The 1,129,523-nt window shown below is 41.9% G+C and overlaps 8 protein-coding genes, 1 long non-coding RNA gene and 4 pseudogenes across 27 annotated transcripts; 7 read left to right on the top strand and 6 right to left on the bottom strand.

The window, feature by feature from the left end:
* Window positions 1-486: 486 nt before the first annotated feature.
* Window positions 487-67,037, top strand: TM9SF2 (transmembrane 9 superfamily member 2). The gene is made up of 17 exons (XM_059685030.1): window positions 487-856; window positions 11,216-11,283; window positions 13,496-13,589; window positions 21,963-22,090; window positions 33,005-33,134; window positions 34,284-34,408; window positions 35,331-35,442; window positions 36,508-36,587; window positions 37,341-37,449; window positions 41,975-42,107; window positions 47,631-47,750; window positions 50,502-50,559; window positions 53,695-53,854; window positions 55,544-55,695; window positions 57,539-57,650; window positions 63,244-63,415; window positions 66,351-67,037. Exons 1-17 carry the CDS (start codon window positions 686-688, stop codon window positions 66,416-66,418), a joined length of 1,992 nt encoding a protein of 663 aa, XP_059541013.1. The 5' UTR covers window positions 487-685; the 3' UTR covers window positions 66,419-67,037.
* Window positions 67,038-71,457: 4,420 nt separating this feature from the next.
* On the top strand, window positions 71,458-75,486 carry LOC132226772 (large ribosomal subunit protein uL24-like). Its single transcript, XM_059681214.1, is given in 3 exon segments — window positions 71,458-71,517; window positions 74,477-74,740; window positions 74,742-75,486. Coding segments are annotated over 3 exon segments (552 nt in total). The 3' UTR covers window positions 74,970-75,486.
* A 17,615-nt stretch (window positions 75,487-93,101) lies between these two features.
* CLYBL (citramalyl-CoA lyase) lies at window positions 93,102-318,013 on the top strand. Of its 5 annotated transcripts, none has more exons than XM_059685033.1 (9): window positions 93,102-93,192; window positions 221,527-221,713; window positions 284,805-284,993; window positions 289,106-289,207; window positions 290,902-290,995; window positions 292,371-292,538; window positions 296,983-297,107; window positions 313,545-313,664; window positions 317,713-318,013. In XM_059685033.1, exons 1-8 carry the CDS (start codon window positions 93,134-93,136, stop codon window positions 313,638-313,640), a joined length of 1,020 nt encoding a protein of 339 aa, XP_059541016.1. In that variant the 5' UTR covers window positions 93,102-93,133; the 3' UTR covers window positions 313,641-313,664; window positions 317,713-318,013. The 5 variants fall into 5 exon arrangements, with proteins under 5 accessions (XP_059541016.1, XP_059541017.1, XP_059541015.1 ...); XM_059685034.1 differs by lacking the exon at window positions 317,713-318,013 and adding an exon at window positions 315,804-316,234; XM_059685032.1 differs by lacking the exon at window positions 317,713-318,013 and adding an exon at window positions 314,633-314,778.
* Window positions 177,609-177,723, bottom strand: LOC132228929 (U6 spliceosomal RNA; annotated as a pseudogene).
* Window positions 258,069-365,434, bottom strand: LOC132228510 (uncharacterized). 4 transcript variants are annotated; one of them, XR_009451360.1, is made up of 9 exons: window positions 365,327-365,434; window positions 291,544-291,662; window positions 289,883-289,934; window positions 289,745-289,803; window positions 286,171-286,277; window positions 272,777-272,895; window positions 272,568-272,693; window positions 271,175-271,274; window positions 270,101-270,349 (listed from the first exon to the last, which is right to left on the bottom strand). It is a non-coding gene; the product is annotated as an uncharacterized LOC132228510 (long non-coding RNA). The 4 variants fall into 4 exon arrangements; XR_009451361.1 differs by lacking the exons at window positions 286,171-286,277; window positions 289,745-289,803; window positions 289,883-289,934; window positions 291,544-291,662 and adding an exon at window positions 258,069-259,025 and having other exon boundaries at window positions 270,193-270,349; XR_009451362.1 differs by lacking the exons at window positions 286,171-286,277; window positions 289,745-289,803; window positions 289,883-289,934; window positions 291,544-291,662 and having other exon boundaries at window positions 272,777-272,890.
* Window positions 365,435-372,510: 7,076 nt separating this feature from the next.
* On the bottom strand, window positions 372,511-382,672 carry ZIC5 (Zic family member 5). Its single transcript, XM_059685036.1, has 2 exons — window positions 379,444-382,672; window positions 372,511-375,254 (listed from the first exon to the last, which is right to left on the bottom strand). The coding sequence occupies exons 1-2, from the start codon at window positions 380,900-380,902 to the stop codon at window positions 374,812-374,814; spliced, it is 1,902 nt and encodes a 633-aa protein (XP_059541019.1). The 5' UTR covers window positions 380,903-382,672; the 3' UTR covers window positions 372,511-374,811.
* Window positions 382,673-390,725: 8,053 nt separating this feature from the next.
* Window positions 390,726-395,952, top strand: ZIC2 (Zic family member 2). The gene is made up of 3 exons (XM_059685038.1): window positions 390,726-392,328; window positions 394,106-394,269; window positions 394,487-395,952. Exons 1-3 carry the CDS (start codon window positions 391,257-391,259, stop codon window positions 394,835-394,837), a joined length of 1,587 nt encoding a protein of 528 aa, XP_059541021.1. The 5' UTR covers window positions 390,726-391,256; the 3' UTR covers window positions 394,838-395,952.
* Window positions 395,953-450,094: 54,142 nt separating this feature from the next.
* PCCA (propionyl-CoA carboxylase subunit alpha) lies at window positions 450,095-832,554 on the top strand. Of its 3 annotated transcripts, none has more exons than XM_059685039.1 (24): window positions 450,095-450,247; window positions 470,660-470,737; window positions 483,875-483,922; window positions 484,035-484,103; window positions 512,354-512,467; window positions 514,280-514,333; window positions 569,270-569,401; window positions 593,483-593,519; window positions 614,004-614,082; window positions 620,165-620,267; window positions 623,476-623,570; window positions 629,478-629,628; window positions 653,513-653,656; window positions 655,011-655,085; window positions 659,198-659,266; window positions 660,776-660,851; window positions 677,789-677,899; window positions 682,737-682,845; window positions 709,561-709,663; window positions 755,465-755,563; window positions 773,198-773,251; window positions 818,185-818,325; window positions 829,316-829,393; window positions 832,227-832,554. In XM_059685039.1, the coding sequence occupies exons 1-24, from the start codon at window positions 450,143-450,145 to the stop codon at window positions 832,293-832,295; spliced, it is 2,193 nt and encodes a 730-aa protein (XP_059541022.1). In that variant the 5' UTR covers window positions 450,095-450,142; the 3' UTR covers window positions 832,296-832,554. The 3 variants fall into 3 exon arrangements, with proteins under 3 accessions (XP_059541022.1, XP_059541023.1, XP_059541024.1); XM_059685041.1 differs by lacking the exon at window positions 450,095-450,247 and adding an exon at window positions 482,216-482,340; XM_059685040.1 differs by lacking the exon at window positions 773,198-773,251.
* Window positions 772,362-773,172, bottom strand: LOC132225919 (large ribosomal subunit protein uL29m-like; annotated as a pseudogene).
* Window positions 832,555-833,692: 1,138 nt separating the features above from the next.
* Window positions 833,693-881,956, bottom strand: GGACT (gamma-glutamylamine cyclotransferase). Of its 4 annotated transcripts, XM_059685043.1 has the most exons (3): window positions 881,844-881,956; window positions 857,460-857,548; window positions 833,693-834,704 (listed from the first exon to the last, which is right to left on the bottom strand). In XM_059685043.1, exon 3 carries the CDS (start codon window positions 834,693-834,695, stop codon window positions 834,213-834,215), a length of 483 nt encoding a protein of 160 aa, XP_059541026.1. In that variant the 5' UTR covers window positions 834,696-834,704; window positions 857,460-857,548; window positions 881,844-881,956; the 3' UTR covers window positions 833,693-834,212. The 4 variants fall into 4 exon arrangements, with proteins under 4 accessions (XP_059541026.1, XP_059541028.1, XP_059541027.1 ...); XM_059685045.1 differs by lacking the exon at window positions 857,460-857,548 and having other exon boundaries at window positions 881,844-881,942; XM_059685044.1 differs by lacking the exons at window positions 857,460-857,548; window positions 881,844-881,956 and adding an exon at window positions 876,764-876,926.
* Window positions 842,313-842,472, top strand: LOC132229090 (U2 spliceosomal RNA; annotated as a pseudogene).
* Window positions 881,957-896,822: 14,866 nt separating the features above from the next.
* Window positions 896,823-956,323, bottom strand: TMTC4 (transmembrane O-mannosyltransferase targeting cadherins 4). 7 transcript variants are annotated; one of them, XM_059685049.1, is made up of 19 exons: window positions 954,999-955,169; window positions 951,750-951,962; window positions 947,886-948,001; window positions 946,540-946,756; window positions 940,365-940,452; window positions 928,779-928,876; window positions 924,663-924,755; window positions 924,273-924,437; window positions 923,275-923,477; window positions 921,783-921,954; window positions 921,559-921,690; window positions 915,479-915,558; window positions 914,518-914,625; window positions 914,270-914,411; window positions 906,115-906,229; window positions 904,746-904,858; window positions 899,186-899,255; window positions 897,894-898,060; window positions 896,823-897,785 (listed from the first exon to the last, which is right to left on the bottom strand). In XM_059685049.1, the coding sequence occupies exons 2-18, from the start codon at window positions 951,906-951,908 to the stop codon at window positions 897,912-897,914; spliced, it is 2,220 nt and encodes a 739-aa protein (XP_059541032.1). In that variant the 5' UTR covers window positions 951,909-951,962; window positions 954,999-955,169; the 3' UTR covers window positions 896,823-897,785; window positions 897,894-897,911. The 7 variants fall into 7 exon arrangements, with proteins under 7 accessions (XP_059541032.1, XP_059541031.1, XP_059541030.1 ...); XM_059685048.1 differs by lacking the exon at window positions 954,999-955,169 and adding an exon at window positions 956,300-956,323 and having other exon boundaries at window positions 896,823-898,060; XM_059685047.1 differs by lacking the exon at window positions 954,999-955,169 and adding an exon at window positions 955,176-955,462 and having other exon boundaries at window positions 896,823-898,060.
* Window positions 956,324-1,083,742: 127,419 nt separating this feature from the next.
* Window positions 1,083,743-1,084,446, top strand: LOC132226773 (large ribosomal subunit protein uL6-like; annotated as a pseudogene).
* The last annotated feature ends 45,077 nt before the right edge of the window (window positions 1,084,447-1,129,523 follow it).

Consider the following 1,129,523-nt stretch of genomic DNA (forward strand, 5'->3'; position numbering starts at 1 on the left):
AGCACTCCCTCCAAAGACAACGGGGTCTCGTCTGTTCCGTGCAGCCGCTGTCCCACACGGGAACGCGCCCAAAGGTCCATGGCTCGGCGCCCGTCCGTGCCGACTCCTGAGCCGCTAGCTATGGGAGCGAGGGTTTATGGCTACTTCTTCCTTATTTGTTTCCTGCTCCTAACCAGGTGTTCCCCGACCTTCTCCCCGCCTCCGTGAGCAAGGACTCTCATTAGCACCGACTCTGTGCTGCGGGCAGCGCGGTGAGAACATTTCAAGATGTTCTAAGGAGACAGAGCAGCAAGCCAGGGACGCCCCAAGCCCGGCTGCTCCACGGGGCCCCGGGGAGCTCCAGATCGGAATTTGGAACGGGAACGTGAGCGCCGGAACTTCTCGCCCGGCAACGACCCGGCGGGCCCCGCCGAAAACCCGGAAAGTGGATTTTGTCCCGGAAACTCTCCCGCGGGCTGGCGGCGGCTCTCACTGAGCATGTGCGGGCGGCGCTGCGCATGCTCCGTCGAGGTCCGGTTCGGTTTCTGTTGCGGGATCCGCGGTGTCTCCTAGCGTAACCGGAACTGTCCGTCGCGGGGCCGGCCTCCCTGTGCTCGGGCGGCTTTGGCACAGTCTCCGAGCCCCCCCGTCCCTCATTCCCTCTTCACCCCTTCGGCGCGCCTGCCCTTTTCCCGAAACAGCCGTCATGAGCTCGAGGCGGTCGGCGGCGTCTCCACCGCGGTGGCCGCGGCTGTGGCTGTTGTGGCTGCTCCTGCTGGGGGCGGCCCCCGGCCCGCGTCCGGGCGCCGCTTTCTACTTGCCTGGCCTGGCACCGGTCAACTTCTGCGAAGAAGATAAAAAGAGCGACGAGTGCAAGGTGGGTGAGGCCCGGTGGACCTCGAGATGCCGAGTCGGCCGTGGAAGCCGCCCTCTGCCGGGGAGGCTGGGGTCCGAGGGGAAGGGGGCGTAGCCGTGGGTGGGGTCCGGCGTCTCCTGCAGCCCCGGGCGCGGTCCGCTGGGGCTTGGAGGCGCCGGCATGGTCCTGCACGGGGTTAGATGCTGGAGGACTCGGCCTCAGGCTCGCTTCCCGGCCGGCGGGCCAGGTCGCTCCGGCCACTGGCTTCAGTTTTCCTGGAATCGGACGCGTGCGTGTCAGCAGCGAGCGTCCCCGAGTGAAGGTGGCCGCTCACCGCACGGTGCCACGCACTCCGAGCGAGTGCTTCATCCCACCGGCGCTTCCCGTCACTTTTTATTTCGTTGCTTCCTGTTTCCTTCTCCTTCACTGGAACCCTTGCTTGGTCATGAGAGCTTGGTCTTCCTAGGACTTTGATAATTTAACTTCCCGATGAACAGTTGGTTCCTTAGTTATGGAATATAATACCGTGAACCGCGTAAACTGCATGCAATGAAGAGTTGCTTGTAATGGTTGGAACAGTTCATTTCTACCTTTTCAGTGTAAAAAAAAAAAGATTAATATACACAATTCCACTATTTAGTGTCGCTGAGATTGTTTTAAACACTTAAAAAGAGCAGACGGCAGGAGAAACGGGTGTTTCTTCCTAGAGCAAGTCTTGAAAACGTTGATCTTACAGCGGTTCTCAACCTGTGGGTCACGACCCCTTTGGGGGTCGAACAACCCTTTCACAGAGGTCGCCTGAGACCATCGGAAAACATATATATAATTACATATTGTTTTTGTGATTAATCACTATGCTTTAATGATGTTCAATTTGTAACAATGAGATTGGGGGTCACCACAACATGAGGAACTGTATTAAAGGGTCGCGCGGCATTAGGAAGGTTGAGAACCACTGTAAGACCTTCACACTCAAGGTTTTCAGTTTAACTGCTAGCAAAAGAGACATAAGAAAAAGTAAACTTTTAGATTATTTGGCATAGGGCATAATGGTATACATACACATTTATTTTAAGTTGGTAAAACAACGTTTTGGGTTTCAGGATCTCTTTGAAACCATTAATTTTAACAATTCAAATAATCGTTTGGCAAACTTTTACAATCAATAAATAGGTTTATTTACTACGTTTGATTTTTTTAATCTGGTGTTTATTTTATTACTGCAGGCTTTACAGTAGCTGTTAATATTGAGCTTATTGTAGGGCATTAAAGAAGCTATTAAATTTTTCATAGCATTTTACAGTTTCTGTTTAAAAATTTGGATCTCTGAAAATGTCTAAGGATCTTTAAGGGTTTACTCAAGTCAATATTAGCACCTGAAACTAACTCTCATACTTTGTAATGCAAGAAGCTTTCACTCTGAGTGTCTGACTGAAAGAATATAGTGCTTCCAAGTGGAAGGAAAAGCTAGTCTCACAAGCACACTGTTTTTTTTCCACTAAATATTTTAGTAACCAGCCTTTAAAAGTTAGTATGTGATATTTAAATTTAACAGCAATTGTGTACTGTATTCCTAGTGCCTCAGAGACAAAAAGTATATCTCTGTCTTCTAGGAACCTCAAAGTAAAGGGCATAAGATTATGAACAGATTATTGAAATCTGATATGTTACTGAAGATGTATGTCCAAAGTGCCTTAAACAGAAAGGAGGAAACATCTGTGGATTGGAGTCTTCAGGGAAAGCTACAGAGAGGAATTGACATTTGAAATGGACTTCAGAAAGTGATTATGAGTGAAATTTACAGGTGGTCTGCCAGTTAGATGATTTTTGTTTTTTCAAGAGGTCCTACTTTAAGTAGCTACTTTTTAGTTGACTTTTGGCTAATTTCAGAGACCTTTGGGATTTTTAATTTTCAAAGGTATAGGAATAAAACAGGCAAGGCATATTTTTCTGAAATGTTTGGATATCATCTTTGTTGCCAGCTGCTTTCACATATTGGTCAATGGAAACAACTCTGACAAAAAGAAAGATGTACTTTTAGCAGTTTTTGTTTTTTCCTACAAATTGACTAACTGGCTTAGGGAGTTTGAAGTAAACTTTAATATTTCTTCTCTGCCACTCAAAGAAGAAAAGCAGTAAACAGTTTAACATTTCATTGCTTCATTAAGTGTATTAATTTTTTTTTCTCATCTATTCTATATTTGTTAAGGACAGTCTTGTGTATACTATTCAAAAAAGCTGAGGGGACTTATTTTAAATAGTAGAAATGGGAGTTGTGAAATGAGAATAATTATTTCCAGAAGATGCTATTAGAGTAGAGAATCAAGAGTTCGATAAATAGGGCAGATCATTGATAGTTTCCATCAGTTTTTCCATATGTAACGGGATAATCATAGTTGCTTAATATATACTTCCCTTGAAAGATGTGCATTTCTTAGAGGCCAAGTACAATATTTGTCATCATTGTGATATTATAAAATATTCATAAGTGCAGAGATGGAACAAGTATGGATATCTTCAGCATAAATATAACTTATGTAGTATAGTCTTTTTTAAAATTAAATTTAGAGAGAGAGAAATATCGATTTGTTGTTCCACTTATTTATGTATTCATTGGTTGATTTCTGTATGTGCCCTGACTGGGGATCAAACCACCGACCTTGGCCTATCGGGATTAAAATCTAACTAACTCAGTTTCTGGGCCAGGGCCTATGTAGCATCCTCCTAATATATAAAAAGCCAGGGGCCGTCACGACCGAAACAACTGGATGGACAACCGAGCAGCAGGCTGCGTGGGGCGACCAGACCGGCAGTGGAGTTAGTGAGGGACGACCAAACGACTGAACAGGAGGCTGCGTGGGGCGACCAGGCCAGCGGGGGGGGGGGGGGGGGGACAGTTGGGGGCAACCAGTCTGGCAGGGGGGGCAGTAAGGGGTGACCAGGCCAGTGGGGAGGACAGTTGGGGGTATCAGGCCAACAGAGGGGGACAGTTGGGGGCGACCAGGCCAGCAGGGGGGGAAGTAAGGGGTGAGCAGGCTGGTGGTGGGCCAGTTAGGGGGAACCAGGCTGGCAGAGGTGGGGGGCAGTTGGAAGCAACCAGGCCGGCAGAGGGGGGCAGTTGGGGGTGACCAGGCCTGCTGTGGGGGCAGTAATGGGCGATCAGGCCAGCAGGGGGGGCATCTCGGGGTGATCAGGCTGCAGGCAGAGGTGGTTAGGGTTGATCAGGCTGGCAGGGGCGGGCAGTTAGGGATGATCAGGCAGACAGATGAGCAGTTAGGAGCCAGCGGTCCCAGATTGTGAGAGGGATGTCCCACTGCCAGTTTAGGCTCGATCTCTGGGATTGGGCCTAAACCGGCAGTCAGACATCCCCTGAGGGGGTCCCAAATTGGAGAGGGTGCAGGCTGGGCTGAGGGGACCCCCCACCCCTGCATGAATTTCATGCACCGGGCCTCTAGTAGTCTTTATATGTACTGTAAAGTTCATACCCTGAATTTAGTTCACTGTATATAGAGAGACCATCAAAAGAACCCTGAGGATTTGGTCATTTTCTCCTTGCAAAATATTTTATGTTCAGTTTAGTGGCAGAGGAACAAAAGTTCAGTGAACATGAAATTCTACTTATATTGCTCTGACTTTTGATTTATAATCTTTATTAGCATTCATAAATGCTGTGACTATTCTGTGGCTTACTTTGTTTAGCTTACTGTTGTTACATGTACATATATTTGAATAGTGCACATTCTTATTGGTTTTTATTAACTACTAGAGGCCCAGTGCACAAAAATTTGTGTGTGTGTGGGGGGGGGGTGGGCGGTCCCTCAGCCCGGCCTGCGCCCTTTCACAGTCCAGGACCCCTTGGGGGATGTCCACCTGTCGACTTAGGCCCGCTCCCCAGGGGAGCAGGCCTAAGCTTGCAGTCAGACATCCTTCTGGCAGCCAGGGAGCCCTTGGGGGATGTCCGACTAAAGGCTTAGGTCCCCAAGGGATCGGGTCTAAACTGTTAGTTGGACATTCTTAGTGCTGCCACGGAGGTGGGAGAGGCTCCTGCCACCACCACTGCGCAGGCCAGCCATGAGCCAGCTTCTGGCTGAGTGGCACTCCCCATATGGAAGTGCACTGACCACCAGGGGGCAGCTCCTGCATTGAGCGTCTGCCCCCGATGGCCAGTGCACATCATAGCAACTGGTCATTCTGCCATTCAGTCAATGTGCATATTAGCCTTTTATTATTATTATTATATAGGATGTCCCTATTTCCCCCTTTTGCCTCCTCTACCCAGCTCTTGCCCCCCACTTCTCTCTGGCCATCACCATACTGTTGTCTGTGTCCATGGGTTGTGCATATATTTTCTTTGGCTAATCCCTTCTTTAAATTCACTTCTTTAAATTTGTATTTTCAGATAAGTGCTTATAACTGCACTATTATATATTTTCTATTATATCATTTAGAATTAAGATATTTTTTAATTGAACCCTTGTAAATTTTAGCACAATTTAATAAATTATGCTAGAAGCAATTAGATTTTTCATGTAATGCATACACATTTCAATTAGTATTTTATTAATTTTTAATTTTTTAATATTTTAATTTGAAATAATCTCATACATGTAAAAAAACCTATAAAATACTACAGCATATTATATGTACCATTCGCCCAATTTATTAGGTGTTAATAATTTAAACATAACCATTATATAACTAACAAAATTTGGAATATATTTTTCTTATAATCTCTTTAATGTTACTTAACCCATTTACTTTGTTTTTGTTAAACTTCACCCAAGGATATTTTTCCATTGAATTTTAGAGAGAGTGAAGGGAAAGGGAGAGACACATTGATTGGTTGCCTCCTGCACATGCTTTGATAGGGACTGGGGATCAAGCCAGCAACTGAGGTACATGCCCTTGACTGGAATCGAACCTGGGACCCTTCAGTCCATGGGCTAATGCTCTGTCCACTGAGCAAAACAGGCTGCAGCTTAATTCATTTACTTTTAATCTATATGTGTCTTTATATTTAAAGTGGGTTTTGTTTTTGATTCATCCTCATTATCTGTCTTTTAATTGGTGCATTTATGCCACTGACTTTCAGAGTGCTTACTGATAGAGTTACTGCCATATCAGGCGGCTTCTGGGGCTTCTGGTGCAGGCCTGCCTTGCCACCCGGGACGGGAGACCGGCCTGCCCTGGATGGCGGCACTCTGGCGGTTCATGCTGTCCCGCCCTGCCTGCAGTATGCAAGTTAGCCGCCATCTTTGTTGGCGGTTAATTTGCATATTGTGCTGATTAGCCAATGGGAGGCATAGCGAAGGTGCAGTCAGTTACCATGTTTATCTATTATTAGATAGGACTAGAGGCCTGATGCATGAAAATTCATCCAAAAGTAGGCCTTCCTTCCCCTGGCTGCTGGAACCGGCTTCCCTCCGGCACCTGGGACCCGGGCTTCCCTCCTCCAGCCACCAGCAGACACCTGGGACCTGAGCTGGCTTCCCCCAGTGGCCTGCAGGCATCCAGGACCCAGGCTGGCTTTCCCCTAGCCCCAGCTTTGTCAGGAATGACGTCTGGGATGACGTCCGGAAGACATCCAGTATAATTAGCATATTACCCTTATTATAGATACTAGAGGACTGATGCATGAAATTCGTGCAAGGTTAGGCCTTCCTTCCCCCGGCTGCCAGCACTGGCTTCCCTCTAGCACCTGGGACCTGGGCTTCCCTTGCAGCCCTGGCTTTGTCTGGAAGGTTGAAGGTCGTCTGGTCTAATTAGCATATTTCACTTTTATTATTATAGATAGTATTTCATTCTATTACTATACTATGGTTTGCTTAACAATTTCTTGCTTGCAGGGCATTTAGATTTAAATAGCTTTGCTAGAGCCCTAACTGGTTTGGCTCAGTGGATAGAGCGTCAGCCTGTGGACTAAAAGGTCCCAGGTTCGATTCCAGTCAAGGGCATGTACCTTGGTTGCAGGCATATCCTCAGTAGGGGGTATGCAGGAGGCAGCTGATCAATGTTTCTCTCTCATCGATGTTTCTAACTCTATCCCTCTCCCTTCCTTTCTGTAAAAAAAAAAAATCAATAAAATATAATAAAAAAATAATAATAAATAACTAAATAGCTTTGCTAGAATGTATTTAGCAGGAATTACTTGCATATTCCCAAATATAAAATTACTAGTTCAAAGCTAGAAGCAATTTTATAGCTCTGTTTAATATTACCAAGGTTCTTTCAAGAGAGATGAGTTTGCTTTACCAATGCCATTAGCTAAATGATTTCATGTCTCCACAATATTTTAAAATTTTTATTTATCAACTTAGTATCTATGTGATGGTGTTTAAAACATTTAAAAAATAAATCAACTGTCCTAACCAGTTTGGCTCAGCAGATAGAGCGTCGGCCTGCGGACTCAAGGGTCCCAGGTTTGATTCCGGTCAAGGTCATGTACCTTGGTTGTGGGCACATCCCCAGTGGGGAGTGTGCAGGAGGCAGCTGATCGATGTTTCTCTCTCATCGATGTTTCTAACTCTCTATCCCTCTCCCTTCCTCGCTGTAAAAAATCAATAAAATATATTTTAAAAAAATAAAAAAATACATCAACTATTTATTGTATTGTGTGTTTACCACCCCAAGCCAAGTCTCCTTTCATCACTATTTATACTCCCTTATACCCTCTTCTCCTTCCTCCCACCCCCTTTACCCTCTGGTAATCACCATGTTGATATCTGTGTCTATGAGTGTGTGTGTGTGTGTGTGTGTGTGTGTGTGTGTGTGTGTGTATGTGTATGTGGTAAGTTTGATTTAAAAGAGAGCCCATAGAACTCTAAATTAAACTATTGCCATTAAAAAGGTTTTATGGTTGATTATGTAATCAGTCTTTCTAAGTATTTCTTTAGAATTTACAGTCTTGATTTAGGGTTTATCTGTAACTTCCTTAAAATGTGTAATGTAACAACTTTTTATGCTTGTAATAACTCCTTTGGGGACATTTTGAAAGCAGGAGTGAAGTACTTAAGTACCCTGTAAGGCTCTTTTAAGTTATGTCAGTAATATTTTGGAGTTGGCCCTCTCTAAGGCAAATTTCCAGAAGGAGAGGCACTTAATTAACTTTTGGATGAGGAATAAAGAAGTTTAGAGAGGAAAGTGACCTTAAAATTAATCAAATATTGCCCTCTCATAGTACATTGCTATTTTAATGATAAGAAAATTAAATCCTGTAGAGATTCCATGAGTGCCCCTAAGAACATATAAATAACGTTGTCACTTTTACTTTCTTGAGTGTATGCCTTGTTTCCCCATCTGGATTATAAATTCTTCGGAGGCCACGTCCCTGGGGCCAGGGGACCTGAGGCTGCGCCTCCCGGCCGGGACTGGATCTTGCGTAATTTCAAGGCACGCGTGGGTGGGCAGGGACTTGACTCTGGGTCCCGTGGCGCATCCCAGACTCTGACAGGAGGGAGATTTTCATATACATTTTACTAATTTTCTTTCATCTCTGACACTTCTATTACAGGGAAAGGGCAAATAGCAATATTAAAATATTTTCTCTAATTAATTCCCTTTTAATGTGCACGAATTTCATGCACCGGGCCACTAGTTGCTTGATAATAAGACTAAAAGTCTGCTTTCAACTTTAAAGCCTTTTCTTTTTTCAACTCTTAATTGTGACAATTTTCAAAATTCAAAAATGTTGAAAGGATAGTATAATGACCTGTATATCCACCAAGGCCCCTAGAGTTAACAGCTGTTTATATTTTTCCCTATTTGTTTTATCTGTGTGTGTATTTATATTTTAACCCTCATTTGAGGATGTGTTTTCTTTTTTATTGATTTCTAGAGAGAGAGGAAAGTAGGGAGGGAGGAGAGAGAGACAGACATTGATGTGAGAGAGAAACATCGATTGGTTGCCTCTCGTAAATGCCCTGTCCAGGAATTGAACCTGCAGCCATGTGGTGTTTGGGAAGATGCTCCAACCAGCTGACCCACCTGGCCAAGGCTGTATTTATATTTTTAGGGATGAATGTCATGATGTCTGTAGCATACTTTTGCCTTTCATCGAAACCACATAAACTCATTAGTGTCTCATTTTCTTTCTCCTTCCTGTCAGTTTTTAACATTTCCTCTTTTGCCATATTACAAGGATCACATTCTTACTACTTTTCAAATTTTCTTGTTTCACTATAAGGATCAGTATTTATTTATTTATTATTATTATTATTTTAATACATTTTATTGATTTTTTACAGAGAGGAAGGGAGAGGGATAGAGAGTTAGAAACATCGATGAGAGAGAAACATCGATCAGCTGCCTCCTGCACACTCCCTACTGGGGATGTGCCCGCAACCCAGGTACATGCCCTTGACCGGAATCGAACCTGGGACCTTTCAGTCCGCAAGCCGACGCTCTATCCACTGAGCCAAACCGGTTTCGGCAGGATCAGTATTTAAAACAGTATTGTAGATGTAGTATATTTACAAATGTTGCAAATTGCTCTATTTTATGTTAAAGATATTATTACTTTTAATTTACATTTCTTCGCATGTTTTAAAGGAGATGATAATCCTTAAATTTTCAGATTTTTACAATTTAAAAAAGAAGAATGAATGAAAATGCTATAAAAATAGTCATGATAAACTGAATATCCAAGGTGTGTTTTGATTAGTTCACTGAACAACAGAAAAAGGGTCCATAATATGTGTGTGTGTGTGTGTGTGTGTGTGTGTGTGTGTATACGAGCATTTGGATTCTGATGTATCTTCATAGCAGTGAAAATTATAATTAGTGAACATTATTTTTTCAGAGTAAGCCATCAACTGGAATTTGGCCTTCACAACAGTTAATATATTTGTGTATTCATGCATGTTGTAATGCTTATCTTTTTAGCTAAAATGACCAATGATAAGGTCTTGACTGTTTTATGCAGAGACACATTTTCTTTGTGTGTTTGAGATGGTGTTGTCATTGAATTGTAATTTCATTTGAGTAGAAATTTAGGAGTTGCTTATGACACTATTTTCAGTACTATATGAAGACTAATGTCTTCCATCTTACAACATGAATATTGAATGAACATTTTAGTGGATAAGCAGTGTAGTTTAGATATTCCCGATTCTGAATATCATAATTATTTTATTTATTTGTTTTGTACTTTATGAATGTTAACTCATCAATACCCCATATGAGGTAAATACTGTTATCCCCATTTTGCAAATAAGGAAACTGAAGCACCCATGAGGAAACACATTGTTAAATAACTTGACCGAAGTTGCACAAGTAGAATTTGAATCCAGGCAAAACTGGCCCCAGAGTCTGTACTCTTACCTCTTATGTTTTGTTGCTTTTCCCATGGCAATGTATTATTTGTTTGTTGTACATCAAACATCTTGTCTTGCTTTAGGATGTTAACAAGTATAGAGGATAGGCTGACAACACTAGTGAATGAGATTAAAATGACAAATGTGGCTTTATGCCATTGCAGGGAGCTTCATGATCACGGACTCCAGAGGCAGCCATAGCGGGCTAACTATAAAAATAGCTTGTCCCAAGTAAATAACTCCTTATTTAGTTGTTTTTGGTTAGCACACTAATTGCTTACTTGCTTTTTCAACTAAAGAATTCTGTCATGCATAGCAATGAATTCATGCTAAGAGAGTGGGTATGTGTTTTGGGTTCTGTGGGAAAAAGAACCTGAAATATACCTTGGAGAAATTTTGGGAGCTTTGGTAAGAAGATGTAGCTTTAAATTAGCCTATATTTCCTAGGAAACTGATACAGCTTTTCTTTCCCTCCCCCATTGTTGAACTTGATCTCATCTTGTAATTTTCTTTGCTGTTATTACCACATAGTTCAGCATTCTCAAAGCGATCAAAGCAGCCCTCCAAAGTTAGCCCATGTTGTCATTGTCCATCTTCTGTTTGTTTACGATTACACAAGTGCATGGGATTCTATTTCTGGTATAGCTGATCTAGAAATTTCTTACCAACTTGATAGCATGTCTTGATTGCAATGAGAATGTTTTAAAACAATTAAAAAATATTTTTTGTGCTGCAGAATGAAATACTGAGTTTGCAAATCAGGTTTTTAAAAAACTATATTGATGTGGTGAATGATTTAGTTAAAATATTTATTTTTTTAAAAATTTTAGAACTTAAAAGGCATTTGGAAAATATTGGCTACATTTGCACCTCTAAGAATTATTTTGGTGTAATTTAAATGTATATAAGTCCCACTTAGTGAATGGTTTTATAAGAGAATTGTTACAGTGGGTTGGATATAATGAAATTTCACATTTTATATATGTCAAATTCATTTTAAATTCTAAGCATGACTTAAGTTTTGATTTCCAGTTGTTTATATTCTAATTCTGTGTTTCCTTATATTCAGGCTGACATAGAGCTATTCGTGAACAGGCTTGACTCGGTGGAATCTGTTCTTCCTTATGAATATACGGCGTAAGTTTTCAGCTTGGTTTTTATATAAAATTTTATGTGACCCATCAGAATTTTGTGCATTTAGAATTTTATTTTCTCCACAGATATAGGAAACACATTGTTAAATAAACAGATATATATAAATTTACATGATTTTAAAAATGTATAGGGCCTGAAAACATTTTTAAATGGGTAGTCTTTATTATTAAAATGTAAAATGTGTTTTTTATGTCACTGCAATACAATAGAAGCAGAAACCTAAACAAGGGATTTCCTTTTTCATCTGACTGGGCAAAGAGCCATTTTGTTCTCTTTTAAGTTTTTTAATAATGCCCCCCCTCCCATTTTTAAACAAAATCATATATGCCACATAATCAGTCCCCAGAAATACTTACTTTAATGTCTGCTCCTCCACATTTTTTCCTCTGCATATTCTAACTTATATAACCACATTTATACATTTTAAACAAAATAGGTTCATACTATTATACCTGTTTGCACCTTGGTTTTCTCACTGAATCTTTTTGGGCATCTTTTCATGTTAATACGCAACTACCTCGGTATTTTTTTTTTAAATATATTTTATTGATTTTTTTACACAGAGGAAGGGAAAGGGATAGAGAGTTAGAAACATTGATGACAGAGAAACATCGATCAGCTGCCTCCTGCACACCCCCTACTGGGGATGTGTCCGCAACCAAGGTACATACCCTTGATCGGAATCGAACCTGGGACCCTTCAGTCCGCAGACCGACGCTCTATCCACTGAACCAAACCGGTTAGGCTTACCTCAGTATTTTTAGTAGGTGTTCGTTATTCCTTTGTGGAGATTTGTGTCCATGTATGATTTGTTTCACTAATTTTCTGTTTCTGAACATTTGGTTATTTCCATTTTTTAATATTATTAAAATGCTGCATAATACCCTTTATGCATTTGACCACTTTATATCCCATTTGGTGTAGAACATAGTTCTTAAATTTTAGTTGGCTTCTAAATTTCTCTGGTATCTAAGAGTTTTTTGGGGGAAAAAAATGCGTTTAGGAAAAAATACACACACAAAAAAGTAAGAGTATCCTATAAGAATTCATGTTCTTAAATATGTATGGGAAGAGAGTACAAAATTCATGAATAGATGAACCATAATTTATAGTAAACTATTCGACACTTGAATGCTTTTTCTATTGTTTATTATATAAACAAACATCTCTCGTTAAATCTTTGTGAATATTCTTGGGAAAACTCAATGGATCTCTTAATCTAGTAGAGGGAGAGTCTTCATTTTGGGCTTTCCCAGTCCCAGTTTTTTTATCACCTGAGATTCATTTTCCTCTTAGGAATCTAACTGATTTGTAGCCATCACTGTGCTAGTCTTAAGTACTTCCATATCATTCCAGTGTGAACACAGAATTGTCTCTTAGTTGGTTTCTTTGTTGTTGTTTTCTGTTTGTTTGGTTTTGTGTTAATCCTCACCTGAGGATATTTTTCCATTGATTTTTTAGAGAGAGTGGAAGGAAAGTGGAGAGACAGAGAGTAACATCAATGTAAGAGAGACACATCAATTGGTTGCCTCCTACACACAGCCCGACGGGGGCCTGGGATGGAGCCTGCAATCGAGGTACATACCCTTGACTGGAATCGAACTGGTCAGGGCTGTCTCTTAGTTTTTTAATAGCAAAGTTGAAAGTAGGCTGTAATGTTTAAATAAAACTTTATTAAAATCTGGTTAGTAATACAAAGGAATTACAACACAGAGAGAAGCTTACAGCTGACTCCATTCCCAGAGGGTCTCTCCAGCCATGCTTCTCAGATTTGGAATATGTTGGCCAGTATATCAGGATGAGGCAGAAACCCAAGGAAAATTGACTCATCTTCCTGAAATGTCATTATTAAGTAAAGATTTGGATTAGAAAGTTAAAACAAAAGGAGATAAATTATGTAAAATTCACTTGAAGAATAAGGATATAAATCACTTTATCATTGGAATGAAAAAAATACAATGTGTTATAAAAATTTTATAATTTACATCTCAGTGTAAATATTTAAAAATCAAAGCATTCTAAGGCATAATTTTTAGGTGTTGGGCTTTTTTTGTTTTGGGGTGATGTGGTACATGGAACTTGGAGTATGAATATATTTCTTACTCATCTATTAGAAGTGCTATAATGATCAGCACCTAATCTTTATTTCACTGTTTCCTTTTGTATTTAAAAACTTAAATATTCTTTCCCCCAGGTTTGATTTTTGTCAAGCATCTGAAGGAAAACGCCCATCTGAAAATCTTGGTCAGGTGTTATTTGGGGAAAGAATTGAACCTTCACCATATAAGGTTTGTATTTAGTGTTATATGTTATTTAATTGAGATTTTTCCCTTACAGAAAATGTTGAGATAACTTGGCTCTCATAGCTAAAGAGGAATTAATTTCTCTTTTGCATACAGAAATAGTTTCTTGTGTTTTTTAAAAAAATATTTTTTTATTGATTTCAGAGAGGAAGGGAGAGGGAGAGAGAGAGAGATAGAAACATCAATGATGAGAGATAGTAATTGATCGGCTGTCTCCTGCATGCCCCCCACTAGAGGTTGAGCCTGCAACCCGGGCATGTGCCCTGACAGGAAATTGAACCATGACCTCCTGGTTCATAGGTTGACGCTCAACAACAACCTCTGCCAGCCGGACAGAAGTACGTAGTTTCTTAAAGTTATAGTTTAGAAGGATCCCTCCCCTTCTCACGATATGTCATGGATAAGTTCGTCTTAACAAACACTCATACAACCAGTATTATAATGATAAAGTGGCAGCCTGAAGCACAGTGCTCAGACCCCTGCCTCACCTTACAGAGGGACCTGGAACCCAGCCATCAGTCATGAAAAGTAGCCCTCAGCTGTTCCATATCTCCTTCCCCTCTTTGGGCTCAGTGTCCATAGACTTTCTCTGTTAGCAAATATAGCAGGGCTTTGACTCCTTAATTGGGTTTTTGGGAAGCTAGCCTTTCTGTTTTGACCATTGAAAGTATATTTGGAACATCTTTGATATATTTTTAGGACATCAGTTAAAACAATCCATGCACAATAAGATATTCTCTTCAAGATATGTACTCATCGTCACCCAGAATTATTCTATCCTTTAAATCTAGTATCTTTTAAGTCTATTATCCTTCTATATTGCTCAGTCCTGTGTACATTTTACATCTGCTCTCTTGCTGCACAAAAAATAATGGTCTCTCTTTTTTAGAAAAATTAAGCTAGTCTAATCTAATAAAAGGGTAATATGCAAATTAACTGTCACTCCAACACAATGATGGCGGCACCCATAGCAGCCTGGGCAGGACGCCAGCGTCCTGTGTCCCGGCTGCAGAGGGAGGGAGAGCTACAGACACAATGCGGGGCTGCTGGGCTGGGGGCGAGCTCCCTGCGGCTGCCATGCAGCTCAGGGCACGCCCCCAGCCCAGCGGACACAATGCAGGGGGGCCTCTGCTCATGAGCTGCAGAGGAAACACCTTTTCTGACCGCTCATTGGCTAAGCTCCCTGTACACCACCACTCGCAGTGTTCTTGGTAACTTGGGTAATAAGAATCCAAGAAGGTGATCTAGGGTTTTTCCACCACACTCCTGGAGGAAAAACGAAGGTCCGCTGCTGGAGGGGCTAAGAAATGTCATATCCTGCCCTAGTCGGTTTGGCTCAGTGGATAGAGCCTCGGCCTGCAGACCGCAGGGTCTGGGTTTGATTCTGATCAAGGGCATGTACCTAGGTTGCAGGCTCCTCCCTGGCCAGGGCCCAGGTCAGGGCTCATGCAGGAGGCAACCGATCAAAGTGTACCTCACGTTGATGTTTCTGTCTTTCCCTCTCTCTCCCAAGCTCTCTAAGAATCAATGGAAACATATCCTCAGGTGAGGATAAAAAAAGAAAGAAATGTCATATCCTATAAAGACACATCTTGAAAATGCCTAAAGAAAGTTGTCATTTTTTTGTGGTGAAGGGACTGGAGTCCGTGTCGATGAAAACACCTTGGCGGCTGCAGCAGTTGTAGCAGCAGCGGGGTGATGGGGCTGGTGCCTTCCCCTGATCAGCCCAGTCACCTCCCACAGAGGGAGACCAGGCTGTGGCTAAGGCCTGCTCCCCATGGGGAGCGGGCGTAAGCCATCAGTAGGACATCCCCTGAGGGCTCCCAGTCTGTGAGAGGGGGAAGCTGGGCTGAGAGGCCCATCTCCCCCTCCCCACCCCCCCCACCCCCGCTTCCCAGTGCACAAATTTCGTGCACCAGGCCTCTAGTTTGTAATAATAATGTATCACTATATAAGAACAATAGTACAGAAGAATATAAAAACAGACTAAGTCTCTTCCTTCTAGTTTCACATCAGTTTCTTGGTTAATCTTTCCTGACATTTTCCACACACTTACAAGCATATATAAATAAAGTTAGATATGTTTTAACATATTCTGCCCAGTGCATTTTTCCTTTAACTCTCTATCTTGATCTTCTGTTCACATAGAGCACTCCTTTTATTTATTTTTTTTATTTAACTAGTGACCCAGTTCATGTATTCATGTACATTGAAAAATTAATTAGAAGAAATTTTTTTTTAAAATATATTTTATTGATTTTTTTACAGAGAGGAAGGGAGAGAGATAGTTAGAAACATCAATGAGAGAGAAACATTGATCAGCTGCCTCCTGCACACTCCCCAGTGGAGATGTGCCCGCAACCAAGGTACATGCCCTTGACCGGAATCGAACCTGGGACCTTTCAGTCCGCAGGCCGATGCTCTATCCACTGAGCCAAACCGGTTACAGCTAGAAGAAATATTTTAATATCGCTATTCGCCCTTTCTCTATAATAGAAGTGTCAACCAAATTCACGATCGACAATGACAGATTGAAATACGTGTGTGCAATTGGCACCATGTATTGCGCATGAGTGAGTCAACTTAGCCTTTTGTAGATATAGAACAAACTTGCTTATTAATTAGACCTGCTTTCTGATTTAGCTAAGCTTTTTTCAGCCCAATGAAGCACCCCAACTTCTCTTTAAGGTAATCGTCAGCAACACAGCAGTAAATATCAACATGAAGCAGATTATTACTGTCGATCACACAGGGATAAAATATTTAACTGTGGCAGTGTTTGACGATATTCTGCGCAGTGAGAAAACCTAAAGTCATTTTTAAGTTCCACCATTTCTTCTTTTCAGTCGGGTCAAGTTTCTAAACTTTCTAAATCTTCGTTTTCTGGTTAATGAAAAGAAAATAGGATTCTACCAAGTCTCCTATCTACCTACTCCAGGATTTCTGTGAAGATCAAATGAGATGAGGCACGGGAAAACACTTCACAGACATTTGGTTACAGTGTGAAATGTTTGCACCTGGCTATAAAGCAAGGCGTGTTCCTGGGCTGAAGAAACTGCAAGGAGGCCAGTCGCTAGGGAGAGGAAGTTGGGCATTGCTACGTGACATCATTACCCGACGCCCACAGCCACCGTTTCTGGGCTGGGCTGGGCTGTGGGACGCATTTTGCACCATGGGGGTCTTGGCAGTGTTGGCTGCGATTTGGTGGGCTGTTGCTCCGGGATGGTGGCGGGGCCTGTGTCCCACTTGGGGGAAGCCGAGTGCTTCTTTGTGGACTCCAGGTCCGCGGTGCTGTTTCACTGTAAATGGCCAGTGCGTGTCATGGCAGCTCCTGCATTGAGTGTCTGCCCCCTGGTGGTCAGTGCGTGTCACAGTGAAACAGGAATTTGGGGGGGTGAAAAAGACAAGTTTAGGAAATTTTAGAAATTAAGGGGACCATGGAAAAAGCACAGGGCTGCAGAGCGGCAGAAGGTATATTTCCATAGAATAGGGAAGCTAAAAAGCTGCAACAGGTGCATTTCCATAGAATGAGGGTGCTGGGAATAGCAGGTCTATATTTACAAAATAAAGGGAAGGAAGCCCCTCATCCAAAAGGAGAAGAAAGCCCGAAAGGAATAAGAAAACAATAAGGAAGGAGGGGAGGAAAACCTCATATGTCCCATGTGAAGTATACCTTTGAGCTCAGGAGTTCTATAGTAACCAGTCTAAGGGAATAGTGACCAATCAGAGGGGATATCAAGGCACAAAGATCGACAGCCTTTATAAGCTGTAGGAAAAAGGAACTCTGGAACTCTTTCCCTCTCCCCACGTGGGAGGCGAAGGGAGAGGGAGATAGAAACATCAATGAGAGAGAAACTGACCAGCTGCCTCCTACATGTCCCCTGCCTGGGACCAAGCCTGCAACCCAGACAGGTGACCTGATCAGGAATCAAACTAGTGACTGACTGGTTCATGGGTCAACACTCAACCACTGAGTCACACCCAATCAGGCTGAGCACTCATTTTAATGGCTCGACCCCAAGTTTTATTCCCCTGACAGCTCCAGCTCTTGGCTTCATATTCTTCTCTTCTATGGCTTATACCCAGTGGTTAGCTGCCTTCCCTACTTTCTCACTAAGCACCCTCATCTATCTCCCTTGGCACTTCATTACCTGAGCACCTCTCTGTCCAGCTAGTCCCACTAGCCCTCTCACTCCCTTTAAGCTCTCTACCTATACCTGAAGCTCTGGGAGAAAAGACACATAATTGTGCACGCTTAATTCACAAGTTTTTTATAGTTTCAACCATTAGTCTATCCTCTTAAAATAATCTAATTGGAGATTTTTTTACCCTAAAGATGCCAGTAATTTAAAAAATTTTTAAAACACAATAGATTTGAAGGTCTAATGGGATGAAGTCATTGGGAAAGGAGGAGCTCAAAGTGCGTGGACATGAGTTGTGTTGAGTAAGGCAAGCATCTTAATTGTGTAATGTCTCCCCAAGGTGATATTTTAAAAGATTACTTTAGGAGTTATTACATTCCTTTTTGTAGCATAGGTAATTTTCAGGCATATTTATTAAATTGTGCAATGAGCCCTGGCAGGTTTGGCTCAGTAGATAGAGTGTCAGCCCGAGGACTGAAGTGTCTCAGGTTCAATTCTGGTCAAGGGCATGTGCCTCTGTTGCAGGCTTTATCCCTGGCTCTGGTCGAGGTATATTCAAGAGGCAGCCGCACATCAGTGCTTCTCTCTGTGTCTCTCCCCCTCCCGCTCTCTCTAAAAATCAATGAAAAAATATCCTTAGGTGTGGATTAACAAAACAAAACAAAATTGTGCAGTGAACTTAAAATACTCCTATGTACTCCTATGGTCTCTCAGACCTAGCTTTCTGTTTATCTCTTGGCCTTCAGAAATGATGGGAAGGGGAAAGAACATTAGTAACACCTTCAGTGAACTTAGGTGACAGCAAGAGTCTCTAGTAGTAAAGAGCCCTTAACAGCAGTAAACAGGGAAGAGCAGCAAAATATTCAAACCCATGGAGAAGTTTTATCCCTTTGGGGAAGACTCTCCCTTCTCATCCCCCCCCCCACCCCCCATTACTTCCTTAGTAGGATTCCCCTCAGGGCATATTTATTTATGTGAAAAGACCATGCCTTGCTCATGCAAAAGACCCTTCTTTTAGGCCTAGTGCTAAGAGATCAGATTTTTTTTTAAGTGTAGTTTTTTTAAAAAATATATTTTTATTGATTTCAGAGAGGAAGGGAGAAAGAGATAGAAACATCAGTGATGAGATTGAATCATCGATCGGCTATCTCCTGCATGACCCTTACTGGGGATTGAGACCTCAACCCAGGCATGTGCCCTGACCAGGAATCAAATCGGGAACCTCTTGGTTCATGGGTTAATGCTCAACCACTGAGCCGCACCGGCCAGGCAAGAGATCAGTTTTTTTCAAGCCAGCCATAAATATATTGAACTATATTTTTCAGTATTGATTTTAATATTGATTCTTTGTCCTTTATTTTCCAAGAATTTAGCTTTACATTAAATCTACAGTAAAAGAAATGTTAACAAACAGCAACAAAATAAAACCCCAAATCTGTTTGCCATTTTTTACCTGTGATTTTAGTGGAGGTCAGAAAAACAGCAGTATATGACATTGTGTATGTTATGTGAAGCTGGAGCCACACTTCATAGGGTCATAAACTCACAAGTCTCACCATTCATATTCACTTATTCACTAGTTAACACACCTGTTGAATGCCTTTCATGTGCCAGGCACTGTGGTAGGTGTGGGGTATTGCAATGAACAAGATGAAAATCTCTGTCCTGGTGGATCTTATATTTTGATGGTGAAAAGGAGCAAACAAAATGATTACTAAAATATATAATAACATATAGTGTATAAATTGTTCATGTATAAGCTATTGAAAACAAATCAGAGAAGATAGTTCGAGAATTTGTAATTTTAAACAGGAAGGGAAAGTCTCACTAAGAAGGTGACATTTGAGCAAAAGACCTGAGGCAAGTGGGGGAGTGAGCCATGTGAATATCTGACGGGAAGATGTTTTAGGTAAAGAGAGGAGCAAATGAAATGGTCCCAAGATGTGTGCTTGCCTGGTGTATTCAAGGTACAGAAAAAAATTGGTGCAACTCGAGCAGGTGAGCAAGATAGAGAATAGGATATGACAGCAAAGAAGTAACAGGACCACATTATATAGTGACTGATAGGCCACTGTAAAGACTTTGGCTCTACATCTGAGTGAGCTGGTTAGCATTGGAGAGTTTTGAGTCAGCTTAGATTCAACGAGATCGCTAGGGTTGCTGTGCTGAGAATGGACCGTGGGAGGGGAGAGAAGAAGCCAAGAGGCCCCTTAGAACTCTTGCAGTCATTAAGATATATATGACCTGATAATGGCTCAGACTATGGAAGTACAGGGAAAAGGGTTACATGGTGATCAGAATCTCAGAAACTGGCTATATTTTGAAGGTTAGGCCCTCAGAATTTGCTGAGGGATGTAATGTGGGGTATGGATGGGAATGTCTGTGGAAAGAGCAAGTTTGGGGGGAATGAGGAAGAGTTATTTTTGGACAAGGTAAGTAGGGATGTTGACAGTTGAATATATGTGTCTGGATTTTGGAGGAGGGGGTTCAGGCTAGTACATATATTTGAAAATCATCAGTGTATAGATGGTATTTAAAACCAGGACTTGATAAAATTTCCAAGAGAGTAGGTAGATAGTGAAGAGAAGAATCCCAATGACTGAGCTTTAGGGCACATCCTGATGGATCAGGATGATGAGGATTCAGTAAGGAGACTTCATTTTAGAATTGTTGGATTACATGAGGTAATAAGTGTTTATTATTATGATTAAATGTCATTTTCAGGTGTGCTGTTTTCTTTCACAATTAAACACACAATTGACTTGCCTAAATCCAGTGAGCATTGGATTGAGGTGTAAGATTTGCCACTTTTCATGTAACATGTCTATTTCTGCTTAATTTAAGTATGATACCTATATCTCTAATCCTTTAGTTGTTTTTAAACCTCCACCCTTTAAAAAGAAACTAAAGGTTTATATAATGTTAAAAATATTAAATAATTGCATAAATATTGCTGTACTTACAGAAATGGCAATGCCTCCAGAGCGAATCTCTTGGCTGACAGGTGGCAGCAGTGGGCCACATTTGGAACATTTATTTGTCAGCGGATGCACAGAAACTGGTTTAGGCATTTTAATAAATGATGTACAAAAGGATGGACTACTTAGAAGTGAAACATGTGCAGGTGTTTTTGAAGTCAAATTTATTAAAAGGTACACAATTAGGGGCTATATATATGTAATTTAGTAAATTACAGCCTTAGAATACCAGGAAGTATTTTTTTTAAATTAAGACATAAATAATGTCTTGATAAAATAAACCTACATTTTATAATGTGTTGTGAGTGTCATTATTTTTACACACATGAAATAAATTCTAGACCCCAAATTGGAGGAATCTTTGGTTTTTAAACTTTGGTTTAAAAAATTATCGATTTTTTCAACCTTACTATTTGTTTCAGTTTTATTATTATCCTGAAAGTTGACCATTTCAAATGTGAGTAAAAAAATCATGTTTACCCTGATTTTAGACATCCAAATGTAACTTGTAACATCGCAGTCCATGTTATTCACTGCTGAATCTCCATTACCTAGCTACAAGGGGGGTAACAAACATCCATTAAATGAATATAGGGACATAAACACTTGTCTGCTTGTTACTAGAAAGCCTTCAAATCTGTAATTTCCAAAACATTGTCAGGAGACATTACTCTGGAGAGACTGATGTTCATTTTCTTCTACATGTAGTTTTTTTGTTTGTTTGTTTCATTTTGTTTGTTTTTTGCCTTCTAGGACTTGTTTATATTTAAAAGGTGGATTGATTGAAATGATCAAAAATAAAAATAAAAACTGTTACTTTTCAAAATAAAGAGGAAAAGAGTGGGAGAGAGAGAGAAACATCAATGATGAGAGAATCATTGATTGGTTGCCTCCTGCACGTCCCACACTGGAGATTGAGCCTACAACTAGGCATGGGAATCGAACCATGACCTCCTGGTTCATAGGTCGACATTCAACCATTGAGCCACGCTGGCTGGGCTTATTTTTTCTAATTTTTAAAAAATGTTAATTGAATTTATTGGAGTGAAATTGGTTAGATGATAAGTTTTGGAAAAACAGTAAGAGTGACTTTAAATCTGATTGAGCTATGACAAATTTTAAAATGTTTGTTATCAATATATTAATGCACTTAACTAATGAGACTAGTACTTTATGATATAGGTGTGAAGGATCTGGCTATTTTTACTTAATTTGCTTTCCATTTTATTTTAATACAGTTTACATTTAATAAGAAGGAGACCTGTAAGCTTGTTTGTACAAAAACATACCATACAGAGAAAGCTGAAGACAAACAAAAATTAGAATTCTTGAAAAAAAGCATGCTGCTGAATTATCAACATCACTGGTAAGACATGGAGATTTTGGACTTTTGACTTTTTCCTTTTCAAGATGAATTTGTTTCACTGAATGTGTAAATTACTTTATTGACTCTATAAAATACAGCAAAATTAATTTATTTCCTTTTTTTATTATTAGTATTAACATGAAGTAGTGACTTTTTCTTGCAAGAGGATTGCTGAAGTTGACAGCTTAGTGTATTACCTTTTGTGCTTAGATCACTTTTATATCTAGTACTTGTTTTGGTACATAGAGCACTTCTTTTATTCATGTACTAGAGGCCTGATGCACGAAATTCATGCAAGAGTAGGCCTTCCCCCGGCTGCAGGCACCAGCTTCCCTCTGGCACCCGGGACCTGGGCTTCCCTCCGGCACCCGGGACCCAGGCATCCCTTGCAGCCCCGGCTTCATCTGAAAGGTCATCCAGAAGGTTGTCTGGAAGGACATCTGGTCTAATTAGTACATTATGCTTTTATTATTATAGACTAGAGGCCTGGTGCATAAAAATCGTGCACGGGGTAGAGGGGACCCTCAGCCCGGCCTACACCCTCTCACAATCTGGGACCCTTGGGGGATGTCTGACTACTGGTTTAGGCTCGATCCTGCATCGGGTCTAAACCTGCAGTCGGACATCCCTCTCACAATCCGGGAGCACTGGCTCCTAAGTGCCTGCCTGCCTGCCTGATCGTCCCTAACCACTCACCTACCTGCCTGATCGCCCCTAACTGCTCACCTGCCTGCCTGATCTCCCCTAACCCCTCTGCCTGTCTGCCTGTCTGACCGCCCCTAACCACTCGCCTGATTGCCCCTAACCACTTGCCTGCCTGCCTGATCGCCCCTAACCCCTCTGCCTGCCTGCCTCATCGCCCCTAACCACTCGCCTGCCTGCCTGATCACCCCTAACCACTCGCCTGCCTGCCCTATCGCCCCTGACCACTTGCCTGCCTGCCTGATCGCCCCTAACCCCTCTGCCTGCCTGCCTGATTGCCCCTAACCACTCGCCTGCCTGCCTGATCACCCCTAACCACTCTGCCTGCCTGCCTGATCGCCCCTAACCGCCTCTGCCTTGGCCCTGCTGCAGCTTCGTCCAGAATGACGTTGGAAAGTCGTTCGGTTGTCCAGTCCAATTAGCATATTATGCTTTTATTATGATAGATAGTTAATAGGAACATCTTTATGCTTTGGGGAAAGTACTCTGGTCAGTATTCTAGGAAAATACTGTTATTTTATGCTTGTACAGCATGAAAAAGACCATTGAAAAACAAAATTTAACTTTTGTTTGATGTTTGATAAATAACATCTACTTCAAATAAAATACTTCTATTTTATGTAACCTGTTTTTTATTTTATAAACATTAACAAGGTTTTTACCAGTTTGTTTTGTAATAAAGAAGCATTTAAAAAGCTTTTCTGCTTCTAAAGTAGTATTTACTTATCAAAGTATCAAAATCCAATTTTAAGTGTAACTATTGTTATTCTTCTAGATCAGGATTGGGGAACCATTTTTCTGCCAAGGGCCGTTTGAATATTTATAACATCATTCTCGGCCCATACAAAATTAACAACTTAAAAATTAGCCTGCTTATATTTGGTCAAGCATTTAATTAACTCACCCCTAATGCCTTGGCAGGGCCAGACCAAATGATTTTGCAGGCCTTATATGGCCAGAGAGTCGGACATTCCCCACCCATGTTCTAATTTGCCAACAGATGTCTATATTATTATATGTGCGTTCATGGTTTACATGTTTTGCCTCTTCAAAAAAGTATAGCCCAGCCAGCGTGGCTCAGTGGTTGAGCGTCGACCTATGAACCAGTAGGTTGCAGTTCGATTCCTGGTCAGGGCACATGCCTAGGTTGTGGGCTCAATCCCCATTGTGGGGCCTGCTGGAGGCAGCTGATCAATGATTCTCTCTCATCACTGATGTTTCTATCTCTCTCTCCCTCTCCCTTCCTCTCTGAAATCAATAAAAACATGTATTTTTTTAAAGTATAATGTGGTGGAGGTGGTGAACACGATGACTATCTTCATGCACTTCCTCTTGAATGTTTGTCCTATCAGTATCTCAGATTGACCCATTTGTCTACACCAGTGATGGCGAACCTTTTGAGCTCGGCGTGTCAGCATTTTGAAAAACCCTAACTTAACTCTGGTGCCGTGTCACATAAAGAAATTTTTTTGATATTTGCAACCATAGTAAAACAAAGACTTATATTTTTTTGATATTTATTTTATATATTTAAATGCCATTTAACAAAAATCAACCCAAAAAATGAGTTTGCGTGTCACCTCTGATACACGTGTCATATGTTCGCCATCATGGTCTACACCCAGGGAGGTTAGGAACCATTGACCTCAGTTTGGACATGACCAGATCCTCTGGCCCAAATAATATCGTTGGAGCCACTCATTCCCTCTTGCCCTCCCAGTTCTTTTCCATCTTCCCTTTCATATACATAGAACAAAAAAGTCATAGGGAGGCCGAAACCGGTTTGGCTCAGTGGATAGAGCGTCAGCCTGCGGACTGAAAGGTCCCAGGTTCGATTCCGGTCAAGGGCATGTACCTGGGTTGCGGGCACATCCCCAGTAGGAGATGTGCAGGAGGCAGCTGATCGATGTTTCTCTCTCATCGATGTTTCTAACTCTCTATCTCTCTCCCTTCCTCTCTGTAAAAAATCAATAAAAATATATTAAAAAAAAAAAGTCATAGGGAGGGGCAACCTTGGGTCACATGTCTATTCATGTACTAGTCTGTGATTAGGGAGATTCCGTTAGAAGGAAGGAAATTTGTACATTGTACTTGTGTCAGATTCATTCTCATCTGAACCTTAGTGTAAACAGGAACTTGAAAGTCTCCTCTGTCTCCTCATTTCTTTGGTCTCTGGTAAGCCAAGAGCTTTTTTCCTCTAAGGTAAGGTGAGACTATTACTTAATTGCTGAATTAATGCAACTTGGAGTACATTTGTTTATTCGTTCATAAGTAATTGAAATTTCCCTAGTGTTTTCTCTTTGCTTCAAATTGTTCTTTACAACATTCAAAATCCTATTTAAGGCTCAGTTCTTAACGTTTATGTGTTAGCCCCATTCACCTCTATTTTCTCCAAAGCTGCTCATTTATTGATCAAATGAAAGAATGACTCTTAAGGTGATTTTTAGCTATTTCTTCTATCCTCTGTTCTTAGAATACTGTCTAGATAGAGTCTTGCTCCTAAAGGTAATAGAAGCAGCTCTTCAGTAACTTCCTCAGTAATGTACTTAGAAATATTTTTAACTAATTTAGGATGCAGTTAATAAAGGTACTATTTTGATGCCAGGATGCTTAATAACAAGAAGAATAAATAACTTAAAATAGTTTACAAAGTTAGAAAACATTTGTAGTACAGTTTATTAAACAATTTGTGATAGATGTATCAGTTGCAAAGTTAAACTATTCTGCCTGGAAAAAATAACCACCGGAAAAGTGCTGATGAATAATGATTTTGTAGCTGTATCTGAAAAGTTTATGATTTCAAGTCTGAATCCATTAACAAAAAAATCTAATCCATATCACAATAATAATTTAGGCAGTGGGCTTTAGTCCTTAAATCAGTTCATTACATACTTGGAAATGTTAATTCACTTTGATGAATTTATTTGAACTATAGGTTGAGTATATTTCTGTCCTTGACTTACCTCAGAAAGTTTGTAATTTGATTTTGAACATAGATTACAGAATTGAAAGAGATAAAAAAGCACGAGCCTTTAAAATCTGAAAGACTTAAAAAAGTGCAGTGTTCTATTATGGAATTTTATTGTGAATGCAGCGCATCTTGTTGACCTTTGCACTGAGACACTTTGGGAAGAGCATAATCATTTTCTAAATTATAAAGCTATAAATACATGTTTATAAACAGTACAGAAAAATCCTATGTAATAAAAGGCTAATATGTAAATCAACTGAAGTGGAACGACTGGTCGCTATGATGCACACTGACCACCAGGGGACAGACGCTCAATGCAGGAGCTGCCCCCTGATGGTCAGTGCACTCCCACAGCGGGAGTGCTGCTCAGCCAGAATCCAGGCTCATGCTGGCGAGCATAACGGCGGTGGAGGGAGCCTCTCTCACCTCCGTGGCAGCACTAAGGAACCCTTGGGGTCCCAGACTGTGAGAGGGCACAGGCTGGGCTGAGGGGACCCCCTCCCCATTACCCAAATGTCATGCACCAGGCCTCTAGTCCTATCTAATAATAGACAAAGATGGTAATTGACCGTACCTTCGCTACGCCTCCCATGGGCTAATTAGTGTGATATGCAAATTAGCCACCAACAAAGATGACAGCTAATTTGCATACTGCAGGCAGGACGGGGCAGCGCGAGCCGCCATCCGGGCCCTGTGTGCAGCCCGCCCCCAGCCAGACCCCGTGTGCCGCCTAAGCCCCGTGCCGCCTAAGCCCCGCCCCCAGCTGGGACACCATGACGATTAGAGAACAGGAAAGTGGCGTCCATAGAGAGCACCCAGCAGGGCCTGACCCCGGGTGCCCTGGCGATCCAGCGATCAGTGAGCAGGAAAGTGTGGCCTGTAGGCAGCACCCAGCAAGGCCTGTTCCTGGGTCGCCATGGCGATCCCAGAGCAGGAAAGCACGGCCTGCAGGAAGCACCCCATCCTGGCCATAGCTCAAGGGAGAGTACAACACACAGTGGAGGCCAGGAGCCTGAGAGATCAACAGAGAGAGGCGCCTGCTCCAAGCCTCCACGGTGTGGCTGGGGGCAGGCCCCCAGCAGACACACACACACACACACACACACACACACAGAGCCTACTCTGAGCCTCCAATGTGGCTGGGGGCAGACCCCCAGCGGGGACGGCGACACACACACACACACACACACACACACACACACACACGGCAACTGCTCTGAGCCTATGTGGCGCGGCTGGGGTCAGGCCCCAGCAGACACACACACACACACACACACACACACACACACACACACACACGGGACGCTGCTCTGAGCCTCTGCTGCCAGACTGTGGCCGTCAATAGGACATCCACTGAGGGCTCCCGGACTGAGGGGCAGGCTGGGCTGAGGGAACCCCATTCCCCAGTGCACGAATTTCCTGCACCGGGCCTCTAGTATTAAATAAAAAGTAAGAGTCTTTTATCACTCTCAGCTTCTTTAATTATGTTCTCCAGCGGTAGCACTATTATTTCTTATGTATGCTTCCAGGTTTTCTATACATATGCAGATATATGAAAGGGTGTGTACATCTTAAAAATAACACAACCAAAATATTGTACACATTATTTTGCAATTTGCTCATTTCATTTAAGAAAATATGGGCATTTTTCCATGTAAAACACATCTGTGGATCTGTATCTACCTCATTCTTGTCATAGTTGTATAGCATTCCATGACATGAATGAACCATTCTTTTCTCCCACAACATTTTAACCATATTGTCTTGTTTGTTTGTTTGTTTTTGTTAATCCTCACCTGAGGATATTTTTTTCCATTGATTTTTAGACAGAGTGGAAGGGAGGAGGAGAGACAGAAATAGTGTTTTGATACTAGCACAAGACACTTGAACTCCTTTCAGCTATATTCTACTTGGTTTGTAATTATACTTCTTGCCTAAGTTTCCAACACTTTGTGACATCTACACTAATAAAAGAGAAACATGGTAATTGGTGTACGACCGCTACCCTTCCCATTGGCTAATCAGCGAGATATGCAAATTAACTGTCAGCCAAGATGGCGGCCGGCAGCCAGGCAGCTTGAAACTAACATGAGGCTTGCTTGCTTCAGTGACGGAGGACTCCAACGTTCCCTGCCTGACTTGTTCTCTGCCTGACTTGCCGGCCTCTCAGCTGCAACTCTAAGCAACTATGTTGCAAATGTAGAAGCTAAAAAAAACCCAGAAACCTGCTTTACTCAGCGGGGCTTCAGCCAGCCGGACCGCAACATTGTATCAAATACAGACAGTAAACAAAGACCGGAAACCTGTTTTCAGCAGCCGAGGCCTCAGAGCTAAAGCTGGCCCAGAATTGAAAAAAAGAAAAAAGAAAAAAAAAAGGAGCGGTTGGGAGCTTCAGTCACCCGTCAGCCTGAAAATGGCCCTCAGCCCCTCAGCCAGACTGGCCAAGCACCCCAGTGGGGACCCCCACCCTGATCCAGGACACCCTTCAGGGCAAACCAGCCAGCCCCCAACCGTGCACCAGGCCTCTATTCTATATAGTAAAAGGGTAATATGCCTCCCGGCACCGGGATCAGCGTGACAGGGGGCAGCACCCAAACCCTCTGATCGCCCTGTGGCTCTGTGTGTGACAGGGGGCAGCGCTCCAACCCCCTGATCGGCCCTGCTCTGTGGGTGATAGAGGGCGGCGCCCCAACCCCCCCCCCCCCATGGGCCCTGCTCTGTGTGTGACGGGATAGAGCCATAACCTCCCCATCGGCCCTGCCCTGAGTGTGATAGTGGCGGTGCCCCAACCCCCTTGATCGGCCCTGCTCTGTGGCTGATAGAGGGCGGCGCCCCAACCCCCTGATCCGGCCTGCTCTGTGTGTGACGGGGGGCGGTGCCCCAACCCCCCTGATGGGCCCTGCTCTGTGAGTGACAGTGGGGAGCTCCTCAACCCCCTGATCAGCCCTGCTCTGTGTGTGACAGGGTACGGAGCCCCAACCCCCCTGATGGGCCCTGCTCTGTGCATGACAGGGGGCAGCACCCCAACCCTCTGATCCGCCCTGCTCTGTGTGTGACAGGGGGCGGTGCCCCAACTCCCCTATTGGCCCTACTCTGTGGGTGACAGGGGGGAGCTCCTCAACCCCCTGATCGACCCTGCTCTGTGTATGACAGGGTACGGAGCCCCAACCCCTCTGATGGGCCCTGCTCTGTGCATGACAGGGGGCAGCGCCCCAACCCCCTGATCCGCCCTGCTCTGTGTGTGACAGGGGGTGGCGCCACAACTTCCCTATAGATCCTGCCTTGAATGTGACAGGGGGCGGTGCCCCAACCCCCCAATCGGCCATACCCTGAGCGTGACTGAGGGTGGCATTGCAACCTCCCAATCTGCCCTGCTCTGTGCATGACAGGGGGCGGCGCCCCAACTCCCCAATCGGCCCTGCTCTGAGCCCGACCAGGGGCTGCACCTAGGGATTGGGCCTTCCCTCTGCCACCCGGGAGCAGGCCTAAGCCAGCAGGTCGTTATCTCCCGAGGGGTCCCAGACTGCAAGAGAGCACAGGCCAGGCTGAGGGACCCCCTCTCCCCCCGAGTGCACAAATTTTTGTGCACCAGGCCTCTAGTTTATTTATAAAAGTATAATTCTTTAACTAGCTTTCAGAGTCCTTAAGTTTTCTTAGTATCATAGAACCACTGCATTGTAGCTTCTTTGACAGAAAAGAGTCTTTGAAGATTTTTAGTCTAGTGAATTTCAATCCTGGAATCCACCCAGCTAGCAAAGGAGAATGATGTGCTATTTTTACACTTTAAAAACCTAATGAGTAATGTAAATTTATTCATGTTAGAACCACATAGAATAAATTAGATGCTAACTTTCTTTGCTTTTGGTTGCAGTTTTCTGAATGTATTTTAGCAACATGGGTTATTTCATTCTCAGAAATTCTGAGAATTTAATTATTTAGAAAAATGAGTTATTGATAAATGAAGTTTGATTTATAGAAGTATTTCAAATGGAATCCATGGAGGATAGAGGGAAATAATGGTAAGGAGTCCTTAATGGTAAAATAATTGGACCAATTATTCAACCTTTATCCTTTTGAGTCCTCTCCTTATTCTCTTTTTCACTATGAGATTGAAAATATGATATTAATATTTTTTTGTTTCATAAATTCAAATAACTACTACTCCCTAACTTAGCAAGGAAGGCAGTAATTGAAAATGATACTCTTTAAGTTTTTTACATTTATTTCCAAGGGTTAGTTGTGTTTTTTGCATTTTTTTAATGCTTCCTATTACCAGGGAAAGGTTTATTGTGTCAGGTCATTAGATAAATGATTAATATAGGGTGTTTGCTTTTTTAAAAACCTAAAAAGCCACTTAATTTCTTTTTATGTAACTAGCACTATAATTTTTATGTAGTACTTTCTCTGATATGATAGCTTAAAGATAATATATATCCTATCTAATTAAAGAGAAACATGGTAATTAGCGTATGTCCGCTACCCTTCCCATTGGCTAATCAGCGAGATATGCAAATTAACTGCCTGCCAAGATGGCGGCCGGCAGCCAGGCAGCTTGAAACTAACATGAGGCTTGTTTGCTTCAGTGACAGAGGAAACCAACGTTCCCCGCCTGCCTTGCCGGCCTCTGAGCTTGCAGTTTGAAACATAGTTACAAATATAGAAGCTAAACAAAACCCCAGAAACCTGCTTTCTGCGAGCCGGGATCTCAGAGCTGGAGTTGATACAGTGTTTCGATTATAGGACACAAACAAACCAGATACCTGCTTTCAGCAGCAGAGGCCTCAGAGCTGCAGTCAGAGCTAAAGCTGGCCCAGAATAAAAAAAAAGAAAAGAAAAAAAGGAGCAGTTAGGAGCTTCAGTCACCTGCCAGCTTGAAAACAGCCCTCAGCCCCTCACCCAGACTGGCCAGGCACCCCAGTGGGGACCCCCACCCTGAAGGGTGTGTGACCAGCTGCAAACAGCCATCATCCCCTCACCCAGGCTGGCCAGGCACCCCAGTGGGGACCCCCACCCTGATCCAGAACACCCTTCAGGGCAAACCCGCCGGCCCCCACCCATGCACCAGGCCTCTATCCTATATTGTAAAAGGGTAATATGCCTCCCAGCACCGGGATCAGCAGAGCCACGAGGCCTCCTGGCACAGGGGGCAGCGCCCAAACCCCCTGATCGCCCTGCGGTTCTGTGTGTGACAGAGGGCGGGGCCACAACCTCCCTATCGGCCCTGCTTTGTTCGTGACAGGGGAAGGCACCCCCAACCCCCTGATCGCCCTGCGGCTCTGTGTGTTACAGGGGGCGGGGCGACAACCTCCCTATCCTCCCTGCTCTGTTCGTGACAGGGGAAGGTGCCCCAACCCCCTGGTCAGCCCTGCTCTGTACCTGATAGGGGGGAGCTCCCAACCCCCTGATTGGCTCTGCTGTGTGTGTGACAGGGTGCGGCGCCCCAACCCGCCCCCTCCCCCCCACGGGCCCTGCTCTGTGTGTAACGGGGTAGAGCCATAACCTCCCCATCGGCCGTGCCCTGAGTGTGACAGTGGCGGAGCCCCAACCCCCCTGATGGGCCCTGCTCTGTGCGTGACAGGGGGCAGCGCCCCAACCCCCCAATCAACCCTACCCTGAGCGTGACTGAGGGTGGCATCACAACCTCCCAACCCACCCTGCTCTGTGCATGACAGGGGAAGGCGCCCCAACTCCCCAATCGGCCCTGCTCTGAGCCCGACCAGGTGCTGCACCTAGGGATTGGGCCTGCCCTCTGCCACCCGGGAGCAGGCCTAAGCCAGCAGGTCGTTATTTCCCGAGAGGGCACAGGCCGGGCTGAGGGACCCCCCCCTCCCCCTCAAGTGCACAAATTTTTGTGCACCGGGCCTCGAGTATATAAATAAAAGCCTAAGCGACCGGATGACCTGTCTCCCGGTCACTACGATGTGCACTGATCACCAGGGAGCAGATGCTTAACACAGGAGCTGCCCCCGGTGGTCAGTGTGCTCCCCCAGTCAACCTCCCGCAGCCCCTCCCCCTGGCCAGCCAACCTCCCACAGCCCCTCCCCCTGGCCATCCTTCTGCCTCCCCGATTGGCCCCAATCACCGGCCAGGCCAAGGGACCCCACCCGTGCACGAATTCATGCGCTGCGCTTCTAGTATTTAATATGTTGGTGGTATATGTTCATTCATTGAACTTCATCCTCTAAAAAATTAAGGCAATTAACTGGTTATTTAGGCCTTCAGAAAAATCTGAATTATTTATGTTATAAGCATTGCTTTTATGCTTCTAATATTTTATAGTGTGTTTTTTTTTTTGTTTCGTTTTTTTCATAGAAACCACTAGCCTGCTGGTTATAATAATAAGTAACTTAATAGTATAGGTGATTCTAAAACTTGGTACATTGGGTACTATTAAATAGCATTTAAATGTGGCCAGACATGTTTTATTAGATCATTAATGTTCACCTTGGGGGAAATATAAAATCATAATTTTACTTCCTAAGGCAAACATTAATTAACAAATAAAACATGCCCTGGTGTGTTGTTTTATGACTGTAATGCAGCTAGTATATTTTCAGTAATTTTTTTATTTGTATCCTGCAGTGTGCTTTGGGCATAGGGGACCACATACTCGGACATTAATGTAGTTAGTTACACAGTGCTACAGAACTTTATTCTTTATTTTTATCCTTTTTTGTTTAAAAAGTTCTGTTTCACTATAGAACTTGAAAGATCTATTTCTGTAGCTTTATCGCAGCATTTCTTCTAGACATAAGTTGGATTTACACAGTTTTAGAAATACTATATTTATTCCTTTTCCACCTGGCCCTTAAGTTAAATATTTTCCCATATCTTGCAATTATATTCTTTTCCTTTTTATTGAATTGCCTGAGTAATAAAAGATATTTGCTTCTATTCTGTTCCATAAATTTTTCCTGAGGAACTAGATATATTGCTTTGCTTCTATTTAGTAAGCTTTTAAGTGTTCTGCTAAAAGACCATTATACTTAGGTGTCTAAATAAGGATATTGTTAAATTAGCAATTGCAATAAATTAATCAATTAAACTTCCTTTCCTACGTACATTTATAGTTTCAGCTATAAAGTTTTTTTTTCTTCACTATAGTATATCAAATACTGGCATAATGCTGTTACTTATGAAATGCCACATTTCATTAACTTTTATGAAGTGATGACATATTTGGGCAGTAATTCTTAGTTATTTTTAGTTATTACTAACTTGACTTTTATTTCTGTGTGTAGGATTGTGGATAATATGCCTGTAACATGGTGTTATGATGTTGAAGATGGTCAGAAGTTCTGTAATCCTGGATTTCCTATTGGCTGTTACATAACAGATAAAGGCCGTGCTAAAGATGCCTGTGTTATTAGTGTAAGTTTGTGATAAACACTATGCTTCTTTTTAAAATATGTTTTTATTAATTTCAGAGAAAGTAAGGGAGAGAGAGAGACACACACACACACACACACACACATCAGTGAGAGAGAAACATTGATGCACTGCCTCCTGCACACCCCTTACTGGGGATCGAGTCCAAAACCCAGGCATATGCCCTGACCACAAATCAAACCAGCGACCTCCTGGTGCATGGGACAAAGCTCAACCAACTGAGCCACACCAGCTGGGCTCTATAGTTCTTATTAAAATATGGCTTTTGGTAGAAAGATTCATTCTTTACCCAGACATAATTGTTATACTCATCGAATGAATGCAGCTCAGATCTTCTGAATTACAACTACTTAGATATTAAACCTAAGTCAGATTAACAGTGTACAGATTTAGCCCTAGAACAAAAATAATTCGGATTTAGTTCAACATTTACTGAGTGTTACATGCTAAGGGCTAGGACTTTGTCCATTCTGATTCTGTTAAAAGTTAGTTTCATAAATCTTATGTATAAAAATCTATAGAGAATGTAGTGCCAAAAAGACCTCAGTGTAAATCCATGAAATTTGTATTGCAAATTAAGTCCATGTGTTGTAAAAGTTTGGTTTTACACCTTTTTTTAAAAGGCATGTCTTTGAGTTCATACTTTGAGGTCATAATAGAGTGAAGACATTAATTTACAAAGTAATTAAAATTATTGGGGATGTATATTAAATTTTGTGTAATCAGGTCACCCTGATTTAGGTTATTAGTTTAGACTGAAGTTATACACTTCCATGGAGGAAAAGTATTAAAATGTTTAAGTTTTAGCACACTTAAAATGTAATATTTTAAAATTTATTTTGTAAGTTATATTGTGGTGAAAACCTAGAAAATATAGATGTATTCTTTATAACAAGCACTTAATAAGTTTTATGTAAGAATTAAAACATTAAAGAAATGTAATTTGTACCTCTGCCAATTAGTTTGGCTTATAAAGAGTTTAAGTTTAAAACTGAAATATTTTTATGGGGAAGGATTAAAATCCTGTCTAAGCTTAAATTTTCCTAGTTGTTGTGACTAATTTTGAAGTTTTTTATGTTTTAACTCTTGTATAGCCAGTTTCTACCTTTAACTTTAAGTTCTGTTCCACAGTCAGACTATCATGAAAGAGATACATTTTACATCTTCAACCACGTTGACATAAAAATACACTACCACGTTGTTGAAACTGGGTCCATGGGAGCAAGATTAGTGGCTGCTAAACTTGAACCAAAAAGGTAACTATACAAATATAAAAAGTAAAAATATAAATGAAATTTAGACCCAAAGAATAAATATTTCAGGCCTAATTAACTTTTTCCTTAGTCAGTATTCTAGCACATAATCTGGCATTTCAGGATTGATTTTACTAAAACTCCCGTTGGCATGATTTGTTGCTGAGTTCCGGGTTTTTTTTTTCTGTCAGTGGTCAAGTGGTCAAGCCAAGGTGCCTTTTTGTTTTGTTTTTCAGTCAGGAAGTTTTGACAGCTTTTTCATGTCAGGTTGGAATGGAGAATGTGAGGTGTTTGGGACAGAGTTCCCTTTACAATGGAAAAGCATTGCTTCAGATATTTGCAGCTTGACCTCTCATCAGAGGCCTAGATGAGCTGATTAGTGCTGTCATTTTGAAAGTCTCTATGCAGTGTTAGATGCCAGTATATGACAGGTCATTAAAAGGGCATCTCTTTAGCTTGTCAAGCTTTTAGTGTTAAAGTACCTATTAGTTACTTGTGAAGTCTTTTTGATTTGAGCATTCCATTTTTTCCATGAACATCCACACCACCACCAATTGAATTAGCCATTTTCACTGCTGGTAAAGAAATGCACCCCATAATAAGATGGCAGTTAATTTAAACTCCCTCAGTGTGTGTGTGTGTGTGTGTGTGTGTGTGTGTGTGTGTGTGTGTTTAAGATTATTTAATGCTTTTCAAGTCTAGTGTTTTCAGAAGTTTGTTTCTAATTTTGAGTAATAATTTGTATCCATTCTTATAACTAAGCCCATTATTTGAGTGAAGTAAATGTTTTATACTATTAAATGTGACATGAATAATTTCATGTTTGATTTTCAGCATTGTGAAATATTTACAAAATCTCTAACCTTTACCTCATTTTTTGAAACTGTACTTCATTAGCATCTTTCCAAAATGTTTCTTCCCACAGTTACAAACATACCCATATAGATAAACCAGACTGCTCTGGAACCCCCATGGATATAAGTAACAAGGCCTCTGGGGAGATCAAAATTGCCTATACTTACTCTGTTAGCTTCGAGGTGAGTTTGTTGTTATTTTTAATGTAACTCAGAAATTGATTTTAAATTCATACTACTTAAACTAATTAAAATATTAATGATTAAGCTTGTCAGATAGATAAGCTTTCAATGAACTGATTTTTGGAATAGTTTATCAGTGCACCAGGCAGTATAATCACACTCAAAACTAAGTCTTCATTTAAATGAGAAGCATAGCAACTTGGAGAATTGAGTCCGATTAATTAAGCCATAAGAGATACATATGACAAATGGTAGAAAATAGGCATAGAAGTTGTGAAATTGTCAAAGATATATGCCACAAGTATTTGGGAAAAATACCATTTTTAAATCTGGGTTTGAGTATGAACTTAAATAAAACATTTCCTGATGGTAGATGATTTATATAGGTTCTTAGGGAATTCAAGGGGGAGTGTTTTAATTAATGGAGAAGTTTTTTAGGAGGAAAGTAAAAGTTTATTTTATGAGGATCTTAGGCAATATTCCACCTCTATTTTTAATAAACTATTTTGGCAATCCAGTGTAGTTGTGACATTTACTATCCCCATACAGTGTGTAATTTTGTAAGCCTAGTACAATAAACAATATATATTTCTTTCTAGGTATTAAGAGCTCTGTGTGGGTGACACCTGCCAGATGTTCAGTGTGCCTAGGTTATGACTTTGGTCTAGTTAAGTGTCTTATAGGCATAGATAGATGGTGTCAAAGCAAATAAGTTATTCCACTCAATTTTCTGAAAAAAATAAATATAGCCCTAAATTTTAACATCTAAAATACACCCTTACTATTTAAAATTTAAAGCAAGATTTTGAAAAAGTACAAGTAAGTAGGTACCTGTAGGAACTCCTATTATTTTTTATTTACTATTTAATCTCATTCTGATTTTTCAGAGACTTGAGTAAATTGAAACTCCCTGAATCTCATGACTAACCCAAATTATGATAACAAGAAATTGCATTTGTTGTTTGAATGGAAGGTCAAGCTGAGAATGGAAATTTTTGGATTCTTAATATATTTTGTCAGCAAATGATTATTTAAAGAGTTTTGTTTTGTTTTTAATCCCTGTAGGAAGATCCAAAGATCAGGTGGGCATCTAGATGGGACTATATTCTGGAATCTATGCCTCATACCCACATTCAGTGGTTTAGGTAAGACTATAATTAATCTGCTTTCTGCTCTGTAATTATTCTACTCTTTGTCCCTTTAAACATCTGATTCACTCTAATTCTCCTCAGTTATTCAAAAGTGCTGACCTTTTAAATCAGAGATGGATTCAATTCTGGATTTAAGTTACTGGTTATGAGTCAGACCAGGCTATTCCATTTTTCAGAGTCCATTTCTTTATCTAGAAATATCTGCCTCATGGGACTGTTCTAAGGAGTAAAGGAAATAACAAAACAGCATTTGAGCACCTTACCTAGAAAGGAAGAGTGCTCAATAAACAAGCTACTGCTATTGTTATGACTATTTATTCTCTCTTAAAAGAGTGACTCAAAACTTTTATCTAGAAAACTATTCATGGTGCCAACTATCCTTTGACACTCATTAATTTACTGAGTAAATTTGTTCTTCACTAAATTCCTTGAGGAACAGATCAGTCCTTTGTTGATTCTTACAGCTTGTGTTGCACTGATTTGGGCACTCTAGTTATTTAATAATGCTGACCATGAAAAAAAAATTCTAGTTCTTAGCAGACCACAAAACTATATTATAAGTGTACAAAGTTATGTATATACTGGAAAGTCACATAGCAGAACACAGTTCATTAAATTTGTTGAATTTTAGGTAAAATTTTTATTTTAAAAAATACTGTCTTAATATTATTTAGTAAACAACTTAAAAAGGAGTTTTACTGTTGCAGAGATTAAGATACAGATTAATCCTGACGTGTATTTCTACAGCATTATGAATTCCCTGGTCATTGTCCTCTTCTTGTCTGGAATGGTCGCTATGATTATGCTACGGACACTGCATAAAGATATTGCCAGATATAATCAGATGGATTCTACGGTGAGTGAAACATTTGAACCGTTCTTCTGTTCCAAAAAATGTCTTTATATTTTCTTTGGAAAGGTTTGATTTTTTTAAATTTTTCAGTTACAGTTTATATTCAGTATTATTTTGTACTAGTTTCAGGTGTACAGAATAGTGGTTCAACAATTACATATTTTGCAAAATGGTTCCCCCAATATGGAAAGGTTCTAAATAATAACTTTAGACAGAATGTGCTTTTAAAACATTCTTCTCAAAAGTTATCCTGCATTCAGATTTTCAAATAAGAAAATGATCGTTAAGAATTTGGCATTCTCTAGAAAGTCAGTCACTACAGCATAGAGAATTGAACTGTTCAGAGCCTCATCTGTGTCAGTATTTTGGTGCAGAATGGATGTAGGTGCATAGCTGGTTCTGTCCTCTTTTTCACTTATGTGCTGTCAGCTCTGTCAGATTCTCCATTCCCAGCATACACTCAGTGTATGAAACAGCAAAGTTGAATGGAATAACTCCCAAGAAATTTTTATTTGTGTGTATATTTAACTTTCAAAATTTTATTTTAATTGAATCTTTATCATTTCTACGTTTAGGTATATTCAAAGTAACTTACTGTCCCGACCTCATTTATTCTCAAACATTTTAAGTTGCATAACGTTATACATTTTATAGCTTTTCATTTATAACAGCTGTTTAACAAAATTTCCATAAGAACCACAGTGACTTGTCATAAATACAAAAAACTCAGATTTTTATTGTTTTCTCATCCCCCCGCCTCTTAGCCTTCCCCCTTAACCTTTCTGTCCTCTTCTGATTAGAAAAGAACACGTTAATGTTTGTAAGCTTTTTAGCACCTCTATTCTATAATCCTTTTTCATGATTTTTTATTGTTTTATTACAGATTTTATTAAAATAATTTCAAGATACTCTGTTCATAATTGGCATTTCCAAATAATCACTGAGTTAGTGGCATTTTCTTAATTTAATTAGAGGTGTGCCATGGGATACAGTGTCAGGGCAACCCTCCTTCCATTCTTCCATTATTTTCCTACCTCCAGTTTCCTGCTGTAGCAGTCAGAGCAAATCTGTTCAAACATAAATCTGATCATTTCACTCCTGATCACAACCTTCTACTGGCTTTCCATTTTACTTAGAGTGAAAGCCAAAGTCTTTACAATGATCCAGAAGGATCATTACTTTTCTCTACCTCGATTGTTTATCCCTCAAATATTTACATGTCTGGCTCCCCTACTTCCTTCAAGTCTTTACTGAAACATCTTCCCATGTTCTCCACCCCACATAAATATCCATACTTCCTAATTTTTTTTCTATAGCACTTACACCATCTAATGTACTATATATTTTATTTACTTATTTTATTGTCTGCCTTCCCAATGAGAACACACACTCATGAAAACAGGGATTTTTCTGTTACACTCACTGTAGTATCACTGGTGTTTTGAACAGTTCTGAGCATATTGGTGCTGAATAAGTATTTGTTGAATAAATGAATCAAGTAGTTAATCCTTTATGTACCAGATTTGTTGGCACATTGCTGAGCTCGAGGTAGGTAAGAAACGTATCCAAGGACTACCCCCAGTGCGCTACCCCCCCTCCAGAAAAGTGAACTGAGGCCAGAGCAGGAAGCATGGGAGGTCAAAGCTCTCCTTTAAAGCAATGCTTATATAAAGTCTTTAATCAATTGGGAAACTAAATCTTAGGTCATTAGTGAGGGAGCTGAACCTCAGTCTTCTCCTACGTCAAGCCTGGCTTCTTGAAGGGGAATAGGGAGGGCAAAATGATGCTAGCTTTGTAAGTGCTTTTTGATTCTTGGCAGATTCAAGTAGAAATTCTTTGAAGGAAAGTTTTCCAAATTTAGCTATAGGATTCTCACAATTTAAGATCAACAAAATATAATCTATTAGTAGAAATTCACAAAAACTTACAATAAACAACAGATTTAGACACCCCCCCAAGATTTCAGATACCAGAACTATTAGATACAGAGTACAAAATATATTGGAAAATAATAGGTAGGAGTTTTACAGAACAGGTGAAAGATTAGTATCCATAGATAAAGGAAACAATATGTCCCAAACAGACTAAATACAAATAAATCCATACCTACATCAACTGTGACAAAAATCAGGCAGAGGAAAAGAATAAACAAACTAGCAGTAGGAGCTCAGAGACAGAATATCTTTAAATTGGTGAGAGAAATTATTTACATAGCATCAAGTATCCAGAGAAGCTGTCTTTCAGAAATAAAGATGAAATACAGTTGACCATAAGGACCTTTACTGCAGGAATTTCTATAAAATTACTTTAGCAGAAAACACATCATCTATAATAATAAAAGGGTAATATGCTAATTAGACCAGACGTCCTTCCAGAGGACCTTCCTGACAAAGTCAGGGCTGCGAGGGAAGCCTGGGTCCAGGGTGCCAGAGGGAAGCCGGTGCCGGCAGCTGGGGCAAGAAAGGCCTACTCTTGCACGAATTTCATGCATCGGGCCTCTAGTAAATTAATAAAAACCAATGCTAAAGAGATATAGAAGGATTGGTAAACCAAAAAATTCCAAGAAAACATTTTCTGTATCTAGTAATAATGAGTCTAAAATTGGAGATTAACAAAAGTATATTTTAAAAAAAAGATTGGATACATAATACTGAGTAAAGTGAGTGGCTGTCTAGGGAGATAAATAAGGTAAAGACCAACTTTATTCCTTACATTTAAAGAATTAATGATTTAAATGAAAATGTGAAACAATAAAATAGTAGTACACATGTGAAGTTATTTTTATAAGTATGACAGAGAGCCAGAAGCCATAAAATAATTGCTACAATTAAAAATCTGAATAGCAAAAAATATGTAAGTAGAAAGATAAATATTAAATGGGAAAATATTTTAACACCTGTTAAAAACACAAATTGTTTAATTCCTCAGTAAAGAAATCCTAAAATCACCAAGAAAACAATCAACCATCCAGTAAGAAACTGGGCAAGGCACATTAAAAGTCTATAGAAAAGAAATACAAATGGTTCTGAAACATACAAAAAGATACAACATCACTTATAAGAGAACTACAAATTAAAACTGCAGTGCAAGATTTTTCACCTGATACATTAGCAGAAGTTAAAATGTTTGATATGATAATGTGTTGAGGATTGAGGACATGAGCACTTTGATGCATAGTTTATGAGAGTGCACATTGGTATAAGTTATAGAAGGCAGTTTGGCAATGTTAGATTATAATGTAATTTGACTCAACAGTTCCATTTCTAGAAACTAATCAGGATGCAAAGGATTTTACTATTGTTATTTTTTATCTTAAAACAATGAATATATGTTGTTTATAATAGTAGATTTCAATTATGAAATATTCATTCAGTGGCATATACTTTGTAAGCATTAAAAAGAACTAGGCAACACTGTATATACAAATGTGGAACAGCACCGCCATGATATTATTAGACTAAAAAGATAAGGCATGAAATATGGTATATAATATGCTACCATTTGTGGGGGCAGGTGGAAAAGAAAGTATTCATGCATTTGTTTATACATAGGTAGAATATCTCTACAACGATAATAAAAACTAGTCACATTTGTTTACTCTAAGAAAGGGGACCTGGCTCTCTATTGAAAACTTAGCTTTCACTTACATTGTTTGAATGTTTCAGTATACTTGTTCAATAAAAAAGTAATCAGAAATGGTTCCTTGTCTAGCTAATGTATTGCATCACCTAAAAGAAGGGATGAATATAATTTCCCCCCATACTTTTAACACAGACATTCATACTGGCAAGGAGATTAGTAGACCCATCACCCTGGGCCAACAGTTACCAACTCATGTTCAGTTTTGTTTTATCTGTAGAATCCCACCTACTCGCCCCTTCCTCCCTCCCAATTATTTTGAAGCCAATATCAAATATAATTTTATTTAATCCACTTAGAGCCCTTGTACTTTTTTCTTTTTTAGTTAAGGCATTACAAATGTGTCCTATTCCCCCCCCCAATAACCCCCAACCTCCCCCCCTGCACACTCATGCTCCCATCCCCCTGTTAATAACCTTGTACTTTTAATAAAACTTCAATTTGTACGTTCCTCATAAATGACAAGGTAAAGTCTAATTCCCAGTGTGTGTGTAAGTGTTGTGTACCAGCAAAGTAGGTATGAGATCTAGTTTATTTTGGAGATTAATGAATGTAGGTTGAAAAGGATAGAGTATGATTAAAAATTAAGATGTTAAGTTGGATCATAAAGCTTAGACTAGAACTAGGTAGGCATCACATTATCTTTGTATTTCTTTTTAAAATTTCTCTGTAACTATAGTATTAGTAGACCGTAATACACAGCATTCCTTTAAAACAATTCAGGAAAACTATAAAGCTCCATAATTCAAGCTTTATACTTCAAAATTAAAATAAATATTAACCTTTGTACATTTTTAAAAATTTTTCTGTAGCAGTCTATTCAACAGTGAATAAACTGTCTAGTTGTCTTGGTGATATCACATGACAAACAATTTCATTTTCTTTTTAGGAGGATGCCCAGGAAGAATTTGGCTGGAAACTAGTTCATGGTGATATATTCCGTCCTCCAAGAAAAGGGATGCTGCTATCAGTCTTTCTAGGATCGGGAACACAGATTTTAATTATGACATTTGTGACTCTATGTAAGTGTTAATTGCAAATTAAATAGAAAATACTTTTTCTAAATAACTAGAGGCCTGATCCATGAAATTCATGCAAGGGCCTTGGCCCCTGCCTGCTGCAGCTTCGCCCGGAAGGAAGGACGCCTGGTCTAATTAGCATATTATGCCTTTATTATTATAGATTGTTTGAAAACCAGTTTTTCTAAGTGAGGTAGCTAGGCTAGCTGTCTCTAAGAGTCCTCTTGGCATTTAAATCTGTGTTTTGGCTGTACGTGACTTGGGGTGGGATTAGCTGCTCCCAAAAGCTGACCATTCATATCTCTATTCAGCTGCATAGAGACCGGCCTCTGTCATAGCAGCACTGCAGCTGGAGATGACTAGGTCCTGAAACACCATCTGGGTCTGAGTCTGGGTAGCCTGGAAGCAGGGTCATGCAGGCTGACTCTCCCACCCCACTGGGAGCAGTATGATTAGATCCCAAGATATTCAGTGAGAAAGACCAAAAAAAGAAGAGTGAGTAGGGCAGGAAGGTTTTTGTATACCTTTCTCATCTTGGAAGAATTTTAGAAAAAAAGACCTCTATCTTTCCCTAGCAGTGTTCAGGAAAGATCTTCCTGCGGGGTCGGGGAGGGGTGGATCTACTCCTGTGCCACCTGAAAATCTTCAGGAATTTTACTTAATTTTTGTTGATTAGATCAATCAATTTTTAAAAATAGACTTAATTTAGAGGTATTGATTGGCCACAGGAGTAGTTCTGATACTCTTATTTCCAAGATCTTCCAGTTTTTCTAATTTTAAGAGAAAAAAGTTCGAATAAAATTTCCTAAATTTTGAATTTTTTTTTTTTTTATGTTTCCTTCATTGTTGCCTGTTAATGATGAACAGTAACAAATGAATGTTACTGGAAGAATTCAGGAACCACTGACCTTTTAATAATTTTTTCAGTGAACATTTATTCTTATGTTCAGTGCATATAAATATGTAATACTAAAGTCATTTTCTGTTAGTAAAATTCTAAATTTTTATGATTTATTTATTCCCTATTTTATTCTTTGATTAAATTCTGTTTTGTCTCTCATGTTTGAATGTTACAAGGCTTTTTCACCCCAGAGGGCCTTTTAAAAGGAACAAAAAATAAATTTTAACTGCATAAGTGCTTTACAGAGAGGATTTTCACTTTGAAATGTGTGGCACATGAACATGTTTGGGAACTACTGACTTACATCTCCAGGTTCAGTTTGAAGACTAATTTGAAGATTAACTAGAATATATGTATTTATTTAGTAAAGAGATGCAGCTGCTATGGGTAGGGCTACAGTTAGTAAGGATATTACCCTGAAGAGGGGAGGATGGGAGAAGTCATGAAATACCTGGAACCAGCCACGGTAGTATGAAAGCACTAGGCTACCAGAGAGCCAGGGTGGAGTTAGAGCAGAATAGATGCTTGAGGGTAAAATTCTTCTTTAACATTTTATTTGGAGCTGCCTTTTGCCACTGTCTGGTCTTTGTTGGGGTTAGCTAGGAAGTGAACTTGGGAGGAAGGAAAGTTTCAGAGAACCTAGGATAGAAAACAATAGGGATCATTTCCCTTAAAAGCTTGAATATGAACTTTTCGGCTTCAGAACAGTCCATTTCTTAGTCCTGAGGAGGGGCAGGGCAGTGCATATAGCTGAAATTCTGATAGATCTGTCCTTATCCTATTTTCCTGCTGATCATGAATTTCTCCTCTTGCCCCCTCGGTGCTGATCAGAAGGTGTGAGTGGACATGTACTTGGTTATGTGCACCTCAGAGGAAATACCAGGAACTTTCCTTGTTCCTGGGATCAGAAAGCTACTTGACTTTCTGTACAAGACATAACTTCTGAGTTCCAGCTTAAAGTTAGAAGTCTTTTATTCGTAGAGAGGGTTATATAGAGAAGAACAAATAAAACTAACCAACTGAATAAGGGTAGGAGCCAGAATTTTCCCAAGTGATTGATCAAGTCTTTTAAAAGGATAGAGTGTGATTAAAAATTAAGATGTTAAGTTGGATCATAAAGCTTAGACTAGAACTAGGTAGGCATCACATTATCTTTGTATTTCTTTTTAAAATTTCTCTGTAACTATAGTATTAGTAGACCATAATACACAGCACTACGAAATCTTTTTTCCCTATTTTATTCTCTGATTAGATTCTGTCTTGTGTCTTATGTTTGAATGTTACAAGGTTTTTTTTTACCCCAGAGGACCTTTAAAAACCAACAAAAAGTGAGATTATTTCATAGTGGGAATATTTTTATTGATGTTATTATTTTTGTTTTTTTATTGTTTAAAGTATTACATATATCCCCTTTTTTCCCCATCAACCCCTCCCTGACCACTCCCACCCCCCCGTACAAGCCCCCACCACCCCAGTGTCTGTGTCTATTGGTTATGCAATATGCATGCATGCATACAAGTCCTTTGGTTGATTTCTTAGACCTCCCTCCCAACCCTCCCCTGCCTCTGAGATTTGATGGTCTGTTCAATGCTTCTCTGTCTCTGGATCTATTTTTGTTCATCAATTTATGTTGTTCATTATATTCTACAAATGAGTGAGATCATGTGATATTTATCTTTCTCCAACTGGCTTATTTCACTTAGCATAATGCTCTCCAGGTCCATCCATGATTTTGCAAATGGTAAAAGTTCCTTCTTTTTTATAGCAGCATAGTATTCCATTGTGTAGATGTACCACTGTTTTTTAATCCACACATCTGCTGATGGGCACTTAGGCTGTTTCCAAATCTTAGCTATGGTGAATTGTGCTGCTATGGAAATAGGGGTGCATATATCCTTTCTTATTGGTGTTTCTGATTTCTTGGGATATATTCCTAGAAGTGGGATTGCTGGGTCAAGTGGGAGTTCCATTTTTAACTTTTTGAGGAAACTTTATACTGTTTTCCACAGTGACTACACCAGTCTGCATTCCCACCAGCAGTGCAGTGCATGAGGGTTCCTTTTTCTCCGCATCCTTGCCAGCACTTGTTGTTTGTTGATTTGTTGATGATAGCCATTCTGACAGGTGTGAGAATGGCAGGTACTTCATTGTTGTTTTGATTTGCATCTCAGATGATTAGTGACTTTGAGCATGTTTTCATATGTATCTTGATCTTCTTTATGTCCTCTTTCAAAAAGTGTCTATTTAGGTCCTTTGCCCATTTTTTGATTGGATTATTTATCTTCCTTTTGTTAAGTTGTATGAGTTCCCTATAAATTTTGGAAATTAAATCCTTATCGGAGATAACATTGGCAAATATGTTCTCCCATGCAATGGGCTTTCTTGTTGTTTTGTTGATTGTTTCTTCAAAAGCTTGCAGAAGCTTTTTATGTTCATGTAGTCCCATTTGTTTTTTTTTTTCTCCTTAGTTTCCATTGTCCTAGGAGCTGTATCAGTAAAGATATTGCTACAACATATGTCTGATATTTTGCTGCCTATGGATTCTTCTAAGATTTTTGTTTTCCCATCTTATGTTTAAGTCCTTTTCCATTTTGAGTTTATTTCTGTGTAAGCTGGTGGTGTAGTTTCATTTTTTTGCATGTATCTGGCCAATTTTCCCAGCACCATTTATTGAAGAGACTGTCTTGACTCCATTGTATGCTCTTGCCTCCTTTGTCAAATATTAAGCATTAATGGCTTGGGTCAATTTCTGGGTTCTCTGTTCTGTTCCATTGGTCTATATGTCTGTTCTTGTGCCAGTACCAGGCAGTTTTGAGAACAGTGGCTTTGTAATATAGCTTGATATCTGGTATTGTGATCCCTCCAACTTTGTTCTTTCTCAGGATAGCTGTGGCTCTTCTGTGTCTTTTTTTATTCCATATGAATTTTTGGAGAGTTTGTTCTAGGTCTGTGAAATGTGCCGTTGGTATTTTAGTAGGGGTTGCATTGAATCTATATATTGCTTTGGGTAGTATGGACGATTTAATGATGTTGATTCTACCAATCTATGAACACAGTATATTCTTCCATTTGTTTATATCTTCTTCTATCTCTTTTTTCCATGTCCTGTAGTTTTCTGAGTACAGGTCTTTTACCTCCTTGGTTAAGTTTATGCCTAGTTATCTTAATTTTTTTGGTGCAATGGTAAATGGGATTGTTTGTTTAGTTTCTCTTTCTGTGAATTCATTATTGGTGTATAAAAAAGCCATAGATTTCTGGGTGTTAATTTTGTATCCTACTACATTGCTGTATTCATTTATTAAGTCTAGTAGTTTTTTAATGGAGTTTTTAGGGTTTTCTATGTACAATATCATGTCATCTGAGAATAATGACAGTTTTACTTCTTCTTTTCCAATTTGGATGCTTTTATTTCTTCTTCTTGTCTGATCGCTATGGGTAGCACTTCCAGTACTATGTCAAACGGGAGTGGTGAAAGTGGGCATCTCTGTCTTGTTCCTGTTCTTAGGGGAAATGGTTTTAGTTTTTGCTGTAGGTTTGTCATATAAGGCTTTTATTATGTTGAGGTATGATCCCTCTGTTCCCACTTTGCTGAGAGTTTTTATGAAGAAAGGTTGTTGGGAGGGCACGAGTGGGGGGTGGGGGGGACACATATGTAATACCTTAATCAATAAAGAAAAATAAAATAAAAAAGAAAGGGTGTTGGATTTTATCAAAGGCTTTTTCTGCATCAATTGATATGATTGTGATTTTTGTCTCTCAATTTGTTTATGTGATGTATCACATTTATTGATTTACATATATTGTACCAGCCTTGCATCCCCAGAATAAATCCCACTTGGTCATGGTGTATGATCTTTCTTTTTTTTTAAATTTTTTTTTTTAATATATTTTATTGATTTTTTTACAGAGAGGAAGGGAGAGAGACAGAGAGTCAGAAACATCGATGAGAGAGAAACATCGATCAGCTGCCTCCTGCACATCCCCCACCGGGGATGTGCCCGCAACCCAGGCACATGCCCTTGACCGGAATCGAACCCGGGACCCCTCAGTCCGCAGGCCGACGCTCTATCCACTGAGCCAAACCGGTTTCGGCAGATCTTTCTAATATAATATATTTATGTTATTTTAAAAAGCTGTATTTGAATTTTAGAAGAGCTGAAAGTACTAATGAGCATTTGGTCAGCCTCCTCTGAGAACAGGAGAGATGAGGTCTTACATATAGACCCTTCCAAAGTGGAGCTTGCCTTATGTAAGATGTATTGATGCAGTCCCTTAAATATTACTAAGATTTAGTGTTGGCTGCATGGTAAGATAGTGTACTTTCATGAAGTTGTGTCTAGTTTATTGTTTTTAAAGTGTGTTTTTCTTTTTTTAATTTGTTGATTGGTTTGAAAGAGAGAGAGAAAGAGAGACAAACATTGATTTGTTGTTCCACTTATTTATGCATTCATTGGTTGATTCTTGTATGTGCCTTGATTGGGGATCAAACCTCCAACCTTGGTTTATTGGGACTATGCTCTAACCAACAGAGCTACCCAGACAGGGTCAAAAAGTGGGGCCTTATATCACTTCACAACAAAGAAAACATTACTAAATTGTGTAACTTTAAATTACTTGTTTTTTAGTTTTTGCTTGCCTGGGATTTTTGTCACCTGCCAACAGAGGAGCACTGATGACTTGTGCTGTGGTCCTATGGGTGCTGCTAGGCACTCCTGCAGGCTATGTCACTGCCAGATTCTATAAGTGTAAGTAAAAGCCATCCTGACTAGGTGTCAAATGGCAAATCTAATATGCTATATCATTGTGTGTGAGACTTGATGCCTGCTTGTTGATGCTTTAAACCAGTGGTCACCAACCTTTCAGACCTCATTGACCACCAGTGATCCGTGGACTACCGGTTGGTGACCACTGCTTTAAACAATATGTATTATAGGTGTGCATCTTTATTTAAAAGAAGCTTGTGAAGTGGATGACTCTCCCTAGATTTATTTGTTAAAAGATGCTTATACAGTGAAATAGGCAAATTTAGGTGCTGCTTATCCACCATCCCATCTTTTTTTTTCCTTTTAATTTTGACTTAACAAGTTCAGCTGAACAATTTAATTTGCTACATTTATGGAAACATATGTGGACTAATGAAGAAAGTCTACAAATAGTTATCACCAATTTAATCACTAAAACAAGTAATCGATACAGGGATACCTTTTCTTAAATGAGAGAAATCATACTTATAATTAATGTAATATTTATAAAAATAAACTGTATTTAAAGTAAACTAAGATCTCACTTTTTTAAAGAGCCTTGAAGTAAGTTACTTTTGTAATATAGTTGGTTGCAATTTCTTATATTCTTGCTTTCCAAAAATAAAGTTCAGTGGATAAAAGGATTAGGGCCACAGAGTAAAGATGGGTTGGAATTAGATGGCTTAGAAAGCTCCTTCGCCAGGGGTAGTGATTGCCAGAGTTTGCCTGATTTAGGAATCCTGAAATCCACTAAGATGGTTTCATAGGTAATCTGTGAATTAAAGTGCCAGGGAGATGGGACCAAGCTAGGGTTGATAACGATTTTAAGGCTTGAGCTAAAACATTAGGATTACATAGCTGGCCTTAATGTGTGGTGGGCTAATATTTCAACCCCAAGTAGAAATACTAGTTAGACTTTGCCAGATAGAATTTTCTCTGGAGTATGAAGTCTGTATGTATGTATGCATAAGTGTGTTTAATTTCTGTGAATTTTGTCAAGTTTTTTTCTTACATCCTTTACTAAAGGACACAGAATTAAGGTGGTCATGTGTATTTTAATACATGTCAAATATAGTTGGACCACTGCTTACACATAAGCTCCCCACCCCCTTTTTTCTAATACATTTTTATTAATTTCAGAGAGGAAGGGAGCAGAAGAGAGATAAAAACATCAATGATGAGAGAGAATCGCTGATCAGCTGTCTCCTGTACACCCCTCACTGGGGATTGAGCCAGCATCCCGAGCATGTGCCCTGACAGGAATTGAATCAGAAACTCTGGTTCATAGGTTGATGCTCAACCACTGAGCCATGTCAGCTGGGTCCCCATTCTTACTGTTTTAGCTATGCTGACTTTCTTTCAGTTCTTCAATCATGTAGTAGACCCTTACACCTGCCTAAGGACCTTTCCACATGCTGTTTTCTCTGCTTGAAGTTCCAGTCCATATTCCCTCATCCGATACAAATCCCCCTTAACTCCTCTTCATTCTTAAGATCTCTCAGTTACAGATTAAGTAGCATATTAATCAGGCAGAACGTTCTGAGAGGTGTTGTTCCTTGGCCTCAGTCACAAAGTACTTCATTATGTAGAGTCATTTCTGATGTTTAAAAAATATCATTTGAATTTTGATTGGAATTGTATTAAACCCAAAATTAATAATTTCACAATAGTCTCTTGAGAATAGTTCTCTGACTTCAAATCATATATATAATTGTCATTTTCTTTGGGGCAAGTGGTACTTGCTTATAAATTGTGTTATCACTTTTAAACAATCAAAGTTGTTCTCAGATCTCAGCCAGTTTCATCCCCAACTTTTAAACTGGGAGCAGAGGAGTACTTTCACTTTTTTTCTATGTACTTGAGTTTTTTATTTTTATTTTTTAAGTGGGGAAAAAAATTGAAGAGGGAAGGAGCAAAGGAGAGTAAAATGTTCGTAAGCAAATCTGTTCTGTCAAGTGGTCATAACCCTTCTATTCATAATCACCTGATTTGACACTGATCTCCCACCTCCACCCTCCTTCTAACAGTAACTACAGTGCTAAAGGAATCTTTACAATTCAGACTTAGTATGGAAGTTTAAATGTGTTGCATGTCAGGCTTTAGAGTTCTTGGTTTTATAACAAACTAGAGGTCCAGTGCACGGATTCGTGTACCGGTGGGGTCCCTCGGCCTGGCCTGCACCCTCTTGCAATCTGGGACCCCTCGGGGGATGTCAGGTAGCCAGTTCCGGCCTGATCCCCACAGGCCCAATCCAGACAGGAGGGAGCCTGATCCTGTGCATTGAGCATCTGTCCTCTGGTGGTCAGTGCACATCATAGCGACTGGTCGACTGGTCATTCGGTCGTTTAGGCTTTTATATATATAGATTCTGAGACTGACCTCAAGATAAACAAGAACCTCTAGCGTGCCCTTTTTCTACTCAATCCCATTATTGAAACTGGTGTAGAAGATAGGTTTGTTTTATTTTGAAGTAGAAAAAAGAATGGGAAAGAAAAATTGATATGGATGACTTTCCTTTGATACTAGATTTATTTTATGCTGAAACAAAAATCATTAGAGTAGGACTTAACCTAGGGCAGTCTTGTGATGTGCATCTCTGATTTGAATCACTTGGGTAAGGAATAGCAAATCATTTCTTAATGCCATTTTCTATGGAAAGGCACCCAGGACTCTGACAGTTTGTCCAATACCAGACTTGGAGTATAGCTTTGAAGAAAAGTCTTTATGTTATGCCATTTTTGTTTTCTTCGACAGCCTTTGGAGGTGAGAAGTGGAAAACAAATGTTTTATTGACAGCATTTCTTTGTCCTGGGTAAGTGAATTTTTCCATAATAATTTTCTTAACATAGTCATATTGTGGTTCTCAAATTTTTAATCTATGTAGTCTTTTCTGTCTCTAAACTATGTACTTAAGATAATGAATTGAATTTTTCAAAAGGGGTAAAATGAATATTTAATAAACATTTGCAGAATGATTAAATCTTTCTCTTAGTCTGTGGAAGTTAGTATGGCATGTCGTTGTGTATGCTGTGTTTTAAAGCTTTATGGCATAATCATAGAAAGGAATCCTCACCTGGTAAAATTCAGGCAGGGATACATTTTCAGGTTTTTATCGAAAAAGCCTTGCTGCTTTTTAGAGTTAATTCCATTATATAGAGTAACATATACCAAAATTTTTTTGAAAAACTTTAGAAACCACCTCATATAAAAACAAAACAAAAATGTCCCTTTGGGGACAGCTTCCGATAGCAAGTATCTGATGTACATGTAACCCTAGAAATAGAACCTATTTCTTCCCAACTCCCCAAACTCTCCCCTTCTGGTGGGCAAAAACTAGCCTCTGAATAGTCAGCAGCAATAAAGCAAGCCAAAGGTTAACTCTAGAAGCCAGGACTGTTTCACTTGCAGGCCAGAAGTGAAAGAGTAACAATAGCCAGAATTTTAATAAACATTTGGGATAAATATTCTCAGGTTTTCATCTCTATTGAAGATTCCCATGCCTTTCAGCCATTCATGTTCTGTTCAAATTTGTATGCTTTTCTCAAGCTGTATCTTTTGTCTGCTGTTCAACTTAGGAAGTGTCCCTCCTTACCAGACTCAGCCATAATTTCCTTCAAAATCTTGCCTTTCAAATGTCCCCCGATCTCTAACAGCTTCTATTTCTCCTTTTCTCTATGTTCTGTTCATGTATTTCACATCTTATTCCTACAAATATGCTTAGGTGTCCCAAATCCTAAAAAGAGCTTCCATACGCACCTTCTGTCTACTATCTTACTTAATATCCATTCCCAACAAACACTTCCTTTATCTCATTTTCTCAACATACATTTACAGAATAAAGCCATGCCATCTGTTTTTTTTTTCCTCCTGTCATTTTAGTGAACTTCTCTCTAAAGTTACCAGTGATATCATTTTCAAATCTAAAAATGTTTTTCTCTGTCTTTACCTCTCAACATTGTCTAACATTGGGATACCTTCTCTTTGAAACTCCTTCCTTTTTTGGCTTCATAGAAATTATCCCTTCCCTGTTCCTTTATGTCTCTGAAAAACCCTTCTCTGATCTTCTTCATTCCACTTTTAAAAGTAGATGTTCACCAGTAGGATGGTGAGGTAAACAGAGAGAGATAGAGACAGAGACACAGCCAAGAACCCAAGTTCCCGCCCGGAGCAAGAGAAATTGGTGTTCACCTAGGAAAGGAAGCATCATTTAATAGTATTAAATTCATATAATTTTATATAAATAAACACCTGCATATAATTATTACAGTAGATACAACAAAATGTAATTTGATAATATTAAGCATTATTTCCAGATTTAAAAAGAATTTAATAGAGAAATGCTTTCTTATATTAACAAAAATCTCATCTCTAATTCAAAACCAACATTTAATGATGAAACACTAGACACATTTTTATTAAATCACTTTTGTATTTAAGTTCTATTCACAGCATGAGACAAATAATACATTTCCAAAAGTGGAGATCATATTATTATTTATTGGTGACAGTTTGTACATAAAGAACATTAACAAATTTCAGATATATAAAACTTGTAGAATTAAGAGTTTAGCAGAATGGCTAGATATCAGCTAATACTCAAAGATCATGAATACCACCAATAGCAAATTAAATATTTTAATCATAGTGGTATTTTTGTGGGAAGAGAAATCTATTTACAGGAATATTAGCAACAGAAAACATTTACAATACCTGAAGTAACTTCTGAAAATAGGCACGATCCATATGACAAGTCTACAATGCTTATTAACTAGTAAAAGATACAAATTCACCATGTTACTTGATGAGAAGACTTACGTATTCTGAAGAAGTTTGGAGATGCCCCATGGCTAGCAAGACAGAGAACACAAAAATAGACCATGTGTACATGGAATTATGCTAGATGTGGCATCAAAAACCAGAGGAACTGTAAAATGATGCTGGAACAATTGATTATATGAAGGGAGAAAAATTCTGTTTTTACCGCACACATGAAATCAGTTCTAGGTGGATTAAAATCTAAATGTAACAGGCATAACAATTAGATGAAAATATAGAAGGTTAGGAAAAGCTTTCTTTTCTTAAACAAGTTACCCAAAGGATAAAGGGAAAAAAGTGATGACTTTGATGAATAAAAAACTCTGTGGGTTATATAGAAGTGATTGTAGTATGATTATAGTCGTGTTTTCTAAAATATATTCATAGAAAAAAGACTGAAAGGAAATTAAGTACACATATTCAAATGTTTGAGTTCATCAAAAGCCATAAACTGGAGAACAAGATATTTAACAAGGAGTTCGTTGCTAGAGTGTATAAAAGCTGACATGTGACTTTGCAAAAGCCATGCAACCCAAATGAAAAATGAGTAGAAGATGTAATCAGCAAGTCACAAAGGGTAAGGCCTCAGAAGCCAACAAACACAGGATGATCAGCTACAATTGTCAACAGGAAATGCAAATTAGACAACAAATCTGACAATCCCAAATATAATGAAAATATGTAAAGAGGGAACTTTCGGCCCTAACCGGTTTGGCTCAGTGGATAGAGCGTCAACCTGCGGACTGAAAGGTTCCAGGTTCGATTCTGGTCATGGGCATGTACCTTGGTTGCGGGCACATCCCCAGTGGGGGGCGTGCAAGAGGCAGCTGATCGATGTTTCTCTCACATCGATGTTTCTAACTCTCTATCCCTCTCCCTTCCTCTCTGTAAAATATATTTTTTTTAAAAAGAGGTAACTTTCAGAAGCTGCTGATAGGAATTTAAATTATGCACAACCAATCTAAAGAGCAATTTGACATTTTCTACGAAGTTTTAAATTCACATAGCCTATGACTTAGCAATTTTTCTTTGTATATAACAGAAATTGTGATATTATTACATATGATAGCTACCATTTATTTCATTTTGTTTCTAACTCAAGTTTTACCTAAAAGCCTCTTTTATCTTTCAGGATTGTATTTGCTGACTTCTTTATAATGAATCTGATTCTCTGGGGAGAAGGATCTTCAGCAGCTATTCCTTTTGGAACACTGGTTGCCATATTGGCCCTTTGGTTCTGCATATCTGTGCCTCTAACGTTTATTGGTGCATACTTTGGTTTTAAGAAAAATGTAAGTTTATAGGTGTTAACTTATTCAAATGAATTTCAACTGTGGGAACTAATTTATGCCACCTTAAAAGATAGTTGTCTAAAAGATATAGACTTGTCCTGTGGGATCTGGATTTCACAGAAAATTGATGACTTCAAAGTTTGATTGCAGTCATTTAAAAAAGTCGTATATACTCAGGAGTGTGGTAGAGAGATTACAGATATAAACTTAGATTTCAGAGTTTTTTAAGTAAATGGAAACTAATACAAATTGATAGGCAATGAAAAGCTAATTTAAACTAATTAAAACTCTGAATTTTTGACATTAAAATAAATTATTTTACTTTTTTTTTTAACCTAAAAAGTATGTGCATTTTGTCCTTAACAATAAGTGTTTCTAGTTTGCATTATTTAAGTAAACCAAGAGTATGGGTTAGGAAGTGAAGTAAAAAAGTGACCATAAAATAAGACTAGCAGTTTTTAAAATATGTAGCTTTGAAATAAATTTCATATGCTTACCTGCTAATACTTGATTTTAAGGAAGATTATAATTAGTTCAGCCCTTCCCTTCCTTCTTTCTATCTTTCTCTACCTCTTTTTATCCTCAGGCTAAGAAGAAAATTAGAATTTTTTTCTTCAGTGTCATTCTCTAACTTAGTATCCTTGCTCTTCTCTGAAAATATTCAGTCCACAAGTTAAAAGAAATAATGTATCACAGTATACTTTGTGAGGCAACCTGGAACCTTTGGAAGAAACTCTAAGTGCTTCATAGTCTCCACTGCATTTACCATGCCCGTCTACTAAAAGATTTTTCAATTTTTTGACATTTTGTTTAAGTTATGGTTTAAAATCTAAATAGCATAAATAGTAAACTGACTGAAATTTTTTAAAATTATAGATTAAGTACTGAAAATTATAAAATATAAAAATTGAAGAAAGATATATAATGATTCTATGCACATATATACATATATCTACATGTATAATAATCTAGTCCATGGAAGTATAATCTCAATGAGACTGACAAGTTTTAAATTTTTATGTATCATCACAAAAATTTTAGAAGTATGCTTTGAACTTTCTTGTAAGAAAATGAACTTGTACATACCTGTCCTTTTCCCCTCTCATGTAACTATGTTTAGGCACTTTCGTTTCTAGTGTTTTTATACTATCATGTAATGTGTTATCAAAGAGACAATAATTGAGAACATCTCCCATACCGTATAGTCATAAAGCTTCATATATTCATTGTCTTCTTCATGTTCTTAAGTCTTAGTAAAATTGAGCTATTTTAATAAAGATGACACCGCCCATCTCTAAATAAAAATACATTGACAGAATTTAAGAATCAGATGATTTCTTACAGGGGGTATATATATAAAAGGAGGAAAAAAACCCTTTTTTATAAACTTATTTTCCAAGTATTATATTATCTCCTGTGTATTTCATACTTTATGTGAAGGCGTTAGCCAGTGGATAACTGCTGGAAACAGTGGTGGCTTGTTCCAGTAGACAGACTGTTGCACCGGATAGTATCTGGCTTGTGGCTTCTAAATAAAGATTTCTGTGGGATGACTTAGGTAGATTTGTATTGCCATTAGTGTCACCATGGAAGCTGAGAAAAAAACAGGCAAATAATCTAGTACAGAGAAGAATTTTAGAAGTATATATGTAATTATGAACCCTTTCTTTCATTCTTTCTTTACTGAAGGCCATTGAACACCCAGTTCGAACCAATCAGATTCCACGTCAGATTCCTGATCAGTCCTTCTACACAAAGCCATTGCCTGGTATTATCATGGGAGGAATTTTGCCCTTTGGGTGCATCTTTATACAGCTTTTCTTCATTCTGAATAGTATTTGGTAAGCTAAAGACTAAGTCCTCTTATTGCCATTACCATTATATGTATTACTAGCTTTCTCTTTTTGTTTATGTGGATTACTGTTTATATCTTACAAATTTAAGCTGTTCTCTCCAATAATCAGATATCTTAAGAGCAAAAAAGTAATTTTTTTTTCATGTGGGAAAAAGATAATAGTGATAGCTATGATTAATTGAGGCTTATTAATTCTTACTCTAACTTAATTCTCAGATCTCTATGAGGTATTTATTATCCACATTTTACAGAGATAAAAATGATGCTTTAGAAGTTAAGTAATTTAATTTGCCTGTGTCGCATAGTTACCATGTGACAAAAAAATTAATCCAAATCTCCAAACCTATGTTCTTAAATAAGTCATCTGTACTGCTTCAGAGAAGATTCTGAGCCTCCTGATCGAGAGGTTTCGAGTAGGCTTTGGAGGAAGGGTTGAGCTAGCTAACCTTTCAAAGTCCTTTATTATCCCAAGAGTCCTTTATTCTCTGACTTCTTATTTTCATTGAAAAACTCATAGAGTTAATTTTGAGCCACTCCATTAGGGTGTATACAGACAGTCTTTGGGATACGTAGGACTCAACGTCATTTCGTGGTTACGTTGCCATCTCCCATTTATTTATTAAAAAAAAGTTCTGTCATTTTGACGTATATACATATGTGCTTTATGTTTTTTATTATTTATTTACTACAAGTAAAGGTCAGGAATTGTTATCTTTTAAATTTTTTTTTTTACTGTTATACTTCATTACTGCTGTGTATGTGCTCCATGTGAGTGACGTAGATGCTTAAGTAGATGGGTTCCGACTTATAGTGAAAATCGCGTCATGTTGTGCCATAGGAACAGATCTCTGACGTAACCCGAGTACCTACTGGATTAGGATAGTTATTTGATCACATTGACATATGTTACAGAAAGTATCGAGGTTTGAGGTAGCATAAAGTGAGAACTAAATTTGAGCTTTTTAGTGATTAGAACCTCTTTCTTTCAGGTTTATTATAATATTTTCCAAATCCAACTGCTTTTATAATATATATACTAAATGTGGCCATTTCTTAGTTTGGCTATGACTTTCCATTAATTTTTTATCAAATTTGTGAGACTCACCAGTAGACAGTTAGACTAAGCATATTTGAATAAATAAGAGTTTTAGGTTCTACCCGAGCAGGAAGGCAAAGTCCATGACATTGCCATATCCTTCCTCCTCTGCCCCACTCCTACCCTATCATTGTCTAAATCTGTAAGAATTTGTCTTCTCTGATTAGTTGGAAGAAGACCCTGGCAGGGTAGCTCAGTTGGTTAGAGCAGCAGCCCAAAAAGGCCAAGGTTGCAGGTTTGATCCCTGGTTAGGGCACGTAACAAGAATCAACCAATGAATGCGTAAATAAGTGGAACAACAAATTGATGTTTCTCTCTCCCTCTCTTTCTCCCTTCTGCTCTCTCTCAAATCAAAATTTGAAGAGAAAAAAAGTGGTCCTGGTTGGTGTGTTTCAGTTGGTTGAGCGTTGTCCAGTGCACCAAAAGGTCCCTGGTTCAGTTCCCAGTCAGGGCACATACCCAGATTGCAGGTTGGATCCCAGCTCAAGGTGCATGCGGTAGGCAGCCAATCAATGTTACACTCTCACATCAATGTTTCTCTCTCCTCCCTCCCTCCCTCTAAAATCAGTAAAAACATATGTTAAAAAATATATTTTACCAAAAAAAAAAAAAAGTGTATCTTAATTAGTTGGGAGAAACAGCAAACATTTTCAGTTCAAGAAAAATGAAAAGATTGTGTTATTTACTATGTCAAAGAGAAAATATAATTTCATTTTGACATGTTTGATTATAGGTCACATCAGATGTACTACATGTTTGGCTTCCTGTTTCTGGTGTTTATCATTTTGGTTATTACATGTTCTGAAGCAACTATACTTCTTTGCTATTTCCACCTATGTGCTGAGGTATGTATTAGCAGTATTCACTTACATTAATTTTGTACACGGTATAATTTTGGCATAAGACTGAAACTATTAATTGAAATAGTTTTTGCAGATATGTGTCATCAAGGTAGAAATTGACCTGTATTCCTAAGTTAAATGTAGTCCTTTTTAGGATTGAATTAAGATTGTATCCCAGCTCAGTAATAGTATTTACTTTGAGCCTAACTTTAAAATGTTAATTTCCTAAGAATAGCACATCATGCTAAATTTTTATTTTTTTAAATGTCTGACTTGATTAATATTCTTTTTGTAACAGATATTTCTAGACTGAAAATTTAGGAAACATAAACATATTTTAGTGAAAAAAATTATTAAAACATTACATTGTAATGTGATATTCATGGCAACCTGGCAAAATGATGGTACCCTATATAATAGGTTAGAGTTGATGTCTAAAGATTTAGGTTGTGTTAAATCATTTTGTACTTTCTTTACAGGAGATAAAATCTAACTTTGTTAAAATTGAGATGCTTTTTTAAAAAAATTAAGGTTAACAGAACAGTCATGGAGATGTAAAGTACAGCATAAGGAATATAGTCAATAATCTATACTAACAAAAGAGTAATATGCTAATTAGACCGGACTGACCAGACATCCTCTGGATGTCCAACTTCCTTCCAGACAAAGCCACAGTGGCGGGGGCCGAGGCAGAGATGGTTAGGGGTGATCAGGCTGGCAGGGGAGCAAGTAGTTAAAGGCGATCAGGTCAGCAGGGGAGCAAACAGTTAGGGGCGAGATCAGGCTTGCACGGTGGAGCAAGCAGTTATGGGCGAGATCAGGCCGGCGGGGGAGGGCAGTTAGGAGCAATCAGGCCAGCAGGGGAGGGCAGTTGGGGGTGATCAGGATGGCGGGGGAGGGCAGTTGGGGGCGATCAGGCCAGTGGGGGAGGGCAGTTGGGGGTGATCAGGCTGGCGGGGGAGGGCAGTTGGGGGCGATCAGGCTGGCAGGGGAGTGGTTAGGTAGTGATCAAGCTGGCAAGGGAGCGGTTAGGGGGTGATCAGGCAGGCAGGCAGGCAGGTAAGCGGTTAGAAGCCAGCAGTCCCAGATTGTGAGAGGGATGTCCGAGAGGTCCCAGATTGGAGAGGATGCAGGCTGGGCTGAGGGACACCCTACCCCCATGCACAAATTTCATGCGCCGGGCCTCTAGTTTTCTAATAACTACGTATGGTGTAGGATGAGTATGAGATTTATTGGGATGATCACTTAGTAAGTTACATAATGTCTAATCACTGGTGTACACCCAAAATTAATATAATATTGTATGTCAACTGTAATTGAAAAATTAAAAAAATAATAATTTCCCAGAAGAAAAAAAAATCAAGGTTAAATTCATATAACATAAAATCAGTAATTTTAAAGTGAACATTTCATTGGCACTTACTACATTTACAGTATTGTATAACCACCACTTCAATCTTGTTTCAAAATATTTTCATCATCTCCCCCCCCTAAATAAAATCCCATACCCATTAACAGTAACTTCCCATCCCTCCTCCCCAACACCAGTCTGCTTTGTCTCTACAGATATTTCATATAATATGTGTAGCCTTTTGGGTCTGGCTTCTTTCACTTAGCAGACTGTTTTCAAGGTTCAGCATATTGTAACGTATTAGTACTTCATTTCATTTTATAGCTGAACTAGAGGCCCGGTGCACAAAATTTGTGCACAGGTAGGACCCCTAGGCCTGGCCAGCGATCAGGGTCGATCTGTGGGGCAACTGGCAGGGCGATCAGGGCCCCTGCTGGCTCCCTCCTTGGCTGGCCTGGTGCTGGGCACTCACTGGCCCTGCATCCCGTGGAGCGACTGGTAGGGCAATCAGGGGGCCCCCGCTGGTACCTGCCTTGGCTGGCCCGGGGCCTGCAGGCTTGGGGCAGCTCCAGCATTGAGAGTCTGCCCTCTGATGGTCAGTGAATGTCATACTGACCGGTTGTTCTGCCAGTTGTTTCGCCATTCAGTTGATTTGCATATTAGGCTTTTATTATATAGGATAATATTCCATTGTATAGATACACCCCAATTTGTTCACCTATTGGTGGACATTAGGTTTGTTTCCACCTTTTGGCTATTATAAATAGTATTGCTATGAACTTTGATGTGTAGATATTTGAGTATCTGTTTTCTATTTTGAGAGGTCTGTGTGTGGAAGTGGAATTGCTGAGTCATGTGGTAATTGTTTCCCTTTTTGAGGAACCACCAAATTGTTTTCTACAGTGATTGCACCATTTTACATTCCTACCAACAGTTGCACGAGGGTTCCAATTTTTCCACATTCTTGCCAACACTGTTATTTTTTTTATTTTGTTTTTTTTTTAATAATAGCCATCGTAGTATGTGTGAAGTAGGTCTCATTGTGGTTTTTCATTTCTCCAATAACTAATGATGTTCACTGTCTTTTCTTGTGTTTGTTGACCATCTCTATATCTTATTTGCAGAAATGTCTATTCTGTTTGTTTGCTCATTTTTAAATTGGGTTGTTTATCTTTTTGTTAAGTTGTAAGAGTTCTTTATATATTCTGAATACTAGATCTTTATTAGATCTATGATTTTCAAATATTTTTCCCATTCTGTAAGTTGTCTTTTCACTTTCTGGATAATATCCTTTATATGAAAGTTTTTAATTTTGATGAGTTTGATTTGTATCTATTTTTTCTCTTGTTGCCATATCTAAGAATTTATTCCTAAATCTAAGGTTACCTTTATGTTTTCTTCTAATGTATCATTTTAGCTCATATATTCAGGTCATTGATTCATTTTTAGTTAATTTTTGTGTATGGTATTAGTTAGGGGTCTGACTTCATTCTTTTGCATTTGAATATCCAGTTTTCCCAGCACCATTTGTTGAAGAGACTCTTCTTTCCTCATTGAATAATCTTGGCATCCTTGTTGGCCATTGGCCATAAATGTATAGGTTTATTTCTGGATTCTCAATTTTATTCCAGTGGTATATATGCTATCCTTGTGCCAGTACCACACTGTTTTGGTTAGCATAGCTTTGTAGTAAGTTTGAAATCGGGAAGGCTAAGTCCTTCAACTTTGTCCATGTTTTTGAAGATTATTTTGGCTATTTAGGGCCCCTTGCAATTTCATATGAATTTGAGGATCAGCTTTTCCATTTCTGGAATAAAAGGGGGGGGACATTAGAATTTTGATAAGGATTGCATTGAATCTGTCGATCACATTGGAGAGAATGGCCATCTTAACAATATTAAGTCTTCTAATCCATAAACATGGGATGTCTCTCCATTTAAGTCTTCTTTAATTTCTTTTAGTTTTGTAGTTTTCAGTGTACAAATCTTTGTGCTCCTTAGTTAAATTTATTCCTAAGTATTTTATTCTTTTGGATGCTGCTGTAAATGGTTTTTGAAAATGTTTGTTTTTTGGATTGTTCATTGCTGGTGTAAAAAACACAAATGATTTTCATGTTGATTTTGTATCCTGTAATATTGCTAATTTGTTTATTAGCTTTGTTAGTTTTTGTGTGGATTTTTTTGGATTTTTTAAATGTTGGTATGCTTTTCAAATATATTTATTTTTCACATATTCAAAAGGGTAGAAGAGATAGTGAAGTATTTCTTTCACAGATCTCCTGCTAAGATATAAGCCACTTTATTTAAAAATAAGAACTGTTTTAGCCCTGGCTCAGTTGGCTCAGTTGGTTGGAGCATTGTCCTGTACACCAAAAGGTTGCAGGTTTGATTCCCATTCAGGGCACATGTACGTATGTTGTGGGGCAACTGATCAGTGTTTCTCTCTGTGTCCCTTCCTATCTCTAAAAATAATCAATAAACATATCCTCGCATGAGGAGCTAAAAAACAAAGTTAAATAAGTAAATGAAAGAAAGAACTGTTTTAAAAACTTACCTTGTTTAAATTATCTATATACATAAAAGCCTAAGTAACCGGCTGACCAGTAGCTTTGACGCACACTGACCACGAGGGCCAGATGCTTAACACAGGAGCTGCCAAGCTGCAGTGATTTGGCAGCTGCAATTCTCGGGTGACGCACCCAGAACCAGAGAAGAAGGAGCCCAATTCTGGGGTGCATCACCCGAGAAGTATACTCTTGCAATCCAGGACCCCTCAGGGGATGTCAGAGAGCCGGTTTCTGCCTGATCTCCACAGGCCTGGCCGAGGGACCCCACCAGTGCACGAATCTGTGTACCGGGCCGCTAGCCCATTGGCTCCCCACTTTGGGTCTGGCCCTTACAGAAACTTGTTGACTCGATGAGCTAAATGATGAGACGTGCAGTACCTACTGGCTGCAGCCCCGACGTCTGGTGCCCACGCCAGCTCATCCGCTTAACACATTGCAGACGGATCATGAGAATTCTCATTTTTTTTGTTCTAAGGCTTGTCGCCAATCACAAGAATTCTTTAAAAATATATTAGCTTGTAAGAACATGTAATAAATAACTTCAAAATGCAATGGGTATTTAATTTTAAAGCGTGCTTTTAACATTTATGTAAAATGTTTTTTGTACTCATTCAATAGAAATTTATCTGGCCACTGGGTAAAGCTAGCAATAAAAATACTGGTCTGCAATGTGTTAATATTGATTTCCAGTGGAGGCAGCGAATTTTCCTGCTACCACTCTCGACTGGGAAACCAGCCGGGGCTTCCCTCCTTCTGGCCAGACTAGCGCCAGCGGGCAGCCTCCAGGGAGCGAAGGAGGTGGAGGAGCAGCTCAGGTGGGAGGAAGTTTGGTCCCGCCACAGGACTCCGCCTGGGCAGAACAAGAGCCTGACATTGAGCAGGGTCCTGCCCTAGGCCGACTAGATTCCAGGCTAAGTAAATCCTGTTTGCTAAATAATTGCATTTTGCAGCTAAATGCCCACAAATTGTCAGTTACTGCCAAACTTTTAGGGTACAGTGAGATGAAAGAAGCGAGACAGATACAGAGAGAAAGTGACATAACATTGGGAGAAGAGAGGAGGAAGCCCAGTTCCGGGGTGCGTCACCTGAAAACCGCCCTCTCGCAATACAGGACCCCTCAGGGGATGTTGAGAGCCGGTTTTGGCCCGATCCTCGCAGGCCAGGCTGAGGGACCCCACCAGTGCACGAATCCATGCACTTGGGCCTCTAGTGTTAGTAATACCTGAAAATGGATTTCAACCAGGACTTAATAGACTAATCTTCTTCCTAATATAGTTGACTAGACTATAAGATAAGTGATGTTAATTTTGAACTATGTAAATGTAAATAAGCCTTGTAAGTAAATTTTCTAAGTAAAAAGTATATTGCTTTTCTTTGGGAAGCATACATTTTAAAATATAGTTTAATGCTTCATTGTTCATAAACTGTTTAAGATTTTCCACATGTTTTTAGCCGGTGCTGAGTAGCTCCACCAAAGATAGGAAGTGCTTTTTAGTCTCTTTAGTGAGGAGAGAAATTGACAAAGTTCAGTAGGAGAAAAAGACTGGAACCAATATAAAACATTTGGTTTATGGGCTATTTCACTTAGCTATCTTTGATTTGTAACTTTATTCTGCTACATGTTATCTATTAATTTGAAATTAATTCTTGTTCTTAGATTTTTTTTCTTTTCTACCTAGGATTATCATTGGCAGTGGCGTTCGTTCCTTACTAGTGGCTTTACTGCAGTTTATTTCTTAATATATGCCATACACTACTTCTTTTCAAAACTTCAGATCACGGGAACAGCAAGTACAATTCTGTACTTTGGTTATACCATGATAATGGTTTTGATCTTTTTTCTTTTTACAGGTAAGAATTTAAATGATTATTTTTAATTAATAAATTTTTAGGCTAGTTATTCAAATTATTTATGAATATTTTCCCTATAAAACCCAGAAGGCTTCTACTACTCAGCACTCCAATATTTAGTCCTCAGTGCAACTAAGCATAGTCTGGTCTGCCCCTCTGTGCAGTGAATATCAGTAAACCAAGGTGAGGAAGCAGAAGCTAAGGGAAGAAGTCTAAACAGGGTCATTGTTGTGCTAAAAGTACTAGAGTACCTTGACCAGTACATCTCAATGTTTTCTCCTGTTAAGCTCTTTTTTTTTTTATGTCCTCTTCCTTTCCCCATTGACCCCTTGTAGCCTGCTCCTGCACCCTGCCCCTGTCCCCACCACACTACCATCCATGTCCATGGATTATGCACACAAGTTCCCTGGTTGATCTCTTCCCATCTACATACCCATCCCTGCCTTCCCTCTGATATTCATCAGTCTGTTCCATGCTTCTATGTCTCTGGATCTATTTTGTTCATCAGTTTATTTTGCCTATTTCAAAAAATACAGTGGGGCCTTGACTTACGAGTTTAATTCGTTCCGAGACCGAGCTCGTTAAGGACTCCTTAACTCAAATTACTCTATCAACTCAATGCAAAAAATCTGCGAGAGACAGTTGGTATCTCAAAAAACTCGTTAGTCGGGACACTCGTAAGTCAAGGCCCCGCTGTAGAGTAAAAATCTCTAGTTACTTAATTTTAGGAGTAAAGTAGAAATTGGAGAGGTGAAGTCAAGATGAGATTGAGAATAAATGATATCAAGAAAAGATAATCATAGGACTTCCCTTATTCTATAAGTTTTAAACTACAAGTTTAAAATTCAATAAAATAAAATATATTAATAAATAAATAAATAATAAATAAAATTCAAGTACCTCATGGTGTACAGTGTATATAATAGTGGCATTTATGTATGTATTTTTTTCTCTGCCCATTTGAGTAAATTTCCTATATCTTAGAGCCCTATGGGTGCTTGTAAGCATGTGTGGAATTAATGAACTAAAAAAAGAAAATTGAGGGACCTTTCTTTGTCACAAAAAATGTATATCTAAAATTTTATCTAAGGTTGTGTTGCATGCTATGTGAGGACATATAGGAGCCCAAAGGAAAAATATATTTAAATTAGAAATGTTCTACTTTTTACTCATCTGTTAACATTTAGGAGAACTAAGTAGGTTTATTAAGTGCCTCTGTTGCTATATCGGTATATGACAAGCTTCAGGCACTTACATCAATTCTGTATTCCAGGTCATTGGTCAGACATAATGAGGTTGGTGTTTTCTAAAGTGGGGTATACCCATAGTTACTTCAGGACTCCAGACCCTTATCTTAGTCTGTTTTACAAAACAAAATAATATACATTCATTTAAAGAAAGATGCTTTAAGTATGTATATTATATCTATTCCATATTAAGAAAAAGATAAAATACTAAAAGTATTTTGTTAAGAACAAAGTAAACATTCTTAGGGTTATCAGTATGGTGATAAAATGTTTTTTTCTCGTCTCAACATACCTTCTCTTAAACAAGGTTGTTTAAATAGATATATGTTTTCATCATTACTTTTCTGAAATTAACTCTAACTTCATCCCTAGCTAAGCTTACTAATGATCCTTTGAATAATCAAAAGGTATATTCAGATACCTTCAGTATATCCTCCCAAACAGTGACTTGTGCATAGTAGGTACTCAGTACATGTATGTTGTGAGAATGAGTATAACAACATTTATAGCTTTACATAGTAATGCTCCACTTGATTTAGAAAATCTCCTTTAATACCTCTTCTTTATATTACATTTAAAACAATGTTGAAAACTAGACTTACACAAGGAGTATGTATGTCCCCTTTCTGTATTCTTCTGCACCCCCACCTGTTGGCTCTTTCTCAGGGGTAATCCTGGAAAAAATGGTATGCCTCTCAGTTTTTAAAAATATGTAAGGCAGTTTCATCATTTAGTATATATCCTTTTGCAAAACAGAGTCTCTAAATTTATGTTTAATAAATCTAAGCATGGTATAGTTTTTAAAAGTACTACACTTGAAGTCAGAAAAAGGGGATTTGAGTTCTGGTCCTACTTACCAGCCATGGGGCCAATAGACAATCCCTCAGAGCCTCATTTTTGTCACCTGTCTAGCATTCAGTTTTTTGGAATCTAGATTGATGAAGATACCTATAAATCAAGGCATATATTTTTTCATGAATCATCTCATGTACTCTGCCTGACAGTCTATGGAGGCAGCCAGGGCATATAAAATTATCTCTGTTTAAAACAAGATAAAGAAATGGGCTTGTAAATTCAGTGGCCTACTCCAAAGATGTTATACACAGCTCATGACAAAGCTGCTCTGTCCTCTGGTACCACACCACCTCTCATTCTCAGTGTGGGTGCATCTTTATTATTATCCTAATTATATTGCTTTTAAACAATTTGTAAAGCCTTCCTGCATTATTTTATTATAGTTCTCTGAAAACCGATAATTCCCAATAGCTATACTTAGAAATTATCCCCATTTAATTCTATGAATCTGAAGCTCTGTCATATCAGACCTTGAATTAATTGTAATAGTATCTTTCCATTTTATGGTAAATCATTCTTTAAAAGGAAAGGAAAATTGTCATCCTTTTCATCTTAATTTTAGTCTTTTGCATGTAATAAGAAAAATGTATTCTAGAAAGCTCAGGTAATCTTATAGTATAAAAAGTCCTTTCTGTCAATTTCTGTAGGAAATTTGATTTCAGGTGGTTGTATATTTTTCAAAAAAGCTCATGGATCTATGTTATATTCCTGGAAGGTAACAGTTTTTAGTTTTGTGGCTTTTTTTAAGGAAACAGTCATTTTAAATCAGTATTGATGTGTGAATTATTAGGCTTTCTTTGAAAAAGCATTTATTTTTCTTTTTTCTCTTATAGGAACAATTGGCTTCTTTGCATGCTTTTGGTTTGTTACCAAAATTTACAGTGTGGTGAAAGTTGACTGAAGAAGCCCAGTGTGTCCAGTTAAAACAGAAATAAATTAAATTCTTCATCAACAAACATCTGTTTTGTGACTACCTTGAGTTTTATCAGACTTATTGGCCTAGTAATCCTTCAGAAACAATATAATTCTAAATACACCTCTTCCCATACATTTTTCCCCACAAAATGTGTTTTCAACACTAAAGCATTTGTATTGTGATTTGATCAAGTATATATTCAGTTGTTCTCAATGAAGAGCAAATTTAAATATGTGCATTTGTAAATACAATAGCTATAACATTTTCAGTACTTCTAATGATAGTAATAGAGGAGGCCGTATTAAACAATACCGATGAAATACCGGACAGTTCATTGTAAATAGAATTTTCTAGGCTCGGTAGGTGGAAAGAATTATTTTTCTTTGAAGGAAATAACTTTTTATCATGGTAATTTTGAAGGATGATTCGTATGATGTGTTTATTGAGGGAATGTGGCTTTTTTAAAAAAATCCTGTATTGGTTGTAATTGTTCATACTTTCTTTTCTGTGTTGACTTCATTATTCCCATGGTATTGGCCTTTTAAACTATGTGCCTCTGAGTCTTTCACTTTATAAATTTGTTATCTTAATAAATATTGTAAAACGTCTTCATTGCATCATTACCTGTTGTATATTCAAAGAGAATCTGTAAATAATGGTGTTTTAAAATGAGTTACATGGTTTTATCAGATTTTACTGTTTTTGTTAATGTAACACTTTCTGAGTTTTGATTTAAATGAAATTCCAGTGTCCTGGGCTTTGTGACAAATCTAAATTTTTTACCACTAGGCAGTAATGGAAATTTTAATCATGCATATCTAGCCAGGTAATTGATGTAAGTCTAGTAGTTGATATGGGCCTTACTACATTGTCATTAAGGACTTTGTTTCTGACCAATTTTTTCAAAATACAGCATTTTTTATGGGTTTTTTTTTTAATCTTCACCTGAGGATATGCCCATTGATTTTTAGAGAGAGAGAGAGAGAGAGATCAATGTGAGAGAGAACATTGATTGATTGCCTTCCATCTGCGCCCCAACCGGGGATTGAACCCACAACCTAGGTATGTGCCCTAAATGGAAATCGAACCCAAAACCTTACTGTATATGGGATGATGCTCCAACAAACTGAGCCACACCAGCCAAGACTGCATTTTTTATGTTTTAAAAGTCGATTTTTATGATTAGCAATGACTGGGAAATCTTCCTCTTTATTATTACATTGTCTTAATTTGGATTCCACAGTTTTCTTAGAGTTAAATAACTATTTCTCTTTCACATACTTCTGATTAATTGCAGTTCATGTGGAATATAGAAGTTTGGGATTTCAGAAACATTAATCTGCTTTTATCTATGAGAATATTCATCTTGCATTTTAGGGGCTCAGGGCTTGCTGCTTATGAAAGCAAGTCAGATACTGTCATTAAACTTATAACTAAAATTACTTGCTTTTGTTCACATGATGTTGGTGGGTTCCTGCTCAATAATTTTATGTTGATATCCTTTTTAAAAACTGGCCTATTAGTTTTAAAGAGCGAAGGAGCTTTAGTTATTTTTAAATCTCTGACATAGTTGATTTAAGATTGAAAAGTTCCTTTCAAATTTATATATCTCTTGCAGAATACTTAGGTTTTTATACATAATACTCTTAAGGTACCATTGCAATAGTCTGGTTGACTAAATAGAGGTTTTATAAAATCTTCAGATTCAGACCCTAGGCTTAGTTTTGTTGGTCAAAGTTAAGTTTCTTCAATTTTATTTTTCCTTCAGGAACAATTAGCTTAGTGATTAAAATAGTCACCTTACCGTTTTGATGTAACTTTTTTTCTCTTTTTCTTTACACTTTGAAGTAGCCATATTCACACTTATGCAATGAAGAGGCAATTGGAAAATAAAAGTATTAAAGGAAAAGACTTAGAGGGAGGATGAGGAAGGAGACTGAAAAGGCAAGACCAGTGGCAAGGAAGGTAGTGGAAGAAAAGGCCACTTCTCCATGGCTTTTATCATGACTTCTTAGGTCAGCTGCTGTGTTTTGTTTAGGAAGTTCTCTGGGATAAAAGCACACTGGTTAGGCATGTGAGGTGGTTGGTAGAATCTCCAGAGCCTTGTCCTTAGCTTGCGTGTACCCCAGGAAGAGAACAGTTGGGTTGCATTATGCTCTGAGCACAGCGACTGGGCTTCTTGGGATTGTGGAGAATGACCGCCCAAAGGATAAAGAGCTTCTGGCCGGGACCTTTATCCTGCTTCTGATAGGACCAGAATTGCTCGGATAACCAGTGAACCTCAGCTGCTTGGAAAGGTTTTTTTAAAACCCTCATTAATAAAGACCTCTTCCTTCATAGTTTATAATGTAATTATTTATCAGATGTCTGTCTACCCTCCACTAAGATTACAAGTAAGCTCATTGGAACACGGTCTCCAGCTTATCTTGGTTGTCATGGTGCCATGAACACGAAAGGCAGTCACGTGCTTCTGGTTTATTTTTCCTCTTGTCACTTCAGAATTTGTGTCTTTTTTTTTTTTTTTAAGTGTCCCAACTCTTGGCTAATTTGATCATCTTAATGTCAACACATAATTTAAAAAAAATTTTTTTAATGTATTGATTTCAGAGAGAGATGGAAGGAGAGAATGAGAAATATTGACTCATTGTTCCACTTATTAAGCATTTATTGGTTGATTCCTGCATGTGCCCTGACTGGGGGTTGAACCTGCAACCTTGGCACATCAGGTCAACACTCCAACCAACTGAGCCACCCAGCCAGGGCCAAAGTAATCTTAATGATGCTATTTAACATTTGCACTTTAAGTTTTGTGGCATATGATCAGTACTTTAATTGGAGTGACTGGAAAGTGCTATTTAGGTAATGAGACAGTTTGGGGGAAGTAGGTGAGTGTAGACCTTTCTGTGCCTATCATACCATATAGGGACACATAGCTTGTACATAGTACAGCCCAGAAGTTGTTCTGTGGTCATAAATGGACATCTTGTTCCTTTATTCTAACTTGAAAATACCTGAAATCTGTGCTATCAATTCCTTATACTTTCATATATACTAGCTAAGATTATGTAATGCCACAAGTCACAAAACACTTTAAAAATTATAAGGCGTTACAGGTCTTAAAAGATTTTTAAATCGTTAACTTTAGGCTTTATCAAGGCCTGTTTTTTAATGAACAAAATAAATAACTTCTGTTAATAGAATGCATTCCTCAGCTTCTGCTAATGGATGGACATTCTGGTGTGTCATCAACATGTAAATTTGTATCATGAAGAAATATAATTCCATATCTGTATTTTTCTCCTACAGCCAGAATAGATGGTGGCTATATCGTGCCTACAATGAGATCTGTATGTAGAAAATAATACTTTGCTTTCTTGGGTATATTTACTTCGAGAGAACCAAACCTGTTTCCTTCTACTGATTTGTTTTCTCCTTCAATGTGACTTGAAGTTGTAACACTAAAAATCACTGTTTCTGCACATTTTCTCTAGCTTTAGAAATTCTATTGGATTTCTTCAGCCTGCTCATTTGAACTTCATCTCTTTGTTTTCCCATTTAATTATCTTCTTTCCTTTTCATTCGTTGACCTGTAGATATATTTGACGTTATCATTAATAAAGAATTACGTATTTTGTAAAGAAGGAAACACAAGCTCCAAAAGGTCCTATTATTTCCTTTGGATATTTTTAGCAAGAAAGCAGTCTGGGCCACATGAATGGTATTGACCATGATAAATAAACAGGTCATTTCTCTGAAAAGAATTACAAATATGATAGATATAAGTCAAGAATGACACTGCATTCACTTTTAAAAGCTAGTTTTGATACCTTGCAATCAATGACATTGTTTACATAGAATTCAAGTTTGATTTTCTTCCTAAATATACCCTAAAGATTTTTGGTTATCATTATTAGCAAAGAAAACCATAGGTGGGTGGGTCAGAGTGAACAAGGCTGCTCTGGCTAAAGCTACAGTCAGACATTCATGTTGTAGCATGTTGACTGGGACTATCTTGTGTACAGCAGTAAACTAGGGTGGTAGGGCTAGAGTTACCTTTTCAAGATACCTTTTCAATATTTTCTTTAGCTCTCAGGTTCCAGAACATGCTATTTTGAGTCCATAAAATTACGCATCTTAATGTGCATCCAGCCACATTGTCTTGTACACTTGTTCTATGTTCGCTGGCAATTGCTAAACAAATCAGCACTGGCAGAACTTGGCCAGCTCTTCTCTACACTTAGTTTGAACTGTTACCCATAGAAGCAGCTCAAACATAAAGCTACAAAGAGGCTAATTGAAATCAGAATGCTGGGTCATTTCTCATTCAAACAAAACAGATGGCCCTCCTCGCCACACTTCTGTCGGACCTGGGGGGAGGGATGATTAAATGCATGTTTAACTCCCACACATGCTTACTGCTCCTTAAAGGAATGACACACAGCTATTGAAATGCCGGGGTGGAGGAGGTGGGCTTTTTTTAAACAGCAGAGCTTGTTTCCCTTTATTATAAAGGTTTAAGAAAAAGGCACCTTAATGGGGATATTCAGTATTTACAGTTTCAACTCAGATTCGGAATATCTATTTTAATTTTCACTTATTTTAATTCATGTTTTCCTTTGGAATAGGTAATCCATGCACATGGTAAACAATTCAAAATGTACAAAAGGATATAGAGAAAAGCAAGTCTCCCTTCATCCTTCAGTCACTTGAGTTCTCGCCCCTGCTGACACCCCTGTTAATGGTTTCCACCTTAATATTTAACTTACTTATTGAAACCTGTGTTTGGATACCTATTTAACTGGCAATGTTAATAGTATTTGATTTCAAAATGGGTGTGAGGGTTTTATGAAAGCAACTTTGGAGGTTGTGTTTTTAGTGTACAGTGTGTTCAGCTTATTAGCACAAAGCAATACTTAAAAGTGACACCTCATTGATATTTAATATGTAAAGTGGTATAAACCACCTCTTAGGACCTATATGGGGAAAGAAATTTAAAGGAGAAACTCTTGCTCCAAAGCTCAACTATGCGCAGTCAGTACATGATGACAAAAACTACGCAAAGCATTGTCAGACCCCAGCTAATGGTGCGTCACATGTACAGAAATGTGGCCCCGATTACTGATCTTTGAAAAATAAAACAACTTGATGCCTGACTAAAATGTGCACTTGGCAGTTTGGATCCTAGAACCTCCCAGTTTGCCTCAGGAGCCCAAGACATAGTCTCCCAGCTTCCTCGCCACTCCCCACCACCACCCACCAGTCTTACCAAACCTTAACTTCCCAAGAAGTCATGCTATCCTTTATGTCTACATCAAGTGTGAATTTTTTTTTTCCATCTGTAAGGGTGGTTACATTTTTTAGCTATATGAGTAACCATGGAGTGAGCTTTGTATGGGGGAGAGGGGATTAAAAATGTGTGTTAACAGATTGAGGGGGGACACGACCTCAGCACCCTTGACCTTCCTGCACTGGGGTCACTTAACTTCATGTCTCTGGAGGACCAATTTCCTGGGCAGAGACATAACTCTACCCCTACCCCTAACTCTAACCCTAACCCTAACACTAACACTATCCTGGGCAGAGCCATAACCCTAAAACTAACCCTAACATTAACCTGGGCAGAGCCATAACCATAACCTTAACCCTAACCCTAACCCTAACCATGACCCTACCACTATACTGGGCAGAGCCACAACCCTAACCCTAACCCTACCCCTAACCCTAACCCTACCACTATACTGGGCAGAGCCATAATCCTAACCCTAACCCCTAACTCTAACCCTACACCTAAGCCTAACCCTAACACTAACCCTAACCCTAACACTATCCTGGGCAGAGCCATAACCCTAACCCTAACCCTAACACTATCCTGGACAGAGCCATAACCCTAACCCTAACACTATCCTGGGCAGAGCCATAACCCTAACCCTAACACTATCCTGGGCAGAGCCATAACCCTAACCCTAATCCTAACACTATCCTGGGCAGAGCCATAACCCTAACCCTAACCCTAACACTATCCTGGGCAGAGCCATAACCCTAACCCTAACACTATCCTGGGCAGAGCCATAACCCTAACACTAACCCTAACCCTAACCCTAACCCTAACACTATCCTGGGCAGAGCCATTACCCTAACCCTAACACTATCCTGGGCAGAGCCATTACCCTAACCCTAACACTATCCTGGGCAGAGCCATAACCCTAACACTATCCTGGGCAGAGCCATAACCCTAACACTAACCCTAACCCTAACCCTAACACTATCCTGGGCAGAGCCATTACCCTAACCCTAAGCCTAACCCTATCCCTAACCATAACACTATACTGGGCAGAGCCATACCCCTAACCCTAACCCAAACCCTAACCCTAACCCTAACTCTAACTCTAAAACTATCCTGGGCCGAGCCATAACCCTAAATCTAATCCTAACCCTAACCATAACCCTAACCTTTACACTATCCTAGGCAGAGCCATAGCTATAACCCTCACCCTTACCCTAACCCTAACCCTAACGCTAACCCATCCCTTACCCTAACCCTAATCCTAACCCTAACACTATCGGGGCAGAGCCATAACCCTAACCCTAACCCTAACCCTAACCCTAACCCTAACCCTAACCCTAACAGTATCCTAGGTAGAGCCATAACCCTAAGACTAACACATCCCTAACCCTAACAGTAACACTATCCTGGGCAGAGCCATAAAGTTCTTACATGTGAACGATTTTATTTAACTCATAAATTAATGAAAGAACCCGTAAGATGTTCAAACCAGGTCAAATGAGATTTAGACTTAGCGTTATATTCTCTACCAGACTAAAATTCTTTTGCATTGCTATGAACAGGACTCATTGATGTTGCTAGAGACAGAAAATGTTTGTATGACTGTCCATTTTCTACAATTCACTTCTTTCTTTACTTCTATGTAAACTAGTCCAATCAAACACAATCAAAGGTGCACGCACCCTTACAGGATCTTATACTCCAGACATACAACTTTGCAGGCCAGGGATGAATGGGAAGGACCCTGTCACTAACCCATAACTGTACCTGAACTCACACCCCTGTGGGTCTGGTCCGGTCTGTCTTTCCTGGGCTGAGCTGAAGGCATCTTATTAGCTGGCCTCCTCCCAAGGCCATGTGGGCCGCACTTGATCCGCATCTACATCCCTCGGACCCTTTATTATTTGGTGCCTTTACCAATAGCTCAGCACTTTGCCACTTGGTCTTATTTAATCTACTGTGGCCAAAACTCTGAACATAGTCCCAGCTTCACCACCCACAGCTGTCCCTTAAGGTCTGCATCTACTTTCTCGATTCCAAGTTGGGAAGCCAAAAATCTCCTCCTTTAGTACAGTCCTTCCTCAACCCTCCTTATTTTAGCAATCATTCTATGGAATAGGCAGATTACAGCTCACAATGAGGCAGAAAAAGGAGTTAGCAAAATAAACATTTTTAACAATATTTCAAACATTTATTCAATTTGAGTCCTGATTATATGTTATGCTTTATGGTAAGAGCTAAGGTAGATTTTTTTTTAAAGGCCAGCCTTCACAATCTAATGGGAATAATAGCCAGGAAAGCAGATAATTACCAAACTAATGATCTGTGGAGTGTCATTACTATACATGGCTTTCTGATGTCCCCATCTTTTTCTTTTTTAATCCTCACTCAAGGATATGTTTTGCTATTGATTTGAGAGAGAGAGAGAGAGAGAGAGAGAGACATCAATTGGTTGTCTCCTTTACGTGTCCCAACCAAGGATTGAACCCACAACCTAGGTATGTGTCCTGACCAGAAATTGAATGCACAGCCTTTTGGTGTACCGGACGACACTCCAATCTACCCGGCCAGGGTTGATGTCCCCATCTGTTAAAGGCTTCATACTTTGCCTGGATTCCCCATAGCTCTTGAAGAGCATATCCTTTAAGTTACCCCAAGTATCTCTTGTGCACAGAAGATGACTTACTGGGACAAGCCATTGCCACATAGGCAGGTTTTCCAAATCTCAGGTTGGGTATTTTTTCCCATAGATGTATTAGTTAATATGCTTTTGGCTCTTCCCTTCTTCAGCCAGTGTAGAAGTGCCAGTGGTCAAAGTAAAGTTCAATCTCTTTGTGACTTCTGACCGGAGCAAGAACCATAAAAAGCATTTCAATGCACCTTCCCGCATTCACAGGAAGAGTATGTCTTCTCCTTTTTCCAAAGAGTTGAGACAGAGTAGTGTTCGACCCATGCCCATTCGAAAGGGTGATGATGTTCAGGTTGTGCAAGGACATTACAGAGGGCATCAAACTGGCAATGTTAATCCAGGTTTACAGGAAGACATAGGTCATCTCCATTGAACAAGTACAACAGGCGAAAGCTAATGGTGCAACTGTTTATGTGGGCATTCGCCCTAGCAAGGTGGTTATCACTAGACTAGAGGGAGACAAAGACCGCAAAAAGTTCCTTGGATATAAAGCCAAATCTCACCAAGTAGGAAAGGAAATAGGTAAATACAAGGAAGTAACAATTGAGAAGAAGCAAGAATAAAGTAATCTTATATACAACTTTCATTAAAAACTTGAAAAAATAAATATGCTTTTGGAAAAATCTGGGTTTGGTTAGGAAAGAGAAAGGGATAAAGAGTCCTGAGTAGATGTCATGGATTAATTGTGTGCTCCCCACAAAAGGTACATTGAAGTCCTAACCCCCAGCACCTCTAGGATGTGACCTTATTTGAAAACTAGAGGCCTGGTGCATGAAACTTGTGCACGGGGGTTGGGGGTGTCCCGCAGCCCAGCCTGCACCCTCTCCAATCTGGGACCCCTCGAGGGATGTCTGACTGCCCGTTTAGTCAGACATCCCTCTCATAATCTGGGAATGCTGCCTCCCAAATGCTCGCTTGCCTGCCTGCCTGACTGCCCCTAACTGCTTCTGCCTGACAGCCTGATCACCCCCTAACCACTCCCCTGCAGCCTGATCGACGCCTAACTGCTCCCCTGCTGGCCCGATTGCCCCTAACTGCCCTCCCCTGCCAGCCTGGTCACCCCAACTGCCCTGCCCTGATGACCCAATCACCCCTAACTTCCCTCCCTTGCCAGTCTGATTGCTCACAACTGCCCTCCCCTGCCAGCCATCTTGTGTCCACATGGGGCGGCCATCTTGTGTGTTGGAGTGATGGTCAGTCTGCATACTACCTCTTTATTATATAGGATAGCATTGTTACAGATGTAATGAGTTAAGATGAGTGTAGAGTGGCCCCTAATTCAATGGCTGGTGTCTTATAAGAAGAGATGAACAGCATATGAAGATGGAGACCGGCATGTGATGAATAAAGCAGAGATTTGAGTGGTGCAGCTGTAAGCCAAGAATGCCAAGGATGGGCAGAAAACCATGAGAAGCTAGGGAGAGGCAAGGAAGGACCTCCCCTACAGGTTTCATAGGGAGCAGGGCCCCTGGACCCTTGATTTTAGACATCTAGCCTCCAAAACTATGAGAGAACAAATTTCTATTGTTTTAAGCCACCTGACTTGTGGTAGTTTGTTATGGCAGCCCCAGGAACCGCACAGCAGGCAACCAATAATGGCCCATATTCAGTAAATAGTGGATACAGAATTGAAATAAAAATATCCACCTGAGGGAGCTCTGGAGCCTTCACTTCCTCAGCCCTAATAGCCTCTAAACTAGATGATGGACAAATAATAGCTGTTTTAAGGAGGTGACTCTCTTAACCACCTTTCAAAGTGACTTCGATTATGTTTGGTTTCCGTTCTACTAAAATGTGGATTCAGACCACGAATGCCCTTATTGTACTGAATGCCTTTGACCTGAGGTGGGTTTTGGCTGAAAGTGCAGGATTCTGAGGGAGACAGGTGCTGACTGTCCTAGTCAGGGCTGGGCGCTGGGCAGTGCGATGGCAGCTGTAATGAGGGGAACTCACCCACGCTACATGCAACTTTGACAATGGGGTATTCCCAGGGGACAGGAATAATTTTCTTTTTCCTTTATTATTATTATTATTATTTTTTGGTAATTGTTCAAGGGATAAGAAGCAGCAAAATCTGCTATTCTCTGGAAATTGCTCTCTGGGTTGACAACATAGACAATTTCTCAATCTGTTCACTACTTTGTGCCAAGCCTCTGAGGTATTTGATTTTCTTAGCCACCAACTCCTTTTTGAAAATCTGGTGGTGCTCAGTGTGGTTCCCAGACCAGCAGTGCCAGCATCACCTGAGAACATATTTAAAATGCAGATCCTTAATCCCCACCCCCGCTCTGCCCCCACAGACCTACTGGGTCAGAAACTCCTCGGTGGGCCCAGCTACCTGCCTTCTAACAAGCCAGCTAAGGTGATTCTGATGCCCACTGATGTTTGAGAAGCAACGTTTGAATGTATTGCCATCTGTGGCCATGCACTGTCTTACAGCACTTACTTGCCTTTCCAGCCGCTGCTTCTCTGTGTCCCATCCTGGCTCATTCCTCCTCTTTCCCTGCTCTACGTGTGTGTGTATGTATGCATTCAGCAGACATCCAGAAAGGGTAGCCTATAGTCAGTTTGGTAGATGGATCTAGATGGGTCTGCAGCTCTGATGAGATGTTGGATAAGCTCCTTCAGTTGTAGGAGCAGAGACCATTTCAGATTTCTTCAGGTAACAGCAGTTGTTGTAAAGAAACAATGAGGGCAAGCATCTCTTACTGCAATTGGGAAGAAACAGTATAAACGAGTATGTGGCAGAGAAGGTGGTCTGTGTGTGGGGCGGGGGGCGGAGAAAGGAGAGGAGAGGAGAGCGGGGAGGGGAGGGGAGGGGAAGGGAGAGAACAAGAGCAAGGAGGAGGAGGAGGAGGAGGAAGAGGAGGAGGAGAGCAGAGGAGAGTGAAAGAAATAATGAGAATGAGAGAAGAGAGGTAATGAGAAGTAAGAAGGAAAGGAAGTCATCTCAACATCCAGGCTCCATGGAGTCTTGGAACATCCTTCACAACAAGCAGTAACCCCAGCCACTCCAGCAGCCCAACCTTGGTGTCCTTCGCTACGGGCTCTAGGAGCTCCTCTCACCTGTGACAGAGCTTTGCTGCATCTCTGCTTCTATCACTATTTCTGCTTCTCCTCAATGCCACTGCTTGCCCCTGGGTCTGATGGCCTTGAGGGATCTGCATGTTGGCTTCCCTTGGCGTTTTATTTCAGTAATGGCTGCCAATATCAAGTTCCTCTTTGTCTCACATTGAAAAGAGCCCACAGAGGTCCGATTGTGTCTCCACTGGACTGTGTCAGTACGGAGCTCCCCCTATGGGTGGAGCCTTGCCATGGCCAGTCACTGGTTGGTCAGCTCTGTGGTAAACACCTGCAGAATTAGGACTCTTGGATTCCTGAGCCAAAAACCCAACTCAAGCTACAATGGATGGCCCTGTTTGCTCTAGAGCAGTGGTTCTCAACCTTCTTAATGCCGTGACCCTTTAATACAGTTCCTCATGTTGTGACCCCCAAAGGGATCGCGACCCACAGGTTGAGAACCGCTGCTCTGAGGGGCCAAAACATCATTAGGATTCTCTCTCCCTTTCTCTTTCTACATCTCTCATCTCTGCTTTTCTCTGTTACCTGTATCCTCAGGCTATCTCTGTCCCCAAAGCTGCCTATCAGGTTTATAGTGTGCTTAATGCTTGTGACATAAGATGAGACCCTTTGTCACCAGTCATATTGATCCCCCCAAAATGGACTCTTATTGTCGGATTGGCTCACAGGCCTTGCCTAGATCAATCATGTGGCAGAGAAGGTGGTCGTATGACTGACAGCTCCACCAACTCCCAGAAGGGCATTTCCCCTGGGAAAATTGCTGGGCAGACCAAATACCCACATGTCCACCACACCTGCCATATGTTACCACAATCCTCACAACCCTGAGAGCTGGTACAGGAGAGGACACTAAGGCTCAGAGAGTTTAAATCACTTGGAAACGCCCCACAGTCTGCAATAGCCACGTCAGGATTAGCAACCGGATCTGTCTGTGTGAGAGCCGGAGCGCTCTCCACGCTGCCACACGCGCGGCGCCACCACACTGCCATTTGATTATACTGCTGCATCTTCAAACCCGCCATCGTGCAAAGGAAGCTCATCATTTTTCCTAAAATCCTGTCTAAGGTCCGAAGTCTCTGAAAGTTATTGCCATTTCTTGGGTTTCCCTGGTGGGAAAGCTTGCATCCTCTTCCGTTGATTCGGCATTTTCTTTCATCCTCATGGTCAAGCCTTTGTCAATCTCTTCCCTCTTCTTCCTGTTCCTTTTGTACCTACCATCTGCTCACCTGTTGAACACCTGACACCTGGACTACTATACTATCTGTTCCGCCTTAGTCCACCCTGTACTCATCCACACATTAAACTCCCTAAAGTACAGGATTCCTTTTTTAAAATGTTAAATTTATAGGGTAACATTGGTTAATAACATTATATAAATTTCAGGTGTACAACTTAAAATACAACATCTGTATATTCCATTGTGTGCTCACCACCCAAAGTCCAGTCTCCTTTTGTCACCATATATTTGACCCCCTTTACTCTCTTCATCCTCCCCTCACCTTTTCCCTCTGATAGCCATTCTGTTGTCTCTATCTATGAGTTTGTTGGTTACATTTTTTTTTAATACAGGATTTCTTTTTCTTTTTTTAGTCATGATCCTTTCTGCTTAAATGTGTGTATCAATTTGTATTACCACAATAATGCAGCATAGCAAAGCACTCCAAAATTCAGGGGCTTAAAACATGGCAATTTATTATTGGCCAATGTGTGTGGACCTGCTTGGGTTCAGCTGATCTGGGCTGGCTAGGGCAGTTTTGTTTCTCACTGCAGGTCTGCAGGGCAGCTCTGCCCCACAGGTCTCTCCCCCTCCTCACTGATGTGGGCTTTGCTTGTCTCATGGTGATGACCGAAACACACGAGGCCTCTTAAGGCCTAGAGCTGGAACTGACACATAGTCATTGGCCAAGCTCCAAATCTAGGGACAAGGAAATGTATTCTATCACACTTAGCCTATGGAAGGGTGAGACGAAAGAGAAAGGGAAAGAACTGGAGTCATCAACATAATCTACCACAAATCATCAAGTCTAGTCTTCACTGCCTGGATTTCAAAGTCTTCCATGATCTGGTCTCACTCCATTCATCCAACCCAAGCCCCTACTTTGGGCTATTCATCTGGGATGTAGTTCATGAACCTTGGGAACCTTATAGAAACTGGACAAGACTGGGTCATTTTAGACAGTTCTCTACAGTCTAACTGCAGACCACACTCAGACTGTCTCCTGCTTTCCCACCACACAAAAGAAGAGAAAACATGTTTATGGCCCTGCTTGTTATTGGTAGTTTTTACAAAATAAACAAATGTTAAACAAAATTTCCTCTAGGAAATACACTAACCCAGAGACCTCCTTATGATTTTTTTAAAACAGTTTCTTGGGGGCGGGGGGCGGGTGGGGAGGGGGGAATCTGAAGGAATTATTTTCTCAGTAAACAATGGCAACAGTTTATTTTTGTTGGATGGACTTGAATCCTCTCCCACTCTCTTTTTGTGGATTGAGAGGTTGACTACAGAAATAAGAAGAGATCGTTCTTTTATTCTTTCTGTGTGTGTGGCTGGAAAATAAAAGCTCTGCATTTTTTTCTGTATTCAGTGCACTTCAAAGTTATAAAAATTTAGATAAAGTACATCAGGTTGTTCTAGATTTCAGTCTATTTATAACTTCCTCATATTTCACATTTGTTTGACCTCAGGTTAAAGGAATGCTTTTGAAAAATATAATGATTTGATCCTAGCAGTGGATGTAGCAAAAATACTTGGGTCAATAAGTTAAATTAAAAGGCTTCAAAAAAGAAGAAGAAAAAGAAGCAGCAAAAACTAGATTTTGCAAACTTTCAGCTTAGGACTGCATGACAATGGCAGAATTTTCCAGCTGTATTTTTATAAAAAGTTTGTGTGAAAAAGACATTTCAAAGTTTACCAGAGTGAAAATGTCTGAATTAGAAGTAACTAATTTCCTAATACTCTGAACTTATTTTCACAGCTTACATCGGAAACCTCCTTGGATTTGTCTTTACTATTTTTACATATGTATTTTGTTTCTTTTCCTGTCCACCCAAGTCTGAATATATCCATGTGTATTGTAGTTTTATAATACAGTATTATGTAAAATAAATGTTTCAATGATTTACTTGAAAAGAAAAAGCAAGTGGCAAAACTGTATGTATATGTGATACTATTTTTATTGATATATATATATATATATATATATATATATATATATATACACACACACACACACACACACACACACACACACACCACACACACTAGAGGCCCGGTGCATGAAATTTGTGCACTGGGGGGTGGCTCCCTCAGCCCAGCCTGCCCCCTCTCATAGACTGGGAGCCCTCAGGGGATGTCCTACTGACAGCTTAGGCCTGCTCCCTGTGGGGAGCAGGCCTAAGTCGCAGCCTGGCCTCCCTCTGCGGGAGGTGACTGGCTGATGAGGGGAAGGCGCCAGCCCCATCACCCCGCTGCTGCTACCACTGTTGCAGCTGCCAAGGTGTTTTCATCAACATGGACTCCAGTCCCTTCACCACAAAAAAATGACAACTTTCTTTAGGCATTTTCAAGATGTGTCTTTCATAGGATATGGCATTTCTTTCTTTCTTTTTTTTTTTAATCCTCACCTGAGGATATGTTTCCATTGATTTTTAGAGAGCTTGGAAGAGAGAGGGAAATACAGAGAGAAACATCAATGTGAGAGGGACACTGTGATTGGTTGCCTCCTGCATGAGCCCTGACCTGGGCCCCAGCCAAGGAGGAGCCTGCAACCTAGGTACATGCCTTTGATCAGAATCAAACCCAGACCCTGCAGTCCACAGGCTGAGGCTCTATCCATTGAGCCAAACCAGCTAGGGCAGGATATGACATTTCTTAGTTCCTCCAACAGCGGACCTTAGTTTTTTCCTCCAGGAGTGTGGTGGAAAAACCCTAAATCACCTTCTTGGATTCTTATTACCCAAGTTACCAAGAACACTGTGAATGGCAGCGTACAGGGAGCTTAGCCAATGAGCCGTCAGAAAAGATGTTTCCTCTGCAGCAGAGGCCTCCCTGCGTTGTGTCCGCTGGGGTGGGGGTGTGCTCCAAACCCTGTGGCAGCCTCCGAGAGCACGCCCCCAGCCCTGCATTGTGTCCACTGGGCTGGGGGCATGCTGCCTGCCTAGACGCCCTCCCTCCCTCCTCAGCTGGGGCGCGGGACACTATGGGCACCGCCATCTTTGTGGTGGAGTGATGATTAATTTGCATATTACCCTTTTATTGGATTAGATGACTGTGTGATAAATACATATATATATATATATGTATATATATATATATATATATATATATATATAGAGAGAGAGAGAGAGAGAGAGAGAGAGAGAGAGAGAGAGAGAAATACATACATATGCCAGAAAAATAGATACCTATACCCCAGAAAAAAAGCATAAGAAGATACCTATAAGGAAGATATCAGAATATTAACAATTACCTTTGAGTGTTAACTCTCCCCCATGCTTCTATTGATTTTTCATATACTTCAATTTGTCTGTAATGAACACATATTGTTACCTATATAATACTAAATGGGATTTTAAAAAAGAGGTAGAGAGATTTAACAGTTTGGCCTTTGTATATGAGGAATTCTAAAACTCCTCTAATTTTCAGGAAACTAACAACAAAACCTTCAGTAGGGGCCTTTTTAAACACTCAAAATTAAATGGCTAGTTGCATTGTTTCACTAGGCAGAAAATTTGAAAGAAGAGAATTAGAGTTGGGAAGGGATGAGTTTGGACTCCAGAGATTGCCTTCTTCCCCTGGCTGGTCCCAAGTGATCCCTCCAGTAGCACCCAGTGCAGAGGTGCTCAGAGTTCCCTCTGAGTCTGGGCTTGTGTATCAGAATTCCATCTGCAACTTACAGAGGGAAGTGGTCATAAGACCCAGGGTGAGGCAGATCTTGCTAAGGAAGATACTAGCTTACACTTAGAAATTTTTTCTTGTGCAGTGATACTGAAAAAAATAATCATATTCATTACAATATTATGGGTAAGATTCAATACTAACAATATGCATAGTTTTGGAATTTGGCAGATTGCATTTTGATTCTTATAAATAAAAAGGAATGATAGGTCTAATGTAAATTAATCTTTGTGCTTCCAAATGTAGTCTACTAAAATTTAGATATCTGAGAACATTTTACCAGAGAAATTATGATAGTTTATGAACAAGGCAATCCCACAACTGGTTTAAGAACTTACTGTGTATTAGCTACTAAACCTGTGGCTGGGAATACAAAGATGAATGAAAAAATGGAGTTAGCATTCAGGGAGTTAGGCTTAGCACAGCAACAAGTTCAAGATGTGCTCTGCCCTTTTATTTCAACAATTCTTAGAGCAACAAATAAAAAGGAGGAAAAGTAACTAGAGCATCTCAGCCACATAAACCATTATGAGGTCCTTTTGTAGATGGACCATTTTGGCACCCTGGATCAAGGCTGTGACGCCATTATGGGCAGGGGTGCAAAGGTTTAACAAACAAGGATTAAGTAACCGCTCAGAGCAATCAGATCACATAGTCCCAAAGGCCTAGTTTATCAGGATGGATCCACGTTTGGCTCCTGTTGCTAAAGAAAAAATGAAAAGCGATGCACATGTTACGTACAAGCAAACCTGAGGGCATGCCATCTATTATCAGTCATAAACAGATTTGATTCTTTTGTAAATGAGATTGTCAGGGCCAGGGGATTTGTCAGTGCCTGGCTAATCCTCAAATCATGTCTGTCCTACCGTGGTAATAGGAAATTGTCAGCAACAAGGCTGGTTAACAATTTTCTTCTCTGGTGCATTAGAGATCATTCCACAAAACCCAGAGGGTCTTAACCAACCAGCCTCATTATATGGTTCAACATCACATATCTTATCAAGTCTCATGTCCATAGCGGCTGTGAAGACTGTCAACTGTGCAAGTCACTGGGACTTTAGGAGATTTTAATCCAATATGGGATATGGCACAGGTACAGAACTCAGCAGCCACAAAGATGCCAACATGCATATGGCATCCCACTCCCCACACATAAAGATGGTGCAGGGGTGTCATGGGTCAGACTGAGTTCAGGACCCACAGCTTTATGAAGGTGAAATGTGGTTTCTCTTTTCTTCGCCTTACTGTTCATATGATCTTTCTTTCTTTCTTTCTTTCTTTTTTGTTCTTTCTGTTTTTTTTCTTGTTCCTATAATTTAAATTTAGTTTTGAATAAGTAATACATATACGTAGTTCAAAAAATTTTAAATTGCAAAAGGGATACAGTAAACATTTTTCCCATCCCTTTCTCCACTTGCTGGGTTCCTACCTCCCCAGCAGGTAACCCCTGTCATCAGCAGTATTATTTTATCCTTTCAGAGTTTTTAAATAATTGAGTACTGGGATATATAAAACACATTTTTATTTTACTCTTTTTTACACAAATATAGAATATAATACAACTTTTTGTGCCTTGCTTTTTCCCTGCCAAAGTGTCTTCTATTATATATAACAGATAGCTTCTACAGAGTGTCCCCCCAAAACGTATACACTTTGACAGCTGACAGCTCAATTTTGAAAATGAAATATATTTTAATAAACTGCCTTTATAATTATTCAAAGTGTATGTATATATTCTGGGGAGGCACCTATATATTTGTCCATGGAAATTGTCTTTATTCTTCTGACAGTTGTATACTTTTCTGTTGTTTCATGTTTTATACGTTAAAAATTGCTCCTCGTTGATGGACATTTAGATTTTTTTCCAATGTTTTGCAATAACAAACACTGATGCAGTGCATAACCTTGCACATTAATTCTTTCACGTGTCATTACTATTGGCTTTTCATGGGCTACCTGGTAGTGGCCAGGACAGGGCCTCCCACCTGCCTCTGTAAGTTAATAACCAAAATTCCTAATAGGTTATTACAGTGGGCAAACGTCCTCTTTCATTTTCCCAATACGTGAGTCGCCAAGGGATCATCTCTGAAGCCCGGCTATGCCTCCTGTGCCTCCTCCACACTCACCCTTATCCTTCTATGTCACCTTACTTTCCTGCTATCACAACCAACATCCTGGGGCTGCTTGCCTTTTTTTTTTTAATATCATCATTTGAAACTGCAGTTGGATTGCTATAATGTATTCCTTCTGAGATACCTCAAATATTTATTAGCATTTGCTCTGTCTCCAGCATCATTTTAGGCATTGATAATATAGTAGCAAACAAAGTACGTTTAGTTCTCACCCTCATGGGGCTTACATTCAAATGGAAAGTAACATATTGTCAATGAATAAAATGACCGTAATGGCAAGCAATAAACAAATCAATGCTTAATATAATGTCAGGTCTGGTCAGTGCTCTGTGTCTCTATTTAATTGGTTCAGAGGTGAAGAGTCCTTTTCGAATGAAATAAAGAGAAAGGGATCCCATTCTCTCTTGAAAAATTACGGAAGCTGCTCTCTTTAGAGCAGCTTCATACTGAAGGAGGCTCTGACCACAGCAAAAGCTTGTCAGTTCTCGCTGACACTGACAGAGACGTCTATGGTCATTTGAACCAGGCAGTGTCTCTTTGGACTGACCAATGGCTTTAAAGGAACTCTTAAGAAGTGGTTTGTACGTGGAGGTGCCCTTGGGAAAGTTTCTTCTCGCCACTACAATAAATTACTACAACCTTCGTGGCTTAAAACCACACAGCTTTATTATCTTAGAGTTCTGGAGGCCAGAAATTTGAAATCGCTTTCCTGAGGATAAAATCAAGGTGTCTGCAGGGCTGCGTTCATTCTGGAGGTTGGAGAGGAAAAGCTGTTTCTTCTCCTTTTCCAGCTTCTAGAGGCTGCCCGTATTCCTTGGCTCTTGGCCCCTCCTCACTCTAGCCTCCATTCCATCACTCTTGCCTCCATTCGAATTCTTCTGACTCTCACCCTCCTGTTTCCCTCACCTAAGAACCCCGTGTCTGCATTGGGCCCACCCCAACAATCCAGGATAATCTCCTATCTCAGGATTTAATCAGACCTGCAAGTACCATAGTCACAAATTCCAGGATTAGCATGTGGACATCTTGGGGACTGCTACATAAGTGGTTCAGAAGCAGCAGCCAGGGAGCAAGGTAATTATTAACACACAAGTGGATTAAAATAACAGGGGACATTATGTAAAGAATAATCTTGGCAAAGAACCCTTCAAGTTTCAACACTTTTGAATTTAACAAATATGTTTTGAGCATCTTTGCTGTGCTAGGTGCTCTTACAGGTGTTTGGGATACATCAGTGAGCAAAACAGGCAAAAATCCCTGCTCTCATGGGGCTTCTATTCAACAAAGACGTCACAAATAACAGCATTATCTAGTAATTTAGAAGGGGGTACCTGATATGGGCCTGGCTGTGGTGGCTCAGTGGTTGAGCATCTACCTATGAAACAGGAGGTCACTGATCGATTCCCAGTCAGGGCACATTCCCCAGGTTACAGACTTGGTCCCCAGTCGGGGGCGTGCAGGAGGCAACCAATCAATGATTCTCTCTCATCATTGATGTTTCTATCTCTCCCTCTCCCTTTCTCTCTCTGAAATCAACAAAAGTATATTTTTTTTAAAAAGAGAAGCATGTGCATTCTGTATTCTGATCATTAAAAACAACATCCACTTTTATAAAAAAAAAAATAGGAAGAGTGGATCAGGGGAAGGGTCTGAAGAGCAGCAAGGGGGTGTGAGGGAACCCTCCACCTGCTGACACTAGGGGGAGCTGAAGCGCAGTTTTTGCGGTAAAGGTTAAAGAAAAATTTCTATCTAATAAAAGAGTGATATGCAAATTAACCGTCACTCTGTCACAAAGATGTCAATGCCCATAGCCACAAGATGGCAGCACCCAGTCCCCTCAGCCCCACCAGAGTCCCCCAGTCCTGGGGGCATGGCCTCTGAGAACAGGCAGCATGAGCAGCCTGGCTGAATGCTTGCTTCGTCGCCGTGGCAATGAGGCAAGCGTCCCAACACAGCTGTGGAGGGCCTCTGGGCAGCGCACATAGCAGGAACAGCCAGGGCAGGATGCTTGCGTTGTTGCCACGGCGATGAGGCAAGCATCCTGCCCCAGCTGCGGAAGCCTCTGGGCCATGGAGAGCCTCTGGGCAGTGGGTGCAGAGCAGCCAGGCCCTGCAGAGAGCAGAGAACCATGGGGAGTGGGCCTAAGCCGTCAGGGCTCCCAGATTGGAGAGGGTGCAGGTCAGGCTGAGGGATCCCCCCCCCCCCGCATAAATTTCGTGCACCAGGCCTCTAGTCCTATATAATAAAAGCCTAATATGCAAATTGTTTGACCGGGAGTTTGACCACTCGCTATGACGTTTGCTGACTACCAGGGGGTGGCACGGAACATGGGGGGCGTCGGCAATGCAGCGCTGGCAGCGGGCAGCAGTGGAGGCACTGCCAGCCCCAGTGGGCCCCAATGAGAGTGGGACTGCAGAGGGATGGTGGAGCAGGTGAGTGGGCGGCGCCAGGCCACGGCAGAGTGCCAGGCAGGGCTGCAGGGCTGCGAGGCTGGGGGGGGGGGGTGAGCTGGGACCCGATCCCCGCAGGCCACCCCGAAGGACCCCATCTGTGCACAAATTCATGCACCGGGCCTCTAGTCTTAGTTATAAAATCAGTATTTGGAAGCCTGAAGGAATTTTCACGTCAGCTGGTCTAACTTCTTCAGAGAAATGCTAAGGCTAAGGTCCATAACGTGGCTGCTAGTTGTTCTGCATTTGGCCTAAATTTGAGAGACAGTCTCCTCCTCTCCCCCCAAGAAGGCCAGACATAGTCCTCACGCTATCAAAGCCAGCTCCTGCCAGGAGGTGAGGCTGGGAGGGTTTTGTATGGGAGCAGCAGGAGGGATGGATGATTTCAGAGTGTAGTTCTATCTGTGCCACTGTTGAAAAATCATTCCATAGAACTTCTAATATGCCTCTTTCTCAGTGGAACATTCTGAAGTCTTAAATCTGTGACTCTGGCCCGTCAGCCTTTGAGACTCAACTTTTGGTGAAAATAACCTACATCAGCCAGACACCAAAAGGAAGGAAAAAATAGATTATGATAAAGAGCCTTTGGTGTTCATAACAAAAGAATAATGCAGCTTTATTTTCCTCATCGTTGCTGCTTTAAATGGTTATTTAAGTTATTTAAGCTGTAAATTATCTAAGTTATTTAAGCTTTAAAAGGTTATAGTAAACCATGCGTGATTAGATATTTTTATCCAATATTTCCTTGGGTGTGGCTCTTTCCCAAAAGTGTAGCTGCGTCAATACAGAAATGCCATACTGTATTTCTAAGATGAACAGTGAGAGTGATAACAACATAACACGTTTCTGTTCAGACTGTATTTTTTAGGGTAACCATGGTTGAGACCTTGAGCACTCCGGTGGTTTTCAGTCTGGGCCCAGGTAGTCCCTTCAGCTGCTGTGTTCTATCTGCTTGCCCCTAACCCGTTCAGACTTGCTCTCCACCTCCTGGTGTCTGTCCCCTTCTCTGCCCCTGGTTCCTCTGCCCCTCTCCCACAGGCGGGATGGGAGGCAGCATCCTTTCTGCTTCCATATCCCTTTGCCCCATGTCCCCAGTAGATCTCAGAACCCACCCATTTTTCCTATTAACCTATCTCCCTCTTTCACTAGACTGATGGCTTCTGTTTAAAATCCTTTTTCTTATGTGATAAAACATACATGACATCAAATTTACTATTTTAACCAAGTGAAGTGTATAGTTCAATTGCATGAAGTATACTCACATTGTTGTGCAACCATCACAGCATCCATCTCCAGAACTTCTTCTTGGAACTGAAACTCTGCACCCATTAAACAATAACTCCCTATTTCAGGCCCTGCCTACCCCCATTCTCCTCCTCAGGCCCTGGCTACCCCCATTTTCCTCCTGTCTCTATGAATTTGACTACTCCAGGAAACTCAAATAAGTGGAATCATATAATATTTGTGTATGTGTGTGTGTGTGTCTGTGTGTGTGTGTGTGTGTGCGCACGCGCGCCTGGCTTATTTAACTTAGCATAATGTCTTCAAGGTTGTTCATCCATGTTGTAGCATGTGTCAGACTTTGATTTAGATTGCTTCTTGAGGTCAGGAATCATGTCAATAAGTGTGTAAGTCTGTTTGAATTTTTTTAAAAAACGAGTAGATATGGATGTAAAGTAACAAGATCTGCAAAACAATCTCAAAAGAAAGCTAACGCTGACTGCCCCTTGCCAGTAGGGTGAGCCCATAGATCAAGAGGCATACATGTGCAACGGGCTGCAGTGCCTGGCTCCCCATGACCTGCTGCTTCCCCTCCACCTTTCTGATTGTATGCAAATGTCTCTTGTGAACAACTCCAATCTGGGCCCGAAGAGGCAAGGAAATTCTGGAAGAAGTGGTTCTCCAATGTGAAAGCCACCACAATGCTATTAGAGCAGTGGTTCTCAACCTTGGCTGCACATTAGAATCACCTGGGAATCTTTTTAAAATCCTGATTTCTGGGCCTCATCCTCCGGAAATTCTGTTTCTTTGTTACTAATGTTGTAGCCTCACCCCATAACAAAGAAACAGAATTTCCAGAGGATGAGGCCCAGAAATCAGGATTTTAAAAAGATTCCCAGGTGATTCTAATGTGCAGCCAAGGTTGAGAACCACTGTGTTAGAGTGTATTCCAGATAGGGGAGAGCGTCTACGTTGATCAGACCTAGACAAGAATGAAACTATGTTTGCAACTTTACATATCAGGTGACTAGAAGACTTTTCCACAGATGGTCTCAGGCTCCATGCATTTCAAACTTTGCTTCTCTTCTACTACCCACATACTTCTGGTACGAGGGGCTCTAAGGGCACATTGTTACTGGACTATGACCTCTGACCTTGAATACCTTTCTGCAGGTGAGTCAGCACAGTGGGTAGCAGTATTCCTGGAAGCCATTTCTCAACCAGGACTGCTAATAATAACTGCAAATCACATGAGCATGTTCTACTAAACCGAAACCAACTCTATCCCAGTTTAATGTCTTCTTACTGGACTCCCAAAATACTGCAGCCACCCCAGTGCCATCCAACACAAAAGAAATCTGAGAGGGTAGTCGGAGTAGGCAGAGGAAGTATCTTAACCATTGGTGGTTAAAATATCTTACTTTGTACAGTTTACGAAAACAAATAACCCTGTGAACACATTAGTGGGCACTTGGAAGGGGCCAGTGCAAGTCAGGGGCCCGAGGCTCAACCACCATTGGCTCTGGGAAAATTGGCCTCTGGCTCTTTCTATACAGAGCATTAGTTGAATCGATTTTTGTTTTCAACTTTTTTTTATTAAGAATATTTTCCAGCATTCACAAAATTGAGGAACTGCCCCTCATAATAAACCCCACTCCCCCTCATGCACTCATCACCCAGCTTCAACAACGATCAGTGTTGGTTGATTTTTCTAGTGCCCACCATCATCATCCCAAACCCATTATGCAATAGAGGTGTGATATTTCTGGCTCCTGTTCTTTTTTCTCAGCTCTCTGCCAGGTCCTTACCCCACCAGATTGCTGAACTCAACAGGGTAATGGGACTCATCGAATTATTCACCCTGATACATTTCATATGTTTTCTTTTAATGCCCTCGGGGCAAACATACTTTATTTTCCTTTCAGTTTTGGGGACTGTGAGTAAAGACAGATTTGACTAGCCTCAAAGGAGAAACTCCGAATCCTTTTCTCTATTAGATCTGGAAAGACATCCTCCAGAATTCCACACTCATGTAGATAAAGTGTTATGAAGCATTATTTAAAATATACCAACATGAGAAAACAGTTCTTAAAACCTACCACTTGGTAATTTCATGAAGAACCTCAATAAAACCACAACATCCCTGGTGAGACTGGGCTTAGCTATACTTTTTTCAAGCAGAATCTGAAAGAAATTGAATCAGCAAATTAGCCTTAAGGTTCAGGACATTCTTTTTATTTTTTATTGATTTTAGAGCGAGAGGAAGGGGCGGGGGGAGAGAAACATCGATTTGTTGCTCCACTTATTTGTGCACTGACTGGTTGATTCTTGTATGTGTTCTGACAGGGGATCAAACCCAAAACCTAGGCATATCAGGACGATGCTCTAACCAACTGAGCTATCCAGCCATGGCTGGGCCAGGGCATTCTTAATAAGGATAACTCATATGGCAGTTGTCAGAATTATAATGAGGCTAGTGGAACATTTTCATTTTATATTTATTAAATACCTATCACTGAGCCAGGAGCATATAGCAATAACAAGATATGCCAGGTCCCTGTTCTCAAAGAGTTAACCATCTATTCCTATGGATGGAGCAGTAGCAGCCTTTTTAAGTGGGACTGCCCACACAGCCCTAGCCCTGCCTCCTAAATGATAAGAACGCACCCCAAAAGCCCACCTGATTACAGTTCCCTTCCTAGTTGAAAACTACCATTTCTCCCACTGTAGGGAAAGCAACAATAAGAAAGTAAATTCACGCCTGGTTGGCATGGCTCAGTGGTTGAGCGTCAACCCAGGAACCAAGAGGTCGTGGGTTCGATTCCGGATCAGGGCACATGCCAAGTTATGGGCTCAATCCCCAGTGTGGGGTGTGCAGGAAACAGCCTATGAATGATGTTTCTCTTTCATAGATGTTTCTATTTCTCTATCCCTCTCCCTTCCTCTCGCTCTAAAAATCAATTTTAAAAAAAGAAAAACAAAGTAATAAAAATCAATAAAAACATATTTAAAAAAAAGAAAGCGAATTCACAAATACTCAAATAAACATTGTGATGGGGTCTGTGATGGAAATGATCAGGTTACTGTGAAATGAAATCAATTTATTTCTCTAGTTTGGGTCATCTGCACAGGTCCCTTTGCACAGGTGGCAGGTCGGGCAAGTGTCCTGGAAGATGATAATTTGTAGCCATGAGCGTTCTGGAGATAGGGATCCACAAGTTCCAAGACCCTGAAGTGGGAGGGGGTTTAGTGAACTTAATGAAGATGGGGAGAGCGAGACAAGACTGGAAAGACAGGCAGGTGTCAGATCAGGGTTGCAGTGAAGAATTTAGGTTTTACTCTAAATGCTTCCCATTGGAAGCCACTAAAAGTTTTAAGAAGGGAATTGATGTGATGACAATAATGAGAGGTAATTGACACTATTGATCACTTGTTCTGGGCCAAGCAAGGTTTTAAGCTTATTAATTAACTCAATATACGTATACTTATAACAACCCTAAGAGGTGAGTACTATTAATAGTCCCATCTTTTAGAAGAGGAAACTAAAGCACTGAAAGCTTAAGTAACTTTCCCAGTCACACAACTAGTAAACTCTGATTTAGTGCCTTAGCAGTTTCCCGACTATGAAGCCGGAGGAGCTGTATTTGCCGAAACACTGGCCAGAGTTGCAGGGGAAGGTTATGTTCCTGGCTCAGACAGCTGCCTATTATAGGCATACTAGAGGCCCGGTGCACGAAATTCATGCGGGGGTGGGGGTTTCTCTCAGCCTGGCCTGCACCCTCTTCAATCTGGGACCCCTCAGGGGATGTTTGACTGCTGACAGTTGGACATCCCTCTCACAATCCAGGACCATTGGCTCCTAACTGCTCACCTGCCTGCAGGGCCTGATTGCCCCTAACTGCCCTCTCCTGCCTTCCTGGTCACCCCTAACCACCACTGCCTCTGCCCCCGCCACCGTGGCTTTGTGCATAAGGACATCTGGATGGATGTCCAGAAGATGTCTGGTCTAAATTAGCATATTACCCTTTTATTAGTATTCAGTGGTTCTCAACCTTCTGGCCCTTAAATACAGTTCCTTATGTTGTGACCCAACCATAAAATTATTTTCGTTGCTACTTCATAACTGTAATGTTGCTACTGTTATGAATCATCATGTAAATATCTGATATGCAGGATGGTCTTAGGTGACTCCTGTGAAAGGGTCGTTCCACCGCCAAAGGGGTCGCGACCCACAGGTTGAGAACCGCTGGAGTTACTTCCCATAATGGATTGTTAGCCAAGGCATGCATATGGTGACGCTCACAAACTTTTTAAGGCAGTATTTTTTAACAACAAAAACAACACCTTCCGCCCTAACAGGTTTGGCTCAGTGGATAAAGAGTTAGCCTGCGGACTGAAAGGTCCCAGGTTCGATTCCGGCCAAGGGCATGTACCTGGGTTGCGGGCACATCCCCAGTAGGAGGTGTGCAGGAGGCAGCTGATCGATGTTTCTAACTCTCTATCCCTCTCTCTTCCTCTCTGTAAAAAATCAATAAAATATATTTAAAACAAACAAACAAAAAACACCACCTTCCTAGAAAACGTGTCCTGTTCTGGCTAGAAAATGCAAGGTGTGTCAATGGCCGCCTTGAAAACCCCACAAGCACGGGGAGAGTTGGATTCAGTCAGCAGAAAACCTGCTCCAGAAGGAGCCACCCGCAGCTCTGCCGGGGAAGGTCTGATCAGGGCAGGTGCGGAGAGCAGGTGCGCAGCCGGGAGAGCGCGGCTGGCAGGGCTGGGCGGGGCGCGCGGAGAAGCCGGAGAGGCAGGGAGGTCGGGGGCAGCCTGAGCCCGGCCAGGGAAGAGGTGCTGAGGGGCGTGGCCACGCCGGGGAGGGCAAGGGGCGTGGCCTCGGGCGGGGCGCCGGGGGACGGCAGGCGGGGCGCGGCGCGTGCGCGGGGAAGATGGCGCTACGTCTGCTGCGGAGGGCGGCGCGCGGAGCGGCGGCGGCGCTGCCGAGGCTGTGAGTGCAGGTTCCCTTTTCCCGCCGCTCTGCCGGGCTCAGCCCGCGGCCCGACGGGTTTTCCCGAGCCCTGGTGGGCGCCCCGGCGGGGCTGGAGCGCTGGGCGCCGCCGTGCGCCGACCGACCTCTGTCTGCCAAGGTCGTCCCTGCTCGCCCTCCCTGTGGGACGTGGGTGCAGACCTGGAACGTGGGTGCAGACGTTCGGTCTGTCAGCCCCGGAAAACTAACCAGCCTCCCCGCTAATGCGGGCGGTGAACGCGCGGAGGTTCCGTAAAGGGGCCCGGCGTCACCCCAGCTGCTCACCTAGGGAACTGGAGCACCTTCCCCCACCCCCCACCCCCCACCCCCCGGTGTGCGCCGCAGGCGGTTCCCAAACTGCTCGGTCTAAGGACCCCTCTACACGTGAAAAATTATTGAGGACCCTTAAGAGCTTTTGCTCGTATCTTGATTTTTAGTATATGAGGAATTGAAACACTTTAAAAGTATTTATTTAAAAATAACAAACCCATTAGTATTACTGTATAAATAACTATAACTATAACTACACACACACACATATTTAAAGTAAGAAGAGTGGCATGGTTTTATATTTTTGAAAACCTCTTTGGTTTAATAAAGGACAATTCTCATATCAGCTGTTCTGGGGGAAATTTGCAAGGAAATTCCAATCTCACATAAATGCAGATACTTGTTGGAAAAGGGAAGCCCTCCTAGACCCTTTCAGAGGGTAGGGTCTCGGGGACCCCTCAGGTGTCCTCGGACCACACTTTGGGAACCGTTGGTCTACCACGTGCCTGGATACACCTTATCTCATTTGCTTCCTTGGCCACCATGTGAAGCCCAGTGACTTGTTTATAAAGATGGGGAAACTGAGGCTCAGAGTTTGGTGCTTGCATTTGCTTGCTCCCTGCTTCCTGACTCAGCAGGGTCCCATGCCAAGACCGGCCAGGTGAATGCATCCCCCCTTCCCATTTCCTACACCCAGGCCTGGGACATGGCCCCGGGCTCAGGGTCCGGCCCAGGAACCAGAGGAGTCATTGAGGTGTATGTGCAGACCCTTCCAGGAAGTCTCTTCTCTGGCCTATGAAGGGGCCTGTTCAACAGAGGGTCCAGTGACCACACGCAGCCACCTACTTCTAAGGTGCTGGGTGCTCAGCAAACAGTGCTCTTCACCTCCGTTAGCACCGGCTCCTTCTCAACAGACCTGCACACCCCACCACGGCCCAAGCTGCAGGCCTCCACGCAGGCTGCTTTCCAGAGGCTACCCCCTGAGCTAAACCCTCCCGTCCTGGTGGCTTCAGAACACATGGGGATGGGAGAAGTGAAGGCGCGAAACGTCAACTTAGGAAAGCCTGCTTAGAGAAGTCTTCATTTCTACCCAAGTTCGGTCGCATGAGCCAGTGCTCATGGAGGTGAAGAGCACTGTATGCTTCTGCTGGCTTTTCCTCCGGTTCTTAGAGCATCAGCACCATCGCTGACGGGCCGGAACCATTCCTGACTCCTCTTCCCATCCCTCCAACATTGTCCCTGTGGCAGTGCTGTCTGATGCTTCCCTGCCCAGCCTGTCTCCAGCCCCGCTGCTCTCTGTGGCCACTGCTCAATTTATGTACTCTGCCCTCAAGTTGGGGAAGCATAGCTTTTCACTCCTAGGTGTGCTATTATTAGGGTACCTTTTCCATCAACCCCCCTTACCTGATAGAGGGGGTTAATGACATGTGTGTGAGTAGCAGCCCATGCAGATTCACGCATCTACAAATATTTCTATATGTAACCATCTGTATCTACATTAGGCTAAGCATGAATTCATATATAGGGTGCCCCCCCCAAATATATATATACACACACACACTTTGAATAATTATAAAGGCAGTGTTTATTAAAATGCATTTCATTTTCAAAATTGAGCTATCAGGTGTTAAAGTGTGTAGACATTTTATTTGGACACCCTGTAGCCTCCAGTTCTAATCCGTTACTACTTGGCTCATTCTAGCCTCTCCCTTGCTTATTTGTAAAATTTCACTCCAAACAGTGAGAAACCTGGATCCCACCATAGCCATCTAGTTACTTAATTGTTTAATTTCAGCATACAGTGGGGCCTTGACTTACGAGTTTAATTCGTTCTGAGACCGAGCTTGTTAAGGAGCTCGTTAACTCAAATTACTCTATCAACTCAATGCAAAAAATCAGCGGAGAGACAGCTGGAATCTCAAAAAACTCGTTAGTCGGGACACTCGTAAGTCAAGGCCCCACTGTACTCTCATAGCCGTATCTGAATTGTTAGACTATACTTCATCGGGGCGGGGGGACTTTACCAACTAGACTACAGTGCTTACGTGCGGTTCCTTTCCCTTTAGTCTTACAGGCTCTACTCATTTCCAAAGTCAGTTAGGGTAGCGCCTTTTTGTCCCATCCCCTTCAATGAAGTCGTTCCATATGTTTGTACTACAGTTAGATTCTCTTGTCACCGTCTGCATTCTTTCCTGGGATCCCCCTACCTCCCAAATGATTTTTTTAATTGCATGCATTAAGGCTCACTCTTTTTGCTATGAAGTTCTTTGGGTTATGGCAAATGCATAATTTCATGTATCTACCATAACAGTATCATACAGAATAGTTTTACTTCCCTAAAAATTCACCTGTGCTTCACTTATTCATCCACCCCCCCCCCTCAAACTCCTGGCAAGCACTGATCATTTTACTGTTTCTATACAGGGGTTGGCAAAAGTAGGTACAGTTTGTGAGTATACAAAACACAGTTTATTCTTGTATTATTTATTGTTTATTGTATTACTTACTTGTATTACGACTGTACACCTACTTTTGCCCACCCTGTAGTTTTGCCTTTTTAGATTGCATTCCTTCACTTAGCTATATGTATTAAGGAGTCTCCATGTCTTTTTTTGTGGCATGATAACTCATTTTCTTTTATTGCTGAACTAGAGGACCGGTGCATGAATTCGTGCATGGGTGGGGACCCTCAGCCTGGCCGGCTGGGGGGAGGGACCGTGGGAGGTTGGCTGGTCAAGGGAGGTTGGCTGGGGGAGCACACTGACAACCAGGGGGCAGTTCCTGCATTGAGCGTCTGCCCCCTGGTGATCAGTGTGTCATCATAGTGAACAGTTGACCGGTTGTTTGGTCAGCCGGTCGCTTAGGCTTTTAAATATATATATAGATAATATTCCATTGTATAGATGTACCTATTAAAGGACATTTTGGTTACCTCTAGTTTTTATTGATTATGAATAAAGCTGCTATAAACATTCGTGTGCAGGTTTTGGATATAAGTTTCAAATCAATTGCCTAAATACCTAGAAGTATGATTGTATGATAAGACTATATGTAGCTTTGTAGGAAAGTAGCAAGCTGTCTTCCAAAGTGGCTATTCCATTTTGCATTCCAACTATGATGGCCATGTTTCTGTTACTCCGTATCCTTGTCAGCAATTAGTGTTGTCAGTTAAAAATTTTTTTTTTAGCCATTCTAATAGATATGTTACTGTTTTAATATGTTAATTTGTTTTAACTTGAAATTGGCTGATGTTGAGCATCATCTGTGTATCTTTGGTGAGGTATCTATTCAGCTCTTCCTATTTCTTAATTGGGTTCTTTTCTTATGGTTGAGTTTTAAGCATTGTTTTCCTGTTGTAGATATGAGTCCTTTATCAAATATATATTTTGCAAATATTTTCTTCCAGTCTGTAGTTTGTCTTTTCATTCTCTTAATGGTGCTTTTCATAGAGCAGAAGTTTTTCTTTTTTTAACCGCCAGGCATATCAGTTTTTTCTTTCATGGATCATGCTTTTGGTGTTATATTTAAAAACTCATTTCCAATCCAAGGTTACATAGATTTTTTCCTACATCCCCTTTTAGAAGTCTTACAGTATCGTGTTTTATACTTAGGTCTGTGGTCCATTTAGAGTTAATTTTTATAATAGGTGTAAGGTTCATCTAATTCACTTTTTTGCATATTGATCCAATTGTTCCAGCCCATTTGTTGAAAAAACTATCCTTTTCCACTAAATTGCCTTTGCCCCTTTGTCAAAGATCAGTTGACTATATTTGTGTGGGTCTATTTCTGGCCTCTGTATTCGGTTATATTAACCTATATGCCTATTGCCAATATCATGCTGTTTTTATGACTGTAGCTATATATTAAGTCTTGACGTTTGGCGGTGTCAGACTGCCAACTTAAGTCCTCTTTTGTATTGCGTTGGCTATTCTGAATCTTTTTACTTTCTACATAAACTTTATAATCAGTTTGTTGACATCCACAAAATAGCCTGCTGAGATGTGTTTGGGATTGCATTGAATCCATAGATTAAGTTGGGAATAATTGCCAACCTAACAGACTGAGTCTTCCAATCCTTGAACATGGACTGTCTCTCCATTTATTGAAATGTTAATTTCTTTCATCAGAGTTGGATAGCTCTCTGCACATATATTTTGTATATGTTTTGTTAGGTTTATGCCTAAGTATTTCATATTTGAGGGTGCTATAGTAAATTATATTGTGTGTTAAATTTCAGATTTCAATTGTTCATTGCTGGTATATAGGAAAGCAATAGACTTTTTAAATATCAATTTTGTGTCCTGCAAGTTTGCCATAATCACTTATTAATTTCATGAATTATTTTTTGTTAATTCTACATAGATAGTCATGTCATTTGCAAACAAAGACAGGTGTTTTTTTTCTTCCCAATGTGTATACCTTGTATTTCCTTTCTTATTGCATTAGACTAGTAGCCCGGTGCACGGATTCATGCACATTGAAAGGAAAATAATTAGAAGGTGGCTGGCGGGGTGGGACTGGGCGAGACAGGCTGGACACGCCCTGGAGCCAACCTTCCGTGGTCCTTCCCCGGCTGGTTGCACCTGGGATGACAGCACCTCGGCTCGAAGGGCAACTGCAGAGTGAGGGAGGGGGGTGTCCCTCTGATAGCTGGGGTCCCTTGGCCTGGCCTGTGGGGATTGGGTCGAAACTGGCTCTCTGACATCCCCCAAGGGGTCCCAGAGTGCAAGAGGGCACTCTGCAAAGTTGCTGTCATACAGGGTGTGGAATGCAAACACAAGTGTGCAGTTAACCAGACTCGGGGCCCGACAGTGTCCCAGCAACAACATAAACCACGGCCGAAGGTGGAATCACACGGCCCTGCAGGCTGACTCTCTATCCACCGAGCCAAGCCAGCTGGGGCTATAACTGTTTTTATACATTGTTGGATTTTATTTGCTAATATTTTTGTTGAGAGTTTTATATCTATGTTCATGACAGATATTGGTCTGTAGTTTTCCTTTGTTGTAATGTGTTTATTTGGTATTGGTTTCTCATACATGTATAGAGGGTGGGGCAAAAGTAGGTTTACAGTTGTGAGTATGCAAAACACAGTTTATTCTTGTATTGTTATTAATTATTGTATCATTGTCCATACAAACAATGTAAACCTACTTTTGCCCCACCCTGTACATATGTCTCATGTCCTTTTTGTTTCTTTATTCCCTCTTTGCTGCTTTTTTTTGTTTTAAGTTAATATTTTCTAATGTAATATTTTCAATTTTTTAAATGATATTTTAACTGTCTTTAAAGTTTGGTGGGTTTTTTTTTTTTAGTGGTTACCATATACATTTTTGGGGGGCTTACCATATACATTTTTTAAAATTGTGGTGAAATAGACATAGCCTTGCCATTTTAACCATTTTCAGTGTACCACTTAGTGGCATTATTAAATTCATACTCTTGTGTAACCATCACCACTCTCTATTTCCAATTTCTTTTTTGTCACTCTAAACAGAAATTCTATACCCATGAAGCAATAACTCCTCCTTCTTCAGTACCTGGTAATCTCTAATCTATTCCCATCTCTCTGACTTTGTCTTTTCTAGATATTTCATTTAAGTGGAATTATATAATATTTGTCCTTTCATTTCTGGCTTAGTTTACTTAGCATAATGTTTTCAAGATTCAACCATGTTGTAGCATGTATCAGAACTTAAGCATTTTTTATGACTGGATAATATTTCATTGCTTGTACATTACCATATATATCTTAGTTTATTGGAACCTACTTTTGATTTATACTTACTTCTAGAAGATAGAGAAATGTTACTTCTATATAGTTTTGTCCCCCTTTCTTTTTTTGTGGCATTATTGTTAGACACATTATATTTATATATGTTTGTAAACTTGGTAATATATTGTTGTAGTTATTACTTATATAATTTTATCTCTTTTAAAGAAACATAGGAAAGAAGATGGAAGTACACATACACACATACTATATATAAACATATATATATATATATATATATATATATATATATATATATATATACACACACACACACACTAGAGGCCCGGTGCACAAAAATTTGTGCACTTGGGGGGGAAGGGGGGGGTCCCCTCAGCCCGGCCTGTGCCCTCTTGCAGTCTGGGACCCCTCGGGAGATAACGACCTGCTGGCTTAGGCCTGCTCCCGGGTGGCAGAGGGCAGGCCCAATCCCTAGGTGCAGTCCCTGGTCGGGCTCAGAGCAGGGCCGATTGGGGAGTTGGGGTGCCGCCCCCGTCATGCACAGAGCAGGGCAGATTGGGAGGTTGAGATGCCACCCTCAGTCACGCTCAGGGTAGGGCCAATTGGGGGGTTGGGGCACCGCCCCCTGTCACACTCAAGGCAGGGTCGATGGGGAGGTTGCGGCGCCACCCCCTGTCACGCACAGAGCAGGGCCGATAGGGGAGTTGGGGTGCTGCCCCCTGTCACGCACAGAGCAGGGCCCATCAGGGGGGGTTGGGGCTCCGTACCCTGTCACGCACAGAGCAGGGCCAATCAGGGGGTTGGGGCGCCGCCACTCTCACACTCAGGGCAGGGCCGATGGGGAGGTTATGGTTCTACCCCGTCACACACAGAGCAGGGCCCGTCGGGGGGAGGGGGGGTTGGGGCACCGCACCCTGTCACACACAGAGCAGGGCTGATCAGGGGGTTGGGGCGCTGCGCTCTGTCACACACAGAGCCGCAGGGCGATCAGGGGGTTGGGGAGCTCCCCCCTATCAGGCACAGAGCAGGGCTGATCAGGGGGTTGGAGCGCCTTCCCCTGTCACAAACAGAGCAGGGTGGATAGGGAGGTTGTGGCCCCGCCCTCTGTCACACACAGAGCCACAGGGCGATCAGGGGGTTTGGGCGCTGCCCCCTGTCATGCTGATCCCGGTTCTGGGAGGCATATTACCCTTTTACTATATAGGATGGAGGCCTGGTGCACGGGTGGGGGCTGGCTGGTTTGCCCTGAAGGGTGTCCTGGATCAGGGTGGGGGTCCCCGCTGGGGTGCCTGGCCAGCCTGGGTGAGGGGATGATGGCTGCTTGCAGCTGGTCACACACTCTTCAGGGTGGGGGTCCCCACTGGGGTGCCTGGCCAGTCTGGGTGAAGGGCTGAGGGCTGTTTTCAGGCTGGCGGATCACTGAAGCTCCCAACTGCTCCTTTTTTTCTTTTTTTATTCTGGGCCAGCTTTAGCTCTGGCTCCAGCTCTGAGGCCTGTGCTGCTGAAAGCAGGTATCTGGTTTGTTTGTGTTCTATAATCGAAACACTGTATCAACTCCAGCTCTGAGATCCCCGTGGGCTGAAAGCAGGTTTCTGGGGTTTTGTTTAGCTTCTATATTTGTAACAATGTTTCAAACTGCAGACTCAGAGGCCCGCAAGGCAGGCGTGGAATGTTGGTTTCCTCCATCACTGAAGCAAGCAAGCCTCATGTTTGCTTCAAGCTGCCTGGCTGCCGGCCGCCATCTTGGCTGGCAGTTAATTTGCATATCGCCCTGATTAGCCAATGGGAAGGGTAGCGGATGTACGCTAATTACCATGTTTCTCTTTTATTAGATAGGATACTTTATAGTATATTTGTTATAATAATCTATTTCTGATTCTCTTCATTTGTTCTTGTGGATTTGAGTTGCCATCTGGTGCCATTTCTGTAGCCCAGTACATCTTTGCTCCCACCCACCTCTTTTGTGTTATTATTGGGAAATATATTACATTTCTGTATGTTAAAGGCCTAACAATACAGTTTATACAGTATTCTTTTATACCTTTGTTTTTTAAATTAGGTAAGAGAAGAAAGCAAAAATATGCATTTATACTGTGTCTTATAATTACATATTGCTGTGTGTGTGTGTGTGTGTGAGAATTTGAATTTGAATTATGGGATCACTTATTTTCAGCCTGAAGAACTTTCCTTAGTATTTCTTTTAAAGTGAATCTGCTAGCAGCAGCCCTATAATTGTGCATGTCATTTTAGATTTACTATGGATATCTCATTCTCCAGATTTTCCTACTAAGCTTTTTGGTTAGTCTGTTTTTGCACCAATTTTTAACCACCATCTCAGGTAGCTGTGATGTTAGATAATTGCTTCTGATTGTTTTCAACAAACGCCCTCAGAGAAAATGCTGTTTTCACTTTTTGAGCTCCAAGTAAGGTCAATTTTGCAAGTGGGGTCTTCCAGGGAACCACCAGACAGCTCAAATAGTGACAGTTCTCTGGGAATGGGGCTTCGAAAGAGTTCTAATCCTGCCCTGCCTCCTCCAGTGGCTGCCAGGCTGCAGGTTTTCAGGTGATTGTGGCTGTTGATTTTCAAGGCTATCATCAAATTGGGGAGAGGAGGCATAGGGTAAGTTAAAAAAACTCACATAGTTTGCTGTTCATCCATGTTCAGTAAATGCTTCCAGATTGCTGTAAGACTGGTTAATTTCTAGAGTTCTGAAAAAAGTTGATTCTGACACTGCTGGTAAATATTTTATTATTTTTCTGGAGGGTAGGATTTTTGAAGGTCCTTTCTCTGCAATTTTGCTGAAGTCATCTCAGCTTAGAGTTTTGATCAAGAATGGGTTTGAAGGTGAAGGGATTAAGCAACACACACACACACATACTCACACAAACATGGACAACAGTGTGGTGATAGCCAGAGGGAAAGGGGGTGGGGAGTAGGTGGAGGTGGGCAAAGGTGGGAGGGGGCAGGGAACGGGGCAGAAAAGAGACTTTGCTTTGGGCGCATGTTGTAGTGTGCAGATGATGTTTTATTGAGTTGTACACTTGAACACTGTATGGTTTTGCAAACCAATGTCACCCCAGTAAATTCAATTTAAAAACAAAGAATGGGTTTGAGTTTATAAAATGATTTTTTGGTATTGTGATTTTTTAATATATATATATTTTTTACTGATTTCAGAGAGGAGGGGATGGAGAGAGAGATAGAAACATCAACGATGAGTGAGAATCATTGATCGGCTGCCTCCTGCATGCCCCACACTGGGGATCGAGCCCGAAACCCGGGCAGAGAATTGAACTGTGACCTCCTGGTTCGTAGGTTGACTGACACTCTACCACTGAGCCATGCTGGCTGGGCAGTTGCTTGGCTTTTATGTTTTGGTTAAAGTTTAGAATGTTAACTTGGATCACTGATGTTCACTATTATTCCACAACTCTCATACATACTTGTATTTGTATGTGTATAACCACAGTTGTTCATTTGGTCTATTTCCTATTTTTTCTTAGAAGTACAGAGATAAGTGTCGCTATACCCAAATTTGGCTACCCTTACTTGTGTCCTTGGAGGTAAATTTCTGCATGTGAACTTGCTGGATCAGTGGGTATGGACATTTGAAGCCTTTAGATGCTTGTTGTCAAATCACCCTCCAGAAATTCAGGAGATAGATACCTGGATTCCGGTATGTTTTGTGGAGGCTTATTTGCCCATTTTCCTTGGCATCAGCAGACCTACCCACAGTACAGGAAGCAGACTGTCTTGTTGGTTACACAGCCGGCCGCTCCAGGCCTGGAAAGAACCCCTCCCCCGGCTGTCAGCCCCTGGTGGCTTTTCCCTCTGAGGCCTCGGCTGTCACACTGACGTAGCTACAAGGTGTTTCTGTAAACAGCCATGAAGTTTTACCTTTCCTGCAAGTTCTCTTCAGAGCTACACCACATGTAGCATCTTCCTCTTAGCTAGGCTTTTGTATTAACAAAGGCGCCAGATTTCATAACAAAGGAACAAAGCCAATTTCCGTGAGCAGCAAGGATTCTATTTCACCAGGACGCTTGGTACGGGCAAGACTGTCTTAACAGTTTCTCTGCACTATATTCTGACTGAGAAGGTAGTCACTCTAGTGCTGTGTAAGTGCAAGTGCAGGATATTTAAAATTTTAAAAGACAGCACCTTTTTTTTTTTTTACTTTATTATTCTACTTGCCACCCCCAGTAAAATTAGGGTCACAGTTTAGTGGTAGATGGTGTTTGCTGTTTAACTGAAAGTTCTACAATGCTGAAAAATTGTATATTATTAAAATAAGGGCCTCTCTTTGAACCTTTTTAAAGTTGATATGGTCATTTAAAAACATCATTGCGCATATATACATTGTATCACTTTACAAGTAGTGCAGGCTTATTTTAAAGCACTCACACTTAAATCGTCTCCTTAATTAGTCTCAGTATTTTTTGTGAGAGGGAGGATATGCCCTCTTTATTTTTGGGCCAAATACAAAAAAAAATTAAGGGGGGAAAAAAATTCAAGCCAAGTGCTATTTTCATACAGAGACACTAGAGGGCGCTCTAGCAATGGAAGATGTAAATTAGTAGCAATGGGAGATGTAAATTGTCTCCTTACAAACATGCCTATTAGCATAAGGTATAGGAGTTGGTTTTCCTGATCATTTTTACCACAAATGAAAGACACATAGATGGTAGAGGAAATACTTCTGTACTAACCGACTGTCCTTTGAAAAGTTTATAAGAAACAAGAAGTGGCTCTGTGTTCCGGGCCTCCTATCACCTGCTCCATCCCATTACCCCTTCCTTTACAGAGCTGGGTCCCCTGCCTGCAGCACTCTGCCCCTTCAGGTCTTTGCTCAGATGTTACTCATGGGAGGATTCTTTCCCAGCCACCCTGTAATCATAGCACCCCTCCCCCCATCAGCCTCTGCACTCTCTTCTCCCTCACTCTGCCAAATGATTTTTCCATTGCACTCACTTCCACCTGACATTGTACATTTGTCTGTTAGTCTGTCTGCATCCTACCCCCACCCCCCAAAATGTTCACGAGAGCAGGGACTTGGCCAGTTTATCCCAACCTTTATTCCTTTATACCATACTATCTGGCACATAGTAAGTGTCAAGTGTAGATTTGCTGAATGAAAAAAAAAACACCCAACAAATTTAGGAAATGAAGTATTTAAGATAGTTTTTTTGAGGATTAGTACCCTTTTTATTGTAGTAAAATATATATAACATACTTCCATCAGTTTAACCATTTTTAAGTCTACAGTCCAGTGCCATTAAGTTGTTTTAATTGTTGTACAACCATCACCACCGTCCACCTCCAGAACTCTTTCATCATCGTAAACAAACTCTGTACCCATTGAACAATAGCTCCCCATTGTCTCCTCCCCTCAACCCCAGCAACTACTGTTCTCCTTTCTGTCTCTATGAATTTGACTATTCTGTATTCTCATATAACTGGAATCATGCAATATATGTCTTTTATTTCACTTAGCATAATGTCCTCAAGGTTTATTCATGTTGTTATATGTATCCGAATTTCCTTACTCTTAAAAGGCTGAATAATATTTTATTCTGTGTATGTACCTCATTCCCCCTCCTTCCCCCCCTTTCATCCATCAGTGGACATTTGGATTGTTTCCACCCTATGGCTCAGAAACGTGATGCTAAGGTTTAGAATCGAAAATGGATGTTTTTGAAATGGTGATAACATCTTTATACCAATGAGTATGATTTCTGTCTTCAGGAAAATGCTTTTAGTACAGATTTAAGTAGAAACTTATTCAAGGTCCTAAAAATCAGAATTGGTTTAATATCCCTATTGGCGCTATTCAGGTTTTTCTTACAAATTTCAAAAGGAGTAACCATTCACAAAATCAAGTTACTAATTCTCTGGCATAAGCAGGAAGATCCTGGGTAAATACTGTGGGGTGCTAGTCCAGTGCTGACCCTACATTTGGTCCTTGACCTTGTTCAAGGGCCTTGTCTAAATTGAGCTCTATTTTTCTCACAGTTAAAACAAGGAGGCTGGACTAGATGCCTCCTTCCAGTTTGCATTCCATAATCTGAAAGGAATTTGGAGAATTCAGAAACACCAAACATGGCTTTTTGAGCTTTGAATTATTTTGGTCCCTTTCAGCTCTGTTTGACCAGAGAGTGAAGATCATAGCTCTGCCTCCCCCAAACTTAAGGGTGCAGTTTGCACTCAGGTAATTTGAACTCTTCCTGCCGCCGTGGGAGGTGTTTTTGTCTGGGCGTTATTCTTCCTCATCCTTTAGGTCCTCCAGGTCAGAGGTGCCTCCGTCACTGCTCTCCCTGCATCAGGGGCTGCTGCCAGGTGCTCTGTTCAAGCTCCCAGTTCAGGTGGCAGCCTGTGTTTCTCCTGCCCTCCTAGTGGCCTCATGCTGACCCACAGATGCCCCAGTGCTTGGAGCACAGTGCTCTGAGGGCCCGTGGTCAGCAGTCCACCTAGTGAGCCAGTGAATGTGAGGAACCCAGCATGTGCTAATGTCATGTGTATACCCACTCAAATATAGTACGTTTTAACGAATGCTTTCTGTACATGCCTTACCTGCAGAGGAGGTGGGCCAGTAAAGAGAATTTCTCCTCTACCAGGGAAGCAACTGTGGGCATAGAGAGGCTCGTGGTGTTCCTCCACCCCCTACCTCTGGACAAAGGCCCAGGCTGTGAATTTGGAGCATCAGTGTCTTCCTGGTGCTGTAGAGCAGCCAGGGTTTACCAGGTGACCTGCTGACATGCCTGAGACTGGAGAGAAGTATTACCTTAGAACAGCCGTGGGCAAACTACGGCCCGCGGGCCGGTTCGGCTGTTCCATCCGGCCCGCGGAGCCGAAAGAGCGGAGGGTTCTCTTGCTCTCCCCTCCGCTCCTTCACCAGCAGCAGTGTTAACATGGCAACGCCGGGAAACACAGCCGCACCTCCTTCTTCTGAGTCCAGTTTAAGAACCCATTGTGGCCCTCGAGTCAAAAAGTTTGCCCACCCCTGCCTTAGAACCTACCCCCACCCCACTGCCACCCACACACTCCTCACTTCTTACTGACTCTAAGCTTGCTAAAGTGGATTCCAATCGTGTTATCAGACCCTTACCCAGTGCAAATTCCCTGCTGTCCTCCAGCTGTCTGCTGCATGAAGTCTTGATCCCTCAGGGTATTATGCACAGGCCTTCTCACCCATCGCCCACCTTTTCAACATCTCTCCCAGTGCTGTTCACCTCTCGCCGTTTAACCAGAACGCTCACTGTTCCTTGTACCCTCTCAGCCCTCTCCCCCTCTAATTTGCTCACACGCTTTCTCCCACCTTATCCTTCAGGTTCTGCCCATTTCATCCGGGCTCCTTGCAAATGCCACTTCCTCCTGGAAGCCATCCTTCCCCGGCCCTCTCAAACAGCAGCCCTGTCTCCCTTTTCCTCTGAAGCCCCAAGCCTCCTAATGGCTCTTGCCACCTTTTCTTCATTAAGGTGATCTAGGATCAGAAGTCCGCGTTGACTTTGATGCCTTCATCTCCTTCCCACCCACACCCCATCTGTTGCCAGGTCTGTTGAGTTTCCCCTTCAGTTGTCAACGCTTCCCTATGGTATTAGTTTTCTCTTGCTGCTGTAACAGATTGCCACAGACGAGAGGCTTAAAACAACACCAATTTATTATCTGACACTTCTGGAAGTCAGGAGTCTGAAGCAGGTCTCCACAGGCTGTGTTCCTTTTTGGAGGCTCCACAGGAGAATCCATTTCCTTGCCTTTTCCGGCTCTGGAGGCTGTCCACATTCTTGGCTCGTGGCCTTTTCTCTGCCTCCAAAGCCAGCAAAGCCAGTTGAATTCTTTTCTTGCTGCCATCTTTGTGGTTCTCTGTCTTCTGCCTCCCTCTCTCACTTCTAAGAACATTTGTGGTTATATTGAGCCTACCCAAATCATCCAGGCTGATCTCCCATCCCAAGGGCAGCTGATTAGCAATCCTAATTTGATCTGCAAGTCTAATTCCACTTTGCCATGTAACCGAACGTATTCACAGGCTCTGGGAGTTAGGGCATGGACCTCTTTGGGGAGCCATTTTTCTGCTCACCACACCCACTCTCCTAGATTCAGGTTTGAGCTTTTGGAGTACCTGTCCAATTGGCTGCCTCCTGCCTGCCTCACCTCCCTCATCGCCTCCCATGTTACATGCCGCCTGCATAAATATCCTATTTAATAAAACCCTAATATGCAAATCGACCGAATGGCGGAACCGCCGGTTGCTATGACACGCACTGACCTGCCTCTGGTGGTCAGTGCGCTCCTATAGGGGGAGCATCGCTCAGCCAGAAGCCAGGCCCACGGCAGCGCTAAGGACCCCTTGGAGGATGTCCACCTGCTGTCTTAGGCCCGCTCCTCAGCAGGCGGACATCCCCGAGGGGTCCTGCACTACGAGACAGTGCAGGCTGGGCTGAGGGACCCCCCAATGTATGAATTGTCATGCACCGGGCCTCTAATTACCATATATATTCTGTTTTCAGGATTTGTTGAGTCTGCCTCCAAATATACCTCCTGGATCTGCCCCTTTCACTTGGTCTCCACTGCCACCACCCTAATGGTCACCTCTCATCTGGACCATTGTGGAAAAGGTTCTTTTATATCTACTGTACCCCTCCTAAGTCATTTTTTAAAAATTGAGGTAAAATGCACATAACTTAACCATTTTAAAGTGTACAATTTAGTACATTTACAGTGTTGTACAACTATAATCCTTATCTAGTTCCAAGACATTTTCCTCACTCCAAAGGAAAATCCTGTACCTGTTAGCAGTCACTCCCCATTCCCTCCTCCCCCCCACCCCTGACAACCACTAGTCAGTCTGCTTTGTGTCTCTATGCATGTACCTACTCTGGATATTTCATCTAATGGAATCATACAGTATGTGGCCTTTTGTGACTGGCTTCTTTTACTTAGCATAATGTTTTTAAGGCTCATCCATGTTGTAGAATCTATTAGTATTTCATTCCCTTTTATGGCTGAGTAGTATTCCATTGTAGATATAGAATATATTCTCTTTATCTGTTCGTCATTTGATGAACATTTGGGTTGTTTCCACCTTGTGACAATTGTGAATGGTCCCATTATGAACATTCAAGTGTTTGAGTACCTGTTTCCAGTTTTTTTGGGTGTAGGAATGGAATTGTTGGGTCATATGGCAATTTTATGTTTAACTTTCTGAGCAACCAACAAACTGTTTTCCACAGTGGCTTCACCAATTTACATTCCATTGACAATGCACAAGCATTCCAATTTCTCGGCTCCTTGCCAAAATTAGTTATTTTCCATTAGTTTTGACTATAGACATCCTAGAGGGCGTGAAGTGGTATCTCATTGTGTTTTCTCCAAACTATTTTTAAATATACAAATCGGTTCATTTCCCTTCTCAGCTTAGCATCTTTAAAGTACCTTCCCAGGAATGTCTGGTCTTGCCCCTTCTACTCAGCATCTTGTTTCCTCAAGCAAAGAAAGCAATGTTGAGGCACTTCCCCAGGGTCACACAGACCTGAGCCAGAGCCCTGGCCATGCCATTGACTAGCCAGCTCCTTTTACTTTGCTATCTGTAAAAGGGGCTCATGATACTTACCACAGAGAGTGGTTAGAATTAAGATGATGTACTGAATGCTGGACATGGTGCTTGGCTCATAAGAACATCAATAAATAGTGCATGTCAAAAGGGAAATATAGTAGTTCACCATTATCCATGGGGAATATGTTCCAAGACACCCCCATAGATGCCTGAAACCACAGATAGTACCAAACCCTATATATACTATGTTTTTTTTTCCTACACATACATACTTGTGATAAAGTTTAATTTATAAATTAGGCATAGTAAGAGATTAACAACAGTAGATAATCAGAACAATTTTAGCAATATACTATAGTGAAAATTATGTGAATGTGGTCTCTCTCAAAATATCTTTAGTACCGCACTCGCCCTTCTTGTGATGATGTGGGAGGATGCAGTACCCATGTAATGGGATGATGGAGGTGAATGGTGTAGACATTGGGACGTAGCATTAGGCCACTATAAGGGTGACTTGAACACAAGCACCAGGGTACCACAGCAGTCGATCCTATAACCAAGGTGGCTATTAAGTGGCTAATGGGTGGGCAGCCAGCCTACACAGCCTGGATACCCTGGGCGAAGGGGTGATTCCTGTCCTGGGTGGGATGGAGTGGGATGATGGCAAATTTCATCATGCTGCTCAGAACAGTTTAAAACTTATGAATTGCTTATTTCTGGAATTTTCTTTCCATTTTATATTTTTGGACCACAGTTGACCATGGGTAACTGAAACCATGGAAACAAAATAAGGATAAGGGGGGACTACTGTAAAACACATAAAAGCCACCTCCTCAGGGAGGGAGCATGTCCTCCCTCCCAGGCTCGTTGTCCTCCCTCAGCGCAGCCTGTTCTTCATCACACTTAGTTTCACGATGCAACATGAATGGGTGCATTGCCCCCTTTTGTTTGACCCCACCCAGTAGCCTGGGAACTCCGTGCTCACCATGCTTACTTGGCATGGTGTCTGACGCATAGTAGGCACTTATTAAAAATTCTTGAATGAAAATATCATCGTATAGGCACAAGACACAGAATTCATTTCCAGTTATTCACTTGACATGAGAGGATGGAAAGGCAAACTTTTCATGTGTGAGTGTGGGCGTATGTATGTTTTCTTAGATTATAGATTTGTCTAAACATTCCTGCTCATTTACGATGTCAGATATGAAGGTCCTTTTTTGGCTTGAGTTTTTGAACACAGTCCAGGGCTGTTTTCATATTCTTTATTATTCTCCTTTTTGTGAGAATTTTCAAAAGCACAAAGCAATGCCTTCTGTACATCTTTGTATTCATTTCTGTAAACGAGTCGTGGGCAGAGGGGATATCTGAATGGCCGAACATGGTGTCACCAGAGAGCCTAACTGGTCTGAGTCCATGGGGCCAATAGCCCCCCCCTCTCCCCCCCCCCCCCCCCCCAGCTAGTGTTTCTGTCCCAGGGACATTCTGTTTCTTTTGGAATTTCTCACCTGTGGAACACACTTTCTTCCCTCAACTCAGGATTGACTTAGCATCTGGAAGGTGTGTTCAAAAAAGGGTAACTGTCTTTCAGTTCAGTGGAGGAATCTTAGCAGGATCTGAGACAATATCCACTTTCATTCTGAAATTTTCTGTTTTTGTTTTCTCCCCACCCTTCTTTACCCAAGGCTCCCTGGTCATTACTAGAATGAGGCGTCATGGAAGGCGTGGACTCTGCCTTTGACTGTGAGCTCCTATGGCCAAATGGGATACTGAGCTGCCGTTGGAGAAGATCAGGTGCCCTCTACTGCCTGCCTTCTCCCTCGGGCATTCGTCATGAACCCTCACACCAGTTTGGGGCAGAGTTCCGCTGTTGGTCTCATGCCCGCTGGGCGCTCCTTCCTGGACGACAAGGCCCATTGTTTCCGCATTCCTGTCTGTGCAGGGCCCGGGTGGAGCTGCTAGCCAGCGGGCTCCTGAAACCAGCTGGAAGGCTCCACACATTCTGTTACATGTGGGGACCTCAAAGCATTAGCAACTAGCCAGTGACCAGCAGCCACGAGCAGTTTTTAGGCTCCACAAACATTTAATGTGCTAAATGGGGACCCCAGGCATCAGCTGAAGAAACAGCTTTTAAAGATAGAAACAGGACTGTTGACACAGGTGCATTTTACTAATTAGTATAAGGTTTGCGGAATTAGTAAAAATGGCAACATTTCCAGGATTATTGTTAATGAGGAATAAGAAACTTATCTACATAACCATATGGTTTACTGCTTGTTATAGTTTCTTTCTCTCTTTTTAAATGCTTTTAAATTTGTGTGGTTTTTTTAAAATTTTAGTAAGAAGAAAACCTTTTTCTTGCAGGACTCATTATTGAATTTATTATGAAGTAAATGGGAAAAGTATTTCATATAATATTTTTTTACAACAAAAAATTCTAGAACATATCAATGGCATTCTTTTTAAGAGTACCTACAACACATTCCTTTTTATTATTCAGTCATTCATTTATACATTCTCCTGGAAAGAATGAGAATTATGCCCCTGCTAAGTCCTTGGCAGCTCCTAGGAAGTGGGAAGTTTCCTGAGGGCCTTTTCTGTGTGTCTCATGTGAGATTAGTGTGCAGTTTAGGGTAGCTGGAGAAGAGAGCCTGAAAGGAGTAATCCTACTACTATTGTAACTTATTCTTGAGTGGTCACCATAGTGCAGCGGTTCTCAACCTGTGGGTCGCGACCCCTTTGGCGGTCGAACCACCCTTTCACAGGGGTTGCCTAAGACCATCCTGCATAGCAGATATTTACATGACGATTCATAACAGTAGCAACATTACAGTTATGAAGTAGCAACGAAAATAATTTTATGGTTGGGTCACAACATAAGGAACTCTATTTAAAGGGCCAGAAGGTTGAGAACCACTGCCATAGTGCCTTGGCCCATGGTAGGTTCTTAGGAAATGCTGATTAAATGGAATTATCATGGAAAGGGGTAAAGCAGTGGCCAGAGTGCCTTTCCGAAAACATGGACTACTCATAGGGAAGTGTATCTCTGAGCAGATTTGAAAAGATGATCCAAGAGGGAAGGGCATTCCTGGCCAAGGGAACTGCAGGTGCAAAGGATGGCAAGGGAGTTATGAGTGGGCCATTGCAGAGTGTGGGGTGCCTAGAGGCAGTGGGGATGGACATGAAGCTGAACTGGTGGGTTGGCACCAGGCTGTGAAGGGCCTCCAAGGCCAGGCCACATTCTGAATTTATAGTCTACTAGAGACCCGGTGCATGAATTCGTGCACCAGTGGGATCCCTTGGCCTTGCTTGTGGGATCGGGACAAAAACCGGCTCTCCGGCATCCCCCAAGGGGTCCCAGATTGCGAGAGGGCACAGGCCAGGCCAAGGGACCCCACCGGTGCACGATCGGGGCTGGGGAGGGATGTGGGAGGTTGGCCATTTGGGGAGGGACCAAGGGAGGGCTCCAGGGCGTGTCTGGCCCGTCTTGTTCAGTCCCAATCAACCAGACCCCAGCAGCAAGCTAACCTACAAGTTGAGCGTCTGCCCCCTGGTGGTCAGTGCACGTCATAGCGACTGGTCAACCATTTGACTCTCTGCCTCCTGGTGGTCAGTGCACGTCATAGCGAGTGGTTGAGTGGCCTAAGCCTATCATTAGCATATTACGCTTTGATTGGTTGAACGGCTGACCCGACGACCAGACACTTAGAATATTAGGCTTTTATTATATAGGATTGGCAACAGGGAAGCAGTGGATATGTTTAATCTCTCTCAGCCTCCATCAGGTTGGTTCTCCACTCTATACTCTGGTCTAAGTGGTAGGCCCATGTCATTTCAACCTCTTGCCTTTCTCTTTTCTTTTAATTACATTCAAAATGTGCTGGGAAACCTAATTGGAATAGAGAAAAAGTGATGAAATTGAAGCCTCTGGGGCAGGCTAGTTCATCCTTTCCTTCTAATGCACTCACTACATTTAAATACTTCTAGTTATTTGGAGCCTTCAGGTGACTTCATTTCTCTGAGTACTATACACTTAGTTTCCTACATCTGCAGTTAATTTCTTAAGAGACCTTAATGAGAAACTTCAAACAGTTTAAATGTCAATTACCAAAAAAGTGAGGTTTTCAAGTTCCAGTAATCTGCCCATATTGGTCATTGGAACATAATCCCAGGTGGATGTAATTTAAGACAGATGACATTCCAGAGCTTCAGTTACAAAGAATTTATACTGTATTTTTTTCAGGACTAACAAACCAGGCCCTGTTGTTGCTATACTTGCAGGATTGTCTACATTTTTGGCTTATCTAACAGGGCTCAAAGCTTCAGTTTACTACATTCACGTGGGCTCTGTGTTTTGGCTGGCACTTTTGAATCGGAAAAGATCCAAAAGATACTATGTACATAAAAATATGTTGAACATATAGTAAATATAATAATTCCAATTTTAATCCTACACTTTTGAGAGGAAAAAAGTATTTGTGATGTATTTTGTCATAGATTTATTCTTAATGAATGGGTTACTTTTTAATTTCTAACCAAGAAATCCTGACTTGTTTGTTTCTTGTCACTCCCACTGGTTTTTACCCCTGCGTTCCTTCCTTTGCCTCTACTTTTTATTAAGATAAAATGCATGAAGTAAGAGTCGAATATGGTGATGAGTATTATTTTAACAGAGAGCAAAACCGAAAACATGCAGAATAAATTAACCTTGCATTTTCTCTGCAGGGCACTTAGTGGGTGTTACATCCTTAGTCGTTTGTGCTACAAAGTAAATAATTTTTGGCAGCTGGTTTAGTTTTCACCACTTCTAAGCCTATGACAAATGATCTTAGGATATCCTTGGTCTTAAAAGGAAAACTTTTATGTGTGAGTTTTAAGTTCAGTTTTGTTGTTTTTGAAGGCTTTTTTTTATGTAAGCCATTTATGTGGACTTTTGTTTTATTTGAATTTGAAATTTAAAAAAAATCTTTTTAAAGTAGAGTCTGCCATATTGAACTGTTTTTCATGTTTGACATTTAGAAGTTAATTTGCCTGTTTTAAAAGACACTGAGAAACATCCCCTCACTAAGTATTCATTATTTAGTAGTCAACTGCTTTTGAAAATTGAGAAATTATTTTTAGTTAGTATGGTTCTAGGTTATCCCTCCCAACCCCCAGGAGAGTGTTACTAAATACACTTAGACCCACTGTCTGTCCATTTATCTCTTTGGTCTGCCGGAAGTCACTTTCAAGATAAGAAAATAGTCATACCAAGTTAGATATACCTATAGAATGTGTGGATTTTATGTACTTTCTGGTAATCGGCCCTCCTTTAAAGGTTTCTAGGAGTTCTTGCAAGAGCAGTTCATTGGTGCTGTATTTGGTGTGTTGTGTGTTACTAAAACTTCATATAAATGTTACTAAAACTTCATATAAGCCCTAGTTAGTTTGGCTCAGTGGATAGAGTGTCAGTCTGCGGACTGGAGAGTTCCCCATTCGATTCCAGTCAAGGGCACATGCTTGGGGTTGTGGGCCCAATCCCCAGTGGGGGGCTTGCAGGTGGCAGTCAATCGATGATTCTCTCTCATCATTGATGTTTCTATCTCTCTCTGTCCCTCTCACTTCCTCTCTGAAATCAATAAAAATATATATATTTTAAAAACTTCATATAAATTCATTCAGAGGTACTGAATGAATTGGGCAGTTTTCAGAACCTATCAGGACACTTTCAGTTGCATGTGACCATGATCGCTTTTCCAAGTTTGGTAATCTTTGTGTTGTGAGATACATGTGTCATATCTCATGCATACAAAAATCATGTCTGGCATATCTGATTGGAATGTGAAATTTAACATTTTCCTGTAGTTACTTCTCAGCATGCAAATCGACTGATACCCACTAAATGTATATGTCACTCAAACTGTAAAGGATCAGTTGCTTAATCAGCTTCACAGGTGTAAAGTTAGGATGCGATTTCATGTCCCTTCTCTCTCCAGAGGGATAAACTTGATGACTTACTCCTGCTTTCCCTGAGTACCATGGTAGAGCCCATCTGGCTTAATCAGCAGCCTTGGGATTTGGAGCAATCATTTGAAATATTGAATGGAAAAGTCCCTTGTACTTGGAAAAGTCAAGAGGCCAGGAGTGAGAGACATATCCTCATCCTTTCCCTGGTGGCCCCTCACCTGCAAATTCGCACCAGGGTGGTAATAAAATTGTAGGAGCTCATTTTATGTGAACCATTAGCAGCCCGAGAATTTGGGGCTAGCTACCTCTCCTACTTTAAGACACTGGAAGGCGTCATTTATAAGCATGGAGGGCCTGCAGGGAGGCAGAACAGGCTTGTAAACCATAGCTTTAGGCTCTGGACGGTAATCAGTTTGTAATATAGTTTAAAGTCTTCAGTTATCAGCATCACAAATGTGCTGTTATGTGTTGCGGGCAAATCCCATGAAACATCTGACTGTAAAAGGCGGAAACAATGGCCGCTCACTTCCTCCTCTTTATTGTGATATTATTTTTTATTCTGCCTTCGTAAATGAGGGTGAGGGGAAGGGGACCATGCTGCAAGCGGAATAAGTACAGCGGAATATTTTTGTTAGTTAAAAAAAACAATGTGGGCATGACGATGGCTGAAAGTATCACAGCCACCCCTCTTCTTTGGGCTTATATGTGCCACTGAGTCTGTCCCACGTCCGGGCAGCCCTGTGCATGCGTGATGTCCACAGTGTCCTGTCCTCAGCAGCCGTGCTCAGCTCCTGGAGAACTAACACCTGTGGCTTCTTTTATGGAGTCAATCCTTGTCATATTTGGTCTTCCTCTTTTCCTGCTGCCTTTGATTTCCCCCCAGCAGTATTGTCTTTTCTAAAGAACGCTGCCTTCTGCCCGGCCGGCATGGCTCAGTGGCTGAGCATCAACCTATGAACCAGGAGATCCGTGTGATTCCCGGGCAGGGCACATGCCGGGGTTGTGGGCTCAGTCTCCATCTGGCCAGAGCTGTCCTTGTCGCTCAGTGGTCCTCCTGCTGCAGGGCTCTGTAGTGGCGTGGGACACGCGTTTACACCCCCCTCACTTGTCTCTCTGACCACTAGGAAACATCCTTTTTGATTTCACAGGCAAACTCAGAGGGGCTCCAGGCTATTGTAGACATTCAGTGATATTTCCATCCTTCATATCAAGCCATTTCTTTCCAGAGGATACAGGTGGGCTGGAGAGAGGAGGCTTCACACCAAGAAATCAGTATTATCTGGGAGAAACCATTGCTCCTTCTGGGCCCCAGGTTCCTGTCTTAAGCCCAGTTCCTTTTAAAGATTTCTTCCTTTTCCAAGGAGAAGCCATGCTGATCCTCTCTTTAAAAAATATATATTTTTATTGATTTCAGAGAGGGAGAAAGAGCTAGAAACATCAATGATAATAGAGAATCATTGATTGGCTGCCTCCTGCGTGCCCCACACTGGGATTGAGCTCACAATCTGGGCATGTGCCCCGTCCGGGATTGAACCATAACCTCCTGGTTCATAGGTCTATGCTCAACCACTGAGCCATGCAAAGCCATCCTGTTATTTTATGCCTCTTCCCTTCTTTACTCCGGCGTCCCCTGTGGTACAAGCATTAATGTGTTGGTGAGGATGGTCTTCCTGGGATTGAGGGAAGCTTTAGGAGGACTGCTGGTTAGTACATTCCTGAAAAAGTTCCTGGTTATAACTCGGGCCCCAGGCTGGTAGGAGCTCAGAAGGCTCAGGGAAGTGCTCAAACTCAAGGGCTATGCGCAGGGGCTTTGCCTATTTCTTGTGTTGACCAAAGTAGTTCTGAACAAGAAGAGCGTTTGATGGAATCTTGCCTCATACAAAGACAGTATTTTTGGCCTCTCTTTTTTCTTCTCTCCTCTTTTCTTTCACCTTTTCCTGTGACCTTCCATTTCAGCCCAGCTCTCTTGTCCCCAGTTGCCCTACACTATTCATCTTAACCCAGCTCTGCCTTCTGCTGGGTCCTGTTCTTATTCTTGGGGAGGAGTACACTCTGTTGAGCTCTTTCTGTGTATCAGGAACTGTGCTTTATATACATTATATATATATATTATCACGAGGAAAGTGTTCTTTTGCCTATTTTACAGATGAAATAAGTGAGATTCAGGGAAGTTAGGTGAGTTACCCAAATTTTCATACCCACAAAGGACTGGAGCAGGAGCTAAACACCATTTCTGGAGCCTATTTGCTGAACACATCATTTTAGCCAACCAGACTGGACACCTTTGGAAATGATTCTTTTACTATTACCAGATGAGATACTAATATAAAGTGTTCATTAATTTAGGATTTTAAAAATAAGTTATGGCCCTTTGGCTCAGTGGATAGAGTGTCGGCCTGCATACTGAAGGGTCCCGGTTTGATTCCTGTCAAGGGCACATGCCCGGGTTGCAAGCTCGATCCCCAGTGGGGGGCGTGCAGGAGGCTGCCAATCAATGATTCTCATCATTGACATTTCTATTTCTCTCTCCCTCTCCCTTCCTCTCTGAAATCAATAAAAATATATTTTTAAAATACTATAGTCATACCATAGTAATGATGTAGCTATTGAAAAGTATAAGGTAGTCTCCTTGTGAATGGTGAAGTAGTGTGATTGCACCAATCCCCCTGTAGGTAATATTTATAAAATCCTTTTTAGCCCTGGCTGGTGTGGCTCAATTGGTTGGAGTGTCATCCCATACACAAAAAGGTCACGGATTCGATTACTGGTCAGGGCACATACCCAGGTTGCTGGTTTGATCCCTGGATGGGGAGCATACATGAGGCAACTTGATCGATTTTTCTTTCTTTCTCTCTCTCTTCTCTTTTCTCTCTAAAGTCCATGAAATAAAATAACCAAAAGCCCATATTCTCAGGTGAGGATTTTTAAACATCTTTTTTAAAACCAACTATTTTAAGGCACTGGAGAGCAAGCAGAATCAGGCAGAATCTGGAGCAGACTGTACCTTTGAAAGACAAACTAAAATGGGTAAATTTGCAAGTTTGTGCCGTTTTACCTACAGACACTCTCAAATCCACCTAACCTAAGTGGCAAGCTATAGCCTTACTGCATTGAGGTGTTAGAAGGCATAGGTGGTGACTGGCAGAGCAGCAAGGAAGTTAGGAGGGAAATCCCAGAGGAGAGGGAGCTACAGGGGGATAAACCCTGCAGTTTATATACAAAGTGGCAAAAATCCTTGGCTAGCCACTAAACTACTAGTATATGCATGTAGGGAAGATCCTAAGAGGACTGGTGAAAAGCATCTGCTGGAAGCTGAAAGAACTGAGCAGAGATCTAAGCTGCTGCCCACCACAGGGGAAACAGAGGTTAGTGTTCTGCTCAGCTGAATTAACTGTCTACTAGAACAAAGATCACTATACACAATTCAGAGTCTCTGTAACATGTTAATCATAATGCTCAATGTCCTAACAAAAATCACTGCGTAACATATGCCAAATCATCGTGTGCATACCTTTTTAACTAATACAATGTTATACATCCAATATATCAATAAAACAGAAAAAGTCACTATACAGATAAAGAAACGGGGGCAAAAAAGCAGTTAATTGAAACCAAACTCAAGATGATCCAGATGTTGCAATTAACAAAGATTTGAAAGTATCATATGTTCCAGAACTTAATGGAAAATATATGCACAATGAATGAAAGAGAGATTGAGAGCTTAGAGTATGGAAAGGGAGATAGAGTTTTGTTTTGAATATATTTTCATGCATGCATATAACATATGTATTTTTTAAATAAAAATTTAAATGTCATGAAATAGCTGTGAAAAATAGAGGTACTTGGTATGAAGTGGGAAAATATTCTGTCTCTACCTTATAAGGAATTTGACAGAAAGGAAGAAAATGTGAACTGGGAGTCGGGGTTCTGGGTTTCTTTTCTGTTTCATCAATAAGACACTGTATCATTTTAAAAGAAAAGTTTTAATATGTCTTTATTGATTTTTGTGAGAGAAGAAGGGAGAGGGAGAGAGAGACAGCGAAATATCATGTGAGAGAGAAACATCAACTTGTTGACTCCCATATGCACCATAACAGGGGACCAAACCCACAACCTAGGCATGTGCCCTGACTGGGAATCAAATCAGCAACCTTTTGGTGCATTGGACAATGCTCCACCGACTGAGCCACACTGGCCAGGGCAAGACGGTGTATCATTAGCCTGGCCGGCGTGGTTCAGTGGTTGAGCATCAATCTATGAACCAGGAGGTCATGGTTGGATTCCCAGATGCTGGGACTTTAGGAATCAGCCAGGACCGTCCAGGCAAGCGAGAGCTTGTGGTTACTCTATACACACAGCATTTTACTTACTGCCTACACATTTGTATAGTTATATAAATTTTACTAAATACACAAAAATAATTCTATGCTTTAATCTTAACATGGTTTCGTTAATATTGTTACCCATAGCAATCCTTGGCCAAATCCAGTTCTAGAACATAAGCATTTGTAGTCATTTTTTTGGTAGTCATTCTTAAAGGAGTGCTTCAGTGGTTTAGTAGTCATTATATATAACAAAATGAAAGCCAAATTTTTTTAAAAAATATGTAAAACCCACCCTATTTGCCTATACAAGGTGATGCCACAAATTGGTGTACACAGTCTGAGCACATGATTTGAGTTCACTTATGGAAGTGGATAATGAGAAAAATATTTGAAAATGAAATTATCTTGGAAAATTCCAGGCATATGATTACTACATATGGAGTTGAAAATTTATATTCTCCATGTAATGTTGAGTTTAATTAAACAGAATGATCTGATTTTAGTCTGACTTTTGATATTATAAAAGTAAGTTTTGAATTTATTTTTTCTTTATTTTGGGTGTTTTATTAAAAACATATGCTCAAAGCACCTATTAACTTAAAGCAATTATTTTATTTATCTTTCACACATGGCAATTTAATAGACTGGACAATTGCATATTTACCTTTTTGATATTTTTGCTCATCTTGTTATGGGTTTTAAAAGTCATTTAGTTTGGATCCAAATATATTTCCCTTTGATTTTTATATGTTAATAGACATGAAATGTCATCTTTAATATTTCACTAGCTTCACCATGTTAGACTTAAGGTATTTTTTGTTGTATCAAATACCCTTTTATATTTTATTTAAATCCATATCTACTTGCTTTAAGTAGTTTGAATTATTGCTAATGCTAGTGAAAATGTGTTTTTTTATACAGTGTTTTTTTTTTGCGTAGTTGTTAGATGAACGTTTAGCAGGGTTCCTCCCTTTCTACCCTCTATTAAGCTGTGCTTCTGAAGACATCTTCGTAGCAGAACATGCTGCAGTATGTCAGAAACACTGCTGTATTACACACGCAGGATTGTCTAAAAGGAAAAAGTGAGTGTGGGTTTGAAGTTGACAGGTGCTGAAAGTGGCCCTGAAGTCGTCAATTAGAAAGCGAGGGCCTGGGACTGATAACTTAGTGGGCAGTGCCCCCCTACTATTTTGTCTGAAGGACTTAACAACAACAAGGAAAAAAACAGTGCCTGGTTTTACTTTGTTTCACATTTATTGTTTCTCTAACGTGGAATTTTCATCAGTTGGTTTTATGACCTGTATTGCCAGGTAGCAAATGTGAAAAATATGTAATTGTTGTCTGTGGGGTTTTCTCTGAAAGTTCTTGCTTTCAGTCCTGCTGGGAGTCTTTTCTCAGATCACCGATGCAGGCCTGAGGCCACCGGTGTGCCGTGTTTGCAGCTGATGCAATCCCAATGGACATAGCATACATTTTGCTGATTTTAAAGGATCAGTAATTAATCATTTGTAACCTATAGGTTAAAGTGAAATTGTAAGAGGATAAAGGTAGGAACCCTTTATGCATCTTTCCATTCTTTAGTATACAAAATAATATTTCTTTAAAATGGTCTTATAACAGAAGAAGGAAAGAGGAAGTACAGAAATAAATAGTTCAACATGAACTCAATTGGAGTGAGATATTTCTGAGATTGGTGCATTAATTTTTTTGAAATGTCAAGTCAGATTAAACCTTCTAAAGTTGAAATTGAAAATAATGCTCCCCAGTCCTTTGAATGGAATTTTAAAATAAAATGTGACAGAATGCAAAAAATGTATACCTATGATAATGAAAACCCAAAGGACACATCTCAAGGTGGACCCCCCGCCCCTGGGAGGAAAGCCTATAAGGGTTCCAAGTTCTCAGACACATGCAAGAGGGTTCTGAGCGATTGTAAGGAAGATTCTCTTTTTTACGATTTCCAACTGTGGGTAGGTTTGGCTGGGAGGAGCAAACTGCTGCGGGCCACTGGGAGTATTCAGTCACTGCCAGACAAAGCCAGGTATGGGAGGGCAGGAGGCAGTCCTGACAGGTTGCTTGAATCCACCACCAGGTGAAATCTACACTATTGTTCCTTTCTAATTTGAACTCAGGTGCTCGCGTGGCATGGCCTTCATGAAGGCTTTGCCCTGGGCTCATGGGTTCTTCCTCTCTGGAACTTATTTGTATATGGAGTCACCAGAGTCATCACTTTACCCTGAATCTTTGACTTTACTCTGGAGAGAAAACTCAGTGAGTCTGGATGAGGGGCTAGAACTAGGCTTGGGATACTGTGCTTCTGTCTGCTTCCCGAGACCACCCCTAGTGGAGAGGAATGACTGGTTCCGACTTCCAGCCGCAGTTTGCTTGCTGCTCTGGTGGTAAAAGCCCAAACACTGATTGCATTATACCCATGTATTCTGAGTAACCAAAAAGACTTAAGTTTACGGATCTTCAGGCTTTTCATCAGCATGATTTGTAGTTTCTGTCTTTGTTATCTAGAAGCTATAATTATCTGAATCCTCAGGTTTTCTGCCAACACTTGCATCTTTAAAAAGAGAAAAGGAGGAGAAAGGAATTGCTTAAACAGGTGGGAGCCTGAACCAAGGGATAGGTGGATTTCTGACACATTTGCAGAAAATTATCTCGTTTATCTTTTTTTCTCCATAATGACATTAAAATTTAGGAAGTTGAGGGAATGCACATCAGCAGCCACCTTTCTCTGTCCTTTGCTCCTCAATTTGGGTCATTCAGGGCAGCGGTGTTTTACACCGGGGCTCCAAACCCATTAGTGAGCTGAAAATTTATTTATTGAGTCAGTTTGAGTGCTTACAAATGAACTATAATAGCCCTGGCTGGTGTGACTTAGCAGATAGAGCGTCGGCTCACAGACCAAAGAGTTGGGAGTTGGATTCCTGATCAAGGGCAAGCACCTGGGTTGCAGGTCCGATCCCTGGCCCCATTCAGGGTGCAGGAGGTAACCAATTGATCTCTCTCTGATGCTGATGTTTCTCTCTCTCTTTCTCTCTCTCCGTCTCTCCTTTCCATTCTCTCTGAAAATGAATGGAAAATATCCTTGGGTGAGGATTAATAAAACAAACAAAAAAGAACTATGACAGAATAGAAACTATTCAGAGAACTATTCTATTCAGAGCACATCACATATTATTCATTTTATGAAACGTTATTTCTTTTAATTTATGGGGTATCTGTATATGTGTGTGTTTATGGGCTCTGAATATAAATTATGTTTCTTCCTGTGGATTGCAGTAAAAAAAAAAATTAGAAAAATGATGCCTTGGAGGAATTTCTGATCTCAATAGCTGGCTTTCTTTAGGAAGGTTTGGGGCATTTATAAGCTCCTGGGCTATGAGCTCCCTAGTTTAAACGCAGGATTCTCTTCCCGAGAATATGCTGTTATAGGGCGGTTGGGTGTAGTCCAACTAGCAATCTGGGACATTATGGGGTTAAATGGCCTTTCGTGAGCTCTCCTGAGGCCCTAATCGTCATTTGTAACATCCTTTCCACTGGGGAAAATTCATTTGCAAAGAAGCAACTTCTTGGTGAATTTTTTTGAGCAGAACCCTTTTATACCTTAAGCGCTGCTTTTATGCATTTTTGGCATTATCTAATAGGAACATCTATTTGTGCCTTTAGTTGTCTGTCACGCTCCGTTACCCTTTTCCCATTTCTGATGAAGAGTGATGTGTCCTAGGAGCTCAGGGTGGCCTGGGTTAAGGGGTGGTGCTGACAGACCGTGCTTCTAACGAGGGAGCCTGGCAAGTGCAAAGGTCAGACGTGTGTGTCTGCGCCCCTAACAAATCTCAGGAGAGTGTCTTCTTGCACTTGCAGTGATTTATAATTACCTAATCAGGTTCCTTTTACCATTGAAGCCAAGGGGTCTTACAGTGTGGCGCGCTCTGTATAACGGCCGTGCACACAGAGCCTGCTCACTGTTCTTCAGGAGGCGTGTCCCAGCACCCTTTCTGTGCAAGGCCCTGGGTGTGGGGACCAAGCCGGGCAGGGGCCTCCCCAGGAGCTTCTGTGCCAGTGAGCCTGCTCTTGGGCCATCTCAGACTCTGGCCGTTTGGTCCATTGGTCTTGTCGGGACTGCTCTGTGCAATAGATTTACCTTCTAAAGGGACGGCTGGGCTCAAGCAAGGACCACCCTCTCCCCATCTAGATGGAGTGAGGTGTCGAGCATGTGAAAGGCCTGTAAGAGAAAAGTTATTTTCTTCTTGGGTAATGCTACAGATTCTTTTAAAAAAAAATATGTTTTTATTGATATTAGAGAGGAAGGGAGAGGGAGAGAGAGAAACATCAATGAGAGAGAAACATCATCGATTGGCTGCCTCCTGCACGCCCCCACTGGGGATGGAGCCCACGACCCAGCATGTGCCCTGACCAGGAATCAAACTGGCAACCTCTTGGTCCCTGCGTCAATGTGCAACTACTGAGCAACACTGGCCAGGCTGCAGATTCTTTTAATAATTAAAACCTTAGTAAGACTTTGAGAGCCCCAGCTCAACAAAACCATAGCTGAGGCACAGACTTGTTCATAGACAGCAGTCAGAGAGGACAACGTGCATCAGATCAAGATTTATTGCTCCAGTCTCTGAAAAACAATCTTGGGGAAGCACCCCATTCTCACCTATCACTCCCCAATTCTATAGTCTCTAAACCCTTGTGGATCTGTCCAAGCTCAACACCATATTAGGAAGAACTTATTTTACTGCCTATTTTTTCCCCGAGGTTAAAACGAAATGTGTGCGGGGAATATATGCTGATTCTCTCGGGACTAATTAAACAAACTGATTCAGGGAAAGAAAGAGAAGATTTAGGATAGTTAAGATGTAAAAAACGTAATCTGGGGATAACAGCCGTCAGTTTTTCCACTCCAGTGTTTTTCCGAAGGGCAGAGGGCAAGAAGCATCTTACATCCTCTCAAAGCGGAGACACATTCCAACATGGAGATATTAGAAGCAAATTTGGTGCCCAAGACAGGTGCCAGATTTTAATTGCAGTTGGCATTTCTGAGTATGCTTTTGGCAGAAGTGGCCATCTTGTTGGAAAAGCCATAGATTTTGACACTAGCAGTATGGGCGCCCCGTCGAAAATGATTGAAGATAATTTCCCTCCTATTTTCATCATGTTGGTTATGAGAGAAAACTTCAGTGGTTAATATTTAAACAAGATAATCCCTGTTCAGAGAAACCAGTTGCTCATTGGTGGTTTGGTGTGTTAGCTCTGGGGGTAATAATATCTATCGTAGAGCCTTTGAAAACCCCCAGTTAAGACAATAAAATAGGATGTTTCATTACCAGAAATGAAGTTGGCATCCACCAGGTTTTCCATTAAGTTCCAGGTCACTGACAAATAAAGAAAGTATGTTAGGGGGAAAAAAATCCTTTTTAAAAATAATTAGGGAGCTGTCTGTTTTGTTCACCAGATGGAAAATCCGTCGTTGTGGGTGGTCTGTGTTGGAGAGGGCATCTCACAATTGGCAGGACCGCGTCTTTAACTTTTCAAGTCCTAGGACAAAAATCTGAAGGCCGTCGACTGTTCAGAAGTCCCCGAATATATGCGGCCCTTCTCGCTCTGCTTCCTGAATTTTGAGTTTTCTAAAAGAGTGTGTAGGTAAAATGATCGTGCCACGCCAAAATAAGAAGTCCGTTGTTTTCTGAATTCTGAAACAGTGTTCCCTGTCAGTCCTTGTTTGCTGTGACTTCTCTCGCAGCCCATGCATTATGATGATAATCTGATTAGAGCGACTGCCTGGGCTACTATTTGGAAGCCCCTTTTTATTACGCTAATGTATTCCAGCGCCAACAGGGTGCCCAGGGTGACTGGCTTCAGAGACCATCCCAGGGTGGTTATTTGTGGGAGAAGGATACTGCACTGTCCTCGGGGGTTAGGGTTGTTTATAGACTTGCTTTGATATTCTGATAAAATTAATTCGGTTAAAAGGTAAGCTTTTCTTACCAGTACTGCTTTCTTCGATGGATAATAAAAAGTTAGTTCTCTAGCTTCACTAGTAGTGTTTTAAAACCAGTAGTTGTTTTTTTTACATGCATCAAAGTATCATTTATCTCCAGCCCAGTCTTATGGTTTTACACTTTGAGATGTGTGTGTTTTATATTTGAACATAAGGATGTATATATGTTTATATTAATATTTTGTTCATATCTTTAACCCCCAAATGAAAAAAAAACTGTTAATGATTACAGGAGAGTTAAATTAATAAAATCATTTCAGATGCCTAAATGCATAAAATTTCAAATGGAGTGAAAAAAAAAAAAAAGCCCTGGAACGTAAATCATTTTTCTCGGACAGCAAATGTTTGGCTTTGGCTGTACGACGATATTCTGCCTGTGTGTAGTAAAAATGGCAATGATTTACTAGTTCTGTATCCCCCCAGCACAGATGCTGCACAGTCTGTCCCTTTTTGGGCACTAAACAGTGGGTTTTAAAAAAACATTATTTCACTCAAGTTTCCCGCTTGCATTCTGTGTTGTACTATTAATAGCAACCCTTTGTTATTCATGCCAGCTTACTCCTAGCATAGACAATGGTATGCGGGAACCGGTTTTAACTAACGTACTTCTAATAGGCACCCATTTTTCAGAGGCTAGTCCAGAAGAATATGAACACCCTTAAACATTGTGTCATGAAGGTGCAGAAGCTAAACCAGTGTAGCAGTTAATAGCCATTAGTGAGAGGCTAATGCAACATCCTGATGCCCTTGGCAAACCTTACTTATCTGCTATTCAAGGTTGAGGAGGGGTGGGGGGAATTTGAAATAGTGATGAAGGACTTAATGTGTTAAGTATTCTGTGATTCTTCGTGAAAAAAATTCTTTTCCAAGAGGGGAAAGGAGAAACCTCAGGTGTGTGTCCAATTTTGCCCTCACTGCCCCGGAGACAGAAGCTATATCTCTGAATTGTCACTCACAGTGGGGTTGACTCTTGACGTGGCTGAAGGTAAGTGTGCTCTCATAAGGAGCAAGATAAGCCAAGCGGCCTCTGAGTTAGGTGTGTTGTTCCAGTCAGCACACCACGCCAGGCCATGGCTCTGAAGCTTCACGTCTTGTGGCTGAAATCTTGGCCCCCTCCAGTCCCTCTGCCTCTGCACATCTGCATCATGGCTCCCGCCTCCCTGCCTCACTGCTGCCCTGGCCCATCGCTGTCTCCTCTTGCTGGCCTCTCATTGCTGAGCCCTCTAAAAGTTTCCATAGCTCCCAACCCTGAAGAATGAAGACATTGCACAGCATTGCTTGTCCTTACTACCGGGCCTCAGGTCGCCTTCCCAGGTCATCTTCCCACTCCTTGCACCTGACCTCCAGTCTCATGGAAATTCTTAATGTGATGAGACACACCCCCACCCACTCCCTGGCCCCCACTCTTCCCATCTCTTCACTGTTGCTCATGCTGTTCCTTCTGCCTGGAGTGCCCTCCCCATTTTCCACCAGGTGAAACCCTGCTAACCAGATAGCACCTTCCCCTTATAACCTTTAACCAATCACCCCCACTCACCCTGGCTAGCAGACCTTCCTGTGCACCCCTATAGCTCTGCTTGTGTGTGACTGCTGTGCTTTGCATCCTGTTCTTTCTCGTATGTCAGACTAAACCTCCTGGAGGGTAGCACTAGTCCTGTGCCTGTTTGCGGGCCAAGCACCTGTCTTGGTGCCAAGTGCATGACAAGAATTTAATACATTGTCTTTGTTTTTTTGTGTGTTTTTTTTTCTATTATAATCACCAGTTTATTCTGTTCATCAGATTATTTATTCACTTGATTTTTAGATTCACTTGTTGATAGATGTGTATTTGTTGTTCATAATTTGTATCTTTACCTTCTTCTTCCTCTTCCTCTTCTTAAAGGATACCTTTCAGCATTTCATATAATACTGGTTTGGTGGTGATGAACTCCTTTAGCTTTTCCTTATCTGTGAAGCTCTTTATCTGACCTTCAATTCTGAATGATAGCTTTGCTGGATAACGTAATCTTGGTTGTAGGTTCTTGGCATTCATCACTTTGAATATTTCTTGCCACTCCCTTCTGGCCTGCAAGGTTTGTTGAGAAATCAGCTGACAGTCGTATGGGTACTCCCTTGTAGGTAACTGACTTTTTTTCTCTTGCTGCTTTTAAGATTCTCTCTTTCTCTTTTGCTCTTGGCATTTTAATTATGATGTGTCTTGGTGTGGTCCTCTTTGGATTCCTTTTGTTTGGGGTTCTCTGCGCTTCCTGGACCTGTAAGTTTATTTCTTTCACCAGGTAGGGGAAGTTTTCTGTCATTATTTCTTCAAATAGGTTTTCAGTATCTTGCCCTCTCTCTTCTTCTGGCACCCCTATAATTTGGATGTTGGTGCGCTTGAAGCTGTCCCAGAGGCTCCTTACACTATCTTCATATTTTGGATTTTGCTTTTCCGGTTGGGTGTTTTTTGTTTCTTCGTATTTCAAATCTTTGACTTGATTCTTGTGATCCTCTAGTCTGCTGCTGGAACTCTGCATAATATTTTTTATTTCAGTCAGTGTATGCTTAATTTCTAGTTGGTCCTTTTTCATAACTTCGAGGGTCTCACTAGATTTCTTGAGGGTCTCACTACATTTATTGGCAGTCTCACTACACTTTTTGAGGGTCTTACTAAATTTATTGGCGGTTTCTAGAAAGTTCTTAAAAAACCTTAAAAGTGTGGTTTTGAACTCTATATCCAGTCGTTTGCTTTCCTCCATTTCTGTGATTTGTGACCTGTTTTTTTGTCTCCGCATTTTTTATGTTTCCCTGTGTTGGTAGAGTGGCTTTGTGTGCTAGGTGTCCTATAGGGCCCGGTGGCTCAGCCTCCCTAATTACCTGGGGTGGACACTCTTGGTGCACCCCTTTGTGGGTTTTGTGCACAGTCTTGTTGTAGTTAAGCCTTGATTGTTGTAGGTATCACTGGGAGGAATTGACCTCCAGGCCAATTGGCTGTGAGAGTCAGCTGTGTCTACGGTGGGAGAACTTCTGTGCTGAAGACACCCTTCTGGGGCAAGACTTGCTTCAGTGGGGCTTTGGTGCTCACTGAGTCTGCCCCTTGAGTGTGTCCCTTATGGATCTGAAGAGTTGTAATTGGATGGTCCCACTCTGACCACCGGCTCTTGGATCTAAGGAGGTGCTAATTTAGCCTCTGCCTGAGGCTACCCAGCAGGAGCTCGAAGAGATCTGCAGATTCCCCTTCCTTTTTTGGGGTTTGGAGGTGCCCAAATGAGGCCCAGCTGTGAAGCAATGCAAGCTGCTATGGGGCCTTGGGCCTTCTCTTGGAAGTTCTGGGTCTGTTTGGCCCAGCTGCAGTTTGTTAGGTAATTTTCAGATTGCAAAGTGCCAGGGCATTCATATGCAAAAGCCTCTGCTGCAGCTTGGGTGGGGCAGGGTCTCAGGGAATCAACAGGGTGGAGCAAGCAGCTATGGCTGATCCTCAGCCCTGCCCTAAGGGGCCGCACGTCTCAGTGTCCCTGTAATCGCTGCAAGCACCTCTAAGAGAAAGCCACCCTTGAGTTCCAAGTTCTGCCTGCTGCCAGACAGTCCAGTTTCTCCCCGTATGAGTCTAGGTCCCCAGAGACTCGCCCGGAACTGGAGTTCAGAGCATTCGGGGGCTTGTGACTCCCTCCTGATTCAAAAAGACAGCCGCGTCCTCAGTTGCCAGCCCTTGCCGTGTGCGCCTCCGTACCGCTGCACTTCTGCACCTCCTCTGAGTCTCAGTGTGCTTTTCTCTTTCCTTCTAGTTGTAGAATTTCCACTCAGCCAGCCTTCCTGTGGTTCTGGATGATCTCCGTTTTGTCTTTTAGTTGTATTTTTGAATTTGTTGTGGGAGGCAGCAATTTCCGGTGTTTACCTATGCTGCCCTCTTGGTTTCTCCTCAATACATTGTCTTTTAATGAAATGGAATTCTGGGCTGTGGCCTTCTATCAGTTAAGATTCTTGGTTGTCAGCAACTGAGACTGAATCTGGCTTTTTTTTAGGCAAAAGGGGGATTTATTGGAAAGATACAGGCACACTCACAAAATCCCCGAGAAGGCAGCTCTAGGCATCTTGGCATCAGCCCTGCTCCTCCATCTAGTCCCAGCTCAGCTGCCAGCATGTTCAGCTTCTAACTCTAACTCAGCCTCTAACTGAGCATGTTCAGATGCCAACTCCAGGAATGGTTGAAATGGGCCCGCCCTTTGGCTCTGGGAGAGCTGGGCACCTTGGTGATAGTTCCAGCAGCAGACTGAGCAATGGGTCAGGTGAGGCCATTCCTCAAGAGGTGCAGTGGCCCTTGTGGCGTGAATAACCAAGAAGAGTGCGCAGGGACCGAGCCTTCCGTTTTTAGTAGGCGGGCATCCGACTGGCCTGTCTAGGGGTTCTGAGTGAGTCTTTCTACTCCAAAGGGAAGGAAGTTCTCCTTGAAAACGCAGTTATCCCTGGAAGGGGTGATAGCAGCCCCTGCTAGTCAGCATCAATTTGCCCAAAGTAGAACCTGTGGGTGCAGGGTGCAGAGTAGGCATGAGAGCAGCAGTGAATGTGCCCGCAGTACCACGCACACCACTCAGTGGTGCCACAGCCTCTTTCACCTCCGTACTCGTGGGCAGAGCCGCTCGGAGCCAGCCACCGTTGGAGACCAGTCAGGTTCTGGGCTGGGCCCTGGAGGCGAGGATGCCCCCTGAAGCTTGTTTCTCCTTAGACATCCATCACATCACAACAGTGGATCCCGCTGTAGCAAGTGGAAAGGGCTTTGCCAGCTACCTGGAGTGGCTGATACAGAGGTGGGAGGAGTTGCAGTCACGAGCTGGAGGAGACACAGTCTAAAAGATGACGATGAATAACAGGTGGCAATGAATAACATGCCCGTGATGAGTAAGCTTTGATCACGGCGGTAGAAGGGGGATGGCTCTGGGAGGTGGAATTACGCGAGCAGAATCGCTGGGGGCAGGAAGGGCCGCAGTGTGCTGGGATAAGACAAATAAGCCAGTGAAGGCAAAGGTTTGTGTGGGGACTGGTGGGAAATGAGGCTGGAAGGTCACGCTTGGGTCAGGTGGGGAGAGCCTGGACCCCTGGGCTAAGGATTTTAGACGTCATTTTGTAGGCAACTGGGATCCTGTGGGTTCCAGAAAGGGAGTGTCGTGATGCATGTGCTGTTTTTGAAAGGGCAGGATTAAGTAGCGGGCCACTGAGGAGTCTCTGCCAGGAGGCCGATGACCTGGGAACAAAGATGGCTAAGACAGTGAAATCCTCTATGGGAGGGAGCAGCTGGACTTAAAGCTGCCACCAACTCCTGGGCAGTGTCTGTGCCCGAGTTCACGCACCGGAAAGGTCATGGTGCTTATTCACTGGTATTGTTATGATCAAATGAAATAATGGCGTTTCACTTAAAAATGTCTACTTAGTCACCTACATCTATTGGGAAAATGTTAAATACCACTCGAGAAGCTGCTGTGATTCTTTTCTCCTTTCCTTGGCTTTCCATGTGTCCTCCAGTTTTTTTCTTTTCTATTTCCCCTCTCCTTGCTAGTTTTTAGTAAACTTCCTTTATACCTCGGAATCCCCCAAAGGTCCAGATGTCCTAGCAGACCAACAGTACAGCTTTGGTTTATTTGTTTCTCCTGCTCTAAATTAGATGGATTCGGGTGATCATACGGTAGGCAAAGGGCAAGGGCCCACTTCATTCAAACACAGCCAGTAACTAGTATGTAAGTCAGGATACAGATGTAGGGGTTGCAATCAGTAAGACCCCCAAATACAGTGCCTTTATTGGAGACTAGCGGCCTGGTGCATGGGATTCATGCACTGGTGGGGGGCGTGGCCTGTGGGGATTAGCTGCTGCAGGAGCAGCCACTCATCCTGGTCAGCTGAGCGGTCCTCCCACTGTGGGAGCACACTGACCACCAGGGGGCAACTCTTGCATCGAGTGTCTGCCTCCTAGTGGTCAGTGTGCATCATAGCAACTGGTTGACTAGTTGTTCTGCTGTTTGGCCGCTGGGCTTTTATTATATAGGACAGTGATGGTGAGCCTTTTGAGCTCAGCGTGTCAGCATTTTGAAAAACCCTGACTTAACTCTGGTACCATGTCACATATAGAAATTTTTTGATATTTGCAACCATAGTAAAACAAAGATTTATATTTTTGATATTTATTTTATATATTTAAATGCCATTTAACAAAGAAAAATCAACCAGAAAAATGAGTTCGCGTGTCACCTCTGACACGCGTGTCATAGGTTCGCCATCACTGCTATAGGATTATTTGTCTCTCACTTTAACTAAAGGTAGATGATGGGGGCTGATATCATGGCTCAGTGAGGACCCAGGCTCCTTTTACCTGTGGCTCTTTCATCTGCAGCATCTTACCTAAGAAGGCTACTCAGACCTGGGCCAGAACACAGGGAATGGAGCGACATGCCCCTTCCTTTCATGGGACTTCCTTATCTGTGCTCACCCTGACCACATCCCACCAACCAGAACTTTGTCCCATGAATGCACCCAAATGCAGGAAAGGCTAAGAAATGTCCTCGTTAGCTGGGCATCCACGAGCCTCTCCCTGTGTCCATCCGAGTGGGCAGACAGTGCCAGTGGCAGCATTTGCACCCCAGAACAGGGGTAGCTGAGAGTGGGTGAGCTGGGGAGTGAGGTCCAGAGCTTGGATGAGCAGGCTGGCTTGTCCATACATGTGCGGGACTGAGCCAGGGGACGGGCTGGCTGGGACTCCGAGGATCCTCTGTACCTCGGAGTGGCTGGTACTCCCTGTGGCAAGGTGGGTCTGTCCCACCCAAATCTTCTAGTCTTCTCTTTCCCGTGATATTATGCTCCTTTCATGTCACTATGGTCTTGCTCACCATCAAGGTGTCCAAAGCAGTCCCGTCAGAGCAATGAGTGAAAGTAGAAGTGGGCAGAGCACGGAGCCTCCAGCCTCAAAGCCACCTGGAGACAAGTTACAATTTTAGAACTCAGTGGTATTTTTAAAATATATTTTTATTGATTTCAGAGAGGGAGAGAGAGATAGAGACATCAATGATGGGAGAGAATCATTGATCGGCTGCCTCCTCCATGCCCCCTACTGGGGACTGAGCCCGCAACCTGGGCATGTGTCCTTGAGGGGAATCGAACTCGGGACCCTTCAGTCCACAGGCAGACGCTCTATCCACTGAAAATTTAGTAGTATTTTAACAAAATGAAAAGGTCCAAGAATCCTTACTGCCAGCACACAAAGGCAAAAGTGGAATGCAGGAGCTTGTCTTATTAATGATAAGGAGAAACAACAGTGCTGATATTAATCTTACAGGGTCCAACCCAGTGGTTCATATCTCAAATCTCATGCTTCCACACGTGTTCTAGACTGTATTCAGCATGTCCTACTTCTGTGCCTCAGACAGTCCTGTAGGCTTTGTCCTTTTATCCTCCCCCTTTTATTCATTAGCTAACACATTCACTGCAGTTAAAAGACTTGCAAGGCTACTGAGGGGATAGGTAGAGAAGCTGGACCTGCGTACCTGGGTCTGCCTGACTTTAGAACCGATGTTCTCAAGCATTAAGCCAGCGGTTCTCAACCTGTGGGTCGCGACCCCTTTGGGGGTCAAACAACCCTTTCACAGGCGTTGCCTAAGACCATCGGAAAACACATATATAATTATATATTGTTTTTGTGATTAATCACTATCTTTAATTATGTTTAATTTGTAACAATGAAATTACATCCTGCATATCAGGTATTTACATTACGATTCATAACCGTAGCAAAATTACAGTTATGAAGTAGCAATGAAAATAATTTTATGGTTGAGGGTCACCGCAACATGAGGAACTGCATTAAAGGGCCGCGGCATTAGGAAGGTTGAGAACCACTGCATTAAGCTATGCTCCCCTGGCCCGTTTAGCATGGGCAACGAGATGCGGGGAATGCTATTATGCTATAGTCCTCATGGTGTCATTCCCATGGCCATGCAAACCACCATCATCCGTTGGTGATCCCCTCCCTCCTGTCAGTCAATGAATATGCATTTAGCCCATTCCTCTGTTGGTTCTGAGCTTCCTGAGTACATCATCTCATTTACCTCTGGTGCCAGCCCTATAGGACAGGGGTTGTGATCTTGTTTCATATTGGATGAGCATGAGACCTAGAGAATTAAGGGTCTTGCCAGGATCCCATGCTGATGTGGCAGAACCAGGATTCTGGCCAAACCCATTCCAAAGCCCATTCTTTCTGTACAATCACCAATCTGTCTCAAGAACCACCCCCTCTCCCAAGACAAGTCGATAGATCATAAATGTTCTCACTACACACACACAAATGGTAATTATGTGAGGTGATGGATGTGTTACTAACACTATTGTGGTAATCATTTTTCAATATATGTGTACAGGTACACTCCCGAGATATTGAGGGTTTGGTTCCAGACCACCACAGCAAAGCAAATATCACAATAAAGTGAGTCACACTGATTCTTTTGTTTTCTAGTGCATATAGAAGTTAGATATGCACTTTATTGTAGTCTATTAAGTATGCAATAGCACCATATCTAAAATATGCAAATGTAAATTCCTTAATTAAGAATATTTTATTGCTGAACATATTTTATTGATGAAAACCATCATCTGAACCTTCAGCAGGTCAATATTTTTTGCTGATGGAAAATCTTACTTTCAATTTGTAAAAAAAAAAAAAAAAAATCTGCAATGTCTGTGAAGCGCACTAAAACGAGGTATGCCTGTGTATCGTATCATTACGTTGTACACTTTAAACTTACACAACATTATATGTAAGTTATATCTCAAAAAAACAGTGGGGTAAAGAACCCATAGGAGTGTGGTGAGTGCTACAATATTGCATTTTGTTACTGTCAGTGTGTCTGCCCAGAGTATGACTCACAGAATGAAGCCAGGACAGCGGCCTCTAGTGGCCAGGACAGGTGTTGGAGCCAGTCAGCCCTGAACCCCTCCTCTCCCTCCCCGGGCCTCAGTGCACAGGGGAAGGTTCGCAAGGTACCCACTGAACGCTGCCACCTCAGGTGGCCCAAGGGGTGCTGTGCTTGAGATGTTAACTACTGTGTTTTTCCCAGTAGGATTAATATCACCACTATTATTTCTCATTATTATTCATTAAACCAGCTTCCTAATTCCAGTTTTGCCTGTTGGGCCCTAGCATGACTGGGGTGGCATCCCCTCTCATTCCAGAAAACAGCACATTGCAGGTTGATCCTCCATGTAACTTACAATGTAAGTAAGTATCTGAAGTATGGAGACTGCTGGCCCTGCTTGCTCTGCTGGATGTCACAGCTGATGGCCTCACACAATAGTAAAAATGAATACCACTTCCCATATTCAGCAACCCTCTCTGAGCTGTTCGGGCAGAGATCACATCCCCATTCTATAGATGGACAAGCTAATGCTCTGACATTGCATGGCTTGGCCAAAGCCACATGGCCAGGGACCGCTCACTACATGGCAGCCCGCGCCCTGGAGGCCTGAGGTCCGGCCTGTTAGTCCCTAAGCACCTCTTAACTCTCAGATGCTGTAGGTGTCCACGTTTGTGCACAGAGGGAAGGATGCACCTGCGTAGGCAGCACCGGCTGGAGCCAGACCCAGCGCTCACTCCCAGCACTGCCGCAGGCCGGTTCCAGCTGGCACCACGGCACCTCTAGTCCAGCCTCCTCATCTGTAACCCGGGAAGGATAGAAATAGTGCCTACTCCAGAGAGTTTTTGTGAGGAATCGGTGAGATAAGATTGGAAGAGCTTAGAAGGCGGTAAAGTAATTGTTTACTATTATTATTAAAGTGGAAAAGGAGGGGAGAAGGGGTGAGTTGGTAACTAAGGAAAGTCAGTTTAAGTTTACCTCCTCCAAAGGCCCCAGTGTGCCCGAGCTGGTTGAGACTAAGCCCTGGGAGTTCCATGTACCTTGGCGGGGGGCTCATGCCAGCACTCTGCACAGGTGCCCACTCTTTCTTACCTAAGCCACTGTCCACCCTTCCCTCAGCCACCCCTTCTCGGAGCAGGAGGGGATGCTGAGAAGAGGCCTTGCTCCCCTGAGTCACCTGGGAGGCCTCACCTTTCTGAGTCCCTGGGGCTGGAAAGCAAGAGTTGGGATAGGTACTCTCCAGCTGTAGCAGACTGCCTCGCTTTCTCCACCCTCAGGACCTATGGAGCAGTGCTTGATGCCCAGTCACAGAGCTAATGATTTCCCCCCAGAAAGACTGACAACAGAGAGTGGGCAGGTACAGACAGCGGGGTTCCCCACTTATGTAGTCTGGTCCTTCAGGTCTGGTCACGATGATTCTTTACGTAGAAACATCCCCTTTCAGCTTCCCCACTGGCTCGAGCAGTCTTCAGGGGGGACACCTGTGACACCACACGGCCTCTGGCAGGCCCACCCCAACCTTTGGGAGCATCCTTCTTATTGTTTTGTTTTCTCGGTTTATTTTGTAATTAGGACAGGAAAACGACCATTATTGGGCAGGAGGGTTGGGAGGACTGGAATGAGCTAAAATGAAGTGGGGGAAATGGGGGCAGAGAGCTGCAGATCCCAGGGTTTCTGGTTTCAGGTAGAGTGCAGTTCTAGGAAGACCACTAGATGGCAATCACACACTAGTGTTAGGGCTGGCCCATGGTTCCTTTCCACTTTGGGCTTTGGTAAAATCTCTCTAGGGACTAGCCAAAGCATTGTATCTGCCACCCGCATCCATCCATCCGTCCGCCTGTCCGCCCATCCGTCCCTCATCCTTCTAACCTCTCTTGATCTTCTACAGATAGGTAGATGTGCCTCTCCCTCCCCTCCACACCCCTCTCTCTCTTCTTCTCCGTAGTGACCTTAAAAACCTGCCAAAAATACCCTCAACGCCTCCCACCTTTTAACTGCAGGGCTGTATTTTTACTATTCTCCTAAGCAAATGTTTGTGGGAGTGCATCCATTTTTAGAGTAGGTAACAGGGAAACTTGTTTCTCTCTCCAGTTATTCTGAGAGAATGTTCAATAAAAGGGATGGGAAAGGAGTTATTTATAAAGGTAATAGATAACAGCAATGTTTAAAAATAGTTTCATTCAAAATGATGGACTAGTAACTTGTAATGAAGTAAAAAAAATCACTTAAGATGAGTGAGTCATTTTATCAAACAATTGTCCATTGTCAGAGAATTTTCCATAAGCCGAGATTCAAATGCAGAACGTCTTGTTGCAAACTGCTGGGGGTGGGAGGGAGAAGGGGTAGCAGGCAATCACAGTTGACATCATCATCTTTATTAGAGTGCAGGTTGTGGAAAAGCAAAACTCCTCTGATATTTTAATGATCTGTTCTGATATTTCCAAGAAAGTAAAAAAAAAACCCCAAAAATTTCTATGTACCATCTAAAATGGTCTCGGCTCTCGCCTCGTTCATTTCTCTCGGCCGCGTGGACATCTTGGGGAGTTGTTTGGAGCGTCCACGCAGACCTGCTTCATCTGTGCGCCTTCTTAGCTGCGTTCCGGTGCCCTGAGCCCCACTGCTAAGGTTAACCTGTGCGCTCAGAAGGACAACAGATGGAAATTCGGGTTTGCAGCCACTGCAGAAAAATAAAAACATGTTCCAAAGGGAAAAGGATCTTGTATTTCTGCGTTTGAACCTTTGATCTGCGTTCACATCTGAAGGGAAGGCTAGACCTTTTGGTGGAGACACATGGCTTTGCATCTGTGAAAACACAGCTGTATAGAGCAAAACAAAACCAGTGGAAAATACAATGGTTTTGCTGTGTCAGGCTAGCTGCTAATGCTCAACTTCTACACAAATATTGTCTTTCGATAGCCCTCACAAAATCCTTCTTGACTTTCCGCGTAATTGTTTAGGGATGTTTTCTTCTTTCAAATTCGGATTTTGAGCTTTTCAGTGGTGAAGGCACATGGATCTCTTTCGTGTCTTTTCTTTTTAAAAGGCAGTCAAATAAATGGCTTGTAGTTACATCATAATGACATTAAATTCCAACCTAATTGGGAGTGATGGGGGGGGGATCAAACCTTTTTTTTTTTTTTTAAAGTACAGTGCTATCTTGATCCTGAAAATCTTCTATTTTTAAAGATGATATTTCCCGGGCTTTGTGCTGGGAGGTACGCTCTGAAAGGCCTCTCCATCATGCTGGAGACTTAGCCGCTCTGTTTTGAGCAATTAGGGTGCATTATGGAGTGAATTAGCGGCTCGGCTTTCCTTCATCTTTAAAGAGTCGTCCCCAGCTCGTTTCTTTATCAGCGTTTCCCTGGAACGTAAGCCAAGCCTGTTTCATTAGGAGGCCTTTGCCTTGAACCTCCATGTTTCCTCCCGGTCCCAGACACAGAGCCCAGGCCTGTGCGCCTGCCCCATCCTGCCCGGTGCGGTGGGTTTCCTACTATTGAATCGGCCACCTTTCCCGTCCCTCCCCTTTCCGTCGGAGCGCTGGCCCCTCGCGGCCCTCCCCACTCCCCGCCGCAGGAGTGGGGTGCCCGAGGTGATGGACAAAAGATGAGGCTGAGTTTGCTGTGCGAGCAGGAGGCCCCTGGTGCCCCCTCTGCAGAGGTGTCCCTGGCGTTTCTCTGGAAGGGGCCAAGCGCAGGGAAGCGATTGTGCCGCGCTCCTCCCCACCCTCTCTGGCACCCACAGCTTCCTCAGCGATTCGGAAGATGGACCGTGGGTTTCTTTACGAGGGATCATTTTAGTTGTATCGATGACAATAACAACCTTTACTATTAACCACGCGGCCGGGGAGAGCCCGAGCTTGATAACAAGTCCTTCCCGGCACCGAGAAAGTTTCCCCTTTGAAGTGCCGGGTCCCTCCTCACCCTTCCAGGAGGGAAGCGGGGAAAGAAAACAAGTGTGAAGATCTGAAGCGGCTGAGGAATGCTGAATTGATGTCTTTCCTCGGCATCCCTGCCCCTCTCACGGTCCTCCCCTCCTTTCAACTCCCTGCCCTTTGAAACGGCAGGGCTGGGGTGGCCAGCCTTCCAGCCGGGCCCGCGGTAGCCACAGGCCGCCTCCAGCAGGCCAGGCCGAGGGGCGCTGAAGACAAGGGAGGAGAGGGAGAAGGAGCAGGGGGAAGGTGGCCGCGCATCGTGCAGGTCCTCCGCAGGCTTATGGCCGAAGGCTCTATCCATCGTGACGACAGGAAAACCAACAAACAACCCCCCCCAAAACAAACAAAAAGCCCTCCCCCAACCCAAACCCTCCTTCCCAGCTGCATTTTGTCCCCGGGACTGATGGTGTCACTAGAGCCTCTGGTTTTGCTCTTCTAGAAGCTACTTGTCGAGCCTATTAATTTTTCAGGCCGAGCAGCTCCTGCCTGCCTTTCACAAGGCTGCTTCCCTATTTAGTATTCAAAGGTAGAGAATCCCACCTCTTCCTCACGCTTTGCATAATTAAAGAAGGTTGTCTCTTCTCCCCCAGTGGCAAAGAACTAGTCACGTATTTTTTGAAGTAAAAGGTCTAAGTTTTTTATATAAGATCTGTTCTCATGCTCTTTCCTAAATATACTAATATTTACTTTTTGCTGGTACTTAGTTGTATGCCATTCGCCCTGCATTTTAATTTCCAACAGATGGACTTAAAAACAGTGGTTCACCGCCCCCCCCCCCGCCCCGCCACACCACACACCCATACACACCCCCTGCAGCTCATTCCCTTAAGTTTCAATATGTATATGTAAGAAACCTCTCCAATCGTTGATCAGTTTTATTTTGCACTAGAGCATTCTCAAGTTCACGCATGTGGACTTTCACTCTTTCCCTCTGCTGAGTTTCATAACAAATTGTGACCCTCCAACCACTTCAGGGCCTTTTGTGTTCTTATCTGTGCATTTCAATACCTTCTGGGGAAGTGCCTTTGGTTTCACTACATATGCAAAGAGCCCGGCTGGAATTCTAACACCCCCTCTCCATTTGTTGGTGGAGTCCTGTTTTCTATTGTCTGTCTGGTTGTTGATGTTGGCAAAAGTCATTTGTTTAAGGATGCCTGCCTGGGATACTGTGCCTCATTCTTTATTGGAACGAAATCCGAAAATATCCTGAAGAGTTTTAAAAATTAATGCATGCTGTAGAAACTGTTACATATGTGCATAGTTTTATTTTCCCATCATAAGGTGGATAATGTTTTGAAGGTATTAGGTAATAATAGTTACCAGAAGCCAATTAAAACCGCCAGGAAAATATATATATACATACACACACACACACACACACACACACAGTTTGACGGTGTAAATAATTGATATCTGGAAATGAAGCCGCCGCTCTGTGCAGGGCCCTGTGGTACGTGGCGGCCGGCAGCATCGGCCATCCCTGTACTTCCACAAACCAGGGACGATTCCCGGGCATCATGTCGCCTAGTTTTCAAACTTGATAACAAGGCCACATGCAAACAGAGTAAAACACACACACACACACACACACGCACACACCTCCTCTGTCTGTAGATAAGAGGAATAGTTGACGTTATTTTCAGGTGTTTGAATTCTTAGCGAAAAGGAACAAATATCCAGCCTCCTCGTGAGGTAGGTGTGAGCAGAATAAATTGAGGCACTGTCCTGACCCATCCAGCTTTTTAAAAATGATGTGATTAAAAGAGGACATCTGAGAGCAAATTTATGAAGTTGTTATGGCAACTGAAACACTTGGGTTGAAACGTGTGTATCTGAAACATGAAAGGTTGTGGAAAGCCTAGAAATAAGCGCGGCATTGTATTTGGGAGAGGCGATTGAGCAGTGGCTGCCAAATATTATTCCTCTGCCGGTCATCATTCAGGGTTACTGCCTTGATTTCCACTTTTTAAAACGCGTGGTGATGGATGCTCCCCCAGGCTGTGGCGCCCGAAGCCGCAGGGCCTGGTACCAGCATTTGCCCATTGGTCGTTTGACCTGTTGAGAATACACTCTCCGTCGTATTGTGTTCAACGTGGAGATTGCATTTAGAGTTGCCTCAGCATTTGCCCATAAGTTTACACTTCTGTGTTCTTATCATTATGTCCTTGTTTGTGAATAATCTCTGTGGTTTTTCATTCACTGTCACCCCCAACCCAAGCCCACCAGCACACAGCTGCACTCAAACGAGTCAAAATATTTAAACATTCCCTAGACTTCACTCTCTTAAAAGCTGTTTAGCCCGTCTATGTAACTTGTTCTTCTCTTAACTTCTCATGCTTTTTTATTTTCCTCTCCAGTACCGGCAAGGATTTAAAAAATTAACACCTACAAATTTGTATTACAGTGTTTTGGGAAATCAGAACTTTAAGCCACATCTAGAATGCTTCAGATTTTTCAGGCATTGGATTTCAGATCTATACAGTGTCCAGAAAATTGTTTTTAAACAGCTTCCTTGCAATATATTTGGAATTTTTTCTTTAAATAAAAAGATAGCTAAATGTCAGTTATAATAATTTTAGTAGACTTTCCCCACAAGAAATATGTTATTTTAATTGAAAGAAAGCTTGGCACTGAAAAATACATTTACATTGAAAAACTCAAATGAAATTTCTTCTTTACAAACATTGATGGTTAAGCATTGATTACTAGTTATTTGGTCTCCTTGATTTTTGACATAATACATTTTACTTTGATTAATCTTAATTCCTAAAATTAAGCTAATTGAAGCAAAAGAGAAAAAAGTAAAATAATTTTAGAAAAGTTATTTTCCTTAAGTCATGAAGTGGAACTTTTTACTCTTACTGAAATTACTCAACAATTTTCAGTTGGATAAAAACTGCCCTTATGTAATTGGAGTGTTTTCCTAATCTTTAAAGGCTGAGATCAAAACATTTTTCTATTCGATTGCAAAATTAACTGCTGTTAATCTGTCAGACTAATTGTTCATTTTAAATACTTGATTAAACCTGTGCATTTGTGTATTAAAATCCTTTTTTGCATATGCACATGAAAGTGATTCTGTTTTGACATACTTCCTTGTTTGAAAATCCATAGATCAAAAATGGTATCAAAATTTAAAAAAATATTTCAAGAGGATTAAACAAGAATTTGGAGTCTGCACATATTTTACAGTAATAAATTTTCTTTCTTTTTTTTCTTTAGTCTCCATTTTAAGTTTGTTTTTTAATATGATTTTGGTGCTTCCAAGGTGGATACTATTTTATTTCAGGTGGGTCATTTAATAGTTTGTTGATGTTTTCGAGGTCTCTAAACAAAGTCTGATGTGTTAACAGTCTTATTAACGATGTTAAAATAGAATTAACAGCTTGTGGATGCCTCCAGAGCACAATAGCCTGTCAACCTCTCCTGCCCCCTTATAAATTGTACCCCTGCTGTCTTCCCTTTGTTTCATGCCCAATCAGCAAACTAAACTTTTGTGGAGGGAGAAGGCAGTTCAAGTGTTTCTGCGGCAACTGAAGGGAGGAGCTAATGTGGAATTTACTGGGAGACCAATCAGTGCTGGAGGGAAGAATGGCCCCAAATTGGGAAGAAGGACTGTGTTGACCTGCGTGGCTTGCTGACCTTTCCTTGCTATTCTGTCGCTATAAAGAGGTTCACTCTGGTTGCCCCGCATTTTATGATGCTTTTATTAAAGCCAAAGAAGTTTTAGAAGTTTGGGATTATTTAAGATCCATCTCAGCACAGATTTAATTGTGCTTTGTGATCTTCAGTCATTTGACTAGATGTTAGCACTCACACTCATTTTTTAAAAATTTGACACAGCAAGTAATAGTGGTGTGTTTTTTTAAAAGTGGAATACAATTTCACCAATTATCTTGAGCCAAAATTGATTCTAAATCTTTTGTAGTGTCTCTTCCCTGTAGCTACTGTCATGGAGAGAGAATAAGATAACCTACTGATGTTAAACAACTGGTCTTATTTTGTTGAATTTATGCTTTGAAAAAATAGATTTATATCTTCTAAGTCTTTAAAATATTGCCTTTGTCAGGCAATGGTTATAATGAGTTGAAAATAAAGATTATTAGGAGGTCTATTTTTCATTGGTTTTGCTAATTTGACAAATTGTCTTACTTAAAACTACAGATTTATGGGCTAACCTGACAAATCAGTTAAACTGTCTTCTTTTTTGCCACCATCTGATTTAATAGCTTAAAAAGTATATCACATTTATAAAGTATTTCCCAATTCTTATTGAGTGTTACTCCAGTTTTGGTAAGAGATGAGACATTATTGAGACTTAAGTAGTTTTAGATTGCACAACCACTTTCCTTGTCATTTATTGGCATTGTTTTCTCTTGTAATGTGTTTTTTTGATTTATATTTACTTTTCAACAGGCCACTGTTCAGTGGCTCAACATAGAGCACTGAGATGCGAGATGGTCACAGTCAGTATAAAGAAAAATATCTTACCTTGGATGCAGGATACTGAACATTTTCTTTAAACCGAGTACAAGTGAAATGACTCCAATGCATCCAGACACAGGGAATGAGATACAGTTAAATGAACTATGGTTACAAAATACTATTATTTTGTCAAGGAATATGCTAGAATGAAGACGGGGCAGTGCCAGCTGATCACTTGTCGTAGCTCGTGTTGTGCTACTAGGTGAGCCCCAAAGGGGAGAGTTTCTTATACTTGATCAGCTCTACAGATGTGCATCTATTGATTGAGCAGTGTATGAAACTGGAGCACACAGGGTCTGGTCTGATGTTAGCCACATGCACCAGTGTAAGCAATAACATGTTCGGGCTGGATTTTTGAATGTGTGCTGCTTAATTTGGGTCATTTTACCTGGCCGAGGAAGAATAGCTCTGCTGTTTTCCCACGACTATAACTGCTGGTCATTTTTACCCAAAGCCGTCCTTGCTGCCCACCCCTGTCCCATGGGCAGCAAAATCATCTTGCTACCCGGGGTAGCTGACATCATTTTTGCATGCTTGCTCAATGAGCACTCCAGGCCGTTGGTGTTGGGGATATGCCTGGGGGTGTGGGCACTACTCTATCGTGGAGACCAAACATCTGTACCGTGGCCGCCTGATGGAAGTGTCCAGTGTACGGCTACGTAACTAGGGGATGCCAAGAAAGCCAAAGGGATTAACGACAAACAAAGAAAGCTTGTCACCTTTGTGCAGAAGCCAGCTGGCATCTCCCAGGGACAACCTGAGCTGCTCCATTGTCACCTAAGCTGGGTTCCTATGGATCCTGTTTGCTTCTGTTATTCCAGGAGCATCTGCAGGCTTGGCCATGGTGAGGGAGGGAGCCCAAAGCTGTGACCCACTTCTTTGTTGATGATGCAGGGAGGGATAAGACTGCAAAATTAATGAAATTTTAATAATCTGTACCATTTTCTCCTTAAAGACTTTGTGAATACCATTTATTCTTCAAAAGTTCTCTCTTTCTCACTCTGTGATTGATTTTATGGACTTGAAGGATAAAGAGGAAGAGTCAGTGGTCCCAGCATTTGCCTTGGTCGGTGACCTAAGTGGATTATGACACTTGACCACTGACATTTACCAAGATAATCAGGGTCAGAGACACAGAGCTGATCCGGCTCTGTGGCCAGTCCCCCCCGACAAGTTTTCCTGTGCTCTCAGAATCCCGAATTGGTCACAGCAACATTTAGGAAAGTAAAGGATGAAAATAAAGTTTCTGACAATTTAACTGTTTGCTTCTGCATTTTAAGTGTAGAAATAATCTTTTTCTGAAACTTTTTGATATCCTGAAGTGGATACTTTAAAGCCAATTGTGAAATGCTGCCTTAGAAATGTGCTTCTTTATTTAATCATAGGGGAGATTTGGAGAAAGGATGTTTTATTTTCAGTAGTGTTTTTTCCCATAAGCATAAGAAATTATTGTTATAATAATTACTGATGAGACCTTATATTTGCACAGCACTTCCTAATTGTAATGTACTTTTACAAACATTATTAAATATAATCCTTAAAAGAGTTCTATAGGGCAATATTATTATCCTGGTTTTATGGATGAAGAAACAATAAATGCCACATAGTGCCAGCTTGTATTTCCAGAGAACCCTTTATTTTAGGAAATATATTTGGAGTGAAAATGGCTGGAAAAACACAAATCTAAGACTGAAGTTATTTTGATTCTTCATATAGCTATAAAAGATGACCAAAAACAGAAATGAAACTGCGGCAATATTCAATCCCCCTTGTAATGCACAACTGCATGAATTTTGGCTTTTTTATTGCTACGTTTTCCTGTGTTTCATGTGTAAAATACCATGATATGCTACATAATTACAGCATAGTAAAATAAAAAATTTCCCTCATATATGTAAAGATATAAATTATAATCATAAGATCATAGCACAAGAATGTTTTCCAGTGAAAGGATAGTCTGGTTTATAGTTTAAAATATGATTATTTTTCTTATGAAATCACAGAATGGATAAAATATATTACTCTTAAATATGATATTTTTTCTTCTGCTTGTTAAAGGCTAGGTAGCCAGCGTATTTGTTTTGGAGCAACTTAACTGCTATGGTTCAGAAACAGAACTATATTACTGAGTGCAGAGAAATGTGATTAGTGTTTCTAAGAATTATTATAGCACAGCAAGACAGGGAAGCAATCCAAGTGCTAAAGGTTAGAATCAATTTCTAAAAACTAGGAAAAAGCTTTACTTGTTAAGAAAAAAAAAGATACATGTTTCTTAAGGGTAATTAAAATTGTCTAAGAAATATTTTGGACTACACTTAATTATAATACTTCCATATTATTTTCATTTAAAAAATCTTGATTTTGGTTGAGGGGAGTAGAGGAGGGAGAACTGAAATGAGAAAAATGACAAAAAAATGTTTACTATTTTACAAGTTCAAATTCTTACCAATATAGTTTTCAGTAAAAAAATTATTAAAGTAAACTTTCATATGATAACCCTAAGAAAAGTCTCCACATATGGTCCCAAAGATTTTTTTAAAATAAGTAAAACTCTGGGGCAGTAATCACTTATGGAAAAAAAGTCTATTTAGAATTTCACCAGGGCTGCTCTTAGAATCAAATCAAGCTTCATTTTCATCTTTAATTGTGATGATCAAGCATACATTATACATTCTAGAAGTTTAGAGAAGGAACAAGCTATTGTTATTATATGTCCGGGATTTCTTTAAACAACTCTAACATCAAAATGGCCAAACCGTTGGACTGCTTCGTGTTAGATAAAACAGATGGGATTCCCAGATCGTGCACCGTTCAGCCGTTTGATGGAATTCGCGCCACCCTGACCAGCGAGCCCAGATGGCGCTTAAATCTGTCACTCTTTAACGACCCTACTGTTTTTTTAAAAATATTTTTATATTTGAGCCCATTCAGTTGATCTGAGAGATTAATCATTTCCAAGCTATGTCTGGGGAGGGATTTTCTGTGGGTTTCCTTTGGAGGAGCTGAGGGTGAGAAGAATGAAGAGCCCTCCTAAATACAGGTCTACCTGCAGGGAACCTGGGGCAGCAGACCTGGTGGGTCTCGGCTTTGGAACATTTTCTAGGCAACAAGGCCAAGAGGCCGCATGGAGAGTAGTAGCAATGGGGGGTAAGGGAAGAGAAGATGGACATTTGGGATGGGTCGGGGGTGGGTGGAGGTGAATAGATTTCTCCCAGAGAAACTATTGCATTGCCAGCCTTAGCCCCCAGCACTGGGCTGAGTGCTGATCGACCACACCAGGGGGCTTGGAGCATCGGGAGGACTCTGGTGGGTGTGCCACCAGGAGCAGACCCCAGAGGTCGGGTCCAACATGATAAGACCCTGAGATGGTTCTAGAAAGAATCTGTCCTCCATCAGGGCTTTCACACGTCTCGCAGGGTTTTCCCTGAAGGTGTTTTTTCTTCTTCTTTCTTAAATTATTATTTTGGTCAGTCTACTGAAACGCTTCAGTGATTTGGGGCATGAGATACTGGCCAGCTCCTCCTTCCAAAAATCTCTAACCTTGGGTACATTTTCAGAATGTCTGTTTTGGAATTGCTTTCTATTCCTGCTGGGACAGGAAAGGGAACAATGAATGGTTTTTCATTATGCAGATTTTTTGATTTTTTTGTGTGCCTTTGAATCAGATGTAGCAGGTGTCAAAATATGGTGCAAAATTTATACCATTAATTCGAAAATTTCCACTGACCCAAGAAGCCACCAGGGACAGGCAAACATTAACAAAAGTTTAAATGCCTTGCTGACTTTAAGGATGTTCTTTGGTATTGGGGCTGCTCAGGGGTAGTTTTCCTATTTGTCAGTGATGCTGCCTGTACTTGAGGGCCCTCGGAAGGCTCGCTGATGTGTCTCACCCTTACGTGTGGCTGAGCGCACGGGGATGTCGTCCCAAGGCCCCACCTGAGTGCCTGCACACTAAAGACATGTGAGAATTCTGCTTCAGAGGGTTTCCAACCTAAATTAAAAGACCTTCATGTAGACTCGAAAGTGAGGAGAGAAGCAAGTTGTTTTGGGAGGTTCTTTTGGAAGCTTGAGAGTTCTGGGACCCGGATCTATCAGAAGTCACTGCTCTACCAGAATGCGGTGGGAGCTGACACTTGTAGATAACGCCCCATGTGTAACCATCCCATAAGGGATAAAGCTAGGTAAAGTCTGAACAGAGTGGAATAACGGTGAAAACATAATATGTTTTCATTGTAACTCTACTATAAACATGTAACTCTCACTATTTCTCTCCCCCCCCCCTTCTCTCTTCTACACATAGAGCCAGATTATGGAAAGGATTGCAGTGTAATCCTGATTAAAGGAAATGGCTTTTTATGGACATTAGATGGCCACTGGAAGTGTGGAGAGGACACCTTGCATCTAATTCTGTAGCAGGTTCAGGGGTTGATAGTAATCAGCAAGACACAATTTTCTGTGTATGCATGTTGTGTCTTGGCCTCAATTTCCTAAGTGGTCTTGGGTGTTTACATAGTAAAACTGAACATTTTAGTGGAAGCAACTAACGTTCACTTTAAAAATTACTTTCTGAAGTCATATAATATAATTGGTATGATCTAAGAAACTAATTTCTTACCTTTCTGATGAGAGTAGTTATTTCTAATAGTAAAATTAAACATTCTCTCTTAAATTTTACCAATTAACTCACTCCATGCTCACCTGATTGTCTCTAAAGACTAAAGTCTCCCCGAGATTCCAGTTGGCAAAAAAACAGTCTGTTTTTGAATAAAAGGTACATGTATGGCTGCCAAAGAAACAAGGCCTGCCCACCATTTTCCATTAATGCTTGGCAAATAAGGATGAGAAGATGAAGGGCAAAAAAATAAAACTTCACCGTTCATGAACTATTTGCTGTTCAGACTAGATAAATGTGTTTTGGTAGAGAGGTGAAAGAGGAACACTCACACTGTCTATTGCCTGTGTCTCAACTGCCCCGCTGGGCATCTTGCTGTCCCCACGACCCTGGCAGGGCCTTGGGTTTCTGGCTTCCGGAGCTGAGGATTTTCCTGGCCAGGTTCAAGGTGCTGGGCCCAATCCAGGAGATAGGATTAAGGGATAAAGCCAGAGCCAAACCCAAAGGCCATGGTACAGTCGGTGGAATCAAGATACTAATCTAGATGAAGAATTGGAGAGACCAGAGCCAAGTTCAAAGCAACCGAGGAGCTGGACAAGCTGTTTCATGGCAGAAGGCAGGGGATAGAGCCCCAAGACCAGTCCTCAGCTGTGAGGCAGAACCCCCAAAGCTTTTATAGGGTCTGAGCTTTGAACAGGGAGTGAGGCAATAAGGACCCTAAGATACTTGATGAACATGTGGGTTGTCCTCTTTTCTTTTGAGAGCCTGCTCTAGCCATTTGCAAAAAATCCCACAGTATCCTTTAAGAGTCAGGGTGAAAGTCAGAAGCCTTAAAAATGTTGGGTATCCCCAGGAACCCCAGTTTTCCAAATAAGAAATGTAAAGTTGGGTGGGGATTTCAAATTAATTGTTTCATTTTCTTCACCTCCAAAGGATTTCCCACTTCACTGAGAACCTGCCTTCAACTGCATGGATATTATAAAGTTTCTTTTCATTCCCCATAAAGATCCCTATTTTTAGCTTTTAAGAGCTGTTACAATTGCGATAGGAATGAAATTCTACACAGCACACAGTGCACATCTCAGGATTAGAGATAGAGTTCCTGGAACTGCAAGACAAATTTGGTGTTAGTCAATCTGTTAGGTTTCCTTGTAGGCATATTTTCTCATTCTGTTATTTAATTTTCGTGAAAGGTCTGTTAGAAATTTCCATGTGTATAAATGATGCTTAAAAAGATCTCACTATCCAAATTATTTTATGTGGTTTTTACCAAGGTAGTCCATCATTTCCTGAAGCATAACTTGTTTGCAATTTCTAAACACATGATCTATAAACAGGCAGCCATGAACCCCATCCTTAATAGGACGCAACCTGCACCTTCTTTCAACTATTCAAATTAAACATAAGGGGGTTTGAACATTTAACGTATGTGAAAATATCCTCTATTACTGACTTTCTGGAATTGTATGGTTTGTTTATGTTTTGTTTTGTTTTGGGCCGAAACAACAGCAACAAAAAACAAATTTTGTTCATTGCAAAATTAACACATTCTCATCTGGACTGTGGTCCCTTTCTAGCAGCCCTACAGTCCACCCCTTCCCTCCCTGGGGAAGTCTCAATACTTTCAGTGTTTTTCACCTTGTTCTTGTTTCAGCATTCGTGGAAGGATGGACTGAGGGGTCTGTTCTTTAAACAGCAAGCCAGAGAATCAGATCATGCCAGTTCTCTGCTTATGCTCTTCCCTGTTGAACTTAGAATGAAATGCACAATCTTCACCATGGTGCAAGGCCCTGCATTTCCGGCCCCTGCCGGCCTCTCCAACTTCATCTTATACCACCTCTCCCTCGCTCACTGTTTTTAAGCCACACTGCTCTCCTTTTGCCACCTCTAATATTTGGCAAGCTATTTCCTACCTCAGCACTAGCTGGTTCCTCCCCCTGCATCTGTCTCCTTTTCATTCTGAGGTCCTGAAAGCCCTCCCTACCATCCTTTTTTAACGTTCTTCCTCCCTCCACCCTATGGATGAGTCTCTATCACAGCATCCTGCTTTTTTCCTTCATAGCATTATTACGAACTGTAAAAGTGGTGTGTGTGTGTGTGTGTGTGTGTGTGTGTGTGTGTGTGTGTGTGTGTGTGTGTTTTAAGTCCTCACCAGAGGATATGTTTTTCATTGATTCTAGAGAGAGGGAGAGAGAGAAACATCAATTGGTTGCCTTCCGTACGTGCCTTAACTAGGGATCGAACCCACAACCTGGATATGTGCCCTGACTGGAAATCGAATCCAAGACCCTTTGGTGCACTGGATGGTGCTCCAGCCAACTGAGCCACATGGACCAGGGCAAAATGTTTTTATTGATTCATTTGTTTTCTCGTATAATGTTTGTCTTCCCCACTGCAACATAAACTCCTGGAGGCCAGGGATTATGTCTGTTTTGTTCTTTTTGAGTATCCCTGGAGTTAGTAGAGTACCCAGCACATAGTAGGTGCTCAGTAAATAGTTAGAACTGAATGAATAAATGAAATGGCTCACAGTGTTCCTTGCTGCCTCATGTATTAATCCCTGTGCTGTATAGTGCGCACCTCGACCTGGGCAACTGGGAACCATATGGGGGAGTGATTCTCAGAGCTCATCTTGTTCTACTGTTGCTGGAACTCAAGATGGCACTAGGTGGTCCAAGAACAAAGATCTTTTTACATATGTGTTTAATGTTCATTAGAGAAAAGTGTAATTAGTGCTTCAAGTCCAGAATTTCTTGCAGAATATTGCTAAAGCAAGGCTAAAGAATACATGTCTATTTTAAAAAGTGAATTAATTGAGCCTGACCAGGTAGCTCAGTTGGTTATAGCATCATCCTGATATGCCAAGGTTGCGGGTTCGATCCTGGGCCAGGACACATACAAGAATCAACCATTAAGTGACTAAGGAAGTGGAACAATAAATCGACGTTTCTCTCTCTTCTCTCAAATCAATAAATGGAAAAAAAATTTAAAGTGAGTTGCTTGAAAAAAATGAAATAATAGCACGAGTGGTACAGTGGGGCCTTGACTTACGAGTGTCCCGACTAATGAGTTTTTCGAGATACAAGCCGTCTCTCGGCCGATTTTTTGCTTTGAGTTGCGAGCTAAAATTCGGGTTACGAACCAGCTTCAGATACCCCACCGCTAGTTGGCACAGCGAACGTCACAGTGAACGCCACAACATCAGCCCAGCATCACGTGTCTCATTCGTTCACTTTTTGATTTGACATACGAGTAATTTGAGTTACGAGCTCCGTCACGGAATGAATTAAACTCGTAAGTCAAGGCCCCACTGTATATGGATATGGTAGATGTTGCCAAGTGTGCCAAACCCTGATGGGTAGAGGAAGTGTGGAAGACAGGTAGGAGCCAGGGTCTGGAAGACTTTGGCCTTCCAGGCTGCGGAGTTGGATCTGAGTCTCCGGGAGCCTCTGAAAGTTTTCAGTTGGGAAGGGACATGATTGCATTTAAGGAAGATAAACACATAGCAATGGCAAGATGAATTTAAGGTCTTGGTGGAGGCCAGGGGAAGACTGGAAGTAGAAAAGCTAAAATTAGGAAATTATGGTGGAAGTCCTATTAGGAGGTGATAGGGACCCAAACTTTTAGGAGGAAGCAATGTGTGAGAGACTCCCTTCTTGCCTGGATTCATTGTCTCTCTTTGCACTCTTCCCTCCCTCCCCCCACTGTGGACCCCACCACCAAGCACACGCTCCTAACCTCCCCTTCTCTCCACCTTTAGCTCATGTGCTTCCTTTGGGAGGCTCCCCCACAGAGCTGCAGCATCAACGCCAAGGACTGTGACTTATTATATTATTATTTTCAGTAGTAGACTAGATGGCACATAGTAGGTGCTCGACAAATACTTCTGAATAAGTAAATCAAACCTGAAAACAACTTACTATGCAAACTTTTAGTAATTTATATTATGACTTTGGAGCAGTTAGTGCACATTCCTTCACTTTCTGGTTTTAATTTGGTGGCAGGAGAGCATAATGGTTAAGAGTACAGGCCCCCAAGTTTAGAATCCTGTCTCCATGTTTGTTGACCTGTGACCCAAGCCAGTTAATTCGGTCTCTCTAAGTCTCAGTTCTATCATTTAAGAAATGAGGATATCATTACAATGATCAAATGACATGAGACCAAGTATCTAAACTTATAAGATCATTGCCTAGCACAATGCTAGAGCTTTGGATATAACGTTTACTGATAGTAAGAGATACATTGGGACTTGAGATGATAAGCATTACTGTTTTATTCAATCCTTCATAATCTATGGGGCTACTCATCTTTTAAAATATTTGAGTATAAAGTGAAACCTCTGGATAACCATTAAAGTTTGCCCAAGAGTGTATTACGAAGATCGTTTCGAATATATTTAGAGCTTTATAATGAGGGAGTACACAACTCAGGAATGTCCGTGTGTGGGCCAGTTTTACCCAGCACAAATTACAGTGGTTCCTGCATAGTGTGGGCCAGCTCCAGCTCTCCTGACCTAGTACTGGGACATGACATGGACTTTCTATAATTAAAAAAAGATGCTCAGATGCAAGCCAGGCTGAAGGTCCAGGGGTATAGATCATAATCAGTCTCTAACATTTTTATTTTCAATTTTAACTCCAAGCACCACCTGTGTGAGCTACCGTTGTGAACACGGGGATGCTTCTTATTGGAACTGTCACCTCTGAAGCAGATGTCCATGGCTTCCTGGGTGCTGCTTGAGCGTTGCCTCTGTCTCATGTCTTTTAGGAGACAATATAGCCCTTTCTCTAGTAAAACCAAATGCACTGTTACTACTTTAGATCTTTTTCATTGGGAACTTCTTTAGTCTTAATCAGAAAGCACCATACAGTAAAGTTTTTTAATAATAAAATTTTGACTGAGTATATGGCAGTCCTTCCACCGACTCATAGGAAAATTTCATATACCATCTCTAAAGTGGCATTGTGAATAGGATCCACGTCTTCTCATTTCTAAACTCAGCAATGCACTGTGCTCACAAGAAGACCCATCTTATTCTCAACCCACTAACTTTTCTCCTTTTGTAGCACGGACTGTTTCCTCTCCTGTTTAAAGACCATTTGCACATGTCATTGCAGAGAGGAGCAGCACTACAGAGCCCTGAACATCTCGAACATCCCTTGAGTCTGACAGACCCCTCTCTACTCTTCTATTTCCTTTCTGCTCCAAATGTTGGGACTTAACCTCTTGGGAAATCTAGAGCACATTCTCTTCCTTTCCCTGCAAATGTTCACTTGCTAGAAGAGTGTAAATATCTCAATACCCACAATTTTATTGTGAGACTCATGGAGTGGAGAGAATCTCCTCTGTGTCACCTAGCATGTTTCAGGACTATCATAATATTAAACAGCAGCCATAACTCTTTACCTCAAGTTTCCCCGCTGTTCATTTTGTTTAAAAATCTGTGTAGCAAAATTTTATGCCCTTACCTCATAAAGTCGCCGTTAAACAAATGTTGGCAGGTAATGGGTCCGGTGGGATTTCAGCAGTCACTCATTCATCCAACAACTCTGTATTCAGGAACTACCATGTTTCTAGACAATTGAGATTCTTCTGTGAAGAGAACAAAGATCCACCGGCTGAGACCTTACATTTTAGCAGCCTGACAGTAAACCTGACAGCAGAGAGAATAAATAAGTAGGGCATGCATAATTTTAGAACATGGTGAAAGAAAAGGTACAGCAAGGCAAAGGAAATGGGCGGGGGCCGGGACTCAGGCTACAATTTGAAATAGGGTGCTAAAGATTAAGTCCTATTGAGAAGGTAACATTTGAGCAAAGGCTTAAAGGAGGGGAGGGACTTATGTATGATATATATATGCACATATCTTACACATGCCTATGTCTCAGAGAAGAGCACTGTAGACAGAGGGCCCAGCCCTGTTGTGGGCTGGTGTGGAGGGAGAGAGGGTACAAAACAGTAGGAGATGAGGTGAGATAAGAGGTAACGGGAGAAGGGGGCCAAATCGCTGTAAGAATTTTGATCTTTACTACAAGTGAAGTAGAGAAACATTGCAGGGTTTTGAGTAAAGGAGAAAGACTGATCCCTCTGGAACCTGTGTTAAGAATAGATTGCAGGGGGGCAAGGATAGAAGCAGGGAGGCCCGTCAGGAGGGGGTTGCCTTGAGCCAGGTGAGAGCAGACAGCGGCTCAAATCAGAGTGGGAATTGGTGAGATGTATTTTAGATATATTCTGAAGCAGACAGAGCCCACACACTTTCCTGGTGGATTGAATGTTTTGCAGTTGGAAATGGGAGAGAAGTGAAGGATGACTGTCAAGGAATTTGGTTTGAATCGCTGGGAGGAGAGAGATGGCCTCAAATGATATATGAGAGGCTATAGCTGGAACATGGTTTTCTTGGATAGTGGGGGAGGGGAGGGCAGGGAGAGGAGGAGGGGAAAGGATCCAGAGTTAAATTTGGACTTGCTGAAGTTGAGATTGTCAACTAGAAACCCAAGTGGAGATGCCAAGTCAGCAGTTGGACAATGAAGGCTGGACTTTGAGAGGTCTGGACTGGAGAGCCACCTGTGGAAGTTGCTGGCATCGAGATGGTGTTCAAAGCAGTGAGTCTGGTGTTTAAAGCGGTGAGAAAGTGTGTGTAAGGTTACGGACATGATCTGGCTGTGGTCTACCCCCACATTAAGGGGCAGGGTGATGGTGGGTTGGGAAGAGCTAGCCAAAGAGATGGAGAATATGGGACAGAAAGATAGGACAATAACCAAGGAGTATGTGTCCTGGAAATCAAGTGATAATAAGATGGGGTGGTGATGGGGTGGTGATGGTGTCAGATGCTGCTGATGGATCAAGTAATTTGGGAACTGAGAATTGGCTACTGGATTTGGCAACGGGGAAGGAATGGGTCACTGGTTGGCTCAACAAGAGGCGGTATGGGTTTTTCCTAATTTTCTTCCTCTTCAGGGGAGGACAAAATTTAAATAAAACTATATTTGGAGCACTCATTAATCTTTATGATTGTTCCAGCAGCTTACACTGGAATACACATTAAAGGAACCAAACATGTAAGTGAAATATATATATATATCTCAACACTAATAAAAGAGGAAAATGGTAATTGGCATACGACGATACCCTTTTCATTGGCTAATCAGGGCTATATGCAAATTAACTGCCAACTATGATTGGCAGTTAACTGCCAACTAAGATTGGCAGTTAACTGCCAACAAGATGGCGGTTAATTTGCATATGTAGGCACAATGCAGGGAGGCGAAAGGGAAAGCAGGAAGAAGCCCCCTGCCACTGACAGTGATCGGAAACCCAGGGGGGAGCTAAGAGCTGGGGGGCAGGGGAAAGGCGGCCCTGGGGCCGCCTTTGCCCTGCCCCCCAGCCATGATCGGAGAATCAGGTGCCTTTTCCGCCCTGGCCAGTGATAGCAGGAAGTAGGGGTGGAGCCAGCGATGGAAGCTGGGCACGGTCGAAGCTGGCAGTCCCGGGAGCTAGGGATCCCTTGCCTGGGCCTAAAGCGGAGCCCACGATCGCGGGGCCGCTGCAGCTGCGGGTCCCCGCTGCCCGAGCCGGACGCCTAGGCCAGAGGCGTTAGGCCTGGGCAGGGGCGGAGCCTGCAACCGCGGGGAGCTGGGGGTCCCCTGCCCAGGCCTGACACCTCTGCCGGAGGCCTCAGGCCTGGTCAAGGGGCCGATCCGGTGATTGGTGATCGGAGGGTGATGAGGGTCAACTCCTCTGGCCGAGGCATCAGGCCTGGGCGGGGGGCTGAGCCGGGGGTTGGGGGGATATGATGGTCCCCTTGCCCAGGCCTGAAGCCTGGGTCAGAGGCGTCAGGCTTGGGCGGGGGGTGGAGCAAGCGATCAGAGGGAGATGGGGGTCCCCTGCCCAGGCATGATTCCTGGGCCAGAGGCCTCAGGCCTGGGCGGGGGCCAGAGCCAGTGATCAGGGGGAGATGGGGGTCCCCTGTCCAAGCCTGACACCTCTGTCAGAGGCGTCAGGCCTGGGCAAGGGGCCAATCCTGCGATTGGAGGGTGATGGGGGTCAATGCCTGAGGGCTCCCAGTATGTGAGAGGGGGCAGGCTGGGCTGAGGGACACTCCCCCCCCCACACACACCCAGTGCATGAATTTCATGCACTGGGCCCCTAGTATATATATATATATGTATATAACAGTTTTATTAAAATATAATTTACATATCATATAATCTACCCACTTAAAGTGTATGCAATTCAGTGATTTTTAGTCTATTCGTAAGTTATATAACAAACAATCAATTTTAAAACATGTCATCACCCAAAAGAAACCTCGTGCCCATTAGCAGTCATTGCCCGCCAAACTCTATAGCCCTAGGCATCTGTTAACCTACTTTTTGTTTCTATAGATTTGCCTATTCTGGGTATTTCATATAAATGGAATCATATAGTATGGTCTTTTGTGACTGGCTTCTTAGTGCAGTGTTTCATCCATGTTCTAGAATATATCAGTACTTTATTTTTTATTTTATTTTTTACAGCTGAATAATGTTCCACTGTATGGGGATACCACATTTTATTTATCTGTTGGTCAGGTGTTGGGTTGATGGATATTTGGGTTGTTTCTGTTTTTTAGCTATTATGAGTAATACTGCTATGAACATTTGTACATAGTTGTGTGGACATATCTTCTGGGGTACATGCTTACTTAGGAGTGGAATTGGATATCTCCTTTTTTGCTTATATTATCAAATAGCCTATATCAGTATTGCCAAAATTTCAGAGCAAGAAATAAAAAATGAGACAAAGTTGAAGGGTAGAACCTGGAGCACACAGTATCTTCTGTTTTACCCCAGCTCTCTCGGTTCTTAGAGCTATTTCAACCATAGTTACTGTTGCGTTCCTGCAGTGCTAAATGAATGGGTATTTTCTTTGTTCAGTTTTGAAGCACAGTACCAGAGCAAGCTGCATCAGAGAGGCCAGAGAGTGCGGGAGAGAACCCACCTGTATTGGCGTATGGAAAAATAAGGTTATTTAAAAATGCAAGTCATTGTTTACCTTTAGCTGCATAAAAATTAAGTAGATTTTCTTACAGCATCTCCACAATAGCCAGGAAAGGCAGTTAAATACATTGCGTTCAAAAGAAAAAAGACTGGTAATTGCTTATCAGTCCTTGGATTCACTTCTGGGGAGCGCCAATTTAAAATCTCAAATGTGGCTCCCCCCCCCCAGTGGAATTATATTAATACAAAAGAGATTTATCAAATATGATCACATGTGTGCATGTACATGTGTGCGTGTGTGTCTGTGTGTGTGGTTTTAAACATTTCCATAATGAGTTCCCAAGTGCTTTTTTGGCCGCGGTTATTAAAGCTTGTGTGTTTGCGATTTATTTGGCAGAATGCCTTTGGTGAAGAAAGAATGCAGTGCTCTCTTGGTCTTTTGCCCAAAGTAATTTTGGAGAAGTCTGTGACTGTGTTTAGTTCATGTCATTCATTGGAGACAAGTCATTGTAATTACATTTGATCGCAATCAGTTTACAGTTGTTTTATCATGTTTTCATGCTGAATATCTACTCAGACATCATAGCAAAACTTAATGGCTACTGTTTTATTTGTATATAAAATGTTTTATAGCCTTTTTTGCAGTACACATCAGGTTTCAATCATCACTACTACATAGTGAGAGGAAAGTGATGGATAAAAAACTATCAAAAATCCTTAACTACATAAAATTTTATTTCAGGTCACCTTGCCATAAAAGATATTGAATATATTTTGTGGCTTCCCCCCCGACACGTTAACCATGTGGAAGGCTTACAATATATGAAAGAAACCAAATGAAATGTGGAACTTACTCACCTAAGATGGTTTTCATTTGTGTTCATTTTCCATTGGAAGTGGGTCTACCAGTATTTTGAATGGCTCCTAGGTAATAGAGTCAAAGGCAACCTATTGTTATGTTAGGGATTTAAAAGCGGGTTATCTTCTTAACTGTAAAGCTAAACAGTTTGTCCTTGTTTCCAAAAGTCTGTGGCTAACATCTGCACTGTGAGGCAGAGCTACATTTCGGGGTGTTATTCACAGCTACCAAATGCTGGGGCTCTCAAGGGTCAGCCAGCCTTGCTTCACCAGTGAATTTGGGTAAATTCACTCGTTATCTTCCAAGTGTCAGTTCTCACCATTCCTTATTTCCCCCAAAAGGTCCAGCCCTTCTGAAACTGCTGTTGGTCTATATGTCTGAGTCTGTGTGGTTGGAGAAGCTCCTGTAAGAAAAGTGTAATTAATGGGAAACTTTGACATCCAGCTGAGAAAATCAGTTTGCATCAAAAAAGGCAAGATAGAGGATTAAAGAAATTTTAGTCCTAATCTAATTAACACCAATTAAAAGATGCAGATGAATTTGCACCAACAAATTGTTAATTATGCACCAGTTTGCCTTTTCTATAACCAAACTAAAATTAGGGAAGTATTATTATCTTTTTTGTTTTAGCGGGCTTTGGAGTGGATTTGTTACAATCATCTTTTGTATAATTAAAGAAAAGGTAGGAGGTAAGAGTTAGTGTGAAGTATTTCACTCTCCTAATGCTTTCATGTAGGGCTAGCTCTTTAAAAACAGATAGTACAGGATAATTCTTCTAGCATTCATTCACTTACCTGACATTTAATGAGGACCTACTGTGTGCTGCATTGTTGTTCCACGCAGTGAAAAACTGAGCATGGATGCAGTGGTTGGTTTTTCTCTGATTCAGAATATTTTAACTTTAAAGAAAAAATTAAACAATTTTTTAGAAATTGCATTTGACTTTCAATATTATATTAGTTTCAGGTGTACAGCATAGTGGTTAGATATTTATATAACTTACGAAGTGATCCCCCAACAAATCTTGTACCTACCTGAAACCATTATAGTTATTACAGTATTATTGACTAGCTGCATTTCCTATGCTGTACTTTACATACCTGCGACTATTTTATAACTATCAATTTGTAAAAAAAATGTTTTCTAATAGTTTGTATTATTGATATACTGTTCCTTGTGAACTTGTGAACTAAATTGTACAGCTAATTAAACTCAGCCCTGGATACATATTATAAAGGGAGAATTGAACTTCTAGGCCTCAAGAAATGCTCTTTAATGTCCCAGAACTCCTATTAAACCACACGGCCTTTTGGGGTATTATGCTTGTCTTCCTCACTTGGCAGATCTGTGTTTCTGTTTACCAGAGTGTTACTCAGATGTCCACTGTGCTGGGACTGTCTTTTTACCTTTTGAATCACTCTTATAGCTCCTCAGATGGTGATCTGAGTAATTGTGTAGGGGGTGGTAAAGCACAGACCTGTTATATCTGCAAATGACACATCTGTCCAAGTGTCATGTAATGAGTAACCACAACCCACTTTATAGAAACCATATTTCTTCTGTTTCTAAAACGGAGAGGGAGGGGAGGATATCTGTTGGAAATGGGAGGAAAAGCATATCTATGGATTCCTCTAGCCATTAATTATATACAGAATTCAACAGTTGCCCTCAGATTTCCAGGTACCTATTGTTAAATTTCATTTAAAGAAAATGTTGGCCAACTATGTCCTGGTGTCAGAAACAGCATTTTAAATGTCTGTGTACTATATTACTGTCTAGTGCATATACTTAGAATTTAGATAACAATACCTAAATGCCCATGTTTTATTTTGGGGGCAATAGTTAATATAAACATTTAGGAGGCTTGGTTTGCATTTTTTTTTTATCCTCACCTGAGGATATGTTTATTGATTTTGAGCAAGAGAGAGAGAAACATCAATGTGAGAGAGAAACATTGATCGGCTTCCTCCTTTACCTGCCCTGACTGGGGATCGGACCAGCAACCGACGTATGTGCCCTGAACGTATGTTGGAGCAACGTATGTGCTCCAACCAACTGGGCCACCCGGCGAGGGCTTGGCTTGCTTTTTAAAATATTTGTATTGGAAACTTTTGCATTCATGACTTTGACTGAAAGCAAACTGCCATAAAGCAGCTTTTACTGGCTGGTGTTTTCATGGGTAATGGTATGAGAAAGTTGGCCACTAACGGGAGAATTTCAAAATGGCAATGCCTGGGACTACAAGTGCAAGGCATTCTTTAAAAACAATGATTTCCTCCACACATTTCACAACAAAATATCTGGTACCGTCTTTGACTTCTGGAGCACTTACTATCCTTCTCTGCACTCATGCCTACAGGTCTCTAGGAGCAGAGTGCACCCTTCCATAGAAAACATATTCCCATGTCATAGATTCCACATGAAACATTTTGTGGATCAAGTTAGGAGGTGAGTAACATGGCCTGATGAAATGGCATTAGTAGGGTTAGGATAACAGTTGCCTGACTTCATGTTCCTGTTGTGTTAAAATGAAAGGATGATACCTAAATTGACCAAGTCTTATAAAAGACACATTATGTATGAGGCCTCCAAAAATAATTGGCAAGGGCTGGTCAGCTGTAGACCAAAACTCTCACCCCCCAACCCAAAGCCTAGAGTTTGTCACTATTAGTAGGAAAGCTTGTTTGTTTTTACCTAAGAAGATCTTGAGTTTCCCCATGTGCTTGCATCATCGAGTGGTGGTTGTTTTTGGAATTCTCCATTGCTGCTACTGCGTGCACATGCAATACCTGTGCTCCACATGCAGCACCACTTAAGCCAGCAGCACAGATGTGGGAGCCACTGGGATTAAGGGTCCAGTCTCTGACCACTGTGTTGGTCTCACTAGTCATCGCATCAGGCTTGAACCAAATAGACAGCCTAGTTATGAAACTGCATCACATTTCTCATGATGTTTTACTGTGGCCTATTCTACATACTCTTTCTTATCCCATTAAAGGAAGAAAAAATAATTACATTTTTTCCTATACACTTTAATGTTCCCCATGTGATTATTTTAAACCAGAGCCATAACATCAGAAGATTATGAGGGATCATTTGTGAACAGTCTTTTAGAAGGATGTTTGCAATTTAGAGTCTAAATGCAAACTAAATGCAATGAGTGATTCCGGATTGGATCATGGACCAGGAAAAAAACACACACAACATAAATCACATTATTTAGGACAGTTGATGAAATTTGAATAAGGTCTATAGAATAGATAATGGCATTGTATCCGTGTTATAGTTCCCGAATTTGATCTATAGTATGGTTATGGAGGACAGTGTCCTTCGTCTAGGGAAGCATTTTTAGTGGTTAAGGGGTGCAACTCTCGAATGGTTCAGGAGAAAAAAAATAAACATGTACATAATAGAGGAACATCAATCAGTCAATCAATAGAGAGAGGACAGCAATGATAGAGGAAATGTGATAAAATGTTAACAGTTGGTGAATTTGCAAAAGTGTATTTAGGAGGGTTGTGTGTGTGTGTGTGTGTGTGTGTGTGTGTGTGTGTGTGCGCGCGCGCGCGCGCGCTTTCCTTGCAGATTATTCTGTTAGTTTCAAATTATTTTTTTAATTTAAAAATTCAAGTAGAAATACTGTGTTCTTCCCCCACATCAATAAACTGTCCTGTGCATGATTCTAGAAAGTCAGAGGCTTTACTACAACAGGGGTTCTCAGACAACCGCTGCCACTGCGTCCCACACAGAGGATCAGTCGTACCAACTCAGCCAGTTAAAACGGATTCTTAGGATGAACGTTTACCAGGGCGATTGATTATTTTCAACGGTTTAATGTATTTCTTCAAAATATACCAGCCTGATGGAACAGCGAACTAAACGATCCCCTTCGAGTGTACAAATAAGAGGAAATGTTCCCAAGTCCATTTATTCCTCACTCTCACCTCCCCTGTAAGATGGAGCCATGGATTAAGTGAACATAAGGACTGAAGTTCCTTATGTATTGTATATTCCCTTTCAGACAGGACTTCACAAAGACCTTTAATAAAGAGAACAACCAGCCAATAAAATGGTATTAGAGCCCTAGCCGGTTTGGCTCAGTGTATAGAGCGTTAGCCTGCAGACTCAAGGGTCCCAGGTTCAATTCTGGGTTGCGGGCTTGGTCCCACTGGGCATGCAGGAGGCAGCCAATCAATGATTCCCTTTCATCATTGATGTTTCTATCTCTCTTCCTCTCCCTCTCTGAAATCAATAAAAAAAATTTTTTTTAAAAATGGTATTAGAGTACATTATATATGTGACCAATCATTTTTATAAAATCTGATGTAAGCCTTCAGGCATAATTGAAGTTCTTAGCAAAAATACTTTGGTTTTTAATATTTCTATGACCCTCTAAGGGGGACTTAGCAATTACTCTTAAATTTTCAAAATGGTACATGGAGTTTTAGCTGTGTGACTTCCATTAAAGCCTGTAGGAGTCTTGTTGCTAAAACATCACACAACTCATGAAAATGTGCTCCTTCTTATGAAATTGTTAGAAGTAATGGGTATGGAGGTGTAGCCCGGTATTCCTGGTACATTTACAAGCTTTCTGCATTTGTTTCATTTTATCCTTTTGTAAAAACTCACCAGTTCTATAGGAATTGGAGAAAAAAAGCCTATTATGTGTATTCCATAAGTGAAGGGTAGAAAAATATAGTAGAAATGATAAAAAAACAAGTTCTAAAATAATTCAAGAAAATCTAAATGTTTAAAAATATTTATCTTTTTATTTCAAAATTAATATATCAAATTCCAGATTTTTAAAGTATGCCTCAAAGTAACAACAATTTAAAAATGACACTTAATGACAAACTTTCAGTAAAATCATGTACTAGGTTTTGGGTTTTCAACCGCCTCTTCTATGAAAGCCTTCACAGTTTAAGCGTCAGCTGAGCAAAACTTCACTCCTTCAGATGGGAGGTCTTCCCAGGGGATAAGCCTTAAGGTTTGGTGAGCCTCTGCCAGGAACCTCACAACCTCACACACATCTCAGCTCAGCAGCCTGGCCCAGCATCAGCCTGGCTGGTGGCTCAGCTGAGGACTCCAAGCAGCGGGGGGCGGGGGGAGGGCGGGCACCCCCTTCCCTCTGGAGTTCCTTTCCTCGGCCCTTTGGGGGACACGGGAGACCAGGACCTGGCCTCAGACATAGATGTATTTGTTTCAGTACATTCAGAGAGAAAGAGAAGAGGGGTGTGAGAGAGGAAGAGAGGGAAGTCAATGACTACTTCTTGAGTTAATTGCTGTTGGCTCAGTTTCAGTGATTCTGTTTTGCTGTAGATTTTTTTTTACTAAGCAGTATTGAATTATCATTTTTATTCCTTATTGAATCTCAGGAAGACCCTATAGGCATTGTTTTCTCCTGAAATCTCTAGTAATGTCTGGATAGTCCATTTTAGGATGGGTTTAAAAAATAGAGGACCAATTTTTTTTTTTAACATAGCATTGAATGAAAAGCACCAGGCGTGAGCTACAACCGCGGATTTGAAGTGTCCCAGCTGGGGTCAGAATTAGAGACCATCTCAATAAGGGAATTTCAGAAAGGCAGGGGAGAGTATCAAGGTACAGATGGGAGGAAATAAGCCATTGTTCCTTTAAAAAGCATGGTAACCTCGATAATGAGAGGCTATGAAATCATTCTTTTTACAACAGTGACTTCTTAACTTCACAGCCCTAGGAGCTCCTAGGGTCACTAGTGGAGAGCCCCGGGGCTCCACCTGCCTTGCCTAGATTAGGGCCTGCGGCAGCTGTCTTCATTTGCAAGACTAAGGTGCAGCCCGATGGGGTGGTGGGTCTCAGCAGGGTGCGCTCCTTTCGATCTCCATGGGGCTGGCATTTCAGATTAAGATGGCCATGGCAAGCCAGGCCCAGAAATGGCAAGATGAGGCAGGTAGCCGTTTCCTGAGTTTTATGTATTAGAGCTTTTGAGGTAGGAAGCAGGCACCCTTATAGTCCGCTGCCCGAATTCACCATGCCTTTCCCAACCAGCTCTGCCTATAGTATCTGGCATAGCCATGGGCCGAGCTTGCCTTTGGCGCACAAACATGTTTGTAAAGAGTGTGTGAATGTATAGAATGATCTATTGATGAGGACCGGAAGGAATGCTCCTCGGAACCTCTACCGGTTTGTACCGGTCTGTGGATTGGATTCGCTTTCTCTGTAATGTGTGTTCGTTTCACAGAAAATACAATTAGGATAATTCTTGTGTGTTCTCTACAGGAAGGAAGTAGTATACTGCTTGTGAATGGTAGGCTAAATGAGGGAATCATTAAAGGGTTTTTAATAGACTTTTGAACCAAAAGACATAAGGGACTAGAGTTATGTTGCCTTAGTTGAGAAATATTTTGCAGTATGAGAAGACTTAATCAGATTTCCATTACATACCTGGTCAGGGACTAAGCTGAATGTTTCTTTAAGCGACTTGATAAAATGCACAGGGAAGACTTATTAGTTATGTGAGAATCTGTATGAAGTGCTTATCATCATCTCTCCTGTGGGTGCCTGAGTTGCACATACTTGGTTTACTGTGCTGGGTTGAATGCTTCTGTTCTAATTTCTAATGAACTTTACCACCGGACTACTTGATCATGACTAAACCCAGGAACAATGCAAATGGAATTGCCCCCTGATGGGGAGGAATGGGCCCAGATGGCCCTTAAAAGGTGATAATTAGGAAATATAGCATATCTGAGTAGCTAGAAAGAGAAAAACTTGTTAAAGACAGTCAATCTGTTTGAAGCAATGGTCTTTCCCTTAATTATATGCATTTTTACTTAGAGTTGCTTTAATGTAAAAATTTCCCAGGGAAAAAAATTTATTAGTACCTAAAACCTAGAAACTACAGCCTTTTTTTCCCACTACTTTGTTTGAGGTTATTTTGAAAATTCCTTTTTTCGTACATTTTTGTGTTTGTTTTGTAGATCCGTGTGACAGACTTGCTGTGTGTGTTTTAGGGGGGTGGTTCAGGTTATTTTAGCTCTTATGCTAAAACAGTGGGGGAGTGATTAAAAGTGAGAAAAATATTGGTATATATTTGTAAACTGAGCTTTTAAAATTAAAATAGTTGCAGGATCTTACAGTCTGTGATTTCATATACTTTGTAAGATTGCCTTAAATGTATTTGCCTTCTTGGCAGCATAATCTCCAGATTCTTCTTGAATATGTCATTAAAGTAATTTTACATATGACAAGTTGGATTTTTAAGCATTGCATTTTATCTTAATTAGCATATTTGCATTTGCTAATGATATCATTCCTTTGGCTTTCTTTAGTCAGAGTTTTTTTTTTTTTTTTTTTAGTGTACAAACTTGGCATTACAAGAAGAATAACAAGTGAACTGAGAATGAGAAAGTGGTGACATAGAGAGAATGTGCTCAGTTTATCTCTTCCAGCTTCTACATGGAATGGAGGGTGGAGAAATGAGCTGCTCCTGGGAATTGAAGCACAGAGCAAAAGCTGTACTGGCCAGAAGGCAACTTTTTCTTTATTTGTAAAGTCAGAAAGTAAAATTACATTGAAATGCTAAATTACATTATTCCAAATATCTTGGCAGTCATGTTCTGGCAGATGAGTTGCTTTCCTGAAATTACTCAATACCATCCTTCATTCTGACAAAAGCCAGTGGTACAGATGCCCCTTTGGGACTGTGGCCCAAGTAAGACCAGCATCAGGTCTGCCCACTCAGGTTTCAAAGAACTCTCTGTAAAATGAGCCTCACCCTCCAAGGGTTGCCCTTCCCATCCTGAGCTAGTACACTCTGGATGAAGTAGAGGGGTGTCAAGAGCTAGCCCTTGGGGCTTCATACAAATTCAGAAGGTATCTTCTTCCAGTCAAAAACCTCTTGTAGAGTCTTTGACATTTTAAGCCAAGTTATTGAAAAAGGGATACAGTTCATTCTCAAGTTCAAGATTGCAGAAACACTTGTACCAAGACGGGATGAAGGAGCATCATGCTTTCCTTCACAAGCTTCAGGGTTAGGGATGAGCCATAAATATGTTTTGAAATGTATCCTTACAGTCATTGACAGGTTGTCCCAAAAGAAATAATCTGTCTCAAACTTCTTGTTATCAATGACAACCAAAAATTATTTCGTGCAGGGATGCTTAAGGGAAGAAAAAGTCAAGAGGAAAATTGGAGATGAAAAGCAACGCTATCTCTCCCCCTGGCTGGGTAGCTCAGTAGGTGTACATCCCATGTCCTCAACTATATCTGTAAATGAGAGATATAGTTACTTTCTAGCTACTATCTAAATTGAAACCTGTATAGTTGTTGAAATGTTTACCACCACAGAACAGGCTCTGAGGAGAAAAGCAGCTTCAATTTTTCAAACGTTTTTTTGAAAGAGACTTAAATTTGATGAAAACCCAATTTGCCTTTTCTTAACTAAAACATGATTGCTATAACAATATTTGGAATTTTGCTTAACAGCAAGTATAAAGAACCAAGTTGAAATAGCTCAGGAGATGGGTTGCAATGAACTCTGCATTCTTTTTCAGACTGTTTTATTAATTAGCTCTTTAGACTGAAATCGGTTTTATCCTCTAAGTAGTAAATTGCATTCCCTTTGTAAGCTCTGTGGATGAGATTTGCATGTAGCCTAAATGCCATCTACATTGTTGTGTTAAGTAGCATTTTCTCTCTCTGGACCCTCTCCCCACCCCAGGGGAAAGTTTTATCCATTTTTCCTGCAGAAAGAGAAGGTCCCAGGTAGCTTGGCGCCATCTTCTTTTTTTATTGTTAAATCCACTAAAGCCGGTCATGCCTGGCGGTACCAACCACGCAAGCTCTTTCCGGTGTTCTGGTCTGCTAAGCCTTCCGAGCTCTTTGCTGTTTATTTACATGGAATGTTTTCAGCTTCTGTCTTTGCTTTAAGAGCTGATTAAAAGGAACCTTTAAAAAATTAAAAGAAAGTAGTTGTTGGTGTAGGCCTTTTCTTTCTGGAATCTTCCCTTGTCTTCCTGGCCACCCCTCCATCACTTCCTTCGCCCTACCCCCCAAAGCATGTAATTTTTTAAATGTTAAAAGTAGTTTTAGGAAGCTCATTACTACTGCACAGCGTGGAGGGTAGGAGACCTGGATTACTCCCCCTGCCCAAGTTGTTGCAGTCCTACTTGCGATGATGTGAGAATGTTCCTGAACAGCCCCTTCAGAGGATGTTGGTACTAAGACAAACCCTCCTGTCATTGATCTGACTCCCAAGCACGACTCTTTTAAGAGAATAAATATCAGACTTATGTAGGAGAATCTACCATTTAATGTGCGGATTGCTTTTCAATACCTACTTTTCAGTTCATTGGGGGGGGGGACCCCTATTCTAACTTAAAAAAAATAATTAATCACATACTTCTGACATTTTCCCTTTGTATTTCCTCAGGGGCAAAGCTATTTGAATAACAAACAAATAAACAAAAACCCCTCATCACAAATAGCTGTCAACCTCCTACTTTCAACAAAAGCTTTGTGTCTTCCTGAGACCTCCAGTGTCCTGTTTGGTTGGAGGCGGAAGGGTGGTGTGGACACGGTGCAGAAAGGCATGGGCTGATAGCACTTTCTGGATTTGGTGTCTCTGCGAATTAACTCTTGAATTGCTGCTTTGACTTCCTAGCCCACCATCACTGCCCCATGCAGAATGTCCAACATGGTAACCTCTTATGTAGATGCCTCTCCCTAGCTGCCCTGAGGGTAAGCAGCATGAAAATTTGTAAGCACTCTGGTTTCCAAATGAACTGAAAGCAGAAGGCTTAAGCAGTACTTCTTGTTTCCTTGACTTAAGGACCATTTTCTTAATGAATGTATAAGTGGAGTTACAGCTGTAAATAAGCTGTACCAATGAATTTTAAGACACACATCTTTAGGTCTTTAGTTTGAGCCAGTTCTTATGTAAAAACTCTGATTCCTGTTTTGCAGGAGGTAGTCATGGATCAGAGGCCCCCCCTTGCCTCTCAATTGATATTCCCTTAAGGAGCTTTCAAAGCCCCAAGTTTAAGGCACATTTTGTGTAATGAAATAGGACTGTTTCTATCAAAGTAATAATAGTTTCAGAAAGTGGAAACTTAGTGTCTATTCCTCATGCCAGGAGGTATCAAAGTGAGCAATGAATCCAGTGACTTATCTGTTTTTTCATTCATTCATTCATTCATTCATTCATTCATTATTTGAGGAAAGTACTTAGGATCCTTACTATGTTCTTTTTAAAAAATATATATTTTTATTGATTTTAGAGAGGAAGGGAGAGGGGGAGAGAGAGAGAGAAACATCAATGATGAGAATTAATCATCGATCAGCTGCCTCCTATACTCCCCCGACTAGGGATCAAGCACATAACCCAGGCATGTACCCTTGACCAGAATTGAACCTGGGACCCTTCAGTTCGCAGGCTGATGCTCTATCCACTGAGCCAAACCAGCTAGGGCCTTACTATGTTCTTAATACAAACAGCCCTATTCATTAGTCACAATTACTCCCAACTCTAAGCTTCCATAACATTTAAAAATAATAGTTTTGTTGAGATATCATTAAATACTATGAAATTCACCCTCTTAAAGTATACAATTCAATGTTTTTTGTCTCTTCACCCAGTTCTGCCATAATCTCTACTATCTAATTTCAGAACATTTTCTTCACCCCCAAGTGCAACCCTTCCGCCTCTGACAGTCACTCTCATGTTCCACTCTTCCCTTCCCCTAACGCCTTTTAATCTATAGATTTACCCATTTGGGCATTTCATATACATGTAATTGTATAATTGTGCCCTTTTGTGTCTGGTTTCTTTCACTTAGTATAATGTTTTCAAGGTTCATTCCTGTTTCAGCAGGGATCAGTATTTCATTCCTTTTTGTGACCAAAATGATGTTCCATTGTAAAATATACCACATTTTATTTATCTATCCATACATTACAGACATTTGGGTTGTTTCCAGTTTGGGGCAATTATGAATCACTAGAGGCCCGGTGCACGAATTTGTGCATGGGTGGGGTCCCTAGGCTTGTCCAATCAGGGCCGGGCCTATAAGGGTCTGCCAGCCAGGGGGAGAGATAGGGGGAGGGACCATGGGCCCAATTGGGGCCTGCCAGCTGGAGGGAGGGACAGGGGCAGGAGGTTGGCTGCCAGCCCCAAGGAGGGAGCCAGCCTTTGGCCCCCCCTGGAAAAGGGATCCGCCACCATCCACCCCCAGTTCCCCGTCCCAGCCCAAGGCCGAAGGTGATGGTCACTGGCCAGGCGCGGAAAGAACAGACACTGGCCGCCAATGCCGCCAGCCAGCCATGGGAGGTTGGCTGTGGAAGTTCACTGACCACCAGGGGCAGTTCCTGTGTTGAGCATCTGTCCCCCTGATGGTCAGTGTGCATCATAGTGAACTGATCGACCGGTCGTTCTAGTCATTCGGTCCTAACGGTTGCTTAGGTATATATATATGTATATATATATTGCTGCTGTGGACATTACATTAGTGTACATTGTGGACATATGTTTCCAGTTCTCTTGGGTATACCTCGGAGTAGAATTGCTGGGTCATATGATAACTGTGTTTCAATTTTTGTTGTTGTTTGTTAATCCTCACCCAAGGATATTTTTCCATTGATTTTTTAGAGAGAGTGGAAGGGAGGAGGAGACATAGAGAGAGAAACATCAATGTAAGAGAGACACATTGATTGGTTGTCTCCTGCACGCACCTGACCTGGACTGGGTTGGAGCCTGCAGCCCAGGTACATGCCCTTGACTGGAATCAAACCTGGGACCCTTCAGTCCGCCGGCCGGCGCTCTATCCACTAAGCCAGACCGGCTAGGGCTCTGTGTTTCACATTTTGAGGAACTGAGATGCATCATGTTTTGTGCCTATGTTATGAAACTAATTATGAAGCAACTGCAGTCAGTTATCATTAGGCTTGTCTCTTCTACTAGGTGTTAAGTTTCTTGTGACAGGGATCATTCTTGTTCATCTCTGAACCCCCCTCCCCAGTCCAGTACCCACCAAGTGACTAGCAGGTTCTCAGAAAGCTGTTGAGGATGGAGCTGAGCAGTGCAGTGCCCATTGCCTATGACATCACAACACTCCTGGTTCTCAGATCTGAGCCCCCCTGCCCTGCAACAAGTGACAGCTTGTCAGGAATACAAGCTCTGTGTTGCCCAAGGAGCATTCCAACTGGTCGCTGACCCTCCTTATCTGCTGTGGGGCCTTCATTTGGGTCTCGGGATTTCTCCAGGCTGCTCACGCTCACAGCAGCATCAGAACCCACTCCAGTTTGTGCAGATGCTTTAAGAGAGATCATTTTAAGCACCACGGAAACCCCGCAGAGGCAGGACTGGTGGAAACCCGGCATTTGGGTGCACGGCTCCTGTTTGACATGGTTCACACATCTGCTTTGGGGGGATTTGGACAAGGAGGCCCTAAATGCCTCTCCAGGCTTTGACTTGGAGCGTCATGTCAGAGGTTTAAGAAAGCTTCTTTTAAGACTTTCTCAGAAGACTAGAGCAGCATCTTTATGATTTATTCTCTACCTTTTACTTAGAGCCTGTGATTTGTAATAACATCTATTTCAGGTTGGATTTAAGAGACAGAGCCAGCCTCTACTGAATCAGCCACCTTTGATGTTACAGTTCCAAGGAGGGGAGGGACAGATGGAACAAAAGTCGTAATTGCCCAAATTTACAATAGCTTTCCAGCAGCAGCCGGCACAAAAGAAATGTTAATGCAATAAACTGTAAATGGAAGGAAGCGAAGCGGGATTTATGGCTGGTGCAAACCTGCACCCAGTCACTGGACCTTCCTCCATCGGGCAGGCATTTCAATAGTCATCAGAGAACTGAGCTCATTTGAAAGTCAGTGACCACTCTGCATCCCTCCTTCTGTATATGTCTGTGTCTCTCGCCCCTTCAACAAACAGATTCCTGCCGAAACTTGGGAAATCTGATAGAACAGTTTGGGGGGAAAGATCAGTCACCGGGGGCTGAAACCTGAAATCCTGGCTGTGCCACGGAGCACACATCAGCTGTGAGCATATGCATTGCAGCTGCAACCAAAGGCGGTCTCCTCTTCCCCTCCCCCACCCCTCCCTTCCTCCTCCCCTCCTCTTCCCCCCTCTCTCCCCTCCCCCTCCCCCCTCTCTCCCCCTCCTCCTCCCCTCTCCCTCCCCCCTCCCTCCCCCTCCTCCTCCCCTCTCCCTCCCCCCTCCCTCCTCCTCCTCCTAGGTGGGGGTTTCTACAGATACAACAGATGGCTGGAGTGTTTCCGTGTACCAGCCACGAAGTGAGAGGGCAGCCTGTCATTCGCCAGTCAGGCACTTACCCATCCGTCAGGGCCACTGCTGTAAGTGGCTGTTTGTCACCTTTGGGTTCCTGCAGTTTCTGTTCCCGTTTAGGCTCACACATACCTTTACCTGGGTTGTAACGTGTGGCTTTTCCTTGTCTCCTTGTCCAGACTGCTGTCCTGTTTTTTTGTTTTTTTAATTAGCCAAGATGCACAGTCTAGATGGGAAATTGCTTTCTGAGATCACTGTTCTCTGATTCCATGCTGGGAGGGGCTCCCTGTAATTAAACACGTTTTAAGAGTCGCTCTCTTGCGAATGTGCTGTGGATGTCAGTGCTTTCCCACTAGCTACAGAGTTCTGTTTCGGGCCTGAGACTTAAATATTAATATTGACACTAAGTGTAATTAGAAAGAAAACCAGTATATCAATCAATTAAATATGGGGGATTTCTCCCTCTTTTGGTATTTGGTGGAAAGCAATGTTTATCCCGCTTAGGGCTAGGAAAATGACTAAGCATCGTGAGGCACTGAGAGGAAGCTGGATAGGAGGTCAGCAGATCAGGAGCACAGATGTCAGCAAATTTGAAAAGTCTTTAGTCTTGGGTTGCTGGTCCCCTCAGTGAGGAGAACAAGTCCCCTTGCAGATCTAGAATTCTGACTTTCAAAATACAGCATCCATATTTCAGATTCCTGCTAGTTTCAAATGCTGCACAAGCAGCTCCACAAGCTTGCACACAGAGTGACACATCATCAGGGCCCCTTCCTAGTGGGCAATCAGAAGGATGAAGGAAGCCTTTATGAAGTTTCGGTTTAGAGGTTCAAAATATAAATTTAGAGCCATAGTCTGTAAGGCAGCCGTTAGAAAAAGCCTGACATTCTATGTTGAATGGCAAGCTCTCCTCTGCAAATCTCTTCTGAAAAAGACTTTGCAGGCATTTCTAATAAATACATGGACAAAGTTATGGGGCATATGGAAGTCTATCACCAAAACCAGGGTGCCACACTCACAGCTCAGGGGTTCCTCAAATCCTGATCAGAATCCCATGTGTTTTCTACTGTCACGTTCCTTGAACATCAACTAAGACTCAAAAATTAAGAAAGCAGCTTTTAATTCCAAGTTATTCAGGTCCCAATATATGACACAGGCACATGGTAAAAACCAATTTGATCGCTTCCTAGAAGGCCCAGATTTGGGCAAGAAAGAAAAAGAAAAAGCATGAAAAGAAAGAAGAGAGTATACACATACTCAACCTCTATTTTTTCCACAAAGGTGCACATCTACATTTCATGAGCCATGCCGTCTTCTGATCCTATCTTCTCTGTGCGTTATAGCAGAGCTCACGTTTTTCTATGGGTTTCTGCTGCTGGTGTCTTCCCAAACCCGTGCCCAGTGAACTCTAATGCCCGGCCTAACCCACTGGGTCAAGCTCTTTGAGCTGCTTTCTTATTTTTGAGTCTTCATTGATGTTTAAGGCACGTGACAGTAGAGAACCTGGGATTCTGATAAGGATTTGGGGAACCCGAGTTGTGCGTGTGGCACTCTGGTTTCCTTATCTGTAAAAGGAGTCCAGTCAGAGCCCGGGAAGGCTGGTCGCACAGCAGTGTGCCGACCGACAGTGGTGTTATCTTCCTATCTCATTTCATTTACAGATGTCACAAGCCTGTGATTTTTAGTCTCACTTGGGTCCTCTTTTGTGCCAATGGTGCCTCTGCTTTACCGCTTTACCCCACAGCTTTTTTTTTCTTCTAAAACAAAAAAAGAGGAACTCGCCCAAATCTCTTTTTAATATGTTTTTATTGATTTGAGATAGAGAGAGAGAGGAAGGGAGAGGGAACAAGAGAAAGAAACATCCATGAGAGAGGACCATCAATTGGCTGCCTCCTGCACAGCCACTACTGGGGATCAAGCCTGCAACCAGGCATGTGCCCTGACTGGGAATCAAACTGTTAGGATGCTCAACCAACTGAGCCACACAGGCCAGGGCTACCCCACAGCTTTTTAAATCTCAGGGTTAGTGGGCCACTGGGTCTGCAGGTGTATTTGGCAACATGCATTTGGTTTAATATTAATAGGAAAGAGATTAATTAAGGATATTAACGTGGTTTAACATGAAATTTTATGAAGCCTCACCGGACACGTGAAACACCAATCCATATAACATTTACATATTCATATGCTTCTAAACATTTTGAAGACTATTTGCCTGGCTATATTTTTTTCAGTTGTAGGTATCAGATGGGCTCGGGATGGTCGCGCTTTGATGGGGTTTCCAGTAGAGGGATTAGTGTCATTTCTGGACCCCCACCAGAATTCTGTTCAGGCTATCCGTAGTCATGCGAAGTCACAGGTTAAATGATTTGGGAATAAAATGTCATTTGACGTGACAGAAAGGAGCCCTCAGAGGCCCACAGCTCCTCTGGGATTTGCTCTCACAGTTCTCGTGTTAAGTAATTTTATTAACCGAGGCAGGGGGGGCAGGCGGTGACAAGAGAAATATTTTTTTGCTAACATTTTAATCCTTATCACAAAATTTATTGTGTGTGGCTTTCTATGCATTTGTAGCTATAAAGGCCTGGAAGACGATGAAAGTAGAAATTAGAATGCGTTGTTTTTCTTCCCAGCTGTTATTTCCAGCATTGTATGAATTGTCAAAAAGATTAATTGTTGTTGCTTGCAGCTAAACAGATGATAAATTTTAAAATTATATTATTACTGTGTGTCAGCATAAAAGCTCTGTGTCCCCAGTGCGTCACCTTCCTCTGTTGCTGTTGACAAGGTTCACATTTTATAGCACAGCGCCAGAAGGTGTTGACATTTATTCAGATCACTGATTAAATGTTTTAAAAACGTGCCACTCACAAACTAACCCCGATGTTCTATGAAAGAGCCATTTTTTAGGAGTAATGTTTTTTTCCTTCGTCATTGACACACAAGAGGTTTTAAACATTGCCATTTTTTTTTCGGGAAAAACCTAAAGTGATTACATTTTCTTATTTCAAATTGTGGCAAGGAAGAGAAAATGTTTTTCAGCCTTCTTGTTTCTTCCCCTTCCCAGGAAAGGCAACAACACAGTGTAAAAATACCTCAAGGAAGGTGCTAAATGGCTACTTGTAAACCCCCCTTGTTGGGCACAGGACCCAGGATGTGGGAGCGCGAGGATGGTCTGAGGTTGTGTTGGTGCGGGACAGTCTGGTATTGCGACTCTTCACAGTTCAGTGCTCTGACAGCCCTTGTGCTACAAAGTCTAGCAACAGACAACTTCCACACACAGCTGGGCTGTGTGGAGCCTTCGTATTCCTTTCCACACTGCGACTCTTGAATATGTTGCCGGTCATGGGTTTTTGTATTTTGTGGATGAAATAATCCACTTACACCTCCTCCTTTGGTTGTAATTTATAAAACAAGGTGAAAAAAACTGCCGTTATCCAGAGCATTTTTTCAATACGTTGAGGTTCTGCTTCCTGGAAATTGTTGACATTTTGACTCAAATAAACTCACAAAAATTCTTTAAAAAAAAGGAAGGAAGGGAGGAAGGAAGGAAGGAAGGAAGGAAGGAAGGAAGGAAGGAAGGAAGGAGCCTGGCCTTTACCCCAAGGCCTCGCTAAAGCCAGGTGTGTATTTGCTGCAGTGATAAACATAAAGCCTCAAAAATCAACATTTGAATGCTTTTCTTTTCTATGTATTTGTGGGGCACAGTCAATATATTCTCTTGTTCCTCTGAGCACAGCATGAAAGAACTTTAAAGCAAATAATTTCTTATTCATGATGGAAAAGTTGGATTTTCCCCACCCTGATTGTCAGGATTGCTTTGTGGGTGTCAGTCTGGGCTGTGGATTCCCCCTCTCTGTACAGAGGAAGTTGACATGACCTCAGTGATGTTGCCGAGGATGATGTCAAACAGCCGTGAGCCTGTGTCGATTGTCACTTCACCCCAGCATGGGGCAAACGTAGAGATGTTTCCGTGACAGCCTGTGCCCTCGGGGACCAAGTCTCCAAATGATCTCTGTGACCAAAAGTCTGTGGAGGTTACGGATCGCTCATGGCAGCAGTAATGACAGCTGTCAGTTACACCGCATGTGACGTGTGTCAGGACCTCTGCTCACGTCACACACGCTGTCTCACGGAGTTCCAGCAACGTAGCAGCAGCAATGTGCTACCCCATGAGTGAAGCAGGACTCAGGCGCCCCCATAAGTGGCAGCCAACATTTGAACCCAGGTATGTCAGATTTTAGAGCCACATCCCATTTGTTCAACAACTACTTACTATGTGTTAGGCACTGCTTTTCATCACGTGTCTTTTAAAAATTTAGTTTACTTATTATTTATTATTATTTTTAGATATATTTTTATTAATCTCAGAGAGGAATGGAGATGGGGAGAGAGACAGAAACATCAATGATGAAAGAGGGTCATTGATCAGCTGCCTTTTTCATGCCCCACACACTGGGGATGAAGCCTGCAACCCTGGCATGTGCCCCCACCCAGAATCTAACCATGACTTCCTGGTTCATAGGCTGACGCTCAACCACTGAGCCACACTGGCTGGGCTATTTGGGGCTTTTTAAAAAAATATATTTTATTGATTTTTTGCAGAGAAGGAGAGGGATAGAGAGTTGGAAACATTGATGAGAGAGAAACATCGATCAGCTGCCTCCTGCACATCTCCTACTAGGGATATGCCCGCAACCAAGGTACATGCCCTTGACCGGAATCAAACCTGGGACCTTTCAGTCCGTAGGCCGATGCTCTATCCACTGAGCCAAACCGGTTAGGGCTAGTTGGGGCTTTTAAAGAATTGGCTCAGGCGGGCGGGGGCGGGCTAGAAGGGGTCAATGAGGCAGGGAAGGGGACATATGTGATATTTTCAGCAATAAAGATTTAATTATAAAAAAAAAAAAAAGAATTGGCTCAGCATTGAAAAAGGAAGCCGCATGTAGAATTCCCTGCAAGTTCAGGATTAAACACTGGAAGCCTTGAGGTTTCCTGCCTTAGAGCAGGTGTGCAGGAAATAGTTAAGATGCTCCCTGGAAAGTGCCCCCTCATGGCTCCAGGTCATATACTTGGACGTCGGGAGGTGCCTTTAGAGCGTCTGGACTTCTGTCTGAGTACTTAGCTCAGTTACACAAGGAGCTGGTACCATCAGTGGGCTTCACGGAGGTGAACTGGGGACAGGGCGGTGAGGTGAGTGAGAGGAGTACTGTTCACTAGGAACTCTGGTAGCTTTCTGGAACCATGTGCATATACCTTTTCAACAGAAAATGATACTTTCTCATAAAAGTGTAATCTAGTGGAAATGGGAATTTCCCTGGATCCAGGCTATCATAACAACGTCAGTAGTTCTAAGCTTATCTTTATTTTGTAGGTTGCTCTGCCACCCTGTTTGTGTTTCCGTTCACCCCTTCACCCTTTATTTCCTGGGCCACCAACTCCACAGTGCTTCCTCTATTTGATTGACCATAGCCTCTTATGTGAAGTCAGGTGATTTTTTTTTTTTTTATTTCTTCCTGCCTTGCAACTCTTGTTTTTTTAATGTGTAGATCTCTTTGAATGGCATTTGTTTCATAAATATATTCTTTTCTCTATAGGAAATTTATTCAGAAAAATCTTCATATAAATTTTTGTTGTTGTTAATCCTCACCTGAGGATACTTTTTCCATTGATTTTTAGAGAGTGGAAGGGAGGGCGGGGGAGAGAGAGAAAGAAAGAAACATCAATTTGAGAGAGACACATTGATTGGTTACCTCCCATACGTGCCCCAACAAGGGCCAGGTGTAGAACTGCAACCCAGGTACGTGCCCTTGACCTGGATTCGAACCCAAGACCCTTTGGTGCAGGGGCTGACACTCTACCACTGAGCAACACTAGCCAGGGCTAAAAATTTGCTTTCATATAAAGAATTTGTTTTTTTCCTCAAAAACTCATCTTCTGTGTTTAGAGTAGAATAGAGAATTTGACCTTAGTCTTCTCCTATTGACTGATTGGGAAATTTTCTTTAATATGTCAGTAGGCATGAAAAAACTTGTACATCTATAAAAATAAAAGCATAATATGCTAATTAGACCAGACAGCCAAACGACAACTTTCCAGACGTCATTCTGGATGTCCTTCCAGATGAAGCCGCAGTGGCGGGGGCCAAGGCAGAGGCAGTTAGGGGCGACCAGGAAGGCAGGCAAGCAGTTAGGGGTGATTAGGCATGCAGGCAGAGTGGTTAAGGGCAATCAAGCAGGCAGGCAAGCGGGTGAGTGGTTAGGGGCAATTAGGCAGGCAGGCCAGTGGTTAGGAGCCAGCGGTCCCAGACTGTGAGAGGGATGTCCGCCTGCCAGTTTAGGTCCCCCTGCGGGATCGGGCCTAAACCGGCAGTCGGACATCCCCCGATGGGTCCTGGATTGCAAGAGGGTGCAGGCTGGGCTGAGGGATCCTCTGACCCCCATGCACAAATTTCATGCACTAGGCCTCTAGTGTACCAGTATAATAATGTGTGGCATTCATAAACACATGTAGAACGCCTATATGTTCCATGAATTTTATATTTATAAAACAAAACCAAAGCTATGTGAAGAGAAATACTTCTGTGTCTGCAGTGGTCACTGACTTCTGGAGAAGCCAGTGCTGTGCAGGCGGGAAGCCCTGATGGCCGTACCCAGCCCTGAGGAAGCGCTAAGCCATCTTCACGCATTAATGATGTGCAGATCTTCCCTCTCCTCCTCTGTGAGCGCGCCATTCATTTCCTCTAGTCCTTTAGATGTCTTTTTTCTTTTTCTGACACATTATAGCGAAGAGTAAAGGAGAGATTTATTCAGATTACTTTGATGGTGTCATTCTCTTTTGGGGAGTTCAGTGGTTTAGTTATAGAGATGTCTTGAACCATTTAAAGCCCAGGTCTGAATTTTAAAATAGCCCAGTGGGAATAGGTTGATTTCCTCTAAATCTAAATTACGATTATAAACTAATTTGGATGCTAATTAGGACTTAAATACTGATCATGTCATTAAATTGTTTGTCTAAAGCACGAGCAGGAAACATCCGGCCCGCGGGTCATATAAGGCCCGAGAAATCATTTGGTCTGGCCCTGCCAAGGGATTAGGGGGAATTAATTAAATGTTTGACCAAATACAGCAGGCTAATTTTTAAGCTGATAATTTTGTATGGCCCATCAATGATGTCATAAATACCCAAATGGCCCCTGGCAGAAAAAAGGCTCCCTGGTCTAATGCAATGCATTTCTTTCTTTGATAGGCTCTGTGTTCACATTATGACCTGTGAACAGGGAAACCAACCAATGTGTTGAGTACTTTCTGTGCACCAGGGACCCAGCAATGTACAGACAATCCCAAAAAAGATAGATCCACAGCCCAAGATTGGAGGCTGTTGGACAGTCAGCACTCAATAAATATGAAATTAATCCAGCAGACCATTTGATTGTCCCAGATTTTTTTTGTTTTTGAAGGAGGAGTTAGGGCTGGGGCTTGAGGATGGGAGGGCCCTTGATTGAGTAAGGCACTTCCTTATCCAGCCTCAGTTTTACCACCCACAGGTATTAGAAAAGCAAAATGTGGAATGCTTCACGAATTTGCATGTCAGCCTTGGTTTTCAGCCTAGGGGCCATGCTAATCTTCTCTGTATCATTCCAATTTTAGTACATGTGCTGCCAAAGTGAGCACTGTTCCAGATCATTAAGAACTTGGTTAACAGACTGACTTCCTTCATCTGCACAGGTCATCCCTAGCTCTTAGCTTTTTATCTCACTTAGCATTGTGCACACAACCAAATTTTGAAAACGTTGAGGTGACTCTCAGTTATCTAAAGCAGTGGTCGCCAACCGTTTGGACCTCACAGACCACCAGTGGTCCATGGACCACCTGATGGTGACCGCTGATCTAAAGCATTTAGAAACCTCAGCTGCCTTCACCCAACCAAACAGATTGCAAGGATGCATCTGTTTACAACATTTACAATGTTGACAACATTACATGTAAGCAAAATACAATGAAGGCATTAAATATGGAATTACCACATGATCAGCTATTCCACTTCTGGGTATAAACACCAAAAAGAATGGAAAGAAGGAGTCTTAACAGACACCTACACACCCATATTCATAGCAGCATTAGTCACAGTAGCCAAAAGGTAGAAGCAACTCAGGTGTCAATCGATGGATGAATGGATAAACAAACTGGTATATCCATACAATGGACTATTATTCAGCCTTAAAAAGGAAGGAAATTCTGGCAAAAGCTACAACACTGGTGAATATTGACAGTATTATGCTAAATCAGCGGTTCTCAACCTGTGGGTTGAGACCCCTTTGGGGGTCGAACGACCCTTTCACAGGGGTCGCCTAAGACCATCGGAAAACACATATATAATTACATATTGTTTTTGTGATTAGTCACTATGCTTTAATTATGTTCAATTTGTAACAATGAAATTGGGGGTCACCACAACATGAGGAACTGTATTAAAGGGTCGCGGCATTAGGAAGGTTGAGAACCACTGTGCTAAATGAGATAAATCAGATGGAAAAGGACAAATACAGTATGATTTTACTTGCTTGAGGTACCAAGAGTAGTCAAACCCAAAGAAATAGAACATACAATAATGGTTAGCAGGGGCTGGAGGATGGGAAGTTAGTTTTGAACAAGTATAGAGTTTCAGTTTGGGATGGTGATGAAAGTTCTGGAGATGGATAATAGTGATGGCTGCACAGTAATGTGAATGTATGCAGTGCCACAGAACAGTATCCTTAGAAACGGTTAAAATGGTAAATTTTGTATTATATATATTTTACCGCAATTGAACAAACACACAAGATGGCAAAGCTACTGGAAAAGGGATAATGTAAACCTGAACGAAATATACCCAGAAGAGCAAAAATATAAAAAATGTTTCAAAACTTGGTGTAAATTGTCTACCACCTTCTAGATCTCTTGCCTGGTCTGCAGCCCGAGGGGCCCCGCGTTGAATGGTTGTGGTTATGGTTTTCTTGTCAGGGAAGCACAGGGGCTGGCTTTTGGATTCTTGGTAATTTTGGATTATCTGTGCCATATATTTCTGAGACAAAAACTTAGCAATAAAGGATCATGTGTGGAAGGTGATATGGAGTAACTGCATCTTTCTTGGGCGTTTGGCATAAAGACAGTTGGTAAAGGGAAAGTCGCGTCTAGTCAAGCTCAAATCTGTCCTGATGTTCTGTTAGACCAGCATGTCACTAAATGGGTCACAGAGTTGTTTTCCTGAAGCAGATCTCCATTCTTCTGCTAAGTGTCAGAAGGAGAAGTCTGAAATTAAGGCAGGGCTGGTTAATATGCACAGTAGTATGCATTTAGAGTCAGAGATGCATATTTTAATATTTTATTTTAAACTCAGGCATCACATTTAGTCCCCAAGACAGGATGGGAGACTCAGAGGATCTGGGAGACTTTCACAGACTGACTTACATCTTTTCTTTCTTCTTAGTGAGTTAAGTGGCAGAGCCAGGCATACTGTTCAAAGTATTTTCTCTTTCTCTTTCCACGCCCCCCTCCTGCCCCCCCCCCAAAGCACATTTAGTTTAATTTGAGTACTTTAAGTGCTATATGACATGATTTTTTTTTAGGGTGAGGGTTGGCCTTGATTTTCAGATTAATGATTTTGAATGATCATTTACAATGGTATGTTTTATAACAAAAACACATTTTAGAGTTTAAAACACTAGTTACTGAAAAAAGTTCTCTTTGCAATGGCAGTTAATCGTATTGCTGCTGAAATGACAGCTGTCCTTGTATTAGGCAGTTGATAAAGCCTGGTGGTTTGTATAGTTGCCCAAAATATGTGTTTTTCCAGGCTAGCTTCCCAAATATCATCATTTCAGAATTGTTTCATTAGCGTTGGGGCACACACAAATCATTAATGCTGTGTCTCCTGCCACCAAACATTCTGTTGGACTTTTAGAGGCTCTGCTAGATGCCCTTAGCATTCACCCTGGACTTGAGGATGCTACTGGTAACCTGCTGGGTGCTTTGGACAATGTCCCTACCTCACTGTACAGAAATTCTGAACCACCCATCAAGTTTGCTCCTTCTGCATTCAGGTACTTCACTCATTCATTCACTTGGGCATTCACTTATTGATTCTATTACAAAGATATCTGAATGGGTGGAATACTGTCTTATTATATACAGAGCAGAGGGTAGTGGTTAGCACTTTAGACCCATAGGGACCAGGTTCTGAAATCTTAGCTCCATTAATTACCAGCTGTTTGATCTTGGGCAAATGACTTAACCTCTCTGTGCCTCATCTTTCTCATTTACAGAGTAGGGATAATAGGTTAAGAGGATTATATGGAATGTGCATTGCACAGTGTCTGGCACCCAGTAAGAGCCAACGAATATTAGCTGTTGTTACGGGATGAATTGTGTCTCTCCCCGAAACTCATATGTTGAAATCCTAACTCCCAGTATGCAGAATGTGCTTATTTGGAAATAGAGTTGTTGCAGATGTAAATAATAAGACGATGTTACTAGGGTGGGACCTCATCCAATATGGCTGGTGTCCTTCAACAAAAGGTAAATTTGGCCACAGAGATAGACCTGCTTAGAGGGAAGACTGTGTGAAGAGACAGGGGGAAGAGGGCATCTACAAGCCAAGGGGAGAGGCCCAGAACATATCCTGCCCTCCGCCCTCAGAAGGAACCAGCCCTGCCTTGATTTCGGACTTCTAGCCCCAGAAATGCAAGATAACCCATTTCTGTTGCTTAAACCACTGGGTTTGTAGTACTTGTTACAGCTGACATTGTCATCCTCCGTATTCTGTGTTTCTCGTTGACCTGAGAACCTCGCTCTGCCTATTTCCTGGCCAATGGGAAGTATATCTGCTCCTTTTCAGCTTGTACCCCTTCCTTCCTCCCTCCCTCCCTCCCTCCCTCCCTCCCTCCCTCCCTTCCTCCCTCCCTCCCTCCCTCCCTCCCTCCCTCCCTCCCTCCCTTCTTTCCTTCCTCCCTCCCTTCCTTCCTTCCTTCCTTCCTTCCTTCCTTCCTTCCTTCCTTCCTTCCTTCCTTCCTTCCTTCCTTCCTTCCTTCCTTCCTTCCTTCCTCATGAAATAGCATGCAAAAAAAAAATGTTCCTAGCAAGAACAGGTGTTCAAAATAATCCCCATGCTCTTTCTTTCCTGTGTCTTCCTATAAAGCTGTAGTTGAACGTTTGTTTTCTCTCTTACCAAATTTTTCTCGCCTTCTCAGCTTGATTTCTCTTTCTTTGAAAGATTATAACCTTTTATAAATATTTAACTCCCAGAGATTGCCAACCCTCTCCAAATTCTTGAGGAGAGGTGGGAATTTATTTTATAGACTTTGATGTGTGAATTCTCTCAGTAAAAAGAAATGCCGGTGAGCAGCTGTATGAAATGAAGTGATAGGAAAGATGTGGTCGAGAGGAGAGGAGAGCCCTCCTCCTGCATTTCAGTGGGTGGTGCCGCTCCTACCTATCTTTAAATTGGTGGTTTGGGTTTTTCTTTGTTTGCGTTGAAAGAAACTTGAGATTGGACAGCGTTTCTCCTTCCCCTCCAGAGGCCCAGAGCAATGTGCCGGTTGCATTCTGGACTGAACAGCACTAACATTTGTTCTTTCCGAGGACCGTCTGCTACTTTTCTCCGCCCCAGTGAAGCTGGGGGAATAATAAAGCTGTTATTATTTATACTGCACAGCATTTTTGTCAGTGGTCTTTGTCATTGAGACTTCTGAGGTCAATGTAGGACCCTAGGAAATGTGTGAGTTTTTATCTAGCAGGGAGAGGCAAAGGGGGGCTATTTTTCCAGGGATGTTGCTTTTCCAAACCCCATCAGTTTTCTCAGTCCTTTTCTTTGCCCTTTCCCTTTGCTATTCTTTCACCAGCTTCATAGTGACCACTGACCTCACCACCCTTGTCCAGCCTTTGTCTCCTTGCTGCTACCATCACCCTACTGGTCTGCCTCTTCTCATCTGTACTATTCCCATAGCTCCCAACCAGTTTCCTGCCACTGGGGAATGTATAAGATCAGCCTCCTTAATCATCAAGTTTCTCTATGGTTGTCTCTAAGTTACCTCTCATTTAAATATCCTTTTCTTCAAGGCAAAAGGAGTAATCCTTGGTCTCTGAAAGGGCAGGCCTAGGCTCAGTCTCCTACCCCTCCACTCTGAAAGCAACCTGCTTCCTGCCTCCTACTTTCCTCAGGGAGAAGAGCCATTCTTCCTCTCCAGTGTTACCCCCTCCTCACTTCCTCCTTCTCCTTGGGGAATCTGGTGGCCAATTTAGCCCCTCTTTCTTTTTTTTAAAAAAAATTTTTTTTTATTGATTTCAGAGAGAGAGACTGAGAGAGAGAAACATCAATGATGAGAGAGAATCATTGATCAGCTGCATGCCCCCTACTGGGGATCGAGCCCACAACACATGCATATGCGCTGACCTGGAATCGAACCCTGACCTACTGGTTCATAGGTTGACACTCAACCACTGTGCCACGCTGGCTGGGCTCTCTTCTTGTTTTTTACTCCTTGCCCCTCTGTGGAAATCTTCTCCACAGCCTACAAGATATTCTACACACATGCCTGTCAAAAATGAGATAAAACATAAACTTTCCTAAGCTGTTCCAACTTCTCTTGATGCCTAACTTCTTGTACAGTAGTCTGCATCCACCTTCCCTATCTTCCATCAAAGTCCCATTGAATTCTTAGCCCCTTAGGGCCGTGTTCATCCCTCTTACTCTGAAACTGACCCCTAAGGTCTCAGATGCCTTCAGTATTGCCAAATCCAAGCCCCTGGTTTTTTTGTTTATTTGTTTTTAAAATATGTTTTTATTGATTTTTAGAGAGAGAGGAAGGGAGAAGAATACAGAGATAGAAACATCCAATGAGAGACCAGCATCATTGATCGGCTGCCTCCTGCACACACCCCCACTGGGGATTGAGTCTGCAATCCAGGCATGTGCCTTGACTAGGAATCAAACCAGTAACCTCTTGGTTCCTGGGTCAAGGCTCAACCACTGAGCCATACCAGCTGGGCTCCAAGCCCCTGTTTTTCATCCTCATGCTAGTTGACTCTTTCCAGCTCTGTGGTGCTGTATATCATGTTCTATTTCTCAAAACTCTCTTCCCTCTCCCCCAGTATCAATGACCCTAATCTCCCTGGATTTCATCCTTCTGTAGGAGCATCCTTTTCTGTTTCCCTAAAAGGGGTCTTCATCCTTCAGTGGACCCTAAAATCCCGATGCTGCCCAGAGTGCCTTTTCCTCCAAGTCTTTTCCCTTGAAGATAATATCTTTTTTATTTATGATGGTCTCAGAATCTTATTTTATCGTGGATATTTGTATGGCTGCTCAAACTTTGTGTATACCAAACTGAGTTTATTAGATTTCTCAAAAAACATTTTCCTAAATAATGACTCAGTATTAGCACTTACAATGTTGTGTTGCAATTTATCTCTTTGCCTATTTTCAGTGCAACTAAGATCTTAAAGCCACAAAGGCAAGACTTGTGTCCTTCTTACAAAATCTGTGCTTGATTGTTGCTGGTATATGGAAATGCTGCTTGATTAAAAAAAAAAAAGGATATTTAAATTTTTATGAACTGATACAAGATATAGAGTTTTAAAAGTCAAATAATTCTGGCCCTAGCCAGTGTGGCTCAGTGGATGGAGCGTCAGCCTGCGGGCTGAAGGGTCCCGGGTTCGATTCCGGTCAAGGGCGTATGCCTGGGTTGCGGGCTCAATCCCCAGTAGGGGGTATGCAGGAGGCAGTTGATCAATGATTCTCTCTCATGATTGATGTTTCTCTCTTCTCCTTCCTTCCTCTCTGAAATTAATATAAAGAAAGAAAGAAAGAAAGAAAGAAAGAAAGAAAGAAAGAAAGCCCTCCTCCCCTCCATTCCCCTTTCCCCCCGCCCTAGACCCCATGTCTGACTCCTAGCTTCCCAAGCAACTACTTTGAATTCTTTTGGTGTTTCACCTCCATGCTTTTAAATAATATACTGTTACTCTTGATTTTTACTTCAATTTTAGACATTATCCCGTGACTTCTTCCTATAAAAATAAGATAGTACATCTGAAAAACAAGATGTACTATCATCTCCTTTGTCATACCATACCCCTGTATAAACACACTACACACTTTTGTGTTTATCCTATGCCAATGAAAATACTGTTCACAGCTGAGCCACATACTACACTATCCTTGTTTCTATTTTTTTTTAATATGTTTTTATTGACTTTTTACAGAGAGGAAGGGAGAGGGATAGAGAGTGAGAAACATTGATCAGATGCCTTTTGCTCGCCCCCTACTGGGGATCGAGCCTGCAGCCAAAGTACATGCCCTCTACCGGAATCGAACCCGGGACCTTTCAGTCCACGGCCCAACGCTCTATCCACTGAGCCAAACCGGTCAGGGCTGTTTCTATTCTTGTACAACTTCTTCCTTTCTCATACAACTTTTGTTCCCCTAGAGTTCATCACTGATTCTATATTTTATTGACCTTATTTTCTACTTAGTTAAAACTAATTTTTTCTCCAAACTCTCTGATAAAGTCCATATTTAAAGCAATGTATCTTTTCCTTTTTTAAAAACTGTTTAAGAATCCTTTCTGTAGCCTTCTATCCTGAACTTGTTACTTTCTAGGCCAGTTGCATTTTTATGTTTCTAGGACTTTTCTTATCTATAATCCTGATTTTTGTGACTGACTCTCCAAACCAAGTGTTCTTTCTTGGCTTATTTCTTCATTTGGGGTTGCATATCCTCTAGTAGTTATGTGAAAAAGGATATTTGACAGGAAAAACTTTTTGTGTCACTTTATACATCTGAAAATATCTTCAATGTTCTGTAGACTTCATTGAGAATGTTTTCTTTGGAAAAATTTTTCTCAGAGAATGTTTAAAGGCATTCATCCCGTGTCTTCTCCATCCCTTTTTATATGAAATTTTTCTCCCCTCTTGAATATTCTAAGATCTTTATCCCTGGTCTTCTCAAACTTTGCAATGATATACTTTAGTGGGAGTCATTTTTAATAATTATGTAGGTTTCAATAGGCCTGTCAGCCTGGAAACTTGACTTTCAGTTCTGGGAGCTTTCCTTGTATTTCTCTTATAAATTTATTTTCCCCACTTTTTTCTAGCTCCTCTTTCTCAAACTCTCATTGCTTGAATGTTGGACCTGTTTTATTTTTTTATTTTATTTTTTTAATATTTTTATTGATTTTTTACAGAGAGGAAGGGAGAGAGATAGAGAGAGTTAGATACATCGATGAGAGAGAAACATCGATCAGCTGCCTCCTGCACATCCGCCACTGGGGATGTGCCCGCAACCCAGGTACATGCCCTTGACCGGAATCGAACCCGGGACCTTTCAGTCCGCAGGCCGACGCTCTATCCACTGAGCCAAACCGGTTTCGGCTTGGACCTGTTTTATTCTCTCATTTTGTATCTTTTCTATTTTCCATTTTTAGTTCAACTTTTTGGAAGCTTTCAACTTTATCTTCCACTACTTTCAAAGAAAAAGTATTTTGCTTTCATACTTTTATTTCTGATAGCTTTTCCACATTCTCTAATTTTTTTTTTTAAGTAATATTGTTGTTCTTCAGCTGTACTGTCTTATTTCTTTTAAAATATCAATAGTAAGTGTTTTGTTCGTTCTCTTCTGCTCTCTGCACGGTCTGTTTCTCTTGCATGCCCTGTCTGGTCGCTGTGGCCTATCTTTCCCATTAGTGCCTCCCATCCGTGTCTGGCTTGTAGCGATCAGTCTGTGTTTGAGAATGAGGAGCTTAAACACCAACAGAGAGTTCTGTGTGTGCTCATCGATGGGCCTCACTGTAGGCCGCGGTCGGCAAACCGCGGCTCGCGAGCCACACGCGGCTTTTTGGCCCCTTGAGTGTGGCTCTTCCACAAAATACCGACTTCTGCGCATGGGCCACGAAGTTTCGATCGCACTGCACGCATGCCCGCACGTGGCCTTTTGTGGAAGAGCCACACTCAAGGGCCCAAAAGCCGCATGTGGCTCGCGAGCCGCGGTTTGCCGACCGCGGCCTTAGGCCCTTCGTTGTTACTCAGAGAGGCATCTTCCACCCTTCGGGCTTCTGGGGATAAAACCAGGCTGGCCGCGTTCTGGAAGCCAAGGGGAAGGGGCCTGGGGAATGCCAGCTTCCCAAATGCAGACTTTCACTTCCTCCTAATTTTCGCCTCCTGGACCAACTCCTCCCCATTGCTCGGCATCCACAATTGGAAGCTGTTTTGGTTCCGTTTCTTCTGTTACTTCTTTTGCTCCACTGGAATGGAGAAGTTAATGGGGGAGGGTCCACGTGCTCTTTATACAGATTTTCAAACAATCCTTTTGTTTAAACCCACAACCTTGCCTTCAGAGGTACCTGGACCCTCCGTTCTTAAGCTTCCCCAGAATTCTCTTATGGAAACACCTCTTTGTCCCCAATACTGCTGGCGGTTAGTACTTAGTGTTTCCTCTGTTGATTCACTTTCCTTTTTCCAAATTTGTGGACATCTTTTATAAGGGGTTTCTTCCTCCATTATATCTGCTCCTATGGGTTTATACTCCTCTCCCCATTAATGTGGGTTTTTGAAAGGAAGTGGAGAGAAACACTTAGTGATCAGCCATGTTTCTGCTTTTGATTTTAGTATTTTGATCTAATATTCAGCCAACCTTATGAACTTTTATAAGTATTTTATATTATGACTAGAGGCCCAGCACATGATTAAATTGTGAGTGTGTAGGGTCCTCTAGGCCTAGCCTGCCATCAGGGGCATGTCCGCTGCCCCTCACCCCCCATGCCTCGCATGCTCCTGGACGCTGCTGGTGCCCCGTGACGCTCTGCCTATGCTGCTGGTACCCTGGTAGGGCCTGAGAGGTGCTCCATGCAGCTCTTGGTGACCGGTTGTTTGGTCGTTACAGCATTACAGCCACTGGCCTTTTATAATATAGATTATTGACTTTATTTTTTAAATTTTGTTTTATTGAGGTAAAATACACCTAACAAAATGTATCACTTTAACAACTTTTAAGTGTACAATTTGTTGTCATCTAAGTACATTTACATTGTTACAACCATAATTATCATCCATCTCCAGAACTTTATTTTATCAAACGCCATACCCATTACATAACAATTCCCCACTCCGTCCTCCTCTCAGCCCGGAGGACAACCACGCTACTGTCTGTCTCCACGACTGACTACTCTAAGTACCTCACGCAGGTAAGTGGAACCATACAGTATTTGTTTTGTTGTGACTGGCTTATTCACTTAGCCTAATGTCCTGAAGGTCATCCACGTTGTGTGTGTGTCAGAGTTTCCTTCCTCTTTAAATCCGAATAACCTTCCATTGCATGTACACTACATTTTGCTTATCCGTTCCTCTGGGATGAACACTTGGGTTGCTTTCACATTTTAGCTGTTGTGGAATGCTGCTTACAGACACATGTACTGATCTCTCTTGAAGACCCCACTTTCAGTGCTTTCCATTATATCCAGAAGTGGTTTGGCTGACTCATACAATGGGCTTTATTTATTTTCTCAGAGCCCAAGCCAGACCTCAAGCTGCCTTGCTGTTCCGTTGGTGGACATCATTCTTCTCGTTCCGTATTCGTGGACTAGATTACTCTTTAAGGGGTCCGTGGTCCAGTTCCCTCACCTTGCACAGGCCCACCGGTGTGGAACTCCACCTCCCGTCTTGGTCCAGGGCTGATACCCCTCTGCACACAGCATCGCAGCCCTGAGTCCCTGCTTTGTTTCAGCACTTGAAGAGTTCATTTCCTTTTTGTTTCAAGCTCAGCCATATATTAAACCCCTTTTAAAAGAATTGTTTTGCCTCAGATTATCCAATATTGCTATGTATTTTAAGCAGGAGTGGGGTCTATATTAACTCGGTCTGCTGTGAACCTTATTCGTCTTTGTACTGCTCAGCCCAGAAACTGATGACTGACTGACTGACTGACTGCAGGAACGGAAATGGATGAATGTTTCACTTGCACAAGCAGATGGAAGCCGTGTTCCAGTGAGGGACGCCTCTTATCTGTTCAGGGGCACTGGGGCAAGCAGGAGGACGTAAGTGAAGAAAGTTCCCAGTAAACAAAATGAAGAGAGACTAGCACTCTTACGTGCTTTTTCTTTAAGCCTCGGCACAACGGGAACGTTACTGGCTCGTACTGCGTGCTGTCCAAAGGTGGACTGACAGTGGACCGAGGAGTGCGTTCCTAGAGGAGCTGGTAGCTCCTCGCAGCATCCTGACCAAAGGAAAGATTAAAGCATCGCAGAGAACAGGGCGCTAGGCCTGTTTATTTCCCTCCTCTCCCCTGTTTTAAGAAAAGCGTGCCTTTGATGAGATATAGCCGCAAGCTCTTGTTTTACATTTTCCGTCAACCACCTTTGTTAGAAGCTGGTTATTGATGCCGTGCCCTGTTTTAATTCACACTTCTCGGCTAATCAATTACAGCGTTTATCCATTAATCAGGCGTTCTGACAGGGTCAGTCACTGCTTTTGGGGGTTTTTGTGAGGGGCTGCACGTTATCAAGCAAGGAAGAATGCCCAGGAGCTCACTTTAAAACAGTGTGACTTTCCCAGGCTGGTGGACTTCCGGAGCAATAAACATCTAGTGGGGATTTCATATGGTGACTTTTTTTTAATATATTCGGTTGATGGGATTTTCTCACTGAACACTTCATTAGCAGGGCACAACATTAGTAAAGTGTGGACAGGTGTGCCTCTGTTTAAGAAAAACAGAAACATCAAAAGGTAATTATTCCCATCACATACAAATGACGGCATTTACCTAACAAAGTAGCATTGAATCATGAGCTTCCTTCCTTCATATTAAGTGTTTACAAACAATCTCTTCTTGGCAGTGGAGTTCGAGAGCAAGGAAACTTAAAGCCAAAATGTTTCGAGCTGCTACTCAATGAAAACCAATCCAAAATGTCGGGCCACTATCTCCGTAATTATAATGTGAGTCAAGCAGAAAATATTTTATAAACAAAAGCCGAGTTTATACACAAATGTCTAAAGCCCATCTTTTACACAGAGTGTTTTAAACCTTTGTATCCACATCCCCACACATGTGTACACACACATTTTTCAGGACTCCTCACGCCTTTACAATTTTTTACAACATAAGCAGATGTAAAGTGTCAGAAATAAAAACGAGTCATTTCAGCAAGGGTAAGAAACAGAGGTGGCAGCATTCAATTGCAGAGTTACAGTTTGGGCGTATAAGTTTACCATACATAATGATGCTAACAGGTTTCAGCCCCCTTTTTTTTTATGACAGATGTACCAACATTTAATTGTTTTTTTATCAAGGGTGGAAAGAAAAGACACTTCTGTAGATTTTTCAATTCTCCTACATGTCACTTAGCTGTCCTCACCATTGTCTGAGCTCCTTTCTCTCATCCTTTCTGCTGCAATGAGTTGTGTCATTCCCTCATGATCAGCACTTTTGTTGTCTTTGTTTTTTGCTGTACCTCAGAAGTCCATCTTTTCTTTCATCTCCTTCCCATTCATGCATGAGGGAACAGTTGTGCCCTGTTGTGGGGATGTTCCGCTGGGTTTCAAACAGTAGGGTTTCTTTTTATTCTCTTCTAAATAGTACAATGGGGCTGAATGTCTGTTGCAGAATGCACACACTAATATGCTAGGTTATTTGGTTCCTAAGAAGTCAATAAAAATACTGCGTTTAGGCCTAGTCCTTGGCTTGCTTTTTCCCCTGTTTGCCTTTCAAGTCTTCTGTTATAAATCTGTCTGTTTGTTTCTCAGCGTAAAATACAATCTTCCATATTAAATCGAAGCGTGGCATCAACAAACACTTAGAGAAAAGCGTTCCTGGCGGCGGAGTACTTTCACACTAGCAGATTTGGCAGTCTGCAGCCTCCCTCGACAAGAGCTAGAAACGCCCGCCAGAGCTAATTAATGGCAGCTACAGCTCGGAGAGGACGCGAGAAAGAATGGATCCCAAGTTGGTCTTGGCAAAACTTTGCCGTGTAGGGAACTAGCCCGTCTCCGCATTGAGAGGTGTGCAGCTCTGACCTTGCCTGGTTCTCGTTTTGGGGGCAGGTGAGTGTGAGCACGAATGCACCCAGTCACAAGCACAGACCCTAAAGGCCATCGCAGCAGTAAAAGGCTAAAGACATAAGAAGCTAGAGATGTCTTAAGATACTTTGTTCTCATATTCAGGGACAATATTCAAAATCCTCCTTAATGAGGTCATAAGAGAAAAAAATGGAACAAGTGTGCCTTGTGTATCTCACCAGGGCACGCCATCAGGGTCACTCACCACCAGGATCCTATTTAAAAAGGGATTGGGGTGGTTCAATCAAGCCTTGCATTAAGAGAGAGACTTTGATTAATTCCTTCTCTTCTCTTTTGTGCCACAGATAATTCCAGTAAATTTGTGATATTTTCTGCTTAGCCAGGGCTGAGGCTTAGAGTTCTTGATGCATCATGCTGAGTATTAGCATTTACTGGGCCTACTTGGCTATGAGGAAGGAGAGCGTAGGCTGCAGACAGCTCTCTAATCTTTGACGAGCAGGGCCAGTCTCAAACCTGACCGTTATCTGAGAGCTTGGCTCCGGGAAGACCCACTTTCAGGTTGGTGGCAGAAGGGAATCTGGTGTAAAAGAAGGAAAGACCTAACAGTAAGTAAGATGGTGATTTATGATTTTATTAGCCAGTGACACCCTAATAAATTCAATTTTTTAAAAAAGGTAGTGAATTGCCATGATTAACTTTTTTTAAAGGTACTGGATCTGTCTCTTATTCAGAAACTCGAAGCTTGGGGAAGTTTCAGGAATGGCTCTCAAAGGAAACAAAATCGAGAAAGGGACAAGTGAGGGCTACCAATTTGTGCTATCACTGAGACTGTGGGGGAGAGTTGAGGATTCATTGGCCCCAGGATGGTCAGGGACAGGTTAGAAACTGGATTCTGTTGTCTTTTTTTTTTTTTCTAACCAACTTCATTGAGAAACCATCAGAGACATGGAGAAATATTTTAGTACTGTGCTATAGAAACCCCGTGGCAAATGTTAATTCTTTTGGTTGTTTTGATCTCTAAACAGGTTAGGACGTGTTTTAAACTGTTTAAAAAAACACACCACAAATTCAGTCACATATCTATTGTATTTTATGAGCTGATTTTGGAAAGGTACATAATGTTTACTTTATTGCAAATGCAAGGTCTATTAGGTATTCATACATTTAGGTGTTATTGAAAAGTTGGATTTGGGTTCTGATGGACCAGGACAGTTTGAAAAGGCCGTTGTGGTGGTGTGTGTTTACTGCCCTCTTGCTTGTGGTTTACTCACTATGTCCATGGGGTAGATGTTTAGGGCTGCTGTTTCCTGCCCTGTTAACTCAGCCCCTGCACATGGGTAAGAAGGCAACGGGCTAGTCGTCCTGACGTGAGGAAGATCGTTTTCGGTATGGATAGATAGAATCCCATCTTTTCAGTGGAAGGTCTTGTTTTTCTGTTGAAAGAGGGGTAGTTGGGCTTATATTAATGAAATTATGCATCAGATATATTTATGTAAACAAGTTGAGGCAGAATGTCAGAATTAATTTTAGAGTATATTTCATGATTATTACTACTATCCTGCTAAAGGCTTAATAGCCAATCATAAGGGTTTATAAAATTATCATTTAAAAATGAATAAGATGTGAGACTTCTTATTAATTTTTTTTTGTGCTGTTCCCAAGTTAAGGAAACACCAACTTTCTGCCAGGCTCCGGGTATTATAACACCATTGTTATAATTCTCAATGTAACTGGTTTTTAATTCATATTTGCAGTGATTATTGTAAGTTGTGGAAACCCCTAAGTATCCTCGTTTTTTTTAAAACATAGTTTTATGGATTTCAGAGAGGAAAGGAGAAGGAGAGAGAGACAGAAACATCAATGATGAGAAGAAATCATTGATCGACTGCCTCCTGCACGCCTCCTACCAGGGATGGAGCCCGCAACCTGAGCGTGTGCCCTAACTGGGAATCGAACTGTGACCTCCTGGTTCATAGGTCAACGCTCAACCATTGAGCCACGCCAGTCGGGCAGTATCCTAGTTTTGATCATCAGCTGTGACTGTGGGGTGATGATATTGTCTCTGAAGCACATCTGTGAATAGATTACTCAGGCCTGGCCCTAGTTCTGGAAATGCTAACTGAAGTGGTGTGAGTGATAGGCTTTTCAGACTTGAAACTGGAGAGAGTCATCGTGGCAGAGTGGTGCCATGGGAAGGACACAGCTACTTGTCCTCACCTGAAAGGGAAGAGCTACTGCTCAGGTCGTGGTGTGAGAATCAAACCAGCATGGGGCTTGGTCCACGTGCTGCCTCCTCCCCCACCCCCTCATTCCTAAGACATAGGTATCTACAGGACATCATCGAGCATTTACATTCTGACTCCCATCATGCACGCGGAGCGCGCTAGGGAAGTTCCCTGGTCATTACTTCGTGCCGCCAAAAAGGGTGCAAGAAAGTATATTCAGAACCTCTTTTCCTCATTTGAGGAAAATACCTCAAAGACTTTTTATGTCTGGGGAATACCTGCCTCACTTGCTTATTTGAAGCATAATTACAGATATTTAAAGTATTTCCTACAGTGGAAATCTTCCAAATTTTGCTTTTTCACAATCAGCATGGTGATTGCTGAGAAGAAAGAGGCCACAACCTGAACTTCCTCAATAAAATCAAGACTGTCTGCATTTCTTCCATGGTTGCAGGTCCTTTTTCAGATCCGGGTTTCAGAGGGAGGCAGGGCAGAAGGTCTTCTCATAAAACAGGAGTGTGGTCCTCATCTTCTGAAATCAAGTGGAAAAAGTGGATGAACAGAAGCACATCACCCTCCCCCAAACCTCCTCAGGTCAGATCTAGGATCCAGAAAGTAGCAAAAGTAGGCCACCTAGCAAATGAGCCAGTTCCTTTGAAGCAGGCAGGTAAGAGATCTGGACTTAAAAATACATCTAGCACTCTCTCCCACAGCCAACATGTAATAAATGCAAGCTAAAGAAATTGTCCTTTTAAATCTTACAATAGACCTCACAGGACCTTTTGGCCTTCCTTTACAGAGAGGATTAGTATTAATATTGACAGATCTCAATGCTGCTTTTAATGTGTTTTGTGATGACTATTTCTCAAAACCCATTCAGTATAAACTGGGTCTATCTCAATACTTAAAACACAGCAGTTTTTTTAAACACCCAAGATAGCTGTTCGCTTTAGAATGCTGAAAACTTCTTTCTGCACAGTTATGTTCTAGAAGTTCTGCAGGGCCTTGCTCTTTGCACCAGAGAAAGCAGAACGCAAGGACCATCCAGTTGTCTTCGTCCTGTAGACCAGGATGAAGAACCGCATTAAAAGTTCTTTCTCATCGTCTGACCGGCGTGGCTCAGTGGTTAAGTACCAACCTATGAGCTAGGAGGTCACGGTTTGATTCCCAGTCGGGGCACATGCCTAGATTACAGGCTCCATCCCCGGCAGGGCATGCAGAAGGCAGCCGATCAATGATTTTCTCTCATCATTAATGTTTCTATTTCTCTCTCCCTATCCTTTCGTCTCTGAAATTGATAAAAAAATTATTTAAAAGGGGTCATTTCTCATTTTAAGCTCGAAACAACCAGCACTGAAAAGAACATTCTGGACTGACTTCTCTCATCTTTAAGAAATGTGAGACCTAAAGCTGGGAGAGAGTGTCTTCTCAGGCTGTGATGTGCCTTACACATTATTGGTGACCAACAAAGGTGCTCAGCCATTTATATAGAGACAATGCACATGTGATCTTAGCCCAGAGACCCTCCACCTAGAGGTCATTTACTCACCCTTTCTTCCTGGCCTGTTAGGTGGGACTCCTTTGTCAGCCATCTGCTTGAGTATCAGTTGTGTTTAAGGAAAGGACACAGGCAGTGGTGGTCAAGTGGCACGTGCCCTAAATGTTTCTCTGAGGCATAGTATCCTCTGTGTGCTTTAGATACATGGGTCTGCTTGGGGCTGAATATCTTCCAAGTTTGATGGGCTTTGGAAATGTACATAAATGGGAGGAGGGGAAAGATAAGCCATAAGATACATCCTCACTCTTCTCCTCCCCTCCAGTGGGGGCCAAAGAAAGTGCAGATGGGCATTGGCCCATTGGTGAGTCATTGGCCCATTGGTGAATCTTTTTCTTTTTCTGTCAGTTAGCACAGCATGATGTTCATCTATTGATAAATGTTAGGGAGAAGGGAGAAAGGGGGGCACTGCATCCTGGCCCACTTTCAGCCTGTACTTGAGTGTCTTGTAGGTATGACTGCCCTGAGTCCAAGTGACACCGTCACTCCAACCCACCCCCATCAGTGCTGTGTTAATATTGTTAGTGTTGTTGTCAGACCAGCCGCTGGCTAGAGGATGGCAGGCTTTCCAAGGCCTTGTCACCATAGCTGTGGATCTCAAGATGTACCTGTGGGCACTCAGGAAACTGGTCACTAGGTTGGTAGTTAAGGCCTCAGGTTGCTGGGTTGACATCCATTCAATAAATGGACTAGCAGGTGTGTAGAACCAGCACCACTACAGTCTGCAGGTGTGTGGACAGTGTGGCGGCCTGGTGGCAGGTGGGAGTGAATGGCCTTCCTGGGCAGCCGTGGCACTGGCCATGCTGGGCAGAAAACATTCGGCTGCACTGCTGACCTCTTTGTGAGTGAGAACCTGGGACTTGAAGCACTTTCCCTTCATCTTTCTCAGGACGGGCCATACTAGGCCCAAGAAGAGGTGCAAGATGGCTTCTTCTGCATGTGGGTAGGACTGGGGGACAGGGCGCCTCTGAGCAGGAGACCCAGAGGCCTGGGGGCAGCAATGCAGCCCATGCAGCCCGAGATGCTTCTTCAGGGAAGCCAGGGGCAGGTGCCACCGCCTGGAGCCTCAGTGGGAGGACCAGGAAACCACAACCGGGAGGATGGGAGTGCAGCACCCACCTGCAAGAGACCCGGAGCCCCAGAGTGAGCGTCCCCCAGAGGGGTTTGGGGTGGAGGGTGTGATGGCAGCCCGACATTGGCAGGTTGTATTACATAAAGAAAAGTGAACATGGACTGTAAAGTTATATGGATTGGTATAGTCAAAATAGGCTAGCAAATCCTTGCTCAAAAGCTGAAGATGACTTTAGTTTCTTCACTTAAATAAAAAGCCTAGCCACAGAATAAATGACTTTCTAGCTTGCTTTGAAGAAGAAAAGAAGAATACCTCAGAACATTGAGATAAATCTTACTACGGTTCCATGGAAAGACCAGAAACATTTGCAATTGGTTAGGCTGCAATAGGAGATGAGGCCCATTCACTTGCTCTTCTAATTTTGAAAATGCTTTACAATAATTATTGTCAATATCATGTAAGTAAGGAAGGGAAATTTATTTAAAGCTGATTTAATGTATTTGGCTTTTGCATTCATTTATTTATTCATGTCTATATTTAATTAGCATCTGTTATATGCCAGGTATAATGCCAGGGTCAGCAAAAAGAACATGAAAATCGCCCAGCTGGTGTGGCTCAGTGGTTGAGCATCAACCCATGAACCAAGAGGTTGCTGGTTCAATTCCTGGTCAGGGCACATGCGCTGGTTGTAGGCTCGATCCCCAGTAGGGGACTTGCAGGAGGCAGCCAATCGATGATATTTCTCTCACTGATGTTTCTATCTCTTCTAGCATTCTTCCTTCCTCTCTCTAAAATCAATAAAAACATATTTAATTTTTTAAAAGTACACAAAAATTATGACTCTCTGAAATCATGCCTCTTAAAACCCTTTGTCTCTATCCGCCCCAACTATATTACCTCATGTTCTGCCTTATCGTGATTAGAGAGTTAGATTAATTTTTAAAATCTTGTAATCCCAATAATGTAATACGCAATAGGGATGGTTAGAGGAGAGAAAATCTTTAAGAAATTTTAATTACTGGGCAGTTGGCTCTATCAGGGAAATTAACAGACTTGTCCGTGTAGACATGGAGGGCTGCTCAGGCTGAACTGAAACCCCTGTTGTAATTTGAATGCTTGAAAATGCTTTCCATTTTATTGTCAAAATTACTGCCTTGACTTCCTCCCTCTCTTCATTTGCCCGTTTCCCTGGCTTTTTATCCTGTGCACCGCCAGTGTACAGCGTAGTGGTGTTTAACTACTTCCTGGAGGCATTGTTAGGCCTCCGGAGCACTAGTTCGTTACGGATGCAGATACATGGGGGTTCAGCCCATCAGCTGCAAGCGGGGCTAATTTGGAAAACCTGGTTCCTCTCCTGGTAGGAAACGGCTCACGCGCCTCCTATAAAACAGCTGTGTGTGTGTGTGTGTGCATTTCGTACTCATTCAGAACAACTGGGATTGAGGGTCCTGCCCCGTGCTAGAACCGGAATCTGCTTGGCAATGGCAAGGCCGCTTTGCCTAGCAGGTCTGCCCCGGGGAAGGCGGGGACACGCTGGACAAGTCCCGTCTCCCTTGCCGCCTGTGGTGTGCGCGCCTTTGACTTTCCTTCTCCATGATTATCACTGAGTGGAATGCAACCCGAACCTTTCACCAGATGTTGTCTCGCCATCTCCAAGGGAAGGAGAAAATTAAAATGGAGGTTTTGAATGTGCCCCACTTTTATTTTGTTCAGGCCCCAAACTGAATGAGGCAAAGAGGTTAAAATCTTTTCTTGTTCCACCTGAGTAAGCATGAAAACCTACAATCCTTAATCTTTTAAAAGAAAAACAACCGTCCTCTGTTTGTGGGGTTTCTGATTCATTTCTTCCACCCTGCTCCCCTGCTCGGCGTTTTTTTAGTCAAATACTGTCTGGACTTTTGTGAGCCAATAACCTCCCTGCTCACCGCTCCCCCTTCAACTCCCCCACCCCTTCCCTGTGGTCACACAAAGCAAGGAGCCCACAAAAGACAGAGTTTTTGGGTTTGTGTTTAAAAGGAGGATGAATTGCTGGATATATTTAGGAATACAGAATGGATCTGTTAAAACTTTATCAAAAAATTAATTATTGGTGTCAAGATAGGGGGACTAAGGAACGTGAAATTGAGATTAGAAAGAAAGAAAGAAAGAAAGAAAGAAAGAAAGAAAGAAAGAAAGAAAGAAAGAAAGAAAGAAAGAAAGAACAGAGAATATAGCATTGCTTTTTGTGATTCACACCAAACCGACTTTTCCTTCGTGCAGCACAACCCGGTAGGTGTGGCAGCGACTTCAAACCTCCTAAGTTAACAAGTGATATTTTAAAAAGTGAGACTCCCACAGGAGGTAGGGGAGTGGGAGTGGGAGCCGGAAGCTTTCTACTTATTGATGTCCCTGAATAATAAGCAGGGCTGGGACGCCACCTGCGATTAAAAGCCGAGGGCCCGAGTCCTGGCCACTTCCCGTTGCCACGATCGTGGTGAGGGCACTTCTGTGTCTGCGAAGCGCTGCGTCTCCAGGGCATATGAGTGTGACTGCAGCTAAACCCTCAGAGAAGAGTTCTCAACCGGGGTCCCCGGGCCAGAGCCTGCCCTCCACCTGTTTTTGTTCAGCCCTGACGCTAAGAATGTTTTCTTCAGATGAATGATTTGATGATAGGGAACATTATCTTTGAACTCCAACGAAGCAAAATGTTATCCTTTCCCAAAAGAATGCCTTTCCCCCCCCCCTCAGGAATAATACTGTATTATCAAAAAATTGTACTCAATTTAATTTTTAATTTTGTCGATAAAAAAACTGTGTGGGAATTTGCGTCCTGCCTTATATAATATGTCTGCATTTGTCGCTCAGCGTACAGGGTCTGAAATATTTCCTATCTGGCCCTTTCAGACAAAGCTTGCTGAGCCATGTTCTGAAGTTCTAAACTGTAGCACAAAGCGACAGATTCTGTGCCTGAATCTCTGGATTTCCTTTTTCTAAGAGTATAGATTTTCTGGCCAATGTGGATGTGAGTTAATATGCTTCTGCTTGGGCCACACCCTGAGAACACAGGTATCAGATGTGAAATGTGGCAAAATGTGGTCAGTAGCTATGTGTTTGAACATTTAAAGTTACAGACTAAAATAAACTGTGTTTCCCTGTATAAAATAGCAGGCAATAATAGTAGGTATTCCATAGGATTGTTGAAAGGGTTTGGTGAGATAGTGCAAATAAAGGACTCGATGGATGTTAGAAGAAAAGAACAAAGTCTACCACTGAGACTTAAGTTTATTCACCCTCGTGTGGCTCCTGGTACCTTTTATTTTAACATTTTGTGTCCGTGTATAGACACACTGTTCCTTGTACACGGGGTAGAGGGTTCAGGTAATGGAAAATATACTCTGGTTGTGTCTCTATTCAATATGATTCTGATGTTAAAGGAAGACCCTATCTGTTTAAAATAGAGTTACTACTTAAGCCCTATCCATTTCTAAGGTGATTTTTAGAGCATAAATAAATCTTAACAAAGAGCAAAAAGGGGAGGTTTTGGTTCAGAAAATTTTAGGATGTTGGGTGTCACTGTTTTAGTCACCGATTAGACTTCAGGATCAGAAAAAGGACACTGTCTTGGTATTTCAAATAGCTAGCTAACTGCGAGTTTCCCCCATCCACTTAGAGGGGGCCATGGCATTTGCAAGGAAAGCAAACTTGCTAATGATAACGGAGGAGAGGAAACTGGTGAGCTGCCTGTGCTCTTCCTCATTCTGCTCGCTCACAATGAACTTTCTGCCTCTGGAGTGTGTCCTCCCCCTCCAAGGCCCTATCGGTGTCACCACTTCTCGAATCCCCCCTCTCACCCCTGAGTTCTGGGCCACTGTTTTCCAACCAGTGTTAGCATCTGCCCTCTTGCCCTAAGATTAGAGCTCAACCCCCACAAGGCTAATTCTCTCCTCCTTATTTGCAAATCCTCCCCCACCCTCATACTCCCACCTCTGCCTGCTTTAGGTGTCTAATATCTGTTTGTTGAATCAATTAAATACTGAATAAAAATTTGTCTAAAATTAAAATAAAATGAGTGGCAAAATCCTTTTGATTTTTGTCTTTTCAGATGTAGATTAATATACATAGTAATCATGAAACATTGTACAGCTGATTACAATTTCACTGATAAGTCAGAATTTTTATATATATAGCTTACCAAGCTATTAAGTTCTAAAGACCTGGGACCATCAGAGAGGAGGTAGAAATCTGACTTCTTTATTTTCTGCAGTGCTGACCCATAGCATGGAGGCAGGCTCCCCGGTCCCCTTGGTAGGTGTGCTCCCTAGGTGTGGCAGAGTGCCTGCCACCGTGTGTGTGTGTGTGTGTGTGTGTGTGTGTGTGTGTGTGTGTGTTGAGAGAGAGAGAGAGAGAGAGAGAGAGAGAGAGAGAGAGAGAGAGAACAGCATGCCTGAGTAGAGTCCTGGGTGACGCACTGCTCCAGACCCGTGTGTCTAGCTCACGGAGGTCAGGAAAGTGGAGGGAAAGTGTCTCCTTCATAGCAGCTGTTATTGATTGGACTTCCTGTGTGTGAGGCACTTTATTGGGTGTATGTGCACCACCACTTCATTCACTCTCACGACAATCCAACTCATCACCTGAGATCTAGAGAGGTTGACCTCATGGGGTCATCAGGTCTGCTGAATTCCAGAGCTCATGCCCGTAACTGCTGCTCTTTCCTCACCGGTCACCTCCTTTCCAGGGAAGTGGAAGGGTCTCCTGAGCTAGCTAGTTTGGGACTCGCTCATTGTTTTCTCCTCAAAACATGGACTAGAGCAAGTATATTATTAATCGCTGTCTTTCCTCTTCTCTGAGTTCAAGGACAACTGATCTCAGAGTCAGGAATTGTGTCCTGGTCACCAGGTCCCCTGCTCCCCTCCTGACTCAGGGGAGTCATCACACATCTGCGGACACGCTAGGCTGCAAGTCAAAGGTGACAGGGGTGGCAAACGGCAACACACGTAAGAGCTCCAGCCCTTAGGGAGGGCCAGCTCCTGTATACTCCAGTTTCTTCTAACCTTTTTTGGTGGATTATATGGAATCACATGCAAGTTAAATCCTTGAGCACCACGTGTTGGAAATTCCAGGCGATGAGAAATGAGCTTCCCGGTAATTGAGAATGAAGCTAAGGAAGAAAATTTTATTGTTAATCAAAGGCTTAATTGCCTCTGGGACATTTTAAATAAATGCCACGCCGTAGTTAAGGAGCAATGTTCTGTAAGTGAAATGCAAAAATTCTTTAATTAAACCATCTTGGGTATTCCCTGATTGAAATATCGGCTTTTATTTTCATAGTTAAACCTTCATGATTCATGTAACAACTCAATCAGGGATTGAGTAAATTAAAGGCTCCTTGAAAGAACAAATCAATTGTATAAAATTGATTGAAATTATTTCGGGGACAGTCTTCATTATACTTATTTGAATTGATCAGAGCATATTTTTGGTGCATTTTCTCTTTAGTGGTCTTGTAGACTAAGCTATTTTTCAGCCTGCAGGGCCAGATTGTGACTCTGGTATAGTATAGAGCTGACAGTTCTTAGAATTTGTCTTAGAAACGGAACAAAAGTATGGGTTTCTTGCCATTGAGAAACGCAGTGATGACGACTTGGATGGTTCCTACATTTAAGCGGGAAAGAAAAGTGGGTAAGCAAATTGGTCAACAAGCATAAGGGTGACCACATACCAGGCGTGTGCTAGATGCTGATAAACTCGTATCAGTGTCCATGAGCCCAAAGGCCCAGTTCTTATTGCCAACTAAACAGACCCAGAGGCTCAGATTCAGAAATAGACTAGGAGACTTGCTGGCTCTCTCATCATACTTGGACAAAAAACAAAACCAAAAAATGAAAACTTAGATACTCAAAAGTTTTGACTTAATAGATTGTTCGCTTTGAGTGGCAAAGGAGCCTGACGTGGGAATCAGTGAATTTTTTAAAAGCAGGAATGGCTTATTTTGCCCAGCTAATGCTGTGATTTCATTTAATTCTTCAAAAAAGAAAAAATGCTATCTGAAGTTACCAAACCTTAAAACATACAATCACAAATTTTTAAAAATTTATTTAGAGTGAGTAATCAGCAAATAAAGAAGTCATCAAATAATGGTGTTTTATAGAATGAGTTTATACTGAAACTTTTACCTTCTATCTTCAGGGTTCTTGACTTAAAACAACTGAGCCCTGTACCAGTAAAAGTGGTTACATATTCAAATAAACACACTTACAGACACACCTTGTGAATTGAGTACTTGGAAAAAGGAAATGGAGGAAAGAAAAATATTTGAAGTCATATTATTATAAAGACTCTGTGGTCTTCAACACATGTTGACCGATTCAGGCCAGGCTCAGAATGACAGGTCAGGTTTTGCCTACTGTCTCAGAACCACACTGACCCGTGTGCCCTCTAAAAAGTCTCCCGTCCTCCAAAGCCCGTGTATGGGCACAGAGAAGGCCCGGGTGGTGCCCACCAGCTGCAGAAGGATCCCTGTGATGGGAGAGATGTGAAATCACACTCCTCAATTCTAGGGCAGTGTCTGGAAGCCTGGCATTGTGATGTCACAGTGAGAATAGAAATTCCTTTAGAATTCTGCATGATGATTCGGAGCAATTACTTCTGTTCTAATTCCCTGGCCCCAGGACTTGGACAGGGACAAGCACATCTTCACAGTCCATGAAAAAAGGAAAATGCACCGTGCACTCCAGAGCAAAACTAGCCGCCTTGCTCCTTAACCGGTTTCCAAATGATTCAGACTTGTTGAAAGAGATGTTTATGAGCCCATGAAAATGAAACATCTTAGCGTTCCCTCACATCAATATTTTTTTTAATTCTTTGTTGTCACGTGAGATATGTTGTGGCGTCACTTTTGCTGACACCAGTGCAGTGGTTCTCAACCTTCTGGCCCTTTAAATACAGTTCCTCATGTTGTGACCCAAACATAAAATGATTTTCGTTGCTACTTCATAGCTGTAATGTTGCTACTGTTATGAATCATCATGTAAATATCTGATATGCAGGATGGTCTGAGGCGACCCCTGTGAAAGGGTCGTTCAACCGCCAAAGGGGTCGCGACCCACTGGTTGAGAACCGCTGCTCTAGTGCATCTGCCTTTCCAGAGCTCAATGGTCAGTACACAACTCACATGGATACTAGGAGGTTCGAGGTTCTCAGAACAAATTCGTCCCTGCTCTTTGCAGAGCAGTAATGCCTATGAGTATGTCTCAAGTGCCCCCTTGCTCCCTGGTTTGGGTCCCGAGGTCACCTCAGGTCGCCTCAAGAAAATCGCCCTCTGGGCGTCACGTTGCGAGGCTCTGGTGTTTGCAATTGTTGTGGCTACTTGGGTTCTGTTTGAACCTCTTTTCTCTCTGTCTGACTGGTACATCCTGTGTGCTGGGCTTATGCTAGTTCCATGTTTCGGGAGAAGGTATCCAGTTGACGCCCATATTATGACTTAACGAGTTGGAAAGTCCGCGCGTATAGATTCTGCATCTCTCAAACTGCGATTTTTGATTCAGAGACAGGTTGCCTGGAGACACTTTCCGGAGGCCTTGGCTGCTTGAGACACAGATTGTAATCACAGTAATTAGGCTGCATTTTCAAGTCCTGCTCTCAGCTTATCTGGCAGTGTTTAGCCAGTGTGCACACCGCTGGATCAAGGGCAGGGATCGAAGGGCCGGTTGTGGGGCTGCTCCTGGCAGCCGGCAGTGGGCTCCATCCCTGGGGAGTTCCGGGGGAGCTGCAGGGACCAGGGAGCAGTGTGAGGCCTGGGGCGAGAGAGGAAAGAAATCTGATATTGATAAAACACCTGTTCGTGGGAATTGTTACAGAAGACAGATTGTAGTCCAGACTTTTGCCAGAAATTCATTATCGATTAATTCATTTTCTCTTGTTTAGTCCATTTTTGAGTATTCCTAAAATGTCCCCTGTTAAGAGAAAGTACCTGCCTATCTTGATCCAAGCTAGTGAAAAATATTGTAAGAGATGAAACAGATATTTTGATGGATCAAAAATATGGGTTTGGGTGTGTGTTTTTTTAGTGCCGTACTTTCAACTAGCTTAACTTGAGCAGCACAGTTGTGGCAAAGAAGCACTGATGCCCGATCATGAAATCAATTGGGAATTTGGTGGTGATGGTGCAGAGACAGGGAATCAAACTCAGGGGTGCTTTTGTCATCCACTTGTTCTTCTCAGTCCCACAGAGTAAGTCACTTCACCAGGGCAGCTGGAAGGCCAGGGTGACAAGAATATGGTGATGGGGTTATCAGCCTCACAACCCCTACTAATTGAGGGCTATTGATTTTGAATGACTACTTGAAAACAAACTGAACACTGAATAATAATAAACAGGATTTTTTTTGTTGTTAATCCTCACTGGAGGATTTTTCCCCATTGATTTTAGAGAGAGTGGGAAGGAGGGAGGAAGGGGAGAGAGGAGAGAGAGAGAACATCAATGTGAGAGAGCCACATCAATTGGTTGTCTCCCCCTTGTTCCCCAACCAGGGTGGGGAACCTGCAACCCAGCTACATGTCCTTGACTGGAATCGAACCTGTGACCCTTCGGTTCGAGGGCCGATGCTCTAACCACTGAGTCATGCCGGCCAGGGCAATAGGTTTGAACTTATATAAAACACTTAATTTCACAACATAAAACCATTTGAGCATCTATAGTATTTCTAACACTAGCATCAATATAGTTGAAAAGCATGAACAGCAGATTTTTTAAAAAATAAGTTTTTTTTTAAAGTTTGATTTTACTAGAGACAGAAACACAATTTGTGCTATTTTGCATCGGTAGTTCATATAAGACAGCGGTTCTCAACCTGTGGGTTGCAACCCCTTTGGCGGTCAAATGACCCTTTCACAGGGGTCACCTAAGACCGTCCTGCATATCAGATATTTACATTACGATTCATAACAGTAGCAACATTACAGTTATGAAGTAGCAAAGAAAATCATTTTATGGTTGGGTCACAACATTGAGGAACTGTATTTAAAGGGCCAGAAGGTTGAGAACCACTGATATGTTACTCCTTTTTTTAAAAAAAATTGATTTGAGAGAGAGAAGAAGGAGAGGTGGGGAGAGAGGTGAGAGAGAGAAATACTACTTTGTTGCTTTGTTGTTCCACTTATTTATGCATTCATTGTTGCTTTACCCACAACCTTGGTGTATCCGGATGACACTCTAACCAACTGAGCTACCCATCCAGGACTAAGGTTAAACTTTTGCATTTTCAGGTGTAGATTTTTGCACTCAAATTGCTAGAATATTTGTGTGGGAAATGAACTGTTCTGTGTTTAAATGAACTGTTGTTGGCTATCTCACTTGACAATTATTTTATGGTTTGAATGACATGTCATATGACCCTCACATACTCACATATAGTAGTTTTCAGGCCACAATTACATTTGCCACTAATTTGCATCTTAGAAAGTATTTATAGGTGCAGCTGTGTTCTAGTGACAAGGAGTCAGCTGCTTCCAGAATGCACCGTATCCTGGGAGTAACCTGGCGTCTTTCCTGAAAAGCTCCTTAACATCCAGTAGGCCATTCAGGCACGCGCTTGGCATTTCTTCCTGAAATTCTTTCGTAAATTAACAGGAAGCCTTCCTTCCCGTTTTTATTATAAAGGGGGAAATGATGGTAAAACTTAAACACACATTGTTATTTTAACATTTAGTTTTACATCTGTTGGGGAGTTGTGTTTTTACTTAAAAATACTTTAGCCAAGAATCAAAACCAGAGAATTACCCCTGTTCCCAACCTTCTGTCATTGACGGCTCTTTGTTAAATGCAAACAGCAGAAAACACCGTGTTAAACCCATGTTGGCTCAGAAAGCCAAGTATGAATGAAACCTAACCGTCTCAGCGCCCAGTTTCTTTTTAGTGATTTAAGTAAATTGCTTTAGAAATCTTGGCCAAACTTTTTAAAAGTACTTCTCACACCTTGCCTTTATAAGTAACTGTGGAATTCGACACACCACAAATTCACTTTGTATTTTTCTTAATGAGTTTAAATGTTCAAATAGCCTCTACTTTTATGTTATAGATCGTACAAGGCTGTTTATTTCATGTTGAAGAGAACCAACCAACCCCCTCCCCCGCTTAAGTGCAAAGGTTGGACTAGGACAGGAACTGGTGAATTGGGAAAGCATCCGTTTTCTTTTTCCTCCTTCCTTTCCTTCTATGTTTATTTCACTTTGTAGCAGAGAACTGTGGGTTGTTGGTTTTTTTTTTTTTTTTTCACTTCAGACTTTCCTTCTTCTTTCTTTTGCTTGACAGTTCACACTAGGAGAGGGTGGTGAGCTTTTTGTTGTTGTTTGGTGGTGGTTTTTTCATATGTCTCCTTTTCCTCCAGATAGTGTTGCTGACCAAATTTAAAACAGTCCAGTGTTTAGGATCCCTGCAGGGCCGCTTTAAGGATGTGGACCCGTAAAGCGCCCCAAGCAGTAACTACCCGAATTGCGTTTAATTACACTACGTAGCTGCGTCATTTTACTTCAGGTTCTTTCTGATAGATGCTGCAAGGCAATTGGAACCGCGGATGATGGGATTAAGTGCCTCTTGAAGTGACTTCAGCTTCTTGTGGGAACAAAGGGGAAGAGGAGAACCCTTGGTCCCTTTTTGCCTGAGCTGCCTTTTTCTTCACTTGGTATAAGGAAATACAATTAACAAACATTATCCCCAGAGGTAAATTGAAATGTACATGCGGGCAAGCACCGCTCTTGACTGCAATTAGACATATATGATCCGAGGTATTCTGACCATTCATTAGTGCTAATTGTTTGAGAAACAAGCCCAGAACAAATGATTAAAATGTAGGCGACATAACTGGGATTATTAGCATGTGTGATAAAATGTGCGCTCTGCAGCTGCACCAATAAAACGCTTTGGAAAGTGGCTCTGATTAGACAAATGCTTGGTTTGGCTCTGTGGTGTTTGCTTAAGACCTGGTGGTGTTTATAACAAACAACTTATATCTTTCTTTCTTAATTAGTGAGAATTACTATGCAAATGTTGCTGTTTTGTAATTTAATATCCTATCAGTTTCCCTGCCTTTGGATTGTTATTGCAGTCTACTGGTCTTGCTGGGATGGGATAAACTGAGTTCTTGGGTTTTGTTTCTTTGCTCTGCTTTCCTTAAAATGCTATGGAGGCCCTAACTGGTTTGGCTCAGTGGATAGGACGTTGGCCTATGGACTAAAGGGTCCTGGGTTGATTCTGGTCAAGGGCACATGCCCATGTTGTGGGTTCAATCCCCAGTTGTGGGCGTGCAGGAGGCAGCCGATCAATGATTATCTCTTATCATTGATGTTTCTATCTCTCTCTCTCCCTTCCTCCTGAAATCAATAAGAATATATTTTAAAATAAATAAATAAAATGCCATGGAGAATTATGTGAAGTTTTGTGGGGTTTTTTTGTTGTTTTTTGTGTGAATAGTCATCACATCTAGATGTGATGAGTTCTGCTAGATCTTCTTGTATTTGGGAATGTTAAGGTCACAGAGATCCGGCAAGAGTAACCTAGTGAAACATTTACTGGGAGCTAGTTGCCCATATAGGTAGTCAACATTCTGCTAAGTCCTCCAGCCCAACCCAAGCAAGTGAGTGGACCCAGGGGGAAGGCAGAAGGGACCAGAGGAATAAGGACCAATTCAGAGAGTTGGAGAGCAATTGGATTCCCCTTGGAAATGTATCTAAGAGTTTGGGGTTTAGCAAAGAAATGTGAGCTCAGCTAAATGTGGAATCAGCAAGAGATTTTGGAGGCACAATTGGGAATGGAAGTAGATATGAGACAGAAGAATGGAACCAGGGTGCCAAAGAGGACTTGGGAAATGTGCCAGGCAGGCAGAAGCTGAAATCCGAGGTCAGTCTGTCTAAGAACAAATGTTTGGGGCCTCCTACCTTATAGCTCAGTGCTCCTCTGTCCCCTGCTTGCATTTCCGAAACCAGAGGCAGAGGAAGAACCATTTGGAGATTGTCTGTTGGATGCCATGAAAACCTGCAACAACTTTTCAATCTCAAGTGGTCTGTCCTTTGTCACCCAACAGATTTCTGAGCCACCTACCTCTTAGCATATCATTAGCACTTTCCAAAGGAAGACAAATATCAGTGTTAGTCTACATAAAACATAAGTTTAAATTAGTTTTAAAATTAGTTAATGCATTCCACAAATACAAAAAAAAATGTCTGATTATCTTGGTCTCTGGATAACTTGTTTCCTCTCTCTTACCATCATCATAGAAATTATGACTCAAGTCATAAATAAACCATAACATAGGTTATTATGGACATTTTGCTTGGGGAAGGTTTTATCTCTCAATTTTTAATTTTATTCTCTTTGAATTTATAATAAAAGTATTACTCTCTGAGTTTTATCAGTTCATTCCACACTACATATTCAGTAGGAGGGGATTTTGAGGGGAACTAAAAGTAAAGGGAAAAGGTGCTATTTTGCATTTTGAACTAGTGCATTGCTAAGTGTAGCGCTGAATTAAGAAAAAACATTAAGCTCCCCTAAAATTAGGGCAAGTTCTAGGAAGTCCTGCCTTAAATAGATATTTAAAGGAATTAGTGCCTGTAGCACATTAACCATACTTTAAAAAAAAAAACTATTAGAAAAACCCTTTCTAATCATATCCATATGTTTAGTTTTAATTTTCATCACACTTAGCGCTGAATAATTAAGGAAGAAAAAAACAATCTTAATCTTATTGTGGACCCCACACAATCAAAGGCACAGGCACGTGATTTGTGATCGCAGCTTGTATTCACAGCTTTCATGTATGTAGAATGGGTCTGGCAATTAGGCTCAGACTGGGTGTTTTTTCTAAAAATTATTCAGCGTTAGAGAGCAGTCAATATTAAATCCTCCCCAAATCTGCAGATCAGGATAATCAAGGGACGGTGGTTATAAAACATCAGAACTCTAAGCTATGTAACATTTTGGCCTCATTTGATTGAGATTGACACTTGAAAGGTATTTTTGAGAGAATCTAGGAAGAAGAAGAAAATGGAGATTCCATTAATCTGATTATTTTCATGACAGTTACAAAGAATAGTGAAGATGCAGAGAGACCTATTTTCTCAAGATTGCAGAACCACTTTGTGGAAGGAAAAAAAATGTCCCTTCCATGATTAGTTTCATATCAAAGAACCTGGTCATGGGCAGATGCATTAATGTGACACTTTAGCAGCCTTTGAGCTGCTGGAGAACTCTGTGAAAGAATCCATGGTTACCCCTGTCAGGTGGACAGTCTTCCGTCATGACCTTTAAAAAAAGTTAAGGAAGAATTTGATCTTTCTAGTTCACATTTGCTCAGTTACCTCCTGTGCCTGAGCCAGGAAATAATCATCTCGGCTTTATATTTATTATTTTTTTGAGATAGAATAACCCAGCACTCACGGAATCTGTAAATGAAGAAACTGTGAACGGCCTTCTTTGTGAAACTCTCTGGCAGTGCTATGGTAATCATGTTTCCTATACCCTCCACTGGCTATTTCAATACATCAACTACTAAATACTATCTTTCCTGCGACTGGTTTTAGAATCAACCTTCTCAGGCGGGAATGCCAACAATGAGCAATCTAAACAGAAGACTGTGCTCTGAATGTTAACCCTTGGCCAGGACTGGAACAAGTATGCTCTATTCCTGACACTCAGCATTTCACGATCAAAAATGCCAAATCAGGATGTGAGGGAGATCTGGCTGCGACATCTGTCACCCCATTGATCGCCAGGGTTGATTCGGCTGATCTGGCTGGCTAGGCGGGTGTCCCCCTCCTCCCTCACTGATCCATGTGCATCCCTCCAGAAGCTGCGCGCTCGGTCGAAGAGGACGATCTGCTCCCCCCGCTCCCCCCCCCCCCAAGAGAGGACCGGTCTTCGGTCAAGGGTATACGAGTAGCTGCGCTCCCCTGCTAGAACCTCCAAACAAAAATGCCAAATCAGGCCTAGACGATTTGGCTCAATCGATAGAGCATCTGTCTGTGGACCAGAGGGTCACGGGTTTGATTCCGGTCAAGGGCACATAACTTGGGTGCAGGCTCCTCCCGGCTCAGGCCCTGGTCGGGGCTTGTGCAGGAGACAACCAATCTAGGTGTTTCTCTCACATCAATGTTTCTCTCGGTCCTTCCTTCTCTTCCATTCTCCCTAAAAAAATCAATGGAAAAATATCATTGGGTGAGGATTAACAAAAAAACAAACAAAACAAAACAACAACAAAAACACCCAAATCCTCTCTACAGAGGCAAAGGGAAGTCGGAGGGCATGTTCTTTAGGTTTTAGTTACAATGTATGAAAGCGCCACGCTCTGTGCTTGACAGGTGCTCTCTCTCGAAGTCCCCGACACTGGGACTGCAGTTGGAAATCCATCTATCAAATCTCTCTGGGTAGAGGGTCTTGCGCGTCATTCCTGGACCAATTTCTCAGCGGCTTCAACAGTTAACTATTAATGAACAACATCCCTGGACTCCTTTGTGTTTCCAGAGGGCCAGGGTTGCAGCAGCCGGAAACAGAAGAGATGCTAATCGCATTGTGTGCCTCCCCGTGTTCAGTGACGGAGGGCCGCTTTCCCTCTTGACCTCAGTGTCACGCCAAGGGGAAACCCCTCCAGTGTTCCGTTTAGATAAACCCTCTGCTCCTCCTTCTCTCACCAAAAGTGGAGTGAGAAAGTGGGATTACGGCTTATACCCACCAACAGGCACATGCTCCATTGTTATCCTCTCTTCAACACTAAACAGGGGGCTTTCTTTTTAGCTCTTCGGAAAAACAAAGCTCCTCTCCCCCTCCCTTCCTTTTCTCCCTTCTTTGCCCTCGCCTCCATCTTCCTCTCTTCCCTCCCACTTTCTTATCCACCCCAACTTTACCTCCAGGACCCATCCCTTTCCCCTCCCTCCTTTCCTTTTCCTCATTCTCTCTCTCTCCCTCACCGCCTCTCAGATGCCCCCTTCCCCCCCTCCCCTCCTTATTATCTGCTGGGCTGCTGTAGTCTTAGCTCGTGGAGAACTCTTCCCTTCCCTTCATCTTCCTTTCAGAGAAGGAAGTGTTTGCTGTCAGAGAAGCTACCAGACACCCAGGTGCCAAAGGGTGGAGTGACCCTGATTGGTGACACCGCCACATTTATTAATAAAGTCTAGCTCTGGCTGGTGTGGCTCAGTGACATCCTGTGCACCACAAAGTTGCCAGTTTGATTCATGGTTGGAGCACTTGCCCAGGGTGTGGGCTCTGTCCCCCATTGGGGGGGGGAGCATGCAGGAGGTGGCCAATCACATTGATGTTTGTTCTCTCTCTCTCTCTCTCTCTCTCTCTCTCTCTCTCTTCCTTTCTCTTTAAAAATCAATAAACTGTTCTTTAAAAAATGTCTAAATGTGGACTTCTATTTTCATGGAAAACTTGCCTTCTTTTCTGGGATCCATTAATGGTCACACAGTTGTATGAGGGTTTCCCTGTTCCTGGGATATACCCCACTCACACGCTGTGTGCCTACCTGGAGAACTAGACTTCTGTGGCCATACCAAGTGGACTGAATCCTGGGTGGCAGTGAGGGTCTGGTGGTCGCATAGCTTTCTGTCCATGTTTACACACCCATGGCCCTTACCGAGCAAGGGTCAGCTTGTGGTAAATTCAGTATTAATTGGCTGCTGATTGATACTGAATTTGATCAATACCCAGCATGGATATGACAAGGGAAAGTGATTTCATAATTTTAATTTTTTTCATTGTAGTAAAATATACATGATACACAATTTATCATTGTAACTGTGTTGTTTTATTGTTGTTGTTAATCCTCACCATTGATTTTTAGAGAGAGTGGAAGGGAGGAGGAGAGACAGAAAGAGGGGAACATTGGTGTGGGAGACACATGGACTGGGTGCCTCCCGCCTACAACTGAGGTATGTGCCCTTGACCAGAATCGAACCCAAGACCGCAGGCCAATGCTCCATCCACTGAGCCAAACAGGCGGGGGCCCATTTTAACTGTTTTAAAGTGTACCGTTCAGTGGCATTAAGTACATTTTCATTGTTGTGCAACTTTCACCACCATCTCAAGAACTTTCATCTTCCCAAACGGAAACTGTCCCCATTAAATAATACCTCCCTATTCCCCCACCCTGTTCTCTTGAAATTCTTGTCTTTTGAAACTGACTGCTCTAGGTACCTCCTGTAGGTGGACTCATACAGTATTTGTCCTTTGCGCCTGGCTTATCTCACTGAGCATAATGAGTGACTTTAAATTTTGACAAGGTGTGTGTTTGCTTGCTTTCACACTCTGTGTGAAGGAAGACCTCTCTTCACTGGGGTCACTGGCTTTGTCCCGGGTGTTCTGAATGTCTGAGGAGGCAGAGATCTGCGCTGAAACAGTGAGAAACAAACTTTACCAATCTGCTTTTTTCTCTACTCCTGCCAAATCTGTCCCTTAGATGACACCCACCCCTTTTCCTGGAATTCCCTCGCCAATGCACCTCCATGTACCTGGCACCCCACAGTGGCCGAAAGGCTGGCCACGGTTGTGGGTTACCCCATCCTGTGCCTGGGTCCTTCCATTGCAGCAAACCCACAGTGGACCACAACTGCAGTTCTGTGTGTGTCCACTCTAGACACTAAAGACGATTTCTTCATTTCAGTACAAAAGAGAGCACTTGGTTAAGGTGTGATGTAATTGCTTCCTGAGAGAGTTTGCCCTGAGAAGATCTTTTTGGCTTTCCTGAAGTGGGATGCACGCTTATTTGCATTTGTGCCACATGTTAATCCCCGGAGGGCCCTGTTCTGCCAATGAGAGGACAAGTCGCCTTGTTTTGCCCTCATGCTGAAGGAAAGCTCCCCATTTCTCTGTGCACTGTTGCCATAGTAACAGAAACAGTTTTTTTGAAATAGGGAAGGAATCTCTCTGGGCACTTGGGAACTTAGTAAAGTGAGAACATAAGTAAGCCTCAATTATTCTAGATGCTGGCATGAATACTGAGTTATTAATAGTCATAGCATGGTTGAAATTTGTAGGTGAAGTTTACTGTGTCGGGGCGGAGTGGGGGGAGGGGGGAAGGGAGAGGGCAGGACCAGTGAATGGGCTCTATTCTTCACTCCAGTTGCACAGGGTCTTCCATAAACATCAGATTGTCCTGCAAGCTCAGAACTCAGTTTCCCCCACTATATAACCTTAGAAGAGGCTACGTTCCTCCAACCCCCTCAAAGGATTGAAAAGACAGACCCAGTAGAGGAGCCTGCCAGGAATCTGTCACACAGCTGTGGATCTGTACAAAAATTTTTGTAAAAAAGTTTTACATTCAACCTTTATCCGATCTTAGAGGCAATCTTAAAATAATTTAAAGGGCCATATCATTTCTGTATGGTATCTTAAATGGAAATGTATTGATGTATATTTTAAAATGATGCTGTATATGTTTTCTTATGTTTGTAGACAAATGAGAATTTATCAAAATTTATTAGAATTTGTGGAGGCAATTTCTAAAGGTCAAGGTCACATAAGAAATTATTCTTTTTTCTGGTCCCAAAACATCAATTTCGTCATAACTGAACTTGAATGCAGCATAATGTGTTTTATAATAATACACTTTGGGTAGAAATGTAAAATGATCTGGCCACTGTGGAAAGCAGTATGATGGTTCTTCAGAAATTTAATATAGAGTTACCATATAATCAATCAAATAGAATTACCAATTCCACTTCTGGGGATATATCTAAGGCATTGAAAGAAGAGACTCAAACAGATATTTGTACATCAGTGTTCATGACAGCATTATTCCTACAAGTTTGACTATTCAAATGACTGTTTCTTCTGGTTTAGAGTTTCTTTCTTTAAAATAAAATTTTTTTATTGGTTTCAGAGAGGAAGGGAAAGGGAGAGAGAGATAGAAACATCAGTGATGAGAGAGAATCATTGATTGGCTGTCTCCTGCACTTCCCACACTGGGAGCTGAACTCTTAACCCGGGCATGTGCCCTGACTGGGAATCGAACCCTGAACTCTTGGTTCATAGGTCAACGCTCAACCACTGAACCCCGACAGCCGGGCTAGAGTTTCTTTCTCATAAACACGGTCAATATTCAGCTTCAGGACTTCTTTCTGGGTGGCAGGGGTCCAGGGGAGCCTATGTAATGCCTTCTGGCAGCCTTCTCTTCCTACTCTGATGAAGAGTAAGTCACCTCTCATGGCCCTTGGCCTCTGTTCTCTGGCGCAATTCTAATGGTTGTTGGACTCATGTGGTCTGTCCCTGAGTGTCCCCTGAGTGTAGTTGATGCACAAGGTTTGCCTGCAGGCTTTGCTGGAGGCCCTACTCTCACAGGTGTTGCTTAGGATGGAGACTCTCAGTGCCCCCGTCCTGGCTGTCCACCTGCATCCTCTGATATGGCGTCTCACTCCTGCAGCACAGGCAAAGGGTCAGCAGAAACTTCCAGATTTCTCACACATCCTGGGGGAGTAGGAACCGCCTGCTCTAGCCCGTTGTGTTGCTGTGTCTACTCTCCTCCACTGCCCCATGACGTTTCCTTCCCACGTTTGAAATGGGAAGTTGGCACAGTTGGTTTTTTTGCTTTCAGCTTACCTTGGGTTTTTGTCACCTCTCTAGCCACCTTTGCTACCTGCAGGTTCCTGGGATGGGAATGGGCCTGACAGAATCCTCCCCCAGTCTCATCACACCCACTGTCCCCCTCAGAGCTTCTCTCAACTTCCGAAGGGCCTGGGCCCTGACCATGGCAGAGACTTCCTTTACTTCTAGTCCCCCACCTTGCTCACTTTGCTCCTGGGAGCTCTCCGTTAAGGCCATCAAACTGTTGGAAATGAGACTTCCTTCTCTGTTAAAAAGGCACGTTTATGATCTCACTGTGGAATTGATATAAAAATCTAGTTTGAGATTCTAAGCTCAGCATGGACTTCTTGGTGTTTACTACCCAAAATCTTTGCAGTGATGGCTACTGATTCAATGGGTGAGGGAAACAGAACACCATGATTTCCAAGTGAGGAAACTACCGCTCCTCTTAAATATCTTTCCCCAGTCGCTGATTAGCACCCAACTCCCCTGCTTAAATCTGGTAGGATTACATTCAGCAACTGTTAATGACCCCCCCCCCCAAGTCCTGTCTAGGATTAATAAAACACTTACTGTACTTGCAGACCCTGGTCGGAGCTTCTCATCCCTGGAGCTTTAGAGAAACACCAACGCCTGGGATCACCGCAAGGCTCAGGTTTAATTGGTTTGGGTGTGGCCTGGGTTGTTTTCCTTTTCTCAGTTCCCCCAGTGATTGTAATGTGCAGCCAAAGTAGAGACCCCTGTACTACCTCTCAGCTAAGTAAATAAACCGCTAACTTGAGTGTAGAAGTCACATCTAAGTTGTAGATGCTCAAATGGACACTAGCATAGTTGCTTATTACTGCTATTTCTAATATTGTTAGTAGTTTGAGTGTTAATTTTTTTCATCAGAAAGACTTTTCTTTATACATGGATATTTTTCAGGTTTGCTGCATTTTTCAGTTATGATCTTACTACTGTCACAGCCTTCTGTGTGTATAATATGGGTAGCACATGACTCACTTCAGAGTCTTTTTGTGGGAGCAGACTTTCCTGCATTAGGGCAGTGGCTCCACACTGGAATCATCTAAGGTGGTCCTCCAACTTGGCTACGCATCAGAATCAGCAGGGGGATTTTAGAATCGGCAGGGGGATTTTAGAAGTCCTGGAGCCTCGGCCTCGCCCCTGACTAATGCCATCACACTTCCTCAGGTGGGGGCTTTCGGGCCAGCATATTAGAAAACTCCCCAAGTGATTGCAGTTTGCCCCCAAATTAGAGTTTCTCAAACTTTCATGTGTTAAGCATCCCCTGGGGAGTTGTTAATGTGCAGATTCTGATTCAGTGGGGCTGGGGCGGGGCCTCAGATTCTGCATTTCTGACAGGCACTCACGGGAGAGGAACTGCTCCTGTGAGAGATGGGGGATGCTCACAGGAGAACAGATAAGAGACCAGTGATGCTACTGGTCTGCAGCGGCACCTCTCTTGAGTGGCAAGGACCTAGAGAGCTTCAAAACAAACAAAACATAAGCACAGAGCCTGGGCCCTCTTACGAGTGGATGGAATTTGATTGCATTGGGCGGGGTCCAGAATTGAACCCCAGTGTTTAAAAGCTCCCCAGGTGATGGTTATGTAGATTCCCAGGTAGGGAGCCCCTGCAGCACTGAGGACGAGCTCTGCCTCTAGTTACATAAATGGTTAATAAGTGGCATCAGAGAGAGGAAGAAGGGGCCCGCCCCTCCAGCCAGAAGAACCTCCTGGGCCTGCTGAGGGATGTCTTGTCTAAAAAAGGCCCCCTCTGTGGAGAGAACTCACCATAAGGTGACCAGATTTTTTTCAACTCATCTTAAGCTCCTGTTTTGCATATTGTTTGAATACATTTACATGTTGACTCAAAATATGTAAGATAACAAAAAATAAGTTAGATCTTGTCGCCTACTGCCCTTGTGTTCATACACAGTAGTCAGAGCTGAACACACTCAAGTAGGGAACAGATTTTAATGCAGCCGGGCGTGGGGGAAGGAGAAGGCTCACCAGCAGCACGTGGAGGAGGGGTTGCCCTGTGACAGCCCCTCCTGGACCTCAGAGTCTGCAACAGAACCTGAAGCCTGACCCTCTCTACACCTTTCTTGTTATTATTCCAGTTTCGCCGCCTTTGGTCTCTTTTCCCCTCACGCTTCATCGTGTATGGTCTTTAGCCTTCCTGACCTGGCTTGCAGGCCATCTTTTGCATGTTCCTCCCTGGACCTTCTGGGCATGTCCTGTTTCTTTTGTGCTGCTTCCCCACGGTGCTCAGCACAGTGTGGGTCAGGGCCACTGTGTACAGTTGTGTGGGGTGTGCCCTGATTGGGGCACCTACAAAGGGACATGAGTAGGGGCTGAGTTTCAGCTCACCTCCACTCACCAAAGCATGCTGCCTCAGGAGCAGCATGCTACCTGCTGGAAGGCACAAGGGGGCACCTTTTCCTAATTTGTACAAAGGAACCTGCCACATGTGCTAGTGCAGGTCGCTCAGTGGATGCTTATTGAGTAAGTGCTCACTGAATGAATGGATGACTAACTGAATGAATGAATGAATGAACATATGTAATAACAAAGTGGAGGCAGTGAGGATAAAAAAGAGGCTTCCGTAGTCATCTAGGTAAAGGTTAGTGAGATCCTAAATGGGATATAAACTGTAGGCAAGGAGGGGATAAATATAGGAGAAGAAGCAACAGGCCACGGGGTTGGGTTAAAGGTTCCATGATGGCAAAGGAGAGAGGGAATAAAGATTGCCTTCTACCTGTAATCACCATTAAAATTTGACTGTTGGACAAGAAGAATAAGGACAGTGTGGTTGCAGATCAGTCATATGCACCCACTTCTGGGGAGAGCTGGTTTTGGTTAGGTAGCAAGGTGACAGGAATTGTATGCCTCTCATATGCGGAACCCTGTGCTGAGCAGTGTGGGGAAGATGTAAGACCACCCTTCCCTCAGAGAGCTTATGATCTTGTTAAGGTGCTGGAGACAGGATTCCTGATGCAGGGCTATACTGACTAGCATTGGGCATGGGTGACAGGTGTCAGATAATCATAGCAACTACGTGTGCATGCTGCTTTACTGCTGTGCTGAGCTCTCCCCTGTATGAGGTAGCTGTTTTGTTGCTTCTCACTGAAGAGGACATTGACACTGAGAGTGGCTTGCTTCTCCTCCCATCTTCTGACTGCCAATCACACTATTGGGTTGAACTGTATAAAGTTACCATTTTTTGCAGGTCAGAAAGTGTTAGCCATCAGCAATGTCATATAATTCATCCAAACACTTTCCACTACATTATGCTGCCATTTGAGACCTTTTTGCTATGTCTTCCCATGGTGTAAGGGGCAAGGAAACAATCTGTGGTCTCCTCTAGAAGGGCCCTAATCCCACTTATGAGGGCTTCACCCTCATGACTTAATCACCTCCCAAAGGCCCCATATCCTAATACCATTCCCATTGGGGATTAGGTTTCAACATATGAATTGGGGGTGGGGGGGGGAACAAACATTCAGTCTATAGCAATTCACAAAAGAAATTATGTCACATTATTTGAAATTACTGTGCCAAGGAGCGGAACCTTTTAAAATCTCTCTTTTTTAAAGTCTGTTCATTGGTGTCATCAGTTGGCTCTCCGGAAAGCTTGTGCTACCTTGATTAACTTCAGTCTTTATAGCAGAACCAATCCTTTGCTGGTTCTGCTTTGGTTATGACAAGTGAGTTTAAAGATAAGAGAGTTTAAAGATGAATGGTCAGGAAAGGCTTAGCGATCATGGGGACCTTGAACTGAGCTTGAAGGATCCATAAGGTTCAAATAAACTGAGAGGGAAAACTTTTCCATCAGAAGCAAAGGTACATTGGAAACAATGAACATGTCATATTGTGGAGACATCACACCTTATTTTCCTTGGGTGGATAGTTACTTCATGGGAATAGTGGGATATAAACTGAGGAAAGGAATATCAACTGAGACTGAACTTAATCGGGTAGGTAATGGGGAGTTGTTGACAGGTTTTAGCAGGGGAAGAGATGAGCAAAACATGTTTATGATTTCAGAAGACTTTGGGAAACCAGAAACATTTTGTTGTTGTTGTTGTATTTTTGTTGTTGTTTTTAATCTTTTAAAATATATTTTTATTGATTTCAGAGAGGAAGGGGGAAGGAGACAGATACAGAAACATCAATGATGAGAGAATCACTGATCGGCTGCCTCCTGCACGCCCCTCCCCCCCCACCAGGGACTGAGCCCACAACCCAGGCATATGCCCTTGACGGGAATCAAACCCAGGACCCTTCAGCCAATGCTCCATCCACTGAGCTAAACTAACTAGGGCTGTTCTTAAACCAGAAACATTTTTAACAGTGGCAGAATATTTGTTTTAATGGTCATCTGTTTTAAAATTTTTACATTATATAAATGTCCTGGGAATTATTTGCTCTAGTGCTTAGCATGTGACAGTGGTCTGACTTGTCATACCAGAGATGATCTGTCAGCCATGTCTGGGTGCCCAGGATCTGAGATTCAGTGAGTTTGGAGATCATAGTGACTGGATCCAAAATGGTGCTGAGCAGCTATTTCACATGGAGGAAATCTCAGTGTTCTCGACGTGAAGGTCAGATACAGCTGGGACAGAGATATCTGGGCATTCAAGCTATCAGACATGTGGAAAGGAAAGATGAAGAAGGACCCTCTTTAGACTACAGCTGCTCTGATCCTCACTTTGGTTGTTTGCTGGAGCTGACCAGCAGCCCCTGAACAACTGATGAACAGATTACTCCGACGCAGTTTCACTGTGAAAGAGAGGGCTAAGGGGTTGCCTGGCTCAAGGGACCAAGCAGCCTCGATTGCCTGCCTCATTAGCCATTTATTGTAATAGCAGTTTGAGATACTAGTAAGGTTTATCTTTTAGATACAATCAGTAGGGTAAGTAATATTGGGAGGACACATGTGTTTGTAATGTCCTTTAAGCCAGGACACCCAAAAGATTAAGCATAAGGATTCCAGTAAACACCCGGGGGTCTACACATGCACAGACTTGGAAAGGTCAGGGAATAATTAGGGGTGCCGCCTTTGACACACCCCTGTCTCCCCTAAGTCGGAATTCTGATGAACAGGGCAGGTGGCCTTCCACATACTTCCCTTTTCTCAGAATGTTCTCCTTACAAACTTTCCAGCCAAGTCTCGTGTGCTCCCCAGCACTTGTTACACATGTGGTTACCACAGATCCTGATGAGAAGTGACTTTGCACCAAGCATTTCCTGGAAATAAAACTTTCATTTCTTTTAATAGCATTTTTGCTATTTTTAAGGAAATGTATATTGAAAATTCTGCTTTCCAGTGTGAATGATAAGTGAAATGTGATTGTTGCTGCTAAATCATTCTATTTCCTCCCTTTTTAGAAAGATAAACCAGATATTTTCAATCAGTGCAAAATGATGACAGGTATTTCAGGCATTCTTCAATTAGCAGACCAATATTTTATATTAATTAAAATGTCTTCTAAAACATGTACACTTTAAAAATCCATCTATATCTCACTGAACCTCTTATAACACAATGCTTATTTGTTGAAAAAGAAGACACAGACTCGAATTTCAGAGTTTATGAGGCTTGGCAGCAAGGAGAAATGTGGGGCCTACACAGAATCGGTAGGCCTTAGAGAGATAGGGTTTTTCTTGAGACACATCATCAGAAGGCACACTAATCATGGCAAAATGTTACAACCAATTCAAGTAGTTGATGGCATTAACTTAGGGTAACTACCAAATAGAGCTTTGGTGAATAGTCAAGCTGACCTGGTTTTGGATAGGATGGGGTTGGTTACCCAAGAGCGTAAACAGGGCATTACCAGTTCGCTGGGGCTTTACCCTCTCCCTACCTGGAGTCTTCATGGCATCAGCTCTGTCTGTGTGGGCAAGGCCGGCTTCCTGTGTGTGACTGGGCTTAGAAGAGTCCGGTGCTTAGTTTGATGTTCTTCTATCACCATCTTGAAATTCCTAATAGATTTTGAGCAAGGGGCTCCACATTTTGATTTTACACTGGGCACTTCAAATTATGTAACTGGTCCTATCCTGATTCTGAAAGCTGATTTCACCTTCCTTTATCATATACTAGAGGCCTGGTGTACAAAATTTGTGTACTGCGAGGGGTGGGGGGGTGTCCCTCAGCTCGGCCTGCACCCTCTCACAGTCCGGGACCCTTGCTCCTTACCGCCCACCTGCTCGCTATTCCTTACCGCTCTGCTTGCTGCTCCTTAGTGCTGCCGCTGCCATGGAGGCAAGAGAGGCTCCCGTCACCACTGCTATGCTTGCCAGCTGTGAACTTGGTTTCTGGCTGAGCAGTGCTCCCCCTGTGGGATGCACTGACCACCAGGGGGCAGCTCCTGTATTGAGCGTCTGCCCCCTGGTGGTCAGCGCACATTATAGCAACCGGTCATTCCACCGGTTGTTCCACCAGTTGTTCCTCCGGTCAGTCGATTTGCATATTAGACTTTTATTATATAGTACTAGGGGCCCGGTGCACGAAATTCGTGCACTGGGTGTATGTGGGGGGGAGTGTCCCTCAGCCCAGCCTGCCCCCTCTCACATACTGGGAGCCCTCAGGCGTTGACCCCCATCACCCTCATATCGCAGGATCGGCCCCTTGCCCAGGCCTGACGCCTCTGGCCTAGGCGTCCGGCCCGGGCAGCGGGGACCCGCAGCTGCAGCGGCCCCACGATCGTGGGCTTCGCTTTAGGCCCAGGCAAGGGGCCCCTAGCTCCTGGGACTGCCAGCTTCGACCGTGCCCAGCTCCCATCGCTGGCTCCACCCCTACTTCCTGCTCTCACTGGCCAGGGCGGAAAAGGCGCCTGATTCTCTGATCATGGCTGGGGGGCAGGGCAAAGGCGGCCCCAGGGCCGCCTTTGCCCTGCCCCCCAGCTCTTAGCTCCCCCCTGGGTTTCCGATCACTGTCAGTGGCAGGGGGCTTCTTCCTGCTTTCCCTTTCGCCTCCCTGCATTGTGCCTACATATGCAAATTAACCGCCATCTTGTTGTCAGTTAACTGCCAATCTTAGTTGTCAGTTAATTTGCATATAGCCCTGATTAGCCAATGAAAAGGGTAGCTCGTACGCCAATTACCATTTTTCTCTTTTATTAGTGTTGATTATGGCCTAAAAACTTGGTTTTCCCAGGATCAAGCCATGGACCAGGGGAGTGTGAGGGGTAAGGGCTACGGTGAGCCATCGGAGCTTCTGGCCAACTCCTCTTATTTCCTCAGGAGGCCAGACTGAGCACAGTAGGAAAAGGAAGGAGAGCGCAGTGTCTAGGAGCAGGCGGGGGCTACTGACAGCTAGAGTTTCTCCATTAAGAACACAGCAGCTGCTACTACTCTTACTACGCCCACCACACATCAAGGAGCTAATATCTGCCAGGCTCTCGCTAAGTGCTTCATGTGCATTAGTTCCTCTTTCTTAATCCTCTTCACATCCTGCAAAATGAGTATTTTTATAAAGGAAGACTCTGAAGTTTCCAGTAATTAAATTGCCCGCAATTACAAAGCTAGTAATGGTCTTTTCTCATTAACTGTCCTTTCTACTCAAGAAGTGGCCAACTATCCTTTGTTGTTAAAATTGAACTTGAATCATTTATTTGTCTATTGGAAAAGACTCAGGCTTACATAGTTTATATTCTATTTTTTTATTTTCATATAATTGTAGATAGTGTTGTTATTTAGGAACTTTTGGATATAAATATGTCTTTTTCTCCACGGATATCTGGACAGCATACTAATACTGGAAGTGTTTTTCCAAGAAGAAATAAGTGCACTCTCCTTTTCTCAGAAAATTGTGCCACTAAACGATGTTATATAAACCTCAGCCCAAATGACATTTTGTTTCTTGGTTATTTCTGTTATTATTGTTTTCCTACTTGTTATGTGTGATTGTGTCCTGCCATAATTAAAACAGGGTATCCATGTTTTCTATTTTAATTTTGAGTTAAAGTGAGGTTTTACAAAAATTTGTAAATAAACTCTATTCTGGACTAATCCCAATCATGTCTCCGGCAGGAAAGCTCCTCTGGCGGCCGATGTGCCCAGGCTTGGCTATAGTTCCTCATCCAATCACAAGTACATTCCCCGGAGGGCAGTGCTCTATGTACCTGGAAATGATGAAAAGAAAATAAAGAAGATTCCGTCCCTGAATGTAGATTGTGCAGTGCTCGACTGTGAGGATGGTGTGGCCATGAACAAAAAGGTAATGGCGTAGTTTTTTTTTTTGCTAAGGATGGGAAAAACAAATGGATTGAAATGTGGTACTTTCCTGGGATCATTGGCTTGCTTATTTGGAAAGATTCGACTGCTCTCCCCTTTTGCTGATGACTAATCTATCCTTGACTCAGCCCTTGTATGGGTTCTGAATGTGTGTGTGTCTCTTTTCTCCAGGAGAAAGGAAGAATTATGTCCTTCAGGACATGTAGCTATGTGTGTGTAAAAAGAAATAGTCACAATCCTTTTTGCCCCTGATATTTGCTAGTTTGGATAAGTGACTTGTTCTTAGAAATGTAGCATAAATTTTTCAGGCCAGTAAGAAGCAATTGGGAATTTATTTCATTTATTTATTTTTTTACTGCCAGGTATATTAAGTAGTGGTCTTATCTCTTATGGGAAAAGTGCCAAGAAAATAAAAGAGAGTTTCTACAGATAAGTCACCATTTTCTCTACTTAATTAAAGGGAAACTGTGCATAGAACTTAGGGTTGCAGCTTTTGGCTGATTTCCACATGGCCTGACCAGAGAAATGAGCCTTAGAAAACATCCAATTGTAAACAGGTACAAAAGATTCTTGCTGGATGGTGGCATTGTGGGGGCTTTTAACTCGTTTTGGTTTGCTTAACTTCATTTTCCAGGTTTTTATACTGAACATGGATTTTTTTCAATAATTAGATGAGATATGTAAATCATTAGAACAATAACTACTGTTTGCATTGGACTTTCTTTGGTAAAAGCATGCTTTCACTTGACTTTTATCTAATCCCTAGACCAGTGATGGCAAACCTTTTGAGCTCGGCGTGTCAGCATTTTGAAAAACCCTAACTTAACTCTGGTGCCGTGTCACATATAGAAATTTTTTGATATTTGCAACCATAGTAAAACAAAGATTTACATTTTTGATATTTATTTTATATATTTAAATACCATTTAACAAAGAAAAATCAACCAAAAAAATGAGTTCACGTGTCAGAGGTTCGCCATCACTGGCCTAGACAGTGAGGTTGAGCTGGGAATGGGTTGTGGGCCCGGGGGCAGAGGAGCTGACCATCTCAATATGTGCCTATTGGGATAGTTTCTTGCCTTAGGTGAATAGCATGGCTGTACTATACAACTTTCTTGATTGATTGCTTTTCTTAGAGATTCTAGCAAACAAATATTTGCTTTAATTTTTTAAGAAACTTAATTTCTAGCATCTTCCTAATGGTCAATCCAAGGCTTTCCAAGTATTTGGGAAAGGCTTCGAATAAGCATGTGGAATTTACTAGTGAAGTGTCTACTCAAGGTCTCTGACATGCACTGAGGAAAATACAATTAATCTTCTTTCTGCCAGAGATTAAGGTAAATCGGCCTTTTCTCGAAGGACATAATGTGACTCCAGCATGCTCCCTTCCAAAACTCATGTGTGCACACTAAGATGAGATACTAAACTGTAATTCCAGTTCTTTGTGGCCCAGGGCAATTCACTTTACTTCTTTGCCTCAATTTCTTATCTATACTGTGGGATAACAAAATCTTCTTTGTCAGGGACAGGGATTATTAGGAGAAAAAAAATGTGATAAAATGCCTCTGAGTAGCTTGATTTCCTATAGGAAATAGATTAGATAAATCCTGCAGTAATCATGATTAGAGGGGAATTTATTTGGCATACAGCACAGTGAGGCATTCAGTGCCCTCATAAACTTCTAATGACATCTCTTCACATGTCTTGAGGCCATCTTCCCATACCCACCTGAGGATGTGTCCTGCCATCCAGATGAGTTGGAAATAGGATTTGTTATGGCCTCTCATTTCTTTTCTGTCCATCTGTGTTCCTAAGCTCATTCTTGTACCCAGAACTCATTCTTTTTTTTATACATTTTTTTTATTGATTTTAGAGAGGAAGGGAGAGAGAGAGAAACATCGATGATGAGAGAGAATCATTGACTGGCTGCCTCCTGCATGCCCCACACTGGGGATTGAGCCTTCAACCCGGGTATGTGCCCTTGACCGGAATCGAACCTGGGACCCTTCAGTCCGCAGGCCGACACTCTATCCACTGAGCCAAACCAGCTAGGGCCAGAGCTCATTCTTGTACCTGGAACCTAGGAGAGGAAGGGGAGAAAAGAGTTTATGATAGACACGCTGTGCCTGCCATCCTGCCATCTGTGTCTTCATCAGGACACTCCGGTTCTCCTAATACACTTAAACTTCACATTAACTAATAGACACACTGTTTTATGCACGCTGAGCTTTTTTTAAAAGAAGTTCTTTTTAAAAAAAAATATATTTTTATTGATTTCAGAGAGGAAGGGAGAGGGAGAGATAGGAAAATCAATGATGAAAGAGAATCATTGATCGGCTGCCTCCTGCACGCCCCACACTGGGGATCGAGCCTGCAACCCGGGTATGTGCCCTTGACCAGAATCGAACCTGGGACCCTTCAGTCCACAAGCTGACGCTCTATCCACTGAGCTAAACCGTCTAGGGCTGCACGCTGAGCTTTTAATCAACTAAATTTCCCTTTCTTATCCACAGAAAATTCTGCCAAACCAGACTAATACTTGTAAAAAAAAATTTTTTTTTTCTTAAAATCTCTATCCAGGATTTAATTTTATCTCATGTATTTCATTTCATAGCCCTAGCCTGAAATATTGTTAAGTTCTTTGTGGATTTTTATTTCATCATCCAACATTTATATTATCTGAGTATTTGACCAGTATACTGTATGAAATTTTAGCAACTTTCTGATGAAAACGTTGAAGAGGTTGGAGCCAGGTCCTGCACAAACATGCCACTAGGAAATTCTGTCCCAGTTTATTTACCAAGCATCTACATAGTGCTGACTAAATGCCGGGCACTGTTCTAAGGGCTTTTTGCATAACAACCCAGTGAGGTCGTAGTATATTCCTTCAACAGATAAGGAAACTGAGGCATGGAGAGGTCAACACAACTCTCCTAAAATTCAGTCTTTTCACAAGGATATTGTAAGAGATTTTTATCTAGTGTCATTTCAAAATGAAGACCTTCCCTACACACCTTTTATGAATACTTTCTCCCCATACACCTTTGTGTCGCCAGAAAAATGAGGTTAGCTAAATGAGACTCGACCTTGAAAAACCCACGTCAGTACCTAGTTGTTGCCACCTTCTTTTTGAAATGTAGAGACACAAAACTGGTAATAGGTACCATTTACTGAGTGTTTTCTGTGTATATTAAATGCTTTATATTTTATTTCATTGAATCTTTACAGAAAAGTTTTGAAATATGCCCAAGGTCATAGTGCCAGTAAGTGGCAGAATTGTATCTCCTAGAATTTTTACCAATAATCAGCCTCGAGTTTATCTGTCGGCATATTCCATAAATAACCTTTTTCCCCTTTCTTGGAAAGCTCTTTCTTTTTTGTCATCTTTGGGTGTTCCTTGGTTTTTAAAGATTATGACAGGAATTCCGTGTTCATATTTGCAAAGTCTTTCAGCGTCCTGGGACTATAATTCATTTAGACCTGGGATTTCAATTCATTTGAAATGTCTAGATAAGTCTGACACTTCTCACATATCTCACATTATTTTTTCTGTCTTGAAGTCACCTCTTAATCATCTTTCTTGTTTAAATATTATTTTTTAAAATATTTTTTATTGATTTTAGAGAAAGAGGAAGGTGGGGGAGGGAGAGGGAAACATTGATCGGTTGCCTCCAGCACACACTCCAACTAGGGACCAAACCCGAAATGCCGGGCGTGTGCCCTGACCAATAATGGAACTGGCGACTTTTCAGTGTACCAGGCAACACTCAACCAACTGAGCCGCACTGGCCAGATGGAGGAGATAGAATATAGACCACTTTCAGTGTTCTTATTTCTTATGAAACACATGTTAAACCTGTCATTTCAGATGATCTAGTTATACATATAGTTTTGCTAAACTGAACTATTATTGCCTAGTTCAACTTTCTTGGTATTATTAAAACATAGTCACTTCATTTGATATCTCATTTTATTTTTTTAATTTTATTTATTGATTTTTAGAGAGAGAGAGCAAGAGAGAGAAAAACATCAGTATGTTGCTCCACTTATTTTTGCACTCATTGGTTGCTTCTTGTATGTGTCCTGACTGGGGGTCAAACCCACAACCTTGCTTTATCAGGGATGGAACACACAACCTTGGCACATTGAGACAATGCTCTAACCGAGCTACTAGGCCAGGGCTGTATCTCATTTTATTAATAGACTAACCCAGTATTTCATTTGACTGACTCTGTGGCTTGTAATGAAAACAATAGGAGTTTTCAGAGCAGTTTCTAAGTATATAATACCTTCCAGCGGGCTCTAATCCTGGTCTGCTAATCCAATTTGTGTTTAAGCAGCCCCTTCATGTCCAGGAAGACACTACCACTCACCTTCCCAAGCATGGGTGATGAGAAGGCTGTCCCCACTTCCCGCTTATCTCCTCCTCCTCGTTGTTAAATGCACGAGGAGATGAGGCCTGTCTAAGCCCTTGCTTGCTGGGACACAGTGAAAATAAGCCAAGTAATCACGGATTCCTGGTGAATCTCCATGACACTTGGGGGAGGCCAACACGGCAGAAATGGAGTAACTAGAAGCAGGATTCCAGGGCTGCTATTTTTATTTATTTACTTAAGTATTCAATATTTAAGTTTAAATATGTAAATGTAAACACTCAATATTTAAATAAGTATCGAGTACTTACTCAGCCAGGCATCATGGCAAGCAGGAGGGTAACAAAGATGGCTGCATGGCCCCTAGCCTGGAGGGGTCAAAGGCAGGTGGTGAGACAGGAAAAATAGTAAACAATTGTAAACTCACAAGATAGGTCTATAAAGATGCATACTTTTTATTATCATTTGATTCTAAGTATTTTTAAATTTCCATTTTGATCTCTTGGTTGAGCCATGAGATGCATAAGCATGCTTCACAAACTCTCTGTGGTGAAGAACTAGTTTGGTTATTTTTATTTGTTGTTGTTACTTTGCTTTATTTTTAAAGCATTTCCAGTCTATTGTCGAATTACACTTTTGCAATCCCCCCCCCCCCCAAAAAAAAGAACTGCTAGAGAATTAAATGCAGCTTGAGTGTCATAGCAATGCCACTTGCTATGGCAGTTTCTAAATTCCCACTCCCATTTCATTCTGACCCTGCAGTGGTGTGGTCATGTCAGAGTTTGTGGGCCAAGAGTGGTCCCAGACCAGTGGTTGGCAAACTCATTAGTCAACAGAGCCAAATATCAACAGTACAACAATTGAAATTTCTTTTGAGAGCCAAATTTTTTAAACTTAAACTATATAGGTAGGTACATGGTTATTAACTTAATTAGGGTACTCCTAAGCCGGCCTTTGCTAAAAACGTCCTTAATCTGATTGAGGTACGTTCGCTGAGGTCAACCCCTTCCAACTCTTGCCGGGAGCCGGTCCATGCTTGCTGTTTCAAGGGACCTGGCATATATGGCATACTGTTCTTAATATGTTTGCTCACCTTCTTGGCACTATGTGTTTTAACCAAGGTCTCTGAGAAAGGTTGTTTCCCCAGGTAGGGATTTTCCCCTGAAGTTAGGGAGGGAATAAAACCCCTCAACTAAGTGCCAGGCGGGTAATTAATCACTTTAACTACGAACAATCATGCTTAAGCTACATAATCTTTACTCCCTGGACTGGAGATAAGAAACGCCCTAACCTTTGTAATAGAGATTGATAGGATTGAATCAACTGGTATAAATACAGATGTAACAAGACAGAAAGAGACAGAACTTAGAAGACAGGACTTAGAAGACAGAACCAAGAGAGACAGAGCCTAGGCACAGAACCTACACAGAACGTTCTCTAGAGACAGAAGAACTTCGCTGGAGAGAACATGGCAAAAGATCCTGGACAGAAACTGGCCTCAGAACCTAGAGACAGAACCTAGCGAGAGAACATGGCAAAAGATCCTGGACTGAACCTGACTACAGAAATTGGCAAGAGAACCTGACTAGAACCTGGTGACTGAACCTGGCTGGAGAACCTGGACAGAACCTGGCTGGAGAACCTAGCGAGGGAACATGGCTACAGAACCTAGCTGGAGAACCTGGAGAACCTAGCAAGAGAACATGGACACAGAACCTGGCTGGAGATCCTAACCAGAACTTCGCTGGAGATCCAGACCAGAACTTCACTGGAGATCCTGACCAGAACTTGGCTGGAGATCCTGGCTAGAGATCCTGGCTAGGCTGCTGATCAACTGAACACTATCTCTGTGTCATCCCTTCTTTGCCAACTCCGTCCACACCTTTGGGGACCCCTGGACCTGCTGGGGTCGGACCCCAGCAAACTCTCCCATCCACATTCGTCTTGTATACTTGTTTCGTCTATCTCCTTTCCGAAAACCGACTTCTGCGCATGGACCATGAAGTTTCAATCGCACTGTACGTGCGCGCCCGCACGTGGTATTTTGTGGAAGAGCCACACTCACGGGGCCAAAGAGCTGCATGTGGCTCGCAAGCCGTGGTTTGCCGACCACTGTCCCAGACTATAGTTTGAGCAGGAGGGACTTAGAATTTCAAAATTTCCAAGTGTATGGCTGATATTTTAATTAATTATTTTGTTTCTGACCGCTAGTTAGTGCATGATGGTTACCAAATGTGATCTGAATGATGCAGTTTTTGGAAATGTCCTACTGTATGGCCTATCACATGAGCCATTTTTGTAAATGTTTCATGAGTGCTTAAGGAGAATGTGTATTTTCTGTTTACTAAAAGCAGAGTTCTCTATGTTTTCCAGTAGACCAAGCTTGATAATTATGTTGTTAAAATATCCAAATCTTTACTGATTTTCATCTGCTTGATATATATCAATTATTGGGGCTAGTTGAAATTTACTCTCCAATGGAAAATGCCAATTTGGCTCTGTTGTTCTATCAGTTTTTGCTGCTTATAGTTTGGGCCTATATTATTAGGTGTATACAAATTTGGAATTATTATATCTTCCTGGTATATTGAATCATTTATTATTATGCACTGACACTCTTTATCCCCCAACATGGTTTTTGTTTTAAAGTTTGTCTATGTGGTCTGATATGAATACACCAGCTTTCTTTCGGTTAGTGTTTGCCTAGTACATTGTTTTCAGCCTTTTGCTTTTAACTTTTCTATATATTTGTTTTAAATATGCCTCCTATTGTTTTTAAATTTTTTATATCCATGTGGACAATCTCTGTTTTCTAACTGAAACAGTAATCCACTTAGTTTAATGTAATTACTGATAAATTTAAATATACCATTATATTTTTGTCCTGTTTTCCTCACCTGTTCTGCTTCTTTTTCTCATATTTTTTGCCTTTTAAGATTATTTGACTTTTTTGGTTTATTTTCATTGGTCCATTTTTCCTCTCTTTAGAGTTAGAAGTTATGACTATATTTCTAACTTTTATTGATCACCCTTGAAATTTTACCAAATATACTTAACAAAGCCTAAAATTAACCTGTATCTTCTTCCTGGATAACACAAGAATTTCAGAAAATTTTAAATCCAATCATCTGCCTTGTAGTTTGTGTTATTTTTGCCCAGTATTGTAGTTATCTCTTTTAAACCTATGAATTTTGCATTATTAATATCAATATTTTTTATATATGTAGTAATTATTTATATTAACCTACATATTTTACCACTTTCTCTGCTCATTATTCCTTCTTGCATCTTCAGGTAATCTTTCTCTCTCATAATGTGCATCTTTCAGAATTTCCTTGTAGCCAAGGTTTGTTGATAGAAAGCTCTCACAGTTTTTGTTTATTTGAAAATATTTTTACTGTCTGCATACACAACTCTAGTTTGACAATTATTTTCTCTCAGAACTTGGAAGATATTATTTCATTGTCTTCTGGTTAGTATTACTGCTATTGAGAACTTTGTGTCATCTGAAAACTAGGTTACTTGTCTTTTCTTCCTTGGCTGGTTTTTAAGATCTTTGTCTTTGGTGTACTGAAGGTTTACTAAAACATTGACTACAGTTAATTTACTCCTTCTTCTCTCCCTTCTCCTTTTCCTTCTTTCACATAATATAAGTTACTTTTTCTATATTTGTGGGTTTGTGTCTTTTATCAGTCCTTTAAATTTCCACCCTTAGTACTTTAAATGCTGCTTTCTAGTCCACCCTTTTTATATTTTCCTTCAGAGATGCCAAATAGACATGTTTAGGAGCTTTTTAGTCTATCTTCTTTGTCTTTTAATATATTTTCATATTTTCTGTCTCCTTTTATCTCTGTGCTATATTCTGTATTAATTCTTCATATCTAAGCAACACTTTTCTAATTCTTTTTTCAGTTGTGTCTAATCTGTTTAACCCATCCTCTGGTTATATTTTTCATATATGGAAGTTCTGTTTTATTATTTTTCATATCTGTTGAATGTGGAAATTTCAAGATTTTTGCATCTAAATTGCTTTGTTGTTCACTGATTCATACTCATTGTATGAACCCATATTGATTGGAATTAATTCTTGGGAATTATAAGGGTCTAGAATGGGCAGGTTTTCCTCCAAAGAGAATATGTGTCTGCCTGGAGTCAGAATAGTACTAATCTAAAGTTGCAGTTTATTTTCCCTACCTTCCAGTTGTTGCAGGCTCAGAACTTTATACCAGGTCTGATAGAGGCTTTGGTTCCTAACTTTTTAATTTTTTGACCTCTCGTAAATCAGAATTCAACTTATTTGTTGTCATCATTTTACATTGGCCTCTGGAAAATGACCTAACCTTCTTATGATTCCAGCAATACATTAAAAAGTGCTTTTGTTGAAATTTATCCGTTTCACAGTAGGATGGCCCTTCAGAGAATATGGTCTGTCTGCCACATTGCCAAAAGTAAAGTACCCATTCTTTTAAAAATTTTATTGTAAACTTGAACAAAATTAGTCTAAAGTTTATTCTTATACATAAAGAGTCAAATAGTTATGAAATAAAGCAGGCCCCTATCTATTATTTCATTTTCCCTCTCCAGAGAGAATCCCTTTTACCTCTTCTAGCTTATTCTTACGGAATTCACTCCATATCTCTAAATAATATACTTCTTGATTTTTCCCCAGTTTTAGGCATGATATTGACTCCCTGCTATGGGATTTGTCTCTGTCCCCATTATCACCTTATCCCCACTATGCGTGAGCCATCCCTCAGTTGTCTCATTACAACTATATGTAACTTTGATGAGATTAGTATTCAGTGTATAAACTGTTTAGAGTTGAACTATGTTGTAATAAACTAATTACCTTTCCTTTTCTACCAACCTATTTTTTTTTCTGGCTTAGTTTTCTATTCAGTTGCCACTCATTTAACACCCACCTCTTCACTAGTTGTCTAAATCTCTTCATAATATGTTCCGCAGAAGCGCCCAGTATTTTATCATTTTCATCTCCTTGAAGAAATCTCTCTCTGAATCTTCTGATCCCCTCAAGTCTGGACTTCGACTCCTTCCCCTCTCTCTTGTATTAAGATACCCTGTTTTCTGTGTCCCATGGCTTTGTGTATCTGGTATGCTTTCTTGTTTGGGTGAGCACAGCCTCTAATAATTCCTGAGAAAACATTTCCCTCTGAAGACAGAAGCAACTTATATAAACATAAACTCATATTTTTTCTAATTTGATTTGTAAAGAGCGGGGATAGGTCAGGAGTTTATGGTCAGATGGGGTCTTATACTGACCATTTAAGAAGTCAAAGGAGGAACTCTAAATTGTGATTCAAGAAAGGCTTTTCTATAGGAACCTAAGCTAATGAAATCTGGGATGTCACTTGTGGGCAACTTACTTTGATACAAACAGCCTGGTTCAGTGAAAAGGGTAGGATGCTTGGCAAGTGAGGACCCTTTTGAATTTCCCTATTTTAACCCTTTCTGGCTAGGGAACTCGAGGCCTGTCATCTCCTGAGCCTCTCTTTCCTTATCAGTCCCCATGAGATGGGTGACAATGAAACCTGCCCTGCCTGCCACAGGACCAGCTGCGAGACTCAGATAGAAAATCACTTTGTAAACTCCTAAGTGCTAAATAATATTGCTTTTTAAAAAGCTACAGTGTCATTTCTAAAGGACTAAAGCTTAGAAATTTTAGGAAAATGGATGGTGAGCACATTCTCTTTCACATAGAGGAACATATTTGATGGCCAAGAACACAGACTTTGGAGCTGAACTGTGTCTGGATTCTGTTAACTTCTCATCCTAAACAGTGTGGCATTGGGCAGATTACTCCACCTCTCTGCCTCAGTTTCCTTTTCTGTAAAAGAAGGGTAATCATAGTAAAAATAGTATTTACTCCGCAAAATTATATTAAATTGGCTGTTTAAAAAATATATATTTTTATTGATTTCAGAGAGGAAGAGAGAAAAAGAGAGAGAGAAACATTAATGATGAGAGGGAATCATTGATTGGCTGCCTTCTGCACATTGGACCCAGCCCGCAACCCAGGCATGTGCCCTTGACTGGAATCGAACCTGGGACCCTTCAGTTAGCAGGCCAACACTCTATCCACTGAGCCAAAACAGTAATGGCTAAATGGGCTATTTTCTAAGTATTTAGAACAGTGCCTGGCACATAATAAGTGCTATATGTGTGTTTGATAAATACCTAAATAGCAGTTGTACTCCTGGGCACAGATCTGATGTATAATTCAAGTCTCTGATGATTGCTTAGAATGCCCAGGTATGCTGGTATTGATTCATACCTTAGATTCCTGCCTGTCATAGGGTAATATATTGGCACAGATAGGAGTCTGCCAAGTTTGCTGTTGTTTTAACCTTCGCCCTAAACTATTGTAGACAAACAAGAAACTCTAGAGACAGCAAATCTGCCTGCGAGGGCCTGGGCCCCGTGAGAACAGTTCAGAGCAAGAGAGAGCTGGGCTGAGGCCTGGGTCCTGAGCAAGACCCATTCACAGTGACTTTATCTGTATGGGCGACAGGCAGCAGGACTGCCATGGGGTGGGGGATGGCCTCTCTGAGGAGAGCTGCCTTAGCAGTGTCCAGGGAAGCCCCTGGCCCATAGGGGTAAGAGCAGGGACTCCCTTCCCCGCTACCTGCTCTGCCTGGCACAGGGCGATAGCTGCCAGGAGGCCGTCTTGTCCAAGCTGCCCTCCACTATGAAAAGCAAGAGGAAGCCATTTGCCCTCTGGCACCAGTCAGTTTTTCAGAAGTTCCATAGCATCACACACAGCCCTCCCTGGGCAGTATTCTTTGAATGCTCCTGCCCCTCCATCCGTCTTGGCTATCAGGGCACAGGTGAGACCTTAAGGAAGGTCAGTGGTTGTATAGGCCAAGGGAGTGTGATGGTGTTCCCCACAGTAAGCCACTCTCAAGGTGCCTCTTCCTGAACAAATAATTAATACAAGGACTCCTGTCAGACTCTGCGGAACCTACAGTCATTGCATTTGCGAATGAGTTGCTTATTAAGAAACACCAACTATCAATGAAGGTTATTGGCTCATTATTAATCTTTGAGTAATATGAATGATTTCCTGACATTCCTTGTTTTAAACCAGTTAACTCTTGAATTACTCTCTACTACCTTTATGTGCCATCCGCATGGAAGATCCTTTTCTACCCTGTGAACATATGTATTCTCTTTAATTTGTGCTCTCTTGTTTGATTTCATTTTGAGCCATGTGCGCACACACACACACACACACACACACACACATACATGGACACTAACGTGCCATTTGTACTTACCATATGCACACACAAATCCATTTGGCTAAATGTTAAATACCTCAGTGCTGTCGCTTTGAAATAAATTAGTAGACTAGCGAGGTGTACTCTCCCCACAGGGAGAAAGCTAACTGACGGGCAATGAATGATTAAATGTATACAGGGGCGTGAGGAGCTAACTCTTCTTCAATAGGGGTGTGAAATTAGGATGGGAGGGCTCCTCTCCCAGGGGCCTTGCCTTTATTAAAAGACTTGAGAGCTTGGGAGATTTCTTCAATAGGAATTGGGGTATCTGTGAGTCTTTTTGGAACAGTATGGAAAGCTGAACTGTGCTTAGCAACTCTGCAAGGTCTTTTTGATCCTTAAAGGTTTGGATATAAAAACCTATCCAGGTTCTCATAAAAGTAGTAAAGTATTTTCAGTCTTTTGTCAATCTCTTCATATCCTTAAATAACCTGTCCTCTTTTGTGGAGTAATTGTTTTTAAAACCCAGAAAACAAAATAAAGCAAAATACCCTCAACCTACCCTAATTGTTTTATTCCTTAAAACAAGAATCTTCTTAATGCAAGAATTAAAATATCTCTATTAGGGTCACAATAGTCAGCAATTTCCCTTTAATGAGCTCAACAAAATCTCTTTATAAAGAGATGCAGGCTTCAACTTGTCAGTTATTTCTTTTCCTGCAATTCCTAGGAATCCAATTAAGTAAGACTGAGTATGATCTCAAATATGAAATACCTGACTATGGGACGCCCAGGCATAGGCAATGACAATGAAACAGATCTTTGAGCTCCATCCAGCTCAAAATTAGGATTGAAAGAAAGGAACCCAGCTTAAATGAACTGCAACTTTATAAAAGTGGAAACTGCAGCCATTTCCTCTGAAATGAAGTAAGAAATAGCTTGGAGACTATAGTGAAAATCATTCAACTTACTTATTCCAAGTTTAGCTACCAATTAAAACCTCTTTTTTTTTTTTTTAACCAGGAGACTACAGATGATTTTCACAAAATGAGCCCAAGAGGTTGCAGTTTGCTAAATCTCTGTGACCAAAGAACTTATTCTTATTCCACCAAAATAAAGGGATGACAGCAGGAAATCTTGCAGAGTAACATACTTGATAGCAAAAAACAGTGTTTTATTTCAAGTTTTCTTATTTTAGAGGCCACACTTCAAAATGAAGAATTAAATACCACCATGTTTTCAATAATAAATAGATGGAAATATTTTAAGGCACAATTCAACATTTTTATTTAGAGAGATAACCAAAAAATAATAATATTACACTTTTACCATGTATTTTAACTATACCAGAGCTTCTCAGGTTGGTGATGGAGGTGGTGGTATTGGTTTAATTTCTCCTATAGATATGCTGTCTATTTCAAATATACTTTTACAATTTTTCCCATGTGGTGCAATTGTGCTAACCATTAGTTAGAAATTAACCTCCAAAATTTAGCGGTTGGGCCCTGCTGACGTAGTCTAAGAAGCAGTGTGTTCTTTGGCAAAGTATTGATTAGCTCCAGATAACTCAACCAAAAATACCTTCCCAGACATCTGTCTGAGAGCAAAAGCTTAGTGAGAAAGATGACCCAGTGAGCTGGCCTGAGTTGAAAGTGGGTTTCCCACAGACTTCCCAAGTTTTTTCAAGTGAGAGTTGGGCCCCAAAGGGCTGTTTCCCTAAGCCTATCATCCATATTGTCTAATCTCCCTTCCCTAGTAGCAGGAGAAGGTTGATGGTCTGGCTCAACTGGTGCAGGTTTGCAGGGCACAGGGAGTGTCAAGAGCTTCTCTTTCCTGAAGCTGTGATAGATAGATGCATGTGGGAAGGCAAAGTAGACAGAGCCAATAAATGGGAAAAGCTGTTCCAAATAGGCTTTCAGAGCAGAGGGAGCCTGAAGTAGGTATGTAAAACCCAACTTTGGAGTCAAGACATGAGAGAGAGGAAACCAGATCAAGCACTCCCACTGATTGGGGCAGTCATGGCTCTCTGGGCTGGGAGACACAACTGGGCTTTCTCTGTGTTTCCCCCAGAGACAGATTACACATATAAGCCTTCAACTTTGAGGGTCAGAGTGGGGGCATGCATTATCACACCTCCCTCCTGGGTTGTCTGGAGGATGACAGCCTCCTTGAATTTTGGCTCATTTCTGGGCTGAAGGCAGTTTCCCACAATCATTTTTTTCCACCGGCTGCACTTCCTACCAGGACAGGGACTTAGAGCTGACCATGGTGCTGAAAGGTGCAAGACTTAGAGACCATTTAGTGAGTACTTCGGGTGTGGCAGCACTATCTGCAGTTTAGCTTTCTGCAATTTCAGTTACCTGGGATCAACCACAGTCCAAAACTATTAAGTGGAAAATTCCAGAAATTAACAATTCACAAGATAATTGTTAAATGACTGGTCCACTTACTCCATCATGACAGGATCACACCTTAATGTAATGACTTGTTCCACATCTGCTTCCCTGTTAGACTGTTAGCTTTGTGAAAAGGGTACACTGTATCTTCCACACCTTACCATAGTGCACGCTACGTACCATAGTGCACGCTATGTAGTAGCTACTTAGCAAACATTTGATGAGTAAATGAGTTACACGTGATCAATATAACTTATGTTACATGTATTATTTTAATATTAATAGAAGCACCATAAATCAGTTAAAATCGGGGGGAAATAGAAGCATGTGTTGTGGAAATTATAGTTCTTTAGTATTTCATATTTGTAATGCCCCATATCAGGATTTATATGAAGTTCAGAGTGCACCTTAATCTTTCACAGATGCATCTGTACAGACAAAATGGAACAACGAACTAAGGTCATATTTTGGACAATCTGAATGCCTAAACATGTGTATGAGTGAATTATTGTTAACATATGAGGTTTTAAATCTTGTCCTGTATTTTAGATTCAGGTCTTATGTCAGGAAGGTAGTTCCATTGACATGAAAACAACTCTGAGCATCTCTTTTAGAGGGTGTACAGCATTCTGTGGTCATGGAGCTTGTCATGGCAATTATTACACATTCCAATCAAACTTCCCATTTTGGAGATGAGATTTCTCCCTATTTGTTGTTTGATTTTAGTCAAGCCCTGTTTTTGTCATGTTGTGTTGACATGTAGAAGATTTCCATAGCTGCCATGTTAACTCTTCCAGCGTGTATGTGTTTTGAAACAACACTCCCCAGCTGAGATCTTGGAGGACCGGCCTATTTTGACAGGTCCCCTTAGTCCATGTATCACCAAGCTCGTTCCCTGCCAATATGTTTCACATGATTCTGTGGACATGTGTAGCGCGCCTGTGCAACTTGCAAACACCCATACATTATTACAATAATAATTGGGTTTTGATGCAACTGGAACTCAGTACTACCAAGCTGCCAGCATTTCCTTTTGGCTACCAGTCCTAGGCAGGAAAATTATAGGCTAACTGTCTTCCTGTTTATTGATAAACAAAATGGCCAGCCCAGCAATGGAGCCTGATTAGCAGTTTGCACCCTTGGTGAAAGGATAAACAGAACCCTACTGTTTTCTGTGTTTGACTGCAATTTGCATCTTTAAAGAAGTTGGACTGCCCCGAGATTCATGTTCAACTTCCTAGTGCTTGGAGATTCTTTGATATGTTACATGTCAGCCTCCTTGTTTTCCCCTCCTTCATCTTGAAACAGTACTTGCCAGCATATCTCTGCTCCCATCTGGACTACCATAAGCTTCCCGATAGTCACCTGTCTGAAGGAGGAAGGGTGGGAGGGGCGGGAGAAGAAATATGTCTGTTTCACGGAGCTCGAATTTTACATTCCCAGAAGGCCCTTTAATGCCGATTCAACTCCATTTCTGAAAAAAGCGTGCTGCAGGAATGAGGAGCCAGAGGCAAAAGGGAATCAGCTTACCACTCTCCTGGCTCATGGGATCTTTTGGGGCTCCTTCCCTTATCTTTACCCACCTTCCAAAAAATGCCCCCCCCTTGCAAAGTGAAATATGATATCAGCCTCCTACCTTGAGTTTGGCATAGTGTTTGTTCTATTCTGAAATGTATTCTAACCTAATTAGGTTCTTAAACTAAATGGTAACAGACCAAGTAGTTGACTCCCCCTATAATTATTTTCAAATGACAGAAATGAAGATCATTTTTAACTTGAATTTGCATGATGGAGAAGGGAACATCAATACATGTAAACATGAATTAATCTGTTTAAATAAACTTTTCCCATAATCCTTCCCGTATGTAAACAACATTTGTTCTGCCTTAGAGATATTGTATGATTGGACCCATGAGACTCTGGTTATCCCACTGAACAGTTTCCTTTTATAACTTCAAAAGAAATGTTATGTATTTATTGGAGGTTGTAGGGTGTTAAGTGTAGTTAGACGTAAATTGTACCTCAGCTATTTTGTTAATGCCAATAGGGATTAAATTAGATTTTATAGCTGTTGTGGAAGTCTATTTGCTAGCTAACAAGTGGGGTTTTGAAATCCTGGAAAACATAATCCTATTATAAAACAGGCAGCTGAATTAACATTACCCAGGCAGGTTTTCTTCATGGATTAGCATTTTTTGACAATAACAAAGAAAATAATCAAATTCTATGGGGGGATATTACATGCTTTTCTCAAAAGTCAGAACAGTGAATTGGGGAAAAGGAGCAAGATAAGTGACTAAACATTCTTTTACTTAGACTGTTTCTTTTTCAGAAGAGCACTGAGGCCAGGAAGTGAAGCAGAGTGTGGCCTTGTCTGTAACACGGCACGTGTTCTGGAGTTGGAGATGTGGCCCTGCTGGTGCACGTGTCAGCACCCCACCTTCGGTTGTACATAGTTATTTGCATCAGTAATTCCCTTATCCTGGTTTTTTTATATGGTCCCCAGTGGGCCAAAAATAGTCACTAGAAACCAAAGTCTGTGAACTGAAACAAAAACTGATGCTAATTTTTGTAACATCATAAAAACATTTTCCTAGTTATTGTTAGACCCTAGAATCTGAGAATTTTAGAGCTGGAAGGAGCCTTGACATTTCACCCCCACTCTTATATTCCAATTCCAAATTGTACTTTAAATGCTACAAAAAGATGGATTTCTCTCTCACACACACACTTACACTTATACACACATGTATAGATATAGATTTACACTTAACAATTTATGAGTGGCCTTTGTATTTTTAAAGAAGACACTTCCTTACGGCTTAACCATTGGTTTTGGCTTGCTGGTGAGGGTTATTATTAGAGCTTGCAGGACTTGCCAGTTTTCATTTGCATGGGTATCATCTTAGCAGATAATCACATGGTTATCAATCACTGGCATATCATTGTGCTAGATAATTGCACGGGCATCTATCACGTGTGTATCTGGAGCAAGTCACCACATGAGTGTCAATTCTGTCTACATGGAGGAAGGTAAACGCATTAGAATCAGGGAAGGGCATGTCTTCATGGCAGATAATCACATGGGTATCAATCAGGTTAGGTATCGACGTAGATAATCCTGTGCATATCCATCCCATGTACTAATAGGGATAATTATGTGGATATCAGTCACATCAACACCCTGGTTTTCTGGTAGAGGCTTACATGTGAAGCGATCATGCCATGTCATGTCATGTCATATCATGTGTTTGCTTATGTTGGAGAAGAGCTGCGTGTCTCCAAGCACACACTAGGTCTGGTGGCGGCTGGATGCCTTAAGGGCTGAGGGAGCAGTGCCTTCCTGAGCAGAGCACTGGGATCTCCATGATCCAAGAGCCATTTGAGACTTTTGTTTTAAATCTTTGTCTCCTGAAAGAGTGAAAAATACTCCTGGGAGCAATGTGAATGGGTCTAGAAGACATTTGTGGTTTGCCACCAAGCATGCATTTTTCCTTCCTCAGTGGTCAGTTGGTGATTTCCATTCCTGTCCATGTGGTCTGAGTGTGGCTTCAGCCCCCAGGGAGTCTGGGGTTCAGGGCTAACCCGTAAGTGAATTGCACTCAATTGGCCATAGTAACTGGCTCAGTCCAATCAGAGTGAACCTCAGTCCTGTTGTGGGACGAAAGGATATGTGTGTTTTTTCTCAAAGGATCTCACCTGAGAGGAGGTGAGCCTGGGGCTGCTGCAGCCATGGTGCCTGTGGAGCCAGGTATGTCCAGGGTTCACCACATGGAGCCGAAAACGAAGCCTCCCCAGAGAAGATGGGAATGAGGGATAGAGAGGAACCGTGCCCTGAGAATGTTGGCTGGGGCTGATTCTAGCAGAACCTGAAGTGAAAACACCCCTGACCTGAAAACACTCACCTGAGCCCCTGAAGCCACTTTGGGTGTAAGCCAATTGGAGGTGCTTTTCTGTCCCTGCTTTAGAAAGAACCTTAACAGATATAATCACTTTTTCAGATCCTTTCCTGAGAACAAGCTTTCGTGGGAGCAGGCTCTGTGGGAGCAGACCCTGCTTCAGGGAGGAAGTGAGGGCAGAGGGGAGGCTGGGCTTCGTTAAAGAATAATCACCTTGGACCTCAGCCTGGCCCTGAGCTGCACTTGGCCCTGTGGGAGTGCCCCGGCCTCCTGGCCTCTCCACATCTGAGCTCAAGCTGTGAGTGAGGAACATTTATTAAAGACCTTTAAATGCAGCCCGAATGTTTTCCCCTTTCCCCTGCCTGTTCTTATTACTTGATATTTATCAATATTTATCAAGTACTTACAATGTGTGAGTTATACATCCAAGTGCAATTTCAACCACCAAAACAAATGAAAAAATAGAGACATCCTCATGGCAAGAATGGTACTGTTGTAAGGCATTCTTTTATTGACATTTCAGAGGACAGATTTCTTTTTTAAAAACAGACTGAATGCAACATCTGATGATTTTTTGATTGGTTTGGAAAAAGCCTAACGCTTTATTTTTTATTTTTTAAAAAATACATTTTTTTTATTTTTTTAAAAATATATTTTATTGATTTTTTCACAGAGAGGAAGGGAGAGAGATAGAGAGCTAGAAACATCGATGAGAGAGAAACATCGATCTGCTGCCTCCTGCACACCCCCCACTGGGGATGTGCCCGCAACCCAGGTACATGCCTTTGACCGGAATCGAACCTGGGACCTTTCAGTCCGCAGGCCAACACTCTATCCACTGAGCCAAACTGGTTTCAGCTTAAAAATACATTTTATTGATTTTTTACAGAGAGGAAGGGAGAGGGATAGAGAGTTAGAAACATCGATGAGAGAGAAACATCGATCAGCCACCTCCTGCACACCTCCTACTGGGGATGTGCCCGCAACCAAGGTACATGCCCTTGACCAGAATCGAACCTGGGACCTTTCAGTCCGCAGGCTGACGCTCTCTCCACTAAGCCAAACCAGTCAGGGAAGCCTAACGTTTTAGAAAATAAGAAATAGAAAGAAATAATTCTCTATGAAGTAGAATATGCTGCTACCTTAAATAGAATGTTTCTCAGAAAAGCTAAGGAAAATTTATATGCTTTGTTTACCGAATTCTGTGTGAGTCAAGCAGCTTGTTCCTTTCCCCCTTCAGTTTGTATTTGTATTGAAACTGTCACTTTCTGCATATGCTAAAGTTTGAAATCCAAAGCTAATGGGCCTATCCATAGAAACTCCCAATAAAGGAACACAAGTTATTGAAATCTACACTAATAAAAGAGAAACATGCAAATTGGTGTCACTCTGCTACACACACCAGCCAATCAGGATGAGTATGCAAATAAACCCAACAAAGATGGCGGTTAATTTGCGTATGCAGGCGTGGAGCGAAGACTGAAGATGACTGAAGACTGAAGAGGCTTGGCTTCTCCTCTGCAGCAGGAGCGGAGAAGCCAAGCCTCGCTGCTGCAGCTGGACCAAAGGCCTGGGTCCCGGGTGCTGGAGGAAAACTGGTGCCGGCAGCCAGGGGAAGGAAGGCCTATTGCGCGAATCTTTGTGCAACAGTCCTCTAGTTTACTTACAATTTTACAACCTCATTTTAACTTAGTAATTCCAAATTCTCTTCCTTGCAAACTGAACTCAAACTTTAGAGATAGCAAAATTTACCACTTGTGGTTTGAAACTCAGCACTTTGGTGTGGGAGGAGGGCAGAATCCTGTGGAAGTTCAAATAAACAATAGAATAAAAGTGAGAAAGAGGGGAAAAGGATAAGGCTTGGCTCATTCACAGACTAATCATCTGTTATCATCTGTTAAGTAAGTTCCTCTTGCCAGGGATGTACATGAGTTCTCACCTGCTGCAAGGAGATATTTGTGAAATGAATGCAAGCATGTATGAGTGACTGAGCAAGTGATTTGTCTTTGGCTGGGAGGTGTCCCAAGGGACTTAAGGTCAAGGGTGAGAGTTGTGCTCTTCCCTCTGCCATCCTCCTTCCAGTCTCACCAGGAGCACCATCCCTAGGCGGCCTCCCAGAACCACTGAGATTCAGTGATCTCCCCAGTTCTGTGTTCTGCGTGTGCTACATGTACTTTCCCTTCTGCAACATGCATCGTACCTGTCAGACTTAGGCAGTGTTTGACTTTCATATGACCTGGAAGCCCCATGAGGACGGGGGTTGGGTCTGTATCCCTGTACTCAGCATTCTGCCTGCCTGTGCTGCTTTGCTGCTCTCAGTAGAGGTTGGGTGGCACAGCTGTGGTAGACTCCCCTTTCCCCAACATTGAGCAATGGATATTAAGTTCAGGGAACCTATCCTGATTCAAAGGCTAAGTCTGACTCAGCCAGAGGAGGGTGTTTTAATCCTCCTTACCAGCAATCACTTTTTATAGCCACTGGGTTATCTGGAGTAGCTTGCAGAAGGTTTCTACTAATGTGGTTTTTCCTCTTAAAAGAGAACCATGGCGACTCAGTCTTTCTTTCCTGCTAGCAGTGACAAAGAGGCATATCACCACGGTTACTGCTAACGACAACCTGCCTTAGAACAAAGACAACATTATGGGTGGCAAAGTGGGTACAGAAGCAATGGACATGACGTTGTTGAACTGCTGGCTTTGCCAACCCAGAAGCTCCCTGCCCCCCCCCCCCCCAACTGGATACTGTCACATAACTATCCCTAGTGTTCAATTGAGTCTGAATTGGATTTTACATTCTCTGCATCCTAACGTATCCAAACTGAAATATAGAAAGCAAATGGGCTTTGATGTCAGATATGTTCATTTTGATTCTTTTTTTTTTAATTAAATCTTTATTGTTCAGATTATTACATTTGTTCCTCTTTTTTTCCCCCCCCCATAACTCCCCTCCTCCCAGTTCCTGCCCAACCCTCCGCCCTCACTCCCCACCCACTGTCCTCATCCATAGGTGCACGATTTTTGTCCAGTCTCTTCCCACATCTCCCACACCCCTTTCCCCCCCAAGAATAGTCAGTCCATTCCCTTTCTATGTCCCTGATTCTATTATAATCAACAGTTCATTCTGTTCATCAGATTATTTATTCACCTGATTCTTAGATTCACTTGTTGATAGATGCATATTTGTTGTTCATAATTTGTATCTTTACCTTTTTCTTCCTCTTCCTCTTCTTAAAGGATACCTTTCAGCATTTCATATAATCCTGGTTTGGTGGTGATGAACTCTTTTAGCTTTTCCTTATCTGTGAAGCTCTTTATCTGACCTTCAATTCTGAATGATAGCTTTGCTGGATAACGTAATCTTGGTTGTAGGTTCTTGGTATTCATCACTTTGAATATTTCTTGCCACTCCCTTCTGGCTTGCAAAGTTTCTGTTGAGAAATCAGCTGACAGTCGTATGGGTATTCCCTTGTAGGTAACTGAGTTTCTTTCTCTTGCTGTTTTTAAGATTCTCTCTTTATCTTTTGCTCTTGGCATTTTAATTATGATGTGTCTTGGTGTGGTCCTCTTTGGATTCCTTTTGTTTGGGGTTCTCCGCGCTTCTTGGACCTGTAAGTCCATTTCTTTCACCAGGTGGGGGAAGTTTTCTGTCATTATTTCTTCAAATAGGTTTTCAATATCTTGCTCTCTCTCATCTTCTGGCACCCCTATAATTCTGATGTTGGTACGCTTGAAGCTGTCCCAGAGGCTCCTTACACTATCTTCGCATTTTTGGATTCTTTTTTCATTTTGCTTTCCCGGTTGGATGTTTTTTGCTTCCTCGCATTTCAAATCATTGACTTGATTCTTGCGCTCCTCTGGTCTGCTGTCGGGCGTCTGTATAATATTCGTTATTTCAGTCCATGTATGCTTAATTTCTAGTTGGTTCCCCAATATAACATCGAGGGTCTTATTAGTTTTCGTGTAGATCTCATTAAGTTTATCGGCAGCTTCTAAACAGTTCTTGAGAGACCTTAAAAGTGTGGTTCTGAACTCTATATCTTCCATTGACAATTTTGTCCTGTTTCTTTGTCTCCGCATTTTGTTATGCTTCCTTGGTGCTCCCCCTAGTGGTCTTTGTTCGCAGTCTTATAGTTAAATCTTGATTGTTGTAGCTAATACCAGGGAGGGTTTGACCTCCAGGCCAAGTGGCTATGAGAATCAGCTGTGTCAGCAGTGAGAGAACTTCTGTCCTCTAGGGAGGTGCTAATCTAGCCTTTGCCTGAGGCTATCCGGCAAAGGCCTCTGTGCAGGGCTTGGGCGGGGCGGGTCGCACAGGATCAACAGGGTGGGCCGGAGAGAGCAGTTATGGCAGCTCTCAGTCCTGTCCCCAGGGGCTCTGCCTCTCTGAGTCCCAGCACCCGCTGCAAAGCTCGGAGAGAAAGCTGCACTCGCTCTGACCGAAGCCAGACAGTCCCGCTTCTCCTGTTTGAGTCTGGGTCCCTAAAGACTCGCCTGTATCTGGAGCTCAGAGTCTGCGACTCCCTCCCGATTGAAAACGCCAACCGCACCCTCCGCCACCAGCCCGCTCCGCGCACTCCGCACCTCAGAATTTGACTTCAGCACTGCGCCTCCTCTGAGTGTCCGTATGTGTTTCTCTTTCCTCCTAGTTGTAGGACTTCCACTCAGCCAGCGTTCCTGTGGTTCTGGGTGATGTCCCTTCCGTTTTTTGGTTTCACTTTTGAAGTAGTTGTTCAAAGCAGCAAACTCCGGCGTTAACCTATGCCGCCATCTTGGTTCTCCCAGAATTCATCACCTCATTTTGATTCTTATTGGTGTGGACTTGGGCCTGACTTTCTTTTATTTATACATTCACTTAAAAAAATACTCGAGGATATATTTTTATTGATTTTTAGAGAGATATGAATGGGGGGGGGGAGAGAGAAATATTGATGTGTGTGAGAGAGAGAAACATTGATCAGTTGCCTCCCATATGTGCCCTGACCAGGATCAAACCTGAAACCTAGGTATGTGCCCTGACCAGAATCAAACCAGCAACCTTTGGGTGCATGGGATGATGCTCAACCAACTGAGCCAGTCTGGCCAGGGCCTGACTTTCTTAATATATAGAGTGAAGGAAGTAGTACTTCTACATAGGTTGATATATGGGTTAAATTATATATTAAGACATCTACCAGCCCTGACTAGTTTGGCTCAGTGGATAGAGGATCGGCCTGCGGACTGAAGTGTCCCAAGTTCGATTCCTGTCAAGGGCATGTGCCTTGGTTGCGAGCACATCCCCAGTGGGGGGTGTGCAGGAGGCAGCTGATCAATGTTTCTCATTGATGTTTCTGACTCTCTGTCTCTCTCTCTTTCTCTCTGTAAGAAATCAATAAAATATATTTTTAAAAATAAAAAATAAAACATCTACCCGAATGCCTAAAACAGATTAGGTACTGGACCATTGTTATTTCTTTTTCATTTAGGAGATGTTTTCTGTATTGATCTTGGGGATCTAATCGGTTGAATTAATGAACAAGGAAATGGTTAAATCCCTACATCTTTTGCAAATGAACTGTCAGTTGGTTTACAGACCAGCTTGGGAGTCAGACAGTCGTAGTAACGATTACAGTGGGTTTCACAGCAGCCCCAATTGGAGAACAAATCTGCTAAAGGAAGGTAGGAGGATGGTCAGGTCACATCTAAAGGCCAGAGTTCAGGTCGACCTTTGAAGCCATAGATAATAGGACAAGGAGTAATTGGAAGTGCTGCTGATGTTAATTCTGAAGAAAAGAAGAGTTGAAACCAGAAAAGATTTCAAATAGAAGAGGGAGTGGAATTATTCTATGCTGCTTCAGAGGGCCGAATGGGGACAGAATCCATCAGCGAATGCTGCCCAAGTCTGACGGGTACGGTGCATGTTACAGAAGGGAAAGTAGGATATAGATTTGCACTCAACAGGAGAAAGAACTGTTGAAGAATGAGCAGTGCATGAATGGGAGAGAGCCCATCACCCAAGCAGAGCAGCCTGAGTGCCCTGTCATCTGGCTCCCAAGGGCTCTTGCAAAGATCTGGATTTGATGTTGAACTGTGCAACTAGACGCTTGTTTGGACTGTGACAGGTGGATTCAGAGGGCCTCTCTGTTGGTTTTGCTATCGCTGTTGTTTTTCTGAGTTCCTCCTCTGTTGTCACCATGACCACCACCACCACCCCACCCCCAAAACTGACCTCTCACCTCTGTATGTTTTTCCACACTCCTTTGATGACCAGAGTGATCTTAAACAGGCAGATAGAGTAACAGCATTTGTGCAGCTGCAGTGCCCTATAGTTTTCTGTCTCACCTGCCACAAAAACTAGAATTTTCCCATTTTCTCCTCTTTCACCTAGGCATGGCCTCTAGAAAGTACTTGGTGAGATGCCAATATAATGCTTAGTAAGCTGTTAATGCCCAGGTAAGTTGTTACTGTGATGGATGCTAATACCATATACTTTTTTTGAATTGTGATAACATTTACCATTTTAACCATTTTTAAGTGTACCTTCAGGGACATTATGTACGTTCATGTTGTTACATAACATCACCATCATCCATCTCCAGAATGCTGTCATCATCCCAAACTGAGACTCTATACCAGTGGTTCTCAACCTTCCTAATGCCGCGACCCTTTAATACAGTTCCTCATGTTGTGGTGACCCCCAATTTCATTGTTACAAATTGAACATAATTAAAGCATAGTGATTAATCACAAAAACAGTATGTAATTATATATGTGTTTTCTGATGGTCTTAGGTGAACCCTGTGAAAGGGTCGTTCAACCCCCAGAGGGGTTGCGACCTACAGGTTGAGAACTGCTGCTCTATACCCAGCCTATATAATAAAGAGTTAATATGCAAATTAAACCCCACACCCTCACAGGATGGCTGCCTACGACCAGGCCAGCAGGGGGTTGGTGAGGGACGACCAAATGACTGAACAAGCAGGCTGTGTGGGGCGACCAGACCGGTGGCGGGGGGGACCATAAGGGGCGACCAGGCCAGTGGAGGGAGACAGTTGGGGGTGACCAGGCCAGCAGGGGGGGCAGTTAGGGGCAACCAGGCAGGCAGGCGGATGAGCGATTAGGAGCCAGTGGTCCAGGATTGTGAGAGGCCTGATCCCCTAAACCGGCAGTCAGACATCCCCCAAGGGGTCCTGGATCGGAGAGGGTGCAGGCTGGGCTGAGGGGACACCCCCCCATCTGTGCACGAATTTCGTGCACCGGGCATCTAGTTAAATAATAACTCCCTATTCTCCTCTCCCCCAGCCCTTCAGCCCTTGTTATCTACTAGCCTCCTTTCTGTGTTTGTGAATTTGGCTGCTTTAGGAACTTCATGTAAGTGGAATCATGTAGTATCTGTCCTTTTGTGACTGGCTATCTCACTTAGCATAATGTCCTCAAGTTCATACATGTTGTAACATGTATCATAATTTCCTTTCTTTTTAAGAGTGAATTAATATTCCAGTATATGTACATAACACATTTTGTTTATTGATTCATCTGTTGGTGGACATCTGTGCTGTTTCCACCTTTTGGCTATTGTGAATAATGCTGCTATGAACGTTGGTGCACAAGTATCGGTTCAAATCCCTGCTTTCACCTTTTTGGGATATATTCCCAGAAGTATAATTGCTAGATCATAGTAACCCTATGTTTAGTTTGGGGGAACTGCCATGCTGTTAATACTTTATGCTTTTTTAAAAAACTATATATTAAACCAAGGAGAAACGAACAAATTCATTTTGATGAGAGCCAGAAAGTATGTGTCTAGATCCTATTTAACTCTAGAAGTCATAGATTAAAAAAAAAAAGTGAAAGCAACACTCGCTGAGAAAGAGAGAGGTGCAGAAGTACAGTGTGATCAGCGTTGTTCCTGCAGCCTCAGGCCAGTGGAGCTGGAAGGAAGGAAAGGTGAGGGGCACAGGGTGACCCTGATGGGTGCTTGTAGGAACTATTTCTAGGTGTTTTTGCATCCATTAACTTATTTAACCACCAAAATAGCCCAGCAGGTGCCCTTATTTTTATGGACAAGTCTTGTCAGCCACTTTCAAATTTTTATTTTTATTGCTTTAAACTGTAGCAATAAGGAATATTTTTACAATAGAAGAAATCATTCTTAATCTACAGCCCCACAATATGTCATTTCAATACTTCCCTGTTCTTTTCCAGTCTTTGTCCCTTTGCAACCATAATCTTAATCTGATTACAGTTTGATAAATTTATATTCTGCTTTTTTATTGCTACAAAATATTTTATTTTAATAGATATAAATATATATCAAGTGGCTTCATTTCAATGCAGTTAACCATTCTACTGCTGAATATTTAGATGGTCTCCAGTTTTTTACTATAATTTAATAGTTTAGCTATTATATAACTTTATTATAAAATTATTATATAACTTAAAATTGTTTAATTTTAACAATAAAGAGTTTCATGTATATAGCTTTTTCCTTTTTGGACTTATTTTGTTTATTGAGGTATAATTGATATACAACATTATATTAATTTCATTATGTAATGATTTGATATTTGTATATATTACAAAATGATTACTATACTAAGTCTAGTTAATACCCATCATCTTACATAGTTCCAGAATTTTTTTCTTTTAATAAGAACTTTTAAGATCTACTCTCTTAGCAGCTTTCAAATATGCAGTACAATATAATTAACTGTGGCTTCTAAGGGCATCTGTGGAGTGAGCGGGGTCCCTCCCGCAGGTGGGGTCCCTTGGACTGGCCTGCAGGGATTGGGCCAAAACTGGCTCTCTGATATCCCCCGAGGAGTCCCAGATTGAAAAAGGGTGGTTCTTGGGTGATGAACCCCAGCATCGGGCTCCCTCCTCTCTGGTTCCGGGGTGCGTCACCCGAGAACTGCCTCTACCAAGTCACCACAGCTCTGCAGCTCCTGTGTTGAGCATCTGCCTCCTGGTGGTCAGTGCGCATCATACCTACCGGACGGTCAGACGGTCGCTTAGGCTTTTATACATAATAGATAATAAGATTGTAGGCTAAACGCAAAGGCCTAAAGAAGATAGATTTTTTTTTTTTTTAGTTGGTAATTTTAAAACCAAAGTAGCCTATTTGATCTTTTCTGTGTGCAAAAGCTGTCCTCAGATGTTTAAAAAAACCCTCATGTTGGCAGTTCTAATCCTAGTACTTTCTGCCCCATGGCATAGTTGTTGATTTATTTATGGATTTCTTCCACTAGAACAGTGATGCCGAACCTTTTGAGCTCGGCGTGTCAGCATTTTGAAAAACCCTAACTTAACTCTGGTGCCGTGTCACATATAGAAATTTTTTGATATTTGCAACCATAGTAAAACAAAGACTTATATTTTTGATATTTATTTTATATATTTAAATGCCATTTAACAAAAAATATCAACCAAAAAGTGAGTTTGCGTGTCACCTCTGACACGCATGTCATAGGTTCGCCATCACTGAACTAGAACATAAGCTCCTTGAGGCCACAACCACATTTGTATCTTAAGCACTTACTTACAGCTCCAGACACTCAAAAGGCGTCAGCAGATGGTTCAGAGAAATGGCTTAAGGAGAAAAGGTATGCTGAATTTATCCAGGTGCTATGCTTGTTAATTTTGTACATACACATACCTCCCAGAGACCTGCTACAACTCCTGTTTTGATATCTATGTGAACATTTGCTAGATGAAACCATCTACTTATTTTGATGGATTATCATAATAAATAAATATAATTGAACAAAAGAATTAGGAACCTTATGCGGTAGTGTGTACAGGATGGGTGCCCAATCCTTATGTGTCCGGATACTCTCCCCAAAGCAAAATGTTAATGTCCTTCTGTGAATGGGGACGTCACACAGAAGACCATCCTCTGCCCCACTGGGCCCACAGTCACACCTCTGACATCCAGAGGCACTGCATTAGCAGAAAGGCATCAAGATTTCGAGCTTGATAGCAAACAAAGAGGGCGTCCAGAGCATCTCTGGTACAGGAGCGAGTCTTCATGCCTGGCTTCCTCTCCTGGCACCTTTTCCCCTGGTGGGGGGGTGGGGGCAGGTCTGCAGTGTAGAGAGGGACGGCTTAGGTCCTTGGCTGTCATGCTGCTGGTGATTAGCTGTTTTCAGCAATTATGCCCTTTCATCCAGGGTGTGACGGCTGGCGCCTCTGGTAATGAGATGCTTTCTGGGGCTCACGTGTTTAAGGCTCTGCTGGCTTCCTCTTGGCCTTCGCTCACTGTTCTCCTTGGCAACTTCCAAGTTTACTGACATTATTACCAATGTGACATGTTCCTCTTGGCCAACACAAAGACTCAGGGAAGATATGCCAGTATGCCATCAGAGAGGGCCCTGGGAACTTCCAGAGAGAAACATGAAGCGGGATATAGGCCGCAGAGAGTGTAGGCACTGGCGCATTCATCCGGATTCTCAAGAATAACCCACGCCCGAGTTTTGCCAGCCAATGGAAATCTCCATTCTACACTGAAGTAACATAGGAGTTGTTTTCTTACATAGGAGTAGCCTTGTTGGTGAGGTTGTCATACTAGCAAGATAAATGATTCACTCAGTAACTCATCAAAAGATGATTGAGGGCCCTAGCTGGTTTGGCTTAGTGAATAAAGCATCAGCCTGAGGACTGAAGGATCCTGGGTTCGATTCCAGTCAAGGGCACATGCTTGGGTTGCGGGCTCAATCCCCAGTGGGGGGCATGCAGGAGACAGCCAATCAATGATTCTCTCTTACCATTGCGTTCTCTCTCTCTCTCTCTCTCTCTCTCTCTCTCTCTCTCTCTCTCTCCCTTCCTCACTAAAATCAATAAAAATATTTTAAAAATAAATAAAAAAGATGTTTGAGGAACTATTGTCTGGCAGCACAAGGCTAACATGGAGGTGATAATGGTGAGCAAAGAAAATGCAATCCCTCCTCTCACAGAGCTTATGGGCTGATGAGACAGTCAGACATCAGTCCAATGGTCACTAAAATAAATGTGTGGTTGTGAATTGTGGTAGGTGATGGGAAGGCAAAGTACAGGGTGCCATGAGAGTATAAAACAGGACTCTGGGCTGGAGAGAAGGAGTCTCTGTGGAAATGACATTTGAACCAGGATGTGAAAAGATAGCCAGGAGATAACTGGACTAAGGGTGGGGTGCAGGGGGCAGATGAACAGAAGAAGAGCCTTTGGGCAGGAGGAGAAGCTTGGGCAAAGGCCAGGAGCAGCAGGAAGCCTGTGAGAAGGCCATTGAGACCAGAGTGCCCAGAACGTGGGGGTCATGCAGGATGAAGCTAGAGAGGGGGGCAGGGGCCAGGTGCTGCAGGACTAGGGACCATGGTAAGGACTGTACATATATTCTTAGGATAATGGAAGGCCACTAAGGGTTTTAAACAGCAGATGTGTGTATCTTACAAAATATCATTCTGGATGCAGCAGAACGAAGTGAATCCGGGCAAGGGTGGATGAGGCCATTCACATGCTGTCACAGTGGCCAGCGAGAGGGAATGAGGGTGATGGGGACACAGAATGATGTGGGAGACGGGACTTCCCTTCTTCTCCACACCTAGCCCACCTTGTCTGCTCCAAAAGACAGAAGTGGGTTCTTTTTCTTCGAAGACCTTTCTCTTTATAGTTTTCTAAGTAAAATCACATTCTCCTGTCTCTGTGGGGAAATACCTCAAAGGAACAGGATGAAAACTTTTAGGAAAGCCATGTTCCAGTTCTGAAGAAACGAAGGGGCTCCTCACAAATGTAGACCCTCCTGTGCCACCCCACACCCTTCATCCAAACCCATGAGAACCCCCAAAGTGATCCAATTTCCATCAATCCCAGAGCCAGCCAAGCAAGGCATGTTTATGGGACTCCCTCCCGGCAGCAGTCCAGAAAACAATAAAAACAGATGCAAGCGCCACTGTGGTACCGAAGCCCGCTTTGGCAACCGGGGGGTCAAGTGCCCATTATCCAGGTAAGCAGGCTCTCCCTGGGAGACCAGAAGTGCACGATGACATGCCAAGCGGAGAGGGGCTGGAAATCACAGGGACCGCCTGGGAAAGGAGGCCTCAGCCAGGCAGTACTAATAAAACCAGACAGTGCCATGGAGCTGGCCTGGCTAAGCCAGGAGCAGGGGAGGATGGGCTGGGGGAGGGCGGGCCTCCCTTCCTCCAAAATCAATGTCCCTGTTAACTTGGGCAGAAGAAAATCTGACAGCTCTGGAAACCTGCCCATCTGCTGAGAAGGAGGAAGCTGAGAAGCGGTGGGAGCCCGAGAAAGCCCAGAGATGCAGGCGTGATCAGTTGCCCATTGGGGACCTGGTGGCAAGCCCACTCTGCTCTGCTTTTACCAAAACCCAGGAGGACAGGTGCTGCTGCCAGTCCCCAACCCACCTCCCCAGCTGCCTTATAACGTGCCTGCCCACTGGTGATCCCAGCTGGATCTGTTTTAGAAAAAATCCAAGTAACAAACAGGGCAGTCAGCGTCTGAACTCAAGCTCCCTGAGGTCTGTGCGGTTTGGAACCATTCCGTTTTGTTATCTGGGATAGAACTGAGAGGCAAGTGCAATCACTGAAATTTACAGAGAAACAGAAGTCTTGCCAAGAACACTCTAATGAAAAGCCACCCATTTCTTGATAAAGTGATGCAGTCTGACTGGCCTAGGATACTTATTTAAGGCCACTTGTGTGAAGACAGGAGTATGAATCCACAGTCTACGTTTTCAAAACCCAAAGAGCTCTGAAAACCAACAGTTTTATCATAAGCTTTCAGCAGACTCATTCGGCAGCAAAGTTGGACCTAAACCAACGTGAGACAGTTTATAGACTCCTATTTCCTTAGCACAATTAGTCCTATACTTTGTCCCAAGTTTCTAGGGGGAGGTCATATAAAATAGACTATATAGGTACCGTTTTACTTTTCTAGAGTCCAAAACACTATTCATGTCTAATAAAGGATTGTAAACTTGTATTGTTATGGATTTGAGGACTTGTAGTCCAGTAGACAAATAGGAAGTTCCAGGGCAGACTAAATAGAGCCCTTGACACTATAAATATTTCATTGACACATAGATATTTGGGGTTGATGGAATTGCAGAAGTCTGAGTCAAATTTCAATGGAGACAGCATGTGATGAAAAAAGCATGAGTTTGGGAGTCAAAAGGTGCCTGGACAAGATTTTTTCTCCTCCCTGGATCTCATCCATAAAATGAAAGATTTGGACGAGATGATCCCTAAGGACACCTCCTGTTTTCAGAATCAATAATCCTATGAACTGCTTACAGGAGGAATAAGGGACCGGGTACCCAGAAGCTTAGAAAAGTCCTCAATGTGGAAAAAGCAAGAACATAGCTGCATGTTTTGTCCATTAGTAGCCATGAAAATAACGCAAGCTGGTCAACTAGGATTTGGCAAATTATGCCACCATTTATGGAGCTATTCCTGGATCCTCCGCGGCTGGATGATCAATCTGCCCAGGACCCTGATGGAAACAGCCCTGGCAGTGAGCGAGGCTGAGGAGGATCCCTGTCGTGCCGAGGCTGTGACATTGCATTCTGCTGAAATCAATTTGGCTCCGTTTCATGCGTACCTAGCAGATTTACCAGATTGTGAAAATGAATGTTTTCTGTGCGCGTGGCTGATTTTTGCATGCATCTGTTCACTCATCTAAACCTTAGTTACATGCTGCTAGGAGAATGAAAGGGTATAATTTTTTCTTTTTGAAGCAGGAGTGGTAGAGGCACCATGATTTCTGCTTTACAATTTTGCACCAAAATGGTGAACCACTTTTCTTCTTATTGTCTCAGAAAAAAAAAGAAGAAGAAGAAGGAGGAGGAGCAATACGGCCGTATTTTCTTTTGGATTTGCAAATGGCCCTGCCCTTAATGGGAGTCCAGTGCCCTAGAATATGGTTGTCAGAATATAAATATCCAGTGGAATGTGAACATGAGTATTTAACTATATCATTTTCATGTGACATTAATAAGCCCTTGCTAGCTTGTCACATTTTCATTTTAGATGACAGTGCTCTCTTCCGATGTCAGTGGTCAAGTGCAAGAACAGTAATACTAGTATTTACTTAGTACTTTGCATGTCTGGGATGCTTTTATTACCGTTAATTAGTAACCCTCAAATAATTTCTGCTCCATAGCTGCAACAGTCCTCAGTGTCCATGACACACTATGCTCTAGTGACTATTAGATGGGATGGACTTTGGAATCAGTCAAGCGCAATTTGTGCTCTGACGTACTGTGTATCTAGTCCATTCAAGCCTCTGTGTCCTCATCTGCAAAAGGCGGGGGGAGAGAGAGAGCGGGTGTGAGGATTCAATCAGAATGTGCACTTACCAACATAACCTAGTGCCTGCCATAGGGCAGGTGCTCACTCTATCTTACCTGTAAACTGACGGCCACTTTGCGTTCTCCAAGTCCTCCGGCCTCTGGGCATGACAGCACAGACAATAACTACTTAAAATAGAAAAATTGTCCACCACCTCTCCAAATTCCCGCTCCCCTTCTTTCTCAAACTGCTGGAACCTCTGCATTCCTGACTTTATTTTGCAGAGAAATCTGGCGTTCTTTGTCCATTCCCACCTCACCCTGAGGGCTATCTTCCCACTAGGTAAATGGCCCAACCAGTTTCTTTTTCTAATAAAACAGAAATCATTCTTTCTACCCTTAGCCTAACTACGTTAAAGGTGATTAAATTTATATTTTTCAAAAGGGTTTTCTGAACAAAACAAAACAAGCAAAAAACTCACTAGTACAGTGTTTGCCAGAGAGAAAGGGGGGTGTAGGTGCAATTCTCCATACTTCCATAGTTTCTGAATTACAGTCAAGCAACATGACATAATTATGTCCATAATGATTACCTCGGTATTTACTACGTACCTAAATGTTCAAGTCATTGCACTGGTTAGTCTTGGCAAGGGAGAGAGAGAAATATAAAATAGCAATTTTACTTTTCTCATTGTCCAATTTAAGCTCTGGCTGCATCTTAGATATTTGACATAAACAACACTCACCTCACTCCACCAAGGACCCATGAGATTTGGTGACTGATTCTAACTTGGACGGATTTGTTCACTAAATGAGAACATTTGACATAAAAAATGCCAAACTTGGGACAGATATCTGTTTTCCAGAATGCTGGAGCCTTCCCCAAAGTAATATCTTATATGTGTTTAAGATGTTTTTGCTTGAAAATGCCTCTCAATTACTGCGTCCTCACTTTTGTTGGTCACCACCACAGTGGAATGGACCTGAAAAGTTGGGCAAGGGCCTAGTAAAACATGCCTCAAAGAAAAAAAATATACCAACCCTTTTTAGTGCCTCTGGCTGGGATTCATGGGCAGTGGTAGGGGGTCTTAATGTGTGCTACACGTAGGGTTTGATTTTCTTCTTACCCATCAATAATGGGATAATGCCTAAACAAAGATGTGCATGACACCAGAAATATAAGGGTCATGTAATGATGTCAGTATTTGCTCATTCTTTCTCAGCCAAGTCAGCTTTTAGCCAGATTCTCTTGTTTTAGAACCTTGGATTTATCCCTGGTAACTATTTTCCTCACAGAGATGATTTTCATTGAGAACATAACGTGTTTCCTAAAAGGAATCAGATTATGTATTGGGAGTCCTTAGATGCAGAACAGCTGTTTTCTGTTTAGATTTCATAACATAGAGATAAAAATAAGTCCTTATCTTTAATGTATGTGTATGTGTACATGCGTATGTGTGTGAGAGAGAATGAGAGTTGAAAATGCAAGTAAGCACTGATCTAAGGAAGGCCTGGGATTCAGTTCTTGCCCTACCTCTGATTAGATGTGAGAATTTGTGTGGAAGGCATCAGCCAGCTCTTCACCAAAACCCACTTCCACTTCTTCCTGGCACACAGCTGATATTTCCCAGCCTCTTTTGCAGTTATGTATTGCCTTGAGATTACGTTTTGACCCACAGAATGTGGGTGGAAGTGACTCATGCTACTTCCAGACCTCACCCATAAAAACTCTTCACTCACCTCCATGTTCTCCCTCCTTGTTGATTGTTCATAGCCAGAGAGAGACCTTGGAAGTTGTGAGTTAAAGATGATAGAGCCACTGGCTGCCTGGGTCCATGAAGACTGCATGGAGTAAAAGGCACAGCCCCTGCCATTCCACCTACCACAGAGTAGATCCAACACGAACAAGAAAGGAGCTGCTATTGTGAGAAGCCTCTATGATTGTGGTGTCTGTTACAGCAGCCCACATCGCTGTAGCTAAGAAGTGAAGTCCTTCCTCGGTTTCTTAACTGTGCAGTAGGATTTGCTTTTTGCAGAGCTCCACTTAAACCCCTTGAGATTGAAATGCGATGTGTGTAAAAATGCTTTCCTTACCCCCATGGTTCAGTCTAGCCTTTTCCCATGCATTTTTACTTGTAGTTTAAATATAATTTTATATTTAGCTCTCTCCACTTGACACCACAAGCATTTTTTCACATTGCCACAGTCTTCATAATTATAAATGTTAATGACTGCTTAATATTCCATCAAGCTGATATACCCTAATTGTCTAAAACAAGTGTGAAGAGGCTGCTGTTACACCGTGCTTTGAGAAAAGTCAACTTATCAAGCCTGTTAAATCCAGCGTAGGGGGAGTTACTATTCCTGGAGTTAAAGGAATTTTTCTCATCCAAAGAATTCTCCACAAGGGACTTTTAAATACTAAGCTCCCCTTGTGTTTCTTTGGTATAATTTAAATTATAAAAATGTAATACTCCCTCAGCTACCTACTATATAAAGCAAAGTATTTGTAATATATATGTATACTTTGATGTTTGCCTTCGGTGGCCACTGGCTGCAGAGAATCCCAGCTTCTCTAAAGCAGGTCTGACCCAGGTGGTCTTTTCTGAGTGCCCACCTTCTCCCCTTGCAGAGGTCTAACCGGCAGAGGATCATGCGGAGGCAGGGTTGAAGGTATTGCGTTTACGTGTGCTCACACTTATATTTGCACACATTGTTTTTGCACATGCCCATATTTTTAAAATCTTGTCTTAACTGCAAAATCCACACTCTAACATGACAGTAGAATAATAGAAACGGAAAACATCACCCCGAAACATGTCACAGTAAGAGATGTGCTGCTTCAGCATTCTTTGTTCACCTTGCTGTATGCATACAGCAGGAACACGTACTTCTATTGGTCTGGATACAGTTTTATTTCCCGCTCTGACCGTGTAAGCCTCTGCAGGGTCATTGTCACCTTACTTTATACTCTCAGTATTAGAACAAAAGTCCCCACTATCTAAACTCTCATCATGGAGTAATCACTATAACAACTTATAGGAACTTTTAACCCAGATTTCACCATCTGGATCAAAATTCCAACATGGGTTTGCAAGTGTGTGCTGGCAAAAACATTGAGGTTTCACATAGATTGGGATTAGTGGATTGGAGCGTGTTCAGCTGATCTTCTGGGGGGATTACAATGCGTGCTACTTAAATGTGTGCATTATTACTAATGTCCACCTCATGCTATTAAGTCTTGTAAGAAAGGTTCCTTAGCATACTGTTTCATTATTTATGGACATTACCACACATGTTTAATATGGCATAGAATGAAAACGTAAGTTGTACCCACTATTATACAGTATCTTATACTACAAAAAACGCACTGTAAAAAAACACATGTACTATATAAAACACTACTATACAGTATCATGTACTGTAAAAAAAATATTCATGTCTTTTTGTAGCTTGATAGCTCTTCTTTTTATCTCTGAATAACATTCCATTTTATGAATGTACCAGTTAGTTTATCCACTCACCTATTGAATGTGCTTTATTTTCTATATATTGCTATTGCTCTATAATTGAGTCCCAAACTCTCCAACAGAGCTGTAAAGCGTCTTTAAATACATCAAGTAACCATAAGTTTCTTCTTCTTTTTTTCTAAAGTCACCATCCACACTGTTCTAGTCTGTGCTGGCTGCCCACTAAACTGTTATCTGGTAGCTTTCCTCCCTGTTATATTGGGAAGTCCTTTGGCCTGATTTCTGAGTTGGATCTTCATTTTTCTGAACCTCGTGTATTTTTATTTATTGCTATATTCCCTCGTTTTAATGGAGTACATCCTCTAGTAACTTCCTCAGAAAGGTTACCAGGGAGATAATTTTTAAAAGATTTAGAATGCCTGCAAGTCTTTATTGTATCCTCATAGTTCAGACTTTTCTAGACTTGAATTCCAAGAGGAAAACTAGTTGGCTTGCTGGTGGCTTAGTAAGAGAATGCTATTAAGAGATTCCTGAATGGTTAGCATTCTATTAATTCTTATATCTTTGTCTAATTTTTCTTTTCTACTAGCTTGAAAGCCTTCTGACTAACAGCCCTCCCCACCTAATCTTTTTGTAAAATAGCTTGAATTGGCCACACTTCATTAACTAAGCATTAGTAACAATCTCGGTGCAGAAATCTATATGACAGCATAAGAATGGTTGTGTTCATTTATTAATATTTCCTTCTCCACTTTTAAGTTGAAGCAAGTACAGAATAATTAGACAGGGACCATTGCTGCCAAATAAAACAGTTAATAGTTGGAAAGGTATGTTTTAATGAAGATTGTTTATAAACACACCTCTTGCTGCCAAGATCTGAAAGTCTAATTAATTAGCATCACCCCAGCTTCCCCCTTCCTCTTCTATAACCTGCTTTCATCTTCCTTCATTTATACACATCCACATGAGCATGCGCCTTACTCTCTTTTCCTCTTTAACTCAGTCTGTACAAGTTTGCACATAAAATCGGCTCCCCTTCTAGCTGTTTTGTCTCTGTACTCCATCAAAAAATATTTTCTGCATCTCTAATTTCATCAAGATATGCCTCAATGAGAATGTCAAAACCACTGAGCAGAGGTGTTTAATCCAAAGTTGGCTCTGCCAGTGAGGATCAGCTGAGAACATGACCTCAACTTTTTTCTTAATTATTTGTTAAGACGTGAGGCTTCACTTTGCGGACGTGATTCACATCCTGCTTCTCATCCCGGGCTCTTTATTGTGCACAGACGCCCACTGACTTCCAGTAGTGCTCCCTGCACCAGGAAGGACAGATGGAGAGGGAAAGATACCTGGCCATATGTGGGAACACTGCCTTCAGTGAAGGTTTTCCAAAAGCAGAGAGTAATTTCATGATTTATTGAAACAGTCAGATTCTGGCCACGCTTACATATCTCTGTAAACTAGGGGTTGAGGGTTGAACTGGTCACCAACAACAAGGCCTGGAGAAGTCTAGGCAGCTCCAGGTAGAGCTAGGGAGAGCAGATCACTGTTCCAGTCTCTGCTCAGCAATCGATGGCTGTGTGATATCAGGAAAGTCTGTTAACCTCTCTGAGCCTTTGCACCATCATTTGTAAAATGGGGAGAAACCATTGACCTCCCAAGTTTTCTGCAAGGAGAAAAATAAAATAAGCGTATGTGAAAACACTTTATAAATGAAAAAGTACCATGTAAATGTTACTTATTATTATCTGACCTTAGAGATGAGAACCAAAAATGGTACATTTTTATTCCAAAGGTGTGGGGGTTTTTCCCCTGTTGGTGTAGAGTCTTAAAATGTAGGCTGTTTCGTCATTTAAAGTATTCTAGAACTACAAAAATTATGAAAGGAAAGACTCAGAGTATAATTAGCAGGGAAGGAAGCTTGTTTGTCTCTGGGATGATAACACCCGTGACTTGCTGGCCCAAGACAATATATTCATTATCTCATTTCATATCTCAATATGCCCACATGTTGAGAGCATATGCTGCTCTAAGAGCACAGTGAGTGACTGAGAAGGATGGTGATGGAGAGCAAGTGTCAGGATCTGGTCAGGTGGGCAGCACAGGCAGCTATTCACGTACTGACTGTAGTTGGAGCACCTGCGTCAGAGGCACTGGTGGGACCAGAACGAATACCAAACAGCAGGTGGGTTTCCTCCCCTTCACTTCAGCCTGTTTGCCAGTCCCCTTTGCTGCTGCACCTCTGCACCGGCTCAGGGTCTGCAACCCGCTTCCAAGAAATATCTCGGAAAAGGCTATAGAGCTACCGATCACGAGTGTATCATGTCTCATTTGATGGGGTGTGGCTTCTCCCTTCCAAAAGGGAGAAGGCTGAATCTTCATGGATGGAAGACATTTCTTACTTTTTCAGCTTGGAAAAAAGCTACTGTGATGAACTACTTTATGGGTCAACTTGGCTAAGCTATAGTACCCAGTTATATAGTACCCAGTTAATCAAACACTAACCTAGATGTTGCTGGGAAAATATTTTGTAGATGTGGTTAATATCTACATAAAGTTGACTTTATGTAAATTAGATTACCCTGGATAATGTAGGTGGGCCTCACCCAATCAGTTGCAGGCCTTAAGAGCAAAAACTGACATTTCCTGGAAAAGAAATTCTGCCTCAGGACTACATCGACTCCAGCTCACCAGCTTGGCTTGTAGATTTTGAATTCCTTAAAATAAACCTATCTATCCTTCCTTTCTCTCTTTCTTTCTTCCTTACTTTCTCTTTCTTTCTTTCTTTCTTTTCTTTCTTTCATCTATCTATCTATCTATCTATCTATCTATCTATCCATCTATCCATCTATCTATCTATCTTTTGGTCCTGTTTCTCTGGAGAGCCCTGACCAATACAGCTTTTCTCTATTCATGGTTTACCTTTTTCTTTGGCTGTATTATAACCCAATTTTCAGCAGTCCAGGCTACAATTTTTTTTTTACAAGAAAAATCAACTAATCATGTAAATTAGTTCCAAATTATAATCCAATTCTGATCTTCTTAAAATCTACTAAACATTGCCCTTGCTGATGTGGCTCAGTTGATTGAACATCATCCCATACACTGAAAGGTCGCTGGTTCAACTCCTAAAAGGGCACATGCCCGAGTTGCAGGCTTCATCCCTGGTCCCAGGGTGTGCGGAAAGCAGTAGATTGATGTTTCTCTCTCATATCTCTCTCTCTCTCTCTCTCTCTCTCTCTCTCTCTCTCTCTCTCTCAAAACAAAAACAAAAACACCAATAAAAACATAAAAAATCTACTAAACTTTGATATAAGTGACATACATTTTTTAAAGTCCTTGTCAATTTTACCTCATCGAAAGTTTAAAACATCTGCATTCTAATCCACCTGTCTTGGTTGTTAGAACTCTGCAGTCTCTAATTATCCCTCTAGATGGTCTCCTTATGTGAACACATGTCAAATAATAGGGAACCTCAGTATACCAACAAGGAAGCAGCTGTCCCAGGGTGCTGAGGCAGAGGAACTCAAGTTATAAGTTTTATATTTAAATGAATTAATCATTCCTTTGACACTAAGCTTGAAAGGTGGTGATCTCATAATTCAAGGTTTCAGGATCACCTAGGAGTGAGAAACTCATCCCTGTTTAAGTAGTTACTTTTATTTGCAAGAGGAGTCCTGGAATCCTTTCCATACATTCTAGTCACTTGAACTCCCAGAATCACAAATGTTAGGAGCCTCCCCTCTGGCCATTTCTGGGGAGACTGGTCAGGGTGTGGGTTCCATGAGTCATTTATTACAGACTTCATTTTTAACCAGTTCCCAGGGGGTTATGGGTGAGCCTTTGCCGTTTGTCTGTGATTGCGTCATATATACACATAGCGATCGCCCTCTCTAATTCCCAGACCTGGTGCCCTGCCCTTCTATCTGACTGGGGTGAAGCAGCATGGAGGCCCCATGCTGGCCCCTGAGGGGCGGGGAAAGAACCTGGTGCCATTGAGCAGATCTCCCCTAATGGTAACCCTCCAGTGAGTCAATGGCCTCCAAGAGACCATGAGTGTGGCCTTGTTGATGAGGAATGTAGTCATAGTCACACAAAAAAGTCCCCAGTCTCTGTCTTAGGACCCCATTCATGGCCCATTATCCCTGCTACAGAAAAAAAAAAACTGGACAGGACCTCCCGTTAGGCGCCTGTCAGCCCTCATCACTAATCAGCCCAGGGGCAACTCGGAATGACTGGAGGCACTCACTTCCACCCCCCACCAGCCACACTGCCCGCTCTCAGCCCCTGCCACCTGCGGAGCCCCACACCAGGCCAGGGCAATCAAACTTGGCTTCTGCATGGTTGTGCAGAGCTTGCCATCAGCCAAGCTCCTAAAATATTTATACAGGCAGGGCTCAGCCTCTTTTTCTACCAACAGAAGCCACAGCAGGTAAGGACCAGATGTTTTGAGGGGTTTGTTCATCCCAGATAGCAAACCTACCAGCGGTGGCTCACCCGGCAGGGATCTCACTTACCAAAAGAGCCAAAAAGCTGGCCATGGTCACAATCTGTGCATTGGAGTAAGTATACATCAGAAAATCACATAGTTTCTCTCCCTTTTATTCAGAGATTGGATTCATGTGTGCACAGGGAAAGGCCAAAATGCCGGACCTGGTGGGCGCCTGTCTCGGGACTCGGTGCCAGCACGTTGCAGGGTGGGGGAGCACAGTATATATACCTATTTCCAAAGATAGTATGACATGTCACCATAGAGCTTTTGTGGATACCTATTCTGTTTGGAACTGTTAGAAAACTAGATGACAAGAAAATCGATAAAAGGGAGGGAGGTGGGAAGATCCAGTTTCAGCAAAGATGGATGGGGTACTTGAGCCTCAATTAGCAGTTGTTTCCTAATATGTTAGCAAACACACCTTAGACACAAGTCTTCTGAGAGAAGACAGTGATAAAAGCCTGAGGGTTAGGTGAATTTTTCCATGATAGTGACAGCTATCTCCACAGAAGCACCTCAATTTATCTCAAAACTGAAGGTTTCACTAGCTTGCCCCTCTCATCAAGTTGGTTTTACAAGGATGGGAATTATTTTAAGTACTCTAAAATGGTATCATTTCCTATGGCAAATTATTTGGGTGTATTTTGAAGCTAATTAAAAAGGAAATGTCCTATTTTGTAAAGAGCAGCATTTCTACATTTTAAAAATCAGATGTTCTCAGTGGGGAGCAGGGTTTTATCTTTGTCAGTGTTGGCTGTTGCTAAGTGCATCCCAGATTGAAAATCTAAATGAAATAACTACAACGAAAGGCATGGGGGAAGTTTATGTTGGAAAAGCAGGAGGGAAACACATATACATATATAATACAGAGACAATTTGTGAATTTAGAAAGCCTTTTCATGTCATGTTTTTCTTTCTATCTTGCTAGTTCCTCATTATTTCACTGTGAGCATTGCAAACATGGAGGGCTGCAGAGGTGCCAAGCTCCATGATGGTGTCCAAAAATTGGCTTTGTACATATGCTAAATTAGAGATTGGCTGGCAGAATCAGTTCACAGATCCTGGATTGGCAAGGATTTCTCATGAAAGAAGACAGGGCTGCAAGCCCGCGGGACTCACACTCCAGCCAGCAGCAGTGCAACATGCTCCATCCAACAAGCCAAAACCCATCTTAAAATAAATTCTGAATCTGCATCAGGCATTGGGTCCAGCCCAGGTGAAATACTACCCAGAAGTCTAGTCCCCTTTCCTGTTTCATGAGGAAGGATTGTGTTGAATCTTGTGTGGGCCAGAGCTTTGAGACTGTTTTACCAAAAGATCCAGGCCATTTCATCAAAAGACCCAGGTCACTGGCATCCTGCATGGACTAGGCTGCTCCAGTGTTGAAGGAGGAAGGGAAGGGAAGACAAAACCTTTCTGTTTTAACTTCCTGGGAAGTAAGCAAATTGTGCGATGGTTCTGATATAAGAAGAATTAATGCAGTGAAGAAACATATTAGACAGCCGGGGCAGAGAAGTCTATGCCAAAAGGACCCGCCATATGGGTCTTTTTCACTCACTGTATCAACTAGAAAATGCCTCTCATTTACAAGTAGCTAGTTGCTGGCTTTACTGTCCCTGAGAGGTATACTTTATTCTGTGGAGTTTAAGGATGAATTTAATAATTTTAAAAAACAGCTTTTTGTGTTGTTATGGTTGGCCTTGGGTTCCTGATTCTCTAGTTAAGCACTAGAGAGAGGTAAGGGGGCTTATTTTCTAGGCCAAGAAGTGCTTTTGACTCAAATGATGACATCTGACAAGATAAGGAATACTTCTAAGTGGAGATGGTAATGCCAGTTGCTTTAGCTTTCCTCTAAGGCAGTGATTTTCACCTTTTTCATCTCATGGCACACATAAACTAGTTACTAAACATTTGTGGCACACCAAAAAAATATTTTTTTGCCAGTCTGACAAAAAAAAGAGTATAATTTTGATTCATTTACATCAGACGGCTATTGTTGTGTTGACTGTTGTCATTTTTCACTTGAGAATCTAAGGGAAAAGAGGTCAGTGCTCCTGACGACATAGAGTCTTGCATCTTTCAGGTACTGTCATCATTCACCTACCTGAATGTGCAAACTCTGAGAGCAGCGGCCGTACTTGCCCACAGTACACTAAATAGCATGGAATATTCCATTGGGTTGTGTTTTTTTAGTTATGGCTGCTATAACGAATACCATAGACTGGGTGGCTTAAACAGCAAACATTTATTTCTCACAGTTCTGGGGGCTGAGAAATCCACGATAGAGGTGCAGGATGGTGTGGTTCCTGGTAAGAACTCATTTCTTAGATCATTGATGGCTACCTTCATGCTATGCCCTCATATGGCAGAGCGAAAGATCATATCTCTTGTATCTGTTCTTATAAGGGCCCTAATCCCACTCAAGGGCTCCAACCTTATGACCTGATTACTTTCTAAAGGCTTCACCCCTATATACCATCACCTTGAGGGTTAGAGCTTCAACATATGAGTTTTGGGGAGACACAAACATTCAGTCCATAGAAGGTTGGTTATCTCACTGGATGACACCAATGAGGCCAATATCTTAAGAGTAATTCATGTAGGAGCAAGCTCTGCAGCACATTCTGCATTATGTGTGATGGTGTGAAAAGTGCTTAAATAGGTGTCAGGAAACTTGAGTTCTAGTCTATTCACTATTATGTTCAGTGACCTTCAGTAATTTGTTGATCTCTCTGGGAATTTTATCTCCTTGTTTCTATAATGACTAAGTAATTGCTGAGCTTTCTTCAGCCCTAAAATTGCATGATTTTATGATTCCAAACCTTAGCCAACCATCTAAAAATGCATTCTCTGGATGATGAAAAGTATTCAGTAGGCCTACATGGAAAAGCCAGATTTCTTGGTAGAAAGAATTACTCCAGGCACACGGCCTAAAGACAATGACTCAGAAGCACCACCTTCCTCTTTTCCTTAACAGTTGCTCTTGTGGTGGAGGTGAGAGGCAAAAACGGGAGAATAGACGCTGATTCATGGAATGAATGTGGAGACAGAATATGGCTCTAAACCACACTGCGGTCTATCATGTAGTATTTAGAGAGGGAAGAATGGAAAAGGGAGAACTCACCTTTATTAAAACTATATTCTGTTAGTTCTTTTAAGGAACCATTCAATTCTCTAGTCATGGAATATTCCTCCTGTATTGGATTGAATGGTGGCTTTTCAAAAGATATGACCACGTCCCAATCCCTGGAACCTGTACTAGTAAATGCAGCCTTATTTAGAAAAGGGGTCTTACAGGTGTAGCGAGGATGTCAAGATGAGATCCTCCTGGATCCTCCAGGTGGGCCCTAAGTCCAATGACAAGTGTCCTTATAAGAGATGCTCAGAGGTGAAGCCACATGGAGACAGAGTCAGAGGGTAGAGTAATGGAGCCACAGGGAATGCTGGCAGCCAGCAGAAGCTGGGGGAGGCAAGGAAAGATTCTCTAGGGAGGGAGTACAGCCCTGCAGACAACTTGATATTAAATTTCTGGTCTTCAGAGCTGTGAGAGAATAAATCACTATTGCTTTAAGCAGCCAAGTTTGTGGTAATTGGTTATGGCAGCCCTAGAAAACGAAACTTCAGATGAGTAAATTTAAAAAGATGGACATCATTCATCAAGAACTCCAGTATCTTTTTTCCTATTAACATCACGGAACACTTGACATTGGACATTAATAATATTATTAAATAGCAATCTTAGATCTCTTCTGAAATAAACATGTTTTTGCCTGCACAATAGCTGTCTGTAAATACCACCTCCTGAATGAACCACTGTTTTCTTAAGGCTGGTTTGTAGAAGGAAACACCCCACTGCCAGAGAAAGGGGCTTCATTTTTATATTTCTCCTTCCCTGACTCTGTTTTGGTAACTTTGTTTCTGTACCAGATCCACACTGTTCATTAACTTCTCCATTTTAGGGTATTTCAGCTTCATAGAGCAATAGTAGCAATAATATTCTGCTGTTTTATTACACGTTTATCCGTCGACTATCTGTTCTTTTGGCCAGACTTTGTTGGCCTTATCTCAGAGCTCTGTCTCAGTACATCTTTCAGTGACTGTTTTCCCACATATCAAATTAAGAATTTGTTAATCAATTTACTAGTTCACATTTGAAGGTGAACAGCTTATAATGTTTGTGACAATATTGGATTTCTTTATTTCCAAATGAGTGATTTTTATTATTTTTAATTTTTTAATTAATATACTTTTCTTGAAGCCCTGGCTGGTTTTGCTCAGTGGATAGAGCGTCAGCCTGGAGACTGAAGAGTCCCGGGTTGGACTCCAGTGAAGGGCATGTGCGCAGGTTGTGGGCTCGATCCCCAGTAGGGGGTGTGCAGAAGGCAGCCAATCAATGATTCTCTCATCATTGATGTTTCAATCTCTCCCTCTCCCTTCTCTAACATCAATAAAATACATATTTTTAAAATATGTATTTTAAGCAGAAAACAAAATAGTTTATCATAAGCTACTGGGTAACTCACAGACCCAGATGGAATGAGGGTTTCACAGACAGAGCACCACATGATGGGCGCCAACATGTGAGTTCTGCCTCACCTCAACTGCTGACTAGCTGTTCTATCTCTGGATACGTTACATATTATAACCTGCATGTTCTTCAGGCAAACATGGTGAATAAAACCTGCCTTGTCTAGCCCTAACCAGTTTGGCTCAGTAGCTAGAGCTTCGGCCTGTGGACTGAAGGGTCCTAGGTTCGATTTCGGTCAAGGGCATGTACTGTGGTTGCGGGCACATCCCCAGTAGGGAGTGTGCAGGAGGCAGCTGATCGATGTTTCTCTCTCATCGACGTTTCTAACTCTCTATCCCTCTCCCTTCCTCTCTATAAAAAAATCAATAAAATATGTTAAAAAAAAAAAACTGCCTTGTCTACATCTCAGAACTACTGTGAGGGCAAATGAGAGCAAGCCCTTTAAAAAGTTTAAAAAAGAACTGTATACACGTGTATCATCATTATCAAGTGATTTAGGATATTTGAGCACATATACTTCACTCCAAAGCCATGTTACTCAGCATTGGGATGCCATTGGGACCCCATTGGTCCTCTCCATTACCTAACTGTGCATCACGAAGCATTAAATTGCCCATGGCGATGGTCTGAACGGAAAGCCTGGTAATTCCAGCAGTTGTGTTTGCTAAGCTTGTCCTAAAACCATCTTCCATGTGACTTCAGCCTCTCTCCTGTGGGTGACCTGTCCTCTCCTCGGGGCTCACTCAGCTTGTCGACATGGTAGCTTGTTCTCATCTCTGGGGCCTACACTGCGCTGGCCTCAGAGCTTGGCTTCTTCCCCGAGAGTCTTCCCTAAGCAGCATCCCAAGGGCTGACCCCTGGAGCCTTGTGTTCAGAGTCACCGTCCACCAAGGCTTCGTGCGTGGTTTAGGCATTGATTAGCTCATAATCAACGAGCTTTAAAATGCAGTGAGCTTTACATTTTCCTTATACAGTTGACCCTCCAACAACACAGATGTGAACTGTGCAGGTACACTTATTTTTTTTTCAGTGAATACTGTAAATGTATTTTCTTTTATGATTTTCTTAGTATTTCCTTTTCTATAACTTACTTTATTGTAAGAATACATATACAAAATATGTGTTAATCAACTGTTTATGTTACCAATAAGGTTCTTAGTCAACAGTAGGCTATTAGGAAATTTTTAAGGAGTCAACAGTTATACTTGGATTTTCAACTGCATGAGGTTGGCCCCCCTAACCCCCACATTGTTTAAGGTCAACTGTAATTCCATTTTTTGCACATATATATAATCTTTTCTTCTCACTGCCTACCATTAGAAGAACACAGCATTGTGATATGAGGAGGCCTTTAACGGGGTCCTGATATCGTTAAGAAGAATTTTAATGTCCCTGAAACCAGGTGTGTGATGCCAGGTGGAGTGATTTTTCCCATTTCCAGTTTGTCCAGAGGCCTTTCCTGGCAGAGCCTCTAGCCCATGAGACTTCCTCTTCGTCTTGCACAAAGGGTACAGTTTGGTTCTGACGCATGGATTCTCGAAGCCGCTGTGCGTCCCCACAATCTGTTATGCTAAATCACACCTGGTGTCTGCACAGAGAAGGCGCTGGCAAGCATCCTGGCCGCTGGGACCCAGGCCTCTGACTCTGACGCCAGAACACGGCAGTGTTGCAGAGAGCCTTCCGAGAGCCTGGCTCACCGGCACGGGAAATTAACCTGCTTGTTCTCACGTTAAATGGTTTATGAAAATTTACTGGGCGCAAAAAGAGGGAAGAAAACCCAAGTGGTTCCGCAGTGAGCCTGCCTGGCACCAGTGAAGGCACGAAGCCGCCGAGAAAGTCAACCTGAAGAGCTGGCAAGAGGAAGAGGTGTAAAACGCAATGAAAATCAAGTGTGGTGCAGCCATTGCATTGTTTTATTAGCATTTTGTTGAGGGAGACATTTAATTATAGAAGATCTGTGTTCTTGAGCTAGGTCAGATGACACTGTGCTCTGCCACCTTCTCCACGGTACCCAAATCCAGAGGAATTGTGGCTTGCTCCAATAGACCACAAAGAGAAACCTCCTTCTGTGTGGCTTGGACTCTTCCTGTAACCAAACCATAAAAGGGCAGAATCTGCCATATGTACATAATACTCTGATGGCCATCATCACCCTCCATTCTTTTCCACATTATATTTTTCTTCTTTTTCCTTGTTGATTTTAGAATAAAATAAAATAGGTAAAGAATACAGTGCAGAAGTTCTACTTTTTAAAATACCTCTAAATTTGCCATCTAAAAGAACTTTTTTTAAGTACCACTTTCCTTAGGAAATAATTAGGAAGCAAGACAAACAACAAACCATGAAAAACAAATGATTAGCTCCTATAAAATGAGGTTGTGAATATATATATATGTATATGTATGTGTATATATATATATACATATATATAAACATATATATACTAGGGGCCCGGTGCACGAAATTCATGCACTGGGTGTGTGTGGGGGGGGAGTGTCCCTCAGCCCAGCCTGCCCCCTCTCACATACTGGGAGCCCTCAGGCGTTGACCCCCATAGCCCTCCAATCGCAGGATCGGCCCCTTGCCCAGGCCTGACGCCTCTAACAGAGGCGTCAGGCCTGGGCAGGGGACCCTCATTTCCCCGCATCACTGGTTCGGCCCCCAGCCCAGGCCTGATGCCTCTGGCCCAGGCATCAGGCCCGGGCAGGGGACTCCCAGACCCCTCCGATTGCTGGCTCTGCCCTTTGCCCAGGCCTGATGCCTCGGCCAGAGGCGTAGACCCCCATCACCCTCCGATCGCCTGATCGGCCCCTTGCCCAGGCCTAACGCCTCCGCCAGAGGTATCAGGCTTGGACAGGGGACTCCCATCTCCCCCCGATCACTGGCTCTGGCCCCCGCGCAGGCCTGAGGCCTCTGGCCCAGGAATCATGCCTGGGCAGAGGACCCCCATCTCCCTCTGATCGCTTGCTCCACCCCCCGCCCAAGCCTGACGCCTCTGACCCAGGCTTCAGGCCTGGGCAAGGGGACCATCATATTCCCCCAATCCCCAGCTCCGCCCCCCACCCAGGCCTGATGCCTCGGCCAGAGGAGTTAATCCTCATCACCCTCCGATCACCAATCACCGGATCGGCCCCTTGACCAGGCCTGAGGCCTCCGGCAGAGGTGTCAGGCCTGGGCAGGGGACCCCCAGCTCCCTGCGGTTGCAGTCTCCGCCCCTGCCCAGGCCTAACGCCTCTGGCCTAGGCATCCGGTCCGGGCAGTGGGGACCCGCAGCTGCAGTGGCCCAGCGATTGTGGGCTTCGCTTTAGGCCCAGGCAAGGGACCCCTAGCTCCCGGGACTGCCAGCTTCGACCGTGCCCAGCTCCCATTGCTGGCTCCACCCCTACTTTCTGCTATCACTGGCCAGGGCGGAAAAGGCACCTGATTCTCCGATCATGGCTGGGGGGCAGGGCAAAGGCGGCCCTAGTGCTGCCTTTGCCCTGCCCCCCAGCTCTTAGCTCCCCCCTGAGTTTCCGATCACTATCAATGGCAGGGGGCTTCTTCCTGCTTTCCCTTTCGCCTCCCTGCATTGTGCCTACATATGCAAATTAACCGCCATCTTGTTGGCAGTTAACTGCCAATCTTAGTTGGCAGTTAATTTGCATATAGCCCTGATTAGCCAATGAAAAGGGGAGCTCGTACGCCAATTACCATTTTTCTCTTTTATTAGTGTAGATATTTGAGCAACAGAAATAAAAAGATGCAAAGAGAGAACCAACTGGTAATATTTTGCAGAGAATTTTTAAACTCCTTTTCATTTTAAAGCTCACCTACCTTCAGAGTAGTTTGGGAGGCTAACAATCCAATTCAGTGTATGCAAGAAATCTTTCTTTATGGTCTCTTTCTGCCATCACAGAGCTTACTCGGTTACCTGCTTTCTTTCTTCAGGGCTGACAGGAAGGTTGATCAGCACTGAGGAATGTAAAGAATTCTGTGTGGCGGGGGAAATAAAAATAAAAATAAATAAAAAAGAAAAAGAATTCTGTGTGGTACCTGGCCGGTTTGGCTCAATGGATAGAGCGTCGGCCTGTGGACTGAAAGGTCCCAGGTTCGATTCCGGTCAAGGGCACATGCCCGGGTTGCAGGCTTGATCCCCAGTAGGGGGGCGTGCAGGAGGCAGACAATCAGTGATTCTCTATCATCATCCAATCAGTGATTCTCTATCATTGATGTTTCTCTCTCTCTCCCTCTCCCTTCCTCTCTGAAATCAATATATATATATATATACACACACACACACACACATACATACATACAGGGGGGCCTTGACTTACGAGTGTCCCGACTAAGGAGTTTTTTGAGATACCAGCTGTCTCTGGGCTGATTTTTTGCATTGAGTTGACAGAGTAATTTGAGTTAACAAGCTCCTTAACGAGCTCCTTAACAAGCTCAGTCTCGGAACGAATTAAACTCGTAAGTCAAGGCCCCACTGTGTGTGTGTGTGTGTGTGTGTGTGTGTGTGTGTGTGTGTGTGTGTGTATGTAAAAGAAATCTGTGGGCGACGCTGCCCTGCCCCCAGTACAGCTTCCTCTCCAGAATGAGAGGACAAGGCTTGGCCCTGCAGCCAGCACAAACTCCGGTTTAACTGCAAGGCTATCTGTGCCTCAGCACTAGACATTTCTACTTCTCTCTGTAAGCTTTTACAGCCTCCTACTTACGGAGACAAGATTCTTTGTGTCAGCACCTTGGAGAAGTGTTGCTGAAGCAATTGGCACGCAGACAGGAGCCCCGCGCACGCCAGCCCTTCTGAACCTACCTGAGTGTGGCCTCGGACGGAAGGGGCCCAACTCGCCTCCAAAATTTGGTGATGGCCAGGGAGACAAATATTTTCCTCCATGGAAGTGAAGAGGCTTTGGCTTAAAAACAAAACAGACAAAAAACAAAACAAAACACCTGATTCTTGATATTTACATTAAGGGGACAAATTTGGATCATTGCTAGCAATGTTCCTCAAGCCAGCTTGAGAACTAAAGAAAGTCACAAACTGCTCCGGCCAGGACAGGTGATGCGGATCTGGAACCATGGCAAGGCTGCCTCATTAAATTATCAGCCGATCATTCTTGATTTATTGTTTAAAAAAAGCATGAAAGGCCAGTGGACGCAGCCCTGCGTGGGTAATCCGTGGCACCTGTGGCCAACAGCAGTGCTTTCACCCTCAGAAGGAAGAAAGGTAGGTTCCGAGTCCTTTGATGACACTGTTCCCTTTCGCGCTTGTTTATTTTTATTCTCCCACGCAGACTGCAACCCAGCAGGGGGCTTTTAAACCAAAACAGTTAATTACCTCCTCTAACCCAGAGAAGCTGCACAACACACTATAGCTAGTTGCAAGGGAGAGGGCAGCTTTTCTTGGGGCTGTGCTTTGCACCAGGTGAGAAGGGAGGGCAGAGGGAGACCAATTAGAAGGCCCCCGGGAGGGAGGGGGACCAGCATGTACTTGCACGTCTTTTTCATAGCACTGCACTTCGAACCCCCAGGCTCAGAGACCCCTGTGCAAACACCTGTTCCAAAGACAGAGTTGAGTAGCGTTGGGACTAGAGCCCTCTCCTGCTAACAGCGCGTGCTTCGCACTCCAGGCATGCCCATGGGCAGGGCAGTTTCAAGCAGCGAGGAGCTTCTCCACTTAGTGCTCAAGGGACTGCAAGGGACAGACCTGCCAATAAAAAAGGCACTTTCTCCACTGAACTGCAGTGCGTGGCCCACCTCTCCCGTCACCCCTGCCTTCCCCAGTTGAACAGGGCCTGAGCCCTTTGTTCCTAAATCGTGGGCTCACCCCTGCCTGCTTTGGAATCTCCCATCTTTCTGTCCATTTCCTGGCACCAGCACCTTCCCCAGCTAACCTCCTATGTCCTGACCATCTGCCATTGCATTCACTCTCTCTTCCTGCCTCAGCTCGGTGCCCATTTCTGGCCCCCCGCTGGGTCCTACCCCTTCTCCTCACCTACTGAAATCTCCAACTCCCCTGCCCCCCATCTCAGCCTGAAGTGCTCCCTCCCACTTCTAACCCCAGGGCCTTATTGTCTGTTATTTTATTTCGCTTTCGATTCTGTGGGCCTTTCATCACCACAACTAGATGACACATTCCTCTACTGATGTATATAGCAATATAAAGTGATCTCGATCTCTTTCCCCACCAGTCCCAGCCCCAGCACCTGTGTGGTGATGATTCTGCACTTGATTCCTCTCCTACTGGTTAACATTTTTTAAATGCACCAGACAGGGACATCAGGCAAAATCTGGGGATGGTGGTCAGGAAATTTTCTTTTCAGAATCACAATCTTAAAGAAAAGAACAAATCCTGTCCGTTATCGAAATGTTTCCAAGTATCTGACGTTTGGCCTTAACTACATAAAACACCTACTGAGTGACGGCGTTGTTCGTTGACCCTCTGAATCCTGCCCAGCACCTGGACGTGCTAGTAGGCCCTCCGGGAGAGCACGTCCCAGGAACAACTCTCCTGCTCCTTGTGCCTCTGCTGCCCTGCCAGAAAACAAAAATTATAGCATTGCCCCACTGAGGCTGTGAGAACAAGCAATGAGTGAGAACAAAGAAAATAGTACGAGTAGGAAGAACCATGAACTTGCAGACTCCAGAGCTCCACAGACAAATCTGAGCATGGCGGTTATTACTGGCATTGAAAAAAATCCCACACAGCTGGCCAGTGTGTCTCAGTGGTTAAGCATTGGCCTCTGAACCAGGAGGTCATGGTTTGATTCCCTGTCTGGGCACATGCCTGGATTGTAGGGCACAGGGGATCATGCAAGAGGCAGCTGATCAATGATTCTCTCTCATCATTGGTGTTTCTATCTCTCCCTCTCCCTTCTTCTCTGAAATGAATAAAAACATATTTTAAAAAGAAAGAAGAAAAAGTCACCACAAGCGTTTACTTTTTTAAAAATTGCACGCAAAGTGTACCTCAAAGCCGCACTGCTACTTCATAAAGTTAACAAGAAATGTAAAAGGTATAGGCAGCTGTGCTCCGAGGGACATCTTCTCAGCCCTAGCTCAACGCTTCCCTGTGAACTTGGATTTGAGGCCCCTCAGAGGCCATGAGGATGCCTGGCAAGGTTCTCACAAAAACACAAGGCCTGTCCCACGCAGCTGAGGACAATCCATCAGGACCAGGTAGGGAAAGGGCAAAAGAAACGAGATGGAGAGTGGGGAAGGGTAATAGATAGGGCCATGGCAGCAAGAAATCCAAACGCCAGCCCCTTGCCAATCAAGGACTGGCAAACCCCAGTGAAGAGGCTGAAAGTAAGCTCCTTCTTCCCACTTGAGTTTTCTCTTCCCAGAGAATTTTCATTGTATTTTGTTGAATGGTAAAGTCTGAAAACACAACATAAAAATATCATAAGCCTCCCTATCTCACAACATATTCAAAAATATATACTCAGAATATACATGGGCCTAAATGCTAGAACTAGAAATAGAGCACTTAAACAAAAACGTAGCTATCCATCTTCATGACCTTGGATTAGGCAGTGGTCTCAAAAAGCGGTTACAGAAGTGTTAGAGGCACCTCTCACTGATGTCAGAGAGGTGTTACAGACAGCTCCCTGAGTCAGTGGGAGAGGGCTGTTCCCAACTTTGAGCCTCGTCTTCTCATATAAATGAATTTATACAGGAGACCTTGACTGAGTTGTGAAAAGCCAACTTATTAAAGCAATTAAAGTGTGCACCTTTATTGAAAAAGCAAACCTATATATCTGGCTAATCTGAAGAGTGAGTTGGGTGGGGGTCCGAGGCATTACATACCCTCCTGTCTGTAGGCTTCAAAATTTGTTTGCTGAATATTTTGGTGCAGATTAATTCTCCAGGTCGCTTCTTTTTACTTTCTTGTGGCCTTCCCCGAATTCATGAGAAGCACCTGGCAACTTGTCTTGCCAAGCCTTGAGACTATTGGCTTTTCTCTTTAGGGAGTAAAACTGCCTTTTTTTTTTTCCTTTCTCCTTTCCCCCTCCCTTTCTGTATTCTCTCCTTAGAGAGGTGGATATTTTTTTTTTAACCATTGGCTGGGGAAGATAATGGCTTGTTAGTTACAAGCTGGCTGCACATTGCCCACACTGTTTTAAACTTTCCTATCTCAGTTTCCCTATTCCTCCTGCCCTGGAATCCTGTAACAAAAGCACAAGCAACAAAAGAAAAAAATAGGTAAATTGGATTTAAGCAAAATCATAACTTTAGTGCTTCATAGGCCACCATCAGGAAAGTGAAATAACAACCTACAGAATGGGAGGAAATATTTGGGAACCATATATCTGATATCCAGAATATATAAAAGGCACTCCTAACTCAACAACAATAAAACAAACAACCCAATTTTTTTAAATGGGCAAAGGACTAGAATAGACATTTCTCCAAGAAGGTGTACTGCTGGCCAATAAGCAAACAAAAAGGTGCTCAGCATCATCAGTCGTTAGAGAAGGGCAAATCAAAACCACAATAACATACATGTCACACCCACGAGGATGGCTGTTATCTTTGATAACAAGCAAAGAAATAAAATAGAAAATAACAAGGGTTATTAAGGATGTGAAGAAATTAGAAATGTGGTACATTGTTGATGGAAATGTAAAATGATGCAACCGAATTGTGGAAAACAATATAGAAATTCCTCAAAAAGTTGAATTACTATATGGCCCAACAACTCTACTCCTAGATATATTTCCAAAAGAATTGAAAACAGAGATTCCAAAAGCCACTTGTACGCTGACATGCATAGCATCATTATTCACAATAACTAAAAGGTAGAAACAGCCCAAATGTCCATTAACGGATGAATGGGTTTTGAAAATGTAATATAATATATATATGAATATTATTAACCATAAAAAGGAATGAAATTTGGATACATGCTACAACTTGAATGGACCTTAAAATACTATGATACTAAGTGAAACAAACAAATATTGTATGATTTTACTTATATGAAATACCTGGAATAGATAAATGCATAGATACAGAAAGTAGGTTAGAGGCTACCAGGGCTAGGGGGTAAGAAGGAATGAGGAATTTTTCCAAAAATGGTTATAGAATTTTGGTTTGGGGTGATGAAAAACTTTTGAAATTAGATAGTGGTGATGGTTGCACCATGCTGTGAATGTAATTAAGACCACTAAAAGGTACACTCAAAAATGGTTACAGTAGAATATGTTATATGTATTTCATCACAATGTTTTTTACATAGAAATTTTTCCAAAGAAGATATATAAAAATGACACATGAAAAGAGACTCAACATCATTAGTCATCAGGGAAATAAAACCCATAGTGAGCACAGTGAGAGACACTTCACACCCACTAGGATGGCTATAGTCAAAAAGATCGTAACACATGTCGGTGAGGCTGTAGAGCAATTGGAACCCGCATGCACTGCTGGTAGAAATGAAAATTGGCACAGCCACGTTGTTAACAGTTCCTCAAAAAATTAAAGAGTTACCATATAACCCAGCAATTCCAGTTTCTCCTAGGTATGTGTCCAAGAGAAATGAAAACAGATGTCCACACAAGAACTTGTACATGCTCGTTCATAGCAGCATTCTTCCTGATAGCCAAAAATGGAAACAAACCATATGTCCATTAACTGATAATAGACAAGCAAAAGTGGTATATCCATACAGTGGAATATTATTTCACAATAAAAAAGGGAAGAAATACTGATACATGCTACGACATGACGAACCTTGAAACATTGTACTCAGTAAAAGAAACCAGTCACAAAAGATAACATATTGCATGATTTCGTGCCTATGAAATGTCCAAAATAAGCAAATCTGTAGAGACACAAAGTAGATTAGTGGCTACCCAGAGCAGAGGGAAATGGGAGTGACTGCTAAAGAGTATAGGGTTTCTATTTGGGATGACACAAATATTTTAAAATTGTCTATTCAACTCTGTGAATACACGAACAGCCATTGAATTTTACACTTTCAATAGGTGCATTATGCCATTTGAATTTTATTTCAATGAAGCTATTAGAAAAAAATCACAAGCCTAAAAATAATCTCCCAAAAATTATTTCCCACAAATAACAAGTAAAATGAAGTTCAAATCATTAACCAATTTTTAACATTTTGTATTGGAAATATTCAAATATATGTGAATGTAAAGAGAATAGTGTAAAGAGCCCCCATCTGCTACTCATCAACCAGCTCTAGAAATTATGTATCAATATTTTAGACAGATTTTTTTAAATTTCCCATGTTTTATTGCAAAAATTTCAAACATCAGAAATTGAAAGATTGAACAGGGAATACCCATATACTCACCTCCTATACTCTCCATTAATTTTTGACTCTGCCTGCTTTAATATACACTGAGTGGCCAGATTATTATGACCACCTGACATTTGTAGGCAAATTAGCTATAATTTCAAGCTGAAGTTGCTAGAGGGCCAGACTATTATAAATAGGGAAGCAAGTTGTTTAGCACGACAGTAGAAGTTATTTTTTTCTGAAGATATGGGTAAACAACGCAATTTAACAGCCTTTGAACGTGGGGGATATATATAGATCTCCATGTATCTGTACCTCTACTCATCCATCAATTCACTTACTTTTTTAAAAATTACAGTTGATATTCAATAGCATTTTATATTTGTTTCAAGTGTATTCATTTCCTTTTTAAGTTCATTTCAAAGTAAGTTATGAAAGAAGCAGTACATTTCCCCTTAAATACACTGTGTGCTTATCATTGACAATAGTCCAACATTTGTTCACCATTCTCTGTCCTTTGAGGTTAAATTTATATACAATGAAATGCACAAATTGTAAGTGTGCATTCTATTAAATTTTTCAAAAGTATAGGCCTAACAAGTTAAAGCCATTGTTTTAATGTCTTTTAAAAACATTTTAATTGCTCATAGACCTTCAAAATGATTTTTTATAGATTTATTATATTTTAGTGGGGGTTTTTTGGTAGAAATTTTTCTTTTCCATTAAATATCTGAGGGGCAGAAAAGGCAATTACATATTTGAGCCACCCATCCATATATATCCTGTGCCTTCTTAGTTTTTTAATGAAAACTGATTGGGCATTTTACTATAAACTTACGTATTAATGTATCTTTCATAATTAACACAATAGAAACTTTGCTCTACCAAAATCTATGTTTTTAAAGTAATCATGTAATACTACATGGAATGTAATAATTTGTGAGATGAATCAATAAGTGCATTTTTCACCTGTTTTAATTGTTGTAAAATACATATAACAAAAGTTACCATCTTAACCATTTTTAAGTACGTTGTTCAGTGGTTATTAAATACGCCCATATTGCTGTGCAACCATCACCACTATCTATCTCCATAACTCTTTTCATCTTGTAAAACTGAAACACTATAGCCATCTCCATATATAAAAGCCTAAGCGACTGGCCGACCAGTCGGTAGCTATGACGCTAACTGACCACCAGGGGGCAGATGCTCAACGCAGGAGCGGAAACCACAAGCATGGAAATATGGAATAGACTGATGAATCTCAGAGGGAAGGGGGGAGGGCAGGAAGAGATTAACCAAAGATCTTATATGCATGCTAGAGCCCCAGTATTCATGCACTGGCGGGGTCCATCAGCCTGGTCTGTGGGAATTGGGCCGAAACCGACTCTCCAACATCCCCTGAGGGGTCCCAGATTGCGAGAAGGCACAGGCCAGGCCAAGGGACCTCATCAGTGCACAAATCTGTGCACCGGACCTCTAGTCTATCCTATATAATAAAAGGCTAATATGCAAATTGTCCCCTCGACCAGGAGTTCAACAGGGAGTTCAACCAGGGGGCAGGGGCAGCCAGCCAACTGCCCACAGCCTCTCCCTCTGGCAAGCCCCGCCCCCAACCAGCCCCCCCACCCTGATCGAGGTGGGCTGGCTGGATCCCACCCATGCACAAATTCGTGCACCGGGCCTAAGTGACCACTGACCAGCCAATAGCTATGATGCGCACTGACCACCAGGGGGCAGACGCTCAATGCAGGAGCTGCCAAGCTGTGGTCACTTGGCAGTGGCGGTTCTTGGGTCATGCACCCTGAGACAGAGAGGAGGAGCCCGATTCCAGGGTGTGTCACCCAAGAACCACCCTTTCGCAATCCGGGACCCCTCAGGGGATGTCAGGGAGCCAGTTTCAGCCCGATCCCTGCAGGCCAGGCCAAGGGACCCCACCAGTGCACGAATTCGTGCACTGGGCCTCCAGTTAAACAATAACTCCCTATTCTTTCCCCACCCCCCAGCCCCTGGCAATCACCATTCTACTTTCTGTCTTTATGATTTCGACTAAGTACCTCATATAAGTGGAATCATATAGTATTTGTCTTTCTGTGACTGGCTTATTTCACTTAGCATAATGCCTGGAATGTTTATCCATGTTGTAGCATGTGTCAGAATTTCCTTCCTTTATAAAGCTGAATAATATTCCAATTATAAAATAAAACACATGTTGCTTATCCATTTTTCTATGAATGGATACTTTGGTTTCTTCCACATTTTAGTCGTTGTGAATAATGCTGCTATAAACATGGGTGTACAAATCCTTTTGAGACCCTGTCTTTAATTCTTTGGGTTATATATCCAAAAGTGAAACTGCTGGCTGATATGGTAATTCTACTTTTAAGTTTTTGAGGAACCACCATCTTATTTTCTATAGTGGCTTGTACCATTTTACATTTCCACCAATAGAGCACAAGAGTTCCAATTTCTCTACATCCTCACCAACCCTTGTTATTTTCTGTTTCTGTGGTTGTTTTTTTTAATAGTAGCCATCTTGATGGGTGTGGTGGTATCTCATTGTAGTTTTGATTTTTGTCTCCCTAATGATCAGTGATATTGAGCATCTTTTCATGTGGGCACTGGCCATTTGTATATCTATCTTATTTGAAGAAATATCTACGTATTCAAGTCCTTTGCCCAATTCTTAATTATATTGGTTTTTTTATTGTTGACTTTTAGGAGTTATGTATATGTACTAGATATTAATTATTTATGAGATATATGATTTGCAAATATTTTCTCCCATTCTGTGGGTTGCCTTTTATAAATTTTTTAAATTTTTAATGTTTCATAAAGTCCAATTTATTTATTTTTTTCTTTTGTTGACTGTGCCTGCAGTGTACTAATGAATGAAATTTCAAACCAGTTAACTCATGGTATGTTCAATAGTGTTGTAGATTTTCTGTTTTCAAAAACAGGCAACCTAAGATTTGTTTTTCATGTGAAAAATTCAGTGGGATAAAAAACACAGCACTGCCCTAACCGGTTTGGCTCAGTGGATAGAACGTCAGCCTGCGGACTCAAGGATCCTGGGTTCGGTTCTGGCCAAGGGCATGTACCTTGGTTGCGGGCACATACCCAGTAGGGAGTGTGCAGGAGGCAGCTGATCGATGTTTCTCTCTCATCGATGTTTCTAACTCTCTATCCCTCTCCCTTCCTCTCTATAAAAAAATCAATAAAATATATATTTTTAAAAAAACAAACAGTCGAGACTGGTTTGGCTCAGTGGATAGAGCGTCGGCCTTCGGACTGAAAGGTCCCAGGTTCGATTCCGGTCAAGGGCATGTACCTGGGTTGCGGGCACATCCCCAGTAGGAGATGTGCAGGAGGCAGCTGATCGATGTTTCTCTCTCATCGATGTTTCAAAACTCTCTCTATCTCTCTCCCTTCCTCTCTGTAAAAAATCAATAAAATATATTTTTAAAAAAAAAACACACAAAAACACAGCACTATTATCTTGCCTAAAGAAACACTAGCAGGTTATAATAATTAATGAGAATTTGTTTGCCTTTAGTTTTCAAGCAGTCACTACAAGTCTCTGTGATTATAATAAATTTTATACATTTATAAGAAAAATACAAAAATATAAATTACTTAGTTATGACATGTTTTATGTTATAAGCACTTCTGTTTTTTAATATAAATGTATAAAAAGAAGTTATATAAAGGAGACCTTAAATGGAACGACTCACTCAGAATTTATTTCAAACATTCTCACATTTTTCAAAAAAAAAATTCATATTGATTCTGATATCCAGCCCTTCTGCCAAAAATTTGTTCCACTCCATGCCTGTGACATCATTTTAGGAATTAGATAAAATGGAAATGACATGAGCTGGACCGATGCAGAAAAGATAGAATTCACTATCATTTTGGATTCACATATCATTTTGGATATGCAGCGTGGCAGCGTGCCTTTTGCAGGATGAAAATATTAATTACACATTTTTAAAAATCACAAATGTTATGCATCTCCCTGGAGTCTAGAAAGTCTTTGGTATTTCTTAATTACCAAATCTCAGTCCGGCTGCACAGCTTTCTTCCTCACTGCTCCTGTTGCATCCGGGTAGTCTTTGCGATTTCTTCTGAAAATGACTATACATTAACATGCAAGGTTTCAGTGTGTGCGTTTGTGTGTGTGGTGGGGGGGGGGGAGGGATGAAGGGAAAGGTGTTAATTCAGATGTTATGAAACTGTGATAATGCTATTATTTAAGGCACTTATTTGGGTCTGTTTATACTTTGTAGTTTTATAAATAAGCCCAAGGGGCTCCTCCTGGTTGTCACAGTCCTCCTTGAATCTGAATCCGGTCTGTCTCTTCCTATCCGACAGTAGAATTGATGTGGCTCTAATCCCTGGAAGTTTGGAACTAATGAACTGACTGCTGAGCTGCCGCCACGGAGCTTGGTCCCAAACTATACTGTACTTCACACTCGATTTATTCTCCAGATGGCGAGACTGTGCCACCCCGCCGCGAGGGACCACCTCTTCCACTGGAGTGTAAAAGTGGACGGATGTTGTTTTCTTTGCAGATTTGATCATTCTGAGCTAGAAACTTGCGAGGATGATTAGTTATTAGCTTTAATGGGTGCCAATTGAACCAACTGCACGCATATTTTCTCCTTTAATTTCGGAGTCTGCAGGTCTCGGTGATGGTTGATTTATCCGCTTTCTTACGTCACCAGAGCGTGTCCCTTCCCCAGGTGACAAGGACCCAGGCTCTGAAATCATAGCACGCCTTGGTTCCTGGCCCAGACACAGTCGCATAATACGGTGGCTTATGTAGAAGGACAAGTTTATTAGCCACCGGTCCACTGCACTGAGCAGCCCTTGGCACGGAATATCGATTGAATGCGGGACCTCCGCTAGCACCCCCTTTTAGACCAGGGCCCTGGGAAGACTCCGACCCGGGCCAGCTTTCTCCGCGACCTCCGCGGGGCCCACCTGGAATCAGACCTGCTCCCAAGCACACGGTGCTGACTAGTCTGCAAAGACCTGATGTGACTGTTGCTAAAGGCCTTCGCTCCATTACTCCGACCTTTCCAGGTTGTCAGTTCTTAGGGGAACAAGTTCATCCTACACGAGAAGCGCTCACCAAAGCCGCCCTGTCGTGTTAGCGCGTTTAGAATGCGGTTCCATTTAAACCTCATTTTGAACAACCCGTTTTGCTACCAGAATATGACACTCCCCTACCCCCACCCCCAAAAAAGATCTTTTTTGAGTGGCCTCTTTTTGCTTTCGTTTTCATTTCCTTCTTTCTCCAGGGAGCACTCGGCTCCCAATAATCTCAGCAGATCACCTAGCCAGCCCTTCTGAGGAGATGTGGCTGCCGGGCTGTATTTGCTAATCCCCTAACAAGATAGAAATGAAAGGATGGTCAGGGCCAAACAGGAGTGGAGAAAAGGAGAGAAATGTGAAAGGGAGTGAGGAGATGGAGATGAGAGAGAGAGGGTAGCAAGAAGTTAGAGGGGAGGAGGAGAGAGAGGGAAAGGCAGAGAATGGAGTGAACCCCATTTCTTTCTTTTCACAACTGGGTGGACTGTGGCTCTCTCTAGCTGAACACCCCGAACTAAACTTAATTGTTCTTAGAAACTGCCTTCCTCTCACCCGACAGATGGCATGGGTATGTTTGCTAGCACAGTAACATATTTCACCATTAAAATACCAAAAAGAAAAAAAAATCACCATGCTTGTTGGTTGGTGTGAATTCCGTGGTTGGATATTTTGGGATACATGGCAGAGGGATGCACACTTAGTTTATGTAAATTGCAGCAAGCAACAGCCTGTTAATAAGGGTGTTGTGTGGCAATATATCTCCAAAGCCATCTTTTTATTTTTTTGGAAAGGTACAGAATGATGAAGTGGAAAGAGCTCGGTTTTAATTCTGAGCCAGAAGTTGGGGGGGGGGGAGGGGGAGAAAAAGTCTAATAAAATGCTGATTATTTGCTGCTCATTATTGGAACAGGAAAAGTACTAATCAGATTATGCCTAAAGTTGGAATTCGGTACTTCGTTTGCAGCCAATTTCTCAAGGGCTGAATTTTACTAAGTAAACCGGAATGTGCTGAAACCATGGCAATCTGACTTGAGATAAAAATCACCAGTGGGTTTAGAACATGAGCTTTGAACAAACAGTCCCCTTTCAAATCCAAGTGAAACAGCAAAACAACGTAAAGGTTACATCTTGTTTGACACCAACATTAACAATGCAGGAAGTCGATGTTGCCAGTGATCCTGTGTCCTTGCGCACACAGGCAGATGAAAGCAGAGAAGAGTCCAATAGCTCTAGTTTTAAAATGCATTTCAGCCTAAATGATCTAGCGAGTTCCCTTCCATTCTCCATTCACTGTCCCAACAGACCCTTCACAAGCTCGGCCTGCTACTGAAAGAAATCCTGCCAGTTGCAATGTTTACGAGCTGCAGCAATCCTGAGTTTGTGGTGGTGCAGGCTACACGGAGCACAGCACATTTCAGGCTCTCCGAGGCCGGGGACCTAAGTGCACGCACTGCCCAGGAGCTGGACGCATTTCTCTCGCCAGCTCTAGACAGCCTGGGAACCAGGACATTGAGTTAACGCCTGCTTTTCACCTTCGGGATTTTCGTTTTTAGTGGATGTAACAAGAGGGCACGGTAAAGGAGCAGATGCGTCTTAGAGCCGTGGGATGGCCAACAGCATGGCGTGGAACCAGGCCGCTGTGGCTGTGTCACCCTCCCGTTAGCTCGTGTGAGCGCTTCTTGCTTGTGCCTAAGCTTGGTCTAATTATTGGCAATCGGAGCTCTGTAAATCAGGCCTCCACGGAGCTGTCTTAAACTGTCCTACGTCCTCTGTTTCCATCTGACCTGACAACTCTAAGCTACCGTTTCCTCACACTGTTTAACTCGGACCACATTTGGACGCCTTCCCTGTTTCCATGGGGTCGTAGGCCCACTTCCGTCTGGTTTGCATCTACTGTCCTGGCTTGTCTTGTTGTTTAGACTGAGATTCAACATCAGCTCAAATCATTCTTTTTTGTCACCGTTTCGGTTTGCTATTTTCCTAGATAAGTATTGCTGTGCAAATGGCTGCATATTGTTAAAACTTTTCTTTTTAAACCACATTCATCCGCCGTGAGAAGCTTTAAAGTTTTATTAGTATCATAAAATCTCTTCCCACATGAAACTACTTTTGATACGTGTTCATTCTGACAATGAGAATTAGTTGAGGGCTGTTGGCAAGTTGAAGGAATTTGTTTTTGAAACTGAAATAGCCAGGAAGTAATGACCTCAAAGTACTTTTCTTTCAACTCCAACCCCCACCCCCTCAATCACTCCTTTCCCAGCTCCCCTCACCTTCATCACCCCCAACTCAAAGCCAATCAATAACATGTTTGGATTCATACAGTTTTGCTGAGGACAATTCAGATACTGAGGCAGGCTTTCAACCTTTCAGTTTTCCTTAACTGGAGCAAAGACTGTCAAATCAAAGGAAAAACATGTATATTTCCTTCCACTTCATGAAGGGGTTTCTTGGTGATATTACTGCCTTCCTTCTGAATAAGTTGGAGCTTTTTTGTAGCGTGGAGTGTCAGTTTCCTATGCGTGCCTTCCTAATTAAGTGTCAAGATTCAACTCCATTGTAAAAAATATTTTTTTTAAAAAAAAGTGAGTAAAAAGCATGAAGCATATGGAAAAAGAAAAACAAATTTTTATTTTTTTCCCCTAATGTGACTACGCTGACAGATGAGATTGCCATTACCCATATTATCTAGCTTCTCATATTTATTAAATGAGAAATAGCAGATAGAAGACGTAGAACCATGCCTTGTACCAAGTAAATGCTACCTATCAATTAATTTACTTTTGCAATTGAGAAGTAATGTTAATGAGCAAAATGATACTACTATTTAGAAGTATGCTAATATACATTACAGTGACCATCACCTCTGTTCCACGTCACCTTGAATGAAGTCTGGAAATCAGTCTATCAGATCGGATGACTTATTTCAAATACCATTTACTAGTATTTGGTAGACAGGAAAGTTGTAGATATAGTAATGGTGCTCAGGCTTGAATCCACGTAACAGTTTCACAGACAGTTGTATTGTTTCCTCTCAATGATAATATACTCAGGAGATTCATTTTCTCAACACTTACAGACTGAAGCTCGATTAAGAATAGTAAAAACTCTTGAAGACTTTGATCTGGGCCCAACCGAAAAGTGTGTGAGAATCAACTCGGTGTCCAGTGGCCTGGCCGAAGAAGACCTGGAGACCCTCCTGCAGTCCCGGGTCCTTCCTTCCAGCCTGATGCTACCCAAGGTGGAAGGGCCTGAGGAAATCCAGTGGGTGAGTAGCTAATGCTCTGCTTTAATTCAAGACTCAAGACTGGCGAAGAAGGAGTAGCAGAAAGGAAGCATTTGGGTGCTGCCGGTTTTGAAAATACATACACAGAGCAGAAAGGGGATTCAGAAAAAGGAGTGAGCCCAAGAGACCATATTCTTCACCCCCAGAGAACCTGGCTTTGCCCAACGTGTTCTAACGGGACAGCTCTACTCTTGAAATGATGCCTCTGCTCCCTCATCAGATTCGTGGACTGGACAGCACAGGGTCCTCAGTAGCCCTCACAGAGCAGTCCTTGAAAACTAGCGTGCCTGAGATTGGATAGCTTCTTACACCCTGCCAGGCCCCAGCCCTCCACCTGGGAGAGCAGTGCTGTAAGTGGGCCTTACCCAGCCAGCTTCTTTGGAAGACAGCATAGACCAGGGTTGGGCAAAGTTTTTGACTCGAGGGCCACAATGGGTTCTTAAACTGGACCGGAGGGCCGGAACAAAAGCATGGATGGAGTGTTTGTGTGAACTAATATAAATTCAAAGTAAACATCATTACATAAAAGGGTACGGTCTTTTTTTTTTTTTTAGTTTTCTTCATTTCAAACGGGCTGGATCCGGCCCGCGGGCCGTAGTTTGCCCACGGCTGGCATAGACCCAGAAAGCACATTAGCCACAAATGAAAAAGTGAACCTGGAGGAGGAGAGGTAAAGGTCACTCCTTAGGGCAAACAGAGGAATAAACAGGAAGCTTTTAACCAGTGGCTTTAATTAGCACAGATATTATTTCCTGAACAGTTCTCTAGTTCCTCCTTTTTAAATTGCTGACAGGTGTGTTTGTGTTTCATGACAGACTTTTCGGCCAATAAAAACCTGGCATGTCAAATTACTTAAGAAAACTTTGAAATGGGCCTAATTATACTATGATTGTTTTCATTGTTAAAATGGGGCAGGAGGGGGAGGGGGAAGGCGAGATTTTACTTAAGGGGTGCTATGATTCTGCAGATCTCTGCTGAATAAAATAACATTCCATTGTGCCACTCCAGGGCAGAGGGCCTGTGACACGTATATGCTGGAAGCGTGGTAAGGGCGTGTGGACGGTGGTGATTTTGACGCCACATCTGGGCTTACTTGAAGGCTGTGGCTGCAACTGTAGCAACACACTGAGTAGTTGTAACACCTGAGGAAACGGCTCACCTTTTTAACGCACATAGATACGTTGGGCCTGTGCTTTCCAGTGCCGTGGCTGCCTGCCACATGTGGTACCCAGCGCTTGAAATGTGGCAAGTACAAATTGAGATGTCCTGGAAGTGTAAAATACACATGGGATTTTGAAGATTTTGTAGTCCCCTGACCTCTCACACGTTGAAATGATAATATTTAGGCTGCATTGGTTTTTAATAATGTTAATTGCTTCATTTTACTCTTTTAATGCAGCTACTAGAGAACTTAGAATTGCACAGGTAGCTGCCATTATTCTTAAGCTGGACAGCTCCGCGTTGGTACCTTCTGAGCCCGGTGTTCAAGGACTCATATTTACTCTCTACACTGGAGCGCTCCTCTCCGAGGTCAACTCTCAGAGGCCGGGAGATACTGGTTATACTAGGTTAATATCTTCAAGGGCTTCTAGCCTTGAATGTGTCTTAAATTGATTGAAATGGAATCCGAAGCCACTGTTCCCTTTTGGTTTCCCAGTTAATGTCTATTTATCACCGTTATTACCCTCATCGGAGAGGAGAAGACCCACCCCAGCCTTCAGCTCCAGCTTCTGTCCCCTGTTTTAAATCCCTGGATGTGAGGAACGTACCGAAATCTAAATGGGATTTCTAGTTAACAGAAGTCTTTTGGGCTGTTTATTTTTTCCTCTCCGTTTGTATTTATGTGAAGCATAAAATCCAGAGCCTGATGCACAACTGAAAGATGGGCTTCCTTGTTTTCTTTTGTGTGAGAATCTCTTGCTGGCCTTTTGTCGCTAGTGTGGGTTCTTGTTTGACTGGCACGGCTTATTGGACTATAACAAGCGTGACTCTGCCTCCTTTGTCGTGGGACAATTCTCCCACAAATCCCGAACAGTGTGCATTCTTCCAACACACTATTGGGTGTGCACTGGAATTGAAAGAATTGCTGAGCCCTGCTACTTCATCTCCTCCCCAATCTCTTTGTGATTTTCCCCCCTTCTTTTCCTCCCCCCACCTCCCCCCAGTCCCTCCACCTCGCTGAAATGAACACTTTACCAGGCCGGAAACATTTAATCGTCTCCTTTTGAAAAAATTAATTGAAACTTCTCCACTAGTTACCTTTTGTGTGTGTACTTAATGCAATTTTTTAAGAAAGAAGGGGAGGAGGGGAAGGAGGATGGGCTGGAATATTTAATTTTTAAATGCCCCTATTGGCTTAAAAAACAAAAGGGGTTGGAGATTTTTCTCACTGAGAACAGGGAATATATTGTAGAGTGTTTACCTAGTTTTAAACTTGATGATTTTTGTAATTATAACTATTATCACAAACCATGGAGCAAGTAACATTGCACGATTTTTTTTTAATGAGAAAAAAGAATCCCTCCATTGGATATGTAACACCAAAACCACCAATATGTCACTACCTACTTTCTAGCTTAAATGTGACATAAATTATGTTTTATTTTCATTTACATGGAATACTATACATTTTGTCCCATTAAATTGTAGCCCTCTCTTCTTTCTTGCTATTTCGGTTGAGTTATTCCTTCCCTTGCAAAGTTACTAAGGAGGTGATGATGATGGTGACGGAGGAAGGGAGGGGGCAGTGGGAGCAACTGGGAATAATTCTTCATTACTGAAAGCTGTGATTTATTTTAGCCTAATTGTAAAGTTACTGCAAATTGCTCAAAAGCTTTTTAAAGATCCCAGTGATTAGATTTTTTAGGGGGGGGGGGGTGCACAGGCAAGGAGGGGGCAGCTAAAAGGGGAAATAACACCTCTAATCCTGCTTCTGGTAAATAGGCTGCCAGCTTTTAAAATGAGTTTCCTTTCTATTAGTCAGAATATTATGCTAAGCCTTAAGCATTAGTTTTTTTATGTTGCCATAGCAGCCCTATTCCTGCAGGGTGGTGACCTGCGATGATTACAGTACAAAGCTTATAGGGTCTTGAAACCCCCTTTGAAGATGAAAAGTCTTTGATGGTTTATATTTATGCAAATCTCTTAGATATGATTTACCCAACTGAGACTGAATGGAGAGATGATTAAAATTCCCTTTTCCTTTGATATCCATTAGTGGATGAATATTCCTTAAATTTAAAATGGATATATATGTTTTCATCTTTATTTACAAAAATATCTTTGTCATACCTGTGTGTTTTTTTTAATCTTCCCACATCTGATTAGATCTAGATAGACATAATAGATTTACAATTTAGAGTGTGGTGAGGTTTTTTTTTTTTTCCTTTTGAAAGGGGGGGGGGGTGTCTGTGCAAGAGCTTTTGTATGTTTCCAGATGATAGATTTTGGAATTTGGGCTACCCCACTGGCAGCACAGAGCTAGCTGTGAACTGGTCTCATGGAAAAAATTGGCGAGCTTTGGTCTTCAAAGAATTAAACTTCCTTTTTAAGGTCTTCCTAGGTAAGCTAAAAAATTATGAAGAAAACCCTCTTGAACAAAGGGTAATGGTACGATAATGAATAATACAGATTCCACGTAGAAGGTTGAGCAGTTACACTGATGTCAGTGCTGGGTATGAAACAAAAACAGAAGGGCAGGTAGGGCAAGGCGGCATTGTTTTAGGGGCCCACCACTTGCATTTAAAAAGTGAGGGTGAGAGGTCTTAAATAAATATGTTTTTAAGGGAAGCATTTAAACTCGAGTATCTCTCCTTCCAGTTTTAAGTCCTAGGCCTCAAATTGCTCCTTTAGGAAAAAAAAAAAAAAAAGTATAATGCTTGGGGTTTTCCTATTTAGTTTGGTGGGAACTTTGTTACCTTTTTTTCCTTTGGTCTTTCCTCTTTTTTCTTTTCTTTTTTTAAATTCTTTTGTGTGGACCAAAGAGGCTGGGATATTACTTCCTCAGGTCAAAGACTTAAATACTACTTCTGTGTCTACATTCCAGTGGTTGTACGTTTTCCCTCACTAATCACCTATGACAATTTCGATTTTAGTTTTCAGACAAATTTTCATTCTACTTAAAAGGCCGAAAACTTGAACAACCTATGAATTTAATCCCTTTTGTGGAAACTGCAATGGGTTTGCTCAATTTTAAGGTAAGAAAACCCTAATGTGGCTTAGAAGTTAGTATTTTATTACCTAAAGACAACTCTTCTTTTCAATATTAACTTAAAATATTTTTCTGAAAAAATTTATAAGCAAAGTAAATCTTGATCACAATTTATTATTTGTAATTATCCAAAACCAGATTGTGAGCATCTTAGAAAAGAAATTGGCTAAGTAGCAAGGAAAAACTACCCAGTCCTAAATATTTAAATTGTAGATTCCTAGCAATAATTTTAATTTAATAATCTCTATGTAAGATATGTGCTTTGAATTATTACACTTATAGATTAAGTGTGCATGAAAATTTATTTTGTCACCCTTATGAATTAACTTTCAATTATTCTTTTGTAGCAATTGTCTTTTATTGGGAAACTTTCTGGTCTCTGTAGCAACATCATCCATAAAGTCCAGTTGATAACATTACTATTTGCTAGTTAGTATATGCCAATAATTTGTGGTATATTATTTCAGTTTACCACATTAGAACATAAACTATTTCTTAATATATATCAGGAAGATTATCTTACCCAAGTGTTTTCCAGCATTTCTTGTTTGCAGCAAACTGTTTGCCTTGACAAATTAATAGCTAGCTAGTAAAAAAAAAAATCCCTTTATCAGTTGTCATTTAAATTGTTTTCCAAAATATGCCTCACATTACACCTGACCTGTGAACATCAGTGTAGCACCCTATCCCGGAGGGCAGGAGAGAAGAAATTCCTAAAAACAAAACAAAATAAAGCGATAGTTGAGCTGTACTGGAGAGGTAATACGTGAGCAAACGCTCTGAGAGGAAACTCTGAGACCCACTGGGCCATGCCGGAGGGGCAGAGTGCAAATGTTTGGGGAGCTGCTTCAAGCGTGTTTACACCACTAACCACAGATTCTTCCAAGCCCACCCTAGAATTCTAGAAATATAATCAAAGCATATCTCGTAGAGGCAGCTAGATTCATATAACGATTCAATTTTTAGCACTGTTTTGCCATTTTATTCCATAACGTACTGAGAAGCACTTATAACCCCTGAAATTAATCAGGAGGGTCCTCACGGGTTTCTCATGTCATCCCCACCCACATATATTAGCATGACCTTTGTAGGTTCACAGTTATGTCTGCGACGAATGTCATTTATCTTTATTTCACATAGAAATATCAAAGTTGCTTATTAATACGTCTTGGGTGACTTGTTGCATTTTTATTTTCCCCTCTGGCATTGTAGATTTTTGTCTTGTGTGTCTTTAATCCCAAAACCACTTACTAAGAAATCTTGATCCTAATGCAAATAATTCAATTAGTTTGATTTAAAAATTCTTTCCTTCTTTCCTGTGGCTTTATGTGTATGGTTTGAGTCTCTTAAAGCAAAAACAAATTTTGGAAAAATATAAATTACTTATAGTACAATCAAACTGAGTTAACTCAAAGTTTCTCTAGCAATTGGATGAACTACAATTCAAACATTCTAACTATATTAATATAATCCATTAAAGCAAGCCAATCTATACAGCATACTTATCTTGAACAATGTTAAATGCCTTTGGAAAGGGGTGATTGGGGCTGCATTTTTAGGACTGCTTTCAGACAAACTGCCTTGTATTCAGAGCTGGATCTTTCCGGTGCTGAATCTCTACCGTGCGGCTTCTCTCTCTCCGTGTGTTTCTGTGAGATGTTCCGCTCTGCTCTTTTACAGGCAGTGTGCAAAGAAGCAGTAGAGGCCGGGCCTCCAGTGGGCCTTTTCCTAGACGCTGTCGTTTTCGGAGGAGAAGACTTTCGAGCCAGCATAGGTGTCAAAGACTCGTTTTTCTCTCTCTTCTCTCTCTCTCTCTCTTCTCTCTCTCTCTCTCTCTCTCTCTCTCTCTCTCTCTCTCTCTCTCTCTCTCTCTCTCTTTCTCTCTCTCTCTCTCATTCTCTCTGTGTATACGGGTATACTTTTCTTCTTGGCCCCTTCACAAACGAACATTTACATGACAATATATTTGCCAACCATGACAATGGTTTTCAGCTGAATGGACAACACTTCCTGATAATTTAGGACATCTCACCGGTGTCCTGCTTTCAGAACACAACACCATTACCTCTGTTCATTTATAAAATAACTAATAAAAAGGCCGTTGCAGCCTCAGACGTGTTCAGGGAGAGACAGCATCTACTTTGTTCATAATAAGTATTATGTGAACATCCTCTCTGTTGCTCAAATATTTTGTTTTCACGTCAGTATAAAGGGGATTGAGGCCCCTAACACAAATTTAAAGCAGCTTCACATATATTCTACTAAATAATTTTCTATATTAAATGTAGTATGTAAATATTATTTAAAATAGATTTTAAATACCTCCTCAAATCTGTCTCAGAACCCTTATTATTAAATATTCATTGAGATCGTATGCATGCCTGTTCTCACTGCTCTTCCCCATCGCTTGGGCACGGTGCCCCTGGTCTGAGACGGTGCATCTGGAAAAGAAGCCACGGTCACAGGTGTTTCAGAGCCACCGTCCCAGCGACCTGAGACGGGAGCTTTCCCTGAGCAAATGTAAACACACTCCCTCCCACCCCCAGGGTGAAAAGAAAAGGAACTTATTTTAATACCAATCTTTCCAGAGGACTTAGTATCACCAATAGTTTAGTGGAGACTTTCTGCCTCTCTCAAAATGAGTGCCCTTCCATTTCTCTAAGTTCTCCATCCAAACCCCGAAGTATCTGGCTTAGAACCTCAGTGATCACAGGGCAATGCAACCCCAGCACGTGAAATTCTGGGCTCAGTGAGCGAACTTAACCATTTCCTTACACAGCCACTTGGCCACCTTCTGCGGTGCTACCTTTGGACCGACAATTTCCAAGTGATGGCAAAAGGGAAAAATACATATCAGAAGTCATTCGTCACCCACCTACCAAGTCATTCATGAGTCTGGCTCCTGAGAGGGGGAGGGGCCTTGTCTTGGCGCACACAGTCATCATCCTGGAAGACGCCCAGCACGAGGGACATGAGGTCTAACTCTGCCTCCACAGATCCCTCTTCGTCTATATTGCGTCACCGCCTCGCTGGGCAGCAATTCCAGGGAGGACTTAGCCATCCTTACATACTGAGTTTCTGCAAGAGATGTATGGTTTCAGTTTCCAAAGTTAACCCCTCTCCTTTTTCTGCCAACGTCCCACTTTCAGGTGCAACAAGTAGTAAAGAAACCCAAGATATTCTCTACGCCCGACAAAAGATTATTGTTGTGGCGAAGGCCTTCGGTCTACAGGCCATAGACCTGGTGTACATCGACTTTCGAGACGAAGAGGGGCTTCTCAGGCAAGCGAGAGAAGGAGCTGCGATGGGATTTACGGGTATGGTCCTCGACGGTATCGTGAACAGCAGTGTCTAGATTTGCGAACATTCCAGAAGTCAGTGTTCCTTAAGGTAGCCAGGTAGTTCACATACCTACCTGTTCTACTATCTGAAACACGAAAAAGCCATCCAGGGCAAGAACCCGCCTAACAAATGGTCAGGGTTTTCTGGGGGCTCTGCCAGTCAACAAGCAAATCACTTATTTCATTTTCTCTTTAGATTAGTGACCTTTTTTTTTTCTTTCCTCTTAAGTATTTTGTTGCACTTGTTGCTGACACGAGGGGAGGGATGAGACTGTCGTAGAAGTATTTTGGGGTGAACTGCCTAACGAGTTTGTGTTGATGGGTTAAAGAAAAATTTCCTCCGGTAGTCCAAATATTAATGAATTTCTGGAGAAAAAAATTTGGTGATATCTTTTTTATTTTTTTCACTCATAACTCGGTTTTTATTCATCTGCCACTCCAAGCTCCTTCTTTCTCTTCCACCTCCCGATATGTGTCTATGCACCTGGCAGCACCTACGGGCATTGGCTGGCACTGTGATCAGCGGGTCCCTCACAATCCGGTCCTGGAGCGCAGGCGGATATCTGTTGATTGGTGTGCCTGGTCACTCAGGCCCCGGGAGCCCAGGGAGCAACCGAAAATTGTGTTTTTGCAACAGAAATCTATTTTTTGAGAAACCACAATAGAATTCTATACCCAAACACATGTCTGCAATTGCATACACACATGTGCAACCATGGATTAAAAAAACACTCTAAAATCTTTTATTCTTATTTGTCCTTCTGCTGCACGTTCTAGAAATATCATGCTCAGAATTGTATCCAAATAATAAGGAAAAAAGACAAGCATCCATGCTATCCCTTTGGTAAATATTTTTGAAATGTGTCCAGTTAGGGGTTACTAAAGAAACATGTCTTAAGGTGACTTTAAATGCACAAGATATCTAAATGGATGATGACTTAACCCAAAGTAAAATTGGAGGCTTAAGAAACCATCTTAAGTGGTTTATTAGAATTAAATCAAGCTTTGATATTTGATTTTGTGTTTTTAACATAAAGAGTTAAAATGGGACCCCCGCAAATTTGTAAATAAATAAATAAATGCATGCAGTCTCTTACGGGGAAATATTTTCAATCATCTGAGCTATTAACAGATCCCCCCTACATTTAATAGTGACTGAGAAAGAAAGAGGGCCCCTGCCCTGGTCCTGGGGCTGTCCTTGTCCCTCTGGCCTGTACACCAGCCTTTTCCTAACGACTGGTTAGGACGTGGCCCAAATGGAAAAGTTGGAGAAAAACTCCATGAAATCTATCTAATAGACCCCGATGTCGTTGGTCTAAAATGTGCGGCATTGGCTGCCAAGCAACCAGATGTTGCTCTGAAATGGGCACTAATGCAATAAGAAACAGAAAACGCTGAATTTGACGCGGGCCTCTGTCACCATCACTCAGTATAACCTGGGTGTCCTCAGTCTCCTCTGGGGTAAATGTTTGCTCCGGAACTTACAAAGGAGTTTGAGGGTGTCTCCAAGATACAGGACCACATTAAATTGGTCCCTAATTCAATCGCAGAAGACAAGTTATTTCAAATCAGATTTAAATTTCTAGACTGTGCCCAACTCAGCATGAGGAGCTTATGGGCTTGGCACTATTGTTTCTCAACAACAGGGAGTATTAAATCACACAAAAAATGGGAGGGGGGGGTGGGGAGGCACAGAGGGTACAGTGCCCATTATATATTCAAGCAAACAAGTCAGTAAAGTAGGGAGCTACACTTTATGGCCATTTTGCAATTTTTAGAAAGAAGGTCTTTGTTGTCCCAATTATATTTCTACATGCCAATAAAAGGTAATTAGTCTGATAAGATAGGAGATTATTTGTAGTATTTTAAAACAATAAATGATTTAATAAGTATTTTAGGCCACTCATGATCTATTTGTCCTAATTATTTATCATTTAATTCCATACCTTGGGCTTTGCACAAGAAGGGAGGAGAGGAAGGAAGGAAGGAAGGACAGACACACGTCCTGTCTGAAGCAGGTGGTTGAAAATTTAAAATTCAGTGAAAGTATTGTGTTATCCATAACACTGAAAGAAACACGCAGTCTGTGTTATTCGGATTTTCTGTACTTTAAAAAATTACATATATTTTTAATGAGTTGTAGTTTTTTAAAGTGAACCATGCATGAAACAGTGGGTTGTAGTTTCTTTTCTGTGGTCATTGTTTCACAGAGCCACAGCCCATGTAGGCAGATTTTAAATCAATGCATTGGCTGTATAAAATAGCTGTTAACTTTAGGTATTATTTCTATGAAAATAACCCAAAAATAAACCTTAGAATAAAGCTCTAAGAGCTGACTCCAGTACTACATGCTGAGAAGAAAGATTATAAATATGAAACTCTATAGGTTTTCCTCTTTTTTGCAGTCTTTTATAGAAGACAAAAATGACAGCATCATACAGTTACCTAAAAGACTTGACAGGTATTGATTTAAAGCATGATATATCAAGTGGTACTGTAAAAAGGATTTCATGGTCATAAATTTTAATGTCTTCCAATTTTGCACCCTCTCAGTAACTTGTCAATAACAACTCTTCTGTATAAAATATTTGCTTTGCTCCCACATGGCATTAAAGTCCGATATTCAGTTGTTGGGGTATACAAAATTCAACAAAAGATAACTTCACAAATGAATGCTCATAAATTTCTAAAACCTAACACACATCTTAAAGTTAGCCTCATTACCAACATATGGGTACTTGCAAGCCATAAGTAGTTTTACTGTATTTTAAATAGTTTGTGTTTTGCTCCTCAAATTATCATGTCTATACTATGAAGTTCCCATGAAATTTGGCTTTTTACACATCAGTGTAAATTATGTACATAAATTATGAAATTCAGGACCAACAATTAGTACAAAATGACTACCAGAACTGACATCCTTTATTAATAATATTGTAACAACTATTAGATTATTTAAATATAATTTCAGTACCTACTATTGAAAAAAGCTCTCATTTGTCATCATTGATGTTATTTGTTCCCAGAAATTATTCCTCAAATAATTTAAAGCAGCTTTATTTATATAATGTTTTATTAATATGCTGACAGATTAAAAATGAAATAGCAATGTGAGGATGTTTTAATTATGCCACTGTAAGGAAAGATATTACTATATTTATTCATGGAGACTCTTTTTCATAAATACAAAAAATATTTTTTTACAAAAAATTGTTCTTTTTTTCTATTCGATAGAATAATGGCAGTAACTGGAATTGACCCTTTTTAAAACATCAATGATATAATTTCTAACGATTAAATGTTAAAACACTATTTCAAAAGCAAAGCAAATCGAGATACCAACAAATATACTTAGAAGAGTAAGTTATCATTAAGTGTACATTCATTTTAAAGAACCAAATATTTCTATTATTTTATTATGTAATAAAATATAACCTCAACATTATTATAACATTAAATTATGTTTTATTTTATTAATGACCTGATTAGATTTCATTCTTCCCTGATTGTTAAACTGTTTCTTTTTAATGACTGCATAATTTCCTAGAATCCTGTGAGTCTTATCTTTGTATAATGTTTTTATTTAAGATCCTTAAACTTCAAAAAGAAGATATTACTACAAAGATAAGATTTCATCTGGGTGTCTAAGTATCTATATAAAAGGGAAATATAAAATCTTCATTCTATAAGAAAAAAGGAAAAATCTGGTTATGTTTTTAGGTCGAGAAACTTCCTGTAATTTTTATTTAAACATTTTTAAATGGAGTAATTTAGGGACCGCACTGTTTAAATCTGCCTTCTAGTTTACTGTACTGAATAAAATTTTCTCATTGAAATCTGAATTGCTACTAGTGGTTAGAAATGACATATTATATCTAAGAGGAAAAAAATAAATTATTATTATGAGACACTATTTGATATTAATATAATTGTAATACCTGCTTCTGTAAGCTTTATGAAAACCAACAGACAACTTCTAAAAGAAATCGTGGAAGGCAGGGTAATGGTGCCAAATAAGCCAAAGACAACTTATAAAAATTAGAAAGAGTTAACATAAAATTTTTCTTCTTTACTTCAAAATAGTCACTCTCATTTGCAGACATTATCCTTTAAAGTTCCAGCCAAAGCAGTTATTCAACGAGCTGCTTAGTCAGTCCACCTGTAGCTAAAACTGAGATTATCTGCACCAAGGTGGCATTTCTATAGGATCGGAAACACAATTACTCCCATTGTTGTGTTTGTTCTTATGTGGTATTCTGGAGAAGCCTGCCCAATTGCTGTTATTTTCTTTTTAAATGTGCTAAGATAATGAGTTATTTTACATGCAGTCTGTGAGGCACTCAGGAGCCTCTCGTGGTTCAGACGTTCTGTTTGAACATCTACTTGTTTTGTGTTCCCGGTGTTGTTAATCCCCTTGTAGGTAAGCAGGTGATACACCCTAACCAAATTGCAGCCGTCCAGGAGCAGTTTTCTCCTTCCCCTGAAAAAATTAAGTGGGCTGAAGAACTGATCGCCGCCTTTGAAGAGCATCAACAATTAGGAAAGGTAAATGTTTTATTAACGACTTGGATGAAACCAGTGTTTAAAGTACTGTGGGGAGGGATGAAAAAAAATCATTGTTTGGATGATTTTGGTGGAGAGGGTTTGAATCGGGGGGGGGGGCAAGGGGGGGACAATATTCATCAGTGAGAAATTTGCCGAAGGTAAATTTGCCCTGCCATGTTCCTAAATATTTCACCAACTGGCTCTCACATCTCTCTCTCTCTTTTTTTTTCTTTTCATAAACTATGTTGGCAGCCTTTGAGAAAAGAGAGGAAGTCTGTTTAGTTTTTCTCTATAGACTCTGATACAGCTGTCATATGAAAATAATTTTAGATCAAAGTGAGAGCAAGTTGTAATGAAATAAACAGTTTGATCAAATGGTTCTTGTGGAGAGAAATAAATGTCAAGTTACTTTAATAATGGGGCAGAAAAGTACAAAAATCTCCTCCGGTTTAGTCATACAAGCGTGGGAGGTTGTGTATGTGCTTGTACCAGTTCCTGGACCTGAGATTTGGATAGAATGGGAAGCAAATTAACACTGGAGCACGGTTGTTCCTAATTTAGTGCATCATTGAGCCTCGCGGTTCCTGCGCTGTGGGTTTCTGCTATGTAAATATTGCAGTGGTGATGCGCAATCTGTCTCCACTTTGTGCCAGTAACACTTAAATTAGGTGTCGCCTGAAGGAAGATTTTATGCTAGTTGCAGCATTGTCAGTTAATTATCTTAAAGGTTATTTGCAATAATACCGTGTGCCTCCCTTTAAGAGGGTGGGGGGGAAAGTTGCATTTGCAAAACTGTCCTAGAGGTAATATCTAAATTCGCCCTTGTTACTTACATGAAGAGTGAGGTTTTGATACCTCCAAGGCAGAAGTACTTAGGGGAGGATGTGGAAACATTATTAAGATTCTAAAGGTTAAATAGTCCCTGTTACCAAAAAAAAAAAACACAAAAAAACAGAAAGCAAAAACTAACTGGTGACATCAGAGTGAGAAGTGTCACTTGCATTTTCCACTAGCAATAAAAACACCTGAAAAATCCCAGGACTTGGGAAAGTAAGTAACAATATTAAATGGGTCACTCCCTCCCTCTCCCTACGGACACCTGCCTTCAATTCCAACCAGGCACGCATGCTCACCCTCACCCACAGGATCATCTTTGTACAAATTTGCACAAAAGACAGAATCTGTGATATCGGAAATATCCCATCTGGACATATACCACTTTCAGGATAAATAGCATCCTCTCATTTCAAATCAGTAGTGACCATTGGAAAAACATGGCAATTCATAGAAAAATATTATTGGCATTGTGTTTTATGTTCACTTCTCTGTCTTGGCCCAAAAATCCATATCCTGAAACATAGATACTTATCTAGAGAGAAGAGCCATGTACTTTTTCATTCATACATGCAAATAACTCCATCCGCTCTCCTCCTCTTTCCCATGCTTGCCTGCACACACACTCCCTAAATATTCTACACCTCTGTGTGCAGCTTATGTCAGCTGAGGACATGCATGTGATGAATACCTCCAACTGAAATAATCAACTGAGGCAGGATATGGGCCCTCAAAACAGCAGACCAGGCAGAGTTCCAGTCTGGGTTTCATGTTGGATAACATCAAAGGATGCCACTTGGCATTGTAAGCAGCTAGGGGATGGGAGAAGTTACCCTAAATTTCAGGTAGCCAGCAAACAACATTCCAACTAGAAACACACTCTGTTACTGGCATTTAAGTTCTTGGATGAAGAAAAACACAACACTTTTCCATTGTTATCTTGAAAGTGTTGTTCCCAGGGAAAATCGTCCCTGGGTGTCCTTGCCTTTTGATGATGGCAACTTAAATGTTACATTCTGAACTTTTTTTAAAAAAAATAAAATAAGCAATGCCCTCTTGTTGGGGCAAAAGCTTTCACAATCGTGTGGCAGCTTTTGCTAACACAGAACTGTAGAGAGTGGAGCAGAAGGGAGACTATTAGGTCATTTCTTCCGTGCCCCATTCGTGTAGGTTTGTTTCCGACAGCAAATTCTCGTGGTGCTTTGTCCAGCAAGGTTGAAGTGATTCAAGTAATGGGGCTTCCAGTGGGGACACACGGTTGTTTTATCCAGTTCCTATGTTTCTTTCACTTTGCCTACAAATTGGCTGGTCACAAAAATAGGGTCTGCAGGTAGGTGACTCCGGGTCTTGAGAGGTCTTGGGGTTTAAATCATGTGGGTTCTGTTTGTAGAGATTTAGTATAAATAGGTTGCTCGGTTGTAGGAAGGATTGCTTCCAACAAACATCTAATCTGTTGTATTTCAAATGTGAATCACTGATGAAAACATACACCCTCGGTTACTTTGTCCAAAGCACAGGTGACTCTGTCAATGAGGGGAAGCTGATGGTTGGGTCCCAGTGAGACACTTACAAATTTCTGAAAGACGTTTTTTACACCCCCCCCTCCCCGCCCCCTCGGATGAAAACCTTTATTCAAGAAATGTTTGTAAGTAGAAATGACCCAAGAAGGCAAAATTACATGTCTTTGCTTTTCTCTACTTCCTGCTCCCATCTTAAATTATATTCTTCCCTAAGAACAAAGGTATAGCTGAAGTTTACAGTTAATGCTGGGTAATTGTGTCTTCTATAGTAATAATAATAATAATTATTATTACATAGCTATCATTATTATTCAGAAATAAAAGTTCTTCCTTTTTTTCCTTTCCTCTCCCAATAACAAAATTCATGGGAATACTTAGATCATGAGTAGATAAATTATTGGGGTTCAATCTCTGGTATCACATGAATTTTCTTGTTTTATTTTAATTAGAAGTTCAAGGGAAAGCAACTTTGAGGCCCTTAGTCTAATGTCAGGTGAAAATACTTTACATTAAAAAATAATAATCTGTCACTGTTTGGCAGGTAATGATACTTGTGACTACTTTAAGAATTTGCCTGGTACACTAGTCCCCACTAACAAGAATTAGGCTACCAATTGACTTTACGGACCAAGGTCATCTTCTTCTATTAAATCTGTTGGAAAATGTCTAAACATTCCACATACTCTATGCCCCTATTTTAATTCTCATAAGCTAAATTATTTCTAATTTAGCTGATATCAGTTGTGAGGTATATAGCCATAATGTTAATCAAACTTGATTCTTTCTTTCATCCTTCCAGAAAAATATATTCTGAGATGCAAGCTGCATGTCATTAATTATTTTAGCTTTGAATTACTCAATAAAATATTTTAGCCAGGATAAGTCACTTCCATGTGATTTGTTTTAAATTTATAAAGGGTTTTTGAAAGTTAATTTCATTTTTATGTCATTTTTCATAATAATGTTGTTCCATAACGTTTAAAAATTATCTATCAACTAAATTTAGTATTGCCTATTTAAAAATATGATTTTAACAGGGGTTTTTTATTGACTAAGAATTGTATGTACTATGAAAAGTAGATCATTGAAATGAAAATATCTGAAGTAAATAATTAGTTAATATTAGTTGATATCAGTGGAAACTATAGTTTGTTTACAAATAAATATATGTAACATGTATTTATACTACATATACATGCATATATGTATGATACTATGTATTATTTAATGTCTATATGATAAATTCAGTGATAATTTTTTTCTGTTTCTATATTCATCACTTCTTGGACAAAAATGACAGCTAAAGGAAGTAGTTGCTTTTTAAAAATGATTGATAATTCCAAGAAATCTTAATATAAGAATTTACCGTTTATTTCCAAATGGAGGCTCTAACAGAAAAATGTGAAAGAATAGCAAAATGTAGACCAATTTTCAAAGGTACTTTGCTAGAGTATTCATATTTCCGCAGTATCTCCCTATAAATATGGCTCTGCTTCGTTTCCAGTTTTCCAAGCTCCCTGGTTTATTGCTATCATTGCCATAAATGCTTTATTTTATTTTGGAAGGTTTTCATTTAACTTTTGCAAGATTTTTCGTTTGTTACAGCTTTGCAAACTGGCTAAAAACAAGGAAGCTTCATCTTTAAAATCTAGGTTCAAAGAACAACTTAAAGGTCAAAAACAAGGTCACTACCTGACATAATGACTATAAATAACACACATAACTGAAACATTCTAATTTCACTAGAGCAAGCAGTAATGCAAATTAATAAGTTTGTGTTCAGAAGCAAATCCTCTACTGGAATATAAAGGAGGAACTTATATCTTAATTTAAAAAAAGGTTTTTTTCCTCATGTAAGTTCTTCACCTAGAAAATTACAAGGAATACCCTCCCACACACACACCAACACTGACAGCAAATTATTTTCTTGGGTATCTGATTGCAGCCCGCACACCTTTCATTTGTGTTTCCAAATGCAGAGCTTTACAAAAGAAATACTGTTTGGTCCAGATGGCCTTCTAGAAGGCTCCCTGAGAGAACTCAAAAGTCTCTCTAGCCAAAAATATTGTTTCCGCTTATTCAAGTGCCAGAAATCCCACTGTCACTCTTTCACGCAGATCAAATAAACCATCTACAGATTTGGTTGTTGTCTTTGTCAACTGAAAGGGTTGATTCCACTAATAGACAACAGTGTACCCTCCCACACCCCTGCTTCCCACCACCCACAGCCTTCTCCTCTTTATTTGGAAGCAGGAATACTAAAATCCAAATGGAGTGATTTCCTGTGAAAATGAAAGGTGAAGGGACATAACTCCATCTTTGAGATTCTTACTCATGCGAGTCTCCCTTTATCTCTTATTCATTTAATATTTTTAGAGCTGTATGCCATAATTTGGACTTGAAAAATTCAAATTCTTAGACAAGCTGAGAGCCTGCCCATGGTGACTTTAAGGTTAATTTGATTAACAACAAATTTTGAAGGTTTGTAAACATTTAAAGCAATGTGACACAATTCCAGTGCTGAGCATATCCTATTTCACATACTTTTAGTGACAAACGGCTGTTTCTGTATTCAAGGATAAGATATTTTGGGTGTAGGTTAAATCTGATAACTTTTAAAGTTGTTTGCTTCATCCTTAATTCTGAACACATTCTTAAGTATATTTTAATCAAAATAATTTTATTCTTGTTTATACTTTTCAGGACTTTTTTCCCACTCAGCTTCAATTAGAAAGAGTAATTTTTTTAGTTGGATAAAATCTCAGAAATTTTCTAGTCAAATCCCTTCTGTTTGCAGCTTAATACTTCAAGACCCAACAAGGGTTTGGAAGTTGCCCCAGGTCACTCACAGCCAAGGTGATGGTAAGCGCCCCAACCAGAATTGTGGGCTCACTTTGTAGATAAAGATATGAACATAGTTAGCATAAATGCCGTTTCACTTGGGTCACAGTGAGTCCCCGTGTTAATGACCAAAACTAGATAGAACCTTAAAAATATTTGGTCACAAAAACAAAATGTGAATTCAGTTAGTTCAGATTAGCATGATTTTCTTAGTCATGTACTTTTTGGGTGTGTGTGTTGGGGGGGGGGGGGCGGGGGCGTGAGCAGGAATTCTGATGAGGCGAGAAAGAACACAGAGTGTCTGTGCCTTCCCAGCCATGATTTCCCATATCGCTCCCTCCCTCCCAATTCTGTCCTGTACTTGCCCACCCGCCGGACCCCAGAAAGACTTCTCAGCTCTGATCACTGCAAACCCCGTTCTGTTTCATTAGTCATCAGTTGTTCAGTCTCCCAAGGTAGACTGCGAGCCTCAGGCAATGAGGCCATAGCTAGTCCGGCCTTTGTTTCATCTCCCTCAAAGGGCAGGTTCCCCAAGTCAGTTCTCAGTTACACCTGTGGTTGCACAGACACACCATGGCTTTCAGTGTCTTTAATAGCAAGACCTAAATGAGGACCACAGAAGGATGGCTTTATTCCTTGGACATCTTTCTGTCTCTTTTCCTTTTACAGTATTGCTCCCTCTTAGTATGTATGACTTTACTAGTATATGTGTATTTCTGTGTGTGGCTTCTGTTCCTCCCTTGTCTTCCTCTCCAAGAATTCTTTTTTGTTTCCTCCTTTATATTGTTCTTTCTCATGACATCACCACTATACCCCCCAACACCATCCCTTGCCTCCTCTCCTTTAATTAATTTTAATAGAGGAGTTTAGAGCATTCTTCTAATTTTTGTTGAAGTTATTTAAAATTTTTAAATTCTTTTTAATATTAAAAGCAGGTAAATGAAATGTTCTTAAAATATATAAATCAAAATTTTCTAGAATTCTTTTTTTCCCTGTTTAGGTTAGTGGACCCCAATGAAGAAAAGGCAGAGGGGATTCTCACCACTTCCCTAAAGAGTAAAGAATTCTCTCTTCTGTATCAATTACCTCCCTGCAGCATCTTGGACAGAAATAGGTACACAGTATATATTTAGTAAATACTAGTTTGATAACTGGTTTCAAAATTTCTGACAGTGCTAAAAAGAATTATTCATTGTACTTATAGAATATATGATTTTTGTTTCCTTCTAGAAAAACCCAAAGAAAAAAATTGTCACCATGTATTCCATCCATTATTGTTACCAGTTAGTTGTATATTAGTAAATCCTTTAAAGTGCCGTAAAGTTAATATTTGTTCATTTAGATGTGTTTTCCCAAGAAAGAATAGTCTAAGGTGTATAAAATAGAAGTTTAACATTAATGGTCTTAGCAGCAAGCTGCTATAAAATGGCCTTCATTCTCTGCTTTTCTCATAGGCAATACCAGCTTAAATTTGACATGAAATATTCTTTACATACTATTTGCTAAATAAAAATCTTTCCAGACAAAATTTCTAATTTAAAAAAAAAAATCTGGGAGGGAAGTGATAGTTGTAGAACTCTAGATAATTACTAAAAATTCAATGAATTATACACACTTAACAATGGTGAATCTTATGATATGCAAATTATACCTCAATAAACCAATTAAAAAACTGAGAAAATTAAGCACGATGTATACTTTGCTAGAAAATGTGGAAGCTCCTTTAGGTTTTGCAATATGTTTATAAATCCAATTGTTTCACTTCAGTAGGTAGCTTTCCACAGGATAAACTTGGCTTGATTTTTCCAGATTTAAAGATATTTAAAACAAAGACTTGTGTATTTCTGTCTGATCATTCTGCCTAAAAAATTTTAAAGATAAACCTTGCTGCCTACATTTTGTGAGCTCTGAAAAGAATTTTAAAAACGGAAGCACCTTTGGTCTTCCCTATCTATTTGTGAAGTAAGGATGGCTCTGGTCCACTGAGACCCTCCATCTGGGCAGTAGAGGACTCTGGACTGGTCAAATCCTATATCATAAAAGGGCAATATGCAAATTGACCCTAACAACAAAATGACCAGAACGCAGCTCAACCAGTTACTATGAGGTGCACTGACCACCTCTCGGTCCCTTTCCCCAGCCAGCAGGTTCCAATTGCCCAATGGTGAATGGGGACCTAGGAGTGGGTGGCGGGGGACTCAGGTGGTACCAGGCCAAGGCCCCCGCCCCACCAGTTGCCCCACACACAGAAGGCAACCTGTGGCAGGGCAGGGCTGGCGAGTGGGCGGACGGCCGACCTCTTGGTTCCTCCCCCCAGACAGCAGGCTCCAATCACCCAATGGCAAGTGGGGAACTGGGGGTGGGTGGTGGCAGGGGCCAGGCCTAGGGACTGTACCTGCGCATGAATTTCATGCATCAGGCCGCTAGAATTAAGATAATTTACCCAGACATTCACCTCATCTCTCCTCCCTATGGTTCAGCCATCTCCACCTGCCCTGGCAAATTCATTTTCCAAATCTTCTACTGCTTTTTTCCTCCTCCAACTTCCTAAAGCTGTTGGTAAGGTCCCAAATCAATCTCACTAATGCACATACTGTTTCCATTTTCTATGTAGAGTTAAAGCTAAATCATTCCTTTATGAAAAGCAAAATGTTAATGATGTCTATTCATTTTACATCTACCCACTAGCCACATTCCAGGAATTTCCTCTTTTTACAAACCCATTGGGCAGGCACTTGTCTTTGCTAGGACTTCCTTGTCCTGTTCACCCTCCACTGAAAACTCTGTCCTTCCTTCCCCGTTGTTCCACTCCCTCCTGCAGCTGATAGTCTGAGTTTTTAAATTCGACTAAGTATATTTGCTTTCAAATACTGATGCTGTGTCAAATGAAGAAACGGAGGCTCAGAGATGTAGCATTATTTGCTGTGGATCACACACAGCAAAAGAAAGAGCCTGGATTCCATTTCAGGTGTAGCTGACCCAGAAGCCCATATTCCTAACCTCTGCATCAAGGTGCCTCAAACGGGAGAACCCAGAGAAGCAAGTCCCTTTCTCTCCAGGTTTCGGGGTGCCCTCCTTGTCTCAGCAGCAGTCGCTGAATACCACCTCAGAATGTGCTCATCCTGCAGTTCCTATTTCTGTTTGGTGGGAAGTCACAGAGGGGCTGCTTGGCCAGGTGGCCCCTGGTGCCCCGAGGCCAGCACTGACCCGGCAGGAGGGCTGCCGGGAGCTGACTCGGCCATCCATTCAGGTCTCCATTGATGGTTTGTGCGCTTTTTTACAGCCGGAGAGGCACGGGGGAAAGGATGGGAGGGATGAAAGGGAGATTCTCCAGGCTTTTCCACCTTTCAGAACTTGGAAAATAAATTCCATAGGCTGCCCAGGATGCAGGATCCCCCACCGCACCTCACACCCCCTGAGGCTGCGCTCCTAGGCAGGGGCAGAAAGCACCATCCCAAGCAGTTCAACAGGCCTGAATTGCCACTGCATCTCCCAATCAGGTACGAAACTAGCCCCTTCAGATATACCAACTGTTTTATTCTCATGAATCATTTGAAAGGCTTCCCCTTCAAAAGCCACGGAAAGTCATCTGCAGGATTGCCCTGCCAGTAGTAAGGAGAGATCAGCCCAGTGTGGGTTATTGTCCATGTTGAATGGCTTCAGTAGAACTTTTAGAAATTCCATGCAGAGCTACATTAGCATCTATAAATTCTCTGACCATAGATGTAAATAGTATTGAATTTTCATTCTGGACAGTATTAAAATACCTATCAAATTATCACTAAAATTTAAAGTGTTAAAAAATGTTCTCTATTTCCCAAGTCTTCAATAATATCCTTTTACTCTCGTCCTGGCAATTTTAAAAGATGTTTATTCCGATATTCAGAAGCATATAGAAGGATGAAATGTCACTGTCTTTAATCCTCCTCATAAATGTTTTGGGTTTCTTTTCAGGAAGATGTCATTCACATATTTATAATTAAGTTTTTTCCCACTGAAAATATCCTTTGGTATTTCTCATATCAAAATAATTATAGTAAGAGCTTTCAAATGGAAACTCAGGGTGGAAGCATGTTATATTTTAGTAGTTCCCAATTCAGTTATTAAAACTGTATTTTCACATATTTACTTATCTGTACCTTACCTATATATCATTATTTTTTTCAGTTTCAGCCTAAGTAATAGCTCTGAAATAGTCATTTACATATGCTGGTTATTTTTAATAAATCGCATCAAAATAAAATTTTAAAGTATATAGTATACTTTATATGATTATATATAAAAAATTTGTTTATAACCACAGGTACCACCATTTAAAGCTATACTTTGAGATATATATATTAGTGGGAAGAGTTTTGAGATTTTGGATGAAAAGCCTTAGATTCTAGTCCTCTCCTTCTCACACGTTCTTTTTAAAAAATTATTACTGCACCTCAGTTTTTGCATCTATTAATCAGAAACAAGCATGCCTTCCCTACTACAAGTGAGAGAATGTCTTTGAAAATATTTTGTAAAAGTGTAAAGTACAATCAGATGAACCCTCTTTTTTTGGTAATGGGTCTTCTAATAAGATTGCAACCGTCCCGTTTTTAGCTTGGAAAGGAATATTCTAGGGCTTACTGGAGGTATAGCTTGTAGTGTATAAACCACAGTTGCTGAATCTTGATATATCCTCCTCGAGGTAAAATAAACATCCTCCACCCACTCCCAACTCCTCTCCTGGAACCAGAGAGCCATCTGTGTTTGTGGGGTGGGCTGGCGGGGGGGCGGTCAGTCCATCCATGATGGTCTCACTCAGCAGCAAGGCTGAGCCGGGCAGCGCCAGCTCTTAGCTTTCCCATTGTTGGGTGCCCAGACCATCCCTGGACAGAGGGCAAGTGCCCAGAATAAAGGAAAGGAAACAGGTGGTTCAACTTCCTCTCCTTAGGGTCCAGGAAGGAGCCAGTCTGGGCCCACTGGGGGTGCAGCAGGAGCAAAGGGAACCAGGCGGTCCCCAGTCCTGCTTCATCCAGCAGAGACCGCCTTACGTGCTGTGCTTTGTCATATAGTCAAGCAGCTGATGAGAAGCAAAACCAATATTTTAAAATGTTGTCTGTGTTCAGATTGCTTTAATTTAAGCTAGTTTGGGCTCCCTTTCCTCAGGCCGTAAAGAAAACCCTTCACCCTCAGACAGAGCCATAGAACGGTCCTGCATCTCACACTGTGGTCCTTCATTTTGCTTGCTCTGTTGAGTCACTGGCAACCAGAAGCGCATGGGACTCTTGAGGGACACAGACAAAGCCAACCCCACTCTCAGTCTCCTCCGCCCCTCTCTTGACCTTCATTTGGCATCCCTGACCCTCTACACCTGACTTTAAAAGTACCTGTTCCTCGAAGCCCTTCTCTGGCCGAACCATCCCTGTTTCGATGGCTCCTTCTCTCTGTGGCTCCTCTGTCTTTGCACCACGAATATAACATACTCACTTGCCTTTTAACTTTTAAGTCATTTGCATGAGCTAACCTACCCCAACCCAGCATCACATTTGAGGAGGTTAGACACTGTGTCCCCTGGAGGCTCAGCAAATATGAGCCAACTGACGAGTGAGTATTATGAGACCAGGGAAAGATTGAGTGGTACCGAACGGTGCCAGCAGATAAGGAAAAGAGAAACCTAAGGTAAATTCCATCTTCCCAGGCCATGGCCCACCCAGTCACCCCACTCCGGCCCCACTAAAGAGCCAGGCTCCACTCTGAACCATGTTTTGAGCACGAGGTTCTGTAAATTCAAAGAAATATGAGACTGGACTCCTGCCCTCAAGAGAAAGTGAGAAAGATAACAACGTAAACAGGTAATTACAAAGGAGTGTGACAGGGGCTATGCAGGGAGGCTGCCTAAGGAAAGGGAGGCAAGGGATTAGCCCTACAGGGAAGTCTAGAAATGCTTGTGATATTTCTGTGCCTTGAAGCACAAGAAATTTGCCATATAGACATGGAAAGGGCCTTCAGAGCAGAGGACAGTGTGTGCGAGAGATACCAAGGGGTGTGTGTGTGTGTGTGTGTGTGTGTGTGTATGTGTGTGTGTGGCTGGTTGCTGGACTGGCAGGAGACGAGGCCGAGAGCAGAGGCAGGGCCTGCCCTGGTCAGGGGAGCATTGCATTTGATTCTGTAAGTCCAAAGGGAGCCAAAACAAGGTTTAAGCAAATGGAGATCCGACCTGATGTTTTATAAAAATTACAGCATGATCCCAATTAGGAAGGGGCGGCTCCCCTGTTAAGCGTCCAGCACTCTCCCAGCGAGTTCTCTCACCAGCCTGGGAGCCGGGCAGCTTAGCCACTGAGCTTGGAGTAACAGGCAACCAAGCTCACATCCTTAAAAGGAGCGTCATAACCAAATTGTGAGGGGACCAGGCCATACTAGGACCTGTCCACGGACTCTGCAGGTTAATAAGTTGCAAAAATTGGGAAGAAAGAAGAGTGAGAATGAAACAGCGGCTGCCAGCGCATCATCCCCACCCGCTGTGAGGAGCGTCACGGAGCAGGTGGCTCTGTGCGTATGGAAGCCGTATTGCAGGAGGTCGTGGCTGGGCTGAGAGGATTTAGCAGGTAGAGACACAACCAAGATCTTGTAGAGAAATTTGATAATGGCCGACGCTGACGGATAGTTTTAGGAATTCCCTGGGACCTGTTGTGAGGTAAATGATTAATTTGCCGGGTGTAAGACAGCGTCACAGAGGAAGAGTGTCACCCCAAAAAAGAGGGACTATAACAGCTGTGCTCAAATGCTCTCAGTAAAGCCGGCAGAGAAATCCCCCTTACACTGAAGTGCAGCAACTCTGTCATTGGAAAGTGCCAGAGAGAACTCCCGGAATGCCCCAAAAGTTATTTGAAAGCATTAGATCAAATTATGGTTTCTAAAAAATTATTCTTTGAGTGCTCTCAGGAAAAATATCTCAGGTACTAAGTGCCAGAAATGCAAAATATGAATATTTCCCGTAGATATGTTTACTATAGTCGTCAACACCACCATCATCAATACTTTTGCCATCAAATTATAAGTCGGATTCTCCCTGCCATGAAAAACTTCAGGGTCTGATCGTGTTGACGTGATTTTGATGCCTAAAGTGCCACCAGGCTCATTCTAAGGCAGTGGTTCTCAACCTTCTGGCCCCTTAATAACAGTTCCTCATGTTGTGACCCAACCATAAAATGATTTTCGTTGCTACTTCATAACTGTAATGTTGCTACTGTTATGAATTGTCATGTAAATATCTGCTATGCAGGATGGTCTTAGGCGACCCCTGTGAAAGGGTCGTTCAACCGCCAAAGGGGTCGCGACCCTCAGGTTGAGAACCGCCCTTCACATCCGGGAGACTGAAAGCACAGGCTTGCGTGTAGTAAAATGTGCCAAAGCAGTGGGTCAGTCATTTTTCACAAGTAACTCCATAGGTAACTGTGGAATAAAAGCCCATTGCGCAAGGAGCTCCGTGGCAACTCTGACGGGGAATGCCTGCCTGCTGTGGGTACGCGGCATCCTATCTAAGGGGACTGTGCAACCGGCGGCACGATCCTGATTGGGAAGGGCAGCCGTTTCAGTCGCTCTGGGCTCATCACGTTGGCTCTTCCTCTCATTCTATTGCATTATATTGTACCTGCTTCTTTCTTCCCTGTCTCCTCCAGCAAACTGTAAGCAACTTGAGGGCAGGGATGGAGCTGTATCCATTTCAAAGCCGGCCTCACCATTTCTACCCGGGGACCTAACACACAGAACTTCTCCAATGTGCATTAGAATCAGCAGAGAATTCCTGCCAACCCACAGGCCTTCTGCATCAAACCAGATGGGGTCCAGCCTGAGGATCTGCATTTTAACCAGCGGCCCTCCCCCTTTGGTGGTTCCGACTCAGGTGGTCAGGGAACACTTCTCAGTCGACAAGCCCAGGGTGCCAGCCAGGGACGCCTGCTTCGCATCAGAGAGGGCCAGGATTACCCCACTTCTGCGTCCACTAGCTAGAGGGCAGACAGGTACAAGTTCCTTCAATTCTTAGTGCCTCAGTTTCCTCAGCAATACAATGGGGATGAATAGAAATTCAAAGAAACAGAAAGCAAAATGGTGATTGCTAGAGGCTAGGGAAGAAGAACCGGGGAGTAGTTGTTTAATAGGAACTGACCAAGTGTTACTTTTTTTTTTTAATATATTTTATTGATTTTTTACAGAGAGGAAGGGAGAAGGATAGGGAGTTAGAAACATCGATGAGTGAGGAACATCGATCAGCTGCCTCCTGCACACTCCCCACTGGGGATGTGCCTGCAACTAAGGTACATGCCCTTGACCGGAATCGAACCTGGGACCCTTGAGTCCGCAGGCTGACGCTCTATCCTCTGAGCCAAACCGGTCAGGGCCCAAGTGTTACTTTTGCAAGATGAAAAAGTTCTGGAAATCGGTTACACAGCAATGTGAATATGCTTAATACTACTGAACTGTACACTTAAAAACGGTTGAAATGGTAAATTTTAGGTTATGTTTTTACCACAAAAAGAAATAGAAGAAAATATTGTTAATGGGGATGGGTAATAGTATCTGCCTCACACTGTTGTTACGAGCATTACATGAAATAAAATATGTCCAGTGCTAGGCTAGCATCTGCTCGGAAAATTTTAATTATTGTTCTAGTCATGGTTCTTAAGGTCTTTAACCATGAGTGAGTTACTATTTAAACCAAATGATCGTCTGAATCTTCATGCTGATGGAAGTTCCTTTACTTTGCAAATGGTATGTGTGCCACTTTCTCAGGAATGCACGGGGCTATGAAACTGAAATTACCTGTAACCATTTATTAAGGAATGTTTCCAACCCTCCCTACAAATCCAAGCAGCTTTTGACAAACTGTTTTTCTAAATCCTGACCAACAGCCCAGTCACATTTCTCAGGTAGATCCATATGTTAAAAAAAACAACGACCCATATTTTGGTTGATATGGGAAAGCAGGGGAATATTCATGGTGGGCGTCTAATTCTTAACCCTAAAACCCTCAGTTTGCTGAGGTGAAGGAAACAAAGAACAAATAGGTTGAATTTTGTTTTCCAGCTTGAGCTTCATGAAGGAAGTTAAGCAAAATCTACCACCGTAGAAGCAAGAAATGGTGTCTTCTGTCTTAAAACACTCCATGGAATATTCTGCCTCTTTGATATGCACGCGGAACCCGGAGCAGATTCAGGGAGCGTGGCATAGCCCCAACGCCGTCATTTTGATTCTCTGGGCATTGTTTTGATTCCATGTGCATCTATGCTCATGTCATCTCGCCAGCCCGTTATTTCAGCCTTGGCAGGACAGAGGTGCTGTTTTACAGGGCCGCAATCCGCTCGGTGGGCGGGTAACCAGGAGGCCTTTGGTCTTCAACATTTATTCCAATAAGGAAACTAGACTATTGCCTTGTAAAACAGCATGAGACTCACACCCTGATTTCACGTCTCCTGCTAACGCATGGAACATCCTTGGAACTTCTACCAAATTCATAAAATTCATCATAGTCCCAGAGCTGACCAAAATTAGTTCTAGGCTGAATGAAATTAGTCACAGGCCAACCTGGGGGTATAAATGGTAAAAATAAGAGGGTAAGAGATGACGGATTTTAGTCCATGCAGGTGTTCATATGAATCAGATTTATCATTTCGGGGCTGGGAAGGTTAAGCAGTACAACCATGCTGTCACTTAACTGTTAGGATACCTTCTGAGAAATATGTCATTCGGCTCTTTCATTGTGCGAATACCATAGAGAGCACTTAGAGGGTATAGCCCACTACACCCCTAGGCTCTGAGGTATAGCCTACAAACCTGTCCAGCATATTACTCTGCTGGATACTGTAGGCAACTGTAATGTGTTGCACTATGGTATTACAATGGCTATGACATCACTAGGCGATAGGAATGTTTCAGCTTCATTATAATCTTAGGGCACCACTGTCATATATGTGGTCTTGGTCATTGACTAAAACATTGTTTGTGGCTCATGACAGTCCTGGTGAACATTCTAATCCTAGTGGCTTTTAAGCATCTCTGTTGATTGAAAGATGAATTCTGAAGTCACTGCTAAGGATTCCCTGCCAATTTTATTTTACCTCCATCCTATGTAGAACTTGGTGTAATTGTGGGACATGAGGGTTTCTAGAGAGCCCAGGAGACCCATCCAGGAAGCCCTGAATAAGGACAGCGTTGACCGTTGACAGGTAGTACTTGTGAAATCCAGAAGCAGATGGCAATATATGCAATCAATCAGCTAGGATTGATTTTCTAGTCCACTTCCAAGTCTCAAAAGATCTCTGCTTTCCACTCACACCAGCATCCTTGCCGTGAATTAGGATGAAGAGTTGTGATTGCATACAGCAAAAAGAAGTGATTAAAAGAACATGAATAGCCAGATATTAACTTATATTCTGGGAATACTACCTTCTGCCCGTTAAGTTTTTCTTTTTCTGATGCACAAAGAACTACCTTGTTAATGGGGGGGCCTGTGATGAAGGCTTGAAGTTCTGAGATCCAAGTATTAGCCCCTGCTCTAACATTTCCTAATCACCTTGACCTGTTTCGTCCTCTAGAACAGGAACTAGATCACATGATGCATTCAATAAGTATTTTCAGAAGGTTTTCAAAAATGAATCTGTAAAATGGGGATAAATCAGATCTCAGAGATTCCTTCCAGTCTTGCCATTCAACCGACCTGTGATTCTTTGGTTACAGGCTCATGTCCCTTGTCATTGTAATCCTGTCCTGCAAATGTATTCCAACAGAGGAATCGCTTTTCACTCAGTACAATCCTACCTTACATTTTCTCATCCCCTGATAGTGTTACCCCTCAATTATGTTATAGCAAGAAGCAAGTTAACCTGATCATACATTTATTTTTCAAATAATGATCAGTTGTCAGAGCGCTTTACTGTTTTTAAAGTTCTATACAATATTTCAAAACCTATAAGGAAGTATTTACCTTTTCCTTCCACAGTTGTTTCCTGCTTGATTTCAAGAGTTAAATGAACAGTTTCCAATACCCTGTGTCTGATGTTTTTCCACTCCATTAAAATGCTAAAAGATTTTTTTTTTCCTCTTTAGAAGGAAAAAAAAAAATCTTTCCCCTGTAATTTACTTTGGCTTTCTCAAAAGTTGGGTTGGAAAGTCAGTATAATTCAGGTGGAATCTGAAATGTTCTTGTGCCTAAAGGAAGCCTGTAATTTCCGAGCTTTCTTTCAGGAAGTTTGTATGCTCTGTTTTCCAGGGAGCCTTTACTTTCCGAGGGAGTATGATCGACATGCCATTACTGAAGCAGGCCCAGAACATTGTTACGCTTGCCACATCCATCAAGGAGAAATGATCTGCTAAATCAAGCTCTCATCAGGTGGGCGGAACACATACAGTAGGTTTCTTAAAGACAGACCATAATACTCAAGGCAACTTGTTAGTATGCCAGATTGGAACCTTTCTCCACTTACAGTTCATGTTAATCACAATTTCTCGTGGTTGTCGTTATCTCACTGGCCAGTTATTCCTCTAAAAATGAACCTTCTTCTTTTTGGTTCCAAGCTTATGATTTTATTGTTCATTAATGTGATATAGCTATGGACTCATTATTTCACAAGGAGATAAAATAGTAGGGAAAGGTGGGCTGGGAGGGGAAGTTAGATCTTTAATGAAACAGGTCTTGCCCAAATAGGTGTACTCCCTTCACCACTCTCACCTTAGATGTTCTCCACAGTGTTCATTTGTTCACTTGACCCCATAAGTAATTTTAAGAAGGGCCAGGCTTTTAAATAATAATAACTACAGGAAGGGGTTGTGTTCATTTCACTAGAAATCTGACAAAAACAACAGAGATAGCATAGAAAAGCTGATTATCATCTTGGTTTATATCAATATCTCTAAAAATACATCTTCAAAACCGATGACTGTTAAGCTCCACCCCCCAAAATGAAACATCCATAATCCTTGAACCACTAAGTGATGACTAAAAAAAGCCCGCATCCCAGGTCAACAGTTACCAGCAATTAAAAAATAAATGCGCAGAAACACAAGCCCATCCATCGATCCCCTTTATCTCCCATTTAACTGTTTGCCATTGAGGCCATTTCCCCTGTAAATGTATGGCTGGGACAGGCCCCTCAGCAATAAACTTGTAGCCTCTGCGAAGGCACAATGCTCGGAGCTGGTGCACATGGTGCCCGGCGAGATTTGCATCACATTAGAGATGCGGCTGCGGGTCAGATGGGTGGTGTGGTTAACGGGCTTAGTAAAGCTGTTTTGAAGAGGTTAACCCAGCTTGTAGGAAGGGTAAATAAACATAACAACCGGCCATTCTTCCCTATTCAGCATGTGCTCTTATATTGAAGGCTGAAGGGTATTGAAGCTGCGAGGATCAACTTGTGTTTGCCAGAGGACGCCAATGAAATTTGAAACACCAACAATCAGAGATTTTGTTTCTGCTCCTCATTAAATCATGAGCTTTTGTGCCGAGACTCTGGCGACTGTTCTTTAAGAAATTAACAGAATGGGAAGTTTTAAACTCTACACCAACCTTTTCATGACCTACACAGCAGCAAGGCTGCTACTCTTAGACAAACACCGCGGGGAAGGCTGTTCTGTTTATTTAAATTTGTAAATAGAAAACAGTTTGTTTTTTATTTTCATTTTTCACCTCCTCCTCTGTCCTTTCTGTTTATTTCCTATGTGGCCCCTACTGCGTACCCCAACCAGGGGTCTACTTTTCCTCTACCTCTTCCATTCCAACAGGAAGCCCAGGGGGGAGTAGAATGGAAGGTTATACACAAGGAAAGGCACTATGGAACCAAAGCAGAGTGGGGAGGCCCACGTGTTATCCTGCAACACCCACCCACCAGGGCTCAGCAGGGAGGGGCAAACAGCTTTGCCGGGGACACCAGAGGAACCTGAGCCAGCAGGACGGTTCTGTGGAAACACGTTCTTGAGAAACCAGCTAATATCCCCAAGCCTAGGATCCTTGGAGGCAGCTCTTAAACTGAGGAGGTGTGTGCCCGGCAGCCCTGGCCCGCCTTGGGCAGGGCATCTCCCCTCCTTGATGCTCCCCCTCCACCCACTCATGAGAGCACTGTCACCTTCGCCTTGGTCCTCTGTGATGCTTCAGAGTTAGCAGGAAAGGAAGGTGGGAGATAGCCCTCTCCTCATGCAAGGGGGCTACAAGGAGAAAGATGGCCTCCAGCCACACTGGGCTTCAGACTGCGGACAGGAGCCGTGGGCGGCAGTTACAGGAGGAGCAGCCCCCAGCCCACCTTGTTGTTGCAATTGTGCCCACCTAGGCTGGTAGCCACGTGTGCACAAGGGTAATCCAGTCAGACCCCTCTCTCAGAACACAGACACAGACAGGACTGCTCAGAAGGCAAAGGCCTCCTCTCATTCTGACCTGTCGTATGTACACACACCCCTCTCTCAGGTGCTAAAACCGTAGGCAGGACTGGTCTTAAGCAAAAGAGGAAAATAAAAACTTTCCTTCGTACTTCCCCCATAGGCAACCCTCTGCTTCAACCCAACTGCCCTTCCCATCCTCTGTGCTGGTCCGGATGACCCCTCCAGGCTCTGACAGGATGAAAGCGCAAGATGTTCTAGTCTCCACTCCAGTTACAGACAACCCCCAAACCCTACCGGGGGCCTCCTCAAGCCAGGAGCTCACTGAGAGACAAGCCCTCCCTGTGAGGAGCCTCAGATGCGGGGGTGAAGGCATTTGGATCTTGGGGAAAGCAGTCCCCTCAGCAAGGCCTCCACACCCAGCACCAACAGGCCCATGGGTTCCTAGGTCCCCAACCATGTTGGAACAGTCACCACGCCCTTAATCTCAAGCTGCACTTTGTTCAAACAAAGCCACCTTGCTGTGTAAATCTCCCCAAGTGTCAAATTTATCATCTTCCTTATAACCCCCTGGTCCTGATTATGGTAGGGTCATGAGACAGGAACCCACTAGAGCAGCCGTGGGCAAACTAAAATGAATAAAACTAAAAAAAAAAAAAAAAAAAAGACCGTACCCTTTTATGTAATGATGTTTACTTTGAATTTATATTAGTTCACACAAACACTCCATCCATGCTTTTGTTCCGGTCCAGTTTAAGAACCCTTTGTGGCCCTCGAGTCAAAAAGTTTGCCCACCCCTGCACTAGAGCCAAAAAATCTAGACCAAGTGCCCACTCTGAGCAGAGACTAATGAGGGCTCTGGAAAGGTTTGGTGGACGTCACACCTGTTGTGCCTCATTCCTTGGAAAATAAAACTTCAGGACAAGGAGATGCTGGGAGATAAGGTATCTCCTCTGTTTTTTCACCTGCATCTCTTTGGGGGCTGGGGCACAGGTATCACAGGGAGTGAGGAACTGGGTGAACTGATCCCACTTAACGTGATGGCAATGGCCAACCTGGCGAATTCCTCTGTGCTGGGAATGGACCACAAAAAAAGGACTTTGCAGTAAATCTGATTAATTAAAAAACATACCTGTTTATATTTTGTGTAGCTCATCACAAACCGCTTTGCCATATCACCCCCCTGTTATTAATTCGTGGGGCCTAAATTATGGGCAACACTATTAAAACATTATCAGAACTAATGAGAAACAATTACTTAGAAAATGAGCCAGGACAAGATTGAGTTGAGAACATCAGTGGTGATCACTGTAGATTAGTTTAATAAATCATCAGGTGCAAAGCAAGACTGACTGTATGTGTGCAAAGCCCTGTCACGGGAAAATGAAATTGAGACCTTTTTTTGCATAATTTTTTCATTAATCTCAATAGGACCCGTGTGGTGTAGATTGTTTTATTCCCCTAATACCTTGCCTGAGGGGGGTGCCCAATAATGTCTTCATTGTTTTACTGAGGTCTTAATGACACTCTGTGACAACCTCATTTTAATGTATAGAGGATTATATCAATACAATCATGTTTTATTGAAACGGTGAGGGACACTCCGGTGGAGTCAGGCACTGTCCGGAAGCACAAGTTGGGAAGTTTCTGGGCATCTGGGAGCTGGTCCCTTCAGATTTGCAAGTGTTCAACCGCTGGCTGCCCTTCTGGCTTGTCCCCCGGACCGGCTGGGAAAAGTGTCCTCCAGAAGGAAAGACTTCCCACCTCCGATTTGAATTTCAAAGGGACTCGTTCTCTGGCGTATTTTGCTAGGCAAATGGAAAAGACCGTGTAGGGTTGTTTTCCCCTTTTCTAAAATACACGTGCAATTACTATCATGAACACCTTTGCCCCCAATAGTTTTGCCTGCCGGAAAAACTGATTTTCTTTGGGGGCATTGAATTGCTAACGATATCTTAAAAAGTGAAACAAAAGAATACACACCTTTTTTTTAACTTGAAGAACATTCTACTTGTATGGTTTCCATTTATCTTGGAAAGCTAAATGTCTTGCGTTTTTATTTTTGCCTCTAGTTCTTGGAAGACAATCGATCTACGGTACAAAAGAGGCTCTGAGATTGTCAGCAGCATCTCATGCACATTAAATTAATCCTGGCGAGGGTCCCCGAGCCCGTCGGTCACCGCAGAGCTTGGGCCCCAGGCTCGGGGGCCCTGTCCTCCCAGCCAGAGCCCCTCCCCCCGCGAGGCTTGCACAGGCAGTTTAGGGGGGACGTAATTAGTTGACCGCAACATTTAAATGTTAAAACCTTAGTTATTCTTTCTGGGCTTTATTTTACATCGGGGTGGGCGCGGGGGAGTGTAAGAGGACGAACAAAATGGAAAGTAAATTACTTTCAAATACCTAACTTGGTGCCTGAAATACTGCGCGGCGGGATCGGGCAGCTTTTTGCTGTTCTGTGACGGGTGATTTTTGTTGTTGGAAGTTTGTTTACATTCCAGCAATTATTTGGCAGCATATTTCCTCCCAAATCAGTGAGAACTGCCAACGACATGAAGAAAGGGCGGTGATGGAAGGAACCGAAATCATCGTGAGCGCCTTTTGTGGTCGAGGTTTGCAGCCGATCAAACCCAGTTTCAGCTCAAAGGGGCTGACGTCCACAGATTTTTGTTTTTAATTTTACCAAAAAAAATTTTAATTTGTTGCTCGCGCCCTTACTCTCCTTTGTTTTAGTTTCTCTCTCTCTCTTTTTTTTTTTTTCTTTTCTTATTGAAAGTTCTGTTGCTGCTTCCGACGGGAAGGGCCCGGCGAGCCCGGGCTAAGGTCCTGCGCCCGCGGGGCCGGGACCCACCGAGTCCACGGCGACCGCCGCCTGCGCTCCGAGCCCCGAGGCCGGGGCGCACGGACACGGAGAGCAGGGGGCCCGCAGGCACCGTCCTCGGTGGTCGCTCCGGGCGTAGCGGCCGTCGAGGCGGAGAGCGGGGCGGGCCGGGGAGCCCGGTGGCCGGGACCATGCCCAGCGCGGGCCGCCCGGAGCCTGCGAGCCTGGCGCGCAGCCCCGCGGTAATGGTGGCAGATCAAAGGCTGCCCCGTGTCCCCGCGGAGCCCGGGACAATCCCGCGCCTTTGTGCGCTGTTGCTAGGCGCCCAAGAAACTAAGAGAAAGTGTCAGGAGCATGTTAATCAGACTCGTTACAGTGTAACAATACGTCCCTCTCGGGTCTTCCAGGCCCCAGCACCCCGGGCACACAGGCCGGACACCTGCGCGGGGCCCTCGCGCCTGCCCGGGGGACCGGCCGATCCTTGAGTCCCTCCGTCCCGAGGTCGGCGCCTGGGCCAGACGCAAGGACCAGGACCTACGGTCCTGCAAGGGGCAGGCGCATGTCCCGGGCCCGGCCTCTGGGACTGCAGCCCTGCGCCCTGGACCTGTCCAGCTCAGAGCCGGATCCATGGGATCCGTGGCCCGGGGGACTCTCGGAAGATCCGGGTGCCCTTGCTTTTCAGTCACTAAGCTGAAATGCACGTTAGTCAAACACGGTATTGGGATAAACTGAAAAATGGACATTCCATTTCAGAGAGCTTTTGGTTCAGAATTTCTTCAAAAAACTCTAAAATCAACTTTGCAGAGTTTCCTTTCAAATGCACAGAGTATTTAGTAATAATCGGGGCGGGGGTGATGTTTTCTTTCTTAAACCACCTTGCTGAAAGTCAAGATTTCGCTGACCTTTTTCGAGAGAATCACTTCATTCGTTTATTCACTCAACAAACATCTGTTGAGCCCGTCTGGGTGCCAGGCAGCTAGCCTGGAAGTCTAGGACTGGTTCCAGATGTGCTTTTGTTTATTGTATTTATTTTATTTTCTGTCAACAATTACTTTATTTTTTCAAGTCTGTGTTTATTGTTGGCACTATTCGGATGCACTTTTAAAATTGAGATGGTCCTGTGCGGAGTCACGGGAGGAGGAAAGGCGTAAAATACCGTCAGGTGCCAACACCAAAAGAAGCGCCCCTGGCTACAGTCGTGATAATAACAAAGAGGTGCGAATTAACGATTTAAAACGTTGGGAAACTACACACCGTGGGCTTTAAACACCAGCCACTCTTTTCACCTATTTCATCTCCTTCTCTGCTCTTCTTCTGGCCCCTGGGAGCTCCGCCAGGCTGCAGTCCTGAAGCCAGCGTCCTGCCTGGGGTCTGAGGAGTGGAGTCAGCCCTGGGTGTTTGTCAACAGCCTGTCAGCCTTGCTGAGGGAACACACTTTCTGGGTCCTGGCCCCTTCTCCCCTTGGCCTCACAAAGGGAGCTGCAAAGCCGTGCTCCGGCTCAGGGCAGAATGTGGTCAATTGGAGATGCTTTTCTCCGATGTGAGCTCTTGTTCAGGCATCAACCCATTCAGAAAGGTCAGAGGGAGCCACACTTTCCCGAGTATAACTGCTGAACCTTAAATCAAAGACAGAGCTTTCTATTACCATATAGAGTAGAAAATCCACTCCCCAGTCACCTGTGCCTGCCTAATGGGGGGGGGGGGAGGGTAGGGGAGATGGGAATCCTGTAGCTATATTAGACTTCTCCACTGATCAAATCAATTTCTCTCTCATACTGTGTGTGCAACATGTAAACATATAGAAAGCTGGACCTGGTCCCAGCGATTAGTCCAAACCCTGGGAGGAACTTTAGAGATCGCCTTCATTACGTAAATGAGAGAGTTGATATATTGAAAACTCCAGCTTATGAAAAACAAGGGAGCCTAAACACCGACCATCCTGCGATGTTAACATGTCTAGCTGAAGGAGAGAGACTCAATGAAAAGGAACCAGATGTTTTTGTCCACATAACGCCAAAGAGCTGGTTTGTCTGGGTTTGGTTTTGTTGTGAAATAATGAATCAAATTGCCTTAGTTATTCAGACACAGCAAAAGAGCCAAGAGGAAAATGAACATTCCATCTCCGATAGCTCTGTGGTGTGGGGTTCCTTCAGAAGACTATGCACTCAAGGATCTGGCTTAACTTTTTTTTTTTTTAACGGGCTCTTTTGAGTTCCATGGAAGGAAGAACATAAAAAACCAACATGAACTTCTGGCTTAGATTCCCTGGGAAAACTGTGTTAATACCTAAACTCCCAGATGAGGAAAGGAGCACGTCTGTTTCCTCCACTGGGTTTCCAGGAACGGCATTTCTGCAGCAGTTTCCAGGGGAGTTCTGTGCAAACTCCTCGTCTCCTGTGAAGGCGCTCTGGCCACCAGGAGCCCACCGGCGTCTCCACACCAGCAACATGTTGCCTCTCTCAAGGGGACCGGGCCACCAAGCAGCCAGACTGTGCCTGGCTGCAGGGCCTGTCGCTCCTTCGTACAAACCATAAGCAGCCCCTCCGTCTCCAACCTGCCCAGCAAACTCGTAACCATCCTTTAAGACACAACTTGAAGGCCACTTCTGGGAGGCCTCCCCAACTCCCCAGAGACAACTTAGTGGTCCTCCCCGAGTCCTCCTGTTGCATTGGATCAGATTTCTGTGGTAGCACTTTTTCTGTGTGCCCCTCCCCCACCCCCACCCCCCCCCACCCCCGCCAAAAAGAGTGTGAGTGCCCTGAATATGGGGCACTGCCATGCATCTCTGACCCCTCCTCTCCTGCTCATCTCCACCCCCAGCAAGAGCTCGATCCAAGTGTTCATTAAAATCAGGGTCCAAGGCTCTCCTCTGTCAGACACGTCGGTTTGGATCCTGGCTGTACAATTAACGGGTTGTGTTACATTCAGACAAGTGATTTATTCTCTCTGAGCATCCGTTTCTTCAACTATAAGAAGAAAATTGCCTCTCAAAGAGTTGCAATGTTAAGGAGGTGGGCACAGAAATTTACCCAGTCCCCCTCCTACCCCTGGAGAGCCCCACTTTCTGGCTGGAGCCACGCATCTGCCTGGGCCACAGACAACTGCCTTGTCCAAGGTCTCGCCCTTCCCAGGGCAGCCTGCGTCTGGTGAATTTTATGTCATGTATGTTTTATCCGTTTTAAAAAAGAATCTTTAAAAAAAGAATTGATGTCAAAGAAAGATAGATTAAAAACTATAAATAAATAAGTATATTGCTTTGTAAAAAGCGCCTAACAAAAAATAAAATAAAAGGCGCCTAGCATTAATGCTTGGTGCATAGCAGGCACTCGGTGAAGGTCAAGTGACTTCCATCCAGGAGCTAAACGGTGCTGCAGTCCAGGGTGGGAATCCCACTGCCACAAAGCTGGCTGGGAAGTGCGTTTCTATTACGTGAACCCCATTTTCTCATTCACTGTTATTGGCAGGTACAGGATATGTTCCCACAGGAAAACGCATTGGTGGGGCCGGTCCCTGGACATGCTGGCTATGGCAGCACACTCCGACAGCTGTACGTGTGCCAGGGGAGCTTTGTGGCTCTTTTGTTGTTGCTCAGAATCTCCTAGTCCCACTCCTGGACTTTCACTATGTCTTTCACTATGAAGCCGTTATCATTTTGTCCAACAGCCTGCTTTTGTAAGAGGACACTGCAGCCCTGGCGGATTAGGCAGTGCCCATTGCTGACTGAAGGGGGCTCCATTCACATAGAAAAATACAATGTAAGTGTGCCTCCTGGAGTTGTGGGACTATTGACCCTTTCAGTGGACTGGCTCAAGGTCACACAGCTGTCAAAACCAAGTCTACAGCTACAGTCTCAACACTCAAGCACTAAACCACACAGCTCCACCCCCGAGAACGCCTTACTCTTACGGTTTCACATTAAGTTCCCCACTAAGGTAGTTCTGAAAGAGGTCTTTAAAACAATAAGAAAGTAGCTGAAGTCTATTTTTCAACAACTGGCTCCCTCAGAGACAGTGCCTGACCAGGGCAAAGCTATCTGAGCTCATCACAAGTCAAACAACTAGGCCTCAAACGCATTGCACGGCGCCTGGGTCCCTATTGACTCCCAGACTGAACAGTCCCTCACACGGGCTGCTCACAGGCGCTGCAGGTTGTCCACTGGAGACTGGTCTCCATGGCTGGAGGATGCCGTGGGTGGTCCAAGGAAAGGAGTCCCAGTGGAAGGACGAAGGACCTAGATCTCAAGGGCCGAGGGTGCGCTCACCAAGCTGGGCCTCCTCTCAGCTCTGGCCTCACTCCTGTGGCCCCGTCCTCCATGGCCTTCATCCTTCTAGGTGTTGTCATTCATTCGCTCTCCTCCCTCCGTCTCCTGTGGTCTGCTCCACTTCCCTTCTCCTGTTTCTTGTTATTTTACCTTCCTCTCTCTCCTCACAATTCCAAAAGCAAAATTAACAAATACAGGAAAGACAGCAAACTTTTCCTTAAATTCTGTAGTTTTTTTCTGAATATATATATATATATATATATATATATATATATATATATATATATATATATTTCCCCCCCTAATTCCGTGTCCATGTTTTGGAAATAAATCTAGTGTCTCCAGCTGTTTTCAGGATGTTCTGTAGTCCATTTACTGTGAACTTGGCACGGGAAGTTTATCAGCCCATTTCACTGCCCAGAGCCCGAGTGCAGAGGGCGGCTCATGTTGTACTTTGGGGATCAAAGTAGAAATGTCAATGAGGCTGCTAATTATTCAGAAAATTAAATACTGCTGCCAAAGCTGCTATTCTTAATGTCCTGCATTTGATCATGCGGTTTTAATGTGGAGCCAGAATTCAGATTCTGTGTTATAAAGAAGTTGAGGATCTTTAAATTGGTATTGGTTCTTTATGTTTTAGTACAAATTATTTGAGTCTGCAGCCTGAAACTCACATGGGAACCTAGAATGATGCTTATAAGTACAAAGTTTAAGGATATAAAATTTTATTTCTATCCTGTTTTAATCTTATTCTTGGGGGCGGGGGGGAGGGGGGAGGATAATACCAGAAAGGTAATAATAAATGATTATTTACAAAACCAGATCTTTTCAAATTGTGACAAAGATTCCATTTCAGATTACGGAGGGCGTGATACCCCCACCCCCAACCCCAACCCCTGCCAAAAAAAATCATTTTTTACAAACTCGCTTCATAAATAATGATAATGATAATAACAATAAACTTTTAAAAAGACGGATAGTCTCTGTGTCATCTAAGGAATTTTAAATTGTGAAATATATTTATGAGAATATTTAAGGTAAGTAATTTCAAAATAAGTAGCAAATGAGTGGGTCACGAGTTTGCGTGCACTACCTCTGAAAATGAGAACATTTAAAAAGGTTTGTTCAAATGGCGCCCTGGGTCTTTTTCCTTCCTTCTCTGAGAGCATGTGTGTTAGATTAGGGCTCAGAAAAGAAAGCATGTTTTCATAGCCTCCGGTGCTGCATTTATAGAAATCACGATGATTTTAGGACTGCACCTTCATTTTTTTTAATTTTCAAAACTTGTCCCCTTTTACTCTTTTATTTTCTTTCAACAAAACAAAGGCCGAGGAACCCCTTTAAGAAATTTTATACATTCCCACCGAGTCCCAGTTTGCTGACCTCCAGGCCACGGAGTAAAACCTTTCTTTTAAGTCAAGCATTCCCCATTGGGAAGCGCTCCAGCTTGTTCTTTTTATGAGGAATTTTAACTGCTGGGCTTAATTTAATTATTGTATTTTGTACATAACTCCCAGAAGCCCCAGGGCAGGAGCTTGACTTTTTCAAAACTTTCAAATGAATATCTTTAGGATTGCACATTTCTGATGATAATGTGACTTCTTTCTCTTGTATTTCTATCTAAACACCAAACATGGGTCTTCCTGTTTCCCAGTGTATTCATAGAGAAGTTAAAACCTCAGCATCTCTTTGCCACAGAGAATCTTACTGGGTAGACACAGGATATAGTCGTTTGAGTCCTTAGTGCAGACGCCTAGGTTTCATAACAACAAAATAAAAACCATCTCCAGTTTAATTACATTTTTAAAAGTGGATGGTGACACAGTCTTCAAGAAAAAGTGTTCCTAGGTAGACATGGCCTTGAAATCCGCAGCGTGCTGCCCCATGGCTGCATCTGCCACCATCTCTCCCTATAGTTTCTATGAGGTATACCCCCCACATCAGCTGCTCCTCCAGGACCCGGTAGAGGCGCATGCACACACACACACACACACACACACACAGTTGTCATCCCAAGTTAACAGCAGAGATTCAATATCTTCAGTTCTCATCTATCTTTATCCATAAACGTTTTTATTTGATTCTTTTTTATTTCCACATGGAAATCAAAAACTTTGACCACATCTTGACTCTCAAAGGTGAAAAATATTTGTTTCGGTAATTGACTTAAAACGCCTTTTAGAAATAATGAAATGTGGGGGCAAACATAAACTTGCCAAATTCATAAGATCTGCCCAAAATACTTCATGGGGGTTAGGGTCACTTATGAAGTAAGTTTCACTTTAGGACTTCTGCGATCTCTGAATTTAGGAAGATGTTTTAGAGCAAAATTATCTGAGGTGGATCTGATTTTCTTAGGTACTTTCATTTAAATTTTAAAAGAATAGAATTCACCATTTTGGTGCCCAAGAAGGACTTGAGAGGTCACCTAGGCCAAAGGCTCTGGACCTTGGCTGCATGCTAGAATTACCTGTGCGTCAAATAAATACCAATGCCTGGGCCCCACCGAGACTGGATACATAAGGCTTTAGTCTGAACCATCGTCTTGCAGTTAAAAAGTGAAACAACCAAACAAAACTCTGAAAGATAACGTGTGGCTTTTACATTAGCAGTCTGAGGTACGAAACTATAACATGATTTGGGAACTCCTGGCCATGCTAAACTTTAAAAAGCAAACTTAAACAAGTAAGTTTCCATGATTATGTTTTGTGCCACATGAATTGTAAGACAGTTGATTGATTCCTCCCAGGTGACATGCTTTCTAATTTTGTACACATTCACATCCCCGACTGACCACAGAAGAGTGGAATGGCCCTAATCTTGAAATGTTTCACAATTAATTTTTAAAATAAGGTACATGTGTATGGATGGCAGCCTTCCTATAAATTTCACTTAAAAATTTGACCAGCATGTGTCATGACCAATATTCTGCGAATTTATTTTTCCTACATATCTTTAAACTATATAGGCAGAAGGTAATATTTGCCCCAGTGTCATCTAAAGAACTCAAAAACACTTGGACCACAAAGCTTCACACTGTACAGTTTTTATTTAAAAAGGAGGCAAGGGCCCTAGCTGGTTTTGCTCAGTGGTTAGAGTGTTGGCCTGGGGACTGAAGGGTCCCAGGTTTGATTCCGGTCAAGGGCACATGCCCAGGTTTCGGGTTCAATCCCCAGTAAAGGGCGTGCAGGAGGCAGCCGATCAATGATTCCCTCTCATCATATCTCTCTCCCCGCTCTTCCTTCCTCTCTGAAATCAATAAAAAATATATTTTTTAAAAAAAAGATCAAATATATGGTGATGGAAGATTTGACTTTCTATGATACCTCATCTGTATATTGGGTGACAATGATGAGGTATGGTAGAATTGTACAGTTGAAACCTACAGAATCTTATTAACAATTCACCCCAATAAACTTAATTTTTAAGTAATGGAAGCAAAGGGATGCCAGTCAGATAACAATTCATCCCTGTGAGTCCCCCAGTCCCAGGAGGCAGAGTGAGCTTAGCCTCATCTCCAATGGCTTCAGGAGAGGCCACGCTGAGCAAGGGCTCCTTCGGTGAGAAACCTCCGCTGGGGGCGCAGCGGGCCTTTGAGCCATTTTTGTAAACACACCCTCACTCTGGCTCAGCAAGGACAGCGCCTCCCCCCCTCTTCCCTGCTCCCCCTAATCTGCCTACTTCTCCCCTCTCCCCGTTAGGGATGGCTGCTTGCAGGTCACCCCGGGAAAGAGAGCTCCGGTCCTCGTGACGTGAGGACCTGGCCCTCTCCGGCCAGAACCTCCTGAGAGATCCGGGAAGCTTTGATCTCAGTGATCTGCCTTGGGCTAAAAGACCTCGGGTTGGCCACTCCTAGGGGACCCTAAGAAGGCCAGGACCTGAGATCACAGATGCATTTTTTTTTTCTTTTTAACCAAGGGACTAAGATGCAATGATTAAAGCTATAGTTACTATCAGATGGTAGGTTACCCTATATGTTGGACCTACATAGAATACATTCACTCATTTGCTCCTCCAGCAGATACTTACTGAGTTTCTATTAAGTGCCTGTAGTAAGTGATGTCGCTGTGAATTTTTATCTCGCTATCCTCCCCTTCCTCTCTCTCTAAGAGGGTAACCCTGGAGGTGCCCCAAGACCCCAATTCCAGTAGCTCCAGCAAAAGTGAAAGCAGGATGGACAGTTAAGGACTTTCTTATTCTGGCTCTCCCTCTCCCCCAATTCTTTTCTAATTATTCGTCATTAACTTTTACAATAAACATGCAAATTAACCAAGAATCTAGCTCCATGTCTGAGACCAAAAAAAGGAACAAAAAGGAAGAAATCTAAAAGTAGTTTAGAGCTTGATTCTCATGCAGCCATAAACGTTTACAAAAAGTTTTTAAAAAATTTTAATGGCGCCCTAGCTATTTTGGCTCAGAGGATAGAGCATCAGCCTGCAGAATCAAGGGTCCCAGGTTCGATTCCAGTCAAGGGCACATGCCCGGGCTGTGGGCTCGATCCCCAGTGTGGGGCGTGCAGGGGGCAGCGGATTAATGATTCTCTCTCATCTCCCTGCCTCTCTGAAATCAATAAAAATATATATTAAAAAATTTTTAATGGCAAGGAGAACTGCTAAAACGAGTAATGCAAGATTTTTGGCCATCAAGTTTATTAATCATTTTCTGACAGCCAGTGGCAGTGTGACCAGTGCAATCTCAAAAAATATTTGGCAAAGTGTATCAACAGATTTAGTGTCATTTTCTTGTACCTTTTAAAAAATATAGAGGTTTTTATTGAGTTTTAGAGAGAGGGGGAGGGAGAGACATGGAGAGAGAGAAATGTTGATGATCTCTGCTGGTGATCGAGCCGACAGTCCCCGCTGGTGACCTCTTGGTTTCTGGGTTGACACTCAACCACTGGGCCACACCAGCCGGGCTGCTTTCCTTGTACCTTTTAAATCTAGATCTAGGCATTTATTCTAAGGAAATTCTGTGATCCTAAATATAGAAAAAGCCTCATTCACAAACGCTACTTAATTGGCAGTTGCATCAATTAAATTAGAGAGGTAGATTTAGTAAACCATGGGAAATTTACTTGATGGAACATTAGGCAGTCATTAAAGTTGGTGTTTCTTAAGAAATTACATTCAATATAAAATTAAGTTCAAAAACAGTCAGCAAACTGCATTTGCAGAGTCTGGAGCGAGGCTGCCTTATCTGCTGAGTAACCTTGGGAATTACTAACCTCCCTGTGCCTCAGTTCTATTATCTGTGAAATGAGGTAATAAGAATACCTATCTCATAAAACTGTTGAGAATTGAATGAGTTAATATGTATAAAGAACAGTCCCTGACACAGAGTAGGCCCCTGACAAAATGTTAGTTGCTATTATTATTATAATGTGATTACAAAGATGTTTAAAAGAATAACAGCCCGGCCAGGGTGGATCAGTAGTTGAACACCAACCCAGGAACCAAGAGGTTGCTGGTTCAGTTCCCAGTCAGGGCACAGTTCCCATTCCAGGCTCAATCTCCAGTAGGGGGGGAGCAGGAAGCAGTTGATCGATGATGTTCCTCTCTCATTGATATTTCTATCTCTCCTTCTCCCTTTCTCTCTCTAAAAATCAATAAAAAAATTTTTTTCTTTTTTTAAATATATTTTATTGATTTTTTACAGAGCGGAAGGGAGAGGGATAGACAATCAGAAACATCGATGAGAGAGAAACATGATCAGCTGCCTCTTGCACACCTCCCACTGGGGATGTGCCCGCAACCAAGGCACATGCCCTTGACCGGAATTGAAACCAGGACCCTTGAGTCCGCAGGCTGACGCTCTATCCACTGAGCCAAACCGGTCAGGGCCTTTTATTTTTTTAAGAAATAACATCGGCCTGGCTGATGGCTCAGTTACTTAGAGCATCATCTGGTGCACTGAAGGGTCAAAGGTTCAATTCTCGGTTGGGGCACTTCCCCAGATTGCAGGTTTGATCCTGGTCAGTGCATGTACTAGAAGTAACTTATCCATGTTTCTCTCACATTGAGGTTTCTCTCTCTCTCTCTCTCTCTCTCTCTCTCTCTCTCTCTCTCTCTCCCCCCTCCCTTCATTAGGACAAAAACAGAAGAGGGGAGGGAGAGAGGGAGAGAGGGAGGGAGGGAGAGAGGAAGGAAGGAAGGAAGGAAGGAAGGAAGGAAGGAAGGAAGGAAGGAAGGAAGGAAGGAAGGAAGGAAGGAAGGAAGGAAGGACTCTAGCTGGCTTGGCTCAGTGGATAGAGCGTAAGCCTGCAAACTGAAGGGTCCCAGGTTCGATTCCAGCCAAGGGCACATGCCTGGGTTGCAGGCTTTATCCCCAGGGGGGGATATGCTGGCGGCAGCCAATCAACGATTCTCTCTCATCATTGATGTTTCTATCTCTCTTTTCCTCTCTGAAATCGATATATTTTTTTAAAAAAGAAAGAAAGAAAGAAAGAAAGAAAGAAAGAAAGAAAGAAAGAAAGAAAGAAAGAAAGAAAGCATCAGACGAAAATATGTCAAAAAGATAGCAATCACTGTGTTTGGATGACAAGACTACAAGTGATTTTTTTTCCTTTTACATGTTTGTATTTCCAAAATTTTCATTAAATATATGTCAAATTTTAAAAAAATCAGGATGGAGCTAATTACAAATAGAAATCTGTTAAAACTCTGCTTCTGATCATTCTATGATTAATTATACCTAGAAGACCTGACTAGAGGGGCCCCAGCAGGTAGTTTCCATATGAGCTCACACTTCCTGCTGCCAGGACTGGGCACAGGCTGCCCGGGGCTCCTTCTGACATGGGCCAGGTCACTTCTCCTCACGGGGGGGGGGCGGGGGCGGGCGCCGGCTCAGCTGTGCTGGGCAGTGGAAAACACCCGGGATGCACCAGAAAGTGACCTGAGTTCCGGTCCCACTCTGCCACCCGCTCCCTGTGGGTTGTAGGTTCTTGAAAAGAGCCGTTTCCCTCTCTGTAAGGAGGGCTCTCGGATGTTAGCAGCCTCAGGGAATCAGAAAAGCAGTCGAGGGGAATTTTGAGATACTGCCTCAGTGGTCAGGGAAAAATTCTTGAAAAATACTCCACTCCAGCTGTCCAATCTCAGAATTCCTTCTTCCAGGGCGGAGGGCCCGGCCCCTCTGTTTACACACCTGGGCCTGGTGCGAAGGGCGGCTGGGGGGAGGGTGGCTCCCTGGCCATTTGTGGAATCATTCCTGCTCTACAGGCAAGGCTTCAAAGAAATACCAGAAGCCAAGTGTACGCTCTGTCACCACTTAATAACGCTTGACGCTTTTCATATCACAAAAGAGGATGGAACCGCCCTCCCTCGCCTGGGGAGCCCGATGCTCTCCCATCAGCTCTGTAGCGAAAGCGCTTTCTCTTAACTTTAGATAAGCGATTTGACTAATATGGGCAACCAATGCCTTTGGTAAGTAAAATAGGAATAAAATAGGTGTTTGCATCTTTATTTCATCATACAGTATGATAAGGAGGGAATGAATAGTCTGGTATTATTTTTTTGTACAACAGACATGTGAAATTTAAAGAATGTCAGCATCGTTTTTCTGTATCTATTTTTGTGAGGTTGGAATTCAACCACAGAGGCTGAGAGTTTATTTACTCTGTTCATTCCTGACATCTAGCATGGTGCTTGCCCTTAAAAAATGTTCGTTGAATGAGTCAGTTAATGAATTAATGAACACAGGAGAGATGTTCTTCTCTGTGTTGTGTTAAATGCTGGGGATTCAGGAACATGTGATTCAGCGTCCACTCCGAGAAGCCCACTCAAGTGGTGGAGCCAGACACACACCTAGAAAAATGACTCAAATACAAACGCGATTGATTCCTAAAATCGTGCCATTAACAGTCGGTATGGTATTCATGTTTCAGCTCTTCCTATGTGTCAGAGCAAAAAGCATCATCCTTTCCTTCAGAGCTCACCGTCTGGCCTGGGAAACAAACATGAAGCACGGACAGCACCAAACCCATGAAAAGCAGCACAGAACGATGGACACGACGGAGAGGAAGCTCATGTGACTTAATCCTGTGGGTTCCAGCATCCGGCTGCTCAAGTTCACAAAGCCGTCTGGCCTTGGACAAGTTGCCTACCCTCTCTGGGTTTCACTGTTCCACTCGTAAACTAGGGTTTCTATGAAGAGCAAATGAGTCCATATCCCATAAAGCACTCAGGATGGTGCCAAACCCATACTCAGTCCCAAACACAAATCTCCGTGAAGTAAAGAAATCTTCCCTCTGCTCTCTGGATTTTAAGATCTCGTTAAGCACTCCCTGGCTTTCCCTTTGTGCACGCCTGATTCTTCTTCCCAGATAGGACTTGTGACTAAATGCAACTCCAAAGCTGTGGACTCGGGTTAATAAGGGCGAAAGAGGTTAGATTCCTATCTGTTTGTGGAACATAATGAGCAACTGGCCAGAAGAAAAAAATTCTCAAAGCCTAGAGACACCTAAACGAGGATGGCAATTCCATTCTAACAGCCACTGCTTCCCCACCTGGTTCAGGGCAGGCATTGCTAATCATCTCCAGTATCTTTTCTAACTGCGTCTAAATTAAGACTCAGAACTACGTTCCAAACAGGGCCAGGCAGTGACTGCTAACCAGCGCCTGTGGGTGTCTCTGGCCTAAACCTTACCTTCCGGCCCTCAGGTTTGATGTTCCCAGGCCCCTGCTGCCAGAGCTGCCTGTGACTGCCCTCCTCCCAGGACTGGAGCCCAGCTCCCCAAATGCCCGCCAGCCCCCACTCCTGGGAGAACATGGTGGAGCGGCTTTTACTAGTACTTTGCCCTCCTGTGTGGGTCCATGGCCACTGGCTAACTCTGTGACCTCAGCTATGCAAGTCACTGAACACTCTCTGAGCCTCCAATTCCTCCTAGGTAGACGGGACCCCCCTCTGGGATTGTTGTGGGTTAAATGGGACATGTGACTGGACCCGGTGGAGTAGGCCCTCCATAAATGGGAGATGGCATTGTTACTAAGCCCAGCTCTGCCTTCCCCCCAGCCAGGCACAGTGCCCCCATGACTTCTCCCCCGGGGGCCTGCCATAACATACAACAGGGCTGGGTTGCTCCTGTTTACGTCACTGCTGCCCCCCTCAATATTAACTGTCCATATTAATTCAAGGTCACCTGAGCTCAGACACATGGGAAGAGGTGAAGGCCAGCAGGGGTGGGGAGTGCAGGGGTGGGGAGTGCAGGGGTGGGAAGGGTGAGGGGTGGGGAGTGCAGGGGTCCCCAGGTGCATGTGGGGACTCCACCACAGACCCTATTGGGGAACAACGGGAAGGGGCATTGGAGGGGGCGTTTTACTCCCGTAGCAGAGAGGTGCCTTGGGCATGGCCCAGGGGTGAGACCAGGCGGGCAGGACCCTCCTGCCTGCCTCCCTCAGCTCCTCTTAGCTCAGGGCAGACTTACCTCCCTTTCAGGAGCCACGCGCATTACCTCCCCCCAACTGGCCTCCGCATGCACATCTCAAATATGACTTCCTGTCCACGCTTCAACTGGAAGGGTGTTCCCTGAGGTTAGCCTTGGCCTTCTCCCTCTGCCTCGGCATGCCCCCCCCTCACTGTCCACGCTCCCTGACTCTACCTCTCCTCTCTGTCTCTGGCCCTGTGACTCAGTCTCCTCCCTCTGACTCGGCCTTGGCCTGCTCTTACCAAGTGCAGTATGTGTATGATATCCCCTTACCATCACACAGAGGAGTAAGTCCTACTTCCCCCAACCAGAGAAAGCAGCCTTGCCCCCTCTGGACCCAGCCCATTAGTCAGGGGCTGGCACCTCTCAGTTATCCATGGGACGGCCTGTGACCCTCCTCTCCTCCCGGTACCCCCCACTCTTTCTGGGCCCAGTCTGCGAGTCAGTTCCTCCAAACCCAGGGTTCTTCAATGTCAACGGCGCCACTGTAGGCTTCTGTCCCAGGGTTTACAAGTCAACGGGGAAACGAATGAGCCCAGGCGGAGAGCTGCCTCACCAGGGAGCAGATCTGGGCGGAGAGCACGGTGCAGCCCCGCTCTCAGCATTCAAATCTCGGCCAATTTAACGTCTACATTAAAAACGGATCTGTGTGCAATGCAGCCGCTTCCTTTAATTGCTCCAAATAAATATCCTGCGTAATTTTAAGCCATATTTCACCAGGAAGTGCTTAGGGGCATTGTTTGCTGAGCAAGGCGTTACAGAAATTGAAACTCCTTTTGCTTAGAGCCGAGTCCAGAAAGTTCATGCAGTGAGAAATATTTCTCACTGCGCACAACTGTGAATTGTATATAAAATTAAATTTTCTGCTTGAAATCTGCATTGTTGGACCTCCCGCTGGTTGCCACCATTTTGCTGAAATAAGATACTATTTGTGGTAATGGCAGCGAGGGAAACCTGTTATCATTGATTGTAAACTGGCTTCGCTCCTACGGCTTAAAAATCTGGAGAGCTTTATTGTGCAAACATTGCATTTTCCGTACAAATATTACCGAGCAACGCTTCACTACTGATTCATCAGCCAGGGTGCAAGCGGGTTTATAAAGCGACCCCAACAGCCCTAAGTCTCCTGCACACCCACCACTGGGCAGCAGTTAGGGGCACCAAGAGGTGGATGGTGGCAGCAGGAGAATGAGACAAGGGCGGACACAATCGGCTGCTGTTTTTTAATTTTAAAAATCTTTTTCTTCGCCAGGGCGTTACTATTTGAAAGAGAAAGGAAAAGATGAGGCCTAGGAAGGGTTCAAATTTCAGGGCCCTCCTGCCCCAGGAAGCCGGCAGCTCTGCCTTTTAAGGATTTACACCATCCCCACCCCCAGTCCCTCTCCCACACCACCGCCCTCCAAGCCCCAGCCCTGACAATCAGCCTTGTGAAAATCAGCTACAGCTCGAGACAGCATTACTGATAGAGGGTTCCGAGTTAATAACTTCGGTTGACAAACGCAGAATCTGAAACCCAAAAAATACGAAGATTTATTTTTTCCTAAGAAGATGCGTACTCAGAATTAGAACCCCAGGGCTGGCTTTTCATCTTTCATTTCCCCCAGCTTTCAGTTTACAGGTGAACACTCTCCGAAAGTCAACATCAGCCAGGCGCACATAAATATTGTTTATTGCCTTCTAACCATTAGAATAGATTGTCCCTGTCTTTTATTTTGTAAATCATTTTGTTGCTTGGGTAATACAAAATAGCTTTGACTTACAAAGAAAGGTGGGGAGGGGAAAAGGAAGATTCAGCAAAATGATTGACCCATAGCAGTATAGCTCATATTTTGACGAATAAAAATGAAGCCAAAATGAACCAATTTCTTAAGGAACAAGCTGGTCTGATTACAGTGAATCTCACCAAATCTTTTCTAGAAAAGAGCACTAAGGTTACAGCAAAGCCAGTGCTGGAGTAAACTCAGCCACTTCCTCTGAGGCAGCAAATGCAGAGGAAGTGGGTTGAAGTGGATGGGCACTCAAAGACCTGAAGTTCAAAGGCAGGGGCCACCTGGAAGGCACCGAGGGAAATGGGTGCGATCTCACACACCACTAGCGTTCAGAGTGTCCGTTAGCAGCTTCTTTGTTCAAAAAGCCATTCCTAGGTATTCATATGCATTCACCTAAGCTGGGCTCACCTGTGGAGAAAATACCGAGGGATACAAACAGGAAGTGCCCGGTGGGGTTCCTCACACAATCCCCAATGTATTACCTTGCCTATAGAATAGAGTTTGGAGAAGCTACTGTTTCAATTGCATAACTATTAAATGAATTAAAATCTATGAATTAGCTGTCTTGAAAAATTACTCTACTGGCTTTCCTTTCTCTCTCTTAACTTCTCTTATATTTTCTAGTCTTCCACAGTCTTCACAAATCTAACTAGCCCTAACCTGAGCTTCTACATGGTCATAGGGTGGGTGGACAAAAATAACCTGTTTTCCTGCTGGTTTTTTTTTTTTTTTTTTTTTTTTTTTTTTTTTTTTTTTACTTACCATCCATCTATATGCCCTCTGTTTGAAAACCAATGATAAAATCAGCTGCAATGTTTCACTCATTCATTCAATAATACCTCCTGACTTTACTAGGTGCTAAGAGCTAGGCTATTAATCCTCTTTCATTCAAGAGTTCTGCCAGCCTTTGGAATACTTCAGAAGTCTCAGCTTTGAACTAACATTTGAAGACCCCGGAAGAGCCTACAAAAGGAACTTGCAACTGATGGTGCCTCCTTCTCTCAACTTCACTTTCCTCCTTTGTCTCACTTCCCGCCTCCTTCCAGGTAACCAAGCAACCCGTTCCCCATGGGGCTCTGCCGCACAAGGGTTTCCTTCCCGCGGCTCCATGAGCTCCTCTAGCCTTGACCAAAGATGGAATGCTTGACCTTCCCATGCCTCTGCCCAAACCTTGCCCACATTCCTTTTATTTATTTACTTATTTTATTGACTTTTTAGAGAGAGAGGAAGGAAGAAGGGAGAGAGAGAGAGAAACATCGACATCTATCAGCTGCCTCAATGCCCAATCAAGTGAGCCATACAGGTCACAGCCTTTGTCCACGTTTTTGCTCTAGGCTTCCATTGATTTCTTTAAATAGGCACCAATTATTTGTTTCTATATGAAAAAATCCTCAGCAATATTTCACTGACTTACCCACAGCTTGCATCAAGAAGACATGATGCCTGTCCCTGCATAGGGCACAAAAAGGCAATGACAGGAAGACCCACCTAAAAATGACTCAAGATTGAGTAAGCTGTCTGAACCAACCATACCCTGCTTATGAATCCTGGCAAGCACAGCCAGGGAGTGGGCAAAGTCTGACAATAGGGCAAGAGGGGAAGAGCTGGGGTAAGGAGGAGCTCCAGGGGGCAGAGGTATTGTCACCACCTACCAACACCACCAATGCCCTCATGCCCAGGCATGTACTGAAGAACTAGACAGTAAGGCCCTGCCCCTATTTGGGGGTACTGGTGGATGCCACTAAAAGGGATACGGATCTCAGTCTCCATCTCAAGAAAGAGTTAGGAATCTGCAATGCTGATGGTTGGCCATCGCTTAGTTCTCTTCCCAATTGGTTCCCCAAAGAGAAAGGCCTACCCACATCTCTCCATGAGCTTACTCTTCCCCATCACCAATCATAGAGGCTCCAGGTTCGTCGGGCAGATAGTCCTGGGGGTATCACTCTCCTCCTCAGCCAGATGGGGAGGTGAAATCCCACCATTTACCAATGAGAAGAGGATCCAATGGGTCTAGCATGGCAGGCCCATCTCCCTTCTTCCCTCTCCATTCCCTTCCCTCTCCATCTCCACCTTCAGGTATGGAGTGTCATCTTTCTACTTCCTTCTACTTCTTATCCCCTTCCTAAGTTCTAGCTATTTCTTTTTCTTTTTTAAAATATATATTTTATTAATTTTTTTTTTTTTTTTACAGAGAGGAAGGGAAAGAGATAGAGAGTTAGAAACATCAATGAGAGAGAAACATCGATGTGCAGCTACCGCCTGCATACCCTCTACTGGAGATGTGCCTGCAACCAAGGTACATGCCCTTGACCGAATTGAACCTGGGACCCTTCAGTCTGCAGGCTGACGTTCTATCCACTGAGCCAAACCGGTTACGGCGAGTTCTAAGTCTTTCTTTTGGGTTGGCTGACACCAGAGGGCAACATAATCTCACCTACCTGTCAGTTCTTTCCTTTCATCAACCAGTAGAGGGAAGAGCTTGAGAGAACCTATAAGAACTAGGAGGTATGTGGAAATTATTTTGAAATATGGAATAAGCTAGTGCAATAGAACAGCTCTCCCTAAAGCATCCCTTGCCAAGGCATTCTGTTCCCGTTGGTAAATAATCTGTTACAAAACTGTTTAAATGCGTATTAACGCACCAGAGCACGACACTGGCAAAATTTCCCTCCAGGCTGTGTTTTGCAAAGACACAACTTTCATGTGATGTGAGACCTGAGATTAAACTAACAGAAGTCAAACATTATTCAAGGTAACACTGATGCTCCATCCCTTTACTCGCCTTTTAGTCTTTTTCAGATCTGGTTTTTATTTTATTTCAGAAGTTGTTGGTAAGGCATTCACTAGGAGCCATGAATGTGTTGTCTTTGAGTACCTGTCATCGTAGCACTCAGGTGCTTGAAGAGTACACATGGGCTTATTTGGGCAAGTGAAGCTGAGTCAATCAGAATAAAAGACTGGGAACCAAGGAGCAGTGCCCTGGGGGGCAAAATGCCCAAGCAGCCCCGGGTCAAACTTGGAAGTCCACGTGAGGGCATCCCTCACACTCCCTTCCCATTCCACCATGCCTACTGAGAAAATTAAAGAAGGTTCCATTTGAAAAGACTTTGAAAGAAATGGATTCAGAAATTAAAATTGTGCCACTGATCTAACTGACTATTTACCAGTTAACCACCCCGGCCACGTTAACATTACTACCTTTTAAAAGTAAACAACATGGAGCTGAGCAATCTGTTCAACCACTGCAAAGTTCTCAACTGTTCGAATCTAATTACCTGGCCTGGGTATTTTCTGCTTAGTGTCCCCAGCTTTCAAGCCACTTCCAAAGCCAGAACTTTATGGAAAGGTCTTTAAAACCCCAAAGAGTCCATAATTCTATCCTTTAGATGAATCTTTTAAATCTGCTTTGCTGAATTCATCCATATGACTTAGCCTTTATTTATTCATCAACGCCTTTTCCTTGATGAATTATCTAAACTTCTAAAGCAAGACTTGAGCATTCCCATGAGTCCCTTGAAATTGTGAGCAAAATCCTATGTGTATTACATAACGGCCTTTCTGGGGAGAGGGGCCCATAACTTTCATCAGATGCTAAAAGAGCTCCGTGACCTCCATCTTGTGGCTGTGCAGTCATGCTGTTCACTAGACAGAGTTCCCCCGATCCCTACGAAAGAACGGGTTATCCGTGTGCCTGAGCCACCGGTCTGCTCAGCTCTTGGGTGGCTGAGCAGGGCCAAGAATGGCTGCAGCTTCCAAGCTGGTCATCTCCTGCCAAGAGCTGCCCAGTTGCCATGAAAATATTATTATTTTCTCTGTGCCACGGTGGAGAAAAGGTTGGAGGCACTGCAGTAAGCTTTTCACTTTTATCCCACCCCCATCTTTGCTCTCTCCATCTCTTCCCTCACCTCCACGGCCTTCATTCTCCAGAGAGAAGCAGGGCATTGATTTGGCCACCTATGCACTGCATGTACTTGGCCAGGAAAGAAAGGGGTGTGGTTGTCGCCCCTTCCTAAGAATGTTCCCTGGACCCACAGCCTTGGAGTTTGCCTTGGTGGCGGCAAGACTGGTAATGAGAGAGCTCATTTCCCCGTTTCCTGGGCTACTCCTTTGGCTAATCCCACACACCTGCCCCCTTCCCTCTAGTAGCTCTCCCCTCTCTGTGTGTCTAGAAGACTCTCTATGCCAGTTCCCTAAATGGCTCCCAGCGTCATTGCAAATGTTCTTCAAAAGCACTTTTATGCAAAGATTCTTCCCAACAAAGAAAGGCATTAAAATCTGCCACAGAACCCACGTATAACCAAATTCAAACTCAGACATAACCAACGGGCAGGCAAATTCCATGACTCCTGGCTAACAGGAGCACCCCAGAAATAGTGTGAGCTTCCAAGCCCTTCCCTGCCTGACCCCCCAAACACAAGAAAAGTCACAAGTCCCCAAAGAAGCCTTTTAAAAACAACCTGCCGCCACCTCTAGCTCCAAAGTAAATAAGCAGCTCTTGGGCTGTTTCTGACGGCAGCTTCCCTCTCTTCCCTCTCGGGGTGCTCCTCGCCAGCACGCGCCGCAGGCGGCCGCACGGAGCCTCGCCTCGCGGAAGGACGTTTATGCCAAGAAGAGCTACTGCCTTCTTAATGAGACTGACAGCCAGACTCAGCTCAGGATTACTGTACTTGAAGGGGATAATCCCTGGAAAATCCCTTAAGAAAGCAGACATATCACTTTTCTGTGTTTTAGAAATAGGGGGAAATATTTGGATAAATGCCTGAAAATCACTAGCTGTCATTTTAAAACCTTTTTTTTTTCCAGCCAATATCTAGAGTTCCAAAAAATTATGTGGTGGAGTCCCTAAAATAAAAAATAGAGAATATTACGTTTTCTTTTTCAGTAAAATAACCTGTAGATTCATAACATGCAAACAAATTTAAATCTTGTTTTTAAAATATTTGCTGAATTAGCAGACATTGAAATGCTACACTCCCATCTGAGGCCATTCTAACAGCGGACTTCTTAGTTATTTGAATGGGGAGGTGAGTGTATGTGGGGGCTGAATACATACAGTAGAGATTTGCAGAATTATTATAAATCAATGAAACATTAAGCACCACCCTAAACCAATCTCCTATTCAAAACACATACAGTGGCGGTCATGCTGTTTGAACTTGGTTTGGATATCCAGATCTCAGCTCTCAAGGGCCTGCAAAAAATTCTGTAATTCTAATGATTAACAATATTTCTTATTTTGTCTTATTTTGAATTTATTTATTTAATTTTTATTTATTGATTTTTTTTTTAGAGACAGGGAGACATGTTGTTTATGTTTTCTATTCATTTTAATGACCAAAGTTTGAACCATAGTGCAAGTTTCCCTCTCCTTTTGCATTTCTTGTGTACTCAGGTTTAAAGTATAATGTTTTAAAATCTTTTCACTTGCCTTCTGATCAATTGAATAGCTAAAGCTGCTTTGATACATACACTGAGTGGCCAGATTATTATGACCACCTGACGTTTGTAGGCAAATTAGCTACAATTTTGCTCTGAAGTTGCTAGAGGGCCAGACCATTATAAATAGGGAAGCAGGTTGTTTACCACGACAGAAGAAGTGATTTTTTTCTGAAGATATGGGTAAACAACGTGATTTAACAGCCTTTGAACGTGGGATATATATATATATATAGTGAGTGGCCAGATTATGACCATCTGACATTTGTAGGCAAATTAGCCGCACACTGCATCATATGGGATATGGAAGCCAAAGGCCTGTTCGAACACCTTTGCTGTTTGCAGTTACCAAGATAAAACATCTTCAATTCGCACAGGAACACAAGGATTGGACAATCGAGCATTGGAAAAAAGTCATGTGGTCCGAGGAATCAAGTTTCCAGTTGCATCATACAGATGGCAGAGTGAGAATTTGGCGGAAACAGCATGAAAGCATGCACCCCACATGCATGAGTGCAACCCTTCAAGCTGGTGGGGGCAGTGTTATGGTTTGGGGCATGTTTTCCTGGCATGATTTGGGCCCTTTAATTCGTGTGGAACAACGTCTGAATAGCACAACATACCTAAGTATTGTTGCTGATCAAGTTCATCCTATCATGTTGATGGCGTATCCCAATGGAGATGGCTTCTTCCAACAAGACAATGCACCATGCCACGGTGCTTGTATTGTGCAGGAGTGGTTTCAAGAACATGAGGGAGACTTTACCTTGCTTAGGTGGCCCCCACAATCAGCAGATCTCAATCTAATTGAGCATTTGTGGGATGAAGTGAAAAGAGCCATCAGGCAGCTGGTTCCACAACCATCAAATCTCACAGAACTGGACAGTGCTATTCATCAGGCCTGGTCTCAGATTCCTCGCATCACCTTTCAACATCTCGTGGAGTCAATGCCAAGAAGAATCGCCGCAGTATTAAAGACAAAAGGTGGCCCAACGAAGTAATGATGGGGTGGTCATAATAATCTGGCCACTCAGTCTATATATATATATATATATATATATATATATATATATATATATATATATATATATATATATATATATATATATACATATCTCCATCCCACGTTCAAAAGCTGTTAAATCTCGTTGTTTACCCATATCTTCAGAAAAAAATCACTTCTACTGTCGTGGTAAACAACCTGCTTCCTTATTTATAGTGGTCTGGCCCTCTAGCAGCTTCAGCGCGAAATTATAGCTAATTTGCCTACAAATGTGAGGTGGTCATAATAATCTGGCCACTCAGTTTACTTCTGTTGTTTGACCATCTCTAAGTAAACAAGAAGTGATTTTTACTTGATGCTAACCTAATATGGTTTTCACAGGGTTTTCAAAGCCTCGTGAGCATCAATTTGCAAATCCCCGAACAGTCCCGTGAGGAAGAAGCCATAAACTGTGAGTAACAAACTGGGGCAGCAGTGAGGGAGCAGCAGTGAGGCAAGCCATAAAAAGTGAGTAAAGCAACTGCTATAGCACGAGATCCAGCATAATGTTCCGCCTGAACCCCAGCTGATGGCCTTTCATTTTCCAATACTGTCTCTCTCACAACATAAATGCACAATAGGAAAATGGAATAATTCCATACGCAATGGAAATTGTGTAATTACATCTATAGAATAGCACGGTGTGTTCCTGGATTCTGGCAGGTTCCAAACACAATTATGTCATGCTGTACCTGAGTGGAGTGAGTTTTCCTGACCCACCAAGACCCAACTGCTCCTTGGTGCCCCCGTTGGTCCCTGCATGACCTGCATTTCAGTACCCATCACACTGAAACTGTCCACGTCATTGGCTTCCACATTTTTGTCCCGGGCCACACAAGACTGGAGTGCTGCCTCTGCCACCTGTATTGCCATCAACTGCCATAGCCCTCTGCTCATAAGTGTGGAAAGAACAATCACTTGGATTCTCCAGAACCCTTGTTTTATTCTTTCAGTCCCACCCAGCACATTTAGCCTGCAGCTAGCTACCTTCTAGAACAGTGGTTCTCAACCTTCTGGCCCTTTAATACAGTTCCTCATGTTGTGACCCAACCATAAAACTACTTTCATTGCTACTTCATAACTGTAATGTTGCTACTGTTATGAATCGTAATGTAAATATCTGATATGCAGGATGGTCTTAGGCGACCCCTGTGAAAGGGTCGATCGGCCGCCAAAGGGGTCGCGACCCACAGGTTGAGAACCGCTGATCTAGAACTAGCATGTCAAAGTTGCGGCCCACGGGCTGCATGCCTCGTTTATTTGGCCCGTGTTAGCCTTTGAGTTTGACATGCTTGATAACAAGGATGAATCAAGCCTCTCGGATTTTCTAGTGGAGACCTTGGATGTCCTACTAAAACCCAAGGAAGTGAGAGGAAGCTAGGAAGTAGATACCTGTGGGTGGGGTGCACGCAGGATAGGCTAGAAAGAAGGTGAATGGGAGACAGAGACTCCAAAGATGTTATGGAGCAAGTGGGAATTGGGCAAAGGAATGAAGAAGCCACAGAGGAATTCTGCATGAGTGGGGACATTTCCCCTGTTGCAGCCCTGACCCAGGAACAGAAGTGCTGCCCTAAACGATCCACCTCCCTTGGGCTGTCTGAGGCCTTCCCGTCCACCCCAGGCTGCTGACCAAGGTCTCCAGCTTCACATCTTCTCCCTGCCTTCCCCAAACATGCACGCCCAGGTGGCCTTCCCAGGACTCTGTTCCAGGTGACCAGCCCACTGCACTCACTCTGACGCGCTAGACTCCTCCTCCCAGGAACTCGGTTCCATGTTACAGGTAACCTTCCTGCTGGGATGTCAGGCACCATGCCAACCTGGCAGAGAGCACCTTTAGGAGCAGATGGACATGTTGATGCCCACAACATATTACTGCCAATGTTGCCACCTGTCTCCAAAAACCCCTACCTCAGAGAGAGCTAAGCACCCAGTGAGTTAAACTGCTTGGTCCTACACACTCAAACTGCTAGTTCCTTAAAGGAGGGACAGTTATTAAAATATTCAGCATGTGCAGATTGTGTATCAACAGGTGAATGGGTAAAAAAAACATGGTACAGCCATACCGTGGAGTATTATTCAGCCTTAAAAAGGAAGAAAACTGACACCTGCTACAACATGGACAACCTTGAAGACATGCACAGTGAAGTAAGCCAGTGACAAAAAGACAAATATTGTATGATTCTATTTACACGAGCTTCCTGGAGTAGGCAAATTCATAGAGACAGAAAATAGAATAGTGGTTGTCAGGGGCTGAGGCAGGAGAATAAGGAGAGTGACTTTTTATCGGGTACAGCATTTCGGTTTGAGAAGATGAAAAAGTTCTGGAAATGGATGGTTGTGGTGGTTACACAACAATGTCAATGTTCTTCGTGACACCAAGCTGAACTTTTTTTTTTTTTTTTACATATTTTATTGATTTTTTACAGAGAGGAAAGGAGAGGGATAGAGTTAGAAACATCGATGAGAGAGAAACATCGACCAGCTGCCTCCTGCACGACCCCTACTGGGGATGTGCCCGCAACCAAGGTACATGCCCTTGACCAGAATCGAACCTGGGACCCTTCAGTCCACAGGCCAATGCTCTATCCACTGAGCCAAACTGGTCAGGGCCAAGCTGCACTCTTACAAATGGTCAAAACTGTACATTTTATGTTCTGTGCCAGGTACTGTGCTAAGCATTTTGTTAATCAACTCATTTGAATTCACACAACAATCTAATAAGTTAGCTCTCATCACCATTATGCCCATCCTATATAATAAAAGGCTAATATGCAAATTGACCGGGTGGCAAAACAACCAGTCCCTATGACGCACACTGATCACCAGGGGGCAGATGCTCAATGCAGGAGCTTCCCCCTGGTGGTCAGTGCACTCCTTCCATGAGAGTGCTAAGGATGCCATAAGCCAGTGGTCGGCAAACTCATTAGTCAACAGAGCCAAATATCAACAGTACAACAATTGAAATTTCTTTTGAGAGCCAAATTTTTAAAACTTAAACTATATAGATAGGTACATTGTTATTAACTTAATTAGGGTACTCCTAAGGCTTAGGAAGAGCCACACTCAAGGGGCCAAAGAGCCGCATGTGGCTCACGAGCCGCAGTTTGCTGACCATGGCCCTAAGCCATCAGTCGGACATTCCCTGAGGGCTCCCAGACTTCGAGAGGGCACAGGCCGGGCTGAGAGACACCCCCCCCCCAGTGCATGAATTTCATGTACCGAGCCTCTAGTTGTATAGATAAAAAAGCCGAGGCTTAAGGATGCTAAGTCATTTGCCCAAGGCTCCAAAGCCAGGGAGGCGCAGGGCCGGGATATGAAGCCAGCACGCTGACCCACAGACCGCGTTCATGAGAACCCATTTATAAACCTCCATCCTGAATGACACATCTTCATTCTTTCCCTCACTGATTTAAAATTAATATTTAGGGGAAAGGAGAAAATGTTAGCTACAATCTGACCAGTGCTTACTTCTGAAAAAGGAGTCATAAAAGGAGCCAGATGGAAGCTAAAGGGCCCACTGTGTATCAAAATGGTAAAAAACAAAAAGAAAACAACAAAAACTCCACATGATTGCATCATAATAACCCACTTAGGCCAGAGGTTCAAAGCTGACTATTTTCTGAGCTCCATCGGCCCGTTAGCTTTAAACCCCAGCATTTAATTCATGATGTTGGGGAAGCCTGTTAGGAGGGTTTCCATAAAAAGCAGCAAGTACAGTCAAATTCTGGTCTTTTCCAAGCACAGACCCACGTGACCGGCTGCCTCTCCAGCACACTGCAGCACCGAGGTGTTTAATTTAGAATCTGATAGCTCCTACATTTTGAGATCTCCGGTAGATGCTACACACAGAGAATGCTCGGTGGCCACTGGCAGAAATTCTCAGAAAAACAGTCCTCAGGCTTGTTGAAATCACAACTACCACTTTCACTCCCCGCCTCCCTGTCACTGAGGAGGCTGTTTTGACTCGAATTACAGGGGCCCCGTGAGGGCTACCTGCGGTCCAAATGCGCATGTGACAATGGACACTCCTTCACCGGCCGTCCAGTGTTATTTCAGACCCTGTTGGACATATGGGCTCTGTTCCGAGTCGCGGAGATCCACGCTTGAGAGAGAAAATTTTTGTAGAGAGTCCCCTCACCACGCACAAAATGTCCTCATCGCTTTGTCAGGGTGGGGCCTGAGTGGGGGCAGATGGCCGCTGAATATCAGAATGACGCTTTCTCCTCTGGCGTGTTCTCTCCAGTCTGGGGGCCTGGATGTATTTGCGGGGATCCTGGTTGTTTGCTGCTCCCACCCCGCGCCCAGCTCCTATTTCTGCCATGTGTGGGGCCAGTGCTTGGAGCTCCGCAGCTGTTGGAAGCACAGTAAATCCATTCACATACTGACAGAGCCCAGTGACTAATACGGGCTGAGTAAGGAAACAGAAACATTGGGCAAGCAGGAACAGCTGAATTACTCTTGGAGGGGTGAGGAAATGACACCCCCAAGGGGCTTGATCTCACCATTTGGTTTGGGCTGGGGAGCTCACCCTGGAGGCCACCTGGATGCCATCCCGGTCACCCACTATCATTCATTCTCAGCAGAAGGGGCACCCAGCCAGGCTTGGGGAGCAGGAGGAAGAGCTATAAGGAGCTGGTTGTGTTGAGACCATGAAGAAAATAAATCACTTGAACCCAAGTACTTGAAGTTGAGGTGGTCTGATTTGCAGCTGGGAGTGTGGGCTTTGGAACCAGACAGAGCTGACTTCAAATCCTGTCCCTGCCCCGTAGTCTCTGACCAACCCATATCACCTCTAAGCCTCTGTTTCTTCATTTGTAGAATGAACATCATGATCGGGTTCCTACCTCATGGGGCTGTTTCAGGAATGAATGAGACTATTGTATAAAGCACTTAGCATGTGTGTATAAAGCCTGATATGCTCCCAGAGGGTGTGGCTCAGTAGCTGAGTGTCAATTTATGAACTAGGAGGTCATGATTCCATTCCCATTCAGGGCACATGCCTGGGTTGTGGGCTCGATCTCCAGTGGGGAGTGTGCAGGGGACAACCCATCAATGGTGCTCTCTCATCATTAATGTTTCTTTCTCTTACTTTCCCTTACTCTCTGATATATATATATATATATATATATATATATATATATATATATATATATATAATATATATATATATATATATATATATATATATATATATAGAGAGAGAGAGAGAGAGAGAGAGAGAGAGAGACTGATATTCAATAAGCACTTAACAATAGGTCGTAATCATAATAGTACATTTTATTTTTTAATATATAAAATATATTTTTAAAGCCTGATATCCAATAAGCACTTAGCAATAGGTATTAATCATAATAATACATTTTATTTTTAAAAAATATGTTTTTATTGATTTCAGAAAGGAAGGGAGAGGGAGAGAGAGATAGAAACATCAATGATGAGAGGGAATCATTGATGAGCTGCCCCCTGCACACCACCCACTGTGGATGGAGTCAGCAACCCGGGCATGTGCCCTGACTGGTAATCGAACTGTGACCTCCTGGTTCATAGGTCAATACTAAACCACTGAGCCACTCCAGTCAGGCTAGTAGTACATTTTAAATAGAAGGCAATGAACTTTGTATTTGTCCACCCAGGCAGACAGATATCAAAAGGATGCTTGACACTTAACTGCTTCAAAACACACTTTCTCACCAAGATCCCCAGGACCACCGGCATCAGAACCTGCGCCACGAGGTGAGCTGGAGAAAGAACATCTGAGGCTTGAAGGTGTCAGGGCTCCACTAGACTTTGTGCTCGGAATTAGACCTCCACAAACACTCTGCTGCCTACCGTGGAGCACCATTCAGAACATGTGCTTACAGCATTCCCATCAGCTACAGGGCAGCAAGATGCATGGATCTTCAGCCATGGTGTGTGGGACGTTTCATCCTCCAGAACCTCCTGGACTGGATATTATCAAGTATTATGCAAATACAGTATTTTATTCCCATCAACAGCAATTGCCATAATTCCAATTAAGCGTACCTACTGATGATGAGCCCTTCCTTTTGGACATTGCAAGTCCACCAATCAGAACCCACCAGAGCCCCTCCTCAAGCCAGAGGAGTAGGGGAGAACGGCTTGTCCACACCTGCTATGTAACCCGGAATGTCAGCCAGGAAGGTCATGGATTCGGCATGTTGACAATCAGCACTGATCAAATGAAAAGGTGAATTACCCGTGATTAATAACTAGTCATAAGCTGGATAGAAAACAAGGAGGGAAACTTGAATCCCACATGCAAAACGGTGAACGTGGAAAGCTTGGGAAGAATTCACCCCTTCAAGGAAGGCTTTCTCCTGCAGCCTCCTCCTGTTGGCCAGACCAGTTCACACATCCTCCCCTGCTCCCCTTCAGCCCTGCTGACCCTTCTCGTCCTTGTCTGGCTTCCCCTTGGACCTGTGGTTCAAGCCTGCAACCCGGGCATGTGCCCTGATTGGGAATCGAACTGTGACCTCCTGGTTCATAGGTTGACACTCAACCACTGAGCAACACCGGCCGGGCATGTTTTTCTTCTTAATGGCAAAAACTATGAAAACTGATGTGCTTCAGGGTCCTCTCTGTGTATGCCATAGTGCCCCGGCAACCACCGATGCCTGCTCTCGCCACAGGGCCCTTGTCTCCACCTTCTCAGCCCCCGCACCGGATTCCTTACTTGCTGAGGCAGCTGTGTACCCAGGGAGCATCTGGGTCTTGCACTGAACCGGGGCAACGGAGTATATGCTGAGCCTAGATTCTCCAGATTTCCTTTACGCCCTCGCCCTCCATTAGTTCCAACCCCATTGACTATTTATAGACACTGAGCAAGCCAAACTGTTTGAAGATACAGGGCAGAAGAAGTTCTGAGGGCTGCCATTTCCTTAGACCTCCCTGAGAGCTGTCTCCAAGAATTTAAAGAGAATTATTGAAACACATTTCACTGATTTATTATTAATTGAAGAGTGGTCGCTGAAAAACTTCCAAGTGTTTGCCCAGGTCCCGAATTTATGCCATAGACAGGGGAGCCAAAATGAGGACACAAAGGTCCTGGAGGTTAGGGGTGAGGTGAAGGGGTAGGTTAGGGGAGGAAGGAGGTGTAGGGGGCAGGAGCTTGATGAGGAATGGGAGCAGAAACCGGGGAGCTGAGGGAGGTGGGAGGGGGGGCAGGAGGAGGCTTTCATGGGAATGAAGCCAAAGTCTACTGCCAAGCTGTGGGGTCCAGGAAAATCTCACTGGTCGACAGGAATAAGAGCCACCGGCAGAGAGACAAACACTGCTTCCGTCCCAAGACACAGTGGCACGGATGGCCAAGGAAAGCAGATGCTTGTCATCTGGGCAAGGGCTCAGCAACACCAATTCTGAAACATGTTACCAAGAAAGGGACATAGGGGCAGCTAGAAGTGGTGACCGGCCCTGGCTGGCGTGGCTCAGTGGATAGAGCGTCGGCCTGCAGACTGAAGGGTCCCAGGTTCGATTCCAGTCAAGGGCACATGCCTGGGGCTGTGGGCTCGATCCCCAGTGAGGGGTGAGCAGGAGGCAGCCAATCAAGGATTATCTCTCATCATTGATGCTTCTCTCTCTTCCTTCCTCTCTGAAATCAATAAAAATATATATTAAAAAAAAAAAGTGGTTACCGCAGCAAAGTGTCTAGGAACCCACCCTCCGTGGAAGAAAACAAGACATTTGGGGATGGGAAACCAGGACGCACACACGCACACACGCACACACTTGCTGTCTGACAACACCTGAATAAGGCAGAGAGGGTGACTACCCCAAACAGACAGGCAAGGCCTCTTCCCAGCTCACTTGTTGCAGGCTGATTTCTATTTCCTGGTGTGATTTATTTGGGAAAATGGGCCTTCCTTGTTGATATGCTATGAATTGGCCAGAGCCACACAAATAATGAGCAATACAAGCCTGATTTTGCAGATCTGAACACCCCTTGGCTGTCACTCCTGAATAGTTTCCTTCCTGTTCACCCAGAGTTCTGTCTTTGATGAGCATGAGCCCCTTCTCAGAGCAAGGGATGAAATCCAATAAGAGATGCCACCTTGTTTTCATTCCCCCACGACTTCACAGGTCGGGTTGGGAGTGAATCCCTCCACGGTGCACTGGGGAGGGGCGTGTAATTATTTCAATGGCAGAAAACAGTCCAGATGCAGCTCTCACACTTTGATGGTGAACTCGTCTGTCACTTACTCACACTGCCTCATCTGATTATCAAAGTCAGTAACACACCTTTTAGGGAACTTGTAAGACTGACGGTACTTTCAGACCACTGGACGAACATGGGATAAATCAACTATTAGGAAATCAAAATACTGAAGAAAAAAATTAAATGAAATGGATCTGTAAAAACAAGTGTGGAGAAAGTAGAAACTGTTGTAGGATGGTTTTGCTTGTTTGTTTTCACGCACAGTTTTGACGTGCCTGTGAACTCCTGCCAACAAAACTCAGGACAACTTTTTCACAAGAAAAGAGTTCTAAAGAAAGGGTAATGTCACTAGCAATGTCCCCATACGTAAAGATACTAGTAAGCGGTTTTGGTGATAGATGGCTATTGCCTGGCTCTCCCCAGACCAGTGCCCTCCTGCATGGCATTCCCAGTAAGAAAATCCAGAGTGGAGGGAGGAGAGGAGGAGAGAGAGGCTAACAGTTATGCAGGGGCAGTGCCAGCTGCTTTACATAAATTCCTACATTTAACACAAGTCAACGAAGTGCTATTTATTAGCGCCTTTTTATCGATAAAGAAACAGGCTCACCCTGGCTGGTTACAGTGTTGTCCGGAAATGCCAATATTGCAGGGTCCATCCCTGGGCAGGGCACATACAAGAATCAACCAATGAATGCATAAATAAGTGGAGCAACAAATCTTTTTTTTTCCTCTCTCAAATCAATTGAAAAAGAAAAAAAAAAAGAAAGAAACTGAGGCTCAGAGATATCAAATACCTTGGCCACGGTCACAGGACAAAGACCTAATCTGTCTATCTCCAGAGCCCATGCTTTCTCCACAACCATCTTGCCCTTGACCTACTACAAAACTACAAAACTGAGAGCCTACTATCCAGAGACCTAACGTAAATAAGATTTTCCCCCCTGAACCCCATTTGAGAGCTTAATCACAATATAAGCAGAATTTGGTTGGAAAGGTAAACTCAAGTATGTTTCCTAGAACTGAGATCCACCTGCTGCCTGGGGATCACAGGTGAGGCAAGACTGGGAAAACCCTCACTTGTAAGGGGGACCAAGGTGCAGCCTTCGTTACCGGGTGGGGGTGGGGGTTATGCCTTGTAGGGTATTTAGCAACATCCCTGGCCTCTACTCATGAGATGCCAGTAGCACCCTTACCCATAGTTGTGACAACCAAAAGTGTCACCAGAAGACAGTGAAAAGAGTAGTGGTCACTTGGAGTTAGCGGGGAGGGAGGGATGAAAAGGCAGAACACAGAATTTCTAGAGCAGTGAAACTGTTCTGAATACCGTAATGGTGGACACCTGTCATTGTATAATTGTCAAAATCCATAGAATGTGCACTCCACGAGAATGAGGCACAATGTAAACCATGGACTCGGGGGGATGGCAATGTGTCAGTGTTGGCCCATCAATTATAACCAAGGTACCACTGTGGTGGGAGATGTTGCTAATGAGGCAGGTTGGGATGGGGGCAGGCAGTAAAAGGGAACCCTCTGTACTTTTTCCTCTCAACTATGGTGTGAACCTAAAATTTCTCTAAAAAATAAAAAAATTTTTAAATGGTGATGGAAGAAGACTTGACTTGGGGTGACGAACACACAATACAATATACAGATGATGTGTTATAGAATTGTACATTTGAGAACTATATAGTTTTATTAACTAATGCCACCTCAATAAATTCAATGAAAAAGAAAAGTTGTTTTAATTTTTAAGGGAAAAAAAAAATGTTTCCAGCAATTGCCAAATGTCCCTGGGAGACAAATTATGTTTTATCCTGTTACAGGCACTATTCTGCTCACAGCAATACTTTTTAAAAATTTGTAGTAAAATACACATAACATGAAATTTACCATTTCAACCACAATTCAGTGTAATTAAGTACATTCACATGTTATACTACTATCACCAGTATCCATTTCTAGAACGTTCTCATCATCCCAAAGAGAAACTCTATACCCATTAAACGCTAACTCCTCATACCCCTTTCCTACCAGCCCCTGATAATCTCCGTTCTACTTTGTCTCTATGAACTTAACTACTCTAGGCCCCTTATATAAATGGAATTATATAGTATTTGTCTTTTGATGTATCTCATTTCCTATAATGGTTCATCTACATTGTAGCATGTATCAGGATTGCCTTCCTTTTTATGGCTGAATAATTTGTCCACTCATCTGTTGATGGTTATTTGGCTATATGTCAAATGCTGCTAGGAACTTGGGTGTGCAAATATCTGATCAAGTCCCTACTTTAAATTCTTGTGGGTATATACCAAGCAGTGGAATGCTGAATGCATTTAAATGTGACCGTTTTCAGATCACGTTTTACAAGAGAACAGGTGATGTCAGTGAATGATTGGGCTGATGGTGGCCAGAACGCAGTGCCTGTGGGGCTTGACTTCTGATTCCAGCGGCAGACCAAGGATTCACCTCTGTCCTCTGCCACTCACTGCCTTGGGCAAGCTACCTAATCGCCTGACATTTGCTTCTCCACTGCACAGGAAGAAGATGATAAAAATGGCCCCTCCCTACTAGACTAAGAAGTGAAAAGTGAGACAGAAAGTCCCTGTGCAGCCACCAGGGCCGCTGGATGCAGTGGGTGTTTAATCGGAGCTGGCCCTCCTCAGACGTGAAGCGTGGCCGTTGCCGGTGCGGGCGATATTCCCCAGCCCATGGAGTAGCTATGGCAGACCCTGCATGGTGCTGCCCAAGATCTCATCCACTCCCCTGCTTCCTCTTTTACCGAATCCAGATTGGGTTTGAAAGAGTCACCTGCTCAGTAAAATACTCACCTCCCACACACCCTGGCAGTGGGGTGTGGCCATTTGACCCAATTCTAGCCAAAGAACTGAAAAAATATCTCTAAATGAGGCTTCTTTTCTTACAGAGCTTTTTAGTTTTAGTTTGATATGGGATATGAAAACATTTACATGAGTTGAAAGCCAACAGTATGGAATAAGGTACATTTCCCATGGTCTCACCCCCATCCCTGCCTCCCACACCTTGTTCCCTTCTCCTCCTCTAGACATTTCTTCCCTTTTTTCTTTGTTACCCTTGCAAATATAAGCAAGTACACATGTTTGTGTATTTCTTTCCTTCCTTTTGTACATAAAAGGATGTATCAATATTGTTCTTATATCTATGTTGTTCTTTTTTTATTTCATATTCTCGAATCTTGGAGGCCACTCCATCACTATTTCTGTACTGCTTCCTCATCTCTTTTTTGTTACATGGTCTTTGATCGTGTGGTTATATTATGGATTATCCAAACGGTCCCTTATTGACGAACGTTTGGGTTGTTTCCAGGTTTGTTTTGAATCATCATCAGTGCCACAGCGAATATGCATGAGTCACTTTGCATTTATGCCTGATGCCATTTGGGCTGATTCCTGGAAGTGGGATTGTTGGGGTCACGGGTGATGATGTATCCCCCTGTGCTCAAGCTTGCGGGTTTCTCGGTTGTTGGAGTTGGGCCATGTTGTCTTGCAGAGCTTTCTGTTTGCCCTCTGCTCTTCTTCTGTCTCCTTTCTTCCTGCCTAGGACACGGCAGCTGGTTCTGGAAAGTGCAGCAGCCTTCTCACCGCCGTGTGGGGGAAGCCGCACCCTAAGGATGCAGAGCTGGAAGCCAACAGGGCTCCAGGAGGCTCTGTGACCTCTCAGCCAGTCCTCCGCCTCCCACCACCGCCGCCCTTCATGCTGTGGGAGAAATGCAGACCCCTCGCCGGGCTAGCCCTCGTCATTCAAGTTCCATTACTCACAGCCTAAGACAATATCATCATTTACATACTGAATAAATCTAATTCAAATTATGTTACATCCATTGATATGCTTGTAACTCATTAATAAATTGGTACCTACTACAAGCTCTACTGTCCAATATGGCAGCTACTAGTCACACGTGGCCATTTAAATTTAAATTAAAATGCAAGTGTCAGTGGCCCTAGCCACACTTTAAGAGTTCCACAGGCACAAACAGCCACCATCACAGAAAGTTCCACACAACTCAAGTGTCACTGAGGGGTCATTCTGTTATAACCATTCCGATGAACTCTTAAGTATTGTTGTAAACATAACTCTACGTGAGACTAGGCTTATCCATCAATCGTTTAGTCCTGTGTTACAATAAACAAGGTGCCCTGCCTCCACTTCTTCAGCTACGGAAAAGCCCACCGCCTGTGGCTTCCTGCCTCCCCATCAAGGACATCTGTGTCGTGGGCAATGGCCGGGCCCACGGTTCCCTTCCCTTGCAGCCTTATACACAATGCAAGTGTATCTTCCAGGAATTGAATCTATACATTTTCTCTCCTCCCCCAAGAAAATGTATAGACAAAAATCAAAAAGCACAATCACCAGAGAGGATAATCAGGAAAGAAGGCATGATTTCCTCAATCATGCAGAAAACAGCCCAGTGACGGGAAAAGCATCTGAGAGGCGAGCTCCGAGGAAATTTCAGGGGAGAGAGCCTATGGTGTCGGCCTCCACTTCAGTTTCAAAGGGAAAAGCAAGGGCTGAGGCGCAGAAAGCAAGGAAGACGTTTGCAAGTTCCTGAAGCTTTGGGGGTTTTCACACAGTGTGGATGCCCATATTGTGTGATCAGATAGATGGAATCATCTGTCAGCCTGTCTGTTCACATAGCTATGCTATTCATAGAAAATGTCCCTCCTCCCCCAAATAAACACCATATGCCTCTTCTCTTACCTAACGGGGTGCGTGCATCCGAGGGAGCTGTGGCAGGTAGGGGGAGGAAGCGACGCCAGGTGACTCAAGGGGCCATTCTGGGCTCTTCCGTAGAACATTCTTCAGGGATGTCACAAGCAATAGGGAACCATATTAAGTAATAAATTTGAAATGTGGTTTGATTCCTGCCGCCTACAGCAACATGAGAAAGGAAAGGAAAGAAGACGGCACCATCTTTTGGACTCCAAATTCCGTCAGCTTTTTGTACACACACACACACACACACACACACACACACACACACACACCATTCTCCTGCCATTTCTCCAGCCCATGTTTCATGATCACCCCCTGTCGCAAACTCCTTTACTCTCTTTCTCCCCATCCCTCTCCCTAGCCCACCCTGTGAAACTCAACTGTGCACCCACTCCGTGTCTGCACCGGGACATTGCTGAGGGAGAAACACTCCACCTATGGTTTCAGGGGCTGGGGCAGGGAGAGTGGGGAGCTACTCTTTGGTTTGGGAGGATGAAAAGTTCTGGAGATGGTGGTGATGATGACTGCACAATACTGTGAATGCACTTTTGATCTCAAGTGCACAAATAGCAAGTGAACATTCGACACTGGCCGTCAACCCTGATATACTTCCCCAGTTTTTTCATTTTCCCACTCTTCAAATGGTTATTTCATCCTTTCTCCCGACCCTCCCACACTCATCCCTTTCCTCATTCTCTTGCTTCAATGAGAAAACTCGAGAAATCTGATCGAAGCCCCTTTACCTTCCCTTCGACAAAACTACCAGCCCACCCCTACCTCAGCCAAATTCTGTACCTCCCTTTCTGTTATTGGGGATGAAGTGTCCTGCTCTTATCACAAATTCCTCTCTGGGAGGGAGAAGGAATAGGATATTCTTGCTTAATGGTTCAAGTTTCAGTTTGAGTGATGGAAAACTTTTGGAAAAAGTATAATCTGGTAGAATAATGTCATTAATGCCACCAAATTGTACCCTTAAAAATAACTAAAATGAAAAAAAAAAAAAAACTAAAATGGCTCTAGCCGGGTGGCTCCATTGGTTGGAGCATTGTCCCATGCATTAAAGGGTTTCGGGTTCAATTACCTGTCAGGGCACATGCCTAGGTTGTGGGTCCTGGAAGGTTTCTAGGTCACTCTCTTCCTCGCCTCACCCGCTCCTCAGCCTTCCTCTCGCACCTGTTCATAGAGGCCGTCCCTACAGAAAGCCATTGACCAGCTCTGTGTCACCCAATCAACTGAACACTCAGCTTTCTTGATACACTTTTCACTTCCATGGCACCATCCTTTACTGCCTCAGAGAGCTCCATCTGGACGTTTCTCTGGTTCCTCCTCTATCTTTCCCATTCTGGGCTCCCTTCTCTTGTGCACTCACACACTACTTCTGGGTGATTCTGTCACATGGTTTTAAATATCAATAAAGATCAGTATGTCCCAAACTTCCAAACCCTCTCCCTGAGTCTCCAGAATTGAATATCCTTTTATCTACCTGGCATCTCCACAGCAATGACCTTCTGTCCTAAACCAGCTAAGGCCTTTCTAACGGCACTGCTGGCCTCAAATCGTTGGTCATTTCCTTCATCCTTCCCTCCCTCACCTGTCAGTGTTGATTCAACAAGTGCTGTCAGCTAGTCATGTAAAATGTACCTTGAATCTGTCCGCTTTACTCCTTCTCCCGTTCCCCCCTCATCTGGAGCACTGCAATAGCTCGCTCCCAGGGCCTCCTGCTCCCCTCCTGCCCCCCGCTTAAGAACCAGTCTCTCCCTCTGCCCAAAAAAGCAAGTTACATCACCCCATGCCCCAGCTTCACCCGCTCCATGGCTCTCACTGCTTCTCCAATTACATCTAAACTCCTTACGTGATCTGAGCACAGCCTACCTCTCTCCAACCTCATCTTGCACCCATCCGTCTCGTTCACTACGCTCTGGCCGTGCTAGCCATCTTCCTGGCCCACTCATGCAGTGGTTCTCAACCAGGGGTGGGTGATTTTGCTCTCAGGGAACATTCGACAACATCAGGAAACATTTGTATTGTCACAGTTTAGAGGGGAGCAGGTTACCACTGTTATCTAATGTGTAGAGGTCAGGGGGTGGGGTGGGAGGAATACTGCTAAACACCCTACAAGGCACAAGAAAGACCCTACAACTAATAATTATCTGGCCCAAAATGTTAATTGTGCTGCTATGGATTGAATATTTGTGCAACCCCCCCCCCTCCCCACAACTCATATGTTGAAGCCCCAATCCCTAATGCGATGGTATTTGAAGCTAAGACTTTAGGAAGTAATTAAGTTTAAATGAGGTCATGAAGGTGGGGCTCCCATGACAGAATTAGTGCCCACATAAGAAAAGGAAGAGACTCTTGGCCATGGGAAGATACAGCAAGAAGGCAGCCATCTGCAAATCAGGAACAGGCCCTCATCAGGCCCCTGCCTCCACCTTGGACTTTGCAGTTTCCAGAACTGTGATAAGTAAATGTTTAAGCCACACAGTGTATGGTCTTTTGATATAGTAGTCTGAGCTAAGACCAGTGCTAACGTTGAGAAATCCTGCAAACTGCTCAAGTAACTGGGCACCGACCCCCTTCCTGCCTCAGGGCCTTTGCACAAGCTAGTCCCTTGGCCTAGAATGCTGTTCCTCTACCCTTTGCATGGCTCACTCTTTCTTGATCTTATTTTTCTAAAGAACCCCTTTGGGATCACCCATTCTGATTTTTCAAATATACTATTTGATACTGTTTTATTTTATCTGTTTGTTTATAATCTGTTTCAACTAAAATTAAGTTTCTTTTTTTAATTTCATTTCATTTTTATTTTTTTAAATTTATCTTTATTGTTCCCCCTTTTTTTCCCATTGACCCTCTCCACCCCGCACCCACCCTTCCCAGGCCTTCACCACACTATTGTTGGTGTCCATGGGCTATGCATATAAGTTCCCTGGTTAGCCCCAGACTTTTTCGCTTTTTTTTTCTATTTTTTCCACCCATTTTATTTTTATTTATATTTTTTTCTTTCTTTTTTTTAATATATTTTATTGATTTTTTACAGAGAGAAAGGGAGAGAGATAGAGAGTTAGAAACATTGATGAGCGAGAAACATCGATCAGCTGCCTCCTGCACATCTCCTACTGGGGATGTGCCCGCAACCCAGGTACATGCCCCACACCGGAATCGAACCTGGGACCTTTCAGTCCGCAGGCCGACGCTCTATCCACTGAGCCAAACCGGTTTTGGCTTTTTTTCTTTCTTGATTAAGGTATTGCACATGTGTCCTTACCTTCCCATTGCCCCCCACCCAAATTAAGTTTCTTAACAGCAGAAATCTTATCTGACTTTCTCACCAAGGCCTAATAGTGCTTGTTGCATCGTTAGTACTCAATGAATACTTGGGGAACAAGTGATTTTCCAGGTAATTTAGCTTTATTCCAAAAATAAGTATAACAAGTATGTACACGGAATAGGTAACGGGTATTACAGGACATTTAAAACAGATCAATACAGTCACCACTCTCAAGGAGTTTACAATTACCTAAGAAGGATAAAATGTGCTTTTATACACCTAAGGCAAAATAAGATACACCTATAGCTAGGGAGCTGGCATGGCGTCATGTGGTGAGGGGCACTCACTGAGTTGTGAGATAATTCAAACAAGATGCCTCACAGTCTTAAGACTGCCCTAGAGATGAAAGGCAGCAACACGTAAGGGTCAGAAACATGGACTCTGGAGCCCAGATTAGAGAGGTTCGGTTCCTAGTTCTATCCTTCTAACTGTGTGACCTTGAACTAGCTTTTTAATCTCTCTGTGCTTCAGTTTCCTCATCTGTTACATGGAGATAATGAAAGCAGCTGCTTCACGGCCTTGCTGTAGACTTAAACGAGCTACGGAGGACACCAGCGGTCTGGCCGTTAGTGTTCAAAGAAAGGAGTGATCACACAGGACTAGAGACAGGGATGATGCAAGGGCTGACTTTTGAGATAAGGTGAATCTGAATGGAAAGATGATGAAGGTCTTCTCCGTGTAAATATTATATTGCACATGAAAGAAGATGTACCACGGCCTGGAGTGTTGCTTAGCAATGGGGTCGGGCAATTTTGAAAGAGAGCAACTCATAGAACCATGATCTTCCCCTGATCTTATTATGTCAGAAAACCCGAGAGATCTGGTCACCAAATGACACTATCACTTTCTATTTTTTTGTTGCTATGTAGTATGCTTTGGTTTTAAAAAACAAAACAGACTTGAACCAATTTGGTTCCACACTTACTACTGTGTAAGCTTAACTTCTGATTCAGTTTCCAGTGAAACCAACCCACCCCACTTTAGAGAAGTAGTATGTGAATTAATAGTTAATACATGTGCAAGGCTCAGATATAATATAGATGTAAGATACTTTCTACAAACACCACCCAGGGTTTTACTCAGAAATATGATATGCATTGCATTTTAATGTAGATGAAAGGAATTAAAGAACTTTAAAACACTTTTTTTTCCCTCCCTTCATGTGTCAGAGAAGAAAAGAGAAGGCAGGACTGCAGCTAAGAGGCCTGGGTTCCTGGACTTGGGCGCAGCCAGTCACACAAATGTTTCTGCAGCAGATCAGGGAAGGCCAGACACTGCTTCTATCACACACTACTTTGGTGCCATCCATGTCTACCCTGTTAAAAGGCAAAGCCAGCCACAGGATCCATCCCCAAAAGGAAAGGCCAACAAAAACAGCCCCTCCTTATTTCTTGAAAAGAAGAAATGATGTTCTTTTACTGTTTAGTCTAATAAGCAGGTATCTGGGGATCTCTGGCTCCATCCTATGCATTGTGATGTTGGGCAAAATTCTGCAGGACTTTCAAAATCCTAAAATAATATCAGAAAGGCAAGCTTGGGGCAAGGATGCCTTTAGTGTGTAGATGTCTCAAGACATGTCAATCCATATTTTATAGCCTCCCCGTAGCTTTCTTTCCGTCCTACCCCCCACCCCCAATGATAGGACTAAACAAAAAGAATGATACTCTCCTAAAAGAATTACTACAGGGCCCTGGCTGGTGTTGCTACGTGGTTAGAGCATCAGCCCGTGCACTTAAGGGTTGCTAGTTGGATTCTCAGGCAAGGGTATGGACTACCTGGGTTGCAGGTTCAATCCCGGCCAGATCAAGGCGCCGGCAGGGAGGCAACCAATCAATGTGTCTCTCTCTCATCAATGTTTCTCTTTCTCTCCCTCCCACTCTCTCTAAAAATCAATGGGGGGGGGGGGGAGCCTCCGGTGAGGATTAACAACAAAAAAGAATAACTACAGGGATAAGGAAGGAACTCAGCCACTACTATGGGAAGAACTCCGGCCCAGCTGTCCCCCAGAAAAGCCTGCCAGCTGATCAGGGCGGGAGGCCTGGCTCCTGGCGGGGCTAAGCCAGCTTCTTCCACCCTCGTGGTCGGGAGCACCCTAGACTTTCAGAGTTTTACTCCCCAGCAGGTGCCTCTCGATGTGGCAATGGCCACATCTGGCCCAGAGCAAAGGCCAGAGCAGGGCTCCCAGGGTGATTCGGGGACCACACCCCATGGAGGGAGGTGGTGCTGCGGCTGGGCAGAGCGGAATGTGGGACCCAGGGCGAAATCACTGAAGGAGGCCCGAGCTTTTGGTGATAAAAGCCAGAGAGAAAAAGAAGGTCCCACTCTCCAAGCTCTGGGAGGCTGAGGGGAATGGAAGGTGGCGTGGGCTGTTGTTTCAGAAAGCTCCCCCGGAAAGAGGTGGGGGGGGGCTGGAGAAAGTAGGGCCCCACTCCCCCCACCCCCAAGAAAAAGCAGCCGGGAGGGGACAAAGGAGAGAGTCTGGGATGGGCTGTGCATTGGTCCTGAAAGGCCCTGTGGGGGAGGGTGGGGGAGGGGAGGGGAGGGGGAGGGGAGGAGGGGGAGGGGCCCGCAGCTCCGGGCTGGGCTGGAGCTGGAGGCCGCCGCTGGCAGGAAGGGAGGGCGGCCTGCATGCTTGGCTGGCCGCGGCCCAGAAAACTTTAACTCAAAGGAGTCGTTCGAATTTAATCCTCCCCCAGGACCGTGCAAGAGAAAAAAAGGAAGGGGGAAACAAGTCAGAAGTCTCAAGAGGAAGGAGCTTTTTGTTTTAAAGGGCTACCTCTTGGGCCTGTCCCCAATTTTCTGGGTTTTGTTCCTGCTTTAAAAGGAGAAGTTTTATGTCACCCGTGAGAGTCTGCATTTTTGTGGGATTCAAGTATTCCTTAATTAGGTGTTGTCTCTTTACAGAAAGAAAAGACGCCTTTTATTTCATTTTACTTTGCCGTTTTAATTTACTCCCTTTCGTGTTTAATAACTAGGTAGGGAAATGTTAAACAGCGGCTGTAAAATATTACAAACCCTGCTCCCTGGGAACTGGTGAGAAGGAACTTTTTAGTGCTATCTCCCATCTCAGGGAGGGGCGGTGGGAGGCACCCAGCTTTGGGGTGGGGGCTGGAAGGAGGAGGGATGTGTTTCCCCTCCATCCCACTGGGTCCCACCCCCACCCTGTCCACCTACACATCAGTCTTCTTTTGGGGTTGATGCTGGGGGTGGAGCGCAGGGCTGCGTGGAGGTGGTGGCGGTCTGAATGAAGAGGGAGGTTTCGGGGCAGCTGAGAAACATACATCCACCTCCTCCAGGGGACCAACTGGTCCCTTTTCTTTGGCACCGCCGTCCTCATGAGGGCTGAGCCGTGTCCGGAACTAGAGAATGTGTCCCAGAAAGCAGAAGTGGCCAGGAAAGTGTTTGGCTTTGGTCTACTGGAGACAGGCTTCCTTACTGTGTCCTAAGGAATAAGGCACATTTTTTTTTTTTTTTGAGGAAAATGACAGAGAGGGAAGGGGCTATAGTTTTTCTACGGCTAAAAAGGTAAGTGGGGGGCGGGGCATACTCCCGATGAAGCACTGGGCCGACCCTTTAGCAAAGGGTTAGTAGTTGTCTGCAAATTGCAGAAGCTTCCCAAGGGATCTGGAACACAAGTTTGTGGGGCAGCACAGGGCACCAGTTTCCGTCTACTGAGCTGTGTATGATGCTTATACGCTCATTTTGCTGGCAAAAGAGCCTGTCATAAAATGTAATACTGACTATAAAACAAATCAGCGCTTTGAAACGACTTGCTTCAGATGTTTTCATAAATCCCTAATGGCTCAGGCACTGCCTGCTATTGATAATATTAATGTGTTAATAGTTCCTCTGAAGCAGCAGCACTGGGTAGGGCTGGACACACACACACACACACACACACACACACACACACACACACACCCCCCACATTCACACACACGGATGAGAATACCATGAAGCTGGAAGCAATGCTTTGGCTCTCCGGCGAATTCCAACTGCACTTCGTTGACCTCAGAAAGCCAGCTCCAAGTGAGATATCTGATATCATTTTAAATTCTTGGCTGGAGCACCCCTTTAGTTTAAAGTGTTTTACATTGGTTCATAAAAGAGTCTATTATATAGGTACATATGTACATATAAAAGCGTGGAGCACACCCATGTTCCTAGGAGCACTATTCACAATAGCCAAAAGGTGGAAACAACCCAAATGCCCACTGATAGGTGAGCGAATAAACAAAACCATATCTATCCATGCACTGGAATATCATTCAGGCATAAAAAGAAATGGAGTTCTGATGCATACTATACTGTGGTGAACCTTGAGAACATAATGCTCAGTGAAATAAGCTAGACACCAGAGGGCCGATAGTGTATGATTGCGTTTACATGAAGTACCTAGAGTAGTCAAATTCATAGAAATAGAAAGCAGAATGAAAGTGATCAGTTTGGGAAGATGACAAAGTTCTGGAGAGGGATGAAGTGATCGTTACACAACAATGTGACTGTACTTAATGCCACAAAACTGTATACTTAAAAATGACTCAAATGGGAGGTGTTATGTTATGCATATATTTTACCAGAATTCTTAAAGGGGTCAGAAAACACGTGAGTAATGGATATTAGGCTTCTCTACAACCGCCCATGTCCGCTCCTGCTGAATTCCCTGCCCAGACCCACAGCTCTGTCCCCGGGGGCTCAGAGTGCCCAGCTCCAAGGGAGGCTGCCCCTGGCTCCCCCAGCACCCAACTGGGCTTTCTTTGCCCTTAAGGAAATGAGAAGCTTTGTGTCTACAATTCCCCAGACACCCACCTGGCCCAGAGAAAACTTCCCATTAAAACCCAGTTCCAGTCTCAAGAAGGAACTTAAAGAACCAAGAAGGATACTTTTTATGGTGCAGTTTCTCTGCTGCCTCCCTAACAGGCACCATCCCCATTGGAGGAGGGTCAGAAAATAGCCGCTTCAATCTCCTTGCCAAGTGGCCAAAGACACTCAAGTTCTTTCAGGGCACATTTCTCTCCCTGGACCACCCGGCCCTCTGATTTATGGGATGGATAGAAAGATTCTAGAGCATCAACGTTAGAAATAACAGGTGGAGTGGGTGGGGAGTGGTGGCATTGGTTAGATTGCCGCGTTTTCCCTGAACTTCACCCCATCTTTTGGGGTTCTTCCTTCCTGAAAAGTACTTGCCTAGAATCACTTCATGGTTTTACGCCTCCCTGTTATAAGCAGCAGAACCTGAAAACCACCGAAGCCGTTGAGCCTGAAGGCAGACAGGGAAGGCCCAGGCTGAGGCCCATGCCTACCCGGAAGTTTCTCTCTGTAACACACAGACACTCGACCCAAGCCAACGGTTTTTCTGAGGCTTCCTCTTTGGGGCAAGTTTAAGAAATGGTCAGAGCCGTCCAACCGCTGCCCTGTGCCCTAAAGGGAGACAAACATTGGCTTAATGCAAGTTTCCCCCTGGGCACGCCGCTAAATTTCCCTTACACATCATTACCCAGAGCCAGGCTGCCAAGAGCCCCTGGTCCCCTCACAAGGTGTTGGCCCAGCTTGCATCTACGATATAGCAATGCCAGGCCTTCTTCTCCCTGCCAGCCCAGGAAGATACACCTGCCGCCAGTGATGAGAGAAGCCTGTTCAGAGCCCTACGTAGAGATGGCAGGATGTGAGCAAGATGCCTATTAGTTTCGGGCCGACAGGCCCCATGGCATGGACCCCAGACAATGGGAGTATGCCAGTCAGGAAGGGAAGCCCCGCTGGAAGGAAGTGGGGAGTGGCGGGAGGACAGGGCTCCCACTATGCAGCTGGGGTGCCAGTCATGTGCACAGCCCAGTCAAGTGGGAATCAGAACAGAATCTGAGATATGAGCCGGCTCGTGGGTTAAACGCTATTAGGACCCGGAGCAGGGGGAGAGACAGCAGAATCGGAATATCACTAAGAAAACTTTGCAGCCAGATTTTCTACATCAACCGCTTCACCAAATTCCCTGCCAGCTCATAAAATGCTTGCCTGACTTGCCTTCTTTTCTCCAACTGATGGCTATTTTATTAAACGGTGTTGGGGGTGGGAGGAAGAGGGAAAAGTGGAGAGAAAAGTCAGGAGTGAATTACATTTTAATTTTACTTTAAATAAAAATTAAATTTGTTTAGGTTCAGGATGTATAGACCCTGATCATTTGCAGGTTGGATTTAAATATGCTATAACCGTGTGCATGTGTGTGCGTGTGTATCGACTTGTCTGGTCAAATATACAGGCAACATGCACAGGTATTCACTATACCAGAGCATAACCATGTGCAACAGACTCTAAAAGTCGTCTGTGTTTACAGTGTTTGGAGATCTATTCAAGAAAATCATATTTTGCTTTATATGTATGCATTGATTTTGTTCTTTGTAATTCTTCTGGAAACCTGACCGTTTTGTTTTACCTACTTTGGGGGGCAGTATGCAAAGTGCTTTTATATTTTAAAAGAGCGCCGACTTGCTAGTTGATGGACCTTTTCTCCATCCATTTCCTGTTTTTCAGGCTGACCCAAGCTCTCTGGCCATGCCAGTGGGGTGGGGCAGTAGCAGCTGGGAATCTCAGTGGGATGTCTGCCATTCAAGCAGGCCTATTTGGAAACAGGATCTGAGTTGCTGCCTGCCTCTTTCTCATCCTGTGTCCACCAGGCACAAGGATGTACCAGACCCTGGGGTAGAGGGCCAAGGGACCTGTGAGTCAACTGTGCAAAAAGGAAGATATAAAAATTAAAAAAAAAAAGAAAAAAAAAGGGCACAGAACGAGTGTAGGATGATGAGACCTGAGGAAAGGGAGAACAGGAGAAGACTGGGGGACTGAGAATGCTCCTGTGAGCCCAGTGGGCTGGTCATGAGTTTGGGCTCACAGGAGAACCCAGGTCCCCTGGCACTGCGAGAAGTACACCCACATGCGGCTGGATCAAGAGGCCTTCGGGCCACACTTCAACTCTGTCCTCCCCACTCCCATCCAGGTCAGACCCTGTCCCCATGCAGCCACCCTCTGAGGCGCCAAGCTCTCTTTGGGCCCAGGAGAGGACAAACACTCCAAACACGGATGCGGTCTGGATGGAATCACTAACAAAGCAACCACCACTTGCACACGTTCACAGCCTCCAAATAACTATTCGGAATCAAACAGGCCTGGCCACGAAAACCAGTGGGGAAATTCAAGGCCCTCTCCTCAGAAACCTAGATACTCCGGGTCCACCTAAGAGACTAACGTCTGGGGCCCCCTCTGGGACCCCGGTTTCTTCTGGAAGCCCACTCGCTTATGTCCCATGGACCTTTTCCTAACCTCACAGTTGTGCACACTCGCCCGCCCCTAAGTGAACCGGAGACGGAGCATCCGTGACCCTTTGCCTCCCCCAGCCCTTCTGGGGTCCCCTCCGTTCCCTGAGGGGAATCGCCGACAGAAGTTGAAAGTTTTCCGTGCTGGAGGGACTTCTCCAACCTGCGGCGGAAATCGGATCGGGGCAGGGGCATGGGCAGGGGCAGGGACGCGCGGCCCACGTTGCTGGCCCCGGGAGCCCAGACTGCTCCTCTCGTACAGAATTTGGCCGGCGCGGCAGCATGTGGGGAAACATGATTGCACTCCAACGGAATCACGACTCCTCGCGGAGCCGTTATTCGCGTCGCTCCGCACGCGCAAGTTCTGGCCGGGCTTTCAGCAACTCCCCCTCCTCGCCAACCCCTCGCTCGTAATTTGTGGGCCGCCTTGGAGCTGCGCCCGGGGCTGCAGTCCCCAAATTAAAGCCCTTTTGCAGCCGGGACGCCTAGCGAGCTGCCTCCGCGCACGCAAGGCCGGCACGACTGCTGGCGCTCGCCTCTCTCCGCCCAGACGCCCGGCATCTGAAATGGATGTGAGTTCACGCACATCCTGCGCGCACACACACGTGCACGCACACGCATGCCCCCTCTCGCGCCGTCCGCACACACGCACGAGCCTGGACGTCTGCCTTTTGTGCTCGCTTTGCAGGACGTGCCTTCCTTTTCCTGATCCCGATTTCCTCTTTTCGCTCTTTCATCTCCTCTTCCTTCGCCCCTGCCTTCTGGGCGCCCCTGGCCTGGCTCCTTCCCCTCCAGCCCCTCTGCCCCGGCGAGGCCCTCCGCCTCTCCGCCCGGGAGGAGAGGGGGCCGCGGAGGCGCGCCCTGCGCGTGGAGCGAGGGCCCTGTTCTGCGGGCGGCTGGGCCCGCAGGGCTGGCCTCTGGCCTGCGCCCTGTTTGTTTTCCCTTCGCCCCTTGAATGCTAGATTAAGACGTAAAGATTACCCGGGCCGCATAATGCCGGGAGTCAACACGCCAGCAGACAAAAGTGCTTGCGCAACTCCGCCAACCCCGCTGGGACCCGGGCCGCGGGCTGGGGGAAGAGAACGCGCTCCTCGCTGCTAATTACGAATAAATGATGATGTGCTCACTAAGTAATTGATTTAATGAAGTTCCTATGAAACTATTAAACCCGGGTGGAGGTCAGGCGGGAGGCGCCCCAGAGCGCCCATTGTGGGCTGTTTAACTCCGCCAGGCTCCTCGGAAAGACGTCGGGGCTAATAGGTGAAGTCACAGCTGCTCGCGCTGACTTCTCCCGAGCGTCCCGCCGGCCGCGGGCACCCTCGCGCCCTGCAACTGCCGCGCCCTCGTGCCCCGCCGCCCGCGCCCCGCGCCGGCCAGCTTACCCACGCCACTCCCAGCCCCGCCGCCAGCTCCCGAGGGCCTCTCCAGAGGGATCCCCGCTCTCGTTAAGAGCGGGAAGTTGAACACTGAACTTGTGCACACCGCCAGCGGTCGGCAGCGTCCGCCGCCACCCACCCCTCCCTCCTCACCCCACCCCCGCCACTTCGTGCAGGAACTTAAGCCAGTGTGCCACGCAGGGTGCTCGCGCGCTCTTGGCAAGGTGCCTGGAGCCCGAGCATGTGCCCAGTGCACTGGCTGGGGCGGAGGCGGGGGGTTTAGTTCTCCGTGAGTGTGTGTGTGTGTGTGTGTGTGTGCGCGCGCGCGCGCGTGTGTGTGTGTGTGTGTGTGTGTGTGTAGGGGCGCGCGCCCGTGCGTTCCGGGCCAAAATTTTTTGCATCTCTTACCCTGGCCTAGGGCCTGTTCATGCAAAAAAAAGTAAAAGTAGGGAGATGGGGACCAAAGGAAGATGCAAAAAACATCACCCAGGTTTGCTACTGGGCCTTGGAAGATCCAGACTTAGGTTTTGTAAACCTGTGGCGGGGTGGGGGTGGGGCTGCGGAGGGTCTGGCAGACCTCTCTCCTCCTCTCCACCGCCCATCTCCAGTAACTTCCAGAGTTGGCTAGGCGGTTCCCGCCCTAGAGCAACGCCTCCAGCTCCCAATGGGGCGGAGGGTGTGTAGGCTGAAGGCCCCAGTCTTGGGACTGACAGATCCCAGCTTCGCCCCCCTCCCGCTTCTAACAAAGCCCAGCCTTGCAGGATGGTGGAAACTGCTTCCCCTGCAGGATGGCTCTGGGTGGGATAGGTGACCCTCCTAACCCAGGAGGTTGGAGGGAGCCCTAAGGGCGTATATCCCGAGATGGAGAAGCAGGCATTGCAAATGAATCTAGAGTCAAGGGTGCTAAAACCCTGTACCTGGCCGCAAGGACCCAAATCATAGTCATGCAGGAGAGAGCATTTGACCGAGCCTCCCCCACCTCCATAGGATCATGTGGTAAAGGATAAGGCTCGCGTCCATCTGGAACTCCATACCAGGAGACGGACTCCTATGGGGGTTTTGGATGCAAAAATCAATCTGCCAGGGTACCCTGCACCCCTCCACTCTGGCAAGTCTTGTCTCTTCTCATCAAGAGCTAATAGTTAACATAGTTACTTAAGACATGCATTTCATTTATGCCACAGTTAGTTTTAATGTTAGGAATTCCCAGCTGCTGAAACCAACATCCACTTGACTTTGAATCAAACGCTTGGTATTGGGCTGGTATTGGGCTGGTATTGGGTTGGTATTGGGCTGGTATTGGGCTGGTATTGGGTTGGTATTGGGCTGGTATTGGGCTGGTATTGGGCTGGTATTGGGCTGGTATTGGGCTGGTATTGGGTTGGTATTGGGTTGGTATTGGGCTGGTATTGGGTTGGTATTGGGCTGGTATTGGGCTGGTATTGGGCTGGTATTGGGCTGGTATTGGGTTGGTATTGGGCTGGTATTAGGCTGGTATTGGGTTGGTATTGGGTTGGTATTGGGCTGGTATTGGGCTGGTATTGGGCTGGTATTGGGCTGGTATTGGGCTGGTATTGGGTTGGTATTGGGCTGGTATTGGGCTGGTATTGGGCTGGTATTGGGCTGGTATTGGGCTGGTATTGGGTTGGTATTGGGTTGGTATTGGGCTGGTATTGGGTTGGTATTGGGCTGGTATTGGGCTGGTATTGGGCTGGTATTGGGCTGGTATTGGGCTGGTATTGGGCTGGTATTGGGCTGGTATTGGGCTGGTATTAGGGTTGGTATTGGGTTGGTATTGGGCTGGTATTGGGCTGGTATTGGGCTGGTATTGGGCTGGTATTGGGTTGGTATTGGGTTGGTATTGGGTTGGTATTGGGCTGGTATTGGGCTGGTATTGGGCTGGTATTGGGCTGGTATTGGGCTGGTATTGGGCTGGTATTGGGCTGGTATTGGGCTGGTATTGGGCTGGTATTGGGCTGGTATTGGGTTGGTATTGGGCTGGTATTGGGCTGGTATTGGGCTGGTATTGGGCTGGTATTGGGCTGGTATTGGGCTGGTATTGGGTTGGTATTGGGTTGGTATTGGGCTGGTATTGGGCTGGTATTGGGCTGGTATTGGGCTGGTATTGGGCTGGTATTGGGCTGGTATTGGGCTGGTATTGGGCTGGTATTGGGTTGGTATTGGGCTGGTATTGGGTTGGTATTGGGCTGGTATTGGGCTGGTATTGGGCTGGTATTGGGCTGGTATTGGGCTGGTATTGGGCTGGTATTAGGGCAGAGTGGATACTTTGTCCTTAAATAGAACTGCACTCCTGGCTGGGCCTTTTGACTCCATGAGAGTTTCAACTTCGGACTCCTTAGGGCAGTGGTTCTCAACCTTCCTAATGCCGCGACCCTTTAATACAGCTCCTCATGTTGTGGTGACCCCCCCCTCCCAACCATAAAATTATTTTCGTTGCTACTTCATAACTGTAATTTTGCTACTGTTATGCATCGTAATGTAAATATCTGATATGCAGGATGTATTTTCATTATTACGAATTGAACATAATTAAAGCATAGTGATAAATCACAAAAACAATATGTAATTATATATTCAATATGTGTTTTCCGATGGTCTTAGGCGACCCCTGTGAAAGGGTGGTTGGATCCCCAGAGGGGTCGCGACCCACAGGTTGAGAACCGCTGCCTTAGGGGCATAGTGACAAAAGTCTCCTCTGAGTCTTGCCGGAGGTCTCAGTTTCACCATCTGTAAAATTGGGTCGCAGGTCCCTGGCTGAGGCCCTTGGGGCTTGCTTTATTTGTGTCCTGTGAAGGGGACCTAGGGGGGAGAAGGAAACCAGTAAAAAGGCCTGTTTGCCTCAAGCCTTTGTCTGTCTTGGTAGAAGCTAGTCTCTTTGTAAAATAGTGCCCCGCCCAGCTGCCTGATGGATTTTTGCAGGGCTGGGGTTTTCATTTTCTCCACGCAGGAGCAGACCAGAGAGTGGATGTCCCAACCCAGCGAGTCCCGCGTGGCCCTTGTTTGCTAAACGGCACTCTCCAAACTGTGCCAAAAGCAGTTCACGCTGGCGCACTCTCCTCCCCAGCCCAGGGCAGATGTTCCTATTTTGTTCCTGCCTCCCCTGCCCTCCTCTCACCCCAGCCCCTCATATTCCTTTAACGCCTGCTGATGACTACACGCCTGCTGCCCTTCATGCAGGACGGGCCCTTCTCTTCAGCCTCCAAATGAGAAGTGACATTTGCACTGGGCTCAGCCAACGCGGGAGCCGAGCGCGGGGACACAGGCCCATTGACCGAGCGCGGCCGAGCGGCCGACGGGCGCGGCGGCATCCGAAGCCGCCTTAATTAATACCATCTTAAACAGTCCAGCAGCCACTGCAGACAGAGTGGAAGAAAGACTTTCAGGCTGAGTGCCCCTCGACAAGCTCTTTTTCCCCCGTGTCACTCAATATTTAATGCGCCCGCTTCTAATGCTACTACTGGTGTTCCTTTCTCAGCAAGGACATTATGTCTTCACGGTGCCCATAGCCAGGGAAAGCCCTTTAGGCAAAGAAAATCAAAATGTTTGTTGTTTTGGATGACTTATAACTCTTGTTGAACACAAGCACTTTCAGGAAAGTATAACAGGCGCAGCCTCCAAAGCAAACAACACAGTCCTTGTGACAGAGTGGGACACAAAAAGCACATTGTCTTGCGGACTACCCCTTTTCTCTGGTGCTAGATGGGGGCCTGTCTCCGAGCGAACACCACGATGCCATTTCACTTTTGAACTATTGTTTTTGAGTTATGCCATGTGGTCAAAGGGAGCGAGAAGGGGGTTGTTTCCAGGCGCCTAAGACAAACGAGTTGCCTTTTCATGGAAATCCCCCTGCGATCCTTGAAAACGGAGTTTAAATGTCACCTCCGCCTTTCTAATGGGCACAGGGCTGGAGGCGACCCTTCAAAGCGCCTGAGTGATAAACGACCCTTATTAAATATGGCCGGGGCTGCTGGGAAAGTCCTGCGCCGGGCCAGCGCGCAGGAGAGCGCCCCTAGCTGGAGGGCCCGGGCGTAGCCGGAGCCTCCTCTACAACCCGGCTAGGTCCAGGCGGCCGGGGGAGGGGGGCGGGGGTGGGGGGGGGGCAACCCAGACTAGGGGGTCGGGGTAGTAGGTGGTGGAGAGCCCGGGTTGGGGCGGGGGTGGGTGGGGAGAGTTGTAATACAACTTCTTATCTGCCGCCCTACACGCCCGTGCGCCCCCCATCCCCAGAGATTCGGCGTGAAAGGTTAGCGCGTTTCCCCCTGACTTCTTTTTGTCCGTTGCCGAGTGGCGTCTGCAAGTCTGAGCTGCAAAGTTACTGATTTGCAGGCTGCATGTTAAGGCAGCCCATGTAAGTAATTTCTGCGGGCACCCCGGCAAAGGAGAACAAATCGCTGACAAAGGCGAGCGCTTTCGATTCAGCGGCGTCGTTAAGGCAACCCCAAAGTATTCCTCCTATAATAAGTTCCACTTCAAAGGGTTTCTCATTCAGCGGTGACTGCTTCGCACTTTTATTAAGTCCGGGCTTTTTCACTCGGAGGAATCATCTGTTTGGTTATTTTTCATCGTGTTTATTTTTCGCCATTCACACAGTACTTGTATTAAATAAACAAAGAACAATCGCTTTCCAAATAAAAGTACTTAGGTGGGAAGAGAAGGAAGAGGAACTGGGGCTGGGGGCTCCCGCTCTCTCCTCCCCTTTTCCAACATCACCCACCCCCACCCTCACTCGGCTTTCTCTCCTCTGTCTGCTCATTCTTTCTCTTTTCTCTCCAGCTAGGGGGTCCTGGGGAAAGGGGGGGGGGATTCCTAGCAAAAATGTAAAGGAAACACATATATTATATGTCACACACATTATATTCTGGGTGTAATATTATATGTAAAATATGTATTTCTGATGAGGTGAAAATTGACGGTGCTAACTTGGCATGAAAGTAAAGGTCACAGCAACTGTATCTGAATAGAGTGTCTCCAATCGCTGTGGACCCTCTGCCAGCGACTGCCCTGGCCCTGACCATTGCCATAGCAATCCTGATGCTCTGTGGATGTACCATAAAAGCAGTAGTTTGAATTTCAAAGAACATGCCTTTGAACTTCTCCCTGCCTGATTAGGCACCGGCTTCATGTGTGAATGCGTGTACTCCTGAGTGTCGGTGCGTGGGCGTGTGTGTAAGTTTCTGTGAGCTTCTGTTCCAGGAGGGGAAGTGTGCTGGAACCCCAGGGCTGCGGGTTTCACGGTGGGCCTCCTGAGTTAGCCAGCCCTCCAGCCCTGGAAGTGTGGGTTTCGGTGGCCATGTGTCTGTTTTAGTAGAGAAGGGGTGGATGGGCAAGCCAGTAGCGTGATGTGACAGGCTGGGAGTATTCATAAGTGCCAGGATGGTGTTATTTCTCTTGTGTTGTTTTCCTTTCCTCTGACTTAAGGTGATCACTGAAGAAGCCAGACTGGCTCCCCTTCCCTCTTTCCCAAATTGTATTCCCTAGCCAAACTGGGATTTAAAAAAAAAAATACTTCAGGTGAACATCTCTTGTACCATTTTATAAAGAGATAATAGGTGGTAGGTCATAGGTAAGTAGATAGAGCGATAAAACCACTATCTCAAAAAGCTTCCACAAAATGCAGGATATAAATGACAAGACTGCAAGCGCTACAAATATTTGACATCTACCATAGTTGGGCCTAGCTTTCAAGAAGTTTCAACCTCCTCTTTTCCTATCCCTCCTGTGTAGCCATCTCCAACTCCTTAAAAGATTATAATTCCCACCCCCAGCTCTTTTTCAGTACTTTTGATGTAGTAGCATTCCCTTTTCCAAAGAACATCCCGAATGGGGGAAATACATACATAAACTACAAATAGTATGTGTTTGAAGATTCTTCTAGCCTGGAAAACAAAGGTAGATGATTTAAACAGTGTTTGCAAGGGCCACATTCTGCCGAGGAAAGATGAAGTCTTTGATGATAGCCAACTTAGTGTCAATAAGTGGCTTTCTTTGAGACATATTCAGATGGGAACGTCTTGCTTGCCAATTGCCATAGAAATCTTAACACACCATGAAGATTGTCCAAGCGCCAAGCCTTCCGTTCTGGACTAAATTACTTTGAAGTGGCGCAGGACGAGCAGTGGTCAATTTTAACTCTATAGACTGGACAGAGGACGCTGGGAGTGGGAGATTGTGCGTTTTAAAGCAGAAAATAAGAAGGGGAAACTTGTTTTAGACACTCTATACAAGGTTCTGCTCATTGTCAGATCTTTTATCTTTTATATTTCCCATGAATGATTCATGTCTTGGTGGCTTTGTGTCACCCCTCTTTTCACAAGAAACTTCATTAGAGAGCTATAAGTTTTCCCATTGATTGGGGCCCTCATTTATGGGTTTTTCTCCTTCGTGCGCTGGTTATTGTTATCTGGCTTAAAACAACTCTTTGCAACCTGTTTCACCTTTACTACATTTAATAAACCTGACTTTTCAAAATCACTATAACCTCTTGGAGAACTGCTTATTGACATTATTACCAATTGCTTTTAATTATTTGCCTTTTATTGGTTTTGTATCAGCTAACATTAACAGGCTTTGCTCATGTAGCTCAACAATTGCATTAGTTTAAGCTACTTGGGATATTTTGTTAACATAAATGTAATTTCTCCTTAATACCTGCCTCAACATGCTGTAACTTATATCCCCTCAACTTCCAAATAAACCACAATATAGTTGGATTCTGCTTCCCCCGCCCCCATTACCTGATGCCCAGTACTCAACTTCTTTCAAGATCCATCTCAGCTCCTGATTTTGCTGTGTATCTGGAAGCCTCTGCCCCTCCCTCAACCTTTTCCTCATTCCTTTTGACATTTACTGTAGAGGCTAGGCACCACAAAAGAAAAAAGTTAAAATTCACCTTTTACTGATTGGGATCATTGAGGATATTAATTTTAACAAATGAATGCAATAACCCCTAAGATTTATGCTAGTGTTAGGTGCAACCTGCAGGGTTTAGTCTTCATGGATATATTGCATTTTCTAGATTGGATTGTAAATTAAACAAAGCTGTAAAAATATTTTATTGCTTGGGGAGAGGCTATGAAATAAAGAGGTCAAGGAAAGAGAACCTAATGTTCATTATGTCAGCAACCTGTTCTATTTGGAAGAGAATGGCATTATGTAAAACAAACAATACATAGGAAGAATACCTTTATTAAATTTTTACTCCATAATCATCCTTGCTTTCTATTGAAGGTACACATTTTAAGTTTTTCATTTTAGGTGTATCAGGAACCAATAAATCTGTGGCAGGGTTAACCTATGCATGACAAAATACATAAAATACATATTCTTTTGTTTCATAATAAATAAACCTGTAGCATAATAAAGAATAGTGCAAACTACCATTGAAAAAGTTGTATAAATAAAACAACTCGTTACAAATCAGAAATATTTTGTTCTAATAAGTTTACAATACATAAATTATCCCCCCAAAGTTCATACCTTTTTTGTCTATTTGAAAGAGATTTGAAAGTGAATAGGAAAATCAAATAAACTTTTAAATGTAGACTCATTTTATATCAAGTTTTATGATCTTCTTCTTTATAAAGGAGGGTCTGCATGTTTAATATTCACCATAACAATTTGAAGACAACATTGAAAGGCTTTCAAAGTGACAGCACCATGCACTGTACTAGGAATATAATATATCTATAAACTATATATAATCTCAACACAATGCAAAAAAGACATGCAGGAAGAGTCCTGGTTTCACATTACGTTGTTCATTCAAGTAAGTTTAAAAATATATGTTTCCATTTTCTCTCCTTTTTCTTTTTTTAAATAAACCATGGATCATAAACAACAATCTTTCACCAAAATGTATAATATAATTCTTTGGTGTGCTTTGAACTCTTCCAGGAAAGAAAAAAGGATGTCTGAAAATAAATTAATTCAGCTGTACAAATAGTGTTCCCATACAGGTTATTAACAATAACACTACAACCACTCACAGTACACGAAACAAGTTTCTACAAACCCTGGGGAGGGGTGTCTTCAGGGTCTCCGAGGATAAATTAGTGCTCTTTAGTGTATTTGTATGATGTTTATGATGGACTACATTTTGCACACAAGATGTGTTGTACCAACCGAAAATAAATTGACTAAGAGTTATTGTCCTAGGTCCTTGACCTTTTTTATCCTAGCTTGACAGCTCTGGCAAAGGTCACACATTCATCAATGTTTGGTGGTAACTATAAACCTTTTAAAAATTTTAATATGTATAGCAACTCCCTCCCCTCTTTTAATGTAAATCATACACTTCACACACTGTCATTTTCAAATGGGACAGAGTTCCGTGTGCTCAGTGCTCAGGTGGAAGAAAATGCATTAAAATGCACTTTCGGGCATCGAAAAATAAAGGCTTTTTAAAAGGTTAATACAAGAGTATAAAAGAGGAGTTGGCCTATTTTAAAAACAACAGCTTTCAAAAAAATAGGCATGCCGCCAACTTCACACCTCCCCAGCCTGGCCTGTTAATTCTGGCACCTCAAAGAACTTAGAATCTAAAACATAATTTCCTTATTACACAAGAAGTCTGAACATAGTAGAGAGGCAGCATCGGAGATCTCAGTTTTAAAAAAAATCAGGAAAAAGAAAGCACTTGAATTCCTTCTATTTTATAAAATAGCAGTTTCACAGTTGTCTTTTGCAGCAGCTTTTTCTCTTATCTCCACTTTTGCTTGAACAATCACAGTAGCACAATATATGGAAATGTAGCAAGGTTGCTGCATTTTTTTTTTTAAATCATACAAGCAGGGTACTGAATATCCTGTGTAAAAATACAGTGTTTAGGTGGGATCAGTAATAAAAAGTGGAAATGGAAAATGACAAGTAATAGAACTTAAAAGGTTTTTACAAATATTTTTGGACACAGGTACAGTCTAAGAGTCCCAAGATCTGTTGGCAATGCAGCAAGTGTGTGGTTTACAATCAAGAGGACTTTGCAGAATTAGGGCCCAAGGAGGAGGCTAAGAGGCTCCAAAGAAGCCCATGTTATGGTATCAAAGGCATTTGCAAGGCACTCTAGGAAATGCAGAGGGCCTTGTTGCTCTGTGGAGTTCTGACTTATTGTTCTCTCTCTCCATATATATATATATATATATATATATATATATTATTAGCAGTGTGTATCTTGACCAACTACTCTCCATTCATTTTTCTTGGTACAATTTGCTCCCAGCCCTGTCCCCCTGCAATGTGTAAAGTCCAGCTTGGTTTTTTGTTTGTTTTCTAGGGGGGGAAAAAAAGCCCAAATATCTTAATTAAATTAATTAAATGTACAAACACCATAGGGTTTCATACCAAATAAATAGGGCTAATTAGACCCGGTGGCAAGTCTGAGTCACAGATTTTCCCAGGCTCAGCATTGTCTCAGGTTAGGATATGGTCCAAGGACTCCCATTTACTATTTTATTTGCTATTATTTTTAATAAATTCTAATGTATCGTCCGCACAACTTCAGAGTTCCCATACATCTCCTCATCTTCAGACTCAGAAGTGGTTCCGTTGCTGGAAGGTGTGTGGAGGTGGCTGGGGGCCCCACTGGCCTGGCAAACGTACCACTCATTGAGGTTGGTCACCTGAGGGGAGAGAGTGGTAGAGCGACTCCTTGTTGGGTCCAGCACAGGGGACAAGGGGGCACCCAGTGGAGTCCCCACTGATGAGTAGCCAATGGCTCCTGGAGAAGGCGGTGGAGACTTGCAATGAATCTTCATGTGCTTCCTCAGGGAGCTCGGGTGAGTGTAAGATTTGTCACAGCCTCGAATCTTGCAGTAGTAGGGCTTGTCGCTGGTGTGGACATGGGAGTGTTTCTTTCTATCACTGCTGTTGGCAAACTTCCTGTCACAGCCATCAAATTCACATTTGAAAGGCTTTTCCCCTGCAACAAAACATACGAAAGGTTAACAATTGCTTGTCATAGATCTCCCAGGCTTAAGAGAGAAATCTTGGAGCAGAAATAAGGATGCGTTTTCCCATTCTCTAGAAGACCAACTCCCAGTCTAATACCTATGTTCCAGGACGCAACAGGGAAGGAATACTTCAGGGAATGGGTGCTGACCACTGGTCTGGAGGCTCTCCTTGGACTGGACTTGTGAGATGCTAGATGTCAGCCCTGTGGCACCATAAGGGCCAGGGAGAGAATGACTAGAACATGGTCCAAGATGTGACACCGAAACCCAACCAGGACCTGAATACCCACATCCTCATTCCCCTCAGGGTCTATACATGCAAAAATACAAGCAGCCTGTCAAGAGAAATGCTGATAAAATGATACTTTTAATACAAGAAAAATGAGTACATACACTAAATTTAAAGTGCCTGGGGGTGGTGTAATAAAATTATTATGGCATTTTGTTTCAGAGTGCTCCCCAAGATTTCACTTATGGGAAAGGAGATAAAACAAAATCCTGTTCCCTTCAGAAATAAGGGCACCTGTGAAACACACTACCCGACCACTAGATGTTTTTACAAGCCTGGCACAGAAATGGCCATTGGCCTCTTCATTCTACCAGCTTTCCTCACAACTTGCAGGGCAATTAAGAGCCTGGTGGAATAGAGCCTTAACAAACATTAATAAGGAACACGCGCCTCCGCCCCGTGTTTCCCTGCTGCCCAGAGTGAAATATTCCAACAGCTTTCTACATTGTTGGATGGTTTTTTAAAAATGGGCTATTTACCAGGCTTTTGGCCCATCACCCCTTTAAGCTGCTCTAACCTCCCAGGAACACAATACTTTTAAACACAAGGCCACTCACTCATCATGGAAGTGGAAATGCTCAATAAGACAACAAGAAATTCAGCCAGGTCACACCGTGGTATTAGAAAGCCAAAAAAGACAGCAGGTAATAGTATGAATTTTCCTTCTCACCTTAGTATATGTGAACTTGATGTATCTGAGTCCATAACTGAACAAATCACTTCATATATACTACCATATTAATATTTGCCTCATATTTAAAGAGTGAAGTTGGGTTTCTCCACATTTCAGCAGCTACTCTGATGGCGCACAGGTATGTCCTTTCCTTGGTTTTGATCAATTTCTTTTTCTTCTTAAAAACAACTAAGACAGTTTAGTGTGTATAAGTTATTGTGGGGAATTTTATTATCTTAATACAAATATTTCAGTGTAGTGTTTATTGTTACTAATTTCACCAATACCAGTGTATGTTAGCACCGCTGAAAGTATTCAGATGCCTGGAATATAACTAATCCTACTTGGAAATAATGTTTAAGAATAAAATTAGATACTATTCAAATACACCTCCTACATTGACCCCCCCATAACAAGAGGAAAACAACATAACACAATGATAATCCCAACCTTTAAAAATTCTCTGTAGATGAGCTGCAACAACAAAAAATTAATCCATTTTTTAAAAAATCAAAACATTGGTTATTTGCCCTGATTTCTGTATTCTACTTTAAGTTGGAGATAATAATATAGCATTCTTTAAAAAAAAAATTAATCAGCCTTTCTTCAATATGGAACTTTAGGTGAGCTTTATTCACTGTATGCAAATGTGCAACGTCGTTTTTAGAATTCTCATGTTTCTGGACAAGCTACACCTTCCAGATCATGAAGGATAAATGGCTTGAACATTGCTGGCGCCAGCACTGCATGTGAAAGAGAAGCAGTTTGACCCAGTCGAGGGGAGATGTGGGGTGGAAAGGTAGAAGATCAAGGATGAAGCAATGGAGGAAACACGAAGAGGGTAAAAATGGTGACAGAATTGCCTATTTTATTCCGGGGAACTAAGGGGACAGTGAGCAGCTTCTACCCAGCCAGGAAGGGGGAGACCACAGTGTTCACATTTCAGACTCTGACACAGGTCACGTCAGACCTCAACGACTCACAGAGCTGCAGAGAGTAATGGAAGCGGCGTGTGGGTGACTCTCGGATCCTGCCGGGTCCCTCTCCAGAGAGAACTCCAGTCTGGCCCAGTGGAAGGTTATAAATGCAACTGGGGGCACGTGGGTCAGGACATGGGCCTTCAGGAGTGGTCAGGGGATTGTTCCTTTTGATCAATATGTTCCAGGATCACGAGTAACCCCCAAAAGGGAGAGTGGCATAGCAGGGAGGGAGGCCCGATGGCCCCTCCCTGGACACAATGTTCAATGACTAGGCGGCCCCGAGACGGCCAACACCACCCCCGCACCCAACGCGCGCGGGTTTGAGTATGAATGTGTGGTGCGCGCATCCCTCCCCGGGGGACCCGGCGAGGCCTATGCAGCCGCTGGAGCCCGGCATCCATGCAACCACACAACGTGGAACCAGAAAACAAAACGGCCACAGGGACCCGCAGACGCCCCCTCCTGGGCGGGGGTGGGTGGTGGGGAAGGTAGGTAGTCAGGAAGGGCCGGAGAGCAGGGACCTAGGCCAGTTGCCCAGCCATCAATTTCCAGGGGCCTCTGCTCCCCCGCCTTCTGGTCCCGCGAAGGGTAGCTCCACTCCCCCGCCGAGGCCTGGAAAGGAGGGAAGGGCCGAGGCCGCAGGCTCTCCTTTTAGGGGTTCCCTCTGGGGACCTCCCCCCGCCCCCGCGTGCCCCCATCCGGACCCCAGGCCCCTACCCCGCCCGGAGTGCTGCGCACAGGGGCAAGCAGCAGGCAATAGTTTTTACGATGAGCCTCGTGGGACGTTTCCTTTTGGAGAAATCACTATGGCGGAAGGGTCCGATCAGAAAGGAGGCCGGCAGGCCCAAGGGGGTCCGGCCAGTACTCTGCGGACCCACGCGAGGCCTGCCAGGTGCGGGCCCGCAGGAGCGAGGCCCGGCTCCCCCCGCGCACCCCGGGATGCCCTGGCCCCCGCCGCTGGCCGGGCGGTGAGGCCAACGCCCTGCGGCTGCCTCCGCGCCGCCGATAAATCAGCCGAGTAATTACGGAGAGTAAACTCCAGTTACTCAAGTGTCCTCCGAGGGGTGATATTGTCTGTCCCCATAAATCCCGACTGCGCCCGCACTCGTCAGCGCGCCCTCGCAACGCGCTGGTCTGTTCAAAGGGAGCATGCGACCCGCAAGGCGCCCCCTCCCTCCATCACCCTCACCCTCACCCTCACCCAGGGCCTCGGCGCACCCAGTCAGGGCCTGGGGAGGGTTAGGAGGGGTCTCCACGGTGCCCGGGCTTCCCCTAAATTCTAAGGCAGCAGAGGCTTTGCAGCCGGCCTTGCACTCCTCCAACTAGACTCCGACTTGTCCAGTAGCCTCTAGGTTCTGTGTGATAATGTGTGCGGGAGCATGGGTGTGCATGGAGGTGTGCGTGAGCATGGGTGTGCATGGAGGTGTGCGTGAGCATGGGAGTGCATGGAGGTGTGTAAGCGAGAGTGTTCCCTAGAAGGTGAGTGTGCCCGGTCACAGGAGGGGGGGGGGCGCAGGAAGGGCATACAGGTGTGTGAAGTCCTTTGTGTGCTGTGTGTGCACGTGAAGGTGTGTGTGGAGAGTGTAAAAGTGGGGCGAGTGTGTGTGTAGGGGGGTCTCCAGGGGCCTCATTCCGTTAGCATTTTGCACTCCACCCCGCAAGGGAAGGACCACACCGAACTGGCCTGGTGGCCCCAATACCGCAGCAAATACCACACGCCCCTTTCACACGCGGGGCCCGCCACCGGGTGGGGAGTAAAGAGCCTCCGGGGCGGCTCCGGCTCCAGCCCTCCCCCCCCCCCCGCGCTTTCCCCATTGCCCTCCCCGAGATCCCGGGGCCGGACGGGTGGGGGCCGCCGACTGTCCTGGGCGCCTTCCTGCTCCGGGCTGCTGCAGCTTCTGTCGGGGCGGCGGCGGCGGCTGGAGCGCGGTGCCCGTCCCGGCGGAGAGGCGGCAGGAGCGCTGGAAAGTCCGCCATGTGGGAACCCAGCGCGGGGCCTGTGTGTGCTATCGAATTACTTATTCATAGAAAAAAGGGGGGAGAGAGAAAAAAAAGAAGTCACATGTCCGGGTTATACGTATGCGAAGAGAAGCAGCAGAAGGAGGGAAAAATGAAGGCGAGCAGAAGGAGGAGGAGGAGGAAGAGAAGCGGCGGCGGAAGCGGCGGCGGTGCCAGAGGCGGCGGCGGCGGCGGCGCGGCCGGGGACAGACACCCACCTGTATGAGTGCGCTTGTGGATCTTGAGGTTCTCGGAGCGCGCGAACACCTTGCCGCAGCCCGGAAAGGGGCAGGGGAAGGGCTTCTCGCCCGTGTGCACGCGGATGTGGTTGATGAGCTTGTATTTGGCCTTGAAGGGCTTGCCCTCGCGCGGACAGTCCTCCCAGAAGCAGACGTGGCTGCTCTGCTCGGGGCCGCCCACGTGCTCCACCGTGACGTGGTTCACCAGCTCGTGCATGGTGCCGAAAGTTTTGGAGCAGGGCTTGGCGCCGCCGGCCGGGGGCGGTGGCGGCGGCGGCGGCGGCCGGGCCAGCTCCTCCGGGTCGATCCACTTGCAGATGAGCTCCTGCTTGATTGGCTGCCGCATGTAGCGCAGGAAAGCCCCGGCCGCCCCTGGAAGGTGGGGGTGGTGCGGGTGCGGGTGCGGCGCGGGCGCGGACGGTGGCGGCGGCGGGGGCGGCGCGTGGTGCTGCAGGTGGGGTCCCGGCCCGGCCGCCGCGGCGGCTGCCGCGGCCGCCGCCAAATTCAGGTTTAAGTTCACGGCTCCGTAGCCGTGCAGGGCGGCGGCTGCAGCGGCCGCCACGGCCCCGTAGTGCGCATCGCCGGAGCGAGGCGCGAAGGGCGGCTCGGCGCGGCCGTACAGCTCCGCCGCCGCCGCCGCCGCGGCTGCTGCCAAGCCCAGACGCATCTGGCCGTTGAGCGGGTGCGGGTGGCCGCTGGGAGCTCCCGGCATGTCGTGCAGCGCGGGGAAGAGCGCCGGACCCCCGCCGCCGCCGCCGCCGTCCGGGCCCGCGTAGGTGCCGCTGGCAGAGATGAACATGCCGGCCGAGTGGGGAGGCGGGGCCGGGTGCTGGGGGGAGCCGGTGCCGGACCGCTGCTCCCCTCCGAGCGGGGCCCCGTGCATGGCCGCCGCGGGGGCCGTGGCGGAAAGGTCCCTCCGGAGGACGAAGTCCCTGCTGCGGCCTTTGCCGCTGCTGCCGCCGCCGCCACTGTTGGTGGTGGTGTAGCCCGAGAGGGCAGGAGGAGGAGGGGGAGGGGAAGGGGGTGAAGGGGAGGGAGGAAGAGGAGGGGCCGGGGGCGGTGGCGCGGAGGGCAGCACGCTGCTGCTGCCCCCACCGCCGGGATAGGTGCCGGCTCCGGGCTGTGCCACCGAGGCCGCAGCGCCGGCGGCGACCGCGGGAGCCTCAGGCTGTGCCGGGAGTGCCTGGGAGGGAGGACTGAGGCGGAGGGCGCTCGCCTGGGCCATGTGCTCGGGTCCGAGCGGAGTGATGGCCACGCCGAGGTCAGCGCCCAGGTCCCGAGGGCGGAGGTGCGTGGCTATGGCGCGAAGTTGGGAGTGGGCGGGCGGGCTGGCCAGCGCTGGGATGCCTGTCATATTCTGAAGAGGCCTGGCCTGAGCCGTTGCCAAGTCCGCTAATCTCAACGCTGGCGGGTTCCTCTTGCTCAAAGGGGGCTCCATCAGGACCACACAATCAAACCCATAGACCCTCACGGGGGTGACTTTTTCCCCCCTCTGCCCTCCTCCAAAAACATGTATATATGAGGGGCTCTTTAACTTCTTTGTCCTGGTCTCCTAACTCTGCTCATTCCCGTCCCCACTCTGTCCTCCAGCGATTGGCAGCGTGCACACCACATTTGAGCTGCACAGTGGGACCAAGATTTTGGAAATGGCACGGGTGGGATTGGAGCGAGCCGCGTGATTGGCAGCAGCCGGGGCTGCCCGATTGGCTCCCTTTCAGACCCTCGGCCCAGCGGGAATCCGCCCCGCTGCTCGCGGCCGCCTCAGCTCTCGCTTCGCGCCCCCTCCTCCCCTGGAGCCCCGCACCCCCCACCTCCCCGGGGATGTCCAAGTTGCACTCGCAGAAAGTTTGCGCTGGGCCTGCGCGCGCAACGGTCGGCGTTTCCCAGACGCTCCTGGCGGAGAGCGTGCGCCGGCACGCGGCCGAAGGGCGAGTGGTGGCTGAGGGCTGGGGACCCCCATGGGGGGACAAAAGGCGGAAGGGGGGGCAACTTCAACCCCCCCGCCTCACTGCACGCAGAGCCCCTTCCCACATCCACACACTAGGCTACGCCGAAGAAAGGGTGATTAGATGTTCGCCCGTCATCGTACTTGTGGAGATGATGCTAGAACCTTGTTTGGGAAGGACACCAATCTGCCAGACGCTCACGTAGGGCTCGCAGGAGACGGAATTGAGGAAGGGTATTAAAATCCTATTGGTTGTAAAACAATCTGAGCAGTTTGGCTCCGCCAAACACCAAGTGAAGTCAAAATACATCTCTCCCAAAAGGAAACGTTTTACCTCGACTTTTTAGCTCATGGAGTCCTTTTCAATATGCTTCAAAGGAGTTGGCTCGAAATGTAATCTCACTGCTCATCGGTTCTGGATCTGCCACTTCCAATTAGATCTGGGGGGCGGAGGAGGCGGGACTTTGGGCAGCGATTCTAACTTTTGCCTCTGGGAGATACAGTGGCGGGCCAGGCCAAACAGCATCTCTCCAGAAGGAAGCAACCAAGTACATAATATCCTTTAAGCAGAATCTCTTCTTCCAGTCCAGAATGTACTCCACCTGTGTGCCTCAGTTTCTTTGAAAGGACCATGAATTAGAATTGATCCAAGAAAATCATTTTTAAATCAAGCAATGTCTTCGTTATATATTTACTAATTGAATAGACTTTCAACTTGCTATCAATTGTCTAATAAGCTGAACTAGCAAGAGAGATGTTTTATTAAAAACCATAAACACTGGCTTTTTAAAAAAGTGAAACCCATGTACTTCATATGATTTGCCATCAAAGTAGTTTAAAAAAGGTTTCTGCATCACTTTCGGCGGGGGGGGAGAATTGTTGCATCCCCCAAACTTTAGGGTTCGTACTGCCCAGTGTGTCACTCAGCTTTTAAAAATAAAGCTATTAAAATTGTGTGATGTTCCAAGATGCTCAATATTTAAAGTCAGAGGTTTTAATTTTCATTTTGTTGCCCTGCATAAAATTATTTGAAAAAAATTGACAAATGATTTTTTTCTTTTGGGATACAATGAAACGTTATTAGTGTAATTCATTTTCAGTCCACACAAAAAGAGGCGGCACAAAGCCATCCTCTGGGAGATGGCCCTGGAAAGAGGTAAGACATATTTTCAAAAGCCCTGATTCCATAGCCCCATTTACATTGATGTGAACAATGTTTAACAGGAAACTTCCCTGTGAGCCCAGGAAATGTCATTTCTCTTATAAAACTTACAGCCAAACAAATAAAATACAATCAAATTTCAAATGTTTTGCTTTTCTTTAATTTTCTGTGAAATTCATAAAAAAGGCATGAGTGCAAACACAACAAAAATTTTTAAAAAATAAACAACAGTGACAAAATCCACATCCGTACCTGGAGAGGACAAGATCTTTCACAATTTCGTTTTAAAGACTCAAAACCATCTCCAGCCAGCCAGGCAAAGGTGGAGCAAGGACTGTGCCATCTCTATGGATGGTTTATAGGGAAAGCAGCATATTTGGGGTTGTCGCCACTGTCTTCATTACCTCTCAGAGCATTTCAAGTGAGTTCCCTTTATTTGAACTCCTTGGCAGTGAGTGTCAATACTTCCATAATGGCGGCTTTACGTTCAATTCTGCAGGTTATAAGTAAAAACAAAAAAAGAATGAATAAAGAAGAAAATAACCACAACATAACCTTTAATATGGACTGTTGAGCATTTTTATGGTGCAATAAAACGAGTACCTCCACCCCCATTCAAAATAGCTTTTCCTCAAAATTATAACTGCTTTGTTTTATTGAATTGCTGAAATTTAATGGTTTAATGAGTGAAGGCATGAAGGAAAGGCTGTAAAAATGTGAATAATGGTGCAGCAGAGCCCTGCGGAATCTGGAACCCGCCTCCTTGTACAACTCTTGTTAAACACAGCATGATGTGTATCTGTCATCGATTTAATATGTCTTAATTCAAATATAGTCCCCTGATCAATTTCTTTTTATGGAAGCCTTAAAAAAGGAAAGACTTTCTTAGGAAATAATCGAGGTTTGGGTGGCGATTGGAAAGAGGGATATTTACACAGTGCGTTTAATGAATATTTGCAAATTTATGACTCAACCCAGACCCTAAAAAGATAATTGACTCAGGTAAATCGACTTGAAATGCTAATTCTTAAAAGGAAGAACTGGGAACAAAATTCAGTCAACACCAATAAGGCGCCAATAAACTGCCTGCCAATTAAACCTGAGAATAGGCCTAGCTAGACGGTTCTCAGGAAGGCTCCCAGTGAATTTCCGGGATTGCCTTTCTTTATAAAAGAGCTTTTTATTTTGTAGACGCGCTTTTTGTTATTATGATGACCCGCCTAACCCCAGGTGCGCTGTTTCTTTTTAAAGCCTTTTGGGAGCCAAATCCACCCCCTTTAACATCCCAGTAACTGTGTCGTACTTCCTAAATAAACACCAACCATTTCCAGGGCGTTGGAGAAAATAATACTAGTTGAAAGGGTTGGGGGTGGTATAGAAGTCTTTATGCCAGTTCTGTGGGTTTAGCCCCATATTTCCTCAGTGGTGCCGGCAGTCAGGGCCCATCCTCAAAACTCGTGCCCTGGTCTGCGCTTTTGCAGCGGACGGAGGTGCTTGGGTGGGAGCAGCTACGTGGAAAGACATGGAAATGCCCTTTCTGGGGTCAACAGGTCCTCCTGGGGAGCACTGATTTCCAGACTTCACTGTTGCACCCCGAACCCCACCCTCCTCCCAGCCCCAAACAAAGGCGCGAGGAGGCTGAGAGGTAAAAGTAAAACACCGAGCTGGCCCGGAACCACCCTGCGCTCAGCGGCCTGGAGGCGGCGGGACCGGGTCTCCGGAGGTGCCCAGGGGGGCGCTGAGGCTCCCCGCTGCGCGGAGTGGGTCTGCGGCTCCAGTGCCCTCCGTTCGTCGCGGAACGCAGAGTGTATTAATTGTGTGGGCAATTCATAAACTCGAAGGGAAGTGGATTGGACATTTCCTGGCTTTGGAGCCTTTGTGTGATGGTTTGTGCAGGCGGGCGAGGGGGTACGCCAGGGACGGAGAGGGAGACCCGGAAGGAGCAGCAGGACCCACCTTGCTGCCTTTTATTGCCCTTGCAATTGCTTTACTGCTCGCCAGTCCGCAGTGGTTTTCGCGAGAGCTGCCTCCTTGCAGAAGGGCCGGGTGCCTGGCGAAATTGGAGCGCCTGGTGCCATTTGGGTTGCGCCAGAGGCGGGTTCAAGGGCGAACACGGTATCCCGAGTTACCCCAGGGATTAAGGAAAGGGCTTGGAGGCGCAGCCCAAAGGCGGCCGTGGGTGCTCCGCTGGGAGGAGAGTTACTAGCAGACACTGAGAACACGGGAGATACACTCGAGAACGCTTTAAGCCGAGGTGAGATGGGCAAAGGGACCCACGAAGCTGCATCTCATTGAGCTGTATCAGGGCCGGAAGTGACAAAGACTTTGGGTTCAAGGGCTTTTTCCAAACGAGGCTCGCTAGGCATTTAGGCAGTGAGTTTCCCGCTGCCCGCCCCACCTGCACTCGGCAGGGACCAGATCCCTACCCTCCCACCCGCCCTCACACGAGCGCTCTGACCCGGGGGCACCGAGACCCGCCCCAGGGGCCTGAGCGTTCTGAGCGCCGCAGCCCTCGGTGTTGCCTCTCTTTTCCTCCCCTTTGAGCTCGCGCCGAGTCCTCAGGCTTCACGGATACTGTGGAGCTAAGAATAACCAAAATGTGCTTTTTGCTAGTTTATGATCCCTGTCACTTTTACACGGGCTTAACGAGGATTTTTTTTTTTTTTTAAGCAGAAGATTGGAACTGTACAGCTGTGATTGGGATTTGTCTGTTGTTTTGGGTAGTCAAGAATTGGACACACCCCATGTCCACCTGACTTTAGTGGTTAAAAGCCCTTGAAAATGATGGCTCTCTATACTTCCCCACCATTAAAACAAAAATAAACAGAGTAAAATTGGCCTGTCGTCAAATATTCTCATTTGGTTATCAATCACTTTTACCCTCAAAGATGGAAGTAGTTGGAGATTGGCCTTTGACCCACATTTCACCCATTAGAATTGGTAAATTCTTGGGAAATGCCTAATTGTTGTGTTTTAAAATATGCTTATAAGGTCAAAACAGGAACCACAAAACTCCCTTATGTGTTCACAGTTCATATAACTACCCAGTATTATTATTTGTATTGGCTTCAAGATGTGTTCTTCTCCCCCTTCGTTCTTTATCCTGAAGGATGTTTTTGGATGGGGGACAAAGGAGGAGCAGAGGTGGTGTGGTATGTATTTTTAAGTCTCAAATTTTGTGGGGAGCCTCCACACACACATTGCACCGCTTCCAATATCTGTACTTCAATATTTGAAGAAGCTGTTGAGAAAAATCAAATAGTGACACGTTGACGGATTTACTTGTGTAAGCAATATGGTTGACATATGGCATCGTTATTTATGAATGACAGCATAAATTGTATTACAAAGTCTATTGCAATAATACTGCAGTTTATTGGAAAGCTGCTTGCCTGTCACCAGTATTCAACCTCCCTGGATGTAGTCCGCCTGGGAGCCCAAAGGATAGCGGTCCTCAAAATAATTAAACACATTCGTGTAAGCTAATGCCTCCTGTTTTTAGGTTTGTTTTTGTTTTGTTTTGCAGCAGTAGAAACATTCCCATCAGGAAAGAGGAGACAAAGTAAGGACAACCAGTTTTCTTCCTTTTGCAAAACCACAACCACTGTGACATAGAAATGTTGCTGTCTATTATTCTGAGTCCCTAATGACAAATACGCAAACATTTGCATCCCAATCACTAAACTGCTGGTGAGCATATATTTTATAGAGAGACTTTTTATAAGCCCAGTTACAGAATAGTAAATTTTAACTGTAGGAAGAAGAGAAGTTCTTTTAGCAGACAGGAGAGGGCCTTATCCTATGATACCTCCCCATCTCTACTCAACCTCTCCCTTCTCAAAAATGGCATTTAAAAGTTACAACATTGGCTGAGATTTTCACGATTTCCCCTTCTTTTATATTACATGTCTCTAAAGCTCTGACAAAGAACTTTTGTTCTATGTGGGTTTTACTGAGGGGGCTCCCCCCCCACCACACATGTGGTCCTTCATGGGTCAGGGGTCGCCCAGCCCAGGAGTGGCTGAGAGGGCTGAATCAAAGGTGACCTGCAACTTAATATCCTGTTGATGATCTTGTTGAATTTATGAGTCTGTGATACAGAGGATGGTGCTGAAATCCTTTTTTGGGGGGGGGGGGGCCGGGGGCCTGTATATAGACAGCTGATTCTACATTTGTTCCTCCCATCTCTTCCCCCATATGCATCCCTTTCCTTAGGAGAAAATTTAAAACTTTGAATGATATAGCCACCAAGTATTTCTGCTTTCCAGTTTAAAGGTTGGTTGTTTTGTTTGTTGTTGTTGGGTTTGTTTGTTTGTGAGGTCTTCCTTTCTTTCTTTCTTTCTTTCTTTCTTTCTTTCTTTCTTTCTTTCTTTCTTTCTTTCTTTCTTTCTTTCTTTCTGCTGGCCAGCAAGATATACCTGTGTGTGCATATTGTGTGTATATATGTATTGTTTTTATGTATATGTACACCCAAAATACTCATCATATACAAAAGAGCGCAGTCAACCATTCACAGAGGCCCACAACCGCAATGAGGTGCTCAGTGAAGGAGGCCCGGGTGTTGGATGGGATTTTCTGATTTTTTAAGACACCCGGAATTCTCTGTCGCACTGCCATTCCCTCCATTTGCCATGACATGTAAGCCAGCCGGGGCGCCCAGGGGCCCCACCAGGCGGGGTCATCCACAGACAGCAAACCCCCCACTCGCGCCAGCTTGGCGCAGGCTGCGTGAGATCTTCAAAGAGCAATTTTGGAAAACTTACAAAAAAGGGACTTGTTTATCCGATGGAGACAGTGGTGGGTCCCGCGGATCTGCCTCCGCCCCAGAGGGTCCTTCCAGAAACCTGTTGAAAAAACGAAATGACTCACACGGCGCAGAACGCAGCCTGGCCGCCTTTTCCCCTTCAGCCAAGGAATCCAAATCTACTTTTGAGGCAATGGCTGAAAAGCCTTCACAGTCCCCCCCGCCGCCCCCCCACCCCCGGCTTTTGCTTTCTTGCGCGCGCGCTCTCTCTTTCCTTCCTGGAAAAAAAAAAAAAAAAGAAAGAAAGAAAGAAAGAAAGAAAGAAAAGAAATACTGTGTCATGAGGGAAAGGGCTTTGCGGTTTGTAGAGAAATAAAACACTTCTAAGAGGGGACGGCGACGTGACTTTGAACTTGGCTCAGCTCCTCTGTGTCCTGCGGAGAGAGGAGAGCTGGAGCGGAGAAAGAATAGCCAGGAGGGCCCAGCCTGCGGGGTCTCCGGCGGGAATTCAGGCGCCTGCCCCACTACCCCGCCGCGCGCGGCCCGCGGAATCCGGCGCAAAAGGGGGCCCAGCCGCGCCCGCCCCAAGTGCGGGCTGCGAAAGAGGAATCAAAAACGGAAGGAGAGAATGGGGCAAGGCAGAGAGGGACAGAGCCGCGGGGAGGGGGCGAGAACGTGGGAAAGGAGGAAAACTTGAAATCTGGTGGCTCGAAAGAAATAAAGAAAGCGAGGTTTTGGATGTGCAAAACGGCTATTCTCACGACGAACCTCTAATAAAACGTTTCTTTTGGCAATATTGTTGGAGCGAGCTTTTCCAGTTATTCTCTCCCTCACCCCATAGACATTGATGAGTAAACAAGTGTGAAAGGCTGTGCAGTGGGCGGTTTTTTGACTTCATGTAGCGGGGGCAGCTTTTCTGACTGGAGGTTTCTCTCTCTCTTCTCTCCGTCTCAATCTCAGGTTCCTCTCTGTTTAGGGGAGCAGTTCGGCATGTGCCTTCCCCCATCCCTCTTTGTGCAGAGTGTGGTGTGTGGGAAAGAAGAGCGTTTCCGCCTGGGAGGGAAGGCGAGCATCTCCAGCTACCAGGCAAACTCCTGGCTTTCAGACTAGCTGCTCCGGCCTGGCCTCCCTTTGACTCCTCCAGCGCTCGGTGGGCGTGGGGATGGGGACAGAGGGCGAGCACAGCGCCCCTAATGACAGGGGCTGCGGGGAGCTCCGACCCTGAGACCCACGAAAGCCGGGACAGGCTGCCTGGGCCGGTGCTGGAGACCCTGGGCTCTGCTAGCAATAGCGAGCGAGAGTGATCTTCCCGCGTTTTTGCCGGATTCATTCCAACACGAAAAATTTGAAATGCATGTTGATTGTTTTCTCTTACTGGAATTTTATTTCAATTCCCAGCACTTCGTAAATAAAAGCAGTTCTCCTCAGACCTTGCATTCACACCTTCGCCGCCTCGGGGCTCGCGGTTCCCTCTCCCGTTCCCTCGGAAGCGCAAGCCTCCCCTCGCGGGACAGGAAATGTTTGCAGCGGTCAACCTGGGCCCGAGGTGGGGGGTGGGGGGGGGCGGCCAGAGTCCCCTGGGCCGGCCAGGGCGGGCACCGCAAGGGGAGGAGCCTCGCGGCCCCACCACCATGGGGGTAGGGGGAGTCGCCCACTCCTGGAGGAGTTATAAAGATCTTCTCGAAGCCCCACCAGCCTGCAGCCTGGAGATTTCTTCTCCGGAGGCCCTGAGCCTGACCCACGGCCGAACTCCAACCTGAGCCTTGCTGGGCCTCGCGCCTCGGGCGTCCCCACACTTCCCACCCCACCCTGGCAGCGGCCTGGGCATCTGGGCATCTACCCCGAGGGTGACATTGTCTATAAACGAATTCCAAACGCTGATGCCCAGTGTTTACTGCTGTGATCGGAGCAGGGCGCAGGGCGCAGGCCGCAGGCCGGGGGAGCAGCGGGTGGGGGCCACGGCCCAGGTGGGGGGGGCGGTGTCTGGGTGAACGGGCGTACCTGGCTTTATCCAGGCCCACCATCCAGCACCTGTGTTTTCGAGACCCCAGAGCAAGTTTACAAAATGGGGAGAAAAGGGGTTGGGAAAGTGACCACCGACCAAGACCTCGGCGCCCCGGCCGCTCCTCGCGGCGCGCAGCCGGCGGGGCCCGGGGCCTGTGGTGTCCCAGCGCACAGGGCCTCCAGCTCCGCGGCCCGGGGTTAGCCACGTTCCTGAGCTGCCAGGGGTACCGGTTTAGGGGCTCGGGTCCGCGGGGAGTCGGTGGCCTCCGCGGAAGGGCGCGAGTGCAGGGTGCCGTCCCCTCCCGGCCTGGCCGCGCGCTATGCCGGTCGCCAGGCACTAGGAGCGCCGCAGCCGGCGGGGGCCGGAGGCGCAGCGCCGACAGCACGGGCTCGGCGAGGGAGGCTGGCAGGCCCGGGCGGCCGCTCCTCTCCGCCGCGGCGGGAGCACGGAGGCACGAGGGAGGGGCGGCGGACCCTCCGCAGGGCGGGGGCGCAGGATTGACGGGGCCGCGGCGGCCAATGGCGGCGCCGGGAGAGCGGGCGGGGCGGGAGCCGCGGTGAAAGGGGCGGTGTGACCTGGAGGCCCGGCCTGGAGCTGGTGGTAGGGAGGCCGGGAAGGGAGATGCGAGGGCTAGGGAGGAGGGGGGAGGGAAAGGAGGAGACAAAAAAGTAAAATAAATAAATAAATAAATAAATAAATAAAAGGCTTCGGCGTCGGTGGCGCCCACTGAAATAAACAGGCGGAGGCGATGGCGGACGGACCCCACCTCGGCTAAAAGGGGGGGACCTGCTTTGGCCTTTTCTCGTTTTCTTGGGCCGCGGATTCCGCTCCGTCCTCGCGGTTGCAGCTGGCCGCTTCTGGTCCGGTGCCCCAGGCCAACTGGAGAGAGGGAGCGAACAAGCTAGAGAGCACTTTTTTTTTTTTTTTTATTGTTATCGTTTTACAGCCCCGACTCCCCCTCCTCCTCTCCCTCTGCTTGCCTTCTCCCCTCCCACAGCCCCCATCTCCTCTCCTCCTCCTCCCCTCCTCCCGCACAACTTAAAGAAAGAGGGAGCCGCGCGGCCGCTGCCTTCATCGGGGGGAATCCGTGGCTGCCGCAAGTTTGCTACACCCGGCGCAGCCAATGCCAAGCGCGGAGGACGAGGAGGGCTAAACGCAGCGGCCGCAGCGCCGAACAATACCGGCCGCGCGCAGGAGGAAGCGGCCGACCGAGCGCGCCGCGGGGAAGGTGCCTGGCCTCCGCCCGCCGTCCCAGCGCCCGGCCGGCGGTCAGGTGGAGCCGCGGGCGCGCGGGGACCCGGCGGGCAGCTCGGAGCTCGCCTGCGTCCTTTTCTAGCCGGTCTGCCTGGCCCGCGCACAGCGTCCGCTCTCGGGCACCGCGGCCCCGCCGCCGCTGTGATTTCATTTTGCTGGTGCCTTTTTGCGTGGCCGGCCCCGGGGTTCCGCGCGGCGAAAGGGAGAGAGTGAGTGTGTGCGTGCGCGCGCGGGTGCGCGCAGAGGTGGGGGCCGCGGCGCTGCGCTCACCCCCCTTCGGCCCCCCTCTCCGTTCAGCTCCCCGCACCTCCCTACTGCTCCCTCCTCCTGCCCGCCCTCCCCTGCCCTGCCCGCCCGCCCCCGTCGCAGCTCCTTTAATATACTTTGGTTCTCCGCCTGGCTTTGGACTCTTCTCCTCCTCCACCTCCTCCTCCTCCCGCGCCTCCTCTGTGGCTGCCTCCTCCTCCTCTTCGCGCCTTCGCTCGGCTCCGGGCCGCCCGAAGCAGATCCAGGCGGCGGCGGCTGGAGCAGGAACGCGGCTCCCGGGGCTGAAGTCGCCACCGCCACAGCCGCCTCCGCTCGGAGCCGGGCGGCCGCTGGACTCGCTGCGCGCCGAGCGGGAGTGGGAGCCTAGAAGGCGAGGGTCTCGCCGGGGTCGGCGAGGCGGGCGGGCGCGCTGGCCATGCTTCTGGACGCGGGGCCGCAGTTCCCGGCCATCGGGGTGGGCAGCTTCGCGCGCCACCATCACCACTCGGCTGCAGCGGCGGCGGCTGCCGCCGCCGAAATGCAAGACCGCGAGCTGAGCCTGGCGGCGGCGCAGAACGGGTTCGTGGACTCGGCAGCCGCACACATGGGCGCCTTCAAGCTAAACCCCGGCGCCCACGAGCTGTCCCCGGGCCAAAGCTCGGCGTTCACGTCTCAGGGCCCCGGAGCCTACCCGGGCTCCGCTGCAGCTGCCGCCGCCGCCGCGGCACTCGGGCCCCACGCCGCGCACGTCGGCTCCTACTCCGGGCCGCCCTTCAACTCCACCCGGGACTTCCTGTTTCGCAGCCGCGGCTTCGGGGACTCGGCGCCGGGCGGCGGGCAGCACGGGCTGTTCGGGCCAGGAGCAGGCGGCCTGCACCACGCGCACTCGGACGCGCAGGGCCACCTCCTCTTCCCCGGCCTCCCTGAGCAGCACGGGCCGCATGGTTCACAGAATGTGCTCAACGGGCAGATGCGCCTCGGGCTGCCGGGCGAAGTGTTCGGGCGATCAGACCAGTACCGCCAGGTGGCCAGCCCGCGGACTGACCCCTACTCGGCGGCACAGCTCCACAACCAGTACGGCCCCATGAATATGAACATGGGTATGAACATGGCAGCGGCCGCGGCCCACCACCACCACCACCACCATCACCCCGGTGCCTTTTTCCGCTACATGCGGCAGCAGTGCATCAAGCAGGAGCTCATCTGCAAGTGGATCGACCCCGAGCAGCTGAGCAACCCCAAGAAGAGCTGCAACAAAACTTTCAGCACCATGCACGAGCTGGTGACCCACGTCTCGGTGGAGCACGTCGGCGGCCCGGAGCAGAGCAACCACGTCTGCTTCTGGGAGGAGTGTCCGCGGGAGGGCAAGCCCTTCAAGGCGAAATACAAACTGGTCAACCACATCCGCGTGCACACGGGCGAGAAGCCCTTCCCCTGCCCTTTCCCGGGCTGCGGCAAGGTCTTCGCGCGCTCCGAGAACCTCAAGATCCACAAAAGGACCCACACAGGTAACTGCGGTCCGGAACAGGGACGGGACGCGGAGGGGAGAGAGGCTGTGGTTGATTTGCTATCAAAGAGAAACGCACCGACCGCCAGCCTTTACTCGGGGACGGGAGATGTGTTTTTGTATGTGCAGAGAGAGCCGGCGGCTTGTTTTTGTTGGAAAATGAAAGCATATCCCTGGGCTGGGTTTTTCCATGTGTGGAAATTGAGTTTTAAATAACCGGTGTCACATCAAATGTATGCTTTGGGTGATGCAATTGCTTCACCCGGCTCATAATTGCTCGGCCCGGTTAATAATTTCCGTTCTAAATAGAGCGCACAAAATAAAACTGCTCTCCAACTCCGTGCCTGGGAAGGGAGCCGAGAGCGGATTTGCCAGCTTGCCTGAATGTGCTTTTCTGCTTCGGGTGGGTCTGCTTGAGTGGCTTGTGTGTTTTGCACTTATTTTCCTCGCGGTCCAAAACGTCTTTACAGGACTGTTTCGCATTAAAATGAGTCTGGTGTGAGCCCAAGCGGTAAAGCATTCCTAATTTTTAAAGCCCATCTCAGGCTTGGTCTCGAGGCTGTACGGCGAGATCGTAGTAGTTTGGGGCATTCTCTAATGGGTACCAGAGGGTTTGAGATTCCAAACTTGCACCTACAACCCCGTTAGCGAGCGCCCGCGGCAGCGCGGCCCGAGGAGCAATCGCGTGACATGAGAGAGCCGCAAAAGAACGCGCCTCTCGCCTCGTAGATAATTCATCCATGACCAGCCAAGATCGTGCCAGACGATTTCCTAAAAGAAAGCCAAATGTTTTAGCAACTTCCCCCGTCAATATTTACTCCGAAGTGGGGATGCGCCAGCGGCCTATTGTTCTCTTCCGGGAAGGGAGGGAGGCGAGGTGCGAGACAAGCGCTTAACAAGGTTTAAAATTTGAGAAATTTATTTGCATGAAATGCTTGCTTTCGAGTCCCGGGTCTGAGCGGATGTCTTTAAAAAACAATTTAGGTGCTAATGGAATTTAACGTTAAATGGTCCCGTTTCCAAGTGGAACAATGTCAGTTCTCACACCTCTAAATGACTCCAAGCGTTTGGAATTCTGGCAACAGGATGCAGGGGCCGCCAGAAAATTAACAGGAAGATTTTTGAAAGCCTTTGCTAATGCCCCCACCCCCACTGCCCAGCCGGTGCCTCTGCAATCTCGGGATGCTGCCTTATCTCTAATATTTACATTTTCCTCAAACTTATTTTTAAAAAAATAAAAATAAAAAGCCTGGGACCGAGTCTAGAATTATGGTTAATGTAATTTGCAGAATTTTGGATGAAGAATACTGGCTCAGTCACTATGCACAGCCCGTCCCCAAACAACACGCAGCAACTCCAAATCTAATTGCCTACTGGCCCCCGAGAGAAACCGACAGCAGCCCTGCAGTCTGTGTGATCTTCATAATGCCCCAAATATTTTGTCATAACAACAGCTTCTCCATGGCCAGACTAACTGGCTGGAAGCTTACAAATCCAAGAAGCTCGGTGGAAAGGCGGTGCTACCCCAGATTAAACATTTGAGGAAATGGGAGTCCGTCTGAAAGGAAGTAAGATATGAAATAAATGCGCAGGACCTTTAGGTGGAAAGGGTTAATTTCTTCTTAGTTCTGCCACGGAGGGGACCCATCTGTTGAAGGGACCCAGGCCCTCCTCGCTCTTCTTCCCTCCTCGCGGAGGCCTTGCCCCCTCCAGGGTGGGTGGGAGTCCCCCAGGGGGCCTGGGTGTCCACAGAAAGTGCCCATGTTTGCCTTCCACAGGCGAGAAGCCGTTCCAGTGTGAGTTTGAGGGCTGCGACCGGCGCTTCGCCAACAGCAGTGACAGGAAGAAGCACATGCACGTCCACACCTCCGATAAGCCCTATCTGTGCAAGATGTGCGACAAGTCCTACACGCACCCCAGCTCTCTGCGGAAGCACATGAAGGTACCACCGGGGAGGCGGGCAGAAGGGCACCTCGGCCGGCCGCCTCGCCGGCTCCCAGCCAGCCGGAACCACCTCGGCCGGCCTCGGAAGGCCTGGGCTCCCCAGGGCCAGGGCGACACAGGGTATTTCTGGGGTGCGCCTCCGGGGGCCTGGCCCCACAGCAGCTGCACTCACACCCAGTCCCCTTTGGTCTCCCCTCCCGGCTTTTGTCTTGCAGGTCCATGAGTCCTCCCCGCAGGGCTCCGAGTCCTCCCCGGCCGCCAGCTCGGGCTATGAGTCGTCCACGCCCCCAGGGCTGGTGTCCCCCAGCGCCGAGCCCCAGAGCAGCTCCAACCTCTCCCCCGCGGCGGCTGCGGCTGCTGCAGCGGCGGCGGCGGCGGCGGCGGTGTCCGCGGTGCATCGGAGCGGAGGCTCCGGCGGCGGCGGCGCAGGCGGCGGCGGCTCTGGCGGCGGCAGCAGCGGGGGCGGCGGCGCGGGCGGTGGGGGCGGCGGCGGCTCTGGCGGGGGCAGCGGGACGGCCGGGGGCCACAGTGGCCTGTCCTCCAACTTCAACGAATGGTACGTGTGAGGGGCCGAGGGGCCGGGGCCGCTCTCCCTCTCCCCGCCCCGCCCTGGCGCGGCGGCCCGCCACCACCCAGGGCATCCTGTGCTTGTGATGTTAAAATTACGAATCTGGTTTTTATGACGACAAAAAATGATTTTACCAGCAGGAGGATTTTTCAAAGTTGTTGTTTGTTGTTGTTGTGTTTTTTTAAAAAATAATCTAGGCATGGAAAAGCAAAAATATCCCTAACGGAGTCTCTGAAGCTGAAAATATAAAATAAGGAATAAAAAATTAAAAACATAAATAAAAACCCATAAAAATATCGAACCAAACCCCCTCTCCTTCCCTCACGCCCGCTTGCCTTCTCACCGCACTCCCAGTCTCTGGCAAACTGTACATAGCGGACTCCTTCCTTCTCCGAGGTGGTTTTAATGGCTTCTTGGTGTATAGAAGTTTGTCCATTTGTAATGCTCCGGATTGCGTTCCTCCCTGCCTCTTCCTCCCTTCCCCAGCGTGATGGGCTTTTTCTTTTCTCTTTTTAGTTTACTCGGTTTCTTTTTAAGTAACGTGGAAGAAAATGGTTTCTTTTGTATTGTGGTATTGAATATTGTGTTCCTTTCATGAGGCAACTTGATTGTAAACTTCATGCAACTATAGACTGGAAAAAAACGAGCCGTGCCAAAGTCTCCCTTTTTGTCTCTTCAGCATACTGATCCACACAGCGCACACATACACACCACCACCACCATCACCAACGCTTGTGAATGTATTTTTCTGTTAGCTGGGTTTACCTGTGATGTTTTAGTGCTTTTGCGAGTTCAATTTGTTAGTTCCTGTATGAAAGATTGTGGGGGCGGGGGGGAAATAAACGTCGTGCCGTTAGCTTTTTCCTTAATAACACCCTTCCTTCTGTAAATACCCGTTACCATATTTATCCATTTGTAATTAAATTATGGTATTAACTTGCTACAGAGGAAACAATATTTATAAAGAATGTTTCTTAACTATAAATATGTACAATTGTGGGCATAAACTGTTTCAGATTTTTTATTTGAAGGTTTTAAGTGGTTTGATCCTTTCTTGTGATATGTTTTGAAAGTCATGCATACAGAAATATAATAAAACGTGTTGAAACTGCATGAACATACTGGTTTTTTTCTAGCGAAGTTATTGAAGAAAATGGGAACAGACAGCTGAGGGTCCACATGGGTATGGCTCAGCTGCCTGGATGAATGGGAGCACCACCTCACAGGCTGGAGAGGAAGGTGTATGTATGCATAGAAACGGGGCCCAGCTCCCCTTTGGCAGAAAGTCTCAAAATTCCTTTCTGTGTCCTTTGTTTCATAGCTGAGAGTGAATTAAATTTTTGGAAAGCCCCTGTGAGGAAGGGCTGCAGGAACCTTCAGAGTTTCTAATGGCTCCATTATCTGGGGGAATGCCTTTCTTTCAGCTATTTGGACTGGATTTAAGAGCACTAAATATTTCCTTATTCTTTGTTTTCCCTCATCCCTGCCCCCTTCCCTCTCCCTCTGAAAAGCCGAGGTACAGTTATTTTTAATTGCACATTTAAAACTGAGCTGAGTACTTTGTTTTTGAACTTGGCCCTGATTACAGTCTAAGGGACCATTTCTACCAAAAGTGTTTTTTTTTTCCTTGAAAATTTTAACAGCTTGCTCAAGAAATCCTGCTTATCTGCACAGCCACTGCACGCCAGTAAACAGAATGTTCGAGAGAAGAAGGTGATAAATTGACTACTTTTAAATTTAGGAAAGCCACAAAGCCGTTGGCCCAAAATGAAAGAGACCCTCTTCAAGAATTCAGTGAAAGAAAACTAAAAAAGACGGAAACGGCCAGGTGGGAGTAAGGCAGAACTCTGACCACCAGTGTTCTCTGTTTGCAGCTTCACTCCCCCTCCTCTGCAAGAGTTTATCAAAATTTCCAAACAAGTGGCTCCAAGGAGGAAGGCAATTTTAATTATTGAAGGGAAGGGATGGGGAAAATTCTTTTTAGATCCCATGGAGACATCTTCATTTTCCTCAGTACCCTTGTATCTCTGAGAGGCCCTGCCAGTGCCCCAGGCACACCCCCGCACCCAGCGGTGACAAGATTTGGGTAGTGGCAGGGACACCTCCAAAGGATCCCCCAGCATGCTCAGGACTCTGCTGGGGGACAAGGAACACCAGTGGCTGCTGCAGAGACCCTGTATCTCTCTCCCCTTCAGCTCTCCACTGGGCCGCAGGGCCAGGCAGGCTCGGCCTAAGGGCCGCTGGAGGAGAGAAAGGCAACCCTGACCTCTTTGGAGGCCATGACACCTATTCAAAGGGGAGGGAAAGACTCCAGCCCCAGGGCTGTGTGTGTGTGTGTGTGTGTGTGTGTGTGTGTGTCCCAGAGGGCGACAGATGCCGGCCTAGCCCTCCTCAGCAGCCTTGCGAACTGCCCAAGCGCCAACTCCTGAAGCAATCAACCCTATTAAAATCAAATTTATAACCCCTAATAATATTAAGGAAAATTATTAAAATAATTGGCATATGTTACTGATCCTTGGGAGATTTCACTGAGCACATTATAAGCTGCGAGGAAAATCCTCTAGGGGTTTCCAACACCCTCCCCCCCATTTGGGGAGGGGGCAAAGGAATCATAAAAAATTAGAACTTGTGCAAAAATGAGATGGTCTCTTCTAAATATTGTAAACTCTGTGTGTGTGTGTGTGTGTGTGTGTGTGTGTGTAACTTACTGGCTTTGAGACATCTCTCAAATCTAAGAAGGATGAAACGGGGGAGGTGGAACTTTAATATCAACTCAAGGCCTTAGGGGTTTGCTTCTCATTTGGGGGAAGAAGGAACCCAGCAAGGAGAGAAGACGATCTCACAGCCTTGGCTGGACCGCTTTCCAGCTTTCCAGATCTGAACAGCGGAGAGCTGCCGGACGGACGACCCGGCGCTCTCCTAGTTATCAGCAGGATATAAAGATGGGAAGGGGGTGGCGTGAGAAGGAAGGTGACAGCCTGGGAGCGGTCTCCCAGTCCACCCGAGATGGGAGCGGCTTCCCTGCAAAATGGCTCCTAGTGCTCCGGCCCCTCATCCCACAGCTCGCTTTGTCCAAACAAGTCACGGACCCGACGTCGCTGCCCAACCTCCGCCTTTCTTTAGGGCCCCTCGAATCCCCGGGGCAGGAGGGGGGCGGGGGTGGTGGGGAGATGGCAAACGTGTAAGAATATCCAAGGTGTCAGAAGTGCTCCTCTGGGGACGCGCGCGGGTGCCGGCGGCCCAAGGTCCTGCACCGCAATGAGGCGCCCGGGCCTTGGGGTGGAAGGTGCCGGCGTCTAACCCGCCCCCAACCCCCCCCGCAAAGGACCCGAATTCTAGCCTGCCCTGGCCTTGACTTCTGAACCAAAAAACTGAAGGCCGTCTTCGCCTCCCTCGGGGAACCAGAGCGGTGCCATGGTTCGCTGCTCGCAGGGAGACAGAGCGCCGCGGCCGGAGAACGGTTTCCGCTCGTCAACTTGAACTTCAGAGCGCCCAAGCTCGCTCCCTGCGCACTCCGCTCCATAAACTGCCCTCCGCACAGGAGTCGCTTCATCCGGAGGCAGCTGGAGCCCCCCCGGGAGGCCATCATTATTATTATTAATTATCGCGATCCTCGCTGCATTATTAATGACTACAATGATAACTGGCATCGGTATCAGCGTCTCCGGGCTCCCTGATGTCCCCTGAAGTCGCGGGCGGGGAGGAGGTCACTCCCAGGGTAGAGGCCGGTGCGCTCTGCTCCGGGCGCGCTCCAGGGCGGGCTGCTGGGGGCGCGGGGGAAGGGAACAGGTCCCCGGGCCCGCACAGCCCGGCCCACGCCGGCCCAGCCTTTTCCTCCTGCGGGTCCCTTCTCTCTTCCTCCCACTCCCTACCCCCGGGCCCCTTTGTCTCTTTTGCAGACGGATGTTTTCCGTCTCAAGTGGTGTGTGTTTTTTCCGCACGAAACTCGGAGATCAAGGGCAGACCACTGGCTGGTCCGGAGGTTTGGGTTTCCCTGTGCCCCTCCTCGTTCTCCCGCATCATGGGGGGACCTAGGAAGGCCTGGGCTTTTCAGGCGACCCGTGGCCTGCCCGAGTCCGCAGGACGGGGGGGAGATGGGTTCTAGTAGGTCCCTGATGGGTGCACCAGTGACATAGCGGACACCCAGGGACCCTCCAAGGGCGCACTAGGGTCTCCGTCCTCCCCTCCCCCACATCACTCCACCGAAAAAAACCCGAAGGGCCCCGCCAGGCCTGCATCCAAGAGCTAAGAACCAAAGGTCTGGAAATAACACCCCACCAAGACTCAGTTGAACCTCTGATGCGTTTTTACTTAAATGGACCCGGAAAGCTACCCTCGGGATCCAAAGCAGGGCATTCAATAAACGCTGGTAAATTGATTGATTATAGCCTGATAATATCGCTCGGGTTCTGCAGAAACGAAGCTGCTCGGCCCACTGCTACCCCCAGCAGTCCGAAATGAACGGTTTCTATGTTTACCCAGCGGCTCAGAACAGGCCTGGAGAAATGTCTCCCTCCTCTCTAACCCCACCACCCTCCAGCCCCCAACAGATTATTACTGGTTTTGTTTGTTTGCTTGCTTGCTTGCTTTGTTTTAATGTTAGGGAAGACTCTAGATACTTCCGTCTGGATCGGGTGATCGGGCGGACGATCGCGCATAAACCCTCAGGCCCGTCCCGCTGGGCCGTAGCAGTTGGAACAGGGTGTTACGAATGACAACTTCTATCAACCTTCCTTAACCAAGGCAGCCCGAGGGCTCGAGTTCATGGTCAAGTCTGTAGGGCTGCTGGGGCCGCACTGTCCACGCCCCGCCCCGCCCCTGAGCCGCCGCGGTCCCGAGGTCGGGCTGGGTCCGGGGCCAGGGTCTCCCGCCCCGCCCCGCCCCGCAGGGCCCAGTGTGGGAACTGTGCGTGCTGCGGCCGCCTGGTCCGCTCCCGAGTTCCCGGTTCATTCCCTAGGGCGGACGCGCTTTTGAAGATATGACACCTCCATGGGTCTACAGCCCTGCGTTCTGTCCTCGCCCCGCATCGGGCATCCTGCCTGCCCCGCCATTCGAGAAAGGTTCAGCGAAGCTACCAGACCAGAGCTAGGGGTACCCCTTGGCTTGCGTGCGTGCACACAGGCAGGCAGACACACACGCGCGCACACGCACACACACGTCTCTTTCCATCTCTCTCCATGCCCCAGCACATGCTTACACGCTTAGCCCCTTCTGTAAACCCCAGCCACGGGCTCCCGTGAGAGGGATGGACCTGAGTCGCAGAGATTGGGGGCAGATGGCGGGAGGACCCATCAGGAGATGCTCCCCTCCCCCCTCCGCTCTTCCCCAGCCTCCCCGCCTCCGAGGGTGCCAAGTGCCCTGTGCTCTGCACCCAACTTGGCTTTTGGGAGTCCACAGCCCAGGCCGCACTCCGGGGTTCACACCTCGAGCCGCCAGTGAGACTGAGATGGGTGGGAGCTGGGTCCCTCGGGCTCATTTACCCGAGGAATGTCATGGGCCAGATTGTCCGGCCTGTCCTCACGCCCTCCAACCCTGTGTGTGCACTGGGGGGAGGGAGGAAGGAGCTGACTACCCCCCCATCCCACCCCCTACACACACACACACACACACACACACACACACACACACACACACACTTCACCTCCCAAGCCCTGCTTCAGCCTCTTCCTTTCCTAACCTCCTGAAGCCAGGGTTTTTTCTGTCCCTGAGGCCAAGGCGGGGGTCCGAGGGAGCGAGCCGAAGCGCCGCGCCGCTGGAGTGGGTGGGGGGTGGAAATAATAGCAATGTTCATGTCAAAGGTAACGAGCGCAGCTAAGGCTCCGCGCCCGGGTGCTCCCTAGAGGCCGGCGGCGGAGGCCTGGGGAGGCTCCGGCCTCGCCGAGCTGGGGCTGAGCAGGGGGGGGGAAGGGGGGTGCCCATCGGGCCGGGGCGCGGAGGAGGCTCTTAGGCTGCCTCGCTCCCAACCCAAATCTCGGGTGTGGAACCTGGCGGAGCCCGCGAGGGCCTGGCCGGGAGCCGCGCCGGGCCTCTGGCTGCAGACGCGGCTCGTTCCTGGTCTTTTCTTTCTCCTGGCCCACTGAGCCCACAGTGGTTGGTGTGGCCGAGTGTGGTTTCTCAAAACTCTAGGAGTCGGTTGGGTCCGTTTGCCGCTGCTCCGCTCCCCTCCCCGCCGGCCCCCCTCCCTCTCCCGCCGGCAGATGAATGGTGGCTTTAATGAGCCTGGGCGCGGCGTTGGCCCCGCGGTTCTGAAGATGCTCTGACCTGTAGGGAGGGCGCGAAAGGTCAGGCGCACGCAGGGGCCTGGCTTGGGCTCCTCCCCGGCCCACGCTGCTCCGATATTGATCCTGGGAGGAAGATAAACAGAAAAGCTGGCCACTCAGTCATGAATACTAATGAGCCAGGGTCGGAGTTTTAGTTGCTATGAACTTCCTTTTTCCAGTTCGTCTTTATGACGGACTTCGCCGGAGTCCGTCTTTTCGAGCTGGGTTTTGTCCCCTTCTCTCCCCGCCCCCCTCCTTATAGTTTCACTGGAAATGCCCAGGCAAAGGAGAACCGTGTCAACTTGACTTTCTCCCTCTCGCAGAGCCCGTGTGAGCGCGAGAGCCCACAGCCCGCGTTCCCAGCGTGGCGCTTCTTCTGCTCACTAATTCTGGAAATGTAGGGGATCTTATAAAATAAATTGTTTCAATGTGGCTTTGGGGAGCCTGCTTCTTGACTTCTTCACCCTTATTGTTTCAAAGACTTCATGTGTCCTTGGCCTTTACACTTCCTCTTGACAACTGAATCTTTTCCCCAGGCACTGAAACTCCTCTCTACTCCAAACCGGTGCATTCCACCCCCCAAACAGTCCCGTTTTTCTCTCCACGATTTGGCAATGCCTTTGCCAACCGCAGGGTCTAAGTGTTTCAATCTAGCAGTGAATTCTTAGGCAAGCAACTTCACCAGTTTACATAAATGTCGTGTTTTCTTTGGTACCTATAAGCAAGAGTGAAATCGGAGACAGAAACCCAAGGGAATTTCTAGAAAAATTTCTGCCTCCATTCTTGCCATGCATTTGATAACTTAGTTATACTATTTTTTCTTAAAATAAAGCCATTCTTGAATTAAGTCTTCTCTTGAAGCTGTATACATTGACTATAAATCCCATAAAGCCGTTTTCGGCTGTGTGATCAGGAGAAAAAAAAAATAAGCCTATTTCTACAACAGAGTATATAGACATGTGTTGAAATCCAAGACAAAAAATAAATAAATAAAAATCAGCTGCATCAGAATAATTTGAAGTATTATTCTGATCCTTAAAGTTTTGGACAAAATAAGCCCATATTTCACATCATTGCCAATAGGTCCCAGCATTGGAGTCTCCTGGGGATTCTGCTTCACTTACACTTTTCAGCCCAAACTTTTTTTTTTTCTTCACACAATGATTTATTATGTAGGTAATTTTAGGGGATACAGTTTACAGCTTGAATTATTAGACTGAACACCTCTGGCTGACACCACGACGCCTTTTTTTTTCTGCCCGCAGCTGTGAGTCACAACCCCATTTTCATACCCAACCGCTGCACATTCCTTCACAATGTATATTTCCTTCTTGCAAAGATCAAACACGCTTTGGTCAAAGTGTTTATTTTAAAATACAGGAAAATTAAAACTAAACACAGCTCTACTGAAAAATCCCCAAATGTATCATATTTTCCTCCTCCTGTGCCCACAAAAAAAATGTAACAAATTGCACCACTTTCTGGAATAAAATTTCAAATGGAAAGAGAACACACAGGCACATGCAGACACAATTTTTCATTTTATTATTGAAACACATCAGGCAAACCCCCACTTCCCTTCAAATTTGAATTCCTGTTTGGATGTCTTTGGTTTTTACCGCATACATACCACAAGCAAAACAGCAATAACAACACCTTATCTTTAAGAAAATGCTGACAGGCATCTACTTTATTCACCAACCTACACACTTCTCATTTCTAGCTAACTTTTCCATTTTGATATTTTTCTCTTAATTGTATCTTCCAAAATATAACTTCAAAGGGAGACTATTTTTGATGTATTTGCCAAAAGGGAGAAGAAGAAAAAAGGAACTCAGAGACAAGTTAACATTTCCCAAGCATCTCAGGAGGTCTTTGCTCTGTGCGTTTCCCTTTCCCCTTCAAATTAAGGTGAAAAAGTGATAAGGTAGAATCGCTCTTTCTCAGCACTTCAACCACGTGCTGTGATTTTAGCTGAGCCTTTTGGGGGACAACTTGTCCTTCTGCAGCCCAGGATGGACTCTTCTTTGGAGCTTCTCTTGACTCCCATATGAAAAGGATAGAGTCCTCAGCTGCTTTTCTCACAGGCAGTTTGTTCAGCTTCTAGAGCCACACCGTTCTTCTAGGGGGCAGAAACTGTTAGGCTGTTTTTAATCAAGTTGGGCAGTGGAGTCTTTTCCCTGGGACGACTGTGCCAGGGTGGATCCAGCTGAATGTCTGGCGCTGCGAGCAGTGACTCGGCCATCCGTTTTTTGTGGTTTTTTTTTTTTTTTTCTTTCAGGCAAACACCAGAGAATGGCACTGAAATAATCGCATGCCGCATAAATGTTTCAAACTATTAACCCCTCTTACTTCACATTCGTCTGAACTAAAAGTTTAGCAAAAGAAACCAAAAGGAAATTCAAAATGATATTAACTTCCTACCTAAGGAAGACCAAGAAACTTGATGCTTTGAAAGTGTACTCTACAGAATCTTTCAAATTAGATGCTACTTAGAATCGATGGCAGTAAAGATTTTTTTTTAATGATCCAATTGGTTAAAACTTTTCTAGATATTAATGACAATGCATTAACAGGCTAGAAGTATCTTTCTAGGAAGAATTTGGGAGGCATGTAGAAAATAATCTATATGTCATCCTCTTCTTCCAGTTCTAGGGGAAGTAAATTATAAGTACATACTGTTTAGATTTTATTTTAGAGAAATAAATAAAATATTTAGTCTTCATATATCACTGACAATTCTTTGCAAAGTGAAGAATCAGGGATTTTCAAGATGAACAAACAAGGAATCAGATTACAATCTTCCTCTAAAATACATTTCTTCCGCTGCTGGGTTTCCAAATGACCTTTTTGGTGACTTTTTTGTTTTGCTTTGTTTATTTGAACAATCTCTTCAAATTAAAATGCATTGAATATTTGTCCCTGGATAACTTGACTTCTGACAAGCAAACATTCCTAAACACTTTAAATGAAAATCAAAGATTAAAAAAATATATATAGCCTCAGTAACAACATTTCATGTCACAGCAAACCAATTTATTCGAACTTCCTTTCCCTTTTAGTAGATTATCTGATACATAAAAAAAAAACTCACCTTAAAAATGTGAACTCTTTTGTCAATTTTATGAGAAGCTAATTTCACAATATGCAATTTGGCTTTATGATTTCATTTCCATTTTTTTTAACCCAAGGGAATGAATTCAAAAACTGGTTTGGACTAGAGAGGAGACATTATCAGGTAAATGTTTTACAGTATCAATCAAACACATCATCAATTCTTCCCAGTACATACACACACACACTTTTCTTGAGAAAAAAAGAAAAGGTTTAAACTGAAGAGATCAGTCATATCAGACAGCTGGCTTCAAATATCTTCTAGAAAAGTCTAATACCAATATGGCAAAACTATCACCTGAAGTTTCCCAGTGACATCTTTCTAAATCTTCACATGATCATTTAACAATTCAGAAATGTACAAGACATTTTAATTGACTTTATCGGGCAAAATCCTGCTTTATCTAGTTGTTATCATAGATATTATGCAGAGGGTGCTAATGTAAGTTGTGTAAGTTCTCTTTTTGGGGAGACAATTGAGTTCACTTGTAGGCAGCGTATTAGTCTCTCCTGCCCCCAACACCTTTGCACTTGAAAGCTCAATGTTGGGCACTCAGGTTGGAAACCAAATTGATTGCCTTTCCTGAGAGCAAAAGATGTCTTCCTCTGACAGATGCTACTCTTTTCTGCTAAGCGTATCTCAGAGCTAAATTAGCTTCATCATTTGCCCCTCTGTTTGTCCAAGGGTTGTGGTCCAAGTGGTAGCTCTCTCTGGAATGTACCATAGGCTCTGTTTCATAATGGCAAGGTCGGTTATTTCTTTGCTTAAACTTTCCTTTTGTGTTTAAAGTACAATAAAATAAGTTTAAACTCATTTTTAAGAAAGCACTTTCAAGAAGCACTTCCTTTCCTACTGCCAGATAGCGCTGCTCCCCAACCTCTTGGCTGGAACCCTTGCTTTCGATTTGTTTGTTTCACGCATTTCCCTTAAAAAAAAAAAAAATCTCTGTGTGCTGTTTGATTCTGCTTTAAAAATGCATCGCTTCTGCTGGAATCCTCTGAAACAAATTGCTATCAGAAGTGTATCAGATTCGTTCCAAATATGGGATTTGAATCAATATTCCCATACTAGAAATATTTTTAAAATTGTTTTTGTCATGAGTCCACACTTTTGCAATATATTTTCAATTGAAGTAGGGTTGCCTGTAGTTCTCATGATAAACAAACAGAAAGTAGCGATTACCGTCTGCTCAGACCCTCCTTCATTATTATTTTTAGCCCGTGTATCATTACCTAACCGGTATGTGTTCTTCTGCCCAGCTCTTGATGATCTAGTTGAATTCTAGACATTGTGCCAAGAAGTGTATTTGAAGCAGATAAGTGCGTATAATACAAACGCGTTTTGTTAGACCTGATGGATGCTATTTTTCTTTTAATAGGTTTGTAGCAAACTAACACAATAACACAATGTATTCCTTTTCAAGGTACATTGTTGAAACAGGTCTATTAAGAGCCCGTTGAGCTACTTCTCGCTTCTATTGAACAGTCTGTTGCTCAAACACAACAGCCAACAAACGCCAGCTGCCTCAACAAAAGTAGAAACCTAACCCTTTTATGTCCTGTTTTAACAGAAAGGGTAGCTCTGTTTAATTAAAAACATTGATGATTCAGTGAAACAATAAAAACTCAAGTTCAAGTGGTGCTCTATTGATTTAAGGTGATTTTTACTAGCAATGGGTATAATTCATTTTTCCCCAGCTCTCTTGTGTAAAGGGGTTCCTTCTTCGGGCATTATTTGGGTGAATAGGAAAAGACAGAGATGGCCATTGCCTTAGAAACCTGATTAACACACGTTGCATGGAGGGTGAGGTGTTTAATTTATAAGTGCACCCCATATTTTTTGTCAGTGTATTCGCGGTGGGGGAGCTTTGAAAGTAGCTCCTCTCAGCAGGTTAAAAAGTGAAGTCTGCGTCCTGGCATTTAAATGTCTTTGTTATTGTGTCAAGCAAGTTGTTGAAAACCGCATGCCCGGAATACTAAGGTTGGGCAGTTAGATGAGGCGTGTGTGCGCGTGTGTGTGCGTGTGCGTGTGTTCGTGTGTGTGTGCGTGTGTTCGTGTGTGTGTGTGTGTGTGTGTGCACGCGCCCCTGGGCGCAGGGCTGTGTGTGCAGGGACAATTATCCTCATCAGCTGCTGGCGTGCCCACGCCCAACTGCTCCTCTTTGCAGATCCGACGGCCTCGGGCTGTGGACTCTGGAAGGGAAGCAGGAGGAATTCCTCCATGGAGGCTCCCTCCTTGGGGGCGTCGAACTCTGCCCGGGGGAGCCCTCGAGGCTGCGAGCTCCCAGGTCTCGCGACCTCGGCCAGGCGGGCCCCCGAGGGGCGCCAGGAGCCCCGCGCCGGGCGGGAGGGAGGCGGTGTCGGGGTCAAGGTGGGCGGCGGCAGGTGCTTCCTGCAGCCCCGCAGCCCCGCAGCCCGGGCTTCCCAGCTCCCCGACCCCCGGGAGCGGGAGAACGCGGCTCCTGCCGACCTCCCTCCGGCACCAAAGCCAGGCGTCCGCGCGGTCGACCTGCGGGCCCGCCCCGGGGACCTGCGCGCGGCCCTTCCTCGGCGGGAGGGGCGCGGCTCCAGGGCCGTGGCCTCCGGGGCTCCAGGTCCGTCCCGCGGCCGAGCTGGCCCCCGAGGTAGGGGCGGCGACCCCACGCCGCGGGCATCGCTTGTTTCCCACGCCTGCGGCCTCGGAGCCGCCTCCTCCAGGCCGCCGGCCGGGGCCGCTCCCGTGGCCCCGCGAGCCCAGGGCCAAAGGGCCACCTTCCCGCCCTCGGCCTCCCGGGGCCGCGGGCACCCCGAGGCCGGCCGCCGCCCCCACGCCCGCCGTGCCCGTCGGATGACACTCGGGTAGAACACGTCCAGGAGGGACCCGTCCACAGGGGCCCCGCGGGCCTAACGCGAGCTATTTAAGCCGTTCCCGGTGTTTAAAGAGGTTTTTCAGTTTTAAAAGAATGTTGTAAAAAAATATCAGCCCTTGTTAACTCCCTCATTATATGCTTTCTTCCCCTCAGCTGAACAAGCCATGTTTCCTGAAACCGAGGAGCGATGTAAGTGTTTAAACATGTGTCAAGTGTCTTATAAATAATACAAATTCATAAAGAAGAGGGGGGAGTTTAACCGATACCTGAAGTGCTTGGCATGGCTACATTTCGCCGCTGGGTTGTTTTTGGCGGAAAATTACAGCCAGGAAACCACTGGGGTGCGAGGCACCTCCTGCAGCCCTTCCCGGCCTCAGCCGCTCGCTGGAGCCTGCACTCACCCTGGCCCGGAAGGGCCGCCCTGCAGCCGCGGGGACGGCGCCGGGCCTGTCTGCAGGGCCCAGGGGATACAAGGTTGCGGCTCCGCTCGGTGTTCTGGCGACACTGTTCTTTCTTTTCCGTGCAGCCCCTTCTTCCTCACAGTGTCTGCGGCGCTGACACTGCTGACTTCCCGCAACCCCCACGTGAGGGTCAGGGTTAGCGTCGCGTCTGCAAAAATGACCGGAGGAGAGGCGAGGTCTGGGCTTTAAGTTGGGACTTAAGGCTCGCAAATCACTTAAGTTTATGTGTCCATTCTCTGACGTAGAGAAGCGGAGAAAAGATGTTGCCCTGACACAATTTGAAAACCTCCGAGGAAGGTAAGCGCGAGGTATTATTTTACGCTAAAATGACATGTTTTGTTTGGAAGTCAGATTAAACGTTAGGGTTACCCTTATACCTTGGATGACATTTTATCGTCTTGGTTGTCATTCTGTGGAAGATATCAGCGGGCATTCTATTCATAGCAGTTAAAATGTCTTAAACTAGAGGAAAATGTAGGAGTCTTTCAGTTGTTAAAATATCAAATGTTTCCATAAAGTCGAAGTATCTTAATTTGAAAACAACACATTCATAGTGAGTGTAATTATCGTCAACGTAGCTGATTAACAAAATTGACTGCATTGAAGACCTGAGGAATACGTTACGCATTCACCTAAGTAGTACTTCCCCACCATTCTTAATTTGAGACTTTGCTCCTCTCTCTCATACCTTGACCATATGGTTAAATTAGCCCTGATCCTAGTACTATGTGCTTCCCTGGCCCTGTCTCTGTTAAACTCCCTCCAAATATTTCTAGGGTGCTCAAGAGATGTCTTATTAGTAGACAATAGTATATCACATCTTAAATCCATTCTTCAATGATTTCCTTTCTGTCGGATTTTTCATACCCTTTGGCTGCCTCACTGCACCCATTGTTGCTTGTTTTACTGGGTGTTGCCCCTTTTGTCAGGCAGCTCTTCTGGGTGCATTGTTGCTGCTGTTTCTGCATATAGCAGGTGATGCATGTACAGGTAATATGGAGATGCCAACGTTCATTGTCCATTAGCTGTGATATACTCTGGCAGAGGGTTAAAATGGTCTGCCGTGTTTTCTGTCAGTGGTTTTAAAATAAACAGGTGCTTTCATTTTTTAAGACATTTTTATTTATTTCAGAGAGAGAGAGAGAGAGAGAGAGAGAGAGAGATAAAAACATAAATGATGAGAATCATTGATCGGCTGCCTCCTGCACAACCCACACTGGGGATTGAGCCCACCACCCAGAATTAAACCATGACCTCCTGGTTCAGAGGTCGACTCTCTCAACCACTGAGCCATGCTAACTGGGCGGTGCTTTCATTTTTATTAACAGCCTTCTCTCTCCTTAGAACCCAGATGAGAATCCGTGGTGATCTGAGCTAGGGATAAGTCCCAGTCTCAGGAATTGTGGTGCATTCAAAATTACTCATCTCTTCTAAGCACCAAGATTTTGTTTCAAGATCAAGCTACCTCATCTTCTCTTGTCTAAACGTGGACAATAAGTTTATTCACAGGAGGCTCCACGTCTTTCCATGTAAATAGATTTCAGATGGTTGTTGTCCTATTTTTTTCAGAGTTGCTCAGATATGCCTGAACCCTGATGATGGAAACAGCTTAGACTATATACTTGGGGAATAATGAGAGTGTTCCCCTTCCCAATAAATTCACGCAGTCAGATATGTATATGCACTAATAAATTCCCATGTTGGCAGATGAAAACTTTGCTGAGCTTAGCAAATACCTTTTTGATGTTTAAGTAGTCCATAGTATAAATGCCAACCATCTGTTGAAAGCCAAACAATAAACTGTGAATAGAACAGTCAATGCACAGATAATTTTCTCACTTGTTGTTTGTACTTAAATATTAGCCAGTTATCAAAAGTTGATACATAGGCACTCTTTGAGATGAGCCTCTGTTGCTAAACTCAGGTAACGGCATTTTTATTTTTATTTTAATGTGCCACTCCCCATTCCATAAGAGAACATGGTGCCTCCTTATAGGAAAAGATGTACAACATTTAGTCCATTGTCAGGTAGCTTGTTCTCTAACGGTAGAGTTAAGGCAATTATATGAAATGACTAAATAACACAAGGAAAGTCAACTAAAGTAAGGAGAATGACTAAATAATATAAAGTATAATAAGTGACTTAAAAGAAATGTCAATAAATTGCTTTAGGATGTTCAGAGATGGACAAGATAACATCACAAACTGTAAAAGATCATATCAAAAGAAACAACATTTATGCTAACAGCACACTTCTCAACATGAACAAGAGGCATCTGAAGACACAACAATAATATTTTGAAAGGGCTGAAAGAAAATCCCTGTAACCCAGAATGCCATGCCCGTCTAAGTTATTATTTAAAAGTGAGGGCTATGCCCTAACCGGTTTGGCTCAGTGGATAGAGCATCAGCCTGCGGACTCAAGGGTCCCAGATTCGATTCCGGTCAAGGGCATGTACCTTGGTTGCGGGCACATCCCCAGAAGGGAGTGTGCAGGAGGCAGCTGATCGATGTTTCTAACTCTCTATCCCTCTCCCTTCCTCTCTGTAAAATATCAATAATATATATATATATATATATTTTTTTAAAGTGAGGGCTAAATAAAAACATTTTTAGAAACAGAAGTGGGGCCCTAGCCATTTTGGCTCAGTGGATAGAGCGTTGGCCTGAAGACCAAAGGGTCCCGGGTTTGATTCTGGTCAAAGGCACATACCTCGGTTGCAGGCTCCTCCCCCGTCCAGGCCCAGGCCCTGGTCAGGGCGCATGCAGGCAGCAACCAATTGATGTGTTTCTCTCTGTCTTTCCCTCTTTCTTCCACTCTCTAAAAATCAATGAGAAAATATCCTTGGGTGAGGAAAGGAAAGGAAGGAAGGAAGGAAGGAAGGAAGGAAGGAAGGAAGGAAGGAAGGAAGGAAGGAAGGGGAAAGGAAAGGAAAGGGAAGGAAAGGGAAGGGAAGGGAAGGGAAGGGAAGGGAAGGAAAGGAAAGGAAAGGAAAGGAGGAAAGGAAGAAAGGAAGAAAAGAAAGAAAGAAAGAAAGAAAGAAAGAAAGAAAGAAAGAAAGAAAGAAAGAAAGAAAGAAAGAAAGAAAGAGAGAAGTGGGAATTTATCACCTCTCTTTAATCATTATTATAGGAAGTTACAGGAGAAACAGTAGGAATAAGTCTGTTAAACCCAGGACAGAGTAGACTGCAGGAAGAAATGGTGCATACAGAAGCTGATCATCAACATATGGCAATATTGAAACAATTATTGCATATATAAAGTAGTAATGGTGCTGACTCATTAGGGTGTTTAAAACATGATGGGAACACAATAAAAACTGAGAGAATATTACCCTGGCTTCTGTGGCTCACTTGGTTGAGGGTTGCCCCATGCACCAAGAGTCAAAGGTTTGATTCTGGTCATGCCCAGGTTGTGGGTTCGGTTCCTGGTCAGGGTGCATGTGGGAGGCAGTGGATCAATATTTCTCTCTCTCTCAAATAAATAAAAACATATAAAAAGAAACAGAATATGATATAGAAAGTAAATATGAGTAGTCCATGATAAAAACTCTCAGTAAACTAAGAATAGAAGGCATCTTCCTCAACTAAATAAAGAGTATCTATCTACAAAAAAGCCACAGCTAACATAATACTCAAATGAAAAGACTGAATATTTTCCCCCTAAGATTGGGAACAAGATAAGGGTGTCAGCTCTCACCAGTTCTATTCAACATTGTACTGCAGTCTAACATATTCTTTATCTGATACATTGCTTTACGAAGAAATGGAAAACCTATATGAACATACAACCATTAAACAAATGGAACAACTTGTTTTAAAATTTTCATTGATAAAACACACCAGGCCCATAATGCTTTTAAACATTTAAGGCTCATGACTATTAGCTGTCAAGGAACACATCACTTCTATTTTATATGAATAGTTTAATAAAATTTTTAGAAAAAGAAGGAAAACTTCCCAGCTATGAAGGTGGTAAAATTTAATAAGGATATTAAGAGAAAGAAAAAGTATAGGCCAGTCTTACTTATAAACTTTATGTATATAATGCAAAATCCTAAGTGAAACATGAGCAGATCAAATGTAGCATGTGGCCGAAACTGGTTTGGCTCAGTGGATAGAGCGTCGGCCTGCGAACTGAAAGGTCCCAGGTTCGATTCCGGTCAAGGGCATGTACCTGGGTTGTGGGCACATCCCCAGTGGGAGGTGTGCAGGAGGCAGCTGATCGATGTTTCTCTCTCATTGATGTTTCTAGCTTTCTATCTCTCTCCCTTCCTCTCTGTGAAAAATCAATAAAATATATTTTTTAAAAAATGTGGCATGTGTATAAAAACACAAGCTTAGATAAGGAGGATTTATCTTAGGGATTCAAGGATGGCCTAACAGTAGAAAATGTACTGATATAATCTAACACATTTACAAATTAAAGGAAGAAGATATAATCATCTTAAAGACTCAGAAAAATGTTTTGGTAAAATTTAAAACATTTCTGATATAAACTTACCTAACTAGGAGTGATAAAAGAATCCTGTTAACATGATAAAGAGTATCCTATAAACCTCAGCGTAAATTTAAGAAAATGTTCCCCTGCACAGCCAGCGTGGCTCAGTGGTTGCGCATCAACCTATGAACCAGAAGGTCACAGTTCAATCCTGGTCAAGGCAGATGCCTCGGTTGAGGGCTTGATCCCCAGGAGGCAGCCAACCAGTGATTCTCTCTCATCAGTGATGTTTCTATCTCTCTCTCCCTTTTCCTTCCTCTCTGAAATCAATAAGAACATATTTTTAAAAAATATGAAAATGTCCCCCTTTAAATCAGAAACAAGACCAAGATGCCAATCTCATAACTAGTGTTCCACATTTTATTGAAGATTCTATCCAGGCCAAAGGAAAAGAAAAAGAATGAAAAACATGATGACTAGAAAGGAAATCAAACTTGTTATTGATTGCTTATATAAAAAATGTAAGAATTCCAAACAATAAAACGTACTAAGAGAATTCAGCAAAATTATAGATTACAGGATTAGTATACAAAAGACTAATAACATTCCTATATGCTAAAATAAACAAGTTTGAAATGCAGTTTTTGAAAAGTATCATAGATGTTGAAGATCTTTATGGAGAAAATTATTAAAAATGTATTTAAGTACATAATATAGAGACATATGCCCATGAGTGGGAAGACTCAATTTTGTAAAGATGTAATCCAATGCTGTTCCACTATAAATCCTAGCAATTGTTTATGTGCATGTGTGCATTTGATAGGTGAATGTTAAAATTTAAATGGAAGAGTAAAATGTTAAAAATTGCCAAGATAATTTTGAAAAATAATGAGGGTTTTGTCATGCTAAATATCAAGAATTAGTATACTGGGGAGGGGCGGGTGAGAGCATGTTGGGGGGTGGCTAGGGTAGGCTGGGGGAAGGTCAATGGGGGGAAAAGGAGACATATGTACTACTATTTGTAATACTTTAAACAAGAAAATAAAATTAAAAAAAAGAATTAGTATAAAGTTGTAGTAATTCTAATAGACCATTGGGAGAGAAGACAAGAATACTTTGCTAAATGACAGAGGTGGCATTATAAGTCAATGGGATGGAATATTTAATAAATAGTGCTGCAACAATTGGCTAACTGCATATGAAAACTATACATCCTAACCTCAACTATGAGGGAAGTGGGGGATGGGGCAGGTGAAGGGGACTGGATAAAGGAAGGTGAAAGGATTAGCTAAAGAGCTTATATGCAAAGACAATAGTGTAGTGAAGGCCAAGGGAGAGGGTGGGGTGGGGGCTGGCTGGAGGTGGGCAAAAGCAGGGGAAATGGGGGAAATCTGCAATAGTGTCAACAATAAAAATAAAATAAAATAAAAAAGACAACCAAATAGAAGAGTGATTAGTCATTCTAAAGAAGAGAAAACTAGAATGGTTAATAATGCTTATATTTGTTAGTAATTAGGGAAATGCAAATTAAAACAGGGAGGTACTATTTTGAACCTACCATATTTTTAAAGATTAATATATTTGATAGCCCGAGTTATTAGAGAACATGTGGGAAATTGTGGCTCTTATTCACTAATGGGACTATAAATTGAAATAACCTCTTTGAAGTTTTCAGACATTTGAAAATACTTAAAATACTTAAAACGGCAGCAATACCAGTATCTGTTCTTCCCTTCCTTAGAAATGGAAACCCTTATTTTTAGTTGAGTATATGGCCATTTAGAATAAAGAGCACTTCTTATCCTCTCTTGCAGGTAGGAGTGGCCATGTAATTAAGTCCTAGCCAAGTTCCGGTACAAAAATTTCTGCTCTAAGCAGCTACACCACGAGACATGTTCAAGGACTCATTACATCACAATTTTTAATAGCAAACAGTGTAAGTAATCTGTCACTCAACAAGGAAATGAGTACATAAAATTGTGGTTTAATCATATAATAGAATATCATCCAACACTAAAATTAATGAACTGGATCTGTATCAACAGCATGGATCTCAACCATAATATATGGGAAAAAAAGTAGATTTCAGGATGATACATGCTGTATATTATTAATGTGAAATTTAAAAACATAAAACATTTGTGTACAAAATCAGGGACGAGGATAATGCATACCAACTTTAGAAGAGTGGTTATGTCTGTGGAGGTAAAGAGAGTACAGATAAGGCAAAGCTTTAGTTGCATCTATAAGATTCTTCCCCTCCCTCCCCCTTATTTTTTTTTTTTAAAAAGGTGATGTAAATTAAATATAGCAAAATGTTAAAATCTTGGGGTATTGTTTAATTTTCTGATATTTTCTGTTTGAAATAATTCAAATGAAAAGATTTCAAAATATTATAGAAGTCCCATAATTGTTAAATTGTTAAGCTCTTGAAATGTATTTCATAGAAAGATTTAAAAATGAGTGCTTAACGACTAAATTAGTATATAGCATGACAAAGCAGGACAGGTAAGATACAACTGATAAGACAAACTAGGAAAGAATGGTCACATTGAAATAGAGAATTCAGAAGGAGCTGTGGGTTTTGGAGGAGAAGATGATACATTCGGCTTAGGGTTATGAAAATTCATACTTCAGTTCTTTTGGGTTATCCTAATGGAGATGTCAAGAACGCAACTGGAAGTGCACATCTGCTAAGGAGGCAGGTCACAGGCTTCAAAGTCACCGTTATGGCCAGGGGTGTCACAGGGCTGGATGAGATACTCACTACAGCTTGCTGTGCTCTGGATCCGGCCCCCTCTTCTGGTCTCAGTGCCTGGTAGCTAACACTCCCTAGAATCTAAGTAGTAAAACTAGGCCCCAATGCAAAGGCTAACGTAGGCTTAGAACAACAAAAAGAGTCTGTCCCCACGCCCCCCACCATACATAGGTACGTAACTTTATCTTTTTTTAAAAATATATATATATTTTATTGATTTTTTACAGAGAGGAAGGGAGAGGGATAGAGAGTCAGAAACACCTATGAGAGAGAAACATCGACCAGCCGCCTCCTGCACACCCCCCACTGGGGATGTGCCCACAACCAAGGTACATGCCCTTGACCAGAATTGAACCTGGGACCTTTCAGTCCGCAGGCCGACGCTCTATCCACTGAGCCAAACCGGTTACGGTTGTAACTTTATCTTCAAGTAGTATTTTTTTTTTCTTGATAGCTTGGGTACAGTTTATTGGTTTTCTTGCAGAACATATTTTTTTTAAAATTTAAAAATCCCAACAACTATAAACATTCTTTGGAAAACTTAAGCATAGTATAAAAAATAAATGCAATATTTTCCTGCTTCTAACAATGTTTATTTTATTTTTTATTACATATATTTAATATTTTTATTGATTTCAGAGAGGAAGGGAGAGGGAGAGAGAGATAGAAACATCAATGATGAGAGAGGATCTTTGATTGGCTGCCTTCTGCACGCACCATACCGGGGACTGAGCCCGCAACCCGAGCATGTGCCCTGGCTGGAATCGAACCGTGACCTACTGGTTCATAGGCTGACGCTCAACCACTGAGCCATGCCAGCTGCGCTAACAATGTTTAAATTGTAAACAAACATAAAGTAGTTTTTGTAAAAAATTATGTAGTTACCCAGCTTTCATTTTTGAGTTGCTTAAATTTCTATCCTAATATGTAGTTAACTCAGTTCATTGTTATTGCCTCACTGTGAACCAGAAATTGTTCTTAATTGATTTTAATTGAGAGAAATAATGTCTTTCTACAGATTCAGGGATGGATTTCTCAAAAATAAAATTCAAAAGAATACACTTGGATGCCTGGCTGGTGTGCTCAGTAGTTGAGCATTGACCCATGAGCCAAGAGGTCACTGGTTCGATTCCAGTAAGGGTACATGTCCAGGTTGTGGGCTCAATACCCAGTAGGGGGTGTGTAGCAGGCAGCCAATGAATGTTTCCATCTCTCTAACCTTCTCCCTTCCTCTCTCTCTAAAATCAACAAAAACATATTTTTAAAAAATAAAATAAAATACACGGGGTAAAAAAAAATATACTCATGTAGTAATACTTTATAATTAATTCTCTTAGCAAATTTATAGATTTAAAATTTTTTTATTTTAATGAATTTAAAGCAGTAATGGCATTGCTAAAAATTGTGTTAGATCACTTGAAATTTTATTTTGCCATCTTCTGTGTATTTCTCATACTAGAATTTTCCTCCATTTGAAGTATCGATGCAGAAATAAGAAAGCAAAACATGTCAAACACTACCTTGGCTCTTGAGATTAGGGAACAATCTTTTTTTTTTTTTAATATTTTTACTGATTTCAGATAGGAAGGGAGAGGGAAATGGTAAACCATTTCTCACCTATCATATGGGCAAACATTCAAAAGTTGAACATAGGCACATTGCTGATAGAAGTACAAAAAACAAACTTTATGGATGGCAATTTGGCAATATATACAAAATTTACATTTGTATTTTCCCTGTGTATTAATTTCTTATGGCTGCTGTAACAATTTACCACAAACTTAGTGGCTTAAAACAACACAAGTTTATCTTAGAGTTTGGAGGTCAGATGTCTAAAATTGTTCTATTAGGGCTGCATTCCTTCTGGAGGTATCTGCTTCCTTGTCCTTTCCCATTTACATTCCTTGCCTCATGGCCTCTTCTATCTTCAAAGGCAGTAGTATAGGATCTTCGCTCCTGTCTGACCTGATTCCCTCTTATAAGGACACCTGTGATTACATCCAACTCACCCAGATATCCCAGGGTGGAAATAAGAAGGTCCTTAACTTAATCAGATTGTATATATATGGCAACATATTCACAGGTTCCAGGGATTAGAATGTCCATATCTTTGAAGGGCCTTATGTCTACCACACCTTTTGATCTAGCTTTTCTACTTCTAGGAATCTATCCTCCAGATACATCTGCATATATAAGGATATCATTGCTTATAATAGCCAACGATTGGAAACAATGTGCCTGGTAATAGGTGACTGGTTTAATAAAAATGGTATATCCACAAAATACAATATAATGCAGCTGTAAAAGAGAATGAAGAAGATATCGATATACTGACATGTAGAGAGATCTCTAGGATATATTAAAAGTGAAAGAAGCAAAGAGCTGAAAAGTTTATATGTTATGCTACCTTTAAGTATAAGTGGAGAAATGTATTTTGCTTGTGTTGCATAAAGAAATTCTGGATTGATGAAAAAATGAATAAAAATGGTTAATTGTACTGATAAGAGGGACTGAAGAGGTAGCTAGGCCCTCTCACTGAATACATTTTTGTATTATTTTGATTTTTGAGTCATGAAAATGTATTACCACATTTTTCCATGTATAAGACGCCCCCCACTTTTCCAACCCAAAATTAAGAAATCAGTATTTTAAACACAAAACAGAACACATCTGTATTTAGTAATTACTGCAGGTAATGTTACACACCAGTACTATGATATTATGCAGCACATCACTTTATTCAGCCTCTGCTGCACCACTGCTCTCTTCTTCATCACTATTAGTTCCAGACATATCAATTTCTTCAACTTCTATTGTATCACTGCTGTCTTCTGAGTCACTGTCTATATATAAGATCATCCTCATAAACTGGTGGCATTTTCTGAGCTAACTTTGTTCATGTTCTCATGGCCAACCCTTTTCTCCTCATGAAATTGAAGCACCATTTTGCCTTTCCTGTAACATCAACAATGTTCATTTTGCTTGCAAATATTCTTGCCTGACATTGAATAAGCTTGGCCGACACACATAAGCCACTCTGGCGCTGCTCCATAATCCAAGTCCTAAGCCTCTGCTCCAAGTTTGCCCATTTTGCTGGTTTTCCTCTTACGGCCTTTTTTTTTAGCATCTTCAGGAGTTGTTCTTCCTGTTTTCTCCACTGTCTGCTCATACCCTCAGTGGGAGGAGGTCCAAATGATCTCTCTGCGGCTCTATTTCCATGCTCTTTTGCATAGCTGATTACATTCAGTTTGAATTTTGCAGAGTAAGATGATCGCTTACCGGCATTTATCTTTTTATTTTTTGACATCTTTACGGGCTCAGAACGCTCTGGTCCCTGTTGCATCTGCGCACTGTCTACCTCCACGTCCACCTCCAATTATGGCATCAGCTGATGTCAGTAACAATAAGGCTTGTGGTTGGAGGAAGCTTGTTTGACAAGGTATGGGCAGCTACACACCTGCGGGGCTCCCTCCTTAGCTGACTTCCGTGTGTAAGATGCTCCTCGATTTTCGGTCTAATGAGTTTAGAAAAAAATAGCATCATATACATGGAAAAATATGGTACATCATAAAAATAAAACCTCATGAAGCAGACAGCTTCCCCCACCCCGACAGGTTTTTTTTTTTTTTTCCTTCCTTTCCTTCCCTTTTCCTTCCTCTTTCCTTTCTTCTCTAAAATGTATTCTATTGATTTTCTACAGAGAGGAAGGGAGAGAGATAGTCAGAAACATCGATGAGATGAGAGAGAACATCGATCAGCCGCCTCCTGCACATCCCCCACTGGGGACGTGCCCGCAGCCCAGGCACATGCCCTTGATCGGAATCGAACCCAGGACCCTTCAGTCCGCAAGCCGACGCTCCATCCACTGAGCCAAACCGGCTTCGGCCCCGACAGGTTTTTATAAGGCTTAACTTTAAGGATTCTGTGAGCCAGTGGCCTGCCACCAACATGCCTGAAGTTTCTAATTTGAGTCCTTGACTTGAATTAAGGGGCTATGTTCATTGGGGTCCCAGTTAGCATGCAAATGTATAACATGCTAACCCAGATAATCATTCATTTATAATTTAATATGCTTTAGAATCGACAGTTTAGTTGATTTAGTTTCATGGAATACTCAGGAAAGTACTGATGGAAGTCAGGGGGTTGGGAAATATAATCATGGGCCAGAGTGTGTTCTAGGGTGGGCCCCTGAGCAACTAAGGAGCCATGTGAAGGCACTTGGGTGCCTGGGGCTTGGTATTGGGGGAAGGATCTCAAATGCGAACTTCATCTAAAAGATGGTTTTGCTTTAATTTAGTTTTTAGGTTAGCCCTGCCTGGAAAACCATGCTTTCTTGCCCCATGCCACATATCTTTCATTTCTCCTTCATAAGTAGTACATTTCAATAAAACTAAAGAAGACTTGGGTTTATGTCCTAGCCCTGATGTTTACTAGTCAGCTGAAATTGGACAAGTTACTAAATCTCTCTTTGCCTCAGCTTTCTCATCTATGAAATGGGGCTAAACATACGAAGGTCATTGTGAATGCCCAAATTAAAGTGAAATACATGACAATATGAGCTAAGCCTTGGACAAAGACAGTTGTTACTGTCTTTTTGAAGAGATGAACCACAGGCAGGTAGGCCCTGGAAACCTTGGGCCCTATTTTCCTGATTTCCTCGGCAGTTCACAAGGAAGTTTCACAAAGGAGGCGTGAGTCATTCTAAACGGTGTTGGAGCAAAGAGAGCAGTCATGAACATAGAGGTGAAATGGAAGATCGGAGGTCATAGGAGCAGTTAAACCAAGATGGAGAGAAGCTGAAGCAAAAACAAAGCAGAGATGAGTACCACATTTGCAAATAGGGTGAGGCATAGTTATAGAATAAGACCCAAGTTCAGGATGAAACTTGAGAACTCATGGCCCAGTCTAGTGGGTTATTCGACCAGGACAACACATAGACCTGACAGATGATAAAAAGTTGTCAACTGTTTTCTCAATAATTGGTATATATACAGATTGAATTCCAAACAAATTGGAAGAAATTCTAATTTAGTTATTATGCTTTTCATAATCCTCTTTCCTTTTTTAGTTTTGATAAAGGAATTAATGTATATTCCTTCAAGGTCAGGAATTATATATTTGAATCACTCATAGTACATTACACTCAATAAATACTGATTATTGATGATAATATAAATATTAGTATTCCTTGCTGAGGCTGACCAGCAGCCCCTGAATGACGGATGAACAGATCACTCCGACACAGGTTGTGGGCTCGATCCTCAGTAGGGGGCATGCAGTGGGCAGCCAATCAATGATTCTCTCTCATCATTGATGTTTCTCTCTCCCTCTCTGAAATCAATAATAATAAAAAAAGATGTAGTCAAAGTTTCTACATTGTTATGTCTTTTTAGTTTTTTTTAAACTAGAATAGTATCTTACTTTTATTTTCTCTTTATTACATTAAATTTTGAAAGGTCCAGGCTACTTTTCTTGTAGTATTCTGTGTTTGTCTGATTGTTTCCTAATGATGTCACTTTACCTGCTCTATACCCTTCCTTTTTTTTTCCTATAAACTTGATGTAAGTCTAGAGCAAACTTTTCATCTCGTGGCACACATAAACTAGTTACTAAAATTCTGTGGCACACCAAAAAATATATTTTTTCTGATCCGACAAAAAAATAGGTATATTTTTGATTCATTCACACCAGATGGCTATTGTGTTGGCTATTGTCATTTTTTATTTGACAACCTAAGAGAAAAGAGGTCAATACCCTAACTAAATAGTCAGATATTACATGTTTTAAATATTCTTGCAGCACACCAGTGTGCCTCGGCATACCAGTTGAAAATTGCTGGTCTAGAGGCTTAATTAGACTCATGTTAAATATATAATGTCAGTTTGTCCCATTATTAGTGATATTACATGGAGTCACTTGGTTAAGGTGGTGACTGCCAGTTCTATAATTTTTCTCCTTTGTAGTTAGAATCTACGCAGCGATACTTTAGCACTGTGCCCGTATTCCTTCACCCAATGAGTAAACATACATCTAACTGTCTTATTTGGCTGGCCCTGATGTGGCCTTGATTCATATTCATAGGCTCAGAATCAGAAAACTCCTTCATCTAGTTCAGTGGTTCTCAACTAGGGGTGATTTTGCTCCTCAGAGGACATCTGGCAATGTCTGGAGACATTTTTGGTTGTCACAACTGGGGTGTTATGTGTGTGTGCATGTTACCTGCATGTAGTGGGTAGAGGCCAAGGATGCTGCTATGTATCCTATTATGCACAGGAAAATCCCCTACAGCAAAGCATTATCCAGACCAGAATATAAATAGCTCCACTGTTGAGAAACTCTGATCTAGATGTATAATTAACCTTCTCTCTCACACATAGTTCATTGGCCTTTTTGGAGAAACTAGTAAAATTGTGTAGCCTATCTTCAGCAATAGTAGAAGCCAAGCAGAGTTTAGGAGTCCGTCAGATTTTTCTCATGTTTCAAGCCAGGCAGAAGATTCGTGCACGACGGTGGGGGAGTGGTCCCTCAGCCCGACCTGCACCCTCTCCAATCTGGGAGCCCTCAGGGGAGCCCTCTCCAATCGGGAGTTTCTGTCTGTCTTTGCAATCATATGAACGAATTGTCTGAGACCCCCAACCCAGTTTGGTTTGTTGCTCACAGAGTAATAGAGGCATTTTTTTTCTTTGCTTCTTTGGTGGAGATTTCCTGGAAGTTTTAGGATATCTTCCCTTTAATTTTTCCTAGACACTCTGATTTTACTTATGTCTCTCACCTTTGCTTTCCCTCCATCCCCCACTGCAACAGTAACTTGCTCCAGGCTCACTTTGCTCTAGTCTAGTGTCTAGGACAGTGGTTTTCAACCTTGGCTGCACATTAGAATCACCTGGGAATCTTTTTAAAATCCTGATTTCTGGGCCTCATCCCCCAGAAATTCTGTTTCTTTGTTATGGGGTGGGGCCACAACATTAGTAACAAAGAAACAGAATTTCTGGAGGATGAGGCCCAGAAATCAGGATTTTAGAAAGATTCCCAGGTGATTCTAATGTGCGGCAGAGGTTGAGAACCACTGGTCTAGGACCGTGGTTGGCTAACTGCGGCTCGCGAGCCACATGTGGCTCTTTGGCCCCTTCAGTGTGGCCACGAAGTTTCAATTGCACTGTACATGCGTGCCGGCACATGGTATTTTGTGGAAGAGCCACACTCAAGGGGCCGCAGTTTGCCGAGCACTGGTCTAGGAGATCAGTCTGCCACCAAAACTACAATTCCCAGCATTCCTGGTGCTCCCCGCGCTCTGGGCTTCCGCTTCTGGTCCTGGGGCTGCCATCAGAACTACTATTCCCAGAATTTCTGGTGCTCCTCGTGCTGGGAGTGACCGAGGGAGCCACGTCCCCCCAAGCTGCCGGCTCTCCCGCTTCTGCTCTCCGCCTGGTGCCTGTGCATGCAAATTAACCCACCATCTTTGTCAGGTTAATTTGCATATTCACCCTGATTGGCTGGTGAGTGTAGCAAAGGGATGGTCAACTTACATGTTACTCTTTTATTATATAGGACTAGAGGCCCAGTGCACAAAAATTTGTGCACTCGGGGGGTCAGGAGGGGTCCCTCAGCCCGGCCTGTGCCCTCTTGCAGTCTGGGACCCCTTGGGAGATAACGTCCTGCTGGCTTAGGCCTGCTCCCGGGTGGCAGAGGGCAGGCCCAATCCCTAGGTGCAGCCCCTGGTTGGGCTCAGAGCAGGGCTGATTGGGGAGTTGGGGCGCCTTCCCCTGTCATGCACAGAGCAGGGCAGATTGGGAGGTTGCGATGCCACCCTCAGTCACGCTCAGGGTAGGGCCGATTGGGGGGTTGGGGCACCGCCTCCTGTCACACTCAAGGCAGGGTCGATGGGGAGGTTGCGGCGCCACCCCCTGTCACGCACAGAGGAGGGTCGATCAGGGGGGTTGGGGTGCTCCCCCCTGTCACACACAGAGCAGGGCCCATCAGGGGGTTGGGGAGCTCCCCCTGTCACTCACAGAGCAGGGTGGATCAGAGGGTTGGAGAGCTCCCCCCTGTTACTCACAGAGTAGGGCTGATAGGGGAGTTGGGGCACCGCCCCTTGTCACACACAGAGCAGGGCGGATCAGGGGGTTGGGGTGCCACACCCTGTCACACTCAGGGCAGGGCAGATGGGGAGGTTATGGCTCTACCCCGTCACACACAGAGCAGGGCCCGTCGGGGGCGGTTGGGGCGTCACCCTCTATCACCCACAGAGCAGGGCCGATCATGGGGTTGGGGCGTCGCCACTGTCACACTCAGGGCAGGGCCAATGGGGAGGTTATGGCTCTACCCCGTCACACACAGAGCAGTGCCCGGGGGCGGGGGGTTGGGGCGCCGCACCCTGTCACACATAGAGCTGCAGACTGATCAGGGGGTTGGGGAGCTCCCTCCTATCAGGCAGAGAGCAGGGCTGATCATGGGGTTGGGGTGCCTTCCCCTGTCACGAACAGAGCAGGGTGGATACGGAGGTTGTGGCCCCACCCCCTGTCACACACAGAGCCGCAGAGCGATCAGGGGATTTGGGCGTTGCCCCCTGTCACGCTGATCCCGGTGCTGGGAGGCCTCTCTGCTCCGCTGATCCCGGTGCTGGGAGGCATATTACCCTTTTACTATATAGGATAGAGGCCTGGTGCATGTGTGGGGGCCGGCTGGTTTGCCCTGAAGGGTGTCCTGGATCAGGGTGGGGGTCCCCACTGGGGTGCCTGGCCAGCCTGGATGAGGGGTTGATGGCTGTTTGCAGCTGGTCACACACCCTTCAGGCTGGGGGTCCCCACTGGGGTGCCTGGCCAGTTTGGGTGAGGGGCTGAGGGCTGTTTTCAGGCTGGCGGGTGACAGAAGCTCCCAACCACTCCTTTTTTTCTTTCTTTTTTTTTTTTTATTCTGGTCCAGCTTTAGCTCTGAGGCTCCAACTCTTAGGCCTCCGCTGCTGAAAGCAGGTATCTGGTTTGTTTCGGTTCTATAATCCAAACAATGTATAACTCCAGCTCTGAGATCCCGGCAGGCTGAAAGCAGGTTTCTGGGGTTTTGTTTAGCTTCTATATTTGTTACAATGTATCAAACTGCAGGCTCAGAGGCCAGCAAGGCAGGCGGGGAACGTTGGTTTCCTCCATCACTGAAGCAAGCAAGCCTCATGTTAGTTTCAAGCTGCCTGGCTGCCGGCCGCCATCTTGGCTGGCAGTTAATTTGCATATCGCCCTGATTAGCCAATGGGAAGGGTAGCGGTCATATGCTAATTACCATGTTTCTCTTTTATTAGATAGGATTCTCAAGAGTGATTTAAATTGCTGTCCTCTATAATAACATAAGGACAAACAAGAAAAGAAAAAGACTCCCTAGAATTAATACACTGAAGCATTTTTATTTTCTGTTTTCGGGTTTCCTAGAAAATTTTGAAATGTCATCTTAAAAGCCCTATAGCCAGCGTAGGAAAAATGGATAAAGAGAAATATCAAGTTAAGAATTCACTGTTACAAAAATGGCCCAGAGAGAGTAACCAGAGTTCAGGAAGGGCCAGGGGAGTGCAGAGGTCATTTCCACTCTAACACCTGTAAGTTATTAATGACCTTTGAAGTAATTGTTGATGGAAGCACTTGTACATTTGAGCTGTTTCATATGTATACTTAGTGTATTCAGAGAACTGCCTAGCTTCTGGACCACTGAAATATCTTCAAACTGCATCAGAGATCAAACGGCAAAATCCATGACTTGGGAATATCATGTAGCCATGTGACATGTGGAAGGATCCAGTGTATGAGAACCGATGCCTCAATAACTACACTGTATATTTTTAACTCTGAGAGAATTAGCATTGCTTTCATAAATTTTCAAATGGCAATTTCAGAAAATAATGTCCCACAGTTTTAAAATAAGGTAATAAGAGGTAAATTATTTATACATTTATTTTGGGTTCCTATTCTCAAAGATTAGAAGACATTATCCTCTTTTCATTCCAATTGTCATTAGATAGCTTGTACAACATTTGCTTGTTTTAGGTTTTGAACTCCTAGGAGAAGGACATTGCCTTTCCCTGTTGAGAACTAAGTCAACAATTTTGTTTGCACTTAACAAACACAGAATTAGTTGAAATCTAACTTTTCTCTCCTGTACTGTGGAGCTAGTACATGAATGCATTCAGCAGCTATAGTTACAGTTTTTTGGAGAAAGCAGCAAAATACCCAGGTCTGTACCTTTATTTTACATTTTTCCTTGTCAATATTTCTTAAAGTTATTTTTCATGTTTTTTCACCAACGTATCTTTCTAACTAGGATAATAGGAACTTTTCGCATGACATGATATTAAGAGCCAATCCTAAAATGTTCATTGGAAAATTATAGGATAATTATTTATTTCCAAAGTATATTTCTTGACTTCCAATTAGTAGGCAAGTGTTTCAGGTGAGCAGTTTGATTAAAAATTAGGAGTTAGAACTTAATAACTTAATTCTATTGATCATGATTTACATTTTCCCTGTATTTGCTCAATTTCTATAAAATAAGAGAAATTGAAGAAAAAGATGTGACATAATGTATATCATCATTCTTTTATCTTATTCTCTAAAATGATAAGAGGTCATGAGAGAAAGGAGGAATAGGGAGATGGTGAGAGCATTATTCTAATATCTGGGATCTTATTGTAGCTTTTTTTTATCCTTGAAATTTTAATTATTATTTATGAAAGAGATAATTTAGAGCAATACCAAATGCTAATAAGGGTAGTATAAGAAAAGAAATTTATAGGCCCATCTCTCTCATAAATCTTAAGTAAAATCTAAGTAAACTGAATCCAATAATGAATGACATAATACATCATGACTAAATTGGATTTATCCCAGAAATGCAAGTTAGTTTAACATTTAAAATTCAAATTTAGCCGAAACCGGTTTGGCTCAGTGGATAGAGCGTCGGCCTGCAGACTGAAAGGTCCCAGGTTCGATTCCGGTCAAGGGCATGTACCTGGGTTGCGGGCACATCCCCAGTGGGAGATGTGCAGGAGGCAGCTGATCGATGTTTCTCTCTCATCGATGTTTCTAACTCTCTATCTCTCTCCCTTCCTCTCTGTAAAAAATCAATAAAATATATTAAAAAAATAATAAAATAAAATTCAAATTTATTACAATTAATATATATAATTTATTATATTAAGAGAATAAAGGATTAAAAACATGATCATGTAAGTAAATGCAGAAAAATAAAAAGAGGTTATTCTAAATAAGCTAGGAATGTAAAGGAACTCCCATAACCTGATAAAGCCCATCTCCAAAAACCAAACCAAACCAAAACAAAAAAAAACCACAGCAAATATATACTTAATTTTGAAATGTTAATAACATTTCTTTTATATTAGGAACAATATAAAGATGCCCCAAACCATAATTTCTACTCAAATTATTGAGTATTATGCCCAAGCAATGCTAGAAGAAAAAAAGGCATAACATCTGCAAAGAAAAAAAAAATCCAACATTTTTACAAATGATGATTGTCAATGTAGAAAAGCTAATACTAACCATAAGCGTTATTAGGATAAATAAGAATGTTTAGCAAAACACTATTAAAAACTCAATTACATGTAAACAGTAGAAAAACTATCTTAGAAGTATAATTTTTAAAAAATTTTATTATAGCACCCCAAGTTATGAAGTACTTTAGAAAAATGTAATAAAACTAATTTATTCAAAAGATCTAAATAGAGCTTTTTAGTGTGTATTGCCAAGACTTCAGTATTGTAAGAATGCCAGTTCTGCCCAAAGAATCATTGAAATTCCATTGTCCCCAACAGAGTTTTTCTTTGAATTTAAGAAGCTAAATCTATAATTGATATGAAGGAGCAAAGGTCCAAGAATATCCAAGACACTCCTGAAGAAATTAAAATTGCTACAAGACCTTAAGATTTCTTCTACATGTATAGTAATTAAGACAGTGTTGAACTGACATGAATAGGGACAGACCAGTTGAATGGAATGCAGAATCAGATCCCCACATATATATGAACATTAAGGGCACTGAAGGTCAGTGGGTGGGAAAGATGGTTATTAAAAAAACTAGAGGTCTGGTGCACGAATTTGTGCACCAGTGGGGTCCCTCGGCCTGGCCTGCGGAATCGGGCCAAAACCAGCTCTCCGACAGCCCCCAAAGGGTCCCGGATAGCAAGAGGGTGCAGGCCAGGCTGAGGAATTCCACCAGTGCACAATTAGGGCCAGGGAGGGACTGCGGGAGGTTGGCTCCAGGGTGTGTCTGGGCCATGTAGCTCAGTCCCGATCAGCGGGACCCCAGCCGCAAGCTAACCTACCAGTCAGAGGATCTGCCCCCTGGTGGTCAGTGCATGTCATAGCGAGCGGTTGAGCAGCCTTAGCATATCATTAGCATATTACGCTTTGATTGGTTGAACTATCAATGACCAGACACTTAGCATATTAGGCTTTTATTATATAGGATGGTCCCAGTATAATTCAATTGGAAGAAAGAGTTGGGTGCCTACCTAAAGACATGTACAAAGACAAATTCCCATTAAGTTAGAGATTTTAATATGAAAGGCAATGCTATAAAACTTTTAAATGACAGTAACCTTATGCCCACAGGATAAAGAAGGATTCTGTTAATAAAACACAAAGAATTCAAACCAAAAATGAGAGGTTAATATATTTGATTACATTCAAAATGAAAATGTTTTGTTTAAAAAAGAGATGAAAATATAAACTAAAATCTGGGGGAATATAATTGTAATATGTAAATGAAAAAGGTTTTAATATCCAGAATGTATAAAAAGCCTTATATATTGATAAGAAAAAGAAAACCTAATAGAAAAAAAGCAAAAGATATGAACAGGCATTTTATAGAAGAGAAACACAACTCATAAGTATATCTGAAGAGGTTAAAGACATTTGAAGTGAGGAAAATGCAAATTAAACCATAAAGATACAATTTATATTAACCAGAATGAAAAAATTTTAGGGTTGGATAAAACCAAAAGTTGATAAAGGTTTAGGAACAAAATAATCTCTCATACACAGCTGGTGGGAATTTAAATTGCTACAATAACTTTGGAAAACATTTACCAGGACTTTTGGTCAAGATAGCAGTACAGGTTAGCCTGACTAGCGTGGCTCAGAGATTGAGTCATCAACCTATGAACCAGGAGGTCACGGTTTGATTCCCAGGCAGGGGCACATGCCCAGGTTGTGGGCTCAAGGCAGCCGATTGGTGATTCTCTTTCATCATTGATGTTTCTATTTCTCTCTCCTCCCCTTCTTCTCTGAAATCAATAAAAAATATAAATTAAAAAACAAAAGATGGCAGCATAAGTAAACGTGATACTTGCCTCCTCCCACAACCACATCAAAATTACAACTAAACTATAGAACAACCATCATTCAGAATTAGCGGAATAGAAGTCCTACAAGTAAGAAATGAAAGGAGAAGCCAGATTGAGACTGGTAGGAGAGGCGGAGACAGAACCAGCTGGTCCCACTCCCTCTTGTGGTGGATAAAAATCAGGAGGGATATCTTGGCTGCAGAAGTACCCCCTGAGGAGTGAGGGGTCACAGCCCACACCAGGCCCCCAAACCCAGGGTTGCAGTGCCAGGAAGAGAAATCACCATAATTTCTGGCTATAAAAACCAGCGGAGATGAAGACTTAGGGAGACAGAGCTACTGGCCCCAGGCAGTTGCTCTTAAACTGGCTCACACACAGACTTACTTGGACTCACTCCCACTGAGCTCCAGCACAGGGCCAGCAGCTTGAAAGGTGCCGCAGGCATACATGGAGGAACTGAATTGTCTGGCATCAGGGGAAGAGCTGGGCAGGGGCAGTTTTCTCCACACAAAAGTGTTGCTAAAGGCCATTGTGCCTTTGATGAGCACTCCACACAGAGCCAGCAGAGAGGCACCTTATCGGAGACTCCATCAACCTGGCTCACACTGTTTGGCCCATGCTGGTGATTACCTGAGGCCCAGCCCCACCCAACTTTCAGGCTCACCCAAGCTGTTCACAGTGGCTTTTCCATATGAATGGATGTTGCTTGGTGGTCAGTGGTCACAACCAATTATTGTAGCTGATCATCCTGGGAGTAAACCCCTCCTATTGACATATAAATAGCAGTCAAGACTCAACTACAAGAGGAGGATGCGCATAGTCCACACAAGGGGTGCACCTCTAGTGCCAAGCTTGGGTGACTGGGGAGGCTGTGCCATTGGACCCTATAGAACACCTACTACATTAGGCTATTCTACCAAGCCTGGGGACACGACAGCTCTACTTAACACATATAAACAAACACAGGAAGGCTGCCAAAATGAGGGGACAAAGAAACATGTCCCCAATGAAAGAATAGAACAAAATGCAAGAAAAATAACTAAAAAAATGGAGACAAGCAATCGAATAGATGCAGAGTTCAAAACACTGTTTATAAGTATGCTCATTGAAATTAGTGAGAACTTTCTAACAGCATAAAAAAGGACATGGAAACCATAAAAAAGAACCAGTCAGAAATGAAGAATACACTAAGTGAAATGAAGAATAATTTAGAGCCCTGGCCAGTGTTGCTCAGTTGGTTGGAGCATTGTCCTTATACCAAAAAGTGGTGGGTTCAGTTCCCGTTCAGGGCATGTACCCAGGTTATGGGTTCAGTCCTAGTTAGGGTGCATACAGGAGGCAACCAATCAATGTTTCTCTCTCTCTTTCAAAAAATAACTAACTAAATAAAAAAATAAAAAAATTACAGGGAATTAATAGTAGAGTAAATGAAGCCTACAATCAAATCAGCGATTTGGAATATAAGGAAGCTAAAAACACGCAATCAGAACAGCAAAAAGAAAAATGAATTTTAAAAAATGAGGCAAGTGTAAGGAACTTCTGGGACAACTTCAAGCATACAACATTCACATCATGGGGATGCTGGAAGGAGAAGACAGAGAGTAAGAAATTGAAAACCTATTTGAAAAAAATAATGACAGAAAACTTCCCTTACTTGGTGAAGGAAATAGACAAACAAGTCCAGGAAGAGCAGACAGTCCCAAACAAAATGAACCCAAAGAGGTCCACACCAAGACACATCATAATTAAAATGCCAAAGGTTTAAGACAAAGAGATAATCTTAAAAGCACCAAACCAGTATTATATGAAATGTTAAAAGGGTCTTCTAGAAGGAGAAGGAGAAAGAGAAGAAGAAAAGTTAAAAAGTTGAACAAAAAATGGCAGTAAATACATATCTACCAACAATTGAATCTAAAAAACAAAATAAACGAACAAACAGAACATAGATACAGAAAGTGTTTTGACAGTTGCCTAACGGGAGGGATATTGGAGGGAGAATAGGTGAAAAAGGTGTAGGGATTAAGAAGTACAAATTGGTTGTTACAGAGTAGTCATGGGAATATAAATATGGCATAGGGCATGTAGTCAATAATATTCCAATAACCCTGTATGGCGTCAGATGGGGGTGAGATTAATCAGGACAGTACTAGTCTACAGTAAAGTTGAATACTGGTGTATACCAGCATTGCCACTCCTAGGAGTGTATCCTAGAGAAAGCTCATGCATGTGTTTATTGAGAGACAAATGCAAGAATGTTAACAACAACATTATTTAATGACAGAAATATAGAAGCAACACAAATCGTTCACCGATACTAAGCTGGATAAACCAATCATACACTGATCTATTTTATAGCAATGAAAATTATTAAACTTTACCTATACTTATTAGTGTGAATGAATCTCAAAAATGTAGTATTGAGTGAAAAAAAGTGAATATTATATCATTCTGTCTTAATTCAGCTGCTGTAACAAAATATCCTAGACTGGGGTGGCTTAGAAATAGCAGAAATTTGTTGCTCACAGTTCTGGAGGCTGGAGCTTCGAGATCAGGGTGCCTGCGTGGTCCATTGAGAGCCCTCTCCTAGGTTGCAGACTTTTCTTTGTGTCCTCACAGGGCAGAAGGGGCTTGAGAGCTCTCCGAGGCCTCTTTTATAAGAGCACTTATTCCGAGTTATGGGGGCTCCACTCTCATGGGCCTAATCACCTCCCAAAGGCCTCACTTCCTAGTACCATCACCTTTGGTGTTAGGTTTCAACATACGAATTTTGGGGGAACACAAACGTTCAGAGCATAGCACATTCTATTTGTTGAAAATGTAAAAGAGGTACCTTTAAATTATACCTTGTTAAGCTCTACATATATATGTGATAAGAACATGAAGAGAAGGATTGAACAAAATTCAGGACAGTGATTACCTGGGGTGAAATGAGGGGGGCGTGATTGGAAAGAGGCACAGCATGGGTAAGGGGGCTTCTAAAATTTTCAGTGTTCCGTTTCATAAGCCACAGCCTAGGTACACATGTGGAGAGTGGCTACAGCGTTTGGACAGGTTCAAGCCTGGGACTAATGAGAGGGCACGATCCTCTCGTGGCAAAGCCACGTGCAAGTCCCAGCACAATTATAGCCAAAGGCTACAGTTGTAAGCTTGACCTTATGGTCCGAACCTGTGGTCCCACGTGGCTGAGGGATATGGGCTTAGGGAGGTGCAGCAAGTAAACAAAGCTTTATTAGGTGCACGTAATTGAGTAGATTCGAAACCCGTGAGAACATTGAAAACATCTTGACCACGCCCTTACTTTGCCTCGTGGAATCTGGCTATAAAATAAAGACTCGGCTTGCAGGCTGTGTGCTATCTCTCCATCAGAGAGGGCAGCGTCCCACCTAGCCCCAGCTTTATTCCCTTGTCCGTCTTTTCTAATCCTTCACCACCCCCTCCCTCAGGTTCACCCATGGCCGGGCTGGCACGGCACATACACAGGTGTTCATGTTACTGTTTTTCAACCGTGTGTTCATAATATTCACTTTTCTATTTGTGTGCTATTTTCATATTAAAGTGATAAAAAAGATGAAGGATTTGTTAAAAAAAAACACACAAATGTATGACTCTTGGTTCCTTTTCCTTTAATAAAGATACAAATGACTCATGATCTTGGAGATTTTTAAGAGGGAGAGAGATTTTTTTTCCCCCAAATAAACCTTTTTTATTTGGAAATAATTTCAAACTTACAAAAAAGTTGTAAGATTGGTTAAAAAACACCTGTTTATTGCCCTACCAGTGGTCGGCAAACTCATTAGTCAACATAGCCAAATATCAACAGTACAACGATTGAAATTTCTTTTGAGAGCCAAATTTTTTAAAGTTAAACTATATAGGTAGGTACATTGTTATTAACTTAATTAGGGTACTCCTAAGGCTTAGGAAGAGCCACACTCAAGGGGCCAAAGAGCCGCATGTGGCTCTCGAGCTGCAGTTTGCTGACCACAGGACTTTAGCTGATTTGGCTCAGTGGATAGAGCATCGGCCTGCAGACTAAAGGGTCTCAGGTTCAATTCTGGTCAAGGGCACATGCCCAGGTTGCCTGGATGTGCAGGAGGCAGCTGATCAATGGTTCTTTCTCATCGCTGATGTTTCTATCTCTCCCTCTTTTTTCCTCTCTGAAAGCAATAATAATAATAAAAAATGAATCACTTAAAAAAAAAAAAACAGCAACAAAAAAACACCTGTTTATCTGTTATCCAAATTCATTTATTGTTAACATTTTATCTTACTTGTTTTTTGTTAGAGACTTACCATGCCATTGTACATATTTTTTCTAAATTATTTGAGAAAAAGCTGCATACATCATGCCCCTTCTCTTTCCAGAAACTTCATTGTACGTTTCCTCAGAAAAAGGACATTCTGGCCCTAGCCAGTTCGGCTCAGTGGATAGAGCGTCAGCCTGTGGACTGAAGGCTTTAATTCCTGTCAAGGGCACATGCCCAGTTGCTGGCTCAATCCCCATAGGGGGCGTGCAGGAGGCAGCCGATCAATGATTCTCTATCATCATTGATATTCCTATCTCTTTCTACTCCCTTTCTCTCTGAAATCAATAAAAATATGCTTAAAAAAAAGAAAAAGAACATTCTGTTATATAACCACAGTACATTTATTAACTTCAAAAAAGTTTAAGATCAAAACAACACTTTTAAATTATTCATCATCCACATTCCAATTTGTCAACTGAATAATGCCCTTTACAGCATTTGTGTTTTCCTCCACTAGAGGTTGCAGTATACGTATCTTATTTAGTTGTTTCTTTCATCTCTTTCTGTGCAACAGTTCCTGAGCCTTTCTTTGTTTTTCATAACAATGATAGTTTTGAAGAATTCTGGAAAAAAAAAATTAAGAGAAAAATTCTTGAGTTTGTTTGCTGTTTTCTCACGATCATATTCAGTTTATGATCCCTAGTCACAATAAATGATGTCTTTTTCTCAGAGTATATCCCATCTTCAGGTGCAGAATACCTATTTGCCTTTCATTGGTTATATTAAATTCTATACGTCAGCCAAGGTGTTGCAATTTCTCCACTGTAGGGGAGAGGCTTTTTAAAAAGATTTCTTTGGAGAGAGATGTTGGGCTTTGAGCCCTGCTCCCCTCTCAATGGAGAGATGCAGGCATGTGATTTCCCCCTCACTTCAATTCAAAAGAGAGAGAGGCTTCCATGAGACCCTTGGAAAGCTTAATATGTGTCCTCCGAATTTACCAGGTCACAGGTCACTGATGTCTGAATCCTTGTCAGGAAATCTAGAGATCAAGAGGAAGGCTGGCTTGCTGCTTGGAGGTGAAGCAAAGGAGAGTTCCTCATGGATTGGAATCAGCCTGTCCTACCAGAGTTTGTTAGGCAGTCAGTGTGCCAGGTGCGTCCCATGAGCCCGATGTGAAAGAGAACTTGTTTGCGGTCATTGCATGATCTGACTCAAAGGTTCCGTAATGGGTGAGCAGGCTCATAGAGTAGAAACTGGCAGAGTCCCATTGCGTTCCTCATGGTTAGGGGTGAATAAAATACTAGGAATAGAATAGAAACCACAGATGAAATTCCAACAGTGATTTGTGGGGGATAATTTTCTAAGAACCCATGAAGAGCCCCCAAAGAGAAAGAATCAGCTTTAAATATCTGCAAGTATAGAAAGCATGAAACCATTTTATGACCTTCCCTGTAAATAACACCATTTTTCTCTCTCTTCTTCTTGGTGGAGTGGGGTAGGTTAGAAAGGAAAGTTAGTAAAATTCCAATGAGGAAGGTAGAAGCTTGCAGAGGGGAAAGAGAGCCTTACTCCCCTCTGCCACGGGAAGGGGTTACCCACTGCTGAGCCCATCCTATATAATAAAAGCCTAATATGCAAATCGACCAAACAGCAGAACACGGTGGAACAACCAGTTGCTATGATGTGCACTGACCACCAGGAGGCAGATGCTCAATGCAGGCATTGCCCCCAGCCCACAGGCCCCAAGCAGTGGCTCCAGCGGGGGGTAGGGCTGGTGAGCGGGGGTGGGGGGGTGAGGGGGGTGGGGGGGGTCAGGCCAGCCAATGAGGGTGCCAGCAGGGGGCCCCAATCACCCTGCCAGTCGCCCCACAGATTGGCCCTGATTATCGGCCAGGACTAGGGACCCTACCCATGCATGAATTTCGTGCACCAGGCCTCTAGTCTGTAGGATAGGACATGATTAACATTAAATTAACTTTGAAGTTCTCACTATTTTATGGGATCAAACATTTTTTATTTAAAATGAAATTGAAACTATGTTTGCGATTTAAATGAACTATAGGACTTTTAATTACCTAAGGATAATTTAAAACTTTTATTATTAAAATTTTTTTTAGTTTTTTCATTGAGGAACAGGGAAGAACATGTCTGAATAAATTTGATTATTTACCTGTCTGAAAAACCTATTCATTTTTGGATACGTAACACATTGCATGATTTAAAATAAAAATATGAATAGTGTATACTCTTTTCAACCTTCAAAACTGAAACTCTGTATCCATTGAAGCGGGGGGGGGGGGCTTTTCTTCTGCCAGGGGCCATTTGGATATTCATAACATCATTCACGGGCATACAAAATTATCAACTTAAAAATTAGCCTGCTATATCTGATCAAACACTTAATTAACTCACCCCTAATGCCTTGGCAAGGCCAGTCCAAATGATTTCTCAGGCCTTATATGGCCTGTGGGCCGGATGTTTCCTACCCCTGAAACAATAACTCACTATTCCCTCCTTCCCTAGTCCCTGGCAACCATCATCCTACTTTCTGTCTCTATGAATTTAACCACCTATAGGAGGAATTATACTATATTTGTTCTTTTGTGACTAGCTTTTTTCACTTAGCATCCTATCTAATAATAGAGAAACATGGTAATTTTTTGTAATATATATTTTATTGATTTTCTACAGAGAGGAAGGGAGAGAGATAGAGAGCCAGAAACATCGATGAGAGCGAAACATCGATCAGCTGCCTCACGCACACCCCCGACTGGGGATGTGCCTGCAACCAAAGTACATGCCCTTGACCAGAATCGAACCCGGGACCCTTCAGTCCCCAGGCCGATGCTCTATCCACTGAGCCAAACCGGTCAGGGCAGAAACATGGTAATTAACTGTAACTTTGCTACCCTTCCCATTGGCTAATCAGCAAGATATACAAATTAACTTCCAACCAAGATGGCGACTGTCAGCCAGGCAGCTGAAGCGAACAGGAGGCTTGCTTGCTCCAGTGAAGGAGGAAGCCAAGGTTCCCCGCCTGCCGCTGCCGGCCTCTGAGCTGCAACTCTAAGAAACAATGTTGCAATTATAGAAGCTAAACCATCCCCAGAAACCTGCTTTCAGCCAGCCTGGATCTCAGAGCTGGAGTTGCAACAGCGTTACAATTATAGAACCCAAACAAACCCAGATCAGCAGCCAAGGTCTCAGAGCTGGAGCCGAGCCTCAGAGCTAAAGCCGGCTCTCAGTTCCAGTGACAGCCATAAAAGGTAAATAAATCCCAGAATAAAAAAAGAAAGAAAAAAGGAGAGGTTGGGAGCTTCAGTCGCCCGCCAGCCTGAAAAAGGCCCTCAGCCCCTCACCCAGACTGGGCAGGCACCCCAGTGGGGACCCCCACCCTGATCCGGGACACCCTTCAGGGCAAGCCAGCTGTCCCCCACCCGTGCACCAGGCCTCTATCCTATATAGTAAAAGGGTAATATGCCTCCCGAACCCGGGATCAGCGGAGCCGCGAGGCCTCCTGGCCCCTGGAGCAGTGTGACAGGGGGCAGCGCCCAAACCCCCTGATCGCCCTGCGGCTCTGTGTGTGATAGGGGGCGGGGCCACAACCCCCTGATCTGCCTTGCTCTGTGTGTGACAGGGGGCGGTGCCCCAACTCCCCTATCGGCCCTACTCTGTGCGTGACAGGGGGGAGCTCCACAACCCCTGATGGGCCCTGCTCTGTGCGTGACAGGGGGTGGCACCGCAACTCCCCAATCAGCCCTGCTCTGAGCCCGATCAGGGGCTGCACCTAGGGATTGGGCCTGCCCTCTGCCACCCGGGAGCAGGCCTAAGCCAGCAGGTCATTATCTCACGAGGGGTCCCAGACTGTGAGAGGGCACAAGTGGGGCTGAGGGACACGCCCCCGCCAGTGCACAAATTTTTGTGCACCGGCCCTCTAGTCCTATATAATAAAGAGCTAATATGCTAATTAGACTGATGGTGGAACGCACGACCTGTGGGTGGGGGGTGGGGTTGCAAGGCAACCGGGGCTGCTGCAAGGGCCCAGCCCCTTGCACGAATTTTATGCATTGGGCCTCTAGTAATAATAATAACAAGGTCATACATGTTATAGCATGTCCACTATTGCTGGACATTTGGGTCTTCTGCCTTTTGTCTGTTGTGAATAATGCTGCCATTATCAAATATCTGTTTTAGTCTCTATTTTCATTTCTTTGGGGTATATAGCTAGCAGTGGAATTGCTGGTTTATACAGTAATTCTATATTTACCTTTTTGAGTAATTGCCAAACTGTTTTTACACAGTGGCAGTACCATTTTACATTTCAACCAGCAATGCAGGAGACTTCTAATATCTCCACATCCAACACTGATTTTCTGTTTGTTTTTGGTATTAGCCTTCCTAACGTGTGTGAAGTGGTATATTATTATGGTTTTGATTTGCATTTCCCTAATGACTGATGGTGTACCTTTTCATGTACCTATTGGCCAATTGTATGTTTTCTCAGTGAAACGCCTGCTCAAGTTCTTTGTTCATTTAAAAAATATATTTTTATTGATTTCAGAGAGGAATGGAGAGGGAGACAGAAATATCAATGAGGAGAGAGAATCATTGATCAGCTGCCTCCTGCACGCCCCTCAGTGGGGATCGAGCCCGCCACCTGGGCTTGTGCCCTGACCGGGAATAGAATTAGCAATCTCTTAGTGCACGGGATGGCACCAATCAGGCTCCCTCTCTCGATTTTACAGAGGCCCACCTCATTCCCTTAGTTTCTTGTTGTCATCGACTTTAATTAGGTTGATTTGGTGTTCAGCACAAAGGGCCTCCTTTTCTCTTGCTACTTTCAAGATTCTCCCTTTGTCTTTAACCTCTGGCATTTTAATCTTGGTGTGGGCCTCTTGGATTCACCTCGTTTGGAATTGTCTGAGCTTCCTGGGCTTGTATGTCTATTTGTTTCACTAGGTAGGGCAAGTTTTCTGTCACTATTTTTTCATGTATGTTTTCAATTTCTCTCTCTCTCTCTTCTCCTTCCAGTACCCCCATGATGTGAATGTTAGTATGCTTAAAGTTGTCCCAGAGGCTCCTTACACTATCTTCCTATTTTTGGATTCTTTTTTCTTTTTGCTCTACTGATTGGGTGTGTTTTGCTTCCTCATATTCCAAACCACTGATTTGATTCTTGGTGTCCTCTACTCTACTATTGATTCCCTACAAATTATTCTTCATTTTAGTTAGTGTATCCTTCATTTCTGACATGTCCTTCGTTATGTTGTTGAGGTGCTCACTAAGTTCTTTGCGCATCCTTATAATCAGCGTTTTGAATTCTGCATATATCAGATTGCCTATCTCCATTTTGTTTAGTTCTTTTTCTGGATTTTTTTTTATGTTATTTCATTTGGAACATGTTTCTTTGTCTCCTTATTTTGGCAGCCTCCCTGTGTTTGTTTCTGTGTTTTAGGTAGAGCCACTATGTCTCCTAGGCTCAGTAGATTGGCCTAATGTAGTAGGTGTTCTGTAGGGTCCAGTGGCACAGCCTCCCCTATCACCAAAGCTGGGCATATGAGGTGCACTCCCTGTGTGGGCTGTGTATACCCTTCTGTTGTAGTTGAGCCCTGATTGCTGTTGGGCTGATTGCTGATTGCCAATGGAGAGACTTACCGCCTGGCTGATCAGCTGCAAGGACTGGCTGTAACCACTGACACTGACCTCTGACCACCGGGGAGGTACAGCTTTGCAGGGACCTACCCCACAGAGCAGGACGCACTGCAGCAGAACTCCGAGGCCTGCTGAGATCACTTCTTGTGTGTGCCTCCTGTGGAGGTGATTGGATGGTGGAGCTTTCACGTGGTATGAAGCTGTCCTCTGGGGGTGGTGGCTCTGGGGCCTCCTGGGAGGTGCATATCAAGGTCAGCTGCTGTCTGTGTTCTGCTTGGGGCCACCCAGCATGAGCTACAAAGTGAGTTGCAGGTGGTTGCTCCTTGTGCTATGCTTGGAGGTACCCAGGTGAGGCCAAGCTGTGAATCAATGCTGGATGCTGCTAGTGCCAGGCCCTGAGTCACTTAGTGAGAGGTACAGGGCATGCTGAGGCCAGGTGCTGCTTGTTTGAAAGATTTTAGGAAAGTCTGAATCAAGAGTCAAGATAGGTCATTTGTATAGAAAAGCCACCAGAAAAGAGCTTAGGTGGGCATGAAAGTTGGGTGGAGCAGGGCCTAAAGAATCACTAGGGTGGGGTAAGCAGTATGAGCCAGGTTGCTGGAATCTCATGTGCTGCCGGCCTGTAGGGTCTGTGGAAGGAGGGCTCGTCAAAGGCACAATGGCCTCTGGCAACACTTCTGTCTGGGAAAAAGCTGCCCCTCCATCTCTTGCCCTGATACCAGACAGTTTAGTTCCCCCCTTTTGTCCCTAAAGCCTTTTGAGCTACCGGCCCAGCGGAGGAGCTCAGAGGTAGTGAGTCCTTTAAGAAGAACCTGGGAGTCCTACAGCCTCCATCTTCCTCAGCCTCAATCCCTGCTGGTTTTTACAGCCAGAAGTTATGGGGACTTCTCTTCCTGGCACTGGAACCCTGTGCTGGAGGTGCCTGGTGTAGGGCTGGGACCCTTTGCTCCTTTGGGGGGACCTCTACAGCTGAGATAGCCCTCCCATTCTGCATCTTCACCTCTCCTGCCAATCTCAATGTGGCTTATTTTTTAATTCCCTAGTTGTAGGACTTCCATTTAGCTCCATTTCAGGCAATTCTGAATGATGGTAGTTCTGTAGTTTAATTGTAATTTTGATGTCTCAGCATTCTTTACTATAAAAGAAATGTAAATTAAAATATGTTGAAATACTGTTCTTCACTTGTCAGATTGGCAGTTGGGAGATATGTTTCTACACATGATGTTTCTACATGATGTTTCTACACGTCCTGTGACAGCTTCGCAAGGATGTTTGTATAGCAGAGAGACCAGGACAGAAGGAACCTCCCTCTGGAACAGAGGATTTGGTTCCTCACCAGGATAATAAAGATAAATAACAGATTCTCTTTCCTCATCTAAAAGTCTAATATCTTTTGGCAGCACTCACAAAACTGTGCCAGTCTAACTTGTTAGCCAAGGAGGGTAAAATCTCATACTCTTCCCAGTTCTTGACCAGCAGAAATCCAAAATCTTGACAACACACTGTTGGCAAGCCAGAGGAGAAACACGTGTTCTTATGTTTGGGGTGGGATTGCAGAATGGCAAAACCCCTCTTGAGTGAAAATTTAATAAAATTTTATGTGCATTTACCCTTTGAGACAGTGACCCTTCTAGGAACCTAGCTGAAGATATACTTCCAAAATGCAAAATGCTCTATGCTCTGCATTGCAAAATTATTATTATTATTAATTTTTGTTAATCCTCACCTGAGGATATTGTTTTCATTGATTTTTAGAGAGAGCATAAGGAGGGAAGGGGGAGACCGAGAAAGAGAGAGAGGGAGAGAGAGAAACATAGATGTGAGAAAGACATATCCATTGGTTGCCTCCACAAGTGCCCCGAACGGGCCTCAGGATTGAACCTGTAACACAGGTAGGTGCCCCCGATCAGGAATTGAAGCTATGAGCCTCTGGAGTGCAGGCTGACACTCTGACGGTTGAGAACACCAGCCAGGCCTGCATGGTGAAATTATTTGTAATGGGAAAAGGTTCAAGACGAATCCAAGTATTCATCGATAGAGAGGCTGGTTGAATAAACTAGGGTATATCAAAACCTATATACACACATATCTATATATATGTATATACACTTATTCCTGTGAAAGAAAAACAAATTTTTGAAAAATGGAAATGGTTACTTACAGAGGATGAGTAGAATGGGTACAGGGAATAGGGGTGGGAGCAAGAATTCTCTGAGTATCCCTTTTTATAATTTTGATTTCCGAGTCATGATTTATATATTTAAAAAATAAAATGAAGTCAAAGAAGAAAAAAACAAAACCTAACATTGAACACAACAGAAACAAATGAACAGAACTGAATAGAATCACACCGAGAAAATAATTACGTAACAGTAACCTTGGAACGTAGAATACTTTAACATTTTCCACATAAACTCTGAGGACGAAACTGCAAACATATTTTTGAACTGCATTCAATAAGTTTATTATTAGTAATATTGTTGTTCTTATACTTTTGTAGATCATAAAATATTACAAAATAAATATATATATAATAATAAAAGTATAAAATGCTAATTAAAATGGATGTCCTTCCGGACGACCTTCTGGACGAAGCTGGGGCTACAAGGGAAGCCTGGGTCCTGGGTGCTAGAGGGAAGCTGGTGCCAGAAGCTGGGGGAAGGAAGGCCTACTCTTGCATGAATTTTGTGCATTGGGCCTCTAGTCTATAATAATAATAAAAGTGTAATATGCTAATTAGACCGGACAGCCGAATGACCTTCCAGACGACCTTATGGACGAAGCTGGGGCTGCGAGGGCTGAGGCAAGCAGCCATGACTGGGAGGGCCAAGCCCCTTGAATGAATTTCATGCATCGGGCCTCTAGTTTTTATATATTAAAATAAAACAAGTAAAACAAATAAGTAAATATTAATGTTATTAGGAATCAAGATTTCCAAGTTAAAAAAGATTAGAAGAAAAGAACTATAATGCTAAACTTTGAACTGAACTACCAATATAAACTCATGAAATACATATATTTTTAATTCAATAAAGTCTTATTGTGTGCCAGTCACAGGAGATACAGTAGTGAATAAGAAAGGGAGAGTCCCTACGCTGATATTTATATTAGACACATATAAGAAAGAAATGTACAAATAATTACAATGGAATTAAGTCTAGCATTTTGCCAAGAGTTTATACCATTATCATTCAACATTTGAAGTTTCCCACCCTGAAAAGCAGCCTAGCCTGAAATTCAGCCTATTGTTAAGCCAGAATACTTAGTGCCCACTTCAAGAAAGAATAAGTGCTCAGAGTGAGGGCAACTTGTTTTTTTTTGTTTGTTTGTTTCTGTAAAAATATATTTTTATTGATTTCAGAGAGAAAGGGAGAGGGGGAGAGAGAGAGAGAGAGAGAGAGAGAGAGAGAGACATTAATGATGAGAGGGAATCACCGATTGACTGCCTCCCCCAGGCTCCACATGGGATTGAGCCTGCAATCTGGGCATGTGCCCTGACAGTGAATTGAACCATGACCTCCTGATTCATAGGTCAATGCTCAACCACTGTGCCATGCCTGCAGGGCAGAGTGAGGGCCACTTGTGCCTAGCAACAAACAACTGGGATCCCTCCAGGTGTGTGGGAGTGTTAGTTTTCTGAGGACAGAATTAAATGGACAGGCTGTTGCCAAATTGCCCAGGTTTGCACTGTCTGCCTGCCTTTCCAAGACACGTTGAGAAATGTTCTTTGTTTTCCCATCTCCCTCTAACGAGGAACACCCTGCTTTGGAGCCAAGCAAGGTTATGAAGGGAACTGGAAGCTAGTTTTCAGACCAGAATTTTGGAGGAAAAGAAATGTCCAGCGGGACCTTGAGTGATGGTGTCACTTATGGAGATTGGTCCAGTGCCAGTGACTGAATTCATAGTAGAGAAGTTATGAGATGCATCTAAAGCAAAAGAGCTCAGAGTTGAGCTTAAGTAGATGCCAGTCTTGTAACGTCTGTAAAGGCGAGATAACCTCTAAATCAGCGGTTCTCAACCTGTGGGTCGCGACCCCTTTGGGGGTCGAACGACCCTTTCACAGGAGCCGCCTAAGACCATCGGAAAACACACATATAATTATATATTGTTTTTGTGATTAATCACTATGCTTTAATTCTGTTCAATTTGTAACAATGAAAATACATCCTGCATATCAGATATTTACATTACAATTCATAACAGTAGCAAAATTACAGTTATGAAGTAGTAATGAAAATAATTTTATGGTTGGGGGTCACCACAACATGAGGAACTGTATTAAAGGGTCGCGGCATTAGGAAGGTTGAGAACCACTGCTCTAAATAGACGCCATCTGTTTCCGATTTCTTGGTAAAGCTCTGTTACTGTGAAATTCTAGTTACAAAGACTAGCATCCATGAAAAGTCCACAAGTGGAGATAGGAATCTCCCTTTCCAGTACAGTGTGGTACATTTCAAATTTCTGGTTGTCTGGCGTATTGAGGTGTTTGCCATCTAAAAAGTAGTCACTTAGTGGTTGAGCCCAATTATGTGGGGGAACCAATTGATACCTAGAAACTAACTGGTACCAAGTGAAACTGGGTGGACCCCAAAAGACAGTGAATACAAACTCAAGCGTTGGTTTAATTGTACATGTTAGCCATGTCATAAGCAAACTGTATTGTTGGACATATGCCTAGATGTGACTGAGGGCAACATTAAGGATAGGTACCTTCCAGGCAGTGGTGTGCTGACAAATTAACAACAGTTTCTTTGGGAGTTGAGGAGTCCCTAATTGGTAATGTTTCCTGATTTCCATCGTGTAAATATTTCCATAGGCTGACTTCAAGCTACAGGATTTAACAACCATCTGGCAAGATTCCTGACAATTTAGCAATTGATTATCAAAAGCTGGTTCTGACGGACAGATATCAGAGGGAAGGGGGAGGGGGAGCGGGAAGAAATTAACCAAAAAACTTATATGCATATATGCATAGCCCATGGACATACAATAGTGTGGTGAAGGCCTGGGGTGGGGCTGGAGCCAGGTAGAGGGGAACAAAGGGAGAAAAATGGGGGACATCTCAATAATAAAAATAAAATTTTTATAAGAGAGAGAGAGAGGAGAGAAGGAGAGAGAGATATCAAGCCACATTGGCTGGTGTGGCTCAGTTGATTGTCTTCTCGTGCACCAGAAGGTCGAAGGTTTGATTCCGGGTCAGGGCACATGCCAGGGTTGTGGGCTTGATCCCTGGTAGGGGCGCTGATTCATGTTTCTCCTTCACATCGGTGTTTCATTCTCTCCTTCTTCCTTCCACTCTCTCTAAAAATCAATAAAAACAGATTTTTAAAAAAGGAGATAACAAGCCATTTGTCAATAATTTGGAAACTTCAACCAAAAAAGGTGAAAGACACTATCTAGGAAAAATCAAGAAAACATATATACAGATTAAAATGTGACAATGCATTATTGCAGTTCATGTTCCATTCTAATAACAAACCCAATTACCAGAACACATTCATATCCCATTATTGGGGGAATTTTATACAATCCATTTGGAGGTGCTCAAAGAAGCTTTGGTTCTATTCTCTTTCTATCTTTACAGTTTTGCCAGGATTTAGTTGCAGGCATATGGGATATGCACTAGAAACATCCTTGAGTATACTTTAGTGCAGGGGTGGGCAAACTTTTTGACTCGAGGGCCACAATGGGTTCTTAAACTGGACCGGAGGGCCGGAACAAAAGCATGGATGGAGTGTTTGTGTGAACTAATATAAATTCAAAGTAAACATCATTGCATAAAAGGGTACGGTCTTTTTTTTTTTAGTTTTATTCATTTCAAACGGGCCGGATCGGGCCTGCGGGCCGTAGTTTGCCCACGGCTGCTCTAGTGTCTTCACCCCCATTGCTGGAGTAGGATGGTCACCAAGCTATATTTGCTATGGTAATAAGATTGAAGAGCTTGCCTACTATGTTAATCAGCACTCTGGGGAGGGGGAAGGGTGGGGTTCTCTCTTGAAGTATGATACACAATTAATTTAGAAGGATATTATCACTGACTAGGGGCCCGGTGCACGAAATTCGTGCACTGGGTGTGTGTGTGTGTGTGGGGGGGAGTGTCCCTCAGCCCAGCCTGCCCCCTCTCACATACTGGGAGCCCTCAGGCGTTGAACCCCATCACCCTCCAATCGCAGGATCGTCCCCTTGCCCAGGCCTGACGCCTCTGGCCTAGGTGTCCGGCCCGGGCAGCGGGGACCTGCAGTGGCAGCGGGGGGCGCCGCAATCGCGCGGGCTCCGTCCCTGCCCCTGCAGGACACCTCTAGCTGAGGCGTCTGGCCCGGGCAGCGGGGACCCACAGCTGCAGCGGCCCCGCGATCGTGGGCTCCGCTTTAGGCCTAGGCAAGGGACCCCTAGCTCCTGGGACTGCCAGCTTCGACCGTGCTCAGCTCCCATCACTGGCTCCACCCCTACTTCCTGCTATCACTGGCCAGGGCGGCAAAGGCGCCTGATTCTCCGATCATGGCTGGGGGGCAGGGCAAAGGCGGCCCCAGGGCCGCCTTTGCCCTGCCCCCCAGCTCTTAGCTCCCCCCTGGGTTTCCGATCACTGTCAGTGGCAGGGGGCTTCTTCCTGCTTTCCCTTTCGCCTCCCTGCATTGTGCCTACATATGCAAATTAACCGCCATCTTGTTGGCAGTTAACTGCCAATCTTAGTTGGCAGTTAATTTGCATATAGCCCTGATTAGCCAATGAAAAGGGTATCGTCGTACGCCAATTACCATTTTTCTCTTTTATTAGTGTAGATTACTTTGGGAAAGAACATATGATGACCAAAAAGCATGTTGACGAATCTCCAGATCCTTTTAGTCATAAATGTGCTATGATTGTCCTTGATTGACAATAATATTGAAATCAGGAAACAAAATAATTTGTACACAATAATTGTCTCAGTTTTAGTGCTTAGCAATTGGGATCTCAGTAATTTTTATCGAGGAGATGGAGCAATAAAGCAGAGCGGGGGAGGTCGTTGTTAAGTACGTAGAAGAAAGTCTGAAGTGACTATCTTTAGAAGGGCCTGCTTGCATGGTCCACCCTTGGCTGGCTTTCTGAAGTGTTCCCACGATTCCCCACTAATAAGGGTGCCCCACTGTGCTCAGACTGTGCAAATAATGTGGTTTATGCTGAACACTGGCTTTTTTTTCTGGGAATCTTACATGCGAGGTGGAGGGTGCCTACATGACCAGCCCCCAAGAAAAATGCTGGTCAGAGTCTCTAATAATAGCCCTCCCTGGGCAGAAACATTGCACATTTGCATTTTCATTGCTGGGGGAAGAGTGTGCGCTGTGTGACCCCCCATGGGAAGGTGTTATGGGCTGAATCTGTCCTTCCAAAGTCATATGCTGAAACCCTAACCCTGACTGACACTGTATTTGGAGATAGGGCCTTTATGGAAGTTATTAAAGGTTGACTAAGGTTATGCAGGTGGGACACTGAACCAGTAGGATCAGTCCCTTTATAAGAAGAGATAACAGTGCTCTCGCTCCCTCTCCTTGCACACATGTGCATGGAGGGAAGGTTACGTGAAGACATGAGAAGGCAGGAAGACAGCTCTTGCCAGAAGCTGAAGTGGCCAGGACATTGATCTTGGACTTTTAACCTCCAGAACTGTGAGGGGAAAAAATCTCTGTTGTTTAAGCTACCCGGTGTATGGCATTTTGTTATGGCAGCCCAAGGAAACCAAGACAGCTTCCTTTAGGAGGGCCAGCACGTCTCTCACATTTATAGATTAGCATTCCTATACATTATTATATACCTTTATTACTTATGTATGTGTTTGTCAATAACATGAGGTTTCACATATTTTAAAGCTTTGATAAAAAATGGTATCAAACTGTGTATATTCTTCAGCAGCTTGTTTTACTTATAATTCTAGCTTTAGAATGATGTAAAATACTTTCTAAAATGCAAATACAATATCACTTCCTGGATTACGATGCTTCAGGTTTCCCCCAAAGAATAGGGATAAAAGCCCTAGCTGGTTTGGCCCAGTGGATAGAGCGTTGGTGCGCGGACTGAAGGGTCCTGGGTCCGATTCCAGTTAAGGCCATGTACCTCAGTTGCAGGTTCCTCTGCCCTGGTCAGGGTGTGTGCAGGAGGCAGCCAATCGATGTGCCCCTCTCTCACATCCGTGTTTATCTCTGTCTCTCCCTCTTTAAAAATCAATGGAAAAATGTCCTCAACTGAGGAGTAACAACAACAAAAGAATTGAATAGGGATAAAAAGCACAAGCATCTAAAGAGGATAGTAAAGGACTGGGTGTGGCAAAGGAAGATGATTTAGAATGTTTTGGGGTGGGAAGCCTTGAACTGTTAAGTCTTTTGACATCTCAAGAGAAGTAGAAAATTTGGAATTCTATGTGAAAGCTATCATTTAAAAAAATTTTATTTTTCAATTTTGGTTGGCATTTAATACTATTTTATATTAGTTTCTGGTGTACATCATAGTGGTTACCCAACCATATAATTTACAGTGATCCCTTGATATTTAAAGTACCCACCTGGCACCATACATTGTTATTACAATATTATTTATCACATTCTCTATGCTATACAATATTACTTATCACATTCCCTATGCTGTACCTTACATCCCTGTGAATATTGTACTTCTTTTTTTAAAAAAATATATTTTATTGATTTTTTTACAGAGAGGGAGGGAGAGAGATAGAAACATCAATGAGAGAGAAACATCGATCAGCTGCCTCCTGCACATCTCCTACTGGGGATGTGCCCGCAACCCAGGTACATGCCCTTGACCGGAATCGAACCTGGGACCTTTCAATCCACAGACCGACGCTCTATCCACTGAGCCAAACAGGTTTTGGCAATATTGCACTTATTAATTCTTTTACCTTTTCACCCAGTCCCTCAACTGCCCTCCTCTCTGGCAATCATCAGTTTGTTCTCTGTATTTGAGTCTGTTTCTGTTTTGTTTGTTCATTTATTTTGTTCTTTAGATTCTGGATATAAGTGAAATCTTATGGTATTTGTCTTTTTCTATTTATTTCACTTAGCATAATACTGTCTAGGTCTATCCGTACTGTCACAAATGGGAAGATTTCATTCTTTTCCATGACTGACTAATATTGCACTGTTTATATATATCACCACTTTTTTTTTTTTTTTTTTTTTTTTTTAGAGAGAGAGGAAGGGAGAGGGACAGAGAGCCAGAAACATCAATGAGAGAGAAACATTGATCAGCTGCTTCCTGCAAGCCCCCACTCGGGATATGCCCGCAACCAAGGTACATGCCCTTGACCGGAATCAAACCTGGGACCCTTGAGTCTGCAGACTGACACTCTATCCACTTAGCCAAACCGGTTCTTGCTCCACTTGTCTATTAATGGGCACTTAGGTTGCTTCTGTATCTTGGCTATTGTAAATAACTATGCAATGCACATAGGGGTGCATGTATCTTGTCAAATTAGTGTTTTAGGTTTCTTCAGATATATACCCAGAAGTGGAATTGCTGGGTCATAAAGCAGTTCCATTTTTAATTTTTTTGAGGAACCTCCATACTGTTTCCTCTAATGGCTACACCATTATAATCCCACCAATAGAACACAAGGGTTTCCTTTTTCCACATGCTCACCAACACTTGTTGTTTGTAGATTTATTGAAAGCCATTTTGACAGGTGTGAGGTGATATTCTGACAAATTTTTTAAAGCAGTGGTGTAATTTATTCATAGTAATAGTGAAAAAATACATATATGTATATACTAGTATGTATTTTGTTAATCCTTACCTGAGGATATTTTTCCATTGATTTTTAGGGAGAGCGGAAGAGAGAGGGAAAGACAGAGAAACATCAATGTGAGAGAAACACATTGATTGGTTGCCTTTTGCCTGGGCCCCAACCAGGGCCCAGGCCAGGGAGGAGCCTGCAATCAAGGTATGTGCCCTTGACCAGAATCAAACCCAGGACCCTTTGGTCCACAGGCCTACTACACTCTATCCACTGAACCAAACCGGCATGAAAAATATTTTAACACTTTGATTTTGAAGAGGTCTTCATTGTCAAAATTTATGAATTATGTAATTTAGTGTTAAATATTCTTTCCATTTTCGTAAAAAGAATCTATTTTAATCTTTTAAAAAATGTTTTTATTGATTTTAGAGAGAGAGGAAGGGAGAGGGAAAGAGAGAAAGACTGATGTGTGAGAGAAACATCAACTGGCTGCCTCCTGCCTGCCCCCTGACTGGGAATTGAACATGCAACCTTTTGATGCATGGGATGATGCTCAACCAACTGAGCCACAATGGCAAATCTCTTTTACTGTTAAATATTATCTTTTGTCATCTGATACATACAAAAGTCCTTTTTACTCCATTTAATTTTCCTCTGTTGATACGGTATTAGGCTGGGTAGTTACTCTAGCAATCCCCAAATCTTGATGGCCTAAGAAAATAAGAAGTTTATTTCTTGCTCATGTCACAGTTCAGTGTGGGAAGGCAAAAAGAATCTGTTTTCCTTAGCCATTGAGATACTAAGGCTCCTTCTAAGGATGGAGGTATATTACCACATCCAACCATAGAGGAAGCTAGGAAATGTTGCTTAGCAGTATGCTCAGAAGGAAGAGTTAACATGTTTGGAGAGTTTGAGTCCTTCATGTCCTCAGGTATCTTAGCTATTTTCCTTACAACCTATAACTTTAAATGGAGAGGACAAAGATACATAGTAGTGTTCTATTAGTTAGGGCACATATTTGGCTACTGTAGCTAAGACAAGCAAAACAAACCACAGTAACTTCCAAAGGGTAAAAATGGGAGGGAGAAAAAGAAAGAGAAAAGCAAAGCAGGTTTTCTGGGTAGGAAATGAGTACAGCATAGATCCCAAAGTGAGAAATCTTGTGGAACTGATATTTCTTTTTATTTTGCCTGTCATGAAAGTTCCTACTTACACTTTAAAGTCCCACTAAATGTCACTGCTTTGATATCTCCAAACATTTTGTTTGTATCTCCTTTGGCATTTGCCATACTGTATCAAATTCAAGGTCATCCCTCCTACCTTTGTAACTCATTCAAGGTGACTCTGTAATAGTAGCAAAATAGTTGAGAGCAGAGCTCCTGATTCTGCCCTATTTAATGTTTGAGATTTGCTTTAAAATACAACAACAACAAAAAAGGGGACTAGATGAAACAAGATTGACAAAATATTGATTTATTGAAGCTGTGTGATGGGTGCCTGGGTGATAATTATATGGTTTTTCTCTCTTTGGTATATATTACAAAACTTCCATAATAACACAAACAAAAGCCTAGTCCTTGAAGACAGCCAGACAGTGGTTCGAATCCCAGTTTCACCATCTACTAGATGAGTGACTTTTAAGTTCAGTTTCTCAGAGTGGGAATAATGTATGGGCCATTAGGGTGTATTTTCTTTCTTTCTTTCTTTTTTTTTTTTGCCATTAGGGTTCTTATAAAGATTAAATGAGACAGAATTTCAGATATCTAGCATAGGTCTGGCCCTTAGCAGTTGAACTAATAAGGGTGCCCGCTTGCAAGCAACATAAACTGACCAGTTACGGCTAATTCCCCTGATAATTCCCCTGATTTGCAAGTTTTACGAGGCAGAGATAGGAGAGCTCAGATCCCCTACTCCCGGACCCAGAGCGTTCTCTCCATTACCGCACGTGTCCAAAACCTTCCCTCAGTTTCGTACTTTTCCCTTTATGCTTTCGCACACACAGGAACACAGTTTGAGCACAGGTCTGCAGTTTAGAACCCTCAGGACTGCAGGGTGGCCATGGGCGGAGGTGACCGGGCATGAAGTGGCCTGGCTGCACGTGGGTTGCTAAGTGGATGCTGGTCCAGCACGAGGTCACCCCAAGAAGAGTGGACTGAACCCCTGGGCCTTCCCCGCCTCGCTCCCTCCCGGGGTTCAGTCGGGAGGACAGACCGACGCCGGGTGCCCGCGGGCCGCGCCCCAGCCCTCCCACCTCCCTCCAGGTCCCAGCGCGCATCCCGCCCGAGTCCCGCTCCAGGCTCCCGTGGTTGGTCCAGCGCTGCTCCCGCCCCTCCCGCGCGACGGGGGCGGGGCCTCGGATCCCCGGCCGGTGATTGGCCGAAGCGTAGGCGCTCCCCTCTTCCGCCCCCTTCGGCGAGGTGAGAGGTCAGCCGAGCGCCGGTCGGCGGGGGCGACAATGGCGGGGCTCTGGGTGAGCTTGGGCTCGCTGGTCGCGGCGGGACGGCGTTCGCGGCGGTCGCCGCAGCAGCTGATGCAGAGCGCCGCGCTGTGGACCCTAAAGGTGAGGAGCGACGGCGGGGCTCCCGCGGGTCTGGGCTTCCCCGGGCTCCCAGCCCCGCTCCGCCCGGCGGTGGTCCGTGCGGCGGCCAGCGCCCCGGGGGCTCCCGCGACCCCCGCGGCCCCGATCCCGCGGCGGCCGGGCGGGGTGCTGATTCCCTCCCCCTGCAGATTGCGCGTGGGGGCGGGCAGAGCCGGCGTCCTCGCCCTGCTGCCGCGGGCGCTCCGGGGTCGTGGAGGGCGGCGGGGCCGGGGAGCCGGCAGGCTGCGTTCTGCTCGCTCCCGGCGGCTGACAGATCTCTGGCCCTGTGTACCTGCATTTCCTGTGCACCCCCTCTTTGGCCCTAAAGTTTTGGCTTTCCTTGAGCTTTCCAGGGTGTGTTTTTAATGGTCCTTACAGTTTCCCTGTTCTCGTGGCTCTTTCCTGCTGGAAGGGACACGGGGGATTGCTGTTGAAGGAGAGTTAGGGTTGCAGGTTTCTCTCAACTTTTAAAGTGTCACACGATGTCAAGATGACCACCCTTTACGTCTGAGATGAAGGCCTGTTTTAATTGTAGTACATCACAGTATACAGCATATGCATCCTGTGAATCTGTTTTTCTTTTCCATGTAGTAGTGGTCAGCCTGCCTTTTGTACTTTTCTAAAAGACAATTTTTTTTTTTTTGCCACTGTTCTGTGTGTCCTAGGGTTTCATGGTGGCAGCCTTGACTCAGATGTCGAGAGTGTGTGTGTGTGTGGCTGTCAACACTTTTCTCCACATGGAGTCTCATAATTTCTAAGCACAGACTTCCCAACTTACTTTAATAGGGTTTATTAAGTCCCTTGAAACAAATTCTTGAAAACGCAGGTCTTCCTGACAACCACCTGCCACCTGGTTCAGTCTGCTTGCTAAACTTCTTTTAAAAATTATTTTAAAAATTGACACATAACTTGATTTATGGTCACTGACCTTTAGGATGGGAAGGCAGTTTGGGGATGACCCGGGCCATCCTGCTCCCCCATTGCTCAACCTGGGAGGAAATCCTCGGGAGCAGTGTGAGAGTTGGAGCTGTTCTCCGCAGTGGAAGTAAGCCTGCACCTGTGTCAGCTTTGTGTCAACTTCAGAATGCTATCTCAAAGTACACAATGTTCTTTGTGTTGGCGCACAATTTATTGTTTTGTAATTTTGTTTTTAATCTTTTAATCTTCCTTGGCCCCATCCAGAAGCTACAAGACTGTTACATATACATAGGAGGCAGCCTAGTGTAGTGGAAAAGTCTGGGCATTGGAGTCACATAGGTCAAGTTTTGTACTGTATGGTGTTACTGAGACAAGTCACTTCGTTGGGCCTTAGCTTCTTCCTTTTAGTTACTTCCCTCCTCCCCCCCCCCCAATAAATCTTTATTGAATACTATTTTGTTCTATCCCTAGGGGAAAAAATACAGTGTTATGCCCAGATGTCAAGATTCCCAAGAGCCCACCAGGGAGCCAGCGAGTCCGATGCAAAAGCAAAGAGTCTTTTATTCAAACCCAGGTCTGGCTCCCCTACCCTCCTTACTGACACAGCAGCAGGTGGCAGAGAGAGACCTAGCCCCATGGGAAGAGGAGTTTTATAGGGGGGTGGAGAGGTGACTGTGGGTCCTGCCGATTGGCCAGGCGCAAGTTGGTGTCTTGTAAAGAAATCCTGGGCGTGGCTAGCAGAGGCTTGGGCTTCCGGGAAGAAGCCTTGCCGAGCACATGGCTCTGCCCCAAAATGGAGGACCCAGGGTAAGATGGAGGGCGCAGCCCTCGCCCTTTCAACAGTTTCTGCTTTATTAGAAATTTTAGTCCATTAGGGAGAGACAAGTATAAAATGGTAGGGGAGAAGTCAGGGTAATATAAGAAAATAGAACAGAGGGATTTGTCCAAGTCAAGGTATTGAGGTGTATATCCTCGATACTGTTACGATGTTTTACTTGAATTAATTTATTCAGTCCTCACAACAGCCATATAATCCCATGTACAGATGAAGAAATTGAGGCACACAGTGTTATGCAACTTGCTCAAAACGACGGCACTAGTAAGTGTCAGAGCTAGAACTCCAGAACCTGTGCTCTTAATCATACTATACTGCCTAAGGTAAGGGAGTGTTTTCCTTTGGAAGTGAAAAGTTGAACAAATTTTGAAGGACAAAGTGGCTTTTCTAGGCAAAGATAGAAGACATGAGTGTTATATGTGCGAGAACAGCATGTGCAAAGATCCTGTGGCCAGAGGGAATGACAAGGTAGAACTGGGGGAAAAACTCTGCGGCTCAGGTACAGGGAGTGGTTGGTGCTGGAGAGGTAGGGAGGAGCCAGACCATGCTGGGCCTTGTAGACCATGCTGTTAGGTTTGGGCTTTATTTTATAGCAATGGGAAGCCATTCATGTAGGAGGTTGGAAGGATTACACTGCCATATTTTCGATTGGAGAGGCTGAGAGGAAAGTTGTTACTGTGTTTACTGCTCTATAGTTGTTATATATTAACTGTATAATATCTAAGATTTGATTTTTCTTACCCTGTTTCTTCCTTTCAATGTGTTGGCAGAGACTGCATCTTGTCTATTTCTGTGTTGTTAGCACAGTACTTGACACAGTAGGTGCTGCTGAATGTGTGACAATACTGACTGGAATAGAGAGTTACTTTTTCGAGTAAAGAGTTCCTCCTGGAGGTGGGAAGAACTCTGAAGTTCACTCTCCCTTTAAGGCAGGGGTGAGAGACGTCTGAGGGCCCTATAAGGCCTGCCTGAAATCATTTGGCCTGGCCCTGCCAAAGCATTAGGGGTGAGTTAATTAAATGTTTGACCAAATAGAGCAGGCTAATTGTTAAGTTGATAATTTTGTATGGCCTGCAGCTGTTGTTATAAATATCCAAATGGCCCTTGGCAGAAAAAAGGTTCCCACCCCCTGCTTTAGGGGTAGTTGAGCTGCTACTTAGTTTCGCTCCCTGTTTCTCTTAGGTGAACTTGAAATGTGCTCCACTGAATCTGTATTTGAAGCAGAACTTTCTGAAGATTTTGTTCTCCCATTTCTCCCTCTACCTCTGCAAGCCATTTGGTTGGTTGGAAAATAGACTGCTAACTCTACACTTAGTCTAGAGAATTCTAACCATTCTTTTGGCCAGTTGGCAGAATTTGCTTGCTTCTAGGGTATATGTAGAGTTCACCTTTTAGTTTTATTTGTTTTGTGTATCAGCTTTTTAAACACATTCTGTTTAAGTACCCAATGTTACCTTCTGTCTACATTTTTTTTTCTTCTAGTGGCTCCAGGATGTTAGGTTTTGATAATTGCTAAGGTTTATTGAACTTTTATATGCCTTATATGGTTTTCATATATTACCGCTTATCCATGTAACACTAGGCAAAACGTCCCAATTTTACAGAAGAGGAAACAAAACTTGGCAGTTAAGTAAGTTGCTCATGGACACAGTTGGCTGAGGTAGAATTTGAACCTTGGATGGTGTAATTCCAAAACCTGGCTTTTGTCTCATATGAATGATGGTCTTATTATATGGTGAATTTTCAAAGCTTGACTGCTTAGCCAGAGGTCCTCAAACTTTTTAAACAGGGGGCCAGTTCACTGTCCCTCAGACATTCCACACATGCGCACTGCGGGCCCTGGACGAGTTGGCTGCTAAGCAGGACAGGCAGCGGCCGCAAAAACACCTGGCGTGCCAGCGGGCTGCATGTGGCCCACGGGCTGTAGTTTGAGGACGCCTGGCTTAGGCTTTATGTTTCCTTAAAATCCACGATTCCGTATCCCCCCCCCCCCCCCCCCCGTCATGTTTAAGCATATCTAAATGTTTTAGAATTGCCTGGAGGCAAATCTGTCCAGCGTGCTTATAGATTTCTGCTAATCATTTGGGGAAAAAATTTAAGACTATTATAGAAACTAGTTTCTGGCATAATAAAATTCTTATGGACATTTGTGTATTTATATATCAACTTTTGGATTTTATTCTGTTCTTAAGAGGTTCAGAATAGAGGAGTTACTTAAAAAAAAAAAAAAATTACCTTTAGCCTGGCCAGAGTGGCATAGTGATTGAACATGGATCTATGAACCAGGAAGTCATGCATGGTTCGATTCCCATCAGGGCACATGCCTGGGTTGCGGGTTCGATCCCCAGTGTGGGGCGTGCAGAAGGCAGCCAATCAATGATTCTTTCTCATCATTGATGTTTATAGAGAGAATCATTGATTGGCTGCCTTCTGCACGCCCCACACTGGTGATCGAACCCGCAACCCAGAAATGTGCCCTTGGCAGGAATCGAACCCGGGACCCTTCAATCCACCATTCTGTCTACTGAGCCAAAATGGGTAGGGCTCATCATTGATGTTTTTATCTATCCCTTCCTCTCCCTTCCTCTCTGAAATCAATACAAAAAAATATTTTTAAGAAATAAAAAAATAAAAATTTATCTTTATTGTTGATAGTGTTACAGATGTCCCCTTTGTTTTTCCCCCCATTGTCCCCCTCCATCTGGCACCCTCCCCTCCAGGCCTTCACCACACTAGTCTGTGTCCATGGGCTGTGCATATATGCATATAAGTTTCTGGGTTAATGCTCCCTTTCTTCCTCTCCTGCTCTCTGCCTTCCCAAGGAGTGACTTTTAAAACTCTTCTGAATAAGGAGAAAAGATGGTGATGTTATTTAATGAAGATAATGAAGGAAAAGAAGTTGTTTAAATTATTCCAATTAAAAAAAAAGTGGCTAAATGAGAGAATAGGGATGACAAAGGAAATTCGGGAAGAATCTTTTTTGGTAGAAACATAGTATTTCATCTTTGATACCAGGAGTCAGATGACTGCAAAATCATATTGAGTTGCTGGGAAGGAAGAGGGAAACCAGTGGCTGGTTTTTGGGTCAGTGATATGAGATAAAAGTTGGAGTAAGTGAACTTTGAAGAATATGGTGGGTAAGTTAATAGAATCAGCACTTCTCTATCTGCAGGTTTTGCCACACATTTTCCCACAGAATCAACCAACTATGGATTGAAAATATTTTGGGGGGAAAATTACAGAAAGTTTCAAAATGCAAAATTTGAATTTGCCACCCTCTGAGCACTATTATATGCTGAATCCACATGAATGAAGTGATGCATAGGTATACTCTGCTGTACCCTATTTGCAAATACAAATTATATACATACACTATGCCATCTACAGTAATAAAAGAGAAACATGGTAATTGGCGTACCACCGGTACCCTTTTCATTGGCTAATCAGCGAGATATGCAAATTAACTGTCAGCCAGGCAGCTTGAAACTAACATGAGGCTTGCTTGCCTCAGTGACAGAGGATCGTTGGAGGAAACCAACGTTCCCTGCCTGCGGCTGCAGGCCTCTGAGCGGGCAGTTTAAGAAACATTGTAACAAATAGCTCCGGACTTCAGCCAGCAGATTCGCAACATTGTAAGCAAAGGCCAGAAACCTACTTTCAGCCGCGCAGAGGCCTAAGAGCTGGAGCCAAGCCTCAAGGTAAAGCTGGCCCAGAATAAAAAAAAGAAAAAAAGAAAAAAAGGAGCGGTTGGGAACTTCAGTCACTCCCAGCCTGAAAACAGCCCTCAGCCCCTCACCCAGACTGGCCAGGCACCCCAGTGGGGACCCCCACCCTGATCCAGGACACCCTTCAGGGCAAACCAGCTGGCCCCACTCATGCACCAGGCCTCTACCCTATATACTAAAAGGGTAATATGCCTCCCTGCACCGGGATCAGCGTGACGGGGCAGCGCCCAAACCCCCTGATCGCCCTGCGGCTCTGTGTGTGACAGGGGGCGGGGCCCCAACCCTCTGAGCAGCCCTGCTCTGTGCCTGATAGGGGGGAGCTCCCCCCCCCTCCACGGGCCCTGCTCTGTGTGTGATGGGGTAGAGCCATAACCTCCCCATCGGCCCTGCCCTGAGTGTGAGAGTGGCGGCGCCCCAACCCCCTGATCGGCCCTGCTCTGTGTGTGACGGGGGCAGCGCCCCAACCCCCTGATTGGCCCTGCTCTGTGCGTGACAGGGGGCGGCACCCCAACTCCCCAATCAGCCCTGCTCTGAGCCCGACCAGGGGCTGCACCTAGGGATTGGGCCTGCCCTCTGCCACCCGGGAGCAGGCCTAAGCCAGCAGGTCGTTATCTCCCGAGGGGTCCCAGACTGCGAGAGGGCACAGGCCGGGCTGAGGGACCCCCCCCCTCCCCCCCGAGTGCACAAATTTTTGTGCACCGGGCCTCTAGTCCTATATAATAAAGAGGTAATATGCAAATTGACCCTCACTCTGTCACGCCATCACAAGATGGCTGCGCCCACAGTGGAGGTGGGGTTCCTGTAAAAAGCTGTAACGAGCGATCAGCAGGGACCTAAGGCAACGTGACGCCAGGCCGGGGTGAGGGACCTGAGGCTGCACCCCCTGCCTGGTGGGGCTTGACGGGGAACTCAGGCTGCACCCCCAACCCGGTGGGGCTTGACGGAGGACCTCAGGCCATGCTCCCCCACCCCGGGGGACCTGAGGCTGTGCCCCCCGCCCTGGTGCCAGGCTGGGGGACCTCAGGCTGTGCTCCCCCACCCCGGGGGACCTGAGGCTGTGTCCCCCGCCCTGGCGCTGGGTCGGGGGACCCGAGGATGTGCTGGGAAACCTGAGGCTGCACCCCCAGCCCAGCACCAGGCCGGAGGACCTGAGGCTACACCTCACGCCCAGCGGGGCTTGAGGGGGGACCTGAGGCTGCGCCCCCCCCGCCTGGCAGGGCTTGACAGGGGTGGGGCCGGCCAGGTCTGGAACTCGCCCAATGGGTGCACGCGAGTGGACGGGGACTTGACTCTGGGTTCCGCAGCGTGCCCCAGACTCTGATAGGAGGAAGATTTTCATATTCATTTTACTAATTTTCTTTCATCTCTGATACTTCTGTTATAGAGAAAGGGCAAATAGCAATATTAAAATATTTCCTCTAATTCCCTTTTAATGTGCATGAATTTCATGCACTGGGCCACTAGTTTTATATAAGGGACTTGAGCATTTGTGGTTTTTGGTATCAGCAGGGAATCCTGGAACCAATATCCCATGGATTCCAAGGGGTGACTATTTTATTGACTAAATAACTGTATTACTCTAAATTAGTATTTGAAAGAAGGTAGAAGAGACAATAGGATTTAGAGGAATGGTTTCAGAGAGGCAGTATAGTATTCATTCATTCACTCATCTATCTAGATATGCAGTTTTCTATCCATTCAAAAAGTGTTTTTGGAGCATCTACTAAGTGCCTGGCACTAAGGTACACACTGAGACTATCAGGAGAAACTAAAACATATTGCTTCACTATGTCCCTGGTATAGAGAGGTCAAGGAATAAAAATAAAGATTGAAGGAAGATAATAAGCTCTTTAATGAACATGGAGGAATGTCATATGCAGAAATATTGTTTTACTTTGAAGATACTTTGAAGATATTCCAATAGTTGAAGCAAATATATACTTTTCGAGAAAATTAGGGTATTGTGTGATTTTTAAAGAGTAGTTTATTTACGCCCTAACCGGTTTGGCTCAGTGGATAGAGCGTCGGCCTGCAGACTCAAGGGTCCCGGGTTCGATTCCAGTCAAGGGCATGTACCTTGGTTGCAGGCACATCCCCAGTGAGGGGTGTGCAGGAGGCAGCTGATCGATGTTTCTAACTCTCTATCCCTCTCCCTTCCTCTCTGTAAAAAAAAAAAATCAATAAAATATATTTTAAAAAAAGAGAGTAGTTTATTTTGAATGTCTATTGATTTTTTTTTTTAATTTGGAAAAAAAAGAGACCATAAACTATGATGGGTTCAATATAAAATGAAAATAAAAGTGAATTTCAAAATGTTGGAAGATACAGACTTATAATTTTAGCCAGGAAAAGAAATACAGAATACATGGGACAGAATACATGTGGTAGCTTAAAACAACACAAATTTATTCTTTCACAGTTGTGGCGGCTAAACGTCTGAGATCAAGGTGTCCACAAGGCCACACTCACTCTGAAGGCTCTAGTGAGGAATCCTTCTTTGCCTCTTTGAGCTTCTGTTGACACCAGACATTCCTTGGCTCGAGACCATATCACTGTAATCTGTGTTTCTGTCCTCACATGACCTTCTCTTCCTTTTCCCTCTGTGTCATCTCTTCTTTCTTTTATAAGGGCACTCATCTTTGGATTTAGGGCCAGGACAAGATCCAGGATGATCTTATCTCACGATCCCTAGCTTAAATATATTTGCAAAGATCCTTTTTTTATCCCCCCCCCAAAAAAAAGGTCAAATTTATAAGTTTTAGGACATGGACACATTATTCTGGGGGGGCCACCATTCAATCCCTATGCCTACTATGTGCCAGATACTGTTTAGTGCTGGGAATATAACAGTGAATGTTTTTTGCCCTCATTGTGGTTATATTTGAGTAGTGAAGACTGACAATATTCACATAAATAGATAAATTCTAAGAGTGGTAAATATTCTGAAAGGAAAAAAAAATAAAAGGATAATGGGATAAAGAGTGTTGTTGGTGTTGGAGGTGGTTACCTAAGGAAATAGTACAGACATTTCTGAGCATATGGACAGAAAACTGACCCAACTTGCTGTGTGATTATCTGGGGAACTAGCATTCCAAGGGAAAGGCCAAGGCAAAAGCTCTGAGGTGGGACTACGTTTGGTATGTATATATATAAAAGGCTAAGTGAACGACCATCTGTCCAACCGTCTGACCAACCGGTGCACATATGACACGCACTGGCAATTTAAAAATAAACGTTGACTCACGCATGCGTGATATTTGTCCCTGTCTGACACGGGCCTCCCATTTAAATTAATTCGAAGACAGCATTTGTGATGACTATTAATAAATCACAAGGACAAACTCTAGCAGAGTAGGAATATTCCTACCTGGACCCATTTTCAGACATGGTCAATTATATGTTGCTTTCTCTTGAGTTCGAAGATTGTGTGATGTTAAAGTTGTAAATACTTCATCACAGGGAAATTAGTCAAGCACTCTAAAAGTGTTTTCACTCTTAATGTGGTATACAGGGAGATAATAGAATAAGTCTAATCACTTTATCAGTCATTGTTTGCATCAATATTGTTTTTATATCATGTTTTTGTTGTTTTTATATCTTGTTTTTTTATATCATGTCTTTGTTGTTGTTATATCACGTTCATGTTATTGTTTGTTTATTAATCAATTTATATATTACCAGAGGCCTGGTGCATGAATTTCTGCATGGGTGGGGTCTGGCTGGCCTGCCCCGATGGGGGCCCATCAGGGGCCAGGTGGGCTGGGGGGAGGGGCCGCAGGTGGTTGGCCAGCCAGCCCCACCCTTGATTGGGGTGTTGGGGGCCAATTGGGGGTAGGACTGGGCAGGAGGAGGGACTGTGGGAGGGCTCGAGGGCGTGTCTGGCCTGTCTAGCTCAGTCTCGATTGGCCAGACCCCAGCAGCAAGCTAACCTACCAGTCAGAGTGTCTGCCCCTTGGTGGTCAGTGCATGTCATAGCAACTGGTTGACGGGTCAACTGTCTGCCCCCTGGTGGTCAGTGCACATTATAGTGAGTGGTTGAGTAGCCTTAGCATATCATTAGCGTATTATGCTTTGATTGGTTGAATGGATGACCAGACCGGACACTTGGCATATTAGGCTTTTATTATATAGGATTTTCATATAGATTTTACTAATTTTCTTTCATCTCTGACACTTCTATTATAGAGAAAGGGCAAATAGTGATATTAAAATATTTCTTCTAATTAATTTCCTTTCAGTGTGCACAAATCCATGCACTGGACCACTAGTAATTGCATAAAAGGATGAATATAGCCAGTACTAGTACGGTTGGAGTGAAGAGAATGAGGGGGGATATGCTAGGAGATGGGGTAAGTGGGACAGTCATGTAGGGGCTTGTAGTAGAAATGTATCCTAATGGAATCCATTGGAGGGTGCTAAACAAATTGGATTTACATTTTGGAAAGACTACTCTGGTTGAGGGAGATGGAGGTTTGAGGAGTGGAAGCAGCGAGCCAGTCCGGAGGCTATTTTAGAAGTTTAGAGATGATGGCAGTTTGCACGAGGGTGGTCTGGTAGCACTGGAGTTGGTGAAGACTGGTCAGATTTGGTATATATTTTGGAACTACAGTCACTATTATTTGCTGTTGGATTGGAAGGGAGATAGAAGGAAGGAGAGGAACCAAGGACTCTTGAAAAGAAGGACAAAAGGCCACATATTTTAGGAATCCATTTATTCGAAATGTCCAGAATAGACAGATCTATAGAGACAGAAAATAGATTAGTGGTTGCCAGGGGCTGTGGGGTAGGGTGATGGGAGAGACTGATAACAACTAAGGGGTTTCTTTTTGGGGTGATGAAAAATGTTCTGCAATTAGAAAGTGGTGATGGTTCCACAACCTTGTGAATGTATGAAAAACCACTGAAATGTATATTTAAAAAAAAACGAGTTTTATGGTTTGTGCATTATATCTTAACTAGAGGCCCAGTGCACAAAAATTTGTGCACTCGCGGGGAAGGGGGCGTCCCTCAGCCTGGCCTGTGCCCTCTCGCAGTCTGGGACTCCTCAGGAGATAACGACCTGCTGGCTTAGGCCTGCTCCCGGGTGGCAGAGGGCAGGCCCAATCCCTAGGTGCAGCCCCTGGTCGGGCTCAGGGCAGGGCTGATTGGGGAGTTGGGGCGCCGCCCCCTGTCACACTCAAGGCAGGGTCGATGGGGGAGGTTGCGGCGCCACTCCCTGTCACACACAGAGCAGGGCCCATCAGGGGGTTGGGGAGCTCCCCCCTGTCACGCACAGAGCAGGGCCCATCAGGGGGTTGAGGAGCTCCCCCCTGTCACTCAGAGAGTAGGGTTGATAGGGGAGTTGGGGCACCGCCCCCTGTCACACACAGAGCAGGGCCGATCAGGGGGTTGGGACGCCACCACTCTCACACTCAGGGCAGGGCCGATGTGGAGGTTATGGCTCTACCCCATCACACACAGAGCAGGGCCCGTGGGGGGGGGGGGTGGTTGGGGCACCACACCCTGTCACACACAGAGCAGGGCCCGTGGGAGGGGTGGGGGTTGTGGCGCCACCCTCTATCACCCATAGAGCAGGGCCAATCAGGGGGTTGGGGCGCCGCCACTCTCACATACAGAGCAGGGCCCGTGGGGGGGGGGGGGTTGGGGCACCATACCCTGTCACACACAGAGCCGCAGGGTGATCAGAGGTTGGGGAGCTCCCCCGTATCAGGCACAGAGCAGGGCTGATCAGGAGGTTGGGGCGCCTTCCCCTGTCACAAACAGAGCAGGTCGGATAGGGAGGTTGTGGCCCCGCCCCCTGTCATACACAGAGCCGCAGGGCGATCAGGGGGTTTGGGCGCTGCCCCCTGTCATGCTGATCCCGGTGCAGGGAGGCCTCTCGGCTCTGCTGATCCCGGTGCTGGGAGTCATATTACCCTTTTACTATATAGGATAGAGGCCTGGTGAATGGGTGGGGCTGGCTGGTTTGCCCTGAAGGGTGTCCTGGATCAGGGTGGGGGTCCCCACTGGGGTGCCTGGCCAGCCTGGGTGAGGGGATGATGGCTGTTTGCAGCTGGTCACACACCCTTCAGGTGGGGGTCCCCACTGGGGTGCCTGGCCAGTCTGGGTGAGGGGCTGAGGGCTGTTTTCAGGCTGGCGGGTGACGGAAGCTCCCAACCGCTCCTTTTTTTCTTTTTTCTTTTTTTTAATTCTGGGCCAGCTTTAGCTCTGAGGCTCCAGCTCTTAGGCCTCCACTACTGAAAGTAGGTAATCGAAACAATGTATAACTCCAGCTCTGACTCCAGCTCTGAGATCCCAGCTCTCTGAAAGCTGGTTTCTGGGGGTTTTTTTTGTTAAAATGTTTCAAACTGCCAGCTCAGAGGCCTGCAGCGGCAGGCGGGGAACGTTGGAATCCTCTGTCACTGAAGCAAGCAAGCCTCATGTTAGTTTCAAGCTGCCTGGCTGCAGGCCACCATCTTGGCTGACAGTTAATTTGAATATCTCGCTGATTAGCCAATGGGAAGGGTAGCGGTCGTACACCAATTACCATGTTTCCCCTTTAGTAGTGTAGATTAACAAAAAAGATTGATTCTTAATCATTGATCAATATCTTTGTATATGGTAGTGTTTTAGAGATCTAGATGGCTGAAGCTTAGGAGGGAAGATCAAGATAACAGTTACATTACAATACTTTGATTGAATTTACAAAATACAGAGGGGTGGGTTCACCTTATTTGTCATTTGAGGGATGTGGGAAAAGAAGGAGCCAGGAACCTTTTCGAAATGGCAAAGGAGAAGGGAAGCTGAGTTCACATTTAATCATCAAATCACTATTAGGTGCTTCTCATTTTTCCAGCTGAGTGAGGTTAAGTAACTTGCCCAAGGTCACACCACAATTTAAGTGGTAATGCAGGATTTAAACTAAGATCTGACTTCAACACCTTCATTATACCATGTTGGCAAACTTAGTAAAAAAGAGAAAGTGCAAATTTACATGTTTTGGGTATAAAAACTAGTTTGAGATTCATAGTAGTAATGGAAAAGAGGGAAGCAGTAGGCTATAAGGTTGTCCCAGACTTATAGTTAAGAACATTTGTTCATCAGGATAAACAGATCGTGTCCTATCAATCCAATAAATTCCTTCTCGGTTACTCATTTACAAAAAGGCAGTGATATTTCCCATCTCATTAATTGCTATTAATTTGGAACTTTGTGAAAGCTATAGTTATATATAAATAGTTCTATGGAGGTGGGATGGGTATGTTTCCTAGAAGCAGAGCCTGAAAAGGGATTTTGTGCAGGTGGTGTTTGAGAGAAGAGTGAAGACAGCAGGATAGAGCAGGGGAAAATATGCTAAGCAAGGAAGGGGCCCAGCTGGAGACTAGCTTCCCTCTCATGTCTCATTCGCAGGGGAACTCTGGAGCAGTAGTTCTCCAAGCACAGGACTTCTGCCAACTGTAGCAGCATTACCTGGAAACTAATCAGAAATGCTGATTTTCCAGCAGGACCCCAAGCCTGCCAGTTAGAAGCTGGGAGTGGACCCCAGCAATCTGTTTTATAAGCCCTCCAGGTGATGCTGATCACCAGTAAAGTTTGAGAAGCACTATTCTAGCTCAGTGTGTCCAACAGAATTCATGCACTGGTGGGGTCCCTCGGCCTGGCTGGTGATCAAGGGGGCCGGCCAGGGGGAGGGGCCATGGGAGGTTGGCCCCAGCAGCAAGCTAACCAACAGCCAGTTCCACGAGGAATTGGGCTCCATCCTCCCTCCTGTCTGGGTCTGGGACCAGATTTGGGGCTGTTAGGGCCCCAGCAGCAAGGTCTGGGGCAGTACGCGTCATAGCTACTGGCTGGTTGTTCCGGTTGTTCGGTCATAACATCGCTTAGGCGCATATATATATATATATATATATATATATATATATATTAGAGGCCCGGTACACAACAATTTGTGCACTCGGGGATGGGGTCTCTCAGCCCGGCCTGTACCTTCTCGCAGTCTGGGACCCCTTGGGGGATGACCACCTGCTGGCTTAGGCCTGCTCCCTGGGGGATTAGGCCTAAGATGGCAATCAGACATCCCTCTGGCAGCCCAGCAGCCCTCGGGGGATGTCCACTTGTCAGCGGGGAGCAGACCTAAGCTGCAGTCAGACATCCTTAGCGCTGTACTGGCAGCCATCAGCCTGGCTTTTGGCTGAGCAGAGCTCCCACATGTGAGAGCACACTGACCACCAGAGGGCAGCTCCTGCATTGAGCGTCTGCCCCCTGATGGTCAGTGTGTGTCATGGTGACCAGTCATTCCCAGTCTTTCTGCTGTTAGGGTCAGTTTGCATATTACCCTTTTACTATATAGGATAGAGGCCTGGTGCATGGGTGGGGGCCAGCTTGCTTGCCTTGAAGGGTATCCCGGATCAGGGTGGGGGTCCCGCTTGGGTGCCTGGCCAGCCTGGATGAGGGAATGATGGCTGTTTGCAGCTGGTCACACCCCCTTCAGGGTAGGGGTCCCCACTGGGATGCCTGGCCAGTCTGGGTGAGGGGCTGAGGGCCATTTTTAGGCTGGCGGGCGACTGAAGCTCCCAGCCTCTCCTTTTCTTTTTTTTTTTAAATTCTGGGATTTATTTACCTTCTATAATTGAAACATTGTTGCCGTCACTGGCGCTCCCCGCTCTGAGGCTGCGGCTGGCTGAAAGCAGGTATCTGGGGTTTGTTTAGCTTCTATAATTGAAACATTGTTGCTTCTGGAGCTCAGAGCTGGGGAACCTTGGCTTCCTCCATCACTGGAGCAAGCAAGCCTCATGTTCGCTTCAGCTGTGTGGCTGTCGGCCGCCATCTTTGTTGGCAGTTAATTTGCATATCTTGCTGATTAGCCAATGGGAAGTGTAGCGGAGGTACAGTTAATTACCCTTTTTGTCTTTTTTTTTTTTTTAAATATACTTTATCGACCTTTTACAGAGAGGAAGGGAGAGAGAGAGTCAGAAACATCGATGAGAGAGAAACATCGATCAGCTGTCTCCTGCACATCTCCCACTGGGGATATGCCCGCAACCCAGGCACATGCCCTTGACCGGAATCGAACCTGGGACCCCTCAGTCCGCAGGCCGACGCTCCATCCACTGAGCCAAACTGGCCTTGGCCCCTTTTTGTCTTTTATTAGATAGGCTACACACACACACACACACACACACACACACACACACACACTAGAGGCCCGATGCACAAAAATTTGTGCACTTGGGGGGGTCCCTCAGCCCGGCCTATGCCCTCTTGCAGTCTGGGACCCCTTGGAGGATGTCCACCTGCTGGCTTAGGCCCGCTCCCTGGGGGGTTGGACCCAAGCTGGCAGTCAGACATCCCTCTGGCAGCCCGGCAGCCCTCAGGAGATGTCCACTTACCAGCAGGGAGCAGACCTAAGCTGTAGTCAGACATCGTTAGCGCTGCTGAGGAGGCAGGAGAGGCTCCTGCCACCCCGCTGTGCTGGCAGCCATCAGCCTGGCTTGTGGCTGAGCAGAGCTCCCCCATGTGGGAGCGCACTGACCACCAGGGGACAGCTCCTGCATTGAGCATCTGGTGGTCAGTGTGTGTCATAGTGACCAGTCATTCCCAGTCGTTCTGCTGTTAGGATCAATTTGCATATTAATCTTTTACTATATAGGATAGAAGCCTGGTGCACGGGTGGGGGCCAGCTGGTTTGCCCTGAAGGGTGTCCCGGATCAGGGTGGGGTTCCCGCTGGGGTGCCTGGTCACCCTGGGTGAGGGGCTGATGGCTGTTTACAGGCTGGCCACACCCCCTTTAGGGTAGAGGGTCCCCACTGGGGTGCCTGGCCAGTCTGAGTGAGGGGCTGAGGGCCGTTTTCAGGCTGGCCAAGCCCCCTGGCGACCCAAGTTCCCAGCCTCTCCTTTTTTCTTTTTTCTTTTATTCTGGGATTTATTTACCTTCTATAATTGAAACTTTGTAGCCTTGAGAGGAGCTCAGAGCCAGCCAGGGCGGGCGGGAAGCTTGGCTTCCTCCATCACTGGGCAACCAAGCCTCCTGCTCGCTCCAGCTCTGTGGCTGCCGGCTGCCATCTTGGTTGGGTTAATTTGCATATAGTCACTCTGATTGACTGGTGGGGATGGCTTAAGGCATAGCGAACAATTTTGCATGTTTGTCTTTTATTAGTGTGTATGTGTGTGTGTGTGTGTGTGTGTATGATTATTTCACCCAATGTATTACAAATATTTCAACATGGAAATATTAAAAACTCAGTAGGTCTTTTACTTTATTTGGTGTTAAATTTTCAAATCTGATGTGTATTTTACACCGAAGCACCTCATTTTGGGACTGGCACATTTCAAGTGCTCTGTAGCCACAAGTGCCTAGTGTCTGCCACATAGGACAGCCAGCTGTGAAGCACAGATTTTATTACCCAATTGGCCCTATGTTGTGGTGAGGGTGGTCGGCCTTTGGAATTTAGTGTTAATCAGTCATTGGCTGTGAGAGTGGGGGCTTGATGAGAACTTCTGTTTGGTTGAGGCATATAGGCCAGATTTGGGAGTAGGTGTGAGCCATGAGTAGTTCATTACCCACCTGTTGGGGCCCCTATGCTGAGTGGTAAAGAGACTCTGGATGGGCACCAATGACATCCACTGTAGGTGGGTGGGAGGAATGGTCTGGTGGATGGTGAAGTTATGGAGTTGTGTATAGTTGGTGCTTTAGCTTACTATGGAGGCATAGCCCAAGAATCTTGAGATTGGATCCCCTCTCTCAAATATCAGGTGTTAAGCCTTGCTTTTAACAGTTCTTTGGCAGACAGTTGAAGACTGGAATGGCCAGTGAGGTCCCGAAGACTAAATATGTAATCAATGTCTGTTTGAAAGAAAAAGCTGTGCTTAAGTGAAAAAGCCTGACTTCCATTAGTGTTTTCAGAGGGAGTTCCCTTAAGTTTTTAGGCTTAAAAGGTCAATCCAGGTCTGTTAATGCTGAAATACGCAGCTTCCCAGCTCCGTGTCATGAAACTTGGCAGAGATGACCTTCTTCTGGAAATGTTGAGGTTGATACACAAACCAATGTGTACTTTTACCTTGGTAAGATCTGTTGTTCACGTTTTTGAGGAGAGTTTCTTTTTTGAAGCAGAATGCATTCTGATAAAGAATTCACAGAATTGTTTTAGTATTCACTTGAATGCCACTGTAGGTGTGTCAAGAACAACAGTAGTTTCGTACAGAACTAGTGTTTAAATTGTTCTTTAAGATAATTGCTACTGAATTTACCAGTTTGAACTGTCACATGAGGTCATGTCTACAGTGTGAAAGTAGGTACTGTCTTAGTTTAGAAAGGTTATTTTCATTTCCTTGTTTGTAATGGCTGGAAGACATGCATCCAGTTTGTCTAAAAGCTGTACATTCTCCTTCCCCTTTTTGGGGCAACAGTTATTGTGTGCTTACTGTAATATATGCAGAACTGCTAGACAGTTTACACTTTCTCATTTAATTCTTAAAGTAGCCTATATCCTAGATAAGTTCCGTTATTATGCCCAGTTTATATATGAGGACATTTCCTTTATATTTAACAAAAGTCAGAGCCAACATTCAAACCCCGGTCAGAATCTGTCATAGGCTAGACAAGAGCTCTTAATTACTGTATTCTTATTTTAATGCTAACTCCCAAATGGTCTGGTATAATTTAAGAAGGAAGGACATTTTTCCTACATAATCAGATTTATTTTTTGTGTAATACCTTACATTTTCTTAGTGCTTTATAGTTTATCAAGTCTCCTTTGATCCTTTTAACAACTCCATAGAAAAGCAGGGGCGGTGTCATCACCTACGTTTTATAAGTGGAGTCTAGAGAAATGATTTGCTCGATGTTGCATAGCTATAAAGCAGTGGAGCAAAGAGTTGACCCAGGTCTTGTGACTTTGAAGGTCATGCTGACTTCCCATGTGTGAGCAGGCATTTCCTTTCTAAGTGTCAAAATATAGGAAATCTTTATTCTTGCAGAAGAGAACCAATGCATTATGCTATGGGGAAGTAATTTTGCACATGCTGACCTTTTCCTTTTGGCTATGATAAGCTAAATAGTCTTTATAAATAAATGAAGTTCATTAAAGTTTTTCCTTGGACTCCTGTTACTAGGAAGTTTTTTAAAAGAATTTTGGACTGGGCTTGTAGCCAGTTTATTCTATGCTTAACAAAAACAATAAACATTAAAATTCTGTGTATAAGTCCAAATTATCAGATTTCTGCTAACTTGTTCCATGTATTAAAAAATTGTTGTAGTTGTACAAAATTGTGTGATAACTTACGTTCTTTAAAACCTTGAATTTCCATCAAGAGTAAACAAGAACAAAGAGAACTTTCATGGGGCCGCCTACAAACCAGTTCAGACTCACTATGGGAAAGGCCCAAACCCTTTTTTCTCCATAGTAGTTGTTTTGTTATAGTTTTGTCTGCTTGTACCATTTCTACTTCTAGTTACTTGGCTAATGAGGGGCATCCATGTTTTTTAAAATTTGGAGCTACTTTATCACAAATTCACATGTGTACAGTTATATGTCTTCTTTTTGATAATGGTGGTAAAATATAGTCTTAGATTTTCAGGACTGAGTATTTTTAAATACTAATAAAAAGATGACAAAAGACCAGTTTTGAGCACTTAGGTATAATGCTACGTCGTCTACATTTTTGGACAGGTGTAGTGTATAATAGAGTTGATTTAGTTTTAAGAGTTTTGTGGTACAGATGTTTTATGTTATTGGTAGTTTCCTGAAAGTAAAGATAATATACATTGAGTCAGCCAACCCAAACATTTTTCAGAGCTTGGCCACTTAGACATTTCTGGGTTGTTCTGGGATAGAAACTGTCTCCAGTTAGGCCAAATTTAGCTTAGTCCATTTTTCATGAGTCTAATGAGACAGAGTCCTGAGGTTTTTATCCTAGAGATTTAATGTGTAATGCGTATTTATTAGAGTCTATGTACAGTTGGCCCTGGAACAACACAAACTGTGTGGGTTCACTTATGAGCAGATTATTTTCAATAAACACAGTCAGCCCTTTGTATGGGGGTTTCAAATCCTCAGATTCAACCAAATGCAGATTGGAGTCAGTAATTTTTTTAAATCCTCACCCGAGGATATTTTTCCATTGATTTTTAGGGAGAGTGGAAAAGAGAGGGAAAGACAGAAAGAAACATCGATGTGAGAGAAACACATTGATTGGTTGCCTCTTGCATGCCCCCCCCCCCCCCCCAGGGCCTGGGCCTGGGCCAGGGAGGAGCCTGCAACCAAGGTAGGTGCCCTTGACCAGAATTAAACCCGGGACCTTTGGTCCACAGGCCACTGCTCTATCTACTGCGCCAAACCGGCTAGGGCTTGGGTTCAGTATTTTTGCATTCCCAACTACAGATGGAAAACATCCGAGGTTGGTTGAATTCATCGATGTGAAGCACAGACTGTAGAATCAAAAGTTAAATGTATATTTGACTGCACAGGGCGTGGGCATCCCTACACCCTGCCCCCAGTTGTTCAAGGATCACCTGTAATTAGCATTATTTCTACCAAGTAGCTCTGCATGTTTGTTATTCTCAAGGTAGTTGAGCAGTGAGTAATATCTGCATCAACATTTTCTTGGCCCAAATGTTGAGTTTGGAGTAACTGCATATCCTTCAATTGTCAAAAGCTTGTACATGTTAGATACCTCTGTACTAAGTTTCATTTTTTGAATAAGAGTGGCTTAGGTTAGTAAGTGACCTTAAAGAAAAGTAACCTAATCTTGCATTTCTTAAAGAGCAGAGGGGTTAAAAAAGTGGTTTGCTCAAATTGTAGAGCTAGGATGAGAACTGAGGTTCTTTCACTTCCTCCCGCAGTTCTTTCCCAGGTGGTACACTGCTTTTCCAGGTGTTCCCTTCCCAGGGGTAAAAACATCACTGTTGCCTGACCGGTTTGGCTCAGTGGATAGAGCGTCGGCCTGCGGACTGAAGGGTCCCAGGTTCGATTCCGGTCAGGGGCATGTGCCTTGGTTGCGGGCATATCCCCAGTGGGGGGTGTGCAGGAGGCAGCTGATTGATGTTTCTCTCTCATCGATGTTTCTAGCTCTCTATTCCTCTCTGTAAAAAAATCAATAAAATATATATATATATAAAAAAAATCACTGTTTATTCTCACTCTCCAAAGCTAATTAAAATACCTAAATTTTCTATCCCATATTGCGTTTTGTCTCTGGAAGACTCACATTTGATTTTTGCTACCAGGAATCAGTTATATCCTTTATTTGGTAGAGATTAAAGACACATATGATTTTTGCCTTTTGTAAAAGGATATAGTGACATGTTCCTGCAACAGACCATTATAGACCTTACAGTATTAGGGAGTTCCATTTTATAAAATTGATAGAAAGCTGGTATGCTATTTACTTTCTTGTGCAAATATTCTAGTGCTACCGTGCAGCAGAATAAATATGAGAAATTCCCAGGTAGTTTTTGCTTCTCATTCTTCAATTTGTTTTTTGCATTGGCTGAGGTTATAAGCATAGGACATGATTTTTAGGAGAAGGGATATCCTTTATCCTATTAAATTTAATGTAAGAGAAAAGTTACTACGTTATAGCTTTTCTGCTGAAGGCAGTGGGAGACTGAATTTTTATTTGAACACAGGGAGCGGTGAGACCCTCTTGGCAAATTGTTTTTTTTTTTCACCCCAAATCATGTCTTTGCATAGACATTAGTGTTATGATGGGAGGTGCCACTTTTTTTATTATCTCAAAATAAAAAACTTCACAGTGTTTTTAACAGGCCTATGCTTAAATCCTATAACCATTATACCCTAGCCCTGTGACTTTGGAAAAATTAAAATTTGCCTCCCCACTTCTCTCCCCCTCCTCCTCCGCCTCTAAAAAATAAATACTTTTTAAAGCCCATTCAAATTGCTGTAATTTATTTCACTTTTTTTTTTTTTTTTTTTGTAGAATGTTTCACACCATTCAAGACAGCACTTAATGGTGACCCGTAGTCTCTGTTCAGCAGGATATGATTCTAATGAAAAAGTAAGTATTCAAAAAAATATTTTCAACAGGTAAGTTGTAATGGTTTTACTTTCTTGTTTCCACACTGTGTTCAGTGGACTGATTAAATTTTATTAATGCTGTGTAATGATTTCTTGCTCTAACATCATAGGTTTTATCGGTGTTCAATCTTTGTTTCTTTTTACATTGTGAATCACAGCCTGAGTCTTTAATTTTGTATTTGTATGTAGGTATGCCAAAAATTGAATAAATTTACAATGTGTTTACCTTGTTTTCAGCAGAAAAACTAATATAATGTGAGGTTTTTTTTCTTCTTAAAAACTGGGCAGTTAAGAGATTTTAAACTATTGATTTTTAAAAATTTATATGTAAGATTTGTTTCGATTGAAGGAAATTACATATATTGTAAATTTTTGGACGTAGTAATTCAAGTTCAAATCCTGATATAATGTTTGAGGTGGGTAATAGGAGAGATAAAGGGACTGGAAGTGGTGATTAGAGGTAAAACATGATTCAGTGTGACAATAAAGGCATCAAAGAGGGCAGAAGAAGAGTTTTGGTTAAGAAGAGATGGTTCAAGTTGAGTGTCATGAAAGAACTGATACGAATGGTTATTTGACAGTGAAATAGCCTTGATGTCTTCTAAATCATCTGTTGAAGCATAGAAAACTACTGAGGAGGTCTAGAGGCTTGGGGAGAGTAATAGTCTACATTATTACAGTTCAATAGAAATATAATGTGGACAAAGTTGCAGGGCATATGCAGTTTTAAATTTTCTAATAGCCATGTTAAGAAAATAAACTTAAACAGATGAGATTAATGTATTTTCACTCAGTGTCTAAAATGTTATTTGACATATAATCAATAAAAAAAGTATCAATGAGGTACTTTGCATTTTTTTTTTTATTTTGAACCAAGACTTCTAAAGCCAGTGTATAATCTATACTTCGGGCACATCTCAATTTGATTAGCCATGTTTGAAGTGCTTAGTAGCCTCATGTGGCTAGTGGTTACTTTATCGAATGGCATAGGTCCAGAAGAATTAGCTATGATAAGCTCCCTATTATGAGATTTCATAATATACGTTAGTAGGAAAAAAAAACCCACTTCAGCATAGATAGTATGCCTTGGGTGCATATATGTATGTACATTTCTGCACACCTGTTGCATTCCCATCCAGAGGTAATGGCTGTCCTAATTAGGAACACTGTAGGAGTGCTTAGCTAGCATTTATTCAAGAGGCCACATTCCGCCCTAACCGGTTTGGCTCAGTGGCTAGAGCGTTGCCTGCAGACTCAAGGGTCCCAGGTTCAATTCCAGTCAAGGGCACGTACCTTGGTTGCGGGCTCATATCCAGTAGGGAGTGTGCAGGAGGCAGCTGATCAATGTTTCTCCTCATCGATGTTTCTAACTCTCTATCCCTCTCCCTTCCTCTCTGTAAAAAAATCAATAAAATATATTAAAAAAAAAAAAGGGCACATTCCATAGGGGAGGGAAATACAAGTGATTCAACCATCTTTCTCCCTATAAACACTCATAGCCTTCCTCACTAGGTAATCATGTTAGAAATGGGCCCACATTGATTTAGTGGTGTAATATAATTTAACTATTATATTATAGAAATTCTGAGCCCTTGAATTGGAAGAGTAACCATCTAGCTGGCCTTTCATTTTTACCTTTCAGGATAGAACCTGTGCTTGATGAAATGGTCCTGTGTTCAGTCATTGGGTTGGAGAATTCTTGATGGCTCTGAGTCTGACAATATGTTTTAGCCAAGTCAGAATATTGATGCATTTGCCTCATGTGAAGTTTTCATGCAGGCTGTTGGAGCATTATAAAGTGCAGGAACTTGAGACTTCCCTGAGCTTATCCATATTCCCTGAGCTTATCCAGGAAATGTTCTCATTCCCAGAGCACATTTTAAGATTGTTAATATGTCTGTTAGTAAGTGTCTATATGTGTGGCAGACTTTGGTTTGAGACTTAGTTTTGCTGAGGGTTACAAGAATAGCTAAATTGCCTACCATATTGGTGGCCATTGATAATTACTAAAAATAAATAAATATATTTGTATAATGATCTTGGTTTAGAACATTTAAAGAAACCCCCCCTCCCCCTTCCCCTTCTCTTGGGATCCACTAAGCAGGTACCTATTTTGTTGTAAATGTCTGAAATCAGATCTGCTGTCTGCTATCTTTGCCTTCTCCTTTGCTGTGCCTTTGCCTAAGGTACTTATGGAGAAACTGTGGCATCCTCAGTCACGATAAAATCTATGATATTTTTTGGCACTTGTTGGTAGTACAGGTGTGTATTCAGAGCAAGTTGATAGACTTGCCCTTCACTTGAGGACTGCATTTAATTAGATCTTTCTACATCCAGGGATTCTTGCGGTCTTTGTAACCATTCCTTAAATACTGTACTGGTTTGTTTATTGTTAATGTCTTAAGTGCATGTAGACTTGATCTTTGGAAATATATATATATATTTTTAAAACCTCACCTGAGTGTGGGGAGCCGATATAGGGTTAAGCCTTGGACTGACCTGTTAGCAAAATCACAAACAAGTCTTCTTCCGAGTCTTAAACAACCCAATCTGAGAGGTAGCCGCTGATTAACACGCGCTGTCATTTAAAAAATAAAAATGGGGGAATTTGCTGGAAGCCGGTCCACCCTTGCTGCTTGACACAGTCGCTGCAGGGAAGAAACATTTGGAATAGAATGGACAGGATTAAACTCAACTGGTATAAGTACAGATGCAACAAGAGAATAAAGACAGAACCTGGCTAGAGAACCTGGCTGGAGAACCTGGCTGGAGAACCTGGCTATGCTGATCAACTGAACGCTACCTCCGTGTCATTCCTTCTTCGCCGACTCCGTCCACACCTTTGGGAACCCCTGGACCTGCTGGGGCAGGACCCCAATACCCGAGGACATGCTTAGAGAGAGGGAGAGGGAAAAAGGGAGAGGGAAACATTGATATGAGAGGGAAATTTCGATCTCTTGCCTTTTGTACATGCCCCAACTGGGGATTGAACTGACAACTCTTCGATGTTCAACTAACTGAGCCACTCTGGCCAGGCTGGTCATACATAATCGTTAAATAAACTGATTCTCATTTGAACTTGCCATTGACTATTTTCTTACTCTACATTTTATCAGAGACTCACATCAAGTCAAAATTAAACCAGATGAAATTTAATCATTACTAAAGAGATTATTATTTTTTGACTTGAGTTTTAACAGTCAGTTTGTCTCATGTATATTCATGAGAATAGGGAATGTGAATGTCCCATGTCCTGACTGGTTCAGGGTTCGGGCTCTGGAAGAGGGGCCACACGCAAATGAAAGAGACAAGACAAGAAATCATAATTGGGAAATTGGGGGGCCAGGTGGGAGCCCATCCCAAGAGGACTCCACCTCTGCTCAGGCTTTGCCATCCTTTTATTCAGTTTGGGATACACCTATAGCCCTTAGGCAGGCAAGTTCCAGTAACAGACAATCTTATCAGTAAGGATTTACATGACTATCTGGTGGGGAAGTTGCTTCAGCTACCATTGTCTGGACTACACAATGGGTGCCTAGCCCTGACCTTTGCCAGGGTTTCAAGGGTCACCAGCATTCCAGGCTCCTTGTCCACACCTCTCTGCTACAGAAGACAATAGACAGTTTTCAACATCTCCCCCTTTTCTTTCCCTTAAACAATCTTGAAAAGTGAATGCTGCCTAACAGGGTTCAAGTCCTTTTAAGACTCATCATTCCGCATCTGCAGACTAGAAATAAACATATGAGAACAAAAATGAGGCAAGCAATAGTGGTTATGCTGAGAGGCAAAAGTCATGTCCTTTTTAAATTGCTGCCAGGCATCTAAGGAATCAGTCTGTAGTAAGTTTCTTTCTGGGCCAACAGTTCTTTGAGTCCCAATTTCATTGTCCAACAGTTCATGTGTACATGCCAGTAATGATATGCTAGTTCTGGATGGTGGGCAAACGCTGGCAATGCAGGTCCGACCTTCTCTGGCTTGGTCCTGGGCATCCTGCAGTGACACACAGCTGCTGACTGCTAGTATGACAAGGCGTCTTCACCATCTCCATCTCTGGACTGTATCTCCTCTTGTCTTCGTGGCTGGAGCAATCTGGTCAGTTCCTCTCTGGGATCCTTTGTTGCAGGAAGCCACATGGGCTTGGAGGAGTTTTCTGGAAATATACAAACATATTCTCCACCAAAGGTTAATAAAGGAATCTTTCTATAAACTAGACTTGGGATCCTTTCTTTTCGTTGTGCCCACACCATTTTCCTTGGCTTATTTTGACATCATGTGTGTTTTCATGGGTGTCTTGTCTTCAGCATTACAAGTGAAAAATAATTTTTAAAGTAAAAAATTTTCTTCATGTAATTTACTCACAAGGGATTATTCCACTATCCCCTTCTTTTTTTTTTAAATTTAAATAATGTTAAGAGGCTTTTGGAAATTTTGCAATGCAGTCTTGATAATCATTTAATTTTAATTTTATGCATAGAAATATGACTGGTTTGGATTCATTGCATGCTAAGCAGTTTTACTATGAGATGAACCATCAGGAAAAAAAATTAGTTAATGCTTCAGGAACAATTTCCTGCCCAGTAAAACAGAGTTTTTAGGAATATTCATTTATTTTAATTAGCCAATTTAAATCAATCTGAAATAAGATTTATTTTTTTTAACTTTATTTGTCCTAAGTTATGGACAGTAAATGACATTAATTAAATTTCTGTTATTAGTCTTTGGGTAACTTTACATAAACTTTGTTTAGGGAGGCAAAAGCACAAATTACTTACTTAGCTTATGAGGCCCAATATATTGATTTTTAATTACAGTTAGACATCTGAAGGAAACCTCTTTTTATTTCCTTCCAGTCACTTTTCTTTCTTTTTTACACCAAGCAACAAATGTAACAAACATGGTTGCTTTTTGAGATTTTAACAAATACTGCCGCAAAGCCATGTATTTCAAGTGATTTTTCATTTATGGTGACTGTAATTATTGTCAGATTTAGTATTTTAACAGCAATCTTTAGTTTACCCTGTATATATTAGCAGTTATATTTTTCAAGATTATCCCCGTTGGCTTATTTGCATATACAAAGGGATTATGGGAGGTTTCAGTAATTTTCCTAGACTTTGCTTGGATTCAATTATAATTTCAGCATATAAAGAATAATATGTAAGATTTTAAAATGAGGCACATGGCTTATTGCAAGCAGTGTATTGAGCATTGAAAATAATTCATAAACTCCCAATCTGTAAACGCAAATACCCAGAGCATCACTGGCAGACGCCCCTAAAGGGATTCATGACTCTTGGCTGCCCATTGACCCTGAGGGGACACATGCTACCCTCTGAGAGTGTCCTGTTTGAACTTGGCTCTGAATCTCTGCAAGTTCCTTTCTGAAGCAGATGCCTTAACAACCCATGTGACCTGTTCCTTGCTCTTGATTGGAGCTCAGGTGCACGGTCTCTCCCGATTGGCTAATTCAAAGGGCGGGGTTGGCCTTTGCTATTGCAAGATGGCGGCCCCCAGGGGAGTGGCAAGCCATGTGGCCAACCTTGCGGCTGTCAAGTCATGCAGCCCAACATGGCGACTGTCTAAAACCACAGGAAAGGTTCCGCCCGGGCAGACCAAGCCTTATGGTGGCCCCCTAGATGAGCCATTTAGTTAATTACAGTTGCGTTGGGACTTCCCTATGGGGCTCCTGCATTTGACATCCCCACAAAGATTCTTAGTCACCTAAGGACACCCCAGAATCAGACTATTCTAAAAGAAAATATTGCCCCTTTATCTTTGGAGCTGAATGAGTTCAGCTCATTTCAACGGTGAAGGTTATTTTTCTCAGACTCTCAGCAATTCCAGTTGAAAAGCCAAAATCAAAACCAGCCACCCATTTTTTTCTCCAGTCCCGCCTTAGCCTGTGTTCTGTCAACCCTTAACCTGGGGTTCTATCGACCCTGGTTCCACCTCGAGGATTTTAAAACAGCTCAAATAAAGTCCTACCCTCTACCGAAGCAAGGGAAGGTCCTGGATCCAAGAGACAACTCACCCACGTTCACCCAATGGCGGAGAACCGGCGGGCTCAATGGGCCCTTTGCTGGATCTTAGCACCGAGTCCAAGTCCAAGGGATGGTCCTGGGTGAGTTTCTTTGGAATCCTGTCGACTTCGCCAAGTAATGTTAACGTAAAATCCATTGAAACCTGTAAAGAATTTTTGTGAGTTTATTTGAGCCAAACTGTTGACATATGCCGGGAAGCAGAACCTTAAGGAATCGAGATAATGCTCCAAAGTTATCCCTGGGTAAAGACTTGAAATTTAACTTGGAAAGATCATCAAATATATATATAAAATAAATTTCTATACTTTAGGCATTTAGTTACCACAACTACATAATTTCTCCCAATTTAATTTGAACCTTGAACTTTTAGAGCTGGCAAGTCAAATATTTAGCGTTTCTTAGATTAAGCTGCTAGAGTTCGGTAGCCATACAAATGCAAATTAGTTACATTCTTTTTTGCTGGAAATATGACCAGTCCCAAGGAGGGGAAGCCTGGAAGCAACCTTGTCTTTAGAAGTTGCTACCAGCGGGAAACTTACGTTTTTGTCTGGCGAGGGCCTAGCTGCTTGATTTTTAAAATGATCATATTTTTCTGCTGGGGCAAGGGTGACTAGCCCCTTCCTCCATTAGAGAGGCGCAGCTAGCTCCCCCCCCCCCCCCGTGTGATTGGACCTTTATAATTAATATATTATTTATGTTTCAATAATTTTTTGAGATTTAAATCCAACTGTAATTATCTTAAGGCATTTTCATTGGCAAATTTTTGTAACAGAGACAATTTTACTGATTTTCTTGGCAGCCTTAAAGTTAACTTTTGAACGCGGTTCATTAGCATTTTAAAAACTCTTTATTATGGAAATACTAATCTTGTTGCTAGAACCAGCCTGGATTTTTCTTTTTGGTTTCTTTCCGCCATCTTTCTGAGGAAAAAAACAGTCTTGGTCTTTCTACACCATCCGTAAAGAGAGTTAAGCTTAGTTCAAGACTTTATTAAAATTCAAAATCGGACTGTGTGCGCATTTTGTCTTAAGCCAACTTTCTCTTTTTTTTAAAAAAAAAATATTGATTTTTTTTTATAGAGAGGATGGGATAGGAACAGAGAGTCAGAAACATCGGCGAGAGAGGAACATCGATTAGCTGCCTCCTGCACACTCCCTACTGGGGTTGCGCCCGCAACCAAGGTATATGCCCTTGACCGGAATCGAACCCAGGACCCTTCAGTCCCTAGGCGATGCTCTATTCACTGAGCCAAGCCTATCAGGGCAGCTAGCTTTCTCTTTACACGTGCACAGAAATCCCAGACACATTTCTAACTTTTGTAAAAGTTTTCATGGCGAGGAGACTTTTCCTAGCTCACTCGGGAGGGGGACAGTATCACCACGTGTCTCCCTTCCCCCACCTCCTGCTTGCTTTTCATAAGTTATTTGAGCATTCAGCCCGCGGTTTGGGTTTGCGTGGGCTTGTTCCTGACATTTCTCCAAAAATTCTCCCTTCCATAGTAAATAATATCCTCCATCCAGAGTTGCACGAGCCAGAGAATACCAATAATGAGCTAAGAATGCTTCGGAAATATTAATCATAATTTCTCCTGTAATCCCTCTTGGATAGCTCTTTGCACAGGTGATTCTATTAACAGTGAATTAAATATTTCGGGATTAGGACATGGAGGTGGAGGGGGCCATGAAGGCCATTCCTCCAATTTTTCTTTTCTTTATGCTCTTCTTTAGGAGTGGAGGGTGTAAGGGGAGGAGATTTATCCTCCTTGGCCTCTTTAAAAGGCTTTAGCAAATGAAATACCGTGTTTCACAAGGGGAAACAGTTTGGAGGCAAGTTTTTTCCCTGCTGCCGAGCTTTTTCAAATTTTGACTCAATCTTTGCCAAACATTCAAGATCTAATGTACCTTCTTCAGGAAACCAAGGGTTATGATCTATAACATCAAGCAAAAACTGTAAGAGAATACCTTCTGAAACTTTAATTCCTTAAGCATGCAAACCAAAAGTCTACAATAGAGTTTCTTACTTTTTAACCGAATTCTGCCCCACTAGCCTGCCTAAGAAGACACGTTCCCACCCTACTTACAGATTGCGATTTCTGCAGCTGACGGTGGGCTTTGCGTGTGGTGACTATCCCCACCTATCTGGTGTCCCCACCTATCCGGTGAATTCTTCATTTTTTCGCTCTAGGCGAAGTCTTCTCCAGATGCCCCACATTGGGCGCCAGATATGAATGTCCCCCCACGCCCCATGTGGTTCAGGGTTCGGGCTCTGGAAGAGGGGCCGCACACAAATGAAATAGAAGAGACAAGAAATCATAATTTGGAAAATGGGGGGGGGGGGGCGGGGATCCCATCCCAAGAAGAAGGACTCCACCTCTGCTCAGGCCTTGCCATCCTTTTATTCAGTTTGGGATACACCTATAGCCCTTAGGCAGGCAAGTTCCAGTAACAGACAATCTTATCAGTAAGGATTTACATGACTATCTGGTGGGGAAATTGCTTCAGCTACCATTGTCTGGACTATACAGTGGGTGCATAGCCCTGTCCTTTGCCAGGGTTTCAAGGGTCACCAGCATTCCAGGCTCCTTGTCCACACCTCTCTGCTAGAGAAGACAATAGGCGGTTTCCCACAAGGGAAGATTTAATTTAATAGCAATTTACTAGAAAAAGACCAGGAGGTTTCAGTAGGCCTTAAATTAGTGGAGCCAGTATTGCACTATGGTGTGCCTGCCATAACAAATGCAATCTTTGGCATTAATAATACAATGTTTAAAGCTTGTGCCATAATACTCTGATCATATCACATCATGGTGTGTTTTGACACGAATATCTGGAGATGAACTCTGGCTTTACTACTAGTTATACTGTGATTTAGGCAAGTGCTTTGGCCAAATCAAGTATCAGGGTTTTTTTGTTGTTGTTTTTTTTTTCATTTGTAAAACGGGGATTTTATCAGAACTGACCTTCTAGGACTATTATGAGGATTAAATGAGATAGTGCACAAAAGGGATTTGTCATAGTACCTGGCATATAGAGTGCATGTGCCCTAAATGTCAGCTGCTTAATATTATTTTTAACAACTTAATTTTGTACATTTGGAAGCTGAGGCTCAAAAGTCACAAATAGTAAGTGTAAGCTTGGTGTAAACTCAATCCTGTTCTTCTCCTAAGCTGGTGAATTTACCCTCTGTGCTATACCCCTTCTCAGAAGTGTTTGGTGAGCAACTCCATGTCTGGAGTTCTGCCATCATTCCTCCAAAAAGTACCCAGTGGAAGGGGTCAGCTCAGCCCATCTCTTGGTGTCTGAATGCAGCAATGGAAATCTAAACATAGAGAAGGGAAAGAAGGAAGGAGGGATAAAGAGAACAGATTAAAAGAAAATAACTTTAAAAAATCCTCAGGAAATTTCCAATGTGTTTCTTTCCCAAATGACATTAATTAGCACAGTTATGGAACAGACTTCTCTGTCTCTCATGGTATATGAAAACCCTTCCATCTTCAAGGATTTAGGTTCCTGATTTAAATGGCTTCCCTCCTCCCCCAACTCCTTGGAATATCCTCAGAGTGCCTTATATGCAGCTCTCCACATATAGGATGAAGTCCCAGTACCTTAAGTGGCATATAAGTTCCTTCATGTTCTGGCCTTTTTACCTTAGCTTTATATTTTGAGCTTGAGCAATACCAAAAATTACTTGTAATTTTTCAGTGCTACCTTAGGCTTTCTACAGTATATCCTCTCTTTTTAACTTTGCAATTCTGAACCATATACATCTGTTGTTTATTTAAAAGATTGATTGATATGGTTATCTTTATTGAATTTGTGTGCTAATTGGTAAAACATTAGGAGTCCTGGATTGGTAAGGTCTCTTCAGAGAAACAGAACCAGCAGGAGATATGGATGGAGATTTATTGGCTCACACTATTAGGAAGGCTGGAGATCTGGGGCAGCTGGCAGTGTAATTCTAGTTCATGTTCAAAGGTCTGAGAACCAGGGGAGCCGATGGTGTGAGTCCCAGCCTGGTAGGAGAAGACCAATGTTCCAGCTCAATCAGGTAGGCAGAATGAATTTTCCTTCCTCTACTTTGTATTCTATCAGGCCCTCAGCAGATTGTCTGATGACCACACACATTGGAGAAGGCAATGTACTTTACTGAGTCCACTGGTTTACATGTTAGTCTTATCTGGAAACACCCTCACAGACACAACCAGAAATAATGTTTAATCTGGGCACCCTGGGGCCCAGTTAGGTTGCCCATAAAAGTAATCATCATTGCCCTGAAAAAGATATCACGTGCAAATATTTGTGTTTTGTTTTCTAAATATTTTATTGATTTTTTTTACAGAGAGGAAGGAAGAGGGATAGAGAATTAGAAACCGAAACATCGATGAGAGAGAAACATCGATCAGCTGCCCCCTGCACACTCCCTACTGGGGATGTGTGCCCGCAACCAAGGTACATGCCCTTGGCCGGAATTGAACCTGGGACCCTTCAGTCCGCAGGCCGACACTCTAGCCACTGAGCGAAAGTGGTTAGGGCCAAATATTTGTTTTGATGTTGATTTTTCCTGTTAGATAGGGTCACACTTCTGGATTCCTAAGAGTCTGGTGTATGGCCCAAAGGGGTAATAATAATAGTTATAGCTAACACCTATTGAGTATATATTGTGCTAGGCACTATTCCAAACACTTGGAGGGTGTCAATTCATATTCTTTTTTAAAAAGTATTATTTATTGTTGAAAGTATTACATATGTACCCTTTCCCCCCCCATTGACCCCCTCCATGTCCTCCTCTCCCTCTTCCCCCCAGGTCTTCAGTACCTTATTGTCTGTGTCCATGGGTTATGCATATATGCATACAAGGTCTTTGGTTGATTACCTCCCACCCACCCACCCACCCACCGTCCCCCGCCTTCTCTCTTGAGATTCCGCACTCTGTTCCATGCTTCGAGTCTCTGGATCCACTCAGTTCATTAGTTTATTTTGTTACTTATATTCCAACATATGAGTGCGATCATGTGATACTTGTCTTTCTCTGACTGACTTATATTCTTAAAACCTCCAGATGCTGTTGTTTGTTTTACATACCAGGAAATAGCGCTCAAGAATTCTCACGGAAGAATACACACAGGAAGATCACGGGGTAGTGTTGAGATGCCAACCTGGGCAGTTAAGCTCCAGACTGGCTCTTAACCATTACTCTGCCTCTTGGATACAACTTAAAATGGAATTCTTACTTAATACCTATAATGTTATAATAATTTGTTGTATTTACTTTAACAGTTGCTTACTGTGTAACTTCCAGTGTTTGTGCTGCTTTTATCAGCTATAGTATATTTAATACTTAATAAACATTCACATTATTTAAAATGCAGTTCAAGGAATATAAACAGTTTTTTCTTAGCATATGTTTACTGTTTACAGGGATTTACCCATCACCATTTGGGTATAGAAAAGTAGGTGATTTTACAGCCTCAAGCCTGAGGTGAGATTAAGATATTTGAAGGGCCTATCTGCTCAAGGCTTTCAAAGACTCAGGCTTCTATCAGGTGAGAGTTCACTTACCTATCTTTAAGGCAGAGGCTTGTCTCAGTTTGGTGGAATGAGCTACATGTGACATAATGTTTAACCAAGACTTCGAAGGCCTTTTCCAATTTTGAAATTGTCACTCCCTATTGGGTTAAAATAGTGCTTTAAAGTTACATAAGAGTACTTTTAAGATAACATATAACTTCATATTTTCTTTTAGAAATATAACTAAAACTTTTGTGTAGTTCCATTTAACTCTTAATAATCACTCAGAAATGATTGTGTGATAAAATGTATTGCATTCAAATTACTTGTGATTGCAATTCTTTAAAAGGATTAGCTTGTACAATTTTAGAGTAGGAAGAGAACTTTATTAAATAGTATCCTATTAGAATGCTATCAGTTTATATATGTGAAAATCAAGACCTGCAGATATTTTCTTAAAGTCAAATAGGTCATTTGGCAAAACTGGGCTTAGAATTTAGAAATGGAAGTACAGAATGGATCTATTTTTTTTTCCTGTTTTAGAAAAATATATTTTTATTGATTTTAGGGAGGAAGGAAGAGGGAGAGATAGAAACATCAATGATGAGAGAGAATCATTGATTGGCTGCCTCCTGCACACCCCACTCTGGGGAATGAGCCTGCAACCCGGGCATGTGCCCTGATTAGGAATTGAATCGTGACCTCCTGGTTCATAGGTCGATGCTTAACCACTGACCCATTCTAGCTGGGCTCTACTCTTTCTGTTATGTGGCCTCAGCTGCTTCAAAATTTGATGGCTATTGAAACTTAACATTGTATTCAAATAGCATAACCTGCTTGGAATCTTTGTATATAAGCATAATTTGTATCTGTTCTGAGTTATTAAAAATATTGTTTAATTCTCCGCCTCAAACCAATAGAGATGGCATATGAATATCTGACTTTCCTTTGATAAACAATTCATGACACTTAGAATTGCCCTGAATTTAGAAAATCAGTTGAGTTGTCAAATAATTTTGTCTAAAGGTTTTTAGTATTCTGAAATATCATTTAAAGGTTATCTTTTTTTAAAAAAAATATATTTTATTGATTTTTTACAGAGAGGAAGGGAGAGGGATAGAGTCAGAAACATCAATGAGAGAGAATCATCAATCAGCTGCCTCCTACACCCCCCCCCCCCACTGGGGATGTGCCCGCAACCAAGGTACATGCCCTTGACTGGAATCGAACCTGGGACCCTTCAATCCGCAGGCCGATGCTCTATCCACTGAGCCAAACTGGTCAGGGCTAAAGGTTATCTTTTGGCAAGAGAATTTATAAATGTCCCCTTGGTCCCTTTCTGAATTACTGAACCTAGTCAACTGATTTTTTAACAAAATAATTATACAGCCAGATCCTACCAGATGAGTTCAGTAGCAACCTGGTTGTTTTTAATGAACATGTATATAGTATTTAGTACTACTCTACGAAGTAATGTTTATTAAGATCATATCCAGTTGTGGAAAAACTTGTTTTCTGGTCCCAAAGTGAGAGTAACAATATCTAATTATGTGTGTTTTCTCTCTTCAGACTTTTGATAAAATTCTTGTTGCTAATAGAGGAGAAATTGCATGTAGGGTAAGTAGAATTTTAATTTTACTTTCCATTTTACTTGGTGAATTTTATTATTACTAAATCCCTGTAAATGTCAATCACTGTTAATAGATAACATTGCTATATTTTAAAATAGGTTATTAAAACTTGCAAGAAGATGGGCATTAAGACGGTCGCCATCCACAGTGATGTTGATACTAGTTCTGTAAGTATATTTATGCTTTATTTGAATCAGAACCTTATTTTGGGTCAAATAGAAAAAAGGTGAAAGATGTAGTTTTCCCCTCTGTGACCTGAAAAGGGAACATGTACACACACATACACACACACACACACACACACTTTAAGTACTCACTCTCCTTTTAAGCAAAAGGGGAGTGTCATAATGTAGGTCTTAACTGTTTTTATCAAGGCTTTAAAAACCTAATAGAATGAAATTGCTAGACTGATTGCTGGTCACCTAGTAGGTTTAAGTAAAGCATGAGGAACTTAGATTCAAAGATTAATGAAATGTCAGTGCAGTGCTGCCTTACGAGAGCACATTTCCCCACAGCCTGACTCCAGTATCACTAAGGGACTCCTGTCATTGTTTAACCTTCCTGAGTGCTTTCCTGTGTTCAGCTGAAAGTTTGATAAAGGAAAGGTAGGCTAATCCTAATTGGACATGAACAAAAGAAAGTATAGCATAAAGCAGTGAATGATAGATAATTTTATTGAGGATTTTTAGCAAGCAGGCATTTTTTTTTTTTAAGCAATGATGAACTATGAATGAGTAGAAAAAAATCCCATGGGAAATGAATGTAAATTATTAGAACTTTATAGAGTGAAATATAAGTAATTGTACTTTAATGTAAGTTACCGTTTTTCATTTTTGTATACTACTTTTGATGATGAAACTTACTGGTAATGTTTAATTGTATAGTAATTTAACACAAAGAATTACTAATTTTTGTGGTTATTTTATCTGAAAGTATGGTCATTTTGCCTTATTGTGACTTTTTTTTCTAAAAACAAAATGGAAACAATTACAAGCTACTCTAATTTTCTAAAAAAGGTTAAGTATTTATCAAGTTTATTTGATAGGAGCTTTAAAAATATTCAGCTTTTAAAAGAAATTAAATAAACTTGATTTGCATATATATGGTTTGGGTTTTTAAAAAAAATATTGGTTTCCAGCTTCTTTACTAATTTGTTTTGACTGTAATAGTTTCATTAGTAGCTTATATTCGTCAGAGAATATTTATGAAATAATGAGAAAATTGTTACCCTTCAATCTGTTTTTTTCTGACCGTGAACTAAGACATTTATTAACATTAAAATCCTCCAGAAAAAAGTTTGTGTCACCACCAACCTAGTTAATAGATTTAAAATTCATTCTTCTTCTTCTTTTTTTTTTATTATTAGTTAAGGTATTACAAATGTGTCCTCATCCCCCCCATTAACCCCTAACCTCCCCCCCCCCTCCGCCCCGCACACTCATGCTCCCATCCCCCTGTTGTCCATGTCCATTGGTTTGGCTTATATACATGTATACAAGTCCTTCGGTTGATCTCTTCCCCTTACCCCTGCCCTCCCCTACTTTCCTTCTGGGGATTGATAGACTGATTGCTGCTTCTCAGTCTTTGGGTCTGTCCCTTTTCATCAGTCTATGTTGTTCTCTATAATCCACAAATGAGTGAGATCATGTGGTATTTATCTTTCTCTGACTGGCTTATTTCACTTAGCATAATGCTCTCCAGTTCCATCCATGCTGTTGCAAAAGGCAATAGTTCCTTTTTTTTTACCGCAGCATAGTATTCCATTGTGTATATGTACCACAGTTTTCTAATCCATTCATCTGCTGATGGTCACTTAGGCTGTTTCCAAATCTTAGATATGGTGAATTGTGCTGCTATGAACATAGGGGTGCATATATCCTTTCTGATTGGCGTTTCTGGTTTCTTGGGATATATTCCTAGTAGTGGGATCACTGGGTCAAATGGGAGTTCCATTTTTAGTTTTTTGAGGTAGCTCCATACTGTTCTCCACAGTGGCTGCACCAGTCTGCATTCCCACCAGCAGTGCAGAAGGGTTCCTTTTTCTCCACATCCTCTCCAACACTTGTTGTTTGTTGATTTGTTGATGATAGCCATTCTGACAGGTATGAGATGATAACGCATTGTCGTTTTGATTTGCATCTCTCGTATAATTAGTGACTAAAATTCATTCTTCTTATCTTGGGTTTATTTTCAGAGTATTAGCTCAGGAGGCATTTTTATTCACGGATAAAGTGAGAGTGAAAAATGTTCGAAGTGTGCACAATTTCTGTTTTTATTTCAAGTCTGACAATAACCTTTTCTTTATTTTTTTATACCACAATATAGCTAATTCTCTAGGTTGTAATCTCATGGAGGTTACTGCTGGGATGGATAACAACATATATATGAAATACATTCTTTGACCCATTTGTTATTTAGGAGTGTATTGTTTAATTCCACACATTTGTGAGTTTCCAAAATTTCTCTCTGTTACTGATTTCTAATTTTCTTCTGCTTTGGTTGGAGAACATGTTCTCTATTATTTCTGTCCTTTAAAGTTTTTTGATGTTTGCCTTATGGCCTTTTTTTATGTTTTATGATTTATCCTGGAGAATGCTCCATGTGAAGGAGAATGTATACTCTATTCTGCCTTTGTTGGGTGGAGTGTTCTATAGATGTCTTTTAGGTCTGATTGGTTCATTGGGATACTCAAGTCTTCTATTTCCTGTTGATCTTTGGTTGTTCTATCCATTCTTACAGTGGAGTTTAACATGCTTTTAATCCTTTAAAAATGTTAAGCAGTTATTTTGTTTGACTTAATTTACAAAATTGTTGCCAAGTAATTATGTATAGGCCTGTAACTGTGCATGAAGGAGCCTGACTAAGATAAGAAATCATTAACCAAAGGACTCTTAAGTTATTATATAAGGAACGGAGTAGAATGTCCAGGCCAAGAGATTCTCATAAGAATTCTTTGCAATTTTCAGGAAGGAGGACATTTTGAAACTGTTTAAATTGTTCTAGACTTAGAGAAAGAAAAACAGATTTTCATTTTTATGAAGCCAGTATAATAATTGAGGATTCAAAATCTGGGCAAAGATAGAAAGCAAAAATAAAATTATAATGACTATTACATATTGATAGAAGAATATTAATTAATATGGAGTAGAATAAAATAATTTACTTAAATAGTATGTTGCCATCATACAGAGTATATTCATGACATTTCAATATGATTCAGTATTAGAGACTATAAGTTGAATATTCTAATGGGTTAGTGGAGCAAAACTATATGATCATCTTGATAGAAACATAAAATGTCATTTAAAGGGAATTCACTTCTTATCCTTGTAAAATCCTTTGTAAAACAGAATTAGATGAATACTACCTTATCATAATAAAGAGGTTATACCTCATAGGAATCATTCTCATGAAAGTCAGGATGAAGACTGATACACGTACTATCACTGTTATTTACCAGCATTCTGCAAGTGTTCAGTAATGCAGTTAGGCAGTGCAGTTACAAAATGGTGGACAGGAAAGGCATGAATATTAAGAATGTATTGATTTCTAATTAGTCAATTGAATAACTTTAGAAGCAGTAAGAAATATCTCTGTGGTAGTTAAATATAAAAAAATCTATAGCTTTCTTGTATATGTTAACACGGTAGAAAATGTAACTTTAAAAAAAAGTAACTTCATAGAATGAATGGAAAAGAATTAATGGAAAAGAAAAACATTTTATGATATGAATTTAGAATGAAATTTGTAGGGCTTATATAAGGGATTTATTGATTGGTATAGGGCAGTGGTCGGCAAACTGTGGCTCGCGAGCCACATGCGGCTCTTTGGCCCCTTGAATGTGGCTCTTCCACAAAATACCGACTTCTGCGCATGGGCCACGAAGTTTCAATCGCACTGTACGTGCGCGACTGCGCGTGGTATTTTGTGGAAGAGCCACACTCAAGGGGCCAGAGAGCCATATGTGGCTCTCCAGCTGCAGTTTGCCAACCACTGGTATAGGGAAACTGAACATTTTAAGTGCTAGTTATTTCTAAATCTACATTTTCTACTAAATCCTAGTAAATATTATGTAATTTTTGTGGGGGGAATTGATAAATAAATGTGCAAGAGTAGCCTCGAAATTCTGAGGAAAATTTAACAGGCATTAAAATATGATAACTTATAAAAGTAGAAACAATTGGAACCACTCCATAAAATTTTGCAGCAGGAAGAGTCAGGTCTATGGAATAAATTCATTAGATATTAGGGGCTGATTTGGGAGAATTTCTTAATTTGTTGAAGAGGGTCTTGTTAATATTGACTTAGAAGGCGGGAGAGTTGGATTGAATTCTAGGTTTGTAACCCACTAATCTGTTGTGATTGGGATAGTTCCAGAAAAGTTAAGAAATAAAAGGAATGAGTGTTTGCTTTTAGTGACTAGAACTTTCTAAATGGGAAGGTGAGTTCTACTTTAGTTTAGTGAGTAGCAGAAGCAAAGAATAGGAGAATTTAGAGCTAGCTGTACTCCTCATAGTGCATGTTAGGTAACTTTAATTTTACGATAACTATCTATCTACATTTTCAAAAAAAAAAGAGACTAGTGTATGTCTTTCCAAAAGAAATAGCAAAATATTGTTATATCTGTGTCAGACCTATAAGGTAGGGTTTTGATTATTTTTAAAATATATTTTTATTGATTTCTGATAGGAAGGGAGAGGTAGAGAGAGGTAGAAACGTCAGTGATGAGAGAGAATCATTGATTGGCTGCCTTCTGGACACCCCATTGATTGAGCCTGCAACCCAGGCATGCGCCTTGATGGGGAATCAAACAGTGACCTCCTGGTTCATATGTTGACGCTCAACCATTGCACCATACTGACTTGGGCAGGGTTTTGATTTTTTAAAAAAATGGAATAAATTGATTCTGTATTTTAACTTTTCATTATTGAACTTATAATATTTTGTTGCTTAAATTGAACTTAATAATATTTTGTTGCTTTGTCGGTATATAATAACATTGGATTTAAATGAGAAATACCTGATATTTATTACATTAAAACCAAAACCCCAAGTCAGGGAAGTAGTCATTGTGACTCACATGTTAGCCAGGCAGCCTGCTGTTTGAAGTATGATTCCTAGTGAGTATTGTAGTCTTAGCCTTAGGATTCAGTAATGAGATTGAGTGGGGTTTCCTGTGAGCACTCTGGGATGACAGACAGTAAGGTGAGGGGAATCATCACTTAGCATGCCTACCCTTGATAATATTTCCCTGCTGTCTGGGGAGATACTGAGGGCAAATAGGACTTGGTGATGTCTATGTAATTAGTGTATGTTGGTTCCAGCTGAACAAACTGGAGGGTAATGATCAGGTAAATGGAGATGGAATACATTAATGTAGGTTGAGGTATAAAAGACCTTAGGGAAAAACCTATCAACATTTTATGGGGTTGTTAGAATGTCTTTATATCTTTTTGTATTTATATATACATCTTTATATATATTTATCTAGATATGTCTTTGTTAGAATATCTTCAGTTTTATTCTAGATATGTGTAGAGATTAAACCAATTTAAAAGTAAAACTTTTTGCATTTATTTTCTCATTTACATGATTTTCAGGATATTTTTTTGATTTGGAAAGGAGTTCAAGTTCTTAATTTTTAAAAAATTATTTCACAAAATCTATTAATGGACTCGTTTGCAGCTAATGTACTCATTACTCCTCATGGGAATAAATAAGTAGGGTTGGCTTTGTAAAACTTTTTTGGGGATGATAACTGAAAAATCAGACCTTTTATTGCACCTGTGTGTGTATTTTTAAGGAACATCTTCTTAACGGCTTTTATTTGTACAGAATATTTTAAGATAGCCATCATGGTCCGTGTTCCCCAGTTGTTTTTTAATTATGTCAGGAACATTTCCAGTCATTTAGATTGTAATAGGAAATCTATAGGATTCTTCACTCATTCTTGAAAAAAATCCTAAGAGCTGTCATTGTTCAATATGAAGTTTCCTTACCAGCAACATAAAGTTCCATGGCAAAGCCTCTGATAGTGACTGTAACACTGCATATAATGGGGAGAAAGGAATTGGTTTCATTAATGTGATTTTGGACCTTGGAGTTCCGGTAATTAGGTAATTACAGGGGCTTTAAGTGGTGTACTTGCTTTAAAACTTGCTGTTGCTTACTTTTCTCATAAAACTTAGCTTTTAGTAACCTTTTTTGGATTAAGAATACTGTGTACCTACCTATCAAATTTAAAACATGAAACTTTCCATTAAAGAGAAGAAAGCATTTAAGATGTTTAGACATTTCTTTTTCTTCTATTCTCTTTTGTTTTTATCTTTGGGAAAACATTTTGCAGAAACATTATACTATATCAATTTAAAATGTTTTGATTATCTTTGGCTTGGCTAAATTACTCTCTACATTTTTGGGTAAAATGGAATAGGATAGGGTTCCTGGTAGGAATTTGTTCACATTAATATGGCTCATCAGGGACATTATATTTAATTGGAGATCCTGCAGAATAGTAGCAGGAGGCTGAAGAGAATTATTTAGCATTAGCAATGGCTCGTCTGGGAGTTGTGCACTAATCAAGGAACTTGAGTGTTAGCAGTGGGGATGATGGGAATTATGGCGATTATGACATGTAAGCATGTCTGTGTGCGAACTGGACAGGCAATGAGTTAATCAAGAAGTATATTAAATGGCTCCCATGCTGATTCATTATTATCTACCATAGTGCCTGTCAGGTTGTGTATTTAAAAAAAATACAATTATTGCTGAATTCACTATGTATAAATTCAGTTACTATTTTTTGCTTTTCAATAAAGTAACCTCAAATTACTAACACATATAAAAACAGAAAAATGTATAAATCCTGCTATGATGTGTGTGTTAAAGTATAGTTTCTTTTTTTTTAGACACTTTACAGTGAAACTTTACTTTTCAATTCATTTAAAAATTTTGCTTTGCCCTTTTATATATTTGCTGGAAATACTCTTCGGCTTATTTTGTACTATGTGAAAGAGTTTGGGTTAAAAACCAAAATATATATATTTACTTTTCCTGCTGAAATATAATTACAATATTTCAGAAAGACGTTAATATTTAACACATGAAGCTACAGACAAATCAAAACATTAATCTTTTCCACCATCAAAATGCTCCAAAATCGGGGTGTGTGTGTGGTGATGGTGGAAATCTCCTTTGCTCTAGTGGGTGGTCTCTTTGTGCCAGGTAAACCCATTCTGTGCCCAGCATGGTTAGAGCCATCTGTCATGAAACTATCAGTTAGGATTGCTAGAAATGGACATATTTTTGGGAAATGGAACTAATAAATTGAATTTCTTTTTAGAAAATAAATTGAAATGCAGCATAAATCCATGAGCAAACTGGATTATATCTATAGGCAAATTTATAGAGTTACTGTACAGTAAATACACACAGTTTCTTTTTTATTTATTATTGTAAGCACTGCCAAATTTAATAAAACTTTTTACCAAACTGTGACCTTCATGTATTAACTTAATTAAAGCAATGTTATGGGTACTACTCAAAGTGTTAACCTGTGGGTGGTTGTTATTGAAATCCATTATCTATGGAGTCAGTATTAGTGGTCAGCCACATCACAAATAAAACTTGCAACCAAGACCTTCCCTTGGGTGCTGTGAGCTCAGCAGGTTAAATTGTCAAAACACCTTAAAGCTTCTTAAAAGACTGATGGTTTAAGCCCCCCGGAGTTAAACCAGTCATTCCTATCAGGAAGGACTCTGACTTTACTTAGCAGCAAGGCAAAAATTACATTTGGACAGGAAAAAAAGGATTTATAATAGTATCTTCATGTATGAGTTAATTTGTTCACATAGGTGTTCGTGTACCTTCCTATTTAACTTCAATGAAAACATTCCAACTTCTTTTAATCTATGGAAAGTGACTTGTGAAAAATTTCCTTCATAAAATCCCAATACCTTCTTAGTATTTTTAAATAGTAAGAACTTGTGTTTTTTTTTTAAAGAATATTTTTATTGATTTCAGAGAGAAAGGGAGAGGGAAAAAGAGAAATATCAATGATGAGAGAGAATCATCAATCGGCTGCCTTCTGCATGCCCCCCCTCTAGGGGTTGAGCCTGCTACCCGGGCATGTGCCCTTGACCAGAATTGAACCTGGGACCCTTCAGTCCACAGGCCGATACTCTATCTACTGAGCCAAACCAGCAAGGACAGAACTTGTGTTTTTACTTATACTAAACATTTAATTTAAAAACAAAATAGTGAAATATTATGAATATATCATTTTGTTTTTGTATATTTAAATTTCCTGGTGAATTTAAACAGTATTGTTTGTGAAAAAACATTGTGTTTCAACATAATTAGTACCTGATGGCATGAAAAAGTACCTACATGTATCTATTACAGTCTCACTTAAGACTTCTCAGTGGAGGGAAAGACAGTATTCTAAGTAATTACTATCACTTATTGAGTATTTACAGTCTACTAGAGAATCAGAATAATTGTGTAAGGGGAGTATTATTGCCATCATTTTAAATTGAGAAAATTGGGACTTCGAGATGTAAAGTAGGTTGTTAAAGCTCATTTAGCTAGGTAAGCAATGGAGCTGAGATTTGAATTTTGCAACTCCCAAGTTGTACTCTTTCCATTGTAGCATATTGCTTCCCCTGTTAAGTGTATGGAAAAGCCCCTTTCTCCCCAAAGAAAGTGAAGTTCATTACTTTGAAGTCTGAGTGTTTATTTGTGACTGTTGTGGGCCAGATTCTATGCCAGTTGATGGTATTAGAGTAGTGATCATGAGCGACATGATTCCTGTTCTCATGGCATTTACAGTCTAGTGGTAGAGACAGATATAAGAAAACATATAGCCAAAACCGGTTTGGCTCAGTGGATAGAGCGTCGGCCTGCGGACTGAAAGGTCCCAGGTTCGATTCCGGTCAAGGGCATGTACCTGGGTTGCGGGCACATCTCCCACTGGGAGATGTGCAGGAGGCAGCTGATCGATGTTTCTCGCTCATCGATGTTTCTAACTCTCTATCTCTCTCCCTTCCTCTCTGTAAAAAATCAATAAAATATATTTAAAAAAAAGAAAACATATAAATAAGTAATTATAGTTGTGATGTTATGCAGGAAATAATCTAGTTGCTGAGAGAGAATAATGGGTGATTCTCCCTTAATAAGGTGCTCAGGGAAATTCTCTGAGGTGGCAAAATGTAAGCTGAGACCTGATAGATGGGAATTAGTTCTTAGCTAGGTAGTCAGCTTGGCAGATGGGACAGCATGTGCAAAGGCCCTGAGCCAGTCCAGGGATTGGTACCTAATCTGTGAATTAGCACTGCTTAGTTTGCCTAGTCACTCATTTGCTAGCTCTCGATCTCTAGCTCTAGCCAATGCATCAACCATACGTGGACAACTTTTGCTGCTGTTACTTCTCAGTGGTTATAGTAGCAACTACTAAGTAGGACTAGCAAAGGGAGGAATCCAGTAGGCATCTTTAGGAAGATAAAAAGCTGCCTGAAGAAGGAAGGTGGCAGTAGTGGATTTATATCTGATATATTCATTTTAGTTGGAGCCTATCCTAAGGAAGAGAGACTCCAATCAGATAAATACACCAGCTATAAGTCTATTATTGAAATCTTCAGTTTTGCATATATTCAATACGTTTATTAAAAAGCACAGTGTAGAGCAGCCGTGGGCAAACTACGGCCCGCAGGCCGGATCCGGCCCGTTTGAAATGAATAAAACTAAAAAAAAAAAAAAAGACGGTACCCTTTTATGTAATGATGTTTACTTGAATTTATATTAGTTCACACAAACACTCCATCCATGCTTTTGTTCCGCCCCCCCCTCCCCCCCCCCGCCCCCGGTTCAGTTTAAGAACCCATTGTGGCCCTCGAGTCAAAAAGTTTGCCCACCCCTGGTCTAGAGAGAGGGGTGTGGTCTGTCCAGTCGAGAATATGTAGGCTTGGGACAAAGGGCAGGGACCTTGTCTTTCTATGTGAGAAACTGTGAAGTCCAGATAAAATAGCAAATGAATAATTTTAAAATGTCTATTTTTGTAAACAATTGCTTGGTGGCTTTCAAGTCTTCCTGTGAATTAATCATATATTAGTTTAGTTTCCAAGTCTACAGTGTATTCCCTAAATGGATATTAGATATTTTAGTACAAAGGAATTTATAATTAAATATAGCAAAGTAATTTCAGTGAACTATTCCAATTAAGTGTTATAGATCCCTAGGCTTCATGATTGAAACTCAGCTGGGATGTTCTACATAGGGGAGGGCTGTTTAAAAACTATGGAAGCCTATTTGTGAAGAGTTTCATGTAATTTTTCTTAATAGAAAATGTCTCCACATATCCTTTTTTTTTTAGTTTATTTTACCTGAATACTTTTTTTGGGGGCAGCTTTAGGATCACAGCAAAATTGAGAGGAAGCTACAGAGATTTTTTAATATACCTCTGCCTCCACACATGCATAGATTCCCCATTATCAGCATCCACTATCATGGTACATTTGTTGCAATTGATGAACCTATATTGACACATATTACCCAAAGTCCATAGTTTACATTAGGGTTCACTCTTGGTGTTGTACATTCTGTAGGTTTGGATAAAAATATAATGACACAGTTACCCCATTCACCTACTGAAGGACATCTTGGTTGCTTCCCAGTTTCAGCAATGATAAATAAGGCTGTTTTAAATAGCATTGTGCAGGCTCCTATGTGGACATGCATTTTCAACTACTTCAGGTAAATACCAAAGAGTGTGATTGCTGGATCATAGGGTAAGAGTATGTTTAGTTTTGTAAGAAACCACCAAACTGTCTTGAAAAGTGGCTGTACTGTTTTGTACTACCAGCACTGAATGAGAGTTTCTGTTGCTTCATCCTTGCTAGTGCTGTCAATGTTCTAGATTTTGTCCTTTCTAATAGAAGCGTAATGTTATCTCATTTAAATTTGCATTGCCCTGATCACATGTGATGTGTGGGGCATCATTTCATATACTTCTGTGCCACTTATATGTCTTCATTGGTGATGCATCTGTTAAGGGCTTTGGCCTATTTTTTCTTACTGAGTTGTTTTCTGTTTGGTGAATTTTAAGAGTTCTTTGTATATTTTGGAAAATAGTCCTTTATCAGATGTGTCTTTTGCATATATTTTCTCCTAGACTATGGTTTGTCTTTTGAATCTCTTGATGTTGTCTTTCCCAGAGCAGTTTTTAATTTGAATAAAGTCCAGTTTTTCAATGATTTCTGTCATGGATTGTGCCTTTGGTATTGTATCTAAAAAGTCCTTTCCATACCCAAGGTCATCTAGGTTTTCTCCTATGTTATCTTCTTCTTCTGGGAGTTTAATAGTTTTGTCTATCTATCTATCTATCTATCTATCTATCTATCTATCTATCTATCTATGTTTATTGATTTAGAGAGAGAGGAAAGGAGAAAGAGGGAGAGGGAGAGAGAGGAAGAGGGAGAGGGAGAGGGGGAGAGAGAGAGAGAGAGAGAGAGAGAGAGAGAGAGAGAGAGAGAGAGAGAGAGAACACATTGATGTGAGAGAGATACATCAACCCCTTGCCTCCCATACTTGCTTCGACTGGGGATTAAACCTGCAACAACCTAGGTATATGTCCTGACTGGGAATCAAACTGTTTGATCAATGGGGTGACACTCCAACCAACTGAGCCACACTGGCCAGGGCTATAGTTTTGTGTTTTATAATTAGGTCTTCAACCCATTGTAAACTAATTTTTTAAAGGGTATAAAGTTTGTCTAGATTCATGTTATTTTGCATGAGGTTGTCCATTTTTTTTTTAGCATTGTTTGTTGAAAAGGTTATCTTTGAGTCAATTGTATTGCCTTTGCTTATTAGTAAAAGATCAGTTGATTACATTTATGGGGCTCTATTTCTTGGCCCTTAATTTTATTTCATTGATCTGTTTGTTCTTTCACCAATACCATGGTATCTTGATCATTGTAGCTTTATAGTAAGTCTTGATGTCGAGTAGTATTGAAAGGAATTTTTAGGGGTGAAATAGGCAGGTTTAGGAAATTTTAGAAATTAAGGGGTCCATGGAAAAAACACAGGGCTACAGAGTTGCTAAAGAGTACATTTCCATAAAACAAGGGAGCTGGGAGTGGCAGAAGTTAATTTCCATAAGACAAGGGAGCTGGGAGCAGCAGAAGGTACATTTCCATAAGATAAGAGAACTGAGAGTAGCAAAAGGTACATATTTACAGAATAAAGGGAAGGAAACTCCTCATTCAAAGAAAGAGGAAGAAAAGTCCAGAGGGAATAGGAGAACAATAAAGGAAAAGAAGGAGGGAACTTCATGTGAGACTTGAGCTCAGGAGTTGTTATCGTGACCAAATCAACGGGGAATAGTGGACCAATCAGAGGGGATATCGAGGCACAAGAAACTGCAGTCTTTATAAACTGTAGGAAAAAGGGACTCAGTGGGGACTCTTTCCCCTTTCCCACGTGGGAGTCTGTGCTTGTTTCTCAATAAATTTCCACCTTTGCTATACCACCTTCCCCAGGGGAACACTGCACATTTCCTGTCCAAATTTCCCGTTTCAGTGTCAATCCTCCAGCTTTGTTCTCCTTTAATATTGTAGGTCTTTTGTCTCTCTATATAAACTTTACAATTAGTTTGTTGATATTCACAAAATAATTTGCTGGGACTTTGCATTGTTTTATAGATCAAGTTGGGAAGATATTCCATGTTCAAGCTTATCCCTTGAACATGGAATATCTCTCCATTTATTTAGTTGACCCTTGATTTGACTCATCAGAGTTTAGTAATTTTTCTCATATAGATCTTGTATATATTCTGTCCTATTTTATTTTTAGGTATACTAATGTAAATGATATTATGTTTTAAATTTCAAATTTCACTTGTTTATTGTTGGTATTTAGGAAAACAATTCACATTTTAAAATATTATCTTGTATCCTGAAACTTTGCCATTAGATCCAGGAGTTTTTGTTTTGTTTTCTTTTTGTCTATTGTTTCAAATTTTCTGCATAGACGATCATGTCATCTGCAAGCAAAGTTGCCTTATATCTTCCTTCCTGATTTGTATACCTTTCATTTTATATATATATTTTAAATTGATTTCAGAGAGTAAGGGAGAGGGAGAGACCAAAGCATCAATGATGAGAGAGAATCATTGATTGGCTGCCTCCACACATCCCCTACCTGGGGATCAAGCCTGTAACCTAAGCATGTGCCCTTGACCGGAATCGAACCCAGGACCCTTCAGACCGCAGGCCAATGCTTTATCCACGGAGCCAAACAAGCTAGGGCATGATTTGTATACCTTTTAGTCCCTTTTCTTTTCTTATTGAATTGGCTGGAACTTCCAGTATGATGTTGAAAAGCAGTAGTGAGAGGGAACGTCTTTGCCTTCTTCCTAACCTTTATGGGAAATATTTGAGTTTTTCATCAGTAAATATGATGTAGCTGCAGTTTTTTTGTAGATAGTCTCTGTCAAGTTGAGAAAGTCCCCTCTATTTCTAGTTACTGAGAGTTTTTGTCCTGACGGGTATTGGATTTTGTCAAATTCTTTTTTTGCGTATATTGATAGGATCATGTGATTTTTCTTTTTTAGTCTGTTGATGTGGTAGATTACATTGATTTTCAAATGTCTAACCAGCCTTGCATGCCTGGAATAAATTCCACTTGTTTATGGTGTATAATTCTTTTAATACATTGTTGTAGTCAAGTTGCTGGTATCTTTGAGGGTTTTTGCAGGAATGCTCATAAGAGATATTGGTTGGTAGTTTTCTTGTAATGTCTTTGTCTGGTTTTGGTATTAGGGAAATGATGGCTTTATAAAATGAGTTAGCAAGTATTCCTTCTGCTTCTGTCTTCTGAAAGAGATTGTAGAGAATTGGTATAATTTCTTAGTTAAATGTTTGGTAGAATTCACCAATGAAACAATGTGGCCCTGGTACTTTCTGTGTTAGAAGGTTATTATTGATTTAATTTCTCAGGTAGATATAGGTCTATTTCTCTTGGTGTGAATTTTGGCAACTTGGAGTTTTCAAGGGTTTGGTTCTTTTCATCTAGGTTATTAAATTTGTGGGTATAGAGTTGTTTCTAATATTCCACTATTTTCCTTTTAATTCCATGAGATCTGTAGTGATATCCCATCTTTCATTTCTGATATTAGTAATTTGTGTCTGCTCTCTCTTTTTCTTAGTTAGCCTTGCTGGAGGCTTATAAATTTTATTGATTTTTTTTTCAAGGAACCAGTTTTTGGTTTCATTGACTTTCTCTATTGATTTCCTACTTCCAATGTCATTGATTTCTGCTTAAATTCTTACTATTTCTTTGCTTATTTAGTATTTAATGTGCTCTTTTTTTTCTAGTTTCTTAAGGCAGAAACTTAGATTTTTAGATTTTCTTTTCTAATATATTCATTCAGTGCTATAAAATTTCCTCTAAGCATTGTTTTCACTATATTCCACAAATTTTTTGTGTTTTCATTTGCATTTAGTTAAAAATATTTTACAATTTCTCTTGAGATTTTTTTCTTTGACCCATCTGTTATTTGGAAGTCTGTTGTTTACACTTTAATCTTTCTGTCTTTTGGTTTTTTAGTTATCTTTGTTACTGAGTTCTACTTTAATTCTACTATGCAGACATTGTATGATTTCTATTCTTTTAAATTTATTAAGGCATATTTTATGGCCCAAAATGTGGTCTACCTTGGTGAATGTTCAGTGTAGAAGAAAGTGTATATTGCTGTTGTGAAGTAGTGCATAGAAATCAATTATATCCAGTTGATTGATGGTATTGTTGAATTTAACTCTGTGTTCCTGATTTCTGCCTGCTGGATCCATCCATTTCTGATAGAGAGGTGTTGAGGTCCAGGTATGACCATGGATCACTATGTGTTTCCTTGCAATTTTATCAGTTTTTGCCTCATGTAGTTTTATGCTCTATTGTTAGGCACACACACATTATGGATTGTTATGTCTTCTGGAACATCATCATGTAATGCCGTTCTTTATCAACTATAACTTTCCTTGCTTTACAGTGTGCTCTGTCAGAAATTAATATAGCTATTCCTGCTTTTTTTTTATTAGTGTTAGCATGGTATGTTTTTCTCCATCTATTTACTTTTAATCTATATGTATCTTTATATTTAAAGTGGCATTCTTATAGGCAACATGTAGTTGGGTCTTGTATTTTGATCCACTGTGACAATCTCTGCCTTTTAATTGGTGCATTTAGACTATTGACATCCGAAGTGATTATTGATATGGTTGGATTAATATTAACTGTGTTTATAACTGTTTTCTATTTGTTGCCCTTGTTCTTTGTTCTTATTTTAGTCTTCCACTCTTTTATTGGCTTTTGTGGTTTTGATTGAGCATATCAGAAGATTCTATTTCTCTTCTTTCTTAGTTTTATTAGTTCCAACTCTCTAATCAAGCCTTCTTTCTGGAGACCAGCCCCCATCCTATGCTATCTAAGGGCCACCAGTCATTTTACTGCCAGACAGAAAGACATTCTTATCACTCCTGAGATTCCAAGGGTCTTAGCAGCTCTTGTGGCAGGAACTGGGTCAAAGATCAAATGTTAGAACAAAAGATGCTCCTAGTACACCTATCTATTAGGAAATTACAAGGATTTTAGGAGCTCTGTGTCAGAAACGGGGCAGAGACCAAATGTATATTTCTTCTTATATCGCAAATAAACAAAAACAATGGGGATATTTACCCTCCCTCTTGGGACTGCAGCTTCATTAATGGAGAAGAATGTTCTCTCTCTAAATGTTTTGGGTCCTACAGGCTTCCATTTCTGCCACCTGTTGCTGTAGTCATAGAATTACTTCAGGGCTGGGGCACAAAGTAATTGAGCTTAAACACAAAACATAACAGCCTGGCTGGTGTGGCTCAGTGGTTGAGAGTCAACTCATGCACCTGGAGATCACCAGTTTGTTTACTGGTCACGGCACATGCCTGGGTTGAACTCCAATAGGAGACATGCAGGAGGCAGTTGATCAATGTTTCTATCTCTCTCTCCCTTTCCCTTCCTCTCTATGAAATCAATAAAAACATAAGCAAACAAAAATAAAAACAAAATAGAACACTCCTCCCCCTTCCAAAACCCAACAACCCTGGGGGATTCTGCAGTGTTGTGTTAGGAGCTCCCTTTTCTTCTTGAGTCAGAAGTATAGCTCTTCTCCTGGAGTTCTCTCTGTCAGCACCCCAATGCCTACTCTGGATATTACGTTTTATTGATTGGGCAGGGGGATCATGGAGGAAAGGAAAATGTTAAAACTCACTTCTGGTTTACAGTAGTTTGAATTTTGTTCTCCCTTGATCTGCCTATTACTTTCTTTTCAGAGTTTGCAAATAGTTGATTCATGTATTCTCAGTTCAGATTTCATAGTTGCATTCAGTGGGACAGATGGGGTGAAATATGCTTATTCCATCTTACCTGGAATTAAAATGGCCAGTGTGTTTCTAAAAACAACTATGGGAAGGAATTTGATGTAGCTGAATAGGTGTTTGTACCGTGTATATTATGTTTATATCCAATAATCACGGGAAAAATTTGGTTAGGTAACATTTGAGGAAAAGAAAGAAGTTTTCATTGTTTAGAGAACTACTTGTTAAGCTTCCTCTGAGATTAGTGGGAAAGTTGAGTGTTTACAGCTAATTGCTTGAAATGGCTTAAATGCAGCAGCCTGCTCTTAATGAAGGAGTATATAATATTCCTCCTATGAACATTATTTTCTTTTCATAGAAGATAAACATTGAGAACCACTGACTTCCTGGTTAAAGTCCCAACTCTTTACTAAGGCATTCAAGATTCCTTTCAACCTGGTTCCTTCTACTCTTTCATTCTCTTTTACCATTTTCTCTCATCAGTGCCTTCTTACCCACCTTAATATCAAGCCATTTCACAGATTTTTTAATAGGCTATGGCCTTTCACAGTTCTACATAAAAAAAAATAATTTATTGATTTTTAAAGGAATGGACAGAGAGATAGAAACATAGACCTAAGAGTGTAACATTGATCAGCTGCCTCCTGCACTCCCCCTACTGGAGATTGATCTGGCAATTCAGGAATGTGCCCTGACCAGGAATTGAACCAGCAACCTTTTGGTTCATGGGATGATGCCCAACCAATTGAGCCACAATGGCCAGGGCACATTTCTACAATTTTGAATGTGCTTTTTCTCTGTTGCTAATTCCCTTCTCATTTTCCCCCCATTTATTAGAAATCCAGTTTTATATTTCAATAACCGATTCTTCATGAAACCATGAACTTATATATACTCTTCTTTATTACTTTTATTTGCATTTGGTATAGAATACCGTTATTTGTAGTGGACTGAACTCATGGAGGGGAGGGGACTGTGATTTGTCAGTCTCTTTATATCCTGCTATAGCAATGTGCTTGTGATAAATAGAATGAGTCAGGAAAGGGAACGGGAAGTGTTCAGGGTTTATTTAATGGTAAAGGGAAATGGTGGGTACCACATAGAATATTTAAATTAAAAAAAGATAGTGGAAAGCAGAGACCAGTATGGCATAAATGGAATTAGGAACTCATGTTTTTAGGGAAAATGTTTTGATTACTTTGAGTGTGTAAATAATACTCAGCTATTTATTTTCTTGGACTTTCTATTATATACAAATTTTGTTTTGGTGGGGCAGCTGTTTTTCTAGTTCTTTCTGTCCAAAGAGCCAGCTGCCACCTCTATTAAAATAGGGTTTGTCTATCTTGTGTTGTCCAGATGTTAAATACATTTATTTACTCTTTCACACAGAAAAGACATGCCAATAATTGCACTAAGCATTCTTTCCTAAGCCAGCCAGACATTGGATTTGGAGAAAGGTTAAATTTTGAAATAAAAGACAAGTAGTTACAGCCTCATTAAACTATTTTTCCCCCTATACAGTACCATGAGTTTTCAGGAGAGAGGAGCATTTGAGTGGTTGATTTTTTTATTTTTAATATTTACCTGAAGCTCTTGGTGAGAAACCAATCAATCATAGACCGTAAATCAAGGGTTTTTATGACTTTTGTGAACCCAGGAGCAATATTGGATAATTTGGGAAGTGGAATCTGGATTAGAAAGCCAGCTTTTGGAGTTTCTCTGAATGCCTTGATAAGTAGAATAGGTACTATGAGAAAGATATTCACCATTAAAATGCATGACTAGAGGCATGGTAACGTGTGCATTTGTGGTTGTAGTAAGTTAAGAACTGTATGCTCACTTTCACATACCTTTTTTTTTTTTTTTTTTAAATTCTCACCGGAGGAGTAAAGACATTTTTTCCATTGATTTTAGAGTGGAAGGGAGGGGGAGAGAGGGAGATGGAGAGACAGGGAGAGAGGAAAACTTCGATGTGACAGAGATATATCGATTGGTTGCCTCCGACACGTGCCCAGCTGGGGCAGGGATTGGACCTGCAACCAGGTAAGTGCCCTTGACTGTGAATTGAACCCAAGACACTCTGATACTCAGGCTGATGCTCTGACCACAGAGCCCCACCGGCCAGGGCTCACATCCCCATTTTTATATCAGATTAGATTCTCAATTAGGATTTGTTGATGTCATTCATGACAATCCTAAGCTAACTGTTGGGTTTTAGAAAACTATATTATTTTTCTTTACAATTTTTGATTTTTTAATTAAAATAAAATACACATGCTATCTTTTCCTGGTAAGAAATGCAAACTTTAAAAAAGTCCTTACTTCTAATTCAGACTGGTGGGACTTCACTTCCTATCCCAAATTCTCAAGGAAGAGAAACATTTAAAACAAACAAAATAAAAATAGCAAACCAATATTCTGATGGGAAATGGAGGTGAGATTATGGTCCTAGAAACTGAGGAATTTCTGAAAGATAGATAGCCGATGGGATCATTCAATAGAAAACCCCAGTCTAAAACATGGTTGCAAAAGGTGGGAGCCCCTCCAGGAGAGAAAGATCCAGAGCAGGAAGGGGCCCTGGGGCAATTGACAGGATGTCTGGTTAGGAAACCTCATTTTGATCATCCAGTCAGGTGATTCCTCCCTGAAAAGTGTCCATCAGCAGGAGGAATGAATGGTTGGGAAATTGGTAGAGCCATATCTGGGCATTCTTTGGTAGTTATAAAGAATGAGGTAGGCCCTAACCGGTTTGGCTCAGTGGATAGAGCGTCGACCTGCGGACTGAAGGGTCCCAGGTTTGATTCCAGTCAAGGGCAGGTACCTTGGTTGCGGGCACATCCCCACTGGGGGTCGTGCAGGAAGCAGCTGAATCAATGCTTCTTTCTCATTGATGTTTCTAACTCTCTATTCCTCTCCCTTCCTCTCTGTAATAAAATCAATAAAATTTATTTTAAAAAAAAGAAGAATGAGGTAGATCTCTACATATTGACAGAGAACATCTCTAAGACATATACAAGATTGAAGAAGACCATGTAGAATGACACATATAGCATAATAATGCTATTAATGGTTTCAAAATACCACACTAAAATATTTTATATTTTTATGGTTGCATACATTATATAAAAGTGTAGACCAGGAGTCCTCAAAAGTGCCACTCTTGACCTCTTGCCCCCCCCAATTCTGTCATCCTATCTAATAAAAGAGAAAAATGGTAATTGGCGTACGACGATACCCTTTTCATTGGCTAATCAGGGCTATATGCAAATTAACTGCCAACTATGATTGGCAGTTAACTGCCAACAAGATGGCGGTTAATTTGCATATGTAGGCACAATGCAGGGAGGCGAAAGGGAAAGCAGGAAGAAGCCCCCTGCCACTGACAGTGATCGGAAACCCAGGGGGGAGCTAAGAGCTGGGGGCAGGGCAAAGGCGGCCCTGGGGCCGCCTTTGCCCTGCCCCCCAGCCATGATAGGAGAATCAGGCGCCTTTTCCGCCCTGGCCAGTGATAGCAGGAAGTAGGGGTGGAGCCAGCGATGGGAGCTGGGCATGGTCGAAGCTGGCAGTCCCGGGAGCTAGGGGTCCCTTGCCTGGGCCTAAAGCGAAGCCCACGATCGCGGGGCCGCTGCAGCTGCGGGTCCCCGCTGCCCAGGCCGGACGCCTAGGCCAGAGGCGTTAGGCCTGGGCAGGGGCGGAGCCTGCAACCGCGGGGAGCTGGGGGTCCCCTGCCCAGGCCTGACACCTCTGCCGGAGGCCTCAGGCCTGGTCAAGGGGCCGATCCGGTGATTGGTGATCGGAGGGTGATGAGGGTCAACTCCTCTGGCCGAGGCATCAGGCCTGGGTGGGGGGCGGAGCCGGGGTTTGGGGGGATAGGATGGTCCCCTTGCCCAGGCCTGAAGCCTGGGTCAGAGGCGTCAGGCTTGGGCGGGGGGGTGGAGCAAGCGATCAGAGGGAGATGGGGGTTCCCTGCCCAGGCATGATTCCTGGGCCAGAGGCCTCAGGCCTGGGCGGGGGCCAGAGCCAGTGATCAGGGGGAGGTGGGGGTCCCCTGTCCAAGCCTGACACCTCTGGCGGAGGCGTCAGGCCTGGGCAAGGGGCCGATCAGGTGATCGGAGGGTGATGGGGGTCTATGCCTCTGGCGGAGGCGTCAGGCCTGGGCAAGGGGCCGATCAGGCAATCGGAGGGTGATGGGGGTCTATGCCTCTGGCGGAGGCGTCAGGCCTGGGCAAGGGGCCGATCAGGCGATCGGAGAGTGATGGGGGTCTACGCCTCTGGCCGAGGCATCAGGCCTGGGCAAGGGGTCGATCCTGCGATTGGAGGGTGATGGGGGTCAACGCCTGAGGGCTCCCAGTATGTGAGAGGGGGCAGGCTGGGCTGAGGGACACTCCCCTCCCCACACACACCCAGTGCACGAATTTCGTGCACCGGGCCCCTAGTACAAAAATAATCATGAATAAATGTGTCATGGCGCGACACATTTAGTTTTACAAAATGAAATCAGAGCAAATGTAATATTTACTGACATAAAAAAGTCCATTTTCTAGGGATCAAATTGCTCTTGAGACTTTAGACACTTTATATAAAGTAGAGAGAAGGATTCTTTTCTGTTTCTTCTTAGAAGTAGGATTTTATCTGGTTGTTTGAAAATTAATTCCTTCCAGTTCTTCAAATCAAGATTGATGCACTTGGCATTTCTTTCTTTAACTTTTCAGTCTGTAAGGATAATTTGTGTTTCTTGGTAAAGCTAGAGACTTTGGTTAGGTTTGCTGCATACTGAAGTCTGGTCAGATTGTGTGAGTCACTGCTGTTCTCAGGCAAGCATACATTTAATCTTTATTTTGTCATCCTCCAGTGTTTGCATTGAAGGATATCACAAGGAAAACTCAAATATTCATGGTCATGGTAAATAATGCCTACGCAGTTACAGATCTTGTTGAAGTGATAGATTTCAAGAAATCTCCCAGCATGAAAACAACTTCAAAGTTGCTTGTGTTCCCTATCTTTCTCAGTTTGTACTAGTTTAGAAGGTATTTAAAAACTTTGACTCAGATCTGGTCTAACCTACTTTTTAATACTAAGATCCAATTTATTTCATAAGGATAGGGACCAAACACAGTATCTTTTCAGCATATCTTAGGCATCTAATGGACTAATAGAAAATTTTCCACAAATTCAAAGTTTTAAAATTCTGGTACAATTTTTAATCTATCTATAGCCAAGCATTTGAATTCATTTTTAAGATGTCAATAAAGATGACTTTTTTTTGTCCTGTAAGTTGAAAAACACCATGATAGAGGTAATACTCTTCTCTTTATTTAAAGAATAAAAGTGTTCAAAATATAAAATTAAATGCTTGAGGAAGAAACTAATAATTTTTAAAAACTTCTTTTGGAAACTTTCCTTTTGGAAAAGTTTATGAAGACTGCTTTACTTGAATCTTAGTATTTAAATTGTTTTTCTTTTTGAAAATATATCCAGCAATATTTTAGTCAATTGATCAGTTTACCTTAGTTTAAACTGTTCATGATTGTTATATATATTTGAACTATATAAAAAGGAATTTATATTTTTCAAGATGTTGAACTTTTTGAAACATAAGTACATCTAGTCAGTCAAGTAAGTCATCCTTCAGAAAAGCATTTGTAGTGCTTGAATAGCTTGTTTTGTATTATTAAGATAAAGACATCACCTCACACATTTAGTACAATAACAGCAAAATTGAAATTGAGTTTCAAAAGTTTTTAAACTGTCCTTTCATAGTTGACTCATTCATAGCTCCTTGGGAGCTGAAGCAGCAGAGGATTCTAGTTTTTCATATCAAATGGCTTTGCCCAGCATTTTGCTAATACTGATCCTGGACTAGACTGTGGGATTGTTGAGCTTCTAATATACTTTTCTCTCATAAAGTAAGGTTAGTTTCTGAGAAATAGAAGAAAGGAAATCAACCAACCTTTACAAAGAAAGGCATGTGTTTTGCCTTTCTTTGTAAAGTCCATAGGCAGTGTTGACCTGCTTTTGATGTTTAATTTATTTGAATGTTTATTCAACCAGTATAATCATCTCCTGAAATGTTAGGCTTTGAGCTACATTCTCAGTATGATTACAAAGAATTTGTGATAATGGAGGAAAAAATGTCTAATATGATGCTAAAAAACAAGAGGATGCAAAATTATATATGCAGTATGGTTACAAAAGTATATTTAGAGAAAAGACTGGGAGTATATAAGTCAAAATGCAATTAGGATTCTCTTCCTTTCTACTTTTTGATGCATATTCATTGTAGAAATTTTGGACATATAAATATACACATATATGTGTGTATATATCTTTTCATTTCCTTCCCCCCCATACAACCCTCAGTTCCCATATGTATTGCTAAGAGGAGAAGGTTTAATTTTGTGCAGTTAGACTTCTAGCACGCAGACAATGGCTAAACAATGAAAGTTATTAAATAAATTTCCATTCACGTGTACATGAGTTAAGCTTTTAGTACATGACACTATGCTGGAGGAGATTAAAAAAAAAGAATTTTAAGACACAAATTCTGTCTAGCAGGACCTTATGATATCAAGGAGAAGAATGTGTAAATTATAACAGACATAAAATCTATAAAGCAGTCTAAATAACATTGCTGGGCAGGATGCAATTAAATGGCCAAAATTTGTGCTAAGTTCTATTGGAGTTCAAATTAACGGAGATGAAGCTGAAGTACTTGGGAAAGACCTAGTAGTAGCAATGAAGCTTTAAGTGCATCTTTAATAATAGGTAATATTGGAGGGAAATAAAATATATATAGAATAAGTATGGATTTAATCTTAAATACGTTATCCCCACCTGGTTAATGCAGTCTTTTTAAAAATATTTTTTTATTGAACTTATTGGGGTGGCATTGGTGAGTAAAATTATATAGGTTTCAGGTGTACTATTCTATAATACATCATCTGTATCTTGTACTGTGTGTTCATCACCCAAAGTTAAGTCTCCTTCCATCACCATTTATCCCTCCTTTACCCTTTTCTATCTCCCGGCACCCCTTGTCCCTTTATTAATCACCATACTGTTGTCTGTGTCTATGAGGGTTTTTGTTTGTTTGTTTGTTTTTTCCTCAGTTCCTTCATCTTTTTCACTCAACCCCCCCAAACTCCCTCCCCTCTGAGAGTGGTCAGCCTGTTCTCTGCATCTATGAATCTGTTTCTATTTGGTTTATTAGTTTATTTTGTTCATTAGATCCCATATATGAGTGAAATAATATGGTACTTGTCTTTCTCTGACTGAGTTATTTCACTTAGCATAATACTGTCCAGGTCTATCCACATGGTCACAAAGGGTAAGATTTCCTTCCATTTTTTTTTTTAAATTAAATCTTTATTGTTCAGATTATTACAGTTGTTCCTCTTTTTTCTCCTCATAGCTCCCCTCCACCCGGTTCCCAGCCCATCCTCTGCCCTTATCCCCTCCACTGTCCTCATCCATAGGTGTACGATTTTTGTCGAGTCTCTTCCTGCACCCCCCACACCCCTTTCCCCCCGAGAATTGTTAGTCCGCTCCCTTTCTATGGCCTTGATTCTATTATATTCACCAGTTTATTCTGTTCATCAGATTATTTATTCACTTGATTTTTAAATTCACTTGTTGATAAATATGTATTTGTTGTTTATAATTTATATCTTTACCTTTTTCTTCTTCTTCCTCTTCTTAAAGGATACTTTTCAGCATTTCATATAATACTGGTTTGGTGGTGATGAACTCCTTTAGCTTTTCCTTATCTGTGAAGCTCTTTATCTGACCTTCAATTCTGAATGATAGCTTTGCTGGGTAAAGTAATTTTGGTTGTAGGTTCTTGCTATTCATCATTTTGATTATTTCTTGCCACTCCCTTCTGGCCTACATAGTTTCTATTGAGAAATCAGCTGACAGTCCTATGGGTATTCCCTTGTAGGTAACTGAGTTTCTTTCTCTTGCTGCTTTTAAGATTCTCTCTTTGTCTTTTGCTCTTGGCATTTTAATTATGATGTGTCATGGTGTGGTCCTCTTTGGATTCCTTTTGTTTGGGGTTCTCTGCGCATCTTGGACTTGTAAGTCTATTACTTTCACCAGGTGGGGGAAGTTTTCTGTCATTATGTCTTCAAATAGGTTTTCAATATCTTGCTCTCTCTCTTCTTCTGGCACTTCCATAATTCGGATGTTGGTTCAACTTGAAGTTGTCCCAGAGGCTCCTTACACTATCTTCATATTTTTGGATTCTTTTTCTTTTTGTTTTTCTGGTTGGGTGTTTTTTGTTTCTTCGTATTTCAAATCTTTGACTTGATTCTTGCGATCCTCTAGTCTGCTGTTGGATCTCTTTATAATATTCTTTATTTCAGCCAGTGTATGCTTAATTTCTAGTTGGTCCTTTTTCATATCCTCGAGGTTCTCACTAGATTTATCGAGGGCCCCACTAAATTTTTCGGCGGTTTCTAGAAAATTCTTGAAAAACCTTATAACTGTGGTTTTGAACTCTATATCCAGTAGTTTGCTTTCCTCCATTTCTGTTACTTTGTCTCCGCATTTTGGCTGCTTCCCTGTGTTGATAGAGTGGCTTTCTGTGCTAGGTGTCCTATAGGGCCCAGTGGCTCAGCCTCCCCAATTACCTGAGGTGGACACTCTTGGTGCACCCCTTTGTGGGCTTTGTGCACAGTCTTGTTGTAGTTAAGCCTTGATTGTTGTTGGTCTCACTGGGAGGAATTGACCTCTAGGCCAATTGGCTGTGAGAATCAGCTGTGTTTACAGTGGGAGAACTTCTGTGCTAGAGAAACCCTTATGGGGCAAGACTTGCTTCAGTGGGGCTTTGGTGCTCACCGTGTCTGCCCCTTGAGTGTGTCCCTTATGGATCTGAGGAGTTGTAATCCAGATGGTCCCACTCTGACCACTGGGTACACTGGTTCTTGGATCTCTAAGGAGGTGCTAATTTAGCCTCTGCCTGAGGCTACCCAGCAGGAGCTATGGAGAGATCTACAGATTCTTCTCCTTTGTTTGGGGTTTGGAGGTGCCCAGATGAGGCCCAGCTTTGAAGCAATGCAAGCTGTTGTGGGGCCCTGGGCCTTTTGGATGTTCTGGGTCTCTCTGACCCAGCTGCAGTTTGTTAGGTAATTTTCAGATTGCAAAGGGCCAGGCCATTCATATGCAAAAGCCTCTGCACACAGCTTGGGTGGGGCGGGGTCTCAGGGAATCAACCGGGTGGAGCAAACAGCTATGGCTGATCCTCAGTCCTGCCCTAAGAGGCCCCAGGTCTCAGGGTCCCGTGGTAATCGCTGCAAGCACCTCTGAGAGAAAGCCGCTCTCAAATCCTGCCTGCGGCCAGACAGTCCAGTTTCTCCCCGTATGAGTTTGGGTCCCCAGAGACTCGCCTGGAACTGGAGTTCATAGCAATCGGGAGCTTGTGTCTCCCTCCTGATTGAAAAAGACAACTGAGTCCTCAGTTGCCAGCCCTTTCCGCATGCACCTCCGTACCTCTGCACTTTACTTCCGCACCTCCTCTGAGTCTCAGTGTGCTTTTTTCTTTCCTGCTAGTTGTAGAATTTCCACTCAACCAGCCTTCCTGTGGATCTGGATGATGTCTGTTTGTCTTTTAGTTGTATTTCTGAAGTGGTTGTGTGAGGCAGCAATTTCCGGTGTTTACCTATGCCGCCATCTTGGTTTTCTTCCTTTTTTTTTTTTTTAAGCCAAGTAGTATTTCATTGTGTAAATATACCACAGCTTTTTTTACCCACTCATCTACTGCTGGGCATTTGGGCTGCTTCCAAATCTTGGCTATTGTAAATCATGCTGCAGTGAACAAAGGAGTGCATTTATTCTTTCAAATCAGTGTTTTGGGTTTCTTCAGGTAAATTCCCAGAAGTGGAATCACTGTGTTATAAGGCAGTTACATTTTTTATTATTTGAGGTAACTTCATACTTCTTTCCATAGTGGCTGCACCAGTTATAATTGACCATAAAGGCGTGGGTTTTTTTCTGGGTGCTCTGTTCTAGTCCATTGATCTATGTGTTTGTTTTTATGCCAGTACCGTGCTGTTTTGATTACTATGACCTTGTAGTATAGTTTGATATCGGTTGGTGTGAGTCCTTCAACTTTGTTCTTCTTTCTCAAGATTGCTGTGGCTATTCAGGTTCTTTTGTGGTTCCATATAAATTTTTGGGATATTTTTTTCTAGTTCTATGAAATATGCCATTGTTATCTTGATAGGAATTCCATTGAATCTTTAGATTGCTTTTAATGATGTTAATTTTTTCTGTCTATGAACATGTTATATGCTTACACTTATTCGTGTCTCCTTTAATACATCTTTGGTTAAATTTATTCCAAGGTTTTTTTATGCAGTTATAAATGGGATTGTTTTCTAAGTTTCCTTTTCTAATTGTTCATTATTGGTGTATAAAAATGCAAGTGGTTTCTGGATATTTATTTTGTATCCTGCTACTTTACCGAATTCATTTATTAGTTCTAGTAGTTTTTTTGGTGGGATCTTTATTTATTTTTATTTATTTTTGTTTTTGGTGGGATCTTTAGAGTTCTCTATTTATACAGTATCATGTGTTATTTATTTAAAGGATTATTTAGTATTCAATTTCTTTCTTATAGAAAAAAAACACAATAGTTATAGCAAAAAAAAAAATTGCTACTAATAGGATCTGAACTGGGCACAGGGTAATAGGGGAAGGGGCATTCTGGTCCGAGGGAAGAGGAGCAATTTGAGTTTTGGAGTAAACAGGGCGAAAACAACCACAAGGAGAGCCTTGCTTTGAACAAGGAAATATTTAGGATCCCTGAGCATGGCTGTCTTTCCTTGAAGCAGATGTTTTTAAAGAGATTGCATATATATATGTTATATAAAGATATTGATCTGTAAATCCTTCAGACATATCTTTTACCATTTAATACATAATCTAGTTTTTTCATTGGAAAATATGTTGAATTGATAAAGAAAAATCTGAGCTTTCTAAAAGACGATTTTCTTGGTTTACTTTTTTTGTAGATCTCATTTAAAACAAAGTGCTTCTTTAAAAATTATTTCACAGCTGAAGCAATAAGCAAAAGTATGGGCCACCTTAGTCTTTTGGTGAGTTAGCAGGGTGGATCACAACTGTCTAGGTATATGAATGTATTCCAATTTTTATATCTGCCTTATAAAATAAATTGAAACTGATCAGAAGTTCCTTAAACTGGAAAACTGTTAGGAAAAGCCATTTCAAAAATATGAGCGGCTTCATCATTTTAAAAGAGTAATTTCTTTTAGAAGTAAGCCGCTTACTCTTTTTGGTATTGAATGCCTAGCCTGTATTAAGCAAAAATAGATTTAAAACATTGTAAAGTGAGTAGTATTCAAATGGAGCATATATATTTCTTAGATTTTAGTAGATTTAGGACTTAATGCACATATCAGTTTTTTTCAGGAATAAAGGTAAAGTAGACAAGGATTAAATGTGAGAGTATTTAAATGATTCTCAAAATTTTCTGATTCATGTGTGATGATATTGAACTCTTTAGTCCTGGGCTTTAATTTGTGCATGGTGCTGACCCGATGCTGTGCAGGGACATTCACTGCATCGCTTCATGCAGTCCCTCTCATTATCCCCACTTCCTGGGGAGCTTGCTTAGAACTGGGCATGAGCTCTTGTTATTAAAATCTTGGGCGACCCTGCCTACATGTAGACGGAAGTTTTGATATAAGATTTATGTATAGCAGAACCAAATCGGAGGCTCTAGTTATTTGCTGTGATTTTACTTATTCAAATTGGTAGGGAATATTATGGAAATTATTTGGTTACACAGTGGATCAGGCTTGTAATAAATGAACTTATGGTTAATATAGTTCCTGAGCTTATTGGTTCCATTGTAATTTTTCAGTGCATATCCAAAAAGAAATTCGACTCCATAAATGATACGTGAAACAATCATTGCAGTGTTGTGTGTATTTGTAGATGAGGTAGTTTTTTTTGCTGGGAGCATCTGCTAACACAGAGGTTTGTCTCTTCAGGTTCACGTGAAGATGGCGGATGAGGCTGTGTGTGTTGGCCCCGCTCCCACCAGTAAAAGCTACCTCAACATGGAGGCCATCCTGGAAGCCATCAGGAAAACCAAGGCCCAGGCTGTGAGTCTGAACGAATCTCTCTCCTGCAGCTGTTTCATATGTAGTGAGCAGAAAGCTCGAGTTTGTATCTTAAAAAGAAAATAAGAAAGAATGATTGAAAATACTGTTGCAGTTAGTTCATGTCACATGAGTTAAATGTGGCTGAATTTGCTACTGGAAATCAAAGGCTTTGTGGCATCTGGCAGTGTTGGTCGCTGATCCTGCAGGTGGCTGCTGGATTCAGCTTTCACACCAGGGAGCAGTTTCAGTTCATTTCCAAATTTTCTAGGGGGGAAAAAAAAGAGAAATAGCAATTAGTTTTGAGTATTAACCCTTTCTATGTAATAAGAACATTAAAAAAAAATTCTGTATTATAAACAGGATCCAAAAGGCCCCAGTTTAAATTCTATTTTAATCACTTAAAAACTGTACACCTAGATATACTTCAAGAAATATAAACAATGTAATTGGTAATGATTTTACTTGGATTATGTCAATAGGTCACATATAACTTGCTTGGAGGAATCAGTAATTCTGCCCACCCCCATTCTGTTTGAATGAAGTGGAATCCAAGGAAAGATGGGTTTCTGACATCAGAAATAGTGTTTTGTTGTTGTTGTGTGTGTTTTTATGTCAGAACTAATTATATATAAGGTTAAAACTATGCAGTTATCTCTAAAATTGAATGGAAGCAGCTGACACCAGCAATTAACCTGAAGTGCTTCAATTAGTTTTCACATTTTTTTTGAAAGAAATGTATGTTTAAATGAGAAGCTGAATTTGTGAACCCATATTATGGATGTTTACAGTTTATTAGTTGAGTTAATGAAAGTAAAACTGTAGCTTGTCAGAATGCGATGTTTAGTTGAATGTTTATATAAAATGAGATTGGTGGGGTGAAGCTTTTATCCTGTGCTGCAGTAGTTTAAATTATTCTGTTGCATGTTTATAAATAAACCTTGGTTCAGAATTTAAAAATCTTGGGTGTGTAGTTTCTTCTAGATTATGATACCAGCCTCTTCAGGAATTTGACTTTCCTTATAGCAGAATTGTTTTACTGGAAACATATTCAATACTGACTGATAACAGAGTGGCTAAATTTATGTTTGGCCAATGTGGTAGAGGCAAAAATCACTTGATTAGAACAGGATGGTAGAATTTAGACTGTAACAGTGTGGCTTGCATAGCATAGCATAAAGAGGTTGTGGATGGCTAAGTGGGGTGAGGAGGAAAAGAAGAATAGATGTTAGAAGAAAAAAGCATTCAGAGTAAAAAGAAATAGTATAAACCAAACTTCCATTTTGGTTACATGTTTCAGAAACTGCTCATTGGTAAAGGCTGAGTACATTAATGTCAGGAATAAAATATATTACTTGGCTTGTAACCAGGATTTTGGAAAGTAGCAGTTCCTGGTACTGTAAAGGGAATGAAAAGTTTTTCAAATCTATCTTGCAAAAGATTTTCTTCAACATAATTCTTTGATTCACCAGTTATTAGAAAAATTTTTAGACTTGTGGCCAAGGTTAGCTTCAGAAAACAGGGAGAGTGTGAGTTGTGTTGAATAGGTAGTCAAATGCAGGTGGACAGGTAGACATGTAGGTAGATGGCCCTCATTGTGGTTAGGACAAAGGTAGTGTGCATGAAGTGATTGTGAAACAGGCCATGTCTTGGAATCTGAGTCTGTACTCAGGAATGTGAGTGGGAGCTGATCACTATGTGAGAGAAGTAACCTTACTCAAGGGCTCTTGAACAGCAAACCCATAACTGCACTCTATATTTTGTTGACTGTATTCTCTGATAAAATTTAAAGTGCCTTTTGTTTTCATTTCTAAGGTGCATCCAGGGTATGGATTCCTTTCAGAAAACAAAGAATTTGCCAAATGTTTGGTAAGTTTGTAATGAACCAAAAACTGTTAATTTACATTTCAGAAAGCAGTGTAATGGAGTTACTTTTGTAAATATGGGTAGTGGTGAATTAGAGAATTTTAACTGACAAAACAATTCTTTGAAAATAGTTTGTGAAAAGTAAAGAGTTTTTATTTTGTAACCTGTCTTGATTTGAAGAGTAAACGTGGAAAAGTTATAAAATCACCATACACCTAATGAGTGACACTAGTTTATTATATATTGCCTTCGACTTTTAACTTTAAAAAACCCCAGTTTTCACTAAATATGTCAGGGTGTTCAGTGATTTATTAATTATTTTACCATGTGATTGGAATGTGAAGCCAGAATAAGATTCTGGTTTTTTTCCATTTTACTGTATATTGTGGCATTTAAAATCATATCTTACTACCTTCTCTATTTTGGGAAAAGTTTTATTACAATCTGAATATCCTCCTGATATCACCATCCTGGTTAGGTGAATTAACCTGTATTTGCTATTAAACTGATTTTCCTGGTGTATTTATAACTACATTCAAGATGTTACTGAAACCTTAGTTTTCCGATACTAAAATATGATTATGAATAATGTTTCAAATAGCTCATTAGATCAATTATTATTCTAGGTATTAGATTATCTTAGTTTATTATCCTAATATGTTATACTTTGTTTCTGTGGTATACTTGGTATTTTGTTCTGCCATGGATTAAAATTATTTATGAATTTAATCATTTTCTAGATAAAATTTTCACTTAAAATCTATAAATTTAATTTGGAACAATTCTAAAGGTCATGGAGTTCTATCTTAGAATTATCTATTTTAACCAATTTACTTTACTGATTAAAAATTAAGGCCTGAAGAATATAGTCAGTAATATTGTAATAACTATGTATGGTGTCAGGTTAGTATTGGAGATATTGGGAGAACACTTTGTTAAGTATATGATAGACTAACCACTAGGCTGTTCGTCTGAAACTAATACAAAATAATATTGAATGTAATCTGTAATTTAAGAATAAAAATAAAATAGAAAAAACATTTAAGGCCTAAAGAGATTGTGAGTTAAGGTCACACAGATGGTAATGGTAATAAGTGTCGGGAGAGGGCAAATTTGGTGGAACTATCCAAAGGTCCAGATGCACCAGGTTTTATGCAGTGTATTTACATTTTCCTATTTATACCTCCTTTTTATTTTTTATCTCCTTGTTTGAAATTTTGGCTGAGATTCTGTCATTACATAAGAAAATAATTTCTATATAATACTGACATTTAAAATGTACTTGTACAATATCATGCGTTAAATTTAAGTTTGTATAAGTGAGGTGTCTCTAAACTATGGTTCATGGGCCAAGTGGGGCCTGCTGCCTGTGTTTGTAAATTAAGTTTTATTGGCACACAGCCATGCTTGTTCATTTACGTGTGGTCTGGGCTGCTTTTGCTCTACAACAGCAGAATTGCCTGGCTGTAACAGATCAAATAGCCTGTGAAGCCTAAAATGTTGATTATATGGCCCTTTATAGAAAAAGTTTGCAAACTCCTGGTAAAAAGGAGTATCTGAGTCCCACAGAAGTTAAATGACATGGCCAATATATTTATTCATGCATTAGCTAATCATTTTAAAAAATGCATATTTGGTATCTATCAGTATGTTCAAGGCATAAAAATGAACCAGATGTGGGTCCTGCTCATGAGGAGCTCATCGTCATCTTGTGGAAAATAAGACAAGTGCACAAATGACTTCAATTCAGGGAAGAAAATATTGCGAGGTGTTTAAATTCTCCATAAATAAAGATGAGAAAGATTATTTCTATCAGGGGTTTCATGTTAGAGAAAATAGTGTAGAATTTATGACTCCTTGCTTTCTCACTAATTTTCTTTCTAACCTTCTCCATTTTCCTTAACAGGGCTATGCCTCAGCCAAGCCAGACTTTATGCTATTCCCAAACATGGCTGGCTCTTTCCTATTCCTTACCTTTCATCATCACTCTTTCTCCAGTGTCCTCTCCTCCCACATTTCCACTTACTATCGATCCTTAGAGGCACAATTCACATGGGTACCCCTACCAAGACAGTTTTCCATATCCTTCTGGTGAGAACTAATCTCTTTCCTCTGTCTTCTACAGCATTTATTTATTTATTTATTTATTTTAAATATATATATTTTTTTATTTCAAAGAGGAAGGGAGAGGGAGAGAGAGAGAGAGAAACATCAGTGATGAGAGAGAATCTTGCCCGGCTGCCTCCTGCATACCCCACACTGGGGATTGAGCCCTGATCAGGAATTGAACCTCGACTTCCTGGTTCATAGGTCGATGCTTAACCACTGAGCCATGCAGGCCAGAGTAGAGCATTTTTTTTTTTTTAAATTTCTTCTTTTGTCTACCACTTTCCATATTATGTTAAAATTATGACTTTTTTTTTGTATTTTATTGTCCTCTTGAGACAAGAAATTTGGTCTCATCAGTTTTGGTTTCCCTTTTGTTATCTGTCCTAACGATTTCTACATAGTAAATTCAGTGAATGTTTTGGAAGGATTAAATACATATTATTACATTAAGAATTATAAAACAATAACCTGCAAGAAAACTTTTCAACTATCATGAAAAGGATGGTTTGTAAATAGAAGGCAGTATCACTCTATATTTTTGTTCATTATAAAAATAGGCGGCTAGTGATAACTAACCCTCTTTTTGTGTGCATCATGGTAAGATTCTTATTTGGGATATAATTTTCCTACCATTAAAATCCACCCTCCCCCAAAAGAAAAACACTTTTCCCATTGTAGTATGCCATTTAAGATGCTCCTTTTGGAATATCTGGTTATAGTTGGTAAATTCACAATAAAATGAAATTGTTTACAGATTTTTTTTATGCCATATATTGTTTGTGTGATTGGTGACCAACCATTGAAATTTGACAGTTATTATTCCAAACTGAGTATATTATTAGAATTCTGATTTCCAACATAGTGGCGATAGATTATCATGTTAGTGGAAACTTTTGTCTAGAAGACTGGTAGAAGTTGGGGGGAATTTTTTTTTCTTCAACTGAGGATATGTTGATATATTTATTAGAGAAAGAGAGAGAGAGAGAGAACGAGAGAGAGAAAGAGAGAGAGAGAGAGAGAGAAAGAAAGAAACATCCATTGGTTGCTTCCCTTACATGCTCGACAGGGATCTAACCCGAAACTTAGGTATATGCCCTGACCAGGAATCAAACCTGAAACCATTTGGTGTATGGGATGAGGCTTCAACCAATCAACTGAATCACCCAGCCAGGGTGCAAAGTTTTTTTATGTTTAATACTAATCTTGTGTTTGGAATTTAATCAAATATGGAGGTTTACTCCCCATTAATTTCTGGTTCTGTTGTTTTTATTGCTCTTCAAAAACCAGTGTAATGTGTAGCCACTGTGGAAACCTGAATGGAGTTTCCTCAAAAAATTAAAAATGGAACTCCCGGTAAAAAGGAGACATATGTAATACTTTAAAGTCCAGTGGTTCTCAACCTTCTGGCCCTTTAAAACAGTTCCTCATGTTGTGACCCCCAACCATAAAATTATTTTCGTTGCTACTTCATAACTGTAATGTTGCTACTATTATGAATCATAATGTAAATATCTGATATGCAGGATGGTCTTAGGCAACCCTTGTGAAAGGGTCGTTCGACCGCCAGAGAGGTCACAATCCACAGGTTGAGAACTGCTGCTTTAAACAAGAAAGAATTAAAAAACAACAACAATGTAATGTTTATTTTGCTTATAGAAAAATTATTTGTGCTTTATTTGATATATTGTTGTTTTTAATTAATAGCAATAAATAAAAATGATTTATTGAAAAATATCCTGAATTTATGGTATATATTTGCTTTAGAAAGTATACAGTGAGCCAAATGTAAAAGTGTACTAAATTTTTTATAAATTTCATTTAGGGGACATTATTACTTAAGCTTAATTTACACGAAGTTGGATCAGATGGCATACAATCTCTATCGTACAAGATTTAAGTAAAACCATGTCTTATTTGTTTTTCCTAAATAATTCATGGAAAAAACAAAGCTACAAATAACTCTCATAAGTAGCAATTTTCAGTAATTTTAATGTGCTGAGCAAGCAGATTTTATTTTCGAACTGTTTTTCATTCTCTGTTTTTCCTCTGGACTCCTAATATTCTGAGCCATAAAGGAATACTGATGAGCAGCTGTGAGGAATGTTAGGATTAAGAAAAGAAATTCTTGTCCTAGCTGGTTTTGCTCAGTGGATAGAGCGTCAGCCTGCAGACTGAAGGGTCTCAGGTTCAATTCCGGTCAAGGACACATGCCCAGGTTGTGGGCTCGATCCCCAGTGGGGGTTGTGCAGGAGGCAGCGATCAATTATTCTCTTTCATCATTAATGTTTCTCTCTTTCCCTCTCCCTTCCTCTCTTAAATTATTAAAAGAAAAAAATTAAAAAAAGAAAGAAAAAGAAAAGAAATTCTTAGAGTTTATGAGAGAGCTCTGAAAAGTAAAACTACCTGCTCCTGGAAAAGAGGGATAGTAGTTTAAAGGGATAGTGTTCTAGCTATCTTTCTGTTTTTTTAAATATATTTCCCCCATATTATCATATAATTTTGGTGCAGCATAGCATTATAATTTATAGTAACTCACTTTATGAGAAATTTTTATGTTAGATTTAATAATTTGTGTTTCGTGTTTGAGGCTTACCCATGTACTTAAGAGATGGGTATATATATACAGGTAGATAGTGAGTTCTATCAGAATGCTGAGCATTCAGGGCACAGAAGGGAACTATGCCAAGCATTCGAGATTTGATGAACGTATTCTTTTACCTCTTTTCGTCGGAGACTTAACAAGATAAGAAATACAACTACTGTGAAAACAATAGTGAGATGTAACTTTTTAATCCATTGGACCAAACAGAAATTTTAAAAATAGGTATAACATTCAGTGTAGGCAATTGTACAAGTGAATTGTCTTGTTCCTAGGAGTGTAAATTAATTTCAGCTTTTTTTTTTTTTGCCAGAAATTTGCTTGTATCTATGCAAATTTAAAATGCATATTCTTTGACTTCGTAGTTCCACTCTTAAGAATTTCATCTATAAAGATACACTTTATTTTTTTATTTTTTATTAAATATATTGGGGTGCCATTGGTCAACATGAACATAGAGGTTTCAGGTGTGGGTCTCTATGTTACAAGATCTGTATATTGTATCCACCATCCACAGTCAAATCTTCTGTCACCATATATTAGTATTAGGACCTCTTCTTCACCACCCCATTCCTTCTGGCAGCCACCACACTGCTGTTTGTAAAGATAAACTTTTTAAAATGTTAATTGTGAACTTGTTCATAGTAGCAAAATGTGAAAATAGCTCAAAAAATTTTCAAAGGTAAAAATGAAGAGAATGATTCATACTGTGCCGGGTTTTTGTAAAACTAGAAACAACATATATAGAAAACTTAGTACAAAATCTGGCATTGCCAGGCAAATCACCTTAGTCATTATAGGTGTTAATAATCATTACTTCAGTGGATAGCAAATGTTATTGAAGAGTTTTTAGGAAAATGAGATAGTTAAAATTAGTGTTTTGGGGAAATTAATCTGATAGTTTTATGTGTATTTTCGGGGTTTAGGTTTTTCCCCCGTTAAGGAAATTAATAACTCAATATAATTATACTGCTATATACATATTCATGATACGGTAGTTTACAAATACTTTGACATATGTGATTTAATTTAATTCATGCAACCATTGAAGTTGGATATTAACTCTGTTGAACAAAAAGAAAACTGAGACTACTGTGCAGTGACTTGCCAGCAGTCACACTATGCTAGTAAGTAAAAGAATTAGGACTTGACCTAGGTTGGCTGATCATAAGCACAGAGCAGTTTTAAAAAATACTATACCCCAGTTGGCTCAGTTGGAAAGAGTGAGAGCATTCAAATAGTAGCCAAATAATGAAGACACATAACTGTAGGGAACTGAGCCAAAGCCTATAGAAATCTATCCCCCCACTTTATAGCAATATAGGCAACACATGATCAAGTTGTAGGAAAATGACTGTTGTGTGGATAGAAACTTAAAGAAAGCCCTTTGCTAGGTCATTGGTCTTTAGTTATGAGGTTGTAATCCATGGTGTGATGTTATAGCTGCGAAGTGTGTTGTAAGTACTTTGTAACTAATACTAAAATTCTGAAGTTAGCAAGTTTGCCAGTGATTTTATTTAACAATATTTTTGTTTTTTTAAATGGTATAGAGAGGCCCTAGCTGGTTTGGCTCAGTGGATAGAGTGTTGGCCTGCGGACTGAAAGGTCCCAGGTTCAATTCCAGTCAATAGCACATGCCTGGGTTGCGGGCTTGATCCCTAGGTGTGCTGGAGGCAGCCAATCAATGATTCTCTCTCATCATTGATGTTTCTCTCTCTCTCTCTCTCTCTCTCTCTCTCTCTCTCTCTCTCTCTGTTCTCTGAAGTCAATAAAAATAATATTTTAATAAAAAAATAGTTTAGAGAGAACGTAAAGTGATTCAGGTGATAATCTGCTCATATTTGAAAAAATATTTTTTTTTGTTAAGTAGGAGAAAAAAGGACCTTGTAAGTCCAGAGTTGTATATAGTTCGTATTTTACCTATATAGTCTGTAATCTGAGTAGTTCATGAAAGTATGTTTTGTGTGTGACTTTTATTTTTAAATGTCATGGTTTAATAAAGGTTGAGAACTGTTACTACAGTATATTTTGTAGGTATCTAGTTTTAAGTACATGAAATTTCTTATTATTAACATTATTAGAATTTCCATTTTGGACACAAATCTTTGATTTTATTATATTAAAAATTTTAATTTTTGAGAACCTAAAATTTTAAGAAATTTAAGTTACAAGTATACATTGAAAAATAAGGTTTTTTCCATCTCTGAATCTCTGACCCTAACCCCCAGTTTAATCCCTAGAGGCTACCACTGCTACCATTCTTCTGGAGCTTGTGTGCCCCTGTGTTACAATTTGTCTATCAATTTGTTATATAGGGTATTCTCATTTGCTGAACTTAGGTTTTGTTTGTTTACAAGAAAAGAATGTTTCTTCCCTTCCCCAGACTCTTAAAATATAGGTATGAAATTTCTACCTACATATGACTTGTATCATTCTCATTTAATCTTCATGACAGTCTGTGAAATATTATTACTTTTATTCTTGGTTTTGTAGGACAGAGAATAGTCTTAGAAATAAATGCCTTCCCAATGTCACATAGCTAGTAAATGAGAGTATAGATTTCATCAAAATGACTATATATATAAAAGCCTAAGCGACCATTTGACCATTCTATGTCCATCCGGTAGCTATGACATGCACTGGCCACCAGGGGGCAGATGCTCAATGCACAGGCATGGAAACATGGAACAGACTGATGAATCTCAAAGGAAAGGGGGGAGTGAGGAGGGCAGGAAGAGATTAACCAAAGATCTTAAATGCATACTAGAGGCCTGGTGCACGGATTCATGCACCAGTGGGGTCTCTCTGCCTGGCCTACAGGGATCAGGCTGAAACCACCCGGTGCATGGATTCCTGCACCGGTGGGGTCCCTCGGCCTGGCCTGCGGGGATCAGGCTGAAACCGGCTCTCTGACATCCCCCAAGGGGTCCTGGATTGCCAGAGGATGCAGGCCAGGCTGAGGGACCCCACCAGTGCATGAATCCGTGCACTGGGCCTCTAGTATGACTATAAATCCCATGCTCAGTAAATGTTCCAAACTCTTTCTAAGATGAATTGGAACTATAAGTCCTGGACAGGTAGCTCAGTTGGTTAGAACATCATCCTGATACGCCATGGTTGCAGGGCACATATAAAAAGCAAAGAATGAATGCATAAATAAGAACAGTAAATTGATCTCTCTCTTAAGTCAAGTCAATAAATAAAAAAAATGGTGGTGCTGAGGCCGGTTTGGCTCAGTGGATAGAGCGTCGGCCTGTGGACTGAAGGGTCCCAGGTTTGATTCCGGTCAAGGGCATGTGCCTGGGTTGCGGGCACATCCCCAGTGGGAGATGTGTAGGAGGCAGCTGATCGACGTTTCTCGCTCATCGATGTTTCTAACTCTCTATCTCTCTCCCTTCCTCTCTGTAAAAAGTCAATAAAAAATATATTTAGGAAAAAAAATGGTGGTTAAAAAAATGAATTGCAGGTAGACTGGGTTGTTAGTGTTGTTGTTGTTTTTTAGATCAGTACCTTTGCGTTGTACCTATTTATGCTATTGACGGAGGCTATTTGCTTTCTTCCCCCTCTCCCTTTTTTTAAATCCTCAATTCGTGTACCATTGTTAAGGTTTAAAAACAGAATTATTTCTTTTGTTTTTATGATCTCTTGATCTTGGATGCCAGTGAAAGTAACTATCTTCACGTGGATTTGCTGACTTTATAAATAAAATGCTTGAGTGAGCTGGTAGAGCTATAGAATACAGTCACTGATACCTTTTATTTCTTATAGTTTTATATTGAACTAATCAAGTCTCCCTGGATTTAGAGGAGAAAGTTTGATGACTCCTTTCCTTTTGACAATACTTTTGTGATATATTTTTAAAAAATATATTTTTATTGATTTCAGAGAGGAGGGGAGAGGGAGAGAATGATAGAAACATCAATGATGAGAGAGAATCATCGATTGGCTGCCTTTTGCATGCCCCCTACTGGGCATCCAGCCAGCAAGCCAGGTATGTGCCCTGACCGGGAATCAAACTCTGACCTCCTGGTTTATAGGTAGATGCTCAACCACTGAACCATGCCAGCAGAACTGATATATTTTTAATTGTGACTCTTCAATATGTTATGTTCAAAAGAATTTGTGAAAACCTATGGAAGAACATTCATTAAACTCTTATCATAACAGAATGTCCTTTGAAATGTTTGAGGACATGTTTCTTTTCCTGCATTTTTGGATTAGAGTTCAGCTTCTAGAATATTTGTTGAAGAATTTGAAGATGATACTGAGTAGAAATGCTCTAAAGTGAATAACTGAAAGGGAAAAATCTTTAGTTTTAGGGAGTCTTTTAAGGATGTAGATACGGCAAATACATTTACGGTTGTGAGGTTTGGGATGTGGTTTCAATAGGAAGGTTAAGAATGTGGGATTTGTTAGTGCTGGGATTTTCTTTCCTTTGCTGGGGTTAATACAATTTGATTGTTAAATGCTAGCTTTCCTCCTCTCTCTCCTTACTGTCTCCTTGCAGTGATGAGCAGAATCTGGAGTAGAGTTAAAATTCTTTGCTACTCCATAGTTTATATGATCTTGGACAAATTGCTTAGCGTTTGACTCTAAAGACTCAAGTGTCTTATGTTAACTGATTGCATGATTTATCCTCTTCATCTGACTCTATATTGAAAATATGTCTCTTGTAGCCAGCATGTAGTTGGGTCATACTTTTTAAATCTGATCATCTGTATCTTTTAATTGTAGTGTTTAGTCTATTAAGCTTTTGTTTGTCTTATTTTCTCTAATAACAGGTTTATTGAGATAGAATTCATATACCATAACACTCAACTTTTTGAATATATATATAAATCAGTGATTTTATATAGTTACAGAGTTGTGTAACTGTCACTACTATGAAATTTCAGTTAAATCTATTAATAGTTAATAAATTACTGATGTGGATGGATTTATGTCTATCCTTTCATTGTTTGTTTTTTTGTTATGTTCTCTGTTTACCTTCTGTTTTCCTTTCCTGCCTTTTTTAGATAATTTTAATGTTTGGAATTCCATTTAAAAGTATCTATTGGATCTATCTTTCACATTTTTTGGTGCTTTTTCTAGGTATTAAAATATACATCCTTAACTTTATATGGTCTACCTAGAGTTAGTATTATAGCATTTGAGGTATAAATGTTGAAATTTTGAAATAGTCCCATCATCATGCTCTATGCTATAGTTATCATATTTCACATGCATATACAGGGTTGGGCAAAAGTAGGTTTACAGTTATTAATGTGGAAAATAATACAGTAATTAATAATAATACAAGAATAAACTCTGCATTTCACATACTTACAACTGTAAGCCTACTTTTGCCAAACCCTCTATTATAAATTTCATGTGAAAATGTCATAATTTTTGCTTTAAACATGTTTGAAGAGAGTCAGGACATTTCTCTCATTAATTGAAATTAAGGATGATTTTTATTTTGGTCAATTTTTAGGATACACAGAAGAATTATGTTTAATTTTTGCTTTTTAATTATATGTTTTTAATTGTAAATAATATACAACAAAATTTACCCCTTTCATGACTTTTTTAATTTTAACTTTTTAAATATATTTTTATTGATTTCAGAGAGGAAGGGAAAAGGGAGAGAGAGACAGAAACATCAGTGATGAGAGAGAATGATTGATCAGCTGCCTCCTGCACACCGCACACTGGGAATCGAGCCCACAACCCAGGCATGTACCCTGACTGGGAATTGAACCATGATCTCTTGACACTCAACCACTGAGCCATGCCAGCCGGGCCCTTTCACCATTTTTAAGTGTACCATTCAGTAACATTAAGTACATTTACAATGTGCAACAATCACTACTATTCATCTCCAGAACTTTTTCATCATCTTAAACCAAACTCATTAAACATGAACTCCCTAGTTCCTTCACCCCTACCCTTGGTAACCTCTGTTCTGCTTTCTGTCTCTATAAATTTGCATATTCTAGGTAACTCATATTGTTGGAATCATATAATATATATCCTTTTGTGACTGGCTTTTTGCATCAAGGTTCATCTATGTTATAGCATGTGTCAGAATTTCATTGCTTTTTAAGTCTGAATAACAGTGTATTGCATGGATGTATTTATCCACCATATGTTGATAGTTACTCAACTTGTACACAAGTAGATCTTGCTTCTTAATTCTTGTGCATCACTGAAGAAGCTTTCAGTACATACTTGTTAAGTATTTGCTAGATGAGAAAAATTGCTGAATTAAAATTTGGAATTCTGAAAATATTTATAAAAGGGCATTTTGAAAAGGCTCCCTGCATTTTTATGTTTTAATACTATTTTTACTTATAGTAACTTTGTGATCTCTTAAAATTTATTTTCATCCATTTATTTTTATGTAACCCTAAACTTGGAATTCAGTAGGAAAGACTGTTATTTTTGTTCTAGTGAAGGTAATAGAGGACTTTGTTGGATTAGATGAAGTAACATTAATTATCACTGTTACATATAGTTAAAGATTCTTATTGCCCCCAATACATTCTAAAATTAAACTTTTAAGTGCATGCTTTCTAAAGTGGGCGAAGATGCAGAAATAATGAGATGATTGCTGGGGCTTTGTTTTTAGACTGGACCTTACCTTATCTAAAAATACTGCTACAGAGTTCCTCAAGCACCATATGGAAGCACAGTATGTGATATGCTAATTTGCTAAGTAGAGTATTTTTTTCTTGAATGTGCTCACTTCCCAACAAACTTAGGACATATTTGTCTGCACCCTAGTGTATACACATGTGTATTTTCTTTCTTTTTTGTTTTAATTAAATCTTTATTGTTCAGATTATTACATCTGTTCCTCTTTTTTCCCCCCATAACTCCCCTCCTCCCAGTACCCGCCCCACCCTCCGCCCTCACTCCCCACCCACTGTCCTCATCCATAGGTGCACGATTTTTGTCCAGTCTCTTCCCGCATCTCCCACACCCCTTTACCCCCAAGAATAGTCAGTCCATTCCCTTTCTATGTCCCTGATTCTATTATGATCACCAGATTATTTATTCACTTGATTCTTAGATTCACTTGTTGATAGATGCATATTTGTTGTTCATAATTTGCATCTTTACCTTTTTCTTCTTCTTCCTCTTCTTAAAGGATACCTTTCAGCATTTCATATAATACTGGTTTGGTGGTGATGAACTCCTTTAGCTTTTCCTTATCTGTGAAGCTCTTTATCTGACCTTCAGTTCTGAATGATAGCTTTGCTGGATAAAGTAATCTTGGTTGTAGGTTCTTTGTATTCATCACTTTGAATATTTCTTGCCACTCCCTTCTGGCCTGCAAAGTTTCTGTTGAGAAATCAGCTGACAGTCGTATGGGTATTCCCTTGTAGGTAACTGAGTTTCTTTCTCTTGCTGCTTTTAAGATTCTCTCTTTGTCTTTTGCTCTTGGCATTTTAATGATGATGTGTCTTGGTGTGGTCCTCTTTGGATTCCTTTTGTTTGGGTTCTCTGTGCTTCCTGGACCTGTAAGTCTATTTCTTTCACCAGGTGGGGGAAGTTTTCTGTCATTATTTCTTCAAATAGGTATTCAATATCTTGCTCTCTCTCATCTGGCACCCCTATAATTCTGATGTTGGTACACTTGAAGCTGTCCCAGAGGCTCCTTACATTATCTTCATATTTTCGGATTCTTTTTTCATTTTGCTTTTCTGGTTGGGTGTTTTTTGCTTCTTCGCATTTTGAATCTTTGACTTGATTCTTGCGCTCCTCTGGTCTGCTGTTGGGTGTCTGTATAATATTCTTTATTTCAGTCAGTGTATGCTTAATTTCTAGTTGGTTCTTTATCACAACATCGAGGGTCTCATTAGATTTCTTGAGGATCTCACTACATTTATCGGCGGCTTCTAGACAGTTCTTGAGAGACCTTAAAAGTGTGGTTCTGAACTCAATATCCTCCATTGACAGTTTTGTCCTGTTTCTTTGTCTCCGCATTTTTTATGCTTCCTTGGTGCACCCCCTAGTGGTCTTTGTGCGCAGTCTTGTAGTTAAGCCTTGATTGTTGTCGGCAATACTGGGGGTGATTTGACCTCCAGGCTAACTGGCTATGAGAGTCAGCTGTGTCTGCAGTGGGAGAGCTTCTGTGCTGGATCTCTAGGGTGGTGCTAATCTAGCATTTGCCTGAGGCTATTCGGCAAATGGCTCTGTGCAGGGCTTGGGCGGGGCGGGTAGCACGGGATCAAACAGGGTGGGCGGAGCGAGCAGTTATGGCTGCTCTCAGTTCCGTCCCTAGGGGCTCTGCCTCACAGAGTCCCAGCAACCGCTGCAAACCTGGGAGAGAAAGCTGCCTTCGAGTTCCGACCGAAGCCAGACAGTCCCGCTTCTCCCGTTTGAGGCTGGGTCCCTAGAGACTCGCCCGGATCTGGAGCTCAGAGTCTGAAACTCCCTCCCGATTGAAAACAACCATCGCGCCCTCCGCTGCCAGCCTGCTCCACGTGCACTCCGCACCTTAATATTTCACTTCAGCACTGCGCCTCCTCTGAGTCTGGGTATGATATTCTCTTTCCTCCTAGTTGTAGAATTTCCACTCAGCCAGCCTTCCTGTGGTTCTGGATGATGTCCGTTCCGTCTTTAGTTGTTTTTTGAAGTGGTTGTTAGAGGCAGCAATCTCCGGCGTTAACCTATGCAGCCATCTTGGTTTTTCCTGGAATCCACATGTGTATTTTCTTAACGTTTTATTCAGTCTTTCACATGCTAGTCAGTTGTTGAATATAATAGGTGTTAAGAGAAATAAGAACATATCAATTGACACAAATTGTGTTGCATTTCTTAACCATTATGTTTTATTTATAAGGAAATATTTTGATTAATAACTAGAGGCCTGGTGCACGAAATTTGTGCACTGTGGGGGGAGCCATCCCTCAGCCCAGCCTGCACCCTCTCCAATCTGGGACCCCACAGGGATCAGACCTAAACCAGCAGTCGGACATCCCTCTCACAACCCGGGACTGCTGGCTCCCAACCGCTTGCCTGCCTGCCTGTTTGCCCCTAACCTCTTCTGCCTGCCAGCCTGATCACCCCCTAACCACTCCCCTGCCAGCTTGATCGATACCTAACTGCTCCCCTGCCAGCCTGATTGCCCCCAACTGCCCTCCCCTGCCGGCTTGGTCCCCCCCAACTGTCCTCCCTCCCCTGCAGGCCTGGTTGCCCCCAACTGCTCTCCTCTGCCGACCTGGTTGCCCCCAACTGTCCTCCCCTGCTGGCCTGGTCACCCACAACTGCCCTCCCCTGCCAGCCATCTTGTGGCCACATGGGGGTAGCCATCTTGTGTGAGGATGTGATGGTCAATTTGCACATTACCTCTTTATTATATAGGATGACTGCTTTAGAGATGCTGTTGCTGAGTAGAATGCCACATAAAATATATTGGATGTAAAAACAGAGTTGGTTATATACAGGCTAGAGCAAAAATATCTTTACAGTTATGAGTATGCAAAACACAAGCGTTTGTACTTGTATTATTAGTTATTAGTTATTAATTATTGTATTATTTTTCATATGAACAGCTGTAAATCTACTTTTGCCCCATCCTATATTTGTATATTAGATATAAAATGTCAGTAAATTTCATTAGGGTAACACACCTTAGCTCAGTGTTTGCTATTATTGTATAATAGCATATTTAGGAGGCTTACTTGTTTACACTACTGCTGAAAATATAAATTTAAAATCAGTTGAAAAATAATTATTGAATCAGGATGATGAGTAACTGGGGATTTTATTATACTTTTGATTATGCTTGAAACGTTTTATTAAAAAAATATAAAAGGAAATACATTAAGTCCAGAAGAATTATGTTTTTCTATCCCATATTATTCTGGGAGGCCAGATTATCATAGAGTACGTAAATAATTCAGGGTTAATTTGGTTGTCTTGGAGAATATGTGTATTAAACTTGGGAGATTTTATATCATTTTTTAATAATATATATTTTTATTGATTTCAGAGAGGAAGGGAGGGGGAGAGAGATAAAAACATCAATGATGAGAGAGTATCATTGATCAGCTGCCTCCTGCATACACCCTGCTGGGGATTGAGTCCGCAACCCGGGCATGTGCTCTTGACTGGAATCGAACTTGGGACCCTTCAGTTTGCAGTCTGATGCTCTATCCACTGAGCCAAATCAGCTAGGGCAAACCTGGGAGATTTTAAAGCCCTCTTTCACATCCAGTATGAGGGAATTTTAGCCATTGTCTTTGAAATGTTTTCCTGCTATCAAAATGTCTGGTTTTATTCTTTTTCAGTTACACTTGATAGATTCATGACAAGGAGAAAGAAAACAACATTTTGTCTTTATCCTTCTGTTATAGAACAGGCACCAAATTAAAATCAAAGTATACTATCTAAAAACATTACCTTTTTCCAGGTTACCTTGGTTTTTCACATCTTGACTCAAGCATGTCCACAGCAAGAATTAGTCAAGATGCTCTCTTGTCGTGTATATAAACTTAATCTAGAGGAAGATATAAAAGGAAGCTCCCTCCTGGGTGATGTCAGTTAAAAAAATAATCCATTCGTTGGAGTAGTGAGGAGTAACTTTCATTATCCCGGGGATCACATTAAAATTTTTATGCTTTATATCCCATGATGGTAAGCTATTTCTGCTAGATTTATTACATAGGACTGCATTTCTCAAAGAGCTTTAACCATGCTATGTTGTTATGATGTTTTGATGCATCAAAGTAGAAAGAATTATATCCAGGACATACTAATTACAACAAGAAAGAATCATGTTTTGATTCACTTGTGTTTTGTTTATAAGATAATAATAATTTGAGAAATTAAGTCCTTCCTTTTTCATATTCCTGTGTTTGACCATTATTTCCCTGCCCTTGCAGAATATCCACTAACGGATGGCACAGTTTGGAAAAATGATGTAGTTCAGTAGGAAAAGCCTCTACTACTGCTGGTATTTATATATTTTTTGAGTTCAAGGAACCAAACCTAGCAAAGGGTGAAAATCAATGTGGATTAATTTCAAATGGATTACAAAAATGGAAAAGAGACCATTATTTCAGTTACAAGAGACGCTTACCTTCTGGCAAGAGTAGGAAGTTCCCAGACTAGTTGTGAACTAGACACTGTTCTAGTTGTGAACAAGACAAAAACCCGAGTTTCCATGCAGTTCTTTTCTAGTATGTACAAGAAGATAGATGAGTTAACCAAGCCAGATCATGATGAGTGCTATAAAGAAAACACAGAGTGGATGAGTCAGGGGAGCATTGGTTCCCAGGGTGTTGGGGGGGGGGGGCACTTGGGTATATTTTAGACCTTTCCAGACACTCTGCCAAGTGAAAACTGTTTCGCCCCATCTTATTCTCCCATGATTGTGCAGTAGAGTTTTCCAGCGGCTACCTGGTGTATGTTATCATAACTGATTGAATACAGACCAGATATGAGAATCCAGCTGTCTTCCATTAAGCTGGCTGTTAGAAATTTGCAAAAATGTAAAACATTTCCCCTTTTACTGATTTATTTTTGTCATAAAAATATTAATTCTAATTGTTTATTTTAAATAGGTTTATTCTTTTAAAATTAAACGTTTTTTAAAGTTTTCAGTTAAACCTGTAAATATTGATAGATACAACACACATAAGCAAAAAGCTCTTTGAGATTATCAATTTTTTTCAAACTCTAAGGAGGTTCTGAGCCCTGAAAATTTGAGAAACACTGCCAAAAGTGAATGGGTGGCCTTTTTAAATAAGATGGCACCAAAAACCTCTCTGAGAAGGTGACTTTTAAGCTGAGATTTCATAGGGAAAGAGCATTCTAGGTATAAAGAGCAAGATTGCTCAGACTACCCCTTTTTTAGCCAACTTACACATTGTTTTCTGGCCTTATTATGATTATTTTCATGCCAAGGGAGTTCCTGTGATTTACCATCTTACTAGTCATTAATAATTCTTTGCCAATTTTAATGGACTTGCTTATATATGTTTACATGAGACAAACTTTTGGAGGGAAGCTTAAAATCTTTGCTAGTCATATCAGCCTAATTTGAAATATATTTTTATTATTTAAAACTTAACAAATATTTGTTAGGATTTATTTTTTTAGCCCAAGCTTGTTTGGCTCAGTGGATAGAGCGTTGGCCTGCAGACTGAAGGGTCCTGGGTTCAATTCCCAGTCAAGGGCACATGCCTGGTTGCAGGCTCGAACCCCAGTTGGGGGTGTGCAGGAGGCAGCCAATCAATTATTCTCTCTCATCATTGATGTTTCTCTCTCTCTCTCCCTCTCTTTTCCTTTCTGGAAAAATAAAAAAAAAATTTAAAAATGTTTTTATTTATTTTAGAGAGAGAGAGGGGAAGGGAGAGGGATAAAAACATTGATGTGAGAGAAACATCGATTGGCTGCCTCCTGCGTGCCCCCCATGGGGATCCAGCCCACAACCCAGGCACATGCCCTGATTGGGAATTGAATCTGTGACCTCTGTCGATGCTCAACTATTGAGCAACACTGGCCAGGCTGTAATGGTGTTTAAGAGAAAATTTTTATAAAAAAATGAATAGTAGAGAAAGATAAAAAGAAAATAATGAGCTTAGATAAAATAGGAGTATAGCAACAAGGTTGATTGTGTCCATGATACCAATGAATGAAATTCTAATACTTAGCAAATTGTTAACTTTTTTTGAGTGCTTACTCTGTGCTAGTCACTTTCCAAACACTCTATGTGTACTAAATCATTTGTTTTTTATAATAACCCTATAGGTGGATAGTGCTATCTTCACTTTACAGGTATAATAAAGCAAAGCAAGGTGAATTTAAGCAAGTTGCTCAAGGTCACATAGCTGTTAGTGCCAGGGCAAGGATTCAAACCTAGGCATTGCCTATACTCTTAACTTCTGGGCAGTACTACTTCTGAAGAAGAGATTGTACAACATGTTGTGGAGCAAGACAAAATAAAACCTTAAAATGTTTTCAACTCTCTTTTTTTTGTCACCCATCATTATTTTTCCCCTGTAAGACTATCAACACTAATAAAAGAGAAAAATGGTAATTGGCGTATGAGCTACCCTTTTCATTGGCTAATCAGGGCTATATGCAAATTAACTGCCAACTAAGATTGGCAGTTAACTGCCAACTAAGATTGGCAGTTAACTGCCAACTAAGATTGGCAGTTAACTGCCAACAAGATGGTGGTTAATTTGCATACGTAGGCACAATGCAGGGAGGCGAAAGGGAAAGCAGGAAGAAGCCCCCTGCCACTGACAGTGATCGGAAACCCAGGGGGGAGCTAAGAGCTGGGGGGCAGGGCAAAGGCGGCCCTGGGGCCGCCTTTGCCCTGCCCCCCAGCCATGATCAGAGAATCAGGCGCCTTTGCCGCCCTGGCCAGTGATAGCAGGAAGTAGGGGTGGAGCCAGCGATGGGAGCTGGGCACGGTTGAAGCTGGCAGTCCCAGGAGCTAGGGGTCCCTTGCCTGGGCCTAAAGCGAAGCCCACGATCGCGGGGCCGCTGCAGCTGTGGGTCCCCGCTGCCCCGGCCGGACGCCTAGGCCAGAGGCATCAGGCCTGGGCAGGTGCAGAGCCTGCGATTGGAGGGTGATGGGGGTCAACGCCTGAGGGCTCCCAGTATGAGAGAGGGGGCAGGCTGGGCTGAGGGACACTCCCCCCCCCACACACACACCCAGTGCACGAATTTCGTGCAACGGGCCCCTAGTCTACACTAATAAAAGACAAACATGCAAATTGACCATACCCTCACCATGCCTTAAGCCAAACCCACCAGCCAATCAGAGCGACTATATGCAAATTAACCCAATCAAGATGGTGGCTGGCAGCCATGGATCTGGAGCAAGCAACAGTCTTTGTTGCCCCAATGATGGAGGAAGCCAAACTTCCCGCTTGCCGAGCTGGGCTCTGAGCTCCACTCAAAGCAACAACGTTTCAATTATAGAAGGTAAATAAACCCCAGATACCTGCTTTCAGCCGGCCGTGGCCACGGAGCTGGAGCGAGCAGGAGGCTTCCCTCCCACCCGCCCTGGCCAGCTCTGAGCTCCTTTCAAGGCTACAAAGTTTCAATTATAGAAGGTAAATAAATCCCAGAATAAAAAAGAAAAAAAAGAAAAAAAGGAGAGGCTGGGAGCTTCCATCGCCGGGGGGCTTGGTCAGCCTGAAAACAGCCATCAGCCCCTCACCCAGACTGGCCAAACCTCCATGGGGTGAGGATCTCCACTGGGTGGGGGGGTGCTTGACCAGCCTGCAAACAGCCATCAGCTCCTCACCCAGGCTGGCCAGGCACCCCAGTGGGGACCCCCAACCTGAAGGGGGTGTAACCAGCTGCAAACAGCCATCAGCCCCTCACCCAGGCTGGCCAGGCACCCCAGCGGGACCCCCACCCTGATCTGGGACACCCTTCAGGGCAAACCAGCCAGCCCCCACCCATGCACCAGGCCTCTATCCTATATAATAAAAGGGTAATACGCAAACTGACCCTAACAGCAGAATGACTGGGAATGACTGGTCACTGTGATACACACTGACCACCAGGGGCAGACGCTCAATGCAGGAGCTGCCCCCTGGTGGTCAGTGCGCTCCCAGAGGGGGAGCTCTGCTCAGCCACAAGCCAGGCTGATGGCTGCCAGTACAGCAGTGGTGGTGGGAACCTCTCCCACCTCCTCAGCAGCACTAAGGATGTCCGACTGCAGCTAGGCCTGTTCCCTGCTGGCAAGTGGGGCATCCTGGGCTGCCAGAGGGATGTCTGACTGCCAGCTTGGGCCCGATCCTCCAAGGAGCGGGCCTAAGCCAGCAGGTGGACATCCTTCGAGGAGTCCCAGACTGTAAGAGAGTATAGGCTGTGCTGAGGGACCCCCCCCTGAGTGCACAAATTTTTGTGCACCGGGCCTCTAGTGTGTGTATATGTGTGTGTGTGTGTGTGTGTGTGTGTGTGTGTGTATATATATATGAAAATTAGGCTGGGATGCCGTAATGGGTCACAACTGGACAGGAGGAGGTTGTGTGCGCAGGTGAGGCCTGGAACGGAGATGGAGACAGAGATGGGGGGCCTGCCTGAGCTGGCACACCCTGGAGCGGACACAGGCAGGGGGGCTGGGGGATGCTGCAAGTCAGGCGTGGGTCCCGGCCCCCCGTGGGGTTCCTCCTCGCCCAATTTCAATCATGTTCTGGGCCTCTAGTACTTTTATAATTTGTTATAATTTTATAATTTGTTAAGCCTTTTGGTATCTCTAGCTTGTAGAACCAAAGGGATTATATAAAGAGTTGTCTGTAAAAGTTCAGCTTTTCCCCTAAAAGCTAGAAGTGGGAATAAGAAGCAGATAAAATAATAGGAAAAGTACATAGAAGAAGAAAGAGAACACTGGAATGCAGTAATGTGGTTTGTAGTAGAGTCTGTAGTTTGGTGGTTCTGGTGAGTCAGTATGTGGCAGCCATATCAGCATCCACACATGTTGGAAGACTTGCTTTTTAGGTGCTTTGGCCAGTATAATTTTAGCGATTGGGGTATGGGGATCTTAGCAGTAACAGTATTTGGTAGAGATTAAAACCAGCAATGGGGATAATTAACTACAGATATTGAAAACTGTCAAATAAGGAATAAGAAGAGATAGAAGATAAAAACAGTTCTCTTTGAAGTGCCAAAAGTAACCAATAATGTAGAAATATATATCCTAAAGAAGTTAGACAAATGTTTCTATAATTTTGGGGATATTACCTGGATTAAGTACAGTTTATTCAAGGTAAAAGTCTTAAGTTCTGGCTTTGTACTGGCAGGTGTACTTTTGAATGAGAAGACTTTGTTAAATGGATGGGTCTCTGATAGTGGAAGGATGCGGACTTGGTTTTCTAGTGAACAAATGATTCTCTTATTTGGGGGGTTTTCAAATATTACATAAAGTGGTTTTATATGTGCTTTTTTCCCTTTTAATCTGTTGTATCCTGTGATATCTCTAATTTAGGGATTAAGAAACTTAATCAGATATATAATGATTTTCTTAATCACATGCTCATAGTAATCAGTTCTTTTGAAGTCTGTTGTTTCTTCAAGACCCGAAGGTTCTAAAATCGAGAGTTTAATTGCACATCACTATATGAAAAAATTAAGTTTAGCCAAAAACCACAAAGGGAAAATCATAACCAGATTTTAAATATTTTAATACTTGTGATAAATTTTAAGAATCTGGTATGTTTTTAGATCATCAGAGAAAGATTAAATTATAATCAAACATTCTAATATTACAAGTGCTTGCTTGTATTACAGTTTTTTTGGGGGGGAAAAATGTCACATTTCATTTTAGATTTTTCCACTATAAATTGCAGCTTGGATTATGGTGAATTGGCTAATATTTTGTGCTCTAATGAATGAGCCCCTGTTCATATAAACCAAATGTCTTGTTTATTTGAGATCTAAATCATTAGTTGATATGATTTATAATTTTTTTTCTTGACAGGCTTCTAAACTTTTCAGGGTATTGCCAGGTCCCTGGTGAGCTTTAGATCACTAAGTCTAGAATTTGTTGACTGAATTAGTGAATAAACTAATAGATTAGTACCTTGTTGATTTTTTTTTTTACATCCAGAAATTTTATTTTCACTTTCTGCAAATTGTTTGAAGTATCGGCAGCTTTTAGATAAGTTTCATAAATGTTTAACCAAAGCTGACATGTTTACAGTAATGTTTTGCACAATATTTTTAGTTGATGAAATGTAAAAATTTCCAGTTATTCTTAGGTTTTCATTCTATGGGGTATTAAAAGTGGTGACAGGGCTGCTCTGTTACTGTTTTGCAACTAGCTCTTTAATTGATGTTGAATTGTGGCTTTCCGTGCACATAGGGTTAAGTAAAAGGTTGCAGTCATCTAGTGAGCATTTTTCCTTTAATGTGCTCATTAGTGGTGGCAAGTCCAGGTTTCAGCACATGTCAGTAATTTACATTTCATTGCTGAGTGGCTGCCCTTGTCCAAGAGCTGTTTCTAAGCCTGATGAATATATATTGGGAATAAACAGAGTAGAAGAATTGAAAGCCAAACACCCTGCCAGGCCTTTCAGTTGGTTCTGAAGCTTCCAGTGGATCTCTGATTAGCAATGCATGAAGCTGGATGCAAATGCAAAGACGAGGCCTACCAAAGTTGCGACAGGTAGGCTATTTCCTTAAATCCCCTTTTTGTGACCACCTTTCCATTTCATGTTTTTCCAACTTTCAGGGCAGACTTTCTGTTAAAGTGCAAATACTCTGTTAGACCTAGGAAGTGAACAATAGAGGATCCACCTGGCTCCCTTACCCCTTCTAGCTATTAAGCCATGTCTGATTGTTATGCACTGAGTCCACCAAAGTAAAGGGCTTGATAGGCCTTATAGCTCCTAGGGACCTCATTACTGTGATTGGGATCTCTGTGGTGATTCCTTCTGGGATTCAGTTTTCCCTCTTTGCCTGATTGGTACCAGCTTGTTCTGGCTTTTGAAAGCTTGCGTAGATCATTAAAGGGCAATCTGTGGAGGCTGCGGTTGGTGTTTCTGGACATGGGGACAAGACTCGTGTTAATGTTGTCTTTGAAATTGAGGGTTTGGGAAAATCTAGAAGTTTTTCTTTCTGTAGAAAAACTTGATATAATGAAGTATTTTTAGAACTGAGGATTTTATCCTGAGTTACTTTACGCATAGATGGGATAGTATTAGGAAATACTACTGTCTTTAGAAGATTAAAAATGTTATAATTCTTTATACATCTTAAGTGTATTTTCATATTTTTGGAGATTTGAGTTTAATGCAAGGAAATAGGTACTAATATTGCCAGTTGTGTCTGCTTGTCTACTTATTTATTTTTATGGTGTATATCAAAACATTAAATTCAAGAAATTTTTCTCAGAATTCATGGTTAGAATAAAAAGTGAGTGAATTTATGAGAACAATACAGTATTGAAAGACATTGGAAAACATCAATACTCAAGTTAGATTATTATTCTATAGTAAATTCAGTTGGTTGTGATTTAGCTCTTGGATCATCTAAAACATGAAGGCATGTTGAGCATAGTGTATTACATGTGTGTATTAATTTTTGTCATCTAGAGTTTTAATAGAGCAATATGGAACAGTGTCATTTTGGAATTTTTTTTATGGGTATGAAGTTATAGATACGAATCTTGAGAATATTAGTTTAGTAATGTTCTGATCAACATATGTAGCCTTTGCAAAATGTAACAATAAATTTACAACTACTTGAAACTATTCCTTTTGGATGCTTGCCAGATAAAAGCCTCATGGGATTAAGTTCTGGAAAGTCAGTTGCAAATTTGTGGGGAATATCAGTGACTTTGAATATTTAACTGTCCAAACTGTCATCTACATGCATTCTGTCTCCACATTCGGTAAAAAATTTAGAAGTTTGTCAGCCAGTTAGAATTAAAGGTGACATCTGCTTTTAATTGGTGTTTTATTTTCTTCCAAGTCAGTAAAAATTCAGTAAGACATGAATTATCAAATTTTGCAATGCTAAGCAACTTGTCAAGTGACAGTAAGCACTACCTTGAGCACTCGTACAGATGGGAAGTGTTAAAAAGTTGATTAATCGTCAGGAGTTCTGATTATGGTTTGAGAAAGCTAAAGCTTCTATAACCATTGCCAGCTTTCTAGTGTCAGGTAGTATTCATTTGTTAATTTTGTAGGCTTTTTTCAGTTACTGGCAAATTGCCTCTTGTATAATGAGCATTTAACTAGTTTTAGTGATACTTGGTCTAGTAGACTTAGGGTCAGATAAGGCAATGTAGAATTCTTGTTTCTCAAGTCTATTTTTTTTTGTAAACATATTAAAGTTTTTTAGTAAAACAAAATTTAAAAAATCTGGATATGAGCTTTAAATGGTCTTTTTTAATACATACTCAGGACGTGTTGAGAAGTATCTGTTTGAATCTTGGCAAAGGAAGCCTTGCATGGGCCCCCTGTTGAAAAGGAAAATTGATTTTTTTCTGTTTTTACCATTTCCAAACCATTTTTAAATATAAAACATAAGGTTAAAGAAATAAGTTCTTTCTAGAAGAGCATGTAAAAATAACTCAAGACTTCAAACATTCTCAGAACTAAAAAAGACCCTTCCAAAAACATTCCCATCATATTGATTACATTTTACTTTTCTAGTTACTGAAAGTTTCTGCATGCTACTAAGTAGTCTTTTTATACAAAATGTGTCTTTAAAAATTCAACTATGAAGGAAGGGTTTTTTCCCCCCTCCTAATCATTAATATGAAAGTGAATTTTCTCCTTTTACTGTTTGACTAGATCTGTATATTAGAGGTAGAATTCTGTTTTAAAAGTGTTTAGGACTTGTTGCAATATTTTTCAGGTTAGTTTCTTAATATGACTAGACCTTAATTCCGGTTTTCTTTTTTGTTGTCTACTTATGAATATCTGATAAATGTTTTATGCAGTAATGTAACTTTGTTACCAGAAAATCATTGGGTTATTTAATTTGATTCAGAAACTCTGTCCTGTTCAGTTACTTGCATATTGTGAGATTTTATTTCAACTTAAAAACTAGAGAAGATGCTTAAGTAACTTCACCTAATAGTTTTACATACAGTGGAAAAGGAGCACCTTAAGGGCAAGTTTAGCAGTTCTTATACGTTAAAAAAAAAAATAGTTGAAAAGTAGAAAACTTAGATCTACCCAAACTAGACCTAACACATTTATAGTCATTTTGATGCCTGATAACTTCAGGGTTCATTGCCCCTGTACATTTTTCAAATTATTTGCTTCTCAATACATAAGGCTTTAATTTACCTCCTACTGACAACCCCCAAATGGGTTTTAAAGAATTTTGAAAGTGGACTATTATAGTTGTGCATCAGCACTGGCTTTGATTGCTGACCCAGAATTTCCTAAGACACCCCAAATTTAGATGGATGGGGGTTCAGGCAGCATCTTCTGGGCAAATGCTAAGTGTTGGTCTTTTTTTTCAGATACAGAATTACTGTTTTCTGTAATAATTTTCTTTCTGTGAATCCTGTTTTATTGCCTATTTTAAAAATAATTTAGAGATCAGAGTTAACCACATTTTATTCATTGTCAACTTATATTTTTGTTTGTATGGTCTTTTTAAAAATTTTACAGAATAATAATGCTTAAATATTTATACCTTAAAGTACCCTAGAGCAATAGTTATTGCTTTTGTAAATAACTGATATTATTAGTAAGTATACTTTATATACTGATGAAAAAATAGTAATATCTGAAGCGTAATATTATCTCAAGGCTACATTCTCTTAGAGGTGCTAAAAGTGACTTTAATGCCATTCGTTTATGCTTGATGTGTTTTTAAGGAATAAGGAAAACAGTTGATACCTATATTTTACAGAAAGAAGATGAAAACCTACAACTAACATTTGTATTGGGGTAATAATTTACTTTTTTTTGGCTCTTAAGTACTTTCATGATCTTTTAGGAAACTGAGATTGTGGTAGATTTGCCTTGTTAATCATTTCTGTTTTCAGCTCAGTTTGTCACTAATACTTGACTTTTTACTTAGATTCTTGCTTCTCTTTGCCTCATTGCATGCAGTTCCTGTTGTTTAAATTACCAAGCTTTCTTTATCATGTGATCCTGTCACTATTGACAATTGATTAGATCTAGGATTAGTGTCCGACTCAAAGGCAATCATCTATAGTAGAGTCATGGCCCGTGGTATGTATGTGTCTGAGTGGGGTGGGTGTGGATGTGTGTGGTGGGGGATCATAGTGATGATGGGGTGCAGAGAAGGTTGTGACATTTGAACTGTAATAACTGAAATATGAGAAGGAGCAGCTAGCACATGCAGCTCTGGGTAAGCCCTCTCCAGGCAGAGGGAATAGCAGGTGTAAATGTTCTGAGGCAGAGGTGAGATTAGCACATTGGCTCCAGAGAAGGAAGCTGGTGTGGCAGGAGAATAATGAATGAAGAGGCAAGTGTTAGAGCAGCGGTTCTCAACCTGTGGGTCGCGACCCCTTTGGGGGTCAAATGACCCTTTCACAGGGGTCACCTAAGACCATCGGAAAACACATATATAATTACATATTGTTTTTGTGATTAATCACTATGCTTTAATCATGTTCAATTTGTAACAATGAAAATACATCCTGCATATCAGATATTTACATTACGATTCATAACAGTAGCAAAATTACAGTTATGAAGTAGCAACGAAAATAATTTTATGGTTGGGGGTCACCACAATATGAAGAACTATATTAAAGGGTCATGGCATTAGGAAGGTTGAGAACCACTCTGTTAGAGAATGAAGTTGGCTGAAACCGGTTTGGCTCGGTGGATAGAGCGTCGGCTTGCGGACTGAAGGGTCCCAGGTTCGATTCCGGTCAAGGGCATGTACCTGGGTTGCGGGTACATCCCCAGTAGGAGATGTGCAGGAGGCAGCTGATCGATGTTTCTCTCTCATCGATGTTTCTAACTCTCTATCTCTCTCCCTTCCTCTCTGTAAAAAATCAATAAAATATATTAAAAAAAAAAAAAGAAGAATGAGGTTGGAAAGATCAGCTCAGGACAGATCAGTTAGGGCCACTGTAAGAAGGTAGGCTTTTTTGTTTTGTTTGTTTGTTTTGTTTTTTAAATATATTTTTATTGATTTCAGAGAGGAAGGGAGAGGGGAGAGAGAAATAGAAACATCAATGATGAGAGAGAATCATTGATTGGCTGCCTCCTGCACACCTCCTACTGGGGATCAAGTCTGCAACCTGGGCATGTGCCCTACACCGGAATCGAACCCGGGACCTTTTAGTCCGTAGGCCGACCCTCTATCTGCTGAGCCAAAACAGCTAGGTCAGAAGCTGGGTTTTAATCTAAGCAGTTAGGGAAACCTGGTGTGGGGGAGATTTTAAGGGTGTACACATAATATTATGTACTTCTTCATTACTATAACGATAATGTGTATCAGACTGAAGAACTATGATGCCCTATCTGGGTGGCTCAATTGGTTGCAGCATTGTCTTGTACACCAAAAGGTTGCAGGTTCCATTCCTTGTCAGGGCGTTGTACAGGAGGCAACCAATCTTTGTTTCTCTCGCACACCCATGTTTCTGTTTCCCTCCCTCCCTTTCTCCCTCCCCCGCTTCTTCTTCCATTCTTCCCTTCCTCCCATCCTCTCTTTCTAAAAAGACAAACACAAAAACAACAAAAAAACACACAATAAAAACATATCTTTGGGTGAGAATTTAAAAAAAAGTAGTTATGATAGTAGGAGTAGAAAAATTTAAACTATATACTAAATATGTCAAGAAACTGTGCCCTAGAATAAGTTCGAGTCTTTTGCTGCTCTATCTATAGAAATCCTCACTCCTTAATTTTGTTCTAGTGTTATTAGCATACATTTCTCTGTGAAAACAAAGCTATTTTCTAATTTATACTTTGCAAATCATCTACTTTTCAGTCAACCCTACCCTTATCTTTAGAGGTTAATACCAAGAATCATTCCTCTTCCAACAATGATTTATTTTCCTAAGTCTGGATTATTCAGTTTTGTAGTAAGACAGCCCTTGGGAACCTTTGATTCTTTAAGTCCTAAGAGCTGTTAGGAGGTAGGTGTGGCTACAAAGGGAATAAATGGTATTTCAGTTTAAGGTGGCCACTTTAAATTGTCTCTGGTATCTTCCCACCAGTGTTAATTACTGATGTACTTTTTAAACTTTCTGTCTGGCTAGCAGGTATTAGTAACACCACATAAATAAACTATGGTAGGGTAGGCATGCATGTGTGCACACATACACTCACATTCCAAGGCACAGTTTGCCTCTCCAACATTTTTTCCGCCACAGATGATTTATTTATATGGGTTATGATCATCATATCTTCCTGGACAATTGATTCGGGGTTGAATCAGTGAAGGTTTAAGCCAGTGTGGGCCAATGAAACATGAGGAGGAGCTTTTTTTGGGACTCCATTTTTGGTATACACTTTCTCATGAGAGAGAGAGGGAGAGAGAGAGAGACAGAGAGAGAGAGAGAGACAGAGAGAGAGAGAGAGACAGAGAGACAGAGACAGGCATTGGTACTCAAGCTTTCTCTTTCCCCTCCTCCACCAGGTCTTTGGTGAATGTGAAGGCTTGGTGCTGCTGGCAGTCATGTTGGGACAATGAGGATAGCTAGCTAGCTTAAGGACAGAGCTGACTCACAGAATGAGGCAGATCTGAGAGAATTGCAGAGAAATTCAGAATTGGGAGATACACTTTTAGAAAACTTTCTGCCTAAAAGTGTTGGTGGAGTATGTGTTAGGGTGAGAGGAGAGTAGAGATGTTTAATACGTAACCACATTTTGTACTTGAAAAGTTTTTCTATCATATTGTGCTAGACACAGAGGAACTTAGTTAAAAATAAAGTAGGACACGGAATTTGCTTTTCCAGGGACTTATATATGGACTAGAGGCCCGGTGCACAAAAATTTGTGCACTTGGGGGAGAGGGGGGTCCCTCAGCCCGGCCTGTGCCCTCTCGCAGTGTGGGACCCCTTGGGAGATAACGACCTGCTGGCTTAGGCCTGCTCCCGGATGGCAGAGAGCAGGCCCAATCCCTAGGTGCAGCCCCTGGTTGGGCTCAGAGCAGGGCCGATTGGGAAGTTGGGGCGCCGCCCCATCATGCACAGAGCAGGGAGATTGGGAGGTTGTGATGCCACCCTCAGTCACGCTCAGGGTAGGGCTGATTGGGGGGTTGGGGCACCGTCCCCTGTCACACTCAAGGCAAGGTCGATGGGGAGGTTGCGGCGCCACCCCCTGTCATGCACAGAGCAGGGCCAATCAGGGGGTTGGGGCACAGCCCCCTGTCACTCACAGAGCAGGGCCCATCAGCGGGATTGGGGCTCTGTACCCTGTCACGCACAGAGCAGGGCCAATCGGGGTTGGGGCGCTGCCCCCTCTCATGCACAGAGTAGGGGCAATAGGGGAGTTGGGGCACCACCCCCTGTCACACTCAGGGCAGGGCCGATGGGGAGGTTATGGCTCTACCCGTCACACACAGAGCAGGGCCCGTGGGGGGTGGGGGTTGGGGAGCTCCCCACATCAGGCACAGAGCAGGGCTGCTCAGGGGGTTGGGGTGCCTTCCCCTGTCACGAACAGAGCCTCAGGGCGATCAGGGGGTCTGGGCGCTGCCCTCTGTCACGGTTATCCTGGTGCCGGGAGGCCTCATGGCTCCGCTGATCCCGGTGCTGGGAGGCATATTACCCTTTTACTATATAGGGTAGAGGCCTGGTGCATGGGTGGGGCTGGCTGGTTTGCCCTGAAGGGTGTCCTGGATCAGGGTGGGGGTCCTCCCTGGGGTGCCTGGCCAGCCTGGGTGAGGGGATAGTGGCTGTTTGCAGCTTGTCACACACCATTCAGGGTAGGGGTCCCCACTGGGGTGCCTGGCCAGTCTGGGTGAGGGGCTGAGGGCTGTTTTCAGGCAGGGAGTGACTGAAGTTCCCAACTGCTCCTTTTTTTCTTTTTCTTTTTCTTTTTTTTTTTTTATTTATTCTGGGCCAGCTTTAGCTTGAGGCTTGGCTCCAGCTCTTAGGCCTTGGCTGAAAGTAGGTTTCTGGACTTTGCATACAATGTTGCGAATCTGCTGGCTGAAGTCCCGCGGTATCTGTTACAATGTTTGAAACTGCAGTCTCAGAGGCCTGCAGTCGCAGGCGGGGAACGTTGGAGTCCTCCATCACTGAAGCAAGCAAGCCTCATGTTAGTTTCAAGCTGCCTGGCTGCCGGCCGCCATCTTGGCTGACAGTTAATTTGCATATCTCGCTGATTAGCCAATGGGAAGGGTAGTGGTCGTACGCCAATTACCACGTTTCTCTTTTATTAGTGTAGATACTGGATTTTGATTCCTTCTTTGACTGTCCCTTGTATTGGATTTTGGGACTGAAAGAACGGTTTTTAATATTCAGTTGAAAAGTTTAGAAACCCAGGGTTTAAAGTATTAACTCGTACTGATCAGGGATTCAATGTCAGGGCTGTGAGCTGCTTTAATGATGTTGTTGGGCGGCTAGAACTACCTTCATATTATACAGGGGTGCTTTGAGGAATCCAAGGGTAAGGAGATTGGTAGGCTTGAGGAAAGTATTGGAAGTAGAGAATAGGCAGCTGTCAGGTCTTACTTGTTTTTGCGTTGATGCTTGCTTCTTTGAAATCTTTCTGTAAGCACTTCATCCTCTGCTTCTCTGCTCGCCTGGCCCTGTGGGATGTGCTGACTGAATCCATAGCTCCGGAGCTTACAGACTGTAGGTCTGACACCCCAAAAAGAGGAAAGTGTCTTTTTTCTCTCTGTCCCCATTCTTAGGAAAGGAATTGCCATAGATAGTTTGGGGTAGCTGCTTTTTACTATAGTCATCAGTGTTCAGGGGTCAAGATCACATCATTCAAATGAACTGCAGTTGAGGGGTCTTTTGCTGTGGTTTGGAAAAAGGAAGTCTAGGAAAGTTGTGAGCCGTCTAACTTCCACAAAAATGTCCGTTATACTACATAATTTTATAGGGCAGTGTGATAATTGCAATAATCTAGTGTAGGTGTTGCATGAAAGTAGTGGTTAATTCTGATAAGTTGGGGGTTCAATACAGCTGGAAAGAAAAAAATTTCAAACTTCAAATAAGAGGGGTGTGTATATGAAAGGATTAGTAAAGAAGAGTATTTTGTATTTGTATAGCTGTTGGTTTCCTCCCTAGAATTGCCCCTATCATAGAAACTCTGTGCCCTTGTAAATCTGAGTTTCATAATTGTGGCATCATTAGAGTTATAAAATGCACATATAGGAGAAAAGCATGGACTTCTTAAGCCAGGAGGAACATAGGATTTATCTAACTTGATTGTTTGGCATGCATCTTTTGATGTGGTAGACACTAGTGAATACAAAGATGAAGTAGGTTCACTATCCCAAAGAAGTTTATAGGGAGGAGATACAACAGGGAGTAGTTTAACTCATAAGAGAGTCATAAATAATGTTTTGGAGAAGTCAGATGGTGAAGCTATTACTTTTGATGGAGGAGGAGTGTCTAGAAAACTCTTGAGAAGAAGGTGGCATTTGAACTAGGCCTTGAAGGTGGAAAAGAATGGAAATACAGAAGGGGAAAGGGCATTTCAGGAAGGGGGTTAGTTTTTTTGGCTCTACCTTCAAAATAAATTTAGAATTTGACCACTTCTCACCACTACCAGTGCTACCATTTATCCTAATCACTAGTATCTCTTATTTGTATCATTATGTTAGCTCCCTATTTGATCTCCAAGCTTCCATTTCTATCTCCCCTTGGATATTCTCAAAACTCAGTAAAATGTTCTGTCAACCTGGAAGTCAGGTATCAGCATTTCTCTGGTAAAAACCAGATAACAAAATACCTTTGTGATGAAAAAATTGGAGAAAGAAGGAATCAGAATTATGGCTTTTTGTATTGAGACTAATATGGGAGGAAGGAATTCTTGGAAATAAAAGTCAAATGAGATATGCAAAATAAATGCTGGAAGAGGTTTTTAGGCAGACACAGAGATTATTTTTAGTCTGTTCATTTTCATGAAGCTGATCATAAGATGGGGAGAATATATTTTATGTAACCTTTAGACGATCTGTGACATCATCCAGAGTTGTTTCAATAGAGAATTATTTTAAACGACTTTTCCTCTATTTATTTAGAAATTTACAGATTAATAAGTTTAAAACAATTATTTTGCATATATATCTTGACCATTTAGTATTACCAACAATGATGATAATGTCTTATTGTTTCTCATTACTGTAAGGCTTAAATCCATAAAATTATTCCATTTTAGCCCAAGATCACTTCCGTGCTATCCTCTCATAAAAAACAAAACAAAACACAAAACCCTGAAATCCATTTACACGCTGTTAATTTGAAAATTCTTTGCTAGATTGGACAACCATATTGAAAAAGGACTGACTCTCCAGGGCTCTATTGCAGGTAACCTAAGGAAGACAGAGGATGTATTTCTAATTAGTTGCATTTCATGAGGTGTTGGCCTTTATTTCTTGGTAGATCTTCACTAGAGTCCAGCTCCTCTTATGATCGTTAAAAATTGCTCATGGCTGCTCTAGCCAGCTTGGCTCAGTGGACAAAGCGTCAACCTGCGGACTGAAGAGTTCCAGGTTTGATGCTGGCCAAGGGCACATGCCTGGTATTTTTCTATAAATTTAAATGTTTATTTTCCCATGCTACTTTTCCAAATCCTAGTTGTCTTTCTCTCAGCTGCTGCCCGCCACCCCCCCTTTTAAGTCTTTTTTGATTCCCCCTTTGGACTCTTCATAGTAAGTGCCTGATTTTTCACCTCTTTTAATGTGTTTACGGTTTAATGTTTTTCCTGTTTGGTGTGTGTTGTTTGTTCTACTAGACTGTAAATTCCTTGTGTGCAGAGACCAGATCTGTCCAAAGCAGCATGCTTCTGAGAGTGAAAAGGGGATGATGTCAGATGGGATACTGGGGTAATAGGTATGTCCTGTGACTGTCCCAGGCACACCTGTTGTATGATCACTTCCTAGTAGTCAGTGCATGGTCTTTGACTTGTTGAAAAAGCACTGGCCACCTAAACTTGTTCACAGCATGTGAGATGGGCATGAGAACGCATCAGAGTCTCAGATAAAAACACCGGTTTAGATATTGGTCTTGTTTCTATCATTCTACCAGGTTAGTGACTGTAGGTGATTGATTTAATCTCTCAGATTCTAATTTTACTGACATATGAAGTAGAGATGATTATTTATGTCCTGCTGTGTTTTAGTCCTATTTTAAAAATTGATTTTAGAGAGGGGGGAGGGGAGAGAGAGAGAGAGAGAGAGAGAGAGAGAGAGAGAGAGAGAGAGAGAGAGATCCCCCAATTGGGGATCAAACCTGCAACCTGGGAATGTGTCCTGATTAGGAATTTAACTTGCGACCTTTGCTGTACAGCATGATGCCCAACTAAATGAGCCACATGGGCCATGGTTAGCCCTAATTTTTTGAGAAAATAATACTAAGAAAACCTTTTAACAGTGAAAGGTTATACAAAGGAAGATGTTACTGTATAATTCCAGAATAAATTGAAGATTTTCTAATTTTGTAAAAAACTAGAATCTAATGGCTAAAATGTTTACAAAATGAGTTTTAGGATAAAATAAGCCTTAATACAATGCCTTGAAAACAGTGCTAAAAAGTAAGTAAATACTGTTTTTATTGTTAGTATTATTGCATTCCTTGTTCTTTTACTCCTGTCAAACTTAAAAAATTTTTTTTCCCCACTTAGAGATAAATTAATCTTTACTTGGGTCAGTCTACTGCATCTTACTGTCACTTTTACTTCATTGCATACTTATTGATAACAGAAATAAAGGTGAAAGTAGCAGGGTGGCAGCTTAAACTAGTACTGAGTAGTTGGGAAATTAATTGCTCAATGCAGTGAATTGGAAATCATGATCTTTGCTTTTTAGCATTCCATTCAGTATTCGAAATAAGCTTTATAATGTAGGCTGTATTGGAGCAGAGCAATTAAATGTGGTAACAAAAAAGAGTATCCCAACTGTAGGTAGAGCCTGCTTTATTCAAACCATATGACTCTTAATTCCATCCAATGGTGGTATCGAAAACTTGATGTGTTCCAGAAAGCAGTAAATTAAGCAAGGAGTGTGGAAGGACTTCTACTTGTAGTAAATTTTAAAAGAAATTCATAAATATTTTCAAAAGAAATAGAGGAAATACATAATTCAGAGAATATCCCAGATCAATTAAAATTATTTTAAAAATTAAATTTAATATCTAGTGTTTTGACTAAACAAAAGCTCTCTAACCTTTCTCACTAGTTTACCAGCTTACTATTCTTATTCACTACCAGCAGTAAATGTTAATGGACTGTGAGGAATGAGCAGGAAGGTGAGTCATCTATATTAATATCCCCTCATGCTAATTTAAGGATTATTAAATCTTAAATTTTTTTACTTGTAAAATTGTTCATTTAATTTCATAGTTGTTATAAGGTATATTTCAAAATCAACTGGAAAAATTAGCTTTCAATACAAAAGTAGTACCCATTAATTTCCATATTCATGAAACAATAAAAAAATTGGATCAGGGAGAAATGAAAGCAACTCATTTTAAATTGTAAGAATATAAAATATTTTATATAAAATATAAAGGAAATTGTAATCTTATCACTAAATAATTCCTATGACTAGTTTACATAAGATGAATTTTAGCAATACATAACCAAGTTTAAATTTGAAGCTTCTTAACTCATCCTCTTAAAAGATACTTCTAAAAGAACTTTAAAATTTGTACCCACTTCTCTAATGAAATCATTATTACTGTTATAATACAAAGCAAAAATAAACTCAACTTCTTGAAAATGCCAGGTAGCTGAGTGATAAATGTAACAACTTCACCTAAGGAATTTTACTGTTGTTGAACTGATTATCAGTATTTTGCTAAGGTATTTTTTAAAATGTTCTAATTCTAACACTAGAATTTCTTTAGAGGAGAGAGGCCCAAATTCATCCCAAAGACTGACTTTTTAGTTAGCTCAGATTTTCTCAGATTTTACTGAATTCATTTTCTCTGGGTATCCTCTATATTGCTTTTCTTTGATTCTTGCCAGTACAACCAGTCTAAGATTTTATATGATAGAGGAAATCTGTGGAACTGATCATAGAAACTTATCTCTGTTTTCTTACATTACACCTCCAGGCATAGAGAAAACAGAATACTTCATTTGCATTCTTAAACACTAGGAACTTAATGTTTTAAGTCTTTCTGCTGGAAATGTTATTGCATCTGCATTTTCCAAAGGGAAAAAACAAAAATGGTTAACAGCCCACACATATTTCTGTTAACTGATCTCTTTTTGGTATCTGGATCTGCACAGAGAGTATAGAATGTTGAAGCTTAACTGCCCAACCTCTTTCTTCTTTACAATCAATTAGAAATTGAAATAGATATGGAAATAGGTGTCAGTGTTGATTACAGGGAAATAAAAGAAATCAGATATGCACTAGAAAAATGGCAAAAACTAACAAAACTTAACATTCCAAAATAGAATATTTCCCAAATTAATATAGAATATAGTAATAGAATTTTAAACAATAAAATATTTTTCCCATAAGCATTAATGCTTATCTAAAAATTCCAAAGATACTTAGAGTTTTATATTTTGTTTATTTAAATGTTTGTTTATTAATATGTACCCTGAACCTCTTCTTTGCCCTAAATATCTCAGAAACCCAAAACATTTAATAAAAGAAATTAACAATTTTCTGACTTAATAATAGCTAGAAAATAGAAATGGAAATCATTCTACTGCCAAATATTAAAAATAGAAAGTATTCTGTTGCTGTACTGTTTACTTCCTATGCATGAAAACAAGGTTTTATATCTTCTAATCTAATAAAAGAGAAACATGCAAATTGACCATACCTCTGCCACACTCACCAGCCACGCCCACAAGCCAATCAGGAGCGAGTATGCAAATAAACCCAACCAAGATGGCGGCAGCCACGGAGCTGCAACGAACAGGCTTGGGTTGCCCCTGGCGATGGAGGAAGCCAAGCTTCCTGCCTGCCTTGGCCAGCTGTGGCCTCTGCTCAAGGCTACAAAGTTCCAATTATAGAAGATAAATAAATCCCAGATACCTGCTTCCAGCGGCATGGCCTCCGCTCGAGGAGGGTCTGGGAGCCTGGGTTGCCTGGGGCCATGGCCAGCCTGAAAACAGCCATCAGCCACTCACCCAGGCTGGCCAGGCACCCCAGCGGGGACCCTCCCCCCTGAAGGTGGTGTGGACAGCCTGCAAACAGCCCTCAGCCCCTCACCCAGGCTGGCTATGCCCCCCTAAGCCAGCAGGTGGACACCCCCCGAGGGATCTCAGATTGCGAGAGGGCATAGGCTGGGCTGAGGGACCCCCCCCCCCCCCAAGTGCACAATTTTTTGTGCACCGGGCCTCTAGTCAACACTAATAAAAGAGAAAAATGGTAATTGGCGTACGAGCTACCCTTTTCATTGGCTAATCAGGGCTATATGCAAATTAACTGCCAACTATGATTGGCAGTTAACTGCCAACTAAGATTGGCAGTTAACTGCCAACAAGATGGCGGTTAATTTGCATATGTAGGCACAATGCAGGGAGGTGAAAGGGAAAGCAGGAAGAAGCCCCCTGCCACTGACAGTGATCGGAAACCCAGGGGGGAGCTAAGAGCTGGGGGGCAGGGCAAAGGCGGCCCTGGGGCTGCCTTTGCCCTGCCCCCCAGCCATGATCGGAGAATCAGGCGCCTTTTCCGCCCTGGCCAGTGATAGCAGGAAGTAGGGGTGGAGCCAGCGATGGGAGCTGGGCATGGTCGAAGCTGGCAGTCCCAGAAGCTAGGGGTCCCTTGCCTGGGCCTAAAGCGAAGCCCACGATCGTGGGGCTGCTGCAGCTGCGGGTCCCCGCTGCCCGGGCCCAATGCCTAGGCCAGAGGCGTCAGGCCTGGGCAAGGGGCCGATCCTGCGATTGGAGGGTGATGGGGGTCAATGCCTGAGGGCTCCCAGTATGTGAGAGGGGGCAGGCTGGACTGAGGGACACTCCCCCCGCCACCCAGTGCACGAATTTCGTGCACCGGGCCCCTAGTATATATATAAAAGGCTAAGTTGACTTGTGCATGTGCGATACATATAAAGCTCTTGCTGGTGCCAATCACACGTGTGTGTTTCCATCTGTCATTGTCGATCGTGAATTTGGTTGACACTTCTATTACAGAGAAAGGGCGAATAGCGATATTAAAATATTTCTTCTAATTAATTTCCTTTCAATGTGCACGAATTTGTGCACCGCACCTCTAGTTTAACTATATTCCTTAACTAGAAAACTTAACTTCTGCCAATTGTTACAACAGGGAATGCTACCACTACTCTAATTCCCTAAATATTATATATGGCTATCATCTGGAACTAATAATATTACTTGAGTGTATTGTGCCAAGTAGACACTTAATACAAAATATACATTAGACTGAATGAAGTCCAGATATTGGTAATATTGAATGAGAAAGACATAGATACCTTTGGTTAAACTAATTAACAACATATGCAATGTTCCATAAGTAAAAATACAGTGGGGCCTTGACTTACGAGTTTTATTCGTTCCAAGACCGAGCTCGTTAAGGAGCTTGTTAACTCAAATTACTCTGTCAACTCAATGCAAAAAATTGACCGAGAGACAGCTGGTATCTCAAAAAACTCATTAGTTGGGACACTCGTAAGTCAAGGCCCCACTGTAGTTTATATGTCATTAAAATTTCAATTGATCTTGCAATTAGCATTCCAAACAAATGAAAATAACTTTTATAAATTTATATTTTAAAAATAGAACCGATACTGTTATAATTAATTAATTATTAATAATAGGAAAAGAAACAAAAGGAAGGCCAGTCATTATAGGCAAGTTTCCCGCTAAATACTGGGGGAGGAATTCAATAAAGAGAAGATAGACGCATGCCCAGTAACGTTGGGGTGACATAGGGAAGGTGCTTACTGTCAATCAGACCTGGGGGCAGAGATGGTTGACCAGAATGGTCATGGCCACTGCAGTGCGTGGTCATGGACATTTGGGAATATATAATCCCGTAAACAAAAGAATTTTCATTCTTTTCTTTTGAAAATAAATTTTTATTGACTTCAGAGAGGAAGGGAGAGGGAGAGAGAGGTAGAAACATCAATGATGAGAATCATAGATTAGCTGCCTCCAGCATGCCCCCTACCGGGGATTGAGCCTGCAACCTGGGCATGTACCCTGACTGGGAATTGAACTGTGACCTCCTGGTTCATAGGTCGACACTCAACCACTGAACCACACTGGGCAGGAGTTTGCTCCCTTGGCTCCTCTTGGCATGCTTGGCTCATGACTCATACTTGGTTTGCGGCTATTCTCTTATGTGCCTCATGCTATGTGGACCCCCACACACAATGGACTAATGGACTACAACTAGCCTGATGCTTACAGCACTCTGCTTCAATATGGAAAGGAAACTCTGGACACTGGTTTTGATTTTAGCTTTACTGAAACTCTAGGTATACTTCTACTAGTGGCCCGGTGCACTAATTCGTGCACATTGAAAGGAAATTAATTTGAAGAAATAGTTTAATATTTATATTCACCCTTTCTCTATAATAGAAGTATCAACCAAATTCACAATCAACAATGACAGATGGAAACACACGTATGCGATTAGCGCCAGCGAGAGCTTTATATGTATCGCGCATGCACGAGTCAACTTAGCCTTTTATATATATTAGAGGCCTAATGCACAAAATTCGTGCAAGGGGCTTGACCCTTGCAGCCCCAGCTGCCTTGGCCGGCCCTCACAGCTCTTCACAGCCCTGGCTTCATCCAGAAGATTGTCTGGAAGGACATCTGGAAGGCCGTTCGGCTGCTCAGTCTAATTAGCATATTAGCTCTTTATTATATAGGATAGAATAAACTTGTTTAATTAGACTTGCTTTCTGCTGTAGCTGAACTTTTTCTAGCTCAGTGAAGCAGCCCACTTCTCTTTCTGGTAATTGTCAGCAACACAGCAGTAAATATCAACATGAAGATGATTATTATAGATCATGCAGGGAGAACAAAGGGTAAAATATTTAACTGCAGCAGTGTTTGACTATATTATGTGCAGTGAGAAAACCTGAAGCCATTTTCAACCTCCACAATTTCTTACTTCTTTTCAGTTGGGTCAAGTTTCTAAGCTTTCTAAATCTCCATTTTCTGGCTAATGAAGAAAATAGGATTCCACTGAGTCTCCATTTTCTGGCTAATGAAGGAAACGGGATTCCACCGAGTCTCTTATCTACCTACTCCAGGACTTCTGTGCAGATCAAACGAGATGAGGCATGAGAAAACGCTTCACAGACATTTGGTTAAAGTGTGAAATGTTTGCACCTGGCTATAAAGCAAGTCGTGTTCCTGGGCTGAAGAAACTGCAAGGAGGCTAGTCGCTAGGGAGAGGAAGCTGAGCGCTGCTACGTGATGTCACTACCTGGATGGACGCTTAGCATATTAGCCTTTTATATATATAGATGACTGGACTAAGGGAAATGGGACTTTGGAAACCCAGGGTGTAATTCCATGGAAATAAAACTTTCTACTGTATTGCATCCTCCTGTGTGAGTCTCAAAAAATTCATATTCTGGGATATCGCAAGAACCCCACCCCCAACAGCAACTAGGGAATACAAGGCATGTTTTTCTCTGGTAACAGAACCTTTGTCCTCCCTCCAATACCCATCCCTTATAATAGTCAAATTCCTTAATGTTCTTATTCTCACATAAATTGGGTTCTTAATTTACAAAGAGCTGACTTGCACTTAAAGAAATGACTCCTGTCCCGGCTGGTGTGGCTCAGTGTTTGAGCTTTGACCATGCACTGGGAGGTCACTGGTTCATTCGATTCCTGGTTAGGGCACTTGCTTGGGTTGCGGGCTCGATTCCCGGCATGGGGCACGCAGGAGGCAGCCACTCGATGTTGATGTTTCTCTCTCACTGATGTTTCTGTCTCCTTGTAAAATCAATAAGAACATATTTTAAAAAAAGAAGAAGAAGAAATGTAATTGTGTGTGGTTGGATCCTGATGATACCATCTTCTTGGGTTATTCTGCACCTCCCTTTATTGATGCCCCACAGTCAGTGTTGGGGAAAATGAATCAGGATTTGTGCTCCAGTCTTCTCTGATCATGCACTATCACTCTGCATAGCCTATGTCCTCCAGTAGAATGTTGAACAGTAGTGGTAGATGTGCTCACCCATACCTGTACCTAATCTGGGGTAGTGACCCAGCTAACTGGTGTTTACTGATTACCACAAAAACCACACTAGGAATGTTTCTCTCATCTGTATGTTCTAATTTGCATACATAATGTTATATTTTTAAAAATATAAATGTCCTACTTTTCATTTTAAAATCATTTATTTTTAAATTACAGTTGGCATACATTATTATATTAGTTTCAGGTATACACCCCAGTGATTAGACATTACATGGCTTACTAGGTGATCATCTCAATAAATCTTGCACCCATATGATACCTTACATCATTTATTAGAATATTATTGACTATATTCCCTCTTCTGTATTTATGCCACACGACTATTTTGTGACAACCAATTTGTTCTTAATCCCTTCACTTTTTTCACCCATCTCCCCAACCTCCCTCCCATCTGGCAACCTTCAAAATGTTCTCTATATTAATGAGTCTGTTTCACTTGTTGATAGATATGTACTTACTGACATTTTATTGTTTATATTTTTTATCCTTTTTTTTTCTCTTGAAAAATACCCTTTAACATTTCATATAATACTGGCTTGGTGATGATGAACTCTTTTAGCTTTTCTTGTCTGAGAAGGTCTTTCTCTGTCTTTTGATTGTAAATGATACCTTTGCTGGGTAAAGTAATTTTGGTTGTAGGTCCTTGCTTTTCATTACTTTGAATATTTTTTCCCAATCCCTTCTGGCCTGCAAAGTTTCTCTTGAGAAATTAGCTGACAGTCTTATGCAAGCTCCTTTGTAGGTAACTAATTGCTTTTCTCTTGCTGCTTTTAGGATTCTCCTTTTGTCTTTAACCTTTGGCATTTTAATCATGATGTGTCTTGGTGTGGGCCTCTTGGGTTCATCTTGTTTGGGACTCTCTGAGCTTTCTGGACTTGAATGTCTATTTCTTTCACTAGGTAGGAGAAGTATTCTGTCATTTTTTTCAAATACACTTTCAGCTTCTTGCTCTCTCTCTCTCCTCCTTCCAGCACTCCTATGATGTGAATATTTGTACCTTTTTTTTTTTTCAAAGAAAGGCTTTTATTTTTTATTTTATTTTATTTATTTTTATTTTATTTATTTTTTACAGACAGGAAGGGAGAGAGATAGAGAGTCAGAAACATCGATCAGCTGCCTCCTGCACATCTCCCACTGGGGATGTGCCCGCAATCCAGGTACATGCCCCTGACCGGAATCGAACCTGGGACCTTTCAGTCCACAGGCTGACGCTCTATCCACTGAGCAAAACTGGTTTCGGCAATATTTGTACCTTTGATGTTATCCCAGAGGCTTCTTACACTATCCTCATATTTTTGGATTCATTTTTGCTGTTCTGATTGGGTATCTTTTGATTCCCTGTATTCCCATTTGCTGATTTGATTCTGGACTTCACCTTCTCTATTGTTGATTCCCTGTAAATTATTCTTCATTTCAGTTAGTGTGTCCTTCATTTCTGACTGGGCCTTTTTTATGGTGTTGAGATTCTCATTAAGTTCATTGAGCATCCTTTTAATCATTGTTTTGAACTCTGCATCTAGTAGGTTGCTTATCTTCATTTTATTTAGTTCTTTTTCTGGAATTTTGTTCTGTTCTTTCATTTGGGACATTTTGTCTCCTCATTTTGACAGCCTCTCTGTTTTTGTTTCTGTGTACTAGGTAGAGCTGTTAGGTCTCCCAGGCTTAGTAGAGGGGCCTATTGTATTAGGTGTTCTGTAGGGTACAGTAGCACAGCTTCCCTGATCCTCCAAGATGGGCACTCAAAGCGTGTCCCCCCCATGTGGGCTGTGTACACGCTCTTCTTGTAGCTGAGCCTTGCCTGCTATTGGCACATAAATGGGAGGGGTTTACCCCAGGCTGATCAGCTGCAAGGACTGACTGTGACCGCTGACCTCTTACCACTGTGAAGTACCATCTGTGCAGGCTCCCACCCCACAGAACAGGACTTACTTCAGCAGGGCACTGGAGCCTGCTGAGTCCACCCCTTGAGTGTTTCACTTGTGGAGGTGGTGGGTGGTGATGCTTTGGCGTGGTCTGAATCTGTCCACTGGGGGCATTGACTCTGGGCCTTCCAGGAAATGTAGGCCATTGTCAGCTGCCACCTGTGCCCTGCCTGGGGCCACCTGGCATGAGCTACAAAGCTATCGGCAGATGGCTACTACTTGTGCTGGACTTGGAGGTGCCAAGGTGAGGCCAGGCTGTGAAGCAACGCTGCTGCTGCTGCTGCTAGTGTCAGGCCAGGGACCGCTTAGTGAGAAGCACGGGCCTTGCCACTTGTTTGAGAGATTTTAGGAAAGTCTGAAGCATGAGCCAAGATAGGCCACTGATATGGAAAAGCCACTGGAAACAGCCTGGGTGGGCCTCAGGGAATCACCAGGGTGGGGCAAACAATGTGAGCAGGTTGATGGAGTTTCAGATATGGTGTCCCCTGCCTGATCTCTTGGGGGAGGGCTCTTCAAAGGAACAGCGGCCTCTTCTAGCACTTTTATCTGGGAGAAAGCTGCCCCAGCTCTTGCCCTGATCTGGACAGTTTAGTTCCTCCCTGTATGTCTGTGGTGCCTTTCAAGCTGCTGCCCCATGCGGGAGCTCAAGGTAGTGAATCCGAGTAAGTCCATGCACTGGCCTTTTAGGAGGAATTGCCTGGCCAGCAGCCCTCCATCTCTCTCAGCCTCAATCCTTGCTGGATTTTACAGGCAGAAGTTAAGGAGACTTCTCTTCCTGGTGCTGGAACCCTGAGCTGGGGAACCTAGTGTGGGGATGGGACCCCTTAGTACTAGGGGGACCTCTGTAGCCCAGATATCCCATCCAATTTTTATCTGCCACATGTGGGTGTGGGGCCAGTCTGTTACACATATCTGCCCCTCCTACCACTTTCCATGTGGCTTCTTTAGTTTTTCACTTGTAGGACTTCTATTCAGCCAGATTTCAGGCAGCTCTGAATGACGATTGTTCTGTAGTTTAGTTGTAATTTTGATGTGTTTGTGGGAGGAGGCAGTCGCAGTACCGTGTTTGCCTCTGCTGCCACCTTGCCCGGAAGCCCAGATGTTCTTTATCTTTTATTTTTAGTGATTATTTTGACAAGTACTGAGTGCAGATTAAAACTAACCCCTAAAATAGTTTTCACAAGTATTTCAGAATATGAGAGAAGGAGGGTTTCCTCTTTTATACAATAAGTCTTTGGAGCGTAGGTGCCAACTTGCCTAAAATTCCTTCCTTGTACTAAACTGAGTTGTTTATTTGTTTTTAACTTAAAAAAAAGAAAAGGTGACTAACATTGTATAGAAGTACCAGAAGTGGCTTTTTAGAAACAACACTGTTTACATTAAATAAGAAATCTGTTCGCAGGTTGGGTCTGCCACATTTACAAACATAGTGTTATACCCTGTGACCAGAAGCTTAGTGAGCACAGTTTGCCATAGGTGAGGTAAGTGGAGGTGGTGAAAGGGAGAGAAGGAAGGTAGGAGGAGGATGAATTCTCTACATTGATTTCTGGTTTCATTCTGGATTGGCCAGCAAGCCAGTCAGTCCTTCAACAGTGCTCACGGCATTGGGAAGATCCTTTTTCTTTTCAAAAATTAGTAAGACAGGAATCCCTTACTATGTGTACATCAGCCATCCCTTCTGCCTCCATCCTCATGAGCTCTTCTTGGGCCTCATAAAAAGAACAAACTTTGAGTGTTTTGCAAGTTGTGATCCTATGGAGGCTGTGTCCCTGACTGTCCAAGCCAGTGAAGCTGACGTTTTGGTACTTCCACTTTAACCTATAGCAGCAGTGGTCGTTACCATTTCAGTTTGTACAAAATAATGGTCTACTGTAGCATCCCAGCCAAACATGAAAATGCACTATTTTCTATTCATTTAATAAGTCAAAAAAGCCCTTTACCTTTATTTTCTAGTTTTTGATGTGATTAATTGATTCCTTATTCTTCAAAGTTAACTAGTTCTTTTAAAAAGTATCACTATGCAGGCATATATTTAAACCTATTTTGTAGGCTTAAATCTGTTGGAATTATTCGTGAAATTCAAGTTGTCCCACTTTGGTCAGTAGAGCCTACATTGGCTTATAGTCTTTTTGACTTGACCCTCATAACCTTTTATAGCTTCCGTGCTCTCTGTTCTGACAAGTTATTCTAGGCTCATGTTTTACGTTTCCTGCTCTGGGCCTTTAATCAGCCATCTTTTCAAGATACATTTGTTTATTTTAATGGTATTTAGAGACCACAGTTGGGTCATGCTACCGATGGCCATTGTTTCTAGGCCTTTTTAGTTTGTGGGGCTAGGAAAAAGAAATGTATATTAATAGGTTTTTAAAAATGTTTTATGTTACATATGTTTATTACATACTAGAGGCCCGGTGCACCACATTCGTGCACTCGGGGTGTGTGTGTGTGGGGGGGTCCCCTTAGCCCGGCCTGCACCCTTTCACAGTCCGGGAGCCCTCGGGGGATGTCCGACTGATGGGAGCGGGCCTATGCCGGCAGTCGGCCATCCTTAGTGCTGCCACAGAGGCAGGAGAAGCTCCCACTGCCGCCCCTGCACTAGCCAGCAAAGAACAGCGCTCCCCCTGTGGGAGTGCACTGACCACTAGGGGGCAGCTCCTGTGTTGAGCGTCTGCCCCCTGGTGGTCAGTGTGCATCATAGTGACTGGTTGTTCTACCATTAGGTTGATTTGCATATTACCCTTTTATTATATAGGACTAGAGGCCCGGTGCACAAAAATTTGTGCACTCAGTGGGGAGAGGGGGTCCCTCAGCCCGGCCTGTGCCCTCTCACAGTCTGGGACCCCTCGGGAGATAACGACCTGCTGGCTTAGGCCTGCTCCCGGGTGGCAGAGGGCAGGTCCAATCCCTAGGTGCAGCCCCTGGTCAGGCTTAGAGCAGGGCCGATTGGGGCGTTGGGGTGCCGCCCCCTGTCATGCACAGAGCACGGCAGATTGGGAGGTTGCGATGCCACCCTCAGTCACGCTCAGGGTAGGGCTGATTGGGGGGTTGGGGCACCACCCCCTGTCACACTCAAGGCAGGGTCGATGGGGAGATTGCGGCGCCACCCCGTCACGCACAGAGCAGGGTCAATCAGGGGGTTGGGGAGCTGCCCCCTGTCATGCACAGAGCAGGGCCGATCAGGGGGTTGAGGAGCTCCCCCCTGTCACTCACAGAGTAGGGCCGATAGGGGAGTTGGGGCACCGGCCCTGTCACACTCAGGGCAGGGTGGATCAGGGGGTTGGGGCGCCTCCCTCTATCACCCACAGAGCAGGGCCGATCAGGGGGTTGGGGCGCCGCCACTGTCACACTCAGGGCAGGGCCGATGGGGAGGTTATGGCTCTACCCCGTCACACACAGAGCAGGGTACGTGGGGGGGGGGAAGGGGGAGTTGGGGCGCTGCACCTTGTCACACACAGAGCCGCAGGGCAATCGGGGTTGGGGAGCTCCCCCCTATCAGGCACAGAGCAGGGCTGATCAGGGGGTTGGGGCGCCTTCCCCTGTCACGAACAGAGCAGGGCGGATAGGGAGGTTGTGGCCCCGCCCCCTGTCACACACAAAGCCGCAGGGCAATCAGGGAGTTTGGGCACTGCCCCCTGTCACGCTGATCCTGGTGCTGGGAGGCCTCTCGGCTCCGCTGATCCCGGTGCTGGGAGGCCTCCCGGCTCTGCTGATCCCGGTGCTGGGAGGCATATTACCCTTTTACTATATAGGATAGAGGCCTGGTGCATGGGTGGGGCTGGCTGGTTTGCCCTGAAGGGTGTCCTGGATCAGGGTGGGGGTCCCCACTGGGGTGCCTGGCCAGCCTGGGTGAGGGGCTGATGGCTGTTTGCAGCTGGTCATATACCCTTCAGGGTGGGGATCCCCACTGGGGTGCCTGGCCAGCCTGGGTGAGGAGCTGATGGCTGTTTTCAGGCTGACTGAATCTCCCAACTGCTCCTTTTTTTTCTTTTTTTTTTTTTTTTTATTCTGGGCCAGCTTTAGCTCTGGCTCCAGCTCTGAGGCCTCTGCTGCTGAAAGAAGGTATCTGGTTTGTTTGCGTTCTATAATCGAAACTCTGTATCAACTCCAGCCCTGAGATCCCGGGCTAGCTGAAAGCAGGTTTCTGGGGTTTTGTTTAGCTTCTATATTTGTTACAATGTTTCTTAAACTGCAAGCTCAGAGGCTGGCTAGGCAGGCGGGGAATGTTGGAGTCCTCTGTCACTGAAGCAAGCAAGCCCCATGTTAGTTTCAAGCTGCCTGGCTGCTGGCCGCCATCTTGGCTGGCAGTTAATTTGCATATCTCGCTGATTAGCCAATGGGAAGGGTAGCGGTCGTACGCCAATTACCATATTTCTCTTTCATTAGATAGGATAGCATGTGTTGTGTTAACTATGTGTTACCTTAACAGAATATGTAATGTCAATATATTCAATATATGTAATATAATAATGCTCACCCCAACCCCAAATTATGTAACACAAGTTTAATATATAATAAACATGTTATATCAATAAAATAAAAGATTTTTTCTAGCATGTAATAAAAGTATGATTAAATATAGTCTATATTTTTTAATGAGGCACAAATAACTCAATAGTGATACTTTTAATAAAAATTCAAGATTGCAGAACTTTTACTTAAATTCTTTTTTGTTACCTCTGTATCTTCATTATTCCTTATTTAGAATTCTGATTCATAACTACTTATCTAGTCTGAAGTGCACACATAGCAATTTCACAATGACAATATAAATACTAATATTACTGAAAATATTAAAGTTTTACACATCATCTTTTTTCCTCATTTAAAAATAGTTGTACTATATGTATATTGTCAGAAAATATAGCTATTATATAGTGTATTCTTTCCATAGACTTCATTAATTTTTGTTTTACAAATAACTACAGGCCCTTTCTGTTGATGTCTTTAGCCATTTTGGTTTCCTGAAGCTTATCCTGTAGTATAGGAGTGGACAAACTTTTTCTGTAAAGTGCCAGATAGCAGATATTTTTGTCTTTGTAGGCCATACGATCTCTTGTAAAGTACTCAGTCTTATCCTGGTAATGAGAAAGTAGTCATACAAAATGTAAACTAATGAGCCTGATGGTCTTAAATAAAACTTTTTCAGTTTTATATAATTGTCACATATCATTATATAGTATTTATAAAAATTGTTTTTTTAAAACAACAAAAAATGTAAAATTTATTCTTGGATCATGGACTGTACAAAAACATGTAGCAGGCCAGATTTGTCCCGCAGACCGTAGTTTGCAAACCTGTCCTATTAGGTTCCTCAGAAAGAATTCATGAGTTCTTGCTTGTTATAGTTTCTCTGACCTTTATACTTGTTTTTATTGGATTTAAAATCTTCGTTTCATACTTTCTGTTCTTGAATATCTTATTCAGTGGAGTACATTCAGTTTTCTTTAGGCATGAATTATTGCTGTCAAAGTTGGGTGATAATTTAAAAAGTATACACAATAACATGTCATATTTCTTCATCCCTTTTTCTTAAATAACGTTACTAAGATATATCATGGTCATTCTGGGTTGAATTTCTCAGGTATGCTATAGTATACTCTTTAGATAGGTATTTTCAGTTTTCAAGAAAGTTCTTGAATTATAGTTTTTGTATTTTAATTTGCTTTAGTTTTCTTCAAAGACTCCTTTGATCTATATGAAGGGTGCCTTTTGTTTATCTTTAGTGTTTGCCATTTTCTCTTGAATATTTAAAAAATTTCTTCATTTTTTTAATATCTAAATTTGTAGATAGTTTTCGCCTTTCACTTTCTATTTCTTGTTTAGTTATTATTTACTTTCTCTATTGACTCTTATATTCCCTCTAATTTAGTCATCATTTCTGAAATGATTTTTTTTTTTCATTTCTTATTCTATCCTGAGGTCTGTCACCTCACTTTTAAGCATTTCCAATTCTGATTTATGTTATTTCATGTTTTATATAATTTTATTTTTTAAAAAAAATATATTTTATTGATTTTCTACAGAGAGGAAGGGAGAGGGATAGAGAGTTAGAAACATCGATGAGAGAGAAACATCAATCAGCTGCCTCCTGCACACCTCCTACTGGGGATGTGCCTGCAACTAAGGTACATGCTCTTGACCGGAATCGAACCCGGGACCCTTCAGTCCGCAGACTGATGCTCTATCCACTGAGCCAAACCGGTTAGGGCATTATATAATTTTAAAATGTCTTTTAGTTGTTTTAAAATAGGTAAAAATCTTGATATTGTGTAGGCATATCTTTCTTTTGTGCTTTTTTTCTCCATGGGCTTTATTCTAGTCTTTTTTTTTTTTTCCTTATAAAAACATTGAATGGGATTTTACCTTGATATTTTGCTTAGTCTTACATGTGAAATTAGTTTTACTCTATGTTGCTTTTAAAAGAGGTACATATGTTTTAAAATCAGTGATACATGTCAAGAAGTTCAATTGAGATAGCAATAGCAGGAAAAGATTTATTCTGAGGTCCTAAAAAAATGAATTAACCTTGTAATGTCTTTATTATTCTTTTTGATGCTCATATTGTTATCACCATATTCCGTGGGTAGCCCTTTCTATCTGCAACTATGTACTTTTGAGAACTATTTTGAAAGCTTTCTCTCTGATTCAGTGTTTTTATGTCACGTGCTGCACCAATTCTTGAACTAACCTTTTCTACCAGAAACCCTTTTTTCTTTTAGCAGGAAATACATTCAAGTTCAGAGTCGGGGTCCTTTGGGCAGTTCAGCAGGTTTTCCATGGCTTTCTCTCTCATTTTTACACTGGTTTTACAGTTATTCAAGTATTAATTCTTGGTGAGTCTAAAAAGTGTACGCTTTTAATAACAAAATCTGAATTCATAGTATAGCAATTTACTGTTTTGGTATTTTTAAGAATGAATTATGTGTCACACATTTAATTTTTACAGATGAAGATTATTTGTCTTTCATTTATAACATAAAGACAATTGTAAATTAAATCTCATTATTTCCCTAACATAATTCTCAAAAACCAACCCTTTTCCCCATTCTTCTTTCAAAATTAGAGCAGAACCATAAAAATCACAGAATTTAGAAAATACAGGAAATCTTACAGTAATGATTTCAGCTTTTCATAATTTCTTAAATTGTTTTCCAGTGATGATGAAAAAATGCCCTTTTTTTCATGACTGAAAGACATTTATTTATATTTAGATATTATATTTATAATTTAGGGTAAAGTTACAAAGATTCTTAAAAGGTATATTTTTAGAAGTAAATTTTATTGCTAAGCCATGTTAAAAAGACTCACTAGTACTTAAGGTAAATGGATAATTAGATGGATGACAAAAGATACAGTATTAACAGAAGTGTATCAAAAAGTTACTAGTGGGTAAATTCTGGCCTTAAGTTCTAAATCACACAAATGAATTTGGTAAAGAACTCAGGATTTTTGAAACATGCTCCATCACTTTGCAATTACCATACTGTCTTATTCTGACCTCATCCTTGCTTTTTTGGTCAAAGAACTATGGGAGTCAGCTAGGATACTGCTTTTTTTAAAAAAAATTATTGATTTATTTTGGACAGAGAGAGGAACATTGATTTGTTGTTTCACTTATGTGTTCATTGATTGCTTCTTGTATGTGCCTTGACTGGGAATTGAACCAGCAACCATGGCTCAACTAACCAACTGAGCTACCTGGCCAGGGCAGGATACTGCTTTTTAATTTTGCTTTAATTCCATTTAAAGGCTAACCCAGGGAGTACTACCAAAATATATAGATATATAGGAAGTTAGTTCATTGAAACATCAATTCAAGTAGTTACCCAGCTTACTAGTGGCTATTTTTTATTGTGTTGAATAGACAAAGAATAGTCACTAAATACTTGATGTGAGCCTTTTTTCCTGGTAATTTTGCATTTGGGGGTAATTTTCTTCCAATTAAAATGCTTGAGAAAAATCTGGTAAATCAGTGGCTCCTAGTCCTTAGGCTCTTGTTAATCAGAAGTTTTACTGTATAATCATAATGTATTTTAGGTGTTCTCATTTATGTTCTTCAACTCTTTGTCAATGTAGGCATTCTGATTACTTGATTACATCTGCCTTGGCAAGTGGTATTTAAAACAGCATTTATAATAAAAATTCCTTCATTTTAGATTGTCAAATGAGAATATGTAAAGACAATTGATAGTTGAAACATAATTATTTTCTCTTGACTTAGTGTTTAGTGGATTGTAGATTTGGGATAAAAAGAAATGAATATGATTATTGCTGTGGTCTAAAATGGCTAGCTTATCCAGATGGAAACATAGAGTATGTGGAGATGTAGGCCTACCACCACTTCCCCTCTTACAGAGCAGCTCCGCTTTTCATTGTGTTTTATATTTTGTTTAGTTTTTTTGTAATTAAAAAAAAAAATCTTTCAATCAGACTTGTAAGATAAGGTTCTACTATTAAAATTACACAATCATTTGATGTAGCATCCTCTATAGCTGAAAGTTTTCTTATCTAGCATTCTGCCATTTGTGACACTGGTAATTGTAGGTATTTTTGGTTCCTATAGTGTTTTTGGGATCCGGAGAACCTCACTGTCTTATTCTAGTGTTCTCTTTTTTAAAAAAAATTAAATCTTTATTGTTCAGATTATTACATTTATTCCTCTTTTTTCCCCCCATAACTCCCCTCCTCCCAGTTCCCGCCCCACCCTCCGCCCTCACTCCCCACCCACTGTCCTCATCCATAGGTGCACGATTTTTGTCCAGTCTCTTCCCGCATCTCCCACACCCCTTTCCCCCCCAAGAATAATCAGTCCATTCCCTTTCTATGTCCCTGATTCTATTATGATCACCAGATTATTTATTCACTTGATTCTTAGATTCACTTGTTGATAGATGCATATTTGTTGTTCATAATTTGTATCTTTACCTTTTTCTTCTTCTTCTTCTTCTTAAAGGATACCTTTCAGCATTTCATATAATACTGGTTTGGTGGTGATGAACTCCTTTAGCTTTTCCTTATCTGTGAAGCTCTTTATCTGACCTTCAGTTCTGAATGGTAGCTTTGCTGGATAAAGTAATCTTGGTTGTAGGTTCTTTGTATTCATCACTTTGAATATTTCTTGCCACTCCCTTCTGGCCTGCATAGTTTCTGTTGAGAAATCAGCTGACAGTCGTATGGGTATTCCCTTGTAGGTAACTGAGTTTCTTTCTCTTGCTGCTTTTAAGATTCTCTCTTTGTCTTTTGCTCTTGCCATTTTAATGATGATGTGTCTTGGTGTGGTCCTCTTTGGATTCCTTTTGTTTGGGGTTCTCTGCGCTTCCTGGACCTGTAAGTCCATTTCTTTCACCAGGTGGGGGAAGTTTTCTGTCATTATTTCTTCAAATAGGTTTTCAATATCTTGCTCTCTCTCATCTTCTGGCACCCCTATAATTCTGATGTTGGTACGCTTGAAGCTGTCCCAGAGGCTCCTTACACTCTCTTCGTATTTTCGGATTCTTTTTTCATTTTGCTTTTCCGGTTGGGTGTTTTTTGCTTCTTCGCATTTCAAATCTTTGCCTTGATTCTTGCGCTCCTCTGGTCTGCTGTTGGGAGTCTGTATAGTATTTGTTATTTCAGTCCGTGTATGCTTAATTTCTAGTTGGTTCTTTATCATAGCATCGAGGGTCTCATTAGATTTCTTGAGGATCTCACTACATTTATCGGCGGCTTCTAGACAGTTCTTGAGAGACCTTAAAAGTGTTGTTCTGAACTCAATATCCTCCATTGACAGTTTTGTCCTGTTTCTTTGTCTCCGCATTTTTTATGCTTTCTTGGTGCACCCCCTAGTGGTCTTTGTGCGCAGTCTTGTTGTAGTTAAGCCTTGATTGTTGTCCGCAATACCGGGGGTGATTTGACCTCCAGGCTAACTGGCTATGAGAGTCAGCTGTGTCTGCAGTGGGAGAGCTCCTGTGCTGGATCTCTAGGGCGGTGCTAATCTAGCGTTTGCCTGAGGCTATTTGACAAAAGGCTCTGTGCAGGGCTTGGCTGGGGTGGGTCCCCGGGGATCTATAAGGTGGGCCGGAGCGAGCAGTTATGGCTGCTCTCAGTTCCGTTCCTAGGGGCTCTGCCTCACAGAGTCCCAGCAACCACTGCAAACCTCGAAGAGAAAGCTGCCTTCGAGTTCCGACCGAAGCCAGACAGTGCCGCTTCTCCCGTTTGAGTCTGGGTCCCTAGAGACTCGCCCAGATCTGGAGCTCAGAGTCTGAAACTCCCTCCCGATTGAAAACAACAACCGCGCCCTCCGCCTCCAGCCCGTTCCGCGTGCACTCCGCACCTGAGTATCTCACTTCAGCACTGCGCCTCCTCTGAGTCTGGGTATGATATTCTCTTTCCTCCTAGTTGTAGAATTTCCACTCAGCCAGCCTTCCTGTGGTTCTGGATGATGTCCGTTCCATCTTTTAGTTGTTTTTTGAAGTGGTTGTTTGAGGCAGCAATCTCTGGCATTAACCTATGCCGCCATCTTGGTTTTTATCTATCTAGTGTTCTCTTTTTATCAGGACTTCTGGACCGGGGATAAGAACTAAGTGTGGCACTCAGCTTGGTATTTTTACATTATTATTTTATACAGTCCTTCAATCAAACTTGCAAGTGGTTATTCTCATTGTCACACAAAGAAAAGGATGCTTTAAACTCAGAATCTAAAAATGCCTCTTTCTTGTGTCTTGCTTTTGGATGGGGGGTGGGAGAGAATACGTCCTGATTTAAAGGCATTAGCTTTCGTACACATTTTATCTGAATGATTTCAGGTACAACTTCTAATTGCCTCCTTACATTGGATGCCTTTAAAAATCCATATGTCAGCCTGGACTTATAACCTCTAGACTTCTCACCCTGCCTCCTGAATATGGCCACCTGACTACCTCACAGGCATCTGCACTCAGCGTGTGCAAAGTTGAAGTCATCTCATTTACCATACATTTGTCTCCTCATATATTCCTTTTGTTGCTTCTCTGTTCTACTTTCACCTCCTCCTAAGGGTGGATTTAATCTGCTTGGACCATAATGGCTGAGAGATCGATCTAAGTAACACAGTGCATTGCAGTAGGTTTTCTGGGTAATATTCTCATCAGGAGAATGAAGCTCCTGTCCTAAGCCAAGAGTCCTTTCAGGCAGCAATGCCAATAGATAGAACATGAAATGTAAAATGCGATATTTATCCTTTATGCTGACTGAAGGTCATGGGAAAATCAGCAGTTAGGCATCTTACTCTGATGATGCCCAGCATACAATCTAGACTTCTTCATATTTAACCTCAATTCTTTACCTAATGACCTCATTTTTGTACCTCAGCAAAACCCTCTTTTACTTCTCTAAACTATGCCCTATAATAGCATTAATTACATACTCCCTCTGTCCCATAATAATAGTAGCAAGTGAATATTTAAACGGGAATTATTGGCGAATGCAGCTACAAGTTACGTTGTAGCACAAAATTGCAAAGCCTTCAATCAAGATCAATGTTTCATGACATCTGTCATTGTTTTAACACATCTTTCAATTTTTAGGTTAATCTAATTATTATGAATTATAACTATTTTTCTAATTTCATCTGCTGATCGAAATCAATTGTTTTATTTCAGTTGAATATCAACCCATTGTAAAAGTAAGATGAAAAAAAGAGAGTTTTCAAGCAAAAATCGAGTTGCGATTGTCCAGTTCTTGATGCATCAAAAGAAAAAGGAAAAGTTGCAGAAAGGTGCAATTATGTTAGCTGCAAAACATTTTAAGTGCCACAGAATGACCATATCAACAATTTGCAAACGTGCTTCCGAAAATAATTGTCATGGAGAATCTTATGCTAATGTTGATTCTTTGAAAAAACGAAACTGTGAACGTAAATGCAAAGATTATGGAGAAAAACTTGAAAAACTTAGACATATTCCTCTTAGCAGAAGAGGCACCATATTAGCCTTTGATAATATTTCTCCCGAAATACTGGATAATACATTTCTGTCACTCCAACAAGTTATGCTGGAAGCAATGAAGAACGATGGCTCCAATAATTTTAAGCTCACGCATATAGGGAAAGCAAAGCTTCGCAGCCAAGGGATCCTACCTACAAGTTTAAAATGCAGTAACGAAATTATTGAAAAATCCAGAAACTATCTGAACACTCAAAATAAAAATTAGGAGTACTATTTTTTAATTTATTGTTTAATTTAATCTAGTTTTTTGATAATGTGTTCTATATTTATTTTTGTTTGCTACTATTACTATGGGACAAATTACATTCATCAACTGCTACTATTATTATGGGACAGAGGGAGTAGTATTTTTTGTTCCCTAATTAGTATTTTCTTCATTAGCATTTTGTTATAATACTAGAGGCCCGGTGCATGAGATTCATGCACTCAGGGTGGGGGGTCCCTCAGCCCGGCCTGTGTCCTCTCACAGTCTGGGAGCCCCGTGATCCATCACCCCAAAGATGTAGGCCCCTCCCATCCACTTGGGGCTCCTCAATGGATCACCCCCGCAGAGGGAGGCTCCTCCCACCCACCGCAGCCCGCTGGTCGGTGGCCTGGGCCTCCCTCTGCTGGGCAATCCTGGGGCGATGGCCGGGCCCCCAACCAATCGCATCGCACCTGCCTTGGCTGGCCTGGCACCAGTGGGTGTCATAGTGTGGTTGTCCGGAAGTTTGTCCAGATGGTCGTTCTGCTGTTTGGTCTTTCAGCCAATTTGCATACTATGCTTTTATTATAGAAACACAGAGATATGGATCCATTTCTGGATTTATGCAGAGAAATTTTTATTGAAACCATAACTCCATCTGGTAAATTCCCACTGTATTCTTGACTTATTTATCGTAGTCACAAGGATATAAACATTCTGTATTTTCTCTATTTCTCTGAGGTATTGGTGATCTGTTCACATTCTCTTGAATTAGCTGATATCCTGTGATTTTCATTTATATTATCCCCTACATTTAGCACAGAGCCTGGCCCAGAGTTGGTATTCAATAAAAATGGATATTTGTGTTGAACTATGCATTGTGCTGTATTGAGAATACAAAGATTTATAAGTCATTTAAAAAGTAAACTTACTGTTTAGATTGGGTCGTAGGGTACTATATATAAACTAGAGGCCCGAGGCATGAAATTCATGCAAGGTTAGGCCTTCCTTCCCCCGGCTGCTGGCACCAGCTTCCCTCTTGCACCCGGGACCTGGGCTTCCCTCACAGCCCTGGCTTCATCCAGAAGGACATCTGGTCTAATTAGCATATTATACTTTTATTATTATAGATATAATGCCATCGAAGTTGCTTTCCCAAAGAATACTGTTAATATCAAGCAAGAGTTCTTACTGCTTTTATTTTTCCTTGATCTAAATTTTGTTTCATAAATCTTTGTGCAAATTTACTATATACGATACAATATTATATATTTTAATGTATTGGCTGAAATGCTTACTTTCAAGTTGTTTTTGATATGTAAATAATTAGTAAGTTTATATATAGGTCTTTCTTTTTAAAAATTGTGACTCCATATCAAGCACCATAATGTTTTTGTTACAAATTTCTACTTTATTTCTCCACAGGCAGCAGAAAATGTCATTTTCATTGGACCTGACACACATGCTATTCAAGCTATGGGTGACAAGATTGAAAGCAAATTACTAGCTAAGAAAGCAAAGGTTAACACAATTCCTGGCTTTGATGGAGTAGTCAAGGTGAGAAACTATTTTACTTTAGTCTTTATAGCACATGTTCTCAGTGTAAGATAAAATGCAGTTCTTGCTTTTATAAATATACATGTGTGGATAAAAAATGTCATTGCTGTTTACACTTGAATTATATTAAATGGCATAAGTTAAAAAGAGGAAGAAGCCACTTAAGCATTGTATTTAATGATCGATATTGGTTCATACTTTCACAGGAAAAAACTTAGTGATTTAAAAATGTGCTATCAGACCTCTGGATGTTATTTAATGGTGGTATATATTTAATATTTGAAACCCTATGATGTTCTGTATATCTTTATAGTGAGCTTCCGTTCATATGCATAAAATGTGCAATGTAAATATGCTCTGGTGGAAAGTGGTATAACTGTGAATGACTATAGATCCCAATCATAACTCCTTAACTAGCAAGCAGCTTCTGTAGGCAAATGCTTCTAAGGCAGAATGCAGACATTGGAGTGTGTCCATTTCCTTGACCCCACCCCCAACCCTATGTAGACTTTAACCTTGTGATTGGAGTTAGTCTGCAAGAATGGTGTTTCTTATTGTTCCTTCTTGTACTGGGGAATTCTTTGTGCAGGATCATTTCATGCATTGCAGGATAGCTAGCAAGCTTGGTCCCTGGTTAATAAAATTTTTAGCTTCCTTCTAACCACTATGCTTACACCTGAAACTAATATGAAATAATATTGAATGTAAACTGTAATTGAAAAAAATTAAAGAAGAAAAATATTTTCAGCTTCTTTCTCATATTTACCTAAATCTTTATTCATCCATTCCCGCCCCCCCCCCCCCCCACCCCTTCATAACCTTTATAGCCTTTAGGAACTACAGTCTTCACTGATAAACTTTTCTCTGTTCCATATCTTAAAGCTCTCCTTGTCTTTTAGCTCCTTTCTTTTACAATTGAGATAAAAAATGCTCAGTCACTCAAGAAATGTACTGATACCTGGCTAAGTGGTAAGGATGTGGTGATAAATGAAATACCCATGATCCCTCACATGATTGTGTTTCCAGTTTAATGGAAAGAAATATGTGTTCCTTCTTTTCATAGAACACTATAACTCTTGTCTCTCTTCAGTTGTTATCTTAGTTCTCTCTTCCATTTCACAGCCAACATGTCTTAGAAGAATTCTTCTCACACTCATTTCTGTACTTCTTACTTAATCTTTTAAAAAATTATTTATTTTTAAAATACAGTTGACATACAATATTATATTAATTTCAGGTGTACAACATGATTAGGCATTATGTAATTTATGAAGTGATCACCTCTATATCTCTAGTACCCATCTGATATCATATAGAGTTATTATAATACTAGAGGCCCGGTGCATGAATTCGTGCACCAGTGGGGTCCCTTGGCCTGGCCTGCAGGATCGGGCTGAAACCGGCTCTCTGATATCCCTTGAGGGGTCCTGGATTGCGAGAGGGTGCACACCAGGCTAAGCGACTCCACAGTGCACGATTGGGGCCAGGGAGGGACGCAGGAGGTTGGCCAGCCTGGAAGGGACCGCGGGAGGGCTCCAGGGTGTGTCTGGCCTGTCTCACTCAATTCAGATTGGCCGGACCCCAGCAGCAAGCTAACCTACCGGTCAGAGCAGCTGTGGGCAAACTACGGCCCGTGGGCCGGATCTGGCCAGTTTGAAATGAATGAAACTAAAAAAAAAAAGACTGTACCCTTTTATGTAATGATGTTTACTTTGAATTTATATTAGTTCACACAAACACTCCATCCATGCTTTTGTTCCGGTCCTCCGGTCCAGTTTAAGAGCCCATTGTGGCCATCGAGTCAAAAAGCTTGCCCGCCCCTGGGTCAGAGTGTCAGTGTACATCATAGCAACTGGTTGACCGGTCGACTGTCTGCCCCCTGGTGGTCAGTGCATGTCATAGTGAGTGGTTGAGCTGCCTTAGCATATCATTAGCATATTACACTTTGATTGGTTGGATGGACGACTGGACACTTAGCATATTAGGCTTTTGTTATATAGGACTAGAGGCCCAGTGCGTGAAATTCATGCAAGGGGGGGTGTCCTCAGCCCGGCCTGCACCCCCTCGCAATCCAGGACCCTTCGGGGGATGTCCAACTGCTGATTTAGGCCCGATCCCTACAGTTGATAATCTGGCAGTCAGACATCCCTCTTGCAATCCGGAACCGCTCACCTCTAACCACTCACCTGCCTGCTTGCCCCTAACTACTCACCTGTCTGCCTGCCTGCTCACCCCTAACTGCTCACCTGCCTGCCCACCTGCTCGCCCCTAACTGCTTGCCTGCCTGACTGCTTAGTGCACGTCATAGCGACCAGTCATTCGGGTCATTCTGGTCGTTCTGCCATAATGGTCTTTTAAGCTTTTATATATATAGACTAGAGGCCCAGTGCATGAAAAATTGTGCAAGAGTAGGCCTTCCTTCCTCCAGCTGCTGGCAGGCTTCCCTCCTCCGGCTGCCAGCAGGCACCGGGGACCCTGGCTGGCTACCCCCAGGCCGCCCACAGACCCCTGGGACCCCAGCTGGCTTCACCCACGCGGCCCACAAGTACCCGGGATCCCGGTTGGCTTCCCCTGGGCCACGGCTTTGTCAGGAAGGACAAAATTATGTCTGGAATTATGTCCGGAAGACGTCTGGTCTAATTAGCATATTACCCTTTTATTATTATAGTTTATTGACTATATTAGCTATGCTGTACTTTACATCCCAGTGACTTTTTATAAATGTCATTTGTACTTCTTAGTCTGTTCACCCTCCCCCCCAAACACACACACTTAATCTTTACTGGTCTGGCTTCTTTCTTCATTCCCACTTATATTTCTCTTGCAAAGGCTACCAGCAACCTCTCCCTCTCACTAAATCCAATATATTTTATTAATTTTTTAAAAAATTTATTAATTTGAGAGAGAGAGAGAGAAACATCAATCTGTTGTTCCACTTATTTGTGCATTCATTGGTTGCTCCTTGTATGTGCCCTGATTGGGGATCAAACCTGAAATCTTGGTGTACTGGGATGATGCTCTAACCAACTGAGTTACCTGGCCAGGGCCTCAGTATATCATTTTTAATTCTATTATTATCTCCATCTCTTTGAAGCATTTGAGTCTCTTGGTCACTCCTTTCTTTTTGAAATATTCAACTTCTGGCACTTTCCTCAATTCTAGTTTTGTTTTTGTATTTTTAGGCTTGCTTTGAATGTTCCTTCTTAGTTTTCATGCTGATCATTCTTCCTATCTTTATTACTTAAATGCTGGTTTTATTCTGGGTTCTGGTAGGACAATTTTTAAATCCTCACCTGAGAATATTTTTTCATTGATTTTTAGAGAGAGTGGAAGGGAGGGGGAGAGACAGAGAGAGAGAAACATCGATATGAAAGAGACACATCGATTGGCTGCCTCATGCACACACCCTGACTGGGGCTAGGGATCAAGCCTGCAACCGAGGTATGTGTCCTTGACTCAGAATTGAATCCTCGACCCTTCGGTCTGCGGGCCGATGCTCTATCCACTGAGCCAAATGGACTAGGGCAGGACATTTTCTTTTTTTCTTTTTTTTTAAAATATATTTTATTGATTTTTTACAGAGAGGAAGGGAGAGAGATAGAGAGTTAGAAACATCGATGAGAGAGAAACATCAATCAGCTGCCTCCTGCACATCTCCTACTGGGGACGTGCCCGCAACCCAGGTACATGCCCTTGACCGGAATCGAACCTGGGACCTTTCAGTCCGCAGGCCAATGCTCTATCCACTGAGCCAAACCGGTTTCGGCAGACATTTTCTTTTATTGTACAAACTCACCCTGAGCAATCCAAAGTATTTTTTCTTCATTCATTCATTTATTAATTCTTAATTGTTGAAAGTATTACATATATCTCCTTTTTCCCCCATTGACCTCTCCCAACCCACTCCCGCCCCCCAATCTCAAACCTATAAATCTCTTCAAGATCTCTCTTCTGAACTTCAGAACTGCATATTCAGTTGATGCCCGTGAGGCACCTTGCAAGTAACAAGTTAAAAGCTGACCTCATCATTTCTCTCTAACCCGGCGTTGGCAAACCATGGCTCCATGCACACCTGTTTTTGTAAATAAAGCTTTACTGGAACACAGCCATGCTCATGGAATGGAATAATTGTGGCAGAGACTGTAGGCCCAGAAAGCCTGACATATTTAATATCTGGCCCATTCAGAAAGTTTGCTGACTCTTGCTGTAAACTTCTCATTCTTCATTTTTTTCATGCCTGTGAAAGTGCTGGCATTTTTCACTTTGTTTCTCAAGCTAAGAACTTGGAGTCAATTCTAGATAAATACGGCTACAGAGAAGTTACTTAAACATCTTTCTGATACATTTACTTCTTTCTTTCTTTCCTCATGCTAACACCAAATTCCAGTTACCATCGTCTATTCTGGATTACTTCATCAACCTTCTAATTGAACTCCATAGAGCCAGTCTTGGTTCGGTCCAATTAATTTTGGACACTACAGCTTGAGTGATCTTTCAAAAGTACAGGTGTGATCATATGCTGTGTTTAAATGCTCTTGAATGGCTACTCGTTTAAATCTTTTAAATAGCTGGACTTTGTTTCTCTCTTAAAAGCTTATCTTTTGCACTGTGTGCACCCATCACATGTGACATCTTTTAGATTCTTGTATCTTCTGTAATGAATTCTGTCATATGTGTATTGATTCTGGTTCTGCCTTCGTTCCTGATTATCTCCTACTTCTTATTTAGGTCTTGGCTTAACCATACATTCCTCACAGAGGCATTCCTTTATTGTCTAGGTTAGATTAAGCCCTTTGCTGTATTTTCCCTTAGTACCCTGCAATTCACCCATCACTTTTAAAATCAATCAATCTTTCATTAATCTATTCAGGAAATATTTAATAAATGCATACTATTTGTCCAACATTGTTTTTTGAAGTGCTGAGGATATAGAAATGAACAAAACATAAAAAAATGCCTGCCTTCATGGAGCTTACACTGTAGAAGAAGGAGACAGATAATAAACAAAGAATAAAATATATAGTACATGCTATGGTGAAACATAAGACAAGGAATGGGGAAAGGGAATGCTGGAGGGTACCATCTAAAGAAATGACAGGGCAAGTCATGTGGCTGTCAGGGAGAAGAGCAAAGTATACTAGGCAGAAAAAATAACAGGTGCAACAGTGTTGAGGTTGAAGTGTACCTGATGTTGAATAAATAATGAGGAATCATGTGACTGGAGTGATCAAGGGAGAGGAAATCAGAGATGAGGTAATAGAGATAAGATTTATAGAGGTAAGAGGTAAGTTGGGAGCTCAGATTTTAAGGGGCCTTTTGGCTATTTTAATGATAGGTAAAAGGTCTACTTCCTGCAGTGGATTGTAAGCTCCTTGCTGGCAGTCATTGATTGTGCTCTGTTTATTACTGTGCCACTTGCACACGGTGCCTGGTACATAGTCAGTGCTCTAAATCCTTGTTAGATGAATAATGTTCTAGGAGATACATTTTACACAAATCACCATTGTATGCACATTATTTGTCATTCAGTACACATTTATGGGACACACCTAAAGAAAGGGAACACAACTGAAAACTAAGAGAAAAAGTAAAACAGATAATAGAAATAGATCCACATATGCTGTAGATTCTGGAGTTGGCTGATAAGGAATATAAAATAACTTTAATATATAAAGAAATTGGAGGAAAATGTGGAGAAAATAGATAAGCATATAAAGAATTTCTCCAGAGAATTTGAATCTAGAAAGAAGAAATTCAAAAGAAATTCTGTAACTACAAATATATGAAAATAAGGACTGAGGGTAAAAGTAAGCAAATAAGAATATAGGATTTCTCTGGCTGGTGTGGCTCAGTTGGCTGGAGCATTGTCCTGTGCACTGAAGGGTTGTAGGTTTGACTCATGGTCAGGGCCCATACCCAGGTGGTGGGTTTGATCCTTAGTCGGGGCATGTAAGGGGGGCAGGGGGTGTGCAGCCGATTGATATTTCTCTCTCATATTGATGTTTCTCTTTCTCACCCTCTCTCTCCCTCTTTCCCTTCCTCTTTCTAAAATCAATAAAAACATATTCTCAGGTGAAGATTTTAAAAAATAGGATCTATTTTGTAGCATGTATTAGTCTTTTATTTCTTTGATGGCTAAATAATATTCCATAGTATGACTATATCACCTTTTAAAAAATTCATTCAGTAGTTGATAGACATTTGAGTTGTTTCCATTTTCAGTGATTGTGAATAGTGCTGCTATGGACATTTGTGGGCAAGTATTTGTTTGAATACCTATTTTAAGTTCTTCTGGTTATGTACAGGCATACCTCAGAGATATTGTGAATTTGGTTCCAGACCACTGAAATAAAGCAAATATCGCAATAAAGAGTCGTGATATTTTTGCTAGTGGAGGGTTTTGCCTTCAGTTTTTGAAAAAACAACCACCACAACATCTGTGAAGCACAGTAAAGCAAAGCACAGTAAAATGAGGTATACTTATATGTGGGAGTAGAATTGTTTGGTCATGTGATAATTCTATGTTTAACTTTCTAGGAGCTGCCAGGCATCCAACACTTTGTGTAATTCCCTCTTTAGTTTGGGTAGAACCTGTGATATACTTCTCTAACTAATAGCATATGGCAAAAGATGATAGTATATAACTCTTTTAATTATCTTACATTATATGAAAAGGTGATGGGATATAACATTATAGGGCAAAGTAATTGGGTTTCATGCCTGTGACTGTTTCATCATATAAAACTCCATTGTAGGAGACTAGAGAACAGGTTGTAATTACTGGCTTGATGAAGTAAGCAGCCATATTGAGGAATCCCACATGGCAACGAATTGCTGACAGTTTTTAAGGATCTAAGTGCCCAAAGGATCCCAGCATCTGATCACCATCCAAGAGCCAGTAGGAAGATGGGGCCCCACTGTCCTATAGCCACAAGGAAATAAATTTGTCAACCATGGGAATGAGCTTAAAATTGTCCCAGTTTAGCCTCCAATTGAAAATGCAGTATGGCCTACACCTTGATTGCAGCCTTGAAAGACACTGAGCAATATATGACAGATCTTTGCTTCATTAGGCTGTCTGTCAATTTTTGGATTTTAGTACTTCTTTACCTTCTCATTTTAGAGAGTTGTGCAGGTTTTTGTAGTGGTTTGAATAGATCATTATGAACCTTGCGCTTGTCAACCCCAATATTTCTGCCAATATAATTGTTTTTTTTTTTTTTTCCTAACAAATTTGGATTTCTTGAAATCTTCAATTTGGGCTTGATTTAGTCACACGGGTAGTAATGAATCTGAGTCTAAATTCTATCTTGATGAAGAATATCAGAGTCCTCAGGATGTTTAAGGAAGAGGTCATTAGTAGAGGATTTGATCTGGAATTTCTATTTGTACTGTAGATTCTTTCTTATGAAGTCAGTGAATGTAATGTCTCATAGGAAGAAGGAATGTTCCTTGAATAAAAGTGCAAAGGTTTCTGTTGTGGGCTGGGACATGGGAAATGTGAAGAGTGTGAGAGATACACATTATCGGAGCACTTTGTTGATTCAGAGAGAGAAAGCTTGTGTAACAATGGCAGGGTTTAAGGTTAATAGTGTACTACTTGTATTAATAATTAATAATAATTAGTGAAATTTCTTCTTTTGAGTTGATGGGTAAAATGGGAAATGGGTACTTGATTTGAAAATCCGACAATGTGGGTAGTTCCATCCAGGTTTTATGATATTTTCTATTTCTGGCTTAGGGCTGCTTACAAAATGTGAGGAGAGAGCCAGGGTCACAAATACTTCAGGGTCTACTCCTAAGTGCTATCTAAAGGTATTAAAGAGCCCATCTCTGAAGTTTCCAATGGACTTATCCTTTCTTTGCTAGCATAACCTATTTCCAGAGGAAAGATTTTTGTAGTAGCCTGCCAGGGTAACCTTGTCTGTCATTTACAGTTTTTCTAAGTCTCTCTGATTTCCATTGTAATTAGAAGTCTCAAGTCACTCTCATGGTCTTCCTATTCTCTTGTTTAATCTAATATTTTATGTGAGGTTCTTACTAGAAATATGAATCAATTGATAGAAATCTTGGGACCCCAATTTATATTTTCCTTGAGCATTTTCAACTTCTCTGTAAATTTCTGTTTGGTGTAGGCTTTGGAAAGTCTTTGGTAATGCCTCTCAGTTCAGAATGAGACCAAGGCGTTAGTTCAGCCATAGAGGCTTGCCCTGTTCTAACAGGGCTTAATTTAAAAAGGAAATGATGCTTGGAGGATTGCTGGCCAGCCAGAAGAAAAAGGGAGCAGGACAGAGGAAAATGGAGGAGCATAGGATAGAAAGGAATAGCAGGATAAAACCATCAGGTTTAAGAAAGTTTGAATTTTTCACTGGGCTTTTCCCATGTCCTTTCCTCTTCCTTATGAACTTGTCTTCCCTGTAAACAATTTTGGAATCTGAATTATTTTTTGAAGCTTCCTCATTTTAATAATAATAAAAAAAGCAGAACACTAGGCATTTGAGATATTGCTTCTTTTTTTTTTTTTTTTCTGTAAGGTGCCTCTCAAATGAACCATTCATATCAAAGGTTTACAAAAAAGAGTCTAATAGAAGGAGGTGGGTAAAGGTGGGAAAATTTGGAAAATCTGTAATACTGTCAACAATAAAATTAAAAGAAAAAGGAGTTTGCTATAATTCTGAATGATCCCTAGTGAAATTATGTCATTTAGAAAGATAAGAACATGAATTTGAGTAACCTAATAATTAGCCATCTCTAATTGCAGACCTGGCAATGGGTAGTGCCTTGGTGATTTGGAGAGGAGATCTCTCCCAGAACCAGACTCCCTTGGACAAAACAAGTCAAGACAGAGAGGAAAGTTCTGAACGTTTTAATAAGGGTTTCAAGGCAAATTTTGCCCTATTTGGATACCAATTTGATGAAACCTGAATTCAGTAGCTCCTGTAGCTAGCGCTAAGATGAACGTATAGGTCATGTGCCTATCTTCTTCCATATGAACTTTGGCATATGTACTTAGAACAAAAAATATTGAGGTTATTTTGTTACAAGGAAACTTTTGCTAATAATCAGTAAGGTTTCTTCTACTACTAAACGTTTTCAAATCTGATCAGAAAATCAAAGGGTTCCCTTGTTCAGGTAGGTCAGGGAGGGAATAAAACCCCTTAACTAAGTGCCAGGCAGGTAATTAATCACTTTAACTAGGAACAATCATGCTTAAGCTACATAATCTTTACTCCCTGGAATGGAGATAAGAAACGCCCTAACCTTTGCAATAGAAATTGACAGGATTAAAATCAACTGGTATAAATACAGATGTAACAAGACAATAAACACCAGAACTTTGCTGGAGATCCAGACCAGAACTTGGCTGGAGATCCTGGCTAGAGATCCTGGCTAGGCTGCTGATCAACTGAACGCTGTCTCCGTGTCATTCCTTCTTCGCCGACTCCGTCCACACCTTTGGGGAACCCTGGACCTGCTGGGGTTGGACCCCAGCAACAAGTCAATGTTTCTAGCCCAAACAATAAAATTATATATATTACAAGCATATATTTAAAAAAATGTCCTAGCCAGTGTGGTTCAGTGGTTGAGCATCAACCGATGAACTAGGAGGTCACGGTTTAGTTTCCAGAAAGGGCACATGCCTGGGTTTTGGCTTAATCCCCAGTAGTGGGCATAGAGGAGGCAGCAGATCAATGATTCTCTCTCATCATTGATGTTTCTATCTCTTTCTCCCTCTCCCTTCCTCTCTGAAATCAATAAAAATATATTTACAAAAAAGGGAAATCAAAGTGTTCCTTATTCCTAAAATTCCTGAAAAGGAAATTGGAGTTATACTCAATGTGAGATTTTTCTGATCATTGTGGTTGGGGAGGCCCCTGAATGGGGGGCCCAGGTGGGCATCAGAGAAATGCTACATTTAAAAAAAATATTATCTTTAAATTGCAATTTACATTCACTGTTGTATTGTATTAGTTTCAGGTGTATAAGCACATACTTCACAAAGTGTTTCCCCCGATATATCCAGAACACTCCTGGCACCATACGCAGTTATTATAATATTATTGATTATATTCCCTATTCTGTGCTTTGCATCCCCAGAGCAATGCAGTTTTTGCATACAGGACCTTGAACTGTAACTATTAGCAGATTTCTGTGGAAGCTCAAAGAGATGGTAACCTTTACTGTAGTAGGTAATTCACTTGGTTTGCCTGTTCAACAAGTTATTTTGCTTGTTTTTTTCAGGAAGGTTGCATTTGACGGTCTGTATTTATTTACAGCCACTGTTGATTTGAAAAATAGGGAAAAGTAGAAAGTAGAAAAAAATAAATAGTTATCTTCAATTTTATCTCCCTGTGTGTTATAGGTGATTTTTAAGATCCTATTATATTTTCAAGTAATGATAGGTTTTCATTATCTGTGTTAACTTTAACTATGGTTTACAGTGCTTAACACTTATTGTCTGGTTTAATTTAAGCCACAATGGAACCTGCAGGTTATAGTTTTCAGATAAGTATTTAGAAGTGTTTTTAAGGAATGCCCTTTTGTTTCTCTAAGTTTGAATATTAGTTTTATTTCCAGTTTGCTATTTCCGATATGAGGCTATGGGTATTTTTTTCTTTCAGATGTGATTATTAATTGGGATTTCTTGGTTAATAATTACATATTCATTTGGAATGACACCATTTTTCACATTTTGTAACTTAGATTTGTTAGGTAAAAGATTACCTTTGAGGATATCTATGCAGATAGAGTTTTGCTGATGCAGATATATAGTGTACATTTTTGGAAAACCTTATGGTTTTGGCAATTACATTAGCAGTACTTTTGCATTGGAAGAATGTATGTGCTACTTATAGACATTTCTGTTTTAAATCCTTAGGGTTTAAAAATATTAGCCTGTGGTATACTTAAGATTAAATTCTTTTTCTTGGCAACTATATTATATTCTACTTTTTTTCACCAAGTAATTTTCACCTCTGACTTGAGCAAATTAATGTGGCTTCATTTTGTTACATTTGTCGTTAAATTTTTTTCTCATTTGAATATTTAGAATGTTTTATGGAGGCTACATGGAGATGGTTTACCACACTCTTTTAAAAATTGTGTGCAATAATCTATAATAATAAAAGTGTAATATGCTAATTAGACCGGACGAAGCCAGGGCTGAGAGGGAAGCCTGAGTCCTGGGTGCCTGCCAGCAGCTGGAGGGAAGCCCGAGTCCCGGGTGCTAGAGGGAAGCCAGTGCCGGGGGAAGAAAGGCCTACTCTTGCATGAATTTCGTGCATCGGGCCTGTAGTCCTATATAATAAAAGGCCAATATGCAAATCAACCGAATGGCAAAACCACCAGTCGCTATGATGCGCACTGACCACCAGAGGGCAGATGCTCAATGCACTCCCAGAAGCCCTGAGCCAGGCTCACTGCTGGTGAGCATAGCGGTGGTGGCTGAAGCCTCTCCCGCCTCTGCGGCAGCGCTAAGGAGCAGCAAGCCACGTGGTAAGGAGCCAGCAGACGGGCAGTAAGGATTGAGGGGTCCCGGATTATGAGAGGGCACAGGCCAGGCTGAGGGCCCCGCTCCCCAAGTGCATGAATTTCATGCACCAGGCCTCTAATATTGAAATAAGTAGGTATGGTGCCAGGTTGGTACTAGACTTAACAGGGGGATCACTTTGTAAGTTATATAAATGTCTAACCACTAGCTGTATACCTGAAACAAATAAAATATTGAATGTCAACTGTAATTGAAAAATTAAAAAAACTCAAACATTGTGTGCAGTACTTAAGGAGTCTTCTGGAATGGTTTTCCTTATGTTTTGTTCTTTGTTTTTTTTAAAAAATATATTTTATTGATTTTTTACAGAGAGGAAGGGAGAGAGATAGAGAGTTAGAAACATCGATGAGAGAGAAGCATCGATCAGCTGCCTCCTGCACATCTCCTACTGGGGATGTGCCCACAACCCAGGTACATGCCCTTGACCAGAATCGAACCTGGGACCTTTCAGTCCGCAAGCCGACGCTCTATCCACTGAGCCAAACCGGTTTTGGCATGTTTTGTTCTTGAATCATCCTTTTCATTAGGGAGAAACAAATGTTGTTTCAAAGTGTATTTCTCAAGTAGTCATCTGGTATCAGGTATTTGCCTTTATCAAGTTTTATTTTATTCAACATCTTGCTAACTCCATCTATTGAATATGAGAGCATAGTGAAAAGTGTATATCTGAAGCTATTGGAAGACAGGTTTGGGAATCCCATCCCACTTGTATGGCAAAGAATAACAAGCTGTAGACCCCAAGTTCAAAGAATTTCAAGTCTCCACTGGGAGACCTACCTACAGATAGACAGGCAATTTAATACATTTTAATAATGCTAAGCTCAGAATGCATGGGGCCCATGTAAAAGGGGCATTCAGGGTATCATGGCAGATCTTCCAGTCGAAGTGATATCTAAGTGATACTTGAAGTCTGAGTAGTAATGAGTTAGCTAGAAAGTGAGGATGATGATGGAGACACAGCTCTACGGTCAGTGAAAATAATCTTATTGTGAAAGCTTGGAGTTGAGGGACCGTGGGGGCTTTAAAAAACTGCTGGGATGCAGTGTGAGGGTCTGTAGTAAATGAGCTGGAGATAGATTTAGGATCCAGATATGTATGACTTGAATGTTGTGCAACTGGGTTTGGAGGTTTATTCTTGTGGCTTTGGGAGCCTCTGAATGGAGAAAAGGTAAATGATAGAAACATTAACATGATACAATTGTGGAATTAGAAAACTTACTTTGGTTTGTGATACAGGAAATGTACAGGAGCAGGTTGGTAGATGAATTAGAGTGCGCCTCCTTTAATCCAGGCAAGAAATGATAAGGGACCTAAAATAACATATCAGAATGGAGCAAAGTAGATGGTGTGGAGATAGATGGGGGAAGTTGAATCTATATGTGATTATGTGATCTGTTAGACGGCAGGTGCGAAGCAGAGGGAGGAATTATTAATGATTAAATTGCTGTACTGTATTTGATTATAATCCTTATCAGCATATTATCTTGGGGGAAATACATTAAACTTGTCTTGAGTTCCTGTTGTCCTGAGAGAGAAAGTAATACCCATTTACATCTCAGAGCAGAGTATAATAATGTATTTGAATGAGGTTCGTAAAGTATAGTTTTAATGTAGTAATTGTTTTTATCACTCAGTTTGCCAGATTTTAAGTTATTTTACTTATTTTATATATTTAATACTCACCGAAGGATATTTTTCCATTGTTTTTAAATAGAGTGGAAGAGAGGGGGTGGAGAAAGAAGGAGAAAGGAAAAGAGAAACATTGATGTGAGAGAGACACATCTATTGGTTACCTCCTGTACACGCCCTTCCAGAGTCAGAGATTGAGCTTTTAGCTGAGATACATGTCCTTGACTGGGAATTGAACCTGAGACCCTTTGGTGCGAGAGCTGATGCTCTAACCATTGACCCAAATTGGCCAAGACAGCTAATTACCCAGATTTTAAAAATGGTGCTCTTGCTTTAGCCGAAACAGTGGAATAACAAGAACAGAAACCAGTGTGAAGTAAATCATTAAAAAAAAAAAAAACCAACAAAAATTGAAAAGCTGTGTCCTAGTAATTACAAAGTACAGTATCCCTTTTCTCTACTACCAAGAATAACTTTACTGATGATGCCACAAAGACTTTATAGTTTTGAAAAAAAATCAGTTATATTTACTGTGTTGTTTTGCAATTATAGAAATATATAGTAAATTTTAGAAAGATTAAAAAATATATTAAAACAAAGTCTTCTGCTTGACTTGCAGTTATCTGGAAAACACAATCAGCTGAAACCTATTTCCTGAACCTGGGATTGTTGAAAGTTTTACTTTATATATGAATGCAGAATAGTTTGAAGATGCTTTTTGTGTACAGGTAGAGTTACCCATAGTGTTTTGAAACAGTAATTTGATTTGATTTTGCAAAAACAGTTGCGGATATGTTCTAGAGCCAGCAGAGGAAAGTAAACTCCTAAGTAGCTTCCCATTAGAATGAGTAGCAGGACTCCCACCCAGTAAGTACAGAATTCAGGTTTGGTAAGTAGGCTGTACATAGTGAGAAAGAAGTATGGTCTGAATTGTGGACAGCAGAGTCAGTATTTGATACTAACATTACTGTGGAAATAAATTGGGTGTTTAGCATCAAGGAGATGTATTTGAATTTGCCTGTCTTTGTTATAGCTTTTGCTTCCCTGCCCACCAGCAATACTGAGGACCCAGATCCTCTGAACCAGTGAAGTGCACTGGAGATGCATGCACAATTTTTTTTTTTTTTGCAGTATTGTAGCGCTAGTATTAGTTCAATGTTATACAGGTTCAGAAGATGAATGATGACCACAGGATACACAATGAAGATCAGGCAGGCCATCACCCCAAACTACCAAGATTAGAAAGGAACAATCTTGGTGGTTTGGGATGGTGGCCTGCCCAATTTAAGATTGCCAATCTTAATTGAGTGTTCTAGTGTGTTTCAGCCTTAACTAATTTCATCTTTTCAATAACCCTGTGAGATAGATACTGTTATTATCTCCATCTTACAGATAAGGAACCAAATCCCAGAGTGGCACATGGGTAGGTAACTCGTCCACTGTCACAGAGCCAGTGTTGGGGCCCAGTTTTTCTACTCCAACACTTTTACTCTTAGCTGCTGTGCTTTGCTGCCTCCCAGGCGGGTTAACAAATATATTTGGCTTGCAGAAAATGCACCCAATTTTTGTGAGCTCCTTTTTGTATTGTTTTGTGCTCTACTTATTTGGTTTTAGCAACATCACCCATCCCTCTCACCATGTCTCTATAAAACAGAATTTTTTACTGTTTGTTCGTGGGTTGGATGATAGAACTCACTCAATGTAAAGTATGCTGAAATCTATACTAATAAAAGGGTAATATGCTAATTAGACCATGTCGTCCGGACGTCCGACTTCTTTCCGGACAATGCCATGGTGGTGGGGGCTGAGGCAGAGGCAGTTAGGGGGCAATCAGGCTGGCAGGGGAGGGCAGTTGTGGGTGAGATCAGGCCAGCAGGGGAGGGGAGTTGGGGGCAAGATCAGGCCAGCAGGGGAGGGCAGTTAGGGGTGATCAGGCAGGCAGAAGCAGTTAGGGGTGAGATCAGGCCGGCAGGGCAGAGCAATTAGGGGCAATCAGGCAGGCAGGCGAGCGGTTAGGAGCCAGCAGTTCCAGATTGCAAGAGGGCAGTTGGGCATCCCCCAAGGAGTCCTGATCGGAGCGGGTGCAGGCTGGGCTGAGGGACTCCCCCCCCCCGCCGTGCACATGAATTTCATGCACCGGGCCACTAGTAGAGGAATAAAAGCAATAGTTACTGGTTCCATTGGATTTTTTCCTCATTTTCCATTTCTTGAACTGCTGTTTTGGAATTGTATAGCTTATTACTTTCCTAAAACCCTTTCCTCGTCAGTGTTTTGAAGTGTTCCACTTTAGACCCTAAGTGTGTCTTCCCTCAAAACAAAGTGGGATTACAGAATGAACCACAGGGATTTTTATCATTTAGAATGGTGACTTTTAATTTTTTTTTATCTCATGGCACTCATAAACTAATTACTAAAATTTTGTGGCACACCAAAAGTGTGTTTTTTGCTGATCTGGACAAAAACATTTTTTTAAAATTCATTCACACTAGATCACTATTGTTGGGTTGGCTGTTGTCATTTTTCTATTTGACAATCTAAGGCAGCTGTTCTCAACCTGTGGGTTGAGACCCCTTTGGGGGTCGAACGACCCTTTCACAGGGGTCGTCTAAGACAATTGGAAAACACATATATAATTACATACTGTTTTTGTGATTAATCACTATGCTTTAATTATGTTCAATTTGTAACAATGAAAATACATCCTGAATATCAGATATTTACATTACGATTCATAACAGTAGCAAAATTACAGTTATGAAGTAGCAATGAAAATAATTTTATGGTTGGGGGTCACCACAACATGAGGAACTGTATTAAAGGGTCCCGGCATTAGGAAGGTTGAGAACCACTGATCTAAGGGAAAAGAGTTCAGTACCCCTGACTAAATAGTCAGGTATTGCATGTTTTAAAAATTCTTGTGGAAGAGCGGTTGAAAATTGTTGGTTTAGAACAGCCGTGGGCAAACTACGGCCCGCGGGCCAGATCCGGCCCATTTGAAATGAATAAAACTAAAAAAAAAAGACTGTACGTACCCTTTTATGTAATGATGTTTACTTTGAATTTATATTAGTTCACACAAACACTCCATCCATGCTTTTGTTCCGGCCCTCCGGTCCAGTTTAAGAACCCATTGTGGCCCTCGAGTCAAAAAGTTTGCCCACCCCTGGTTTAGAAGAATAGAGTCATCTGATATTGTTGGACTGTTCCTTTTTTCTACCTCCCTATTTGAAGCCATCTTATCGCTAATAGATTTTTCATTTTTTTTGTAATTTCTCAAATATATTACTTTTGATATGAATCCAAAACTACTCTAAATACTTCAATTGAAAATTATGTAAGGGAATCAGTAGCATCAAATTTGTTTTATTATATTAAAATTTTTGTATTATGATTTTCTTCTATTTTTAAGGGGATTATTGCACCTGTTAGAAAAAATTTTAAGTAAATTATAGAATGTAATTCAATAATAATTGAACAGAACCTGCTTTTTAAATCCCTTTAGTATTTTCATATATTGATTGTATATCATGTAATTATAAGCTCTGGGAACTGTCTTAAGAATGCTCTAAAGAAAAGAGTGTTAAACAGAATCAGTTTTGCTTTATCTTCAAACTAGAGGCCCGATTGGGTGGCGGGCTGGGGGGCGGGGGGAATCCCTCAGCCCAGCCTGCTTCCTCTCACAGTCCGGGAACCATCAGGGGATGTCCTACTGACGGCTTAGGCTCACTCCCCATGAGAGGCGACCAGGCTGATCAGGGAAAGGCGCCACCCCTGTCACCTTGCTGCTGCTGCCACTGCCAGCTGCTGCAGCCACCAAGGTGTTTTCATCAATACAGACTCCAGTCCCTTCACCACAAAAAAATGACAACTTTCTTTAGGCATTTTCAAGATGTCTCTTTCATAGGATATGACATTTCTTTCTTTTTTTTATACTCACCTGAGGATATTTTTCCATTGATTTTTAGAGAGCGTGGAAGAGAGAGGGAAAGACAGAGAGAAACATCAATGTGAGAGGCACACTTAGATTGGTTGCCTCCTGCATGAGCCCTGACCTGGGCCCCGGCCAGGGAGGAGCCTGCAACCTAGGTACATGCCCTTGATCAGAATCAAACCCGGACCCTGCGGTCTGCAGGCTGAGGCTCTATTCACTGAGCCAAACTGGCTAGGGCAGGATATGACATTTCTTAGCCCCTCCATTAGCGGACCTTTGTTTTTTCCTCCAGGAATGAGGTGGAAAAACCCTAGATCACCTTGTTGGATTCTTATTACCCAAGCAAGTGGCATACCGCAAGCTTAGCCAATGAGCGATCAGAGAAGGTGTTTTCTCTGCAGCTCCCAAGCAGAGGCAGGACTGCTGGTGCGCCGCGGCCGTGGGGCTGCTGGGGACTGGGCCCCACTGTGGGTTTGTGTCTCCGCTCCGGCCCCCTGTGTGTTGTTTGTTCCGGGGCCAGGTGCGGGCCGCCCTGTCTGTTCTCTCAGGCTCCGTGCCCACACCTGGCCCCTCCTCCTGAGCTGGTCGTGACCATTACAGTGTCCCGGTCTAATTTGCATGTTACCTCTTTATTATATATAGAAGATATTGCCAAGTTGGATTTGTGAAGAAGGAATGATGCTTTGCTTTAAGGAAATGTGTTTTATATAAATAAAGATCAAGTGTATTTGATAACGTAAAGTTTAATACTTATTTCATATTTTTATTAAATCAATAAAGAAATTTAAAAATAAAAAAATCATAGATGCAAATAAAAAAATTAAAGTTTAGTATCTGTAAATTGAAATGAATCTGCTTTGTATTACTTTTTAGTATAACTTAAACTTGTAGCCCTTCTATTTGAACATTTATTGCCATGTAAAATTTGATTGTTTAAATTAGTGCAATATTTATTTTAAAATGGCAGGATATCACTATCTATATAATTTTTAAGAATAGGTTCTTTGAAACCGAACTTTCCAATTGTTGAAGTTGCATGATGCAATGAAGAAAGTGCTTGATTGAGAATTAAAAGGCCAGGGTAAATATTGGGCTTGGTCTTTTGCCCAGTGTCAACAATATTTTATGGAAAGTACTTTGTTTTAAACTGAGGCCAAAACCCAAGCCTGTCTGGTTCTTGAGCCCCTGCCCTGAACCTACTGTGTGGTATTTCCTTGCTCTATATCATTAGATAGGGGAATTTGAACAAGCCACTACATCTCCTTGGTATAAGTTGACTCACTTATAACATTGATGCTCTGGAGATGAGTAGTTGTAACATTGGCATTGGAGTAGAACATTTAAGAGATTGCTTTATCATAGCAGACTTATTTCTGTGGTAGCTGATGGATAGTTGTTTATTCATTCAACAAATAATGTCTTGATTGTGTTGATTTGCTAAGCTATGGGGATTCAATAAAGAGCGAGACAGAGCTAGTCATTGCTCTCATGGAGATTAAGAGTAACAAGGGGCTGTAATAATTGAAGGACAGAGTGTAATGTGGTCATACAGCAATGGCATCCAACCGGATGGCGAAGGACTGGAAAGGCTTTCTACAGAAAGTGACATTAGGTGAATCCTGAAGCATGCACCCTGAGTTTAAGAGAAAAATTGTAATTTTTCTCTCACTTAGACTACTGCTTCCTACCTGGGACTACTCACATTCTCCTGCCTCTGTCTAAACTATTCATTTGTTCACTCCTTCATTTCATCCCTCATTCAACAACAGTTTATTGAGTCACTGCTGTGCGCACTGTTCTAGGCATTTGAAATATATCACTGAACTAACTAGATGGAGATTTCTGCCTTCATGGAGCTTACATTTTAATGGGTTAGGGAGGTAAGAAATACACATAGTAATAATATTATATGCTAAACTTTTTCAAAATGCAGACAGAGTGAGGCTTCATTTCCTTGCTTTTAGACTGAAGTTCAGTCTTTTTAATGTGGCCTGTGAGGCCTGCTTAACTCTACTATAGGCTCATTCTTCAGGCCCAGCCATGCTGACTTCCATCGTACTTTTATTCATTAGGCCTCCTTTCAGAGTCACTATGTCTGAGAAGTGTCCTGGAACTCTGATTTTGAATTAGAGATCCCTGCTGTCATAAGCCCTCTCTACTTCTCTATAACATGCATCTCAATAATGATTTTTTTTTTTAGTTGCTGTGCAATCATAGTTAAAGACTGTCTTTTCCACTAGACTGTAAATTACAGGAAGGCTGGGAGGGTGCCTTTCTTTTTCCCTCCCATGTCTTCAGGTCCTAGTATATGGTATCTAGTAATAGAGTTGGTTTGGTGAAAGGAGGTGGAAGAGAAGGGAGTTTCTGACAGAGCCTAGTAGGATGTGTAAAAGCTGGGGAGAAGGCCTGGGCTCTGCAGTAGGGAGTAAAGTGTTGATATTGACGGGATGAAACTGGTGGCCCAGCAGGGTCAAGTATTTAAACCAGGGTAAGAAGTTTAAATTTGGTCTTAAGGCAGTGGGGAGCTATGGAAAATGTAAGCAGTTTTTTGGAATACTAGTTTGTTTTGACAACATTTGTTGCCGTGAAAATCATTAATTAGATAATTTTGACAACACCTTTAAGTGTGATTGATTTAATTTTTAAATTATGAAAGTAGTATGAAATTTTGATCTTTATGCTGTAAGTTTTTAATGTGGATCTGAGGTTATACAAGGATAAGTAAAAGTTCCTTTCTTCCTCAACTGCTTTCAAGTAGTAACTAAAGCTGAGTTTTTTGTTTGTGCCCGTATGCAAGTTTTTATGAGCATCCAAATGTGTTTTTCTCTGTCTTAATGTAGATATGGTCATACTGTATCTATTACAGATAACTTTCTTTCCATTCTACAATACATATTAAATTTTGCATATATTTAGAATTTTCTTTTTTCCTTGAATAACAAAACTTATTCCTTATTTATGCATCTGCAGGTTGACTAAAATGTATTTCTGCTTAATTTAAAAAATTTTAATTTTCAGTTACAGTTTTCATTCAATATTATTTTGTATTCGTTTCAGGTATATGGCATAGTGGTTAGACAAGCATATATGTTACAAAGAGATTCCCCCAATAAATCTAGTACCCACCTGGCACCAGACATAGTGATTATAATATTGACTGTATTTCCTAAACTGTGAGATACTTTACATCCTTGTGAGTATTTTGTAACTACCAATTTATACTTCTTAATCCCTTGTAGAATTATCTTCTTATAATATTGACTGTATTTCCTATACTGTGAGATACTTTACATCCCTGTGAGTATTTTGTAACTACCAATTTATATTTCTTAATCCCTTGTAGAATTATCTTCTTGAAACTTAAACCTGAGTCATCATTCCTCTGTATAGAGCCAAGGCGTTTGGAACTCTACCAAATTCCCCAAGTGCCTGCCAGAACAGGCCAGGCGTTCTACCTCTCTTTTATCCTGCCACTTCCTTACTGTGCTTCAGTTTCACCTCTTGGGTCTTTTTTTCTTTCTAGAACCTATTACGTGCCTGGATAATTTAGGATTTTTGTACATATTGTTCCTTTTGTCTAGGTTCTTTTCTTCCAAATCTTCCCATGGTGTGGTGGCTGGCTGTTGTTTTTGTAGGAGTGCAGAATTTATTATCGCCAGACTTTAATTTGAATTTTACTTAGGAAGGACCCTTTCTGAGCAGTTTATATCGAAGTCCCTCCCGCTCACTCTCTCCCTTAGTACTGTTCGTTTCCATGTAATATTTATTTCAATTCTCAATTAATTTGGTTACTCTTTTCCTCTCATTAGGCTGTAAGTTTCACAAGGGCAACAACTATTTCATGTGGTATTTGGGCAGTAAATATTTACTAAATAAATGAGTAAGAATGCATGGATCAATCTCATTCTTTTAAAGGCTGTGTAATATTCCATTTTATATATGTACCAAATAAGGTACCAGTTCCTTATTGAAGGCCTTGTTTTTCTGATTTTATTTTTTTTTAAATTTTTATCTTTATTGTTGAAAGTATTACAGATCTACCCTTTGTTTCTTTTGTTTTCCCATTGACCCCCTCCCTACCCTCCCTGCCCCCCCAGGCCTTCACCAGACTATTGTCTGTGTCCCTGTGCTATGCATATAAGTTCCCTGGTTAATCTCTTCCCCATTTTCTTTTCTAATCAGAACACCACCAATAAAATGAAAATAATGAATGTTTGCATACCTCTTCGTGTGTGTGTGTTGTGTGTGTGTGTGTGTGTGTGTGTGTGTGTGTGTGTGTAGGGTAACTTATAAAAAAAGAAATTGCTGGGATGAAAGACATGTGTCCTCAAGTTTTTGATAGATTCTAACAATTTCTTTTGAAAAAGATCACCCCACACTGCTTGCTCTTACCAAACTTTGACAGATGAAAAGTGCCTCTCTTTACTTCAATTTGTATCTCTCTCTATAACTATAACAAAAGTTGAACATATTTTATATATTATCCTTTTAGATTTTATTTTATGTAAACTTAATATTTAATTATTTGCTTATATTTCCTGATGATTTTTGGTCTTTTTTTTTATTGATTCTAATTTTTTATTAAATTTTTTTTCTGCCTATAGCCGTATAAGGAAGTTATACTGTATGATATTTCAGTTAGTGTCATTGAGTTTAGAGCTACATGGTGCTTTTTGTCTCTTTAAAATTAGTTTTATATAGCCCAATAATAAAACCAAATGTGCTGAAGAATGTATTGGAGCTGAGTGTATTTAATAGTTTATTGTTGAAACTGATAATAGATTTTTAATGTCCAGTCTATAATATGTCCTCAATAAAACATTTTTGGATGAATGAATGACAAGTGAAAAGTCGATTTTTAAGGTAGTTTGATTTCACTTGCAAGTTCACTTATTAGAATTTGCTTTTCATAGTAAGAAAACTTAAGCAATAGTGATTAGTTGAAAGATAAGATTTTTTTGTGACAGTGTATAGAAGTGTTGGATTTGTGGCAGTTAAAGAATTTTTAGAAGATTTGCTATGTATAAACATATCTTTTTATATACACACATTCATAATATGTATATACTATTTACTCAATGCTAAAATATAACTAATGAATTCTAGGAATTATCTTTTAGCATCTGCCTTATCTTTCAAGGTAACGAACTTTTTAGACAGCAGTTGATTTTCTCTCAGAATATCTTTTGCAAATATACTATTACACTTCTGAAAGAAAAGACTTGTTTAAAGTTTCCTTCTTGGCTTCTTACAATCCAGTCTCCATCAACCAGCACTCTTCCTGTATTTTGTTCTCGAGGCACTAATTGTCCGCATTTGGCAGGTTTAACACTTCCTGACAGAGAGGCTATTAAGGGGAAGTATTCTCCAATAACTGTCACTGGCTCCAACAAAGAACCTTCCAACTCAATGTGTGGAAACCACTAACATTCTTAAATGACCCTTTTCATGATTTTTATACCTTTAACCTAAAATTTGGAGAATGTAGGGTCAGCAAAAACAGCAAGGTGTAATAAAGCAGTAAACCTTGATTTTTTCGGGGGAAGGGTGTAGAATGGGAGGTATAGATTTATCTCTGACTTGAAAACAATTGTTATTTGGAAAATCTCATTAGCAGATGTGACTGCTTGGAGTAAAAAAAAAAAAAAAAAAGACTTAAAACTGATGTCGCTTTCAGGACTGCTTTGAACTTAACAAGCACCTATTTGTGGAGCAGACTGGCTAATGAAAGGAAATTAAATTTTTCTGACAACTTCCCCTGCCAACCTCCTTATTCAGGGGGATGTTATTAGGTACTGAAGACTTTTAAAGAAGATTTTTTTTATTAGACATAAATGAACCAGTTATAAACATCCCCTGCTCCCACTTTTGGGGAAGGATTCTGATTTGGTTACTCTACATTTTTAAAGTATTTGCTTAAAAGCTTAAAAAATGCCTTCCCTTTAATACTTTAAAGTTATTTTCTAAAAAATTCAGGCATGCTTACCAGTTAATGGTTTCAAAAAATTATTGTCATTCCTTGTGATAGTTTATGTCACTGATTTATAAAAAAAAGTTAAATTTACTAGGAGGATGTATTTAACACCTTCTTTTCAGCTTTCTCTTTGTTGTTATATGGGGAAATGTTTCAAGAATGTCCTAAGTGAGGCATGTTAGGTGAGAGTTAATGATCAATGAAATGGTTTAGATTCAAGGGAAGGTTTTGTCTTTTCAGTGGTATTAGTTGATTAGCAGTAACTAATCCTTACATTCATAAGCTTTTACCTTGTACTGTTTTGGAATGCATGTTCTTTTCTTGGCTTTTTGGAAGTTTTCCCCCCACTGGTTGGTTTGTTGAATTTCTGCTTTTTAAAGATAAAATAGTGAAAAGGTATGAAATAAAAAAGAAGAGAGAAAAAGTAATGGATATTTCTAAAGGATTTTTTTTTTTTTTTTTTTTTGGTGGTGGTTGCGGGGACGATGATGATGACGATTGGTAATTCCTATAGATACTGGGAATTTACTTTTTTATTTCTGGAAAATCTATTGAGCTTCTTCCTAACAATAGAGAATCAACTCCCCCTGCTGACAGAATCTAGGAAAACATGACATATAAATATCAGAGAGACAAAAACAAGCTGGCTGTGGACAAGCTTTAATGATCTGATTTATGATTTAGTATTGATTGTAAACATCTAAATTCTGCTGTTAAACTTCAGCAACTGCACCAAATCATTTGGCAATTCTGGTAGTGCTTCCTGCCAGCTCATTTCAAACTGCTTTGAGTTTCTTAATATAATAATGATGAGGTAAAATTTACATTCCACTTATGGTATTAATTTTACATTTCTCTGAATGAAAAGAGTTAGAAGGTTGTAAAATTGAACATTAAATGAATCAGAGGAGACAGTGGTGCAATATATGACTGCCCTAAAGACATTGTGCAATGGCTGATGGGATTAATGTTGGGTCTCATTTCCTGCTTTTACAGGATGCAGATGAAGCTGTCAGAATTGCAAGGGAAATTGGTAAGTTCTTAAATTAACTTTGGTAGAGTTTCTCTGTCTTTTAGCAGATATGGCTGAGTAAATATGTAATAAGAAATTCCCATAGAGCAAATAATATTTTAATAGTTTAGGTTTCTGATTAGTTGTCACCCTGGAAGAATTTTTCTGCCGAATTACCATATTCTGTTATTAAAGTGAACTTAAAGAGTAATTTGACCTTAATTATAGCTCTTTTATTTTATTTTTTTTTAAAATATATTTTATTGATTTTTTACAGAGAGGAAGGGAGAGGGACAGAGAGCCAGAAACATCAATGAGAGAGAAACATTGATCAGCTGCCTCCTGCACGCCCCCCACTGGGGACGTGCCCGCAACCAAGGCACACGCCCCTGACCGGAATCGAACCCGGGACCCTTGAGTCCGCAGGCCAATGCTCTATCCACTGAGCCAAACCGGTTCTGGCTATAGCTCTTTTAATAGGTGAAATCACTGACTAATTAAAAGAAGGAATTATCTTAAGAATTCTTGAGCTTGAATGTAATGTAAATTTATATGTACGGAATTGAATGAAACTTATTTAAAGTTAAGGACATATATGGTTAAAACAAAGATATCATGTTTAACAAGGCTCTTCAATTTTTTGTTTTTCTTAAGATATTAAATATCACCAATTTTGCTAGGAAAGAGAAAATAGAATGTGAGAAGTTAGAACTGAGTATTCTAAATTGGAGTAAAAGGTTAACTGAAGGACATTTTAATGACTATTTTACTTAGTTGTTTAAGGCATAATTGTACCAGGGCAGTGTTTCTCAACTCTGTATTTTCAAAAATATTCTTGGAGCTTCTTGGAGCTCATGACTATTTTATTTTTTAAATGCTAGCTAATTAAGGAAATGTATGAGGGTACATTGCTATCGAGGATTAGCAAGGCAACGAAATAACTACAGTTTTATTAATCAAATTACTATTTTGTACTTGATAGATATTTGCAGATATGAGAGAAATTAGACAATACTTGCTAGTCAGGAATTCACAGCATCTTATTAGCATTCCTACACTGATAGGGCCAAGTTTTGTAGCCTCCCACATGAACATTTCTTTAGTTCTGTTTTCTCATTAAGATTGATCATTTAGACTTATTTTATTCATTTGGAGAGCATTTGATTTGGCAAAGTTTACATAGTTGTGATTTGCAGAAATATCTTCTTGGTTTGAAAGTGACCACTTTTATTGGTAAACTAGAGGCCTGGTGCCTGAAATTCCTGCATGGGTGTGGTTCCTAGGCCTGGCCTGTGATTGAAGTGCGAGCGGCGAGTGTCTGGCATGGAAGGGCAGGTCCTAGTTAACCTCTGGGCCCTGGGCAGCACCTGGGCCTCTGGGCCCCCATGCGCCCCCCCCCCCTCTGCCTGAGACACTGAGTCCCCCCCATGGAGATGCAATGAGCACAGCTGGATGCTGTGGGCCAGGGGCAGCGTGGGCCTCTGGGCCGCCCAACGGCGCTGCACAGAAGCCCGGTGGGTAGCATGCTCTCTCCCGGTCAGCCTCGCAGACCGGCTCCTGCACGAACCCACGGGGAGCCTGACCGACCCCTGTGGTCCCAGCGGCTGTGGCCCAGTTCACCCAGAAGAGGCCACATGGGTGTGGGGCAGGCTCCTCATGGTCGCCTGGCACCTGAGCATTGGGGCTTCCCTGGAGCATGAGCCCTGGTGTCTTGGGGGAGGGTAGCAGGGGGAGTGAGAGCGAGCTCAGTGGACACCCCGCATTCTCACCGCACCTTCATCCCCATCACCCCTGCCCCTAGGTAACCAGAGAGAGGTTGCAGTCCCCTGCCCAGGTGCCGCGGGAGGTTGGTCGCCACCACCCATCCCCAGTTTCCTGTCCCAGCCTGGGGCCTGACCCCGATCTGCTGATTACTGTCTGTGGGGTGATTGGTGGGGCGATCAGGCTCCTGCTTGCACCTGCCTTGGCCTGGCGCCGCCTGCTTACCTGCTCCACCATCCCACTGCAGTCCTGCTCTCCTAAGGGCCCATTGGGGCCGGCAGTGCCTCCACTGCCGCCTGCTGCCAGCACTGCCTTGCTGACGCCCGCCATGTTCCGAGACACCCCCTGGTGGTCAGCACACGTCATAGCAAGCGGTCAAACTCCTGGTGGAACAATTTGCATATCAGGCTTTTATTATATAGGATATATTCTTTACAATAGGGACAGGTAAGCTTATCAGTTCTTCAATGATCTAAAAAAATATTTGGCTTGTTGCATCTTGTTTCTGGTTGGGTTTGGCTAAATTATTTGGCGTTGGCTCATAGTTACATGTGCTTTGTTGTTAGTTGGTTTTGAAAACATTTACCTTAATAATACAGGTCCTGGATTTAAGAGTAGGCCCTAGAAAATCATATTTTATCTGAGTACAACGTCTCGTCACCAGTCATTTCTTCAGGCTCATCAACATTTTCAAAAAGCATTTCAGTTCTTCATAGGAAGATCTGCTAGATTGCTGAAGAAGTTGGACTGCATGGAACTGATTTGTGGGTTTTTTTTGTTTTTGCTTTTTTGTTATTTTTTGAGGAAATCAAAAGCTTCTCTCTGGTTTGAAATCACTGGCATTCCTCAGAGCCTAAGAGGCATGCAGCATACCTGCTGGCTTTTGAGGAGACTTTCCTAAAACAACTTCATTTCATTGTATACTTTTCGATTTCAAAATTCATCTTTCTAATTCTAGTTTAGATATTGTTGTTACTATCTACATAATGGATATAATATACTATTATCACAATAGTATCTACATAAAATGGGCAATAGTTGGAGGAATTTGGAGAAATAAAAATGGAGGAGAAGAAAATCTTGAATTACATCGGTATGCCACGTTTTAAATTATGAATCTTCAATTCTTGAGCATTTCCTTTGTGTAAATGGCAGGCTCCAGATTGGTTTGCTTGTTTTCATGTCTTGTCTTCCACTTTTTCAAAGTAATCAGTGACCTTTAAAATAACCAGTGAGTCATGATGGGACGCTGACCAATTCTCATCGCTTGGTTTTCCTCCCTTAATATTTAATGCTGTGCTTTACTCACCTTTCAGATTTTCACTACTGATTCAATCTAAGGCTCTTTTCTTTATATTTGGGCTCATTCTTGATGACTCCTTTTTTCCTATCTTCTAATTCTTCCCCAGTTACTCCTTCCCATTTGTAAAATAAATGGTTGCAATCATAGTTATTAAGTATATGAGTGCTAGTGTTTTGCTTATGCTGAAAGAAAGGGAAGCCATACAGTTTGAACTGAAATAAGACATAATAAAGAACCAGGGTCATCAGCTTTATAAATCTTTTGGAATTTCCCTGAATTACCACCGAAACCTCCCATAAAACCTTTTTTCTCAAGTGCCAGCTTCCAACAGAAATGAATTACTTATTATTAAAGTTTCTTGGTTTTCTGAATTGTTTTGGTGATTCATCAGTTTTGTTTTCTACTAATTTCATTGAGATATATCACATTTTAACTACACATGATTTCGATGAGCCTTTGTGAGTTCATCTTAACAGATGAATTGATCATTGCTTCCATGGGAAATACTAGTATATTCCTAGTTCTAAACAAGTTGTGGATTGTCCATGTGTCAGAGCTACTTGTAAATTTCTCTGTTTTACTTCTTTCTGTGTTACATGGTAAAATGAAATTGATCATCTTTTACATGGCCCCTTCGCTCTGATGTCTTTACTTCTTTTCTGGAAACAAGAGAAGTAAATCTATTCTGCCAAAGGAGGAAACTAACTGCATTGAGCATTGATGAATTAGGTGTCTTTTACATAATAGTAGCTCTTGTTTATGGAGCATTCTTTCCCGGTGGAAGGCACTTTGTGAATGTTATTTCTAATGCTAATTCTTGGGTTAATTATTTTCATTTACATTTAAGTAACTAAGGATTAGAAATGGTAAGTAATTTGCTCAAGGTCACTGGACTACTGAGTGGTGGGCCTGCTTGAAATTTAGGTTCATTTAGCTCTAAAAACCATGGATTTTTCATTATACTTTGGCTAAACTAATGGGATTAAAGGATGATAGCTAAAACTTTGTTTAAATGCTGTAAAGCAGTTAAGCATGTTATATGTGGAATTCAAGAAACAGTCTCTTATCACTGACGGGGTGTGAGACAGTTAAGACTTAATATGTTACTTCCAAGTACTTGTTCTTTGGCCTTTCTTGTCTTTCTCATTCTCTTTCCTGATTTTTTCTTTGACCTCTCTAAGTTTAAAGATACAGGACTCTTGATCCTCAGTTTATCTTTAACCCCAGAGATAGACAACAGAAATCAGTGAGCTTGATTTGCATTTTTACTGGATCAAAGGCCCTTAATACAATTAAGCCAAAATTGATTCTTAAAAGGAAAAGAAATTCTAAATCTAAAACCTGTCCTTTAACAATTTCCAGATTATTCTCATTCTTTTCTTTTGCCTAAAATCACAAATCATGCCTAATTTAATTTTTTTTGATCCTCAGGTCCACAATGCTCCAAACCGGCTTCTTCTATAGCTTCTACATCTCTTTAAATGTCACTTCGTTCACTCAGTAACTAAAACCCAAGTTCTATCCTAGTGCCTTTCTTCCTGTCATTCTATTGTCAATCCGTCAATAGATACTGCCATTCTTCACTCAAAATATCTCTCATACTCACTGCTCACTATCTTTACTACCAACACTCTCTTCCAAACTACCATTGTCCTTGCAGGGACTGTACTTTTTCTTAAACACTTCAAAGCCATTCTTCACATAGCAGTCAGTGTGATATTTTAAAACTGTAAATAATAGGGACACATTTATCTCATTTCACCCCATCCCTTCTTTAAAACCTCTAATGGCTTTTCATTGCACTAAGATAAAATAAAAACTCCTTACCCTGACTATAAATCTTTAATTTGCGCCCTAACTGGTTTGGCTCAGTGGATAGAGCATCGGCCTGCAGACTGAAGGGTCCCAGGTTCGATTCTGGTCAAGGGCATGTACCTTGGTTGCAGGCACATCCCCAGTAGGGGGTGTGCAGGAGGCGGCTGATCGATGTTTCTCTCTCATGGATGTTTCTAACTCTCTATCCGCTCTCCCTTCCTCTCTGTAAAAAATCAATAAAATATATATATATAAAAAATCTTTAATTTGGCACCTCCCTTCTCTCCAATCTACCTTCCTTCTACTGTACTTCAGTCACACTGGCTTTCTTGAACACACCCAATTTCAGGGCCATAGAAAAAGATTTTTTTTTTTTTTTGGTAGGAGGGGAGCCTGGAACACTCTTGCTGATGTCCTCACATGAATGGCTCTTTGTTACCTCTTGGCTTAAATGTTAATGTCTTTGAGAGAAGATACTCTAATATTGCCACATGATCATTCTATCATACCTATATTATAAACTACTGCATAGTATTTATGACTTTTATGTATATATATTTTTCTTGTTCGTTAACTTTTTCCTCAATATATTATTTTGAAAAATTTCAACCATAAGACATTTTGAAAGAAGTTTACATTGTGTACCTGTATACCCAACACCAAGATTCCACTATTTATCTTTTGCTAGATTTGCTTTATCACTTAATCTATCCATTGGTAATTCATCTTAATATTGGTGCATTTCAAAGTACATTGCAGTAATTAGTGTGCATCCCAATAAATACTTCAACATAAATATCATGAACTGTATTCAATATTTCCATCAAATTTTGTTATCTCAAGGAGAAGTTTGTATATAGTAACATGAACAAATTTTAAGTCTGTATGTTTGTTTTGATAGATGTATCATCTGTATAGTCCAAAACCCCACCAGCATGTTGAACATTACTGCCACTCCAGAGAGTCCCCTCATCTTCCTTACAAGTTTATCCTAATACTCTTCCCTCACCCTCCTCCCATGTCCAGAGGCATTTCTAAATACTTTTATTATCCCCCAAAGAAACTCTGTATCCATTATTATTCACTACTTATCTCCCTTGTCCCTGGCAACCACTAATTTACTTTTTGTCTCTATGGATTTATCTATTCTGGTTATTTCATATAAATGGAATAAAAAATGTGACCTATGTCTAGTTTTTTCACATAGAGTTCATCATGTTTTATCATGTATCAGTACTTCATTCCTTTTTATGATTGAATAATAATCCATGTATGTGTATATATAGGATTTTGTTTTTTCATTCACCTATGGAATGGCATTTGGGCCATTGCCACTTCTAGACTATTGGAAATAGTGCAGCTCTGAACATGAGTGTACATACATTTGTTTTTAATTTTTTTTTCTGGTCTTTGTAGAGGTGCTGGGTTATATGGTAATTTTATGTTTAACCTTTTGAGGGACCATCAAAGTTTTTTGTTTTTGTTTTTTTTAATAGCAGATGAACCATTTTACATTACTACCCGCAATGTAAGAGGGTTTCAGTTTTTTCAAATCCTTGCCAATAGTTTTCCTCCCTTCCTTCCTTCCTTCCTTCCTTCCTTCCTTCCTTCCTTCCTTCCTTCCTTCCTTCCTTCCTTCCTTTCTTCCTTCCTTTTTTAATATTGTGGTCATCCAGGTGTGTGTGAAATGATATCTCACTGTGGCAGATAGCATGATAAAAAAAACATCATCCAACTATAGTATACTGTCAATAAGAAACTCACTATAGATTCAGAGACAGAAATAAATTAAAAGTGAAAGGATGGAAAGAAATACCCCATGCAAGTAGTAACTAAAAGAGAGCTGGAGTGGCTATATGAATATCAGACAAAACAGACTTTTAAGTTTAAAACTGCTGAAGGAGACAAAGACATTACATACTGATTATTATAAACATCTACACTAATAAAAGAGAAAAATGGTAATTGGCGTACGACGATACCCTTTTCATTGGCTAATCAGGGCTATATGCAAATTAACTGCCAACTAAGATTGGCAGTTAACTGCCAACAAGATGGCAGTTAATTTGCATATGTAGGCACAATGCAGGGAGGCGAAAGGGAAAGCAGGAAGAAGCCCCCTGCCACTGACAGTGATCAGAAACCCAGGGGGGAGGTAAGAGCTGGGGGGCAGGGCAAAGGCAGCCTTGGGGCCGCCTTTGCCCTGCCCCCCAGCCATGATCGGAGAATCAGGAGCCTTTGCCGCCCTGGCCAGTGATAGCAGGAAGTAGAGGTGGAGCCAGTGATGGGAGCTGGGCACGGTCGAAGCTGGCAGTCCCAGGAGCTAGGGGTCCCTTGCCTGGGCCTAAAGCGGAGCCCATGATCGCGGGGCCGCTGCAGCTGTGGGTCCCCGCTGCCCGAGCCGGATGCCTCAGCCAGAGGCATTAGGCCTGGGCAGGGGCAGAACCTGCAACCACGGGGAGTTGGGGGTCCCCTGCCCAGGCCTGACACCTCTGCTAGAGGCCTCAGGCCTGGTCAAGGGGCCGATCCGGTGATTGGTGATCGGAGGGTGATGAGGGTCAACTCCTCTGGCCGAGGCATCAGGCCTGGGCGGGGGACTGAGCCGGGGATTGGGGGGATATGATGGTCCCCTTGACCAGGCCTGAAGCCTGGGTCAGAGGCGTCAGGCTTGGGCGGGGGGTGGAGCAAGCGATCAGAGGGAGATGGGGGTCCCCTGCCCAGGCATGATTCCTGGGCCAGAGGCCTCAGGCCTGGGCGGGGGCCAGAGCCAGTGATCGGGGGGCGATGGGGGTCCCCTGTCCAAGCCTGACACCTCTGGCGGAGGCGTCAGGCCTGGGGAAGGTGCCGATCAGGCGATCGGAGGGTGATGGGGGTCTACGCCTCTGGCCGAGGCATCAGGCCTGGGCAAGGGGCAGAGCCAGCAATCGGAGGGGTCTGGGGGTCCCCTGCCCAGGCCTGATGCCTGGGCCAGAGGTGTCAGGCTTGGGCGGGGGGCAGAACCAGTGATGGGGGGAAATGAGGGTCCCCTGCCCAGGCCTGACACCTCTGTCAGAGGCGTCAGGCCTGGGCAAGGGGCCGATCCTGCGATTGGAGGGTGATGGGGGTCAACGCCTGAGGGCTCCCAGTATGTGAGAGGGGGCAGGCTGGGCTGAGGGACACTCCCCCCCCCCACACAAACCCAGTGCACGAATTTCGTGCACCGGGCCCCTAGTACTATTATAAACATATAAACAGCAAAGACCAAAAATCTATGAAGTAAACATTGACCGAATTGAAAGGAGGAATAGACAGTGCTACAAAACAGTTGGAAAGTTCAATTTCACACTTTAAATAATGGAGAGAACATCCACAGAGCAGATCAATAAGGAAATAGAGATCTTGAACAACACTAAAAACCAATTAGACCTTACAGATATGTATATAGAACATCCAACAAGAGAATACACATTTTTTTTTCTCAAGTAACTATTTATTAAAAGGAAAAGTGAAAGAGTGAATGATTCAGAATTTTTAGAGGAAAGGAGAAAAATAACATCAAACTGGAGAAGCATCTCATAAAGTATGTTCCTTATATTGCAATGTTATTGGGTCTTAGTTTGATTGGGAAATAACTCCTTTTCCCTTTTGTTGAATTATCTTAATGAATTGCTTTTCTCTTAAAATAGTGTGGGATTACTTGCATTAAATAAATTATTTTTTCTTTGCAGGTGATTGTTTTATATTTATTTAGTTAATATTTTATAGTAAAATTGCTCACGTGTTGGTTTCCTTTATATTTCTATTACTTAAGACAAGGATCATCACGTAGTATATATTCAGCAAGTGGTTATTCAGTGAATGAATTCAGATAGAAATATATGTTTAAGTTTATAAGTTAAGTATAATCACACATTTTAAAGATTTTTTTCACAACATTTGTTGATAATAATCTGACAATAATTTTTTAAAGCCCTCCTCCTCCCTTAATCTCTAGTTTTGTAATGGAGATACCTGGGAAGAGCATGAATATTAAGTATAAACTCCCAGCACATAGAGAATAATAAAAAAAAATCTACGATCATTCAAATAAATTTACTATGTGCTTTTTAATGATCAGTGCTATTCAATTCTTGTAGGCTGTCCTTGGATTCATTAGGCTGGATTAATGGAAGTTTTTTAAGACTCTAAGATTCAAATGTATGAGTCTTTTACTGAACATTATATCTTGACATTAACCTATGGTAGTGACACCTCTCATGTTTTGCAAGTTAGGTTCTCCTTTATGTTTCTTCTTGATATTAGTCTTCTGACTGCCTTGACCTCTGTCTCTGATTAATGTGTAAGAACAGGGACGTCCTTTCTTCTCTGCCCTGGCTGTTTTCCTTTTGGAATGGTATAGCAATAACAAAAGTTGCATGTTTTTTTTTTTTGTTTTTTTTTTATAGAAGAATAAATTGTCAATATTTTACAAGGATAAAAATACTTGGCTCTGCCCTGAAATCTTTTATTTTCTCTATTTCATGCTGCTTAGAAAATTTTTCACATGTATATAACTCTGTGGTTAAAGACATATTGAAGAAACCTTTGGAAAAAATATACAATTTATACCCTTTTTACAATCATATCCTGTTAATTTATTTTCCAACTAAGTCCTCAGTAGAAGATATCTTTGATAGCCTAAGGAGATTTAATAAGAAATGATTAAGGACAACTATGTTGAAGAAAATAGTGTTAAAGTGTTATTTGTGTGTGTGTGTGTGTGTGTGTGTGTGTGTGTGAATTATATTAAAGAATGAGTTTTTATTTTGCTGTTTTCCTATTATTTAAGTAACTAGAGGCCCGGTGCATGAAATTCATGCAGGGGGTGGGGGCGCGTTTTCTCTCAGCCCAGCCTGCACCCTCTCCAATCCGGGACCCCTCGGGGGATATCCCTCTCACAATCCAGGACTGCTGGCTCCTAACTGCTCACCTGCCTGCCTGCCTGATTGCCCCTAATTGCCCCCCCAGCAGTCTGATCACCCCTATCCGCCTCTGCCTGTCAGCCTGATCGTCCCTTACTGTCCCCCCTACCCCCCGCCAGCCTGATCACCCCTAACCACCTCTGCCTGCTGGCCTGATCGCCCCTTACTGCCCCCCTCTGCCAGCCTGGCTTCCTCTAACTGCCCCCCCTGCTGGCCTGATCGCCCCCAACTGTTCCCCTCTGCCAGCCTGGCTTCCCCTAACTGCCCCCCTGCTGGCCTGGTTGCTCCTTACTTCCCCCCTCTCCTGCTGGTCTGGTCACCCCTCACTGCCCCCCTTGCCGGCCTGGTTGCCCCCAACTGTGACCCTGCCGGCCTGGTCACCTCCAACTGCCCCCTCCACCTGCCTGGTTGCCCTCAACTGCTCCTCCTGCTGGTCTTGTCGCCCCATGCAGCCTGCTTGATCAGTTGTTTGGTTGCCCCTTACTGCCCCCCACCCCACCCCCGCCGGCCTGGTCACCTCTAACTGCTCCCTCCCCCCCTTGCTGCCCTGGTTGCCCCTAACTTCCCCCCCTGCTGGCCTGACTGCCCCTAACTGCTCCCCCCCTGCTGGCCTGACTGCCCCTAACTGCTCCCCACCCCCCCCCGCCAGCCTGGTCGCCCCAACTGCTCACCCCTTCCAGCTTGGTCACCGGTCATCTCCACTGTCCCCCTCTGCTGGCCTGGTCGCCCCCAACTGCCCACCCCTGCTGGCCTGGTCACCCCAAGTGTCTTCCTCTGCTGGCCTGGCTGCCACCTAACTGCCCCCCGCCGGCCTGGTCACCCCTTACTGCCCCCCCACCCCCTGCTGGCCTGGTCACCCCCAACTGCCCCCTCCACCAGCCTGATCGCCCCCAACTGCGCACCCCTGCTGGCCTGGTCGCCCCATGCAGCCTGCTTGTTCAGTCATTTGGTCGTCCCTCAGTAACCCCCCTGCTGGCCTGCTCTTCAGTCATTTGGTCGTCTCTCACTAACCCCCCTGCTGGCCTGGTCACCCCATGCAGCCTGCTGTACAGTCCTTACTGTTACTGTGATGGTGCCTCGGACAATTTGCATATTTCTCTATTATTAGTATAGACTAGAGGCCCGGTGCACAAAAATTTGTGCACTTGGGGGGGATGTCCCTCAGCCCAGCCTGTGCCCTCTCGCAGTCTGGGACCCCTCAGGGGATGACCACCTGCTGGCTTAGGCCCGCTCCCCGGGGGATTGGGCCTAAGATGGCAATCAGACATCCCTCTGGCAGCCCGGCAGCCCTAGGGGGCTGTCCGCTTGCCAGTGGGGAGCAGGCCTAAACTGCAGTCGGACATCCTTAGTGCTGCTGAGGAGGCAGGAGAGGCTCCCACCACCACCGCTGTACTGGCAGCCATCAGCCTGGCTTGTGGCTGAGCAGAGCTCCTCCCATGTTAGAGCCCCCTGACCACCAGAGGGCAGCTCCTGCATTGAGTGTCTGCCCCCTGGTGGTCAGTGTGTGTCATAGTGACCAGTCATTCCCAGTCCTTCTGCTGTTAGGGTCAGTTTGCATATTACCCTTTTACTATATAGGATAGAGGCCTGGTGCACAGGTGGGGGCCAGCTGGTTTGCCCTGAATGGTCTCCCGGATCAGGGTGGGGGTCCCGCTTGGTTGGCTGGCCAGCCTGGATGAGGGGATGATGGCTGTTTGCAGCTGGTCACACCCCCTTCAGGGTGGGGGTCCCCACTGGGGTGCCTGGCCAGTCTGGGTGAGGGGCTGAGGGCCGTTTTCAGGCTGGCAGGTGACTGAAGCTCCCAACCTCTCCTTTATTTCTTTTCTTTTTCTTAATTCTGGGATTTATTTACCTTCTATGGCTGTCACTGGAGCTGAGAGCCGGCTTTAGCTCTGAGGCTCGGCTCCAGCTCTGAGACCTCGGCTTGGCTTTGTTTAGCTTCTCTAATTGAAACACTGTTGCAACTCCAGCTCTGAGGCCCGGCTGGCTGAAAGCAGGTTTCTGGGGATTGTTTAGCTTCTATAATTGCAACATAGTTGCTTAGAGTGCAGCTCAGAGCTGGGCGGCAGCAGGCGGGAAACCTTGGCTTCCTCCATCACTGGAGCAAGCAAGCCTCCTGTTCGCTTCAGCTGCCTGGCTGCCGGCGCCATCTTGGTTGGCAGTTAATTTGCATATCGCCCTGATTAGCCAATGGGAAGTGTGTTGGAGGTACGGTTAATTACCATGTTTGTCTATTATTAGATAGGATGTGGTCATTGGGGGTCAGAATGATAGTCCCTGGGAGATGGTAACATGTGCTCTGTGTCCCCTTTCTCTTTCTTTATCTGTCTTTTGGCTGTTTAGATTTTCTTTTATTTATTACTCCAGCATACACATTTTGGGTTTAAGCATAATTTCACAACTTCTCTCTCTGTGTTACACCATATTATATTTGTTCCCACTATTTTTTTTGTTCTTTTTAGTCTGTCATCTTTCTCTTGTTTTATTGTATTTTTGTATTATTTCTTTATAACTCTGTTGCAAAAGGCTTTTTTATTTTCCAATGGAAAAACTGAGTGATGATAAGGATCACCTACAGGTACCTTTTTTTAGAGATTGTATATATCTTTCATAGTAGAGATATAAATAATTCATAGTTGGAGTACAACACATACATGTTTACATTCTACTTACTGGATAATTTAAGCCCAGATAATATGAATGTAAATGTACATCACCTTAGTGTTAAGTCTGCTAATCCAAAGGGTACACCAAAACTAAATTGATAATGATAAAACTAACATAACTAATTTTAATTAAAAGAGAACAATAAAATCAGTAGAAAATTATGACCAAATAAACACAGCATGTGTAATGCATTGGTAATGGAATTCATTTCCCCATAGTGCATGAATTTAAACTATCTCCTTATTTGTAGTCTCTAAAGGAACTTTTGAATGTGTCAAAGTCTTGCACAGCAGCCAAATTTCCCAGTAGATTCTGAATTATATTTCCTTGGAATTCTCTTAGTAATGTGCTAGTTTTTATTTGAATCTATTATCATTAGTTCATCAGAGCTCTAGTATTCCACCTTGTTGACCTCAAACAACAAAAATTTATTTTTTTTTCATCCTAAGTCAGCGGTTCTCAACCTGTGGGATGCGACCCCTTTGGGGGTCGAACAACCCTTTCACAGGGGTAGCCCTAAGACCATTGGAAAACACATATATAATTACTTATTGTTTTTGTGATTAATCACTATGCTTTAATTATGTTCAATTTGTAACCATGAAAATATATCCTGCATACCAGGTATTTACATTACGATTCATAACAGTAGCAAAATTACAGTTATGAAGTAGCAATGAAAATAATTTTACGGTTGGGGGTCACCACAACATGAGGGACTGTATTAAAGGGTCGCGGCATTAGGAAGGTTCAGAACCACCGTCCTAAGTGTTTATTCTTCATTGGTCAGCTAGTGGGATGGGAAGAAGTTCTGTTCTGTTGGAGCCTTATTCATGAAATAAGGCTGATGGAGGTTTTAGCATCTGCAATAGTCACAGATCACAGAGGCAGGAAGTAGAGAGGTCTCAATTTTGATATTAGCAGTGAGGCTTTTTCCATGTTTCAGTGTTCAGTGTTATATTTCATTATGTGGTTTGCAATTTTTACACCATTATCATCACTTAAATCCTGAATTCATCAACTCTCCATTTCTATTGCTTCTCTCTTTGTTTAAACTAGTTTCTTGCTTAGAACACTATAATGATAGCCTACCATATAACTCCTCTGCTATTCTTTGGATTCTCTTGTAAGCAGACTTGGAAAGTTTATTGGGAGAATACCCTTGGGACCAACAGTGTGAGGGAGTGAAGGAAACTGGATTAAAGGAGAAGTTTAATTGGGTTGAGATGCATACTCAACAAAGGATTTAGCTAATCCTATAGAAAGCTCTGAATGTTTGTTGGTCTTTTATGGTAGTCTCAAATTGGCCAGTTGTATCAACTAACCATTGGGTGTAGGCTCCCCTTAGGAAGGGGCAAGACCTTAGGCAGAAAGTTGAGAGAAGATGTCAACTATCCATTACCAATATAAGAAAAGGGGAATGACCTAAATTGGTGATCTGGACAGAGAACCTTGTTTTATAAGATGACTAGGGGCCCAGTGCACAAATTCATGCACCTTGAAAGGACCTGTGGGCCACGAGGCTGTGGTGGGCACAGGGGCGGGTCTTGGCCTATCCTCTCGCCCCCGCCCAGTCCCTCCTGCCACAGCCGCCCCCGGTCCTGTCTCCTGGCAGCCCCGCTCCTGGGAATTTACTCTTTAGAAATTTCTACCGGTAGTTAACTTGGTTTTTGTTTACATGATAGTGTATTTTGCATTCTTTCTTGAAAGATAGTTTTGCTGTATAGGCAAATCCAGGTTGATAGTGGTTTTCTATCAGCATAGCCCTGAAATCTTTGTTCTGGGTTCTGTAGCTATTGAAGACATAGCTCTCCATCTAGTTTTTGTTAGTTTATAGGCAATTTGTTCATTTTGTTTGACTGCTTTATAAAAATAATTCTTTGTGAAGAATATAATACATCAATTTTAAGTGCATAACAATAAATTTTAATAAATGTAACCACAATTAATATATAGAACATTTTTATCCCTTTTGAAAATGTCCATTCCCTCATTTTACATTTCCAGAAGCAGTGTTTGAGAGTTCCAGTTACTCCATCCTTGGAAAACACTTCATATTGCTTTTCTCTTTAAATTAAGTAATTCTAATGGATGTGTAGTTTTATTTCCTTGTGATTTTAAATTCTATTTCCTTAATACCTAATACTGTTGAGCATATTTCCACATGCTTAATGACCATTTATTAATCTTTTATGAACTGTTTTTTTCAAATGTTTGCTCCCCCCCGCCCCCACATACACATTTTAAATGATTAGGATTCTTGATTTTTTTAAGCACAGTTTTATATTTACAGAATTATTGAACAGATAGTATGTGGAGTTCCATATATACCCCCAACCCCAGCCTTTTACAAAGTTTCTCCAATTAACATCTTGCATTCATGTGGTACATTTGTTAAGATGAATGAACCAACATTGATACATTATTATTAACTATAGTCCTTAGTTTAAATTAAGGTTCACTCTGTTGTATAGTTGTGAGTTTTGACAAATACAAAATACATGTATCCACCATTACAGTTTCATACAAAATAGTTTCCCTTGGGCTTCACCTACTCAACACCCCCAATCCCTGGCACACACTGCTCTTTTATTATATCTACTAGAGGCACTGGGGTGGGGGAGGGGGGATCCCTCAGCCCAGCCTGTGTCCTCTCGAAGTCTGGGACCCCTTGGGAGATAATGACCTGCTGGCTTAGGCCTGCTCCATGGTGCAGCCCCTGGTTGGGCTCAGAGCAGGGCCGATTGGGGAGTTGGGGTGCCGCCCCCTGTCATGCACAGAGCAGGGCGGATTGGGAGGTTGTGATGCCACCCTCAGTCACGCTCAGGGCAGGGCCGATTGGGGGGTTGGGGCACCACCCCCTGTCACACTCAAGGCAGGGTCGATGGGGAGGTTGCGGCGCCACTCCCTGTCACGCACAGAGCAGGGCCAATCAGGGGGTTGGGGCGCTGCCCCCTGTCACGCACAGAGCAGGGCCAATCAAGGGGTTGGGGCACTGCCCCCTGTCACGCACAGAGCAGGGCCCATCAGGGGATTGGGGAGCTCCCCCCTGTCACGCACAGAGCAGGGCCAATAGGGGAGTTGGGGCACTGCCCTCTATAACCCACAGAGCAGGGCCGATCAGGGGGTTGGGGTGCCGCCACTGTCACACTCAGGGCAGGGCCGATGGGGAGGTTATGGCTCTACCCCATCACACACAGAGCAGGGCCCGTGGGGGGGGGGAATTGGGGCGCCGCACCCTGTCACACACAGAGCAGGGCCGAACAGGGGGTTGGGGCGCTGCACCCTGTCACACACAGAGCCGCAGGGCGACCAGGGGTTTGGGGAGCTCCCCCCTATCAGGCACAGAGCAGGGCTGATCAGGAGGTTGGGGCGCCTTCCCCTGTCATGAACAGAGCAGGGTGGATAGGGAGGTTGTGGCCCCGCCCCCTGACACACACAGAGCCACAGGGTGATCAGGGGGTTTGGGCGCCGCCCCCTGTCACGCTGATCCCGGTTCCAGGAGGTCTCTCAGCTCCGCTGATCCCAGTGCGGGGAGCCATATTACCCTTTTACTATATAGGATAGAGGCCTGGTGCATGGGTGGGGGCCGGCTGGTTTGCCCTGAAGGGTGTCCTGGATCAGGGTGGGGGTCCCCACTGGGGTGCCTGGCCAGCCTGAGTGAGGGAATGATGGCTGTTTGCAGCTGGTCACACACCCTTCAGGGTGGGGGTCCCCACTGGGGTGCCTGGCCAGTCTGGGTGAGGGGCCGAGGGCTGTTTTCAGGCTGGCGGGTAACTGAAGCTCCCAACTGCTCCTTTTTTTCTTTTTTTTTATTCTGGGCCAGCTTTAGCTCTGGCTCCGGCTCTGAGGCCTCCGCTGCTGAAAGCAGGTATCTGGTTTGTTTGGGTTCTATAATTGAAACACTGTATCAACTCCAGCTCTGAGATCCCAGCTGGCTGAAAGCAGGTTTCTTGGGTTTTGTTTAGCTTCTATATTTGTAACAATGTTTCAAACCGCAAGCTCAGAGGCCGGCAAAGGCAGGCTGGGAATGTTGGAGTCCTCCATCTCTGAAGCAAGCAAGCCTCATGTTAGCTTCAAGTTGCCTATCTAATATAGTCTTACCCTTTCCAGAAAGTCATATAGTTAAAATCCTACACTTTGACTTCTTAAACTTAGCAAGATGCATTTAAAGGTTTCTCCATGTCTTTTCACAGCTTTATAGCTCATATTTTTTTTTCAGTTGAGCAACATCCCACTATATGGTTATACAACAGTGTGTTTATCCTTTCACCTTTTGAAAGATATCCTGGTTGTTTCTAGTTTTTGGTGATTGTGAATAAAGATGTTGTGAACATTTGTGTGCAGGTTTCTGTGTGGACATAAATTTTTAACTCAATTGAGTATATACCTGCCACTGGGTCATATGGTAAAATTATATTTATTTAGCTTTAGGTAAAGTCATTTTGCATTCCTACCAGCAGTGAATAGCATTTGATGTCAGTGTTCTGGATACTAGGAATTCTTATAAGGTGTGTAGTAGTATGTTGTTTTAATTTTCATTTCCCTGATGACAAATCATGTTGAAAATCTTTTCATATGCTCATTTGCCATCTTATATCTTTAAATCTTCTTGTTGTCTATTCAAATCTTTTACTTATTTTTAAATTGGGTTGTTAGTTTTCTTTTTGTTGAGTTTTAAGAGCTCTGTATCTTTTAGATACAAGTTCTTTACCAGATATATTTTTGAAAATAAAGTTCAGTTTATCAATGTTTTTCTTTCATCGATTTCACTTTTGGTGTTATATGTAAAAGTTTATTGCTAAATCCAAGTTCACCTAGATTTTTCTCCTACTTATCTTCTAGAAAGTCTATTATTTAGTATTGTATATTTAGGTCTACAGTCCACTTTGAGTTAACTTTTGTGAAAGGTATAAGGACTGTGTCTAGATTCATTTTTTTTTTTAACATATGGCTGCTTGTTGTTCTATACCATTTGTTGAAGAGACTTTCTTTTCTTCATTGAATTGCTTTTGCTGCTTTGTCAAATTTCAGTTGACTATATTTGTGTGGGTCTATTTCTGGGCTCTCTGTTCTATTCCATTGATTAATTTGTTCTTTTACCAATATCATGCTAACTTGATTACTGTAGCTTTATATAAGTCTCATGTAGATACTTATATTTATGCCTAAGTATTCTATTTTTGTTTTGCTGCTAATGTAAATGATATTGTGTTTTTAGTTTTAAATTCCAACTTTTCATTACTGGTGTATAGGAATGCAATGCCTTTTGTATCCTGCAGCTTTGCAATAATCACATTGTAGTTTTAGAAGTTTGCTTTTGGTGGTGGTTGTTGATTTTTAGAGATTTTTTTCATAGACAATCATATTACCTACTAATGAAGAGTTTTATTTATTTCTTACCAGTTTGTTTAGCTTTCTCTTGTCTTAATGGTTAAGCTAGGAAGTATAGTAGCATGTTTAATAGGACTGGTAAAAGGGAGCCTCCTTACCTTGTTCCTGATTTTAGGGGGAAAGCATCGATCCTCAACATTAAATCTGAGGTTAGCTGTAGGTATTTTGTAGATGTTCTTTATGAAGTCTAAGAAATTTCCTTCTCTCCCTAGTTTGCTGAACTCATTGGGTGTTGGAGTATCTGCTTATGTGGTCTTCTTTTCTTCTTTAGTGATGGATTACATTAAATGGTTTTTGAATGTTGAACTAGCCTTGCATAACTGAAATATATCCCACTTGGTCATGGTGCATATAATTCTTTTTATACATTGTTGAATTTTTTTCCTTTCAGCCATTTTATTTTTATACCTAGAAATTGTATTTTAATTTTTTATATTTTCTACTTCTTTCCTCATCATGATTATTTTTCCATTAAATCATACAGACAGTATTTATAATATCTGTAATTTGTAATAGTATTTGTAATAACTGTTTTAAGGCTTTTTATTTCTGAGTTTGTTTTTGTTGACTATTTTCCTTCTGATGTGGATCACATTTTGCCTTTTCACATGTCTCTTAATTTTTTATTGGATTGTAGACATTGTGAATGTTTAGATTTTTGTTACTTTTATTTAAAGGATGTTAAAGTTTATTTTGTTTGATAGGTAAATTAATTGATGTTCAGATTAATATCTTTTAAGCTTTTTTCTTTCTTTCTTTTTTTTTTTTTTCAACTTTCTTAGGGCAAGTGTAGCATAGCCTTTTCTGGCATTCTGATTCAACAAGTATATCTTTGTCCATTTTTCTCTACCTTTTATGATTCTATCCTTGAATTCATAATTTCTTTCGGTATACAACTGTGATTTTTTTTTTTAGTACGTTGTAAACACCTAATGTTTTAGGCAGGAGGGAGAGGTGAAGCTAAATATATTGTTAAAGAATTTCACTGACCACTGTGTAGTTTACTGGGACCACCTCTAGTGATGGGGAGTTCTGTTAAGGGGCTATTACAGGAGTCCTAGGAAGAGATGATGGCAGTTTGCATACTGGTAATTGTGATAATGGAGATAAAAGTGTGATCATTTTCTAATTACAAACAAAAATGACATTTCATGAGGAAGTTTAATGAACACCATCTTAACCAAATATAACTTCATCAGGGAAAGTACACTTTCTTTTCTTTTTATGGCTGTCTGATGCGATGTAAGAATGAAAGTATGTTAATTTTTTTTGGCTTTCTAGAATATGCTTTTCCTAATCCTTCTTCTCTTACCTTCCTGTGATTCTTTTCTCTTCTGAATTCCTAATGATAGAATTATTTGGGTACTTTTCCTCATCCTAGAATATAAAGCTCCCAATGTGAAAACTATATGTTAATCTTTCTTCTTCTCACTACACTTATCATTGCTTTTAAAATGCTACCTCCGCATAAAGCTATCCTACACAGACATAACCAACATCAGAATTTTAAAAATTGAATTAATTATGAAACACTTAGGAAGCAAGTGCCTTTTTAACTAAGTTGAAGTTAAGAGTGCTATTTTATGGTTTAGAGGTCAAAGGTCTATGACCTTTGGCCTTCTCTTCCCTTTCCCTCTAAGATCCTATAGAGAGAGTTCAGTGCTCTTAGACTCTAAGAGCATCACAGGCCAGGAAGAGTCCTTTAAAGGCTCACTACTGACCTCTTCTTTTTTCAGAAACAATCCTAAACAAGTGGCCTCAAACATGTGTATCTCCACCTTGTTTTTCAGAAAACCTCTAAACAAGACTTTACAACTTCTCTTGATAAATTGTTATAGATGACTCATGCTGTCAAAAATTTTACTTTGTAATAACTAGTCTAAATATTAAATCTTGCTAACAACAATTTTATGATTTTATTTTCTCTTATAAAACTATACCTGGAAATATCCTTTGTTTGGGGCCTTACGTTGTATTTTAGTAATTCCCACTAGTCTAGGCATTCCCTGTTGAATGAATGGATTTAGGACAATAGCTTCTCCATTGATGTCAGCAAGATCTGGAACTTTTGTAATATAATAGTCAGGGCTTGATTTTTCCCAAAACCATCATGTCAGTTCTTGCTGGTAAAAGCTGCAGGGGATTCCTGTGACTTTTCAGATAAAAATACCTCAAGCACTATAAATCATTACTTTTGAAACAAGGGAATTTAGTTTGTTATGCATCCAAGCAGCAGTTTTGGGGAATCATATGAGTGTGTGTATATTTGTGTGTTTCCTTAATGCTATATAAGTTGCTTCACGCGTCTTTGGTTGGTTAATACTATATTTACTCCCAGTTTTGGAATTCATTGTCAAATAATTTATATTTTCTTAGCTTTTGGTTTCATTATTGGTGAAAATGTTACATTTATTGATAGTCTCTCTCTTTTTTTAAATGAACACACTCTCATTAAAAATATATGCAAGATCATTATACTGGTGTTATCTTTCTGACTCTAAAGAAAGGAACTTTTAAATAAATTAGTTATTGTCTCCTGCGTTATTGAACATGTGGTCAGTTGTCATGTTCCTGCATCCAAATGATCAAAGTCTGAACTTCTGTCTAATTCTTCCCTGCTGTTAGGCTACCCTGTCATGATCAAGGCCTCAGCAGGTGGTGGTGGGAAAGGCATGCGAATCGCTTGGGATGATGAAGAGACCAGGTGAGATGCTGTCCAAAATATACTTTTGATGAAAATTACAGTTACTAGAGTTTTATTAATCTGACAAGTAGACAAATATAAAAAACATAATGAAATAATTACAATCACCATCTAATTTTTGCTTTTTTCCCAATTTTATATGGGAAAAATTGGAATTATGCAGAAACTTCCTTACTTATATTTCCATGATGATTACCGTATTATAGGCAGGTTTTTACTTTATTAAACATTAAGAAAGGATAATCTTTTCATTTTTACAGTCTACTTTTAAAATTTACAGTTATGATTCCATTTTCTAGGCAAAAGTTATTAACATTTGATCGTGTAATTCTAAGTGCAGCCAAAGATTTAAACCACATATTTAAAAGGTGTCATTATTTCATTTGTTTATTACTCAGTATGTACTTGCTTTCATTTCCTTGTTTATAAAAGTAGTGAAATACTTTGATACTTTTATAGCGTAAAATATATATTTTTTTGAATTTGAAATTGCTGTATGTCCATTTTATAGTGCACTCCATTGTAAATTTAGAACATTTTTTATTAGTAGTTCAGAAATTAAAAGTATATTTTAAAACAGTAATTAAAAAACCCAAAGCATTGATTATACAAAATAATTTTTTGAAAAACTGTCTAATATGAGCAGGTTTTAGGGGACTCTTCAAATTTGTAGTCTTATTTATTTTCAGGATTGGTAGTAAGAGAGATTTATGTCATTTTTTGGAGAGGGGTAAAAAAAAATCACTGAGTAATTATTGTTGCATTTTCTACCCTTTACCCGGAAGTAAATTGGTCTTCTAAGCTGTTAATTTTGCTTTCTCCCTTTCTTTCTCTTTTCCTTCCCACTCCTCAAAATCTCTACATGACAGCAATCTGGAGTAGTTGGTATGAAAGTCATCCAGTACAATATTAAGTCAGAAATTAGGTTCTAAAGTGAACAAGGAGGTAAAAAGCTCCTAAAGGCGATATACTAGCCATTAAAATCTTTTGGGAAGACACCACATTGTGGACTTACACAGATAGTTTTAACGCTAACAAGAAAATTGTCTTAGAACACCATTATGTCTTTTGTTAAGTGTCAGAAAGTAATTGGCTTATGATGTGGAGTGATGATATGCCGGGAGCCGGTCCATCCTTGCTTTTTCAAGGGACCTGGCATATATGGCATACTGTTCTTAATATGTTTGCTCACCTTCTTGGCACTATGTGTTTTAACCAAGGTCACCTCTCTGAGAAAGGTTGTCTCCCCAGGTAGGGATTTTCCCCTGAAGTTAGGGAGGAATAAAACCCCTTAACTAAGTGCCAGGCGGGTAATTAATCACTTTAACTAGGAACAATCATGCTTAAGCTACATAATCTTTACTCCCTGGAATGGAGATAAGAAACGCCCTAACCTTTGGAATAGAGATTGATAGGATTGGAATCAACTGGTATAAATACAGAAGTAACAAGACAACAGGAAACAGAACCTGGACACAGAACCTAGACACAGAACCTACACAGAACCTAGAGACAGAAGAACTTCGCTGGAGAGAACATGGCAAAAGATCCTGGACAGAAACTGGCCACAGAACCTAGAGACAGAACCTAGAGACAGAACATGGCAAAAGATCCTGGACAGAAACTGGCCACAGAACCTAGAGACAGAACCTAGAGACAGAACATGGCAAAAGATCCTGGACAGAAACTGGCAACAGAACCTAGAGACAGAACCTAGTGAGAGAACCTGGCTGAAGATCCTAGAGACAGAACCTGGCTACAGAACCTGGCTGGAGAACCTGGAGAACCTGGCTGGAGAACCTAGCAAGAGAACATGGCTACAGAACTTCGCTGGAGATCCTGAACAGAACTTCGCTGGTGATCCTGACCAGAACTTGGCTAGAGATCCTGGCTAGGCTGCTGATCAACTGGACGCTGTCTCCATTTCATTCCTTCTTCGCCGACTCCGTCCACACCTTTGGGGACCCCTGGACCCGCTGGGGCTGGACCCCAGCAATGATATATGACAAATGCAGGTCTTTAAACCTCAGTCTCACTCTCAGAGTGTCACTGATACCTGATATTGACTGAGGTAATATCAGATTCCCATCTTAAGCTTACCCTACAAGAATAAACTCATTGCATGGATGGCAATATTTGTTGAGAGCCTACTATGTTTTAATAACATTCCAGGAATACAGCAATGAACAGAAACAAACAAAATAATTAATTCCTCCATACAGTTTACACACTAGCTCAGGAGTTCTTAACCTTTGAATTCAAAGACCCGTAGAATTCAGGGACTGTTCATGCAGCTGGATGAGTTTTAAAAAGTACATATTTCTTTCATTATCATCTAGTGGCAGTTTAGTGTTTCCTCCAATATAGGCAACAAACTATATTTGTAGTAGTAGTATCTCCGGAGATTTTCACCACTTAGGAAATCACATACAGTATTATCTTATCACATTACAGTTATAGATATCTCTAGGTTATACTGATTATTAGACTTGTTGGAGCTTTTTGATGAATAAAGAACCATATACATTATATCCCCAAATTGTTTAAAAAATATTTTGATACCTGTATTTTAATGTAATGTATTTCCTATGTAATTCTGTATATTTTCTATGTGTTTTAAATCACTTTAAGCCTTATTTTGACAGAAAGTTCATATGCTGCATGTTTCTGCAAAAGGGATCCTGGCATAACCAAGGTCCAGAAAGCCTATACTGATAGAAAGAGATAAACAAAATCAAAGGAAATCATATATTATGGTGGAAGGTGATAAGGAGTATAAAAAATAAAGGAGGAACTCAAGAGGTCTGGAGAAGGTTGGAGGAAATTCCCATTCTAAACAAGGTGTAGGTTTGTCCCCACTGAGAATTCACATTGTAGTAAGAGAGGAAAGAACCCAGGCAAGGACAGAGGCCTCGACCCCGGAACATGTCTTGAGAGATCCAGGAGCAGCAAGGTGGCCAGGTGGTGGAGGGAGGGAGGAGTAGAAGGAGATGGGTCAAGGGGTTTGTGGTGGAATGGGGGCAGATTATGTAGGACGTTGTAGAGCATTCTTAGTGAGATGACGGAGCATTGGAGGATTTTGAGTAGAGAAGTCACTTTAATGGAACTTCAACAAATTCCTGATATTTACTTTTTTAAAATTATAAAACATTTCAAACATATAAAAAAGTAGAATATAATGAACTTATATATGTATCAACCAGGTTAATCAGTTATCAAGATTTTGTGGCTTAAGTTTTAAAGCAGGGGTCCTCAAACTTTTTAAACAGGGGGCCAGTTCACTGTCCCTTAGACCGTTGGAGGGCCGGACTATAGTTTTTAAAAAAACTATGAACAAATTCCTATGCACACTGCACATATCTTATTTTGAAGTAAAAGAACAAAACGGGAACAAATACAATATTTGTATTTGCATGTGGCCCGCGGGCCGTAGTTTCAGGACCCCTGTTTTAAAGGATCACTGGTTGCTATCTTGAAACAGACTTAACGGACAGTAGAATCATGGACTCTGAAATCAGGGAGGCTTTAGCAATAATCCATGCAAGAAAAATGGTGGTGGTGGCTTTCCTCAGTGTAATGGTGGAGGTGATAAGAAAAGAGTTTAATTCTCAAAGTAGAGGCAACAGGATTTGCTGAGTGATTTGATGCAGAGGATGAGTGTACTCAAGGATTACTTGCAGTCACTATTTACCTTATTTTTTGCTCTTACTCTCTCCTTGGTCTTAGTGTTGATTTATATGCATTAAATGCATATGCTACTACACTGTTTTATTAAAAATTTCTTGGGAAAGACTGAAAGATTAAGGCCAGAGTGAGGGCTTTTATCTTCAAAATAGTAAAGCTTAATTGAAGAAGGGTCTGGTTCTTAGCCTCTCTGGAATTCTGTCTGGCTTGATTCCTTTTGATAGTGGGGACTTACCTTTATATTACTGAGCATTGGTTAACTATGTGAAATGTTTGAAGTCAGGCTGACTGGTTGCTGTGTTTGGGTGGAAGCAAGTATAAGGGGAGGAGGCATGTTTAATTTCATTTTTACCACAGAATCCATTTTATTTGTCTTTTGAAGTTCAGATGTTGAAGTTATCTTTTATGCTTTAAATGTAACACCTGTTTGCCAAGTAGACTTCATGGGTGGCTTGGGCTTCCTCACAGTGTGGTAGCCGTGGACTTTTTACTTAGGGACCCAGTGATCCAAGGGCAGTTGTTTCAGATACAAATGGAAGCTCTTTCACTGTTTGTAATCCAGTCTCGGAAGTCACATAGGTTCCCTTCCACCATATTTCTGCCCAAATCCCATAGGAAGGGAATTAGATTCCACTTCATCAAGAGGGAATAGCAAGATTCTTAGAAGAGCACATGGAATGGGAGTAGCCACTGTGACCATCTTTGGGAAAGACAATCTGCTACAGCATCTTTATAGGAAAGACTGATGTAATGAAGATATTAAACACAACATAATGGTTTTATAAGAAATGTGGATTTTATGAACTTTAGTGTTTTTTTTCCCTCCTTGTTTTCCCTTTTATATGTATGGCACTTAACTTATATAGCAGTTTTACTGAAAGCCTTAGCATTTACTTTTCATAGGATCTCAGATTTCTTATCAGTCATTTCTCCAGGGCTAATGTTAGTAACATATTCTTTTATGCTGAGGATTGCTCTAGTTTCTTGGCAGTGAGGTTTGCTGTGCTGCTGTTGCCTATGGATCTTAATTTAGAACTCAGTGATCACTGTATTCATTCATATATTAGGCATCATTTGGTAAATAATTTAACCATTTTTTGGCCGGTAAATGGCATATTGATTTTAAATATGCTCATCAATTCACAAAAGTACACAAACAAATTTTCTACCTAAAATATTATTTTCTTCAACTTGATAAATAAATCATCTCTGAAACTTTGTTGAGATTAATGAAAGCATGAGACTATTTGATTTAATGATATATGCTCTTTTTGTTGGGTGTTTTTTTTTTGTTAAACCTCACCTGAGGATATTTTTTCACTGACTTTTAGAGAGAGTATAAAGGTGGGGGAGAGGCAGAGAGAGAAACATCGATATAAGAGAGACACATCAATTGGTTACTTCCTGCATGTGCCCCTACCAGGGCAAGGGATCGAGCCTGCAACCAAGGTACATGCCCTTGACCAGAATCAAACTTGGGATGCTTCAGTCTGAGGGCCAACACTCCATCCACTGAGTCAGAGCGGCTAGGACCATGCTCTTCATTTTTAAAAAATTGCTCTATGTCCTGGAAAAATAAAACCTATGCAAAACTTGAGAGAATAGTCCAAAAAAAATCCCATGTGTTTATCTTCTACAATCACCAGCTATTAATATCATGCTGCATTGCATCTATTCCCTGTCTATATGGTTGTGAAGGAGGCAATTTAAAGGAATATTTAAAATATCAGGAAATGTTCTTAAGGATTCTCCTGTTGGCTGTAGTTCTGCCCCAGCTGTGCAGTTGGCCAGGTCATTTACATTTCTGTGTGCATCTGACTATTGAGTCTAATGGATATGTACTTTTATATATTTTTTATTAGTGGAATTATGATATACTAGAGGCCTTGTGCACAAATTCGTGCATGGGTGGGGTCTGACTGGCCTGCCCCAATCAGGGCTGATCCAGGGCAGGACCAGCTGGGGGAGGGGCCACGGGTGGTTGGCCAGCCGGCCCTGCCTCATGGTCGAACTCCCGGGCGAATCTCCTGGTTGAGGGGACGATTTGCATATTAGCCTTTTATTATACAGGATTAGGGTTGAAGAAATGGAACTTTATATGATTGATATGGTTTATTAAAACCTCAGGTTTAACAGTCTACAAAATGAGTACCAGTATTCCTATTTAGATATAAAATCTAAGATCAGGGAAGTTAAATCACTCACCCAAGGTCATAGAGCTAGTAAGAGGAAGAGCTATAGTTCAACCAAAGTTAACTTAGTTATTTGTTCACTAAGTGAGTTTTCCTCTGCATTTGTTCAGAAGTAAGCCAAAATACATATTTATTAGTTTTCTTTTATATTAAGGGCTGTATTTTTTTGTTTGTTTGCTTGACTGTTCTTCTGTTTCCCTTTACAGGGATGGTTTTAGGTTTTCATCTCAAGAAGCTGCTTCTAGTTTTGGTGATGATAGGCTACTAATAGAAAAATTTATTGATAACCCTCGTCATATAGAAATTCAGGTTGGTACATTTTAAAATAATTTCTAATTATTATAACTTTAAATATGTCATTTTTTCCTATCAGAAACATATCCTTTCTTCCAGTTAGAATGATTGTGAATTGTTCTGATATGTTGGAATAATTATAAAATAGAGAAAGTACATAAATTGATAATCTACCTACCTTTGGAATCTGGTATGCTTTTGTCAAAGTGCCAGAATGTCAGGATGCAGAATGATATAAAAGCCCAGCTCCAGAGAGAAGCTATCCCAAGATCTCTGTGCAGGATAAATATATTACACGTAGAGACTCGTTTGGTCTTCTGAGATTGGGCCATTTTAGGGTATTTTAAAAAGAAAAGTGCCTGACCTGGACTCTTGTGTCATTTCAGTTGACCAGATGTCTGTGTGGCTCACTGTGATATTCATTCTACTAGGAGCTAGTTGTATAGAGATGAAGGAATCAAATTTGCTACTCAAATTAAGATTTTAATGAAACTGTTAAAGTTTGTAGGGGTTGGTTGCAAAAACAAAATGGGTTTTTTGAAATAAAACAGAAGAAAAAGAATACAATCCCGCTCCTGATTGCCAAAAGCAACAGGTATTCTGACATCTCATACCATAGATTATTTTTGTTTGTTCTTAAACTTTATATAAATGGAATCAGGCAATATATACTTGGTTGTGCCTGGCTTCTTTTACACATCATCATTCTTTGAGATTCTTTCATGAGGCTATTTTTATCATTCATTAAAAAAAAAATTGCTCTGTGCTGTACTATTGTTTGAATAACCTGTATTTTACCCATTTTCTTGTTGGTGTATCATGTTTTTTTCTAGTTTTTTTCTATATTATGAATAGAATGATATGTCTTTTTATGGACATATATATTCTTTTTCGGATATACTGAGGAGAGGTATGTTTGGATTACATGGTAAGGTTATGCTTGTTCTAGTAGATACTGTGGTTGTCCTAATGTATACTCCACAAGCAATATATGAAAGTTTCCATTGCTGCCATTCTTTCCAACACTTGGTATTCTCAAATTTTTAGACATTTAGCCATTTTGGCAAACATGTAGCAGTATCTCTGTTTTAATTTGCATTTCCCTGATGACTACTGATATTGAGCACCTGTTGTAAGTGTATGACCAGGTGGATATCTTATTTTGTGAAGTTACTGCTCAAGTCTCATACTTGCCTCTCTCCCCTTTAAATTAGATTTTTAAAAATTACTGAGTGGTTGTAGCTATTTTTATTTGAGTCCTTTGCCAGTTATATGTATTGTATATATCTTCTGCACAGAATCATTTTTGTGACACTTTTCAAGTTAGTTGTCTGCTTAGAACATTGCTATATGGGATTGTGCAGGATGTGAATACTGTGATTTGGGTTGTGTTATGGGCCATCTTTGGATATTAGCTACCACAACTTATTCCCTTATACCCAACGATCGTGTCCTTTCCATAAACAGAATATACCCAGTTTTCTTCCAAGACCAGGATCTTGTCTACAGACTTGGTCCAGGTCTGGTTGAGACTTCTTGTATATAGTCCCGTAAGGGCAGTTCTTCTGATGGGAGAACCTCTGAATTTAAAGACACTCTGTGACACCTACTCATCCAACATACAATGATGAGAAAAGGATACACACTGCAATAAAATGCCACCATTCAACAAGATAGTAAGAGGGATGCACACAGTATTCACTGGTTCTTCACAATTGAGAACCAGCAATTGAAGCTGAGAGATTTCTTAAGAGGTTCTTGTGGTAATTTTAGATGCACTTATTGCAGCTATCTTTAAGAGCCATACAAATAAAATTCCACCTTATTGGTATTTTATTACTACAGTGTTTTCCTTTTGTTTGAAATCATTCTTGAGGTTTTGATAGATTAATTTTTATTTCTAAAAATTAACTTTGCAGTCATATTAACTTTATTTTATAGTTTACTATATCTGTTCTAAAGATGATCTCCTTTTTTGTTTTATTTTTCAGTACCCATATGAAATATTAAGATTATATTAGCTGCTATTTATAATGCATGAGGAAACTGAATGACTTATTCAGGGAGATTGCATAGAGCTGTTTAGAACTAAAATTAGTGCCTAGTTTTTTGGTTTGTAGAATAGCTTTTACTTCTGTTTAATATATGCATTCAGTAATAAGCATTTCCTCTTTAATTCCGAAAAGAGATTATCCCAATTTTGAAAATCAAACATTCCATGCAAAAACATTAACAAAGAGCCTGTTTTAGGGTTGCCAGATTTAGCTGATAAGTTCCATGTTAAATTTGAATTTCTGTTAAACAGATATATATATATGTATGTGTGTATGTGTGTGTGTGTGTGTGTGTGTGTGTGTGTGTGTATTTAAGTATGACTATGTCCTTTGCAGTATTTGGGGCACATTTTTAGTAATTTTTTCATTGTCTGTCAGGAATTAAAATTTCCCTGGGTGTACTGTTTTATTTGGTATCCAAGCTTATTTCCCATTATTACAAACTAGAGGCCCAGTGCATGGAATTTGTGCACTGGTAGGGTCCCTAGTGGCAGGTGGTGGCTGGCTGGGTACTCCCTCCCTTCCCCTGGCCATCTGCCACCAGCCAGGGCCTCCCTCCCTTCCCCTATCTGGCCCTGCCCCCTGGTTGAACTCCCTGAACTCCTGGTCGAGGGGACAATTTGCATACTACCCCTTTATTATATAGTATGGGAAAACCATTGTATGCTATATATTAACCCCAGACCATTTACTAGTTTCCTATACCAAAAATAAAGCAAAATAAAAGCATCCATATATAAGTAACGGACTTGTATTGTGTATAAATAGAAAAGTATTTCCTGATTAACAGTTAATCATCTTAACAACAGATGTTTGTAATAACAGTCATGGCTCTCCTAAGCACAAGGACATTTAGAATATGTATCCCCTTATTGACACTCAGTGTCCTTCACAAAATTTGTACAATTGATGCTAATAGTTTACCCACTGCTTTCAAAATGTAATATGAGAGTTTTTGTCTCAAGTGTTTTTGATAAAAATGTTTTGAGTTTTTGGGTTTTAAATATAAAGTTTTTTTCTATTAACATCAACTAAAAGAGGAATGAATATGTTCTCTGCAGTTTGAGTATTAAAAACCAAGGGGTGTTGCATGGACAAAACATTAGCTAGACGGACACATGCTCTATGGGTATGGCTATATATTTTCTCAGATGGTATTTCTTTTTCAGGTTTTAGGTGATAAACATGGGAATGCTTTGTGGCTCAATGAAAGAGAGTGCTCAATTCAGCGAAGGAATCAGAAAGTGGTGGAGGAAGCACCAAGGTAGGTCTCTCCATGAGTATTTATAATTGTCTGCTTTTATATATTTCCTTTTCATTTTATTGGCTAAACTTGCTTTAATAGTCATGGTAAAACCTATCTAATCTAATAAAAGAGAAACATGCAAATTGACTGCACCTCCGCTACGCCCCAAGCCATGCCCACCAGCCAATCAGAGCGACCGTATGCAAATTAACCCAACCAAGATGGCGGCTGACAGCCACGGAGCTGGAGCAAGCAGGAGGCTTGGTTGCCCTGGCGATGGAGGAAGCCAAGCTTCCTGCCTGCCCTGGCTGGCTGTGGCCTCTGCTCAAGGCAACAAAATTTCAATTACAGAAGATAAATAAATCCCAGATACCTGCTTCCAGTCAGCCTCCACTGGGAGCTTGGGTGGCTGGGGGCCGTTGCGAGCCTGCAAACAGCCATCAGCCTCTCACCCAGCATGGCCACACCCTCATGGGGTGAAGATCCCCTCTGGGGGGCTTGGCTAGCCTGCAACAGCCATCAGCCACTCACCCAGACTGGCCAGGCACCCCAACAGGACCCCCCACCCTGAAGGAGCTGTGGACAGCCTGCAAACAGCCATCAGCCCCTCACCCAGGCTGACCACACCCTCATGGGGTGAGGGTCCCCGTTGGGGGGCCTGGCCAGCCTGTAAACAGCCATCAGCCCCTCACCCAGGCTGGCCAGGCACTCCAGCGGGGACCCCCACCCTGAAGGGGGTGTGGCCAGTCTGAAAATGACCCTTGGCCCCTCACCCAGGCTGGCCAAGCACCCCAAGAGGACCCCCACCCTGATCTGGGATACCCTTCAGGGCAAACTAGCTGGGCCCCACCCATGCACCAGGCCTCTATCCTATATAATAATCCTATATAATAAAAGGGAAATATGCAAATTGACCCTAACAGCAAAACGACTGGGAATCACTGGTCACTATGATACACATTGACCACCAGGGGGAAGACGCTCAATGCAGGAGCTGGCCCCTGGTGGTCAGTGCGCTCCCACAGGGGAAACTCTGCTCAGCCACAAGCCAGGCTGACAGCTGCCAGTACAGCGGTGGTGGTGGGAGCCTCTCCTGCCTCCTCAGCAGCACTAAGGATGTCCAACTGCAGTTTAGGCCTGCTCCCCGCTGGCAAGTGGACATCCCCTGAGGGCTCCTGGGCTGCCAGAGGGATGTCTGACTGCCAGCTTAGGCCCAGTCCCCCCCGGGAGCGGGCCTAAGCCAGCAGGTGGACATCCCCCGAGGGGTCCCAGACTGTGAGAGGGCACAGGCCGGGCTGAGGGACGCGCCCCCCCCCCCCCCAGTGCACAAATTTTTGTGCACCGGGCCTCTAGTCCTATATAATAAAAGCCTAACTTGCAAATCAACAAAACGATGGCATGACTGGTGGAACGATCAGTCACTATGATGTGCACTGACCACCAGGGGGCAGATGCTCAACACAGGAGCTGCCCCCAGCCCGCAGGCCCCAGGCCAGCCAAGGTGGGTGTCAGTTGGGGGCGGGGGGGCCGATTGCCTCACCAGTCGCCCCACAGATCAGCCCTGATCACAGGCCAGGCTTAAAGACCCTACCCATGCACAAATTCAGTGCATCGGGCCTCTAGTATTTTTGTAATTAAGATTTTGCCACCTGATCTTTCTCAGTACTTCAGTGCATGAAAATAAGAGACTTGAAATATAAGTTGGGGCTTTATTAGAGATGGAAGTTGGTTGGATAATCAGCTGTGATGCCCACAGGCTTGTAGGTAATATAGACCCTGTGGGTGTTCATGGACATATGGGATTTCTGGGGCACATGCCTTGTAGGCTCTCCTGTTGATGATTTCACAAAGTTGATGTTTCATTGAGTTGTACACTTGAAACCTATATGGTTTTGCAAAGCAATGTCACCCCAATAAAAATTAAAATACAAACAAATCACCAAAGAATTGTATCCATCAAAGGGATAAAAAAAATTAGGTTGATCCAGAATTTCTTGAATTTATCCTACCATGAAAAGGCTCCTGGGCATGGTTCTTAGAAATTCCATAATTTATCAGAACTACTTTGGACACTTTTCCAAGCCACCTTTCATGGAATTTCATTTTTCATTTGATGCCAGGTTGGTATGTGTATATATTCTGGTGTTATTTTAGTTCTTAAAAACCCTCAGTCAGTGTACGTTGCTGTTTTTAGTAACCTGGCTCTAAGGAATATAGCCAATTGTGGCTTTCACCAGCCTAGCCAGTGTGACTTAATATAAAGGGTATATAGTTTCTGAAAAGAAAAGGTGTGAATATGAATGAGTTTTTAATCACAGAGTAATGGTAAAAATCAAATTCCACTTTAATTATATTAGTTGTTATAAAATATGGTTGGTGTAGTATTTTAAAATAGAGTCCCAAATCATTTGTTACTTATCTTGTTGAGGAGTTGGGGGCATCAGTGTTCCCTCCCCTTGATTCTGTGCTCTGTGACTACTTGACGAATAGACTACATAAAAGTGAGGCTGTACCCAGGCCTGAAACTGCCAGCTTCTACTTCCTGTTTCTTGGGACACCACACTTAGAAACCAGCTACTGTCCACTGCAGCCTACATGGGGCTGGCCCTTAGCGGATGGACCAGGACCAGAATGTAAGAGGGAAGTGGGGAGAAAAGGCAAAAGGAATGCTCTGTTGTGTCTTTAGGAAGGCTCCTAGAACCTGCTTGTGTCGATTACTTGGCAGTGATCTGAAGTTAGGCACTTTGCTGGGGAGGCTGGGAAATACATTTTTTTCTTGAGTAACCATTGCTTAGCTAACATTCTAGTCATTGGAAGAAGGGGACAATGGATACTGGTCAAATAACAGTAGTCTCTGATTCTCCTTTTTTTGCAACTTGGTGTTTTCTGTTATATTACTTCCAATATAATTAACTTTCTCTTTTTATTTAAAACTCACTCAAGTCTTACCTGGGATAAAAATCTTTCACAAACTTGAAACCTTGAATCGTAATTTTATCTATCTGTCTATCTATCTGTCCTTTCAAATGAGCATCTAATCTATGTAGAGAAAAAATAGAGGAAAATTTAAAGCAGTAGGATTCAAATAAAAAACACTAGAACTGATAATTAATAGTGACTTGATATGTATTTGTGTACTGTGAAATACTAGCATAATTGGAATATATAGTTTCAGTTCCTAGAGTGAGAATTTAGCACTGTGCTTTGAGTGTAGTGATGAGGTTGCTTATAACTCTGTGTATCAGTAGCAGAGTTTATGATTAGGGAAAAGACAAGACCAGACAGGACAAAAATAGTTTTACTCAACTGCACTAGAGATTCTTCAAATGCTTTGATATTCATCTTTAGTTGGGTTTCTTTCTTTTGGTTGCATTAATTTTACTGCTAAAATGCCTTTTATGCCTATATCTGTTAGGGTAGTGGAGAATTATCTATAATAATAAAAGCATAACATGCTAATTAGACTGGATGTCCTTCCAGATGTCCTTCCTTCCAGATGAAGCTTTAGCGCAGCAGTGGGGGCCAAGCCCTTTGCATGAATTTCATATCTGTTTCTATGAAATAAATTATTTTTTGTAACATAATTATACTTTAAAAATTAGTAAAAGCGCCTTACTAGCATTTAATATCAACTTAATATTCAATTCCCCCTGATCATCTCATCAATATCTTTTTACAGTTGATTTTTAGAATCAGGATCCAGATAAAGCCCATCCCTTGCATCTGATTGTTTTTTTACATCTTTAAGATTCCCTTAACTTGTAACGCCCTCTTTCTTTTTAGCTAAGATCTGGTCATTTTCCTGCCCCATTCTTCACATTCTGGTTTCAGCTGCATGCAACTCTACAGTGTATTTTACCAAACATTCATGTTATATTCCTATTTCTTAAAAACTGCTAGTTAGAGCTAGAACCTAGAATAGAGTCAGGCTGGATTGGTGGGATGGGGGAGGTAGAGCAAGAATACTTCACAGGTGAGAAGTGCAATTCTTACTTTTTCCCTTTTAGTGATGCTAGGATTAATCATTGGATTCAGGTGTTATGAATCTTATGTACCGCTTATAAATAACTAGAGGCCTGATGCATGAAATTCGTGCAAGAGTAGGTCCCTCTGGCACCCAGGACCAGGGCTTCCCTCACAGCCCCAGCTTTGTCCGGAAGGTCATCTGGAAGGATGTCTGGAGGGATGTCCAGTCTAATTAGCATATTATGCTTTTATTATAGACTAGAGGCCCGATGCACAAAATTCATGCAAGGGGTTCAGCCCCGCCACCACGGCAGCTGCCTCGGACCCCACCCTCCACAGCTTTGTCTAGAAGGAAGGACGTCTGGTAGGACGTCCAGTCTATTTAGCATATTATACTTTTATTATTATAGATAATACCTAATTTGGGATTTGCTAAAAATAAATACATTGGCTGGTAGAAAAGTGGACATGTAGCTTAGGTAAGACAAGAGTGGCTATTATTACAGACGAAAAATGGGTACATGCAAATACATTACACTATTCCATAATAAAAATTTTATAAAATGTCATCTTAATCTTACTCATTTGAGAACAGTTAAAATTTTTTTTAAATTTTTATTGAATTTATTGGGGTGGCATTGATTAATAAAATTATATAGGTTTCGGGTGTACAATTCCATAGTGCAGTATCTGTATATTGTATTGTGTGTTCACCACCCCAAGTTGAGAACAGTTTTAATCCACAAATAGAAAAGCATTCAGTGTTTTGTTTCTCAGAGCCTATCTTGTATAGAAGCAAGATTTATGCAAATGCAGAAATTATTCAATAGTATTCTTTTCAGGGTTTATTGAAAACATTTCAGCTTTCCTTTCCTGGTGGAATGTGATTTTGATATTGCAAAACAAAAGTTTTGAGGTTTTATCAGATATACAGTTAAATTTTATTTGTGGTAGTCATATTCCATAAAGTCACTGCAAACATGAATCTGTAAATGTTGAAGCATTGCTCCTAGGAGAAATACAGGGCTAGGTGCCTTTGAGCCTCTAGTTAGAACATTTCCACCACCCGATTAATACATAATATTGTTTTATTTGTGTTTCTGTTGAAAGACACCTTGTTTAATGTATATTGTTGACTCATTGTCGTTGAACTCACAGCCCTGCCCCCCAGCTCTGTAATGCATGCCTGAAGGAAGCTCATTTATCAAACATATTTTCTCCGTAAGGCACATCACAGCCTTCTTGGACTTAGGAACACCAGAGTGCACTTAAGCCCCAAACTCGGGGGCCATTTTAAACAGTGAAATTATCCTAGGCCTCCCCCACCCCCCCCCCAAAAAAAGAGAGAATGTGGCACTAAAGAAACTGTGAAAAGGATAGTTGTTTACAGTATGAGAGCTGAAACAAGAGGGCAGAGTGTCACCTTGTTTGATTTCAGCTGGGACACATGTTGGGAATATCAATTTTTTTTTTTGCTGCTCTGAGCTTGTTTGTGAATGACCACAAAAGTGCTGAGTTTTAATTTTGGGGTTAGAAGTAACTTTTAGCAAATAGGAAAGTTTGTAAATATGGAGCCTATGAATAACAAGGATCAATTGTATATGTTAGTTTCCAAGAATTTATTTTTTTCCCAATCTTAGGTTGAAATGATTCTGAATATATATGTTAAATTTTACTAATTGAAAATTACTGAGCTGAAGTAGTTGTATATTTTATAAACTGATTGAAGTTGCAGTATAATGTGGGACGTTCAAATGCTTTATAAAAATCTCAAGTTGATTTATTTAAACATATGCTTAATACAATAAGCATATAAGTATATGTGAAGCATATAATATGAAACCTTAAATTGATACAGATGATCAGATCTGAGTAAATTTTAAGGACTTTTTTTATATAATGTACACAAAAGATAACTTGATTTTTGTTCAAAATGTTCCACTCTTTCTGTACTTGCAGCATTTTTCTGGATTCTGAGACTCGGAGAGCAATGGGAGAGCAAGCTGTCGCTCTTGCCAAAGCAGTCAAGTATTCTTCTGCTGGAACCGTAGAGTTCCTTGTGGACTCAAAGAAGAATTTTTATTTCTTGGAAATGAATACCAGACTCCAGGTAACAAAAATTCAGTTTCTTATTCCACTCCATGCCTCTATACTTAACCCTTCCTCACTTACCCCTTTCTGTGTTTTATAAAAGTTAAAAATCAACTTCAGAAAATGTTAAATAAAGACTTAGTTTTTATGCTTTGCTAAGACATCTTAGGAATGGTGGATAGTGTCAAGTTAATTTGGTGGCAGGATCTAGCCTTCTGTTTTGTTACTGTTAATACTTCATACGGGAAATTCTAATTTTTTTTTATTGAACCTCTCTTGATGAACTACTCTAGATGTGATAAATAGAAAGGGATTAAGTGCTTACACATCTTTGAAAGGGATTAATGAGAGAAGGGCACCTAGAGTGAGCTTCCAGGAGTGACTCTGAGAACTATACCACCAACCTGGCTTCCAGAACAGCCATTTTTGCCAATTACAAGGTTGAGAAATTGAGTGGCTGCCCCTGCAGCTGTTGACTTCAGGGATATACTTCCTTCTGGTTTGATTTTCTCCCCACTTTCCTTTTTCTTTTATTTAAATTGTGAACTATAAATAAACATAGAGAAAGGTACCTAAAACACAAACAAATAGTTACGCAAATTATCCTATATAATAGAGGTAATATGCAAATTGACTGTCATACCCTCGCACAAATGGCCGCCCCCATGTGGTCACAAGATAGCCGGCAGGGGAGGGCAGTTGTGGGTGATCCGGCCAGCAGGGGAGGGCAGTTAGGGGCAACCATGTCAGCAGGGGAGGGCAGTTGGGGGCAACCAGGGTGGCAGGAGAGGGCAGTTGGGGTGACCGGGCTGGCAGAGGAGGGCAATTAGGGGCGACCAGGCTGGCAGGGGAGGGCAGTTGGGGGCAACTGGGCCAGCAGGAGAGAGCAGTTGGGGCAACCAGGCCTGCAGGGGATGGCAGTTGGGGGCAATCCGGCCGGCAGGGGAGCAGTTTGGCGTCGACCAGGCTGGCAGGAGAGTGGTTAGGGGTGATCAGGCTGGTAGGCAGAGTGGTTAGGGGCAATCAGGTAGGCAGGCCGGCAAGTGGTTAGAAGCCAGCAGTCCCGGATTGTGAGAGGGATGTCCGACTGCCTGAAGGATCGGGCCTAAACTGGCAGTCGGACATTCCCCCTAGGGGTCCCAAATTGGAGAGGGTGCAGGCTGGGCTGAGGGATCTCCCCGCCGCCCCGCCCCAGTGCATGAATTTCATGCACTGGGCCTCTAGTTAGAAATAAAAAATCCATGTAAGCATAATCTGGGTCTAGAAGTACAAAACTGCCAGCACTTTGGCCTTGCTCCCATCACCTCCTCCCCCTTCTCCCTTTCTCAGCTCTTCCTCCTCCTCCTTTCCTAGAGCTGTGTACTATTCTGACCTTATTCTAAACACCTCCCGGCATTTCTCTGTAGTTCTTCCTTTGAAATGTACACACCTAAGCAGTATAAATAATTTTGCCTGTTTCTTCTTTTTCTTTTTTTAACTTTAAATCAGTGGGATCATATAAATTTTTTTATGTAATTTTTTTGTACCTGGCTTCTTTTCTCAATATTATGCTTAGGAGAATCAACCTTGTTGTTTTATGTAACTCCCAAATGATACTCCTTTGGAGAAAATGCCACTGTTTATCTTTTTTACTTCTTTTACTTGTGGATATTTAGTCCAAAGTCCACCCCCCCCCCTTTTTTTGCAGTTTGTATTAGTTTGCTAGGGCTCTAGTAACAAAGTATCAGAAACAGGGTGGATGAAACAATAGAAATTTATTCTCTCAAGTTTCAGGAGGCCAGAAGTCTGAAATCAAGGTGTTGGTTTCTTCCTGGGACGTCTCAGGAAGAATCTGTTCTCTGCTTCTCTCCTAGCTTCTGGTAGCTGCCAATAAACTTTGGTATTCCTTGCCTTGTTGGTAGCATAACTCCAATCATCACATGGCATTCTCCCTTGTGTTACTATGTCCAAAGTCCACCCCCCCCCCTTTTTTTAATAGGGACACTAGTCATTGATTTAGGCCCCACTCTAATCCAGTATGACCTCATTTTAACTTCATTACATCTTCCAAGAACCTATTTCCAGATAAGGTCACATTCATAGGTTCTGAGCAGACAAGCATTTTCAGGAGACACTATTTAATCCAGTACATAATTCAAAACCACATGTGTCAGTAATTCATTAAGCTGTACATACATGTGTTGTATATACTTTTCTCTTTGTATGTTATATTTAACAATAAAAAGTTTTTAAAGATAAAACACATATGGTCTATAGCAGCAATTTTCAACCTTTTTTTTATCTCGTAGCACATATAAATTAATTACTAAAATTTTGCCGCACAACAAAAAATATATATTTTTGCTGATGTGACAAAAAAGGTATAATTTTGATTTATTTAAAAAAATAATAGTAATTACCTATCCTTTGTGCTCCAAAGTGACTTTTTAAAAAATCAGGTGCCTATACTTGTATATAAGGATTTCTGATACCAAGAATTAACCAATCAGACGGAACCTTACTATGTATGTATTGTGACTGGTAAGATGCAACTCTGTTATAGGTCCTATATATTTATGGTTCAAGACAGGGCATTCACACGATGGCTATTTTTTTTTTTTTTACTTGACAATCTAAGGGGAAAGAGGTCAGTGCTCCTGATTAAATAGTCAGGTGTTGCATGCTTTAAAAATTCTTGCGGCACATGAGTTGAAAATTGCTGGTCTATAGTGACAGAAAATAGATTAACTGTTGCCTAGGACTGAGGTTTGGGGGCTGATAGTTAAGGGGTGTAGCATAGTAGAGAGAGCGGTAAGTGGTACTTGGATTGCCTAGAAATGGGATCAACTCTCCTTAGGACTTTACTGTGGCTGGGGATGGAGTTGAGTCATTCCAGGCAGGAGACCCATAGGGATGACTTTTTTACAGCTGAGTAGTATATTCTACTGTGTTTATGTACCACAGCTTTTTTATCTACTCATCTACTTATGGGCACTGGGCTGCTTCTAAATCTTGGCTATTGTAACTAATGCTTCATTGAATATAAAGGTGCATATATTCTTTCGAATTAGTGTTTTAGGTTTTTTTCAGGTATAATATTTCCAGAAGTGGAATTGCTGGGTCATAAGGCAATTCCATTTTTAATTTTTTGAGGTAACTCCATACTGCTTTCCACAGTGACTGCACCAATCTGCATTCCCAGTGCAGGAAAGAGGGTTCCCTTTTCTCCACATCCTTGCCAACACTTGTTGTTTGTTGATTTATTGATGGTAGCCATTTTGACAGGTGATATCTGAGGTGATATCTCATTGTAGTTTTAAGTTGCACTTTTCTGATGATTAGTGATGTTGAGTATCTTTTCATATGTCTATTGTCCATGTGTATGTCCTCTTTGGAGAATATCTATTCAGGTCTTTTGCCCATTTTTAAATTAAATTGTTTGTGTTTTTGATACTGAGTTTTATAAGTTCTTAATAGTAATTTTGGATATCAATCTCTTACCAGAGGTATCATTGGTGAATATGTTGAGGAATGTTTTCTGTTGTTCTTTTTTGGCCTTGGTCTTCCTCTCCTAGTGGTTCCTCTCCTAAGTAAACCTAATAGTCTAGGCTCAAAATAATTTTTGGCCCCAATGGTTATATTCTGCATGATATATCTTGTTTTGTCCTTCTACTGTCTACCTATTTGCATTCAGATATCTTACATGTGTCACTGTAAGCTGTGGGTAATTTTCTTTAACCAAGTGTGATGATCTTTGTCTTATCTCCAAACCATTAGCTCCATAAAAAGTTAATGTTAAATTGTTATATATTTGAGTTTAAATTTACAGTCTTTAAAAATGCCATCTTTTCCCCCCAACTCTGTAGTTTTTCACTTCTCTTCTTGTTTGCTTTTGCAATATTTATCATTTAATTTTGTGTCTGTATTAGTGTGGGAGTTGTATATACTTCTTCTAATCTTTTGGTAGGACCTATACATATGTAACAGCATACATCCTTATCTTATTAAAGTTTGATATCAATCAGTACCTTTTCACCTGCTACACTAGACTGTGTAAGGACCTTTGAATATTTTAATTTTTTTTACCCTCTCCTGGTTTACTGTGCAATTATCCATCACAGGACATTCTCTTATTACATAGCTAGTATTCATTTAGTTCTACCCACTTATTTAACCTTTTTCTTTTCTCCTTACTTACTCTTGGAAATTTCTTTAAATGTTTTGTAAGGAAAATACTCTGGTTTTTTCCTTTACTCTCTACCGTTACTACCACACTCATAATTCTGACCACCAAATGCATGGGTGTTCTCCCATACTGACCAATTCTCTGCCACTAACTGATTGTCCTACAGTTCAATGGAGTTAAATTGAATCTAGCTTGAGTTAGCATCAGATCCCTCAAGTAATGCTTTAGTCCCACAAGACTGAAGATGCCAGTCACAAGTTCTAGGTTATCACCTGTACTTCTTCTGACTGACTAGCTGTAAATTGGGGTTCTCACTACCTCCTCCTCAGATCTGATCATTTGCTAGAACAACTCACAGAGCTCAGAGAAATACTTATTTACATTTACTGGCTTATTATGTATAAAGGATATGATAAATGATACAGATGATCAACCAGGTGCAGAGATCCATTGGGCAAGGTGTGGAAGAGTCCCAAGCACAAAGCTCTGTCCCCATGAAATTGGAGTGTGCCACACTCTAGCTATGGATGCATTCCCAAACCCAGAATTTTTATGGAGGCTTCATCACCTAGGCATTATTGATTATGAACTCATTGTCCAACCCATCTCCTTTTCTCTGGAGGATGGATGTAAGATGGAAAATTCTAAGCTTTTAATTTTGGCTTAGTCTTTTTAGAGACCAACCTCCATCCAGGAGCCCTGAAGAATTATCTCATTAGCACTAAAGGTACTCTGCTCACTCAAGAAATTATAAGAAACTCTGTGTCAGGAACCAGGATCAAAGACTAAATATTAGCAGGAACTAAGGGCAGAGACCAATATATTCCTTATTTCACAAGTTTGCTTGTAGTAAACTCTTTGTTGACAGCCAGTGACTTTAATTTATCTTCATTCATGAAAGCTGTTTTTACTCTGGGAATAGTTTTTCAGTATTTTTTTATCAACTCACTGAAGATATTCTTCTTCTGTCTTTGGTTATATCTAGTGAGACTTCAGCTCTCATTCTACCAACTGCTTCTTTGGAGATAATCTACACTAATAAAAGAGAAACATGGTAATTGGCGTACGACCGCTACCCGTTTCATTGGCTAATCAGCGAGATATGCAAATTAACTGTCAGCCAAGATGGCGGCTGGCAGCCAGGCAGCTTGAAACTAACATGAGGCTTGCTTGCCTCAGTGACGGAGGATCGTTGGAGGAAACCAACGTTCCCCACCTGTGGCTGCAGGCCTCTGAGCGGGCAGTTTAAGAAACATTGTAACAAATACCACCGGACTTCAGCCAGCAGATTCGCAACATTGAATATAATTAACTTATTTGTTTTGTAGTGTGTGTCTGTTCATTTCAGTATCTGAAGCCTAATGACTTTTGTGGGATCTGTTGTCTGTCCTGCTTCTTGGTTGTGATGTCTGGTTCCTTGTGTGCCTTCTCATTGTTAACTGTATATTGATTATTTAAAAGTCGTCCTTATTAACAAATTGAAAACTAGAATGATAGATTCTTTCGTGTAGAGATTTTTCAATTTTTCTGCCACATGCCTGTGAACAGTAGTAATTTGTGGCTACAGTATTCTAAGTGTGAAGTTCCTTGGGCTCCTGAGGGCACACAAAGGCCAGCTGCACTCCTAGAGAATGGTTTGTTTTATTCCAGTTCACTCACCTTGAGGTTGCATTCCTTCATGGCCTCAACTTAAAGTGAGGATGGTTTATCAGTGTCCTCTCCCTGGTCTTTGTGGTTTAGTTGTACATTTAATTTCTCGATGCTACCAGAAATATAGCTTAGATATGTAGTTGTATTTTCTTGGAATGTTAAATGCCTATAGGTCAAAATGGTATTGAGTGTTGGATTTATGTCTCCTTGTTGAATTTTGGCTGATAATTTCTCCCTATATTCTTAGTGTTTTGATAATATTTTTTTAAAAATACCCCACCCCTAAATGCTACCTAGGCCTAAGAATTGTGACCACAAGTCCCAGGAGGATGGATTTATAGGTACATTATACCTGTGGATTAGATAAATATGTGCCCCGAGTCTTATTAACACCTCTCACCCAAACCAACAAAAATAAAACAACGAACACTAGTAAATTACATGTTGGAATACTGTTTCAGAAAACTCCTAAACTCACACCTATTTTTGCCAGTGGTAAACCCACAGAATGATGGCCTGTGCCTCACTGCTGCCCTACTTTTCCCCTCCAAATCTCATGCGTCTGAGTTTGATTGACACATCCAAAATCTTTTCCAGTTGCACTGAGAACCTCAGCTGCAAGGGAGTCTGGGAATAGAGTTTTTATCCTATTATCTTCTGTAGAATAAGGGAGTAAGTACCCTAGAAGGAGTTTGGAGTGAAGGGTGAGTACCAGTCCACCATTTTCATATGAATATTTCAAGCATTTTAATCTATGTTATGTGTACAAAATTAAAAAACATTACCCTCTTGTAATTATAAAGTATAACTATCAAATAATGGAACTGATTTTTTTAATTCACAGTGGTAGAAATTATCTAAATGCATTTTGAGAGTAATATAAATTATTTATAGAGTTTGTGTAGGAATTAACTCAGTAGTGGTTGCTAAAAACTTACGATACTTTCTTTTGGAATTCCTTATTTAGCCTATATTCTGTTGTAAATGTCATTAGAAGTTACGGAATTTTGCCCTTTATGAAATTAATTTTGATTAAAAGTATTTCTTTATAACTAAATTATCTAATTAGATAATTATCTGGGAAATCATGTTTTTGATTAAAATGGAGACTTTATTATGCCATGATGAGAATAATAGCTTGTAATATGAATCTGAAGGTAGTTTGAAGTGACTGCAAAACATTTGTATTTTATTCCAGACAAAAGAGGTACTAAATTGTTTAGTTTGGGTACTGTATCAGAATTTATTGAATTAATAACTAGTGTCCTTCTTTAGGGCACTTTGTTACTATGTTCTTGTGACTTTTCTTTTTTAAAAAAAATTTTTTTTCTGGCTCATTTATCTCAGGCTATAAGTTTTTTCAAGTTTGTCTCATGGTTGTTTTGATATAGGACCCCAAAAGTTGATCTTTATAACAAATAATTCTATGCATTCAGTCAATTTCATTTAGGTATTGTATCTCGGATGGCTTGGTAGGAAATTATGTTGTATATCATCAAAAAAGATTATAAATAAATTTCAGGAAAAAATTTAAATTGAAGAATTTCATCATATGAAATCTGCCAGTACTAAATTCTATTGTATTTATATCACACTTTGATAGATTTGTGTCTCCTAGTTAATGTTTAATGATATTTCTTTTCTTTTTTGTATTTACTTTTAGTGACAGTAATCCTTTCAGTTACCAGACATGAATTTTGGCATTTTCAGAATGTATTTGTGTGCTGGGGGATATTTGGTGGCAGAGGCTAAAACTGAATGGAGGCATGAGAGAAGAATCTAGGATTTCATAGTGTTTAGAAAGCCATCCTATATAGTAAAAGGCTAATATGCAAATCGACTGAACTGTGGAACAACCGGTCACTATGATGCGCACTGACTACCAGGGGGCAGACGCTCAACACAGGAGCTGCCCCCTGGTGGTCAGTGCACTCCCCCAGGGGGAGCACAGCTCATGCAGAAGTTGGGCTCATGGCTGGCGAGTGCAGCAGCGGTGGCAGGAGCCTCTTCCGCCTCTGCTGCAGCGCTAAAGATGTCTGACTGATGGCTTGCCTAAGGGACAAGTTGGGCTGAGGGACCTGCCCTCCGAGTGCATGAATTTCGTGTACTGGGCCTCTAGTTCTTACATGTTTCAAAGACTTCTTTCTGATATCATTTAAATATTTGAAAATTTCTTTTACCAGATCATCTCTTTCAAATTTCACTACTCACTTTAAATTATAATGCTTAAGGCACATTCACCAAGTTCTTTATCTTCTAAGATATATGTTATCTCTCATTAGTGTTTCGTTTGAGACTGGAGGGCTATAATTTCCTCCCCTCACCCTCCCAAAATTTCCTGTTTGAACTGTCACTTTTTCTAGATTCAGAACTAAAACTTTCTTTTCCTGGTAACAGAAATGTGAGAAGCATGTTTTGCTAGATTTCCTTACGAGCAAAATTGTTAGAGAACAGAAAGAGCTCATCTACTGGAAACTAGCAGAGGCAAACACTACCAGGGGTGGGCAAACTTTTTGACTCGTAGGCCACAATGGGTTCTTAAACTGGACCGGAGGGCCGGAACAAAAGCATGGATGGAGTGTTTGTGTGAACTAATATAAATTCAAAGTAAACATCATTACATAAAAGGGTATGGTCTTTTTTTTTTTTTTTTAGTTTTATTCATTTTAAACGGGCCGGATCTGGCCCGCGGGCCGTAGTTTGCCCACGGCTGCACTAGACGCTGAGAATTGGAGTAGAGAAAGATTGGCTATTTTATTGATGAATGGTGCAATCCAGGAGAGCAGGAAGCTAATGCTCAGAAGCCTCAACTCCCCAGTGGCGTATAGTTTGCAGGTTGTACAGGGCAAAATCACAAGATACTGTGGGTTAGTGGTTGGGGTATGCTGGAAGCTGATTGGTGGAGGTAAGGTAAGGGTAATGAATCATTTCTTCAGGTCTAGAGGACAGCTCTGAGGTCTGTGCTGATGTCCCTCTGTCTGGTTTCATGAGAAAGTAATGAGGAGGTCATTCCACCTTAGGACTTAGGAACTGAAACATAACTTATAACTTAGGTCAAGATGTCATCTTGAGCTTGCCAGCGATACGCACTGTGTGGGCCTTAGTCAGGTCCAGGCTACTGTCTTCTGCTACCTTGAGGATTGTTTCTTATGCAAGGGAAAGGCTAGGTCTCCGAGGGTGGTATTGGTGTGTATGTAGAGAGAGGTGGTGGTGGTGGTGTGTGGTGGGAGGAGAGGGGGGAAAGGTGATTTTTAGAGCTAGGATTTAAAACTAAATTTAATCAATGTCATAAGGACCCTTAGTTTCAAAATTTGATATAATAGAGTTTCTCCTTAAAGATATATATGACTGAGAAAGTCACCAGGTTTGGTATATAAATACTTGGTTCAATTGACAGGTTATTTTTCTCAGTCTGATCAGAATTTATGTATAGCCTATATGCTTGTTGTCAGTTTTTAAGGTCACTGGTTTTTTGGTTGCTTAAAGATAAAATTCAAATACTTTATCATCAATAGTCCCTTTTCCCTGTGGCCTTAATCTCCCCTGGGAGATTCCTATTAAAGCCTTACTGGTAGGAGAGGCCCCTTTACCTGAATGCACCATTCAGTTTGACCTCTGTGTACCTTTACCATGTGATTTTCTTTTTCTTGGAATGGTCTCTATTCACTTACTGTTGTAGAAGCTCACATATATATCCACCCACACACATCTCACCTGTTTCCTTTTTTCTGCATATGACAGATGGTTAGCTAGAAGGTGAGATACTCTACTCAAAATATGATTTTGTTCAAATGCTATTTTAATGAACTAAATTAAATATAATTTTGCATAAATAACTTTGTTTCTTATTGTATTGAATGATAATATTAAGAATTAGTAATACTAGATAAAAGAAAAAATACTTGAAAAAAATAGTGATACATTGGAAAAGGAACTCTCCATACCACATTTGTATCACCTACATTTATTTGATTTCTTCCTGAAGCTTTTGTTTCCTGATAGGATTAACAAATAAATCCATACATATAAAGCCTAAGCGACTGGCCAAGCGGCCGGTCGGTAGCTATGACGTTCACTGACCACCAGGGGGGCAGGTGCTCAATGTAGGAGTGGAAACCACAGGCATGGAAACATGGAATAGACTGATGAATCTCAGAGGGAAGGGGAGGGAAGAGAGGGGGAAGAGATTAACTGAAGATCTTATATGCATACTAGAGTCATATATCTAGTATGGCCTGCGAGGACCAGGGGCTCTCTGACATCTCTCGAGGGGTCCTGGATTGCAAGAGGGTGCAGGGTAGGCTGAGGGACCCCACCGGTGCATGAATATGTGCACTGGGCCTCTAGTATAGATATAAAAACATAACAGATATGATTTGTAGCTGTTATTCTCTTATCTGTTGTCTATATTTTTGTTCTTGTATATTGTTTTTTTTTCTTCCTGTGCTGAAAATTTTTATTTTTACTCTTGTAGTTGAATTTTTAAATCTCTTTTCATTTTTGGTATTGTGATGCACTTAAGCTTCTTCTATCCTATGATAAATTAAATATTTTTCTTCCATGTTTTCTTCTAGTACTTATTTTATTTTTTCTGGTGAAATTTTCACTTCATGTGGTATTTATTTTTTAAATGGCTACCTGATTGACACAACCATTACTGAATAATCAGTTTTTTTCTGCACTAATTACAGGTCACATTTATTATACACTGAATTATCATATGTATACATACTTGACTGTTTTCTTTCTTTCCTTTTTTGCCCCCATTCATGTGCTAGTACCACATTGTTTTAGACATCTATATACTAGGGCCCAGTGCACGAATTCATGCACCTTGAAAAGAACTGTGGGCTGCGAAGCTGCAGTGGGCACAGGGGCAGGTCTTGGCCTATCCTCTGCGCCCCCGCCTGGCCCCTCCTGCCGCGGCCCCCAGTCCTCCTGTTTGCTGGCAGCGGGTGCAAGCAGGGCCAGCACCAGCAGTGGGTGCGAGCACCTGGCGGGACCGTGGCACCCGGGAGCAAAGAATTTTCAGTAACCACCAGAGGCTCACCTCGATGACAGTGACCGGCACCCCACCTTGGTCTGGCGCCCCTGCTCATCTGCTCCACCATCCTGCCACGGCCGATGCCTGCCATGTTCTGCACACGTGCCCCCGGTGGCCAGCTCACATCATAACAACTGGTTGTTCTGCCATTTGGTCTATTTGCATATTAGGGTTTTATATATATATATATATATATATATATATATATATATATATATATATATATATATATATATAGATTATAATGTAGCATTGAAGAGGATGATTCCTTCCTTTCTCATTACTCTTTATTTTCTCATAAGATGTTTTCAAATTAGCTTATTTTATTTACATTTAACAAAAGAAATTAAAATGATGAATTCACTGGACTATTAGATAAATGTTTCTAATTTTTCACAGAGATATTAATTTCTAAAGGATGTTCTTAATAAGAAAAATGAATATAAAAACCATTTATATTTTTGTCATGGTATTTCTTCATATCCCGGTGGGAAAGAATGTATTGTTTCCCTTTTGCAAAAATGAATGGAAATTGGCATTATTTATATTTAAGCCTGCTATCTTTCCTTCTTATGTCTTCCATTGTTGCTGTTTTTATTATTAGTTTTACATTATTATAACATTACTTTTCTGTAAGCATGAGTCTCCCAGTGTTTTCATGTTACTTTTGTATTTTAACTTGTTTTCATGGTCATCAGTGCTATAGCTTCTAGGTTAATCAGTTCTTCATTTTGATTCACCTCATGGTTAGGTTTTGTGTTTTATTATTATTTTTTAATCAAGGACTTATTTTTAAAAGATATCCATGGGTAATGTATTCTTTGAATTCTTAGATGCTTGATCAGGTTATTCTTATATTTCAAGAACTTTCACTCGAGTATAAAATTATGGGGTTTGAAACAGCTGAATTAACATGTTACAGGTTTTTTGACCCAATACCAACTATTGAGTAACTACCAAAACTCACAGAAAAAAAAAAAAAGACAGAAAGCAAAGAAATAAAGGAGAAATGAGAAATCATTTGGAAGAGAGAGGCTCTTTGAATTGATGTGGGGAACTTCAGTTTTGTGCTGGAGGGAAAGGCGGGAGAAAGCTCGTCTCTGCCTTTATGCAGGGACGGTGATGGCCTCCTCTCACAGGGGAGCTGTTTCCATGGCTGTGACCAATTTTAAGAATGTTAGTTGATTCTTTTAATATTTTTTATATCTTTTTACTAGGAACATTTATATTGGTCCTGGATTTTCTTTTCTTTTTTTTTTTTTATCAGCCCTCCCTTTGTGAAAGTGGACGTATGTCATTGCCCGCCTGCCACACTCTGCACAGATGCACACTTCCCGTTCTCTTATCACTTTGTTGTCATGCTTGGGGTTAGCTCAATGTTTGTATTTTATTATGACCACAGTGTGAATGCTGTTCACAGTGGTCCATGTTGTCACCTAAGATTACTTTCATTTCCTACACCATTTTGTTTTCTCTGTAGCTAGAAGTTGTCTGTTTTATTTAGTTTTATGAGGTGGTGGGGCTTAATTTTCCATATGTTTATCACTGCTTTATCTACAGACTTGCCCTGTATTTCATTATATCCGAACACATTGAGTTTTCTGTCACACACCATTCTGTAGAAATCCTAGCTCCCTTTGATCTGCTATACTAGTAGTCTAGGCTGGTTGCTGTCTCCATTTGCATCTTGGCTTTCTAGCTGAGATGTACTCTTCTTGTCTGAGGATTTCCTTTTCTTTTCTTGTTTGGATTTCTTTTCTCCTGGATTTATTTCCTTCCTTCCTTCCTTCCTTCCTTCCTTTTTTCTTTTTTTAATTTAAATTCTTTATTCTTGAAAGTACTTATTACGTCTCCTTTTCCCCCCATTGACCTCTCCCCGACCACTCCCACCCCCCAGCACATGCCCTCAAGTCTGTGTCCATGGGTTATGCTTGTATGCATGCATACATATTATTGAGGTGACATTGGTTAATATTTTTTTCTTTTTTTGACCTGGATTTCTGTCTTAAACACAGCTGGTTTATTCCCTTTTTTACCCCTGGAGTATATCTTTCAGTAGCTTCCTGAGAACCAATGAGTACATAGGAGCTAAATTTCACGAAAATTTGAATAAATGGAAATAACTCTGTATTAACGTATTGAAAAAAAGCTTTTATTGTGGTGTAATTTGGATTTCATAACATTCACCCATTTTAAATATACAAATACAGTAAACTGAATGTTTGTATCCCTTCCCTCCAAAATTCATATGTTAAAACATATCTCCCCCAATAATCCCCCCCCCACCCCATGTGATGATATTTAGGGGTGGGGACTTTGGGTGGTGATGAGGTTATGAAGTTATGGCCCGCATGAATGGGATTTGTGCCCTTATAAAAGAGGCCCCAGAGAACAACCATCCCTCGGCTACCAGGTGAGGACACAGTAAGAGGACTGATGTCTATGAACTAGGAAGTGGCTCCCAACAGACACTGAATCGGCTGGCATCTTGATTTTGGACTTCCCAGAGCTATAAGAGAAAAATTTCCGTTACTTGTAAGCCACTCAATTTATATGATTCTGTTATAGCAGCCCTTTCAGACTAAGGCAACAAGTCACTCAGTGAGTTTTCATAAATGTATAGGGCTGTGCTACTAACAGCAGAATACAATTGTAGATCATTTCCAGCACCCCATGAAGATCCCTCTGCACATTTATAGTCACTCTCTTTTTTTATCCCCATCCCAGGCAACCATTAATTTACTTTCTGTTTCTAAAGATTTGCCTTGTCTAGACATTTTATGTAAATTAAGTCATAATGTGTGGTATTTTGTGAATGACTTCTTTTTCTTAGCATGTTTTTTAGGTTTATTTATACTGTAGTGTGTTTCAGTCGTTCATTCTTTTTTATTGCTGAATACTATTTCATTGCATGGATATCATGTTTTACTTATCCACTCACATGTTGGACATTATAGATCTGGACTGAACTTGACCTTTTTTATTATATTTAAAGTCATAGAGGCCAGGGTTATTAGACTGGCTGGATTTAAGTAGATCTAGGATAACCTGGAATATTTGGCATAAAACTCCTAGGAAACTGAGAATACAAAGAAGGGTATGTTATACTTTCCGTAATATTTATTGAGTCTTATTAGAAAGTTGAAGGAAAAAGTTGATTATTTTCATTTAACACAATGAGAATATTTTGATTGAAGACCAAAGAGTGTTGATTAAGTCAGTTTTCTTTATTTTAAAATGTTTTATAATATAAAAACAAAAACTCTAAAGGCATTGCTTTAATTTTTATTTTGCAGTTATTTCAGATGTACAGAATTGTGCATTTCAGCAAATTGCAAAATTTCAAAATATTACAAAGAATATTTGAACACCTTTCAGTAGCATTTACATTTGCTTTATCCTTATATCTATATCTGTAGCTATATATCTACGTCTGTCTTCTTTACCTGAAGCATTTCTGAGTAAATTTTAAGCCTGGTGCTCCTGTCTTCTAAATAGGTCTTTATTTCCTAAAATCAAGAAAATTCTTTTACATTAGCAAAGGAGTAGGTAAACTTGTCAGGAAATTTCAGTTAGGTTTTTGCTTTAAAGCATATTGTAGTCCTGGCTGGGCAGCTCAGTTGGTCGGAGCATTGTCCTGAACACCAAAAGTTTGTGGGATTCCATTCCTGGTCAGGGCTCATACCTAGATTGAGGGTTTGATTCTCGGTTGGGGCGCGTATGGGAGGCAACTGATCAATGTTTCTCTTCCTTTCTCCTTTCCGCTCTCCCTAAAATCAATAAACATATCTTTGGGTGAGGATAAAAGAAAAAGCATATTGTAAACTATTTTGGTGTCTTTGAGTTCTGGACTCTTACCTAGTTTTAATTTTTCAAATTTGTTCCTGTGCTAGTTTCCTAGGGCTGCTGTAAGACATACCATAGACTGGATGGATTAAACGACAGATATTTTTTTCCTCACAGTTGTGGAGGCTAGAAGTCTAAAATTAAAGTGTTGGCAGGATTGATTTCTACTGGAGGCCTCTGTTTTTGGCTTGCAGATGGCTGTCTTTTTGTGTTTTCACATAGTCTTTTATCTCTACTGTCTGTGTCCTGATGTTTTCTAAGGATACCAGTCATATTGGATTAGGACCCACCCTATTTGCTTCATTTTAATTTAATTGCCTCTTTAAAGACCCTATCTCGAAATATTAGTTATATTCTGAAGTACTAGGGATTAGGACTTCAATATGTGAATGGCGGGGGAGGGGTGCGGTGGTGGCGGAGCACACATTTCAGCCCATAACAGTTCTCTTCTCTTCTCTTCAGTTTATTATTTGTTTTGGGGTCAACAGGGAAACTTCATAATAATAAAAGGCCAAGAGGCATCACGACCAAAATGACCAAATTACTGGTCACCATGAGGTGCATGGAGCACCTCTTGGGCTCTCCCCTGCGGCCCACAGACTCTGATCGCAGCAAGGCTGGCAGCTGTCAGGCTGGTGGGCAGGACGAGACAGCGTGGCTGTGAGCATGGCTGCAAGCATAGGTGTGAGCGCAGCGGGCATGTTGGGGGGCTGCAAGTCAGTGGAGCGGTGGGGGTGGGGGGGCACACGCAGGTGGGTGGGGCCATGCAATATCGCGCACTGGGCCTCTAGTTATAGTAGAATTAGTTCTGTTGCATAGCCACTCTTTAATATAGCCATTATTTTCAAGGTGAGTTGGGGCCAATTTCCCAACATGCTTTTTATCTTTGAATTCTGTGGATCAAAATCTAATAACTTTAGATCTTTATTTTGAAACCCTGTATTCTCAGGAGGTAAAGCTTTAGAATTTTAATAGGTACATGTTAGATTCTATTCTGGACAAAGAATCTCTCTGAACCAAAAAAGCAGAACCAAAAATAATGACATCAGTTATCCTTTTGGGCTGAAATAACAAACTAAAAAGCTAGCTGTTATGCCAAATGCCATATGAAACTCAATTTTGGGTAACAGGGCAATTTCCTCATATTTCAACAGATAATTACACCTATTGTGTAATTATCTCAGCTGCTTTGCTGAGTTGAATCAAATAAGTTCTGCTTACAAAAGATAGCTTTTACCAACTAACTCTTCGTACTATGTCAGTTTAGACTTGATCTATTTAATAAAGATGTTACCTAAAATTTTATTAACTTAAAAAATAACATTTAAATATTAGTACTGCTTAATATTTACTCACTTTATGCCTCCTGTATCTTTGAAAAGTGACAATGGAGTGTTGAGAAACAAGTTTGCACATATGGAGGGATTTGTAAATTTTAGTGCCGTGCAGAGATGTTGGTTATGGTATGCACAATGAGACTCCACTTTTGGGGACAGCTTCTGTTTTGACTAAGCAATTGGCCCACTGCTCACCATTTGAAAAATAATTACAACCAAATATCTCTCCATTTAAGGAACTTTGAATATTTTTATCACCCCCCCCCCAATGTCCACGGTAACACATATTTCATCAATATGACTTCTCTCCACACTCTTTGTAACTTTCCTCTTTTAAACTGCCCTCAATGTTAATTTTCATTTGAAGTTAAGTATGCAATTAAATACTGTTTCGTTTGAGGAGTACTTGTCTGTTACCAAGTCACCTATTAAAATTTTAGGGATTACTAGGAAAGTAACACAATAAAATATTTAAAAATTTAAGTCAGAGGTAATATATTGAATAAATTATCTGCTTGATTATCTGCTGATTATTTTCATTTAACACAATGGGAATATTTTGATTGAAAAGTAAAGAATGTTGATCAAGTCAGTTTTCTTTATTTAAAAAATTTTTATAAAATGAAAACCAAAACTAATGGCATTGCTTTAATTTTTATGAACTTTTATTTTGAAGTTATTTCAGATGTACAGAATGTGCATTTCAGCAAACTGCAAATTTCAAAATATCACAAAGAATGTTTGAACACCTTTCAGTAGCATTTACATTTGCTTTATCCTTATATCTGTATCTGTATCTATATATCTACGTCTGTCTTCTTTACCTGAAGCATTTCTGAGTAAATTTTAAGCCTGGTGCTCCTGTCTCCTAAATAGGTCTTTATTTCCTAAAATCAAGACAATTCTTTTACATTAGCAAAATTAAGATGTTAACAGTGATATATTACTGCCATTTAATCTGTGGATCATATTCAGATTTCACCAATTATCTCATTAGTTTTTTATAGTAAAAGAAAATTTGTTTCAGGTTCCTGCATTCCATTTACTTGTCCTAACTCTTTATTTTCTCTCCATCTGGAACATTACTTAGTCAGTCATTTTTTGTCCCTTCTTATTAGCACAGGAAATTTATTTTAAAGAAAGTCTTTCATTTTACATTTATCTCTTTTCTCATGATTATATTCAGGTTATGCATTTTGGGCAAGAATCCCTCAGAAATGTTATTGTCTAGCTGTGGGCATCACATAGGAGACTGGTGATGTCTATCCCATTACCGGTGGCGTTGGCTTGGTTAGGATGGTGTGTCTCCCATTTCTCCACTGCAGTTACTATTTTTCCCTTTGTCATTAATAAGGTATTTTATATGGATATACTTTGAGATTCTGGAAATATCTATACTTTCACTCACTAGTTTTAGATACTTCCTAGTTTCTACTTAATGAGGATTAAGGCTGAAGTTTACAGTAGCAGTGGCAGAATTTATGAGTATATTTATTTAATCATGGAGGTAGATAAATGACAACACAGTGGCAGAAAGATTATTCATTACTATTGAAATTTGATACAGTAAGAACTCAGAGGTGAGCCTTGGCCAAGTGGCTCAGATGTTTGGAGCATCGTCCCATACACCAAAAGAGTTGTGGGTTCCATTCCCTGTCAAGGCACATAACTATGTAGTGGGTTTGATCCCTGGTTGGTATGTGCTCAGAAGGCAACTGAGCAATGTTTCTCTTTCATAGATGTTTCTCCCTTCCTCAAATTAATAAACATATCCTTGGATGTGGATTAAAAAAACTCAGAGATGAAGCAAAACCTAATTTACCTCATTGCATTTGATAAGCTCAGTTATTTATTTTTTTGGGAAATACATTTGAAACAACAGATTAGTAAGAGGGGATGACAAACGGTCTAGACACAAACACTGACAATAGCGACTACTTGATGGTGATGAAAAAGATAAATTAAAATAGCAAATAGACCTATAAGCAATTAGCTGATGGTGACCATCTAATGTGGCATGTAGAGTGCTTACTCATTCTAGTCCAGGGGTGGGCAAACTTTTTGACTCGAGGGCCACAATGGGTTCTTAAACTGGACCGGAGGGCCGGAACAAAAGCATGGATGGAGTGTTTGTGTGAACTAATATAAATTCAAAGTAAACATCATTACATAAAATTATGGGTACGGTCTTTTTTTTTTTTTTTTTTTTTTTTTTTAGTTTTATTCATTTTAAACGGGCCGGATCCGACCCGCGGGCCGTAGTTTGCCCACGGCTGTTCTAGTCCTTTAGTATGATTACTGTCCCATAACATGGCATTTGGTGATTGTAGTTTGAACAAAAGATTCATGGTGAGATGGGGCATTGCCAGTACAAATTGACTTATCAGCTATTAATAGACCCTGCAGGATGGCATACCTTGATGAATATATCCCAATCAGTAAATTTGCCTTTGAGGATTCAGAAATTCTAATTTTGTAAGGCTTACTCCTTTGTATTTTCTTCTCATGTGTCCTCCCCCCTATCTCACTTCATCTCTTCCTCCCTCCTTCCCTTCCTCTCCTACCTCTCTATCCTACCTTTCTCCCTCCCTCCCTCCTTTACCTCTCTACCCTACCCTTCACCCTCCCTCCTCTCCTTTGTTTTCTTCTTCTCTCTCACACTAATGTTTTTTTTCTCTCTCTCTCTCATCTTTTGCTGACTAAATCACAAGATTTATATACTAGAATGTCAATATATTAACCTTTGATGTACAATCATACTATCTAGTGTATCCCTTTATTCATATGTTTCTTGGAAATAGAACACATTTCTGTTGGGTAATAAAACTATGTATGAACCAGGTTCTCAAAAATGTGTTTGGCACGGCCGGCATGGCTCAGTGGTTTGATTGTCAACCTATGAACTAGGAGGTCACATGTTTGGTTCCCTGGTCAGGGCACATACCTGGGTTGTGGGCTTAGTCCCCCATGTGGGGCATGCAGGAGGCAGCCAATCAATGATTCTCTCTTATCAATGATGTTTCTAGCTCCCTCTCCCTTCCTCTCTGATATCAATAAAATATTTTTTTAAAAATGTGTTTGGTGAGGATAGGTTCACAATAAGGAAATTCAGTTTTATATTTTGAATGTTTAAGGCATTTTTTTTCCTGAAAGTGCGTTCTATATAATTCTCAACCCATAAAGATGCTCTGCAAAAGAAGGAGGTGTGTGGTTAAATAAGTACTATACAATATTTTTTCTTGTTGAGTTCCAGGGCAGATTGAGTTTGAGGAATCTTTCTTAAAAAGAAAGCCTGTTTAACTTAGGTTAACTCAGTGTTGCCCAGGCAGAAGTGACACAGGAACCCACCCAGCCCCAACATACACACATAATAGCTTTCAGAACAAATGTTTATTAGCATCATATTTTTATAGTTAGATTTTTTTCTCCTTCTAGGTAGGACAAGGTGAATTTACTGGCTTACTAGACCACCCATCTTTGACTCTGTTTTCTTTTTATATAACCTTTTGTCCCAGTTAGCCACTTTCACTTTCTATTGATTTTCCCTTCTTCCTCCCTTCTTCTGGAAAGATATTTTAAAAACTATTGTTGAATATTTTGGCCTGGGAGCCATTTGTTTTTTCGTATCACTCTATTGTGATGTCTAAAGTGTTGAGTTCAACTTGCAGAGGGAAACTATTTCTAAGTTCTCAGGGATGGGAAGTCTAAATTGTTTATCTAAGCAATGTTGCACTTATAAGATCCCTGAAAATAATAATACAGGGTGTACAGAAAATATTTCATATCTCCTGTTTAATAACTTTGGAATTGTATTAAAATGTATTTAGAAAAATTTCTTTTAAAAAAGGTTTAACATTGTGTTACTTTAAAAAGATATTTTTCTGTTACCTGAAAAATTTAGACATGTTAGAATGTTTTGTAGACTTTAACAATATTTGAACCTAAGTGGATATTTAAAAAAAATTCTATAGGTAATGATTTTGCTTTGAGTATCCAGTTATTATTTGTTATCTACTTAACTTTATTTTTTTTAAAATACATTTTATTGATTTTTCACAGAGAGGAAGGGAGAGAGACAGAGAGTTAGAAACATCGATGAGAGAGAAACATCGATCAGCTGCCTCCTGCACATCTCCTACTGGGGATGTGCCCGCAACCCAGGTACATGCCCCTGACCGGAATCGAACCTGAGACCCTTCAGTCCGCAGGCCGATGCTCTATCCACTGAGCCAAACCAGTTTCGGCTTAACTTTATTTTGAAATACTTGCAGCTCACTAATTTAGATTGTAAAATGTTGTTATGTTTCTGTTATATAACTCTGTTGGGTTAAAGTGGATCCATTTTTGTATTCCATTCATGGGTCCAATGTACTTTTTTTCTACACACTTATTAAGAGGCCTTCTAAGGTAAAACAGAGCTTTATAATTAATTTTGTTCTTTAAACGTTTATAATAATACTAGGGGCCCGGTGCACGAAATTCGTGCACTGGGTGTGTGGGGGGGGGGGAGTGTCCCTCAGCCCAGCCTGCCCCCTCTCACATACTGGGAGCCCTCAGGCGTTGACCCCCATCACCTTCCAATCGCAGGATCGGCCCCTTGCCCAGGCCTGACGCCTCTGACAGAGGCGTCAGGCCTGGGCAGGGGACCCTCATTTCCCCCCATCACTGGTTCTGCCCCCCGCCCAAGCCTGACGCCTCTGGCCCAGGCATCAGGCCTGGGCAGGAGACCCCCAGACCCCTCCGATTGCTGGCTCTTCCCCTTGCCCAGGCCTGATGCCTCGGCCAGAGGCGTAGACCCCCATCACCCTCCGATCACCTGATCGGCCCCTTGCCCAGGCCTGACGCCTCCGCCAGAGGTGTCAGGCTTGGACAGGGGACCCCCATCTCCCCCTGATCACTGGCTCTGGCCCCCGCCCAGGCCTGAGGCCTCTGGCCCAGGAATCATGCCTGGGCAGGGGACCCCCATCTCCCTCTGATCGCTTGCTCCACCACCCGCCCAAGCCTGACGCCTCTGACGCAGGCTTCAGGCCTGGGCAAGGGGGCCATCATATCCCCCCAATCCCCGGCTCAGCCCCCCGCCCAGGCCTGATGCCTCGGCCAGAGGAGTTGACCCTCATCACCCTCCGATCACCAATCACCGGATCGGCCCCTTGACCAGGCCTGAGGCCTCTGGCTGAGGCATCCGGCTTGGGCAGCGGGGACCCACAGCTGCAGCGGCCCCGCGATCGTGGGCTCCGCTTTAGGCCCAGGCAAGGGACCCCTAGCTCCTGGGACTGCCAGCTTCGACCGTGCCCAGCTCCCATCACTGGCTCCACCTCTACTTCCTGCTATCACTGGCCAGGGCGGCAAAGGCTCCTGATTCTCCGATCATGGCTGGGGGGCAGGGCAAAGGCGGCCCCAGGGCCGCCTTTGCCCTGCCCCCCAGCTCTTAGCTCCCCCCTGGGTTTCCGATCACTGTCAGTGGCAGGGGGCTTCTTCCTGCTTTCCCTTTTGCCTCCCTGCATTGTGCCTACATATGCAAATTAACCGCCATCTTGTTGGCAGTTAACTGCCAATCTTAGTTGGCAGTTAATTTGCATATAGCCCTGATTAGCCAATGAAAAGGGTATCGTCGTACGCCAATTACCATTTTTCTCTTTTATTAGTGTTGATGCTTTGTAAAGGATAACAGCACATAATTATCTAGCTGATTATATTTATTACATGCTTTCACATACATTTTTCCATGAGGAAGATCAGGAAGGTCAGAACATGCTGGGAGGGACAAAAATTCTGGCCCTACCTCCACCATTTGTAATAGGCATGTCTCTCCATTTGCTGTCCATTCACTCATTCATTTTATATTTAACTAGAAGCCTGGAGCATGAAAATTCATGCACTGGAGGGGGTGCCCCTCAGCCCAGCGTGCCTCCTCTCACAGTCCGGGAGCCCTCAGGGGCGGGAGGTGACCCGGCGATCAAGGGAAGGCGACGCCCCATCACACTTCTGCTGCTGCCACTGCAGGCAGCACAAGCCTCAGCTGGCCCTGATTATCTGAGCCTTGGACCTGCCCTGGGCGGCTGGGGGGCTGAGGGGACTGGGGGTCTCTGGAGGCAGGCACGTGGAGCAGCCGCACGCCTGCCACCCCGGTAAGACTGAGGGGACTGGGCACCGGCATCTTGTGGCTGTGGGCGCCACCATCTTTGAGGGCGTGGCAGCAATGAGCACATTCCCTCCTTATTGGCTGTGGGTGCCACCATCTTTGCGATGGCCTGAGGGTCAATTAGCATAGTCCCTCCTTATTAGATAGGATTGCCTAGTGTATAGTATGTACTTTCTGGGCAATAGGCGTAGAAAGATGAAATTGTCATTCACTTAGTTCTTAAAATTATTTTCTCACTTAACAGAGATGTGTCAATAGGATTAATATAAAGCCCTTGGTACATAGTAGGTTCACCTCTTGAATACTTAGAGTGGAGTGATGCTTTCTCACATAAAATTTGTTTCTATCAATAATAGAGAGGCTTTACATTTTTTCTTATTTATACTATAGAATCTTATTTCTCACAAAACCATAATTTGCTTTTCAAAAATATATTTTATACTATCTAAAAAGATCTTTATTTAGTGCTGCATTTATTTTACAAAGGTTAGATGCTTATTTTAGTGATGATTTGTCATTAAAATTATGTCAAAATGTCTTAAAATGTTGTTGAAACTGTAAACAAACTCATAACACACACAGAGCTAATTATGGATGCCATCTGTTTATTTTTACAAAGCTTTTTTTTTTTTTGAAGACCATGGCATTGTTTGCTTATGATAAGCTTCAGGATTATTATAATGACTAAATCCTGTCCTTCAATTAGTGTAGTTGAAGATGGGAAGACAATTCGTTTGTTCACTGACCTTTTCCCGTGTCAGAGTGTATGAAATACAACATCATGGAAAAGAAACTATTGTGAAGTGCGTTTAGAACATACTTAATTTTTATGAGAAAAGAAATTGATATCAAAGCAGCAGATATTTAACATTTTCAAACTTATTCAAGGCTTTAGGTGAGAGACAGATGATCTGTTCTTTAACGGTGCCATAAGTGGCTTTATTTAGCCCAGTTCCGTTTAGGAACTTGTAAGCTATTGATCAGATTTACAATGGTGTGTATCCCTGTTAGTATCCCTCTCTGTCAGTGCATGTTTTTGTACATGTGTATCCCATGTGTTAGTGTGGAAGGCCAGGGATCCCCATGACAGCATCATCCAAGGTAGTTACCAGCAATTTGCTGAGAGAGCAGAGTGATTTCACTGGCTCAGTTTTGCTGTTGTGCATGCTAAGCACTCCCCACGTAGGTCTGGAGGGAAAACAACCTGCAGGATCCATCTGCTGCTTTCTGCTACACTGCATTGATGTAAGAGTACGCTAATCGGGTTGCCTGTCAGGACAGGTTAGTGAAAGCATGCAAGTGGGTGAGACTTAGGCTGGACTAGTGCTTTGGAAAATCATAATCTGCCTCTGTAGATGCCATGCTAAATGTAGCAGAATAGGTTGATTATCAGCCACATTGAGGACTGCAGTTAAATGTGTTATTTTTGGTTATGAATTAACCGAAATTTAAAGTGTTAAACATTGCTGGACCACTTCTAGTTAAAAACTGGGAAAAGTGATACAGATAGTTTACAAATACTTTCTAGTTGTTAGTTTTTCTATCATACTTTTGCATGCTATTGTGTTTATTATTTAATTTCAATCTCTCAGTTTTTAGTCAAATATGATTAAATGTAATTGACATTATTTTACCCAGAAACTATTGGGCTTGTTCTTGCTTATTTCTATTTATTTACCTTTTCCTACACCTATTGACTGGCAGATCTTGGCCTTGCAGGTTGAGCATCCTGTCACAGAATGCATTACTGGCCTGGACCTAGTCCAAGAAATGATCCGTGTTGCCAAGGGTTACCCTCTCAGGCACAAACAAGCTGATATTCCCATCAACGGCTGGGCAGTTGAATGTCGGGTGTATGCTGAGGTAAATGAATGATGTTGGGAGGAAGGAGGGTGGTTGTATCTGAGTCATGAGACCCTAGGTATAGTTAAATAACAAAGTAAAGTTAGGATTTTATAATCTGTGTCAAGTATTTGATTATGTAATCCAGAATTGAACCAGAAAATAAGGTTAGATAATTGTGACATAATTCAAAATATTTTAAAAGGATTGAGTTTAATTAATGTTCATGTATTTTTCCTAGATGGAAAAATAGCTACCAATCAGTTTAAGGGGCAACAAAGCATTTAATATTCTTATGCTTCAGTGGACCTTGGGTTTGTTTATTTGTTTGTTTGCTTGTTTCAAACCATATTCGAAATAAACTGCAGTATTTATTTCCATATTTTTAAGAGCTTACCCTGTGCACACATTAGTTGTTAATTCAATATTTACTTAAAATTTTTCAACAGTTTTTTTTCCTAAAAAGTTCATTCCTTATGATTACATGAAAGTAATAATTGCAATTTAAGTTGCAAAGCTTTTGATAAAACTTTTCCTTCATAATTTTAATTTTACTCATAAACACTCAGTTCAGTACTCTCACCTTATTTTATAAAGATAACTATAAATCAGATAAAGCAATCAATGTCTGAAAATGCTGTTTTCAGATTATTAAAACTGGAATGTAAGAAAACATACTGCCTTTTACTTTTAGACATGAAGCCTGTCAGTCGAAATAAAAAATAAATCAGCAATATCGGAGTTTAAGAATACAGAAGTTGTTTGGAAGTGTTGTTTAAGGATCTTGAGAAATACGTTGTGGCTTGGTTATTGTTCAAGCTTTTTTATTATATTTTAAGTGTTATCCTTCCTTCTTGTTATGACACTGAATTTATGTAATTTTTATCCTGATGATCTAAGTTATTTATAGTTGAGCACATATCTACTACCATGTACAAAGCTGCTTTTCAGGTCTTTATTTAAAGAACAAAATTATCAGATTTTACCATATGTGAGCTGTTCTGAGAGTGAGAAAAACAAATATCTTTAGTCTACTACTTTTGTTGTTCTGAACTTGAGTGTGTTTTGATGTAACGCCTAAGTTATTTTATTTTTGCCCAAGGCCTTCTAAGAAGATTTATTAAAAAGTTGGAATTTTACCAATTTCAATAAAGTATAATCAAGGTTAGGCTAAATTCTGCTTACAGTTCTGTTTGATTTTTATACTCCTAAGTTGTCTAGAGTGAGTATAAGACAGTAATATTCTGAAATCTGTGACTTGATAAGTACTGTGTATGGAAAAATAGACCTATAAATGCTTCTTCATTGTGTAAATATTTAACCTTGTGCTCATCTGTATTTCAAAGACTGTGCTTCCTTTCCTTTGAACTTTCAGGACCCCTACAAGTCTTTTGGTTTACCGTCTATTGGGAGATTGTCTCAGTACCAAGAACCAATACATCTACCTGGTGTAAGTCATTAAACTGTAATACCAAGTGAAGGCTTAAAAATCTTGATTTATGTCATACTTTTATGTTAAAGCATGTCAACACCAACGGGTGTAAATTGAAGGAAAAGTGAAATTCATGGGGAATTACAATTTTTTTTTATTTTTTATATTTTGTACTTTATAATGTGCAGGAAGTCAGAATCCATTTGACAGGGGAAGTCTGGAAACATCTGACTTCTAATCTAAATAAATAATAGTTTACAATGTTCGTAATTCTTTCAAAAATTGTAATTAATAGAGCATGGAATCCTAAGAATGGGAAATGACTTTTCTGTTACAATTTAACCTTTTCAATAATTCAGCTTCCCTATATAGTCAGATGTCAGGAAATTCAAGCCCAAAATCAGCTTGTTAATTGAAATGGATTAAGGAAAACAAGCTACCTCATTTTGGATGTCACTGACTTTAAATACATATTATTTACACCAGTGAAAGAAAAATGATCACTGTCTACTTTATTCCATTGTTCTTCTATATTTAATAGTTCTTTAAATAGTTTTTATTGCATAAAAAGAACAAGGACATACCCTTCTTTTAATCAAGGTAATAAGTGCACATATATATGACATGGTGTTAGCTGGTGTGTGACAAGGCTGTACCATCTGTGAATATGATTATTCAGTTTGATTACTGGCATGAAGATGGTGAAAGATTACAGGAAGAATTCTAAATTTGAAGATGTTATTGGATATATGATTTATTTCACTTTTAAAATTGTTTTTGCCCATGTGCTTTCTAAAGGGACTTGACCCTTTCTAGGGTCGAAGACTCCATGCTGTGTTCAAAGCCTGAAGGCAGAAAAAAAATTGTAAAGATTTAACAGGCATTATGTGATGTTAAATAGCAGATGAGAAAACAAGTATTATGGGGACACATCTAAACATTTTTTTTAATCAAACAAAAAGTATTAAGTAAGAATTCGTAATGATAACTCTAGTTGTTAGAAGTTTTCACCATGTTGTAATAGCTAGCAGGATGTCAAACATTTTGCCCTCGCAAGTTTTTGCAATTTGCAATTTTCGAACGTGAGACCTGTTGAAAGTATAAGTGATAATGGACAAACTATACCCCCTACGGTCTTTGTCCCTCCAAATCTTTCTTCAATTAATGCTGCAGCAGGAGTTTTATGTAATAACATTTGTGGTTGTGAGCCATCCATAGAAAGAAAAAACAATTAAAATGCCTTAAATGTTCTGCTTACTGCTGTTATTTGCTTGCGTGAATGTTGCATGTCAGCTAAATGGACCAAGGAATAGATAAAGTGATTGGGTGCGGGAGAGTGCACACTAAGCTTTGTCTATCATTATTGCTGGGAGCAATCAAATTGATGTCAGCAGGACAGTAGATGCGTTGACAGCTGTAATTATGTATCTCCATGGTGATCACTTTTGGCCTGTCATGGAGGCCCACGATTCCCCTTCCTTGGAAGCATTTAATCAGCTTGGGCTGTCACTTGTCAGGTAGACATGGTGGGCTGGGAGTTGTGTTGAGGGGGAGAGGTGAATCGGGAGTGAAGGGTGGGAGACGGGGCCACTGTTGGTACGGAGGAGAGACATTTAAATGATGCCAGAGGTTTCTGAGCAGTGGTTTGAGGCTCTCCTATATGGGTGCTTGGGTGTTCCCCTTCTTGCCTTCTTAAAGTAGATCAGTCATTTTTAACATAGGAAATCCTTTGTGTCTCTTACCATTTTGGACAAAAGAATATAAACTTCAGAGTTAAAGTACGGTTTGTACTTTTCACATGCTTCTTTAGGCCTAAAATTTATTTATATGGCAAATATGAAGACTTTCTTTTTGTCTTTGGCCACCGTATTTTATAAATTTGTTCTTTTCAGACTGCAATTTTGTTCTGCTCAGAAATTTGTGAATAATTTTATCTAACTTTGTTCTTAAAGCTTTTAGTGTAAAAGCTAAATATATTCTTTTGTATAGCCTTTGTTTCACTTGAAGGAATGGAGACTTGATTTGACTTTTAATTCATTGTTAGGCATTTTAGAAAGCTGGTTATTATTTGAAAAAATATGCAAAAGCAGTAAATTATAAGTGGGAGTTTTCTTTTTTGGTAATGTTGATTTGCTTATACAAAGATATGTGTTGATTATATATAATACATTTTGATATTACCCTACTTATTTTTAAAGGAAAATGATATAACCTTCTGTAATTATAATTTTAATAAATAACAAAGACAAAATTATATTTGAGGGCCCTACGTGACCTAACTCTTGGGATGCTATTATTCAAGGCAACTAAACTTTTAAGTTATGAACTAGAGGAGAATGTAATAAATATTCTTTATTGCCTTTTATTTTTCAGTGGGTTGAACATCAAAGTTCCACACTGGCTTTATAGCACTTTATGTAGCAAATAATAGAATATGTTTAAAGTAAAAAAAGTTTTAGAATTTGTACCAATTTCAATTTTAAATACAGCTTTAGCAAGTGTGCTAAGGTTTTAAATAATACATGGTGGTAAAATTAGCTCTTTAACTTTTTGCCACTCAAATTAAGAAATTGCCAGTTAAGAGATGTCTTTTCTGATATATAATTTGATTACCAGTTGCCATTTTGGGGCTATTTAAATGTGGGTAGAAGGTAGATTATGATTTTATTGCTTTTACAGCTGTCCCGTTAATTCTTTTCTAGTTTTAATAAACACTGCTTGTGAATTTCATAGAACTTCAGTTTATGTCCTAAAGTATGTTTTCAGAAAATAGAAAGCCAAGTATATTTTTTAAGTGCCCCAATTGACTTTCATTTAACATTAAGGTTTTCCTATATGAATGTGAATGCAAAGAAAATTTTTGTGTTTTACAAATACAGGAATAAAAGTACTCTGGGTTAGTTATAATGTTATCTTCTAAAACCTTACAAAGAGAATAATAACAGTGTGACTTTTTTAAGGGGATGAAGCCGTGCTTTCTCTTTTGATGTCACTATATAATAAAGCCATCATCATACCCTCATGTGGATATCCTAGACAAGAGGTTCTACATGTGGTCCCTTGATAATTGCCTAAATTAAAATATTAAAGGCCGAACAGCCGCTGAGTTGACCTTTTTCTGTCTTGCTGCAGACAGATGAGCTGCTGTTTATTAGGAAGGCTTCTTCCCACAGGTGAGGAGCTTCCGCTTCTCTCTTCCCACCCCTTTACAATGTTGGGCATCAAAGTCCTGCTGTTCTTGCAGCTTCGATTAAATTCTTCCATCTTCAAGACCCCTAGGACATGCTTGACAGTCTTAAGTATTTTGATTAGCTTTTAAATACTTCAGATTCCTAAACTTAGGCACCATAATTTAATAACTATTTCATCCTCAGCAACTGCTCATTTAAAAAGTTTTACATGGCTAACCTCTGTGCCTTATTGCTGATATCAAACTGGGAGATGAAAACAAGAATCAGCGATGTACTAACTTGTTGGCTGGTTAACAGCAATCAGGCTCTTCAAAAGAATTTTTTGAACTTGTACTTTTCCTCCCCACCCCCCATGAAAATCACAAAATCAGAACTCTAATTGGGGCTGTGTCCTTACAAAGCAAAGCCATGAAAAAAGCTGTGTAAACAGTAAAGTCTCAGGGGACTAACAGTAAGAGAAAAAAAGTGTTTTACAGTTGAGAGGGTGAGGCAAAAAAGGAAAGTGTTGCAGACATGAAAGGCTCAGAACCAGCTTTCCTGTGGGGCTGATGAGCTGAGCCCCCAAGTCCTGCTGCATGGCTTGAGTGGGGTCCTCACTGGAACTCTCAGACGCTGCAGTGAGGGCATCATTCATGCTATGCTTCAGTTGGAGACACCATCAAATAGCTACAAACGCATAGCAGGGTAGTGATGTAGAAATGCTTCTCTCCCCAACCCCTTTTTTCTTAGTTTCTTCATTTAGTGGGAAAACAAAAATATGTATGACTGAATATTGACAGACCAAGATAATTTGGTCTCTATATATTTCTATATTGTTGTTCTATTTTCCAGAAGCTAAATGTCGAGATTGAAATTATCCATCTGTTCCATGGAAATTAAACTTGTTGTTAGAAACATGTGTACAATATGAAGTTACTTTCATTTTTTTCTGTCTTCCAGGTCCGGGTTGACAGCGGTATCCAACCAGGAAGTGATATTAGCATTTACTATGATCCAATGATTTCCAAAGTTAGTTCAATTTTTAATGGCTTCTTTCAATTTTATTCTGAAGGGCAATAGACCTATTTAATTAAGAAGTTAGAAATTGGTTCTTTATCTGAATCAGTTCTGCTATAATTAAATAAGGACTTGTGTACTGATGGAAAAGTAAAAGCAGAACAGATTTTCTTTGAAGAGAGAAATTCAATATCATGTTAGTTTCCAACACCCCTTCTTCCCCCATCAACTCAAATCAAACTACTACCAGCCAATAACAGACTTATCTAACCAGTGACACCAACCCAGCCTATTGCAGTGAGAAGGAGTTAGGGTGTTTTCTGGCCATTCCTGAAAATTGCCTGCAATAAAACTAAAAATGGCAGGTGATGTCAAAGAGTTTGGGTGATAGGCTGTGTTTGTCAGAGTACTTTTTACCTTTTCTCTTCAATTTTTATAAATCACAAATTTTGTAGGTTTCACATAATTAAATTGTATGTAAAGTATAAGATTTCTTTTTTGCCTGCCTGTCTTTTAAATTGGACTTTCCGAAATAAATTAGCTCTACTTAAATCTTTAAATTTTTAAAATCTTCAGAATTTTAAGATCTTATAAAATGTAAAATTTTGACCACTGTTGTTAAAATTGTGGGTTTTATTGAGGAAATTCTATTTTTTCTAAACTTTTAGACTTGTATTAAAGAATGACTTCTTTATTATAAATCTTTCTCAAGATGTTTTTTCTCCCTATTTTGGGGGACTTTTAATGTAGTTGCAGTAAACAAACCATATTTTCCTTTTTTTTCACTTGTTTAAATAAACTTTAGGTATTTTGTTTGTTAGAGAAACGCTATTTAATAAAAAATACATTAAAATATTATAGATCAATTTATACGAATATAGTTTCATTTTAGATGAATGCATATCTGTTCAGAAAAGTGGCCTGCAAATGAATTTTCATACTGGCTATTAAAAATACTAAAAGGTACTAAATGTATTACATAAACTTGTTGAATGTTCTAAAATGCAAACTACAAATTGACTAATGTAATAACCAGAAAACTCTTTCATGAATAGTTAAAGTGCTATTTTACTGCTAATTTGTATAAGGTACATGTAAATAAGCACAAAATCATATAGGACAGTAAGTTTTTTAGTACAAGAACCCATTGCTTCTATATTATGTTATTTGTAAATATTAGCTATTCAAGGTTTCAAACTTGGAACCCACAGAAAAATAGGGAAAACCTCTTTCCTAATTTCCCACTATCCCAGTTGTTTCCTTTTGATTTCTTTCCTTTAAAAAAGTTTATGCTTATTTTTGTTTATCTCAAATAACTCTTTACTGTGTTAGTGAACTGTAGGAGAAAAGTCTGAAATAGCTTGATTCAAATATTCATTTATTTAGAAAAATCTTGATATACTTAATTTATATAGAACCACTGTGAAGTTTTGAAAGATAATATGGGATATTATGGGAAGTGAATTGTTCGATGGATTGGTCTATATATCTATATAAATCTTTTTGTTTGCTTGCTTTTAGCTAATCACATATGGTTCTGATAGAACTGAAGCACTGAAGAGAATGGAAGATGCATTGGATAATTATGTTATTCGAGGTAAAAGCAAACATTTTAGGTCCTGTTATCCCTGGAATTCTAGAAAAATAGCTTGAAGATTTACTAATTAGCAAATTTGATACAATATTTGTATAAGTGGAATAAAAAAAGCTTGAATTAATTAAACTGACATACTAATTAAGAATAAGTATTTCATTTTCTTTAGCAGTCCTATACCTTACATATATATCTTAAATCATAAGTTTCATTAAATAGCTTAATTTATGACCTTTCCTAGATGAACATAAAGTTTTTTATATGTAAAATGGTTCTTTATACTGAAGACTTCTGGTGGGTGCAGTTTGACAGCAGGTTTGTTATATTATTATTGTCTTTGGTTTTTTGAAGTATGAAACTTGAAAATGTGTGGAGATAGAAAATATTGTGGCCTACATTTGACTAACTTGAGAGTAGAAAGAAGAGCTCTTTGTTTCTATGAACTAGAGAAAATTATAGAATATTTTCTAGGAAATACAATTTTGTTACCTCATGTGCATACAGGATAGTTCTAATATCTAACAAAGTGAGAGTCTATAAGCCTTTAGGGTATGTAGTAATAACTGAATTAGGACCAGCCATTACACTTAAAGAATTAAAATAGAGTTACACTTACTCCCCTTAAGGAGTAAATTGCATTCTAAATGTTATTAGCAACTTTTCATTCGTAATCAAAAGATCATTTTACATTAGCTCAACATAAATTATCATCAGCTTCAGGATAATGGACTTCAACATCAAATTTAAAGTGTAAAATATAAGTTCACTTAGAATTATGACTGAATCATGTAGGAAAGACCATATGTAAACAATATTGAAAGCCCATTTTAGGTCCTTCTCAGTACTGTGTGTAGCATTATAAGCTTTCATTGCACTTTGTTCTATTGCTTCTCCAAAGCATTTATCATAACTAATTGAAGAATCAATTGTGTAATTAATTGCTAAGTGTTGGATTATCCCATAAGAATATTAGGTACATGAGGGCAGCGATGGTGTTTATCTTGTTTACTTATATATTACGGTACTAGTGCTTAGCAGTGTCTGACACATGATAACTGATGAATTCATATTTGTTGAATGAATTCATGAAAGACTGAGTGATAACTGTACCTATTTCAAGGAATTTCTAATAAACTTGGTGTGAAAAATACATAAAGATGAATATAATATAAATTGGTAAATGTCTTAATAGTGGAGTGAAAAAGTAGAGTGGGAATTCAAAGGTGCAGAGGGTATCTCTTTTCTCACCACCCCCTTTTGGTCCTTTGAAAGTCATGTGAGTACTGCATTAGGGCTCATAGGTGACTCTGTTGAGAGTACCTCACTATGTGATTCCTTCAAACAACACCCTAGAGTAGCAGCATTTTTTAATGGACTGGTAACTTACTGGCTAGGTGAAATAAAAGGATGGCACACACAGGCATCTTTGGAATGTGACTTGCTATTGTCTTGTGGAAAAACAACCTGGCGTTAGATGTTAAAATAAAAGTACATACCCTTTGACCTACTTGTTCATTTTTGGGAATCTTTCCTAGAGAGTTAAAAGACTGACTTGTGAGATGATGTTTATGGGGACATTTACAACAGCAGTTTGTAGTAGCCTAAATTCCGATTCACCAGTGTTGACTAAATGGATGAAGGATTGGGTAACTTACTGCGCACCTTCACTGTAAAATACTAAGTAACTATGATTTGAAGGCATGTCCATATGTGTTGTTAAAGTAAAAAAGCAATTTGAAGAGTAATGTTAGTGCAATCTCATATTAGTTAAACCACCTTCCCCTCCTAAAATAGGTTTCATTGTGTTTGGATGAGCATAAAGATGTGGTTGTGTACACATTACGACCTCTTCTAATCCTTGAGAAAACAGGTTTTCTGGATGCAGAGTGCTTAGGCTAAGAAGGTATTCCGAGGGGGCTGTACCCTTTACCAAAATGAACTCCTAATTCTCTTTCCTTTTCATTGGCCCTGCTGTCCTATGCTACCACTATCTATATCATGGACTGGCGCATAGCTTCCTGAATGGGTTCTCTATACCTGCTCTTTACCTGCACCAATCCATTCTTCAGTATGGACCGAATAAACTTTTTAAAATGAAAACCCAATTATCACTTCCCTACTAAAAACTGTTTAGTGTCTTCCTGTTGCCTTTCGTGTGGATGCCACAGTTTCATTTTTATCATTTTCTCTCATGCCCTCCTTCTTCCTGCTTCACTATTGTTTTTATTTCCTAGGATGTGCTGTTTTCTTTCCACCTGAGGATCTTCAAAATTAGGTTATTGTTAAGACAGCTATAGCTGTATAGCAAAGAGAATAAAAAACAATGACTTAAGAAAGATACAGTTTAAGTTCTTTCCCCTGTAATAATCTGGGAAGGATGTTGTCAGGGGCTGTTCAGGTGATTCTTATATTCACAGCAAATGGTTTTCATTTTGGGGTCCAAAGTGACTGTGTTTGTGCCCATCATCAGGCCTCAGCAGGAAGGTGGCAGGGGCAGTGGAGGTTATGTGCTCCCCTCCTTTTGGTGCTGAATCATAAGGTCATACATAGCTGCTAGGGAGGTGAGAAATGTAGTTGATATCAAGTGGCCATATTTAAGCTAGAAAGTAGTATTTCTTTTATTAGGGGAAGGAAGGGAGAATAGATATCGGTGCATGACTAGGGAAATAAATACATCTGCTCATTTGTGGAAACACATACACACAAGACAAGAACTAATAAGATGGTGTACCTACAGGAGATGGAGGAAGGATCTGCTGGAAATGATTGGGAAGCGTGAAACAAAATACATGGCATGAAGGGAGAGACTTCTTTGATTATACATTTTTGTATAATTCTGACTTTTAGATCTATAGTAATATTCAAAATAAGTAAAATCATTAATGTTCTAGGGAAAAAACTCAAGTGGAATACAAAGAGAAGCAAATGGACAGGAGTCTATGAATCATATACTTACGCTGAAGGAGAGAGAAAACAGCTAACCTAAAGAGCTTGTAGCAGTATTTTGATTGATAAGCTAAAGACAAAATATATGTAAATAAATATGAAATTCTAGTTAGGAGATTTTTTTTTCCTAGTTCATGGGTTAGTAGTTCTGAAACCAGTTTATGTCTATTCTGGGATTGAGGAAATAAAAACATTTTGGATAAGAAATGAAAAAGAATTCTTAGTTTTTGCCATAGATTGAAAAATAAGTATATAAATATATGTTATTGTATATGTTTATGTTTGTGAACATGCATGTGTGTATGCCAATATATAAATATATTCTCTAGCTCAGGGTTTCTCCATGTTGGCACTATTGACATCTTGGGGTAGACAATTCTTTGTTGTGGGGGCCTATCCTGTGCATCATAGGATATTTATCAACATTGTTGGCCGCTACTCACTAAATGGCAGTAGCGTCTCCTCAGTTATGACAACTAACATTTCCAGTCATTGCTATATGTGCCCTGGGGGACAAATTGCCCTTGATTGAGCACACCAGGCATCTAGATCTTGTTATCTAAATACCATCCTCCCATGAATGGAATCAGTACTCATTGATAACACGGCTGATTTCAGTAAGAGTATAAGATGAGCCTAAAATACCTTGTATAAGAAAGTAATTAAGTGTTCAAAAATGACATGGCAAAGATACAGGAGCCAGCTTTAAGAGGCTCCCACTGACCAATCGGGAAATTTCAGCAAGAAGATAAATAATGCTAGCAACTTATTAAAGTCCATGGAATAAAATAAGAGTCTAGGAGTTCTTATAGATATAAATAGTTGAGAATGATAATTGAGGGAGAAGGCACACTTCTTCCCTTACAGTAGAATTTTAACTAATAAGTGTAGAAAAACACTTGGCAAACACCACATTGTTTAGGTAAAAATCATTAGTGATGGATGCTAAAGTTAATGGGTGAAAATTAGCTAAGTATAATAGGAAAATAGTACCTTTAAAAATGGAAAAACCTAGCAACTTAGAATATCAAAATTAACATCATTGGTAATGAGACAGATCAACATCATGTGCCTCTTGATATGATGCACTGAAAAGAGCACATCATTTCTGCGACATTCTTTTAAAAAATGTATAATCAGGAGAAAACATCAGACAAACCAAATTGAAAGACAGAGTACAAAATAAATGGCTTGTACTCTTCAAAAGTGTCAAGGTCAAGGAACACAAAAGTGGATCAACTTATCTAGATCAAAGGAAACTAAGGACACATGACAACTAAATGCAATGTGTCATCCTGGATTAGTTTCTGGACCAGAAAAAATTGTTTTTTCTTTTGTAGTAAAGGTCATAAATGGGACAATTGGTGGAATTTGAATAAGGCCTTTAGATTAGGTAATGATGCTGTTATCAATGTTAATTTTCAGATTTGGTCATTGTACTGTGATTACATAAGAGATTTACTTTGGTTTTAGGAAATATACACTAAAGTATTTAGAGGTTAAATCCATATTGTCTGCAACCTGCCCTAAATGTTTCAGAATAAAACAAAAACAAAAAACAAAATACAAAAAAAAAAAAAAAAAAACTGTGTAGAGAAAAAGAGGGAAGGAGGAAAAATGAATGACAAAACAAATAAATGTGATAAGATGTTGTTAACATTTGGAGAATCTGGGAAAAGGATATAAGTAATTCTTTGTATCCTATTTTTGTGGAGGTTCTATAATTTTGAAATTATTCAAAATAAAACGTTTTAAAAATAGGCAAAGAGGAGTATACACCCTCCTCTCTCCAAAGTTAACATGTAAGGAATAAAAACAGATGCATTTGCAATTTGTAATTATATATCATTCATCTGACTAATTCTAAAGGAGAGAGGGGTTTAAAAAATATGTTATGAAGGACAGAAAAGGAAGGGCAATTTACTGTCTAGTTTGATAACTGCTTAGTTGTTTAATTATGTTCCCCCCACCCCAAGTTGATGGTGAGTTTTTGTTAAAATAAAGAATCTTTACAGCAAAAATAAATTAGTGAAAGTTAACTTCTGTGTCCCCATGCAATAAGCAGTGGCTTTGGCCTCTGTTTGATCCTGGCAGTGTGTGGAGCTAATGTCTGGCCAGTGTTTTGGAAGCAGCAGGTAGTCAGGAGAAGGCTGCTCCTAGGGGTCCCCCTCTGTGGCTGGCCATGATTTCCCATACAGATGGGACCTCGTGAACTTTGGCAGAGGTCATCCTCAATTCCCAGTCCAAAACTCAGAGTCATAATTTTTATGAGTATGTGATTAATAATATTGTTAAAATTATAGACTAAGTCTCAGAGAGTACCTCTACTGTCTGCTTATTGTTTGAACAAGGATCAGTTTAAGCGGGATTGTCTTTCCTGGGACATGGAAAGAAAGTAAATTAAGTATAAAATGGTAACTTTCAAATATGTGGGATATCTTTGAACAGTTCAGTGATTTTTTCCACTTACCTGATCCTTTGAGCTTTTAGGTATAAAATAATTTTGTTTTCATTCCCATTTGGTTTTAGAATTAATATATAGTAGTTTGGGGAGCAGTAAGGCATCTGGATTTTGGTCGTCCCTCTTAGCCAGTGTTTTACCTTATAGTTGTTAGGAAAGCAAAACACATAATGGTTTGATTTTGTATGGTAAGATGTAATATTTAATTTTTTAAAATTTATTGATTGATTTTAGAGAGGAAGTGGCAGGATGGGTGAGGGAGGGAGAGAGAAGAGAGAGAGAAACATTGATTTGTTCCACTTATTTATGTATTCATTGGTTGATTCTGGTTGATTCTTGTATGTACCCTGACCAGAGATCAAACCCACACTCTTGCGTATTTGGACGACACTCTAACTGAGCTAACCAGCCAGGGCAGTAATATGTAATATTTTATTCAGAGAATATTAAAGAGAAAATGTTTTTGCACATTAATTGTATTCCTGAAACATCATTTATCAAAAGAAAAGTATATATTTTCATGCTGTATTAACTATTCAAGTAGAAAGATTTTTTAGAAGTCCATGCTTCACTTTGTGTGCTTGAGTGGCTCTGTTCTTTGATATCCAAAATGTAAATTAATATTTGCTTTTAATTATATTGAGTTATGTTCTCTAAAACAAGCACTTTTTAAACTTTAAATCTGGAATAAAAATACAACATATCATTTATCCTATAAAATTTCATACATTTTAATTTTTTGGGTGTCATCAGTCACGAATTGATCACTGGACATCAGAAAATAATCTTATTTTTGTTCACATTATTATTAACTATTTCTGAAAGCTATGTTGTATTTTACTGAAGACAGAGTCTGATGTAATTTATTTTGGCATTGGGCACCCAGAGAGCAAGAAAATTTATACCAGTATTAGGCTGTAACAAGAAAGCCAGTAAAATTAAATATAAAGTGTATCAAGTGAGTTATATTATTTTTATTTAACTGGATGAGGTAAGGATAAAAATCCCGAGTTAGATTGCCTTTCTAAGTTGTTCATTACTTATGCAAAAAAGCTTATAAATAAAAACATTCTGAATTCTGTGCATGAGAACACCTTTTTTTTTCTTCTGTTAATCCTCACTTGAGGATATTTTTCTATTGATTTTTAGGGAGAGTGGAAGAGAGAGGTAAAGACAGAGGGAAACATCAATGTGAGAGAAATACATCGATTGGTTGCCTCTTGCATGAGCCCTGACCAGGGCCTGGTCTGGGAGGAGTCTGCAACCAAGGTACATGCCCTTGACCGAAATCGAACCCAGGACTCTGGTCTGTAGGCCAATGCTCTATCCACTGAGCCAGACCAGCTAGGGCAGAACACCATTTCTTAGAAATAAAAGTAAAACTATACCTTGATCTAACTTTCATCCTTTCCTGTAAATTATACATGAATAATTTTTTTCTTTTCTTTTTCTTTTTTGCTTTTCTCTGTTTCTCACTTTGTTTTGGATACATTTCCATGCATGTCTACCTCCATGACATCTGTATCCTTCTGTATGTACATTCTAATCTGCCCACTCTTCTGAACTCATCATTTAAACATCATCACTCTTATCTCATGGACATCTCAAATTTAACTTGCCTAAACTTTTCCTCTCAACCTGTCCCTTTTTTGTAAATGACATCTTCTATCATGTAGAGCCAGAAGTTTGGGTGCTGTGCTTAACTCATCTCCCCCACTCTTGACAGCCGCTAAGTCACCAAGCTCTGTCTGCATCCTGAATGTCTCTTAAATCTGGCCACTTTTCTTCATCTGTGTTGTCCACCTTCCAGCTGTGGGCTGAGGCTTTGCCATTTTTCAACCTGTCTCCTGCAATTGTCAGTTAATGGTTTCCCCCCATCTTTACTCTTGCCGCTCCCCAATCCCTTTTCCAGCAGCAACTTGAGTGATTCATGGAATGTATAACTAGTCATATCTGCCCTATTTAAACCATTCTGGTCACTCTCAAGGTCAAGTGAAATCCTTGTATTTTGTATGGCTATCAGACCCAGAATGCCCCTCTCTGACTTTTCAGGCACACAGTTCTTTTACTTTGCTCAGACGCTTTGGCCATGGGTCCTTTCAGCCTCTACTTAGAAATAGCTGTGGTATCCATTTGCTTTACAGCAATGAAAAGTCTTCCCTAATACTACCCTGTTTGTGGCCTTCTACATCTTTTTCTATTTTCTTTCCCAGCCAGGAAAATTAGTGTAAGTCAGAAATACTTTCCTTTTCCTGGAACTCCTGTCATTTCCTATGCATGTAAATCTCTCTGGCAAATTATCACTCTTTTTTTCATCAAAAGGGTTTTAGTTTGTCTGTAAAATATACAATGAAGGGGTTCATTTCCCTTCGATAGCCTGATCTCTTTCAAGGAATTTTTTATTTTTAAATTCTTGCTGCCTTTTTGTCTTTCTAAGCACCTAACATATGGCCTTTAGTTGCTCTTCATTTTTCTCTATCTAAATATCACCTATAAGATAGGAAGATGTCACGTTTTGCAATGATTTCTTAGGTTTATTGGTTTCACCAGAACTTTCTTATACCTTCTGATACTTTCCCAATAGATAAATAATTACAAAGGCCTTAGAAACATTAGTGATTGAATGTGGACTCAGTCATTGTCTACAGAACAAGGTCAGGATAACTGCATTTCTCCTGGGCGTGTGTTATAAAGATATTTATTAAATCATTGTCTGTATGTAATAACTTCTTCCATGGAGTATTTGTGTAGCTAAAAGGAATGATGTTAATATTTGAATTGTGGGACTTCCTCTAAGTATTTTAAAGAAGTTTGAAGAGATTGAAAATTGGATTTTATAAAATTTTATGCACATAGTATCTTCTGAGAACAGAGATGCTCAGAACTTTTCATATGATTATTGGTATGGTTTATTATAAAGAGATGCATAGAGAAATGCCTAGAAGTGTGTATTAGGTTGTTGACATTGATTGCCTTAGAGATAAGAAGTCATATTGTAAAGATACATCCTTCTTCCTAATACATACACATTAGGATATTGGGTAACCTTCTGTAACAAAGTTTCCTAAATACAGTGGTATGAAAGGGCAGGAATTTATTTACTTCCCATGTAACACTCTGGCTAGTTTATGCTGATGGGGCCAGTTAGTGTTCTGTGGTCATTCCGGGAGACACTGATGCTCACATGCACATTCCCATTCCCATCTTGCTTGCTCCGCTTTATCTACATCGACAAATCTGAGTTTGAGCCATATCAGGAGCTCACAGGAAGAGAGAAATAAAGCAAGTCCAAGCAAGCAATTCTTTTTTCAAGGAAGTGAGGCCAGATTTGGATACATCACTTTAACTTACAGTCCCTTATGTAGAAATTAGTTTGTCATGTCTAGGTATAAGGTAGATAGGTAAGTTCCATCTGTGTCTGGATGGTCTTTTGTTCAGCTAAGACTATTACTGTCAAAAACATGAAAAGCAAATTTTAGGGGAAACCAGCAGTTTGTCACAATATACTTACATATTTAAATTTTTTAATGTATTATTATTTTAATTTATATTATACTAAACTTTAGATAATTATCCAGTCTTTCTGGATCACAATTTTCTTTTTTTAATCCTCACCTAAGGATATTTTTCCCTTTTTAGATAGAGTAGAAGGGAGAAAGGGAGAGAGGGAGAGAGAAACAGTGATGTGAGAGAGAGACATTAATTGGTTGCCTCCTGCACATGCTCCAATCAAGGCTTGGGATCGAACCTGCAATCCAAATATGTACCCTTGACCAAGACTCTTCATTGCACTAACCACTGAGCACCTGCCAGGGCATCTTTTCTTTTTTTTTAAATCCTCACCCAAGGATATATTTTTATTGATTTTAGAGTGAGAGGAAGGAAAAGGGAGGGGGGGCATTTATGTGAGGGAAAAACGTTGATCATTTGCCTCCCGTACACATCCTGACTGGGGATTGAACCCACAACCTTTTGGTGCATGGGACAATGCTCCAACCAACTGAACCACCTGTCCAGGGCACAGTTTTCTTATTTTTTTTAATATATTTTATTGATTCTTTACAGAGAGGAAGGGAGGGAGACAGAGAACCAGAAACATCGATGAGAGAGAAACATCGATCAGCTGCCTCCTGCACACCTCCCACTGGGGATGTGCCCGCAACCCAGGTACATGCCCCTAACCGGAATCGAACCTGGGACCTCTCAGTCCGCAGGCTGACGCTCCATCCACTGAGCCAAACCGGTTTCGGCCAGTTTTCTTATTTTTAAGTCTCCTTTTTCCTTGTAATTTTTAAAAATTCTATCCCTGATTACTGAAAGTTCACTAAAAACAGGTTCTGTTAATAGCTTCCTCATTTTTCTTCCTGTGATATCTTATTGTGACATGAGTAGTAGGGGTAGAATAAATGTTGATAGATATACATGTTGATAGATGTAGATTAATTTGCTCAGAATATCAACATTGTTAAAACCTAATAGCTGATATTGGCAAACTTTTTTGGTAGAGAGCCAGAGATGCAGTATTTAGACTTTGTGGAGTACATGGTCTGTGTTGCAACTACTTGACTCCATTGTTGTAGCATGACAACAACCATATGTAAGCACTGCTGTATTCCAATAAAATTTTATTTACACAAATAGGTGGTAGGAGATTTGACCTGCAGGGAATAGTTTCTTGAGACCCTTCATTTTATGATTGCTATATCTTCAAGATAGAAATAGGTACCAATTTAGATCTGTGGAGCTTCATTCTTACAGAGTATGAAATTGGAAAGTAGGTAGGTAGATCACTGCTGGGGCTTAGGATGCAGTACTTCTATCTGATGTTTATTATATACTAGAGGCCCGGTGCACAAAAATTTGTGCAATGGGGGTGGGGGTGGGGGAGTCCCTCAGCCCGGCCTGTGCCCTCTCACAGTCTGGGACCCCTCGGGGGATGACCACCTGCTGGCTTAGGCCTGCTCCCTGGGGGGATTGGGCCTAAGCTGGCAATCAGACATCCCTCTGGCAGCCTGGCAGCCCTCAAGGGATGGCCACTTGCCAGCGGGGAGCAGACCTAAGCTAGAGTCGGACATCCTTAGCGCTGCTGAGGAGGCAGGAGAGGCTCCCACCACCACCACTGTACTGGCAGCCATCAGCCTGGCTTGTGGCTGAGCAGAGCTCCCCCATGTGGGAGCGCACTGACCACCAGAGGGCAGCTCCTGCATTGAGCGTCTGCCCCCTGGTGGTCAGTGTGTGTCATAGTGACCAGTCATTTCCAGTCTTTCTGCTGTTAGGGTCAGTTTGCATATTACCCTTTTACTATATAGGATAGAGGCCTGGTGCATGGGTGGGGGCTGGCTGGTTTGCCCTGAAGGGTGTCCCGGATCAGGGTGGGGGTCCCACTTAGGTGCCTGGCCAGCCTAGGTGAGGGGCTGATGGCTGTTTTCAGGCTGGCCACACCCCCTTTAGGTTCGGGGTCCCCACTGGGGTGCCTGGCCAGTCTGGGTGAGGGACTGAGGGCCATTTTCAGGCTGGCCGGCAACTGAAGCTCCCAGCCCGTCCTTTTTTTCTTTTTTCTTTTATTCTGGGGTTTATTTACCTTCTATAATTGAAACTTTGTTGCCGTCACTGGAGCTGAGAGCCGAGAGGCTCCTGCTTGCTCCAGCTCTGAGGCCACGGCCTGCTGAAAGCAGGTATCTTGGGTTTGTTTACCTTCTATAATTGAAACATTTTTGCTTTTGGAGCTCAGAGCCAGGCTGTAGCAGGCGGGGAACCTTGGCATCCATCATCACTGGAGGAAGCAAGCCTCCTGCTCGCTTCAGCTGCGTGGCTGCCAGCCTCCATCTTGATCGGGTTAATTTGCATATCTTGCTGATTAGCCAGTGGGAGGCGTAGCGAAGGTATGGTCAATTACCATGTTTGTCTATTATTAGATAGGATTGCCTTCTGCTCTACATTCTCATATCAAAGGATAATAATGAGCACTAAGATAATAATATACCTTCTTGAGTGGCAGACATTGCATTCAGCACTATCCTATTTGTAGTTCAATTATTATCACCATTTTACAAATGAGGAAACTGAAACTTTTGAGAGCTTACATAGCTTACCCAGAGGTGGACTTGGTACTTGAACTGGGGATATTCTTTGCTTACTTGATCATTGTAAAAGTGAAGGCTCAAGAAGACTTGAATAGCAGGATAAGATTCAGTCTTCCTAGATTTGTTTCACAGCATAATGGTACAGGTTAGAACTATACAAAAGCTGAAGGAAATGAACAAATCCCAGATTTGCTTCAACTTCAGCTTTATTATGTTTCAATTGCCCTGCTCTTCTTACGGAAGCCTGTTTTCCCTGGATTTGAAATGCCTCTTTTCAGTACCTTTCATTCCTACTTAACATCGTTGTAATCTATGTGACCAAGATCAAGTACTCTTTCCATAAAGTCTTTCTATATCATAAAACTCTCCCGATGCCATTCATGTCCCTCTTATAGCAGTTTATATTTGAACTTTACTTTGTAGTAGACATTGTGTATTAGGCTTAGATTTTCCTACTAAATCAGTTTTTCCTACTAGATCAGAAGCTTTTCTCCTCTTCTTCCTCCTCCTTTATTCTCCTTCTCTTCTTCCCTTGATATATAATAAACTTCTCATGTATATATCTGTGAAATCATCACAATTAAGATAGTGAACATTTCTTTCACCTCCAAAAGTTTTCTTTTGGTTTTTAAATGCCCATAGGAGTTACTTCATTTATTTTTTTCTTGCATAACTCAACAAGCTGATTTTATTTTATGTATTTACTTGAGGCCCGATGCATGAAATTCATGCAAGAGTAGGCCTTCCTTCCCCTGGCTGCCGGCACCAGCTTCCCTCTGGCTGCTGGCAGGTACCCGGGACCCGGGCTTCCCTTGCAGCCCTGGCTTCATCTGGAACGTCATCCAGAAGGACGTCTGGTCTAATGAGCATATTACATTTTTATTATTATTATGGATTTTTAACGTTAAATTTATTAGGGTGACATTGGTCGACATGATCATATAGGTTTCAGGTATGAGTTTCTGTGTTACAAGGTCTGTATATTGCACTGTGTGCCCAACACCCAAAGTCAGATCTTCTCCTGTGACCATATATTAGGACCTCCTTCTCCCCCAACCCCCTTTCCTCTGGCAACCACCACACTGTTGTGTTCATGGGTTTTAGTTTTATACCTCACATATGAGTGAAATCATATTATGGTTCTTAGCTTTTCCTGACTGATTTATTCCACTTAGCATAATATTCTCAAAGGTACATCCATGTTGTTGCAAATGGCAATATTTCATCCTTCCTTATGGCTGAGTAGTATTCCATTGTGCATATGTACCATAGTTTTTTATTCCAGTCCTCTATCGCTGGATGTATTGGTTACTGTGAGTAATGCTGCAATGAACATAGGGGTGCAGGTATCTTTGCAAATACATGATTTGGAGTTTTTTAGGTATATACCCAGGAGAGGGATTGCTGGGTCATATGGTAGCTCTATTCATAATTTTTTGAGGAATTGCCAGATTGCTTTCTATAGTGGTTGTAGCAGTCTACATTCCCACCAGCAGTGAATGAGGTTTCCCTTTATTCCATAACCTCTTCAACACTTGTTATTGCTTGTCTTGTATGGCCACTCACAGGTATGAGGTGGTATCTTGTAGTTTTGATTTGCATTTCCCTAATTGCTAGTGAGATTGAACATCTTTTCATATATCTATTGATTGTTCATATATCTTATTGAGAGAGGTGTAGATTCAAAGCAATCCTGAGGAAAAAAGAGAACGAAGCTGGAGGTATCACGCTGCCTGACTTCAAATTATACTGCATAGCTACAGTAATCAAAACAACATGGTATTGGCAGAGAAATAGACTGTATATCAATGGAACAGAATAAAGAGTCCAGCTATAAAACCACTTGTATATGGACAGATAATTTTTGTCATAGGAGCCAGAAACACAATGGAGTAAAGATAGTCTCTTCAATAAATGGTGCTGGGAAAATTGGAAAGCCACATGCAAAGGAATGAAACTAGATTACATTTTGTCCTCATGTACAAAAATCAATTCAAAATGAATCAAAGACATAAATATAAGATCTGAAACAAGAAGTTACATAGAAGAAAATATAGGTACCAAACTTATGGACCTTGGTCATAGAGAACATTTAATGAACTTGACCCCAAAGGCAAAGGAAGTAAAGGCAAAAATAAATGAATGGGATTAGATCAAACTAAAAAGCTTCTGCACAGCAAAAGAAACTGACAACAAAACAGAGAGGCAGCCAATCAGATGGGAGATGATATTTGCAAACAGTAGCTCCAGCAAAGCTTTAATATACAAAATATACAAAAGCTTTCTTAGAACCTTTGCAATCCATCTTCTCTCCAGTCCTGCCCCAGTGTAGCCACATGATCTGATTTCTGTCACTGTAAGCTGTTTTACATTTTCTGTAATTTTATATTAATACTAGAGGCCTGACCTGTGGGGATCGGGCCAGAACCGGCTCTCCGACATCTTCTGAGGGGTCCTGGATTGCGAGAGGGCGGTTTTCGGGTGACGCACCCTGGAATTGGGCTCACTCCTCTCTGGTTCCAGGTGCATCACTCAAGAACCGCAGCTGCCAAGTCACCACAACTTGGCAGCTCCTTTGTTGAATGTGTGCTCCATGGTGGTCATTGCGCATCATAGCTACCAGTCAGATGGTTGGACGGCTGCTTAGGCTTTTATATATATAAACTAGAGGCCTGGTGCACAAAAATTTGTGAACTTGGGGGGGGTTGGAGGGAGGGGTTCCTCAGCCTGGCCTGTGCCCTCTCGCAGTCTGGGACCCCTCGGGAGATAACGACCTGCTGGCTTAGGCCTGCTCCCGGGTGGCAGAGGGCAGGCCCAATCCCTAGGTGCAGCCCCTGGTCAGGCTCAGAGCAGGGCTGATTGGGGAGTTGGGGCGCCGCCCCCTGTCATGCACAGAGCAGGGCGGATCGGGAGGTTGCGATGCCACCTTCAGTCACGCTCAGGGTAGGGCCGATTGGGGGGTTGGAGCACCGTCCCCTGTCACACTCAAGGCAGGGTCGATGGGGAGGTTGCAGCGCCACCCCCTGTCATGCACAGAGCAGGGCCCATCAGGGGGGTTGGGGCTCTGTACCCTGTCACGCACAGAGCAGGGCCAATCAGGGGGTTGGGGCACTGCCCCCTGTCATGCACAGAGCGGGGCAGATCAGGGGGTTGGGCCGCCGCCCTCTATCACCCACCGAGCAGGGCCGATCAGGGGGTTGGGGCGCCGCCACTCTCACACTCAGGGCAGGGCTGATGGGGAAGTTATGGCTCTACCCCGTCACACACAGAGCAGGGCCTGTTGGGGGGGGGGGGGGTTGGGGCGCCGCAACCTGTCACATACAGAGCCGCGGGGCGATCAGGAGGTTGGGGAGGTCCCCCCTATCAGGCACAGAGGAGGGCTGATCAGGGGGTTGGGGTGCCTTCCCCTGTCACGAACAGAGCAGGGCGGATAGGGAGGTTGTGGCCCCGCCCCCTGTCACACACAGAGCCGCAGGGCGATCTGAGGCTTTGGGCGCTGCCCCCTGTCACACTGATCCTGGTGCCGGGAGGCCTCTCAGCTCCGCTGATCCTGGTGCTGGGAGGCCTCGCGGCTCCGCTGATCCCAGTGCTGGGAGGCATATTACCCTTTTACTATATAGGATAGAGGCCTGATGCATGGGTGGGGGCCGGCTGGTTTGCCCTGAAGGGTGTCCTGGATCAGGGTGGGGGTCCCCACTGGGGTGCCTGGCCAGCCTGGGTGAGTGGATGATGGCTGTTTGCAGCTGGTCACACACCCTTCAGGGTGGGGGTCCCCACTGGGGTGCCTGGCCAGTCTGGGTGAGGGGCTGAGGGCTGTTTTCAGGCTGGTAGGTGACTGAAGCTCCCAACTGCTCCTTTTTTTTTTTTTTAATTCTGGGCCAGTTTTAGCTCTGGCTCCAGCTCTGAGGCCTCTGCTGCTGAAAGCAGGTATCTGGTTTGTTTGGGTTCTATTACGAAACACTGTATCAACTCCAGCTCTGAGATCCCGGTGGGCTGAAAGGAGGTTTCTGGGGTTTTGTTTAGCTTCTGTATTTGTAACAGTGTTTCAAACCGCAAGCTCAGAGGCCGGCAAGGCAGGCGGGGAACGTTGGAGTCCTCCATCGCTGAAGCAAGCAAGCCTCATGTTAGTTTCAAGCTGCCTGGCTGCCGGCAACCATCTTGGCTGGCAGTTAATTTGCATATCTCGCTGATTAGCCAATGGGAAGGGTAGCGGGCGTACGCTAATTACCATGTTTCTCTTTTATTAGATAGGATGTTCATATGGTATGCATTATTTTTGGTTTTGTTGAATTCATAATAATTTTGAGATTCATCTTTGTACATATTAATGATTCATTTCTTTTTATTGCTGTGTAGAATTCCATTGTATGGACAATCCACATTTTAAAAATTCATTTACCTATTGATGGACATTTAGATAATTTCCAGTTTTTGGCTATTGTAAATCAAACTGTTAACCTTTGTTCATAAGTGTTTGTACAGGCATATGGTTTTATTTTAAGTTGGGTAGATACTTGAGAGTGAATATTTAACTTTTTAAGAAACTGCCAAATAGTTTCAAAGTGGATGTATCAACTTATATTCCCCACCCAAGGGTATGACAGATCATTTTTTTTTTTTTCACATCTTCACCATCACTTGCTATTATCTGTCTCTCAACCTTTAGCCACTTAAATTAGTGTTTGGTGATATCTTGTTGTGTTTCTTTTGCAATAGAGATGTTGAACTTTTTTTTTTCTTTTTTTGCTTACTGGCCTTTTGTATGTTTTGTGAAATGTCTGTTCAGATCTTTGCTTTTATTTTCATTTTGGTTTGTTTGTTAAGTTATTATTGTATTGTTAGCATTCTTTATATATTCCAGTTACAAGATTTTATCTGATATATGTGTTGCGAATATTTTATCTCTGTCTGTTGCTTGCCATTTCATTTTCTTAACTATATCCTTTGAAGAATAGACTTTTAAATTTTGACGAAATACAACTTGTTGATTATTTTCATAATTTATAGTTTTTGTGTACTAAGAATCTGTTGCCTATCTCATGCTAAGAGATTTTTCTCCTATATTTTCTTCTATGTTTTGCACTTTTAGGTTTTATTTTTAAGTTTGTGATTCAACTTGAGTTCATTTTTGTGTATGGTGTGAGTTAGCGTTGAGGCTATTTTCTTATTTCCTAAATGGATATCTCATTGTTCCACCCTTTATTGAAAAGACATTTATTTCCCCATTGAATTGACTTAGCAATTACCATCTTCTTAAATTTACATTTAGAGTTTTATTGCTACCTCAAGTTCAGATATTTTTTTGTTGTTACTTGAAGTGAATGAGATGATTAAATTTGCATTGTTCTTGCTAGATCATAGGAAAGTGGTGATAAATTTCTCCTGATAATAAGAATTAGATTTTTAACTGACTTATTGTTCTCCAGTTCAATCTGATCTTTTATTTTTAGGTGTTATACATAATATTGCATTACTTCGAGAGGTAATAATCAACTCACGCTTTATAAAAGGAGACATCAACACTAAATTTCTTTCTGATGTATATCCTGATGGCTTTAAAGGTTTGTATGCATTGAAGTATTTTAATATTAAAGTTATTATTTTTTACTTATTGTAATGTATACTTTTTTCTATTTTGAAATTAAGGCCTTTGGCCTATATTATACTTGATTTATTAACATACTTAGAATATCCAGACTATTGACAGGATGATTTTGAGTATTCATGAGTAATTCACAAATGTGTAATCTATAATTTCATTGAGTAAAGAATTAAACTATGTGGAATGTGTACTAGTCCAGTTTTGAAGCAAACATATAGCCAGAGAATTAGCTTACCTGATTTTCTGATTTCTGCAAGTCAGAAGAGTTCTGCAGGAACTGTTCTTTAATAATTAAACACTATATGTGTATGAAAATTAGCGCTGAAAATTTCAGAATACCAGTTTCTATTCCTGTTAATAAAAATGAAGATGTCTACGAAGATGATGGTTTGTATTCTGAAAAAATTGGTTTTGAGTAAAATAATGAGTGGAATGTGAAATTTAGTACTGCAAAGTTATCAGTGAGTGTTTCCAAGTAGTAGGAAAATTGCTCATCAAGTTAGAGACAGAGAAAATCATTTAGTGAGCATTGAAAACATAGTTAAATGATATTAAGAAAGGACATGACTTACATGAGACTTAATAGAAATGTTATTCATGTGAAAGCAAGAAGCCTCTACCTGTATTTCTAATGAACTTAGGGATATATGAAAATTAGATATTCTCTCACAAATATCGTGTTCTTTATATCCTTTTAAAGTCTTTTACTAGATAAAATTTCCCAATCATTTTAGAAAATGTATTTAGATTGAGGTCAACTTCATGTAGTTGAACTATTGAATACATTTACAAAGCAATTTCTTACCTCAGAATTTACAGTACAGTATTTTCGTAAGACTAAATGGAGATTATTGTTTTGATTGTTCTCTCCAAAACTTTAATGCTACAGGGTTTTATCATTAGTACCAAGAGAAATGGGGAATGTTTTTTATTTGGGAACTGAAATAAGACTAATGAATCATCAGTCGTTTTCCTGAATTTTTAAATTTTTGTAAATATAAAATACAATCTTAATATCTTACAGTTTTATATTTGCATGATTATTTCATGCTATCATGAAGTTAGGAACCACTTATGTTATTGCTTTTTATTGTATCCCTAGCAACTACACAAATTCTAGGTTCAATCAGGATTTTCAGATGCTTTTGTGTCTGCCTGGTGAATGCATCTGTGGAGGTGATATGACATGAAACAGTAGGCAGAAGAAACAGCAGGACAATACTTCAGGGAACCTTTCAAACAGGCATATTGTATGTGTGTATGGGTTCTTATAAATGCACACATTTACATATGTGTCTCTATATATGCATGTATGACATAGAGAAGAAAATGGGGAATTAAAATTTCTAATTGGAGTTTACTCTGTGCTGTACAGGTAACAGTAATGTTCCAAATTCTTAAGGGAACTCAGATATTTACCTAGAACCTAATATTAAAATTTTTTGTGATAAACTTAATATATTACATTGTTTTTTTGGTAGAAAATTATCAGCATTGTCACAATAATTGTGTTTATTATGCTTATGCAGAATTTTTAAATCTTATAAGTCATTAGAATGGCCTTTAGCAATTTTTAACCTCAGCTTTCATTTTACATGTGAGGAAGCCAAAGCACAGAGAGATTAGGGCAAAAAACCAGTAATATGATAAAACCAGAAATTGAATTTAGAGCTTTCAACTTTTCTTTTAGTACTCATTCAACTTTGGAAGGATTCAAAGTCATAAATCACAGAAGTTTCAGAATATGCTGTATGTTGTCATAGTGCCTGTAAGGACTTTGAAGTACATACCTATATTTACCATTCTTCATGTCTACCTCTTATTTTCTCATGTGATTTTCATGTCAGTTCTTTCTTCTCTGAATGGCTACTATCTCTTGTTCTTTATCTTCAGATTACTCTGTCCCCGCCCCCCCCCCCCCCCCCCGCCCCACCTCCTCATTTTTCTCTAGAGCAGGACTTAAATGTATTAAACTGTGTCATTTTGATTGTTTGATATATGTGCCTGAAAGAGCAGCAGGAAGTGGCAACTGCAGTTAATCCAGGATCTTCTCCATATGTTTGAGGCAGGGTCACTTTGCCCCTTTGGGATTACCCATCTGCTTTCCATCTGTCCAGCTATCATAGGCCTATGCATAGGCAAGTGCCTATTTTTATAACTGCATAGAAATTTTTTATGATAGGTGTTTACTATCCCAAGTTTATTTGTAGACTAGGACAGTGTTCCTAAAGGTTCCTAGATTGAACTTTGAAATGATTGTAAGTTTTAAAAATAGGATACACAAGAATTTGTTCTTCATGTCAACTTATTTTATTCTATTTTTGCAAAGCTATTTTCCTTTGATTAAAAAAAATAAATGGAAATGGGGATGAAGGTATTTTGATTCTGAAATAAAGAAAAAATGAGAAAGTATTTTAAGACCTATAATTTCTGTTGTCCTGTAGTGAACATTTTGGATTTATTTCTCTGCTGCATTACTACACTGAAATCGCCAGCCTCATCAAAAGAAATGATCAAAATCACCTGAAAAGTTGCAAAATTTTTATAGACATTTGATTCAATATAAGAAAAATACCTTTAATTATACTTCTTCTCCCCCCCACCCCCCAACTGAATTTAGTCAAGGATTTCTTTACCTTTAAGAGTGTTACTATGATATATGGACTGAAGTGTGGCATTTAAAGATCCAGTCATTAAAATTATTTCAACAAATAATAGATGTAAGCTCTAGAAGGAATTCAAAGACAAATAATACATTTTTCGTGCTCTTGAGCTTATATCACAAGAGAAATAAACAATAAACATGTAAAGAACTAATTACAGGATAGACTAAAATAAGTGCTAAGTAAAGATATAAGCAAAGTATCTTAATAGAGGCAAAAGAAACCAATTCTGATTTAGGGAATCAAAGCTGGCTTCAAGGACAAGGTAGCATTTAGACTGTTGAAACACCTTTCCATGGACTCTATTCCATAGGCTCCAGGGCTGCCAAATGCCTTGGGAGAACTATTGTGCACATCTCCTCCTAATCCATCCTTTTTGATGTAATGTTGATAGTTTGAAATTAGCCCAGGAGAAAGCATTTACAATGAGGATGCTGCATGCTGGGGCTTTCCCTGCCCTTCAGTTTCATGAAGCTCCTCCCCATAGAAAATTGTGCTGCAGATCTGGAAAGTATCTGCGTTCTAATGGTGAATACTTTTAGTCATTGCTATTTTAAATGATTTTTTTAAACATAATGTTTGAATTGCCTCATTTCTTTCAAATGAATTTAAATAACTATCCGAGTGTTTTTTCTTTTATGACTTTTACAAGTAGCATCTTGTTGATGATTCAGCATTCAAATTGCCTACACTGTACTATTTAATACTCTACTATCTGTGTATAGTACTGTGGCAAATAATACTGTTAGAAATTGTGGTGAAATGAAACCTGGAAGGGACATTTTAACCTGCAGACCCTGGAATATAGAATCCTGCCTTGACTCACACACTTTTTGAGGAATTGTGCGAATAGAGCAGATTTCCCTGCTGCACAAGACTCAGCCAGACCAGGGAGCCTTCCTAAGCCTTGTTAGGCTAGACCACTGTCCACAGGTCCACTCTATTATGCTAGGACCTAAAGAGGGGAAGGAGAGAGATTGGTGGGCTGGTTGGTTGGGATTCAAACCCTGACTGCATGCAAGAGTATCACACCTTTATTTTCCATTAATCCTTCACACTACAAAACATGCCCTACCCAATGTCCTTGACCAGCCACACTCCTTTTCTACTTTTCCTTTATTCTCTACTTAAGACGTTAAATTTGAGATGAGGAGTGATAAGGAGAAGCAGATGTGAAGAGCCTTAAGTATGGTTTTCCTAGAGACCTGAGTATGGTTTTTTATTTGTAACTAGGGGCCCGGTGCACGAAATTCGTGCACTGGGTGTGTGTGGGGGGAGAATGTCCCTCAGCCCATCCTGCCCCCTCTCACATACTGGGAAGCCCTCGGGCGTTGACCCTCATCACCCTCCAATCGCAGGATCATTGGCCCCTTGCCCAGGCCTGACGCCTCTGGCTGAGGCGTCCGGCCCGGGCAGCGGGGACCTACAGCTGCAGCAGCCCGGCGATCATGGGCTTCGCTTTAGGCCCAGGCAAGGGGCCCCTAGCTCCCAGGACTGCCAGCTTCGACCATGCCCAGCTCCCATCGCTGGCTCCACCCCTACTTCCTGCTATCACTGGCCAGGGCGGAAAAGGCACCTGATTCTCCAATCATGGCTGGGGGCTAGGGCAAAGGTGGCCCCAGGGCCGCCTTTGCCCTGCCCCCCAGCTCTTAGCTCCCCCCTGGGTTTCTGATCACTGTCAGTGGCAGGGGGCTTCTTCCTGCTTTCCCTTTCACCTCCCTGCATTGTGCCTACATATCAAATTAACCGCCATCTTGTTGACAGTTAACTGCCAATCTTGGCAGTTAATTTGCATATAGCCCTGATTAGCCAATGAAAAGGGTATCGTCGTACGCCAATTACCATTTTTCTCTTTTATTAGTGTTGATTGTTTTGTTCTGTACCTGCTTAATATTCCTTTTTTCTTTCTTTTCGAAATTAGACCATAAACTTCTAGTCAGCAGGATTTTTTTGTCTCATTTGAATAATATTGCTCCCTCCCATTTCCCCTGCAGGCTCCAATGTCTGGAATAATACTAGCTCCATAAGAGATGCTGGATAGTATACTTGTTTGAATGATTCATAATTCTAAAAGATAGAAGCATATATGTTGACATTATGTATTTGATTGATTGCTTGATTGATTTCCCTCAGGACACAAGTTAACAGAGAGTGAGAGAAACCAGTTATTGGCAATAGCATCATCATTGTTTGTGGCATCCCAATTAAGAGCACAACATTTTCAAGAACATGAAAATTCAAGGTATGTTAGATCATTTAAAACAGAAGACATGAACAGAAAAATATTAATTATCTAAAAGACAGGAAATTACTAATAAAAGATCTAACTAATCTCAATTCTAGACGTTCTTATGAGTGTTTGAAGTATAATAAAGTTATAGTGCTTAAAAATTGCTTCAATTCAGTTCAAATGAATTTTTTAAATTCAGAAAGAAAAAGGATGGTTGCCCCTTTAATTTGGACTTCATTAGAGGTAAGAAAATACTCTGAAAAGTTACAGGAAGACTGTTCAAGTAATTTGTATTTATTATTTCTGTTTTATTACTTTGTTAATCTTTTCTGTTTGTTTTGTTAATCCTCACCCAAAGATATTTTTCCATTGATTTTTAGAGCAAGTGGAAGGGAGGGGTAGAGACACAGAGAGAGAAACATTGATGTGAGAGAGACACATCGATTGGTTGCCTCCTGCACTCACAGGATCAAATCTGCAACCCAGGTATATACCCTTGACCAGGTGAGAGCTGACGCTCTATCCACTGAGTCAAACCAGCTAAGGCATCTTTGTTAATCTTGATAAAAGTTTTGAGAAGTGTTATCATAATAAAATTTAGGATAAATCTTAGTAATTTCAAAAATATAAATATGAGCCCGGCCAGTGTTCTCAGTGGTTCAGCTCAACCTATGAACCAGGAGGTCACGGTTCAATTCCTGGTCAGGGCACATGCCTGGATTGCTGGCTTCATCCCCAGTATGGGGTGTGCAGGAGGCAGCCGATCAAATTTGGGATGATTCTCTCTCATCATTGATGTTTCTATCTCTCTCTTTGCCCTTCAGAAGACACCACCAAGAAAATTATAAAACAAGATAGCAAATGGCAGAATGTATTCAGAGTTATCTAATAAAGGACTTGACTATATAATATATAAATAATTGTTACGATTCAATGGTAAGCCAAAAACCCAATTAAAAGATTTTGGCCTAGATTCTTTATTAAAGAATTTATATCAGTGGCAAGTAAGTTCATGAAAAGATGTCCAACATCATCAATCATTAGATGAATCCCAGTTAGAACCCCAATACTATACTACCACACACCATTGGAATAATTTTCATTAAGTGAGTGGTTAAATAAATGTATAACCATGCAATAGAATACTGGTTAACAATAAAAAAGAATGAAGTATGTTATACATGCATCAACATACATAAATCTAAAAATAAAATCATGCTAAGAAAAAGAAATCAGCTAAAGAAGACTACATGTGATTTCATTTATTTGAAATTTCTAGGAAAGGCAAAAGTGTAAAGACAAAGATCAGTGGTTGCCTGGGTGTGGATGTCACAGAATTACATCTGTATACAGTCACTGCCCCAAACCATAACCCAATAGTTATTCCTATTTCACCATCATCCCAGAATCCTCCTCCCCTGCTACTACTGATGAACTCATTACACGTTAGAAGTTTCAAAAAATTATACCAATAAAATACATAGGCTAGAGCTTAGTTACGTAGATACTTGTGCACATGTTACCTGTATAACAAGCAATTATTTTATTTTTGGTTAGTTTATTTTTCTACTGAACTTATCATTTATTTAGTATGCCAGTTTATTGTAAAATTGGTACCCATAACAACAGAGACCTATAACATCTAGATAAATATACTGGCTTTTTTGTTGTTGTTGTTAATCCCCACCCAAAGATATTTTTTCATATTTTTTTGGGGGGGCCCAGAGTGAATGGGAGAGAAGAAGGGGACGGTGGGGGGGAGGGAAAGAAAGGGGAGGGAGAGAGACATCAATATGAGAAAGACACATTGATTAGTTGCCTCATGCACTCTTGGGATCAAATCTGCAACCCAGGTACGTACTCTTGAGACTGGAAATTGAACCCATGTGCAGGCCAACACTCTGATCACTGAGCCATGCCAGCCAGGGCTATATTGATCTTTTGACAAAGTATAATCTTGTGTAGATAAAGTGACTTTATTTTTGCTTGTTCACAGAAGAGGTCCCTGATAGCAAAGCTGATGTAAGGTGGTTGTATCCTCACATTTTGGCTTCAGAATCATGTTTTCATTATTGGCTTGGGAATTGAGTCTAGTGTTAGCCTCCAGGTGTGGCTACATATTGCTCTGTCATGGGTGTGCTCATGTAATGTTTATGCTTCCAAACCCAGTGGCCTCCAGCCCTTCCTTTGTGTTGCTTGTTTTGGCTGCTGATTTTATTTTCCCAATTTCTCTATGGGTTTCACTCTTTCATCATTTATGACTTGGAAAAAGACATTAATAGTACGTACCCACAGTATTTGGATAGTAAAAAGATAGCAGTGCATTTTAGAAAAAAAGGTTAATGTGAGAAACAATAGCAATTTTTCTTATGATGACTGTAAACAAATTTGGTGAGCATAATTAAGGTTTTACATAAATATATGCTGACTTACCATGGTATTATTTTTCTTTTTAACTATCCTGTTCTTAAACACTTTTGACAGAAATGCATCATTAAAAGTTGTGTTAAGCAATCATTTCATGTTACTTGAAGCTAAAATTATTTTGTTGGCATTGTGGTTTGGTATAATAATTTGTTTCACTAACAGTTAATGATTGCAGGAAAAAATATTAAGGAAAACAATTTTGCCCCTTTCAGTAATCTTTTATTTAGTTTTGCTTAAAAAAGCCTATTTCCCTGAGGGCCAAATACTTCTCACAAGTCAGGATTCACTTTTCTAAGCTAGGCCCTGCCCTTGCTTTACACCTCTGCTTTACTCTAGCCAGTGGTTCTCAACCTGTGGGTCGCGACCCCTAAGACCATTGGAAAACACATATATAATTACATATTGTTTTTGTGATTAATCACTATGCTTTAATTATGTTCAATTTGTAACAATGAAATTGGGGGTCACCACAACATGAGGAACTGTATTAAAGGGTCGCGGCATTAGGAAGGTTGAGAACCACTGCATCTAGTCCACCTCTGCCATCCCAAGCTTCTCAGGTACAGTGAGTGCCACTCTGCCCTCGGTAGGTGTCTCTGCTTCCTCCTTCCCCATTAGTATTTCTGCATCTGTTGCTTTCTTTCCTTAAGTTGTGTAACTATGCATATTGCCCTGCAGCCTTTCTTATGGTTTGGCAGTTAAACTTTCTAATTCCATGATTTAATCTTCCTATTAAACTATCTGACTTGTTTATCACTTCTAGGGAGAGCCAGGGCCACTTTCCTGGTGGTAGATTGTCTGGTGGCCAAATCTCTCTTCCTTAGTAGAGGGCTGTTTTGCATTACTTTGTGTGGTGTGAGAATTTGGCAGGAGTTGTGGCTCAGACTAAGGCCTTTCCTCCCTTTTAGATGTCAGTCCTGAGGGTTAAAGCCATGCTGAGGTGCATGTGGGCAGTTTATGTTTTCATCTATTTCAAGGTATTTGAAAGTAAATGTTGATGCAGGTATATAGTATATAATTAGATTTTGTTGGCTTCTTTTTACTTGTTTGCTTCCTTTTCTTCCTTTACCTTTTACACCATTCCCCAGAGGATGTATTCAAAACCCTAAACATCTTAATCATCAATATTTAACTCTTTAATCCATTTTGAATTAATTTATGTGTATGTTATGAAACGAGTTTCATTTTTGTGATTTGGAAGTTTATTTATAAAATATTTCAACCTTACCCCTCCTACCCAAAGTAGTATTTCTTTATAATTGTAAGGATGGGAAGAAGGAAATTTTTGTCTTAGGCCCATGGTCGGCAAACCGCGGCTCGCGAGCCACATGAGGCTCTTTGGCCCCTTCAGTGTGGCTCTTTCACAAAATACCGGCTCTTCTACAAAAATACTAACTTCTGCGCATGGGCCACAAAGTTTCAATCGCACTGTATGTGTGTGCCCGCACATGGTATTTTGTAGAAGAGCCACACTCAAGGGGCCAAAGAGCCGCATGTGGCTCGCGAGCCGTGGTTTGCTGAGCCGCAGTTTGCCGACCACTGTTTAGGCAGTTTGGGCCATATAACAAATTACCATAGACTGGGTTGCTTAAATAACAAATATTTACTTTTCACAGCTCTGGAGGCTGGAGTTCAAGATCAGGTGTCAGCAGGGTCAGGTTTTGGTGAGGGCTCTGTTGGAAGCTGCAAAAACCCTACTTACATCTTCACATGGTGAAAGAGGGCAAGCTAACTCTCTGGCCTCTTAGAGGGGCACCACTCATGAGTGTTCCACCCTTGTGACCTAATTATTCCCTAAACTCCCTTTTCCAAATACTGTAACCTTGGGCATTATATTTCAACATAGGAATTTGGGGGGACACAATTCAGTAGCAGTGAGTGTGTGCTCTCAGAGTGCGTGAACCTCCTCTCCCCCTCCATCTCTTCCCTTTCCTCCCTCTCTCACCACCCATTCTCTTCTCTCTTTCTGCTTGCTTCTCTTCCTTTACCCTCTCCTCTTCTTTTCCCTCTCTTTCCCAATTGTGTAACTTGCATGCACACACACAACACATACAAATGAGTAGATGTGTGTATGTTAAATAAATACATTCTGTGGTTCTTTTGGCTCCTTCACCTGAAATTTCACAATGGTTGACGTGTTGCAGTGGAACCAGCATTGAGATGTCAAGAGTCAGGATTTTGGTCCCAGTGCCACTACCAAGTATTAAGGCGGAGCAAGCCTTTGTGCAAATGTTTCAACTTCTGACTCCAGTTTCTACCTCTGAGAAATGGCACTGTTGGATTGGACAATTCCTGAAATTTTTTTCAGGTCAGCTCCTATTTGAATTGCATGAGGCAGACACTTTTACTTTCTGGTTTCTACTTTAGCCTTCTATTTCTCTCTTGGTATTTGAGCAGAGGTTAAAGACTCAAGAAAAGGAACACTTCACTATGGGCTACGGTTATGCTGATGAAAATATTTCCGCCTGAAAGGTTTAAAAATGCAGCATTCACTTTGTGGAGGATTACTCTGGGTGTATGGAGTCTGTGTGTAATCACCACTTTGAGCTCATACTTTGTAGAACATATCAAGTATCTTGACTGGCTACAGAGCCTGTCATCAGTTTAACTCTTTTAGTCACAGTAGCATAATGGGAAATTATATTCACTTGAATAGCAGTCGTTGTGTCTACATTTATATTGCATTTTCTTTCCTCATCTGGCTTCCTGATAAAATGGAGAATCAATATTTTACTGACTTTTACCTGACAGATGCAATTATCTGTGTGTTGGTTTTTTTTTTTTTCCTGTTAAAAAAGTGTCCTTTCCTGGTTTTAGATTTATAATTCATTTACCCATTCTTAAGTTTTCAATTAGAAGAAAAAGTTCAAGGTTTTAAAATATGACTTTAATCATTGAAAGATATAATTGGAAAAGAAACAAAAAACAGCTGTATGAAAACAATTCCCAAGTAAAGGCAAGTATTTTTATAGTTACATATTGGCTCTTTTACTTAAATGTCTCTGAATTTAAAAGGATATATCATATTAACACATTTTCACCGTCTGTGACACTAAAACGCAACTTTTATATTATACTTGTTTCATATTTGTTCTCAAGTTAGCTGCTTCATTATAACAATTAGGTTGATATTTTAATAACGGACTGTATAATGAAAAATAGTACTTAGGACATATGTTCACAAACATACATAGTCATACTATGCCTCTGGAAATAGCTACTTTCACTTGAGCAATAAATTCACTAAAAGTAGCAAAAAGGGAGAAAACATCAATTTAGTTAATTTCCTTTATGCTCGCCTTACTTTTAGTATCTTTGTTATGATATTTTCATTTATTTAATTAGACCGTCCTGGATGATTTAGAAATTTATGTGAGATTAAGCACAAAATATTGATTAAGTGGATGAAATGTCATATTTATAATTTTTTGCTAAATATTACATTTTAAAATATATCTCTTTAATTCTATGATAAGAGCTGAATGGAAGACAAAATAGCCTCATTATTGCAAGAGAATTTCTCTGTTCCCTGCAATGACTCCAAAAGCTCTTGCACACTTCATCAGTATTATTGTAATTCTTTGGCTGCAGGATATTTGGCAGCTGTTGCACCCCACTGGCAAATCCTATTCATACTTCTTTCCCATTCACCATTGCCATTGGAGAATTGATTTCTCTCTCCTCTACTCTAACCTTTCCCAATTCATTTTGGATTGTTCAATGTGAAACATTTTAATTTCATATCATACAGCTATTCAGCTCACAATCCCTTTTTTAACCTGTCACCAGGGTAACAGCATAGCATGCTTTCTTTAGGCAATCAAGTTTTTATTTCACATGCTTAATGTTGCATTAAATGTTTGCATTTTGTTTAACCCCCTTAAATACTTTGAACTCTGGATATGTTTTGCAGGATAATGAAATTCTTGATTTTTGAATCAAAACTAAATCGACACTATCAATACATTCAGAATAAAATGTCAAATGATTAATTTATATAATTCAAAGATTAGTATTAAAATCCAAGTTAGCTGATCTGTGTAAGGAAATCTTCTGTAGACAGTGGAAGAATATTTGGATATTTGTATATGTAGCCCTGTTCCAAAAAAGGACTTAAAGGCGTTTTAAAGAGATTTGTCAGTGAGATAAGTAAAAATTTAAAAGAGTAATGGAATTAGCAAGTGGAAAAATTATATCTTTTAAAGACACTACTTGATTTTTCAGTGTAATGCTTTTTTTCTCTATTTGTGTGTATACCATAATGATTTATGTCTTTGATTTAAGATGAAGTAATGTACTATTGTGTGGTTGAGAGTCTCTTCTAGGAGATGGATTTGGGCATTGTGTTTATCTATTTAGTACTACCTTTTCCTTAAAATAAGTAATTAAATTAAAATGATAGATTATACTAGATGAAATGCATATATTTAGATCTTGATTCTTTTAATTGAGTATATTTAAATTTCTATTTATACTGGTACTTTTTCATCTTTATCCCAAATAAGAGTTTCAGTGAGATTTGTTCTGTGAATAAATTTTAAGAATTTAGGATATTCTAAGAAATATAAAAAATGCATAAGAAAAGGAACAGCAGAGACTAGTAACTTACGTTATTTGAAAGCATTATCATTTTAGAAGATATTAGCATAGTAGTTGTTTAAATATCCTAATATACTATTATACAATCCCACATTAATGTATAGGATAAATTCTGAATTAAGATGCCCATTTTTATAAAACCATCTTTTTATTTTACCTTTTCTTTGAACATTAAAAAAATATATATATATGTGTGTATACATATATATGTATATATGTGTGTGTGTGTGTGTGTGTGTGTGTATATATATATATATATATACACACTAGGGGCCCGGTGCACGAAATTCGTGCACTGGGTGTGTGTGTGGGGGGGGGAGTGTCCCTCAGCCCAGCCTGCCCCCTCTCACATACTGGGAGCCCTCAGGCGTTGACCCCCATCACCCTCCAATGGCAGGATCGGCCCCTTGCCCTGGCCTGACGCCTCTGGCCTAGGCGTCCGGCCCGGGCAGCGGGGACCCACGGCTGCAGCGGCCCTGTGATCGTGGGCTTCGCTTTAGGCCCAGGCAAGGGGCCCCTAGCTCCCGGGACTGCCAGCTTCGACCATGCCCAGCTCCCATCGCTGGCTCCACCCCTACTTCCTGCTATCACTGGCCAGGGCGGAAAAGGCACCTGATTCTCCGATCATGGCTGGGGGGCAGGGCAAAGGCGGCCCTGCCCCCCAGCTCTTAGCTCCCCCCTGGGTTTCTGATCACTGTCAGTCGCAGGGGGCTGCTTCCTGCTTTCCCTTTCGTCTCCCTGCATTGTGCCTACATATGCAAATTAACCGCCATCTTGTTGGCAGTTAACTGCCAATCTTAGTTGGCAGTTAATTTGCATATAGCCCTGATTAGCCAATGAAAAGGGTATCGTCGTACGCCAATTACCATTTTTCTCTTTTATTAGTGTTGATATATATACACTAGGGGCCCGGTGCACGAAATTCGTGCACTGGGTGTGTGTGTGGGGGGAGTGTTCCTCAGCTCAGCCTGCCCCCTCTCACATACTGGGAGCCCTCAGGCATTGACCCCCATCACCCTCCAATCGCAGGATCGGCCCCTTGCCCAGGCCTGACGCCTCTAGCCTAGGCGTCTGGCCCGGGCAGCGGGGACCTGCAGTGGCAGCGGGGGGCGCTGCGATCGCGCGGGCTCCGCCCCTGCCCCTGCAGGACGCCTCTGGCTGAGGCGTCCGGCCCGGGCAGCGGGGACCCACAGCTGCAGCGGCCCTGTGATCGTGGGCTCCGCTTTAGGCCCAGGCAAGGGACCCCTAGCTCCCGGGACTGCCAGCTTCGACCATGCCCAGTTCCCATCGCTGGCTCCACCCCTACTTCCTGCTATCACTGGCCAGGGCGGGTTTCGGATCACTGTCAGTGGCAGGGGGCTTCTTCCTGCTTTCCCTTTCACCTCCCTGCATTGTGCCTACATATGCAAATTAACCGCCAATCTTAGTTGGCAGTTAATTTGCATATAGCCCTGATTAGCCAATGAAAAGGGTATCGTTGTACGCCAATTACCATTTTTCTCTTTTATTAGTGGAGAGAGAGAGAGAGAGAGATCCTCTGATCCTTGATTTAGTGTTCTTTGTAATTTCTGGTTTTCTACAGTGTGTTGGACTAATTCTTATTTTGAGTGCTCATATGAAACTAATAGTCCTGGATCTAGATAGCATTGGTCTACATGACTAATGTTCTTACTATCTATTTTACAAAGGTCACTTTCTTTCAGTAGAGTAAATTCCTGAATATACAGTTTAATGATGACGGTTTTTTACCTACAGAGTTAGTTATTAGATCACTCCAAAAATAACAAATAGCACTCTGTATTGTAAGATGCGTGGGCTTAGAATAATGGCAAAACAGTTCCTGTCCTTTAGGAGGCTTAGGGTAGAATGGTGTAAGATGACATTACAAAAATAATTATCAACTCTGAAGATTGTTAGAGGAAAAGGCAAAGTTGTTGTCCTGGTGAGGAAAAGGAATATTATTTGCAGGTTTCTCACATTATTAAAATGTCCAGTTTTTGATAAAAAGTTACAAGACATGCAAAGTAATATTAAATGTATGGCCCATTCACAAGATAAAAAGTAAATAGAAACTGTCCAGGAGGAGCCCCAAATGTTTTGCACATTATTCAGTGGCGTTGGCCTCTTAAAACCATGTGCAAAGGGCTAAAGGAAACCAGATATGAAGAATTAAAGGACAGCATGGGAATCATGTATTGTGAAATAGAAAATAGCAATAAAAAGGTAGAAATTACTGAAAAAAAGCAAATAGAAATTCCAGAGATGAAAATACAGTGCCTGTAATGAAAAGTATACTACAGGGACTCATCAGCAGATTTGAGCTGGCAGCAAAAATAATCAGCAAATTTGAAGGTATGTCAGTTGATTTATTCAGAAAGAAAAATCTACAGAGCCTCAGAGACCTGTAGGAAACAATCAATGCATCAACTATACATGCTGTGAGTCCCAGAAGGAGAATAGAAGACGAAGGAACAGAAAGAATATTTAAAGAAATCATAGCTGAAAATTGCAAATTTATGAAAAACATTCATTTGCACAGTGAAGAAGCTTGGAAAACTCCAAGTAGGATAAGTCCAAAGAAATCCACACCTACATACATCAGAGTTAAACTGTCAAAAACAAGAATCTTAAAAGCAAGAGACAAATAGCTCATCATGTAAAAGGGATCCTCAATGAGATTTTCACATTTTTACCAGATAGCATAGAGCCCAGAAGAGAATGGGTTACATATATAAAGTACTGGGGGCAGAGGTTGGGGGCAGGGAATGTCAATCAAAAATTCTATATCCAGCAAAAATATCTCTTCAAAATGGAGTAGACCAGCAGTTCTCAACCTGTGGGTCACGACCCCTTTGGGGGTCGAACGACCCTTTCACAGGGGTCACCTAAGACCATCGGAAAACACATATATAATTACATATTGTTTTTGTGATTAATCACTATGCTTTAATTATGTTCAATTTGCAACAATGAAATTGGGAGTCACCACAACATAAGGAACTGTATTAAAGGGTTGCGGCATTAGGAAGGTTGAGAACCTCTGCAGTAGACATTAAGAAGTACCCAGGTAAACAAAACCTGAGTAAATTTGTTGCTAGCCATTCTACTGCTCAAGAAATATGAAAGGGCCCTTCCTCATTTTGTTGGAGTGTCATCATGTACACCAAAAGATGGCTGGTTTGATTTCAGGTCAGGGTACATACCCAGGTTGCTGGTTTGATTCCTTGTCAGGGCGTGTGTGGGAGGCAACCAATGGATGTTTCTTCTCATGTTGATGTTTCTCTCCTTCTCCCTTCTTCTCTCTAAAATCAATTAAAAAATATGAAAGAAAGTACTTCAGGGTGAAATGAAAGGACATTAAACAGAAGCATGGGTAATAAAGAGCACTGGTAAAGATTACTACATTAGTAAATATAAAATATAGTATAAATATATTTTTGTTTTGTAGCATCTTTTTTCTGATATAATTTAAAGACAATTCAATAATTATAAATCTAAAGCATATAATATATACAGCTATTCTTTGTATGACAATACAAAGATAAAGGCAGAGGAAATGGAGCTATTCTGAAACAATTAAACTAGCATTAATTCAAACTAGAGTGTTTAAAGATAAGGTGCTAATTATAATCCTCAGGTTAACCACTAAGAAGGTTGCTTTACAAAATAATAAATGAAACACTAAGTGAATTAAAATGGTACACTAGAAAATATCTATTTAAGAAAAGAAGGCATTAATAGAGGGAGTTGAAGAACAAGAAGATAATGACATATAGAAAGAAAAATAAAAATAGCAAATGTAAATCCAACCTGAAGAGTAATTATATTAAGTGTAAATAGATTAAGCACTTTAATCTAGGACAGATATGGTAGAACGGATAAAAAATAAGATCAAAGTACATGCTTTCTACAGTATATACAGTTTAGATTTAAAGACATTATAGGTTTAAAGGAAAATTATAGAAATATTTACCAGACAAATATTGTATTTATACTAATATTACTAATACTACTATCAGACAAAATTTTTTTATGACAAAATTGTTACTAGAGACAAATAGGTATATTTAATAATGATAAAAGTGTCAACCCATCAGAAAGCTATAACAGTTATGAACATACAGTAAATCCTCACTTAATGTCTTGGTAGATTCTTGAAATGACCTAACAAAACCAGTTTTCCTTAGACTGATTTAAGCAAGAGTAAAATTCCTATGACATATTTCTGGTCACAGTAACATTAGCACATTTCTAAGTAAATACCCAATATACTTTTAATATTAAACTTTGAAATAAATGTGAGGTATACATATATTTTGGAAAGATTAAGAAACAAGATAATTATTTTCCAACTGGCTTATTACAGCTCAGGGTTGTGGGTGGCAAGTCTATATGGGCAGCTCAGTTTTCAAGACGATAATCAACCATGAACAGGATCCTATCCTTTGTAGGGTGCGCTCATATATACTCACACTCACTCTGATTGGGACAGTTTAGACACACCAATTCACCTCATGTGCACATCTTTGGGATGTGGGAGGAAACTGGAATCCTTTGAGAAAACTCACACAGACATGGGGAAAATGTGCAGACTTCACACAGACAGTGGCCCCAGCTGGGAATCATTTATTTTCATCAACATTATAACAAAATGACCTTAAATGAAATATTATTCAAGAACCTGCTGTATATGTACCCAATTACAGTTTTCAAATATATGATCCAAAACTAAAATTTCAAAAAGGAGAAATTGACACTTTGATAATAGATGAAAATTTGATTTTATTTTTTAAATTAAATCGTTGAAAGTATTTATTTTTTAAATTAAATCATTAATGTTTTATTTTTCAAATTAAATCATTATTGTTGAAAGTATTGACCTCTTTTAGCCTGCCCCTGTCCTCCGCCCCAGGCCTGCACTACCCTATTGTCTGTGCCCATGAGATACACACACACACACACACACACACACACACACACACACACACACAAGTTCTTTGGTTGCTCTCTTCCCCAGCCACCTACCCATCCACCCCCGTCTTCCCTCTGAGATTCCACAATCTGTTCTATGCTTTTATGTTTCTGTATATACTTTGTTCATCAGTTTATTTTGTTCATTAGATTCCACATATGAGTGCAATCATGTTATATTTGTCTTTCTCTAACTGGCTTATTTTACTTAGCATAATACTCTCTAGGTCCCTCCATGCCATCTCAAAGGGTAAGAGATCCTTCTTTTTTACTGCTGCATAGTATTCCATGGTGTAAATGTGCCACAGCATTTTTATCCACTCATCTACTGATTGGCACAATTAGCTATTGTAAATTATGCTGCTATGAACATAGGGGTGCATACATTCTTTCTGATTGCCATTTCAGGTTTCTTAGGATATATTACTAGAAGTGGAATCACTGGGTCAAAAGGCAGTTCCATTTTTAATTTTTTGAGGAAACTCCATACTATTGAAACCAAAATCTCAGACATCTCTTGTAGCAATATGTTTGCCTATACATCTCGTAGAGCAAGGGAAACTAAGGAGAAAATAAACAAATGGGACTATGTCAAAATAAAAAGCTTCTGCACATGTTTACAATGGGGGGAAAAATATAATACTTTCAACAATAAAGATAAAAGATAATATCAAGAATGTAAAAAGGCAACCTACAGAAAAGGAGAAAATACTTGCAAATCATATATTTGATAGACTTTTTGTCTAGAATATATAAAGAACTCATAAGTCAATAATAAAGACACCCAATTAAAAAAATGGGCAAAATATATGAGTAGAAAAGTTTCCAAATAAGATATACAAATAGCCAATAAGTCCATGAAAAGATGCTCAACATCACTAGTCATTAGGAAAATGAAAATTCAAAACCACGGTGAAATACCACTTCACACCCACCAGGATGGCTATAATAAAAAAGATAGAAAATAACAGTGTTGGTAAGAATATATAGAAATTGGAGTCCTCAGACATTCCTGGAGGGATTTTTATGAGTACAGTACTGCAAACCTGTAAGTAACTTGACAATTCCTCAAAATGTAAGACATTACAACATGACCCAGCTATTATTGCACTCCTAGGTATATACCTAAAGGAAGTGAAATCATATGTCCACACAAATGTTGCATAAAAATATTCATAGTGGCATTTTTCATAATAAGCCAAAAGTGGTAACAGTTCTAAGGTCTGTGAAATGCTCAATGGATATGTATAATATTAAATAAAACTTGGTATCTTTATAGAATGGAATATTTACTCATTAATAAAAAATAAATGTAACCATAGCCAGTTTTGCTCAGTGGATAGAGCATCGGCCCTTAGAATGAAGGGCCCTGGGTTCGATTCTGGTCAAGGGCACATACCTCGGTTGCAGGCTTAATCCCCTGGTCCGGGTGTGTATGGGAGGCAACCAATCTGAATGTGTCTCTCTCACATCGCTGTTTCTCTCTGTCTCTCCCCTTCCCTTCCACTCTCTCTAAAATCAATGGGCCCTAGCCGGTTTGGCTCAATGGAAAGAGCTTCAGCCTGCGAACTGAAAGGTCCCAGGTTCAATTCCGGTCAAGGGCACATGCCCAGGTTGTAGGCTCGATCCTCAGTGGGGAACTTGCAGGAGGCAGCCATTCCATGATTCTCTGTCATCATGGATGTTTCTATCTCTCTTTCTCCCTCTTCCTTCCTCTCTGAAATCAATAAAAACATATTTAAAAAAAATCAATGGAAAAATATTCTCTAGTGAGGGTTAATAATAAGTATTGATACTTTATAGAACATGGATGAAATTTGAAAACATTATGCTAAGTGAAGTGGGCAGTCATAATAGACCCAAAATTTTATGATTCAATATATATGAAATGTCTAGAAATAAGCAATTCTATAGAAATAGAAAATGCATTAGTGGTTGTGCAGAGCTACAGAAATTGGAGGGGGAATGTGGAGTGACTGCTAATTGGTCCAAAGTTTCCTCTTTTAGGATTAAAATGCCATTTTTACGGGAACTGGGACTTCTCTGTGCTATTTTAACTTTATGTTATATTCAAAGGCAGAGAAGAAAAGAGGAAATTATATTGGTTCACACATGTGTACTACTTCTACCTGCCAGAAGCTCTTTACAGCTCTACTTGCAAGGGTTATTTATGTCACTAAGTTGGGAAAAGTCATATAAATATAGTTTATAATTATGAGAAGAAATATTCTTAAATAAGACTCTATCATGCTAGAAGACATAATGATGTCTAATTTTAATTTCTAAAATTTGGACTTTAGTTATACCATTAAGGAAATAAATATAATCCATAATGATAAGTGAAAGAAGCCAGTCTGGAAAGGCTATATTTTTTATTATTCTAGCTGTGACATTCTTGAAAAGGCAAAACTATGGAAACAGTAAAGATCAGTGTTTGCAGTGGATTTGGGAGTGGGGGGAGGGAGGACAAGTTGAGTAGGTGGAGCATGGGACTTTTAGGGCAGTGAACTTACTCTATATGATATCTTAATGGTGGATACATGTCATTATACATTTGTTCAAACTTGTAGAATGTACAGCACAGAGTGAACCCTATATAAACTGTGGACTTTAGTTAATAATATTGTTATATACTAGTATATATATGAGCTGTCTGTACTTCTTGCTCAATTTTTCTGAAAATCTAAAACTTCTCTAAAAAATTAAGTCCATTAATTTAGAAAAAAACTGCTGAAGGTAAGACATTTTAAAGAAAATTAACAGTAAGACATTTAAAAGAAAATATGCCACAGAATAAATAATTCTGACAAAGGCTTTCTATCCAAAATAAATAATTCATCCAAATAAATAATAATAATAAGGCCAACATCCTAATGAAAAATGGGCAAAAACTTGAAAAAAATGGACAATAAACACTAATGTTGAGGTGCTTAACATTATTAGTCATAAGGAAAATGCATAGTAAACTATGATGAGATATGGTTTCTCAGCCACTAGCCTGGCTAGAAGTAGAAAGACTAACACCAAATGGTGGCAAGGATATGGAGCAAATTCCATTGCTAGTGGAAGTACAGATTTTTTTAGTGTTTTCTTTCTAGATTATTTTTTTTACCCACGAGAAAACATATGTCCCCAAAAAAGACTTGTACAAAGAATGTTCATAAGCGCCCATAACTGGGAACAACCTAAATGCCTTCAACAGAAGGATGAACTGATGTGTGTTTGTACAATAGAGTACCACTCAGCAATAAAAAAAGAGTGGACTATTCCATATGAATGAGCCTCAGAAACATTATAATGGGCCCAGCCAGTGTTGTTCAGTGGTTGAGCATTGACCTATAAACCAGGAGGTCACAGTTCGATTCCAAGTCAGGGCACATGCCCGGCTTGTGGGCTTGGTCCCTAGCATGGGACGTGCAGGAGGGAGCTGATCAGTGATTCTCATCATTATGTTTCTATCACTCTCTCCCTCTCCCTTCCTCTCTGAAATAAATAAAAATATATTTATAAAAAAACAAACAAAAAACCATTATATTGGGCAAAAAAACACACAAACCAAAACACCACTCATAAGAGTCACATAGTTTATATGTGACTGTTTATATGAAGCTTTAGTCTAATTCAGCGATTTTCAACCTTTTTCATCTCATGGTACATATAAACTAATTGCTAAAATTCTGTGGCACACCAAAAAATATATTCTTTGCCAATCTAACAAAAAATGTATATAATTTTGATTCATTGCCCTAACTGGTTTGGCTCAGTGGATAGAGCATCAGCCTGCAGACTGAAGGGTCCCAGGTTCGATTCCAGTCAAGGGCATGTACCTTTGTTGCGGGCACATCCCCAGTAGGCAATGTGCAGGAAGCAGCTAATTGATGTTTCTCTCTCATTGATGTTTCTACCTCTCTATCCCTCTCCTTTCCTCTCTGTAAAAATATCAATAAAATATATATTAAAAAAAATTGATTCATTCACACCAGACAGCTATAGTTGTATTGGCTATTGTCATTTTTTAATTTGACAGTGTAAAGGTAAAGAGGTCAGTGCCCCTGACTAAATAGTTATTGCATGTTTTAAAATTTATTGCAGTACACCATATATTGCTTCACACTGGTTGAAAATTGCTGGTCTAATTGATAGTTGAATTGTTTGGGGGAGGGAGCATTTCCACTGGAAAGGTAAGTGGTGGAACTTAAGATTTTGTGGGTTTCTCTGTGTGTAAATTGTATATTCATATTAAAAAACGGTGGTTGAAATAATAGAATATTTTAGTGCACCAAATTATAACAATGGTAAGTGTTTTTTTAGCATTTTTGTGTCAAGCACTAGTCTAAGCATTACATTCCTTTATCTCATTTAATCAACATGTCAGGTATTTTTATTATCTTTGTCTTACTGTTTAGGAAACTGAGACACAGGGAGGATAGTCACATAGCTTTTGTGGTAAGTGATCAGTCAGACACTAAGGACTGCGGGGGTGACGGCTGTACAGCATTGCCTTTCCTGACCAGTTGTGTCCAAAGTTTAAACTGAGATCCTTAAATTCTAATTGGGGGAAGAAGGGAATAGGGTGTGCATAATAGGAACATATATACAGTTATGAGAACATCATTATTCATTTCTAGATTCAGTTGCTATTTGCATAAAATTTGTAACGCTAATGACACCAACCTGGGTGTATTCCCTATTTCTAGACACTATTTTGTGATATATGCTGTTCTACAAGGACATATATATTTGAATGTACACATTTTAAGTTGTGTGCAGACAGAATTCCATTCCTCCACTGTGACAATTTCTAGCTTTGAAGAGGTTCTCTGGAAATGCTGCTTTTATCTTTCTTCTGGAGTGATAAACTTTAATGTTAGAGTGTTGTAAGTTCTCACATAATAAGGCTTAGATTTTTGTTTGGTTTGGCAGTAGACTTCTGTTTAAAATTCCTTTAATCTGTTCATTCCGTGCTTTTTATATTCATTTTGATAGCTGATGGCTCTGTGAAGAATTGTGTATGAATTTATTGCACTAATAAAACTTGTATTTGTGACTCTCCATCCCAACTTGCTTAAAAGTGGGTTTTTCAGTGAATTGCTGAATTTTTGTCTTCTTTATTTTTTTTTTCCTGGAGGAAATAAGGAACAATTCATATGCTACATCTGAAGTTTCATTAAAATTGCTTATGCCCTGTCTCAGGCATTTAAAGTGGGCCATCTGTCTAAACATCTCTCTCTTTTTTTTTCTGATCATTTCCTCGACTTATTCATGAGCCATGGGAGGGCTCCTTTGTAGTCTCCATGGAGCTGGTTCTGTCTACCCCCACTGAATACATCTATGTGCTTGCATAACATAGCTTTTCACCGTGCTGGAAATTCTCTGAACTTCGTTCAGATGAATGGCCCACTTTTCTGAAGGCCTTTTTCTTCCTGCAAAGATTTGTATGCAGAAGCTGACCTCTGTGGCTATGGAATGCAGCATATTATTCTTGATCATTTTACAGACCACCCACTGTGAAAGTTATGATGAAGGATTGCTTAATGATTCTTTGACCACTAACATTGTTTTAACTCAGTATTTCACTCCTAAATAGGTAACAGCATAGTTGAAACCAGCTTTTCTGAGTGTCTGATAATATGGTTTTCAGATGGTTATAATCCCGGCTAACTAAAGATCCTGATAGTTTTGTTTACATAAAATCTGCTTTAAAAAAATGACATGTTATAACAGTGTATTTGCATTAGTACTTTTTTGATTAAAATATTTCAATAAGCTAAATGCATTAGCATTAACATTTATGACAATCAACTGACAGTTTTTGTCATAAAATGTAGAAAAATTTGGTTTTATTGAGCATATTCTTTCTGGCTGGTTGATGATAATCAAAGTAGACAGGTCTGGGTGAGAGCTATTATTTGATTTGCTTTGTGAGTAGTTGTTTATGTGAATTCCTTCTCCCTTCTTTTTTTGTGGGGAGGTTGTGTTTTGAAGTAGGAGCTTAAATTATATCAGCTTTGCAAGTAACTAATAAGTTGTACAGATGAAATTTTTGATCAGTTGGTAGCTGTTTTCTCTTAGATACATACTTCAGGAAAGGTAGCTGGTTTCTGTGTGTTATTGCCATGAAGAGCTGCATGAAGCTCCATGAGTTTTTCCCCTTCTTTTCAGAGTCATTTATAAAAATCTTCTCTGAGACTAGTTTGGACTTATTAGATAAATGTAATTCTTTTTTGAAATTTGAAATATAACTTTACATAATAATTACCATTATAAACAGTAGAATTGCTATCAATCGTTGTTAGTATAGTTTCAATAATTTTGCAGAAATAGGGCATATACTGTCTGAGGAACAGCAGCTGTGTGTGAAGCCTCCCCCCACCAGCCAAAGGAGCCACCACAACTGTGAACAGCACCCACCAGAGGAGCTGCTACCAACTGAGGAGCAGCTGCTACCACAACCGCCCGAGGAGCAACCGCAGCCACTACCACCCAAGGAGCAGCCCCTGAATGACTCAACATCTAGATATGGCGGTAAGATCAAACATGGGTAGACAAAGAAACCCCCAAAGGAAAGAAAAGGAGGACTCGCCAGAAAAGCAGCTAAGTGATACAGAGGCATGCAATATGACAGAAAAAGAATTGAGATTAAGGGTCCTAGAGTGCATAAACCGGATGGAGGAAAAAATCAACAACTTATGCAAGAAGCAAGAAGAAACAGATGAAAAAAAATCAATAAATTATGTAATAACCAAGAAGAAATGAAGAGTGATATAGCTGCAATAAAAAACACCATTAAAAGTTTCAACAGTAGACTAGGAGAAGCGGAGGACCGAATTAGTGAATTAGAAGACAAGGAAGTAAAACACACCCAAACTGTATGGCAATTGGAGAAAAAAATTAAAAGACAGGGGGAGAGCCTAAGGGAGCTATGGGATAACATGAAACGAAACAACATACGAATAATAGGGGTGCCAGACAACAGAAAGAGGAACAAGGGTTAGAAAACCTATTTGAAGAAATAATATCAGAAAACTTCCCAGAGGTGGGGAAGAAAAAAATCACACAAGCACAGAGAGTCCCAAACAAGGTGAACCCGAAAAGACCCACACCAAGACACATCATAATTACCATGGCAAATGTTCAGGACAAAGAGAGAATCTGAAGGGCTGCAAGAGAGAGACGGAAAGTTACATTCAAGGGATCTCCCATTAGATTATCAAATGATTTCTCAACAGAAACACATCAGGCCAGAAAAGAATGGACTGAAATTTACAAAGTGATGCAAAGCAAAGGACTGAATCCAAGAATACTCTATCCAGCAAGGCTATCATTCAAAATTGAAGGGGAAATAAGAAGCTTCACAGACAAAAAAAGGCTAAGTGAGTTTATCACCACCAAGCCAGCAATGCAAGAAATGCTAAAGGGACTGGTGTGAAAAGAAGAAATAAAAAGCTCAGAAAGAAAACAGCCACAAAAAATAGAAATGGCTACAAACAAGTACCTTTCAATAATAACTTTAAACGTAAACACACTAAATGCTCCAACCAAAAGACATTGAGTGGCTGAATGGATAAAAAAACATGACCCATACATTTGCTGTCTACAAGAGACCCACCTCATTAGAAGGGACTCACACAGACTGAAAGTGAAGGGATGGGAAAATATCTTTCAGGCAAATGGAAATGAAAAAAAAGCGGGGGTAGCAATACTTATATCGGACAAAATAGACCTCAAAGTGAAGGCCATAACGAGATAAGGAAGAACACTTCATAATACTAATGTGATCAATACAACAAGAAGATATAACCCTGATAAACATATATGCACCCAATGCAGGAGCACCCAAATACATAAAAAAAAAACTCCTGGAAGATATCAAAGGAGAGATCGGCAACAATACAGTCAGAGTAGGGGACTTTAATACACCACTGACATCACTGAATAAATTCTCTAGACAAGCAGTCAGCAAAGAAACAGCAATCCTAAATGACTCACTAGATCAGATGGACTTAATTGACATCTTCAGAACACTTCACCCCAAAGCCACGCAATATACATTCTTCTCAAGGGCTCATGGGACATATTCAAAAATAGACCACATATTGGGTCACAAACAAAGTCTCCCCAAATTCAAGAAGATTGAAATCATACCAAGCATCTTCTCAGACCACAATGGCATAATATTAGAAATAAACTACAATAAAAACAACCCAAAATACTCAAACACTTGGAAGCTGAATAGCATGTTATTAAATATTGATTGGGTTACCAATGAGATCAAAGAAGAAATTAAAAACATCCTGGAAACTAATGACAATGAAAACACAACAATCCAAAACCTATGGGATACAATGAAAGCAATCCTGAGAGGGAAGTTTATAGCTCTACAGGCCTACCTCAAAAAACAAGAAAAAATGAGAGTAAATCATCTAACTCTACAACTCAAAGAATTAGAAAGAGAGCAACAAGAAAAGCCCAGAGTGAGCAGAAGGAAGGAGATAATAAAGATTAGAGCAGAAATAAATGACATAGAGACCAAAAAAAAACAATACATAAAATCAATGAAACCAAGAGCTGGTTCTTTGAAAGGATAAACAAGATTGATGAACCTCTAGCCAGGCTCACCAAGAAGCAAAGAGAGAGGCCCCAAGTAGCTTGTCTTTTCACTTTGTTAATGGTTTCCTTTGCTGTGCAAAAACTCTTCAGTTTGATATAGTCTCATTTGTTTATACTTCCTTTTGTTTTCCTTGCCTGGGGAGATATATCAGAAAAAAATATTGTTATGAGAAATGTCAGAGATTTTACTGCCTATATTTGCTTCTAGGCTTTTTATGGTTTCAAGTCTAACATTTAAGTCTTTGATCTATTTTGAGTTTATTCTTTTGTGTGGTGCAAGAAGGTGGTCTAGTTTCATTATTTTGCACATGTCTGTCCAATTTAACAGAACCATTTATAATAGACTATCTTTCGTCCATTGTATGTTTTTGTCTCCTTTGTCAAATATTAATTGACTATAAAGACATAGATTTATTAAAAAAAAAAAAGAAAGCAAAGGACAATTCAATGAAATCAGTAAAACAATACATTTAAAAATGAGTAGTTTATGGACATTTACTTCTATTCAGTTTCTTCTTAAGGTGAAGAAAACTCTAAAAAAAATGAGTAGTTTAACAAAGATAGAAATCATTAAAAAGAATCAAAGAAAAATTCTGGAGCCTAAGAACTCTATGAATAAATAAAAAAATTTAAAAAGGTGGCAATAGAGAGCATTAACAACAAGATGGATCCAGCAGAAAAAAGCATCTGTGAGTTAGAAGATAGAAATTTTGAAATATTCCAGTTGGAAGAGAACAAAGAAGAAAGAAAGCCTATGTGATCTATGGAATACTAACAAAAAGAACAATTTGCAAATTGTTGCAGGTTCAGAAGGAGAAGAGAGAAAGAAAGGGGCAGACACTTATTTAAATAAATATTAACTGGGAACTCTCCAAGTCAGGGGAGAGATTTGGACATCCAAGTTCATGAGGCTCATAAGAACCAAACAGTCAACTTAAAGTGATCCTCTAAAACACATAACAATAAAGATAAAGTTAGAGAGCCCTAACATGTTTGAGTGCACACCCGGTCGACCTCCAGCTCGCACCCGGCGCAGGCTCACTCAGCTCGCAGGCTCACTCGCGTGGTATCGATTAAATACTCATGAGTTGATTGATTACTCTCGGGGTGTGATTAAGTAATTAAGCTGAGGAGCCACTCGGAGCCGCCAGGTGCCCACCCTTGAGGTTTTCGCAGAACCAGCTGGGCCAGAGCCTCCGCTTCTCCCCAGGGATGAAGCTGGCAGCCTGGGCTCCTCTCAGGCCCCCCACGGCCAGCCCCACTCCCCTCCATGCCACAGGCTGCTGTGGCTTCCATGACCCGGGCACAGCACTGGCCCTGACTCGCCTGTGCTCAATCCCTGTTGGCTGTGATGCCGTTGCCCCATTTTGCTTCCATTAAAAATGTCTGTATTTCCAGGAAAAAACACACAAACATATAGGGGAGGGAATAAAAAAAAAAAATAAGAGAGCATATATCCTTTTAGGTTGCTATGTGTTATTATTTTTCTTTATAGTGTATTATAGTTTATTGGTATTTATATGGGACATACATGCCCAATCCCATCCATTCTATTTAAAAACATAAGTACTTTGAAATGAATGTAAAACCAGACGGACTCTTAGCAAATCTTGTTCGTGGAAGATCAAATTCATAAAGAGATTCCACATTGATGATCTTTACTTGGTAGCTCAAGGTTTTGCATTCACAATGGAACCTCTTTCCTGTATTTTACTAACATGTCACCTTAAAAGAAATTTTTAGAAAAGTGCCACTTCAGGGCTTTTGTGCTGAAAAGAAACAACAGTTTTCCTCTGTTATCACCCTCCCCCCACCCAACTTTGCTCTGATCCATATTTTACAATTGTGGAAATTTGGGTTCAAAAGGATTGACTGAGTTCCTGGGGACATTGCTGAGAATGGGCTGAGATGAGACCTCAGCATTTTAACTCAAGAGCCTGTGCTGCAAGTTCCCTCTTGGGGAGGTTATAACATATACGAAACAGATGTGGGTCAAAATAAAAGAATGGGAAAATAAATAGTAGTTAGGTTCCGAAGAGAGGCAACTCCATCTCCCCACCAGCTGTAAGATCACTTTCTGTGGGAAAATGCTTTCTGGGTTCCAACAGGATGTCAAAATCAACAACTTCCTTACTCCTCTGGAAACAGGCTTGTTGCATCATAACTAAAAAGTGTTTCCACATTTACTTGAAAGAATTACCTCCATTAGGCCACTAAATTATGAAAATATCAAGCATATAATATAGGTTAAGTGCAAGGAAGATGACTGAAGTGTGTACTATAATTAGGGAACAGTTTATGAGAGAAATTCTTTTAGAAAATCTGTTTGAGAAGCAGAGAGAGGAATTCAGTGTCCTTAAAGCAGTGGTTCTCAACCTGTGGGTCGTGACCCCTTTGGCGGTTGAACGACCCTTTCACAGGGATCAATCACCTAAGAGCATCTGCATATCAGATATTTACATTATGATTCATAACAGTAGCAACACTACAATTATGAAGTAGCAACGAAAATAATTTTATGGTTGGGTCATAACATGAGGAACTGTATTTAAAGGGCCAGAAGGTTGAGAACCACTGCCTTAAAGGGATTTCAGTTATGGGGTAAAATAAGAGTATAGGCCTAGAGTTGGGACTAATTATAACAATAAAAGTTAACATTTACACGCATTATTTAATCCTCACTACATCATTTTGTTGCATACAATATGATTATCTTTATTTTATACACTAGGGGCCCGGTGCACGAAATTCGTGCACTGGGTGTGGGGCGGGGGGGGAGTGTCCCTCAGCCCAGCCTGCCCCCTCTCACATACTGGGAGCCCTCAGGCGTTGACCCCCATCACCCTCCAATCGCAGGATCGGCCCCTTGCCCAGGCCTGACGCCTCTGGCCTAGGCGTCCGGCCCGGGCAGCGGGGACCTGCAGTGGCAGCAGGGGCGCCGCGATCGCGCAGGCTCCGCCCCTGCCCCTGCAGGATGCCTCTGGCTGAGGCATTCGGCCTGGGCAGCGGGGACCCACAGCTGCAGCGGCCCCGCGATCCTGGGCTTTGCTTTAGGCCCAGGCAAGGGGCCCCTAGCTCCTGGGACTGCCAGCTTCGACTGTGCCCAGCTCCCATCGCTGGCTCCACCCCTACTTCCTGCTATCACTGGCCAGGGCGGAAAAGGCACCTGATTCTCCGATCATGGCTCGGGGGCAGGGCAAAGGCGGCCCCAGGGCCGCCTTTGCCCTGCCCCCCAGCTCTTAGCTCCCCCCTGGGTTTCCAATCACTGTCAGTGGCAGGGGGCTTCTTCCTGCTTTCCCTTTTGCCTCCCTGCATTGTGCCTACATATGCAAATTAACCGCCATCTTGTTGGCAATTAACTGCCAATCTTAGTTGGCAGTTAATTTGCATATAGCCCTGATTAGCCAATGAAAAGGGTATCGTCGTACGCCAATTACCATTTTTCTCTTTTATTAGTGTAGATAAGAAAACTGAGACTTGAATAGTTTGCTCCAGGTCAAACTGATTAATGGCAAGCTGGAAGTCACCAGAGTGAGTTTGTAACCTCTGGGCTTATTTCTCTTGCTCCTCTTAACTTGGCTTGGTTTGGTTTGTGAAGAAATTTAAGCACTTGACTCAATCAAATCAGAGAGTAATCAGAAATAGATACAACGAGTGGGGTCTTATTTTAAGGAACTTGAATGGCAGGTAAGTTAAGATTTAACCTGAGCTGAAGTAGGAAGTCTTGGAACAATCTGGAGCAGGAGAGTAACCTAATTATCAGGATGGCAAAGATTTCAGAAAGCCATGTTGCCCAGTATTTCTGTCCTGCAATGCCCCTGAGAGGTCAGGGTGATAACCCCAGTTGAAGGTTAACTAAGGGAAGTCTAGTGAGGTCATCTCCGCAGTCCACATGCAGCCAGGTTGTAATCTGGGAGCTCAAGGTGAGATCAGACAATAAATGGGTCCGGGCTGCCTGTCACTAGTTGAGTCAATTAAGCAGAGACAGGGTTGAATCATGCATGAGCATTTATTCCAATAATGCCAGAAGTATGGGAGAACATTAGGTCATCCATGAAAGTCTGCTTTGCACCCCCCTCCCCTCTTTAAGCCACCTGCTTATATTAGGTAGAAGGACAAAGATTATATTCGGAAAGAAGTAGGCAAAAGGAGTAAGAATGGGTATGCAAAAGGAATGAAATTGGGTAAAATGGTTACAGATTATAGGCAATACAGGCTGGGGGATTGCTAAGGGTAGGCAACCCTTAGCAATTGTTTCAGCAACAAGGTTGTTAATCTTTCCATGTTGATAGGCAATTCTCAGATAAGGACCTTATTTCCAGGTTAGAATGTGCTTTCTTCAATCAGAACAAAACAATCATGGTTAACAGAGCATGATTAATATTTCTTACAACTCATCTCCACTGTTCTGTTTCTCCCTCCTGCCCCTAACGAAGGTTCACTCTCCTTCAGTAGTTCATGCTGTGTCTCTTGAGTGACCGGGCTTACCCTCTGCATGCTTTGGGATAAATAAAAATAAGGCATGATCTCGGTCTTTGAGAATCTCACAGGCCAATAGGGGTGAAAGACATAAACAAAAAAATGCCCCATGGAATTGGAGCACAGAAGGCCTGTCCTCCCTTTCCTTCTCTCTGGGCCATGCCCTCTTTTCTCTCTCCCCTTCTCTCCCTCTTGTATGCTCCCCTGTTCTTTCCAGCTCTCAAGTGTGATGCTCTGTTCTGAAACAGTCCTCTTCAAAGTGCCCAAAAGACTCTACCAGGCCTTCATATGCATTATTACTGGTTTATTATGCATATTTCACTTTAATTTTCACTCTTATTGTATTTAAAACACTTTTTCATCTTTAGGAAATAAGTAGTGGGCCAAATATTTACCTTAATGATTAATTATTCTCCATTAAACATATGTCTAGAAATGATTTGATTATATTCAAAGTTTTTGTGACTATAACATTTTAAAAAAATCAATTACACAGAAAATACTTTTGAAATTGGTTGGAATAGGGGGTTAAATTAAAACATAGCCTGCAACACTTTTTCAGAACTATGACTTAAGCCAGAGTCTGGGTACTACATATTTAGTATTTAGTACATATTACTTCACAATTATAAATAATGTAAACATACAATATTTAAATTAGTTTAACTTAGAAATCTTTAAAATATTGTAAGTTTTAAAAAAAATGCATGGGCCCTGGCTGTTGCTCTCAGTGGTTAGAGCAGAGACCCTTGCACTGAACCTGGGTTCCAGGTTTGATCTCTGGCCCTGGTCTGGGCTCATGCAGGAGGCAACAAGTCAATGTGTCTCTCACACATTGCTGTTTTTTTTCTCTCTCTCTCTCTCCTCCTCCCTTCCACTCTCTCTAAAAATATCCTCTGTTGAGGATTAACAAAAAATAAAATAAATGTGCCGAATATTTGTATTCTAAAAATGTTTTTATCTCTGGTTTCTTCTCCCAGTTTTTCTGTACTATGTAATATTGATCATGCACAAGAAAAAAAATCTGTGTGTTAAGACAAGCATTAGTGATACTGTATTCTTATCAAAACAAACAAACGAAAAAACAAAACAAAAGGAAGGTTTTGGAGGTGGTGGGAATGTTTATTTCCTTGATTGTGGTGATGGTAACATAAGCGAATAAATATGTCCCAACTCACCAAGGAGTATATGCTAATTATGTACAGTTTTGGGGTTTTTTTTCAAACTCAGTAAAAAAAAAGAAAGAACTAGCATTGTAGTATTTTAAAAACAGTTTGGACAGTAACCAAATATTGAAAAGAAATGAATATTGTTTAAGGAAGGTTAATCTTTGAAGGACTGTCATAAATAGAGTGACTCAAATTCATAGACTAGATGGGTACTTCAAATAGATGATGGTACCACAATTATCCCAGAATGACGGCTGTTGTCCTTGGAGTGTCTGTGTATGGGTTTATTGTTGTTGTTGTTGTTTTTTTAATCTCTCTAGTTTTTTTTCAAGGATAGAACCTTTAAAATAAAATGTTCTGAAATACAGTCTTTGGCAGTTTTACTCTGTACACTTAATCTCAAAAGAAAATCAGTTTACTGAGAGATAAAAATATGAAATTATTAACTGTTTTTCTTTTCTTTCTACTTCAGAGTGCCTATTGTTAAACCACAAGTGGCTAACTGGGAGCTTTCAATAAAACTGAATGATGAAGTTCATACTGCTGTAGCATCAAACAATGGGAAAACGTTCTCTGTAAGTTTTCTTTCTTTTTCTTTGGGGGTGGTGTAATTTTGAAATTATCTATGAATATTTGAAATAATTTTTAACGTCTGCAGTGACTTACATCTTTTGAATATATAACATAGCTTTGTATTTGTTTCATCTTCTTTAGGAAGCTGAATGTAAATGGAATTTTTTTTCTCTGATGGTAATTAGGAAATAACATTCCTAGATTTAGTCATGTTCTAAACCTACCTCCTGACACCTGATTCATTTTTTCTTTTGTTATTGAGATACTTTTGGCTTTGCAATAGAGAGTGTATCTTTAATTATAATTCCAAATGCATGATAGCTGTGGTAGGTCACCATTCTTTTAAAATAATAATCTGAAGCCTCATATAACATTTTCTTGAGATTTCATGTTGTGAGACATTCTTGAGGCTAAATTTACCTTATGATGACATTCCTTTTGTTTTGAAGAACTTAAAACCCTAGTATGATATTCACGGCAAAACTGCTTTAGTTTAATTCTTGTCTGTACTGAGCAATGTTACAATAAGATTTAGTGTTTGTACTGTGGTATAAGTAATATGCTTAAATTCTGTTGTTTGAGATTGCCAGAAAAAAACATGAAGTTTCTATTTTAACTTGTGTCCTTTTTTAGTTTCAGCATGAACCCAGAAACTACCATACAGTTAGCACAATAAATATTATATTAATTTACATTCCTTTTCTCATGGCTAAGCTGCATTGAAATGTCATTTTGTTTTGGGGGAAAATGACTTTTTGTCAAAAGATTTAAACAGGATATGAAAATCATAATAATACAATTTCACTGAAATAAGACCTGCTGAGGTTTTCGGTGCATGGCAGTTTCTTGATCCCAGCTAGAAAATGCCAGAAGTCAAGAATTAATGAGAATTCATTTATTCAACAAATACTTAGGCAAGACTGTGCCGGCTGTGTGCTAGATAAGTGCTAAGCTGCTACACTGGAGAAGCTAATGTCCTTATGTGGTGGCATCACAAGTAAATGAGATTACTTCATGAATTAAGGGCAGTCTCCTTGGTTTTGTTTAAATTCTGTGATTCATTCTATATGCCAAAACTGCTAAAGTATTTGTTGCTAAAAGATGTTTCACTCAGCTCTCTTAAAATGAAAGCCGTGATGGGATTAAACAGTTGTCTTATAATATATTTTGTGAGGAACTTAGGTGATTCTTTACATTCCTCCTTTCCATGTGATTGTTTTAAAGAATAGCTTTGTAAGTGGACAGTTAACCATACATCAGGTTGAGTGGCAAATTATGTTGTGTAGTGGAGACTATTAATATTATTATGTAGCATTTTCCTTCGGGAAGGTTAACTTTACAAAAAGGTAGACTTCAGCATAGTTTGTGAGTCATCACTGTAGTGGTAACCACTGTAGTGGTAATCTGATACCTCAACACTCTGTTTTTCTAAGCCGTGCCTTGGCTTAATAAGAAAACCGCCCTGGTTACTTCTTAGAACTGTTATTTCTCTATGCTTGTTTAGATTCCATGTTGGAAAACTAGAGGCCATTGGCCTGACAAGTTCAAGTGGTGTCTTTGAATTGTTACCTCCTGTTTCACTTTTTAGCTCATGAAGAAAGTAGGGCTGTTTAAAAAACATCAAAATTAATGCATGAAAAATTGCCCTAGAAAATATCCACCTTGTTATATAGTATCAAAATCTACTTCCCATATTTATTGGCTTAGCTATTATCAGAAACATCAAACCTAATGAAAAGAGAGTACTCCTGATAGTGTATTTCTTTTTTCTAAAGCATATTTATGTTGAATTTCACTTGACATCAGTATTATGAAAGGAGTCAAGTTCAATTGTGTGGAGCAAGTAAAGACTCATTGGTATGAAGATTTTAATAGTGTAGAACTGCTGCTTTTAGGGCCTTATAGGGGAGAGCTGTGACTGTTTGCTTGGTTTTCTAGATTACCTGGTGCCACGCCAAGAGAAAATGAATTAGCCTAGAGGTGACAGTCTAGGTTAATGACCCCAGAGGTAGTCCAGGCAAAGTCATATTTGCTTATTAGCCCACGTAATGCTTCAGATACCACATGTTTTCACACTTCTTTTATCTAATTAAAACATTTAGTTGTAAGATACATCAAATTAGGAAAGCACAGCAAATATACAAATCTTCTTACTATGATTTCCTATTAAAAAAGAAAAAAATTATAGATCACAGCTAAATTCCTTCTGTACATCATCCCATTTCCGCCTTCTCCCTCCCTAGAGGTGAGAGCTATCCTGAAGGTGCTGTCTGTTGTTCTGTTTCATGTCATTACACTTTTATATGTATACTAGGGGCCCGGTGCACGAAATTCGTGCACTGGGTGTGTGTGTGGGGGGGAGTGTCCCTCAGCCCAGCCTGCCCCCTCTCACATACTGGGAGCCCTCAGGCGTTGACTCCCATCACCCTCCAATCACAGGATCGGCCCCTTGCCCAGGCCTGACGACTCTGGCCTAGGCGTCCGGCCCGGGCAGCGGGGACCTGCAGTGGCAGCGGGGGGCGCTGCGATCGCGCAGGCTCCGCCCCTGCCCCTGCAGGACGCCTCTGGCTGAGGCGTCCGGCCCGGGCAGCGGGGACCCACAGCTGCAGCGGCCCCGCGATCGTGGGCTTCGCTTTAGGCCCAGGCAAGGGGCCCCTAGCTCCTGGGACTGCCAGCTTCGACCATGCCCAGCTCCCATCGCTGGCTCCACCCCTACTTCCTGCTATCACTGGCCAGGGCGGAAAAGGCACCTGATTCTCCGATCATGGCTGGGGGGCAGGGCAAAGGCGGCCCCAGGGCCGCCTTTGCCCTGCCCCCCAGCTCTTAGCTCCCCCCTGGGTTTCCGATCACTGTCAGTGGCTGGGGGCTTCTTCTTGCTTTCCCTTTCGCCTCCCTGCATTGTGCCTACATATGCAAATTAACCACCATCTTGTTGGCAGTTAACTGTCAATCTTAGTTGGCAGTTAATTTGCATATAGCCCTGATTAGCCAATGAAAAGGGTATCGTCGTACACCAATTACCATTTTTCTCTTTTATTAGATAGGATATGCACCATAATAATAGTGAAAAAGAAAATTGTGAAAACATAAGTACTGGATGATACCATTTATATAAGACTTAGAAAATACAAAAAACAATTCAATTTACAATAGCATACAAAAAGAATAAGATGCTTAGAAATAAACTTAACTATGGAGGAGAAAAACTTGTACACTGGAAACTACATTACACTAGGAACTACAAAATTTTGCTGAAAGAAATTAAAGAAGACATATATAAATGGAAAGCCATTTTATGTTCATAGATTGGAAGACTTTTAATGTTGTTATGATGTTAATACTACCTAAAGTTATCTACAGATTCAGTACAATCCTTATCAAAATCCCTTGGAGTTTTGCAGAAATAGAAAAATTCATCCTACGATTCCTATGGAATCTCAAGGGACCCCAAATAGCCAAAACAATTTTGAAAAAGAAGAACAAAGTTAGAGAGCTCGTACTTCCTGATTTCAAAACTTAAAACAAAACTGCAGTAATGAAAACAGTGTTGTACTGGCATAAGACAGTTGCATAGACCAATGGAGTAGAGTTGAAAGCCCAGAAATAAACCCTTCGTTATATGGTCAAATGATTTTGATAGGAATGCCAAAGCCATTCATTGGGAAAGGAGTCTTTTATGTGTCTGCAACAAGCAGAATCCGAAGTAACCGCTTGAGCTAAAGCTGACCCGGGAAAGGAGTCTTTTAAACAAATAATACTACGTGAGGGGGTGTGCTGGGCTGGGTGGAAAAGGAGAAGGGATTAAGTATGTAAAAATCAATCCGTCAATAAAAATAAAACAAAGGAAAAATGAACTTGGACCCTACCTTAAAGCAAATATAAAATTAACTAAACATGTTATAAAGACCTAAATGTACCTGGGAGGATGTGGGAGCAGGGTGGAGGGGGTCAATGGGGGAAAATATGGGACATTTGTAATACTTTTAACAATAAAGATAATTTTTTTTAAACATATCCTCAGGTGAGGATTTTTTATTGATATTTTTACAGAGAGGAAGGAAGAGGGATAGAGAGAAACATCCATGAGAGAGAAACATCGATCAGCTGCCTCCTGCACACCCCCTACTGGGGATGTGCCCACAACCAAGGTACATGCCCTTGACCGGAATTGAACCTGGGACCCTTGAGTCCACAGGCCAACACTCTATCCATTGAGCCAAACTGGTTATGGCTAAAGATAATTTTTTAATAAAAGAGACTTAAATGTAAAAGCTAAAGCTATAAAACTTTTAGAAGGAAGCATGAGAAAAGCCTTATGACATTGGATCTGATGATCATTTATTGAATATGACATTAAAAGCACAGTCAACAAAAGAAAAAAAGATAAATTAAGACTACATCAAAATGTAAAACTTTTGTGAATCAAAGAACACAATCAACAGAGTGAAAATGCAATCCATGGAGTAGGAGAAAATATCCTATATAATAAAAGCCTAATATGCTAAGTGTCCAGTCGTCTGGTGACTGGTCGACTGTTCAACCAATCAAAGTGTAGTATGTTAAGGCCACTCAACCGTTTGCTATGACGTGCACTGACCACCATGAGGCAGAAGCTCCGACCAGTAGGTTAGCTTGCTGCTGAGGTCTGGCCGATGGGGACTGAGCATGATGGGCCAGATACGCCCCGGAGCCCTCCCACGGTCCCTCCGCGATCATGCACTGGTAGGGTCCCTTAGTCTGGCCTGCGCCCTCTCGCAATCCCGGACTCCTCAGGGGATGCTGGAGAGCTGGTTTCAGCCTGGTCCCGCAGGCCACTCCCTTCAGGAGGGCGCCAGATTCAGGGTTCATGGCTGGCAAGCACTGCTGTGGCAGCACGAGCCTCTCCCAATCGGGGACTGAATGGGTGTGAGCCTGTGGCAGGTGCAGTGGGGCCAGGATGAGCAGGAGTGGCAGGTAGGAGCTGCAGGCGGTGTTAGATTCAGGTTTCGGCCCGATCCCCGCAGGCCACGCAGAGGGGCTCCACCCATGCACAAATTCATGCACCGGGCCTCTAGTTTGTATATATCTGACAAGGAATATTATCCAGAATATATAAAGGATTCCAACAACTCAATAGCAAAACAAACACACAACCTGTTTTAAAAGGACTTGGATAGACATTTCTCCAAAGAAGATACACAAATGGCCAATAAGCATAAGAAAAGGTGCCTGCATTTCCAGCCATCTCTCCGGGCAGACAGCAACCCTGCTGCTTTTCACAGGCACCTTTCTCAGTTCTGATGCTCTGGGCTGGGAAGCCCAGTTTGGGGTTTAGAGCCCAGAATTCTCAGCGGGAATCACCCACAGCTGAGATATCCCTCTGGAACTTCAGCTGCTGTCTGTGGGAGCCCGGCCAGCCCTTTCATGCCTCTGCCTTCCTACCAGTCTTTATAAGGTCTCCACTTTCCACCCTTGACTATCGGGGTTCTGTCTGGCTAGTCTTCAGTTGATTTCTCAGGGTGGTTTTTTATATTTTAGTTGTATTTCCAGTTTGGTCCTGGGAGAGTGTCGGTGTAGCTTCCACTTACTCTACCACCATTTTGGAATCTCCAAAAAACTAACTTTTTAATAGTTGTAAAACTTTCTTGCAGTTTCAAATTACAGAGTCTTTTCATTTTCCAATTTTAAGTAAGTTATGTGTTGATAATATTTATATTAAAAGTTAAATGGCAGAGATCCACTTCTTCAAAGGCAGTTCTGTGCAGCAAACCAACTATAATTAGTAAAAATTATGAAAATCACTTCGCAAGTCACATGTTATATGTAGAAAATCTTAAGAAATTCACTGAGAAGTTATTACAAGTATAAATAGGTTTAGCAAGGGTACAGAATACTGGATTAATTCTATTTTTATTTATGTTCAGTGAACAATCCAAAAATAAGATTATTAAAATTCCATAAACAAGAGCATCAAAAGAATAAAATACTTAGAATAAATTTAACAAAAGAAGGGCAAAACTTATACTGGTGTACAGATTCAGTGCAGTTCTTATCAGAATCTAAACTTTATTTTTGTTAGAAATTGACAAGCTGGTACTAAAATTCACATGAAACTTAAGGAACCCAGAACAGCCAAAACAATCCTGAAAAAAAGAACAAATTTGGAGAACTTACACTTAATCCTTTCAAAACTTACTAGAAAACTATCATGTAATTAAGCCAGTATAATACTTGCATAAAGATTAAGTGATTTTTTAAAAAATATATTTTATTGATTTTTTACAGAGAGGAAGGGAGAGGGATAGAGAGTTAGAAACATCGATGAGAGAGAAACATCGATCAGCTGCCTCCTGCACACCCCCCACTGGGGATGTGCCCACAACCAAGGTACATGCCCTTGACCAGAATCGAACCTGGGACCTTTCAGTCCACAGGCTGATGCTCTATCCACTGAGCCAAACTGGTTAGGGCAAGATTAAGTGATTTTTCATAAAGGTGCCAAGATAAATCAATGAGGGAAGAATAGTGTTTTCAACAACTGTTGGTGGAACAACTGGGTAGCTACATATAAAAAATAAGGTTGGATCCCTATCTCACACTGAATTTATATACCAAAATTAACCCCAAATGGATAAAAGATTTAAATTTAAGAGGTCGCCCTAGCTAGTTTGGCTCAGTGGATAGAGCATCAGCCTGTGGACTGAAAGGTCCCAGGTTCGATTCTGGTCAAGGGTATGTACCTTGGTTGCAAGCTTGATCCCAGGAGGGGCCGCACAGGAGGCAGCCGATCAATGATGTTCTTCTCTCATCGACTTTTCTATCTCTTTATCCCTCTCCCTTCTTCTCTCTCTCAAAATCAATAAAAAACATTAAAAAGTAAGAGGTAAAACAATAAAACTCGTATAAGAAAACATAGTTTGTTGAAAAATCAGATATTTTCTATAGATAATAATTTCTTCTTATTTTTAATCCTCACCTGATGATATGTTTTTTCGGTTTTTAGGGAGAGAGAGAGAGAGAGAAACATTGATGTAAGAGAAATACATCAATCAGTTGCCTCCTGTATGGGCACCAACCAGAGATCCAACCTGCAAACTAGGTATGTGTCTTGACCGGAAATTGAACCCACAATCTTTTGGTATATGGGCCTACACTACAACCAACTGAGCCACCTGGCCAGGGTTCATCCTTAATTTTATTTTTAATTGTTTTAAACAGTAGAGTGAGAAGAGGATTCCCCTGTCTTGTTTTAGTTGCATTGTTGCTTTTGATACTTATATTAGCTTACTCAAAATTATTTTCACAAAGCAACAGGTTACTTTGGTCTATTTTATTAAATATGTGCCTTGCCCAGGCACTGTGGTAAGGAATTCATAAACATTATGTCCCAGTTTACAGATGAGTTTGGAAATTGATGTTTAAAAAGACTAAGTAAGAGAGCTGAAGTCACATAGCTTGTGAGTATCTATATATATAAAACCTAATATGCAAATAGACCAAACGGTGGAACAGACGAACAACTGGTTGCTATGATGTGCACTGACCACCAGGGCACGCACATGAGACATGGCGGGCGTCAGTAGCAGGCAGCAGAGCACGGAACGTAATGGGCGTTAGCAGCAGCGGGATGGTGGAGCAGATGAGCAGGGGCACCAGACCAAGGCGGGGCGCCAGTCGCTGTCATCAGGGCAAGCCTCTGGTGGTAACTGAAAATTCTTTTCTCCCACATGCCATGGTACCACCTGGCACTTGCACCTGCTGCCAGTGCTGGACCCACTCGCACCCGCTGCTGGCACCCGGTGTCCGCCCCGATAGCTTGGCGCCATCAGCGGGTGCGAGCAGTGGCTGCCAGCCCTGATCACCCTTCAGGGCTTCTCCACTTCCCCCTGCTCCTGAGGGGCAATTGGGGCCAGCAGCCTCCTCTTGCATCCACTGCCAGTGATGGCCTTGCTCGCACCCACTGCCAGTGCTGGCCCTGCTCACATCCGCAACCGGCGCCAGTCCCGATCGCTAGGTGCCGTCAGTGGGTGTGAGTGGCGGCTGCTGGCCCTGATTGCCCCTGAGGGCTTCTCCACCTCCCCTGCTCTGAAGGAGCAATCGGGGCAGCAGATGCTGCTCGCACCCGCCGCTGGCACCAGCCCCAGTCACTCCGCGCTGCCAGTGGGTGCGAGCGGGGCCGGCACCGTCAGTGCGTGGGAGCAGTGGCAGCGGGAATAGGGCTGCTGGCAGACAGGATACCAGGGGCCATGGTGGGAGGTGCCGGGGTGGGGGGGCACAGAGGATGGGCCAAGACCGGCCCTTTGCCCATCACAGCCTTGCGACCCACAGTTACTTTCAAGGTGTATGAATTTGTGCACTAGGCCCCTAGTAGAATATAAAATAAAACCCAGGTCAGTGTGATTCAAAGGCCCATGAACTAGTTAGTACCTCTTTGTATCTAACTTTACAAAATAGTTTTGCTAGACAAAATTCTGAGAAATTTGTAGCACTGTCGTGGGAAAGTAGCTCTGCCATTCTGTGGTTAAATCATTGTTATTACAAGGAATAATACATTTATTTTAACCAGAATACTTTGTTACATGATAAAAAGAATTTTCTTTGTGATATGTTGAAAGTCATACTGTTTAGTGGAATCATGGAAAGCAATGCAAGAACATGAGTAAATCACAAAAAATGTACACAATATTATGTACACAATGTGCCCATTTTAAAAAATATATTTTTATTGATTTCAGAGAGGAAGAGAGGAGAGCGAGATAGAAACATCAATGATGAGAGAGAATCATTGATTGGCTGCCTTCTGCATGGCCCCTACTGGGGATCGAGCCCGCAACCCGGGCATGTGCCCTTGACCGGAATCGAATCTGGGGCCCTTCAGTCCGCAGGCCAATGCTCTATCTACTGAGCCAAACCAGCTAGGGCTGTACCCACTTTTTAAAAGTACACAATTAGAATAGATGTTAGAAAGCATTTTTAATATCTTACTATCTGTGTAGATATTAATCTATTTTTCAAATTAGTGTTAAAATTCAAAATACTGACTTTTAGCAGTGATGTTACAGTTTTACACAAGTAATTTTTAGAGCAATACAAGGTTTGAGATAGATAAGATTTTGCATCTAAAAGAGTTTGTGCTTTCATTTTGTTTTCTTAATAATGTTCAATTTGGTTGAGGTAAAACTGTCTCATCTTTAGATGCCTGTGGTGAAGGGAAGGGAATGTTTTGTAGTATTCATATCATTGAAATTACTGCCCTATATTTTTCTTCTTAAAGAAAGAATATGGTGATGAACATAGAATGAAAAATAATAATTACATATGGGTGCATAATAAGAAATAATTATATATGCATTGTTTGAGGTTTTCTTTCTCAAATATAGCCAATCCTTTCTCATGTATTTTGTTCTAGATTTCTTGAATAAGGAAACATTCCAGCAATTTGTTTTCATGTTTAGATAGCACTTGAAAAATGTGGTTTTAAGTAGAGCTATATAAGTATTTTTATATAACATTGCATAAAGATTAAGAATTAAATGAACTCAGCATATATCAGTAAATAATTTCATGTACCAAATAACGTTTTCTTTGTTTTCAAATATTCATATAAACAGTTTTAAATGTATTTTAATATTAGTTCATACCTGCATTTTACATCATAATCTCTGTTCTTTTTATCCCATTTGTAGTGACTGGACTTTTTATAGAGACTAAGAGTTTTGGTTCTTTTAAGGAAATAATTTTCAAATACCTAGAAAAAAATACAATATTATCACATCTGTCCCTTTGCCTGTCTGGTTAGTTTTTAGAGTACACACTTATTCTTGAACATGAAAAGGAGTTCAGCAAACAAAGTCAGCTCACTATTACATTTATAATGTAGGCTTTTTGTTAAAATGTATGGCTAAATAGTAGGCTGACAGGTAAAGAAAAGAATATTTTTGCCCTAGCTGATTTGGCTCAGTGGATAGAGTGTCGGCCTGTGGACCAAAGGGTCCCAGGTTCTATTCTAATCAAGGGCAGGTGCCTTGGTTGCAGGCGCCTCCCAGGCCTGGGCCCTGGTCATGGTACATACAAGAGGCAACCAATTGAGGTGTTTATCTCACATCAATGTTTATCTCTGTCTTTCCCTTTTTTTTCCACTCTCTCTAAAAGATCATTGGAAAAAATATCCTCAGGTGAGGATTAACAAAAGAAAAGAAAAGAAAAATAGCCTTTAAAAATGAATACCATAGCCCTGGCCAGTGTGGCTCAGTTGGTTGAGCGTGGTCCCATGCACTGAAAGTTTGCAAGTTCCATTCCCAGTCAGGGCCTAGAATCCCTAGTAGGGGGCATGTGGGAGGCAGCCAATTTGTGTTTCACTCTCCCTCTCCCTTCCTTTCTTTCTCTCTCTATCTCTAAAAATCAATAAAAACATATTTTAAAAATGAATACTATATGCACCAGGATCGGACAACCAAGATGGTAGCATAAGGTATATACCTGTACATGCCGCCCCCCACAACCACATTGAAACTACAACTAATAGACAAAACAGCGATCATCCGGAACCACGGGAAAGCTGGCTGAGTGGAAGTTCTATAACTAGAAGGAAAGAAAAAAGCGCATTGAGGCTGGGTAGGAGGTGCGGAGGTGCCAAAAGCAGAGGGAAGCGGCCAAGATGCGGAGATGAAGGAACACGTCACAAATGGAAGAAATGGAGGAAAGCAGATTACTGGATTTGGAGTTCAAAACCACAGTTATAAGGTTACTCAAGAATCTCCTACAAACCTCTGAGGAACTTAGTGAGACCTTCAAGGATCTTAATGAGAATGCCAAAAAAATGGAAAAGGACTAGTCAGAAATTAAGCATACACTGACTGAAATAAAGAATAATATACAGAGATCCAACAGAAAACTAGAGGATCCCAAGAATCAAGTCAAAGATTTGAAATATGAGGAAGCAAAAAACACCCATCTGGAAAAGCAAAAAGCAAAAAGAATCCAAAAATATGAAGATAGTGTAAGGAGCCTCTGGGACAACTTCAAACGTACCAATATCCGAATTATGGGGGTGCCAGAAGAAGAGAGAGAGCAAGATATTGAAAGCCTATTAGAAGAAATAATGACAGAAAACTTCCTCTACCTGGTGAAAGAAATAGACTTACAAGTCCAGGAAGCACAGAGAACCCCAAATAAGAGGAATCCAAAGAGGACCATACCAAGACACATCATAATTAAAATGCCAAGGGCAAAAGACAAAGAGAGAATCTTAAAAGCAGCAAGAGAAAGAAACTCAGTTACCTACAAGGGAGTGCCCATACGACTGTCAGCTGATTTCTCAACAGAAACCATGCAGGCCAGAAGGGAGTGGCAAGAAATATTCAAAGTGATGAATAGCAAGAACCTACAACCAAGATTACTTTACCCAGCAAAGCTATCATTCAGAATTGAAGGTCAGATAAAGAGCTTCACAGATAAGAAAAAGCTAAAGGAGTTCACCACCACCAAACCAGTATTATATGAAATTCTGAAAGGTATTCTTTAAGAAGAGGAAGAAGAAGAAAAAGGTAAAGATAAAAATTATGAACAACAAATACTGCAGCAGAAGGGTCTGGAAGACATGGGACTGCTGAAATATGGGATTTTAATCACCTACCAAGAAACTCCTGCAAGGCCTACGCGATCTAGGGAAGTAGTCAGATGAACAGCTGGCTCATTAATAAAGAGCTCTGGCATTACACATACAGATAAAAATTATGAACAACAAGTGAATCTAAAAATTAAGTCAATAAGAAAACCTGATGAACAGAGTAAACTGGTGAATATAATAGAAGTGGGGGCATAGAAAGGGAGTGGACTGACAATTTTCAGGGGGAAGTGGGTGTGAAGGGTTCGGGAAAAAGAGATTGGACAAAAATCTTACACCTTTGGATAAGGACAGTGGCGGGGGTAAGGGCATGGGGTGGGGTGGGAACCGGGTGGAGGGGAGCTATGGGGGGGAAAAAGAGAAACATCTGAAATAATCTGAACAATAAAGATTTATTTTTAAAAAATGAATACCATAATACTATTAGGGGCTTATAATAAAGGACTGCAATTGTATTTAGAAAATGGCCTTATAGTATGTGAAAACAGAAGAAAATTGAAGTTTTTAAGACATGCAAAATATTTTTTACTTAAAACCTTTTTCCTTTTGACAGCCACTAACTGTTATGATCATGTAAACTACTTTCTTAAAAGATTCTTTATTGTTTAAAATATTACATGTCTCCTTTCCCCATCATTAACCTCTTCCCAGTCATTCCCACCCTCCTAGCATAAACTGCTTTTCTGTTTGGTTAATTTTTTTACTTAAACTCTCCACCAATCCCACCATTTTAAAAAAGTTTACTAAACAAAGCAACAGAAATGTTATCCTATTTGAGGAAAGTATTTTCTGTTGATGATTTTTTTAACAGAAAAACATAACATTGTATTAACATGAAATATTTTCCCGTTGGCTGAAACATTTGTTTCCTTGGTTAAATTATTTTTCCATTTGAGAAAAAATTACTCAGAAAATAAGTCCAGGTAATTGCTTTTAAAAAGTTAATTTTTTCTTCAAGAAACATAAAACTGTTGTAAGTAAAGCCAACAGGCCAGAGGGAAAATTTGCAGCTGATTTTAGTGGGAAAAGAGGGGAATGTTCTTAGTATATAAAGAACTCTTACAAATCAATATGAACAAGACCAACTACCCAGGTGAAAGAATGTTCAAAGACGCTTTACAGCAAAGGACTTATAAATGGCTTCTGCACAAATGCAAAATCGTGATAAAGCACACAGAGAAATTCAAGTTAATGTACCATTTTCCACCTATGTGTTGGCAACAATAAAAAATTTGGTAATTTCCTAGCTTTATAAGGTTGTAGAAAAATAGGCCCTTATATATTATTGGTGGGGGTATAAATTATACAGCCTTCATGGAGAGCAATTTGACAAAATGGAATTATACTATCAGTTATGTTCACATGTAGGAGATGTACAAGAATGTTCATGGCAGTATTGCTTATAATTGCAGAAGATTGGAAACAGATGACATGCCCATCACAATGGGAGAATTAAATAAATGTGGTACATCCATACCATCGAACCTCTGTGCAGTCATTAAAAAGGATCTGAGCATTCTCTATGCTGATTTATGAAGTGACAAAAGAAATGTACGTTCACCTGTGTAAAAAAGAATGCATGTATTTATGCTTGGAAGGAGCCACAAGGAACAACCATACTGCTTTTGAATTGGGGAGTTGGATGGATGACAAGAATGAGAGAGAAAAATACAGACCTTATACTAGAAGTCACTTTAGTACTTTTTGAATCTCGAATTCTATATATGTATTCTGTTCTTTTAAAAAATCTGCAAAAAAGAGACTTCAAAACTGCAGCAGAAGGGTCTGGAAGACATGGGACTGCTGAAATATGGGATTTTAATCACCTACCAAGAAACTCCTGCAAGGCCTACGCGATCTAGGGAAGTAGTCAGATGAACAGCTGGCTCATTAATAAAGAGCTCTGGCATTACACATACAGGGTGGGCAAAAGTAGGCTTGCAATTGTTCGTATGGAAAATAACACAATAATTAATAGTACTAATGCAAGAATAAACTTTGTGCTTTGTGTACTTATAACTGTAAGCCTACTTTTGCCTCACGCTTTACAAAGGCAGTTACTGAAACTCCTTTAATTAGCGCTCTGAACTTGGAGGTAGTTGTTGGCAATCACTTACTTATCCATGTTTAGACATTTATCTAAATTAAGAAACTAGTAAAAGCAAAAAAAGAACTATACAGTGAGTGAATGAGAAAAAGAAAATTGGGTAAGAACAGATTTGGAGAGCCCCTCCCACAGCCTCTCATTTTCCCTTCCTTAGGTATATGAAGTACCAGAGAGATTACTATATAGAGGAGGTAGAGAGGGGTATGTCTTACTAATAGCAAAGGCAATGAGAGCTTCCTCCAAAAGTATTGCTCGGGGTCTCAGAATTCATAGTGATTTTCATGGCTCCTAAGTCATCACTGTGGGATGGAGTTATTCTCCCCTACACTTGATTTTTGATTTAAGGAAGGTCCAAAAGTAATTTACTTTCCAATGTGATGACATCACTTCAAGCTAAAGAATATCCTTCAAAGCAAGCTCAGTCAAAACAGCTTGATGTCTGATAGGAGGGGGTTAGTTAAGTGAGGTTGTAGAAAAATCAAGTCTGAAGAGTAATGTTGCACAGCTTGATTTATTTATTTTAAAAATGTAGCCCTCTTCAGTGTGCATGGTACTGCACTTTTGAACCCTAGGACTGAGTTTTCCTAAAAAGGTGAGGGTCCTGGCCATATAATCTGGAAAATTGCTTGTCTAATTGGGTGCACAGTTGCACCTGTATGCTCTTGAATGACTCAGTCATGTTGTGTTCAAGAGTCAAGTAAGTTGTTTCGAGACTAAATGTAGAAAAAAATAGGTTGTAAAATAAAGTTACTTCAGAAATGAAACACACTAAATGGTATTGTTTGTTACTATATTAGAGTTGGCAAATACTATAATTAAGCCTTCAAGTGATTTTAGTAATCCCTTCGTTTCAGCCACCTTCTGAAGAATTTTATTTAGAATAAAGCTTTAAATATTGACACCAGAACCCTGGGCGGTTTGGCTCAGTGGATAGAGCATCGGCCTATGGACTGAAGGATCCCAGGTTTGATTCTGGTCAAGGGCACATGACCAGGTCGCAGGCTCGATCCCCAGTGGGGGGCATGCAGGAAGCAGCCAATCAATGATTGTCTCTCATCATTGATGTTTCTGTGTTTCTCTCCCTTCCTCTCTGAAATTAATAAAAGTATTTTTAAAAAAATATTGACACCAGATATTAAGGTTGAATCAGTTCAATCTTATAAACCATTATAAAATATCCAGAGTAGTATAGTACCCTGTTATGGGCACTGGTAAAATTTCTACCATAAATTTTATTTAAAAAACATTTTATTGATTTGGCACGCTATTTATTGGCTCCTTAAACTTATTTATGAATAAAAAGAACAGCAAAGCAAACTGTTGAAGTGCCTTTGCTGAGTTATTCAACCATTAGATCAGAGGTCCTCAAACTTTTTAAACAGGGGGCCAGTTCACTGTCCCTCAGACATTCCACACATGCGCACTGCGGGCCCGGGATGAGTCCGCTGCTAAGCAGGACAGGCAGTGGCGGCAAAAACACCCGGTGGGCCAGATAAATGTTTTCGGCGGGCCGCATGTGGCCCACGGGCCGTAGTTTGAGGACACCTGCATTAGATGAATTTTGATAGATTTATAGCCATTACACAGTTATCATTTCAGTTGTATTATAGTTTAACTAGAGGCCTGGTGCATGAAATTTGTGCGGGGGTGGGGGGGGTTCCCTCAGCCCAGCCTGCAAAGATGCCAGCGTTTCTCGCCCAGGCCTCTGACCAGAGGCCCCTCTTCTCCCTCCGTGCAGCCTCCGGGAAGATGCTTGTCCTGGGGCCTCCTCAGGGCCCTGGCCCGTGATGCCCGGTAGCTCGGGGACTCGGGCTCCCAGGTGCCACTTCCCTGCCGGCACAGTGCGCATCAGCTGCCGCGGGAGCCGCACCTCAGGAGCCACCCCCTCAGACCTTACTACTTTTGCGCAGGGAGGCGGCCGTGGTGGCCGCGCTTTGATGTCTGTAGTGTGCCTGCCGGACCCCCCCCACCGTGGTGCCACACTGGTCGCGTCCGCACTGTGGGCAGGGGGCTGCCCGGCTGCGACTGGGGGCTGTGGGCAGAGGACCCTGGCACCCATAGGCCCCGTCAGTGTCAGGAACTGGGAAGATCCATTCTTCTGGCTCCGTCAGCATCAGGAACTGGGAAGATCCATTTTTCTGGGTCCTTCCTTCCCTCTGCATGGCTGGGACGGGGAAGCTAGGCTCACACCACTGCAAGCCCATCATCCCTCGCCCTGGCCTCTGGCCAGAGGCCCCTCCCCTCCCTCAACGGCTGAGGAGCGGACACTTGGCTCGCATTGCTAGGGCAATGCCAACAGCGTCCGCCCCGGCCACTATGGGAGCCGCCATCTTTGTCACGAAGTGATGGCTAATTTGCATATTACCCTTTTATTAGATAGGATAGCTGTTTATTGAGTACATCCTATAACATAGGTCCTGGAGAACCAAAGGTAATCAAGAGAGATAATGTTTGACTCCTCATAGAATTTGTCATCTCTTGAGGGTAACAAGGACAAAAGCCATGTCAGTCAAGTACAGTAGGTGAGTGATGACAGGGAGAAACAGGCACTGCAGAAAACAGTGTGGGGAGCCCTAACCTGGACATGGAGGTGGTTGTGGAAGGCTTTAGGGTGGAAATAATGGCCAACCTGAGACCTAAAGAAGGCAGGTGGAGGGTGAGATTTCAGAGATGCATAATATCTCATACAATTTCTTACTGCTGTTCAGGAAATCATTGTGACTATTCTTGAAGTTTAGAGACTTGTAATAAACTAGCATGCCCGTCCTCAGTGTGTATATACTGAGATGCAGTGACGATCAGGACATGGTTTGGCTTATATACCTCAGGCTGGTGTAAAGGGCTATGTTGCTCAGCAGGCCAGCTCTGCCTCTGCTGGCTGGGTCACTGTTCAGTGACTGCTTTCCTCCCTATTCCCATGGACAACACTCTTCCTTTCTCTCTGCATACCTTCATTCCTTAACTTTAAATAATTCTGAATTGAGTATACATTTTGTTTTGTTTTATTTAAATTTTAATTGAGGTATAAGTGACATATAACATATTATTTTCAGGTATACAATATGATGATTCAATATTTGTACATCTTACAAGTGATCACCATAAGTCTAGTTAACATTCGTCACCACAGTTACAACTTTTTTTCTTGTGATGAGAACTTTTAAGATTACTCTCTTAGCAACTTACACATATACAGTGTAATATTATTAACTATAGTCACCATGCTGTACATTATATCCCCATAGTTTGTTTATTTTATAACTGGAAGTTATACCTTTTGAGACTCCCCTTCTCTCATTTGCCCACCTCCACCCTCACTAGAACTAGATTGGGTAATCTGTTCTCTGTATCTATGAACTTGTTTTTATATATTTATCCATTCATTTATTTATATTCCACATATAAGTGAGATTATATATGGTATTTATCTTTCTCTCTCTGACTTATTTTACTTAGCATAATGCCCTCAGGTTCCATCCATGCAACATTTCCTTTTTTTATGCCTGAATAATAATTCCATTCTCTCTCTCTCTCTCTCTCTCTCTCTCTCTCTCTCTCTCTCTCTCTCTCTCAGACATTTTCTTTATCCATTCATCCATTAATGGATACTTAGATTGCTTTCATATCTTGGCTATTGTAAATATGCTGCAATGAACATGGGGGGGGTGGTGGTGCATGTATCTTGTCAAGTGAGTGTTTTCATTTCTTTCAGATAAATACCCAGAAGTGAAATTCTGGATCATATGTTAGTTCTATTTTTAATTTTTGAAGGAACTGTTTCCAGGAGTTATAAGAATTTGGCTCCTTAAGCCAACTCCTCATTGAACAGTAGAGCACATTAGGCCCGAGAGATTGAGTGACTCATCCAAGGTTGCTTGGTAAATAAGAGAGCAAAACTAGAAGTCCCGGGCCTCCAGATGGCTAGTCCTCTTTTTATTGAGCTCTCTGCAATGGGGAGAAACTCTAAATTTAGCAACAGTGTGGATGGTATTAGTTTTCCCTCTGTACATATTGCAAAAAAAAAAGTTGAAGTATTGGATTTCCCCTATTTAGGAAGCTTGTCGCCTACTGTCATATCTAATAGTGTTCCTTAAACCCGGGCCAGTTTGGCTCAGTTGATTAGGCATCGTCCCGTGCACTGAAAGTTTGCTGATTCGATTCCTGGTCAGGGCACATGCTCAGTTGTAGTCTCCATCCCCAGTAGGGGGTGTGCAGTAGACAGCTGATCAGTGTTTCTCTCTCTAAAAATTCAATTAAAAAATCTTTAAAGAAAAAAAAAGGAAAAGTGTGATTGCTCAATCCTATATAATAAAAGCCTAATGTGCTAAGTGTCCGGTCGTCCGGTTGTTCATTCAGCCAATCAAAGCGTAATATGCTAGTGATATGCTAAGGCTGCTCAGCCGCTTTTATGATGTGCATTGACCACCAGGGGGCAGATAGCCAACCAGTTGACCAGTTGCTATGATGTACACTGACCACCAGGGGGCAGATGCTCCGACGGTAGGTTTGCTGCTGGGGTCTGGCTGATCGGGACTGAGCAAGATGGGCTTAACACACCCTGGAGCCCTCCCACGGTCCCTCCCTGGCTGGCCAACCTCCTACATCCCTCCCTAGCCCCGATTGTGCACCGGGGGGGGGGGGGGGGGGGGTCCCTCGGCCTGGCCTGCGCCCTCTTGCAATTTGGACCCTTTGGGGGATGTCAGAGAGCCAATTTCAGCCCAATCCCGCAGGCCAGGCTGAGGGACCCCACTGGTGCATGAATTCGTGCACTGGGCCTCTAGTATGATTATATGAGCTCACCAGAACCAATTACAGGAAGTTAGAAAGGCTTGGTAGATAGCTACCAAGACTACTTTATTCTGTTGGGATGATATTCCAAATCCTTAATATGACTTTCCTTTATCACTTCATTGCCTAAATAATGACTGTTCAATGGAATATTTTTGTCAAATCAGTATGTTCAAAGTTTTGAACTCCTGCTGGTTTTTATTAACTACTCAAGAATCCTAACTAAATATCAAAATCCTGGCTTTATGTATCAGGAAAAAGTTAACTGTGCAACCATGGCTAATTATTTAATTATTTTTAAAAATCACTTCCACTCAACAAATATATGAAACACTTTAAATAGTGACACATCCCTGTTTTTTCTGTTTTTTAAGGTCTTGTAGATCTATATTAAACTGGAATTGAAGCCGGAAAGAAATTTCAGATAGTGAGAAGTAAAAATGCTCTGCCTGAACCCTGACTTTTCACTAATGAAATAGTGTAAACTCTTCACATTACTTTTATGGAGCTTCGTAGTCCATAAAAATAACATCGCTGTTGAGCCTCCATGTACGGCATTTGTGACTGAAGGTTTTGATGTCTTCACAAAAGGCAGACCAGTGCTTTCCTTTGAAATGTGTGAGGCAGTTTTAGACGCAGCTTCTCAGATGGATTTAATTAGTCCTTCATATGACTGGATGTCCGTTTGTTGCGGCTGAATTCTCATTTCATTCACCCATAACTAGAAACACCTCGCTTCAAACAGGTTTCTTCAAAGAAAGAGGGGTTTAAGGTTCTATGTTTTACTGCTTTTTGATGTTGGTTTCCCTTTAACTGAGAAGACCTTATGTTTACACAACTGTTATTATTAAGAAAACATCGCTTTCTTCACTGAGGTTCTTTTTGTATCAGTGTTGGTTATTGGTGGAAGTCAGAGGTCTGTGCAATAGATCTCACTCGGTCAGACATCAGAGTGTGTTTGCATATTTTGCTTATGAGACGCGTGAACCAAAAAATGGCATAAACTTGTGGAATACTTCTCCATACCCGAAATTGGAATGCTAGTATATGGTGGAAACCGGTAACTGACTGTTAATAGGGTTGCTGCAGAGCTTATAATATTAACCACTGAAACTAGAGAAAATCAACTAACAAGGTTGCCATAAATCAACTAATATTGTGTTTTGCTTTCCTCTGCCTCCAGTGCATGACTTGTGGTATGCCTTCAATAAATATGTTGAAAAAATGAAAATATATTCTCTATAGTAAAATTATATATTTTTAAAATATATCCTACTAATATTTGTTTTTTTTTAAAAAAAAATTACCTCTAAACCTCCCCATTTCATTAGAATAGCTACTTGAACTTACCCTGAATATAATGCTCTTCTCTTTGCCAGTTATTGTGTCTGGAGTCTGGCATGCTTTATCATCAAGGCAGCTTTTATCTTCTGTGCCCACAATTCTAATTACATTTCAGGGGGCTGTGATACCTTCCAGAATCCTAGTCATTCATTGTATTTAAAGATGAAATGCTTCAGGGGGTTTGGGGTTGTTCACTCTTGGGCACAGGTTTGCATCTTTAAACGTTTCTCTTGCTCTAACATCCTGATTTGTGTAAAAATCCTGTACTCTTTAACTGCTTATTACACTTTCCTTTTTTTTGGAAAGACAAAGTTAATTTAGACTCTTCAAGCTTAAAATTGTCCCAAAGCCACAGGTCAGAATGAAAAATGCATAGTAATATGTCTCACAAATTCTTCTGGTGTCTTATTTCAGTATTCCATCCAAGAATCTGTAGAATCTCAGACTTGTATTTCTGCCTGTTGCTTAGCCACAACTGATCTTTTTCATCTTACTCACCAGACCCTGTTCTACATAACTGTGCCAATTTCTAAAACGCAGTAGTCAGAGTTTTATTACCATTGAAGATATGAAAAAAGGATCAAGGAAAGCTTAATAAAAACAGATTTTTAAAAATATTTTTGAGCAATGTTAACACTAAGTCAGATAGGGATTCAATTGAAAGGGCCAATATATTGTTGAAAATTGATCTCTGAGGTCTTGATTATATTGTTTTGGAACTGGTGGCTAGTTTGTGGAAATCCTAGTGTTAGGAGAATTACGGACACGTGACTAATGAATATTTTATTAAATTTAATAATTTAAAAAATCTGGTTTATTTAAAGTATTCTTTAATGATGTTGCCTTTTAGTAAAATTCTGTGGAATTGGGAATTTTAATTCTTGCAAGCACTCTAAAAGTCTTGATAAAATATGAAATCTCAAAAACAAAGGACAGAACATTCGTGATTTTTCTTTTATGTTAATTTTCAAGACAATTTGTTAGGGAACTCTATATCTAACATTTCAAGTAATTATGTAACACTAGAGGCCTGGTGCATGGGTGGGGTCCCGGGGCCGTCTTGCCCAGTCCCAATCGGGGCTGATCAGGGCCGGCCTGGGTGGAGGGACTGTGGGAGGTTGGCCGGCCAGGGAGGTTGGCTGTGGGAGTGCACTGACCACCAGCAGGCAGCTCCTGTGTTGAGTGTCTGCCCTTTGGTGGTCAGTGCACATCATAGCGACTGGTCGTTTAGTAAACCAGTTGTAACGGTCGCTTAGGCTTTTATATATAGTATAGACTGGAGGCTTTTATATATATAGACTAGGCGTCCCTCAGCTCAGCCTGCACCCTCTCCAATCTGGGACTCCTTGGAGGATGTCCGACTGCTAGTTTAGACCCCATCCCACAGGGATTAGGCCTAAACCGGCAGTGGGACATCCCTCTCACAATCCGGGACTGCTGGCTCCTAACTGCTTCTGCCTGCCAACCTGATTGCCTCCTAATTGCTCCCCTACCGGCCTGATCGCTCCCAACTGCCCTCCCCTGCCAGCCTAATCGTTCCCAACTGCCCTGCCGCCTTGTCGCCCCCAACTGTCCTCCCCTGCTGGTCTGGTCACCCCCAACTGCTCTCCCCTGCTGGTCTGGTCACCCCCAACTGCCCTCCCCTGCTGGCCTGATCGCCCATAACTGCCCCCTGCTGGCCTGTTTGCCCCTAACTGCCCTCCCCTGCCAGCCTGATTTCCCACAACTGCCCTCCCCTGCTGGCCATCTTGTCGTGCCCATCTTGTGGCAGCCGTATTGTGATGATGTCGGGACAGCCATCTTGTGACGATGTTGTGCAACAACACCTAGGCTTTTATTAGATAGGATAGTAGAGCCCCAGAGCATGTATTTGTGTACTGGTGGGGTCCTTTAGCCTGGCCTGTGCCCTCTCACAATCCAGGACCCCTCGGGGGATGTTGGAGAGCCTGTTTCTGCCCGATGCCCGCAGGCCAGGCTGAGGGACCCCACCGGTGCACGATCAGGGCCGGGGAGGGATGGCAGGAGGTTGGTTGCCAGGGAGGTACCTCAGGAGGGCTCCAGGGTGTGTCCGGCCTGTCTTGGCCAATCCTGATCAGCCAGACCCCAGCAGCAACCTAACCTACAGGTCAGAGCATCTGCCCCCTGGTGGTCAGTGGGCATCACAGTGACTGGTTGAACTAACAGTCAGATACTTAACATATTAGGCTTTTATTATATAGGATTACATCTATCACATTTTTTTTTGTTCTGCAAACTGGGCAGTCTTATTGAAAAGAAGCACCAATTACATTGACTGCAGGCACATAGGCAATCATATTCTTTCTTCATTATGTTTTGTTGTAAAAATTAATTCTCAGGCTCTGGCCAGTGTGGTTCAGTTGCTTGAGTATTGTCCCATGCATTGAGAGGTTGCTGGTTCAATTCCTGGTCAGGGCATATGCCCAATTTCGGGTTTGGGGTGCATATGGGAGGAATCTGATCAATGTTTTTCTCTCACATCAATGTTTCTCTCTCTCTCTCTCCCTCCCTCTCTCCCTCCCTCCCTCCCTCCCTCCCTCCCTCCCTCCTCCTTCCTAGAGTCTAAAATCAATAAAAACATTAAAAAAAATTAACTGCCAGCATTTACTAACAGCTTTAGTTTGGGACTAGGTAAGGAGTAGTAGAGAAACAATAATGTCACATTGTATTTTTTTGTCTTTAACCCTCACCTGAGGATTTTTTTTAGAGGGGAGGAGGGAGGAGACAGAGAAAGAGAGAGAGAGAGAGAATGTGAGAGAGACATATTGATTGGCACATGCCCAGATCCAAGGTTGGGGTGGGGATGGGGGGATTGAGCCTGCAACCCAGGTACATGCCCATGGAACCCGTGACCCCTTTGGTCCATGGGCAGGTCCTCCAACCACTGAGCAGCCGGCCAAGAACATCACATTGTATTTTAAACAACAGTTTTGAACGGAGATAACCCTTACCAGTCACTTACCAGTTATGTAACTGGAAATTTACTTAATCTCTCTCAGCCACTGCAGCAGTAGTATTTTATATAAATACTGGTATACAGGAAAAGGCTGTAAATCAGATGGACTTAAATTTAAATACCAGCTCTGACACTACTGACTGTGAAACCAGTAGAAGTTTGTTATTTTTTCTGAGCCTTTGTTTTCCTCATCTGTAAATAGGGTTAATATTCTCCAGGGCTTTTGTAAAAATCAAATGAGCTTTAGTATAGAGGCTAGCATGTAGTAGGCACTTGAGAAACAATGTCTCTTCCCTCTTAAATATAGCCATTTTGCTTTTTAAAAGAATCTAAATTAGCTTTTACTTTGTAAACAGTTTCCCATTTTATGAAAATTCATGGAAAGTTTTAAAATTAAGACAAAATAAAATGTACACAAGTACATGGGCAAGACTTGTCAGCGATTAGTATTTTAAGATTCTAATACTCTGGTTAAAATGTATTATTCATTTATTTGTTAAAGCCTTATTTGAGGCTACAACAGTGTTTGCAGAGCAGTTCTGGAGTAATCTTTACCTCTTGGTGATTCACTTTGGGAAATATTGTCAAGTGACTAATCACTGCTGTCCCCTTCCCTTCTCCCTTCCCCCCTCAGACCCCTGCTGTGGTTTGAGAGCCCATGAACCTGCAGTTCCTCCTTACCCCACGTAGGGTGTGCCTACACTGTTACGGTGCAGGGCTGAAGGGATCCAGTGTTTTGGGGCATCTGTCCCTTCTCCATTTAGAGCAGCGGTTCTCAACCTGTGGGCCGCGAGCCCTTCGGGGTCGAACGACCCTTTCACAGGGGTCGCCTAAGACCATCGGAAAACACATATATAATTACATATTGTTTTTGTGATTAATCACTATGCTTTAATTATGTTCAATTTGTAACAATGAAATTGGGGTCACCACAACATGAGGAACTATATTAAAGGGTCGCAGCATTAGGAAGGTTGAGAACCACTGATTTAGAGCCTTTCTCTTATCGATAGACACTCTGTTAACTACTGTTAATTCTACTGTTAAAAACTCCAGGCATCATGGAATCACTACACAATTATTACAATGACTGTTCTTTGCAATAAAATATTGACCCTCCAAATGAACTTAACAAATACCTAAACTGGTTCAGCTGAGGTTATTAGACCAACCTGGGTTTGGCTATGCTACTTTGCTAGCTGTGGAACCTTGAGAAGTTATTTTAACTTCCCTGAGCCTCAGATTTGTCATCCATAAAATATAGTTAACATCTCTATATTGGATTGCTCTGAGGATGCAGTAAATTTAACGTTTATTAAAATACCTGATTGATGTTAGGCCCTCAGTGCATGTTCCCTTTCACTGATTTAGATTCATTTTTCTGAACAAGTGGCAAAAAGACAACTGAAAAGAGAAGGCATCCATAATCTGGATATTCCTCCTCCTGTAGTTTCTATTCTGATTCAATGTTGTTTTCTTTTTTTCAAGATATTTTGTTTCTAAGTGGGAAATTATAAAATAAACCATGTCATTTGTTTCTAACTCAGTGTTTAAATCTCAAAAAAAAAAGTATATATTGCTTCAAAATTTAAAATTTAGTGCAAATGACTGGGCATGGCCCTGCATGGATGTATTTGCTCTTAGTCATATTTATCATTCTTGCATGATGGTGGGCATATGTTACTAATTGCCCCATTTTGTTACTTGGCTTTTTATTAAAACTGCTGACAATGTTTATGTATGGTTATCATATGGAACAAGATCGAGGAAACCAGCTGGAGACTAAATTTAGCACAGTCCACCAGGCCGGTGTGTCTCAGTGGTTGAGCGTTCACCTATGAACCAGGAGGTCCCAGTTCAATTCCCGGTCAGGGTACATGTGGGCTCAATCTTCCCTGTGGGGAGCATGCAGGAAGCAGCCAATCAATGATTCTCATCATCGGTGTTTCTATCTCTCTCTCTTTCTCCCTTCTTCTCTAAAATCAGTCCTATGTAATAAAAGCGTAATATGCAAATTGACTGAACAGCAGAACGACTGGTTTCTGTGACATGCACTGACCACCAGGGGGCAGACGCTCACCGCAGGAGCTGTCCCCTGGTGGTCAGTGTGCTCCCACAGGGGGAGTGCTGCTCAGCCAGAAGCCGGGCTCACAGCTGGCAGTGCAGTGGTGGTGGCGGGAGCCTCTCCTGCCTTCAAGACAGCGCTAAGGAGCAGACAGCTGGGCTCATGGCTGGCGAGTGCAGTGGCAGGAGCCTCTCCCACCTCTGCTGCAGGCGGGTGGTAAGGAGCGAGGAGTCTGAGGGGTCCTGGACTGAGAGGGCACAGGCCGGACTGAAAGGACTGTCCCGTCCTCCCCCCTCCTCCCCTTGCAACCCCCAGTGCATGAATTTCATGTACCGGGCCTTTAGTAAAAATGTATTTTAAATTTAGCACAGTTCTTTGTTGTAAATAACCATAGAAAATCTTGTGAGTGGTTACCAAGTTCACCCAATTGGATCCCTTCCCCCAAAAGAAAATGCATATGTTTAGCTTTAAAAATCTAGTAATGATTACTTAGAAATGGCTTAAATGTATCCCTTTCATCATACAGGTACAGTGGGATTAATAGAAGAGTTGTTGCTTAATGTTTTTGTGATCAAATTTGAAACAGGGTTTCGAAGAATTTATGATTTTCTTTATGGCCAGATACTAAAAACACTGAGGAAATGTGAGAGCAGTGGTGACTAGCAAGTTTGCTGGTCGGGGTGTTGTTTTCCATTAGTTTAACGTATCAAAGATTGAAGAAAGATTTGTTTTGAGTCATTCCATACTAGTGGTTTAGGTGCATTAATGGATTTTAACCAGAAGTTTAATCCAAATCAAGTCTTTTAGAATTAGTCTATTCCATTGAGTTTTAAGTGAGCATATATTCATACCACACTGAACTACATGCACATCAAGAACTTTACTTCAGTGGTGAGGTGCGTCCTTTTTGTTGAGCTTTGAATTGAGCTACAGTAGAAGAAATATACTGATTTACAGGAAGGATGTTCTTGCTAGCATTCTGTATATATTATTTGCTTATTCAAGCATGTAAAACTTCAACAAGAGGAGGTAATTTTGCTTAGATTTCTTGATTTGAATTGTTCTATTTGGCACTGAGTGGAAAAGAAAAAAATGATATTGAAAGCATTATTCTGTTAATGAAGTTGCTTGTCCTCTTTTGTGCCAAATTTGGCAGGTAAAATTACCATTTATTCTACTTGCTAGACCCAGAGAATAGATTGTTGAGGAAAAGTAGCAATTTAAATAATGGCACTAGATAGAAGGTACTACATTATATACATCTTCCATACTTTTAGATATTGACATGCAATTTTTATTTCTCTTTAGTAATGCACTGTTTTTAACCACTATATTACTTCCAGTAGCTTTTATGTACATACAATTTGCTTCATTGTGAAATTCAAAAAAAACACTATGTTACTACTAATTATAATAAGCCAAAATGAAGCATTTTCATCTGAGGATAAATTAGTGATTATATTTTTTCTGGATATTTCATCAGTAGTGCATGTTTTTAATTATGAATAATTTTTTAAACTTTAAAAAGTAAAAATGAAATATATACTTTAATTAATATAAATATACATAGTTAATATCAAATTCTCAGATGTTCATGATTTCTTCCATGTTAAATATACTTTGTTCTTTTACGTGTACTTTAATTTTTGGTTTGCAAATTCTAAGAGAAATTTTAATCAAAAATCTTACTGTCAGTGAGGAAATATCTTTTTTAAAAAAATATATTTTATTGATTTTTTACAGAGAGGAAGAGAGAGGGATAGAGAGTTAGAAACATCAATGAGAGAGAAACATTGATCAGCTGCCTCCTGCATATCCCCCACTGGGGATGTGCCCGCAACCAAGGTACATGCCCTTGACCGGAATCGAACCTGGGACCCTTCAGTCTGCAGGCCGATGCTCTACCCATTGAGCCAAATCGGTTAAGGCAGTGAGGAAATATCTTATTCAAAAAATGAATAGGTGGCTTTTTTAAAAGTTAATTATGTGTTTAAATGAATGCATTAATTTAGCATTTGTGAAACTTTGAAGTAAGTATATAATTCATTAAATTTCTTATATATTATCCCTAGTTATAAAACTTGTTTTTATAAGCTTTAAAAAATATTATGTGCTGCTCTAGTTTACAATAACTCAACCTGCTCTCCTCACCCCCCAAAAAGAAGAAATTATCTATAGAAAATAATTTGCAAAATGTGTGTGTGTTGTTGTTGTTTTTAACAACCAGTTGGTAAATTTGTTGACTTGGAAAATGTTACCACAAAAACAGGGTTTAGTGTGGCTGAAACTTGTAACCATCAGTCGCTTTTTTTCTGCCCACTACACTAACTGGTAGGCAGGTGCAGATGTTAGGAAATCTAACATTGCAATTGACACTAATTGGCATAGTTGTTGGCAGTCTTATCAGAAAGCAAAGGGCTGAATGGTTGAATGGGTTTGAGAACTTGAATGATAATAAGCATTTTTATATGCATCTTGAATTACTTTTGTGACCCAGACTAACAGGAACACTTCATTCTGACCTCATCCTTCAATGAATAGAAATTATGAAAAGCATAATATGCTTTATTCTACCTGATTGTTTTTCAGGTAACCTTTCACAGTTGTCTGCTCCATTGCCCACTTTCCACCTCCCCCAACACCTCCCAGGACTTAAAGAAACCAAAGTATATGTGTAGAATAAAAAGAAGACAACTATTACTGATAATTCAATTATTATTTTTATTGAACTTTGTTACCAAAAGCTTGATCCATGTTGTAGTACTTTAGGCTAAACTGAAGAAAAAGTATTCACTGAATTTGTGGATGAAACAATAAGTCTAGGATTTGCTTCCAAGTAGACTTGGAGCATATGGGTAAATCAGTAGGAATATAGATAAAACAAGATTGGCTTAAGTGGATAAGGTTTGAAAGTGGGGGATGGATATATAGAGGTTTATTAAGCTGTTCTTGCTGTTGCTGTGTTTGAAATTTTCCATTACAGAGGGGTTATTGTTTTGTTTGTTTAATAGGCTTTGTCCTCACCCACTACTGATATAAGAGCTTTTTTTTCATACCTGTCATTTCCTTCTTAGTACCTGCTTTTTTTAAAAAAAAAAAATTAGTTCCTTTTATCAAAAATGACTCATCTAAAGTGAGAGCTACATAAGCTAGTAAACTAATCTTTGTGCTTTGTACAAATGAGCTAATTTCTAATGTGGATTTTAATAGGAGCTTTCTAAAGACACCTTCTTAACTGAAAGAAATGACTCTACGGGTGGGATTTTTAGTCACTAGATGGATCATTGTGCCTGTTTTAACTATATGCACACCACCCCTCACAAAAGTGTTAACAGTTTTAGGTGTTGTGTCATAACTGATCTTAGCTTTTTTGTGCTAGAGGTAATGATGTATTTTTCTTCATTAGAAATACTTTCCATAAAGAAAATGTTTTGGTAAGTTAGGAGAGGGCATGACTGTATTGCTTTGCTTATGTTTGCTCACGTAAGTATTTCTGTGTATTTTTGGTAACATCCCTACCCCCAAATAATGTAGAATTATCTGTGTTAAAAAATGGAGTTGAGTCTTGTTTCATTCAATGAGAGGTTCCTTTTGCAAAGGAGTATCTAGATGCTTGCTAGAGGCTTTTGCTTGAAAGTTAGGGGCTGAAAACAGTTACTGTAACCCATCTGTCTATAGGTTTTTACATAGATGAGTAGTTCATGTAAATTTTGTACTCCACTATTGATTCAAGCCCCTTGATATTTATTACAATCAAGTAATAGTAAGCATTTTACAAGGTGTTTATAAATCCTTGGCTAGTAAGAGGTTGAGAAACCAAGGTAATTTTTCAGACTATTGTTTCTTTTACCATGCTTTTAGTCTGTCCTGAGAATTGATTTGAGTTGATCCTTATTTCAAAGGAGCATTGCTTGACATTTTTTAGATTTTTAAAATAGCTTTCTAAGAAATTCTATATAATAGAAGTCTAATATGCAAAGTATCCATTCATCCGTTCATCCATTCAACCAATCAAAGCGTAATATGCTAATGATGTGCTAAGGCTGCTCAACTGCTCGCTAAGACATGCACTGACCAACAGGGGGCAGACGGTCAACAAATTGCTATGACATGCACTGACCACCAGGGGGCAGATGCTCCAATCTCTAAGTTAGCTTGCTGCTGGGGTCCGGCCGATCAGACCCCACTCCAACTGGTAGGTTAGCTTGCTGATGGGGCCCGGCCAATTAGGACTGAGTAAGATGGGCTGGATATGCTCTGGAGCCCTGGAGCCCTCCCGGCCGGCCAACCTCCCATGTCCCTCCCTGGCCCTGATCGTGCACTGGTGGGGCCCCTCGGCCTGGCCTGTGCCCTTTTGCAATCCGGACCCCTCGGGGGATGTTGGAGAGCCGGTTTCAGCCTGATCCCCTAGGCCAGGCTGAGGGACCCCACTGGTGCATGAATTCATGCACCGGGCCTCTAATCTAAAATAAAAGCCACTTATCTGAATAATGTGCATTAAGATATGACAGTGAGTCATCATACTTTTGTCTGCTTTACATTATATTTAGTTAAAAATACAGCTTTGATAGTTTTCTAGCTATTAAATAAATAAAAGTTAGATTTTTTCTCATTTAATTAGACTTTTTTTCATGCACCTGAGCTTCTTTAAATATATTTTTATTGATTTCAGAGAGGAAAGCAGAGGGAGAGAGATAGAAACATCAATGATGAGAGAGAATCATTGATTGGCTGCCACCTATATGCCCCCATCTGGGGATCAAGCCTGCAACCTGGCATATGCCCTGATCGGGAATTGAGCCTTGACCTCCTGGTTCATAGGTGGATGCTTAACCATGAGCCATGCCAGCCAGGCTGGGCTTTATTTTTTAATATAATAGTTATTTACCAAAGATCCACCAATCTTCAACATCAAAGCACTGTGTTAAGTTCTTCATGAGGGACGTAAAGGAATAGGGCACCAATCTGCCCTTATGAGCTTCTGGTTTAGTTGGGAGGTGTTACGCTGATCAGAATATAAGGCATAATTTAATTAATGCATACATATACAAAATTTTATAGAAAGTCAAAGACAGAAAAGACACTATCCAACATAGCAAAGGACTGGGGGTGGTTTAGGCAGGTATGGAGGACGAAAGGCAGATGAAGCAGAATGTTAAGAGTAAACTTCACAAAGTAAATAGGACCTGTAGGAGGTGGTGAGGAATAGATGGTAATAGTCAGCTAGACTGAGTTGACTATTCCAAGTTTGGAAAATAGTAAGAGTAAAGTTCAGGGAATAGGGCCTATGCATATTTGTTGAATGTAAGAGAAAAAGGGAAGAAAAATTGGAATGATAGGGTGTTAGATAGAGGCCATTAGTGCCAAAGACCTTGAGGGCCACATGAGAAGTTTTATTTATTAAGCAACTAGAAGCCAAGAAAGATTTTGAGCTGAGAAAGCTTGAAAGGCATGATAAAGCCACATTTTTAAGTGATCAGTGAAAGAAAATAGAATTGTAGCTGATTGGCAGTAGGGCTTCAGGAAGGTTTTCCATTTGAATGGGTTGCTAAGTAGGAAAAGAAAGAGAAAAGAGTTTGTATTTGGCTTAGTAGTTGATAACAGAACTTGGGGATATAGATTTCAGCAATAGTGGGAGGAGAAAGGGCCAAGCAAGCAACAGTTAGTGAATGTAGTATATTTTAGAATGAACCAGCTTTGATTAGCTCTACTTGTGGTCTGACTCAGTCTGTAGCCCATCCCTCACTGTGGCCACATTGACCTGATGATTAACTGACAATATGGACTGGAATTCTTCAGTACCAAATATGACTGCCCAAATAGTAGGCCTGACCTGATTATCTATATTCTTTAATTTTTCACTATGAAAAATTTCAAGTATATATCAAATTTAGAGAATAGTACAATGAGTATCATGTGCTGTTTTTGTTTAATATATCCTTGCTTACCTTTTAAAAAATGTGTGGAGTGCTTTAAGGCACATACCACACATCTTATAAATTGGTGCTCTTTTTAAAATTTTTTAAATTGATTTCAGAGAGGAAGGGATAGAGAAAGAAAGATAGAAACATGAATGATGAGAGAGAATCATTGATTGGCTGCCTCCTACACGCCCCACACTGGGGATCCGGCCCATCAACCCAGGTATGTGCCCTGACTGGGAATCGAACCATGACCTCGTGATTCATAGGTCGACACTCAACTACTGAGCCATGCCAGCCAGGCAATTGGTTCTCTTTTAAAACATTTGTTGAGTTGTTGAAGATCTTTCATTGTCCTAAGTCAGTGGTCGGCAAACTGCAGCTCGGCAAGCCGCGGCTCACGAGCCACATGCGGCTCTTTGGCCCCTTCAGCGTGACTCTTCCACAAAATACCATGTCTTCCACAAAATACCGACTTCTGCGCATGGGCCACGAAGTTTCAGTCGCACTGTACATGCGTGCCTGCACCTGGTATTTTGTAGAAGAGCCACACTGAAGGGGCCAAAGAGCTTCATGTGGCTCGTAAGCCGCGGTTTGCCGACCACGGTCCTAAGTTCTCCGCCCTGTGTCACCGTACATCTGGTATACTGTTCCTTTTTTCTCTAAAGAGAAACCTTTATTTTATTTTTTTTATTTCACATAGTGTCAAATCAGTTGACCTTTTTTAGGTAAAACACTATCATATTCTTTTTCTAATATATATTCTTTGAAGTATTGTGGAATAATTAGGGAAGATGATCTATTGGACAAACTCTATATTGGACAAACTGAAAAAGAAAGAAGCAGCAAACTTGTTAGGTTGTATAATGGAAGATGGTTTCTCAGTGTCAAAAAAAAAGAGATAAAAATATAGAATGGGGAAAGGCTAAACAGTACTTTGTGGTGTTGGATTGAAATTGGAGGGATTAGTGTGAACTCATGTTTTTATAGGTAGATATAGAAACAGATTTAGATGTGTTAGTGCTGAAGTTACAGTGGGCAAATTGGCAGAAATCGTCTTAGCCATGATAAAGCCACTTCACTGGGAACATCATGTGCCACCTGGTATGATGCTTAAACAGCACAGAATCACTGCTTTGGTATTCCTGGTAAAAATGCATAATCATGAGGAAGCATTCTCCCAAAAGGAGGGACTCTCTATGAGATAATGGTGTATACTCATTAAAAATGTCAAGGTCTTGAAAGACAAGGCCAAATTAAGGCACTGTTGCAGAGGGACAGAAACCGGAGATGCAACAACTAAATGCTGGAGTAAAAATTAGACCCTGGACGTGCCTTAAAGGGCGTTATTGGGGCAATTGGCGATATTTGAATAGGGCTTGTGGATTCGATGATAATATTGAATCGATATTAACTTCCTAATTTGCTGGTGTACAGTACAGAGTGTCCTTGTACTCGGGCATACATGCTGAAGTATTAAGGAGCATTGAGACATCATAACACTTATTCTTTACTGGCCAAAATTGCTAACAACTTGCAAATCTGAGCTTGATTTACTATTGCTGCAATTTTTATGTATATTTGAAGTTATTTCACAGAAAAGGAACAAAATAAAAATACTTTCCATGACCATTCATTCAAATAATAGAAACTAATTGCACCATTTTTCTATTTTCTGTTAGGAGCAGTGAAAAAATACTGGTAACTCAATTAACCTTACTTATTATTAGTAGTAAGATTATGCTCCTAGTTTGTAGAGCTAATAAGCTGTCCCATTGATTCTTTCCAAGTACATTATTTATTATGATCAACTTAATGGGTAATTAGATTTTACCAGGGTCTTCCTTCAGATATGATTGATACTTACAATAGGATGTTTGCTAGTTTATTCACTGGATGGATTTGATGAGTAGTTTTGGGCATCAATTCTCATATCTCACCTTTATCTATCAAAGAAACTGGGCTAAACCATAATAGCAAAACAAAACAAACAAACAAAAAAACCCACCAAAACCATGAAACTTTTATTGTTCATGCTTAAAAACATTCTGTTATTGGATTTATAATTCATGAGAGGATTTAAGGGGAGTAAATTTGCCACCACAAGTTTAAAATATAATTATAAAATTATCAAATATGTTATTGGTATTGCAATGTAGAAAGAAAGATAATACATATCTTAGTATGTGCATTGGAAATAATGCCAATGGTGGCCACAGAGACTGAGGAAAGAGTTCAGACCTGCTAGGTAATCCTTGGGTGGCAGGAGAAATGGGCTTTTGGGGCAAATTTTCTGTGTCTAAGGATAGTACTAGAATGTTAAACAGTCATAAAGGAGGTGGGATTAGGAAATACCATGTTACAATTGCAGGATATGGGAATTTAGGAAGAGGGAGGACTTGGACATTATTGTAAATGACCTATAGCCTGATCATGTGTGGGTTCTGTGGTGGTGAGCCCCCAGCTTAGGTAAAATGGGATTTTAATGGGGGACATATGTGGTAGCCAAATATATATGAAAAGCCAAAAGAGGTGCTAATACTAATCAGATGGAATTAAAAGGATAAACAATGGAGGAAGTTTTAATGGAGCACAAGAAAATGGAAGAGCAAACACAAGTAGGTATGTTTGAAAAAGGAGAAAAGTAGATAGAGAATAGTCGTTACTGTGGGAGGAGTGCATAATATCACTAAATTGAACTACCAACAATAAGCATTTATTGAGGACTTATTATGTGCCAGGTAATAGTCTAAGTTTTTAATTTATTCCTCACTACTATTCTGTGAGCGTATATTTTATGTATGAGGAATCTGAGACATGAATGGTTAGCTAATTTGTGGAGCTGAGGTTCAAATACAATCATTCTATTGATGACAATACTACATAGAATGCACAGGATTACACCAGGATTTGCCTGGTTTGGTAGACATAAAGCCAGCTTAAGTTGCTCCTTATGCTAAACTCATCTATCTTGAGTTATTCATTAAACTGATATAATTTACAGTATTATCTGCAGAGAATGACCTTATCACACCAGTCCAAAAGAAACTACTACTATAATTAAACTGTTGGCAACATAATGTAAGATTTAAGTAAAACCGCATACAACTGAAATTAATGTTGTTTCTGATCAATTAATGAGGTGATAATTAAACAGAAACTAGTTAGCCTGGCTGATTGTAGATTAGTACCTAAAATTTGTTCTTGCAATTCACATCCTTTGAGATAAATTTAATTACATTTATAGCACGTGCATATTTAATATAATCTTTTGTGACAGATTAACAGGTCATCATTATTATGTATAATTTTTCTTGATGTTTTTGTTATTATTATATATTTGGGAGAAAAATAAAAGATTTGGTTTCCAAGGAGATAGTGATAAAGAAGAAACTTAGGAAAAATGGTTGTCTCTTTGTTTTCAGAGAACAAGCATCTCATTTCCCTCTGAAAGGGTATTAGAGGTACATAACTATATTTTGGAATTATAAATTATTTTAGCAAATAGAAGAGCAGGATGAAGAATACCTGTACTTTTTATGTTATATTAAGATATAAGACAGTTCTAGTTCATATTAAAATGTTAAGAATCATTAATTATCATCACAGAATAAAAAAATGTTTGTGTTAATTTTGTAGTGTTTTACCTGAGAAGCAAATGCTGGAGCAAGTAACTTAGCAAAGTCTTTAAATCTAAACAATAAGAAAATTATAAGCTTCTTATTCTCAACCTCTTATAGAATTAAAAATATATGTATTTGTGTTTCACATATCTAGCAGCAGTTTATGTAGCAGTCAGTGAACTATAATAATGTTAAACAGTGGCAATATCCCAGTTTAATTAACTGCATTTTGTTATTGGGTAATGTGGATATACCTCATATATTTGATATACTATTTAATAATCATTTTTTGTTGTCAGTAGTTAAGAGATAAGATCCAAAAAGAAACAATAAACATCTTTATCTCTAGGAAAATATTTTCTTTCAAGGTATAAATATGCAATGTGTCTACTGTATACTAGTACAAGTACTATGTCTTATTATTTAGATTACGTTTGTTACTTCTGCTTTTGAAACCTGGACTTAGGGGAAATGCTCTGAGGAGAATTGCAAGATAATTGCTTCTATAACTTACATCATTTGCATGGTTCTTTCATTTTCTTATGTCTGAAATAGGAGGAGGAGAGGTTTGGGTCAGAGTATATTATTTCTAGGATCCTTTCCAGCCTAATAGTCAAATGAGAAAATTGCAGATTTTTTCCACTTTTTGTGCTGAGTGATGAAAGCCTATTAAAGGAGCAGGAACTAGTTATTCCCTTCTGAGAATTAGTTATAGTTTAATTAACAAACCTGTTTTCCCTTCACATTGTTTTCAGAAATAGAAGCAAGATATATGATCAAAGTCTTTTTCAAATAGTGAATACCTTGATTTTTATCTTAGATTTAATTCTGCACAATGCTAATCTTCTTAACATTTGATGACAAAAAAATTTAAATTTTGAGTACGACAAAAAAGACAACTTCTATGGTGAATCAGAAACACCTCTTGCTGCCTGAATCTTCCCAAATTGATATTATTTTTGGAAATGCTTTTTTGGCAAATATTTTGTTTTCTAAGTTTTATATTCCTAATCTTGAAAAAAAAAAACACAACGTTTAGCAGGTGCCTATTGCAATAGAAGCTGTAATATTTTAATGGTCATGAGGTATTGCTGAGGAAGTGCTTTTTTTTGTTTTTAATGGTGAAGGATGTAAGTAATCTCTCTCAAATGTCAAGTTAATTTAGGGTGTGCACTTTCTCTTTCCCTTATGATGACGTAGATAGGAAAATTGAATGTTCCAAACAACTCATGGAAAATGTTCCACATCAACATTATTTGTACCACAATGCAGTTAAATGCTTTTAATGGAATGCAAAGTTATAGGTAGATTATTAAATGTGAGAAAATGATTTTTAAATGAGGAAGAAATCATATCTTTGAAGTGTCATTTTAAGCATCATAAATAATAGTATTATGAATAATTTTCAATAAAACCCATCTCTTTGATTAAGCTGGGGGAAAATTGTTAGAAAATAGAGCATGTTGAGATGAATTTCATGAATTCTACCTATTACTGCCTTGTTCTAATTAATTCAAACATATAATAGCAATACTTTAAATAAAATACAATCTTTAAATGATTACAGGATGTTGAGACACATGATGTCCTGATACTAAAGGTTGCAGTATACACATCTTTGAAGTTTACATTTTTTAAAAGCAGGCAGGACCTCCATTGGTCATACTCATATTTTCTTTTTTTCCCTTTATCCCTGAGTTTATAAATGATAAGCATTGTGGTTACAGAAGTTTACTCTGCCTGTAGTGAGGAAAACCCTTTGGAGACATGGAAGACTATATGTGGGAAGACTAGTCTGTTGTAGTAGTCCAGGTGAGTTGATGGCAGGTTTGGGCTAAGGTGGTAGTGGTGATGATGGAGAGAGAAAGTTGGGCTTTTGAAAGCCTTTCCGGTCATCCATGACTCCTAAATCGATTTCCTATGATTTGATATAATTTCTTTATTTCCTCTCAACCCTTTCCACTGTGCCCTCTGTATCTCTCTTGCTTTGTCATCAACAGACTAGAAGGGAGATGGGATCGTTTTTCTCCTAGTGTCATTCTAGACCACTTCCTCTTGTAAAACCCTTGTACTTTGAAGTTCACACCATTGGTCTACATCACTACCTCCCTTTCCTCTTGGCAATCTTTAGGGTCCCTCTCCTGCCTCTGAAGACTAGTTCATGGTTTGTCTCTGGCTCCATGAAAAAGTCCTTATATTTTCTCTCCATCCACAGACCCCCACTCCTGTTTTCCTCCTTTATCCATCTTAGGTCCCCTGCATTCACTTACAAATAATCTTATCTTTCTCAACCCCTTTCATTCTTCCATCAAACCCGAAGTCAGATGAACTCAGCCTCCCCATCTCTTTATGGCTACATCACACAAAGTAGCTGAGCATTTGTGGAGAAGTCACATACCAGGGGTGGGTTTATATCATCACATGGGCCTGATGTCCCACTGCCGCTGAGACTCAGCATTGTGTAGCAGTTTGGATGTTTTCTGATAAGCTCACTCTTCTCTGTTTTCGTTGGTGACTATTTCATATCTTAACTGCTGTATTCCCACTTCCCACTTTACTTCCTTAGGTTATGTTACTCCTGAATGTCCCACTTCTCTCCAGTAGTCTAGGCCTGGTCACCATAATTTTTATTTTATCTAACTCCTTTTCTAAACTGTAGCTAGAGTTATCATTTAAAAATAGAAAGCTGATTTTGTCACCTCTAATTCGTACTCACTCTACATCTTAGCGTAAAGCTCACTGCCTCAGAGGTTTTCCTTCCTGCTGAGAAGTAAAGAATAATGAGAGTTAAGAGGAGAATATAAAAATTCCTGAAATAGACTTGTGACCTCTTAGAATATACTTTTAGCATCTAGATTGTAGAAGGTTATAGAAGGGGAAAGATATGTGGTAAGAACATAGGTACAGCGCATTTGTTCTAGAACCTGTCAGAGAAAAGGAGAGAAATGGTTTGGTAGTTTCAGAGCATAGTGGTTCAAGTGCACATGCAGTGAAAATACGAGGTTCTGTCCATGCTTGAAAACAGAGGGGAAGTAGTCAGTGTGAGAGAGAAGTCAAGGGAGGAGGATGGTCCATGCAAGAAAATAAGAGGACTGATGGCTTCAATTTCAGGAAAGAGGAGGTCATTTGCCAACAGTGAGGGTCAGTGGTAGGTGACAAATCACGTAAACTTGGTGTACTTTGAATCCTAGGTCAATTTAAATTAAAGAAATAAAATCGTTATGTTATTTTCTAAACAGAGATGTTGTATCTTTTTATTGTTTTTAAAAGATAGAGTTTAAAATAACCTAAAATATTCTAGTGTTTTCATAGTGCTGGAACATTTCTACAATATTATCTGCCTTGAAAGGTGTGAAATTTTATTTGAGCCCAGAGTAATTTGTCATTTGTTGCTTCACTCTTGGTCTATTTTTCTCTTTATTCTCACATTGAATTTTATTTATTTTGTTAGCTTTTATTGTTAAAGGAAAGATCTTGAAAACTTTCAACCCTGAACGGGTGTTTGAGCAAAACAAAATATCCCTTTCTAATATTGGAATATGACATATTCAAAATTAACTGTCTACATATAGCTTAAATAAAAGGGCTTTGTAACCATAAAAACCATAGAATTTTAGATATAGAAGAGGTTTTCATTCAGCATTGCTGGTTCAGGTTCCCCATTTTCAGATGAAAAAGAGGGTTGAGAAAGAGAGATGATCTGAAATAAATTGTAAAAATGGGTGCCATAGGTGAAATCAGTAAATCAGTGACCAGACAAATTGAAATGAGTATTGTATTGTTCTATTAGCCAAAAGGAATTTTGAAAGAATAGCAACTGTTTATTGTGTGCCTATTACTGAAAGGTCTAAAGTAGGTATTGGTTGTATGCTACCATGAGAAAAGAAATTAGCACTTATGCTTATCCTCACTTAAAAATTTTTATTGTATGTATGTATATATGTGCGTATTTATTTTAATCCTCACTCAAGGATACTTTTTTCCATTGATTTCTAGAGAAAGTGAAAGGCAGGGAGGAGGGACACACACACAACACACAGACACAGACACACACACACACACACGCGCGCACATCAGTTGGTTGCCTCCCACATGTGTCCCTAAAGGGAACACATATATATGCCTGAAGCCAAAATATATGACCTTGACCAGGAATCGAACTCTCAACCTTTGATCTGCAGGCTGATCCTCTAACCACTGAGACAAACTGGCCAGGGCTAAAATTTTTAAATATATAATATGGTATGTGGGTAGGGCAAAATTTAAAAAATATAAATGGGTTTGCATTGAAAAGCAAGTCTCCCTTTCATCACTTTCCCTCAGTCCCTCTGCTCCTCTTATACGTTATTTCAGATAGTTGGTGCCTTTTAAAACACCAACTTTTAAAAACATGCAGGTTTTTTGTTTTTTGTTTTTGTTTTCTTCCTTAAGTGATAGCATACTGTAAACACTATCCTTTTGAATAGTTTCATGTTAGTATGTATAGAGATGCCTCATTTTTAAAGAAGGGGCACGAGATACGTTTATATTCTGTGTACTTTAAAGACATGTTGACTGGGTATAAAATTGAGAGGCAACATTCTTTATTTTTAGTTTTGAGACCACATGGCTTTGTGGTCTTCTGTGATCATGTTGCTCTTGAGAAATTAGGTTGACCTGAGGTTTGTTTCTTGCTTGTGCATGAATTTTTATCTTTGCTTAAACACCCACATAATTTTTCTTTATTCTTAAAGTTCCATAAACATCATTCTACACCTTCTAACTTTTATTTATTTTGAAAAGTTTTGCCTTTCATAGCTTTGAACTTATATCCATTTTTTAAAGGCTTTTTGAATAAGACTTTTGCATTTTCTTTGGATCCCATTTCTCCCTTCTTCATATCTGTTGTCTTCTCTATAAATTTCTGTTATATTGTTGGTCTTTTCTGTTTTGTTTTATATGATTTCTCCATGTGCTTGTCTTTTTAGTAACATTCTATTTTTGGTTGTTTCTTAACATGACTTTTATCTTTATAATGTTTTTTTTTCTTCTTTTTTTTTTTTCTGGGTTCTACCAGCTTGATTTTCATTTCCTTCTGTTGTTGTATAATCTCTTCTTTGAACCTTTGTTTTTCTTCTTTGAGCTCACTTTTTAAAAGAGGGGTCACATTTCCTATGGTTGTCTTTGAGACTTTGTAGAATTATTTATCTGAACACTTCCTGTGTTACTTTGAGTAGTTTTTGTGTTATATGCTCTTAGTTTACCATTTTCTCTTTATAAGAATATTTTTTTGCAATTAGTGTGCAAAGATCCAATATTGGTTATCCTGATTATTATTTATGTTGCATTAGGGCAGATGGTTGGGTGTAAGCATGGGTAACCTGTAGCTTTTCCTTGTTAAGCTTGTTACCTGAGTGCCCTCTCACTAAGTCCGTTATTTTCTTTGTCCTAGGTTTCATTTCCCATTTGCTTTTGGCATTGAAAAGATAGAGTGGCATGTTCTGTGTCAGAATAAGGAAATGCTACTTTACTTCTACTGCTTCAGTCACTTTTGGGTCAAAAATTAGGTGTGAACAATTATATGAGGCATAGTAACAAGAATTCTTCAGTTCATTTTGCTCCTACCTTTCTATGGTATTAAAATGTGGCTCAAAGAAACATTTCCTACCTCTAATATGGCTTTTACTTACATCTAGATTTCACATATTGAATGATAGATTCAATAGAATAATTGCATCTGCTGTTTAAAATTATGTTTTTTTGAGAAATCTGTTTACTGCTTGAGGCCTGAGAAGGCATATGATGGCTTCCAGCATATTCTCTTTCCTCATTAAAATTTGCATATATATTTCATAGTTTATGATTTGGAACGATAATAGCTTCCTTTCTTCAATTATATAGTGAAGTTGCAAAATTATACTCATTACTTACCGAGTGTACAAGGAACTGTTTATTTCCTATCACATGTCATCTTCTCATAAGCCCTCTACCTGTAGTAGGGGGCAGGGGGTAAAACTTGGCAATAAACAGGATCTTGGACTCTTGGTTTAAACAGTCTCAGGTGCCACAGTGCTTCAGGCCTCTTCCCCTTCCTCCAGCTTCCACTAAGCTGTGGCCTCTGGGTGCATGTAAAAGGGGCCTTTGGGGTGGTGGTCAGACTCCCCTCATAACTATGGAGGTAAAGACAGCTTACCCACACTGTCCTTACAAGGAGAACCTGGACTGGTGACTGCTGAGTCATGATTCATCCTCTTTGTCATTGAAGAGGCTTCTGCTACCCATAGTCCTGCTCACAGTCATGGAGTCCCCTGTGTAATACACGGTCTTTGTCCTGACTTGGACCTTCTCTAGTCATCCTACTAGGACAGGTAGGATGGGTTCCCACCATGATATCCAGCCTCGCCCTCCCTCCATGGTGCACTCTTGCTATGACACCAGATGCCACATTAGGAATGCCATGAAACCTAGTGATGGGCCTTACTAGAGGCCCAGAGCCTTTCCTGCATTGTTCTCCAGAAGAAGTCCTCCAGCCTACATGTTTTTAGCGTATGTACTTGTTACCTATCAGGATATCTTCACCCACCTCTCTATACTGCCCTGTCTGTTCCCAAGGTCCATGCAGAAGAGGAAAAAGGAAGGATTTTGAACTCCGATATCTTCCTCTTTCCTGCTGTCTTTCCTTCATGTAATACATGGGCACCTGAAAAGGGCCTCTTTTAATTTTCACATTTCTGTCTGGAAGGAACTTTCCTTGTGTCCTACTTGCGCAGTTAACATTTACATCTACCCATTCAATAGCAGAGGATGCAGGGAGAGAACTCAGTTTTTCAGGAAGGGAAGATATATCAAATGTAGTTCAAAGTACTATTTTCAATTTTTAAAGAGGTAGATTTTTCCTCCCTGTTTTTCCATTTTTAGTCATATTTGATGTATGATTTATATAAAATTTACTCTTTTTAATTGATGGTTTGATTGAGTTTTGACAAAAATATATCGCTGTGTGATCACCACCAAAATCAAGATTTGAACACTTCCATCACCCCACAGTCTTCCCTCATAGCCCTTTTTAGTCAAAGTTATTCTCCTACCCTTAACTCCTAGAAACCACTAATCTGTCACTTAGTGTCACATTAAAGGAATCATACAGCATATACTCCTTTTGTGTCAGGATATACTCTTTTGTGTCAGCTTTCTTTCACTTAGTGGAATGCCTTTGAGATGATTATTGCTAATTACTTTTTCATTGTATGGATATACTTTATTTGGTTACCCATTAATCAGTTTATTGGGCTTTTTTTTTTTTCCAGTTTGTGGCTGATGTAACATTCTGATATACATTCTGCTATCATAAATGAACCTCGATGCATTCACGAGTAGTTCTTTGTATGTACATATCTTTTCACTTTTCTGGAGTTTTCTGAAGTGGGTCTACTATTTTTCATTCTTCCAACAATAAATGAAAATTCTAATTGTCCCACATCTTTATCAGCTCTTAGTATTTTATCACTCTTTTTCTTTTAGCCATTCTGATGGCTATGTAGTGCAATTTCATTACAGTTTTAATTTGCCTTTTCTTAATGATCAATCAGTGATGTGCTTGTCATTTATTTTTCTCCTTTGATGAAGTCTCTGACCAAATTTTTTGCCCATTAACAAAACTGTAGTTGTTTTTCTTATTGAGTTATAAGTGAGAGCTACTTGTGTATTTTGGATATAAGTCCTTTATCAGAAATGTATTCTGTAGATATTTTCTCCCAATTTGTGGCTTGGTTTTCCTTTTCTTATGTGTTTTTCAAACAGAAATTTATAATTTTGATAAAGTCCAATTCACCTACTTTTTCTTGTTAGATTTTTATTTTTTGTGTCCTAAGAAATCTTTGCCTGGTGCTAGGTCATTCATAAAGATTTTCTCTCATGTTTTCTTTCCGAAGTTTTAGGTTTTATATTTAATTTTAATAGTTTTGAATTTTTTTGATGGTGTGGGGTTTATTTTTTTGACTATAGATGTTCAATTTGTTGACAAACTATATTTCCACATTTTCTAACTTGGCACTTTTTGGGAAAATCAACTAGCCATTTATGTATGGGTTTCTGAACTCTGTTTTGTTCTATTAATAAATATGTCTATTCTTATACCAGTGTCTTGATTACTGTACCTTTGCTTGTTTTTCAAAATTCTTCAATATTCTATATATCAATTAGAATCAATTTATCAATATCTACTGAAAAAACAAAGCCTGCTAGATTTTAAAAATTGGGATTACACTGAATATAGATCAGTTTAGGAGATAACATTTAATAATACTAAAACTCTTCTAATTTATGAACATCTTATATGCATATATATCCATTTTTAGGTTGTTTTTATCACAAAAGTTCTGCTTTTAATTTTTGAAAGAATAGCATTCCCTCCTCTATTTTTTTGTTACTTACTTCTTAAATAGCTTTATTAAAATATAATTCACATGCCTTACCATATGTCCATTAAATTGTACAATTCATTGGCTTGTAGTATATTCAGAGTTGTGTAACCCTCACCACAGTCCATTTTAGAACATTTTTATAATGCCCAATAAGGCCCATTACCCATAGTTGCCACCCTCAACCTCCCATCCATTTTCACCACTCTCACCCACCCTTGCTCAAGGCAACCATTAATTTACTTTCTATAGATTTTCTCTTCTGGACATTTCATATAAATGGAACTATATAACTGTGGTCCTCTGTGACTGGCTTCTTTCAGTATCATGTTTTCAGGTTCGTTCATGTTGTAGCATGTATCAATATTTCATTTCATTTTATTGCCAAATAATATTCTCTTGTATGAATATAGCACATTTTGTTTGAACATTCATAAAAATGTTTTATTTCAGGTTGTATTAAATTTGTTTTTCCTCTAATATGATTTCAGTAGATTAGTGGTTTTTTTCCCCTCCGCTTCATATGCCCTAAAGATGGCAATTGCAGTTTCATTCTATTAACCCTTTGGATTTGAAATTAGTGTCAAATACAAATTTTTAATAATTATTCAAAATTCTTTTTTATGCATCTAGCTTCTTTTTTTGACAAATAAAACTTTGTAATTGATTATTGAGCTTTTTTTTTAACCTTTTACATTTAGAAGCCATTTCAGAGCAAATATTTTCAGTTTTATAAGGTATTTTTAGCACTTACTGTTTCTAACCTGTCTGTTGAGAGTTTCTTTTGGAAATCTTTCATTATAAGGAAATATTTAATTTGGGGAGAGGGGCTAAATAGGATCATTTAAAATGTATTAGTGCTGCTTTAATCAAAGCTACAAGTCTTTCTACTTCTCAGATCTTTATCATGTGATTTAATAATAATAATGTATGAGATAGTATGATTATCTGACCTTATTTTTGAAACTTGCTTAAGGGTAGGGTAGTAAAACCATTAGAGACAGGGGAAGGGAGAAAATATTTAGGAACTACCATGACCGGTATATTGGTAGAGACTTTCATATGTTAACTTACTTAATTTTTATAGTTGGACAGATATTTTTACTATATTATAGTTTGGAAACTAAAGCTTAGGCTGGTTATACTCCAGCTTTAGTAAACAACTCTAACTTAGTAAAACATCTATCAAGTGAGACTCAAGTGTACAGCATAGTGATTAGACACTCACATACTTTACAAAGTGGTCCCCCCCATATTTCAAGTACCCACCTAGCACCATACATAGTTATTAATACAAAATAATATTGAATATGAACTGTAATTCAAGAGTAAAATTAAAAAATATCAAGTGAGACTCAGGCCAGTCTAATTCCAAAGCCATTGTTTTCTTTGTGTATTTTTTGTTTGTTTGTTTCTCCTCCCCACCCCCAGTTACTAAATGATACTGTATATACAGGGAGACCACTAAATCTGAAAACACAAGTGAGTAGATAACACAGGAGTGGGCAAAAGTAGGTTTACAGTTGTGAGTACATGAAAGTTTATTCTTGTATTATTATTTATTAACTACTAGAGGCCCGGTGCACGAAACTCCCTAGGCCTTGCCAGCAATCAGGGCCTATCAGGGCCATCTCGCCCAGTCCCAATCGGGGCTGGGCCAGTTGGGGCCTGCCAGCTGCCAGCCAGGGCCTGCCGGATGGGGCAGGAGGGACGGGGAGAGGGACTGCGGGAGGTTTGCTGGCTGGGGGGAGGAACTGGGGGAGGTTGGCTGGCCGTGGGAGGTTGGCTATGGGAGCGCACTGAGCATCTGCCCCCTGGTGGTCAGTTCTCATCATAGCAACTGGTTGACCAGTCGTTCTGGTCATTCAGTTGTAATGGTCGCTTAGGCTTTTATATAGATTGTGTTTTTTTCCATATGAACAACTGTAAACCTATTTTTGCCCACCCCATATATGTCCTATTGATATTTCATTACACAGCCAGTAGCATATCTTTGATCTATACTTTATGACCACATTACAGAGAAAATATACATAAATAAGTACTTATTCAAACAAATACAGTATAAAGTCTGTATTTTCTTTAATCAGTGTCTTTCAAGAGAATTAAGTGAGTGTGGGAATTTTTAGGGATCATATATCTTGGCTCTGCTAAAGGTTTATTTTCAGACTTCAACAAACTTAAATATCTCTTTGTTAGGTAGTTTACTGTAGACTTAAAATAATAGTGTTATGTTTATTAAAAATCTCATTTTTAGCTCATTAAAGAGTTAGGGAATGAATGAGTAAAAAGAAAGAAATAACTAATAGTACTTTTATTTTTAAATTAGCTTTTATTTATTTTTTCAGTTGCTTTTATGTTATTTATTTGAAAGTTAAAATTTTTCTCTTAAAAATATCTGTTTTAAAAAAGTCATAGGTTTTTTTGTATCTTCATGACTGATAACTTGGCGATCAGCAAAAATATGACAGAACTTGCAAAGTTCAAATGGACTTTTAATTCTCAGTACCAAATAATTTTACCTAATTAAAGCTTCTGTTTAATTAAGATAACAATACATAGTCCTTCATTAAAACTAGCACAGAAAAGTTTTTTCTTGGTCCTTAGAGAGGATATTATATTCAGGCCCTGTTGTGTGGGTTGCAAAATGTCACTGGAATTTATATGCATTACTTGTCTAATTGCAGTAAATGTAGCATGTCCGGATAGGTTTAGAGTTAGAAGGCTGTTTGTTACTTACTGGAAATTACTTGAAACCTCAGTACCCACAGGCAGCTGTGCTCAGGCCCTTCACCTCTCCCCAGAGATGGCTGAGAAGACGCTGTTGGACCCTGTCTTTCATGGTGGGAGCAGTAAACATGACAGGTTGTTTGGGAGCCATCTGTTTAAAATGGCTGCTGCTTTGCATGTAGCAATGAACTTGAGATCAGTTTTCTGTCTTTCTTCCTGGTAACAGTCTTATTTGGTGTCACAACAGGTGGAAGTTGATGGGTCGAAACTAAATGTGACCAGCACGTGGAACCTGGCTTCACCCTTATTATCTGTCAACGTTGATGGCACTCAGAGGACGATACAGGTGAGTGTTGGGAGGGTTTACCTAGAGGACTGTGTTAAGTCAGAGATCCTTATCAGGGTCTGTGTGGTTAATACTCACAGACATGCTAGGGAAAGCTGCATTTTATTACCGTGTACATTGGATGGTTGGAAACAGTTTTTCTTATTTTAGAGAATCTTGAGTTAATTCTTATTCAGAGAAAACACTGTTTTCCTTTTTCAGGCAACTCAGGAAGGGTAGTGTCTTATATTTTGTTATAGATAACGCATTCTGCATGCTTTTCTAAAACTATTAGATTAGTAGTTTTCCTTGCCATTGTGGATTTTCAGTTGTAAAAGATGACTGATTTTATTATCTTCCTTTTCTGTGTAATTGAAATGTGTAATATCAGATCATCAGAAATATGAGCTATTCATGTTGACTTGCCATAGCATGTTGATACCTTTTAAAAACTGAGTAATCTTTATTTGTTAACCTTTTTTTTACCCCCAATATAAAATTTATTGCATTGAGGAGATGCCTTGAAAACCAGGGTTGATTAAATGTTCTTTGTATTCTGTGACCTCCATTTTAAAGTAGGAAGCTGTGAAAGAGATTCTGCCAAAATTCCTCCAGCTCACCTCATAGTTGAGGTTTAAAGTTCCAAGAAAAAACAAAACCAAACACAATAGAACGTGTGGCTGTCACATGCAAGTAAAAATCATAGGCCCTCCATAGCATTAAAGTCTCACTCTTTTTTTTATGAAAGTGTTTTGACATATTCTTGACTTGATTTTACACAGGAAATAGATTTTTAAAACCTAAAGAAATCAAGAGAATCACAGATAGAGACTGCTCTTCACCAGGCTCATATGTCCCTCTATCTCTATTAGAGACTAGACTGTGCAGCAGAGGATTCCACAACCCCTGCTAAATGGTTAATGACTAAACTAATTTCCAAGCCAGGTTCAACCTATATGTTTCTAAGGAACAGTAAATTCTCAGTAATGAGCCCCATATTTAAAATTTGGTTTTATGACTTGTCCCAGTATATTTTTCTCTCATATTTTCTTTCATATTCTAAGTATGATGTTAAATGCTTTGAGCCCTTGAAAAAAAATCACTGTATAGTTTCGTATCACTTAGATCTAGTTAGTGTGTCTTCTGAATGCATGGTTTTGTTATGCTTGTTTATGTTCCATAGAACATGTTCTGCACTGAAGGTGCTGTGGCTCAGGCATCCATGTGATTTGGCTGGGGGACATAGTCTGACCTCTCTGTAGTGAGTAGAAAGACATACAAAGTTCTCTTGTCCAGATCTTTGTATCCTGATACTTTAAGCATCCTTCTTAATGACTATGTGGATATGTGTCTTAATGTCACTTCTACAAGTAGAGCTCCCAGCTAAATTAACACTGGATATATATTTACAATAATCCCCAGAAGTATTTTTTTGGACCATAGGAATATGGTTCAGTAAATGCATTTTTATTCTTTAAGATTTTGTTTAAGAAAAAAGTTAATGTGAAATAAATGACACTTCAAGGCAGACTCCTTGATTCTTTGGAGAGGTCATTGCTTCCAGCTCAGCGCTCTCCATTGGAAGGAAATCACCTGGGGAAGTGAATGCTATACTGAAAAAAAAAAAAGTCATTTACCTAAAAAATAAAGTAAGGATAATTGTTCCTTATCAGAACAGGTAAATTTTATATACTTTCTGTGGGCATTAGTGTTGATTCTTTTTATCTCCCCAAAATAATAAGGCCCCTATGAAATTACTGTTATCATCAGTGCCTACTGTGTATCAGGTTCAGTTCTAAGCACAGAACTATATTAACTCTTTTCATCATCACAGAAATTGCATGAAGTAGGTACTATTATTTATACTTTTTTGTTAAGTGAAGTAACTGAGGCTCAGAGGAAGTCAAGTGACTTGTTCAAGGACCCACAGGTAATGAGGGTAGAGCCAGGATTTAAATCCAAGCAGTCTTACTGAGGACCTGTGCTGTTACACATCACCCTGTGCTGAGGCAAGCTAAGTAACTGCCCTGTGATTACAAAGCAGGAAGAAGCTGAGCAGAAGTTTGAATCCTGGTAGTGTGACCCCGGACTCTGTGCTTCTAGCCAATATGCCAAGAATACTTTCCAATTTTCCGATAGAGTTCTTGAAATGATAATTTACCTTTCGTTCATGCTTTAAGCCATTGATGCTCAAACTTTAGTGTGCTTCAAAACCAACTAGAAGATTTGTGAAAACTTAAACGACTAGACTGACCCACAGAGTTATTCTGATTTAGTAGGTCTGGCCTACGTGTGCATTTCTAATCAGTTCCTAGGGAGTTTTGACCCTGCTGATGCAGGGTCCACAATTTGAGAGCCACCACTTTAAAACTTTGCGGTCAGAGAATCTGCTGACAAATGATGAGTGAACATGCGGTAAGCAGGAGGCCAAGTCATTTGAAGCCTTGTTAGTTACAGAGTGTCCACCCTGCTTTATCCTTAGCCAGTGGGACTCATGGCAGAATGATGGGCCTTGGGACCCCACCCATGCACAAATTTCGTGCACCAGGCCTTTAGTAGATTTATAAGAACCAGAGGAGAAAGAACTGGTGGCTTCAAAAAGTTTTTTATTTCTCTTTCACCTGCCCTTAAGCATAGGCAGATCTTCAAGGTTCATTCCTAACTCCATTTTTCCTCTATGCTGACCTCCTGGGCTCAGTGCCTCTAAGCAGTTTAGCTACAAAACTACTACTACAGTGTGTTTGGATTTCTCTTGTACTTGTTGATGGTAAATTTGGAGAACAATAGGATGGATATTACCACAGGTATTTCAAGTGATTTTACAGTAAGAACTGCTGGGGGTTTTTTCCCTGGATTTTTGCACCTACATTTAAACTTTTTATTATTAAATGCTTTATCTACACAAAGCAATATGTATTAATCTTGTAAAAGCTAAAGACTAATGCAATGAACCTGTTTTCCTACCATCTAGATTAAAAAAGGAGCCCTAGCTGGTTTAGCTCAGTGGATAGAGTGTCAGCCTGCAGACTGTAGGGTCCCGGGTTCGATTCTGGTCAAGGGCACAATGTAGTGATGATGATATTAATAATAATATATGTGCTGGTGTTTTTCCTCATTTTGTAGTTGGGGAAACTGAGGATTGTAGGGGATAAATTGCTTGCCCTTGGCATTCTGCGATAAATGAAAAAGCCAGAATTTGAACCCAGAAATCTGTGCCCTTAACAATTGCGCTTCATATCCTAGTGAACCTTGGTATCTAGACTTACTTAAGTTTTTCCTGACCGGTGGATTTAAATGGTATCTCTTTGTGGTTTTAACATATATTTCCCTGACTGTTAAAGACAGTGAGCGTTTAAAATATGTTTATTGACAGACCTATTTTGTCTTCTGCAAGATGCCTGTTCATGGTTTTTGCTCATTTTTAAATATTGAATTGTTTGTCTTTGATTCATAAAAGTTCTTTATATTGTGTGAATTATGATCCTTTGTTATTTATATGTGTTTCAAAAAACTTTCCCAGTTTGTAGTTTGTGTTTTTACCTTTTTAAATTACCCAAGTGAAGTTTTAAATCACAGATTTAATATCAGAATTTTCACTCTTTTCCTTTATGGTTTGTGTATTGGATTAAAAACCCTCTTCTACTCCCAAGCTCATAAAGATGTTGCCTATATTTTCTTATAAATCTTTTAAATTGTGGGGGTTTTTTCCACATCTAAATCCTTAATCTCCCTGGGATTGATTTTTGTTTATGCTATAAGATCCAGTTTTACTTTTTAAAATGGATAACCAGTTGTGCCAGCACTACTTAGTCATATTTTTTCTGCCACTTACTTGCTAGCTACCTTCTCACCTTTCCAACCCCAACATTCTTTAAAAGGCTATTGTTTTCTATGAAGTGTTTCTCAATTAAATATAAGCAAAATGCTGATTTTTCCCTTAATATGAAACTCTGCTTTCACAAATTCTTTGCCAATCACTCTCTTTCATTTTTCATTTATCTTTAGGGAATCCTTAGCTACTTAAAAAGTTTGTGTTTTGCAGAACAAGGGTATCAGGTGATAGTTGAGATACAATAAAGCATGTTCATGAAATGGGAGGTGGATTGGGACGCATGCAGGTAGGGAAGTAATGTGAGCTAGTAAGCATGGGAAATAGATTGGAGGAGCCCAGTTATGAATGAAAGGTTAGAGTCTGTGCTTTTCAGTTATCAGTGGAGATACCATTGAAACTTTGTGCAGAGTAAAGTAATGCTAAACAAGTATCTTCTATCCCTTACCCACCCCAGCCCCTGGCAACCACCAGTCTACTTCTGTCTCTATGAATCTGACTACTCTAGGAACCTCATATAAGTGAAATCATGTAGTATTTGTCCCTTTGTGACTGGCTTATTTCTCGTAGCATAATGTGTTTAAGGATTATCCATTTGCAGCACCTATCAGAACTTTCTTCCTTTTTAAGGCTGCATAATATTCCGTTGCATGTATATACCATAATTATTTTATCCATTTATCTGCCAATGGACATTTGGGTTGTTTCAACTTTTTGGCTATTGTGAATAATACTGTTATGAACATGGATGTACAAATATGAGTCCCTAGTTTTCTTCTGAGTATATACCCAGAAGTGGAATTGCCAGTTCATATGGTAATTCTAGTTTAATTTTTTAAAGAACCACTATACTGTTTTCCATAGCAGCTGCACCATTTTACATTCCCACCAGCAATGCACAAGAATTTCAGTTTCTCCACATTTTCACCAGCACTTGTAATTTTCTGGTTGTTGTTGTTTTTATAATAGCTATTTTAATGGGCGTGGAGTGGTATCTGATTCTGGAATGGGATTTATTTAGTTATTGAAAAAGCATTCAGAGTACTTCCCAATATTTGCCCTTCCCCATCTGTTTTATAGAGTAGCCAATTCATTGCATAAATGGAACTTTTTAGTACAAATAGAAGCAACTTTCTTATAATTGTTCTTTCAAACCCATTGTCTCAACTTATTTTTTTCCTCCCCTGTATAATACTATGCAAAATTCTCAGTGTGTAAAGTTGCTACCAGGTCATAAGCAAGCAATAGTCTATTTGGGAGCGAGTGTGTTTAAAAGTCTAGTTCATTATAATGTCAAAACTGGTAAAGCTTCTAGACCAGTGATGGCGAACCTTTTGAGCTCGGCGTGCGTGTCAGCATTTTGAAAAACCCTAACTTAACTCTGGTGCTGTGTCACATATAGAATTTTTTTGGTATTTGCAGCCATAGTAAAACAAAGACTTATATTTTTGATATTTATTTTATCTACTTAAGTGCCATTTAACAAAGAAAAATCAACCAAAAAAATGAGTTCGCGTGTCACCTCTGACACGCGTGTCATAGGTTTGCCATCACTGTTCTAGACTAAGAAGTTTTTATAGGAAAAATGAGAGTTGCTTTCTTCTTTCTTTCTTTACATCCTCTCCCCTGTCTTACCTCTATCTGGGGTCACTCCAGAGTTGCAGTATTGGGGTAAAGATGAGAGGTGCACAGCAGGAAGAACTATGTTGACCCTGGGAGATGTAATGTTATTCATTTTGGGGGGGCTTGACAAATGTCCCAAGCTGGCTAGGGGACACTTATGTAGATTTGGGGGAATGCCTCACCTGCAGAACCCTAATGCCTGTTCTGTCTTTTCCAGCTGCCCCAGCATCCTGCTTTTTATCCTTCCAGGTGTTCCTTTTAGGCAGGGTCTCTCATTGTGCCCCAGCCTGGGTCTCTTCTGCAGGACCAACATGTGAGCCACAGAAGTAGTTATAGGTCCTTGCCTCACCAAATCTACTCTTCTTGTTCTGTCACCAAAAGGATTGCTTATCTTCTCTATGTGTCCCTCAAAATCCAGGCGATACCTGGAAAGCCACGTGATTCTCACGAAACCCCTCTCACATAGCTTAAAGTGTTCAACCATGAATTCTTAGCTTAAGAATTCAACTCCTCCCTCCTTCCCTCCCTTTCTTTCTTCCTTTCCTTTTATTGAATTTATTGGGGTGACATTGGTTAATAAAATTATATCGATTTCAGGTGTACAGTTCTGCAGTACATTATCTGTATGTCGTTTTGTACTAAGGGTATGTTCACCACCCCAAATCAAGTCTCCTTCCATCACCATTTAACCCCTCTTTACCTTCTTCTTCCTCCCACCTCCTTTCCCTCTGGTAATCGCCATATTATTGTCTGTGTTTGAGTTTGTGTGTGTGTGTGTTTATTTGTTTGTTTTTGCTTAATCCCTTCACCTTTTTCACCCAGCCCTGCAACACCTCTCCCCTCTGACAGCTGTCAGTCTGTTCTCTATCTATGAGTCTGTTTCTATTTTGTTTGTTAGTTTATTTTTCATTAGATTCCACATATGAGTGAAACTTATTTTTCTTTGATTGGATTATCTCCCTTTTGAACTTCTTGCATAATCTCTTCAGGTGAAAGATGGGTGATTCCTGGTTTTACAGTTTCTTAGCATGTTTTACCAGGGAGCCTAGTCTAGCATCATTCTTAAGAATAAGTAAACATTTCGTTTTATTGCTGAATTCTTGTAACTACATAAGTAGTAACACTTAATATCTTTATCTGATTAGATAATGGAATACTTGGGGAATACCTTTGCTTTAGGAATTTGCTGTCTATTCATTCAATCAGATCCCATTGTCTACTTATTTTCCTGTTTTTTTATTATTAAATTTTATATTACCCATTAATTTCTTTTAAAAAATTGTATTTGGGCATGTACCATCATTTGGATAATTAATTTTATAGGTTACTAACTCATTTTAATTGTTTTAAACCACCTATTTAAGTTTTTATTTGACCTTGAATTCTCACTGCCTGGTAGAGTTCTTGGCACATGTAGAGACTCCATAACTGTGGATGACAGGATGAATAGGTAGTCATCCTGTATTTTGTAATTTCACAAATAAATCTGTTTTATCCATACCTTAATTTTAAGATTTAGATTTCATTTCTTCTAAGTCTTCACCGAATTAAGCCAGATTCATAAGATGGCCTTCTTGGCCATTTTATCAGTTCTTTCTAATTCCTGCTCTTTCAACATTTGCATATACTCCACTAGATAACGTGGCTGTTTGATCTCTGCAGATGCAGAGTCACTGTAGTTTCTGTGACAGCAAAGAAAAACAAGAGGGCTCCCAAGGACCTGCCCACTGAAGGATCTTATCAAAGTATATTCCTTTCCAGTTGAGTTAATGTCTTTCCTACTTGCCTTCATTAGGTTATAGGTGTAAAGAAAGGCCCACCTCAGGCTATTTCTGATTTCTCTTACTCAGAGGCTCGTGCACACACTGTTCATACTCCCTCTCACCCACGGTCACTAATCATTGTTAGTGACTTCAAGTATAGAGGCAGTGAAGCATCTATTTGAAAGGAGGGTCATATATTTTGAAATAAAGTAATCCTATATAATAAAAGCCTAATATGCTAAGTGTCCAGTCGTCACGTCGGCCATTCAACCTATCAAAGCGTAATATGCAAATGATATGCTAAGGCCGCTTAACTGCTTGCTATGATGTGCTCTGACCACCAGGGGGCAGACAGTTGACCAGTGGCTATGACATGCATGCACTCACCACCAGGGGGCAGACACTCCGATCAGTAGGTTAGCTTGCTGCTGGGTCCAGCCAATCAGGACTGAGTGAGATGGGCTGGACATGCCCTGGAGCCCTCTTGCAGTCCCTCTCTGGCTGGCCAACCTCCTGTGTCCCTCCCTGGCCCCGACTGTGCACTGGTGGGGTCCCTCAGCCTGGCCTGCGCCCTCTCGCAATCCGGGACCCCTCGGGGGATGTCGGAGAGCTGGTTTCAGCCCAATCCCACAGGCCAGGCTGAGGGACCCCACTGGTGCACGAATTCGTGCACTGGGGCTCTAGTCTATAATAATCCTATCTAATAAAAGACATAAAGGGTAATTGACCATACCTTCGCTATGCCTCCCATTGGCTAATCAGCAAGATATGCACATTAACCACCAACCAAGATGGCGGCCAGCAGCCATGCAGCTAAGCGAGCAGGAGGCTTGCTTGCTCCAGTGATGAAGGAAGCCAAGGTTCCCCGCCTGCTGCGGCCTGGCTCTGAGCTCCGAAAGCAACAAAGTTTCAATTATAGAAGCTAAACAAACCCCAGATACCTGCTTTCAGCCAACCATGGCCACGGAGCTGGAGCGAGCAGGACGGCAACAAAGTTTCAATTATAGAAGGTAAATAAATCCCAGAATAAAAAAAAAAAGAAAAGGAAAAAAGGAGAGGCTGGGAGCTTCAGTCGCCGGCCAGGCTGAAAACAGCCCTCAGCCCCTCACCCAGACTGGCCAGGCACCCCAGTGGGGACCCCCTCTCTAAAGGGGGTGTGGCCAGCCTGAAAGCAGCCATCAGCCCCTCACCCAGGCTGGCCAGGCACCCAAGCGGGATTCCCACCCTGATCTGGGACACCCTTCAGGGCAAACCAGCCAGCCCCCACACGTGCACCAGGCCACTATCCTATATAGTAAAAGGGTAATATGCAAACTGACCCTAACAGCAGAAACACTGGGAATGACTAGTCACTATGACACACACTGACCACCAGGGGGCAGACGCCCAATGCAGGAGCTGCCCTCTGGTGGTCAGTGTGCTCCCACATGGGGGAGCTCTGCTCAGCCACAAGCCAGGCTGATGGCTGCCAGTACAGTGGTGGTGGTGGGAGCCTCTCCTGCCTCCTCAGCAGCGCTAAGGATATCCGACTGCAGCTTAGGTCTGCTCCCTGCTGGCAAGTGGACATCTCCCGAGGGCTGCCGGGCTGCCAGAGGGATGTCTGATTGCCAGCTTAGGCCCAGTCCCCCGGGGAGCAGGCCTAAGCCAGCAGGTGGTCATCCCCCGAGGGGTCCCAGACTGCAAGAGGGCATAGGCCGGGCTGAGGGACGCCCCCCACCCCCCCAGTCCACAAATTTTTGTGCACCAGGCCTCTAGTAAAAGTATAATATGCTAATTAGACCAGACAGCCAAATGACCTTCTGGACGTCATTCCAGACATCCTTCCGGATGAAGCCACGTGGCAGGGGCTGAGGCAGAAGTGGTTAGGGGTGATCAGGGAGGCAGGTGAGCAGTTAGGGGCAATCAGGCAGGCAGGCAATCAGTTGGGGTGATCAGGCAGGTCAGGTGAGTGGTTAGGGGCGATCAGGCGGGCAGGCAGGTGACCGGTTAGGACCCAGCGGTCCTGGATTACAAGAGGGTCCAGGCCGAGCTGAGGGACACCTTCCCCCTGTGCACCAATTTTGTGAACCAGGGCTCTAGTTGATAATAAAGAACTGGGGATAGAAACATTGAAACATCTTAAGGATACTTAGTTCCTCTTCAGAATTTTTATAACTTTTTGTCTAGTTCTTTATCTAATAATTAAAACAAGTTTTCCTCAAATATCATCATTCAAAGAAAATAAAATGATAGGATTTCACATTCTTTTTTACCCATTACAATCACTTTTTAATCATTTTCATTACAAATGTAGAGTCCATTAGTAATTATGCTTATTAGATAGATCTTAATGGGATAGGCTGAGAAATAAAAATAATCTGTCATTCTTTTGTGGAAAAATATATTCTGATTTCCAAATTAGCAATTTAAAAAGTTGTGGAATAAAATAGCATTTCTAATAGAAATCTAATATGAGCCAAATATACAATTTTTAAGTTTCTTAGTAGCCAATTTAAGAAAGTAAGAACAGCCCTGGCTGGTTTCTCAGTGGTTAGAGCATCAGCCCATGGACCAAAGGGTTGAGGGTTCAATTTGGGGCAAGGAGGCAACCAGTCGATGTGTTTCTCTCATGTAGATATAACCCTCTCCCTCTCCTTCTCCCCCTCTCCCCCCCCTCTCCCTCTCGCCTCCCCCTCCTCCTTTCCTTCCACTCTAAAAATCAATGGAAAAATAATATCCTTGGGTGAGGATTAAAAAAAAAGTAAGAACAAGTGAAATTAATTTTACTAATCCATTTTATTTAACTCAACTTATTGATGAAACAGTATAAAAATGATTACTGTGATACCAGAATTGACACATGTGCCTGACATGTATACAACAGTAACTTACATAATGGAACAATTAAAGGTAAAATGTAGTCCTACCAAAAAATGAAGTTGTGTTTCACAGAAAAATGTATTACACTGCTTCTGTATTTAAATTAACTAAAATTAAATAAAATAGAAAATCTAGTTTAGTAATAGTTTCACACAACAAATCTTTTTTATTTCCTTCTCAACACTTTAATTATATTATACAGGCAGGAAATCATTCTATTTTTTAAAACTAGTACTAATTTTTGTTAAGCTTCTAAATGAAAATTTTGAAAGGTTGTCAACTAGATGAGAAATTCTTCGGGGTTTTTTTAGTGCTCCCACATGTGTTAATTACAGTTTTGGGTTTTATCTTTTAAAATTAGAAGTAGATGAATTACACTTATTTTTTAACAGAAGAGGGATTTTCTGTGTTCTGTACATGTTGAACTCACTGTTTTCTTCATACACCCTAGCACCTTCTCAGTGTGGAGCATGCTGAATGAATAGAACTTTTTTTTTAATTACTGTGACTATTCCTGTGAAGTATTTTTTTTTTTTACACTTGAAAGAGGCTCTTCAATTTTACTTTGAATAACTCAAATAGTTTTCATTTCTTACAACGTAATTTGTCTGCTTGGGTTTAATATATTGCTTCTTGTTAGCATTTTACACACTAGATTTTCACTTTGCGCAGTCATGTTGTTTGAACATTTGCAAGCAGAGCCGACTAACTGCTATTGGCCTGTTTCTTTGTGTGGAATGATTTCTTCCATCCACCTGCTCACAGCAGGTTGTCCACAGGCCTGAAGAGTAGCTAACTACTTTTGAAAATATCTTGAGATCCTGCTAAGGTCTAACAATTTCTGCATTTGTGTGCTGTGAAGCTATTCATGGTGTACCTTTGAAGCCTGTTTTCTTTTTATTTCTCATATTCCTGTTTAAATATTTTCAAGAGAAGATAATTTTATTATAAATAACAGTACAAAGCTGATTACAGCACGATTGCATTCTACACTGAATAGGTCATTGATATTCAACTAAGTGGAACTAATTTTCTATGTTCAAGCAGACAAATTTGGAATAGTGTCCCAGGAACCTCATGTTATTTACTACAGAATACCAGATTAAATGGGTTACTTGTGAATTGGTTGCAGTGTTACATAGGTTTTATAACATGATAACTTAAAATGTTCAGTAGACCCATAAGGAATATTATGTAAGAACATGAATATGATAGAAGAGATGTTACTGTGCTTGCAGACTGCATAACTATCTGTGATATATTTGCAAATGCTTGTCCACACAGAATTTGAATAAAGTTTTAAAATTTAATCATAATTTCTGTGTTTGAAGAAAATGAATTTTCACATCCCTTGAAAGAAAAAGTGAAATTAAAAATAAGCTATTTCCTTTTTTTCAGCTTTTAAAATAACTCCCACAATCTCTGAGAACTAGTTTTAATCCTAGTAAATATGTATAGAAGTTAAAATAAGTATTTTAATTAGAATATTAAAGTAGCTTATGCTTTTGATTTGAAAGTAATCATCTTATGCTTTTAGTTCCAAAAGAAATGTTTTCCATGTTTTTTAGATACTTCTCCCTACCTCCACCCCTTTAGAATTAGCTGTTATTTTGTGCTATATGCATGTGATTACTCTGAAGACATCAATGCAATATGAAACCATCCATTTAGGATGTATAGGATACATAAATATATAACTTAGAATAAGTAGGGGTTGGTATTTTTTCTAAAGAAGTAGGAAATGAAAGAGTAATTATTAACCATCTTTTCATGTTCCTGAAAACATCAATTACAGTTACACATCTTAGAAACAAGCCCACCAGCAGAACAGAAATAACTCCTTTCACTAGGCTTCAAAAACTTTCATCACCATTTAACAGCTGGGATGTAAGTACAACTATAATTTAAAATTTAATTTTGATGCAAATCTACCTGCTTTTGTAATATAGTCCTAGCAGTTTTCTTGTCTCTGGTGGCATTTCTTTTATGATTTGGCATTGCTTTTAAATTTTTAATATAATAGAAAAATGTCTTTCTGAATCCCTCCCCACTCCACACATCTATCTGTTAACTAGGGAATGATCTTTAGTAGCTGCCAGAAGAAGAGAATTTTGAATAGTGTAAACACTGATTGTAGTAAACATGGAAAATAATACCAGCAGCTGCACTGGAGACCGATAAGACAAATCCCACAGTAATGGCCTTTAAAACGTATTATCAGGTTGGAAATCAGTGAGGGGAAAAAGAAAACTATTACTATTTCTTCCTCTTACTGTTCAGTGAGATTACTCTTTAAAAGGTGAAATTGCCTTTGATTTTATTATCTTAGGGAGAATTTTTAGAACATTTGATTTTTGTGTGTGAATGCTTTTGCTTTTTTTTTTTAGTGAGTAATTTTGCTAATTTTATATGAATTGATTTAACATTTGTTAAATTATGTGAATAATTTAACAAATGTTAAAATTATTATCTTAAAGTCTTCTAAAAAATTATTTTCTTTAAAGAAAAGAGACAGTATATTTTGTAGCTGTTGGAGCAGACTATCAAAATAAGAAAAGAAGGAAATGTTTATCTAGCTATGAAGTGCCACTTAAAATAGAAAAAAGGGTAAAATATTTGGAGGAAATATTTTAGTAAGGATGAAATATATTTCATGAAAATAAAAGCCTTAATTTTTACATTATTTTACTTTTTGCTATTAGCTTATCAAATGGTCTGTTCATATTTGTCTTGGCGTGCTTCAGATTTCTTGTAGGCATTTGAGTATTTTGTTCTTGGCGGATCCAAAACCTAATTGTCTTAATCCTAGACTACGGAAAAAGTGTATGTTCCTGTTTCCTATATAACAGCAAATTCCAGTTTTGAATGAAATTTTGTTTTCCTATTTTCTATTACATCAATCCTATTGCTGAGATATGTTAGGTTTTGGGATCTCTCCTTCTTTCCCTCTCTCCCTCTCTCCCTCACCCCTTTTCTCCCTCTCTCCCTAATCAAGTATATAGATTCCAGTAGTGTGGTGTGTGGGGGGCGGAGAAGCTGATAGCTATTATGTATATAATTGTAGCCTGCTTTAAACTGAATTTAAGGGCAACTTATTTGGTACTTATATCTATGGTTTGCATATTCATTGATAAAATTTAATTGTGTTTTTAATGTTAAAATATGTTTTAAAACCTATTATTTTATGTATTATAAAATTTTATTTGCCTGGGTATCATTCTAATCCTGTAGGGTAAGGAAAAGGAACTATTTATATTTTTAGTGTCCCTTACATAGAAAGTAATGTCAAGTATGACCTATACAATATTCCAGATCAGAAATTTTTAACCTTTTTAATCTCATGGCACACATAAAGTAATTACTAAAATTCTGCGGCACACCAAAAAATATATTTTTTCCCTTTGATTTTAGAGAGAGAGGAGGGGGAGAGAGAAACATCAGTTGGTTGCCTCCCCCACATGCCCTGACTGAGTATCCAACCCACAACCTGGGTATGTGCCTTGACTGATAATCAAACCTGCTACCTTTTAGTGTATGGACAATGCTCCAACCAACCAAGCCACACCAGCCAAACAAAAAAAAGTAGGTATAATTTTGATTCATTCACACCAGACAGCTATTGTTGTGTTGTCTGTTGTCAATTTTTTTTGTCAATCTAGGGAAAAGAGGTCAGTGCCCTGACTAATTGCATGTCTTAAAAATTCTTGTGACATGGCGGTTTGAAATCGCTGCTCTTGATTCTGGAGATACAACAGTGACCAAGACTTATGTGGGGACAGGGGGGTGTAGATACCAAACATTTAAATACATAAAAAAGGTAATATGAGTATTGAGAAGGTTGATGAAGACTATAAAATAGGATAATTCCTAGAAAATGACTAGAGGAGATAGGGAGGGTAGGAAGTCCTGTCTGAATATTGATTTGAGACCTATAAGGAGAAGAAGGAAGCTATGCAAAAATCTAGGGGACGGGGGGAGTCCCATGTAGAAGGAATGGCAAGTGCAAAAGCCCTGGGACAGGAAAATACTTGGTTTGTGTGCAGGTCAGAAGGAAGGCCAATGTCTTGAGTATAGTTAAGAGAGTGGAAAAAGATAGGCAGGGACCAGGTGACATAGCATCTTGGTAGGCCAAAGAATTTTGTGTGTTTTTATTCCAGTTCCTATGTGAAGCTTTTGAAGAGTTTGAATAGAAGAATAATATGATGTGATTTAAAATTACTGCTGTGAGGAGGATGAATCACAGGGGATGAGTGGTGGAGACAGAGAAATTGTTTATGTGACCATTGCAGTCTTTCAGGGAGAAGTCCAGCTCACTGTCTGTTGTTGTAAGGCTCAAAAGTTGAGTGGTTATTACCTTTTCAGTGGTTGGAAAAAGTTAAAAGAAAAATAATGTTTTATGACACATGAAAAGCATATGAGATTCAAATTTCAGTCTGTAAATACAGATTTACCAGAACATGGCCACGTCCATTCGTGTTTATCTTGTCTATGGCTGCTTTTGCAATTTTTGTTGGAAGTGGAACCTTACTGCCCAGCAGTTCAGTGGCATAGCAGTGGGAAAGTATATTATGATATTTTTTGTGTGCTCAGGACCAACATTGAAATTTTTCTGTTGGTCCCTCAACCACCACAGTTCCAGCAGCATCTTTTAAACCTCAATGCAAAAGCAGGGGAAATGTCCGTATTTAAAAATCCATTTAACTGTTCCTAACCTTTCATTGGAAGTGATTAAACTGCAGCATAATGTTATGCTAAAGGCAAATATCAAGAGAAGAATCTAACAAAATTCTGTAAATGCCTTTCCAAGTGCCAAATAGGTTCAAGTGAAATCACATGCCTGTGGATCGATGTTGGTATTTGGCAGTAATGTCTGTGGAAAAAGACATTTTCAAAGATGAAATATGTAAAATCTCATTAAAAGTGACATTGAAGTATTACAGAAAAATTGTGCTTAGTTATATTTTGAATGTTACCAAAAATTGTGAAAATTTGTTTTCTCTCTTGTTATCTAAGTAGCTACATAATATCCTCAATTTTGCCTTTGGGCTTAAAAAGCCTAAAATGTTTAGTAGATGGCTCTTTGCAGAGAGTTTTCCAACCCTTGACTTAGATGAAGGTGGTAGCAGTGGGGATGGTAAAAGTGAACTGATTTGACATATATTTAGGCAGGAAGGCACAAAAGATTGACAGTTGGATTAGATACTGGTTGTAAAGAAAGTTAAAGAATTAAGGGTGAACAACAGAATGAATGAATAGTAATATTTACGGAGATGGGAAACCTCAGGGAGGTGCAGCTTGGGAAGACAAATCAAGAATTCTGTGTGGACCTTGTAGATTTAATATGTGCATTAGCTATCCAGGTATTGATGTTCAGTTAACAGTTAACTGAGTCTTTAACTCAAAGGACAGATGGTAGTTGGAAACAAATGTGATATACATAAGCTAGGTTTTTTCTTCTAAAAACCATAGATCTGCCACATACAAAAGAATAAAATTGGGCACGTCGTACACTATATATAAAAATGAACTCAAAGTGGATTAAAGGTCTAAATATAAGATCTAAAACTATAAAACTCATGCCCTAACCGGTTTGGCTCAGTGGATAGAGCGTCGGCTGCAAACTCAAGGGTCCCAGGTTCGATTCCGGTCAAGGGCATGTACCTTGGTTGCAGGCACATCCCCAGTAGGGAGTGTGCAGGAGGCAGCTGATCGATGCTTCTCTCTCATTGATGTTTCTAACTCTCTATCCCTCTCCCTTCCTCTCTGTAAAAAAATCAATAAAATATAAAATAAATAAATGAATAACCTATAAAACTCCTAGAAGAGAATGTAAGCAGAAAGCTTCTTGACATTGACTTAAGAATGATTCTTTGGATCAAAGTCATAGGCAACAAAAACAAATAGAGACAGATGGGATGACAACAAACTTAAAAACTTTGTGCATCGAAGGATATAATTAACAGTGAAAAGGCATCCTATTGAATGGGAGAAAATATTACAAATTATGTATCTGATAAGGAGTTAATATCCAGAATATATAAGGAATTCCTAAACTTAACAAAAACAAAACAACAACAACAACAAAAACATAACCTAATTAAAAAATGGCCAAAGGACTTGAATGGGCATTTCTCCAGTGATCTTGTACAAATGGACAACAAGCATGTAAGTAGATGCTTAGCATGCTAATCATCTGAGAAGTGCAAGTCAAAACTACAATGAGATACCACCTCACACCCATTAGGATGGCTACTAACAAGTGTTTGTGAGAACACAGAGAAATTAGAACCTTTGTACAACTGGTATGGAAAACAGTATGGGGGTGGTCCTCAAAGAAATTGTGCAGCCATATGATCCAGTAATCCCATTTCTAGGTATACACTGAGTGGCCAGATTATTATGACCACCTGACGTTTGTAGGCAAATTAGCTATAATTTTGCGCTGAAGTTGCTAGAGGGTCAGACCATTATAAATAGGGAAGCAGGTTGTTTACCACGACAGTAGAAGTGATTTTTTTCTGACACGAAAAGACAAATACTGTATGAACCCACTTATATAAGGTATCTAAAGTCGTCCAATTCATAGAAACACAAAGTATAATGGTAGTTGCCAGAATCCTTGATTCAGTGTGGGCTTGTTTCTCAAGTTTTGGTCTGACAAAATGTTTCACATGGAATATTGCAAAGAATTCCTATTGTATCTGTTAATTAGGCACCAAGGTAACGTCTGCTTCTTGAAATTTTGTCAGATGATTCCTCCAAAGATGTCTCATAAAAAGAAGCACCAGATCTGGCTTTTGCTTGAGCAGGTCCAAGAAGCCTGAGGATAGCTTCCCTTTCCTGGACAACCTTATCTAATGCGCCCTGGAATCCACTACTTTTCCTAACCACTCCAACTTGGCATCGGCGATCTTTGCCACTTGGCCTCCTGCTCTAGAGTTGGAAGCATGGTTTTGTTTTTGTTTTTATAATAGGACATACCGAAGTTTATGTACATATTCATTGCTTTTGTTCTTAAGTGCCAACAAGTTTATGAAGCTCCAGTTTTCACTTTTTTCCCCTCTAATTCTTGGGTCATCAAAAATTTATTCTAGTACTTTTCTTGACAAAGTGGTATAAAATAATTTGCTCTGGTGAAAAGATGTGATATTTGGCGTATTCTTAGGCAACAAACTAAGAGAAAACCTGCAACCTGTGCTAGCTGGGGCCAGAGTTATTGACAGCCCAGAAGTCTTTGGGGCGACTGAGAGTCTTCTGCAAAGAATGCCCAAAATGCACCAATATATTTCCTGTCTCTATAGATTTGCCTATTCTGGACATTTCATGTCAACTGGAATCATATCACATGTGGTCCTTTGTGCCTGGCTTCTGTTGTAGCATGTATCAGCACTTCACTCCTTTTTATGGCCAAATAATATTCCATTGCTGTTTTGTTTATCAGTCTCTGGACACGAGTTATTTGGCTATTAGGAATAATGCTGCTATGAGCATGAGTTATTTAGCTATTAGGAATAATGCTGGTATGAGCATTCAGGTACACATTTTTGTGAGTTCATTTTATACCTCTTTTTCTCCCCCTAGTGTCTTTCAAGAGAAGCAGGTGGAAACATGAGCATTCAATTTCTCGGCACAGTGGTAAGTATGAAAGAATTATTACATTGTATATTCTCCTGATCTTCAGAGGGAAAAAATGTGTTCAATTAGTTTTAGCCCATGTATTTGAACTTGGCTTCATCATGATTTTATTTTGCTATTAAATGAGATGTCTTTGTATAAGAAATGGGTTCTTTAATGTGTTAGAGAAATTTCCATGACAGACTACTTTTAGCAATTTCTTATTAAAGAGAAAATAGTTTTTTAAAAATATTTTAGTTTGTTAAGTATTTCAAGTGCTTTATTTTTCTACTGGGTATTTTCATCATAAAAAGAAGAACACTTATTATATAAAGATGCTTTAGAAAATAGTGACATTGGTGGGGTTTTTTGCTTACTTTTCCATCTGCCTTTCTACATTAGGCCATTTTAGGTCCACATTTCTAATGAGATTGAACCGTAGTATTTGTATCTTAATTTTTTTCACTTGTGATCCTATTAATAATTTTTCATATTGCTATAAAATATCAGCATTGTTTTACTAGTAATGAAGCTGTAGTTAACATTCTGATAAGTAGATGTGACATATTTTATTTTTCATGAATCCCATTGCTTAGTATTTTAGTTACCCCTCATTTTTGCTATTATGATTGGTGTTCTAATGCACAACTTCATGTGTTTGCTTTTTTGACATTTTGAATTATTTTCAAATATTTATAAAATATTTTCAAAAATGTATAAGATACTTTTTTTTCTAAATTGAGTCAAAACCATGAATAATTTTATGGGTTAGTGATTTCATATCTCTTCTAAAAGGAACCCATCATATTTATAATATCACTTTGCACTCTCACTAGTATTAGTTATAATTTTCAAAAGTATTTAACTCTATCAGGTGAAAAGAATTTACTTTATAGTTATTACTTTTTACTTTAACTTCATATGTTAGTAGTATTAGATATAATTTTCAAAATAATTTTATTGTTAAAAAAGGTACCCTATTATAATTAGCATATCTCTGTTTATGGCTGTTGTATTTTAATATTTCTCCATGTATTCATTTACTAGGTATCATTTATAGCCTTTAAAATGTCTGTTCATGTGCTTTGGGTACTTTGTTCAGGTTCTAAATTCACTTTGGAGTGTTTCCATTAGCTCTGTGAGTTTATCAAGGACATCAGAGGAGAGGCCTGTGGCTTGGATTAAAAAAAAAAAAAAGTAGTGATTTTGCAGCCATTGAAGTAGGAAGGATGTTAATAATAATGTGAATTTATAGTTTATATATGTGTAGAGGTGTAGTGAAGTTTATGTATAATAGTATATGTATATATACTTGCTCTGTGTAATGTAAATTTTAAGTCTTGCACCTAAGATTTGTGGTTTCTTGTTTTTCTTATTAAGAAAGTAATGCATACTTTTTCATCTTTCATATATTGTTTATATATTATTTTTTTCCTTTTAATTGAATTTAATGGGGTGACACTAGTTAACAAAATTATACAGGTTTCAGGCGCACAATTCTACAACAAATCATCTATACACTGTATTGTGTGTTCACTGCCCCAAGGCAAGTCTCTGTCCATCACCATTTACCCCTACTATACCCTTCTCCACCTCCCTCCTAGAGGTATTTGTTATTAACAATAGATATATTCTTCCAGAAATATAGTTACACATTTTTAAATACAACAATAAATCATGTATGCCCTTCCAGGTCATTACATAAAGATCTATGTCATTCTTTTGAATGGTTACCTAGAATTACATTATGTGGCAGTTTTCCTGTTCCCAGCTAAGTGCCCATGCTAAGCTATCTCTGCTACTTGATCTCCCTCATTGGATTCTAATAGGTTACTTACTACTCAGAGTTCATGTATTGAAAACTAAGTTCTTGCTCCGTACAGCCTGCAAAAAAACAGTTTCTCCTGCAATATTTTTCTCTCAGAAAATGTCAACTTGAGGTAAAACCTTGAATTTTTCTTGATTTGTGTTTTTCTTCTACTGCCTTCATCATATCTTATGTGAATTATTGCAGCAGCCAAAGCCTTCCCACCTTAACCACCGGTCAGTCTATTATTACTATAGCGTTAATGTGATCCTTTTAAAATATGAAGCAAGTCAGTTGGCCTTGTTGCTGTTCTTCAAGCCTGCTGGGCACATGCCTAAGGGTCTCCTCATTTGCCTTTTCTCTGCCAGGACTATCTGCCGCCTGATATCTGCATAGTAGGTTCCCTCCCTTTCTTCAAGCCTTTACACATGAGCCACCTCCTCCTAGTGACACTCTTTAAACTTATGACCACTCTTTCCCACATTTTATTTCTCCTTTCCTCCACTTTATTCTTTTTTAGCATTATGACTATTTGACATATTTTACTTTTAAAAACTTATTTATTATCTGTCTCCCCCACTTGAATGAAATAAGCTCCATGAGCATAGGGCTTTTTGTCTGTTTTATTAATCACTCTATACCTAATGCTCAGAACAGGGCTTTAGTGTATAGCAAGCATTCAGCACATACTCGTATTTGTCAAATGAATAAATGAAACTGACAAGCATGGGGCCAAAATATTGGATGTGAAAAGGAAATGTGAAGGAAGCAAATATAGAAACAAATGAAGAAAAAGAAAAAAGTAGGGGAGGTTTGGGACCTTAGAGATTAATCCTCTTCCTCAGATAAGGAAACTATGCATCAGAAAAGGTCCTTGTGGGCATTTGATGTGGAAAAAGGGGGAAAAAAGTAACTTGTTTGACTTAAGGTTGCACATCTATAGTGGGTGGTGGTAGAGCAAAGAAGGGTACTTACATTTCTCAGCTCTCAGATCAGTGCTCATCCCATCAGCAGATGTGTTTTACCTTTATTCCTTTTATGCACTTCAGGCACCGAAAACAAAAAATACACACACACACACACACACACACACACACTGGTATATACCACCTTACTTCAGTCACCTGAAACATACTACAAAAAAATCACACACACATATATTAGTATAGACCACCTAAACAGCCAACAAAAAGTCACCTGAACATAAAGGAAAAGAGGAAAGGAGATTTTATGTATTTAACACTACCCTCCTCCTCTAGTAAATGATAGATCACTTGTTAACAAATCCCAAAGTGTCTGTGTCCACTTTGTTTATATAGTTTACATAGAGAAGGAATGTCAATTTCTAGAGTAATTATTCTAAAATTCCACAACATAGATTTTGGAGTGCTAGTGTAGTTTGTTATGATGTATTTTTCTATGTGTATTATTAGAAATATTAGATCAGTCTGGAAGAGGGAAAGGAAGGGTGGGACTGTTACAACAAATACAAAGTGAATTCTAGCCAGCATGTGCTGCTTCAGTTCAAATTATCTATATACTAATAGATACAATTTCCAGGACTCGCGGGTCAGGAATAGCAATAGCACGTCACGTGGTAAAGGCAAGACTCCCCAGTACACATTTGTCTTCGTGAGAAACCTTGTAGAATTTTCTATATAAGTTGAGTTGTTTTGAATATTGAAAATACCCTTTGGTGCTCAAAGAAAAGTTTAATTTTAACCTAAAGTTCAGAAATATTACTGTTTCTTTTTTTAAAAATAAATTTTATTGATTTTTTACAGAGAGGAAGAGAAAGGGATAGTTAGAAACATCGATGAGAGAGAAACATCGATCAGCTGCCTCCTGCACACCCCACACTGGGGATGTGCCTGCAACCAAGGTACACGCCCTTGACCGGAATCGAACCTGGAACCCTTGAGTCCGCAGGCCGACGCTCTATCCACTGAGCCAAACCAGTCAGGGCAGAAATATTACTGTTTCAACTTAGAGATGTTACAGTCTTAATAATTTCAGTGATTTTTACTCACACTGAATTTTTAAAAATGCCAATTTGTTATTTTCATTTCCAGTAAAACAAATCTCATTACATTTTCAAATTTTGGTTTCTCCTTTCTGTTATGCTCTTTGAACTTTATTTAAAACTAGAGGCCAAGCGGGGGGGTCCCTCAGCCTAGCCTGCACCCTCTCCAATCTGGGAGCCCTCGGAGGATGTCCAACTGCCAGTTTAGGCCCAATCCCTCTCACAATCCAGGACCGTTGGCTCCTAACCTCTCACCTGCTTGCCTGCCTGATCACACCTAACCACTCTGCCTGCCTGCCTGATGCCCCTAACTGCTCCCCTGACTGCCTGATCTCCCCTAACTGCCTCTGCCTGCCTGCCTGATCTCCCCTAACCTCTCTGCCTGCCTGCCTGCCTGATTACACCTAACTGCTTCCCTGCCTGCCTGATCTCCCCTAACCGCCTCTACCTGCTGGCCTGATCGCCCTTAACGGCCCCCCCCCCACCAGCCTTGTCGCCCCTAACTGCCCTCCCCTGCCGGCCAGGTCCCCCCTAACCACCTCTGCCTTGGCCCCCACCACCGTGGCTTTGTCCAGAAGGATGTCCAGATAGATGTCCGGAGGACATCCAGTTAATTAGCATATTACCCTTTTATTAGTGTAGATTATCAGGTAGTATTAACTAATTACATCTGTGAAGACAGTATTTCCAAATAAAGTCACATTCTAAAATTCTGGGTGGACATGAATTTTTGAATGACACTGTTTAATCAGGTACACAATCTATATAAGCATAAAAGCATATTTGACATTTATGAAAAGTTAAAAAGTACTCAGGCAATTTACTTAAAATATATTTGATAAACAGGATACTCTTCCATAAGTCTGTACCTTAATATGTAATATACCTGATTTGAGTGCTTCCATTTATTTTTCAAAGCATTTTTATACTTGTTATCATCACCTATGTGATTGGTGTTATGAAGTCCAAACTCAAAACATGCTGAAACACCCATGAAGCTATGCCTAAATTTTGGAGCACAATAGTGAGCATACGACTCAGCTATGTTAATAGCTGGTAGAATCAGAATGCAAAACCAGGTCTCTCTGACTTTAAGTCAAGCTATTAACCATCAGAGGGCCTTAAAAACACACTGCTTTACTGTATAATTCGGGAGCTCTTTGTAGTAACTGCTGAGAACAACTGTCTTTCCAGCTCAGGATGCTCTGACAAAATACCATAGACTGGGTGGTTTAAACAACAGGCATTTATTTTCCATAGTTCTGAAGGCTAAGTTCAAGATCAAAGTGGCAGCAGATTCCTGGTGAGGGCTCTCTTACTGGCCTGCAGTTGGCCACCTTGTAGCCATGATCCTCACAAACAGTTTCATCTTCCTTCCTCTTTTACAAGGGCAATAATCCCACTATGAGGGCCCACTCTCATGTCCTCATGTAAGCCTCACCACCCCCAAAGCCCCCGCCTCCAAATGCCATCACATAGGGGCTCAGGGCTTCAGCATATGCATTTTGTGGGGCACAGACGTTTAGTCCATAATACACACTTTCTTGGTAAACTACTATATATCAGAATTTTCCCAGAACCTACGTCTATTTCACTGTAAGTTGTCTGGGTTCTGTTTGTTTTGTTTTGTTTCCATGTTTTTGGTGAAGTTGTGAGCTTGTGTACATCAGATAGTATAACATAAACTTACACACACACACGACAAATGGAAGCAGTCCAGTGTTTTACTTAACCAGAATTCCTTATCTGAACTGTGCTTCACAAAAAGGATGCATGTTTTGTTATTATTTAAAGAATGCAAAAGTTAACATTTTATTCCATTGTTTATATTTAATTTTTATAATACCATTATTTTTAAAGCACAGTACTATTACACCAAACATATCTCAGTAAGACTTTTTTTTCTTGTAGAAACAATGCATATTGCCTGAAAAAGAAAATAAGCTTAGACTACATTGAACAGCTTCTTCAGAGCTGTGCTGTTGGCACTTACCCAAGGACTCTTGAGGAACTATCAAATTATATGTCTCTGAAGCTTAGCCAGAGATCTTAATGAAACCAAATCATGCTGAATTTCTTAAAGCTAATTTAAATCTCAAATTATACATTTTAAATTAAGTTTTTATTGATAATAAATATACTTTACTTGTTATTAGCCTAGAAAGCTTGAGTGATAATATCAGTAGAATAAACATGTTTTACGAAGATTTACCATTAAGAATGTTATTAATATGACCCTTGATACACTAGCACAATTAGATTTCAAAGTAAGCATTTACGAAGTAACAGCGATTAATGACAACCATCGAAAACAATTTTGAACTCCATCAGTTTAACTCAGGAGGGTAAACTTAATATGATAATTCATCTAGTTGAATTGTATCAACTTAGCAGGAAAGTATGTAAATATGTGACCCTTACCTAGATTCTAAGTGGATGCTGTGCTGATAGATTTATCAGTTCCATTAGAGAACTTTGGGGAACTTTGGAATTTCAGCAGTTGGTTCCCTTGGAGGCTGAAAACCCAACCTGATCTCATACTGGGACCATTCTGGTCTGCATATTTCCATAATTTGCCTTTGCTACTAATATGACAGCAAGACACAAATAACTGTTTCTAATAATATCAGATGGAGTTGTGGAGGACAGCATTTTAATGTAGTAAAAGACCTCCCTGTGGAGTTGTTATTGCTACTATAGAACAGCAGCTACACAGTTGCAACTGCAGTCTCTTAATTGATTCGTTTAATTAGCAAGAGCTGAAGTTTGGGCTGTATCTTGTCATCTGATATCATAGGACTCAAATTTTGCATCATTCATATTTATAGATATATAAACATCATCAAAAGCTTCTGCTTCTTCCAAAAACTCACTTTTGGATATTGAATTTTAATAGCGTAAACTCCCGTTTGTTTGAAATCCAAATAATTGGGAAATGAAAAGAACTGGGTTTGTTATTATTGTTTTTCTTTATCAATACTCTTTTGGGCAGTAAATGATATCATGCATTTTTTGTTAGTATGTCTTTCAAACACAAACTTCAGAGAACTTTGGTATTCTGTACTTCAAAATCCATGAGCATTCCGTCTGTTTCCATGTCTGACTCATCTCTAACATTTTTTTGCCTTTCCTCCCATCGCTGTCCTATCCCTTTCTCTGTATTAGTGGTGTTGCAGGAGTGACACAGTGGCTATTGGAATTTCTTGCCTTTGCAGCTGCACTGAGTCCTGCTGGCTTAGGCTTTCCACATGTGCCTACCCCTTGGCAGAGCATCTGGCTGGCTGAATTCCCCTTGGGACTTGCCCACCACACCCAACCTCTCCTCAGTGAAGGAGAGGACAAGCCCAGAATGGACCCCTGGGAAATGGCCACATCAAGGGGGAGGCTCCTCACCTCTCTATAATCAGTTACATGCATTATCTATTTTCCAAATAATTTATATTATATGTGGCTATTGGTAGCCAATTTAGTGTAACCTCAGTCATGGTTTCACAGTATCCTAGGGTATCACTAATTATTTCAAAGTATCTGAAAATCCTGCTGCCATCTGCCAAAGATCCTCCAAATCAAATTAATTTTAATGAATAACAGAATGCCTTACGTTTGTCTGATGCTTTAGGGTTTTAGAAAGCTTATTTGAGGCCATTCAATTTCCTTTTCTTTTAATATATTTTTATTGATTTCAGGGAGGAAGGGAGAGGGAGAGAGAGATAGAAACATCAATGGTGAGAAAGAATCATTGATTGGCTGCCTCCTGCATGCCCCCCACTGGGTATTGAGCCTGCAACCCGGGCATGTGCTCTTGACCAGAATCAAAACCAGGACCCTTCGCCGGAACCGGTTTGGCTCAGTGGATAGAGCGTCGGCCTGCGGACTGAAGGGTCCCAGGTTCGATTCCGGTCAAGGGCATGTACCTGGGGTGCGGGCACATCCCTAGTGGGAGATGTGCAGGAGGCAGCTGATCGATGTTTCTCTCTCATCGATGTTTCTGGCTTTCTGTCTCTCTCCCTTCCTCTCTGTAAAAAATCAATAAAATATATATAAAATAAAATAAAAAACCGGGACCCTTCAGTCCGCAGGCCGACGTTCTAACCACTGAGCAAAACCAGCTAGGGCAGTCCATTTAATTTCTAAGATAAATAAGCCATACAGCACCTTAGATTTAGTTGTAAAAATTAGACACACGACACTCATTGAAATGTCCATTTCAAATATTTGTGATTAGTGAGTGATATGTTCACCAACCACTACCAGGATGTTAGTGAATATTGGGTGGGTGGGGATAAGGGAAGTCATTCTAACTAAAGCTTGCTTCCCTGCGTTTGAATCTCAGATCTCCCACTTTTACTAGTTTTGTGAACTGGAACAAGTTACTTAACTTCTCTGGTCATAGTTTTCACGTCAGCAAAATAGCAACTTTTATGGAAGTGGTGTAGGTTAAATAAGAAAATATTTGTAAAATGCCTGAAAATGATAGCTCAACTGTTATTATAGCACCCTGAAAATACACTCTTCTTTTGCTTCATTTGCCCTGTTTTTTCCTCCCCTTTCTGCTTGGAGACATGCTCTCACCTGAAATTGCAGTCTGCATTGAGATCCCACAAAGTGCTCGGTCTACAGAGAAATTTGGAGGGAAAATATTTCTCTTTTATTTGGAAAGCCTAATTTTTGTTCATTCTACAGTTATGGACCCCCCGTCCGTCCCCCCCGCCCCCAACACACACACACACACACCACACACACATACACTTAACATGTTATTTGTCATTGAATGTTAAATATAAAACACACGTTCAAGTCTGCATTGTGTGGCAGCAAAGAATATCTGATTCCTTGAAGAAGAAGGAAGTTCACCAAGAGCAATCTTGAGTGGGAAGACGGGTGTGTTGCGTTTGAAAGGCAAAATACTTGTGATGGAGGACATTCTTTGAGGGCTGTAATGGGCCTTCTTTGCTCTCCCAGCCTCGCTTTGAAGTGATATTAGTTCGGCAGGCCATGTCTGGCCACTGCGGGGCAGGGCACATACTGCTGATCCAGGACCTATGCATTATTTGATTGTTGCTATTTAATTTATGGAGAGTATGACGTGGAAATGGCAGCTCTTTTCTCATAGAAGCAAAAAAAAAAAAGTCTGTCAGTGGTTCTCAAACCTGAGCATGTATGGGATTCACCTGGAAAGCCCGTGAAAATGCAAATTCCCAGGCTCCGTTCTCAGTGAGGCTGATTCCCAAAGTCTGAGGTGAGGCCTGGGATCTGCATTAATAAGAAATCAGTTTAAAATACAACAAGGACTATGTTTTGGAATATATTTTGGCACTTAACATAGAATTGGTATCTGGTGTAAGAAATGGATACCAAAATACATTACATTACTGATGTTATGAGCCAAGTCTAGGACCAGTGTTCTGGATGTTTCTTCTTATAATGAGAGGATGGAGCAAGCATTTGATTATTTGAACTAATTAATTGATTAGTGTAAATATGCATAATACATTATTTTTTAAAATTGATTTCAGAGGGGATCGAGCCAGCAACCCAGGCATGTACACTTGACCAGAATCGAACCTGGGACCCTTCAGTCCGCAGGCTGACGCTCTACCCACTGAGCCAAACCAGCTAGGGCACATAATTATTTTAACCAGGGAGAGAGATGATAGGACCTAAAGTATAATTAACTCCATAGTTTGTATCATCAACTATATCTTTTTGTTGTTGTTAATCTTCACCTGAGAATATTTTTTCCATTGATTTTTAGAGAGGGAGGGAGAGACAGACAGACAGACATCGATGTGAGAGACACATATCCATCTATTGGTTGCCTCCTGCATGCACCCCAACCAGGGTCGGGGATTGAACCTGCAGCCCAGATAGAAGCAGACCAGGAATAGAGCCCTCGACCCTTTGGTGTGCAGGTAATGCTCTCATGACTGAGCCATACCGGCCAGGGCTCAATTGTATATTTAAAGCTTACTTATCAACTGCGCAGCATTTTAAACTTAGTCTCAATTATTTCAAGTCTTCCATCACAAGACAGGGATAATATTTATTGTTAGCTTACAGTGAGATTTCTCAACCTAGGCAATAATGACATTTTGAACTAGATAATTCTCTGTCATAGGAGACTGCTCTGTGCACTGTGGGATATTTAGCAGCATCCCTGGCCTCTACCCACAAGATGCCAGAGCATCTCTCCAGATGTGACAACCAATGTGGTTCCCAGACATTTCAAATGGCCACAGGGGTGGGGAGTAATTGTTGGGGTTTCAGAGTTTTCCTTCCCATGACACTAATAGGTATAAGGTTCTAGAGATGAAATATCTTTATCAGATGTGATTCTTCACAGTGTCCTGGAGCTTACAAAGTCATACCACCCTTACATACTCAAATGCCTTGTGCAGAGAAAGTGACAACAAACCTGAGCTGGCCTCACGTGTCATTTGCTTTAGGAACGTTGGCTCTGCGGGAGTGTGTACAAGTCACTCTTTCTTACTCTTCCTCATATTGGAGCAGAAATCGACTCTGTCATGGATGGCCCTTCATGAAATTTAGGACTATTGGTACCGTTTATTGGGATCCCTTTTACCATTGGAATAGCTGTGCTGGTTACCAAAGACCGTCACATCCTGAGTCAGCAGCTAGAGTGTCCAATTACGACCTTATCTCAGAAGCTGCTGCTTTCCATTTGTTCCTCAAATTTGTAAAAGCCCTGTCTCTGGTGAGATGTATCAAATAGAGTGTGTTACAGGCATCACGTCACAGTGGCATCAGCAAAGAAATACTTTCCTATTTTTTCCCAGCTAGCATTTGATTGCATAGCTCCTCAATATTTTGTGGCACTTCCCCCCTTTGCATGGGAAGTATATGGCAGGATGCCTGGCAAGGCCTGCGAGAGTCAAATAGTCAGTATCCCAGGTATGCATTTGGAGAGAGAGCTTTCCCAAGCCAGCATGTTTTGTATGGTGTGAGCTCTCAGGCTTGTGGGGGACAGCTAAGGTAATTACTAAGGTGTCAGTGTCAATTCCCCTAGGTAATTACCAAGCATCAGGGACAAAGAAACTGCTAAGTGCCCTTGTTTGAAATAGAACCGTTGCCTAATGTAAGGGCAGGGAAATAGTGTGTAAGTTCTGTCACCCTTCGATCCCTCCATGTCCTGTCTCCGGTTCCCAGTAAACAGCCTTTAATAAGACAGTGTTCTCTGAGTCCCTACAGTGTGCCCAACGCTTTATGCTTGTCACCTCACTTAGTCCTCACAACCCCTTGACAACATCAGCGGAACCCCCATTTTAGAGCGGAGTTAATGCCTCCATTGTAAACCGACAGCAATGAAGAGCTTTGTCAGAGCAGCTCATCCACTGAGAGCAGCCGCAGGATTCATGCCCAGATCTCAGGACAAACCTTGGCTCCTTCACACCAGCGTCTGGGTGGCTGGATTTAGCTTTTCCCTTGGCCCTCTGCACATCCTCATTAGCACTGACTGCCCGGCAGAGAGCAGCTGGCAGGGAGAGGGTTAAGCTTCCCCTGATGTGCTCCAACTCAGAGCCAGCCACCTAGCAGGCAGATGCTGAAGATTTGGTTCCTCCGCTTCCCCACGTGCATTTTGCAGTGCGGCAAGTCTAGACCAGTGGTTCTCCCCTGGGCGATTTTGCTCCCCAGGGAATATTCGGCAACGTTGGGAGACATTTTGGTTGTTACAAGCAGTGGGCTGCTACTGAAATCTAGTGGGTAGATTTCCTTAAGTGTGTGGCAAGCATCACCAGGGATGGTTCTGAATATTCTACAATAAGCAAGGCAGCTCCTACAAAAGTATTATCCAACCTAAAATGTCAAGAGTGCCGAATATTGAGAGTTGTGCTCTAGATAATAATTATGGGAGGGCATAGAAATATCTGTGAGCATCTCCCAACCCTTCACACTGCTCTCTAAGACTCTCAAACTTACATGTCCTGTGGATAAGTAGTCCACAGCTATTGCCCCCTGTTCATTCTAGATGACCTCACCCAGCCTTAATTTGTAAATTGAAAGAACTACAGGCATCTTGATCATTTTAGAGAAAGAACTGTGCCCCATGTGCATATATGTCGAGTATGTTGTTTTACTATTTCATCCTAATATTGATAACTCTCTTTGGGTGCATTTGGGTCTTCACATAATTTTGACCAACTTACCATTCCTATAAATAAAGTTGTCCCTTAATCATTGTTTGCAGTTATGATCCAAAGGACTTCCTTTATGCTGTTTTTTTTTAAATATTCTTGATTATATTTAAATTTCTGTTTTGAAAAAGGGACACTTTTTACAGTTCAAGCTTGCCCATCAGAAGGGTTTTCTTTTTTTCTTTTTTTTATATATTTTTATTGATGTTTTACAGAGAGGACGGGAGAGGGATAGAGAGTTAGAAACATCGATGAGAGAGAAACATCAATCAGCTGCCTCCTGCACACCCCCCACTGGGGATGTGCCCGCAACCAAGGTACATGCCCTTGACCTGAATCGAACCTGGGACCTTTGAGTCCACAGGCCAGCGCTCCATCCACTGAGCCAAATCGGTTAGGGCCAGAAGGGTTTTCTTGTTGGATCATTTCTGTTAATTCCACAGCCACTCAGAATATAATCATCAATTAGCTATTACTATATCAGTTTATCAGTGTGTTGACAAGAAGCCTGTATAAATACATCTGTATGCCCCAGGTGCACACGCGGCGTGTCTGAGCCTTTGATAAAGCCTGTGTCTTCCAGCTGCTCTTGTGGTTTGAAGGCAGGGTTCTGAGGCGGTAAGACCGGTGCCCAGGCAGCAGCTTCCTGGCTTCACTCTCAGCGATCCCCACTGTGTGGTCTGCAGATGTGGTCTTAACTTTGCAGGGGTTCTGAAGTGCCCCCGAAGGATTTTAATTTATGGAGATGAGTGAGTGCCAACTGAAAGACTTGCTTACATTTCCCAAGAAAAGGGGGCACCCCGTGCCATGCAGGGCCACTGGGAAAGCACCAGGGCTGATCAGGAGGCAAAAAGGAGCAAGACAAAAGCGTAGGCAGCAGTTTTATTTGGAGTTTCCAAGGAAAGGCAAGGTATGGCAGGGTAGACCATTTAGGACTGTCAAGCTTGATTAACACTAGCTTGCCCAAGGAAGTCATTTTGACTGCTTTTTAATTTCAATTAGAAAAACAATTACGTATATAAGGACACAATGTCTTAGAATTTTGTGACTTTTTGTACAACATATAAATGCGTTTATTAATAATTGTAGTTACCTCCCCCTCCTTCATTTCCGGTATATATATGTGTGTGTTATACCTATATTGCCCAAAAGCAGTCATTTTGACTGATTGGGAAATTATGACTCTTATTATTGAATTGAGTAAATTTCTTATATGACCAGTTCGGCTCTGTATTGAAATAACAGTTTTCTTTTTTTTTCGATTACCGTCACATGATAACATACAAGTACATGATAAATTGTTGATATTTGATAAGTTGCAGTTGCTCAATAAGCTAAACTAGTACTTGTTATTCGAATCTTTATGCAGTGATACTTGTTCTAAGTTGTTTATTTTATTTCTTTTGCGCCCTAAATTCATGAAAGAAATGTCAAATAGAAGTGAGTTATTGGAAAAGCTAAGGAACATAAGTGAAGAGTGCTCCGATATTATTCTTTCACGATGCAGTCATTTTGACTGCGTTTGGGCAATATAGGTATATACTAAATTTCAGTCTTTCTAGTGTTAATGTCAGTGGGCTTTGGGCTGGAGGGAAGGCCTCTAGGTGTCGGGTACCTGTCCCTGAGAAGGTTAGGGCAAGGGAAGTCGTGGCGTGGTGTGCGAGCCCGGTAAAGGGGGTGTTTAGCTTGCCTACTAAAGCTGTGCTCCCGAGTAAGCTCTTCCCTGTCATCACAAGCCCTGGCAGTCTTTTCCCAGGTCTGTAAGGGCCAAGTTTGTCAAAACAGTATAAGATACAGAAAATTAAAAAAAAGAGAGAGAGACGATTAATACACAAAGAACCTGGAAATAATCAGATCCAAGGGAACCAATGGACAGTAACTGAACTCACGGACTGTCGTCTAAGCCAGAGCTTGGCTTTATTAACTTGGAGTGAGGCATATGCTTCCAGTGACCAAGTCTTTAAGTCTTCTCTCCAGAACATCGGCTGAATGGTGGCATCAGAATAATTAGGAAGCTAGTTGGTCAAAACACTTTCAAAACCGGCCTGGTTTGCGTGGTGATCTGCGCCCAGGGAAGCCTAGTTGTGCCTGTGCTGTGCCGAAACCTGGTGAATCTCTCTGACCTTCGGCAGGAGCACCTCCCGTGTCACCTTGCCTCCCTCTCCTGTGCCTCAGCCCGTCTTCCCTCCGCAGGACCCCTGCAGCTGTTCAGCTGCACCCACCTAAGCTACAGGTCCAGACCTCAACTAGAGAGAACTCTGGTCCTGCCTCCCTTAGGCTGGCATGCAGGGCATTCGATTGGAACTGCCCGTGTCCCCAAACTCTCTGGTCATGAACTTTCACAGATGGTTAGTGACAGCACGTCTGTGTGGCGTTTTACAAACGGAGCTCTCAGAAGTTCCTAAGGATTTCCCATTTCTTAGGTAACTCCCTCTGAAGTGCATATACCCAGACAGGAAAAATATTTCGTGCCAAGAGCCCTGGAAGATCTCATTTCTAGTCCCAGTAATGCTTTAAACTGGTTGTGTGACCTTCCTAAACCTCCCTTTTCTTTGTTGTAGAATGAAAGGTTGGGGTCAGTGACCCCTGAGGTCTTTCCCAGCACCATCCTGCTCTGAGAATGATTACATTTGTCACAATGTACAGTTTGCTTCGCAACAGTAGCAAAACATCACACATGCAACTTATTATCATTGTCGATCTTTTGATTTCCCTGAGTGTTTTCAGTCTCGTTTGGGGCGACATCACTGGCTTATCGCACAATGATACTGTGTCCTGTCACTTAATTTCTGGGGGCAGCACATTGTGCTGCCACAGGCTCAGGGCTAATAATCAAGATTATATGTTCTGCTTACTGTGACTTTTTTGTGGTTTCTGGGGGGCGGGGAGGGGGGGGTAATGCAGATGCTTTCCAATTATTCTAAGGGAATTTTGATTAACCCCCTGGGTAGAGTTCTCTGTACCACCTGCCACGAAGAAGCGAGTTTTATTGAACAGAAGGTATAGAATTGAATTGCTCATATTTGTTTTCTTTCTGGTGTCTATAGTATTATTTCAAGCCAAAGCATTTTAATAAATATTTAATAAATATCTGTCTAAAATAGGTCAAAACTGTTAGAAAGGAAACCTCTTTTGTTCTTCAATTTCAAATGCAAATAAGTTAATTTGATTTTTAAGTAGAATTTCTAAGTTAAAAACTCACATTTTTCTTTTATGTACGAAAAAGTAGTTATTTTTGACTGGAATAATCAGCATCCTGCCTACTATACAATGCTGAGTATTAGCCCATGGAAATAATTTCTTTAAATTTATCGCAACATTGTTATTTTTATTGTTGGTCTTATAGGTATTTTTTGCATGTTTATACTTCCCATTTTTACCTTTTGCTGGTGGCCAGAGTACTTTAACTGCTTGATTCATAGAGAATTTTCAAAAGGCTGCCTTTACAGTCTTTTCAAAAAGCAGCTTTATTGGGATAAACTTCACATTTCACACAAGTCACAATTCACACAGTGTACAATTCAGTGGTGTTCCATCCAGAGCTGTGCAGCCATTACCACAATTAGTTTTAGAGCATTTTCATCACACACACCCTCAGAGAAGCCTTGTACCCATTAGTGGTCACTCCCCATTTTCCTTCAAACCTGCCAGCCACTAATCTATTTTCTATCTTTAGATATATTCTGAACATTCCATAGAAACAAAAACACAACATGTGATCTTTTGTGACTGGCTTCTTTCACTTAGCATAATGTTTTCAAAGTTTCCTCCATCTTGTAGCATCAGTACTTCATTTTTTTTTTTTTTGCCAAATATTATTCCATTGTATGGATATACCACAGTTTGTTTATCCTTTCTTCACTATGAACATTTGAATTGTTTCTATTTTTTTACCTATTATAAATAATGCTGCCATTGAACATTCTTGTATATATTTTTGTGGACATATATTTTCTTTTTTCCTTACCTACATGTAGGATTTCTGAGTCCTGTGGCAATTTTTTGTTTAACTTTGTAGAAAACTTCCAGATTGCTTTCCAAAGCACTACACCATTTTACATTCCCACTCAGCAGTGTGTGAGTGGTTTAATTTTTCTACATTTTTGTCAACACTTTATTATCCCTTTTTTAAATGGGAGTATAATTGACATATAACATTATATTAATTTCAGGTGTACAACATAGTAATTCAATATCTGTACATATTGCAAAGCGATCCCCGCAATAAATCTAGTTAACATCTGGTGTCGATCTTTTAAATTCTGGCCATCTAGTGGGTGTAAAGAAGGGCTCATTTTAAATGCTGTCTGTTAGGAGTCCTCTTCTCTAGAGCCCATAACTAATGCAAAATTAGCCAAAACTATGTATTAGTTGTATGTTTTTTTTAAGTAAATATAGCCTTAATGAAAAAAACAAAGCACATCATTTTAATTATTGCATGTTTTCTATTACATTGTTGTCTCGTCCTTTCTCAAATCAAATGTTTTTGATATTAAGCAACCAGTTCCTTTCATTCCCCTAGGCTTTTTATTTTTTTATGCCAGCACATACTGTGCAGGAAGGTCATTACCTAAAGAGAGGAAAAGAAATAATCAGCATCGAGAAAGTTAATGCTATTTGTATAATTTTTTAATAGGCATCTTATAGCATTTTGAGATTTAAAGCCAAATAATAATTTGCATATTATTGGGCAGTTTCCTCTTGTTGCTTATGCACTGACATTTTGCTTTGGAAACTCAGGTAGTGAAAAAGCTTGTCAAAGCTTCAAATACTAGTGCTTTAATTCCATAGTCATTTAGTATTAATCCTGTTCTGTAGACCACCTACGTGTGTTTGTAAGGGATATAATAACTGACACTGTATTTAATTAGCACTAATATTGTGTAGAAGGAAAAACATGTTCAGCATCTTTTCGAGTCATTAGTTCAAAATTAGCAGAAGCCAGGAAGGAAAAGCCCTTGTTTATGCACCATTATTATTTTGCATAGACATGGAAGTTGTGATCCATTTACTCATTCATTTATGCATTCCTTCTTTCATTCATTCAACAAGTATCTGTTGGGAGCCTACAATGTTCCAAACAATGTTCTAGGTGCTGGGAAAATGGACCAAGTTCAGTCGGACAAAAGTATAAGTCACAAATAAGTACCCAATGGCAAGCAGCTGGTGTATGCAGTGTAGTGAGCACAAATTCATGTGTCCACAGAATAACCTTGCTTAGCTCCTCATAGCAAACTGAGGACGCCGAGTGCCCGGTGGGAGGGCAAGTACAAGGGAGGATGCAGACTGTGGATTCTGAAGTTTGTCACTTTATTCTCCCTTTTAAAAAATAAGAGCCCCCCCTTTTTTGGTCTTAAGTCTCTTTCCACAAATGTAAAGATCTTGCTTCCTTTATTGAATTTCTTTTGGGTTTTATAGTTATTACTTCAGTGATTTATATAAAAAGAGTAATTTACATGTTGATAATGGGGGAGGTTATGTATGTGTGGAGGCAAGGGGTGTATAGAAAATTTTGTATCTTCCACTTAATTTTGCTTAAATATAAAAACAATTGTAAAAGTAAAGGCTTCTTTAAAGAGCCTTTTATAGGGTAATGACTAAGGGCACATGCTTTAAAGTGAGCCAGACATTTATTGTCTATTTGATCTTAGTCTCACTTAACTCTCTCTAAGCCTAGTTTCCTGGTCTGTCACACGGGAGTAATAATACCACCTACGTTAGTGGCTGTTGTGAGAATTAAATGAGAGAATGCATACATGGCACTTAGTATAGTTCCTGGCACAGAGTAACCTCTCAATAAATTTAGCGTTACACCAGGAGTAACGTTAGTTTACCTTCATGGGACATGATCCTGGGAGCTTTCTAGTGGCCACAGCTGTTTCCTAAGGGCATCTAGTTTAGATCTCGAGTGTCTGACTCACTCACTCTGTGTGACTTGTTCTCTTTCTTCATTCTAATAGAAACCTTTCTGAAACAGTCCTTTTCCCTGAGATGGCTAACATGTGGATGCCGCAGGTAGTTTGTCGGCTGGGTACAGTGGTGGGGAGGACAGCTGCCCTGCAGCAGGCTTGGTGGGCACAGAGTGTGGTCATGGGGACCAAGGATTGGGCGGTGGGAGGGAAGGCAGGAACCAGAAGGGATGGGGAGTCGAGGGAGAATTGGTTTTCTCACTGGGAATGACTCACACCTGTTTTTAGGCTGAAGTGAAGGCGCTAATGGAAAGGAGAAAAAGATGAAGCAGGGTCCGGGAGAAAGAACGGGTCCAGGGTTCCTGGCAGCCAGGAGGAAAGCTACCTCTCTAGGCTGGAGGGCCGGTCTGGGCAAGGTTGAGTGCAGATGTAGAAAGGTGTGCAGGGTGCTAGTCTGCTTAAGGAGCCCAGTGGACTCCTTTTTCCTTTGTGAACGTGTTCATAGATTTAGTAATAGTTATTCTGTTGACATAGCAAGCTTTTTTTCTATTTCAAAATACCAGTTTTCGCAGAAGTTTTTTTTACCTTTCACTTTTTAGAGTGAAGTTTCCTATTTTTAAAGTTACATACATTAGGTGCTATTCTATATTTATTATCTAATGTTTCTAATGCTGGAATTAACAAAAAGTGACTACGTTATCCAAACTTGACTTTGTACTAACATCATCCTTGGCTTACTCAATATCCCTGAAGGTCAGCAAGATATGAATTTGGCCTAGACTTGTCTTTTCCTCCATTCATCACTTAAAAAAGAAAGAAAGAAAGAAAGAAAAGAATGGTAAGAACAAGCCATTTTTCACTTTTATAATTTTTAATCCATCATTAAAAGTACAACTTGCTTTATGATCTAAAGAAATACCATCTAAGTCTTTATATTAGGAACAAGAGTGAGCCTTTTAGAAAAAAAGGAGCAGAGCTTAATCTGCATTAGCCCTTTGATGTATTTCTAGATTTTTAAAAAGCTTCCTGCCGTTCCCAGCCACATGGAGACAGACCAAGTCCTATGTCCAGCAATGCCGCTGTCCTCTCTCCTCTCTGCACACACTGAGCCTGGCACCTTTTGTGAGCTGGCCAGGGTCTGCCATATCGTCGGGGACGTTATCCAGGTGCTGGCCCACTGCGAGTTCCTCCCACTGCTCCTGCTCCAGGTTGAAGACTCTCACTGTAATGATTGCTTTAGAGAAGCACACTAGATCGCCCTTTTGCTCTTCTCTGGAACATTTCGTGAAGATGTGACTGTTAATTGGAGCATCTAGGGCAGCCGTGGGCAAACTACGGCCCGCGGGCCAGATGCAGCCCGTTTGAAATGAATGAAACTAAAAAAAAAAAAAAAGACCGTACCCTTTTATGTAATGATGTTTACTTTGAGTTTATATTAGTTCACACAAACACTCCATCCATGCTTTTGTTCCGGCCCTCCGGTCCAGTTTAAGAACCCATTGTGGCCCTCGAGTCAAAAAGTTTGCCCACCCCTGATCTAGGGGCTTTATGAATTGGTAAGTAGAAGAATGCTAGCTGAAACAAGGCATGCATCCTGTTGTTTCAGTTCTTGCCATTCCTAGTTCTTTTATTTCATCATTTCCTGTAATCTAGTATTTGAAGAAGTTGTTGAACTTACTATTTATATAGCGACTTTTAATAGCTCATTTTCTTATGTAATGATGATGAGAAAGCGACGGATTGGTGTATGTAATGCTCTTTCCATTGATCACCATGATTGCCAGAAGTAGAGCTTTGTGCCAGCTGGTTTCATAGATGGAGGAAAACAATCCAGGTTTCAGTTTCACAAATGAAAAAACAAAACCTAAGAGGAAAAGGAAGCAACTCGTTAGCAGTGGGCCACTGTGCAGAGTAGGATAAGTGCCTTCAAAGATTTTTGTTTCGGGCACTGTAATATAATGTTGAATAAATAGTTTACTTCAAAGGACCTCACTACAAGAAAAGAGGCAGCTTTCCTGCCATTCTTGTCTCTGGCTTAGTTCTACTCTAAGTCGCTCGCATCCGGTCCTCCGTGGCCTCAGGTGGTCGTTTGTGCTTATGATCCTAATGCTGGGACTGTAAGACCCGTGGCCCTATTTTAAGTCATTAGCAACTACACAGTGGTCTGCAGGGCTGATGGACGCCCTCCCGAACCCCCGGCGCCTTGACCCGTCCTAAGGAAAGTACTCAGATGCTTTTTGGGATGATGTCCTCCCAAAATAGAAAACTCCTAAGGAAGGAACAGAATAGCTCACCAACATACACCTAACGGTTTTGATGTATTGTGATCACTCCTGCACTCCCATCTTCTAAACATTCTGTTTAATATCCTAGGGATAAAAGCCTGAGGTTATTGAGATCAGTGGAGATGTTTGCATTTTTCTTTTTCTTCCTATAGATATATAGGCATACGTAGACTTTGAGTAGAAGTGGGTGATGTCACCCAAAAGGAAGTGGGGCACAGAGAACTACAAGCAGAGGGAAAGGACGGGTGGTTTTCTGTGTCCGAGGTGTCTCAGATGATGATAATAATACCGTAAAATTATGAAAATACATATATCACTTACTATGTGTGAAGCATGTTAGATTATCTTCTCATTTAATTTTCTCATGAAGTAAATATTGTTATTGTTTGTACTTTTGAGATGAAGGACTAGAGATGTACAGATATGGAGTAATCTTCCCAGGTCACATAGCCAGTCCCAGAAACAGGACTTACCCTTAGGGCTCTCTGATGGTGGAGCTGTGACCTGGAGGCCCATAGAAAGCATCTCCTGGATGCTCACTCTGGCCACCACCACTGACAGGACTGGGCGCCTCCATTCTCCCCTGGCTTTCACTTCTTCTTCAGGCTGCAGTCTGCCCTATACCTGAGGTCTTCCCATTGACACCTATCAGCCATTCTCCAAGTCATGCTCTTTCGGGAAATTGCCTCATTCCCAAGAGAGGAAAGCTTGACTGGCCCATTTTTTTCTTTTTTTTCTTTATTGTCTAAAGTTTTACATATGTCTCCTTTTCCCCCGATTGACTGGCCCATTTTATCTAGTTGTTTAGTGGTCACTGGATAATCCACGGTTTGCTGCCCTCTAGATCCCTCAGCCAGCTCCAGGGATAGAGGTGAGGCTTATAGGAGGCTATATATACTGCTACCTGGGATGACTTCAGTGGGAAAGGACTGAGACAAGTCCACCATGGGAATTAATTGGATGAGATCCCAAAGATATATGTCCGTGATATTTACCACAGTGTTGTTTATATTAGCAAAATAATTAAAAACTGCCAGACTGTCCATCAACAGGGGCTTGATTAAAGAAATTATGGTATTCCATATGTTAGAATATTAATATAAAGCCATTAAAATTATGACTAGGTCAATGTTTATTAACATGGAAAAATGCAATATGTCATGGACAATAGAGACCATTATAAACTTTTGAACAATAATAGATACAGAGGCAGAGCTGCCTCAAACAGATTGTCAAACTGCAGCGGGAAGGCCGGGGAGGGTTGGGGGGCAGGAGGTAGGGGCGTAAGAGATCAACTAAAGGACTTGTATGCATGCATATAAGCATAACCAATGGACATAAGACACTGGGTGATAGGGGAGGCTAGGGGACTGTCTAGGGCGGGGGGATAAAATGGATACATATGTAATACCCTTTGTAATACTTTAAGCAATAAAAAAAGAAAAAAGAAAAATGCAATATGAACTGTATTGACATGAAAAAAGGTTAAAATGATATGTATTAGCATACTAATTTGTTTTAGAAACAAACTTAGAAGGTTGAGTCAGGACTTCTTAGTCTTTACTAATTAAAAAAACAACAACAGAAAACTATGATTTTTATAGGAAATATAGGTCCAGGTTACTTATGAGGACCTGTTTCAACTAGAATAAGCTAAATCATGTCTTTTATGAATTTTATAATACATTTTAGAAAGGTGATCCCACCAAGATGTTTCAAATATGTAGGTACTTTTAAAATATAGTTAGTATTTTTTTAAAAAACATGTTGGTTAACTAATTCTGTCAATTAAAAAATACTTTTAAGAAACAGTAACTCTCTGATTTGAGTTTTTGAAAAATATTGCAAGGGTTATCATTTGGAGATTTACAGTGCATATTAGCACTTTAAAATTGCTGAGAAGGGCTGTAGTAAGGAAACCTGTTTCCCAGTTTTCCCAAATCTGGTTTACCATGGGACACCTTTTTATCCCCCATCTTCTTGTTTTTATATGACCTATTAATAAACCCTAAAAGTAGTGTTCTTTGGAATACTTCTGAGAGACAATGCTCTAGATCATGGGTAAACAACAGTCCAGCACTTGCTTTGTAAATAAAGTTTTATTGGAACACAATCACACCCATTCATTTATGTTTTCTCTGTGGCTGCTTTCACACTACTGTGGCAGAGCTGAGTAGTGACAGACACCATAGGACATGCAAAACTGAAAATATTTACTATTTATCTGGCCCTTTATAGAAAACAGAGTGTCCACCTCTGCCCTACTTATCAGTTGTAGGTAGTTGTACATGCGAATTAATTTTACCCCTTATTTTTGTACTCTAGGAGTAATACCTGCAATTTAAAGTAACATTGTTAACTAAGACCAGATACAAAGTCCAGCCAGACTTGTTCATTATATTTATTGTGTCAAAAACAAAATGCCCTGGGCAGTTGAGGAGATTATTTTATCCCGGCCATTGCAAGAAGGAGAACAGTTATTAATGAGGAAGGGCTCTAAAGGAGGGGCTTGGGTTTTATAGAGGCAGGTACGCAGGAGTGATCATGAGTCTTGTGGGATTCATAAGGAAGAGTGGACAGGATTGTCTAAGTCAGTGGTCAGCAAACTGCGGCTCGCAAGCCACATGCGGCTCTTTGGCCCCTTGAGTGTGGCTCTTCCACAAAATACCATGTGCGGGCGTGCACGTACAGTGTGATTGAAACTTCATGGCCCATGCACAGAAGTTGGTATTTTGTGGGAGAGCCACACTCAAGGGGCCAAGAGCTGCAGTTTGCCGACCACTGGTCTAAGTCATAACAGGCGAGTGGCTTTCTGCCTTTAGCCATTTACCAGACACAGAAGAGCAAAGGATTCTGCAATCATTTCTGTTTTCCTGAAGCACAGGGCTCAGGGAAAGTTCAACATTGTCAATTGCCAACAAAATCAATATATTTCATTAAATACCTATCCTATCTAATAAAAGACAAAAAGGGTAATTAACTGTACCTCCGCTACGCTTCCCATTGGCTAATCAGCGAGATATGCAAATTAACTGCCAACAAAGATGGTGGCCGGCAGCCATGCAGCTGAAGCAAACAGGAGGCTTCCTTGCTCCAGTGATGGAGGAAGCCAAGGTTCCCCGCCTGCTGCCGTGGCCCAGGTCTGAGCTCTGAAAGCAACTAAGTTTCAATTATAGAAGCTAAACAAACCCCAGATACCTGCTTTCAGCCGGCTGCAGCCTCAGAGCTGGGAGCGCCAGTGACGGCAACAATGTTTCAATTATAGAAGGTAAATAAATCCCAGTTTATGATGCCTCATTGCTTATTGAAATGGATATGGCACTAATGAAGCCTGCTATTATGAATGAGAGCAAATATACACATCCTACATTTTCTAAAAGAAAAGTTAAATCTAGGGAGTGATGTAACTGGATTGGTTACATATCTTTTTGCCATTGATGTATTACTGTACTCTATGGGATATCATTTTCCATCTGTAGAATCTTCATAATAATGATTGCCATAGGCCTAATTTATTTTTGAGTTAGTAACAGCACAGATTCCACTCAAGACATCAAAGGAAAATAATACCCTCACACTTAGGAGATTAGTTTCGATTTGATACCTGTTTGAATGGCTTAACTAATAAGAGTGGGTTAACTGATTAGGCACTCTTCTACACCTTTGTATGTTTTATTAAAGAATATTTATAGACAATAACATTTGCCCCTTGTAAATTATAGTTCTATTATTTTTAGTACATTTATAGTCATGCAACCATCACTACAATTCAGTTTTAGAACATTTCCATCACTCCAAAGTTCCTTTCCACCTGCTTGCAGTCAACCACTGCTCCCACCGCCAGCCCCAGGCAACCACTATAAACATGTTTATTAACAATGTTCCTCCTCACAGCCATTCTATAAGATTAGTTACCATAATTTCTCAGTTTTACTGGGGAAGAAAGCAAGACGAAGAGAGCACACAGGAAGTGGATTCAAACACCTGCCCCAGAGCCTTCTGAGCCACTACAAACCTGAGCGTCAGAATCCCCCGAAGGGCTTCTTAGGACAAGGACTCCTGGCCCTCTCTCGGAATCCTGATTCCTTGAATCTGGGGTAGGGCTCGAAAATCTGCATTTCTAACAGGTTCCCTCTGATGCTGCTCAGTCCAGGGGCCCTGCTTTGACAACCATACAATCGCAAGCATGTGAGAAATACTCTTGGGATGGGTCTAATTTGTAGCATGGCGCAGATTATACCAAGAATTCTCTCCCTTTTTATTGAATTTATCGGGGTGACGCTGGTTAACAAAATTATACAAGCACAAATCTACAACCCATCATCTCTACACTGTATTGTAGTATTCGCCACCCCAAGTCAAGAGTACTAAGTATCTTTGACAAATACTGCTAATTCTAGGGGAAAGAATTATATGCTATGAGACTAAGTGTAAACATAACCACTAAATGCCCTCTGAAAAGTGTTTTCAATCACCTCGGAGTAGCATTGCTGCTTATTTTGTGTATGCCTTATCTGTCGATCATCTGGTAACTTTCATTTCAATGAATTAACATTACGACTGCTGTTTTCATTTTTGCCTTTTAAAAGGCAGACTCAAACTTTGTTCTTATGCCTCTAGTCACAAGCAAAACTGTAAAGGGTAATTTACCCAAATAGAAGAGAAAAAGAATTTAAAAAGCAGGGAATGAAAAGAAAGTACTGACTCACTGCAAACAGCTGCAAAATGTTGCCCTTGGGATAGAGGGTAACTCAATTGTGAAATAATAGCCAAAGCTCACGCTCTTAATAACTTTCTCTTAGCCCCCAGAAAGCTTCTCCACTTAATGTGAGAGGCTCGGCAGAAGGTGCTGCCGGTTTGTGGCTGGCTCAGCAGGAAGCCTGGATTGAAAGCTCTTCATTTGTACAAACTCATTTGCATTTGTAATGCTCTTATTTTAAATCTCCTCTAAATGTAAATATTTTGGTCTCTTTTTCTCCATTTTTAAAAATAAAAATATTTTATTTTGAATGTGAGCCTAAATTTTGTTTGTTTGTTTGTTTGTTTGTTTGTTTGTTCGTCCATCCTGTGTCACTGTGGAGTGTTCCATGGGGTGAATGTGCCAGTGCATTCATGCTACTCCCATAGCCCAGGTAGAGGGGCTGATGGCTGGGTCTCACTCCTTCCTCTGCCTACCCGCCCCTGCAGGGACATCATGAGGGACATGTGTTATTAAGGGGACCTGCAGTGTCTTGGCCTATTTGAGTGCCTACTGTTGGAATCTCAGGCACCATGTGAGCCTAAATTTTAAAAGTGAATGGAGTGGCTTCGCATCCTCCCTGAAAGATAAAGTGGCAACAGTAGATGATTCTAGATACTAATGGGGATGATTCTAATGGGGATTATACCCCATAAAGAGCCAGGCTGAGGTTGATGGGAGGTGCCATTGCAGATGGCTTTTGGAATGCAGGGGAAGAATTGGTTAGAAAAGGTTCATTTGCTTGGGGAGGAAGTGGTTCGGTATGTTTCTTACAGAAAGCCTGCAGTTTCCTGTTCCTCAGTAACTGCTCAAATAGATTGTGATTTTTCTAAACAGCAAGAGAGTGGAATCAGCAGAAAGGCATTTGCTTTTTCATGCAGTTGACTGCGCACAAATGAAGGGGCCAGCCAACCTCAGCTTCTAACCACGGGGGGAGTCCCTGGCATTCTCAGACTTCCGGAACCTCTTGGATGGACATAGGGTGTGAATTGGCCGCCTCACTGCACCGCCAGGCCAGCCAATGCCTGACCACTGGACGTGCTCTAGAAGTGTCCTTGGTAGAGCCTTCAAGAGTCCAACAGACCCTCTGAGCCCGAGTCCTTCCAGAGCTTTTCTAGGTACATCTGAGCCCCACACCGAGAGGAGAATCAAACCTCTAAAACTAGCTTGGTTCTTAAGGCCAACACTAGCCCTGGCCAAACTCTGCCACCACCATGCTGCAGCCCAGTTCTCTCATACTCAAGTGTGACTTGAGAAAACCCTCCTGTGGTCCGGATTTGGATGTATAGAACCAAAAATGATCAAGGCTGAAGTATTGGTCATCCACACGCTTGCAAATTCCCACCTTCTTCGCATGTGTGTATTGTTTGACTATTGAAGAATGTTAACATTCTACCATTTTTCAGGAATTAGTATGATGCATTTCAGTTCAGTGCTTAGAAGTACTATACCCCCGGCCCCTACACAGATGCTTGCTTTCAGCCTCTCTTTAAAGTAGACTTTAAAATAAGAGTCAGATGTGTCATTCAGGTAGAAAGAACAATAGCAGATAAGAAAGCAAACTTTCATTTCTGAGAATGGAGGAGTAGGTACTATGGTATATTGCCTAACTCTCCAGCACCCCACCATTCTCTCAGAACATTGTATCTTTCATGTTTGCATTCAACATTAACTTTCCTATGGCTTGGATAGGTTGAGATGCCAACCTAAGCAACTTTTACTTTGATTGGAAAATCCTTCAACACATTGCAACTTTACAAATACTTCTAGCCATATCTACTACTGAACCCTTCTGCTTAGCCAACTGGCCTCCCCAATGATCTCACTATAGCCTGTTCTTTCCCACCTCCTCCACACCTGGACTTATACCATCCCTACACAAAGAAAGCTTACTATTTCCTCTACCCTTCTTCAGACTTGTTTTACTCCAAGACTTATCTCAAATCCTACCTTCTCCAAAAGTCCTTCTCTGACTACATAGGCGCTCTGAAATGCGGTAGTATTTCATTTACTCAACACATAGACTCAGAGGAATCTGCTGGTAGGAGTGCCTCAGCTGGGGCAAAACTGGAGACATTTTTGCTGCCAAAACTGGGAGGGCGAAGTGCTATGATATCTAGTGGGTAGAGGCCAGGGATGCTGCCATTGAGAAAATGGACTTTTGTTGTTTCTAGATTGAACCTAGATGAGGTAAGAAACTTGCATCCTTGTAGTACTTGGAGAGTATATCTTAGGTGTGCTTGAACATATTCAGGTAAGAGGCTCACTACCTCACAAGGCCACCTGTTCCGTTGGTGGAGAGCTCTGTTAGAAATTGTTTTCTGTGTTGGGTTGAAATCTGCTTTCCTGTAAGTGTTTCCTGTGGGCCATTAAGTTAATTCCTTTCATGCCATGGAGCCTTTATAGAGAGCTCCCTTGTGATCCCTTGCAGTTCCACATCCCTCACTAGTCTCCACGGAATGCCTGGTCCCATGACTTACCTCTGTGTGTGCATGTTCCCCAGATACCGTGCTCAACTTCCTGATGATGAACAGGCACAAGTCTTACTCTTCTAACACAGTTAATCTAATCTTGTAGAGATGCCATCTCTCTGTAATGACCGGCCCCACAGAGATGATACCACTGCCGGCAGAGAGCATCAACAGACTGCAAATTATAATCCTAGTCCAATATATTGTCCCTTATGTTTTGTGTAGGGTGCTTGTAGGATGATTGTCTTTAAGGTGGAGGTGGGTCTTTTAGTTTGTAAAGCCTGTGTGAAAATTATTTATTTGTAAAGCAGGTAGCTTGGAATTATATGCAGTGTTCTTGCTTCTCATTTATGACAACACAATGAAGAAAATACCTCCTACTGCTCTGCTGACCAGTTTGTTGGGTTAATTTGGGAGATAGTGTCGGTAACCTGGAATTGTGCCAACTTCCAATTAGCACTCTGTGTAACCACTGATTTCACTTTAGAAGTAATTACTGTAGATTTTCTCATCTACCCTGAACATAGTGGACACGTTTCAAATCCCATATTGTATTATTCTTATCTAAAAGGAATTTTTTTTAGGTTTTATAGTTAAAAATTTTAAACTTACCTTGATGTAACTTAAGACTTATTGAAAAGTTGTAAAAATAGTATGAAAAATGCCCATATAATTTCACCAATTCCCCAAATGTTAACATTTTATTATGGTTAGTTTATTGTGTTTGTTCTCTCTGTTTTTACTCTCTAATTATTTTTCTGTGAACCATTGCAGAAAGTTGCTAATAGTATTTAAGCATGTATTTCCTAAGAACAACACCACAACATTCTTTTATGCAACCGCAGTGCAGGGAATTCACAGTGATATAGTACTATTGACTAATCTACAAACCTTTCCAATTTTGCTAATTTTCCTACTAATATCTTTTATAGCAAAAGAAAAAAATTGTTTTTCCAGTCCAGAGTCTAATTCAGAATTACATATTCCCTTTGGTTTACATGTCCTTGCAGTCTCCTGTGGTCTAGAACAGTTTTTCAGTCTTTCATTGTTGATCACAACCTTCATATTTTTAAGACAGGCCATTTATTTTGCCAATTGTCCTTCAATTTAGGTTTGTCTGGCGTTTCCTCACAATCGAATTAGGGTACACACGTAGGCAGGTGTCCCACAGAAGTGCTGTGGTGTCCTCCTCACTCGATCTCAGGAGGCATGTGTTCCTGTTCGTCCCGTTACTGGTGACACTGCTTTGCCTACTTGGTTAAAGTGTCGTTTGTCAGGGTTTTCCGCTGTAAACTTGCTATTTTTCTTTTTCTATTTGTCTGGTAAAGGAAATAGGTACTTAAGCTGTTAATTTCAACATAAGATGGTAGATGTTAAAACATTCAGACAGCCACAGTGCCATGAGAGCCAGTAACCTGGGAGCTCGGGGAAGGCCTCTGACACGATGACACCGCCCCTGTGACGTAAGGAATGATAGGAGTCAGCCAAGGAAAGGGAGTGGGAGGGCGTGCCAGAAGGACACAACGCTATGCACACAGCCGTGGAGCCACGGAACTGCATGGTGTGTTCAGAAAACAACATTTGGAGTTCTAGGCTTGAGCTCTCAGACCCTGGGATCCCACCTGGAAACTTGAGGGCATGAGATCTCACAGGATGCTGGGAGAATGTCTTGTCTCTCAGGATGTGCGGGGTCTCCTGTTTCTCATCCCACAGGCCTTTCTCCCCTGATTAACACAGAGCCAAAAATAGCATAAAAGTGGGGCATTCTTGGGAAAAGTCACAGTAATCGATAGTCACAGAAGTTTTGTCATCAGGATGTACAATTTATTTTATTGCAATTTAATTAATTTCCTTCTCATACAAGACAAAACCATCTTTGCAAAAAATTATGTCACTTCTCATTGTGGAGTATAAAATTTATGAAAATAAATATGTGAAAAATGTACAAAGGAAGTGAAAAATTAACCTGAATTTGGCTTTGAAGTACACAATCGAGAAGCCTGCCATTCGTGGCTTGAATAAGAAGTGAAAATTGTAGAACGGTAAAGCACTGTAGCCTGTCTTTCCCCTTTGATACTTAAACTTTTTATTTTCGTTTCCACGTGTGCTGACTTACCCAGTCATGGGGTAGCAGATACGATCAGAGTGGCCAAGACTTGTCCAGGCTCTTGTCAAGAAACCTATAATTCTCCAAGAATCTTCAAATTACCTGCCTGCCAAGTCATTTCCTTTGTTCTTCCATCTATAAGGCCATTTTTAAAAATATATTTTATTGATTTTTTACAGAGAGGAAGGGAGAGGCATAGAGTCAGAAACATCGATGAGAGAGAAACATCGATCAGCTGCCCCCTGCACACCCCCCACTGGGGATGTGCCCGCAACCCAGGTAACATGCCCTTGACCGGAATCGAACCTGGGACCTTTCAGTCCGCAGGCCGACGCTCTATCCACTGAGCCAAACCGGTTAGGGCTATGAGGCCATTTTTGCAAGGTCAACATGAGTGATAATGTCAGCAAGAAAAGGATTATGAACCTCTGTCTGAATTTCAATGATGTCCAGGTAAGAAGAAAATTTTGAAAGAATTCTTTGAGATTTCCAAGACCACGTAAATTTTCCCCTAAGAGAAATTGCCAGGTTTGAGGCCTCCGCATACCAGCTCACTGAATCTCAGTCTTCAGCAGTGGCACCTTCATATTTATCTGCTTTTGCCTCTTCTTGCTGGGGTGGCGACATGCGTCTCTTGTCAGGATGATAGGCGAGCCTGTAGTATGCCACAGGACAGATTTCCTTGTTAGGACAGTATCGTCCCTCTCAGGAGAAAGCCTGGTTGCCAGCATTTCTAAGATAGACTGGTGGTCACTGCCACCTCTGCTGCAGAGTATTTGGCCACAAAGAGATATATTTGTCCATTGTGTTGAGTCACAGAAACAAGATCAAAGCCCATGGGAACTTTGTTGTACTTCCGGATGTAAACAAATCTTAGCTATATTTAACATTAACAAAACAGTATTTTTCTTTTACAGACGACAATTTTCCAAACAACACAGAAGAAACAAAGAAACAAATATTTTATGTGTTTCTGATTCATAGGTTGCTTAGACTAGGATTTTGTCCCTAATTTAAGAATCTCTAATATAGAGTTTGAAGACGTATTCAATTAAATCCTGTTTCTGTCCTTTGGGGGAGGGAATAACAGATTCTTTTTTTTTTTTAGAGATAAGATAGACAGATATTTGAGACCCCCTTCTCAGATCACTCTAGCTCTAAACTTAATAGAAGTTAAGACATTTGGCAAGAATGGGGTCCCCCTATCCAGGAGAGGAGATGAATAGTCTTGGTTCAATACATTTTCTTCTAGGACCTTCTTCAGATTGGGGCGATTCATTTTAAAATGAATGCAGTTATCAGACCCTCCATATTCAAATTAGATTGTAGAAAAGTTTAAAGTCAAATAAAACTCAAACTTCTTCAGTGTATAATTTCCTCTTGCAGATGCCAGACCAAAGGTCAAAGTGATCTAGCATTTATATTTGTTAGCATTTGTTGAGACTAGAATTCTCCTTGGGATATATTTATAATTGTTTTAATATTAAAGTGTCCTTACAAGAGATTTGTGCTTAATCAATTTGTATAATAGCATATGCATTCCACTTGAAGTTACCTTGCCAACTTTTCTGCGACTTTTGAGCTCCCCCATGGTTTTTAATAAGCCAAGAGATCAAATGAATACTCCCCCAGTTGCCCAGATATTGGGCAGTTATGGCTGGTTTTAGGTCACCTAAACTCTGTAAACATTTAAAGAGAACCCTTGTATCAGACGGTTACTTATGGGACAGGAGAGGCCTTTCATCTGTGTTCCCTAATCTCACCCTAATGTACGTGATCTGATTCAGGGACAGCAACTTTGGGGTCAAAAAAAATTAATGCCAGAGTAACCATAGATGCCAAAACACTCCCAAAACTGACTGAATATATGCAAAAGGTACATTAAAGATGATCCTTTCGGCCCAGCCAGCATGGCTCAGTGGTTGAGCGTCGACCCACGAACCAGTAGGTGATGGTTCGATTTCCGGTTGGGGCACATGCCCGGGTTGCAGACTTGATCCCCATTGTGGGGCGTACAGAAGGCAGCCGATCAGTGGTTCTCTCTCCTCATTGATGTTTCTGTCTTCCTCTCTCTCTCCCTTCCTCTCTGAAATCAATAAAAAAGTGTTGTTGTTTTTTTTAAAAAAGTTGATCCTTCTGGAAACAGGGCTCTACCACAGCCTGGGTGGTTCAAACCATAGAGATTTATTCCTCACACTTCTCAAGTCTGGAGGTCCACTATCAAGATGTTGGCAGGTTTGGTTTCTTCCAAAGGCCTCTTTTTTGTTCTTGTTGTTACTCCTCACCTGAGGATATTTTTTTTCCAGTTATTTTTAGAGAGAGTGGAAGGGAGGAGGAGATTCACAGAGAGAACCATTGATGTGAGAGAGACACATTGATTAGTTGCCTCCCGCACATGCCCAGACCAGGCCCAGGGATCAAGCCTGCAACTGAGGTATGTGCCCTTGACCAGAATCAAACCTGGGACCCTTCAGTCCACAGGCCAATGCTCTATCCACTGAATAAACCGGCTTGGGCAGCCGTGGGCAAGCTACGGCCCGTTTGAAATGAATAAAACTAAAAAAAAAAAAAAAAAAAAGACCGTACCCTTTTATGTAATGATGTTTACTTTGAATTTATATTGGTTCACACAAACACTCCATCCATGCTTTTGTTCCGGCCCTCCGGTCCAGTTTAAGAACCCATTGTGGCCCTCGAGTCAAAAAGTTTGCCCACCCCTGGGCTAGGGCGAGGTCTCTCTCTTTTGGCATGTAGATGGCTTGCCTCTTTCTGTGTCCTCAGATGGCCTTTCCTCCTGGTGTCTCTTTCTCTTCTTATAAGGATATTAGGGCCCTTATGACCTCATTTAACCTATTCTCCTCATTAAAGGCCCTATCTCCAAGTATAGTGCTGCTGGGGATTAGGTCTCTAACGTGTATTTTGGGGTAACACAATTCAGTCGTAACAACAGTTGTGATAACAGTTACCATTTACTGGGCACCTTGTGTGCTGGCAGTTGTGCCAGACAGTTCACATCTATTATCTAATTCAAATCTTAACAGAGGTAGACTGGGAGAGGGGTTGTTTTTGTTTTTAACCTCAATTTTTAAAAAAGTTCTACAAAATAATCTGTATTCTCTCACTTAACAGATGAGGAACTGAGACTAGAAAGTGAGGTAACGTACCAAAAGCCATGCAAAGTTAGGATCTGAATCCAAGTTGTACTCGTATAGAGTACCAGCCTATACTAATAACTTCTTAAGTTGATCAGTTATTATCATATATGAAGAAAGAATGTCACTCAGGAGATCTTTCTACCTAGCAAGGGTCAAAGGAGCATTTTTAACCGTGTATGTTCAGCTGAGTATAGGGTGAAAAGGCTTCTCAATGGACATGAGCTAAAGCACAGACTGAATGTTCGTCCTTCCCCCTCCCCAAATTCATGTTAAAGCCTTAACCCACGATGTGATGGTATTTGGAGATGGGCCTTTGAGAGGTGATTCAGTCATGAATGGGATTAGTGCCTTATAAAAGGAGCCCCAGAGAGATCCCTTGTCCCTTGCATCATACGAGGACATTGCAAAAAGATAGCTATCTGTGAGCCAGGAAGCCATCCTGACCAAACACCGAATCTTCCAGTGCCTTGATGGATCTTCCAGCCTCCAGAACTATAAGAAATAAGTTTCTGCTGCCTAAAAGCCGCCCAGTCTGTGGTATCCTATTATAATAAGCCAGTGGTCTGAGACAACCCCTTGGAAAGGCTGTTTCCAATAGTGGAAAGGGTGCCCGTACTGCTCCAAGTTGGTCCCCCACCAGCAGCTTCAGCATTTCCCGGGAACTTGTTAGAAATGCCAGTACCAACCCAGTTCTGAATCAGAAACTCTGGAGGCGGGGCCCCACGATCTGTGCTGTAGCGAGCCCTCCAGTGGAGTTTTGATGCTTCTCATTTGAAAACCTCTGCTCATGCTGCCTTGAGCACTGCTTAAGATCAGCCGGTGCCCCTTCTGCTGATTCCATATTTAGGAAACAACGGGCTGTAATTTATGTACCCACACTGAAGTTGGGGGATGTGCTAGTTCCTTTTATAAGTCTATTTCTGATTATAAATTCATAAGATAGTTTATAATCAATTACTTATGAGCTTGACAAGTGAATCCATGAAAACAATCCAGTCTAAGCTTGTAGAGAAGTCTAGTTTAAGCCTGTGAAACAGGCGCCAACCCTGATCCAGAGTGGAGGTTGCTTAGCAACAACCCTTCCACCCCACTACTCCCGGGCTCTCCCTTCCATGTAGGACTTGCAACCCAGAGGAAGAACTACAGGTCACCAAAAAGTAGCTGATAATCAGTATTTTTGGCCTCTGGATTATAGATACAAGTGAAATGTTTCTTAGTTTTATTTCATGGACTAATGTGTATCATTTTTTAATTGTAATGGTAAGTGGGGTTAGGCCTTTTTCAATTTGTTTAGGTAGCTATCTTATTTAGAAATTAGTTGATGGGCAAATGATCCTAACTTCTATGACTAAAGCTTTTGACCATTGCTTTTGGCATTTCTGGCCCTCGAAAATTACTGAGTAGTGAGTGACAATTGTGAAAGTTAAGAGAGCTTTATGTTCATTGGTATGAATATTAGTATTTGAGATAAATATACACTCTTATGAGAGTGAAGGACAGAGGTTTCTGAGACATAAAGTCATTGCAATTAGTCAGAGGTATCTGTTATATACAAATAACAAGTCATGCTGTTGGGGGTAATTAGAAAAAACGGGAACAGAGTTGAGAAAAGGAGAGGGAGGTAGAACAGACGGAGAGTACAGGATTTGTCAGTGCAGCCATGGGAGGGTTTAGAGAGCTGAAGGGAAGCATACCCAGGATCTAGGAGTTATATTTACAGTGGGGCCTGATTCTCTGGGAGAAGGGAGCTGAACCCTGGCTAAGACAGGCTGACAGGGTCTGCTTGGGCTATTTGGCTACCTTCTGGAACTATCTTGGGCAGAGCCTGTGTGTTATTGAGAGGGATTGGGAACACCGCCAGGGTATGTGGAGATTTTTTCTCTGCTTCAGATGAGCTAAGCATGCAAAAAGAAAAATGTTGCCCAAAGTTCTATCTTAAACATCCCTCTGTTTAAAAGTTTATACAGAGTCAAGGATATTGAACGGCAAAATAGCATGGATTTCTCCCTTTTTAAATAAGCTGATTTTATAGTTATATTTATAGTGTAAATATAAAGCTAGTGTAAAAGCATTTGTAAAAACAGATATGTATTTTTTATAGATTTGTGTGAGTAGACTTACAATACCTATTATTAATATGACTTCAGGAGACTGGGATTGAAGTGGGGCAGGGGTTGTTAGCTTGTTCTCTGCATCTCTTTACTGTAGGACTTGTACAGCAAGCCTATAACTCTTGTTAACTTTATAAAATACATATTAAATTTTATAAGAGCTTTCCAGGTTTACTAAAAAAATCAGTGCCGGGAGCCGGTCCATCCTTGCTGTTTCAAGGGACCTGGCATATATGGCATACGATTCTTAATATGTTTGCTCACCTTATTGGCGCTGTGTTTTAACCAAGGTCACCTCTCCGAGAAAGGTTGAATCCCCAGGTAGGGATTTTCCCCTGAAGTTAGGGAGGGAATAAAACCCCTCAACTAAGTGCCAGGTGGGTAATTAATCACTTTAACTATGAACAATCATGCTTAAGCTACATAATCTTTACTCCCTGGAATGGAGATAAGAAACCCCCTAACCTTTGGAATAGAAATTGACAGGATTAAAATCAACTGGTATAAATACAGATGTAACAAGACAGCAAGACACAGAACTTCAGAGACAGGGCTTGGAAGACAGGACCAAGAGAGACAGAGCCTAGGCACAGAACCTACACAAAGCGTTCTCTAGAGACAGAAGAACTTCGCTGGAGAGAGCATGCCGGAGGATCCTAGACAGGGACTGACCTCGGAGCCTGGAGGCGGAGCCTGGCGAGAGAGCATGGTAGGGGATCCTGGACTGAACCTGACTGTGGAGATTGGCAGGAGAGCCTGACTGGAACCTGGTGACTGAGCCTGGCTGGAGAGCCTGGACGGAGCCTGGCTGGAGAACCTAGCAAGACAACATGGACACAGAACCTGGCTGGAGATCCTAAGCAGAACCTCTCTGGAGATCCAGACCAGAACTTGGCTGGAGATCCTAGCTGGAGATCCTGGCTAGGCTGCTGATCAACTGAACACTGTCTCCGTGTCCTTCCTTCTTCGCCGACTCCGTCCACACCTTTGGGGACCCCTGGACCCGCTGGGGCTGGACCCCGGCAAATCAGTCCCCAGTTCTCTTTTTTATGATATCTCAAATTCCTCAAATATGAATTTGTTACCAGCATTTTTGGCTCTCGGTTATTCAGTTCTGCAAAGAATTCAGAGCCAAGAACTCTAGCACTAGATGAAATTTATGTAGCATGCAAAGTGAAAGTACACTCAAAGGGAAGATTTGAATGGACCACTCAAAGAGCTGCTTTGGCCTTTTAGAACAGCGGTCGCCAACCTTTCGGACCTCGCAGACCACCAGTTGGCGACCACTGTTTTAGAAAGAAAGTCACAGAGGCAGAAGAAGTGAGCTAGCTGGGCTGCATGGACTCAGGAAACAAGTTACAGAGGCAAAAGAAGATATGTTGGAAATGTATGATAAATAAGGGATATTTAGTAATAAGGTTCATTATGCAAGCTAACCGTGGTCTCTAGAGTAGTTCTCTTCTTGGCACTGGGATGGCTCTCCTCCTGGTCAGGTAGAAGGAGCTAACTTTACAAAGGAAATGGATGCCCTGCTTTTAGACAGGAAGTTTATGCCCCACTATTAGAGTACTAATTGCTTTCAACTCAAACAATCCTTACGGCAAAAGTGGCATATTTTGAGGTGGCCTACTATGATCCTCTTTAGTTGTTTTCCCCTTTGATCTTCTCAACCAACAGTTTACTACACAGTATTAGTATCAATTCTACTTTTGTCTCCTTTGTCTTTATATATTATAGTTTCTGAATTTCGGAGCAATGCAAGCCAACATCTTGACATACTAGATTCTGAATTTCTTTAGTGAATTCATAATAGCAAAAATATTTTATTGAAAAACCATATAAGGTCAAAGGTGTTGTTGGTGAGTCCCTGGCATTGGCACACTTCCCAGCCTGGTGTTCCACCTCAAGACAAAAGGACTTACAGGGCAAGGCCAACCTCTCTTCATTTTCTCAGTGCTCACTTGTTCTGCACCCTATAGACAGCATCACTTTAACTTGAGATGAGTAAAGAACAATTCAAATAGGAAAAAAGTGGGATGGAGACCATAGCAAAAGAGTACACTTCCCTACCTATGTGCTTATTTACATAATTGTGTTTTTATAACATTTTCTGTACTTTTCCGTAAGCTGACACTGCCCTAATTATAGATTTTGGAGAGAACACTTCATTGTACCCCAAATTACATAGTGCTTTAAAAAGGTACCTTCTTACCAAGTACCTTATAAACTCCTAATTACATAAAACAATTCAGGATACAGAATAGAAACAGCCTGTACTGTTAACAGATGTTGGTATTGTTATGTACTTGAATACAAGGCTTTTAAAGATCTATAATATTTTTCTGGGGTAAAAAGGAAAGAAATGACTCATTATTGTCATGTGTCACGGAGACTCCTGATCAAACAGAACACACATGGTCTGTTTTGTGAGTTCCGTACAGTGCATTGTCAATGGACTTGCCTTTGTGTGTGCGAAAGTGCCACTTATTCCAGCAAATTACCTTTGTGGCATTTGTACCAGCTTGTTAGACAGCTTGTGGGCACCTGGGCAAAGCAGAGGCTGGGTCCCTTTATCATGGCACACCTGCACAGGGCATCCCCACAGCGCCAAGCACTGGGGAAGTGGCCCCATTAACAGGTCGCTCCTCCAGACCCCCACCGAGGGCTTGCCCTCAGCGCACTCCTTCCCGCAGGTGGAGTGGAGCTGGCTTCCTGTACCATAGCTTTTTTTGTTCCATCATTTTTGGTTCTGTCTTAAGACACAGTGATGCAAATAACAAGGAAAGTAACCTTAGCGGAGCACAACTGAGGAAATTAATCCTATTAAGTATTGGACTTAATGTTTAATTTGAAGTTTTCAGCGCTATTTGTTAAAAAAGAAAAGCTTCTTAGGATATTAGACTTGGAAAGACCCTGTGTTTCTGATTAAAAAACAAAACTTTTAAAAATTGGGTTTGATTTTTGTATTATTGACAAACATTCCCATATGTTTTTCTCCAGGGAAAATTGTCTTCTGGGAACAAGCCAGACATACACACAAATTTACTCATTCCTTCACAGGTTTTGATATTAGCTTTAAGGTAGTTCTTCTTTTCTCTAAGAAAACCTTCCCTGTAGCAAGCATTTTGAAAGTTGAGTTGCTGAAATGGGTTTCATGTATTTTTGCTTTTTGTTTTGTTTTTTTGGAATTTTCTTCCCACCCTGATTTTTGTGATTCTTTCCTTGGAAAACTGTCCTTACTGAGATTGTTGTTCCTTGTGGTACATTGACTGGTCCAGCAAGACTGAAGTTCAAGAACCAACTCAGCAGTAAAAAAGTAAAACCTTGACTATAGATTGATTCATAAACGTAAGCGAGCGAGTGTTGAAAGTGATGCATTATGTCACTGCAACATATTGACATTATCAATTATATGTCATTAAACAGCTAAGCTAACGGAATGATTTACTTTGTGTTTAACTGCCTTTCAATTAAAGGGAGCAAATGCTGAGGAACTGGGATGCAATATCAGTAACCATATATTTTCTCCTGTTAACACCAGCATCGCTGACCCGAACATGAGGGGCGTTTGAGCATTTTGCTGCGGGCTGTGCTGCCCTAGTTTAAATGGTCTAAATAAGCGATTAATGATTGGGAGCAGGCCCGAACACTGCTTCCAGATCTGTTCCTTCATGCATTTCCATGATGTCACCTCGCTGCATGCTTGGGAGGCGTTATTTCAGGGTCGTTCACACTATTTTCCTGGCATTTGTTTCCATTGCAAGAGTCTTTGATGTTTCTTCATAGTTGTTTTTTAAAAAAATATTTTTTTAGCATAATGACCTAAACCTTAGATTGTTGGTTTTCCAGTAGCAATACAGGTGTTCTCAGTTTTGCAGTCAGACATATGAGGGCTACTCTGTATCGTGAAAGGTAGACTGTTACCCTCAACAAAGGAGCTCTAGGCTTTTTTCCCCCACGTTTCAGTGGTGATAACTTGAACCAGACATCTAGTTTCTTGGGACATTGTTTTATTGTCTTGCAAGTTAATACGGTATTTGGGTTTCACAAGGTTAAACTATACAAAGGGTTTCTCAAATGTGCACATGCGGTAGATGGGTATATTAACTGTTACTCTGAAGTTGAGAATGTGAACTATTAACCGACCCACTGCATTTGTTCTCTGTGTAAAATTTTGTTATAACAGTGCTAATTACTAAGCAGCTGAATTTGTGAAAAAATGCACAGCAGTAATTTGCACCTTACTGTTGCTTTGCCATTAAAGAAATTGTGAACACATACATCGGGCGCATGCAATTGATTTATGAAATTCTGAAGAACACGTTTCTTTATGGATCTTTAACAGTTGGGCTTTGTAGCATTTGGTTTCTATATTTGTGCCTTTGAGACCTCATATTACCCCAATAAGAGCTGTGGAGTGCTGCATAGAACGTTTTAAACAGGAAGAAGAGCGTTTTGCAGTCAAGACCGAAACTTTTAAGTTATTACATATGCTTTTGTTTTTGTTTTTGGTTTTTTTGCTAGTTTAAGAAAAGGAAGAAAAGATCTCCTGTCTAGTTCCTTCCTATCGAAGTGAAATCATGAACTGCAGTCGTCAGATTTGAGTGTTCTGGTGACTGTTAAAATCGCTATTTCAGTGGCAAGTTAAATGGTTCTGTTCTGTTGGATCCACAGCCTGAATAGATGCTTCTCCATAATTAAGAGTCCATAACAGACCTAAACCAGCCGAGTTCTGGCCTTTGTTTTGTTGTGCTTTGGCTATGAGAACCACTTCGAGTCTTGGGACATCTTTTTTTTTTTTTCCCTGTGGGTGGGTCAGAAACGTCCGCTTCAGGTAGTTTACAAATGTTATGGAGTTCTGACCATTTCATAACTGCACATTCCACATTTTCATACGTGCACATTTAGATTAATTCCACATACCTCTTATTTGGAATTCTGACAGCCAGCAACTTTTAAAAGAAATTTGTGTTTTTAAAGGAATGTGAAAAATTAAAATTTCTTTCCCACTACCAAGAGTTCTGTACTTTTCAGAAGCCCTGCTCACGGGCAGAAAGGAACGGTTTCAAAGGAACCTCATCTCCATATGGTTTTACTCGATAATCCTTTATCCACCATCTTCAACCCTCATTCCTTTGCTTTCTTGCCTGTGGCTACATTTCTATCTCTGCATCAATTAACACAGTGATTTATACAACAAGCAAGCAGTTTAGAGGTAATGGTACACAATTAACATCTCATTCCACCATAAAGGGTATGCTAAATACCCCAGTCATTGCTTTCTCTGCCTGGAATTGAAATAAGTGTTTGTCCTAATTCATATGCTATCTGATGTGAAGTGGGCCTGCTTTGTACTGCAGTACACCATTAATCTAATTATAGATAGCTGCAAATGAAGTGCTGTCTGAGCGAGGAGATTGAAGAAAATAGCCTTTTGTCATTTAGCATGACTCTGTGAAGCAAGATCACACTTTACAGGGCAATACTGCAAAATGGAAATCTCAATAATATTGCTGCCTGTTGCATCTTTTCTAATTACAACAGCATTGTAAACACAACTGGGCGCTGGTATAAATAGAGCTGTAGATACGCTGTCATGTGGGTTGTCGGAGAAAGTCCTCCGAGTGCTGTTGGATTAAATGATGCATCCTGATTGACAGCTACCTTGAGACTGTGCCGATGGAGTTGTCACGGCTTTATGCTAACAGGCTGCTCCAGTGCCTGCAGCTGTAGGAGGCGCCTTCACCTGGGTTGTACCTCCATAAGGACCCCTCAGGCTTTAATTCTGTGTTTTTGGTATTGTTTCATGGAGATTTGGGTGGGTTGGGTTGGGTAGGGTCTAATACTGAAGTGGAGGGGAATGTGTTTCACATGGCTTTGAACCCGGGCTGTGGTTTTCCTCAAGTGTTCATTGTGTATCTCACAGGGAACGTAGGCGAGAAAAACAAAACGAGTTTGGATTACATTTCTGATTCCACCTAAGTGTTTTAATTTGCATTAGTGTTTTTCTCTTTTTCTGACATGCTGTTGTTTTAAAAGATATATCATTTTTGCAGCATTTTTGGTTGCTGGCAGTTTTTCTGTAGCTCAAGCTAGGAAAGTAAACTTTTAGGGGCATATTTGAGTGCTGGCTCTCAGTGCCCCACTCCGAAAATGAAGACACAGCTTAATGTTGGAGACCTTTGGGGCCAGAAGGTATAGAACTTTGAATAAGAAGAGGTCCTTGTATTTGAAGAAATGGACTTGCCACCTCACTAAATAAGTGAGGGCGTATGAACAGTAGGTATATGGCTAATGCTTCAGGATGTTAGGATAACTGATGTAAAATAATCCACAGTAAAGGTTCATTCACTTAAGGTTCATCATTTACTCTGGCACAGTGTTGACTGAGATGGCCCCCAGTTGACATGAAAAAGCATTACTGTTCATTCACATATCCTCATTGTTGGGAGAATGGCGTAGAAATGGAAACTGGAGCTGGGTTACTTTAAGAGCAATGAAGCTAAAGGCTTGGAAATCACAACTGAAAAAAATATGTAAAGCAAACCAACAACACTCATCTTGCCAGGAGCCCACAGACCCCTAAATCATACAGACACATGAGAGCGTGGAATATATAAACTCGCTGGTGAAGCTGGAGGCCTTTGAGAGAAGCACATGGATTTAAACTCCATAAGGAGATACACACACTAAACTAATGCAGACACCAGCAAGATGGTGTTTTGTGTGACATCTGAGTGGGGTGCATCCGTAGTGAGGGCTGCTTGTGGCCCAGACTGTGTGAATGGCAGAGGTGGGCGTGCCCACTTGCAGGATGTTTTTGTTAACCCAACCCATGATTGGCTCCCTCCTCCCCCAACAACCACCGCTCTGGGCTCCCATCTTTTCCCTTTTTATCAGGTTTCATGTTAAGAGCTGTATGTTAAGTTTTAAAACAATTCTATTATGTTCCTTTTAATTGTCCGTCTCTTATAGTTTTCTTCCTGATCCTTTCATGTCTGCTGTGATCCCTTTTTCTTTCTTTCATTTGAACTTTTTGGGAGAAATTTTCTTGTTAGACATGGTTTACCATTGTAGACACCATAAAATTAATTTGCTTAGAGACCTGGGCTTGGGTTATTTTACCATAATTAGATCATGAGATAAGACCTTGGTCCCCCCCTTATTGTGTGTGTGGACTGAGGAGTCTGGCAGGCTAAGCTGGGGAGCACCTGTTCTTACCCGGTGAGGTGTGTTTTTCAAGGACGTATTAATTTGACTGTGGTTTGGAGAGCACCTCCCAAAACCCACAGAGTGAGGTTCCGTCTACTAATGACCCGCAGCTATTGAACCGGCAAGCAGCTCCTAATCCCTCAGGCAGACGATCCTCGTGACCTTGCAGGGTGAGCACCTCTGCTGCTACTAGGGTTGCGCTTCTCTGTGCTATCCACTAGCCTTTTACAATCAGGGACTTTTACTCCCAAAGCATCAAGTTCATGGCTTTGCTGCTTGAAAACAATAACAACAGCTTAAAATCAATACTCTCCAGGGACATTTTGCAGAACCCATTAGGAATATTTAAATGCCTAGCGTACAGCCAGACTGCACTGCACGCGTCATAGGGCATTTTCCTGAAATCTCTCAGCTACTTGGCTGCTCTGCCCGCGCCCCCTAAGAATTCAGGGAAACCCACAAATAGCAGTTTTGATCATAAACTTTGAAAGCCCTAGTGTACATTCTTAAATGACTTCTTTTCTGGGGCATCAAAAACCTTTTACGGTTCTCACCCGGCAATTCATTCTGATGGGCCCATATGCTGCACTCCACTTAGATCCCATCCTGGCAAGCACCCCATGCAGGCTGCACGGGCGAGCCAAGAGGTTGTTTTAAGAAGGCGTGTTTGCATGGGCATGCTCAGGGGTCAGGACAACATCAAAGGTAATCTTAAAAAGAGAACCTCCCCGATGCCTCCTCCTTTTATATTCCGAGAGGTCATTCCTAAGCCAACTATTTGCAGCAAGGCCTCTCCTGAGGCATTTACCCTGTGGTTATTTTTTTTTTTTTTTTTTGCCTGTGATTACAATAAGTCACTTATCCCCAAACAGATTTTAAGAACAATAAACAAATACAAAAGGAAAAGGAACATCTCATCAATAACAAAGACCGCATCTAAAGGCCCTGAGTTTTGTGGCTCTTTTACATCTCTTTCCAAGCAAAGCAGGAGTCCTACAGAGAAAGGAATCCGAAAGATAGGAAAATTATAAAAATAGTAAGAGGATCCAGTTTTAGTCAGGATCTTGTCATTTCTGGGGAGAAATGGAGCTTTGGACAGTCTTAGCACTTGATTTCTATTCAGGCTTGTTTGTGATATAGCTAAAATTAGTTTTTAAGGGTATCCACTGTTGTGAAATGTGATACATTCTTTATTCTCAGTGCAGAAAGATGCTTTCCCTGAATTTAGTGCTCACATTTTGAAGACAAATTGTGTACCAAAACCCACCAAAAAACAGATCTGTATGCTGCACTGAAAACCAGACAACTGGGCCCAGTACTGGCCAGTCCCTGGGGAGGAGCGGCCAGGGTGCAGCCAGCTAAGAAGAGGGACTTTTTGTTGATGGTGCTTCTAATGTTGGACTTCCTTTCGAAGGCAGACAGCACAGACACTAAAGCTGTGCAATTTGGTACAATTATATTCTCCCCTCTCTTTCTCTCCTGTAATGAAGGACTTTGAGGTACAATTCCTCGTTGATAAATAGTCCCTCTCTGCCTGGAATGTTTATTAGACTGACAGCAGAGCGCACTCTTCTCGCTTGTTCCCTTGCCACTTATGATTCAGATGAATTTTAATAGGAGCAAAAAAGCTTTTATTTGCCCTGTAATTTCACTTAAGGATCATATCCCTCAGAAACTGGCAGACACTTGTATGTCTTGATTGCAAAACACACACTCAGGAGTAAAGAAACATGCAAAAGATGTTATTCTTCAACCTGTCACAGTGCCGTTCATCTGCTCTGACTTAGGCCATCAAAGCGCTTCCTCGGGGCCCTCCCCCACCCCTCCCTCCTCTTTAAATAGGCCCGCAAAGAGCACACTTAAAGATTTCCGCCAACCCTGCACCGAATTAAAGGGTGAATTCTATTTTGCTTTTGCATCCCTGCCATCATGATGCCCACAGGAGGCTTTAGGTTACAGCAGCTTTTTTTGAACAAAATGGGGCCGCCTGGATGCTGCAATCTGCCTCCCCAGGGGAAATGCGATCTGGTAGGGATCCAAGAATCTTCAGGTGGCCGTTCCCACTTCACCGGCTAACACGTCCTCCCACCATTTTATCTTGTTTCTGTTTACGTAGACCAAACTGAGGCTCACCTGTTTATTCACAGAGATCCAGGATTTTTCCTGCTGGGCAGAAATTCTCTTCACCAGAAATGTCCTGTTCGAACTGCCTTTGGTGTCCCCCTAATTGTTTGTGAGCCACCTACAAATGGTGCCATTAAGATACTTGGCTGTGCATATTGTTTTCTTTCAGTGGTTTTTAAACTCTTGTTATATTGTCCCTTAATACAGAAGACATTCTCATCATATTTCATCTGTATCTATCCTAACCACCTTGTTACAGAAAGACTACGTAACGCTGTGCCTGAAAAGAAAGGCTAACATTTTCAGTCGTGAATATAACATTTTATGTCACTAGAAAAAAATGGAACTTTAAGTATTGTTTTGCCCAAAATGAACAATGAAACCCTTTGTCTTAAGTTATTGATACGTAGAACAGCAGTCCCCTTGAGGGAGTGGGGCGTTAGAGACAGCAGTCTGCTGCCATCTACTGGTGCGTGCTCACACTCGCCCCTTTCCCCTTCGGCTGACCCAGCTCACGGAATTGGTGTCAATTGGGATAAGTTTTGTAAGCGGTGAAGGGAAAACAAAAAATGCTCAGTTTTCTTTGTAAAGTTTTCAGATGTTTTCTTCATGTAACAAAAATGATGACTATCACTAATTAATGACAGAGGAGTTCTTATTTCAAGAAATCTCTTAAGTAAGTGGCTCATAACATATGCCAGAAACAGATGAATTTATTTTGTTTTTATGTACAGTAATTAAAAAGCCTGTGACTTTGAAGGTATTATCATTTAAATTTAAAAGGTAAAAGCTGATTTTGAATGAATGCTACTTTTGAGAAAGGCGTTCATCATTTAAACTCACGTTGTTTTTCCTTAAGTACAAGGTGCATATCTTAACCAAACTCGCCGCAGAACTGAACAGATTTATGCTGGAAAAAGTGGCTGAGGATACGAGCAGCACCCTTCGCTCCCCGATGCCTGGCCTGGTGGTGGCCGTCTCTGTCAAGCCTGGGGACATGGTAAGGAGCGTGCCTGCCTGTGGGGCGGGGGCAGACTGAAGCGTGGCTACTTCCTGAGCAGGTCTTTCTCGAGTCATACTACCCCCCACAAAACAGCAAAGTAGCTTTTGTACATATTTTGTCCAACTGTTCACATTTGAATCAGATTAGTGACAATATCTGAGTGCCCCTCCCCTCAAATGATCTGGAACTGGAACCGAAATAAGGCCTAATTCATTCAGTTATTTGGCAAATTTGGAGTTGCAGGAAGTATCCTATTTAAAATTTCTATTTACTCTCTTAGCTCTCTGTGCGTTATGCATCCTTGAAGAAAACTCATAGCAAAAAATAATCCTCCGATGGGGAATTTTGGGCATGGTTTTTGGAGTAAAAGGGAAGGGAACTAAGGAAAGTTAACTCTGTAATCGTGTAGCACCAGAGCACTTCCCTACCTTGATAAATAAAACTTAGTATCACTTAGGAAGTTTTTCATTTCGACGTTGTGACATGAAGGCACAAATCAAAGCTCTATTAATAATCAAAGTTCTATTAACATGTTCAGTCTCACAATGGCGTGCTGTGGACAGATTGGTGGGATCCATGCATTTTCTGAAAGCATGGTTAGAAATTACTTATTAACAGCAAAAGTAAAAAGGAAACAAAGATTTAACCAGAAGATTTCTAGGGGGCATGTAAATACTTGCATTTTTGTTTATGTGCCGCCATAAATAAGGGCCAAACATGATAGTCTTTCATGAATGAGATGGTAATTCCATTTTGTGACTCAGTTAAGTTACAGGGGTTTATATATTTTCCTGTAAAAATTACATTAAAACTGCTTCTGTATTTCTTTATTAACATAAATAAAATAACATTGAGGAAAAACTCACATAGTTGTCAATGGATTCTAGAAAAGTATTTATAATAAGTGAATATTAAGAAAAATAATCAGTTTCAGTTATTGAAATGATTAGCCCTGATACTTTAAAAATTACATGTATGTGATGAATATGGGGAGGGGCTTGCCTTGTATTTCTTCATTCTAAAGCAGTGGTTCTCAACCTTCCTAATGCCACAACCCTTTAATACAGTTCTTCATGTTGTGGTGACCCCCAACCATAAAATTATTTTCGTTGCTACTTCATAACTGTAATTTTGCTACTGTTATGAATCGTAATGTAAATATCTGGTATGCAGGATGTATTTTCATTGTTACAAATTGAACATAATTAAAGCATAGTGATTAATCACAAAAACAATATGTAATTATATATGTGTTTTCCGATGGTCTTAGGCAACCCCTGTGAAAGGGTCGTTCGACCCCCAAAGGGGTCACGACCCACAGGTTGAGAACCGCTGTTCTAAAGGGTTAGATTCTAAGGAGATAGCCCCTTGGCCTTGGCAGTGAGCTGTGTGCACTCACACTAATCAGCAGCACAGTTAGTGGAATCTTCCATAGGATGGTAAACAATGTGAGGGGTGGTTGTTTTTCACCTTCCTTCTTAAGCTTTTTCTGGAAGCCAAATGGGCTGTATACTGAGCTTGTCAGTCCTAATTGTGTGTTTTTAATCATAAAATCACATTTGTGCTTTTAAAAAAAATGAGTGTTTAATGGCAATCCTTACTTTTCCAACACCTGAGTCAAACCCTGAGAGGCAGGAGGCGGCTCCTGCTCCTCCATTTGCTCCAGCCTCCTGGCTGTGGCTGTGCTGGGGCAGAGAACAGGCAGCTTGCAGCCTTCTTGCTTCCAACAACTGCTCCCTCCTCCTCTGGCTTCTCCAGATACCAGAAGGGTTTAGCCTTCATGCTTTCCGTTTCCTGGTTAATAATTTAATGTGGGAAAGCAGGGCATTTAGTAAAATGGAACAATGTGTATTAATTTTTGGTTCTTTGGGGTAGCTCAGATATTGAAAACCACCACCAGTAATTACATGTGGGTATTCAAGAATGGCTTAATTTGAGAACTGACTGGAGTCTCTATTTCACGTATTCCTTTAAAGTCAGAGGACATGGCTGGGAGTAGACCCTCAGTCCTGCACCTTCCATATAAATGCTCTTTGTGCGCGTGTGCCTAGGCTGGGCCGGGAGACCAAATGCTTTCTTTTTATTTCTCTTCACCTCCCAGGACCACTTCTAGTCCCGGCAAAACTTCCTTTTATATTTTGTGACATTATGTTTTAATAAAATAGTGTTCGCTCTTGAGTTATTATTTGTGAAAAATGTCCCAAACCGCTAATACCTAAGCCAAATGCAGGGCGAGACGTTTACTGGTCAGCTCTTACTACTCATATAGTTAAATCTGCTTCGTGTAATTCAAACACAAGAAACTTCCCTTGGACCAGGGGCAAGGCACTTGCTCAAGGCCACAGTAAGAAAATGATGCTTGTACCTTTTAAGTGTTGAGGTTTAAAATTATTGTAACACTGCAGGGCATGTTGTACTGTTCTCAGCAATAACAATAGCTGAGCCAAGATCCCACTTTTATCAATAGGAAGAGAATGGAATCAATCATCTGTGTATTTTCAAGGAAAACAAGGATCTAAAAAAACAACTCAGGGCCAATAAGTATTCTCTTTTCTTTGAAATGTTGTTTTGTGTAGGCTGAATTCCAGTTATCTGTAATTTTTACATTTAGCTGAAATAAAACTTCACAAATCTTAGACTGGTGAGCCTGGCAATAATGTGTCCCACAAAAGTGTCACATAAGTAACAAATAACAAATCTTGGTTGTGAAGTACGCAATTTTAACAAAGTTAAGAAAAACATCTCAGGACAGAGTGCGCTGGGTGGCAGTTGGGAAGTAGAGATGGTGTGAGGAAGCCAGCTCCGCTCTGCATGCTGCCATCAGGTGCAGACAGCAGAAGTTCCTAGTACTTTCACTGTTTAGCATTAAGTGTGGCAGAGGAATCTTTTTAAATGTTTATAGAATAGCCTTTCTGAACATGCAGGGCGGGGATTCTAGTTAATAAACAGTAAAATACATATATACAAACAAACCAATTAGAAACGAAGCAGAACTGGATCATAAAAGTCTAGAATCACACATTTAATCCAGAAAACAAATCACCAGATGACTTTTATACGCCTGTCTTATATGCTTTTTTTTATAAGAGTTCTGAAAATATTTTTAAGGACTGATTTTAGTTTCATTATGAAAAATAGCCATTTTTCTGTACATTTAACACTGTCATAACCTGGGGGCACTTCTATAATCAAAGTTAGCATTTTTAACAACTTGTTTTCACTGTTTTCATTTCTATCTTTATGATATTCTTGAACAAAAATATTGAACATATATTCTTTCAGAATGATGGCTGAACACAATTTTTTTCAGCATTAGACTTACAGCTGTTGAAATTTCTGCACAATTTCATTTGACTTTGAAGTATAAAAATAAAGTCATCATGAGCACATTTGTTTTGTTAGCCTTTTTATATCAGAAAGAAAACAAAAAATAAAAATAACAATGAGGCAGCCCAATAGGATATTTTAATATTGCATTTAATTAAGATTTGTTCTAGTCATGTTTAGATTTTGAAATATTTATCTTATTTAATACATCCACAGTTTAGTGAGACATGACCCAGAAGCAAGCTGTATACCATTTATGTTTCTTTCTTTCTTAATTATTACTTTTGATTTATTAGTTTGTGAGACCAGGTAAAATGATAGCTTGATCAAGTACCTGTTGCTGATTTTTCCTGCCACTTAGCCCATCCAGTATTAGTAAGACAGATGGAGTATTTGGGGGCCAAGATGAGGAGGATGTACTTTGTAGCAGGACTGATATTCAGTAGCAGGTAATTAGGTGTTTGGGATTGTTGTTCTCATAAACAGTGACTTAGGCAAAAAACAACATTGGTGTCGTGTAAAGTGTACCAGTGAAAACATAACATTTAGGATCATTAGTGGGAGTATCACCCAGATTTCACCCTGATTTTTTTTTCCTCCTTTGCATGTGCTCCTTCAGGGGGAGAGCACTCAAGCAGGTGAATGGGTGAGCATGATAGTCTCACCTCCTCTTTGTCCCTAAACCATCTGTAGTTGAGCTTACAGCTGATCTTGGAGAAATCGCTAATAAACTTGGTGCGAGACCTTTATTTTTCATGTCTTGAATAAGCAGGATTTGAACCCTCCTCTGCGCTTAAGTATTCCCGAGGAGAAGGGTTGGCTTGGGCTCTCCTGATGTGTGTTCGCCTGGCAGTGACTTGTGTACCCCATGCAGCCCAGTGTCAATAATCGCATCTTTCCCTGGCAGAGGACCTGACCTGGCTGTTTGATAGATTTTCCAGTTTTTGGATACCTTGATTTACAATCAGGAAATAATTGTAATAATTAAATTTACATATTTTATAGCAGTAGTTATTCAAGCAGTTTATTTGATAAGGTGCCAATTTTTCATCCAAGCCTCAGATTGTATTCCAAAGCACGTGGAAATTCATAATTCATTATTTAACATTTTTTATACTTTAAGTTATGAAATGGTACGAACATACAGAAAGTTATAAAGAATAGTATGCTCTCTACTTGTCTAATTTACCACATTTGCTTTCCATTTTATTTAAGACTAAGACACTACTTATGCAGTGAATTTGCCCTGTGTTCTTTCCAGTCGAATTCAGGTAACCACTGTCCTGAATTTGGCCCTTTAATCTTTTCCAGGTAGCATTTACTTTTAAACATTAGGGACAATTTTTGTTGGAGTAAAACTTGGGGAATTTTTACAACTTAATGATAATTATCAATATAAGAAAATATTTTTATAGATTAATCAACAAATTAAATATTATAGGAGAGTCTTCTACAAATTTGGCATTTGATTTAATTTTTCTAGGAATGACCTGTTTGGGATTATAGGGGATGTTTGTTAGCTTTGCTTTAAACATTTTTTAAGATAACCGTTCTCAACTTGGCCAAGTTTCAAAATATCGTTTCTCACCCTTTTGCAAAAAATAAAATAAAATTTCTCCAAATCCTTTAAAACAGCACACTTCCCAGAGATAGTGGATCCAGACTGATTTCTTAAAGATATTGTAAATGACATCAATTTTAACTAGTTTTCTTGGTTACTAGAGGCTTTGGCTCTAGTTTTGAGCTAACTTAAAGAGCAGTAGGGTGTAATATTTTTCTTCATTTTAAGGAATTTAAAAAAAAAAACCTGGACATGTTTAATATTGGCCACAACTCTGCATTCTCTCCTCAAGCCTTTCAGCTCCCTGCTTTGAGACCCACTGCACAATTCCAGAGGGGCTGCCCTAGTGGGGAACTGGGGGAGCCTGGGCAGAGGTGGGGGCCTGCAGTCCCTCCGAGCCATCTGCCTTGGTGGAGTATGTTACTTCTCCTGCTTGTGCCCTCCTGAGTCAGGTGGCTGGTGCACAAACCCGTTAAAGGAGACCTTAGCCTGGAGAGAGATAAGGGGTTTGGTGGCATTGCTGTCACCTGCCTTCTCTTTCTTTGTAATTTGATGATGGTTCATTCCGTTATTGCTTAACTACTGCACAACCTCCCGGGGTGTCTTCTCCCTCCCTCTTTACATGAAGATGTTGGGATGTGAATGCACATTTCTTCGTCAGGGAATATCAGGGGATATTTACCAGCCTATCTTACCAGCTCAGAAAGAGGAAGTTATTACAATCAGATTCTAGCAGTGCCTTTTAACCAAATCTGAGATGCCTTTTTCCTGTGGCTAACTGCGTCTTTCTTCAGATCTAAGGGCTTTAAAATGCATTGCATTCAGACACCTGTGTTCTAAGTAGAACTGCCTTTAAAAATGTAATTGAAGGATTTTCACTTTTGTGGAGTCGTCAGCAGGGTTGATATTGATCCGTGCTTTCGGGGGGCCCAGTGCAGCAGAAGGGGAGACTGCAGCGGGCCGGTAAGCCCTCCGAGCCTTCTGTCTAATTTGGCAGAAAAACACAGAATGTAGGACAACAAAAGAAGGCTCCTTTTTCCATAAAAATTCTTCCTCCCACCCACCCTCTTCCCCAAAAAGGGGACTTAATTTTTCAGCTGCACACAGTGATTTGGTGCTCACTCTTGCATTGAAACAGTTGCTGTCTGAACAGGCAGGAAACAGTTTTCTTTTAATTGCTGAAATCATTCGGAAGTGCTTCGTGCCCTGCTTCTATGCAGCAGATGCTGTGCATTAATTGGCCTGCGTAGAAATGACCCAGGGTTCCTTGCAGCGGGCCCAATTTTAGGCAGAGGGTTTAAATAGCTTATTTATTATTTTGTATAATCTGGCGTACATTATGTGCTCCTGCATGTGTCGTATTTCATGGTCTGCAGTTTCTAATGTCATGTGGGTTTCAAAACCTGTGTTTCTCTGGTAATGTACTAGCAGCAGGTAAGCTCAAAATACCATCCATCAGGAGCTAATTTTTTATCCAGATACTCCAATGACTGATGAACCTGTCTTTTGTATGAATGTTTAGCACAGTAGAAAGCCATATGCCACTGGCACAGTTTCCTATGCATTCTTTACAGTTGCTAGAGAGTGGGCTTGCAGGGGAAAACCCCTCCACCGTTTCTGACCTCATGCCTATATTTAAAGGATAACACTTTTAACATCGGCCCGGGTTCTGGACCACAAAAGAGGGGAGGGGCCGTCTTAAAGGAAATCCGACCCTGGGCCATAATCATTTTCTTTATCAGAAATATGACGGCACACTCCTAATAGGGAACCTTGTTTTGTTGCTCCCCGTCTGTTCTAAACAGACCTCAGCCCATTAGAAGGGCCTCCCTCGTGTGGGAAGACCACAGCTGTTACTGTAAACCTCATCCCGTCACTGTGTCGCCCCCATTTTGTGGCTCTGAAGGATGAAATTGAGAAATGGAATACTGTGCAGTCATCCTTCACATCTCCAATTTTAGGCCTTTGCCATCATTGTCATGCCTTTATTCCAAATCAAATAACATTAGTGAGCTACACCACCTTGTGATGAATATCTGGTATTGAGCACAGCTTTCAAGCCTGTACTTTGGGGGCGTCCTTTTATGTTTGGTGCAGGCCTTTCACCCTTTCTCTTCCCTTCCTCTTCCTGCACTTCTTTTGAGCTTTCTTCTTGCACTTGCAGTCTGAATAACACAAGTTGCCGAGCGTGTTCCAGTCTTAACATGTTTTCCAAGAGCGACATGTGCAGCAGAAGGTTGTGTGTCTTTTAATCTTTGGGGAAGAAGTGAAAGGAACTTGGTAGAAGGCTATTGGGAGCTTTAATTGAAGATAAAAGTCTCTGGGGAAAGAGTCCTCTGAAAATAAATGGAACTTGATAGATTTCCATATCATTTATAACTTCCCTTAATTACACTTGGAAGACTTGCCAGTAAAACTGGAAAATTGGCAGCCTATATCCATTAGAGTCATTTTGCCGACCATGGCAAGCAGCTGGCTTTACTGGATTTTATTTCCCATCACTCACAATTAATCATCAGCTGGAGATGTCTGAAGCGCTTCAGCACAGAGCAGGCCGGCGACATCCAGGGCTCCTGAACGGGCTGAAATCTGCCCAGTACACGGGCCGAGTCCTCTCTCCAGCTCACTCACTCATCTTGGAGCAAGGCCGGCTCCTGCCTAATGAGTACGCTCCCATAATCGGATGCGAATGTGAACCTTGACCCCATGTCAAAGGAGAGGACGCAATAAGCCGGGTGAAAGATATAGGATTCAGGCCTCCAGACTTTACAGCAATTAGACAGGGAGCGGAGAAGTGCATCAGGCTGACGAGGTTGATCAAAAAGACTTGCGGGGCTTGTGACCATTTTGTAAGCCCAACGCTGGAGACATCCTGTCATAATCATTAAGTCTTTATCAGATGATTCACAGAAGTGTTAGAGAAGTGTGCGCACACAGCTCCTTGAGGAGCCTGGCCCTCACATGTGAGCTGTGGGCTGGAAACTGACTTTACGCAGCCCCTGTGCTCATGCAATTAGTGCCCGGTGTTCTGAGCAGCAGGGAAATCCACAAGGCACACCAGCCTTCCCCAGTAATGTGGGCGGGGGGTGCGGGGGGCACCTCTGCACAAGGAGGCTTCCAGGTTGCTGAGGTGAGAGGCCTGGGCACGCCCTCTCGGCGTTGTTGGACTGGAACCCCTACTTACAGCCCCGTCTGCATTCTTTGCTATGTGGTTTGTACCATGTTTCTTACCCAACTTGGATTTTTGAGGAATGAAACAATGAATTGAGATCATGTTCACATGTGCAGGTACAAAGTGATTCTATGACCGAAACAGATCTCACTATTCTGGGGGGTGAAGAAACAGCTTCCAAAAGTTCTTTCTCTTTTCGGGACCAATGAGTGAACACAGACTACACAGTAGATTAAGTGAACAGAGAGAGAGATGAATTACTTAAATTTCTATCTACAGCTCAGTAATTACAGGTGGAGACCAGCAGACAGTAGGGCAGCGGTTCTCAACCTGTGGGTCGTGACCCCTTTGGGGGTCAAACGACCCTTTCACAGGGGTCGCCTAAATACATCCTGCATATCAGATATTTACATTACGATTCATAACAGAAGCAACATTACAGTTATGAAGTAGCAACGAAAATAATTTTGTGATTGGAGGTCACCACAACATGAGGAACTGTATTAAGGGGTCGCGGCATTAGGAAGGTTGAGAACCACTGCACTAGGGAGAGAAACCGGGAATGAAGAGGAAGCTGTGGGGTTGAATTTTGTCGGCCAGGACAGCGCTGGCTGTGGGAGGGCAGAAGGCAGTCGCGGCAGAGTCGGCGCTCTCTGTGAAGTCCTGGTAATCAAATTGCCAGAGCCAGACAATCAGAGCGAAGGGGGTGTGGCAGATTTGGGACTTTCCCACCTGTCCTGATTACCTCTGGCTACATCAGAGGTTTTGTTTTTCTGGTAAATAGTTGGGGACCTACCACTTGTAGCTACTTGTACACATCACCCATGCTGCCAGCATCAGGGTCAGCTAAGAAAGACTGTTAGTGGGCCCCCAGTCTCCAGCAGGCCCTGATCCAACCTCAGTGTGGCTGGGGTGGGGCTGTGGCCCAGGCCCAGCTGTCCTTCCACAAGTTTCCCAGGGCATTGTTGTCAGATTGGCCTAGGCTGGCCTACCCTTGGGGTAACTTTTGGAAATCTCCTGGTTCGTTTCTTTTTCATATTTGCATTAACTGTGAATTCACTTACTTGAAGTTCTCTAAGAAGCAGTTCTCTGGCCAGCAGATGCCAAGCAGTGGGCTGAGCCACTGCAGAGGAGCAAGGCTGTGTCCGCCTAAGAGAAGCCCACGGGGCCCAGGATGGGGGGAAGGGGGTTCTGATGGGGAGAAGGGGGCTCTGAGCAAGCCAGTCGAGGAAGCCTGGCTGGGGGGTGTGGCGGGGGCCAGGCTCCATGGAGTGTGGAGGAAAGAGCTACTGGAGCCCCAAGGGGGGGGAGCTGACTGCTAATTTTTGAGTGGAATTCCCATTGTTGAATTTCAGATCCATTTCCCAAAAGCCCCCTGAGCCTGTTGGGATGCCCCGTGCTTGGGTTAGAGTGCTGTCTCCTGAGGTCAGCTCTGACGCTCAGCCTCGGTCTCAGAAGCCTGGGTCTGGGCCCACCAGGGCCCTCTGTGTGGAGCTAAATGGCAGGGGAACTTGCCCTTCCCCCATCTTGCCTGCTCCCAAGGCTCTGAAATGACAACTTGAGGGGTAGCTGTTGACACCCTGCCTGGGCATCCGCCTTGTCTTTGAGCTGCCCTCACTGCTCTTCCTCTGCGTTTTGAAGAACAGTGAGTTTGAAAGAACAGCCCTCTCGAGTTGGTTCTTCCTCTCCCTGGAATGCAGATGCCAGGTGAAAATGCATCAAAAAGGGCAGCGAGCGCAGTGCTTCATGCCCAGCTCTGCAGCACAGTCTCTCCTCCGTGCCAGCACCGAAGCTTGGCATCCCCTCTCTTCCTACGTTCCTGTGCCAGGAAAAAGCAGCCCACCACCTGATCAGCGGAGGAAAGGAATGCGTGCATAGGGCTCAGGCAGTGCCGCCTGCCAGCGAGACAGCTTGGGCCCCACAGGGGGCCGGACAGGGTTTGGAGATCATCTGGGGATTTCAGGAAAGAACATTCTCCAGGCACTTCTGCGACGCTGGGCAAGCACAGCTGCAGTGGTGTGAGAGCCCAGGAGCCCCCCACCAGATGCCCACCAGCCCCCACATAGCCGGTTGCCCTAAGAGATTGGACTCTCCCATTTCAAAGACTGGGAGGCTGTTTTTCACAAAGATGGGAGAAAACCCAGCCCCGCCCTTGGTGCTTACCCATCGAGGGCAGAGAAAAAACACAGAATGGCTGTTAGTTACAGCTGAATCCTGAGGGGAAGACCCAGGTTAAACCCAGGGAGTTTATACCCAGCTCGGCCTGGATTTCCCGCATAACAGCAGGCAGACTTCACCATACCAAGCGTGAGCCCCGGAGCCCAGGCCAGTGGGAGCTCCTGGTGTCCTGGCAAGGAATGGGCACAGCTCTAGACACCATTCCCTGCCCTGTGCGGTTGGGGACCGAGGTCCCCGGGGCCTGGATGTTTGGCTGTGGTTCCCAGCTCCCCAGGTCTGTAGAGAGAAACTCCATTTTTTGATACCAGCTTTACTGAGGTAAAATTCACATGTGATTTATTCCTTTAAAAGTATGCACTTGAGTGGTTTTGGTTTATTCACCGAGTTGTGTAACCATCACCACAGTCAATCCGAGAACATTTTCACCCACCTCCCAAAGGAAGCTGTGTACCCATCCATCAGCAGCCATTCCCCTCTTCCTCAGCCTCTGGGACCACAAATCTTTCTCTCTGTAGATTTACCAATTCATTGCGTGTGAGTGGGAAGCATGCCTGTTTGCCATATCTCTGGTTCCTAGGCATGGCCTTTCTCTGCTGTCCCCCAAAGAGGGATTTCGGATTTGAAGTATTTATCAGAGCTTGTTGCTACGGTTTGGATAAAATTTTAGCACTTTGGACGAAGAATTTCTTAATGGCTTCACTCTTGAACACTGCTGCTAAAACTTCTGTCCATTTTTATTCATTTTCCAGGTATCAGAAGGTCAGGAAATATGTGTGATTGAAGCCATGAAAATGCAGAATAGCATGACAGCTGGGAAAACTGGCAAGGTATGTCCCCAAGTTCCTGCCAGCTCATGTCAGCTCTGTGACAGGAAGCAGAACTTCCACCTTTGAATCTTGGATGATTAGGCCTGAAAGGGACCACAGGCGCGATCTCTTCCCACACATCCCTCCTGCAGATGAGGGACCTTAAATCGGAGCTCTTCCCTCCCTGGGTCGGTGTGTCCTGGCCTTGTGGAGAGCAGGCCTTCCGAGAGCGTCTGTATAGTGTTCAGATAGTCAAGGAACAATTGTTCTTCACCTTAATGTCTTTCAAATTAAGGGGTCTTTAATTTTTAATGTTTACATCTGTCTTGGAGGCAGTTAGTTATCTGAGACTTAGGCGACACAGCAGGAAATGGTTTTAGAGATTGCAAAAATTAATGTAACTCTTCAAGATAATTTCTCCACAAAGAGAACAATTCAATTTTAGATCAAGAGGAGCTGAAAGCCCCATGTACACATGTGGGACGTAATGATTTAGGGAGAGAAAGGAGATGATGTATTAGTACTGAAATTTATTAAGAGTAAAAACTTCTTAAATGTATTTTCTCCTTGAAGAAAATAGAAAAGGCCTTTAAAGCAATAACTTCATTATCCTTTCTGTGACTACAAAGACACCATTTGTAGCAGAATGATCCTTTTCTGAAGGACAATTTGGGCAGAGGTCTGGAGCGAGGCGGGGCAGGGGGGGTGATGATGGCAGCGCAGGCGGCCACGTCCTGCAGTGTGGCTACACCTGGACAGTGAGGCTGGACCTGGGGACCATGGTGCCCTGGCAGAGAGGTGCTGTCAGCTCACAGTGAAATCTGCATCAGGGAGACACAGCCTCCATTTGTCACCCAAAGAGAAATGAACTGATGCTCAGAGAACGTGCTGAGGACTCCAGTCCATCCCGACGGGAGGGCGAGGCCAGGCTGGAGGGGGCTGCATACAGCTGTCCCATCTCCATGGGTTTGAAAGAGAAGAAAGGCTTGATTTGTGGGGTTTTTAAGGAATTCTGCTTTCTACATGATTAATTTTTTTTAAAAAGTATATATATATATATATATATATATATATATATATATACTTTTTTTTTTTAATTGACTTCAGAGAGGGAGAAGGGAGAGATAGAAACATCAATGATGAAAGAGAATCATTGATTGGCCGCCTCCTCCTGCACACCCCATACTGGGGATTGAGCCCGAAACCCGGGCATGTGCCCTTGACGGGAATCGAACCTGGGACCCTTCAGTCCCCAGGCCAGTGCTCTATCCACTGAGCTAGACCAGCTAAGGCTACATGATTTTTATAAGGTGAACAAGAAAATATTGGTTTCTGCTCTTATGAAACTGTTACGTTTGTTCCTTGAGATTAACACTGACACTGCATTAGCACCATGAGATTTCCATCTGTGACGAGAACCTGCCCTCATTTGGGGGGAAGCAGAATATGTCAGATGCATGTCAAGGGCCTGTATTGATGGACTGAGGTACTAATGCAGAAATGAACGTGGTCACGGCTCCCTGAAGGAGCAAGGGCTCGTGTCTGTCAGTGTGTTTTACGTCCTTGTGGCCTGGGCGTCATGGTGAAGGCTCGGCTGCTCCCTGGTCAGCAGCCCAGAGCTGTTTTCAGGGTGTCAGTGGGGTCTGGGCGAATTTGTCTGTGGCCTGACCCCTATTAGCTGCTTCCTGCTCATCCCGTTTCCCTCCATCCCGCAGCAGGGCACCAGGATTGGCCAGAGCCCCAGCCCAGAGGACCAGGCCCTGGGGAGCCGAGGGGCTGGTGGTTCCTACCTGGGGGCCATTTTTCCTCCCAGAGAAAAGGTTCACAAAGAAGCAAGTTCTTGACTCTAGTAATCGCAGCCTCATGAAAAATACTGCCTATATAAACACCGGAGGTTTCGGATCATAAAAGCAGCCACTTCGGTGCAAATAGCACCTGTTGAGCAAGGTCTTTGAAGTAGTCATTGCACAGGTTCAGGTCGGCCTGAGCGAGCCTGGGCTACAGGTCAGGGGAAGAAGACCCTTCTAGCCCACTGCACGGAGCCTGCTGTCGCTGGCACTGTTCCTGTGTGCCACTCGTTAGTTCCAACCCTTTGTTCATTTTCTTACCCAAGGAAGAAACTCCCAAGAAGTCAAACCACTATCTCTTGCCCAGTTCAACCCCTTATCCTCTTTTTTGAAATCTGAACACAATTTGGGAAAGCAAACCTGATTAAAATTGGGAGAAATGAGAATGAAAGGGCACACTAGCAACATCGAGGGAGCTCAGTGCTTGCTCCATGTCACACCTCCCAGTACTATCAGTGCAGCCCACGACTTCTGAGAGTTTCATTTCCCTTCAGAAGGAAGTTTCTGATCAGGCTATGTATGGAGTTCCTCCTGTGAATTAGTACCTGTTTGGACTCTTGTATAATTGTCTTTTGTTTTGGGCTTGTTGTTGCTGTTGTTACACTAAACTAAGTATACCATTAACTCTCAGAGAACATTTCTGCAAGCTGAAACAGCAGAGACTGTGGAGGACTGGTGTTGAGAGCTTATCCAGGTCAACACTAGTGGCTCTTAGGGTGCTGCCTAGACCCCTGTGTGCACCCAGGGCAAGGGCCAGCCAGCAGAAATTGCCTTGCACCAGCGACTTAAGGACAAGGACAGGAGCACCAGGGGAGGGGAAGGTGGTGAGTCACAGCCCTGCACGAGGCTGTTCCTCAGCACGAGGTCCCTTCTGACTGTGTGAACCCAGAGTTCTACCTGTGCTCCCAGCCTATCAGGCCGTTTCTCCACTTCCAGAAACGATGACGACATTGCTCCCTCCTGATGTAGTTCATCATTCTTACCCCCCTCTTTTTCTTTTATTCAAGGTGAAATCGGTGCATTGTAAAGCTGGGGACACGGTTGGAGAAGGAGATCTGCTCGTGGAACTGCAATGAAGTATTTATAGCCTTTCAGCCGTTGCCCAATTTAATTAGCCATTTGTATTATTATTCTTTCACTCAATTTATCCAAGCATTTTTGCAGCAGATTTTACATGGCCATATTTATTCCACATATAGTCAAAACCAACATTCTGCCAAAAAATCACCAATGGAAATTTTTACTGATATAAATACTTGTACATATGATTTGTACTTCTGCTATGAGATTTCCTAGTGTCAAAGTTAAATCAATAAAATTGAGCGCTTGTCTAAATATTAGTTTGCCCTTTTTTTGAATGAAGACAATGTACATAAGAGGCCACGGTCTGTGCCCGTGGACTTTAAATACTAGCATTTCATTGTGATCCTTTAAAATATTTATATAAATCCCAGCTCTGTCTTCAGTTTTCGTAAATTAGCATTTGCCACCCTATAATCCGAATGCCTGCTCATCCTGGTTGAGGACTCCTGTCTGTGGTTATTCGTAACTCCCTCAGCCCATACAGCACAGATGACAATCATGGACATCCCCCTGCGGGGCTCTAATGGGTAAGTACTGGATCTGCTGGATCCCTGGACGTCCCCTCGAGGAGAGATGACTCACAGGGCCCCTCTTCCCCCCAGGTCCCCCTCACCCCAACTGCAGTGGGTGGGGCTGCCACGAGCTCATCCACTGATACCCGTCCTTGCCTTTTTGTGTCTTTGTGAAGCAAGTTTCCAATTAGGAAAAAGGGGCTAAAAATAATGATCATGTTTGTGTGCCAGATGCAGTTAGTGATCACAGTCTACCATTAAGTTGAAGAGTAAGCGAGCTCTCCCAGAGGAGACGAGGTTTCTGAGATCAGCAGCTGCATTTTCATTCGGCTCTGAAGTTCTTGGAATACATTTCACACTTTGCTGGTAAGCAAGCAGAGGCGGTCGCGCACTGATCTGAATCTACGCTGACAGATCACGAGGTGGAGGTGGGTAGTAATTGCTACTTCGTGCCTCACTAAAATTATTTTAAGTGCTGTTTGTATTTGGAAGCTAAGCTTTCTGTCAGGCCCGAAGAACAAATTGCTAATGTGTTGGTTCTTCTCCAAAGGCCCACCCCAAAATGCGCTCCCTCAGAAGCAGGGACAGTGCTCGCCGCTGGGCACTGGGCTTGGGGGAGCTTCCATCTGAAATCAGGGTGTTCAGCTGTGTCTGCCAGCAAGTGGGTGCTCATTATTTTGCTAGATTAGAATAAAAAGAATCTTCTACCAAATAAGGGCCAAGAAAAGGGCCGAAAATGACACCAATACTTTATATTTGATTTTCTAAAACATTTAATTTTAATGATCATCTTTAATAGTCTCTTTAATAAGCTTGACCTGAAAATTGTGAAGAAAAATGTTGTATGTCCTCCAAAACTACTCTAAAATGCAGCATGCTTTTCTTGAGTTTCTTTTATTATTTATTACACTGAGACATCCAAGATCAGCTTAGCATTTTTTTTTTCTTGGTGCTATACAGGTCAGAATCAATAGAGTAGGGCTGCTAAAATCTAGCTGCAACACAAAGTCTTCACATTCATTTTAAATGTCATCTTCAGATTAAAGCAAAGCAGACAGAGAAGCAAGGAAAGTATGATAACATATGAGTTCCTGAAATGCCATTTAGGGGAATTAAAATCCTAAATTTGTCTTACCCAGTACATTCAAAAACCTAATGCTCTTTAAGCAGCAAGCAATAAAGCCGTATGGGATGGATAGATTTAAGGGCACAATCTTGTTATTGGTATGTCAACATTATCTAGGAAATTGGCTGACAGTAAAAGAAAGAGAGACTTTCTTTCCCCACAGATGGAGTTTTACAAATACTTGTTTCCAAGGACATCATTAGGCTTCTGCATTCAGTGCGTGCAGACCACACCGAGGGGATCTTATCCGCAGGGCTCTGTGTGTCCCCTGGCTAGGGAGCCTTCCTTGGGCTTTTATCTGTTTTCCGTGGATGATGGGGGAGCCCGTGCGCCCCCTGCGAGTCGTAATTTTCGAGGTACGGGAGCTGGGCCCACTCGGGCGGGTAGATGGTCGCGATGTACACGAAGCACTGCAGGCACCTTTCGGCGGCGGGGGGCTCCTTGGAGGCGCCCTCCCCCTCCAGCACCTCGACGCTCACCCGCACGCGCTGGTACAGGTCGGGGCATTCTTCGAACTCATCGAGGACGCGCAGCATCTGCTCGTCCACAGCGTAGATCTCCCCGAACCCGCGGTAGCCGCGCCCCGGCAGGTTCAGCAGCCGCGGAATGTTACGCTCCCCGGCGATCACCAAGGGGTACGGCTCCACCGTGCGGCCCCGGCTTCGGAAGGTGGCGCTGCCGTTGGTGGCGTCCAGCAGGACCTTGTGGTTGGGCTGGCCTCGCTTCAGGGTCCCGTACACGAACACGTCGGCCATCGCGCAGGCCTGCGGAGGAGAAAGGAAGCAGGCTGTGGGCACACGTGTCAGACGGGCACGGGCTTGGTCTCAGTCGGGGTTGGAAGCTGGCCTGGAAGGGCCACAGAGTAAATATTTCGGTTCCTGCTGGAGCAGCTGTTCCCAACCCCACCACAGTCCAGAGCCCACTGCTCTTGACCACCCCGTGGTGGCTTTAGGTTCCAGAAGACCCCTCCAACCCTTTACAGTCATTATCTGAGGACAGGCACTCATCGTGAGAACATACTTGCCAGATGGAGACAGTCTGTCCTGGGATCGAACCCTGAGAACTGCTGTTTTCCAGAGCAGTTCATTTCTAATCATTTTATTTACTTATTTATTTAAATATATTTTTATTGATTTCAGAGAGGAAGGGTGAGGGAGAGAGAGAGAGAGAGAGAGAGAGAGAGAGAGAGAGAGAGAGAGAGAGAAACATCAATGATGAGAGAGAATCATTGATCAGCTGCCTTCTGCATGCCCCACACTGGGGGTCAAGCCTGCAACCCCCGGCATGTGCCCTTGACCAAATTCGAACCCAGGACCTTTCAGTCCACAGGCCAACACTCTATCCACTGAGCCAAGCCAGCTAGGGTCATTTTTAATTATTTTAAAAGGGCTTTAAAAAGCACACAAATATTACAGAAAAAAAGAATACGTGATGATAAATAAAAGTGCGTGTGTGTGTATGAAATAGTCACCTGTGATGGGCTATAAGAGAGAATTCGGGTGGCAGCACTGACTTTACATCCCAGTCCTGCCAGCATGACCCAGCAGCCCTGTAACATGCAGCTTCCTGTTCCTTGTTCAAGGTCTGGAGGGCAATGATGCTTCCCTGTGACTCACCGTGACTCACCGCAGCGACCTTGGCTCGGCGTGAAGGTAAGTACTGACTGCTGGCCTGGGCCTGGGCCTGGGCCACAGACTCTTATGTAATCGGCAAAGTAATTTGTGTAAAAATGACTCAGACAGAAACGGAAATAAATCAGAGTTGAGCCAGGTGGGCCCCTCGTCAAAGCCTGGCATTTCCCTGCCCTACTTGCCCAGCGCTGTGCAATGACAGAGACCTTTACGGCAGGCTTTGGAATGGAGGCACCCTGTGCAGGAAAACAAAGGCTGTGTCCATCTGCCAGTGGCAGCCTACAACCAGCCAGAAACACCTGGAGGGTGACACCCCCTGGACATGCATCGCATGGCAAGTGGCCCATGGAGAAGTCACGCTTAGTTCATCGGTGTTGTGCTTTCTTCTCAGCCAACAAGGCCTGGTCTGGGGTCTCATCCCAGTCTCCCTGCCTCTTCAGGGGGAAAGGATGTTCCCAACGGGACTGTTGCCCACCCACTCACCGCCCCGTCTACTGTCTTGTTCTCAGTCACCAGCCTGTGGAGTGTCGGGAGTTCCATGGGGTTCAGGAAATTGAACTTGGAAAGGTTGGCCGTGGGAAAACACAAGGCTGGCAGGCACGTGCAGTCCAGGCATTTGACAACATTGGGACACCTCGAGCAGGACCGGGACCTGATGGGAGCTCTGGGCTGGTTACTCTGACAAGGCGGAAGGACCGGGTAGGCTTGTGGCACTTGAGGGGGAGGCCTGCCTCCAGCAGGGAAAGTCAAGAAGTGAGTCAAGCACAGCCTGGAATTGAAGGGCAGAGAGGAGGGAGGCACGGGCGCACAGAAGATCTGGAGCTGCAGGCGGCAGGACTGCTGCGTGGAGAATGGTGGGACGACTGGAGATGGGAGAGAAAGGCGCACAGGGTGGCGGGGGCTGTTTATGGGGAGAGGGCCTGAGGAGTGACCCGGAAAGGAGGCTGGGTTTGGATCAGACCGTGAAGGAGCCGTCCCTGACTCTGTCCCCCACACGTGCATCCCGTCTTGTAGCTCAATCTGTTCACTCCTCCAGGACCCATCCAGGAGCAGCAGTTCCTCACCCCCTTCACCACTGTCCCCCGGTTCCCTAATGGGCCCACTGCTCTGTTCCCTCAGCCGGTACCCATCGCAGTCACGGTCACTCTCGCTGCAAACTCCATGACCCTGTTGGTGCAGCTGCCTTGTTGCCCCTCATCTCGCTCTGGCCACCCTTGGAATGACGCCTGCCCACCCTGGGGCCTTTGTAGTCACTACTCGCCCCCTCGGTCCTAGCCCCTTTAGACGCCTCCCTGAACAGCTGACCTGAAGTAGCACCTATCCAGTCCTTCAGTTCTAGCACATCACCCTCATTGGCTCTCTTTATGGTTCGTGTTCTCCAAATCACCGCTCGTCTTGTTCACCGCCTGAATGTGAGGAGCTGGAGGAGAACCCGGAAACCGTCCAGTCCTACGGAGCTGAGTCTCAGGTTGGTGAGGACAACTCAGGCTGCATACGGGGCAAACCAGTCAAAACTGGAGACCCACCCTCCCCATCACTGGTGCCCTAGCTTCCCCCCCTTTCAATAACATTTTATTACTATTATCATACATTTTTAATCATCACCCAAAGACATGTTTGTTTGTTTTTAATTTTGGAGAGAGAGGAAGTGAGAGGAGGAGAGAGAACTGTCAATGTGAGAGAGAAACATCGATTGGTTGCCTCCTGTACACACCCCAACGGGAATCAAACCCACAACTTGGGTATGTGATGATGGGGAACTGAATCCATGACCTTGCAGTGCATAGGACTTAGCTCCAACCAACTGAGCCACACTAGCCAGGGCTCCTTAAATTCTTTTTTTTTTTTTAAGTCTTTTTATTTTTTATTTTTAAATATATTTTATTGATTTTCTACACAGAGGAAGGGAGAGAGATAGAGAGTTAGAAACATCGATGAGAGAGAAACATCGATCAGCTGCCTCCTGCACATCTCCTACTGGGGATATGCCCGCAACCCAGGTACATGCCCTTGACCGGAATCAAACCTGGGACCTTTCAGTCCGCAGGCCGACGCTCTATCCACTGAGCCAAACCGGTTTCGGCTCCTTAAATTCTTAAAAGTACCATATGTCCATAGTGCAAAAGTCAAATAACAAAAAATGAAATTCCTTACCATTTACTACCTTGAGACAACACTTTTAAGCCTTTTAACTGTTGCATTTGATATTTATCTCCATACTAGAGGCCCGGTGCATGACATTTGTGCACTCGGGGCGGGGGGGCTCAGCCTGGCCTGCGCCCTCTCGCAGTCCGGGAGCCCTTTGGGGATGTCTGACTGCCACAGAGGCAGAAGAGGCTCCCGCCACCACCACTGCACTTGCCAACCGGCTTCTGGCTGAGCAGCGCTCCCCCTGTGGGAGCGCACTGACCACCAGGGGGCAGCTCCTGCATTGAGCATCTGCCCCCTGGTGGTCAGTGCACCTCATAGCAACCGGTTATTGCACCGTTTGGTCAATTTGCATATTAGCCTTTTATTATATAGGATTGTAAGTTATTTATACTGTTACTTCTTGATGTTTTAAGTCATGTCTTGCCTTTGTACCCCAAAGCAGTTTAAAGTACAGGCTTTAGAACCAACCTGCCTGGGTTGAAATCCTGGCTCTTCCAGTTTTAAACTGTGACTTTAGGCAAACCACTCTACCACTCCGTGCCTGGGCTTCCTCAGTTCTAAAAGGAATACTGTCTGCCTGCTTTGGAGGACTGCTGTGGTTCCTGCGCATTTGGTAAGCCTGCGTTCCACTTGCAGGGCTATTATTGCTATAGAAGCGCTCTCTACCCACACCCCAAACCCACGTGGTCTCTGCCCCACATTCCTCCAATAGACACATCTCAATTTTGGTCAAATCTGTGTTCAGCATTAGAACTATGTAAACACTGTTCTCAGATAAAGCACATAGTGTACTATGATTAATTTCCTTCCTTGGACAACTTTTTGTTTTTCTTGGAAAAATAGCTTTAGCTCTTGTCTCTCCCCGCAAACCCCCACCCCCACTTCGCTCAAGTTTCTCTGACAGTAATTTGGCCTCACATTTTCTGAAAGCCTTGACCACCCATTGTTCGTTTGTCCCTGCAGCCTGGGCTCCTGGAAGCTGTGCTGCTCCATCCGGGGTACTGCTGCCATCAGGCATCCCTCATGCCACCCTGGGTTTCCCTGGGCCTCAGGGCCCCTTCTTGGTTTGCTTCCTCACTTCACGGAGGCTTATCATTGCACACCCTCGACTAACAGCATGGCTGTGCAGAGAACTCTAGAAATAAGTCACTTCAGAACTGTGAAGGCATTTCCTCTGTTTCTGATCGTTCAAGTTCTTGCTGAGAAGTCCTGTGACACTGGGATCCAGTCCTTTGTACAGGACTTGAGCTTCTCTCTGGAGGTTTTCAGGTCTTCCTCTATCCCTGGGACTCAGATTCTATAAGGATGTGTCTTCATAGATTGTGTTTTGTTCCATTCATTGTGCCAGGAATTTCCACCTGAAAACTCATTATCTTGGATCATGGGGAATTTTCTTCCCTAGCCTTCCTTATTTATTCGTTTTTTAATATATTTTTATTGATTTCAGAAAGGAAAGGAGAGGGGGAGAGAGAGAAGAAAACATTGATCAGCTCCCTCCTGCACACCCCACACTGGGGATTGAGACTGCAACCTGGGCATGTGCCCTGACCTCCCAGTCAAACCATGACCTCCTGGTTCATAGGTCGATGCTCAACCACGGAGCCATGCAGCCCAGGCCCTGGTCTTCCTTCTTGTTCTTTTTCTGGATCTCCAGTACTCAGATTTCGCATATCCTAGATTAATTTTCCAACGTGCTCTTTATATTCTACTTTATCTCCTAATTCTCAATTTTTAAGTATTTTTATCATATTTATTTCTATAATCTTTTTCTTGTTCTCTCATTTTGTTAGCACCCTGTTCATTCACAGCATAATACCATCTCTCATCATCTTTGGGAAGATCTTATGAGTTTTTGTTTAAGTTTTCATCTTTCCTTCCAATGTCTCTCTTTCTCTTAAATTCCTCTTTTCTTTGTTTTGATATGTTTCTTGAAAAGGTTTACTTCAAAGGTCTCATAATCCTTGCCTAGCCTTTCATATTGAAAAGTGAGACACCAGTCCCAGCTGGGTGGCTGAGTTGGTTGGAGCATCGCCCTGTACTCCAGAAAGGCTGCAGGTTTGATTGCCAGTTAGGCACGTCCGGGGAGGCAATTGATCGATGTTTCTTTCTCACATGGATGATTCTCTCTCTCTCTCTGCCCACTCACTACCCCCTCACCCCCCACCTTCCTCTCTCTATAAAAATCAATAAACATATCCTTGGGTGATTAAAAAAGAAAAAGAAAATTAACACTATATAGGAAACTGAAGCTCTGTGTGCGGGGGAGGGAGCCTGATGGTCGGCAGGCCTGTGTGAGGGTTCTGGAGACAGGTTTTGAGGGGCCCCCAGATAACAATCTGTAGATATGCAGACTTTTCCTTGATCCCCATATTCAAGGTGGCCCTTCACCCTCACCATCAGCTGGGCTTGGAGTTCCCAATACCAAGCCTTCTGCTCAGCCTCTCTGGACAGTAACCGCCCACCCCCCTCCACCCCGCCCCGCCCTCTGCTGGGCAGAGGGGCAATGGACCTCTGCTCCCTGTACAGACGCAGCCTCTCTTCCTTTCCTGCCAGTGTTTCTCAACCTTCCTAATGCCGCGACCCTTTAATACAGTTCCTCATGTTGTGGTGACCCCCAACCATAAAATTATTTTCGTTGCTACTTCATAACTGTAATTTTGCTACTGTTATGAATCGTAATGCAAATATCTGCTATGCAGGATGTATTTTCATTGTTACAAATTGAACATAGTTAAAGCATAGTGATTAATCACAAAAACAATATGTAATTATATATGTGTTTTCCGATGGTCTTAGGCGACCCCTGTGAAAGGGTCGTTCGACCCCCAAAGGGGTCGCGACCCACAGGTTGAGAACTGCTGCTTTCCTGCCCTAATGTTTCCCACATGCATGGCTCACGAGTCATGTTTCTCTGCACTCCCGGCATCAGCTGGCTAGCTTCTGATCATTTAGGGATGTAGGTTTCTGGTTTCTCCAAGCTGCTAAGTCAATAACCACTTAGTTCTGTTTTAGACTCGAATTTTGTTGCCCTCTCCTGTGTTTTGTCTTTCCGAGTCATTGGAGTAGCATTTAGGGCATTAGCAGGGATAAAGGAACCTGTTCCTCCAGAACCTATTCCTTGGGGAGCCCTCCACTGTAGCACCCACCCTCCCATAGGGCTCCATACTGGTTTCCACAGTGGTTACAACAACGTACAATCCCACCAACAGTGCACAAGGGCAGCCTTTTCGTCACATCTTTACCAACACTTGTTTTTGTTGATCTGTTGATGACAGCCATTCTGGAAGGTGTGAGGTGATGTCTTGTGGTTTTAATTTGCATTTCCCTGATGATTAGTGATGTTGAGTGTCTTTTCATGTCTATTGATCATCTGTATGTCCTCTTTGGAGAAATGTTTATTCAGGTCCTTTGCCCATTTTTTAATTGGATTATTCTTTGATATTAAGTTGTATGAGTTCCTTATATATTTTGGATAATAACCCCTTACTGTATGTATCACTGGCAAATACATTCTCCATTTCATTTTGTTGATGGTTTTCTTTGTTGTGCAAAAACTTTTTCGTTTGATGTAGTTCCATTTATTTTTTCTTTTGTTTCCCTTGCCCAAGGAAATACATAAAAAAAATATTGCTAAGAGAAATGTCAGAGATTTTATTTACTGTCCATGTTTTCTTCTAGGAATTTTGTGGTTTCAAGTCTTATATTTACATCATTAATCCACTTCGAGTTTATTCTTGCATATGGCATGAGAAGGTGGTCTAATTTCATTCTAGTATCTGTCCAATTTTCCCAACACCATTATTGAATAGACTGTCTTTACCCGATTGTATGTTCTTGCTCATTTGTCATAGATTAATTGATTATATAGGCATTGGTTTAATTTGGGGTTCTCTATTCTGTTTCATTGTTCTGTATGTCTGTTTTTATGCCAGTACCATGCTGTTTTGATTACTAGAGCCGTGTAGTATAGTAGTTTGATATCAAGTAGAGTGATACTTTCAAGTTTGTTCTTCTTTCTCAAGATTTCTTTGGCTATTCAGGATCTTTTGTGGTGACATAAATTTTACAATTATTTATTCTAGTTCTGGGAAAATGCCATTGGTATTTTCATAGTAATTGCATTGAAACTGTAGATTCCTTTGGGTAGTATGAATATTTTAATGACATTAATTCTTCCTATCCAGGATTACGGTTTTTGCTTCCATTTATTTGTATCTTCTTCAATTTCTTACTTCAATATCATATAGTTTTCTGGGTTAACCTTCTTGGTTAAATTTATTCTAGGTTTTTTGTGGAGTTTTAGATGCAATTGTAAATGGGATTGTTTTTCTTAATTTCACTTTCTGAAGTTTGTTATTGGTGTATAAAAATACAACAAATTTCTGAATATTAACTTTGTATACTGATACTTTACTGAATTCATTTATTCTAATAGTCTTTTTGTGTATTCTTTAGGGTTCTCTCTATATAGTATCATTATCGTCAAATAATGACAGTATTACTTCTTTCTAATTTGGATGCTTTTTATATCTTTTTCTTATATGATTGATATGGAAAGGACTTCCAGTACTATGCTTAATAAAAGTGGTGATCGCTTCTCGGCCTTTTGGCTAAGATCAAGTGTAGTATCTGTTCTTATCAGTTTAATAAAAGTGGTGAAAGTTTCTTATTCCTGATCCTAAAGAAAAAGCTTTCAGCTTTTCACTGTTGAATATGATGTTAGCTGTGGGTTTGTCATACATGACCTTTATTATGTTGAGGTATGGTCTCTCTATCCCCACTTTGCTGAGAGTTTTATCATAAATGGATGTTGGATTTTGTAAAAAAAAAAAAATATTTTTTTTGCATCTGTTGATATGATCATATGGTTTTTATCCTTTGTGTAGTATATCACTTTCATTGATTTGCAGATATTGAACCAGTCTTGCATCCCAGGAATAAGTTCCACTTGATCATGGTGTATGATCTTTTTAATGTATTGCTGGATCCAGTTTGCTAATATTTTGTTGAGGATTTTAGCATCTACATTCATTGGCCTATAATTTCCTTTCTTTGTAGTGTCTTTATTTGCTTTTGTAATTAGGGTAATGCTGGCTTTTTAAAATGAGTTTGGGAGTCTTCCCTCCTCTTGAATTTTTTTCAAATAGTTTGAGAAGAATAGGTGTTAATTCTTTGAATATTTGGTAAAATTCAAACCATTTTATCCAGGACTTTTGTTTGTTAGGAGGTTTTTGATAACTTTTAATGGAACAGAAATCAGTAATCTGTCTGTTCAAATTTACTATTTCTTCTTGATTCAGTCTTGGGAGATTGTACGTTTCTAGAAATTTATCCATTACTTCCAGGCTGTCCAATTTGTTGGCATGTAATTGTTTGTAGTATTTCTGTATAATCCTTTGTATCTGTGATGTCCGTTTTCATTTCTCCTTCATTTATCCTTTTATTTATTTGGGCCCCCTTTTTTTTCTTGATGAGTCTGGCTAAAGTTTTATCAATTTTGTTTCTTTTCAAAGAACCAGTTCTTTGTTTCATTGATCTTTCCTGTTGATTTTTTTAAGACTCTCCTTTATTCTTATGCTCTGATCTTTCCTTCCTTCTATTCACTTCCAGCTTTGTTTTTTCTCTTTCAAGTTTCATATATATATATATATATATATATATATATATATATATATATATATATAGAGAGAGAGAGAGAGAGAGAGAGAGAGAGAGAGGAAGGGAGAGGGAGAAAGAGACAGAAACATCAATGAGAGAGAATCACTGGCTGGCTGCCTCTCGCATGCTCCCCAATGGGGATGGAGCCCACAACCAGGCATATCCCCTTGACCGGAATCGAACCTAGGACCCTTCAGTCCACAGGCTGACGCTCTATCCACTGAGCCAAACCAGCTAGAGCTCTTCTAGTTTCTTTAGGTGTAAGGTTAGATTGAGATTTCTGTTTCTTGGAGGCCTATATTGCTATACATTTCCCTCTTATAAATGTTTTGTCTGTGTCCCATAGATTTTGGATATTGTGTTTTCATTTTCATTTGTCTCAAGGTATCTTTTGACTTCCTCCTTGGTCTCACTGTTAACTCATTCATTATTGAATAGCATGTTATTTAGCCTCCACGTGTTTTTATGTTTTTTCAGTTTTCTTCTTTCAACTGATTTCTAGTTTCCTGCCATTGTGTTTGAAGAAGATGCTTGATATTATTTTAGTCATAAGTTTATTAAGACTTGTTTTGTAGCCTTACATGTAGTAGTCTATCTTGCAAAATGTTCTATGTGCACTTGAAAACAATGTATAATCTGTTGCTTTGGGATAAAGTGCTCTAAAAAGATCAATTAAGTCCTTCTGGTCTAATGTGTCATTTAAGGCTTCTCTTTCCTTACTGATTTTGTCTGGATGATCTAGCCCTTAATTTACTGAGTACACATGAACTTCCTATTTTTGACTTTTAATTTTTGTACTAGCTTGATTGTTGATTGACTCCCTCTTTTTATTAATTGCCTTGTTAGAATTTTTTCTTTCCTATACTTTCTTGTATTTCTGATCTTTTCTAAAGAAGTCCCTTTAATATTCTGTGTTATGCTGGTTTACTGGTCATGAACTCCTTTAGCTTTTTCTTGTCTGGGAAACTCTTCTCTGTCTTTTGATTCTTTAATGATAGCCTGGTAGGTTAGAGTAATTTTGGTTGTGGGTCTTTGCTCTTCATCACTTTACATGTTTCATGCCACTCCCTTCCAGCCTGCAAAATTTGTGCTAAGAAACCAACTGATTATGTTATGGGGTCTCTCTTGTACATAACTAACTGCTTTTTCTCTTGCTATTTTTAAGATTCTATTCTCTGTCTTTAACCTTTGGCGTTTTAATTATGATCTGTCTTGGTGTGGGCCTCTTTGGGTTCATCTTGTTTGGGACTGTCTGCCTTTTTCCTTCACCAGGTTAGGGAAGTTTTTAACCATTATTTCTTTAAATTGGTTTTCAATCCCTTGCTATCTATCCCTTCCTTCCATTACTCCTATGATGAGAATGTTGCTACACTTGTTGTCCCAGACGTCTCTTAAACTATCTCATTTTTTAAATATCTGGGGTTTTTTTGCTCTTCCAATTATATGTTTTCCACTACCTTGTTTTCCAACAAGTCCACTGATTTAGTCCTCTGTTTTATCTACTCTGTTGTTGATTCCCTCTAATGTATTCTTCATTTCAGTTCTTGTATTCTTAATTTCTGACTTGTTTCTATCTCTTTGTATAAGTTCTGAGTTAATCTAATCTTCCCTAAGTTCATTGACCATCCTTATAACCAATGTTTTGAACTCTATATTTGGTAGATTGCTTGTCACCATTTCGTTTAGTTCTTTTTCTGGAGTTTTGTCCTGTTCTTTCATTTGGGACATGTTTCTTTGTCTCATTTTTACTGACTCCCTGTTTGTTTCTGCGATTTAGGTACATTTGCTACTTCTCCCAGTCTTTGCAGAATGACCTTATGTAGTAGTCCTGTGAGTCCCAATGGTACAGTTTCCTTTCTCACCTGAGCCAGGTGCTCCAGGAATGTCCGTTTGGTGGGTTGTGTGTGCCATCTTGTTGTAGTTGAGCTTTGATTATTGACACATCAGTGGGTGGGATTGACATTCAGCCTGACTGAGGGTTGGCTGTGACTACAGTGGGTAAACTGTTGTGTCGGGGCTGATCCTATGAATAGGGAGTCACTTTTGAGGAGTTCTGGTACTAACCAAGTCTGCCCTTTGGGTGTCTCATTTGTGGATGTGGTTGGGTGGTGCTCTGGTGCCGTTTAGATCTGGCCATCGGGTGTGTTGTTTTGGAGACTCTTGGGAGGGGATCTGTTGCAAGCCAAAGTCAGCCTCCATTTGTGCCCTGCTGGAGGCTGCCTGGTGGGAGCTACAATATGATCTTCTATGGCAGTGGTTCTCAACCTTCTGGCCCTTTAAATACAGTTCCTCATGTTGTGACCCAATCATAAAATTATTTTCATTGCTACTTCATAACTGTAATGTTGCTACTGTTATGAATCATAATGTAAATATCTGATATGCAGGATGGTCTTAGGCGACCCCTGTGAAAGGGTCGTTCGACCCCCAAAGGGGTCGCGACCCACAGGTTGAGAACCGCTGTTCTATGGGTTGCCACTTGTGCTGGGCTTAGAGGCACTTGGTAGACGCTATCCTATGAACCAAGGCCAGCTGCTACTAGTGCCAGGCTTGGGACCCTTTGGTGGGCATGGCAATGTGAGTCAAGGCCAGACACAACTTGTGCCGCTGGACTTGTGGCTGCTTAGTTGAAGTTACATTCCAAACCAACACTGGCTGCAGTTTATCACGGGCTTGGGGCCATCTGATGGGCTGAGTCCAGTGCAAGCTGAGTCCAGTCACCACTTGTGCTGGGCTTAAGGCATCTTAGCAAGGGGTAAAGACCACGTCAAGCCCTGCTGCTGCTGGTTTGGGGTTTGTGGTCCTTTGAAAGAGTTTGGGAAAGTCTGCATCAAGGCAGGCCCCTTGTGTGGAAAAGCCTCTGGAAGCGAGTTGGGCCAGGTCCTAGGGAATCACCAGGTTAGGGTGAACAGGGCTAGCCAGGTTAATGGGAGAGCTCAGATTTGGCACCGCCTGTGCTTGCCAGCTGCATGGGGATGGGCTCAATGAAGGAGCAATGGTGCCAGTGCTTCTGTCTCTGGAGAGAGCTGACCTGACTCCTCCCTCTCCCTCTGGATCTAGTTGATTCTGTTCTTCTCTCTATGTCCCTGGTGCTTTCTGAGCTGTTGCCCCTGTGCTGGGAATTTGTGAGCAAGTGGGTCCCTTTGCAGGCCCCTCAAGAGAAATGCCAGGGACTCCAGTAATCCTCCATCTCACTCGGATACTATCCCACTGGTTTTCACAGGCAGATACTATGGGGACTCACCATGTTGGCACTGGTATCCCAGGCTGAGTGTAGGGCTAAGACCCCTTGCTCCTCAAGGGGGACTTTCACAGCTGAGCTATCAATGGACATGTGGGCTGCTTCCACTTACTGCAGTTGCTTCCACCTATTGCAAATAGTGCTGCTATGAACATGAGTGTATAAATACATATTCAAGCTCCTGCTTTCAATTCTTTTGGGTATATACACAGACTTGGGATTGATAGATCATATGGTATTTCTATGTTTAAGTTTCTGAGGAACCTCTATACTGTTTTCCATAATAGCAGCACCATTTTGCATTCCCACCTACAGTACCCAAGGGTTCCAGTCTCTCCACATCCTTGCCAGCACTTCTTTTTTCTTTTCTTTTCTTTTTTAATAGAATAATGGCTATCCTAACTGCTGTGAGGTGGTAGTATCTTATTGTGGTTTTGATTTGCATTTTCATAATGGTTAGTTGAACATCTTTTTTATGTGCTTATTGGCCGTTTGCTTATCTATCTTGGAGAAATGTCTATTCAAGTCCTTACCCATTTTTAATTAGATTATTTTTTATTGTTGAGTTTTAGGTGTTCTATCTTCTGGATATTAACCTCTTACAGATATATGATTTGCAAGTGTTTTTCCCATTCTATAAATTGCCATTTTATTCTGTCGATTTGTATCCTTTGCTGTAATTTTGATGTCATTCAACTTATTTTTACCTTTGTTACCTATGGTTTTGCTGTCATATCAAAGATATCATTACCAAATCCAATGTCATGAAAGTTGTGCCCTATGTTTTCGCCTGAGTTTTATAGTTTTAGCTCTTACATTTAGGTCTTTGATCCATTTTGAGTTCAATTTGTATATGGTATAATGCAAGGGTCCAACTTCATTCTTATGCATGTGGCTATCCAGTTTCCCAGTTGTTGAAAACACAATCTTTTCCCCATTGGTCTTGACACCTTGGTAAAAAATCATTTGACAATATTCCAAGGGGTTATTTCTGGACTGTCTTCCATTGGTCTATATATTTATCTTTATGTCAGTACTACACTGTTTTGGTTGCTGTAGTTTTGCAGTAAGTTTTAAAATCATGCAATCAGGAAGTATGAGATTTCCAACTTTGTTGTCCATTTTCAAGATTGTTTTGCTTATTTGGAGTCCCTTAAAATTGCTGATGAACTTCAGGATGGATTTTTCTATTTCTGCAAGCAAAAACGCAGTTGGAATTTTGATAAGAATTAATATTAAGCCTTCCAATCCATGAACATAAGATGCTATTCCATTTATTTAATTTCTTACAGCAATGTTTTGTAGTTTTCAGAGTATAAATCTTTACTTACTTATTTAAGCTTATTTCTAAGCATTTTATTCTTTTCAGGTTGTTCAATGTTAATATATAGAAATGCAACTGATTTTTGTGCACTGATTTTGTGTTCTGTGACTTTGCTGAATTTGCTATTTATTAGTTCTCATAGTTTTCTTGTGGAAATATTAGGGTATCCATATATAAAATTATGTGAACAGAGATAATTTCACTTCTTTCTTTCCAATTTGGGTGTCTTTTATTACTTTTTTCTGCCTGGTTTTCCCAGGTATGTCTTCTAGTACCATGTTGAATAAAGGTGGTAAAAGCAAACATCCTTGTCTTAAAGGAAAAGGTCTTTCTCTCACCATTGAATCTGATGTTAGCCATGGGCTTTTTCTATATAGCTTAAATGTTTTTTCATGAAATGGTGTTGAACCTTGTCGTGTTTTTCTGTATCAATTGTGAGGATTGTGTGGCTTTTCCAACCTCATTCTGTTAGTGCAGTGTATATTACACTGATTTTCCTATTTTGAACTATCCTTGAATCCCAGGAATAAACCCCACTGGTCTTGGTATATAATCCTTGTAATGTGTTAAATTCTGTTAGTATTTTGTTTAGAATTTTCGCATCAATCTTTGTCAGGGATACGAGTTTGTAGTTTTCTTTTAGTGTCTTTGTCTGGCCTTGGTATCAGGGTAATGCTGAGTGTTCCATCCTCTTCAATTTTGGGGAAGAATCTGAAGAGGACTGGTGTTGATTCTCTTTACATGTTTGGTAGAATTCACCAGTGAAGCCATTTGGTTCTGGAGTTTTATTTATTGGGAGGTTTTTTGTTACTGAGTCAACCTCTTTACCAGTTAAGGGTCTGCTCAGATTTTCCATTTCATCATTATTTAGTCTTGGTAGTTTGTGTTTCTAGGAATTTATCCTTTTCATCCCGGTTATCCAATTTGTTGGCATTCAATTGTTCACTGTACTCTCATAATCCTCTTTATTTCTGTGAAATGGGTTGTAATTCCCCTCTTTCATTTCTGATTTTATATTTACTAGTATTTGTATCTTCTCTATTTTTATCTTGGTTAATCTAATTAAAAGTTTGCCAATTTTGTTGTTTTCTCTATTGTTCATCTCTGCTCTAATCCTTATTATTTCCTTCTTCTGTTACATTTCGGTTTAGTTTTTCTTTCTTTCTTTCCTTTTTTTTTTTTTTTTTTTTTTAGTTCCATATCTCCTTATACTCATGTTCCTTGTCTGTCATGTTCACACAATTTTCAAGGGCCACTGTGAGTGTCACGACCAATAGAACATGTGGAAAGTCTATTATATTGGCCTCATCCTCTCAGAACTGAAGCCAGGGCTAACTCAGAATGTGCTGTGTCATTCGGGCCAGGAGCACATCAGGACCCTCCTGATTCACCATGCCCCTAGGCCAGGCTACGAGGGTGGCACTGCCACTGCAGAAGGAGATGCTACCTTCTGAGGCTCACACGTTACTGTGTCTTCAACCCTGTCCCCTTCTGCCATGTAGCTCCTTCTATGGCACTGGGTTATGGTCAGAGTCTTGGATAAAATGCAAGAGTTTGATTTAATAAATACTGGATAGAAATAGCTGTAGGTTGAGTCATTTGGGATTTTCTGGAGCAAACTGAAGAGTTGCACCAAAACAGTGGTTCCATCTCCGCTTTAATGTGAAGTAGACACAGCCAGGCAGGGCAGCCCTGGTGTTTTATAGATGGGCATTTAAGGACACAATGTATGACAGGCCTAAATCAAATTCTCATCTCCACCTTTAGTTAGCAACTGTCAGTCTTTGGGAAAACTATTTCAACTCTGAGCTTCTATTCCTGCTATTTACAGTGGGTTCCCCCTATCTCTATACCAGCTGATCCCTACTGACTGCCGACTACAGGCCAGGCTGCAGCACCCAGTGAATAACAGCCTCTTCCCCTTGACCCTGTCCCCTCCTAAGTTCTCTACCCCAGCTTCTTCCTTTATCAAAATCGTAGGAAAACATGTGTTAGCTTATATTTTTCTCATAAAGCCCCTTAAAAAATAAAACAAAAAGGAATATTCTACATAATAAATGGAAGTGGGGATGAAGCCATATCAAGTATTGGTTGTGGCTTTAATGATTTTTCAGAGCCAAAAATACCTAGGGAGGTGATATGACATAGAAATGATTATGGTTGGGCCCTAGGATGGTAATTGTGACTCTGCAGAAAATCAGTTCAGGACTTTCTTCTTGAAGAAGATGACAGCTTATTTTCATAAATGAAAACCTGGCAATAAAAATTAAACGTCTTTTCTAGGAAATAATTTAGCCTACTAGAATGACCAAAATATAATTTTCTACTTTTTATCTGTTGAATTGAATCCTTTACATTAGTTTGAGAATAGTTACTTATGTAATAAAAAAAATAAAATTAATATTCTGCATTTCTGGCTCTTTTCACAAGAAAAACATCATTACCTTTCTGATTGTGTTTAGAACAACAAACACAGATCCTTCAGGAAGAAACTTATCCCGTGGGGATTGAGAAAGGATCAGAGTTAAGCACTGAAACAAGCAATTAATTCCCATTAGAGGATTAAGGCAGTCATGTTCACTTTGAATCAGAAAAACGAATTGTGAATAAAATCATGTACAACCAAGAGGTTACTTGTCAAAGTTAATAAATTAGAGCATTGAAGGGCAAACTGGAATGCACAGAAGCTGAGCAACCACGTGAAGCCCTGGCGAAGAAACTGGTGGGTTCTGTATTCAGGGGATGAGACCCCCCATTCTCAGGGTGCTTCGGGAACGTGGGGGGTGGGGACAGTTACCGCCATATGGTGCTGTCTAAAAGCATTGCCCACCCTGTTATGTCACCATCCCCCATGCACGATTTCCCTATAGTACCTCATCATTAAGACGTGAGACATTCATTAACATTCTATTTAGCAATCTTACTTTTGGGTTTTAGAGTTGACTCTAAAGGAATTCAAGCAGCATCTCTATAAACAACTTTACCAACCTATAAAGTATTGAGGGGGAGGCCACTTGGGAATCAAAAAGCCCAACCCAGCTGGTCTGGAATAATGTGGCCATCCAGGAGTCAGCGCAGAGGTGGAACAGGCTCAGAGTCTGAAAGAGTTTCACTTCAGCAAAATTTGGCTAGTTTAACATGGTCAATATTTAAGAAAACAAAAACACTCATGAAAATGTCCATCTGGCCTGGCACTGCTTGAAATGCCTGTCACTTATTCAGCAGTTTTCTTTCTTGAAACACAGTCCACCTACAGTTTCATATTTCATCACTTAAGCAGAAATTGAAAGTGATTACAAGTCCTTCGCATAATTGTTAGGGGAAAAAAAAATCAAGCAGGAAAAATCTAAGCCACCTGGTGGTAAGAGTGTAAAAGGCAGGATGATTTAGAAGTTCATCATGCTAGTTTACAGATTACGACTGCATACGCCTAGAACACATTTAGAAACACACACATACCAAGTGAGCCAAGCAAGAGAAGAGCTAGTATTTAACTCTTCTTCAACCAACCTGCAAAAGGGTTTACATGGACACCAGCTTCTACTATGAAAACAGCCTTTTAAAAAAGGTGTCTCCATAAAACATTCATCCTGTCTGTATTAAAACTTAATGATACGAAGAAACGTTAGTAAAAGCTGTGTGTCATCACTTCAAACTGTTTTCTCCAAGCGATAAAACATCGAACCACGAACAATGCTTCCTGCCTGTTGTCAAGCTAGGACTGACGGACTGGTTGGGGTCGCACGGAGCTGAGGCCTCCCAGGAGCCTGCTGTGCACTCACCCCTGGCGGGCGCTGGGGTGCTCCAGAGCAGAAGCACCTGCCCAAAGACCGGCCAGAAGCTCCCTCTCATCTCTCATGGTTCAATGTCTTACGTGAACGTCGGCTCCCGCAGAGCCCTGGCCCCACCGAATTTGTGGGGCCCCCGGTCACAGAGGAGACCAGTTTCCGTGGAGCCAGCGGCTGCCCTGGTCCTCCCGAGGCCACAGCAGACGTCGCTGAGAGTGGCTGACCCCCAGTGAAAGCACAGATGACGTCCGTGACTGCTCTAAAGAGGGTGTTTATGTTACAGAACCCTCCTCACGTCTCAGTCGAGTAGCCGCTGCTCTCCCTTCTACTGTAACATTATTTTCCCCTGAGAAAACGCCTGTGTGTCTGATATAGTTACACATGAATTCTTCAGAAGTCCCTTAGAACTGTAGGAAACAGGTGAAAAAACAAAATGCTTTGAACTTTAAACTGGAGCTCAGCCTGCGAGCATGAGGCGCTCTAAGGTCACGTCACTCTCCCCTCGGAGGGCCGGCGGGCGGCGGGCCAGGGGGGCTCCGGCGCATCCTGTGGGCGCTGTGATGCTTTCATTCTCTGGCTTGCTAGTTCCTTTACAGCAACGACCAGCGCTTCCTGCCGGCCAACCCCGCTGAATGCCCCGGAAATGTCCCGGCAAACACCTTTCTCACATTAACCGAGCAGCTCCGGTGAAATGGTGGCACCTTTGAAATCAAGAAGTGAGGGCCCCCTCTCCCATCACTCCCTAACTCTCCTTCATGGGACCCTGCAAACAAACAGGCCCCGCAGGGCCTCCCAGCCACACTTGGTCCTCTGCGTGCTGCCTCGCGACCATTCTGTGGGGTTTTACTCTTGGGCCATGCCAGAAATTTTTCAAACAAGACATTTACCGCCACCCCACTTTAATGGTCATTGTGTTGCCATTTTAAAAACACAGTGACCAACAAGGGAGATGACCAGCCCCCAGGCCCTCTCTGATAATCTGGAAAGGACCAGCAGGAAAATTCCCAAACACTGAGTCAGGGAAAGGGTCCTATGGAAACGGAGGATGGTGACCTGGCCAGGCCTGCCAGGGCCACGGCTCCAAATACCAGGCACAGCTGGGAGTGGAGGTGCTGCCAGCTCCCATGGCTCCCAGCAGGCGGCGCAGGAAGTGCTGGGGCCTGGAACCACCAGCCAGAGTGGAAGGCCGTGGGGACGGCACGGGGCCTGACAGCGGGTCTGAGGCCCAGAGAGAGGGTGCGAGAGTCATCATCATGAAGAGCCTGCCTGCCCTGTGGGTGAGGCTTCAGGAACAAGATCTTCCCGCTGGCCCACCTGTGGCTCAGAGGGGGGCATATAAATAATGCTGGCCACCACGACTGAGAGCATTTACTGTGTGCCTGGCCCATGCCGTATGTTCCACTTATATTTTCAAGTTAACACAACTCGGAGATCTCCTCACTCCCTAGCTTCTCCCCACTTCACAGGTGGGGATCTGAGACAGGGGTGAGGTGACTTCCACGGGTGCTCCAGGTAAAGGCAGCAGAGCAGGTGTGTCTGCCCTCACACCTCCTTCCTGCCCTACAGAGATGCGCCCTCAGCTCTAGGGGGAGGACGCTCCTGGTTACCTCCCACCCAAAACTCAGGCCGGGCACAACTGCCAGCCCCGGAGGGCAACAGGCAGTTGGCTTGGGCCACTGCCCACACCGGGTTCCATTTGCATCTTCCTCTAGAAGGCATCTCGGGTACTTAGCACCAAACACCAGGGCAGTGGGCTGGGGACTCAGCAGTCCTAAGCTGCCACAGTGCTGGAATTCCTAATGACTGTATGTGAACTTGTGTAAGTGGAGCCTGATGACACTAGAGCAGTGATGGCGAACCTATGACACGCGTGTCAGAGGTGACAAGCAAACTCATTTTTTTGGTTGATTTTTCTTTGTTAAATGGCATTTAAATACATAAGATAAATATCAAAAATATAAGTCTTTGTTTTACTATGGTTGCAAATATCAAAAAATTTCTGTATGTGACAGGGCACCAGAGTTAAGTTAGGGTTTTTCAAAATGCTGACACGCCGAGCTCAAAAGGTTCGCCGTCACTGCCCTAGAGCGTACTCCAGTGAGCGGGGGAGGTCCTGCAGCCCTACAGGCACACCCATTCTCGATGCCCAGAGCATGGAACCCTGGGGACCCACCATGGATGGGATTCAGTGAGGACAAGGTAACGTCTCCCGTCTATGACTGGGTCCGCCGGAGAGGCCACACTTTCCATTCCAACCAGAACTTGCTCTGAACCCAGGAGAAGGCGATGGAGTTCTAAGAAACAGAAACAACCACAAAGCCCTATCCAATCTTCCTTATGTACCAGACAGCCACCTACAGTGAGGACAATGACACAGAGGGCAAGGGGACTCAGAGCACCTCAAGTTTCTCTTCCTCTCAGTCTTGTTCTATCGTCAGGAGCTGAGGGTGGGCAGTGTTGGTAGAAGGTACATATGTCAAGAGGTGAAATAAATACAGTTGAGAGAGTTCTGAGCAGAGTTTCCAGTTCTAGTGAGAATAAAAGACATATGCATGCACAAGTTATGAAATATCATTTCTGTGATTCCACAGGAGTTAAATATTCCTATGTTTGCATTTAAATTTAAAATGGTCATTGTACAAATATGAATGATAAGCTCAATGCTAAGAATTTAATATAATAAATAATGGTAAAATAACAAAATATAAATAATAATGATAATAGCCCTAGCTGGTTTGGTTCAGTGGATAGAGCATCAGCCTGTGGACTGAAGGGTCCTGGGTTTGATTCCGGTTAAGGGCACATGCCTGGGTTGTGGGCTTGATCCCCAGTAGGGGGTATATAGGAGGCAGCCAATCAATGATTTTCTTCTCTCCCTCCCTCTGCTTTCCTCTCTCAGAAATCAATAAAAGTACCAGTATATTCAAAACAAAACAAAAAAAACAAAAAACAGGTGCCTGACACCATTCTTCTTTTTAAAAAAATAATAAGATAGCAACTAAAAAAAACAAAACACCATGACAAGTCAAGAGAGAGAGACCACAGAAGAAAGGGGAAAATACTTTCGTGCCTTATAACTGCACTTTCTGCTTTCTGAACAAGGGACCTTGCATTTCTCTAAACTGTTTCTCAAACCACGAGCTCAGGAGTGGGGGTTGAACCTTCTCTTCACTTCCCATCTTCCATGTCTAGCACAGCTCCGTGCATGCAGTAGGCACCTAATACCTGCTACAGTGAAGCAAGTGGTTCTTCCTCTCAGTCCAAATTCCCAAAGACCCTGCAGGCCTTCAGTCTGGATTTCTCAATTTCTCTTTGACACAAAAAAACACAAGTTCAAATACTGCTCTTGTATGAAGCTACGGGGATCAAGCTCAGTCCTGCGGCTCTGCCCCTCTTTGCTTCAGACGCCCAGTCACCTCGGCAAGGTGGAGGGAGAGAGAGCCCAGCGCTCCGGGCCCTTGGGCTCCCCTGGGCCAGTTATTCCCCGCCCTGGCCCAGCCTCCCTGGGAGCAGGGCAGTGGCCAGCATCCATCTACCCTTACAGAGATGAAAGGCCACCCAGAACCTGCAAAACGAATCTCTAGGGACAGGCCCAGATCAGTGGGGGCGGCAAGATGGAGATGATGTTCTCTTTTGCCAAAATCACTAACCTGTGCACTTCATGGGGAATTTTCTTGCATGTAAACTATATCTCAAAGGAAGTTAATCTAAAAAAAATTAAATGAGATCATGGGAGGAAGGCAATTTGCAGGCCACTCGGTCTGTAATTATTACCAGTTCATATTCTTAGCTGAGTTCAACATACTTCACAGTCCATAATCAAGAGCAAACACGTTCTTTTATCCAGCATTTTCCCAAGCATCCGAGTAGTTCCAAATATTTCTGACGCAGATTTGTGGTGGCCTCCCTTAAACTCACTTTCTGGAACCCAACATGCAGTGAAACAAGCGGACAGACCTGTCTGTAACCGCTGCCTGGGTCCTGGGAGGAGGCAGCAGAAAGGGAGAGCAGTCCCGGTGTGATCGAGGGGCAAGGACTGGGTAAAGGACTCGGGCCTCACCAGCTGTCAGCACCCACCCAGGGCCCGTCTGCACCAGCTGCTGACCAAGCAGAGGCTTCCGAGGCTGGCTACTAAGGAATGCAGCAAACGACTTGCCTTTTAGAGTATTTTTGCAAGCCTGCTAGAGGAGAGTGCAGCTTTTAACTCGCTTGCTGGCAGTTGCTCAAAATATACTTGTTCTGTTTGGAGTAAGACCCAGTCAAAGGAGAGAGAGCTAAGAATCTGCGTGTTGTCAGAAACCGCAGTCCATTCTGATGGGCATGGGAAGGGCCATCGGGTTTGGTTGAAGGCAGGTAACTCCCACTCTACCTGTGTGCCCCCAAATGGTAATTTTTTTCTCTCTCGGTGACAACAGGGAGTAAGCAATGGAGGGGAAGGTAATGACTATCCTCATGTATTATTTATATACTAGAGGCCCAGTGCATGAATTCATACACGGGTAGGATCCCTAGGCCCGGCCAGCGATCAGGGCCGATCGGGGCCTTCCTTCCTCTGGCTGCTGGATGGGGCCTTCCTTCACTCCACACCACCCCCTGGTGGTCAGCGCACATCATAGCGAGCGGTCGAACTCCCAGTCGGTCAAACTCCCCAGGGGACAATTTGCATATTAACCTTTTATTATATAGGAGGATTTTTATTGGTTTCAGAGAGGACGAGAGAGTGACAGAAACATCAATGATGAGAGAGTCATTGATTGGCTGCCTCCTGCACACCCCACGTTGGGGATCAAGCCCATAACCCAGGCATGGGCCCTGACCAGGAATCAAACCTCAACTTCCTGGTTCATAGGCCGACGCTCAACCACTGAGCCACGCCTGGCTATAGTATATTATTTAAAAGGTTTTGTTTTTCAAGAACATTTTAAGGTTATGTTAACTTAAAATGGCTTTTATTTAACTGTTTTGTTTACTTGGGGGAGAAATAAGGAGTTTGGGAACACAACTTAAATTTAAGCTAAAAGCATCACAGAATAATAATTACTAAATATCACACTGAGCCATTCCCTTCTAGGTAGTTTGCTAACCAGATATTTTAGAAAGAAGAGACCATACACCTGTTTAAACAGCTCTTAGATAACCATTTCAGAAGTCAGGCCTACCCCAAAGTGATCAATGAAATAGCTATACATGCAGGCGAAGCCCCTAGCCAGGCCTGGGCCCAGGCCCCCTATCTCTAATACAGTATTTCATAGCTTTGGAGGGACAAGTCTCCCAGAGGGAGCACTGGACAGGGAGCCAAGGGGTCAGAGGTCAAAACCAAGCCACTGCTGACCTCAGGCTGCCTTGCCCAGGCCAAGTGAGGCAAGGGCACAGCAGGTGGCAGGAGATGAAGGTGTGGTGGGCTTCGTTCCACTGGGGCCCAGGTCCACAGGAGAGCCAACCAAGGGCCTCCCCCAGTGACTGGGGACAGAATGAATCAGTCAGCAAAGAGACTGAGAGAACGGCCACCAAATCCAGCTGCTCGATGTCCTGGAACACCTCCTGCACTACAAAAGGAACCCCGAGCACTCAGAAACCACCAGCCCAGAGGCCTCGCCTGCTGGTCCAAGGCCCCTCCCCCAGCTCCCCTGCCTGCCCAGGCCCAGTAACATGAAATTATCCAAACCCATTTCCAGTGGGCTCTCCCATTCAGGACCCAATTCTTATGGCAGCAATAACAGATGTACCTTCAGAATTTCCTTTTGCCAAAAATATTATTAAACAGCAAAAATGTTGGTGACCTGGAGAATGTCAGGTAGGCAGGAGGAGTGCAAACCTAGAAAGGTTAATTATCTCCATTAGTGCCAGCAAAGAATCACCCCAACACACACATACATGTGCACACACCAATTTTAAAACATTTTTTAAAAGGAAACTTAAAAAACAAACACCCAAAACACAGAACACAAAATAAGCCTGATGGTGTTTTTGGTTAATTACCTGTCCCCAAAGCATCCAAATCCGTTTAGTGCTTTTCTAATTATCTCCACGTAAAACTCAAGAAAAATAGCTGAGAGATTAGTGAAAACTCTGAATTAGAAGAGGTGAGTAGGAGAAGAAATTAAGAGCATGTTCTTGAACATGCTTTAAACACTTCAGTGAATTCATTTACTCACATTCCTATGAGTACTAAACACAGCTGGTCACTGTTTGCTGACAGCAGTCAGAATTCTTTGATGCCAAAACTTCTAGAAAAATTTGTTGTGTGGGAGTCAAAGGGGCTTCGAGGGGAACTGGAATCACTGAACTAAGTGACTCCAACCCTTATATACACTATATCCTCCCCCACCCCACCCCCCTAATCCTGCTTTAAATGTATTACACTGAGAGCCGGCTGGGGTCCTGAAGGCCAAGCACACCAATCCTCAGGGTTCTCTAGGGTTGGGGCTGGATCCCAGGACCCTAAATATTACCAAAAAGCACAGGTTGGCCTGTATTTGGCTCTTAAAAAGCCCTTAAAAGCCAACACACAGTCCACTTTTGGGAGAGCAAAATCCCTGTTAAAATAAAAAAAAATCCCTTGTGGATATAGGAGAAACCAAGATGGCGGCATAGGTAAACACCTGAAATTGCTGCCTTGCACAACCACTTCAAAACTACAACTAGAAGACAAAATGGACATCATCCAGAACCACAGGAAGGCTGGCTGAGTGGAAATTCTACAACTAGAAGGAAAGAGAAAAGCACACTGAGTCTCAGAGGAGGTGCGGAAGTAAAGTGCAGAGGTACGGAGGCGCACGCGGAAAGGCCTGGCAATGGAGGACGCCAGTGTCTTTTTCAATTGGGAGGGAGTCTCAAGCCCCCGACCGCTCTGAGCTCCAGTTCTGGGAGAGTCTCGGCAGACCCAGACACATATGGGGAGAAACTGGACTGTCTGGCATCGGGCGGAACTCGAGGGCGGCTTTCTCTCAGAGGTGCTTGCAGCGATTACTGGGACACTGAGATGCGCGGCCCCTTAGGGCAGGGCTGAGGACCAGCCATAGCTGTTTGCTCCGCCCTGTTGATTCCCTGAGTCCCCGCTGCACCCACGCTGTGTGCAGAGGCTTTTGCATATGAATGCCCTGGCCCTTTGCAATATAAAATTACATAACAAACTGCGGCTGGGTCAGAGAGACCCAGATCATCCAAGAGAAGGCCCAAGGCCCCACAGCAGCTTGCATTGCTTCACAGCTGGGCCTCATCTGGGCACCTCCAAATCCCAAACAAAGAAGAGGGATCTGCAGATCTCTCTGTAGCTCCTGCTGGGTAGCCTTAGGCAGAGGCTAAATTAGCACCTCCTTAGATCCAAGAGCCAGTGTACCCAGTGGTCAGATTGGGACCATCCAGATTATAACTCCTCAGATCCATAAGGGACACACTCAGGAGGCAGACTCAGTGAGCACCAAAGCCCCACTGAAGCAAGTCTTGCCCCAGAAGGGTGTCTCTAGCACAGAAGTTCTCCCACTGAGACACAGCTGATTCTCACAGCCAATTGGCCTGGAGGTCAATTCCTCCCAGTGAGACCAACAACATTCAAGGCTTAACTACAACAAGACTGTGCACAAAGCCCACAAAAGCACCAAGAGTGTCCACCTCAGGTAATTGGGGAGGCTGAGCCACTGGGCCCTATAGGACACCTGGCACACAAAGCCACTCTATCAACACAGGGAAGCAGCCAAAATGGGGAGACAAAGAAACAGATCACAAATAACAGAAATGGAGGAAAGCAAACTACTGGATATAGAGTTCAAAATTCAATAAAGATACATTTAAAAATTAAATTTAAAAATATGTCAAGGCTTAATCCAAAATCCACACACTTAACCCCCAACACACTCTGTGGCCAACTAGGAGAAAAACACAGGAGATTCTAGGTGGTAGAAAACAATGCCGCCCTCTCAGGTTTTCATAGCAAATGGCCAGGGTACAATGTAAAAGTACTGTTACTACCCACCTGTCACATAGCAGGGGCTGTGCTTTTAAGATCTTCTCTTTACAACTTTAAAGACCCAAGCCAGCTTATACTTTGGTAAATGTACATTACAATTTAAAAACATCCAGTAACAGAGTAGACAACACCTTTGTGAGAAAAAGGCTTACAAGCATGAAACTACAGTGAGCAAGAGGAAGACACATAATTCAGGGCTCCCCAAAACTTAACGGAATCTGTAGGTGAGGGAGATCAAAGGCTTCACAGGAGTGGCCTAGCCTGAGCTGGACAGAGAAGCGGGATATTCAGGTGGCTTGGGAAGGGAAGTGCCCCCCCACCGCCCCACCCCTGCTTCGCTCCCCCAGGGCGTGGAGTGCAGGCAGATTCCCCTGGGCTACAGAAGGCTCCAAGTCATAACAGTCATTCTCAGATGGAAGAACCTCCAATCACAGGAAACAGAGTTAAATGAAACCAACTGGAAGCAAAAAGGGCATTCCATGGGAGAATTAAAAAAAAAAGGAAGTGATGGTGATTTCCCTTAGCTGAAGAGACCTAAGATACATAACAGCCCTGGTAATGTGCAGACCTTCTGTGGATTCTGACTTGCATATATCAACTGTAAAATGACATTTCTGAGGCAGTCAGGAAAATCGTATAGGTATGTCTAGGTAAGAGATGATACCAGAAAACCTTAAATATTTTTAGGTATGAATAATAGCATTATGATTCCATAAGAAAATACCCTTATTTTTTAGAGATGCATATGGATGTATCTCTAGGGTTTATGAATTATCATAGCGTCTGAGACTTTAAAATACTTTAGTAAATAAAAAAATTAATGAGGTACATGTGGCAAAATCTTGGTAATTATTGAATCTGGGTGATAGATGGGAATGATTGAACTATTCTCACTACTTTTATAGATCTTCACACTCCCACCAAAAGAGAGAGAGAGAGAGAGAGAGAGAGAGAGAGAGAGAGAGAGAGAGAGAGAGAGAGAGAGAGAGAAAAAAATATTAACAATATAAGAAATCCAAGAGGGAACATCACTATATATATTACAGACATTAGAAGGCTATTAAGGGGATACAGTGAACAATTTTATAGCAATAAATTTTAGAACTTAGATGAAATGGAAAAATTTCTTAAAATGCACAAACTACCAAAGCTCACTATAGAAAAAAAATAGTAACCTAAATAGCTGTATATCTAGTTATGAACGTTTACTCATAATTAAAACCCTTGCATAGAGGAAGATCGCTTTGTTGGTGAATTGTACCAAACATTTGTGGAAGAAAAAGTACAATTATTAAATAAAATTTTCCAGACAAAAGAGGAAGGAACACTTCTCAACTCCTTCTATGGGCTAATAGTACTGATAACAAAACCAAATAGACATTCATAGAAAAGAAACCTACTGGCTAACACCTCTTATGAACATATAAATGCAAAAGTCTTAAACAAATATCAGCAAATCAAGTCCAGCAATATAAAAAAAGACAATACACCATTGCCAAGGAATGCTTCATCCCTGCAATGCAAGGTTAGTTTAATATTTGAAAGTCAACCAATGGACCATTATATAAACGGGTTAAAATAGAAAAACCTTATGATGATCTAAATAGGTGCAGAGCAAGTATTTGGCAAAATTCAACAAAATTATGATCAAAATTTTCATCAAACTGGGAATGAAAGAGAACTTCCTCAATCTGACAAAGGACATCTATGAACGACATATAGCTAACATCCTTTTATAAATTAAATTTGTTGAAGTGACATTGATTAATAAAATTATACATGTCTCAAGTGTATAATTCTATAATATATCCTCTGTATATGGCAGTGATGGCGAACCTATGACACGCGTGTCAGAGGTGACACACGAACTCATTTTTTGGGGTGATTTTTCTTTGTTAAATGGCATTTAAATACATAAGATAAATATCAAAAATATAAGTCTTTGTTTTACTATGGTTGCAAATATCAAAAATTTTCTATATGTGACACGGCACCAGAGTTAAGTTAGGGTTTTTCAAAATGCTGACACGCCAAGCTCAAAAGGTTCGCCATCACTGGTATATGGCATTGTGTGTTTACCACCCTAAATCAAATCTTCTGTCACCATATATTTGACCCTCTTTACCAGGCTAACATCCTTTATAATGGTGAATAATCAAACACTCTCCCCTTAAGATTGGACACAAGGCAGGGATGTCCACTCTCCCACATCTACTCAATGTTGGAAACTGAAGTTTAGCCAGGTAGTAAAAGAAGAAAAAGAATAAATGGAATGCACTTTAAGAAGAAATAAAATTAGCCTGGCCGGCGTGGCTCGGTGGTTGAGCGTCCACCTATGAACCAGGAGGTCATGGCTTAATCCCCAGTAGGGGGCTGCAGGAGGCAGCAGATGCATGATTCTCTTTCATCATGGATATTTCTCTCTCTCTCTTCCTCTCCCTTCCTCTCTGAAATCAATAAAAATATATATTTAAAAAAGAAGAAATAAAATTATCTTTGTAGTTGACATGATTGCATAGAAAATCCTAAAGAATCGACAAAAAAACTATGTAACTAATAAATGAATTTAGCAAGGCCTGAGGATATAAAGTTGATATATAAGAATCAATTACATTTTTATATACCAGCAGAGAAAAACTAGATCTTGAAATTTTTTAAAAAATCTCATTTACAACAGTACCAAAAACTCTGAAATATGGACAGACTTAACAAAATAATGCAACACCTGTGCACTGAGAATTCAAAACACCCTGAGCATCCTGACTTGAAGTCACTCATGGAGAAGAGACCCTGTGGGACTGCACTGGGGACTCCATCAGGAAGCCAGCCCAAACGCCACTGGCGAAGCGTCCCCCGAGGATCCTCAAAGGGCCTGCAGCACTCCCAGCACCCCGTGTGTTTCACTCACACCTCCCCCACTCCGTGGCTTGCTCCCTGTGTGTGCTCCTGAGAGCAGGATTTGGTGGAAGGTTGGGAAGCACACGCAGGATGCAGGCCAGGGAGAAATCACAAACTTGAGCTATAGCACCACCTTCTTGAAAACAAGAGAGAGGCTATCATTGGCCTGCCAGGTGCATTGTAAGCCTGAGAGAAAACATACTGAGCTTCAGAACTCTGCCCCAAGAGGAAGTAAAGCATGGAGCAGGTGTATTCACACAAGGGTGAGAAGGCTTCAGACTCTCTAGCAGGACTGCTGGCAGGCACTTCTCTCCTGAAGGCAGTTAAAGTTTGGAGGAAGTGACTGCTACTTCAAATGTAAAAACTGCAATGCCAACTCCAAGGATCATGAAAAATCAAGGAAACATGACAACACCAAAGGATCACAATACTCTCCCCCTAACCAAACTCAAACACACAGAGATCTAAGGTCCACCCAACAAAGAATAAAAAATAGCTGTTATGAGGAAACTCGATGAGTTACAAGAAAATACAGAAAAGCAACTCACTGAAATCAGGAAAACAATCACATACAAAAAAAATGAGAACTTTAAGTAACAGAAATCATAAAAAAGAACTAAATTCTGGAGCTAAAGAAGTCAATGAATGAAATGGAAAAAAAATGGAATAGAGAAAACCTTCTGTTTGATTTATTCTGCTATTGATGCTCAGTGAAACAGAGTTAAAAGATAGGAACTTTGAAATAACCCAGTCATAAGACGAAAAATAAATTGAAAAGAGTGAAGAAAGCCTATATGAATTATGGGACACCATCAAAAGAACCAATATATGAAGTGTACAGAAAACTTATTTAAAGAAATAATAGCTGAGAAACTCCCAAACCTGGGAAGGAAGTTGGACATCCAAGTTCATGAAGCTAAAGATCACTCCATTATTTCAATCCCCAAGATTTTCCTCAAGACATATTACAATAAAACTGTCAAAAAATCAAAGACAAAGAGAGAATCCTAAAAGCATCAAGAAAGAACAAAACTGTAATCTACAAAGGGATGCCCATTAGGCTATCAGTGGATTTCTCAGCAGAAACCTTACGGGTCAGAGTTGACTGGAATAACAGTCAAAGTGCTAAAAGAGAAAAAAATAAAAACCTTCCAAAGACTTTCCCAAACAAAGCTGAGAGAATTCACCACTAGACCGGCCTTGTAAGAAATTAGGAAAGTTCTGCAAGCTGCAATGTCCAGAAGGAAGCCAGAGCATGTGCTCGAGACTCTACGGTGGACACGTGCAGAGATGGAGCTGTAAACAAGGCATCCTAGCCGTAAAGAGCTGAACTGTGGCCCCTCAAAAGTTCACATGGTAAAGCCCAAACCCCCAGCCTTAAGAATCCTATATAATAAAGAGGTAATATGCAAATTAACCCTCACGCCCTCACAAGATGGCTGCCTACGACCAGGCCGGCAGGGGGGTTAGTTAGGGATGACCAAACGGCTGAACAAACAGGCTGCATGGGGCGACCAGGCCGGCAGGGGGCTTAGTGAGGGACAACCAAACAACTGAACAGCAGGCTGCGTGGGGAGACCAGGCCGGTGGGGAGGCTATGAGGGGCAACCAGGCTGGTGAGCGGGGGGCAGTTAGAGGCAACCAGGCCAGCGGGGGGGGGGGGGGCAGTTGGGGGTGACCAGGCCAGCAGGGGGGGCGCAGTTGGGGGTGACCAGGCCAGCAGGAGGGGGCAGTTAGGGGAGACCAGGCTGGCAGAGGGGGGCAGTTGGGGCAAACAGGCTAGCAGGGGGGGGCAGTAAGAGGCAACCAGGCCGGTGTTGGGGGCAGTAAGGGGTGACCAGTCCAGCAGGGGTGGGGGGGCAGCTAGGAGCAACCAGGCCGGTAGGGAGGGGGTAGTTGGGGGTGACCTGGCTGGCAGCGGTGGGTAGTTAGGGGTGATCAGCGTGGGGGGGGGGGCGGGCAGTTAGGGGCGACCAGGCAGACAGGCAGGTGAGCGACTAGGAGCCAGCGGTCCAGGACTGTGAGAGGGTTGTCCGACTGTCGGTTTAGGCCCAATCCCCAGGACCTAAACCGGCAGTCGGACATCCCCCAAGGAGTCCCTGATTGGAGAGAGTGCAGGCTGGGCTGAGGGGACCCTCCTCTCCCCCGCCCCCCTCCCCGGGTGCACGAATTTCGTGCACCGGGTCTCTAGTGTGACTATATTTGGAGACAGAGTCTTTAAAGGGTCATTAAGTTAAAATGAAGTCTTCAGCCCTAGCCAGTTGCTCAGTGGTTAGAACTTCAGCCTGCGGACTGAAGGGTCTCAGGGTTAATTCCAGTCAAGGGCACATACCTCAGTTGCAGGCTCAATCTGTCTCTGGCCCCAGTTGCCCTAGTCGGGGCATATGCAGGAGGCAACCAATCGATGTCCCTCTCTCACATTGATTTTGTCTCTCTCTCTGTTTCACCCCCACCCTTCCACTCTCCCTAAAAATAAATGGGGGGAAAAAATCCTCACACATGATCTCATTTGTGGAAAATAATCAACAACATAAACTAATGAACAAAAATAGATCCAGAGACAGAGAAGCATCAAACAGACCATCAAACCTCAGAAGGAAGGCAGGGGAGAGTGGTGGTAGGGGGATAAGAGATCAACCAAAGGACTTGTACGCATGCATATAGGCATAACGAATGCGCACAGACACCAGGGGGTGGGAGCATGTGCTAGGGGGTGGGGTTGGCCTGGGAGAGGTCAATGGGGGAAAAAGGAGACATACGTAATACAATAAAAATTTTTTTAAAAAAATCCTCAGTGAGGATTAACAAAAATAAATAAAATAAAATCAACTCTTTAGGGTGAGCCTTAATCCAATCTGCCGGGTGTCCGAGGAAACCTGGACACACGGAGACACCATGGGTGCATAAGCACCGACAGGCCGTGTGAGGACACAGCGAGGAGGTGGCCATCTGCAAGCCAAGGGGAGAGGCCTCAGAAGCAGCTAAACCCGCCCCCACCTTGATCGGGACTTCCTGCCTCCGGAACTGTGAGAAGATACACTTCTGTTGTTTCAGCCCCAGTCTGTGGTGCCTTGTTACGGCAGCCCTGGAAAACCACAGCTAATGTGATGATATGGTCTATGCTACAACATGACGAGCTGGAAAGCACCCCAGTGAAAGAAGCCAGACACAAAAGGTCACATGTTTGATTCCATTGATATGAAATACCTCGTACAGGTACATCCATAGAAATGGACAGCAGACTGGTGGCTGCCAGGGCTGTGGGGAGTGTGGATGGGGGAGTGACTGCTTAATGTGTTTGGGGTTTTCTTTGGGGATGATAAAATGTTCTGGGACTAGATGGAGGTGGTGGTTGTACAACATTATGTGTTATGGGAATGCCACCTCAATAAAAAAACTCTAAAATAAAAAAAATCTTTTTAAAAAGATACAGATAAAATATACTATTTGCATATGTTGTGTTGGTTGACCAAGTGAAGGTGCTTGTACAGTGTCATGAAGAGATGAATTCTGCTTGTGTGTGATTTGGGCCCTGAACTGACCCTGAAGAGTAGGTAAAGGTCATCCTGGAGAGAAGAGGGCAGGGGTGGGAGAGATGGCATTCCAGGCAGGAACTGGGTGGGAGCTGGGGCACAGGTGGAAAGGGCAGGGAACTGGGTGGATGGGGGAGTCCCTGGGAGCCAGAACATGGCCTGCAGGGGTGAGGAGGGATAGTGGGGAGGCTGGGCCAGCAGGGTGAGTGCTGCTGTCAGCTCAGGCCAGGGAGTGGACTGGATCTTGCAGCTGGAGCTTCCAAACCCAGCTGAGCTCCCGAAACACAGGAGGAATGTGAACATTTTTATTCCTGAGCCTCCCCTTCCTTGGCGGGGCAGGGGAGGATTTAGTAAGTCTGAAGTCAGGGGACGGAAACCTCCACTTGTACTAAAACACAACCTTTTAAAAAGCTCTCAGGTGATGCAGGTGACCTACCTCTTGGAAAGCACTGACTTCCCAGCGAGTGTTTCCCATTCAGGGAAGGCTTTCAGTTTTTCTTCCCCAGCTTTACTGAGGTATAATTCACAAAAACTGCATATATTTAAGGTGTACAATGTGATGATTTGATGTGTATATACATTGTGAAATTACCACAATCAAGTTAACACATCCATCACCTCACCTTGTTACCTTCTGTGTATATTTTCTTAAGATGTACTCTCAGAGAATTTTAAGAATACAGTATTATTAACTACTAGAGGTTTTCATGCATGGGGAATGGGGGGGGGGGCACCCTCAGCCCAGCCTGCACCCTCTCCAATCTGGGACATCCCTCTTGCAATCCGGGACTACTGGCTCCTAACTGCTCGCTTGCCTGCCTGATCACCCACTAACTGCTTGCCTGCCTGCCTGATCACCCCCTAACTGCTCCCCTGCCGGCCTGATTGCCCCCTAACTGCTCCCCTCTCCCCTGATTGCCCTTAACTGCCTCTGCCTTGGTCCCCACCACTGTGGCTTTGTCTGGAAGGATGTCCAGAAGATGTCGGTCTAATTAGCATATTACCCTTTAATTAGTATAGATTAGAGGCCCGGTGCACAAATTCAAGACGGGTGGGATCTGGCCGGCCCTCCCCAATTGGGCCTATCAGACTGGTCAGGTGGGTGGGAGGGGACACGGGAGGTTGGCCGGCTGGACCCACCTCCTACCGGGGTGTGTGGGGCCGACTGGGGGCGGAGCCAGCTGGGGGGAGGGGCCCGAGGCAGTTGGCAGGCCAGGCCCGCCCCTCGTCAAACTTGGATAGAATTCCCAGTCAACGGGACAATTTTCATATTACCCTTTTATTATATAAGATTGTCACCATCTGCCGAAACCGGTTTGGCTCAGTGGATAGAGCGTCGGCCTGCGGACTGAGAGGTCCCAGGTTCGATTCCGGTCAAGGGCATGTACCCGGGTTGCGGGCATATCCCCAGTAGGAGATGTACAGGAGGCAGCTGATCGATGATTCTCTCTCATCGATGTTTCTAACTCTTCTATCTCTCTCCCTTCCTCTCTGTAAAAAATCAATAAAATATATATATATATATATATAAAAGATTGTCACCATCTATCTGTACTTTAGATCCCCAGAATTTACTCATCTTGTAACTGAAATTTTATGCCCTTCCACCAACATTTACCATTGTCCCGCCCCTGGCCATCACTATTCTACTTCTGCTTCTGTGACTCCCACTTTCTGGAGCCCACACATTAAGTGACATTATACAGTACAGTAAGCCCTCATATAGTATCATTGACAGGCTCTTGGAAACTGCAACTTTAAACTAAATGACGTGTAATGAAACCAATTTTACCACAGGCCAGCCATTTTCAACCTTTTTCAACTCATGGCACAAACTAATTACTAAAATTTTGCCGCACACCAAAAATATATATTTTTTGCCAACCTGACAAAAGATAGGTATAATTTTGATTCATTCACACCAAACAGCTATTGTGTTGGCTGTTATCATTTTTTAAATTTGACAAGCTAAGGAAAAAGAGGTCAGTACATGTGACTAAATAGTCAGGCACTGCATGTGCTAAAAATTCTTGCAAAACACCACAAAAACATTACCAAACTTCTAAGTAAAGACCCAAAACACTTCTAATATTAAACATTGACATTAATTTGAGTTATTCATCATTTAAGATTAATGAAAACAAGTAAGAGAGTTCTTTTCCAGCCCACTTAATCCAGGTCAGGGTCAGGGCCATGGTGGGTGGAGCCTATCCCGGCAGCTCAGGGCACAAGGCAGGCACCCACCCTGGACAGGACGCCCTTCTATTGCAGGGCACACTCACCACCCCCCACTCCTTCAGGCTGGATCAATGCAGACATGCCAGCCCACCTCATGTGCATATCTCTGGCATGCGGGAGGAACCGGAGTACCCGGAGAAACCCACACAGACATGGGGAACATGAAACTCCACACAGACAGTGGCCCCGGTTGGGAATCAATTTTTTTCTCATCATGATTATAATGAACTGACGTTATCCAAGGTCCTGCTCTACTTGTCTTTCTGTGTCTTGCTTATTTCACTTAGACTAACATCCTCCAGGTTCATCCATGTTGTTGTAAATGGCATGATTTCCTCTTTTTTATGGCTGGATAATAGTTATGTATATTCCCATTATATATGTTCATTATGTTATACATACACATATATATGATGGTCATCACTTGTGAATTTTATATATGGAGAAAAAGCATAATATATAAGTAGATATACATAATGGGATATTATATATATATATATATATGTATGTATACACACATTTTCTTTATCTATTCATCTCTTTTTTTTAATATATTTTATTGATTTTTTACAGAGAGGAAGGGAGAGGGACAGAGAGTCAGAAACATCGATGAGAGAGAAACATCGATCAGCTGCCTCCTGCACACCCCCCACTGGGGATGTGCCCGCAACCCAGGTACATGCCCTTGACCGGAATCGAACCGGGGACCTTTCAGTCCGCAGGCCGACGCTCTATCCACTGAGCCAAACCGGTTTCGGCCTATTCATCTCTTGATAGACACTGAAGTTGTTTCCATGTCTTGCCTATTGTGAATAAGGTCTTTCATTTCCACACTGATGCTACTGAAAATTATTAACTTTTGGATTACAGAAGATTCATTATAATCTGTATACTGTAAAAACAGGGAAGGTACACTAATTCATGTCCACATGATTTTCTAGAAAGTATTTTTGCTTAATCTTCATTTATACATTAAGTTCAATTAACCAGAAAAGCAAATTTTCCAAATATTAAAGATTTAACATGTGTACAAACCTATATCTTGTTTTTTTAAAAATATTTCCAGTATCCAAGTTATACAGAAAGGAAAACAAAACACCTGAAAACAAAGATAGTACCAAAAAAAATCTTAGAATAACTAATGGTGGCCCTTTCTAAGTTTTGTTCATATTAGCCCTTTAAATTTTGCCATTATTGTATGCAACTATGAGACTGTTCCCTAAACAGTGTCACTGAATACAGTTGTCTTGAGAGCATTATATGGTTACTCTCTTATGATTCAAGGTCTAGCTTAAGCATAAGTATTGAGCAACAAGAATAACCATTTGGAACATGTGGAATAAATTACATTTTTTACTTTCAACACCTGGTGTCGCCAGCATAACATACCACAGGGCTCTAGATGCTCCTGCTGTGCCCCGATGGAGTGGGAGCTGGGTCTTCATGGGGAGAGGAGCCCAGAGGCACGGCCACACCGTCCAGAAGCATGACTTACCCACACCCCCAGGCGGGTGCTAGTCTCAGGAATCACACAGGTTTAAAAGATGCTTTTTATGTCTGTTTTTAATTTTGAACATAATGATGCAAGGGAAAGATGGAAGTGACGTAAATCTGGAATACTTTTTTGTTACATATAATATTTCACAAGCCACGGCTTGTTCACTTCCACCAAAAGTATCCCCAATCTTTTGACCCTCTGCCCATTGCATGTGTATGTCTACTCCCCAAAATCACAGTTACTCTGGTTTAGATTGACTTGTTAACGACATGCCTGAAATTAAAAATCCAAAATCTCTGTGAAAACATCACTCTTTAAAGTAACTGTGTTCATGTTGGACTTCCAAAAAGGGGGAGATTTCAGGAAGGAAATCGAGTCTCCTCTAGACGTCATGACCAAAGATCACAGCGCTGGCCTGCAAGAGGATGAGTTAGAGCTGTGAGGCCTGGTCTGCCTCGGCATGCCTGACAATGCGAACAGCTTCCATTTGCACACGTAACTACTGACAGGCTAGCTGGGGAAAGACTTGTTAGATAAAACTGGAAAAAAAAATTACAGCCCCAATATTTCACAACTTGAGAAGCTGTTTTAAGACAAGATAACAGCCCAATAGCTCTCAGTTGTTTTCAGGCAGCAAACCCTGCAAAACCCTCTGGCAGTATAATTTCTTGATATTATTTCAATATCCTTCAGATTGCAGGTGTGTAGTGTTATGCCTGGAGGCAGGGGAAACCATGGTGTAGACTGAAGAACCTATATGTCTGAAGTAGACATACAGCTCATGATTCTCAGGGAAAACCTGGCCACCTTTTAGCTGGGTGACTGTGTTCGAGGTATGTCATCCCCCTGAGCCTCAGTTACATGACCTGAGGATCATAATGCCACGTCAGTGGTTGCTATATTATAATGTATATAAAAATCCTGGCACACAGTGATTTTAATAAATATTAATCCCCCTTTGAAAGAAGGGGAAATCATGGAATTATTGTAAGGAAAAAAACAACAGAATGTACTACAGATAGATAAGTGCTTTGCATATAGCTTGTGTCCAATAAATATTAGGTCCTTTTTAAACTAACTCATCCATAGAAAAAGCCATATCCTATCTAGAATAATTAAATGATTTTCTTTGTAATGAAGTTTAATCTCTTGTGCATAGAAAAAGTTGTATAACCCTCTCTGCATTACTAAACACTGCACACTAGAGATGATGTAGCACACCCACAGTCGATTGCAGCATTATTCACAGTAACCAAGAGGTGGAAGCAACCCGCGTGTTGGATAAACAAAATGTGGTATCTATCTACAATATTCAGTCAAACAGGAAGGAAATTCTGACACATGCTACAATGTGGGTGAGCCTTGAGGATATTAATTATGCTGAGTGCAATAAGCCAGTCACAAAAGAAAATACTGTATGATCCCACTTGTATGAGGTACCTAGAGTAGTCACATTCACAGAGACAGAAGTAGAATGGTGGGTGCCAGGAGCTGGGGAGGAGAAATGGGGAGTTGCTGTGTAGCAATGGGTAAAGAGTTTCAGTTTTGCAAGATGAAATCGTTTCAGAGTTCCGTTGTACAAAAATGTGAATATATTTAACACCACTGAACTGTACACTTAAATAGTTAAGATGGGCCCTAACTTGTTTGGCTCAGTGGATAGAGCGTCGGCCTGTGGACTGAAGGGTCCCAGGTTCGATTCCGGTCAAGGGCATGTACCTTGGTTGCGGGCACATCCCCAGTAGGGAGTGTGCAGGAGGCAGCTGATCGATGTTTCTCTCTCACTGATGTTTCTAACTCTCTATCCCTCTCCCTTCCTCTGTGCAAAAAATCAATAAAATATATTTTTTAAAAAAATAGTTAAGATGGTAAATTTTATGTTATGACTTATCACAGTTAAACGTAAGAAAATTACCTGTGAAATGATGTCACTGGTAAGCTGTCGTAATAATGCAGGGTCCTCAAGCTGATCAGTCGTGGACTGTGTTACAGATAGAGCCGAATCCACGTCAAGCTTCAGGAGTTACGCCTGCTTCTTGAATAATTACCTGGGACTTATAATAGCAGGATTCACCTGCTAAAAGAAAGCGTGGAACCTGACATCTTTCCCTATATAATATTTGCTATTATTATTGGAAAATTATAAGATGTTAAAGCTGGAAGGAACTTTACAAATTACACTTTACAGTCGAAGGAAGTGAAATACAGACTTTAACCAAATGAAACGATTAGCCTCTTAAGTAATTATGAGACGAACTGGAAAGAGAGACCATCTCTGGCTCCCCCTATGATCCTCTTAATGAATGGACCGCCTTATCTCCCTAGAATTCCTTAACCTCTGAACTGCACTGTTTAATATGCTGCCACCAGGGGGCAGCAGGTGTATTAGTCTGGTATTCTAAACCCCTGGATTTAAGGCCCCAATACATTTCTATTATTCCTTCCTCCAACCCAGCCCCCCAAAATATACATGCATATTTATAAAACTTTATTAATATTAACAAGCATAAAGTTTAAAGGACATCCATAACTTCGTTGTTGTTGTTAATCCTCACCTGAAGATTTTTTTCCATTGATTTTTAGAGAATGGAAGGGAGGGAAGAAGGGGGAGGGGAGGGAGAGCGAGCGAGCAAGCAACACTGATGTGAAAGACAAACATTGATTGGTTGCCTCCTGCATGCACCCCAACCTGAGCGGGGATACGTGCGTGCCTTCGACCAGGAATAGAACCCATGACCCTTCGGTGCATGGGCCGACACTCTAACCACTGAGCCACTGGCCAGGGCATAGTACACCCATAACTTTTAAAACAAACAATGGAAGTAACATCCTTTCTAACCCTTCACTATTTTTTATTTACTCCAATCCTAATTGATGTAAAGGTCAATTAATATGTTAGTTTTAAATAAAAAATGACTTAACCACAGAAACCTATCCTATTTCTTTACATTTGGAAACAGATTTTCCTAGTACTTGGCCTGTGAGGCTTCAGACCACAACCTCGAGCCCATTGGAGAATTTGTCCTCTACCTTCCTTTCTTGGTCAAGCTCAGTATTTCTTTCTAAGGGCCCTGTGTTACAAAGGAAGGTCTCTCGACAGGTTTAACCCTTCAGCAACTGTTCACAAGCAAAAACCAGAGAGATTCTAGTGATAAAGTGAACCCTCTATGCACATCATCCTCCAATGACATGACAGTAATTTCCACTCTGATTTTAAACGTAATACTGCCAACCAGAAGCTCATACCATAGCAGTCAGTGGGTGGGGCTTGAATTTAAAGACAGGCCCTCCCGCGGTAATGACCTCGTGCACCCTGAGACTCTCAGAGTCCCATCTAACGCTAGGCATAAGGGACGACAACATTAGCAGTGAAGTTTTGGTAATGAAGCCAGCGGTCAACCTCACACTTTCAAGCAATAGTGACCAGGGACCATGGTCCCTAAATTATTCAAAGGCAAGCTTTTACTACTGCCTCAGACACATGGGAGCAGTCCAATTTAACATTACAACAGTGAACACTAGAGTTAAAAGGCATTCAAAAAAAATTATTCTCTGCTTAGATCATTTATTCTCCTGTAACTAATGAGTCACCAGTTAATCTAACCTAGCATGAAGCAATTAACTATTGGTTACTAATGGCAAAATAGGAATGGGACATGCATAAGATGCTTATAATGAATGAGTTACTGCAAAATGCATCATGTATTCAGATACTATTTTGGAATCCTTTGCCATATATTATGTATCAATGATGAGATTTAAGAAAGAGTCCTAAGTACATATTCTGGTTTTAACTTTTCCCCCAATATAGAATATTTACTATTTTTAAATGTAGACTATCCCCCCCCAAAGAAATAGTTATTTTTATAACAAGTATATAAAATAAGCTTAATTCAGTAATTTATTAAAGAATTATTAGAAATTATTTTTATAATACTTAAAAAACTGAAATAAGATAATGAAAAATAAAAACAACATATCTATAAAGATGGCTCAAATTAAAAAAAAAACACACAACAATATCAAGTGCTAACAAGGATACAGAGCAACTAGAACTCTCATACATTCCTGGTGGATATACAAATGACAGGTACAGCCACCCTGGAAAACAGTTTGGTAGTTTCTTATAAAGTTAAACAGACATTTACCGTATGGCCCAGCCATCCCACTCCTGAGATCTGCCCCAGAAAGATGAAAACTTTTGACCAAATAAAAACCTATAGAAAAATGTTTAGAGCAGCTCTAGTCATAATCCCCCCAAACTGTAAAGAATCCAAATGCCTTTCAACAGTGACAGGGTACACGAACTGTGGGACGTCTGTAAGCTGGAATACCATTCGGGAATACGGAAGGATACACACGTCTGAGGGAAAAAGCCGTCTCAAAGGTTTCATACTATGTCATTTCATTTATGTGACTTTCTGGAAACGGCAAAACTTATACTAATCCCCCCTCATGGTTTTCATTATGTTTTTATAATCTGCATCTAACTTTACAGAAAACCAAATCAAGAGAGAAAGAGTAATGCAAAGCAGGCAAATGTGATTCTACTAAAAAATAAGGGGCTTAAAGAATGCTTTTCAGACCTCATTCAATGCTGATAAATTAGTAAAACCATCATGAGATGTAGAAATATTAATCATTTTCATTAACTTTGCTGAATGCTCCTAAGTAGAGGTGACAACAGGATGAGATAAACACTCAAAAAGTGAAAAGGCAGATGTAGTAATCTGAACATATGGACCAGGGTGCAGCGTAATGTGCGAAGTACCTCTCCTATTTACTCCGGCATAACTCAAAACGTCAGGGTTCTATAAAGACACTCCCCTCTGACCGGAAGTGAGCTCTTTCTGACTGGCTGCCTATTTTATTACGTGGAAGGCACTACTGGGGAGTCAAAATGAGGAAGTCCTGGTTCTCATCTAATCAGCGTTAATAGATGAGAAAATGCTAAACATTTTAGTATGAATTTCGTTTAAAATAGTATCACACTGTGTAAGGCAAAAACAATGACATGGGTGAAAATAACAGAAAGAATGAAAAGGTAAAACAACTGCAGCAGCAAAGCCCCATCGGGGTGCAGAGACAGGGTGACCCGTGGGGAGGACGGGGGCACAGGAGGGAATCAAAGAAGGTTTCTGACAGCCCGTCAGCTGAGCTCTGAAGAATGGGTGACGGGCTGTCAGAAACCTTCTGACGCATCTGATGGCCCCAAATGTCAGGAAAGCTGTCCTGATCCTGCAGCAGCTATTGCATCACGAGGCGGGTGAAGGAATAAAGCCCCCTCCCTCCCTAGAGATGTCCACGTCCTAATCCCCAAAACTTGTGAACATGTTACGGTGCATGGCAGATGTGCTTAAAGCTAATGGCCCTGGGATGCAGAAATGATCCTGGATTATCCACATGGGCCCAACCTGACCATACGCGTCCTTAAGAGCAGAGAAGCTTTCCTGGCTCGGAGCAGAGAGTGAGCTGTGACCGCCTTGGAGGGGTCAGAGGGATGCAATATGTCTGGCTTTCAAGGTGGAGGGCAATGAACCAAGGAATGTGGGCAGAAAACTCCAGAAAACAGATTCTCCTCTGGGGCCTCCAGGTGGGACTCAGCCCCGCTCACGCCTTCATTCCAGGCAGTGAGACCCAGCACTGGGAACCCAATACAAAATCAGATGCGCTTCTCCCAGTCCTTAGGCCTGTGCGTGTGCCCTTTCCCTGCTGCCCCCATGGAGGGCACTTTCATTCCATTAAAATATGTGACCTTCCAAATCTCTTATCTCCAGACCCCACTTAACCAACCCATGTGAGGTCAATGACCCCTACTACATATAGTCACTTAGCACCAGCACCTCTCCACCTTAGTCCTTGCTATTTGCAATTCTTCTCTTTTTCAGAGTTTACATGGATTGAGTATGTACTAAATGCCAAGTACCATGTAAAGAATTTCTCGTGGGTTTTCTTATTCAATTCTCCCAACAACCTTATCAGGTAGACATGACTGTTATGCCCATTTTTTTTTTTTTAAATAAAAAAGTTGAAAATCACCCCACTAATAAATGGCAAAACCAGGATTATAACCAGGAGTATGACCAAAGAGTTGGTCCCCTTAACCATGACAATATCTGTCTCCTAAGTGAGAAATACAAGTCCCAAGATCTTGTGCATTTATTAACACGATACCCTTTAGCATACAACTAATAGTTGCTGAATATGAACCAATAGATAGTTTTCCCCCCACTATTCTTTTTTTTTAAAGAAAACTTTATTATGAGAAGTCAAATAGATATAAAAGTAAAGTAATGATATAATGATCCTCCAAATACCCATCCCCCAACTTCAATACTTATCAATGTAAGGTCTATCTTAATGCTAATATTTAATCAACGTAATATGATATTACCTGGTAGAAAAGGCCCCTTTAATGTTATTCTTTTTCAGAATCACATGTTCTTAGCTCTCATTACATGTTCATGTATCTGTGTTAAAGCAAATTTTTAAAAAAATAACCTTGAAATGGTTATTATCTTTCTAAGCAAAACACAAAGCAAGTAAACTGTAAAGAGATTTTATTTTTTTCCCTATATAAAATTAAAATTTTCTACAGAGCGTAAGTACAATAAACAAAGTTTAAAAAGAATGGGGAAAACAGTTGTAACATATTATATGACAAAAATTAGCATTCTCAGTATATAAAGACTTCTTATAAACCAATAAGAAAAAGACCACGACCCAATGGCGGGTTGTCTGGAAAAATGGGTACAGAGATGAACATTTTCCCCTGTTGTTCTTAAGTGACAAAAAGACAAGGACTCCCACCTCACGGTATTTGTCAACATACTTTCTCTGGTGCTCTAGAATTTAAGAGCAATAAACACTATAGAACAGAGGAAAAACAATTCTCACCTATAAGCTTGTTTCTTCAAAACCGTGTGACCCTGGAATTGAGCATCATATTAAGTCTGAGAGTCTGAAAAGCTTTTGACTTCGGAATCCTTCCAAACAGGACCCCAGGATACATACTGCCACCTTAGGGAATAACCAGAAACCAGGTATCCAGTTCTCAGTCCTGCTGGGGGGTGAGATGAAGAGGAGGGTGGGTGAGGAAAGTTGCTTAAGTGACAAGGGGTTTAAACACAAAATCAAATCACCCAGCCCCCATTGGAAGGCATTTTAGGCCTTGGATGTGGGCCCAAGCAAGGAAGTTACTTCCACTCAATGACACAATGTGGTTTGGCTGCGCGAGAGACCACAGGATGCCCTGAAGAAGGAAAGTCCCCACTGACCTCAAAGTTCTCTCAACCTCCTTGAGAAATGGCAGCTATAGCCTCTCCTTCAAGTAAGGAAAATAAGAAGAGAAAGGAAAAAGTGTATTCCCAGTCACCAGACAAAGACTATTGCAGAAGAAATGAGCCTCTTGGATGAGGGTTTCCAACTCTTTTAAGGTCATCTACACTAATAAAAGACAAAGATGCTAATTGACCATACCTTCGCTACACCCATCAGCCAATCAGAAGAGTATGCAAATTAACCCAACAAAGATGGCCGTTAAATTTGCATACTGCAGGTGGGGTGGGCAGTGTGAGATGCTGCCCATGGGATCCGGGCCTCTGATCTGTGACCTGGGGAGGCGGGGCAGGCAGCGCCAGATGCTGCCCGCGGGGTCCAGGCCCCAGATTGGGATGAGGGAGGCGGGGCAGGCAGTGCCAGACGCTGCCCGCGGGATCTGGGCCTCTGATCTGTGACCCGGGGAGACTGCAAGAGGGCACAGGCCAAGCTGAGGGGGACCCCCCCGCCCCCCCGAGTGCACAAATTTTAGTGTACCGGACCTCTAGTAAATGTATATTTTAAAAAATTCAAACTACATCTACCAAAAATGATGAACCTGAACTTAATTAAGCCTTTCCATCTAACTTCCAGCTCACAGAAGATATAAATTAGGAGCTAGAGGAGCAAGTTAAGGCATACTATACAAAAAGGTGAGTAAATCCAGAATGTGAGGCATCTATAGACGACCAGGTGACACCAAAAAACCACTGGCATTAAAAAAACTCACAGGCACTGCATTAGGCCAGCGATTTTCAACCTTTTGCATCTCATAGTACACACAAATTCTTACTAAAATTCTGCAGCACATCAAAAAATATATTTTTACCAATCTGACCAAAAAATAGGTATAATTTTGATTCATTCATACCAGACAGTTATTGTTGTACTGGCTGTGGTCATTTTCTTATTTGACAACCTAAGGGAAAAGAGGTCAGTACCCCTGACTAAACAGTCAGGTATTGTGTCTTTTAAAAACTCTTGCAGTACACTTGTTGAAAAATCTCTGCTTTAGACAATGGTTGGCAAACTATGGCCCAGTCTACCAGTGGAATTTAAAACAAAAAACTTTGAAAACAAAACTGTATTGGAACACAGCCAAATTGATTCATGTACATATCATCTATGGCTACCTTTGCAGGACAAGACGTTGAGTAGTTAGTTGCAACAGAGACCGCATGGTCTGTAAAACCTAAGAGAGCATCTGGCCCTTGTAAGAAAACATTTGCCAAACCCCTGGTCCTAGATTTAAAAAGACAATAGATACTCAACAAAATACCACACTTGGCCCATGTTTGGACTCCAGTTCACAAAAACCAACAGTAAGAATAAGTGCATTTCTGAGGCAATCAAGGAAATTTGACTGGGGACTAGGTTTTTGAAAACAACAAGGAATTATTGTCAATTTGATTAAGAGGTGACAATGGTATCTATATATATAAAGAACTAGGGGCCGTCACATCCAAAACAACTGAATGGAGGACTGAACAGGCTGAGTGTGGCGACCAGGCTGGCAGGGGGGGTTAGTGAGGGATGACCAAATGACTGAGCAGCAGGCTACATAGGGCGACCAGGCTGGCAGGAGTTTAGTGAGGGATGACCAAACAAATGAACTGCAGGCTGCGTGGGGCGACCAGGCCAGCAGGGTGGGGCAGTTAGGGGTGACCAGGCTGGCGGGGGCAGTTGGGGGCAACCAGACAGGCAGAGGGGGGCAGGAAGGGGTGACCAGGCTGGCCGGGGGGGGGATAGTTGGGGGTGATCAGATTGGCAGGCAGAGGCGGTTAGGGGTGATCAGGCTGGCAGGAAAGTGAGCAGTTAGGAGCCAGCGGTCCTGGATTGTGAGAGGGATGTCCCAGATTGGAGAGGGTGCAGGCTGGGCTGAGGGGACCCCCCTCCCCAGGCATAAATTTCGGGCTTCTAGTAGTAATATTAAAAAATGCCCCGGTTTTGGGGGGTGCCTACTATACTATCTAGGGGTGAAATATTGTGTTGTCTGGAATTTAAACGGCTGCAACAACAGCAAAAAGCCAATAATTGTTTTAACAAACTGTTAAATCTATTTGATGGATATATTAAAGTTCATTATATCATTCCCTCTGCTTTTATGTTTGCTTTAATTAAAAAGAAAAATAAACCAGAACCTTGCCCTAACCGGTTTGGCTCAGTGGATAAAGCATCGGCCTGCGGACTGAAAGGTCCCAGGTTCGATTCCGGTGTGGGGCATGTAACTTGGTTGCGAGCACATCCCCAGTAGGGGGTGTGCAGGAGGCAGCTGGTCGATGTTTCTCTCTCATCAATGTTTCTGACTCTCTATCCCTCTCCCTTCCTCTCTGTAAAAAATCAATAAAATATATTAAAAAAATAAAAAATAAATAAACCAGAACCTTGATTAAAAAAAAAAAAAGTTTATTGCCACACAGCCTTTCTCTCCAGGCACGCCTCTCACCTAACCTCACCCCTCCTTACACTAGGTCCAACCTCAGCATATCACTTGCTCCCATATCTCTGAAGACAGTTACATTTTAAACTTCTTATCTTTACTCATGGTGTCTACCATCAGGAATGCAACATTACACTCCTCTGCCTTATAAAAATTCTACTCTCTGCTCAAGGTCCAGATGTGACCTTCCCCAAGTCCTCCGGCGAGAATTCATCGTTGTGCTCCAACAGCAACCTGCCTCTTTGGCATGCATTCCACCCTTCTCTGCACTTTAGCTATTTACCATGTCTGTTACCTCACAATGCCATACAAACCCCGAGACTTCCAGTAACCAGCTCTCTTCTGTAAACCCACTGGAGGGCCACAATAATAACATCTTACACAGCTCTCAGGCCCAACCTAAACAAGGCTTTCTTGCCCTGAGCAGTTTCACTGACAAGAGAGAGACCTTCAATTAAAGAATGGGTCCCTGTTAAGCAAGATGCTGGTCACGTTTAACCAATGCTCTCTTAATGAAATCTCTAATAACTAAGGTTTGCACCTGGCAAAGATCATTTGATTTTGTCCTCCTACTGCAGCGGTTCTCAACCTGTGGGTCGCGACTCCTTTGGCGGTCGAACGACCCTTTCACAGGGGTCGCCTAAGACTATCCTGCATATCAGATATTTACATGACGATTCATAACAGTAGCAACATTACAGTTATGAAGTAGCAACGGAAATAATTTTATGGTTGGGTCACAACATGAGGAACTGTATTTAAAGGGCCAGAAGGTTGAGGACCACTGTCCTACTGTCACCTTTGCTTGAGACCAGCCCCTCTGCAAACACTGCTGCCTGCACCATGCCAGCCTGCAGGGCTCCCTACCCGCTCCGAAAGGCCCTGGCTCATGTGGGTGCAAACCCTTTCAATGACTCCACTTGGAACAGCTGACACAGGGTAGGACTTCTGAGAGATCTGACTAGATCAAATAAAGGGAAAAATGAGCAGGTAATTTAAAAACATAAACAGTGTCAGTTTCTATCTGTGTTCCATGCTTCTTCCTGCTGCCCTTTACCCAAGGCCAGCATGGATAACCACCCTCTCTAGTACCAGTGTGAATAGTTAGGGCCCTTGTTAGCAAGGTCGGCTGGTCCAAAATATGTCCGAACAAAAACACACCAATTAGACATTTTAACTTTGCAAACTCCACTTTTGAAATACAATGTTCTCTGCCAGGTAGTGTGCTTTGGAGTTTCTAGTTTCTCCGGGGAGTCAGTTCAAGCATTTGGGGAAGATGAGGGCAAACAATAGGATCTCTTCATATTAGCATTTCAGTCAACTGTGTGAGACTGGGGAGAACAGTCTTCAATTGAAGGAAAAAGTGCATACGTACATGCGTGATGAAGACCTACACTTTACATGGGTCAATCCAACTGACTTAGAGATACCCCTTAGTTTTTAATACATGATTTCTCCCTGGGACATGAAGCAAAATTAATAGCCTGCTTTTTAAAAAGGGCAACCATGAATTTTCTTATCAGTTCAATATTAACAAAGTAAGCTTGGCGTCAAGAAGGCATGTTCCAATAACCGTGCCCCTATTTAGGGTTTCCAGGGCGACTGTGTTATCTTTGGTCAACAGAGTGAACCAGCAATACAGTGGGGCCTTGACTTACGAGTTTAATTTGTTCCGAGACCGAGCTCGTTAAGGAGCTCGTTAACTCAGATTACTCTGTCAACTCAATGCAAAAAATCGGTGGAGAGACAGCTGGTATCTCAAACAACTCGTTAGTCAGGACACTGGTAAGTCAAGGCCCCACTGTAACCGTATTTCGTAATCAAGGCAATGAGAAAAACAAACGGCTCCAAAATTTCCTACGTGTCACCAACGGCTCCAAAGGAACCTAAGCTCAAAAACTGGCAAATGCCAGAAGTTTTTATATTTCTTTTGTAGCTTTTGGTCTCCTTACAAACAGGAATCTCTAAAATTAAACACAATTCCAGCCCAGCCAGCATGGCTCAGTGGTTGAGCAGCGACTTAGGGGCCAGGGGGTCACTGGTTTGATTCCTGGTCAAGGGCACAAGCCTGGATTGTGGGCTCGGTCCCCAGTAGGGGGCGTGCAGGAGGCAGCCGATCAATGTTTCTCTCTCATTGATGTTTCTTTCTCTCTCTCTCCCTTCCTCTCCGAAGTCAATAAAAATATATTTAAAGATAAATGAAAGAACATCAAAACAAACCCCGAAAAGTGTTAAGCCTTATTCAACGGAGAAATCCTTCCGTAACCACCTTCTGAAGCCCGCCCTTTTCCCTTATAGCAACAGGCAGACCACGCCTGGAGGCAGGGCGTTCCCCGAAGCGGCGCCGCCACCGCAGAACGAGCCGATCTGGGACCTCGGTTAGCCGCCCGGTCCCAGCCCGCCCCCCCCCCCACCCCCCCGCTGTCCCCACCGCCCCGCACCCCGCGGGCCGGGCCAGGACGCAGTCCCGGAGCAGCGCGCCGCGCAGGGACGGATGGCCCGAGTCCCCGGGCCCCAGGGCAGCCGCGCGGACCGGCGGGGCAGCCCCGGGTCCGCGGCTCGGCCCCAGCCCGACCTCACCTGCTGCAGAGCGCGGGCCCCCGGGGAGCGCGGGCCCCCGGGGAGCGCGGGCCGGGCAGCCGAGCGGAAATCTCCGGCGGAGACTGACCCGCCGCCCCGCGAGGCCGCCCCTGGCACCGCCCGGGGAGGCGGGACGCGGTACCAGCCCGCCTCGGCCCCGCAGCTGTCTGCCCTGCGCCCAGGCAGCGCACAGGTGAGGCGCCGGGCAGACAGGTAACTTCTCACACGCCCACCTGCCTCACGTGTGTGCCGCCCGGGGGCAGACAGGTAACTTCTCACACGCCCACCTGCCTCACGTGAGGCTCTGCCCGGGCAGACAGGTAAGTTCTAACACGCCCCACCTGGGCGCTCAAGGCCGGCCTTGACTCCAGGTGGGATCCAGAGCACCTGGGGGGGGGAGGGGAGGAGGGCATGCACCACATCAGCTACACACAAACACACACATAAACTAGCTTCTGTGGAATGAAGTCATCAGTTAACTGTCAAAAAAAACAAACACCAAAACAAAAACACCCTCATAGCCAAATAGTTCAAAGTAGTGGTTTTCAAAATGTGGTCCCAGAATAGTAGCTTCAGCTACTTAACAAAGAAATGCAAAGTCTCAGGCTACACCCCAGACCTTCTGAACCAGCAGCTCTGATGGGGGGCTGGGGTGGGGGTGGGGGCAGATGTGCACATTTTAATGAGTGCTTTAGGTGTATGCTCCAGTTGTAGAACCATGGTTTATTGAAGATTTGCTCCTGTTACTATCAAGCCGTATTGTCTATGTGAATCAACTATACATCTTGTTTAAAAATGCAGATTCTAAATGCAAAATAATATTGAATATAAGCTGTGATTGAAAAATAAAATTTAGGTCTGAGGAACAGCAGCTGTGTGTGAAGCCTCCCCACACCAGCCAGAGGAGCCACCACAACTGTGAACAGCACCCATCAGAGGAGCTGCTACCAACTGAGGAGCAGCTGCTACCACAACCACCCAAAAAGCAACCACAGCCCGGAGGAGCCACTGCCACCCAAGGAGCAGCCCCTGAATGACTCAACATCTAGATATGGTGATACAATCAAACATGGGTAGACAAAGAAACCCCCAAAGGAAAGAAAAGGAGGACTCGCCAGAAAAGCAGCTAAGTGATACAGAGGCATGCAACATGACAGAAAAAGAATTAAGATTTAAGGGTCCTAGAGTGCATAAACCGGATGGAGGAAAAAATCAACAACTTATGCAAGAAGCAAGAAGAAACAGATGAAAAAATCAATAAATTATGTAAGAACCAAGAAGAAATGAAGAGTGATATAGCTGCAATAAAAAACACCATTAAAGTTTCAACAGTAGACTAGGAGAAGCGGAGGACCAAATTAGTGAATTAGAAGATAGGGAAACAAAACACACCCAAACTGAACAGCAATTGGAGAAAAAAAATTAAAAGACAGGAGGAGAGCCTAAGGGAGCTATGGGACAACATGAAACGAAACAACAAACGAATAATAGGGGTGCCAGAACAACAGAAAGAGGAACATGGGTTAGAAAACCTATTTGAAGAAATAATATCAGAAAATTTCCCAGAGGTGGGGAAGAAAAAAAATCACACAAGCACAGAGAGTCCCAAACAAGGTGAACCCAAAAAGACCCACACCAAGACACATCATAATTACCATGGCAAATGTTCAGGACAAAGAGAGAATCTTAAAGGCTGCAAGAGAGAGATGGAAAGTTACATTCAAGGGATCTCCCATTAGATTATCAAATGATTTCTCAACAGAAAAACATCAGGCCAGAAAAGAATGGATGGAAATTTACAAAGTGATGCAAAGCAAAGGACTGAATCCAAGAATACTCTATCCAGCAAGGCTATCATTCAAAATTGAAGGGGAAATAAGAAGCTTCACAGACAAAAAAAGGCTAAGTGAGTTTATCACCACCAAGCCAGCAATGCAAGAAATGCTAAAGGGACTGGTGTAAAAAGAAGAAATAAAAAGCTCAGAAAGAAAACAGCCACACAAAAAAAGAAATGGCTACAAACAAATACCTTTCAATAATAACTTTAAATGCAAACAGACTAAATGTTCCAATCAAAAGACATTGAGTGGCTGAATGGATAAAAAAAAACATAACCCATACATTTGCTGTCTACAAGAGACCCACCTCAGAAGAAGGGACTCACACAGACTGAAAGTGAAGGGATGGAAAAATATCTTTCAGGCAAATGGAAATGAAAAAAAAGCTGGGGTAGCAATACTTATATCAGACAAAATAGACCTCAAAGTGAAGGCCATAACAAGAGATAAGGATGGCCACTTCTTAATACTAAAGGGATCAATACAACAAGAAGATATAACCCTGATAAACATATATGCACCCAATGCAGGAGCACCCAAATACATAAAAAAAAAACCTCCTGGAAGATATCAAAGGAGAGATCGACAACAATACAGTCAGAGTAGGGGACTTTAATACACCACTGACATCACTGAATAAATTCTCTAGACAAGCAATCAGCAAAGAGACAGCAATCCTAAATGACTCACTAGATCAGATGGACTTAATTGACATCTTCAGAACACTTCACCCCAAAGCCACGGAATATACATTCTTCTCAAGGGCTCATGGACATATTCAAAAATAGACCACATATTGGGTCACAAACAAAGTCTCCCCAAATTCAAGAAGATTGAAATCATACCAAGCATCTTCGCAGACCACGATGGCATAATATTAGAAATAAACTACAATAAAAACAACCCAAAATACTCAAACACTTGGAAGCTGAATAGCATGTTATTAAATATTGATTGGGTTACCAATGAGATCAAAGAAGAAATTAAAAACATCCTGGAAACTAATGACAATGAAAACACAACAATCCAAAACCTATGGGACACAATGAAAGCAGTCCTGAGAGGGAAGTTTATAGCTCTACAGGCCTATCTCAAAAAACAAGAAAAAATGAGAGTAAATCATCTAACTCTACAACTCAAAGAATTAGAAAGAGAGCAACAAGAAAAGCCCAGAGTGAGCAGAAGGAAGGAGATAATAAAGATTAGAGCAGAAATAAATGACATAGAGACTAAAAAAACAATACATAAAATCAATGAAACCAAGAGCTGGTTCTTTGAAAGGATAAACAAGATTGATGAACCTCTAGCCAGGCTCACCAAGAAGCAAAGAGAGAGGCCCCAAGTAGCTTGTCTTTTCACTTTGTTAATGGTTTCCTTTGCTGTGCAAAAACTCTTCAGTTTGATATAGTTTCATTTGTTTATACTTCCTTTTGTTTTCCTTGCCCGGGGAGATATATCAGAAAAAAATATTGTTATGAGAAATGTCAGAGATTTTACTGCCTATATTTGCTTCTAGGCTTTTTATGGTTTCAAGTCTAACATTTAAGTATTTGATCTATTTTGAGTTTATTCTTTTGTGTGGTGCAAGAAGGTGGTCTAGTTTCATTGTTTTGCACATGTCTGTCCAATTTAACAGAACCATTTATAATAGAGTATCTTTAGTCCATTGTATGTTTTTGTCTCCTTTGTCAAATATTAATTGACTATAAAGGCATAGATTTATAAAAAAAAAAAAGCGAAGGACAATTCAATGAAATCAGTAAAACAATACATTTAAAAATGAGTAGTTTATGGACATTTACTTTTATTCAGTTTCTTCTTAAGGTGAAGAAAACTCTAAAAAAAAATGAGTAGTTTAACAAAGATAGAAATCATAAAAAAGAAAGAAAAATTCTGGAGGCTAAGAACACTATAAATAAATTAAAAAAAAAAAAAGGTGGCAATAGAGAGCATTAACAACAAGATGGATCCAGCAGAAAAAAGCATCTGTGAGTTAGAAGACAGAAATTTTCAAATATTCCAGTTGGAAGAGAACAAAGAAAAAAGAAAGCCTATGTGATCTATGGAATACTAACAAAAAGAACAATTTGCAAATTGTTGCAGGTTCAGAAGGAGAAGAGAGAAAGAAAGGGGCAGACACTTATTTAAATAAATATTAACTGGGAACTCCCCAAGTCAGGGGAGAGATTTGGACATCCAAGTTCATGAGGCTCATAAAAACCAAACAGTCAACTTAAAGTGATCCTCTAAAACACACATAACAATAAAGATAAAGAGAACCCTAGCCAGTTTGGGTGCGCTCCCACCCGGCCCACCTCCGGCCACTCGGCTCGCAGGCTCACTCGGCTCGCAGGCTCACTCGGCTCGCAGGCTCACTCGGCTCGCAGGCTCACTCGGCTCGCAGGCTCACTCGGCTCGCAGGCTCACTCGGCTCGCAGGCTCACTCGGCTCGCAGGCTCACTCGCGCGTGGTATGATTAAATACTCGTGGGTTGATTACTCGCGGGGTGTGATTAAGTAATTAAGCTGAGGAGCCACTCGGAGCCGCCAGGTGCCCACCCTTGAGGTTTTCGCAGAACCAGCAGGGCCAGAGCCTCTGCTCCACTCCAGGGAAGAAGCTGGCAGTCTGGGCTCCTCGCAGGCCCCCCACGGCCAGCCCCACTCCCCTCCGTGCCGCCAGGCTGCTGTGGCTTCCATGACCCAGGCACAACACGGGCCCTGCCTCGCCTGAGCCCAATCCCTGTTGGCTGTGACACCATTGCCCCATTTTGCTTCCATTAAAAATGTCTGTGTATTTCTAGAAAAAAAAAAAAAAAACAACATAAAGGGGAGGGAATAAAAGGGAAGTTATTGTATACAATCAAAGTTGTAGTCAGTGTAAAATGGACTTTTATATCTAGATGAAGTTTTATATAAGCTCCAGTAACCACACAGCAAAAAAACCTATAATAGATCACAAAAGAGGAGAAGGAAGATGCAAGGAAGAAAGAATTCTACCCAGAGTCTCAGAGCATGGTGTCCCTTCTGATACCTTGATATAGGACTGTGATGCAATAAATTTCTGTTCTCTTAAAAACAAAAACAAAAAAAGAAAAATAAAATTTAAAAAGTGCAGATTCTAGCTCGGGTAGTCTGGAACAGGATCTAGATTCCACAGGATTTACGCGTGTATGGCATGGGCACACGCAAGGGCACGGCCACAGCACACATGGCTGCCCAGCAAACGCAGGGGTAGGGACTACCTCAGAGTTTCCCAAGAAGAGTTATCAGTCAGTTTGGAAGAGGCCCTGGCTTGCCAGTTTAGGGCTGCTGGGTTACACAGGAGCCTCCTGAGCCAACTGCTCTGGAGGGCTTAGTTACTGAGGTGATTCATCAGGTGGTCAGATTGCATCCAAATGGTACAGGTGAGTCACTGCCTGATAAGGATTTCGCCCACCGCCAGCTCTTTCCTGCTCACAGTGGTCCATTGCTCTGCCAGCTACAATCTCCCACATCCTCCAGGCTCAGCGTTCTGCAGCTGGTAAATGATACGCCTGTTTTCAAAACTCAACAAACATTTCCTTTATCAACTGAAATAATCGAAGCTAGCAAATGATCTTTAACCGGAATCATCCTGTTTGGCCATTTTTGTTATCTAAGTCTCAGCAGGAAACTGCCAAATTCTGTTTTCCACACCTCGGTGTCAGAAGGTAGATGCCTAATTTGTATTTGACTAAATACAGTACACTGCCCTTCCCACGATGGTGCACAGAATAGGTATTCAGTAATATTTATTTAATTGGTTTACTTTTTGATCATTTACCCTATGTAAATCAATACAAACTTAACAGAAAGGTTTTCCAGTTAAACATGGGATCCATTAAATTGGCTAATTTAGAAAATATGTGCAAAAAAAATTATGCAAATAATTAGTTATGCAAAAAGTACAAAAAATAAATTATGCAAATAATTGGATTGCTTGCTTCCATTTCTAAACCTAGTTCTAAAAAATTGTTCAATTTGAAAGCAGCAGGGTTACTTTTTATTACCTTGTCAAGTTATTTTACTTAATACAACACATCTTACTGCTAAACAATTTCCATGGCAAAGAAATTAATGGTCTTAGACAAGACCAACCTCATGAAGCTAAGTTCATTCACATCCAATTCAGTCTAGTATCTCTGGGATTAATGTTTTAAAGATTATGTGAACTGCTCTCAGATATTTAAAATTAAGGCATTGGCCTTTTCTCCACAAAAGATATTCAGCATCTCTTCTAAAAAGTCTATGAAACTTTCCAAGCAACTACAGATGAGATGGTCTACGCTATTCTTGCCCATCTTCTGTAAATTTAGGAATAACAAGGAAAGATTCAAGTGAAGTGCTAGATAAGATTGTTTTATTAGTTTTGGTGACTAAATCCTTAATCATGAATAGGAGCACAATTGTAAGAACTCCCAGAAAAAGTAATCTGACTCACCAAATATGCCCTCCACCATGAACAAAGCTAATTACATCGCAAAAAGACAAATCCAAACTCTAAGCCTGTAACATTGCTGCTACTATTCTTCTTAACACTAGGATCAGGTTATTTGGGCCTGCTCTCCAAACAGTAACTTTTTAAAGGGAAATATTGCTTACTTGGTGCCTAGAAATGTAGACCGACAGTGAAATGTAGCTTGATTCCTGTGAACTGTCAGTGTAGGAAATTAATACATATGAAATATTCTTATATGCCTTTGCACTATACATTTTCATTCTGTCCTTTGAACAACAGTATGAAGCAGATATTATCCCTCCCATTCTACGTATCATATGGCTCCAAGGGGCTCAATAACCCATTCAAGGGCACACTGCCATCATCATGATTTTCAGTATTTGAATGCATATCCAGGTGAACCTGAAACCTGAGCATTTCAACCTGAGGGTTAAAACAGGGACGCTGGGTAGTACATGCTGAAATGTATGTCATCTGGGCTAATAATTTCTCTTACATTTGAACCTCTTTGTTAAGTGCTAGTTCCGATGACATTCTGTCCATGAAGAGCATTTGTATACATGATCACATGATCCTTACTCCCACGTTGTAAAGGCCAGGTAGAGAATTTTCTTCACGTTCCAGATGAGGTAAAGAGGTTAAATGGCTTGACCAAGGTCCTATGACTGGCATGTGGCCTGTCTTGGCCCAATCTGAGACCTCTAGCACACAGGCATCATTGGACAACGTCAGTCTTATTGGCCTGTTACAGTCGGGGAGACTGGGCATCACAGGAACCCTGAGATGCCTCACCAGACAGATAGTTCAGAGACGGGGGTGGCGGGGGGAGGGGTGGGGCAGGTTCGGTGGAATTTAAAGGAAAGTTTCAAGGGCTTGAGGCGAAAGAGGGCAGAGGGTCAACATCAGGTCTGCACTGCAGGATGGACCCAGGGCCCTGTGTCCTGTCCTTGGAGACTAAAAGTTGAGAAGGTAGACAGGTATGTCCAGAAACCCTTTATATGGAGCTCTGTATTTGGCCTGGGTACCTAGCCTGCTTGTCTGTGTCAGAGTGACTTGGACCCTCCAGGTAGAGTGGATGGCTCCTTCTTACTGACGGTTTCAAACAGCAAGGCTTCTGACAGTCACTGCTTTTCCAGAATAGGGTTTCTCAGTAAGAAAGCAGAGGGGATTCTTTGACGTCAGCGGGTCTGTGGGAGAAATGTGGTTTCCTATTCGCCTCCTATTCTCCGCCGTTTCACCCTGAGGAATGGCAGAGCAGAATTTACATTTCCAGTCGGAGGTACTTTACCTTAATAGGCCCCGCCACGATGAGAGACATTCAACGTATTTTCTTATTTACACAAAAGTCAGAATTTCAAGCATTCTTACATTTCACAGCAGATTTTTATTGTTGTTGTTAATCCTCACCGAGGATATTTTTCTATTGATTTTTCAGAGTGTGGAAGGGAGGGGGGGAGAACGAGAAAGAAACATTGATGTGAGAGACACATCAGAGTGGCTGCCTCCCAGAAAGCACCCTGACCAGGGCAGAGGATCAAGCCTGCCACCGAGGTACGTGCTCTTGACTGGAGTCAAACCCTGGACTTTTCAGTCTGCGAGCCAACACTCTATCCATTGAGCAAAACTGGCTAGGGCACATAACAGATTTTTTTAATGAGTATTTACATAAGCATCTCACTTTTATACATTTTAAAGTGTACTTCTGTATAAGATTTAGGTTTTTTTAGAAAATAAAGGTTAAGAACCTAATGATGTTTAAAGACCTCTGGTTTAGTCCAACCCTCACATTTCATAGAGAAGAAATTAACAACAAAAGCAACAACCATTACCATTATTTTTATTAGAAGCAACGGAGGCATAGAGTGATTGACTCATCTCAGGTTCCTGGTAACTAAAGACAGGATTGGAAATGTTTGTATTTAATTGAATTGTTGAAGCTTGAAAAAAATGACCTATGCCTGTGAAGCTGGCCCTAGGATAGATCTCCCTCCTGGTCTCTGCTCTGTCCTCCTTATCACCTTGTTTGCTGATGTCAGCAGATTCAGTATACGAGGACTGTAAAAGCATAAACGCTGCCATCACATACTTTATCAGAAAGCTCTAGAAATGAGCATTTTGATATTCCTCAAGACAAATCTCTAGTCTATTCATCAAAATTAATGCTCTCAAAATGTAACTGCTGAGACAAAACTAATGAGTTAAATAATGAGTAAAAGTTCCACTTAAATCTACAGGGAAAACATTTTCTCAAACACTTATCACAAGCCGGAAGCAGAAAGCTTTATTGGTCCTTAAAAAATGCCACATATTTAAAAATAAAATGACTGGAAATGCAGGATGTTCAAGCCAGCTTTGATAAACAGTGTAACAGTTTTAAAGTACTTCCTGAACTAATCAGACTCAGAACATAAGTGATCACAATTTAAATCTGAGGTTGTTTCTAGGTTACTTACAGGATAAAAACCTCATGAAAAGTGAGCGTTATCATTTTTTACTTAACATTATGTGCCAAGCACGGGTCTAGGGCTTTATATAACTGGTCTCATTTAAACTTCCCAGTCATCTTGGGCAAAAGGTCATATTCCACCCCGTTTTATGGATGAGGAAGCTTGAGTTGCTGTGTTCGTTTCCGAGGTCTGCCATAAAATGCCACAAACTGGGTGGCTTCATGTAGAAATGTTGTTCTGGAGGCCAGAGTCCAAAGTCAAGGTGAGGGCAAGACCCAGCTCCCTCTCAAGGCTCCAGTAGAGGATCCTTCCTCGTCTCTTTCAATTTTCGGTGGCAGCCTGGTGTTCTTTGGCTTGTGGCAGCACTAGTCCAATCTTTGCCTCCATCTGCCATGGCCTTCTCTTTTTATATGATACCAGTCATTGGATTTAGAGCCCACCCAAAATCCAGTATGATTTCCTCTACCTCCTTAACTAATTATTTATCTGTAAAGACCCTATTTCCAAATACAGTCCCATCCTGAAGTCCCAGGTAGACATGAATGGTGGAGGACACTATTCAACCCACTACACCAGTGGTTCTCAACCTTCTGGCCCTTTAAATACAGTTCCTGGTGTTGTGACCCAACCATAAAATTATTTTCGTTGCTACTTCATAACTGTAATGTTGCTACTGTTATGAATCGTAATGTAAATATCTGATATCCAGGATGGTCTTAGGCGATCCCTGTGAAAGGGTCGTTCGACTGCCGAAGGGGTCGCGACCCACAGGTTGAGAACCGTTGCACTACACTTGCCTAAGTTCATACAACTAGTAAATGGAAGAATGGGATTCAAAGCCAGTTGTAACATGCTTTCATCGCACATTCAAGCTTTGCGTACCCAAATGCCAGCTATTTCCAGACACCCACCAAGAGGGAGTCACAGCGCACACAATTCACTGACGATTTAAAGACACGCTTCAGAGAGGAGTCTGTATTGCACTCCAGTAGTTCAGCCAATAATCTGAAAAATGCTGCCTCCCCAATTCTTTTCACTCAGCATTGCTCTGGGGCCAGAGTCTCCTCAGCGTCTCTTGTCTGTTGGGCAAAGCAATTTAGCAAACACCTGGGTTACCTGAGTTTCCCTTATGGTGTTTCTTTCCCAGCAGGAACCTTATCACAGCTTTATTACAGATGCATCCATGGCTCTTGTGAATAAAGATTTCTCTGTGCTGTCACACATGTTCCTTTATTTAGAAAGAAAACTTATTTCAAATAATGCAGAAATTTGCAAAGGAGAAGTCTCTCTCCACTCCAATTCTATTCCTCTCAGAAAGCCAATCCTATCTAATAAAAGAGAAAAATGGTAATTGGCGTACGGCGATACCCTTTTCATTGGCTAATCAGGGCTATATGCAAATTAACTGCCAACAAGATGGCGGCTAATTTGCATATGTAGGCACAATGCAGGGAGGCGAAAGGGAAAGCAGGAAGAAGCCCCCTGCCACTGACAGTGATCGGAAACCCAGGGGGGAGCTAAGAGCTGCGGGGCAGGACAAAGGCGGCCCTGGGGCCGCCTTTGCCCTGCCCCCCAGCCATGATCGGAGAATCAGGCACCTTTGCCGCCCTGGCCAATGATAGCAGGGAGTAGGGGTGGAGCCAGCCATGGGAGCTGGACACGGTCGAAGCTGGCAGTCCCGGGAGCTAGGGGTCCCTTGCCTGGGCCTAAAGCGGAGCCCACGATCGCGGGACCACTGCAGCTGCGGGTCCCCGCTGCCCAGGCCGGACGCCTCAGCCAGAGGCGTCAGACCTGGGCAGGGGCGGAGCCTGCAACCACGGGGAGCTGGGGGTCCCCTGCCCAGGCCTGACACCTCTGCCGGAGGCCTCAGGCCTGGTCAAGGGGCCGATCCGGTGATTGGTGATCGGAGGGTGATGAGGGTCAACTCCTCTGGCCGAGGCATCAGGCCTGGGCGGGGGGCGGAGCCGGGGATTGGGGGGATATGATGGTCCCCTTGCCCAGGCCTGAAGCCTGGGTCAGAGGCGTCAGGCTTGGGCGGGGGGTGGAGCAAGCGATCAGAGGGAGATGGGGGTCCCCTGCCCAGGCATGATTCCTGGGCCAGAGGCCTCAGGCCTGGGCGGGGGCCAGAGCCAGTGATCGGGGGGAGATGGGGGTCCCCTGTCCAAGCCTGACACCTCTGGCGGAGGCGTCAGGCCTGGGCAAGGGGCCGATCCTGCGATTGGAGGGTGATGGGGGTCAACGCCTGAGGGCTCCCAGTATGTGAGAGGGGGCAGGCTGGGCTGAGGGACACTCCCCTCCCCACACACACCCAGTGCACGAATTTCGTGCACCGGGCCCCTAGTGTAAATATAAACTGCGATTCCCGTAAGATTAAAGAGAAGAAAAGAAGAACACGTGAAGACCTGTAATATCTGTTAGCATCCCCTGGGCTCCTGTCTCCACCATTCTTTCCTTGTCTGCTTCATGCAACCAAACTGTCCCACAGGGGACCGCTGCCCCTTCTGCTCTGAACCAGAGGTCAGCTCTGATCAGCATTTTGTGAGGAACATCATCCTGAAAGAGGCCATCACCAAAATTAATTATCTTCTTGGTACAATTTAGAGCTGAGAGAGACCATTTAAGACTGTGTGGGGTTTTAAAATGAGACTGTGATAACAAACATATTTGGTATTTATGAATGAATCAAGTAATATTAAATGTCTCACTTTACTGAAAATCAGCGTTACTCAACTCTTGTCTCAGCAGAACTCTGTTTTCCCTGGCATTTGGATGCCTGGCAAAGTTTTTACATCAATATGAGGTCAAAGGAAGAAGGCAAAGGCAGCTGAACCAGTATCTGTTCTTGGGAAGCAGATATTGACCAAGAAAATTTGAGATGATTCTCTGTTTCATTGCCTCCGGGGGAAAAAACCGATTTACAAACTGAGGGAGAATTTTCAACACAAAAAGAAAGAAATGCCCTTACAACCTGCAACACTTGGACAGGTAGCAGCAAGTGGAAACGTGAATGAGCGACTCCCCAAGAAGTCCCCGGAGCGGGGGCTGTTAACAATAGCTTAGTCCCAGATGTCTACACCAGCATGCATCATCAGGTATACAAGAAGGTTGAGGTAACCTAAATTGTGAGCTCCCCAAGGGCAGGAATCCCATCTGTTTTATTACTGTTTATTTTTTTAAAATATATTTTTATTGATTTCAGAGAGGAAGGGAGAGGGAGAGATGGAAACATCAATGATGAGAGAGAACCATTGATTGGCTGGCTGCCTCCTGCATGCCCCCACTGGGGATCAAGCCCACAACCCAGGCATGTGCTCTGACCGGGAACCGAATCATACCCTCCTGGTTCGTAGGTCAATGCTCAATCACTGAGCCATTCCTGGCTGGGTGGCCCATCTGTTTTCATTTTCCATTGTATCCACAGCAGCTAGCGCCCTGCTAGCACACTGTCAGTGCTCAAGAAAATATTTTGAAAAAAGTAATAACATGAGAGTAGCTCAAGAGATCCTTTGTAATGGAACTGTTCTCTATCTTCACTATGGTGACAACACAAATCTATACGTGTGATAAAAACTGCATAGAGCAAATCATGCAAATGAGTTCATTTAAGACTGGTGACATCTAAATGAGGCTGGTGGGTGCATCAATGTCAATATCCTGGCTGTGGTAACGTACTACAGTCATGAAAGATGCTACCATTGGGGGACACTGGGTGCAGGGTGTATGAGATCTCTTTATTATTTCTTACAACTGCATGTGAATCTATAATTACCTTCAAATAAAAAGTGATAGAAGAGGAGAAACAATCTCAGATTGCTGATATTACTTAAAATCTAGTAGGATGGAGGTCAAAATGGACTGTGGCTTTGAAAAGCTGTACTTTTTAAAAGAGAGAGGCCACTGAGAGAGGAGGCACACTAATCAAAGACACAGACACTTGTGTGGACATTCAGGGGTGGAGCTCACCCGAGGGGGATAAAAAGAGGAATGAAGGCTGTGGAATTACTGCCACAGTTCAGTACTGTCTACTTGGGCAGGCAGGGGAATGAATAATGGGTCTCAAGATGCAAAATACATCTCTATATATAAAAGCCTAAGTGACCATTACAACCGGCTGACTGAACGACCAGTCGACTGGTCACTATGATGCACACTGACTACTAGGTGGCAGATGCTCAATGCAGGAGATGCCCCCTGGTGGTCAGTGCACTCCCATAGCCAACCTCCCGCATTCCCTACCCCCGGGGTTTGACTCCCAACCTCCCGCAGTCCCTCCCCCTGGACTGGGCGAGACGGCTCCAATCACCCTGATGACCAGCCAGCCTGAGGGACCCCACCCGTGCACAAATTCATGCACCAGGCCTCTAGTTAAGAAATATAAAACTGCATTAAAACAGGGAAGAGTTGTAGCAGTAACACATGTTAAACAAACTAAGAACAACCCCAGATCGCCATCTGGGTTTCATGATGCTCACTATTAGGGAGGCGAAGGATGATGATTAGGAATCTCAGATGTCCCCAAGTGGCAACCCTTCCCTCGCCCATGTCTGTTTTTTAAAAACATATTTTTATTGATTTCAGAGGGGAAGGGAGAGATAGAAACATCAATGATGAGAGAGAATCATCGATCGGCTGCTTCCTGCACGCCCCCACTGGGGATCTCACCCGCAACCCGGGCATGTGCCCCGACGGGGAATCGAATCTTGACCTCCTGGTTCATAGGTCGAAGCTCAACCTCTGAGCCACGCTGGCCCAGGCCCCCATGTTTGTTTTGAAATTCCCTTACCCGACCTCGACGATGACTAGCAATAAAAACATTACAATTTAAGAAGATGCCAAATAAGAGGGGGACTGGGATACAGTTTCCCACTTCAGTTTCCTTAGGAAGGAAACCAAGGCATGAAGAGGGTGCTGCTTTGAAGTTGAAAAAGAAGGAAGGAAAAAGAGAGGCAGCACGTTACACTGCCACACTCTGCAGAGCTAAAGACTTCCTGAAATATTGATCAGACTCAGGACTGTTTTCTCTGGAAAGAAGGCAGACAGCTGCGATGCAACTCCGGGAGACAGTGGGGAAAGCGAAGGGGGTTTGTTCCGTAGGCTGGAGTCCTAGATTTGCACGTCTCGATTTGACACTAAAGTTTTAGTATCAGAGGGGAAACAAAGAATCCTAGAGGGGCTTTTACAAGACATTTTTTTTTTCTTTACCCTCAAAAGAGAAGTACTGTTTTAAAGAAATTTGCTTTAACAAAAAAATCAACAACAATATAGTGCAGGGGTCCTCAAACTACGGCCCGCAGGCCACATGCAAATACAAATATTGTATTTGTTCCCGTTTTGTTTTTTTTACTTAAAAATAAGATATGTGCAGTGTGCATAGGAATTTGTTCATAGTTTTTTTTTTAAACTATAGTCCGGCCCTCCAACGGTCTGAGGGACAGTGAACTGGCCCCCTGTTTAAAAAGTTTGAGGACCCCTGATATAGTGTATCTGTTATCTGCCATGTTAAGCACTATAAGAACCTAAATAAGAACAGACAGCTCCTGCCCCTAACGGATCTATAAATTGTTACTGGTATTTTGGGACCACTTAAGAACTGTTTGAAATACAGCACTTTCTTTTCTGATGTATGTCAACCACCAGCACTTTGTTTTCTGATGTAACTGAACCATCTTACCAGTAAGTTACACTTACTGATATAAAAACTACATGGATGTGCACCCGAAAGAGTGTAGAGAATCAAATTCATCTCAACATGGGATCTATTCACCCAGTCCTCTGAACCTGGGTAAAAAAACACACCAAAAACCCGATTCTGTTAAATGGTCCTTAACACCAAATAGAAGCCACATACTAGACAGGACTTGTGCAATAATTTTACTGCGTAAGAAATCACAGAGATTGCATAAATCATTAGGTCAACAGTATATACAGAAGAATGAAACAAGACAAACATGATTATTCTGAGCAAATAAAATAGAAAAATAATCCAATTCTTAAAAATACCACAAACTCCCCAAATGTGGCTTCTTTTGAGAGAAAATACACATCTTGCGTTTTCTGAATATAGTGATGACTGGGATTCCCTTAAGCCAGATGGTAAACTGCTTTACAGCTAAAAACAGTAAAAAAGCAACTTACAGAGATGTGTAGCCCTCGTAATACTGGATATAACAAATAAAGACACCAGGCTGCCTGCTTTTGCCTATAGCATAGCTTGGATTTTCTATTAATAGCAACAATTCATGTATAATGCTACACAATTTTTTGTGTTATGAAACTATAGGAGTTGGAGAACCCAAAAAGTATTGCAGGAATGAACTTCCTCCTATGAAGGAAAAAGTATATAAATGTACTAGATGTTAACATTTCCATTCTTCACTCAATTATTTGCCCTGTTCAGAACATAAAAATACACATAAATATATTTCCTTACACATGAAGTTCATACTATATTATTTTTTTAAAAAAAGATTAAAAAACCCGAAAATCTTAATTTACCCTTTGTTGTCATTAAATAAAATGCCTAATATACAGACACATTTGATATTTATATAAATTGTAGGAATCAGCTTGTCATTTCCTGTTCACAGCCGATGTTTAATAAGTGCTAGTCTACACAACACGGTTCACATCCCAAAGGCAGGGTTAATTCTAATGTAAGTTGCTGAGATAATATTTTTCTCTTTTTCTTTTTAATTAAGAAAGACTTCATTCTGGAAATTTTGGGATTTATATTTGAATGGTCTGAAAAAATACAACTTCAATGCAAAAACCACATCATGTATTCAAGAGTATACTGCTGGTGCTGTCATCTTTTTGCTTGTCTTTGTTTTCATAGAAAAAAACAGAATAAAAAGAACACATAAGATTTTTAAATGTTTAAACGTAACTACATAATATTAGTGATATGCCTCATGCATTCAAACACACACCAAATGGAAGAAAAAGGATCAGACATCTTTCTTTTGCATTTGTTCCAGCTTTCGTCGTAGGAGACCGTAATTCTCTTTAGTTCCTGGTGCCGTGGGGTCAAGCTGCAGAGAGATTTCATAGTGTTTTTTGGCCAAGTCTAGATGCCCCCAACGATGATAGAGCACAGCTGAAATAGCAAGAGACGCGTTTCATTGGGAATGCTCTGAATAACTCGCAGTGTTCCCAACCACTTCTACAAAGAAATATCGAAGAGCCTCTGGAACTGTTTTCAAAAATGACTGTTTTAAAATAATATTGCTTGTACCACAAACTTTATTTATTGTAATCACACTGCCCGTGACTGTCTGTTGAAACACCCCCAGTTAGTCTTGGGGGGTCTTCGTATCACTAGGCACGAGCCGTCTCCCTACAGCAACATTAATTACATAAAGAATAAAAGGAAGAGTACATTACGTTTCTCAATCCTGCCATGAAATTTCCAGGAAGCCAAGCTAGGGCGGGCTCCCTCATTGCTCAGAGCCCCGACTATTTACAAAAAGATCCCCCAAAATAAGAGCGTGTTTGTCGCCAGCTGAAAATAAGGGCGCTCACATCAAGGTCTGACCCTAGAGTGATAGTTAAAGTAAATCTAATTATTAGAATGGCAAGCTTCTGAAGATTATAATGACTTTGTAGGTAAAACCAACTTGCTAAACAGGCAGAAGAGCAACTATGCATGGGTCATGACTACAGAGTCTATAGGGAACAGATTTGGTGAAAAAACAGTCACATGATTGAACATTCTAAACATCAATCCACTGTGCTCCCAAAATCTTAGTTATTGAGATGCATAATGGAAGAAAGGAATTCTAGGGAACAAATCTTTGCAAATGCATTTCTAGCTGAGGCACTGGAGTACATAAGAAAGTGGAGGACAGGCTAGAATGGAAGGTCCACGATGCAAGATGGGAAAAGGCTGTAAGTCAGACAGCAAATTTCCACAGTACACCTGCTTAACATTCCTAAAATCCTTCGCAAAAAGAAAGAAAATCCGAGTTTTATCATCAGAGTGAATGATTTTGGAGGCTGTTCTAGTCTCATAATTAAGATCTGTAAATATGACTGTTATTTACCTCCCATTTTAGTATAATTTCTTTTAAAAACAAAAACAAAGCCCACACACATTTTGAAAGGATGATACAGGCTATGTTTGAAAAAAACTACTCTCCCAATATCAGTTTTACAGAAATACACCCATTTCATCAAAATTACATAGACTTTCACTATGATTGAAATTGAAAAATTTCCTTACCCAAATTGCCATGGTAACTTGCGGTATTTGGATGAGCTTTAATTGCTTTGAGGAATAATGCTTCAGATTCCTAAAAAATGAAATACATAAAAAGGTCATGCACACAATACAAAACCAATGCATAGTTTTATTGCCTATGGTTTTCGAACCCTTAGTGTGCTGTTTCGGTACCACTTCACCCTTCTTCCAGAGACACCGGGAAGCCCAGCACAGCCACACCCTGTTGAGAAGAGCCTCGGAAGGGCCATCGGGGAAGCGTGGGACAGGGCAGAGGGGACAGGGCCATCGTTGGTGGAGTGGGAGCAAGGGAAAGCGATGGTGGCTGAAGAGAGAAAATGAATATGCTAATGAGCTCTGCCACCTGCCTAATGAAGTGGCCAGAATTCTGTGACTTCAGGCAGGTGGCGGCTCAGGGTGCAGTGGAGGGCGAGGGAAGGTCAAAAGACTGAAAAGGGCTGGACTGTTGAAGACACCTATGAAAGTGTCATTTTCTTTTTTTAAAGTGTCATTTTCAGTCAGCATCAAGGAACTCATTTCCAGGGTATTCAAGGTAGGAGTCGGGGCCCGTTTATCTCCCCCAACAGCTCACAACCCAGAAGCAGCCTCTTCAGCTGGAAAAAATGAGCAGAGAGAATGAGGGAGAGGCGGCCGCCTGTCACCTAAGCCATCGCCGTATTGAATATGACCATGACCAAATGCCCCTGATGTGCATGAACTGATTTTTCTATCGATTTGCATTTCCCTCATGTAGAACTCACTTCCAATGGGGTCATAAGCAGCACGGCCGCGTGTTTGCTTCCCTGATCATCACTGGCCATGGCTGGCCGGTCCCTTTCTACCCAAATGTGGAGAAATAAAGATGCCTGATGGTTCCCACTGACGCCTGCCGGGGACAGCTATTCCCACCACCTACCTCCTGTTCCCAAAGGGCCCAGCGCTCTCGCCAGTGCCAAACACTGGGCTTCAACAAAGTTGTGTTTTGGGGACAGGTCTGCTCCTCCTATCTGTGCCCTGGGCGGGTTTCCCCAGGTGGTCTTCCCACTGCAGGTCCTAGCACTTCATAAAGTGTGGGAAGCCCAGTGCCCTTGCTCCATGATGGCCTGTGGCACTCCTGAGGAACAGGCTGGGAAGCTGGGCAAACATCTCCGAAACCACCACCTTTTCGACAGAAGTGGCAGGAGAACGTGTGTACTTTAGAAATATCGTCCAAGGGGGATGGATAAAGACTCAACATAACAGCACACGGGATGCCAGCAAACACCACTCTCAGAGCTCGGCTCAGACACAGCGCCCACATTCCAGGGTTTAAAAGCTGAAACTCCTTCAAGGAAGCCTAAGATTTTCCCGCTCTTTATGAACACCGGCAAAAAAAAAAAAAAAAAAAAAAAAAAAATCAAATGAATTGTAGATTTGTAGTAGTTTATAAGTAGCAGTGCTGTTTCTGTTGATTTTCAAATATTTCCATTTAAAACCTAAAATCTGAGAAATAAGAAAGCCAGGGAATCTAAATCTACTTTAAAATGCTCCTCGACATGCCCAATGTGCTAACGAGAGAAAGCTGACAGAGATAAAAGTCAAGTCAGGAGTTCTCAGAGGGTGCCGGATCCATTGCTTGATTACCTAATTTCTCAAATGCCCATCAGTGTGGGCATCATTCAAGGTGGCGTGGAGCGAAGTCAGGTCTGGGGATGTTCAGGGTGCTGTGCACAGGGAGGGTCTCAGGGCTTACGCCCCATTAGGGGCTGCTGCTCTTGGCGAGGCAGGGCCTGAACCCTGGGGGGTGATGAGGAGGCTGGGTGGGAAGGAATGGGAAAATAGGAAAACGAGGGAGGTGTTGGGAGGAAGAGCAGGTTTGGGGGGCACGGTGAGTGTGGGCTAGGCACCCTCCCTCTCAGAGAGCACTGGGGCAACCTTAAGGAGGCTTCACTGGCCCCTGGGACTGTATGTGCACCCTGAGAGGCAGGGTTGGGCTGGAGGCCTCTTTAGATTACAGAAGTCTGTGGGCATTCAAAGCCCATGGAATGCTCATCTTTTAGATCAGGCCTTTTAATGCCCTGTTCCGGAGAGCAAGGAACTGTTTATAAAGTCATCTTCTGTGGAAGTGTGTGGGCGCTTAGAGACCCAGGTAACATGCTGATTTATGCCAAGGAATAAATAAACTCACATTTTAAATCAGGGATATTTTTTCATCCACAGAAAGGGAAAAGAATATTATTTTCTGAAGTGCATTAGACAAGATGTACTTAACAAAGGTTCAGGGCAACATGAGAGACAGAGAAAGGCCTTACGAAGGGACAAGCGAGGGTCTTTATGTCTAGGTCAGCGGTTCTCAACCTGTGGGTCGAGACCCCTTTGGCGGTCGAACGACCCTTTCACAGGGGTCGCCTAAGACCACCCTGCATATATTTACATTACGATTCATAAAGTAGCAACATTACAGTAATGAAGTAGCAATGAAAATAATTTTATGGTTGGGTCACAACATGAGGAACTGTATTTAAAGGGCCAGAAGGTTGAGAACCACTGGTCTAGGTGGAGAGGAGGGGGGGCAGTCAGAGGTCAGTTCAGCCACGCTGGCTGGCAGGGCAGCATCCTTAAACCACGGACAGAGTTTCACAAGGGACATCCTGGTGCCTGCTCCAACCAGGGCCGTGATGTAGTCAGTCCATAGTTAAGTTGAAACCACAAGTCACATAGGAAGTGAGCAGTTCCCTCTAATTTGCCTTCCTTTCTTCCCATTCATCCCACACAAAAGTCTCTGTTTGGTGATTTGGGGGCCACAGCCTCAATGTCTGCTATTCTCCCTTTGAAGCTAAAAGAAGGCCAACCTCAGGATCAGAGCCTTGGCCAGCAATAGTAGCTACCTGAGATTTAGAAAAATTATTTTATTTCCAGTTACCTTATATTTACAGCAATACTATGTTTCCACTTTAATACATTTATCTGTGTTAAAAATTTAAATAAAGACAATTAAGTAAATAATGAAACAAGTAATAGGTAGATGTGGCCAAAGAAATTCATGAAGATGCGGCATAAACGTCTGGAATTGAGGAAACTGCTCTATAAACATAATCTGCTTTTAAACGCCAACGTCAGTGGAACAGGCAATATAGAAAGAAGAATTAGATCGAGAGACCGTATTTTAAGCACTAAAACATTATTCTTATATTTTTGCTGTACCACATTAGCCATAAATTTGAAATTAAATGGCAATAGGTAATATCAATTCTAATTGGCTTTAATTATCCTTAGAATTTCATTTAATAATCATTGAACTAAAATTATTATATAAATATGCAATGTACAATATATATATATATATATATATATATATATATATATATATACACACACACACACACACACACACACACACACACACCATTCAATAGTTATAAATTACCTTCTTGTGCATTTTTTCCTATCACCATTTTTCCTATCACAGATGAGTAAACTAAGGATTGGTTAAGTGACTGCTGTTAGGTAAAAAGGGCTGCTTGCATAAACAGATGTCCCGTAATCACAGGGGTATAATAATGAGAACACTCACTCTGCACATCAAAGTCTCAAAAGAGATTCTGGAAGCTTAAATGTTTCAGAGCCAAATGCGAGATGCATTCAGCCATTTCACAATTACTACTGGGGCACTTAATAAATGCCCAATAGCACACTGGACAGCCATGGAGATGGAAAAATAGGACTGAAGGCTCTGACCTCAAAAAGGCTCCAGGCTCACTAAAGAGTCATCAAAAGTTCATGAGAATCTAAAACAGCAAATGCTTAGTGGAAAGGGAGCTGCATGAGCAGCAGACACCTGTCCTGGCGGGGTCCGCGCCCAGCTGGAGGCCAGGCTCAGGGTCCTCCACGAGCCCCGCCTCGGCCTCCTCTCCAGAGCCGCCCGCCCGCCCGGGACTCTGCAGGAACGGGCCGCAATGGCTGACCAATAGCCACAAGTGTCACTGCTATGGGAGAAAACCCTAAACAGTGGTTTAAAATTCCAAACCTTGAATTTAAAAAATACATGAAGCCAGGGCGTGGTGGCTGACCCACGGCTCATAGTGTGCCGCCGCATCCCTCCTCTGGGCAGCTCCTGAAGAGTTCGTAGGAAGCCCCTTAGTTCAGATTTCATCTTGTTTCCTCACCTTAGGTTCAGTGCCCTGGCCTAGCCAATTAGGGTGCAAAATGTGTAGAGAATGAGAAACGCATGTCTATTCCGTTTTATACGGAGTACTTTCTACTTTATCTAGGAAAAAAGAACAATGTGAACTGGAAGTGAAATGAACCCCGGCTTCTGTCACCTGAATATAAATTCTAGTTCATAGGCGATGGGATGATAGAAAAATCAATACAATGATTACATAAGCTGAATCATGAAGACTCGCTGCAGGTGGTCCCTGGACACCCCAACATGCCCCAGGCTAACTGGATGGCTGGAAAGGTCATTAGAAGGGAAACCCACACACCTCACCTCCTTTCTGCACCCCCACCCCTACACAAGTAGATCCGTAAAAAATAAAACTTAACCTTTCAAAAAGTCATCTCTGGAGTAAAATCTAGACATGCTAAAATGTATACTGAAGCTATTAAACCACCTGACATTCAAAAATGACAGAAATGCAAGAAATACGTTACTATTGTTATAGGAAATTATACTGGCAATGATACCTAATGAGCAGAACAGGAGAAGTAAATCACAGGACAAGTATGAATTAATCACTACCTTTATGCCTAGTGCGATTAGAATCAGATGTGGCCCACAATTTTAAAAGAAAAATTTTCCCTCATGAATGGACTAAAGCACTGCTTCTAAAAGTGTGTTCTGTAACATCTGTGTCAGATACTGAGGATGCCGGTTAACAATGCATATCCCCTGACCTTACGCAACCGACAAAGTCTTTCTCATGGGGAGGACGGTGGACATCTGCATTGTAACACTTTCCCTTGGTGATTCTGGTAGAATTAAAGCTTGAGATCACCAGTATTAGCAACACTGAGTCCTCTTCAACACACCTTTTCGGATTCACAGTCTACTCCTGGCCAACCCAGTTAGATAGAGCCCGGATAAAATATCTTGGGTTTTTCCATTGGTCAGGAATTTCTAGCGCCTTGCAGATTACCTACAACTTAACTCTCGATGAGGAAACAATTGGAAGCAGCAAGACCCAGTCCTGCATGCTCCATGGGCTGTTATTCCTTTAGTGTGGAAGATGTCACCCACATCTAAACCCCGAGCTCCAGCCTCACTGCAAGGGGCCGACTCACAGCTTCTCACCAGGGCGGGGCTGGGGCATCTGCTAGGACGCACCCTTCTTGGGGGCTTCTCCTCCCTGCCCACATTTGAGCAATGGTAGTGAATTCTGATGACAAAGAACACAGAGTTTGACCCTGCAAATCCTTTTTTTGGGCAACTTCTCCAAGAAGCAAATTGACCAAGCCACACTGGTGTACTGCTACCCCTGTTTTGGTCTAATTCCGAATTTAACTGGGCAGAAGTAACATTGATGGTTTCTGTCAGATGCTGGCATTAATTGCAAGAAATCACGGCCTGCGGTTTACACACCTTGTATTTCTGGGACTTTCCCAGCACGTTTGCCAACGAGAACATCAGAGAGTGATCGTTAGGTATTAATTCCAGCGCCTCTCTTCCAACTGCTTCAGCCTGGGCTAAATTACCTGCGAGTGAAAAAGGAAAAACACGTACTAGTATGTTGGTCTCTCTCTAACAGGGTTTATGTACATTAGACACAATGATTATGAATAAACTACTTAAGAAAATCAATGTATATGTGTAATACACACACACACACACACACACACACACACACAAATGATCCTATCAGTTGCAAAGCCAATGCAGCCCAGTGCCATTCTGACATAATACAGAAACAGCTTTTAAAAAAAAATATATATATTTAATTGATTTTTTTACAGAGAGGAAGGGAGAGGGATAGAGAGTTAGAAACATCGATGAGAGAGAAACATCGATCAGCTGCCTCCTGCACACCCCCTACTGGGGATGTGCCCGCAACCAAGGTACATGCCTTTGACCGGAATCGAACCTGGGACCTTTCAGTCCGCAGGCCGACGCTCTATCCACTGATCCAAACCGGTTAGGGCCAGAAACAGCTTTTGATTAAATTTTGTATGAAACCTAATTTTAATTTTCTCCCGGATACCAATTATGCCCAAATCAGAGAAAACAAGTCTGCGAATAAGAACATCACAGGAACACTTCAATAACGGAATAGGTATCATACTGAAGGACATGTTCTATGCCTTCATTAGAAACAAGTGAGTATCTCTTATCCACACGGATTAGATGGCCTACTCACTGGCTTTAGTTTCTGCCAAATGAAAACTACCATTTCTTACGAGATGCTTGAATTTTTAAAACTAGAGGAGCAGAGTGTCTCCTAGTGGATCGTCTGCCAAGGGCTAAGGAACTAGATCACCAAGGCTGTTATTAGCATTATATCTAAAATAAGAATCTCTGAGTGTAGGTTTGAGGGCATCTGCTTTGAGAAGAGCCCATGAGCTGCAGAGCATGGACCAGCACCGCCCATTGCACAGGCCCAGAGCATTCCCGCTCACTCTGGTTACCTCCAGCGTCCTAGCTGCTGGGTGCTGCTAGAGAACAGGCCTCAGAGAAATGAGAGGTTAGCACGCATTTTCCTTCATGACTCAACACCAATTTTAACCAAAGTATCATTTCCCCAGACATTTATATTCTAATATATCAAAGGAAGCTCCATTTTCTAGAAGAATAGATATTTTGTAATGCAAAATATTAAATCCCATCATAATTTTTAAAAATAACAACTCTAGCACACACTAGCAAAACCCTCCCCCATAATCTACATTTCCTAATTACTCAGTGGTACTGCCCCATGAAACGACTCCCCTGACTTATGTAATTCACCTTTCTGTACCTGTGTTATCAAGAAGTATGATCATGTTGTTCCAAGCCAGGCTGTGCTCTGGCTTCAGCACAGTGGCATTTCTCCATGCGTTCAATGCATCCACATGACGATTCAGATCTGCATACTGAAAATAAAGCATGAGTTGGAAAAATAAACTTTCCAATATTTTTCTTCGTCTCTCTAAGACATAACTAAAACCAAACCCCAAATCAAATAAAAGCTAACCTGGATTGATTGAGTTCCTCTAATTTTCCATATCAATTTATTTAATACTCAAAAAAATCCCAGTGAAGGACATATCTGTCGCCATTTTACATATGAAGCAACCGAGGCACAGAGTAAGTAACATACCCAAAGTTATAGATCTAGAAATAGGAGGGCCGGGTTAGAACCAGGTGGTCTAGCTCCCAAGCCTACAACATCTTAACTGGAACCCATACCTTAGTGACTCCAGGTGTCAAATCATATTGCAGGCTAGGGATGAGAGAGAAGTTAAAAACCTAATCCTTAGTCCTTTTCTAGGAAGACTTCACATAGTCCATCTTTGGTAAGTTGTTAGTTAAGGGTAAACAAAATATTTAATGTGAGTACAAGCTAAATGTGTCACATTCACCATGTGCCTCTTCTGGCCTCCATCTAAGCTTCATCAGAAACTATGAGTAGATCAGACCTGTAAACTCCCTGGGAAAGTCGTAAGTGGTGGTGTAGAACCCCTGGGCCTTTGAAGCCTGCTGGCCTCCTTTGGAAAGGAGAGGATTACCTCTTGCTTTCTGTTGACAGGCAGTGCTGTCTAACATTGGTAACAGAAGGCAAAATGGCTGGCTCTCAATTTGCATAGTTACCAAAAGGGCGCCAAGGGAGGAAGTGATGGCTTTTTTAGCAGGTGACCCTCTTGCCCTCTTGAACTCAGTTCAAATGCACATCTCATCTGAATGAACATGGTTCCTTTAACTCTGCAAAGAGTACGAATGATAACAATTTATCAGGGTTTAAGGCTATTTTCTTACTGACTGTCAGGTCTGTCTTTCCCTTAGAAAACAGAAACATTTTGCCTTGCTCTGTGACCCACACCGCAAACAGGTGGCATATTATGCAAAAAAGATATAATAAATTATGAAAACATTTACAAATACCCATTTGCTAAAGATGTTGTCAGAATTTCCCACGAGACTTGGAAACTCAAGTTTCTGAATCTTATCCCTTAAATAAGGAAATGATATGAAAAGTTCAAAACCTTAAAATAATTTAGACTACTAATTATACCAACATATAATTGTTTCTCTATATTTGATGTTCCCATTGATTTCTCAGTTAATTCTCTCCAGCAAGTGACATGCATTTGAGTAGACATAACCTGTGGTGACATTCTTTCTAACAAACCCAGGAAAACCAGTATAACTTCATTTAAGCAACAATACAATTCCTCACATATTTTGCTATTTACTACTATTACTAGAGGCCCAATGCACGAAGAGTCGTGTAGGAATGGGCCTTCCTTCCTCTGGTTGCCAGCACCGCCTTCGCTCCAGCCTGGAGCCGCCTTTCTGCCTTCGTTCTGGCCCGGAGCTGCCTTTCTGCCTTCCCACACTGCCCAGAGGCCCGGAGTGGCCAGGGGCGGTGCAGAATGCCTGCGTCCCACCCCACCCCTGGCCTCTCAGCGCCTGTGTATGCAAATTAACCCATCTTTGTTGGGTTAATTTGCATACTCACGCCTAATTGGCTGGTGGGTGTCGTGAAGGTATGGTCAATTTGCATCTTTCTCTTTATTAGTGTAGTTTATTACTATTTATTAAAGAATAACAACAGACTGAAATTTACTTTTATTTTGTGTTGACCTTCATCTTTCTTATAGCTTCTATACAAAATGAACAAGCGCTTTAAGGAAAGCAGAGACAAATGGTAATTAAGCAAGAGCTATGCATCCAGAAAGTGGATATGTAATGCACATGTTATATACCTATTAGATCTATGCCTGTCCTTCTATACTCTCCATACTACATTTCCCAGGGTCCTTTGCTCCTTGGCAAGATTCTGCCAATAGGAGCCACAGGTGACCATCAGCTGGTTGGAAGAGAGGAGTAGCCCTTTCCCTCTACTCTCACTCCTTTCTATTTCTTGGCAGCATCTCTGAAGTGCTTATGTCCCTTTCCCCATAGTGCCAAGGCAGGAAGCAGTGGTTCTGCCTTAATGACCTCAGCTCTTGAGGCTGTGGTAGCTCCCGAGATGGTGGGCCCTTCTCTGAGCTCTTATCTTCTGGTGGCACCACTTCCTTCCGTTTGTTTCCCTTGACTCTCTGAGTTAATATCACCTTTGCATTTTTGTTCTTCTGGCCTTTTAACAATTGTCTAACTCAGTGGTCGGCAAATCACGGCTCACAAGCCACATGCGGCTCTTTGGCCTCTTGAGTGTGGCTCTTCCACAAAATACCACGTGTGGGCGCGCACGTACAGTGTGATTGAAACTTTGTGGCCCATGTGCAGAAGTTGGTTTTCGGAAAGGAGATAGATGAAACGAGTATACAAGACATGTGTGGATGGGAGTTGGAAGGGGTCGACCTCAGCGAATGCACCTCAATCAGACTGAGGACGTTTTTAGCAAAGGCCAGCTTAGGAGTACCCTAATTAAGTTATTAACAATGTACCTACCTATATAGTTTAAGTTTAAAAAATTTGGCTCTCAAAAGAAATTTCAATCGTTGTACTGTTGATATTTGGCTCTGTTGACTAATGAGTTTGCCGACCACTGGTCTGATTCCCTATATTAAATCTTCTCTATTTAAATATTTGCAATAGTTTCTGTTATCCTGAATGGATCCTGCCTGATACAATTAGTCCCTGCATAATGACTTGTCTCTAGTAAATATCTTCAGTCACTATTGTTATAGTCTCTATTATCAGTAATATGTCCCAAATAATCCAGCTCTTGCCAAATTCTTTTCTTATCTGGATCCAGAATCAAAATACATTTCTGTCTCCTGTTACTAAACAGTGACTGAAAAGGATTTTTAAAATATTTATTTAAATTTATTGGGGTGACATTGGTCAACATGATCATATAGGTTTCAGGTGTGGGATTCTATGTTACAAGATCTGTATATTGCACCATGTGCCCACTACCCAAAGTCAAATCTTCTCCTCTCACCATATATTAGGATTCCCTTCTCTCTCCGGCCCCTTCCCTCTGGCAATCACCACACTGCTGTTTGTGTTCACGAGTTTCAGTTTTATATCCAACATACGAGTGAAATTATACAGTTCTTAGCTTTTTCTGACTGACTTATGTCACTTAGCATAATGTTCTCAAGGTCCATCCATGTTGTTGTAAATGGTGCTATTTCATCCTTTCTTATGGCTGAGTAGTATTCCATTGTATATATATTTACCAATTCTTCTTTATCCAGTCCTCTATTACAGGACACTTTGGTTGTTTCCATGTCTTGGCCACCATGAATGTTGCAATGAACACAGGGGTATATATAGCTTTGTGAATACATGATTTTGAGGATTTTGAGTAATCCCAGCAAAGGGATTACTGGGTTGTATGGTAGCTCTATTCTTAATTTTTTGAGGAATCACCAGACTGCTTTCCATAGTGGTTGTACCAATCTACATTCCCACCAGCAGTGAATGAAGGTTCCTTTTTTCCCACAACCTCTCCAATGCTTGTAATTGCTTGTCTTGTTGATAATGGCTGCTCTAACGGGTGTGAGGTGGTATATCATTGTAGTTTTGATTTGCACTTCCCTAATTGCCATTGAGGTTGAACATCTTTTCATATATCTATTGGCTATTTGTGTGTCTCCTTGGAAAAGGTGTATTTCCAGGCCCTTTTCCCACTTTTTGATTGGGTTGTTTGTTACTTGGTGTTGAGTTTTATGAGTTCTTTATGGAGATTAAACCTTTGTCGGAGCTACTGCTTGCAAATATCATCTCCCATCTGGTTGGCTGTCTCTTTGTTTTGTTGTCAGTTTCTTTTGCTGTGCAGAAGCTTTTTAGTTTGATATAGCCCCATTCCATTTTTTTTTTGCTTTTAAGGAGGATTTTTTAAAAAGAAACTTTTAAATTATTTTGTTCATTTTATTTGCCAATATATAAATGTGCTGGTTGAGCTGTTAAAGATTAAGCTCTTAATGCTCTTAAGCTGTCAAGCAGGCAAAGGCTGGATAATTAAACATGGAGAGCAAAACCTTTAAATAAGCAAGAACAGCTGGCAGAAGGAAGAGGAAGATCACTTCATGTAGCATAATTAGTAAGCAATATACTCAGAGAGCAATGAAGGTCTCAGTCTATTTAAATTATTTTATTACCACTGATTTTCAGAGAGGGAGGAAGGGAGAGAGAGCGAGAGGGAAACATTAATGTGAGAGAGATACATTGATTGGTTGCCTCGTGCACATGCCCTGACTGGGGATCTAACCCATAACTTAGGTATGTGCCCTCAACTGGAATCAAACCTGCGACCTCCTGGTGTATGGGACGATGTTCCAACCAACTGAACCACACCAGCCAGGACAAGGTCTCAGCCTATTTAATCGTATATATGATCTCCTAACACCAGTGGTCGGCAAACCGCGGCTCGCGAGCCACATGTGGCTCTTTGGTCCCTTGAGTGTGGCTTTTCCACCAAATACCGGCTCTTCCACCAAATACCGACTTCTGAGCATGGGCCACAAAGTTTCAATCACACTGTACGTGCGCGCTTGCACGTGGTATTTTGTGGAAGAGCCACATTCAAGGGGCCAAAGAGCCGCATGTGGCTCGTGAGCCGCGGTTTGCCAACCACGGTTCTACACGAATGTGGGAATGAAGTCCAAGCACTGGAGCACATGATAAAAACCTATGTTTTATATTCCAACTTCCTTTCTTGGGATGTAATTCTTACAGAAGGCAAATTTAGCATAAATCCTGTATTTTCCAAACCCAAGGAATTGCAGTGACAGGCAGCTACTAGGGGTAAGGACTAAGACTATTTCAGTATTAAGGCTTTAAAGCATAACCTAGAAGGCTGTAGGTTTAGATCATTTGCATAAAATAAAATTAAAAAAGAGCTCCCTTCCCCCCAAAAATGAAAAAGGAATTCATATGGAATCAAGTATGATGTCATGCAAGTACTAGTTTAAAAGACACAGTACATAGAGACAGTAACCCCTGCAGTAACCATGAAAGCAAGGATTTAGATAACACCCAATTTGTGCCAGTCCCTCAGCTAGCCCTTATTCTCACTTAATTAACTGTGCAAGGGTCCACCTGCTTTGTATGTGATTGATTTTTTTGGTCTCTACTAACATCATTATGCTGAAGTTTTACTGTTTTTCAGCCCCTTTCCCCAGAGAGAACAACAGACATATGAAAAGATGCTCAACATCATTACTCATCAGAGAAATGCAAATTAAAACCACAGTGAGATATCACCTCACACCTATCAAGAATGGCTATCATCAATAAATCAACAAACAACCAGTACTGGCAAAGATGGGGAGAAAAGAGGACTCTCATGTACTGTTGGTGCAGCCCCTGTGGAAAGCAGTATGGAGTTTCCTCAAAAATTTAAAAATGAAACTGCCTCAAGACCCAGCAATTCCACTTCTGGGAATATATCCAAAGAAACCAGAAACACTAATTAGAAAGAATATATGAAAACTAGAGGCCCGGTGCATGGAATTGTGCACATTGAAAGTAAATTAATTAAAAGGTGTCTGGTGGGACTGGGCGAGACTGGCCGGACATGTCCTGGAGCCAACCTCCCACGGTTCCTCCCCAGCCAGCCTGGGGTGGTGCCAGGGCTTGAAAGGTGTCTGCAGAGTGACCAGGGTCCCTTCAGCAGGTGGGGGTCCCTTGGCCTGGCCTGTGGGGATCAGGCCGAAACCAGCAGTCTGGCATCCCCCAAGGGGTTCCAAAGTGCGAGAGGGCACTCTGCAAAGTTGCTGTTGCTCAGCAGCTCCTGCGTTGAGTGTCTGCCCCCTGGTGGTCAGTGTGTGTCATAGCTATCAGCCAGTCGGCCAGTTGCTTAGGCTTTTATATATATAGACTAGAGGCCTGGTGCACAAAAACTTGTGCACTCGGGGGACGGGGGGAAGAAGGAGGGTCCCTCAGCCCGGCCTGTGCCCTCTCGCAGTCTGGGACCCCTCAGGGGATGACCACCTGCTGGCTTAGGCCCACTCCCTGGGGGATTGGGCCTAAGATGGCAATCAGACATCCCTCTGGCAGCCTGGCAGCCCTTGGGGGATGTCCACTTGCCAGCAGGGAGCAGACCTAAGCTGCAGTCAGACATTCTTAGCGCTGCTGAGGAGGCAGGAGAGGCTCCCACCACCACCGCTGTAATGGCAGCCATCAGCCTTGCTTGTGGCTGAGCAGAGCTCCTCCCATGTGAGAGCGCCCTGACCACCAGAGGGCAGCTCCTGCATTGAGCGTCTACCCCCTGGTGGTCAGTGTGTGTCATAGTGACCAGTCATTCCCAGTCTTTCTGCTGTTAGGGTCAGTTTGCATATTACCCTTTTACTATATAGGATAGAGGCCTGGTGCACGGGTGGGGGCTGGCTGGTTTGCCCTGAAGGGTGTCCCGGATCAGGGTGGGGGTCCCGCTTGGGTGCCTGGCCAGCCTGGATGAGGGGATAATGGCTGTTTGCAGCTGGTCACATCCCCCTCAGGGTGGGGGTCCCCACAGGTGCCTGGCCAGTCTGGGTGAGGGGCTGAGGGCCGTTTTCAGGCTGGCAAGTGACTGAAGTTCCCAACCTCTCCTTTTTTTCTTTTTTTTAATTTTTTATTCTGGGATTTATTTACCTTCTATGGCTGTCACTGGAACTGAGGGCTGGCTTTAGCTCTGAGGCTTGGCTCCAGCTCTGAGACCCTGGCTGCTGAAAGCAGGTATCTGGGTTTGTTTGGCTTCTATAATTGAAACACTGTTGCAGCTCCAGCTCTGAGGTCCAGCTGTCTGAAAGCAGGTTTCTGGGGTTTGTTTAGCTTCTATAATTGCAACATAGTTGCTTAGAGTGCAGCTCAGAGCTGGGCGGCCGCAGGCGGGGAACCTTGGCTTCCTCCATCACTGGAGCAAAAAAGCCTCCTGTTCGCTTCAGCTGCCTGGCTGCCAGCCGCCATCTTGGTTGGCAGTTAATTTGCATATTGCCCTGATTAGCCAATGGGAAGTGTGTCGGAAGTATGGTTAATTACCATGTTTGTCTATTATTAGATAGGATAAGGGTTCATTGCAACATTATTTACAATAGCCAAGATCTGGAAGCAGTGTAAGTGCCCTGTAAATAAATGGATAAAAATGCTGTGGCACATGTACACAATGGTATACTACTCTGCCATAAAAAAAAAAGAAGGAACTCTTACCTTTTGTGGCAGCATGGATGGACTTGGAGAGCATTACGCTAAGTGAAATAAGCCAGTCCAAGAAAGACAAATATCATGATTTCACTTATATGTGGAATCCAAGGAACAAAATAAACTAACAAAATAGAAACAGATTCATAGATACTGAGAACAGACTGATAGCTGTCAGAGGGGAAGGGGGCTAGGGGGCTTGGTGAAAAAGGTGAAGGGATTAAGTAAAGAAAAAAAATCCCACAGACAACAATATGGTGATTACCAGAGGGTGAGGGGGTGAGGGGGCTGTGGAGTAGGTAGAAGAGGGTAAGGGGGGCATAAATGGGATGGAAGGAGATTTGATTTGGGGTGGTGAACACACATTAGATAGATGATGTATCATAGAATTGTACACCTGAAACTTAAATAATTTTATTAATCAATATCACCCCAATAAGTTAAATAAAAATAAAAAATCAAAGAAATCACATTATAGGTTCATGTTTTTTTAAATCTCAGTATTTATCTGTGATTTCAAAACAGAGAAACTGATGTTTATCAGGAAGTTACCTTATCCCTAGGAGTGCAAGGCACAAGGGACTTTAAAAATTCTAATTTATTCTTTGGTTTGACCTATTGCCTCTGTGTTCTCTTAAGCTTGGCTAATCCAAGTTGGACTGCTCTCTAATTAGAGCTTTAGAAGTTAAATATAAGAAAATCAAATAGCTGCCTTCAAATGAGATAAAACTAAGTGAAAGAACTTTACGGAGAATGCTAGTAGGGGGATATTAGTATCCTCATTTTATTACAAATAAAGAAAAAAACAAACTTTTCTCCTGCAGTCACAGGCCACTTACCAAACGCCCGAGGTTGTAGTAACAGTCGGGGTACTTTCTTCTGTGTCTGATTGCTGTCCGATAGCTGTGCTCGGCAGCTTCGAACCGTTTCAGGCTGTTCTGCACGATGCCCAAGTTCATCCACGCCGCAGCAAAGTCTGGCCTGGAAGAGCAGTTTGAAAAGGAAAACAAGGAAAAGAAAAGCTCAGGCCCCAAAAGGCGGGAGCTCCTTTCTTTGCCACTAGCAGAATTCTAAGAACAATGCTTACTGTATTTGTACAGCCAAAGACAGCAGCTCCTCCGCTTCCTGTAGCTCATTCCTTTCCTTTAAAATATTTCCAAGATTATTCATGGCATGAACATACTTGGGATTTAACCTGAAAGTGGAGAGAGAAAACAAGCCATCTGTTAATGTTCAGTTGTCTTCACTAAGCTCTCAGGAATTGGCAAGGGTATCTTAAAGTTGGTGTCTTTAAGGGGACAGGTTTTTCAAAAATTTAATATATTTGTATTGATTTTAAAGAGGAAGGGAGAGGAAGAGAGAGAGAAACATCAATGATGAGAGAGAATCATTGATTGGCTGCCTCCTGCACAGCCCTCACTGGGGATCGAGCCCACAACCCGGGCATGTGTCCTTGACTAGAATCGAACTTGGGACCCATCAGTCCACAGGCTGACACTCTATCCACTGAGCAAAACTGGCTAGGGCAAGGGGGCAGAGTTTTAACTCTAAAAAGTTAAAACAATCTATAATAATAAAAGCGTAATATACTAATTAGACCAGACATATGAAGTTGCTGCAGCGGGGGCCGAGGCAGAGGCAGTTAGGGGTGATCAGGTAGGCAGTCAGAGGTGGTTAGGGGCGATGAGACAGGCAGGTGAGCAGTTAGGGGTGATCAGGCCGGCAGGCAGAATGGTTAGGGGTGATCAGGCAGGCAGGCAGGCAAGTGGTTAGGGGCAATCAGGCAGGCAGGTGAGTGGTTAGGGGTGATCAGGCAGTCAGGCAGATGAGCGATTAGGAGCCAGTGGTCCCAGATGCGAGAGGGATGTCCAACTGCCCTTGCGGGATTGGGCCTAAACCGGCAGTCGGACATCCCCAAAGGGGTCCCAGAATGTGAGAGGGTGCAGACCGGGCTGAGGGATCCCCCCCCCCCTTCCCCTGGTGCACGAATTTCGTGCACCATGCCTCTAGTACATATATATATAAATGAGACAGGATGCCTGCAGTACCTCACAGCTTCCCTATAATATCTGATGGCAGCTGTTTGATTGCCATTATCAGCCAGGTTTTTGCCAACATTGTAGTGAACCTGAAAACAGAGATAAAAACTTGGTCATTAGCTGATAGACTTCTTTCTTCAGAATAGGGATAACTATCATATCTTCTAAATGAAAACAAAAGGTAATGGTATTTAAAACTAAAACAACCCCCCCGTCTCCCCACACCAGAACTTTAGCTAAAACCCTACAGACTTGGCCAGGGGCTTGCCCCATCTTGTAAGAAAAGAGTAGAAGAGAGATAACAAGCAGATGATACCACTACATAACGATATTTAACTAAAGAACTCACTGGAGAAAATTGAAAAATTAGGAAGCTGGGCTGGTTTGACTGCTAAACAAACCCTCGACTCCCACTCCTCTCTCACATACCCATGCCCCATTAGTACGACCACCATTCTACTTCCTGTTTTTATGAATTTGACCTCTCTCAGTACCTCATATAAGTGGTATCACATAGTATTTGTCTTCTTGTGACTGGCTTATTTCACTGAGCAGAATGTCCTCAAGGTCCACCTATGTTGTAGCATCTGCCAGAATGCCCTTCCTTTTTAAGGCTGAATAAACATTCCATTGTATACACGCACCACCATTGTATATATACACCACATTCATCTGTTGGTGGACACTTAGGTTGCTTTCATCTTTTAGCTATTGTTAACTAATGCTATGAGATCCTGCTCTCAATATTTTTGGATATGCTATCCTATATGATAAAGAGCTAATATGCTAATTAGATTGGACAGTGGAACAATCTTCTGGAACGACCAGTGGGCGGGGCTGCGAGGCAGCCGGGGCTGAGAGCACCCAGCCCCTTGCATGAATTTCATGCATCAGGCCTCTAGTATGTATATAATACATATATGTGTATGAATATATGTATATGCTGTACATATACACATACTATGTGTGTGTATATATGATGAGGCAAAAGTAGGTTTGCAGTTGTGAGTACATGAAACAATTTATTCTTGTATTATTATTAATTATTGTATTATTTTCCATATGAACCTAATTTTGACCAACCCTGTACATCTATCTAGCCATCTTTACATATTTCCCCAGAAGTGGACTTGCTGGATCATATGGTAATTTCTATTTTTAATTTCTGAAGAACTAAAATGGTTGATTTTATAAGAATTTAACCTCAAATTTTTTTATAAAAGAGAATTTTTGGTGATTTGGTTGTAAAGTGGACTAGAAGAAACAGGACTCACAGCTGCAAACCTACCGGAAATTCTGAGGCATCTCAATGTGAGGGCACCAGGGTGGCTAACTTGCGGCATTTTCTTAAGAGCAATTCATTTGCTCAGAATCCATTACAAAGAAAGGAGTGGAAACCCGAACTCAGACCAAGGCAGCAGAAGTGCACAGAGTCATGAGGACAATTATCAAAAGTGCTTATTGATCATCAAAAGCTCCTTTTGGAGGCTTACAACACTGAGGGCCAACAGAAATCTCAGAGATGATGCTATCAAAAGGAATTTATTCCATTAGGGGTACTAAGTATGACTAATAACAGTAACAGAAACACCAGCAGGGGACAGGTGCTGAAAGAGGCCGCGAGGCAGGGGCAGGGGTTGGCATCGCACACATATAGTCTCTCCTCTTCACAGCATCCCGGACAGGCAGCTGCTATCACCCTACCTTCTGAGTTGAGGGACTGCGTCGAGGTTCTGGGCTGGATTTGAATCCAGGATCCAAAGCCTGTGTTTGTTCTTACTCTATCACACTCATTTATTAGGGTGCTTGAATTGTGTCCCACTTCTCCCTCCAAAGTCCTATGTTGAAGCCCTAAACCCCATGTGATTGTATTTGGAGATCGGGTCTTTTAAAAAAGTCACTGAGTTAAAATGAGGTTCTGCGGTGGGCCTAACCCAACCTGACTGGTGCCCTTACAAGAAGGGAAAAATTGGACACACAGAGAGACACCAGTGGTGCGTGCACACAGAGGACAGGCCCTGGGAGGGCACAGCCAGGAGGTGGCTGTCTGCAAGCCCAAGAGAGAGGCCTCAGGAGAAATCAACCTGCTGATACCTTGATCTTGGGACTTGCAACTTCCAGAGAATGAGAAAAAATAAATTTCTGTTGTTTAAGCCACTTAATCTGTGGTATTTTGTTATGGCAGACTGATGTACCATGAAATACAATAATGGTTTAAACACATTCAAGTGGCTCACATTCAAATACTTCTAAACCCCTTCTGAAAATAGGAGCACATCCTGCCTCAGCAATCCTAACCTACAGTTAGAGCACGTTTTCATAACTACTGATTATTTCTGAAAGGGCGGGGAGCGGTGCACCATCTTTACGCACATATGTAACAGATTTGTTTTTTAACTGTCAATATTAAAGTCCATTCATCTCTTTTTACCTCATCTAACAAGAGAAATCACAAGCAAGGATACCACGGGTGACAGAAATATGCACTACTGCACAGCACACTGCATAATTTAAACTTTCTGGTCCAAACTACTGCCCATCCGTAGGTATTATCATCTTCAAATCATAGCTGGGAGGCCAGTTAATGCCATGGTCGGTTGTTGAAAAGTATGCTCTAAATGGTTTGATTGTGTGCCTCTCCCAACCCCAGCCAAGATGTGTTATCCACCTCTGGTCCCACACACAAAAGAACCACATTCGGAGACTCCAACCTGGGAGGGAGGCGCCTGCGGTCCCCAGAATACAAAGAGGGCTCTGAGGCACACTCCCTCCTCTTCCGCCCGAGCTCCCGCTGCTTTCCTTTGTTACCGGGAGATTCTGTTTTCTCGGTAAAAAGCTCAAACAAAGAGTTCAAGTGCCCTCTGCAGCATAAACAGTGTTCTGCCAGACCCCCTCTGCTAGACACCTGCAAGGCCAGACAGGGGAAGATGAGGGAGGGTGAGGGGCGCTCTGGGCATTCGGGCTGCGGTCATTTCAGTGTCACCACTTAAAAACCTGACATCGCTCTGCAAGTCAAGCCGTCCAGGAGGAAGAACTGGCACACAGGTTCGCCCAGAGGCCAGCCTCAGCCTCTGGGTTATGTGAAGGGAAGTATTGGAACAGAAAACAGCTGCCTAGATAACACACTATAAAAAGATAAAACAAAATAACCCCGACACCGTTTACTTAAAAGAGTGTCTAAAGAATGAGTGATTTCTGTTTCCAGGGAAGGTAAGAGATTGAAAAATCCTATTTAGTCTTGAGCTTTGCCTCCAGCCTTTGATTCCTGTGCTGAGGCAATGAACCGGCACAGAAGCCGCAGATAAAGCTACCTGCAGCCCAAGGACACGTAAATGTAAAGGAGGCGAAGGCCACAGGAACGGAGGGCAGTTTTAACACCAGCAACAAAACCAGTTCGTGTCCAACATTCTGCCAAAGGTTGATGTTAAATTTAAAATCTTTTAAGGACCTAAAAGTCCTATAATCTATCCTGGGTCACTCCTTGAGGAAATCCCTCATTGGGGTATGTGATCCTTTCATTATGAAAAGAGTTTAGAATTGTATCCCAGAGTTGATACAAAGTGACACACACTTTAAAGCCTTAAAAACTAAAAATGACTGTCAACATAATTAGATACTTGGCATTTCACCACAGTAAGCTCAAGGAATTTAATTTCCATTTGGCTCAATTCAGTCACTAATGCTGAGTGCGTACTATATGCAAGGCACTGTGGGTCATTCAAATGCAGACCAGGCACTGGTACTACCTGCCTACATATTGCAATCTTTTGAGAAAGATGAGCCTGTTTGTAAATCTGGGTCTAATCTAGAGCCAGGTGTCAACTGCTGGCTTAATATTCAATGAACATAAAGTGGATACCAGTGCAAAGACTGTATCTCCTGAAATGGAGTTGAATGAAACCAGTGTCTTCCTAATGGGATCTCCTCTACCCTGAAATCAACCTAGCTTCCCCCCCCCCCCCCAAACGAAGTAAAGACAATTTTATAACATTTCAAGTTATAGTGGCAAGTAAAATATAATCTCTCTTTGGCTCAGACTGAATGGCATCACTAAAAAAACTTCTTAGAAAGGACTATCACCAGCGGGTCCATTTTGAAGAAGACATATAATAACTGTGTGTGTGCCCATGTGTGCACACCCTGTGTTTTCTGGCCTACGACATAAGAAGTCATGTCACTAGGACACATAGATAGGCTCTAAATCACACATGTCCCATCTCTCCCCTCTCCCACTTACTAGAGTAATGCGGGCACTGTATCATATCAGGTCTCCAACTAGCCACCCAGATCATGAAGCTAGATAACACCAGTTTCCTTTTCCTATGCCTCACTTTCCACCATTTGTAATAATAATAATAATAATAATAATAATAATAATAATAATAATATCCTCTCTCTAAAAACCTTAGAGGGAATATAATGGAGATTAATGATAGAGCCACTACAAAAAGATTTGAGTTCCTTATAGGGAAGAACTACTAGTGTATAAATAGAAGGCATAATTTCTGCTATTCAAATGCCAAAGTAAAAATAAAGCAAATCTATTAACATGCACAAAATTAAATCACAGGCAATTTGTTTTTAGTAATGGGGAGGCCAACAAATCAAATTAACGCTAAGTTTGTAGTAATTCACTTTTCTACCTAAGTCTCTTAACTATAAAACATGAACAAGGTTTTTTTAATCCAAGATTAAGACAAACAAGGAGTCAGTATCTTTTATACTATTCTTCGCTTCGAGGTCACGATGTCAACTTTTCATTAGACTTGTTCATATAATTTTACCTGAAATCACCGCTTTTTCTTAGAGAATGTAAAAACAAGAGAGCTGCAGAGAGCTCTGTTTCTACCTCCTGAGGATGCATTTGGAGCATCCAATTCTGATGACCCAAGGCAGAATGAACCCGTATTTAGTAATAATAATGATTTCCATGAACAGAAATCCTTCTAATGGGTTAGGTTAGGAATCTAACCTAACCCCTTGGCATCCCACTTTGAGCAAGTAACATTCCCTTCTTGTCAGTGAATGTGACGACCAAAACTAAGATGAGCCTAAGAAAGCCAGCATTTCTTGAGCACCTGCTAGGTTCTCACTACCCTGTGAGGCCACGTCAGATGCCAGGTTCCAGGAAGGCCTCGCCACAAACCCAGGAGACAGGCATTATCGGCCCCCTTTTCTAAGGGCACTAGAAGTTCAAAATTTCATCCAAGAAGGCAGAGCCAGTGAAGCAAAGAGCTTGGATTCATGAAGAATCCAAGTGAAAAAATTCCTTCCAGACGCTTCTACAAAAACACTGCCAGTTTTAAAGTCTACACATTTATTTTCCCCAACCTGACAAAAGGAAGGAGTCACGAGCAGGTGACGCAAATGTGTACTAGTGCTACCATTTAGCACCACTTAAACTCCCTGAATCAAATTACTGTCCCTTTGTAGGTACTATCATCTTCAAATGACGGCTTGGAGGGTGGTGGATGCTGTGGCCAGAGCATGTATTCTGAAAAGTGTGCTCTGCATGTTTCAACTGTGGGCCTCCTCCAGCGCAGACTGGATGTGTGGTGCTAGCTACCCTGCCACCACTTCAAAGGGAGATGTGACCAACTGGAAGATGAGTAAAACTTCCTTTAAGTAATCCCTTGCTTCACTGACACTGTCTTTTTAAATATATTTTTATTGATTTTTTTTAGAGAGAGAGGAAGGGAAAAGGGAGAGAGAGAGAAAAAAACATCGATGTGAGATCAAAACATCTATCAACTGTGTCATGCATTCCCCCTACTGGAGATTGAACCCGCAAGACTCCTAGGCATGTGCCCTGACTGGGAATCAAACCAGCAACCTTTCGGTGCACGGGATGAAGCCCAACCAAGTCATACTGGCCAGGGCAGACATTGCTTGGTTTTAATAACTTCTTTTGAATTATTTTGGCTCAGGAGAATTTTAATACATTTTATTAAAAGGACAAAAAAAAAAAAAAAGAGAAACCCAGAATTATGCTAGATTCTGTACGAAGGCAAACATTCTTCTTATTCAGTTGTTGAATTGAAAACATTTCCTAGTAACGTCTTTCTGAAGACACAGGGCAGCCAACACACCTTAGCATTGAGAGGGCACACAGACAGGGCGCTTCTAAAGAGCTGTTCTTCACTCCGCCACTCGCCGCTGCGAATTATGCACCTCAGCGTGTTTATGAATAGAATTCCCAGTACGAGAGCAGCGATTAGTTTCTTAAGAATAGAGAGACATGGTAAATGTCATGAGGAAAGTCCGTCCAACCATCCAACCATCTGGTTACGAAAGGCACCCTCCTGGCCAGTACCTTTCTCTGTGTATGTTTACCGAGGGCTCCACACCCGAGCGTCAGCAGCATGCAGTACCCAGCACTGGGCAGGTACAGGACTCTCTCGGCCACCACAAAGCCCACGCGGAAGAACAGGTTACTTGCGGGGAGAAACGGGATAACGAGGAATCCCAGGCCCAGCGTGAGGATCCTGGAAAATGAGAGGTGCGGAGATGGCTGTTTGTAGCTATCTCAAGAGAATGTGCTACTCAACATTAAAATAATAGTAAAGGCTGTTTTTTCATGCCATCCATTGAGAAAAGGTATTCTTAGCAGCAAAACGCTGTCATCAGTAGAGAGGGTTTAGCCTGGCAATATTAAAAGATGTAAAAGTCTTACAGAGGCACTTAGCATCAAGCACAAGGATAAAACAAGTCACACGATTCATAACAATGAGGTTAGAATGACTATATTTGTGAGGCCTTATTCATTCATCTACTCCTAACACACCTCAAACCATGTAGTTCCTATATAAAACTATATATAAACATACATAAACAACTGGCCCCAATTAGTCTAATGTAGTTTATATAAGAACAAAAATCCCCCTACAAACTTAACAGGTATAACACTAATTAATTAGTTTAGACTTTATAAAATCTGAAATAAACTAATATCATTTGGGGGGGTTACAACCCCACAAATTTCAGTCAAGTAGAAGAAGGCTGGGCCTAGGCTATCATTTCTAATGTCCCATATGATACAAGAGGATGAATTGGGAAACTGGGTCAAATTTGCTGGCTCCTTCCTGGACCCTGTGCCTACAGTATGTTAAAAATAAAATCTAATTGCACATGTACAAGTGAACTGGGGCAAAAGTTTGTCGACCTTTAGAATTACGAACCAATTTAAAACACAGGTAAACTTGAACCTTAATTTATTTTGAGAAATTACTAATCTAAATCCATATATACTTAGATGTAAAGGAAATCATTTTAAATAGTTTTCCTTCTTACGAAACACATTTGTTTTCCCTCCAATTTTATTCTCAATAACCTTCCCCTCCCCACCCTTTTTTTGTGTGAGAAAGGAATAGTCTCTGGGGCAGCAGTTTATTTTGTACCAAACAACAACAGAAAGAATCACTATGGCATCCACCAGGGTTTTCTGAAGGAGAACTGTGAAATAACGGGCACAACACACATCAATTACACTCTCTGTTCTGACCATAAATTACTCTTTACCACCTACCGAGAAAAGGATCTCAAAATGCTTCGTATTTCGGGGGGGGGGGGGGAGGAGGGGGAGATAAGGCAGTCATCCATACCCCCTCCTCCGAGTTCACTCGCCACCAGTTGAAGCCAGCGATGGATTCCGAATGGGTGAACTCCTCCTCGTCATAAATATGCATTGGAAATAAATGTCCTCAGACACGACTTCCACAAAATCGTTAAAATGATCGGTGATGGATTTAGCAAAATGCTTCTGACTTAACCCAGGGTGGAAGCTAAAACTCGGCGCTGTCTCTTACCTTCTCCTGTGACTGTCTGCAGAGCACAGGGCTTGGCATATCAGGCCAATTAGGCAGAACCAGAGTGCTGCCAGTGCAATTACCCTCCAGTCCCCGGCAGACTTAATGAGGGGGATGCAGCCCATTGACCAATCAAAACACAGCCACCAGGGGCACAGCAGCAGCCAGGCATTCAAGGAATAGTAGTAATTATAGTTTATGGCCTGTCAGTCAAAAGGAAAACAAACATTTACTTAATACTAAACTTGAAAATATACCTATGTACCCTAACTTCACTTCTGAGGCGTTCATAGGCTTCTCTTCCAGGAGAGCAGTTATAGAAAATAAAATGCTGCCACTTTTGACAATGGGTGAGGGCACTAATTTGCAATGTATTAAATGCATTGAGATTTTGAGAGAAAAAGGCAGCGTAGCTGCCAGACTCTGCTATACAGTTCTTCCATTTCTGATCAGTCTATGTCCCATTTATGTAGTGAGGCCCGAAGTCTGTGACCCAGGAAATCTGAGGCCCAGGGGTCACCTATGTGCCTAACAACGTAAGCACAGGATTCTATGCTGTTTCTCTTGATTCCGGTCTCTATGAAAGCACTGCTCAGCACTGACACCCTTGCCTTCAGATAGGGCCAACCCTGTGCAATAAAGAGAGTCTTGACACCATTGGACTTTTAAAGATACCACTGATATTGCTGTATTTCATCTTAACCCCGCCATGCCAATTTCCTTTATAACAAAAGTCTCGGGGTTAGGAGACACTAACGAGGCCGGCGAGAAACCTGACGTTAGAAGGAACCACTCAATTTTGATTAGAGTGGAAATACAGGGGGCTTCCACCTGCTCAGTACCCTGATCAAAGCCTGGTTTCATCCTGGAATGTCCTTCGTGACGGCAAACAAACACGAAGGGGTTCCATTTATTAGGGATTTTGTGGGTGTGCTGGGAGTGAGAGGCGGAGGAGGGGTGAAGGACCGGGGAACTGGGTGGACACACTCAGAACTCACCCTGACCACCACGCTGTCGGCAAAGGACGCGGGGTTGTCCACCTCGGTGAAGGGTGGCGGGCCGGTGCCCATGATTTTCCAGCGCACGTAGAGCACCCCGGCTCCCCCCACGGCCAGGAGGGTCATTCTGAAGAGGAGACCCCCATTTCTGAGCACGCCAATGTACTGCAAAGACACCGCAAAGCCCCAGATGTCACAGATTTTCAAACAGAAGTGTGGCCCAGCCAGGTACAATTGTGCAGCAAGTCTACCTGAACTGTGCTGACACTGTGCTTTAAAAGGCTGGCTATTTTAGAATTCCGACTCACAGGAAGAACTTTGAAAATGGCATTTTAAATCAGCTGGTACTTGACATTTTCCATGTCAGGGTTGGAGACAGAAAGTACATACCTCTAATGACTTGTCCTTGTGTAGTACCTTCTGGACAATTTCCAGAACATTTAATTTGCCTATCACCAAGATGTCAAAGACTGCATTCAAACCCTAAGGAGGCAAAACAAGGCAATCAATGATGTGGGCACCTCACTCTGATTAGGTAGCGATTATACTGCACGATTATATTGGTAAATCTAGGTAAGGAATATAGTGCATTAGGTAATTACGGCAGATTTCTGCAGCTCTTGGAAAAAACACCATTGTTCCTATGAAATTAGCTCATGGTAATATATTATATCAAGTTTATTAGCTAGTAAATTCCTGTTAGTCATAATTTCATAGTCGGCATGTTAGAATACTATAAGATTTGGGATAACTAGGAATTTGGACCTCCTCAAAGGTCGTTCCTTCCCCCTTTTTTTTCCTGTACACTAAGAGCTCCTTAATTGATATAACAGAGTGGTTATGTGGGCAGTTATTATGCATACAACGACAAAGGCAGCATCAGCCTCAGAAACCCAGCCACATAAGTAAGACACCTCAGGAACCCCAGGTGCTGACTGACTTAAGCAAGTGCAGCAGAAGCAGGAGCAGAACATGTACAAGGATCTCTGATGGGCCGCGGGAGATCCCTCAGCTTCAGACTCCTAACTGTCCACCAGCTTGCTATTCTCCTTTTCTTTTTTGTAATCCTCACCCAAGGATATATTTTACTGATTTTAGAGAGAGGGGAAGTGGGGGGCAAGGAGAAAGAGAGAGACAGATCAGTTGCCTCCCATACACATCCCAAAGGGGGATTGAACTCGCAACCTGGGTATGTGCCCTGACCAGGAATCGAACTGGCATCCTTTTGGTGCACAGGATGATGCACGCTCCAACCAACCGAGTCACATGGGTCAGATGCAGCTTTCTGTTCCTGCCCAGCACACAGCCAGACTGCATTTCCCAGCCTCCCCTGCAGCTACGTGCGGTCATGGGACTGAGTGTCAGCCTATGGAATGTGGGCAGAAGTGGTAACGCCCCATCTTGGAGGTTTGGTTATAAACCTGGAACCCTCCACACTCGGGTTCCCCTTCCCACTGGCTGTGATGGAGACGATGAGGATTCTCACTGAAGATGGCAGGGGCTCCCCCAGCCTGGGCCACTGTACGGAGGACAGTCACCTCCGGCACGCGAAGCCCTGTCCACGATGGCCAGGTGAATGACAAAAACGCCGATTCTGTGATGCCACGGGGTTTTGAGAGTGAGGTACTGTAGCTCTACCTGTGCTAACAGCTTCCAATACCACCATGACAGTTTCTTTCTAGCAGGAGAGGGCTGCGTCTGCAGCTATTGCACCTGTAGTTCGCTACAGGCTGAAGGCCAGATGAGCCTTGGATTTTATTGTCTGCGTTGCAATGGTCTTCCCACCGTTGTCACTGCTGCAGGAAACATCATCTAGCACAGTGGTTCTCAACCTTGGCTGCACATTAGAATCACCTGGGAATCTTTTTAAAATTCTGATTTCTGGGCCTCATCCTCCGGAAATTCTGTTTCTTTGTTACTAATGTTGTGCCACCCCCCCTCCCCCCCATAACAAAGAAACAGAATTTCCGGAGGATGAGGCCCAGAAATCAGGATTTTAAAAAGATTCCCAGGTGATTCTAATGTGCAGCCAAGGTTGAGAACCATTGATCTAGCAGAACTGCCCAATCTGGATAGAGTGGTCAGAATACACACGGCGTGTTTGGATAACACTGCCCCTAAGTGACTTGCGTCTTTTTAATATGGGGCTTCGTGGCCAAGATCATAAACCATCAGAAGCCAGTGGTGATTCGTGGTTTTCAGAGCAAGGATGACATCCCTACTTAACCCTCTCCCAGAAATGCTGGGAGCCATTCATTAGCCAATACACGGGCCAGTGCTGGATTAATCATTTCAAGAATCCTGATTTCATTCACCCAAGTGACACATGATTTAGTGGGTCACAGGAGGCCATTTCTGCCGGGGCGTGAACTATTTTCTAGGAGGCAGGGCTCCCTGTTGAGCTGCTGCCGTCACTGTCTTTTCACACCGTTTGTGCTTCTGCCTGTGAGCTGTAGGACAGTCACCACGGGTGACGTGGCCTTGCCGTCAGGGGCACCGAGCCAAACACACGTTTGGCCCTCCCTCCTCCTTCCCACTTAAATGTATCATCAAAACGTCCACATCCTCAAAATGTCCACATTCTTATCAAATTTTTGAAAACAGCTAAATGTCACCATATCCTTTTTCACATAAATTCAAACTGTAATGGGAGTCACCGTGGGTCCTTGTTAAGTGGAGATTCGGATGCAGCAGTCCTGGTGTGGGGTCTGAAATCTAAATTTCTAGTAAGTCCCAGGGGATGCTGATGCCACTGGGCCTCAAACCACACCCCGGGGAGCATGGGTTCAGAGCGGTGGTTCTCCAGAGGATGACTTTGCCCCTCGGGGATGCGTGACTATGTCGGAGACATTTTCGGTTGTTACAACTGAGGGGGTCCTACTGGAGCGAATGGAGGCCAAGGATGCTGCTAAACATCCTGCAGAGCACAGGACAGCCCTCCATAAGACAAAAGATCTAGCCCTCGCTGCTTTGGGTCACTGGATAGAGTGTCAGCCCGCAGACTGGAGGGTCATGGGCTTGATTCTGGTTAAGAGTATGTACCTTGGTTGCAGGCTCGATTCCCCGGCCCTGGTTGGGGTGCATGTGGGAGGCAAATCATCGATGTATCTCTCACATCAAGGTTTCTCTCTCTGTCTCTCCCTGCCCCTACCACTCTCTCTAAAAATTGATGGGAAAATATCCTTGGGTGATGATTAACAAAATAATAAATCCAGCCCATGCCAGGCCAGCGTGGCTCAGTGGTTGAGCATCAACCTATGAACCAGGAGTCTAGGTTTGATTCCTGCTCAGGGCACATGTCCTGGTTGCAGGCTCGATCCCCAACAGGGGGTGTGCAGGAGGCAGCCGATCAATGATTATTTCTCATCATTGATATTTCTATCACTCTCTCCCTTTCCCTTCTTTTCTGAAATCAAACACACACACACACACACACACTAGAGGCCCAATGCATGAAATTCGTGCAAGAGGCTTGGTCCTCACAGCCCGGTTTCATCCGGAAGGTTGTTGGGCTGTCTGGTCTAATTAGCATATTATGCTTTTAGTATTATAGATATCAAACATACACAGACACATATACACACACACACACATATACATATATTAATAATAAAAAGACTTTTAAACAAAGAAAAGAAAAAGATCCAGCCCTAAATGTCAGTAATAGCAAAGTTGAGAAACACTGGCTTAGACCAAATTGTTACTTTTAAAAAGTAACTCCTGAAATCCAAGGATGATGGCAGAGTAATTCCTTCTACACCATCTTGTACAGTAGATAGCTAACCTTAACATTATGGACCAAGTCCAATAAAACCACTGATCTTTGCCTGACTTGTGTCAATCCCCAAATAGCTCTGACTGCCTTTTCTTCCCCAAGGTACTCCTACCTGGGCCATTCACACCCCTCACCTTTGTTTTCCATTTCTCTGCCTCTGCTCACATCTCTGATTTCTAGATTTCCCTCTAATAATGTGAGGCAGAACACTGGCTAGAATAGAGAAAAAAGGAAAGTGGATTTCAATGCTTCTCCCTTCCAGGGGCTTCAATTCAGATTAGCCATCGAAGGTGCGTGCCTCTCCTCCTCAAAGGCCCTTTCACATTTCCAATGGAAGCCAAATATAACATGATCTACACTCAGTACTTCTTTAACCAGGACCAGAAGCATGAATGGGGTCAGCCCACTGTTGCATTTAGGACTGCCCAAATATGAGAGCACCCAAGAAAACCCAAACTGTTCTTTCACCTTTTTCTATGGGACCTCTCCAAGAGGCCCAATGACCACTCTTTAAGAACCTCCCACTCTCCATTCCCACCAGTCGCTAATGATCGTCAGCTGAGACAGCTCATTCCCTGATGCAACACCAGGACTGTGAGAGCACAAGTAATCGGTCCAGAAATGTCTACAACTGCAGGCTGGCAATGGGGTGCAATAGAGGAGGTCACACAGGCAGGGCCGGCTCGCTGTCTCTACAGGAGGGGGAAGGGTGCGTTCAGAGCAGGTCTTACCAGCACAGTGATCCCCTGCTCTTTGCACAGCATGGCCACAGCGCCCAGAAGGATGCTCAGCAACACCCAGAATGTAGAATGGGTCCCTTCCTTGTTACCTGCCAATTAAGAGAAATGACAAACATAAAAGTCATACAACCCAGCTCGGTTTTATTAGCGCTAGGAACAAAAATTTGAAGCATGCACCTCATGTTGTCACAATTTAAAACCAGAGTTTGGTCTCTGACAGCATTTCTCTGTAGTTGTGTTAAACCCCTGAATTCCTGATGAGGCAACACCCTCTAAATGTACACACGTCCTCTCTCAAGGTGAACCCTAGCAGGTGCCCAGAGCCTTTGGGAGGCATTGTAACAAAGTCCTGGCCACAAAGACTCTCATCTCACAGTCCCCAAGGGGTAAGTTCCTTCTCCCCAACCTGCCGATCACCTAATAGGCCATTCTGACAAGTTATGTTGAGAACCCCACTGAGAACGTAAGCACTGCACCTGGTTGCATAAGGGCCTCAGCAGTTACAGCTGCTGTCACAACGGCAGGAGTGATGGGAATGCCTGAGCAGCTGAGAGTCTCCGCTACTGCGATAGAACTCTGGGCTCTGAGCATCAGGGGGTGTGGAATGGCTCAGACCTGTGATGATGCAGGACCACTGACTGAGGGCTGGCACCCACCTAGCACCCGGGGCAGATAAGGGCTGCCATCCTGCATGGGAGGGAACTCAAGCATCACTAGGAAGACAAAACATCACCAGAAATTCGAAGGCTGCAGTAGGAAGCTGGAGTGGGGCTGAGCTTGAGTAATCACCCCTGGTCCCTAAATTGCCTTCTGAGGAGGGTGGGCCTGGCTAGACACTGTTTGGTGGGTGGTATCTGCAATCTGGGGGCCAGAGCTGAACTGCTTGGGAGGAGAGGAGAGGAAAAAGGTGGGGTGGTGTTCGTCTCTATTCTTCCGTGCTGAGGCCCTCACCTCCTCATCCAGATAGATGGTGAACAAGCATCTAAGACAGTGGTTCTCAACCTGGGCTGCACATTAGAATCACCTGGGAATCTTTTTAAAATCCTGATTTCTGGGCCCCATCCTCCGGAAATTCTGTTTCTTTGTTATGGGGTGGGGTCACAACATTAGTAACAATGAAACAGAATTTCCGGAGGATGAGGCCCAGAAATCAGGATTTTAAAAAAGATTCCCAGGTGATTCTAATGTGCAGCCAAGGTTGAGAAGCACTGATCTAAGAAGACACAGCTTTGAGGTGGGGCAAATGAACCTGCGTGGAGGACGAGATCATTAGCTTGCCCGTGTGTCCATGAATCTTGGGTTAGTTTTGCTTAAAACCAGAGCTCCTGGTCTAAATTCCAGCTCTGCATCTACTATGTGACCCTGAGCAAGTTACTATACTCACCGTCTCAGGGACATCACCTATAAAATGGGGCAACATTCACGATATATTCCTCATCCGAGAGGGAAATTTTAGATAGAAACATCTGGACATCCATGTTAAAAATTACATAAGTATGCTTGCAAATGCAAAACACATCTCTGGAAAACACACAAGAAACCAACTATATTGGTTTCTGAACAATTTTAAGTAGGAAAATTTGGGTAGGGAAGTCTTACTTTTCATAGTATAACCTTTTCTATCTTTAAAATTTTCTTAACTGTGTGCATGCATTAAAAACCATACATCTAAAAAAAAAAAACCACAACACTTGGTATAGTGTGGGGCCAGAAAAAGCATTCAATAATCGTTTGCTGCACACGAATCAGCAAACCTGCCTCAGGTTCCAGGGAGGCAGATTTCCAGGGGGCCGTGAGGCAGTGGTTCAGGCCGTAGCTGCTCAGTCACCTGGTCAGAAAAATGTGCCCAGCTCAACAGGCAGTGAAAAGATACACTTTGGTTCTCATTAAATTGCTTGATTGGGAAACCAACAATTAAGTGTGTGGGGAGAGAGGGAAGGGGGAAGGAGAGAGAGAAGATACTAAAACCAACCCAAGTGTATTTGGCATGGGTGTGTGCCATGATGTAGATCTTGAGTGAAGTGATATAAAAAGTCCTGTGAATGTTTAAGACCCAATCAGCAGAGCCCCAGGATGGAAGTCCTAAAGGATACCCAGGCTTCCTATCCAGGAACCGCTACCAGCTCTGGAGTGGGAGGCCCTCCCAGCCGCACACATTCTGTGTCAAGACCAGCAGGGTCTCCACCCAGCTGGGCGAACTGTGAGCAGGACTAACCCTCGTGTGACTGACACCCACTCTGGCGTTGGCAGGCTGCCGGGGGCCCAGGCGACTCATTGGGAAATGTTCTCATTCACAGACAGGCTCCAGTAGCAGGAGACATTCGGGAATCAAGCAGAAAGGATGCATGGGCTAGCTAGTATTTTCTGAACTTTTCCTCTTTTCTTCAGAATCTCTGTATATAGAATCTCCTGGTTTAATGTACAAAGAGGCAGAATAGATATAATACAAAACAATGTTATTTGACTTGTATAGTTGAGGCACTTTTAAGGCTCTCCACAAGGCCAATGACTAGCAGCGGCGCCTCATCAACTTGGATTCCATTGTCTCATAAAGCACAATGAACCTTTATCCTACTGCCTACTGGATGAAGGTGACCCTCCGGAGAGTAATGGCATTTAAGGCTTTGTGACCTGGCCACATAAAACCTCTCTAGCTTTTCGGGGTCCCCCATGATCAGTTCTCCTTTGCTACAATGCCCCTGGCAAAACCCAAGCCATTTTATACAGCTGTTAAATATCACTGACGCCGTGAAACCCCATCCATGCCCACCCAGGTAGCGTCCTTTCTCAATTCACCAGTTTTACTCCACAGTTAAAAAGCAAATGGGCCTACTGTGTGCATGTCTGGTGCCCCTGAGAGCAGCATCTGTCTTACCTACCTTTGTGCCCCTAGTTGACACCCTACATCAGCTGCAGCATCCTACACTGCCCTCATAACAACCTATCCCTACATTCTTCACACAGTTTGTTACAAATACTTGATTTTCTTCATTTTCCCCAAGACAGGGGTCTCCCAACTTCAGCACCACTACTTGGGCTGGTTAATTCCTTGTGCGGGCTGCTCTGTGCATTGCAGGATGTTTAGTAGGACCCCTAGCTTCTCCCCATTAGATGCCAGTAACATCCTCAGGCTTCAGTTGTGACAAGCAAAAACATCTCAGATTTTGACAAATGTCCCGGGGACAGAGGAAAAGAGACCTCTGTCCTAAACCAGTGCTACTCACAATGTGTGGTCCATGGACCTGCCCTTGGATCCTGTTCGAAACAGACTCTCAGGCCCCACCCAGATCTGCAGAATCAGAAACTGGAGGGTGGAGCCCAGCAACTGGCCCTTTAACCAGGCCTCCAGGTGATCCTGATTTAGCTAAAGCTTGCCTGCCCCTGAAAAGGCAACAAGTGGTCAGCGAATGAAATAACTGTCCACTACCAAAAGGGGCAATGAGCTCACAAATCACAGAACCACAATGTAGTAAAAGTTGGAGTAGTGCTTCTCTGAGGTTTTGCAATAATCTCTTTTGCAGTGATGGCAGAATAGATACAATACAAAACAATGTTATTTGACTAGTATAGTTGAGGCCAGCAGGGGGCCACCTGGCCTTCCCTTCAGTACCTTGGAGATGGGTGGGTATTAACTTTGTATGGTAACAGCCCATTTCGTTTTTTAAATGGTTGGCTGTTAGCATATTCTTTCTTAGAGTGAAAATATGCAAACAACTGTCCCTTTCTGGATGTTTCTTCAGTTTCAGAGATTATTAAATATTAAGGTCACATCTCAACAGTGACAATATCAGATCAAAGACAGAATTTCAGGGTTCAGTTATAAAGCAAGTGATGGCTTCACATTCAGAAAACCACTTAGACCACCGCTGCCCAGAAGCATGGGCATTAGTGTTAACGAGCGCCTGAAATTCACCCAGTTACTTACTACTGACGTGTTTTAACAGCAAAACACTCACCTGATACAGAAGAGTTCAGTATAAAAAAGACTGTAAAATATTTCATAAAACTTTTACACTGATTACATGTTGAAATCAGTCATTGGGCTAAATAGAATGTATTGTTAAAATTCATCTCACCTATTTCTTTTTATAATGTGGCCAGCACCAACTTTTAAATTACATGTATGTCTCATGCATTTCTACTGCACAGCACTGTCTACATCATGTGATCAAAGACCCAGCTCAGAAATGAAATGACTGGCACAGGGCTATGTCTGTATTCCAAGTCTGCCTTTGAAAACAGGAAATGTGAAATGATTTTGCCTATTTGAATCCAACTCTTTCCCCCCAGATTAGCCATTTGATATTTTATCAGGAGTCATAAGACTAAGCATTCACATGCATTTCAGTTTTTCCAGAATCTGAACTGGAAACTTAAATAATATTTATCAACTATTTTATGTCAATCAAAAGGGTTTCTTTACGGGTGTGTGGCAGGTATGTGCATGATAACCCATGGCAAGTGTTCCAGTACAGGTGGTGAACAAGAAAGGACACATTAAATGATCTACTGGGAAGCCGGTCCTGAGTTTGGGGACTGCCCAGCCTAATGGACTTCTGGTAATACAGCCTGCTGTGGTATAGTTTTACCCATGGATTTTCCCAAATTAAGATTTTGTTTGAGTCTCTATTTGTCAAAGTGACAAATGCTAATATACAAGGTGACTAATTGCCAATATACAGCATTATCTTGATGAATTTGGACTCTGTTTTTGTGACTATGTTCTTATTTAGTGACTAATGCAAACCAAACTTATTTCCAAACTTGATCATTTTAATAAGACAATTGAAACAGATAGTGGTAGGCCACCTTGTGTATGGTTGGCACTCAATAAATATCTGTTCCATCAGTACTTTTACTTATTTCCATGTCTACCAGAATTCTTATTTAATTATCATATTTGTTAAGCAATTTAACTTTTTGGTAATTTAATACCAAAAAGTTAACAATTTGTTTAATGTAAACAAATATAGCCCAAAGTCAAGTCTTTCCACTTTTAATTTAGTCTTTGAAACTCCTCACAATGGAAAATTCTTCACTGTGTGATTCTTTTTAAAAAAATCAATTTAAAAATATTATATAAGGGATATTAAAAAGGCATAAGAAAAATGGACTATTTCAATTTTAAATTTGGAAGTAACTGTAAAAACAGTAAGAATAAATCCTGAGAGGCAGATGTGGTCTCCAGTAGTTGCATTTATGTGTATTTTTATTAAAATAAATCTCCCCCAAATAGAGAATACTAACTGGTGCATTGCTCTACAGCATTCTCCATCTCACCTCCATTCAGTCTGCTACATTTTGAAGTTCCCAGGAGAAGAGAAAAAAAACCACAAGCTCTTTTTACACCATGAGACATCTCCTATCACTTAAGAAGACAACTTGCTCTAAGATAATCATGCAGCATAGGAACATCAATAGTTTATGATCCATACTTTAATAGAGACAGGCCTAGAAAACATTTTCCTTGTTTCTGTATATGTCTCTACCATCTAAGATAATTCAATCACTTAGGTAAATGGAGGCAAAGATTAATGGAGCACGGGGGGAGGGGGGAATACAAAAATGCACTCACTAATGGAAAGATACTTGTCAGTGCTAACACCCACAAGTGCCAACAGATGTGATTCATTTAATGAAGCACGTGCCTCGGATTTGGCACTATTTTCCAGGGGGAAGATCTTTCAGAAAAAGCATCGCATTATACCAGCTACCCTCTTCACCACTCAACGCCTGGCATCTCCGCGGCCTTGAAACTGGCACGTCGTGTTGCGTGTGGGAACCACGCCACCCTGACAGGTGGCCCCGACTCTCTTTGCCAGAGCGACACAATGAGCATCAGATTCTCCGTCCAAAAGTTGGAGCCAACGAAGCAGTGCTTCCCCCCAGAGAATGAAAGAAGTCGGGCACTGCCGTTCTGAAATACAGGACCATTCTGGGGAAATCGAGACATGCAGAAACCAAAGGAACACGAAGGCCAAGAAAAGAGAACACACACGAATACTGCTGTCACAATCCAGTTGGCAAGGACCCCAAACCCAAAAACAAAAGGCCGACGCTGTGTGACTTACTCAACTGACCTATTATTTTTTAAAGCTAGCATGATTCTAAGTCAAAGAAAAAGAGATGTCTTAAATCAGGACAAAAATATGAAGAAATGATAGCTCAAGAGAAAGAGTTATTCTATTTCAGCTGCCTGAACTATGATAAGGAGAGCAATAGAGCAAATAAAGTTTAAGAGTTTAAAACAACTGAGATTTAAGATCTGGTCTTTTACAGTGGATTAGAATTTAAAATGGTTGTTCTAGTTATGTAGCAAATTCATTGCCCCCCACTAAGATTCTCTCCTCCCCACTATAAGTGAGACTAATTAAATTTCTCTTCATAGTTCTCACTTCCATGAAATAAGTATTTTAAGGTATCAATTTTGAAAAATTGTTTTGGCCATTCTAGCAAGTTTATCGTGCAGAGAGATTATGTTCACAATCCCAAGTATGAGGTATTAAGAGAGAGATAAATATTGAAAAGATGTCATATCATAAGAAAAATACTTTTTGTTTTGGGCATTCAGAAATAATAACTATTGCATCATCGACTTCATTTGACTTAGTGTTTTTCCTTTTTATGAGAAAATGTATGCTTCCTTTATAAGGCAACTTTTTTTTTTTTTTGAAAAAGGATTCTGTTTCAAAAGATCTTGCTTAGAGATACTCAAGTTAAGCACACACCCACCAAAGGTCAGACAAATGTTATGTGTGTAGATTTTTTTCATTTTATAAAAACCCCAGGATTCTGGAGGTTAGTACAGAATGGCTTGTTAATAAACTCAGGCAGTTAAAAATTGTCCCGAGGTTTATAATACAAGCATCGCATCTATAAAGAAAGCTAATGAGGTTATCAAAAAAATATATATCCTCTGAAAGAGCTTTTGAACTCGTTCCATCATTCATTTCAGAGTACTCAATATTTTGTTTCCTTATAAAAAATACTAACTCTGTTTCTCCGCAAAAACCTTTCTTGAACTTCAAATTTATATGCAACTAACGTTAGGCCTTTCTTTGAATTTACGTTCAGATCCAAGAAGAACAAAGACCAGGTCACTTTAAACATAAGTTTAAATGATAAACAGCATTAGTATTTGTATTCAATAAACGCTGGGCTGAGCTTCCACCAGAAGAGCTTTGAGTCCCAGTGGAACACTTGCAAACACGTGGACAACACAAGCAGCTGGCCCAAAGACTCCTCATGGCCGTGGCGTGTTTACCCCCCAGTGTCTTTTACAGCCCACACTGACTCGAGGGGGGGGAAATAAAAATGTGTGACTATTGTTTGTGATATCTCAAAGTCCAAATGAAAATATACACACCCAATGTCCATTAGTATCAAGGACTCTTCTGTTTGACTCAAAGAAATTTAAGAGTAGATGAAAAAAATTAGTAATATAAAACGAATCACCATATGATCCAGCAATTCGACTTCATGGTATTTACCCCCCAAAAAACCCCAAAATCACTATCTCGAGACGACACATACACCATGTTCACTGCAGCATTATTTACAATAGCCGAGATATGGAAATAATCCAAGTGTCCACTGACAGACCCATGCATAAAGAAAATGTGGCACACATGCCAACGGAATACTATCTAGCCATAAAAAAGGAAATCTTGTCATTTGTGACACAACAGACCTTGAAGGCATTATGCTGACTGAAATAAGTCAGACAGAGAAAAACAAATACTGTATGACCTCACTTTTATGAGGGGGTCTAAAAAAAAACCACACACACACCAAACTCATAGAGAGAAAGAGTAGTAGTTGCCAGAGGTGGGGTGGGGGATGGGGTGGATGAAGGTGGTGAAAAGGTACAAACAGCCAGTTATAAAATAAGTAAGTCCTGGGGTGTAATGTATACCATGGTGACAGCAGTTAATACTGTACTGTATATCTGAAAGTTGCTAAGAGAGTAAATCTTAAAAGTTCTTATAAGAAAAAAAAAAAGGTATAGCTATGTAGGGTGATGGATGTCAACTAGGCTTATTATGGAGATCATTCTGTAATATACACATATATCAAAGCATTATGATGTACACCTAAAACTAATACAATGTTATATGTCAATTATATCTCAATAAAATAATAAATTGTACATTTCAGGGCAAACAGACAAAGAAATTAGGAGTACAGAGGGCACAGTCATCAATTCTGCATAAACACACCATGAAAAGAAGGGGATACTTATTGAGTACCTGCTGTGAGGAGGCTACAGGGAGGAAAAAGTTGACAGCGTAGTATGGAAAACCAGAATATTCTGTTCCTTGAGCAATCTGAATAACGGAAGCTTTATTTTAGTCAAACTATACCAGGCTCTAAGTCCTTCAAGGGCATGGACTGTGTCCTTTTAGTTTTTGTGTCCCTGACACAGGGCCTGCTACAAAGGATGCCCTTCGTGTTTGATTAATTATTGGTGAAAGAATGAATGACCAACCCTGATAATCCTGTATGCCATTTTAGAACAGAATCAGAAGTGTCTCATCATGAATTCCTTAACCAGAATTATTTTTGCACAGAGCTCTCACTGCTTCTCCTCTGTAAAGTTATTATTAGTTTGTGAAAACTTTGCTCCTCTTAAACAAGACTCGGCCATCATATTTGTGAAGTTGGACATTAATATGATGTTTAAAAATTATTCCACGGAGGGCGGGGGGGCGCAAATTATTCCAGAAAGTTATTCTCTATAAACAAAAAAGCTGTTTGTTTGTTTTTTAAATCCTCACCTGAGAGTATTTTTCCCCATTGAGTTTTGGAGTGTGGAAAGGCGGGGGAAGGGGGAGGGAGGGAGGGAGGGAGGGAGAGAGAGAGAGAGAGAGAGAGAGAGAGAGAGAGAGAGAGAGAGAGAATTGATTGGTTGCCTCCCGAACAGCAGGGCCAGGGATGGAACCTGCAACTCAGGTACATGCCCTTGACTGGAAATGGAACCCGAGACCCTCTGGTGTGCAGGCCAATGCTCTAACCACTGAGCAACACCGGCCAGGGCAGAAGTCGTTTCTATTTTAGCATGTTGAAGAAGGAGTACGGAGAATCTGACACACAGAAGAGAGGCTGAACACACAGTGCCTGTGTCAACGGAGACTAGGAAAGGCTCCACCCAAATTCATCAGCACTGAGGCAAAGCAGGATTTGGGAGTTGTGGACAGGAGAGGACAGGGCAGTGCCCGGCAGAGTGAAGGGGCTGTTCCAATGGTGCCGGCTGAGTAGAGCAAGGGGCAGTGCTGGGCATCTGGTCTGCTGGATCCTGAGGTTACAGCGGGAAGGGCTCAGGACCCCGAACCTTCTTGGGGAGGGGACAGAGAACTGCCTCGTGTGTAGGACACAGGACTTCCTCCAGATAAGCAGGTAACTAAATGTAAGTCCCTCTCTTAAGAGTCCCCGTTGTTCTCCATCTCAGACCCGCAACAAGCTTGGGAGGCAGACTGGAATCATTCCAGCACCTTCCGTGAAAACAATGAGTGGGAACCGAAAGTGGCAGCGAAAACCACCTCACAACGATGGAGAGTGCAGCTGGAGGGGTGGGTGCTCCAGCCCACTTTCAACTTCCAAGAAGAAATCATTCTGATATAGTTTAACTCGAAGCCTGCGTGGGCAAGAGGCCACAGTCAGAGGACAGAAAGGAGACAGAAGTCCGTGGCCAAAAATAACTCTCAGGGTCAAGACCCCGAGGCCCGGATGCGAGAAGAGGGGCGACCCTCCCCCAGCTTTCTGTTTTCCAAAGACTGAACAAGCTGTCGGTGACTGCCAGGAGCACACCCGTCTGGAGGTGAGTCCCAGGGCTCCACTTTAATCCACTCTTCCCTTTTCCTAAAGAGGGTTCAAAGGAGCAGAGCACCAAAGCCCGGGAAGGTCAGGCCTTCCTGTAGACTCAAGGCCGTCAGGAAGGCTTCTAAGGCTCCCGTACCCATCCATCTGCCTTCCAACTGTTCCCAGTCACTTCAACCAAATGAAAACCTATTCATATTCCTAAAAGGGTTTCCGCTAAAGCCACATCTACCACTGTTATCGGTGTGCAAACACTAAATATTTCCAGGTTAGCTTTCTCGAAACCATCTGCATCCTTAACATGAAAGGCCTGTAACAATCTCTTTATGAAATCCCTTTCCAATTTTAAAGTAAAAATGTCATAAATGTTAAAAGAACGCTCCTGGACTAAAAAAGTAAAGGTTATGCCTAACCGGTTTGGCTCAGTGGATAGAGCATCGGCCTGCGGACTGAAAGGTCCCAGGTTCGATTCCGGTCAAGGGCATGTACCTTGGTTGCGGGCACATCCCCAGTAGGGAGTGTGCAGGAGGCAGCTGATCGATGTTTCTCTCTCATTGATGTTTCTAACTCTCTATCCTTCTCCCCTCCTCTCTGTAAAAAATCAATAAAATATATTTAAAAAAAATAAAAATAAAGGTTATATTGCTGCTACTTGTTAAGATAGTTCCATTAATACTGAAATATGCTTAACTAATGTTTCATGAATCAAAGTATTAATTGAAAATCCATCACACATTAAGCACTTTTACCTTTGGTATTAGTTTCCAAAGGTTTTATTTAAAAAAATCTCTCAAAACACAACAATCCAAAACCTATGGGACACAATGAAAGCAGTCCTGAGAGGGCAGTTTATAGCTCTACAGGCCTACCTCAAAAAACAAGAAAAAATGGTAGTAAAAAAAATCTCTCTTTTGTCTGGATGGCTCTCAGATATAATTTTATAATTTACATATGAATTAAAAACAGACACATATATGAAAAAATGTATGCATATGAATTGGAACAGAGAAAAGATTAGCAAAAGGACCCAGGAAAACAATATACAATGTCTTTAGTTTTCCGCCTTCTGTGAGAATATTCCATTAAAGGAGACTAAAAAATGTATCAATTCACTTGATAGAATTTTTAGTCTCCTCAAATTTTTCCATTATTTCATAAGAACAATCTTTAGAATTAAAGAGAGGTTTTATTATACCTCCTAAATAAATGTGCCCCACATATGTTAAAACTATCAACATTTAATACTTTCTTCAAAAAGCACTCCTGATGTCTTTGAAATCTACTCAGAATAGGAAGCAGTTACTTTAAAGGAAGATAAGTTAAAATTAATAAAATGGTACTTCCTGAAACTTTAGAGTTGTCTTTGAGAAAAGTCAACAGACTTTGTAAGTATTAATAATGCTCCCATAAAAAACAAGAACCTCACACTCCAGGTGCATAGCTATCCATTTCAGCGTGTTTCTATTTTTTTTCCCCCTCCATGAGGTTTTAATAAAAAAGAACCAAAAGCTGGAAATAAAATCACAAAAATCAATCACAACTGCTTCAGTGCCTAGGGCAGAAGCTCTTGGTCTCGCCGCACAGCAGGCTGCTCCTGTGTGACTACTGATGCACAAACTCTGCGTTATTAAAAAAGCAATGGAGTGAAACAAGACACCTACAGCGGGCATACACCTTTTCCCCACATTCCCTCAAAGTGACGACCTTATATACGCACATAATTTCCCATCTCAAAATTAAGAAGACAAACATCACGCTTACTTTCTCTAAACGCTCTACAGTAGCCCAGGAAGGATAACAGAAAGAACAGGGCACCCAGGAGGTCTGCACGGCCCACAACACCAGCAACCTTAAAAGAAGGGGAAGAAAAAGAAATTTACATTAAAAAATATATATTTTTAACAAATCCTAAACTTAGGAAATACAAACAAATTCCTTAGAAATAGAAAAAAAACCTTATTAGACTCTACCATCTCTATTAAAATAATCTGCATACCTGCAACAGCCTGTGGTCTTATCTTAGAATCGGTTTTCTTATGCTTTTGGTCTAGGACTTGACTTAACTGTTTCTAAGAGAAAGTCGGATTGCTTAGAACCCACTGATGGCTACTGTGTGGGCTGGACAGTCAGCGATGCATGCACCGTATGCAGCAGAAGCCCTGTTACTTAGCACCCTGTCCCCAAGAGCGGCAGAGACCTGTGTTTCTGATGTCTCCAAAGTGGACTGTCAAGTGGAAAATGCTATCAGCTGAAAGGGAATGATATTTAAAAAAGAAAACTTGATTCGAAACATGAAGGGAAGGTGGGAAATAAGGGTTGAAAGTCATCAGGCAGATAAAGACAGGAATAATGACTCAAAGCTGCCTCTGCCACCTTTTCCTCGATTCAGACCAAAACCGGTGAAGTGGGTTAATCTGGAAAGAATGCTTCAAAAGCTATCGACAAGACAAAAACAGAATAACATTTCTACCATTCCTCCCCCATTTTCTACACCTGATGACTGTCTCCCCTTCTTTATATTAGTGACAATGAAGCCATATGCAATTCGCGTTTCATTTCTTCCAGGCTAATTACTCCAAATGGTGTTCTCCAAATGTTTCATGGCAAATGAAAGACGCAGAATTCCACCCGTGAGTATTAGGCTAGTTTATGTGGCATTCTTCACTAACTAGCACCTGGATGTGACATATATCCAAGAGATACTTTAAGTATCACTTCAATGACTGGTAAGTTCACCTTTTCTTAAAGGGCATATATGATATATGAGATACAGAATAAAGACTATTCTATAAATGGAAATAACATACAATGAACATGAATGAAATTACTATATTAACATATGAACCACGAGTGTGTGTATAAGCAATAGCTATAAAGAAAGCCTTTTGGGAGTTTCCCACCACACGAGCTAGATATGAAAGCTGAGGGCAATCACACATTCTGATCTTGAACTCCTGATGCAGGTGCACGTGGCAGCCCAAGGTGTCCCACAGTCGCTGAGAAGCCTGAAAGGGTTGATGACTCCAGCCTGTGAATGCCACCCACATCCAAGAGGGAACTAAGGACAAAGGCTCAACAGGTCTGAATGACTATGCCAGCATGCCGGAGGGTTAAACAGTGCAATCACTTCACGAGTGAAGTAAATATGCAGTGAGAGTTCTTGAATGGTCTGGCCTGTAACTCACTCAGTGAGGGATACAGTAAATCAGGAGTGCAATGAAACCGAGCAGAGCACACAGTAGGTGCTGGCTCACTGTTAGTTTCCCGTATGAATCCCAAATTGTGCTTCTATAAATGTGAAGGGCAGAAAGGAATGAAAACAGGACACAGCAGCTGAGGGTGAAGCAGGTAGGAGCTCCAGAGCACCTTGGTGAGTGAGGGATGGAGCAGCTGGTCCTGTGGGCCTGCCGCCAGGAGAGAGATGGGAGAGAAAGGAGGGCATCTTCCAGCTGTGGCTGTCTACAGAGCCTGAGGATGGCCCGGAACCCAAATTCCTTAGGGAAAATAAAACAAGCCAAGTCAACCCAGAGAAGTTTATCCAAGGGGGGTCCTCAGATCATGGAGGGATTGGGGAGAGGGTTCAGAGAAAAAAGGTTCCTTGAAATGAGTGAAGGGGAAGGAAGTGGTTTGGATAAATACAAGAATAGGGGCCAAAAGAGCCAACCACTCTTTACCTAGGGACAGTTAAAGACTAACCTTTAGGTAGGAGTTTCCCGCTACACTGGTCAGATATGCAATGCTAAGGGCAATTATACATTCTGATCTTGAACTCTTGATGCAGGTTCACTAATGTGAACTTTAAACATCATCACTTGTTTTTAAAACAAATAATCTTCCTTTGGTTAGCTGGTGAAGACACTGCCAAGTTTTAAGCAATATACATTACATTGTCTGACATAAAGAAAAACGGGGTTTAAAACACTATGGCAATTGTTTTAAAGTAAAAAGAGTATTCAGTCCTTACAATAAATTTTTCACATATTAAAGAGATTTCACAGACAAGATTGTAAAAGGCTATCCAAGCAGACGCCACATCTAACTGGGAAATGGGCATGAGTACAAAGAGACTTTATTTTTCTTTTCTGATTTTTGCATAATATATTTTCAGGCAAAGTTCTTTACAAAGGCTATTTTTTCTAACAAATAACCTGAAACACTCATATCAGGATTTTGAAGGGGTTCAGAACAAATTTCCCCACAATGCACCCTTTTGGCATGCTATTTTGAGCTGAAGGCAGTTGAGACCCTATGGGCTCAGGAGAAATTTTTGCTCTTCCCTTAACTATCCAGAAATCTAAATTGGGGGCCTTGCCCTTAATGACTTATTACCAGAAATAACTTTTCATGAACTACCTATAGGGCAGGGCAAACTTCTAATTACTGAACATCTGCTCTTATCATCCTGCAAATTTCCCTCCCCGCCACCCCCACCCCAAGGCATCTCACATCATTCCTTACATACCTCATTTTCCCTTTTCTCTCTCTGAACCTTCATGTATGTGGGAATCTCTGACTTTCTCATGGATGTGGGGCTCCCGTACATACTTATGTAATTAAATTTGGTTATTTTCTCTTATTAGTCTGTCTCATGTTGATTTAATTATTAGACCAGCTGAAAGAACCTAGAATAAAATTTCTTCCTCCCCTACGGTTCTCTAGAGGAATCACTGCCAACCTCCCCCTGCCCCCACCCCCTCCCCCGAATCCTTAAGGTGGCTCACTTTTATTCCCACTAGGAACAATGTGCACAGGGGCCACAGGGAGGAATTAGGAGAAGGTGACTGGGAGGATCTTTCCCCACCCAGTGCTTTCAGCATTAAGCTCTGGGTTTATTGAACGGGCAGATTAAGGAGGCTTGAGCATCCCTCTCTGATACCCAAATTCAGGCAACTTGACATCTTCATCAATGCTCTGAGAAAACGAAAACTTACAGTTGCACTGTGTCCTCAGGGAACCCCCCAGGGGCTGCTTCCTGGTCTCCAAAGAGACAAGGGCCTAGGCCAGTGACGGCGAACCTTTGGAGCTCGGCGTGTCAGCATTTTGAAAAACCCTAACTTAACTCTGGTGCCGTGTCACATATAGACATTTTTTGATATCTGCAACCATAGTAAAACAAAGACTTATATTTTTGATATTTATTTTATATATTTAAATGCCATTTAACAAAGAAAAATCAACCAAAAAAAATGAGTTCGTATGTCACCTCTGACACGCGTGTCATAGGTTCGCCATCACTGGACTACGCAACCCCCTCCCTTAGCTCCCCTCCCTCTTCTGGTGACTGGTGTGTTGGAGCCCTTCCCATCTACAAATACCTCAGAGTGATTTGGGGTGGCATAGCTGGAAATAAGAGACATTCACATGAATTGGAAAGCAAAATAAAACTGATTACATGTATGCATATATGCATAACCCATGGACACAGACAATAGGGTGGTGAAGGCCTGGGGCGGGGGTGGGCTAGAAGGGGTCAATGTGGGGAAAGAGGGGGCATATGTAATACTTTCAACAATAAAAATTTAAAAAATAAAACAACAACAAAAAAGGATTACAATTATTTTACTACCAACTGTAGACCATGAGGTAGGAAGTCTGCAGGGTGTGACTGACTGATCTCAGTTTGCCTAGGGCTATCCCATAACCCCTTAGTCTTAAGCAAAGGGGATGGCTGATCACCCCAAAGACTGGAAAATGTAGGCTCTTTTTTAAAAATCCTCAACCAAGGATATGTTTTTTATTGGTTTTTATAGAGAGAGGAAGGGAGGGAGAGGGAAACATCAATCAGTTGCCACCCACATGCGCTCCAAGGATGGAACCCACAACCTAGGTATGTGCCCTGACTGGGAATCGAACACACAACCTTTTGGTGCATGGAACAATGTTCCAACCGAGTCAACCAGCCAGGGCACAGAAAATGTAGGTTCTTATTTTCAGTGTGCAAAAGCATTCTCATTATTAATGTCAAGACACCAAACACATAAATGTTAACAAACGGAAATTTACAGTACTAACACTGGAGGGGCCTACACTGCCACTACTTTCCCTTAATAAATGTAAACAGAAGCAGCACAATTACTCCCAAATCCTCAAGCCTCATCCCAGATCAATGTTCAGTGGGGGTGGGAGGTGGGGATGCTGTGCCCAGGGCCAGGCCCCAGCCCACAACACAGGTGGCCTCCTCGGTTCTGGCCTGGAACACTCTGAGGAGCTCTCCCTCCATCTGATTCTCTGGGTCAACCTGCTTTATGCTCACTTTAAAGCTGGGTGCCATGTAGAGTGGAAAATAACAGGGAGGTGTAGATAAGAGGAAACTGAATACCAACTATTTGTCAAAACAATGGAAGGTGAATATATAAATGATCTGTCTTAGGAATGCTAATTTCTAATAAGCCTAAACTGTTCCTTGCATTATGAGTTCGAATGACTTTCATAGAATGGAAGGGTGGGAGAGAGTAAGAAATTTTTTCAGATACTCCCCTTTCTCCTATTTTTAAATATCGCAAATGTAGAATTTTGGTGGTAACATCCCCGGATTGCATTTATCTGGGGAGGTGTGTGCACATCCAGTTATACTTGTTGGCATTTCAAACTTGTTTACAAACTAACTTCTCAATATTTAAAGTCAGAGTTTTAGAAAAACGTCTTTGGTTAATAATTCATATATTTGCTTTTGCTTTTAAGATCACACAAAATCAGATAAGTACCAAATCAGTACTTCTGCCAGAAATTCCCTTATTTCTGATTAATGTGTACACTACTTCTGAATCCCAACAAACATTTAGACCATAAAGAGAACTAGGACAGAAACAAATTCTAATTTGAACACAAATACATAGCTTGCAGCAGTTCCCAGCGTGCCAATACCTGAAGTCCTCTGAATTTGCTGAAGTAAAAAATTGTGAGAATTTTTTAAAGTTTAAAGTAGATATTAGAAGAACATTGAAAGAACAATTCCACAACCCTCTTAATACCAAAGAATAGGTAGTTCTCAAAGCACTTGGTTAACGTGTATTTAAATAACACGTGAAATGCAGAAATAAACTGAGGAGAAGTAATAAAGCACATGTAGTATTTTATCTGAGGTACTTCATGCTCACAGAATGAATGAGTAAAACAAAATCTTTTACCTCAGCAAACATGACTTACATTTCCAAAGGGTTCCCGTGGAGGTGGGGGTAGCGTGGTTTCTGAAACCCCCATATGGTTTGTACCACATATACTCAGCAGCAGGCTCAGTGGAATAAAGGCATGGCCCACAGGACAGCGGGTCAGGCCCCTCAGGAGCTACCAAACCACATGTCAGGGGGAGGAGAATAATGCAGGGGGCCAAGAAAAGGAGAAGGAAGGTGGGGAGAATTCGTAATTCCACAGCAGGACTTGGGGACCCACTTTCTAGTTCAACTCAGAGTATGGCGGCAGCGTCTCTGCACAGACCTGGGACAACCAGGTTTCAAGTTCTATTCCTACTTCCGCCAGCCACATGACTGCCCTGGGATAAGACCAGTTCCTCTTCTGTAAAGTGAAACTGTGATGCTGCCCCATCTGATCCCACGGAGTTTTTGTGACAATCACAACAGTGTGAGAAAATAGTTTGCAAACTATAAACCTCTCAGCTAACACAGGGACATGGAGAAAGGTAGTGCTGGCCTCTGGCTTGTATACCCCAAAGCCAGGCAACATTCAACAGGCATACCTTTACAGTGTGGGTATATGAGGGAACCAGAGAGCATCACCAGCAAGCAAACCATGCTGCCATTCTAAAGTCTTGGTCAACTGGGGACTCTGCATTTTTCCATAAGAGAGACCTGCTGGACCTGCATACAATCGTCTCCAACGCCTGGCAGGGCACCACCACAGCTCCATGAGCATTTAAAGGAAGCCTGTTTTAGGAAACAAACCCACACAAGTGCAGATGCCGCGGGCGGGTGATACTCACACACTCAGTGTGCACCGGGTGCACAGCAAACAGCAGAGCGGCCAGCAAGGATGACCTGGGGGCCAGGTTTAACCTCCGGCCTTTGCTGGTGTACTGCAGGCCGCCAAACAGCACCGAGAAGACATCCACCATGAGGACGGAGATGCCAGCGTGCAGGAGGATGTTGACCACGTGGAAACTCACGGGGTGGAAGCCTCCCGACAAATAGTAGTTAATCCTGTAGCAGAAGAAGGGTGCTCACGCCAGGTGCGCAGAAGCACGTGAAATAAAATGCAAACCATCTAAAGGAAAAGGCTGGTGAGTAAAAATACTAGAAGGAGAAAAGAAAGACGTTGTGCAATGTTGGTTAAAATAACACCCAGCTAAATAGTGCTGCTAAGCTAAGAAAATTGGAGAGAAGGTAAGAATAGTTAGCTGCAGAGGGGGAAATAGACAACAAGGGGATCTCAGAGGGGTGGGACAGAAAATACGTGGAGAGGGAAAGCGAAAGGAAAGCCAGTCAAATTTTTAAGTGCAAAGAAGGCAAGACTGCAAAAAAAAATGTATCGCACATTACTCATGGCGATCCCACAGGAACCTGGATATAAGACAGTCATGTAACTTGCTTATTCAAAAAAATAAAAAGGTACTTTACAGTTTTTCTACCAGCCTTCTGAACAATGAACCACTTTCTCATTGTCAGGGATTCTTATTTCTGACTGCTTTTCCATTACCAGTGGTTCTATTTCATCATCTCCATGCTTCTTTGAGAGATCTACAGACAAGTATTTAATGCGTCAAAGAAATAGCTATGCATAGAAACTCCGTGTGGCGAATAAATCTATTTCATGCAAACAGCTCCCTGATTAATGGGGAGAGTTAGATTGTTTTTAACTTTTTTTTGCCTATTGACTTGGTAACAGCAGGAAGATTGATGCCTTTTATTTACAGTGAAAAAAAAAGACAATTTCATGTGATGCCACATGTTGCCTGTCTCACAGTGTCCTGCGTATTCGCCAACCTCCAAGAGCTGTGAAAAATGGACGCTTCACCCATGTGCATGTCATCCTTGAGAGGGCCATGCTAACTCTGTATTGTTGCCCCACTTTTAGCACCTTTCCTGCCAAAGCAAGCCCTGCAGTAACGTTTCCACATGCCGGTTCTCTCCGTCCTCCTGTGACCTAACTCCTAATAGTTAGAACTGTCACGTACTTCTTGGAAACCCATAAAGGTGAGTGGCTTATGCTTCCCTAGGAACTATTAACTTGACTCCTAGACCCCGGGAATCCTGTCACATGCAACCTGGTATATTATAATGCACAAGCTGTGGGTGACCCTCGCGTGCAGCCCACACCGTCATACCTCACCTGAAAGTCAGGACGGTGAGAGGTCGGTAGGACTTGTGGCTGGTGTTGCTGCTCAGCCGACTGCCCCAGAAGTCATGATGCCACAGGTCCCCAAGGGGCGTTTCTGCTCGGAGGTCCTGCAGGAACACAACCAGAGGACATTCGGGACAAAGGAGTCATGACTCCTGGTGATAGCTAAGCCCTCACCAAGTCCCCTTCTTTAAAGTTCCTCATACCTCTATTCCCCAAGCCTTCCACCACCTGGGCTGAGCCACCATCATCACTCACCTAGGACACAGGCAGGCCTGCCAGCGGGTCTCCTGGGCCCTCTGCTACGTTCTCCCCATTGCTTTTTCCAAAATGCAAATTGAGTCACTGTACCCACCTCAGCTTAAAACAATGCTACAGCTCCCCCTCTCTCCCCCCTTTCTAGGACAAAGCCAGTGTTTTAACATAGATGCCACAGTCGGGGGTGCCCACCAGCCTCTGCAGGCTCATCTCTTGGGCTCAGTGATCTGCTAATGGCCTTTGTCTGGTCCCCACACAGCTCCTGCTACCATCCACTCCAAGGCTTTGCATGTTCCGGTTTCCATCCAGCTGGTCACTCCTCAACTCTTCACAACTCAGCTCCTCCTGCCATTCATCTCTCAGCCACTGAGCTATGACCTTTCTAAGCTGATGCAATTTCCCTTCTGTGGGTCTTGGGCATCTTGCACCCATCCTCACAGCGCCGAGCACACTGGCGATTTATAGTCTAGTGACTATTATCTGTCTGCCCCACTGCCCTGGGGCTCCGAGAAGCGGGGACACATCTGTGTTTGCTGGGGGTACACGGAAGATGTTCATCTATACTGAATGAATGAATGGACCTTATAGCTAAATGAGATCACTATTACCCTCTCTCATGAGTGTGGATAAACATGTATTTAAGTTTCCCATTTTTAGTCATGAGCTAAGCAGACAGTAATATTAAAGGAAAAACAATTTCTACATCATTTTTAAAGATAAATATCACTATTTTAAAAAATTATACCTATCTTACTACTAAGGTAATTTAATTTGGTACTGTACTACAGATGCTTAAAAACGCATCTTTTTTTACATGTAAATTTGAAACGGTGTCTAACAAGAAAAAAGGCAGACAGGCTACTGTGGAGTAACAAAACTGAATATTAATTTTCTCTTTAAAGCATAATTAAACAGGAATATTTTAGGGACTAGAAATTATGATGTTCTGAGCACCACATGATATATCAGTCAAGACTGTGCAGTAACCAAAATCAACTCTGATTAATGTGAGCAAAAAAGGAACGCTTTAAACTGAGTGCAAGGTTCCTGGACGCCCAGGTGGGCTGGAAAACCAGGTTAGGACGGTGCAGCCAGAAGCACACCCACAATTCCCACCGCTGGCACCTCCCTGAGGCTGCCTGGGCGCCTCCAGACCCCACCTCTTTGCATGAGTAGCTCCTCACTCCAACAGGTGGTACACCTGCTAGGAGAGCCTACGTCTGTGTCTGTATCTAAACTGGACAGTCTGTGTAGCGTCTAACAACCAGAAGGCAGGGAATGCCCCAAACAGAGGAAGTGTGTCAAATCGTGGCTGGTCCAGAGAGCACCCAGTGCCCACGGCACACAGTGGATTCAGTGAGTCCTGGCTACTTAAGTGCTTGCTGGCTCAAAAGGACAGGCTTGCGAAGAGGCAAGAGATACAAGGTTGGTCACCTGATGCCTACTCTGAGGTGGCAGTTCTCTTCGACTGGGTATCAGCTTCAGAGGCCTTGAGTGTACCACCACCGTCTTTGAGTCGGTTAGATGTTTCTGGAAGGCCCTGTACAACCCACCCACCAACCGAGTCCACTCAGTTACAAAACGGGAAGTCCACCTTCTTCTGCATTGTCCCAGAAGCACCTGTTCAGTAGTTGTGGAAGGGTCGGGCAGAGGCTCTTTCCTTCCATTTGAGCAGTAAATAAACACCAACCAACTTCTAAATATTTGATGAGGTGTAGCCTACACAAGCAGGGCGTGCTACAGGAAGGCCAAGTTTCCCTGATAAGGATTTACGGAAAAGACGTGTTACGTCTGAAATTCCTGCTAACTTCACGTCTCAAAGAAAATCATCTCAATGAAAGACGGCAACTCAACCCTGCAAGGACGCATCTGGAAAGCAGTCTTTAACACCAGTAACACCCGGTCACAGCCTGCTCCACATTACTGTAGGCGCGGTGCCAATGAATGGAGAAGTGCCTTTCATGAAACAGGAAAAAAAAGGGAGGGCTAGCAAGTTGACAAAGGGGCAGTGTGATGCTCTAGAAAACACTGCCAAGACAATGTGCCATAGAGCCACGACTGGCTTCATCTGCCTTCCCCCACCCAGAAGGAAAGAGAACTACAGCCACCCCCCCAGAGCATCCCACATCCGACAGAGCTCAAGCTGTCCCGGCCTTGCTTATCGAAGTTCTCCCATAGGTAAGCTAACACCTTATATATCTTCCACTTAACAAAAGTGGAAGAGTCAAGAAACTCTCAATAAAACGAAGAATAAAAATTTTAAAGTAAAGGCAGACCCTCGAATCCTTGTTAGGAATCCTATAGCTGTTAAGCCACGAGTGTGACATACACAGTTGCTCAGGGCTACAAACTTCCTTCTTTTTCCTTTAAGCCTGGCTTTAAAAAGGACTGAAATAGAAACATCTGCAGGTAACGGCTGGGTGAATTGAGGAAAACTACAAATGAAGAACTTGAATTAAAAGCAAGCATCAACAATGCTGCAGTTTGTGCCGTCAAAAATGGAGAAAATCAGTTGCAATGCATTAAAATAAAATATATGCAAAACAGTCATTCCTCCCACCCCTCCTGGAAAAGAATGTTTGTCACAGAGACAATTTTTTCCAATATTTTCAATGTGATAATGAATTTTCCCTCATTTGGTTGAATCCATCACTTCAAAAATTTAAGAGCATTAAAAAACAGTGTTACAAAGAGTTGCTACAATTGCATCTACCAGAGAGAAAAACTAGTATATTCCTTCAAACCCTCTTCATTGGTGAAGGCATACACATAAAATATCTGCTGAGTAACTAGATTGTCAGAGACTCTAACCTGTGCCATCTCCAGGGTCTTTCCCCTCTCGGCCCCTGCCTGTCCCCGACTTTCTTGTTCCAGTTTTCTTTAAGCTCGCCGAAATCTTTTTCTTCCCTTCCCACACTGTATGGCTTCTTCCCTATCCCTAGGTAGCAAGTGGAAGAGATAGGCTTTCCCTGAACCGATGTAGCACCCACTGGTGAGCAGAAGTGCTGGGATTTTGCTGATTCTGCAAATGTGAGTCTCTGAACACGAAACGAGCAGGAACTGCATCGCTCCCCACCCTCCGGCAGCTGTCACCAGCTGTCCTGATGCTATCATCCAAGGACAAAGAGGCCAGCTCGCTGCCTGCTGCTGAGGATGTACCTTTTGGTGAATGATCACTGCAGCATATGTGTGATTTTCTTTTTTCCTGGAACAGCTCTGCCTCAGTGTTTGGGAGATTTATCACAAACCCTGAAATACTCGGTCTGCAATGCCCTGCAACACGCTCACCTTGAAATCTTAGAATAACAGCCTCTCTGATACATGTGTGAGGCCTGTGGCCTCACATCACAGCGGGTACATGGGGAGGGTAGAGCCCGAGGTGAGGCAGGGGTTGGAGACCCTGCTGCCAGCAATGAAAGGGGCCCTAAATCCAGGAGACACTATCTAAAAGAGATGGGGAATCCAGAGCACAATTGGTGCCCAGGCAAAGGCTTAACCCAAATTTAATAGAAAATAATTCAACACCAACTTAGATTACTACTGAGACATAGGCAAGTGGTTCACATAAGTTTATCAGGAAGGAATTAAGATACGAACCTTATTGTTAACAATAGCTTCGGAGTCATCAAAGACAAACTCTCCATCATAGCTACGTGCGAAACACACGAGGGAAACCAATCCCACGACTAACTTAGCCCAGAAAGGAGGAACAGAGGATGGAATGACGTGCTCCAAATCGGCCTCCAGCGCGGCCATTTTGAAAACTGCAGGCTGTCAGTCTCTGCCTCCAGCATTATGCTGGTTAGACATCTGCAAGAAAAATAACATAATTATTTATCAGTGCACTGTTCGGAATGCTTCCGCAGTGGGCATACCTTGAGTGAGGAAGAGTGAGACAGCCATTATGCTGCAATTTTAGAGCACGCACTCATTAGAAAGTTTAAGTTGCAGTTTCAAACTTCTGGTGGGCAGAAGAGTCACCTGGGACACATTCGGATTCTCCTAGGCCCAATTGCAGCCTACCAAACCGAAACCCCTGAGTGTCTGATGCTGGGTAATCTGTGAGAAACACTCATTTAATGGACTCCTACACTTATCAACCTCCTAATGGAAATAATGTTTTAGAGTCTTGTAATCAGTTTACAAAATTTAAAAAAAAAGTTACCATCTTACTGCATTCAATCAAGAAATATTCATTGTTCGGTCTTATCACATTGTATGTGGAGGAAGGGTGGGGGCATGAAACATGATTGGGATTCTGAGAACTCAGGCCAGTTAGATGAAAATCTGGGGGAGAGGAGTTTAATAGCGATAACGAGGCAGGGCACACAGATGGCCAGGTCAGTGGTTCACACACGGACGACAGGGGAAGGACAGAATGCTGTAGACTGACTGGTTTGAGGTAATACCTCAAAGGGCTGAGCTGTATGGAAAAGAGGAGGGGAAGTGATTCTAGGTGAGGCTATGACCTTCAATATCTGTGAAGGGGTCAAGTTAAAAATATACATTTATTTTTACCTTTTCTTTCAAAGAGGCAAAATGTTAAAGCCCGACATTTCTGTCTCAGCCTTGCCACTTAGTCCTCTGGCCTGGTGGATGCCCCTTATCCTCTCAGGGTCCACTTCCTGTGGGGCTCTGCAAAGCGTAGTGACTTCCCAGCAGCGAGAGCTTCCTGCCTTGGAATTCACCCAAACCACTATCAAACAACCTCCCCAAATCACGTCACCTGTCCCCATTCCCACCACACCCTGAAGAGGTCCTTTCTTTGCATTTACCAGAATCACGTTTGGGTCAGACTGCTTGGGTTCCAATCGTGAGTCACATTTTGGGCAAGTTCCTAACCTCTCTGGGCCTCGGTTTCCTCACTTCTAAAGTGAGGGCGATGCTGTGCTGACCTTACATGGTCGTCAAGAGGGTTAAGCAGGACATCCACCTATAGCTTAGAAACACTGGCTTTAATAAATGCCCAGGGGTGGTTAGCGTTATTGCAAGTACCTTCTTAAAGGTGGGTGAAAGCACAGGCACATAACTATTTTCTTTTGAAAACTCCTTTAAGTATTTGGTTTATTGGTACTGAGGCTCTTGCCTTTCCCAGTTAAGGGACCTGCCCCCATTCCTTTCATGCTGAGACACAGGAGAATCCCAGGCCCCTTGACTGGGAAGGCAGTTTGACTGTACAGTGGGGCCTTGACTTACGAGTGTCCCGACTAACGAGTTTTTTGAGATACCAGCTGTCTCTCGGCCGATGTATTTGTTTCCGGGTCTCCAAGGAATCGCCCAGATTATGGCATCAATAAGAAGTCAGCCAAAGAGGCCCTCTGAGGTCACAGACATCTTTTCGATAGGCTTCTGAGTGAACGTGGAGACAGACCCAACAGTTAACAGGACTCATCATCCAATGGCCTTTCTCAGCTTTCCAATCCAGAGACAAAAGGCTCTGCAACTCCCACTGCTTGCTGGTCCCTGGAGCTTCCCCACCTGATGTAACTCATGCTCCTCTGCAGGCGCTGGGGGAATTCCAGTTGCTACCTGCTGCTGCCTTTTCTTTCTTTTCCAGGGAAAGGATAAACTATTGCTCAACTCCAAATTACAGCTGCAAACACAATACAGGTCATCATGCAGGCCCCAACCATTCATTTGTTGTCTACATGTCAGCTAAACAAATTACTCCTACTACCTAAGATAAATACATAAACCAGACTGAACAGTTAGAAAGATCCCACGATTTAATACGGAGACAATTAAGCATTCTTTGATTTCAAAAGTTAACGTGGAGGAAAGCACATATGTTACACAGTTTTAAATGCACCACAGAGCTGTGACCATGGCAGATGGCTTTGATGGTATCTACTTTAGGCCCAAATATTTGAATATTCTTTCACAAAAGGTTGTCAGCCTCACGGGAAGTATACTGAATCAGAAAATAATCTGTGCTTCTTTAACTCATTGTCGGGCCTCACCTGTTACCTCAGATTGTAACAGACTCATCTTTTGGTGCGCAGGCAACAGAAGATTAAGGCATGGTGTGGACCCTAACATCTGGGGGGCCCTGCTGGGCCAGGGCCGGGCTCCTGGGGGGTCAACAAGAAAGCTGAGTCTGCCTCCCCCTCGCTTCTCCGGCAGGGCCCTCAGAGAACCTGGAATGCCCAGTTCCTGCGCACCTGTCTCCATTCTGCCTGCCTCCCCGCCTCTTAGCAGCTCCCCTCCCTTAGTATCCAAGGTTCCCACTTCTTTGCTGGGCCACCTGCTCGGCTTCCCCAAACTCCCAGCCTGCGCAAGGAGTGCCGGCTGGGTGGCCCCCGGCGGTGGCGCGCGGCTCCCTGTCGCTCAGCCCCGCTGCCAGTGCGGAGCAGTGGTCACTCGCTGCGCTGCAGGGGAGCCGCCTTTAACCCCGGGCAGACGGCCAAGCGCGCCCCGCCCTCGCCGGCGCCGCGGCCAGCAGGCGGCCAGGCGCGGGGTGGCGCGGGTCCCCGAGGCCAGGTGCCGCAGGCGCCCGGTCCCCCCCCGCGCCGCTGGAGCAGGCGGGGTGACCACGGCACCGGGTGGAGGAAACGCAGGAGCCGAAACGCGGGACGTAGGCAGGGGGAGCGTGCACCTTCCGCGCCGAGCCCTTTGTCCCGCGTGCTGCTTACACCAGGGCGCATGGGGCTCGCATCCCCGTGACCCCAGTCGCAATCGCGGTCCCGGAGCCAACTCCTCCAGCAGACCCGCCGCGGGGCCCGGGCCGGCCGGCGAAGCTTCGGGCGCGGCGGAGCGGGGACCCCGCGTCCACTCTGCACCCAACTCTGCTCGCCCCGTGGCGTGCTCCGCCCCGCTCGGCCCTGCAGGAGCCGCCCCGCGCGTTACCTGCAAGGAGCCCGGGCGGCGGCCGCATCTCCCTCCCGGGCGCGGAAACTCCCGCCGCTTGAGTCGCCTGCCCAGAGCTGGGCAGGGGGAGGGGCCGCCCCGCCGCGCCCCCCTCCCGCGCCGCGCGCTGCCAGCCGCCCGCACCTCCCGCAGCTCCCCACGCGTGCAGGCGCTCACTCTCACACTCCTGCTCGGCCCGCCCCCTCCTTGCGGCCATTGGCTGCTTCTGCCGTCACTTTCACGCTGCAGCCGTCCCTCTTCAGCCCATTGGCTGATGCACCCGTGACGTTGAGCCCGAAGGGCTGTCGGCAGCGAAGGAAGCGCAGGGACTGGACGACTGGGCGGGAAAGGAGGAAGCGAAGTTGTGGTAGTGGAGTCCCGGCGGGCCGGGGCGGGAAGGGGCGGTCCCACGCGGCGGGGTGCGGCGGGCTGCGGGCGGCCCCTCGCGGGTTCTCGCCGGCGGCGGGAGGCGGGAGGCGCGTGCGGTTCCCTGTGGTCCGCCCGCGCCGCGTCCTTTCCTGTCTTGTCTCGAGCGTCTTGAGCTGCCGGTGGCGCTCCGAGGAGGGACTGCAGCCTCCCTGCAGAACAAGGAGCTGGATCGGAACCACCAGAACTCTGGACTTCTTACTGTCTGGGAGGAGTTCCTTCAAATGTGTGTCTCCACTTTCTGCCTCTCAAAACAGACCTGAAACTGCGTCCTTCCTTCCGAGGCCTTGCCGCTTTTGTTGTTGTTTATAGCGGGTTCTCATCCAAGGTCCAAGGGTCCTCTTTCTCCTGCTGACGCACGAACCCTGCGCTGGCGAGATCTGCCATCTCTCTTCATTCACTAAGCGTCACTTTGCCCTAAACTTCCAGTCCCAACAGGATTGCCACTCTGCCACCCCCCCCCCCCCACCATGACCCCCTGTTCTCAGATTACTTTGTCTCCTGCTTCAAGAAAAAGGGAACTGTATCCACTTTCCACCTCCAAACCTACCAACCTACTCTTCACAGCGCAGATTCCAATCTACCCCGCGGGTTCCCCGGTATCGCTGGATCCATTCTAACATCAACCTCTACCTCTTGACTGAATCTGTATTGTCAACAGCATTTAATCAGTCCCGAGCCTTCCTGGACAACGCGCGAGCCTTCCCAGCCCCCTGCCTCTCTCCTACTCTCAGCTGAAGTTGTTGAAAGAGCTGCCTGCCCACATTCTAGTCTCCCAACTCCCATTCACTTCTTGGTTCCACACTCCGCCCAAACTGCCTCCAGTAACACCAACAATGACCAAATCCAGAGAACACTCTCCTTCCTCATTTTACCTGATCTCTCAGCGAAATACATTCTTCATCCTTAACACCTTTTGGTGATAGCGGTGCTCTGCCCTCCTGCTTCCCCGGGTCCTTGGTTTGCTTATCTGCTTACCCATGACCTCCAGATGACATATTTTAAAGGTCTCTGCCCATTTCTTGCACGCCACACCTTTCCCCTGCATGACTTAATGCCAAGGTTTTAATCAGTATGTCCCAAATCTATGATTCTGATCCTTACTTCTCTGACCTCCAAACCAATGTATCTAGTTTCCTATTCAGCTTCTCCACAACCATCTCAGATGGAACATGTCCAAAAAGGAATTGCATGCTTTCACTGCTTGCTCCTCTTCGCTGTGATAGTGATAGGTTTATCTTTGGCACCTGACAAACCACCAAGATTCTACTTGCTAAATGTCTATCAAGTCTGTCCACTGCTTTCCACTTTCAGCACTACATACAATGCTCTGCTGCCTGTGCCTTCCTAACCCCCATTTGGGGATGTCCCATTGGTGGTTTGCAATGGGCCACCGTGGGATTATTTACACCACGGAAATTAACAAACATTATGAATCAGATTTGATTTGTTTTGCTCATTGTCTCCAGACTTAAGAAGGTGATAGAGAAAATGTTAATAATGTAGATCATACTTAACATGTGTTATGCTTAGTGTTGAAACGAAGAGTTTAGTTTAATGGGTTTAATCTGTACAAGGTCGAGAAATGGTTGAACAGATCACATATATTGAATGACAATAAGTTTGTTCGGAAAAGAGCAGATGTAGATGCAATTCCATGTGTGAAATCAGGCCTGGTTGAATTACAAGCATCGGCTGGATACAGGTACAAGCCCTGGGCAAAAACCAACAAAAGCATTCCACGAGAACCCACCAACAATATGAGTTTGCAATAAAAGGTATTTGCACATTTTATCATCATGTGTAAATTGTGCCAAATATCCTTTATATCAGTAACCATCCTATACTAATAAAAGAGAAAAATGGTAATTGGCATACGACCAATACCTTTTTCATTGGCTAATCAGTGAGATATGCAAATTAACTGCCAACTAAGATGGCAGTTAACCGCCAAAAAAGATGGCGGCCAATTTGCATATTGCAGGCAGGATGGTACAGCGCCATCAGAGAGCGGATTGGGGGTGTGAGTGCCAGCAGTCGCCTGAGACCTGATCCTGCCGGTAGACCCAGACGCGAGCCGGCGGGGCGGCTGCGGCGTGAGTGCCGGTGGTCGCCTGGGACCCGATCACGCGGGCCTGTGGGGCGGCTGCAGCGGTCGCCCGGACCCGATCCGGCCGGCAGACTTGGACGCGAGACAGCAGGGCAGCTGCGGCGTCTGCCCGCACTCAAGCTGCCAACCCGCATGAGCGGGTTGGCGGCGTGAGTGCCAGTGGTTGCCCAGGACCCGATCCGGCCAGCAAACCCGGACGCGAGCTGGCAGGGCGGCTGCGGTGGTCGCCCGGGACCCGATCACGCGGGGCCGGCGGGGTGGCTGCAGCGTCCGCCCGCACTTACACCGCCAACCCGCGAGAGTGGGTTGGGGGCATGAGTGCGAGCGGTCGCCCAGGACCCGATCACGCGGGCCGGCAGGGAGACTCGCCCCCAACCCGCTCTCCCGCCCAGCAGGGGACCCTCATTTCCCCCCATCACTGGTTCTGCCCCCAGCCCAGGCCTGATGCCTCTGTCAGAGGTGTCAGGCCTGGGCTGGGGTCAACGCCTGAGGGCTCCCAGTATGTGAGAGGGGGCAGGCTGGGCTGAGGGACACTCCCCCCCCCCACCACACACCCAGCGCACGAATTTCGTGCACCGGGCCCCTAGTATATATATATATATATATATATATATATATATATATATATATATACCTTCATTTTCCCCAGAGAACCAATTCTTAAACATTTACTAGTACACTACTGATTAACATCATTAGAATTAGCAGTTCATGGTGAATACAAGTTCTACTTAGTTTTACTATTGTCTTTCAATTTTCTACAGATAATGCCCTCCTTATTTCCTGTCCCCAGGACGATTCACTCTCCCCGTGGCCCCTGCTGGCACCCCTCTGCTCTCCATTGCTCTTAGGTTGAAGGCCCGGATGCTACTCCGTGCCCTGGCCCCTTGCCTGTTGCTCCGGAACCATCTCATGCCCCTATCACCTTTGTTTCATAAGCTCAGCCACCTTGGCCTTTTATGGTCCCACATTGTCCTGGGCTCCTTTCCATCCTGAGCTGTTCATATACACCTGCAGCATTCCCTCTTCTCTCCCCCATGACTCCTTGCTAACTCTAACTCATCCTTCAGGTCTTTGCTCAAAGGTAAATTTCTCAGAAAAGGCTTCCCTTGGAAACATCTCTCCAAGCACCCGCAGGCCCCTCTTTCTATACTTTCATAGTTCTTACCACAATTGCAACTAACCATGTGCTAACCATTGTATAAAGTCTATCTCCATCATGAGAGTTCCACAGAAGCCAGGACCATGTCCGTCTTAACTGTACTCCCTGCAGTTGCCATGCCCTCCACGTAGCAGGCACTCAGAATGTCTTTCTGAGAATAGTCCATTTCTGAAAGTCACACTGCATGTCACTGGCAATGCCGGAGTTAGAATTAGAATCTCCTAACAATACAGTGGTATTCTGTTCTGTAACTGCTGAGCCAGCCAGGATCAAAACGATACCATACTGTGTGCCAAGCATAGGGACAGGCTCTATGGAAAATACAAAGATAAACCTGGTGCTGATTCTGCCTTTTGCAATCTCATAGTTTAATAAGTATAAGATGTAGAGAATATCTCCTTGCTGCTGGTGGATGTACTAGCCCTCACCCCTTGGCTCCAGCCCCGTGGACAGGAGCCCTGGGGTCACCAACACACAGAAAGCAGGCTGTTTGAGCACTGAGTATATGTCAGGCACTGTGCTAAACCATTTGCATATATTATTTTTAAAATTCTCACAAAAACTCTTTAAAGTGATTATCATTATCCTCATTCTCAGAGGTCCAGGGTCAAGTGGTCAGGGCATTTCTTATTGGAGCCAAGACTGGGTGTACAACCGAGGGACGTAGCTGGAGATTTAAAGAACCTGATGTTTTGTTTTGTAGATTTCACCTACAAGTGAAATCATATGGTATTTATCTTTCTCTGTCTGACTTATTTCACTTAACATAATACCCTCTAGGAGGTCCATCCTTGTTGCTGTTGCTGCAAATGGCAAGGTTTCATTCTTTTTATGGCTGAATAAATATTTCATTTTATATAGCACCATATGTTCTCTATCGAAGGAAGCTTAGGTTGCTTCCATATCTTGGTTATTGTAAATGATGCTTCAATGAATAAACTCATAGATATAAATTGGTAGTTGACAGTTGGGAGGGGGCTTGGGAGGATGGGTGAAAAAGGTGAAGGGATTAAGATGTACAAATTGTTAGTTATAAAAAGAGTCATGGGGATATAAAGTACAGCATAGGGAATATAGTCTGTAATCCTATATAATAAAAGTCCAATATGCTAAGTGTCTGACTATTTGACCAGTCGCTATGATGTGCATTGACCACCAGGGGTCAGACACTCTGACCAGTAGGTTAGCTTGCTGCTAGGGTCCGGCCCATCAGGACTGGGCAAGATGGGCCGGACACGCCCTGGAGCCCTTCCGTGGTCCCTCCCTGGCCCCGATGGTGCACCAGTGGGGTCCCTCGGCCTTGCCTGCGCCCTCTTGCAATCATGAACCCCTCGGGGGATGTTGGAGAGCTGGTTTTGGCCCGATCCCCACAGGCCAGGATGAGGGACCCCACCCGTGCACGAATCCATGCACCAAGCCTCTAGTCCTATGTAATAAAAGCCTAGGTGGCGTCATGTGACATTGTCACAAGATGTCCACCCTCACGTCGTCACAAGATGGCTGCCACAACATGGATGCCACAAGATGGCCAGCAGGGGAGGGCAGTTGGGGGCAACCAGGCCTGCGGTGGGGGGGGCAGTTGGGGGCGACCGGGCCTGCAGGGGAGTGCAGTTGGGGGTGACCAGGCCGGCAGGGGTGCAGATGGGCATCAATCAGGCCTGCAGGGGAATGGTTAGGGGGTAATCAGGCTGGCAGGCAGGCGAGCGTTTAGGAGCCAGCAGTACCGGATTGTGAGAAGGACGTCCAACAGCGGGATTGGGCCTAAACTGGCAGTCGGACATCCGCCAAGGGGTCCCAGATTGGAGAAGGTGCAGCCTGGGCTGAGGGGCACCCCTGCGTGCATGAATTTCGTACACCGGGCCTCTAGTATTGTAATAACTATGTATGGTGTCAGACGGATACTAGACTCATTGGGATGTTCACTTTGTAAGTTATATAAATGTCTAATTTCTATGTTTACACCTGAATCTAATATAATATTGTATGTCAACTGTAATTGAAAAAATAATAAAGAACCCTAAAATGCTTAACAAGGTTGATATTTGGGCTGGAGCGAAATGGAACTGAGGAGATAGTAAATATTGTCTTTTTCCCCTCATACCTTGTCCCTTTTCTCAGCAGCAGGTGTCAGAGTTGTTGGAGGGAGACGAGCCATTTGAGCCTTTTGGAGGGCAAGTACATAATTTTCTGAGGACAGCTTTTGTGGGCCCCTTGCCAAGCTGCCACTGTTTAGTCTCTGATTGGCATACCATGAGGGCTGTAGCTGCTCTCCAGTGCACACACTGTTCCTGGGATGGAACTTCTTCCCAGGGTCAAGGGGATCACATCAATAGATGCATCAAGGGATGCCATGTACACCTGTGACAGCTGTGCCCTGCATAACTCCGGAGGACTCTAGTCACACAAGTGGCAGTGCACCCCATTTGCACACATTTTTAATTTATTTTTTATTTCTAAAGATACACATCTCTATTTCTCATTTAAAAATATTTTTGGTGGAACCAAGATGGCGGCATAGGTTAACGCCGGAGTTTGCTGCTTTGAACAACTACTTCAAAAGTGAAACTAAAAGACGGAACGGACATCATGCAGAACCACAGGAACGCTGGCTGAGTGGAAGTCCTACAACTAGGAGGAAAGAGAAACGCATACGGTCACTCAGAGGAGGCGCAGTGCTGAAGTCAAATTCTGAGGTGCGGAGTGCATGGAGCGGGCTGGCGGCAGAGGGCGCGGTTGTTGTTTTCAATCGGGAGGGAGTCGCAGACTCTGAGCTCCAGATACAGGCGAGTCTCTAGGGACCCAGACTCAAACGGGAGAAGCGGGACTGTCTGGCTTCAGTCAGAGCGAGTGCAGCTTTCTCTCTGAGCTTTGCAGCGGGTGCTGGGACTCAGAGAGGCAGAGCCCCTGGGGACAGGACTGAGAGCCGCCATAACTGCTCTCTCCGGCCCACCCTGTTGATCCTGTGCGACACACCCTGCCCAAGCCCTGCACGGAGGCATTTGCCGGATAGCCTCAGGCAAAGGCTAGATTAGCACCTCCCTAGAGGACAGAAGTTCTCTCACTGCTGACACAGCTGATTCTCATAGCCACTTGGCCTGGAGGTCAAACCCTCCCTGGTATTAGCTACAACAATCAAGGTTTAACTATAAGACTGCGAACAAAGACCACTAGGGGGTGCACCAAGGAAGCATAACAAAATGCGGAGACAAAGAAACAGGACAAAATTGTCAATGGAAGATATAGCGTTCAGAACCACACTTTTAAGGTCTCTCAAGAACTGTTTAGAAGCCGCCGATAAACTTAATGAGATCTACAAGAAAACTAATGAGACCCTCGATGTTATGTTGGGGAACCAACTAGAAATTAAGCATACACGGACTGAAATAACGAATATTATACAGACTCCCGACAGCAGACCAGAGGAGCGCAAGTATCAAGTCAATGATTTGAAGTGTGAGGAAGCAAAAAACACCCAACCGGAAAAGCAAAATGAAAAAAGAATCCAAAAATGCGAGGATAGTGTAAGGAGCCTCTGGGACAGCTTCAAGCGCACCAACATCAGAATTATAGGGGTGCCAGAAGATGAGAGAGAGCAAGATATTGAAAACCTATTTGAAGAAATAATGACAGAAAACTTCCCCCACCTGGTGAAAGAAATGGACTTACAGGTCCAAGAAGCGCGGAGAACCCCAAACAAAAGGAATCCAAAGAGGACCACACCAAGACACATCATAATTAAAATGCCAAGAGCAAAAGACAAAGAGAGAATCTTAAAAGCAGCAAGAGAAAGAAACTCAGTTACCTACAAGGGAATACCCATACGACTGTCAGCTGATTTCTCAACAGAAACTTTGCAGGCCAGAAGGGAGTGGCAAGAAATATTCAAAGTGATGAATACCAAGAACCTACAACCAAGATTACTTTATCCAGCAAAGCTATCATTCAGAACTGAAGGTCAGATAAAGAGCTTCACAGATAAGGAAAAGCTAAAGGAGTTCATCACCACCAAACCAGGATTATATGAAATGCTGAAAGGTATCCTTTAAGAAGAGGAAGAGGAAGAAAAAGGAAAAGATACAAATTATGAACAACAAATATGCATCTATCAACAAGTGAATCTAAGAATCAAGTGAATAAATAATCTGATGAACAGAATGAACTGTTGATTATAATAGAATCAGGGACATAGAAAGGGAATGGACTGACTATTCTTGGGGGGGGGAAAGGGGTGTGGGAGATGCGGGAAGAGACTGGACAAAAATCGTGCACCTATGGATGAGGACAGTGGGTGGGGAGTGAGGGCGGAGGGTGGGGTGGGAACTGGGAGGAGGGGAGATATGGGGGGGAAAAGAGGAACAAATGTAATAATCTGAACAATAAAGATTTAATAAAAAAATATTTTTATTGATTTCAGAGAGGAAGAGATAGAAACATCAATGAGAGAGAATCATTGATCAGCTGCCTCCTCACACCTCCTATTGGGGACCGAGTCCAAAACCTGGGCATGTGCCCTGACTGGGAATCAAACTGTGACCTGGTTCATAGGTCACCACTCACCTCCTAAGCCACATCGGCCAGGCTGTACACATTTTAGAGACACAAGACTTCCCAGAAGCCAAAATATTTCAAGCACCCCACCAAAATCTGCAACCAAATGAAAGTAGTTACCCCCTTTCCCAAAGGCTCAAAATGTCTCACCTTCTTAGAACAACTTTTGACATCACTACTGAGATGGAAGAAAGACATTCATTCTTATCCACTCAGCCTGCCCTCCCTCCACCCGCCACCCCCCAAGTAACATACATGCACTTAACAATACCTGCCACAGCTAAAGCAGAGTACCACCAGTGGAGAGTTGTAAGGCAGAGAGTGGAGCCACCTGAGAAGTGAGTGGAGGAAGTATTTGTGGGCAGCTAATAGCCTTGTACCACATTGTACTACATCCTATAGGTAATCATATCTTATCTAATAAAGAGGGAATATGCAAATTGACCATCACACTGTAATGGTCAAGATGGCTGTGCCCACAGTGGAGGCAGGGATTCCATAACACAAGATGGCTGTGCCCACAGCAGAGGCTGAGTTCCTGTAATGAGCCTTAATGAGCAATCAGCAGTGACCTGAGGCTGCGTGGTGCTGGGTGGGGGCAGGGGACCTGAGGTTGTGCTCCCCAACAGGTGAGGCTTGACAGGGGACCTCAGGCCATGCCCCCTGCCCCAGTGCCGGGCCAGGGGACCTGAGGCTGCACCCCCCATCCTGTGGGGCTTGACTGGGGTCCTGAGGCTGCGCCCCCTGCCCGGTGGGGCTTGACAAGGGTGGGGCCGGCCAGGTCTGGGTCTTGCACGATTTTGAGGCACCACAGGTGTGCGGGGGCTTGACTCTGGGTCTCACAACGTGACCCAGACTCTGACAGGAGGAAGATTTTCATATACATTTTACTAATTTTTTTCATCTCTGACACTTCTATTATAGAGAAAGGGCAAATAGCAATATTAAAATATTTCCTCAAATTAATCCCCTTTTAAAGTGCACAAATTTCATGCACCGGGCCACTAGTACTTTAATAATGGATTATCCACAGATTGGAACTTCCCAGATATTCAAATGTATTTACCTACTAACTCATTTGCAACAGTACCACATTTTTTTTTACCTTGACCTTTCTATGCTCTTCAGTAAAATATAATAAACACAACATCTTTTCCTACAAATAAACTCTCTGCAATTTCTTTCAATGCCACTTATGGCAAATTGTATTTCCTCAACATTTAAGACGTGTTATTTAATGAATCACTTTTATTTTTAAATCTTAAGCTTGAATAAAAATGTCTACTTTGTTGATTCAACTCCAGTAATGCCCTTGTCTATATTAAATGGGATTTACTTAAATAGTGGGCTAATTATTTATTTCCTTACCTCTTTATTCATTCAATTTTTTTTTTTTTTGCTGAAATGCCATCTATCTGCTGGTTACTCTCTTGGATACCGAGGTTTCAGAGCTCAACAGCTCATACCCCTAGGCATACAGGCCTAGAAGCATAGAGGAAATAGATTAATAAACCAACACAATCAGGTTTAATGAGTATCTCATAGAGGAAGTTTAGGGATTTGTGAATGTGCCCAAGGCCCAGCAGGTAGGAGTGGAGAAAGGAGGAAAATAGGAGTGTGTTAGAGCAGTACTACTCAAAAGCACGGTTCCTGGGCCATGCCAATCCATGAAATGTTTCTTACTGGTCTGCCATCTGCAATGAGATCAGTGCACACATTGAGTCATTAGAAACTTTATAGCTATTTGATAATGCCTGGGGCATTGATTAATTATTTGGGCTTGTATATTTCTGTGTCTTTGTTTCAATTATGTTTCTTGTTATTTATTTTTACTGTACTTTAAAAAAGTATTGGCCCAGGATGGACTAGAAATAAAAACTTAGGTCTTCACCACAGATGGTTTGAGAAATTTTAGATGAAGGAATAGTTTTCTAAAGGAGAGCATACCTATGTTAGTTCTTGAAAGATTAGTAGTTATTGAAAAAATCAGGTAAATTCTAAGGGTTTCCTAAGCAAACGAATTGGACTGAACAAAAATATAGAGACATGAAAAGGTATAATACATTTTGGTTGGCCTGTTGTACAGCCCATGCATGAGGAATTGGAGATAGGTGAGTATGAATGGATAATGTACTGGCCATTAGTATTACTTGCCAAATTTTTCTAGCTCCCTTTTGTTTCCCAGACACACAGTAGGATTACTTTTCTCCATCTTCTTTGCAATTAGGTATAGCCCATGTGACTTGTTTTGGCCAATGAAATGTGAGCAGAAGGGACATGTGTTATTTTTGGATGGAAGATGTAAGAGCCAGATTGAACTCAGCACATGTCATTCCTACAGCTGTGATGATCATGCAAGTGTCAAGGGGGGATTTTATTTTTAACACATGAAAGATTTTGTTTGTATGCTGAGAATTAAGAACCAGAAGAGAGAAAGAGGTTGAAGATAAAAGAGAAAAAATATATATGTACGTGATATGGATCATGGTGTCTGAAGAATTAAGAAGATACTGTAATCCACAGTACAGGTTGGAATAGATACTTTTTCCCCCTTGTGCTAAAGTTAATGATACTAAAGAGCATAAACCTCCCATTCATGTATTGTTTACTTTTTTGGAAACATCTTACATTGTCATTGATTCACCCAAGTTCAACAAGTTAGCTATCTACTCTATCCTTTAATTAGCTAATTACTTTCTTTTTTTTAAAAAAAATGTTGATTTTTGAGAAGGAGAGGAAGGGAGAGGAAGAGATAGAAACATCTATTAGAGAGAATCATTGATTGGATGCCTCCTGCATGGCCCGCTCCCTACTGGGGATCGAACCTGCAATCCAGGCATATGCCCTGAACTGGAATCAAACAGGTTTGTGATCATCTCTATTTTTAGAATTCCCAGAGTTCTCAAGATATTGTAGGTCAATCAATATTTGCCAATTGTAGATTTTTTTTGGTATAAATATAAAAAAGATTTTGGAGAGAAATGCTAAATGGTTTTAGTTGCTTAATCTTAAAACACTATATTTTACATAGTATTTCTATAAATGTTCATTTTAATGTGCATTTTCAACACTAGGTGTTTTATAATAAATTAAGCAAACAAGCTTGTGGCACCTATATTTGAATCTAAACTTTAAGTCCTGAAATAACTGGAGAAACCAGCATGATGTTAGAAGAGGAAGTAAAAGAGTAGTGCTTACTCTATGCTAGTAGTGTCCTGAGAACATTATGTATATCAGTTAATTTGGTCCATACAACACCTTACAAAGTAGATCTACTATTATTGTCCCCTTCTATAGATGTGGACACTGAGGCACAGAGAGGTTAAGTCACATTTGTATGTGACGTGAGGCAGCCTGTCTGGGAAAGGGTCATGATTTAACCGGTTCTCTCTCTTGCCTCTACATGTCCTGGGATGGACATCAATCAAGAATTATATAAAATCCTTCTCAAAACCTGCATCTTTATCTCTGTAGCCTTTCTTCTTTCTCAATCATCCTTTGTCCTACCCCCAGCATCTTGCTCTTTTCTCCTTATGCCAGTTGTCTCACTTTAAATATCTATTTAAAATAAATATCATAATAATGTAATCTATAATAATAAAAGGGTAATATGCTAATTAGACCAGACATCTTCCGGACATCATTCCAGACATCTTTCCTGATGAAGCCAGGGCCCGAGGGAAGCGGCCCGGATCCCGGGTGCTGGAGGGAAGCCAGTGCCAGCATCCAGGGGAAAAGAAGGCCTACTCTTGCACGAATTTTTGTGCATCAGTCCACTAGTAGTTAATAATAAAAATAGTTCATCTTAACTGATAGCCTAGTATGTGTCAGGCATGGGATACATGCTTTCTTTCATGGATTATTTTATATGACCCTAATGACTCCTTGGGGTTTGCTATTACTATTGATTTTATAGATGAGGAAGTTGGATTTTAGAGATGTTAAGCAGCTTGCTCAAGGTCATGCGTAAGTCAAGGGCAGAGCTGGAATTGGCACTGGGCAACATGACACCAGATCCCAATGTTCTAAATCGTTACCCAAGGTAGCCTCCCATTTAATTACTGTTTTTTCAAACTTCTGTTTTTCTCCTTCAAAATACAAAATCTTCCTAATATTCTCCTTTCCCTTGGATTGACAAATTCTTGCTATTTAGCTCAAGTTTTATGTTCTTCGTGCAGACCAATACCCTCCTGCCTACATTTTTACTAACAATCTGCTCTTTCATAATGATCTTTTTTTTTTTTTTTAATGAATTGCACTTACATTGCTGTAATTCTCATGGAATTTGAAGGGCACGCTAGTACCTTGTGATTAAGAAATTTCCTTTGGCTTTTTTTCATACTTTTTCCTACCTTTTGCCTGGCTTTTTGTTCATATCTTCTTTCTCTCTGCTTTGACCTCCTGAGTGCTTCCCACTTACCCTTAGAACCCAGTTCAGGGAACACTTTCTTTGTGAAGCCAGCCTTTCTCTAATCTCCAGGTAGAATTCTGAATGCCCGCCCTTGGGTCCTCAGTGGATCCCACAAAGCTGTGAGAATCTTTCCAACTTATTAATTTTCTTTCAGAGAATTGTTTATTTAGCTATGATATGGATGGTATCTGATTCCCTTTCTATGTCTCCGGGGCTTAATACAGTTGAAACTAAAAAAAAAAAAAAAAAAAAAGTGTTTGTTGAATTTAATTTGATTTCCAAATTCAATACCACTATCTATGAGGAATACTCTTCTCTAGTGTGCATAGGGATCTAAGTATGGTTAGCCTGGGGGAGAAAATGCCAAGGCGGGTATGATCTTAAATATCCCAAGGATGGTTGTGCATCCTGTGCTCGATGAAGCACAATTAAAACTAATGGGTAAGAGTTGGAAGGAGATTTGTCTCAGTTTAAGAACTAACTTTCTAATAGTAAGTATCTAAAATGGAACAGGCCACCTTAAAAGCAACCATGAATTCCCCATCAAGTAAAGTTTTCAAGGACAGGCTGAACAAGCCAACGACAAGTGTACTGAGAAAGGAATTCTTTTCTGTATTCAGAGAGACACTGAATAAGGTAACCTCACAAGGGTATCTTGACCCTGACAATTATGGTTGCCATCTATACTAATAAAAGAGAAAAATGGTAATTGGCGTACGACGATACCCTTTTCATTGGCTAATCAGGGCTATATGCAAATTAACTGCCAACTAAGATTGGCAGTTAACTGCCAACAAGATGGCGGTTAATTTGCATATGTAGGCACAATGCAGGGAGGCGAAAGGGAAAGCAGGAAGAAGCCCCCTGCCACTGACAGTGATCAGAAACCCAGGGGGGAGCTAAGAGCTGGGGGGCAGGGCAAAGGCGGCCCTGGGGCCGCCTTTGCCCTGCCCCCCAGCCATGATCGGAGAATCAGGTGCCTTTTCTGCCCTGGCCAGAGATAGCAGGAAGTAGGGGTGGAGCCAGAGATGGGAGCTGGGCATGGTCGAAGCTGGCAGTCCCAGGAGCTAGGGGCCCCTTGCCTGGGCCTAAAGCGGAGCCCACGATCGCGGGGCCGCTGCCACTGCGGGTCCCCGCTGCCCGGGCCAGACGCCTCAGCCAGAGGCATCCTGCAGGGGCGGGGCGGAGCCCGTGCGATCGTGGCACCCCCCGCTGCCACTGCAGGTCCCCGCTGCCCGGGCCGGACGCCTAGGCCAGAGGTGTCAGGCCTGGGCAAGGGGCCGATCCTGCGATTGGAGGGTGATGGGGGTCAATGCCTGAGGGCTCCCAGTATGTGAGAGGGGGCAGGCTGGGCTGAGGGACACTCTCCCCGCCCACACACACCCAGTGCACGAATTTCGTGCACCAGGCCCCTAGTCCTATATAATAAAAGGGTAATATGCAAATTGACCCTAATGGCGGAACAACTGGGAATGACTGGTAGCTATGACACACACTGACCACTAGGGGGCAGACGTTCAATGCAGGAGCTTACCCCTGGTGGTCAGTGCACTCCCACAGGGGGAGCTCTGCTCAGCCACAAGCCAGGCTGATGGCTTCCAGTACAGCGGTGGTGGTGGGAGCCTCTCCCACCTCCTTAGCAGCGCTAAGGATGTCCGACTGCAGCTTAGGCCTGCCCCCTGCTGGCAAGTGGACATCCCCCGAGGGCTGCCAGGTTGCCAGAGGGATGTCTGACTGCCAGCTTGGGCCTGATCCCCCAGGGAGCAGGCCTAAGCCAGCAGGTGGACATCCTCCCAGGGGTCCCAGACTGCAAGAGGGCATAGGCTGAGCTGAGGGACCCCCCTGAGTGCACAAATTTTTGTGCACCGGGCCTCTAGTTAAAGAATAATTTCCAAAAAGTTGAAAACATGACTCCCATAGATGTTAGCGTAAAAAATATTTTATTCATCTAGAAAGATGATCAAACTAGTTCAATAAAATTAGAGGAATAGGTATTATCTCCAGAAAAGACATTCTGATATAGCTTTGCTGAGTTTGAAATAAAACTGGTTCATGTCCTGTGTGTGTGCTGCATGCCCTTGGATCGGCTTTGACTCCTGGTGACCCTGTGAATGAGTGATTTCACAATGTCCACCCTGAGCAGCCCTCCTCAGCTCCTGGAGATCCATGCCTATGGCCTCCTTGATGGAGTCTATACATTTCATATTGAGTCCTCCTCTTTTCCTGCTGCCTTCTATTTTTCCCAGCATTATTGTTTTTTCCAAAGAACCCTGCCTTCTCACATATGCCTGAAGTAGGACAGCTTCAGGTTTGTCATTTTTGCCTCTGGCAATGGATTAGGCTTAATTTGCTCTAGGAAACACTTGTTCATCTTTCTGGTGGCCCAGAGTATCCATAGACCTTTCCTCCAACCAAGGAGGCTGTCCTACAAGGCAATGAAATTGTAGCCTTTAGGATTATCCTTTTTACCATATAGACATTTTTCGCATCTCTGCTGGATAAGGCTTACAAGTTAACATGGAACTTTACAGACACAGAGCTCTTACCTAAGAGCCAGTAGAGCAGGCAAATGACAGCCTTCTGGAGGCTGTGAGGGCGATCTGCTCTGTGTTCCTCCCCTAGCTTCTGTTGGTGGCTGGCAATTTTTGCTGTTGCTTGACTTGTAGACACATTACTCCAATCTCTGCCTCAGTGTTCACATGGCATTTTTTTTCCTGTGTGTCTGTCTGTTCTCTGTCTTTCCTTCAATACAAGGACACCCGTCTGGTTGGATTTAGGGTGCACTTTTCTTCAGTATGACCTCATCTTAGCTGATTACATTTGCAAAGGCCCTATTTCCAAATTAGGTCACATTTTGAGGTTCTGGAAAGGGCATACATTTGGGGGGGGGGGTGGTACTACTTAACCTAGTTCACCCAGTAAGACAGTAAAAGGACATGTCACCTACTTAACCTACCTTTTTTTTTTTTTTGGCCTTATTTTCAAGTTTTAAGGACTTTTTCTTAACAGTGGTAGACACGTGCCTTCCCCATCTCTCAACTGATGTCTCATGTATTTCAATGGTAGTCATCCAGCTGAGGCCAGCTCTCTATAGGCTGATATAATTAATAAAGAAGGAAGAAACTAAGTATGTCTAATAAAAAAGTAAGGTGTAGATCACATAGGAATGCTTGACTGTAATGATAAGAAAGAAAAAAGCTTAATTTCCAGAGCAGGTCTCAGGTCACTCCGTTACTATTTTGGGAGAAATCATTTTCATGAGCTGTTTTGGTGCCTAACATGTTCCTAGAATTATTGAGGCCGATTCAAGGAGGTAGGTCTTGGCACATATTATGAACAGAGAATGGAATTTTAAATTATACAGGCAGCTTCAACTGCCCTCCTTTTTTGTTTAAATGGAAGCTTTTTAATACGATATCTAGTTAGGCAGAATTTAGGATTTCATAGCAGAGAAGTTGCTAGCACTTGTCTAGTTTAGCCTTGGTAGCAAGTCTCTTTAGAGTAGATATTTTGGGGGTGCGGTAGGGTGGGGAAGGGAGTCACTTTAACCACCCCCTTTAGTGATACAAAGGTTAGATGACTAGGGGACCATTACACATGGTAATTTAACAGAAACTATTTGGGACAGGTTTTGCTCCAAAACCCTGAGTTAGGAGGTGGGTAGATTTGAGTGGAAAGGGTCTGAGATTCACCTTCCACCCTTTCACTACTGAGATTCCACTTTCTTGAGGCTTTTCTGATGAGTCAAGCTGGCCTTGACGCAGCTAAAGTCAGTCGATGGGAAAGGTCACCTAGGCCTCAAGTGGGAACTCATATTTCTCTATTCATCTATCTGTCTGTCTGTCTATTTATGTGGGGAGGTATCCAGGCTGGTAAACTATGCTCACCACAAGCTTTAAATATTTGTTGCCTTCTTAAATCTAATTGGTCTGGCAGAATCTCATGCTGGAAAAAAAGGAAGCCTGAGCATGTGGTTGAACTAAAGGTGGTATAACCTTAAGATCCAAGTGTAGGGTACACCTGTATCTGAAACCAAGAGCCATAACAACCAACTGGGCATCCATCGGCATGGTGGTAACTCAGAAAGGTGGTGCTGAGCTTGATCTGCAAAACTTAGAGTTCCTCTGCCTGGCCCTTTGGGGCTGAATAATGAAACTTTAGTTTTTGGCAGGTATAAGGCAGCTTTCCAGAAGGAGATAAATGAAATTTCTGATAAATAGGGCAGGTGAGAGCTCAAGCAAGACATCAGCAAAATTAAAAGTGATAATGACCTCAGTTTTCTCCCAAGTTGATAAAATGGCTCAACCAATTTCAAGGCACTTGGTGACATTTTTTTGCCTGATTTTCTTCTTACTAGAAGTCACTCCCAGGTAAATGACTCTTTCCTTTTTCCTCTCTTTATACGAAAACTTTGGCTTGCTGCCTAGAATTGTGTTATTCTTACTTCTGGAAAAACATTCAAGAGAATTAGATAGAATAATTTGATTTAAAACCGATGATGACACACATTCTGTTTATTTTCTCTTGGCGTTTGCCAAAGTGCACTCTGGGTTATTCTTCATGGTATTCTAATTTCAAAAATTCTGCAGCACACCAAAAAAAATTTTTTTTTCTTTTTGCTGACTTGCCAAAAAAAAAAAAGTAGACTTTGAATTTATTCACATGGGATGGCTACTGTTGTGTTGGTTGTTATCATCTTTTTATTTGACAATCTAAGGGAAAAGAGGCCAGTGCCCCTCACTAAATAGTCAGGTATTGCATGTTTTAAAATTTCTTGGGTCTTGTGGGTACTACACACCAGTTGAAAATCGCTGCCCTTCAGTTGGTTAGAGCCTTGTCCTGATACACCAAGGTTATGAGTTCCATCCTCAGTCAGGGCACATACAAAAATCAACCAATGAATGCATAAATAATTGGAACAGCAAATCGATGTTTCTCTCTCTCTCTTTTTTCTCTTTAAAAGTCAGTGAAAAAAGAAAAAAGAAAATTGCTGCCCTAAAGGAAAGTGGCCTTGCCTGAAACAATCCACTCTTTTAACTGCCTTGTCCCACACTTCCTCTGCCTATAGAAGCCTTCCATTTTGTATAGCTCCTCAGAGTTCCTTTCTATTTGCTAGATGAGATGCTGCCCAATTCATGAATAATTTCGTAAAGTCACTAATAGCTTTACGTTTACTCCACTGTATTTTTGTTCCCTAACAATATAAATATATATACTAAACATGTTCTGTAATCAACATCATTACTCAATAATTTGTCACGAACAGACACCTTTTCAGCTCCTTAAATCTAGATCTAGAAATCGCTTATGTTCATTCGAGTTTATCACATTGTCTGTAACATGATTTAGGGCCATTAGGTGGCTTGATTTTTCATCATTATGAACAATGCTGAACATCTTTGTGCCTATATTTTCCACATTTTGGTAATGATTATCTTAAGGTAAATTCCAAAAACATTTCTAGAAAGGTCATAGCCTTTTATGTTTTCTGCAACAGTTTGCAGAAGTCTATTTCTCAATACCTTTCCCAAATAGATTTTGTCAGTATATTTAATCTCTGCCAATCTTCTAGGCATAAAAGTTTAATTTTGTTTAAAAAATATTATCTGTAAAGTATTTAAAAATTTAAAATTCATGGTTTCTGTACCACCTCTGTGTTCAGTTCTACTCTCTAAGATCCTCTATTTTAGATATTTCTATTTTTCTTATTCATAATGACTATTTCTGTAAAGATAACACTGCTTTATATATGTATTTATTTATAAGTGTTACAGACCATATTGATGTCCATTTGGACATGTGTTTTCATGGTCTTTTCTGCCTCTATTTTTCTGCATCTACTCCTGCTATATTTATTTTATCTCACATTAATCTAGAGCTAAAAGTCAATATTTGTTTGGATTTTTTAAAAAGTCCACTCACACAAAGCTTTTACAAACAATGTACATTCCCCAAGGAGATTAGAGATAAGTTTATATTGAAGCAAAGCAAACACGGGCATGAAAGACATTCCCATTTTTTTCCAGCTCCATCAGCTGCCTGTGGTTAATTACACATGCCAACCAGTTGTTTGCCATTCTCCTCAGAGGAGATGTAGTTCATTTCCCCTCCCTTTGATTCTGGGCTGGCCCACGACAGTTCAACCAATAGAATGCAGTGGGAATTAACTGGAGTCAGTTTCTTTGAGGACTGGCAACTTCTGCTTCCTCTCTCTCAGAATGCTGGTCCTTGGGATATAGCCTCTTGAACTTGGCCCCCATGATGTGAGAAGCTCCAGATGACATGTGTTCACCCAAGTTCCCAGCCAACTGCCAGCATCCACTGCCAGCCATGCGGGCGAGCCATCTTGAACATTCTAGTCTAGTTGAGTACCCAGCTGTCTGCAGTTCCAGCTACCTGTGAAATATGGAAATGGAAAATATATCTAATGAATTTATGGATTTGGCCTAAGGAGATGTCCACTGAGCTCCCAGATGTCTTCTGACCCAGGTCACATCATGTGGGGCAAAATAAACGCCCAGGTGAGTCAAGACTTAGGATGGGCTGCTGGAGACCAATACATACCTGAAGCAGCTGCCCCACCACTGTGTTGATCCTTCATCTCATCCCAGCATTACCTCTTATACTGGCTCCTCAGCCTTCTCTCCCCATCTATAGTTCTCCCTGCTACCGTCATCGCTTCTCTTTCTTTCAAGGGGAAAACTGGCCAAATTCCTCCTCTGGTTTCATTGAAAATATCTTTCCCCCACCCTGAAAATTTTATGCCTGCTGAGCTAGGTTCTCAGCATTCTTCCAAATAAAGTCAGTTCTCTCTCAAAGGAGGACAGTGACGAGTGACATTTTCTCCACTGATGAACCATGCAGAACCTACACTCATCACTTCCCCTGTGTCCACAGCTGAAAGAACTTCTCATTCTGCTCCTTTTCTGTCCTCTCCCCTTCTCTTTTTCTATCTTTTTTCTTTTTATGTCTCCCGTTCTCCCCCTCAGTCCTTTGTTCACCAGGAGGAGATTAAAAAAATGAACTCAATGATGAGATACCCTGTTGTTCTGTCCAATCACTATTCCAAAAAACAAATTACCTCACTGCAAAACTGCGCACCCAGAATCTCTAAATAAGTGTTAGATGATGGTGGAAATGAATTACTCAGTTAATCAACACATTAAGCACTTGTGTTTGGGAAGGCACTTAGCTAGCCAAGGGCGAAAGGATAAAAGATATATTATATTGGTTCCCCACTTTATTTCCTCTCTCACTGCTGCTCTCAGTACCATGTGTACATGGAAGTAACTCTCATCCTAGTCTATTAATTCAAACATATTTACTGAGCACCCCCAATGTATCAGGCATCATAGCAATCACCCCTTTTGGAGGCTTCCTTCTGCTCTTTACACTGTCCTTGTTTCCTAGAATTGCTGAAACAATGTGCCACAAACTGCACGGCTTAAAAACGATAGATACGTATTCTCTTGTAGTTATGGAGGCCAGAACTCTGAAATCAAGGTATTCACAAGAGCATTTTCCTCCTGCAGCCTCTAGTGGAGGACCCTTCTGTGCCTCTTCCAGCTTCTGTCAGTGCCAGGAGGTCCCTGGCTTGGGACAGCATCATTCCAATCTCTGCCTCTGTCTCCACATGACTGTCTTCTCTCTGCGACTGTATGTATCCAAAAGCTCCTCTTATAAGGACACCAGTTGGGTTAGGGCCCACCCTGCTCCAGTGCAAACTCATCTTAAACTTGATTACATTGTCAAAGACCCTATCTCCCCAAAAGGTCCTATCACAGGTACTGGGGGTTAGGACTTCAATGTGTGTGTGTGTTTTGCTTTTGGTGGTGGTGGGGAGGACAGCACAGTTCAACCCACACACTCTTATTTTCTCTTCCACTCTAAGCATCTCCTCTCCTTTATGCCCCATCCTATATAATAAAAGGCTAATATGCAAATTGTCCCCTTGACTGGGAGTTAGACCAGGAATTCACCAGGGAGTTCAACCATGGAGTGGTGCCAGCCAACCACCAGAAGCCCCTCCCCCTGGTTGGCCCTCCCCTGAAGGCCCCCCACACCCTCTGGGGCAGAGCTGGCCCACCAACTGCCCGTGGCCCCTCTGCCCAGCCCCAATTGGGGCAGGCTGGCTGGACCCCACCAGTGCACAAATTCGTGCCCCGGGCCTCTAGTTTTCTATAACTTTCTCCCCGTGTCTTTCCACATCTGTACCCTCCATCCCATCCCTTCCACCTCAGACCAGTTCCACCTTGATTTCCAGCTGCATAGCAAACCCTATGTCTCTCTCAGCAGTGATGTTGGCTGCCTTGGAGGTGGGTCATAGGGGCCAAGGGTACAAAGGAGGGAGAGGAGTTTAGGTAAATGTCTCTAGGGTAACAAACGTCTTGGCAATTGCTTTCTCTCTCTTACTCTCCCAGTGTCCAGCAATCTTGAATGCCCCACCCACTGGTAAACACTGTGGAAGGAAAGAGCTGAGAAAAAAGAAGAAAGATAAGAGTGAAGAAGCTCTCTAGGTAATTATAGCAGGCAATTAATCTAATTAAGCAAATATTTTTCAACCACTTCATAATACCTGCCAGAATGTTATTGGATTTTCATAAAGTGCAGCAATATATTTCTAAATAAGCAGAACAAGGCTACAGCTCCTCACTTTGGCAATAAAACTGTTAATAAATCCTTCAACTCCATCTCACCCATTTTATATTTCCCCTGGTGGGCCCTGCCTTTACTGACATGGGGCTTGCTATTGAACAACACAGCATTGGTGCCTAATCATGAGTGGTTCCAATTAGAGCAACCACGAGAGCTGATTCATATATGTTGGGGTGAGGGGGTAAGGGGACTTACACAAATTTGGTTTCTCCTAAGAACTCTCTTCTTGGCTTGCAGAGGGCTGCCTTCTCACAGTGTCCGCAGGTGGTCTTTCTTCTGTGTGCACCTCTGGTGTCTCTTTGTGTGTCCAAAAGACTTTACACAGAAACCAGTATAATTGGGTTAGGGCTTTTCCCTCCCCTGGCTAGCTTCCCCATTAAGTCACCTGCATAGGTACCTTCCTCTCAGGGCCCCTGGGGAGCTCCACCTTAGATAGTCGGAATGTGTCTGGGAACAGAAAGAGCTCACTTAATGGCAGTGAAGAAAGGTAAGTCAGGGCAAAGGTGTAGAGGGCTTTAAATGCCAGGCAAGGCATCAGTGACCTACTCTCTGGGGAATGGAATGTCACTTGTAGTTTTTCAACTGTGATTCAACCTATGGGTGATGGGGATTAATAAATGAATTACAGTGGAGGAAATCTGGAGGCAATAAGCCAGCTAGAAGGTATTTTAATAATCCTGAGTTACCAAAGGCTGAACATAGGTTTGTAAGATGTGACAGCAGGAAGTGAGGGATGGGGACACAAGTGAGGGGAATTTGGGAGGCTGTATTGGCACAACGTGGAAACTAACACTGAGGGTGAGGGAGAAGGCACAAGGCTGATGCCACGTGCTGAGTGTTGGTGTGTGGGGAAATGGGGTGCCACGAACAGAAATCAGAAACACAGAAAGAAGCAATGATGAATTTGATCTTCGTTTATGGTCTGCCACACTGAACTCACATATTTTAACCTGGAATTAATATTTCTTTCCCTTGCATGTTTCATGATTTATCTTTCAGGAGCAGACAAGCCTTTCCAAGTCATCATTTTGCATACTTCTTAGATCATTATGGCTTAGTTGGTGTTTGATCATTTTCAGCCTCAGCTTTTCAACACCAAGAGAGGATTTGGGGGTGGGAAGGAGAGGGAGGTGGTGGTGGGAGATCTCACTGTGATGACAGCAAGGTTCGCAGAGCTCTGTGTTGTTTCCTTTTACAGGTTCTTGAATGACATGCATTGCATTTAGATAACACCTAATGCCAACTGAGCAGTGAGCTGTGAGAATTGAGCTGTTAAACAGTTACAATCAACAGTAGGGCTTATTTCACATAATAAGCCAGTCAGAGAAAGACAAATACCATATGATCTCATTATATGTGGAGTCTAATGAACAAAATCGATGAACAAAATAGAAAGAGGCATGGATATATGGAACAGACTGACAGTCTTCAGGGGGGAGGGGGGTTAAAGGATTGAATGGAAGAAGGAGGAAGGATTAAGCAAAAAAAAACCCCAAAACAAAACCATATATGCATAACCTATAGACACAGCCAGAGGGAAAGGGGGCAGGGGAGATAGGTATCAGTAGGCAAAGGGGAGGGAAAGAGACTTTGCCTGGGGCAATGGGCGCATGATGCAGTGTGCAGATGATGTTTTGTTGAGTTGTACACTTGAAACCTGTATGGTTTTGTGAACCCATGTCACCCCAACAAATTAAATAAAACAACAACAACAAAAGCAAAAATGGTAGGACTGGGTTTACTGCACATTTTAAAAATTAATGATGTCCTTCTTCATGATCCTACAATGTACTAATCACTCTGATTCTGAATTTTCAGGCTCAGAAATTCTGAACAATAAAGACAATATAACCAGTGTATCACTGAAACCATTTTTCTTATAGACAGAAGTGCAGCAATATAGACACAATACTTAGCTTTATTGTCACTGTTATCTGAGATTGCATTTTGCTTGAGATAATGAGCCCTGTACTAAGAACTGGGAAATACTCAAAGGCACTCACTTTTAATGTAAACACAAGTTAAATGTACCATCCCAGAGTAGAGATATCGCCATTGTTGTTAGTGCATCCGGGGTTTATTGCTTTCCAAATTTTCATGTTCTTTGTGTTAGATGAGGGTGCTGTGCCATATCAGCAGCTCTCTGTGGGGATCCCAGGAAAAATCTTGTATTTGGAAAATGAAGACTAAACCACTGAGGGATGGTGCCTTAATTAGCTTAATTATTCATGAGTTGATTTAGACCCACCAACATTTTTTTTAAATCTACACCCGAGGATATCTTCATATTGAGTTTTTAGAGAGAGTGAAGGGAGGAAGGGAGGGAGAGTGGAAGAGAGAGAGAGAAACATCGACTGGTTGTCTCCCATACATGCCCTGACCAGGGATCAAACCTGCAACCTTTTGGTGTACAGGCCATTGCTCCAACCAACTGAGCCACCTGGCCTGGGCTAGACCCACCAACATTTTTGGGCACCTACTCTGTGTTAGGCATAGTGCTACACACTAAACACTGGAGATCCACATATGAATAGCGAGGCATGGCCCCTGTTGTGGAACGACTTGCAGGCCAGTTGGGATTACAGACATCAGAAATGGATAATTGCAGCCTAGAGTGGTGTGGTACGCGGAGTTCTCACCGGGCTGCGGAGAGGCGGGGATGTGGCTGGGGGTTAGGGAGTCTTCTCTTTCTCCACTATAAAGCGCTCCCCCCCCCCCCCCCCCCCCGCGTCTTTGAGTCTCCCTGAAATGCAAGTGATAGTGGCTGCCTCCTTGCCACAGTAAGCTCTGAGTAACTAGCCTTCACCTATGCTCGCCTGTGTGGTCTTTGCTTATTTACACACAGAGAAGGCAGAATGAAGTAAGTGCTAACAATACCTACAAATTTCACAGTGTGTGGAAATAAAAGAAAGTGCTGTAATTCATTCTGTTGGCGAAGGAAGAGTAAGAATGCGACCCTGCAGTGACTAGCAGAAAAACACCCCCCCCCCCCTTACTAATTTCTCTTTCACATTCCTGTCCACTGATGCTAAAATCACCTGTGGACTTTCCACGAAGGGAGAGAGCCTGTATGGCTCCCAAAGGGCGGAGCAGTGCTGACAGCTACTGCTTAGATTCCCCGAGTCTAGCTCAGGACTCAAGGAAAAACTTGAATCACTGAAGTTGGCAGGGGCTCACTCATCCGGACTTCAGGAATTCTTTAATTTTTATTTTTTCTTTTCTGTTGGATGTGAGCGTAAATTGAAACACTACTGTTTGAGTGAGAAAGGCTGTATTTTCATTGATTCGCTAAATAACATTTTGAGGTATTTATGATTTTTCAGCCCAGTCTTCTCCCGTTGTTTCCTTTATTCTAACAGATAATAACAGATGCTGACATTCCTTATTCAGAGAAGGCCCGTGGCTGACCGACTTGCTTTCAGAGTAGAGAGAGTGCATTGGTGTTAGTGCATCCGGGATTTATTGCTTTCCAAATCTGCATGTTCTTTGTGTTAGGTGAGGGTGCTGTGCCAATAAGAAGGCCTTGATTAACTGCTTCCAATAAACATCTGAGGTCGTTGAAGGACCCAAGGAGAGGTGATTGTGGCTATACAGGTAATTTATTTTTATTAATTATTTTTTTAAAAATATATTTTTATTGATTTCAGAGAGGACGGGAGAGAGAGGGAGAGATAGAAACATCAATGAGGAGAGAGAATCATTGATCAGCTGCTTCCTGCATGCCCCACACTGGGGACTGCACAACCCAGGCATATGCCCTAACCTGGAATCGAATCGTGACCTCCCAGTTCATAGGTAGATGCTCAACCACTGAACCACACTGGCTGGGCTACACAGATCATTTAGGCAGATGGGATCCCACTTGTGGATGGAAACAGCAGGGACTGATCACAGAATCACGGCTAACTTCCATAACCCTGTGATAGCTCCAGGGACCCGGCTAGAAACTCTGAAAGTGATAGAGGTTACATTTCTACCAGCCTTGCATAACTAACATTGGCATCTGAAATCAGGTCAATGTATATAAAGAGAGGTGTTGTTTCTTGCACCTGAGTTTGTGGACTGATTCATGGATACTTACGTGAAGTTAAAGGGACCAGAGAATAAACACTTACAAATTATCTCACACTGTGAGTGTGTACAGGCTCAGGGTGGTCTGTATGTATGGAAACATGCATGGCTTGGGGGGATGGAAGACAAAGCAGGGGAGATAGATCAGTTATCTAGCCACCTACTAGATGGTGTCAAGTAGCATGCTTGGTTATGCGTGGTCAGATTTCTTTGCCCTCCTGTTCCTTTTTCTTATTACAGAGTTTGCTTCAGGATTGTGTTTGTGAATTGGGTAAGAAGTTAGACTCCCTTAGGAAATGCATTGAGTAGGAGTTGAGAGCAGAATAGAAATGAGGAGTTAGGTGGGAAATATGCAGTCTTTATTATATAAATTCTTGCTGCTGTTTATATTATCTGGGCTTAGAGAAAAGAGAACTAGAACATATTTCTTTTTTGGGGGGAGGAATGTTTCAAAAGAAGCAAGATTTAGGAGAACATATAGCCTACACCTACAAATGACAAAATCTGATTTCATTAAAAGTATTTGCTGGGCTCTAACCAGTTTTGCTCAGTGGATAGAGCATCGGCCTGCGGACTGAAGGGTCCTAGGTTCGATTCTGGTCAAAGGCATGTTCCTTGGCAGCTGATTGATGTTCCTCTTATCGATGTTTCAAACACTCTACCCCTCTCCCTTTCCCTTCCTCTCTATAAAAAAAGCAATATAATACATTTAAAAAAACATTTGCTGGATTTTCTACAGAAAACCTAACTGGTCCTGATTGATGCCTTACGTGGGTGACCTACAACTTTGCAGCCCCTTATTCTCATACTCTTCTGTCCCTTGTATAGCCAGGGAGAGTCTCTTTGGGGGTCATAATGGGGAGAGAATGGAAGCTGAGGTATGATTCTGGCAACTGTTGGTACCAGTGATCCTGGGTGTAGGACAGGGCTTGGTGGAAACCAATTCACTACACAGAGGATATTTTTGGAGCAGTCAGTTTCTGGAGTGCTGTGCAATTGTAGCACAACACCAGCCTCTGGGCAAGCACCTGGGGAGGCCGCTATCAGCTATAGATCCAAGAATCAGTTTCCCAAATAGGTGTTTGTGTCTTAAGGAGATCTGAGCTCCTGATAGGACAGTGGGTCAGATTAAGGAATCAAGGCGGGAGGTGAATTCCATATTTGGTCTGGCAGAAAAAGGGCTTGCCTTGGACACAATCGATTCTGGATCTGCTTGGCAGCAAAGGAAACTTGGGTGGTGGTGGTAGACAGAAGGGCCCCCCAAAGATTTCAACCCTCAGTCCTGGAGCCTGTAAGTATATTACATTTCATGGCAAAAAGGCCTTTGCAGATATAATTAAGATTTGTAATTGATAATCAGTTGACTGGGAGATTATTCTGGATCATGGAGGAAGGGAGTGGAGCAACCATTGTGGTCACATGAGCCCTTAAAGCAGAAAGCTCTCTGGCTGGAGTCTTAGAGGAAGGGTAAAAGGAAAGTCCATGCATAATTCCAGGGCATGTCAAGCTCTGACTTCCCTAAAATATGTCACCTTTGATGATCTCCAGCCTACTCTAAAACTTCTATTCTTTAAGATGTATATATGTATGTACATACACTAGCTACTTCCTAGAGTCAAAATCTAAAATCCAAAAGTCTTTTTTAAAAATATTTTTCTTGATTTCAGAGAGGAAGGGAGAGGGAGAGAGAGATAGAAGCATCAATGATGAGAGAGAATCATTGATTGGCTGCCTCCTGCATGCCCTCTATTGGGGATTGAGCTGCAACCTGGGCATGTGCCCTTGACCAGAATCAAACCCGGGACCCTTCAGTCTGCTGACCAATGCTCTATCCAATGAGCAAAACCATGGAAGGGCTAAAATCCAAAAGTCTTATAGTAGAAGAATAAAAAAGGGAAGCTTTTTTTTTTTTTTTAATCAGAAAAGTTTCACTGAAGAAAAATATAAAAGCCAAGAACAAAATGAACTCTTAGCTTTCTGGCAGAGGGAGGGCAGTCTCAGTGTAGGGTAGAATATACTGCAGATGTGGCAGCTGGGGGTAGGTATAGGTAGTCCTAAAGGGAACCCAATCCCTTGGGAAGTGTAAGAAGTGACACATTATTATTTTCTTCCTATTTTAATGTCCTCTTAACTCAAGAGCAGAATAGGTGTATGTTTTTATTTTTAAAAAAATATTTTTAATTATAGTTGATATACAATATAATATTAGTCTCAGGTGTACAACATAGTGATTCAACATTTATATATCTTATATCAGGTGTATGTTTTTAAATTTTCAGGCAAAAATATTTTGGGGTTAAAATTATGTTGTAGGTGTTGAATGGGAACAGTCTGATACTGATTTTTGAAAATGTATAGAGCTTTGGGTGGTTTGTTATAGAGCGAATTTAAAAAAATATTGGCTGTTTAAAAGAATGAACATCTACTTTGAGGATACATACAAAATAATTTTAAAAATCTTGTTAATTGTGAAAACATTAAACCCTTATGTATTCTTGCTTGCCTATTTTGTTTTATTTTTGGTCTGCTTGAACAATATACTTCAAAAGAAGTATGTTAAGATTGTTATTTCAAAGGTTTTTGCTGTAAAAAAAACTTTTCAAAAAATTTGTCTCTACCATTGCACATTTTAAAGTTGGTATTTAAAAATATTCACCATAAGTTTAAATAGTTTCAAAGAATGTAATTTCTGATTAACAGTAAATATAAGTGCCCCTCACTATCCAAATCTGAGTTTTGAATGTGAGTAGTGAGAGTTCTGAGAATGAGGGCTTTATCTAAAGTCTGAATCCCTTTGGTTCCTGAGTTCAGATGGTGTGAGTTTGGACAGGGAGTACCTATATTGACATTGCTAATAACCAGATTACTAAGTTATAACTGACATACAGAAAAGTGAACAAAGTGTCATTGTATAGTTCATGTGTTTCTACCAAGTGAACACATCTGTGTAATCAGCACCCAGATCAAGAAACAAACCATCATCAGACTCCAGAGGCCCCTGGACCCCTTCCAGTCATACCCTGCTCCACCCCAGGAACTGCTGTCCTGACTTCTCACACCACTGGCTAGCTGGCTTCTGAACTTTATATAAATGGAATCATATAGTAGCCTCCAAAGTGACCAACATACATCACTCTCAGCCCTGTACTCTGAGTTTTTTCTTTTTAAGAGATTATATTATACTAGAGGCCCAGTGCACGAATTTGTGTGAGGTGGGGGCCCCACACCAATCGGGGCAGATCGGGGGCCAGGCCTGTCAGGAGGAGGAGTCAGGCTGGCTGAAGAAGGGGCCGTGGGTGATTGGCCAGACAGCCTCACCCCCGATTGGTGTGGGGGAGCTGATCAGTGGTGGAGCTGGCTGATCAGTGGTGGAACTGGTCAGGCACCAATGAGAGGCAACCAATGGATGTGTCTCTCTCATGTAGATGTTTCTCTTTCTCTCTCTCTTCTCCCTCCCTTCTACTCTCTCTAAAAATAAATGGAAAAAATATCCTTAGGTGAGGATCAACAAATTTTTTTTTTTTTTTACTTATAAAAACAGGTGACTGGTTTACTAGCCATATTTGCTGACCTCAGTTGTAAATGATAGCTTGTTTGGGTACAGGTTTTTGGGTTCAAAGTTAGTATTTTCCTTTGGATATTGAAAATAATTGTTCCCCTGGCTTGTATCCACTGCTATTGCCAAGAAGATGGTGGCCAACCAGAGTCTTTTTCCTTTGTAGATAACCAGTTTATTTCCCTCTGGAAGGCTTTAGGGTTTATTTTATTTTATTTAATGAAGTTTCTCCAAGGATTTTTAACTGCTAACTCCTCAAAATGTTTTTTGAAAGTAACTTTTGCTAAAGCAAAGCTAAGTTTATTAAACCTGCTGTAAAGGAGACCATAACCTTGCGAGACTCTTGGCAGTGTTTCAGAAGGAGAAGGTCAGGGGATATGTACAGGATTTGGGGTTAGGGCTCACGTGATTTAAGGCATGTCTTTGAAGGTGAGATACAGATTGGGATTGGGGACAGTTCCTAAATACTAGTTTAGGATTGGTGGACAGAGTGACACTCTAAGCAAATATTGATATGTAAACTGTTGTTTGACAAATAAGCTGTTTGCTCATATGAAAACACTATTGTCCAGAGAGGACAATTGTTTGCTCAGATGGGAAAACTGTTTGCCCAGACAAATTGGTTTTCAGGAATTTCTTGAGATGAACAGCAAGTATTTACTGATTTACAGCTTTATCTTTCTGGGTAAGGATTTCCTGGAAAAATCAGGTCATGTTGAAATAGGTGGTTTTAATTATTGGTCCCAATATTTAAGCTAGATGGGCATAACTGTTCTCTACTTTTGTGTCTAAATCATTTTAAAAATTTACCTACTTGGCAATGAATTCAGAGACTTCACGTCTTACCTCAGTTCTGTACATTTCTAATCAATTATTTATTTAAAAAAATTTTTTTTATTGATTTCAGAGAGGAAGGGAAAGGGACAGAAAAATAGACACTTCAATGATGAGAATCATTGATGGGCTGCCTCCTGTATGCCCCCTACTGGGGGTTGAGCCCACAACCCAGGCATGTGCCTTGATTTGAAATCGAACCGTGACCTCCTGGTTCATAGGTCAATATTCAACCACAGAGCCATACCTGCCAACCTCAATTATTTCTTTAACTTTTATTTACTTTTCATTTTCTCTAGGTTCTTCTCATGTAATTCCTATTATATGAATGATTGAACTAGATTTATTCTATAAATCTCTTAATTTTGTCTTTTGGGCAAAATCCATGGCACCATTTTCTAATAAACTTGGTTTTCACCTGTGCCCATTCTGTTTTTTCTCCACCATATTAAGATTTCAATTCAACAATTATACTTTTAATGAACAATAGCTTTTATTGGTTCTTTCTATTCTTTTGACTGCCTGCATTATTTCCTTAAATCTTTGATATAGTTGTGTCTTCAAAAAACATAAAACTTGGCCGAAACCGGTTTGGCTCAGTGGACAGAGCGTCGGCCTGCGGACTGAAAGGTCCCAGGTTCGATTCCGGTCAAGGGCATGTACCTGGGTTGCTGGCACATCCCCAGTAGGAGATGTGCAGGAGGTGGCTAATCAATGTTTCTCTCTCATCGATGTTTCTAACTCTCTATCTCTCTCCCTTCCTCTCTGTAAAAAATCAATAAAATATATTTAAAAACAAAAACAAAAAAAACATAAAACTTGTCTGCGATTGCACCATTCGATCTGCTTCTTTAGTCAGGAGCTTTCTCCTTCCCACTTATTTTTCCTCCTCTGTCTTATGGTGTTGGCTCTCCTCAAATATTTGATTCTCGACTATGTGGTTGAATGTTAAGATTTCCTGTTACAAGAGCTGCTGTAACTGTTTATGTAGCCTGGTTGAGGAGGGGTGGGAATTGCCACTGAGGCTTGTCCCGACATTATCTTTAGTGAGCATGGCAGAGGCGTCTGTGATGTCAGGACATCTCACAGCTGGTCTTCAAGGTCACGGGTTCAATTCCTGGTCAGGGCACATACCCAGGTCCCAGTTTGGATCCCCAGTCCGGGTGTGTGTAAGAGGCAACTGATGGATGTTTCACTGTCATATCGGTGTTTCTCTCTCTCGCCCTCTTCCTACCTCTCTCTCAAATTATTAAATGCATATCCTCAGATGGCAATTAAAAAAAAAAGATCTAGCCTCACAAAGGGTCACTTCCAGTTACTATTTTGGTGAAGGCAAGAGTCCTCAGGTAACAAAGAACACATGGGGTAGGACATACCATGATGGCAATGTTTGGAAAGCACAATTTAGCAGAGACCATCCTTTGGCCACAACAATGCATCTTCCTTTTACATGTGAGATATTCTCTCCACTCCCCAGGAAGCCTGTATTAGCTCTTCCACAGAATTGTCAAGAGGTGGCTTGCGTAGGGGAGCTTTTGCCTACCACATAAATCATCATCTCCCTCCCCAAATAAGCATGCCATCTAAGTAGAAACAGTGAGCCTCTCTAGTACCTGCAGATACTAGAAATGTCTTGAGGACAAAAAAGACAAAGCTTCTATCAACAGCCCCAGAAAAGTCCCCAAATAAACACACGATCTGATTGACACCAGTGTGCTGTAAGCAAGTGTGACGTCAAGGCCCGTCCCCAGCCTGCTGGTTCAGCCACATTGTGCCTCCTGGGGAGCCATTCTGGAGCTACTGATGCACAGCAGCGAAGACAAACCCAACTAATATATCAAATTATCTCGCCGCACATTATACACTGGAAACAAGAAAGCTAACTTAGATATCTGTGGGTGGTGAGATTATTGGTATTAAAAAATAGTTGTTGTTTTCTTGCTTTTCAAATGTCCTGAACATTTTTCAGTTTTTTACAGTAAACGGTATAGAAACTACCTAAGACACCCTCTGTGTCAGACACCATGAATTTTTTTTTCTTGATACCCATCCTCCTTGCTTCCTTTTCTTCTTCCTCTTCTCTTCTCCCGTCCTGGCCCTGGGGACTGACCCTGTACCATTGGTCCTCCGGCCATCTGGCTTCTGGATGGTTTTGGCCAATGGAAGAAACTGGCGGAAGATCAGTGGCTGAAGGAGAGAGTGGTTGTGGTATTCTTTCCTTGTTCCAGCCATGTCTCAGTTCTGGGGTGACTGTGTCCTCTATGAGCACAGCTCCTGCTGGGGTCCACCTTCCAGGTCCTAGGTTCCATTGGGCTGAATCACATAATTTCCTCCCTGCCTCTTCAGGGGTAGTGATTGCTTCTCACTGTTCTTCCTATCTCTGGTGGGCTCCCTTAATGATGCCCACACCTCTGTAAGTAACTCCTACAGACAAAGCTCTCTGCACAATTTCAACTAATGCTCACTATTTCCTGCTGAGCCCCTAGATGACTCACCATATCGCACACATCTTTTACTTCTTAGGTTTCCATTTCTTCATTTGCAAAATGATGGATTTGTAGTAGACCATGTTTCTCAAACTCTGTTCCATGTTAAATGTTCTTTAAAAAGAGTTTCCACCCTTGCACATTGCTGATGGGAAAGTAAAATGGGAATGGAAAGTGGTGAAGCTGCTATGAGTCTGCACAGTCATGCTCATTGTAGCATTATTCATAACTAGAGGCCCAGTGCACGGATTTGTGCACTGGTGGGGTCCCTTGGCCTGGCCTACAGGTATTGAGCCGAAATTAGAAGTCTGACATCCCCCGAGGGGTCCTGGATTGAGAGAGGGTGCAGGCCAGGCCAAGGAACCCCACCAGTGCACAAATCCATGCACCGGGCCTCTAGTATGCATATAAGATATTTGGTTAATCTCTTCCCGCCCTCCACCCTACCCCCTTCCCTCTGAGATCAGTCTGTTTCATGTTTCCTTGCCTGTGTGTTGAGTGTCTGCTCCCTGGTGGTCAGTGAGTGTCATAGCTACTGGTCGAATGGTTGAACGGTTGGATACTTAGCATATTAGCCTCTTATTTATATAGCTAGCCAAAGGTGGAAGCCATCCAAATGTCCATTGACAGATAAATGAATAAAGAAAATGTGGTATATACAAACCTTGATGATGTTATACTAAGTGAAATAAGTCAGTCACAAAAAGACAAATAGTGTGTGATTCCACTTCTATGAGGTACCTAGAGTAGTCAAATTCATAGACACAGAGCATAGAATGTGGTTACTAGGGGACTGAGGGGAGGGGATAATAAGGAAGGTGTTTTTTTTAACCCTCACTCGAGGATATTTTTCCATTGATTTTTAGAGAGAGTGGAAGTGAGGGGGAGAGACAGAGAGAGAGAGAAACATTGATGTGAGAGAGTCACATTTATTGGTTGCCTCACGATCTACAACTGAGGTACATGCCCTTGACTGGAATCTAACCTGGGATCCTTTCGTCCTAGAGCTGATGCTCTATTCACTGAGCCAAACCAGCCAGAGCAATAGGGAGTTTTTGATGAATGCATATAGAGTTTCAGTTTTGTCAGATGAAAAAGTTCTGAAGATCAGTTGTATAACACGGGAATAATACTTGACCCTACTGAACTTGACACTTAAAAATTGTTAAAATGATAAAATTTCGTGGTACATGTATTTTACCATAATTAGAATGAAAAAATTTAAAAAAATGTGTTCCCTTACAAAACAAAAGGGGAGGGGTGTTCCATGGTTACACTCTGTTTAAAAGCTCAGTATTCTCGTTGTGGTGTTTCTGTTTTGAGATTTCACAGTACACAAGTTCCCTGAGAAGCCTATAGTAAAAAAAACCCCACCAATTTCATCTGTGTGAAACCATTTTCCAGAATAAACTGACCATGGAAAGCATGGTTTTGAACATAAGTGAAGAAGATACTCTCCAGGGTCTGTTGAAGTTTAAAGTCCTGTTATTCTTTTCTGAGTCTGAAAAGATTCAGCCCCAGACACTATTACTTCTGACACTTCATTTGCTGCCTCTTCCTGAACTCGGGGATTCTCTCTGCCACAGAAGTGTCTAGACAGTGACAGGTGGCAAAGAATCTTAAACTTCTTCAGTGACTAGAATCTGGGCTGAGAGCCTTGGGAGCCCAAAGTCAGCTGCGTTTATTTCCTGGGGCTCTCAGAGTATCAGGTGGAGGAGGCTCCTCAAAGTACCGGAGGGTTGTGTGGATACATTTTTGTGTGTGAATGGTTTTCCATTATTTTCTTTGTTAATATTAATGTGGATCCAAACCCAGGAACATATATATTTCTAAGAACCATTTACATTCCCTATGAATTTTTATTATATCTACTGTATTTCATTTGAATATTCTACAGGCTGGGGAATTTTTACAAAGGCTTTTTTTGTAGTTATACCCATTATGCTAGGAATCTGATTTGTGATCATCTAATATAGACCTTGTTTAGTCTAATTGTCATAAACACAACCTTTCTAGATTTTCTTCTAAAGGTAATTACTTCATAATCAGGAAGTAGCATCATAGATTTTATTTTAAAACAAAACTTCAAGGAGTTCAGTAAGAACAGAATTCTAGAGAAATGATTATACTTCATTCAGAAGAAGACACTTGAAATAAATATTTATACTACTTGATTCTTAGCATTGAACTGGCCTTGTAGGCAACCAGGGCAATTATTTGACTGCCATAATGACACCCTTCCTTCATTTTCTTTACCCGTTTTTCATTACAAACCATGTTCTCTATGTACTTGATAAAACAGAAAAGCGTTCAAAGGGACACACCTCATAGCCTGGTTATTGCTGCTTCCCTCCTTCCACATTGTGCTGTGAGGGTGTGATGTTTGGGGCTGTGGCAGCCACCTTGCCAGCCCTAAGGAAAAGGCCAAAACATCACAATGTTGACCCAATCCCTCGGATCTGTCAGCTTTTGATAGGTCTGCGTCTAGACTACTCACTATGTGTGACATGACAACTAAATTGCAATAAATTCAATTCAACAGTGTTTACTGAGCCTCGTTAATGTTTTCAGCACGTTCCAGGCATTTTAAAGACATAAATAAATAAAGACCTGTGCCCTCTTGGAGGTAGAGTCTAGCCACCTTTAATCAGACACTCTTACCTGCAGTCTGAAGCACCTCCAGACTCAGGTGTTGGAGTCTAATCTTTCGGGGGTTGGGTGTAGTGGTGTGCTGGGACTGGCTCCTACCAGCTTGCAAAAGCTGATTGCTAAATTTCCGAAACTTTTGAGAACTAGTGGTTAGATACAACCATTATTAAAAAAGAAGTTGTAGACATTTGTAATTCAGTTATATTAAACATACCCATCACTTCCTCCTTCTTTTCTCTCTAGCCTTTTGAGGTCACTTACATTTCTTATTGTATTTATATGACATAAATAGTATATAATGGTATGCTTCTGTGCATCTCTTTCCAAGCCCACATTCAATGTCAAATTGGGAGCTTGAAATCTGCCATGGTGGGAGTCCTTATGCCATGAAAGTTGACAACTGCTACAAATTTGAGCTTGATTTATTGGTTTAATGACCATCTAGACTTAAAAGAGGAGAAAATATTAATAATTCAGGTAAAACTTGAACAGTATGATGTCTGTAGCCATTACATTGTGAATAGCACAAAAATTTGAGGAAATATTCTTCCAGCATTAGAAAATTATCTGATTCAGCAAAAGAGTCGATCAGGCCATTGATAATCAAGTGAAACGTTGATACATATTTTCGCTGTTTCATCTTCACTTTACTGGTAAAAAACATATCCCCAACATCTTGTCAAAGCTATACTCATTTATCAGTTGCAACTCTGGGTTGACTATAGATATCAGAGTTTGGAAAATAATTAAGGAAAGTATTCTGTGAGAATCAATTGTCTATATGGAATTTACAAAGACAAATATAGTATACTTTATTATCATTTGTAAATTGTAATACACATCTCTTAAAACCAAAATTGAAAAATTGATAATGTATGTACCTATATATTTGGTTATTTATTTTTTATTTTATTTTATTTTTTGAGAACCAGTTTTGAATATTTACCAGAACACCAGGGATAAATGGGAAAGTAGGGTAAGAAAATGAATAATGAGATTGCCTGACTGACCAGCCCAAACCATTTTGTGCTATTGCTCTAGAATCCCTGTTCTTTGAAGCCCATACATAAGCCAGGCTTGAAACTAACACTGAGCAATAAGTTGTACAACCTGATCAGAGAGGTTAATCCAATCCCACTGATTACTGAATCCACCCAAATATTCCCTCACCAGAACTATACAAACTGTGCTATGTGTGAATTGGACTATAAAACTGTTCAGAATATATGGCCCCAACCATTCAGTGTTGAGAACATGCTACTAAGAGTTTGTTCTGGTGCTCAGGGTATAATGCATTTTCCTAACATACCCAATATGTGCTGTAGTGGGCTGTGCCCCGTGAAACAACTAGCATGTTGCAAACATAAAGCACAAAATAAAAACACATAGATATAAAAAGGTGTTCTGGGGCTTCCTTTGATCAGAGACTCCTTTATGAAACAAAGACTTCACTGACACATTCTATAGATGTGATTCGGTTTTCTTCTTTTGGGGAAGAAAGATGGAATGAACAAATTCAAATTATTAAGTAAGTTACCACAAGGTTCTGTATGTTCGTCCTCGAAAGATAAATATCTCAGCAAGGGACGGACATGTACTATTTGCAAAATTCCTTTGATACATTTCTTCTTTGTCTTAACAGTTTTGGTGGTCGATGGTTAATGAAGCCATTGGAGAGATTGCTCATTAAACCTCATTAAAGGATGTAAGGGGGAGACGATTGGTTTCATCGTGGCCCTAGTTACCACCGTGGAGAAATAAAGGGGTCAGACGCCTTCTGTCTGTGAAGCAGCTGTCTGATCGCGCCCGTGGAGCTGGGCTGTCACTTGTCTGAAAAGCTTCTTTGTCTATGATCAGGAGGAGCCCAGGCCTTGGATGTGTGCAAGAAAACACCTCACCAGCAGAGGGCTGAAACCAGCGTGGATAATTTGTGAATGCTGTTCATCCCTGTCTTAGACTGAGAATTACAAAAAGAATAAACATTAACTCTTTTCAGTTTCTAGGTGTATTGAAACTTTCATCTCATAACCTTGCCCCCATCCCATTTAAAAAAGATTCCATGTCTTTATTATAACTATCATGAAAAAAATATGGACTCTTACATTCTTATCTATTAATGTAATATCTATTTAATTCGTAGGTACAAAATGAATTAAAACACTTTATTCCTTTCTGATTGATATTAGAAAACCTGAGATTAGACAATTTTTAGCTTGTATTATCAATACTAAGAGGATTCCCCTCAGGGAATGTGTATAACTGAAGGCACATGGAGAAATTTGCCCTGTTTACATAGCTGTTTTCTCTACCACTGAAGATAGGAGACTTTTTTTTTTAAATATATATTTTATTGATTTTTTACAGAGAGGAAGGGAGAGGGATAGAGAGTTAGAAACATCGATGAGAGAGAAACATCGATCAGCTGCCTCCTGCACGCCCCCCACTGGGGATGTGCCCGCAACCAATGTACATGCCCTTGACCGGAATCGAACCTGGGACCCTTGAGTCTGCAAGCCAACACTCTATCCGCTGAGCCAAACCGGTTAGGGTGATAGGAGACTTTTAAAATACATCGCACAACTTCATTCAGGACCCATTACTTTGTTAAGCTTTTGGTAGGCAGAGTCTAACCCACGGATTGATCTCCCTTGATTTTAGCAAGGCCTAAAATAAAAAGCTAGCGAGTAAAGAAAGGGAGAAGAAAGTATCCATAGAGACAATGAAACCATTTAAATAATTACCTCTTGGAGATGAGCTCAGGCCACGCAGAAGTCTCGCTGGAACGAATGCTCCTCATTTACAGCACACTTACGTTTCATTTCCACCTTCATGAAGAAAGGAATCATAGTAAAGTGGAAAGAAGAGTTGGCAGAACCAGGTTGGCCTTTTCCTTCTGCCACTTACTGTGTAACCTTGGGCAAGCCCCTTGGTCTCTCAGAGCCCCTATTCCTCATCTATGATAGGGGATGGTAATACTACATGAGGGAATGTTTTTACGCCTAGGGCTAGGACTTACCAACAAACACTGAGCCAGACTCAAAGCTGAGTAAGAAGTAACCCTTGATGCCAAGTAATTTTAAGTCGAGCAGGCATTTGAGGACAGGTTTACCATGATTTAGGCATATATGATTTCTTGTTTACTTCTGATGGATATTATTGCATTACTTTAGTGAGATATAGTATGGTTGGAGCTCTATAGAAAGAAAAATGGAGACACATGTCCTCGGGACAGTGTACATGTGCTTAGACCTGATCAAATGAAACGTGTTAAAAAACAGCACCACCTAGTAAAAACCTCTCTCTCTCTCTTTTTAAAAAAATCCTCACTGAGGATATGTTTATTGACTTTAGAGAAAGAGGAAGAAAAAGAGAAAGAGAGAGAGAGAGAAAGAGAAACATCAATGTGAGAAAGAAATACCAATCAGTTGCCTCTTGTATGTGCCCTGACTAGGGATCAAACCTGCAAACTTTTTGGTGTACAGATCAATGCTCCAACCAACTGAGCCACCGGTAAAGGTGCCCTTCCTCTCTCTTATTCTATTCTGACCTTCAACTCTCCAAAATAAAAACGGAAGAAAACTACATATTCAACATCAAAACTCATAGTGGGTACATCCCAATTTGAAAAAAATGGGCAAAGGATTTAAATAGACATTTGTTATGAGCAGAATTGTTTCCCTTCCAAATTAATATGTTGACATGCTAACCCCCAGTACCTCAGAATGTGACAGTATTTGGAGAGAGGGTCTTTAAAAGGATGATTAGGCTAAATTAGGTCAATGGGGTGGGTCCTAATGCAAATGGGGATGGTGTCCTTATGAGAAGAGATCAGGACACGAGCAGGCACAGAAGAAAGACCAGGTGTAGACACAGGAAGAAGACAACCAGCTACAAGTCAAGGAGAGAGATCTCAGAAGAAACCAAACCTGCCAACACTTTGAACTCAGACTTTTCGTTTCCAGAAGTGTGAGAAAATAAATTTCTGTCTAAGAGACCCAGTCTGTAGTACTTTGCAATGGCAGTCCTAGCAAACTAATACAACATTTCTCTAAAGAAGATACGCACTAAAGGCCAATAAGCACGTGAAAAGGTGCTCAACATCACTAGTCAGCAGGGAAATGCAAGTCAAAACCACAATGAGCTATCACTTCACACTTAATAGGACAGATGAAATTTTTTTTAAAGAAGAAACTATGAAGTGTATTAGAACCCTCATACATTGCTGGTAGGGATGTGGAATGGTGCAGCTCCTATGGAGAGCAGTTTGCTGGTTTTTCACAAAGCTAAGTGAACCCAGCAATTCCCCTTTTATGTATGTGCCCAAAAGAATTGAAGAGGGACTCAGACACATATTTGCAGGCCAGTGTTCATAGCAGCATTAGTCTCAATAGCCAAAAGGTAGAAACCACTAAAGTATCCATCAACAGTGAATGATTTAGAAAATGTGGCACATGCATACCTGGAATATTATTCAGCCACAAAAAAGGAATTAAATTTTAATATACACTACAGCATGCATAAATCTTGAAGATGTTATGCAAAGTCAAGACGATACAAAAAGGCAAATATTGTATGATTTTATTTACAAAAAAAAAAAGAAAAAGAAATTTACAATAGGCAAATTCATAGAGATAGAAAATAGATTTGAGGTTACCAGGAGTGAGGAGGAGAGGGCAGAATGGGGATTTATTGCTTAATGAGTAGAGAGTTTATATTTGGGGGGACGAAAAGTTCTGGAGATGGATGGTGACCCATTTGGGTTACAAGTTTCACCCTGAACCGCACGTGTAACTGCAGCAATGCTCTTCCTCTTCCTTTTTTCTTTCTAGTCTCCCTTCCTTTTTTCACAGTTTGAATGTGTTTAATGGAAAAAAACTGTACACTAAAAATGGTTAAATAGTAAATTTTGTTATGTAAAAAAAGTATTCTACCAAAAGTGGCAGATTTTGTTAAATATAAAAAACAATTTAAAAATTAATAAACTCAAAACTCATTATACACTTTAAATGGAAGTGAATTGTATCTCAATAAAACTATTTTTAAAAATATTTTTATTGATTTTTTTTAAAGGAGAGGGATAGAGAGATGGAAACATGAGAGAGAAACATCCCTTGGCTGCCTTTCGCACACCCACTACTGGGAATGGAGCCCACAACCCAGGCATGTGCCCTGACTGGGAATCAAACCTGGGACCTCTTGGTTCATGGGTCAGTGCTCAACCATCGAGCCACACAGCCGGGCCTCAATAAAACTATTGGGGGAAAACCCACACATCCCAAGCCTGCAGTGGTTGAGAAATGGAAAACAACAGGCTAAATTGAGGAGCCCACTTTTCCCCTCACTGTTCCTCTGATCCGCTCTAAGTCACCGAGGAAGCTCTGTGGCCAGGAGACGAGCTGAAAGCCTCAAACAGGCTTCCCTTCCGTGGCGGCCCTTTTTCAGAGCCATCACCGGGCCTGCCGCCTTCCGGGGGCTGCCCCAGCTGCCGCACCGCTCCCTGTTCACGGCTGGGGCTCATCTCCTGTGTCTGAATCAGCATCACAGACAGTCGGGTGGCACCTGCCGTATGTCTCTGCCTTTAGGCTCCTTTAGACTCTATCAGTTTGGATTGAACATCAATAAAGTGCCCAGCTTTGGGGCCTCCACGCGGGATCATTATTTACTGTTATGTATTATGATTCTGTGCCCTGGGCTCCCCCCAGGCCTGTACCATAGTATTTGCTTTGGGGGCCGGGTGGAAAGGCGGTTTTTCATGATCATAAAGACAAGTTGAAACCATCTCCTGTGATCCAGCCTGCTGCTACCAGCTGCACGCTCCGCTTCTGCATTATGTATGACTCTGGACTGCTCCTACTGGCGGGAAAGATACACAGTTCCATTAGCGCTTCCCAGCGCTGTGCTGAGCATTTACAGGCTACCGCGGCTAATTCATGCTAATATAGAACTGCTTACATATTTATGTCTCAGTAAATGCATCATCAGGGTGGCACAATGGTCCTCTTATTTAGAACTGATCGAGCCAATTTGGAACTGATTGGAAAGCTACGAGATGTGACTTCGCTGTGGATGGCTTTGGCGATGCGGCTTTGCGTTATTAAACAGGAGAGAGCCCGTGTAGGGGCCTTTCTCTGCCAGGGCGGCTGCCTCGCGCACACACATGTGCCCAGGCTCTTTTGTGACCTTCCTCTCTCCTGCTCCTTGGGCCACATTTACAGCGTTTGATGAGCGGTGTGAGTCTGGTACCTGCGTTCATCTGTTCCGTGGTCTGTGGACCCATTTGGGTCCGCAAGCTTCGCCCTGATTCACAGTGTAACTGCAGCAATGCTCTCCCTCTTCCTTTTGTCTTTCTACTTTCCCTTCCTTTTTGCCTTCACTCGACTTTTCTTTCTGCTTAGAGTGCACTCTCTCCTCTCCATCTGCCTAAATGTGCTCATTTTTCAAAGTCAGAAAGAAGTGAGAGGCCAGGGGGAGTGAAAGAAGGAAGAAGCAGCCAGAAGGGAGGACGATGGGACTGTTCACTGATCTGGGGGACTGGACTCAGGCCGTCCTGAAGCGCTGCAGCACAACTGTCCACCCCAGGATGGTCTTGGAGAAGCATCTGCCCTGCGGCTCTGGTCCTGGGTTGCCCCAGGAGGCAGGGACTTCTCCTGTTATGCATGGCGGTGGAAGGAATGGGCTCCCCCCCGCCCCCGCCCCCCGGTCTCAGAGAGAGAGAGAGAGAGAGAGAGAGAGAGAGAGAGAGAGAGAGAGAGAGAGGTGCAGGATGAAGGTAAAGTTCCTGGGCAGACAGTAAATAGAGTGACAGTGACTTGGAATTGCTGTCTGCAGCTGCACCAGGAATCCAAGCTGAGGTGGCCCAAGGGGCACCTGCTGTAGCTGTCACTTAATAAACTGAAACAAGTTCCATCTTGGGGGTTCCATCAAGCTGGGTGGTTGCATGGGGATTTGTGCCTGCTTTTCTCATTTCCATCTTAAACTTCCTCCTGAGGTTTTTACTTTCAGCGCTAAATGCCAGTTCAGTCATAGCTATTCATTCATTCATTCATTCATTCATTCATTCATTCAAGCATTTAAGTGCTTACAATGGACCAGACTCTTTGCTGGTGCTGGGGATAAAAAGAAAAAAAGGAAGGGACCATGTCTGTCTTAGAACCAAGAAATAAATACATGCTCCCTGAAACAGACCTCAGTTGGGAGGCAGTGTCCATGAGATGAAAATGGCTCACTCATGGGTCCCACAGATACTTACTGAGCACTCACTCTAGGCCAGGCAAACTTTAAGACACTAGGGATTCAGTCTTGTGCAAAACTCACATGTCTGCCTCTCTGGGCTTAAAAGAGGGAATGGACGATGGGCTGGAATCATGAATGCTACAATAATTTACAGAGGCAGGAGAGCATGTGGACTCGAGTGGTTCAGAGAAGGCTTTCTTGGAAGAAGTAATGTTTAAGCTGGACAAAGCTAACTAGAGTGGCCAAAGCAGAGATTAACTACTCTCCCTCCTCAGCCCCTGTTGGTATTCTGACATGAGTGCTGTAGGTCTTAGGTATCATTTATCCATGCTGTTAAAGTGGTTAAATATCCTCCCAAAGCTCTCTCTCCATCACTATGGGCTATGGGTGGTTGTGGAAGGGCACCATTCATTGCATACGGCAACAAATTCATGAGCCCTAGGAAGCCAGAGAGAAATCTGGAACCTGAACTGAATGCAGAGAAGGATTTTTGACTCATGGTAAGGACAGCAAATATGTAGAACTTCAAAGCAAGAAGAAAACTCTGTTTTGTGGTTTCCCTAATACCTAGATTTCACAAGACATTTTCCTGGGAGATAGAATATTCTTGGTTGGCATGGGGTAAGGGATCCTGAGTGTTTTTTAAAATTCATTACTAAACCCTGGATTGGACATAATGGAAGTCCCTGGAATATTACTGTCAAGGATCAGAGTTTTAGAGCGCTTAGGATCTTGCAGAGAATCTTCTGTGCAATCTCTTTACTATTCACAGGAGGAAGCTGAGGCCAAGAGAAGGCAAGTGATCTGCTGAAGTTCACATGCTGGTAAGCTGCAGGGTGGCGAAGGAGCCTGGAGCCACACTATGGGCTCTGGCAAAACATTAACTGCTAGTGAGAAAGATGAGTTACCAGGCAGAGCAGCCCACAGGGGGCCAGTGGTACTCACAGTGGAAATGAAGGCGAAGAGTTACAGAATCCCTACCCCAGGGCCAGCAGATGTCAAACCTGTAGGACATTGGAATCATTCAGGAGACTTTCTAATGCAAGATGACAGGTTCCTGGGCTCCCTGTGTTATCAACTGAATAGTGGTCCCCCCCCCCCCCCCCCCGCAACTCAAATGACTGTTTTTTGAGACAAGGCCTTTAAGGCAATGATTAAGGCTAAATGAAGACCTAGGGTGGGACCCTAATCTGTTAGGGCTGTTGCCATTATAAGAAGAGGAAGGGACAACAGAGTGTGCACACTCTTGGACTTTTCAGCCTCGGAACTGTGAGAAATACATAAACATCTGCTATTTAAGCCTCCCAGTATGTGGTATTTGTATGGCAGCTGGAGCTGAATGAGACACCACCATTTATTCCTCTTGCAGATGGCATGAGGGAGTAGGACCAAGGGATCTGAATGTTTGAAGTACCCAGATGACTCCAATGCAGGTAAGTCATGAATGTGTCTTGGTAAATACAGATAGTTCAATACTCTCATTTGACAGCTGAGAAAATAAGACCAGAGAGATGATGTCATTTGCTTAAACCTCCTGCCACCCTGACCACCAACCTGTGGTCCTGCTCCAACCCATCAAGACATCCTCTTGGTTAAAACCAATCAGGGGCTTCTCATTATTCCTAGGAGGAAATCTGAAACTTAAAAAAAAATTTTAATACATTTTTTTCAATTTATTTTTTAACTTTTTATTTTGAAATAATTTCAGACTTAGAAAATTTGTAAAAATAGTATAAATAATTCTTATATGTTTTCACCCTGCTTCCCCAAGTGGTAACATCTTACAAAACCATAGTCCAACCATCAAAATCAGAAAATTAACATCAATGAATTAGTATTCTAGAGTATGCAGACTGTAGCTGAATATCACCCGTTGTCCCACTAATGTCACTTCTAAGGGTTAGGATCACAAGTTTAAGTGGTCTTGTGTTTCCTTTCATCTGGAAGGTTTCCTCAATCTTTCTTGGTCTTTCATGATCTTGACATTTTTGAAAATTATGGGCCACTTGTTTTGTAGAATGACCCTTATTTTGAGGTTTCTGGTGGTTTTTAGTGATTAATTCACATTAAGCATTTTTTTTTTGGCAAGAATACCAAAGAAATGATATTGAGTCCTGCTCATAGAACAATTTTTAGACCCATGCCTAAACTTCAGTGAATACACCCTATAGAAGGACTGTGAGTTTAGCTAATCACCACAATGTTCATAGCATTATGTATTGGCCAGCATTCCTTTTTAGTTTTTTTAATGCGTGTTGCTCTTTTTTAAAAAATGTATTTTTATTGATTTCAGCGAGGAAGCAAGAGGGAAAGAGAGATAGCAACATCAATGGTAAGAGAGAATCATTGATTGGCTGCCTTGTGTCTGTTCCCTGACCGGGAATTGAACTATGACCTCCTGGTTCATAGTTAACACTCAATCTCTGAGCCACACTGGCCGGGCAATGCTTGTTGCTCTTAACACAGTTTTGTCAGGAACTGTGTAGGTTGGGGTGGGAGATGAAGTGGGCAACAGCCCTCATAAGTTATGTCAGTGAGGCATGGGATCTGAGTAGGAAGCTGCTGGCACTTCATAATCATGAAAGCAAGAAAATCATCCAAATATGAAACAAAAATTCCCTTCTACCCCTGCAACGCATATTTGGAAGTTATCTTATTTAACACAAATAACCTCCTGCCCCCACTTACCTATAGTCTCCTGCCCCACTCCCCCCAAACATGCACACACACACACATCCTCACACACAGCTGCCACAAAGATAGCAATTTCAGTCTTTCTTCTGTTTCCTTTTCAATTGTAAATAAATCGTCCAACTGAATGTTGATGCAAAGGAGCAAGCATGAGCTTCCTGGCTGCTACTTTCTTATCCTCCTTTCACTCCCATAATCCTGCACTATATTCCCTCCTGTACGTTGAAAGAAATGTGTGTACAGCCTCCCTAAAGGTCTAGCCCCTGCTCGGCGTCACTCCACTCTCCATTCATTCTCTCTTCTCACTCACTCCCTGGCGCTCTCATCCATGAACCTCCCTGTACCCCTGCCCCTCCACCGTGGGGCCTGGGCTGGAAGGAGAGAGAGACTTTGATGAACTTCGGAGCACACGGCACACATTTGGGTTCTGCCAGAGCTTCCTCTGAAGGCTGGAAGCTTGGAACTTCTCCAAGACAATGGACGGAGGGTTGGGCTAAGGTCAGTGAAACATCGTTTTTCATTTTCCTTGGTGGTGCTTCCACATCAGCACTCTGTCCTTTGCCTCCTCGCTAGGTGTTCATCTCAGCTGCCATTGCCAGGGAGCTCAAGCTGTAGAGGTCATAGAACCTTTCACTGGGTGGCATGGGGGCAACCAGATCTGAGTCCACTGCTACTGGGGGTTGCCAGGCATCCAGGCTGTTCCTGCTGCTGGACAGCAGCTGTTCAGAAGGCTGGCGGAGCTGTGTCAGGTGAAAGTACACGCGTTCCTCCGCCCTGGAGGCTGAGCGACCCCAAAGGTTGTCCGGCTTCCTCATTTAGCAGGATGACATGCCCTGAAGTGAAAGATGAGTATCTGCAGAATCCCATCATCTAAAATCCTGCTGAGAGGACCTCTCAAAGACCCTGCCACAGACAGACTGTCAGTTAGCCACGATGCTGGGGTAAATGGCACTTCCCCAAAGTTAGGGGCCTGTGGGACACGCCGTGGGCTGAGAACCTTGAGCTGTTGGTGCATTCATGCCAGTGGCTTTCTAGTACCTCAGGACCCCCTGCAACAGCAGATGGGAAGTTCAGGAGGAATTCAGAGTTGATTGCTAGGAAAAGAAGACAGCCTGTACATTGCCTGTGCATTTAAAGGTTTCGTTAGTTCACACATTACCGACTGGATGATACTGATATAGTCCAAATGGAATAGAGAATTGAGGAAATTACCCACATTAGTCAGCTCACAGAAAACACTTTCGCCCACTCAGCATGATATTTCTTCATAATGAAAGTAACTGGGAACCTTGAATTTGATGGCCAATCTCCTCAGTTTACTTGGCATTTGGAGATAGGGCTCATACTTCCACAACAAAACTTTCCAGAGGCATTTGTCCTGGAAGATATGGCTCTAGCTTGTCCCCTACTATCTCGATCCCTTTACACTTCTAGGTTCCAATTTATCCTGTGCTAGAAATATGGATACATGCATATTCGTGCTCTATCAAAAATTAGACTGTGCTTCACATCTGATTTTTCTTGGTGAGAGTGGTGGAGGTGTGCCTTGGAAAGCTTGCTGCTGGCCTTGGGTATCTAGGTGGTTGGCAGTGTAAGCACCGCCTTTAGTAGTCTCAGTGTTTCCAGGCTGCTATAACAGAATCCCATAGACTGCTGGCTTATAAACAACAACACTTATTTCTCTCAGCTCTGGAGGCTGAGAAGTGCAAGATCAAGGTGCTGGCATATTTGGTGTCTGGTGGGAGCCTGCTTTCTAGATGGCAGTCTTGCTATAACCTCACATGGTGGGAGAGGCAAGATAACTCTCTAGTCTCCCCATGAGAAAGAGCATTGGTTCCATTGTGAGGGCTCTGCCTTCGTGACCTAATCACCTCTCAAAGGCCCCACCTCCTAATATCATCATCTTGAGGATTAGGATTTCAACATAGGATTTTTTTTGGGGGGGGGGGCATAAACATTCAGTGAGAATTGCTATTTAAATAGAGCTTAGGATCATGTTGTTAGGTTGGAAACAGCTGCTTCAATTCTGCAGTCATATGTAAGAATGAGAGTCAGAATGATTGTGCCCATCCTCCCTCTTTCCTGGGAATGGGAACCACAATCACAGTTTTCCTTTCTTTCCTGTTCGGCAAGCCACTGAGGGCAAGATGGTGGTCCTGATACTACCACACATATCCTCAGTCCACTTGCCTTTCTGGTGTGTATTTCACAATTTCATATCCACTGTTAGGACCAGAAATATGTTTTTCTTGCTAGTTTGAATTAGGCAGTCTGGGAGTACGATGGCAGGACACTTTCCTCTATGGTAATATGCTAGGAACATTGTAAGGTCTCAATAAATGTGTTGGATTGCATTGAACACAAGCACACACCATGGGCACTTAGATTGGCGCAGCGTGTTTATTTTCTCAGTGCTTTCCTAACCTGTCATTGTACACGTGCTAACTCATAGCACCTTTGAATGACATGATCAAGGTGTCTCTTCTTCCAAGAATGGAAGACTTTATCTGAAGGAATTGATTGGTTTCACTGTGAAAGCCACTAACTGTGAGATTTCATGGAAGAGTGGGAAACTCCCTACTCACAGTAGAAGGATGGCTGTAGCTTTACTCGCTGTATCTGGAAGTGACTAGAATGCATCACACATAATCAATTTGTGAGCAAAAGGTGATGCAGAACAATCAGGCTGGCTCTGTGTGGAGTAGCTCATGTGAAAGCAGACAATCCTTTTTTTCGATGAGAGAGAGAGAAAGAGAGAAAGAGAGAGAGAGAGAGAGAGAGAGAGAGAGAGAGAGAGAGAGAGAGACTGAAGTGAACAAGGTGTGTATTAAATATATCTGGGCTCCAGGAACCTTTCTACACAGCATTTTCATCATCAGGCTGGGGGGATTTGGGCTGAGTCGTGCTACTCCTAGATAAAGGGTGAATTATTAATAATCCCATGTCAATCTGGAGAGAGGCACAATTGATTGGGACTTCTTGGAGGTCAACCCTACCATTAATTTTGCACAATCATTACTGGGAGACAAGCCAAACCCAGTAACAATTCTCACTTCAAGACAGCCCCACACCACTCCTTTTTAGTGTCCCCCCTTGTGCTGGGTCACTCTTAGAATTGGTGAATCAGTGACCACCATCACCATGCTCTACAATGATTTTTTTGCTCTATTTACTGGATCATAGATGCATCTAATTACCCATCCCTCTGCCCATCCATCAGTTGAGTTTAGTTTTGGATGCATTTCAAAGTAAGTTCAAACAAATTTAGATATATGTCTGATAAAAGAGTAGATAAAGGAATGGTTCTTAATTCTAATAAAGTAAGTTTTGGGATCATCTTGTCATTGCTCATTTTTTCATTTAATTAGAATATGAACCAAGAATATGGGTTATAAGATTTCTACTTTGGGGAGATTTTCTTTGTGACTGAGCATATGGTCAAGTTTTGTAATATGTATACAAAAGAAAAGTTATATTCTCTGCTTGTAGAAAGCAGAGTTCTCTGTACTTCTTAAACTGTTCTTGTTGATTACATTATTCAAATCCTCTATATTATTATTGATTTTTCTACTTGATTTGCCAAATTCTGAAAGATGTATGTTACAATCTCTTGTTATAATTTTTAAAAGTTGTTCCTGTATTTCCATTAAGTTTATCTTTCCTCTTTGAGATCTTCTAAACCATTCATATTACTGATTTCTTGGCACTATCATTACCCACTTAGAGTAGCTTTAGATGAAAGGAATCTTTGCTCTCCCCCTTATTTTTTCCTCTTTGGGGAAGTATGAAAACAATATGCTTTTGCCATAAGAGCTGAAGGATATAGTGGCCCAATTGCTTTTCTAAACCTTTTATCTTTTCCCTTGGGATTTTCATCTCATTGTGTTTTGTTTTGGGTTATCTTTTGATCTTTTGGACCATTCAGTTGGTTCTTAGACATGATTGTTGTCTTTTTCAATTTATATAATGAATTTTAAAATAAAGATATCAAGTATGTTAGTCTAAATACCATAGACTAGGTAGCTTAAACAACAGGAATTTATTTTCTCACCGTTTCTGGAGGCCAGAAGTCCAGGATGAAAGTACCAGCATGGTTGGTTTCTGGTGAGAGCACTTTTCCTGGCTGCCTTCTCTCTTCACCGTAGGACTTCAACATATAAATTTTGGGGAAGGACACAATTCAGTTCATAACACGGAGGTATTTTCTCTCTTAATCTTCCAGAACCTGCTTTAAATGTTCTACTTAAATCTCCTCAGGGGTTCATATGAGTCATCTATTAAAAGTTATCTTTTTGCCCTTCCCTAGTTCTCCTCCAATGGGAGCCCCTCTATCCAGATGTTCCTCCACCTAACCTTCCTCCCTGCTCCTCTCTCTCCCTTTCTCAGGTTAAGGTCTTCTTAAATAGGCAAAAGCTTATATATTTTTTTGAACTATTCACTGTGGTTGTTTCTTCAGCCCTTGCACTGGTCAGAATGTTGAGGTGTTCTGGGTGGCATCAAGCTGGTATGTCCACAGAGAACAAACTGCAACATGGCTAACTCGCTCTGAGAGTGTTGCCAGTGTCAGTCCTCCCCAGCCAAGGACATGGCACAGTTTAACTCAGCTCTCCTGAGGTCATCAGGAATGGGCAGGTCCTCTAGAACCCGTGCTACAAGTGGGCAGGTGGAGAACTTCCCTGAAATAATCCCAGGCTCTGACAGCTGAGGGATCACCTCTACTTCAAGTTGCTGCACACCCCTCTGTTTAGCCACGGCTTTCAGGCCTCCATGGACACTGAGGAGAAGAGAATCCACACCACTCTGTCTTTCAGAATGCTGGGAAAACCCTGGCCTCAATGCACCCCCCCAGACTCTTCCAGTTTGCCCGGTGTTTTTGGCTCCTGGAGTGTTAAGTTGGAGAGGGGATCTGAGACATGCACTCAAACCACCATCTTCCTCTAATTTTCTCAAGCTCATGCTCTTAGCATAATGAGCATTCTGTCATGATAGGGTAATTTCTGTGTGAATGTGTTTTTCATCACACTTCTATTAGATGTGGAGAGGACACATTCTAGCTTCTGTCAATAGAGTTAGGAGAAGTATAATATTGGGGTGAGGCAGATATCTTGAAAGTTGTGTAAAGAATCACGGTCACCTGCATTATTAAACCTCAAGGCATTTGGGGGTACAGAGGGTCTCTGAACAAGGAGAAGGGTCTGAATAGTTGTAAGAATCACCTAGATGACTTTCAGGAACACCTGGGAAGCCAGGGACATTTTTGGACCAAGGTGGCCAGGCCTTGGCTCAGCCCGCCTGGATGTAGAGTCATCTGGGGGTAGAGTGGTCAAGGTACCATCAGTCCCCAGAGATACAAGATATGCAGGGAGTGGCTCCTGCTGGGTGAGGTGGGGCCAGTTCTGGACTAGCAGGTGACATTGAGAGAGAACCAGCATTTCTCTGTGGTGTGTAGATGGCACCTTTTCCAAGGAGCCTGTAGGGGGCAGGAGGGAGCTAAAATTCTGAGAAAGGGGTCGCTTTTGTAATTTAGTCTTTTGAGGGTGCCATTTTGTAATGTGACAAATGTGACATATGCTAGCAACGACTCACTGCTGCAATCTTGGATAGAATTAGACCATAAAGCTAGTAAAAGTTATTTTTCTGCATCACCTGCAGTATCTCAGCAGAGTTCTATAATGCTATTTATTACCTGTTGGGTGGTCTTGGACAAAGAATGGTGATTGACTTTAAGAAAGCAGCCTCATACCTTTGCCATGCACCGAGGCTTCATTGGTACGCCCAGTTCTAGTCCATGTGCGATGACAATGATCGTAGGTGCTCAGTCCATACTTACTGAATGAACACAGGCACCAAGGCATAAATGAGTGCTGAAAAAACACTGAACCCGTTCTCTTTGCAGTCAAATGCTCTACCACTGAGCTATACCCCCGAACCCGTTCTCTTTGGAATATTAAGAGTGCTGATGCCTCTGTCTACCCTGCTCACCTAATCTCAGTGCCAAAGTAAAATGACAGTGTCTGAATAGTCCAGAAGGCAAAAGATTTCACCGGAGGGCTACGTTACAGCAATGAGCATATGGTTTTCAAAGCTGGGGGCATTTTACAGATAGAAATGGAAAGTATAAAATTCCTACTTTTCGTTAGGAATTTATATCCTGGATTTTAGCTTAAATAAATAAATAATAAAGATAAATTTGTGGTTCAAATAATGCCTTGTCTATATCTCTGCAGTTTCCAAATGTGTTGTAATTGAATTGGAGGAATTACTGCGAACAGATGCTAACTCATACACTACGTATACCCTACAGTGAGAAAAATGACAGACTTCGCTCCACTTGCCCAAAATTCATTTAAATTTTAAATTGCCTTAATTGTTGCATATTTTTCATGCAGCATAATGGAAGTTTACAGAAAGATTCAATGGAAAACAGTTGGTTTTGTAAAAAGGCTTCAGGGCCTTGGTGTGTGATAAACAGTAGCCACACCTATTGAAAGTGACTTTCCAAGTGGCATGTGCTTTTCACCGCATTTCTCTTAATAGAAAAATGTTATCACCTACACATCTCACCATTATTTACATCCTAATCACCCTCTCGTGATGAAATTCAGATGGAAGCATGTTTCATTAGACAGTTTACCATGGCAACTCGAGTTGGATAAGGCCCGTGTGCAGGCTCTTTCCCTGGGCCTGGTAGTGGGCCTCTCTCTTCCTTAGCTATCATTGACCTCCTGCTAGGATATTCATCTTCTGATGTGCACTTGGTGGCAAATGAGACCAGAAAACCCCTACAAATTCTCATTTGGAAAGAAGAAAGACAGTTTGTCTCCAATCGTTGGAAGTGCAATTACATGTTGATAGACAAATCCAAGGCTCTAAAAGCAGACATTAATAAAAAGCTGTAAAATCTTGTTTCATCTAGTCTGAGAAAGCTAAGCGGGATATATCACTTTTGACCCCAACTGAGCTCCCATTAGCATGGCAATTCTTAAATCGCAGCATCTTTTGATCTTTTGAAAAGGTTCCTGGGTTTTCAACTAGTTGTCAGGAATGACTGAAATTGTTGGTAATAAAATCTGGTTTTGGTAACTTTGTTGGCAGCTGCAAACAAAGGAGAGGAGGTTTTCCAGGAATGACTCAGGTCTGTCTAATTTAATACATTTTATATATGTTTCAGAGAAAACATTCAACTGCTGAAGAACAGATGAATATTGAGCATAGGTCCAAGGGCTAATGTGATTCATTCATTATTATGTCCATTCTTCCCTTATTCAGCAGTGCCTGCCATGGCCTGGGTTCTAGGGAATATTAAACAAGACATCAATGTCTTCTGATTATACACAGTCTTGTGTATTATCTAATGTAAAAATCTACCTTAATCTTAAGGAGATTTTTCATATAAGGGAGAAGAGGGGACAATAACAGAAAAAAAAGGGGGGGACATATCTATAAAAGCATAAATATATAGATATACACAGTGGGTAAAATATCCAGCTATCAAAAACATCACAAAAGTGATGAGAGTGAGTAGAATGAAAGAGAAATAATCTGATTAAATTTCACAGAGGAAAGAGTCTTAGAATAATTGACTATTATTTTTAAGATTACAGGTGTATAAATATATACGATGTTTAAATGTTACAGATAAAAGTGAAAGTCTTCCATATTACCACACTCCTGAAACTTTTTAATACATACCTGATTATATATTTTTTCAAAAAATTTTTTTATGAAAATGGGATCATAGTACACATAATGTCCTGCAACTTGCTACTTACTAAACAAAAATAGTATTGTGATGAACTAGGGCAGCCGTGGGCAAACTACGGCCCGCGGGCCGGATCCGGCCTGTTTGAAATGAATAAAACTAAAAAAAAAAAAGACCGTACCCTTTTATGTAATGATGTTTACTTTGAATTTATATTAGTTCACACAAACACTCCATCCATGCTTTTGTTCCGGCCCTCCGGTCCAGTTTAAGAACCCATTGTGGCCCTCGAGTCAAAAAGTTTGCCCACCCCTGAACTAGGGGGATGACATGAGTCATTTGGAAGGTAGAGATCTGATCAAATGAATGGAGGGCAAAGGGAGGCCAGGGAAGAGGCCTTATTGATAGGCCAGGAGTTTGTTTTGCTAGAGCCAGAGGAAAGGCAACAACTGAGAGACCTGGACAGGCAGTACAGGACTGGTCACCAGCCAGTGCTTTATGTTCATTAATATGATAATATGTATTAATGGGAACTTTGAGTGGATTTGTATTTCAATTCAGTTAAAAAGGCAAACAGGAAGTTTTATAGTCTATGCAAAAGACAGCAGTGTTTGGGGAATATGGTTCTGTTTACAAATTGAATAAAGGAGAAACACCAGAAGGTAGGGATGCCTCAAGGTGCACCATAGCGTTCCAGGGTCGGCGCAAAAAAAGAGGGAAGCAATACCTAGTCTAAGCACATCAAAATCCAGTGAAATTCTTAAAGAAACTACAACACACATAACTATCTGCTTTTTGCTGTTTCTTTCTGTGTCTTTGTCAATTCCTCTAAGGTGACCCTTGACACAGAGCAATGTTTCATCTCCCTCTGGCATTTCCCATTCCCCCTTTACTTTCATTCTGACACAGGCTTTGGAGAATGAGAGGTTAGTGGACAAAATAACAGTGCAAGTTCATGCATTCTTTGAAACTAATACTAGATTTCCCTTTGAATGTTTGTTGTTGGATTTGTGGTATGGAAATGGGATGGAAGAAAGTGGCTTCGTCCTGTTGCTCATGCCTTCGTCCAGAGCGGTGCAGAAACCTCCGTCTTTCTCTCAGAACCTGGTTCCCGATTCAGTTTTTCATTTATCTTGATTGCAAATAAAAAAGCATATAGCAGAGGATTCTGCTCAACTATTCCCAGGAAAACAACAAAAATCCTAGTTGCTTTTGATTTTCTTTGTAATTGATTTAGTGAAAGAAGCATTTATTGAGCACATCTAGAATGAAATAGTCCCTCATAGTAGCATGAGGAGAGGTAATGGAAAACACAGTTTGTACCAATTATTGTTGGGACAAATGACTGAATGTTCACCGAAACAGATATTCTGTTTATCAAATTTTATACAAGACTAATTTAAAGCTTTTTTTTTTATGTTTTCAAAGCAAAAACTATAGAATACAAAAATACATCTATCTACTTAAAAGGCTAATATGCTAAGTCCCTCTGACCATCCGACCGTCGCTATGACATGCACTGACCACCAGGGGCAGACGCTCAATGCTGGAGCTGCCGTGACGCGCACTGGCCATTTACAAAGAAACGGCACTGCAAACCTGGTGTTGACAAAGTTACACTTGGTTTCCCCCAAGTGGGACACAGGCCCGCTACGACCCCAGAGCGACAGCCCACCAAATCGCAGCCAATGCTGCCAAGACCCCATGGCGCAAAATGCGGTCCACAGCTCAGCCCAACCTGGAAACGGTCGCTGTGGGTGCTGGGTAATGAGATCATGTAGCAATGCCCGCTTCCCCTCCCTAGCGACTAGCCTCCTTGGAGTTTCTTCAGCCCAGGAACATGACTTGTTTTATAGCCAGGTGCAAACATTTTACACGTTAACCAAATGTCTGTGAAGCGTTTTCCCGTGCCTCATCTCATTTGATCCTCACAGAAGTCCTGGAGTAGGTAGATAGGAGACTTGGTGGAATCCTATTTTCTTTTCATTAGCCGGAAAACGGAGATTTAGAAAGTTAGAAACTTGAACTGACTGAAAAGAAATAAGAAATGGTGGACCTTGAAAATGATTTCAGGTTTTCTCACTGTGCAGAATATAGTCAAACATTGCTGCAGTTAAATATTTTACCCTTTGTTCTCCTTGCATGATCCACAATAATAGTCTGTTTCATGTTCATATTTACTGCTGTGTTGCTGACAATTACCTGAAAGAGAAGTTGGGGTGCTTCAGTGGGCTGGAAAAAGTTTAGCTAAATCAGAAAGCAGGTCTAATTAAGCAAGTTTATTCTATATCTATAAAAGGCTAAGTTGACTTGTGCATGTGTGATACATGTAAAGCTCTCGCTAGCACCAATCGCATATGTGTGTTTTGATCTGTCATTGTTGATCGTGAATTTGGTTGACACTTCTATTATAGAGAAAGGGTGAATAGCGATATTAAAATATTTCTTCTAATATTATGTGCAGGAATCCACGCACCGGGCCACTAGTATATATATATATATAATACAAGATTTCTATTACATAAGCAAATACAATTAAAAACCCTGCATTGTTATATTTTTATTTTAAAACCTAATGAACCTAATGAATTAATATTGGGAAAAGCAGTTTCAGTCTTATTATGAATCTGGGAGAACCCGAAGAGAAAAATTATTATTGTCTGTCAACTGTGTTTGATTATACTATAACTCATTAACTGGACAGTTGCTATGCCTCAGCCACTGAGCTAAGTGGTCGCTGTGTATCATCTCACTTAATCTTCCTATCAAACCTTTTAGGACTAACAGTGCTCTGATCCTCACTTTACGGTTTGTTTTATGTGAACCAATGGCCTCCACCAAAGACAAAAGAAAAATGGAGGACTGAAAGTCTCACAGGCAAATTGGGTTTTCATAGAGCATCTGTTTTCTCCCTGTACAACTTTTCTCTCATCATGGTTTCCTTGGAAACAAGATTCTTGTTCTATGCCCTCTGTCAGTCTTATTCTTCTTACTCCCGAGACAACCTCATTCATGCTCTTGGGTTCAGTTACGCTCTATGTGGATTTATATTCTGTTGGGGTCCAGCCCTAGCAGGTCCAGGGGTTCTTAAAGGTGTGGACAGAGTCGGCGAAGAAGGAATGACACTGAGACAGCGTTCAGTTGATCAGCAGCCTAGCCAGGTTCTCTAGCTAGGTTCTAGCCAGGTTCTCCAGCCAGGTTCGCAAAACCCAAAACATTTTAAAACTTAAACATAACATTTTTAAAACTAGTAAGAATAATAAAACAATGGCAATGCAAAACAGCAATAAGTGAGTTTCTGCTAAATGAAAGTTTCTTTTGTTGGTTTACTCAGAGTCCTCGGACTTGGCTGAGAGAGTAGCTTCCACTTCTGGCTTTTCTACCATCTGCTGGGCCTCAGTTGTTAATTTCTTCAGCTGGCCCCATGTTGGCACCTCAGTCCCTTGCATAGCCTTCCTTTTCTTCTTTTTTCTGCTTTTCTGTCATCAGGGAAACTCTAAGTCTTTGGAACGATGGGACAAGGAGCTTCTCTGGGTCCATTGTGGTGTCGCACGTAATGTTCTGGCACCCAAGTTGTCTGCACTGCTCCTTCTGGAAAGGTACAAAACACAACCTCTTCCCCACATCGTTACTAGATCTGTAAAACTCTTTTTTTTTTTTTTTTAAATTAAATCTTTATTGTTCAGATTATTACATTTGTTCCTTTTTTTTTTCCCCCCCATAACTCCCCTCCTCCCAGTTCCCGCCCCACCCTCCGCCCTCACTCCCCACCCACTGTCCTCATCCATAGGTGCACGATTTTTGTCCAGTCTCTTCCCACATCTCCCACACCCCTTTCCCCCCCAAGAATAGTCAGTCCATTCCCTTTCTATGTCCCTGATTCTATTATAATCAACAGTTCATTCTGTTCATCAGATTATTTATTCACTTGATTCTTAGATTCACTTGTTGATAGATGCATATTTGTTGTTCATAATTTGTATCTTTACCTTTTTCTTCCTCTTCCTCTTCTTAAAGGATACCTTTCAGCATTTCATATAATCCTGGTTTGGTGGTGATGAACTCCTTTAGCTTTTCCTTATCTGTGAAGCTCTTTATCTGACCTTCAATTCTGAATGATAGCTTTGCTGGATAAAGTAATCTTGGTTGTAGTTTCTTGGTATTCATCACTTTGAATATTTCTTGCCACTCCCTTCTGGCCTGCAAAGTTTCTGTTGAGAAATCAGCTGACAGTCGTATGGGTATTCCCTTGTAGGTAACTGAGTTACTTTCTCTTGCTGTTTTTAAGATTCTCTCTTTATCTTTTGCTCTTGGCATTTTAATTATGATGTGTCTTGGTGTGGTCCTCTTTGGATTCCTTTTGTTTGGGGTTCTCCGCGCTTCTTGGACCTGTAAGTCCATTTCTTTCACCAGGTGGGGGAAGTTTTCTGTCATTATTTCTTCAAATAGGTTTTCAATATCTTGCTCTCTCTCATCTTCTGGCACCCCTATAATTCTGATGTTGGTACGCTTGAAGCTGTCCCAGAGGCTCCTTACACTATCCTCGCATTTTTGGATTCTTTTTTCATTTTGCTTTTCCCGTTGGATGTTTTTTGCTTCCTCGCAATTCAAATCATTGACTTGATTCTTGCGCTCCTCTGGTCTGCTGTCGGGCGTCTGTTTAATATTCGTTATTTCAGACCGTGTGTGCTTAATTTCTAGTTGGTTCCCCAATATAAGATCGAGGGTCTTATTAGTTTTCGTGTAGATCTCATTAAGTCTATCGGCAGCTTCTAAACAGTTCTTGAGAGACCTTAAAAGTGTGGTTCTGAACTCTATTTCTTCCATTGACAATTTTGTCCTGTTTCTTTGTCTCCGCATTTTGTTATGCTTCCTTGGTGCACCCCCTAGTGGTCTTTGTTCGCAGTCTTATAGATAAATCTTGATTGTTGTAGCTAATTCCAGGGAGGGTTTGACCTCCAGGCCAAGTGGCTATGAGAATCAGCTGTGTCAGCAGTGAGAGAACTTCTGTCCTCTAGGGAGGTGCTAATCTAGCCTTTGCCTGAGGCTATCCGGCAAATGCCTCTGTGCAGGGCTTGGGCAGGGCGGGTCGCACAGGATCAACAGGGTGGGCCGGAGAGAGCAGTTATGGCGGCTCTCAGTCCTGTCCCCAGGGGCTCTGCCTCTCTGAGTCCCAGCACCCGCTGCAAGGCTCGGAGAGAAAGCTGCACTCGCTCTGACCGAAGCCAGACAGTCCGCTTCTCCCGTTTGAGCCTGGGTCCCTAAAGACTCGCCTGTATCTGGAGCTCAGAGTCTGCGACTCCCTCCCGATTGAAAACAACAACCGCGCCCTCCGCCGCCAGCCCGCTCCGCGCACTCCGCACCTCAGAATTTGACTTCAGCACTGCGCCTCCTCTGAGTGTCCGTATGCGTTTCTCTTTCCTCCTAGTTGTAGGACTTCCACTCAGCCAGCGTTCCTGTGGTTCTGGGCGATGTCCGTTCTGTGTTTTAGTTTCACTTTTGAAGTAGTTGTTCAAAGCAGCAAACTCTGGCGTTAACCTATGCCGCCATCTTGGTTCTCCGATCTGTAAAACTCTTGTCTGGTTTGTGTATCCTTCTACCAGGCTGAGTCGGCAGAGGCTATTGCATAGGAGGCCCGATGCCTTTTGGCTCCTGTACAACCCTCTGCATTGTATTCTTTAAAAAATTTAACATATAACATTCTTCTCCCCCCTTTTTGTTTTTATAGAAAAGGTTTATATTGATGGAATTGTCAGTTTTTCTTTTTGTGTCAAGAGCTAACTTCGATGTGTTAAAACTAAGTAAAATGCATTTACTCAATCCAAAGTAGGCATTAAAAAGAAAAACCCAAAATGCTCTCTTGTATCCATTTTAAGAGTAGGATTGGCGCTTTCCGCTATTACCTGAGTCCTGATCTTTTACCCCAGGGAGAGCTTGCCAATCCTGCACTTTCCCGGGGTGGAAAGGCTGCAGTGGGGTTAAGGATAAGGCCCCTTGGGCCTACCTTCTCCCATGCCTTTACATTTACCTTTCCTTCCTCAGAAAAGCAAGGACATACTTCTTGTATAAAACGTTCCGCCTGACTGGGAGTAACCTTAACTCCTCTGCTAGCAAGCATATGTGTTAAAAGATCAATGTGGAGTCTTTTTTCTTTAGACTCAGTATGACCCATCATCTCAATCAAAGTTCTGTACTATCCACCCTCTTACCCTACTTATCCTCTACAGGGGGGTCTGCAACGCCCTATGGTGCAGTCCTATCCATCCCGAGTGCAGTGGGGGGGGGGGGGCATGGGGGGGGGCCTTACCTAGGGGTCCCTGTTCGGGTGCCAGAATGCCGGGGTCCAGCCCCAGCAATATTCCTAAAGTTAGAGCTAGCTGATCCCCCTCTTTTGAGTGCCAAACACACAGTCAACAGTTCATTAGCTTCCATTAGATGTCTAATGGGCATTGCCACACAGCTCAGCACTCTCCAAACTGAATTTCTGAGACTGTTTCCAGAGTCTGCTTTTTTAGTTGTCTTAGTTTGTCTGGGTTTCTATAACAAATACCATACTCTAAGACTTAGAGTCTAAGTGGTTTATAAACAACAGAGATTTATTTCTCACAGTTCTGGAGGATTGAAAGCCAAGATCGAAGTACCAGCAGTCTGGTGAGAGCCTGTTTCCTGGTTCATGGACAGCCGTCTTCTCACTGTGTCTTCACATGGTGGAAGGGGGGCCAGGGAGCATTCTAGGGCCTGCTTTATCAGAGAACCAATCTCATTCGTGAGGGTTCTATTCTCATGACCTGATCACCTCCCGGAAGCCCACCCACTAATAGCATCATGTTAGGAATTAGGTTTCAACATGAATTTGAGGGGGACACAAACATTCAGCCTACAGCACTGAATCAGTAAACATACCACATTCTACCACATTTCTCTAGCAGAACCCAGTTAGTGAAGACTTCTCCTTTTTGCCACTTTCCACTTTTAATTAATTACCAAGTTCTATCAATTCGGTCTCCAAAATAAATTAAATCTTCCAACTTGTCCCTCTATTCCCACTGCCATTATATTAGACCAGACTTCCATCATCTTGTTCTGAATTATGGCCATGATTTCCCCTCAAAAATCTTTAAGGTTATGAATTATACATATTTTAAAGTCTTTTGTTTGCTCTGTTACCACTTTCTTTAGAATCATATTTTCCCTTTAAGAGTGAAGGCCCTCTTTTTCACTGGCTTGGTTTTCCTTTGGAGACTGTTCCGCTGCCTGCTCTGTTTACCTTAGCTTCCTTAGTAATTGTAATGGCAGCGGCAGATGCTATTTGGATGATTTGTCTTTTGCTTTTGCGGTGACTCCTATTCCCCCTTGGAGCTGGTAGCCACCTGAAAGCCTCTTCCTTCATTTCCAGTCTCATGCCCATGCTCATTCATTCATAAATATTTGATGGCATATATACTTGGTGCCATCAATACTTGATACCGATACTATTGGCCAGATACTCTTCTAGACTTGAGGGATTCAGCAAGTGAACAAAACAAACTGTTGCTGTAGTTGCCCAAGGTTGGTGGGAGCAGGAGTGGCTGCCATTCTATAACTATTATCAGAAAGTAGCTCAGGGCCCTTCCCACTTTTCTGATCCTTGGCTGAGATCTTGAAATTTCTTTTACTCTCTCTTGGGCTCTGATTTTTCCTATAAAATTTATCCTATTTGCATTTTGTCTTTTAGGAATTTATTTTTAAATTGCTTCTGATAGTAGGTCAACCTTCTTGATCTAATGCTCTAAAATAGCCTTCATAAACCCACTCCTGTACCCTTCTACCTAATCCATTCATCATCCTCAAGTGATCTTTTAAAAAAATTTATGTATGTATGTATGTATGTATGTATGTATTTATTTTAGAGAGGGGGGGGGGAGAGAAATAAAACCATTAATGTAAAAGAGAAACATCAATTGGTTGCCTCCCGTACAAACCCAACCAGGGACCAAATCTGATACCTAGGCATGTGCCCCAACCAGGAATCGAACCAGTGACCTTTTGGTGCACTGGACAGCACTCAACCAACTGAGCAACACAGGCCAGGGCTCCAGTGATTTTTATAGAATATTCAATTGATTATATCTCTCTCCTCCTTAAAACACTCCGAAAATTTCCCGATACCCTTAGAACTAAGTCCAGAATTCTTTGCCTGGTCTACAAATCTTAGATGATCATGGCCTCCTCTAGTACTATTTTCCACCCCGATCTCTCCAGCTAAACTGCTTTTCTTTCTTTTTAAAAAAATATTTTTATTAAGAGGAAGGGAGAGAGAGAGAGAGAGAGAGAGAGAGAGAGAGAGAGAGAGAGAGAGAGAGAGAGAAACATCAATGATTAGAGAGAATCATTGATCGGCTGCCTCCTGTATGCCGCCTATTGGGTGGGGGTCAGTCCCGAAACTTGGGCATGTGCCCTGACATGGAATTGAACCATGACCTCCCAGTTCACAGGCTGACGCTCAACCACTTAGCCACACTAGCTGGACTAAACTGCTTTTCTGAAATATACTGTTATTTCTGTGACCATGAGTTCTACAATGTTTCTGCTGCCTGGAAAAGTCTTCTTTCCTTTTCTTGATCTAATTAAAGTGTCAGTTTAATCATCTCTTATTCCAGGAGCTTTGCCAGACCCTCCAACCTAAATCAGGTCTTCTATTACATGTTGCCTATTGCTCTGGTTCAAAGAAAACATGTTGGAAATAAGAAATTATTGTCATTAAAGAAAACTACCTCACACATAAGTACCTAGTGGACATAAATCTTCTTTTGCTCTGAATAGAGCCTGATCTCCAGCTGTGATCTCAGCAATTCTGAGCTGCCAACAAAGGCAGTGGAACGAGGCATTTGTCAATGTTCTGGCAACTGACGAGGAATGGAGGAAACTGGCACACACACAACCCCTCTGACCCCCAAGGCCACAACAAGCAACCCCTTTGATCTGGGAACAGTCCCAGATCTGACTTCCTAGACCAGCTGAGGCAGAAGGAATTGTGAAGAGGAGACAGTTTCCTTCCAGAAAGCAGAGGGAGAGGGATGCACAGCACTCGAGTGGCTATGGCTGCCTGCCATGCTGAAGAGGAAACGTAACTCAAGGATGCCTCCACAGGGCATTTGTTCAAGAGGAGCTCGGAGAGCGCTAGAAGTTGTGTGCGGGCTGTTGGGAAATACTCCCTTCAAATGTGGAATTGTTTTTGAAAGGTCCTGAGGGATAAGTCTTGATAATTCTGATTTAGCCAATGAAAGCTGTTGTCCCTCTCTGGGTACCAGACTTTCAAGAACTGGAGTTGAGGTTTCATGTGTGTATAGACCTCCCATCAAATTTCTTTGTAGCCAGCTTCTGCACAGATCTGTACTTATTCCATTCAGGTGAGTGGATGAGTACCCAGTTTCAATGTCAGGAATCAAGGTCTTGAGACAGCTGAGAGACTGCTGGAGTCTAATGGGGCAGAGGTCAGGGGAGGATGGAGATGCCCATCTAAAGAGCTCCCGGCGATGCTGGTAGTACCGTGGGTGGCTGGCTAGGAGGACAGGCACATCTGGATTTCTATGTGTCCAATCAAGTTGATGAAGGGTGTTGTCCCTCTTGGGGTGTCAGCAAGCAACCGCCACCCTTGGCTCCCAGGAGATACCATGTGGTCTGCACAGAGCGGAGAGTGTGAATGCAATAACATCACCTATTACATGAGAAGCAGGTGGCCCTAGGAGAAATGCCTGAAAACATAAAGGAACAAAAATATAGGGAACTCTCCCAGTACCGAGGCATCTGGTGAAGAGAACCATTCTCTGGAGAGCTGCTTGCTGAGCACAGAATCATGCTTTGAGGTGCAGAATTCTGTTGCCTGTGTGAGGCTTTCTTTCCCTACTTTATTGTAGAGTCATCTTCTTAATGTCCACCAGGCACAATGTTTGCCTTCATGGGACTGTGCAGCACAAACGCTGGCAAATTCTAAGTCCTAATACTACTCTTATTATGACAACATTTCTTATGAGTTAGAGACATTTGCTGTTTCAGGGTCCCTCACTCCCTATGTGTCATACTTAGGATGACAGCTTAATTTACTTTAGTTACATTTTATAATGGCTACTTCTGGATGCCCCAAGTCACCAGTAAATTTTCTAGCCCCCACACCACAGGATGGCTTGTTTCTGGGAATGTTCTGGGAGATGGCTAATTCTAGCCATCATTTGCTGCCTCTAGTAATTTATCCTGCCATGCTGGAATAACAATTTAGCTTCCCAGTTTGTAGCATCTAACAATGGCTTACAGACTTGCTTTTATTATTCATACATGGGGTGTGTTTGTGTATGCTTTTGTTCAGAGAAGAAGAAATGGCCAGACTCTTATTTGCAAGACATTTATTATTTTTATTTCCTGTCTGGATTCTAAAGATTGAAAATACTTTTAATTTCAATGTTAATTCCATGCACATAGTATTTATGTCTTTAATATAAAATGTATTTATTATAGGCAATTGGCTTAAATATTGAACCGTTCAAAATAAGGAATTTCTTCCATTTTTAGCACTGGAGAAAATGTACTCTTTCTGGGGAATTATTTCTACAATAAATATGGTTCATTTTAATTTGTGTAATAAAACATGCCTGCAGTAGAGACCTCTGAGAGTAACAATAACAGCTAATTTATTTTTAGTTATTTGCAGAAGAGTGTCATTTATAAATCATACATGATCCCGATATTAACAAAAACCTAACAAGCCAAGATGTCTGTATTTTATTCGTTCAACAAATGCACATGAATTGCTAGGGGTGCTGGTACATCGGGAAGTGCTGCTGATACAATGGTGAACCAGGTGGATCTGGTCCCAACCTCATGGAATTTATAGTCAAGTCTGAGGAGGTATTATTAACATTCCTTTTTGTCTGTCAAACCAGAGTTCAGGTAGATTTGCATCCATCTGTAAGGCAGAGTCTCTGAGACCTCACTTACATACAATGGCCTGGTCTTGTGGAGGTGAGGTGGCTGAGGCAGACGTGTAACTCAAGGATGCCTCCACAGGACATCTGTGCAAGGAGGAGCTTGGAGAGCACTAGAAGTTGTGTGTGGGCTGTTGGGAAATATCCCTTTGAATGTGGAATTATTTTTTTAAAATATATTTTATTGATTTTTTACAGAGAAGAAGGGAGAGGGATAGAGAGTTAGAAACATCGATGAGAGAGAAACATCGATCAGCTGCCTCCTGCACACCCCCCGCACTGGGGATGTGCCCACAACCAAGGTACATGCCCTTGACCGGAATCGAACCTGGGACCCTTCAGTCCACAGGCCGATGCTCTATCCACTGAGCCAAACCGGTCAGGGCTGGAGTTATTTTTGAAAGGACCTAAGGGATAAACCTTGATAATTCTGATTTAGTCAATTAAAGCTGTTGCCCCTCTCTGGGTGCCAGACTTTCAAGAGCCAGAGTTGAGGTTTCATGTATGTATAGACCCTCGACCAAATTTCTTTGTAGCCAGCCCTGCACAGAGGTTTGTACTTACTAGTATTCCACTCAGATGAGTGGATGAGTACCCAGGTTCAATGTCGGGAATCAAGGTGGTCTTGTGACAGCTGAGAGACTGTTGGCGCAGAGGTCAGGGGAGGATGGAGGTGCCCATCTAAGGATTTCCCAGTGATGTTGGTGGTGCCATGGTTGGCTGGTTAAGAGGGCAGGCACATCTGGATTTCAAAATGCCCAATCAAGAGTGTAGAAGTTGCCATGGCTGAAATGACATGGTCAGGGCATCCACTATCTGGGTGCATAATCTTTTGGAGGGTGGACTTAGCAGGGAGGAGCCCTTTCCTCCTTTCCCCACTCTCAGGGAAAGCTCATGAGAAAGGCATGTAGATGTGGTCAATTTCCCTGGCTCTGATTTCCCGTGATGGTTCTGTTTTGAACATTATCCAGAGAGTGAAGTTTAAGAAAAGGTCCAATTCCCCCATATTAACATCCAAATAGCATATTTCTGATTATTTCCCTCTAGGTAACAAGAGTTACATGGATTTTACTAGTTGTGTGGCTTTGGGAAAATTGCTTGAACGTGCAGAATCTGGTTTTCCTCTGCAAAACGGGGAAAATAATAGCACCTTCTTCATGGGGATTTCGCACAGTGCTCTCCACTTAGTAAGGATTGAGCAGGTGCTCACATTTGCTCATTTCTTCCTCTTTGCTTTGTCTTCACCAAATTTTAGGCGGGCTTCTCTCTTTCCTGCAGTTCCCCTGCACTCTACCAACCCCCAAGCCAGAGCAGAGGATGTTGTTCCCCTTATCCGTTTTCCTGGGAGTCAGGTGACCAGAGTCAGACCCTTCTTCAATCAGACCCCACTGGTCTTGCCCCTTGCCTGCCTCGGTTGCCCTCCAAAGATTCTGCCTGCCCCTTTACCCTGTGAAAGAAATCCCTCTTTCTGTTTGATTTGGAGATGCTTACAGACCTCATGGTCATAGGATTCTCTGTACTACAATCATCCCCCTTCACCTATTGCAATAGTCTGTTCCCCTCCCTTACACTCACCCTTTTGAATAAAGCCTCCCCTTACTAAGTTCTGGCTAGTTTTTCCTTTGACAGCACTTAATAAACATTCCCTAGTAGCTATCAAGAGTCTTTTTGATCAGCTTTCCAGTTTTAACCAGCATCCACACTGAATGAGGGGAAGCCAGGCTGACCAGCCTTTATATAGGAAAGTCTTCACTGTGCTCAGAAAATGCTCATGATCTAAGACTTCCGGTCTGAGTACCTTTCCACAACACCTGGTCTTCAGTTGCTACATTTGGTTTTTCAAGCAGCAGGAAAGAGATGGTATGCAGTCCTCCAGTCTTTCATGTCTGAGCATTCAGGTCCTTGCGTAGTTCAGGAAGAAAATGAGTTTCTTTTGAGTTCTTATTTAGAGTCCTCGGGGCATGCACTGTCCCGGCTGCAGTCACTGCAGGTTCCAGGCGAACCCCCAACGCTTTGAGGAGCCAGGTAAGGACAAGCCACCCAGAATATCTGCCTTTTGGGAGGGCAAGGCAGCGCCATTCATTTCTGTGCTGTCCAGTCAACCCTCAAGGTCAAAATCAGGTCCAACAGAGGAGGCAGGAAGGCAGTCTGTAGTTTAAACTCTTGAGGTTATCCTTCTTCCCGAAATTGCTTTGCTGACTTAAGAGAAGGAGAATTCTGCTCAGAAAACTGCCCTGCAGAAAAGCAGTCTTTCAAGTTTAAGGGTCGCTGAGATCCATGTTAATAGCAGAGAGAGCAGATAGGCAGACTTCTTTCATCCCTCCTGACTGTGTAGCTCCTGCATCAGTTTCTCCTGGCTGGCCCTCCCTGCTCAGCCTGGGAAACCCTTCCTGTAAATATCACATTTCCTTGACTGAGTCTACCTGTCCACACTGCATAGCCAAAGGGAGCCACAGACAATTACAGACATCTTTATGCCTTTCACGTTCAAGGCAGCAGAAATTCCCAAGTGGGGGGATTTTGTTGTTAGGCTAGCTCTTGTCTAGAAGTTCCTTTATGACTGACAAAGACTACTCCCTCCTTGACAAATTCCATGCAGGATTCACTGAGCCTTTTTTTTTTTTTTTTTTTAAATTACTAGGCCCCATACTTAGGCCTTGTCCTCTAGAACCAGTTGTAGCAAGAATCTGGTTAAGTCAGTTTAGTGAGAATCCCCCATCCTCCATCTATGCTGTCTGTGGATATCTAATTAGATTCCTCACCCTCTACCCGCCCTGGCCTGCCTTTGGCAAGAGTCCTGTTAGGTCAGCTTAACCCTCCTGTCCCTGAAGTTTCCTCTTGGGAATATCCCATCTGCTGACTCCCACCCTGCTCCTTGGCTATAAGTCCCTGCTTGCCAAAGCTGTATCCAGAAGTGAGCTGGTTCTATACTGAAGTTATTTTTTCCCTTTTGTAATAATTTCTGAATAAGTCTGTTTTTCCTGCTTTACTGTCTAACTTTGCTTTCCTTTCCTTTAACCACTACAATAGAGGCTCCACAAACCATGCTTTAGTTGTTGATGCTGTTGACCGGACTGTTGCCTTTCTTTTAATTGTTATTATTCCTCTCAACCCATTTTTTTATTGTTTCTTTTCTAAAGAAATCAATCCTTCCTCTCCCCGATAAAAAACATTCCACTCAGACAGGTTTTGATTACCCCGTTGAGTTTTGTATGCCTAAAGCAAGCTTTCAGAGCAATTGGGCTCCCTGCATAAAGAGAGAAGACTGCATTACAGTTTAAATTATTACATAGCAGTTGCCAGTTCTGTTTTGATTTAAAATCTTGTCTCTGATAATAGGAAATAGGATCACAGCTTATCTCTGGCTGTAAGGCTTTTGCAATGGCCCTGTAATTCAAGGCTTATCTCCGGGCATCATGGCTTTAAAAAATGTAAATCTTTACTGAGCTGTGGTAGGTTGCCATCTTCCTGTGTCAGCTAAGAATGAGAATGTCAGTTTTATTTTTTCAGGTCCTCTTATGAGCAAATTCTACACTGAAGACATGAATCTGACCAAATATGTCTGTTGTAGATTTTCTGATCTAGTATAATTAAGTTGATGTCCTGCTCTATTTGGATGGTTTATTGACCTAGTCATCAAAAGAAGTGATGACAATTACATGAAGACTTCCTTATCCTAAGCTTAGTCATATGATATTAAAGTTAAGGCGTGAACGTTTGTCTGTGACTTCTTTACAAAGCCCTTGAAATCATATTTTTGATCACTTTTATTATGCCAGAAATATTCTGTATTGCCTTTATTGATTCATCTATTTCCAGTCCAGGAATTAAGAATGCTTTCTAGGTTTCCCCTTATAGTACTGTAATGTAAGAATTATCTTCTTTTTCTAATATCCTCACACATCCTAGACTGTACCAGCTGCTACAGTAAATGCCATTATTTCCATACATGAAGTACAGCCCTGGTTCCTTAATAATGGGTTGGTCATAATTAAATGGGACTTAAATGAGATATTTTTGGAATGGTTACACATTTTTTATCCAATTATATCATTACAAAGACAGATTCTTATTGAATCTATGCAAATAAGTACATTGCCATGAAAAGTAAAAGGACTTAAGGCCCTAACTGGGTAGTTCAGTTGCTTAAAGCATTGTCCCCAATATGCAAAGGTTGCTGTTTTGATCCCATGTCAGGACACATGTAAGAATCAACCAATGAATGCATAACTAAGTGAAATAACATCTCTCTCTCTCCTTTTCTCTCTCTCTCAAATCAATAGTAATAAGAAAAAAAAAGTAGCCGTAGCCAGTTGCTCAGTGGTTAGTGTTGATCTGTGGACTGAAGGGTCTCGGGTTTGATTCTGATCAAAGGCACATACCTCAGTTGCAGGCTCAATCCCCAGCCTGGTAGGGGTGAGTATGGGAGGCAACCAATGCATGTGTCTCTCTCACATTGATATTCCTCTTTGTCTCTCCTCCTCTCTTCTACTCTCTAAAAAAATCAATAGGAGGAGGAGGAGGAAGAGGAAGAGGAGGAGAAGAAGATGAAGAGGAAGAAGAAGAAGAAGTAGAAGAAGAAGAAGTAGAAGAAGAAGAAGTAGAAGAAGAAGAAGTAGAAGAAGAAGAAGAAGAAGAAGAAGAAGAAGAAGAAGAAGAAGAAGAAGAAGAAGAAGAAGAAGAAGAAGAGATAAAAATCAATGGAAGAAATATCTTTGAGTGAGGATTAACAACAATAACAACAAAAAAGAGTCATTTACAGACTGTGTTAAATATTAAAAATAAGAAGTAGTCCTGGCAAGTTTTCTTAAAAAAGAAAAGAAGTAAAGGCACTCAGTGAAGGTACTGTGATTGTTGGAATAGTTTTGCAGGCAAAGCCGGTCAATATACAACATAGTGTTTCCTACAGACTCATAATCCTTAAGTTCCCTTGTTGATTAATTAACTTTTAACATATTAATATTTCTCATAGGGTATTTCCTCTGAATTCTGAAGACATATTTAAAGCAACATACCACTCAATGAGTGTTTTCTTGCAGTTTGCCCAAGATTAGCCTGATAAATTCTAGAAAGCAAAGATAGCTCAAGATTTAAGTTAAAAAAATTTTTTTTTTCCTACAGCAGAGCACTAAACACAATTAAATTGTCCTTGGCAGTCCCATTTGGCCCCACACAATTGATTCCAGTTTTGCTGGCTCTGGGGTCCACAGTTGGCTGTCAAAAGGTCTCCTGCTTCCAGGGTCCTGGAATCCGATCTCCCTGGGACAGTCTGACAGGGGTGATGTCAACTCGCAGGAGCATCATGAGTATCTGGAATTGGGCTGCCCTGAGGCTGTCCTTTTGATATTTCTTTCAAAAAGTTCAGTTCCTGATTTGTAGCTTGTAGCAGAGGCTTAAGGAAAAAGGGGAGCCACTTTTTGGTGATAAGACTGAATGATTCCAGTTAATTTATTACAGTAATGTAAAAAACAAAAACAGCCGCGGGCCCTTGATGATGATGGCAAGACAACTTTTATTCAGATGACTGCAGTTGGGGAGCGAGATTCCAGTATCCACTGAGCTCAGCTCCAACTAAGACAAAGGTGGCTGAGGTTTTTAAGGGAGAACAGAGAGGGAATGAAAGGAGGCTATGGAGAAGTAAAAAGGAAGGAGCAAAAAAGACAGTAGGAGGAATATGGGGAAATGAGAAACAGGAAGGTCAGAGGAGAATTACTGAAAATGGTTTGGTGATGTCAGTTGGGACAATGCACATTTTGAGCTTTGGTAGCATTTTCGTGTTTTCTTGGGCAAAAACTCAGCATTTGGGTTATATTACCTAGTTCCTCTGATTCTATTCTTTTAGGTTTTAAAACTTAAAATATCATGCTTTCATGGACATTAGAATGTTTAAGTTATGAACAGAAAACAAACAAATGCAATATATTTTTTAAAGTTTTGCTGAAAAGAAGGAATTGGCAGTGGCTCTCCAGTTTGACTTTCAGAACATTCTTTTCTTTTTTCAATCCCCACCCAAGGACATTTTTCTACTAATTTCAAGAGAGAAAGAGAAAGAGAGAGAAGAATGGTAAGAGAGAGAGAAAGAACCATCAATGTGAGAGAGAAACATCGACCGGCTGCTTCCTGCATGAGCCCCAGTTGGGGATCCAACCAGCAACCTAGGTATGTGCCCTGACAGGGAATTGAACACATGATCTTCTGGTGCTCAGGATGATGCTCCAACCAACTGAGCCACCTGACCAGGGCTCAGAGCATTCTTAACTCAAGTGCTTGTTTTTGCCAATTTCTATTCAAATACTTATTAAAGCAGAGTTTTTCCACTTTACCCAGCACCACACAACAAAAGGCTCTTTATTTATATATATGATTCTCATTTAGGATTTGCCTTCGTTTTTCACTCCCAGAAACCAATTTATCACTACTTTCTGAAACTTTCAATTCTATATTTTTTGCCATTCCTATTGGCCCTGAAAATGGAATCCAGTGGTCTTTCTCTCCTTCCTTCCTTCCTTCCCTCCCACACAGGGCTTTGTTTTGACTTATTAAAATGGTATATGTAGTAGAATAGTTCTACTGGAAAGACGAGAAAAGATAAAGTACACCAGGACTTATCTGCTTTCAATTTTACTGTGACTTATTTTGTCTTGGCTCCATATCATTTCTTGCTCTTGGTGAAAAATGGAGCTCATAATAAAAGTAGTCTCAAGGGGGAAATGATATAACATTATCAAGCCCAAGGCAGTGGTTGCAGCCAACTTCCAGGTTGCTATTTCACTTTTGGCTATTTCTGAAGGAGATGAAATACTCCATTCTAATTAGTGGACTGAGAAAGTTATATAACTAATACAGTTATTTTATTTCTTGTAAGTATTTTAATGTATTTGTGTGGAACATAAAAATATAACAAACATAATTATAATTTTAGACATTTTCATGAATGCAGACATGAATGTAAGTTTAATAACTAGAATTTCAATAAGTAAACCTAAGACCATAAAGAAATGATAGGTTTTGTAACTGTCATTGTTCCTGTATCTGCTTTGGAGCTTTGCCATATTACTATACAGAGCCTACTTTTCTTTCAACCATTCTGGATTCATTATTATCCTGATAGAAGCTGTGGAGGGACAGACACAGTCACTCCTCTCTAATTTTTTGTTCAGACTAGACCCAGGCTGTTGTGAGTGGAGACTAGCTTAGGTGTAATGTTAGCCACTGTGTTTACAGGCCAACAAAATGATAATGATTTTTACTCTTGTTGATAAAAAAAAAGAACATCTAGCCTAAGAGAAAATCATATAAGAATTTATATGATCCAAAATGATGACAATTGCCAGAAGGCAAGATCCTAATGGATTGAGAAAGTGCTCCAGAGAATGGTAGTTTTACAGCTTATTTCATACATTAAAATCAAAAGAGGAGACACACAGAGTTACATGAAATTCATTGGTGGGGGATTAGAGAGGCAGGAGAAAGCAAAGCAGGAGAAATCTCTGAGATTGGATGCAAAGTAAAAGAGAGAGACACATACTCCTTTTACATTGGTGGGTACAGGATAGTTAACATATACAGCATGTAGAGCTGGTATGTGGGTAACAAGATAATAATGAGGGGTTCTGTGGTCTCATGCTCTGGTGGAAGTTGTGCCCCAAGGGGTCTGGAAAAGGAGATTACTCTGACATTTGAAAGGTATGTTATCTTAGATGCCAAAAAAGACAATAGGCAGGCTTATTTAAGGTAAAGATTGACCTTTGTTAAAAGGAAGCTACTGGACTAGCACATAACTACCCACCATGACTTGCTTTAGTTGAGAATTTTTATGATCAGACCATCCTGTGTGGTTACTTTAGATTTCTGAGTTTGTAAGGCTGCCATGCAGGCCTCCCCTGAGCTTGTCCAGTTTAGTATGTGGCCCCCTTTCTGCCCACACTCTGATAATACCTAAAAAAATTCTGCGTTAAGTTCCAGTAGCCTCAGTTCACTCTGGGATTTAGTACTCAGTTCACATGGGATATGAGATGTCGTTGTATAGATTTTGTTAATGCTTTGAGCTGCAGCACTTAACCAGCACAGGCTGTTGGTGGTGTCAAATAAAAAAACAAATCTACAAGTAGTAAAGAGAGACTTTATTCCAAAGAATTATTAGGAGTGTGTATGTGTGTGTGTGTCCGTGGGGGTTGGGGTGGGGTGGGGGGGAGAGGATGGTAACTAACCATTAGGTCTGTAAGTGTCTCAAGAGTTATGCAAAAAGGGGTTTTCTTTTGTAGGGAGTAGTACACAAGGCTAGAAGGACCGGGTGTGGGGAAGTAATGAGCTAATAGCTCAGAGTGTATTTGACCCTGAGACCAGCCAGTTCTCAGTCTGCTGCTCATATTGAGTGAAGATGGGCCAAAGCTCAGGGGCTTGGAGGCAGGAGAGAAGCTTAACTAAAGTTTGGCTTCAAAGACTTTTGTACTGATGTATAATTGAGCACAGCAGTTCAGCGAACTTTTTATGAGGCCAAAAATGGGAATTGGAGGGTCGGTGTCTGACCTTATCATAGGCTAATGGGGGGGGGGGAGCATCTGTGAGTCATATCTAAGTCACACAAGGAAGGGGGTGCTTTGTAGTAAGCCACAAGGATGAAGGATTCCTCCACCTTCACTATTTTCTGGGATCACTGGGTTCAGTTAAAATCCAACATTGCCAGCGGTTATGCTTATAAATGAACTGGTATCCTTATAAGTGGGGGATGCCAAGTCATGCACTAACTTACCTGGGAGACATCATAAGGAAAGCCAACTACCAGTGTGATAACACTCAGGAAAGCCTTTAGTTTAGGCGCAGTGGTTGGCAAACTGCGGCTCGCGAGCCTCATGTGGCTCTTTGGCCCCTTGAGTGTGGCTCTTCTACAAAATACTGACTTCTGCGCGTGGGCCATGAAGTTTCAATCGCACTGTATGTGCGCGCCCGCACGTGGTATTTTGTGGAAGAGCCACACTCAAGGGGCCAAAGAGCCGCATGTGGCTCTCGAGCCATAGTTTGCCGACCATGGGTTTAGGGGAAAAAGATTGCTTTGGGAAGAGAAAAAACTCTCCTGAAACCCAAGGAAGTCACAGACCAAAACCTCCTCTTAATTGCCAAAGAAGAGCAAAGTCATGCTTAATAAGGCAACTTCAATGCGGAATTATAAGTGAGGCTTAGATGGGGAGTGGGTGGTAATTTAAAAGCTGAGAATGGGTATCATGGAAGACAGTTGTGTTTTCATTTTAATTTGGTCTATGTTCAGCATTACTTATTTATGACGTTCATTTCTGGTCTGCATTTGTGCAAGTGCTTGTAAATAAATACTCGCTATTTCATGTGTAGAGGAAATGGGGTAGTTCTGCATGTATTCTTAATTGTTAAACCTGCCCTGCCCTGGCTTCCATATAGAATTTATCTCACCGCTAATAAAATCAGAGCATAGCCCAGGAGAATACAAAATCCCCCTTTTGGGCTTGGCCCTCTCTACCCAGTAACAGGAACAGCAAACCAGGCCCAGGTCAGCTTCTATCAGCTATCTTAGAATTTGTGCCTCTGATGTCATAAACTTCAAGTGATACATACAAATGATAAAGACAACCTGATATACATCTCTTTAAATATTTGTGTATTACATAGACTTTTGTTTTATGCAATTAAATGAAATACTTATTTTATGAAGAGGATTTTAAAAACACCAATGTCTACGTTGATTACTAAGCTTTGGCTATGTGTACCTGGAAACAAATTAAAAAATATATAACCTATTTTTTATATTTACATGCATCATAGAGAGATTATTATATGCAATATTTTTGTAAAATTGGATAGGATCGTTATTTTGGAGTCTTTCTCTGTGCCACTATAAAGACATTTTCTCTGTTTTTCCTTTCTTTCTTTCTTTTCTTTTTTTTTTTGCACCAGATCAGTGTGTTTAATCTTTCATATCCTTCGCTTCAGTATACATGAATTGATGATTGAATAAATTAAGGCTAAGCATACTGTTCTGTTCTTCTAAAACCTGTATTTATTGCTGTGATTTATCTGACAATTTACATAAAGTGCTAGTTAGTACAGCTGAAGTTATTAATTCTTCAGAGAATGAGATGTTCAACTGTTTCCACAGCTCCAGGCAGTTTTTCCACATTCGTATGCAGGCATTACACAGACCACAACTTGGTGTTTGAATTAAAATTCATCACTGATGCTAATTTTAAGGAAGTCTCTATATTATACTCCTATTTAACCAAACATCACATTTCCTCATTAAAATATCAGCATCCCTAATGAAGTACTTTGCTTTATAATTTAAAATGTCCCACTATGTTGAATGCACATTTGAACATTTACATGTAATTCTGCTAATGTACTGATTAATTTATGTTATTCTCTTCCACTCACGTGGCAGATTTTAATTGCAATTAGTTAGCTGCCGTTGGGTCTCAGCATGCCGAAGGCTAGGGGAAAATCTGATCTTGGTGGAACAATTACCAGGACTTTTGAGCAGGGCTGGTATTAGAGGGTGCGAGAGGAACCATCAAAGTTGTGAATCTTAATTCTCCCGGTAATAGCTATGCTTGGGGGGCCAGCATTGGCTCTGAGGGAAAAAAGCCAAATAAATGGGAATTATCTGAACACTATCATACAATTAAGCTGTCACAACAACTTTGGGGACTGATCTTTTGTACCCTTTCCACGTCCGTCACGCCTGCTTGGGGGTGGGAGTTGCCGGGAACGTGCTCTCGCTAGTGTCCCGGGCTTTTGATGTGGGTGATGTACAGCTGTAACAAGGCATGGGGTACAACACCCGCCTTTCACTCCATGTTGTTGAGCTACAAATTCATGTAATTAATTTTAAAAAGCCATTGCTTTGATCTTCATAAATATGCCCGGGATTCAAATGGAAAACCTCGAGGGGCATTTTCTCAGGAGGATGATGACAGGGCCAAAATGCAGTTTCATGAGGGTCTACTACTTGTCCATAAATGAGGTTCCCCCCACCCAGCCTTTATTTTAGTGGCTGCTGTTACCAGCTGCACTGCTAGATTATGCGGAAAATCTGCTTGCTTACCCTGCAAAAACACTGCCTTGGTTCAATGAGCTATTTGTAATGCTATGCTAAGCTTTGCAATATATTACTATAATTTGGCTTAAAGCACTTTTAGTTTTTACACTGGTGATATTATCTTAACTACAGGGCACTGGTGTTTATAAATGAGACGGAAACCCAGTCTCTGTGGTAGTCATTGTTAGTGAGGCACAGAGGAGGGAGCCCTGGGCCTCTTGAACTTGGGTGGTAGCCCTACCTCTGTCCCTTCCAGGTCTCTCTGGACCTCAGTGTTCTCAGTGCATGGATGGGGATAACAAGGAATGATTCTTAGCTCAGGATTGGTAAGTGGGGCACATGACAAGTGCAGGTAAAAGAGTTCTATAAACATGAGATTGCAACGTAGGTTTAAGCTTTGATGTTAGAGTAGTGCCCTGCCTTCACTTTTTGTTGTTGGATGATTTAAAACAGGGGTTCTCAAACTTTTTATACAGGGGCCCAGTTCACTGTCCCTCAGACCATTGGAGGGCCAGACTATAGTTTTAAAAAAAACTATGAACAAATTCCTATGCGCACTGCACATATCTTATTTTGAAGTAAAAAACCAAAACTTCAAAAAAAAAGGCCCTACTAACTGCAAAATAATAAAAAAATAGACCTCCTAACTTCAAAAAAAAATAAATCCTAACTTGTTCTTACCTCAGTCCTCAGGCAGCAGCAGGCTCTGCACAGGCAAGCTTGTGACTCGTCTGATCACACCCGAGATTGAGAGGAGGAGTCGAGAGACAGAGAGGAGGGGAGTCGAGAGTGTGGCGCACATTCCACACATGCGCACTGTGGGCCCAGGTCGAGTCGGCTGCTAAGCAGCAGGCAGTAGCGGCAAAAACACCCAGCAGGCCTGAAAAATGTTTTCGGTGGGCCGCATGTGGCCTGTGGGCTGTAGTTTGAGGACCCCTGATTTAAAGGTTTAACAAAAATGCTATCAGAAAGAAATGAAATAAAAAAATGCCATTCGCATCATAGCTTACTAAACATTGGCAGAAACAGTAGATATAAATAACTAAAACACCGGACAACATAAACATGCCAGCAAGGAAGGGAGTGATTGGAATGAAATTTTATGATTAGTATAAGACTTTTAAAAAATACATATGGCCAGGCCGGAACCAAGAAGTCACAGTACGATTCCTGGTCAGGGCACATGCTGGGGTTGCAGACTTGAAGCACCCAATGGACGATGTTTCTCTCTCATCAATGCTTCTATCTCTTTATACCTCTCCCTTCCTCACTCTCTAAAAATCAATAAACACATATATTTTAAAAAACGACAAAAAACAGATATATGACAAAATCTCAAATGTTGGACAATGTAAACTACTGAAGAGAAAAAAAAAGACAAGAAAAGTTTACAAACATGAGTCAAAAAAGAAAAGCCAAAAATGGTAGAAATGAATTTACTTATATAAATACACATGATAACTGTAAATGGACTAAACTGATTTTTTTTTTTAAATGTCATGTTGGATAATTAAATCAGAATCTAGTTTGCTATTTATAAGATGCACTAAAATACAAGAATATAGAAAAGCTAAAGTATGAATAAACATATATCAGACAAATACTCACCAAAAGGCTAACATTAATAACTATCTAAATAAACTTTAATGAAAAATACAGTATTAGTTATAAAGAGGGTCACTAAATAATAATTTCCGTTCACTAGAAAGATAAAAAAATGCTAGTCACAGTCTTTAGTATGTTATTTCTAATAACCTAATAAATAGTAAAGAGTCAGACTTTTAAATGAAGACTTTTCCAAAGGAATTACAGAAGCTAAATCTACCCTGTGTTCAAGAAAATGCAACAAGATTATAAACAACCCCCAAGCCTCAGTGGTTTCACACAGCAGAAGTGTATTTCTAGCTCGAACCACATGTCCAGGGAGCTTTGCTGATTGTGGTCACACAGGGACCCAGGCCAACAGAGGCCCTACCTTGTTTTGTCTTTAATTGTGGCAAAATACACATAAGATGAAATTTATCATCTTAACCATTTTTTAGTGTACAGTTCAGTGGCATTAAGACCGTTTAGACATTGCTGTGCAACTCAAAGACACTATCTCTACAGGTATTTCCAAAGCCACCAAGGCAGGGAAAAGGGATGTGGGACCCGTGCACAGGCTCTTGAACACTTCCTCCTGGAAACACGCAAGAAACCATGCTTACATGTCATTGGCTCCATCGAGTCACGTGGTCATCCCTGACTTCAGAGGGGGCTGGAGGTACAGTCCTCCAAGTGCCCCGGAAGGGAGGAGATGTAGACTATTTGGTGAGCAGCACTAATGATGACTACACTCCTCCTGTTGAAATTTTAGAAAGTGTGTCATCCGCTCTTGGGAAGCTGGTTAGCTCCTGACTGCCTGGGAAGGGGCGTTAGAGCAGAGTGAAAAGCTAGAAGTAGTGAACATGGGCATTGGAGCCGGGCTGCCTGAATTTGAATTCTGGTTCTCCCTGTGTCAGTTTCCTTCTCTGTAACACGGGGACACTAACATCAGTAACCTAGGGTTACTGTGAAGGCGAGGACACTGAGAGCAAGGCCAGGACATGTGGTAAGTATCTGCCATGGAGGGGGTGCCACACTTCCCCTGCCGAGGCCCGAGCCTCGAGCCTGCTGTTTATTGCATTTTTCTCTCCCTTTTCTACAGGCATCTAGATCCTCAAGCCCCAGCCTCAGGTTTGGTTGCAGAGCAAAGAGTGGTTTTCAGGAAGACTGAGCTACAGGTGGAAATCTGCTACAAAGAGGAGGAAACATTAGACTCCGGAGATTCCTCCTGGTAGGAAAGGGGTGAGGGTCCCTGGACCCCTCATTCTCAGAGCACTCTCAGGGCTTGAGCAGTGGCCCCTCTGTGACCCCCCGCAATGCTTTCTTCTATCCAAGACCCTGGGGCTCAGGGGGTGAGAGTGTCCTAATCTCAACTGGGGTGAATTTACCATCAGCCTAACTGAAGAGGGCGCAGAGTCAGCCTTTACGTCATTTAAAGATAGGAGCAGTGGCACCCTTCCTATACAAGGGGATCTGTGTGGTGGGCGTCATGCCCACCTTACCAGCTGGTGCCAGCAGCTCTTCAGTTTGGAATCATTGTTCGCAGGCTGGTTGGCCACACAGATTGATTTACGGCTAGGGCTTTGGATGGGGAAAATGAAGTGGTGTCCCGAGCCAATGGTATATATTTCCTTCACAAACTTGTTCCTAAAATCTCAGAGGTCTGAAGTCAGAGAGCAGATGTAGGGGCCTCTGTGTGGCGGTGCTTGTATGTGTGCACATGTGTGCAGTCTGCCAGGGAGGCCATAGCAAAGTGCCCCGCACCGGGGAGATTAAACCATAGGAAGTTATTGTCTCATGGTTCTTCAGGCTGGCCGTCTGAGACCCTGGTGTTGGCAGGGCTGGTTCCTTCCGAGGCTGTGAGGTAGAATCTACTCAGGCGTCTGTTCTTGACTTGTAGATGGTCATCTTTATGTTCACACAGTGTCTCCCTGTGTGCGTGTCTTCAAATTCCTCCCCCTTTTAAGGACACCAGCCATATTGGACTCCACTTTGCTCCAGTGACCTCATTGTCACATAAGTATTCCTGTAGAGACAAATAAGGTCACTCTGAGGCACAGGGATTAGGACTCCAAGCATGAGTTTTGGGGGACAGAATTCACGTGCTATGTGGGTGCATGCTGGAGGATGGGTTGGTGCTTTTACTGAACAGAAATCTCTTCTGGGGCCCTTCTAGCCTGGAACAGAAGGAGAGGAGCTGGGCCAGCTCAGCCTCCTACAAGTAAACTGCGTCCTGCTTTTCCTGAAGGCCTTTACTGCCGCTCAGCCATGGATGGAGTGGCGATCTCTCCTGTACTCCTCACCTCTCCTATTTGTTTTTTTCCAAGTCCATTTTAATAGAGATCATGGGGACAAGGAGGCAATACTGGTGGCTCCTGGCCACTCAGTGGGTGACTGGAACATCCCATGGCTGGGCTTTCGGCTTCTGTTGCCTGGCCACCCTCCACCACGTCCGTGGCTTCCCCACATGTGTGGAGCCAGGCAGGGGTCCCGGTGGACCAGGTGGGCTGGGTGGGCACTGAGTGTGAAATCCCTCCCTACAAAGGGCAGCCCCTGCCTTCCAGCTTCTCTTGCTGTGTGGGAATGTGAGCCTGTGTTGAAAGCTTGTCTGGAGTTTTTCATGAAAACATCCACTTTTTAACTTTGGCAACTAATTAAAAATAAAACATGCCTCGCTGTGTGGGCTGAACTAAATAGAGCCGGTGGCCCATGGGCTGGCAGATTTGATGAAAGGCATTGTCTTCCTAATTGGAGGGATGTCGTCATCACCACAGACCCCTGCTGCTCCCTTTGTTTATTTCCGTTTCTCCTGCATCCTCAGCTACTCAAATTGAGCCTCACCTTAAGGCCAAGGAAGAGTCCCTGGCAACTCATTGATCAGGGGTTCATTCACGCTATCCCTCAACTCTTAGTGACCAAGCTGTCCACTGTGCTGGGTGTTGGGGATCTAGGAGCAATATGATCTTAAGGGCTCTTCAGCCCTCAATTTTCCCCCCGAACATCTTAGAGTCTTCCTTGAGTAGCCTTTTGTCCATAATCCTTGGTCTATCTTAATATTATTATTATTATTTTTTATAGATGCTTCCTCCTTCTGGTCTCAGGAGTGGAGGGGATATTTCTTTTTTTCTTTAGGAGTAAAAGTTAATCTATTTTTTTTCTCTCATTTTTATTTTGTATTGGTTTCAGTTGAGATGGGGCTATGCATTGTGGTCTATTTTGATCTCCACATTATTTTTATAAACTCTGACATTCAGACTTGGTGTCAGAGGACTTTCCACAGACAGTAGTCAGCCATTTAGGGAGCATGCTGCTGAAAGAAGTTTAGAAGGTTGGTGCTGTAGGGCCACTGTGTATGGTTGTTAGGTCGTGTCCTGAATAACAATAGGGGTGACTTCTGCACCATAGTCTTTGTGATTGACCCCTGTCCCCTAGAGTTGGGCAGTGACAACCTGTTTGGCTGCACACTGGCTTTAGGGGGCTTGTAGAGAGACAGAGAAAGAGGAGGTCAAAGATGATGGCTAAGAGGATCAGATGTGCCGGATAAGGCAGGGCCTTACGGCCATGTTAAAGTTGTTGGAATTTCTCTGTAGAGCCAGCGAAGGGACTGATGCAGGAGAGGGCTGTACGAAGAGTGTCTTGGAGAGTGGCCACCTAGATGTGGGGATACCAGTTTGGAGAGATTACGTGACCCATATATTGTGTGATCATGGTCCTTAGTGACAGTGGGGATGGAGAGAAGCGGCAAGATTTGAAAGATATGTGGGAGGCAGTATCAGTAGGATGCAGTAAGCCCAGCCTTGCTTGGATACTTTCTCCTTCACTTTACAAATATTTTCTCTAGTTGCTTCAGAACACACACGTTCCATTTTGCTAATTCCATTTTGAACATTTGGAAGATAGGGATTGCATGTCTTTTTCTTGGACATACTTAAATAGTTTTCACTCACAAGATATTCAATAAATGTTAACTGACTCATCATCAACTCCCTTGCCACCTGATCGGAGGTAGCGTGCCAGGACAGCAGTCTCCTGTGTGTGCATGGTGGGGACAACAGAAGAGAGGAACTGAACAGACAGTTGCTTTCTCAAGAAACATTTCCCAGGTGCCTGATGCATTGGTAGAATTTCCCCAGGCCATGAGACTGACAGAACCAAGCGATGTTTCTAGAGCTTCATAGAAATAGTCACTGGGGTTATTTATCTTAACCCATTTCACTCAGAAACCCAAAAAGTAAATTAATCAAAAGGAGAGAGACCAAGCTACATGCCTAGAGCTCTTCCAAGGGAAAGGTTGCAGGGGATCTAGAATTGCAAGCCACAGTCCCTGCTCTGAAACAGCTTATAGTCCACCCAAGTATACTTCCTAAGAAGCAGGACAAAAGCACATGGAACAGCGGACTGCATAATACCCTTATTTACTGCATGCATTAGTTTTCTATTGCTGCTGTAACAAATCACCGCAAGCATGTGCAATGCTTTGGATGCTGTGGTGGAACAAACACAGGATTTGGATGGAGCAAGACTGATTCGGTGTCAAATCCTGGTTCTTATCATGCAGCAGGCTCCCTGACACTGGACTGTTTTCATTGGCTAATAAATATAAAGTCCCCTTTTATTCTGTTCATTCATTAAACACATAATCAGCAGCAAGATGGGCCCTGGCAGATAGGAAGATAAGCATTAATTTCATCTTCATTGTCCAAAGGATGAGATTCCTGTATTTCCTGCCAATCTGCACCCTTCACATTTTTTAAGGTTGGTACTATGGACCAGAAAAGGCTGCATTCCAGCATCAATCATTTCCTTCTCATTGTTTCAGGAGCTTCTCCTGCTGCTTCCCATGCAAGATCATGACTCTCACCTTGCTCTGAGCATCTGGCCCACTTCATTATACTCTATCGGGTCTTTCTCCTAAATGTCTATCCTCTACCCTCTTCATGCCCACTGTCTTATGGTAGGTCATCATCATTTCTCAATCAGGCATGAGTTTCTGCCTCCAAGCTTGTCCCTTGTACTTTGAAGACCTGCAGGCTCTCTTAATAAAATGACACCCCGTCCATCTCAAGGATACTAGAGGAGGTTCTTGGCAGGGAGGGAAGGGTTACCAGGACCTCATGCTCCCCTCTTTTCTCCTGGAGATTTAGCCTCTTCTTGGAGATAGTATCAGTCATGGCTGTTAGCTCTCCTCGCTTTCATAGCTCTATTCTCTCATTGTTATTTTGGGACATGGACCCTTTGTTTAGGTTTTGATCTCATAGCTGAGACTAGCACTGACATGTAAGCAGTTTTAAGCCTTTTCTGTCCATGACAAGAATGACAATACAAGGAGCCACCATGTGCTTGTTATTAGAGATGCTCAGTAACCTCCCGAGACCTGTGATACTCCTTTTGGCTTCTGTGCACCTGAATTAGGACAGAGACCAGGTTTTCCCTTCAGTCAGGGAGTTTCTCCAAGAACCTGTCTCTAGGGACCTATTTCCCTTTGATTGCACAACAAACCTAACTTCTCAATTTCTGTCCCTACAATTTCAGTCTTTCCAAAGAGGGCTGATATTGGGACTCCATCTCCTTCGGGGCAACTATACCCCTCACCTAGAAGGGTGTGGCCTAGGCCTACCATATCAACATGAGAAACAGATCAAAAAATGAGTCTAACCTCATGGCAAGAGCAACATGAACAGTAGCAGGGACATTATTTCCTTACATCCTCCTAAAATGCAACTTCAATCAAGTCAATTACTCTTCATGATGATCAATAGTTTTCCATTGTCTTACAAATAAAGTCTGAGCTCCTTTTTTTATAAATCTTCACTGAAGATATTTTTTCCATTGATTTTCAGACAGAGTGTAAGGGAGGGCAGGAGAGAGAGAGAGAGAGAGAGAGAGAGAGAGAGAGAGAGAGAGAGAGAGAAACATTGACATGAGAGAGACACATCGATTGGTTGCCTCCCCCATGGACCTCAACAGGGGCTGGGGATCAAACCTACAACCCTCTGGTTGGCTGGCTGGTGCTCTAACCTCTGAGCGACCAGTCAGGGCAAGTCTGAGTTCTTCGATCATGACTTTCATATCTTTCTAAGAGGCTTTCTAACACATACCTCATTCCCTAGCCATATTGAAATGCTTGATGCTCCCTAGAGGCATTCTGCTCTCTCATGCTGTTGTGCTTTGTACCTGCTGTTCCCTTTGCCTGAAATTCTTCCCATCTGGCCAAACTCCTTTTATCTTCAAGAACCTGCACAGGCATCCCCTCCCTCCTCTGTTTATCTGTCCCTGACCTTTCTCCCCTCATTCCTTTATAGAGATAATCACTCCCTTTTCTCTGTCACTAAATATATATACTGAGTGGCCAGATTATTATGACTGGCCAGATTATTATGACCACCCCATCAGTACAATGAAGTGAATTAGTTATGCAATTAATAATAATAATAAAACCTTGAGAGTATTTGCTTAGGAAGCTTTCAATATTCAGTAATTTTGGAAGTGTCAATGAAGTACTGATGGGGTGGTCATAATAATCTGGCCACTCAGTGTATATAGCTCCGTAGGAAAAGAAAAAAACTTTTCCTCTACATTTTCAAGTTCAATGATTGGGGGCTTGTGAATTAAACTGACAAAGAACAGAAAAACAGGGGGGAAAAGCATATGTTCCTTTGTTGGCATTAATATTTTTACATGCCTGAAGGCTCCACAGGAAAGAAATGAAAGCCCCCAAAAGTGGTAAGACTCAGAAGCTTATATATCATTTTAACAAAGGGCAGTAAATGGTTGAGAAGTGACTGCCCCAAGGAAAGGGGAATTTAGGCTTCTAGAGGTGGTAAATTGTGGAAAGGTAAACATATAAGAAAACTGAAGCAGGAGAAGGGTTATTTTGGTAAGGTTGGTTTGTACAGACTTATCTTGGTGTCAACTTCCCATCTTCTTCATGGCCATAAACCTTCCCAGAGAGATGGGATTCATAACAGTCCTAATTTCTCAGAAATTTCTGCTTTTAGGCAGATAAGGAAGTTCTGAAGAGGTTTCTTTCTGCATCTGTTTATTCTCAATTGACTTCAGCTCAAAATAATACAAAGTGGCCTATTTTGAGATGACATTTTCCGATCCCCTTCAACTCTCTAATATGACCTATATCACCTTATTTTGATAGTCCGTTTATCTGTTTCTTCCTCTGGTCATCCAGAACTCATCCAGGACTAAGGTTGTGAATTATTTATTCTTGTATCCAAGTGCTTATGCTTGGGTCCCCTACCCATAATTTCATTGATTTGGGGTGCTGCCTAAGCACTGAGATAGTTAACAACTCCCTAAGTGATTCTAACCTGCATGCAGGTTGGGAACAACTGCTTCTGACGATACTTTAGATCCCAGCATTTTCCTAGCATTCTCCCAAGGTATAGAGAAACTTTCAAGGGATGTCAGTGATGGAGGGGAGGATGCTGAAACCAACCCTTAGCTTTAGTTTGGCTTTAAAGTCAGAGTTTATGTCAGGGAGAAAGTGGGTTTGCTAAGTAGAGACCTAAAATCCTACTGGTGCCATACTGGGACATCATTGCATTTTAGGCCTCACAATGATCCCTAGATAAGACTTCTGTTCTGGATGCATGGGGCTAAGATACTCTGGGGGCAGAGGGGATGGGAAGCCTCCTACTGAGAAACAATTAGATTGTAAGTAAAACCTACTTTTTGATGACTTGCTTAACTTGAAGGATGGAGGAGATTTTTCCTTCCTGCCTTCCCTAGGGAAGCAAGCTGTGAGTGACCCTAAACTAGCAGGATGAAAAGGGTTATCCTGGGAGCAAGTGCCAACAGCATCATCTTAATTTCTGATTGGGCATTCAACTGAGGGCCAGCATCTGGAGGGAATCTGGCCTAGAGACTTGGCATTGACTCATTAGAGCAGTGTTCACTGGGTAAAATATATAGATTTAAGGTAGCAGAGAGCCAGGCATCACAAGGAGGACCCTGACCTTGGGCTGGTGGGCTTGAAACTGCATGGTTTGGGGAGGTACGATAGCAATATGATGTGGCAGAACTCTGGCTCCATGACGGTCTGTCAACTCAGTGTTCTTGGATGAGAAAGTACAGGCCATCCCCTGGCATAGTTAGAGAGGGCTGCAGGCCAAGCTTTGAGGTTGACTAGGATTGATTATCTTAAACACTGAGTTGTGGCTGGCTTCCATGGAGTTTTGCAGGCAGCCAAGTACTTTCCTAGGAGGCCAACCTTTGGGGAATCTGTCTTGGACAAGTTAACCCTTACCACTCATAGAGGATGGAGTCACAGAGGTAAATAAGCAATAGGAAGCACCAAGAAGATTCAGAAAATATTAAGATAGAACTTCTAAAAATGAAAGCTATAATTGTTGAAATAAAAAAAGAAAAACCTCATTGGGGTAAAAAACCCCCAGTAAATTAGTCATCCTTAAAGAGATAATTACTGGAAGATGTGGTTGAAGAAATTACTCAGAGTACACATAGATAAAGGAGATGGAAAATATGGCAGAAAATTTAAGAGAAAGCATAAAATAATAAGTTAGACAAAAATTCTAAGTGATTCTGCCCTGGCTGGTGTTGCTCATCTTAGTTGCTCATAGGTCTTTGAATAAGCAAAAGTACAAAAATAAATTCACAAACATTCAGGTTCTAAAGCCAATGCCCTGAAGCATGGATTCATAATAACATCGCCCCAAGGCAGTTCATGTTTTGTGTTTAGACAGCCAACACAGTTGGTCCTTAAATCTTTAAATTCCCAGGGAGAAAAGGAAAGTATAGGTCAGAGGAGAGTCCATTATTTGCAGGCTCAATAGCCGATGGGAGCGATATAATCATTAACAATAAAAGGGGAGAGTGTTGGCTCACTGACTGAAGGGTCTTGGGTTTGATTCTTGGTCAAGGGCACATACCTGGATTGTGGGTTTGCTCTCTGGCCCTGGTCAGGGCACGTCCAGGAGGCAACCAATTGATGCATCTCTCTCACATCAATGTTTCTCTCTCTCTCTCTCTCTCTCTCTCTCTCTCTCTCTCTCTCTCTCTTCCCTCCCTTCCACTTTCTCTAAAGATATCCTCAGGTGAGGATTAACAACAAAAACAAAAAGTTCTAAGTGATTCTAGAGAGGATAGAATAAATTGAGTGAAGAAATATTTGAAGAGATAATTGCTGAGAATTTTCCAGAATGTTGAAAGACATGAATAGAGATTACAGGTTTAGACACAGCATAGTGAAACTTCAGAATACCAAAGCCAAAGAGAAGCTTTTAAAGTTGCCAGAGAAAAAGGCAGATCACCAACGAAGAAAGACAATTAGAGGGTAGACTTCTCAGTAGCAACAATAAAAGATGAAAAACAGTAGAATAATATCTTCATGAGAGAAAATAAATGTTATCTTAGAATTCTGTACCTAGAAAAATTATTTTTTTAAGTAAGAGAGAAGTAAAGACATTTTCAGATGAAAAATGGATAGGATTTACTACCACCAAATTATCATTAAATCACCCTCTAATGAGAGTACTGCAGGAAGAAGAAAAATGATCATAGAAGGAAGAGGCAAAACGAAATGGTGAACCAATAAAATGGTAAAAATACAAAAAACAAAGAGATTCTAGATAAAAGAATAATAATTAATTTTAATTAAAAAAAAATGAAGGCATTGTCAACTCTAATTGGGAAAGGATAGTAGCTATGTAAAAGTGCTCTGAAGTTCTTGTACTGTAGTGAAGAGGGTTAAGATATCATCTATTATTAGATTTTGTTAAGTTAAATATATGCATTGTACAATTTCAAAGGAATCACTAAAACTACAGGTTTTGGGTGCTTTAACTTTAAGCCAGTAAAGGGAATAAATGAAAAATTAGTATGAAAACAAACAAAATCCATAGTCAACTTGAAAAGAAGACCAAGAATGAAGAAATAAAAGGCATTGAAGGTTAAGAAAGGAGAATAAAGGAAAAGGAGAGACAGAATGAACTAAAAAGTAGGATGGGAGGAGCAAGTTCAAATATATCATTAATCTCCAAAGCAATAAAAAAAACTAGACTTACACCTTAAAAGAGATGATCAGAAAAACAGTCAGCTAACAAAATAAATTCAGCATTGTGATGTTTTCATGAAATACACTTATAAGAACAGAAAAGTTGAAAGAGGGTGGAAAAATATATACTTATCAAATACAATTAAAAAGAATGCTGGGACAGCCAGATTATTATTTTTAAAAAGTAGGCTTTAAGACAATAGGCATTATTAGGAAATGAGAGGGTCACTTCTCAACGAGAAATGTTCAATTCACCAGGAACAATTAATATTTCCAACATGCATGCACATAATAAGGTATCTTTAAAATAAAAATTAAAATAGGACTAAATTGAAGAGCTAATTGACAAACACATCATCATAGTGAGAGATTTCAACAGATCTCTCTATTATTAATATACTAAGCAGACTTAAAAATGGTAAAGAAGATTTACATAGCAATTACTATGCTTGATTTATTGAACATATGTAGGATTCTGCTCCAGTGTGCATTCTTTGCAAGCACACATGGAACATTTACAAAAATTGATGGTATAGTAGGCTTTAGGCAAATATCAACTACTTTCAAAGAACTGGTAATATTCAGACCACATTCTCTTTCCACAATGCAATTGGATTAAAAATCAATAGTAAGAAGATTAAATTGAAAAAAGAATCTCAATATATTTAGAAGTTAAATCACATGTCTAAATAGCCCAACAGATCAAGGGAGAAATCATAATGCAAATGAAAAAGATGATCCATAGTTGGGAATCATTAGACCAGTCTTATATGCCCTTGACACAGGGAACCAGGTGAGAGGGGTAACTGGGAAGCCCTGCCAATGACCTGGGAAGCTGCCAAGAAGGACTGATACTGAAAAAATTAAGGCAAAAGCAATCAAATCCTTGACCTGTGGAGATTTTAGTTCTCTTCCCACCTCTCCCCCCTTTTTAAAAAATTAAATTTATTTGGGTAAGTTGGTTAATAACATTATATAAATTTCAGGTGCATGACATTAGAATATGACATCTATATACTCTATTGTGCCCATCATCTGAAATGTAGTCTGCTTCTATCACCATATATTTGACTCCCTTTGCCCTCTTCATCCTGCCCTCACACTTTCCCCTCTGGTAAATAATATAAGACCTGAAACAATAAAATACATAGAAGAAAATATAGGCACTAAACTTACAGACCTTAGTCTCAGAAGTGTTTTTTGTGAACTTGTTCCCAAAGGCCAGGGAAGTAAAAACAAAAGTAAATAAATGGGACTACATCTTCTGCTGAGCAAAGAAATCACCAACAACAAGAAAGGCAACCAAACCTAATGGGAGAAGATAATTGAGAACAATACCTCTGATAAGGAAAGGATAATAAAATATATAAAGAACTCATATAACTCAACAACAACTAAAACAAACAAATTGAAGAATGGGCAGAAGACCTGAATGAGCATTTTTCCCAGGAAGGCATCCAGATAGCCAAAGGATGTATGAAAAGATGCTCAACATCACTAGTTTTAAGGGAAATGCAAATCAGTCCTCTGTTTGTATTGGTCAAATGGTTAAATTCCCTAGCTAGGGTTGCTTCTTCTCTCTCAAGGATAAGCACATTTCTATGTTGTATTGCACAGTAGTGGGAAAATAGCCCATTAAGCAGACCTACATTGGAAGACCATCTTGGTAGGATGCTCTTACGTGGCTTTGGAGATGCCTGCTGGATGCAAGCCAGGGCCTTATGGGCACCATAGGAAAGGGCATTTGGTGCCTGGAGGCAGCTGGCTCCAATTTAATTGCCAGGAAGATCATCCCCTACTCAAGTTTTCAGACTCACAGCCTTTTGAACTGGAAAGCTAAAGGAAGTAACTGTATCCTGGGCTTCTCTCTCCTTCCAAACTTCACTTTTATTTCTCCACTTTCAGCTCCTGGAGGAGGGCAGGGTCGGAGAAGCCCATATTCGTTCTCCCTCCTTCACAGACTACAAGGAATGAGGGGCATGTCTGTGCCAAGCAATGTGCAAACCTGTAAGTTCAGTGAGCACCTGTCATTCTAACCCTAATCTTTCAGTACATTGACCTAGAGAAACTCTATGCTGCTTTCTGCATTCTAAGGCTAATCATGCCAGGGTAGGACCCACCAATCTAAATTCTTTTTAAAAAAATATTTTTATTGATTTCAGAGAGGAATGGGGAGGGAGAGACAGAAGTATCACTGATGAAAGAGAATCATTGATCGGTTGCCTCCTACACACCACCCACAGGGAACCGAGCCCACTACCCAGGCATGTGCCCTTGACTGGAATCGAACCCGGGACCCCTTCGTCTGCAGGCTGACGCTCTATCCACTGAGCCAAACCAGGTAGAGCCAAATCCTTTTTCTACTTATTAAAATTAGAACACAAGTCTGTAAATGATAGAGAATCTTTCATCTATTCCTAATTCATTGAATCTAACTACTTCGTATTATAAATGAACCGATTAATCCTAGGTGATTAAGCCAGGCATTATAATGGAAACAAAGTCAAACTTCCCACATCCCAAACACAAATGCTTAAATGCAGCCAACTGCTGCCTGAGCCAAAATACTGATCATTTCAATCTTTTGTGGATGGTGCATAACTATGAAGCCTTAAACCGACTTTTGTGCAGATGGAATTAGACCTGCTCAAGGTGTCACCACTCAAAAGCCCTGCCTGGCTTTCATATCTGAATTTTGAAGTACAGCTAAATTTCCTAGAAATTTAAACTCTGTTGTGTGCCTTGTCCAGGTTGTTAGGAGCTGGTATTTATCTCTCAATATGGAATAAATTTATGAGCAAACAAATTACATCTCTAACCAAATCTTACAACTAAATATACTCTTGATATATATTTCATATTCAGTTCAAAATAGGCAGACAAAAGAGGCATCTTTCACTCTTAAAAGGCAAGTTTTAAAATGGATTGAGTTGAATGATATGTGTGAATAACAATATCAATTAAAAGCCACAGCACACCCCCGAAGCAAAGGAGACATGAGATTACTGTTTGTTATTCAATATCTAGGCCCTAGAATAGGAGGTGGGAAGACCCAGATGCATGACTTGAGGCAGGAAAATGCTCCGAAAGGAGAGATGATGCTTTGTTGCCTCTGACAAAATTGATGCTATTTCCCTGTCTCTTTTCCTACTTGCTCCTGGCCAATGCTATAATTAAAAGCCTCTCTCCAAGGAGCTCAACGTGCTTGGAGACATGGTCTAATTAATCCTCCTCACTTGCCTGTAATGTCCACAGACTCCAGGCCCTTCTTGCTGGGAGAGCCAGGCAGCCCCGTGTAGGCGGCTCTTCTTGAGCAGCTTATGAAAAGTGACAGCGGCTGTCGAAACCAGCCTCTCTGTCCTAGAAGCTGTGAATACAGGCTCTCTTCAGTGCCAGGGCCAGTGTGTGTCAGCTGAAGGGCCCAAAAGCCGTCAGTCAGCCACTATATGCATAATCTGCCCATTCATTCTTCTGCATAATGCTCTGTTGCCTCAATTGTGGCTGGATCCAAGCCTGTGGCTGGGAAGGGGCATGTTTGACTTATAGCAAGTTTATCTTCCTAAATGAGTCTGTTTTGGCCTTAGACATTGCTCAGCTCTTATTATGACTTCCTTGCTTTTTTGTTTGTTTGTTTTTTTGCTTCCTTTCCAGTTTTATCTTTCGTGAGGTGGGAGACGCATTAATGTGTTGGCTGTGTTGATGGTTATTAAAGTGTTGTTTTCTGTGCAATTCTGCTCTTGATAGTGTTAAACATTTTTTTTGGCCATTTCAACCCAACAATGTGTTGGGCTAGTGGTTTCCAGCAGCACTGTCCATTGCAACTCTGCATTTGCTCTCTAGATGGGGTAATTGGAGTTCTTCTTAGAAACTCTAGAATGTTGTCTGCCTGTATTAAGTATGAGCATCTAATAAGTGGATTTTGGAGGAATCTCATAAATTGATTAATTCACTCCTATATACTTTTCATTTTCAGTCATTTCCCCCCTCACCTATATCATTGAGATCTATGAGGGTGATAAGACATTGGGATAGCCCTAGACAGTTTGGCTCAGTAGGTGGAGCATTGACCTGAGGACTGAAGGGTTCTGGGTTCGATTCTAGTTAAGGGCACATACCTCGGTTGCAGGCCTGGTTGGGTCACATGCCGGAGGTAACCAATCAATGTGTCTCTCTCACATCAATGTTTCTCTCTCTCTGTCCCTCCTCCTCCCTTAGGCTCTCTCTAAAAGTCAGTGGAAAAATATACCCTCGGGTGAGGATTAACAACAACGAAAAGACCGTGGGACAGGCTTCCAATGAAGGGCAACAGAGCCAGGGCTTCATTAAATCCTAAAGAATAATTTAATTTTCTTATTTATTATACCATCTGATAGTCAGTACTTTGATATTCTCAGTATGATCTTTAAAATAATAGTGTAAAGAAGATATGATGGTAAGCATTAATCTCATGGCACATAATGAAATTAAGCTCAGAGAGATTAAGTACTGTTATCAAGATCACAGAGGTCAAATTCAGATATGCTTTTTATAATATCAATTTTCTTGCCACTCTCATCTGTCAGTATCCATTCTCTTTCTGTTACTACCTGTTATTTATTATGTCTTTTTTTTGGTGCCGGACACTGTGCTAGGGCCTAGATATATGAGAAACAATATATATGAAAAACAAAATACATTTTATATGGGAAAGGATCATGTGAAGGATGGGTGCAATACTGTGTGATTGAGGTTATAATCCTACTAGAGGTTCAATCAGGGCAGATTGGGGCAGGCCTGTTGGGAGGAGGAGACAATGGGAGGTTGGCCAGCCAGCCCACCCTGATTGGGCCCGATCAGGGCCAGGCCAGCTAAGGGGAGGGGCCAAAGGCGATTGGCCAGTGGGCCCTGCCTCCAATTGGGGTGGGGGCTAATGGGGGGTGGGGTCAGCCATGGGGAGGGACTGTGGGTGGTGGGCTGGCTGCCCCTTCCTTGAATGGGTGGGTGGGTGGGGGGACCCATGCAGGGGGGGGTCAGCGGCTGGGGGAGGGGCTGCAGGAGGTTGGCCGGCTAGCCCCACCCCCTATTGGGGGGTGATCAAGGGTGGGGCCAGCAAGGGCAAGGAGCTGCCGGCTGATGGGTTACGGTGGGCTGATGGGGGCGGGGCCGACTGGGGGAGGATCTAGGGGGGGGCGGGGTTGGCCAGCTGCCCTGCCCTCAATCAGGGTGGGAGAGGTCAATCAGGGGGCAGGGCTGCCTGGGGGAGGGGCTGCAGGCTAATTGGGGTGAGGCGGGTTGACCAAAGGCGGGGTTAACTAGGGGAGGGGCCTGGGAAGTTGCTGCTGGCCCATCCCCCTTCAGTCTGGGTTTGCTGGCTGCAGTGGGCATCATAGTGACCCGTTGTTCTAGTCGTTCTGGCGTTATGGTCGCTGGCTTTTTATATACACAGGTATAGATGGTATTATGAGAGGGAATTCTTGAACTGGAAAAGAATGATAAACAGAGAGGGAAAAGTATAAAGACAGAAAGATGAACCAAGATGCGCTCTGGGGAACTCTAAATAGTTGTTTGCTAGGAGTGGATTGAGAAGCAACAGAAGAGAAAGGTGGAGAGACCATTAGGATCACATCACCAAAGCCTTGTGAGCCATTTTAGGGAGTTTGACTTTGGTCCTCAAGGCTTTGGGAAGTCATGGAAATCTTGTATGCAGGAAAATCACATGATCAGATCTGCTAATTCAAACAATGTCTCTGTCTTCTTTGAGCCTATTTAATTGGCAAAAACGAAGGAAGATGACCATGCTCCATGTTGCAGAGAAGGCCTTGAAGTGGAAATTCTTTGGAAATGTTACCAAAAGCATGAAGTTATATATTCTTGCTGGAAAAAACTTTGGCAATATGTATTCAAAGCTTTAAAAATGCTCATTCTGTTTGTCAGCAAAAGTTCTGCTTCTGCAAATATATTTTAGGAAAAGTATCTAAAAAAAGAGAGTATTTCCAGGCAAAGTTGTTGTTTGGGTGGCTATTTTTTAATAGCAAGATACTGGAAATAACCTAAAATGTCCAACAATGGAATAATGGTTAAAAATATAATGTATTCTTGTCCATTCATGTTGAAGCTGATGAAAAGCTTTAGCTATGATGACATAGTGAACAATTGCATGATATTTTTTGCTGCCTGACATGCATTCATACTTATTTTGGTAAAAAAAAGCTTTGCTTTCTGTATGGACTTAGGTCAAACTAATCAGCATATTCCATTGGCTCTGGTCTTAGAGACCAGTTCAAGGGAAATAATGAAACCTAAGCCAACTTAATCCTAGTGAATCTCAAGAATTATTCTGGAAATGCTGGGATAAAAACCCACCAATTTTCCTGCTGGATATGGACAAGTTTGTGGTAATTTGTTATGTTAACAATAGAAATGTAATACAAATAGAAAAGTTAAAGCAGTCTTTAAGCAGATGCTAGGAATGGCAACATTTTATTATAAAGTTAAATAAAAAACACATTGAAAGATGAGATGAGACTTGGGCTGCCTCTTTAAGAATATTGGCCTTTTGAAGAAATGTCAACTCAGCACCTCATTTATAAATTAAATGAGTGAATAGAGAAAAGATAATTTATTTTGAAAAATTCTCCTTCCTTATAAAAAAATCCCAGTTTTACTGTGGTAGTATACAACATTGAGATGCTGAAACAAAATCTTAAAGAAGTGTGAAAAGATTCAAAATTAATCCTATTGTCACTCTCCAAAGTAACCTTTGTTAATTGAAATGGAAAAAAGTAACTTTTCCTTTAGACTTGCTGAACTTCAGTGACCAAAGCTTCAGGATTATGGAATATGAAATTTAGGCAGCAAAATGCAGCCTCAGAGGATGAAATTGCTGGTTTGACTTGTATGACCTTGAGCAAAATCTCTGAAAGTTACTTCTCCCATCCAAGTACTAACCAGGCCCGACCCTGCTTAGCTTCCGAGATCAGACGAGATCGGGCGCGTTCAGGGTGGTATGGCCGTAGACTGAAAGTTACTTCTAAAAGCATAGGTAGATTTCCAAATCTTAATTGTTTTAGGCTTACCATATCGTGAAGAACTGACAAAAATCTTGATATAATATGAAGTTACTATCATAGATTTTCTCCCCCCTACGTATGGATTTTGGCCTCTATTTGCCTTGGGAATATTTCAAGACACATTTGGCTTTTGGGGATATATTAAGGTTGAAGGTGACTGGCACTCCTCAAGGTCAATGCTGTTCCTTGCAAAACACAATAAAAGCACTTGCAGGAGGCTGAGGGCTGTGTGAGAAAATTAAGTATTGATTGGGGGAGTAGATATGATGTTCCGCAATGTAGTTATTAGGCTCAATTCAGTGCTGTTAATTTGAGGTCCCGCACTTGCTCAGAAGATTACACCAGTTAACAATACATTATTGAAGGCTAGGGCGCCTTGGTTCTCTGATTGCTGCGTTCTCTTTTCTCAGCCCTAGAAGACTACTTTGCTTCTATTGAACACAGGTTCATGTAAACACTCAGCTCAAATAGAATCACTCTCAGGAGTTTGTGACACTTGGCAAGGTCAACTTTCCTCCCACATCCTCTCTCCCTAGGAAGACATTGGGAATACTGCCCTTAATGTCCCCATTTCTAGTTTCTATGAATTATAACGGAACCTCAGAAAAGAAGAAGATATTCATTCTCTTGCTTTCAGTGACCTTCCTTGCTCTGAAAGTATTCAGGGCAGTGCCATTTCCAGCGAAGTTAGAATGGATAGGATCCCTGAATGTGGGAGGGGGTTAGGAGAACAGCAGACAGAAAAAATCCTCCATAAAATTGTAGAACTAGAGTTAGTGTCAGAAGTTGAGTGTCTTGACTCTGAACCCAGTTCCCCCCCCCCCCCACTGGGTTTTCTGCTCCCACAGTAACCTCAGAGTCAACAATCCCTTTATGAACATTTGCATTGATAAGACTCTAAATTTACATCAGACAACATTCCTCCAACCCTTAAATGTCATGCAGCTGATGTACAGGCATCTGAAAACCTTGCCTGTGGTTTTATGACATTCTCCAACAACTCTGTTTCATAGAGAGCGAAGTTTTTAATTGTCCCCACACCACCAATGACAAAATTGAGACGCAGAAAAGCGAAGTGGCTTGTCTCAAAATGGCAGTCATTTATGATAGACAGATAATACCCTGGTGTAGGTCTTTATGCTCTTAGTTCAGGGCTCCTGTTCTATGCAGCGTGCATTGCTCACTCTAAAACAGTGGTTCTCAACCTTCCTAATGCTGCGACCTTTTAATACAGTTCCTCATGTTGTGGTGACCCCCAACCATAAAATTATTTCCGTTGCTACTTCATAACTGTAATTTTGCTACTGTTATGAATCGTAATGTAAATACCTGATATGCAGGATGTATTTTCATTGTTACAAATTGAACATCATTAAAGCATAGTGATTAATCACAAAAACAATATGTAATTATATGTATGTTTTCCGATGGTCTTAGGCGACCCCTGTGAAAGGGTCGTTCGACCCCCAAAGGGGTCGCGACCCACAGGTTGAGAACCGCTGCTCTAAAATGTGTCTTTCTATAAGACCGCAGGCACTTAACGCTTCTCTAGTTATTCTTCCCCTTCCCCCAAGCCACGTGCTCTGGGAGAGGCTAAAGTGTGCTTAAAATTTTAGCATGTATTCTGACTTAATGCTCAAATTTAAAAATGCGGAGAGAACTGTAACATTATTTCTGTCATCTTTGGGCCTGGCAAATACTGTGCTGATCACTTTGCTCATTGTTTGCCATCTGTCTCCTTCTGGCTAAAATGAACATGACCTACACTAGGGGAGTCATTCATGAATCTCCCTAAATTTACATTTGGTTAGAGGTTCCTGGAAGCCTGCACAAGTGAACACACACAGGCTCACCTGTAATAGGAACGACAATACCTTAGAAACAGAGTTCCCTCCTCAGCCATCCTCGGTGGCCCGCTCTTTCTTTCCCAAGGAAAGTCTCTGTGGTTGACGAGGGCCTCCAATGTGGAGCTTCCTCCTGAAGCCATTGCAATTTATCTTTCCCAGTCAAAGTGGGAACAGTTTGTGCTTTTTTTTTTTTTTTTTACGACTCCAGAGCTGCCACGAAGTGGGGTAATAGATTTTTCAATGCCTAGTAAGATAATTGCACTGGGGAGAAGCTTGAGGTGCAGGCGGGGAGCTTTGAAGGCAGTGTCACTCCCCCCCGCCCGCCCACCCCATCCCCCTGGCCCGTGTGCTTCCAGGGCGACCTAGAAAACAGGGCTGGAGGAAGACAGCTTGGCGTGCCTCATGCTGGATTGGTTCTGAGAGGCTCCTGGGCAAAGGCTGCCAACTGAATTCTTGTTTTGAAAGTGGAAATATTTATAATGAAACATAACAAGGTAAAATGTAAGCCCCAAATTGCCCTAACACGGAAGCGCTAAAATTGCAATTCTGGTTATAGTGACACCTCCAATTACTGAAACGTGAAGTAATTCTCGTTGGAAAATGACTTCACTTTGAGGAAATGAATGCTGGCTAAGGGTTATGACACACACCCTAGGGCTTCAAATCCTTTCTCTGGTGTTACTGCTGACCTCAGACAAGCAAATTAGACTCCCCATGTCTGTTTCTCCCTCTGGAGGCACCGATACCTACCAGCCAGCCCTGCTCTGGGGCTCATGCACTGGCTGTGAACATTGGCAGACAACTCTAAAAATGCAAGGTCTGAGTACAGATTAGGAACTTTTTTGTGTGTGTGCTGCAGCAGCAGCAATTAATAGGAAGTAATTAAAAAACCCCAGTGCTGTCTGTCGCCCTTATGTAGGTGACACTAAGTGCCGTTGCTTCAAAACTAATTCTCGAGAGTGAGGGCAATTTCCAACACAAGCTGCTGGTTGTTTGGATTTTGGGTGAATAAATTCATTTTGTGTATTCTTTCATTCCACAAATATTTACTGCATCCTTACTGTATAGCAGATGTTGTGCTGGACCCTGAGGAGACACAGGTGAACGTGACTGATGTGGTCCTTTCCAATCAGCTAGTAAAGAAGGACATAGTCAATTCTTGGTAGCCAGATTAGTTTTGTTCTACAGTCACTGCCCACGGAATGAGTGAATACTGAACCATGTGCCTGCAGTGGTAGGCAAACTGCGGCTCAGCAAACCACAGCTGGCGAGCCACATGCGGCTCTTTGGCCCCTTGAGTGTGGCTCTTCCACAAAATACCGACTTCTGCGCATGGGCCACGAAGTTTCAATCGCACTGTATGTGCGCGACTGCGCGTGGTATTTTGTGGAAGAGCCACACTCAAGGGGCCAAAGAGCCGCATGTGGCTCGCGAGCCACGGTTTGCCCACCATGAGCCTAGGGGAAACACAGGGTTAGGCTCCTGTGAGCCTCTGCTCACAACACTTTTGTTGACTGATAAAATACATACCCTTGTTTTATGTGTGTTTCTGTGTAAAGACTGCAACTCATGCCTGAACAAAGCTTACCAAACATTCATATTTTCTCTGTAGGCAGCACTTTAGTGTTGAGGCATTTTAAATGGCGAGATCATCAAGGAAAAGCACAAAACTGTAAAAAAATGTGACACTGAAGATATCATGAAAAGGAAACTTTCCGGATTGAGAGCTGAAACAAGAGAGAGAATGCCACCTTGTGCTGTCTTAGCTGGGAATGTGCATGTTGGCCGAATCTAATTTTGGCTGCACTGAGCATGTGCACAAATGCTCATGAACATACATATCCCATGGGGAAATAAAATGCTCTCAGTGAAACTCAGATTAAGGTATATAGCTATTGATTAGTAAAATGCTGTGTCTTCCATGCCATTTAGCATTTCAGTGAAACGTTTTGAATTAATTACTTGGAAAAATCTATGATACCTTGCAAAGCAATTTATCATCAGTTTTATCAATCACTTTATATCCCTCTCTCTGACATTTAATAAAGTCAGCCTTAATAGCACATTATTTTTAACACATATTACAGATAAGAAAATTATGTTAGGCAAGTTGACAAAATGAAATCCAACATTGTGGATTCCTGAAAAGGCAGGCAGCATCTGTGTTTGTAAATTACGGAGGCCAAGGTTAGCCTTGTCCAACCCTCAAATGCCTTAGGAACATTGACGTAACTTTGCAAAATTTTAGTATTGAATAGAATTTGTATTTATTTGTGAGATATATTTTAAAATATGTCTTTATTGATTTCACAGAGAGGGAAGGAGAGGAGAGATAGAAACATTAATGATGAGAGAGAATCATTGATCGGCTGCCTCCTGCACGCCCCACACTGGGGATCAAGCCTGCAACATGGGCATGTGACCTAACCTGGAATCGAACTGTGACCTCCTGGTTCATAGGTCAGTGCTCAGCTCAACCACTGAGCAATACTGGCCAGGCTACTTGTGTGGTATTTAAAGCAGCATTACTAGTAATTTTAAAAGCTACTGTATGAAAATCGTTGTTCATGCATCGTCACCACAAATGTATTATAAACCTCCAATTGGTCCTACAAGGAGGAAATTCAGTCTCAGAGAGTAACTTGCCCTTGGTCACCCAGCTACTAAAATGTAGGCTGAGAATTCAAACCCAGGTCTGTCTGCCTCCGGACACTAACATCATCTCTTACTGGGAACCACAGCCTCTGCTCCTTCGCACATTTCCTTGGTTTTGCCATCCATACATTTCAAGTTTCTTTACCAAGGCTTTCTTTCTCTGACATTAATAAAGCCATATTTGACTGTTGTCAAACTTGAAATAAATGTATGCATAGGCCCCAGACAGGAAAAGATGAAAAGCACAACTGTGCTATAGGACTGAAGTGACTATCTTCTGCTGTCACACAGCGCAATGGCTTAGCTATTTCTGTATATTGGCAGAAATTCCCTCAGCTGCTTTGAACATCCGAGGCATATCACTTACCAGGACATCTTGACTGGGTTGACAGGATGAACTTTTACTTAATCCCATTCAATATTGGATCTGCTCCAAAAGCTACATTTGATTATCTGAACTAAAGGAAGGCATTGCAAAATGCAAGATAAGGTAAAAATTAGATTTCCCTCCAGAATCTATTTCTGCACTTACATCCTGTCTAACACTGTGAAGCAGTGAGTCACAGGCTCCCCTACCTGAATCCTGTCTGGTTCTGCCATGTGCACCCCCACCAGCCTCTCCTGCTCGCCTCTCCCTGAGTCATAACTCAGCTACTGAATGTCGTAGTCTTCCGCCAAGACACAGGGATGGGGTAAGCATTTGGTCTCCAGAAGGCTGCCCTATTAGGACACAGCTGGAAATCACAGTTTATATCTTTCAGGACTACAGATCAAGGTCTGCTGACAAGTTCAAGTGCCTCCAAGTGATGAATGAGCTATTACTCCTTGACTATCATTTAGTTACCAAAAGAGACCATTCATCCCTTCTTTCCTTCAACCCCACTAGGCGCTGGGAGTACAGAGATACACTATACGGTGTGTCTATGTGTACACTATACAGTGTACAGTATCTCTGTCCTCCAGGGTTGTATAGCCTAGAAGAGAATTGGAACAAAAATAGAATGTAATATGCATGGATAAAAATAAATTTTGTATTTACATGCAATGAAATATTTATTTGGCATTAAAAAAGAATGAAATTCTAATACGTACTACAACATGGATGAACCTTGAAAATATGGTAAATGAAATAAGCCAGACACGAAAGGATAAGTATGATATGACTCCACATACATGAGGTAATTAGAATAGTCAGATTTATAAAGATAGAAAGTAGAAAGGAGGAGGGGGCGGGGAATGGGAAGTTATTGGTTAGTGGGTATTGAGTTTCAGTTCAGGATAATGAAAAAGTTCTGGAAATGAATAGTGTGATGACTGCATAATATTGCGAATGTACTTAATGCCATTAAATTGTACACTTAAAATTATTAAATGGGTAAATTTTATGTTATTTTTTTTTGCAGTAAAAGAAAACTCTCACCAATTGAAAAAATTTCCTCAAGGTAAGTAACCAGGAATCTTATAAGACAAATTGAAGGTTGATTTAAAACCCCCTGAATATATAAAACCAAGGTGACTGCTTAATTTACTAAAAACCCAGTATAATTTTTCTTTGCAACATTCAAAGTATAGGACAGAATATCTTCTTTTATCTGGGAATTAAATAGAATATGACTTAGCTACAAGCTTCTACAGTGGGATGGAAATCAAGTCTCAGTCATGTTGTGAGTGGTGGATGGAGGAGCTTTCTTGAGATGTTGCAAGAGCCTCAGGGAATTAGTAATGTCCCCTAAGGTAATCTGTCAGAGCTCACAGCTCAGCTGTTTTTCCCTAGGACCATGGTTGGCAAACTGCGGCTCGCGAGCCATGTGCTACTCTTTGGCCCCTTGAGTGTGGCTCTTCCTAATCCTTAGGAGTACCCTAATTAAGTTAATAACAGTGTTTAACTTTAAAAAATTTGGCTCTCAGAAGAAATTTCAATCGTTGTACTGTTGATATTTGGCTCTTTTGACTAATGAGTTTGCCGACCACTGCCCTGGGAAATATACTCCCTTCACACCTAACTTGGATCTAGTGTTCAATCCCCAGTAATCCACAGAGAGACTCCTCTCCCCAGCTCTTGTCATCATTGATAAGGGCTTTACCAAAAAAATTATGCATAATTCTATGGTATCATGATCTAGATATTTCTACATTGTACCATCTTAGAATGAATTGGCAAACAACATGTAGAACAGTAAACACAAAAGTGTAGTTTTCCTTGTGAAACTAGATAAGAAATATAAAAAGAACCCCAACTTGTTAGTTAATGCCAGTTGGATTTAGATTTTCACAATGTATTAAGCTGTAATGAAGGAATTTGCTTGTACAAGAGCATTCCCTGTTTACTGCATTGCTTCACACACCATATGCAAGATATAGGCTTATGCTATCCATCATCAAAACAGAGTGCTCAGTTGTCAATACATGTGGAAACATTATTTACAAATGGTAATGAAAGGATTCCTTTCTTTAAATTTTTTGAACATGTTATTAAAAATAGAAGTATAACTAAACTAAAATGCTGCTTTAACTACCACACAAATAAATACAAATTCTACTCAATACTAAAATTTTGCAAAGCCAGGGCAATGTCCCTAGGACATTTGAGAGTTGGACTAGACCAGGGGTGGGCAAACTTTTTGACTTGAGGGCCACAATGGGTTCTTAAACTGGACCGGAGGGCCGGAACAAAAGCATGGATGGAGTGTTTGTGTGAACTAATATAAATTCAAAGTAAACATCATTACATAAAAGGGTACAGTCTTTTTTTTTTTTTTTAGTTTTATTCATTTCAAACGGGCCGGATCCGGCCCACGGGTCGTAGTTTGCCCACGGCTGGACTAGGCTAACCTTGGCCTCAGTAAATCCTATATAATAAAAGGGTAATATGCAAATCGACCGAACAGCGGAACAACTGGTCACTATGATGCGCACTGACCACCAGGGAGCAGATGTTCAACACAGGAGCTGCCCCTTGGTGGTCAGTGTGCTCCCACTGGTGGAGGGCCGCTCAGCCAGAAGCCCTGAGCCGGGCTCACTGCTGGTGAGCACAGTGGCAGTGGTGGGAGCCTCTTCTGTCTCTGCAGCAGTAGGACATCCCCTGAGGGCTCCCGGACTGTGAGAGGGTGCAGGCTGGGCTGAGGGACCCCCCCCCCCAAGTGCACTAATTTCATGCATCAGGCCTCTAGTATATATGTATATGTATATGTATCTATATCTATATATCTATGTATCTATATCTATAAAATATTAAAAGCAATCATAATTTTGGCCTGGAAAAAAAAAAAAGAGAGCAGGTGTGGGCACTGAATCCAGATAGACCTGAGTCCTCATCTTGGTTTTATCTCTGACATGATATGGTATAGCTAGAAGCACAGCATCCTTATCTGTAAAATAGGGATAATAATTGAATTGACTAGGACTCAGTAAGAGAATTCATAAAAGCATTTAATGTGGAGTCTGAGACATAGTAGTGTTCTTATTGAATGGTATCACACAGGGCTGTAATATGTGATTTACTTGACTGTCTCCTTGCTCTAGAGCCCCTAGACTGTAAGCAACTTGGAGTCAGTAATCATGGCCTCTTGTGTTTGTATTTCCCAGTACCATGTACAGTGCCTGACTCAAGATTTGACAAATAAAGAATAGCTAACACTTACGGAGCACTTACCACATGCCACTGTTCTATGCACTTCACATATAATAATTTATTTTATCCTCTTGGTACATCTGAGAAATATTCCCAGTTTTCAGATAGGGACTCTCAGTTTCCTAGTCTTTTCTGCTATTTCCTCCATCTACATTTCCAGACATTTGTCAAGTTGTCTTTATCTTTCAGGGAGATCACACTTCTGCTACCGAATTTATAGAGAGAAATGTGGGGAGGTGACTGTTGAAGCAGAAGGGACCAATTACAAATGTTCCAGGGGGCTCATATGCAGGCAGATGGAGGCTTTTACTCATGTCTTGTTACTCAAAAAATGCCTGTTCAATGAATTAATAAATGAATAATGCATTTCCTGGGTAAAAACAAACCAAACCAATCAACTAAACAAATAAAAAAACATAAATAGCCTGGTACAGCTTCCTTTAGCACTCTGGAAATAGCTCAGCCTTTAAAGTGGCCTCATTTGAAAATAGAGTATCAGTGTGACATCTCCTAGTGTTTCTCCTCCAAATTCCAGTTGTTCTTTCACCTACAGCAGACAGGTAATGACTACTAATTATTACTAGCTATTGATTTTTCAGGTTTTGCTTTCCCAGTGTGAGTAAATGAAAATCTCTGTGAGGCTGTGTGTGTGTGTGTGGGGGGGTGATGCTTACTTTGATTTCCATAAGCTTTTTTTCAAGATCTTTCAGGATTCAACATTTTAATATTATAGGTGTGTTTAATTGGAAATTTCTTTCTTTTTTATTTTATTTTATTATTAGTTAAGGTATTACAAATGTGTCCTCATTCCCCCCCATTAACCCCAACCTCCCCCCACCCCCCGCCCCGCACACACATGCTCCCATCCCCCTGTTGTCCATGTCCATTGGTTTGGCTTATATACATGTATACAAGTCCTTCGGTTGATCTCTTCCCCTTACCCCTGTGAGAGGGTGCAGGCTGGGCTGAGGGACCCCCCCCCCCAAGTGCACTAATTTCATGCATCAGGCCTCTAGTATATATGTATATGTATATGTATCTATATCTATATATCTATGTATCTATATCTATAAAATATTAAAAGCAATCATAATTTTGGCCTGGAAAAAAAAAAAGAGAGCAGGTGTGGGCACTGAATCCAGATAGCCCTCCCCTACTTTCCGTCTGGGGATTGATAGCCTGATTGCTGTTTCTCAGTCTTTGGGTCTGTCCCTTTTCATCAGTCTATGTTGTTCTCTATAATCCACAAATGAGTGAGATCATGTGGTATTTATCTTTCTCTGACTGGCTTATTTCACTTAGCATAATGCTCTCCAGTTCCATCCATGCTGTTGCAAAAGGCAAGAGTTCCTTTTTTTTTTTTTTTTTTTTTTTTTACCGCAGCATAGTATTCCATTGTGTATATGTACCACAGTTTTCTAATCCATTCATCTGCTGATGGGCACTTAGGCTGTTTCCAAATCTTAGCTTTGGTGAATTGTGCTGCTATGAACATAGGGGTGCATATATCCTTTCTGATTGGTGTTTCTGGTTTCTTGGGATATATTCCTAGTAGTGGGATCACTGGGTCAAATGGGAGTTCCATTTTTAGTTTTTTGAGGTAGCTCCATATTGTTCTCCACAGTGGCTGCACCAGTCTGCATTCCCACCAGCAGTGCAGAAGGGTTCCTTTTTCTCTACATCCTCTCCAACACTTGTTGTTTGTTGATTTGTTGATGATAGCCATTCTGACAGGTGTGAGATGATAACGCATTGTCGTTTTGATTTGCATCTCTCGTATAATTAGTGACTTTGAGCAGGTTTTCATATGTCTTTTGGCCTTCTGTATGTCCTCTTTCAAAAAATGTCTATCTAGGTCCGTTGCCCATTTTTTTATTGGATTGTTTATCTTCCTTTTGTTAAGTTTCATGAGATCCCTGTAAATGTTGGAAATTAAACCCTTATCGGTGGTATCATTGGCAAATATGTTCTCCCATGTAGTGGGTCTTCTTGTTGTTTTGTTGATGGTTTCCTTTGCTGTGCAAAAGCTTTTTATTTTGATGTAGTCCCATTTCTTTATTTTCTCTTTAGTTTCCATTGCCCTAGGAGCATTATCAGAGAAGAAATTTCTTCGGCATATGTTTGCGATTTCGCTGCCTGTGGATTCCTCTAGTATTTTTATGGTTTCCCGTCTTACGTTTAAGTCTTTTATCCATTTTGAGTTTATTTTTGTGTATGGTGTGAGCTGGTGGTCTAGTTTCATCCTTTTGCATGTATCTGTCCAATTTTCCCAACACCATTTATTGAAAAGACTGTCGTGACTCCATTGTATGCTCTTGCCTCCTTTGTTGAATATTAATTGGGCGTAGTGGTTTGGGTCGATTTCTGGGGTCTCTATTCTATTCCATTGATCTATATGTCTGTTCTTGTGCCAGTACCAAGCTGTTTTAAGAACAGTGGGTTTGTAATACAGTTTGATATCTGGTATTGAGATCCCACCTACTTTGCTCTTTCTCAGGATTGCTGCAGCTATTCGGGGTCTTTTTTTATTCCAGATGAATTTTTGGAATGTTCGTTCTAGATTTGTGAAATACGCTGTTGGTGATTTAATGGGGATTGCATTGAATCTATAAATTGCTTTGGGTAGTATGGACATTTTGATGATGTTGATTCTACCAATCCATGAACACGGTATATTTTTCCATCTGTTTATGTCTTCCTCTATCTCTTTTTTCAGTGTCCTGTAGTTTTCAGCATATAAGTCTTTTACCCCCTTAGTTAAGTTTATTCCTAGGTATTTTAAATTTTTTGGTGCAATGGTAAATGGGATTGCTTCTGTAGTTTCACTTTCTGTAAGTTCACTATTGGTGTAAAGAAATGCCATGGATTTCTTAGCATTAATTTTGTATCCTGCTACATTGCCGAATTCATTTATTAAGTCTAATAATTTTTTGATGGAGTCTTTAGGGTTCTGTATGTACAGTATCATGTCATCTGCAAATAAGGACAGTTTTACTTCTTCTTTTCCAATCTGGATGCCTTTTATTTCTTCTTCGGGTCTGATCGCAACGGCTAGTACTTCCAGTACTATGTTGAACAGGAGTGGTGAGAGGGGGCATCCCTGTCTTGTTCCTGTTTTTAGGGGGAATGGTTTTAGTTTTTGCCCATTGAGTATGATGTTGGCTGTGGGTTTGTCATATATGGCTTTTATTATGTTGAGGTATGATCCCTCAATTCCTATCTTGCTGAGAGTTTTTATCAAGAAAGGGTGTTGGATTTTGTCAAATGCTTTTTCTGCATCAATTGATATGACTATGTGGTTTTTTTCTTTCAATTTGTTTATGTGATGTATCACATTTATTGATTTGGGGATATTGTACCATCCTTGCATCCCTGGGATAAATCCTACTTGGTCATGGTGTATGATCTTTTTGATGTACTGCTGGATCCGATTTGCTAGGATTTTGTTGAGGATTTTGGCATCTATGTTCATGAGGGATATTGGCTTATAATTCTCTTTCATTGTATTGTCTTTATCTGGTTTTGGGATTAGGGTGATGTTGGCTTCATAGAATGAGCTTGGAAGTGTTCCTTCCTCTTGGATCTTTTGACATAGTCTGAGGAGGGTAGGTTTTAGGTCTTCCTTGAATGTTTGGTAAAACTCCCCTGTGAAGCCATCTGGCCCCGGGCTTTTGTTTGCTGGAAGCTTTTTGATTACTGCTTCGATTTCCTCCATAGTTATTGGCCTATTGAGATTTTTAGATTCTTCCTGGTTAAGTTTTGGAAGGTTGTATTTATCTAGGAATATGTCCATTTCCTCCAGGTTGTCTAGTGTGTTGGAGTAGAGTTGTTTATAGTATTTTCTAACAATCCTTTGTATTTCTATGGGGTCTGTTGTTATTTCTCCTCTTTCATTTCTGATTTTGTTTATTTGGGTCCTCTCTCTTTGTTTCTTGGTGAGCCTGGCTAGAGGTGTATCAATCTTGTTTATCCTTTCAAAGAACCAGCTCTTGGTTTTGTTGATCTTTTGTATTGTTTTTTTGGTCTCTATGTCGTTTATCTCCGCTCTGATCTTTGTTATTTCCTTCCTTCTGCTTACAGTGGGCCTTTTTTGTTGCTCTCTTTCTAACTCTTCGAGTTGTAGAGTTAGGTCATTTATTCTTATTGTTTCTTGTTTCTTGTAGTAGGCTTGTAGAGCTATGAACTTCCCTCTCAAGACTGCTTTTGCTGTGTCCCATATGTTTTGGATTGTTGTGTTTTCATTGTCATTTGTTACCATGATGTTTTTTATTTCTTCTTTGATCTCACTGGTAACCCAGTCGTTGTTTAATAGCATGCTATTTAGTCTCCATGTGTTTGATTTTTCTGGATTGTTTTTGTTGTAGTTGATTTCCAGTTTTATGCCTTTGTGGTGTGAGAAGATGCTTGATATGATTTCAATTTTCTTGAATTTGAAGAGACTTTGTCTGTGACCCAATATATGGTCTATCTTTGAAGATGACAAATGTGCACTTGAAGAGAATGTATATTCTGTGGCTTTGGGGTGAAATGTTCTGAAGATGTCAATTAATTCCATCTGATCTAGTGAGTCATTTAGGATTGATGTTTCTTTGCTGAGTTTCTGTTTAGAGGATTTGTCCAGTGGTGATAATGGGGTGTTAAGGTCCCCTACTATGATTGTATTGCTGTCAATCTCTCCCTTGATCTCCTCCAGAAGATTTCTTACGTATTTGGGTGCTCCTATATTGGGTGCATATATATTTACCAGAGTTATTTCTTCTTGTTGGACTGCTCCCTTTAGTATTATGAAGTGGTCTTCTTTATCTCTTTTTATGTCCTTCACTTTGAGATTTAATTTGTCAGATATAAGTATTGCTACCCCGGCTTTTTTTTCCACTTCCATTGGCCTGAAAAACCTTTTTCCATCCCTTAACCATCAGTCTGTGTGCGTCTTTTTTTCTGAGGTGGGTTTCCTGTAGACAGCAGATATATGGGTCATGTTTTCTTATCCACTCATTTACCCTATGCCTTTTGACTGGGGAATTTATTCCATTTACATTTAAAATTATTATTGATAGAAACTTCTTAGTCGCCATTTTTGTTCTTTACCACTGCATTCCTTCTTTGTTTCCTACTTTTTCTATTTACAGCAGACCCTTTAGCATTTCTTGCATTGCTGGCTTGGTTGTAATAAACTCCCGTAGACCGTTTTTGTCTATGAAGCTCCTGATTTGACCCTCAATTTTGATTGATAGCCTCGCTGGGTACAGTACTCTTAGATTCAGACTCTTCCTTTGCATGACTTTGTATATTTTATTCCATTCCCTTCTTGCCTGATGTGTTTCTGTTGAGAAATCGGTCGCTAGTCTGATGGGGGATCCTTTGTAGGTAACTTTCTGTCTCTCTCTGGCTGCTTTTAAGATTCTTGCTTTGTCGTTGGTGTTTGCCAATTTAATTATTATGTGCTTTGGCATCAGTCTTTTCGGGTTCATTTTGTTTGGGACTCTGTGAGCTTCTTGGATTTGTGTGAGTTTTTTCTTCCCTATATCAGGGAAATTTTCTGTTACTATATTTTCAAACAGGTTTTCTATTCCTTGCTCAGTTTCCTCTCCTTCTGGCACCCCTATTATTCGGATGTTGTTTCGTTTAGCGTCCCAGAGTTCTCTTAGGCTATCCTCTTGCTTTTTAATTTTTTTTCTAGAAGCTGTTCTGTTTGGGTATTTTTTCCTACCTTGTCTTCTAGCTCGCTGATGCGGTCCTCTGCTTCTTCTAGTCTACTGTTGATACTTTCTATTGAGTTCTTTATATCAGTGATGTCATTTTTCATTTCTTCTTGGTTTCTCTTCATTTCCTCTTGGTTCTTCTTCAGGAAATTTCTTTCTTGCCACTACTTACAGTGTATGCAGGATTAGATATTTAACATGGAAATATTTTTATGAATACATTACATTGAGGGGTGTCACGAACAGTTCCCAATAGAATCTGATAATTGTTCTTGCTACTGAATTTCCCATCAGACAAGCACCATAGTCACCCAAGTGAGCTAGATAGTCACATACTGTAGTTTGATGTGGAAATTTGTTTTCAAATGAGCTCTGAGAGTTGGAAAGTATACAGAACCTTTAGTAGCTAGAGAGAGCAAGAGCTTTATTGTCTTGGAAATTGAAGAAAACTCCGAAAAGAAGCACCCTCTTTCCTAAGAATGAAACTTACTGATACCAGCTAAACTCCCTTGAGTTTCTTTTCGCTAAGATTTCTAAGTCTGCTATAGGAGGGGAGTTTCACTTCATCCTCATAGTAGGAAGAGTGGCTGTTCAAGCTGTTGGACTTGGTTTCAGACGGGAAATACAGGGAAATAACCTTACCTTGAGCTTTCTACCTGGTTATTTTCAAGAACTGCCTGCAAGGGCTTACTATCAGCTGGGAATAGTTAACATGACAGGAGCTATTTTAAAAACATCTGTCTGCAAACTTATGAGAGCATAGAGAGTAGTTGGACACGGCTCAGTAAAGAATCACAAAATGGTTAGAATCTTGGAAAAAGGGTTTATTAGTAAAGATCTCTAATTATTCATAAGACCAGACTAAGGGGATAAAATAATGCTAGTAAAACATTTGGAGAGTCATTTTGCACACCATAATAGTTAAATGGACAAAGGATAGGATTTTTCTCAAAAGGACTAATGGTTACACTACCTTATTAAAAGGTGGTCATCAATCTGAGCAATAGAAGATGAACATGAAAGAGAAAATGTGGAATTGTTTTTCTCGTGTCACTTTGACAAAGATTGAAAAGGTCTGCTCCCTCCCAGTAGGCTAGGGTGATGGAGAAGGGAACTCCCTCACTCCAGTACCTTGCACAGGTTGATGAGAGTTTGTCTTAAACAGGGATTGTTTTTCTCATAGTTCTGGAGGCTGGCAAGTCCAAGATGAGGGTGTTGGACAATTGAGTTCTAGGTGTGAGAGCTCTTTTCCTGGCTTTCAGATGGTTACCTGAGTTTTCACATGGTAGTCTCTCTCTCTCTCTCTCTCTCTCTCTCTCTCTCTCTCTCTCTCTCTCTCCCCTCTTCTTCTAAGGGCATTGATCCCATCAGACCAGGGCCCTAAATTCATGGCCTAATCACCTCCCAAAAGCTGTACCTCCCAATTCCATAACTTTGGAAATTGAGGCTTCAACATATGAATTTTGGGGGAAACATGTAGCCCATAATAGAGCTTACATTGGATAACTTTTTGGAGGAAAATTACATAATATGTATCAAAACTTTAACAAAAAGGCTACTTTGCTCCAGCTATTCCAGTAGTAGGAATTTATCCTAGGGGAAAACTTGGACCAGTGTTCAAAAGTATATCCGCAGGTTGTTCACTGCAGTGGTGCTCATCTTAGAGATGTTGGAAATGGTGAATGTACCCATCAATCTGGGATAAACTAAGAAAATTATGATATACCTATACCAGGGGTCAGCATTTTTTTCTTAAAGGACCCGATAAAAATATTTCAGGCTTTAGAGTCAAAAGGCAAAATTGAGGATATTATGTAGGTGCTAAGATAGTAATTTAAAATGTAATAATTTTAAAATATAAAAATAATCGTTAGCTGTGGATCATACAAAAGCAACCAGTGAGCCCGGTTTGGCTTGCAGGCCTTAGTTTGCCAATCTCTGGTCTATATAGTGGAATATCATGAAACTACTGAAAATAATGACATAGATCTTTATTTACAGTTAAAGAAAGATATCTATGATAAATTGTTAAGGGGGAAAAGGCATGTATGTCATGACTATACACCATAGCAAGTGTGTATACAGACAAAGCAGCATGTACAGTGTGACTATATTTTTGTAAAAATCAATCAGTTTTTGTGTATGAATATATATGCATACAAAGTCTAAAAGGCTACAAACCAAATTATTAACTGTAGTTAACTCTGGGTTGAGGATTGGGGTGATCCTTATTTTCTTCTTTAAAAATTCCTGTATTTATTTTTCCCCACTTTACTTATTTATTTATTTGATTCTTTATTGATTAAGGTATTACGTATGTCTCCTTTTCCCCCTATCCCCCCCCACCCTAATTCCTATATTTTCTGATTTGGGGAGAACAATAAGCATCTATCATTTCTATAATTCTAAAATAATGTAAAAATACTAAAAACTTCATAAACACCCTCAAGAAACAAACATAAATAAATAAGAAAGCAAAGCATTAATATATAAAAGATTGTTAATTGCTACAGGGAAATAAAAGGAACTTATTTATTTTTCAGATGACACTGAAAGGTTTAGCAGAAGTCTTCCCCATCCTCCCCATATCTTAGGTATAAGTGCAAATTAGCAGGCAGGGAATGGTCTGATTAAATCCTCTATACCCTTTCCAAGCATCTAATCACTGCTATTGCTTATGTTAAATACAAATTTTAGAATCCACACTGTAATAAAAATCTTATAAAACAATCTCGGTAGAGATGGGAGATATGTTGATTTGTTCTGCCATGAAGAAAATGGAGCAAATTTAAGTTTAATCACAGCTTTTAGTTTTAATCTGAGAACATGGCAAAGCCGGTGAAAATATAATCATCTAGCCAGAATGAGAATGTGACCTGGGAACAAAAATTTCAGAACTATGTCACTAAGCTATTTAGCTAAAATCAATGCATAACTCATTTTTTCATTCTAAATGAATTAGTTACCCAGTGCTTGCAAAATATCCTTTCTGGATGGTTCTCTGAGATTAGCTTTTTATGTTTGTTTGTTTTTCCCTCACCACCATTGGAATTTCTTCTTTGAGTGTATTCTTTGAATTGTCTATTTTCCCTAGTGGTGGCAGCTCATTTTCCTCTTTTCTATGGGAAATGCAGGTGTATATGTATGTCCAGTAAAAACACACTGAATGAGTAGTGGTCCCTGACTTTGAGGAGATTTTAGTCTGTCAGGGAAGTAGACATGTAAATGTTTTGAGCCATGTGGTTCTGTTATAGAGCAAAGCCAAACAATAATAACAAGGGTAATAATAAAAGCTTTGACTTATTAAGTCCTCACCAGGCCAGGCATAATACCAGATATAACGTAGGCATTACTACACTCATTTTGAGATATGCAACTAAAGTGCAGAGAGGCAAAATAACTTTTAAAGTCACATAACTAGTAAATGGTAGCAATGTGACTCAAACATAGATGTGTTTTAATTTTGTGTACTTTCTGCTATGCCGAACTGACCACTGAACAGTACACATAGAAGCTATAATAGAAACTATCTGTTAGTCTGTGCTCATCAGTCATTAACACACATGATGTTTTAGTCAGTTTGGGCTCCTACAACAGAATACCATAGATTGGGTATTAATAGTATTAGCAGACTGGGTATTAACTGGCTTAAAAACGAACATTTATTTCTCACAGTCTGGAGGCTTGAAGACTGAAATTGGGGTGCCAGCATGATCAGATTCCTAATGAGGGCCCTCTTCCTGGTTATGTCCTTACATGGCCTCTCCTGGATGCATCCTCTTTTTTTTTTAAAAAGGTATTAATTCCATGGAGGAGGCTCCACCCTCATGACTCCATCTAAACCTAATTACCTCCCAGAGGCATCTCCTCCAAATACCATCATAATTGGGGCTAGAGCTTCAACATAGAAATTTGGGGGCCACGAAAACTCAGTCCATAGCATGTAATAATGAGTTAACAGAACCATATCAGAGATGAATCCTGTGAATCTTATGAAATCACTAGTGGCCTGGTGCACGAAATTTGTGCACATCAAAAGTGAATTAATTAGAGGAAATATTTTAATATTGCTATTTGCCCTTTCTCTATAATAGAGGTGTCAGAGATGAAAGAAAATTAGTAAAATGTATGTGAAAATCACCCTCCTGTCAGAGTCTGGGGAGCGCCGCGGGAACCAGAGTCAAGTCCCCACCCATCTGCATGCTCTTCAAAATCAGCGACCCAGACCTGGCTGGCCCTACTCCCATCAAGCCCTGCAGGAGAGGGAGCGCAGCCTCAGGTCCCACGTCAAGCCCCACTGGGCAGGGGTTGTGGCTTCAAGTCCGCTGGCACAGCCTCAGGTTCCCCAGCCCAGCATCAGGGTGGGGGCACGGCCTCAGGTCCCCAGGCCCCAGTGCAAGGGCGCAAGGGCATGAGGGTGTGAGGGTGTGATGACCATTTGCATATTAGCTCTTTATTATATAGGATTATGAAACTTGAACTCAGAAAGACTTAGTCTCAATTATTAAAGGACAGCAGCCATATGCATTGCTTGAGTGAGCATTCACTGTCATCCATTCCTTCTCCTTTCTCACAGAACTATGCTCTCGACATGGTGCATGGACGGTCTCTGCTGAGCTTGGATGGGCTTGGCATGTCTCATGCATCTCAGTCTCCTGGAGAAGAGGACTTGCTGGGGCATATTTGTCTCACGGCAGACATCAGAAGCTTCCTGAGGGTGAGCAGGGACATGCAAAGCCTCCTAAGGCCTTGGCTTAGGACTTGCACACCATGACTTTCACCCACATTCCATTGGCCAAAACAGATTCCATAGCCAAACCTAACTTTACTGGAATGGGGAATAAACCTGCCTCCCATAGGAGGCACTGCAGAGTCACAAGACAAAGTGTGAGAACACAGGGAGGGGTAAAGAGTTGGGGACAATAATGCGGTCCATCCCCACAGTGAAATGCATTAATTCAGTCTGGAGTTTTCTCCACCTGAAGTAAACGGAATACTTTGCTTCTGAGTATTTAGCATTGAGTAGCTTTGTTCACATTCTAAAATGTGTGACAGTATTCTTGTACTATTTGGGCGATTTCAAAATTCTTCTTGGAAACCACTATATTAGCAATCATATTAATTGAGTAAAAATGATCACAGCCTCATATCCAGTTGTTCACACAGTAGATAGAGCACCATCTACCTGGATAGAGAGCAATGAGGCAGATGTCCCAGAGAGGATGTGCACAGACTGCTGTTCACAGCCATGGATTCTCTCAGAAGGTACTCCGTCTGATGTAGTGTGACCAGCGGACATTCCTTGTCATGACTGTGAAAACATTTCAAAGTGGCTGTCCCTGTGGAAGGGCCAGTCTATTGAGAACAACGTGATTAGCTGATAATGTGATGTTAAAGTCATTTAAATACCCTGTAAGCAGCCCAAGGGGAAGAAACACTGTGAAAAAAGGAAGTATCATTAATGCATTTACAGAAAGAGAAAAATGGAATGGTGCCTCTTGTAGTTACCTAGTAGGCACCCTTGGCTTATTATACACCGCAGCTCGTACAGGTGGCATGGGCTCCACCAGAGATAAAGAGAGAAGGATTTCTAGGTGGGAAATTAATATCTGTGGGATTTGCAATTAAACAAGAGAGAGAAGTAAAAAAGATTGGGCCACCTTAGGGAAGGAAAGGAAATGCATAAGAACTAAATAATTACAACAACTGAAGTAGACAAGAAAGAAAAAGATCTGAGAAACGAAGGGTTAGATTAAAATCTTCCAGAATGGCATTTCTGGCCCTTGGAGCTTATGGTTACATTCTCCAGGGCTCATGAGTTTTATTAAACTTGATGATCTTTATATTTTCACTCCTCTTAATTTGATGGCAAGCTTGGTGACCTGCATGACTATTATTTAACTAGGCATTTGTCCAGAAATTTCAGGCCTGTAATTGCTTTTCTATTTACCATCATATTTGTGCTAAAACATAAACCAAAAAAATGTGCTAAGACACTGGATGAAAAAATTATTCATAGTAGTTCAAATATAAAAATGTGGAGGTTAGATTAAGTAACCCATGACATGTAACTGCTAAACATGGAGGAACCAATAAATTATTGATTGATGTTGCCCTGATCCTGAATGTGTACATACTTTTTTGCAATAATTTATTAACAAAAATCATGGTATTAAGTACAATTTTTTTCTTTAAATAACATCATAAAAGCTCCCAGTGTTTTGTTTTTAGATGTACTATGACTGACCCATCAATAAAATGGATCAGGGTTACATTTTAGTTTAGTGCTAGGAAGGAAAAATAAAAATAGAGGTAATAGTGAAAGCTTCAATGATGATCCATCTTGCTCAAAGTCAAAGAATCAATCCAACAATACATGTTTATTTTCATGTTTTAAAAACATTACAATAAAATTATTTAAATTAATACTAGTAATATTTGAGAATGTGATGATAGGAGATAGGCAATTAAATAAAGATTTTCTAGAAGGAGGATAATGTTGGTCAAAAGAGGATATATTCAATTCCAATTGCTGCTGTAAAAAAAAAAAAAAATTACTGCAAACTTAGCCTGGCTGGTGTGGTTTGGTGGTTGAGTGTCGACCTATGAACCAGGAGGTCATAGTTCAATTCCCTGTTGGAGCACATGCGGTTTGCAGGCTCAATCCCCAGTGTGGGGCTTGAAGGAGGCAGCCGATCAATGATTCTCTCCCATTGATGTTTCTATCTCTCTTCCTTTCCCTTCCTCTCTGAAAGAAAAAATACATATATTAAAAATTACTGCAAACTTAATGTTATAAAGAAACACAAAATATTCTCTTACAGTTCTGGAGGCCAGACGTCCAAAATCAGTCACACTGGGTGAAAGTCAAGGTCAGGCTCTGGAGGAGAATCTATTTCCTCACCTTTCCCAGCTTCTGGAGGCCAGTTGCATCCCTTGATGCATGACCCCTCCTCACACTGCTCCTCTGTTCTGTTGCCACATCTCCCCTTCCTCCTGTGACAGTCTTGCCTCCCTCTTAAAGGACCCTTCTGATTACAGTTAGGGTCCACCTGCATCATCCAGGATAACCCCCATCTCAAGATCCTTAATTTAATCACATTTGCACAGTCCCTTTTGCCATATGAGGTAATATTTAAAGTTTCCAGGGGTTAGTATGTCGACCTCTTTGGGGACTGTTATTCAGCTCATCACATAGGGACAGCTATATTAAGACCCACGTTAGAAGAGGGAATGTGAAGTAGGGTTGGGCAGGGGACGTGGATCCTTCATGGAATAATGTACCCAGTATTTAACTTAACCATTTGGTGGGCGAAGCAATATTTAGAGGTAGTCTCTTAAGAAAGAAACACTGAACACAGAGAAAGGTTTGGAAAGTAAAATTTTTGGAGAAGAAAGTAAAAGGATATTGTAAAATATATATTTTTTTGACTATAGAAGGGGGTAGGAATGCTAGCAATCGGCCATTCTTATCAGCAGCTACAGGATGTTAATAAGCACTGATTATTCTGAAAATAGCAGAATATGTCACTCCAAAATATGGCTCTCTGGCATAAGGATCATTTTAAGCTAATAGATATAGGAGGAGCTCTTAAGAGAAGGTAGAAGTTACCTTTCTGTTCCAGGAAGAGGAGGATGGCTCCAAATCTCACAGGAAAATATTATCCATGGAGAAGGCTTAAACGTAAATCTTTGTGAACAACCACACCTTTGTTTACTGTGCTTTTCTGGTGACCTCCTGTAACTCCATTCCCCGCTCCCCTTTCTTTTGTCTTTAGCTGAAGACCGCATTTAAGGTGATGTCTTGGGCCATCTCCGGTAGTCAGTCAGTTCTCCTGAAGCATACATGTTAATGAGCTTCTGTTTGTTTTTTCCTTGTTAACCTGTCTTTTATCATAGTGGGTTTCAGCCAGCAACTCAGAAGGATAAAGGGGAAGTCATTTTCCTCTACTCCAGTTCACATAAACAACAGCAATATTGGTTTAGATTCTAGGAAAGGAGGAGAGCCCCACTGGTTTTTTTGATCGAATGAAATTATTAGCTACTGGAATAGATTGCTAATAGATGCTTTGGAATCTTCTGGAAAATGTTAAGATGAAGATAGAACACTATACCGTGGAAGGCAGTGGGAGGCTGTTAGAAGAGTCACAGTGTGAGAGAAATTTAGAAGTTTTTGAATGCAACGAGTCAAAGCTGGCCCTTTGGTCATGCCCTCCAAAACATGAGCTTGTTCTCAAGCCTTTCTGGTTGTTCAGCTGACCTGGCAGAACTTTCTGGCCAACAGTGTTCCAGGGAGCCAAGTTACAAAACTTTGTTAACAGCCTCTTGAAGCTGTTCCGTCCATGCTTACAATGACATGATGAGGTGGAGTTGCTGAGGTTCCTCCTTTGTCATGCAACCTCCCGGGGTACAGGTCCCCATCAGGGATGCTGTGTGCACAGTGTAGGCTGTGTGCACAGAGGCGGGGCCAGCCTCATGTGGGTGCAGAATGATCACACAGGGCCCCCATGCTTAGAAGGGTCCTGCTGTTGGTGTCTCGAAAAATCTTCATCATTGTAACAAAGGGGCCTGCATTTTCATTTTGTACTGGGCCTTGCAGATTACGGAACTCGTCCTGCTTGCACAACCTCAACCAGTGTTTATGTCACTTACCTTTGCATGGTCAAGCCTGTCCAAATTAATACACAAAACAAAACAAAAACATGCACCTGAAAATCATGTCATAAAAATAGAAATAGCAATTACAACCGTCACCATGTCCTAAGCTATTACACCAGGCACTGTAGGCACTATTTCCCTTTTTCCCTCACCACAATCCAGCAAAGTCCATGCTATTACTCCCATTTTACAGAACAGGAAACTGAGTCTTGGCTGCAAGAAAACTTGCCCAGACTGTTTCAGAGCTGGTATGCAGCAGAGCCGAAAATCAGACAGGAATCGGTGACTCTGAAGCTCATGCTTCATCAAAATGAACTGTCTTCTCTGTCACTTCCCTGGCAGGCATTGCATTTCAGGAGGGAGAGCTGCCCTCTTGGCAGTTTTCATAAGGGAGCTCACTTTACTTTTGGATGTCTCCAGCTACAAGACAGTTCTTATTCATTCTGACATGTAGGGAAAGCTTTGTACACAGAGATACTTCTTGCAGCATCACTCAAATATATAAAACATTTTGAAACAGTCTTAATAGCCAAAAGTATATGGCGGTGCAGCCACAAAGTGGACTGCTATATATAGTGTTAAAAGATAATCTGGGGTGTATTAAACTTTTTTAAAGTTTGCTTGATAAAAAATAGATTTCAATCGGACAGCACCAGATCAGAAGTGGTTAGGAGAGCTCTACCAACAATAGCTTGGGGAAAGGCTTTTATAGAGAAAAGGTGGAAGCAAAGCAAGGAAATTATTGACTGACCTAGTTGGCTATTTGTGACTGGTTACCCTGAGCATTTTGATTTTGAAACCTTAAAGCACTGATAGGCTGAGTTTTGCTTATATGGGTCACCCAGGCATTAGAGCTACTTCAGTCTAATGGTTTTCTTCCTTTATTAATTAGACAATAACTGTAAATGGAATTTATGATGATTTTAATGATAAAATATTTTATAATGGAAATAAATTATGATACAAAATTGTTTATTTAGACCATGTGAAAAGTGCATAGGGAAAAGACTTGAAGGAAATATGCTGAAATATTAATAGAGATTATCTCAGGACTAAGGGAATTTAGATTTCTTTGTTGTGCTTTTCTGTGCTTTCCAAACTTTCTGCAATCAATGCAAATTCTATTTGTAATTTTAAGATGTAGTATGTTGTGTTACTTATCCAATTAATATTTATTGAGCACCTACTATGTGCTTGGCACTGTTCTTAGCACTGGCAGTATATAAGACAAAGTCCTCCTCCTCATTTAGCTTATAGTCTATAATTCTTATTTTACTGAAATCTGTTATCATTACTTAGGCACTCATGTCAAACTTATAGGCACTATTGGATTCTTCAGCAACCAAACTCTAGTATTTTTTTAATGAACTGTTGTCATTTTTGTCCTTGGAAAGTTAATTTTTTTTCATTGGATAGGCTCAGTCACTTAAGATGTTTTTACTTCAGGAGTTTTAATTCTGACAAAGAGTGTATTAGCTGTCCCTTCTAGCACTGAAACATTTATATATTATTCAAGCATATTTTATCTGACTTTTGTAAAGGAGGAAAAATCTCTTCCTCTGTCTTAGGTTCTCCAGTTGGGGCTCTTTAAATTAGACTGACATGTGATAGGTGAGCAAGAGAAAAAGGCACAGAGAGGTTTGTTAACACATACACGCTGCACATAACACATGGGAGCACCCAGGGATGGGTCACTCAGAGGCTCAAAGGTTTGATTAGAACTTGAGTTTGCATAGCATCTAAGCAGAGGAAAAACACATTTTTAGGGAGATGGCAAGAATAAAGAAAAGGACCGTGTGTCCCCAGAGGCAGCAAATCGTGTGAAAGCAAATGCATGGGAAACAAATGGAGCAAGGCTGGTGGGAAGCTTGTGATGTGGTTTCCTCTGGTGCCACCGCCAGGCTGATGAAGGCTTAATGTTGTCTCTAGGGATTAATCTTTGTCCTTCCTGGTAGAAAGGGCAGGGCGGATGCTTTTCCAGATTTATGTCCTGTTTTTAGCTAATGGGAGTAAGATAGGAAACTTTTTCTGCATTTGTTGTCTTCAGCTCAAAGTAATTCTATGTCAAAGAGGCACATATAGGGGTGACATATTCAGGTTTTGTTTACTTTATTCAGGCCACTAGAGATATTGGTGGAACAGTCCAAAGTATGGAGTCAGAGTTTACCTACAGGTCATACCTTGGAGTCCCTGGGACTCTCATTAAACTTTGGGTGTGGTTGTTCAAACAGGTTGTTCATGTACTAGGACGTCATGAAAGATTTCCCCAAAGGCTTAATGACAATGAGATATATTATATTTATGAAAATCTCCTTTTAAGCCAGTTTAGCAACTTTCTCAAAGAAGAAAATGAGGTCAGTTGGACACATCTTGTTCTTAGAGAGCCCACATCACTTCTTAAGGTCTGCTGCCTGTGTGTAGAGTATTTTCTAACTACCTACAAGCCATCTGTCAAGAAATTCATTATAGAATCTCCCAGTGAATAATATTAGGTTCATCTGTCTATGGTTTGAGAATTTGCATATTTGTAAATCAGAACAATATTTTCCCATAATAAAGTTCTTGATGGGCTGGATGGAGAATCACAAATACCTTGATAGGTGGTCCTTCAGACGAGAAACTCGTCTCTAATCCTGATTAGCCAGAAGACCCTAGAGTGCCTTGGCCTCCTCTCTGTGGTCCAAAGGCCCTTAGAGAGAGGTGAGCTCTGTTAATTAAACACTCTTCATCTAAAACAAAGCTTGCCAGCACAGGGAGATTTCAGAAGAACCATAACTGTGCATTTTGTTTTGCATTTAAAAAGCCATGCTTTATGCAATTGACATGTTGGAGAAAAGATTGATAGGGGAACTTCTTAAGAACACGAGAGGAGCTGGCAATTTGCATATTAATTTATGTACCCCAAATGAATGCAGACAGCCATAAAATGCACTTGTAATAATTATATACTACTATTGAACTGTGGGCTTTTAATTAAATGGAATGTTTTTATCTGGTGTTTTTCACGTTAGCCATGTTGCTATGGGTGTCAAGCTGTTCTTGCAAATCAAAGCTTTGGAGATGCCTGATCCTGGGCTTTCTTCGCTCTGTGGCCCTGCAGTGGCTTGCATTCCAAGACTCTGGCAGCCGGGTCCCATGCTCTGGGCAAGCTCTGGGCACCTCTGTTTTATGCACGCTTTAAAGGAGGGCACTGGAGACCCAGCTCAGTCCCAGTGGCACGGGACACGCACGACAAACCCCGGCTTTGGAAATGAGAAAGGAAAGCTGCTTGCAATCGGCGAGCCTTTTAAATAAATCAGAAATGAAACCCTGGGTGTTCTTGAGACACTTTGGCATTAGTCGTTTGTCAGTGCTAGCTATTTCCATCTCCATTCTACAAGAAATGCTCCCCCCTCCCCCCGCCCCTGCTCCCTTTTTTTCCTTTTCTTCTAAAAGGCTGTTAAGTGGAGCCACTTGTGACTGATGGAGACGGTTGGCATTGTGTTTTGATGATCTGGGCTGGGCACTCCTGGGCTTCTTGGTTTTTTTTTTGTTTTTTTTTTTACCTGCTGCACTGTTCAAATCCATTATTTTAATGGCAACAGAAGACACAGGGCGCATCTAAGGCAGTGACAACCAGCCTCAGGCTCCAGGAGGAGCTCCAGGGCATTCGGGTTGGGGCTGGAGAATGTCTGTACATGAGTAGTAAGCATGCACTGTTCATACGTCCAAGGAAATTCACAGCGGGAGTGACATCACATGTACATCTGCAAGGTTTTATTGTTCATTATGACTTTTGCTACAATTAAATCCCAGGGACCGTTTACAGCAGCTCTGCATTATATCGGCCTCTTGGTTTCAAGGAACAAAACCAACTTAAGTTAAAAAGAAGGAATTAATTTTAAGAGCATGGTGTTAAGTTAATTAAACAAGGAGGTCATTAAGCTGAGGTGGCTGTAGTCCCTTAGTAGCTACTTAAGAAAATCAAGATTAAGCTTGAAATGCCTCAAGGTTACTAACCTGAAACCTAAGGACAGTTCATCACAGCCAACCAGGCTTTAAGCTCCCACCAGTCAATCATTTCTTGTTTGCTTTTGCCTTTTCCCTGTAGAAGTCTCTTCCCAGCTCGTGTTGATGGAATGCTTCTACCCGCTTTTGGTTTGGCACTGCCTGATTCTAGTAGAGTTCTGCTAAAATTTTAATATGCCTCAGTTTCTCTTTTAACAACAGGTAGGTGTGTTTCATAGAACCTAAGGGCAGGGCTGGGGCTGGGATTTAAAACATTCATTACAGGAACTGGGAATTTGGCCAAAACCCAGGGATATTCTGCCCATTTCTTGGTCTCTGTTTCTCACTGTTACTTGTTCTTTATTCTTTTCTCGTGGCAGACTGGCATCCCGGCTGCTCTGTCTGCAGGGCAAGCAGAGACCCTGAGACCTCCCAAGTACCCAACCAGCCTCAAAGCATGTCTCTATTTCTGTCACCTTTTGGTTCCCTCAATTCCAAGTTGGGACCCTGGCCCAGCCTGGATCATTTGCCTACCCCAGTGGTCGGCAAACCGCTGCTCGCGAGCCACATGCGGCTCTTTGGCCCCTTGAGTGTGGCTCTTCCACAAAATACCACGTGCAGGCATGCACGTACAGTACGATTGAAACTTCGTGGCCCATGCACAGAAGTCGGTTTTCAGAAAGGAGACAGACGAAACAAGTATACAAGACGAGTGTGGATGGGAGAGTTGGAAGGGGTCGACCTCAGAGAACGTACCTCAATCAGATTGAGGACGTTTTTAGCAAAGGCCAGCTTAGGCGGACCCTAATTAAGTTAATAACAATGTACCTACCTATATAGTTTAAGTTAAAAAATTTGGTTCTTATGCCCTGACTGGTTTGGCTCAGTGGATAGAGTGTCGGCCTGTGGACTGAAGGGTCCCAGGTTCGATTCTGGTCAAGGGCATGTACCTTGGTTGCAGGCACATCTCCAGTATGGGGTGTGCAGGAGGCAGCTGGCTGATATTTCTCTCTCATCGATGTTTCTAACTCTCTATTCCTCTCCCTTTCTCTCTGTAAAAAATCAATAAAATATATTTTTTTAAAAATGTGGCTCTCAAAAGAAATTTCAATCGTTGTACTGTTGATATTTGGCTCTGTTGACTAATGAGTTTGCCGACCACTGATCTACCCCAATCCATCAACTCTGGCCTGGGGGAGGGCCACCTGGTGTGAGCGTTTGTGCTTATTTGCATGTGGAAGCAGGCCAGGCTGATGAAACTGACTGTGGACTGGTGAGTACAGTTAATGACACCTACATCACATGCCCTTGTCTCTGCCTCTACCTCTTTTTAGTGCGACATGCTCATTGATTCCATCTAGGAATTTTCCGTAGAAGGTCATGAAAAGCAGGTCCATGATGGTGAGGCTTCAGTGATTCTTTTTTTTTTTTTTAAACTAAGGGAGCTGTAAATACATTACACGAGTCACTAGGGATAATAACAATGTAACCACCATATGATGCTCAGAACTAACAAACTAGGAGGGAGCAGGAGAGGGTTGTGACCTCTTAGATTGAGTCTGAGGTGCTTCTGAGAACTACAGCAGCACATTTCCCTTCATGAAAGAAGGATTTGGGCAGAGGGCGCCCTGGAATTATGCCCATCATGCACCGAGTGGTCCACCTAAAGGCAATTCTTACTACAGCATTGATCAACGTTTTGAAGGAAGGGTCACGGATTTCACCTGTGACTCCCAGTAACCTCCTACATTTCAGTTTCTGCTTTGTCCATAGCTTTACACTCTCTTCTCTCTCTTTCTCAGGGCCCCCGTTTGTTGACATGAAGTTGCATGTTTATGGCTTTTGCACCATATTTCCCTGCCATTCCCAAAGCTGCAAATCTGTTTTTTAAGCTGTGAAATTAAAAGCTGATGAAGGAAAAAGCTGTAACTGTGAAGTTTTAGTGATTACTATTATGACATGAATTATCAGGGAATAATCAAAACAAATTTCTGTCTAACCCAAGAAACAAGATAAAATAAGACGATGCCAGGATTCATTCAGGATCTTGGAGTCATTCTCTCATCTCCATCCTTATAAATCTTGAGTGACATCACAAAAGGTGTCTAGGCCACCAAAAGTGAGCAGATAGTGTAACTTGCTTTCCATGTAAAGTTCATGTCTGGCTTTCTTTATACAATTTGTGACTACAGTTGGCCCTTGAACAGCCTGGGGGTTAGGAACTGGGACTCTGCATATAACTTAAAAAAAAAGATTGATAGATTTTAGAGAGAAAGAGAGGGAGAGAGTGGGAGAGAGTGAAAGAGAGAGAGCAAGAGAGAAAGAAACATCAGTTCCTTGTCCCACTTATTTGTGCATTCATCGATTACTTCTTGTATGTGCTCCGACCATGGATTAAACATGCGAACTTGGCCTACCGGGGAGATGCTGTAACAAACAGCTACCCAGCCAGGGCTACGCATATAACTTTTGACTCCACGGTCTGCCCTTTCCATCCACAGATTCAACGCACCCCTGACGAAAAGCAGTATTTTCAATCCGCGGTTGGGAATCTGTGGCTGGGAATGGGAAAATACTGTTTTCCATGTGCAGTTGGTTTAATCTGCTGCTGTGAAGCCCCTGACCCAAAGGGCTGACTGTATTTTTTGAAAAAAAGAAAAATCAGCATATAAGTGGACTGGTGCCATTCAAACCTGTGTTTTTCAAGGGTCAACTATTTATATAATTAGGTGTTGCTTTACTTTTTCCTCCTTTAGTCTCCTCTATTACGCGTCTGTGGGTATCCTTGAGGGAACCTGGTATACAACACTCTCTTCTTTATCTACATTTCAGATTGGTTGGAAAATAAGATAAAAAGAGTCAAGGAGGGGAAATGGAAGTATCATCCTATCACTGACAGAGGCCAGGGTGTAAGAATGGAAGGTGTAGGTTAATGTCTGAACGCAGATGGGTATGCACCTTTCTTTTCCCTGTTTAGCCTTTGGGAAGTCCTCTTGGGAGGAAGTCTTCACAGCATCCACACTTGACCAGATGGCTGGTGTAGGCAATGAAGAAAGAGAGCAGATACTACCATTCTCTGCCTGCACTGTTTGAAAATTTAGCTCCACACAATGGAGAATTTAGATCAAACCAACCAGGTAAGTCATTCCACCTATGTGAGGAGGGGTTAGTAGTGGGGCAGGGGACCAGGGATGTTTGTGGTAGCGTTTCCTCATGGAAATCAGAAGCAGGAAAGTCTCTTTCCCCCACAGGCTGTGAGCCCCACAAGTACAAAAGCCATGCCTTTGAATCCCCAAATTACATGCAGCACAGATCACGGTGCCTGGCACTGAGCACTCCATAAATACTGCCAAAAGGATGAATGGGGAAACTTGCAAATGCCAGTCCATGAAAAATAGCTGGTGTCCCATAAACTCTCATCGAATAAATAAATGCTTAAATGCTTTTTTGGTCCTGAGAGAATTATAAATAACTAGAGGCTTGGTGCACAAATTTGTGCACCACTGGAGTCCCTCAGCCTGGCCTGCAGGATCTGGCTGAAACTGGCTCTCTGACATCCCCCAAGGGGTCCTGGATTGCGAGACGACACAGGCCAGGCTGAGGGACCCCACCGGTGCATGATCGGGGCCCTGGGGGGACACGGGGTTGGCCAGCCAGGGAGAGACCGTGGGAGGGCTCCAGGGCATGTCTGGCCCGTCTCACTCAGTCCCGGCAGGACCCCAGCAGCAAGCTAACCTACTGATTGGAGCGTCTTCCCCCTGGTGGTCAGTGCACATTATAGCTACTGATTGACTGGTTGTCTGTGCCCTGGTGGTCAGTGCACGTCATAGCAAGCAGTTGAGCTGCCTTAGCATATCATTAGCATATTACGCTTTGATTGGTTGAACAGACAACCGAACGACTGGACACTTAGCATATTAGACTTTTATTATATAGGATTATAATAATAATTTTATCATGATCATGTTCTACATTCTTTGACAATTCTTGAGAAAGGAAACTAGCAAAGCCATGCAGTCAGGACCAGAAACGTGGATTTTGGTCTCCCAGATTCTGATTTTTGTGACTGTGGGTCCTGTTGTTGGTATGTGGGGGTCATGAGGATGACCCATCAGGATTGGAAGCATTGCACACTGCTGAAATGGTGCAGCTTTTTGAGTCAGTCCCATTCAAGAAAAGAGTGGGCTCACTTTGCTTTTTTTCCTTCCCACCCCCAGTTCCTAACTAACCAACCACTTGCTATCCAAAGGCTGATGCCGTAGCTACTGACGTCTGGGGATAATTAATCTTGGCTCCAAGTACCCAACGTGGATTCTGACTTTTCTTGACTAGGAGGGCAAGTTGATACAATTAATTGGCACTAATGTTGTGAACTGAAGATGTGACTGAAGACCATTTCAGTTGTTTGTGCAGCTTATTACAAACAGGATGACTCTTCCTTAGTGCTTTTCCAGTATGTGTCTTCATTTCTAAATATGTATTTAGGATTTCTATACAATATTTCTAGAAAATGTGCATTTTGGTCGGGCATACCATTTTACTCCCTCTGTCCCTGGATGGTACAATATGTTTGATACAGTTTATGAAAATACATTGATAACGACAAGAAGAAGTGAATCTCCTATTCATTTGACTTTTTTCCATTCATTTACTCATGCATGAATGCGACACAGGGAAAGCCTACTTCTCTGCCAAATATGGTTCGGGACTATATGCCTAGAAGAGTTTTCTTTCTCTAAAGTTGTACACACTCTTCTCTTTACTTGGTTTCCTAGAAGCAGGTGTTCATAAACTCTAAGTCAACACTTACACTTTCCTGTGAATGAGATTCCATGGGAGCTTATTACAAATGCAGAGATTCCGCAGATTCCTGAAATTCTGGCTCAGTGGGTCTCGTGTGGGGCCTAGGATTCTGAATTTTTAACAAACCCATACAGGTGGTGGGTGGACCAATGTCCTCTGAGAAGCACTGCTCCAGGGTTGGAAGTACAGGTTGAGGGTACCGTCCTGACTTGAGCCACTTGCTCTCAACATTGAAGTCGCAGCTCATGGAAAAAAGTGTGTTTGGGGATGGACCTGTAGGGTGTGCCTGGTGGGATGGAGTGTGTGTCTGTGAGTTGGAGAGAGGAGAGGGGTGGGGGAAACAAAAGGGGCCCCCTTCATCCTGGATTTACCTCCCCTGCCTCGTTCCCTCTGAGAAGTCTCTGGTTCCGATGGCCAGGCCTCACACCCCTTCCTTGGCGTTGCTTTACCCCATGCGGCTCACTAGAGTTCAAAATTAAATGGTTACAATGGAATTTGATTTTCAGCTTCTGAAAACATAATCAAGTTGCATGGCCCCTGGACTTGGGCCTTAGAGCAGCTTCTTGTCGGTTTATACTGACTTGTCAGCGATAAGATTCTAGCTGCAGCTGGAATTCTCACAAAGAGTTTTCTTTGCTGCTCTGAGCGGCAATCGTTTCCACACCCATCCCACCTTAATTTAAAATGCTTGTTGTGCAGGGAAGTGGCCTTCGCTCAGGATACTGGGAAGTCTTTAGCTGCAATCTGAGGCTCCTGTGCGTACAGAATGAGTATCCCAGCTCGGACAGACAGTCATTTTGGTCCCCTTCCTATGTTGAAAACTAAATGGGAAATAAATCTATGATAACTAATAGAGAACTGCACCACCGATGGCAACTCATTTCAGCACATAAATTTGTTTTCTTTTACCTTCAACAAAAAAATCCCTTGTAAGTCTCCCTTGGTAGTATCCAAAATTGCATGTTGGAAAATATCCCTGCAATTTCAATGCTATCTGGAGCAGTTACTGCCCATATTCTATGTAAAGGTCTAATGGAGGAAGAGAAATAAATATTATGGCAATTATTACTATGAACTTCTATTTTAAGCAGCGAAGACCAAGATTTCTATGGAGACACAAATATATCAAACTATATTTTTTATGGTCACATCTAAACTCGCAATAATAGCATATCAATAAACTTCAATTACACTCAAGAAAATACTAAAAGTGAACCTCCAGTGATGCTCAATAAAATCTACAGGTGCATTAGAATTGCACAGAGCAGTGACATCCATCTGGTATTTTCGGTGACTTCTAGTCAATTACTACATTTCATCATTTTCATCATGTGTAATCCTCTTTTATCTCCAGTTCCTGCTGGTGTGGTAATTCTCACTCTGCTACATCTGTGGCTTTACTGTGAATTTTTATCGCCTCCGAGTCAGTGCGTCCCTCCCTGCCCCTGGATGTTGTTGAACTGTATCTGCTGAAGATTTAATTGCAAGGTGGTACAAACTATGGATTTAAAGGCACATGGAAAATATGTCAGGTGATTGGCAACCTATTAAAAGATAGGCATGCTTTGAAATAAAAGATTGCTTTTCAGGCGAAGTATCCACTCCATCAGAGCATTGGACCTGGCGTTTGCAGTTTTGAGAGGGGAAAATGTAAACAAAAGAAAACCAAAACAAAGAAGCAAAATGGATCCTGTCCAGTGGGGACCTTTTGCAAAGGAGGTTTTGTACCTGTTTTACATATATGTGTAAAATGTTTTGTGTGTACATGGAAGCATACATGTGTACAAATGTTAAGTGTGTATGTTTATTTGTATAAATCTTATGAAACTTATATTTTATATTTTAAAAGGTGAGTGCATTTTTAATGGACTTTATTTTCTAGAGCAGTTTTAGATTCACAGAAAAATGGAGAGAAAAAATAGAGAGTTCCCGTAGACCCACTGTCCTCACACAGCACAGCCTTCCCCATTATCAACATCTCCCGCTAGACTGGTACGTTTGTTATAGAAGAATGTACTGACACGTTGTTATCACTCAAAGTCTATAGTTCTACTAGGACTCTTGATGGTGATATTCTATATGTTTTGACTAATGTATAATAAGGTATATCTACCATTAGAGTATCTTACAGAGTATTTACAGTGCCCTAAAAGTCCTCTGTCAGTCTGATTTTCCTCATCCTGTGATCCTTGCTCTATCACCATGCATCTCCATCCTTTCTTCCTTCTCTCTCTTTCTCTTTTGCTTCCATTTTCCTCCATCATCCCTTCCAAAACGAAGGGATTTATTATTTGTAATATATTTTTATTGATTTTAGAGAGAGAGGGAAGGGGAGAGAAACATTGATCCACTGCCTCCTGCACAAACATTGAGCAGAGATTGAATCTGCAACACTGGCATGTGCCCTGAGTGGGAATTGAATTGGTGACCTCTCAGTGCACTGAATGGTGCTCAACCAACTGGGCCACACTGGCCAGGGCTCGAAAACTATTTATTGTGCATCAGCTATCTGCAAGATATTGGGAATGCCGTGGAGACCAATACAGACATGGTATCTGTCCTCATGGAGTTTAGTGTGGTCAGGAAAATAGGCTTTAAAGAGTTTACCAAATAGAAACAGTGACATAATTAATGGCTGGGAATAATAAGAAAGATTCTAGGAGAAGTAACAAAGAGAGAACCCAATTTAGGGATTAGGAACAGTATTGGGTAGGTCACATGTAAGCTGAGATCTGAAGGAGACTTAGAGTTCACCAGGGGTGTCTTCCCACACTTATTTCCCCCCTAGTGATGCATAAAATGTAAACACATTTTATAATTTATGGGGAGAGAAGAAATTACACGTCCCATGCAACAGCCTGGTAAATATTTATGAATTTTCTGCTTCTTAATACGAGAGTGTGAAAAATAACTAAACTCCCGATTGCATGTTAACATTTGCTATAAGTCCAGAGACAAGAAAAACACAGTCCCAAATAAAGTCTCTGTGTCTGCACAGAAAGGTTCCTGTTGCGTTGCCTCTCCTTTTGGACATGCTTGACTCCCTTCTGTTTCATTACTGTTCTAACAAACCCAGAAGCTGTGTTTCAACAGAACCAGTATGCTCTCTAATCAGAGACGACAGGACCCACGGTGAAATGGTTTCTACATTCTGCGTGGGCTGGACAACAAGCAAGAAAAACACCCCCCTCTCTCAATTTAATTAGAATTAGAAGGCTCCCCAGGCTGATTAGCTCAGTTGGAGAGTGCACCCCGCAGAGGCCACGCTCTGACCCTCCCACAGGCCAGTTAATTTTGCTTAGTTCAGTAGCCACAGTATGTGTCTCTGGCTCCACAGTTATCTAGAGAGCACGTCCCCTTAATCATTAAGGAAACGGAGTGTCTGGTTGTGAATGCATCCGCACTTCAGGCTAAATGACTTTCGGTGCCAGTCCTGTGGATGTCTGGGCCACTACCATTACATCAATAGCCAAAAAGGAGAACATCATAAGGAGAGAATCCCACTTATTATCTGGGTGATAATGGCCTTCTAGAACCTCAGCTTGGACCATTCAGAACCCCAGCTTTCTTATCAACAGTTGGGCACCAGGATTTAATAATATTCTGTGAAAACTCTCAAAATGCAAAGAGTGATACAAAGCCCAAACAGGACTAATAACTATGTTTCCTCTTTTTGGAAAATAATCTCTTATCATGGCAATAGCTTTATATGGAAACATATGCATTCTACTTATTTCAAGAAATAATATTTTTATCTCATTCCAACTCAATGCTATAGGCAAGTGGAGGTGTTCTAAAGCTCCCCTGAACAGAAATCCATGCATACCTACTAATTCTCCGCCCCAGAGCTGTTCAGAACCAGGGACTCATAGCAACTATGGCGTGGCAGGAGAAGGTCTCCTGTGAGTGGAAATGTGTGGACTCTTCCAATCCCCTTAACTCCAATAGGAAAGTGGCACCTTCTCCTTTCTCTCTCTACTGACTGCCTTGATGAGTGCATCCCAGTTGTGTCATCAAATACTATCCTATATAATCCCCAGGAACCCCTGAATCTTAATCTCTAGCACTATTGGCTCTCATGACTTGCAGACCCTTCTCTATGACTGCACACTTTCCATCTCACTGAGGTGTGGAATAGGTATCTCAAATTTAACATGTTCTGAACGTAGCTTATTTCCCAACCTGCTCTTCAATAACCAGTTATTCCTGCCATTAATGGCAAATGCTGCCATTCAGTCGTTCAAATGAAACATCCTGGTGTTATTCTTGTTAAAGAAAAGACATTTCTGAGATATTCTCTCTTTGCCACATCTATCGCAAGGACGAAGACCATTTTCAGCAATCAGACTGTCGACATTCCAGAAAATGTCAACATCACTCTGAAGGGACAGTTATTGTGAAGGGCCCCAGAGGTATCCTGCAGAGGGACTTAAATCATGTCAATGTAAAACTCAGTCTCTTTGGAAAGAAAAAGAAGAGGCTCCAGGTTGACAAATGGTTGTGAAATAAAAAGGAATTGGCTAGCGTTGGCACTCCCTGCAGTTATGTACAGAGCCTGATCAAGGGTGTTACACTGGGCTTTCGTTACAAAATGAGGTCTGAGTACGCTCACTTCCCCATCAGCGTTGTTGTTCAGGAGAATGGTTCTCTTGTTGAAATAAAAAACTTCTTGGGTGAAAAATAAATCCACAGGGTTTGAATGAGGTCAGGGGTTGTTTGTTCAATATCTCAAGCCCAGAAAGATGAGTTAATTCTTGAAGGAAATGACATTGAACTTGTATCAAACTCCACTGCTTTGATTCAGCAAGTCACAACAGTTAAAAACAAGGATATCAGAAAGTTTTTGGGTGGTATCTATGTTTCTGCAAAAGGAACAGTTCAGCAGGCTGATGAATCAGATCTAAGTTGTCCAGCTCCAGAAATAGCAAAATGCCAGACTTATTTGTGATATCTTAAAGATGCAACAGAAGCCATGTATTAAAAGACAAAATAGGCCCAGAGACATGGGTTTATGGAACAGAATGACAGATTTCAGAGAGGGTGGGGGTGGTGGGGATGGAAAGAGATTAACCAAAGAACAACAACAACAAAAAGCAAACAAATTATTCAGACATTTTTAAAAGGTGGTAAAGCAGACTTCATTCAGGGAGACTGCTGCAGTGGGGTTTGCCATAGGGGAAACATCCTCGTGTGGCAGGAGAGGGTCTCATGTGAGTGGAAATGTTTGGGCTATACAAGTAGGAATTTATAGCCAAACAGCAGGGTGGGATGTCAGTGGATAGGAAGTTACAAGAAGAAACATCCAGGCTAGGGGGATTCATGCTAGACTAACTCAACTGGATTCCTGCTCCAGTCAGGCCAGGGTGATAAGATGCTATCTTAGTTCAGGCTACTTTAGCAAAGTACCACACACTGGGCGGCTTACAAACAGCTGAAATTTATTCCTGACAGTCCTGGAGGCTGGAAGTCTGGGATCGGGGTGATATCATGGTCGGCTATTGCTGAGAACCCTCTTTGGGGTTGCAGATTGCCAACTTCTTGTATCCTCACATGGTGCAAAGAGGCAAGAGAGAGAGAGAGAAGAAGCAAACTCATGATGCTTATAAAGTCATGAATCCCATTCATGAGGGTCCACCTTCACATCTTCATAATATACTAAGGGCCCCATCTCCTAATACCATCCCTTTGGGATTAGATTTCAACACATGAATATTGGGAGGAATATCAACATTTAGTCCATAACAGATATCAAGGATAGGGGATGAGGACTTTGGTCAGACCCAGCAGGTGTCTTGGTAGAACTTGACTAAATGGGCAAGGACCGAGCCCAAGGTTGGAGTCTTGAGGGCTTAGAGGAGCATGACTAGAGGTAGGTCACAGAGAGCATCTTTGTCATCTTTTCTTTTTTTTAAAAAATTATTTTTATTGATTTCATCTTTTCTTTTGTTCATACCACAATCTGGTTTTCCAGCAAATTTAGTTTTGACTCTGACTCCAAAATACATCCAGAATTTGACCACTATTCACCAACTCCTGCCACTACACAGACCTAAGCCACCATTATTTTTCACCTGATTTTTGCAATAGCCTCTTGTTTCTGTCTATGCTTTTCTTCACTTGAAAATAATCCCACTGAGCCAGAGTGAACCTGCTTAAACCCAAGTCAGAGTGCTTCTCTCCTCTGATCAAAACCCTCCACTGGTTCCCAACTAGCTCAGTGCAAATGCCAAGTTTCTTACTCTGATCCATGCAGCCCTTTGTGACTTGACCCTATAACTTCATTGACCTCATGTCCCACTGCCTTCCTTCTCACCCACACCACTTCAACCACACTGGCCTCTTTGCTGTCCTTTAAAAACCCATAGATAGCGTTTATTGTTTTTTATTGTCTTTCTACTCCCACCAGAATAAAATTCCATGACATTACTATCCATTTCTTATTCTGCAGAACCCCTGGACAGTGACTCACATAGGGTAGGCAGGCATTGGCTATTTCTTGAGTAAAAAAAAAATAAATTAATTTTTGGCTTAAAATATGCTTAAAGATGCATTTTAAAATTTAAAGGTAGCTATTTAAAGAAGAGTAGCAATATATGTAATTTCCAAGTAATTAGAGGAGAAAGATGGAATAAAGAAAATTTTAGCAACAAGAGATCAGGGGGGGAAAGATGCACATTAAACAGGGTAACAGAAAGGAAAAATATGTCAAGAATCACAATCTTTGTGACTGACACAGAGTTTCAGAATTGAATTTAAAAATCCAGTTATGAGCTGTTTACAAGAGGCAAATATAAAACCAAATGATGCAGAACGTTTGAAAATAAAGCAAAGGAAAATTATATGCCAAGCAGATGTTAATAAAGCGAAAACAGGAGTAACAATGTTAAAATGACAAAGTATAATGCAAGGGTAAAAACATGGCGAGGGAAAAGAAAAGATGCATTACATTAATAAAACACCTACCAAGAAGATAGAAGAATCATAAAACAATTTACAATTTTCATCATAGCTTTGAAATATAAATAAAGCCAAAGAATACATTGAAAATCTACATTCATAGTGAAAGTTTTTTAACATCGCTTTCTCAGAAACTGGCATATCAAGTAGACAAAAAACGAGGACACAGTATTGGAATGCACCATTATAGGGTTTCTTGGGCACTGGGTGAAAATTATGCTCCAAATATATAGAGGATCATAAGGATTTAAAAAACAAGGACACCTATGTAGGGATGATAAAAACAATGTTATGCTGTATATGCACTGTCTAAATTGAGAATTCCAGCCCACTTTCTAATCTTTCAACACATCTGGATCCTGACATTACATAGAAGGGTGGTAGCGGCTATCACAAGTCTGTTTCTTTCCTCTGTAGTGGTGAGAAATAAGACTTCCACTAGACAGGAAGCACAGCACCTTACCTAACCTAGCTACCCAACAACTTTTTTCAGTGGTTCTTTTATTTTTTAATTAAAAAAGAATCTTTATTGTTCAGATTATTACAGATGTCCCTCTCCCCCCCCCCCCATAGCTCCCCTCCACCCAGTTCCTGCCCCACCCCAGACCTTCACCACCCATTGTCGGTGTCTATAGATAATGCATACATGCATATAAGATCTCTGTTTAATCTCTTCCTGCTCCTGCCCTTCCCTCTGAGAATCGCCAGTCTGTTCCATTTCCATGCCTCTGATTCTATTTTATTCACCAGTTTATTCTGTTCATTAGATTTCTTATTTGTTTGATTTTTAGATTCAATTATTGATAGATATGTATTTGTTGCCATTTTGTTGTTCATAGTTCCTCCTCCTCCTCCTCCTCCTCCTCCTCCTCCTCCTCCTCCTCCTCCTCTTCTTCTTCTTCTTCTTCTTCTTCTTCTTCTTCTTCTTCTTCTTCTTCTTCTTCTTCTTCTCTTAGAATATCCTTCAGCATTTCATATAATACTGGTTTGGTGGTGATGAACTTCAGTTTTTTCTTTTCTATGAAGCTCTTTATCTGACCTTCAATTCTAAATGATAGTTTTGCTGGGTAGAGTAATCTTGGTTATAGGTTCTTGCTATTCATCACTTTGAATATTTCTTGCCACTCCCTTCTGGCCTGCATAGTTTCTGTTGAAAATCAACAGACAGTCATATGGGTACTCCTTTGTAGGTAACTAACTATTTTTCTCTTGCTGATTTTAAGATTCTCTCTTTGTCTTTAGCCCTTGGAATTTTAATTATGATGTGTCTTGGTGTGGTCCTCTTTGGATTCCTCTTGTTTGGGATTCTCTGTGCTTCCTAGACTTGTAAGTCTATATCTTTCACCAGGTAGGAGAAGTTTTCTGTCATTATTTCTTCAAATAGGTTTTCAATATCTTGCTCTCTCTCTTTTTCTTGCACCCCCATAATTCGAATGCTGGTATGCTTGAAATTGTCCCAGAGGCTCCTTATACTATTTTCATATTTTTGGATTCTTTTTTCTTTTTGTTCTTCTGGTTGGGTGTTTTTTGCTTCCTCATATTTCAAATCATTGATTTGCTTCTCAGGATCCTCTAGTCTACTGTTGAATCCCTGTATATTATTCTTTATTTCATTCAGTGTATGCTTAATTTCTGACTGGTCCTTTTCCAGTTTTTGGCATTCTCACTAAGATCCTTGAAAGTCTTACTAAGTCCTTTGAGGGTTTCTAGAAGATTCTCAAGTAACCTTATAACTGTGGTTTTTAACTCTATATCCAGTAGTTTGTTTTCTTCTATTTATTTCATTTGTGACCTGTTTCTTTGTCTCTGCATTTTGGCTGCTTCCCTGTGTTTGTTTCAATGTACTGGATAGAGCTTCTAAGGCTCCTTGCGTTGATAGAGTGGCTCTGTGTAGCAGGTGTCCTATAGGGCCCAGTGTCTCAGCCTCCCCATTCACCTGAGGTAGACACTCTAGTTGCACCCCTTTGTGGGCTGTGTGTATAGTCTTGTTGTAGTTGAGCCTTGATTGCTGTTAGTGTCACTGGGAGGAATTGACCTTTAGGACAATTGACTGTGGGGACCAGCTGTGACTACAGTGGGAGAGCTACTGTGCAGGAGACACCCTTGTGGAGCAGGAATTGCTTCAGTGGGGCTTTGGTGCTCACTGAGTCTGCCCCTTGAGTGTGTCACTTATGGATGTGTAGAGTTGTAATCTGTTATGGCATGACCACTGGGTACACTGGCTCTTGGGTCTCCAGGGAGGTGTAAAGTTAGCTGCTTCCTGCCCCTCCTTCCCCCCTAAGCAGGAGCTACAGAGAGATCTGCAGATTCCTCCTCTTTGTATTGGGTTTGGCAGTGCCCAGCCGAGGCATAGCTGTGAAGCAAGGCAGGCTGGTGCTGGGTCTTGGGCCCTTAATTGATAGTTTTGGGGCTCCCTGACCTAGCTGCAGCTTGTTTGACAGGGTTTAGCCTGAGAAAGGACAGGCCATTCATATGCGAAAGCCACTGTAAGCAGCTTGGTGGGATTGTAAATTGGATGGGGCAGGGTCTCAGGGAATCTCCAGGGTGGAGCAAACAGAAATGATTGCCAGTCAGCCCTGGGACCAGGAAGGTCCCAGTGTAGGAACAATGATCCCTGTGAGCACCTCAGTTTGGGAGAAATCTGCTTTCCGAGTTCCTTCCCTGAAGCCAGGCAATCCAATTCCTCCTTGTATGTGTCTGGGTCCCCCAGAGTCCTGCACTGGAGCTCACAGGAAGCAGGAGCTTGTAAATTCAGTTCGGTGCCAGCCTTTTAAGAGGAGCAGCTGGGTCCTCAGCAGCCTCTGTGTCACTGAGACCCAGTCCGCACTGGTTTTTACAGCCCATAGTTCATTCTGCCTGTAGGGACTTCTTTTCCCAGCTCTGGGGCCCTGGGCTGGGGGCCTGGTGTGGGGCTGGGACCCCTTCCTCCTCCTGGAAGCCTCCACAGAGATGATCTCCCTCCCGATTAAAAAAAGCAGCACGTGCCCTAGCTGGATTGGCTCAGTGGATAAAGTGTTGGCCTGTGGACTGAAGGGTCCCAGGTTCGATTCCAGCAAGGGCACATGCCTGGGTTGTGGGCTCAATCTCCAGTAGGGGGCATGCAGGAGGCAACCCATCAGTGAGTCTCTCTCATCATCGATGTTTCTATCTTTCCCTCCCTCTCCCTTCCTCTCTGAAATCAATGAAAAACAAAACAAAACAGCAGCACACGTGGGTGCTGGTCAGCCCATTCTGCACCTCCTACCAGTCTCAGTGCGCTTTCTTCTTTATTTCTCTAGTTTAAGAACTTCCATTCGGCCAGTTTTCTGGCAGATCTGGATGATGGTTGTTCTATATTTTAGTTGTAATTCTGATGTGGCTGTGGGAGGCAGTGAGTACAAGCGTTTGGCTACATCACCATCTTGGTTCTCTTCAGTGGTTCTTAAAGTCATGGACTATGCTCTTTGTCTAACTCAGTTATGCAGCTGTGTGAAGAGTAAAATCTCCCCTTCTCTCTTTCCCTTCCCCCCTTGGCCTCCTCTGCTCCCCCTCTGTCACAGCACGCAGGCTTGCTCTGCTGTGCAGCGCTTGGGATCTGTGCTTTCGGAACCGTTTAAAGGAAGCCAGACTAGCATCTCTCCCTACTCTGTGGTGTGACTATGGGTGTGTCCCTTAAAGATTCTTTAAAAATGAAGAGTTTCTTCTAGATAATCTCCTAGATCCAATCGCACTCTAACATTTTCCATGTATGCATTTAAAGAATAGTACCCTCTATCAATCACAAGCCTAAAAACCATTCTTTGAGCATAGCAACTAGTGTACATTATGAGCATGTCAAACTCACGGCCCACAGGCCGCATGCAGCCCACAGTGAATATTTTTGCGGCCCAGCCAATGTAATGGTATGTAAGAAACGTTTTAATAAAAATTTCATAACTTAATTTGTACAATATCTTGTTATACATAATTATGAATAAGGAACTATAACGTTCATTAATGACTGATTACTATAATCATGTTGTATTCATTTCCCTTATGTGCCTTACACGCAGGTGCACCATTTCTCTCCACTAATACTAGCAGTGAATATTTTAGCAGCCGATTGCCATGTCATTAGTCTTGGACTGACTTGTTTGGTGTGCGCAACAGGAAATATTTCACTTTCGGCAAATAAGAAAAATAGGCTTATTTGCATTACGCTTATTAATTTGTGCAGTTATTCAGTGTCTGGTAAGTTAATGTTCAAGAAAAAATATTAATTTTTATTATAATGTTCTATTATTTTATGTTAATGATTGGTCATTTATTTCAGCCCTTTGTATTCAGCATATCTCTATTGAAATAAACCTACGTTTCTATGAAAATTGAAGCTTTTGTTTTTTTTGCAGTCCACATAAACTTAAACTTTTTTTATTTGGCCTGTGTTAGCCTTTGAGTTTGACATGCTTGGTGTACAACTTAGCTTGCTACTCAAAGTGTGGTATCATCGCTGTTCTCATCATCTGGGAACTGACTTAGAAATGCTGAATCTCAGGCCTCACCCAGGCCTCATGGATCAGAATTTTAACAGCATTTTCAGGTGATGTATATCCCATTAACACTTGAGAAGCACTGATTTAGAGAAACACAACTCCTTTTATTTGGCCATATGACATTCACTGCCTTGATCTCCAAAGTATGTCTTCAGAAACCACATCAAATCCCATAAAATTTCTGTGAGAAGGCTCACGCTTTGATCATTTTTATAAAGGGAAACTGAGTCAGAGAATAAAGGGGGCTTGGGGATGATGACTTCACATAGAGAATGCGATTGGACTGCCGGGGCGGTTTCCTAGCTTGTTATACTTAAGACTGGGATTCCCGGTGGAGCCTGGTCAGCCTTTTGACACCTGAGCTGGTCAAACAGTTAGAAAATGGTGTGTCACCTACACAGGACGATGCCCTTGGGAGTTGTCGCAGTTTCTTTGAAATGAGAGGGATAAATTTGTATACTAGTGTTTTAAAGAGCTGATTAATGTTGTCCTATTTATTTCGGGCATTTCTGTTCTTTAATTATAAAATTAAACAGCATGGGATGAGGTTGTTGGCCCCACTTGTGCCAAGTTTAACTGAATATGATTTGCTCTGATCTCTTGTTGCGGTGAGGGCTTTGACGTCAAGAACAAACTGCCTTGCTCTCGGACCCTTGAGCCTCCCTTCTGAAGTTGCTGTCATGATTTTTTGAAGACAAACCTTTATTGCTGCTGCTAGGGCCGGCTGCTTATGCACTCACTTTCAAATGGGCTGCTGAGGAGAAAAACATTTGGCCACTAGGTGAGCAGATGAACCTGAGCCCCTTCCCCTTCTTCTTCATGTGCTGTGTAGTCTTGCAAGCTATCTTGTCATCGCTTGGAGACTCGTATAGCTTATGATTTTAAAAAAGGAAGTGACCCTGTCCCATTTTGCATCCATCTCTGGTTCTTAAAGAAACAAGCATGAGCTTTTGCGGTAGAAGCAATGGGCAGTAATACTTGGACAAATTCCCTTTCAAACACTTGTGGCCCAGATGGCAGTTTTGAATGATACATTTCCTAGACGCGATTATGTCAGATTTCTTTCCATTTACCTGTACCCCCCCTAATCATAATTTTTGGGTAAATTTTAAATTATTGCATTTTAAACTTCAGTTTTCTAAGCTATTTTTGAAAAAAAGATAATTGGAAGCCAATCCTGTAATTCTTATTGTATAGGTAGTATCAGTTTTCCATTCTTAAATCTTCTAAATAAAATTTCAACATGCTTTTTAACACCTCATCTCTGGTGAAAATTAAGATGCTGCTTAAAATCACACAATGACAATTTTGTGCAGAACATGAAGATTTCACACTACTTGATGCTATTATAATCATTCACATGGAGTAAGTGTTAAAATGACTAGAATTTAGTAGCTTATGGAATAAAATGTTATTTTTTCACTCTTATCCAAAGAATTCTAGAGCAGTTTGTACATCTTGAGAGATGAGTTTAAATGTTCTGTGATGATAGAAATGTCCTATATTTGTGTTGTCCAGTGCGGCAGCCACTGGCTGCCTGTGGTCATTGAGCACTTGAATGGTGGCTAGTGCAACTGAGAAACTGATTTCTAAATTTTATTTCATTTTAATTAATGTAAATTTAAATATCCACATGTGGCTAGTGGCTACAATATTGATCTAGACCAGGGGTTGATAAATTATGATCCATGGGCCAAATACAGCCTCCAGCTTATTTTTGTAGAGAAAGTTGTCTTTTTTAAAAGATTTCCTATTGATTTTTAGAAAGAGAGGAAGGAAGAGAGAGAGAGAAGAACATTGATGTGAGAGTGAAACATCAATTAGCTGCCTCCTGCATGCCTTCTACCAGGGACTGAGCCCACCACATAGGTATGTGCCCTGAACAGGAATTGATTTGGCAACCTTTTGGTGCACAGGACAATGCCCAACCAACTGAACCACACTGGCCAACACTGTAAAGAAAGTTTTATTGGAACATAACTATGCCCACTCATTTAAATGTTGTTTTTAGCTGATTTTGAACTACATCAGCAGAATTGTGTGGGTGCAAAAGAGATGAGTGCACAGAGTCTAAAGTATTTACAATCTAGCTCTTTATTGGAAAAAGTTTTTTTTACTCTGGTCTAGAACAGTGTCCAATGGAGTACAATCCATACAGCATAAAAAAAGCAGTTATGCCAACCCAGAGATACCTAACCTTGTGCACAAAGATAAAACCGAGGTCTTGAAAATTATGAGACTGGTGATTTCTTAATTAGTATTTTTTTTTTCCCTGTAAAATATAGTTCATAGTCAGGGGAAAATTTCAGAAAAAACAGTGAAAAGTAAAAGTCATTTTCCATGCATCTATATGTGTGTTTATGTTACAAAACAATTAATATCATTCCATATGTATTATCCTACAAATTTCATGTTACTTCCATTTAATGCCTTGTGTTGACATTTTAAAGATCTCCAACATTAATCTATATAACTTTCAAAGTTAAAACTCATTTCAATGATTTTTTTTTACTTTCTTACTCACTGAATAATTTTTGCAGTATTTGTGCTCAAATTTAGAAATGAGAGTTTCAAACATTTGCCTAAGTTTGAAGTCTCCAGTAAAGTTTTAAATATATATATATATGAACTCCTAATTTCAAAGATAAGAATTTTGATAATATTTCTTATTAGTAATAGTTAAATGTGAGAGAAAATTTGAAGATGCTATTGACTCCAGGACCTAGGGACAAGCAAAATTAGAAAATGGACATGTATGTGATAAGAGATTGTATTTAAAACTGAAAAAAATTATGCAGGTTCATTTTCTGTATACTGGGAACGTGGTGTATCAACTAAGAAAGACAGTGATTCAACCTAATTCTTTGGGCACTGACTTGGTGATGGTTAACAGGACTGTAACATAAATTGAAGATAAGATAGTGTCTTGGTTTATGGTTTCTCTGGGTATCCAATCATACCTGGGTAAAAAGGCAAAATGCAAGGCAATGTGCAAGTAGAACTCACTCAACATACATTAAAATTAGCATCTATTGTTGCTAATTTTAACCTGTGCTATGGTGCATAATCCTCAATGAGGCACTTGATGTGAAGCTCCAGAACAAGAAATGAGTCCTGCCTTTCAGGATGGCAACATCAGTTTGGTGTGTGGGAAAAATGAGACCTGGTGAGAACAGTGAGGATAATGTACAAGGGAAAGGAAGCCGTGCAAAAGCTGGATGATAGAAACTCCAGGGGGGGAGGTTCAAATGATAATTATAAACTCAATATATAGAGACCATGCAATGATGGAAGTACTGAAAAATTTTCCTTTTCCTCAAAGTCATCCTTGGCCAAAATGTAAAATATTAGCTTAAACTGTATTGGAAAGAGAACCCTCTGAAGTTGAATAAAATGCAACCTATTTGGGAAAGGCCAGAAAATAGATTATGACCAAGGTAGAGAGATGGCTAAACTTGAAGGAGGCAATTAACAGTCTATGTATATTTAATAGGCAATTAGCCTGGTACTTATTTTGTGCCAGAAGGAAGTCATTTTAGTTAACACAAAAGTTGGTTTGTGCAGATTGCTATAAATAACACTTTCCTTTGGCTGCAAATGACTCAACAATGCCCTTCCCAAATCCCATTGTGTCATTAAGAAGTTGTGAGAGAAACTTATTCCAGGCTTCCTGAAGAACCAGGTGAGCAGGTAATGAGAATAATGAATGCTTTCTTTGCCAGTAGGAAGGCCCATGAACAAAATATGGGTTGGCAATGTGAATACATTAGTGTCCTGTGTTTCTGCCTTGGGAAGGTGCTGTGTGATTTTGAGGGACAACCAGAGAGCTTGTGGGAAAGCCCAGGCCCTGGTGATGTAACCTTGAGCAAGCCATACAACCTTACTGTTGGTCAGTTTTCTGTAATTTCTCTGCCCCACCTACCTCACATTCAATAAGAGATTATGACAATAAAGAATATTTTGAAAAGTTTTTAAAAAGTCAAAAACAACAAAAAAACATATAGATAGTTAAGAAATCACCATTACTCTAGAGCAGTGATGGCAAACCTATGACACGCATGTCAGAGGTGACACATGAACTCATTTTTCTGGTTGATTTTTCTTTGTTAAATGGCATTTAAATATATAAAATAAATATCAAAAATATAAATCTTTGTTTTACTATGGTTGCAAATATCAAAAAATTTCTATATGTGACACGGCACCAGAGTTGAGTTAGGGTTTTTCAAAATGCTGACACGCTGAGCTCAAAAGGTTCGCCATCACTGCTCTAGAGTCAGGTCCAAAGGTGAACATTAGAATTGGATATGACTTCAGGGGAAGGGAGGAAAGGAGTTGTTACTTAAGACATTCCCAGATCTGATTTAGATTCTGTCTGGGAACCATTTTGGGATAGGGATCTGTTCCATGGATAGCAGAGCCTAGTCATGGAGTGATCACAGAATTTGGTGAATGAATGAGTGAGTGAAGGGACATAGAGAAGAAGAACCATATTCCTCCAGGAAAATAGGGACCAGAAGAACAGGGGAAGTTTGGAACAACCAGCTAAGACCACCTTAACCCAGAGATTTGGAGTGATTACAGACTGTGCTAGGGCTGGTGCTTTCCTCTCTGTTGGATGTAATCAAGCAATCCAAGATCAGAACAGCAGGCCACCGGACACTTACCACTGGTAGTCTCACTTGAAGAAAGTTTTTAAAAAAGGTCAAAAAACAAAAATGTGTCCTGACATTTTCTTTCCTTGTAGCAGCATTTACTCCTGTGTTTTGATTATCCCATTTGCTGCACTGCCCTGAATAAAGTGTACAATTAGAGCATTATCAGAAAATTCATAAGATAAAAAAAGGTCTTGGATAAGAACTTCTCCTCTGGTGAGCAGAATAATTCCCAGTTTTTGGTAGAGGAAGTTAAAGAGAAATCTGATTTCATTCAATAAACCCTAAACCATAATCCAATAACACACAATGACTGGATTAGGTTGTAGGGGCCCATGACCTAAATGGTTTTGCAATTAAGGGCTCATTATCTTTCAGTTATCAACATCTCTTGGGAAAGTTGTAAAAATTTATTGAGTCCATTGCATCAATTTATTTCTGGAAGTATCATATTTAACTTAGGAGACTGCCAGCAGAACCATTCATAATTCATCCAAGATACGTTCAAGTCATGATGACTAGCGTTCCCTTGATGTTGAACTACTCATAAACTACAAAGATTGACATTTCTAGCATGCAGAGAGATTATTTTCTTAATGTCATTGTTGTTTATAGATTTACGTTCTATCAAGTTCAAAGACTTGTGAAGCCATCAATGCTGAGACACTGTTATTGAGCACTTAGCATATGCCCGGAATTTCATGTCCTTACCTCTTTTAATCCTCATAGCAGCTTTATGAGAGAGGCATTATTATTCACATTTTACAGATGAAAAAACTGGCTTCAGAAAGGGGAAGCACCTTGCCCAATTTCACACCGTGAAGAAGTGATGGCATTGCAATTCCAACAAAGCTTTATCTGACTCTCAACACATGCTTCTATCCAGGGAACCATACTTCTCCCTAATGAGGAAATTGGTATTATATTAGTTTGCTAAGGCTACCACTACAAAATACCACTGACAAGGTGATGTAAACAACAGAAATTTATTGTCTCACAGCTCTGGAGGTCAGAAGCCCAAAATTAACACCTTTCGTACCGCTCATGAGCGTTCGCGTGTTTCGCGCACCATCTGTTAAGGACCGCTCACGAGTTTTCTCGTTTTTCACGTGCCATCTGTTATGGACCTTAGATATCAACACCCTGCCTTGTCCACATCGAATGAAGCGATCTCATTGGTGGAAACCGTGCAGGTCAATTTACGAAAAACTATATAATTGCACGAACCCATAAAGCATTGCAGTTACACTGTATTTTGGTCATTCGAATAGTCTTCGTCTTCAAGTTCCTGGCGCTTTTAGAAATGCCCTCTCTCAGAAAAAGGAAGGAAACCAAAGCAACTGATATACTTCCTTTCGTGTTGTTCCATTCTAAGGAAAACGATGAAATGGACAAAAAAAAAGTAGTTCTGTGCCTTATAAACTGTGGACTTTTCAATTCATTTAGAGTGTACAACATCCTCAATCCACAAGCAAAAATGAAGTATAAACAGTTTCTGCTATCGGTGGCGGGAGACTGGATAACGGATGACAATAATGAAGGCTCTCAGGAACCAGAGACAAATCTGTCCAGCCCGTCCCCTGGGGGTGCAAGGAGAGCACCCCGTAAAGATCCACCCAAAAGGCTGTCAGGTGATATGAAGCATCATGAACCTACGTGTATTCCAGCGAGTGGAAAGAAAAAATTTCCTACGAGAGCCTGCAGAGTTAGTGCTGCCCATGGAAAAAGGAGCGAATCTAGATACTTATGTAAATTTTGTTTGGTCCCTCTTCATAGAGGAAAATGTTTTACGCAGTACCATACGTTAAAAAAGTAATAGGAACTTTAATTGTTTAATTGTTTTTGTAAATAAAAATGTTATAATTATTGAAAAACAACACCTAAAGTGCATTATGATGATTTAAATAACGTGCAGTTTGCCCCAAAACATGCGGTCCCTGGCGTATGTTGCCGGGAGCCGGTCCATGCTTGCTGTTTCAAGGGACCTGGCATATATGGCATACGGTTCTTAATATGTTTGCTCACCTTCTTGGCGCTGTGTTTTAACCAAGGTCACCTCTCCGAGAAAGGTTGTTTCCCCAGGTAGGAATTTTTCCCTGAAGTCAGGGAGGGGATGAAACTCCTTAACTAAGTGGCAGGCGGGTAGTTAATCACTACAAACAATCATGCTTAAGCTACATAATCTTTACTCCCTGGAATGGAGATAAGAAACGCCCTAACCTTTGTAATAGAGATAGATAGGATTGAATCAACTGGTATAAATACAGATGTAATAAGACAGCAAGACACAGAACTTAGAACAGAATCAAGAAGACAGAACCTACACGGAGCCTAGAGACAGAAGAACTTCGCTGGAGAGAACATGGCAAAAGATCCTGGACAGAAACTGGCCTCAGAACCTAGAGACAGAACCTAGTGAGAGAACATGGCAAAAGATCCTGGACTGAACCTGACTACAGAAATTGGCAAGAGAACCTGACTAGAACCTGGCTACAGAACCTGGCTGGAGAACCTATAGAACCTGGCTGGAGAACCTAGCAAGAGAACAGGGACACTGAACCTGGCTGGAGATCCTAACCAGAACTTCGCTGGAGATCCTGGCTAGAGATCCTGGCTAGGCTGCTGATCAACTGAACACTGTCTCCGTGCCCTTCCTTCTTCGCCGACTCCGTCTACACCTTTGGGGACCTCTGGACCCCCTGGGGCCGGACCCCGGCAGTATGTCTTAGAGATTTCTATGTGGTACGAAAGGTGTTAAGGTATTGGCAGGGTTGGTTCCTTCTGACTGTAAAGGAAGGGTCAGTTCCAGGACTCTCTTCTTGGCTTGTAGGTGGCCATCTTCTCCTTATGTCTTCATGTCATTTTCCCTCGGTACAATGTCTGTGTCCAAATTTTCTCTTCTCATAAGGACACTAGCTATATTTATTAGACCCTAAGAACCTCTATAAAGACCCTAACTCTAAACAGATCACATTCTAAAGTATGGAGGCTAGGAGTTCAATATATGAATTCCAGAGAGGACACAATTCAGCCCTTAAAGATATGCAGTCAATTTGTTTTGAGATTGCACTACTATTTACTTTAGGGATGTGGCCTCTGAGTCCTTCTGACTGGAATTTCAGTAGCCGAGTCAGAGTTTGAGCTGTGTCTCATTGTATTTATCCTTGTTAAAGCTGAACTTGGAAGTGCCACCTGACAGTGAAGGCTGTAGCATGGGATGAGGGCTGCCTTTTGCATTAGTGTGCAAAGGGATACACTGACTAAGTCTAAGATAGACTTAGGTAGTTTAGTTCATCGACTCTCTGACTCACTGCTCCTTCCTGCCTCAAAAACCTATTTAGAGATTCATTGAATAAAGATTGCAACATGATCGGGTAGTTTGGAATTGGAGGCAGTGACTCATATTCTTCCCAGTACCTGGTATAAATTGTAAATGATGGCCAGTAAATTGATGCTTTTGCATTTCTATGTGGAGGGAACATTTTATTTTGATTGGATTTGAATGAAAACAACGAAGGACCTGGAACAGGCTATGGTGTTTGTGTGTGAGTATGGGTGTTTGTGGCACAGGGAGAATGTGTTTGAGATGGGTAAGTTGAGAACACAAAGGTAATGAGTGACAAAAGAGGGAGATCAAGCCTTAGTTGGGGTGGAGGATGTGGGAGAAAACCCATTGCAGTGGTTCTCAACCTTCCTAATGCCACGACCATTTAATGCAGTTCCTCATGTTGTGGTGACCCCCAATTTCATTGTTACAAATTGAACATAATTAAAGCATAGTGATTAATCACAAAAACAATATGTAATTATATATGTGTTTGCCGATGGTCTTAGGCGAGCCCTGTGAAAGGGTCGTTCGACCCCCAAAGGGGTCGTGGCCCACAGGTTGAGAACCGCTGCATTAGAGGACCATCAAAGACCATCTTTGTTGGCCATACCGACGTTTTCAGACACAGAACTCTACATTGAAATGTCTGAGAACAGTGACGGGCTCTCAGAGGATGGATGTTTTAACTTGGCTTCTTTCCTCATTTTCTTACGGATAGACCTTTGGAACATTCTAAGTCTCAATTCTATTTTGCCAATGCCTCTTTCCAGTTTCAGGTCTTGCAAAATATTGTGACGAAAGGTCCATCTATATCTGTTTTAGAAATGGACATACATCTCAATAGTGGCTGTCTCCCCTTTGCCCTTCCCACAGGACTTGAGTTCTAGAGGAGTCAGCTGAGTATCATGCAACTCACTCAATCACCTATTACATTCTCAAAACACAAGCAGATTGTGTCTGATAGTCAGATAATAATCACAGCTGTTTGTTGAGGACACAACTGTCTTAGTTATCCCATGGGGATACAGTGCACAGGGAGGAAAATGCTGCTTTATCCTATTTTTAGAGTTTACATTTTCTTGCTCTTGTGGATGGCTCACAATGGCTCTTGTGTGAGCCTTACATGGGACATGGAACCTGATAGGTATCTAGAATTGTTTATGATTGTTAGGTAAAAGACATCCATATCCCTAAAGAAAATCTTATTCTGCCTCTGTGCAATTCTGCTCTTACCTAAGAGCATAAAAGCTACACTCTTATAAAGAGAAATCTCTATTGTCTGATCTCTATGTCAGCTGAGTTCAGGGTGAGATGAGATTTCAGCCTTTTCCTCTGTCATAGGCTTTTCAGAATGATGCATTAATGGATACAGAGACATTTTTACATGGTTGGAGAATTGTTCTCACAAAAGGACAAGATGTAATGCTCCTCGTAGAAGTCAGTCTAGTCTTTAGTATGAAACCTGCCAACACTAAGCTTCTCACAGTGTCCCCATGAACACCTTTCTAGCTTGCATTCTCCCTGAGGTGCTGTCTCTTTGCAGTTCACTGCCTTTTCCTGGTTATGTATGCGCTGGGGTTTATTTATTTATTTCTTTTTTAAAAGAACGGTAACTCCTGAATGGAAACAATGGTATCTTTCTAACATACTTGGGTTTGTATTTTTCGACAGTGTGGTAGCAATGTACAAGCATCTTGACTACTTATTAACCTTCAGGAAAAAGTATTTAAAAAGCTGCTGGAATTGAGTTTGAAACTCTGTGGATTGATTGTGCAAGATAATTAGCCATCCATCTGCCTTAGAAATGCTAAAAAGGACAGAGAAGACGAGATTAATATCCAGTTCTTTCTGAAAGAAAATTAGGAAAGAAAAGGACCCAAAGAGAGGTTTCCACCAGCCTTGGAGGCGGGACTGAGCCCAGGAACTGACACCAGAACCTTGGGTCTGCAGGAAACACGGAAGGGCTATGGTCCCCAGCCTGCTGTGCGATGGAAGCTTCCTTTGCTCATCTTCACGCTTTTTGAAGGACAGAGGACAGGGTAGCACTGGGGCTGCCTATTTACTAGAATAAGGTCAGTGCTGGGATAGTGAGAAGCCTGTGTCTTGGATTTAGGACAAGACAAGGACCGAGTATATTCATTGTCTATTGCTATGTAAAAAGCTATCTCAAAATTGAGTTTCTTAAATCAACAAACAGTTACTATTTCACAAGTTCTGTGCATCAGGAATCGTGGTGCAGCTTAGCTGGGTAACTGTGTCTCCAGGTCTCTCCTAAAGTTGCACTGTAGGTGTCGGCTGGGCCTGCAGTCTCATGGGGAGGCTTGACTGAAGAGGCACCTGCTTCCAAGCTCACTCATGGGATTGTTCGCAGGGTTTCTCGGTTTCTCATTCGCTGTCGCACTGAGGTCTGTTTCTTGCTGGTTGCCGGCCAAAGATTTCCCTCAGTTTCTTGCCACATGAGCCTCTCCAGAGAGCAGGTGGCTTTCTCATGAGCAAATGAGAGAACAAGAGAGGGTGTCCAAGGTGGAAGCAAGTGTTTTTCTAACCTGATCTCACAAAATAATATTCTATCACTTCTACCATATTGTTTCTTTCTTTGTTTTTTAAAGTGAAGTTGTAAGTCTAGCCAAGATTCAAGGATCATGAGGGGGCACTTTAGAGGATTCTCACCATATCAAGGCAGAACAAGATGGGTATAGAAAAGACCAGGTCACATGAACAGAAAGGTGGAGAATCCAAAGCCTAATAATGAAAAACTAACTGATAGGAGTTTGAGCTTCAAAACAGACAGCTAGGAAGGAAAGACATGAGACATTATGAGCTAGAATAAATTACACTAAACTCAGACAAAGGGCAAAGACATGGTCTTATACATCTTTAGATTTACAAGGAGGCTAAGTAAGCACTATGTCTTATAAATACTTGTTGAGTGCACGAAATAGAGCATTTCATACCTCTTCTTAGTTATAGTGATTGATCTTTCTGGTTCTTATAATGGTTTAAAGAATTTGAATTCTTTTTATTTATTTTTTCATCACCATTTATCGTCTCTACACCCTCTGCCACCTCTACCTGTCCATCCTCTCCTCCCCTGAACTCCCCTCCTCCCCCCCCTCCCACCACCCTCCTTTGCCCTGGAAATCCCCACACTATGGTTCATGTCCATGAGTTCTCTCCCTCTCTCTCTCTCTTTTTTTTTTTGCTCACTCCCTCCACATAACAGCCCCTGCAAGCTGCCTGCCTGCTATCTATCTATGAGTCGGACTCTATTTTGCTTGGTAGTTCAGTTTGTTCATTAAATTCCACATATGAGTGAAATCATATGGTACTTAAAAGAATTTGAATTTCTTATACAGTAAAACCAGATAGAATCAGTGTTTATGTCATTGGAAGGGTGACTATATATGTTGTACATAGATTTTGCCAATATTTACTTTTGAGAGTGAAAGGGGGTGCTATTAATGGCAAGGTCAACAGGTGTACACTACGGTCTCCCAGGAAACTTGGATATATAGTCATCCTAGCTGTTTCCCAAATTCCCTCATAGTCCTTTACATAGCATCCAAAGACCTGGGACAGTGCTTTGGGGGAAGACCTAGGAATCCTGGGCCAGAGAAGCTGCCAAGAGGATCCTCTTCCTCCCCTCTGGTCCAGTTACCTTATTTTTAGAATCAGAAAGAGTGAGACAATCAAAGTCCCTTTTCACCTGGGAATTGACCATTACATTTTCCAGCACTCTGGAGATTTAATGTAATTTTTTGGGTCTCCTGGGTACAGTGGGTAACTGGAATATCAGTCAATAAGTGATTGTGTGGATGAGCAACTGTTCTAATCCAAACTCAAATTCTGACTTTGAAAACCACTTTACCAACTGACTCTCCTTTTTCTTTTCCCTGTAAAATTCGAAGGAAATCTCTTTCTGCAAATGAAAGTAAAGAGCTCATCTTCTAGAGTGATGACAATCAAGATTCTAACTGGCTTTATATATTTTGTAAATAAAAGATATGGATTAAACTAGAAGCCCATTGCACTAAGATTCACGCAATAGGCCTTCCTTCCCCTGGCTGCTGGCACCGGTTTTCCTCTGGCACCTGGGACCCAGGCCTTTGGTCTGGCCATAGCGGAGAAGCCAAGCCTCTTCAGTCTTCAGTCTTCAGTCTTCAGTCTTCACTCCTGCTGGAGCCTTCAGTCTTTGCTCTGGCCTGCGTATGCAAAGTAACTGCCATCTCTGTTGGGTTAATTTGCATAGTGGCTCTGATTGGCTTGTGGGCATAGTGGAGTGACAGCAATTTGCATGTTTTTCTTTTATTAGTGTAGATAATTATTCACCTTCAGCATTCATCACAATATTTACAAAGAGACCAAGATTCTCCTCTCAATATCAATACCTTTTAATGATTAATCACTGAAAGCTGTGGGGTTGCTTTTCAGGCTAAGGGCCTTGTCTTATGCCAGAACTGCCCCTGAAAAGGCAAAAGCATCATGTGAGTAAACCATCATAACTAACTAGACAATAATAATATAGATTGTAGCATTGAGGAGAAACTACTCTCTGATGACATAAACACTAGTTCTCTGAACCTTTTTATTTTAATTGGTCAGTAACTTCTAGAATTTCCTGGAGATCTCTGAGGTTGAATTTGGATATATATCTTGTAAGTAAAAGATCTCTTTCCCTCACCCTGAGCCAGCATGCCTTACCAAGGGGGAAAATACCCTCACATGCCCATCTTAACCTTTCTCCTTAGCCAAAGGTATGAAATTATATATTGCATGACTGATCTAACTCCATTGATATTTCTAGGAAAAGTCCATCTTGTTTATAAAGTTGGAAGGAAAGATGGAAACTGTGGAGAAAACAATAGATTTTTTATGCTATGGACATGGCAAAATGACAAATTTTACAGTTTATCTCATATAATGGAAACAGACTTTTGGATAGAGATTCTTTAATAGAGTAATTTCTTTTATGCACAGATAGCTAAATGGTACTTATTTAATGAATTCAAAAAAGTAACTATTTAACCCATAATGTTGTGTGCATTGCAGTCACGGAGGGGAAAACAATGGGCTGAAATATGCAAAGCTTCCCTTGGAAAAAGTTCTGCTGGATTTGGCCAATTTCTTTTGACATGCATCAGGGGTCGAATTTCCATGGCAGGCTCAGGATTTCACAGCTTTTGTGCCTTGTGACATTCTGATTTATGTGGATATTAAAAAAGGATGACATATCAGACCTAGCATGGTCACAGAATGACTGTGCTACAATTGAAATTGAAAATGCTTCTTTCTTTCTGAGGCTCCATAGAAATCCCTATGGTGTAAACACATCATATTTGTGTCTTAGCCATGCCATAGGCTTTGTCAGTTTTTTCTCAATGGACCTAAAAAAAAATCCATCTTGGAGAGTAGGCTTGCAGTAGGCACAGAGCTTGTCCTCCATTTCTTTGCAGGAGGGATTCTTGAAGAGTGGATGTAACAGGGTATGGTGGAGAAGAGCAAGGTATAGCTATTGAGGCAGAGAATGGGATTTAGACCCAGCCTTGCTCTTTCTGTAAACAGAGAACAATAATTAAACCTACCCCATAGATGTAAAAACACAAAAAGGCATAGGTGTGATGTTAGCAGTAGTTGTTATTAACAGAGCATTCAGGGGTTATCCTCCAGATGGCCTTTGGGTTGATCTTCTGAAGTATTAATATTTGGAACATAACAATACTTGTTTTTTTTTGTTCTTAGACTTAAAACTTTTATCACATCAAAAGGAGAAAAAGTGTTTTCATTAATACTTCTATTTTTTTTGGTGGGGGTAGAAAGTGGAGATGGGAAAGATTGAGGGAGCCAATAGAGACTTTCACTGTTATGGGCATTCCTATGGATTGAAAATCATTCAGAGAGCTGTTGCTTACTTTGGAATTGATGCAATGTTTTCCCAATTTGCAGGCAGCTAGGGCTGATGTTGGAGGAGCCTTCATTACTTCCTGTACTTGGGAGGAAGGGGGAGTTAAACCCACTCCATTGTCTTCAAAAATGCTTTTTTTAATGCACTGTTTCAAAAACTTCTCCTCCAAGATGGTAAACAATAAAATAATTGACCATCACCCAACGAAAGGCCAATTACTAGTCTTCCTCACCCTCCCAGTTCAACTCTCAGGTGTCCTTCATCTGTGACACTGGTCTTGCCTACCGCCTGAGCCAGTTCTGACCAGCAGAAGTGAGCAGAAGTCTCACTTCACCAGTGGGAGCCAGACACCCATTGAGAGCTTTATGCTGGCCAGATCCAATCATAACACTAGGATCCTTCACTTTCTCTGCTAGTTCTCCCATTTCTTGTTGGCACCACTGGGGGGCCAGCTCCTGACTTTCATGCCTCTCAACTCTGGCTCCAGTCCTGAACTCCAGTGTTGCCATCTGCTTTAAAGCCTTGTGTGCTGCTGGCCTTGTGATGCTAACTACACATAATGGCTCTTTGGGATTTCGCGTATTGATACCTTTCTGTTCTAATTTGAGTTTGGCCTTTCCCCTCACCCTCTTTGTAAGACACTGAGCACCAGATAAGAGTTAGTCTTCTTTGCACCTGGGCAGTTTGTTCACCTCTATCTAGCATGGCCCTGCTTTTCTCTTCATTTTAACTCTTACTTCAGAAGTCCTAGTATGCCTCATGCTTGAGAATGTCCTAATGACTGGTGAATATGAACAATGAGAATGAAGTCCTGTTCTTCATAGAGAGACAAAGGATTAGCTATGAGCTAATTAGCTGGAACATTAAAGTAGCAGCTTGAGCATAGTGGAAGGTATGTGAACTTTGGGTCAGACAGGCTTTGGTTCAAATCCTGACTCAGCTTTGAGCAGGTCACCTCGTCTCTTTCAGCCATTTCCTTACCCTCAGATGTTGATAGGATACTACATTTTCAGGATTGTCATAAGGATTAAATGAGAACATCCATGCAGATTTGTAAATTAACTGTCACATAGTAAATACACAGCTAATATTAGGTATTCCCATTATCACTATTACCATAATAATAACTCATTACTGCTGAAAAGAACTTAGACACCTAATACCACTTTCTTAATAAGGTTTCTAAATAGGATTTCTAAATAATCCCAGCCAGGGAGCAGGGACCCATGGAAGGTTTTCATAAAGAATCACAATATTAAAATATTTAGTAAAATTTATTAAATCTTTCTTGAAGGAGAATAACTTTTTAATTTATGGGGCAAAAACTCATTGGAATTTTTTAGCTGAAACATGTCAACAAGTTTCAATGAATACATGAAGAAAGATTAGAGACTACACTATGGCATCAAATGATGAATTCTAACTAAAAGTCACCAGATGTTCAACAAATCAGTGATTCATTGAAAAGACTGTCCTATTATGTTGGCACTATTGTTCATCTAGACTTAATAAACTAGTCACAGAATAAAGGTTTAATGTGTGTAATTTATCTTTGAGACACCTTTGTGTCTAATAAGTACACAATGTCTGGGCCCTTAATGGTAGAGATATTTGCCCTCAAAAAGTAGACAGGTTGCTGTAATAACTACTAAAGGAATATGAGACATAAAGAGAAATGGGAACCCTATCAATCTGGCAGAAGCATCTGGCAAGGACATGATGGAACAGGAGTGAGGTGGGGGTGGCCAAGTTTTCACAGCCTCATTACCAGCTCTATTGAGGAGAGAACTCAGTATTTGAAAATATTGGCATCCTTGCAGCTGAACTGAATGGCTTGACTTGGCCACTCACAGTCAGGCGATGTCAGCAAAGGAAGAGACATGACTCTTTGGGAGAGTCAGACATTCTGTGAAATGAGAATAAAATGTGAAATCATTCAAAGCTTTTGATATGTCACAGTATATTTGAATACCTACTTCAGAGACATGCTAATCTTCTCTCAGTAATTAAAGAAAACCTAGCATACTTACACAATCAATAGATCTCAATGTAGATGTTACCGAACATACATGTACAGATAATAATACATGTACGTGTAGAATAATCATAATGTAAAAACATTTGTACTAGTACCTTAGAAGCCTCCCTGTGAGATCTGTAGTCTGACAAAATCTGTTTGGTTGGCCCACTGCAATGAGGGAAACCACAGATGAAATATCATTAGATGTCTCACCAAACAAATAGAGGAATTATATCATTGGAGGGAAGGATGGAGTTTAGTGTCAAAGCAAACTCTGGCCTGTTAAGGAAACCAAGGTTCCTGTTTCATTGGAACCTATGCAGTTGAGATATACAAAGAATACTGAGTCCAGAAGCTCCTTATATGAAACTCTCCATCAATTGTGAATCAAAAATGCTTCTCTGTCAAAGTGACTTAGGGTCTTAGGCAAGAGTTTCATTCCTATGGATAAAATGTCAAACAGCGAAGTCTCTGATAGTCTATGATTTTAGAATATAAAATTTCTCTAAATTATGTGGTAAGTTCATTGGTGATGCAGAAAAATTAAACAGGGAGAAGGGATAGTAAATTATGGTGAGGAGGCTTCATTTAAAATAGTGTAGTCAGGTAAATCATCACATTTGAATAATGATGTGAAGGCAGCAAAGGAATGAGCCACATTGATGTCATGGGGAAGAGCATCCCAGAAAAGTGAGAGTGGTTAGTGGTTTGACAGAACCACTTGAGTGGCTGTCTTGAGAGTAGCCGCAAGAAGGACAAGAGTAGAAGCTCGAAGACCAGTAGGAGGCTGCTGCAGTGATCCAGGTGAGAGATCGAAATGCCTTGGACCTGAGTAGGTAACAGGAGAGGTGATGAGAAATGGTCAGATTCTGGATAAATGTTGAAAAGCTGACAGGGTTATAATTCTGTCTATTCTTTTACCAGTATTCTCTTAATGCTCACAGTTGCTATTTTAACTTGTCTACTTAACTTATAAAACCTAAAGTTATCAACATACTTACTGTACTCTATAATTAAAGGTCTTATGATGTTTTAATTTTGTTAGTCTTCTAAATTTCTGTTATTGGTGTCTATTATTTCATATTTGGTACCTCATACATTTGTACATATTAATTATTATTTTGTTATTATCTATATTTATAGATATTTACCTATATTTTTGTTTATCATTATTTCTTCTATATTAGATCTTTCATCTGGCATTACTTTTGTTTGCCTGGAGTGTATTCCTTATATTCTAAATAATTTTAGTTAGTTTTTTCAATTTCAATGAACTTAATTTTAAAATAGTTCTAGATTCACAAAAAGTTAAATTCCTACATATCTCACACAGTTTCCCCTATCATTAACATCTTACATTAGTATGGTACATTTATTACATTAATGAACTCATGTTGACACATTATCAACTAAAGTGCATCCTTTATTCAGATTTCTTTAACTTGTTCCTAATGGCCTTTCCCTGTCCCAGGATCCCATCCAGGATACCACATTACATTTAGTTGTGATGTGCCTCAGTCTTCTTTTGCCTGAGAGTCTTTTATATTTTTCCTGTTGAAATATCCTTCAATTGGAATTGTCTAATATTTTTCTTATGATTTTACTTGGGTCCTGGGCTTCTAGGAGGAAGGTCACAGAGAATAAAAATGCCACTCTCATCATATCATATCAGGGTACAAATCAACATAAATTACCACTGTTGATGTTAGCTTTGGTCACCTGGCTCAGGTAGTGTTTGTCAGGTTTCTCCACTGTAAAGTTTATCTTTTTTTCTCTTTTTCCCCCCACAGTATCTTCTTTGGAAGGAAGTCACTATGTGTAGCTCATACTTAAGGAGTGAGTAGGCAGTCTCCACTTCCCATTTACTTATTTCCTCAATAATTTACATAAGTTTGGATTCATGGATATTTATTTTATACACTGGGTTTATAATCCAATACTACATTACTTAATTTGTTGCTCAAATTACTCCAGATTTGGCTATTGGGTGTTCTCTCATGTTGGGTCCTGTCTTCCTTTGACATGACCTTTTCATCCTAGTATGTATGTATGTATGCATGTTTTTATGTATTTATTTATTTAAGCACTTCTTTATCTTTTAGCAATATAAGATGCTCTAGTCTTGTCCTGTGAGATTCTTGTCCCTGCCTTAGAATTAGCCATTTTCCCCAAGGAGCCCTTGTTTATTCAGAGTGGATTTGAAATTATTTCTTGCAGATACTGACAACCTGGAACTATCAACTTGAAAACTAACTAAAACTTATTTTTGTGCTCTTAGTTAATATAGATTAGATCACAGACTTACTAGAGAGTATTTTTTGGTTATACATTCTCAGGGGAAATTTTTCCCCTCTTCTGTCAAGCACCAATATCACAACATACAAGTTTCCTTGATGTCTTCTTCTGATTGGCCGGTTTATTTCTCCTCACCTTTACACATCAAGGAATAGTTCTTGGGTATCTCAATTTATGTGGTGAGCCTCCTCTTGGCCTCTCCACTTTTTGGTGAGACTAAGGCTTCATCTCCTCTTCAATCTCCTAACACCTACAATCATTAGAGTGCAAACTCAACAGATCAGGGTTCAGCAGAAACCCTTAGGTTATAAAAGCTAGCTTAACACTTTTTGACTGTCATGGTTTTTGCTTTTACTTTATTTTTATACATTGTGGATTATTTCCCTCGTGTCAACTAACTACAAAGATATGTCTTACGTTTTATCTTTTTTTGTGTGTGTGTGATTTCATTTGGGAGAATTCAGTTTACCTACTTATCCATTCCATCAGAATTAATAGTCTAGGTTCATATTTTATTAATTAGAGAAGGGTCCTTATCATTGGTTTCCTAGAAGTCAACAGCTCACCTGGATCAGGAGTACCAAGACAGTACTAAAATGCTCCTTTTGTTGTGGTTATCAGCATATTATTAGTTTAGGCTGAGGGGATAGTGAAAAACAGTGGAAGATACATGTTTAATAATCCCGGACAAACACAGGTTTTGCAGTTTTCTGGTGATGGATAGTTATTGAGTTGGGGGCCACACAACAAAGATTTTCAGCTAGGAGCTGTGTGGACTCCTTCCCTACACGTAGAAAGGCTGAAATAAGCACTCTGACATGTTCTATTTAAACCATGTTCTCTATCCAGACACTATACACACCAGGACAGTAGTATGTGAAGATGGGCAGGGGCTAAAGAAGTTGCTTTTTCTTCCAGTGACTGTCCTATCACTCCACTGCCCTCATTATCCATACTTGTTGGTTGACCAGTCTCTACTAATTCTCCACCCATTCATTTTTCAACCCAATCCCATCTGACTTCTATCCCATACCACTCTCCTAAAGCAGCTTTAACTGAGTTCATAAATAATCTCTTAGTCTATTCAAATTTACCTCTTTCCAATTCTCATCCTACTTGGCCTCTCATCATTGGGTGCTATTGAACAATTCATTCTCCTTGAAATTCTCATACACCTTAGCTTCCTGTTTTTCTCCTATCTCTATGGCCATCTTATCTCATGGAAGTCCTTCCATCCCTTCTGAATGGCCTTTTTTAATTCTCCCATTCCTGTCTCCATCTTTTAACCACATACAGATTGAGATATGCCAGGATGTTGTTCTGCATTTAGAAGGGTTCAGGAATTTGGAGAAGGGGCTGCGAGTAAATTAATAAACTAGACATAAAATATAAATTTGGAAGGCATTTTGGCGGGGAGCCAGATGGAGCTTAGCTTTAGCAACTAAGTTCTCTGAGTCTCTGGACCCCTAGCTTTTTATTAACACATTTTCCCCTACAACAAAGCAGATTTACATATCAAAGGCAAGGTTTGGTATCAGGTTGGGGGAACTGCCTTCTGCTGTCTGGCAGCAGGCAATAATATATGCAGATTTTCAGCCCTGCTGAAGCCTTAAGGTTCATCAACCTTTTGATGAACTTTTTGCATAATTATGACATGCTGGAATTAGCCTCCAGCAGAGATAGAATAGACAAGTGAATATTCTATAGTCACATCCCCTGCTTCATGTTCCCTTGCTATCTAATGGGGTACAGACCATTATTAAAGTGATTTTTGGTAATTACATAACTAGAGACCCTAGTCATGTCTGGGAGGTTGAGCTCGTATCTAAAGGGCCAGTGACAGTGAGTAGCCAGACATGGGAGTCAACATATTTGAAGGTCCAAGGACAAGAGAGTATGTTATATTTAAGCAGTTGAAAGTAGCCTGTTATGGCTTCCCCAGCCAAGGAGAAGAGCAGTGAGAGATGTGACTGGAGAGGTAGGCAGGGGTCATGGAGTTTTGTGAGCAGAGTGTGGAAAACGAATTGGAATCTGGCCAGAAAGGAAGTGGTAGAATCATTTGGAGTCCATTATGGTATATCAGGAGAGAAAGAATGATGACTTGGCCAAGGGTGATGCAGTGTGCCAAATAAAACAAATTCAAATTATGGAAGGAGAAATTTTATTGAAAAGCAGTATTGTAACCAGTGGCAAAAGGGAGCTATTGCAATAGGGAGAATTTTCTGGCCATGAGTTCTGTAAGCATCTCCAAGGTCAGACAGAAAAAGGCTTCTCTTTTACAGAAAAGAGTGAACAAGGCAGAAAAGAGCTGGTTTGAGAAAGAAGACTGAAAGAGGAGAGTGGTATGATAGGACAGTAGATTAGAGAACGTTTTATCCTGAGGTCAGCCTATTTCAGGGAGGAGCCTTGATGGAGGAGCTGTATGCTGACTGTGAGTCTAAGGTCAGGGACCCAGAGGAAGGAAAGAAGCTTAAAGAAAATGTGGCCAATCAGCTTAATGAGAACTCTATTCTGATTGATCAGTGGGGACAAATAATTCATATAATTGTTTATGAGGCAAAAAATAATAATTTGGAGGATCTGTGCTTGGCCTTGTCATAGGTAAGCAAGGGGTTACCCGTGAATCTTGTTTATGCCATATGGGGAAGGGGATTCTTTGCAACCTGTTTCCAGGAACACAAGAGGATAGGGGATTTCTTCATTATCACTAATGTACATGAACACAGGGCTCACGTAAAATTCAACATTGTCAAGTGGGTTGGAAGAAGTGAACATATTTAAGAAATAATCAGCCCTGACCGGTTTGGCTCAGTGGATAGAGCATCAGCCTGCGGACTGAAAGGTCCCGGGTTCGTTTCTGGCCAAGGGCATGTACCTGGGTTGCGGGCACATCCCCAGTAGGAGGTGTGCAAGAGGCAGCTGATCAATGTTTCTCTCTCATCGATGTTTCTAACTCTCTATCTCTCTCTCTTCCTCTCTGTAAAAAATCAATAAAATATATTTAAAAAAAGAAAAAAGAAATAATCAGCAGCTGATTTCATAGGGTTTGCTGATAGATTAAATGTCAGGATAAGGAAAAAAGAAGAATTAAGAATGCCTCCCACATTTATGGGTTGGGAATTGGATGAATGATAGTGTATAAGGAAGATAGTGACAGAGAAAAAAGCAATTTGGTGTGATTGAAGGATGGAGGAGATGCACATGGGATATTTTCAATTTCTCTTTCAGCCATACCCTCCTGGTCATTGATTTATTTCCATTTTATGTCTTAAAAATACCTTAAAGTCTACTCCTGTGCTCCTGACTTAGTTCATACTTTCATCATATGTTGCCTGCTCTATTAAATAAGGTTTCTACCAGGCTCCTTGCACTCAGGTTTGCTTCCATAGCCCCAGGTACATATTTCACATTCTACTGGAATAATATCTCTAAGAAAATTACTGTATGCCACTCATGCTTTCAAAAGTTTTCCAGTTGCGCATGTCTTTGGTCCTGGTATAAACTTTCTTTCTTTTTATTTTCTTTATATTTATTATTTTATTTATCTTTATTGTTGAAAATTACAGATGTCCCCCTCTACCCCCCCCCATTGGCCCCTTCCACCCCTATATTCATAGGAGCACTATTTATGGTACAGTAGCTAAGATCTGGAAACAGCCCAAGTGCCCATAAGTAGATGTGTAGATAAAAAAAAAAAGTGGTGCATTTACACAATGAAATAGTTTGCAGCTGTAAAGAAGAAAAATCTTTTACCTTTTGAGACAGCATGGAGGAGCCTGGAGAGTATTATGCTAAGTGAAATAAGCCAGTCAGAGAAAGACAAGTATCACATGCTCTCATTTACATGTGGAGTCTAATGAACAAAATAGATCCAGAGACATGGAAGCACGGAACAGACAGAGGAATCTCAGAGGGAATGGGGAAGGAGGCGGGAAGAAATTAAAGTTTTTTTCTTAGTCAGTGGGGAAACTTTTGTTTATTATTAAAACTCTCTGTAAATAGTACTCTTTTGTGAAACCATATCTCTCACTTTATCCCCTCCCCAACTGAGTTATTGTCTCTCTCTTTAAAAATGTCTTCACATTCTTTTCCCTTTAATTATTTGTTTGACTATTTATTTTATTAGGTTTTTAAATTCATATAAGGAAGGGACAAGTGTCCGTAATCTCTGGCTCCCCAATGCTGATAGAAATGCTTTGCAAATGCTTATTTAACTGTTACGGATTAAACTATAAATTCATGGACTGCTACTTGAATGGAATCTCCCTGAGGCTGTTTCATACCAACTGCTTAAACTCTATTCAGAAAGTGAAGGAAGATTCTCCTCTAGGCTGTAATTTGAGGGGAATTGTGCATTTCCTCATGTCCTGGTGTTTCAATATCCCTTTTGGTTCTTCATTTGTTTATTTTCAGATTTGTTCTCTTTACTCTGATCTCTCTAGAATTGTCATGAAAAGAGTGAACCATGATTTCCCTGTACCTTAGTGTGAGGAAGTTCATCTGGTAGCTTTTCTCCTCAATAGGAGACTATTTTGTTTTGGGGAGTAGGCAAGGGGCACCAGCAGGGGTTGGAGAACACTGAAGGCTGACTTGATTTGAGTCATGATCTCTTTTGGATAGCCCTGCTTAGCAGTATTATTTCCTATTAGTAATTTCTTAAGCCCAAAATATCTTGTGTGGAGCCTTAGCCTTCTGTAGCGGTGCTCCTGCGACTGACTTCCACTTGTATTGGGTGGGGATGGGCATATGACCTGTGAATGAGGCCCAGACCTCTTAGTCTCACCCCCTTTCAACCAAGGTACCTCCCTGAATTCAAACTTGGCCTCACCCCTGCCTCATCTAAAGCAGTAATCCATCCATACCTATTTTATTTTATTTTATTTTATTTTATTTGTTTGTTTGTTTATGTATATTTGTTTTTACTGTTCACTTCCTTCCTGGGAAAGATGGGCTCTCCTTTTCCCTTCTACCATTTTTGCACACTCAGCTCACAAACTTATTTCAGCGAAGACGTAATGGGAAATTTTTCATGTCAATTCCCTTTGCCTAATCTTCCCTCTGAGGGTCCTGTTTCTGAAGATTGACAGGAAGGTCCTTGATTCTATTACCCCAAATGTATAAGAAGTCACAAGAGGCTCAGAAATATCAAAAACAGACTAGAGAAATACTTTGTAAACCAGGCTTTTTTGAGACTAAGGGCATCGCAATGGCACTTAGGGCCTCCTGGGGGGCTGAGAGGTTAGCCTGCATCTGTGTTTTAGCCAAGCAGCACTACTTTATCTATTTAATTACTGGGGCTTTGCGGAATATTTCACTTGAAAACAGGGTTCTGCTGCTAAAGGGAGTTTGAATACCACTGGCCTAGAAAATGATTCAAGCCTGTTTCAGCGAAAATGTGTCCATGTTCTTATGAGGCCACCAGGAAGGGAAAGTTATTCTATTCTTTTCGTTGTATGCAGCATAAACTATGGCTCATGAAGCACAGAGGGACTGAGCTCTGATGGCTTTGCCTCAGAACAGCAAATCTGAGTCTTTCCTACATGAAAGACAAGACGGGATCTGAGTTGCTGGAAATGCACGATGCTCTCGAAGAGCATGCATTTAATGCCAGTGTCAGGGCAAACTCCCACCAGCTGTCTAAACATTTACCGAACCAAATAATAGCATGAGAGATATGTGGGCTTCAGATACTTGCCATCTTAAAACAGCACTTAGTCATTAACTTAATCACAGCTGCTGTCTGCCAGCCAGTGTATTCTGTTTGTAAACAGTGCATCTGCTCCAGGCAGCCCTCAGGAGTCTGCTGTGGTGGTGTATACAGCAGGCTGGCTAATGTAGAGATGGGCAATGTGAGCACTTGAGGCAAATGGGGCGATCTCTCACGCTCAGCCTGTTGGCTGTAGTAGGGAAGCAGAAACTTGGGGTCTATTCCATCCAAAGTGCTGCTGTCACGGCTCCTATGGGTTACTCTTACATGGCCAGGTTAGGAATTCTGGGGAATCAGGAATGATCCATTGGAAGAAAAAGTAATAAGAATTTCAGGACATTTAAAAATATCTATCCATTAATTTATTCAACAAAAATTGCTTGATTATATACTATTAAAAGAAATCTACTGCATAGTTTTGAAAGCACAAGAGCTAAACAAAGAGTTTATTCATGCTATGGGTGATTGCAGGGCATAGTCCTAAATTTTGGAGATAATTTCATGGATAGTAACTATGCTTTTCTATAAAATGTCTCTTAATGTGCTCTCAGAAACTGTCTGAGAATTGGTCCAGCCAAGCACTGCATTTCCTGGGTTTGTAAGTGCTCAGAAAATGAGATGTAACAAGTGTTGATGAGGATTTGGAACCCTATGCATTGCTGATAGAAATGCAAAATGATACAGCTGCTGTGGAAAACAGTATGGCGGTTCCTCAAAAAGTTAATTATAGAATTCCTGAACAACACAGCAATTCCATTTCTAGGTATATACCAAAAGAATTGAAAGCAGGGCCTCAAACAGATACTTGTGCACCTGTGTTCATGACAATATTATTCACAATAGCCAATCGTTCATTAACAGATGACAGATAACTAAAATGTGGCATATTCATACAATGGAATATTATTCAGCCATAAAAATTAATGCATTTCTGATAAATACTGTAACATGGATGGACCTTGAAAACATTATGTTAAGTGAAATAAGCCAGACATAAAAGTACAAATACTGTATGATTCCACTTGTCTGAGATAGCTAGAACACTCACACTTATAGAAACAGGAAGTGGAATAGAGGTTACCAGGGGCTGGGAGGAGAGGGGAATTGCAAATTTTTTGTTTAGTAGATAAAGAGCTTCTGTTTGGAATAATGTGAAAGTTTTGGAAATGGATTGTGATGATGTTTACACAAAATGAAAAAGTAGTTAATGCACTGAACTGTGTGCTTAAAATCTTTAAAGTGAAAAAAATTTATGTTATGTATATCTTACCACAATAAAAATAATTCACCCACAAATGTAGCCAAACTGAAAGCAAGAAAGGAAAATATGCAGGTGCCAAAATTAAAGACAGATTTAGGTGCCGGGAGCAGATGCTGAGTGAAAATACCTAATAGGCAGTGAAAGCAGATACTGGCTGATACTGTTGTAAGCAGTGCTTTCAACCTTAGCTGCACATTGAAATCGCCTGGAGACCTTAATATGGTACTGATTCCTGGACCTCACCCCCACAGATTATGATTTAATTGGTTTGGGACTAGACTGAGCTGTCTTCCTAACCTGGGGCTGGGTACTCCCATGGAAATGAATCCTCTATGAATATGAGTTTACAGTCAAAATTATGAATTGCATGAAGAAACGAGGGAGGGTGAGAAGACACAAAATACAAGGAGTGTTTTCATGACCAACAAAACAAAAACAATATGAAAGAGAATTTAAAAATAAATGTACTTTAAAGATCAAAGATTTAAAGGAAGAAGTAGAAATCACAGAGTAGAAACTTGATATTGTAATAAAGATTTGAAAAAAACAAAAACAAGTAAAAATTCTAGAAAATAAATGGAGAGAGACCAAGAGATTGGAAATTTGATAGAGACCTTAGAAGTAACAAGCTCCAACATATGCCTAATAGACACTTCTGAATGACAGAATAGAAAGAATAGAGGAGAAGATTCCATACTGAGGAAAGATACAGATTATCAAACTGAAGGAACACACAAGTCCTAAAAGAATAACATTTTTTAAAAAAGTCACCCCAAGTGCGTCAAAATTACATTGTAAAAAAATATCAAATATCAAAGACAAAGAGTATACCTTACACTCTACCTGAGAGGGAAGCTGATGACTTTAGAAGACATGGAACCTAGATTGACAGCTGTTTTCCACCAGCAACAAGCGGTGCCTGGAACTGTCTTCAAGAGGCTGAGAACATAAACATCCTGATCAGTCAAAAGTCACAGTGAAATCTATACACATTTAGATCTACTAGTACACACACACACAAGAGAAAATGTATAGACTCCAAGCCTCTACTGAAGGAACTAACAACCTCAGTTGGTGGGAGCATTGTTCCTTACACCAAAAATGGGGGTTCCATTCCCAGTCAGGGCACATATGTAGGTTGCAGGTTTGACCCCTGATCAGGATGCTTATGGAAGGCAACTGATTGATGTTTCTCTTTCACATTGATATTTCTCTCTCTCTCTCCTTCTCCCTCTCTCCTTTTCTCTCTTTCTAAAATCAATAAACATATCCTTGGGTGAAGGATAAAAAAAAGAGATGTAAGACCGTTCTTTAAAAAAATTGAAGTCTATCAATACTTGTGGTATGAACTAAAGCATTTATTTAGGGAGAAATTTATAGCCTTCTATGCACGAATGAGATAATAAGAAAAATGGGGGAAAAAGTGTCCAAATCAGAAAACTGGACAGAAAAAAACAGAGTAAACAAAATAAAAGGGGATATATAATAAAGACTCAGAAATTAATGAACTGGGAAACAGAAATAATAGAAATTATTAACAAAGTAATCTGAAATTTATATAGCAGTCAAATGATCATGATACAGACTATCTATATATCTATGTATGTATATATCTCATCCAGAAATTAATAAAAAAGCAGAACATAATATAAAAGAGTGCAAAGGTTATGGGCAAACATTTCATATGTAAAGAAACATATAAAAAAGGTTAATAAACATGACAAGATGCCCAGCCTTACAACTAATTAGGAAAATTGACACACCACTTCACACCCATCAGATTGTCAAAAATGAAATGAAAACCTGTCAGTGCACGTGAGGATGTGGGGAAGCAGGAACTGGATCCACTGCCGGAAGGAATATAAATCAGTTCAATGACTTTAGAGAGCAGTTTGGCACACAGCTTGCTGAAGATGCACACACCTAACATTTCCACTGCAGGTGAATTCCCTCCACCCACGCCCCCATGTTCACTGCAGCATTGCTTTGTTATTCCAAAAATTTGAAACTTAAATGTCCACCAATGTCAGTTCCTTTCCTCCATTTCATGCTGAAGAAGCACACACTCTCCCAAGAAAGCATACGAAAATGCCGTCTATAAAAACATTTTCAAGTTTATCTTATCCAACATTATTTGATCATAAAATTCCTTGCTCAATGGAACAAAAGCTTTTTTTTTTTTTCAAGTTATCCATGAGAAAAGTGGATAAGAAATTTTCAGTGGACTAAGTCCTTCTTGCAGCAACTGAAACTTCTTTGATTTGAATGTCTCTGTTATTTTCATCATTTTCTGAATTCTTAAACATTGTGGGCAAGCATAAGCTGGTAGAAATGTTTCCTTAATATGCAATATATTTTCTTTAATTAATAACTTTTAATAATAAACTTTAGTTTATTATCTTTTTCACCTATTTGGGGATTTAGTGAATAACTAAATATTTGCCTTAATGACAGAATTTTAAAATAATAAATAAATGGGTAATGTTTAGATACTTACTAAATATGTACCTTTATAGTTTTGAATTAATGGTTACATTTTATTCAAATATTTAATTTTTATGTACCCTGTCCTTTAATAAAATCATCTTCATTTTTAAATTGTACTTCAATTGAGTGATGGATAAATTGTTGTTTCTAATAAACTGGAATACTTACTACACAATATTTAAGATGAATAACCTAGATCAGATACGTAGTGTATCAATATGGGTTGACATAAAAAACAATGTTGATACTCCAAGTGAAATAAGCCAAACTAAAGAGTAAATATTGTATGATTCCACTTATGTATGCTACCTAGAACAGGGAAATTCATAGAGATGGGAATAGAGTGGTGGTTGTTAGGGGTTGGGTGGGTGGTGAGAAATGGGGAGTTAGTGCTTAATGGTTACAGAGTTTCTCTTTGGGATGAAAAATTCTGGAACTAGTAGCGGTAATGGTTATACAACATTGAGAATGTAATTAATGCCACTGAATTGTGCATTTAATATTGTTTAAATGGTAAACTGCATGTACATTTACAATAAAGAATTTAGAAATATGTAATGTTGAATGAAAACAACTTATAGAAGGATAGATACATATACTATTTAAAGACATAAATCATTTATGATGCATGCATGTGTATTCAAAGTATGACAACATGAATGGACAGGATGCGCACCAATTCCAAGTAATGTTTTCTCCAGAAAGGGAACAAAATTGGGGGCCTCAATGGTATCTGTGATCTTTCTCAAAAAAATAAATGTTCTGCAGGGAACATAACAAAATGTTGACCCTTCATTCTTAGTGTTAATACATGAACATTTGAAGCATTTACATTTTTAAAAAATACCCAGAAGCACAGTTTTAGGGGATGCTCTGATTACCTAGTTGACAATATCCAAAAAAATTTGTAAAATAGGATCGTGATGGGGTGGAGATGAGAAAGGGTGGGTCAGATGATGTCAGAGTCCTGGTATGGTACATCCCTGAAACGTCCGTTCACTCCTTTCTTATTCTAACGAATTTAATTATTAGACATTTTCATGCATTATGGTGGACCAAATGCAACAAGAGTAGTCCCTATATTTCAATAAATGAAGGTGAGCCGGACTTCTGTGGAAGACTTTGCATGCAAGGTGCCCGAGTGAAGGGAAGCACATGACGCCTTCTGGCTGGCTGAATTGTACATGGATTCTAGCTAACTGTAAATAACCATGAACAAAGAATATCTCAGTAGCCAATATTTTTCTCTGCTGGTATCAAATGAAATTCATTTGGTATCAGCTGGAGTTTTTATAGTGCTAATGGAAGTTATTTTCAGTTATCACGTCAGCCCGTAAGTACACAAAGGCAGCAATTTCACTGGTAATCTGGAGATCAGTTTGTATGTAGGGGGTATGCTTTAGACTGTTTCTGCAGTGTGAGCTTTTATCGGAAGAAATGTGGGGGAATCATAAATAAAAAGGGAATGATGAAACAGAACACCCAACAAGGGCTAAGGTTGGGCTTGGCAACATTTCGTAGTGTGAGCATCTGAACTCCAAGATGTGGTGGCGTCCAGGAAGCCCTGGGCACAATGGGGAGCTGGTGCACCTGAAAACTCATTCCACAAAATGTTAGTTTTCTCCCCTCCTCATTCCAGTGATAGCTTTTTATAGACTGACAGTTCTTGCTTCTGTGCAGCTGATAGTTGATCTCATTCCATGGGGGAGAGGTACAGCGTTGGAAACCATCCATTTTTTTTTTAATAAGCTCATGTAATTTTGCCATACTCCCATCAGCTACAAGAACAACAATGGAGCCCTGAAAATAAAAACCTGCTCCCTGCAGGATTTTAATTATTTATATTCTTTCCACACACAGAACCCCCATTCATTGTGATGATAGCATGTGTGGAGATTGGAGGATCAAATGCATTGCCAAGATTATTAGTCCAGATAAGGGCAATTGAATCCCCCTCCTCCCCCCGAACACACATATGCTAAATACCTGAGATATTTGTACCAAATATCATAACTGGTAACATTTCAGAAAACTTGGTTTGTAGTAAAGCTCTGGAGCCTAAGGGATTTCCCCCCCCCCCCCAGAGGTCAGAAGCAAGGTCATCTAACTACCTACCATTACCATGTTATGTGTCCAACTCTTGATAGAAGAGAACACTGCTTTTAGATGGAATAAACAAGAATTGTACATCTATAATGGCAAAAATGGCAGATTTGATATTATGTATATTTTACATAATAATATAAATAATAAAAAAAACACAGATACAAAATGAGGATGCAAGTATACAAGTGCTAATTAATGTTGATTAGGCATGAACACCATGCCAAGTATTGTAGGGGAATGGTAAGATTCCTTGAGACAGGAATGCTGCCTTAATTCCATTTTATATTTGCTTTTCCTTGTAATCATTTTCTATCTCTGAGTAGAGATAACAGTGGGTAGACAAATGTTTATTGAATGAAGTAAACAATATGCTCCCTGTTCTCAAAGAGCAGGACAGAGTCTCATGTTTGCATTCTCAACCCTGAGCCAAGTGCATGGTGTGCAGTGGGCACCACTGGAACCCCGCCCAGACGCCTTTACCGAGCTGGCGCACCTCCCCCCGCAACCCCTCTCCGCACTGCTAGGAGCCTTGGTGCTTACAGATCACAGCTGTCCTTGGCCAACGGAGAGTCACCCCTTAACCCCTTCAGATGGCTGCTTAGCTCTACTCTTCTGTTCCATCCCACTATTCTCCTTCTCCAGTAATGGACCACATAGTGGGGCTTCTTGGTGGAGAGTTGAGGTGGTTTGTAGCAGTCGTCTCAACTGAAATGTGCTTTTCAAAGGGTATGTGAGTATGGAAAGTTTTCAGGGAATCAGCGTTCAGATCTTTAGATTCTATAGGTTCTTTTTCTTACAACTCATTCCTAAAGAGCTTGCCTGAGTTCACAATAGTCCTTCTTCCAATTAATAAACCAAAAGCAGACGTCTAACCCGCCCCACATCTTACCCATGGGCTGGAAGTGTGAAAACCTCTTGAGCTTTCAACAAAAGGAGGCTTCCTTTAAATATTAATGGTGTTTCGAAATAACCCATAGGGATTCCTGTATTTCTCTATCTTAATCACTATTCCATTGAGGGTGAAATTAAGTGTTTTGGACTTGGACTGGGATGTTCTGGTTCAGATATAGAACAGTGGAAACTATGGTAATTATTGTTTAATGATTTTGTCTCTTCCACTTCCTTCCTTCTGTCAGAGAATGTAAGATTCTGTGAGAGCAAAGCAAGGTGCATTTTAAGAAATATGGAATGCTAAAAATGACCTTTTCATGTATTTAACTGTAAGCAATTCTTTTCAACTATTCTTAGAACTAACTCATCCTTAGTCTGTTTTATTAGCTGGAAAGAAGAGACCTTTGAACAGCCTGACAGTAGGTTAGCGTTGCAGAATCTTTTAAATGTAAGTGGAATGCTTGTAGAACTACTGAAATTCTTAGGATATATTACATAGAACCCTTGGGTAAAAGTTTTATGCAATTTCTTTTATATTCCAGATGTGCATTCAATTAGATAATTAAAATTATTTTATATTATATTATAAAACATTTATTCTAGGTATTGTTTGTCTTAATCTTACTTCACATTATAAAATGTTTAACATTTTCCACTTCTTGTTAATAGAAGATTATATATGGTAGCTTTTGAATGCATTAATTTTTAGCAGTATTTATTCATTTCCAAGAGAAGTTTTTAAATGATTGTGAAATATGTATTTAAAAAAGTCTGAGATTTTATTCTCCTTGTAAGCTTGCAAGTCAACCTGTCACAATTTCATGGATGCTGATAGAAGACATGAAGTTCCCATGTCAGAGACAAAAGACTTCATTATTTAGCCTATGGGCCCCCACGCCTGGCAAAGGTTATGCTGTGATGGCTTTGTAGTACGAACACTTGCCTGGACTGAACTACATCTCCCAGGATTCTCTTACCTGTATGTTTCTGGTCAGGGTGGGAGACTTGCATATCCAAGGGACATAGTAGCCATGTTGGGGCTGACACACCTTTTCAGATCTGGTTTATCTTGGCGTGAGGCAGCAGCTGAGCCTGAATCCTCTGTTAGCTTCTCTGACACCTGGGCCAGGTTTGTGTGATCACCTATGTGATGAAGGGCCCAGTTTCTTCAGGATATCTTTGTCACCAGGACCAGAAGCAAAGAGAATAGGCAACGGTCTCCCAACAGGTGTTTTTCAAACCATTGTGCAACTTAGGTTACATTGCAAACACTTAAAAGGATGTTGTAGCTTTTATTTTTAAATTTCAGCATTTACAATCTACTAGAAGTTATATTCTTTACAGCTTTACAGGCTTATGAAGAAAAGATTAAATGTCAAAAGTGTGTTAGGAGGTACATAATTAAAAAAATAATTTTAGAGGTGTGTTAGTAATCAAGTTTGAGACTCTTGGTTTATAGGGGGGTCTTGGTTCATAAGACAGTCAAATATAAGCAGGTGAACCTCTAGTGTAGGGGTGGGGAACATCTAGCCCCAGGGCCATATAAGGGCCACAAAATCATTTAGTCTAGCCCTGCCAAGACATTGGGGGTGAGTTAATTAAATATTTTACCAAATATAGCTAATTTTTAAGTTGATAATTTTGTATGGCCCAAGAATCTATAATAATAAAAGTGTAATATGCTAATTAGACGGGACAGCCAAACGACCTTCTGGGCTTCCTTCCAGATGACCTTCCAGATGAAACCGGGGCTGCGAGGGCTGAGCCCCTGGGCTGAGCCCCTTGCACGAATTTCGTACATCGGGCCTCTAGTGATGTTATAAATATCCAAATGGCACTTGGCAGAAAAAAGGTTCCCCACTCCTGCCAGTGTTTCTGGTGCCTCAAGTGACATCTGGCATCATGGTAGGACTGGGGCATCCAAAGCTCAGTTCCCCTCTTGTAGAAACAGTTCTGTGAGATGACCTCTAGATCTTTATTTCGAAAAGACAATTAAATATAAAGCTTTCTCATTTGAGTAAGGTAAAACACTGTTAATGATGATGGTGATGAAAAAGTTTCCTGCAAAGGACATGGTCAAAGGTGGTGTTACAGAGCTTCTGGGTTGGTGCACTTGTGGAGATCTGGGGAGCCTGGCATACCTGGAAAGGGCATGGAAGCTCTGCACCCCTCCCTACATAGCTTGGCTCATGCATCTCTTCCCTCTGGCAGTTCCTTAGTTATATCCTTTTATAATAAACTGGCGATGTAGTAAGTAAAAAAAAAGTGGCGTTACAGTAACAGGACCATATAAACTTTTAAGAAGAGTAGGTGCTGATCACTTTGTTTGCCCAAGCCACATTTATGCCTGCAGAGTCTGCTCCAGGCACCTTGACAAGGATGGACACTGGTTCACTGGGTCAATGACCATCTCTGACCTTGAATTTGTAGCAGAAGATGTGGAGTTTGAAGACCTAATATGAGTTACACTTTCTGTGTAACCATGGGCCAGTCAATTAAGTTTTCTGACTATCTGCAGCTCTCAGTTAGTGAAATTAACAAAGCTGTTAGGAGAATGAAACCAAAAAAAAAAATGTATGTAAAAATGCTTTGTCAAATATAAAGCGCTATAGAATTTAATCTATGATTCTTACCAACTTTTCTCAAGGCCTCTGTTTAACTGTATCCTTGTTTAGGGTTGTGCTGGAATATGGACTTGTACATTCAGCCCCTCTTGTGTACCCACAGCACTACATTTACTGTGAAGATATTGGAGCATCAGAGGTGCTGATGGCCAGCGCTGTGATAGGCATGGTGATCTGTGTGTAGTAATCAAGTCTCCAGCGGTTCTGTTGGCTTTGTGTCCAGATCATGCTCTTCGTCTGCATGTTTCTGCATCAATGTCTGTGAACAGTTATTCATTGGAACGATTTCATTTCTTTGTTTTCTTTGCCAATTCAATTTCCCCCGGACTTGATGTGTGTGACTGAAAAGATGACCAGACACTTAGGTTCATTACTCCGTTCAGTGGCTGTACCTTAGTTTCCTATGTGAAGGAGAGTAAACATAAGCTCCACTGCTGTCTCAGCTACCAGGTCTTGGCTCCTGCGGTTCAAACCTAGAGACCTTTCAGGCAGGTACCTACCACCAGTGATTTCAGTTGTCCGTAGGAAAACTCTGCAGGGACAACATTTTCCTCTCACCTGATTCTTTGAAAACAAGCAAACAAAAAAAGAAAGGTAACTTCTAAGGTTTCCAGACCCCAAGCCTCTCTCTTAAATTTATATAAAAGTAAAATATTAGTTAATACATCTTGTAGAATGTGTGTTCTAGTTGAGATTCTGGGAAGATACGCTTCCAAGTTTCATAGACATCTGTATTAGTTTCCTAGGGCTTTCTTAACAAAGTACCACAACTGGGTGGTTTAAAGCAACAGAAGTTTATTTTCTCGCAGTTCTGGAGGCCAAAATCAAGGTGCCGACAGCCTTAGGTCCTATTGGAGACTCTGAGGAAGAATCTGGTCTATGCTTCTTGCCTGGCTTGTGGTGGTGGCTGGCAACCCTGGTGTTTCTTGGATGGTAGACTCCTCACTCAAATACCTGCCTTCATCTTGCATGGGCTCCTTCCTGTGTGTCTCTGTGTCCAAATTTCCCACTTCTGATAAAGGCACCTGCCCAGCCAGCTTGGCTCAGAGGTTGGACATCAACCTATGAACCAGGAGGTTACGATTTGATTCCCAGTCAAGGCACATGCAGGGGTTGTGGGTTCGATCTCCAGCGTGGGGCGTGCAGGAGGCAGCTGATCGGTGATTCTTTCATCATTGATGTTTCTATCTCTCTCTGCCTCTCCCTTCTTCTCTGAAATCAATAAAAATATATTTAAAAAACGACCAGTCATATTGGATGAAAGGCTCATCTTACTCCAGTATGACTATATCTTGACATAGCTAATCATATTTTAGTTACCTTAGTTCCAAATAAGGTCAAATTCTTAAATTCCAGGAGTTAGAAGTTTTACGTATCATATTTGGGGGACACAATGCAACCCACAAGAATATCTAAGTGAATGTTTGTCAAAAAGATCTCCCACCTGAAATATCCCCAAACAGCCATACCTTGGGTCGGAATTCACATATTACTATTTTCAACATAAACTTTTATATTCAGCAGGGCTTTTTGTGGTTCTCTTATTGAAAAAAGTTATAAAAGGATTTTTCAGTAAAGATTTAATAATGGACATTTAATTTGGTCAGGGTTTTTGCATTCAGAAGGGAAAGCACATCTTGTAAAGCAAGAATTATTTTTTTAATGGGAATATTTGGCTCAGTGACTACAGCCTGAGGAGTGTGCTTGTCTCCTGTAATAGTAGGCCTCCCTTACCTGTGGGGAATGTGTTCCAAGGTTGCCAGCGGATGCCTGGACCCAGGGTAGTAACAAACCCTATAGCTACTATAGTTTTTCCTATACGCACAGCTTACGTTAAAGTTTCGTTGATAAATTAGGTACAGTAAAAGAAATAAGGGTTACTTGAACACAAGCACTGGGATGGTGCAACAGCTGATTTGATAACCAAGAAGGCTGCTAAGTGACTAACTTTAGGGAGCATATGCAGTGTGGACAACGCTTCACACAGGGCTGATTCACATCCTGGGCGGGGCAAGATTTCATTATGCTCCTCAGAACGGTGCACAATGCAAAACTTATCAACTGTTTATTTCTGAAATTTTCTATTAATATTGTTGGGTTGCAGTTGACTGTGGGTAACTGGAACTTCAGAAAGCAAAACTATGGAAGGGGGCACTACTATAATTCCTTTAGGGTAGAGAGAAATCTCCTATAAGACCTTAATTAGACCTCCTACAATTCATCTTGTTTTCCTCCCTCTATAGATTATTCCTTAAAAGCAGTTTGCATTTGTGCTTTTGCAAGCATCCAGATTTTTGGATTTCTCACTTAAAGCTGTGACTATTAATATATATTTTTTTTATTGATTTTTTACAGAGAGGAAGGGAGAGGGATAGAGAATTAGAAACATCTATGAGAGAGAAACATCGATCAGCTGCCTCCTGCACATCTCCCACTGGGGATGTGCCCGCAACCCAGGTACATGCCCTTGACCGGAATCGAACCTGGGACCTTTCAGTCCGCAGGCCGACGCTCTATCCACTGAGCCAAACCGGTTTTGGCAAGCTGTGACTATTGATCTCAAAGATATTTTATTTTCAAGACACATAGTTATTGAATTTTTATATCTAGAGATTGAATTTCTGGTAAGAAACAATTTCAAGAACTGTTCTTTATAGGTTTTGTTTGTTTGTTTGTTTTGAGCATGAAATAGATGAACACAGCATAATCATTTGGCTGTACTTATAAAGACATCAGATGTGATACAGTTTTAATTATACCAGGCCAACTGAAAATGAAAAACATGAATATGTGATTTTAATTAAGATACACGCCTAATTACTAGGGTACTTCTCACAGGGAAGTTGATTTTCACTCCTCTCCCCCGTCTTCCTTTAAATGCAATTCTTGTTCATTAAGCCCCCTCATGTCCTCGGAAATGTTCTGCTCTAGTTTTTCTTTATTGCTCACAGACACAAGGAGTTAAAACCCAAAAGCCAGTGTGCGAGCCTGTCTGAAAGCTCCACCGTGTCTTAAGGAGAATGGCAAAATGGTCCACACTGTTTCATTTGTGTTGTCACCAAGCAAAATCTCAACAAAAGCAAACTTCTGACCCATCAACCCCTTATTGAAGATGTTTACATAAATACATAAATAGTAGGAACTATATTCCACTATAAGTTTATCAGAGCTTTATACTTGGTTTAAAGATTGAAGGCTGGCTTGGCTATATATATATATCTCTTTGTTTGCATGAATCCCCATGTCTACACCCTGAAATAAATACATGAACTTTGCAGATAGGTCATGAAGAATACTAAGAGCCTATACGTATAGTATAGTGTATACCTATACTATTTCACTCAGGGTCATCTTTATTCCCTTTGAATTGAGCATGATTAAATATCTGTGCACTTTGTTATTAAATAACACAAAGGATATGAGTTTCTCATGGTCAGATATAACTATCAACTACACAATTAGCCTTTAACATATATTTTTAAACTTACATACCAATGGCATGTCGCCTCCTTCAATGTTCTCCTTGGAGTTGTAGGTCAATAATGAAGACATTTCTGAATCAGGAAGACCCAGCAGCTAGTGCTTTGGACCATGAATCCAGGTGCTGCTGTAGGCAGTTCAGAGTAAATTCTTTCTATGCTTTCTTCTTCTAGGCTGATCAGAGCTATACTTCTATCTGCAATGTTAACATGATGCCGAGGGCAGTCACCACCGGGCCTTTATATCCCTTTTATTTGCTTCCCATGCATTACAAAAGTTATGCCTATCATTAGATATTAGTGTCGGGGTAAAATTGATTTATTGCCACACACAATTCTTTTCCCATATGATCAATTCACAGATTTTGTTGTTCAAGCAAAAACTATGTTCTAGCAAAATAAATAAATAAATAAATGAAGGGGGAACACTTTTGTCAATCTGGCTAAAACCCAATTTGGGTGATTCATGGAATTGCCTAGCAACAGAGCACTTTTATTTTACAATACCGTGTGCAATTGGACTACGAGGAGAAAATTTTCATTTGTCTGCTTGAAGATTTTCTACTGCTACTGCAAATGTTTAAGTGGATTTCTCAGAAACATGTTGGAATTGAAAACAACAGCCTCCTTTTGAATTAGAGCCTTTAAAAAAATCACTGAGAGCCTCTTTTTGGGGGGAGATTTTGTTATTCAACACCATTTTAAAAAATAACACAATGATCATTATGAAGAGTATTTACCAAAAGCCCTTATAAAAGCATTTTCCTGGATTGAAAAGGTCTGTTTTGTGGGACAGTATTTTATTAAGGAGTACCTTAACAACACAGAAGCGTTTACGCAACCTCCCATGTTGCTTTCCCAGGAGTTTCGGGAAACATTTGGATGAGCAATCAGCAGGAACTGAGGCTGGTGAAAAGTGGTTCCTAGTTTAAGTACCACCACACTTGAGTTCCCGACATTACCATTCTACTTAATTACCAGCCACTAAGATGGTTATCCTTGGTCAGTTTGCCATGCAGAAGTTTCTGTCCGTCCGATTGTGTGTGTGTATGCATCCAGTTCAGAGAAGGGTAAAAGGGAAAATTGTTGCAGTGCCCATAGAGGGGACAGGCCTTTGGGTCATGTGACAACCATGGTCTGCCACTGATGGCTTTGACTCAGAGGTGTTCCCCAAGCACCTTCTCTGAGAAATGCAAGTTTTTATCCCACAAGCAAATACATGCTTGTTTAAGTGGGGTGGATGGGGAACGATTGCTCTATTTAATCCACTTTGTTCATTAAAAGAAAATTACTAAAATACTAATCTTGCCTTTCTGTTTTCAATCACTAATTTTCAAACAACTAGGACAATACATTTTATATTAAAATGAAGTGAACATAATTGGGATCTGATCTCAAACATCACCTCTGGAAAAAGCCTTCCTGACCATCCCATCGATAGTCACATCCCATCCCCATTCTAACCATTCTCTACTCCCAGTCTGGATTTTATTCTCCCCACCCCCATAGCACTCAACACCACCTGGAAGGATCAGGAGTATTTATTAGATTGTATCTTATTGTCTTTTTCCTGCTAGAATGTGAGTTCCATGAGGACAGGCGCTATGCTTGTCTTCTACAGTGTGGCATCCACAGCGCTAGACTATTTCCTGGCACATAGTTGAAGGTCAATGTATTGGTAGACTGACCGGGTAGATTTCAAAGTATCTTAAGGTCAGTAATGGTAAGGTTTCCCAAATTGTGTGTCATGGAAGATTATTTCTATGGCATGTAAATAAATATTAAATGATAAAGGAGATCTG

This window comes from Myotis daubentonii, chromosome 2, assembly GCF_963259705.1.
Source record: "Myotis daubentonii chromosome 2, mMyoDau2.1, whole genome shotgun sequence".
Taxonomy (NCBI): Eukaryota; Metazoa; Chordata; class Mammalia; order Chiroptera; family Vespertilionidae; genus Myotis; species Myotis daubentonii.

Coding starts and splice junctions, on each gene's coding strand:
- TMTC4 (XM_059685048.1), bottom strand. CDS start 951,908: ATGGCCGCGCTGGAGGCCGATTTGGAGCACGTCATTCCATCCTCTGTT. Junction 914,626..915,478: donor TATTATAGGGAAGCTGTGAG/GTACTGCAGGCA, acceptor CTCCACTTTCAG/GTTAAATCCCAAGTATGTTC. Junction 906,230..914,269: donor ACTACAACCTCGGGCGTTTG/GTAAGTGGCCTG, acceptor CTTTATTTTCAG/TATGCAGATCTGAATCGTCA.
- ZIC2 (XM_059685038.1), top strand. CDS start 391,257: ATGCTTCTGGACGCGGGGCCGCAGTTCCCGGCCATCGGGGTGGGCAGC. Junction 392,329..394,105: donor CCACAAAAGGACCCACACAG/GTAACTGCGGTC, acceptor TGCCTTCCACAG/GCGAGAAGCCGTTCCAGTGT. Junction 394,270..394,486: donor CTCTGCGGAAGCACATGAAG/GTACCACCGGGG, acceptor TTTGTCTTGCAG/GTCCATGAGTCCTCCCCGCA.
- GGACT (XM_059685042.1), bottom strand. CDS start 835,498: ATGTTACAGGGCTGCTGGGTCATGCTGGCAGGACTGGGATGTAAAGTC. Junction 834,705..835,411: donor TCTCTTATAGCCCATCACAG/GTGACTATTTCA, acceptor TCTCCTCCGCAG/GCCTGCGCGATGGCCGACGT.
- PCCA (XM_059685039.1), top strand. CDS start 450,143: ATGGCGGGGCTCTGGGTGAGCTTGGGCTCGCTGGTCGCGGCGGGACGG. Junction 629,629..653,512: donor AAATGAATACCAGACTCCAG/GTAACAAAAATT, acceptor TTGGCCTTGCAG/GTTGAGCATCCTGTCACAGA. Junction 755,564..773,197: donor GCACTCAGAGGACGATACAG/GTGAGTGTTGGG, acceptor TTCTCCCCCTAG/TGTCTTTCAAGAGAAGCAGG.
- TM9SF2 (XM_059685030.1), top strand. CDS start 686: ATGAGCTCGAGGCGGTCGGCGGCGTCTCCACCGCGGTGGCCGCGGCTG. Junction 13,590..21,962: donor TTGAACCTTCACCATATAAG/GTTTGTATTTAG, acceptor ATTTTAATACAG/TTTACATTTAATAAGAAGGA. Junction 42,108..47,630: donor TATGACATTTGTGACTCTAT/GTAAGTGTTAAT, acceptor CTTGTTTTTTAG/TTTTTGCTTGCCTGGGATTT.
- CLYBL (XM_059685033.1), top strand. CDS start 93,134: ATGGCGCTACGTCTGCTGCGGAGGGCGGCGCGCGGAGCGGCGGCGGCG. Junction 93,193..221,526: donor GCGGCGGCGCTGCCGAGGCT/GTGAGTGCAGGT, acceptor TGTCTCCGGCAG/GAAAGCTCCTCTGGCGGCCG. Junction 284,994..289,105: donor GGCCTGAGGAAATCCAGTGG/GTGAGTAGCTAA, acceptor TTTCGATTTTAG/TTTTCAGACAAATTTTCATT.
- ZIC5 (XM_059685036.1), bottom strand. CDS start 380,902: ATGGAGCCCCCTTTGAGCAAGAGGAACCCGCCAGCGTTGAGATTAGCG. Junction 375,255..379,443: donor CCACAAGCGCACTCATACAG/GTGGGTGTCTGT, acceptor GTTTTGTTGCAG/GGGAAAAGCCTTTCAAATGT.